Below are 1,034,980 nucleotides of genomic sequence, written 5' to 3' on the forward strand. Positions count from 1 at the left end.
CATTCTGACCCGTGTAAAGTGATACCTCAAAGTAGTTTTGATTTGCATTTCTCTAATAGTTAGCAATGTTGAACATCTTTTCATGTGCCTGTTGGCCATCTGTATGATTCATTTTGAATTAAGATTTGTATACGATATGAAGTTTAGGTTGATGTTTATTTTTCTGTCTACCATCATTGTATTTATTTGTTTATTTGTTTGACTATGGACGCTCAATTTCTTCAGCACATGTTGTTGTAAAGACTACACTTCCTCCATTGTATTGCTTTCATCCTTTCATCAAAAACAATTTAGGCATATTGTGTGAGTCTGTTTCTGGATTCTCTATTCTGTTCCATTGATCTCTGTCTATTCCTCTGTCAATACCGTGCTGTCATGGTTACTGCAGCTTTCTATACACTAAGCCTTATTAATAATTAATAGTGATACTCCCCATTTTCTTTTCCTTTTTCAAGATTGTTTTAGCTATTGTAAATCTTCTGCTTTTCCATAAACACTTTAGAATGTGCTTGTTTATGTCAACAAAATCATGCTATACATTTAAAAGATTACATTAAATTTATAGATTAATTTGGGGAAAATAGATATTTTTACTGTGTTAATTCTTCAATTCATGAACATAGCATTTCTCTTCACTTATGCAGGTCTTCTTTCATTTGTTTCACCAATGTTTTATGAATTTCAAGATAAAGATCCTACGTATGTTCTGTCAGGTGTATATCTAAGTATTTTATTTGCTTAGGAATACTTTTACAGGGTATTGTGTTTTTAATTTGACTTCTGTGCATTCACTTTTAGCACGTAGAAATGCAACTGGTTTATTTGTGTTGATCTTGTATCCTGTAATCCTGCTGCCACCTTGTTTCTTAGTTCTGGGAATTTTTTTTGTTGATTTCTTAGGATATATTATGTCAGCAATTATGTCATCTGCAACTAGGCACAGTTTTATTTCTTTCTTTGCAAACTGCATGTCTTTTATTTCTTTTTCATGCCTATGATAGTGAATAGAACTCTTGGTACTCTGCTGAATAAATGTGTGAGGTTGGATATCATTGCTAAGTACAAATCTTAAGGAGTCGTTAGTCAGTTTTCCACCACTAAGATGTCAGCTGTAGAATTTTTGTAGATGCTCTTTATCAAGTTGAGATACTTCTAACTTGATGAGATTTATTATTTTTTGTCTTAAATGAGTGTTAGATTGTGTCCAGTGTTTCTTTGCTTAAAGGGATATGATCAAAATTTTTCTTCTTTAGCTTGTTGATATAGTAGATGTCAGTGATTGATTTAGAATACTGACCAGCCTTAAATATCTAGAATAAATTGCACTATCATGGTGTATAATTATTTTCATGAATTTTGAATTTGATCTATAAATATTTTGTTGAGGATTTTTGTGTCTAAGTTCATGGAAGATATTCCCTAGTATTCCTTTTTTCTGTAACCATTGTCTGGGTTTGGTATCAGGTTAAAACTGGCCTCATTAAGTGAATTGTGAATTGATCTTTTTGAAGAGATTGTGTAAAAGTGGCATTAACTCTTCTTTAAGTGTTTCATAGAATTCTCCAATGAAACTACCCAGGCTTGGAGTTTTTTGATTGCACTTCAATTTATGTAATGAATATAAGGCTACGCGCATTATCTCTTTCATCTTGACTGAGTTTTGATAGTGTGTAGTTTCCAAAGATTTATGAATTTGTGAACGTAAAGATGTTCATTGTATTTTCTTTTTTTAACCTTTTAATGGCTGCAAGACCTATAATGAATATCTCCTATTTCATTCCTGATAGTGACCATTAGTGTCTTCCCTTTTATATTTTTTGTCAGTCTTGCTAGTCGTTTATCCATTTTATTGATTTTTCCAAAGATCAAAGTTCTTTTTTGTTTGTTTTGTTTTGTTTTTTTGCTGTACCCGGGCCTCTCACTGCTGTGGCCTCTCCCGTTGCAGAGCACAGGCTCCGGACATGCAGGCTCAGTGGCCATGGCTCACGGGCCCAGCCGCTCCACAGCATGTGGGATTCTCCCGGACCAGGGCTCGAACCCATGTCCCCTGCATCGGCAGGCAGACTCTCAACCACTGCGCCACCAGGGAAGCCCAGATGAAGGCTTTTATTTCATTGATTTATCTCTATTGGGTTTCTGTTTTTAATTTCATTTTTTTCTGCTCTGTTCATTATTATTTCTTTCCTCTGCTTTCTTTGGATTTGTCTTCCTCTTCTTTTCCCAGATTCTTGAGATAGGAACTAGATTTAAGGTCTTTCCTTGTTCTACTGTTGCACTTAGTGCTTCCATTTTCCTCTCAGTACTGCTTTAGCTGTATCCCATATATTTTGATACAGTGTATTTTTAATTTTCATTTAGATCTATACTTTTTTGAGACTTTCTCTTAGGCCTATGACTTATTTATTTACTTTATCTACTCATATGTTTAGGAAATTTGCTATTGTGTTTCTGTTCTTGATTTCTGGTTTGATTACACTGTGCTCAGAGAACACACTCTGTATGATTTTGATTCTTTGACATTTCTTATTCTTATGATTTTGATTCTTTGACATTTGTATCGTGGCCCAGGATATGGTCCTCCTTAGTGAATATTCCATAGGAACTTGAGAAGACACTGTGTATTCTGCCTTTGTGGGGTGAGGAGCTCCATATGTGTGAATTAGATCTTGTTGGTTGATTGTGTTATTTTGAGTCTTTGCTGTTTTTTGCTTAGCAACCCTATCAGTTGTTGAAAGGAAGATATTTAAGTCCTAAATTGTGATTGTGGATTTGTCTCTTTTCCTTTCAGCTCTGTCACTTGTTTCTTTATGTATTTTGAGGCTCTGTTGTTTATTGGGTCCACACTTAGGATTGTTATGTGTTTCTGGTGGATTGATTTTTTCATCATCTGTAATTTCCCAGTTTGTCAGTAGAAATCTTCTTTGCTCCAAAGTCTACTTCATCAGCTATTATTTTAGCTACTTCTTTATTTCAGTTAATCTTTCCACAATATTATTTTTTCCAAACTTTTACTTTAATATACGTTTTAATATAAACGTTTACTTTAATATAAGTTTTAATATAAACATATATATATTTAATATATAATATATAAATTATATAAATATAATTTACTTTAATATACCTATGTCATTCAGTATGAAGTGAATTTCTTGCAAACAGCTTATCGTTGGGTCATATTATTTTTAATCTGCTCTGCCAGCCTCCCTCTTTGATTGGTATATTTAGATGTTTACACTTAAGGCAGTATTGATAGGATCGTACTTAAGTCTGCCATTTTATTATTTTTTTTTCTATTTGCTTCCTCTGTGTTTTTTTGTTCCTCTGTTAATGGAACTCTCTATCTGCCACCCTGATAGTGGTGCGAAGTTCACCTTGAGTTGTTGGGAGGATTCCCACTTGGTCTGGAGGAGGAATGAGCCTATCTGGGCTGTGTTCCACTGTGAGATTGGGGGTTGGGACATGCCGGGCCCAGGTCATCTTCTTCTCTTGAGCTGGGGGCTATTTGACAACCAGCTGCTATGATATCCGTCTAGTCCTGGCATTCCCAAACCAGTTCATGTTCCTCTTTCTACCTTTACAAGTTTTCCTTTTGCTGCCTTTTGCATGGTTTTCAGGGTTCATAGCTGTACTTAACAGGGAGGAGCAGGAAGGAAAGAGGAGGAGTAAAGACCATCTTGACTGGATTAGAAGTTCTCCTTGCCCTCTTTTAATTTGCTTTTTGGACAAATATTTCTTGAAAAATCAACTATAAATTATATGCTTTGCTAGACATTAAAGATACATAGATTAAACCAACTGTCTTCCTTTGCAGAACTTGTTAAATCTTTGTTAATTTATAATGTAAACCAATCATTACAACCAATGTAAAGAGACCCATTGATAATGTATTCGATTCTCTCTGCTCATAGGAAGGAATATGAAAGTCAACCTGAGCAGGTCAAAACCAGTTTTCTCAGATGAATAGAAATGTAAACCGATGTAAATCTTTACAAGTTTAATATGATTTTAAAGGGGATGAATGGCCCAAGCAGAGGAAATCATTAGTGTCAAAATAGTGCAGTTCTTGGGAGAGTTTGACATCTTTGCAGTATTAAAATAAGCTTCATATGGCCAAGTATAAAGACCAAGTGGGATACTCTGTTAATTGAGGGTGAGCAGATGTTAGGGCCAGGTTATAAAGGGCCAGAGGGATGTTTAAAGTGGGAAAGAAGCAGTAATTCATTAGTAGGATGAGGTTGTCGAGCTCTTTATGATTTATGAATGTACGTTCAGTTCTATTAAGCTCATCTCCATCCCTCCACCTTCTTTATCATTTCATCGGAGTGTTTCAACATGTGTGATTCTATCATTTTGGGAGAAGCAGTCCTCTTTCTGTGGGACCAGTTTTGTTCAATAAGCAATGAATTGCATCCTTAGACACTGCACCCAAAACGTCAGTGTTTTGTGTCAGTTACTGTGACAACAACTCAAAAGACTTCTAATATTACCTAATATCCCCTAAGGAGATGATATAACTGCAGCTGAGAATGATTTAGGATAAGCCATGAGTCTGTGGTTGGAGAGAACAGGGGCTCACGAAGATCCCTACACAGCAGGAAGTAGAGGGAAAAATGAATAATGACCCATCATTGGAGGCCAAGAAAATGAAGGTGATGCCCAGAGAGATTTCGGAAAGCCAGTGATGAGACATAAGTGTCCCAAATTATCTTCTTCAAGCCTGATTCCTTGAGATAGTTTGAAAAGAATTTGAGGAGAAAAGGGCTATTCCCTCCTTTAAGTTTTAGACTCAGAGAAGAAACTACTGCATAGGCTTCCGTCAAACCAACGTGTTTCATAAATGTGGAAGGAGTCACGGGAGAGAGCTGATATTTAGTTCTCCTGAGTGGACCTAGTTCCTGTGTAGGAAGGGGGCCTAGAAATCCCATCATGCCCTTGAGGGGAAATTAAAAAGCTAATTGAGAATCTGCTAGGGAGCTTGTCAGAGGGGGGTAACGGTACTTTCAAATTCAAAATGTTTTATACAGATTAAATGTATCAATCAAGTAAAAATCCTAAAAATGATGCTTGCCACATATTGTATTAATACATTAGCTGTTATCACTATTGAATATGGACTTTGTGTCAGATAGCCTTCTATGTATCTACACTAAAAATATGTTTTAGAAAACCTAAATTGAATCAGTTTAAACTAGCTGAAGGAAGAACTGTCTCCTTCCTTCCAATGATATAAAGAATTCACACTGCTTTCATGTATAGCTAACAGGCTAGATATTTGCCTTTGTTTCAGTTAAGGCCCTTGGTTTGACAGACAGTTAATGGTTATATTCAGTATATTGGATACTCTAGCTAATAAATACTAATCACAAATTTAGCTATATTGAGAGCAAAAGCATCACTGATAATTCTTCAGTTTATAGTTACTGCACCAGTTAGAATAAGGTTATGATGTGCCTTAGATAAACCCTAAAATAAAAAGGATTATACAATATAGAATTGGTATTCTCGCATGTACCAGTGTGGAGATAGGCATCCTGGCTGGCACGGGTTAATTGGCTCTGTTCCAGAAAATCCCCAATTCCAGGCTTCTTTTAGCTTAAGGTTAGGTCCTTTCTCAGGCATTGTTCTCACCCTCATGGACCATTGTTCCAGCATCCAGATTCCAGACAGCAGAACAAGGGCAGGGAAAGGAAGAGGGGCAAGGGCTGATGCCGGTATATCGATGAAAGGTACCAGGAGGAAAACACATGAGATCCTGTTGGCCAGGACTTAGTCACATGGACGTAGTGATCTGAAACAGAGACTGTGCAGTGAATTGTTTATGCCGAGTGGCCATGGGCCCATTCAAGAATGTTGTCCCCATAGAGAAAAGAGAAAAGGGACATGGAGAGACCGTGAGAAGTCGCTCTAAGACTTAACATAGTTTTTATGCAAAAAAATGCAAAGGGTGGAGAATAAACATTTAACTTACCGTACGTTATGCACTTCAGAATTTTAAAGCATGAATTTAAAATAGTATCCTCAAAGTTATATATAAAATGTGCATTGCCCAGATATCTGCATACTGTTTGTAATTCGGGCCAAGGGAACTTGGAACTCAGAAACTTTTCTTTTTTTTTTTTTTTTTGCGGTACGCGGGCCCCTCACTGCTGTGGCCTCTCCCGCCGCGGAGCACAGGCCCCGGACGCACAGGCCCAGCGGCCATGGCTCATGGGCCCAGCCGCTCCGCGGCATGTGGGATCCTCCCGGACCGGGGCACAAAACCGTGTCCCCTGCATCGGCAGGCGGACTCCCAACCACTGCGCCACCAGGGAAGCCCTCAGAAACTATTTTAAGGTGAATGCCCCTTAGATTATTTTTATTCTGGTGATCCTATCTCATTTATCAGTTCCAGTGTGTGGATAAGGTGAGACTTATAGGAGTAATCTTATGTATTGGCTAGAAAACAGCCCTTATGTATACGTTCATTCAACAAAGAGAAAAAACTTTGTAGGCTTCATCTGATTTGTATAAATATATAAAATATAAAGTAAATAAGGTTGCTATTAAATCCAACACTTGGGTATTAGTCAATGTCTGTTCTTGGCAAAAGCACGGACCGGAGATTTTCAATGTAAGAAATGCTTTGTCGTGCACATGTAGAATCTGAATCCAATCACTTTGCTAACTATTGGAGGTGACATATATATTTCAGCTTCATCATCTTTAAGTACTGAAAGGAAACGATTTCTTTTGTCTATGACAAAAATCTTTTGTCTCTAGAGATAATAATGCTCTTGAAACAGTTTATAAGAGAAATTATGAATTATACTATCATTAAAGGATCAACATTCTTGGCCTGATATTGGGGCTTGGAAACTGGCAGATTTCCCTTGTTAACACTTTCTAAACCAAGGATTTTAAGTAAAATATAAAGATGTTGATAATGTGAAGATGCTATCAATAAAAGCTGAGGAAATTTTGTAGCAGGTTTAGTCCTCTTCGATAATTATTTGCTACAAAGTTCCCGGCAGATTCCCTCTGGAAATCTGAGACCATGAAAACAATTGACTGAGAAAAAGCATTTTGGTGAGATTAGAGCTGTTCAGTCAACTATACCTTAGGTACAGTGGGGATATTATAGCAGGTAATGGAACACAAATATTGGTCACTCCGAACATAAATGGGATTAACTGCCCAGTGCAGGCGTTTCTCAACCATTTGAGAGGCTGAAATCACCTAGATGCAGATGGATAGATTATAGCTGCAAAAGGTGTATTTAGGAAAGGTGAACATTTTGAGTGACTATATAATTTGATATGAAAAAGCTTTACCATGATGAATGAAAGATAATAAAGAGCTCTCATGCCCAGGACATTTTTTTTTTTTTTACTTTGTTAATAAGTAGTATCTAATGGAGAGGTATTTGGAACGCTGAATGTCGGGTGGTACAGTACAGACTTTAGCAGTAATAATGCATTTCCTTTAACCATGTGCACATAAAAGAGCAAAAGGAGAAGCACTAGAGTCACGTGATTATGACTGTGTATGAAAATTCACTCTCCTTCCTCTCCCCACTGCCAGTATTCACGCTGGTGAAGGGCACAGAGCAGCTAGATTGAAGTTTGGATCGTGGCCATGTATTAACTGTATGGAAACCAGCAAGTAGGCTATTTAGGATTCAATCAGGAAGTCAAGCTACCAGGGGTGATGGTGAATAAGCAATTCATTAGTGAGATGAGACCTTACACAGTCACGGGCGCTGAAAGGGACTTGGCAAAGCTGGAGGGGGACTTCCTGCTCCAGGAGCCAGGCTGCTGTGGGTCCAGCCCCACGCCCACAAGTGATGCAACAGGGCACAGAGACAAGTGTGAGTGGCAGTCGCACTGATGGTCCACACTGGATTCCAGGGGCTGGTGGCTGTGGCGTTGGTTTCACCTCCCAAATCTCACACTTGTTTCTCCCTGAGGACCACACGGGCAAGAGGATGCTGGAAAAGGTCGTCTCAACTCAGCCAAGTCCCAGTGGTGCAAAACCACCATGGCATTGTAGGTCTGAACCTCCGTGTTATTTTGTCCATGATGGAGGGAAGATGCCTCCTTGAGTTAACGTGAGTGTGTAAATATGGAAATTGAGGGGGAAGCTGACTCCACGCACCATCAGAGTCAGGCACGGGTCTTTCTTCCTCTGCCAGGGCTACCACACCGGTGAGAAGCACTTCGTCACAGGAGGTACTGTTCCAGAGACCCTGAGACGTGCGCCTTCCACTTCTCTTAGCGGTGCATCCGTCTCCTGTGTCCAGCAGAGGGAGCCACCTTGAGACGTGTGGAAATGGGTGTTTGATTTTCCAGGCTGTGCAAAGCATATCCTCAAAGGAATGACACTATAAAAGATGGGTAAGTCTAGGGCTTCCTTGGTGGCACAGTGGTTGAGAGTCTGCCTGCCGATGCAAAGAACACGGGTTCGTGCCCCGGTCCGGGAAGATCCCACATGCCGCGGAGCGGCTGGGCCCGTGAGCCATGGCCGCTGAGCCTGCGCGTCCGGAGCCTGCACGTCCGGAGCCTGTGCTCCGCAACGGGAGAGGCCACGACAGTGAGAGGCCCGCGTACCAAAAAAAAAAAAAAAAGATGGAGAAGTCTAGACCACAGATTTTTGAGTCAGAAAGACTTGTAAAGAAACCCTGCAGTTTTTAAACTTTATTTTATTGAAGTATAGTCGATTTACAATGTTGTGTCAACTTTTTCTGTACAGCAGAGTGATGTGTGTATATCTATGTATATACATACATATATGTATATATATATACATTCATTTTCATATTCTTTTCCATTATGGATTGTCATGGGATATTGCATATAGTTCCCTGTGCTCTACAGTAGGGCTTTGTTGTTTATCCATCCTGCATATAATAGTTTGTATCTGCTAATCGCAAGCTCCCAATCCATCCCTCTCCCAACCCCCTCCCCCTTGGCAACCACAAGTCTGTTCTCTATGTCTGTGAGTCTGGAGAAACTCTGCTTCTTATTTAAAGTATGACACCTTGATTATCTAGTATATAGAAAATAAGGTTAATAGATAATAATTCTTGTCATTTAGAGGGCTTTTGTGAGGGCTAATGAATTATTTGAGCACCTAGCACAATGCCATGTACACACTGAGTTTTAATAACCAACCTCTCTTTCCCTTCCCCCTTCCCATGGACCAAACAGATAAGATGTTAGCCCACGTGCATAGGATCCATTCCCATCACTGCATTGCTCTTGTAAAGTTCATGCCCACTGAGTTGAGCTCAAAATAAACTACTGTCACATAAACTTTTAGAGGTAAAAGTAAATGTCTGGTTAAATGTAAAGGTTACAGAAAGCATAAAGAGAAATAAAATGGACTCCTCCAAAAGATACAAATAAGCTAGTTAAAAAATCAGAAAAGACATTTGTAGGTCACATAATTCACTTCTCTGATTGTCACGAAATGGTCCCTGTCTTTGAGATAATTCATTTGTCTCCACATCAAGCTTTCATTTATAATGTTAGAATTAGAATTAGAATCCCTCATTCTTCTTTCAAAATGGGGAACAAGTAAATGATTTTACAACAAGCTATCAGGTATTAGAGGTAAGCACTAAAAGCAGTATAACAGATAAGACCTCATGGAATATTACAAAAGCATTTTTGAACAGAAAACTAATTATTTTTAGGTAGTACTCATAAAGATTTCTACAAGAATAGATGGTATATCTTTTAAATTAAGTACAAGAAGTGAAATGTTATGCTAATAAGCCATTAACTGGAGCTAGGCTGAAACACTTGTGTGTAAAGAAATGAATTTAGGAGCAGATAAAGGTTGCAGAAAGTTTCTTTTAAAAACAAATTTTATATCCCAAGGAAGATAAATGAAAACTTATATAGTAAGTTTGGTGTAGTCAAATAATTAATAATCTCTCTCAGCTTTAGAGGATTGAAAAGTATTTGTAAAAATCATTTCTATAGTCAGAGCTGGTAAAGTTGGGTCAAAGGGAAATTAATTTTATGTTATCTTTTTCTTAAGTCATCGTATCTCAGTACCTCTCCCAAGAGCATTTGGCATGCCTTTTCGTATCAGGGGCCTGGTTTCTTTCTGGGCCTTTCTTTGTTTTAAACCATAACCTAGGATCTGTTATCTACATTACATTGTGGTTTTAATATAAAGTTTTGAATGTTTCTTACTGTTATTTATAGTGTATGCTTCATTTTGTTTATTGGCTAGTTTTGTCCTCTGTTATGAGTCAGAGGTTTAATTTATTTATTTGGTTTTTGGCATGTAGATTTTCTATGATTAAGTAGACAGTGTTGTATAGTTAAGAGCTCAATGTTTGGAAAGACTCTGCCACCTTCAGATTGTGATGCCTGGGGTGAGTTATTTAACTTTCCTCAGCCTCAGTCTACTCACCTGTAAAATGGGAGGCATAATACTTACCTTAGAGAATTGTAAAAATTAAGTGACATAATATACATAAGAACATATAGCACTATGCTTGGTGTATATTAAATTATGATCATTATTATTGTTATTTGCAGACCTCATGAAATTTCAACAACATAGATATTGTCTATCGCTCTGATTTGTAAAATCAACTCTGTTTTAAAGTGCCTTTTTTCACGGTCCTGTGTTCATCTGTATCTTCCTTTTTCTGTGGAATAGTGGGTAATCGTGCTTTGTATCCTCTATAAAACTTTCTCCCTTATTCCACTTAGTCCAGTGATACGTGTGTCTTGAACATGTGTTGCCCTCATAGGCATTCAAAACTATTTTCCAAATGACTGATGGTAACTAGCATTCTATCCCCCCTTATATGCATCTTGTATACTCGGTGCAACACAGCAATTACTAGACACCCCTGTAAACCATCAGGCAAGAAAATTCACGAACCATTTTCTTCTCCCCTATCACAGCCCAAGCTGACTGTACTGATATTTCTTCTGAGCATACAGGAAGAATCTTGAAAAAATGAAGACTAGTATTTGGCACATTAGAGAAATCTGGAAGTATGGAAATTAGTGACACATTATTTAAATAAGTATCTTCAGATGATAACAGTAAGATGTCAGTAGCTCTGTAGTATTTGAATATTTCCGAAACCACCCACAAAATCGGAGAAAGCAACTAACCTAGAAATACCCACAAAAATACTTGAAACAAAACCAAGTGACAGAGAGTAACCGTGAAACCTCAAATCGGACAAACTACCATTAGCAGTGATGCTCTATGCCCTCAGCAAGTGTTCAGGACACAAAAAAGGGGGAGAGGAGCCCAAACAGCCTGAGGGTTCCCACGTTGCCAAAATTTACTAAGCAAAAAGGGCAGCGGGGAAGACTGAGAACAGCAGCTGAGATTAGAAGGAACCCTTTCAGACGCAAAGCTACAGGGGAGGACATGGAGGTTTTCATAATGTTTGATGGCAATGAAGTAGTCTGGACCCTAGGAATTCTTGAAGTTAACCATCTAAAATGCTCATTAGGACTAAAGTGAAATTCATAAACCACCAAATGTAAAACCATCATAAAGGACCAGATCTACATGAAGAAACAGATGATTCCAGGTCTGGGGTAGAAAATATAAAATGTGAATTTAGAACTCATTATTGTACCACAGAGCTAGGAGACAATCTATGTAAGACTACTGGGGTCATGGCCAAAGCGGTTGAAAGCAAACTCAAAGAACTGCTCATTTGGCCAAACATAAAATCATTTGAGCAAAAAATAGAGTAACAGTTTCCATGAATTACAGCATGTCAAATTTATTAAAATTCATGAGTTCAAAAGAAAATATGACCGTCACTGCCAACAGATTCATAATTTAAAAAACAAATTAACTTCTTACCTTTAGAGAATGTTAATAATATATAATCATTATTTAGAAAGTTGAAAGTAATGGGAAAGAATCAAGTTTCAGGCTGTCTTTCTTATAAATACTTCACCATTGTGTCTCTACTGAAATCTTGATGAGAGAAACTTTCTCTTCACAGAAGCATTCCAGCTAATAATTGAAGAAGGAATAATTGTTAGAAAGTATTAGAAAAATCACTTATTTACAGTCCCCAGTGAAATAATAGACCTGGACGTATATAATCATTGACTGAATAACATCACAGGAAAGAAAGAAAAAGAGAGAGAGAAAGAAAAAAAGAGAGGGGAGAGAAAGAGGGAATGAGGAAGGAAGGAAGGAAAGAAATGACAGGAAAGAAAGAGAAAAGAGACAATGTTTTTTCTGATAGATGTACACATTATTATCGTATAAATTCTCCTACTCAATAAGAAATTGAACAAGAAATAGATAAAAACTTAAGACCTAACAGTCAGATTACAGGAAATACAGTGGCCAGAGAAATATGTTACATGACAACACAGGAATACATAAGCAGAATGCTGTGAATCATTCTATAACAGAAGACAGAACTGGTTTCTTTTGAAAACAAATTGCAGGAAAAACAAACAAACAACAAAAAAAAGAGGTTACCTTTATATTCAAAGAGACCCCAAAACACATATCAACAAAATTCAATGTGTGCATCTTCTTTGAATTCTGATTTGAACAAGGCAACTCTTATGAGAAAATTAGAGAGATGAGCAGTGTGTAGATATATCGGATGATACTAAGTATTTTTTGTCAGGTATTAGGTGTGATGATGACGTGAATATGATTTTTAAGGAGAGCCCTTATGTTGTATATGTTTGTGCTGAAATACAGAATATCTGAAATTTACTTGACAGATTTATAGGATATATGGAATGTATTTGATGTACGGAATTTGCTTCAACATAATTTATTGATAGTGGAGGGAGTGGGTGGGGATATAGATGAAAGAAAACTACCATGAATTCGTCATCACAGAAGCTATATAATGGGTATATGTGAGTTCACACGCTCTTACCTCTATGTGACATGTATTTATGTTTGAAATTTTCCATAATGTCAGGTAAAAATAGATAGAGAGCTGTCTGCTACCTATATTTTCTCCCAATATCTGCTCTTATACTTTGGGGGCTTCTTGCTGTTGAAAGAAAACTGTATTCCAGAGTTTTCTATGCTCTTCCTCTTTAGACCACTAAGGAAATACAGTGCTTATTTAGAACTTAGTTTTCAGAAAAATATAGAGAATGAAAGTAAAGAAATGGTCATTACTTTTAGAATCTGCATCTCTCTCACTGAAACATAGTCACAAATCTCTCTCTCTTTCTCTCTCTCTCTCCCTTCCTCTCTCCTTTTCTCGTAATTTATTTCTTCTTCACCACTATCCATTTATAAGAAACAGGGTTTTTACTATCTGGAAATAAGATGTCTTTTAGTGAATGATGAACAATTTATGTTGGGACCCCTTAGATTTCTACTTGAATACTGTATTTCAACTTTTCCCACAAAATATAAGAATTTAGATATAAATTGTAAAGTATTTTATACAAATACTTTTATGTCATACAGACAGATAAATGCATTATATTTCAAGCTAAGTTAGATGACAGTAAATCCATATTTCAGTAGGTACACCTTCCCTGATATAATGCATATCTCCCTGAAAATTATGTTTACTATGCCTGGTGAAAACAAATTGTAGTTCAAGTTACTAAAATGGCAAGTCATTTTCATAGTTTCCCATGATTTCTTCTAGGTATTTTTGGTTTTGATCTTTGTTTTTGTGTAGTTTTTGCATTCAACTTTTATGGTTTGTTGACCCAAAACAAATAGACTGCCATGTATTTCTCCAACAAAAATGGGTGTATTTGGGATCAGCAGAGAATTTCAATTAGGGGTCTGCAACCATGGGGAGCCACGTGTAAGTCCCTGCACAGCAAGGGAAGGAGAACTTTTATAGGGAGGAAAAGGGATTTGCAAGGGCCATAGTAAACAGAGTCCATCGCTTTTCATGGCTGAGTCCTTGATGGGAAAGAAGTCTTTCTTCCTGTTGGGCTGGGCTACATCACAGGGTATGAGAGCTCGCCCTACCGGTTGTGCAATTCTGTTTAATTGAGGTTTCTGTTTATGAACTTTTTACATATTATTGTATTCAAAACAGTGTGATGTAAAGATCTTAGCCTATTAAATCTATACGAATTTTTATAAACAAGCTTTATTCCCTTTCCTATTCTATAAGCAGAATTATTTTAGGTAACAATATCACAGAAAAATTTATACACATTTTTTTTTAATCTTCCATGCCTTTTACCTTTCCTCAAGCCGGTATCCTGCTGACTCTTCCTCCTGATTCTCTGATTGTGGAAACAGCAGTAGTCATAAATCACTATTTTGAGCCATACCAATCCTGTTTTAGCATTCAGTTTGAAGAGTCAGACAAAGAAATTTTGAGTTCATGTTTGTTAACATTTTATTATTTCAGGAAATATTTAAAGTGGTATTCACATATATCATTTTTATGGATGTATTGATCAAAGTCAGAGATCATAGCCCTACTTAACATCCATGTTGTATTTTCTGTTAAGAATGGGAAGATTTAAGTAAGCTAACTATGCAGCAATGTAGTTTAGGACATGCTCTCTGATCTCAGTTTGTTGGCTTTTAATATTTGACTATTAAATGAAGTAATATTTTAAAATGTAAGCACCATCTAATATCTTATAACATAGAAAATATCGTAAAACAACTCAAAGCATTGTCCAACTTCTACATCATTAATCGTCTTTTGTACATATTGCTGAATTTAGAATGACTTTTTGCCCCTGTGTTCCTCAGTAGAGTTTTGGTGTCAGGGTTATATCTGAACACACAAAAATGAGTTGAGACTATTTATCTTTTAATTCTTATTCTTTAGAAGATTGTATATATTATTGGAATAATGCATTACTTAGAGGTTTGTTAGAACTCACCTATTAAATCTTTAGGGTTTATTTATTTGCAGGGTGATTCATAATAAATAGTTGATTGTGTTTAATGGTTATATGTCATTTAAGATTTCTAATTTTTCTCATGTCAATTTTTATCAACTGAGTTTTTCTAGGAATCTTCCCTTTTCATCATTTATTTACATACAGTTCTTTACAGATTTTTATTTTAAAATCTCAATTCTATACACAATTATGTCTCCCATTTAAATTCTTTACATTATTTTTCTTTTTACCATCCTTTCTTGTTCAATCGGATGAGAATTAGTTTTTAATTTAATAAGTCTCACATTTAGTTTGTTGATCTGTTTATATCCTATTTCATACAATTATTTTCTGATCTTTATTATTATCTTAATTCTACTTTGGATTTATTCTGTTCTTCTTCTAATTCTTTTGTGTGTGTGTGTGTGGTATGCGGGCCTCTTACTGTTGTGGCCTCTCCCGGACCAGGGCACAAACCCGTGTCCCCTGCATCGGCAGGCAGACTCTCAACCACTGCGCCACCAGGGAAGCCCCTAATTCTTAAATAGATACATACATCATTAACTATCAGCCTCTTTCTTCCTTAAAAGAAAAAAATTTATAGCCACACAGTTTTTTGAAAATATGTTTGTTGCATTCTACAAATTTTAATGTGCACTTTTATTGTTTTTCAAGTGTTAAAATTTTGAATTTATATTATAATTTTGAAATGTAAAATATTTAAACTAGGAAATATTTTATGTGTCGTCTTTTTTTTTTTTTTTTTTTTTCGGTATGTGGGCCTCTCACTGTTGTGGCCTCTCCCGTTGCAGAGCACAGGCTCCGGACGCGCAGGCTCAGCGGCCATGGCTCATGGGCCCAGCCGCTCCGCGGCATGTGGGATCCTCCCGGACCGGGGCACGAACCCATGTCCCCTGCACTGGCAGGCGGACTCTCAACCACTGCGCCACCAGGGAAGCCCTCTTAGGTTATTTTTCTAGTTGCTTCTGAGATGTGTCCTGTCAGCTATTCATTCATAAATTATCTATTCTTATCATCTGCTTTTAAAACCTTCTCTATGTCCTTGGTGATTTAGCATCTCACTCTGATGTACATAGGTTTAGATTAATTTTTTATTTAGCCTGGTTAGTTATATTGAACTTACTGTAACAGGAGGTCACTCCTTTATCAGTGCTGAAATCCCTACTCATTATCTTGGCTTGTATTGTTTCTCCACCATATTCTCTAATTCGTATTCCTGGAACCTAGATTGGAAGTATGTTAGAATTTTTATTTTAGCTATCATATGTTTTACCTTTTATTCAAATGTCTGACTTTTTGCATCTCTCTTTTCCATGTTGATTATCGTCTTCAGACCTAGTTTCCAGTCTACAGATTCTCTCATGATTCTTTTTTTTTTTTTTTTTTCCGGTACGCGGGCCTCTCACTGTTGTGGCCTCTCCCGTTGCGGAGCACAGGCTCCGGACGCGCCGGCTCAGCAGCCATGGCTTACGGGCCCAGCCACTCCGCGGCAAGGGGGATCTTCCCAGACTGGTGCACGAACCCGCGTCCCCTGCATCGGCAGGCGGACTGTCAACCACTGTGCCACCAGGGAAGCCCTCTCATGATTCTTTAATGTGCTGTTGAAAAATAAACTCCATTACAAAATTTAAAAAAATAAAAACTATATTTTTTCTATTAGAAATTATTTATCCTTTTGAAAATCAATTTTATGATACTTGCTCTTTCGGGGAATATCATTTGTCATAGTTCAGACAAGTTATTCCTTATTATGTATCAGATAATTCTAATGTATGACATCCATTGTGATGTAACTATGATTTAGCTGTTTATACTGACTTCCATTCATAGTAGCTTGTTTCCTTGTGTCTTAATTATCCTCATCATAAGCTAATATTTCTTTGATCTTAATCTATGGAAATTCTGAAGGGCAGAATTGTGGATGCTTTTTTTCAGAGTGAAATTGCCTTTGGGGTTACAGGTGTTATTACAGACTTGGGTTGAGAGACCCATGGGACCGCTTTTGGTTCTTCCAAGATTGATGCTTCATTATGGAATTGAAAATTAAGCTTTTCAAACCTGCCATGAGTTCATGAAGTAATCTCGGATCTTTGTGAGAATTGGGGCCTTTGCATTCAAAGTTTCTGTTTTAGGTATATTGTTGGGGACGATAGAGGAGATTTTCCTTAGTGTGAGACCAACAATGTACTGCAAAGTATGTTTTCTGCAGGATTTAGGTAATGACCCTTCAATGCAAGTGTTCCCCAGGCCTGCCAGAATTGGATATCTCTATACATTGTAAAAAACCTGTTTTCTCAAATATCAAAGAGAAATAATAGCATCTCCTCTTTTACATAAGAAGAAATATTCTTATAGTACCTTACTAGCAATTGTGGTGTGTGAATTGTAAGGCCTCTTACCAACTCTGATGCCGTGGAGCAGTGTCAAGCCAAAGACGGATGGACGGCAATTTGCTTTTATTTTGAGTAGTTCCGTGTAATTCCGAGAAAGATAAGTGAAGAGGGTGGCAACGATCAGAGCCTGACATGCAGGGCCTGAGCAGTAGAGATCAACTTCAGAGTTTGTTTTGCTTTACGTTTTTCTTTCATCTTAAAAAATTGATTATTGACCATGGTATTTTGACCCAGTAGGCGGAGACTTCAAGAAAGTGGTTAGGGCTGCTGTGTTAGCTAAGATGAATTCCTGTTGTATCAGAGAATCTTTTTCTGAATCTATCTTACTTATTTTGGTTAGTTGACTTTTAACATGTATTTAACCAACCCCTTATAACAATTTCTCCATCAGTGCTTCTGCTGACATAAGTGTTGTTTTCTGGGACGCCGTGTTTATTTTAGTTAAAAGCAATTAAAGTGTCCACTAATATCACATGGACTTTTACCCTATGTATTATCTAAGTTAATTTTACCTCTGTTGCACATATAAGATCCCTTTGACCATTAGACTTGTAATACTAATCAAAGACATTAACTACAGAATTGTAGGGTGTATAAATTGATAAATCCTAAGTGCTAATTGGAGAATAGTCATCACGTGGATTATCTATTAGCCTCTGATTCCTTTGAGACCTTTTTAAAATAGAATCTACAGAAGTGACTCACTTGATTGATCTTATAATGTCACCACATGTAATCTTTTTTTCATTTCTCTGATGGAACGGTTAATAAGCAGTGAAGAGGTGAAAAACAATGTCTAGAGCAATTAGAGGCCTCTTTTCTGGTTGATTGATATTTCACTTTCTATCACTAGGCAAGGACCCGTTTTAGAATACTGTACTTCAAAATAAATGGTTGAAATAAAAAGTGATCTTAGTCATTTTATCTAGATGAGTCAAAACAGCTGCTCTTCTAATTTCATTGATTAATTTGATTATTGAATTTACTATTTGCTTATTTTGCTAAAGAGGAAAACATACCATTATTTTAAATAGTAATAGCCCACTGTTTACTAAAATTGAAGTGAATTACTTGTGTTTAGAAAATTAAGCCCTACAAGTGGTTATTTTCTTTTCAGTGTCCATCGGTCAAGGTGAATGCAATACCACCCAGAGGTATACGACTACTTATTTCCTTTTTTGCTGCAAGTAATTTTAAAGTTTGGGAGAACATTCAATCTGAATGAAGGAGTATTTGGAAGAGGCAACTGTGGGATCAAACTTGAGCTGGCTTTTGAAAGATAACTCAATGGTTTCCCGTTCAAGAGAGTCAGTTTTGGATTAATTCAGGTTTTCAGGTAAGTGCTAAAAAAGTTTCTACTTTTTGTCAAGGGTCTCTCCTTTCTTTCTTCCTCCCCATGACGTTTTCTTCAGAAGCAAGCGGTCCCCATGGTGGGATTTTTTTGTGGGTCTGGTCTCATCTGTGTGAGCTAGAAGCTGTTACCTGCATGGCTTATCTGATCTGCCTCTCGAGCATCCTTTGATGGTGTACAGTGACGTGTCTCTGGTTCAGAGTGTTGTGGACCTAATAACTGCGATTCCTTGCATTCTCTGGAGCTGTGGAACTCACCTGGACTTGGGCCTCCAGCATCCCTGCTGTGCCCCAGGCCTTTCCTTCCCACCTGTTGCTAAGCATTGCTGGGAAGCTGAGGGCATCTTGCCTGCTTTCTAGCTGCTGTACTGCGGGATCAGAATTTGGTGGGAGTCCTTCTGGAAATCCGCCAGTCCTGGCTACCCTGTCATAGGGGTGTGCCTGCCGTGTTGGATATGGCACTGTGTGAGATGTGTGGGGTTCTTGAGTATAACACCTTCCCGTAAGCAGTGACCGGGTCGTTGGCACACCAGCCCGAGTTTTCTTAGGAGTCCTGCCAATTATCATGCATTTTTTTTACTGGAGACTCCTTTGCCTCTCCCTTCCACAGGCTGGGCTGTGATACAAGGAGTGGCCGTCCTGAGTTCATTAGACGGGAACGAGGCAGTGACTCTATACACTTCCATCCTCACCTACCCCACCTCTGGTTTGCCAGGAGGGGTTTTCCTGGTATAAGGCCTTTGTTGCTGGTGTTGTCACTCTGACACTTCCCCTCATTTTTGAGGTGGTAAACTGCACGGATTATGCTTAAAAAGAGAAAAGGAAAAGTTCAGTGAGCCAGCAGTCAAAACAGAAAACTGACAGATCATGGATTATTTTTGAAATGTTATTTCCCTTTTTCTAGTTGTACTCTTGTGTCTATGTAGTCTACCTATTCCTTTGTTCCATTTTGGCCCTAGAAAAACTCATATGCCAGGTGAAGACAGCTTGATAAAGCAATTAAGATCTTGGACTCTGGAATCAGGTAGAATTGGATGTCATCACCAACCCTATATGTTTTAGCTCTAGGAACTTGGAAAAAGCCATTTGAATGATTTCAGATGGTTACTTCAATGAAAAAATTAATAACTGAGTTAATTAATAATTCTGACCTCATAAAGTATATTATGAGATAAAATGAGGTAATGTAATGGCGCTAGTTTCGGCAGTCCCTGGTTTAAGGTAAATGCTGAGTAAATCATGGCAGAATGGCCGTCATTATTATCTGATGCCTAGGAATTGTGCTAGTAATAGTAGCAGAAGAAGAAGGAAAAAGAGGAGGAGGGGGAACGGAAGAGGCAAAGAGAAGAAGGACAAATAGAAAAAAATTTTTACTATGACAGAAAACGCATATTTCAACTGCTTCTATCAAATCAAATATTAATTTATAAGATAAAGTTATAGAGATCTTTCTGTTTTACCTACAAAGTTTTGCTTATTCTAGATGCATGTATTTCATTCATTGACGGTTATTTTCTTTCATTTTTCACTTAACGTCTGATGGGTTTACCTCATAACTTTTTCAACATGAATAGATGAAAAAAATTGATCTTAGTTTTGGATTTCATTTATTATTCTTTTAAAAGTCATCGTCAAATTTACTTTCCTAAGTCTACAACCATATAATCTACTCAAAAAGATAATATTAACTTTTAATTTTCAGTATTTTCACATTATTTTTTTCTTGTCATAATAACTGAACCTCCAAAACAGATCAAAATAATACTACTAGGCTCTGTTGTCTGTTTCTCTCTTGACTGTTCCATCACTTTCTAGAAATTTCTTTCTACTTTTAATGAATAAAGGGAAAAAACAGTCATCATCAAATCAAATCAACATATGTATACATCTTTTATCTACGGCTAATTAAAATCATCATCTTCAAAGAGGACCTGCAAGTCATACAATATCAGTGTCACGTTTTTGTTTCACTCAGCCATCAGTGAGTTTACATGCATTGGGGGTGAACAGAGTGTGTTAACCGAAACCACTGCAGTAAAGTTTTAGTAATGATATAGAAAGAATTATCATGGGCCCTGTCTTGCCTAAAAACTTATAACTGTGTAGAGACTCGGGCTCTAAATAGTCATTATGCACATTTAACCTGATTATTATTCGTCTGAATCAGACTCCTGCTGGTTTTGACCAAAAGTGGTTTTCCTTTGACAGCTGTTCAATGTCCTTGTGAAATAACTTAGTTTGTTTAGTTCATTTTTGGAAAAAAAATTTCCCACATTATAATGAAATGCTTATGCTAATGATTTCCCCCATCTGCGACTAAGGATTTATTAATGTGACAACTGAAGTGTAACAATTACAGACATATTGTATGTAAGTCGTTGTTGTGTGTCCATGCATTGGCAATAGTTTCATGGCTGAAGATTCGTATGAATAATCTGTTACCTGCAAAATATGTAGAAGAGGTTAGTGTGTATTACTGTATCTTTCGCCCTCTAAAATGTAATTTATGTAGATGAGGCCAAGGTACTTGGATATAATATTTAGTCAAGTCTCTCTTCTCCCTCACTCTCATCTCCCTCTTGCACTTTCTTTTCTTTTTCTTTTCGACCTAGGTTTAGAATAGAGATTTTTATTAAAATTTAGTTTAGACTTTCTGGTTGTTGCTGCTGGATATTTCATCAGAGCTTCCATCGATTTCTGTGAATGTGGTCTTCATGGTTGGCAATACCCACAGTAATATTAGCACAAGACAGAGTTGGAGACTAAGCAAAGGGGAAGGTCTGTAACTGGTGTTTCATCTCCAGCTCAGTCTCCACGGTGTAGGCAGACTGATCTTACTAAAATACCAATAGAGTTTTGTCACTCATCTGCTTAAAACTCTTTACAGGCTCCTATTGCCTTTAGAATAAAAGCCAAATCACTGATCTCATCTTACAGTATTGTTTACCTGTTCATCCCTCACTATATCTTTAGCTTCTTGTTTGGCCAACTCTATCCCCACTTCCCGTTTGTATTAGACTTTTCAGTTCCTCAGATTCATCAGCCCCTTCTCACCTTCAAGCCTTGGTATATGTTCTTCTCCTTGCTATGAACACTTTCTCTGTATCTGCAAGTGGCTCATTCTGACTCATCCATCAGGTTTCAGCTGAAACTGTTTTAAGTTTCCCTGCTGTTTCTATTCACGGTATGTTTCATTAACTCCATCTTATTATGCATTTTTGTAATTACTTGGATTATTATCTTCTCTGATCAATTTTAAGCTCCATGAGAGCTAAGGCCTTGTCTATCAATTTTACTGTTGTATTTACTTTTTAATTATCATGGTACTTAGAAGACATTAGGTGCTCAGAAGTTTGTTCTCAGTCGGTGAGTTAACGGATGGGTAGATGGATGGATTTAGTAAGACTACTGGGTCCATACTTCACCATCAGCTGAATTTATCTGCAACTGAATTGACCTTACTAATATTAGTAACTGTTTAGCATCCTGAATCTGTTTAATATTAATTCACTCTTTCATTCACATTATTCACTGAGCTCCAAATATTGTGTAAGGTACTGTAATAGGCAGAGCCCTTTAAGAAATTAATAAATGTAAAATCTCATATACTTCACACTCTACTTAACAAACAATAGAATATTCAAGTGAAATTTTAAATTAGTTTAAAACATAACAACAACTGTATGTTTGAGTTGAATGCTTTTTAATCATGTGGATACAATGAGGTATTTTTCTCTGCCTTTTTTTTTTTTACCTTTTCATCTTTTAACTGTCATAATTTTCTCTATAAAATTTCCCATGTGGTTTAGAGTCCAGGGAAATTCTGTCAAAAAAAAAAAAAGAAGAAATTCATTTCTTGTGCTTAGTGGCAAATTCTTGATGTAAGAGTAGTAGTTGGTTCATGGGAAGGCATTAGGAGAAAATGTCAGTTGGCCAGTTCTCCTGGTGTCCCGTGAAAGCAGCTGTATGGGTGTTGCCCTTGTTAAATCACGGCTTGATTTCTCTCTTCTGAAAGACAGCTTGCAAACATTGAGCTGAATGTGAAAAGCAAACTTTTCCTTCAAATTGCTTCCAACATCTCTGTTTCCTTTGCCTCCTTTGGGAGATGCACATTAAACTCTTCAAGTTGCCTTATGGCTGGGACCTGCTGCATTGTTCTCTGCAATTTTAGCTTTATTTGGTCTGTATTTTAAACATTAACATCTGTGAACCATTTATTACTTTAAATTTATATGATTTTATATTTTAATAAGAAAAACAGAAAGCATTGATGCAAAGAAACAGTTCCTTATACAGCACTTGAACAGAAAAGAAAGGCTAAGGGTCCCTTTTCCATTGTTTACTCCTTGGGAATTTTCTTTGCCGCCTCTAGCAGATCATCCAAACAACCGTCCTTGGTCACCACATTACAAGCAGAATAACCAAAAAAGGAACAAGACAGTATCCACATATATTCCTCAGCAACCTCCAGTGATCCTTAGTGAGGAAATAGAGTAGATGTGTACAGCTTCCTGAACACATAATTTTAATCAAGTTAACTGTATATAATTCTGATTTCATATAGTAATTTGTGATATTTTCCATGAATCATTTCCACTGGCCTTAGAAAATCATTAGTTAAAATAACTCTAGATTTGTTACGGATATATGAAGCTCGTAGCACTAATTAACCCCTGCACTTAAGAAATTAACATCAACAAATGAACTAATTTACAGAACAGAAATAGACTCACAGATATAGAAAACAAACTTACGGTTACCAAAGGGGGAAAGGAGGTCGGAGGGATAAGTTAGGAGTTTGGTATTAACCAATACACATTACTATATATAAAATAAACAACAAGGACCTACTATACGGCACAGGGAACTATATTCAGTATCTCTTCCTATAATGGAAGAGAATCTGAAAAAGAATATATATACATATATATGTGTAGCTGAATCACTATGCTGTATACCTGAAACTAACACAACATTGTAAATCAGCTATACGTCAATTAAAAAATAAATAAATTAGCATCAAAGGTAGACAGATCAAGTGGATAGTTTATCTTCCAGGCAGAGTGTCAGAATGAGGACTAATCATGCAGCAGGCTGTGTTTAAGGGTTTAGGAGTTCTTTTTCCATTCCCCTTGTCATCACTGCATTATACTGAGCTATATAACATTCCTTTTTGGACGAATCTATGTCCTTTACATTATTGAATTCTTGGTTTCTTTTAGGGAAAAAGTATGAAAGTAGGATATGTCTCCTGAATTAATTCAGGGAAAGCATCTTGCAGAGAACAAATACAGCATGATCTGGGCACTTTTTTTCATTATCTACATAAATTTTGGGAGGAAGATTTAGGTAATTTTGAGAATTTCAGGTCTCATTTCTCTCTTTCTCTCCTTTTCTCTCTCTCTCTCTCTCACACACACACACACTCAGAGACACACATGCACACACTTACATTGTATGCTGGATTCCAATACTGGTTAAATGATATATCAGATCTATACCGTGGACGGTCTATTTCTGGTTTGTTAAAATTAGAACTTTGTGTTTAGGCAAAAGAGGAAAATAAGACATACCTATGATTATGCCACAACTAATTCGAAACTAAACTGTGTTAATACCCATACACAGAGACAAGCTATTTTAAAATTGTTGAGTTGTATCAGGACAAGGTAGAGCTATATCATTCTTCTTAAGGACTGGGTGTACTGTAAAATATTTCACACATGTTTTGCTGACATTCTAAACTGTGGTGACATTTAGATGGAAAAGGACACTATTGTGCTGAAAAAATATTTAGGCTTGGTATCATTGCTTGTCAAAAATTATCTCAAAATATCCCACGTGGAGCATTTAACTTCACAGAGAAGTGCATCACTTGGATGAGTTTGTAAAAAGCACAACCTATGTTACTTACTTGATTTGACATTTTGGTTGCTGTTACCTGGTCCTTTTTATTTCAACATTAAAGAAGGCTCACCATTTACAAAGACTTTCTGTGCTTATTTCGAAGTTGAGTTTAGGTAAAAGTATCTGTCTTGGTTTCAGACATACTAGGTTGGAAGAAAGCCAGTTCACTCAAAACAGATTTGCTTAGGGCTGGTTAATTAATGATTAATTTGCCTAATGATTTGTTCACCCAAAAGATCTATTGGTCATGTCTGTGCTTCAGATGGACAGTCTAGCCCATTTGTGTGCAGCTGTGAACACAGTTGTCTCTCAACGTCAACTTTTGGTACTTTCACATATTTAAGTCATTTTGTGTAAGTTTGTTTATGAGTTGGCCTCTAATTACAACATTAGATTTATTTTCCACCCTTTCAGGCTCATACATTTATTATTTAAACACAGTATCATTTCAGAAAAAGAGAATATTTTTTCTTGTCTTTTATGCTTCCTCTGAAACTCAGAGTTTAGCTTATTAACGTCTTAGCATCTCTGACTCTTCTAGTTCTGGGTCCCAGCTAGTACAGAATCTGGGACCCAGTAGCAATGAATTCATAAACAGAGAAAAGTGAAATAATATATATTTGTTCTCTTAATAATAAATGAGTGATTGTTTCTTCTTTTTTTGCATATGCCCAATTTTTTAATAGCCTCAGTTTCTTAGTATGGTAGCTTGAAATTCAAAGAGAAGTGTCCTTAGGCTAATTATTTGGGGGAAAAAAAATGCCCAAGGGAAATTTTTATCTTCATATTATTTTATATGTTTGTATATCAGAATTTGAAATTTGAATTTCCTAAAGCAAACAATGTTAATTTCTACTTAGTTCATTGAAAATACTATATGATAGCTACTCAACTTATTTATTTTCGGTGGTCTCTATCCTGTATTTTTCTTTATGAAAAATTTTAGTATTACAGTTAAAACGAAGATGTCTCAAATACTATTTTTTTATTTGAAATATATTTGTTGTACAGTATTATGTTTGTTTCAGGTGTACTGCATAATGATTTGACATTTGCATACATTATGAAATGATCACCGTGATAAGTCTAGTAACCATCTGTCCCCATAAAAAGTTGTTACAATATTACTGACCACACTCCTATGCTGTATATTACATCCCTGTGACCTATCTATTATATAACTGGAGGTTTGTACTTCTAAATCCCCTTAACCTATTTCACCCCCCCCCCCCCACCGCCGCTTCCCTCTCTTTTGGCAACCACCTATTGTTCTCTGTATCTATGAATCTGTTTTCATTTTTTTATTGTTAATTTCTTTGCTTATTTTGTTTTTTAGGTTCCACATATAAGTGAGATCATGTGGTACTTGTCTTTCTCTGTCTAACTTACTTCACTTAGAATAATTTCCTCTACATCCATTCATGTTGTCACAAATGGCATTATTTCCATCTTTTTTTATGGCTGAGTAATATTTCATTGTATACGCAAACCACATCTTCTTCATCCATGCACCTGTTGAATGGACACTTAAGTTGCTTTCATATCTTGCCTATTATACATAGTGCTGCTATGTACATTGGTTTGCATGTATCTTTTCAAATTCGTGTTTTCGATTTCTTGGGGTAAGTACCCAGAGATGAAATGACTGAGTGGGCTCTTCTGTTGTGATGGTGCAGACAACCGTTGGTGAGCTGGTAGGCAGGGCTGGACCCCGCTAGTGGGTGGGACCTAGTCCCAGGGCAGTTGTCTCTGCAGCCTGGGGGTCCTGGGCTGTTGCTGGCCCCCTGGTGGGGAGTCAAAGCCTCTGGCACTAACAGTCTAGAGGGAGGTCTTTAAGATGGTTCTTGCCAGCAGCAGTGGCCTCGGTGGTAGAATGAGCTCCCAAAAATTGCTGTTGCCATTTTTTATGTTCCAAGAGGAGTGCCAGTTCCGGGAGACTCTTCAAGATCAGCAAGTGGTTCTCACCCAGGCTTGTTTCAAATCACTGCCTCTGGGCTGTGACTTGTAGTGTGTGAGATTTTGTGTGTGCCGTTCAAGAGTGGAGTGTCTGTCTCTAATTCTCCCTTATGCAAGCCCTGCTGGTCCTTAAATCCAGACATTCTGGAAGCTCATCTTCCTGATGCACGACCCCCGGGCTTGGGAGCCCATTGTGGGGCTCGAACCCCTTGCTCCTCGAGGAGAACCTCTGCAGTTGTGATTATCTCACCCTTTGTGGGTTGCCTACCCACAGGTGTGGACTTGACTATACCGCATCTCTGCCTCTACTGTCCATCTCATCCTGGTTCCTTCTTTATGCTTTAGTTGTGGAAAATATCTTCTCTAGTCTTCAGGTTGTTCTCATAGTTAGTTTCTCCGTAATAGTTGTAATCCTGGTGTGCCCCTGGGAGGAGGTGAGCTCAGACTCCTGCCACCTTGGCCCAAACTCTTGTCAAATACTTTTCAAAGCATGTTGAATATACTTTCTAAAACACTGTAACTTGGAGACAGAATAAATCACTAAATGTAAGGATAACTTTTGGAAGTGTTCATTCTTCAAGTAATGAAAATAAAATTAAAAATGTCATCAAATAATCATGAGCTATAGACTATTAAGTCTAAATCACTTTGACTAGATAATGAGTTGAAAAGTTGAATTGGTTAGGCCTATCATTAATCATATTTCTATTTTTTATTTTAATAATAATTTAATTTTTTGTTAGAATGATATATATATATATATATACTTTATGAAGCATTTAATAGTTGAGTAAACTACAGAATAATGTAAAGTATTATCCCATATCCCACCCTCCAGAATGAATCAAAATCCACATTAGATAAATATCTGTGTAGAAAGAAATGCCTGGATAAAATTAGGATTTTACTATAGAGCTCTGTAAATTCTTTGAAAGTGCCAAGTTATCTTGATTTAAATTTTAAAAAAGTATTTGAGGTAAGAATGAAGAAATTGTTGAACCTCAGTAAAGATGTCAAAGCATAACTTAAACATTCATTTTAAGAAAAAGATGAGCAAACTAAACCTAAAGGAAGCAGAATGAAGGAATCATTGAAATAGGTGAAATAGAAAACTGAAATAGAAAAGCAAAAATAATCAAAGACACCAACATTTGGTTCTTTGCAAAGATGATAAAATTGATGTCGCTCTTCCCACTTACTTCTTCATTAAGTTCACTCTAAACCTCCATGGTTTCTTCAAGTTATTGTTGACTATTTTGGTTGAAAACATATACAGGAAGAGAGGAGGAGGGGTGGGTTACTGCCTGGGCTTCTGCAGTTTGTTGTAAGATTATAATTGATATTTATTATCTTCCTGCTCTGCGAAGCATTTCAGATTATCCTCGTCCTCCAGTAGTGCCCCTGTTCGTCTAGGTGAATTGCCTGCGGAGGGGGGAAATGGAAGAACAGTCATTTATCCTAGTTACTGTATCTCATCAGGTTGCTGTTGTAATGCATTTCTCTTTATAGTTAAAACTGGGCACAGAAACACCACAGGGCACCCGGCCGTATCCCTTGCATTTCAAGTGTGCTCTTCCCTGCTCACATCCTGTAGCAGTGATCCTACATTCTCACGAGGATCAGCCCCAGACAGCATAGTGACTCCTTTCTTTGCTTTCTAGTCTCTAGAAACAAGGAGCCCACATGACTAAATGGTAGCCACAGCTTTATGTTAACAAAACTGGTACTCTGTTCATGGTGGAAGTGTCCCCCATCTGGAAAACAGGACTTTTGGACCCAAACAATTGAAAGCTGTGGTATTGGAAAGCAGTAGGTGGGGTCCCTGAATAGGATGGTAAGTAGGGCCACTCCTACTCCCACCATGGTTCCTGGACCCATGGATTCTACTACATTATGGTCAAGAGTTAAAGGGATATGCCACATCCTGAGTGACAGCACCTGGTTAAGATGGTGCCTCCCCTGTGGCTTCAACAGGCTTGGCCAGTGCTCTGTCAGGCTTGAGGCTTTGGATGGTGTTGTGTATGGTAAGACTAGTGTGTACTATGACAGATGCCCATGAATCTGGATGACCTTTTGGGGCACAAGCATCTTGCCAGGGCATCCAGAATATCTGTCTTTATCTACTCATTAGGTCAAATTATCAAATTATCTCATCGATAACGTAGATCAACGTCGTATTCTCCAGAATGCCAAGAACATCAATTTCTATTCAGAATATATCGTGACGTCATGACAAATCTGCCACCTAAATGCCCTGTGACCTTGAGACTGTCTTTGAATCTTTCTGATTCTTAGTTTGGTTATCTGTTAAATAGGAATATTAATACTTACTTTATTCAATTATTTGCTAAAATTACATGACATAATCCTTCTTAAATGATGTTTGCATTTCCAGAACCAAAATAAAAGATCAATAGATATTTTCTCTTTCATTGTCTTTCTTCCCATCTGTTCATCAAAAGGAGTAAAGATAGTCAAGAAGGGAATTGCCTCCCTTGAAAACCCTGGAGAATTTTTGTGACATGTAAATTATATATAATGAGGAGTTATGACAAATCATTTCACTATCATTGGTTACAATGCACAGCCCTTACGAGAGAGTCTAGTAAACACCCGATAAACACTTTTTCATTAACATATCAGTAAACTCTCTTAGGGTTCATGAGTGGGCGAACTCGAACTTCTCCTAAGGAAGAAACTGTGTTTCATGCTTTCTCCTAATTTTCCCTGATATGCAGCTCCAGAGAGATGTTAGTGCATTAGGGAATAGTTGTAAAGTGACCAAAACGAACAGGAGAATATTTGTGGACTAGCTGAATGTATCGCAGGTACTTTTTGGTTGCTGAGTCACTGTAATGAACAAAGGTGGATTAACGGGTACATCCTCATGACAACCGCGTGGTTTTGCTCTCTGCTTTGCTTTGTTGAACAGCTAGATCAGTAACTTAAGTGAAGCTGTGATACAGCTAGATCAGTAACTTAAGTGAAGCTGTAATAGACATCTTCATCAAATTGACCAAAGGCCCACACCATGTGATGACACGATAAATAAACTAGGTAGTGGGCCCTCAGAATTACTTAAAATGAATTGCTCGAGTTCTTTCCATCTCTCTAAGCTACATTATTCAGTTTAACTACCTATCATTCTCAGCAGCTTCATCTTATTCCGGAGCCTTCTCCTCACAGTTAACCACTTATAAGTACACCTTGCTCTCTTGTTCTTTTCTAAGACTTTTTGTTTTTCTTCTCTTCTACCTGTACTCTCTCTTCTATAGGGATTTTGAGGAAATTTGTTAAGGCCATATTTTTATTTTACCTCAATTCAGTGCTATAATCTGCTTATCTACTATTTTCAGCAACATGTTTAGGCAGTTGAAAGTTCTCAGATTAGTCGTTTTAATCCAATGAATCTTATTTAGAGTTGAGCAGTAATTAAATACATTTTGATATGAATTCATAGATAACTCACTCTCTGTATAAATTTCATGTGAATTCCCCAAGGAAAGAAAATGTGTATTTTACGTCTAGGTCAACATCATCTAGGATAGTATTAATAATAACAACGAATACATTAAGCTCTTACTATCTATTAAGCACTTATCTCATTTATCCTCACAACTCTATAAAGTATGTGCTATTATTGTCCACATTGCACAAATTAGGAGATTGAGTGAGCATTCAATAAATGTTTGTTTCAATCATTCTCTAATCTTATGCCACTAAGGAAGGTGGATCTATATGCATCAGTGCAATGAAAAATGTTTTTATGATTGAATTTGGAAGCAACTGGGAATACTTTCTCACTAATCTATAACTGCTATCATGCAGAAGTATGTTTGTTATTGTACTCGCTCTGCCAGATTCATCTTTAAAAAGAAAATACTCATTGGTTTGTATAATTGTTGGTCATCATTGTCTAATGGGACTTGGTGATGGCAGGTGAAATTATGATGTTATGATAGTGTGCATCAAAAATAAGGAAAAGTAGATTTGCTAGAAGGTAAAAAGGCATGATTTTCAGGAACATGTCTGTTTATGATGTAGAAAGATAATTAAATTTTGCTCCTTATAGAAGTCTTCCTTTTTAATAAAAGAGAAACATGGAGACTTCTATCAGTTTCCTAGAACTTTCTTTTTAGAAAAGTGTTGACTCAGACCCTCTGGGAATTTCCAGTTGGATGACCGATGTTTGCAGAAACAGGTCTGTCTCTTGCTCAAAGTGCTGTGGGAATTATACATTCCACTGTGATCAGCTGGAAAGGGAATTGACAGCTTCCACAGAGGCTTAGCCAGATGTCTCAGACATTTAGCTGTTTATTTCAAACACCTGAATTTCTAAGGCATCTCCCTGCGCCCTCATCATTAACACAGGAGTTCATTCCTTCTTGATTATTAGTAAGTAGAGTTGATAGACCATCTAGAAAAAGCCAAAGTATGTACACTTACCTGAGTACCTAAGCAAAACAAATGCATCTAAAAATTTTTTTTAAAGTATGTGTGATTTTGCTATGTCTTTGATCTTCTGTATTCATACTACTCCAATATTAGAGTAGTTTTTCATGATAACTATGAAGGTTAATAGACTGATGGTGTATTGTTCAAATACTTTTATTATTGGGAATTCAAAAATTATACTTCTAAATTGTGAATAGAACACTTGTATTTTATATGTTCAGTATTTACAATGTATTGGGTGGGCCAAAAGGTTTCTCTGTTTTTTTCTGTAAGATGGCTCTAGTAGCACTTCGTTGTCTTTTATTTATTTATTTATTTATTTATACCGCAGGTTCTTAATAGTTATCTATTTTATACATATTAGTGTATATATGTCAATCCCAATCTCCCAATTCATACCACCACCACCACCCTCCTCCTGCTTTCCCCTCTTGGTGTCCAGACGTTTGTTGTTTGCTCTCTACATCTGTGTCTCTATTTTTGCCTTGCAAACCGGTTCATCTGTACCATTTTTCTAGATTCCACATATATGTGTTAATATACGATATTTTTTTTCTCTTTCTGACTTACTTCACTCTGTATGACAGTCTCTAGGTCCATCCACGTCTCTACAAATGACCCAATTTCTTTCCTATTTATGGCTGAGTAATATTCCGTTGTATATATGTACCACAACTTCTTTATCCATGCGTCTGTCGATGGGCATTTAGGTTGCTTCCATGACCTGGCTATTGTAAATAGTGCTGCAATGAACATTGGGGTGCATGTGTCTTTTTGAATTATGGTTTTCTCTGGGTATGTACCCAGTAGTGGGATTGCTGGGTCAAATGGTAATTCTATTTTTAGTTTTTTAAGGAACCTCCATACTGTTCTCCATAGTGGCTGTCTCAATTTACATTCCCACCAACAGTGCAAGAGGGTTTTTCTCCATACCCTCTCCAGCATTTGTTGTTTGTAGATTTTCTGATGATGGCCATGCTAACTGGTGTGAGGTGGTACCTCACTGTAGTTTTGATTTGCATTTCTCTAATAATTAGTGATGTTGAGCAGCTTTTCATGTGCTTCTTGGCCATCTGTATGTCTTCTTTGGAGAAATGTCTATTTAGGTCTTCTGCCCATTTTTGGATTGGGTTGTTTGTTTTTTTAATATTGAGCTGCATGAGATGTTTATATATTTTGGAGATTAATCCTTTGTCCGTTGATTCGTCGGCAAACATTTTCTCCTATTCTGAGGGTTGTCTTTTCATGTTGCACTTAGTTGTCTTTAACTTCATTTGAAACAGTTTTGTTTGTATGTGACAGACAGCTGTCATATCAGCATGCATTTAAAAAAAGACATCAAAATTGGTGAATTTTTCTGTAGCCATTTTAATATCGAAGATGGAAGAAAAAAGCAACAGTTTTGGCATATTATGCTTTATTATTTCAAGAAAGGTAAAAATGCAACTGAAACGCACCAAAAGATTTGTGCAGTGTATGGTGAAGGTGCTATGACTGATCATATGTGTCAGAAGTGGTTTGTGAAGTTTCTTGCTGGAGATTTCTCGCTGGACGATGCTCCATGGTTGGTAAACCAGTTGAAGCTGATAGTGATCAAATCAAAACAGTAATTGGGAACAGTCAACGTTATACCACGCAGGAGATCGCCGACATGCTCAAAATATCCAAATCAAGCGCTGAAAATCATTTGCACCAGCTTGGTTATGTGAATCATTTTGATGTTTGGGTTCCACGTAAGTTAAGCAAAAGAAACCTTCTTGACTATATTTCCCCATGCAATTCTCTACTGAAATGTAATGAAAACGTTCTGTTTTTAAAACAAAATGTGACAGTTGATGAAAAATGGATACTGTACAACAATGTGGAATGGAAGAGATCATGGGGCAAGCGAAATAAACCACCAACAACCACACCAAAGGCTGGTCTTCATCCAAAGAAGGTGATGTTGTGTATATGGTGGGACTGGAAGGGAGTCCTCTATTATGAGCTCCTTTCGGAAAACCCAACGATTCATTCCAACAAGTACTGCTCCCAATTAGACCAACTGAAAGCAGCACACGATGAAAAGTGTCCAGAATTAGTCAACAGAAAATGCATAATCTTGCATTAGGATAACACAAAACCACATGTTTATTTGATGACCAGGCAAAAACTGTCACAGCTTGGCTGGGAAGTTCTGATTCATCTGCTGTATTCACCAGACATTGCACCTTCGGGGTTCCATTGATTTAGGTCTTTACAAAATTCTCTAATGGAAAAAAATTTCAATTCCCTGGAAGACTATAAAAGGCACCTGGAACAGTTCTTTGCTCAAAAAGATAAAAAGTTTGGGGAAGGGGCTTCCCTGGTGGCACAGTGGTTGAGAGTCCGCCTGCAGATGCAGGGGACACGGGTTCGTGCCCCGGTCTGGGAAGATCCCACATGCCGCGGAGCGGCTGGGCCCGTGAGCCATGGCCGCTGAGCCTGTGCGTCCGGAGCTTGTGCTCCGCAACGGGAGAGGCCACAACAGTGAGAGGCCCGCGTACCGCAAAAAAAAAAAAAAAAAGTTTTGGGAAGATGGAATTATGCAGTTGCCTGAAAAATGGCAGAAGGTAGTGGAACAAAAGGGTGAATCCGTTGGTCAATAAAGTTCTTGGTGAAAATGAAAAATGTGTCTTTTACTTTTACTTAGAAAACCAAAGGCAATTTTTGGCCCACACAATAATGGTCAGCTAAAATTAATCAGGGTGTTTTGCTCTTTTTTGCTCTTTTTCTTCTTTTTTTTTTTCTTTTTGCTCTTCTAATTAAATTGAAGTATAGCTGATTTACAATGTTCTGTTAGTTTCAGGTGTACAGCAAAGTGATTAAGTTATACATATATATATATATTTTCAGATCCTTTTACATTACAAGAATTACAAGATTTATTATAAGATTTTGAATATAGTTTCCTGTGCTATATAGTAGGTCCTTGTTGGTTATCTATTTTATATATAATAATTGGTATCTGCTAATCCCAAACTCCTAATTTATCACTCCCTCTCCCCCCTCCCCTTTGGTAATCATAAGTTTGTTTTCCATGTCTGTAAGTCTGTTTCTGTTTTGTAATTAAGTTCCTTTGTATCATTTTTTTAGATTTCACATATAAGTGAAATCATATGATATTTGTCTTTCTCTGTCTGACTTACTTCACTTAGTAGGATAATCTCTAGGTCCTTCTATCTTGTTGGCTCTTTTCTTGAAGTTAACATATTTTTAAATTTTAAAATAATTCTTAATAATTTATTTTACTGCTGCCAGGGTTCTACTGCATCTCCTCCTTCAGATACACCCTTTTAGAAAACATTCACGAGAAAACTGTAAACTTGCTGTTGCGTTATCCCTGGTCACTCCATTGTGAATCTGCCACGGACAAGAATGTTGGCCTAAATGCTCATCATAGTTGGAAATCAGCACCGAGGCCAAACTGCTATCCAATCAACCAACTGCATGCAAATATCACCAATCCTTCCGTCAATGTCTCTTTCCTTTTCTGGTCCAGTGCCCCTCCTAGAGCGTGTGCAGTGTTCACTTGCTGTGTCTCCTCAGGTTCCTGCACTGCGCAGCTTTTCACTTCTTCCACATCCCTCCTATTTGTACAGTTTCAAAAGCTTTGGCCCTCAACTTGTGTCCACCCCGTGTTTCCTTATGATGAGGCTCCTGTCCTGCATTCTCTTTACGTCAGTGTCTGCTGAACATCCCCACCACCACGAGTCATCACTGTTTCCCATTACGACCGACCCAGCACCGTGTGAGGAGGTATTCAGAGACATTGTGCTCTGACCCCCATCCAGCTGGAGCATTCATTGATGACTCCTACCTGAATCAACCACCGTGCTGATGTCTGCCGTTGAGGATTTTCTAAGTCTGTCATTCCTTCTAAACGTATTAATTGGTACTTTTCTTCAAGGAAGAGGTTTCCTTTATTTGCCACTTATACTCATTCATCTATTTATTTATTTTCTTATGGGCTCATGAATTCCTATTTCATGTAATGTATTTCTTGATGCTTAAAGTGTCCAAATTTTGTCATTAGGAGCCACTTCTAGCTGGTTTCTGTATCTTTTTGACACATCCTCATGACTTTGCTCATCCTTTGCTTTTGGAACAAGAAGATGTTCCAGATGCAACTTGACCTTTTCTTGCCACAGGTCTGGAATCACCCATTGATGCTGAGATTATGTTGACAGTGAGATCTGGTTCATTGTGGTGTGTGTGTGTATGTATATAATATCTATTACTATTACATATGTATATGTATATAATATCTATCACTATAATAACCTGTGCCTATTTATGTGCTCATGTGTTTGTCTCTGTAATACGTGTGTATTTATATATGTATCAGTATTTCCATGTTTATTGCTTCTCCACAGTGAGAAACCTGTCACCTCAACGTTTACTTGTTTACACAATCAGTTTGTTCAATATAACCAACATCTCAACCATGACAGAATGACAGATCTCCACCAACTCTAGCTGCACCGCAGCTATCCCTCAGGCTGGCTTCCTGCCAGTGCCTCACAGCCTCCTCTGTACCCCTTAACCCTGCCAAATTTCCACATTTCATTGGTCACCAGATAGGATGCTGATATCTCTGTACCAGAAAAGGAAAGGACAAGCATATTTTTAAAACACAGAGAAGCAGAAAAGATCACATAAGTGGTGAGATGTACTCATATTCTGTATGTATTTTTAAGAGGGTCGACAGAATTTGCAGATAAACTAAATGCATGTTGAAAGAGAAGAGTCAAGGATGACTCAGAGTTGTTGGCCTAAGTGGATGATTAAATTGCCATTGATGGATACAAGGAATAATGTAGGAGACAAATATTGGTGTAGATTGGAAATCTAAAACTCTTCTCTGGACATGCTGAGATTAGGATGTCTATTAAGTATTCAAATGAAATAACAAAGCAGGCAGCTGGGTTAGTGAACCTGGACTTTATGTAGGAGGCCAGGGAAAAAAGAGGTCAATTGAGATGCAGCAGAATACTGATGATACTTAACACCATGGACTAGACAGCTTCTCCAAGGGAATAATTGAATGAACACATAGAAAAGGAGTGAACACTGCCAGATACTACTGAGAGGTGAAGTGAGGACTGAGAATTACATTTTGGATAAGACCTGTAATCTGCTTTTGTTGTGGTTGGGATGAGTGCTTGGTTAAGTGATAACGAGAGAACAGAATGTGGGGAATTTAAGACAGAAAGCATAAACAAGTCTTACGAGGTATTTTACTGGAATGAAGAGCAGAGAAGGAGTGTAAACTGAAAATAATATGATTATCTTTTTTTTAAGAATTAATGCTACCATAGCATATTTTTATACTGATGAGACAATATATCCATCAGAGGAAAACTGATGAAACTGGAGAAGGATAATGTGGAATTAAGTTCTTTTCTAAGGAGAGAATGACACATGGAGTTTATATTGGAACATAGGAAGTGCATCTATTATAAAAAGGTACATGTATCTAAATGGGGGTAAGTTGTTAGATTTAGAAATACAATGATGAAATCTGCTTGTTATTTTTCAGTTTTCTAAGAGGCAAAGATCAGCTGAGAGTGAGGAAGGAGAAACGTGTTGAATATTAATAGGGAGATGAGAAATTTTAAATAACTCTCTGAGAGTGGGTGAGTGAATGACCTATAAAAAATAACAGTATTTTAGAATAGAACTAAGGGCACATTTGAAGTTGTAGTGATGAACTTGTGAAAAGCATTATGTATTTGTTCAGGTTCAGAAGCGGAAAAGGCAGGAAGTTGAACAAACTAGGGTTGGAGTTGTAGGCACATAAATTCTCTAGAAAGAAATGTGTGGGAACTGAGAATATGTTCAAGGCTATGATTTTAATTATAAATGATGAGCCAGGTAAAAGGGGATATTAATTATGGTATATGTTATGCCACAAAACCTGGAAGATTTAGTAAGTTCAAGTGCCCAGTTGGGGTGAAAACTGTGGGAATATGAGTTCTAGAAAATTGTACTGAAAAGACAAGTAGGACATGGTGAGAGTTATTATTTGAAATTTAGATTTTTAAAAAAAAATTTTATTAGAGTATATTTGATTTACAATGTTGTGTTAGTTTCAGTGATTCAGTTGTACATATAAACATATTCATTCTTTTTCAGATTCTTTTCCCGTATAGGTTATTACAGAATATTGAGCAGAGTTCTCTGTGCTATACAGTAGGTCCTTGTTGGTTATCTATTTTATAGACAGTAGTTAGTGTGTGTTTGTTCATCCCAAGCTCCTAATTTATCCCTCCCCACCACGTTTCCACTTTGGTAACCATAACTTTGTTTTCGAAATCTGTGAGTCTGTTTCTGTTTTGTAAATAAGTTCATTTATATAATTTTTTAAAAAAATTAGATTCCACATATGAGTGATATCATATGATATTTGTCTTTCTCTGTCTGACTTACTTCACTCAGTATGATCATCTCTAGGTCCATCCATGTTGCTGCAAATGGCATTACTTTCTTCTTTTTTGTGGCTGAGTAATATCCCATACCACCCTGAATGTGCCCGATATTGTCTGAAATTTAGATTTTTGACATGGTGCAGATATTGGTGGTATCCAAATGGTCATGCCTGCAGGGTGTGATGGAGGAGGCATGGAGGACAAGCTCATTGGACAGGAGAAAGCCAAGTCAGAGATGCTAAACTATGTCAGGTTCTGAGATGGGCAAGAACAATGACTTGGATCCAGCCAACATTGATTTTTATTCATTTAAATATGGATGCTACAAACAGTCAATGCAAGGGATGTACGAAAGTGAGTGAGTAAATAGAGTTCTCTGACGACTCCCTAATTCCTCAAAGTGGTGACTTGAAATGTAGTAGACATGCTGCCTGATGATGCCAAGGATATAAACAGAAGGAGGACCAGTCTTGTCAACACTCAGGAGCATTTCTCCACCAAAGAAAGAGATCCCTTTACATACTCTAGGTACACATATACACATTTTGTGATTTTTTTTTGGTAGTTATCCTATTTATAGCACAAGTGCACATGCCTAATGTAGAGGGTCTATGTGGATACTGAAATCACCAGGGATTTTGGTAATTAGTAATCGTGGAGCAGGAGATGGATTTAGAAGCTAATATAAAAAGAGTAAGGATACACATAGATGACCACGATAAGAAGCTGTAACCCATAGTAATATTTGATTGCCTTTGTTTTTGAGGTGACATTGGTGGCAGGGAGGTTCTGGAGGAAAGCTGCCCATACCCCACCCGAGTAGGAGAAAGGGAAAAGGCAGGCTAAACTGGACAGTTCTGCAGGAGGGCAATGCCTTCAAGGATAAAAGGACCCATTCAGCTCTACCTGGGAGAAGAGTTTTAGAGAAGTGATCATTTTTCTGATGAAAGACAGTTAATTCCCATGAAGGAATTTGGGATGATTGAGGAAGGACAGGAGATTGGATCAAATTAGTGGATTTACAGAGTTTATCAGGATAAAGGTAAAGTTGTTGAAAAATAAGCTTTAGGGTGACCTGGGTAACTAAATCTGTAAATTATGATGAGATTAGACCTGATGGTCGCTTCGATGGAGGTGGAAAACAGATCTAATTATACTCTTTTACCTAAGAAGAGTCTCATAGGCAGTGGTTCTGGTGAGATGATGAACACTGGGTGGGACGGGGGTCTCCTTGTAAACGAGGAGGGGTTTAGGGGCTTTCTTTTCATTCCGGCCAAAGGCAGTGCTGGGGCTAGAGGAAGGCTTGTCTTGTCAGGAGTCCCATTTCGGGATGATGACTATACTTCATTTAATTCTTAGAGTATCTTCAGACTTTATTTTTCTATATTTTATCATCCTTAGTAGCTGGATGTTAAAAGCTATGCTGATCTTCAATTAGAAGGAACACAGGCTATGGGTGGTCTCAGCAATTCTCTTCCAAGTGGCTCCAGGAAGACTTTTCTAGGTTTTAAGGTTTGGTTGATATTTCTATCCCAAGGAGATTGCCTTGTAACATAGAAGAGAGGACACTCATTCAAAAAGAGACCCAGTAGGAACCATAAAAGGCCCAGAGTTGCCAAAGCAATCCTGAAGAAAAAGAACAAAGCAGGAGGCATAACTCTCCCAGACTTCAGACAATACCACAAAGCTATAGTAATCAAAACAGCATGGCATTGGCACAAAACAGACATATGGATCAATGGAACACAATAGAGAGCCCAGAAACAAACCTACACACCTATGGTCAATATTCTTCAACAAAGGAGGCAAGAATATACAATGGAGAAAAGACAGTCTCTTCTGCAAGTGGTGCTGGGAAAGCTGGACAGTAGCATGTAAATCAGTGAAGTTAGGACACACCCTCGCACCATACACAAAAATAAACTCAAAATGGCTTAAAGAGTTAAACAAAAATAGACCCCGTAACCATAACATATTAAGAAACTGGAAGAGGAGGGAAAAACTTTGTTTTAAATTATCTATAACCACTTTCTCAAATTCACTACAAAATGCAAAACTTTATTTAGCTTTTATAAACTGGGACATCAAGGAATTTTATTCTACATATTAAGTGATACTTTGCAAAGTAACAAAGCAACTCTGGACTGTAACAGATAGGATTTGGCAAAGAAAAATATACCAGAATCATTTAATTTCTTTTGTTGTCAAAGCCATGTTAATGATGAAAGATTTAAGTGTTTAGTTCATGTCTAATTTTCTGTTTGGGGAATGCATCTTTCCATCTTTACTGCTGAATAATACACCTTAAAATATATACAAATGCATTAAATCCTGACAATAAAAGTATACACCCCATTACATAGTTGTATTAGTCTTACACAAGCTGCATTTATAATCCAGGAGCATTGCAGTTTGTTCTGAGGAGTGGGGAGGAAGTCAGTTGGAAATTATCATGTCCTTATAAAAATGAACATGACACAGAAGCACATATTTTATCTTGTTACATAAATGCACTTCAGGGCCAGTCTTCTGGTCTCCTTAGCCATATCTTTGTTCCCACATGTTTTCTGATTTTCAGAACCTACTTTTGAAATTTACCATGTTTATTATTTTCTGCCAACTTTTCTAACGTTTTAAAATTCTGTTTCTTTCCATCTTTTAAAAAAAATCTATATAACAGCAGGGTAGCATGTAGTGGGAGTAGTAGTTTCAAAACTGGCTGGGAAAGTTCTTCCTTCAATCCTATCAGTTTAAAAAGAAAAATTGATCAGGCCTATTTCTTGGCTACTGTTTGCAAGGGCTACTTTGGTGGATGCATTTTGAGGCCAAATGGAGAGTTTATGTTTCTCACAATATTAATTCCTCTTTTTTGAACATTAGCAAGGAACAAGGTTGGGCACTACAAATACATAATTCTGATTCTGACACTGTATTTATAACATAGTGTGTGTGGTGGGGGGTGTGGATAGGATGAAATGGTTATCAAATAAGTATCCAATAAGGCAGACAAAGGTACATGCCGCAGAGGGGGAACAGAATTTCATTGGGTTTATCTCATAAAATTTAAAGATTATATAACATATTTTGCATGTTGGTTTTATCCTCATTTTACTGTAAAGCAATCTAGTAGCTTTTCTGAACTCTTTTCTTATGAAGAGTGGCATTCTGTTAGTTGTTAAAAAAATATTCTGCCAAATTAGGGGAAGGAGAATTTCAGTTAAATGTGTTAAGGAAATGATAGCTTAAGTGAAGCTAAATAGGTTGCTTTTAGCTAAGTGACAGAATTGACTTTCCCTCAATCAGTCCTATTTCTAGGAATTATCCCGAACAACGTATTGGTAAAGAGAGTTAAACAACTATGGCATGACAGCACCCCTCACGTGAAACTTGGTCCAATAAAGTGCAACTTGGGTGAAGAGGTGTATGGTTCTAGGTATATGGGAAATTTCTGATTCATTAGAAGCTGAATTTAAAGTATTAGTTGAAAATTTCCCTTGAGGTGCTGAGACAAATTTGCTTCTATTATAAATAAGTCTTACAACATTAAACCTTTAGTTACTTTCTCAGACAAAGTTGTGTATATTAAAAAAAACTAGCTATTGGAAAGCATTTTAACAGTATTGAGAATGTCCCTTTGGGAGACACTTGCAGGTAAGATATATATTAAAGATAAACAGAAGGTAGACACTGTTCTTTCTCTTAGCTAGTGTAGGAGGTAATACAGACAGCATATTACATAATGTAATATGTAAGGAAAATGCTGCTGCTTTTTTTCATGTATGCATTTAAGAAATGGAGCAGGGGGCTTCCATCTTTAGACTAAGAGGCAGAGAGCTAGAAAGAGATTTGTTCCCATTCTAACAAAGAGAAAAATCTGCACAATATACAAAATCATGATTTTTTAAAATTTGTCAACTGTTCAAAGTATTTTTTAAATTCTCTAATTGAAGTATAATTGATTTACAATATTGTGTGTTTTGGGTGAAACACAGTGATTCAGTTATATAGTTATATATATAGCTATAAATATATATGGTGTGTGTGTATATATATATATATATATATATATATATATATATATTCTTTTTCAGATTCCTTTCCCTTATAGGTTATTACATAATATTGAGTATAGTCTCCTGTGCTGTACAGTAGGTCCTTGTTGGTTATCTACTTTATACATAATAGTATTTGTATGTTAATTCCAAACTCCTAATTTATCCCTTCCCTCATCCCCCTTTCCCCTTTGGTAACCATAAGTTTGTTTTCTGTGTCTGTGAGTCTCTTTCTGTTTTAGAAATAAATTCATTTGTGTCTTTTTCTAAGATTCCATATATATGCAATATCATATGATATTTGTCTTTCTCTGACTTCACTTAGTATCATAATGTCTAGGTCCATTCATGTTGCTGCAAATGGCATTATTTCATTATTTTTTATGGCTGAGTAGCATTCCATTGTATACATGTACCACAGCTTCTTTATCCATTCATCTGCCGATAGATGGGCATTTAGGTTGCTTCCATGTCTTGACTATTGTAAGTAGTGCTTCTATGAATATTGGGTGCATGTATCTTTTCGAATTATGGTTTTCTTTGGATACATGCCCGGGAGTGGGATTGTTGGATCATATGGTAACTCTATTTTTAGTTTTTTAAGGAACCTCTATACTGTTCTCCATAGTGGCTGCACCAATTTACATTCCCACCAACAGTGTAGGAGGGTTCCTTTTTCTCTACACCCTCTCCAGCATTTATTATTTGTAGACTTTTTGATGATGGCCATTCTGACTGGTGTGAGGTGATACCTCGCTATGGGTTTGATTTACATTTCTCTAATAATTAGTGATGTTGAGCATCTTTTCATGTGTCTTTTGGCCATCTGTATGTCTTCTTTGGATAAATGTCTATTTCAGTATTTTTGGCCATTTTTGATTGGGTGTTTGGTGTTTTTGATATTGAGCTGTATGTGCTGTTTGTAGATTTTGGAAATTAATCCCTTTTCGGTCACATCATTTGCAAATATTTTCTCCCATTGTGTACGTTGTCTTTCTGTTTTGTTTATGGTTCCATTTGCTGGCATAAAAACAGAAATATAGATCAATAGAACAGGATAGAAAGCCCAGAAAGAAACCACTCACCTATAGTAAATTAATCTAGACAAAGGAGGCAAGAATATACAGTGGAGAACAGACAGTCTCTTCAGTAAGTGGTGCTGGGAAAACTGGACAGCTACATGTAAAAGAATGAAATTAGAACATTCTCTAACACCATACACAAAGACAAACTCAAAATGCATTAAAGACCTAAATAGAAGACCGGTGAGATATTTTTAGAAATTAAGGAGAAATGAAGACTATGTTTTAAACAAATAGAAAATGAGAAATTTCATTACCAGCAGAATAGCTCTATGGTGAAATTTCAAGCAAATTTTTCAGATAGAAATAATATAAGATAAAAACTCGATCAATGCTAAGATATGAAAATCACTGTTCATATTTAAAATGTAAATATAAGTTATTTTGACATTTTGATTTTCTCTAATAAAATACTGAGTACAGAAAAAAATAGTTGCAAACTGTGGTGGCCTTATATAATATAAAAGTAAAAATGTATTTAAATAGCAACTCAAAACATAGAAAAAGGGGCTTCCCTGGTGGCGCAGTGGTTGAGGGTCCGCCTGCTGGTGCAGAGGACATGGGTTCGTGCCCTGGTCCGGGAAGATCCCACATGCCACGGAGCGGCTGGGCCCGTGAGCCATGGCCGCTGAGGCTGTGCGTCCAGAGCCTGTGCTCCGCGATGGGGGAGGCCACAGCAGTGAGAGACCCACTTACCGCAAACATAGAAAAAAGGAATTAGGAGCATTTGATTGTAAAATTCTTATACCACATGTGAAGGCAGACCATTATTAAGTAATGGGTTAAAGATGTATTTTATTAACTCTACACAGTCATTAAAAGTAGTTGAAAAAACAGTAAGTAGTGAATCATAGAAATTTATTAAAATTTACTGGAATCCTAAAAATATTAAATTATTTCATATGCAGGAAGAAAATGCAGCAGAGGAACAATGGAGCAAGTTCTTAAAAAACTAGCAATATGGGAAATTTTGTTTCAACAAATTAATAAATGGATATAAATAGTCTAAATATTTACATTTAGATAATCAAATTTGATGAAAAAGCAAGACTCAACCATATATCATCTATAAGAAACCCAATTTAAATACAAAGACAGATGCAGGTTAAAAGTAAAAACTGGGAAATGATATACCATGCCAACATGAATTAAAAAAACTAGAGTAATCACATAAGTAAAAGAAAAATAGACATCTAAGCAAGTAATATTAATGCAGACAAAGAGGGCCATTATGTAATGATAAAAGGACTAAAGTCACTAAGAAGAAATCACAACCTTAAGTGTGTTTGTACCTAACAACAGAGTTTCAGCTAACATGAATTTTAAAGATGATAAATATAGAAAAGTGGATCAATCTACAATTATCTCTCATAATTGATTGAAAAACATAAGTAGATAGAAAATCAGTAAGACTATAGAGCACAGGATCAGTACTGTCAATGAACTAAGCCTAAAGGATATTTATAGAACCCTTGAGCCAATAACAGCAGAATATACATTCTTCCACAAGCACGTAGAACATTTTCAAAGATAGATGGAGTTCTGGGACATAAAACAATCCATTAGAAATTGACAGGAACAGAAATAATACAATGTCTGTTTTCTGATAATGAAAGAATTATATTAGAAATCAATAACAGAAGTTATACAAAAGATCCCTAAACATTTAGAAATTAGCACACTTCTAAAAGCCATATGGCACTGTAGGCAAATTATAAAGAAAATTAGAAAATATTATGAATTGACTTAAAATAAAATGCTATGAATCAAACTTTGTGGGATGCAAATAGTGTAGTATTTAGTAGGAAACATAATGTTAAATATTTAGATTATAAAGGAAGATATTTCTGAAGTCAGTTATCTAAATGTCACAGTAAGTAAATAGAAGGAAAAAAGGTAAGCAGAAAGAATAAAATTATACAGATAAGATAAAAAAATAATCAAATTGCAAAGAGAAAAACAACCAAAGAAAACATTTCTGATTCTTTGAAAAGATTAATTGGACAGACTAGGAAAACATTGTTAAAAGACAAATAATATCAAGATTGAAAGATGAGAACACAACCAATCCTAAAAATATTAAAAGAATAACTTTATGAATTATTATCCAGAGCTTTATGCCCATACATTTGACAACTTAGATCAAATGGACAAATTCCTTAAAGGGCACAACCTAACAAAGCTCACTCAAGAATAGTTAGATATCTGCAGTAGTTCTGCATCAATTAAAGAAACTGCATTTTCTCCTTTGGCTACTTTTTTTCTCCAGCTCACTTTCTCTTCCTTGAACATGATAAGCACACTCCCAACTGTGCCCTTTTGCTTCTTTGCTTGAAATACTTTTTTCCAAATATCTGCTTTGTTAACTTCTTCATCTCCTCCAAGTCTTTGCTCAGAATTATTTTCTTGGCTCAAAAAAGCCTATTTAATATTGTATCCTTCTCTGTCTCTGTCCTAGAACTCCCAGCTCCTTTTATTCTTCTCTGCTTCTTTATTTTTTTTTTCATAGAACTTATCATTTTCTAACATACGACAAAAATATGCATTGAGTGTATTCATTCCTTATCATCTCCCTCCCTCTGGTGAAAAGTGGGATGCTGGAGGGTAGATGTCAGTGTGCTCTTTATTGATAGATCCTGAGCACCTCCAGCAGTGCCTGGCCCCAGAGCCTAAATATCTGTGGAATGTATGGATGGATTTCACTTTATACATTCCACTCTGGTAGCTGTAATTTTATAGTACACGTATTGAGTTCTTTTGTGTTTCCTGCTACACTGGGCTTCTGTTGAGAAGAAGATGTCTTGCTTACAGACACCTGTGGATTCACGGTGCCTGGTACTGGTAGAAATTCAATATTTTTGGAGCAAATGAGTGACTGAGTGACACTGAGTGATGCTCTGATCTCCCTAATGCCTATCAGCACCACTTACATCCTGTTCTAAGTTAAACCTAAATTATCTTTGTTAGAATTTGTAAAATGACTTAGAAGTCAAAACAGATTATTTCAACCAGCCATCCTTTGTCTGCCTGCCTTTGTTTCCCTGTAAAAACACCTGTAATGAATTAGTATGAGTTTGCAGAAGTGACTTCCATTGATCCCAATGCTTCATGATATTTCACTGTTATACAGATTTTGTCAGTTTGTCAAGCATATAAAATATAGCTTAGGGACATCCCTGGGAGTCCGGTGGTTAAGGCGTCGCCTTCCAATGCAGGGGGTGCGGGTTCGATCTCTGGTCGCGGAGCTAAGATCCCACATGCCTTGCGGCCAAAAAAACGAAACATAAAATAGAAGCACTGTTGTAACAAATTCAATAAAGCCTTTAAAAATGGTCCACATCAAAAAAAATCTTTAAAATATAGCCCAGATACATATGAAGAAAATGTGCTTTAGAATAATACTATACCTATATGATTTAATGAATTTGATTGGTGTCTGGAAATTATAGTTTTCAGTTCTCCATGTCTAATTTTTAAATATACGTGGGCTGCTTGAACACCTACTCTTTCAAAGAAAATCAGTTAGGCTCTTTGCATAGTCCTTTCTGCAGTTGGTTTTTCACCAGACGACTAAAGGATTTCAAGGTGCCCTTGCTGGGACATGGAAAGGAATGGCCTCTCTGCATGTTTTCAGTCACACGTTGCATAGATCTAAGCCCGGAGGCACCTATGTGGTGTTCTGATATCAGTTAATATTTTATTATCTCTTCTTTCTAAAAGGTAAATCATGGAAACTAGGCAGTTTATTTTATTTGCATATTTTGCTTGTGTTTTTTAAAAATTTTTTGAAAGTTTTCTTTCAACACAGTCATAGTACAGTATATCACCAATATTTAATTTTATCTTGAAATTTAAGACAATAAGCCAAAATTATGATAAAAATGTTATTCTATGACTAATATAATTCATGCAGTTGTGGAAATACATGCTTGTTCTGCAAAAGTTCTAATACACTCATTTATGCAATGATGCTATTACATTCAATTCAGTGTTATCACTTAGAGTCGTGAGACTAAGACCAAAATATTTAAAATTATAAACTACCTTAGATCATACGTAGAGTTCATCATGTGTGATGACATATGAGCTTGGTCTTGTGCAAAGCACATTACATAAAAATTAACAAATAAGTGGCACTACAACTTAAGTTTTTATTTTTTGCCAATTCTTATTACTTTGATTATAATAGTATAAAATAATTATTTTATGTGACTCAGATATTAAATAAGTATACAGATATCATCTTTTTGGCTATAATATATTGTTGCTTAAATTCATTTAGTATTTTAAGGTTTCATAATCTTCATTCCTTCCATAGCAGTTGTGGGAAATGGATTTTACTAAAACCTGTGAGCCTGTAAGATATAGCTGTTCTTTTTTCTACTCTACCTTTTGGTTATCTTTAAATCTACTTCAAGTCATCTAAATGATGAGTTGTGAGAGTGAAATCTGAATTTATGGTGCAGTGTTATTTTTGAATTGAAAGAAACAAATTTTCCATTATCATTTTATAAATGACCTGATAACTAAGTGATATGTTAGCCAACAAGACTAAAAGAATACAATTGAAATTGTCTGTATTTCCTGCAATTATTTCAAATTTTCCAAAAATAAAATAGTACAAACAGAACACTCTATTTTGAACGCACACACACACAAATGATGTGCTGATGTCGTGTTCCCTGTATGAAATCTAGATAAATTTGTATAAAGCTCATGATCCATTGTATTGTGAAACACTAAGATAATATCCAGCTATATCAACCATTTCTGATCAGTTGCGTATTTGAAAGGAAAGCATTCATACATGGAAAACAAATGGAGACTTCAGTTGACATCTGGGTTGGTTATTTTTCTGAATGTTTTGTATTATGCCTCCCTCTTTTAAATTTTAAGCTTTTTGAAGGCAGGAACTGTGATTGGTTCTCAATATTATGTTCAGTGTCTTTTACTGTTTTCAGCCAATGGTGGGTACTTAAATGTTTAAAACCGGCTGAAGAGCAGTGGGTGAAAAAGATAAGTGGGGTCAATTTCTAGAAATCAGAACTACGGAGAGATGGTATGCACTGCTTAATAAATAATACCTCCTTGGTTGTATTTCTAAGAAAATCCTGTATAAATTCATGTTAGGAACATTACAGAGGAAAATACTGAATCAATAGAGCTTGATTCGTATGGTTCCCACCACAAATTGTGTGAGGAATGTGTAAGATTTATGTCAGAAAATGTGTAAGGAATAGAAACATTTTTTCTACCCTGGATAAAGGAGAAGTGTCAGCAGGTGAAGTATGATCAGCCTTAATAAAAGGAGAGAGACATTTGAGCAAAAAAAAATAAACACCAGAATTAGGAGGGAAAGATTATAAAGCATGATTGATACCTGGGGTGGAAAGTCTTTTGGGAAAACCTCTGCTAGAGGACCCCAATCATCCAACAGCTCCCAAACTCTGACTGAACCAAAGAGATCATCTTTCAAATGTGAGAAAATAATACATAATGGAGCCTATATTTTTAAAATCATTGACCTCCTTTATCAATTTACCCTTCCTGAAAAAAATTAGCTTTGGCAAAAGGGTGAGGGCTCCCAGCTAAAGATTCGTAGAAAATGTCCTAATTGATGATTTTTTTATTCCTCAATATTGGCCTCTAGTCTCAAAATCACCAAAGATAATAAACTGTGTGAACTTATTTTAAGAATTATTTTTAGTAGGGCTTCCCTGGTGGCACAGTGGTTGGGAGTCCGCCTGCCGATGCAGGGGACATGGGTTCGTGCCCCGGTCCGGGAGGATCCCACATGCCGCGGAGCGGCTGGGCCCGTGAGCCATGGCCGCTGAGCCTGCGCGTCCAGAGCCTGTGCTCCGCAACGGGAGAGGCCACGACAGTGAGAGGCCCGCGTACCGCAAAACAAAAAGATATATTTTTAGTAGAGAGGTTTTGGTCTTAGAGGTGAAACAGAAATATCCCTTCTCTAAGTTCCTTCTGTTTCCTTAGGATTATCCTGCACCGTCCTGCCGTTTCGCTTGCCTTGTCTTCATCTCTCAGGGCTTCATTATGTGGGCAGCGTTGATGACCCTTTCCCCGGCCGCGCCCTCTGAGGCCACCTGAGGCATTTCTCGGTACAGCCCTTTAGATGTTGTCTTTTCGAAATCGCCAAGGTCACACCTTTGATACCATCATTTCAAACATCTGTGCTGTGTTCTTTCTGACGGCGTTACCAGCATTTTCCCTTTTATCGCGTTCGACCTCTTTCTCTCCAGCTCCTAACCCTGTGCTTTTTCTTCTGTTTCCCATCCTTGACTTCTTCCGCTTCTTGGCATTTCAGAATGAGCACCTGCCTTTCCCAACAACGGGTGGTGTTGACACAGGAGGCAAATGTGGAGTTTCTATTCATCACATAGAAATGCATTCTTCTGTCTGATTTCTGACTTTCCCTAATCCATTTCAGTATAAAATTGTAGAGATAATATGGCACTAGATTTTCTTTAGATATCCACAAAGGTAAAGAAATGCATTTGCTATTATTCAATACTTCTTAGAAAAATTATATTTTTCAAGTCTGATTTAGGGATTTGGAAGTAAAACATTCTTAGTTAACAAATATTAATATATCTGCTTTTATTACACATGCCCACACATATATACATATACATATACATGTATATACATGTATGTATGTATGTGAATGTCAATGTATATGAACACATAGACATATAGAAGGCTTGGTAGTTAATTATGTAACATATGCTTTTAAGAAATATTTTATAAAGGACACTCAATTAGCGAGATGGTTGTGTGGCATTCTAATCAATCATCCTAAAGCAGAATTACGAAAAGGTTTATGAATTCCCCGCTATTTAAGATATAGAAATGTGTACATTAATGATAATATAATTTGCCAACTTTTATAAGTTAAAATGTGACAAAAAATGTTTAAAATTCAGGGGACAGCACTAATCTTCACTTCTGTTACTTAACAAATTTCATTTAAAATTATGATACTTTATGGAAATAAAATAATATATAATTTGAGACTTCTACAACTTATGCAAAATGTCCACTAATATTATTCAGTGTAATCTCAAGGTAATTAAAGACAGTGGGTAACATTGATTATATTTATAATTTAATATATCTTACTAAAATTCACATACGTTAAAAGGACAACATTCACAATTTTGAAAACAAAATACAAGTGTGAGTATTAATTTAGGTGAACTCTTTTTAGATTACAAATAGACAAACATAAACCTAGGTACTATACCTCTAAACAGTCTGCCTAGTGCTTGAATTTCAGTATATAAAATGCAATAACTTGTATTTTGTATACTTTAAATAATAGTGTATTTATAAATGTCTATGTCTGAATACTGCTTGTATGGTCTTTCATCTATTAAAACTATGAAAGTGTATGGTTGTTGCTGTGTATGAAAATTGAGTAATAGTAAAAGCAAATTATTAATAAATTGGATTCTAAAATGCACACAGTTGAGATTAGAACATTGTATGTGTTCTGTGTATACTCGGTGCCTATAATAGAGAGAACTGCTACTCTAAGTACAAGTGTTCTTCAGTATAAATAGAAAATCTTCATCTGAATTTTAACCATTTTATTGATTTTTATTGATTTTGAAAACTGGAAAATTTAAAGGCGAGAATAATATGCCAGATCTTGTATTATGGACTAAGGTATGTTTTTAAATGGTGTTCCATACACTACCTTAAAGATGGATCCTGTGCAGGTAATTTAACTCCACAGCCAAGGAAAGAAAGGACCCATAACTCTGTGTCATGAACCCTGTATCCCTCATGACAACCTGATACTGTCAATCTGAGGCTGAGTGACTATCAGGCTGTGTCAGTGCAACTCCATCTTTCATTTCTAAAGCCATCCTTCCGTTGATTCGAGCTGCATCACAGATTACAACAGAAACTGAAGGCTTCACAAGTAGTCCCTATTTAGACAGGAGTATGTGAACTGTCCTTCTGGGAATATTTAACATCAAAATCCAATATACTCCTTCTCCCCTGTGGTTTGACTATGACCAAATGTGTACTGCTGAGTGTACTGACCACTGACTTTCAAACCTGCTTTGTTGCAGCTCATTCCAAAAAAAGCCAAGGGGAAAAAAAGCAATAAATTTAAAGTTTCCTCTAGTAGTGAAATTCAGTTCAAGATCCAAGGTTTTATCTCAAAAAGGGCGAGGCAGCCCTTTTTGAAATCATTTCTCATTTCTATAGGGTGAGGCAGCCCTTTTTGAAATCATTTCTCATTTCTGTAGGGTGAGGTAGCCAAGTGGCGAGATAAACATTAACTGACATTCTGAAATTAAATGTATATTCATATCCCTGCCAAAACACTTGCAAAATTAGAAAAAGAAAGAAAACATATTTAGAGAAATTGTTAATTGCCACAATGAGATACATAAAACAAAGTGATCATATCTTCAGGTCATTTGGGAGCATTTGCTTATAGAACACTGTGTCCCTGGCACCATCCCAGATCTAATGGGACTGACTTTAAAATCTCAGACACCAAGGTTGTTCGTGATTGAGCCTAGGGAAAAAAAAGTATCCTGTTACCTGTGGAAGCAGGTACTTTTTTCATAGGCAGGGGGAATACATGTGCCAGGAGCATTCCACAATGAAAACTAATTACATATTTCTAAGATGCTTTATATCATGAAGACTTTAAGAATGATAGACTCGAGCTTTACATGCTATTTAATTATTTAAATATATAATGGAAAGCTTGAAGATTCAAAGAAAAAAAGATTTTTTCCCCCCATTTTTGACAAAGGCAACAATGTCATCTCACAAGTACAGACTTATCCCTTTGTGGCATTAAGATTGGAAAGTCTTGATAAGATTTTTGGTAAGACTTCTAGCTCTGTCACTTATATGTGTGTGACATTGGAAAATTACCAAACTTGCTTGGGCTTCAATTTTTTTTAATTAATTTTTATTGGAGTAGAGTATAGTTGATTTACAATGTTAGTTTCTGCTGTACAGCAAAGTGAGTCAGTTATACATATACATCTATCCACTCTTTTTTACATTCTTTTCCCATTTAGGTCACCATAGAGTATTGAGTAGAGTTTCCTGTGCTATATAGCAGGTTCTTATTAGTTATCTATTTTATATACAGTAGTGTGTATATGTCAATCCCAATCTCCCAATTAATCCCTCACCTTGGTAACCATAAGTTTATTTTCTACATCTGTGACTCTATTTCTGTTTTGTAAATAAGGTCATTTGTATCATATTTTTAGATCCCACATATAAGCGATATCATATGATGTTTGTCTTTCTCTGTCTTACTTCACTCAGTATGACAATCTCTGGGTCCATCCATGTTGCCACAAATGGCATTATTTCATTCTTTTTCATGGCTGAGTAATATTCCATTGTATGTATGTACCACATCTTCCCTATCCATTCATCTGTCGATGGACATTTAGGTTGCTTCCGCGTCCTGGCTATTGTGAATAGTACTGCAGTGAACATCGCGGTGCATGTATCTTTTCGAATCATGGTTTTCTCCAGATATATTGGGCTTTGTTTTTTAAAAATGTGTAGTGGATTATATAGCCTGTATGTTTTCCTTCCTCAGTAAGAGTGTACCAAACTCTCTCCAAGGAGAAGTCTCGCAGTTTAGATTGAATTATGGCAGACATAGTTTTTCTTGCTCTACATGCCTTCAAACAATTCTAGCTTTCTTTTTTTCCTCTGCCATAAAGTTGAGAAAGCAAGTACACACTTTCCAGACTCCCTTACATTTACATGTAAATATGTGTATAAATCTTCACCTCCATCCATATTTATATCTATATCTATATATCTATCCACTTACCTACTTGTCTAGCTACTTATGACTATGAGTTTGCACAAATGCCTCCAATTCCAGTCAAACTCCAGAGTTCATTCTAGCCTTCCCCCTGCTGTGGCCATGGGAGACTTCCATTTCATTACCCTCACTCTACGCACGTAAATGCTCGCACCTCCTTATGTAACCAAACTCCTAACCACACAAGCTGCCCGCAAAGTCCCAGCAACCTCCTCAGCTCCATACCCACTGGCTCCAAATACCTTCTGCCTCTTCACCCCAAACTCCTTTTCAGCCTTGATCCCATCACACCTGCCAGCCTCCTAAGCCTCAACTTCCCTCTCAGTCTGTTCACTTGGGCCCCGCAGGACCCATCCACCTCCTGTGCCCTGACCACCCACTCTGGTCCAGCCCAGGCTTCCTCCCCACGCTGACTACATCCTCCACCCTAGTCCCATAAGCCTGACCAGAGTCAGATGGAGAAAAGGATGGAGTCTTCAAGGGGTCACATTGCCACTTAGCTAAAACAATATATAATCAGTAGTCACATTTGAAGCTAAGTGTGGTCGTGTAAATGAGTATTGCTTAATATAATGGAAATATTGTTTGGAGTTTCCAGAAATTCTACCTATAATGTGAGCATAAATACTTTCTTCAGGGTATCTTCCAACTGCCGTTTTAGATCCATTTCCATCTTTCTCCAGCCTGTTCTGTGAGCCAGAAATCTGACTTGTACAGGCTACCTCAGTGGGCTGGCTTTCATTCTTCCTCTTAGTTTCCATTTGACAATAAGAAGCCCTGATGAAGAAGGAGGAGAGCATCATTCCCTTTCTTTTCCACAGTTCCTCTCTGTGCAGCTGCCTCTGGTCCATTGTGTCTCCTGACTGCGTGAACCTCCATCCATCCTAGCTATCCATCTCCCAACTTTCTTCAAGCATCTCTCTCCTGCATTTCAAGAGCTGTTCATCCCCTTCATGCTTTCAGGTGTAAGGACAGGAAGAACTCTGCTTTACAAGTCCTGGGAGGTGAAACTTTAGTTTGTGTTTTACCTAAACCCTTCCCACACATTTGTTAAGTTCCTTTAATAAATCCACCTGTGATTATCCTAATGTGAGAGTATCACTGTCCCTGCTGGGACTCTTATTGATACTTTAACTGGTATCAGTGTGCCCATCCAAAACAAACCATCAAAATAGGGTTACCCAGTTGGGTTGTTCATGTATTAGAGAAGCAGAAGGATAGCCTGTTTGCTGAGGGGATACGGCTAATCCATAAACGCAGGCGGCTTCAAGTTTTCTGAAGTTATTACAGGTCTTAGCATAGGGTGTACTGCTCTGGAACAGTTGCCATGGCAGCAACAGTGGTGATAAACATTATGTAATCACTTTGCTTCTTACTGTAGCCCTAGAGACAATTATTAGGGAAAAAGAAGAATTAATATCTATAAATACACAATTAAGAGTAAATGTTAACACAAAGGACCAATGACGACTTTGTAATCAGAGGTCATTTGGGGCTGGAGACCAAGCCTAGGGCATGATGATTAACTGGCAAAATCCCATGAAAGCCACTTATGGTAAGGGTGCCACTTATGCTACGGTAAGTGTATTGGCAGGAAGGGAGTGAGCTTCAGAGATACGGGGTCGGGGCATTTGAGCAGATAGAAATGTGTAGAATTGGACCCTCCAGATTTCCCTTAAATTCTTTCACTAGCAGAGACAGCCCTGTCGCTTCCTCTCTAGTCTGAATCACCCATCATCTGCACAAAAGCCTTTCAGTCATGACACTTGGGGCACCTGCTTCCTAAGCTGGTACCATTTCTCCTCAGGTCCCATCCCCAACACGTACCATCTTCTTTTTTCAGGCCCCTAATGAAATGTAGATGCTAAAAGAGTCTAGACAGAGTTGTGCAAGGTCTTCTTTAAAGAGGGATATCCTCTATGCTCAAGGAGTTTTAAGATAATATCAATATCATTATATACTGAGTGGACATCCACTCAGAGTTAAAGATTTACCATGTGGTGCTCAATCTTTTGGGGGTGGCATTATGATCTAGTAGTGTGGCTAATTAAACTCTTGACTCAATGCGTGTAATCAACATGGTTAAATGGAAAGACTTTCCTGTTTTTTGCTTTTTTTTTTTTGAAGGAAAAAATAAAGAGAATCAGGGAGATACAAATACTGGAATGGGCCTATTCGCTGAAACTCGTTCACCCATCCACCAGCTACACTTAGAAGATTTGGTAGATACTCTATTAGATTTTTTTTTTTAAGACAAAGTCGTGTTGACCTTATACGGACCTTCACTTCATGAAGATCTGTTTCAGATCTTTTATAAATTTATTTATTTATTTATTTTTGGCTGTGTTGGGTCTTCGCTTCTGTGCGAGGGCTTTCTCTAGTTGTGGCGAGCGGGGGCCACTCTTCATCGCGGTTCACGGGCCTCTCACTGTCACGGCCTCTCTTCGTTGCGGAGCACAGGCTCCGGACGCGCAGGCTCAGTAGTTGTGGCTCACGGGCCCAGCCGCTCCGCGGCATGTGGGATCTTCCCGGACCGGGGCACGAACCCGCGTCCCCTGCATCGGCAGGCGAACTCCCAACCACTGCACCACCAGGGAAGCCCCTCTATTGGAGTTTTTAAATGCAACGGTAAGAGACGGTCTTTGAAGAGATTTCTGATAGTTATCCTCTGTGGGCTTAAGAGGATTGAAAGAGATTCTGTCATACAAATGGGTTTTCTGACTTCAGTCAGAATAAAGGATGTCAGAATGATAGGAAGTGCCAGTGGAAAGACCTGGAACAGCGCTGACCTCAGCAAGACCTGGTTTCTGGAGGAGTTGGAGAAAGTAGTGTCACGTAAAAAGTGTGAAAGGTGAACGGATATTGATTCCTTTTACATCCCCATTTCGTGGGTCTGTTTGTCAAGGGCCAAAGATAAATGAGCCTTGGATAGTGACCATAACTTTGTGAACTCTGAATTATTGGGAATTGTAGTGGTGTTTCTAGAACAGTTAAGATCAGTAAAGCACTGCCAGTCTCCCTAGTATTTATCCCCCCTTACAAGAAACAACCAGATGCAGCCAATATGCAAACATGCCTCCCAAACCCATCACATGCTCTGAGGCCCCTTTTAAATGAGTCCATTTCCATCTTCACCGCCAGCAGCCTCCACTCAAAGCTCATCTGATGACTCCCTTGTGCTCACTGTAAGGCTTTCTGACTCTTCTGCCCGCCTTTGAGTCCGTTACGGTGGCTGAGTCTTGCGGTAGCAAACTCTCAACTGGCTCAATTTGCTCTCATTCAGAAGATCTTTGTCCGCATGTCTCCCAGAGGCTCCAAGACAAGGTTTTCCCTTCTCTTTGCTGCTGACTTCAGCCTTCAACCCGGTGTGGGACCCATGGAGGCCCCTTGTGCCTGGACTCGTGGCTTGATGAGTCCATCCCAAAGTGGCAAATCAGCAGCAAGTCCAACTCTGCTCTTTGCATTCAGCTCCTCAGTTATTTATTCTGTTTTATTTCTGGATTTTGTTTTGTGGTTTTTGTCGGGCACCCTTGTAGGAATCAGGCCATCTCTTTTCATCCCCTTTGGTTCTCTTGTGTGCCTCCATTTTGCATTTGCTGGGTAAACACGTTGTTTGTTGTAAGGAGAAGCACACAGCCTGGTAGATGCTACACTTTCCACACTAGTTAACTCCTCCCAATTTTGCTCAGCTTCTTCCTCAGAGTAAACATGCAACACAGGTGGTAACTATTCCAATAATCCCCAGTTTCACTATCTCCCAGCCCTTAAATACAAACTTCGGACCCTTCACTAAACACGTCCCTTCTTATTCTCTCATACCACCTTAGTAAATTTAATAGCGTATGGTGGGCAGAATAATGCCCCCCAAGGATGTCCATGTCCTAATAAAAGGGTAATTAAGGGTGCACAGAGAATTAAGGCTTCTTACCAGCTGACCTTAAAATAGAGGGTAGCCTGCATTACCCAGGTGGACCCAATTTATTTACAAGCATCCTTAAAAGTAAGAGAGGGAGTCGGAAGAGATTCAAAGCGAGACACAACCAAGGACGAACAAAGAGATGCAGCGTTGCTTACTTTGAAGATGGCGGAAGGGGACCAGTTGCCAAGGAGTGTGGGCAGCCTCCACAAGCTGGAAAAGGTAAGGAATCATTCTCCATTGGAGCCCTCAGAACAGAATGCCACCCTGCTGATTTCTAGCCTTGATGTTTTAGCTTGGTGAGACCACTGTCAGACTTCTAAGCTGTAGAACTGTAGGAAGTTTGAGTCGTTTTATGCTACTAAGTTTGTTACAGAAGAAATAGCAAACTAATACATAGGGACTCACTTTACGAATGAAAATTGTGAAATTAAGTGCACACCAGATGGACTGTTTTTCTGAGGTTCCAGAGAACTCCCTTCATAATCAAGTTTTGTTTGCCATATATATATGGTTTCCTTCTCCATTATATTTGATAAGTACCCTACATAAAGATTGGCCCTAGATTGGACATTCTACAGTTAAACATTTTACTAATGTAGAAAAAACATGTTGGAACAAAACCTATTAAGGTTGAGCTAGAGCCTACCAAATCTTTACCCAGACTTTCTCAATATCTCTTGAAGCCAGAAGAAAAGAAAAACTTCAACCATATCGTTGAAGGTCTTAGAGCCAAAGGATATGTCATACCCTCCACTAACCCTCATAACGCTTTCAGCCCCTTAGTATTAAAAAAAATTGACTCAATAGCTATCAAAAAATTGTTATCTCTTTAATTCTCAGTAGTATCTATGAATATCAATATTTTTCAGAAAGGGCTATTTTACTAAGACAACAAAGATAAGCTTTGCAGCTAAGTCAAGGATGAAGCTATCACAGGCAATGCTTTTGATAATGGTTCTTACAAAGTAGAGTTACCTGAGGTTAAATCATCACAGCTGTTAGAACTTAATGCTTTTACTAGAGCTTGTCAACTAGTGACCAGAAAAAGTATATACGAAGAGCAGGTATGCTTTCGGAGGATTGTTTGACCTTGGGATGCTCTGATAACAAAGGGGGCTTCTCATCTCTGCTGGAATCCCTCTCAGAAATGTGCAACAAGTTAAGGAACTTTTAGATACACTTCTCATTCCTAGAGGGGTAGATAGTGTAAAGGTTGAGTCTCTTGAAGAAAGAGATACTCTAGAAGCTAAGGAAGTGCTTGAGCAGATAATTATGCCAAATTTCAACCTTAAACAAGGCTATGATCCAACCTAAAATCCCAAAGGATAAATCTACGAAAGGATTTGAAAAGGACATTAAAATATCTCAATATTTAGCCCCTGATTCAGGAAAAGGAAGAATGGAAAAAATCTGGTTGTCATCTTCACTCAGATAATCTCTCATATCACCAAGTCAGATGCTTGGCGTTTATCCCTCCCAAATCCATAGATTGCAGTGCTTATCAACCCACCACCCCCTAACATATTCTTATTTAGAGATAGAACTTTATTTAGGGATAGGGTCTTGACAGAGGTAATCAAGTTAAAATGATGTCATTGGCCCTAATTCAGTATGACTGTCGTCCTCATAAGAAGAGGAAATTTGGACACATACACACAACACTATTTGACGAGACAAAGGTAGGTGTCTACCATCTACAGCCAAGGAGAGAGGCCTGGAACAGTTCTTCCCTCGCAGCCTCGGAAGGAATTAACCCTGCCAAAGACTCGGTCTCAGACTTCCACTCTGCAGAGCTGTCAGATGATCAGTTTCTGTTGTTTGAGGCACTCAGATTGTGGAACTATGTTAGGGCAGCCCTCACAAGCTAGAGCAGTGACGCCACAGGATTTCAAATGGATATTAGCTAAATTTCTCCATGAAACTGCCTATTAGGGTACAAATTGGTTGCTCTCTTAATGCGACTTTGGTGGGGGCACTTTAAAAAGACAGTGAGGTTATTTTGGGGTATGTGTCACCTGTCAAAAAGATAATTCTTGAAAAACTGTAACACTGAGACATTGTCAGAAACCAAAGCCTCAAGGATACTGTGGACACCTTCAGACAGAGACTGTCTGCCTTCCATCCTTCGAAGGGTTTGTATGCTTGTATTTACTGCATGTCAGTTTTCAGATGGATTAAAGGATTTCCTTTTAGAAAACCTACGGCCCTGAGTGACATCAGTAGCACGACAGAGTGAGGTGCTTTCTTGGTCTCTTCCCTTCAGTGTACAACCAGTCAAACAACCACAAGGCAACAAAGGTACCTCTGCCAGCACACCGGGATGCTGGAGAGTCCCACACACCTATGTGTCTAAGGAGGGTGGGCTGGACCCCATCGGGGAGATGGAGCCAGGGGCACAGTGGAGGCAGTGCCTGTGACCCCCAGCCTCCAGCTGGGGCAGCTGAGCCCCAGCCCCAGAGAGCCTGGGGACAGCCGGGGAGGTGACACTCTTGACCCTGGCCCCCTGATCACGGCAGCACCTGAAGCCCTGGGGATCGGGCAATGGAAGCACTGGGGCCTGCGACCCTGTCCCTTCAGCATGGTGGTGCCTATGACTCCGGCCCCCTGTCCCCCACCTGCAGCAATGGAGCCCACAGACTTTACAGCTCTGGACATAGCAGAGGCGCCCAAGCAAACCCGGCTCCCTTCTCCCCTCCCCTCCTTCCCCTGTGTTTTGGAGCTTGGGACGCAGAGGATCCCAGACGCTGCAGAAGAGCCCACCATCCTGGAGCTGCGGGAGGCAGTGCCAATGACCCGGGCGACAGCAAGGCACCAGTGACCCCAAAGGCAAAGAAGCAATAGCAGGGGTGCAGGGTGACGCTTCTGACAGAGGCAGTGGAGGGTGGGAAGTGCCAGTGCTCCAGTAAAATCAGACGCGGGTCAGGCAAGAGAAACCAAAAGCTTGTGATCTAGCGCTACCCACTGGAAAATAAAAGAAAGGCCTCTAATTTCTAACGAATGAAAATCGGAGGAAAGGTCTTAGCTATTTCAAATGCACCTGCGGACAAGCAATTGCTCGGGCACCATGAACAGATGAAGAACCACGCTAACAGTAAACCACAAAATGATAATGACAACTCTCCAGAAACCAAACTTAAAGTCACAGAATATTGCGATCTGAGAGAGAATTCCGAAAAGCTGTCATGAAGAAACTCAGTGATCTACAAGAAAACCCACAAGGGTAGTTCATTGAGCTCAGGAATAAAATGAATGAACAGAGAAATACTTTACCAGAAAGTATTTGGTAAAGGATACTTTACCAAAGAGATTGAAACTCTAAAACAGAATCAAGACGTTCCAGAGCTGAAGAATTCAACAAATGAGACGAAGAATGTATTACAAAGCATTGGAAATAGAGCAGACCGTACGGAAGAGAGAATTAGTGAGCTTAATGATAGAAATCTAGAAATGATACAAGTATAAGAAGAAAGAGAAATAAGATAATTTTCAAAACGAGGAAATTCTATGAGAGCTATCTGAGTCTTTTAGCTAAAGAACAGCTAAAGCATTACAGTAATGGGTATCCCAGAGGAGAAGAAACAGAGAAGGGAGCAGAGAGTTTATTAAAGAAATAACAACTGAGAACTTCCCAAACTTGGGAAGGAACCAGATATACGGGTCCGTGAAGCTAAGAGACCAACTAATTACCTCAACGCAAAAAGACCTTTGCCAAGACACATTATAGCTGTCAAATTTAATAACAAAGAATTTTAAAAACAGGGAAAAACGGATGGTAACCTACAAAGGAACCCCCATTAGACCATCAACAGATTTCTCAGCAGAAACTCTACGGGCCAGGAGGGAGTGGAATGACACCCCTCCAAATACTGAAAGATAAAAACTGTCAGCCAAGAACACTGTATCTAACAAAGTTATTATTCAGATATGAAGGAGAAATACTTTCCTAGACAACAGCAACAGAAAGCTGCAGGAGTTCATGGACACTAGACCTACCTTACAAGAGATGTTGGAAAGAGCTATTCAACCAGAAACAAAAAGCCGAAAGTAAAACTTTGCATAAGGTGATAAAGAGTTGCAATTTTCTTTTTATCCAAAGAGATTTTAAATACTATTATAGCATGACTAAGAGGGAAAAAGCGAAAAAATAACTATAGCCACTTCAATTTGGTTAAAAAAAATTGCAACATAAAAAGGGATAATCTCAGACAACAAAACACAATAGAGGAAGGGGAAAAGGCTGGAACCAATAAAGGTCAATGAAGAGAAGGTAGTATTGGCACAAAAAGGACTATTTTATCTATGAGACATTCTATGTAAACCTCATGGTAACCACACAACATCAATCTAAAGCAGTGATACAAAACATTAAAAAAAAAGAGGAAACAGAAAAGCATAGTAACCACCAAACCAAAATGGCAGACAGAAACCCAAGGACAAAGAGATAATAGAGATATTGAGCCATCAGAAAACAAAAGCTAAAAAAGCAGTACTGAGTCCTCATCTGTAAATAATGACCCTAAGTGTAAATGGGCTGAATTCACCAATCGAAACACATACGGCTTCTATGTACAGACAAGTCTCAGAATACTGTTCCTTAAGTGCTAAGGTGTTGGTCTAAGGCGAACAGGACCAGATCCTGGTCACAAAGAAAACAGTATCAGGTAGAGATACGTGGGGATCCAGGAGAAATTGTTAATGGAAATTTTCATGACACCAGGTCAGAAGCAATGCCTTACGTCACCTGGGTTACATATCCGAATTTCTGTTACCCTTTTCCAGGTAGTAAGTATTGGCCCATTGCCTCATGAAAGGTGTTGATTTCAAAATTAGAATTAATTTTGATTAATACTAAAATATAGCATTTTCACTAATAGAATACAATTAATATATTATGCTGATAAAATATATTTATCTGTTCTTTTTCTGAGAGAGAGGGACACTACAAAATCATAGATTGATTTGTTTAAGGTTATTTGTCCGTGTAAGTCATTTCCAAATGGAAATTTCTTTAGCTATAATTACATGGGGGTCCGAAAATGAATGGCACAATCCAGCAGTTCGTAAGATTGAGGGCAGTGACTACTGTTTGGGATAATCTAAGAATGGCATTGGAATAATTATATTCTGACCTAAGAATGGTAATAAGAAAGGATAAAACTGGGTCCAGTTCGTGAGTCTCTTGCGATATTTTGCCATGTTTGTGTGCAGCAAGGCAGAGTTTAGTATTAGAGGTAACATCCTTATTTGTAGACTTTAGTTATTAATTCATAAGGGCATAACTGATTTTTCCCCAAGTGAGCAGGCCATGCAGCCATGAGGGCTTTAGGTAGTATGGACATTTTAACAATGTTAGCTCTTCCAATTCATGAACACGAATTATCTTTCCATTTATTATGTTTTCTTCAGTTCTTTTCAAAAGTGACATAGTTTTAGGTGTACAAGTGTTTCGCCTCCTTGGTTAAATTTATTCCTAGGTATTTTATTCTGGGTTTTTGGTGGTTTTTTTGCGATTGTAAATGGGATTGTTTTCTTAATTTCTTTTTTTCTAGCTTATTGTTAATGTATAGAAATGCAACAGATTTTTGTGTGTTGATTTTGTATCCTGCAACTTTACTGTATGCATTTATTATTATTATTTTTTTGTTGGGTCTTTAGGGTTTTCTATATTTAATCATATCATCTGTAAATAGTGACAGTATTACTTCTTCTTTTCTAATTTGGATGCCTTTTAAGTCTTTTTCTTACCTAATTGCTCTGGCTAAAACTTCCAATATTACATTGAATAAGAGTGCAAAGCGTGGGCATCTTTGTCTTGTTCCTAATCTTAGGTAACTTTCAGTAGGCCAAAATATCTAACACATGGTTTGTCTTCTTGCTTCCTTCCTTCCTTCCTTGTTTTATTGCTTTCTTTTGTTGAAATATAGTTGATTTACAGTGCTTTGTTAGTTTCAGGTGTACAGCAAAGGGATTCAGTTATACATATATATATTTATTCTTTTTCAGATTGTTTTCCTTTATAGATTATTACAAGATACTGAATATAGTTCCCTCTGCCATACAGTAGGACCTGTTGTTTACTTTATATATAGTAGTTTGTATCTGTTTAACATGTGGCTTTCTTAATCTTGACTTAAAAACAAAGAAGTAAACAGAACAACCAAAAAAAGAAAAAAGAAAAAACCCCAAAATATAAACAGAAATTCTTGAACAATACACAGAAAGTAGGCACAGAGGAGAAAATTGAGCTAAAACTTGTCATTGCCTACAATCCCAGTTAAGTTTAGAAGGATCATGGAAAATCCAGGTTTACATAACACATGCAATTAAAGTTAACTAAAATTATTTTAAGGGCTTGTTAATGTGCTAAAGAATTTTAAGGGAGGTTGGATGCTGTGCATAGGACATTGTGGATGTAGATACGTTAAGAAAATTATGCATAGCAATTTTAGAGTTCCTATAATAAACACCACCTCTTTTTCCACAAATTTCAGTGACGTTTACACATTCAAAAATCATTTGTAAGCAGACATGATGATGAATAATTACTGAATGGGGATGACTTGAACTTTAGTTACTCTACAAAAAAATACCTCATTGATCAGGAAGGTGTGATGATACACTGAAATAAATTGCTTGCAGGTAGGACTTCAGAGCCAAAAATAACCACATAAATGTGATCTCCTCCAAATTGTCCAGATCTTGGGGAGTGTGTTGGCATTTTCACAGATAGTAAAATAAGGATGTGATACATCTTTTATGAACTGGTCAGGGGTGGGCGGGCTAGGAAACACAGCCAGTACATGGGTTGCATTTGCATCTTTCTCTTATCAACCACTCATACCTCAGACCAAGTTACCTTTCTTTCTTAACTAGACCACCACATTCGCTTCATAAATATTCCCATGCACTTCTCTCTTCCTCTCATCCAGAGTTTGGCAAACTACAGCCTGAAATCCCACCCACCTATTATTACAAATAAAATTTAACTGGACTATGGCCACATGCATTTATTTATAGATTCGCTATGACGGCTTTCCTACTTCAAAAGCAGAGCTAGGTAGTTATGAGAGAGACCTTGTGGCCCAGAAAAGTCCTAACAAATGTATTATCTTGCCCTTCGCAAAAAGTGTTTGCAAACCCTTGCTCTAATCATTAGCATTTCTGTAGTAGAGGTGATGTATTAAAATGTAAATTTGACACGCTACCTACTGGATCATGCTTGTTAAAGGCTTTCCACCACTCTTTGGAGAAACAATAAAATGTTCAGTGTGGTCTCCAGGCTCTCTGGGCCTCTTCCGGATCCTGTTGCCCAATTCAATTCACACACAGATTGTTCTCAGAAGGGCCTTCTGTGAAGTCCTCACATGTGCATGCTTATGACTGTTCATCAGTTTTCTTTCTGTCTTCAGCTGGTTGGTTCTCTTTCATTATCAGAATTAAGCTAAAATTTCCTCCCTTTGAAACAACCTTCCCCTGATTCACCAGATGTGGGTTGGTCTCTTGGTATATATTAAGTAGAACCGTATACTTCTCCAACATGGCATTTATTATAATCATAAATATTGTGATGTGTAGCGTGTATCTCCTCCACAAGAAATGAAAATTCTTTAGAGGAGAAATTAGAACAGAGATTTTTGTTTGCTCAGTCCTTAGAATGGTGCCTTGTAAGTAGCCACGTCTGAATACATGGTGTTGAGCACATGATGGATTTTTGTATCTCTCACCACTTCTAGACCCGCTACTGAGCGCAGTTCTTTTGATATAATATGTGCTCAGGAGATATTAACTGAATGAAAGAAAAAGCTTTTTTTTTAAATTTTATTTTATTTATTTTTTTATACAGCAGGTTCTTATTAGTTATCCGTTTTACACATATTAGTGTATACATGTCAATCCCAATCTCCCAATTCATCCCACCAACACCCCCCCAACCCAGCTTTCCCTCCTTCGTGCCCATACGTTTGTTCTCTCATCTGTGTCTCTATTTCTGCCCTGTAGACTGGGTCATCTGTACCATTTTTCTAGGTTCCCCATATATGCATTAGTATACAATATTTGTTTTTCTCTTTCTGACTTACTTCACTGTGAAAAAGCTTTTTATAATGAACTTTTTTTGAACTATACAAACAGAAAAGTCTGCAAACAAGTGTGTAGCTTGATGAATTATTACAAAGTGATCACAGTGGTGTGACTACTGCTCAGATCAGAAAGTGAAATTGTACCAGCACTCCAGATGCCTCCTTAATTTCCCTCCCAATCGATAACACCTCCCCCAAAGAACCACTATCATAACCTGCATAAACATAGGTCCATTTTGCTTGGTTTTTAAATTTTTAATTTTTTGTATAAGTTTTAAAGGTTACACTCCATTTACAGTTATTACAAAATGTTGGCTATAGTCCCTGTGTTGCGCAATACATCCTTGTAGCCTATCTTACACCCAATAGTTTATACCTCTCCCTCTCCCACCCCTATATGGCCCCTTCCCGCCCCAGTAACATTTTGCTTGTTTTTAAACTTTACGTAAGTGGAAGCTTGCAAAATGCATTCTTTTGTATCTGGCATCTTTTACTTAATATTATACTTGTGAGATTTCTCCGTGTTATAGCTAACATAGTGGTTCATTCATTTTAGTTGCAATAAATTATTCAGGTGTGGGATATAACAACATCTATATATTCCTTCAACTCTTGATGAAAGCTTGTACAGTCCCAGTTTATCACCCACCAAAACTGCTTCTAGGAACATTCTTAAATATAAATTCTGAAGCATGTGTATGTGAGTTTAGGTGGGTATATTTCTGGGATTGTTCCAGGATACACACACATTTGAAATTTAGCAGACATGTCAGTTTCTGAAACAGATGATACTAATTTTCGTTCTCACAGCATGAGATGAGAGTTCCAGCTTTTCCATGTTTTTCGCAGCACTTGTCGTTTTCACTATTTACAACTTTTAGCTATCCACGTGGGTTGCAGTAGAATGGTATTGTAAATTTGGTCTGTATTTCCTGATTATTAAGGAGGTTCAGCACATGATTAATTGCAAGCAAGAAAAACTTATTTGGATGTGCAAAAAAAAAAAAAATGCATATATACCAATTCTGTGTAGTCCAACCAGTTAGGCTTGTAGAATAACCCTATGAGCTAAGACTTTGCCACTTTTCCAGAATTAAGAATTTAGAATCTTTTACTTCCTCTGCAAAAGCATCCTTTCTTTAATAAGGGTCCATCTTTTGGTATCCTCAGATGATTTGTTTGGAAGGATATCTGACAAAATTTCAAACTACTTTCTCCACAGTTATTTTCATTATCACTTTATATTTGTGGTCCTCTACAAATGAGAGTGATTATTGGTATTTTAAGACTGTTTCTGATTTAGAGTCAATGACCATCAGGCATTCTCTTCATGAATAGGAGGTAAAGAATGACCGTTAAATAGAGAAATGGCACTTGTTGAAAAATACATAGCTATTTTGAGTGAACAAAACAGTTTTGAATTTGGAAATACAGTACTAACCATTTATTGAAACTTGTTTCAGGTATACATAGGTTCTTAAATGAAAGACCAAGTAATACTCCTTTGAGGAATGTGTACACTATTTTGAAATAAAATCTGGAGACATAATAACTGTCAACTTTTTCTTGCTCATCTGCCCTGAAAGAACTCATGTAGATTTACCCTTTGCAAGCCATATAAACCTTATTGACTACTTTCCCTGCTACAATGGCCTTTCACAGTCTTAGAAATATGTCCGTATTACTCAAAGTATTGAGCTTTCTCCTATCATCCGTAAAACAGAAGGTAAAGGGGGTCTTTTATCTATTTTACCTTTAAAGAAATTTTTTCTTGAATTTCGTAGACCTTTTGGAAGTTTATTTTCTCCTCATGACATTTCTGAGAATTTTCAGAGCCTCTAGGGAAATTTTAGTTATGTATGCTGAGTGTTTTGTGACATGTTATAAAATGTACCTAAAAGGAATGATATTTTTTTCAGTGCTAGGGAGATTAGATAGATAGATAGATAGATAAAATATGTCTAAATATATCTAATATCTATATCTATGTTAGACTTTAAAATAAGTCTGAACAGGAATAAAGATGCAGACATAGAGAATGGATTTGAGGACACAGGGAGGGGGAAAGTTAAGCTGGGACAAAGTGAGAGAGTGGCATGGACATATATACACTACCAAACGTAAAATAGATAGCTAGTGGGAAGCAGCTGCATAGCAAAGGGAGATCAGCTCAGTGCTCTGTGACCACCTAGAGGGGTGGGATAGGGAGGGTGGGAGGGAGACGCAAGAGGGAGGAGATATGGGGGTATATGTATATGTATAGCTGATTCATTTTGTTATAAAGCAGAAACTAACACACCACCGTAAAGCAATTATACTCCAATAAAGATGTTTTAAAAAAGAATAGAGTGGATATATGTATATGTATAACTCATTCACTTTGCTGTACAGCAGAAAGTAATGCAAGATTGTAACTCAATTACACTCCAATAAAAATTAATTTTAAAAATAAATAAATTAATTAAATAAGTCTGAAAATTCATCCCTGAATTCTCATCAATCAGTATGGGTTATTAGCAGGCGCTCAAAAAAAAATGTGATATTTAAATGAATAAAAGAGTGGAGAAAATGAACAAATAACCCTGTGATTTAATCACCAAAACCCCACAGAGAAGCCAGCTGTCATTCTTGTTCCTTGATCACTACCAGGAAGATGACCAGTGCTGAAACAGTACAGGTCCTTAATTTATTCTTTATTCGTTCAGTAGTTTTCTGCTTATATTAATTATAGGCGCACAATGGTGGGACTTTTTGTAGCTGCCTCACTTGCTCTCAGCCTTCCTCTCAAATTAGCCATAATTGCAGGGAACGCTTCTAGTCAGCCTTTCTGTGCCACATCCTAGCCTACAGGGCACGTGTTTCTGCTTTCTGTTTCAGGGCCTTCTCTAAACTGCTGGAGCCACTCAGTTCTCATACAAGTGAGGTGCTAACAGCCCCTTGGCAAGCCATCCACTCAGGAGACAAGAGTGGAAGGATATGCACCCCCATCTTCTGCGCATCCGATGGACAAATCTTGGGCACCTGTTCTGCTCCTTAAAATGCCTCGGTGTAGCTGAGTCCTCTTTGCCCATTGCAGCAACTCAATAATCATCCCTTTTAGTGACTTTTCCTTTTTCACTCGCTCATCTCTTATTTCTTGGGAATCTCAACTGCATCCAAATCCATGTCTTTAGCTCTGCTTTGAGGACACAGTTTAAAATATTTGGGACCGGAAGTGGCCCTAGAAAGCAGAGCCTCAAGATGGTATGGAAATGGATCACTGACCCACACCAAGGTGGCAACAACCCCACTGTTAGTCGTCCGTGTAGCACTGGTAACCCTCAGGCTGCCGCAGCATCACACAAATTAAAATAATCATCTGAAGCGGTTTGCGATAAAATACAGGTTAAAATCAAAGCTTTGGCTTTTTCAGTAGTTCTAGAAATGGACACATTTTTATCATTGAAATGGTAAAGACAGCTGGCTTTGTTAACTGCCTTGGAAGCCTTAAAGCAAGGAAATGACAGACTCAGGTCATCGAACTCTTAAATCGGAACGTGCTGTAAAAATCGCAAAGCCTCCACGGTAGCATTTAAAGAAATCACTGTCTTCTGTATCTGGAGGGCAGACTTTGCAGAAACTCAGGCCCAGAATTTCATTGTAAATGAGGTTAAGCCAACAAAGGAAATGGAATGTACAGTCTTCTATGCTACATGCGGGGCCTTAAAGAGAAGACTGGTTCGCTGAGGGATGGGATGAGAATATTTGGGTGGCTGTGCCTGATAACCTTGAACATGCAGATCTTCCTGAGTGCTTTGGGCCGAAAGGCCCTTTACTAGAGTACGGTGGCTCCTCTCGACTGTCAACTCCCTAAATCTCTCCTTTTTGTGCCAAGCCAATAAAAGAATAGGCTTAGACCGCCTCCCCCCACCAAGGGAATGTAGTCCCTGACTCAAGGAAATAGTTTGGCCGGTGAAATAAAATTACTGACGGGCCGGGATAATGAATACCAGCAGGAAAAGGCAAACGCAGGTGAGTCTTCCTTGACGGTGATGGACAGAGTGTGGAGTATAATATAAGGATGGTTTGTTACCATGGGAACAGGTTATCATCACTTAGGATTTAATATCCTGTTAAGTTACACCTACAGTCTGTCCTATTGTACTACTGTGATTACTGCTTAAAACTGGGAGTCAGTAATGCCTGTGTAAATGAAGTGGGAATGCTAGAACTTACTTGGAAGGGTATTGAAGAAGAAATCAGGAGGGTTGTTTGAATGTTAGAAATGCTGTTTTATAGAGAGACCAGAAAATCCATCCTCTGCTGTATTCTCTTGAGGATACACCCATCTCATTAAGGTAGAGGTCAGCAAGTTATGGCCCTGTACCAAACCTGGAAGGTGGCCTCTTTTTGTATGTCTGTGAGCTAAAAATATTTTTATACTTCTAAAAGGTCGTAAAAAATAAGAGAAAAAATATTTGACTGTATGTGACCTGCAAACCCTAAAATATTTACTGTGTATCTCTTTGCATAAAGTTTGCTGACCCGTGCATAAAAGCACTAAAGAATGTATTGCATTCTCGATTAAATTCAGTCATCGTTCTTCTCTGTTGGCTGGAGTTTATATTAGTTTTTGGCTACAGCCAAAAACTGGGCTCCCTAGTATCAACTAGACAGATCAGTTTCCACAACAGCAGAGGCAATGTGGGAGCACTTAACTGTCAAAAACAAGATGGATGTCACTGATAAAACGTCCAGCAAGAGTGGAAACCAGGATAGGGTGCTTTAACCCAGAGGGATCTGTCAAGATGGTGGTATCACCAGGAGTGACACAGACCTCAGAATAGGGTCTTGACTGACTTGTGTAACCAAAATACATCGATGGCATGTAAACAAGAAGCTGATATCAGCATTAGAAAGGAAAATGGCCATTCTTCACTCAGTTTCTAGAATGGAATCACTTCTCAAACTGAGAGCACATAGGTGGGAAGGGAAAGTCCCCTGCAATTCTACCACAAGCAGGCACGATAAACATTCCTCCCAAATCTCAAATCTCCCCAGAGTGAGCTCTACTTAGTTACCTAAGCACCTACTTCCTAGACAAGGAAAACACTCAGACCTTTTCAGACGTCTTGAATTTGGAACCTGAGCCGACACTAACACTAGAAGCTCTGCCGTGGCTTCGTGGGCTTACAGTTGGAGCGGGGTTTTCGTGATGTGAATACCATTCTACCCCACATCTACCTTACAGTGGGTCCAGTGGCCCTTCAGACCCCAAATTGTGGTTATTTCTCTCGTCCCCAAGTTTAGTCAGAGTGCATAAAAATGTGCAATCCAATGACAGACTAACCAGGAAGTTTGTTTAAAAGTGACCTGATCCGTGCGCATAGGATGTCTTTCCATTTATTTGTCTTCTAAAATTTATTTAAACACAATTTTATAATTTTCAGTCTACAAGTCTTGCATTTCTTTGGTTAAATTTATACCTAAATATTTTATTTTTTAATGCTATTGCATATGGAATTGTTTTCTTAATTTTATTTCCAGAATGTTCATTGCCGGTGTACAGTTGATATTTGTATAGAGAGCTTGCATGCTACTGCTTACTTAACTTGTTTATTACTTCTAGAAACCTCATTTTTTGGTAGATTCCTGAGGATTTCCTATATACAGGATACTGTCATATATAGGTGGAGAGAGCTTTACTTTTTCTTTACCAGTCTGGATAACATCTATTTCTTTTGCTTGCCTAATTTTCCTAGTAGAACCTCCAGTACAATGTTAAATAGAAGTAGCAAGAGTGAACATCTTCTTACTATTCCTGATCTTAGGAGGTAAACATTCAGTTTTTCACCGTTTAGTACGATATACATTGTGATTTTTCATAGAAGCACTTTTTCATATTGAGGAAATTCCTTTCTATTCCTAGTATTTGGGTATTTTTTAATCAATAAAGTGTATTCTGTCCAGTGTTTTTCTACATCTTTTGAGGCGATCTTATGTTTTTCTCCATTCTATTAATATTAATTCTATTAACTGATTTTTCAGTTGTAAAACCAATCTTGCATTCCTGGGATATATGCCGGTCGACAATAGTATGTATTTTTCTTTATGTTGTTGGACTTTATTTGCTAGTATTTCACTGAGGAGTTTTGAATCTATACTCATAAGGTATATTGATCTGTAGTTTTCTTCTGTTATGATATCTTTATCTGGTTTGGGTATTGGGGTGATACTAGCCTCATAGAATGTGTTGGAAAGTGTTTTCTCCCCTTTTTTGTGGAAAAGATTGTGTAAAATCAGTGTTAATTCTTGTTTAAATGTTCGATAGGATCCTCCAGTATAAAAAATCATCAGGGGGGCTTCCCTGGTGGCGCGGTGGTTGGGGATCCGCCTGCCGGTGCGGGGGAGCGCGGGTTCGTGCCCTGGTCCGGGAGGATCCCACGTGCCGCGGAGCGGCTGGGCCCGTGGACCGTGGCCACTGAGCCTGCGCGTCTGGAGCCTGTGCTCCGCGGCGGGAGGGGCCGCAGCGGTGAGAGCCCCGCGTACCGCAATAAAAAACAAACAAAAAAAACCATCAGGGACTGGAGATGCTTTTTTCAGGAGCTGTTTAATCATTAATTTAGTTGATGGTTATAGTTCAATAAACATTCATGTTGTCTGTTGGATCTTGGTTGAATTTTAGTAGTTTGTATATTCAAGGAACTGTTCCATTTCTTCTAATTTTTAAAACTTAAGACTGTCAAGTTGTTCACAGTATGTCATTATCACCCTTTTAATGGCCAGCTGCCTATAGTGGTAGGCCCTGTTTCATTCCGATACTGATGATTTCTGTATTTTCTTTTAAAATTTGTTGTCAGTCTTGCTGAAGATTTATCAGTTTTTATTGATTTTTTTCCAAAGAAACAACTTGTTGATTCACTGATTTTTTCTATTTCATTGATTTCTTTGCATATCTTCATTATTTTCTTCTTCTTGCTTTGGGTTCATTTTTATCTTTTTTTTCTAGCTTCTCAAGATAGGGACTTTGATTATTGATTTCAGATCTTTTGTCTTTTTGAATGTAAGTTTTTAGTTTAACAAATCCACCGTCATCACTGCTTAAGCTGCATTCCACAAATTCTGATATGTTGTATTTTTACTTTCATTCCGTTTTATGTCTTTCCATTTCCTTTCAAACTTCCATTTTTTACCCTTGAATTATGGAAAATGTGTTGTTTAATTGCCGATGTTTAGAGATGTACCTGTTTGTTCTGTTATAGATTTTTAGTTTGATTTCATTATAGTCAGAGAAGATACTATGTGATTTCAATTATTCTAAATTCGTTGAGGTTTCTTTTATAATACAAGATGTTTTCTCTCTTGGTGACTGTTCCAAGTGCACTTAAAAGTAATGTGTATCTGCCTTTGTTCAGTGAAGTACATATGTCAGATGGTCTTGTTTGCTGGTGCTATTCATATCTTCCATATTTTCACGGATTTTCTGTGTAATAATTCTAAAAGTTGCTGATGAGAGGGTACTGAAGCCTTCAGTGAGAGTTGCAGATTTGTCTATTTCTCCTTTTAGCTGCATCTGTTTTGATTCAGGTATTTTTAGGCTCTGTTGTTTGGCATATATACATTTAGGATCATGTATGTTCCTCATGGATTAAAGTCTACTTTAACTGATACGAATATAGTGACTCCTGCTTTTTAAAAAGTTGAGATATACTTGAAATATATCGTTATGTTAGTTTCAGGTATACATCACAATGATTTGATATTTGTATATATTACAAAATGATCATTACATTAAATCTAGTTAATATATATCATTACACATATTTATACCTTTTTTCTTGTGATGAGAACTTCTAACATCTGCTCTCTTAGAAACTTTCAAATGTACAATACAGTATTGTTAGCATTAGTCACCATATTGTGTATTACATCTCAGGGCTTACATTATAACTGGAAGTAGGTGCCTTTTGACCACCTTCACCTATTTTGCCCATCCCCGCCCCCTGCCTTTGGCAACCACCAATCTCTTCTCTGTACTTATGAGTTGGGTTTTTTGTTTTATTTTGTTTGTTAGATTCCATGTATAAATGAGATCATACAATATTTGTCTTTCTCTGTCTGACTTATTTCATTTAGCATAGTGCCCTCAAGGTCTATCCACTGTGGCAGATGGCAAGATTTTCTTCTTTTTGATGCCTGAATTAGATAGATAGATAGATAGAAAAATAGATACAGATAGATAGATAGATACAGATAGATACAGATAGATAGATAGGTACAGATAGATAGATATAGACAGATAGAGATAGAGATAGATAAAGATAGAGAAAGACAGATAGAGATAGATAAAGATAGATAGGTAGATAGAGATAGATAGATGGATAGAGATAGATAGATATAGAGGTAGATAGAGATACAGATAGTTAAGGAAAATGTGATACTATATATGTAAATCACATTTTCCTTATCAATTTATCCATTGATGGGCACTGAGATTACTTACATATCTTGGCTACTGTAAATACTGCTTCAGTGGACACAGAGGTACATATATCTTTTCAGATTATTATTTATGTTTACTTGGAATCAATACCCAGAAGTGGAATTGCTGGGTCATACGGTAGTTCTTATTTTTAATTTTTTGAGGAATGTCCATACTGTTTTCCATAGCGGCTGCACCAATTTACGTTTCTACAACACTGCAAAAGGTCTCACTTTTCTCCATGTCCTTACCAACATTTATTTGTTGTCTTTTGATAACAGCCATTCTAACAGGTGTGAAGTGGTATTTCATTGTGGTTTTGATTTGCATTTCCCTGATGATTAGTGACGATGAACACCTTTTCATGTGCCTATTTACCATTTTTGCATCTTCTTTTTTTTAAGATTTATTTATTATTTATTTATTTATTTAATTTATTTTGGGCTGCATCAGGTCTTAGTTGCTGCACACAGGATCTTCCCTGAGGCATGCAGGATCTTTCCTCACGGTGTGCAGGCTCCTCGTTGCGGTGCACAGGTTTTTCTCTGCTTGTGGCACGTGGGTTTTCTCTTCTCTCCTTGTGGTGCGTGGGCTCCAGGGCACGTGGGCTCTGTACTTTGCAGCACATGGACTCTAGGTGAGGCATGCAAGCTCAATAGTTGTGGTACGTGGGCTTAATTGCCCCAGAGCATGTGGGATCTTAGTTCCCTGACCATGAACCTGCATTGTAAGGCGGATTCTTTACCACTGGGCCACCAGGGAAGTCCCATCTTTGTGTCTTCTTTGGAAAAGGGTTTATTCGGGTCCTCTGCCCATTTTTCAATCAGATTGATTTTTGCTATTAAGTTGTATGAGTTCTTTATATATTTTGGATATTAACACTTTATCAGTTACATGATTTAAAAATAGTTTCTCCCATCCTGTATGTTGCATTTTCATTTTGTAGATGGTTTCCTTTGCTGTGAAGAAACTTTCTAGTTTGATGTAGTCCCACTTGTTTATCTTTTGTTGCCTTTGCTTTTGGTGTCAAATCCAAAAAATCATTGCCAAGACTGATGTTAGGAAATTTACTGCCTGTGTTTTCTTCTATGAGTTTTATGATTTCAGGGCTTATATTCAAGACTTTAATCCAATTTGAGTTACTGTTTGTGTATGGTATAAGACAGTAATGCTGTTTCATTCTTTTGCATGTGGCTGTCCAGTTTTTCCAACACCATTTATTGAAGAGACTGTCCTTTATTGTATAACCTTGGCTTCTTTGTCATAAATTAATTGACCATGTTTGCTTGGATTTAGTTCTGGGTTCTATATTCTATTTCATTGATCTATGTGTCTGTTTTATGCCAATACTCTTTTGCTTACTAGAGCTTGGTAATGTAGTTTGAAATTGGGGAGCCTGATGCCTCCAGCTTTGTTCTCTGTTCTCAAGATTGCTTTGGCTATTAAAGGTCTTTTGTGGTTCCATACAATTTTAGGATCGTTTGTTCTATTTCTGTGAAAAAATGCCTTTGGGATTTTTATAGGGATTGCATTGAACCTGTGGATTGCTTTCGTTTGTATGGACATTTTAACAGTATTAATTCTTACAATCCATGAGCAGAGAATATCTTTCCATTGATGTGTTTCATCTTTAACTTCTTTCATCAGTGTCTCATAGTTTTCAGCGTACAGGTATTTCTCTCACCTCCTTAGTTAAGTGCATCTTTTTGATGCACTTGTAAATAGGATTGCTTTCTTAACTTCTCTGACAGTTTATTAGTGTGTAGACTTTTGTATATTGCTTTTTGTATCCTGCAACTTTACTGAACTCGTTTATTAGTTCTAATAGTTATAACAGTTTTTCAGTAAGTTTTTAGGATATTTTCTGTATTCAATCATGTTATCTGCAGATAGTGACAGTTTAATTCTCCCTTACTGATTCTGATGCCTTTCTTTTTTCTTGCCTAATTACTCTAGCTAGGACTTCAAGCACTATGTTGAATAAAATTGGCAAGAGTGGGCATCCTGCCTTGTTCCTGATCTTAGAGGAAAAGATTTTAGGTTTTCTTCATTGAGTTTGATGACAGCTGTGGGATTGTCACATATGACCTTTATTATGTTGAGATATGTTCCCTCTCTACCCATTTTGTTGAGAGTTTTTTCATAAGTGAATGTTGAATTTTGTGAGCGCTTTTTCTGCATCTATTGAGATGATCATATGATTTTTATCCTTCATTTTATTCATGTGGTGTATCACATTGTTTGGTTTGCAGATGGTGAACCAATTATGCGTTCCTGAAATAAATCCCACTTTATCATGGTGTATGATCCTTTTAATGTATTATTGAATTCAGTCTACTAATATTTTGTTAAGGATTTTTGCATCCATGCTCAACAAGGATATCAGCATGTAATTTTCTTATCTTCTGCTGGCCGTGACTGGTTTTGCTATCAAGGTAATGCTGGCCTCGTATAAAATGAGTTTGAAAGTGTTCCTTTTTCTTCAATTTTTTGGAAGAGTTTGAGAAGGCTTGGTATTAATTCTTCTTTAAATGTTTGGCAGAATTCATCAGTGAAGCCATCTGGTCCTGAACTTTTGCTTCTTGGGAAGTTTTTGATGACTGATTTAATCTTGATCGTAATCAGTCTGTTTAGAGTTTCTATTTTTTCATCATTCAGTAGGTTGCATGTTTCCAGAAATTCACCCATTTATTTTAGGTTGTCTGACTGTCATCTTGTCTTTAATGTTAGGAGACTCTGGATCCTATTTAAGTCTTCTATCTTAGCAGGCAGTCGTCCTTTGTATGTTTAGCATACAGACCATCTACTTTTGTGGGCTGCGATTCAAATGCCAATTTAACTTCCAGAGCCCTTGCAGTACCATTTTGGTCTGCTTGGTTTATCTGGTACAGCTGAGGCTCCCATTATTCCCTGCTTTTGCTGCCTGAGGAGGGTACAGGAGTATCTGCAGCCAGGTTGGCCAGCGCCTTTAGATGCAGAAGGGGAGTCTAAGGCTCTGCCAGAACATAGGCACTGATGATGGTGGGGACCCCCCGACCGCAGTATGTGGGTGACGGCGTACTCCTTGGTTGAGGAATTCTTCTCTGGTTGATTCCCCTTAGCTTTGCTCTCTGGCTACCAGTGCCCCTGGTTAGGGGAGTCTTGGACCCAGGGGGACAAAGAAGCTTCCTAGGTCATGTGCTTGTTGTGCTAGCATTCCTTGTGCCAGTGCCCCTCAGCCACCCAGTGCCTCTGTTTTGGGGAGGGGAGTCTCAGGTCTAGCAGGGAAGGAAAGCACTTCACCTGTCCACTTATTGTCAGTGAGGCTCCATAGCGATCCCCCTGGCAGGTGCTGCTGGGCTTGCCTGGTGTTGTCAGCGGTCATCCTATTCAACCAGGGAGAAGGAGTATAACTGGCTACCACTAAATGCTGAGCCTGAATCACCTTCTTACCAAGGGTGAGGGAGTCAGACACCCCACTGCTATGTAGTTCCTCCAGTACTGGGATCTTTAACAGTTTACTTTCCTCCCTCCACCTTTCCAGTTTCTCTTTTGTTTTCTTTTGCATTGCTTTCTCTTGCATTGGTTCTGGGGTTTGCAGTTGTACTCAGCAAGGAAGAGCAGGGATAAATGAGGTTATAAGTCATCTTGTCCAGACCAGACATCCTCTCTTACAGTTTTAAATCTTGTAAAAAATATGAAAGTTAAATTATTAGAGTTGATATATTTTAAAACTTTAAGAGAAAAATTGGAGGATTTGTTAAAATGTAATGAACCAGTTATTGAAATTTACACTGACATTCAGCTGGTATTATACTTTTTTCTTTAATACAGCGACAATGTCTTCATTCTATTTTTATATCTAAACTTCCAGATCTGGCAAAAAAAGAACCAATCTAAAACATTTCATCACACTACTCATACAAACAAAGATGCTTTGATAATTCATGGTACCTCATACTTTTTTGTTTGATTAACAAATTTATGTAAGACAATAATGACATTGGCCATGGTTTAGGAAAGCCTCTTCTAAGAGTTTCTTCCTTAGGTAATATTTAATGTAGAGGTCTCTGAAAAGTCTTACTTTACTTAATGGAGTCTAAATATGGGAATAAACAACTTTGTTCAGACACCCAGAAATTGAAAGAATATAGGGAAGACAGAGACTATGTCGAGTTGCAGATTATTAGAATGCCATTTACCTAATGCACTTCCAATCATCAATGGAATAATGTGAAATTTCTTTCATTAAATTAAAATTAGAAAAAATAAATATATAATACTCAAAATTTCTGTCTACACTAAAGAATTATTCATAGTCCCTTGTCAGTTTAGCACTGACTTGTCTGGTTTAAAGAACACTCATCCTAAGATAGATGATAAATGTTTCTTCCAAACATAGCACTATACACACACACACACACACACACATTATATAATCAAATGTATAAAAGGTAACTCAAAATATAGTTTAATCGCAAAAGGAACCTATAAAATATCTTAAGATTAAAGTAAATGATGGAGGGACCCAAGAACACATGCAGAACAGAGAAGGCAGTTTGAAGATGTAAGCTCTCTCTCCTTTAGTTAGCATCCATGTCCTGTTTAAGGATATCCTGTTTAAAACCCCTAACTGAGAAGTTCACACAAATATCTCTAAAATCAAAATCCCTTTTAATAAATGAACAAAATTCATTGTAGAGGAAGTTGTTAGGTATGTTTAAATTGAGTTTAGGTATTTTTTTAAATAGATCTTTATTGGAGCATAATTGCTCCACAATACTGTGTTAGTTTCTGTTGCACAACAAAGTGAATCAGCCATATGCATACATATTTCCCCATATCCCCTCCCTCTTGCGCCTCCCTCTCATCCTCCCTATCCCACCTCTCTAGGTCATTGCAAAGGACCAAGCTGATCTCCCTGTGCTATGCAGCTGCTTCCCACTAGCTAACTATTTTACATTTGGTAGTGTATATATGTCGATGCTACTCTCACTTCGTCCCAGCTTCACCCTCCCCTCCATGTCCTCAAGTCCATTCTCTATGTCTACTTCTTTATTCCTGCCCTGCCACTAGGTTCATCAGTAGCATTTTATTTTTTTTTTAGATTCCATATATATGCGTTAGCATACGGTATTTGTTTTTCTCTTTCTGACATACTTCACTCTGTATGACAGACTCTAGGTCCATCCACCTCACTGCAAATAACTCAATTTCCTTTCTTTTTATGGCTGAGTAATATTCCATTGTATATATGTGCCACATCTTAACAGATGGAGAAATAGACCATGTTCTTAGATTGTAAGAATAAATATTGTGAAAATGGCTGTACTACCCAAAACAATCTACAGATTCAATGCAATCCCTATCAAACTACCAATGGCATTCTTCACAGAATTAGAACAAAAAATTTTATAATTCATATGGAAACACAAAAGACCCCGAATAACCAAAGCAATCGTGAGAAAGAAAAATGGAGCTGGAGGAATCAGGCTCCCTGACTTCAGACAATACTACACAGCTACAGTAATCAAGACAGTATGGTACTGGCACAAAAACAGAAATATAGATCAATGGAACAGGATAGAAAGCCCAGAGATAAACCCACGCACCTATGGGCACCTAATTTACGACAAAGGAGGCAAGAACATACAATGGAGAAAAGACAGCCTCTTCAATAAGTGGTGCTAGGAAAACTGGAGAGCTACATGTAAAAGGATGAAATTAGAGCACTCCCTAGATATCATATTTTGTTGGTTTGCTCTGTCTCGAATAAGGGGGAATTGGTTTACTCCTTAATACTTGCAACAATTTACATCATAGGTGTTTTGACTTAAGTCACATGACTCATTAGGAGATAATTAATTCTGCTTTCCATCTAAACTATGATTTATTCACCTAAAGAATATATACTATTTGGGCGTAGGAGGGCAGAATTTTAAAAAGTTCCAGACTACAAATTTTAGTGCTGGGTTCAAAAGAGAGTTTGTTCTGTGGTTACATGATATATTTTCATGGATTGATTTATAACGTGTGTTCCGTCTTTTATACTGCCTTTTACAAAATGATTCTGGAACTTCACTGTGTACATTAATTTTTAGCACACCATTCCCTACCCCTCACTCAACACTGATCGTTGAGCTTTATTGAGCAATACTTTACTTATAGCAGATTTCGTCTAAATACCCAACTCAGTGACTTTAGTACATTGATTGAGTTGTGCAGTCATCACTGCCATTCAGTTTAAGAATACTTTTCCTCACCTAACGGTTCCCTTGTGCAAATTTGCAGTCAATCCCTGCTCCTACCCCTGCCCAAGGCAATTGTTGATCTGATTTTTGGCTCAATTAGACGTGTCTTTTCTGGTCATTTCATATCAGTGCAATCCTGTAACCTTCCTGGATTCTTTCACTTAGTGTAACGCTCTTGAGGTTCATCCACATCATGGCACGTATTAGTATTTTGTTCTTTTCTATTGTTGAATCGTATTCCATTGTAGGGAGAACACATTTATCAGTTCACAAACTGATGGGTGTCTGGATTGCTTCTGGGTTTTGGTTACTCTAAATAATATTACTGGGAACACTTGCTTACAAGTCTTTATGTAGACATGTCTTTATTTCATGTGGTAGATATCCTGAAATGGAGTTACTGGTTTGTATGGTAGTTTATTCTTAAGAAACTGCCAAATTGATTTACAAAGTTACTCATTTTTCATTATCATCAGGAATATATGAGGGTTGCAGTTTCTCTGTATCCTTACCAATACTTGGTATTGAATATCTTCTTATCATGATAGTAATGAAATATTATTGTACTTATTATAGTGGATGTGTGGTACATCTCATTGTTTTAATTGGCTTTCCCCAAAGACTAAAGATGCTGAGCATCTTTTCACGTATGTTAGTGCTTCATACACTGGTGAAGTGTCTATTCAAATCTTTTGCCTGTTTTATAAATGACAAAATTCAAATTTAGTTTTACTATTATTGGCCTGTAAGAGTTTTTAATGTTATTATTGATTTGTTATTGACATTTTATTATTGACTTGCTAGAGCTCTTTATATATTCTGGAATAAGATTTTTTCATTAAAATTTTAAAGGGAATTTTATTTCTGTGAAAGCAATTAATTTTCATCAAAATTAAATGGATGAAATTTCCTATTCTTGTTATTGTTCAGTGCTAAACTTTGAAGATTAGGTAACAAAACAAATTGTGAAAGTAAGTATTATTTATATACCTTCAGGATTGGCCAGTAACAACCTAGTATGTCTTTTTAAGAATTATAACTAGTATTGCAAATATAATTTGATTCAATTATCATTTTTTTCTGTTTTTGCTGAAAATACTAATTCAGCTATGAATTCCAAAGACGTTTTAAACATTGATCTATGGCTCTGGAGTGCTCAAAATTCTTCTTTTATTTTCCTAATTTTTTAGTTCAATCCCAGTATGCTCTTTATGGGAACACCAAATTTCATCCTACTTAGGTTTTAAGTTGAACACAATCATGCTTACAGTCAGCTTCTCTAGAATACTGGCAGAAGATGATAACTTTTAGATGGAACTCAAGCCTGAATTATTCATTCCCAGTACTTTAATAGAAATTCATAAAAGTAAGTCTCAATTTTCTTTCTAAAATAGTGCTCTTCCCTTTCTTCCTTCAGTACATGATTCTTACTACCTCATTTATTTCCACAAGATTCTGAGTTTCTCAGTTAATACTAATTATAACCTTAAACTTAGGATACAAAAAGTACCTATATGAAGTTGGGTAAAAGTCACTGCACATGAAAATAACTCATATTGCCTCTCTCCATATAAGGAATGAGGCTCTGTCTGTTTTGTAGAGTAGCTTCCTCACCTATTACAGGCAGGTATTCAGCTCTTCCTAAACACCAACTGCTCAGGGCTCAGATATGATAATGTCTCACCTCCAATTCCCCCTCTCACATTATCAGGGAATATTTTCTTAAAGTAGAGCCTCTCCTGCATTGTTAATTTCTCTAGCTCTCAGTTTAGTTTTATTATGCAATAATATTCTGATGTTTTTCCTCCTCAAAACCACTTTTTCCCCCAATATTAACCCCTTATCAGAGTTAATACCTGATTTGCAAATATTTTCTCCCATCTGGTAGGTTGGTTTGTTTCATTTTGTTGATGGTTTCCTTTGTTATGCAGAAGATTTTTAGTTTGGTGTAATCCCATTTGTTTTTTTTTTAAATTTTGTTGCTTGTGCTTTAAGTGTCACGTTCAAAAATTCATTTCCAAGATACATGTTAAGGAACTTTTCCCTAGGTTTTATTCTAGGAGTTTTATGATTTCAGGTCTTACATTTAAAAAGTCTTTAATCCGGGCTTCCCTGGTGGCGCAGTGGTTGAGAGTCCGCCTGCTGATGCAGGGACACGGGTTCGTGTCCCGGTCCAGGAGGATCCCACATGCCACGGAGCGGCTGGGCCTGTGAGCCATGGCCGCTGAGCCTGCACCTCCGGAGCCTGTACTCCACAATGGAAAAAGTCTTTAATACATTTTAAGTTAATTTTTGTGACTGGTGTAAGATTCTTATCTAGTTTCATTCATTTGCATGAGAATATCCAATTTGCCTCACCATCTGTTGAAGAGACTATCTTTTCTCCATTGAGTATTCTTGGCTCCCTTGTCAAATATTAGCTGGCTGTATATGCATGGATTTATTTCTGGGCTCTTGATTCTGTTCCATTGGTCTATGTGTCTTCTTTATGCCACTACCATACTGTTTTGATTACTATAGCTTCATAATATATCTTTAAATTAGGAAGTGGGATACTTCCAGCTTTGCTCTTGTTTGTTGGGATTGCTTTGGCTAATTGGGGTCTTTTTGGTTTCATAAGAACTTTAGGATTTTTTGTTTTCTATTTCTGTAAAGAATGCCATTGGAATTTTGATAGGAATTGCATTGCATCTATAGATATCTTTGAGCAGTCTGGGTATTTTAACAATATTAATTCTTACAAACTATAAACATGAGATATCTTTTATCAGTGTCTTACAGTTTTCAGTGGACATATTTTTCACTTCCTTGGTTAAATTTATTCCTAATTATTTTATTGTTTTTGAGGCTATTATAAATGGGGTCTTCTTTCAGATACTTCAGAGAATTCATTGTTAGTGTATAAAATACTGCTGACATTTGTATGTTGATTTTTGTATCCTGCAACTTTACTCGATTTGTTGATTTGATATAACAGTTTCTGGTAGAATCTCTAGGATTTTCTGCATAGAGAATCATGTCATTGCAAATAGAGACAACTTTACTTCTTCCTTCTAATTCTGATGACTTTTACTTATTCGTCTTGCCTGAGTGCTCAGGCTACGAGTTCCAGTAGTAGAAGTACCTGACACTTGGCTTTTTTTTTAATTACAGTGCAAATACCTGACATTAAGCCTTTGACTGTGGCATCCACTCAAGGGCAGCTATCCGGAAGAAACATTGCCAGCCACATGACTTAATAAAGAGCTAGGCCATCCCACTCTGAAGTTTCTTTTCTTTTACAGATCTCTTGTGGACTTAGATAACTGACTGTCTAGCCATTTGTTTTTCCCTTCCTGTGCTTTAATTTCCACTCTTCTGTTTCAAGTTCACCAATAACAAGTGAACCTGTGAAACCCTAGCCCCTACCACTATACACACACACCAATAAAAGCAGAACTCTGGGTCTATACTCTGTACTCTCTCTGTCTGTGACCTGGCTCTGTGGCCCCAGGTGTGCCACATACCCTTCAGGAGTCATAAGTAATAAACCTTGTCTGATGTTAACATTCCCTGATGCTTGTTGCTGAGGTGCACCTTGTAATCATAATAAGAACAAAGGCCGGTCCAGACACAACATTGGCTCTGAAAGGGGGCCTATATGTGGATCGCACTGTAGGCCTGGATGAATGACCCCTGGCATTTCTAGCCAATAGCATTACTATTGATAGGCTGAGACCAGCACAAAACACAATTCTATTCTATGAATACGAGTGGTGAGAGTGGGCACCTCATCTTGTTCCTGATCTTAGAGGAGAAGCTTTCAACCTTTCATTATTGAGTATAATGTTAGCTGTGGGCTTGTCTTATATGGCCTTTATGTTGACGTACTGTCCTTCTATACCTAATTTGTTGAGAGCTATTATCATAAATGGATATTTAATTTTGTCAAATACTTTTTCTGCATCTATTGAGATGATAACATGAATTGTATTGTTATTCTATTAATGTGATTTATCATATCTATTATTTTACATATGTTGAAACATCCTTATATCCCAGGGATAAAATCCTGCTTAATCATGGTGTATGGATCTTTTAATATGCTGCTGAATTTGGTCTGCTAGTATTTAAGAATTTTTACATCCATATTTATCAAGGATATTGGCTTGTAGTTTTCTTTTCTTGTAGGGTCCTTATCTGGCTTTGGTATTAGGGCAACGATGGCCTTATAAAATGAGTTTAGGAGTGTTTACCCTGCTCCGTTGTTTTAAAAAGAGTTTGATAAGGATTGGTATTAATTCTGTAAATGTTTGGTAGAATTCACCAGTGAAGCCATCTCGTCCTGGGATTTTCTGTGTTGGGAGGTTTTTGATTACTGATTCAATCTCCTTACTAACAATTGTTCAGATTTTCTATTTCTTCACGATTCCATCTTCATAGGTTGTATGTTTCTAGAAATTTATCCATTTATTCTAGGTTGTCCAGTTTGTTGGCATATAGTTTTTCATAGTAGTCTCTTATGATCATAGTAGTCTCCTATGGTATCAATTGCAGTGTCTCCTCTTTCATTTAAAATTTTATTGATTTGTGTCCTTTTTTTTTTTGGTTAGGCTAGGTAAATTTGTCAATTTTGTTTATCTTTTAAAGACCGACTTTTAGTTTTGTAACACTTTCTATCGTTTTTCTGTTCTCTATTCCATTTATTTCTACTTTAATCTTTATTATTTCCTTCCTTATGCTGACTTTGGTCTATCATGTTGCTCAAATCTGTTGTTGTCTTATTGAAACTCTGGATGATCTCTCCATGTTGAGAGTTCAGTATCAAAGTCCCTAAGTATAATGGTATTTCTGTTTATATTTCCGTTTAGTTCCATTCGTATTTGCTTTATATATTTAGGTGCTCCTATGTTGGGTGCATAAATACTTAAAATTATTATATCTTCTTGATAGATTGATCCCTTTATTATTTTATAATGACCTTCTTTGTCTCTTTTGACCATTTTTAGTTGAAAGTCTATTTTGCCTAAGAACGACTGCCCCTGCTTTCTTTTGGTTGCCATTTGCTTCACATACATTTTTCCCTCCCTTCACTCATCTATGTGTGTTCTTAAAGCTAGTGTGAGTCTCTTTTAGGCAGCATATCTTTGGATTTTGCTTTTATATCCATGCAGCCATTATGTCTTTTCATTGGATAATTTAATCCATTTACATTAGAGTAACTGCTGATAGAAAAGAACTTACCATTGCCGTAGTTTATTGTTTTTGACTGTTTTATGGTTCCCTGATTTCTTGCTTTTTTATCTTACTGTCTTCTTTTGGGATTTGAGGACTTTTTGTAGTGGTATGGTTTGATCTTTTATCATAATCTTTTGTGTAACTACTACAGGTTTTTCCTTTGTGGTTACCATGAGGCTTACATGAAGTACCTTATTTATTTTAACCTGACAACTGCTTAACTTTGATAGCATTCAAACTTTACACTTTTACTTCCTCTACTCATATTTTAAGTTTTTCATGTTACAATTTACATATGTTTATATTGTGTATCCAATAACAAATTATTTCAGTTGTGGTTATTTTATAAAATGTTTGCTTTTTAACTTTGAAACTAGAGTTGTGAGTCACACACCACCATTACAGTATTAGAGAATCTGACTATGTATTTACCCTTACCAGTGAGTTTTACACCAACATTCATGTGTTTTTATGAGGTCTATTCATACCATTTTATTTCTGCTTGAAAAACTCCTTTTAGCCTTTTTTGTAAGACAGGTCTAGTGGTGAAAAACTACCTCAGCTTTTGTTTGTTTAGGAAAGTCTTTATCTCTCCTTTATTTCTGAAGAACAGCTCTCCAGGTATAGCATTCTTGGTTGATCATTTTATTCTTTCAATAGTCTGAATATATCATCCCATTCTTTATTGGCCTGAAAACTTGCTGTTGAACAATCTGCCTATAGTCTTATGAGGGTTCCTTTATGTATGACATGTCACTTGTCCCTTGCTACTTTCAAAATTCTCACTTTGTCTTTTTGACAATTCAATTATGATACATCTTGGTCAGTCTTTTCTGGGTTCAACCTCTTTGGAGTCCTTTGGGCCTCATGAATCTGGATGCCCATTTTTCTCTCGAGATTTGGAAATTTTTCTACCGTTATTGTTTTACATATACTAAAATCTGCTGTCCCGTAAGTTTCATAGGCTTTTTTTTCCTCTCTCACTCTGATTGGATAATTTCAAATGACCTGTCTTCTAGTGCATTTATTCTTTCTTTCATTTGGTTGAGCCTGCTATTGAACTCTCTACTGGATTATTCTGTACAGTCATTGTAATCTTCAGCTATAAGATTTGTTTTTGTTTTGATGGCTTCTGTTTCTTTGTTGAACTTCTTGTTTTGTCCATGCATTGTTTTCTTTCACTTAGTTGTCTGTGTGCCCCACTACCTCATTAAACTTCTGTAAAAACATTCTTCTGAGTTCTTTGTCAGACAATTCATCAATCATTCTTTCTCTAGGGTCAGTTATTGGTGCTTTTCGGGTCTCTTTTGGTGGTATCGTGTTAACCTGATTTTTTTGTGATCCTTGATCCCTTACATTGGTTTCTGTGCATTGGAGTAAGCGGTCTCCTCTTCCAGACTTTATAGGTTTGCTTTGGCAGAGAGAGTACTTTACCAGTCAGCTCAGCTTGTGGTTCTAGATGGGGTCAGCTGATAGGATCCTTGGGCAGTTTGGGGTTTGTTATCAGGGTGTATTTTGGGTAATGCCACTGCTCAATCTCTGAGATTGGAGTGGCGGGCAGGGTGTTGCCACTGATTGAGAACTGTTGGACAGGACCGCTGGCTTGGTTCTCTCTAAGTGCAGATGTAGGATGTGGTCTGCAATTTCCCAGACTTTCTGGTAAGTCTTCCTAAATAGTCAGGACTGGTACTGTACTTAACAGCAGGTGGGGCCATGAATTAGCTTCACTGCCTGGGTGGGGTGGCAAAATAGGTCCCAAGGCCAGCATTGCTCATTGTTTGGGGATCTGAATCTGGCAGACCTGCATACTGAGCTCCCTAGTCAGAAGGGGTGACCGGCTTTACTCTGCAGACGGGTAGAGCCTCTGTCTGGTTCTTGGCTCAAATGCCAGTGTAAGCGAGGCTGTAGGATGGGCTATGCAGCTTCCTGGGTGCTCTGAGTAGGTTTCCTATTTAGGCAGGGCTACAAATTAGCTTCCTTGCCTGGGCAGGGCTGCAGAACAAGCTCCAAGACTGGCAAGGCTTGTTATTTAGGAATGTTGAATCAGGCAGAATTGTACACCAAGCTCTCTGGACAGAAAGAGCCACTGGCTTGGCTCTGCAGATGGGCAGGGCCATGGGTTGGGCAATCAGCTCAAGTGCTGGTGGGCTATATAGCTTCCTAGGTGTTCTGGCCAGGTTTCTTGGTCAGATGGGGTGGGGGTGGCACTCTGCATGGGCAGGACTATGAATTAACTTCCCTGCTCAGGCAAGACAGCAGAACAGGCCCCAAGGCTATAAAGGTTCATTCTTTGGTGCCTTAAATCAGGCAGAACTGAGAACCAAGTCACCTGGCAAGACAGGCCACCATGCTGGCTCTTCCGCCAGGCAAAGCCACTGGCCAGGCTCTCAGCTTGAGAGCTGCTGGTCTATGCAGCTTGTCAGGTGCTCTGGCCAGGCTTCCTGGAATGGGGTGGCCAGGAGGATACACTCAGCAGTAGGCTGGGCTGTGAATTAGTTTCTCTGCTGGACAAGGTGGCAGCACAGCCTCCGAGGCCACTAGACTTAGCATTTGAAGTCCAAAATGAGGCAGAACTATACACAAAGCTCCCTGGTCAGCCGGAGCCAACATGTTGGCTCTGCAGGTGGGCAGATTCACTGGCTGAGATTTCCACTCGGGTGCCACTGTGAGTAGGAACCCAGTCTGCCAAGATCCAAACTCTGGTTGCGTAATCCCCTCCCCACATCTCTGTCACAGTCTGATCTCCAGTAGTCAAGCCCTACAGATTTTCCCACACCATCCCCGTAAGTTGAGACCAGACGGGCCTCCTGGGAAGTGACCCCCAACACACAATGCTGGGGGGCTGAATGCCCACCTTGGGCTTTCTTTTTTAATTCTTAATGGAAGTAACATTGATTTATAACATGTTTCATGTGTACAGCATTATATTTCTACTCCTGTATACCCTACAATGTCCTCACTACCAAAAATGTATTTTCCATCCATCACCACACAGTTTACTTATTTTGCCCTCTTCCCTGCCCCTTCCCCTCTGGTAACCACTACTCTGTTCTCTGTATCTATGTGTTTTTGTTTTCATTTATTTTGTTTTTGTTTGTTTATTAGTTTTTTATATTCCACATAGGAATGAAGTCATGTGGTATTTGTCTTTCTCCATCTGACTTATTTCATTTGCATAATACCCTCAAGGTCCATCCATGTTGTCACAAATGGCAAGATTTCACCATTTCTTCTGGCTGAGTGGTAGTCCATTGTACATATATATCACGTCTCTTTTATCCATTCATCTATCGATGCGCCTTAGGTTGATTCCTTACCTTGGCACTTGTAAATAATTCCATGATGAACATGGGTTAATATCCAAAATATATAAAGAACTCATATGACTCAACAACAAAAACAAACAACCTGATTAAAAACGGGTGGAGAATCTGAAGAGACATTTTCCCAAAGACATACAGAAGGCCAACAGGTACATGAAAAGGTGCTCAACATCACTAATCATCAGAGAATTGCAAATCAAAACCACAATGAGCTGTCACCTCACACCTGTCAGAATGGCTCTTATCAAAAAGGCAACTAATAACAAGTGTTGGAGAGGGTGTGAGCTTTATTTTTCCCACTGGGGAAACTGTAGACCCAGGGGTTCTTTTTTGGTGTAGACTGTGTTAGTCTGAGGGAGGAGCAGTGCAGTCAGAATGTAGCCATTTCTCTCAGCCTTAATAAGATTCTTAAGGTCTCTGTGGTCCAGGGAAATTCTTCAGCCTCACCTCTGAGTTCTAGGGTTTCACAGTGGCGTCTTGTCTATGAATGGTTGCTAGCCAGCTTTCTTGTGAGTGAGATTGAAGTCAGGGGCCTCCTACGTCACCATCTTGATGATGTTACTCCAGACTTAGATTTTCTGTTGCGGTTTGATGTGAGACTTCTGCACACTTTGTTATTGTTAATTATCAATATTATGTTGCAAATCAATCAACACTAGCTTACTATTTATCTTTATCTTAGAACTGTACCCTCTTTGGCATCTTCAGAGATCTCTGAAGTTCAAGGCCGCATGATTTGTCCTCCAGACTTGCTGACCCTGAATTTTAAGCTTTGTCTCCTGGCCTAAACAATTGCCAATTACAAATATCTCAAGTAAGTCTAGAGAGCCCCATTCCTTGGAGCATCTACAGTCACCACTCTCAGCCTTTTTTAGGACACTCATCACTGATTTCCCAGAGATTTTCTGGTACCCTCACCAGTGAAGGGAATGTCCTCTGTGCCCTCCATAAGAGACAGGTTGGTCTCAATAGTAAACCCCTTGCTGTTCACTTACATAATTTGTTTCTGAAAGTTTTAAGTAGTCTCTGACATTACATTTTAATCCCTCAACACTGGCCTTTAAATTTTGGTGTATTCCTGACAAATCCTAGTGACATATCATTTGACTCTCCTGTCTTTATTAATAGGCTTAGTTAGTTATCTTTCTAATTCCATGTTGAACAATTAAAAATTGGAAGTATCAGCACTCACTCAACTGTCAAAACTTCTTGACCACAAGTTAATACTGTATATGATCATTGTAAAAGTTTTGAGGTTGAATTCAAAATATAATTGAAATAGTATAATCGATTTTAATGTCCTAAATCTTTTACTGCTAAATGAAAGTTTTTCTCCAAAGTGTATTTTGAATCATGCTAACATAGTTCAAGAGCTTTTTAATAGTTTCCTTTTCAAAAGTATTCTTTAAAAAAACCTTCATGAGAGCTATAAAATGTTTCATTACTCCAGCGTTATATGGCAGGTCTTAAAGTGTAATAATATCATGGTCTCTCTTCCTTCTCCTTACCTCTGTATCTCCCCAATTCATACCCTAATATGACTCATCACATGCATAGATGAGCTCTGGGATATAAAGGCTGGGAATCTCTGCTGTAAAATGAGCTATTTTGGTAAGTGAAGGAGAATCATCTTGGAAGTAAGTTGAATGCTTATTAAAAGGAAGAAAAAATAGAAATGCAAGAGTATCTGACTTAGTCTGATTCTTGATTATATATGTATATGCTGGTGATGAAGTGCTCTGAGAATGAACAGTGTCTAGGGAGATCTGTGCTACCAAACTCTTAAAGATTTACAACAGAAAGATGTCTCTGTCAAACAAGGTCAAAATTGTTCTATTTGGAGATGAGAATGCTGTGGTCTTAATTTGAATTTCACCTTTTTTTCAAGATGAATGGAGAAAATAATTGGAAATAGTTCTTAAAATACGGTAGCATTGAAAACTTTCTGAGAATAATTCACATGCAAATTAAGTGGTTGGGATACATAGTGACAGAAACCATTTGAGTTTCAACACATGTTAATTTGGATTGTTAGGTCAAATTCCTAACATTTACTCATGCTATGTTAGGTAGATAGATGACTATCAGATAATGTTACTAATATATGCTTCCTATTTTGTTTCATGATTGTGTGTCAGGTATTGTGTTAGGGGTTTTAGGGGACACGAAAGAACAATATAAAGGCATGATTGTGAGTTTACTATTTCTTAAAGGAGACGAGTCATGCAATGTCTAAATCCAATGTCCTTTATAAAAATAACTATCCTCTTTGTAAAATTTTATGATTTTTTTCAATAAAGAGATCACCAGAAAATTAAGAAATAAGGAATTATGGGAATATTGGCTTGCTTTATAAGATAATGTTAATAATGTCATTTTCTGAGAGCCATTTGCATAGCAAGAACTGTAACAATGCTTTATGTATATCTCTACATTTCAAACAATTTTACACAGAAAGTACTGTTTTTATCTTCATTCCATAGATGAGAATATGCTTTTTAGGAATGTTAAGTATATGCCCAAGTATAATAACCAGTTGTTGACTGAAAGCTGTCAGACTTCGTATTAATGAGGAAAACACTGGCCCCCTGATCAAGAACCCTTCTGAGTTTCAGTGGTTGGATACAATGTAACTTTATTTCTCTTTCATTTAAGGTCCCACGTGAATTCACTGTTAGGAGGCAGCTTAGTGCACTTGGTGATTCAGAAACCTAACTCTTCCATTTTATGGCTCTGTCAGCCATGACTGTGGGACCTTAACAATTCCCTCCATTCAGTGGCAGAAGGAAAAAGATAAATGGACGTGTCAAACCCACTTTTTAGAAGTCCTAAACAGAAAATCAGCCACAATTCTTTAAATTATATTCTATGAATAGATATTTATTATATATTTATTCATAGAATAATAATAATATATAATATACAATATAATTATATATATTATATATAATAATAATAATATTTACTATAACATGGCCACACCCAGCTGTGTTGTGCAGAAGGACCCCAAAATGTAGTCACCTCCAGAAATAACCCCACATGATAGCAGGCAGAGTACAATTTTGGGGGGTACAGAGTCATCTCCATGAGATTGCTAATGTCATGTTAATTTCACATTTCTGTAGGGTCTCCAATAAATAACATGGAAGTGCTATTTTTAACTTTCTGTTTAACTGTTTTACTTAGTATGAAAATTTTACCCTACAGATACTTAATTACAATTCATTAATTGCACACTGTGACATGATAGAGAATAGTCTCAGAAGTAACATTTTGATACACTGATCCATTTAACTTCATCATATGCAATAACATTCACAAGACAATTCTTAACTCCTCCTACTGAGATATTACTTCCTAACAGCTTTCTGGAATCATACCAATGTCAGCCTCCAGAATTAAAAATAAATAAACTTTCTCATCCTTTGAATTTGTCCTAGTAGATAAATATTTGGCTTGCCCTTGTGATCAGATGCATCATTTTTCATGATTTCTTTTGATTTTCATTTCTTAAATCATTAAAAATTCTATCATATATGACCAATGATGTCAAAACTCAAAAGTCCTTATTGTTTCTTTCACTTGTCATTTTGCATTAACAAGTGAACTGGAATTTTATTTCTTCTACTGTTTGCAAAGTGTAATATACTTTATTCGTTTTAAACAAATATACATATTTAAAAACTAGATCCTGGGCTTCCCTGGTGGCACAGAGGTTGAGAGTCCGCCTATCAATGCAGGGAACACGGGTTCGTGCCCCGGTCCGGGAAGATCCCACATGCCACGGAGCGGCTGGGCCCGTGAGCCATGGCCGCTGAGCCTGCGCAACGGGAGAGGCCACAGCAGTGAGAGGCCCGCGTACCGCAAAAAAAAAAAACAAAACAGGATCCTATTTTCATTTAATTAAGTGTAAGGTATTTTATGATATAATTGTACATAGAGAAAATATAAAAATGTACAAATCTAAGAATTATACTCTAAAATCATGCTGGAGAAAACATATTCCTTCATCTATCACCTAATTAATGGATATTTTTCCCCATACCTATTTAAGATATATTTTACTTTTAATGTGTTTAATTATATATATATATATATATATATATATATATATATATATATATATAACTTACTAAATTATTATAGAACAAACACTCTTAATCACCACTCTGGTCAAGAAAAGAACTTTGTCAAACTCCCCAGAAACTTCATCCTAATCATGCCTCTTTTTCATCTTGCAAAAGTAATCACCATCCTGATTTTTAGCTTCCTTGCATGCCTTTATGATTTTACCATACACATGTGACAATATGATGTAATCTTGCCTGTTAAAGTCATATCTTTAAAGCATCAATTTATTTTTTACTGAATAAAAGATTCTTTAAATTCTATAGGACTTTACAATTTTCAACCGTTTCACACACATGATTTCATATAATCCCATAATAACCCTTTTCCCTCGGCCTCTATCTTGCCCCTCCTACTTCCCTCTCCCCACTGGGAACCACTAGTTTGTTCTCTATATTGTGAGTCTCTAAAGCATCAGTTTATATCTCTACTTGTAATTCATATGCTGAAGAATCGTCGATGCTATCTCACCTGTAGATTTTCCTCAAGTGTGCATGTGTGTGTGGTGTGTGTGTGTGTGTGTTGATTGCCTGATCACAATGCAGTTCAACACGATTCTCCACCATCTGTATACTCTACAGTTTGTCACTGGGTGCAGAGGCTGAGTTGACTGGGATTTGTGATGCCTTTGGTGAAAGCAGAGGTGGAACTGAGTTCTCCCATCAGGAGGCACGTGCTAGCAACCGTTGATGTTCAGTACTTAGACCCATTAATTCACTGGGGGCTGTACAATGAGAATATTCTATCATTTGTTGTCATTGATTAGCTGGAATACTTATATAAGAAGATGTCTATTCTCACCATGTTTGTTTAGCCAATATACAGTTAATTTGGGCCTAAGGATGTTTCTAGGCTTTTGCAATGGAGAGAACTAGAAAATCTATATATTTTAAAAGATAATGTACCATGTGAATTCAGATTGATTTTCCCAATTCAAATTTAAAACTACATAATTTTTGGAATTCCCTAGCGGTCCAGTGGTTAGGACGATGCACTTCCACTGACAGAGCACGGATTCGATCCCTGGTCAGGGAACTACGATCCCACATGCTGTATTGGAGCAGCAGATAAATAAATAAATAAATACTACATAATTTTTTAACACAACCATATACGTATATGTGTATTACATGTTGTCTCCTCTCTTCCTCAATGACCCTGATTCTCACTAATACAGGGAATGGAAAATTTAGAATATCTCATAATCACTCATTTGCTGTAACCCACATTACCCACATTAATTTCAGAAAAATAATACTTTTTCCAATTTATTGACATAAAACATTGTGTAAATTTAAGGTGTGGAACATAATGATTTGATTTGAAAAAAGAGTAATAATACTTATACCACCGCAATCCATTATGATTACTGAAAACAGGCAAATTTTGTGTATATTTGAACCCCAGTCTCACCTCACACTTTAAGGGTGGTACTAGATCTGCATTGTCAGAGAATGTAACCAATTCTGTACTCTCTCCCTTTACCCTCTCTTTATCTTATTTTAGTAATAACTATATATTTAAGGTCCACTTTCTGTTAATGTCATTCTATTCTTTTGGTTGCACGAAGTTCATTCTCCGGGAGATTCATAGAAACTCTTTTCCTAAGTTCTTTCATGTCAAAAACAGTCTTCCTATGCCCTTTATACTTAAAAACAGTTTTTCCTAGACATAAAATTCTTGGCTCACATTTTATTTTCTCAAACTTCAATTTCTCTGGCATGAAGTGATATTGTCTAAAAGTCTGATAGGATTCCAGTTTTCTTTTTGTCTTTTAAGGCATGTGCCTTATTTGCCTATAGAAAGGGATTATATTTTTATATATTTTTAAGCTAAGTAATGGTACTGCAGTATGCTTTGATGGTCATCATTCTGGCTTAATATTTCCAAATACATGGTGGAGTCCTAGAAGACACAGTTTTTTTTTAATTTCCTGTATGCTTGAAATTTTTCTTGAATTATAATTTAAAATTTGTTCTTTTCCCTTTTTAAAAAAATTTTATTTATTTATTTATTTATTTATTTATTTTGCGGTACGCAGGCCTCTCACTGTTGTGGCCTCTCCCGTTGCGGAGCACAGGCTCCGGACGTGCAGGCTCAGCGTCCATGGCTCACGGGCCCAGCCGCTCCGCGGCATGTGGGATCTTCCCGGACCGGGGCACGAACCTGCATCCCCTGCATCGGCAGGCGGACTCTCAACCACTGCGCCACGAGGGAAGCCCCCCTTTTTCTTACTTTTTAAAGAATCCTATTATGTATATGATGGCTCTTCTTTTTTTGTTTCCAGTAATAGACCTTTTTCTCATTGTTTTTATCACTTTGAATTTTTAAAATTTCCTCTTTATTCTATTTATCTTAAAGCATTATGTATTATGTCTATTCACTTGTATAGTCCTTAATTTAACCTCAATTTCTAGTTTTTTTCTCTTATTTATAATTCTTTCTCAGTTCTCTCATCTTATTTCTGAGTTTTTAAAATTCTTTTTCTAAAGTAGTTTAGTTTGTTTTGTAATAGTATTTAAGAGTTTTGATCTATTGAAGTGAAAAGCAGTCCTCAAATGTTCTGAGGAACCAGGCAGACCCAATATGAGATTAAACAACATGGACTGGGGCAAAATGCCAGTTATTTACTTAAGAAATACATAATTTTTACTGTGGTATAGGTACTATGCTAAGCACTTTCAAATATAAAATCAGTTACTCTTTCTAACAGTCCCATATTGTAGGCTCAGTCATTATCCCTGTTTTATGGATAAGGAAACTGAGACGGAGAGAGATTAGCAACTTGCTGTAAATCAGACCTAGTGGAGACATCAGGGTTTTTTGTACATGTGCAGTGTGTTTGCAGACAGAGACCATGCTCTTAATCGTTAAGTTTGAGTGCACAAGGGCAAGCGTAGCAGAAAAAGTCATTCCATACTGAGCAGACAAAATATGTAACTGAGGTTGCTTAAATTTCTCTTATCCTAAGATTCTTTCTAACAGTTTAGAGTAGAACTAAAACAGTCTGATGACCACAATTTTAATCCTGCAATAGTAATACAGAGCTCAAGAAATCAGGCAATGTCTGAAGTCAGAAAGTAAAATTTTTCTACCAGAAAATCTAGAAGTACCCTCTCTACTGAGAAATACAAAACAGTTGCCTTTATCATCAGACAGATAGTAAACTAATTTGCAAGCAATGCTCATTTACTTACCTTTAGGTGTTTTTGCAAAATCAACAGATCAACACTGAGCAATTAACAACATTCTTCAACTGTCTCAGCTTAAAAAAATAGGGATTTGACAACTACTTTCTAAAGCAGAATTTCCTTTATATATCAAACTGGATATGCTAAATAAAACTTAAAACTCTTTTTAAATGGATATTTAAATTGATTCCGTGTTATGAGGTATTTGCAATTTTGAGATTATATAATATCTCAAAGGGATCATAAATTAAGATTTAAGTGATTGACACTTTTTATGTAAGCATAATTTATCCACTCAGTGTCAAATAGCTTTCAGTAAGTCAACAGTAACCTACATCTCACAGCAGATTTGAGATATTGCTTTTATTTAAAATATGGAAAGGTGAGATTTAAGATACTCATTGACAGTGTGGTTTGTCAAACCAGACGTGCAAACCAGGTTTTAACAACTACACACACTTGCAAAAGTGCTGACTGATTCTGTGGACTGAATTATGTCCTCCAAAACGCATATAATGAAGTCCTAACCCCCAGTGTGATGATATTTGGAGATGAGGCCTTAGGGAGATAATTAGGTTTAGATGAGGACATGAAGATAGGACCCTCATGATGGAATTAGTGCCTTTATAAGAAGAAATACCTGAAGACTCAATCTTGCTCTTTGCCATGTGAGGACACAGTGAAAAGGTGGCCATCTGGAAGCCAGGTAGAGAGTTCGCACCAAACCTGACCATGCTGACACCTTGATCTTGGACTTCAGCCTTGAGAACCCTTAGAAAAGAAATTTCTGTTGTTTAAGTCACCCAGTCTGCGGTATTTTGTTATGGTAGCTTAAGCTGATTAAACCAACTGCTTTCTAAGAAAAATAAAAGTTGCAGTCTGGTTAAAAGTTTCAGTCTTTATAATTACAGCTTTTCTCTTTTTGCAGGTCTTTTGGAGTAGATTCCATCTTCCATTGTATTACTTTCTTTTTGTGATGTCCCTGAAATGCAACCTTAGCTATGTCTCTGAATTATATGAGTACCAAATAATGTGAAATGTTTACTACATATGATGTGGTTGTGAATACCATAACGGAAAAACTTAAATAACATACTTACATGTTCTTCCAATTACTTTAAATTTGTGTGTTATCTTTTTTAAAAAAATTTATTTGTTTTATTTATTTATTTTTGGCTGCATTGGGTCTTCATTGCTGCGCATGGGCTTTCTCTAGTTGCAGTGCACAGGCTTCTCATTGTTGTGGCTTCTCTTTTTGCAGAGCACGGGCTCTAGGCACAGGCTTTAGTAGTTGTGGCATGCAGGCTCAGCAGCTGTGGCTCGTAGGCTCTAGAGCGCATGCTCAGTAGTTGTGGCACATGGGCTTAGTTGCTCTGCGGCATGTGGGATCTTCCCAGACCAGGGCTTGAACACCCATGTCCCGTGCATTGGCAGGTGGATTCATAACCACTGCACCACCAGGGAAGCCCTGTGTGTTATCTTTTTTGTAAACCTTTTGCACTGTTCCTTCACTAGAATTTTAACAATGTTTATCTTTTGCTTTAAAAATTGTATTTCAGTAACTTTAAAATAAAACTACATCACATTATAAAATTACTTTAAAAGGAAATAGTCCACTATTTGATATGTTCTGAGTTTTTAAAAAAGAAGTTTGCCATTAATTTCCTCAAGATTACTTTGGGTTAAATCTTGTCCAACAGAAGCCAAGCAGTTAAATGCACTCATACACATGAACACACACACACATGCACACAAAAGTATGGCGATATTTTTCTTTAGTGTATATATATATATATATATATATATATATATATATATATATATATATTTTTTACGGTACTTGGGCCTCTCCCATTGCGGAGCACAGGCTCTGGACACGCAAGCTCAGTGGCCATGGCTCACGGGCCCAGCCGCTCCGCGGCACGTGGGATCTTCCCAGACCAGGGCACAAACCCGTGTCCCCTGCATCGGCAGGTGGACTCTCAACCACTGTGCAACCAGGGAAGCCCTCTTCAGTATATTTAAAAAGAACTTGATTTTATTTCATCAATATATTTATTTCAAAATAATGGAAGAGAAATATACATATTTTAAAATGTTTCTAAAGACTCCCTATTCTATTCCATCAGTCTGTATGTCTGTTTTTAGCAAGTATCATACTGTTTTAATTACTATTGCTTTGTAAAACATTTTGAAATCAAGAAGTGTGATGCCTCCAGCCTTGTGCTCAAGATTGCTTAGGTTACTTGGGGTCTAATGTGGTTCCATATGAATTTTACAATTTTTAAAATTTATGTAAAATAAAGAGCCATTGGAATTTTCACAGGGATTACACTTAATTTGTAGATTGTTTTGATTAGTGTAGACAGTTTAATAATATTAACCCTTCCAATTCCTTAACACAGGATGGTTTCCCATTAAATTTGTCTCTCCTTTTTTTTCACTCATCAATATTTTGTAGTTTTCAGTGTACCGATCTTTCACCTCCTTGGTTAAGTTTAACCCTAAGTATTTTATTATTTTTGATGTCATTATAAATGAAATTGTTTTCTTAGTCTCCTTTTTGAATAGTTTGTTGTTAATGTATAGAAATAAAACTGATTTTTTGTTTGTTGATCTTATATTCTGCAACTTTACTGAATTTATTAGTTCTATTTTTTTGACAGAAACTCTAGGGTTGTCTACATATATGATTATGTTATCTGCAAACAGGTAATTTTACTTCTTTCTTTCCAATTTGAATGCTTTTTATTTTTTAAAATTTCTTTTTCTTGCCTAATTTATCTGGCTAGGACTTCCAGTGTTATGTTGAACAGAAGTGTCGAGAGTGAGCATCCTTTCTCTGTTCTTAATCTTAGAGGAAATGCTTTCAGTTTTTCACTGTTAAGTGTGATTTTACTTGTGGGTTTATCATATATGGCCTTTATTATTTTGAGACACATTCCTTCTTTAACTAGTTTAAGAGTTTTTATAATGAAAGGTTGTTGAATTTTGTAAAATGCATTTTTCTGCGTGTATTGAGAAAACCATGTGATTTTTATCTTTATTCTTTTAATGTCATTAACACATTAATTAATGTCATGCTGAACCATTGGGTTAAATCCCAGTTGGTCATGGTACAGTCCTTCAAGTGTGCTGTTGAATTTGGTTTGCCAATATTTTGCTGGGGATATCTGCCTCTGTGATCATCAGAGATACTGATTTGTAAGGGTTTTTTTGTTTGTTTATTTTTTCTTATAGTATCTTTGGCTTTGCTATCTAGTTACTGCTGACCTCATAAAATGAGTTTGGAAGTGTCCCTTCTTTTTCAATTTTTTTTAAAGAGTGAGGAAGAATTAACTTTAATTCTTCTTTAGAAGTTTAGTAGAATTTACCATTAAACTCCTGGGCTTTCCTTGTTGGGAAGTTTGTGATTATTATCTAAGATCTGTTTAGATTTTCAATTTCTTTGTGATTTGGTCTTAGTAGGTTGTATGGTCCTAGAAATGTATCCATTTCTTCTAGGTTATTCAGTTTATTGGGGTAAAATTGTCCATAGTTGTCTCTTTAGATACTATATGTGGCATCATTTGTAATGTCTCTTCTCTCATTTCTGAGATGAGTCTTTTGATGAGATTTGAGTCTTCCCTTTTTTGTTAGTCTAGGATTTGAAAATATGTTTATATTTTCAAAAAAAAGCAACTCATAGGTTCATTGATTTTTAGTCTATTGTTTTTCTATTTTATTATTTCTGTTCTCATTTTTATTTCCTTTCTCCTGCAAACTCTAGCCTTAGTTTGTTCTTTTTTTAGTTGCTAAAAGTATTAGGAGATTTTGAGAAAGTACTTGAGATCTTTAATGTAAGTGTTTATTGCTATAATCTTCCCTCTTATTACTGCTTTTTCAGCATTCCATAAATTTTGGTATGTTGTGTTTTCCTTTTCATTGATCTCAAGGTACTTTCTGATATTGCTGTGATGCATTGGCTGTTCAAGTATGTTTTTTAACTTCCATATACTTGTGAATTTTTCAGTTTTTCTTCTGTTACTTATTTCTACTTTCATTTCATTGTGGTCAGAAAATACACATGGTATGGTTTCAATATTCTTAAATTAGTTAGGACTTGTTTTGTAACCTAACATATGTTGTGAGAATATCCCATGTGCAATGGAGAAGAATGCTGTCTTCTGCTGCTGGTGATAAGAATGTTCTGTATATGTCTGTTAGGTCTCTCTGGTCTATAGTGTTGTTCGAGTCCACTGTTTCCTTATTGATTTTCTCTCTGGATAATCTATCCTTTATGGAAAGTGGGGTATTGAAGCCTCTTACTATTATTGTATTTCTATTTTTCCCTTCAGTTCAGCCAGTGTTTCCTTTACTTATTTAGGTGCTCTGATGATGGGTGCATATATATTTATAACTGTTTTATCTTCCTGATGAATTGACCTTTTTATCATTATATAATGATCCTCTTTGCCTTCTGTGGCAGTTTTGGACTTAAAGTCTATTTCTGTCTGATAAAAAGATGGCACCTTTGCTCTCTTTTGGTTACCATTTGCATGAGATATCTTTTTCCATTCCTTTACTTCATCCTATCTGTGTTTTTAAATCTAAAGGGAGTCTCTTATGGATAGCATATAGTTTGGCTTTTTTTATATATATTCATTCAACCTCTGTCTTTTGACTGGGGTGTTTAATCCACTTAATTTAAAAGTAAATATTAATATGTGAGAGCTTACTACTGACATTCTGTTCACTGTTCTTCGCCTGTCTTGTAGTTCTTTTGTTCTTTTCCATTCTTTCTCCCTTTTCCTTGTGTTTCATTATTATTTTTATTGATAGACCTCAATTCCTTTCTCTTTTTTCTATGTGTAAATTTCTGTAGGTATTTTCTTTGTGGATACTATAAGGCTTACATAAAACATCTTGTAATAATAACAGTCTATTATATGCTGGTAACAAACTAATTTCAGTCACATACAAAAACTACACTTTTATTTCTCTCCTCACATCAATTTGTTGTTGATGTCACAATTTAAATCTTTATAATATGATATACTATTAACATATTTTCTACTTATAGTTATAATTGATACTTTTGTCTTAAATCACTAAAAAGTGACTTACACCAGCATAGTACACTATAACAGTATTTTGTTTATATATTTACATTTATCAGTGAGTTTTACGTTTTCTTTCATTTTTTATAAAAGCATAGTTGATTTACAACATAAAATTAGTTTCAGGCTTGCAATATAGGGATTCAATATTTTTATAGGTTGTAAAATATAGGGATTCAATATTTTTATAGATTGTATTCCATTTAAGTTATTATAAAATGTTGGCTATATCCCTATGCTGTACAATATGTCCTTGCATTTTATTCATTTTATACCTAGTAGTTTGTACCTCTTATTTCCCTCCCCATATATTGTCCCTCTCCTCTTGCCTCTTCCCACTGGTAATCACTAATTTGTTCTCTATATTTGTGAGTCTGTTTCAGTTTTGTTATATTCACTAGTTTGTTTTATTTTAGATTCTACATATAAGTGATAACATACAGTATTTGTCTTTCTCTTTCTGACTTATTGCTCTAAATATAATACCCTCCAAGTCCATTCATGTTGTTACAAATGACAAAATGTCATTCTTATTATGGCTGAGTAACATTCTGTTTCATATATTTATATATAACATCCTTATCCATTCATTTGTTGATGGACACTTAGGTTGCTTCCATATCTTGGCTGTTGTAAATAATGCTTCTATGAACATTGGGGTGCATATATCTTTTTGCATAGGTGTTTTTGTTTTCTTTGGATATATACCCAGGAGTGGAATTGCTGGATTATATGGTAGTTATCATTTTAGTTTTTTGAGGAGCTTCCATGCTGTTTTCCATAATGGCTGCCCCGCTTTACATTTTCCACACCTTTGCCATTGCCAACATTTGTTATTTGTAAACATTTTGATGATAGCTATTCTGACAGGTGTGAGGTGATATCTCATTGTGGTTTTGACCTGCATTTCCCTGATGATTTGTGATGTTGAGCATCTTTTCATGTGCCTGTTGGCCATCTGTATATTTTCTTTGGAAAAATGTCCATTTAGGTCTTCTCATTTTTTAATCAGGTTGTTTGTTTTCTGATGTTGAGTTGTATGAGCTGTTTATATATTTTGGATATTAACCCCTTATCGGTCACATCATTTGCAAATAGTTTCCCCATTCAGTTGGTTGTCTTTTTGTTTTGTCCTTTGCTGTGTTTGGTTTCCTTTGCTGTATGAAAGCTTATAAGTTTAAGTAGATCCTATTTGATTATTCTTGTTTTTGTTTTCTTTGTCTGAAGGTGCTTATCCAAAAAAATACCACCAACTTATGTCAAAGAGTGTTCTTCCTATGTTCTCTTTTAGGAGTTTTATGGTTTCAGATATTATATGTAGGTCTTTAATCCATTTTGAGTTTATTTTTATATATGGTGTAAGAAAATGTTGTAATTTCATTCTTTTACATGTAGCTGTCCTGTTTTCCCAGCACCACTTATTGAATAGACTGTTCTTCCCCATTTTATATTTTTGCACCCTTTGTTGTAGATTAATTAACCATATGTTCATGTTTATTTCTCATGTGTCTATTTTGTTTCATTGCTCTAAGTGTCTTTTTTTTTTTTTTTTTTTTGACCATGCACATGGCTTGTGGCATCTTAGTTCCCCAACCAAGGATCAAACCTGGGCCCATGGCAGTGAAAGTGTCAAGTCTTATCTTAACCACTGGACCACCTGGGAATTCCCTCTAAGTGTCTGTTATTGTGCCAGTACCATACTGTTCTGATTACTAGAGTTTTGTAGCATAGTCTGAAGTCAGGGATTGTGATTCCTCCAGCTTTGTTGTTTTTTCTCAAGATTGCTTTGACTATTTAGGGTCTTTTCTAGGTCTATATAAATTTTAGAATTATTTGTTCCAGTTATGTGAAAAATGTTACAGGTATTGTGATAGGGATTGCATTAAATCTGTAGATTACAATGGGTAATATAGACATTTTCACAGTATTAAATCTTCCAATACACGAACACAGGATATCTTTTCATTTCTTTGTATCATCTTCTATTTCCTTCATCAGTGTTTTATAGTTTTCAGAGTATAGCTCTTTCATCTCCTTGGTTAAGGTTATTACTAAATTTTTTTCTTTCTTTTTGATACAATTGTAAATGGGATTATTTTCTTGATTTCTCTTTTTGAGAGTTCATTATTACTGTGTAGAAAAGCAACCTGAATTTTTTTTTTGCTGGAAATTTTTTTGATACTGATTCAATTACACTCCTAATGATTGGTCTGTTGAGATTATCTATTTCTTCTTGATTCAGTCCTAGAATAGAACATATTTCTAGGAATTTACACATTTCTTCTAGATTATCCAATTTTTTGGCATATAGCATATAACTGTTTGTAGTGTTCTCTTATGATATTTTCTATATCTGTAATATTGGTTGTTCTTTCTCCTCTTTCATTCCTTATTTTGTTTATTTGGGTCCTCTCTCTTTGTTTCTTACTTAGGCTGGCTGAGCTTATCATTTTTATTTTCCTATAAAAATAGCTCTTGGTTTCATTGACCTTTTCTATTTTTTGTCTCTATTTTATTTTCTCTCTGACCTTTATTATTTCCTTCCTTCTGCTCACTTTGGGCTTCATTTGTGCATTTTTTTTTCTAATTCCTTTAGGTGGTAGGTTAGGTTGTTTGAGATTTTCCTTGTTCCTTGAGGTAGGCCTGTATTGCTTTAAATTTACCTCTAAGAACTGCTTTTGCTGTGTCCCATAGATTTGGGAATGTGTGTATTTATTTTCACTTGTCTCAAAGTATTTTTTGATTACTTCCTTTATTTCTTCATTGATTTTTTTTTGTTTTTGTAGCATGTCATTTGATCTCTGCATGTTTGTGCTTTTCCCATTTTCAATTTTGTAACTGATTTCTAGTTTCATACCATTATGGTCATGAAAAAAAGCTTGATATAATTTCTATCCTGTTAAATTTGTTGAGACTTGTTTTGTGGTCTAGGATGTGATCTATACTGGAGAACATTCCATGTGCACTTGAAAAGAATGTGTATTCTGCTATTTTTGGAAGGAATGTTCTGAGATATCTATTAAGTCCAACTTTTCTAATGTGTCAGTCAAGGCCACTGTTTCCTTTTTGATTTTCTGCCTTGATGATCTGTCCATTGATGTAAGTGGGGTATTAAAGTATCCTATTATTATGGTATTATTGTCAGTTTCTCCCATTATGTCTGTTAATACATGCTCTATATATTTAAGTGCTCCCATATGAGATGCATATATTTTACAGGACATTATATCCTCTCCTTGTATTGATCCCTTTATCATTATATAATGCTCTTCTTTGTCTTTTGTTATAGACTTTGTTTCAAAGTCTACTTTGTCTGATATGAGTACTGCTACCCCAGCTTTCTTATGGTTTCCCTTTGAATGAAATACCTTCTTCCCTTCCCTCACTTTGTCTGTGTGTATCTTTGGCTCCAAAGTGAATCTCTTGTAGTAGCATATAGATGTGTCTTGTTTAATGCAATCAGCCACCCTATGTCATTTGATTGGAGCATTTAGTCCATGACATTTAATGTAATTATTGATAGTTATGTACTTACTGCCATTTTGCTACTTGTTTTCTGGTTGTTTTTATAGTTCCCCCCTGCTCTTCTCTTCTTCTTTTATTTTCTTCCCTTGTGGTTTCATGATTTTCTTTAGTCATGAGACAGAAAGTAGCTCCTTGGACAGCACATAAAAAGGTCAGGGACATTGGATGGATGTCCCACTCTCTCTTCCCCTACCCTCCCTCCCCATGAGAGAAGTTGCCAGCAAAGAAAATCTCTCTCAGCATTAAGTTGTGCTGACTTGGGGTAGGGGCTGAGGTGGGTAAAGTGAAATTGAGCTTCTCAGCCATTTCAATGTGACTATTCTCAGTTTTGTGCTTATCTGGGGTATTGCAACTTCTTACTGGATTCTGGATTTTTCCTAAAGGTATTTTTGTCTGTATATTACTGGTAAAATGGTATTCTGCAGGGGAAACAAGTCTGGGACTTCCTATTCTGCCATCCTGCTGACATTACTCTCCTCTACTTACATTTCTGTAATATAAATTTTCAGTGGGATCTTCTTATTTTCTTAATTTTGTTAACAATATAAAAATACGAAGAAAATATTTAAAACTAGGTTACAACTATTGATAAAAAAACTTGAGCCAGCAATTTTCTAATCAAATGCAAAATTTTTCTACACAGAAAGTGTCTGTCATACAGAGTGAAGTAAGTCAGAAAGAGAAAAACAAATATCATGTATTAATGCACATATGTGGAATTTAGAAAAATGGTACAGATGAACCTATTTTCAGGGCAGGAATAGAGACACAGACATAGAGAATGGACAGGTGGACACAGTGGGGGAAGGGGTGGGTGGGATGAATTGGGAGATTAGGATTGACATATTTTACACCATGTGTAAAATAGATAGCTAGTGGTAACCTGCTGTGTAGCACAGGGAGCACAGCTTGGTGCTCTGTGATGACCTAGGTGGGTGGGATGGTGGGGGAGGCCCAAGAGGGAGGGGATAGATGTATACGTATAGCTGATTCACTTTGTTGTACAGCAGAAACTAACACAACATTGTAAAGCAACTATACTCCAATTAAAAAAAAAGAAAAAGAAAAAAAAGAAGTTATCACTGACAATTCTTTTCACAGTATAGCCAAACCAAATCTTTTTTTTTGGGGGGGGGTATTTTTAGTGACAATGTTAGTTCAATCTTAATTAGAAGTAATTTATAGTGAATGGTAATTTTAATGATTTCAGAAAGTGTTTAGTGCTTTGTATATTATGAAATACTTATGGTTTTGAGAAAGCAGTTGTCATTAAGAAATGACTAAATAATTTTAAATTACAAGCTTGCATTATCATGTTTCCGTAAAACTTGTCTTAACTATATTAGATTCTAAAATGTAGCTACTGAAGATCTTGATCTGACCAAATTTGCAACTTATTAAACTTTCAAACATATGTATGAGTTCACAATGACATGCACACCCAACAACACAAGTAATGATTTATATGGTATGTTGAACAAAACTTAATGTCATATCATATATTTTATTTACCTCTACTATATTCTTAAAATAATTTCACTCTTTTCTAAATGAACTTTAATATCAATCATTTCTGATTTGTCATTCAACTATTCATTTTTCAACTTATTTATTTACCATGAAAGTTATCATGAAAAATATTAATCAAAATACTACCAAATTACATGCTAGTAGATTTTCTTTATCACAGTATGAAAATGGATGTCATTGCTTAAAGCTACATAATATGAACCAAAGAAGAAAACTGAGTAGTAAATAGTAAAAGCCTAAGCAGCAGACTGAATGATGAAATCAGGGATGAGTCAGGGAAGCAGAGCCAGTCTGAGCATTATGGATTAAGGGATTTACTCTAATGAGTAATTGTGGGATGAGATAGAGGAGTGAAAGTTTGGTAGGGAGGGGTGGAGAGTTGGAAAAGGAGACACTAAACCAGTCCTCAGAGGCAGGTGAACAACTCAGAGCCATGCATGTCAAGTAGCAGAGATGGGGAAGGAAAATGGAAGGTCAGGGAGAGGTCAGTGGAGCCGTGAGCATTATGGGTGTCTGTCCAAGCATCTCACAGTAGGGCTGCCTTTGGTGGGCAGGGCCCGCAATTAGGAAGAAAGCTGGATGCAGAGAGAAGAGCAAGGACAAAGGGAAACACACTAAGCAATTCACCAGCTTCCCCTCACTGTGTCTGCTCATGGAGACCTTCAGGAATTGTGTCTGTGGCTTCACTCCTGCCCTTCAAATCTCACACCATCAATTCTTTTTTAAAAAATTTTATTGAAGTAGAGTTCATTCAAAATGGTGTGTTATCTGCTGTACAGCAAAGTGACAGTTTATGTATATTCTTTTTCATATTCTTTTCCATTCTGGTTTTTTACAGGATATTGAATATAGTTCCCTGTGCTCTACAGTAGGACCTTGTTGTATATACTAGTGTGCATCTGCTAGTCCCATACTCTCAGTCCTTCCCTCCCCTACCCCACTACCGCCTTGGCAACCACAAGTCTGTTCTCTATGTCTGCTGAAGCCCCCAGCGTTTTAGCCAAAATACTGCCAAGCCTCCTAGGAGAGTTCCCTGCTTTCAGTCTACTCTCCTCCAACAGTTAGTACTCCAGGTCGTGGGCAGATGGATCTTTTAAAATGCTAATGAGATTATCATCTTCCCTGTGCAAAACCATCCAAAATATTCCCAGAAAAGAAATCAAATACCATCCCATGATCTGTGTGTCCAGACATCACTCGATACCCTTACCTGCGTCTCTCCCCTTGTCTACTGTACTCTGCTTTGGTCACTCAGGCGAGCACCCTGGCCACTGAGGAGGCACCTTATAGTTTCATCTCTTCAGAACATTCTCCCAGGGACCACACCTCTTGATTCATGGAGGCTTAAATCCACCCGTTGTCTGAAAGTTCCTACCCCTTGCACTCTCGTCATGATTCCATACTCCGCTGCCTTTCTGTGTTTCATTTTCGTACACGCAGCACCACCTCGCATTATATTAGCTATTTGTTTGCTGGTTGGCTGACTTTTGCCCAGTGTGCATGCATCTTGAAGGCAGGGACTTTTCCACCCTCTTCTCCTCAATACCCCCAGGCTTCGGAGAGTCTCTCTAACACAGAAACTTTTTCAGGCAAAAGTTACCCATGAAAATTAGAATCATTTAGTGGCATCTGTGATTTCAGTGTGACAGAATAAGCATTATTGCACTTCGGCTTTTGAACCTCTGAAAATGCACCACATTCAGCGGAATATTCCCAGTTTATTTTCATCAGAGAGAAGAAACATAGTGTAATTCTTACAGAAACAACAGGATAGCAAAAATTTCCATAGACTCTCCCCAGGTACCAGATTCCTACGAAGTCTGTTTAACTGTTGTTGATGCCTAAAAGACATTTCAGAAACAGCTTGACTGCTTGGAGCTAACACCTGCAGATTCATCTCAGCAGCTAATATCATATATATTTTATTTTCTTAAACATATCCACAAGTATTTTGCATACGGCATTAACCAGTTTTAATCCACTTTTGAGATAAATGTGTATGTAGCTTGTATGTTTATATTTGCTACGTATGTTGTTTATTTCACAACATACCCTTATATTCCTTGCCAGTTCATGAAAAGATGAAAGCCACAAAAGGAAGTCTGTGTGAAATACAAAAATACTCTTTCTCCTAACTCTTTGTTACATTAGCCCATTTTTTTCTATCTTTAGGTTAATTTCCTTGGGATCTATATTTACTCAAGATCCTTGCCATGTCTGTAGAAGAAAGGATTGAACTTTTTTAGAGTGTGGATTGCTAGTGCATCTCAGAGGAGGGGAAGCTATGACTGTCAGTTCAGAAACAGAAATAATGCTTTGTCTTCTAGTCTTTGATAAATGGACAAAGTTTCTCCTGGAATAACTAGTAGAGGCTATAAAGCAATTAATGTGCTACATGAAAGCAAAGATACAAACAAAGCCTTGAGGATATGATAAGACAAGCAATTAAATATTAGCATTGAGTAGTTCATAACATGGTGGACAGTATAATGGGGCAGGTATGGAAACTTAAAATGGAGAGAAAGGCTCGCCAGTTTTAGATTGTTTACTGTGCCTTGCTTCTACTTCAGTGTTTTTTCCTTAGAGCCAATGAGATGAAGTTTTTTCCTTAGAGCCTTATCCCTGAAGCGAGGGATAAGCTAAGGCAAATGTGTATGAATTCAAGAAGGGATGCTTACATATCCTAAATTTTAAGGACTACTTTGGAATTGTTTAAAATGATCAAAAACTAAAAATTCCTGTTTGTTATCCTCTGATAAAATTATAATTCCAATGTTCATTGAGTTAGAAATATTTTAACATTTGATTTCAAGTTAAAATACCAAAACATTGGGCTGTATGTGTCACAACTGTTTCAAAACTCTCCAGGTAGAAGGCTGACGGAAGCATCCATGTATCACACTAAAATTTTAATTATGTTCTTTAGCTTAATACTTAAAACAGAAATATAAGAACTGTCATTCAAGTGAAAATTAGAACACTGTTGTTTAAAGCAATACAAGCATAATGATGTAGCCTCTGTGAACCATTTGGGTCAGTTAATTTCATATACCTTTCTCTTACTCTGATGAGTAGTGAGTAGCTGTATAGATACAGAGTTTCGTTTTGTTTTCATCTCAGTACCATTCAAAATATAATTGTGTGTCTTTAGTCACTTAAGTTGTTTTAGAGCATGTATGCTTCTTTTTTGATAGTAAAATTGGTTTGTGGAATATATTTGCAAGTACTCTTAAAAAGTATCTTATGTATTATTTTGACTAGTGTGTAACTCCAATCTTTAGATGACATATCAAGTCGTATTTTATCATATGCATTGGTTACTTCCCACACTCTGTTTTGTATCTTGATTAATAAATGTAGTTATATTAATGCTGACACCATTAAATAAAGTAAAACCAGGTTTATTAGTTTTCTCATGCTGTGTCACAAAATGCCACAAGTTCAGCAGTTTAAAACATCATCTAAATGCCCATATTCGTAGCAGCACTACTCAAAAGAGCCAAAAGGTTGAAGCAAGAGAAATACCCATCAAAGGATGAATGGATAAACAAAATGTGGTATGTGCACACAATGAAATATTACTTATCTGGTACATGCTACAGCGTGGATGAGCCTTGAAAACATTATGCTGAGTGAAATAAGTCAGTCCCAGAAAAATGTTGTATGATTGGAATTATATGAGGCATCTGGAGTAGTCAAATTCATAGACATAAAAAGTAGAATGGTGGATGCCAGGGGCTGCAGGGAGGTGGAAATGAAGAGTCAATTATTTAATGGGTATAGAGTTCCAGTTTTGTAAGATTAACATGTTCTGGAGATTAGTTATGGTTGAAAACAGAAAATGAAATTTGTCTTCTGAACCATTTTTTGTTCTGTTTTGTTTTTTTGCGGTGTGCGGGCCTCTCACCGTTGTGGCCTCTCCCGTTGCGGAGCACAGGCTCCCGGACGCACAGGCCCAGTGGCCATGGCTCACGGGCCCAACCGCTCCGCGGCATGTGGGATCTTCCTGGACCGGGGCACGAACTTGTGTCTCCTGAATCGGCAGGCGGACTGTCAACCACTGCGCCACCAAGGAAGCCTTGAACCATTTTAAAGTGTACAGTTTAATAATATGAACCATAATATTATGGTTTTAACCATAATTTAAAATTTTTAATAAAATTAAAATTATTTTAATTTTAAATTAAATTTAAAATAAAATATAAAAAATAAATATATATAAAATAAAATTTTAAATTAAAATTATTTTTATTAAAAATTAAAGATTTCAGCTTTCCCCCATTGAGTATGATGGTAGCTATTGGTTTGTCATAAATGACCTTTATTAAGTTGGATATTTCCTTTCATTCCCGCTTTATTGAGAATTTTTATCATAAATGGATGCTGAATCTTGTCAGTTGCTTTCTCTACATCTGTTGGTATGATCCTATGGTTTTTATCCTTCATTTGTTTTTAATGTGGCAATTCACGTTGATTGGTTTGTGGATGTTGAACTATCCTTGCTTCCCTGGAATAAAACCCACCTGATCATGGTATATAATAATTTTTGTATGTTGTCGAATTCAGTTTACTAATATTTTGTTGAGGATTTTTACATCTATATTCATCAGAGATATTGGCCTATAATTTTCTTTTTTCAGTGTCTTTGGTTTTGGTCTCGGGGTAGTGGTGTGGCCACACAGAATAAATTTGGGAATGTTCCCTCCTCTTCAATTTTTTGGAATAATTCAAAAGGACAGGCATTAGGTCTTCTTTATATGTTTGGTAGAATTCTCCTGTGAAGCCATCTGGTCCTGGACTTTTGTTTGCCAGGAGTATTTTGATTACAAATTCAGTTTCACTACTATTGATCAGTCTGTTCATATGATCTATTTCTTCCTCAGTATTGGGAGACTGTATGTTTCCAGAAATTTATCCTTTTTTTCCTAGGTTGTCCAATTTCTTGCCATATAACTTCATAATATTCTCTTATGATTTTTTTGTATCTCTGTGGTATCGGTTGTTATTTCTCCTCTTTCATTTCTTATTTATTTGGGTCCTCTCTTTTTTTCTTGGTGGGCCTGGCTAAACACATAACTTTTTTTTATCATTTCAAAAACTCAACTCTTGATTTCATTGATCTTTTCTATTTCTTTGTCTCTATTTATTTCCTCTCTGATTTTATTATTTCCTTCCTTATGCTGACTTTGGGTTTGTTTGTTCTTTACTAATAGATGGTAAGTAAGGTTGTTTATTTGAGATTTTTCTTGTTTCTTGAGGTAGGCCTGTATTGTCATGAACTTCCCTTTTAGAATTGCTTTTGCTGCATTTCATAGATTTTGGAGTCTTGTGTTTTTATTTTCACTTGTCTCAAGGTATTTTCTGATTTACTCTTTGATTTCTTCATTGACTCTTTTTTTTAGTAGTATGTTTTTTAGTCTCCACATGTTTGTGCCTTTCCCATTTATCTTCCTGTTAATGATTTCTAGTTTTTTACCATGTTGTTGGAAAAACAGTATAATTTCTATCCTCTTAAATGTGTTGACTTGTTTTGTGGCCAAGCATGCTATCAGTCATGGAGAAAGCTCCATGTGCACTTGAAAAGAACATGTATTCTGCTGTTTTCAATGGATGTCTTGTAGATAATCTATTTAAGTACAACTCATCTAATTTGTCATTAAGGCCACTGTTGCTTTACAAATTTTCTGTCTGGATAATCTGTCCATTGGTGTCAGTAGGGTGTTAAAGTCTCCTACTATTATTTTATCATCAATTTCTCCCATTATGTCTGTTAATATCTGCTCTATATATTTAGGTCCTCCTATATTAGGTGCATATATGTTAAGCAATCTTACATCTTCTTCTTATATTGACTGTTTTATAATTATATAAATGATCTTTTGTCTTTTGTTATAGACTTTGTTTTAAATTCAATTTTGTTTTAAATTCTACTTTGTTTCAAATTCTACTTTGTCTGATATAAGTATTGCTACCCCAGCTTTTCTGTGGTTTCCTTTTGAATGAAATATCTTTTTTCCATCCTCTTGGTTTCAGTCTGTGTCTTTAGCTTTGAAGTGAGTCTCTTGTAGCAACAAAGTCTTTTTAATCCAATCAGCCACTCTATGTATTTTGATTGGAGTATTTTTTAGCCCATTGACAGTTAAAATGATTATTGATAGGTATATACTTATTGCTATCTTTTTACTTGTTTTCTGGTTGTTTGTATAGTGCTTCTCTGTTTTTTTCTTCTTCTTTTAGCTTTTTCCCTTGTGGTTTGATGATGTTCTTTAGTGGTATGCTTATTTTCATTCTGCTGTAGTTTTTGTGTATCTCTTGTAGGTTTCTGATTTGTGGTTACCATGGGGTTCATATATGTTGAATTATAACTATATCTACTTGTTTTACACTGATAGTCATTTAATTTCAAACACACTCTACAAACACCTACATATTTTATTCCCATTCCCCATGTTTTGTGTTTTTAATGTCATATTTTACATCTTCATATCTATTCCTTGTGTGTTTATTATAGTTTATTTTATAATATTCTTTTAATTTTGTACTAGCTTATTTTACTGGTTGATCCACAGGCTTTACTATATACTTTCCTTGTGGGTTTTTTCCTTTCCTATAGATTCTTCTTATTGTAGCTTTTTTTTTTTCCCACTTAGAGAAGACCCTTTAACATTTCTTTCATAGCAGGTTTAGGATTGATGAACTCTTAGTGTTTGCTTGCCTGAGAAATTCTTTCTCCTTCACTTCTGAATGATAAACTTGCTGGGTAGAGAATCCTAGGTTGTAGGTTTTCCCCTTTCAGTACTTTAAATATATCGTGCCACTCCCTTCTGGCTTACAAAATTTCTGCAGGAAAATCAGTTGATAGGCTTATGGGGGTTCTCTTGTATGTGGCTCCTTGTTTTTCTCTTGCTGCTTTTAAAATTCTCTCTTTAACTTTTGCCTTTGTAATTATAAATCTTTGTGTGAGTCTCTTTGAGTTCATCTGTTTTGGGACTCCCTGTGCTTCCTGTACTTGGAAATCTGTTTCCTTCTTCAGCTTTGGGAACTTTTCAGCCATAATATCATCAAATACATTTTCAACCCATTTCTTTCTCTCTCTTCTCCTTCCAGTACCCCTATAATGCAAATGTTGGAACAGTTGATGTTGTCTGAGAGGGCCACAAACTGCTCATTTCTTTTATTTTTCTTTTTGTTGTTCTGATTGGGTGATTTCCAGTGTTCTATCTTCCAGATCACTTATGTGTTCTTTGTATTACCTAGTCTGCTGTTAATTCTTTCTAGTGTGATTTTCATTTCAGTTATTTTATACTTCAGTTCTAACTGGCTCTTTTTTGTATTAAAATATTTTTTAATCCATTTATTATTTCATAGTTCTTTAGGTTAAAATTATGGGCATCAATCTGCTCAGGGCCTCACAAGGTAAAATCAAAGTATCACATGGTTTGCAGTTTTCTCCAGAAGTCCAGGATTCTTTTCCAAGCTCACATGGCTATTGCAAGAATCAGCTCTTTGTGGCTACAGGGCTGAGGTCTCCATTTCCTTGTTGGTTGTCAGCCAAGAGATCACTCCCGACTCCTAGACATTCCTTTCCAGGGGGCCCCATAGGAAGTTCACAACATGCATGTTTACTTTCTTCTAGGCTACTTTGGAAGCATCATTCTTTTTCCTCTGCAAGCCCCCCAAGTAAACTCGCTGCTAGTAAAGGGCTAACCTGACTACATCAGATTCACCCAAGATAATCTCCCATTCTTAAAATCAGCTGCGTCATCTAACAAAACCCACAAACTACAGGAGTACAGTCCATGATATTTCAGTCCCAGGGGTTATGTAGTCAGTGTACACCAGCAATCTATGTTGTACTATTTTTCTCTCAACACAGAGTAGACAGAAGAGATGTCAGTTACTTGGATTTTGAATATGCCTAGTAAAGTCCAGACAACTTTGAAAAAGTCAGACATCTAAGGGGAAGGAGGAGAACACACTGCTGTGATAACAACCTCCCACCTGTACAACTGAGGGTAGTGACCAAGAACATAGACCCTAGAGTCAGCATGACACTAGAGATAATTGAAAAACCTTACCACTGGCAAAAATCATGAGTTTTAAATCAATTTCCTTTTGTTCAGTCTGAAAATGTGTAATTATCAGAACAATTCTGCTATTGTCAGCTCTGCCTGATTTGCTACTGGCCTCCTGCCTCACAGCTTTGACACTGGCTTTTCCTAAGCATAGAATAATCTTCCTCCAGAAGTCTAATAGAATGGGAAGATCTTGAAATTTTTAAGAGTATATACAGTAATTGTTATTGACTAAGCAATTCTTCAAACCTTCAATGAATGAATAATACTTAATGAAGAAATAATTTATATATTTTACAACCATGTGATGTATTCCAGAGTATTAAAACAAAATTTGGAAACTGAATCACCCTAACTCATAAATTCAAAATGTCATTTTTTTCACATTTTAATATCTGAAGTAAGCAAAATTACTCCATTCCATATTTGCTTGCTTGCTTGCTTTCATAAATCCTGTTTGCCAGGCAATAATAATAACATTGCTATTAATTACATACAAATTTGGCCATAGCTGTTCATATTATTATAACTTCAATTAAGTTATGTGCGCAGTATATAAAAAAGACTGATTTCTCAAGGGAAGCAACTTCACTAACATAACAGAACTTTTCAAAGAAACATGAAAGGGGAAAGATTTCCTTCATATGAGAGCAAAATTTTTTTTTTTCAGAGCTCAGGGAATATGAAAAAGAAATGCGGCTGGTTAAAATTCATTTTGACTAGATGTCTAAGAAACCTATTTAACCCAGCAAGTGTCTTAGTTCTTGACGTGCTGCATGAACATGTATCTGAACAATTAAAAGAATAACCTTGCCAAAACTAGTGACTTGGTTTTCATTCATTGTTCCTTAAGTGGGCAACCACCCATACAACAACATCATGTGCAAAACAAAGATAACAACATCTCATAGTCAAAAAGGTATTCAGAAGCACTGATTCTGAAATTGAATATATTTGAGGAAAAATTTAACTATATTTTGTGTGCATGTAACGTGTTATATCACCTAATGTTCATGATCAAAGAAATAAAGCTTTTTACAATTTAGAATTCAAATAACCTGCTAGGTAACACGTAAATCTCCTCTAGAGTTGATTTTGGTTTACTCTAGCTCTATAATAATGTAGGAAAAGAATTGTGCTCAAAGCTACAGAATATATAGCTTCGTGGTATCAAATTAATAAACCATTAGGGGTCCTCTTTGGTATTTGATTTTATAATCTGAGTTTTTAACAATTTAGGTTTCTTTTTTGAACATGTAAAACTTGCTTCCACTCTCAAAAGGAATAATAAGAAATGCTTAGTAAAGTCTTAGTCTCATTCTTCTCAGTGTGCTGCTAACCCTGATTATATTCTTGGAATTATTCCATATTAGTTCCTAGTCATCTTTCTCATCCCTTTTTATAGCTGCATATGATTCTATTGTAAGCTCCTGTGACTGGGAGTTTGGATGCTTTCCAACCTTTACTATTTACACATAAGGATACAGTGAATAACTGTGCACATCTTGTTTGTGTTTGTTTAGCCATATACCTCTACAAATAAAAATTGTGTTTATGGTGCATCCTTAAAAGCAAGATTGTCGGGCCAAGGAGTAAATCAATATGTACCCTTTTTAGATATTGCTACACGCCCTTCAGCAGCTCATAACAGTGCCTTTTCCTGAAGATTTCTCAGATATTGCCACACTTTTGAAATGTTTGCCTATGTGATGCATGAGAAATAGTATCTCAGGGAAATCTTAATTTTTCTTTTTCTTTATGCCATTAAAAGAATAACTTGTTGCTTACTTTTCCCAAGAGAAAGGAACATGCCACGCCAAGCCCTGCCATGCCTCAGGGAAAGCAGCAGGTTTTGGTCAGGTGGCAAAGCAGGAACGAGGGGAGAGCCTGGACCAGAGCCTTTACTGGGGTTTCCAAAGCAAGGGCCGGGCAGGGCAGAGCGAACACTTTAAGACTGGCCGGTTTTAACAGTTCTGGTGGGTTGGCCTGTAGGAGTGGTGTCCAGTTGCCTTGAACCTGGCCGCTGGGATGATTTAGGGCAGGGGCGATCTCGGTTTGATGTGTGAGAGCTAGAGGGTGTGGTTTGGGATATAGATTCAGAATTGGTTTGTTTGCATATAAAAGTGACGCTCCCAGGGAGCCCTTTGTTCCAAGAATTGGTTAGCCCTGAAGGGGTCAGTCTCTTTTTGGCAAGCAAGACTTTTTAAAAAAATTTATTTTACTGAAGTATAGTTGATTTACAGCGTTGTTTTTATTTCTGCTGTACAGCAAAGTCATTCAGTTATACATATATACATTCTTTTTCATATTCTTTTCCATTACGGTTTATCCCAGGATAATGAATATTGTTCCCTGTGCTCTACAGTAGGACCTTGCTGTTTATCCATTCTATATATAATAATTTGCATCTGCTAATCCCAAACTCCCAATTCATCCCTCCCTCCCTCCCCCTTGGCAACCATATCTGTTCTCTTGTCTGTGAGTTCGGCCAGCAAGATTCTGAAGACGTTGCAATATAAGATAGACATAATTTAAAAACATGCTGAATACTTTCTGCATAGCTATGAATGGATGGACTAGGTGACTTCAAAACTTCCTATTGCCTTAAGGTGCATATCATGCAGATACATGGCCGGATAGAGAAAAAATGCAGTCCTTCCCATCATAAAGAGATTGGCATTTGCAGGAACTCCTACATGCTATATTAATGACTCTGAAGTACTGTTGCTGTAATGTGAGTAATGTGCCACTAGGTGGTGCCTAGACACTGGTCTGCTTGATTAAACACCCTGGCTTCCCAGAGGGGTGGATAACTTGAGTTTCAGCTCATTTTTCCATTCATTTGATACTTTCTCTGACCAATATGTATCTCTTTAGGATGACAGTTCAAACACTTCATAGTTTATTCATAGAAAATATCAAGCAAGTCTAGTAAGATTTAAAGAAATATGCATACCTGGGTACAATTCATACCTGGGTATCTTTTTGTTCCTCAATCATTATCCAGTATAATTTAATCTGATCCTTAAAATTATTCTTTTTTCCTTAAAAAAGGAAATATATATATATATATATACACACACACACATATCACTTTTTCTTTTCCATTGTTCCATCAGTGGACACGTAGGTTGCTCCATGTCTTGGCTATTGTAAATAATGCTGCAGTAAACATGGGGGTGAGTCTATCTTTTAGAATTAGTGTTTTCCTTTCTTTGGATTAATACTCAGAAAACACGGAATTGCTGGATCATATGGGAGTTCTATTTTTAATTCTTTGAGGAACTTCCATACTATCTTCCATAGTGGCTGCACCAACGTACCTACCCACCGACAGTGGAGGACGGTTCCCTTTTCTCCACATCCTCGCCAATACTTGTTATTTGTTGTCTTTTAGATAATAGCCATTCTAACAATTGTGAGGTGACTTCTCATTGTGGTTTTTTTTTGGTGGGGGCGGGGTACGCTGGCCTCTCACTGTTGTGGCCTCTCCCGTTGCGGAGCACAGGCTCCGGACGTGCAGGCTCAGTGGCCATGGCTCACGGGCCCAGCCGCTCCACGGCATGTGGGATCTTCCCAGACCGGGGCACAAACCCGTGTCCCCTGCATCGTCAGGCAGACTCTCAAGCACTGCGCCACCAGGGAAGCCCTCACTGTGGTTTTGATTTGCATTTTCCTGATGATTAGTGATATGGAGCCTCTTTCCATATACCTGTTGACCAGCTGTATGTCTTCTTTGGAAAAATGTCTATTGAGATCCTCTACCTATTTTTTAATTGGATTGATTTTTTTGGTATCATTGTATGAGTTCTTTATGTATTTTGGATACTAACCCCTTATCAAATATATAATTTGCAAATATTTTCTCCCATTCAATAGGTTGCCTTTTCATTTTGTTCATGGTTTCCTTTGCTGTGCTGAAGCCTTTTAGTTTGAGGTAATACTACTTATTTCTTTTTACTTTTGTTGCCTTTGCTTGTGGTGTCAAACCAAAATATAATTGCCAAGACTGATGTCAAGGAGCTTACCACCTGTGTTTTCTTCTATGACTTTTATGGTTTCAGGTCTTATACTCAAGTTTTTAATCCATTTTGAGTTAATTTGTGTGTATGGTGTAAGACAGGGATCCAGTTTCATTCTTTGGCACATGGCTGTCCCATTTAATTATTGAAGAGACTGTCCTTTCTCCATTTTGTATTCTTGGCTACTTTGTTGTAAATTAATTGATCTTATGTGTGTGATTTTTTTAATGGGGTTCTCTATTTTGATTGATTATTCTAGGTATCTGTTTTTATGCCAATAACATGCTCTTTTCATTAACATTGTGTTGTAATAGGACTTGAAATCAGAAAGTGTGATGACTCCAGCTTTGTTCATCTTTATTATTGCTTTGGCTAGTCAGTGTCTTTTTCTGATCCCATACACATTTTAAGTTTGTTTATTCTATTTCTGTGAAGAATGCCATTGGATGTTTGATAGGGATTGCACTGAATCCGCAGATGGCTTTGGGTGGTGTGGACATTTAAACAGTATTCTTCCAATCCATGAGCAAAGAAAATTTTCCAGTAGTTTGTGTCTTCTTCAGCTTGTTTCATCAATGTCTCATAGTTTTCAGTGCATAGCTCTTTCACCTCCTAAGTATTTTATTATTTTTGATGCAGTTGTGAGATTGTTTTCTTAAATTCTTTCTGATAGTTATTAGTGTATCAAAATGCAACAGATATTTTTATATTGATTTTATATCCTGAAGTTTTACTGAATTCATTTATTAGTTCTAACAGTTTTGGGGTAGTGTCTTTAGGGTTTTCTATACATACTGTCATGTTATCTGCAAATCATGACAGTTTTACTTCTTAATTTTTCTTTTAATATGTTAATGGATATGTGTATCTTTGCCTTTGAATTGTTCTAATATATTTTGCTCATTTGTTACATAAACTTTGTTCCCATCCCTCAGTTTTAAGACATATTTTTCTGTGATATGTGAATTCTAGTGTTTTTTCTCAGTTTTCACTTTGACTTGGACTTCTATTATGTCGTTTTCTTGATACATTAGGGAAAAGGCTCTTTCTTTTGTTTCCTTATTCGTGTTTCCCCCAGTAGAAAAGGATCCAGAAAAGGAAAAAGAAAATGAATGAAATTAATAAGTCATCATATCCTGTTCAGTGCTGGAGGGGAGAGAGGGAAATAAATTTTTTAAAAGCTGGTATGAATTGAAGTTATAAATGAAGGAAAAGAGGACAGAAGATGGTTTTCCCTGAAAGTTGCAAAAGGTCATAGATTCAACCTAAGGTGGTTTCAGTCAGTGAGAAGGAAGATATCAGACCAGGTCTGAAGGCATGAATAGGAGCAGGGAAAACAGATGATGAACAACAAAAGAACACTCAGTTTTGTAACCTGCAAATTGCAGACTGTAAGCTACATTATGTATTCATCTACACAGGAAAAAGTCTAATGAAATGACACAAAAAATTAGTAAGTGCTCCTGAATAATCAAAATGCAGATAGCTTTTAAAAATTTTTTATTTTATATTGGAGTGTAGTTGATTAACAATGTTATTAGTTTCAGGTGTACATATACATGTATCTACTCTTTTTCAAATTCTTTTCCCATTTAAGGTTATTACAGAGTATTGAGCAGAGTTCCCTGTGCTATACAGTAGGACCTTGTTGGCAATCTGTTTTAAATATGGGAGTGTGTACATGTCAATCCCAAACTCCCTAACTATCCCTCCCCCCCCCCCCAGTAGCCATAAGTTTGTTTTCTAAGTCAGTGAATCTTTTCTGCTTTGTAGATAAGTTCATTTGTATCATTTTTTTTAGACTCTGCAATAAGCCATATCATATGATATTTGTCTGACTTACTTCACTTAGTATGATAATCTCCAGGTCCATCCATGTTGCTGCAAATGGCATTATTTCATTTTTCTTTTTAATGGCTAAGGGGTATTTCATTGTGTACATATGTACCACATCTTCTTTATTCATTCATTTGTCAGTGGACACTTAGATTGCTTCCATGTCTTGGCTATTGTAAAAACAGTGCTGCAGTGAACATTGTGGTGCATGTATCCTTTCCAACCATGTCTTTCTCTGGATATATGCCCAGGAGTGGGATTTCTAGATCATATGGTAGCTCTACTTTTAGTTTTTTAAGGAACCTCCATACTGTTCTCCATAGTGGCTGCACCAATTTACATTCCCACCATCAGTGCGAGAGGGTTCCTTTTTCTCCACACCCTCTCCAGCATTTATTGTTTGCAGACTTTTTGATGACGGCCATTCTGACTGGTGTGAGGTGATACCCCATTGTGGTTTCAATTTGCATTTCTCTAATAATTAGCGATGTTGAGCATCTTTTCATGTGCCTCTTGGCCATCTTTATGTCTTCTTTGGAGAAATGTCTATTTAGGTCTCCTGCCCATTTTTTGATTGGGTTGTTTGTTTTTTTGATATTGGGCTGCGTGAGCTGTTTGTAAATTTTGGAGATTAATCCCTTGTCAGTCACATCATTTGCAAATATTTTCTCCCATTCTGCAGGCTGTCTTTTCATTTTGTTTATGGATTCCTTTGCAGTGCAAAAGCTTTTAAGTTTAATTAGGTCCCCTTTGTTTATTTTTGGTTTTAGTTCCATTACTCTAGGAGATAGATCAAAAAAGATGTTGCTGTGATTTATGTCAAAGAGTGTTGTGCCTGCGTTTTCCTCTAAGTCTTCCCTGAATAATCAAAATGCAGGTAGCTTTTTATTTTTCATTACTTGGCAACCTTCCCTTTAAATGAGCTTGCATCATTTAATGATCACAAAAATAGGCATCAAAATATTAGTCAAGTCAAATATAAAGCTCTAATTTAAAGGGTCTGTATGAAATATTACAGTGGTGGTGATATATTTACACAATTTATGCTAGTCACATATTCCCATGTGTTTAATAAGAATATTTTTGAAAAATTAAAATATCAAATTGACCTAGGTGATAAATATCTTGATTCTTCCCACACACTGAAACATGAGCTTAAAACCATACAGCTATTAAAATTCATCTGATAAATTATTAAACAAACACATTTCAAGAAGAAAGTTTGAGTTTTCTTTCAGTAGACTTCAAGAAGCTAACATTAAAAATTAACTTACTAATAAGATGATTACATGTATTTAAACTTTATAATAAAGAATGCCTATGTGTATATATTCTATGTAAATTTAGTCAATGTGAAGATGTGACTCACCACTGCTTGTAGTAGTATGCCTACTGATTTGTTTCTATGTACAGTTATAAAGCCAACGTAACATACAATGGGAGTAGAAGAGTGATTGCACAGTATGTTGTAAATATATCATAAAAAAGGAAAAGGCCATAAATTATTCAATGGAGTTGTAAAAATTATTTAAAATCTATATTACCATAAATAAGCCCTCTGAAAGATGAGTTGAATATATTCTTTTTGATAAAAGATAATTTGCAAATTGCATGGTAATATGACTTCAGTACTAATCAATTCCTCATCCGAATCTAACAGTTGTCTTAATCAGTGCTGATTAAATTAGCTTAATTTTTAATAAAGATGACAGATATTTAACAGTTATGGAAATAGACAGTAAATGGTAAGGCAAAGGGTGGCTACATTATGACCAGAAGTAACCCCAACTATCTCATGTTCAAAGAATTATCTAATAACATAGAAAGGGGCTCATAATAATTAGTAGAATTCTCTGTTGGAGTCCAAACACAGTGTTAAAATAACATTTAAGACTGCAGTAATTTATATAAGATGCTTGGCAGGTGAAGAGTATATTGTGTTATAACAGAAATTATAGCAGGAATAATAATATTATTTGTGTCATTCAGCCTGAAATTCTAGATACGATATTTGGAGAGTGTTAAAATGATATCTGGAAAAATGTTATTATCAAACAAGACTAGCAAGGGTAAAGTATATATAATACACATGAATTATATATAATTCATCTGTTCTCAGTGTTTAGTGGGATGCCATATTTAATGAAACTAAAGAAGGTCAAAATTTAACAGATTTTCATTTACATATAAGTTTTATTTGGCCAGTGAGTGATTTAACACCAACCTTCCTTCGTTCTTTCTTCAGTCTCAAAACACACCTACCTGGTCCTTGGCACTGAAACATTTCACTGCTGTGCCCAACTGTGGGCATTCCTCAGGATTTGATCATAGCCTAGTGCTGTTCCCTACTGTAACCCTCTAAAAGTGAATTCCCAGGAGCCTCTCCTTTGTAAACTTGATCGTGGTTGTAATTTCACTTCTCTGTGTGGTTTATTTAATTAATGCTTGTTTTGCCCACCAAATTTAAAATCTACTGAAGCAATAACATGTCTAGTCTTCTTTACCTTTTCATCCCCATTATTTACCATAATTCCTTGTGTATATTAGAAGATCAATACCTGTTGAATGAATCTTTTTTCTTAAGTCCTTCACTTCTATTAGTGGTGCCTCAATTTTCCCATTCTCCTTTTTTGGAGAACATTTACAGTTTCTATGTTTTACTTCCCATTTGAAATTGCCTTTCAGTATTTTTGTTTTTCAAGAATGCCTGCATATACTAATCATGTAGTAGCTTTTAGTGCTCAGATATTATTTAAAATTATTCTTACTACTACTATTATTATAACTCAAAATGTCACATTTACTTCCTTAGCTTATAATACCCCTCAATCTTGGGTTGTTGCAGAGGGCTCCAAATTAGTCTTTCTCTCTCTTCCTTTACTTCATTGGCTTAAATTTGCCAAACTCATTTTATTTTATATCTCCTTCCGTTCATTCAGTGTTAACTCTGTTACTTATCAAACCACATACAAATAACCTGACTTTTAAAAGTTACATGATATCGAGTCTGCAGTATGTTACTGACCTTAAAGACCATATACTCACCCCTCACGCTTCTTCCCTGTAGAGTATGCCCTCTCCTTAACGCCATTTCTTCTTGCCTCCTGCCTTTACTTATGCTGTCCTATCAGCTCAAAGTGATTTGTTCTCTCTGCCATACATCTTGTTAGCAAACCAAGACACTTATGAGCTACTAAAATACGTTTAAAAACCAAAACTAAATTGTAAAAATCCTTTCATGAGATTCTAGGGAATAAAAAAAGTCTGAGAGTTTAAGTTAAATGTAATAAGGAGAAGCATTATATAGATGCTATTTTAATCAATATTTTAATCAAACATTCTAAAGCATAAGAGATATTATATTTATAAGCAAGCAATTACTCTTCAATCAAATAGTTTATAAATACTAAAGAAGTGACATTAGTAAATTTCATTCAGTGATGGGTATTTGGGACATGTTGCTGATGTGAATAGTTCTAATTCAAGCATGAGTTGTCTGTTAATCACATAAATGTGTTTGAAGATTTTAAAAAGTGCTCACTCTTTCAGAAATGAGTCATTTTACTGAAGTAGTAAAGAGATCCCCTTCTTGGAACTCACATGCTTCTCTGGCCCTCACCCTTTTAAAACATAAATGGTTTGTGAGAAATGCTTAAACTTGCTATAAGAAGCCTGCTTTATAAAAGAGTAATTATACTTAAATCTAAAATAAATGTTATACAATGCAAATGAACCAATTATATTTATATGCTTGGCTATCATATTTTCTTAAAGGGAATCACATCTGTCATCTATTAAAAGTGTTCTCTCTGAAACTCTAATTCAAAAAGACACATGCGCCCCTGTGTTCATTGCAGCACTATTTACAACAGCCAAGACATGGAAGCAACCTAAATGTCCGTCTACAGATGAATGGATAAATACAATGGAATTCTATGCAGTTATAAAAAGGAATGAAATAGTGTCATTTGCAGCAGTATGGATGGACCTCGAGATTGTCATACTAACTGAAGTAAGTCAGAGAAAGACAAATACCATATGATATCGCTTATATGTGGAATCTAAAAATATGATACAAATGAACTTATTTACAAAACAGAAACAGACCCATAGACATAGAAAAAGTAATTTATGGTTGCCAAAGGGCAAGGGGGGGCAGGGATAAATTAGAGGCTTGGGATTAACTGATGCAAACTACTATACATAAAATAGATCAACAACAAGGTCCTCTTGTATAGCACACGGAACTATACTCAGTATCTTGTAATAACCTATAATGGAAGAGAATGTGGAAAAAGTATATATGTTTTATATATATGTATAACTGAATCACTTTGCTGTACACCAGAAACTAACATAACATGGTAAATTAACTATATTTCAACTAGAATGAATGAATGTGTTCCCTCTGATTGAGCTCTTTGTTGAATGTCAAGTACTTCAGTTTACCAGGATTGCAGTGAAGGATCTGAAGTTATGATGCTGATCACTTACCTTGTTCGTTTACAACATTATCTTGATGCACATCAAGACTCCACTATCTCAAGTTGCAAAAAAAAAAAAATGACAGTAAACAACATTTTAGCAGAGTCTCTCATGAATGTCGAGGACCACACACAAATCTTCTTCATGGTGATAATAATCTTTATATTTAGTTTTATAATTTCTGACTATTTTATTATATAACTTGACATGTTCATCAAAGAAAAAATCGAAAGAAGTTAAAAGAAAAAGAACCACTCCTGAGGAATATTTTTTCCACCACATAATTTAAAATCCTTAATCATGAATTAACTTGCTACTCTCATTTTCTTATCTCTTTGGGGAGAGAAAGAATAAGTTATCAAGAATCACCATCATTGTTTTACACACACACACAGTGATTTTTATTTATCGTTTTTAGTTTGGATTTGTTGTTTAAGTTTTTTGCTCTTCATTACTTCACATAAAGACACTTGCCACTGGAATCATTTCTTGTTGCCTGAAATACATCCTAGACAATTTCCTTTAGTGTGGGTCTCCTGCAGTGAAATCTCCCAGTTTTTATTTATCTCAATGCCATTTTTCCTCCGAACTTGACAGATATTGTCACTGGTTACAGAATTCTAACTTGGCCATTTTTTTTCAGCAGATGGAAGACATTTTACTGTCTCTGGCTGTCAGATGTCAGTCATTTGAAGGTAACTGTTTTCTTTTGTTTTTATATTTTTCTCTTTGATTTTCTGTGAGTTCAATCAAATGCGTCTTGGTGTTCATTTTCTGTTGTCTCTTGGAAACACTGCTCTTATGTTTTATTCATTCTTGTTGGTATGTTTATATTTGAGTTTACAGTTGGTTAATTGATTCCATTAAACTAGGGTGCCTCTACCAGATAAAGGAAGCCCCATATAGCTTCTGTTAATGCTTTGCGTGATTTTAAAGCCCTGATTTAGTTTCTCAGAAAAGTTTAAATTCATTTTTCTGTTTTTAACATAAAAATTACAATTATGCTAGTTTATTTGCTTCCAGAAGAATCAAGATTCCAAAGATTTCCGAAAAATTGGTTATCCTCAAATTGTAACTTGAAATATGGAAGAAGACACCTTACCTACAATTCAAAATGGGGAAGTATTTCCATGAAATGTGATGAGTTAACTGTACTTTATCAGATTTATTTTTGTACTTGTTTCTTGTATTTAAAAACTTAATGTTAACATATTTGATTAGTTTTCATGACGGTTTGAATTACTTCTCCCACACTCAACATTTCTGTATGTTTTTCTAGACACCAGTATGTGGAATATTATTAGCATTATATAAATTTCTGAATCAAAGACATCTGGAGGGATAGCATTCTTAGGAGGAAAAGGGCAGAACTGCCCAGAGTATAAAAATCATGTATTTCAGTTTCAGAATTCACCTTTCATTTTAATTTTTCAGTTCATCTACGTTGCTTAAGGTCATGAATATAAAATAAGTAACAGAATATAATTAGCATTTTACTATGAGTGAACAAAATTACAATTAAGTTGCATTTGCCAAAAATGCAATGTACATTTTAGGTAGACAGTAATCAAACAACTTTTAAAATTATCCTGTTGCCTAGTTGAATATAGAGTGTAGGTTATCTATGAAAATCATAGTATATCCTGAATTAAATATGTCCCCAGTCATCACTAAAACCACTGAGGCACCTACACAGGGAATTTAAAAGAGCTTCACCAGAGACTATTCACTTGCTTCCTAAAAGAAGTACTATTTAGTCCTGGTGAGGAATAAAAAAAAAATTTTTTTAATCTATATCATCTGTATATTTTATGTAATCCTAAAATCTTGTTAGGATTACATCTGGCAAAGCATCCAAGAGAATTTTTTGTAGAATGTGTAATCATATAAAAATTCAGTTATTATAACCTCTTACCACACTCTTATCCCTAGATGACATTATTTCAAAACTTTCAGAGAATCAAGAATAATTTGTTCCTAAGAAAAACTGAGTATTCCAGTCTTATTCTTAATGACTCCCAAATTACCAGCCAAGGGACCTTTTTCTTATTTAAATGTTCTACCTTCCTTCTTTCAACCCTTATTTCTCCACTCATATTTTTCTTTTATTTTCAGGTATCTGACATGAGAGCAGACAAGAATTTGTTTTTTAGAACTCATAGGCAAGAAACATAACCACGTTTTAAAATTTCTAAGGGAAGTTAAACCCAGTGTGAGCACTTTACATACTTAGCGTGGATATCGGGACATCTGGATTGAGCCAATCTCAGGGCCCCTACCCATTTCTACTGGATAGGAAATGATGCCAGGGGGTTTATGTTGTCAATGGGAAGAGGCCTCAGCACAGAAGCCTTTGCCACTTCTGCTACAAGAAGCTTTTGGCCTGTCCTCTGTTCTCTGCCAGCCCTTGATATCATTTAGGCACAGATTTGCCCTTCACACCAGCTTCTTCATGACAGGGAGACCATACCTTTTCTTGCTGCTTTTAATGATGCTGAGCTACTTGTCAGCTGCCTGAAGATTTTCTTTCAATAGGCCCTGGAAATTCAAAGACAGTTCCTTTGGCAATAAGAAAAGTCTTGACCCTAGAAAACCTAGGTGTGATTAGAATGTTTTTAATAGGTGAGAGATAGGAACAAGCATAACAGAAAATATTCTTTTCAGCCTTTCTGTTTCACACATATAAGGAGACAGAAATGAGTGTCTCAGTAAATTACCGTGCCACATATACAAACCATGTTTCAGGGACCAAGGATACAGATGGCTGTTTCTTATTCTCCCCCATGAGAAGCTTTCTGCAAGATTGGTCCAAAGAACACAGGTGGTTTTGTATAGTCTATGAACTAGTAGTTTCAGAGAAAAAGAAAAAAATATATAATTTTTTTACATATTTCACACATTTTAAATGTAAGATTAAGTGTATTTTTCCTTATTAACAGTTGTTGCATCGCATGCCTGATTTATAAATCAATAATAACTGTTAGAGTGTATGCCATCATAATAGTTAAGAATGACTTTCTAAATTAAAAAAAAATCAAGACACCAATGACATTGTACATTGCAAATCAGTATGTGCTGGAGGAACTCGAGTTATGTTTTTTCAAGAAGTAGAGGAAGAAAGAAAGGTGTATACTTGATAAATGGATTTTACTGGGCCAGCAGTCTCCAGTGCATTGACTATTAAGATGCTTTATCCAATAGTGGAACAAAGGATCAACACTTCGTGCAATTTTCTAACAAAACACAGTGGACTTTCTGGTAAGCCATTTGATTTTTTTTTTCCTGAGAAAGTGCACAACAGTGCCTTCTGGGATAACGGTTTTTAAATTTCTCTCTATAAAAGTAGAATCCAAAACTACATAGAATTGCACTGATCCAGCAAAAACAGCTAAAGTAACATTATTGCTGAGAGGACTGCAAAGGAAAGCACCAGGTTACATTTGTTCAGAAAGAAAGTTAATTTCCAAATCCATTTTTCAAAAGATACTCTTGCAAAACACCAGTTTAATTCAGTGGGAGAGAGCACATCTCATGCATTGATGATAAACCAGATAACCTCCTGTGGGCCCAAGATCTTGGCAAGTCTGTACCTACCCTAGTAATTAGGTTCGAAAACCAATATCCCAGAGAAAAATGGAGAAGTAACTGAATTTACATTGCTAACACCCAAAGGAATGAGGACTCGTAAAAGAAATTAAATTCAGATATGGAAAAATAAAAGTATAACAATTTAAAAATAGAATATAAATAAACAGTATATTTGATTTCCAAAATCCTACTGTGAACCAGAGAGTATTACCTCCATTTCACATTTGATGAAATGGAGATCAAAGATTGTATTTGTTTTCTAGTTATGCATAACAAATGACCACACATTCAGTGGCTTAAACCAACACACATTTATTAACTCACAGTCTCTGTAGGTAGAGTTCCTGGCATACCGTCTACCTGAATCCTCCGTGTCAGGGGCTTACTGGGATGTAATGCAGGTTCAGTCAGGGATGCCCTCACATTAGAGACTCAAATGGGGATAGGGCTGCTTCCAAGATCATCCAGGTTCTTAGAGAATTCATTTCCTTATGGTTGTAGGTTGAAAGTTTCAGTTTCTTGATGGAGACAATACTCAGATCCTGAGGCCACCGGCAGCTCCTTGCCATGCGACCGATAAAATGATGTAAGTTGTAGTTTTAATATGTCTATTATGAAGATCTATTCAAGTGATGCTTGGCCTTTCAATTTTCCTTTTCTTTAAAATGCTTATTTTTATGTTTTGTTGATTTTTCTTTTTTCCCTCAGTTTTATTGAGATACAATTGATGTATAATGGTATATTCGTTTCAGGTAGACAACATAATGATTTGAAATGATTACTACAATAAGTTAACATCTGTCACCTCACATGATTACAGATTTTTTGTGTGACGAGAATTTTTAAGACCTAATCTACAGTAATTTTCAAATACACAAAACAATATTGTTAACTAAAGTCATCAGACTATCACATGCCTAAAACTTATTTATCTTATAACTGGAAGTTTGTACCTTTTGAGCACCTTCACCCATTTCCCCCACCCCTCATGTCTGACAACCACCAATTTGTTGTCTGCTTCTATAAACTCAGTGATTGTAGATTCCACATGTGAGATAATACATTGTATGTCTTCCTGTGCCTGAATTATTTACTTAGCATAATGCCCTCAAGGTCCATCCTTATTGTCAAAAATGACAGGATTTCCTTTATGGTGGAATAATATTTCATTGCATACATGTGTGTATATATGTATGTGTGTGTGTGTGTGTGTGTGTGTGTATATCTGCTTCATCCATTCATCCGTAGATGGACACTTAGGTTGTTTTCATGTCTTGGCTATTTTAAATAATGTTGAAATGAATATGGGGGTATAGATATCTCTTCAAAATAGTGTTTTTGTTTCCTGTTGAGTGGGATTGCTGGATTATATGGCAGTTCTATTTTTAGTTTTTTGAGGACCCTGTATACTGTTTTCCATAGCGGCTACACCAATTTGCATTTCCATCAACAGTGAATAAGGGTCCCCGTTTTTCCACATCCTCACCAACGCTTGTTATCTCTTGTGTTTTTGATGATAGCCTTTCTAGCAGGGATGGGGTGATGTCTCGTTGTTGTGTTGATTTGCATTTCCCTGATGATTAGTGAAGTTGAGCATCTTTTCATGTACTGGTTGGCCGCTTGACTTCATTGAAAAATGTCTATTCAGTTCCTCTGCCTATTTTTAATCAGATTATTATTATTATTTGCTATTGAATTGTATGAGTTCTTTATACATTTTGGCTATTAACCCATATCAGATGCATGGTTTTCAAATAATTTCTCCCATTCCATAAGTTGCCTTTTCATTTTGTTGATGGTTGCCTTTGCTGTGCAGAAGCTTTTTGGCTTGAGGTTGTCTTATTTTTTGTTTTCATTGCCTTTGCTTTTGGTGTCAAACATAAAAGTCATTGCCAAGACTGATGTCAAGGACCTTACTCCTCATGGTTTTTTTCTAGGAGTTTACAGTGTCTGATATTACATTCAAGTTTAATCCATTTTGACTTGATTTTTGTGTACAGTGTAAGATAGGGATCCAGCTTCATTCTTCGGCATGTGGCAGCCTAGTTTCCCCAGCACCACTTATTGAAGAGACTGTCCTTCTCCACTGTGTATTCTTGGCTACTTTGTTGTAAATTAACTGACCATATATGTGTGATTTTTTTAATAGGCTCTCTATTTGACTGATTGTTCAAGGTGTGTGTTTTTATGCCAACACCACACTATTTTATTACTGCATTGTAATATAGTTTGAAATCAGAAAGCATGATGCCTCCACCTTTGTTTTTTCTTTCTTATGATTGCTTTGGCTATTCAGTCTTTTGTGGTTCTATGTAAATTTTAGGATTGTTTGTCCGTTTTCTGTGAAAAATGCTGTTTGAATTTTGAGAGGGATTGCATGTAATCTGCAGATTGCTTTGGGTTACAGACATTGTAACAGTATTAATTTCCAATCAATGAACACAGACTACCTTTGCATTTATTTGTGCCTTTAATTTCTTTAATTAATGTTTGTAGTTTTCTGTGTACAGAACTTTTGCCTCCTTGGTTAAATTAATCTTGGGTATTCTTTTTGATGTGATAAAATAGGATTGTTTCTTTAATTTCTCTTTTTGATAGTGTGTTATTTATAGAATTGCAACACATTTGTATATTGATTTTTTATTATGTAACTTTACTAAATTCAATTATTAGTTCTAACAGTTTTTGGTGGAGTCCTTCGGGTTTTCTGTATATAATATCATGCCGTCTGCAAACAGGGAAAGTTATACTTCTTTCTTTCCAATTTGAATGCCTTTTATTTCTTTTTCTTGCTAGTTGCCATGGCTAGGACGTTCAGTACCATGTTGAATACAAATGGTGAGAGTGGGCACCCTTGTCTTATTCCTGATCTTGGAGGAAAAGCTTTTCACTGTTGAAAATGATGCTGGCTATGGATTTGTCATATATGGTCTTTAGTACACTGAGTTACATTTCTTTTACGCCTAACTTGTTGAGGGATTTTTTTTATTATAAATGAATGTTTGATTTTGTCAGATACTTCTTCTGCATCTATTGAAATGATCATATGATTTTTAACCTCCATTTTGTTAACATGGTGTATCACATTGATTGGTTGATTTGTGGACACTGAACCATCCTGGTATCTGTGGAATAAATCCTGCTTGATCATGGTATCTGTGGAATAAATCCTGCTTGATCATGATATATTAGGATAGTTCTAGCCTCATAAAAGACTTCAGAAGTGTCCCTTCTCTTCTATTTTCTGAAGAGAAGTATTCCAATTGGGTATAGCAATTATATTTGAATAATTGGTATATTTCCTTTAAAAATATCTGGTAGATTTCAGCAATGAAACCAACTAGACAAGTTTTCTTTCACAGAAGAATTTGACAGGTAAGTAATTATTCAGGGTGCCTCTTTCTTCTTGAGGAAGTTTTATAGTTTAGTTTGTGTCTTTTAAAGAATTCTTCATCTCATCTAATTTGCCAAAGTTATGGGCACAGTTTTTTGGGTCCTAATTTTTACTATTTAATGTCTGAGAAAGTCAGTCACGATGTTCCATAATTCATTTCTGATATCATTGAATTGCATCTTCTCATTTTTTCATTTTCATGATCTCTTTGGAGATTTATCAATTTCATTGACATCAAAAAACAGGTTTGCTTTCACTAATGATTCCCTAATATGCTTGGTTTTCAATTTCATTGATTTCTTCTTTTATCTAAATTTCTTTCACTCTGCTTGCTTTGGGTTTTAGTTTCTTCCTTCTGTGGTTTCTTAAAATGGAAGCTTAGATTGTTGATTTGAGACTTTTGCTCTTTTTAAATATATGTTCAGTGCTATACATTTCCCTCCTAGCATTGCTTTAGCTGCATTTCCAAAATTTTTATATGTTGCATTTTAACTTTTGTTCAGTTCAAAATATTTTTTAAAAACTTCCTTAGGCTACCACTATGATCTCACACTTTTGCACTGAGCTTCCCTTTCTCTGTAATGTTATTCCTCCAAATGTCCTTACAGTTTACTTCTTAAAGTTTTCAAGTCATTCCAATGTTATCTTCCCAATGATACCATTTTATTTAAATTTTAACCCTCCAGGCACATCATTTTTCTTACCCCGTTAAATTTTTTTCTTCAAATAATCTATCATCTTCCAATATACTGTATATTGTTCATCATCTGTGCCAACTCACCACTGTCCCAACTCACCAGAATGTAAGTTTTATGATATCAGAATATTTTTTCCACTGAATCCTCAGTATGTAGTATACTCAGTCGTATGCTCAATACTCAATATTTACTGAATAATTTTGTCTCCTTGGAGTTAGTTATTCATAAATTATTCTGATAATATTTCCTAGCCCTTAACTCTGAATTAATTTCCTATATAGATATATTCAGCAGTACTTTAAAACTCAAATTTCATCCTTATAACAGTTGTTTTAAATATGCAGAAGAGTACTTTTAATCCTAATTCTACTTTACACGTAAGAAAAAGGTATCTCCAAGAATAAAGATTGCCACATGCAAAAAGCTAGGAATAGGACAGGAAGTAGAACTTTAAAAGTTCTTCTATTGATAAGCCTAGCACCTTTACAGCACATACATATATCCAGGCAGTAGTACACATGAGAAGTATAAATACAGACTTCAACAAACTTACATTATATACATAGCCAAGACATATAAATGCATATTACATATGCATGCATAAATATATAATCAGTGTTTATGAAGTGATCTATGAAAATATTTTTAATCATAAATAATATGACCAGTTTCTTATTAATGGATTTAAGTGTCTAAACTTAAATTATTTTACAAACCATTGGCAACTATGGTTAGAGAAATCATGTGATATTTTTTAAAATAAAATTTGAACAGAAATTTAAATATAGTTCACATTCCTCTAAAAAGGAGTATTTTAGAATAAGAGTGTATTATTCAGTAGCCAGGCAACATTATGGCCTTGAGATATTCTAATTCTCAACACATAGCCAAGGGTTTCTTAATTCCCGAGACATTATTATTTCTAATAACCAGATTTCCAGCGTTACATTCCCATTACAGAGCTTCATTAATATGTGGAATGTACGTAGCTCTCAGATAGAAAGATTTTACGAAGATTTGTCACATGTTCCCTTGTGAGTTGGGAAGGATAATGAGCAAATCAGAATATTTTCCCCCAAATTAGCTTCAATCTGTTAAATTAAGCTCCCTCCAAAAAATACAGTCATATATAAAGATGCAAAGTGTAGAAATGTTTTCTCCATTTCAAATACAGTGTTTCCAGTTCAATGGAGCTTTGGAAATTTTTAACAGCAACTCAAAATTATGAATAGTTCAATCAACTCTTTTATATTTTTGGTAGTTTGTGGATTTTTATTTTTCTCTTCTAAAATTACCCAGTGAGAACAATTCTCCTTTGTAACTGCAGACTATTATCCATCTTTAATCATTCAAAAACTGTGCAATAGTACCATCTTAAATGTATCCTTCTAAGGATTTTTCTCTAATTCCACGTTTCTGCCACATGCAAAATTAATCCCATTTAACAAAACTGCAATGATCACTTTGAAAGCCCATGCCAAAATGTGGATAAATAATTGCAGAAGGCCTGAGTCTTTGATCTTTGTTAACATATGCTAGGCAAATGCTAACAGAGAGGTCTTAAATATAAACCATATTAAATGAAACAGTGACTACTAGAATCTCAGAAACTCCTAACAGAGTTCTTTTAAAAATAAATGAGCTAAGAAATAAGAAGGAAAAGGACAGGAAGGGAAGGAGTGATACAAGAAAGAGGAACTACTATTTCAACTTAAGTCAATCTCTGTCAACCAGTTTGCTGTTTCCTCCTCCTTTCCTAATCTCTGAAATATGGAATCTCCCAGGCTATATTCTCAAAATCTCTCTCTTTACTCTCCACATGACCTCGACCAGTCTCTTGGATATAAAAACCACTACATGCTATTTCATTTCAAATTATAACTACAGTGTACACCTATTTCCTTAACAGCCCACTGGACAACTGTACATAGATGTCCTAAACCAAACTCCTCATTCCCAAACCACACACCTCTTCTTTGTCAATTCCATCTCAGTATAGACTGATTCCATTTTACCTTCTTAACAGGAAAACCATACTCACCTACACAGAGGGGTCTCCTGGATGATTTTCTTTCTCTTCTGCCTCACCTGCAATTCAGCACCAAATGATACTGATTCTACCTTCAAGGTACAGGAAGAAACCAACATTTTCTCCTACCTCTTCTACTATCAGGCTGGTCCAAACCATCAACTTTTGTATGAATTATTTCAATAACCTTTAAATTGATATTCCTGATGCTGCTACATCCCATTAGAGTCAATTCTCAATGAAGCGACCACAATACCACATCTAAAATGTCTTTCCGATAAAATTCCCCTTATGCTCCAAATCCTGCAGTGGTTTCCCACTCACTCCAAGTAAACATTAAGGACTTTTAGTAGTTCATAGGTCCTCCACATTCTAGCTCCTAACTTCTTCCCACTCTATCTCCTACCACAAACCTGACACCCACCGTATCCTGTTCAAGTATCCCTTAAACAGAGTTTTCCCTGAATACTGTATGTAAAATAACACTCCAGCACCACATTAACACTCCATATCCCTCATCTTGCTGCATTTTTGCCAGAGCACTATCCCTCTATAATTATTTATATTCTGCTACTATCCATTAGACTGTCAGCTCGATCAGAGCAAGGGCTACTCTGTTTTGTTTGCTATATGTTGATAATTGCCGATTGAAGTTACTCCATAAATATTCACTGAATTAATAAATACTAATACTGCTCACCTGTTTTTCTCAATTCCACCAGGAGTCTATAGGTTTCTGACGTTATGCATAATTTCCTTATCTCTTATTATAAATGTTTATCATCTCCTTCCTACCACCCTCCCCTTGCTTCCAAACTTATTTCACTATGCCCCAGGGAATTTCTGGTTTTGACCAAATCGCTCTACTATATCTTTATCCTCTTTAAGACTGTTTCAGTATTTCCACTACCTTAATTGAAAAGAGGATAATATTCTCTTAAGTAGAACCTGTACATCAGAATAATGAGGTGCGCTTAGGGGATTATTCTCCTCATCCAATGCTGTCTCCAAACCACCTGTCTCTTTCCACTTATCAAATCTCTTCATTCAGTTAAAATCATGACATTCTGCTTTTCCACCCTCTGTACACTTCTTCTTCGTTTTTTTTTGTGTGTGTGTGGGGGGGTGGTCACCCACAGCTATCTGGTCTCTGTATTATCTTGGAAAGATTTAGCACCTGGCTCATAACTAACTCTTCTGTTCTCTTGGTGACTTCAACTTACATGTGATTAAACCATCCAGCTTACTAGCCTCTAAGACCCTTGACCTGTAGATCTCTAGTGACATTTTGCTTCATTCTATCCAACTACCTTATTCCCATGTTATATCATGGATCTTATCCGCAGAAATCACGTTACCTTCAAAACTAATTTTAACCTGCAAAGTCTTCCAATATAACCTATATTGTATGTATATAAGCATTAACTTTATTATTTGACATCACTGAGATCCTCAATTTCTTTCAAAAATTCATAAATTGTAAACTCCTTCTTTCACAATCATGTGGAAACTCTCCGTTCCTGGAGGGTCTTAACTTACACATGTGCAGAAAATTTTGCTGGAAAAAAATCACATATTGGACAAAACTGTCTCACTCTATGTTCATGATCACTGATCTCCATGGGTCCTCAACCCTACCTAGTAACTGCACTATCTTTACTCTTGAACATCTGCTCTTACTGTGATGACTATTTCTCATATTCTCACTTATCAACCCTTCTTCACATGCATCACTTTTAGCTTCTGAACTTGTCTTTTACTTTCTAAGCAATCCAAAATCTTTACATCTTATTCTTATTTTCCACCACCAAATGTGCAAATCTACCTGTCTTCTTCTTTTCAGTAAGTTACAGTGAATCACAATGAGAACTACAATGGGCATGCGATTCTCCCTTATCAAATGTAAGTTTCTCCATTTGTGCTGTAGACTCAAAGACTTTATTTAACACCTTAAATTATACATTTTCATTCCTAAACAGTCAAGATCTCTTATTCTCTAGCGTAGAATATCATCTTACAAACAAGTTCTCCGTTGACACACATGTTGTTCCAGGTTCCTTTTTTCTATATTTTTACAATACAATTATTTCCAAATAGTTTTCAGTTGACCACATTTTTATTCATAAACCCAGTAGTACCTGCTTTTCTGTCCCACCACATTTCTGGAAGTCCTCTTGGAAAGCTGATGGTCTCCAGGGTGCCAACTCTTAGCAGGCACTTGAGGAACATGATCTATGTAGTCTGTCTGTTCTCTGTTGTTCAAAGTCACACACTCCCTTGTTCTTGAAACACTCCCTCCTCTTAGTCCCTGTGACTCCCTTCCTTTCCTACTAATTGGAGTGTTGGAAATACTTTGCTCTTTCTGGTCTCTAAATTCTGGGCGTTTAGTCATGAGCTTCTATGCTCCTTTCTCTGTAACCTGTCCTGGATGCCCTCAACTGATTCTGTTATTTAAAATACAATCAGATGACTCTACTTATTTCCCAAGGAAAGGCCATGAATTTAGATTATAATTAATAACCTAAAAGCTATGTTTATATATCACATATGGAAAATTTATCATATTCAAAAAGTATTCACTATCTCCTACCTCAAATGTGTTTTCTTATCCTAGTGTTCTTCTGCTTAGTAAATGGCACCACCATCCACCTGGTTGGCCAAGTCAGAAACTATTAGTATAATCTTTGATTCCTCTCTCTTTTACTTCCCACATCCAATCCATCAATGCAGTCCTGGATATGCTACCTCAAAATTATATCTCAAGACAAATATCATATGATATAACTTATATGTGGAATCTAAAATGATACAAATGAACTTATTCACAGAACAGTAATACACTCACAGACATAGAAAACAAACTTATGGTTACCAAAGGGGAAAGAGGGGGAGAGACAAATTAGGATTTGGGGATTAGCAGATAAAAGCTACTATATATAAAATAGATAAACAACAAGGGCCTACTGTATAGCACAGGGAACTATACTCAATATATTGTAATAACCTATAATGGAAAAGAATCTGAAAATGGATATATATATATATATATATATATATATACACACACACACACACATATATATATATATAAACTGAATCATTTTGCCATACTCCTGAAACTAACACATTGTAAATTAACTCTACTTCAATAAAAAAAGAAAGTCACTTTGATATTATGCAAGAAAAACAATTATATCTCATACTTGCCCATTTTAAACATTGAAAAATAAAACAGCTATAATTTGGACTTACCTAATTAAAAGGCATTTTGGTGGAGAAGGAAGTAGGGGTCTTCTGCATTTAGATGAATATTACTGTTAAAAATAAGGTAACAGAAAGTTAAAATATCCCAATTAATTTTCCCTATGTACCTGTTTTTATTTCCTTCCAAATTTTAATATTCTTCAGCACCACCCATTTTTTAAATCAAAAACTCTTATAAAGTATTCCCTTTTAGAAAATAAATTAATGTATATTACTATAATTTTCTTTTTACCCAATTCTTTCTTTTGAAAATTTATTCTTCCATTCCTTCTGACATCCTAAATAAAATCATCACCAAACCAAGCCTTTGTTTTTATAACCTGTCATTACTTTTTCCAGCTGGATATAAGTCACACCTAGGCATATCTATTATAGTTGTTGAAATTTTTTTTAAAAAAAATTAAAGCCGACAGAGAAAAAAATACATTACCTTCAAACTATGTCTCAGTAATTATCAAACCAACTGTAACAAAATGACAAATTTAAAATGCTAAAAGAAAATGTTTCAACCTAGATTTCTACCCAGTGAAGTTATCTTGCAAACATCAACATAAACATCGTTTTTAGAAAGACAGAAAGTGAAAGCATTAACCTCTAAAAATTTTGACACTAAAGGATACATAAAAGGTGGTTTTTCAGGAATAATAACAATGATCTCAGAAGACAGTACAAAATTATAAAGAAAAAGAATGAAGTTAAAGTGCTAATATATGTATAAACATAAATACATACTAAATACATATTCACTGAGCAAAATAACAGTAATGTCTTAAAGAATTTAAAATATTTCTTGAAATAAGTCCATTACAACAGTAATGCAAAGAGCACAAAAAGGTCATCAATTTTAAGAATTCAAAGATGCCTTCATATTTAGATGGTAAAAATGATAATTTTATTGAGATATCTCAAGGAACTGGTCATCTTTATAATGATTAACAAAGATAATCAAAGAATAGATGATTAGCAAGTTAATAGAAAATAAAATAATAAGATTATCAGGCTGGACTAAAAAATATAAAGCAACTATATGAGGCTTATGTGAGTCACCACTTAAAGCTAAGTAAACAGAAAGTTCAACAAAGAATAAGAAAGACAACATTTAAAACATTAGCCAAAAGAAAGCAGTGTAACTATTTCAATGACAGCCAAAACGGTCCTAAGGAAATATAACTTGAGACAGAGAAACATTTCATAGGAATAAAGCATTCAAATTTGCAGAAAGATATCTCAATCCACACTCTGTATATACTTAATACCTTACCTTCCAAAACATGTAAAGAAAAAATGGAAGGTGAAATGGACAAATTTCCCATCACAAAAAAGCCCTTAACCCATCTCATTTAATAAGTGATAGAATAAGCCAACTAAAAATCAATAAGTCTACTGATTAAATAACATCTAACCTGCACAATCAACAAACTTGTCCCAGTTGATTACCTACCTGTCATTCATATTATATACATACACACACACACATATATATACAAACAGATATATGTATATACACACGTGTGTGTGTCTATATATATATATATATATATATATATATTTATACTGCTAAAAGCATACATAGAGTAGATAAGCTTGTTAATGGTGTTGGTTATATCTTACTTAATCCATCTATCTATCTATCCATCCATCCAAGCTGGCTTAAAGTTAAGACTGAGTCCACATAAGGAACATCTTAGCAATTAATATGCATCACGAGTGTAGCTGCTGTGCCTGTTAAATTAATGTTAAACTTTCAAAAATCATTGTGTTGTAATTTTTTTTCACAGCTATACACATGTGTGTAGACAACTTTATTCATAAGGTCATTTAAAATAAACCTATTTGTATGGTTTCATCAAAAGTAGCACATTTTTCTTATCTCAATTTTTACCTGTTGCACTAAAACAATCCCAAAATTGTATGGGATAAAATAATTTCTATGATGTATTCATTTCCTAGGGCTATCATAACAAATGACCACAAACTGAGTGGCTTACAACAACAGGAATTTATTCTCCCACAGTTCTGGAGGCCAGAAGTCTGAATTCAAGCTGTCAGCATGGCCATGCTCCCTCTGAAGGCTCCAGGAGAGAATCTCCTGGCATATTTTAATTTATGGCAGCATAAGTGCAATCTCTCTGTGGCCTCTCCCCTGGGTCTCTGTGTACAAATCCTCCTCTCCTTTCCCTCCTAAAGACATCACCAGTCATTGGATCGGGGGCCTGCTACGATTTCTTCTTGAGACCCTCAACTAGTTACATCTGCAAAGGCCATGCTTCCAAATAAGGTCACATTCTGAGGTTCTAGGTAGAGAGAAACATTGTGGGGGGGGGGGGACACAATTCAACCCGATACATACAATTTCCTTTTCCTTTCTTTTCTTCTTTTGATATAACTATTATCTATCTCACTACCATTTCACTGACTTCTATGTAATTTCTCAAAATTATGGTAAGAGGTGGTTTCTAAATAGCCTAAGAAATTGTCTTTCCCAAACCACACAAAAACGAAATGGTGGGCTCTAATTACAGTATTCCAGATTCTCAGCCCACCTAGGAATATGTTTTCCTTGAAAAAAGAATCACAATCAATGAATGGATATTAGATATTTGCGTCAAGTAGTCCAGTGTTCAAATCCAAGGCCTCTTAACTGCATGAGGCTATAAGTTTCCATAAGTATAAGCTTATGAAGTATAGGCTTAAAGTGGATGATTATCTATGGAAATCTGTGATAATTAAATAAGATGATGCAAATAAACCTGCTAACACAACCAAAGGGACACAGTAGGCAGTCCACACGATGTAGTCTACTGCCACCTGACTCACCCAATGAATGTCATAGTGACACTTCACATAATGTCAATAGTATGGGTTGCTTTAGGTTTGCCTGCTTGAGCTCACAAAGATGCAGCAAAGTCTGAGTTCCACAATCAGAGATGGATATTAAGCCTCGATGACTCCTTTTGACTACAGAGAATAGCCTGGATAAGCTGTTGATCATCCCTAACAGAATACAGCGGCTATATCATTGACTCCCCATTTCTTTGCTCTGTTTCATTTATTCTTGTAGTTATTTATCATAACAATAATACTGCAGTTTTATAGAATATTGTCTTTCTGAGCAAAAACTGGGGGTTTCAAAGTATACTCTGAGGAGGGGACCTTCAAGATGGCAGAGGAGTAAGACGTAGAGATCACCTTCCTCCCAACAAATACATCAGAAATACATCTACATGTGGAACAACTCCTACAGAACACCTACTGAATGCTGGCAGAAGACCTCCCAAATGGCAAGAAACTCCCCACATACCTGGGTAGGGCAAAGAAAAAAGGAAAAATAGAGACAAAGGAACAGGGATGGGACCTGCCCCTCTGGGAGGGAGCTGTGAAGGAGGAAAAGTTTCCACACACTAGGAAGCCCCTTCACTGGTGGAGACAGTGGGTGGCAGGGGAGAAGCTTCGGAGCTACAGAGGAGAGCGCAGCAACAGGGGTGCAGAGGGCAAAGTGGAGAGATTTCCACACAGAGGATCGGTGCCAACCAGCACTCACCAGCCTGAGAGACTTGTCTGCTTAACTGCCAGGGAGGTTGGGGGCTGGGAGGTGAGGCTTGGGGCTTCAGAGGTCAGACCCCAGGGAGATGACTGGGGTTGGCTGAGTGAACACAGTCTGAAGGGGGCTAGCACACCACAGCTAGCTGGGAGGGAGTCTGAGAAAAAGTCTGGACCCGGCGGAGAGGCAAGAGACCACTGTTTTGCGGTGTGCAAGGAGAGGGGATTCAGAGCACCGCCTAAATGAGCTCCAGAGGTGGGGGCGAGCCATGGCTATCAGCGCGGACACCAGAGATGGGCATGAAATGCTAAGACTGCTGCTGCAGCCAACAAGAAGCCTGTGTGCAACCACAGGTCAATATCTACACCTCCTCTCCCGGGAGCCTGTGTAGCCCGCTACTGCCAGGCTGCACATCTCAACGCTAAGGCCAAACTCCACTCAACAACCAGCAAGCTACAGTGCTGGACACCCTATGCCAAACAACTAGCAAGACAGGAATACAACACCACCCATTAGCAGAGAGGCTGCCTAAAATCATAATAAGGTCACAGACACCCCAAAACACACGACCGGACGTGGTCCTGCCCATCAGAAAGACAAGATCCAGCCTTATCCACCAGAACACAGGCACCAGTAACCTCCACCAGGAAGCCTACACAACCCACTGAACCAACCTTAGCTACTGGGGTCAGACACCAAAAACAACAGAAACTATGAACCTGCAGCCTGCAAAAAGGAGACCCTAAAAACAGCAGGTTAAGAAAATGAGAAGACAGAGAAACACACAGCAGATGAAGGAGCAAGGTAAAAATCAACCAGACTAAACAAATGAAGAGGAAATAGGCAGTCTACCTGAAAAAGAATTCAGACTAATGATAGTAAAGATGATCTAAAATCTTGGAAATAGAATGGAGAAAATAAAAGAAACATTTAACAAAGACCTAGAAGAACTAAAGAGCAAGCAAACAATGATGAACAACACAATAAATGAAATTAAAAATTCTCTAGAAGGCATCAATTGCAAAATAACTGTGGCAGAAGAATGGATAAGTGACCTGGAAGGTAAAATAGTGGAAATGACTACTGCAAAGTAGAATAAAGAATGAAAAGAATTGAGGCTATTCATAGAGACCGCTGAGGCAACATTAAACACACCAACATTTGAATTACAAGGGTCCCAGAAGAAGAAGAGAAAAAGAAAGGGACTGAGAAAATATTTGAAGAGATTATAGTTGAAATCTTCCCTAATATGGGAAAGGAAATAGTTAATCAAGTCCAGGAAGTGCAGAGAGTCCCATACAGGATAAATCCACGGAGAAACACACCAAGACACATATTAATTAAACTATCAAAAATTAAATACAAAGAAAACATATTAAAAGCAACAAGGGAAAACAACAAATAATATACAAGGGAATCCCCATAAGGTTAACAGCTGATCTTTCAGCAGAAACTCTGCAAGCCAGTAGGGGGTCGCAGGACACATTTAAAGTGATAAAAGGGAAAAACCTACAGCCAAGATTACCCTACCCAGCAAGGATCTCATTCAGATTTGATGGAGAAATTAAAGCCTTTACAGACAAGCAAAACCTAAGAGAATTCAGCACCACCAAACCAGCTTTACAACAAACGCTAAAGGAACTTCACTAGGCAGGAAACACAAGAGAAAGAAAAGACCTACAATAACAAACCCAAAACAATTAAGAAAATGGTAACAAGAACATACATACTGATGATTACCTTAAATGTAAATGGATTAAATGCTCCAACCAAAAGACATAGACTGGCTGAATGAATACAAAAACAAGACCCATATATATGCTGTCTACAAGAGACCCACTTCAGACCTAGGGACACATACAGACTGAAAGTGAGGGGATGGAAAAAGATATTCCATGAAAATGGAAATCAAAAGAAAGCTGGAGTAGCAATTCTCATATCAGACAAAATAGAGTTTTAAATAAAGACAATTACAGGAGACAAAGAAGGACACTACATAATGATCACAGGATCAATCCAAGAAGAAGGTATAACAATTGTAAATATTTATGCACCCAACATAGGAGCACCTCAATACATAAGGCAAATGCTAACAGCCATAAAAGAGGAAATCAACAGTAACACAATCATAGTAGGGGACTTTAACACTGCACTTTCATCAATGGACAGATCATCAAAAATAAAAATAAATGAGGAAACAAGAGTTTTAAATGATACATTAAAGAAGATGGACCTAATTGATAATTATAGGACATTCCATCCAAAAACAACAGAATACACTTTCTTCTCAAGTGCTCATGGAAGATTCTGCAGGATAGATCATATCTTGGGTCACAAATCAAGACCAGGTAAATTTAAGAAAATTGAAATTATATCAAGGATCTTTCCCGACAAGAATGCTATGAGACTAGATATCAATTACAGGAAAAAAATCTGTAAAAAATACAAACACATGGAGGCTAAAAAATACACTACATAAAAACCAAGAGATCACTGAGGAAATCAAAGAGGAAATCAAAAAATACCTAGAAACAAATGACAATGAAAACACGATGACCCAAAACCTATGGGATTCAGCAAAAGCAGTACCAAGAAATTTATAGCAATAAAATCCTACCTCAAGAAACAAGAAACATCTTAAATAAACAGCCTACCCTTACACCTAAAGCAATTAGAGAAAGAAGAACACAAAACCCCCAAAGTTAGCAGAAGGAAAGAAATTATAAAGGTCAGATCAGAAATAAATGAAAAAGAAATGAAGGAAACAATAGCAAAAATCAATAAAACTAAAAGCTGGTTCACTGAGAATATAAACAAAATTGATAAACCATTAGCCAGACTCATCAAAAAAGAAAGGGAGGGCTTCCCTGGTGGAACAGTGATTGAGAGTCCGCCTGCCGATGCAGGGGACACGGGTTCGTGCCCTGGTCCGGGAAGATCCCACATGCTGCGGAGCGGCTCGGCCCGTGAGCCATGGCCGCTGAGCCTGCGCGCCTGGAGCCTGTGCTCCTCAATGGGAGAGGCCACAACAGTGAGAGGCCTGCATACCGAAAAAAAAAAAAAAAAGAAGACTCAAATCAATAGAATTAGAAATGAAAAAGGAGAAGTAACAACTGACACTGCAGAAATACAAAGGATCATGAGAGATTTCTACAAGCAACTCTCTGCCAGTAAAATGGACAACCTGGAAGAAATGGACAAATTCTTAGAAAAGCACAACCTTCTGAGACTAAACCAGGGAGAAATAGAAAATATGAACAGACCAATCACAAACACTGAAATTGAGACTGTGATTAAAAATCTTCCAACAAACAAAAGCCCAGGACCAGATGGCTTCACAGGTGAATTCTATCAAACATTTAGAGAAGAGAAAAAAACTATCCTTCTCAAACTCTTCCAAAATATAGCACAGGGAGGAACACTCCCAAAGTCATTCTTGGAGGCCACCATCACCCTGATACCAAAACCAGACAAAGATGTCACAAAGAAAGAAAACTACAGGCCAATATCACTGATGAACATAGATGCAAAAATCCTCAACAAAATACTAGCAAAGAGAATCCAGCATCACATTAAAAGGATCATAAACTATGATGAAGTGGGATTTACCCCAGGAATGCAAGGATTCTTCAATATACATAAATCAATGTGATAAACCATATTAACAAAACTGAAGGAAAAAAACCATATGATCATCTCAATAGATGCAGAAAAAGATTTCGACAATATTCAACACCCATTTATGATAAAAGCCCTCCAGAAACTAGGCATAGAGGGAAATTACCTCAACATAATAAAGGCCATATATGACAAACCCACAGCCAACATCATCCTAAATGGTGAAAAACTAAAACCATTTCCACTAAGATCAGGAACAAGACAAGGTTGCCCACTCTTATCACTATTATTCAACATAGTTTTGGAAGTTTTAGCCACAACAATCAGAGAAGAAAAAGAAATAAAAGGATTCCAAATCAAAAGAAGAAGTTAAGCTGTCAATGTTTGCAGATGACATGATACTATACATAGAGAATCCTAAAGATGCTACCAGAAAACTACTAGAGCTAATCAATGAATTTGGTAAAGCAGCAGGATACAAAATTAATGCATAGAAATCTCTGGCATTCCTATACACTAATGATGAAAAATCTGAAAGTGAAATTAAGAAAACACTCCCATTTGCCATTGCAACAAAAAGAATAAAATATCTAGGAATTAACCTACCTAAGGAGACAAAGGACCTGTATGCAGAAAATTATAAGACACTGATGAAAGAAATTAAAGATGATACAAGTACATGGAGAGGTATACCGTGTTCTTGGGCTGGAAGAATCAATACTGTGAAAGTGACTATACTACCCAAAGCAATCTACAGATTCAATGCAATCCCTATCAAACTACCAATGGCATTTTTCTCAGAACTAAAACAAAAAATTTCACAATTTGTATGGAAACACAAAAGACCCCAAATAGCCAAAGCAATCTTGAGAAAGAAAAACAGAGTTGGAGGAATCAGGCTCCCTGACTTCAGACTATACTACACAGCTACAGTAATTAAGACAGTATGGTACTGGCACAAAAACAGAAATATAGATCAATGGAACAGGATAGAAAGCCCAGAGATAAATCCACGCACATATGGTCACCTTATCTTTGATAAAGGTGGCAGGAATATACAGTGGAGAAAAGACAGCCTCTTCAATAAGTGGTGCTGGGAAAACTGGACAGCTACATGTAAAATAATTAAATTAGAACACTCCCTAACACCATACACAAAAATAAACTGAAAATTGATTAAAGACCTAAATGTAAGGCCAGACACTATCAAACTCTTAGAGGAGAACATAGCCAGAACACTCTATGACATAAATCACAGCAAGATCCTTTTTAACCCACCTCCTAGAGAAAGGGAAATTAAAACAAAAATAAATAAATGGGACCTAATGAAACTTAAAAGCTTTTGCACAGCAAAGGAAACCATAAACAAGACGAAAAGACAACCCTCAGAATGGGAGAAAATATTTGCAAATGAAGCAACTGACGGAGGATTAATCTCCAAAACATACAAGCAACTCATGCAGCTCAATAACAAAAAATGAACAGCCCAATCCAAAAATAGGCAGAAGACCTAAACAGACATTTCTCCAAAGAAGGTATACAGATTGCCAGCAAACACATGAAAGAATGCTCAACATCATTAATCATTAGAGAAATGCAAATCAAAACTACAATGGGATATCTCACACCAGTCAGAATGGCCATCATCAAAAAATCTAGAAACAATAAATGCTGGAGAGGGTGTGGAGAAAAGGGAACCCTCTTGCCCTGTTGGTGGGAATGTAAATTGATACAGCCACTATGGAGAACAGTATGGAGGTTCCTTAAAGAAGTAAAAATAAAACTATCACATGACCCCAGCAATCCCACTACTGGGCATATACCCTGAGAAAACCATAATTCAAAAAGAGTCATGTACCACAATGTTCATTGCAGCTCTATTTACAATAGCAAGGACATGGAAGCAACCTAAGTGTCCATCAACAGATGAATGGATAAAGAAGATGTGGCACATATATACAATGGAATATTACTCCGCCATAAGAAGAAACGAAATTGAGTTATTTGTAGTGCGGTGGATGGACCTAGAGTATGTCATTACAGAATTGAAGTAAGTCAGAAAGAGAAAAACAAATACTGTATGCTAACACATATATATGGAATCTAAAAAAATAGAAATGATCATGAGGGACCTTGGGGCAAGACAGGAATAAAGACACAGACCTACTAGAGAATGGACTTGAGGATATGGGGAGGGGAAGGGTAAGCTGTGACAAAGTGAGGGAGTGGCATGGACATACATACACTACCAAACGTAAAAGACATAGCTAGTGGGAAGCAGCTTCATAGCACAGGGCGATCAGCTCGGTGCTTTGTGACCACCTAGAAGGGTGGGATAGGGAGGGTGGGCGGGAGGGAGACGCAAGAGGGAAGAGATATGGGGATATATGTATATGTATAACTGATTCACTTTGTTATAAAGCAGAAACTAACACACCATTGTAAAGCAATTATACTCCAATAAAGATGTTAAAAAAAGAAGTGGTACATGTATATAATGGAATACTACTCAGCCATAAAAAAGAACGCAATGATGTCTTTTGCAGCAACATGGATGCAACTAGAGATTATCATACTAAGTTAAGTAAGTCAGAAAGAGAAAGACAAATACCATATTCTATTGCTTATATGTGGAATCTATAATATGACACAAATGAACCTATCTCTGAAGGAGAAACAGATGACAGACATAGAGAACAGACTTGTGGTTGCCAAGGAGGAGGGGTGTGGGGGAGGATGCAGTGGGAGTCTGGGGCAAACCAGCATATATAGGATGGATAAACAACAAGTTCCTACTGTATAGCACAGGGATCTGTATTCGATATTCTGTAATAAACCATAATGGAAAAGAAGAAAAATCACTCAAGACAGGGACCCAGTAAGTTATCAGGTTTCTAGTGCCCAGAAATAGTTCCCTATTTCCCTGTGTCTCATGCCCTGGGGTGAACCCAGGCCTGCACCCTGCCAGCTAACTGTTAGTAAGCTACCCAGATACAAACAGATAATACTAATTATTGTTATACCTCTAAGTCTATTCTGTTAGAGATAAATATGAGTTCATATATTAACAAAATATATTTTGTAACTTGTTAAAATTTTTGACCATGTACTTATACTAGCACTGATTCTTGTACACATTAAGATATTTAAATGGACATATTTATTGCATCATATAAATATACTATGTTTTAAATCAACATTCTAGTACATTACTAAATTTATTATATATATGTTGAAACATCCTAATAGCCAAATAATTCGAGATATTTTTAATTATTAGCTTAGGAAGAAATTCTGGCAACTCTAGCTCCATCAAAATATTTAGGCCATTTACTGTATACTTCCAAATCATCCTCCAAAAACTTTTTCAAGTTTGCACTCTTCAAACAGGAGTGTACTTTCCTAAATATTTGCTGGTTTAGTCAATGAACTGTTTTATTATTTAATATATATTCTGTTATTTTCCCTTTACTCAGGATTGATTTATAATCTCATTCCATTATTTATAATTTATCTCCTTGTCATTCTTTACTCATATTTACACCACTGTGGTCAGCAAAACTAGCTCATAAAAATTCTATTTTGGAGAATGTATTAGAGTTTCTACTCTGTCATAGATACCTATATATCATTTATATATAAATGATTCCTTAGTATTTAAAAATAGTGTGTATTATACCTTATATCCTATATAATACAACACAGGTATGAATTTTGTTTAGCAAATATCCTATAAGCATATTTCTGTTACTTTGAATTTTTTAATATTTAAGTTATCAAAATTGATCAATGTAGAAAATATTTTAAAAGTTCAAAAGCCCATGAAATTCCATATCATCTTAACAGAGTAACCATCATTTCTATTTCGCTGACTCATATATTCATAAATGTTCACATAAAGATGTACATCTTTTCATAATTTTAATTCATTATAAAAATATTTTTTCTAATTTTATATTAATCAAATTTTCTCATACATGTTGGTTTTATTACTGACTTTTTTTTTTGTAGTTTTTGCTTTCTACCCAAAGATAAGAATATTCTCATCCCAGTCAGAGAAGAATGCATAGTGAGGAGAAAGCTTTCTCAGCCTGTGCATTCACCTTAATTTACATGAGACATCTCAAAAGTCAGAGAGAGTCTATAATATGAAACCTTTTTTCAATTTTGCAATATTATAACTGTACAAATGCTCTCAGACTTTGACCCTTATAACATCTTCCTACAAAAATAATGGACATGGCTAGTTTTCTTGGCTGGGAGCAGTGAGACCCAATTCAGATTCACAAACCAGACAATGGGCAGGTTGCCTTGAAAACTGACCTGTAGAGAATACTGTTCTAAAAAGATGAGTTAATGAGACTGCAGATGTAGAAATGTCACTTGCAAGAGCACTTAAGAATTGACATGAGAACCAGAGATGGAAGACAGCATACCCGGCATGGATGTGTTGTCTCTCACCATTAAACAACTACAGCCATCCTGCACTCCACAGTCACATGTTGTTCTGTTGTCTCCCATGGTACCCAACCCCATCTAACTGAAGCCAGGAAGGCAGGGATTGTTTTCCTTTATCTCAGAAGCTACAATAGTGTTCAGCACAGAAGTTCTTCAGACATATTTGTTGAATGAATAAAAATGACTATACATACACACATATATACAGGCATAAACATGTATCTGTTATAAATACAAAGTAAACTGTGTTGGAGATTGGTATCAATATTGACCAAATGAAGGTCAGATTCTAATGAGTCATCATCAGGGCACCTTCCTTGCATTTCTCACTAATTATAAATAATGGAGATTTCTCCAGTTCACCTAATATATATCTATATGTATTGTTTATTTGTTTTGGCCTCAAGACATCCGTTGGAATAGAGTAACACAATATTCTAAAAAAAAAAAAATCACCTACTGATACCTTTTTTTAAAGCTATTTTCTACTAGCTTAAACAATACTACCTACTTCATAGCACAGAGAGCTCTACTCAATACTCTGTAATGGCCTGTATGGGAAAAGAATCTAAAAAAGAGTGGATATATGTATATGTATAACTGACTCACTTTGCTGTACACCTGAAACTTACACAACATTGTAAATCGACTATACCCCAATAAAAATTTTTTAAAAGTCCTATATTGAACAACTGGGTACATATACTGTTACTTACTAGAACTCTTATTTTCAAAGAATACTACCAAGTATTTGGATTTCATGTTGAATGGTAGGTTTTATTTTTATTTTAATTGGTAACAATTATGATTAAGTATGCCAAAAGATGTGACAAATCACAATTCCATTAGACATTTTGTAGTAGACTTTCCTCACATCCCCATCAGTAGTGGGTGTTATAACTTAAAATATTTACCACTCTGAGAATTAGAAACAAAAGCTAATTGCTACCTTATTGGTATTTCTTTGACTAAAAATTAGACTGAGCACTTTTCAAGTTTTATTTTAGGAATTAGGATTTGTACCTCTTTGAATTATCTCTTCATAATTTTGTGATTTTTCTTTGGATTGTCCTTTCCTTAGCAATTAAAAAAATATTATCTATTTCTCAAATGCATGTCAAGTATTTTTCAAACTAATATTTGTAAATTTTACTTTTAATTTAAGGATTTTTACATTACATGTAGTCAAGTATGTCTAAATATGTAAAGTAGGGTCCCAAATCAACTAGTTTATTTTAATACAGACACATAGCTAGTTGTAACAAAGGCAAATTGACTACAAAGTTTTGTTATTGAATTGAAATACCACTTTTTTCATATATTAAATTCTCATTAAACAGGGATATGAATATGTATATCTCCCATATATTAAATTTCACTGATCTATTTGATCTATTCCAATATTTTATTGAAACACATTGATAATATAGTCTCATTCCTTGTAATCAAGTCCTTTTTCTATTTTTCTTATATCCTTAGCTATGCTCAGAAATCAAGCTTCCATGTATAGCTTTATGGGATTTTATACAATTCTCCCATGCCTTTTCCTGACAAAATATCACTACTGAATTTTAATTAGAGCCACATTCTTATTTATATGTTGAATTTGTGGTATTAGAAGGAAATTAAGTTATTTATACCTTACCCTTGATTTTCATAAAAACATATAAAGAAGTAAATAAAAATTTACAGTTACAAACTTTATTATGATATTTGCTGCTGGGTTTTTACTTAAACCATTTTTTTTACATTTTATTTAAAGGACTTTTTAACTTTCTATTTAGTTTTCTTTTTTTCCTGCTCAGCTGAATTTTACTGAATGCTATTTCTAAGTTTATTATTAATTGTTTTTTCTTCTTGCTTAACTTGTTGATTTAGGAAATATGTTGATAGAATGTGTAGATTGAATCCTTGATTACAACTATATCTTCCTGGAGCAAGTTTTAATTGTTGTACATGTAACACTTTACCAAACAGTAGATTATTCTATTTTATAATTCTTTAAAATTATGCATCTCTAGAAATCAATTTATATCTAACTTTTTCTTATATCTTCCTAAGTTTTAAGGATTAAACTTTTATGACCTAGAATATATTAAATCATATTGGAATTGTTTGTTTCGTAAAGGTTCGATTGCCCTCAGTTGCAAAATACCTGATCCTGGTGTCTGTGGTAAAATTTTAAAAAGAGCAAAAATTGTGTCTCTTTTGCTCTTTCAATATACTTAGAGCTAGGAAAAGTGTCTGAAACTGGCATTCAGTAAACATTTGTTGAATAAAGGAAGCATTCCTTTATATGCTAAAGACTTTACCTCATTAATTATTTAAAGTAATTCTCTAAGGTTTAGTAAGTATTGCTTCAGATGAGACAGATAAAGTTTAAAGAGGTTAAGAAATTCGCCATCAGTCATGAGAGTCTCTAAATGGTTGAGTTATGATTTAAACCCAAGTATGTCTGAAACTAAGGCCCATGATTTTAAATTCTGGACATTTTAGAAAAAAATTCTGCCACATGCATTCATATTAATTATTACACTTATTTATTAATTTCCATATACTTTCTGAAGACACAAGTTCTCTGAACTTCCACATTTGTTCATAATACATTCCTCCAAAGCTATCCACTAAGTGAAATTTAGCACGTGCCATTATTTTAATGTATCCTTGATTTTTAAAATAAATTAAAAATAAATGAATAAACCTAAGCACTTAAAATTCAGCTTTGCTTTTATAATTTTGAATTAACCAGGAATCCATCCACATATGGAAATGTGCTTTCAGGGGAAAACAGGTTTATAACACTGAGGATCATATATCATACTCATTCACTAGCTCTTTTAAAGAGCTCAAGTTGATTAACTATACAAAAGAACTAAAGATAATCAGATGAGATTGAGCTAGGGGAATTATAAATTGCATTCAGAGAAAACTTTTCTACCAATCTTAACTATTATTCTGAGGAAAGATTTTGAAAATTAGATGCACAATGAATAATGGTAAAAAAAAAAACCCACAAAAAAATATGAGTGAGAATAAGAGAATAGATACATGTCATGTGTCTTAGCTTTCTTTCTTAGGTGAATCCATTATATTTAACAAACTATTCACATCAGCTTACAGTTATGCAGAAAGTTCCTGAATTTGTTGGCTATCCAACACCGTAAAGTACTTAATACTTTTTAAGCCTTTGAATCTTTTTTGAAAATGTCCCCTATTTACTACAAAATGGCGAGCAGCCTCATTTTGAGAACTTTAAATAAAATCAAACCATTCTTCTCCATTCAAGTTTGAAAATCCGTAAGTTTGATTTTTAATTGACAAAGAATAGAAAACATTATAAACACTGTGGTGTAATCTTGCAATAATAGCAAATATAAAACTCATTAAAAAGTTTTTTTCTCTTATGCCTGAAATAAAATAAATTGTTCTATTATATACTTCTTGGATTATACATCAACAACATGCTTTGGATTATACTTTAACAACATTTTGCAAAGAATTATTATAAACTTATTTCTATGTAAATAGAAGCTCCAGGTATAATTCCTTAAGTGTTGAGATGAATATATACCAAAAAATGGCTTGAGTTGGAAAGAAATTATGACCTTTAAAAAATCTCAATAAATTACTATTATTTACAAACACCACAGGAAAGGAAATTTCATCCCTATAACTGTGATTACTTTATAATAAAAGCAAAAATCTATAAAGAATTTATAATATTTACAGTGGCTGTAGATATTTGCATGTTAAAAATTTTAAGTAGGCAGTCAATAATCAGAATGAAAGCATGTTGTTAAAGTATAATCCAAGAAGTATATAAAAGAGCAATTTATTTCAGGCATAAGAGAAAAAACTTTTTAATAAGTTTTATATTTGCTATTATTGCAAGATTACACCATGGTGTTTATAACGTTTTCTATTCTTTGTCAATTAAAAATCAAACTCATATAACTTAAAATTATGTGTGTTTGTTTAATGACTATAATTGTTGGGAATTCTTTAACTTTTAATTTTATTGGAGTATAGTTGATTTCCAACATTGTGTTAGTTTCAGGTGTACAGCAAATTATTGGTTACAAAGAATGTTCAGAGAGGCATTGAGTAATATACATACTTTGAAAATAATTTCAAATTTGAATCTGAGTTCATTTTATATTGTTATTAATTTTCTTTTATATTTTGTTATATTTTTATTTTCTATTATTATATAATAAGAAAATAGAATTTCTTTATTTTAAAAAGAAAATTTTGAGTTATCATTTTACAAAATAATGATGGTTATAGAAGATGCTAAATTAATACTTGGAGAAATATGTCATAATCTGTGGTTATTCACAGTGACATTTGACATCTCACATCTTCTTTTCCAACATTATTCTATTAAAAAGAATGTGATTGGGGCTTCCCTGGTGGCGCAGTGGTTGGGAGTCTGCCTGCCAATGCGGGGGACACGGGTTTGAGCCCTGGTCTGGGAAGATCCCACATGCCACGGGGCAACTAGACCCGTGAGCCACAACTACTGAGCTTGCACGTCTGGAGCCTGTGCTCCGCAACAAGAGAGGCCGCAACAGTGAGAGGCCCACGTACCGCGATGAAGAGTGGCCCCCACTCGCTGCAACTAGAGAAAGTTCTCGCACAGAAACGAAGACCCAACACAGCCAAAAAAATAATAAATAAATAATTTTTTAAAAAAAGAATGTGATTATCCAATTATCTCTTTATACCAATGTGGACTCATGGATATTTATTTTATTCTATGAGTTGAGTCACACTACATTAAAATTATTAATATTAAAGTGCTAGGGAATAGTGTATTCAAGAATTTATAGTTCTTTCCTATAATCATTTTTTTGGAATACAAAATTTTCCCTATTTTGCCAGAAGTATCCCTGTCAAGCTAACTTCTTTGCAATTTTGTTATATAACAATTACTTTTAAGCATTTTCTTAGTTTTTGGTCAAAAAGATGTTATGAGTTTATCTTCTACATTGCTTATCCCAGCCCTGGTATCGGATCATCCTCCAAGAAGCCCTAGTTCCATTCATTGTAGAAGGGCATTTAGACACCAAGACTGGAGTGTTAGATGTGCTCACTGCTACTGATATGTTACTACCTTCTCAGTGGACATAGCTAAGAAACAGGTGTATGTGTCTGCATGCATCTAGTTTTATTTCCACACCTATCTGTCTGTATACCTATTTTAAAACTATTAGTACATATTGATATTTCTGATTTCATGAACATCACAGGGTTTCCTGGTTTTCTCCCTACTTTATTTATAACTCCTTTCTTCAAGAACTGGTTTTTATTATCCACAAGATATTTACTAATATGTTCAAATGTAGAATGCACATGCCCTAGAAAATGAGCCCCATTTAATTAGATCAGGCAGTGGAGAAATTTATGCCACACATTATGGAAAGCAGTAAAGCAATGAGCTGGTAATTATGATAACATAATCAGTGGCTGTTAGCTGAGTGTGATACCAAGAGTCATGAATAGCTTAACAATGAGATCAAGGAAAGACAGTCAAAGAGCATACAGCTCAAACCACTGTGATCCAAGGGTGTCCTGTCCAAGGCTACAATCTATAAAGAGCAATATCAGAAATTACATATTGCAGGAAAAATAGACTTTACTGAAATAGTCCAGCCAAGCAAGTAAACCAACAACAACACGTTCTAGCAGTGAGGTGTAAATCAGTATCCAGAGTTGCTACAATATATTATAAAAAATTCATGACATTCAAAGAAATAGGAATATGTGACTGTTACAGTCATTTCCATTCAACACTGTAATGTTGATTGTACCAGGGCAACTAGACAAGATAAAGAAATAAAAGACACCCAAATTGCAAAGAATTAAAACTATCTGTATTTGCAAATAAAATCGTATGTGTAGAATATGTTAAGAAATCAGGTAAAAAATACCTCTAGAATCAATAAACAAGTTCATCAAGGTGTCAAGAGTTCAAGATTAATAACGAAAAATCAACCAGCAATGAAATATCAAAAAATGAAATAAACAATTCCATTTACAGGGGCATCAAAAAGAATAAAATACTTAGGAATACAGTTTAAAAGAGAAATGTAAAAATTGTATTCTGTAAACTCTAAAACATTGTTAAAAGAAATTAAAGACAATATAAATAAATGGAAAACATCCATGCTCATGGACCAGAATGTAACATCATTAAGATAGCAACAGTCCTTAATTTGTGGACTCAATGCAATGCATATCAAAATTATGAATGTCACTTTTTAAAATAGATATTGAAAAACTAATTCTAAAAAATTATATGGAAATTTAAGGGACACAGAATAACACAACTAATCTTGAAAAAGAAAGAACAAAGCTGAAGCATTCATACATTCAAATTTCAAAACTTAATAGAGAGGTACAAGAATAAAGACAATGTGGTAGTTGCATAAGGATAGACATATAGATTAATGAAATACAATTGAGAGTCCAGAAATAGACCCATATATTTATGGCCAGTTGATTTTTAATCGGTGTGCCAAGGCAATTTAATGTGTGAAGAGTCTTTTCAAGAACTGGTACTGGACACGGGAGGTTGTGCAAGATGGCGGAGTAGAAGGACGTGTGCTCACTCCCTCTTGTGAGAGCACTGGAATCACAACTAACTGCTAAACAATCATCGAGAGGAAGACACTGAAATTCACCAAAAAAGATACCCCACATCGAAAGACAAAGGAGAAGCCGCAATGAGATGGTAGGAGGGGCACAATCACAATAAAATCAAATCCCATAACCACTGGGTGGGTGACTCACAAACTGAAGAACAATTATACCACAGAAGTCCACCCACTGGAGTGAAGGTTCTGAGCCCCAAATAAGGCTTCCCAACCTGGGGGTCCAGCAATGGGAGGAAGAATTCCCAAAGATGGAAGGCTAGTGGGATTTGATTGCAGGACTTTGACAGGACTGGGGGAAACACAGACTCCACTCTTGGAGGGCACACACAATGTATTGTGCGCGTCGGGACCCAGGGGAAGGAGCAGTGACCCCATAGGAGACTGAACCAGACCTACCTGCTAGTGTTAGAGGGTCTCCTGCAGAGGCGGGAGGCAGCTGTGGCTCACTGTGGACACAAGGACACTGGCAGCAGAAGTTCTGGAAAGTACTCCTTGGCATGAGCCCTCCTGGAGTCCACCATTAGCCCCACCAAAGAGCCTGTAGGCTCCAGTGCTGGGTTGCCTCAGAACAACCAACCAACATGGAGGGAACTCAGCACCACTTATCAGCAGACAAGTGGATTAAAGTTCTACTGAGCTCTGCCCACCAGAACAATACCAAGCCCTACCCACCACCAGTCCCTCCCATCAGGAAGCTTGCACTAGCCTCTTAGATAGCCTCATTCACCAGAGGGCAGATAGCAGAAGAAAGAAGAACTACAGTCCTGCAGCTTATAGAAAAAAAGTCACATTCACAGAAAGACAAAATGAAAAGGCAGAGGACCATGTACCAGATGAAGGAACAAGATAAACCCCCAGAAAAACAACTAAATGAAGTGGAGATAGGCAACCTTCCAGCAAAAGAATTCAGAATAATGATAGTGAAGATGATCCAGGACCTCAGAAAAAGAATGGAGGCAAAGATTGAGAAGATGCAAGAATGTTTACCAAATCCTAGAAGAATTAAAGAACAGAGATGAACAATGCAATAACTGAAATGAAAAATACACTGGAAGGAATCAATAGCAGAATAACAGAGGCAGAAGAACGGATAAGTGACCTGGAAGACAGAATGGTGGAAATCACTGCCATGGAACAGAATAAAGAAAAAAGAATGAAAAAAATGAAGACAGCCTAAGAGACATCTGGGACAACATTAAACGCACCAACATTCGCATTATAGGGGTCTGAGAAGGAGAAGAGAGAAAGGACCTGAGAAAATATTTGAAGAGATTATAGTCAAAAACTTCCTTAACATTGGAAAGTAAATAGCCACCGAAGTCCAGGAAGTGCAGAGAGTCCCAGGCAGGATAAACCCAAGGAGAAACATGCCGAAACACATAGTAATCGAATGGACAAAAATTAAAAACAAAGAAAAATTATTAAAAGCAACAAGGGAAGAAAACCAAATAACATACAAGGGAACTCCCATAAGGTTAAAAGCTGATTGCTCAGCAGAAATTCTACAAGCCAGAAGGAGTGGCATGATATACTTAAACTGATGAAAGGGAAGAACCTACAACCAGGATTACTCTACCCAGCAAGGATCAAATTCAGATTTGATGGAGAAATCAAAAGCTTTACAGACAAGCATAAGCTAAGAGAATTCATTACCACCAAACCATCTCTACAACAAATGCTAAAGGAACTTCTCTAAGTGGGAAACACAGGAAAATAAAAGGACCTACAAAGACAAACCCAAAGCAATTAAGAAAATGGTAATAGGAACATACATATCAATAATTAACTTACATGTGAATGGATTAAATGCTCGAACCAAAAGACAAAAAACTGGCTGAATGGATATAAAAACAAGACCTGTATATATGCGGTCTACAAGAGACCCACTTCAGACCTAGGGACTCACACAGTCTGAAAGTGAGGGGATGGAAAAATATATTCCATGCAAATGGAAATCAAAAGAAAGATAGAGTAGTAATACTCATATCAGATAAAATAGACTTTAAAATAAAGACTGTTACAAGAGAAAAGGAAGGACACTACATAATGTTAAAGGGATCAACCCAAGAAGAAGATGTAACAATTATAAATATATATGCATCCAACATAGGAACACCTCAATACATAAGGCAAATACTAACAGCTATAAAAGAGGAAATCGGCAGTAACACAATAGTGGAGGCCTTTAACACCTCACTTACACCAATGGATAGATCATCCAGACAGAAAATTAATAAGGAAACACAAGCATTAAAGGACACAATAGACCAGATAGATATAATTGATATTTATAGGACATTCCATCCGAAAACAGCAGATTACTCTTTCTTCTCAACTACACACAGAACATTCTCCAGGATGGATCACATCTTGGGTCAAAAACCAAGCCTCTGTAAATTGAAGAAAATTGAAATCATATCAAGCATATTTTCTGACCACAATGCTATGAGATTAGAAATAAATTACAGGGAATAAATCATAAAAAACACAAACACATGGAGGCTAAACATGTTACTAAATAACCAAGAGATCACTGAAGAAATCAAAGATGAAATCAAATAATACCTAGAGACAAATGACAATGAAAACACGATGATCCAAAACCTATGGGATGCAGCAATAGCAGTTCTAAGAGGGAACTTTATAGCAATACAATCCTATCTCAAGAAACAAGAAAAATCTCAAATAAACAATCTAAACTTACACCTAAAGCAATTAGAGAAAGAAGAACAAAAACCCCCAAAGTTAGCAAAAGGAAAGCAATCATAAACATCAGATCCCAAATAAATGAAAAAGAAATGAAGGAAATGATAGCAAAGATCAATAAAACTAAAAGCTGGTTATTTGAGAAGATAAACAAAATTGATAAACCTTTAGCCGGAGTCATCAAGAAAAAGAGGGAGAGTACTCAAATCAATAAATTAGAAATGAAAAAGAAGAAGTTACAATGGACACCACAGAAATACAAAGGATCATAGGAGACTACTACAAGCAACTCTGCCAGTAAAATGGACAACCTGGAAGAAATGGACAAATTCTTAGAAAGGTATAACCTTCCAAGACTGAACCAGGAAGAAATAGAAAATATGAACAGACCAATCACAAGTAATGAAATTGAAACTGTGATTAAAAATCTTCCAACAAACAAAAGTCCAGGACCAGAGAGCCTCACAGGTGAATTGTATCAAACATTTATAGAAGGGCTAACACCTATCCTTCTCAAATTCTTCTAAAAAATTGCAGAGGAAGTAACACTTCCAAACTCATTCTATGAGGTCACCATCACCCTGATACCAAAACCAGACAAAGATACTACAAAAAAAGAAAATTACAGACCCATATCACTGATGAATATAGATGCAAAAATCCTCAACAAAATACTAGGAAACAGAATCCAACAGCACATTAAAAGGATGGTACACCATGATCAAGAGGAATTTATCTCAGTGATGCAAGGATTCTTCAATATGCAAAACAAACAATGTGATACACCACATTAACAAACTGAAATAAAAACCATATGATAATCTCAATAGATGCAGAAAAAGCTTTTGACAAAATTCAACACCCATTTGTGATAGAAACTCTCTAGAAAGTGGGCACAGAGGGAACCTCCCTCAACATAATAAAAGCCATATATGACAAACCCACCAAAAACATCATTCTCAATGGTGAAAAACTGAAAGCATTTCCATTAAGATCAGGAACAAGACAAGGATGTCCACCCTCACCACTATTATTCAACATAGTTTTGGAAGTCCTAGCCCCGGCAATCAGAGAAGAAAAAGAAATAAGCGGAATACAAATTGGAAAAGAAGAAGTAAAACAGTAACTGTTTGCGGATAACATGATACTGTACATAGAGAATCCTAAAGATGCCACCAGAAAACTACTAGAGCTAATCAATGAATTTGGTAAAGTTGCAGGATACAAAATTAATGCACAGAATCCTCTTGCATTCATATACACTAACAATTAAAGATCTGAGAGTGAAATTAAGGAACAATCCCATTCACCATTGCAACAAAAAGAATAAAATACCTAGGAATAAACCTACCTAAGGAGGTAAAAGACCTGTACTCAGAAAACTGTAAGACATTAATGAAAGAAATCAAAGATGACACAAACAGATGAAGAGATATACCATATTCTTTGATTAGAAGAATCAGTATTGTGAAAATGACTATACTACCCAAAGCAATCTACAGATTCAATGCAACCCCTATCACAGTACCAATGGCTTTTTTTTTTTTTTTACAGAACTAGAACAAAAAATCTTAAAATTTGTATGGAGACAGAAAAGACCCCAAAGAGCCAAAGCAATCTTGAGAAAGAAAAACGGAGCTGGAGGAATCAGGCTCCCTGATTTCAGGCTATACTACAAAGCTACAGTAATCAAGACAATATGGTACTGGCACAAAAACAGAAATATAGATCAATGGAACAGGATAGAAAGCCCAGAGATAAACCCATGCACCTATGGTCAGCTAATCTATGACAGAGGAGGAAGAATATACAATGGAGAAAATAAAGTCTCTTCAATAAGTGGTGCTGGGAAAACTGGACAGCTACATGTAAAAGAATTAAATTAGAACACTCCCTAACACCATACACAAAAATAAACTCAAGATATATTAAAGAGCTAAATGTAAGACTGGACACTATAAAACTCTTAGAGGAAAACATAGGAAGAATACTCTTTGACATAAATCACAGCAAGGTCTTTTTTGACCCACCTCCTAGAGTAATGGAAATAAAAATAAACAAATGGGACCTAATGAAACTTAAAAGCTTTTGCACAGCAAAGGAAACTATAAACAAGACGAAAAGACAACCCTCAGAATGGGAGAAAATATTTGCAAACAAATCAATGGACAAAGGATTAATCCCCAAAATACATAAATAGCTCATACAGCTCAATATCAACAAAACAAATAACCCAATCAAAGAATGGGCAGGAGACCTAAATAGACATCTCTCCAAAGAAGATGGCCAAGAGGCAATGAAAATATGCTCAACATCATTAATTATTAGAGAAATGCAAATCAAAACTACAATGAGGTTCACCTCACACCAGTTAGAATGGACATCATCAGAAAATCTAGTAATCACAAATACTAGAGAGGGTGTGGAGAAAAGGGAACCCTCTTGCACTGTTGGTGGGAATGTAAATTGATACAGCCACTATGGAGAACAGTATCGAGGTTCCTTATAAAACTAAAATAGAATTCCCATATAATCCAGCAATCCCACTACTGGGCATATACCCAGAGAAAACCATAATTCAAAAAGATACATGTACCCCAATGTTCATTGCAGCACTATCTACGATAGGCAGGTCATGGAAGCAACCTAAGTGTCGATCGACAGACGAATGGATAAAGAAGATGTGGTACATATATACAATGGAATATTACTCAGCCATAAGAAGGAACGAAACTGGGTCATTTTTAGAGATGTGGATGGACCTAGAATCTGTCATACAGAGTGACGTAAGTCAGAAAGAGAAAAACAAATATTATATATTAACACACATATGTGGAATCTAGAAAAATGGTACAGATGAACCGGTTTGCAAGGCAGAAATAGAGAGGGATGTAGAGAACAAATGTATGGGCACCAAGGGGGCAAAGCGTTGGGGGGGGGGGTGGGGGGTGAATTAGGAGATTCAGATTGACATGTATACACTAATTTGTATAAAACAGATAACTAATAAGAACCTGCTGTATAAAAGTAAAATAAAATTAAGTGAAAACCAAAAAAAAATTTTAAATAAACACATAGGAAAACAGAAAAAACAAAAAAGAACTGGACCAACTGAATATCCACATGCAAAACAACAGATTGGACCCCTTCCTTACAGCATAAAAAATTAACTCCAAATGATTAAAGACCTAACTGTAAAATCTAAACTCTAAACCTAAATTCTAAAACTATAGAAATATTAGGAAAAAGTTAGGTCTAAATCTTCATGACCTTGGGATAAGCAATGGCTTAATTATGACATCAAATCCACAAGTGAAACAATAATAAATAAAATGGACTTAATCAAAATTATAATTTAATATGCTGTAAACAACACCCTAAGAAAGTAAAAAGAGGGAAGTGAAGTCATCAAGATGATGACATATGTCATTTCTAACATTGCTGCCCATTCACAAGAAGAACAACTAATAACTGTTTATGGACAAGACACTATGGAGAGAATTTTAGAACATGAGGGTGAGCTGAAACACCCCCTGTGCCACAGACACGAAGACAGACCACTTTAGAAGGTAAGAGGAGTGGCTGTATGTGACCTCATTGCCCCTCCCCCAGTGCAGTGCAGTGCAGCACCACTCCAAGAAGTCTCCCCTGAGCCTGCAGTTTCTCCAGTGTGAAAAGAGAGCCCTGGGTGGACATACAGCTGGCCCAGCATTGTGGGTCACTTCCTGGCAGCCCCTACTCCAGTCTAACCCCACTAGGGTTGCAGGAGAATGTACAGGGCTGACCACTGGGAATCTGATTGCAACAACCAGCACTCAGGTCTTGGCAGACAGAGTTCCTACATGCAGCACCCAAACCGTAGTCCAACCAGCAGCTCTGCTCATCTGAAGATCCAACTTGTGGCACAGTCCGACCAGTGAACACAGCAGTGTGCAGGTCTGTCTGATTCTGGTCCTCAAACAGTCTTTTTTGACCTGTAACCTGGTCTGCCTCTGCCAGTTAGGGGAGCTGAGTCATCTGTGCCAATTGTTCAGTGTAGCTTCAGGCTGCTCCCAACCAGAAAACCTGATCAGGAAAACCAGGGAGACTTCTTGGAGTTGGACCCTCCAACCCACCTAGGCAGAGGAGCTCAGATATAACCCCTCCCACTGTTAAGTGAAGCTCCCAGCCCCGCTCAACTGGAAAGCCTGGTCAGAACAACCTGGAAAGCTGTGTAATATAGCAACTGTCAAGCAGACAGACCAACAGGCAGAGCTCATAGTCTACACAGCAAGGACAGGGAACTTGGGGCACAGGTTGGCTTGAGCCAAGACCACTAACAAAGAGCCTTGCCTGCCTTGAAGCTGGTTCTCCTCCTGTCCCTAGGCAGGGAAACTAATTCATAGTCTTGCCCAATACTGAATACAGCCTTCAACTGCCCAAGCAGGGAACCTAAACAGAGCACACAAGTAGCTGTGGAACTTGAACAGAAAGCCTAGCCTGTGGCTTTCCCCATCTGCAAAGCAAAACCAGTGGCCTCATCTGATGAGAGAATTCAGTACACAGTCTTACTTGATTCAGGTCCCAAAACAATGAACTGTGCTACCAGGACAGAGAAGCTAATTCATTGCCCCACCAGCTGCTGAAATAATACCTAGTCCTGACTGTCTAGTAAGTCTGACCAGAAAACACAGGCAACTTCAAAGTACAGCCTACAGCCCTGCTTGGGCAGGGAATCAAGCCTGCAGTCCTATCTAACTCTTCTCAGCAAGCATCAGTCAGCCTGCCAATTTAAGTGCTTGAGCAGTGGGCTTGCCAAAATATAGACCCTGACAGCAAGCCACTTCTTCCCAAAGATATTACTATCAGACACATCTAGAAACCCAGCTGAGCTGACTGGTTAAGAACCGTCTCTATTGAAGCAAATCTGTAAAGTCTAGACGAGAGACTGCTTATTAAAATACACAAATACCAACTTAAGGAATAAAAGATTATGAAAAAATCAGGTAAACATGACATCACTGAAGAAAACTAGTAAAGCTTCAATAACTGATCCTAAAGAAATGGAAATCTATGAGGTAGCAAACAAGGAATTCAGAATAATCCCCTAAAAGGAAATTTAGTGATCTACAAGAAAACACAGACAGACAACTGAACAAAATTAGGAAAATAATGCATAAACAAAATGAGAAGTTCAACAAAGAAACAGAAACCATAAAAAAAGACAAACCCTAGAACTGAAAACTATAATGACTGAACTCAAGAATTCTATACAGAGCTTCAACAACAGACTCAACCATTCAAAGGAAAGAATCAATGACTTGGAAATTATTCAGTCAGAGGAGAAAAAAAAAAAAGAGTGAAAAAATCCTGTGGGATTTGTTTGACAAAATCAAAAGAAACAATACATTAATGGAATTCCAGAGGAGAAAAATAAAGAGAAAAGAACAAATGGTATATTTAAAGCAGTACTGGTGGAACACTAGCCAAACCTGGGGAAACAGACATTCAATCTATGAGGCCCAAAAGTCCCCAGAGAGGTTGACCCCAAATAGGGCTACCCCGAGACATTATCATTAAATCATCAAAAGTCAAAGACAAAGGAATGCAGCATGAGAGAAGAGACAAGATACATACAAGGGAACCCCCCATAAAACATCAGCAGATTTCTCAACAGAAAATTTTCAGGCTAGGAGAAAATGAGATGATATATTCAAAATATTGAAAGAAAGAAATGTCAACCAAGAATTCTATACTCAGCAAAGATGTCTTTCAGAAATAAAAAAGATATAAAGTCTTTCCTGAACAAACAAAAGCTGAGGGAGTTCATCACAACTAGACCTGACTTAAGAGAAATGCTCAAGTAAGTCCTTTGTGTGGAACTAAAAGGACACTAATTTACATCATACAAACATAAGAAGGCACCGTAAAACTCACTGGTAATGGTAAATATATAGTCAAAGATATATTTTGTAATATGATAACAGTAGTACCTAATTCACTTACAACTCTAGTTTAAAAGTTATAAAACAAATATAGTAAAAATAACCATAAATACAATAATCCATTATTAGCTATTTGATAATATACAAAAGAATATGACAAAGAAGTCAAAGCATACTGATACCAAAATACATCAAAACACAAAAAAAGACAGCAAACTAGGAAACAAGGAACACTGGATCTATAGAACAACCAGAAAACAATGAACAAAATGGCAATAATAAGTTCTTACCTATCAATAATTACTTTAAACATAAATGGATTATATTATTTAATCAAAGACATAGAATGGCTGAATAGATCTTAAAACAAGAGCCAACAATATGATGCCTTCAAGAGATTCACTTTAGCCTTAAAAATACACATAGATGAGAATGAGGAATGGAAGTAGTTCAAGATAATTGTAACCAAAAGAAAAAAGCAGGAGTAGCTATACTTATAGCAGAAAAAAAATTGACCTTAAACTAAAAATGGTAAAAAGAGACAAAGAGCTTATCATATAATGATAAAGATGTCATTCCATCAAGAAGACATAAAAATTGTAAATATTTATGCTCTCAACACTGAAGTTTAGGATCACCTAAATATATTAAGTAAAACATAACAGACTTAAAAGGAGAAATAGTAATACAATTATAGTCAGGGACTTTAATATCCACTTGTCATCCAGACAGACAGTAAGGAAACAGTGGATGTGAACAACATGATAGACCAAATGTACCTTGAAGAGATATAAAGAACATTTTGTCCACAAACAGAAGAATACACATTCTTCTCAAGTGCACATGTAACATTTTCTAGGAGAGACCATATGTTAGACCACAAAGAAGTCTTAGCAAATTCAAGAAGACTGAAATCATACTAAATATGTTCTCTGACCACAATGGTCAACAGCAAGAGGAAAAAATGGAACATTCAGGAACACATGGATATTGAACTCCTGAACAACCAATAGATCAAAAATAAATAAATAAATGAAAGGGGACTTCCCTGGCAGTCCAGTGGTAAAGAATCTGCCTTCCAATGCAGAGGATGCAGGTTCAATCCCTGGTCAGGGAACTGAGATCCCACATGCTGTGGGGCAACTAAGCCCACGTGCCACAACTACTGAGCTCGCACGCCTCAATGAGAGAGCCCGCGTGCCACAAACTACAGAGCCCATGCACTCTGGACCCCATGCGCCACAACTACAGAGCCCACATGCCCTGGAGCCCATGTGCCACAACTAGAGAGGAAAAAAACCCACACATTACAACTAGAGAGAGGCCCACGTACCACAACTAGAGAGAAGCCCCCGAGCCACAACGAAAGATCCCGCATGCCTCATCGAAGACCCTGCATGCCACAGCTAAGACCCGACACAGCCAAAAACAATAAAGGACAAATAATAAATAAAGGAGGTGTGTATGTACACATGTGATATAGAATGTTTTGATGGCATTTTTTTCTTGCAAGATGTACCCTCTAAAACTTAGCTTTCTAAAATATATACCCGGGCTTCCCTGGTGGCGCAGCGGTTGAGAGTCCGCCTGCCGATGCAGGGGACACGGGTTCGAGCCCCAGTCTGGGAAGATCCCACATGCCGCGGAGCAGCTAGGCCCATGAGCCATGGCCGCTGAGCCTGCGCTCTGCAATGGGAGAGGCCACAACAGTGAGAGGCCTGCGTACCAAAAACCAAACAAACAAAAACTAATATCACAGAAATACAAAGGATCATAAGAAGCTGCTAAGGTAACTATATGCCAACAAACTGGACAAACTAGAAGAAATGGAAAAACTCTTAGAAACATAAAACTTACCAACACTGAATAAGGAAGAAATAGAAAATATGAATAGACCAATTATAAGTAAAGATATTGAATCAATAATTTAAAATCTCTGAATGAAGGAAAGCTTAGCACCAGATTAATTAACTGGTGAATTTTACCAAACATTTAAAGAAGAATTCACACCAATTCATTTCAAACCCTTCCAAAAATATGAAGAAGAGGAAACACCCCCAACTCATTTTATGAGGCCAGCATTAACCTAACACCAAAGACAGAAAAGAACATGGCAAGAAAACTACAGGCCAATACCCTTGATGAATATAAATGCAAAAATTCTCAATAAAATGCTAAGAAAACTGAGTTCAACAGCACATCAAAAGGATCATTTACCATGATCAAGTGGGATTTACCTTTGTGATGCAAGGATGGTTCAACATATGAAAACCAATGTGATACATCACATTAATAGAATGAAAGGAAAAAATCATATGATCATCTCAATAGATGCAGAAAAAGCATTTTACAAAATTCAACATCTCTTTATGATAAACTTGTTAACAAATTAGGTATAGAAGGAACACAGCACTACATAATAAAGGCCATATATGAAAGCTCATAGCTAACATCATATTCAATGATGAAGGTTGAAAGCTTTCCCACTAATATGAGGAAGAAGTCAAGGATCCCCACCATCACCACTACAGTTCAACACAATACTGGAAGTCTTAGCCGGAACAATTAGGCCAGAAAAAGAAATAAAAGACATCCAAATTGGAAAGGAAGGAGTAAAATTGTCTCTATTTACAAACAACATGGTTTTATATAGAGAATATTCTAAAGACTCCACCAAAAAACTTAGATCCTTTCAAAAAATTCAGTAAAGTTAAAGGATACAAAACAAACATAAAAAATCAGTTGTGTTTTATATACTAACAACAAAGTACCTTTAAAGGAAATAAGGAAAATGATCTCATTTACAATAGCATCAAAAACAATAAAATACATGGGAATAAATTTAACAAGGAGGTGAAAGATCATTATACTGAAAACTATAAAACACTGGTGAAAGAAATCAAAGAAGACACAGATAAATGGAAATGTATACCATGTTCACAGACCAGAAGAATTAATATTGTTAAAGTGTCTATACTACCAAAAACCATTTATGAGTTCAGTGCAATTTCTATCAAGATCTCAATGGCATTTTTTACAGAAGTAGAATAAACGATCCTAAAATTTTTTTTGGAACCACAAAAACCCCAAAAAGCCCAAGCAATATTGAGAAAGAGGAATGAAGCTGGAGGTATTATGCTTTCTGATTTCAAACTACATTAAAAAGCCATGCTAATCAAAATAATATCCTATTGGCATAATTACAGTCATACAGATCAACGGAACAGTATAGAGAGCCCAGAAATAAACCCATGTGTATATGGTTAATTTATAACAAAAGAGCCAAGAATATACAATGAGGAAAAAAAAGTCCCTTTGATAAATGATGTTGGGGAAACTGGACAGCCATATGCAAAATAATGAAATTGGACCCCAATCTCACACTATATACAAAAATTAATTCAAAGTCTATGACAGACTTGAACACAGGACCTGAAATCATAAAAATCCTAGAAGAAAACACAGGGGCTATGCTCCTTGAAGTTGGCCATGGTGATGATTTTCTGGATCTCATACCAAAAGCAAAGGCAACAAACTCAAAAATAGACAAATGACGCTACATCCAACTATGTACAGCAAAGTAAACCATCAACAAAATGAAAAGTCAACTTATTGAATGGGAGAAAGCATTTGCAAATCATGTATGCGATCAGGGGTTAATATCCAAAATATATAAAAATCTATTATAAATCAATGGCAAACCCAAAAAAATCCAAATAAAAATTGGATAGAAAATGAATAGATATTTTTCCAAAGAAGACATACAGATGGTCAACAGGTACATGAAAAGATGCTCTATATCACTGATCATTAGGGAAAAGCAAATGAAAACCATAATGAGATATCATCTCACACCTGTCAGAATGGCCATCATCAAAAAGAACTCAAATACCAAATGTTGGCAAGGATGTGGAAAAAAGGGCACCCTTGTACGCTGTTGGTGGGAATGTAAATTGGTGCAGCCACTATGGAAAACAGTATGGAGGTTCCTCTAAAAACTAAAAATAGAACCACCATATGTTCCAGCAGTTCCATTCCTGGATATATACCCAGAAAAAATGGAAATGCTAATCCAAAAAGACATGCACCACAATGTTTGTAGCAGCACTATTTACAATAGCCAAGACATGGAAGCAACCCAGGTGCCCATTAACAGATGACTGTATCAAGAAGATGTGATACACACAAGCACACACACACACATGCACACACACAATGGAATATTACTCAGCCATAAAAAAGAATGAAATACTGCTATTTGCAGCAATGTGGATGGATCTGAGTAGTATTGTGCTTAGTGAAATAAGTCAGACAGAGAAAGACAAATACTGTGTGTTATCACTTATATATGGAATCTAAAAAACAAAACAAATGAATGAATATAACAAAACAAAACCAGACTCACAGATATAGAGAACAAACTAGTGGTTACCATGGGGAGAGGAAAGTTGAAGGGGCAAGATAGGGGTACAGGATTAAGAGGTAAAAAATAATATGTGTAAAATAAATAAGCTACAAGGATATGTTGTATATCACAGGGAGTATAGCCAATATTTTATAATAACTTTAAATGGAGTATAATCTATAGAAATTTTGAATCACTACGTTGTACAGCTGAGAGTAATATAATATAGCAAATCAACTATACTTCAATTTAAAAAAACACCATGGGACAGAAAAGAAATCTCAATAGAAATAAAAAACTCTTCTGACCTAAATGAAAATGAAAACTCAACTTATCACAAAGGGATTCAACAAAAACAGTGCTTACAATGAAATACAGCACTGAATGCATATATTAGAAAATAGGTCTAGAAATTAATAATCTAAACTTCTACATTAGAAAATTAAAGAAATAGAGCAAATCAAATCCAAAGTAAGCAGAAAAAAAGAAAACGCAAATTAGAACAGAAATCAATGAAACTGAAAAGAGGAAATCAATTTTAAAAATCAGTAAAATGAAAGGAGGTAAGGGAGGATTTTAAAAGTAAATGTGTTTGTATAAAAAAGCTTATTTGGATAAGTTCACATCCAATATATTGTTTTATGTCTGTATATAAACGCACACACACAACACTAATTTGTCTAGCAATTTATGAAATCAGTAGAAGTTAACATACTGTGACATGCATAATCACAAGATGCATTTGTTTAACTAGACAATACTGTCTTGAAAATCAGAATTATATTTTTATTGAATTATGCTTAATTTTTACAACCTCAGATTTTATTGAAAAATACAATATTAAAAAACTTAATGAATTCTGATATATTATTTGTTATAGGGGTGTTTAGAAGACATTGACCATTGTATCATTCAATGTTCCCTGTCTTATATTCCACAAAAGAAACTAAGTGCAGTAAGAATTTTACTTCTCCTATGAAATATATATGTCTATTTTCAACAATGAAACTAACATGATTGGTCCTATTTCTTTTTTCTTTGCTTTGGCCCTAGGAAGCTTAAAAGTAAATATGTTTCAGTGTTGGTAAAGTATAGAACTACTGACATAAATATATCATTGATAATTTTCCAGACTTTTATTTCAATTTTGTCATCCTAACTTTATTTAATACTTATGTATTAACCATATATGCATATATATTCAATATGTAATTTGTATATTGAATAATATATTAATCTAAACCTTATTTATAAGAACAGGGAAGAGTTTAATAAATGATTGATATCCTCGATTTGATGGACTTTTAAATACTAAGAAATTTTTATAGATGGTTAAGTTAATAATTTTATGGCATCTCAATTCACAGCATCAATACCGTATACAGCATTTTAACAATATTATAAACTTCCTTAACACCACACTTTTTAATGATGTCGATTAAATTTTAAATTTCTAGCAAGTTGCAGTTGCCACTAAATCAATATTGAAGATTAAAATGCCATTAAGTTTTAAACAATATATCAGACATTAACTTCTGTTTAGAATAGTTCAAGGATTATTGTTTTAATAATGTGTCCAATAAGACTATAATTCTTTACAGGAAATACTAACTTATTGGAATGTTGTTTTTTATGCCAGTACAAATATAGAACACCGAATTAAATTCATATATTTATACAAATCTTTTTCTATCGATCAAGAAAATCAATAGAATATGCTTAAACCATTAATCTATAAAGCCCTTAATTAACTACATAGGCCATATTTCACATGATAATATTAACAATATTTGATCTGAGCTGGAAAACAGGCCCCATTCTTCCTAATGCTTTGCACACTAAGTGACTTATGATGTCTTTTACTCTTTCCAGTACCAATAAACTAAAAGATGCAACTCTCTATTAGATTATTGACTGTATGTTTTCATGTACAACTTCGAAAATAAGGCCAAAACTGTGGGAATGGGAAACATAGACCTAACATTCACATTCACATTCATGAGATTCATGGGAAAGTGAGACTGGAAGCAATCAGGAAAACAACAGAGCTCTTTTTCGCTACTAAGCAGATTTGGAATTTATACCATCGAATGATAACAAACATGTTATGAAGGGCTCAGTTCTACCGTCCCCAGGAAAGGATAGTGGTATCACCCGTGCAGATATGGCCTGAGATGAAAAAGGTAGGCATTGAATGTACACAGTCATCAAGACATAGTAAAAGAACAACTGTATTTATTTTCAAAAAATAATCACTTTGAAAAAAAATTCCTTTCAAGGGAGTGAGACACAGGCTTTCTCTGCCTCTCTCATGATAATCTGTATTATAAAACTAAGTGGAGCCAATGACAGGAAAATCTAAACAAGGAATACTCTGTGTATTATAAATGTTTGGGGAATTTTCAACGTGAAAATATTCCTATGTTCATGATTTGTCAAGCTCACGAAATTTATTGGCAAAGCTTTTTTTCCTACAATCTAATCCATGTATTAGAAATTCCCCTACGTAATTAAAGAATGCTTAAGAAAAAAAATGTAAGAAGTAGCTAGAGTTTTAAGGTTGATTATCACTTTAAAAAAGTATATTTTAATAAAATTTTAAAAATTGAATATTTAAACTCTTTGAGCTTAATCTGGAATAAAGGTTAATACCAATTTCAGTAACCCTACAATCCATTCAGATTTTCTCTAAGTAATTATTTGCAAAAATTTATATGACAAAATATTTAGGAGAATTTTTTTTGATAATTGAACATAAAGTGTGCCTTGATGAGATGATGTTATCAGTCCCCTTTGGGGCATATATTCAAGATGTACAACACTAGAGTCTGATGCCATAGACCCCTTAAAGACCACTTATCACAGACAAGCTTGGTAGACTAAGCTGACCACCAGCTTCATCTTTTTATCAGCTTGAGTAGTGGAGCCTCAGATTTGTAGGATACTGCATGCCAGACGGAGTACTACCAAATACTATACGCTTATCAATCTCATTACTGAATATCGGATCCAGATCGGGGAGACACCCTCAAGTAACCAATCTGTCTTCACTTAGAATAGAGTGAGAAACATCAAAGAGATAGCCCAAGGTCTAGAAAACAAGTTGGTGACAGAGATAGGTGTAGAAAATAGATTTCCTGACACCTAGGTCAATGCTTTTATTGCATTTTCATGTTGCCTAGTAGTATGGAGTATTAAAAATTGTGAATAAAAAAGATTTCTAGATTTTAAACATCTAATTTTCTTTTTTTTATTAATGCATTCCAGAAAATAAAATATGGAACATTTCTGTAGGCCACTTTGTTTTTTCACTATTTATTCTTTATTATGTGTGTTGTAAAAGAAAAAATATAAAACAAAATATTTTAAGTAATGAAAGCATTCTCCTCTCCCTCTTGGCCCCTATATCCCAGCCTCAGAAGTAACCACAGTTAACAATTCTTTCCGGATTCTTCAAGACAGTCCCCTTGGCATATATACATTTTTTAAAGTTCACAACTTATATCAGCTCTTAACTCACTTGATACATTGAATTAACTTTATTGTGTCCATCTCCCTATGTCCATACCTATGGTTTTATGTTCTATCTATTACATGATTGCATTTGATTGTACAAGTACATCCTAGTTAATTAACAGGCTCTGATTAGTGGACAGTAGATCTTATGTTACCTGGGAATGTCTTTGGCAGCAAAATGGAACTGCCAAGTATATTATTCTTTTAAAAAGTGCCTTTTTTCTATAACAAAAAGTCTCTAGGGGAACATTTGGCAGCTTTGCTTTAGTAGCTCCATAACCTCAGTACAGGTGTCTATGATTCTTTTACCCTTTGTCCTCATAGTTACAAAAGGTCTCCCCCAGGCCATCATCACACCCACATCCAAATTGTCTGTCTCTTTCACGAGGAAAATGAGAACTTTTCCCTGTGCTGGCTTAACACATTTCTGCTTACATCTCATTGCCAGAAAGATATGAAATGGCCACTCCTGGTGGCAGGGAAGGTGGGCAAAGGAAGTAATGAATTCAATTAAATGAGCAAGGGGTTGGAATTTTTATTGAGTTAGTCAAATAATGGTGTTTTTTCATGAGTTGTTCTCATTTTTCCAAACATTTCCACAATGAATATCTTGTGTCCTTATGTGGAAATAGCTGTATGACAAATTTCTTATAATGAGACAGAAAAATAGAAGAAATAGGAGTGAGAAAGTGAAAACAGAAAGAAAGGACGGGAAGAAACAAGGAGGAGGGAGGTAAGAGAAGAAAGGAGGTGGGGAGGGAAGAGAAAAAATGGAAGATAAATTAAGGAACTGGAGGAAAATAGTTGAGTTCAGCATAAAAAGAGGTAAAATACCTGACTAATTATTTCATCCATGTGTTTACTTTCAGGAGAAGTAAGCTATCTACTGCCCCAAAGTCACCACCTGCTAAACTGTTCCTTCTTGCTAATACCTCTGTATCCACCCTTTTGGTGGAGCACTGTATAGTATTCAGATAAATGCAAATTAAAATAAATATGAAATATCATTGTATACCCATCAGGAAGGCAAAACTTAAAAACCAAAAAAACTGTCATCACTGGTAAACAAATGGGGAAAAAGGTACACTCCTTCCCATTTGGTCAAAAGAGTAAGTATCAAAGATTTCTTGAAAAGAACTCTGACAATGTATTTTAAATAAATAGATGATAGATAGATAGATGACAGATAGATAGATAGACAGATAGATAGACTTAGATCAATGCCCTCATACATTCTTAGGGATCTATCCCTTAGAAAGGAATTATTATGAAATAATATATTAACTAGGATATTTATTAAATCATTCTTCATAATCATAAAAATGGCAACAAAGTGAATTTTTTTCTTATAGTAAATGGTCCATAAAGTACATCCATACCATAAAATGTGTCTATTAAAATTAGACAAGATTCTTATAAGGGGAAAACTGGAAAATTCCACAAATATGTGGAGATTGAACAACATGGTACTGAACAATCAATGAGTCAAAGAAGAAATCAAAAGAGAAATCAAAAAATATCTTGAGACAAGTAAAAATGAAAATAAAACATGCCAAAACCTATGGGATGCAGCAAAATCAGTTATAAGAGGGAAGTTCACAGTGATAAATGCCTACCTCAAGAAACAAGGAGTTCAAATAAACAACCTAACTTTATACCTCAAGGTATACGAACAAAATGAAACAGAGACTAGAAACATGATTTTAAAAATCAATAAAACTAAGAGCTGCTTTTTAAAAATGATAAACAGAATAGACAAAACATTAGACTCACCAAGAAAAAAGGAGAGAGAACTCATAAATAAAATCAGAAATAAATGGTGTGATATTAATTGATACCACTGGAATACAAAGAATCATAAAAGACTGCTATGAACAATTATACGCTAATAAATTGGACAACTGAGAAGAAATGGATAAATTTCTAGAAACATACAACTTACCAAACTGAATCAGGAAGACATAAAAAATCTAAACAGACCAATCTAAAGTAAAGAGATTAAATCATTAATCAAAAACCTCCCAACAAAAAAAAATCTAGAACCAGATGCCTTCACTGATGAATTCTACCTAACATTAAAGAATTGACACCAATTCTTCTCAAATTCTTCCAAAAATTATGAGAGGAAATACTTGCAAACTCATTATATGAGGACAGCATTACCCTGATACCAAAACCAGACAAGGACACTACAAGAAAAAAAAAATTACAGGACAATATCCCTAATGAACATAGATGCAAAACTTCTCAACAAAAGTTTAGTGAAGCGAATTAAACATTTAAAAGATCATACACCATGATCAATTGGGATTTAGTCAAAGGATGCAAGGATGGTTCAACATCCACAAATCAAAAACTGTGATGCACTACATTAACAAAATGAAGGATCAAAATTATATGATCATTTCAAAAGATTCATAAAAAGCATTCAAAATGCATCATGATAAAAACCCTTAACAAAGTGAGTACAGTAGGAACACACCTTAATATAATAAACTCCATATATGACAAGCCCATAGCTAACGTCATACTCAATTGTGAAAACTAAGATTTTCCTCTAAGATCAAGAGCAAGATAAGAATGACAGTCTCACCACTTTAATTCAACACAGTTCTAAAAGCCTTAGCCAGGACAATTAAGCAAGAAAAAGCAATAAATAAATAAGGAACAAGGAAAGCTGTCTCTATTTGTAATTAAAATGTTATTATCTACAGAAAACCCTAAAGAGTCTACCAGAAAAAAAAACTGTTAGAATTAGTAACTGAAATTAGAAAAAAAAACTGAACTTAATAAAGGTATAGGATACAAAATCAATATACAAACATCTGTTGCACTTCTAGACACTGATAATGAACTATCAGAAAGAGAATTAAGAAAACAATTATTTAAGTGCATCAGAAAGAATAAAATATAAGGAATAAATTTAACTAAGGAGGTGAATGAGCTGTACACTGAAAACTATTAGATATTGATGAAGTAAATTAAACAAAACACAAATAAATTGAAAGAGAGTCTGTGTTCATGGATTGAAAGAATTAATACTGTTAAAATGTTCATACTAACCAAAGCAATCTAGAGATTCAAAGCAAACCCTATCAAAATTCCAATGGCATTTTTCACAGAATTACAACAAATATCCTAAAACTTATATGGAACCAAAAAAGATCCTGAATAGCCAAAACAAACTTGAGGAGGAAGAAAGCTGGAGACATCATGCTTACTGATTTCAAATTATTACAAAGCCATAGTAATCAAAACAGTATGCTTTTGGTGTAAAAACAGACATATAGATCAGTGGAACACAGAGAGCCCATAAATAAATACACACATATATGCTCAATTAAATTACAACAAAAGAGCCAAGAATATGCATTGGGGAAGGACAGTCTCTTCAACAAATTATGTTTGGAAAATTGGACAGCCATGCAAAAGAATGAAACCAGAACCCTTTCTTATATCATACACAAAAATTAACTCAAGGAGCTTCCCTTGTGGCGCAGTGGTTGAGAGTCCGCCTGCGGATGCAGGGGACACGGGTTCGTGCCCGGGTCCGGGAAGATCCCACATGCCGCGGAGTGGCTGGGCCCGTGAGCCATGGCCACTGAGCCTGCGCGTCCGGAGCCTGTGCTCCGCAGCGGGAGAGGCCGCAACAGTGAGAAGCCCGCGTACCGCAAAAAAAAAAAAAAAAAAAAAAAAATTAACTCAAAATAGAATAAATTCTTGAATGTATGACCTGAAACAATAAAACTCCCAGAAAAAAAAAACCATGGGCAGTAAGCTACTTATCCCATCCTGGAAATAGTTTCTTTGAATCTGGTAGCAAAACCAAGGGCAAAAAAAGCAAAAATAAATATTTGGGACACTATCAAACTTAAAACTTCTGCACAGCAAAGTAAACCATCAACAGAATGAAAAGGCAACCTACAAAATGGGAGAAAATATTTCCCAACTATATACATGACTATATGCATATCCAAATATTGGCTTTTAAAATATATTTTGCATATCTATACATAGTATTTATTTATATATTTATTTACCTTTATATATGACATATATGTATATATTATTTATATAAACATATATTTATATAAGTATAAATATATGTGTATATATTATATATTTATATATTATATACATATATATCACCAGTATATAAAGAACTTATACAACTTAACAGCAAAAGAACAATTTGATTAAAAATAAGCAGAGCAGCTACATAGACTTTTCTCAAAAGAATACATAAAAGTGGCCAACAGGTATATGAAAAGGTGCTCAACTTCACTAATCATCACAGAAATGCAAATCAAAACCACAATATTACCTCGTACCTGTTAGGATGGCTATCCTGGAGAAGACAAGAAATAACAAGTATTGCCGAGGATGTGGAGAAGAGGGAAGACTTGTGTTCTGTTAGGAGGAATGTAAATTGATGCAGCTACTATGTAAAACAGTATGGAGGTACTTCAAAAAACTAAAAATTTAACTGCCACATGATCCAGCAATTTTACTTCCAGACATTTACCTGAAGGAAAATTAATCTGTCTCAAAAGATATAGGCACCCCTATGTTCATTGATTTCAGCACTGTTTACAATAGCCAAGACACGGAAACAACCTAAGTTTCCAGGATGGATGGATAGAAATAGAAGATGTGGGGGGTGTGTGTGTGTGTATGTGTATATATATATACACACACACAAACACATATACATACATACATATATACACACATGTACACATACACATCTATATATATATATACATACATATACACACACATATATAATGAAATATTATTCAGCAATAAAGAAAGGAAGTTCTGCCATTTGCAACAACATGGATGGACCTTGAGGGAATTATGCTAAGTGACACAAGTCAGAGAAAGACAAATACCTTATGATCTCACTTCTATGTGGAATCTAAAATAATACAGAACTCATAGGTAGAGAGAATAGACTGGTGTTTGCCAGACTTGGGAGTTGGGGAGTAGAAAAAGTGGGTGAAGGTGATAAAAAGGTACAAACTTCTACTATAAGATAAAAAAGTCTGGGGGATGTAATGTACAGCATAGTGACTATAGTTAATAATACTGTATTGTATATTTGAAAGTTAAAATAAGTTTTAAAAGTTCTCATCACAAGAAAAAACAATTGTAACTGTGTGATGAGGAATGTTAACTGAACTTATTGGTGTAATCATTTTGCAATATATAAATATATCAAATTATTATTTTGTACGCATAAACCTAATAGAATGTTATGTGTTGATTACACCCCAATAAAAATAAATTCAATTAAATTTTTAAAAGTTATGAAACAGTATATTAACTAGGATGTCTATTAAATGATTAATAATGGCAAAAAGGGGCTTCCCTGGTGGCACAGTGGTTGAGAGTCCGCCTGCCGATGCAGGGGACACGGGTTCGTGCCTTGATCCGGGAAGATCCCACATGCCGCGGAGCGGCTGGGCCCGTGAGCCATGGCCGCTGAGCCTGCGCGTCCGGAGCCTGTGCTCCGCCACGGGAGAGGCCACAACAGTGAGAGGCCCACGTACCGAAAAAAAAAAAAAAAATCAATAAGTCTACTGATCAAATAAGATCTAACCTGCACAATCAACAAACTTGTCCCAGTTGATTATCTACCTGTCATTCATACGATATACATACACACATACACACACACATATATATACAGATATATGTATATACACATATATACACACACATATATAGATGATGGCAAAAAGTGGAAACAGTGAATGTCTACTTATAATTAAGTGGTTTATAGAGTACAGCGCATCCACATTGTAGATTATAGTGTATCTATTAAAACTGGAAAAGATTCAGAGGGATCTCTATGAAATAATATTCAATAAAAATTAAGTATAGAAGAGGTAGAAGTATAATCTAAAACCTGTACTTTTAAAATGAAATAAAATATTGAATGGGTGTGTAACCTGCATATAATTTTATGATTATGAAGTACGCGTAGAAACATGGAGGGAATACAGTTGACCCATGAACAACATGGGTTTGAAATGCCTGGTCCACTACACACAGATTTTTTTCAATAAACATACAGCTGGCCCTCTGTATTCACAGGTTTGGTAACCATGGATTCAAGCACCTGTGGATCAAATCCCACAGACGAGGGTACCTATGGGCCTATGTCATTTTATATAAGGAACTTGAGCACCCACGGAGTTTGGTATATGCAGGGGCTCCTGGAACCAGTCCCCAGCGCATACAGAGAGACGACTACATGCAATTGTTAAAATGGGCCACACAGAAAAAGGGAGTTTACACTGATGTGGGAGGGAGGAAACAAATAATAATAATGAGAATAATAGGTGTCTCCCACTATTTACAAATGTGTGTAGCCCCCTTCCCTTAAGACTAGTAGGCTAGTCTTAGTGACTTGCTTGACCATAGAATCTTACGAAGTGAATATCTGAGATTGCAGAGTCAAGTCATGAAATACCTTACGGTTACCTGCTAGGCCTGTTGGACACTCATTCTTGGGATGTTACATCTCAAAACAGCCACCAGGCTGTGAGAAGTGCAGACCACAAGGAGAGGCCATGTGTGGACCCTGGTCAGCAGCGCTGGCTGAGACCCCTGCTCATAGGCAGCGTCAGCTGCCACCATGTGAATGAGGTCCCTCGGGCAGCCTCCACCTGACTCAGCACACGAGGGACGTCAAGCCACAACTCGTCAGCTGAGCCTTGTCCACCATGCAATTGTGAGAAGTAACAGGACATTTTTTTGGCTTAAACTACCCACTTTGGGGTGTTCTGTTATACAGCTAAAAGTAATCATATTGACACATTAATGAAAAATTTAGTGTGCAAATATATTTAAATATTAACTAGGAAGTTATTTTCAAAAGCAGGGAAAAGGAGACTTGGTTTTGATATAGTTAAGAAAAAAAGTAAGTAAAACCAAAGAGAAGAGAATGAGACTTATTGAGGGGAATTGGTTTTGGACTCAGCCAGCCTTAACTTGTCTCTGAATCCCTGCTCTGCTTCTTCCTGGTTGCTGAGGTCTCTTCAACCTCAGTTTTCCCATCAGTAAATGGGAAAAATATTAGCATTAGGCATGAAACTTAATAGAAAATCAGGGTTACTTATTGCTGAATTCTTCACAAAATTCCTCTCTCCTATTCCTCTGCAATATCATAGAATATTGAAACTAAAACAAATGTTAGGTGTAGTATGCATTACCATGCATTACCATCTTTTCAGTGGTACTCTTGGAAACGGATGCATTTGTGTGTTTCTATGACAACCCCACAATGCCTTGATCATGATTTATAACAGGTTTTTTGTTGCATTGATTTTGTCCAGTATGGCAAAATACAACTTAGTAATGTTTCCTTTGACGATTACTTACAATATTCACACATTTATTCTTCTATAAGATATTAAATGATTTTCCATTTTCCACCCACCCCAAAACATCAGCAATAATATACATACAAAAAATAGATTTTAGTTGAACTGAATTACATTTAGAGATAATTTTGTAAAAGGTTAACATTTTTCTAATATAAAGACATGTCATCCAAAAGAGGTTGATCCTTATTAGAGATGGTAGGATTAAACTATAAAAGTAGTAACTGAGCATGAATCTTGAGGGATGAGTACATTTCTATTAGGTAGAGATGAGAAAGGGAATTCTAGGAAAAGAAAATAGCAAACCGTGAAGACAGGCATTACAAGTCACGTGTGTATAATGCACGGACAGATTTATGTCTGGCCAAAGAGCTACATAATAGTTTAAAAGAGAATAGGAGCAGACACTCATTCCCCAAATTAAACTTGTAGTGTTTTTCTCCATAGATTAATAATATGTTGTTCTCATCTTGGGGAGAAGTTGAGGATGAAAAAACTTAGCATATTATTTTAAGTCATGTTACTATCTTATATCTACTGATTAGCATCACAAAAACTGGCTTCCTTTTCTTTTTTCCCATCCAATGATTTATTGACTTGTTGAAGGTCTGTGAATATGTTTTCAACACTGATTTGTATTCTGCAGTTTACTACTTTATGAAGGAATTATTTTCTTCAAAATATTTTATCATTTGTATGGAAGGCTGCATAAAATAGAACAATTGCTATTATTAATTCCAAACCAGTGCAGCATACAAAAGGGTAGAAATTGTTGCTGTGCTTTTTTACATCTTAAGAATGTTGGGAAGTTCCAAAGATTGATTGTAATGGGGAAAAAAAGATTAATTTGACAAAATGCAACTAAACTTAACCTTATTTCTCACATCATTTTATTAGCAGGAATTTTTCATGTTTTTCAATGTCTCACTTAAATGTTTCTCAATTAAGGTAGCTTCTCAAGCCTAGCAAATACTCCTTTTCATTTATTGTCTTTCTATAGCAATCCTATAGAACACTGATCTCATTAAAATGAGACTGGGTATGTTAAATGATATGAAAATGGGTCTGTTAATGATAAGTTGCTCACACCATACATGCAGAGGGGGGCACTGTTAACATTCAATGATCTCACCAATCTTTATAAAGGGACGACTTCTACTAATTTAGTGAAGTGTTCTTACCTTAACCATTTTTCTGCTTCCTCCTATGTTAAATCTAGAATTCCCAAAAGCATCAGAACGTTAAAGATGAACAGAGCAAAGGCTTTTCATAAAACTATCTTAGTAGTCAAGAGGCCAAGTGGAATCAATGTGAAAAATTAATCCTAACTCAGTAATTTTTAAAATAGGGGAAATGTTTTCATTAAGACATTCCGTTTACACGTATAGTTGTTGACTTTTTTTGATTCCTAAATTTTTAAGGAGTGGATTTGAATATGGACTGAATGGAATACTATGGGGTGAGAACAAAATTGAGAAACTGAATCTCTCACCCACCTGCTAAATAACAGTATTTTCTTGGCCAGCTTGTTTCCTGAGTATTTGTGAAACAGATGTAGACAGCAGGTAGAGAGAAAGAGAAATTTTAAATGACCCAGATTTCCTCCAGGAGATTGAAGAGAGATCAAAATCAGCAGAAAGGGGATAGGAAGAAAGGACAGATCCCAAAGGCTGGGATTTCAGGGAGTGAGGATGGATGAGCAGAGAGGGGAGTTTGGGGGAGCGTCTGCCATTCACGTGAAAGTTGTTGATAGCCACCAAGACAAAGACAAAAATTTAAAAGACATTTCAATATACATTAAGGATGTATGGCCTGCTCTTTGAAAATATTGTATCAGGAAGTCGATAAAATTGTGAATGCATATTAGTGACCATAGTCTGATGGACTATACTGTATTGAATGTGCCTTTGTACAGCATCAGGGCACATGGGCCCCAACTGTGTAAAACTTTCTTTCTTGTGTATGTGTGTCTGTATGGGTTTAGCTGACAACTGTGATTTAGCAATAACAGAATTTGTCTTTATTTATAAAAGGGGAAAAGAGGGGAAAAGAAGAAAAAAGAGAAGTAGAACTACCTTGGTATAGGAAACAATGTAAATACATTTCTGAAATCCATTTCAAATATGAAATACATTAATACGTGAAACTCAGATGTTTAGAAATACAGGTTTTATAATCAGTCAGTTTATAATGTCCTGAACTTGGCACCTAATTCTGCTGCCGACTTCTACCTTTGTTCACAGATCAAGATCTGTACCACCTTAAAACAAAGCAAACACTGAAATAAGAATAATATGTATATACTATGGATATGAGACTTATGTAAAGGCTCCTCTGTCATCTTTGGATATTAGAACAGATGTTAGTGGTAAGAATATTGGGAGGAAGAGACACAAAGCCTGTAATTTCCTCATTTATTTTCATTTTTGTCTATGAATCCATGAGTCTGTAAGAACAAATATTTTACAGCTTACAGTAAACTGTTTTTTTTTTTTTTTTTAACACAGTTTCCAGGAAAGGGAAACATACGCATATCAGAGCTTTACCTTTAGTGAAGTTTTACAACTCCCGAAGGTAGAGAGTGTGTGTAGTGGGTGGGTGGGAAAAACAGGTGAAGGGAGTTAAACGGTACAAACTTCCAGTTATAAAGGTAAATCATGGGATGTAATACTGAGCACGATGACAATAGCTAATAATACTGAATTGCATATTAGAAACTTCCTAAGAGAGTAGATCTTAAAAGTTCTCATCACAAGAAAAAAAATTTTGTAACTGTGGTTGGTGACAGATGGTAACTAGACTTACTGTGGTGGTCATTTCACAGTATATACAAATATCAAATTTTATGTTGTACATCTGAAACTAATATAATGTTATATGGCATTTAGACCACAATTAAAAAAAGAGCTGACTTCCCGTGATTCACAGGAACATGTAATTAAACTGCTCAGGGCACCTTTTGAGGAAGCTGTCCTGTGAAGCTGATATGCCCGCCAGCAAGGTTTTCAAGGACAGCCCGTGTGTTACAGAGAAAGGACTTTGGGTACTTGGATATAAAAAGTAGATATGCACTGAAAATAATCTAACCAAAGGAAATGTTCAGTAAAATGAACATTTGTGAAAGCATGAAAAAAATGTTCTTTAGTATTGAGGAAATGACTTCCAGAGGTGCATGGTATTCTCATTTTGCAGGACCTGTTCTTTTTTTTGCAAATGATGTGGCCAAAAAGGGATTAATCTCCAAAACACACAAGCAGCTCATGCAGCTCAACATCAAAAAAAAAAAAAAATCAAAAATGGGCAGAAGATCTAAATAAACATTGCTCCAAGGAAGACATACAGATGGCCAAAAGGCACATGAAAGGATGCTCAACGTCGCTAATTAGAGAAATGCAAGTCAAAACTACAATAAGGTATCACCTCACACTGGTCAAAGTGGCCATCATTAAAAAACTACAAATAATAAATGCTGAAGAGGATGTGGAGAAAAGAGAATCCTCCTACAGTGTTGGTGGGAACGTAAACTGGTGCAGCCACTACGGAGAACAGAATGGAGGTTCCTTACAAAACTAAAAATAGAGCTAACATATTATTCTGCAATCCTACTCCTGGGCATATATATGGAGAAACCCAAAATTTGAAAAGATACATGCACCCCAGTGTTCACTGCAGCACTACTTACAATAGCCAAGACGTGGAAGCAACCTAAATGTCCAAGGACAGAGATGAATGGTAATGAAGATGTGGTATATATATACGCACACACACAAAGACACACACATGCACAAACACAGAGATGAATGGTAATGGACAGAGGTGGGACAGAGATGAATGGTAATGAAGGACAGAGATGAATGGTAATGAAGATGTGGTATATATATATACGCACACACACAAAGACACACACATGCACAAACACAATGGAATATTACCCATCCATGAAGAAAGAATGAAATAATGTAATTTGCAACAACATGAATGGACCTAGAGATTATCATACCAAGTGACGTAAGCCAGATAGAGAAAGACAAATATCAGATAACACCTTTAAAAACTCAGGGTAACCCGACTCAAGCCCCAAACTTAGCATGTTATCTGCATTTTTCCAAGAGGAGCTGAATGTCAAGGAATTTACATGAGTACTATTTTCATTTCCACAATAATAACATAATTCTAAGGGGCAGTGCAGTTGTTCAAATTAAACCTCTAAAAGTGGTCACACACGAAAGTCTGTGCTGAAGAAAGCAGCTAAGTGGCTGCAGTCCACAACACACAGCAATCCTGCCATTTCTTCTGTAGAAACAACATAGGAAAGAGAATGTCGCAGAGCAAAACTCAACCAAATCTCCCTTTTCACAGATTCCTTCTTCCATCACACACAGAAGGAAAGATTTCTTTCAAAATGACTACTTTCAGTGCTCCATAAAAAATGAAATCTCCTGTTTCCAAAACACACCATTGTATTCTGGAAACATCAGCAATCTAGAAAAATGTGTTAATTAAGCAGTGATCGTCTCAACTCACACCACTTCTGTGGAATAAATAACCTTAAGGGATGAAAATGTTGAGGGCAGCTAACCCTACACTTTTTTTAATATCCAGGAAATGACCCAAAACACGGTCATTATAGATAATCTGCATCAATTTTCAAGAATCACTTGGCTTAACAAGTATTATGGCTTTGACCTAATTATAAGCTTATTTTTCATGTCAGAGACATGGTATCAAAATACATGTTTGACCAAATCAGAATTTTTCATGGAATTATGATTAATTCTTTGACGTAAAATACATCAAGATCTTTTTTGACCCACCTCCTAGAGTAATGAAAAACAAAAATAAACAAATGGGACCTAATTTAACTTAAAAGCTTTTGTACAGCTAAGGAAACCATAAATAAGATGAAAAGACAACCCTCAGAATGGGAGGAAATATTTGCAAATGAAGCAATCGACAAAGGATTAATCTCCAAAATACATAAACAGTTCACGGAGCTCAATATCAAAAAACAAACAACCCAATCAAAAAATGGGCAGGAGACCCAAATAGACATATCTCCAAAGAAGACATACTGATGGCCCACAGGAACATGAAAATATGCTCAATATTACTAATTATTAGAGAAATGCAAATCAAAGCTACAATGAGGTATCACCTCACACTGGTCAGAATGGCCATCATCAAAAAATCTACAAAATAATGAATGCTAGAGAGAGTGTGGAGAAAAAGGAACCCTCTTGCACTGTTAGTGGGAATATTAATTAATACAGCCACTGTGGAGAATGGTATGGGGGTTCCTTAAAAAACTAAAAATAGAACTACCGTATGACACAGCAATCCCAGTACTGGGCATATACCCTGAGAAAACCATAATTCAAAATGACACATGTACCCCAATGTTCATTTGCAGCACTATTTACAATAGCCAGGATATGGAAACAACCTAAATGTCCAACAACAGATGAATGGATAAAGAAGATGTGGTACATATATACAATGGAATATTACTCAGCCATAAAAAGGAATGAAATTGTGTCATTTATAAAGATGTGGATGGACCTAAAGTCTGTCATACAGAGTGAAGTAGGTCAGAAAGAGAAAAACAAATATTGTATATTAACACATATATGTGGAATCTAGAAAAATGGTACAGATGAACCTATTTGCAGGGCAGGAAGAGAGACGTAGACGTAGAGAATGGACATGTGGACAAAGGGGAAGGGGAGGGTGGGATGACTTGGGAGATTAGGATTGACATATATACACAACCGTGCGTAAAATAGATCTAGTGGGAACCTGCTCTATAGCACAGGGAGCTCAGCTCGGCGCTCTGTGGTGACCTAGATGGGCAGGAAGGGGGGTGGGGTGGGAGGGAGGCCCAGGAGGGAGGGGATATGTGTATACATATAGCTGCTTCACTTCATTGTACAGCAGAAACGAATACAACATTGTAAAGCAGTTATACTTCAATAAAAAGCCACGGATTTGTCTATATTGTTTTATATAAAGATGTTTTAAACCCTGTCAAGGTTTGCTACTTTATCCTACAAGGTTTTGGTTAACTGCCAGCCCTTGTTCTTACTTAGGTACCTCTGACTTTACCCAAAAATGAAAGGTCTGAACTACAAGAGCCTTGGTAAGAGAATATGAACAGCTGGAACAGGCAAAGCTCTGTGATCATTAACAAGTTGATGAAAAATCACTCTGTTCTTTGCTGTTACATTGAGGTCAGTCATGAATATCTTGCACTAAACGTGAAGACTGAGGTGATGGAGGGAGCGTGACCTGCACATTTTTTAAGAATTTTCTGTATGTTGGGAAGGAAAACACAAACTACTGTGATGGAAGCAGAAGAAGGAATTTAAGACAGAAAAAAGCAGTAAGTAGAATTGCTCTTATAGCCTTCCTCATGTGATAAACTCCTGGGGAACCATTTTCTATCTGGGTCTCCATTCAGGGGATGCCAGAGGCTCAGAAATTCTAACTTAGAATGGATAAAAGAATTTCATCCATTGGGAATGTAACTATGCTTGAATACTATGTTAGATATGAACAGAAATTTGGAAATATTCAGAGTTTTTGATGAGTGAAACTGAATTTTAAAGATGATATAGTATCTACATAAACTGATAGAATACACTTAATATTGTTTACGAAAAGGTACCTGAAATACAGCAAGGAAGTATATTTGTGTTAGGAGCAGTGAGCTGGGAATAAGAAAAATAAATTACATGTTTTATGTTCTATTTATCCTTGAGTAATTTGGCTTAAAAATTCAGTGTCTACCTTTCATTACAATATACCTTTAAACCTATATGAACTTTCTAAATACGTGACCAGCAGAGTTGTGGAGAAGGCAGCTTGCTTCTCTAAGTTCTAGGATGCCATCCTACAAAACACTACCCCCCAATAATTCATATATAATAAACAACTTGGAAATTCTGCTGTAAACACCCAGAGAGGCTATTTTGAAGGCTCTTGCAGGAAATCCCTCACTTTCAGATGTCTCAAAAAGGCTTAGGGAAAGGGGCCAGTTTTAGTTGCCACCCCAGCTGTCAGTGTCACTGGGCCACATTCTCCTGCACTTCACCCTTCTGAGCAGTTTTGATCCCTCCTCCTTCCTCTTGCTCTGTGCATCACCTGTTCTTCTTGATGTGGCCTCACTGCCTGAAATAGGACCCTCTCCTCCTCCAATGGTGGGACATCCACTCCTATACAAACCCACTTCCTCCTGGGAGCCCGGCTGGAGCAGGGCTGCTCTGTAAGGGGTCCAGCTGCATGCTCCTGTCAGCTCTCTGTCAGAAGACCCATCACGTGCCCTGCGATGTCTCAGGCACCTGAATAAGCTCTGAGCTCAGAGAGCGCAGAAACTACGCCCCCCATCTCTACATTCTTAGCATGTGGCAGAATCTGTCCGTAAGGGCTCAAAAACATTCATTCACAGCTTTGGCTCCAAGGCCAAGTACATCGAATAAAGTAAATTCTTAACCTCAAGACACTTTGTGGATTTTGTAAAATGTAAGAGCTCAGAAGATAAATTTCTATGGGCAAAGACATTGAATGCAGCCTTTGTCCTTATGTCCTATAGCTTAGGTAACTCGTATCCTTTATCAGGATGGAACTATGTCCCAGACAGAGCCTTCTCATTTCAAAATAGTGAAAAGAGGGGCTTCCCTGGTGGCGCAGTGGTTGAGAGTCCGCCTGCCGATGCAGGGGACACGGGTTCGTGCCCGGGTCCGGGAAGATCCCACATGCCGCGGAGCGGCTGGGCCCGTGAGCCGTGGCAGCTGAGCCTGCGCGTCTGGAGCCTGTGCTCCACAACGGGAGAGGCCACAGCAGTGAGAGACCCGCGTACCGCAAAAAAAAAAAAAAAAAAAAATAGTGAAAAGACCCCATACATCAGTAGTACAGTTAAATACTAAATGATTCTAAAGGAATATGCAATGCTAATTATCAAAATGAACAGTATTCCATTTTGTGTGTTTACAATTAGCCAAAATTAAAGCATAGAAAAGCTAACAATATTTTGAAAGGGTTTATTCTTTTTCAGATAGCAATGCATAATGGGCCAAAGTGTCTGCCAACTCCTCCCAACAAAGTCACCTAATCTCACCTGAGAAAATACTTAGCAACCAACACTCATAAAGGTGTAATGGAAACAGCATGAGGGATGAATAACAGCAAATGCTGTTAAACGTTCTCATGTTTTATTCACATCTACCCCATAATGTGTAAGACCATCATCATTGAGGCTATGTCGTGTTATGTAATTTGCTCAAGGTCGTAGCATTCTCGAGCGTGAGACCACAATCATGTCTCGGGCTCCAGCGATGCTGGCTGGCTTCCCGTTTGTGCCTTGTAGGAAAGCTAGGCTCTGAGTTACCTTGGGCCACTCAGCTTCCTATCAGTAGAATCGTCATCATTTCCTGCCGAGGTGTCTTCCACCTCAAATAGTCAAAGATAGTATCATTTTAGAAGTGGCCTCTTTCTGATAGTAGTTTCTTTCAGATATCCTTTACACTTTATTATTCCCCAAATAATTTGGAAGCTTAGATTTTTAAGCACATAATAGTCCCCTCGCAAATGACATGGGAAATAGTAAAAGTAAAGGACAACCAAAAGAATCTACCCTGAGAAAGAGGCCTCCTTCTGAAGTATTATTATCTGATGCCTTTGCTAAGATGGGAAATTTGAACAGCTCATAGAACTGAACTCTAAAATGGTATTTCTTTAAAAGGACTTTTCCATTAGTAACTCTTTTTACCACTGACTAGAACTAATCCATTCGTGCAACAAATATTACTTAATGCTTACAAGGCACCAGGTATTACCCTAGGTGCTAGGAATACACCAGTAAACAAAAGAAGAAATCTTGGCTCCCCCACAGGGTTTATAATCTAGTGAGAGAAGCCGGCAATAAAAAAGAGAAATACATAAAACACAGAGCATGTGAGATCACAGTTAAGTGCTACAGAACAGAGAAAGCGGTAGGAAGCACTGGGAAAGTTAAATATCCTGTTTTCCTTCTCCTTACTTATCAGCTGATACCAAGAAGGTAAGCTTACTGTGAGAGAAAACTGCAGCACCATTAAGGTAAAGGTGAGTGTTGATAGGATAAGAGAAAATGTCTGGAGAGGTAGAAATATGTAACTGTATATAGGGGATTTACATATCCATGTAAATACAATCTGGTCATGTTTGAAGCATCCCCATGTGTGCATGTACGTATATACATATGCCATAACATACGTACATAAGTACATACACGCACGCATGTATATACACACATATGTAATACATATATATATATATTTTTTTTTTTTGCGGTACGCGGGCCTCTCACTGTTGTAGCCTCTCCCGTTGCGGAGCACAGGCTCTGGACGCGCAGGCCCAGCGGCCATGGCTCACGGGCCCAGCCGCTTCGCGGCACGTGGGATCTTCCTGGACCGGGGCACGAACCCGTGTCCCCTGCATTGGCAGGCGGACTCTCAACCACTGTGCCACCAGGGAAGCCCCATAATACATATATTTAAAGCAGAAGCAGCACCTATGACAAAAGCAGTTATAGATAAGTCATACAAACCTCAGCATGTGCACATACACCCATCCGAGTCGAGAGCAGAACGAAGAGTTAATAGTGAGACAAAAGTCTGCAACTGAATTTTATTTTGGGACTCAGCATCTATTTCAGCTGAGGGAGGAACGACTGGTGAACGTAACTAACTAAGAGCAAGCCAGTATGTAAATCCTGCACATTCCGCTGTAGTTTCTTAACTGACCTTAGGAAACATAGTGCAGGTTTTTAATTTTATGATAAAATATTTCAAAAAAAGTAGTCTGATAATTTGCCATAGTACATCTCTCAGAGAGTAAGAATAGCTCATATCTATGTCCCCTCCCCGCCCGCTGTGCACACACACACAAACACACACAGGTAGCCAAAAGCAAAAAGCTCTCAACAGTCAGGCAACCTTGTATAAGAACACATATTTTTTAATCACTTGAAAAACTCTGAAATGAAGACTACTGAGGTCTGTCCTAATACTGAAAGGAGTGTCAAGATTGCCACACAAATATGTTACATAAATGTCCTACCTCCCCGCTCTGACCAAGGTCTTCCCTGCATTTATCATTAAGTCTTTCCCTATTCAAGATATATATTTGGGGATTAGATTTGACTGCTAAAAAGAAGAAACCACCCCCCATCCCCAAATCAGTGGCTTATGGTTATTCCTTCACGTTAAAAAAAAATAATAAAAAGTACAGAGATTGACTGAGCATCCTGAGTAGGCCCAGGACCAAGACACTCACCAGGACCCAGGCTCCCCCTACATGTCTCCTCTGTTCTCTCCACACATGGCTTCCATTCTTATGCTGAAGCGTGTCTTCATAATGGCTGCTGAAGCTCCAGACATCACATCCACACTGCAGGCAGTAAGAAAGGTAAAGGGATTCAGACCCTAAAGGAGGCATTTTCAGAATAAGCCATCTCACTTTGAAGAGTATGCCTAGATTCTGACACAGCACCTCACAATGGTTAAATCTACCTATGTCTTAATAATTAAAAATCACAGGCCCACACTTAGGTGCAGGATGGGAACATTACCACTGGGAATGAAATCAGGATTCCTTAACTGATGAAGAAGCAGTGAGAAGATTTCAGGCAGATAATCATTTGTCACTCTCATACTTAACTTCTGAAATTTTTTGACCCTCAACCCTATTAAACCCTTTAGAAGAAAATACCCCATTGTAAAGCTGTGTGAAAACTAGGAAATGGATTAGTTTATCTGCTCAGTCACCCCACCTTTCATATGCATGACAGTCATGTTTCTGAGCAAAGACTAAAGTCCACAGAAGTATCATAATTACTGGCGCACACAATGCATGCATGCATGTACACACAGAATCACTACTATGCAAAGCTGGCATCAGGGAGCTTTGAAGGCAGAGATTTTATTTTTTTTAATTATCTTTTCTTCTTTATATTTTGTAATAGTCAGAGGTTCACAGGAAGTTGCAAACAAATGTACAAGGAAGTCCTGCTTACCCTTCCCTCAGCCTCACCGCAGTGTTAACTTGTTATACAACTATAGTTCAATAGCAAAATCAAAATACTGATATGGGCACGATTCATAGACCTTATTGAGATTTCATGAGTGATACATGTACCATTTGTGTGTGTGTGTTTATAGCTCTACACAGTTTTATCACATGTGTAGCCTTGCATAACCCACACAGCAATCAAGAAACTCAATTGAATCGTCACCACAAGACTCCCTTGTCTGACCCCTTTAGAGTCACTACTCTCCTGTCCCCTCCACCTCCACCCCTAGCCTCTGGCCACACTATTCTGTTTCTCCATGTTTATAATTATGTTATTTTACAGTTGTTACATAAATGGGATTATGCATTTTGTATCTTTTTTGAGATTGCTTTTCTTCACTCAGCGTAACTTCATTGAAGTTCATTCAATTTGGTGTGTCTATCAATAGTTCATCCCTTTTTAAAAAGTTTTTACTTATTTTTTTAACATGCTTATTGGAGTATAATTGCTTTACAATGTTGTTAGCTTCTGTTGTATAACAAAGTGAATCAGCTATACCTATACATATATCCCCATATCTCCTCCCTCTTGAGCCTCCCTCCCACCCTCCCTATCCCACCCCTCTAAGTAGTCACAAAGCACTGAGCTGATCTCCCTGTGCTATGCAGCTGCTTCCCACTAGCTATCTATTTTATGTTTGGTAGTGTATATATGTCCATGCTACTCTCTCACTTCGTGCCAGCTTACCCTTCTCCCTCCCCGTCTCCTCAAGTCCATCCTCTATGCCTATGTCTTTATTCCTGTCCTGCCCCTAGGTTCTTCAGAACCACTATTTTCTTTGTAGATTCCATATATATGTGTTAGTATATGGTATTTGTTTTTCTCTTTCTGACTTACTTCACTCTGTATGACAGACTCTAGGTCCATCCACCTCACTACAAATAACTCAATTTCGTTTCTTTTTATGGCTGAGTAATATTCCATTGTATATATTTGCCACATCTTCTTTATCCACTCATCTGTCAATGGACACTTAGGTTGCTTCCATGCCCTGGTTATTGTAAATAGAGATGCAATGAACACTGTGGTACATGACTCTTTTTGAATTATGGTTTTCTCTGGGTATATCCCCAGTAGTGGGATTGCTGGGTCATATAGTAGTTCTATTTTGAGTTTTTTAAGGAAACTCCATACTGTTCTCCATAGTGGCTGTATCAATTTACATTCCCACCAACAGTGCAAGAGGGTTCCCTTTTCTCCACATCCTCTCCAGCATTTATTGTTTGTAGATTTTTTAATGATGGCTATTCTGACAGGTGGGAGGTGATACCTCACTGTAGTTTTGATTTGCATTTCTCTAATGATTAGTGATGTTGAGCATCCTTTCATGTGTTTCTTGGCAATCTGTATATTTTCTTTGGAGAAGCGTCTATTTAGGTCTTCTGCCCAATTTTGGATTGGGTTGTTTGATGTTTTGATATGGAGGTGCATAAGCTTCTTGTAAATTTTGGAGATTAATCCTTTGTCTGTTTCTTCATTTGCAAATATTCTCTCCCATTCTGAGGGCTGTCTTTTCGAAACCAAAAGGTTTGTGAGTTTATTTTTCTGTGTGGTGTTAGGGAGTGTTCTAATTTCATTCTTTCACATGTAGCTGTCCAGTTTTCCCAGCACCACTTATTGAAGATGCTGTCTTTTCTCCATTATATTCTTGCCTCCCTTATCAAAAATAAGGTGATCATATGTGCGTGGGTTTATCTCTGGGCTTTCTATCCTGTTCCATTGATCTATATTTCTGTTTTTGTGCCAGTACCATACTGTCTTGATTACTGTAGCTTTGTAGCCTAGTCTGAAGTCCGGGAGCCTGATTCCTCCAGCTCCATTTTTCTTTCTCAGGATTGCTTTGGCTATTCGGGATCGTTTGTGTTTCCATACAAATTGTGAAATTTTTTGTTCCAGTTCTGTGAAAAATGCCAGTGGTAGTTTGATAGGGATTGCACTGAATTTGTAGATTGCTTTGGGTAATATAGTCATTTTCACAATTTTGATTCTTGCAGTACAAGAACATGGTATATCTCTCCATCTATTTGTATCACCTTTAATTTCTTTCATCAGTGTATTACGTTTATAGCAATACAACCCTACCTCAAGAAACAAGAAACATCTTAAATAAACAACCTAACCTTATACCTAAAGCAATTAGAGAAAGAAGAACAAAAAAATCCCAAAGTTAGCAGAAGGAAAGAAATCATAAAGATCAGATCAGAAATAAATGAAAAGGAAATGAAGGAAACAATAGCAAAGATCAATAAAACTAAAAGCTGGTTGTTTGAGAAGATAAACAAAATTGATAAACCATTAGCCAGACTCATCAAAAAAAAAGGGACAAGACTCAAATCAGTAGAATTAGAAATGAAAAAGAAGTAACAACTGATACTGCAGAAATACAAAGGATCATGAGAGATTACTGCAAGCAATTCTGTGATAATAAAATGGACAACCTGGAAGAAATGGACAAATTCTTTGAAAAGCACAACCTTCTGAGACTGAATCAGAAAGAAATAGAAAATTTAAACAGACCAATCACAAGCACTCAAATTGATACTGTGATTAAAAATCTTCCAACAAACAAAAGACCAGGACCAGATGGTTTCACAGGCGAATTCTATCAAACATTTAGAGAAGAGCTAACACCAATCCTTCTCAAACTCTTCCAAAATATAGCAGAGGGAGGAACACTGAAACTCATTCTACAAGGCCACCATCACCCTGATACCAAAACCAGACAAAGATGTCACAAAGGAAGAAAACTACAGGCCAATATCACTGATGAACATAGATGCAAAAATCCTCAACAAAATACTAGCAAACAGAATCCAACAGCACATTAAAAGGATCATACACCATCATCAAGTGGGGTTTATCCCAGGAATGCAAGGCTTCTTCAATATACACAAGTCAATCGATGTGATAAACCATATTAACAAATTGACGAAGAAAAACCATATGACCATTCAATAGATGCCGAGAAAGCTTTCAACAAAATTCAACACCCATTTATGATAAAAACCCTCCAGAAAGTAGGCATAGAGGGAACTTTCCTCAACATAATAAAGGCCATATATGACAAACCCACAGCCAACATCGTCCTCAATGGTGAAAAACTGAAACCATTTCCACTAAGATCAAGAACAAGACAAGGTTGCCCACTCTCACCACTATTATTCAACATAGTTTTGGAATTTTTAGCCACAGCAATCAGAGAAGAAAAAGAAATAAAAGGAACCCAAATCGGAAAAGAAGAAGTAAAGCTGTCACTGTTTGCAGATGACGTGATACTATACATAGAGAATCCTAAAGATGCTACCAGAAAACTACTACAGCTGATCAATGAATTTGGTAAAGTAGCAGGATAGAAAATTAACGCACAGAAATCTCTTGCATTCCTATACACTAATGATGAAAAATCTGAAAGAGAAGTTAAGGAAACAGTCCCATTTACCACTGCATCATTCAGACTTTCATCACCCTTTATAGTTGTATAACATTTTTTTCTGTCCTTCACTATCAGCTTATTCTCAAGGAACAAACTGCCTTTTCAGCAGCATTTCTTAGACTGACAGGTTGTTCAAAGTCTGCCTTCTTGTGCACTGCCTGCGCCAATTGATAATGCATAGGACCTCCCTGTGATGGATGCTGGATTGTCATTCCTTTAAGTCAGTTTGAGCTGATAAAAATAGAATCATGTGAAATGTGCAATGGAAACACACCATCTCTCTCTAGCTTTTTGGCTGCTCAACGATTGTAAAGCACACTCTGATATGTTAATAGAACTAGACCATTATATTCTCCAGAAGGCACTGAATGCCAACATGAGGTGGGAACACATGATTTCACAATGCATTTCATGCAACACAAGCATAGCCATCCCAGGACCTTTTCCCATACCCCAGTGATGTGGAGTCACTGTCTTTTCACATTTACAGCCTTTGTCAGCCTTTGAAAACATACTAATCTTAGTTAATGGCATCAGAGGAGAGAGGAAATTCTAGTGATTTTTTTAAAAAATTGATATACATTCAGGAGTATATAATTGCACATGGCAAAAGTGCCATAAGTAGGAAAAGTCTCTTCTCAATTCATCGAACAAAATAAAGAATTTTATACAGTGACCAGGATAATTAATGTAGTCAAGGTACTTTTTAGAGAAGAAACTTTATCTAGGTAACTTAAGAAAAAGTAGTCCTTTTACCTAATATTCAGAGATAAGAGTAGCTGCAAGACTTAGAATGTAGTTCTGGCATCTAAGTGGTAATTCTGGGCACCAGTCCCAAGCCTAATGTAAAACCATCTGACTTTATGGTGTCTTCACTCATTTGCCACTAAGAGATCCCAGAATGGTGGCAATTTCCAGACTAATAAAATGAGAATAAGAACAGTACCCTTTTGGATAATTCAAAAAGTATGCTTTAGCATATAAGACTTCAAAGATAGTTTAACATTCAAGGAAATTAAAGAAGTATATTTCTCTTAGCAATAAAAGAAATAATTTGATTTCATTTAATGCCTTTCCCAGATGATCAATTTTCTCCTAAAATAAAAGATATAAGAAGTTCCAGAATTGTGAACACGTTTAAAAATACCTTCATCCCTGAAGTCTTTCACCATTTCATCTCTAAACTGAAATTTTGCTGAGCTGATGACCAGAGATAGCCTTTCTGACCAACCTTTGCAAAGGAGAGACAGATTCTTTTTACATCCTTTTTGCCCCCAGAATCCATTTTACAGACAACTAAACCTTTATTTATTTTTTTGATATGGCTTTCCAGTGGTTAACTGGAAGACTCCTGCATGTCTCAGAATGTCTACAGTAGATACATTCACTATCTTGTATGTATACATACATATCTATTCCATGGTTCCCACAAAACTTAATGATCTGCACACATGCTCTCTTAGTTGCCTATGGACCCATCTATGAGTGGGATGAATAAGCTGGAGGTGGTGGAGACGAGCAGGAGGGAGGAAGTGTAGAGGGTCTAGTGCTTGAAATTGAGACAAGAAATGGTCCAACCTTGATGAAGGGCATAGGCAACCTTGACAAGAACAGTTTAGGTGAAATGGCATGGGAAAAGACTGATTGGAGTGAATTAAAGAGAGAAATGAATAAACATGAATGAATTATACTTACATCCAGTGACTTAGATAAATCTACTTACGCATAATGTCCAGAAAGAAAGCCAGTAATAAGAGCACATTTACTGTGTGTATCATTCCATTTATACAATGCAAAAACCAGGTAAAACTAAGTCTCAGTCTTTAGCAATGTCCACTCAGACAGTAAAAAGATAAAGAAAATAAAAAGAGTGATTACACTTATGGAAGAACAATGGGGTTTAGACTGTGAATGTCAAGTTTGAGGACACATTTCTGCAGTAGTGGAAATGTTCTATTTCTTGATCTACATAGAAGTTTCATCAGTGGTTTCTTTTCTATTAAACAGTAAGTTGTATACTACATTTTATGTTTACATCTGTATGTATGTGTTTTGCAAAATAAAGCATTTTGAAATGGGAAACACAGTGGGATAGAATTCTACTTTCATCCATGACAAAATTACTGATACTGGACTTGGCCCACTGTTCTAAACAATTATAACACTGGAGAAAAGATAACCTAAACTGTACAAATCTACAACAGGCATTGGCTAGAGAGCTTCAACATACCATGATTCTTAAGAGAAGGGAAACACGTGCGGTGAGTTCTACAGTGCCCTGGTTTCCTTTATTGGAGGTAGAGCCAAAAAAAATACCAGTCTTACTGAAATTGAAAAGGTAAAATGGGATAACATCAACAGAGAACAGAACCAACAGAAAACAAAGCCAAGTCTGTCAGGTTCAAAAAGTCTTCAAGGAATTCTACTGCCATCCACAACAAAATTCAAAAACCTATAAATGAAGAGAAGATAATCTAGATTCCCTACAACATATAATTCACAGTATCCAGCACAGAGTTACAACTACTTAGCATGCAAAAAAAACAAAAACAAAAACAAAACAAACCCAGAAAACTCAATGTATATTCAAGGGAGGAAAAAAACACACAATTAAAACAGACTCTGAGATGACTCAGATGTTGAAATTACTAGACAAGGTGTTAAAAGAGCTATTATAAATAAACCAAGGACCTGAGGGAAAATATAGACAAAGAGTGAACGGATGACAGATCTCCATAGAGAAACAGAAAACCTTTAAAAGGATCAAATGGAAATTTGAGAGTAGAAAAGTATAATATTTCAGTGAAATTTTATTGAATGAGCTAACAACAGTTTGAAGAATAGAATACAGAAGAAGGGGGAGGTGAACTAGAAGACCAATCAATAATTGATATTATCCAATCTCAAAAACAGTTCTATTTATCTCTTGAAGTTAGAGGTCATGGCTGCAGAATTAGGCCAAGCAGCATGATGGAATATCCTTCAGCTACTTACACCTTCTGCAGTTTAGACAACAGGGCGGGCAGTTTGATTAACCAAGATTGTATTTTAGCCAGAAGAATCTAAAGAAATGAGGGAGGGGCCAGGGAGCTGAGGGGGGAAGCAGGAGAGAGTTTATGAAATTTGAACACAGCATTCAAGCTGTTTTAATAGACTAGTAAGAGCATGAAAAAGATTAAGAGTATGAATAAAGGTTGGGATTGATAAACCGTATCTCCAGGAGGTGTCCAAGACTGAGTCAGCCAACTAGAGGCAGTGAGCTGGAGATGTAGAAAGTAAGGGTCGGAAAGTGGAAGGTATAAAACCGAGATTGTGGAGGAATTTCAGTTACAGATACTGAAGGAGTCTAGGAGTCAGCACTACCCAGTAGAAATTTCTGCAAAGATGGAGGTGTTCTGAGCTGTCCAATATGGTGGCCAACTAGCCACACGTGCCTATCAAGCACTTGAAATATGGCCAGTGCAATTGAGGGACTGAAGTCCTAATTTGTAAAACTTTAATAGTCATATGTGGTTAATTTTATACTATTGTAGGCAGTGCAGGTTAGAGTATGATTACAGAAGTGAATGATGAGGCCAGAGAGGAAATAAGATTTATCTGGAAACTAAAGCCAGAACACTGAAAGGATCATCTACGTAGCTATTGAAATCACCAACTTTAATGTGTGTGGTGACATGAGAGGGACAGTGAGTCAGGAGTAGCAGCTTCAAGAAATGAAGGAGAGCGGTCTGGATGAGTGGAACAAGCAGGGTGATGGGTGCTCTAGTCGTCTGTCTGCCTGAGAGGGCTCCAGGGGGCCAGAAGCATGCACAGGGGAAAGGTGCCTACCCGTTACTCTGAGGCAGAAGAGAATGTCCAAAGAAAAGACTGAGACATTATTTTTATTTTCTGCCTGAAGCTCAGAGAGGTGAGGCAAATTGTTCAAGGTCACAGAGCTTAAATAAATGACAGAGGACTTGCAACTTGATATTTTCACTCCAGTGCCCCTTCTCCTAACCATTACACTCTACTGTACGCCCAGTACCCACTGCAGAGCCTAGAATATCTGAAGCACCTAGGACCTATTCAGTATTGTTCAAATTAGTGTTCAGTGAAACAGCACTGCAGAATGGCCATAACTATACCTAGCATTCAACTCCGCTGGCTACATATAACTGCATATAAACTGTGCCTATTTCATGGTGAAATCCAGCTGGTGATCTGAAGGACAGAAAAGTTTGTTTCTATTTGTTTTATGCTGCTATCAAGCAAAGTCCTGTGGACATGGTTTTCATCCTCTTCAAACTCCTCCCCCTTTCTGAAACACTAAAATGTAGTGTGATTATGTTTCATCACTGTGAAATAAATATTCGTTATCCTAAATTTTAGCCCTTCTAGTTTACCTTCCAGCCTTGCCAAATCATTCCTTTAGAGACACGAGGAGACAGACAGCAGTAGTTTTTGACAGTTTTAAAGTCACATAATTTACCCTGAATTTTCATGCAGTGTTATAAATACAATGTTAGACTACACTGAATCCCATAGAAAATTGGAAAGTTGGCTAAAGGAATGCTAATTCACTTCTTTACTAGAAATCGAAACCCAAATACAAAACCGTGAATCTTTCCTTTCAAAAGTTAATGAAAGGCTTCCCTGGTGGCGCAGTGGTTGAGAGTCTGCCTGCCGATGCAGGGGACACGGGTTCGTGCCCCGGTCCGGGAAGACCCCACATGCCGCGGAGCGGCTGGGCCCGTGAGCCATGGCCGCTGAGCCTGCGTGTCCGGAGCCTGTGCTGCGCAACAGAGAGGCAACAACAGTGAGAGGGGACGGCGTACCGCAAAAAAAAAAAAAAAAAAAAAAAAGTTAATGAAGCTTGGCTGCTTGTAAGAGTTCTTTACACTTGGCTCAATTTTCTTCTATTTGCTAACTTCTTGGAGCTTAGGCTGAAAAATGTGCTTGTACCTATTTTTTTTAATAAAAAATGAAAACTTCAATCACTTGTCTTTATTATTTTCATTTTTTCCCCGGAAGTCTGTCAGTCCTACCTGTAAGTAGGGAAGGAGCAAGTGAAGAGATGTGGAGAGGAGGTGCCCTTAGAGAAAGGGGAGGTTCGGAAAGAATAAAACGCCAAGGAAACCTCAGAGCAAGGGGACTTGACAAGATACCTCTTTGAAGTGGGAGGCATGAAAGCGGCTCAGAGTGAACAGCCCGAGAGGGGATGTGTACTCGGAGGCGGCCTCATGAGGGGTCAGAGAATGAGAGCATCCCTGATGGTGAAATGATAAACCAAGGAACAGCCACGGGCAAAAGGCAGCACTGAGCATCCTGGGAGGAATGGGGTGTGGCCACGGCAGATGAGGGATGAGGGTGAAAATGGTGGCAGCAAATGGGAGGGGCCCTTCTGACGAAAAGCTAGAAACAAACCAACCCTAAAGGACCAGCACAGTCATCTCCGAGGAAGTGCTTAAATCTGCACCGAGGCCCACTGGCTGACAGTGAATGAGTGCCATAAACAAGACACAGAACAACGGCCCCATGAAGTAACATACTGGGAAATAAAGTGCAAGGCAGAATTATCTGAAATGTCCCTAAGAGCCAGGATCTATGGAAAACACGGATGTCAGAAAGATGTATTTATCACGCGTGGGGCACCTGCAGTTAAACAGGCAAGACGGGTTCTCTAAAGATTTAGGGTCCAGTCACCAAGACATCAGCAGTGCAGTGTTCATGGAGCTGCGAGGTGTTCACAAAGCCGGACTACAAGCTAGTTGGAATACTCAATATTACACATGGTCCCTTCTCTAAAATCAATTGGAAAAAGAGAAAAGACTGAAAGAAAGTAAAAAATGAAGGAGCATATGTTTATTACTAGATGGCTGCGGGTTACGTGCAGAATGTATAGTTCCCTTGCGGTCGGACATTTGGCTTTTTTTCTTAAGTGATGTAACAAATAATACATGAAATATTTATATGCATGAAATGGACAGCTGTGTTTGCGTTCCTGCCATGTGTTTACAGGTCACTGCACAGGTGGATATGAGAGATGATCAAATGGAGGGACCAAGGCATAGACTTTGGACCCATGCTGCTGTGGAGCAAAGCCTGTCTCCATTGTTCACTGGCCATGCGATATCAGGCAAGTCCCTGTCTCCTCTGTCTCTAGGTTCCACGAGGACATGATACATTAGTGATTGTCAAGTTCCCGTCACAGACACCAGGCCCACGGTAACTGCTGCTATTACTGTTCTTTCTTTCTTTCTTTTTTTTTTTTTTTTGCTGTACGCGGGCCTCTCACTGTTGTGGCCTCTCCCGTTGCGGAGCACAGGCTCCGGACGCACAGGCTCAGCGGCCATGGCTCACGGGCCCAGCCACTCCGCGGCATGTGGGATCCCCCCGGACCGGGGCACGAACCCGTATCCCCTGCATCGGCAGGCAGACTCTCAACCACTGCGCCACCAGGGAAGCCCTATTACTGTTCTTCTCATCATATCACTGAAGGGCTAGAAAAGGTGCCTCTTTCATACTGTAAACCACATCATTTATTTGGGTTCACGGATGATACTTAATTAAAGCAGATTTACTAGCACTATCAAATGTTTTTACATAGGAAATAAAACACAGGAAAATGAAAGCAAATGTCTGTACCCAGAGAAGACTGCAGATGAAAGGCTGGCCAGTGTGAGCCAGCGCATTTCAGTAGGTGGATGCTGCGGCCTCATTAGGTTACTCAGTCAGGACTACTTCTGATTCTCTAAACATAGTGATCATGGACCAAAGTTGAGGGAGACCCTGAAACCCTTACTTCCCTGAAAGTGACTGACACCTGGGTAAACCACTGACCCATCACTGACTGAACTGTGTTCCAGTATACTGTGCTCTTCTAGGACTCAATTTTCAAAGCTGGAAGGCAATGATGAAATCCCAACAAAAGTCTCAGATTTGTACCTAGTTTGTCCACTTAAAGATTTTCTCACTTGTTTTTCTATCACATTTTTCTAACAATGCCTCTCATTGTTAAAATCTGTCTTATAGGCAGATGTTTTAACGCATCAAATGTTATCATCTTTCTGATTTTCCTTTCCTGCCTAATAAAAAGGAAACATTGTTGCTTTGACTTTTTTTTAAAAAATTGTATTTAAAGTAGATGCATTTTACAATATGATTTTCAAAAGGTTGGTTATCTTACTAATTTTTTTTCTTGCTTATCATTCTTGAGTTCCGTTCTTAGTTATTTTTCAGGATATATTCAACATAATCTTATTAAATCCCTATGGATAAGGCAATTATATTTTCTGAAGTTGCTCTTTTCATTTCTGTTGTATGCAGTTTTTTGTTTTATTTTTAATGTTTATTATCAGAAACTTTTCAATAGTTTCAGAAAAAGATTAATTCATCCCAATAAATCGTTAATATATGTGTATATGTATATATATACAAATACACATATACATATATAAACATAGAGAATTAAAAATTATTAAAGCTTGTTATATAAAATGATAAATAAAGTCTGAAACTGTACATTATAATTGCAATCTGTCATTTTTTAGTTAAAAGAAACATGTTTAGCTCTATTCCTGTTAACAAAGAATCTGACATTAATTAACAAAAAACTTTTGGAATAATGTAGGAGGTTCGGGGAAAAAAGCCTGGCATTTATAATCAAGGCCAGAAAATTATTGAATAGAAGCAAGTCAACAAATAACTTTCCAACTGAAATTCCTCTTCCCCATCTTTCACTTGCTTTTTCAAATGCATAATAATTCATCTGACATATGTCCCAATTTTTAAAAACTGAGACTTTGTGAATGATTCTTAGAGAACATTTGAAATTAAACAGTAAGAATAATCTTTTAGGTTCCTTCATATTTCATTCAGAAAGTTGCCGTTTATAAATGCCATTTGCAGCAACATGGATGGACCTGGAGATTATCGTATTAAGTCAGTCAGACAGAGAAAGGCAAACACCATATGATATTACTTATATGTGGAATCTAAACTATGACACAAATGAACCTATCTACGAAACAGAAACAGACTCACAGATAAAGAGAATAGACTTGTGGTTGCCAAGCGGTGGGGAGGGATGGACTGGGAGTGTGGGATTAGCAGATGCAAACTAGTATATACAGGATGAATAAACAACAAGGTCCTACTGTAGAGCACAGGGAACTATATTCAATATCATGTGATAAACCAATAATGGAAAAGAATATATATATATGTATAACTGAATCACTTTGCTGTACAGCAGAAGTTAGCACACTGTAAATCAACTACACTTTAATTTTTAAAAAATTCTATTTAAATAAATAAATAAAATTTAAAAAAAGAAAGTTGCCTTTTAAATTCAGTTACCAATAAAAGAGGAGGGCTTCCCTGGTGGTGCAGTGGTTAGGAATCTACCTGCCAATGCAGGGGACATGGGTTTGACCCCTGGTGCGGGAAGATCCCACATGCTGCAGAGAAACTAAGCCCATGTGCCATAACTACTGAGCCTGTGCTCTACAGCCCGTGAGCCACAACTACTGAGCCTGTGCACCACAGCTACTGGAGCCTGCGTGCCACAACTACTGAAGCCCACGCACCTAGACCCGTACTCTGCAACGAGAGAAGCCACCACAATGAGAAGCCCGCGCACCACAAGGAAGGGTAGCCCCCGCTCGCCGCAACTAGAGAAAAGCCCACGCATGGCAACAAAGACCCAACGCAGCCAAAGATAAATAAAAATAAATTTTAAAAAATAAAAGAGGAAAACATTCTAATATTCCAGCTGTTATAAATTTTCCTACTAAATTGTAAAGATTAAGCAATTTTACAGATGGATCAGTTTGAAATGATATGACTTCATCTTTATGAACATCAACGACAAGATTTGTGCCAAAGCCTCTCTAGCTAAGATTTAGGGAATGGGTCATCGATTCTGGCAGTCTTGGGTTTGCCACCAAACAGGTTCCCCAGTATTCAGGTAAGAAATTAGATCACCATAAAGCAAATACCTGGATTCTCAGCTCTCTGTCTCCCATTTGCTCAAGCAGGACACAAAGTTTTCCTCATCTCTACACAGCCCTAGAGGGTGTCTCACCTGCCCCCATCACGTCCCAGGCTTCTTTGTTCCAGGGTCCCCTCAGACCACAGATCTCCCTGAGGCCCGAAACTGACAATCCCCCAACCAGTGAAGCTTACAAAATGCACAGTGACAGGACAGCTCGGCCAAGAGAGGAGAAAGCTCTCTCTCCATGTGTGCACAGTAGGGCAGCCTGAGCCCTGAGATGCAACAGTGCCTGATGTTTTGTGTCTTGGAATTATTCCAAACTTTCTTGGGCCACACATCCACACTACACCCTCCCCAAGCCAATTCATATTTCCTCGAGTGCTGTAAACAGCATTCTCCTAAAATGACTGTCTTATGGGTACACCTAGTTTATGGCATTGACTTCCTTCTCCTCTTCGCTACAGCCAGTCCCTATATGCTGGGTCTCCTTGCTTCTTTGACCATGATGACCTCCGCCCTCTTTCTCTGTAAACCTGTCATATGTAAACTACAGCTGTGAATGGAACGTGTGATTTTTCTGAAGAAGCTCCTGGACCATCAGCAGATGCAAATAGATAACCAGCAACCAGCCACAGCAAGATGAACTGAAAGCCCAGCCCTCACACAGCAGGAAACTCTGCTTCAACTATTTGAACCATTTTATTATAAAAGACTCTACCATGCTCCATCCTGACTTCTGAAAAATCTCTTCCCAGTTTCATGATAAATACACCCAGAGCAATTTGAAAATTACTGATAAACTGGAATCTCTGCTGCATTTTGAAAATTTCATTACAGGTCAAATAATTGATCAAAAGTTTCTGAAGGGCCTCCCTGGTGGCACAGTGGTTGGGAGTCCGCCTGCTGATGCAGGGGACACGGGTTCGTGCCCCGGTCTGGGAGGATCCCGCATGCCGCGGAGCGGCTGGGCCCGTGGGCCATGGCCGCTGGGCCTGTGTGTCCGGAGCCTGTGCTCCGCAACGGGAGAGGCCACGACAGTGAGAGCCCCGCGTACCGCAAAAAAAAAAAGTTTCTGAAATGCTAGGAAAATACAGAAAACTAAGGCTCATGGAGCAGGTGATCATATGAATTTATCACAGTTGATGTGATAGGGTTTTTTTTCCACTCTCATAATCATCTATCTCTGTAGAACAGACCAGTTACATACTATTCACGCTCTAGCAAGTGACCTGTAAAATTAACAATCCAATCATCCGTACAGACAGGCTCTAAAATTTATCGCCTTTTTATGGGCCATTCTATTGAGCTAATGGAACCCTTGGCTTTTCTGACATAACTCCACCTAATTATCAGATGTTACTGGTGGGATTATCAGCAATAAAATGTTAATAGTATTTTGCTTGTATCAAAATTAAAAGCCCAAAAATCATTAAAATAAGGAAAGATGAAAGTATTCATCTGTACGATAACTAACGAAGTTTCAGGTCCATATGGTGGATTAACGAATACTAGAGTAATGCTGATGTTTCTGATGAGGATGGTGATAGTAATGATGTGAGGAATACTTTATGTATAATGATGAGGACAAAATCACCCTACACTCTAAATCACTGAGATTTCAAGGTCCCTTCCTCGTACTTCACAGCTTATAGCCACTGGCGTGCATATACGCAGTTAATTTTGTCCAATCTCATGTAACACTGCCAAGGTGAAAACGGGATCAAAAGATTTGCTGATGCATGTTGTGTATTTTTCATATAGCATATCAAATATTCAAGAGGCAAAGAGTATATTATATCCTTTCAAAAGATCTTACACGACTAAGTACCAGGAAGCAGGTTCAGTAGCACAAAATTCACAGAAATTGATATTTTTTAAAGTTAAAAATAACTCACGAAATGGAAGGCTTTACCGGTCACAGAGCCAGCCCTGACTCATTTTTATGAAGGCTAGATCTCACACACTAAGGAGGCTTTACAGGAGTCTTGCCACTGTCAGAGCAGCCCAGCAGGTATTACCATGCTGCTGGGAATTTGATCATTTCTCCTTCTCTATGTCTCTTTTTTACAGAAAGGGGAAAAATAGCTCCACTAGATATAAAAGGTTTTAAAGAAAGTGTCTTTTCACATATTGAATATATTTTCAGTTTTTCATGTGTGTGTGTGTATGTGTGTGTGTGTGTATACACACACACACACACATATATATAAAGCAGTTCTGTATATGTGAAATTAGAGAATACCTTAAAATAATATGGAATAAATTCAGAGGAAATTAGACTTTGCAGCATATTCCTGTGTCCTTGAACACTCAGCTCTTATAAAATAAAGACCATTTGAAGTCTTCCAAATTATCAACTATACTTAGTTTGGGGCAATGGAAGTCTCTTTTTTATTTTTTTAATAATACCAATATTATTGGCATTGGTTTCTAAAAATAAATGGGGTTCAGTTCATTTACCCTAGTTAGGAGTTAGAGGGAGGAAAAACTACTATTCAATAAAAAAGAATTTCTCCCCTGGGCTTAGCAAATCCCCAAAGGGTAGAAAATCCACTTCTGGTGCTGCAACATCATTTCAAGAGAGGGACAGCACAGCAGTTGTGTCAGACACTATGTGAAAAAGTGGTCCTTCCTGGCCAGGACAGCTGTTCTCTGGGTCAAATAAGCCAGACATTACATAATGCAGTTTAGAGAACTCAGAAGATCCTTATATGAATTATTTCCTTGTCCTAAGAGAAGTTTATATTCACCATAAGTAATCTACTTTTGTTGAAGGCACTGATGTTCCCATTAAAACTCACAGGTAGGCTCAGTCTTTTCATGACTAAGGTCTTTAAAGAAGTGAGCAACAATCATGACTTTCTTGATGGGGGATGATATAGAAGCTGCTGCTCAACTTTCCCACAGTTCAAGCTAGGATGTCGTAGGAGTGGACCATCAGGGTCATGGGTGGGCAGTTTTTTCTGTAAAAGACAAGATGATAAATATTTTCAGCTTTGCGGGCTGTGTGGTCTTTCTTGCAACTACTCCACTCTGCTGGTATAGCAGGCGGACAGCCATAGACAAGTAAGTGTGACTATGTTACCAACTTTATTTATGGGCGGCGAAATGTGAATTTCATGTAAACTTCACATTTTACATAATAGTATTTATTAATAGTTACTTTTCAACTATTTAAAAATGTGAAAACCATCTTTAGTTTGTGGGTCTACAAAGACAGTAAGTGAAGCAGATCTGCCTGGTGGACAGGAGTTTGCAGACCTCAGATCTAGGGGATGCAGACGTCGAAATTAACGTGTCTAAAATAGACCAGCTCTCTCCACCCCCAACGCACAAGGCTCCACATCTCAGTAAACGCTGTTCAGTTACGCATGGCAACAGCTTGATGGTTTTCCTTAATCCGTCTCTTTTTCTCTTTATCTATCTCTTTTTCTCTTACATCCCAAACCTAGTCCTGTCATCTGAACCTTCAAAATACACTCAGAGCCCTCACACTTTTCACCAAATGAACTCCTGGCACGTTAGTCAAACCACCTATGACGAACCCACTTGATGAAGTGATGTCTTACCTAGTCTATTGCATGAGCTGCCCTAATGTCCAGTCTTAGCAAACTCAATCCACTCTCCAGATTAATTCACAATCCAGAAAGATCTTTCTCTAAGATAAGTCAGCCTGGTCTCCACTCTTCTGTTTAAAAAACTCTCAGCTTCCCATCCCACACACAAGGAAAACCTCAGCCCATACTTGGGCCTACAAAGTCCTTAAGTCCCGATTCCCTCTGCTATCTTTGGCCCCCTTGTCCACCACTCCCACCTCTGCTCCAGCCAAACCAGCCTCCCTGTTGTTTCCGGAACACGTTTTCCTCAAGGTGTTGCATGTCTGTACTGTCCCCTCTCTACCTAGAGAGCTCTTTCTCCATAGATATGTGTGACTCACTCCCTCATTACTAAAAAATGTTTCCCTAACCAGAGTATCAAATAGCACCTCTCACCACCACTTTTTTTTCCATTACATTCTCTGTAGCACATACCACCTCTTGTCTTAGGACACATTTACTTGTTTCCCTATTTTTTCCTATAATGTAGACTCTGCAAAAAGAGACTTTTTTTCTTGACTGCTGTATCCCCTGCTGATAGAACATTAGCTGAATGAATATAGAAATGAATGAAATGACATCAGAACTGTCAAACGGGCAGATGGACACGGAGGGGATACCTGTCCACGTAGGCATCTTATTTTGGGATAGCCTCTCCCTTGTTTCATCATGAAAGCTGGCAGAGGCGTGTTGCCTAGTTGCTAAGAACAGGGGCTTTGTGTTAGGCACTTCCATCCTCCACCTCCTCTCCAGCTACCTAAGTATTTTTGGAAGGTATATTCCATTGTGTATATCTGCCACATCTTCTTTATTCATTCATCTGTCGATGGACAGTCAGGTTGCTTCCATCTCCTGGCTATTGTAAATAGAGCTGCAATGAACATTGTGGTACATGACTCTTTTTGAATTATGGTTTTCTCAGGGTGTATGCCCAGTAGTGGGATTGCTGGGTTGTATGGTAGTTCTATTTTTAGTTTTTTAAGGAACCTCCATACTGTTCTCCATAGTGGCTGTATCAATTTATATTCCCACCAACAGGGCAAGAGGGTTCCCTTTTCTCCACACCCTCTCCAGCATTTGTTGTTTGTAGATTTTTTGATGATGGCCATTCTGACTGGTGTGAGGTGATACCACATTGTAGTTTTGATTTGCATTTCTCTAATGATTAGTGATGTTGAGCATCCTTTCATAGGTTTGTTGGCAATCTGTATGTCTTCTTTGAAGAAATGTTTATTTAGGCCTTCTGCCCATTTTTGGATTGGGTTGTTTGTTTTTTTGTTATTGAGCTGCATGAGCTGCTTGTAAATTTTGGAGTTTAATCCTTTGTCAGTTACTTCATCTGCAAATATTTTCTTCCATTCTGAGGGTTGTCTTTTCATCTTGTTTATGGTTTCCTTTGCTGTGCAAAAGCTTTTCAGTTTCATTAGGTCCCATTTATTTATTTTTGTTTTTATTTCCATTTCTCTTGGAGGTGGGTCAAAAAGGACCTTGCTGTCATTTATGTCAGAGAGTGTTCGGCCTGTGTTTTCCTCTAAGAGTTTCATAGTCTCTGGCCTTACATTTAGGTCTTTAATCCATTGTGAGTTTATTTTTATGTATGGTATTTGGGAGTGTTCTAATTTCATTCTTTTATATGTAGCTGTCTTGTTTTCCCAGCACCACTTATTGAAGAGGCTGTCTATTCTCCATTGTACATTCTTGCCTCCTTTATCAAAGATAAGGTGATCATATGTATGTGGGTTTATCTCTGGGCTTTCTATTCTGTACCATTGATCTACATTTCTGTTTTTGTGGCAGTACCATACTGTCTTGATTACTGAAGCTTTGTAGTATAGTCTGAAGTCCAGAAGCCTGATTCCTCCAGCTCTGTTTTTATTTCTCAAGATTGCTTTGGCTATTCCAGGTCTTTTGTGTTTTCATACAAATTGTGAAATTTTTTGTTCTAGTTCTGTGAAAAATGAATTGGTAGTTTGACAGGGATTGCATTGAATCTGCAGATTGCTTTAGGTAGTACAGTCATTTTCACAGTGTTGATTCTTCCAATCCAAGAACATGGTATATCTCTCCATCTGTTTGTATCATCTTTAATTTCTTTCATCAGTGTCTTATACTTTTCTGCATACAGGTCTTTTGTCTCCTTAGGTAGGTTTATTCCTAGATATTTTATTCTTTTTGTTGCAATGGTAAATGGGAGTGTTTTCTTGATTTCACTTTTAGATTTTTCATCATTAGTGTATAGGAATGCCAGAGATTTCTGTGCATTAATTTTGTATCCTGCTACTTTACCAAATTTATTGATTAGCTCTAGTAGTTTTCTGGTAGCATCTTTAGGATTATCTATGTACTGTATCATGTCATCTGCAAACAGTGACAGTTTTACTTCCTCTTTTCTGATTTGGATAACTTTTATTTCTTTTCTTCTATGATTGCTGTCGCTAGAAGTTCCAAAACTATGTTGAATAACAGTGGTGAGAGTGGGCAACCTTGTCTTGTTCCTGATCTTAGTAGAAATGGTTTCAGTGTTTCACCATTGAGAATAATGTTGGCTGTGGGTTTCTCATATATGGCCTTTATTATGTTGAGGAAAGTTACCTCTATGCCTACCTTCTGCAGGGTCTTTATCATAAACAGGTGGTGAATTCTGTTGAAAGCTTTTTCTGCATCTATTGAGATTATCATATGTATTCTGTTGTTTTTGGATGGAATGTCCTATAAATATCAATTAAGTCCATGTAGATTAATGTGTCATTTAAAGCTTGTATTTATTTTCATTTTGGTTGATCTGTCCTTTGGTTAAGTGGGGTGTTAATGTCCCCTACTATTTTGTGTTAATGTCAATTTCCCCCCACCTTTTTTTTTTTTTTTTTTTTTTTGCAGTACATGGGCCTCTCACTGTTGTGGCCTCTCCCATTGCGGAGCACAGGCTCCGGACGCGCAGGCTCAGCGGCCATGGCTCACGAGCCCAGCTGCTCTGCTGCATATGGGATCTTCCCTGACCGGGGCTCGAACCCGTGTCCCCTGCATCGGCAGGTGGACTCTCAACCACTGCGCCACTAGGGAAGCCCTCAATTTCCCCTTTTATGGCTGTTAGCATGTGCCTTATGTATTGAGGTGCTCCTATTTCGGGTGCATAAATATTTACAATTGTTATATCTTCTTCTTGGATTGATCCCTTGATCATTATGTAGTGTCCTTCTTTGTATCTTGCAATAGTCTTTAAAGTCTATTTTGTCTGATATGAGAATTGCTACTCCAGCTTTCTTTTGATTTCCATTTGCATGGAATATCTTTTTCCATCCCCTCACTTTCAGTCTGTTATGTGTCCCTGGGTCTGAAGTGGGTCTCTTGTAGACAGCATATATATGGGTCTTGTTTGTGAACCCATTCAGCCAGTCTGTGTCTTCTGGTTGGATCATTTAATCCATTTACATTTAAGGTAGTTATAGGTATGTATGTTCCTATTACTATTTTCTTAATTGTTTTGGGTTTGTTGTTGTAGTTCTTCTTCTCTTGATTTCCTGCATAGAGAAGTTCCTTTAGCATTTGTTGTAGTGCTGGTTTGGAGATGCTGAATTCTCTCAACTTTTGCTTGGCTGTAAAGGTTTTAATTTCTCTGTCGAATCTGAATGAGACCCTTGCTGCATAGTGAAATCTTGGTTGTAGGTTTTTCTCCTTCAACACTTTCAATATGTCCTGCCAGTCCCTTCTGGCTTGCAGAGTTTCCGCCGAAAGATCAGCTGTTAACCTTTGGGGATTCTCTTGTATGTTATTTGTTGCTTTTTCCTTGCTGCTTTTAATATTTTCTCTTTGTATTTAATTTTTGATAGTTTGATTAATATGGGTCTTGATGTGTTTCACCTCGGATTTCTCCTGTATGGGACTCTCTGTGATTCCTGGACTATTTCCTTTCCCATATTAGAGAAGTTTTCAACTATAATCTCTTCAAATATTTTCTCAGACCCTTCTTCCCTCTTTTTCTTTTAGGACCCCTAAAATTCAAATGTTGGAGTGTTTAGTGTTGTCCCAGAGGTCTCTGAGACTGTCCTCAATTCTTTTCATTCTTTTTTCTTTATTCTGCTCTGTGGTAGTTATTTCCACTATTTTATCTTCCAGGTCACTTATCCATTCTTCTGCCTCAGTTATTCTGCTACTGATTCTTTCTAGAGAATTTTTAATTTCATTTATTGTGTTTTTCATCATTGTTTGTTTCCTCTTTAGTTCTTCTAGGTCCTTGTTAAATGTTTCTTGTATTTTCTCCATTCTATTTCCAAGATTTTGGATCATCTTCACTATCATTACTCTGAATACTTTTTCGGGTAGACTGCCTATTTCCTCTTCATTTGTTTGGTCTGGTGAGTTTTTACCTTGTTCCTTCATCTGCCGTGTGTTTCTCTGTCTTCTCATTTTGCTTAACTTACTGTGTTTGGGGTCTCCTTTTCACAGGCTGCAGGCTCATTGTTCCCGTAGTTTTTCGTGTCTGCCCCCAGTGGCTAAAGTTGGTTCAGTGGGTTGTGTAGGCTTCCTCAGGGAGGGAACTAGTGCCTGTGTTCTGGTGGATGAGGCTGGATCTTGTCTTTCTGATGGGCAGGTCCATATCTGGTAGTGTGTTTTGGGATGTCTGTGATCTTATTACGATTTTAGGCAGCCTCTCTGCTAATGGGTGGTGTTGTGTTCCTGTCTTGCTAGTTGTTTGGCATAGGGTGTCCAGCACTGTAGCTTGCTGGTTGTTGAGTAGAGGTGGGTCTTAGTGTTGAGATGGATATCTCTGGTAGAGCTTTCTCCATATGATATTACATGGGGCTGGGAGGTCTCTGATGGAGCAATGTCCAGAACTTGGCTATCCCACCTCAGAGGCTCAGGCCTGACACCTGGCCAGTGCACCAAGACCCTGTCAGACACACAGCTCAGAAGAAAAGGGAAAGAAAAAAAAAGGAATAACTAAATAAAATAAAATAAAATAAAAAGTTATTAAAATAAAAAATATTAAAAATAAAAAAGTAATTAGGGGCTTCCCTGGTGGCGCAGTGGTTGAGAGTCCGCCTGCCGATGCAGGGGACACGGGTTCGTGCCCCAGTCCGGGAAGATCCCACATGCCGCGGAGCGGCTGGGCCCGTGAGCCATGGCCACTGAGCCTGCGCGTCCAGAGCCTGTGCTCCGCAACGGGAGAGGCCACAACAGTGAGAGGCCCGCGTACCGCAAAAAAAAAAAAAAAAAGTAATTAAAAAAACGAAAGAAGGAAGAGAGCAACAAACCAAAACACAAATCCAGCAATGATAACAAGCACTAACAACTATACTACAAAAAAAAAGTGGACAGACAGAACCCTAGGAGAAATTGTAAAAGCAAAACTATACAGACACAATCACACAATGCAGCAAACACATAAACACCAAAAGAGAAAAATGAAAAACATATATATATATATATATAAAAAGAGAGAAATCAAACCAATAAACAAATCTACCAATGCTAATAAACTCTAAATACTAAACTAGGATAAACATAAAACCAGAAACAAACTAGACACAGAAAGCAAACCCCAAGTCTACAGTTGCTCCCCAAGTCCACTGCCTCAATTTGGGCTGATTCGTTGTCTATTCAGGTATTCCACAGATGCAGGGTACATCAAGTTGACTGTGGACATTTAATCCACTGCTCCTTAGGCTGCACAGAGAAATTTCCCTTTCTCCTCTTTGTTCGCAAAGCTCCTGGGGTTCAGCTTTGGAGTTGGCCCCGCCTCTCCATGTAGGTTGCCCTCCGGCATCTGTTCTTTGCCCAGACAGGAGGGAGTTAAAGCAGTGGCTGATTAGGGGGCTCTGGCTCACTCAGGCCGAGGGGAGGGAGGGGTATGGAATGCGGGGTGAGCCTGTGGTGGCAGAGGCCAGCGTGATGCTACAACAGCCTGAGGCATATCATGTGTTTTCTCAGGGAAGCTGTCCCTGGATCATGGGACCCTGGCAGTGGCGGGCTGCACAGGCTCCCGGGAGGGGAGGTGTGGATAGTGAGCTGTGCTGGCACACAGGCTTCTTAGCGGCTGCAGCAGCAGCCTTAGCGTCTCATGCCCGTCTCTGGGGTCCACACTGATAGCCACCACTGGCGCCCGTCTCTGGAGCTCGTTTAGGTGGTGCTCTGGATCCCCTCTCCTTCCACACCCTGAAACAATGGTTTCTTGCCTCTTAGGCAGGTTCAGACTTTTTCCCAGACTCCCTCCAAGCTAGCTGTGGTGCACTAGCCCCCTTTAGGCTGTGTTCGTGCAGCCAACCCCAGTCCTCTCCCTGGGATCTGACCTCTGAAGCCCGAGCCTCAGCTCCCAGCCCACACCCACCCCGGCGGGTGAGCAGACAAGCCTCTCAGGCTGGTGAGTGCTGGTCGGCACTGATCCTCTGTGTGAGAATCTCTCTGCTTTGCTCTGTTTGCCCCTGTTGCTGCACTCTCCTCCACGGCTCCAAAGCTTCCCCCCCACCACCCCCCGTCTCCACTAGTGAAGGGGCTTCCTAGTGTGTGGAAACTTTTCCTCCTTCAGAGTTCCCTCCCACTAGTGCAGGTCCCATCCCTATTCTTTTGCCTCTGTTTTTTCTTTTTTCTTTTGCCCTCCCCAGGTATGTGGGGAGTTTCTTGCCTTTTGGGAAGTCTGAGGTTTTCTGCCAGTGTTCAGTAGGTGTTCCGTAGGAGCTGTTCCACATGTAGATGTATTTCTGGGGAACAAGGTGATCTCCACGTCTTACTCCTCCGTCATCTTGAAGGTCTCCCTGAGGTTGTATTTTTAAATGAAGAAAGGAGATGGTACAAACTCCTCACCATTCTGTTATTAAAACAAAAAAAGAAAAACTTGAGGTGGTTGAAGAGAAGGGATTGACATCACCACCTGGTGGTTATATAGCCTAACTGCAGGAAAACCCACATGGGAAGAAACCTCCATGATTGACTGAATAACCTGGAGTAAGAGAGGACATATGAGCTAAAAGGACCAAATAGATTTTAGTAAGAGGGCAAAAAAAAGGAAACAATAGTTAATGCATTCTTAACTTTAAAGTTTACTTATCAAGAAAGGAACTGTAGAAAGTATTTTGAATATGTTGCCCTATTAATCACAAAGAAAGCCTGTGAGTAGATGGTATTATCCTCAAGTTACAGATAAGAAGCTGAGGCTCAGTAAGTTAAATAGTCACAGAGCTGTGAAGTGGAAGGGTTGGCCCTCCCAAATCGACAGGTCTGGATTTAGGACTCACAATGATTAAAAGTTATTCAATTATACAGAAAGGACTCATGGGTTTATTTTTCCCCCTTCCCTCAACTCATAATGACAAAATGGAATGATCTATATACCTTATATATTTAATTATTTCAACTGACTAAATAAAATATAGCAGCTACATGAATTAAAATGATTCCTAGTCTTTGAAACTAAAAAGGTAGGCTTTTTATTTATTTTAAATATCAAATTAACTTATCTCACACCATTTACTTGTACACACATCTTAAGACTGTGGTGGCAGACAATTGTGTAATCATGTTAGCCAAGCATGGCACACAAAAGTGGGGATTATAAAAGACCCTGCATGAGTATTGTCTTTGACACTAATCTGCAGAGAAAATTACATTTTAAGACATGGGCCCTGAGTATAGCACAGGTGGATAACTAGTAACTTCTCCATTAGGGGAGATCCAAAAACTATACTGAAAACCAACCTAGGATTATTTATCCTGGCCTTCTACCAACCCAAATAAAATACTGGATAAAACTGTCCTTAATTATAAATAGATATAATAAAATAATAAAACACATACTAAAAACAAGAAGTTACAGCTTTTGAATCCCAAACTTTGTATTTACAACAAGGGTTTTTCGGTCATCCTAAATGAACTTTATCCAGAACTGTCTAATGAGCATATAAACTGAAAAACATCTTATAAGAAAGCACAGAAAAATTATTCATACATTTACAGATCTTTTTCTATTAATGAATATTTTTAAGTTTCTCATTAAAGCTATTTGCCAGACAGAAGGTACTCAGTATTCAATTACACTTTTACAGTTCAAACATTTATATGCATTTTAATTTCTTCATAGAGTAGCCAGATAACAATGAATGTGACTAATGTTTAAAATGTTTGAAGAAAAATTGACTTAGAATATTCTGAAACCAATTTTATCTGAAATGAACACGGACATATCCTCAAAATTCCAGGTATATGTGTCCTAAAAGTAAATTGGTATGTGTATGACTGAAGAACAAAAGTTCTCTGTACCAATTCTAGAGAATGGAATATATATATATATATATATATATATATATATATATATATAGTGTATATGTATGTGTATATATATATACACTATATATATATAGTTTTTTTTTCTTAGTAGATACTTTCACCTAGGTAGGTGTCTCCTAGACACTGACCATGTTCCAAGCCAATTTTATTCTCTCTCCCCCTAAAGTCTACAATCACACCTGCTTCTTCAACGTAATATCCATCCTTCCAGGGAACAATGTATCATCTTCGATTACCCCATCCTTCCCTCTTACCTACACGCAATAAATCATCAAAACACACAGACTTCACCTTCTACACAGTTTTAAACTTATGCTTTCCCTTTTGTACACGTGCTTTCTCCCCCACCCACTCCCTCACGTTTTGCCCAGCTAATTTCAAAAACATGCCAAGTGTTTCCCTTGCCTGTGATTTCTTCCTCCTTTGATCCATAATCCATACGTTTATGACAGTTCACTTTCCAGAATGCAATGCTGACCCATTTGTACCTTTTCTTTAGCCTCTTCCTGACCTCTTTGTGTTCACAGGATGGAACCAAGCTCCTTAGTGGAGACCATGTCATGAGCGCCCTGTGACACGACCCTGGCTTTTGCCTCCAGATACATTTCATTCACTCACCGCTTGATGCTTTGTATCTAGACAACAGTATACGATGCTAATATCACCTTGTTCACACGAATAACACACTTCCTTCATCTTGGAATGCTGCTTTTCCTTAACTGGCTGTTGGATTGATATGCACCATTTACAATCCAACTTGAAGAATAAAAATACACAAAGATGGCTACAAAAGTTGCCTCTCCTGATTCTTTTCACCTAAACAGGCCCATTTTACCCCACCCAAATTGAGTGATTCACCTCTCCAGTTTATACATGCTTCTATTATTTCATTTAACTACATACATTTTAAAATATTTACCTATCTATTTTCCTTAAAAAAAAGTAAACTCTGTGTAAAAGGAAACACCTCCTCCATTCTGGCAGCTTTCAGCGGGTTCCACATGCTGGCAACCATCTCCTGGGTTCTCTTCTGAGCATAATTTGAAAGTCCCCCCTCTGACTTCCAGGCTTGGCTTGTCCAGCACCCTGTCATTCAGTGGGGTCTACCTTTAGACCATTGGAAACAATCAGTTTAAGGGGTAAGACAATGCCCTCGATCATGTAACAGTTGATAAAAACAGAAGTATTAAGAAAATTAGAGGAGGACCTTCAAGATGGTGGAAGAGTAAGACGCAGAGATAACCTTCTTTCCCACAAATACATCAGAAATACATCTACATGTGGAACAGCTCCTACAGAACACCTACTGAACGCTGGCAGAAGACCTGAGACCTCCCAAAAGGCAAGAAACTCCCCACGTACCTGGGGAGGGCAAAAGAAAAAAAGAAGAAACATAGTTAAAAGAATAGGGATGGGATCTCCCCCTCTGGGAGGGAGCTGTGAAGGAGGAAAACCTTCCACACTCTAGGAAGACCCTTCACTGGCAGAGACGGGGGTGACAGGGGGGAGGCTTCGGAGCCATGGAGGAGAGTGCAGCAACAGGGGTGTGGAGGGCAAAGCAGAGAGATTCCCGCACAGAGGATCGGTGCCGACCAGCACTCACTAGCCTGAGAGGCTTGTCTGCTCCCCCGCCGGGGCGGGCAGGGCTGGGAGCTGAGGCTCGGGCTTCGGAGGTCAGACCCCAGGGAGAGGACTGGGGTTGGCTGCGTGAACACAGCCTGAAGGGGGCTAGTGTGCCACAGCTAGCTGGGAAGGAGTCTGGGGAAAAGTCTGGACCTGTCTAAGAGGCAAGAAACCATTGTTTTGGGGTGCATGAGGAGATGGGATTCACGGCACCACCTATACAAGCTCCAGAGACGGGCGTGAGCTGCGGCTATCCATGCGGACACCAGAGATGGGCATGAAATGCTAAGGCTGCTGTGCAGCCACTAGGAATCCTGTGTGCGAGCACAGGTCACTATCCACACTTCCTCTCCCAGGACCCTATGCATCCCACCACTGCCAGGGTCCCGTGATCCAGGGACAACAACAACAAAAATGATAAACCATAGCCAGACTCATCAAGAAAAAAAGGGAGAAGACTCTAATCAACAGAATTAGAAATGAGAAAGGAGAAGTAACAACTGACACTGAAGAATACAAAGGATCATGAGAGATTACTACAAGCAACGCTATGCCAATAAAATGGACAGCCTGGAAGAAATGGACAAATTCTTTGAAAAGCACAACCTTCCAAGACTGAACCAGGAAGAAATAGAAAATATAAACAGACTAATCACAAGCACTGAAATTGAAACTGTGATTAAAAATCTCTCAACAAACAAAAGCCCAGGACAGGATGGCTTCACAGGTGAATTCTATCAAACATTTAGAAAAGAGTTTACAACTATCCTTCTCAAACTCTTCCAAAATATAGCAGAGGGAGGAACACTCCCAAACTCATTCTACGAGGCCACCATCACCCTGATACCAAAACCAGACAAAGATGTCACAAAGAAGGAAAACTACAGGTGGATATCACTGATGAACATAGATGCAAAAATCCTCAACAAAATATTAGCAAGAGGAATTCAGCAGCCCACTGAAAGGATCATACACCATGATGAAGTGGGGTTTATCCCAGGAATGCAAGGATTCTTCAGTATATACAAATCAATCAACATGATAAACCATATTAACAAATTAAAGGAGAAAAACCATATGATCCTCTCAATAGATGCAGAAAAACCTTTCAACAAAATTCAACACCCATTTATGATAAAAATCCTCCAGAAAGTAGGCATAGAGGGAACTTAATAAAGGCCATATATGACAAATCCACAGCCAACATCGTTCTCAATGGTGAAAGATTGAAACCATTTCCTCTAAGATCATTGAGGTTTTAATTCATATTGCCCTTATTACTCAAGAAATCTCTTGCATTCCTATACACTAATGATGAAAAAACTGAAAGTGAAATTAAGGAAACACTCTCATTTACCATTGCAAAAAAAGAATAAAATACCTAGGAATAAACCTACCTAAGGGGACAAAAGACCTGTATGCAGAAAACTATAAGATACTGATGAAGAAAATTAAAGATGATACAAACAGATGGAGAGATATACCATGTTCTTGGATTGGAATAATCAACATTGTGAAAATGACTATACTACCCTGAACAATCTATAGATTCAGTGCAATCCCTACCAAACTACCAATGGCATTTTTCACAGAACAAGAACAAAATATTCACAATTTTTATGGAAACACAGAAGACCCCGAATAGCCAAAGCAATCCTGAGAACGAAAAACAGAGCTGGAGGAATCGGGTTCCCTTACTTCAGACTATACTACAAAGCTACAGTAATCAAGACAGTATGGTACTGGCACAAAAACAGAAATATAGATCAATGGAACAGGATAAAAAGCCCAGAGATAGGCCCACACACATATGGTCACGTTATTTTTGATAAAGGAGGCAAGAATATATAATGGAGAAAAGACAGCCTCTTCAATAAGTGGTGCTGGGAAAACGGGACAGCTACATGTAAAAGAATGAAATTAGAACACTCCCTAACACCATACACGAAAATAAACTCAAAATGTATTAAAGACCTAATTGTAAGGCCAGACATTATAAAACTCTTAGAGGAAAACATAGGCCGAACACTCTTTGACATAAATCACAGCAAGATCCTTTTTGATCCACCTCCTAGAGAAATGGAAATAAAAACAAACAAACAAAAAAAACAAATGGGACCTAATGAAACTTAAAAGCTTTTGCACAGCAAAGGAAACCATAAACAAGACGAAAAGACAACCCTCAGAATGGGAGAAAATATTTGCAAATGAAGCAACAGACAAAGGATTAATCTCCAAAATTTACAAGCATCTCATGCAGCTCAATATCAAAAAAAACAAACAACCCAATCCAAAAATGGGCAGAAGACCTAAACAGACATTTCTCCAAAGAAGATATACAGACTGCCAACAAACACATGAAAGAATGCGCAACATCATTAATCACTAGAGAAATGAAAAACAAAACTACAATGCGGTATCACCTCACACCAGTCAGAATGGCCATCATCAAAAAATCTACAAACAACAAATGCTGGAGAGGGTGTGGAGAAAAGGGAACCCTCTTGCACTGTTGGTGGGAATGTAAAGTGATACAGCCACTATGGAGAACAGTATGGAGGTTCCTTAAAAAACTAAAAATAAAACTTCCATACGACCGAGCAATCCCAATACTGGGCATGTACCCAGAGGAAACCATAATTCAAAAAGAGTTATGTACCAGAATATTCACTGCAGCTCTATTTACAATAGCCAGGACATGGAAGCAACCTAACTGTCCACCGACAGATGAATGGATAAAGAAGATGTGGCACATATATACAATGGAATATTACTCAGCCATAAAAAAACCGAAATTGAGTTATTTGTAGTGAGGTGGATGGACCTAGAGTCTGTCATACAGAGTGCCGTAAGTCAGAAAAAGAAAAAGAAGTACCGTATGCTAACACATATATATGGAATCTAAAAGGAAAAAAAAAATAGGCATGAAGAACCTAGGGGCAGGATGGGAATAAAGAGGCAGACCTACTAGAGAATGGACCTGAGGATACGGGGAGGGGGAAGGGTGAGCTGGGACAAAGTGAGAGAGTGGTATGTACATATATACACTACCAACTGTACAACAGATAGCTAGTGGGAAGCAGCCGCATAGCACAAGATCAGCTCTGTGCTTTGTGTCCAGCTGGAGGGGTGGGATAGGGAGGGTGGGAGGGAGACGCAAGAGGGAGGAGATATGGGGATATATGTATATGTATAGCTGATTCACTTTGTTATAAAGCAGAAACTAACACACCATTGTAAAGCAATTATACTCCAATAAAGATGCTTGAAAAAAAAAAAAAGGAGTGCCCATCCAACCTACCTAGTGCCAGGATTGTCATTTGTTTCCACAATGAAGAATTTAATGTCTTGTTTCGGACAGTGTCCAGTGTCATGACTCTCACTCCACAGCATATCCTTGAAGAAATTATTTTGGTAGATGACATGAGGGAATTTGATGATTTGAAAGAGAAACTAGACTACCATGTGGAAAATTTTCGGGGAAAGATTAAATTAATAAGAAACAAAAAGAGAGCGGGACTGATTCGAGCAAGGCTGACTGGAGCATCGCGTGCTTCAGGGGACGTTCTGATGCTCCTGGATAGCCACTGCAAAGTGACTAAAGTATGGCTGGAGCCCGTGCTGAATGCCATTGCTAAGGACCCCCAAATGGGGGTGTGTCCTCTGATAGATGTCAGTGATTATGTGACCCTGGAATACCAGTCCTCTCCTGTTGTCAGGGGAGCTTTCAACTGGTATCTGCAATTTAAACGGGATCGTGATTTCTCTTATGAGAGGGATGGACCAGAAGGACCCACTAGACCTATCTGGTCACCTGCAATGACTGGAGGAAGTTGTGCTATAAATAGGCATTATTTTAATGCAATCGGAAAGTACAAGGGCATAAATCTCTGGGGAGGAGAAAATTTGGAACTTTCACTAAGGACCTGGATGTATGGAGGCCAACTCTTTATACTCCCCTGCTCTCGAGTAGGACATATTGATAAGCAACACTTTGCAAACCACACTGGAATTGTAAAAGCCTTGGTATATAACAATCTCAGACTGGTGCACATTTGGCTAGATGAATACAAGGTGAAGGATACGTCCCTGGTTTGGATAGGTGAGTGAGAGTACAGAGAAGAAGCCTTCTGCTGCTTTCCAGATACCAATTTTTGTACTTTTCCTTAAATTAGGGCAACCTTCAGCTGTTCACCCACCCATTTTCAGACCCTATTCTCAATTTGTTCATTCTAAGCTGCTACACTTGCACCTTACTCTTTTTTTAATCTCTAGGGAAACTCAAGTTTCTCAGAAGTAAATCAATCAACACAAGAAGTCTTCTTTTCCCCCCTAGATCTACCTTCCTCCCACAAAGATTGCCTGTATGTGGCAAACACCTCTCTCTGCCCCCATTCCCATGGGCAAATTTTTGGATTCTCTTCCTCCACTACCGGGCTTCCAAGTGATGTGACTGCAGCTGTTCTGGGGACCACACAAGATCCTCTGCTACCTTTTTTCTCTAACAGTCAAAGATTTTTACATCAAAGCCAGGCCCCTTCATTTGTGCATCTCCCCATGGTTTAAGCCCCTTGCCGGGACCTTTAGAATGCACATAGAGAGAACATATAGATGCAGCTTCATTTTAATTTGAAAGTTCAAACAAATAGGGACAGTAACAACAAGACCTCATTTCACATACATGGGTAGAAATATGTAAGAATCTCTCTGTGATATTATATGTCCTGTTCTTGATTTAATATTTCTTTATTATTTTAAACTATAAAAGTAATAATACTGAATTTCTTGAGTAATCAGGGCAATATGAATTAAAACCTCAATGAGATATTTCTACATAGCCACCTAGATTGGCAAAACATTTTCAAAGTCTGATAGGACCATGTGTTGGCAAGCACAGGAAGTCTCAGACACTGTGGGTGGGAGTGTTAATTGTTACAAACTCACTTTGGAAAACAGTTTGGCAATATCAAGTAATAAAAAGACATGAATATCCCATGAAAAAATAAATAAATAAATAAAAATACAACCTCTTTTAATGAGGCCCAAACTCACAACTGTTACAACTTACTTCAGCTAAAATCTGTACTATTTTTAAAAATTTAAGGGCCCTCTTTTATCTTCTAGCATGAAACATTTTCCAGCTTTAAAATCCCTTTTTTGCACTCAGGTTTAAAGTGACTTCTGATTTCTAATCTCTTGCCACTTAACGAGGGCTGAAATCTCCAGGCATATCTACTGAAACTTAATCAAGATTTTGCAGAACTAAAGATTGCGTTAATAAAGTTTATTTCCTAGTCCAATGGCACAGTTTACTATGTACGGTCAAAATTATGCAAGTTTATCTCATATGCTTTCCTTTACCTGTCTCAAGAAGTGAAGTTTCAAATATTACTATCCCATACACTAGTAATCCTAGAGATTGACACTTCTGATCCTGCAGACAAGTGTTTCATCCTAAACCTACTATGTGATAGTCATTGAGCTTTGGGGAGATACAAAGAAACCAGAACTGACACTTGCCCTCAAGCAGGTAGATGCAGGCGTCTAGGCAAGACAAGTCATGGAACAGAAGGTAGAAAGAGGTATGACTTAAAAGCAGTAGCAATAAAGTATGATAGCATACAATTAACTCAAAAAAACAGTGCAAACACACACACACACACACACACACACACACACACACTTCTTCCTCCTTGGCAAAGCCTTGTTCACATAATTGTATTTTACATGGATGAATGTCCAAGGGATGGGACCCATCTCCAACTTCAGGTGGTAATATGCTGTTCAGTGGTGTTATTTTCCTTACAAGAGTTTGATTAGGTATGGACATTGGACTCCATTCTGGCTAGAAACTTGGGAAGCTTCAATTTCTATTTTCCAGATAAATGCACCTGAATGCACATAATTTTCTGGGTATTGTTTAGTCTCTATATGATGCTTGGAGATTCTATAGTCTTCTTGAAATCTGAGGAGATAACATCCCCACACTGGGCTTTTCCAAGTGGAAACATGGAAAGAATCTAGATCCTTCAAGATGCTGAGCTTCTGAACGGCCAACCCTGGAACCATCCTGACTCTATACTTCATATAAAGAGTTAGATAATAGATTTACTGTTTGAGCAACTTCAAACTGGGCTTCTGTTTCTCATAGCCAAGAATATCTTAACTGATACAAAAGTTATTGTTACTCAGAGAAATAATGTCAAGTGTCCAAATGGCTTCATAATTGCAGTAATATTCAAACTGAGTTAGATGTAGATATTATTAGATAAGAGGGGGATGGAAAAGAGAGATATCTCTTTTTCAAACGGCATGTAAATTGTGGCCAATGACTGATACAGATATGGATATATTCAAGCAAAAATACAGGAGTAACACTCTTAATTATAGGATTTACATATATACATATACACATATATATACATACATACAGAGACAAAGCGACAGAGAGATATACAGAGAGGGGGGGAGAGAGAGAGAGAGAGGGGGAGAGAGAGAAAACAAAGGTGAGAAAACAAAGGTACAAATATGGAAAACTTTCACAGATTTACAGAGAAGTCACCCCATCTACATATTCAACTTCTAGAAAGATGGTGTCATATTTTGACTTCATTTGTTTACGGGGATCTTTTTACTTTCACTCTATCAAATTTGTCACTAAGTATGGCCAACATCCTCTATCAAGATCCCAAGTCAAAGTGATGACATTTGGAATTACACCATGATACTAATTTCTGTGATATTACCCTTGTGTCTAATATCTATCTTTAAATGTGGCTAACCTTTAATATTCTTTAATAGATTTAATGGCAGCAATATCTGTCCCCCTCTTCAATAAGGAAATTCAACTTTGACCTCAGTTGGGTCTGCTGAAAGTGTTTTATATCACTGCCTGAGATCAAAAGAGCCATCTCAAATATTGCATCCTTTCAAGATTAGATGCTCAGATCAAGTTCTCAGTTTACCTGCACTGACTCGAATCTTGGCATTGGTCTCGACCTCATCTTCCCCTCTGCCTCTCTCCTCACGGCTGTTGCCTTCTGAAATAGATTTCCATTCTGAACATACTTTTCACGTCATTTCACGTCTTACCTGGAAAGGGGCTGAAATACATTTGGCGCTCTTTCGAATAAGAAAAAGAGGAATAAAGCCAATTTGTTACTTTAAAATCTTTTAAAAATTCTATTAAAGGCTTTCTATCAAATAGTGTTGTTTACTCACATGTCAAATCTTCCTGAAGTTTTAAGAGGCAATACTTTAAAATACTCTTAAAATATTAAAATGCACTCTCTGTCTCACTTAAATGAACAAGAAAAGGCAGAATGATTCCATTATACTGCAGAATTTGTGTACTTTACCAGTTTATAAGAAAACTGCTCCAAGCTAAGACGTTCCCCTGTCCCCCCCAAAATATAACATAGGGCAGAATCACAAAAGGCAGTGATGAAATCAGACAACAGAACTTAGCAACCCTAACTCTGAGTCAACACTGTTTCACCAAAACAACAAAACCTCAAGAGAATTTAAGAGAGCAGCAGCAAAAATCTCCAACTGAATATATAAAATCACCAACCACGTTCGCTGTGAAAAAGAACTAGTACCCAGGAGGCCTCTGACTTTTTGTTTCAGAATTATGTCTTGTTTCTATACACTCATTTTCAATTTTCTAGGGAAAGATGCATAGCTTTTACTAAAACCTCAATGAATCTGTGGCCTTTAAAAGACTCAGAACTATTCCTAAGTGTCCCTGAAAGAATATCAATTTGAGCTTCAACTCCTCAAGTTTAAGGGGGAGGTTTGCCTGATTTTCAACAAAGACATGCAAGTGTAGGGCAGAAGTGGTGCTCTGTTTCATTCTGTGTCACCAGCGTAGGTTCAATTGCAGCATGAGAAGGCGCTTCAAACACGTGTCCACGGACTAGCCCACGCAGGCTACCGTCTGCTTCCCCGCACTCCCCAAAACTCAGAGGTCTCTTCTCTAGGGGGGCTCATCTTCATTGAAAATATCCAAGATTAGTTTTATACGCTGATGGACGCCAAAGCAATATTTGGAGTTCTGATCTCTCTCTCAAACTGCAGGGTCCCAGGATTAAATGGCTTTTCCTTTCAGACTGTCCTCACTCAACTTCAGGTTCTCAGAAAGACGGCTTTGCTTACAGTCCTTCTGCAGCTATTCAGAGGTGCCAGCTGACCGCTGCCCAGGTGATGGCTCCCATCACTCGGGCCCCTGCACACGCCTGCTGCAGAGGTTTCAGACAGGATGTGTGAGGACAGTGCTGGGCAATTACCAGAACAGGGGCTATTCTCTGAGTCACTCTAGGAGTTACTCTGGGAGCTGGTTTAACATCCAAGCTGGGCGCCTTCTCATCCCAACACGACAATTCCAAGGTGAACTGTATTAAAGCAAAAGGTGAGGGGCACGCAGTGAGTTCAAGCCAGTGGTGACTAAATCCAGTTAGGAGGGTCACTGTCTGACTAGGTCTCCTCTAAGCTCTTAATAGCTGAGATCAGAGGAAATTTTCACTGAAACGAACCTGCAGCCGCGGTATCAAAACAGCAAGTTTTGTTTGTTAATAGAAACAGTGAACAGTTTCGATATGTTTGAATGTAATATGTAATAGAAAATGAACTGCCAATCCCTCCACACCACGCTAAGTAATTTGAAAGCTCCAGAGGAAATTGCATAGAAGACAGAGGCCAGATAGCTAGTGAAACAGAGGAAAACCAGGGGAGAAAACACAGTGAATAAGGTTTTTTAAAAAGGAGGGTCAACTGGGTCTAACATGATTTACAGGTCAATGTAGAAGAGGACTGAGGCGTGACCCCTAGATGTAATAAGTCTGTAAATCGCCGCTTACCTGAACAACATAAATTTGCATGGAGTGGTCTGATGGGAGAATTGGAGGCTAGCAGATCATTAGTGACAGCTAGGACAGTCAACTCCTTGGAAGTTTTTTGTTATAAAAGCGAGAGGAGAAATAAGTCAGTAACATCAAGAATACTTTTTTAAATCGAAGAAGTAAGAGCACGCTTGACTACTGATTCACTGGAGAAGGAAGATTAGATGCACCAGGAAACCTGAGTAGGTGACAGGGGACAGGATCTAGTACACGAGTGATGGCATCACAGACAGTTCATCCGTATCCGGACGGAGCCCCCAGTGTGCGTGAGAACAGGTGAGGATACACCTGTAAATACGAGCAATGGCTCATGGAAATGCTCTACTGATTGCTTCTATGTTCTCGGCGAAATAAGGTACAAGGCCATCAGCTGAAACCGAGGATGTGGCAGACGATCAGAAGTTTGAAAGCAGACCAAATATGGGAGAGTTCTCTGTTTAATGAGACTGGCTAGGCAACCAAGGCTATCCATGCAGAGCTCTGAAGGCCACCGTGAGGCACTGCATTTCATTTAGACTGCAATGAAACACTGTACTTACCATCAACCTTTCCTTAAATGGATCTGCTTATAGTCTCCTCCTTATTCCTGAGAGATAACGACTCTCTTTGTCTGTGCCACATTAGTTTTTTTTTGGATAGGGAGACAGACAGAGATATCTATACAGCATGTATAGATATGATATCCTTTTAAGGGTCTCTTTTTAAAATTTTCTTTTTAAAATGTATCATACCAATAAGATAAAAACCTCTCTGGAAAAGGTATCATGCTTTGATTTTCTTTCTCTTATATAGCAGATGTTCAAAATATATTGGTTGGATTTAAGAGAGAATCTACTGGGTTGGCCAAAAAGTTTGCACGAGTTTTTCCATAACATCTTATGGAATATAAAATAAATATAAATATAAAATGTTTAATATAAAACGTGAGTTCTTAAAAATGCACCTTGTCAAAACCACCTGTAAATACGGCCAGCTCCTTGAGCTGGCATGTACTCTAAAAGCGTTAGGATTTATAAAATTGTTTTTTGAATGTTAATAACGCTTTCAACGTCTGCAAGACAGTTTTTCTTAGATTAGGATGTTATGAATCCAGCTCACCTATCTAATCAAATTTTCCAGGTTACCTGGAGAATTCTATTAAAAAACAAAGATAACATTTACTCGCTTCATAAGAGTATTATATGAACTAATGAGATAATTCTTGTAAATCACTTTAGTTCCTCAGAGATAAGTGCTCAATAAAGAGAAAATGATATTATTATTCTCCAGAGCCCACTGGTTCTTTGTCTACACACTGCTGTTTAGAGAGATATCAGTTGTACACAGGCATCTGCTGCTGTGAATTGGTGCACACTTCAAGATTTAGAAACACACTTTCACAAACGCAGTCCTTCATAGATTGGACAAGTTGCCTCTCATTTAGATTATGGGTATCAGCATTCAACAAGGGAGCTCTGCATGCAAGGGGACTTGGTCTAATGATAGAATACAATAAAATTTAGTTAAAATTTTCAACTACACGAATTTTCAATTAAAGTCTTCAAATTGCTGGAGAGGCCAATGAAGATTTATTTTTTTACTCCGTTGGCCCAGATTTAATGACACCATCTCATTGTCAAGCTTTGAAAATTATACCCTGAGCCTATGACCTGACTTCACTAATTCCTAAATCTTTCTACATAAGAGAGAAACAATAACTTCCAAGGTTGCCATAAATATAGTGCATCTTGCCTGTGTGCTATCCTTTGTTTTTGTGCCAACAAAGTAAGTATTCTCTCTAAATCATAACCTGCTCCTTGGCTAAACTACAGTAATCTTCCATAGACTCTTGTACATATATTTTTTATATTTTTAACATTGTATTATAATTTGTAAACATGTCTATTAGACAAAAAATAATGTGACTTGAGTAATGATTTCTATTTCATTTATTTTGGTATTCCTAGTACCTACCACATTCTATACTAATAGAACATATTCTGGGCTAGAAAATAAATCTCAATAAAATTATAATTATACTGGACTTCCCTGGTGGCACAGTGGTTAAGAATCTGCTGCCAATGCAGGGGACACGGGTTCAAGTCCTGGTCCAGGAAGATCCCACATGCTGTGGAGCAACTAAGCCCGTGCGCCACAACTACTGAGCCTGTGCTCTAGAGCCCGTGTGCCACAATTACTGAGCCTATGCTCTAGAGCCCGCGAGCCACAACTACTGAAGGCCGTGTGCCTAGATCCCCTGCTCTGCAACAAGAGAAGCCACCGCAATGAGAAGCCCGCGCATCGCACCAAAGAGTAGCCCCTGCTTGCCGCAACTAGAGAAAGCCCGTGCGCAGCAACGAAGACCCAACGCAGCCCCAAAAAAATACATATATGTATATATATATAATTATACAATATATGTTCTCTTAACAACAGAATTATATTAGAAATTAATAACAGAAACAGAAAATATTCAAGCATTTGAAAACTAAATAACACACTTCCAAGAATCCCATTGATCAAAGAAAAAAAATCAAAGGAGAATTAGAAACTCTTTGGTATTGAATGATGTGTGATCTATCCACTTGGATTGAAACGGCCAAGTTGAATGGATAGATCAGGCTGCTATTTACTTAATTCATATCAGTAACACAAGACACACCTAAGGAACTTTTGGATCTTACATATGCCAAAATCATTTCTACATCCTGCCCAGCGTAGCTGGGTTCCTGATGTGTCATAAGGTATACACCATGGGATTCAAGGTATCAGAATTCCACTCAGTAATCATCTATATACTTACAGACTATTTCACCAGGCTATTCCTTTATTCCTGTGATGGTATAAACTTAGAATATAGGTCACCTTTAGATACTTAAAATAAAAATCCCTATTTGCAGGCTAAAGACATTTGAAAATGAAGAGTTTTTATATCACTGTATGTCAGGGATGAATAGCTTCAGTTTACTCAGTGTAAGTGCAAGGATCTAGGTGAAAATCTCTGAACTTTTTATTCTGCTCGAATTCAAAGCAACAGTATTCACTTTAGGATTTGTCTTACAGACATAAGTGTTTTCTCTGGAAAAGTTTCCAAGAGGGGCTACAAGATGAACAAGAAGATCAATATTTAAAAAAACAAGAAAGAAAGAGAACTCTGATAGGTTAAATCAGAGAAACCACAAGTCACCAAACATTTTTGGTTTAGTTAATATATTTATTGATGATCTGTTTTATGGTAAAAAAAATAATGCTTCCCTTGAGTAGTTAAAATCTGGTGGAATGATTACCTTCAGGGGAGAGAGAGAGAGAATGTCTGTTGTGTCTGTGTGCCTGTGTGCCATTTACTCCTTTAGGTAGATGCTCTGATAGTCACATGCATGAGTGCTTCCAATAAAAGCACATCTAAAAGGAACCCAACCACAGTTGTGTGTATGTTTGGGGTAAGGGATAGGAGAGATTGGAAGAAGTCTAACTTTGTTGAGAAAGAGTGTTCTAGGCAGAGAAAACATCTAGAGCAAAGGAATAGAAAGAAGAGGCTGGTACTATTGACATTTATTATTCTAACTGACAGAGTGGGGACCAAGATAGGAAGAAGGTAAGTAGGAAACTCTTCTTGGAAGGCCTTCTCTCCCTGGTAAATTAGACTTCATTCCATACGGAGTTAGTATTTGTCTTGGAAGGGGATGGGCGAGTGCGGGCAGTAAGGAAACAGGAGCCGGCAGGCAAGGATTGATGGAGCATAATCAAGTAAAAAAGGTGACAGTTTTTTTTTTTTTTAATGTAATTGAGAAACACGATACTGAAGACAGAAAACGAGATAAAAGCTCAAGTAACAGTCCACGTGAGAGAAGGTAACTAAGATGAAATTAAGATAATAACAGTAGGGATAAGTAAAGTTGACAAATAGAAAAACAATTAAGAGGTAAAGATCAACCAGGCTTGATACCTGTTTGGCTATGGGTAAGGTGAAAGGTGCCAAATCATGAATAAATTGAAGATCTGGGAATTGACAACAAAGGAGCTGATGGGGCTCCCCATCCAATCATGGACCCTGTCTCTTCCATTGCATCCAAACAAGAACGATGTATGGTTCTACTCATCATCTTGCTCCCGGTGACTATCAAAGTGCCTGGCTCAGAACTTTCTCAGTAAGGATGCCTTGCATAAATTAGCCTATTAGGAGTGGAAGGTAACAGATTTAACTTCAAATAACTTGAGTCAGACATACCTGTGAAACCTGCAAGCATGAACATGTCACTCAAGTTAGAAAAATTAATTTCTGTCCCAAGAGAATGTGAAACGTGACAGAAAGACTAAGTCAGTTGGTTACTGGGGAATATTTTGTAGATATTCACATTGGCATGCTGCCGCTATAATATTTCTGGGATCCAGGGCAAAACTGCAAATGAATCCCATACATCATGGATCTAAGTATTTAAATGTAATAAAATTAAGCTCACACATTGTTTAGAAGAACATGTGCTAGCCTCCTATGTAGATAAATACATCATTACGATGACAGAATTATGTATAGAATTCTCAGGATCCTCAAAATTTTCAGCAAGGATGTAGAGACACAGGGAGAACTGGCTAGTGGCTCTGGATCGCGGCCCACCTCCCTTCTCTTTCTGCACTGAGCTTTGTCCATAAAGCCAGGGCCTCACATGTCCAAGGTCCATCCACTCCCTGCAGACCTCTGTCCATAGCCCATGCCAGGGCCCAAGGGTATACATGGCTACTGCATGGACGGCCCTCAGAAGAATGTGCCTGAGGAGAAGGATTTCACAGGCTCTGATAGGATGCTTGAGGCTAGAATATCAGAGAATTCAAGACCCCAGGTACCCAAAACCTAGCCTAGAAGAGGGATAAAACTGGAGCAGACCCTAGGAAGGGTTTCCTCTTGCCTTGGTCTGAGAACAATACCGCATATTGGAGCAGTTCTGACAGACTATTGACAAATAGCCTGCAAAACTTAGACCACAGAGGGGGACAGAGATGAAGTAACGGACAGAGAGAAGCAAAACATGAAGCCTGAAAGACACAATTGAAACCTAGTGATGCTGCAGTTCTTCTGAAATCTAGCCAACCTTTTTGCAGTTGATGTCCATGAGATTTTTCTCTGGTTTTGTAATATTTTTCTAGGTGATTTGGGTTGTTTTTCGGTCCCTTGTGATCACATTATCCATAACTAAGAAAGTATAATTATTAAAACTATGAGAATACCCAAAGAGGGAACACAGAATGCAAAAAGGGCTAAGAATATGACCTGTTATCTTACCGAGTTGACTAAGATGATATATTTCACACGGAATACGTGGACGTGGCCCAGAAGGAGGGCTCAAAGACCCACAGCAAATTTTTACTAACTTTACTTGCCTTCTTTAAATTGTTTCCATTCTTTCCTCTGTTATTTCTAGGTATTAAAGCACAGCCTACACAAATCAAAAAGGCCATCTTTAAATTAGGAGTTTGGGATTAACATACACACACTACTACATATAAAATAGATAAACAGCAAGGACCTACTATATAGCACAGGGAACTATAGTCAATGTCTTGTAATAACCTATAAGGGAAAAGAATCTGAAAAAGAATATATATATATAAACTGAGTAAATATATAAACCGAATCACTTTGCTGTACACCCGAAGCTAACACAACATTGTAAATTAACTATACTTCAATTTTAAAATGATTTTTTTAAAAAAGGCCATCTTTCAAGTAGTACTTCCCTAAGTTCACTAAGTAAAGTAAAATCTGATATCAGCTGGTTCATGCACAATTACTGCCCATTTTCTCAGCTCCAGCATTTAAAACGCTCCTACTGTATTTCATGTGCCCTCAGAGAACAGATACCTGACTTGGTTAAAAAATGTTCAGAGAGAAAACTTGCACATAAATTCCTTCTAACAAGGGTCTGCGCTAATCATTGCAAAAGAAGGAGAGAATGTCAAGAAACAAACAACACAAACCACTGCTTCTCAATTCCACCGAGACCTCTTTTTTGAGAATTCAGCAGATGATAAAAAATGAGAAACAAAGTTACCGTGGCAAAGACAAGGTGCCTTGTGTGTTGGGAGGAGAACAGCAAAAAAACAAAGAAAAGGATCACATCACTTGGGTAAATACGTTTTCAAATGTTCAAGAAACAGACACAAGCAATTCCACAGGAGTAAGTGAGTGATTTTAGAAGTCTATCAGGCATAATGGGCCAAACCGCCATAAAAATCAACAGAAAATGCAGAGTGTCATCCAAGTGTTTGCAATAAGGGTGTAAATTGTACAGATGGAATGGGAGGGGGAAGTAAATTGTAAAAATGGAACATCTGTCCTGAGACCTAAATAAGCCACTGACAGATGAAGAAATTCACTTCAACCTAATCATGAAGGACCCAAGTGCTAAGTAGAAGAGAAGCCAAGAGCAGCACAGACACTGTAGAAGTAGTGCCTCAGAAAAGAAAGTAACATCCTAATCACATGTGCACATCACAGAGTCCTCAGGCTTATAAATATCTAAGGTACAGGGACAAGGAATATATAAATAGAAGGCAAGTCCATCCTGAGAGAGAATATTTATGAAATGAAGAAATTATGTATGCATTAGGACTAGCATGAACTCAATGGACATAGAATGGAAAATAGTCTAGAAAATGTCTTAGCTACCATGTCCTCAAATATTTTCATTTTACATCTGAGGAAAGTAAGAAACAGAGTGGGTAAATGCTATCTTATACCAAGTGAGAGAGTGGCATGGACATATATACACTACCAAAAGTAAGGTAGATAGCTAGTGGGAAGCAGCCGCATAGCACAGGGAGATCAGCTCGGTGCTTTGTGATCACCTAGAGGGGTGGGGATAGCGAGGGTGGGAGGGAGACGCAAGAGGGAGGAGATACGGGGATGTATGTATACTTAGAGCTGATTCACTTTGTTATACAGTAGAAACTAACACAATACTGTAAAGCAACTATACTCCAATAAAGATGTTAAAAAATATATAATAATATTGGGGCAATGTCTACAATTAATGAGAGGCTAATTTTAAATGTTCAGTGTAAACCAATACAAACAATAAAACCAATAAAAATAAGGTATATGGATATTTTTCCATTCAAAATTAGCTCATTAAAATGTTTACTCCCTCAATGAAATGATAAAATCTTAATTCTTTAAAAAAATCTAACAAGTATTTAGTAAGCATCTATTTTACTTAGGACATGGGAAATACCATGAGATTTTTGTTTGTTTATGCATTTCTTTTTTTTTTTTATTGGGGTATAGTTGTTTTACAATGTTGTATTAGTTTCTACTGTACAGTGAAGTGAAGTGAAAAGACATTATTTCTAGGTCTGGTTACCAAAGGGGAAAGGTGGCGGGAGGGATAAATTGGGAGTTTGAGATTAACATATACACACTACTATACATAAAATAGATAATCAACAACGACCTACTGTATAGCACAGGGAACTCTACTCAATATTCGGTAATAACTTAAATGAGAAAAGAATTTGAAAAAAGGATACATATATATGTATAACTGAATCACTTTGCTGCACACCTGAAACTAACACAACATTGTTTATCAACTGTAGTTCAATATATAAGAATTTTTTTAAATAAAGACTTTTTTTTCATCTTTACAGTTTGTTTTGGTTCATAATATATACCAACCTCAAAGGTGACATTGACTAACTATAATATAAACAGTAGAAATATATTCTATGTTCATTTTATGATTAACTTTGTGATTCTCACTCTATCAACCTAGGTCAAAACAAAGGGATCAATGACCCAAACTGTCAGATGTCAGCTATAGGGGCCACTCCCCTCCCCCCAAGTATATACTCTGTTTTCCCTTCTTTATTGTCTTTCAACCGTATGACACAACTGTGGAGCTCCTTGAAAATCCTCACCACTTGTCAATAAGTTTACGCACTTCTCAGTATCAGGTGCCCTGGAAGAGTTTAGCAGGCCAACAACCTGCTTTCTGCATTGATCCTGAGGCAGCTACTGACCATTAGATGGATAAAGTCCTTGCCTTGCTAATTTCTGCCCTTGTTTCAACTAAGGCTTCTGGAGAACTGATTGCCTGGCAGGAGTCAGACAAGATGAGGATAGCCTCGCTAAGAAACAAGGAGCTGAGCCCTTCCACTCCAGGCAGCATCATGCCGAGTGGACAACAACATTAATTCCCTGATGCTATTTTGCAACTCTTGTTCTCAGCACCATGTTGAAAATATTGCATTTGCGGATGATGGCACTCTTTCCCTCGCTTAAAAGCCTATTTATTTTTCAGCACCACAAAGGATATGTTATTTCAGAATGGAATGATTTCTTTGTATGGCTAGAAATTGTACCATGACCTATTTGGAAATATATATGGAGTCATTTTGGTGCTACGGGTACTGGAAAATCTATTCCTGAAATATGCAAGCCACGTCTCCTTCCACAGCCTGGTCAGCAGCGACTTTAGAGCCGTGTTGCTGATTCTCCATAACTCCTAGAGACACATGTTGTGAGGTGTGCCTGAGTGTGACTCACAAGAACACCTGTGGACCTTGTGATTAAGGGAGATAACCCCTCCGCTACATAAGTAAACCTCACAGGCCCAAGTCAGAAGTTTCTTTTGACCTGGTCCCTCCAACCACTACCCAGACTTGTGAAACTTCTGAACGAGAGTTTTTCTGCTTCCCTTGGAACTGCTCGTACCAAATTCTCTCAGTCCAGATAGGCTTGGAGGTAGCATGGTGTTAAGGAGCAAAAAAAAAAAAAAAAAAAAAAAAGAAGAGACAGAAGACAAAACCAGGAATGAGTATCACAGAGGCAGATGCACACATCTCAAAAAAATAGTCCTAAGAAGTCTAAAATTCAGATTTTATGGAAACATGAATAGTCAATAGGAGTTTAGTTGCTAACAACTACCAACTAGAAGAAAGCACAGATTTAATGAATGACACAGAGACTCGATTCTCTGTCAACTTGAAAGGACCTTTGCAGTATTTACAAAGCAACATAAATATTAAAAAAAAAAAAAACTCATAAGACAATCTTACAACAAAGCATGTAAGGTGTCTGTGAGTGCAGAGCATATAAAAAGTGAGCCAGAACTGTGCAGCTAAAAGAATGCAGGGCTCAGGTCCCCGGATGTCAACAGCATATTTAGCAATTCACTCAGCAGTTGCCTTACCTGTTATATATGAATCATGCCACGTGTGAACATTCTCGGTACTCTAGTAAAAACAGAATTAGCAACTGTTGGGATAATATTGTGAGAAATGTAAAGTACCCTATAAATCAATATTGTAATTATCACTTGAGCTAATTAGTAACAAATTTAATGCCTATCAGCATCGATTTATCAGAATACAGGACCACTGGGATATGCCCTTGTCAGTACTCCAGCAGGAATTCTGTTTTTAGATTCCAACCCAATCAAGCTTTCTCTCAAGGGATGTGCTTCCTCATAAAAATGGAACTTCCCTGGCTGAGCGACTCTCGGGAGGGGTAGAGTCTTCTTTTTATTACGGGCATATATTACAGTGAAGATGCAGCCCAGAAATTTGTATTCTGGGAATAAAAGACCGAAACCTTACTGACATATGGATTACAGAAGGGAGGAGTGCGGCCTCCACCTTACGTTACTACGTCTCCCACATGCTGAGAATTTTGAGAATCCAATGTCTCATCCCGGACCCTCACAAAGAACATGACTTCCGAGACACAAGGTTAACTGGGATTTCACACAGGAACAATGTACCTTTTAGATACAAACAATCACCACTGCCAGTGATAGCTATTTCCCCCCTATTTTCCCAGATTCAAGTGTTCATTCATGTTCACGGACTCGCATCGCTAAAGAAAGCTATGTCACCATTTTTATTTTACTGCATTTCGTTTCCACTGTGCTTAACAAAGATAATCTGCAGAGGTTCATAGTACAACTAAAATATAACTACTAATTGGTTTTACAATTTTTGTCAACATACGTGGAAATCAAGCATGTTAAAAGTTTATTTTGTTAAAAACAACAGTGTCTTATTTTAACAAGGTGATTGAATATAAGTTTATCCTCTAAAATTGAGTATAATGAGACTAATGAGGAAGAACATGAATAAACCCCAAAAGACAAAGAAAACTGGAAAGCAACGGTAGCAGGTAGGATGTCAAGGGAATGTTTATAGCCGGAAAGCAGGACACATTTCAACTTATTAAGCACAGCAGGGAAAGTGAAAATCTAAGTCAGCAGTCAGGAGGAAGAGGGAGAAAGGTAAAACTTTTTGTGTCACAGAACCTGGAATGGTTCAAGTTGGGGAAGCTGTTACTTTTGAAGGCAGAAATAGAGAGGAGGGACCAAAAGCAGAAGCATTTGTTCAAAGTCTGTTTAAGAAGCAATGTGACTACCGGAACTGCTCACTCTTTACTGCCTCCTTGCTGCCCTGGCAGAGGACTGGGCTCAAGTCACACACATAGTTGCAGAAACATACGTGAAAGTCCCTGTGCTGCAAAATGTGATCCATCAGACCTCCCCCGCTTGTTGGGTCCAAGAAGGCTGAAAAAAGTTATCAACGCCTCAGGCAAGAGATGGGGTTACTCTCTAGAGAACCTGGCCGTCCCAAGAGAAAACCTACAGATCCTTATATCTGGGCACCCAGGAACAAGGTCCCCAAGACAGAGAGATCGAGGGAAGGAGGGACAAATGAGGGAGGGGAAAGGAGGAAGGAAGGGAGGAAAGGAGGAAAGGAAGGAGACAGTGAGAGATTACCTACATTGGATGCACTTGAACCCTGCCCCAATCCACTTTACTGGGCTAGTGTACCCATCCTCCATCTAGTGGATGCTAAGGGCACCCATCTATCCCCTCTTCTGTCCTGGGCCAAGAGACAGCCACCAGGCCCTGGAGACTAGAAGCTCCACCCACCCTGCCCCACAGTGCTAAGAACTCAGAGGTAACTCTGCCCTTGGAAGCAGACAAAAGGGAAACACCCTTGCTCACTTCCTGTCCCAGACCAGCGCTTCCTGCACTCTTCTCGTGGGGGTGCTCACCCAATCAGATCCATGCATCCACACCCCCTTCTCCAGCTCTATTTCCAGGGAACCTGAACTGAGACCTTACTTGGTTTATTTAAATACATTGAGAAGAGCTTTACATCTCTGACAGTTTGGGAATAGGTTCCTAAGAAAAAACAAGAAGGATCAATTACTGACCCGCAAGGAAAACAAGAACTTGTACAAGGAAGAGGATGAAATAGTTACATGACACTATATGATTCCACTATGGATAAACACAAAACACCCATTTAATCTAAATAAGAGACAAACGTGTTGGGAGGATAAAGAGAAAATAGTTGTGTGGGTGTTGAGGGCAGGGACGTGAGAAAAGAAAATCTATTTCCCACATGAATAATTCAATACATAACCCCTTAAAAACTGAATGGCCGTTATTCGGTATATGGAAGCAATTAATCGAAGACACACTTAAAGGGTTTGAAAATGGATGTCTTGGGAAAGCAAAAATGGTGGAGCAAAGGAATGCTGCTTTTTAATTAAAAGTCTTAGAGAACTAGTTGATTTTTTAAATTTTATACATGTACTTATTTATAAAATGTAGATTCACGTTCAACATACATCTGCACATAAGAAGTACCTACTAATTTTAGAAAAACCAGAAAAGTAAAAGAACGTAAAAAGAAGCTATAGCCTCAATACTGCATCAGAGATCATTCTTTTTAACATTCTATTATGCATCTCCTCAGTCTTGTTTTCTCCGGTTATTTTATCTTTCACAATTTTAATTATTCTGTACACGGAATTTTCTTTCATTTAATATTACATCATATGCATTTTCTGCCATTTTTAATGACTTTTTATAAGCATTATTTTGTTGGTAAAGTATTTTATTATATAACTTTTATAATGTGTTTAACCATTCTCTCCTTTTTGTATTTTTACAAAACTCCCCATACTTCTCTATTATAAATAATGCTGCAGTGCGCATCTATGAGCATAAGATTTTATTCTCCATATTTTTTAACGTGCAGATACCGAGTATTGTCCCTAAATCTTATCAATTTGTAGGGGCTTTCACATCTGAAATCATTTCAACAAAATTTTGCCCCCATAAAACAACTTAAAGGCACTGTAGGTTTCATTCTAATGAGATGTTACCTATGTAAATGATTTTCCAGTTCTTTGGTTTTAGGAGTTTGCCATCTCCCCCTGGGAAACTTTTCACTTTCTCGTAGAACTTCAAGCTTTCCCCAATGAGCACTAAAACAAATAAGTCATTCATTTTTTGTGCTGCATTTGCTTCTCTCATTGAATTCATTTCAATCTCCCCCAAGGGACTTATAATCTTCCTTCCCTGTCTTCTCAGTTCACATATATTTGAAATTCTCCGTTTTTCTTCCCAAAACATGCATTCTTCTTGCAGGTCTTCTTATGATTTTTTGACTGTATGTGCCTTTGCCCTACATTTGTAATATTGATTTAGATTTCTTATCCTCTATGCCTTTTTATTTTGGACAATCTTTATGTTTTTCCCTAGATGTATTTTCCCTTGTTTGTTGTCTTCTTCAGCTAATGTTTATTAACGATTCCAACACTGTTTAACTCCCATGAGTCAAGAGCAACCATATGTTGCATTCCCACTGTATGCCAGGAATCTCTTGTGTCAAATATAATACCTCATTTTTTTCTTTACTATAACCTGTAAATTATGGATTAGTGGTATTTCACTTTTACATTAGAGGAAAACAACACCAATTGTAGTGTAAAACAACCAGACCTGCTAGTTATTTGAAATAAAGATAGAGCTTCCTATTCTACTCCTTAGAAAATAGAAATGAGAGAGTGAGCCATCGGTCTTGCTTGTTGGTTAGTTTTAAATAACTAAATTGAGTCAAACCAATGAAACTCAAGTAAAGTTGACATTTTCCCTTCCATTCTCTGATTAAATGATTACTTTTTTCATCTGATTTTTCCCATTGCCTGAGCTAAATCTCTGTAGGGGTCAATTAGCAACACTTTGCAAATCAAACACTGACTGCTTGATTCTAACTACCTAGCATTCAAATACATGGCTCTTGGCGGAAAAGTGAACTTGGGAAAAAAAGAATAGATTGTGTAAGTCCCTCTCTACTATTGAGGGGAAAACTATTTAAAAAGCAATATCTAATTAAACATTATTTTTTTTGTACAGGGTGACCCATTTATACCTAAAAATTATGCATTTGCTATTTCTAATATTTTAAAGTATTTTATGTATTCCACTGTTTGATATCAGCAAGTGTTTAAAGACTTGAATGATTAATCTTCGTGATGTGTTCATCTAATGCAATGTTTCTGATGCCAGTGGTAATTCCTTAACATTCTTCTCTCTCACTGATGGAAAGGAACATAGTTCAGAGCAGGATGCACCAGGGGACTTCTTCCAACAGCGACACTTCATTCTCTTTCTTTTCTTCATATTGGACTTGATCCTGGCCTTTGTCTTGTTTGACCTACTTCATCTTTGGAAACCCTGCCTCAAGTGAGTTATCATTAAATCCTTCAGTCTCATTGTCTGTATTCATAAGTGAGTGAGGTGAAGACAGCTTTCAGGCTTATACTATACGCACCCTAACCATAGTTTTTTCCTTTTTATTTCTGCATTGTTGATGGAACCTGTATGTTTGCGTCTACGTCCTGGATTTTTGTCTTCCTTTTCATTTTCTTGCTGTCTGCTGTATTCTGTTGCACCACACCTTGAACCTGTTTTTGCACACTTCCCCATTCTCACACTCTCTGTGTCCATCCCCTCTCTTACGCCAACCCTTCTTCCCAGGCTTTTGGCAACTGCGTATGTTTCTTCTCCCCATCCCAGTCCTGTCTCGACCACAGGCTAACCCCTTTCTCTCTCCCAGCACTTAGGGTCTCAGTAACAATGTATGATTCTCATTCCAGTTCCAACCTGTATGGGTTTTTCCCCACACCAGCAAGCGATTCCCTGACTGAGTGTCCTACAACTAACTCACTTCTGATGGAGACAGCATCAGAGCCCATAGGTTAAGGGTTCAGTCCTACAAGACTGCCCCCACTTCAGATGCTAATCACAAATCCAGGTTGTCGTCTGTGCTTCTGACCAATCCGCTGTAGATCAGAGCTTCCAATGGCCCTCTCCTCGGACTCAATTAATTTGCTAGAGTGGCCCACAGAATGCAGAGAAATATTTTACTTACTAGATTACCAATGTATTATAATAGGACATAACTCAGAAACAGCCAGTTGGAAGAGATGCATAGGGTGAGATATGCGGAAAAGTCACAGAGCTCCCATGCCCTCTCTCTGAGCCCCCCACTCTCCCTGAATCTCCCCGTGTTCACCAACCCGGAAGCTCGAAGAACCTGGTCCTTCTGGGTTTAATGGAGGTTTCTTTAAATAGGCATGATTGATTACATCATTGGCCATTGGTCCTCGAGTCAGCCTCCAGCCCCTCTCCCCTCCCTGGAGGTAGGCAGTAGTGAATGAAAGTTCCAACCTTCTAATCATGTGGTTGGTTTCCCTGGCAACCAGCCTCCCTCCTTAGGTGCTTTCAAAAGCCACCTCATTAACATAACAAAAGACAACTGTATCGCTCTCATCACTTAGGAAATTCCAAGGACTGTAGGAGCTCTGTGCCAGAAATAGGGCCAATGACCAAATATATATTTCTTATCATAAAACACAATATCACACAACCTCAGTCCTCAGTTTCTTCCAGCTGGAAGTAGTTCAGATTTCCTATTTTTAGGTGACTTTCCAATTTGATGTGTTGAACATGCACTTGCCTATATAACTAAGACGTCCAAGCTCACTTCCTTCACATTATAAGAACACCAAAACTACACTTGTTCTCAGCCCACACCTGCAAGTTTTGTCAAATGTCACACACAGCCCTTGTGTGAGGTCTGGTTCTCTGAGAAGACCTCAGCTGGGAATCAGCACGTATGGAGGTGAGGGGAGAGGGAGCAGCAGTGACTGGGCAGAGCCTTGGAATCATGATGCTATTCTGACCCCTGTCAAAGGAGAGGGGAAGGAAGAAGCAGGTGAGAATAGTCTCAGACTGCAGCTCCATTTTAGAAAATGTTTGTCCAGACCAATGGAGAGTCCTTAGGATAAAGTCATCCATTAGAGGATGGCACGTCACAGGAACAGCTTGGCACTAGACCCCCTACTGCGCTCAGACAAGGCAGACAACGTCCTGGGGAAACCATGGTTTTGACACAGAATGGGAAACCTGGACGACAGCAGCTGGGCTGCCTGCCCACTTACACTCTGCCACGGGAGATCTCAGCGGGGTACACAGCAGCAGTTTCATGGCCACCACAGCACCTGAGCATCTCATAATGAGACACCAGACATTATTCTTTGCCTTGAGTCTGGCTTCTTGGGATCCTCACGGCTGTTCTCTGTGCTCCTGCCTCTCAGAATGACCTGAGGCAGGTCTCAGGCTTGGGTGACCTATTTCTGGCACACCATCCTAGGATGATGGGGGCGTGGCTCATGGGAGCATTACTGCCTGCACTATTATATCCAAGGCATGGCACTGGCCTTTCTCTTAGTTCTTCCATCACAGAAGAAAACAGTGTGTAACTTGTGGTAGATGTTTGTTAAGCTTGCATTAATTTACCGGAGAGAATTACAACACAGTAGCTTATAACCTACAGTACACATGGCTGCTGTCAGAGCTCAAAGGATCTGGCCAGTCCTCTACACAAATAATAATGTCATATACAGACAAAGCTAGTTTTATTTCTTCCTTCCTGATCAGTATGCCTTATATTTCCTTTTCTTGTCTTATCACTTTAGCTAGGACATCCAATACTATGTTAAAAAGCAATGGTGAGAGGGAACATCCTTGCCTTGCTCCAGACCTACATGAGAAAATGCCAAGTGCCTCCATACTTGTAGAGCATTATCTTCCCCTGAAGTCTCCAACCTGCCCCTCCATGAAAGGACCAGCTCAACCCAACCAGTGAGAGTGCCCGAAAGGAAAGCTGATCCTCAGCTTTGAGGTCTCAACAACTGGGAACAAAGAGCGGTCCCTGCCTTAGGCCCTGGATGTGCCTCATCATGGGATCACAGATGGTGGAAATTCAGAGCCCACCCAAGGAAATCAGGGTACACGTGTGCACTCTTATCTAGTGGCCCTGAAAGCACAGTCGCATCAGAACATAATATTCCAACACCAGTACACCCTACAACATCCTGGTTATTGACCTATGTAGAATGACATACAGGTCATTCCCGGAACAAACAGGCAGAACCTCACTCAAGTACAATCCCTTCCTTCTAGACACCACTTGATATCTCCTGTCAATGAACCTTCCAACAAGAACAAACCCAGAAGGAAACTCTATAGAGAAAATACAGTCTAAATCCGCATGAAGAAAGACACACTCTTCACTCTCATGAGCAGAAAAGTCCGTGGAGACAGTCCTGTCTCAGTAATACCCAACCAAGTAGAATCCTCACTTGGATTCCTCACACTCCCCTTTGCAGTCAAAAAACCTCCTCATTAAAGCTAATAATTACTTCAAAATGTCCCCAAAGGACAATACGAAGCTACTTTGCATTGATAAAGGATCTTCTAAATAGTTATTATAAACAGTGAAACGGAAAGTCCAATGAGGATATTTAAGGCTTTACCTCAGAGACTGAAAATGTTTATAGCTTTAAAATGACATCTTTTCCCAACAACTGCTGTGGGACTCGAGGGACATTGTTCCAGCTAATGATTAAGAACTCTCCAGACAATAGGGGCTTCTTAGACAATGGGTGAATTTCCAGGATGTCCGGCCCCCTTCCGAGAAGGAGGGGAGATAACAAAATGTAAAAAAGGTGTCTGTCAAAGACCAATCAGACAGCTGGGGAGAAGGAGGGAGATAACAAAATGTAAAAAAGGTGTCTGTCAAAGACCAATCAGGCAGCTGGGGACAAGTTCCCTCTCTGGTCCGAGCCTAAGCCGGGACCAATCAGCAGGAGAACACAACCAAATCTATAATTTACATACGGGGAAGTGGGAACCTATAAAACTGACATATTCGCGCCCAAAAGGGTTCCTTCTTCGACCTCCTGCGTGAGGACCAAGGAACCCCGGTGCACCGGCCTTCAATAAACCTCTTGCGTTTTGCATCGACTTCCGACTCTTGTTGTTTCCTGGGCGAGTCGAAACTCCTAGGAGACCGCGCAGGTCTAACACTGCCAGTTCTATAGAAATTCACAAAAATATCTGAACCTTTTACATATAAAAGCATACATATAAATCCAACATCTTTAAAGTACCAAACGTACAAATTTTTAGTCTGTAAATCTGTACATGTAAACTACCTACGGAATCCCCTCTGTGACTCACCTTTATGATATCACCTCCTAAATCTTCCAGGAATGTGCAAAGTACTCTTTGTAGCAGAGTTTCAAAGCGACTCCCTTCCAAATCCAATTATTCCACTTCTAAAGAGATTATTTACACTTAATAACCTTATGTATTAGAAAATCCCTGCTCTTATTTAGCCATATATGTTTCCCATTATGCTTCCTGCTGCTCTCTGGATACACAAAAAAAGTCTGATCCTCCAAATACCTAACAACATTTATCATTTTTTTCTCTTCATGCTAAATAGGCCCTTTTCTTTCAACCATGTCTCATATTATATGATGTGGGATATTTTAAACAGCATTTTCCTTGGTTAGCAAGGAAATATAGATTTTTCCACTCTCGGCTACATTTAGAGCCTTAGCAACATCCCTAAGTCTAATTTTTCACATCTTTAATATGGAGCCGTGGAGAGACGAGCATCTACTTCCATTGGCAATTATGAAGTTAAATAGAGATTATGCATTTAAATCAAATAGCACACTACTTGGCACATAATATTAGCTCTTGTGCACTTTTGTCTGCATAATAGCTCCTATCTTTATTAAAATAAAGTATTTGAGCAAATTAGCAGGTGATTTGAGGCACTCTTTTCCTTATAACATCACTGAAATGCACATGCCTTGTCAACAGTCGCAGATCATGCTCATATTCAGGTGAGCATTTCCTCTCCAGAGAGTGCACTTCGGTCCCTTCTTTAAATCACAATCATTGTTTGGTGTGGACCAGTGATCAACAAGTCCATGTGGAAGGCAGGAAGCACAACCACGAGGAGGTGAAGATCCAACCCCTGACCTCCGATGCCCACCAGGCAGGAAGATGTACAGACGTGTAGATCAACAGTTGTAAGGATCACACATGGAATATGTGTGAAAAGAGCTATGAAGGAAAGGTGTAAAACGTGTTACCCAAACAGAGATAATTACCAAATAGTTTTCTCAGGAGGATGTCCTATTGAAGAGGCCTTCTATGGGAGTTCCAACATATTCATTCAATCATCTATCCATCTATTCACTTATTCACTAAATCTTTAATGATTTCTGTGTTCTAGGGACTGTGCTTTCTCTAGTAATGGTTGCAGACAATACAGTGATAAAGATACGACCCTTGTCCCCAAAGAGAAAACTATCTAGTAGAAGAGAAAAACATATTAACAACTACTTCAATATATGGTGGTTAGAGCCATGAACTCTAGGATGTTAAGAGAACATATGATTTGGTTCTAAGAGAAGGCTTCATTGTACTCTAAGTAGGATTGCTAGATTTAGCAAATAAAAATACACGATGCGGGCTTCCCTGGTGGCGCAGTGGTTGAGAGTCCACCTGCGGATGCAGGGGACACAAGTTCGTGCCCCGGTCCGGGAAGATCCCACATGCTGCAGAGCGGCTGGGCCCGTGAGCCATGGCCGCTGAGCCTGCGCAGCCGGAGCCTGTGCTCCGCAACGGGAGAGGCCACAACAGTGAGAGGCCCGCATACTGCAAAAAAAAAAATAAATAAATAAAATAAATTAAAAAAAAAATAAATAAATAAATAAAAAAAATACACGATGCCCATTTATATTTGACTTTCAGATAAACAACATTTTGTAGTATAAACATGTCCCATGAACTATGTGGGACAGACTTATGCAACAAGTTATTTGCTATTTAGATGAAGTTAAAATTTTAGTGGGTGTCCTGTTTTTTTTATCTGACAGCTCTAAATCTGAGGGATGAACTGAATAAAAGTTTTCCCACACCTGGGATGTGTGGAGAAAACTGGGAGACCATGTGAAACAGAGGAAACAGCATCTAAGAGGGCTGGAGACTCGGCACATTGTGAGTCAGACGAACAAAGATAAGACCAGAAAGGTGAAGAAAATATTATAAACTCTCTCTCAAGGAGATGGAATTCTATTCCTGAGAGTTACTCGCAGCTATTTAAGGGATTTACGCAGGGGGTTGACATGTCCAATTTCTATTTTCCAAACATCAATCTGGCTGCAGTGGGAAGAATGGATTCAGGAAGTGGGTCTGGAGGCAGAGAGGAGGGGCCAATTTAGAAGAGAAAGAATATAAAGTAGGGTGTTCTTGTCGGAGGGAATAGTTTGAATGAAGCCTTAAGACAAAGACGTGAAAATCATGGTGTGTCCAGAGAACAGTAAACAGCCTGGATTGCAAGGGGCAGAGTAGGAGGAAACGCAACTCCCAAGTGAGGTTAAGGTCAATTTTTTTTAGGAAGCTTAAATGGTAAAGTCTTAGACTTAATCCCTAGAAAGTGGTTGAAAGATTTTAAAGGGATTATCGTTATTATCTTATTTCTCACCTTGAGAAAAGGGAGAGGTTAGCCTGACTTCTCAAAAATGCCAGATGCAATAATGTCAGTGATAATTCTCTGGTGAAGTTGATAATGAGATCAAGTCAGGGAAGAAATCATTAAACTATGCTCCTTCTAATCAAATGCCTTAACTTAGAAAAAAATTAATACGGGTTAAAACTGATCCTCTAACGCGTTCTGTAGAAACTTAGATCTTAAAGTACCAAGATTAGCATTCGGAGTGAATGTAAAACCCAAGACAAAGAAACATAAGGAAAGGGTTATGCTACAACTTGTCCTTGTAAACATTTTCCTCTTCCAGCCCACCTTCCCAGATCCATCTTCATCACCATGACTATCACTACCGTCCTCACCATCATGAACTACATTTATACGGTACTTACTGTGTTCCAGCCAGGAACACTCACAGCAACCTCACGCGGTTGGGGCTGTCTTTATCCCCATGTTACCAATAAGGAATTGAAAGCACAGATAAATCTATAAGTTGTCCAAGGGCACACAGCTAGAAAGTGGCAAGTTGATCCAAAGATAGGAAATACGCTTCCACATTGATATATTCCGATATGTGAGTCTTATTATCTTAAATCTACTAACACTTAAATAATGAAAAGAACTGCCCCAAAAAGAATAGTTAAAATGAAAGATAAAATGGTCACTGGAGAAAAAAAAAAAAATAAGGTGAGGAAAATAAGTATTCTCAAAGTGTATCACTACCATCAGTTTGGACTGGTTGTCAAAGACAATTTTAGATTCTCCATAGCCAGGCTGCTATTCAACAGAGATGTTGGTAAAAGCAATGTCTATTTCATCTATCATACGCTTCATCTATTATATACAGGTCTTGTCAACATTTCAAAAGAAAGAAACAAGCACATCTAGTTCTGTGAATTCATCAGTACCTCAAAAGTAGCTCTGTATTTGAGAGGCAGACCTGTAACCAACTTGACCAAAGTAATGCACAGATTAGAATTCCAGCCCACAGTCACTGCTACTACTCCTTTCCTCAACATTATAATCAAGAGTAACCCCCCTAATTAAACTGGTAGATAAAATGCAAATACATCTTTATAAATGTATCTAGAGTTGTCATAAAAGAAATACTCTGGCTAAGATGTAAGCAAAGGTAGGGTGCAGGTAGGTAAAAAATGTGCTGTGGGGCTTCCCTGGTGGCGCAGTGGTTGAGAGTCTGCCTGCCGATGCAGGGGACACAGGTTCGTGCCCCCGGTCTGGGAAGATCCCACATGCCGCGGAGCGGCTGGGCCCGTGAGCCATGGCCGCTGAGCCTGCACGTCCGGAGCCTGTGCTCCGCAATGGGAGAGGCCGCGGCGGTGAGAGGCCCGCGTACCGCAAAAAAAAAAAACCAAAAAAAAAAAAAAAACCTAGTACTGAAATTAGAAGGTTGGTGAATGGGTTTAGATGTAACTAAAGGGATAATTAATAAATGTATGATGGTCACAGATCAGGAACACAGGCCCACTGCAAGACTGAGATTTAAGAGTAAGTTTATAGAACACTTCCCCTCCCAGCGCCCACTGACCACCACATCCATGGGTTCCAGCATCATATCAGTGGATCACAGCTAAAAGAGCTAGAGGACACAGACTCAATTTAAAGAGGACACAGAAACAAGAACACTGGAGGAATCTGAGGTCTCTATCACCTATAGATATAGTAAACATTAGACACAGCCCTAACTGCTAGTCAGATTAACAAGAAACCTCACCCAAAAGTCTTTTTTTCAGGTCCTATTACCTATTACATTATTTCCCGTGTTCTACAAAAAATTATAAGACCACATAAAACATAGTGTGAAGAGACAAAGCTAGCATCAGAATCAGACTCAACTACAACACAGACGTTGGAATTAGGAGACAGGGAATTTAACTATAATGACCATGTTATGGATTCTAATAAAAAAAAAGACAACATGCAAGAACATATGGGTAAGGTAAGCAGAGAGAGAGAAATTCTAAGAAAAATCGAAAGGGAGTTCTAGGGTTTTCCTGGTGGCGCAGTAGTTAAGAATCTACCTGCCAATGCAGGGGACACGGGTTCGAGCCCTGGTCTGGGAAGATCCCACATGCCACGGAGTAACAAGCCCGTGAGCTACAACTACTGAGCCTGCACTCTAGAGCCTGTGAGCCACAACTACTGAAGCCTGCGCGCATAGAGCCCGTGCTCCACAACAAGAGAAGCCACCGCAATGAGAAGCCCGCGCACCGCAATGAAGAGTAGCCCCTGCTCACCGCAACTAGAGAAAGCCTGCGTGCAGCAATGAAGACCCAACGCAGCCATAAATAAATAAATATTTTTTAAAAAAGGAGTTCTAGAAGTCAACAACACTGTAACAGAAATGAAGAACACAATGCTTTTGATAAGCACATCAGTACATTGCGCACAGCCGAGAAGAGAATCAATGATCTTGAAGATATGTCAATAGAAACGTCTCAAACTAAAATGCAGAGATAAAAAGGAATAGAGGGGAAAAAAGAACATCCAAGAACTGAGGGACAATTTGAAAAGGTTTAGCATGAACATAATTGGAATACTAGAAGGAGAAAAGAGAGAAAATGAAGCAGAAAGAGTATGTGAAAGAATAATGGCTGATATTTTTACGGAATTAATGACAAATACCAAACCACCATTCCAGGAAGAGCAGAATAAATACCAAAAATATACACTTGAGAATTTCATATGTAAACTACAGAAAACAGAAGACAAAGACAAGAGCTTGGGGCTTCCCTGGTGGCGCAGTGGTTGAGAGTCCGCCTGCCGATGCAGGGGACGCGGGTTTGTGCCCCGGTCCGGGAAGATCTCACATGCCGCGGAGCGGCTAGCCCCGTGAGCCATGGCCGCTGAGCCTGCGCGTCCGAAGCCTGTGCTCCGCAATGGGAGAGGCCACAACAGTGAGAGGGCTGCGTACCGCAAAAAAAAAAAAAAAAAAAAAAAAAAAAAGACAAGAGCTTGAAAGAAGCCAGAGGAAAATAAAAACACCTAACCTACAGAGGAACATTGATACAGAAGTAGTAAATGGAACTTCTCCTCGGAAACCAGGCAAGGAAGACAGAATGGACAGATTTATTTAATGTGTTAAAGAAAACAAAAAACCTATAATTCTCTATTCAATGAAATTGTCCTTCAAAATGAGGGGAAAATAGACTTTCGCAGAAAACCAAAAGTTGCCCAGATTCATTGCCAACTGACTTATCCTTCAAGGAATTTTTAAAGAAAATCTTTAAGGAGAAGAAAAATGATACCGATCAGAAACTGGTATACACATAGAGAAAGGAAGAATGGCAGATAAGAAATAAATGAAGGTTGAATGAAGCCTTTATTTTTCTTATTCTTAATTGATCTAAAAGATAGCTGTTTTTTAGAGTAATAGTAGTAAGAATAAGTGATTATAGCAAATGGATAAGTGATATTAGTGACAGCAATATCATAAAAGACAGGAAACCTACAAACCTCAGTACTGGTTATTTGAAGACTGATTCAGAATAGTTGTAATTTCATACTGCAAACTCCAGGGCAACCACGAAAAAAGTTTAAAAAAATATAATTGCTATGCTAACAGATGAGATAACATGGAATCATACACAATGCTCAATTAAACCCAGAGAAAGAGGATAGAAGAAAGGTGAAAATCGAAAAAAACTTGTTGTACAAGTGCAACAATATAGAAAACTGTTACAAACATGGTAGATATTAATCCAATGATATAATCGATTTAAATGTTAATGGTCTAAACACACCAATTAAAAGTCAGAGCTTAGGCAAGTTGATAAAAACAAGAACCAACTATACCTTGTCTATAAAAAACCCACTTTAAATATGAAGACTCAGGTTAAAAGTAAAGGGATGGAAAAAAATATACCCTGCTAACTCTGATCAGAAGAAAGTAGGGTAGTTGTATTAATTTCAGACTAAGCAGGATATACAGAAGAAGAAAATTATCAGGGATAAAGAGGGATATTATGTAATGATAATGGGGCCAGTTCTCCAGGAAAACATAAAAACCCTTAACACACACACACACACACACACACACACACACACACACGGATAATGGAGCATCAAAACAGGGGTCACTAAAATTATTATCCCATGGCAAGCAAAGACATCCTTCTGACTGGAGCTAGTTTGTTGAAAGTGCCCTGCACTCAAGATACGGGGGGTAAGGCAGCTTTATTTTTCCCCTTTTGTTCCTACAAGCCTGCTCTGGGCCACTAGATCTCCTTCCCCCGTCCTCTGTCACTTTAGACAGCCCCAACGAGTCAGTAATTGCTATGTCCATCCCAGGGAAATAATTAAAGCTGTGGAATTTAAAGGTGTTTCTCCTCTTCCAGCCCTGACCTTCTGCGGTGGGAAAAGGACTCCTCCGGTTTTCCTCCCTGCTAGCTGTGTGGTTTCTGGCAGCTCCACATTTGGAGCAGATGAAAGAACAAGTAATGGGACAGAAAAGCTCTCTCTTGACTTGGCACTGAACATAGTTTGGCTTTTTACAGTCGACATTTCTATGGCTGTAAAAAGGGTTTACAGCTAATTGTAGATGTGATGGTTAACTGTATGTGTCAACTTGGCTTGCTCACAGTATCCAGGTATCTGGTCAGACAGCAGTCTGGATGTTGCTGTGAAGGCACTTTTTTACATGAGCTCAACATTTACGTCAGTGGACTTTGAGCAAAGCAGATGACCCTCCATGATGTGGGTGGGCCTCGTCCAATCAGTTGAAGGCCTTAAGAGAAAAAAGACTGACCTTCCCTGAGAAAAAGGGAACTGTGCTGCCTCCAGACTGTGTTCAGACTTGAGTTGCAGCATCATCTCTTCCCTGGGTCTCCAGCCTGCCAGCCCATCCTAAAGATTTTGGACTAACCAGTTCCGACAAACACATAAGCCAGTTCCTTAAAATACACACACACACACACACAGACACACACACAGACACACACACACACACACACACACACACACACACACACACACACCCCCTATTTGTTCTGTTTCTCCAGAGAACCCTGACTAATACAGCGGGGTTTGCTGAGACAGGCCCTTTATGAGGACCCCCACCTCTGGTTCCCTGGCATGGCTGATAAACTCTTTAGAGCCACTTAAAACCCATCCCATCAGTCCTTGCTTCTCAGTGGTCCATCCGGGTATCATCCCAGCTAAAGTACCTCTTATAAAAATAACTCCAAGTGTGTCTGACCGTTTGATCTCCCGCCCGACCACATCAGGTCACTAGGAAAAGCACAGGTGGACTTGTTACTACCCTAACCACACCACAGCTTACACTTTGCTGGTACAGGTGCAGCAGCCACAGTCTCATCTTTGGTCGTTCTCAGCCCTGTATCCCCCAAGCTGTGGGGGACAAATATGACGGTATCCGAAAGAGCCATTGGGAATCCCACCTCCCTCTCAAGGGGAGACGTGACGCATCTCATAGCACAGTGAACTTCCCACATCCATCGTCTCTCCAGTATCACCTCTGTATCTCAGCATCTCCACCCTCTTGTATAGTCTGGAGGCTGATGTCGGTGACATTCATCACATCCCTCATCTGAGACCCCCTTTGCAAATCTTCCTCAGGCCGCCTACCCCTCACAGTGTTCGGCACTTAGAGTCTTGAGGTTTCGCCAAAAACACAGACAGAAAATTACCATTTTAATATCTGCATTTACATAAAGCAATTATGATCATGTTAGTCCCCTGCTTTGAATGTTTTAATAGCTCCCTGTGGGCGCTGGTGTGCAGTTTCCTTTCTTAGGACAACATACCAGGCTCCTTGCCTTTCTCTCCGGCCTCAACGTTACCTCTCCGGTCCTCAAACCTGAGCTCTAGGGATTGATTTCTTCTCAGTCCCTGAACTGGTCTTTACTCTTTTCTCTCTTTCAAACCTCAATCCCACTGTTGGCTCTTCCATGCTGTTGCCTCCACTGCACCAGATAAGTCCTGCTCGTCCATTAGCACTGAGCTAATCTATTGTTCTCTCTGAACCTTCACCTGGCCTCCCTAGCAATACCAACTTAGATGCCCCTGCTAAGTGCTCGTAAGCACCCTTCTCCACGGTGGCTAGTAATTGCATGGTTAATTGCTTATCATCTCAATTAACGTGTTGTAAGGGCACGTGCATGGCGTAAGGGCAGGCATCGTGTGTATCTAGCTCCAGGCTGTGCACCCAGAACCTAGCATAGTGACTAATAACGCTTAGCACCCAATAAATATGTATTAGATGAATCAACTAACTGTTTGGTTTGGGCTTGGCACTCATTATTGGGAAAAACTAAATCACATCCATTTCAGTCACATGAAAAATGAAAAACAGGATTCTGCCTGTTGTCTAACTTGGCATTTGACTGGATTTCCAAGGTACAGTTACAAAATTATTAAAAAGACCTCTGGGACTTCTGTTACAGCATACAGTGTCAGGATTTAAAATAAATGGGGACCCCAGAGACTATTTTAAACATCTTTGGAGTTTCAAAGAGGAAGTCAAAAGAAACTTTCTTTGGGGGACTCTGATAATACAGTTCTTGTATGTTGTGAAGTTACAGCACTGAAATCCTTTTTACAACAAGACCTTGTACCAAATAGGTCAACAGTTAATCATTTCCTTACTTAACATTTTCTGTCCTTTAAGGGTCTTAAAACGTCAATGAGAGAAAGTACTCTTCGCATTCCCAAGTAACATGAACTGGGAATTAAATAAGGATGCCTCTTTTTAGTCTAGTTGAAGATGAGAGAAGATATATGCCAACTCCCAGGATTCTGTCATTTAAATGGTAACTGAGTTGATATATCACTGTAAAATACTGACAAAGAAAATCACATTGTTTCTCCTTTAAAAGTAAAATTCTTGTCAAAACACTTTCAGCTATTTCCCCTCATTTATTCGATTTGTCATCCTATCATGGAATCCGATTAGTTAGACTTTACTAAGTCTTCACAAAACCGTGTTGGTCATTACCTTGGCTACTTGTGAGAACTTTATATGGTAGTTAATGATTTGTTTTAGTCACCATCAAAGGAAGGAAGTGAAACTGTCACTCCTGTAGTTCCCAAGGTGCTGTGTTTAAAAGGGAAACATTGCTATGGCCCAGTTTGAAATGCACTCAAGTTCACAAGGCACTCGTACCTACACATCTGAGGAGAACCTATGCCTTTTTTTTCTCTCTTCTCATCTTAGTTGTGTCATCATCCAGCCCATGTCACTTCCACAGATTTTTAGTAACAACTGAATCTGCTTCTATAGACTGAAGTTAAAGAAAATGGAGATAATTAACTCCACATCACTTTAGACCCATTAATTTTGCTTCAGTAGCTCTAACTTTCTATCCCTAGCTACTGAACGGACAGATTTTGTCATTACAGTTCTTAACCACAATACATTTAAATTTCTTTTTATTGCTCTTGCTAGATACATATGTTTCTAGAGAGAGCCAAAGTAAGCTTATACCCAAGACAAATACAAAATATATATATAGTTTAAATAAAAGAGAAAAAATACCAAGCTATAAAAAAAAATGCTAAGTTGAGAAAATCTTCTGATCATAATATCCAACTCCAAAACTGCCTCTCATTGCCAAAACACTGCACTTAACATTTAAAATTTAGTAATAGAATGATTGCTTATTTTTATTTTTATTTGTAATTAATCATCTTATTATTAAGAATAAAGACAAAAATTGTAATAAAACATGGAAGGCAATGTTGGAGTTACTTTTATAGCTTGTGATAGCATCATAGACAAAAAAAGAATCAAGTTTTGTTTCATGACTCAAACAACTGGTCAAATGCATTGCCTTTGGAAATGTCTAAACTGTGTCTTTTCTATCTCTTTGCCGGTTAATCTTTAAACCCATGGGCATTTCATGGTAAACCTAATCAGTATGCTTCTGATTTACTGCCACTGAAGTTACTGAAAAGTTGTTCCTAAAATGTTAGCTCACAACAAATGAGCTTTTTGAACCATTTTAAAATACTCTCAGGACCTTGTAGTTAGAGATAAAAAAACCTCATGATTTTCTCCAATGTCACTGGACTGAAATCCAAGTGAGGAGAGCTCTAACTATAGAATTCTAAAAGTCAGAATAGATTTTCAACTTGAAAAAGCACATCTTCTGCCGCTACACACACACACACACACACACACACACACACACCCCAACTACAATTTATGAATGTCTTAGATGAAACTATGTCTGTGTTTAAGTAGTTTCAGTTAAAACTGCCGATTTTCAGTTTCTATGTCAGGGGTAGATCAACTTTTGATTTTTTAATCTCTAGGCAAAGGGGCTCAAACACTGAAAGCTATTTAAGGAATTGAGCTGCTGGAGTGAAGTTGGTACAGTAAGAGACAAAGAATCAAAGAGAAGCTGAGGAGAATGCCCAATAAAGCCAAGCCACTCGTTAAGACCCCTCTCTATTTCTCTCATACACACACTTTTCCCTCCACATACACATTTTTAACCTTTGTGCTTTAACCTTTCTTCCCTTGGTCTCCCTCTCATATTATAAACTTAAGCCTTTAAAAATGATTCATTATTATATTTGGTTTTATGCTCTTACTTTAAAACCACTAAAGCATTTAATGTTATCAAATGTCTTATTTATCGAAGAAAAATAATTTTAAAAACGTGAAGCTGGGGGCTTCCCTGGTGGCGCAGTGGTTGAGAGTCCGCCTGCCGATGCAGGAGACACGGGTTCGTGCCCCGGTCCAGGAAGATCCCACATGCCGCGGAGCGGTTGGGCCCGTGAGCCCCGGCCTCTGAGCCTGCACGTCCGGAGCCTGTGCACCGCAACGGGAGAGGCCACAACAGTGAGAGGCCCGTGTACCGCAAAAAAAAACCAAACCTGAAGCTGCTCGTTTCTTTACCAGGTTTCTTTACTGGGGTCCCTGCCATGTGATCGGTCCCCACATTAATACTCCAGGGGATCTTATGTGGGAAAGGGCCTGTGAAGGGCGAAACGCTGAGGAGGAGGGTTTGGAGAGCACACAATGCCCCCAGGTCCTCCCTTTTTTTCTACTAAAGACTGCCACAGCTCCAGGAATCCCTAGCCCAGATCCCTCCACCTAAGCTAAGCTACGGTTTCCAGAGACTTCTGTTTAAAGATATACCACATCTAAGGTTGATGATCATCAGTTAACTTTAATTTAAAAATCAGGTGTATGTGCTGACATGACGACAAAACTGACGTTTAAGTTTTGATGTGGAATTGGAAAAAATATTATTTTAACAGTAATAATCCTGATGATGCTTTGGGTTAAGAATTCTGGGAGGCAGACCTGAGCGAGCCCCTCTGAGGATGCTTCCTCGGTACGGAAAGAGGAGAGTCATTAACGGGAGAGAAAAATAAAACAAAACAACAAAAACAAAAAGACACTAAAACAAACTTCAACAGCTCACACTTTTATCGAGGTACTCAAGACAAGACCTGAACACAGAATCAGCCTGTTAAACACAAAGTATTTAGTACAGATGTGACGGATCTTGTCCTGTGATAAATCAGTCTACAGAACTCTAATGCCACAGATGGAATGTTGTTACAAATTTCAATAAGCTTAAAACATGTCAAAGAGAATAAACGCACTTATTCAGGAAGTCATTTGAGCAGAGAACATAATGCTGCTTTTAAGAGTGACTGGTGTTCATTCAGAGGCACAACAGGCACATGAAAAGAGTCTCCACATCACTAATTATTAGAGAAATGCAAATCAAAACTACAATGAGATATCTCCTCACACCGGTCAGAATGGCCATCATCAAAAAGTCTACAAATAACAAATGCTGGAGAGGGTGTGGAGAAAAGGGAACCCTCTTGCACTGCTGGTGGGAATGTCAGTTGGTACAGTCACTATAGAGAACAGTATGGAGGTTCCTTAAAAACTAAAAATAGAGTTACCATATGACCCAGCCATCCCACTCCTGGGCATATATTTGGAGAAAACTGTAATTCGAAAAGATACATGCAACCCAATGTTCACTGCAGCATAATTTACAATAGCCAAGACATGGAAGCAACCTAAGTGTCCATCGACAGAGGATAAAGAAGATGTGGTACACATACAATGGAATACTACTCAGCCATAAGAAGGAATGAAGTTGTGCCATTTGCAGAGACGTGGATGGACCTAAAGATTATCCTACTAAGTGAGTCAGACAGAGAAAGACAATTATCATATGATATCACTTATATGTGGAATCTAAAGAAATGATACAAATGAACTTATTTATAAAACAACTAGACTCACAGACAGAGAAAACAAACTTATGGTTACCAAAGCGGGAGGGGTGGGGAGGGATAAATTAGGAGTTTGGGAATAACAAACACACTGCTATACATAAAATAGGTAAACAACAAGGACCTACCGTATAGCACAGGGGACTATAGTCAATAACCTGTGATAACCTACAATGGAAAAGAATCTGAAAATGTATATACATACACGTATACCTGAATCACTTTGCATACACCTGAAACTAACACAACATTGTAAATCAACTATATCTCAATAAAAATTTTTAAAAAGAGTAACTAACGTACTAAAAGTGCTGCTGGTGCCCAACACTGGGTGAGGTCCTCGTCTGCCCACTCAGCCAATGTCCCCTGACCACCTGCTATGTGTCAGGTGCCATGAAAACAAGACGGGGAAGCAGTTGGTGCTGTGCTGGCGGTGGCCCACACCAAGGGACAAGAACTGATAGTCAGATTTCAGCAATTTTGAGCTAACTGTTAAATAGAGACATTGTTAAAAATTAAATTATATAAGCTTACGATTAAATGCCTTTTATCTTTTTAAAAGTTAGTAAGTATTCAAGGCTCATAATTCCCTAATCATTTTACTACATTTTACTGTAATTCATCCTCTTGAGGTTATTTGTGTCTAGCGATCTGTACGATGGAAAGATAATATAGTGGTTGCTACTCTATATCGCTTTAGAACTCACCTCTCAATGATGTCACATCAGTAACTTGTAATAAGTCAGGGTGGGAGTTTTACACCACAGAAATGAGCAAGTGCTACAAATCAGAGTGTGATTTCTTTGTTGTGTTGATTGTCAAGACATAAGCAAATAATAGGTAACATGTTAATAATGCAGATTTAACTTAAAGGTGTATCATTTTTATATTTGCGACACTGTCAATAGCACACAAATTTGAAGAAATATACTTCTAGGATTCAGAACTATCATGCCTTTCAGCAAAGTCACTCACCTCAGTGACTAACATGTGAAGTCCCAACACACGCCCTTGCTGTTTGACCTTCATCTTACTCATTAACATAAATGAAAATATCAACCAACATTCATGTCAGAACTACACTCACCCACCAGTGACAGCCATAGGTTGATTATGGATACAAAAATGCAGCAAAAGTCAACAAAAGTATTCTTTGAGAATCAATTGCCTATGTGGAATTATCAATAGAGAGCGTTGTACATTTAATTATTATTTATATATTGCACGCTACGAAGTCTTTATGTCAGTCAACTCCATAATAAACTTACGTACATATATATGCATACTCTCCCTTTTCAGGAGAACTGGTTGTTAAACACCTATGAACACGTGTTTGGAGTGGCTGTAATGGGGTACTTATTTTGAAGACACTTAAAACCTAGTGTAAACAATATGGGCACTGCAATAACAGATATGCAAAAGGACAAACAACTCAGTCGAAAAATGGGGAGAAGACCTAAATAGGCATTTCCCCAAAGAAGACATACAGATGGCCAACAGGCACATGAAAAGATGCTCAACATCACTAATTATTAGAGAAATGTAAATCAAAACTATAATGAGGTACAATCTCACACCTGTCAGAATGGCCATCATTAAGAAGTGTACAAATAACAAGTGCTGGAGAGGGTGTGGAAAAAAGGGAACCCTCTACACTGTTGGTGGGAATGTAAGTTCGTGCATCCACTATGGAAAATAGTATGGAGGTTCCTCAAAAATCTAAAAATAGAGCTACCATATGATCCAGCAATCCCACTCTTGGGCAAATACTTGGAGAAAACCATAATTCGAAAAGATACATGCACCCCAATGTTCATTGCAGCACTATTCACAATAGCCCAGACATGGAAGCAACCTGAATGTCCAGCGACAGAGGAATGGATATAGAAGATATGGTACATGTATACAATGGAAGGTTAGCCATAAAAAATAATGAAATAATGCCATCTGCAGCAATGTGGATGGACCTAGGATTATCATACTAAGTGAAGTAAGTCAGAGAAAGACAAATACCATAGGATATCACTTATAGGTGGGATCTAAAATATGATACAAATGGGGCTTCCCTGGTGGCACAGTGGTTGAGAGTCCGCCTGCCGATGCAGGGGACACGGGTTCGTGCCCCAATCCGGGAAGATCCCACATGCTGCGGAGCGGCTGGGCCCGTGAGCCATGGCCGCTGAGCCTGCGCGTCCGGAACCTGTGCTCTGTGACGGGAGAGGCCACAACAGTGAGAGGCCCACGTACAGCAAAAAAAAATATAATAATAAAATAAAATATGATACAAATGAACTTATCTATGAAACAGGCTCACAGACATAGAGAACAGACTTGTGGTTGCCAAGGAGGAAGTGGGTAGGGGTGTGTTGGATTGGGAGTTTGGAATTAGCAGATGCAAACTATTATACAGAGAATGGATAAATAACAATGTACTACTGTATAGCACAGGGAACTATACTCAGTATCCTGTGATAAACCAGAATAGTAAAGAATATAAAAAAGAATGTATCTATTTATCATCTATCTATCTAACTGAATCACTTTGCCGTACAGCAGAAATTAACACAACATTGTAAATCAACTATACATCAATGAAAAACTAAAAATTAAAAAAAAAGATATGCAAAAGGTACTTGAGAATACAGAGGAGGAAACCTAACCCACAAGATATCCAAAGAGGCTATGGGACAGTTTTCCTTGAGGGCCCAATAGTATTTGAGCTAAGTAGGAAGTGAACCGTGTTTTAAGACAGTAGAATTATTTACTATAATGATTGCTGAAATACCAAGTTAAAGATTGTTTTACATGTAACCAATCAATATGTAAAGATCGTTGCCATGCAGAACTATGATGATCCTGCATATGTATATAAAGGGTGTTAATAGAAAGTTAACAGAAAATATTTTTTAAAGAATACATTTTTTTTTTTTTTGCGGTACATGGGCCTCTCACTGTTGTGGCCTCTCCCGCTGCGGAGCACAGGCTACGGACGCGCAGGCTCAGCGGCCATGGCTCACGGGCCCAGCCGCTCTGCGGCATGTGGGATCTTCCCGGACCGGGGCACGAACCCGTGTCCCCTGCATCGGCAGGTGGACGCTCAACCACTGCGCCATCAGGGAAGCCCTAAAGAATACTTTTAACTGCAATGCTTTTCTGAGTCTATTCCTGCACAGAGAAGGATGTACAAAATCATACAAAACTAGATGTCTTAGGAGAGTAAGGCATTCATTTATAAGTCGTACCCTGGAGCCACAAAGTATTAACTGACAGGTTATTAAGAGATCTCCCACCTACCAGATGTGCAGTGACTGCAGAACATCCATGTTGTCAGCAAGCTTTCAAAACTGCCAGAGAAAGTGTGGAGACACAGCAGAGAAGTTCTGCCCTGCGATCGGGAGTGGAGGGTGAGGAGAATGAATGTTTCCAACAGTCCCAGACACAGTCCTCGATGACAGCACCCTAAGAGAACATGCTATGGAGCACTGCAGGGGAAATAGACAGAAAGCTGCCTTCTCTCCCCCTGCACCTCCAGGGAGGGAGACTCTGACCAAGTGCTCCTGGACACGTGGTCAAGGATCAAGTATGCACCTGCAGGTGCACACGCAGGCTTGTGTGTGCATGGGATGTGTGAGGTGTGTAGGTGAAAGAAAGAGAACAGAAACTAAACAGATGAAGTCAGATAAAAACTAGACTCCTTGCCTTCCTAGTAAATGTCCTCAAACTTTGCTCCCTATTCTTACTCTACAAATGATAGCAGTCATTTTATTTGTTTCTAGGTCTAAGTGCTATGATTTCAGATATGAATCCTAGTCTCACACTCGGCTCTGTGTCTGGGTTACCTACAGAGAAATGCTTGAATCTCGGGAAATTACGCTTTCCTTTTTGTTATCCTTGCCCTACTTCTAGCCCCGGCATCAGCTTAGTCACTTCTGGATTCCACAGGTAAGTTGACAGAAGAAGAAACCCATTCTGCAGATGCCTCTTCACCTTCCTCTCTTCACAGGAGCTCTGCCTCTAACCTCTGTTCACGTGTGACTCTTCAGCTGATTTCTTCCGTGACATTTCACATTGATCCCAACTTTACAATTTCCCTAACGGTTTACCGCGTTCATCTTCTTGAAGGAAGAATATACTGTCGCCAAATTAACTGGTTAATAAAGTGACTGTGTTGCTTTATTGCTTGCATAGTATCTATGGGTTGTATTTTTTTCATCTTATCCAGCATGAAAATTTATTCTACATTTCATGAGCCAACGAAGAATAAGAACAAAACTGGGGTTCTAAAATAGCAACATCTATTAATTCTTAAAAACAAGAACTCTATTGCATTTATATTAAATTCCTATATATTGTATAAAATATGTAGACAATAATAATACTGAAAATTTTATCTATACTCTGATTCACACTGCCCTGCCCCCCCCCCCCATAAGAAGAATACAACTTGAAGACTATAAATATTGTTTGGGTGAAAAAAACACCACTTGAAATTTGATGTATATTTTCTTCATACTAGTCTTGGCCATAAAAAAAAGGTAAAGGAGTATTACATCAGTCAAGCTAGACTAGGTTATGCTGCTGTAATAAAGACCTCAGCCTCAGATGGCTTATAACAGTGTATTAGTTTCCTATCAATGCTGTAACAAATGACTCAGACTTAATGGCTTGAAACAACACAATTTATTATCCTACAGTTCAGGAGGTCAGAAGGCTGAAATGGGTTTCAGGGTCTAAAATCCTTCTGGAGCCTCTAGGGAAAATCCATTTCCTTGGCATATCCAGTTTCTAGAGGCCATTTAAATTCCTCAGCCCCTCGCTTCATCTCCATAGCCAGCAATCACATCAGCCCAACCTCTCCTTCCACTGACATCTTTAAGGACCCTTGTGATTACACTGGGCTCACCCAGATAATCCAAGATAAGAGCCCCGTCTCAAGGTCCTTCACTTGATCATATCTGCAAACTCTCTTTGGCCACAAAAGGTTACATATTCACAGGTTCCAGGAATTAGGACCTAGGCACCTTTGGGAAGACATTACTCTGTCCACCACTCACAGCTCAGATTTGATTCCTGATCGTGGCCCATGCCCACTGAAAGGCAGAGCCCACTGTAGTCCATCAGCTAACCAAGCCTCAGAGCAGCTGCTACCTTGAGCAGTGCCAGCCATGACACAGGGGAAAGGGAGCTCTCAGAAGCAATTAGGCGCTGGGTCTTGAAGTGACACAAATCACTCTTGCTTCCAGTTCATTGGTCAGAAACAATCACACAGTCTCGCTCAATTTCAAAGTGTTATCCTTCCATGAGAAAGAATGGCAGAACCTGAATATTGGGTGAAGGGTAATTCCTGTCATAGCCTCATCACTCAGATCACCCCCAATTCCCCACCAAGAGAATGTGCTTGCTGTTAACGCTTTTCACCAAATATTGCCAATTTTTCACCATCCAAATATCATTTAAGTGCCTCTCATGATCAGACTAACTCAGAACCACATGGAGAAGAGAATTTTGGAAAATGTACTTCTAGGCCTATGTTAAATGATACAGAAAACCCCCAAAGGGGTGAGCAGTGGTAGTCAATTAACAAAGTAAGACTAAGGTGTTCCAATAAAACTGCCCTTATCGCATGCTTACTATAAACTGTCTTCTTGCAATTGTGACATTTAATCTCAAAACAATCTTGAAATAGTGTGATGTTATCACTCTGACATAGAGTTTAGTCTGCCTAAGTAAGCAGTAAATGTTGGCACTGAGAGCCAACCTTAAGTCTCCTTTTATTCCCAAATCCACAGATTTTCACTACTTTTTTCTTCCACTGTATACTTACAAGCTCGTGAGAGAACCAGTCTGCTCTGCTCTGAACCATGACTCTGCTATGCCAGTAGCAGAGTCAGAACTCGTGATGAAGAGATGGTATCAAAGTTATAATCCATGAGGGGTGACCATCAACGCCCACTGGCAGAGCACACCATACGGTAAGAACATGGAGGCATAAAACGTGGACTGTATTCCCAACGTGGCCAAAAAAGCACTTTGAGGTAAATCACCTTCTGTCTCCAAGATGTTTTTTTTCATATACAGAAGTGGGCAGCATCACCATAAGCCTCTGTTGCAATACTGAAAAGATCATTTGCAGTAACAGACAGGAAGCTATAAATCAGTGCATTTACACAAACATTAATTTATGTACTCATTTAACAAATAACTATTCCTTAACTATTCCCTAATGGATACTCAAAATATGTGATCACAAAAGTGTTTCAAAGTAGGGAGATTTGCACACTGATGGATTTGATTACTCATTACAAAAGTTTTATTAAGAAAATACTTTCTGCCAAGTTTACATTAGATTCTCTCCATATTAAAACCAGAAAACATATAATTCCTAGTGTCAGAGAAGGGTCAGGCCCCATTTCATAGGTAAGAGATAACTCGCACAAAGACAGACTTTTAGTACCGTTCTGAAACAAATATTTACTCCCCCAGTTTTATTTATCTTATTAAATTACTACAGTCACATTTTGTCATATTTTCACAGAATTATATTAATTTATGCACATTAGAATGTCTCTTTCTAAATTCAAACTCACAGACATTGAATAACATCCACAACCATCTCTACAGAGTCACGAGTCCTATGTTGACAGGATTTAAACATTTCAAACAAAAAAGCGCACTAATGCATGTAGCAATAGATTCCAATCGAAAAGAAAATACAATTATGAGCTGAATGTCAATTCTAACTGCTTCTGTTGTGCCAGCTGACTTTTTGAAATACCTCCATGTGCTTTTTCTTCACTGTATTTTTCCCTTTTCCTCATTCTAAGCAGGTCACCGAGTGCCCTATCTTCTTAGCTGTGACTTTTTGTATGCGGAGAACTAAAACTGATTGTATCTCTTTAAAATCCTAAATTCACTGACAACATAATGCCAGGCATCGCAGAGCAAGAAGGGATTGACTGACAAGGAAGCCAGGCCATCATAGAGGAAAGGGGAGTGGGGACTGGGAACCCAAGCCCTGTCCAGAGTTTGTTACCTGAAAGCGTGGCCAGAACTCAGAACCAGTGACCACCTGATACCTCAGGCTTTGGCTGCAATGACTCGCAGCATTGCCAGGCTGTGGATGGAACACCAGGGATTATGTATGAAACACTAATACTTTTTAATGCAATGTCATTATTTTTGTGTTTGAAAGAACCTGATATTTAAATCATTTACGTATCAATAATGAGATCCGTAATGTAGCTTCTTGATATGTGCAGAAAAGACAAAACAAAGGGCTATCTATAAGCCCAGGCAAATCTGAACCTACACATTATCTTCTTTTTTACTATTCTACTATTTTAAGCATAATTATTGCCAATTACAAAGGCTTTTTGAACAAGTGAAATATTAGCATCGTAGTATTAAACTGATACTTTGCATTGATTGTGTTGTGGGATGGTGCTGAAAAAACGTCTTCTATGTTATCAGTAGAACCTGTGATTATTTAAAGATAAGGGACAGGGGAAAATATCTGAAGTTCGTTCATAAATGTCTACTAAACATTCTCCTGCTGGGGAAGACATAGCAAGGGCCTTGCCATCAGTTGGAAATCTTTTTACAAAAATAGACTCAGCTCAATAATAATCCTGTTAATGCAATTTCTTAGAGGATCTCTTTTACAAAGAAACTGAACTGCATAATATCATTTTAATGATTCATGCATAATTAAATGTTCAATTTAGGTAGTGCTGGTTTTTGGATGATATTAATTATACTAATTTTATCAGTCTATGATAATATAGGTTTAATATTTACATTTTGTTAGGCTGATATTTAATATTTCTAATATATTTATACATTTAATGTATCGCATACTGAATTTCACTGATTTTTTATATTTTATGAAGTCTTAACACATTCTTATTAACATTATTACCATTATTAATTAACAAGCAATAAAAATATTAGTATAACTATTACGCTCTCCTATTGCAATCATTTTCCCGGCCTCGCCAATCTCACCTGTGCCTCAAGAACAGCGGAAAAAACATTAGGACTGACTGCAGGACCTGAAAGACTGATTACATCCTAAAACAAGGGTGTGCCAGCAGGCGTGACCCCAGCGGTCTTCCTTAGATTTTAATGGGAAGACGTGACTGAAGGGAAAAGTCCACTGAGGACTGAGATTAAAGTCCTTGTTAGCAGAAAGATAGAAGGGGGAATGATAGGTGGATTTTTTAATATCGTAATTCTTGCACACCAGCAACTGAGACAGCAAGTTTATGTCTTTTCTATCTTGATAGCTTTCCTGTCCATACTGTAGCCTGCATTATCCTGTGCCTGTCCTCTGGTGAATTCTGCCAAACTGTCTGCTCAGAATTCAGGTCCACGGAAAACAATACGGCTTCCGCTGATTCTCCCCTCATTGCACTCCAAGAACCAGATATTCCCCTCAGGATCTCTCTTAAATTTGATCACAAGACTCTTAAGGAACATCAGTTCTTACACTGTATTTAAATGATTTGTACTCACATTTTGTCTCTCCAATAGATGTTCACGCCCTTCCACGAAGAGCCCTTATTTATTTTATCTTAGTATTCTCATTGGTGCCTACCATGGTGCTCTGTACCTAGCATTCTCCACTGTAGATATTCCAAACCTTGGCCATCCCACTTCAATTTATAATCTGGCCTCAAACAGTCCTCAACACTGTTCTTTTGGCTTGTCCTACTTGTGATTTTTTTCCTATGAATTCTGGAAACTTTTTCTGGTTAGCTTCTCCTTATACCTTTTTCAGTTCTCATTTTCTGCTCCTTTAAACAGCTATGACTTCCAACCTATCAACGTCCCCCGGACTTACAGGGTTGGTGCATTTACCTTGTTGTTCACGCGCTTTGTCTGAGTCCCAGCAGAGCCTCTCACAGCTCCATTCACCACAGACAACTCGGAATCCTGTTGGTCTCACAGCTTGAATTTAACCTCTCCCTCAGCATGTGCTCCCAGGATCTTTTCTCTGGTTTAGTAAAGCCCCCCTTCATCTGGGCGCCCTACCTCCTAATTCTTTCTCCTCTCTGGGGGGTCAGTGTAAATGTTAAATGGGAGGGAAGAACAATGACGCTTGGGAAAAGGAATAAAACCCAGATACTCATTGAAAGCAGACCCACAGGATTTACTTTGGGTGTACAAAAATGGGAAAATAAAGCAAGACTGAGTTTTGTAACCTGAATAACTGGCTGAATGATGGTGCCTTTTTCTAAGATGGGAGGCACAGGAGGAGTCAGGTTTATGTCAGGGATGTTGGTGATCAGGGTTCATTTAGAGCCAGGACACACAGGCAAAACTATCCAATAAGAGGCTGATGCTTGTGTGCACAGTGTGTGTGTAGGTATCTGTGTGTCCGTGTGAAAAGACAGAGATGGGTCAGGTCTGAAAATCTAGGACATTAATGTACAGATAGCATCTAAAGCCAATGAACTAAAGAAGATCATTTAAGAAGTGATTAAAGATGGACAAAAGAAGAAATCCAATAAAGGAGAATTGGAGCAGCCCAACATCTACAGGCAGGAAATGCAGGACTGAGCGTTGGAACAATATAATTAAAAACAATGACTCCTGCCAACCCAGAAAACCTCTCTACAAGAGTAGAAGACAAAGAAAACAGCTTTCGTCCTTTTAAATTACCATTGCTACTAAATTACTACTGTTAATCATACTGTATTAGAATGGGTTGTGCAGCACAGGTGATCCACTAAGAGACTGCAAAGACAGAAAGAAATCTTATCTTTTATAGAGCCAGGTAGATACAGCCCATTATATACATGTAAGATAATCAATAAGTAGTCCTCAAATAAGAGGACTGACAGCACTGTTTGTCATACAGAGTTCCTTCTAGATTCACGTGGTAATGGGGTGGCCATCTGTATTACCTAACTGGCTTTATCCAAAGGAAAAATAAACTTCTCACATCTTTATTACAGGAGGTAGTTTTGTAACTTGGAGCAAAGCATCAACTGAAATTAGGCTTTTACTCTCCCACAGAAACTGGGAGATGGGGCCCTATCTTCCTTGATGATTACACTCAGAAAAATGGTTCTTAAGTCTCTGAGATACTCCTAAGTCTTAAAGGTGGAAAGACGCTTACTTAGCCAGAAAAACACGTTACATACATCTCTTACGTTATAATTACAATGTTTGGTTTTAAGTAAATAGTATTCTAAGAAAATGTGGCATGGGCAGTCTCTTTCCTTTTTTCACTGGAGAAAATTGTGGGTTTTTTTTTCTTTGTTCAGCTTGTATTTATCCTTAGATGAAGAAAGAGGAAGATTAAGAGCACATGGTACCTTTGCAAGCAAGGGGGGAAACCAACCAACCAACCAACCAGAAATATTTTGAAAAGGATGGTGTAATCAGCTATGTCCAATTTCATGTAGCAGTTGAGCAAGGAAGGATTGAGGAATGACTGTCAGATGTGGTGACATGTAGGACATGTGACCTTGATTATTTTTTTTAGTTATCAGTGGGATGGTAGGAAAAAAAACCCTAAAGTGGAGCAATTCAGGGAAGAGAGGGCAGGAAGGGGAGACAGTGACTAACAGAAGTTAACAGTTGAAGGGTAAGGCCACTACATTTGATGCTTATGGGATAATCCAACAGACTGGGAAACATTGACGTTTCCTGAGAACAAAGATGATTAAAGCAGTGATGTCTTGGGTAAGAGACCAGAGGAGATGGAGACCTAGCAGAAAATAGAGGGTTTGGCCTTGGATGAAAGGAGAGGTACAGGCAGACCTACAGATTGGATAATGGATGATGATGACGTTTCCTTCTGATTACTTGCTCCATGAAGTAAAAAGCAGGACCACTCTCTGAGATGCGAAGAGGAAAGAGGTGTGAACTAAGCAGCTCAGAGCGTGGCAGAGTCACAGAGACCTGACTAACCCAAAGCACTATGAACGTCAGACACCAAGACCCTGCTGGAGTTGGTTTGTGGTCATGAATTTAGGTGAGACTAGTAGGCATGGATGTGTCTGTCCAGTTACATGAATCTGCTCTAACACTACTGTGGAATTCTGGGAGTGCTAGATTTAACCAGGACTGGGTTTTAGTGAGGCAAGTGCAAACACAGAGCAAAGGATATAGGAGTTGGGATGCCTGCTTATAAATGACTATATTGACTAGGGGCATTTATTTCTAAGTATTTGAGTTTTCACAGTAAAGTGGAAAACAAGATTATCAACTGAGAGTAAATATGGAGGCGAAGGTGGAGTTTGAAGGTTTGAAGAGAGGAGAAAAGCAAAAAGGCTGTCCAGAAAGAGGGTGAATACAGAGGAATATAGGGCTTCTGAGCAATAATGAGGGGCCATTCAAGGTTAATGATCATGGATTTAAAGGCAGACCAGTCACCATAGTTTTTTTTTGGTTTGTTTTGTTTCTCTAACCATGTTTAGGTGAGTGCATTCAGGCATGCAGTGGGAGGAGGCTTAAATTTAAGCAGGGTTGTATTTATCCAAGCAATTAAGATGAAGCAAGAGACGGACAAGGGACTATGGCACAAATATCAAGTTGTGATCAGAATGCTTTAATGTGGATAGAAGCTAAGTAAGAAGTCAAGACTTGAGGGGTTTGAGGGGAAGTGAAAATTTGGGACGGGGATCAGGAGAGATGGCAAGAGATTATCAGATTAGATAGATATTAGAAGTGACCTCAAAAGATGCCAAGAGAGGGGTGTTCACTTTTGATATTGTGGAGGGCTTATACCCAATGATTAAGACAAGTGACTTCCTAGAGTGAAAGCAGAGGACCACTGAAAAAGAGGGCACCCAGGACATGGAAGCAACCTAGATGCCCATCGACAGAGAAATGGATAAGGAAGGTGTGGTACACATAGACAATGGAATACTACTCAGCCATAAAAAGGGATGAAATTGGATGGCCTTAGAGACTGTCATACAGAGTGAAGTAAGTCAGAAACAGAAAAACAAATACTGTATATTAACACATATATGTGGAATCTGAAAAAAATTGGTAGAGACGATCTTATTTACAAAGCAGAAATAGAGACACAGATGTAGAGAACAAACGTATGGGATACCAAGGGGTAAGGCGGGAGTGGAATGAATTGGGAGAATTCACTTTGCTGTACAGTAGAAACTAACACAACATTGTAAAGCAACTATACTCCAATAAAAAATTAAAAATAAATAAATAAATAAAAATTTAAAAAATAAAAGAAAGAGGGCACCCAGAATAGTAACAGTATAGAAGGAGCATCTACATGGATACTGAGATCACTGAAAAATATAGTAGTGTGAACAGCAACAATGGAATAGGAGGTAAATTTTTGTTTGTTTTTGTTTTTTTCTGTACGCGGGCCTCTCACTGTTGTGGCCTCTCCCATTGCAGAGCACAGACTCTGGATGCGCAGGCTCAGCGGCCATGGCTTACAGGCCCAGCCACTCACCGGGGCACGAACCCATGTCCCCTGCATCGGCAGGTGGACTCTCAACCACTGCGCCACCAGGGAAGCCCAGGAGGTAAATTTTTAAGGAATGAGTTTTGATCAAGAGGAATGGTAGATGGCTACAATATGGAGTGATACAAAAGGTATTAATAAAATATCACTAAGATACACAAAGCAAAAATGGTTAGAAACATAAATAGCTGTATGAAATACACAAAGTGGGAGATTTAAAACAACTACCTCAACAACTGACAAAACAAGCAGATAGAAAAATCAAGAAGAATACAGAATATGTGAACATGATTAAACTATTGACATAATGGATATATATAGGAGATTATAACAAATTACAGTAGAGTATATATTATTCTCAAACACAGAGGAACATTTACAAAGATTCATCATATAGTAGTCATAAAGAAAGTTAAAACAGCTTTTAAAAGTTTAAATCATACAAAGCATGTTTTCTGACAATGTAACTTTTCAAAAAAGGGTATCAATTACAAAATAAGTATTTCATGTTTGGAAGTTAGAAAATATGTGTAAAAAAACTCATGAATCAAAGCAAGAGTTACAATCAAAATTAAGCATGTAACAAAGTATCACATACAAAGAAGTAAGTGGCAGATAAAGCAAAACTTAGAGGAAAATGTATAGTGTCTCTGCCAGTCAGAGACCACTAGGTTCCATATATTAAGAAGTTTGACCTTATCGACAATGGAAGCTGGTGAAGCTGTCTCTGTAAGACTGTTGTCCTCACACCAATGTTACAGCTTGACATCCCCAGGGCGAGAATTGGGAAGGAAAGATGGATGAGAGGTGGACAGAGAGAAACCAGCTATAACTCCTGAGCACAAGCCTGGAGACAACACTGAAACCCATGTCAGTTCTTCCACCTTTGGTCTCAGTGGCCTGGGTGTCCTGGAGAAGCCAGGGCTCTTGACTGTGCACCTGAATACACACACACACCTAGGAGTGAGGAGGCTTCAGGAATAAGCAGGAGAAACTGGGGCAGTCACTGCCCAAGCTACAGAGGGGAGTTGGCCCTTCCATGTCAAAGATGAGCTGCGTCACGAGCAGTTGCTTCACTTCTGCCTCCAAAACAATGTGGTGTTGTTTGGTTTTGGTTTTGAGAACTTGATTATTTTTCCAGGTTTACTGAGATATAATTGACATAAAGCTCTGTATTAGTTTCAGGTGTAGAGCATAATGATTTGATATATGTATATATTGCAAAATGATCACCACCACAAGTCCAGCTAACATTTATCACCTAACACAGTTATAATTTTTTGTCTCATGAAGAGAACTTTCAATATCTGCTCTCTCAGCAACTTTCAAATATACAGTTAAGAATCATTAACTGTACATTACATCTCCAGGACTTATTTTATAACTGCAAGTTTGTATTAACTGTACATTACATCGCCAGGACTTATTTTATAACTGGAAGTTTGTACCTTTTAAGTACCTTCACCCATTTCCCCACCCCCTAACCCCTGCTTCCGGCAACCACCAATCTGTTCTGTTTCTATGAGTGTTTAGATTCCACATATAAATGACATCATCCTCCTAATCTTGTGCAAGAACCTCATGTAACCCACTCTAACTGAAAGCATACAGGGGGATTCTGGGCAATGTAAGTTAGCTTAGTCCAACATGATATATTACAAAGCCACCACAGCCTCAAATGCATATTTTAATAACAAACAGATGTTGTCAATTAATAGACCAGGCATCTCTGACAATATATTAAAAGGGCACAATAACACCAAAAGAAGTGGAAAAAAAAAAAGAGAGAGAGAAAAAGAATTGTAAGAAAACATAACAAAAGAGAAAACAAGAAGAATTATAAGAAAAGAACATGAAATAGAAAACAAACATAAAACAGAAATAGACCCAAGCAGACACAGTGAACAAACTTATGGTTACCAAAGGGGAAAGTTGGGGGAGATAAATTAGGAGTTTAGGATTAACAGACCCAAACTACTATATATAAAATAGATAACCAACAAGGACCTACTGTATAGCGCAGGGAACTATACTCAGTATTTTGTAATAACCTACACATATCAACAGAAAGGATTAACAAATCAGAAGCATACCTTTGCAGAGCTTTTTAAAAATTGACAAACCACTCAGGACGAAAAAAAGCAAGAGGACTCAAAAGCTAGTATCACAAATGAAAAAGGGAAGTATTATTGAAGATGCTACATAAGAGAATGTTAAAAGCCAAGTTTATACTAGTGCATTTTAAAATTAAAAGGACAAATTCTGAGACAAGTATGTGATATACTAAACAAAAAGAGCTAGAAAACCTAAATAGTCCTACAATCACTAAAGTAATTGAATTAGTACTCAAAATCTTCCCAAATAGACAATTCCAGTCCCAACTGACTTTTTTGCTACATCTCCCAAGATCTATCTGCATCTCCTTGTCCAGTAATTCCATTCCTAAAATTCTGATGCAGTTGAGTACAAGGATGTACATACCACCTGTATGATTACAGCGTGGACAATAATGCTCACAGCAGTATTATAAAAGCCCAAAGCTGGAACAACATATATGTTCATCAACAAAAGGGTGGATTAATACTATTCTATCAGTTGAGTACTGCATAGTGACAAACAAACAAACAAACAAACCACAGCATCATGTAATGACCTAAATGAAATTCACTAAATTACGTTAAGAAAAAAAACGCAGATAATAAAAAAGAGAATGCATTATTTTGTTAATGGATCTATTCATACAAAGCTCAAAACTAGGGTAATCTATTTTCAGGAATGCAAACAAAGGAAGCAAAGTGCTAAGGAAAGTTGAGTGTGTTGATCACAGCAGGGCTCTAACAGTGAGAGAGGGGGCTCTGATCAGGGTGGGGCTTCTGGGGTGCTGGCAAAGTCTTATTTATTTTCAGCTCTGAATGTTTCTTGGGTTTTCCCTTCATAGACATTAAACTGCATGTATTTTATTCATTTATCTGTATGTCATACCTTACAGTAAATGAAGGAATGTTATTAAGCTCAAAGAAAGCCTACTTGATGTATAATGTGTATTATTTCAATTTAGAGGAATCAGATTGTAACCTTTCCAAAATCAAGCCGTCTTTCAGAAAAGCCATCTTCGACAGTCAACTGCAAAAAGAAGTTAGTAGCATTTTGATGAATGTGTACTGCTGACAACCAAGTCAGATGAGATGTTACTGATTTCCCTTATTTTCAGTAGACCTAGCCAAGGGGAAGGTATTTGATGGTTGTGTTCTCAAGAGGCCAGTGACAGGTGGTCTGGCGGGAGTTTACTGTCGCTGCTACTCACTCTTGAGTTCAGCGTGAGATTTATCATCACTCTTGTCAAATTGCGTGATTACGTCTAAAACAGGGTAAATTTATGAGTTTTCCCATGCCCTTCAGTAAATCTGCTGATTAAAGCTACACTTAATCCTCAGGGAGCCTATGCTCCAGCTGGAAAAACAACAAAAATACTTGACATATGACCCCTCGAGGTGTAAGAGCAAGTTATACAGGAGCACGAACTGATTTTTGAGTGTATAAGTTCAGGCTAATTACTAGACTTTTAGTGTTATAAACTGAGGCTCAAAAGGTATGCTAGAGTCAACTCACACATCCAGTGGACAGAAAAGATGACCTGGATTCTGGTCTCCTGACAACCTAAGTGCTGTTCCCTGCAGAAACCTGTACTCCCTGGACCAAAATTTAGAGCTTCTGAGGCTCACAACTGTCTATATTTTTCCTTCCTGCTTTCAAACTACTGTATATACTTTAGAGTTAACCCCCTGTTATCTCCATTTGAATTATTCACACAGGGTTAGTTCTTTCAAGGGTCAGATTCCTGGATGGAGGCAAAAAAAGAGACTCTATTTTTTTTTTAACCATTTCCTTCTGAAAATCTTAAGCATTTTCATAAACTACTAGCTAAGAAAATCCTGCTTAATTGCTTAGTATTGGATTATTACTTCCTAAATGTCCCTGATCATTAAATATTTTGACGATTAAACACAATCAGCCTTATTACAGCTCCTGATCGGCTAATTTGAAAAAATATATAAAAATGTAATTGAACCTTCTTAATGGCATTTGTGCTATGTATGCATGCACACACATTGTCATTCCTCTGTTTGCCAATTTTATAGAAAATAAAAATAATAATTTTAGTGATTGCAGTATTTCAAAAGACCAACCAGTGCAGCCTACCTCTTATTTCTCTACCAAGTGGCAAAGCATGTGTTAGACAGAGTTGGACAAACCAACTAGGCCCCCGAATGCAGACAAAGGTTCTATCTTCCTGTGAATCATGCACTGAGAGTGAAAACAGCAACATTATATACCATGTGCATTTAGAAATTATGTCTGGGTGTAACCGGTTAAATATTGAGTAGAAATGTGAATAAAAGAGTTGGAAATGTGAGATACATTTAAATTGACTGAAAAACTCACACTTAAAGACATTTGCTTCCAGGAGTCACCCCATTCTTGGAATGTGGCCCTCATGAATAAAACGAAAGTTTTATTTTTACCAAATGGTCTCCATCCTCACGTTTTATCCCATTCCATAAAACCATTTTCTCCATACAACCTTATGTTAATAATCTGCAAAGACCTTCTAACACTTCGGTTTAAGTTCCTTTGGGGAGAACTGAAAAACCATCTGTGATTCACTACTTCCTGTGTAATTTTAGAGAATTTTACAATGTAGCTGGTGCTCGTCTTATTCAACAAGAGTTAGCATACGGATGCAAGACAGTGAGAAAACTAAAATCTATGGTGCATGTTAAAATGAAATGGGTTTTAAAGGCAGCAAGCTTTAAATGTTTTTTTTTCTGATTATAAATATTGCAATGTATAAAATTCACAAATCATGGAAAAGTATTTTTTTAAAAAGCCCTTCTAATTCCTAATTCTACTCCCTAGAAGCAACAACATTTAGAATTTAGGCACATTTCATCTCAGTCTCATAATAGTAAAAAGTATAGAAAAAATAACCCCAGCACATGAATTCCTACTCTATTTTAGCCCCAGTATATCTATTTCAGTAGCACAGGTGAAAGGGAGAAGCAGGGGGAGGGGAGAGGGATAGAGAGGGAGAAACACAAATTAAGCAGGGAGTTGGAGAGTATAAAGTAAGGGGGTGGAGAGAGACTGGGGTGCTATTGCCATTCTAGGTCAGAGCAAACTTTCCTAAAAAGTAGACATGAGAGGCGAGTCCTGAATTCCTGAATGATCTTTGAGACAAACTCCTCTGTGTTCTTGCTAGCAAATTCCTGGGCTCTTTCCCCAAAGGTTATGATTCAAAAGTTCTGAGGTGGATTCTAGTAGTTTGCATTTTTAAAACGCCTCATTTGACTTCAAGTGATTATGATGCAAGTGACCTGCTTTCACACTTTGGAAAACATCATGTTTCATTGTCCTATACTAGTCACATGTAAATATTAAAGTTAATTTTTCGTTAACTAAAGTTAAAAATTAAGTAATAATACACTTTTTTTTTTTTCCGTACGCGGGCCTCTCACTGTTGTGGCCTCTCCCGTTGTGGAGCACAGGCTCCGGACGCGCCGGCTCAGCGGCCATGACTCACGGGCCCAGCCACTCTGCGGCATGTGGGATCTTCCTGGACCGGGACACGAACCCGCGTCCCGTGTATCAGCAGGCGGACTCTCAACCACTGCGCCACACTTATTTTAATTGAATGAAATTTAAAGTTCAGTTCCTCGGTCACACTAGGCACATTTTAAATGCTCAGTTGTCGCATGTGGCTAGTGGCTAGTGTATTAGATCCTGTGATACGGGACATGACCATCACCACAAAAAGTCCCCCTGGACAGTGCTGGTCTGGCAGGATCGGTCTCCCTTTTCCCATGGTCATTAGCCAGGTGACTGCAGTCAGCAATGTCAAGAGAAGGGAAATGGGTATTCCAAACCCAGAGGTTCTCTCTAATACTTCCAGCAGATAAAGTCATCCTGAGAAGATTATCCTTGGGACTTTTCTAGAAATTTCTGAACACCAGATATAAATGGCACTGACTGGTCAAACCAAAATATCTTTCTAGTCACTTTATTCAAAACTGATTTTTTTATCAATTTTTTAACATGCAACTCTAAAAAAGGAGAGAAACAATAGAGATGGTTTATTCTTCTTCCAATCCTTTCAGTCCTGCCTAAAAGTAATGTGTGTAAAAATCTGTCCCAATAAACACTTTTAAATTCAGAGTGCTCAAATTCTAACATTTTGGTAACAAAGACATTTTTTGTACCTGAGGCCAATTATGCAGTGCCAAATGAAATCACTAGTGAACTAGGACTCTGAGAGACAAATCAAATTATAAAAATCTTAAGTTGAATTTAGGGTCAGCATAACCTGAATTAAACATATAGCTCATCTCTACTAGATTCAGATACATGCGTCCCTAATCTGACCCAATATAGGTGCTTAAAAGCCACGGAGGGCATGCATTCTCGATGACAAGGATGGCTGACTTATTTCTAGCTCCAACAATGCTGCCATGTAGTGAAGCAAACACTCACCCATGAATTCATTATTTTTTTAAAGCATGAAATCAGAACTATCAGAGTATGAAAGGGAAAATGTTACCCAGTTTAGGCAATGGTAAGGGTGCTGAAAAGACTCTGCTTCATTTTTTCTCATTTCTTTCTTAACTCTTCATAGTTCTATATAAACCCATAGCCAATCGTAGTAGGTATAATTAATAACATGTAGGTTTGGGGGAAAGAAAAATCAACCATGACCTATCTCTACCCTCCAAAATGTAACTTTTAAATTAATTCAGTTCTCAAATCTCCTTCTTTGCAGTAACACATTGTCTTGACTTCTTTACTGAACTCATAATGCAGTTAATATAGTGATATGACTATGCAAACATACATATCCAAACCTCAAAGTCATTTATTTGTAAATGACAAGCTTGAAAAGTAGATAAGACAATGCACAAAAATTAAATACTCTATGTTACCACCTATATGTAGAACCTAAAAAATAAAACAAATGTATACAACAAAACAGAAGCAGCCTCACAGATATAGAAAACAAACTAGTTATTACAGTGTGGAGAGGGGAGGGGAGAGGGGCAATTTAGGGTAGGGAATTAAGAGGTACAAACTACCACGTATAAAATAGATAAGCAACAAGGAAATATTGTACAGCACAGGGAAATACAGCCATTGTTTTTAAAATAACTTTAAATGAAATATATCTATAAAAATATTAAACACTATTTTGTACATCTGAAACACACAATATTGTAAATAAACTACATTTCAATAAAAAACTATGTAGGACTATTTTAAGAATTTTCTTTTAAATAAAAGCCTTATTAAAACTCTAAAAAAAAATCAGTTGCATTTCTATACACTAACAATGAAACGTCTGGGAAAAATAAACTACCCCATTTACAACAGCATCAAAACCAGTAATATACCTAGAAATAAATTTAACCAAGGAAGTGAAAGATCTGTACAATGAAAACTATAAGACTTTACTGAAAGACATCAAAGAAGACACAAACAAATGGAAGGACATCCCATATTTATGGATTAGAAGAGTTAATATTGTTAAAATGTCCATACAACCCAAAACCATCTATATAGATTCAACACAATCCCTATCAAAATTCCAATGGCATTTTGGAATAGAATAAACAATTAACACATAGAATAAACAATCCTAAAATTTGTTTGGAACCACAAAAGACCCTGAATAGACAAAGCAATCATGAGAAAAAAAACAAAACTGGGGCTTCCCTGGTGGCGCAGTGGTTGAGAGTCCGCCTGCCGATGCAGGGGACGCAGGTTCGTGCCCCGGTCCAGGAAGATCCCACGTGCCGTGGAGCGGCTGGGCCCGTGAGCCATGGCCGCTGAGCCTGCGCATCCGGAGTCTGTGCTCCACAACGGGAGAGGCCACAACAGCGAGAGGCCCGCATACCGCAAAAAACAAAAACAAAAAACTGGAGGCATCACACTTCCTAATTTAAATATATATATGTATATACTACAAAGCTATAGTAACTAAAAAATATGGTACTGCCATAAAAATAAACATGTAGACCAATGGAAGAGAAGAGAGAAACCAGAATTAAACCCCTGTATATATGGTTAACACATATTTGATAAGACAGCCAAGAACATCCAATGGGGAAAATCTCTTCAACCAATGGTGTTGGGAAAACTGGATAAATACATGTGGAAAAATGAAATTGGACCCCTATCTTACACCACTCACAAAAATTAACCCTAAATGGATCAAAAACTTAAACATAAGACCTGAAACTGTAAAACTGCTAGAAAAAACATAGGGAAGAAGAATTCTCAACATTGGTCTTGGCAATGATTTTTTGGATATGACACCAAAAGGACAAACAACAAAAGAAAAAAATCAATAAGTGGTATTACATCAAACTTAACCTTCTGCATTGTAAAAGAAACAATCAACAAAATGAAAGAGCAACCAATGGAAGAAAATATTTGCAAACCATGTATCAGTTAATGGGTGAATATCCAAAATATATAAAGAACTCATACAACTCAATAACAATAACAACAGAAAACCCAATTAAAAAATGACAGAGGAACTAAACAGAAATTTTTCCAAAGGAGGCATTCAAATGGTAAATAGGTATATGAAAATGCACTCAACATCACTAATCACCAAGGACAAGCAAATCAAAACCACAGTAAGGTATCATCTCACATCTGTAAGAATGTATATCATCAAGAAGATAAGAGATAATAAGTGTTGGCGAGGATGCAGGAAAAAATGGATCACTTGCGTATTGCTGGTGGGATTGTAAACTGGTGCAACCACTATGGAAAACATTACAGAGGTTCCTCAAAAAATTAAAAATAGAACTACCAGCCACAGATCCAGCAATCTCTTTTCTGGGAATATATCCAAACGGAATTAAAAAGAGAATATTAAAGAGACATCTACATTCCCATGTTCTTTGCATGGAAACAACCTAAGTGTCCATCAATGGATGAATGGATAAAGAAGATGTGAGATTACACACACACACACACATGCACACACACAATACTATTCAGCCATGAGAAAAATAAAATCCTGACATTTGCAACAATATGGATGGAACTTGAAGTCATTATACTAAATGAGGTAAGTCAGACAGGGAAAGACAAATACTGTATGATAGTCCTTACATGTGGAATCCAAAAAGCACCAAACTCAGAGAGTAGAGGTGAGGAATGGGGAATAGGAGAGCTGATTTTAAGGGTAGAAACTTGCAACTAGTAGATAAGTCTTGGCAATCTAACACACAGTACAATGATTATAGACAATGTAACTGTATCATAAATATTAAACTTGCTTAGAGAATAGATCTTAATTGTTCCCACTACTAGAAGAAATGGTAATTATGTGACATGACAGAGGGGTTAGCTAATGCCACAATGGCAATCATACTGCAATATAAACTATCCAATAGATATGCTGTACCTCTTAAACGTACACGTTACAAGTCAACTGTATCCAAATAAACACACACACACACACACACACACACACACACACACACACAATTCTCTTTGTAGCGAGTGGGTACCACTGTTACAAACATCTTTATTACAAGTGTTTATAAATACCTCTCTAAATGCATTACAACGAAGAGGAGCCCCCGCTCACCACAACTAGGGAAAGCCCGTGCGCAGAAACAAAGACCCAATGCAGCCAAAAATAAATTAAATAAATAAAATTTAAACAATAAATGCATTACAGAAGTAATATCTAAAAAAAATAGTAAAATAAAGAGTAGATAAGAATAAACAACTGGCCACTTCATTTCTGGAATAATAACTGGGAAAAATGTTCAACTGACAGAACTATTTAGAGGCAGTTGTGCTTCAGTATAACTATTGCATTAGTGCTTTTAAATGCCCAAAGAAACTATTCTGAATGAAAGGCTAACTGCTAGTAAAAGTTTACTGTTTAGAATAAATTTCTTTAGTTGGAAGAGTATTTTTTAGATAAATTATGGTTTAGTTGATTGCTTTGTTGCAAATACTAATTTAAACAATTTTTAGAAAGAAATTTTCATACGAGTTGAGCCACTTTCAATGCCAACTTTCATCCTCATACAATTTAACGTCACAGGACATAAAACCACAGAAAAGAGAATTTATCGTGAAAACTGCAATAGCACTGTCACCCTGCAGAAGTAACAAATTCTGTTATAACTGAGGTCATAGTGCTTCGTTAATTCAAATTTATAAGCAGCTGATGAGCAGGCAAGATGAAATAAACTATAACCAAAACCATCAACAAATCCATTTCATGAATTTTACGCAATAATGATAATTTAACCATAATGAATCTCTCCTTAATCTCTCATATTATCTAAACATACATTTTATTATTCGGTATATTTTATCTCAAGTTTCTCTCCGAAAAAAAATTAATAAAACAAACCTCAATTAAATAGAGTAGGGAGACCACCAGGGGGAAAGACTCCTTCTCTTTCCTAACAAGGACTCAGCCATGAAAAGCCATGGACTCTGTTTACTGTGGCCCTTCCAAATCCCTTTTCCTCCGTATAAAAGGTCTCCTTTCCTTGCTGTGTGGGGATTTGCACGCAGCTCACCAGCACAGCCCTAATTGAAATTCTCTGCTGATATCCTGAATAAACCCATCCTTGCTGGAGAAATACCTGCCCATATTGGTTTCAGGTTAACACCTCTCATGGTTCACATGTTCAACTTATACCTTCCTAATGAAACTACAGGTGCCTTAAGAGGAGGGCTTTGGGAGGTTACTCCGGGCAGCCAAGGCAAAGTTGAAAGGTTGGCAGCATAAAATCGAGTGTGCCCTGGAGGCGAGGCCAGCAGCCACTGCGCAGTCCAGCAGCCTGTGTGGTGCAAACGTGACGGGTCCTGATGAGTTTCTGGGTTCTCCAGGCTGGCAGGGCATCTGAGAGCTGTGCACCACCCTTAAATTCAGTTCATTTCCTGCTTTGTTAGTGAGAGTTTCTACTATTGGCAGCAAAGAACCCTGTCTGATAAAGTACAAATAATAAAAGAGTAAAGTGCAGCCTTTACAGTTACCAGCGATTTCACAGGGTGATTTAGGAGTTTAACTCCAAGTGATTGTTCCTAAGGTTTGGGCCATGGCGAGCTGGGATAATTATAGGTTTATTCTATTCATGGTGTTCTTAAATACAAACAACCATCAAACATTCTCAGTGGAACAAAAAAAAATCATGTTTTCATGTTATAAACCACGATTTTTCAGGAGAAGATGCTCAGCTGTTTAATAAAATATCAATTTACTTGAAGAATCACTAAATAGGAAATTTCAATCACTATGTATTTTCTCACACAAGGCACAGCAGAAGAACTACTGTCACTTGGAAGTCTAGTAAACTAATTTATCTTTTCAAAGAAGTGCAGACTCAAAAAAGGAGTAAAACTCTGGCAAAGATTTTTTTCACATGCAAAGAGCCATGATAAGGTTATTTTCAACCCAAAACTTCTAAAATTGCATGAAACCAATAAAAACCTTCTGGATCAGCATGGGAAAGCGCATTCCTAGATACCTGCACACAGTTACAGAAGGATCCGTGTGGGAAGGGAAAGGGACTGCGTGAGGTTTGTTGGAGGGATCTGGGCATAAATCTCCAAGAAGAAGGGTAAACATGTGACAACGAGCTCACCATCACTGCTATTACAAAGCCCCTCCCCGAAGCAGAGAGTCAACCAGGTTCTTTCTAAATAATACTCCAGTCAATGAAGAACTAAAACAACCAGAATGAAATAAGGCCCACACCAGCCACGGTCGGAAAAGACAGAGAATGGCACACAACTGGCTTGAAAAGGAAGAAAAATACAGGATAGCAGCATTTACCTGATTACAGTGCTTCTCTAGGACTTGCACAATACAGTGCATGCTTTGTTGTGTTTTTTTTTCACCCTTTTATTTCAATTTTTAAGTGTGTCTCTTGTAAACAAATTTTTTAAAATTCATATATCCCCTTCCTCTTGCGTCTCCCTCCCACCCTCCCTATCCCACCCCTCTAGGTGGTCACAAAGCATCGAGCTGATCTCCCTGTGCTATGTGGCTGCTTCCCACTAGCTATCTATTTTACATTTGGTAGTGTGTATATGTCCATGTCATTCCCTCACTTTACCAGCTTACCCTTCCACCTCCCCATGTCCTCAAGTCCATTCTCTACGTCTGTCTTTATTCCTGCCCTGCCACTAGGTTAATCAGTCACTTTTTTTAGGTTCCATATATGTGCGTTAGCATATGGCATTTGTTTTTCTCTTTCTGACTTACTTCACTCTGTATGACAGACTCTAGGTCCATCCACCTCACTACAAATAACTCAATTTGGTTTCTTTTTATGGCTGAGTAATAGTCCATTGTATATATGTGCCACATCTTCTTTATCCATTCATCTGTCGATGGACATTTAGGTGAGTTCCATGTCCTGGCTATTGTAAATAGTGCTGCAATGAACATTGTGGTACATGTCTCTTTTTGAATTATGGTTTTCTCAGGGTATATGCCCAGCAGTGGGACTGCTGAGTCACATGGTAGCTCTATTTTTAGTTTTTTAAGGAACCACCATACTGTTCTCCATAGTGGCTGTATCAATTTACATTCCCACCAACAGTGCAAGAGGATTCCCTTTTCACCACACCCTCTCCAGCATTTACTGTTTCTGGATTTTTTGATGATGGTGTGAGGTGATATAGCTACATGTAAGAGAATGAACTTAGAACACTTCCTAACACCATACACAAAAGTAAACTTAAAATGGATTAAAGACCTAAATGTAAGGCCAGACACTATAAAACTCTTAGAGTAAAACACAGGCAGAACACTCTATGACATAAATCACAGCAAGATCTTTTTTGACCCATCTCCTAGAGTAATGGAAATAAAAGAAAAACTAAACAAATGGGAACTAATGAAACTTAAAAGCTTTTGCACAGCAAAGGAAACCACAAACAAAATGAAAAGACAAGCCTCAGAATGGAAGAAAATATTTGCAAATGAAGCAACTGACAAAGGATTAATCTCCAAAATATACAAGCAGCTCATGCAGCTCAATATCAAGAAAAACACACAACCCAATCCAAAAATGGGCAGAAGACCTAAATAGACATTTCTCCAAAGCAGACATACAGATTGCCAACAAACACAGGAAAAGATGCCCAACATCATTAATCATTAGAGAAATGCAAATCAAAACCACAATGCACACTTTAGAAGAGACAAAGACCTAAGCTAGTTATAGCTATTTACGTGTTATTTATATTCACTGTGTTGTGTTGATATACATTGTTTAAATTAACAGATTAGTATCTATTTACTTTTCATTCTATCTGTGGTTTCAGAGTCCAAATAACTTCTAAATAAGGAAATCCCTTTGGATATTAGTAAAGAGAAGTATCTGAAATAGAACCAATTAACAGATCTCTCACCCTACCCTGGGTACACTAATTTGGTGACCATTGCCCCAGAGCTTTGGGTGAGGCCTTCCTGTTTGGACATGCCACTGTTATGTTTTTAAAATTCGTTCTTATTTCCTTTTAAAATTTTACTTGTATGTAATACACCCATCTCATGGATCTGTCCTTTAATTATCCATAATAGGAAAGTAATTACATGTGTTCTGTTTATTAGAAAAATTACAGAACTTTCAAAAGAAGATGCAACTTCTGATTTATGACTTCATTGAGTTTTCTGGGATTTTTTTAAAACTTTCTTTCACTTTTATTATTAATATCGATAAAGGATGATGTCAGGATTTCAGACTCTGGAATTTGGATTTGTAGGGTAAACTCTTTAAATATATTGCCTATATTGAAGCATCCTAAGTAATGCACAGATCAAAGACAAATATTTAAAATTCATCACTGAAGAGTTTCATTTCTAGCAACATAAGATTGAATTTCATGAAAAAAACAAAATGTGTGGGGTCAAATTATAAAAAGTCTGAAAGTTTGTATGAGACGTTAACACAGTGAGGAAGTCGGGACAGGAAATGAGTACAGAGATCCAGAGAGGAAAGGGGGGTACCTGAAGTGGCCCTAGCCCTTCTGAGCATTTTCCAAAACCCAGTAAACTTTAAAATAAATTTTCTGACAGCCCAGGGCTCAGGGACAGATAAGTAAATACAGCCTCACCACTGCCCTCCAAGAGAGTCAAATGAGAGGGTAACAGTCTTGGTAAAATGGTGAACCATCATGAAATCTGCATCCCCAAAAGTCTCCAATAAACCGTCTCCAAGCTTCATGCTCAGTGGGAGAGGGAAAATTTCTCTAAAGAATGTGAAACCATAGCCAACCAAAAGACGGATTTTCAGCCTAATTCACATTGTCTGAGTTACCTAAAAAAGTTTAACTTATGAATTATGTTCCAAGTGTTTCTGGATTGGCGATGTTAATACTTCCTAGATGAATCCACCTTCACCTCAGTTTTCAAAGCATTTCCACAGATCAATTTCCAAGGAAACTATGTCCCTTATTTCCAAAAATGGTTAAATAAAAAGGTATGATAACTGTTATGTGTCAACTTAACTGGGCCATAGGGTGCCCAGATATTTGTATATCTGCCCAGATATTTGTATAACAGACTGTATTCTGGTGTGTCTGTGAGGGTGTTTGTTGGACGAGACCAACGTCTGAATGGGTGGACAGAGTGAAGTAGATTTTCTGCCCCAGTATGCGTGGGCCTCGTTCAATCAGCTGAAGACCTGAATAAAACAAAAAGGCTGACTCTCCCAGCAGGAAGGGGCAATTCCTCCTGCCTGAGTGTTTGATCTGCGACACTGGTCTTTTCCTGTGTCTAGACTAAAACTGAAGCTTCAGTCTCCTTGGGTCCCAAGGCTGCCAGCTTTCAGACTGGACCTTACACCATCGGCTCAGACTGAACCACACCATCGGCTCTCCTCCTGAGTCTCCAGCTTGCCAAGTGAAGGTTGCTAAAATCAAGCACAAATGGAGACCAGACTTGAAATTTCCTGAGCAGAAAAACCTGTGTAGTCACACTAGTAAAACTTAATGTAGCTTATTCTGCAAATCAAGTGAATCTTAACCCGGGTCACTTCTTGTTAATGCCTCCTCCAATGGCCAACTCCAGGCCACGCTAGCCTGAAAATCATAAACGAAACTTAAGCTGTTCTCCAAAATGAATATGATGTTACCACTTTTAACCAATTCCCTATCACTAGGAAAACCCTAATGTTATAACCAAACACTGTGAAGAATCAATAACCACTGCCTTTTCACCAGATGAACTATTTTATAACAATATACCTCTGAGCCTCATTCCATGTTCAGTTTGAGTGTTCCCATGAACAGATTTTTGTGCACACTAAACTTTTACTAATTACTATTTCAGTGATCGATTGGTTTTATTTCTGCTATTTCTGAACTATCGACAAGATCCTGGAACTTCTCAGCCTCCATACTCACATGAGCCAATTCCTTTAAATCTCTCTCTACCTCAGATAGATACATAGGTAGATAGGTAGATAGATAGACAGACACACACACACACACACACACATTATTAGTTCTGTGCCTAATACGAGAGCGAAGCACCATAATATCAGTGAAAGCCAACTGAAAGCACAAAGAGAAAATTCAGACCCACCAAAACTTTAGATATGAGCATCATTGGACACATAATATAAATTTTATGTTTCAAATCATTCGTTTTGAAAATTAGTAAACAGCAAGCAAATATGAAAAAAATATAACAAAATCATACTTCCAGCAATGCAAATGTGTAATTGAAAATAAAATACTGATATGTGTGTATAAATTTTATATTTCAAATCATTAGTTTTGAAAATTAGTAAACAGCAAGCAAATTTGAAAAAAATATAACAAAATCATACTTCCAGCAATGCAAATGTGTAATTGAAAATAAAATACTGATATATGTGTGTTAAAGACAAGCCTAGACATGGGTGAAGAAAAAATTATACTTTGAAATATAAAACTGAAGAAATTAATCTAAATGCAGCACAGAGAGCAAAGAAGTAACATACAAAAATGTAAGAGTCATGAAAGGTAGAATGAAAATATTGAACATATGTTCCTTCAAAATCCCAAACGTGAGGACAGAGAGAATATGGCAGAGACAACAGTTTAAAAAGGAACGGCTGAGAACTGTTTCAGAATTGGTGGAGGACGCCAAAGAACATATTTAATAAGCGCAAGAAATCTGAAGCGGGGTAAATAAAATCTTCATGTAGACATGCCACGGTGAAATCACAGAACAGCTATAACCAACAACAGTTCTTACACGTAGCCAGAGAGAAAGCATTGCTTTCAGAAGAGTGCCGATGAAATAACAGCTGACTGCTCTAAAAGACCAACAATTGATTTCTTATGACCAACATATAAAATTCAAAACAATCCATTGATTCCAAACAATGAAGGAATGGAACAAAAAACAAACACGGTAAAGAAGGAGTAAAAACAAAATATTAACTAGGTAAATAGGAATGAATCAATGTCTCTTAGTAATTAAAATAAAAGTGAAATGGACTGATTTTCAATTCCCAAAACAAGAAGAAATGCTGAACAGATTATAAACCAATGATTCTTCAATCCATGAGAAGGGGGTGGCAAAGGGAAAGCCACGGTGCCCAGGACAGGTGAATATGAGGGGTCACGGCTTACCTGAGCAAGAACCCATGAGCAGGAACCAGGGCCACGAGGAAAAGGTGAACGGTCAGTGACAGAGTGCTAGAGGCTCCGTGTGGACCAGCCTGAGGGACAAGGACTCCAAGGCACCCCGTCCTGGGGGCCCTCACAGTATTAGCAGGAGCTCTACCAGCTTCTCACAGTAAACACTGCAGGAAAACTCCCTCCTGCTTCTGGCTGGGGCAAGAGGAAAGAAACTATTTTAAGACGCCAGAGCACTCCTTAACAAGACCAGCCCTCAGGTGAAACTAGTTATGCAGAGCCTCACCAGCTGCAAGCAATATCAGAGCCTTAACTAACCTGAGCAAAGGGAAATGGCCAACTCCAGGCCACTCTAGCGTTTGTGAAGTTCACAGTCAGAGGCCCAGGCTCACCGGCAGACTGAGGCCCAGTCACATGACCATAGCACGCTTCCCTCCACCACACCTCACAACCACGTCATCAAAGGTATTTACAACAGTTCCTTTTACCCAGTATATTACGTCTGACTATCAAGAAAAAAATCATAGGGCATACCAAAAGGCAAAACACCCACAATTTGAAAATAAAGGGAGCAAGCATCAGAACCAGACTTGACAGGGATGTAGGAATTATCAGACTGGGAATTTAAAATAACTGTGATTAATATACTAAGGGCTGTAACGGATAAAGTAGGCAGCATGAAAGAACAGATGGGCAATGTAAGCAGAGAGATGGAGTCCTAAGAACCAAAATAAACGCTAGAGATTAAAAACACTGTAACAAAAACGAAGAATGCCTTAGATGGTCTTATTAGATTAGAAACAGCTGAAGAATCTCTGACCTTAAGAATATATTAACAAAAACTTTAAAAACCAGAAAGCAAAGACAGCAAAGTCTTTAAAAAAAATGGAATAGAATAACCAAGGATTGTGGGACAGCTACAGTAGTGTAACATATGCATAATAAGAATACCAGAAGAAGAGAGAAAAAGGAACAGAAGAAATATTGGACAAAACACTAGCTGAGAACTTCCCCAAATTAATGTCGGACAACAAACCACAATTCAGGAAGTTCAGAGAATAACAAGTAGGATAAATGCAAAAAAAACTGAACCTAGGCATAATCAGTTTCAAATGATTGAAAATCAGAGATAAAGAAAAAATCCTGAAAGAAGCTGGGCCAGGGGTGGAGGGGAGGGAAACACCTTACCTTCAAAGTAACAAAGATAAGAATTACATACAACTTCTCAGAAACCCTGCAGGTGAGAAGACAGTGGAGTGAAATGTTTAAACCGCTGAGGAAAAAAAAAAAAAAAAACTAACCCAGAATACTGTATTCTGCAAAATAAACCTTCAAAAGTGAAGAAAAAATAAAGTCTTCCTAGACAAACAAAAATGAATTTGTTGCCAGTATACCTACCTTGCAAGAAATGTTAGAAGTTCTTTAGAGATAAGGAGAACAATATATTTATAGTCAGAATAACACAGGTCAGAAACTCAGATCTGCATAAAGAAAGCATAAGCTTTAAAGAAGTAACAAATGAAGATAAATTACTTTTATTTTTCTTATTCTTAATTGATCTAACAGATAACAGCTTGTCCAAAGTAACAATACCAACAGTGTATTTGATTACATATGCTTATATATATATATATATATACACACACACATAAATATATATATACTTCTGTATGCTTATATACAAGTGAAATGAATAACATCAATGATACAAGAAACAGGAAGGAGGAATTAGGATTATTTTGTTATTATAAAGTTCTCATACTACCCATGATGTAATGTAGTGTTATTTGAAAGTGGACTTGGATTACTTGCAAACAATAGGACAACCACTAAAAATTGTAAAAAAACAAACAAAAAACAAAGAAGTATAACTGATATGCTAGGAAAGGAGTGAATATAGAATCGTATAAAATGCTCAAATAAAAGCACAAACAGCAGAAAAAGAGTGGAACCAAAAAAATAGTAGGAAAGAACAGGAGCAACAAATAATAAAACAATAATATTGTAGACATTAACTCAATTATATCAATAATCATTTTGAACATCAGTTATCTAAATGCACCAATTAAAAGACAGATTGTCAGAATAGATCGGAAAGCAAGACTCAGCTATATGTTGTCTACAAGGAAAGCACATTAAACACAAAGATACATGTGAAGTAAAAGTAAACAAATGGAGAAAAAACATACCATGATAACACTAATCAAAAGAGAACAGTCAATTTATTAACTTCAGACAGAAAAGACTTCAAAGCAAGGAAATTATCACAGATAAAGAAGGGCATTACTTAATAATAAAGGGGTTAATTCTCGAAGAAAACTTAACAATTCTCAGTGTCTATGTGCCAACCACAGAGCATCTAGCTACCAGAGGCAAAACTGATGGAGGTGCAAGGAGAAATCAAAGAATCTTCTATCACAGTTAGAGACCTCAACACCCCTCTATGAGAAATGGGCAGATCCAGCAGGCAGAGTCAGTTAAGGACACAGCTGAATTCAACTACACCATCAGTCAACTGCACATAATCAACATCTGTAGACCATTTCACCCAAGAACAAGTTATTCCTTATTCTCAATTTCACATGGAACATTCACCAAGACAGACCACATTCTGGGCCATAAAACACACCTTCACAACCTAAAAAATAGAACTCATACAATGTCTGCTCTCAGATCACAATGAGACTGAGCTAGAAATCAACAGCAGAAAGAAAGCTAGAACAACCCAAGTACATGGAGAGTATGCAGTACACTTCTAAATACATTTGGGGCAAATAAAACCACTCTCAAGAGAAATTTAAAAATATTTGGACTGAATGAAAAAAGAAAACACAACTTATCAAAATTGGTGGGGTGCAGTGAAATCAGTGCTTAGAAGTTAATTTATAGCAGTGAATGCATGTATCAGAAGAGAACAAACTAGTGGTTACTGGTGGGGAGAGGGAAGGGGGGAGAGAAAAGATAGGGGTAGGGGATTAAGAGGTACAAACTATTAGGTGTAAAATAAACTACAAGAATATATTGTACAACACAGGAAATATAGCCAATATTTTATAATAGCTATAAATGGAGTATAACCTTTAAAAATTGGGAATCACTATATTGTACACCCACAACTTGTATAATGCTTTCCAGTAACTACACTTCAATTTAAAAAATGAGCCCAAGACCTGAACAGGTATCTCACCAAAGAAGATATACAAATAGCAAATAAGCATATGGAAAGATGCTCCACAATTGTATAGCATCAGGGAAACGCAAATTAAACACCAATGGGATACCACTATATACCCATTAGAATGGCCAAAAGCTGAACAGTGACCACACCAAATGCTGGTGACGATGTGGAGCAACAGGAAGGCTTATTCCCTGCTGGAGGGAACGCAAAATGGTGCAGCCACTTCGGAAGACAATTTGGCTGTTCCTTATAAAACGAAACATATTTTTACCATATGATCCAGCAGCTGCAGTTCTTGGTATTTACCCAAAGACGTTGAAAACTTATGTCCACAACAAAAACCTGGACACTAATGTTTATAGAAGCTTTATTCATAATTGCCAAAACTTGGAAGCAACCAAGATGTCCTTCAGTAGGTGAGTGGTGAAATAACCTGGGGTACATCCAGACAATGGAATACTCTTCAGTGCTAAAAAGAAATGAGTTATCCAGCCATGAAAAGACATAGAGGAACTATAAATGCATATTACTAAGTGAAAGAAGCCAATTCGAAAAAGCTACATAATGTAAATCATTCCAACTATATGAGATTCTGGAAAAGGCAAAGCTGTGTGTACAGCAGAAAGATCAGTGATTGCCAGGGACTGGAAGGAGGGCGAGACAAAGAGGATTTCTAGGGCAGTGAAAGTACTCTGTGTGGCACTACAGTGACGGATACTTGGAATTATACGTTTGTCCAAACCCGTAAAATATCCAACACCGAGTGAACCCTGATGTAAACTATGGACTTTGGGTGATAATGACAGGTCAGTGTAGGTTCATCAATTGTAACAAACGTGCCATCTGGTGGGAATGTCGATAATGGGGGACGTTGTGCATTTGTGGGAGCAGAAGGTACATGGGAAAATCTCTAATCTCAAATTTTCCCTGAAAATTTATTAAAAATTATTTTAAATGTTTTTAAAAGGTAAAGGAACTGAAAGTTTAAAAAATAAACGCTTTCAGATAAGATTAAAATAATAAATCCAGCAGACTTCTGTTTTAGGGAGACATAAAATCATACATGAATAAAGGTAGAAAGCAAATGTGTATATATATATATATTTATAGAGAGAGATGTGCTATATACATAGATATTTATATATAGGTAGATAGGTATAGATATAGATCTCGCCCTCTCTATATATAAAAATTTATTTATATTTATATATATATCTTTACTGTCAACCTTTATTTGCATATATACACAAATATTAATCAAAAGAAAACAGGTGTAGCTATATTAATGTCAAACAATGAGAATTTAATTCAAAAAACGTTCCAAGGAATAAAAATGTATACCACCTAATGTAAAAACATTAGTAGAAGTATTTAAGTTCTCTGTATAATGATAATTCACCAGGAACACAAAATGATACTAAGTGTGTATGCAGCTAATTAGTCTTGAAATATGTACGAAAAAGATTGGTAATCATATCGAAATATATAAGTGTATCAAATCAACATGATGTACACTTTAAACTTATACAATGTTATGTCAATTATATTTTAATAAAACTGAAAAATATGGTAGAAATACATAAAGAAGTATACAGACCCAAAATTAGATAAAAACTATCAAGACTATAGAAGGTTATAGAATATATTAAAAATGGTTTTACAAAGTAGACAAAAGGCATTAACAGGTACTAACAGGAAGAAGGAATGACTTAGATGCATATGAGAATACATTCACTTTGACAGAAATAAAGGAAATGCAAAATCAAACAACAATCAGCTATCATTTTATACTGACTGTAAAAAAAAAAATCCAGTTGATATTATGTGAAGCACCTACAACTTTCATATGCTGCTGCTGGGTGTGTAAATCAGTCAAACCACTTTGAGAAATATTTGTGTTATAAAGGAGAGTTGGACATGTTCACAGTTCACAGCTTAGCATCTCATGTCCTAGGTGGAGGTCCCTACAGAAAATGGTGCGCAGTGTACCGCCAGAGACAGGTATTTTTACGACAGCATCAGTCAGAATGGCAAAGACTGGAAACAACCCAAAAGGCAATCAAAATTAAAGTGGGTAAATAATATGGAATCCATGTATTCAACAGAATACTATGCAGCAGTGAATAAAGTTGATAACAGCCATAAGCATTCACATGGATGACCTAAAAGATTAGTTGTCAACAAAGTGAGTTATAAGAATACATACACTATGATTTCTTCTATATAATGTTTTAAATATACAAAATTAAATCATACTTTGGTTAGGACTGAATAGGGATTTATAAAGATGGCAAAGACCAACGTGGAAAGCAAAGAAATGACTACTACAAAATTCAAAAAGAGATTTACTCTGGGGAAAAGCTAGGGAGATTTAATCGGGCTGCTCAGGGAGGTAAAGTCTATTGGGTTGGCTGAAAAGTGCCTTTGGTTTTTAAGTAAAAAGACAAGACACATTTTTCATTTTCACCCAGAACTTTATTGAACAACATATTCACCCTTTTGTTCCACTATCTTTTGCCATTTTTCAGGCAACTTCATAATTCCATCTTCCCAAAACGTTTCATCTTTCCAGGTACCTTTTACAGTCTTCCAGGGAATTGATATTTTTGCCATTAAGAGAATTTTGTCAAGACCGAAATCAATGGAAATCCGAAGGTGCAATGTCTGGTGAATACGGCGGATGAATCAGAACTTCCCAGCCGAGCTGTAACAGTTTCTGCCTGGTCATCAAAGAAACATGCGGTCATGCACTGTCCTGACAGGAGATTATGAGTTTTCTATTGACTAATTCTGGACGTTTTTCTTCTAGTGCTGCTTTCAGTTGGTCTAATTGGGAGCAGTACTTGTTGGAATTAATCGTTTGGTTTTCCGGAGGGAGCTCATAATAGAGGACTCCCTTCCAATGCCACCATATACACAATGTCACCTTCCTTGGATGAAGACCTGCCTTTGGTGTGGTTGGTGGTGGTTCATTTCCCTTGCCCCACGATCTCTTCCGTTCCACATTGTTGTACAGTATCCACTTTTCATCACCCACCACAATTTGTTTTAAAAATGGAACATTTTTGTTATGTTTAAGTAGAGAATCGCATGAGGAAATATGGTCAAGAAGTTTTTTTCACTTAAGATGGAACCCAAACATCGAAGCGATTAACATAACCAAGCTGGTGCAAATGATTTTCAACGCTTGATTTGGATATTTTGAGTATGTCAGCTATCTCCCACGTGGTATAACGTCGATTGTTCTCAATTAATGTCTCAATTTGATCGCTATCAACTTCAACTGGTCTACCTGACCGTGGAGCATCGTCCATCGAGAAATCTCCAGCACAAAACTTCACAAACCACTTTTGACACGTTCGATCAGTCACAGCACCTTATCCATGCACTGTACAAATCTTTTTTTTGCATTTCAGTTGTGTTTTTACCTTTTTTAAAATAATAAAGCATAATATGCTGAAAATGTTGCTTTTTTCTTCCATCTTCAATATTAAAACGACTACACAAAAATTCACCAATTTTGATAAGTCTTTTTTTTATATGTACGCTGATATGAAAGCTGTCACATACAATCTAACAAAATTGTTTCAAATGAAGTTAAAGACAACTAAGTGCTACTAGAGCCACCTTACGGAAAAAACTGAACGAACATTTTGGCCAACCCAACATTTCTTGGCCCGGGTGGCGGGAATGTGGACGCTCATTGTGTTATCTTTCCTTAACTGTAACGTATGTTTTCACATACTCCTGTGCACTTCTACTATATTTCATATATTGGAAAAACAATAAACCACTGAAGTAATTGCAACTGAAGATATTTTACAGATCAGACAACATAAAGATCTGTTTTACCCTTTAGAGAAAAATAGCAAAATATATTTAATAGTCTTCACAAGGAACATATGAAGCACAGGAAAGTACGGAATCAAAGGAAAAATAATGATTCCTTTTTCATAACTATTAAATCTAAACTAGACTATTACAACCATGAGTCAGCTGAACCGATAACTAGTTGGGGGAAAAATAATCCAATATTTTCACCCTCAGCAAGGATTCCTCACCGTTGGTGAAACGTTAACACCATTCCCCTGCAGGGTGCAAGAAACGAGGTCAAACACTTTAGGAATAATTGAATAGTTTAACCTGTGCTAGAGGGGCTTGTTAAACAGAACTTGTCTGTGGTGAGAAGGTGACAGATTTTTCTGGAACTCTTCCAAAGCTGTCAACTTATCAACCTAATTGGTCACATAATGAACTTCTTCCTGTTGTCAAATGCTTGAGAAGAATTTCCTTTTCTAGTGAAAAGCAAATAAACCTGTGGCAAAAGAAGTAAATAGCTACAATAATTAAATTATGAATAGAATGCTGTTTTTAAATTAATATTTTGTCTGGTTGTTAAATTCATCTTTGTATCTCATCATCAGCAGATGTGAGGATTTGGGAAGATTAGCTTGTTTTACACAGAAAACTATCATCAGAGGATAAGTCAATTATAACTTGAAAGAAAGAGGCATTTTCCTGAGAGGAGGAAATTTGTAACACATTGAACTAGTCAGATCCTCTGGGGCAGTGACAGTACAATCTTTCAGTAAGTGCTGCAAGGGGATAGTCTGTTCCTTAGCTTGTCTATACACCCAAAGCTACTTGTAAGAGAGAGTTACAGAATTAAAGATAATAATGTTAATGTGATTCAGCTTATTCTCAAAATGATCTAACAGTAATTTGGTACAAAACTTAATTTTTCTTATATACTCCAATACAAAATAAAAAGTTAAAAAAAACTTAATTGTTCTTAATTTTAGAGGTAAGAAATTATTTATTTTACATTGAAATTAGTACAGTTATATGTTTAAAGTTAATCCACTGAGCTGAAGGCTATATTATAGTATTTGTGCTCAAAGTTTGGCTTTAGATTTTTAACCTACTGCAATCATAAGCATTTTTTTAACCTTTGCAAGATAACCTTTCATTTGAGGTCAATAATCAAATCTACAGTTTCCTCTATTTACATAGGGAGCTGAAAAGTAAATGGATTTAAACTACGCAAGACTCATATTTGCACTTTATCATTCATAACCTCAAAGGTATGATCTTGACCTACAATCAGACGACTCCAAGGAACAAGGTCAGGAGGTAGACCAGAAGTCGGAATTCAGAGAGAAAAGATTACAACTAGAGGAGATTCATCTCATCAAAGCCAAATTAGCTATATTGTCAGATTTTTAATAATTGATTTTTTCACATCTTTTTCCTCACAAAAGTGTTATTTGATGTTATTTAATTGAATTATAAATGAACGCATCTGTCTATTCAACAAACACATATGGGCTGCCTACCTTGCACCAGGCCCTCCCCTAGGAACTGACAAAATCCCTGACTTCACGGAGCTTTTATTTTAACCAGAGGAGACTGACCTAGAGGAGGAAAGACCGATACTCAACAAATAAAAAGGAGAAAACAGACAATAAGTGAAATGATTTTAAGTGCTATAGAAACATTTGGAACCTGGTGTATCAGGGTTGCTGGGGTCCAGGTGGCAAGCTCTTCTATGTGTGGTGGTTAGGAAACGCCTCACTCCTTGGTGACATTTAAACAGAGGTCTGAAGGATAAGAGGGGGTAAGCCTTGCAGACAGAGGAGGAAAGTTTTCCAGGCAAAGGCAAAAGCAAGAGCAAAGATATTCAAGCAGGAAAGTGCTTGGCATGTTTGAGGAAACTGCGCTTGGGCCAGAGTGATGGAGAGCAGTGAGTCGGGGTGGGAGATAAGAAGAATATGGACAGCAAAATACTGACAGTCCTTAAAAGACTATGGTAATGACTTTTGTTTCTGCCCTGGGTAAGATGGGAAACCATCTGAGGCACAGAACTATTCATTATTAAAGCAATCTCTCCAGCTATTCTGTTAGGAAGAGCCAGGACTCACTGATGGATTATATGAGGGTAAGAAGAAAAAAATTAAAAAAAAAGGAAGCAAGGATGATTCGAAGATGAGTTCTAAGGAAAGAACTTTGGGACTTATTACTTTGAAATGTCTTTTGCACAACAAAGGGGGAGTGTTAAGTTGGGAGCTGGGTATACAAACGTGAACTTAGGAAGAGAGGTCTGGCCTGGAGATATAAATCCATCAGTGCAGAGATGAATAATTTAAAGCCTTGAAACTACAAACATCAACTAGGAAGAGTGGATGGAGAAGATAAGAGATCCAAGGGCTGAAAACTTCAAAATTTCAAAATTCAGAGGTCCAGGTGATCAGCGAGAACCAGGCAAGGAGACTGAGGTAAGTGGTCCAGAGGAAGATAAGGAGAGTATGGCAGTCCATAAGCCACACTTTGAAAGTGGCTTTTGAAGGGACACGGCTGATATGAGAATTTTTTTTCTGTTGGAAACATTAGCAAGTTGATGTTTAGTTATATTTTTAAAGATTGGTTTGATGGAGAGATATGTGTGAAAGTCTGTTTTGATTGATTTACAGAGGTGCCTGAGTGAACACACGGAGAGCTCAAGGCCACTGAAAGGAATTTCATTACACAGTTGCCATGAGACCAGGGCACACGCACCATGCAGGGTCACCTGGGGGAGCGCCAGTCAGTCAGGAGGCAGAAGGAGTGAGAGGAGAACTTAGTCCAGAGTCTTTCTTGGTGTTTTCACAGGAAGGAATGGGTGAGGCTGGGCAGGTACCCTGAGCAAGCTTGGGATTGACTAGTTGGAATACTTTTTGTGGGCTCTGGGCTATAAGGATGATCTCTAGCTGTCCAGTACCTTGCCCAATGGTAATTTAGGGCAAAGGAAATGCTGGCTAGGTGTGTGAGTTTGATAAAGGAGGAGGTTGGGGATATGGGCTCTGTGTTGGGTGGTCTGTATATGAAAGGCACTCATGGGGGAGTGGTTTGCATCTGTAGGAATCAGCAAACCCTGAGAGGGGCAGTTCCTCCCTGGGTGCACAAGGCCCCTGATTGTCAAAGCATCATAAGATACAGAAAGTAGAAAATATAATGAATACAAAGCTTCAGTGGAGTCTCTGAGAAGAGTCATAGGAGGGCGAGAATTGGAGAAACACTTTCAATGAAAATCTCTCTAAAGGTAGAACAGAGAAATGGGGCAAAAGCTAGAGGAAAAAAGGAAGTGTATTTTTCTTATTATGGGAGAATTTACATTCTGTTTCTATGCTGATGGTAAAGATCAAGTGAAGAAGGAAAAAATGTGATAATGCACTGATCCCAGAAGTGTATATGTTGACTTTGAATCATGGATAATTTATCTGCGATTACAGGAGGTGGGGGGGGGGCAGCGTGCATAGGCAAAGGTGCAGGAAGCTGAGTGAGTGTGGGAACAGATGGAGTTTTATTCTGATTGATTCTATATCCTCAGTAAAATTGGAGGTAATCTCATGAGCTGATAGTGCAAATTATAGAGGAACCATAAGATTGATGAAGACAAAAGATATGACATCACTGTCTAACAGAGTGGGATAGCAATTGAACTTGGAAAATACATTAAGTTTGCCAGAAGACACTAAGAACCTACTTCTTATTAGTATTTACAAGATTGAAGTGGACCATGTGTGTATTTTTTCTTTACCTATATTTGGTCTTATAGATCCAGGTAAAAAGTTTGTGGATTAGTTGGATTCAACCAGATCTGAAGTTTTTTCCAAGTGAACAGAACAAAAGAATAGTGTTAAGAATATATGCAAGGAAAAGATTATGATAATGGGCCATTAAACCTGTCTGTGTGAAAAGAGCAGTAAAAATATGTGTGGCAAGAGGAACAATGAAAAATTGGATCACAGATGACAGGTTCTCACGGGCTCAAGGAATCAATATTTATGAAGCACTTACCTACCATGTGTAACACCCTGCTAGTACTCTTGGAGATTAAATAATCAAAGAAAATATGCCCCCCTTCAAGGATTTTAGAATTTAATAGAGGAAAGAAGTATCATAATGTTTTGTTCATGATAAATTTATTGAGCTTCTTTTATACCACATTATTCTATGTATGGTTAGCTATGGAATACAGGAAAACATTTAGGTTTATTCATGTAAAAATAGTAAGATATAAAGCAACTACCAAAATACAAACAGTAAAATCACTTACCTAATTTAAGCATAAGGTATTTTTTTTTGCTTCCGGTTTTTATTTTTCCAGATTATATCAGAAAACACAGAGGGAAACAATATTCTCAGAGTATATTAGGCAACAGTGCTAGATAATACACTACTGAAAAGCAGTAAAAACATAGCCCCGGTAAATAAATACAGTATGTTGATTTGGTTGATGTATTCATTCTTTGTGTACTAGAAACACAAAAGGTTATCTATAAAATGTAATAACTGACTTGAACATAGTATCTGGCTTGATATATTCTCTCAGTCACTAAAACTATAGAGAAATCCAATCCTGAAATAAAGTTCTACTTTTGGAAACCAAATGCTTTTCTTTGTTTGTTTTTATTTAACATCTTTATTGGAGTACAATTGCTTTACAATGGTGTGTTCGTTTCTGCTGTGTAACAAAGTGAATCAGTTATACATATACATATATCCCCATCTCTTCCCTCTTGTGTCTCCCTCCCACCCTCCCTATCCCACCCCTCTAGGTGGTCACAAAGCACTGAGCTGATCTCCCTGTGCTATGCGGCTGCTTCCCACTAGCTACCTATTTTGCATTTGGTAGTGTATATATAAACATGATATATTTTAAATCCATTAGACATTTAATAGAAAGCAGTTTCCTGCCACGGATTGAGATGCTTTTGTGCTCCTCCCCAGAGCATCACCAAGGTGAATTGGATATACATCTTCAGTATCTTGGCTTATGTCGTTCTTGTACTAGAATCTCTCATGAAACCACACTCATAAGGAAGGAATGAGGGCTTAGACTGTGTCTTAATCTAGTTTGAACACTCAGCACCCAGGACAGTGCCTACCATATAACAGATGATGTTAAGTATGGCACTGGGTAAAGGTAGCTAGCTTTCAATTTGGGAGGTAGTAACCTATTAACATCCACATCAGTATCAACACATCAACATCAATTTGGTGGATGGGGTTAGCAGCAATCTTGCAATCCATTCTCTCCCTTTACTAGAGCAATGCCCCTGGGAAAGACAGAAGCAGGGTACCTAGCAAATCTCCTTGTAAGCATGTTTATGATCACACTCCTGAGATATACAGTGATTGGCTACTAAGAAAGTACTTACCTATGGAATGTTTGATCGGAATATATCTGTTTTATCTGGGATTGCTTAGGGTAAACGAAACCGGAATTTATGGATTTATGGGGAATAGCTTTCTGGCAAATATTCTTTAATTTAGATAAACATCTACATATAAAATGAAAGTGTTTCATAACCAGAACATCTCCTTTTTGCATATATAGCATACGTACATACACTACTTACGTACTTCATATGTTAAATCTGAACCAGGGCATGTCCTACTGCTGCCTTAGATAGCTGTGCTGTAACTCTCTGCTTCCTGCTTTTCCTGTGCCTCACAGTTACATATATCCTTGAAACTATTACTAAATTTTGATAGTGAGTAAAATATTTGATTCTTTTGAGTCTGATTTTAGAATCTGATCTTTTGAATTATCTTAGTTATTTTTAAAGGCATGAGGCTAAATGAAATCAATTGAATTAGATTATATGTAAGCATAAAACACTGAGGCTGGCCAAAAGCTAGTAATTAGAAATAGAAGAAAAATAACACTGAAAATAAATAATGAGATAGGAAGAACTCTGAGAGTTAAGATATCTAAGGAAAGAATAAATGTTTCAAGTAGGAGGGAGTATCATTTGTGTGGGATGCTACTAACAGTTCAGACAAGATAAACACATAAAATGTTGCCTGGATTTGGTAACAGGAAAGTTATTGACAAAAGTAGTTTCAATGCAGCGGCAGAGATGGAAGCCAAAGAGGAATTATTTGAGGAATGAATGGCAACTGTGGAAGTAGAATGTATTAAATTTACCTGTGAAAGCAAGTGGAGATATGCACTGTAGCTGTTAGGGAATGTAGTGCAATGATTTGTTTTAGGTTACTTTTCTCTTTCTAGCATGGAAGATACAACAAAATATGATATAATGATGAAAGTGTGAGAAGGGATAACTCCAGGTGTAGGTCCCTGAGAAGATGGGGGGAAATGGGATCCAGACCAAGAACAGAGAGAACAGCTACCAATAGGCACAAGAGCATCGTTTTCACTGAAACTGTACTTGTAGCAGAGAACATCGGTGGGTATATTTTACAGATTTCTTCCACGGTATTGGTAAAATTAAAATAATACATCGTCCTTGTTCTCAAAGTATTGGGTTGGCCAAAAACTTCGTTTGGGTTTTTCATAACAAATACGGAAAAACCCAAGTGAACTTTTTGGCCAGCCCAATATTTCTAACTTAATCATCTTGGGCTGCTATAACAAAATACCATAGACCAGGTGGCTTAAACAACAGACATCCATTTCTCACAGCTCTGGAGGCTAGAGACAAAGACCAAGGCAGCAACAGATTCAGTTCCTGGTGAGAACCTCTTCCTGGCTGGCAGGTGGCCACCTTCTCATGGTGTTCTCACATGGCATGGTGGAGAGAGAGCTCTTGTGTCTCTCTTGCTCTTTTCATAAGGACACTAATCCCATTATAGGGGCCCATCCTCATGTACTCCTAAACCTACTTATCCAAAACCTAATTATTTCCCAAAGGCTCTGCATACCAGGCCATTGGGGGTTAGGGCTTTCACATATGAATTTGGGGGGGTGGGAGGGCAGGCACAAACGTTCAGCCGTAACGACTTTCATTCTTATAAATTTGGCAGAGAACTGTGTAATTACTGAACTAACCATATACGTGGTTATATACGCCAGGTGTACTAGAGTAAGATTATTTTGCTATTTAGATTAAGTTTTAGGTTAAACTGAAAAGTTTAATTTTTTACTTATATTAAGTTATTTAGGTTAGGCTTAAAAAAGTTTCATTTAATTATTTTGAAATTTAATCAACTTACATTAAGTATATTTACAAAAATAAAACCACTCATAATGTTAGTGTTTGTTGCTAATATCAAACACTGTTACCGTGCTCCACACATTATGTCTAGATCTGCAGATATTCAAATTTCAGTGTTGTATGACTTGTTTAATGCTGTGAAATGTCAATGGACAGCTCTTGTAAATGCTGAGCTAATTAACGATTACCTCTGGAATCACAAATAGGGGCACAAAAAGAAGCAAGGAAACGGAAGCACAGCACTGGTCTAAAGTGATATTTTATTACAAAGAATCTTGCCCATTTATGCATATGAGACGAAGGAGGTGACAAATCCGTATTTCTTTTTTCTTGTCTAAGCCCTGCTGCTACTCACATCCTCCCTGACTTCAGAGCAAGGTCCGTTCCAAAGTCGGCAGTGGCATAATACACAACACTTCCCCGAATTGGGGTTTACCTGGTCTTTGTTTTGCATAGAGAGAATAAGAGAAGGATTTCCATTTTCCTGGGCCAGAGGAGTGTCAGTCCTGAGAGCAGAGGGTTAGGATCTGTCCAAGTTCAAGGACAGATCTTCAGTCTGACAGAGGCATTTGTGTTCCTTAATAAGCTATTTTGTGTCTATTTGTGGTATGTGGGGTCCTCTGAGGTGTGGAGCTCAGGGCAGAGGTCCCCATGCCTGAACCTGAGAGCACTACTGATGGGGTAATTCCACAAGCCTACCACCAGCTAAAAGGGAGACAAGGAAATCGGCATTTCAATGGAGCACATCACTGTCCTCCAACTCTCACCCCCCAAAAAGTCATACTTCTGCTATTAAAGAGAATAAACACTGGGTAAGAAAATAAAGCTGTAAGCCACAAAGAAATTACAATCAGAGACTCTCCAGCTGCCCAAATGTGAAATCAACATAGCAAAAGACAAAATCTCTACTTTAAAAACTCAGCTGCATGGGCTTCCCTGGTGGCGCAGTGGTTGAGAGTCCGCCTGCCGATGCAGAGGACACAGGTTCGTGCCCCGGTCCAGGAAGATCCCACATGCCGCAGAGCGGCTGGGCCCATGAGCCATGGCCGCTGAGCCTGCACGTCCGGAGCCTGTGCTCCGCAATGGGAGAGGCCGCGGCGGTGAGAGGCCCGCGTACCGCCAAAAAAAAACAAACACCTCAGCTGCAATTTGAACTTATACCTGCTCTGTAGGCAGATTCCTCCTAAGGGGAAAAGTTCTTGTATGTTTAAGAGAAGCACAGTATGTTTGATTGATTAAAAAAAAAAAAGTTACCTATAAACATAGACTAAATAGGACACCTTCAATCAAAGTCTTTATATGCATATCAAATAAAAGGAATAATTATTCATTTTGAATATCTGGGAGACAGGTTTTAGGATAGAGAAAACTGGATGGAAGGAAGGTCCTCAGCACAGAGAACCTCAAGCCAGCTGCACGCTGAGGAAGAGAAGCCCAGTGATAGAGCCTCTATGATGGACACAGGTGAAGAACCTTTAGAAAGGGATGCCTCATTCAACAGTGCTTGTTCTAGAAGGAGACTGGCAATTAGGGTAACAAGAATTTGGTGTCAGTGGGAATTCAAAGCAACATATAACCATGGAAACACAAATGCTCAGAGTATTTGGAATGTTTGAGAAGAATGTAGCCTCCCCCTAATATAACACATGATATAGGACTTCAAGGCATTCTATTCAGTTATTAAAGCAAAGTGGAGCCTCAGAGTTCAGGAGGAACTTGGAGGCCTCCAGCTGAGCAATATATGATGTACCTGAAAAGCACCTTTTAGCTTGAACTACACCACCAGCCACATGAACCCAAGCAGCCATTGAACTGTTTTGTGCCTCACTTCTTTTTATATGAAAGGATACTAATCAACTCTCCTTTAGAGGTTTGTTATAGAGAAAATGAGATTCATTGGCCATACTGAACGTTACCGAGTTAGATGGTGATCTGAGTAAAAATGGAATCTGTACACAAAAATGCAATTACTCCAGAGTAAACAAATCAACATTCTCAGCAAAAGCTCAGCTGTGACCAGGATTATAAATGTTCAATTAATGATCACAAGCGTAAATGTTGATTTTTAAATAGAAAAGATTGAAATATTTTGACAAAATGTTACAAATCCAAAATCAAACAGGTGGGAACAGAGTTGTCCGCCCAGCTATGAACCAACATTAAAGGACATTTCGGTTCTTTGGTCCCACCAAAATTTAAGCTGGAGATGAAAATCACTGAACTGTTTTGTAAGTTCTAATAGTTCACCCATTTGTTTCTGGTGAAAGGGAAGACCACTGGATCATTGTCAGAAGAATTAGGTTAGGATCACATGTCCAGTGCACCCCAGATGTCCCTTGACCTCCACTAGCCTCCTGGCTCTTATCTGTAAAATGGGAACATTGGTCTTTCACTGACAGAGTTATTGTCAGGAGTAAATGAGACAGTGTATGTCAGTGTCCAGCGTAAGGCAGTAATATAGTCAAGGCTCAATGCATGTGTTTCCTAATATACTTTCTATTGGAGTCATGTTATTTTGGTTAAGCAGTTTAGTTTTTACTTGGATATACTCGGGCATTGAATCAGTACTCAATCATCTTTTTGATAGTTTTTAGGAAAATTATGTTATTCAAGAAAAAAAAATTCATGGAGTTTTTAGACCCTTTGCTTTGCAATATCTAATGATAGTGAATATTTAACTGTCATGTTCAATACAGTCTAGAAAATTTCTTGGTAGAAAGTGTATCACCTCATTAAGCAAGCCAATCTATCACCAACATTAGATCCCAACAAAGAGATAAGCAAAAATAGAGTGGTGGAGTTTCTTACCTTCTTCCCAATATGTATTGTTCTCAAGTTCTGGAAACACTGGCAGCCCCTGGTTTTCCTCAGGGAATCACAAAGCTGTCCTCAGGCTCAGGCTGCCTTTCTCAGCTCATCACTAGACCAGAAGAGGTGAAATGAGATATTAAAGACCCCTTTACTTTCTCCCTAGAGCAAGTCTAATAAAGCAGGGAGCTCCCCATACTTTCTGCACCAGTGACAAAGGCATCCCTGAAACAAGGCTTTTCCACATCCACCTCAAAGCCAATGGAGCCACCAAACGTCCAAAGGCTCTGAAGAAAACCCTTCCCCAAGCTAAGGTCATGGTCTCTTTGATGTTCCTGGATTCAGACTATGTATGTTCCTAGTCCGAACTGTTCCCTCCTCTGAACTCTTCCCTCCTCCAAAGTTTGAAATCATTTCTTTAGGAAGAAGGAAAAAATGTGCCACGTTTTCCAGGTCTTTTCTGGACAGTAACGAGTTCATCTCTGCCACCACTGTCCAGCGCGTACCCCTTCCTCAGGTCAGGACCACGGCTCCCTTAGTGACTGATGACTTACATACAGCTTCCCAGAGCAGGTGGAATGTCGGCGATACACATGGCAATGGAGGTCCTGGCGAGGAGGTGGGGAAGCGCGCTCCCAAGGACCATGCTCTCCCAGGTGGGCTACTGGCGTGTCTACGACCTCCAGCTTCAGGGCTGCAAACAAGAAAACAAAGTGGGAGAGGAGGCTGCAAAGGCTTCCACCATGCTCTGTATTCTTGGGTCAAAAATAAAAAATCAAGATCAGAGACTAATGGCTATTTCAAATTTATACCGTCTTTAGAAGAAGAGACATAATTCTTTGGTGATGGCAGATTACTCGCAGAAATTAAAGAGGCAGAAAAAAACCAAAAGCCATCTAATTTCAGCTTCTCATCCCAATTACTCTTCAAAGTTAGCAGGGTTTGACCCATCTCATTTTAAATTATTCCAGCACCTCATCTCATCACTTTTTTTTTTTTGAAACTGTTTCTCATTTTAACATTCTCACCTGCAGCACAATTTCTAATCTAGAGCCTAAAAATTTTCTTTTGCTTGGTGTCAGGCCGTTACTCTTATTTATACCTCATTGTCTTTTTTCACACCAGGTGATTATAAAGTAGAACTTCAGGAGATGGCCAGCAGGTCGCCACCTGATGACTGGAGACGGGGTGGGGGGGGGGGAGACAGAGCTCTGAGCCAGCGGCACACTATTTTCCTTATGAAGTAGACAATAACACTTGAAGCACTGCATCTGTCTCATTCCATTCCTACTCAAAATTTCCAAATGCTCTCGGTCATCCCCAGAATAAAGTTCAATCTGCTCTGCTTGGGATTCGAGGCATATTGCAAACTTGTTCCTAGTTCATGTTTCTAGCTGCGACTTCCACTATTTAATTATAAACAAGTAACAGACCAATCTCTTGAATTTTTTTCAAATAGTCTTTGTGGACTTTTGTTGTTGTTTAAGAATGTGCTTTTTCTGATTATAATGTTTCCTCCGTTTTAAACATGTACAGTGAATGACAAAAAAAAAAAAGAAAAAAGAAGGAAGAAAGGGAGGGAGGAAGGGAAGAAGAAACGATAAGAAAAGGAAGGAAGGAAGGAAGAAGGAAGGAAGAAAGGGTGTCAAGGACACAAACTGCCAATTATCAGTGAGACAGAAATGCTTAGCATGGCTGTTAGTGGAAGAAATGTAAATTTTATCTCCAATAACATGCTAATTATTAAACTATCATATTCGTTAAAAACTTTTAAAGAATGTTATTTCATAAGTATATAAATTTCTTAGCTAACACCTTATTAATAAGTAATTTGCTTATTTTAAGTTTTTCCCATTGTGCTTTTTCTCTCATCTCCCTGGGATACCTTTCTATAACAGGAAAGTCTGAAAGCAGCAACAGGTATGTGTGATGTGCCAAGCTGCCCTCCAGAATGTGTGAGCATCACCCCCACTCAGGGCTGGCTGCCAGCACAGTGGTGCATTATGTGCACTGCACAAAGTTTCCTGGCCAAAGAGAGTCTTGGGGGATAGGAGAGTGGGGAGGCCAAAATTCTGGCCATGCTTTACTCGCCAAGACCCATGCCCTATTACAAGTCTGGTCTCTTTTCGTCTTTGTTGTTTTCATTCACAGCAACACTGAAGCTCCCATCTTCTCCAAGGTCTCTGTATCAGTACTGGCTTCTGGGGTTGCATCATCAGAAGTGGAATCTCAGTTCTCATTGACACAACCTCTTATTCTCTTAATATAGTGAATACTGTTTATATCAGGAAACTAGTATGAAATTATTTTTGCATTGTAATTCAATTATATATTTTTCTTATACACAGCCCATTGTCCCAACATCATACATTGAATCATGTATTATTTTTAGAAAACTGCCTTTTACCATGCTGGATTTTATCCATATATGGTTTGATTGAATATCACTGTTATAATGTTTTATTATCCATTAATGACAACCCCACATCATTTTTCTTCTTTTAAAGAAGTTTTAGCCATTTTTACACATTATTCACATTATTTTTACTGCTACATTTTGGAGCAGTTCAGTTGGAATATTTATTGCAATTGTATTTATATTTACACTTAATTTTAGAAGAAATAAAATATTGTATTCTGTTTGCCTTCCAGGAAAAAATATTTCCGCTCATTAAATTCTATTTTTATGACCCTCGGTGATATCTCATACTTTTTTCATGTAAGTCCTGCACATTTCTTGGTAAGATTACTTATGGGCCTTTTAAAATATTTTCTGTTTATTACTAGGATCCGTTTTTTTTAATTATATTTTCTAAGAGGTTATTGCTGGCATACAGGAAAGTTATTGATTTTTAAATAATTTTCAACCAGGTTACTCACATATATATTTTTAACTATGTTAATTTTTCTGGTGCTTGCCTTGGATTTTCTGAACATACAGTTATATACTCTACAAGCATTATCCACAGAGTGCAAATGCCTAGCTGCACTGGGGTGGGCAGAGCTATTACACATCCAGAAACTCAAATGCTGATCTTCCCTCACACACTTCACCTCCAACTTCTCTTCCCAAAGGCTAAATAACACAGCAGTTTTAGTGCAAAAACGAAACAGAACTCATGTCTGATGGCACACCTGTAATTTAGATTCACAGTAAGAACAGGTCTGGCTTAATGTAACTGTTGGTAAAAACCACTGACAAATAACTTGAGCTTCCAACAGTCTGCTCAGGGCCACTTACACTCTGTGTAAACAAAGGAGTGAGCTTCAGAACAGCAAGTCGATGAGGTGTTCACGTCCTCAGCAGTATTCTGAAAGCACCTTCATCAAGCATAGGGTTATAACAACTGTTACCACATTCTGTTGATAACATCACGTCCTGCTCACCGGTCATCCTACGGCACCCAGTGTAGGAGGAACACAGGAGCTGATGCTGCGGTATGAGGCATGGGCAGAGGTGGCCCTGTCCAGGGTGCTGAACCGCACTCCCCGTCACACACTTCAGAACTCACCGGAGGACATGAGCTACCTGACTGGGACCTATGTTGATGGATTACTCATCAAATCTTAGTACCAGCTCTTCAGTTGATCTGCTAAGTGATTTTGTGTTTCTCTATGATTTTCATTATGTATAAACTGTGAATTATATTGATGGCTCCACTGTATTTGTAAACAATATTTTTCAAATAAAAATGTTTACCTTGGCATAGTAAGAAATTCCCACTGCACTTATGTAAATTCTCATAGATCACTGCTCATGCCTCTGTTTGCAGACTGGACCGCATCCTCATTTGTTTTCTAAGTACCTATTAGATGGAGCTCTTCAAGGGCAGAGATGGGCTCTTTCGATTTTTTGCATAGTATTGGAAACATAATAGGTGATCTAGGATGTTTGAAGAGAAAAGTGAGGCAAGACAACTCAAAGCAAAAGAAAATAAGGAAGCAACTGGCTAAAAACTGGCCAGGTATACAGATTCAACAGGAAAAAGAAAAAAGTTTTTATACCCTCATGCCCTCTTTTTTATCTTAACCATATTTACTTTGGGATATAAGAAATGAAAGAAAAGCATAGTTTCATGTGGTGATATTAAGCAGATAATATAGCTAAAGCCTTTGGACAATTTCTCCCACTGATCAGCTTGTGTATTTTCAGTGAGCAGCGTGAGAGGCACGTAAACATCTGAGAGCAGGTGTCACCTGCTCTGTCACCTGTCACTGGTGTCACCTCCAATGACATGTGGAGGTCCTGAAAATGTGTTCTAACACAAAGTGTCTTTCAGTGACCTTGAAGGTGAGCATCCCTGTTTCTGAGTCAATCTTTCCCAGATAAATGACTCACTACAGCAGCAGGACCTTATGGGAATGTTAGGCTCCTGAACTGTCTTACCACTGATATCATAAACATCCAAATTTTAGCTGTAGAATTGGAAAAAAAAAAAAAAAGGAAGAAACAACTTTGATAGGTGTGGAAATCATATCACCTGAGCTTACAAACAAGTTCACTCACAGGCCCATTTTACAGAAAGTACCACAAATGTGTTGCATCCCCAAGCCCAGCCTCTGGACCGTGCTTGCTCTCACAGATGTGCCTAACAGACAACATCTGAAGACGCAGACTGTGATTTGGGTTAAGAAAGAAAGAGATTTTATGACTAATCATGAATCCGGGTAAACTTCCTGAGGTAACACTTTAAATCCTTTCTTCTTGTAGTAAAATGTCCACATCCTGGTTCTATTGGTCTGCTAGTTTTCCAGGCTCCTTGGGCATTTATTTTAGTTGTCTGAACACAGTATGTTGAGAGGACAGAACAGTCACTTAGAAGCGCACCAGGTAGACTGAATTTTCATCCACATTTCTCTAGAGAATTACATTTGGTCTCCTTTCACTAGAGTACACATTGCCCTTCTTCAGAATCCACCGGTTTCTGTTTAAATGCCATCAGGTTTGTCACAGAACACTGGGGTTTTATGAAATTTCAATATCTGTCCATGAAATATTTTCGCACTATCTATAAAGAAGTCCTGGTAGAGAGATTTGGGATCTTAAATTAAATCAACTTCCCTTACATCTCTGTCTCCATTCTTGTGTGAATACGTCTCCTCAAGCCAAAAGCAGATGTTGCTTTACGGAAACATTTTGCATAAATATGTTATTTTCATCGAACAGTCAATAAATTCACTTCCTTATAGCAACGTTCCACCTCAGAATGATAAAACCCATCAACTCTCTGCCAACATATTTTTCATAATAAGTACATGAATAGAAACCATGCAAGATTAAATTTAAGTCTCAGGTGATTGCTACATCACTTCCAAAGACTTGTGATATATGAATGAAGCAAAAGATATTTCAGCATCCAGAGAGCAGTCTTAACAAGGTCAGAATGCTTCATTGGTGAGTAAATCTGTGTATTTTTTAGGCATAAATCTCAAGACACGATGTAAGCCTTTTAAGAACATTTCATATCAGTGTCATGTCCCCACTAAGGTAAATTGTCTACATTTTTTTGTTTTCTCTTGTGTTTAGATAAAAACAAATACAGTAAGTCCCTTACATACGAATGAGTTCCATTCCAAGAGTGCGTTCATAAGTCCAATTTGTCAGTAAGACCAATAAAGTTAGCCTAGGTGCCCCACTGACACAGTCGGCTATACAGTATGTACTGTCCCAGGTTTATAATACTCTTCACACAAAGAATACATACGAAACAAACAAACACAAAAAATAAACGTTTTTAACGTTACACTACCTTGAAAAGTACAGTAGTCCAGTACAACAGCTGGCATCCAGGGGCTGGCATCGAGGGAACAGGCAAGAAGAGTTACTGACTGGAGTGGGGAGAGGCGGTGGGAGATGGCAGAGCTGAAGGATCGTCAGAAATAGGGGACGGAGGGCGAGCTGCAGTTTCACTCACGCCTGACGCTGATGGCACAGGTTCCGGTTCCTTGCTGGATTCAATGCTATCTACCCTCTTGAAAAAATGATCCAGTGATGTCTGGGTAGTAGCTCTTTTTTTCTCATCATACATGACATGGTAGCACTGGATTTCATTCTGAACGGCTGCTGCAACCTTCGTGTACCGTTCTACGTTCGGGTCCTGTACCTCAAAAACTAACAGTGCCTCCTCAGATAAAGAAAATCCCCTTGCCATTTCCTGCATCATGAATCTCTTTGGTTCTTCAGTTACTTCTTCTTCCACTTACTCCTAGACATCCTGGGCTTGAAATAAAGATACTGTACTCCTGTACTCTATACAGTACTGTACAGTAAAGTACATGAAAGCACAACCACTTGTAGAGGATGCACGCATGTGACAGTGTATGCCAGACACGTGATTAACTCACGTGATTGGACACGTGGACACATGTTCACGTCTTTGAAAATTCGCAACTTGAAGATTTGTATGTAGGGGACTTACTGTGATCCTAGAAATACCTGCATGAGGTCATCTCCTATAATGGGGGGAGGGTAGGAGATTGGGACTGACTCTCCTGCTAGAAACAAACTGAAATTGCTGGATGAAACACAAAAACATCCTCTTAAAGGCATCAGTCAGCTAACAAGATGGTAAGGAATGACTAGCCAGATCTGAGGGGCAAGTTTGAATCCAGAGAAAAGGGGGCCACTGACCTTCCTTTCACCTGAAGGCTTTACCACTTGGAAACTTTGAATTTTGGTTGGAGGGGGCATATGGAAAGAGGGAAACAGAAATCAAATCCAGGGTCTGCTTGAGGTGGAGGGTCTAAGAGACTTTCCCCATATTAAGCTGAGACCACAGGCCCCCAGGGCAAATCTGACATTCACATCAACCAGATTTACATCATCTAAGAGGCCCAAAACACTCAAGACATGAATTTAACTAGATTCCAGAAAGACTAAGTGTGGAACGTAAACAATGAAAATCTTTCTGAAAGCAGTGGTTTTCCAACTTGAGCACGCATCAGAATCACACAGAGGGTTGTTAAAATACATACTGCTGGTCCTCAACTCCAGACCTTCTGATTCAGTGGGTGTGGGATGAGGCCCAAGAATTTACATTTCTAACAAATTCTCAGGTGATGCTGATGTTGCTGGTCCAGGGGCCACACCTGTAGAACCACTGCTCTAGACGAACATACTTTTATCCTAGGCTTCAAATTATCTCCACAAAAAAGTTTGCAAGGATATGGAGGAGCATAGGATAAAAGATAAATAAGCACTCAAAGAAATAAATATGGGCAAAAGTCAAAAGCAGAGCTGCAAGACTTCAAATGCTGGAATTATCAGTCACAGACCATAAAACTACTATGCTTACTTAACATCTACGACTAAAAGAAATAAGAGTCAAGCTTAAAACGTCTTTAGGAAATAAGAAACTGTAAATACTGATAGCACAGATTTGAAAAAAAATTGCAAATAGGTATGCTGGAAGTGAAAAAGAAAGTAAAGAGATGAGATTAACAACAGATTAGATGAAGCTGAAGGGAGAATTAGTGAGCTGGCAGATAGGTCAGAAGGAAGAATCTAGGTCAGAAGTCAGGAAATTATAGTCCACAGGCAAATTCTGGCCCATTGCTTGTTTTTGTAAATGAAGTTTCATTGGAACACAGCCATGGTCATTTATTTACATATCGTCTATGGCTGCCAGGGCCTGAACTAGGATTATGAGAGAGTGAGATACCTAGGAGGCAAAATTTAAGAATGCGTTCACTATCAGGCAGATGCCGCTTCTGCACTTGCCAGACTCTGCAAGTAAGTACTTTCTTAATTTAAACCCTTGGCCCTCTCTTGCCCTTGGGAGGAGGCATAAGAGGGTCTTTTGAGTGGTAAACATATGGAGCTGCTCATTTTTGCTGTAATAACTATAATTGTACAGTTTTCTGTATTTATTTCAATTTCCAAAAAAATTTTTGAGAAATGCTCCTCTGAATCAGGTTAAAGAAGAAATAACAATAAAAATTAGACCCATTTTAAACTCTAATTATGAAAAGACTACCTATCAAAGTAAGTTGGCTGAAGTTAAGACAATAATGCGTATATTGGCAGAGCAGATAAGACAGATATAAGCGTACGTGGGCATCTGTGTTAAAAAGCAGCACATCCGATGAGGCAGCCATTCTCCTCCTGAGTATAAGCCTTCAGGAAACCGTGTCCTTGTGCCCAAAGTTACATGGACAGGAATGTCTACGGCAGAATTATTATACTGTAGAGCTATAAAAATGATTGCATTACAGCGAAAAGCAAAAAGTGTGTGACTGAATCTCACAAACATAATGTTGTACAAAATAAGCAAAGGGAAAATAATATACACCATATCATTCCATCTATATAAAATTCAAAAGCTGGCAAAACTAAGTCTGAGTTAAGAAGTGACTCAAGGTAAGGGGAAAGGGTTATGATCCAGAAGGTATACAAAGTGATTTTCTGTTCTTATAATAGTATTTTCTGTTCTTACAATAGTATTTGCTCTTTAATTATTTATTAAACTATACATTTATTTTATGCACTTTTCTGCATATATTTCAAAATTTTAAAAAATGTTTAAAAAAGAAAAGCCACATATGGGGATTAATTGAATAAAAGAGCATTAAGATAATAGTTTTTCCATTTAACTACAGACTTTCCTAATATTTCTGAAGTTGCACGCTATTATGGCATCAAATCGTCTAACAGTACACTGCTGACTGAGGTTCTTGAAACACCAGCTTCTGTGAACCTAAAGACTGTATACAGTGGTCTGCTGAATGGTTCATTTTAATAAACGTGGGAAAAAAAACACCTGCTACTATGGAAAATACAAAATGTACACAGAAGTAGACAGAACAGTATAATGAAAATTTATGTATTACTCACCCAACTGGAATATTTATCAACATTTTGCACACGCAGTTTTATCCACTCTCCTCTAATTCTTCTTCTGAATGTTCTAAAGGAAAACCCAGATATCATGTCATTCGTCTGCAAATACATCATTATTTAATTTTAAAACATAAAAACAGCTTTTGATATCACCACCAGGGCACCACTATCACACCAAACATTCCAATAATTCTTTAATACCATCAATATACGTTTAATTGTACTTTTTATCTCAACCATAATTTTATAGTTGTTTTCTCTGAAGCAGGATCTATATAAGGTCTATACTTTGCATTTCATCATACTTCTTCACTCTTCTCTGCTCTTCAGCCCACTCCAATTTTTTTTAATGCCACTGATCTATTGTAGAAAATAGATCATTTGCATTGTAGAAGGTCCCATGTTCTGGGGTTGGCTGCTTCCTTGTAGTGTGGATAATCTTTTTCTTTATCTGCCTTTTACTTTCTTTTTAGAAGTATACAAACTTACCTTCCAATCTTGATACCATGCGCAGAAACCACGGCAGCAGCAGCCTCTGCTAGATTACACATGAAAACTCACTTCACACCCTAAGAGAAATAAAGATCACTTTCAAAAACATTCATTCAATTGACAATGGTCGGGTCCAAACCATCTATTTCGTGCAATAATAACTGCATTGCTACAGATCCAAATCTGGTTACAGAAAAGACTTCAGAATTAATGGACTTTTGCACTCATTATGTTTAGGATAATGAACTCTCTTCCAATTAACTGCTATTCCTAAACCCTAAATCAGTCTCTCCTGTGCACTCAGGAAAGTCCCACTTACAGCGTGAATCTCTTATTTTATAGAGCAGAGTTTCTCATTTGTGGACCATGTACTGTGTCTTCATTACATTGACAGGATACCAATTCTAGATAAATTGAGAAACAGGATTATTACAAGCTTTTAAATAATAAAATTAATAACCAGATTTCAAGTTAACAATATTAAAAATATTTTGTGTCAGTGAGATGGATGATATTATTTGAAAGTTTTCACCAACTTATTTGTACTAGGCTGAATAATGACTACCTGGGGATGCAAATCAGGTCCTGTATCCAGTGAATTACTTCATTTATCCTTTATTTCTACCAAATCAGAAATTCTTAACTTATATTAAGACAACAAATACAAGTCACCTAAAATGAGTTTGAATGTTTTGTGTTTCTGCCTTATAGTTCTAGATATTTGGATCGAACATGAAATATATCCAAACTATGGGGAGATTTCATATTGAATATGATGCCCTGCGTGCCGAAAGATGCTAAATTGATTACTACATCGCATTCAAAAGCATTTGAATGATCCGGAAGGGGAAGAGTGGTAAATGTATTTATTTTAAACTCTCTTTTTTTGTATTTATTTATGGAAAACATTTCTTCGTGTTCTGTGGCACCATTTAAATTTGTTTTTAAAATATATCACAGTGGGTCAATGATTTTCTTATCTGACAAGTGAAGAAGAAAAAGAACCATACTCTTGGCAATTGAGTTCTATGTACCAATTTAGACTTCTTAAGAAATCTGTTGTCTTATCAGCAATATTAACATCATATTGTCACTAAAGTAATATATTCAGACTATTCAAGTTACTTTATGTATTTTTGAGATATGTCACAAAGCAAAAGTGCCTGAAATCAGAGAAATAGACCTTAATCTTTTATCGATGCCGTGAATCGTTAAAGGAATCTTACCCCTCATTTGAAAAGCTCCCAGGAGCACCCTCCCCCTTGACAACTAGCATACTTCAGAGGGAAAAAGTGAGTCTGGCTTTCACTTCTAGCCTGTATATTTGAATAGCAACCTGAAAAGTGAGACATTCAATGGCCACGATTACCGACACTCACAAGGTTTTCTCTTTACTTGAACACTAAATTCAGATTGGGCATATTGCCAGTTACTGACTGAATATTTGACACTTAGATGCTTACTATTTTATTTGCATATCAAAACCCTATTTGTGACACATATAGTGATTACTGCTTGTTACTGATACCAAACACGTTTATCCAATCGTAGTTAAAAAGATTATTGTGTATTTCCCCATATACTAACTGAAAATGGATCCACGTCAGGACAGTCCTCCACTCATCAAGCAACATATTGGCCATAAGCACAGGTGACTGCTCTTCTACAATGCATGTCATGGACACCTATCTGACTTAACCTCCCTCCACTGTCCCCCTGACACACGACGTTGCAACCAGACAAGTCTTCTTTCTTTGGCACAGAAAGGTCCCGCTTTTGCTTGCCATGGCACCTTTGCATGAGCTTGTCCCTTGATCCCCATGGATTCTCTTATTTCATACGGCTGCTTCCTCTCATCATCTTTATCTCAGTTAAAAGCCTCAGTAAAGTCTATCCTAACTTCTCAATCTGTATTACCGCACTCCCAGTCCCTTATCACCACATCCAGAAGGGATAGTAAAAAACTATTTAATGATGTCTAAAGCATGAGCACCAATCAGAAGGGATGCACGCTGCAGACTACAAGCATAGCCAGATGGGTGCATAGTTGCTGGATATACACCCTGACAGCATTAAGCTCTCTAGTCTCTTCAGGGCATTTGTCACTTTCTGAAATGAATCTTGACTTGGCTGTTATGTGGTTCCTCCCAATGAGAATATAAGCTCTACAAGAGCAGAGCTTTCTTCACCACTGCGTCCCTAGTACCTAAAAGTTTGTCACACGTCACCAATCAACAGGTGTTAATAACAGGTGTTAAATATCGACCTTGATAAGTGCCTGACTTTGCTCTTTGAATGATGCCTCTATAGTTTCCATTTCTTATGTGCCATTAGCAACAGCATTGGATTATCACAGATAGGAAAACCTTATTTTGTTGCCATTCTAGGAAAAACTCAATGAGTTTGCAAGCAGATTACTGAACTTTGCTTAAAATGAATGGTGCAAAAACACGAGTGGTGGGCTTCCCTGGTGGCGCAGTGGTTGAGAGTCCGCCTGCCGATGCAGGGGACACGGGTTCGTGCCCCGGTCCGGGAAGGTCCCACGTGCCGCGGAGCGGCTGGGCCCGTGAGCCACGGCCGCTGAGCCTGCACGTCCGGAGCCTGTGCTCTGCAACGGGAGAGGCCACAACAGTGAGAGGCCCGCATACTGCAAAAAACAAAACAAAACAAAACAAAAAAACACGAGTGGCTCCCTACCTTTGTTTGACAGCACCTGGCAGACTTGATTAGTTCTCACCAGTCCATGGACACTGCCCACTCCCACCAAGAACCACCAGGGGCCATGGACCACACGTTGATAAACGCTTTTGCGGAGCAAAGTTTGACTTCAAGTCAATAAACGTCCAAATTCCACTGGAGCCAAATTAGGGAATTTTCAACTAAATTTCATACTGTTTGTCTTATATGAAAGTAAAACCCAAGAAAATAGTAAGATAAAGTTTTTTAAAGTGGCATGGAAAAGACCATAAATATAATCAGAAGTTTCAGCAAAATTTCTAAAATTTTAATAATGATCATTATATTTTCCCTACACACAGGGACAGTAGTCACAGAATTTACTAAATGCTTTTAATGTACCAAACAGTCTTCTGAATTTTCTTCATCTGTGAAATAAGGATAATAGAACCTATTCTAGGGGTTGTTGTGAGGAATAATAAGATACACAGGAAGAGCTTAGCACACTGTTTGGCAAGGCAGTAGATGCTCAATAAATACTGTTATTAATAATGATTTCAGCAATTTTAAAAGACGGATATGAAGTACAAATCCTAACATCTCTAAGAGTTTGTGACCTTATTATTCCAGGAATGTCCTAAAAATCGTCATGCTCAGAAACTGGGTAAGAGAATGTCAACTGAAAAAAAAAAAAAATGCACAGCCTAAAAGTTGAGAATTATGTTTTATTTGGCAGTCAAAACTGAGGACTTTAGCCCGGGACACAGCATCTCAGATAGCTCTGAAGGTCTGCTCCGAAGAGGTAAGGGGGGAGCGAGGATACACAGGAGTTTTTGCAACAAAGACCAAGTACTCTGAACGTCAAAAGATTACTGTTAATTAAAGAAAACCAGACATCTCAAGTTAAGGAATTTAGTGCTTTTCTACGTACGGGAAGATGCAAAAGTCTGGGCTCATTGAAATCATTCCTTTGATCTGCACCTCAGCTATCTGGGGCCACTGTCCAGTGCTTTCTCACCCTGAGTCCTTGCAGGGTGCACCGTTGTGGGGCTGCAGTGGCTGAGGGCTTGATGGCAGGCATCCTGTCTCCATCCTGAGTTCCCTCAGGGCTCACCGTCCAGGCAGCTGTAATGTGATGGCTTGATGGCGGCAACATCCTCTGTTTACTGATACGGCAGCAACACTTTTTTTTCATTGGTAAGAAGGAGATCCAGTGCTGTGTAATAAAGTACCAGTCCTCTCCATCTTTCAGTATCCCTTAAGTGAATAGCTTCAGGAGGAGAAGTCAGTTAAAAAGTTTATAGTGACTGTGAAAACTCCTCTTCCAAGCTCACACCCCAAAATGCCAAAAAACAATGAATATAATTATGAATATATATGACATCGTTACAGAGTTCAAGCTCACCCTGCTCACCGCAGGACAGGCCAACGAACTGAAGACGGGGTGCTGAGGCAGGGAATGCGACTTTATTCGGAAAGCCGGCAGATGGAGAAGACAGCAGACTAGTGTCTCTGAAAAACCATCTTCTCTAGGTCTGGATGCCAGTTTCTTTTATAGAATCAGAGATGGAGAGGAGGTAAGGAAGTAAAGTAAAAGGGCCATCCGTCTTGCAAAACATCTCCTGGAATGACCAGCCTCGGTGAGGGGATGAATTAGTTTCTTTTTTCTAGCAGCCATTCACAGGTGGGCAGGGTTCCCTGCAGCAGGCCATTATGTATGAGTATAATAACAAAAGCAACGAAAAGCAAAGGTTAAAGTCAAAGAAACAGATCCAACGTGGGGTCCGATTTAGCACTTCCCCGTTACAACATGAATATAATTATAGAATTATGACGCTGATGGGGATTCATCGTGCAACATCCTGCTTTTACAGATGAGGGACATGCATCTCAGAGGGTAAACTATCGGCCAAGAGTCCTGCAACTACATTCATTCAACCCAGTAATGTCTGTTGAGTGTTTACTCTGTACAAGGTAACCTACCTGCTATTACAAGGAATAAAACATTAAAAAACAAAACATAAAGGATAAATTCTGCCTCCAAGCAGTTCACAGTAATGGGAGAGGAGAAAACACAAGTATCAAAAAAAATGACAATAGAATACGTGATACAGACACTCACTGGTAGATCAAAAAAGAGATTGCTTCTGCCTTGATGCAAAACAGAAAAGGGATTATTCCTTTAAATAAGCTTGTAGATGAGCCTTGAAGGCTGTCTTGGCTTTCACCATGCTGGGATGAAAGGTGTGATGATCCTTCTAGGTGGAAGGATCAACAGAAGCAAAGGTAGCAGGGGAAAATTAAGGGCAAATTCCGGGGCCACAGAGCTGTCCAATGTGATTGGTGCCTTGGGTGGAAGAACGGTAAAAACTGGCTACAAGTCTGTAAATAAAGGTTTGGACTGCACGGTAGCCAGCCTTAAACATCCAACCAGAGGAGTTTAAACTTAATTCAGAAAGCTGAGAAGACACCACAGGCTCTTTGCCAGGAGAATGGCTTTATATAAACTGCGGTTTAGGAAGATCTGTAAATGCGGTGAGGAATGATTTCTATCAGGGAGAAACTAGAACTGGGGAGATGAGTTTATTTTGCTGTAATATAGATCAGAAATATATCCTTTACCTCGCATACTGACAGAGGCCATGGAGAGAGGAGTAAAGAGACAAGAAAACAGTAGCCGTAGAGTTGATTGTGTTTGGCAACATATTGCATTTAGGATTAAGAGTCAAAGATAAAAGAAGAGACTAGATGAGACCAATAGCAAAGAAAGAGTTCCTCGGGGGAGAAAAGATGAAGGGTTAGGTTTTTGGCCTTAAGGCTGACGTCCTGACAATGCATTCCGTTCATTTAGGGAAGATAAACAAAACAGTGCGAGCTGGCAGAAGTAGATTCAGGACTTGGGGAAGAGACTGAAGTGAGAAAGCTAGATGTTGGAGTCATCTACAGGGAGGTGATCAAGTTTTTGGAGTCGGTAATATCAGCGAAGGGTCAGCTGAAGGGAGAAGTAGCGACAGTAGAAGGTGAAGGCCTGAGGATTGTTTTCGTTAATCCCTTCTTATAGTAGAAAGAAGAGCTGTCAGATGAGCCATAAAGAGAGTCTGGAGAACAGGAAAGGAGCGACCACCCTGTTTTGCCGAAAGTTTTACCTTCGCTCTAGGTTCAAAGGATTCGTTAACAAAAAGACACCACTTGTCACACCAATAGACAATTTCAACTTAACTTTAATAGGAAATCATTAAAAAGAAAGAAATAGAAATGAAAAGGGAAAGAAAAGTAAAAGCACGTACATCACCAAATTGGGCTGACACCTATATCCAGACTGGAACAGCGCTGGGAACTCCCTGGAACAGCAATCTGGAGTCCCAAGTGGGAAAGGTCCCGGGCAGTGGGTCCACTCTGCGGGTGAGACTTCAAATTGCAGTTTAGGGGAGTCCCGCTTATAGTACCAGGCTGCAAACTGATATCATCAGTTTGTGTGCAAATATGCATCTCTGGGTTTCCTCAGCAATGCTCTTTATCTCATTTTGTGTATCATAAGAATTTCTAGACCCCCCCGGAAACGGCCAGGTCCCCAGGCTCAAGAAACTCTGTGATCCACTCCCTTCTTTATCTTAAGTGCTGCCGGACTTGCTGGCGGCAACTCACAAGCAGACACTAGTCCAGGCAAGGTCACGAATCTGAATATCGCCTCTGAAGTCTCAACAAAACATCCTCTAACACACCCTTCCTTGCTCTCATAGGCAGTAATTGCTGGGGTGGAGGGAGAGTAAGGCAAATATACATATATATATATATAATATATACGTATATACATAATATATATGTAATAGATCTCCCCACACAAGTCAGAAGAGAAGCCCATTATTACTCGAAGAAGAATGCATCTCTCCTCACTATTTATAAATCTGAAGATCGCATACTTGCACACCTCTGCTTCCCTTTTTTCCACACGCAGTAAAAGCATCTACTTCCTGAAGGAAAGAAAAAAAAAGCCAGTAGAGGAGAAGATGTAAGCCTAAGAAAGTATAATCTATGACAGCAACATGCTTTAAAATACAGAAAGAGAATCAAGAACATTAACAGAGTGCGGTTTTTTTTTAGGAAAGGAGGCACTATGTCTTTCTTTTTTCCTCAGACAGATGAAAAATATGTCAATTCTAGTGAACATTTGTTCAGTGCCTATGACCGTGCTCCACGCCTTGTACGCTGGAATTAGAGATGCGTATGGGAAAAGGTGCGCTACAGGGAACCCAGACTTTCGTGGGAGGAGCAGCCCAGTCAATTAAGCAAATAAAAACAATCACTTTACAAAATTCTGCTGCGCTTGCGCCATGAGCTCAGCACTAAGGGAACAGAGGACATGGATCCTGCCTGCAGGAAAGGGGAAACGTCTGGAACAATGGACATTTGCTTGTAACTAGAATAAAAACTAAGATTTTGCCAGATAAGTTATGGAAGAGAAATTCAGGCTGAGAGAACGTGAGCAAAGTCACAGAGAAGTGAAACAAAAAAGAAAGGAAAGGGCCTGGGATACTGATAAAGGACAAACGGACGAGTTAGGGTCCTGGGACCCCATGTCCTCAGTGGAGGGAGGTCTAGACTGGAGAGGGCTTGGGAAGGGGGCTGAGGATGTGAGACCACTGAGGACTGAAACTTTGAAGAGGGTTCACAAGAAATACACAAGGGGTGTGATGTGCCGCTCTGAGTTTAGGCTCCTGAATTTCCAGTGAGCTGGGAAGCATGCTCATGTGAATTACTCTCAGCCACAGCAGATAAGGAAGAATGAAAATTTGCCTCTCCTGACTCCTAGTGAATGTTTTTCCCCCAAAATACATTACTGGCTAGTGAGCTGTCATGGCAGGAGAGGCCAGACTCTTGTTTTGCTGGGTGATGGTACAGGATGTAGAGATGGTGTGAACAGGCACCTGACTTGTGAATCCTCAGAACTGATCTGGGAAAAGCTGCCCTCTTCAGGCCCTCATTAGAATCAAATAACCACGGAGACATTAAAAATAATGAAACCAGGGGACTTTGAACAATATGTCTTGCTGGATTAAAATTCAGTTACTTTTACAAAACAAAGTTACTTTATTATCCAAAATCACAGAAGCACAGAGCTATGCGAGCTCAAATAAACAGTCACTAACCCTGAATCCCAAAATTCAAGAACCAGCTAGGGCACACGCATGCACGCGCACACACACACGCACACACGTGCACGAGCATACATACACATACTCACCTTGGCCCTTAGCTAATAGGCACTTTTAATCTATATTTTACTATAGAAGATAGTACAACCTATGCAAAAGGAAGGACAGTAAAATGAACATTCTTGTACCTACTATCTTGCTTCTATAATTACAACCTCACGGCCAGTCTAAGCTGATGAACTTTTAAATTCTTTTACATTTTAAGAGGACACTATAAGGACTTAAAGAGTTGTAAAAAAAAAAAAAAAGTGACGAAAGTATGCAAGAGAATGGAAGTTATTTCACGCCCACCAATGGTCCACATTAGCTTCCCTGGGCTGCAAAACATAAAACAAAAAGTTGCAAAAGCCTCTTTTAAATATACATGGAATGAACCATAAAGAGAACACAGAACAACTGGATTCCACCCTCACAAAAGACCAATAAAATGATAAGAGCTTAAAATCTCCCGAGAGAGTTTCCATAAGCCCTGAATAATTTCTGATGACAGTATTATTTAACACTGGAATGGGATTCTATAGGAAGCTGTGAATTTCCATCTGCGATGATCACTAAAAATATCATCCACACCCATGTATCTGTGGGGTGTGGAGCCGTCAAGTAAGTATCTTTCTATGTTACTGACTTATTTGTGTACTAAGTCAAATCATACTGCGTGGAACTAAGTAGTTATACTAAATTCTAAGTGATTTAATCAATTTTCAAATGCTGAAGTGTGTTACTATTTCGAATTTGGTGTAAGTGTAGTTAATTTGCTAAGGATTTGCACACAATGCAGTGTTGTGTTTTTAGGGGAAAAAACCCAGCAATCAATAATCTCATCAATCTTTGTTAATGTAATCATCTTACAAAACATACAATTTAATCAGTTCCAATTATTAAAACAACTCTGGGCCCCAGTGATACCCCTTAATTCTGTACAAGGAAGGGCAAACCATCCAGGGCTTTTCACCTAACTCTCCAGGTGGTCCTTCCAGCTCAGGGAAAAGTAACTGAGTTGTTAACTGGCTCAAGAATCATCTGATTTGTATCACTTTCCTCTCCTTTACGCAACTTTCTTTGATCTTCAACCACTCTCAGATTAGCAAATACTACTTTACACAGATTCTCATGATATACAAATATACACCCTGCTAAATCTACTCTTAGCACTTCTAATTACCATTCAATCACTTGAAAATGTTTTCTTTCTTTCCTTCTCTTTAGACATATTGTGAGTTTTTAAAAAATTATTTCAACTATGGCTAATAAATGTTAGTGTGGTGGTAGGTCTGTACCTGCATCAGGAATTTTGAAAACAATTATATATACAGTAAGGAACAAATACCACCCCTGACATGTTAAAATTCCACTGAAGCTCCCTTTAAAGTTACCATCCTTACCATCCTTTGATAATTAATCTGCTTTTCCTCAAATGCCAGCATGTGAGAAAAAACTCTTAATTTGTATGTTTATCCAACTCTGGTGTTGACTAAGACCTAGGCACTGCTAGGCTAGGAGTAAACAGTGGTGAGCAAAACCAGATGTAGCCCCTGATTTAATTCAGCCTGAGACACTAATCAAATGTTCTCATCTTGGTCCTAACCTTTAAAGCAATGAGAATCCAACGAAGAGTGTTATCTGTGAATGAGTCCGAGCGTGTGTGTATGTGTGTGTGTGTGTGTGGTGTGCACGTGTAGAGAAGTGTCACATTCACATTTGCGTTTGCATTGCCAAAAGATCACACTGGTTTCAAGGTGGTAAAATCTTAAAAATAATTTGTATTAATTTGTACTTTTTGGTTTATCACCAGCGCTAGAAAATATGTTCTCTTTATTGTGAATATAAAGTTTTTATCTACGTATGCACAAATTTGGTTTATCTGAGCTAGTCCAGAAATCTAACCAAAGCTTTGAGCAGTCTGCAAGACACAGTGCCATCCAAGTACCAAATATCTTGTAAAAAGACTAGAAAAATAACCAGTCATATATATGCACCTGCTATTTCTTTCTGGCTTATTATGCCCAAACTAACGTTTTCTATGAACAATTACTTAATTATCTACTTAAAATAGATAATCTGAAGTAAATCTGATGACTGTTCAGTCAGATATTTTAAAAATAATGAGCACTTAATATTCTTGTTTATCTTAAAACATAATTGCATTTATTCGAATACAGTGAAATGAAAATAAGTGGATAGTTTTTAATTAAACGTCATGACCTCATTACAGGGATACCTGCATCCCAGTTTGCCCAGAACTTGGGCATTTCCAGAGACACGGGATGTTCAGTGCTAAAACTGGGGCACTCCAGACAAACTGGGACTTCAGTCAATAAACACTGAGGTACCTAACAAGTAAGCGTCAACTGCCCTCAGTGTTTAAGTACGACTGTGATTTTCCCTGTTTTGTCTGTTTATTTAATTCTGAGCTTCCCAAGTAAGAGTGAAAAATTAACACTAAATCGTGACCTGAGAGACCCCAGGACTCATTCTTTGAGGCTGTAATTTGTTCAAGCTTCAGTCTGGTCCAAGGTTTTGGCCTGATTGTCTGAGTTACTCATTTTCTTTTCTGCTGTTCACTAATAGTCTCTGAAACAACAGGAGGACTTGAAAATACTACATGTTCACTCTCATCAAACAAGTTTTAACAGAATGCAGGTGATACATCTATTGCTTAACGGGCCAGACGAATTTTCCATCTGGTCTGTCTTCATGACAGAGGAGGTGTTGGCGTGCAAATTTCTTACCACGGAACAAGCTAAGAAGATCCGACTTTCCTATCTTCTCGTACCAATTGGAAACAATAATTAAATGGAAAGTGTTACTGATACATTTGGCTCTTAGAATCCACAATGGTCACCATGAAATGAAAAGAGAAGCAATAACAGGAACGCACTGAAACAAGACAGGAGAGAAAAGACAATGAATGTACACATATATCCCCATATCCCCTCCCTCTTGCTGGTTCACTTTGTTATACAGCAGGAACTAACACAACATTGTAAAGCAATTATACTCCAATAGAGATGCGAAAAAGTAAAATAAAATAAAATTGTAAGACTAAAAAAAAAAGGATAATTAATGTATTTTCTAATCAATATAGTAAGAATGAGAAACTAAAAATTTCCAGTTTGATTCAAAATAAGGTTTGAGCTACATGTAGGCAGGGGAAACCATGCAATTAGGGGGTGAGAGTGGTTGCGTATATTTGATGTTTTTAACAAATTTTTTATAGAGTAAGTTCATGGCTTTATAATGAAACAGAGAGTCATAATAATAGGCTGAGACAACATCCAATAAAAACTACTTGGACTGGAGCCACTAAATTTTTTCTTTTTTTTAAGCTGCATTTGGAGTGAATTCCAGTTTTATACAGACACACTGAATATAATCAAAACAGAGTAAATTATTGACTGCGTTTTCTACTAACCATGAACGTTCAAATGGGAGCACCCTTTTTTTCCTTTCCTTTTTCCTTTTTTAGAATGAAAATTAATCAGAACAAACCAGGCGCTCTCAGTGTAAGGACCTCGCTCTCAGCCTTGGAACTGATCCAGGAGAGCCCCGGACAGCGATGCCAGGGACACAAGGTAGATGGTCTCCTGAATGTCACTTTGTATATATTATTTGAAAAATGAATGTGGTGTCTACATTTGTCACATTTAAATGCCAGATTGGTGTTATCATATGTGACTGAACTTTTCAAGGAAGCAGAGTGATACTGAGGGATTTAGAAAGCTGCATATACACAACTAGGGAACTTAATTATAAATAATGCAGTCTGTGTATGTAAATACCACAGAAACATGTGTTAAATTAAATCACTGGCAACTTAAAAGTTTGTGCTTCTTCAACACTGTCCCACTGGAGTACTTCATGGAAATATAAGTTAAATGAGGAAACAGCGTTAGTCATAATGCCCTTCAGAGACTTAAAAACTATAAAAATGCTTTATGTCACTCTACACAAGGACACGTCAGCATGCAAGGCTTACATTTTGCCACGATTTACAATTCTGAAGCTTATCTTTCATATATCAAAAGACAATTCTATCAGCTCAATTCAATGTGTAATTAAGTTCTTTGAAAAACATGCTCTAGGATGGGCACAATTTGCTCAGTACTCAGGAAGCAAAAATCTAAATAAAATGTAGGGGTATTTTTGAGAATAAATCCGAAAATGCATAAAAAATCAATCAAACACAACTAATGAGCTACTCTTAAAGGTTATTCTTCCACTTAATTACAAAATCGTAATCCTAGTTATGTGAATGCTAAGAAGCATGGATATCACTGGAAGAAAAAAAATGTGGTATTTAAAATGTCAATAACAGGGTTTTGGGAAAAAATGAAGATTGTCTGAAAAATATTCACTTGTTATTATGCAAGCAAAACAATTTAATTATTAAGCACTAGCAGGTGAAAACACAAGGAAAGCCACATCTAAAACACAGTCTGTATATGACCTTTGAAAAGTGGAAGTTTGGAGGCAACTTATCCTCAAAAAGATGAAAGTTTGGAGGGTACACAGTGAAGAAGTTGTGATATTCAAAACCATGGCTTCTATTTATTTATATTGTGTCAGATGGTATGTTCATATTAATTTTAGTAGAAAAATACATGCAATGACAGTTTAGTTAATACAGATGCCATTTTAAATAACTTCGTAAGTTATGAAAAAATGAAGCAACGCTGATTGATATGAGAACTTTCTGTGCCCCTCTTGTTATTCCACCTGTGGAAAAAGCCTAGCACCTTGACCAATATCGATTAACTGCCACCATCTCCTCCGATGTATATTTAGGGATGCATTTAACATAGGTCATCAGTCAGTTTTATTCCCTCCAAGACAGACTATCTTCAGGCAGAATCCTTAGGGATCATCTGGTAACCTCCTCCTTTTTCAGGTGAGGGAGAAACACACACACACACACACACACACACACACACACACACACACCCCAAGACACAGTGTGTAAAATTGGTGTTAATTCTTTAAACATGCGGAAAAATTCTTCAGTGATGCCATCTGGGCCTCTATATTTCTTTTTCAGGAATTTTTAAGTTACAACATCAGTCTTAATAGTTATAATGCTATACAAATTATCAGTTTTATACTGAGTGAGCGGTAATAGTTAGGTTTTTCAAGGAATTGGATTATTTACAAAAATTGTCAGATTTGTGTGTGTAAATTGGTTTGTAGTATTCCCTTATTATCCTTTTAATGTCTGATGGGTCCATAGTGATATACAGTTTCTTTCCTGATATTGATGATTTGTATCTTCTTTTCCTTTGTCAGTCTTACCAGAACTTTATCGATTTTTATTTAATCTCAGAGAATCAGTTCTTTGTTTTATTGATTTTCCCTATTATTTTTGTTTTGTTTTCAATTTTATTGGTTTATGCTATTATCTTTATTAGTTTTTCCTTGGTTTGGGTTTATTTTGCTGTGCTTTTTCTACATTCTTGAGGTGGGAGCTTCAATTATTGATTTAAAACTTCCTTTTCTGATGCATGCATTGAGTGTTATAAATTTCCTGCTCAGCACTATTTTAACTGTGTCCCACAAATTTTGATGTGTTGTATTTTTATTTTCATTACCTTGACACTTCTTCTTTCATCCTTGGATTATTTAGGAGTCGTTTAATTTCTAAGTGTTTGGAGAATTTCCTGTTATTGATTTCCTGTTCAATTTTGTTGCGGTTGGAGAACACAATCTGTATCTATCAAATTTTTTATACTTGACAAGTTTTGTTTTATGGCCCAGGATATGGTAAATCGTGGTATACTTTCTGTGGGACCTGAAAATTATGTGTTTTGCTCTTGTTGGATGGAGTGTCCCACAAATGTTTATTTGATTCTTTTAATTGATAATGAGTTCTTTCATATCCTCACTGATTTTCTGCTTAATTGTTCTAACAACTGTTGAGAAAAGAGTATTAAAGTCTCAACTATAATTATGGATTTGTCTAATTCTCCTTTCAGTTTCATCAGTTTTTGCTTCACATATTTTGTAGCTCTGTTGTTTGGTGGATACATATTAAGGAATGCTATGTTTTCTTGGTAGAATAACTCTTTTATCATCATATAATATCTATCTCTCATGAGTCTTTGCTCTGAAGTCTACTTTATCTAATATTAATATTGCCACTTCTGCTTTTTTTGATTAATGATTACATATCTTTTCCCATCACTTTACTGTTAACCAGCCTATAGCATTATAACTGAAGTCAGTTTCTTGCAGACAGCATATAGTTGGGTCATGCTCTTCAATCCACTTTGCTAATCTCTGTCTGTAATTGGTGCATTTAGACCATTTACACTAAATGTAATAATAGATATGTTAGGGCTTAAGTCTGCCATTTTTTATTTGTTTAATGTTTGTTCTCCAATTTTTGTTTTCTTTCTCCTGCCTTACTGTTGGTTACTTGAACATTTTTAGAACTCCATTTTCATTTATATGTAGTATTTTTATTGCATGTCTTTGTATAGCTTTTTTGGTGGTTGCTCTAGGTGTTGCGCTGTATATACATAACCTATCACAGTCTACTGATGTTATCATTTTACCAGTCTAAGTAAAGTGTAGGAAATTTACCTTCCTTCATGTTCTTTTACACCTCCCCCGTTTATAAAATCATTGTATGAAGTATTTTTTCTAAAACAAATTTAGAACGACATCAGACAGGGATACAATTTTTGCTTCAATCACCAAACATAACTGTGAAAACTTGAGGAGAAGGAAAGTTGGTTGTATTTACCCATATTTTTGCTTACTGTGTCCTTCCTTCTTCCCTAAGGTTCAAAGGTTCCTTCTTTAACCATTTCCTTCCGGTTTAGAAAACCCCTTTAGTCATTATTCTAAAGTAGTTCTGCTGACTACAAATTCTCTTCATTTTTCTTCACCTGATGCCTTGATTTCTCCCTTCATTCCTGAAAGATATTTTCACTGGATACATAGGTGAGTCACTGCTTTCACGATTTTTTTCTTCTCCTTTTTCAGAAGTTTTACTATGATGTATCTTGGTGTGTGTTTCACTGGGTTTATGCTATTTGGAGTTCACTCAGCTTTTTGAAACTGCAGGTGTATATCTTGTGCCAAATTTGGGAATTTTTTAGCCATTACTTATTCAAGTGCTTTTTAACTTCTACCATCTTTTTTTTTTTTCTATTTTTTTTTCTACCATCTTTTGTTTCTCCTTCTAGAACTTCAATGACAAAAATGTGAGACCTTTTGTTATAGGTTGACAGGTGCCTGAGCTCTATCCAATACACTTTTCAGTCTTTCTTTCTACTATTCAGATTGGGTAATTTCTATTGTTCTAGCTTCCTGAGTAATTTCTATCATTCTAGCTTCCAGCTCCATGATTCTTCCATCTGTCCCCTTCATTATGCTATTCAGCCCATCTGTGAAGTTTTTTAAAATTATGTTAACGTATTTTTCAGTTCTAAATGGTCCATTTGGTTCTTCTTTATGTCTTCTATTCCTTTTCTGAGACTTTCTATTTCTTTGCTGTGATTTTCCACTTTTTAATTTATTTCAAATGTGTTCACAATTGCTCCTTGAAGCATTTTTTTTTATGAGAACTGATTTAAAATTGTTGCCAAATAACTCTAACATCTCTGTCTGCTTGGTGCAAGCATCTATTGATTATCTTTTTTGTTGTTGTTCTGTTTGAGATCTTCCTGGTGCTCAGAATGAGTGATTAAAACCTGAACACTTTGAATACTATGTTACGGACATTTGGGGTACCATACTTGTATTTTAGCTGGCTTTCTTTGACTCCATCCTGGCAGGTGAAGGAGGATGCCACCATATCACTGCGTGAAGTGGGCAGAAGTCTAGATTCCCAACGTAACCTCCAATGATGACCATGGTAAGGGGCTCCTCATCACTGCTATGCAGGAGTAGGAATTTTGATCACCTGAAAGGCCTCCACTGATAACTTTCTGGCTGGGAGGGGCAGGAATGTCTTGTTACTTCCCTACACAGCCTGTACTGACACCTAGGGGAGCAGAAAGTTACCTAGTGACCAGTGGACAGTGGTGAAAATTCTGACTTTTCACCACACCTCTTAGGAAATCACTTCTCAAAAGGGCTACCTCATTACTGCCTGGTGGGGGTGGAAGCCTTTACTGATGCTATTGGGGATAGGGTACTATTACTGCTCTGTGAGAAAGAAAGGCCCTGCTCCCTCCTAAGCCTTCTCTGACCACTCCAGGGGGCAGTGGGCACAGCCAGCGAGGATGGCAGTCTAGGCTACCCACTCAACGTTTAATGGAGCAGGTGGGGATAGGGCCACAGTTTCTCTCTGTGGTGTTTGTCTAGAGTACAGTGGTTATTGTCTAAAATCTTTCTCTTGCAAGAATGCCCCTTTTACTGGTGCTTTGCCAGAAGGGAGAAAGCTTATGTTGGGGCTTTTTCTGGACTTCCAGCTCCAACTTTAGGTTATATGAGACAAAAAGAAAACCCTGGGGAACTAACCACCATGTCATTTCTTAGGACCCGAGACCCATAGCTGGTTTGTTTCCTTCTCTCCACCATTCGGTTTTCTTTTTTTTTTTTTTTTTTTGCAGTACGCGGGCCTCTCACTGTTGTGGCCTCTCCCGTTGCAGAGCACAGGCTCCGGACGCACAGGCTCAGCGGCCATGGCTCACGGGCATGGGATCCTCCCGGACCGGGGTACGAACCCGCGTCCCCTGCATCGTCAGGCGGACTCTCAACCACTGCGCCACCAGGGAAGCCCTCTGTTTTCTCATGTTACTTTTATTTATATATCATCCAGAATATTTAGTTGTATTTAGCAGGAGGAATTGAGAAAAGTATATTCACTACATCTACTCCATTCTTTCCAGAAGTGGAGGTCTTCTCTTTGCTACCTTTAAACGTATGAATTTTACTATTTTTCCTGTGTTTAAAGAGAGTGACGATACTTTTTAATAAGAATGAGGAATCATCACATACTGTTCTGGAATTTTAAATATTGAATCCTTATCATCACTTCATTCAATTAATGAAAGTAAATACTTATCTTTTTTGTTGTTGTTGTTCAGTTTGAGATGTTGCATTTGTACTGGACTCTCTTTTGCCAAGTTTATCTCACCTGTTTTTGGCTGGCTTGCAGGACAGTGATTTAAGCAGCTTGTTGGCTAGGTTTTACTGACTCCTGGCTTAATTCGTTTTCATATAGATGCTCTCCAGTTACGTTTAAAAGGGATCAAGGATGTTTTCTAACTAAGAAACATGTTAGATGCAAATTTCATCTCATGTTCTATGGTTTAGCAGTCTAAAACAATTTTAGGAAGTAAGTGCTGTAGTCACTTATTCCTTCTGCCTTTCCTTTTCCTATCCTGAGGCCCTTTGCAAAAACGATACACAAATTTTTCTATATTTTCTAAAACCTTCAAGTGGTTGTTAAACTCTATGTTATACACTAGCTTTCTTTTCAGAAAATGGGATACCCTTTCTGCCCTCTTTCTTCTGCAGGAGAAAAGACTGACAAATTCAAAATTGAAGTCATAAATGCTATGAAAATCCATCTCAAAAAATTACTCAGAGGTCACAAAACTTTTGTGGCATAAATGGCAATATAAAGAGTAAAATTTAACAGATCTGAGACGTAGAGAAACCCTTCTTCAAAGGGAGCTCAAAAATATCGTAGGAAATAGCCCAGATTTAATTGGCAAGTGCTTAAGGGATGCTCTTTGAGATACTCTTTCCTTCAGATCTGATAAAAAGTGAGCATTTGTAAGACACCCCTTTGAAAAATAAGGTGTCAGGGTTAGGTAGTAAAACTATTAAGTGGCTTCCCTTTGTCATGCCCCGCTAGCTCATAAAGGAGTGAACTTTAGAAAGCAGGTGACCTGGCAAAATATCCCTAAGAGTGGGATCCGGACACAGCAAGAAAGTATAGCCCCCCAGCCCCAGACAAAGGAGGAAAAGAGCAGTGATTGAAGAGAACAAGAGCTTCATAGAGCTGACTTGAGTGGAAATGGTTTTTAGAGTGAGTTTGTGCTAAAAAAAAAAAAAAAAAAAAAAAAAAAAGAAAGGCATGCTAAGGTGGCTTTTTGGTTTATTTCCACTTTTTTTTTAAAAAGATGAAAAGACGCCATATATAACAGTCATTGGCAGGGTTCCTGAAAAGGGGAGTACTTAGTTAGAAAACATCCTTTGATCCCTTTTAAACATAACTGGAGAGCATCTATATGAAAATGAGTTAAGCCAGGAGGCAATAAAACCTAGCCAACAAGCTGCTTAAATCACTGTCCTGCAAGCCAGCCAAAAACAGATGAGATAAACTTTGCAAAAGAGAGTCCAGTACAAATGCAAGATTATTTCAAGGCAGCGTGCAAATCTAGTCCATTAGAAACGAAAACTGAATAACAGAGACCCAATATGTAAGGACATGAAAACTATTTAACGATGTTAAATTAGTCTGACAAAACAGAAAGAAAAAAAGTAGCAATAACTTCTCCTCGATGAAAAAAACACATGTTCCATTAACAAAAAGAAAACAGGAATGGGTCCATTGTGCTATACCCCACCTAGTTGGAATTCTAAGAATAGAAGTAGAGAAAAGATCCAGAGACCTGAAACAATATTTAGACTCACAGGTGTTCTGTGCACCATAACAATCAGTTGGAAGAAAGGTGATCTTGATTAACTACTTTTCGTAAAAAGTTTACATAAAAAGGCTCTACCACAATTGTTCACATTTAAGCAGTGTAATTATTTAAGAATTTGAGGACTGGAGATTCAGTGGGAATTAAATGGAGTTTAAGAAGAATACACGGTACCAGTTCTTATCTCTTTCTGGGGATGGAAATAAGCTGCATGAATAAAATGCAATAAATGATAAACTGACTTTGTTCTTTCAGCCTTGAGTTGGAATATACTTGTGGAGAATGCACTTAGCACGAACTCAGGAAAGGAGGAGGGGCTGTGTGAGCAGAGGAGGGTGTGCGGCTTCTCAGAGGCAATCAGTCTTCAGTAGGGAAATATTTCTGAGCTGACATGTCTTGGGGTAAATTCAGTCTTGGTTTCAGGCTCTCTTTGCACCTTTTGAGCAGCTCTGATGAAGTGTACTGTCATGAGGTGGCTACAGTGTGAGATTTGGAATCATGCAAAACTGAGTTGAAATTCCAGATCTACCAACCATTTGCTGAGTCAATTTAGGATTATTCTTTTCTGAAGAAGCTTCAATTTTCTAATCTGTAAAAGAGATTATAATAGCAAACTTGCAAAAACACTGCATTACTGTATTCTTGAGGGTTCTCCAGAAAACAGAGCCAACAGGAGATATCTATATCTATATCCATATCATATCCATCTATTGATGCATCCATCCATTCATCTATCCATTCCATTTCCTTCCTCCCTCCCTCCCTCCCTCCCTCCCTCCCTTCCTATACACACAATCATCCCTTGGTAACCTTAGGGAGTGGTTCCAGCAGTTGCCAGGGATGCCAAAATCCACAGGTGTTCAAACCCCATAGTTGGTGCTCCTCATTTTTGGTTCCACATCCATGGATTCAACCAACCGCAGATCACACAGTGCTGTAGTATTTACTATTGAAAAGAATCCACATACAAGTGGACCCTTGCAGTGCAAACCTGTGTTGTTCAAGGGTCAACCGTGTGTTTCCATACATACGCATACACACATGCACACACACATACATATAATAGAAATGTTATTGTCTGGAATTGGTTCACACCATTATGGAGACTGAGAAGCCCTGAGATGTACAGTTGGCCAGATGGACACCCAAAAGAGCCAATGGTAACTGCTCTACTCTAAGTCCAAAGACCTGAAAAGCAAGAGAGCCAATGGTATACATTCCGTTCAAAGTTCAAGGGCAAGAGAAACCCCATGTTCCAGCTCAGCGGTCAAGCCAAGTTCCTCTTACTCAGCCTTTTTGTTCTATTCAGGTCTTCAGTGGATTGGATGAGGCCCACCCACATCAGGGAGGGCAACCTGCTTCGCTTTGTCTTCCAATTCAAATGTTAACCTCATCCAGAAACACCCTCACAGAAACACCCAGAATAACTTTTGACCAATTATTTGGGTACCCTGTAGCCGAGTCAAGTTGACAAAGGAAATTAACCACCACAATTACCAATGAAACATATCAAAGAACTAAGGATGCAGTAAAGTACAGCAGACACTCAACAGATTATTAACTATGGTGTGTAGCTTCCGGCATGGGACTATCTGAAGTACAGGCTCTCCAACCTTGCTTTCCACTCTGACTTTTGGACAGTAGAGATCTCACAGAAGTTTAATTATGTTAATTAAGAAGTTTAATTATCTATCTAGATAGATAGAAGGAAAGGGAAATATGATTTAAAAACTCAAAAAGTGAACAGTCTAAGTGAGACTGAACTTTGGGCATTAATCATACCCCAGTCAGGAACAGCAACAAATTCACTGGTTAAAACAAAAATGAAGCAACAAAGAACAGGTTTTCTTACATCTGGAAGTACAATACCACAGAACAGACTTCTATGGTCTGGAGGAGAAGGTTTTCTTCTCCTCAACTTTGGAACTGTACTTTTTCTAAAATCAATCTCACTGCATAGTGAATGAAATGCAAAATAAATCAGAAAAATTTTGTTTGATGAATGTCATCTGATGTTCCAGAAGATCATAAAAAAATTTAACAGTGCCACTTAAATTACAAACAGTAGAGTAATGTAAATATTATTCTGGGCTAAATAAAAATATTTTAATCTACAGATTTAATGAAATTGAGAATCTTTACTTTTTGTGTGTGTGTGTATCACATTGATATAAATTACCTGGGGCAGAATGGGCCCTGCCCACAGCCCATATCATCTGCACATGGTACATAATAGCTATTACCCAATTTATACATAGATCTAAGAAAAAGTAAAGGAAGGGTTGAAGACAGGTATCTTCATGAAATAAATAATATTAGCAAACACTTATTTTTTACTATATGCTTATCACTCTTCCAAGTATTTAAAATATTGATATTTTAACCAATTTTTAATCCTATCCTCCGAGACATAGGTACTATCATTACCCACTAAAAGTGAGCAAACTGAGGCACAAATGGGTGAAAATAACTTTTCCAGCATCACACGGCCAGTAACTAGCAGAGCTGTAATTTGAACTCACACAGTCAGGCTCTTCACTCTGATATTCTACCCACTACAAGAGAGTGTACATCTCAGTCCTAACAGAAGACAAATTACCAAGCACCATGTATAATAACAATAGAATAAGCAATTTTTTCTCATCTGTATTAAAGAATGACATCCATACATATATATGTAACCAATCTGAGAACTGATTATCATAAACTAGTGATCCATGTGTTCTACTGAGTGTACCAATTTCCTAGGGACACCTCAACAAAATACCACAAATTTGGTGGCTTGAAATAGCACAATGTTATTCTCTCACAGTCTGGAGGCCAAAAGTCCAACGTCAAGGGCCTGCTCCCTCTGAAGGCTCCTTCCTGCCTCTTCCAGTTGACAGAGACCCCAGTCCTCCCTGGCTTGTGGCAGCACAGCCCCAGTCTCTGACTCCATCTTCCCAGGGTCTTCTTATCTGCGTGTGTCTGTGTGTCCTTTCCTGTCTCTTACAAGGACCTTCATTGAATTTAGGACCCACTCCAATCCAGTGTAATCCCATTTTTATCTTTATCTTAATTCCACCTGCAAAGACCCTATTTCCAAATAAGATCCAAATAAGATCACACGCAGAGGTTTCAGTACACATGGATTTGGGGAGATATTATTCAATCCACTACAATGAGTTAAACACATCTAGCCCAAACCGTAAAAGTGCATCAATATTTTAGAGAACCTGACTGTTTTTACTGAAATTCACTTCGGTATCTGTTGGCCTTCGTGGATGAGAAACTCCAAATTAGGAACCACTGGTACAATCCAGCCCCGGTCGTCGGGCAGACATCAGGGAAGGTTCTGGCAGGAGCTGACTTATGATTGTGAGGCGCTGATGCGGCTGAGTAGGAATCAGAGGTAAGGTCGGGTAAGGAGGGGCTAGACTACACAGGAAGGTAGGCTTAGACTTACACGTCTTCTATGTCGACAATAGCTCAGTAGAGCTGGGGAATGGAGGGAGGTCAGGAGGAGGGGCATAGGGGGGAGGAAGAAGATGGTGATACGGATACAACAGGGCATAAGCAGGGCCTGGGAGTATGGACCGGGCTTGGGATCAGGCTCCCCTGTGCCCAAATGTGGCTTTGAGACACTGCAACGTTAGAAAGGGCTTAAAGGGAGCGTCAGAGAGCGTGGAGGTCTCTCTAGACAAATTTTCCCAAGACCTCAAAACACCCCTGCCAAGGCTGCTGCACCTCCCAGCCCTGCCTCAGGGATAACACTCTTTCCTTTGACCTTGAGATCAGAGGATGAAGTTTTTAGATAGGAACTCACATCCTCCTCTTCCTCACTCAAAAGGTGTATTATAAGGTAACATGCCAGGCCCAACTTAGGGCACTAACTGGGGAGGGGTACAGAAAATGCAAAGAGTGTCTGCAATTTGGGGCCTATAATAACTTTTAAAAATGAATTAACAGGGCTTCCCTGGTGGCGCAGTGGTTGGGAGTCTGCCTGCCAATGCAGGGGACGCGGGATCGCGCCCTGGTCTGGGAAGATCCCACATGCCGCAGAGCAACTGGGCCCATGAGCCACAATTACTGAGCCTGTGCGTCTGGAGCCTGTGCTCTGCAACAAGAGAGGCCGCGATAGTGAGAGGCTCGTGCACCACGATGAAGAGTGGCCCCCACTTGCCACAACTAGAGAAAGCCCTCACACAGAAATGAAGACCCAACACAACCATAAATTAATTAATTAATTAACAATGTTTTGGTTGAAATACCTTGAAAGAAAATTCAGTGTCCTTGCAAAGAGAGGGGGCCGAGCAGAAAAGCTGGCCAGGATGGTAAGGATATTTTATACTTGGATCTCGGGAAGACTAAACAAAACTCCACAAAAATCAATCCTATTGGCTTAGTTTATCTATATATTATTTATTCCTGTTGCCCCCATTCTCCATACGCATTCCTCTCCTCCTCCATAGGTTACCATCCTAAAGTGCTTAATATATGTATTTTTGTTCTTATGTCTTTCTGTAACAGGTATAATTTATTTTACAGGACTATAGATTTAATTTATTTAAATGGTGTTCTCTAGTCACACTTTTTTCATTTAACAAATTGGTTTAGGATCCATTCACGTTGCCAGGGGTCTATCTAGTTGCTTCTCACTGCTGCCGAGGGCTCTGGGGTGGGAACCCACCGGACTGAAGCTGGCCAACTTGCCCACTGATAGACACCGGGACCACCTTCAACACTGTCACCACAAATGTGCTGTGATGAACATTCATGTGCAAGTTCTTTGATGGTCCTGTAAAATAATTTATTGGGGATATAAGTTCAGGAGATGACTTGCTCTATCTTGGAGGACATAGTCAATCAATTTGATGAAGTTGTGCCACATTTCTCTCCAGAATGGGCGGAGCTTTCTCCATTCCCATTAGTAATGGATAAAAGCCTTACATCAGCACATCCTCTCCACCATCGAGGCTGTCTAATGGGAGGTTACCTGATACGTTATAGTCATATACATACATAGTCTGTATTTCTCTGATTACTAATGAATTTTTAAGGTTTCTCTTCTGAAAATTGCTTGGTCATGTCATCTGCCCATTTTTCCACTGAGGTTCCTGTTTGCTGTTTGGTGAACTTTGGAAGCAACACAAAGCAACTTTGGAGCAAAGAAATGAAAAGAGAGACAGGATAAAGACAGGGTATTACTAAGGATGTCAGAGCTTACATGGTATACAAAATCTTCAGGGTAAGAATACTTCATAGATTAACATAGCACCTCTCTCCATGGGGAGAATGGCCTTAAATAACTTAAAATCAAATCTTCTTTAGAGTTGTATAGAGATTCTGGAAGAAGGACTCTTTAAGGGAAAGAAAGAAGTAAATAAAGCACAGTTGGGCTGAAATGAGGTTGAGAAAAAAAAAAACTGTGAGGTACATTAGCCCAGAACTGACTCCCCAGCAAAGTTCAGGAAATCTCTATCACTTGCATCAATTAAAGGTGACAGCCTCTTCTGGAAGAAACACTGGGAAATAAAGCATAACTGATGGTCCTTCATTACTGTGGGAATGGATTAGATGCTGCAATGATCCCTCCTGCTTTTCTGCCCTGATTTCACGTAGCATGCGTGATCACGGAGTGAAGCCCTTCTCACCTGTCCACTGACATCTTTTAAATAGTCATGGAGAGAAGCTAGTTTTGGCTGCCATATCTAGCTATTTTTAAAACTCTTTTTTAAAGCTGCCAATTATTGGTAATTAAGAGAGGTTATATAGTGTCCACTGACTCAAAGTGAAAGCAACTCTTTTGCCCTCTTCCTGTTTGCCCGTTTCTATTCCCCTCTAAACTCGAAAGAATCTAATTAACCTGTTGATTCTTTTCCTAGATAAAAAGAAGAATGAAGAAAAGTAGTTAAAGAATGACTAGCTCTCTACCCCCCAACAGCTCCCTTAGCCATCCTGCTGGCAGATCACACAGGCAAGATGCCATCTGAAGAGAGAGTCAGCCAGTCTGCACGCAATGGAGATGCAGAACCCAACCTCCGGCCTCGATGATTCCCTGAGATTCTTCCCCCTTTTCCCCTTTAAAAACTGTCATGACTGAGCAGAATCTTCAGAGTTGGTCTCAGGACACGAGTCCACCCTCTCCCCAGATTGCCGGCTTTTCTGATTAAAGCACCTTTCCCCTCTACTGACACTTGCCTCTCAAATGATTGGCTTTTGAGCAGCGAGCAGCTGAACCTGAGTTCGGTAACAAAAGCAGGGAAGATGGGAGAAAATAACTATTAGGAAGTGCAGCTCTGCTTACTATATCCACAGACCTGACAACTGGGACACCAGGAGTCCAAGGGCTTCCCATCCCAGGCGCAACACTTAAAATGATTCACTCCTGGTAATGGCTCTTCTCAGTGAGGTGCACAGCACTTGGAGTGCTGAGTCATTCTTCTTAAGTTGAACAGATTACGAATGATAGTTGGAAAGGACATCTGAGGTGGAGTCAGTTCTTTATCAGCTTATAATTTAATTTTATGAACCCAGTTGATGAGGGTTAATTTCCTCCTTTCAGAGTCTTATCTAGAGAAACGACTAAGTCACGTTGGTCTTTGATTACTGTACTGTTTTCTGTTCTGATAAATACATATTCTACCATTTCACACTTATATGGAAAATACATCATGCTCTCTTATTTCTGAAATTGAACATAAGTATACTGAAATCTTACAAGTCAGTTTGTGTCTCAAACTCCATGAAAGAAGATATCAATCAAGATCTATTATCTTTTAAAGAAAAGCAGTATGTTCCCAGAGATTAAAATATGCTATCCTAATAGCTTGATTTTTCTTGTATTCACACAGTGCTCTTTGAATGTGTATGAAAATCAGATTACTAAGCGTGGAAATAAAACACCTCCCTAAATTCATAGGCTATGTTTGGCCTTGTGGTTGAGGACACAGAAGACTTGTCACTACCGCTAACTTTGGCCGTTAATTAAACTACATGTTATATACATTCCAGGCCCCTGTCCACTGAATAACAGTTATATTTGCAAAGAGTTCTACAGGTTTCATACATATCACCTTATCTTAATGTGACTGAACTGGAGAGTTAGAGAGGTCCACTCCCACTTTCAATTTCATCATCTGCAAAATGAGGTTGATTACAGGATGGTATCTACCCCAGAGGTCTGTGAACCTTTAAAGGGATAATCTATCTGTAGCAGTCTGCACTGTGTCCACGTGTCCAGATACATCAAGTACTCAATAAATGTCAGTGAGGTTACTAGGAGCACTAAGAAAGCTTCCAGGAATCCTCTGACTTGACCAGTACATACAATCAGTTGATTCTCCCATCTTCTGTCTTCATGCCCATAATAAGCTGGTCTTCCCCCTGAACCCAGTATAAATGTTATGGGCGATCAGTAGAATCACATTCTCAATTTTTTGAGCCTCTCTGGCCTCATTATACCCACAATTCTTGCTAAATACAACTTTCTGCCTACTCCTTGCATGCTTGCCTTTGTGTAACTGAATGTGGATAAACACACACACACACACACAATCACAAGCATTCTGATTTGTCTGATCTTAAATGTATATCCACAAGTCAACCTCAAGCGGGCCCTTCAAAGGACCCAGCAATCCTTGTACATTTCCTGAGTCACTTTGCGCTCCGTGCAACTGAACAATTTTATACCCTCCTCCATGAAAATCTCAATACAGCCTCCACATTCACACTCCTCTTCAGATCTTTGCTCAACCGTCACCTTCCTGATGATGATTCTCTGATGCATTTGGCATTGTGATCCCACCCAAGCCGCAGAATCCAGCCTCCCAACCTTGCTCAGTATTTCCCCCAGCACTCCCGCCATCTAACTTGCCATATAATGTGCTTATTTTGTAGGCATGTTGTTTGTCTTCTCTAATAAAATGTGAGCCCCACAAGGACAGAAATGTTGCAAACAAAATCCATTCTGTTTACACATATATCTCTATAGCCTAGAACATTGCCAGGCTCATAATAGATCCTTTCAGTACAGACTTGTTCAATGAATGAATCAATAGAAAGGATGCTTTCTTATAAAATGGACAAGGAATTAGAAAATCAAGTTTCTTCAGTAATTCAGAAACATTGGGCTGAAGGTTGAATGATAATGCATTTTTTCCCATTTGGGAAAAGGCTTTTGGGTAATAATGACCAGACAGAGAGATTTTGGAATTATTCGATGTTTTAGGTGGACATACCTTAGAAACACACTGCGACTTGATTAGGCACACTGTTACTGCTCCACTCCTGAGAGTGGAGCCTGGAGACAGAAAGGGAATGAACCTTCCCAAGAGGCCGGATTCTCAAGAGCTGGGGCAGAGGCAGTGAAAGCAAATGCAGGAGGTCTGAGCCTGGATCTCCCAAATTTGCCCTCAGAGAACATAGCAGTAGCCACTCAGAGATGACCATGGGCATTGTCATGGCGGCTGAATCATGTGAAATGGACAGAGTATTGGAACAAAAGCACCAGAAGGCCTTGGATTTCACTCAGCTGTGTGAAAAACACTAATTACTTGGGGCTTAAGGGTTTTGGGGGGGGTCATTTTGTTTTTTGCTTATAAAATAAAAGCATTTGTGAATTTAGGCAAATTTGTTCTCAATTTCTTTCAACACTTCCTACATTCTCATTTTGGAACTAGAGTTTTCAATCTCAAGTCTCTGATTTCTTGCCCAAAGACTTTTATCGAGATAAATTATAAATTATATGACCAACAGAGAAACTAAAACTTCTTGGATTCTATATTTTCCTATAAACTCCAAAATGCTACCTAGAAGAACTGAATTGCACCCATTTTACAAAAGTTAACACCTGTTTCACAAGTGCTGTACAGGACATTTAAGCTAGTTCATCCGTGAATTAATCTTTAATATATACTTTTATGGAAAAGATGAGACGGGGAAAAGTCTAATAGCTTCTTCCAATGAGAAGAATATCGCATATGTGGATAAAGCAGAAGCAAAAAATTTAGCCATCAATCAGGGTTTTTAGTAAAAGAACTAAAGACAGAACCCAATCTGTTGATTTGATACAGAAGAGAAATTTGCTATGTGAATCCACGTGGCTCATGACTCCAGGGAGCTAGGCTCCAGTGCTTGGGGCAGTGTTGATGAGCAGCCTCTCTGTGGGCCTGCCCTGCAGAACCCTGACCTGTCCCCACTGCCCTGAGTCTGTGACACAGACCCAACCGCGAAAATCTCCACCGGGCATCCCCAGCAAACAGTGCGTCTGCACTGCCTTTGTCAGGGTGGTTCTCCCGAGAGGGCCTCTTCTCACTTCAAATCTACCTTGTCTCCTGATTGTTAGGTACCAAGTCACACGTCTAATCTAATTAAAGAAATGACAGAGACTAAAGGGCAAAAAATGATTGATTTCTAAGGTCCTCTCCAGATCTAAAAAGCCATACATCACTCAATCATGCCTTTAGTAGACACCGGCCACATATTCAAAAACTGGGACCCTAAATTAACCACTTTTCTTACCACACTGATTTTGTAGGATGAAATAGCTTTATCTCTTCCAGTCATGATCATCTTTACAAATAAAAAGATTATATCACTTTAAAATTAGCTTTTAAATGCACATGGAATATAGGAATGCATTCTTAATAAAAACAAAACAAAGCATAATATTGCTGTCACCTCCCCTCATCACCCTCATGGTGGGCTCATATCAGTGGAAACAACCATCACCAACCTGGTGGGTTTCCTTCTAGAGAGTTTCCATTCCTAATTCTCTTAGGATGTGAGCAATTGAGCTAGTAGTTAATTTTACGGCAAATTAGACAAGTACTGATTTCCAATAATAACGATTTTATATCAAGAAACTCTTGAAAAAGAGATTTTCTAAAAAGTGTTGACTATCACATACTAAACTAAATACTAATACTTAATACTAAATTATAAATATTTGTAATACTAAACAGTATTCCATTTAGTAAATCATGGGAGTTTAAAAAGGCACAATGTCCTGAAATCTCATTTTAGCAAAAGAAAAAAAAACTGTCTTCTGAAACTCAAGAAAATTTGTAGAATGCTTAATTTACCATTGTGTTTAAAAATCAAATCTGTACTTTCAGGAAATCTATTTATATAATTAAATACACAGATTAAAAAACACTAATACCATAATACAGCACCAATTTAAAATACTTGCAGACTATATTTTAAAGGCATTTCCATAGGGGGATCTGCAGTAAATCATGTCTACTGAAAGCACTGTCTTTATTACAGAATGTTAGCGGAAAATTCTACATAGGTTACTCTCATTGTGTGTCATATTCCATGGGTTACTATTTTGGCCATAGATAATAGGAATTGCCGATTATTAACTGTAGAACTGAATTGAGTCATTTGATAATGTGTACCTAAGTGTGTTCTGTGTCAGACCAACAAAATGGGATGGATCTACAGTCAGACCACAGAACAGGCACACAAACTGTGGAAGACTGCTTAATCTTGCTCTACTTCCATACCCTCGTTGCTAATTTTAAAATGATCATGAGAGTAAGAGGACCTAATTACTGAAGAGTAAATGAATTAATCCATGTGAAATGTCTACAACAGTCTTTGGTATAAACTAAGAGCTCAATAAATGTCATTTATTATTATTACCATGCTATCATTATCACTGCTGTTATTATAAGTAGGTTTCTATGACTGAAAAGATTACTTTCACAAACTCATGTATCTATTGAGTGAAGTTTTGACTTGAATATCTACAGTTTGAAAGTACGGTGTTCTTGTGTCCAAAGATTTTAGTTATAACTTCTTAAATTTTTCATGATGTGCTCCTGTAGCCTTTAAACAAAAACTAGCTGCAATTCATACAGTCCATGTTATTTTCTACGAGTCTTATCACACTCCTCTTGTCTTAAACTCCTTTCCACAACTCCGGGGGTAGCGGGGGAGACCTTATTTAAACATGCTGAGCACAAATTATTAAAGTGGATGTTTTAAGAGGAAGGAAATTCGATGACGTGTTCTATAATTGGTATATTATTATAACAAACATATTCACAAAATTTCCTAATCTCTCAAAATGTCTCAAAGACTACGCCAGAATGTCAGCAATAGCCCTGTGGGATGGGTATTTCCCTGTAAGAATCTGACTGACGTGGTCCAATGGGACAGACATGATGCTTCTCTTGCTTACCTTATTCTCCACATTTAATACCTTCAAATTATACAAGGCCATACATGACAAACCACAGCTAACATCACACTCAACAGTGAAAAGCTGAAAGCCTTTCCTCTACCAACAGGAACAACAAGACAAGGATGTCCACTCTTGCAACTTTAATTCAACATATTATTACAAGTCCTAGCCACAGCAACCAGAGAAGAAAAAGATATAAAATGAATCCAAATTGGAAAGGAAGAAGTGAAACTATCACTGTTTGCAGACGACAAAATACTATACATAGAAAATCCTCAAGTTGCCACCAGAAAACTACTAGAGCTCATCCATGAATTTGGTAAAGTTGCAGGATACAAAATTAATACGCAGAAATCGGTTGCATTTCTACACACTAACAATGAAATATCAAAAAGAGAAATTAAGGAAACCATCCCATCTACCATCACTTCAAAAAGAATACAATACCTGGGAATAAACCTACCTAAGGAGGCAAAAGCCCTGTACTCCAAAAACTATAAGATGCTGATGAAAGAAATTGAAGATGACAGGAACAGATGCAAAGATATACTGTGTTCTTGGAATGCAAGAACCAATATTGCTAAAATGACCATACTATCCAAGGCAATCTACAGACTCAGTGCAATCCCCGTCAAAATACAAACGCATTTTTCACGGGACTAGAACAAACCTGCTACTTCTACAACCACACTGACTGATCCTCAGAAGAGACCAGGAAGAGTTGATAAACATCAGTGCTGTATCATTTTACACATTCATGTAGTTTCACCCATTTAGTTCCACTTTATACTTTGTTCCAAGCGAAATTCCCTTTCTTTATCAACCCATTTCCTATTCCTTATTATTTCTCTTTTCAGAGCTCTCTCCCAGTTTTCCAGCCTCCCAGTAAATCATCAAGCTAAAATTGAACACCTAGTAAAATGAACACATGCTGCCTCTCCCTAAATGCTTTCCATCATGTTTCCTTCCTTCCAATTAGAGTGTTTTCTGATGTGTAATTTTCAGAAGGCTTGCTGGTGGGGGAGGGGTTGGGTGATCTGTGCTGAGTATAAGGGTTCCTACTTTCTAGACGGCGATTCATAATTGCCGGTATCTTGCTTACCCTTATATGACATGTGATCATTTTTTGCATCACTTCTGGAAAACTGATTTTTACTGATGCTGTACTCGCTCAATTTCTTTTTCTTCGAGTAGATTCTCTTGCACTAACACCACCATTATTTTTATAAATCTGTTTTCCAAATTCGTCATCAACTTGGTAGAATTACTACGTTTAATGGACGTAATATATATTCTCTCCTGTAAGTCTTTCATTAATACAACTAATAAGACCCTACTACCACCAACACTGCTTACTGCATTTTACTTACTCCCTTATTTTTAAGTTATTTAGAACAGACTTTTAAATTTGTTTTCCTGCCACTCACATCTGCTTTAACCTAAGACCTCTTTGATCTAAACCATATTTCTACAATGTTTCGATAAACGCCCTGTGAGATAAAACCTTGAACCTCATTAAGGTGAAATCATATTACTTTTTGCTCCTTGTCACTTACCTTCTAGGGAAATCACGTTCATGTGAGGAAAAAAAAAAAAAAGCCAGCTTAAGTTGACAGAATTTGTTTGCTTAGATGAATTACTTTAATAATGTGTAACATATTGGCAAGTTTGAAAGCTGCTTTTACCCTCATCCAGCCTCTTTTTTCCTCAGGGTCTCTACGTTTGCCCTTTTTCAGTCTTTAGGAATTAGCCTCATTGTTGATAAGTTCTCAGAAGTAGTGGGCAGCATTCTTCAGTAATGACAACCAGTTCTTGTGCGCCAGGACCACAGCCTGCGTAGGGTAGAACACGCCTAACCTGTCAGCACAACCTTTACACAACCCCACCGATTTAATAACCATGGCCACCAACGTCAGGGGTCACCTACGATAGCCAGCAGAATGTAGGTGAACTTCCAAGAGAAAGCAAGAGTTTTAAAAGTAATTTTTTAAGTCTTTTCTAAGTCAGCTGACAAGAACTTCCCTTTTCCATCATCCTTTTTAAGCATCTCACTTAGCTTATTTTTGGGATTAAAGACTTTTGCATCTTCCTTTATTCCTTAGGTAAACTGCATCCACTTTGTTTTGTGTGTCTATGCAGCCGTTCAAGGGATTCCATTAAACCGCTAAGGGCAGACGATGTCAAATTTCTCTTGTATAACAGTGGATAAGAAATCAAGGTATTTAAATAGTATACACCGTCCGCTTTTCCAGATGTTACATTTGCTTACTTCCAATAAATCTCTGTTTACCATGAGCAAATATTACGTGCTACCAACTACAAATGCTCACTTTGAAAGTCAGCTGCAACATTTAAAAAAATCATAGAACTAGAAATTTCTTAATTATTGTAGTTAGTTGATGCCTCTGCCCCCAAATTATCACGGATTCAAATTATTGCACATATGCAAATGGTTTGGCTCTTAAGAAGAGATTCCAAAGGTAGAGGAAAACCAACACTGTCTCCTGCCAAAGTAATCTACTGAATCATTATTTGTGAACTTAAGAAGCTCTTCCTGGGGCTTCCCTGGTGGTGCAGTGGTTGAGAGTCCGCCTGCCGATACAGGGGATGCAGGGTTCATCTGGGAGGATCCCACATGCTGCGGAGCGGCTGGGCCCGTGAGCCGGGCCGCTGAGCCTGTGCTCCGCAATGGGAGAGGCCACAACAGTGAGAGGCCCGCGTACCGCAAAAAAAAAAAAAAAAGAAGCTCTTCCTAACATACAACCAAATGCCACGAAAGCCCTTTTTAAATGTCTCAAAAATCGGATCCTCTAAAATGTGGGGGGTTTTTAAAAGAAAATAGTGTGCAGAACAGTGACAAAAGGGAATATACTGTTGAAGAATGATATCCAAGATGGTTCTTTTAATTTCAATATGTTACAGTGACAAATAGCCTGCAACAAAGCAAAGACATACAATTTGTCTTGTAACTATTCCCCTGTCCACTTGCTTGGCTAAACACAGATTGGGTCAGGAATAAAAAATACATATTGATTGAATTTCTGTCCTTACATATTTTAAGATGAAGTCTAGTGAAAAGGGTAGACGCTGACGGTATTTTTAATGGCAGACAATTTCTGCTTAATGGTTTTTTTTTTTGCTCTATGAATTTATGTATAAATTTTCTCCTGAATCTATAACCTTGCTCCTAAGTGTTGGATTAACAATACTGATAACAGAATATTCACATGGGCAATGGATTATTCCTTAAAAGCACGTATACAGGAGATCTCTGTTACAGTGCTTCAAAACTTGGATATAAAGTGTCTACCAGTAAGTATTTTCAAAATACTTTAAAATCCATCTAATATTTTGTTCTGGCAACTCTAAACATCTATAAGTGAAATATTCCAGAATTCAGAACAGATTAACTCTATACTAAATGTACATTAAGTATATATGATACAACGATTCCAGGTGGAAGATTTTTTTTCTCTGTAATCTCACTCTCTCAAGTGAGTTGTTCCAAAGTCTGTACCGAGAGGGATGCACTAGAAAACCTAATTATAGACATAAACCTAATCTGAGTTATTATTCAATCCAGTTGATACTTTGACCACTAGCTTCTGATCCTTACATCAGGTGTCTCTAAACACAAGAAAGTAATAAAGAGATGATCATCATTCTAAATATCCCCCCATTCATGTAATTTACATTATTTGGAGATGTAACAACCAGAAGAACTGAGATTAGAAATGGGTAAAAGAAATGGATTGACTCCAAGAAATATAGGGTAGGAATGGGTGGCAGGTGTAGACACACTTTTTAGTTTGTGTCATTCTGCTCTATTCAGTTGTTTTATCACATGCATTTCTTTTTTAATGTCAATCATGACTACACCATGAAGGTTCATGTCCAATGATATGAAAATACAAATCACAAAGTGATCTTTTGAGACCCTGTTTATAGCTTCAAGATATTGGAAACTATGCTTCTAAGTAAAAGGAAAGGTTAAACAAACTGTGGCACATCTACACAATGGAAGACCATGAAGTTGTAGAAATAATTAGGATCTCTGACTTTATTTAATAATTATTTATCTCTGATAAATGAATCAGTGAAAAAAGCTAAGTGCAACATAGGTCCATCATATCTCTTTGTTTTGTAAGAAAAATGGAAAAAATCAGAAATTATGCATATCTACTCCCATGGGCACAAAACAAAAGAGAGGACAAATTAGAAATTACTGATATTGGTAACAGAGGGAAAGAATAGAAGGGAAAAGAGGGAAAGAAGAGAAGGAATTTGGGGGAATAACACATCTCTGACAATAGCTCTTGTAAACAGTTTGAACCTCAGAACTCTGTGTTTCACATACTCAAAAAGAATAAAGAATAAAATTAAAAGGAGGAGTTGTGAAATGAAAACAAATAAACCAAAGTTGTATTTCAAGTTAATAATAAAACTACACTAAGGAGGCAGTAGGGAGGGGCGGGAAAAGAGGAATAACCTTGGCAACTTTTAAACACAGTTTTTCAACTAACTGTCCCCAGGATAAGGAAAGAAAACAACTTTAAACAAAGGGTGAACTCCAGGCAGGAGACTAATTTTTCACAGAAGCATGAGCTAGCAATTCAAAATAAAATTCTGTGTGTATTCTAATTGTGAAAGATTAAGTAAGTAAATTGTGGATAATAGAAAACCAGTCTCTCACTATTGGAGAAGCAAGTTGCAAATACGGATAGAGAGAAAAATAAAATAAGCCCGCTGTTGTTGAATTGGAATAGGGAGTATCCACATGAACCCATGGTTTTTATGCTAATGGACAAATATAGAAACAGGCACAGATATGTATGAATGTAGTAGCTCTTTGGCTAAGAAGGCCTAGAAGCAATGATTCCCTGGTGGTACATCTTGAGTTCTAAATACCATTATCCACCAAGTGTCATTGGAGACATGCTTAATTCCAGAGCTGGAGTGAGGAAAGCATGAGATCATTCTGGAACACCTTACTGTGTCACAAAATAAGAGAGTAGCAAAAGAATACAGATACATCTGGATTTGAGGCTCCTACTAGCCAAATACGAATTACAGTTCTGTAAATGACATTAGAACCTTTTGAGTCCAAACATATTAATTAATTTACTAACTAGTTAGTTTATTAACTAGTTAATGGATAACTGGGGGGACTGATTCCTTACAGCACAAAGCCACCTAATAAACATGCAAGGAATGATAAAATAAAAGAATCATCATTTGTCAACCATTATAATAAAAACTGATTCAGAAAAGAATCTTCAATGGATGCTAAAACTAGTGGGCAAAAATTCAAGGAATAACAGGATGTTTTCAGAGTTTCAAAGTTTCTCTCCAGAAAAATTACAAGGGAAAAATCTGTAAAATTATAATGGAGAAGCCTGACAAACACCACCTTAACCACGTGACAAAGCTAAAAGCACCAATAATGGAACAAAAAGGCATTATGTAACTCCTGGTAGAATGCACTGAGAGGAACTTATCACTCCTGTGGTATTCTTGCTCAAAACCTATAGCTTAAATTTAATCATGAGATATCAGAAAAATCAAATTGAGTGAATTCTATAAAATATCTGACCTATTTTAACCTAAAAATATCAGCATGATTAAAAATAAAGAAAGTCTAGGGCTTCCCTGGTGGCGCAGTGGTTGAGAGTCCGCCTGCCGATGCAGGGGAGACAGGCTCGTGCCCCGGTCCGGGAAGATCCCACATGCTGCGGAGCGGCTGGGCCCATGAGCCATGGCCGCTGAGCCTGCGCGTCCGGAGCCTGTGCTCCGCAACGGGAGAGGCCACGGCAGTGAGAGGCCCGTGTACCGCAAAAAAAAAAAAAAAAAAGTTAGACATCAAAGCTCAAAATCACCACTTAGGGAGAGTACAAAAATACATGATTCATATCCTGTAGATTGTGGGGCACTGTTTTCTAGAAAGCAAGGCAAGCAGGGTCTCCTGTCTTACGTCACAATCCTATGCATGTAGGTCTCTCCTCTACCCAGTCTTTTTCTTCTACACATACTCACTGCAGACCCTTAACACTGCCCTTTGGAAACCAAGCTAAAGTTCAAAACCTACATCTCCTGTCCCTATATACTTATAGTGAACAACACCATTCTTGAAGATTTTTTAGGACTTTTCTATGATCATAACAATTTTTAACCAATCCTGTAGCAAAGACTAACAATTGCTCCTCAGGTGCGAAGGAACACCCAAAGCCATCAACGACCTTTGAGATCTTCTTCTCCATTTCTTCCACATTTCTCCTCTTTTCCTCCTGGGCTAGCATTTTGCTTAAAGCCTATTTCACACTTTTCTTTGAAATTAAATTCTACTGAAGAGGATACACCATCTATGTTTTAGATTAGTTTTCCTTCTCCTTTCATTCTTAAATACTAAGAAGTGATTAAAATTAATGATGTGCTGGGCGGTCTGAGGACTCAGCAGAGTGGCTGCTACAGGCTGCGCGATGCCTTCATTATGTGAGAAGGCTCCCATCCCTTAAAAACCTAAGTCACAATTTCCACAAACTGAACAAAAGTTACTCTCCCGGGTACAAAGCTAAGTTTACTTCACTTTCTACGTTAAAGAAATAGCTTCCCGTTCCCCTGCTACCAGGTCTTGAAAGGACTGAGAGAGACAGAGAGAGAGAGAGAGGGAGGAAGGATGGGGGATGTGTGTCAGACTGGGTCCTGCCACAGTGGGAAAAAGCAGCCAAGTACTGCCAGAAAGACAGCCTCGGCTAAAGCCAATAGAGGGATGTCCCCATCAAGGGACCAGGTGGGATGAAACACCTACTGGAGCAGGGAGGAGACTGATGGGACCCGTGTCACCCGGCTTCTCCAAGGCGTCTGGCATCAGACTCTATGGGAGCTCGTGATGGAATCCACAGCTAGGAAGTTAGGGTTTGTTTGCACATAGGGGATCTATGACTTGAGAAATGTGAACGTACCACAAGATTTAAGCGTTGACGCTGTCAGAGTCCCTTCCACATTGTTACCATAGAGACATTTCTATATAGAGTAAACTCCACCAGAGGCATTTCTCTCCTCTGCATTTTTATGTCATTCACCAGGAAAGAAGCTGCCACATTGTCATTGGACAGAAACAACAGAAGTATATTGATATGCAGGTGCCAACGTGAGGTGTCTTCCTGCCACTTCGTCACTAGGAAAAGGAACGGGGGTGGCCCTTAGGAATGCAGGATTCAATCCTAACCTTACGAAGTTCTCATCATGTGATCTGGGGTGAGCACCATAAATTCTCTGTCAATTTTCTCATCTTTTAGAGAGATCTAATTATATCTACCTCAGAGGTTTGGTTTGGTTTTGAAAGATAGTAAGAAGTCAAAAGTTCCCTTTGGCTCTATATCTTCAGTCAAAAATCCACCAAAACTACCTCATATTATTAGAGTGTACAGAATGGTAAGTAATGAATAAATACACACTTATTCATCTAGCCCACATTCGAGCTTCATTAATCAATTTTTATATTTTTATGTTTTATTTTATTTTATTTTTTTGCGGTACGCGGGCCTCTCACTGTTGTGGCCTCTCCCGCTGCGGAGCACAGGCTCCGGACGCGCAGGCTCAGCGGCCATGGCTCACGGGCCCAGCCGCTCCGCAGCATGTGGGATCTTCCTGGCCCGGGGCACGAACACGTGTCCCCTGCATCGGCAGGCGGACTCTCAACCACTGTGCCACCAGGGAAGTCCAATTTTTATATTTTTAGAGTTTCTTCCGTTCTGTTCATAATCTCTCCTCTGTCCTTAGGGACAAGTCTCATTCTTTGGCTTGGTTTCAGATGCAAAGCTCTGCTCCTAGACCGCAGCTCTGGGTGTGCCCTTGATCACCTGCTATCAGGCGAGTTTGCTGCTTCACTGCACCTCTCCTCAGCATCATTCTTAACCTCATCCCAGCACATAAACCTCTTTATTCTCCCTGGCGTGTGAGGCTGAGAGTGTTTCATGATCTTGCCCTTGTGTCTTCCAAAACTGGATTTTCCATCTTTTAAATCCCTCTCTGTCCTTCTGGCAAATTCTCAGCAATGGCGTCCCACTAACACAGTCTGATTTCCGATTTTTCGTGCATATCCTCGTCCTAAATCATATCCTGTTGCTTTCTGCACAGTTAGCTTTTATTTCTGGCCTCTTATCATTTAGGCCATTTATTCAGACCTCTAGTTCTCTTGCTAATAAAACTTAACTTATAAAAAATCAGTGTCTCTAAACCTCCCTTTTGGATCTTTTTTATCCATCCTTTGGTCTAAAACACAGAATAAGGGCTTAGAATCATATTCATGACATGTGGGAAAGAGTGATCAATTCTTCTAATTAATGTGAAACTTAAATGTCTCAAATCCATGTTTTGATTTAGTCAGCAAAGGAAAAAGCAGCAGGAACGCACTGTCCCTCCCCCCTGACTTTACCCTGGGAAATGGGATATTCAGCACCTGTATTTCAAATCTTAAGCCAGTACTAATCACGTCATTGAAAATGCATCAGTGCATAATTCAGGAGTAACAGATAATCAAGGCAAGGAAAACAATATGAGAAGAGCACCCACATTATTAGCAAACCCTCCAACAGAGAACCATGCAAAAGAAAAGAAGGTATCTTTTTCCTAGAGCACAGTATATGAGATCTAATCAACACTGTCATTAAAACCTAAAGGCTCCCCAACTTCACCCTTATGTAGCTCCCTCCATCCCAATGCCAATGTGTCAACTCCCTACTTCAGGACAGAAAGCTGACATGCAATGTGATCAAAGAAAATTGCACATCATCATATATGGCAAAACCAATCTGGGACTGCTGTGGACTGAATTGTGTCGCCCTCCCTGGCCAAATTCGTATGTTGGTGCCTTAACCCCCAACGTACCTGTGTTTGGAGATGGGGCCTATCGGGTAAGAGCAAGTTAAGTGAGGTGATAAGGCTGGGGCCCTGATCCAATAGGATTAGTGTCTTTGTAAGAAGAGGCACACGGAGCTCACCTTCTCTCTCTCTAAACACATGGGCACTAAGGGAGGGACATGTGAGACTCTCTGCAAGCCAGGATGAGCTCCCACAAGAAACCAACCCGGCCTGCATCCTGATCTTGGACTCCAGCCTCCAGAACCGTGAAAATAAATTTCCATTGTTTAAGCCACTCACTCAGTCTATGGTTATGGCAGCTCAAACTTACACAGGAACCAAGTGCAAACTCTTGAATTCCTTTTTTAATCACTCCTTACTTTGCCATAATTATCTCTTGTGTACTTTTACACCAGTTTACTGTCAGGCAAATATAGGGTTTTTTTTTTTCCTCCTCTATTACATACACAGAACCTTAGAAAGAAAATGGAAAAAGTAACTCCCATAATCTGTAAACCACAAATCTCCTACCCTCATCCTTCCAAAGGGAAACACCATCACTGGAGGCTATCCACACCCAAGAAAAATGTGGAAAATATGGTAGGTTCTCATCTCCAGGTGAACCCCCAGTGGTTTAATCTAATCCTAGAGACCCCATTCACCTTGCTAGTAATTGGTTTGGAGGTAGGCACGCATCTCATTCAGGATTTAATTGGAAAACATAAACACAGCAAATATTTGGGGGGAAAAAAAGGAAATTCAATGCAGGGAATTTTTTCCACAAGTGATGGAAGAGTTGAGAAACTGGACAGGGGGGAGGGGAGGCAACCAAGCCAAAGCCACCCCTCAACTGGAGAAACAGTGGGAATGGGAGTTTAACCAGAGCCCAGTGGCATGGGTGGGGTGTCTGCAGAATCTGGACTCACTTCCACGGGTCCAGTGGGTGTTGGAGCAACAGAGCCAGGCAGCTGCTGGACACACAGCACCAGGAAGAGGGAGGAACAGAAACACCCATCTCCCCTGCCCAGCCTTTAGTCTCCACTAGTGGTCCCCCGTGACCAAACCCAGCGAGAAACCAGGGTCCTAGAGATAGCCTACAGAGGTCAGATCCTCCTGTGAAGCAGAGCAAACAGGGCAGAACTAGCCACGTGTGTGACCCACTTCTGACAAATGAAGGAAAGTCAACCAGGCAGCTTCTGCCAACGATTTCCTTTGTCATAAGAACAGACACACGAGAAGAGACAGCCCCTATGCGTGGTTAGTCTGTGTGTGAAGCCGGGAATTACCACAGCCAACTTGTCACCAGAAGGGGACTAGGGAAAACACAGAGGGTGGCAGGGAAGACCCAGTAACATCTGCAGTAACATTATTATTTGCTGAGTCAATAAAGCTAGTTGTTCTGCATATGTGATTGTGAACAAAGGGCTTGCTGCTTCCTATAACAGAAATCTTCAGTGCCATTGACTAGAGTGTCAGGTGCTTTGGCAGTGGTTGGACACAGCCTCAGACACTGACTTGGGACAATCACAATGTCCCCACTGTCTGGGTACAGACAGGTCCCCACTATGACAAGGACACCGGACTTTAAGGCTCCATTTGTTCTGTTTCCATTCACTCCATATTGAGACATGTTCTGACAAACAGCAACTCGGGAGAGGTGTTTATTCTGCTGTTTCGAAGATTTACATTTTGCCTTTTTAAAATATTTCCACTATAAACATGAGCCTTAGAGTTTTATACAGGAGGTTATTTATATTAATATATCCACCGGAACTGTTGTGAAGGAAGAAATCAACCATCGTACTCATGAGTTATTAAACACAATGCCTTCAGGGTGTGAGGAGATTAAATAAAGCCATGAAGGGCAACGGGGTGGGAGATGGACTTGAACTTGAAACCTGAGTTGGCCCCAAATGGGTTCCGTGGTCTTGGATAAACTACTTAGTCCCTGTGACACTCAAATTTCTTACTGAAGAAACGGAATCATCGTGCTGCTTCCCACTCTAGACTTCTGAGGGAATTAGATCGCACAATACATATAAAGTACTCACACAATGTGGGGCATTTACTCAGAGCTCAGAAAGTGTTATTTTCACACCCAGATCATCTCAACCTGAATGTAACTTATTCAGAAAGCTACCAGGATCCTCTTCCTGCTCAAGCTAGAACTCACGGTTGTACAACCACATCCACCTGTAACAGCACACAAAGACCATTTAAATAATATCTATTCTCCCATGCAATTAAAACAGAGCACGTCTAGGGACTGCAGTTCAGTATTTTATCTCCAGAACTCAGGAGAGTGCCTTGACATCACACAGCAGGCGTGTAATCGAGGATTTGCTGAGTGAGTTGTCATTCTTGTCTTTTGCTTTTGTCTGCATTTCCCCCTCAACCCACCTTATATGTGGAGACGGCAGGCTACCTACCACCAGAACAAGGCAATTTGGTTTGAGAAGTCACAGAACATGACGAAATGTGATTTTTTCAACACCTTTCTATCAAATATAGTTAAAACTTTCCCTGTTGGAATATAGAAAATATTGTTCTCTTTAAGACTTTCATACTACACTTCTGTAACTGGAAATAGTTTGTGTTCCCTTCCACAATATTTCTGCCTGGAGGAAAGGCATCTGGGAATTTAAATCTTAAAATAGCCAACAGTGCTTAAGAGGAAAGCTGGGAAGAGGAGAAAGTGAAGGACTCAAAGGAACAAAAGATGAAAGAAGTGTGGGGACTGACAGAGGATGGGTGGAGTCTGTGTGACTCATGTAAACACTGGCTGAATTACAAAAAATCAAGGTCAAAAACCCGAAAAAGCATTTAAACGTTTATTTTACTCTAGAAGCCTTTTTAGTCATTTGCGTCTGTGCTCATTTCTGCATAGGGTCGTCAAAGCAGCTAACTATAGGCTCTAAATCACCCTATTTGTAGAAGAACTAAGGTAAAACACACACACAATTGGGGCACAGCAATGCTGAGAAAGAAATAGTCAAGGAAGTAGTGTCATACACTATTAGCTTGTTTTCCTCATTTGTTCATTAGGTAGCTAATGAAGGTGAACACCTGTGGCTTGAATAATGTTCCCTTCATTATTCACTGAGATCTCAAGTGTTCAATTCTGTTAAGAATTCCCCTAGTTTATTCATCAGTATCTGAAAATAGGAGCCTCGAGCTCAGCTCTATCACGAATAGAACAGAAGCAGAGGATGTCCATCCCGACAGGACTGCAGGGTCTCTGCTTCCTCACCTGGAGATCAGCCCCATCCATTCTCCAGACAAACAGTGTCCCTAAAAGGGGCCTGAGGAGCCCCAATGACACCCCAGCACTCTATGCCAGGATACACTGGCCTCTATATCAGGGCTGCTATTGTCCCCTGGTTCTGATCAGTGTTTTCTAATAACCAACTCACTGCTTTATTCATCCATCCCATTCTCTAGTCTATTCTTTTGAGATCCAGGCCCTGATTATCTCTCCTGGCAGATGTTCAGAAACCTACCAACTCATCACACGCCTCCCCCACTTGCCCACCCACAAGAATCAACATCTAGTTCCCTAGGTTTGCTTCTGAGACATACTTTGCTACGTTCCCCTCTTAGAAAATCCAGACGTTAAACTCTCTCCACACTTCTAACCCATTCTCCATTCTAAAAAATATTCACCACGAATACCCTATAAGCACATCTTCTAGACGTTCCCTTGAGAATTACAATACTAATTCCAATTCCGGGCAGAACTATCTAGCATTTTTTCCCCCAAGGATTGCACGGATGTTTATGTAAAAAGCTAAAGAAAGTTAAAATGATCGCCATTGCTGAGTTTATTTCCCAGAAAAGAATGTGGGTTTTGCTATGTATTTAGGTTCAGCGCAACAACTAAGTTGTTAATATAAACTAGCACAGAAAAGAACTGCAAGGAACATGTTATAGTCAAATTCGGTTGGGTTTGTTGTACATTAAGTTGCTGTATCAAGGGAGAGTGAGAGCAGAGGAAGCATGGAGCCTCAGAGGTGGAATTGGTGTGGGGCGGGGCAGGGGCGGGGCTTAGAAAAGGGTGTGCGCACACGCGATGGGGGAAATAGAGCGCTAGCTCGTGCTGTGATGAGGAGACGTTGGGTGTATCTCAGCATCTTTGCTCAGGACACAGAAGGAAAAAAGTGGGGCTGAGGGAGTCATGGTGAGAAGAAGCAATCAGTCGAATGATAAGAAATGGCCGGTCACTTTTCAACCACAGTGTGGCCCTGGAAAGTATGGTTTATATAACTTTGGCCATATGCTGTTAGGATATTTATTTTTCGCTTCAAATATTTTTTAAAAACTTTTATTAGAGCACAGTTGATTTAAAATGAGGATATTCTTTCAGATTTTTTAGGCACATCATAATCTGACTACCACCAGTGCTAGGAGAGAACTCAGGGTCTTACGTCCTTGCGTAATACAAAGAGAAGATATATTGGTGGAATACGGTGTTCAAAAAACCCTTATCTGAAGCTCTGTACCTGTTCTGGAAATAGAGCTGCTTTCTGTGTCACAGTGACCCTCGTGGCTCTGATCCTTCAGACAAAAGTAATATGTTCCATTCTCGCAACTACAATTTCAAACAGCAAAGTTTGAAATCATCTGTGATTTTAGAGACAGTTTTCTCAGCACTATGTACCTGATGTTAATTAACAAAAGCAATTTTTATAAGTTCATTACTATGAGTTTCTTTATTTTAGATTTGTTTTCTAAAGAAAGAAATGATTTTTTAATCATAATTGTTAGGAAGGAGGTGGCCAAGTAAAAATTATCTCATTCTTAGAACAGTAGGATTTGCTTCATTAAATAATATAATCTTACCATAGAAAGAGGATTCTATTTCCTTCTCTGAAAATCCTCACCATTTAGTAAATTGTCTACTATTTTTACTTAACAGAGAGAATTCATTTTTAAAATGTTTTTATGCAAAGTTTTGATTTTCTCTTAATGTTTAATAACATGAGAAGTATTACAATCATTGCTCCAGTCTTGCTAATTTTATAAAATATTCATCTTCATGGTTACTATGGAAAGAACCAGGATTTTTCCATCTCAAAGTGTTTTTGTTTCTAACCTCATAATCCATGATCTTCCCTAAGCACATGCAGGAAAATGAAAAAGTTTTCTGCATTTTGACGAAGTGATAAGCACTCTGCATTCTGAATTCATGAAGATGTAGTAACTACGTTTCTGTCCTTGTGCAAAGTCTCTTGGATACCAAGATGAACAAGAGCTAGCAGCCCCGTCTCTCTTTCATATTGTTTATCTAAGATTCCTAAAACAAAATCTGGTTTCCAAATTCAGCAATAATCAATATTTTATAATTGAGTAGTAGACTTGTATAAAGCAAATTACTTAGGGGACCCTGAGAGTATACGTCCATCTATTAGTGTAAAGGCATAACCCCAATCCCTTGCTAATGCAGAAAAATGTCCTACAGTAGATAATCACATTACCTGGCAAGAGGCTGAGAGCAATTCAATCAGTAAGACTTTAAAATACATCTTTTCTTAGAAGTCACAGGACCATTAGTCTTTGGGGTGTCATTGAATTGTCCCTATTGGATTAACTAATTGATGCTCATAACAATAGTTTACTCATTTTTACAAGGGAAAAATAAGAATGAATTATTGCTTTCCAAAATATAGAAGTCTGTTATAGATGATACAAGGAATTATCTTCTGTTACAGATGCGCATAGGGAAGAAAGAGTAATTTATGTGTTTGTAAGTATTCTTTTCCCATTTATCATCGATCATCACTCATTGTACAGTATTAATTTTAACAGAGCGTGTTTAAACAGTCACTCAGTGTGCTGCTAAGATATATGGCAGAGAGGAAGGGAACTAATATTTATTTACAAGTCTATTAGTTTGGGAGAAAAGTGACATATTCCGTGGTTTTCCCCCCTTTTTTCATTTTTCACCCATAATGCATTCACCCTTAAACATGTTAGCTTTTTGAGCACTAGGCCCCTCATAGCAAGCCCTAACTTCAAAGAGAAAGATGAACAAATCTGATAGAAGTACAGCCGTTGTTATCATGTGTGGACACTTTTGCCTCCTGTCTTACTGACTCTCCAATTCTTCCCTTCCCACATCTGATCTTTTTTGTCCACTAACACAATCATCACATCATCTCTGAAGCTAAACTTCACCTCTACAACGTTTTATCTTGTCTCTGCTGTAAGGTCTCCTAAATCAGTTTGATTATTTAGGGACATTTCCTAGCCAATGGCAGGGAGGTACAGCCCTCTGACTACAGTTTATTGGAGATTCAACTACATCCAAATTCCAGCGACTTCTCAGTAACTTCGTTTCCACCGTCCTGGTCCAAGCCACCATCACATCCCATTGGATGGTGGCAATAGTTCCCTGACATCTCCTTGCTGTCACTTCCCAAGATGGCAGCCAGAATGATATTTTCAAAGTTTAAGTTGGATCATGTCACTTCCCTATTCAAAATTCCAGAATTATTCCCTAGTTAACTTAGAGTAAAACCCGAAGTCCTACCATGGCCAAGAAGGCTCTGTAGGATCTGACTCTCCCTACTTCTCTGACTGACGCTACAGTCTCCTCCTCACTCCTCCACTTCACCCACCCTGGCCTCTTCTCTGTCCTTCACCAAACCAGACAAGCCCTCCCTTGGAACCAGGGCTCTAAGTGCTCCTCCCACCCAAATGCTCTTCCTCCTGATGTCTGCTCACTCAGAACGATGAGTCTTTTCTCACATCTCACCTCTCAAGGAAGTCTACCTGAACATCCAATTAATACTTGAGTCATGTCTCTTTTAAGCAGCATACAGTAGGGCTTTGATTTTATATTCGGCCTGGAAACGAGGCTTTCACTTGGAGATATTTAGAGCATTTTCATTTTCTATAATTACTGACATACTTGCAATCATATATACCATATGGCTATCTGTCTTTAATGTGATACACTGTGAAGGTTAATTTGGTTAATTTTATGTGTCCACTTGACTGGGTTACAGGATGCCCAGATATCTGGTTCAACATTATTTCTGGGTGTGTCTGTGAGGGTGTTTGTGGAAGAGATTAGCATTTGAATTGGTGGACTTAGTAAACCAGACTGTCCTCTGCCACGTGGATGGTCAGCATTCAGTCCATTGAGAACCTGAGTAGAGCAAAACAAAACAAAAAAGGAAGAAGGTTTGAATTCTCTCTCTGCCAGACTGTTGAGCTGAGACATTGGTCTTCTCCTGCCCTTGGACTGGGACTCACACCGCTGGTGTTCCTTGCTCTCAGGCCTTCGAACTTGGACTGGAATTTACATGCCCACCTTTCCTGGGTCTCCAGCTTGCAGATGTTAGATGGTGGGACTTCTCAGCTCCATAACATGTAAGCCAATTTCTTATAATAAATCTCATTATATATAACCTCTTGGTTCTGTTTCTCTGGAGAACCCTAATACAAACACCTTTTTTATGTTCTTTTTTCTTTCCAAATTTCGTTCGGATGTAACCCGTATTTTTGGTTTTTCCATATTAGCTCTATTGAATTATTATTCATTTGTATCCTGTTGCTTTATCCAGGACATTTACAACACACATCCTTAACTTTTTACAGTAGAAAGCAAATTATTATCGTTAACATTTTACTAATATTTCTTAAACTTTAGAGGACTTTAACTCTGCCCTAGTTCCACCTTTTGTTACAGTGTCATATATATTAAATCCCACGAGATATTATTGTTTTTAACAATCACTGTTCATCAATATTTACTGCATGTTTATCATTTCTATGTTCTTCACCCTTTCCGCATTTACTGATTTTTTCATCAGGAATCATTTTCTTTAAACCTCTTAACATTTATTTGCATTCATGCCAGTTGGTAACAAAATTCTCTGCTTTTTTCTTTTTCTAAAAATGTCTCTATTTAGGTTTCTATTCTTGAAGGAAGTTCACTCTAGTTGTGGAATTCAAGGATGGTAACTCCATGCTCCCAAGCAATTTAAAGACATTACTCATTATCCTCTGGGTTTTTATCATTTTTATTGAAAAGTCCATTTTCAGCCTTTTTTTTCTTTACTGTTGCTCCTTTGAAGACATTACGTCCACCCATCTCCCAATCCAGTCCTTGCTGCTTCTAAGTTTTCCCTCTGTCTTTGCTTTCCAACATGTTCACATAAGGTGTGTAATTCTCTTTGACTTCATCTTCACTGGCATTCACATAGCTACTTGAATCTATAGGTTGCTGTCTTTCATTGATTTTGGAATATTTTCAGGTATTATTCCTTCAATTTATTGCTACTTTCACACCCTCTCTCCCCCTCCAATTCCTATTACTTACGACGAGCATGATGATTGTGTCCCACACATCACTTTTGCATTTCCTCTGTTTTCAAATCTATTGTCATTCTGGAATTCAGTTTGGATTTTTTCTATTTGATCTCTCTTCCAATTCACTCATCTTCCATCTGCTGCATGTACAGTCAGGTTAAGTAGTTGCTGGTTTCAGTTACTGAATTTTTTCATCTTTAAAATTTTTACTTATTACTTTTTACCAGATTCCAATTTTCTGGTGAAATTACCCATCATCTCATCTATTTTCTTTATTTTTTCTCTATTTCTTGAATACATTTACCAGATATATTTTAAAGTATTTTTCTGCTCATTCCAATATCTGATTCACCTATATGATATTTCTCTTGTTTAGCTTTAGATTTTCACCATATGGTTTAATCTCTTGGTATACCTAAAATATTTTTATTAAATATCAGATATCACATACCTGTATAAAAATATAGAAGATTCTGGTGATATTATATTACAGTCACTATTAAAGTTTTCTTAGAGTTAAAAATTATGTTTTATTCCCTTTAAGATCATTTTGTCATGATTTGGTAGAGTTTGATGGGGTTTTTTTTTAATTTTTATATTGGAGTATAGTTAATTTACAATGTTTTTTTAGTTTCAGGTATACAGCAAAGTGATTCAGTTATATACATACATATATCTATTCTTTTCCAGATTCTTTTCCCATATAGGTTATTACAGAATACTGAGTAGAGTTCCCTGTGCTATACAGTAGGTCCTTGTTTGTTATCTGTTTTATATATAGTAGTGTGTATATGTCAGTCTCAAACTCCCAATTTATCCCTCCCCCCAACCTTTCCTCTTTGGTAATCATAAGTTTGTTTGTTAAATCTGTGACTCTGTTTCTGTCTCGTAAATAAGTTCATTTGTATTATTTTTTTAAGATTCCATATATAAGCGATATCATGTGATATTTGCCTTTCTCCGTCGGACTTACTTCACTTAGTATGATAATCTCTAGGTCCATCCATGTTGCCACAAATGGCATTATTTCATTCTTTGGTTTGACATTGTTTCACAACCATTACTGAACTTTGTATTTAAGAGACACCTAAGCCAAACCCATTATTTCTGAGAAAAGAAGAAAATACAGATGTGAGGCAGGAAAAAAACTGGTCTCAAATTTCAAACAGACAGCTTAAAAACATACACTTAATATGATATGATGGTGAATCTATGGATTTGATAAAGAGCTACATTTATTCCAACGTTATTCAGTGGCCATGTAGACAACATCAGTGAAGAGAGAGAAAGTTACGATACTTTCTTTTCTTTTACGTTGAGAGGGAAGTTTGTAAGAGGTGGTGCAAAATGATAGAAAAAGAACATAGTTGAGAGTTAGCTCTAACTGTGCCAGCTTTGAAACACAACTCTGCACTTTGGTTTTTTATATTCATCCATAGTATAGAGATAATATCTTCCCCATAGTATTGTTATGAGGATCAAATATAATTATTGTGTCTGGCACAGGGTGGGAAATAAATTCATGGCTATATTTTGAAGCACGGTTTTTAGTTTGTTTGACTAGCTGGTTTGCTCGGAGAGTCCTAAACATGGGCTATTCTACAGCTACAAACAGAAATAGGAAACCTCCATGTACAGTACTGCATCTCTGTAAAATAGCTAGCCCTTTTCACATCATTCCCGTGGAAGAAAAATTAAGCCATCGGAAGTAAGAAGAAGAAACGCCAGAGCAACTTCTTATTACCTGAGATCACTGAAGGTCTACCACAGATGCACATATCCTGCAATCATTCTAGAACATGGAAAAACTCCTTAACTCAGCTCTTCAGTTCTTCTTTCAAGGATTTCATGAACTGACGTTTTCATGAGAGCTTTCCTGAAATCCAAGGCTCTCTAATTCCAGGCTGACTACAGAACCATTTAAATCCTTACTTTGTATCATTTTCCCTAAGCCTCATATTTTTTTCTAGACATTTTTATTGCTAGCAACTACAATGTAATGTGACATAGGACCAAAAAAATCAGAGAACTGTAAGAAAACTTAAAAGTCGTTAATGAGAGACACTTATCCCTGACCTTTCTTGAAGTGTAAATATGTTTAAGCTTGATAATACTTAACTTCCTTCATCAGCTGGGAGACAATCATTCATCAACCCGATGGGCTATGGGGTTAAACGGTTCAAGGAGCAGGAGGTATATCAGAAGAAACTCTTGTTTCAATACAGGAAAATCAAATCATAACCTTTCTTCTCATTAAAAACGGAGACAATTCGGCAGACTTTAATGCTACGCCATCACTGCCATTTTCTAAGAAGAAGCCCCATTACGGCAAAGAATGAAATTCGCCTTGCACCCTGGAGGCCATTCAGACGTACAGGAAAAGAAGTGGGATTGTTATTAGTCTCCCTGATAATTACAGTCAAGATCCTAAACATCTGGGGTTAAAAAATCTCTTATTAATAAGATGCAGACTGCTCGATTTGTATGCTTGAGAAATAGTGAGAGATAATTCATTAGGTCCTAATTGACCTGTCTTCTCCATGGTTCCTTCTAGAGCAGAAACCACCATTTATTCAGTAATGAGCCAGTCCTTGTCCTGCTGCTGTCCCAGGTCAGCCACACATCTGCAGGAGCTGCACGAGCTGCTCTCAAACATCAGTGAATATACAAACATCATCACTGAATTGCATTCATTAAGCACCCTCTGGCCTGGACTGTGCAACACTGGTAAGTTAATATACAAATGTGACGAGGTACCAATTTCATATGGTAGAAGTGAAAACAAATTAGACTTAGCTCAGATATCTCTAAGAGTTATTTATAAGGGAGTAAAAGACAGCCAGTTCTCCTGTATTATGTTTCTTGTTAACAGAATGATTCACCGTTAGTACTACATGTAGTCTGAGGGCCATTGCTCCCTTACAATAAGATCCAGCACCAGCGTCATCTCGTGTGTATTCTACAAGATGCCAGCCCCATCTCCCTTGATTAGCAATCACACCATCTCTAAAACATACTGCCAGGCATGGTCTCGGATACGCTTATCAATAAAGTATTTTCTTGGAAGACGCAAGTGATATTAGCTATTAAAATAATGTCTAGCAAGTTTGAACACACAGTTTCTTGGGGGCAGCCGTATCATATTTACATCCACCTACTTCATTAAGTAACAGGATGTCAAGATACCCAGCCAATTCACCTGGAAAATACAGGAAGCTATTTTGTATAGTAGAGGTAAAATGTCCCGACAAGAATTCCTTATTTTTAAAACATTCATATTGGTGGCGTAAAATATTATAGAAAATCCTATTATATATGCTGGAGTCTTCTGAAAGGATTATGATCATTCTTACAAATTATCCAAACTTCCCAGAACACAAAATTTCACCCAAACTTATTTTCCTAGAATGCTTACAATACTCAGAAGTGGCCCCCAAAACCTTTTTAGATGATTAACCAGATGTTGAGTTGAAAAACATGTTTACCATATTAATTAATGAATATCTAACAGGTGATTTTATTTAATTTTAGTACATTAAAATAGCTAATAGGGCTTCCCTGGTGGCGCAGTGGTTGAGAGTCCGCCTGCCGATGCAGGGGACACGGTTCGTGCCCCAGTCTGGGAAGATCCCACATGCCGCGGAGCGGCTGGGCCCGTGAGCCATGGCCGCTAAGCCTGCGCATCCGGAGCCTGTGCTCCGCAACAGGAGAGGCCACAGCAGTGAGAGGCCCGCATACCGCAAAAAAAAAAAAAAAAAAAAAGGCTAATAAAGTTGCAAAAATGTTCTTGGTAATTTTGTGGAAATGTATTAAAGTGTCATAAAATTCTTTTCAGAGCCATTTAAATAAGCTTTATTTAGGAGTCGTTTTTGTCACTCAGTGGCTCTCACCTGATTCAACCTACAAAATAAGTAGTTTGAGATGAAATATAAAACAAGCAAGGGAACCTCAGGGTGACGGGGCTGTGAGACATCTGTTTGTACAGCTCGGCGGGTCGCCCTCCATGGCAGCCATTTGCTTCAGCTGTTTCACTACCAATAAGTAGTGGTGGAAAGAGAACGGGCCAACAAGTAAGAGACCCGTCTCCAGGCTTAGAAAATTATCTTCTGAAGAACCTTGGCCGTGGTGACTCACATACAGAAGTGCCCAGAAACAAACAGACCAGAGACTCACTAAGTTTTTTGAGGAAACTGTATGACCAAAATAATCTAAGTGTAGTTTTCAGAAACCTGTGCCTATTCAAACTGCAAAACAATCCCCTGGACTGTGAATGTTCTCAGGGAGAAGAGGAACTGGAGAAGCCCACCAACGTCCATCCCAGATGTTTCCATGAAGAATAAGAACCAAGGAAGAACCTTCTAGAGAGTCTATTCAGGGGCCATGGAGGGTGGTGGAGAGGGCGTTTTCCCCAGAAGAACAGAACCCGGGGCAGCCAGGTGGGCTAACTGGGCCCCACCTCCCCAGTTACCCTGGACAGCTCCTCATGGACACAGACATGAAATGTGAGATGGAAGAGAGAAGGTGCAGAAGTGCAACAAGAGGAAGTCAGAAAAGAGGATGGCAGCCAAGAAGCTTCTCCTCCGGCTGTGAACGCCCCCTTTTCCATCAGCTATTCCCCAACACAAAGTTTGGACCAAAGTTGGTGGCAGGAACCAGATACTGCTCCTAGGTAGCAGCTACACAGTAAAGAAGGAAGATGTTGCTGAAGGGTCTTGGCTGGAAGGACTCTTATTAAGCGGTGTTCACAGGAAACAGTTCATAAATAAGCCAAACACTATCCATAAACTTTAAAAATATTAATCTGTATATAAAATATTCCATATAGAAACACTTACTGCAGGCTGGCACAAATAAAGATAAGTGCAAATTAAAATACAAGTTTCAAAAAAGATGTCAAATAAATTTAAAACAGTGGGAGGTTGTAATCTTAGTTAAAAGTCATTACCTTAGAGCCTATAGATAAATGTTCTATATATTAAACACAGCAATACCATAACTGCTATTTATTTGGGTTAGTAACCAAAAAAAATTGTTTCCCTTTCTCTTTTAATATTGTTCACAAAAAGACTTTGTAAAGAACTTTAAATCAGTGACTCAGTAATCACAGGGCAATCTAAAAAGTAAAATTTTTAATTAGATCGTAAAGATATTTATGGTTTATTATGCTCCTAGAGCACCAAACCTTACTCCACCTACCAGGTATTCCCCACTACATCCCCAAAGCCATGAAATTTGAGGATTTGTTTCCAGAAAACCTCCATTAAATCTTCAATCTATCATTTTCATTTTACTATAGAAATCAATATGTTTTTAGAAGGCCTTAACTATTCTTTCGACCTGTATTTCATTAGTTCATGCAATTCTGAACTAATAAATTAAGAACTGTGAAAACAAAATTTAAAGTGGAAAAGTGCTTGAAACATAGGAATACTTCTCCCTCTTTTAGAAGTTGCTGACCTCACACCTTACTTGTAGCTTATTTCTAACCACCACTCTCCTGCCATTGGTACAGGTAGGGACCCTCACACATTACAATTGAATGAGACTGAGGAATAAGCCATGAGTCTGTACAGGAAAGTATTTCTTGATCCTTCCAATATTTATAATATCGTCTATAGTTTCCGTGTCTAATTAGAGACAGCTAATAATTAACGCTGGTCAATTTGCATCCAGTTAAAGATAATGAAAAATTACAAGTGGAGGAGCGACTAGGTAGAATTACTTGCTCAGCATTGGGTACCTACCTCACCATAAAGCATGGAACACTGTGGTCCTCAAGCTAAGGTGTGATTTCAAGACAGATTTCAAGCAAGAATACTTAAATTCAAAACAAATGTGTTCTCTTTTTATTTGAGAAGTAAGACCTCATATTCCTTCATTCTTTCACTGTATTTTCCTTTCCTAAAGAGCTTTCTTGAATGTAGTTGGAATAAAATACACCAAATATATTTAAGGTATACAACTTGATATATATTGGCACATGTACACATCCATAAAAATACTGCCTCATTCAAGATGAAGAATATATCCATCACCCCAAAAAGTTCTTGCTACTTTGTAGCTTTCCCCTCCCATTCCTCCACCACTGTCGCCAGGCAACCACTGATTTATTTTCCACCATTTGAATATTTACATTATTTAGAATGTTATATAAATGGAATCATAAATATGTTTCCTTTTTATGTTTTCTTCCATTCATCATAATTACTGTGATATGCATTCACGTTGCAGCACGTGTCATCAATTCATTGTTTTTTATTGCTAAGTACTATTATTGAACAGATACACCACAGAGTTTACCCACTGACCTCTCCATGGATATTTAGGTTGTTATCAATACTTACCTATCACAATTAGCAGCACTGTGAACATTCCTGTATATAGCTCTACTGGGTTACAGCTGTTTTCGAATGCTACTGGAGTCCGTTTGCTAGTATTTTGTTGAGGATATCTGCGTCTACATTCACAAAGGACAGTGAGTCTGCGAACTCTGCATCATAGTTTTGGTGGCTGTGTTGTTAGGCGCATATAATTTTATAATTTTAATGTCTTCTTGATGGATTGACTCTAGCGTTATCAAATGCCCTTGATTTATCAAACTGTTATCAAATGGTCTCCAGTAATAATTTTTGTATTAAAGTCTTTTTTGTCTGATATTAGTATTAACCACTCCAGTTCATTTTCAGTTGTTTGCATGGTATATCTTTTTACCATTCTTCTACTTTCAATCTATCTGTGTGTTGGATATACACACAAAGTATGTATATTACTTTCCTACGGCTGCCATAATAACGTACCACAAACTTGGTGGCTGAAAACAACAGAAATGTATCCTCTTACAGTTCTGGAGGCTAGAAGTTCAAAATCGAAGTGTTGGGAAGACCATGTTCCCTCTGGTTCTGGGGAGGATCCTTTCTTGCCTCTCCCTAGCATCTAGCAATTCTCAGCTATCCTTGGCATTCCCTGGCTTGTAGATGCATCGCTCCAATCTCTGCCTCTGTATTAACATAGCCATTTTCTTCCTGTATCTTCCTGTATCTTCCCTCTGGGCATGTCGTATCCAAATGTCTCTCTTCTCATAAGGACACGAGCTGTTTTATTTTATTTTATTTTATTTTATTTTTTTCGGTATGTGGGCCTCTCACTGTTGTGGCCTCTCCCGTGGCAGAGCACACAGGCTCTGGACACGCAGGCTCAACGGCCATGGCTCGCGGGTCCAGCCGCTCCACGGCATGTGGGGTCTTCCCGGACAGGGGCACGAACCCGTGTCCCCTGCATCGGCAGGCGGACTCTCAACCACTGCGCCACCAGGGAAGCCCACGAGCTATTTTATATGGAGGATCCACCCTACTCCAGCATGACCTTGTCTTAACTAATTAATCTGCAATGACCCAGTTTCCAAATAAGGTCACATTCTGAGGTACCGTATTTAGAACGTCAACATATCTTTTTGTAGGACACAATTCAACTGATGAATCTGCCCTGGCCCCCCAAAATTCATGTCCTTCCCATACTCAAAATACATTCACCCCATCTCAACATCCCTGAAAATCTTATCCCATTCCAGCCTCAACTCTGAGTCCCAAATCTCATCTAAATATGATCAACTCAAAAAGTCCCAAATCTCACCTTCTGAATCATCTAAATCAGGTATAGGTGAGACTCTGGGTATGATCCATACAGGGGCAAAATTCTTCTTTATGTATGGACTTGCAAAACCTAGAAAACAAGTTGTCTGCTTCCAAAATACAATGGTGGGACGAGCAAAGATAGATATTCCTATTCCAAAAGAGAGAAACTGGAAGGAAAAAAGGAGTCATGGGTCCCAAGCAAGTCAAAAGCCCAGGAAACATATTCCAGCAGACTTCAAGGCCTTTCAGCAACCCTCTATGGTTGGACACCCGTTTCTCCCAATGACAGCCATGCACTCCGGGCCCATCCTCTTGGTCCACTGGGTCAGCAGCTCCAATCTCTCTGCCCAAGGAGCTCCTGTTGGTCCAGTCCTCTGCATCCACGTCTCTGCCCTCAGAGTCATTCTTCCTCCATTCTACCCCATCTCTGTCCCTTGCAATCCAGGCCAGCAGGGTTTTTTTTTAATCTTTATTGGAGTATAATTGCTTCACAATGGTGTGTTAGTTTCTGCTTTACAACAAAGTGAATCAGCTATATATATACATATATCCCCATCTCTCTTCCTTCTTGCGTCTCCCTCCCACCCTCCCTATCACACCCCTCTGGGTGGGCACAAAGCACCGAGCTGATCTCCCTGTGCTATGCGGCTGCTTCCCACTAGCTACCTGTTTTATATTTGGTAGTGTATATATGTCCATGCCACTCTCTCACTTCTTCCCAGCTTACCTTTCCCACTCCCTGTGTCCTCAAGTCCATTCTCTACATCTGCGTCTTTATACCTGTCCTTTCCCTAGGTTCTTCAGACCTTTTATTTTCTTTTTAGATTCCATATATATGTGTTAACATCCCGTATTTGTTTTTCTCCTTCTGAGTTACTTCACTCTGTATGACAGACTCTAGGTCCATCCACCTCACTACAAATAACTCAATTTTGTTTCTTTTTATGGGTGAGTAATATTCCATTCTATATATATGCCACATCTTCTTTATCCATTCATCTGTCAGTGGACACTTAGGTTGCTTCCATGTCCTGGCTATTGTAAATAGTGCTGCAATGAACATTGTGGTACATGACTCTTTTGGAATTATGGTTTTCTCAGGCTATATGCCCAGTAGTGGGATTGCTGGGTTGTATGGTAACTCTATTTTTAGTTTTTTAAGGAACCTCCATACTGTTCTCCATAGTGGCTGCACCAATTTACATTCCCACCAACAGTGCAAGAGGGTTCCCTTTTCTCCACACCCTCTCCAGCATTTACTGTTTCTAGATTTTTTGATGATGGCCATTCTGACTGGTGTGAGGTGATACCTCATTGTAGTTTTGATTTGCATTTCTCTAATGATTAGTGATGCTGAGCATCCTTTCATGTGTTTGATGGCAATCTGTATACCTTCTTTGGAGAGATGTCTATTTAGGTCTTCTCAGGCCGGCAGTGTTGATACTAGTATAAGTTCTCCAAATTCTTCAGTCTTCCACAGGTGTCAAGAAGATCCATTCTATGAGGCACAAGGGTTCTCAGATATCCTGCCTAGGTAATCACATCCTTCTTCCTGACTTATGGTCCATTGGATCCAGAAGTCACACTCTCTTTAGCAAACATGTGTCCAATCACAGCCATGGTCCTGGTTCCAGAACATGCTATCTGGGTCAGCTAAGAATTGTCCAAATCATCAAATGTTGATTCCTTTTTTGTTCAGCAAGGAGAAACCAGGCTGCACCTTCTACACTTTGCTTGGAAATTTTCTCAGTTGAATATCCAAGGTCATTGCTCACAGGTTCTACTGTCCTCCCAACAGCAAAATATAATTCAAATGAGTTCTCTGTGACTTTATACAACAAAGACCACCTTCCCTCTAGGGTCCAAAAACATGTCCCTCATTTCCATCTGAGACCTCACCAGAGGCACCTTTAACATTCATATTTCTAAGAACATTGTGTTGACGATGATATGTGTGTTCTCTAAGGGGGTAGAAAGCTTTCTTTGATCTTCTGTCTTCTGAGTCCTCACCAGAATTGCCTTTAACATCCATATTGATAGACAATCTCTTCAAGGCAATTTAGGTATTTTTCTATCAAGCACCTCAAACTCTTCTAGCCTCTACACATTACTGAATTCCAAAGCCACTTCTGTACTTTCAGGTATTCTTATGGCAGCAGCACCCTGTTTTCTGGTACCAGAATCTGCATTAGTGTCCTACATGTGTATTCAGTTTCCTGTCTTGCTGAATAAGAGCAAGAAATTGGTCAGTTTTTTTTATCTGCTATATCCCAATACCAAGATTCCAGAATAGAACTCAGCATATTAGTACTCAATAAATGAATGTATGAAATAACAAAACTAAACACAAAGAACAAAGTTGGTGTCATTCTTTTCCTACAGTCATTGAACACTGGGAAGCTTAGGAACAGTAAAAAATTGGGGGCACTTTTCTCTATCAAAATTTATGTATGTTACTGCCCCCCCCCAAAAAAAATGTGGAGAGTATGATAGTTTCTGAAAATGAACATTTTCTATGCTGGAAGGACCAAGGATGTCACTCCAAGCCATGACAGTAGATCTGGTCAATCCAAGAAGATAATCAGTTCATTTAAAAATGCTTGTTTTTGATATTGACCAGAGAAGGTAAGTCAACCGTCAACTTCATCTCTATCCTTACTTGCAACCTGGCCTTACCCAAATCTATTTCAAAATCATCAGTTAAAATATTTTTAATATTTTTCAATATTCATTTTTCTCAGTCTTCTGACTAAAAGTCAGAAAATATAAAAGGTGAGAAAGCTACAGTAAATAAAATAAAAATGGTAATTTTTTGTCAGAAGTCAAATGTAGATTTAGTAACAGTATACTTCCTTGCCTCCCTCTACTGATAAATTAATAGCAACACTGGGTTCAACCTATTTACTTAGAAAGATGATTATGTTTTACTGTGGTCAGTAAGTCAATTAGTTTGCATTTCATTATATTTACTGTGTAAGAAAATTAGCACAGCTAAAAATATCCTTTTATGAAACCTGATGAATAAGAACAAAATGAAAAATAGAGTGACATAGTATACCAATAAAGTTTTAGTACCAAAACAAAAATGATACTTGGGAAAATGTAATATAAATCTTTAAGCAGGATATAATTATACAGATTAGAAAAGACTGGAATATTATTTGAATAAACGGTCACAAGGACACTTTCATATCAAGTGTACAAAATTAAAATGAAGTTAAAATTTTTTTAATTATCTGAAAAAAGGTCTTCAGTTATTCTGGAAAATATAGGCACCAAGCCCTTCTCTTTTCTCATTGAGCTAAGTCAGTCAAGAAAATAAAAGTATTAGGAGCAGAAGTGTCCTGAAAATGTAAATGTTCAGCAAATTTTTCATTCATTAAAGAAAACCTGCCTTCTCATTTTTATCTACAACACATGGAAAATTAGATAGAGTGGGCAAGAAAATCTCAACATAGTTTCAGCAAAAGTGTTGCTGAACTCTCTGAAATTTAATGCATTAACGTGAAGATGAGCCAGATGTTATTCAACTTAACCTTCACAGTTACCTTCTGAGATAGGACTAGCCGGCTTTATGTAACCTGTAGTCTTGTTTGGGGACATACTGTAGATGAGGCAGGAAGGAGGTACGTAGATTCAACTAGTTAGCAGAAGAGCTGGGATTTGAAGGGATGGAGTTTGACTCTAGAATCTTCACCCACCAACCACCACCCGCACGGTGTGTGCAGCCAACCTAAGCAACAGCCTTTGACCCGGTGAGCTCCAAGTCTGGGTACGTTTCTGTATATTGAATGCTTCCTTGAAAGCAGCCTAAGAGGGAGAGGGAATGAACAGGGTGACAGCAAAACGTTCACCCACACTGACATGCTAAAGAGAAGGTTGCTCCTTGAAATCCTTTCAACTTTCCTTTCGTTTTAGTACTTTTGTAGCAAACAAAGCCTGCAGATCACAAAAAAAAAAAAAAAATTAAAATTAAAAATAGACCCTTGTATTAGAAGAAAAAAACTTTAGATGAACTGATCTCAATGCTTTCTGTCAGCCTATGTCAAATATCAGCTGGGCTGCCACTATCAGCATTTTCAATCCTAAAACTCTTGGTGATTTAATACTCATATTATGTTAATACTGATACTGTTAATTTTAGCACGTGTTAACATTAACACTGTTTACTAACACGACTTTCATTGCAGTGAAATCTGAATAGTATTTCCTTAAGTAAATATCCTTCAAGTATAAAAAATTAAATTGTGTTATCTATGAAACGCCATATGTACATTGTATTGTTTCTTTGTTGGATTTTTTAAAGAAGTTTAATTCTGCTGCGGAGTTGAAGGGAATGAAACAGATGAAATGCGTGAGAAATAGTAAGCATAGACAGTAAGTTAGTAGCTGATGAAATTATCTGTGAAGCTCATGGGCTGTGTGGGGTACAGAGAATGGATACACAGCAGCTGGTGAGCCACAGGCAGAACCCATCAGACACTTAGATGGTAAGTTAGTCACTTCTAAAACATGTTAACAGTAGACTGAATAAATAGGAAATATGATGGAACAAACAGAAGTGTTACATCTAAATAGGAAGGCTGGAGAGACCAAATTACGATCACACCACCTCCAGGCTGACAGCGGCTATCTCCAGAAAAGGCACACATGGGTCCTTCTCAGGAGGGTCCCGTTCTAGCCCCATGGGCTCTAAGCTAGACCATAAATAAAATCCATGGCTGCTCAGCCGTCTAAGTGCCACGCAAGCTGCATGGAGCATTGAGGCCTCTGCTTTTCCCTGATAGGCAAGTGTAGGTCAGAGCCCAAGACACCTTCCATTCCTAGGCCTCCTTGTTCAGACCTCCATGCTAATTCTTGTAACCACACCATCAATGAGGAAGGCTGATGGGCAGAGAGACAGGAGGTGGGAACACTGAATACCCCAAGACTCATCCTTCCACCATCTGGCATCCTATCCCATTTCTTTCTCCTTGCTTTTATTTTTTTCAACCTTTTATATAATTTCCATTCTTTGCTACAAAAGTACTAAAATAGTGAAAACGTTGAAGAAATGCTAAAGTTAAAAAAGATTCTAAAAATCTAAAAATGCTAAAGTTAAAAAAAACAAACAAAAATATGTGATTCAAGCAATTTTATATTGTCTGTGACCTTTCCATTCTGTCATCTCTCTATGGCTTGCCCGGTAGTAGATCTTGAGGCTAGCATTCCATCAGGGAAACTTTCAACATGATCCAAATTTTTAAAATAAATTTATGGATGGCTTGCTGCAAATCAGTAAAAGATTGACACGTGAAGATGTAAAATTACTAACCTTATTGTCCAAATGTTGAAATGGCATTGAGCTATTACTATGAGCTGAAGAAAGAAAACAATACTAATATCACAGACTACTTCAAATATTTAAGTTTTAGGGTAAAAAAAGAAAATAAGAGAGAAAAGGGACACTAAAAAGGCACAAAGAAATACAGTCAAAAGTATCATTATGTTTTAGAATTTATTTCTTTCCTGCAAGTTTCAAAACTTCCCAACTTGTATTTTTAAGCACTTGAATGGGTAAATGGACCTCATTCATTCATTCATTCATTCATTCCCTCATTCAACAAATGTTTGGTGGCCTCCGATTACATTCTGGGTTCACCGCTAGGCCCTGGAGATCCATTGGAAATACAATCTCCATCTTCAATAAGTCTATCTATGTATTTGTCTTTCACCTTCCAAATTTGGGAATTTTGAAAAATATCACCAATTTTTCCTTCGTGTTTTTCTCAGCATCCAATTGGCATTTTGCACTATGGCCTAGCACATTCTATACAACGTAATCTTAGGAAGCAGTAGCAAAAGTGCTATAAGAAAATACAAAATGTCCTGAGTGATGGGTCCCTTTACACTGTTGACCAAAGGAGAAAATTATGTTTGGTCAGTTCAGAGTGACGCTTCCCAACTGTGAGTGTGCTGACCAATCCCGTGTGGACTTTGCTGAAATTCTAATTCAGCTGGTCCTGAGGGGGACTAACATTGCATTTCCAGCAACACTGAGTTGCTGGTGCAAGGACCACACATCTAGTAGGAAGGCTGTAGACGACAGCATTTTATATCTTTTGCTAAATCTACCAGTTGATGTCAAACATGACCAGCATCGGTTTTTACAGCCTGCTAGCCTCTTCTCCCAATGTCTTCATTCAACAAGATCTTACAATCACCTTCCATGAGCTCTTTATAGTAAGGAAATCAGAGCCTGGTAAGGGGGCTTGAAGTATAAACATGTAACTATCTTACAGCATCATTATAACAGGATCCAAAAGTATAATTTTGCTATTTCATCTCAGAGCCTTCTCATCCCTCTTTAAGGAAATTTCTGAATTTTCTAGGTTTGCCTACTCAGTAGCTGGACTTTGTTACCCTGATCAAAACAGGAGCAGAGAGAAAAATGAACCTAGGCCAAGAGAAGCTACATTAATACACACCATAGAAAATTGATCCAGCATGCATGGGTAAGAGGAGGAGAGAGTTGTAACACGCACTGAAGACCAGAGATTTTTAACAGGATGACAGTGGGTGAAAAGAGACTCTCGTAGAGCAGTTTCCTTATGAGAAAAACCTCAGAAGAAAAAATTAGTTGGGAAAAGAAGGATACAGATGGATCAAGAACAAAGTTGGAACAATTTGAAGTACCAATAATGCAATTCCCACTTGATATCCCCTTAAGCAATTTGTAAATGGACTTAGATCACTTTTCAAGGGTTTTTCCAGTTGAAGTGTTTACATTTCTGAGCTGACACCACACTTTACCCCAATCACACAATTAAAGAGTTAAAATTGTCACTGTCCCTTAGTTCAGGCTGTTAGAATGTAAATTCTTTCCTCTTCACATGCAGTCGTTTATTTACTATCCCTCTAAAATTGTTAGATGCGATCCGATCTCCTCAGCCTGTTTTAAAATGTATTTTTCAGACATAAATGTATTCATCATGAATCCTCCCTCACAAAAATAGTTATTCTGATTTTTGAATAAATTTTACAGTCATTTTCAGTATCATTCACCAATTTGAAACTCCTTAATTACACTCAGTGTTTAGAACCAAATATAGCATTGCTTCTGAGAACTCGTAAAGCAGATCTGTGATTTCCCTTGATTCCCAGAACAAAGTTCACTAAAAAATAACTCGATTTTTATAAGTCTTCATGCTTCCAAAGCTCCAAGCTATGGTGCTAAGGACACGGTGCAAACAGAAGAAACAGGACAACTTAGTTCTGCCATCAGGTGCCCAGTCATGGCAGAGATGGGGGATGGGGGTGTCTCGCTGGACTCACAGGGACCAGCAACCTCATCTCTGCTAACAGGCAGGACTGCATCACCGTAGCTGTGCCCCGCCTCTCCGTGCCATGACAATTGTTCAAAACATTCCACAGAGCCAGGCTCTGAATCTAGCCATGTCTCCTTCATTGCAACCACTTCCTTCCACTGTTAGATACTCCATTCAGGGGGACATTTTTTAAGACGCAGGCACCAGAGAACACAGTCATCTAGTCATCCTATTGTTCTCTTTTACATCAATCCTTGCAGCGTGGTGTAGAGGGGAAAAGATATAATTGAAGTCAAATAGGCTCTGTCAGTTTCTAACCACCTTCCACCAATGTTCAGTTTTCTATATAAGCCTGCTTCCCACACCTTAATGTGCATAGAAATTACCCGGAAATCATGGCGAGTGCATATTTGATTTCAGTGGCAAAGGACAGGACCAAGATCCTGCATTTCTAGCAAGATCCCCAAAGCTGCCAGTGCCGCTGGTCTGAGGACCACATTCCAAGTATCAAGGTGATCAAGATTCATGTACCTTGAGTTCTTTCAAAAAAGCTGCGACATTTCTCACAAAATGGAAACTAGAGAGTGAAGTTCCAACGTTCCTCTGAGTTACACTTAGAGATGGGTCTGGAGAAAGACCTATATTAAAGTCTGTAACAGCCAAAGGAAGGGTCTAGGATGATAAAGGGTTGTGAGCAACCCTTGTCGATCTGCAGAACCCATGAGAGACTGTGTAGTGAGATACTGAGAAAACAGACAGGGTCCTTGTCACAGAAGAGCCCCTGCTGAGGACTGCTGGCAGCAGTGATGCTATTCAGGAGGCTTCTGGAAACCATACACGGGAAGCACCAAAGAGGGCAACCACCGGGAAAGGCACTGAGAGTGCTGTTTGGGGGCCTAATTACTCAGAATTTTTGGCTTCAAGATATCTCTATGCATCTCAAAGCAGAGTGAGGGGTGCTGGTCTTTGAGCAGAGGCTGAAATGACAGGAGGTCAGAGTTTTCTGGCAAATAGTTGATGAGATTGGAAGCCCAAAAATTGTGCGTGGAGTGGGGAGTATCTGAGCCAGTCACAGAGGGTCCCAACCAATCCCCAGCCGTCAGCTTTTCAGCTGAAGCGCACATCCCGTTCACCAGCGGTGACATCCGGCACTACCTAAACTCGCATGGTCCCCCCGCCTCTACCTGTTCCATCTGTTCTGTTACTGAGCTGCTCCTGGAGCTTGAAAGTCCACCTTCAGCTTCTGACCGTTCTGGGGACCTACTTGTTTACCCATCCTTGTTGCCCTTCTTCCTCCGAATCCCAACCTACTACCCCCTGAGTCATCAGCAGACTGCACTGCTGGCACACCGAGAGCTTATTGCGAAACGAGCCATATAAATCTTATTTAAAGTATCCCTGAACTTGGAGCCCGTGGCAAACCTGCCTGTCAACTGTGCTCCGAAGAATTATTGTCCATGTATTATTACCTCCTCTGGATCGCCAGTCAGTCATCTATTTTAGCAATCCTCTGCTAATGCCATTAGGTTGGGACTTACTCACATGCTTTTGGAGAGATGTTTTATCAAAAGCATTGCTAAAATCAAGATAAATTATGCCTTGTTTGCAAGGCAGAAATAGAGACACAGATACAGAGAACAAACACCAAAAGGGGAAAGCGGGGGTGGGGGGGAGGGTGGTGGAGGTGGGATGAATTGGGAGATTGGGATTGACATATACACACTAATATGTATAAAATAGGTAACTGATAAGAACCTGCTGTATAAAATAAAGATAAATTATGCCTTCACAAATTAACTTAGTTACTTCATCAAAAAAATTCAGATTAGTCTGACATGATTTATTTTTAGAGAATCCAGGCTAACACCTGCTCAACAACCCAGATAATTGATTTCATTATTTTACAACATATTTAACATAGTAGCTCAGTTTGCTAAGAAAAGTTCAAATAATTGACCAATCACCTTCTCCATTAAGAGTCCAGAAAAAAAAAATCACAGGGAATACTAGTCTCTTAACTATAAGCAAGAAAAGAGTTTTAAAAATTATTTTCGAATTCTCATCCTCAGTAAACTTCAGAGGTACCAGATCTCAATTACTTTGAATAACGTGAAATGTTTTTATTGGCCTATTAATAGATAAGTGCACCTAAGAGAAGAGCCTTTGTTTCCATATGTCTGTGCGTCACTCGTGGTATTAAAACCACTTGGCTATTTTGTGAAATCTCTTCTATACCTGTTTCTTGACAGAGTGAACACAGAGGGCAGAGTTGGAATTATTTATGAGTAAATTATTTATGTGTCAATTTGCATACGTTTCTGCAAGACGGCAACGATGGCTGGGTTGTAAAGTAAACTCAAAAATTTCAGTCGCATGTGACAGAAATGTATGCTGCTGAGGGGGAAGGAGATGGGTTTGACTAGGAAGCTAAAGTGGAGAGAGCATATGAGTACAGACCAACCTCTTGGATAACCAGAGCCACCAGAACGAGAGCTATAAACACCTCCTGGACCTTCCCTGTCTCCTGGCTTCTCTGTGCTTCCCTCCAAGGTCAGGGGGACGAATCTTCCTCTCACTGAAGACGTGGCCCCTCCCACCTCTCACATTCACATTAATGGCTTCACTAGAGTTGAGCCAGCAATTCACTGCTGGTTCCAGGTTAAAAGAATTGAAGGTCTTTACTGGATCTGGTTTGAATCATCTCTGGGCCAATAAATGGTGGTTAGCGGGAGGGATACACAGTAAACCATGTTCTTCTATCAGAAGCTCAACAACAAAGTAACTGGCAATAAAAACATTTCACCTGCATCCCACCTTCCATATACAAAAGTTGTCAGTAAAATAATCTCTAACTTCCACTTTCATATCAGTGGACATGTTTCAATGCATTTATGATAAAAGGAGAATTTAAAAACGTACTTAAGATGGTTTTATTTCCAAAATTCAGATTAACAGTTAGAACAAAGTAACAAGTTAACTTTCAGTTCAAGATGGCAGAAAGAGCACAAATCTCACTGAAATGAGGGAATAAAAATAAAATTGAAATAAGAATAAGAGAGTGGAGAAACTCAAAAGCAGCAGCACCAGGGTTACAACCATTTCTCCAAGTTCTGAGAGCTGGAGAGCTGGTGGGATAGTTGTGCCAGATGGAAACACACATGAGGAAGCCACAGACCAGCACACACCCTGAGGGGCTGCAGGCAAGGGTAGAGCAGCCCACCAGGGGAGTGAGGTACACTCCCGGCTAGGACTCTGAACAGGACCGAGGCTGGGAGTTAGAAGCAAACATACACACACCACTGTATATAAAATAACCAACAAGGACTACCACATAGCACAGGGAGCTCTATTCAATATCTTGTAATAACCTATATGGGAAAAGAGTCTGAAAAAGTACATATATATATATATTTTTTTTAAATCACATATATACACATACATATATATCACTGAATCACTGCTTTACACCTGAAACTAACACAACATTGTAAATTATAAATTAACTATACTTCAATATAAGTAAATAAATAAGTAAATAAAACAAAAAGAAAAAAGCAAAACTTATAAGGGAAGCTTAATTGCAGATCTGTAATCTGAAAATGATTCCTCCTTTTCACCCCCAATGCAGGGTGCAGTCAACAGGGTTTAATGGCCAGAAAAGCATCAGAAGGCTCATCTCTAAGAAACTGAACACATAAGCTAGGAAGATCTGGGATTTCTCGTGAGCAGGATGGTAAAACAGGATAAAATCTTTCTGACGCTCTCACTTTGAGAGGCAGCATCTTGACAGTCCTGACAAGCCTGGTGACCCGGCTGACTAAGAATTATACTCAGGGAGACACCTCGGGAGGCCTCAGAACAAATACACACGGTCTACACCAGCCTTGGGTCTTAAAAGTGTGTGAGCAACCAAGGATGACCAGACATTGGAGGAAAGCCATGAAGGAGAAATAACTAAATAAAAATTTTTACTGAATTATAGTTGACTGACAATATTATGAGTTCCAAGTGTACAGCACAGTGATTCAGTATTTTTGTAAGTTATACGCCATTGAAAGTTATTACAAGATAATGGCTATAATTCCCTGTGCTACACAATATATCCTGTTGTTTCTCTATGTTATACATAGTAGTTTGTATCTCTTAATCCTCTACCCCTGTTTTGCCCCTCCCCCTTCCCTCTCCTCACTGTTAACCACTAGTTTGTTTTCGGTGTCTGTGAATCCTTTTTTTGCATATATATTCATTTATATTATTTTTTTAATTCCACATATAAGTGATAACACACAGTATTTGTCTTTGTCTGACTTAATTCCACTAATCTTAATCTCTGTCTATTCACATGCTGCAAATATTTCATTCTTTTTTAAGTCTGAGTAATATTCCTGTGTGTGTGTGTGTGTGTGTGTGTATACACACCACATTTTCTTTATCCATTCATCTGATGATGGGCATTTGGGTTGTTTCCATATCTTGGTATTGGAAATAGTGCTGCTATGAACACTGGGACGCATATATCTTTTCAAATTAATGTTTTCATTTTTCTGGATATATGCCCAGGAGGGGGACTGCTGGATAATATGGCAGCTCTATTTTTAGTTTCTTGAGACACTTCCATACTCTTCTCCATAGTGGCTGCACCAATTTACATTCCCCCCAACAGTGCAGGGTCCCCTTTTCTCCACACCCTCTCCAGCATCTGTTACTTGCAGAGTGTTTGATGATGGCCATTTTGACAGGTGTGCGGTGATATCTCATAGTTTTGATTTGCATTTCTCTGATAAATTAGCAATGCTGAGTATCTTTTCACGTGCCTGTTGGCCATCTGTATGCCATCCTTGAAAAAATGTCTATTCACGTCTTCTGCCCATTTTTTGGTTGGGTTGTTTGCTTTTCTGTTATTGAGTTATATGAGATGTTTATATTTTTGGATATTAACCCCTTGTTGGTCATATCATTTGCACATTTTTAAAAACTTTCTGAGGAAGTAGGGATAATTCAAGAAAGAGAATGGCTCCAATAACACTGTCATCAGTATACTCAAGAGATGTAAGAAGATATTTAACTCCTAAAATAAGAATCACATGTTATCTGAAGGAATAAGCAGAGAACAGGAAACAAGCACTCAAAGGTCAAAAACACACTAACAAAAAGACACAGTCAATAAACTTTGCAAAATCTTCTGGATTACAGAAAACAAAAACCAAAGACATGGAAAATATGAACCATGTTATTTTGCATGATCAAAGTTCATAAGAGCTATTTATCGAGTTTCAACATTCGTAGCCAATCCATAAACACAACACGAAGGGCAAAGCTTCCTTCTTCATGGTGTTGTGTCTTTATGTGGAAGGACCGCCATCAGAACTACACTCCAGGCTCTTGGCCACTCACTCACTCCTAGTGGCTGAGAAGGGGAGACACTTATCTGGTTGGTCAAGACTGGAGGAAGAATGGGGCCCTGGTGTCCCTAACCCTTCTGACCCCATTGGGGCTTGAGTGTTTGCAGAGAACGTGTGCAGGGCTCCGCTCTCTTCAGTGGGGTGACGAGGGTCCAACCCCACCAGAAAGCCCCAAGGTCTCCACACTGCCTGACTGGGGGTAAAGCTCTGCCTCATTCTGGAGGGAACTAAGAAAAGAGTGTTTGTGGTCAAACACTGAAGCCACGTTGTCCCACAGCTCTGCTTGTAACAAAGCTTCCATTTAGGATCAAAATATCAATTATGCAAATACCAAATGGGGGAGAACTGACTTGGCAGGAGGGTATATAAAAGGCTTTGAGATTTAGATGACTAACACCAAGCTGGTAGCTATTGATAAAATAACATTCGTTCAATGGCATCACAATGCCCTCTTCTAGGTATCTAGCCTATAAAATAGTGACAGAAACATGTCCATGCAGTTGGGGTACAGCACTGTTTGCATTAAAAACAAGTGTCTACCTAACTCTAAAGGTGGACAATATTGGTCTAAAATTATCTCAAAAAGAAAACCTTTCACTTATCCAGTGATTTTTTAAGAATTTTATTGAAATATAGTTGATTTACAATGTTGTATTCGTTTTGGGTGTACAGCAAAGTGATTCAGGTGCACACACACACACACACATATATATATGTACATACTCTTTTTCAGATTCTTTTCCATTATAGTTTATTACAAGATACTGAGTATAGTTCCCTCTGCTATACCGTAGGTCCTTTGTGATTCTCTATTTTACGTATAGTAGTGTGAATATGTTAATCCCAAGCTCCTGATTTATCCTTCCCCCCCTTTCCTCTTCGGTAAACATAAGTTTGTTCTCTACGTCCGTGAGTCTTTCTATTTTGTAGACAAGTTCACTTGTATCCTTTTTTTAGATTCCACATATAATCGATATCATATGATACTTACCTTTCTCTGTCTGACTTACTTCAGTCAGTATGACAATCTCTAGAGATTGTGCAGTGATTTTTTTTTGACTGAATCTCAGAGCCCTGGGCTCCTCCATGCTGCCTCAGGGGCCACTACAGGAAGCAGAACATAAGGGGCCACAGACCCCACCGCCTCTTACGCCTCCCCCAGAGCAGCCCCACGTTGGACTGTTTGCTGTCCGAGTTCATTAATCGGTTTACATGGTCTGGGTCCCGACTCTTTACCTGAGAGTTTCGCTCTGTCCGCTAACACTACCCTTTGAGTTTGAATTCCTTCCTTCCTTCTGTCCTTTCTTCCTCTCAACAAGTGTTAAAATAGTTACCTTAGACAAAATCAATAATAATAATCATTAGTAAGTGCACGTTACAATACCTAAGTTGACTATTTGCCCAATGGACAGAGAAAGCTAGGCTTTGCTTCCTTGCCGGCCCACTCTGAGCGTTCTCTCCTCAGAAGCCTCCGAGGCCACCACGTTGCTTCCTTGCTATCAGGCTACCCTTTCTCCAGTGTCTGATCAAGACTCACATTTTCTGATTCCACTCTTGGTCTAACCACAGAAAATTAGCTGTACTCTGCCTTACTCCCTCAGGGCTGGTTTTTATCATCAGCACATATAAGCTAAACTATTGATAATATGTATTTTAAATACATCCAAATCATATCATCATATTAAGTGTTAACTTCACTGCCTCAATCATGCAAACCAAGAATTTTATAGAGTACTTGGAAAAGGGAGATTTATAGACAAAGAAGTTTGGGCACCTTTCAAATTATACCAATATGGGTGGATGCCTAGTATTTTAACACGTCTCTTCACTATTCAGAAATAAAAGCATTAAAAATTCTACACGACAGTAAGGCGCAGATAGTGAAAAGCACCATAATATGCTTATTTCACAAATTTCACAAATCAAAACCCTGTTTTTATCAAGTAGGAAGCCTTTTATTAATAGAATATGTAGTAGTCCCTTCCAGCATCTCATTAGGTCTAACTTCATCCCTTCTCACTACCCTATAGGGTTGGCAAGTGTGAGTTAAATAGCAAGCTCGGTTTAACGAAGCTGCTTCAGGAGAAAAAGGAGTGTAAAATTTCAAAAACAGTAAAGCTTTCCCACTGAGACTCTTCCTCTGCAGACACTTCAAGGAACTCTGGAATTGAAGTCCTTCAGGACACAAAGTTTGGAACTCTGACCTTCTGAATGTACTACTTGCCTTTGTTCAAGAAAGAAAAGAATATTTTATCACTATGGTCTCATCCTTCACTTAGACTTTTTACGGTGAGGAGATGAACAGGGAGGAAACAGAAGTGGTGGATGGAAAAAAAATGGAACAAAGTGGAAACGTGGCTTCAGATTAGTTCCCAGGAAGGGAGGAGCTGTAGGTGTGAGGGTCTCTGAGCTCTGTGGCCAGGAGGAGAGGGAGGGTCGGGGGCGCTGAGTGAGCACACATGGCTTTGGTCCCTTCTTCTCCCAGTGCTGTGACCTTGGATGCAGGCTGCCTGCAAATGTGACAGAGCTGGAGGGGCACTTTCTTCTACTTACTTCAGCCCAAAAAAGACAGAAATACTCGAGCCGAGATGAATGGTGTCTGAATTTAGCTTGCCTGACATACAAATCAGTTAAGGTGGGTGAGTGACTGCCGGGACCCTTCAGATTTCTGCTGCATCATCAGAAAATATTAACAGCATTTTGAAAAAAAAATGTGGTGAAATAAATGAACTTGTGGAGGGTTATATTTCGAATTGATGTAAGTTAATGAAATGATAGACTTAAGGGAATATTTTTTTAAAGGTGATAATTGTGCATTATTAAAGTTTTGATTTCTTAGGTTATATTCAATATCGTAAAGACTTTCTTTGTAAAATTAACTATTTGCAAACTGTTTCCATATCTGTGAGTGAAGAAAGTGATATGCAAATACAGTACCATGGCAGTATAACTCTTCTAAACTTATGGTTAAATTAGTATGTATAGTTAAAATTTAGTTTAATGTTGAAATTAGAGTATATCAACAGTTCCTTGCTTTAAAAACAAAAACATCTAAGTATGTTAAAAAATATCTTCTAGAAGCCATTGCTAATCCAAAGAATGAGGTTATCACTGCTCAGTTTTTATTTATCAGAGAATATGTGTGCCCTTCAAGGCTAACTCTTCTCTCCTAAAAGAAAATGTGGAGGGAGTGGGGGCACAGGAGTGAAGGATACAGGTGCTGTCAAGTCTAGGTGGTGCCTGGGGGGGGTCCCTGGAGTGTATCATAGCAGGGATCTCTTAGCCCAAATAATTTGTACAAGTGTAAATTAGGTTTTTATATATAAAGTGAATATATAAGAAATCTAAGTTTTACGAATTTTCCAAACTAGGTGAAAACAGCAAGATAGGAAAAATTTTCTTTTTCAAAATCAGCAAAATAACGTTTCTGGGTTATAATTCCTGTCCTGAGTGACTTACATCCTTTTGAACAATAATTTATTGATTTGATGGAAAATATTCAGTACCTCCTCTATCCAGGCACAGATCTAGACATTTGGCATAGGGCAATGACTAAACATAGAGATCCCTGGCCTCAAGGGGGCCTACTTTCTAGCAGGGGAACAGGCAATAAAAATAATTATAATAAATGAGTAAATACATAGTGTGTTAGAAGATGATAAGCACTATGGAAACACACAGAGCAAGCGGGGAGATCAGCGGTCAGGATGGGGAGGCAGTTTGCAGTTTCAGAGAGGACCATCCCTGTAGACATCATTTCAAAGGTTACAGCTGAGCAACCAAAGGAAGTGAGTGAAAAGAGGAGGAAAAAGACACAGTTAAAAAGTCAGCCTCAGATGCAGGAGGAACTGTTCATCTTAACCACAGGTATGAAGGCAGAGCGTGTGATGCGGATGCTGTTAGGTGGTGGATGTGCTGGTGGCAATCTGTGGATGTTCTTTTCTGATGGCTTTAATTTGCTCAATGAAATAGGCAACAAAATAATCAGCTAAGACAAATATGGGGAAGGAGAGGTTGGGAGTTTGAGAAGAGAAGGTATGAAATACCTGTCTAGGAGGGGGACAAACAAATGAGCTAGGGAGACGGATCACGGTCGTCAGGCAGCACTAAGGGTCCACCAGGACTCACCCAGGCACACCCAACATGGCTCTGTGTTTTTCATCCCCAGCATCATGAGTGCTGGTACAAAGCAGACAGGCCTACAATGAAACACTGAGTGTATGGGTGAATGCAAGGAGGTGATCAGATAGACTGGAATTTATTCTTCGTAAGAAGAGAAGAGAGACCATTAAAGGGTTAAAAGGCAACAGAAAGCTGCAGAATCAATGGATCCGAGGTTTTGTGGGGGTCAAAGGATTGTCAGTGTCAGATTAATTGTGGGAGTTACTTCCAACTTTATAGGAAGTGATGGTTAGAGTGGGATGGATAAAATGTAGACAGTGGAGGGATTAGTTATTGGTAATGACAAGGGCCATGATTATGACCATGGGAGAGCAGGACTGAAGAAGAAAAGACAAGGACAAAAGTAAGTGAAGAGGCACTGAAGTAACCCAGGGAACAGGTCTTCAGAAAGGTCATCCACGTGTATTTCTAAGTCACCCAGAATCAACACCGAAATCATGCTGGGGCGAGTGACAGTAACCCAGGAATTAAAAGTTTAAGGAAATGAGGGGGCCTGAGTCTGGTGTCGGTAGCAGCTGCAAGTAGGGATAATGAATAACTTTTGGTGACAAGAAGTCCAACACTGGCATCTTAGGAAGGAGGGAGAGAAGAGCATGGAAGCAGTGACAGGAAACAATATGGCACCTGTAGGACCTTCAGAATCAGCCAGGGAGGAGAAGGGCCGGGAGGGAAGTGGTTTACCCCTTGAGAAGGCTGCAGGGTAAGGATTCCTCAAGAGGGATCTCCTGATGATGCTCAAGGTCTGAACTGCAATTTAAAATAATATTTCACACTACAAGCTTTATCCTGCCTAGGGGCCAGGCATGGTAAACATGAGTTGAGGTCCATGGAGAAAGCGAGTCTCAATTCAACAACTTTCTCCTCTTGCCCTCCACCTGCCACAGTGTTAGAAATTCTTCCATGGGGGCTTAGGAGGCCACCTGGTATGGGATGCTGATGGGCAGAGAAAGATCACCTTCACTGGGAGGATGTGTCCAGTGTCCCAAACTGAAAGAGACTCTCAGTGTACAGTATAAACCTTATCACACTGTGTGCTTATATAGGGAGGGGTAAATCCTCAGAGGATACCAGCAGAACACATCTTCACTCATAAAAGTTTGTCGTCAAATTTCAAAACTGTCTCAGGAAGCACATCAGAAGTGGGTAAAAATAAAATTCCTCCAGACTTGTAAGGGCCTTGCATGCGATAATTCAGCTTTTCGAGAGCAGAGATTTTAGTTTTATTTTTTCATGTGGCAGAGCACAATCGGGACCTCTCCACCATTTCCTTTAGCTTTGAAACATGTTTATTCCAAATCCCACAATTTTATGTAATATTTATGTACCTTCAACTCTCTACATGTGAAGAAAGGTTTAAAGACATCTCTAATTTCACCTCCCTGACTAATGAGTTAAATGAACAAAAAAGTAGTGAGTGACAGTTGAAAAGTGAGTTATTCATGATAGAGAGGGTGGGATAAAATGTTGATAGATTCCTTTGTAAGTGTACTGTTCTTTTTTTTTCATAACTTCCTTTAAAGCACACAGGCCTATCTCCATAACAACAAAAAAATACCTCTGCAACACTTTGTAGTAAAAGGATAAAACACTGCTGAGTATTTTCAGAGTCTTAAAAGATTGCCTTCTAAAGGCTCTATGATAAATAATCCAAGTTTTCTTTTAATGTCCGCACCACTTGAAAGATAACCCTAACTAGCTTATATAGTGACTAGACGGGTCTTTTAAATCTCTGAAAGGCTGAGCAACTCTCTTTAATCAAGTACCATTATATGTGTGGGTTGATAAGATGATAGTAAGATTTTTTTTCAAATTCAACAGAGGATGCCCCTGTCGACATTTGATTTTTTAAAAATCTTCCTCTATACCCACCTCTTGCCATAATTTCAAGTAGCTTTATTATCAGCTTGAAATATAAATAAATAGCACCTTAACTCTTGAACTCACAGTTTCTTACTCAAAACAATCACAATCATTTTCATCGTGCTGTATCTGAACTAATCCCCCAACGTTCACCATATCACTCAGAGGAGCTCCACTCCCCTAATCTTAAACTCTGCACTTAGGTTTTGCAAAGAAAACTTCCTTATCACTGCCAACTCTGTCCCAATTCAAAGCCTGGATTTGTCCTCATTGTGACTTGGAATTCTTAAGATGGCAGAGATGATACATTATTCAACTCCTCTCTTTACACATTTTTTAACACTTGTTTTCCATTAAATTTTAAAATATATTTATTTTGTTTAACAATGAGTCATTATGATCTAATGAAAGATTAAAACCCATTGATAAACAACCAATGGATGTCTCCCATATACCATTTCTCTTAAAATCATGACTGATCCCTAGACTTAAATATATACAAGTTTTGATAGAAAGAGCATCTTGATGGAAAATTAGTGTGAGGAATTGCTTAAGTTCTATTAGGTCCTATCTAATTAAGTTTCAGTTTAAAACTCTCAAAAATGTTTGTGCCCTGATTAGTAGAGCATTAATCATATGAGCAGCTACTTTCTGACAAAAGAAATGTTTACTTGATCATGAAACTGTCTCCACATAATTCAAACATGTCTATATAACAGCTGAGTAGGTACATAACCAAGATATTTGTCTCACTACTAGAAAAAGCAATAGGCTGATAGTCTTTCCAGATGAAAACTGCTCACGGTAAATATACTGAGCCCCAGTTCGCTCAGCTATAACTGAAACAGTATCTTTCTCAGAGTTATTGTGAGGACCGAATGAGATAATGCTCATAAAACGCTTAGCAAATCGTGTAGTACATATATTAATTAAATAAAATTAGACGCTGGCTCCATGAAAACAATGAAGTGTTAGCTATCATTGCTCTTTATATGATTACTAATATGTGCTCCCAGTCCTAGCTTGGACATTCTGTTACAACCTGTTCCTGGGTTGTCTTCTTGAGTATCCCATGGTATACTTTTTCCACTTTAGCCCAATGATTATGCTCAGCTCCTTGCCTTTGTTCCTGCTGTTTCTTGATCCACAACATTCTTCCTCAGCCTATTCATTCCCATCACACCCATTCTTTGGGATGCCACCTCAACCCCGCCCCAGCTGTCCCCATCCGCATTTGCTACGGATGACTGCACAATGAGCTACTACCCCAATCCTGGTGGCTTGACAGAACACTTGCTATCTCTCTAGATCCAGAGTTCAGGTGTGGCTTCCCTGGGTTCCCTGTTGCAGGTTCTCAGGGGCTGTAATCAAGGTGATGCTGGGGCTACAGCCTCCTCTCCAGGATGGAGGGTGGGCTGTGTCTCCATGTCTCTCCTGGGGCTGGTCCCAGGAGGCAGTTCCTTCCAGGCTGTTGATGTGGGAGCCTTGCTGCTTCCACAGTGTTGGCAGATGCCCCTCAGCTCTCTGGCACCACGCAAATCTCCAACATGGCAGGATTTTTTTTTTTTTAAACAAAACGATCAAAGTGTACAAGCTTAGAAGAAATAGAAAGAGAAAGCCAGCAAGAGCAAGATCACAGTCTTTTGTAGTGCAACTAAGCCAGGAGGATTTCATTACTTTGTCTTATGCTCTTTGTTAGAAGCAAGTCTCTAGCCCTCACCCCCTCTCAAAGGGAGGGGTACGAACACCAGGAAGTAGGAACCCTTGGGGACCATCTTTGACAGCTATCTGTTATCATCTCACCTTCAAACCACCTCTGACTATTCAACTGCTACAAACTTTTATGAAAATAATTAGGAAATTAGTGGTTAATTTACTTTCCAGTTTCAACTGGTCTCAACCCCTTAGAATTTTGAAAGCACTAATATCTAGATTCACAGTTTTTAATGTGTCATAAAATTGCATGCTTTTTTTCCAACAATATTATATGTTGTCACGTGTCTCTATATCTCTGGGAAAGTTTAGTACAAATGGTGGATTAAATAAATACTAGTTGAAAGAGCAAATATGATTTCTCACTGATAAACAATCTGGATGATGGAATTCTAACACACTTCCATGAAAGATATTCATATCTCCGGAAAGAAAAAAAATATTTATTTTTTTCTATAAAAACGATACATTTACATATTAATACAAAAACAAACTGGCCTATATTCCCTGTCTTTGCAACATAATATGTTTTCTATAAAAACAAAATTATGTGACTTCAGCCATAAGATACTGTATTATAATTGTTTACAAGAACAAAGGAGCAAAGAAGACAAACTTCTTTTAAAGATTTTAGAATTACTTTGTGATAATAAAAATTTAGGCCTTTTTACCATTTTTCCTTCCCTCCAGTGGGTGTATTTACGGAAAAGAAAGTTTAAATCAATCACTTAAACAGCACAGATCAGGTATGATATATGTCACCTATAAGGATTATATCTTTCAAATGCTACAAATGATTAATATAAATTACTACAGAGATCTTCCCTCTAAAACATTAACATCCCATAAACATAGCTTTAAATAAGCCTATAAACTCAAAAAAATTAGTCTTAAATTAAGGCTAAAATATTTTTAGTCTAAAGAGCCTAATGACCTACTTTTCTTCTAATAACTAGATCTGGCAAGTAACACAAAAAATAGATGGATTGCTTCGTATGAATCTAGACTGGACCATGTAATTGGAATTTGATTAGAGAGGTAAAATCAATAAAATCTCTTGAGCTGTATGTTTGGACATATTACACTTTCAAAACTGTACCCTATTCCTTTCTGACCACATTTATATTGGGAATAAATAATCCACTTTAAATTCCTCTTATGTCACTAAAAATTGGAATAGTGCTGTTAAAATCTTAATTAATTCAGATGAATTCATGTAATTCCAAGGATGCTAGATAATTATTATAATCTAGAAACATTTAGCAATAAAAGAAACGCTGATTAAAAGGAGCAAAGTAAAAGCATTAATATTATTTGTAACTTTTCTCAAAACCAATGAAAGCAACTACAGGAAGATAAATAAATAAATAAAGGGTGAGGGCTCCACTCTCAATGGGACACAAAATATCCCTCAAGCTGATATATTTCTCCTCAACTCTCAAGTAGAATTCAAATTTCATTAAAGTTATTATCAAGAAACAATAAAGCTCTTAGAAGAAAAGAAAGGTGAATATTATTGTGTCCTTGGAATGGGAAAGATTTCTCAAACCTAACACAAAAGCATGAACAATACACTAACTCTAAAGAAAAATTTGGTAAATGAACAACTTTAAAATCAAATAGTTCTTTCCATCAAACATCACATTGAGACTTCCACTTCTGTTTAGAACAGAAAGTCACAAGAGAAAATTGTCACTACCCAAACAAGAACAAGCTGAGAAGCCACAAACTCATATCTCAAACCCACTGGAGAGCTGAGAAGGCAAAGAAACATGAATTTACTAAACTCACTTAAATTTACTAAAGAGGGAGGACAGGAAAACTATGAGAGAAAGTCTCTGAGGACCCCCACTGCATACCAGGGAGAGGATACATGTGGCTGGAGGAGGGGCAGGAGAGCTGAGGGGCACCACCCGGGGCACAGACACATCACATTTGTGCAAGATTCAGAATAGAGTTCTAGGATGAGGAGAATCCTCAGGCCCTCTAATCCCTAACTTTGCAAAGAGGCCCTCATCTGGCCTTCATAGCAGCTGAAGCCAATGGAGAAAAATCCAGAAAACCCATTAGGCTACAAATGCGATTCCCAACACTAGCACTCTGACGAAAGGGGCAAGTTCATGACTGAGCAGAAATTTTATTTACTTCAGTCTCTACTGCTCTCTAATGTACAATGTATGGTATAGAATAAAACATTATGATTCTTTCAATAGGCTTATTAGCAGTCTGGCCCACCACCAAAAAGAATCAGTCAACATACATTTGGGTCAATAGAAATTATTCAAGGTGAAATATAAGGAGCAAAAACGAATAAGCAAAAAAGAATAAAATACTCTTTGGAACAGTATCAAATCAACTACCATAAGTATAATTGAAGTCAAAAAGAGAAGAGATTAAAAATAAGGCAAAAAAATTTGAAAAACACACAAATTATAAATCAACTATACTTCAATAAAAACATAAAATAAAAAAATAAAGTTGCTATGAACATTAGTGGACAAAAAAATAGAATCACTTTGCTGTACACTTGAAAGCAATACAACATTGTAAATCAACTGTACTTCAATAAAAAAATTAAATTAAATAAAGCTGCTATGCACATTACTGGACAAAAAAAATTTGAAAAACAATGGCCAAGAGTTTTCCAAAGTTGATGAAATCAACAAACCACATATCAAAATTTAATAAAACATTAGGCAGAATAAATAAATCACATCTAGGCCCATCATAGTCAAACTGCAGAAATCCAAAGATAAAGATCAAATTTTAAAATCAATCAGAGAACAAAAGATAGGTTATATATATATATATATATTTTTTTTTTTTTTGCGGTACACGGGCCTCTCACTGTTGTGGCCTCTCCCGTTGTGGAGCACAGGCTCTGGACACAAAGGCTCAGCGGCTATGGCTCACGGGCCTAGATGCTCCGCGCATGTGGGATCCTCCCGGACTGGGGCACGAACCCGTGTCCCCTGTATCGGCAGGTGGACTCTCAACCGCTGTGCCACCAGGGAAGCCTGACAAAAGGTAGGTTATATTTTTATATATCATGACAAAGGTATAAAAATGATAGCTGAAGTCTCAACAGAAACAATGAAGGCCAGAAAAAATGGCACAGTTTCTTTACAGTACTAAAAGAAAAAAACAGTTGTTAGCCTAGAGCCTATAACTAGTAAAAATGTCCTTTTCAAACAGAGGAAAAGAAAAACGTGTTCAGATGAATCATATTAAAGAATGATTGCTGTTGTTTAAATAATTACAAAAGTTTGTATTGATGTTTATGCAGGAGTTACTCTGTAATTGCTGTATCTAGAAAATCTTTTCACTGATTTATATTCCTAAATTCTGCAGGATTTTCTAGTGAACAGGTAAGACTGTAGAGAATGAATACATTTTCTCAAATGTCCAAAAAATGTTGCACTGAAGAAAAATAAGGTATCATGTAAAATGAGCGCATTAGACTGACTCAAGTTTTCTTTGACTTTACAATAACTGTACTAACATTGTTTATTTTGAATGTACTGTTTAAATCCAGAAATATGTAACCCCACGAGGTTTAGAAATATTAACTATCCCTGAAGGAGAGTTCAAACAATCCCAAACCATTGAAACTTATTACTAAAATGAATGGAGCTGATTCCAGTTTGTTAGGGGCCTACCCTATGACTAGGAGTGCTCTAAACCAAATCCTGTGTAGAATACAATCTTAACTAAAGTGCAAGCAATAGAAAATGTGCAAATTTGACTGTTTAACCACAGAAATTTTTTAGAAATTAGGTGAGCAATTTCTTTTTTTCTGGAAAGAGGACTTTATCACTAACTGTGATAGTGATTGATTATCATTAATCTGCTGGGGCTACTGTAACAAAATAATACAGACTGGATGCTTTAAACAATAGAAATTTATTTTCTCACAGTTCTGGAGCCTAGAAGTCCAAGTTCAAGGTGTTGAAGGTCTGGATTCTTCTGAGGCCACTTTTCCTGGCTTGTCAGTGACCCTCACATGGTCTGTCCGTGTACTTACACCCCTGGCATCAGTGTGTTCAAATTTCCTCTTCTTCTAAGAACATCAGTCATATAGGATCAGGGCCCACTCTAACAATCTAATTTTAACTTAATCATCACTTTGAAGGCCCCATCTCCAAATAATCACATTCTGAGTTATGAGGGTTTAGGACCTCAACATATGAATTTGGGGGAAAACACAATTCAGCTCATAATACTGACATTGTTTAAGGTGTGTCACAAAATGAGAACTTAAAAAGCCAAGTAACTTTAATTCAGAATTGTTATTGTTTTTAAATTTTCTACAGACAACTTTTCCACGTGTCCTATACCTAGGATGAACCAGTCATACTGTTCCACGGTGGCTAAGAACATACTTAATAATAAAATACTGAATACTTTCCTCCTAAAATCATGAACAAGGCAAGGATTTCAGTCATCACTATTTCTATTTCTATTCATTATTGTAATAGGGAACCTCACCCATGTGATAAGGCCAGAAAAAGAAATACAACACATAAAGATTGGAAAAAAACAAGTAAGCCTGTATTTATTTGCAGATAACATGATTGTGTACATAGAAAACCTAAGGATCCAACCAAAAAAAAAAAATCCTGGAAATAATAAGTCAATCACTAAGGAAACAAACCTAATAAATAAAAATTAATTGTATTCTTACTGCACTAGCAATGTATATTGTACAATTTTTTTAATTTGCAATTGAACACAACTACTTAGGGATAAATATAATAAAAGATGTGCAAGATCTCATATCAAAATTGTAAGACATTTCTGAAATAAAGTAAATGAAATCTTTTTAAAAAAAGAGGAGAGTTTTGAGAGGATCAAGATGGTGGGGTAGAAGGATGTGCTCTCACTCCCTCTTGTGAGAACACCAGAATCACAACTAACTGCTGAACAATCATCAACAGGAAGACACTGGAACTCACCAAAAAAGATACCCCATATCCAAAGACAAAGGAGAAGCCACAATGAGACAGGAGGAGGGGCGCAATCACAATAAAATCAAATCCTACAACTGCTGGGTGGGTGACGCACAAACTGGAAACAACTTATACCGCAGAAGTCCATCCACTGGAGTGAAGGTTCTGAGCCCCACGTCAGGCTTCCCAACCTGGGGGTCCGGCAATAGGAGGAGGGATTCCTAGAGAATCAGACTCTGAAGGCTAGTGGGATTTGATTGCAGGACTTCAACAGGACTGGGGGAAACAGAGAGTCCACTCTTGGAGGGCACACACAAAGTAGTGTGCACATTGGGACGCAGGGGAAGGAGCAGTAACCACAGGGGAGACTGAACCAGACCTACCTGCTAGTGTCAGAGGGTCTCTTGCAGAGGTGGGGGTGGCTGTGGCTCACCGTGGGACAAGGACACTGGCAGCAGAGGCCTTGGGAAGTATTCCTTGGCATGAGCCCTCCCAGAATCAGCCATTAGCCCCACCAAAGAGCCCCGGTAGGCTCCAGTGTTGGGTCGCCTCAGGCCAAACAACCAACAGGGGGGGAACCCATCCTCACCCATCAGCAGACAAGTGGATTAAAGTTTTACTGAGTTCTGCCCACCAGAGCAACAGCCAGCTCTACCCACCACCAGTCCTTCCTATCAGGAAACTTGCACAAGCCTCTTAGATAGACTCATCCACCAGAGGGCAGACAGCAGAAGCAAGAAGACCTACAATCCTGCAGCCTGTGGATCAAAAACCACATTCAGAGAAAGACAGACAAGATGAAAAGGCAGAGGGCTATGTACCAGATGAAGGAAGAAGATAAAACCCCAGAAAAACAACTAAATGAAATGGAGATAGGCAACTTTCCAGAAAAAGAATCAGAATAATGATAGTGAAGATGATCCAGGACCTAGGAAAAAGAATGGAGGCAAAGATCGAGACGATGCAAGAAATATTTTAAAAAGACCTAGAAGAATTAAAGAACAAACAAACAGAGATGAACAATACAATAACTGAAATGAAAACTACACTAGAAGGAATCAATAGCAGAATAACTGAGGCAGATAACGGATAAGTGACCTGGAAGACAGAATGGTGGAATTCACTGCCGTGGAACAGATTAAAGAAAAAAGAACAAGAAGAAATGAAGACAGCCTAAGGAACCTCTGGGACAACATTAAACGCAACAACATTCGCATTATAGGGGTCCTAGAAGGAGAAGAGAGAAAGAAAGGACCTGAGAAAATATTTGAAGAGATAATAGTCGAAAACTTCCCTAACATGGGAAAGGAAATAGCCACCCAAGTTCAGGAAGCGCAGAGAGTCCCAGGTAGGATAAACCCAAGGAGAAACATGCTGAGACACATAGTAATCAAACTGACAAAAATTAAAGACAAAGGAAAATTATTGAAAGCAACAAGGGAAAAATGACAAATAACATACAAGGGAACTCCTATAAGGTTACAGCTGATTTCTCAGCTGAAACTCAACAAGCAAGAAGGGAGTGGCATGACATATTTAAAGTGATGAAAAGGAAGAACCTACAACCAAGATTACTCTACCCAGCAAGGATCTCATTCAGATTTGATGGAGAAATCGAAAGCTTTACAGACAAGCAAAAGCTATGAGAATTCAGCACCACCAAACCAGCTGTAAAACAAATGCTAAAGGAACTTCTCTAAGTGGGAAACACAAGAGAACAAAAGGACCTACAAAGAGAAATGGTAATAGGAACATACATATCGATAATCACCTTAAACATGAATGGATTAAACACTCCAACCAAAAGACACAGGCTTGCTGAACGGTTACAAAAACAAGACCCATATATATGCTGTCTACAAGAGACCCACTTCAGACCTAGGGACACAAACACACTGAAAGTGAGGGGATGGAAAAAGATATTCGATGCAAATGGAAATCAAAAGAAAGCTGGAGTAGCAATACTCACATCAAATAAAACAGACTTTAAAATAAAGGATGTTACAAGAGACAAGGAAGGACACTACATAACGATCAAGGGATCAATCCAAAAAGAAGATATAACAATTATAAATATATATGCATCCAACATAGGAGCACCTCAGTACACAAGGCAACTGCTAACAGCTATAAAAGAGGAAATCGACAGTAATACAATAATAGTGGGGGACTATAACACCTCACTTACACCAATGGACAGATCATCCAGACAGAAAATTAATAAGGAAACACAAGCTTTAAATGACACAATAGACCAGATAGATTTGATTGATATTTATAGGACATTCTACCCAAAAACAGCATATTACACTTTCTTCTCAAGTACGCACAGAACATTCTCCAGGACAGATCACATCTTTGGTCACAAATTAAGCCTCAGTAAATTTAAGAAAATTGGAATCATATCAAGCATCTTTTCCAACCACAACACTATGAGATTAGAAATCAATTACAAGGAAAAACTGTAAAAAACACAAACACAAGGAGGCTAAAAAATGTTACTAAATAACCAAAGGATCACTGAAGAAATCAAAGAGGAAATCAAAAAATACCTAGAGACAAATGACAACAAAAACACGACAATCCAAAACATATGGGATGCAGCAAAAGCAGTTTTAAGAGGGAAGATTATAGCAATACAAGCCTACCTCAACAAACAAGAAAAATCTCAAATAAACAATCTAACGTTACACCTAAAGGAACTAGAGAAAGAAGAACAAACAAAACCCAAAGTTAGTAGAAAGAAAGAAATCATCAAGATCAGAGCAGAAATAAATGAAGCAGAAACAAAGAAAACAATAGCAAAGATCAATAAAACTAAAAGCTGGTTCTTTGAGAAGATAAACAAAATTGATAAACCATTAGCCAGACTCATCAAGAAAAAGAGGAAGACTCAAATCAATAAAATTAGAAATGAAAAAGGAGAAGTAACAACTGACACTGTAGAAATACAAAGCATTCTAAGAGACTACTACAAGCAACTCTATGCCAATAAAATGGACAATCTGGAAGAAATGGACAAATTCTTAGAAAACTATAACCTTCCAAGACTGAACCAGGAAGAAATAGAAAATATGAATAGACCAATCACAAGTAATGAAATTGAAACTGTGATTAAAAATCTTCCAACAAACAAAAGTCCAGGACCAGATGACTTCACAGGTGAATTCTATCAAACATTTAGAGAAGAGCTAACACCCACCCTTCTCAAACTCTTCCAAAAAATTGCAGAGGAAGGAACACTCCCAAACTCATTCTATGAGGCCACCATGACCCTGATACCAAAACCAGACAGAGATACTACAAAAAAAAGAAAATTACAGACCAATATCACTGATGAACACAGATGTAAAAATCCTCAACAAAATATTAGCAAACAGAATCCAACAACACATTAACAGGATCATATACCATGATCAAGTGGGATTTATCTGAGGGATGCAAGGATTCTTCATTATATGCAAATCAATCAATGTGATACACCATATTAACAAATTGAAGGAGAAAAACCATATGATCATCTCAATAGATGCAGAAAAAGCTTTTGACAAAAGTCAACACCCATTTATGATAAAAACTCTCCACAAAGTGGGCATATAGGGAACCTACCTCAACATAATAAAGGCCATATACAACAAACCCACAGCCAACATCATTCTCAATGGTGAAAAACGGAAAGCATTTCCTCTAAGATCAACATAGTTTTGGAAGTCCTAGCTATGGCAATCAGAGAAGAAAAAGAAATAAAAGGAATACAAATTGGAAAAGAAGTAAAACTGTCACTGTTTGCAGATGACATGATACTATACATAGAGAATCCTAAAGATGCCACCAGAAAACTACTAGAGCTCATCAATGTATTTGGTAAAGTTGCAGGATACAAAATAAATGCACAGAAATCTCTTGCATTCCTATACACTAATTATGAAAAATCTGAAAGAGAAATTAAGGAAACACTCCCATCTACCATTGCAACAAGAAGAATAAAATACCTAGGAATAAACCTACCTAAGGGGACAAAAGACCTGTATGCAGAAAACTGTAAGACACTGATGAAAGAAATGAAAGATGATACAAACAGATGGAGAGATATACCATGTTCTTAGATTGGAAGAATCAATATTATGAAAATGACTATACTACCCAAAGCAATCTACAGTTTCAGTGCAATCCCTATCAAATTATCAATAGCAGTTTTTACAGAATTAGAACAAAAAATCTTAAAATTTGTACAGAGACACAAAAGACCCCGAATAGCCAAAGCAGTATGAGGGAAAAACACGGAGCTGGAGGAATCAGACTCCCTGACTTGAAACTATACTACAAAGCTACAGTAATCAAGACAACATGGTACTGGCACAAAAACAGACATATAGATCAATGGAACAGGATAGAAAGCCCAGAGATAAACCCACACACCTATGGTCAATTAATCTATGACAAAGGAGGCAAGGATATACAATGGAGAAAAGACAGTCTCTTCAATAAGTGGCGCTGGGAAAACTGGACAGCTACAGTTTACATTTACAGTTTCATTACAGAATGAAATTAGAACACTCCCTAACACTATACACAAAAATAAACTCAAAATGTATTAGAGACCTAAATGTAAGACTGAACACTATAAAACAGAGGAAAACATAGGAAGAACACTCTTTGCCATAAATCACAGCAAGATCTTTTTTGATCTACCTCCTGGAGTAATGGAAATAAAAACAAAAATAAACAAATGGGACCTAATGAAACTTAAAAGCTTTTGCAAGGCAAAGAAAACTACAAAGAAGACAAAAAAACAACCCTCAGAATGGGAGAAACTATTTGCAAATGAATCAACGGACAAACGATTAATCTCCAAAATATATAAACAGCTCATGCAGCTCAATGTTAAAAAAACAAAGAACCCAGTCCAAAAATGGGCATAAGACCTAAATAGACATTTCTCCAAAGTAGACATACAGATGACCAAGAAGCACGTGAAAAGCTGCTCAACATCACTAATTATTAGAGAAATGCAAATCAAAAGTACAATGAGGTATCACCTCACACCAGTTAGAATGGGCATCATCAGAAAATCTACAAACAACAAATGCTGGAGAGGGTGTGGAGAAAAGGGAATCCTCTTGCACTGTTGGTGGGAATGTAAATTGATACAGCCTCTATGGAGAACAGTATGGAGGGTTCTTAAAAAACTAAAAATAGAATTACCATATGACCCAGCAATCCACTACTGGGCATATACCCAGAGAAAACCATAATTCAAAAAGACACATGCATGCCAATATTCATTGCAGCACTATTTACAATAGCCAGGACATGGAAGCAACCTAAATGCCCATCGACAGACGAATGGATAAAGAAGATGTGGTACATATACACAGTGGAACATTTCTCAGCCATAAAAGGGAATGAAATTGGGTCATTTGTTGAGACGTGGATGGATCTAGAGACTGTCATACTGAGTGAAGTAAGTCAGAAAGAGAAAAACAAATATCGTATATTAATGCATATATGTAGAACCTAGAAAAATGGTACAGATGAGCCGGTTTGCAGTGCAGAAGTTGAGACACAGATGTAAAGAACAAACGTTGGACACTAAGGGGGGAAAGTGGTGGGGGTGTGTGTGATGAATTGGGGGATTGGGATTGACAAATATACAGTAATATGTATAAAATGGATGACTAATAAGAACCTGCTGTATAAAAAATAAAACAAAATAAAATTAAAAAAAAAGGAAATAACATGGACATAGATTAAAAGAGTCAATAAAACTAAAATATAAATCTTCTCCAAATTTGGGATTTAATTTTATCCCAATAAAACCTGAACAAGCTTTCTTGCAGAAATTAATAAGCTGATTCTAAAAGGTACATGGAAATCAAAGGATCTAGTTATAGACAAAACAATCTTGAAATATAACAAAGTGGGAAGGCATTTTATCTGATTTAAAGACTTCCTATGATGCTACAATAATCAAGACAGTGTCATTGATAAAAGACTAAATAGATCAATGGAATAGAATAGCAAATAGTATTACGAATATACAAGTAAATAATTTTGACAAATAAACCAAAGTAAACGGGAAAAGGAGTCTTCTCAATAAATGGTACCAGAACAACTGGATATCTATAAGTAGGTAAATGAACCTCAACATCTACCATGGACAAAAATTTGTGATCAGTCATAGACCAAAACATAAAAGCTAAAACTATACAACATAGAAAGAAGAGAAAATCTTTATAAACTTGAAGTAGCAATATTTCCTTAGGGAAGACCCAAAAGCACTATCACTAAAAGGAAAAAGAGCTAACCTTTAGAACGTTATGAATATTAAAGTCATAAAATACAAAAACACCATTAAGAAAATTAACAGAAAAGCCATGAACTGGGAGCAGTAAAAAGACAACCTAAGTTTTTAAAGTGGTGAAAGACTCAACAGCTGCCTCAGAAAAGAAGATATAACAATGGCCAGTACACTCTGAAAAAAAAAGTGGTTAATATTATCAGCCATCAGAAACATACAAATTAAAACCACAGTGAGATACCACACACACACAACGTACAACACTCACACACACACACACATAGACTAGAATGACTAATATTAGTTTTAAAAGAACTCTTAAAAATGTTGATAAAACTCTCATCCATTGCCAGAGGGTATCTCAGGAATTTTATTAAATCAATATAATTATTAATGTAATTAATATAATATATTAATTATTAATATATTAATATATAGGCTATAAGGAAAATCGATTTTACTGTCTTGATAGATGCTAAGAAAAGAAAAAAAAGCGGGGGACTTCCGGGAAGATGGCGGAAGAGTAAGACGCGGAGATCAGGTTCCTCCCCACAGATACACCAGAAATACATCTACGCGTGGAACAACTCCTGCAGAGCATCTGCTGAACGCTGGCAGAAGACCTCAGACCTCCCAAAAGGCAAGAAACCCCCCACGTACCTGGGTAGGGCAAAAGAAAAAACTAAACAGAGACAAAAGGATAGGGACGCGTCCTGCACCAGCGGGAGAGAGCTGTGAAGGAGGAAAAGTGTCCACACACTAGGAAGCCCCTTCGCGGGTGGAGACTTCGGGAGGCGGAGTGGGGGAGCTTGGGAGCCGCGGAGGAGAGCACAGCAACAGGGGTGCGGAGGGCAAAGCGGACAGATTCCAGCGCAGAGGATCGGGCCGACCGGAACTCGCCAGCCGAGAGGCTTGTCTGCTCGCCCGCCGGGGCGGGCGGGACTGGGAGCTGAGGCTCCGGCTTTTGTCGGAGCGCCGGGAGAGGACTGAGGTTGGCGGCGTGAACACAGCCTGCAGGGCGTTAGTGCACCGCGGCTGGCCGGGAGAGAGTCCGGGGAGAAGTCTGGAACTGCCGAAGAGGCAAGAGACTTTTACGTCCCTCTTTGTTTCCTGGTGCACGAGGAGAGGGGATTAAGAGCGCTGCTTGAGAGAGCTCCAGGGACGGGCGCGAGCCGCGGCTAAAAGTGCGGAGCCCAGAGACAGACATGAGACGCTAGGGCCGCTGCTGCCGCCACCGGGAGGCCTGTGTGCGAACACAGGTCACTAGCCACACGCCCTTCCGGGGAGCCTGTGCAGCCCGCCACTGCCAGGGTCCCGGGATCCAGGGACAACTCCCCCGGGAGAACGCACAGGCGCGCCTCAGGCTGCAACGTCTCGCCGGCCTCTGCCGCCGCAGGCCCACCCCACACTCCGTGCCCCTCCCTACCCCCGGGCCTGAGTGAGCCAGAGCCTCCGAATCAGCGGCTCCTTTAACCCCGTCCTGTCTGAGCAAAGAACAGACGCCCTCCGGCGACCTACACGCACAGGCGGGGCTAAATCCAAAGCTGAGCCCCTGGGAGCTGTGAGAACAAAGAAGAGAAAAGGAAATCTCTCCCAGCAGCCTCAGAAGCAGCGGATTAAAGCTCCACAATCAACTTGATATACCCTGCATCTGTGGAATACCTGAATAGACAACCAATCATCCCAAATTAAGGAGCCCTGTGGATGAAAGGCTCTTGGTGCTGCAGCCAGGAGTCAGTGCTGTGCCTCTGAGGTGGGAGAGCCAACTTCAGGACACTGATCCACAAGAGACCTCCCAGCTGCACATAATATCAAACAGCAAAAATTTCCGAGAGATCTCCATCTCAACGCCAGCACCCAGCTTCACTCAACGACCAGCAAGCTACAGTGCTGGACATTCTATGCCAAACAACTAGCAAGACAGGAACACAACCCCACCCATTAGCAGAGAGGCGGCCCAAAATCATAGTAAGTCTACAGACACCCCAAAACACACCACCAGACATGGACCTGCCCACCAGAAAGACAAGATCTAGCCTCATCCACCAGAACACAGGCACTAGTACCCTCCACCAGGAAGCCTACACAACCCACTGGACCAACCTTAGCCACTGGGGACAGACACAAAAAAAAAACAGGAACTACGAACCTTCAGCCTGCAAAAAAGGAGACCCCAAACACAGTAAGATAAGCAAAATGAAAAGACAGAAAAACACACAGCAGATGAAGGAGCAAGATAAAAACCCATCAGACCTAACAAATGAAGAGGAAATAGGCAGTCTACCTGAAAAAGAATTCAGAATAATGATAGTAAGGTTGATCCGAAATCTTGGAGATAGAATGGACAATAGAATGGACAAAATGCAAGAATCAGTTAATAAGGACCTAGAAGAACTAAAGATGAAACAAGCAACGATGAACAACACAATAAATGAAATTAAAAGTACTCTAGATGGGATCAATAGCAGAATAACTGAGGCAGAAGAACGGATAAGTGACCTGGAAGATAAAATAGTGGAAATAACTACTGCAGAGCAGAATAAAGAAAAAAGAATGAAAAGAACTGAGGACAGTCTCAGAGACCTCTGGGACAACATTAAACGTACCAACATTCGAATTATAGGGGTTCCAGAAGAAGAAGAGAAAAAGAAAGGGACTGAGAAAATATCTGAAGAGATTATAGTTGAAAACTTCCCTAATATGGGAAAGGAAATAGTTAATCAAGTCCAGGAAGCACAGAGAGTCCCATACAGGATAAATCCAAGGAGAAATACGCCAAGACACATATTAATCAAACTGTCAAAAATTAAATACAAAGAAAACATATTAAAAGCAGCAAGGGAAAAACAACAAATAACACACAAGGGAATCCCCATAAGGTTAACAGCTGATCTTTCAGCAGAAACTCTGCAAGCCAGAAGGGAGTGGCAGGACATATTGAAAGTGTTGAAGGAGAAAAACCTGCAACCAAGATTACTCTACCCAGCAAGGATCTCATTCAGATTTGATGGAGAAATTAAAACCTTTAGAGACAAGCAAAAGCTGAGAGAGTTCAGCACCACCAAACCAGCTCTACAACAACTGCTAAAGGAACTTCTCTAGGCAAGAAACACAAAAGAAGGAAAAGACCTACAATAACAAACCCAAAACAATTAAGAAAATGGGAATGGGAACACACATATCGATAATTACCTTAAATGTAAATGGACTAAATGCTCCCACCAAAAGACACAGATTGGCTGAATGGATACAAAAACAAGACCCATATATTTGCTGTCTACAAGAGACCCACTTCAGACCTAGAGACACATACAGACTGAAAGTAAGGGGATGGAAAAAGGTATTTCATGCAAATGGAAACCAAAAGAAAGCTGGAGTAGCAATTCTCATATCAGACAAAATAGACTTTAAAACAAACACTATTAGAAGAGACAAAGAAGGACACTACATAATGATCAAGGGATCGATCCAAGAGGAAGATATAACAATTGTAAATATTTATGCACCCAACATAGGTGCACCTCAATACATAAGGCAAATACTGACAACCATAAAAGGGGAAATCGACAGTAACACATTCATAGTAGGGGACTTTAACACCCCACTTTCACCAATGGACAGATCATCCAAAATGAAAATAAATAAGGAAACACAAGCTTTAAATGATACATTAAATGAGATGGAGTTAATTGATATTTATAGGACATTCCATCCAAAAACAACAGAATACACATTTTTCTCAAGTGCTCATGGAACATTCTCCAGGATAGATCATATCTTGGGTCACAAATCAAGCCTTGGTAAATTTAAGAAAATTGAAATTGTATCAAGTATCTTTTCCGACCACAACGCTATGAGACTCGATATCAATCACAGGAGAAGATCTGTAAAAAATACAAACACATGGAGGCTAAACAATACACTACTTAATAACGAAGTGATCACTGAAGAAATCAAAGGGGAAATCAAAAAATACCTAGAAACAAATGACAATGGAGACACGACAATCCAAAACATATGGGATGCAGCAAAAGCAGTTCTAAGAGGGAAGCTTATAGCAATACAATCTTACCTTAAGAAACAGGAAACATCTCGAATAAACAACCTAACCTTGCACCTAAAGCAATTAGAGAAAGAAGAACAAAAAAAACCCCAAAGTTAGCAGGAGGAAAGAAATCATAAAAATCAGAGCAGAAATAAATGAAAAAGAAATGAAGGAAACGATAGCAAAGATCAATAAAACTAAAAGCTGGTTCTTTGAAAGGATAAACAAAATTGATAAACCATTAGCCAGACTCATCAAGAAAAAAAGGGAGAAGACTCAACCCAATAGAATTAGAAATGAAAAAGGAGAAGTAACAACTGACACTGCAGAAATACAAAAGATCATGAGAGATTACTACAAGCAACTCTATGCCAATAAAATGGACAACCTGGAAGAAATGGACAAATTCTTAGAAAGGCACAACCTGCCAAGACTGAATCAGGAAGAAATAGAAAATATGAACAGACCAATCACAAGCACTGAAATTGAAACTGTGATTAAAAATCTTCCAACAAGCAAAAGCGCAGGACCAGATGGCTTCACAGGCGAATTCTATCAAACATTTAGAGAAGAGCTATCACCTATCCTTCTCAGACTCTTCCAAAATATAGCAGAGGGAGGAACACTCCCCAACTCATTCTACGAGGCCACCATCACCCTGATACCAAAACCAGACAAGGATGTCACAAAGAAAGAAAACTACAGGCCAATATCACTGATGAACATAGATGCAAAGATCCTCAACAAAATACTAGCAAACAGAATCCAACAGCACATTAAACGGATCATACACCATGATCAAGTGGGGCTTATTCCAGGAATGCAAGGATTCTTCAATATATGCAAATCAATCAACGTGATACACCATATTAACAAATTGAAGGAGAAAAACCATATGATCATCTCAATAGATGCAGAGAAAGCTTTTGACAAAATTCAACACCCATTTATGATAAAAACCCTGCAGAAAGTAGGCATAGAGGGAACTTTCCTCAACATAATAAAGGCCATATATGACAAACCCACAGCCAACATCGTCCTCAATGGTGAAAAACTGAAAGCATTTCCACTAAGATCAGGAACAAGACAAGGTTGCCCACTCTCACCACTCTTATTCAACATAGTTTTGGAAGTTTTAGCCACAGCAATCAGAGAAGAAAAGGAAATAAAAGGAATCCAAATCGGAAAAGAAGAAGTAAAGCTGTCACTGTTTGCAGGTGACATGATACTATACATACAGAACCCTAAAGATGCTACCAGAAAACTACTAGAGCTAATCAATGAATTTGGTAAAGTAGCAGGATACAAAATTAATGCACAGAAATCTCTGGCATTCCTATACACTAAGGATGAAAAATCTGAAAGTGAAATCAAGAAAACACTCCCATTTACCATTGCAACAAAAAGAATAAAATACCTAGGAATAAACCTACCTAAGGAGACAAAAGACCTGTATGCAGAAAATTATAAGACACTGATGAAAGAAATTAAAAATGATACAAATAGATGGAGAGCTATACCATGTTCTTGGATTGGAAGAATCAACATTGTGAAAATGACTCTACTACCCAAAGCAATCTACAGATTCAATGCAATCCCTATCAAACTACCACTGGCATTTTTCAAGAACTAGAACAAAAAATCTCACAATTTGTATGGAAACACAAAAGACCCCGAATAGCCAAAGCAATTTTGAGAACGAAAAATGGAGCTGGAGGAATCAGGCTTCCTGACTTCAGACTATACTACAAAGCTACAGTAATCAAGACAGTATGGTACTGGCACAAAAACAGAAATATAGATCAATGGAACAGGATAGAAAGCCCAGAGATAAACCCACGCACATATGGTCACCTTATCTTTGACAAAGGAGGCAGAAATGTACAGTGGAGAAAGGACAGCCTATTCAATAAGTGGTGCTGGGAAAACTGGACAGCTACATGTAAAAGTATGAGATTAGATCACTCCCTAACACCATACACAAAAATAAGCTCAAAATGGATTAAAGACCTAAATGTAAGGCCAGAAACTATCAAACTCTTAGAGGAAAACATAGGCAGAACACTCTATGACATAAATCACAGCAAGATCCTTTTTGACCCACCTCCTAGAGAAATGGAAATAAAAACAAAAGTAAACAAATGGGACCTAATGAAACTTAAAAGCTTTTGCGCAGCAAAGGAAACCATAAAGAAGACCAAAAGACAACCCTCAGAATGGGAGAAAATATTTGCAAATGAAGCAACTGACAAAGGATTAATCTCCAAAATTTATAAGCAGCTCATGCAGCTTAATAACAAAAGAACAAACAACCCAATCCAAAAATGGGCAGAAGACCTAAATAGACATTTCTCCAAAGAAGATATACAGAGTGCCAACAAACACATGAAAGAATGCTCAACATCACTAATCATTAGAGAAATGCAAATCAAAACTACAATGAGATATCATCTCACACCAGTCAGAATGGCCATCATCAAAAAATCTAGAAACAATAAATGCTGGAGAGGGTGTGGAGAAAAGGGAACCCTCTTACACTGTTGGTGGGAATGTAAATTGATACAGCCACTGTGGAGAACAGTATGGAGGTTCCTTAAAAAGCTACAAATAGAACTACCATATGACCCAGCAATCCCACTACTGGGCATATACCCTGAGAAAACCATAATTCAAAAAGAGTCATGTACCAAAATGTTCATTGCAGCTCTATTTACAATAGCCCAGAGATGGAAACAACCTAAGTGTCCATCATCGGATGAATGGATAAAGAAGATGTGGCACATATATACAATGGAGTATTACTCAGCCATAAAAAGAGACGAAATTGAGCTATTTGTAATGAGGTGGATAGACCTAGAGTCTGTCATACAGAGTGAAGTAAGTCAGAAAGAGAGAGACAAATACCGTATGCTAACACATATATATGGAATTTAAGAAAAAAATAATGTCATGAAAAACCTAGGGGTGAAACAGGAATAAAGACACAGACTTACTAGAGAATGGACTTGAGGCTATGGGGAGGGGGAAGGGTAAACGGTGACAAAGCAATAAAGAGGCATGGACATGTATACACTACCAAACGTAAGGTAGATAGCTAGTGGGAAGCAGCTGCATAGCACAGGGAGATCAGCTCGGTGCTGTGTGACCGCCTGGAGGGGTGGGATAGGGAGGGTGGGAGGGAGGGTGACGCAAGCGGGAAGAGATATGGGAACATATGTATATATATAACTGATTCATTTTGTTGTGAAGCTGAAACTAACATACCATTGTAAAGCAATTATGCTCCAATAAAGATGTTTAAAAAAAACAAAAAAAAACAAAAACAAAAACAAAAACAAAAAAAAAAAAAAGAAAAAAAAGCACTTCACAAAATGCAGAACCCACTTTTAGTAACTCTCAGTAAACTAGGAAATGAAGGGAATTTCCTCAACCTGAAAACAGTCATCCTACATCCCACCAATAACATCAATAAAATCTATTGATAACATCAACCTTTAAAGGATAAAACCAGGATCCTTTATCCGTAAGACTGCAAACAAGGCAAGTTCTTGCCACTTTAATTCAACACCTTACTGGAGGTTCAAGGCACTGGAATAAGGTAGGAAAAGGAGCGATAAGTTAGGGAATGGAAAGGAAGAGATAAAACTCTATTATTTGTAAATGACATGATCACTTATACAGAAATCTTAAAGAATCTACTAAAAAAGGAGATATAACCAATAATTAGATTTAACAAGGTTGTAAGAACTAAAAAATTTTGAAAAATTTTGCAAAAGTAGAACAAGTATTTCAAGGTCTATAATAAAGCTACAATAATTAATATATTGTTGTATTGGCTAGGGATCAATAAAATACAACACAGGGGTCAGCTAACCATGGCCCATGGGCAGAATCTGGCCTCCTGCCTTTTTTGTACATGAAGTTTTATTGGAATACAGCAATGCCCATTTATTTGCATGTTATCTATGGCTGCTTTCATGCTACAGCAGCAGAGTTTAGTAGCTGTAACAGAGAGTGAATGGCCTGAAAAGTCTAAAATTTTTACTCTTCCGTTTATAAAATCAGTTTGCCAATACCTACGATATAGTGTTCATAAACATTCACGTATATAGTCAATTGATTTTTGACAACGATGCCAAGGAAATTCAATGGGGAAGTAATAATATTTAAACAACTAGTCCTAGAAATTTTTGATAATTAGATGGAGAAAAATCTTTATACTTACTTCATCATATTATAAAAATTGATTTGAAATTGATCATTAATCTAAATGAAAAAGCTAAAGCTATAAAATTCTAGGAGAAAGCAGGAGACAACTTTCATGATTCAGGGTTATTTCTTCTCATAAAGGACACAGAAAGTACAAACCATGAAATAAATAATTGCTAAATTGGGCTTGGTCAAAATAAGAGACTCTTGTTCTTCAAAATATACTCATAAGAAAATAAAAAGGTAAGCCACAGACTGGGAAAAAACGTTTGAAAGATACATATCTGATAAAGGGTTCATATCAAGAGAATGTAAGTAAATCTTACTACTCAATATTAGGAAGAAAAACAACTTAATTTTTTAAAAGATAGAAATATTTAAAGGCTTTTCACCAAAAAAGATAATTAAATGTCAAACACATGAAAAGATGTTCAACATCATTAGTTGTTAGGGATATTCAAAGTAAAACCACAGTGAGAATCCACGACATGACCACTAATTCAGAGAATGTCCAAAATTAAAAAGACTCACTCACCTCACACCATTCAGAATAGCCATCAACAAAAAGTCTACAAACAATAAATGGAGAGGGTGTGGAGAAAAGGAAACCCTTCTACACTATTGGTGGGAAAGTAAATTGGTACAGCCACTATGGAGAACAGTATGGAGGTTCCTTAAAAAACTAAAAATAGAACTACCATATGATCCAGCCATCCCACTCCTGGGCATATATCTGGAGAAGACCATAATTCAAAAAGATACATGCACCCCAATGTTCACAGCAGCACTATTTACAATAGCCAAGACATGCAAGCAACCTAAATGTCCACTGACAGATGAATGGATAAAGAAGATGTGGTACATATATACAATGGAATATTACTCAGCCATAAAAAAGCATCAAATAATGCCATTTGCAGCAACATGGATGGACCTGGAGATTACCATACTAAGTGAAGTAACACAGAGAAAGACAAATACCATATGATATCACTTATATGTGGAATAAAAAAAATGATACAAATGAACTTATTTACAAATCAGAAACAGACTCACAGACTTCGAAAACAAACTTATGGTTACCAAAGGCAAAATGTGGTGGGGAGGGATAAATTAGAAGTCTGGGATTAACATATACACACATTATATATAAAATAGATAATCAACAAGGACCTACAGCGCAGGGAACTCTACTCAGTGTTCTGTAATAACCTATATGAGAAAAGAATCTGAAAAAGAGTGGATATATGTATAACTGAATCACTTTAATGTACACCTGAAACTAATATAACATTGTAAATCAACTATACTCCAATATAAAATAAAAATTAAATTAAAAAAAAGAAAGAGCAATGAACACAGGAAGGTGACATAATATGCACCCCAGTGTGGATCAAGAACTTTTACTTATTTTATATGTCTTGGGCAGAATACATTAAAATACAATTTTAATGAGAAAAAATAAAAAGACGCACTACACTAAGTGTTGACAACAATGTGGGACTCTCACACGTTGCTACTGGGAGACAACACGACAGTTACTTTGGAAAACAGTTTAGAAGTTTCTAATAATGCTGAATGTTTCTTTACCATATGATCCAGTAATCCTATTCCTACGAATTTCCTCAAGATCAATGAAAATGTGCTGCCACGAAGTCTTCTATGTGAATGTTCATAGAAGCCTTACCCGTCAGTAACATCCTAATTGTGCATCAACAGGTAACTAGATAAAAACAGTGTCCCAGTCGTACCTTGGGATACTGGTCAGCAATGAAAATAAACCAACTACTAACACATGTGACAACAAAGATGTATCTCGAAAACATTACGCTAAGTGGAAGAAACCAGACACAAAAGAGCACATTTTGCACGATTCCATTTATGTCAAACTTTAGAAAAGATGAATCAAATACACACCAGAGAAAGTACATCAGTGGTTGCCTGGCTTTGGGATTTGGGGCGATGGAAGAAAGACTGCCTGGGTTGGGATACAAGAGAAAAATTTCTGCTGTGTATATGTGCTGTATTTTGATTACAGTAGTGGGCTATACAGATGTATGTAATTTTGTAAAAACACGTCAATACACATAAAAAACAATCTTATGGTTACCAAAGGGAGAAGGCGGAGGGATAAATTAGGATTTGGGATTAACACATACACACTACTATATATAAAACAGATACCCAACAATGACCTACTGTATAGTACAGGGAACTCTACTCAATATCATGTAATAACCTATAATGAAAAAGAATGAATATATATGTATACGTATAACTGAATCACTTTGCTGTACACCTGAAACTAAAAAACATTGTAAATCAGCTATACTTCAGTATAAAAAAAAAAAGCAAAGCTGCAATTAGATTTAGGATTTATGACACTAAAAAAAAAAACCCAAGTCAAAATGTACACTCAAAATAGGTGTATTTTCTTGTATGTAACTATATTTCCATAGAGTTGATTTAAAAAAACACATGAAAAGCAATGAAATGATCTCTTTTGATAAAAACCAGTCATACTTTTGTTTCATTTTTCTTGCTGAAAACAGGGGGCCATTAGCCTTAGCTAGCTAGAGGGGAACTCTAGTATATTTTTGGTTTATTTTAGAAGACTTGAAATATTACTACTGTGAAATTGTTAGCTCTCTTTAATTGAGAGTGTACTCATTGTCAGGCACTTTCCATGTTCTCTTCTGGAGGAAAAGTATCCGGGAAAACTGAGCTTCCAAAGAACCTATTTTACTAGCCAATGGGGACCCTGACGTTAACTGCCAGAGAGAGGATTTGCTCATTGATCCCAGGTCGGCCTCACTCTCAGTTGTATTCTTTATACCATATTGCCTTGGTGGTGCCAACACACGCCATGAGCCAGCACAACAACAATCAAAACTCTCTGTGAATTTTCAGTCTTTATTACAGTGAAACAAACTTTTCAGTTTGTTTCTTTAGAGATCACACAACTCGTCAATAATTTTTAGTTTCCTATTCCCCAACAAGTTTCTGATTTGACCTGATTATAATCATTGTTCCACATCTATAAAGGTAAGAGATACATCTAAGGTGTGATCTAAGCAGGCTCCCAATTTTGAGGCTTAATGATTTAAAGAACTGTTACCATCAACCTATTGGGACTAATTCAGAGAATGGTTTAACACAGGTGAGCTTACCTGTCCCCTGCACAACGGAACCATCTATCGATATGTTGATGACCCTCCCCCCATCACTTTAAACATAATGAGAAATCATTTTTAGCCAACCTCACTCTGAAGCTTGGCATGGATTTTAAAATCACTGCTAATTATTTTAGACAAAAATAGAGGGGAAATGATTGCCATTGATTCAAGCAGTTAACTGAGTGTTAATGGGATGTCATTTTGCATAATTCAATTATAGTTTGTTGACATTAGAAAATAATTGAACATTTGTAGTCAGCTTTTAACGGTCAGTTCTGTTAGCATAGTACCCTGGGTACAATCTGGCTTTTTTTCTCAGCACAGTGCAAATTCTAAAGAGTCAAAGTGTGCACTATTCATTTCCAATTAGTCCTTAATTGGACAGTTCTCTTAAGGTGCTTGTTTTCCTCCCTTTTTCATTTTTTCGCCTATACTAACATAAGTCACTTTCTTGGCCTTGAGTATTCTCATCTGTCACATGCCTCTGCACTTACGTCAATTTGTATTTTAATTAGAATTTGAGAGTTTCTTCTTTTGGCCTACACGTATAGGAAGATTCGACAAAAAGACAATGAAGAATACTTTATATGAGAGTGAAGTGAAGTTACCAGAAATTATGCCACAACAAAGCAGAACCTGCTGGTAATTCTGCACGATGCCACTGTAAACAAGACCGAGGGCTGTGCACACCTAAGGCTGCTACTAAACCCCTATCCCAGCGGAAGTATTAAATTATGACAGATATCTGGGACACAGAACTGGGAGATACATCTGAGTCCTTCTGGCTCTCGTTCTTTTGAGCAGCTGTGTCTAAGTTTCAAATGACTGACCACAAGGAAGAAAGACCAGGTGGTATATCTCAATAATTACTGAATTCTGTGTGTATCACATTTCTACTAAAATCCAGACAGTGTTTTAAGCGCTGGTGACACTATAAATAAAGTAGGAGAAGTTCTTGCTCTTAGGAACTTAGATCCTAGTGGGGAAGTCAGTAATAAACAGATATATAAACAAATACGTATCAATTAGGATCAGTGCTGTGCAGAAAAGCACAACATGGAAAATGCAAGGGAGCGTCGCTATTGTATATGGGATGGCTGGGGGAGGCGTTCTGAGGAGCTGACGTCTGAAAAAGGTGAAGAGGTGAGTGATGTGCACGTGTGCGTGAGGAATATTCCAGGCAGGAGGAAGGAGCATGCAAATACCTGCCGGAAGGAAGCGTTCAATAAGTTTGAGAAATACCGGGGGTGGGGGGGCGGGGGCTGACGTGGCCAGAGCCCAGCACAGGGAGGTGGAGGCTGCTGACACTGGACCCAAGACCAGGGGTCAGATCACGTCTACCTCAAAAGACATGGGAAGAACTTTGGGTTTCATCCTAAGTCGGATGGGAAATCACTGATGATGTAAACAGAATTATAGGCAAAGTATAACAAAGTGAAAATTAAATCTTTACTCACTTGCTCTTAAAGACCGCCATGTCTGAAGGAAACAAATTTATAGGCATAAACTCACGGCACTTACACATTTGTTCTAAAGCTTGGTGGATGCTGTCCTTTGCACCTCAAGTACATATCGGGCTAGATTCATGCTATGCCTTGTCACATTCAATTACAATTAAGTGGGCGTATCTGTCCCCCTGCTAGATTATGAGCTACCTGAGCATAAAACCTTTACAGAATGTATTCCAGAACTCACTGTAGGGCCTGTATGTATTTTAAAAATTGACAAGAAGCTAGTAAACTCTGTCTGTTAACAAGATTGTTGGTATTTCCTCAGTCAGGAGAGTAACATAGACATCTCTCCTTCCATACTCACCATAGAAGGTTGTACAGTAGAATTAATCTGGCCCTTTGCATGTTCTGCACTAAAATTGAGCCCAACACTTCAACACAAAAGGGAGACTTCACAGGCCCATGGATGTTATCTATTCCTGATTTTGCTAATTCGAAAAGAAATGAGAGTCTTAAAAATTCCTAGGAGACTGTTGTAACAGGTTTGTCATTTACCAGTCAGTAAACTAGCTGATTTCAAAGACCCATTGTTAAAAGTGAAAGATGTTATTTACAGATATCAAATTACATGAATTGACCTTTTCTAAAATATTAAGAATGCTGTTGTTTCTCTTGCACTCAAATTTCTTAAATGTCAGACGAAAGTAAATGCCAAATGTGAAAACGTAAAAATAGTATGAAAACATATGCTATTTATAATTCTTAAAAGACAAGTACTCTTTGTGTCAATTTGTTATGTGATTAAAGTCTCAGGAAATCATGTGGCATAGCTTTAAACACAATCCTTCATGAAATTCACTTCTTTTATCTTCCAATAGGCATATATCACCATTACTTTATTTCATACTTGTTTATTATATTCTCATTAAACCTAATGAAAAATACAAATTATCTACAGTCAATAATTTTAAGTGTTTTCAACGTATATATTTTACTGTGAAGAGGCAAAGGAGAACAAGCATCTTTTCTAAATAATACACAAGAATAATTTTTCTTACCATCTGACTGTAAACATGTATTTTAAAAAGTGGACTCCCCTGTGTATCATTCAGTTAAGTAGCATATATTCAATTGTCTTTCCTTTGATTGTTTATCCCAAGAAGTCCTCCTAAGTCTTTTAAGTTATTAATTCAATCACGCAACAAACTGGCTGACACTATATGCTGTGCCCTCTGCTGTACGCTGAGGGAAAATAAATTTGAAGACGTAAGTGGACTCTTGTATCCCAACCTCCCAAATTACACAGATAACATGTCTGAAAGGCATACTGTTATTTTTCTCAAAAATGGTAACGCTCCAAAAATAATTTTCAATGCAGAATATTCCTCACTATAAATAACGTAGCATTTAAACACTGAATAATAGAAAATTTACAGGATTGAGTTACATTTTTCTTCCTGGAATTGAGAACAATCTGACTTTCCAGGGACAAAAAATAACGTATTACAGAATTATCACTCTTTTGTTGAAATGAATATATCATTTTTCAAACGTCATGGTTCTTATGTTCTACTTAGAAATTTTTACTTGTTGCAAGTTCACTGAGAATGTCTCCTATGCTCTTTTCTAGAAATTTTATAATTTTAGCTGTTATACTTGGGACTTGGATCCATTTTGAGTTAATTTTTATGTATGAGGTCAAGTAAAGATAAGAGCTCATATTGTTGCATATAGATTTTCAATTGTTACAGTGCCTTTTGCGGGAGGAAAATAAACTATCTTTTACTCACTGACTTGCCTGGACCTTTTCTAAAATAGTAAGATAATTTTGCTGAAAAGCAATTGGCCAATTGGCCATATATGTACAGACTGATTCCATCGATCAATACGTCTGTACTTATAGAAAACTCATCCTGTCTTGATTAATATAGCTTTAAAAAAAAGTCTTGAAATCTGGTAGTTGAATCCTGTAAGTTTTTCTTTTTCAAAATAATTTTGGTTATTCTGTGTCCTTTTTATTTCTGTATTATCTTTAAAAAAGCTTGTCAATTTCTACAAAAAAATGTTTGGCTGCGATTTTGATTTGGATTGCATTTAACTGTACATTAATTTGGGGATAATTGGCATTTCAGCACTATTGAGTTTCTCAATCTATTAGTGCGGTGTATATATACTTAGATAGATTCTTTATTGTATTTTAGCAATGATTGTAGTTGTCACTATGTACACCTGGCACATACTTTGTTAAATATACCCCTAGGAATTTCATATTTTAATACAATTATAAATGGCATTGTTGTCAATTAACGTTTAAAAGAAACTGAAAACTGAGAAAAAATGTGTTTCCTATTTACCCACATAGTTCCCATTCTGCGGAGCAACAGAAACACCAGACTCACTACCAGAACTTCTCTGTGGGTCCACAGAGACAACAAACTCACAGATGCAACAGGGTCCCGTAGAACTTTCCGAAGTTCGTCCCTCAGGTCCCGACTTTGGTGACTGCACACACCCGGCATCCTGAATTTCTGTGCAAGGTCCATCAGCTAGCCACCTGACCCTGTGTTTCGGGAAGACTGGTTAGCAACTCTTTATCTGATCTTCTCTTTTCCAGGTCTTCACTCTCCAGGTCCTTATTCCCAGAGTACCGCACTGTGGCTCTGCTTCCCTGACTTTGTCATTTCTATTCGCTATCCTTTCTGTAAGAGTCCTTATAAGTTTTTAAAGAGACCTCAACACCCTCCTAACCATGCGATCATAGTTAATATCACCAGTAATGGGACAGATGATGTCATACACACTTTGATAGGTGCGCTGAAGTGGATATGAGAGCATTTCTGATGTACTGCTACCAAAAATGTATAATCTGAATCTAATCCTGAGGAAACATTCGACAAGCCCAAACTGAGGGGCATTTTACAAATATCTAACCTCTGGTATTAAAAATATGCCAAGGTTATGAAAGATAAATATCTCAGGAAGTGTTCCAAAGTAAAGGAAAGTAGAGACATAGACATCTGAATGTAATGTGTGCTTGTGAATTAGACCTTGGGCAAGAAAAAAGTTTTCTTCTATAATAAAGGACAATGGTTAGACAACTGATACATTTTAACTACCTATAAGGTATTAGGATCAAAGTTAATTTCCTGATTTTGATAATTGTACTAGTATAAGAATGTCTGTTTTAGAAAATGTACACCGAAGTCTTTAGAGAAAAAAAAAGGACATCTTGTCTGCAACTTTCAAACATCTCAGGGAAAAAGAGTAATGTAAATGTGGTAAAATGCTAACATTTGGGGAATATGAGTAAAGAGCATTTGGGAATTTTTTGTACTAGTTTTACAACTTTGCTGTAAGTCTGAAACTTTTTCCAAAAATTTTTTTTAAAACCCCTGGACCAAGACTGCAGGTGAGCATATGCTTTTATCTCCTCCTCCTGAGCTACCATTAAAATACAGGGAAGAAAGAAAGAAAGAAAGACAAAAAGGAAAAGAGAAGGAAAGGAGGGAGGAAAGATATAAATCCATAACAAGTAGATAACAAAGACATAACATAACACACATACATAACAATGTAATATACACACATAACAACAGAACAAAGACACACCTTTGCTTAGGAAGTTATCTGAGGATCTCAAAGAAGTGAAGCAAGAAAGAGTGACTGGGAAGAGTGTGCTCAGCTCAGTCGCCAAGAATGTCCTGTCCAGCTTGGAATAGGGAGGATGGAAAGACGGAGAGGGAGGCCCTATGGGGCCCAAAGAATACAAAATAACTCAGAGGTTGATGGAAATGGCTATCTGACAGAGGTCAAGAATTCCTTCCTTAAAATGTAAGTAAACTAAAAGCTCCATAAAAACAAAAAATGTGTACAAAACAAAATGATCCAAATTATTATATGAGAGAACTGGTCCAAATAAAGAGAGAAAGCCAATGGAATCTAAGCAGCAGAATGAATTAATTACTGCAGAATACAGATTAAAGCTGAACAATATTAGAATTATGGCCAAAAGATATATCTTTCTTTATCCAAAGGTTTTGTATAAAACACATGATCCAACACTCCGGCAACACTAACAAGTAAACCAACATACAAGAAACACATACAACAAAGAGAAAGGCTTCAAATAGAAAGGTTTCATTGGAGCTACTCATCCATCCATCTCTAAAAATAGTCTAAAGACACTGGAATATAAAAAAGTAACAGAAGACGAAGACAAGATCAGAGAAGGTTACAATCGTGTGTTTAATTTTTTGGTAATATTTTCAATCTTTGGCTGTGTGGCAGGTACGTGGGGAGTCTTTTTCTGTTTTGCTCTTCTGACTTTTTAGTATGTCAAATATTCCATAATGTTATTTCCAAAGTAAAATTAGTCAAAATATAAAAGTATACATTTGTGCGTCCATGTGGGTCTCCATTTTTCCAAGGAAGGCAAACACTATTGCCCAAAGAGGAAACAGTCTCCCTGGACTGAAAGGTACTTCACTCGTGAAGATTGTGTGTTGGAGAGACTTACTTTCTTGATAAAAACTCTGACAATAAGTAAGAACTTGATTTGCTGATTTATCAAGTTAAAGCAAGATCTGAATAAGACTAAATTTAACCATACCCTGCTCTATATTTCATGAAGCAGACTTTCATCATTTGTGATATCTTTCCAAGGACATTTGTGTCAAATTTTACTATGACAGCTATATCTTTGACATAACCTCTAACCTCCATTATTAACAAAATTTCTTGGCCTGAGAGCACTTTTTTAAGAAAATAATGTTAGTCAGTAGAATATGCACAGGTAACTTTTCACTGTAAAGTAGGAACGACATTCTGTGTCCCTTTTCCCTTTACATTTTCTGTTCCCTAAAATGTCAGAAAAAGCCACAATATCTTTTTGGTGTTGATTATTTTCTATTATCTACCTCACTTTTGTGAGAGACTAAGAAAGCTTACAGAAACTAGAGCTTCTAACAATGGTACAAGTAGACATAATGCAGAATTTTATTTATGCTCCCAGCAAACTTCTGCTGTCATTTAGATTTAAACAGAGAACTGACAGGACAAATTTCACCACTGCCAAATCCTCGGACACTAAGTGAGGTTATAAGTCCCTAATGGGAATTTTAAGAGTAGAGTTGAGAACTCCTGTCACCTTACCATTCATGTGGAGCTGAGCACTTCTCTTTTTGTCACTGAACCTGTAAGAATTCCCTCTAAGACAAAGTAAAGGGAAAGGCTTAAAAGGTTCTGAAAGTTATTGGAAAGAAAATGTAGCACATTTTCTGTTTGGTCAAATCAACAGAGACAGGAAAACTTCTCTCCAGCAAGTGTGGGTGACTTTTTCCTTTTTTAATATGAATCAACTTGTTAATTGAAGTTTAATTGAAATTAGGTTTATTACTACGGAGTAAAAAGCCTTGAATGCCTCAGAGCAAATGCATTTTGAAGAGGAACTTTTTTTCAATGTATTTCATTCAGTTGCAGCAATGGAAGAAAAAGGTCGTGTTTAAATTCTTGCATATGTAACTGTCAAGACATAATCAAGCTTTCTTTCATTTGGCAGGAAAATAGCAGAGTATACCAATTCAGTGTGAGAGAACTTTCCTTAGGTCTGTAAGTGTCTTAATTTGTTATGAACATAAATATAAATTTACTAGCATGAGAAAAGAAATTAAATACTAGAGGACAATTCAGTAAAAATAACAGAATTAAATAATATATCTGGATTTTTTCATTATCAAAAGTTTACATTAAAAGCCTTAAAAAAGTGTACATATACTTGGTTGACTAGAGAATAAGAATCTGAGCAGGAATTACTGGAAATTTTAATGTGGGGAGAAAAAGCTTAATGAATTCCATTCTTTTAAATCTTTTTGTATTTCTCTTCTTTCTCACATAAGTCTCCAGGTCAACTGCAGAATTTGTAGGGATAAAAATGTCAATCATTTCACGCATGGACAAAAGGTCAGTTAACCTCCTCCTTTCCTTCCACCTGGTCACAAAAACTATAAGTATTTAAACACGTAATTTAAAAGTTTCCTTTCTTTTTTTTTCCCCCCTTGTTTGGACTAAGTTTAAAGTGTTATCTTAAACTGAGCTCTACTTTGTATACTTAACTTTTGAATTTCACATCTAATTTTGGTTTATATAGGTTTAGTGTTCCTGCTGAGCTATGAATTTAACTAGTAAAAAGGAACTTAAATTTTCAAGTGGACAACATGACAGAAATCAGTAGTTGTTTAAAAGCTAGATGTGCAAACAGCCTAACCCTGTGTATCTTGGTTCGAGTCTGCTCAGCCGGCAAAAAGACGCTTCCCAGGACACCTAATTTTTATTAAAGGCTAATTCTGAATAAATTTATTCTTACAAATTAGAAAAGATTTCCAGCTGAGAAATCTTTACCTTTAATTTTAAGTTTAAAGTAGGTGAAAATGTAAATAGTAAGTTTAAAAAAATCAAAATTATTTTAATTTTAAAATTTACATAATTCAAATACCTAGGAATAAACCTACTTAAGGAGGTAAAAGACCTGTACTTGGAAAACTATCAGACACGGATGAAAGAAATTGAAGAAGACACACATGGAAAGATAAACTGTGTTCTTGGATTAGAAGAATTAATATTGTTAAAATGACCATACTACCCAAGGCAATCTATAGATTCAGTGCAATCCCTATCAGAATACGAACAGCATTTTTTACAGAAGTAGAAAAAAATAATTTTAAAATTTGCATGGAAACACAAAAGACCCTTAATAGCCAAAACAATCCTGAGAAAGAAGATCAAAGCTGGAGGAATCACACTCCCTGACTTCAGACTATACTACAAAGCTACAGTAATCAAAACAGTATGGTACTGGTATAAAAACAGACATACACTTCAATGGAACAGGATAAAAAGCCCAGAAATAAATCCATGTCAATTAATCTATGACAAAGAAGGCAAGAATATACAATGGAGAAAAGACAGTCTCTTCAATAAGTGGTGCTGGGAAAACTGGACAGCTACATGTAAAAGAATAAAATTAGAACATTTGCTGACACCATATACAGAAATAAAGTCAAAACGGATTAAAGACCTAAATGTAAGACCAGATACTACAAACCTCCTAGAGGAAAACTTAGGCAGAACACTCTTTGACATAAATCGCAGAAATATATATTTTTTGGATCCATCTTCTAAAGCAAAGGAAAAACAGCAAAAATAAACAAATGAGACATAATTAAACTTAAAAACTTTTGACAGCAAGGGAAACCATCAACAAAATGAAACTACAACCTACTGAATGGGAGAAAATATTTGCAAAGGATATGACTGATACGGGGTTAGTATCCAATGTATACTAACACCTCCTACAACTCAACATCAAAGAAACAAACAACTCAATTTTAAAAAGGGCAGAAGGGACTTCCCTGGTGGCACAGAGGTTAAGAATCCACCTGCCAATGCAGGGGACACAGGTTCAAGTCCTGGTCCAGGAAGATCCCACATGCTGCAGAACAACCAAGCCCGTGCACCACAACTACTGAGCCTGTGCTCTAGAGCCCGCAAGCCACAACTTTTGAGCCCGCTCGCCTAGAACCCATTCTGCACAACAAGAGAAGCCACCATAATGAGAAGCCCGTGCACCACAACGAAGAGTAGCTCCTGCTTGCTGCAACTAAAGAAAGCCCATGCACAGCAACAAAGACCCAACACAGCCAAAAATAAATAATAAATTAATTAATTTTAAAAATGGGCAGAAGAACTGAGTAGACATTTTTCCAAAGAGGAAATGCAGATGGTCAACAGGCACATGAAAAGATGTTCAACACTGCTAATGAATGGGGAAATGCAAATCAAAATCAAAATGGGATATCACCTCACACCTGTCGGAATGGCTATCATCAAAAAGACCACAACATCACTAATCATTAGAGAAATGCAAATCAAAACTACAATGAGATATCATCTCACGCCAGTCAGAATGGCCATCATCAAAAAATCTAGAAACAATAAATGCTGGAGAGGGTGTGGAGAAAAGGGAATCCTCTTGCACTGCTGGTGGGAATGTAAATTGGTACAGCCACTGTGGAGAACAGTATGGAGATTCCTTAAAAAACTACAAATAGAACTACCATATGACCCAGCAATCCCACCACTGGGCATATACCCTGAGAAAACCATAATTCAAAAAGAGTCATGTACCAAAATGTTCATTGCAGCTCTATTTACAATAGCCCAGAGATGGAAACAACCTAAGTGTCCATTATTGGATGAATGGATAAAGAAGATGTGGCACATATATACAATGGAATATTACTCAGCCATAAAAAGAAACGAAATTGAGCTATTTGTAATGAGGTGGATAGACCTAGAGTCTGTCATACAGTGTGAAGTCAGTCAGAAAGAGAGAGACAAATACCGTATGCTAACACATATATATGGAATTTAAGAAAAAAAAATGTCATGAAGAACCTAGGGGTAAGACAGGAATAAAGACACAGACCTACTAGAGAATGGACTTGAGGATATGGGGAGGGGGAAGGGTAAGCTGTGACAAAGCGAGAGAGAGGCATGGACATATATACACTACCTAACATAAGGTAGATAGCTAGTGGGAAGCAGCCGCATAGCACAGGGAGATCAGCTCGGTGCTTTGTGACCGCCCTGGAGGGGTGGGATACAGAGGGTGGGAGGGAAGGAGACGCAAGAGGGAAGAGATATGGGAACATATGTATATATATAACTGATTCATTTCGTTGTAAAGCAGAAACTAACACACCATTGTAAAGCAATTATACTCCAATAAAGATGTTAAAAAAAAAAAAAAGACCACAAATGAAAAAGTTGGTGAGAATGTAGAGAAAGGGGATTCCTCCTACACTGTTGGTGGGAAGGCAAATTAGTGCAACCGCTGTGAAAAACAGTATGGAGCTTTCTCAAAAACACTCAAAATAGAGTTACCATATGACCCAGCAATTCCACTCCTGGGGATATATCCAAAAAACTCCAAAAGCTCTAACTCAATAAGACACCAGCATCCCAATGTCAATAACAACATTATTTACAAAGCCAAGATATGGAAGCAACCTAAGGGTCCATCAACAGATGAATGGATAAAGAAAATGTGGAATATATAAACAATGGACTATTAGTCATAAAAAAAAAGAAATTTTGACATCTGCAGCAACATGGATGGACTTGGAGGGCATTATGCTAAGTGAAATAAGTCAGAAAAAGAAATACTATATGATATCACTTGTATGTGGAACTTAAAAATACAACAAACTATTGAATATAACAAAAAATAAGTAGACTTACAGATATAGAAGACAAACTAGTGGTTACTAGTGGGGAGAGGGAAGGGGGAAAAAGCAATATAGAGTACAAACTATTAGGTATAAAATAAGCTCCAAGGAATATATCTAATATTTTATAACAACAATAAATGGAGTATAACCTTTAAAAGTTGTGAATCACTATATTGTACAGCAACTCTACTTCAATGTTTTTTAAAAACTGCGTTTACGGAAAAAAATTTACTTAATTCCGCTGAACAAAAAAGTTCTTTTAATAAATTGAATTAAGAATAATGTGGTTGGGACTTCCCTGGTGGTCCAGTGGGTAACACTCCACACTCCCAATGCCGGGGGCCTGGGTTTGATCCCCGGTCGGGGAACTAGATCCCGCACGCATGTCACAACTAAGAGTTTGCATGCCTGAACTAAAGATCCTGCATGCCACAACTAAAGATCCCGCATGCTGCAACTAAGACCCAGCACAGCCATAAATAAATAAATAAATATTAAAGTACACCTATTAAAAAATAAAAGGAATAATGTGGTTACCATAGACCAAATGAAAGATTAAAGGGAAAGTATTACATTTTAATTTTTCTAAGAATTTGGATATTTGTACACAAGATTTAATCAAAGAAAATTTTCTAAATGTTTTATATTTGTTTTGATATCAAAGTAGCTATCACTACTAAAACAATATCTAAAGGATATAAATATTTCTTCAACTAAAGTAAGTAATAATCTAAATAATTGGTAGGCTGTATAAATTAGTTCCTATAAAACTCAGATGATACTTGGTGCACTTTATTGACTTCTGAGTACTTCTGTATATGACAATTACATCTATAAATCTAATACTATATAAGGAGTTTTAAAAAAATTTAGACAAGTTTCAAAGCTTGTTCCTATCCAGTATTTTTCTATTTACTAATCGTATAATGTTATCTAAACACAATATGCCCTCCCTAATAATAGTTTCAGGAAATTGAAGGATTTTCATTAAAATAATACTAACCAGGAGATTTATCTAAATTTACATACCATGAACCTTACTATAAGTTCTTGGATCAAAGTAAAAATAAATATGAATACATAACTGCATGCATGTACACCATTTACATTTGTGTTCTATCTTTTTGTCTTCTCTGATTGTAAAACAATAGTTTCTTTTAAGATATAAAATAATATACATATAAAAAGATATAAAAAAATAAATAGTAAAATAATTTATTCAGGGCATTTGTATATATGCTCAATTTTTGCAGTTTTTTAAATTAACATTAAAATATTTAAAATTATAAATTATATATATAATTTGTTTTATATATAGAAAAAGAAATAAAACTTGTTTATATATATACATATACAAAGAGAGAGAGGAATTCCCTGGTGGTCCAGTGGTTAGGACTCTGTGCTTCCACTGCAGGGGGCACAGGTTTGATCCCTGGTTGGGGAACTAAGATCCCGCAAGCCACGCAGCCCAAAAAAAAGACATAAGACAAAGCTTATTAATAGAAATAAAGAGGCCATCTAACAATGATAAAGGGTAATTAGGAAAGCATAACTATTATCAATGTATATCTACTTAAAAAAATTGTAATGTGTTTTAAAAATTAAGCTGCATGAAAATTTTAAAAAATATAATTAGGCATTTGATTTGGCATAATAATAAGTACATATATAACCCAATATGTTAAAATTAGCAAGATATCATACATGACAGAGAAGTCGAAAGGTGGTAACTAAAGGGGAAAGAGGAAAGACCATTTTAAAGGTTTCTTTCTGAAGAGACCAGAAACGACATAACAAAATTAAACAGGTAAATCCAAACTTTAACAACATATGAACACTTTTGATTCCTAAAGCTGGTATAAATTTTCTATGATACTCCAAACTTACAATGTATCAACACCATTTAGATAATGACTTTTTTTATTATTTTTAAAATCTATTTATTTTTGGCTGCATTGGGTCTTCACTACTGCGCACAGGCTTTCTCTAGTTGCGGTGAGTGGAGGCTACTCGTCGTTGTGGTGCGAGGGCTTCTCACTGCAGTGGCTTCTCTTGTTGTGGAGCACGGGCTCTAGGCATGCAGGCTGCAGCAGTTGTGTCACGTGGGCTCAGTAGTTGTGGCTCATGGGCTCTAGAGCGCAGGCTCAGTAGCTGCGGCGCACAGGCTTAGTTGCTCCACAGCATGTGGGGTCTTCCCAGCTCAGAGTTCGAACCCGTGTCCCTTGCATTGGCAGGCAGATTCTTAACCACTGTGCCACTAGGGAAGTCCCTCGACAGTGACTTTTAAATGTATGTAGAGTCCAATGATACTACTAATATTTTCTAATAATCTGTAGACGGTACATTAGGTCTATTCAATGAAGGCCAGTATATTTGTAACTGCATTCATAAAGCCACATCTTGAGTCATTTCCAGTGGACCAGACAGTAAATGACTAACATCCCTCTTCACAGGTTTAAAGCATAAACCGCTTACTTATGTCTTCCATCTTTCTGAGTGCACTAGAAAATAACAAACATTTCCTAAGTCTCAGTAATCAGAAGCCTCTACCAAGCAAAAGCTTCCCACTGAAATACCAATATCGTACACCACGTAAACTTTTAAGAAATGAATGTAAAAAATATTTTTATAGTATTTCATAGGTTCAGCAAAGAAATTCTGAAAATAAATCATCTCAAACTTTGTTCAGAAACATTACTTAAGCATTCAGGTATTCTGCTCATACCACTTTTAAACATCTGTTATGTACAAAATGCTAACAAGAAAACCAGAAGGCTTTGTATTACTACCTAGGGGCAACCCATCTATGGGAAGCTAGGTATAAAGTGATATTTTAGTACTACGTGTAGATGTACTATAATAGTATAAAGAAGGACTCAAAAGTATTGCAGTCACGGAGACGAAATGCCTCACCACTTGGTCTAAATGAACTATGCAGTTATCTATGCCTAGAAGTTTAAACTGCCTGAAAATTCATCTGAAAGACATCACATAAGAGCTCCGCTGGGTACCACCACGATGACCAGGTGACAGGGTCCCCAGCCTCGAGTATGTGCGTTCTACTACCAGGAGGCATCGGCCCTGGACATTGAAGAACTTTTGTTTATGTTCTGCAGGCCTACAATTTACCCTGTAAAGAGTCACATTAGTAATTGCTCTCACAAATAAAGTTGAAGCCATCTACCTTGCAAACAACTTTTAAAAGTACAAACCATAATTTTAAAACTATTTAGAAAATAAATATGTCATCCCCCGTAAGTTAAACTTAATATCTGCCAGATAATAACATCAGATCGCTCTCTTACCCCACTGCTAGACTCTTCCTCCTGGGTACTCTAATATAAATAAAAATAAATACTTTGCTCTATTAGAAGGAAGAAACCCGACAAATGAAAAAGGCAGGATCAACCTTCGAACGATGGGCTTTTGTGTAATTACTGTTATTATCTTCATGACTCTTGTCAAAAAGTCTGACTCCATTTGATGTTTGACTTTTGACAGCTTCGAGCCCCACTGCCCCCCTTTGTTTTCTGACCCACTACAGGATAAGTTGGTAACAGAGTGGACTGTGCTCCCCTGGGGCTTGGTGGAAAGGTCAGACCACCCAAGTCCCAGAGTCTCTGCGAGAACCCTCGTCCCGCCCTGCCTCTAAAACGCTACACAACCCTTTCATGGCTTTCTCAAACCATTGTGGACCTGCTTGGAAACACTCTCTGCTTTCTAGAACCCCTCGTGAAATGAGGAATGAACCTTTTCATAAACTCTTGGTGTGTGTGGTATCACCAGTCTCCACATCCAGACCAAATTTTGGGTCGGGTGGCCCATTTTACCTCTGCAGGTGACCACATCCACTCTATATCCTGGATCTGAGCTCACTGCAGGTGACCACATCCACTCTATATCCTGGATCTGAGCTCATTTTCTCCATGGTTCCAATGAAAACATAATGCTTTCAATGTCAAAGTCACTGCTCACACATCCCAAATTATTTAGAATATATTTATAATTTAATGGCTGAGAAAATTAACAAATTTATACCAGGTAAACAGGAAAGAGGGAATTTAAAAAAACAACAAAGGGAGAAAGGGTTGAATTTAATTACATGTTGAGAAGTAAATATATGAGATTATACATATGAATATATCTTTATTTTACTCTCAAATTTCATTAATTGACTGTATAATTCTCAGGTAAAAATACTTCTCTTTCAAAATTTGATGCCATTAACCTACTGTCTGTAACTTCCACTACTGTTCTAAAGCAGGTGTCAGCAAACTTTTTTCAGTAAAGGGCCAGAGAGTAAACATTTTATGCTTTGCAGGTCATAATTCCTCTGTCAAAGCTACTCAGTTCTGCAATTGTAGCACAAAAGTAGCCATAGACAATGTGCCCGTGGACCACAGTTTCCCACCCCCCTGCTCTAAGTCAGAAATCTGATGCCTTTCTGGTTCTGGATAATTTCTATAAAAAGTTGCATGCTTTTTGAAAACGTGAAGGATCTTATCTAGTTTTCTACAATATTATAATGAAGCACCCTGTTATGGATGTGTTTTCACAAGTCATCGTAGACTTTTGGTGACCCTTTTTAATCTAGAACCCATGTCATTCAGTTCTGGAAATTCTTCCTGAATTATTTCTTTGATGACTTACTTTCTGCTATTTTCTCTTTCCTCTCCTCCTGGGACTCTTATTATTCACATACTGGAATCTCTTTTATAGTTTACATTTCTCTGCAATTTTATATTGCTATGCCTTTTGAGATTTATTGAAGATTTCCTCAACTTTATCTTTCAAGATGTCTAGTGGATTTTTAATATCTATTTCAACTGGATTTTTTAAAATTTATAATGCTAATTTTTTCTTCTTTAGCAAACTACAGGAAGATGTGTCCCAACATGAAGAGGAAATCAACCAAGAAAAATAATTTAATCCCTAAAACTTCTAAAAACAGTCAGGAAGTAAAAGTATAACAGTAACATGTGGTGGCCAATATCAAAAACGTGAGCTATGAAAATAATGGAAACTTACTGGAGAAGGCTGGGAGCAAGAGGCTTTATGAAGCTTATGGCAGTTTTTCATTACAAGCCTTGCAAAACTATTAGACCTTCAAAAATACGCTTCTGTAAAATTCTGACAAAATAACTAAATAAAAAAAGATGCTATTAGAACAAAAATCTCCTTTTTTAAAAATAGAAACTATGGAAGAAGAAAGAGTCCACAAATGGATCAACATATATATGGTCAATTGAATTTTAACAAGATAATTCAAAGAGGAAGCAAAACCTTTCTGACGAATTATACTTACAGAACTAGATACGCATGTGGGGGAAAAATGAACTTGAACCATACCTCACACTGTACATAAATTTTTAACTTGAAAAGGATTCTAATTCTAAATGTAAAAGCTAAAATTATGTAACTGCTCCCCAAAATATGGAAGAAAATCTTTGTAATCTTGGAATAGGTAAAAATATCTTATACAGGACACATAAAACCACAAACTTACTTTGATGTAATAAAAAAAACCCCTAAAATTAAACAAAGAGTCTTGATAACATAAATAATCAAGTTAAACTAAGACCCCAAGAAGATTAAACTTAACTATGCCCTATGTACCAAGTGGCCTTATTTAAGATGAAGTAATGACTTCTTTTGTTCAAATTCAATAAAACAGTTATATCTGCATTTAACTTTTAACTTCTACATTCAAAACAATTTCAAGGAGGTACAAAACAATATGTTTTATGAAAAAAATGGACTTTTTTTTTTAGTTCATGGAATATGTGCTTAGTGGATAAATAGCATCATTGATTTCTGTTTTCTTTTTCTTTCTTTTCTTTGTTCTTTAAAATGCTTCTGAAAACCAGAATAATTTTTGGAGGGAGAAGATGACACTATGATTATTACTTCCCTTCTCCACAAAGTTGATGAGGTAATTTGTGAAGAGACTATAAAACATACTAATTGCTTCTGATAGTTTGCAAACCTAGGCCTTTGTTGATGCCTCCACACAGCTGCTTTTAAAGTCATGAGACCGGATGAGGTGACCCACGGGGAACAGTTCCCCGAGGCCACTCAGTGTAAGTCGGGTACAGAAGGAAAGGACAGAAAAACAGAGCTGAGAAAGAGCACAGAGGGGAAGAAAAAACAGGAAAGTGTGATGTCACGGAAGTCCAGATGCAGAATCACTTTACAAAGGATAGAGTGGACAACTGACTTTAATCCCCTTGAGAATCTGAGTAAGTTCATGACTGAGACATGCCAAGATGTTGGTTTGTGGGTAGCCTTGACAACATGGAATTTCAAAGAAGCCATGGAGGCTGAATCTTAGCTGGATATTGTTAAAAAAAAGGAGAGTGCAGAGTAGAAGATAGTCATTGGGGAACAGAAAATTGGTTTTGCTAATAAGAAAAGCAGAGAAATAGGAAAACAGTTGAGAAGGCTATGGGGTTGGAATTATTTTTTAAGATGAGTGGTCCTGAAGTATGTATCTGTATACTGATAAAACTGATCCAGTAGAGAATGAGAAGCTGGTGATGCGAGAAAGAGAAATTTTTCAGGATTAGCATATTTTGAGCACAGGTGAAGGTGTCACCCTTTGAAAGGAGAGAAGAAAAAGAGGACATGGGTGCACACGCAGATATACTAGTGCATGTCTAGTTAGAAGATAGGATAGAACCTACCTGATAGCTGCGTTTTCTCAGGACGGCAGGGGAAAATCTATCAGCTGGTCATAAAGGGGTGTGCTGGAAATGTGAGGAGAGAAGATGCAAACTGGTGATCTTTAGAGGGTAAGAAAGCAAGTTTACAGAGGAGATACAGTAGGATTGCCAGGTAGTATCAAGTGCCCATTTGAGATTTGAGATCAAGTTGAAACAAGTCAGCTTGATGGTTCAGTGTTCTGTAACAATCCTCAAGTGCCTAGATACACAGCACTGTTGTCGGTAATTAATTAGGTTAATCCAGGGGTTTGGCTTTAAGAGAAATTTTGACAGAAGGCAAGAAAAGCAAGCTTGAAAAGTGTTTTTACAGGGGCATGAATATGTGATGGACATGGTCCCTCAGCTGAAAAAAGAAAAGAGGAATATAATGAAAGTACTGAAGATTAAGAAGGTGGAAGCATCAATGGACCCAGAGGTCTCAATTCATCAAATAATTGTTGAAGTGAAAATCCTGGGAAAAGTGAATGGGAATATACAGTGCGGGAGAGAACTGGGGGCTCAAATTTGGGGATTTAGAATGTGGGATAGTTATACAATATGATTGTAAGAGTTAGTTGTTAAGATGGAAGAAAGATTATTATGGATGAAGGGGTCAGGAATATGAGAGGCCAAAGTGTTAAATGAATTATCCATATGAAGGAAACCATATGAAATTACCAAGGATGGTCGAAAAGAAGTCTGTGTGAAAGTCGTAGGAGTGGGAGTGGGCAGTGAAAGTGACAGGCTGGCTGTAGGTGCTGGGAACTGACAGCATACACTTCAAATTACCTGGCATTTTTTTAAAAGAGGAAAAGTAGTTTTGCAACAGTACTGAGGAGCTAAAAAGACATTTATCTCAACACTAGGTCCTACAGAGCATGAAATATAACAAAACAATCATCTTTCACTCGAGATGGCTATTGGGGAAGGTGCGTCCTCAAGAGGAAAAGTCACATTTCAGCTGGATTAAAAAAAAGCTGAGAAACTCCGTTACAGGAGGTGTACTGATGTTATAAAACTTCAGATCCAGAGGGTATACTGGAGGCAGTGGAGAGCTGGAGGCTAGAAATACAAAGAGCATCATGGGGCTAAGTGTCTGGGTTATGACAGCACAACAAGAGGTAGGCACTTACTGTAGTCACTGGTACTAAGAGCTCACGACATCCTCTAGGTGGATGACTCTCTAGGTGGATGGTGACATAGATCCTTCCTGACTTCCCTCCCCTTCACTAGAAGAACAGCTAACAACTATTCATGAACAAGTCAGCACTGAGAGAACCTACAACACAGGGGAGGGTGAAGCACCCCCTGCACCACAGAGACCAAGAGAGACCACGTTAGAAGGTAAGAGAAGTGGCTACACACTGACCGCATGGCCACTCCCCCAGGCCAGGGCAGCACCAGGTGGACAGGTCTCCCCTGAGCCTCTGGTTCCTCCAGTAAGAAAAGAGAGCCCACGGGGAACACCCAGCCCCCCAGCACTGTGTTTCTCTTTGAGGGAGCCCCTGATCTGGCCTCACTCCATGGGGACTGCAGGGCAATCTCTGGGGCTCAACCACTGGGAGTCTGACTGATTGAGGAAGGGGAGGGGCTTGCAACCAGCACAGGGGTCTTGGCAGAGCGAGTTCACACATGCAGTGCCGAAGCGGTAGACTAACCAGCGGCTCTGCTCACCTGCAGAACCAAGTCGGGGGTGCACTCTGACCGGGAAACATGGCAGGGTGCAGATCCGCCTTACTCAGATCCTCATGTGAGGAGTTTTGACAGCCTGAGAGACTAGTTTGCCCACTCCCAGGCAAGAAGATGAGTCACACCCCACCCACGGTGGACAGTGTCTCCCAGCCGCATCTGACCAGAGGGGCTGGCGGGAGGCCTAGAAGCTGTGTAGCCCAGTAATGCTCCAGCCAAGAGACCAGCAGGCAGAGCTGATCACCCCTGGGGCAAAGCCAGTACTGGCCTGGAGGGCTCCTGTGCTACTCACAGCCAAGGCTAAGGGTACCTCCTGGCCCCTCCCAGCCGGACATTTTGTTTGGGAAAAACTGGGAGATGCCTGGAGCAGTCCCTCACTTTCCAGCACAGGCAGGGGAGCTGAGACAGAGCCCCACCTGCTATGGCTCCAGATCCATCAGACAAGAAGGGCTGGCTATAATACCTAGGAGCTATGAGGCCCAGCCATGCTCATGCCTAGAGAAGGGCAGGCAGATTCCACAGCTTGCAAAGCAAAGCTGGGGCCCTGAACAACCAAGGAACTTGGGATGTGGGCCAGCTTGAATTAAGACAACAAACAAAGAGCTTTACTAGCTTTAAAGCTGCTTCTCCCACTGTGTCCAGGCAGGGAAACTAATCCATAAACCCACACAACGGCCCTGCTTACAGTGGGACCTGAACAGAGAGCACAGGCCCCATCTCCCCCATCTGCTGAGCAAAACCGGTGGCCTCACCTGACCAGGGAAATAAGTGCACACTCCTGCCTGGTTCAGGTCCCCCAAGCAACAAGCCATGCTGTTCTGGGTGCTGTCCTGGGTGCAGGGAAGCTAATTCAGAGCCCCACTACTACTGAATCAAGTACCCCGTCCCGACCATCTCATAAGCCTGACCAGAGGAACCAGGCAACCAGGAAGCCCAGCCTATAGGCTCACTTGGGAACCAAGTGAGCAGTTCTATCCAACTGTTCTTAGTCAGGGCACATCCCCAGTCCCCATCCTCAGAGCTTCAACAGTTGCCTCCTTATCCAAAAATAGACCATAGTAGCAGGCATCACCTGCCTAAGGACATTACCAACAGCCACAAACAGAAACCCAAAAGGAGCTGACAGGTGAAGGACTGTTTCTACCAAAGCAAACCTGCAAAGTCTGCAAGAGGAGGCTGATTACTCAAATGTGTAGGTACCAACACAACAGATCAAGTATCACAAAAGAAAACAGGAAAATATGACACCACCCAAGGAAACTAATGAAGCTCTAATAACTAATCTTAAAGAAATGGAAATTTATGAACCGTGAGACAAATAATTCAGAACAATTACCTTAAAGAAGTTTAGTGAACAAGGACACACAGAAAACTAAATTAGGGAAACAATGCATGAACAAAACGAGAGGTTTGATAAAGCAATAGAAACCATCCAAAAACAAACAAACAGAAATCCTAGAGTTGAAAAATATAGTAACTGAAGTGAAGAATTCAACAGAGAATTTCAAAAGCAGACTTGACCATGCAGAAGAAACAATCAGTTATCTGGAGGATAGAATATTAGAAATTATCCAGTTAGAGGAGCAAAAAGTAAAAAAGAATGAAAGCGTGAAAAAAGCCTATGAGATTTATGGGAAACGAAAATGAAAAGAAACAAAATTTGCATTGTAGGAATTCCAGAAGGAGAAGAGAAAGAGAAAGGGACAGAAAGTATATTTAAAGTATTAATGGCTGAAAACTTCCTAAACCTGGGTAGAGAAATGGACATCCAGATCTATGAGGCCCAAAGGACCCCAAAAATATCAAACTTAGATAGGGCTACACCAAGACAAATTATAATTAAATTGTCAAAGTCAAAGACAAAAAAAAGAATTTTAAAAGCATCAAGAGAAAAGAGATAAGTTACTTAAAAGGGAACCCCCATAAGCCTATGGGCAGATTTTTCAACAGAAACATTTCAGTCCAGGAGAGAATGGGAAGACATTTCAAAATATTGAAAGAAAAACTGTCAACCAGTTTTAGTTATAGCTTTGCTATACCAGCAAAGCTGTCCTTCACGAATGAAAAAGAGATAAAGACTTTCATAAACAAATAAAAGTAGATGGAGTTCATCACCACTAGACCTGCCTTACAAGAAATACCAAAGAAAGTCCTTTGATTGAAAGTAAAAGGATGCTAATTAACATCATACAAATATAAAAATGTAGTTTAAACTCAGTGATAATGGTAAAATAATTGGCAAAGTTAAATTCAGTAATCTGGTAATGGTCATGCTTAATTCACTTACAACTCCAGTTTAAAAGTTTCAAAATGAATGTAGTAAAAAAAAAAAAAAAAACCTCACAACTATAATAATCTATTATTAGTTACACAACATAATAAATATGTCAATTGTAAGAGCAGTAACCTAAAATGTGAGGAGGAGGAGAAGTAAAAGTGTAAAGGTTAGGAATTCTATTGAAGTTAGGTTGTTAGCTTAAAATAAGGTGTTAGAATTTTAAGATATTTTATTTAAGCCTTTTGGTAACCACAAGGGAAAACAAGTAGCAATTCACAGAAGAACATGAAAAAGAAGTCAAAGCATACTGATATCAAAAGACAACAAAATACACACATAAAAAAAACTAGCAGGACAGGAAATAAAGAACAATGAACCTACAAAACGATGATAAAACAAATAACAAAATGGCAATAGTAAATTCTTACCTATCAATAATTACTTTAAACAATACAGAATGGCTGAATGGATAAAAAATTTAAAAACAGGATCCAGTGATTATGGTACTTACAAAAGACTCACTTTAGCCTTAAAGACATGCATACACTGAGAGTGAAGGGATGGTAAAAGTCATTTCAAGCAAATGGTAACCAATAAAAAAGCAGCGGTAGCAATACTTATATCAAACAAAATAGACTTTAATCTCAAAATGAGAAAAAGACACAAAGAAGGTCATTACATAGTAATAAAGGGATAAACCCATCAAGAAGATATAACAATTGTAAATATGTGCCCAACATTGGAGTACCTAAATATATACAACAAAAATTAACAGAGCTAAAAGGGGAAATAAACAGTAATATTTGGGAACTTTAATACTTTATTCTCAAGTATGGATAGATTATCCAGAGAATCAGTAAGAAAAAGCAGATTTGCACAACACTAAAAGCCACATGGACTAACAGAACATTCTACCCAATGACAGAACATAAATGGAACATTTTCTAGGACTGACCATATGTAAAGCCATAGAATAAGTCCTGGAAAATTCAAGAAGATTGAAATCATACCACATATCCTTTCTGACAACAATGGCATGAAACTACAAATCAATAACAAGAGGAACACTGGAAAATTCATGAACACATGGAAATTAACACTCTCCTAAACAACCAATGAATCAAAGAATAAATTAAAGGGGAAATTTAAAAGTTTCTTTAGACAAATGAAAATAAAAGCACAACATTCCACAATTTATGGGATGCAGCAAAAGCAGTTTTAAGAGGGAAGTTCATAGAAATAAATGTCTACATTAAGAAGCAAGAAAGATCCTGGATAAATAACCTAACTCTATGCTTTAAGGAACTGGAAAAAGAAGAAAAACTGAGCCCAAATCAGGAGAAAAAGGAAATAAAAATTAGAGCAGAAATAAATAAAACAGAGAACATAAAAATTATAGAAAAGCTTAATCAAACTAAGAGTTGGTTCTTTGAAATGATAAAATTGACAAACCTTTAACTAGACTAATCAAGGAAAAAAGAGAAATAACAAAAATCAACAAAATAATAAATTTATAAAGGAGACATTACAACTCTTACCACAGAAATTCACAAGATTATAGAGGCTATGATGAACAACTATATGCCAGCAAACTGGACAGCCTAGAAGAAATGGAAAAATTCTTAGAAACATACAGTTTACCAAGACTGAAACAGGAAGAAATAGGAAATCTGAATAGACCAATTACTAGAAAGAAGATTGAAAAAGTAATAATAAAAAATCTCCCAACAAAGAAAAGCCTAGGCTCTTATGGAGAATTTTACCAGACATTTAAAGAAGAATTAACACCAATCCTTCCCAGACTCTTCCAATAAATTGAAAAGAAGTAAACAGTCCCAAACTCATTTTACAAAGCCAGAATTATCCTTATACCAAAGCCAGAAAAGAAAACCACTAGAAAAGAAAACTACAGGCCAATATATCTGATGAATATAGGTGCAAAAATTCTTAATAAAATACTAGCAAACCAAATATAGCAGCACGTTAAAAGGATTATTCATCATGATCAAGTGGGATTTATCCCTGGGATGTAAGGATGGTTCAGCATAAGCAAATCAATGAATATGACATATCACCTTACTAGAATGAAAGAAATGAATAATACGAGCATCTCAACATACAGAAAAAGCATTTGACAAAATTCAACATTCATCATGATAAAAACTCTTAACAAATTAGGGAAAGAAAGAACATACCTCAACATAATAAAGGCTGTGTATGACAAACCCACAACATCATACTCAATGGTGAAAGGTTGAAAACTTCTCCTCTAAGATCAGGAACAAGACAAAGATGTCCAGTTCCAGCACTCCTATTCAACCTAATACTGGAAGTTCTAACTAGAGCAATCAGGCAAGTAAAGAAATAAAAGGTATCAAAAATGGGCATTAAGAAGTTAAATTATCTATATTTGTGCATCACATGATTTTATATATAGAAAATCCTAAACAATCAACCAAAGGCTATTAGGTCTGATCAACAAATTCAGGAAGGTTGCAGGATACAAAATTAACACACAAAAGTCAGTGGCAAAAATTTTTCTGAGAAAGAAATAAATCCCATTTAGAATAGCATCAAATAAAATAAAGTACTTAGGAATAAGTTTAACCAAGGAGGTGAAAGATATTTACTCTGAAAACTACAAAAAAAAGAAAATTGATGCAAATAAATGGAAAGATATCTCATGTCCATGGATTAGAATAAATAATATTGTAAAAATGTCAATACTACCAAAAGCCATCTATGGGTTTAATGCAATCTTTATCAAGATTCCAAAGGCATTTTTTTTTTTTAACAGAAGTAGAAAAAAACCACCTAAAATTTATATGGAACCACAGAAGACCCCCAGTGGCCAAAGAAATCATCAGAATGAACAAAGCAGGAGGCAACACACTTCCTGATTTCACATTATACTACAGAGCTATAATAATCAAAACAGTACAGTGTTGTCATAAAAACAGACAACAGACCAGTAGAACAGAATCAAGAGTCCAGAAATAAACCCAAGCGCCTACGTCAATTCATATTTGATAAGGGATCCAAGAATATTCAATGGAGAAAAGACAGACTCTTCAATAAATGGTGCTGGGATAACCGGATATGCACATGGAAAAGAATGAAATTGGACTCCTATCTTACACCACTCACAAAAATTAACTCAGAATGGATTCAAGTTTTAAATGTAAGACCTAAAACCATGAAACTCCTAGAAGAAAACAGAAATAAAGTTCCTCAACTTGGGTCTTGGTAATGATTTTTTGGATACAACACCTAAAGCATAAGCAACAAAATAAAAAATAAACCAGTGGGATTACATCAAACTAAAAAGCTTCTATACAGCAAGAGAAACAATCAACAAAGTGAAAAGACAACCTACAGAATAGGAAAAATATTTGTAAACCATATATTTGATAAGGGGTTAATATCCAAAATATATAAAGAATGTATACAGCTCAATAGAAAAATAACAAAGAACCCAATTAAAAAAGGGTCAAGGGATCTGAATGGACACATTCACATCAAGAATCCTCTCTATTTACAGTCCTGTGCCCTCCATTTCTCTTTTTATTTCATTTACTGCTTTTGAACCTGCATGTAAAACACATCTAGTTTTTCTCCACAATTAAATATTTTCCAAAAATGCTATTTCCCATGTAGAAGAAAAACACGTTAGCACAATCCTCTCATGAATTTATATACTTCCCAATTAAGAGGAGAGATAAATCATTATCCTAGCCCAGAAAGTAATTTCCTATAAAATGAGAATAGAGAAAAGGTTAGCAAGTTGCACGAGCTAGTCTAGGACTGAGTAATAGGTTCAAATTTCCCAACAACAAATAAATTGAAACTGTGGCCCCTAATCATTCACAATCCACCTAGGCCAAAATAATGGATGCAAAAAAGATAATGCAATGGCTCATACGTAAAAATTATTAACCTTACACCTGTCTGAGTTTATGTTCTCAGCATAAACGAACAGGGGAGGGACGGGAAGCAGGTAATACAGAAGAAGAAGGGGGAAACGGAATCATGATACAGGGATGCTCAAATCTAAAGTGAGACAGCAAAAGTCTATTCTTTTTCAGCAGAGAACTTTACATTGTACTTTTCAGTAGCATGCAGATGAACTCTTTGTATATTCCTATGATAACTGTTTCAGAGATGATGCTATTCCCGCAATACTGTAGACCCATATTCCTTGGGGTCCTAGGGTTCCCCCAGAAGAAAATCAGGAAGGATTATTAATTATAATTCCTTTCAGAGAAGAAAATTCCATGAATAGTTCCTAGATTCTTTTTCCATGGATTTTGAACTGAAGTCCTGATTTCTAAACTCTTGATCTTCCAATGCTAATTGAGAGGAAGAGCGAGAGAGAGAAATACGACTGGGCTAAGGAATTCCATCACTCCACTATAAGATTTGGGCTAAGCCGTCTAGGTGGTGTCCCCACATTCACCCCATCTCCTGGCCTTGGATCAAGGCAGACGTAAGCAGCTTTTCACCATGGCTGCTAAGGGACCTCCTTCTGTCTGTCTCCCTTGGGTCTTTCTCCTCCCAAAGTTACTTCTCTGACAGCGAGAAGAGGTAAACCCATGGGACACTACCAAGAAGCAGCAGCTCAGTGATCTGGACATGGTCTTTGAGGCTTCAGGATACAGCCAACAGGCACCTCTGAAGACTAACTCAACCTCATTCAGCCAATGTGGGCCCATTCCTAGAAACAAAGCCCTGGCAGTTTTTGCCTTCTCTTGAAAACTGGCGAGTCCACATGTAAAAATGGCAGCATCAAATGAGAATTTTGATAGTTAGTCAGATTGCCAGTGGGTTTCTCCACCAAGAATCAGGGAGTTTTTCTCCCCCATCATCCATCCATCCATCCAATAACACCATAGATAATGTACTACGTGCCGTAGCTTCTCTCCTGTGACAAGTCCCGAGGAACAATGAGAGGCAGGGTGGCAGAGGAGGGGAATGATCATATCTGCACATCCTGGATGCCCTGTGGAGAACAAGGTGGAGATGGGGCAGACCTGAGTCAGGAAGATCTGTTAAGGGACTTTTTCATAGTCCTGTTAAGACAGGCGGTGATTTGGATTAGGCTGAAGGTAAAGATGGAGAGAAGTGGCTGGATTGAGAGATTTATCTGGGGGATAAAACTGATCGACCCTGACTATGAGTTAGAAATACAGACCACAGTGAGTAACGGCATCATATCCTAGCTTGTCACCCATTATACAAACAATACGTACATGTGTATTACATGCTGGGCATCATTCTAGGTGTTGGGATACAACGGAAACATTTATAAAAAACCACCTTGCCATCATGGAGTTTGCGACAGTATGCTTTCCTGAACAAGGCAGCACCAGAGCAATTGTTTGGAGACTGTTTAGAGAACCAAAGGAGAAAACTTTGCCGCAATTTCAGGATGTGAGGGGCAAACAAATGCCTGTAAATTGCAACCTCAGAAACTGGATGGATATAAAAGGTTCATTTTTATCTTAAGTGCAATATAAGTAAAATAACAGGACTAGCATAGAGACGAACGACAGCGACATTCAGTCTCAATGCAAGGGACCGATGCGGTCAGCCAGCTACTGCACGAGGACACGTAGATCAGTGTTAAAAAAAAAAAAGCCAAAAACTCATTACATACATACATATTACATATATATATAAAATCTCTTAATTTAGTATTTTGATGTCAGCAATCAATTAATTAGCAGTAAACATTTTAAAGACAAGATATGGTCCAACACTGTTCAAGCCAAACAAACATCTACTAGTGAACATCAGGCACGTGGGCACCCTGATATCCAAAGCCTGCCTAGAAACCCTAGTAGGGGTCAGATGTTTCCAGTGGTAGAAGAACAGGAATCATCATATACCAAGTGGTGAAGGAGAATAGGAAAAAGTCAGCATGTTCTTATCCAGTAGAATAGTTCTATGCTGGGAGAATGCTTCGGAGAATTCCCAAGACTCAGCCCCCATTCAGGGACCAATGGACCACCTTGCTTGGAGGTATGAGAAGATGCTAATTAATTATAATAACTGTATTTTGGAAAACTGTGAACATGATTTTCATGTCTTTGAGGTATACGACTTCTTTGTACATTCTGGGAGTATCTTTCTCTACTCTTCCAAGGTGGGTTTTCTTTATCATTGTAAGCATTAAAGACAGACTAAAAGAAGTTGTATCCAGTTTTGCTGGCCAAACACCAGTTAAAAAGTAGGCAAAGGATTTGAATAGACAGTCCACCAACGAAGACATGCTAATGGCTAATAAGCTTATGACATGATGTTCAACATCATTTGGCATTAGGGAAACGCAACTTAAAACCACAAAACAGCATATCACAGCCACGAGAACGGCCATCATAAAATAAAAATTTTTTTAAAAAACAGACAAGAATAAATGTTTCCAGGAATGTGGAGGAACTGGAACCCTCATACATTTCTAGTACAAACATAAAATGGTATGACCACTGTTAGGACTGAACTGTGTCTCCTCGAAATTCACATATTAAAGCCCTAAATCACAGGACCTCAGAATCTAACGGTCTTTACGGACAGGGCCTTTAAAGAGATGATCAAGTTAAAATGAGGCTGTTAGGATGTGCCTGAATCCAGTAGGACTCATGTCCTTATGAGAAGAGGAAACTGGGACACATGGAGAAGATGCAGAGTTAGGGTACAGGAGAGGGTGGCCAAGTGCAGGCCGAGAGGAGAGCCCTCAGAGGAGAACGGTTCCAGCAGTACCTTGAGCCCGCACTGCCAGCCTCTACAACAGAGAGAAAACATATTTCTGTTGTTTGAGCCACCCAGTTCATGGTACTTCGCTATGGGGCCCTACCAAACTACTACAGCCACTGTGGAAAACAATTCGAAAGCTACTCAGTTGATAAAAATAATTACCATGTGACCCAGGAATTCTCTTCCTGGGTATCTAGTCAAGACGACTGAAAGCATATATCCACTAAAAGACTTGCACACAAAAGTTTTAGCAGCATTACTTATTAATAACCCCAAATTGGAAACAACCTAAATATTCATCAACTAAAAAATGGATAGAATAGTATGGTATATTCTTACAACTGTTGAATACTATTTGGCAATATTACTTGGCAATAGATAGGAATGAAGAACTGGTACAAGCTAAGACACAGAAATAAAGCATTACACTCAGTAAAAGAAGCCAGACACAGAGACCATGTACTGTATGGTTCAGTTTACATGAAATGTCCAAAAACGGCCAATCTATGGAGACAGAAATCAGATTACTGGTTGCCTGGAGTGAAGGGGAAAGACGATTACAATTTAATAGTAAGTGGGCATAAGCAATCTTATTAGGATGATGGAAATAATCCAGAACTGATTTATAGTGATGGTTCAACAAGTTGGTCAGTTTACCAAAAATATCATTGAATTGCACTTGGGATGGGTGGTGACTTTTCTTTGTCACCAGTAAAAGTATAAAGCATTAAAACTCAATAAATTTATTTTAAAAGTTATAAAATTATGCCTTAATGAAGTTATTTTTTTAAAGTGCCTTGATACAGTTTTTTTTTTAAATATTGTTTCCAGAATGAAAAGAGAGGCAGACAGGTTGCAGGGAACAAAAATAAAGACCAATCTTGTGAGAATTCCAAATGAGAAGAGAAGAAAAATTAGTCAGTAGCTTAGTGGGGAATGAATTGAGGAAAAATTTAATGTGATTCCTTTGAGACTAAAGAGTAGCAATAAGAAGAATAAAGTCCCCAAATAAGTGAAAGATACAGTTTGTGACACTGAGCCACTTTCCTCTGTGTAACTCCTGAAGAACCAAAACTTCAGAGAGAGATTTCTGAGTGGTGTTTGGCCACCAGAACTGGACACGCCTCTCCTAATCCCTCTGTGCGATACCTGTAAAGGGGAAGAAAAACATGAAAGGCTCTCTACTAAAAGCGAGCACTTGCAGTCCAGCTACTGTCAAATGTGTAAGAAACTCTGTCAACTGAAAAAAAGCACAACCTAGAAGCTGAGAATTATGTTTTATTTGGCAGTCAAAACTGAGGACTTCAGCCCGGGACACAGCATCTCAGACAGCTCTGAAGGACTGCTCCGAAGAGGTAAGGCGGGGAGCGAGGACACACAGGAGTTTTTGCAACAAACACCAGGCAGTCGGAACGTCAAAAGATTGCTGTTCATTCAAGAAAACCAGACATCTCAAGTTAATGAATTTAGCACTTTTCTAATACGTATGAAGATGCAAGAGTCTGGGCTCACTGAAATCATTCCTTTGATCTGCACCTCAGCTACCTACGGCCAGTGTCCTGTTTCTCTCCATCCTGAATCCCCTCAGATTGCACAGTTCGGGGGGTACAGTGGCTGCAACATCCATCGTTTACTAATATGGCAGGTGGCATTTTTCATCCATATCTGAAGGAGGAATAAATCACAAATCATTCCATGGCCTGTAATCAGCTCCCTCTAATGTCTTACATCCAGGGCCCCATGGCAGAGTTGTTAATTTTTCCCCAACATCTCTTTATTCTGAAATAGAAGTGTTAGCTAGTCATGGTGACTCAAAATACAGTTCGCATCTCCCAATATCGTTTGCAGCTCGAAGTGGCCATGAGGCTAACTCCTGGCCACTGAAACGTAAGAGGATGTGCCTTAAGTAGTTCCTAAGACCCTTCCTTAAAAGGAATCTGGTGCATGTCCACCCCTTTCTTCTTCTTCCCTTTCTCCAGCCTTCTCCTTTAGAGGCAAGTGCTACCATCTTAGACCAGGAGGAAAATGTGACATCATAGAAATGGTGGGACATGGCATCATGGAGTGGCCCTTGTTCACACAGCCCTGGACTTTTGCACAAGAGAAGGAGTTTCCATTCTTGGTTAAATTAAATCAAAACCCACTTCTCTAGGTTCTGTAACCAAGCTCATTGTACTGTGGAGTAGGCTCCAGCAGAGGGACGCAGAGAGCCCACTGGGTCTTGCCAATTAAAAGTCAGTCAGAAAGGATCTTGCTGTGATTTAAGTCATAGAGTGTTCTGCCTATGTTTTCCTCTAAGAGTTTGATAGTGTCTGGCCTTACATTTAGGTCTTTAATCCATTTTGAGTTTATTTTTGTGTATGGTGTTAGGGAGTGTTCTAATTTCATTCTTTTACATGTAGCTGTCCAGTTTTCCCAGCACCATGCAAGACGGAAATAAAGACACAGACCTACTAGAGAATGGACCTGAGGACACGGGGAGGGGGAAGGGTAAGCTGTGACAAAGTGAGAGAGTGGCATGGACATATATACACTACCAAACGTAAAACAGATAGCTAGTGGGAAGCAGCCGCATAGCACAGGGAGATCAGCTCAGTGCTTTGTGACCACCTAGAGGGGTGGGATAGGGAGGGTGGGAGGGAGGGAGACGCAAGAGGGAAGAGATATGGGAACACATGTATACGTATAACTGATTCACTTTGTTATACAGCAGAAGCTAACACACCATTGTAAAGCAATTTTACTCCAATAAAGATATTTTAAAAAAAGGAAAGTCAGTCAGTCTTCTTCAAAGTAACTTAAAAGAGACTTGAAGTTCTCTTTAGGGTCAATGCTCAGTCATCCATGGCACCTTCCCCACCCTGCTTCATTCTCCCAAGATGTCATCTGATTCTCCCAAAGCAAGCAGTTATCTTCATAGTCGTGGCCAGAGGAGCCTCTGTTCTATGTGCTGTCTTCTGGGCCTTCACTGTCCCCTGGTCAAGGTGCTCTCCGGACATCAAGCTCTGTGTTCCCTGGGGCCACATCAGTGGTCTCCCCCCGATCCCGAGGTGTCTGCCCACCGAGCTGTCTGGTTGAGGGTGGACACTGGCATTGCACAACCCTGTGTTCTCCCAGGCCGGACCCTAGGACTCTGCCGGTCCACCAGGACTCTGACCTCTTCTGCTCCCCGTGAGCCTTCCTGGATTTCCTGCCCTCTCTCCATAGGCTGCAGGAACTCAGCTACAATCACTTACCTGTGTACTTCCTCTATCCTCTGACACTGTTACTGTTTCTTTTGCCCTGAATGTAAAGGAAAGCTCTTTAGCCTGATTCCAGCACCACTCTTGATCTATTTAGGGAGAAATTCTACCTTTTCTCTCTTTACAAAGTCCGACTCCTTGGGAGAGTGCGATCTCCCAAAAACAGCACTGAGATTTCGAGCTGATGGATGGCTTCTCACAACCTCTCTGTTCCAGATGGTGTATGCCCTCTCCTTCCCTAGAGGGTAATAAGCCTTCTCGGTGGTCTAATAATTTCACACTGTTATTTACAGTAGCATCACGTGCCAACAGAAACACGTCTACATAGAAATAAAAGAAGGAGAATCAGATCTTGGAAAATACCAACTCTAGTTGTTTGCAATACTGTAGACAACTCTCCTTGGAAGCTACCTGAATGGTGCTCAGAATCTCGGGTGCATTTTTAATTCATTTGCTCCTTCACTTGGCATTTGTAACCGTGGACGTTTTATCACAGGCTCTAAGCTTGGTACTAAATAAAGAAAAAAGTTCTCTGACAGCTGCACAAGGAGCTGAATTAGGAACCTCTTTAAGTTTACTTGGAAACGCATAACTGACGGAGAAGCATGTGAAGCAAATAGCCCCCCCTTAACAGCCTAGCAACATTTTCAAAGTTGCTGACTGTCACATTTGTTTCATATCATTTGGAAGACTTCATTTTCGAGCTCCTTTTTATCTTAATCCAGGGCCACGTTTCAGTTTAATAATTCATTAGCAGATCTTTGCAACTTATTGCCTGCTGAGTTTACTGAAGATTGATTAGTAATTTTATCGTTTCTAAGTTTTCTGTATATATTTTCCTAAGTGTCATCTCCTGCTGATTCTAATACTTTCTTGTTTGACTTTTGTTTTTCTTTTTCTGCTTTGCCACTGTGCATTGATCAATCGTTCCCATCCCCCAGAGTATGCATCACTGAAACCTGAGATTCTATGGTCACTTTATCTATTTTTAAAAAACTTTACTGAAGTATAGTTGACTTACGATGCTGTGCTCATTTCTGCTGTACAGCAAAGTGATTTAGTTACACATATATTCTTTTACAGATGCTTTTCCATTATGGTTTATCACAGGATGTTGAATAGAGTTCCCTGTGCTCTACAGCAGGACCTTGTTGTTTATCCATCCTGTATATACTAGTTTGCATCTGCTAATCCCACACTTCCATTCCACCCCTCCCCACACACCCTCGGCAACCACAACTTTGTTCCCTATGTCTGTGAGTCTGTTTGTTTCATAGATATGTTCGTTTGTGTCTTACTTTAGATTTCTGTGGTCATTTTACATCGTACAGACCTGCTTCAATGGCATATCCATGTTTCAAAGAAGCTTTATTCTGCCTTTTGCCCAATAACCACCAATCCAAATCAGTTGTGCACTCAGTTACATGAGGCATAATTGGGCAAAACATGGGCATTGGAGCAAGACCCAGCTAGAATTTGAAGTTTGCCTCTATTACTTTCTATCTGGACTGTAAACCAGTTATTTTTTTTACTTAACTTCCCTACACTTCAATTTATTCATCTGCAAAGTTGTAATGACTTCCTAGGGTTGCTATGAGGAATAGATGAAGATATATATGTAAAATATGTTATCACTTAAAAATTCTATATATAGTATTTTCGTACTATACTATCCATAAAAATACTAAACTACTATACCCTAAAAATGACAGATGGTACATTAGATTTTTATTTCATCTATTTTATTTTCTTCTTTTCATCCATTTGAGTCACTCACATTAACAAACTTTTCATTGGTGTCATTGTAACACACATGGCATTATCTGAGACACTGAGAATAGTCCTTCTCCTAATTTTAAGTCATAGGTATTTCCAATTTTGTTGTACCATGTCAATTTCACATTCCATTCTATTGAGAGAACTCTATTTTTAAGACTGTTTAATAAGCCTGTTCTTTTTTTTCTTCAATTTTTTTTTTTTTTTTTTTTGGCCACACCACATGGCTTGTGGGATCTTAGTTCCCCAACTGGGGACTGAACCTGGCAGTGGAAGCACTGAGACCTAACCACTGGACCACCAGGGAAGTCCCTAATAAGCCTATACTGATCGCCAAAAACTCTCTTAACTGCCCATCTCTCACCATCCCACTAAGATCTTAAAAACAAAGAAGGGGCAGTATTGACACATGTAAACACAACTCTGTGCAAAGGCACAGGTGATCATCCATCTTAATTGGAAGATTGTTGATAAAAACAGTCTTCACAGCCGCATAGCACAGAGAGATCAGCTCAGTGCTTTGTGACCACCTAGAGGGGTGGGATAGGGAGGGTGGGAGGGAGACGCAAGAGGGAGGAGATATGGGGATATATGTATATGTATAGCTGATTCACTTTGTTATACAGCAGAAACTAACACACCATTGTAAAGCAATTAGACTCCAATAAAAATGTTAAAAACAAGACAAAACAAAACAAACAAAAAATAACAGTCTTCAGCAAACCCAGACTAATCCCACCGAAATTCAATGCTGCAGTGAACTGCTCTAACCTTAGGGGGTTTTGCACTGTAGCTAGGCAGAAAACTGAGAATTTCAATCCGAAGATGTCAGTAATAGTTGTTTCCAGAGATTTCTGGTTGGTGCAGCGCTGCATAACCAAGTTTTTATACTAATATGAATGTGTCATTTTTAAATGTTGAAAATCATCCTCTTTGATTTCCGGCTTCCTCATAATAAATGTACTATGTGTTCATTTCTGAAAATTTAACAAGAAGAGAGCAAGTAACAAGAAGAGAGCAAAAAAGCCTTGATGTCTTGTGCACTCCCATTTCTGTTAAGGGTGCAGCTGCCTTAGAAACTTGGTGTTTTGGTTCGTGTGGTGATATCTTGGATTTAGATGTATGAGGGAGCAGGGAGGGGGGATGGCAATTTTCACTTAATAACCTCACCTCCTCCACCTCTGGGTGATAAAAGCCAAGGGAAGAGAACAATAGTGAGAAACGCTAAAGTGGGAGAAATACATTGCTTCACAGGGTCACCCAGACAATGACCCATGACAACATAACCTGCCTCAGAGGTGAGATTTCTGCCTCTGAGAAATGTGTTAATACATCTACTTGAATTGAGAAATGAAGTCAGACCTTTTCTGACTAAAATTAGGTCTGATTTAGTAGATTTTTTTTTGACTATGGGAAATGGCTTTGGCATATACATTATAAATATTTTCCACAAACTAAATGCCCTAATTCTACGGCACTATGATTTAAAACAAACAAACTTAAAACATGATAAGGTAAAAGCATTTCTGACCAAAATTTCTTTCCGCCAAATGCATTTAAATAACAATAATTTAATTTTCTCAGTCTTTTCTAGGTAAACCAGGTCAAACCTAATGTCTCTAAACAAATGAATAAAATCTTTTATATACATTGGATTTACCTTGAAAAACACATTACTCAGAAGCTGAGAGAGTAAATTCAGTAGTGAACCAGGTAGCAAATCAAGTCAGGTGTTTTGCTTTCAAGAATATTTAAGGGGTGGCTTAATCATGCTGCTAGCTAATAGATCATTAAAAAGAATGTCTGATTACCCTATTTGGTTGCAAAGAAACAGGATAATCAAAAACAACTTTCAACAGATTAATGTACATATAAATTCTGTGTGTATATTGTGTATGTGTTTATGTTACCAAATGCATTTCTGATAAAATTTTATTTTCATATTTAACAATTATTTATCAAACGTTTTAATATATTTGTGCTGCTTTGACCAATTATGGAAATAAGTGATTGTTAAGATAGAAGAATTTTTTAATATCTAGAGTCTAATAATTAAAAATAAAACACTGAAAAATTTAAATCTCTATATAGGTACAATATATATGTACAAGATAAATAAAATACATATACACATACATGAATTAATTATGTGTGTATATATGTATATACACACATATATAAATATATACCAGTATAAATATATACCATATATATACACATACATATATATTTTTATTGATTATCATATTTCTTTGCAAACAATATAGGGTTACCAAGAGCACATTTAATCATAACAATGTAATAGAGTAAAGAAATTTTTTGAGGGACAAGGAATGAAAATACAAGGTCAAGGAGAGAAAGGAACAAAGTAAAATTTCTGACTTTAAAAGTGAGCATATTCACGTATTTTTAAAATGAATGATGACAGGTCATCAAATCACCATGATATTTATATTCCACTGATACATTTAAAGAATGACACAGTGGTTTCATTTTAAAATGTCAGTACTCACTAGCACTGTAAATTACATTCCTTAAAACTATTTTAGGAGAGGAGCTTCAAAATGGCGGAAGAGTAAGACGTGATCACCTTCCTACCCACAAATACACCAGAAATACATCTACACGTGGAACAGCTCCTACAGAACACCTAATGAATGCTGGCAGAAGACCTCAGACCTCGCAAAAGGCAAGAAACTCCCCACGTACCTGGGTAGGGCAAAAGGAAAAAGAATAAACAGAGACAAAAGAATAGGGACGGTACCTGCACCAGTGGGAGGGAGCTGTGAAGGAGGAAAAGTTTCCACACACTAGGAAGCCCCTTCGCGGGTGGAGACTGCGAAGGGCGGAGAGGGGAGCTTCGAGGCCGCGGAGGAGTGCACAGCAACGGGTGCGGAGGGCAAAGCGGGGAGATTCCCGCACAGAGGGTCGGTGCCGACCGGCACTCACCAGCCCGAGAGGCCTGTCTGCTCCCCCGCCGGGGCGGGCGGGGCTGCGAGCTGAGGCTCGGGTTTCGGTTTCGGACGGAGCGCAGGGAGAGGACTGGGGTTGGCGGCGTGAACACAGCCTGAAGGGGTTAGTGCGCCACGGCTAGCCGGGAGGGAGTCCGGGAAAAAGTCTGGACCTGCAGAAGAGGCAAGAGACTTTTTCTTCCCTCTTTGTTTCCTGGTGCGCGAGGAGAGGGGTTTAAGAGCGCTGCTTAAAGGAGCTCCAGAGACGGGCGCGAGCCGCGGCTAAAAGCGCGGACCCCAGAGAAGGGCATGAGACGCTAAGGCTGCTGCTGCTGCCACCAAGAAGCCTGTGTGCGAGCACAGGTCACTCTCCACACCTCCCTTCCAGGGAGCCTGTGCAGGCCGCCACTGCCAGGTTCCCGGGATCCAGGGACAACTTTCCAGGGAGAACGCGTGGCGCGCCTCAGGACGGTGCAACGTCACGCCGGCCTCTGCCGCCGCAGGCCCGCCCCGCACTCCGTGCCCCTCCCTCCCCCCCCGGCCTGAGTGAGCCAGAGCCCCCGAATCAGCGGCTCCTTTAACCCCGTCCTGTCTGAACGACGAACAGATGCCCTCCAGCGACCTAAATGCAGAGGCGGGGCCACATCCAAAGCTGAGCCCTGGGAGCTGTGCGAACAAAGAAGAGAAAGGGAAATCTCTCCCAGCAGCCTCAGGAGCAGCGGATTAAATCGCCACAGTCAACTTGATGTACCCTGCATCTGTGGAATACCTGAGTAGACAACGAATCATCCCAAATTGAGGAGTTGAACTTTGGGGGCAAAGATATATATATTTTTTTCCCTTTTTCTCTTTTTGTTAGTGTGTATGTGTATGCTTCTGTGTGTGATTTTGTCTTTATAGCTTTACTTTTACCATTTGCCCTGGGATTCTGTCTGCCTTTTTTTTTTATTACTTTAAAAAATTTTTTCTTAAAAATTAGTTTTTATTTTAATAACTATTTTACTTTATTCTTTCTTTCTTTGTATTTTCTCTCCCTTTTATTCTGACCTGTGTGGAGGACAGGCTCTTGGTGCTCCAGCCAGGCATCAGGGCTGTGCCTCTGAGGTGGGAGAGCCAACTTCAGGACACTGGTCCACAAGAGACCTCCCAGCTCCACATAATATCAAACGGCGAAAATCTCCCAGAGACCTCCATCTCAACACCAATACCCAGCTTCACTCAACGACCAGCAAGCTACAGTGCTGCACACCCTATGCCAAACAACTAGCAAGACAGGAACACAAACCCATCCATTAGCACAGAGGCTGCCTAAAATCATAATAAGGCCACAGACACCCCAAACACACCACCAGACGTGGACCTGCCTACAAGAAAGACAAGATCCAGCCTCATGCACCAGAACACAGGCACTAGTCCCCAACACCAGGAAGCCTACACAACCCACTGAACCAACCTTAGCCACTGGGGACAGACACCAAAAACAACAGGAACTACGGACTTGTAGCCTGCAAAAAGGAGACCCCAAACACAGTAACTTAAGCAAAATGAGAAGACAGAGAAACACACAGCAGATGAAGGAGGAAGGCAAAAACCCAACAGACCTAACAAATGAAGAGGAAATAGGCAGTTTCCCTGAAAAAGAATTCGGAATAATGATAGTAAAAATGATCCAAAATCTTGGAAATAGAATATAGGAAATACAAGAAACGTTTAACAAGGACCTAGAAGAACTAAAGAGTAAACAAACAGTGATGAACAACACAATAAATGAAATTAAAAATTCTCTAGAAGGGATCAATAGCAGAATAACTGAGGCAGAAGAACGGATAAGTCACCTGGAAGATAAAATAGTGGAAATAACTACTGCAGAGCAGAATAAAGAAAAAAGAATGAAAAGAACTGAGGACAGTCTCAGAGACCTCTGGGACAACATTAAACACACCAACATTCAAATTATAGGGGTCCCAGAAGAAGAAGAGAAGAAGAAAGGGACTGAGAAAATATTTGAAGAGATTACAGTTGAAAATTTCCCTAATATGGGAAAGGAAATAGTTAATCAAGTCCAGGAAGCACAGAGAGTCCCATACAGGAAAAATCCAAGGAGAAACACGCCAAGACACATATTAATCAAACTATCAAAAATTAGATACAAAGAAAAAATATTAAGAGCAGCAAGGGAAAAACAACAAATAACATACAAGGGAATCCCTATAACGTTAACAGCTGATCTTTCATCAGAGACTCTGCAAGCCACAAGGGAGTGGCGGGACATATTTAAAGTGATGAAGAAGAAAAACCTACAGCCAAGATTACCCTACCCAGCAAGGATCTCATTCAGATTTGATGGAGAAATTAAAGCCTTTACAGACAAGCAAAAGCTAAGAGAATTCAGCACCACCAAACCAGCTTTACAACAAATGCTAAAGGAACTTCTCTAAGCAGGAAACACAAGACAAGGAAAAGACCTACAATAACAAACCCAAAACAATTAAGAAAATGGGAATAGAAACATACATATCGATAATTACCTTAAATGTAAATGGATTAAATGCTCCAACCAAAAGACAGAGACTGCCTGAATGGATACAAAAGCAAGACCTGTATATATGCTGTCTACAAGAGACCCACTTCAGACCAAGGGACACATACACACTGAAAGTGAGGGGATGGAAAAAGATACTCCATGCAAATGGAAATCAAAAGAAAGCTGGAGTAGCAATTCGCATATCAGACAAAACAGACTTTAAAATAAAGACTATCATAAGAGACAAAGAAGGACACTACATAATGATCAAGGGATCAATCGAAGAAGAAGATATAACAATTGTAAATATTTAAGCACCCAACATAGGAGCACCTCAATACATAAGGCAAATGCTAACAGCCCTAAAAGGGGAAATCGACAATAACACAATCATAGTAGGGGACTTTAACACCCCACTTTCACCAATGGACAGATCATCCAAAATGAAATAAATAAGGAAACACAAGCTTTAAATGACACATTAAACAAGATGGACTTAATTGGTATTTATAGGACATTCCATCCAAAAACAACAGACTACACATTCTTCTCAAGTGCTCATGGAACATTCTTCAGGATAGATCATATCTTGGGTCACAAATCAAGCCCTGGTAAATTTAAGAAAATTGAAATCGTATCAATTATCTTTTCTGACCACAACGCCATGAGAGTAGGAATCAATTACAAGGAAAAAAACGTAAAAAAACACAAACACATGTAGGCTAAACAATATGTCACTAAATAACCAAGAGATTACTGAAGAAATCAAAGAGAAAATCAAAAAATACCTAGAGACAAATGACAACGAAAACATGATGACCCAAAACCTTAGGGATGCAGCAAAAGCAGTTCTAAGAGGGAAGTTTATAGCAATACAATCCTACCTTAAGAAACAAGAAACATCTCAAATCAACAACCTAATCTTACACCTAAAGCAATTAGAGAAAGAAGAACAAAAATACCCCAAAGTAAGCAGAAGGAAAGAAATCATAAAGATCAGATCAGAAATAAATGAAAAATGAAAGAAACAATAGCAAAGATCAATAAAACTAAAAGCTGGTTCTTTGAGAAGATAAACAAAATTGATGAACCACTGGCCAGACTCATGAAGCAAAAATGGGAGAAGACACAAATCAATAGAATTAGAAAAGAAAAAGGAGAAGTAACAACAGACACTGCAGAAATACGAAGTATCATGAGAGATTATTACAAGGAACTCTATGCCAATAAAATGGACAACCTGGAAGAAATGGACAAATTCATAGAATGGCACAACCTGCCAAGACTGAATCAGGAAGAAATAGAAAATATTAACAGTCCAATTACAAGCACTGAAATTGAAACTGTGGTTAAAAATCTTCCAACAAACAAAGCCAAGCACCAGATGGATTCACAGGCGAATTCTATCAAACATTTAGAGAAGAGTTAACACCCATCCTTCTCAAACTCTTCCAAAATATAGCAGAGGGAGGAACACTCCCAAACAAATTCTATGAGGCCACCATCACCCTGATACCAAAACCAGACAAAGATGTCACAAAGAAAGAAAACTACAGGCCAATATCACTGATGAACATAGATGCAAAAATCCTCAACAAAATACTAGCAAACAGAATCCAACAGCATATTAAAAGGATCAAACACCATGATCAGGTTGGGTTTATCCCAGGAATGCAAGGATTCTTCAATATATGCAAATCAATCGACGTGATACACCATATTAACAAATTGAAGGAGAAAAACCATATGATCATCGCAATAGACGCAAAAAAGCTTTCGACAAAATTCAACACCCATATAAGATAAAAAACGTCTAGCGAGTAGGCACAGAGGGAACTTTCCTCAACATAATAAAGGCCATATATAACAAACCCACAGCCAACATCGTCCTCAATGGTGAAAAACTGAAACCATTTCCACTAAGATCAGGAGCAAGACAAGGTTGCCCACTCTCACCACTATTATTCAAGATAGTTTTGAAAGTTTTAGCCACAGCAATCAGAGAGGAAAAAGAAATAAAAGGAATGCAAATCAGAAAAGAAGAAGTAAAGCTGTCACTGTTTGCAGATGACATGATACTATACATAGAGAACCCTAAAGATGCTACCAGAAAACTACTAGAGCTAATCAATGAATTTGGTAAAGTAGCAGGATACAAAATGAATGCACAGAAATCTCTAGCATTCCTATACACTAATGATGAAAAATCTGAAAGTGAAATTAAGGAAACACTCCCATTTACCACTGCAACAAGAAGAATAAAAGATCTAGGAATAAACCTACCTAAGGAGACAAAAGACCTGTATGCAGAAAACTATAAGACACTGATGAAAGAAATTAAAGATGATACAAATAGATGGAGAGATATACCATGGTCTTGGATTGGAAGAATCAACACTGTGAAAATGACTACTACCCATAGCAATCTACAGATTCAATGCAATCCCTATCAAAATACCACTGGCATTTTTCACAGAACTAGAACAAAAAATTTCACAATCTGTATGGAAACACAAAAGATCCCGAATAGCCAAAGCAATCTTGAGAAAGAAAAACAGAACTGGAGGAATCAGGCTCCCTGACTTCAGACTACAGTACAAAGCTACAGTAACCAAGACAACAATGGTACTGGCACAAAAACAGAAATATACATCAATGGAACAGGAAAGAAAGCCCAGGGATAAACCCACACACATATGGTCACCTTATCTTTGATAAAGGAGGCAAGAATATACAGTGGAGAAAAGACAGCCTTTTCAATACACGGTGCTGGGAAAACTGGACAGGTACATGTAAAAGTATGAAATTAGAACACTCCCTAACACCATACACAAAAATAAACTCAAAATGGATTAAAGACCTAAAGGTAAGGCCAGACACTATCAAACTCTTAGAGGAAAACATAGGCAGAACACTCTTTGACATAAATCACAGCAAGATCCTTTTTGACCCACCTCCTAGAGGAATAGAAATAAAAACAAAAATAAACAAATGGGACCTAATGAAACTTAAAAGTTTTGCACAGAAAAGGAAACCATAAACAAGACGAAAAGACAACCCTCAGAATGGGAGAAAATATTTGCAAATGAAGCAACTGACACAAGGATTAATCTCCAAAATTTACAAGCAGCTCATGCAGCTCAATATCAAAAAAACAACCCAATCCCAAAATGGACAGAAGACCTAAGTAGACATTTCTCCAAAGAAGATATACAGATTGCCAACAAACACATGAAAGGATGCTGAACATCACTAAACATTAGACAAATACAAATCAAAACTACAATGAGGTATCACCTCACGCTGGTCAGAATGGCCATCATCAAAAAATCCACAAACAATAAATGCTGGAGACAGTATGGAGAAAAGGGAACCCTCTTGCACTGTTGGTGGGAATGTAAATTGATACAGCCACTATGGAGAACAGTATGGAGGTTCTTTAAAAAACTACAAATAGAACTACCATATGACCCAGCAGTCCCACTACTGGGCATATACCCTGAGAAAACCATAATTCAAAAAGAGTCATGTACCAAAATATTCATTGCAGCTCTCTTTACAATAGCCAGGACATGGAAGCAACCTAAGTGTCCATCGACAGATGCATGGATAAAGAAAATGTGGCACATATATAGAATGAAATATTACTCAGCCATAAAAAGAAACGAAATTGAGTTATTTGTAGTGAGGTGGATGGCCCTAGAGTCTGTCATACAGAGTGAAGTAAGTCAGAAAGAGAAAAACAAATACCGTATGGTAACACATATATATGGAATCTAGGAAAGAAAAAAAAAGCTCATGAAGAACCTAGGGGCAAGATGGGAGTAAAGACACAGACCTACTAGAGAATGGACTTGAGAATATGGGGAGGGGGAAGGGTAAGCTGTGACAAAGCGAGAGAGAGACATGGACATATATACACTACCAAACGTAAAATAGATAGCTAGTGAGAGAAGCAGCCACGTAGCACAGGGAGATCAGCTCAGTGCTTTGTGAGCACCTAGAGGGGTGGGATAGGGAGGGTGGGAGGGAGGGAGACGCTAGAGGAAAGAGATATGGGAACATATGTATATGTATAACTGATTCACTTTGTTATAAAGCAGAAACTAACGCACCATTGTAAAGCAATTATACTCCAATAAAGATGTTAAAAAAAAAAACTATTTTAACGTATGATTAGAACTTCTAGATATCACCATTAAAATGCATGACAGCACACAAACTTTTTGCCATTCTCCTACAGGGTAAATGAGCACCAATCTTGGAGTCCATTGCTCCAGCGAACCCACCAATATTCATAACTAAGAGGGCAACTGGGTGGTTTTCTAGACGTCATATTTCATTCTAAACAATTATTTCTGGCACTCTGTCCCAGTCGTTATACTAGGTTCTAACGATGCAATGGGGAACGCCAACCTCCCTCCCGCAAAGGGCCGGAATTCTAACAGAGGCGATACAAACACAACAGACAACTTAACAGCAAGGAGAAGAGCTCCCAGAGGGGCAGGTGCAGGATCCTGTGGACATGTTTCATGGGGGCCAGAGGAGTCTTCTCATTCCTGAAGACTGAGTCAGGGGTATCCAGGTGAAAGGACCAGAAAGGAGGAAATACAATTCCAAAAAGAAGATGATGAATGTGCAAAAACCAAATGGCGAAAGAAAAAGTAAATAGAGAAAGTAGGAAAAAAGTAAAGAAAGAAAGAAGGAGGAAGGAAAGAGAGAGGGAAGGTATTTATATAAAGGAACACTTTACAAAGAATATGAAAAATCATTGTGATGGTGGACATGACAAGGAGTACGTGTGGGTGGATGGGTGGGGCCATGGCAGAGTGAGAACACAGTCACCATGGCACCTACGCCTGCACCTCCGAGGGAGGACCTGGGCTGACCACACAGAACTTTCACAGGAGGGCTTCAAAAAGATGATTTGAAAGCCTTAGCTCCAATCCACCTCAGAAGTATGAAAGAATTGAGGTTAAAGAACTTCACTCCCTGAGAAAGACAAATACCGTATGCTATCACTTACATGTGGAATCTAAAGTATGACACAAATGAACCAGAAACAGACTCACAGACGGAGAGAACAGACTGGTGGTTGCCAAGGGGGAGAAGGTGCAGAAGGAGTGTGAGTCTGGGGTTCGCAGATGCAAACTATTGTATATAGGATGGATAAACGACAAGGTCCTACTGTACAGCACAGGGAACCATGTTCAGTATATATCAATATATATCACTCTGCACATCCCTCAGGACCTTGTTACTGATGCTCCTGGATTAAACTATCATGAATGACTCCGCACACTGTGGCTGGGTTTGGGGGGCGGGCAGTGATGGACTTTGTATTCCATTCCCCCCAAGAAAGGAGGGTTTCAAAAATGAGCTTCTTCAAGACAAGCAACAATTATAGTCTAAGGCTGGGATTCTATGAGAGGCAGATTGGAGATGGGACTCATCAGGTAATTGACCAAGAAATGTGAGGGGTCATTATCCCCGAGAGGATGACGAGTGTTAACAGGTGACAAGAGTACCAACAGGTCAGACACCAGATAGGAAACAAGATGCTCGATTGCAACAGTGTTCAGGGAACTGAACAAAGGGGCAGATGAACTGGAAACAGTGAAGGACAGGAAAACTATCCAGGAAGGGTCTGTGTGAGAAGAATCCGTGTTAAGTTTCAGCTCCTATACTCAAAAAGCTCCTGATGCTATCACCTTGAAAAAAGGCCAAGAGACAACTCAGACCAACATGTGGTCAAAAGGAAGTTAACATCATCCTGAGCTACATTTTAAAAGAATATGTGTATGTATAATTGGTATAATAAAAATAAGAAATAATATTTCAGGACCTAGTTAAAGGGTGTGGCCTGATTGTTTTGAGTAGCTCAGGACCACACAAAATAGCCTGTTGGTTCTTAGCGGTTTTGCAAAAGAATTCATTAATATTTTTTTCAAGAAATGTCTAGTGTCTTCAGTGAGCTCTGCAGCTTTCCATAAAGGACTTTGAACTTCCAGTCCTGACCTCGTTGTCACCATGGATTTGGAGAAAGGGGAGCAGAGGTGTCTGCTCAGAGGTCTCTTCTGGGTACCATCAATCAGAGGGGCGACAAGCAAGAGAGAGGCATGGACATATATACACTACCAAACGTAAGGTAGATAGCTAGTGGGAAGCAGCCGCATAGCACAGGGAGATCAGCTCGGTGCTTTGTGACCGCCCTGGAGGGGTGGGATAGGGAGGGTGGGAGGGAGGGAGACGCAAGAGGGAAGAGATATGGGAACATATGTGTATGTATAACTGATTCACTTTGTTATAAAGCAGAAACTAACACACCACTGTAAAGCAATTATACCCCAATAAAGATGTTTAAAAAAATAAAAAAAAAACAATCCTGACACCAGACTGCTTCTCTTCCACTTCCATACTGCAAAGAAATTAAGAAGAGTCCAAGTAAAAAGTCACTTTACAGAACGCTACTGCAGGGGAGCTGGGTCAAGTGGTCATGTCTATTTAAGAGGCGGGGCACACTGTAAAAGGCTCTACTCTTTTACCAAAAGATGTTTTAAATATCTTACAAGTTCTGGCAGCCCAGAAGGATGAATAGAGCATTGCATGACCATTTTTTCTCCCCAAATGTCAAACTATCATCACACTGCACGTCCATCCATGGGCATGGCTCCCAATGAGGCTGAGGAACTCAGGTGACCTTTTTGGGCCCCTGCATATCGGATGGCTGTGCGCACAGCCTCTGAGACAGAGGTCTCTGTTTCCTGACTTCCAGCACCTGCGCCGCCCATCCCCCACCCCCACCCCGGGACATCAGCCACAGGAGGCTAAGGTGTGTGGCAGCGGCAGTAACGACTCCAGGCTCTCAAGCGCAGGTGCTCTGACCTGAAAATTAGAAATACCACCTTAAATGATGACTTACGGGCCCAAACTAGTTTCGTGGTCCTGCTCAACCACAGAGGGCAGGAAGTCCAGCCTTGGAGAGAGGAGTTAGCGAACAAAATGATCGACCACCACATCCAATCCCAGCCAACGCGAACAAGCTTCCCTGGTATTAGGGAGATGCCCTTATGGGAGCTCATAGCCTCTGATGGGGATACGGGGCCTCTCGATTCTTCCCCTGGATGGTCACCAGTTTGTTGTTGCTTAAAAATAAAACATAACGTAGGGGGAAAATAAAAATAAAGGCCCTGAAATGTGAAAATTTTTAAAACATTATTAAAATTTTAAAAGAAATAAATATGTTACGGTGAGACAGTACAGAGCAAAATAGAAATATTTAAGTTAGTGTAAAGATCTTTGATAGTCAAGATTAAAAACTATAGGTTTTAACACAAATTTCTCTACTCAAGGGTAATTTGACATAAATTCTTAAGAAAAAGGGAAGTACTCTTAATTTAGAAATTAAAATTTCATGATAGGATTTGTATGCAAAGAAGTGTTGGTCCTAGTTTTTCAGCTAACAAATCAGAACCGAGAATGGGCAGTTTATACTTCTGGAGTGTTGCCATAATGAGATTGGAAGGTCATCACTGTCACTTGTCATATAAATTGTACGCTTGTGCTATTGTTCCCAAACTTTCCAATGTAACCAGTTTACTGAAGAGTCCGAACCTGGGGCAGTACAAACAGGTAAGCATTTTGCTTTCCTACAAGCACTGACTACAGCTGTGCTCTGCCACCGCTTCTTATCCCCTTAACAACATCCTAAATAAATCCTAAGGCTTCCCACTCACTCCCAGGGAGTGAAAGCTCCGATTCAACTCGATGCAGCTTAACACCACAATATTATATCAACATCACCTCCGATTGATGTCTTCCCCTCCCCCTCCCCAGCATCACCCCCAGGGTTCAGACGAGTGCAAGGGCTGGATCACCTTCATGGCTATTCCCCCAGCACCGCAGCTAAGATTCTAGCCAGAAAACGAGAGCCCAAAGCTCCCTGCGAGATCCCTCCAAGCTTCATGGGTGATTCTTGGAGTGCCCCATCTTGGGGTGCTGAGTAACCTCTGTTTGCCCCTCCAGACCGACACCCAGCTTCTCATCTCTGTTCTGGGCGCCCGGGAGGCTGACTTCTACATGAAGCTTCAGCTGAGCTCTTTTGCTCCCTGGCTTCTGGTGGGAGACCGGAGTTTGGAGAAAGCTATTGAGGTATTTATTTCCATGACCCTCTCCTTGCCAGGATGGAGACTGCCGGTGACCAAGTCCTTCTTCAGAAGCCCATCGGTCCTGCTGGGCTGACCTCCCCTTCAGCTCCAGCTCTGGGTCCTAGTCACCATGTCCCCTCCTGGCCTCTGGGTCTGTGGTGGTTCAAAGCTACCCCCGCTGCGATGGCCAGGATGCCTCACTGCGCCTTGCTGGCTTCCCCAGCTCTAGTCACACCTGGTAAACGGTCCCTTCATCAATCTCTCTTCAGCTGCCCTATTTGAGCGCACACTACCTGCTTACGGTCGGGATGTGCCCGACAGTAAGGGCCAAAGACTTGTCCTGCCCCAAACAGAAAGGAGGAAACATCCCAGCACCTCTGACGCGGAGGACTCATAATCTGAACAACGTCCTTTTGACCTCTGCCTCTCCTTTAAATTGGGTGCCTATTAAGAAGGGGACAGACTTGTGATCATGGATCAGGGTCCGTTTTAAGACCTCATTATAAGCCCTGAGGGAGCTCTAGACTTCGCATGCAAAAAGGCTTCTCTAGACGGTGTATCACTTCATGCTCCTTTGTTCTTAATTCAGCAATTTTCAATCTGGGGGCAGCAGAAACAGTCCATTCAACATCCTGAAAGATCTACATTTACCCATTTATATAGTCAAAACTCAAGATAAATACACACTGTCATGAACTGAACTCATCTGTCAGGACTAGATATATCTGTAAGTGCAGATCCCCCCTAGCTGGAATAATCAGCTGTTAATGGATACTTGAGGATTCATCTTTATCTGCCTCATTACCTTCCCAAGAAAATAGCAAGTTATTCATACTGATTTCTAGCATTTGTTCTCTGAAACCTTTTATTATGTTTTCAACACACATCCAATGTCAAAACAGTACTCCCAGGACACTAATACAGAGATTCATCTAATGGTGTATTTAGCAAAATATCTGCTTTGAGAAGGAAGAAGGGTACGAGCCCTCAGAGGCACTGTACTGGGTTTCATTTAGTTGGAATAAAACGCTACCTGAGAGCCGTCTCCAGCTAACCTTATGCTTTATTTGCACTTTTTTTTAGCTTATTAAAAGTGAAGGCGTTCAGAGGCTGAGTGAAATTACCAGCAAACTGTATCTCATGTCGAAGATCAGCAGGGGTCTTCTGGAGGCCTTCAATTTTTCTCTGAGTGTCAGGAAATCAGATCATTGCATCCAGCTGCACGCTGTTTTGATTGCACTGAAAGTCTGATTTAATTTGGTACAAATGGCAAATTACTCCTCTATCCTTGAACTGCATGTACTCCTAAAGTACTATATTTCAGGATGTCCTTAAAAGTTTAGAGTAGAAACCCGATTTCTAAACGTTCCTTCTCCATGCCTAGACCATTTGTAAAATGCCAACATGTCCTGGAGTAGCAAAGACATCACACACACACACATCCTCCCCTCCCTCCCCTCAGGCCGTTACAGAATATGTGTATGGACTCCATCGTTCTCTGCACAGTGAGAAAGGTTCAGGAAGATTCTTGACAAAATGGAACAGAGCTTGGCGTATTTATTTATGGATACCACTTAAAGGGCCACTGATGTGAAGATGATCCCATCCTCTAAGTGATACTGCTGTTCAAAATGCTAAACAATGCTAAGAAAGAAAACCTTCCCGAGTGTCAGGCCCTGTAAAGGATAGTATTTGAAGGAGGCAAAGCAACTTCGGTTTTGTTAAATCTTCTTGTACAGCAGAGCTTTCAAGAACCACTCTTTGCTAGAACCTATTTAGCGGGGACAAAAGAACTCACAAATAATAGTGTTATTTCAACACCACACTTTAGAAGCCCTTCACAGCTTCTGAGGCTTCGAGTTGAGAAAACACACAACTTCAAAAGACACAGGTCAGGATGTCTCAAGATAGTCCGACGCCAACGTTCATGTGGGAGCGACGATATTCATTATGAAGCTTAAATGCTATAAAATGAACGGCTGGATGGTCTTCTTTTAAAGAGGTTTAAAAATAACCAAAAAATGAGTATGTTACATTTAGCTCCATTTAAAGGCAACAGTGATGATGAATTTTTCCAATGGCTCTTTAAATTGTCATTTAACACAATCGTATTTTCAGAGGTAAACACCATAAAATCTTTGTAGGCAGCAAGTCACAATACACTCTTTGAAGAATAGGACTTCAGGGCTTCCCTGGTGGCGCAGTGGTTGGGAGTCCGCCTGCAGATGCAGGGGACACGGGTTCGTGCCCCGGTCCGGGAGGATCCCACGTGCTGCGGAGCCGCTGGGCCTGTGAGCCATGGCCGCTGGGCCTGCGCATCCGGGGCCTGTGCTCTGCCCGCGTACCACAAAAAAAAAAAGAATAGGACTTCATAAATCTTCCTTTCTTCCACTCTGCAACTTCTTTATCTTCTCTTCCCTCTTCCAATTTGTGTGCATCTTCAACCCAGCTCTCACATGTATTCAGGAGTCTTCCCCAAACATAACACTTCCTTGCTCTGAACAGATACAGAATGCAGTTATCCTATTTACATAATATAGAACATAATACAGAAATATGATGTCCAAAGGTTTATATCCTCTTAAGCCACACTGTAATCTTTTCCTTGATTTTTTCCCAAAATTTACAATTTTTAAAGTCCTCCTGGGAAAATAATGGGAATTACTGAGGCCAGCAATTCCCACAGAGTACACTGTTTGAGAATAATATGGTTACTACTCTGATATCTGAGAAGAGAATTAGATATGATTTTCTGTTAAGGGAATTTCAGGCTAATGCATGCTAATAAATGCTGAACTGAACTTATTAACATAAAATGTTCTTGTAAATCAAATGATAGTCATTTTCTTTAAAAATGATGATAGCAGGTGTTCCGATCTGAATCACTCATTTGCAGCATGATTTAAAATTAGCAAATGTCAACATGATGGAGGGTTAGTTTCCAAAAATACAGATTACGCAGACCACGTTCAATGCATGCGCTGAAGCATAAATAATAATCCTTCATGGTGCTTTTCAGTTTACACTATGATTTATTTATGTACATTACATTATTTGCTGCTTGTTACAACTTTGTAACAGAGAAAACAAGAATTTTTTAGTATTCTCGTTTTTCAGATGAGGAAATCAGGGCTCAGAAAGATTTAATAACTCATCCAGTGGCACATAACTTATATGTTGCAGACTATAGAGCAAGAATTAAAAAGAAGTCTTCTGACTTGCTTTCTATACCTATTCCAACATATCATGGAGAGCCTCCAGCATTTTGAATGTTCCACCCAGAATAATGGACCCTAAATGCAGACACTATGACAGCCTCATGGCTGTGGCCTTAGAAGACACCCAGCTTGGATTTCCCTGGTGGCACAGTGGTTAAGAATCCACCTGCCAATGCAGGGGACACAGGTTCGATCCTTGGTTCGGGAAGATCCCACATGCCATGGAGTAATGAAGCCCGTGCACCACAACTACTGAGCCTGTGCTCTAGAGCCCACGGGCCACAACTACTGAAGCCCACATGCCTAGACCCCGTGCTCCACAACAAGGGAAGCCACCGCAAATGAGAAGCCTGTGCACCACAACGAAGAGTAGCCCCCGCTTGCCGCAACTAGAGTAAGCCCGCGCGCAGCAACAAAGACCCAGCACAGCCAAAAAAAAGAAGATACCCGGCTTATGAAGTAAAGGCAGTGGAGAGAAAATGACAAATCACACTATTTTCCATTCTCTTCTCCCTCATTGTTTTCTTGATGATTGATATTTTTTTCATTTAAAAAAAAATGCATTTGGCCTGACTCTGCAGTCTAACTTTGTTCTTCTAATTGTATTCTCCTGATTAATATTTTCATAAACCTAGTTTTGTCAAAAGTGATTCAAAGATAGCAGAATTTGGATCAGCTGTACAACAGATCCAAAAAACTTCATTAAAGCATAAATGACAGGAACTGAAGGTGCATAGAGGCTTCTTACTGCGGTTCAATGTATAATGGCCCACTTTGGCAGATAAACGGCCGATATTTCACAAAATTGTCTATTTTCTCAGTGAAGCGGGATATCTCTTCTTTGCACATGGCTCACAAATTACAAATCTGTTCTGATTGCTGGTAATATTATAGATGGGATGATTAAAAGAACATTTGAATGATAATGCTTCCCCTGTACGCAGCCCAAGAAAGAAAGTAGGGGGAAATATATTCATGACTCTAAGTTTAAGGAACAAAAGGTAACACTGTGCCAATGGTTTTCGTACGAATGGCAGGAGATAAAATACAGAATTTCATGTGAATGATCCCGTCACCAAAATAAGAAGCTAGCCTAAGGCAGCCGGGTCATTTGTCCTACATAGACCACTGTTCCTCAGTGTAGACACCCAACAGGCAGCAAAGCCTGAAGCTCCCACTAACCAGAGGGGCCAACGTCAATTTTTTATAATAATTTGAAATTTAATATTTTAGCAACAGCATTGAAACAGAAATCATGTGAAAAATCAGAATGCTATTGGTATTTCTTATGAATTTTAATGGTTTTAAATTACATATTAGGGGGGTTTGGGGCAACATAAGATTTTCAATGCTTATTAAGAACCCAGTCGGTCTTATCCAACCCATGCTTCTACTTCCTGCATTCCTCGTCTTGATGTGGAAATGTTCTTTAGTAAGAAAGAGCACCCATAAATTAGAATTGGAAGCTGAGCAAGTGAAAGAATGGGATTCACAAATAGGACTTGAGCTCCTTATAAATCACAAGAGGAATTCTTAGAAGAACAAGTATTTTTATAAGAAGAAGAGGAGCCACAGATGAAAGTGATCAAGACAGCCGTAAAGCCTTTCCCTCAGCTGGACGGAACTTCAGAAAGGCTTCTTCCCGACTCTAGGCTCTTGGCTGTCCTTCTCCTATAACATTAACTTCAGAACATTTGTAATTATAAATTATTTCTCTATCCTTTTGAGATGTAAATATTTTGAAAAGTCACTTGCCAGTTTGGCAACCTAGGAGTTATCTTTCTCCAGGATCTGGGAGCTGTCCCTCTGAAGTGTGATCATGAAGAAAGATACTTCCCTTGTCTCCCAGGCTCTGTGGGAGGGGAGAAGCCTAACTTCCATGGGTACCAACCAGCAAGCACAGATGGCCTCGTTACAGAGAAAAACACGGCAGCACATCTCATGGATCCACCTCTCCCCAAATGCCCTCTGGCACTTTTTCACCAGCTCACCCCACTGCTAAATATCTCTCTCAACTTTGGTCTCAGCAGGGGTGGATGGGTAAAAGGATTTGCAAAATACTGGAAAATGTTGAAGCTGCATGAGTGCTATATAAAGTCTTTTTTTTCTTTTAGAGCAGTTTTAGGTTTATAGAAAAATCATGCAGAAAGTACAGAAAGCCCCCGCATACTTCCTCTCCCCTCCCCACTCCACAGTTCCTCCTATTATTAACCTCTTGCACTAGTATATTTGTTACAACTGATAAGCCAATATTGTTACATTATTATTAACTAAAGTCCTCAGTTTACATTAGGGCTTGGTCTTGGTCTTGTGCCTTTCTGACAAATGCATAATATCTTCATAGTATCCACCATTACATATGGTACAGAAGAGTCTCACTACCTTAAAATCCCGTGTGCTTCACCTGTTCACTCCTCTCTCCTTCCTCTGAACCCCTGGCAGCCACTGACTTTTTTATTGTCTCTATAGCCTTGCCTTTTCCAGAGGGTAGTATAATTGGAATCATACAGTATGGACCTTTTCAGACTAGTCTCTCTCACTCAGCAATATGCATTTAAGGTTTCTCCATGTCTCGTTGTGGTTTGATAGATCGTTTCTTTCTATTGCCATAACATTCCATTGTCTGGATGGACCACGGTTGATCAGTTCACCTGCTGAAGGACAACAGATGCGTCCAGTTTCTGTCAATTATTAATAAAGCTGCGATAAACATCTGCATGCACGTTTTTGTGTGACACAAGTTTTCAACTCGAGCAGGTAAATATCTAGAAGCATAATTCCTTGATCACATGGTAAGACTGGCTCTTGAGAACTGCCAAACTGTCTTCCAAAGTGTCTGTACCAGTTTGCATTCCTTCCTGTTGCCCCACATCCTCGTGTGCGTTGGGTATTGTTAGTTTTTTGGATTGGAGCCATTCTAATGAGTACATAATGCTATCTCACATTTTTTAATCTGTATTTCCCTAACAACAAATGATTTTGAGAAGCTTTTCATATGATTACTTGCCATCTGTATATATATGTTGAGGTGTCTTCAGACCTTCTGCCTATGTATTAATTGGACTGTATGTTTTCTTACTGTTCCGTTTTAAGAGTTCTTTGAATATTTTAGATACATTCCTTTATCAAACATGTTTCACAAATAATTTCTCCTAGTCTGCAGCTTGTCTTTTCATCCTCTTGACAGTACCCTTCTTATGACAGAAGTTTTTAATTTTGGTACAGTTCAGCATAACCATTTTTTTCTTTCATGGAGCGTGCTTTTGTTGTTATATCTATGAACACATTACCAAACACAGGTTACCTAGATTTTCTCTGTTTCCTTCCAGAAGTTTTATAATTTTGCATTCTACACTCAGATCCATGATCCATTTTAAGTTGAATCGATTCGTAAAATATATAAAGTCTGTGTCTAGAATTTTTCTTGCGTAAAAAATCTAATTGCTCCAGCACCGTTTGTTGAAAGATTGTCCTTTGTTCATTGAACTGCCTTTGCTCCACTGCTAAAGATTAAATGGTTATACGTGTAGGGGTTTATTTCTGTGCTCTCTATTGTGTTCCATTTATCTATGTGTCTGTTATTTCACAAATGCCATGCTATCTTGATGATTATAGCTTTATAATAAGTCTTCAAGTCAGGCAATATCACTTCAACAACTTTCTTCTTCTTTTTTTCATGTCTTTTGACTATTGGGGTGTTTTGCCTCTCCATATAAACTTGACAGTACTGAGTCTTCCAATCCATGAACATGGAAATAACTCTTTTTTTTTTTTTTTTTTTTTGCAGTACACAGTCCTCTCACTGTTGTGGCCTCTCCCGTTGCGGAGCACAGGCTCCAGAGGCACAGGCTCAGCGGCCATGGCTCACGGGCCCAGCCGCTCCACGGCATGTGGGATCCTCCCGGACCGGGGCACGAACCCGTGTCCCCCGCATCGGCAGGCGGACTCTCAACCACTGTGCTACCAGGGAAGCCCATAACTCTCCTTTTATTTAGATATTCCTTGATTTTGTTCAGAATAATTTTTGACATATAGACTCCACATATTTTGTTAGATTTATACCTAATAGACATATCACATCATCTGCAAACATATACAATTTTATTTCTTCCTTCCAATTCTATACTCCTTTTCTTTACTTTTCTTGTGTTACTGCATTGCTAAGACCTCCAATGCAACACTGAGTAGGAGTGGTAAGAGAGGAAATCCTTGCCTTGTTCCTGAGCTTAGGGGAAAAGTGTCCAGGTAACACCATTAGGATTTCCCTGGTGGCACAGTGGTAAAGAATCCACCTGCCAATGCAGGGGACGTGGGTTCAAGCCCTAATCCAGGAAGATCCCACATGCCATGGAGCAGCTAAGCCCGTGAGCTACGACTACTGAGCCCATGTGCCACAACTACTGAAGCACGCACGCCTAGAGCCCGTGCTCTGCAACAAAGACAAGCCACCGCAATGAGAAGCCCGCACACCGCAACAAAGAGTAGCGCCTGCTCACCACAACTAGAGAAAGCCCGCACGCAGCAATGAAGACCTAACACAGCCAAAAATAAATAAATAAATAAATTTATTTAAAAAAAAAACACAATGAACTATGATGTGAGGTATAGGTTTTTTGAGATGTTCTTTACCAAAAGTTCCCCAAATGCCAAACTTTTAAATACATATCATTGTGAAAGTATACCATGGATATTAATTGCCTTTGGACTCTATGGTATACATGGCATATAGTATATATGGTAAAATGGTAATATAGAAAGAAAAATACTTTCAAAATATATTTAAATTGTTCCCTGGACAACTTCCCAATATAAAAAAAATAAGCTTGTCACTATTTCTTTTCAATGATAAAATAACTGTTTTTACATGATTTTTATATTTTAAGGAGGGAACACTAAAACTAACAGTCAAAGTCACCATTTAGTGCATAACACATGCCTTTAAAATCCTGGGCTATCACCTACTGAAAATATGGGTTACAAATTAATTTCTAGGTACAAATGCAACTTTTTTTAAAGTGAAGTATAGCTGATTCACAATATTATATTAGTTTCAGGTGTACAACATAGTGACTCAATATTTTATAGATTATACTCCATTTAAAGTTATTACAAAATAATGGCTGTATTTCCCTCTGCTGTACAATATATCTTTAGAAACCAAAAATCTGCATAAGGCATGAGACTAGACTCTAGAACCAGAATGCATTTCTCTTAAGAAATCCCTTTCTTAAAGAGTTAGCACCCTTGGGCTTCCCTGGTGGTGCAGTGGTTAAGAATCCACCTGCCGATGAAGAGGACACAGTTTCAAGTCCTGGTCTGGGAAGATCCCACATGCCGCGGAGCAACTAAGCCTGTGCGACACAACTACTGAGCCTGTGCTCTAGAGCCCGTGAGCCACAATTACTAAGCCCATGTGCCACAACTACTGAGCCCACATGCCTAGAGCCCGTGCTGCGCAACAAGAGAAGCCACTGCAATGAGAAGCCCGCACACCGCAAGGAAGAGAGCCCCCGCTCACCACAACTAGAGAAAGCCTGCGCACAGCAACAAAGACCCAACACAGCCAAAACATAAAATGATATAATATAATAAAATAATAAATACATATAAAATAATATAATATATATAAATATATATAATATATATTATATAATAAAATAAAATAATAAATTTATATATAAAAAATAATTAGCACCCTATATATATATATATAGGTGCTATATATATATATAAAAGAATTAGCACCCTATATATATAATAAATATATATAAAATAATATAATAAAATAATAAATTTATATATAAAAAAGAATTAGCACCTTTTATTCTCTATAGTGTCACACATGTTCAAGTTATATGAATATCGACTTCCTGCTTGAAGTATACTGGCACTTAATTTGTACTAAACCAGAAGGAACTTAATTTTTTCAGTAGGAAAATTCTTTCTTTTCAAGACTTTTTAATACAAATAAGTACATCAACTAAAGAATAGGAATATAATTTAAATGAGTAAGGAAAAGTAGAATAATCTGAGCTAAGGGCAACTTCTAGACTACAGAGGTACCATAGTGTATTTTCAAAATCTTCAAATCTTTAACATTTTCACATGAATCAAGCAAATAACTAAAATGTCCTTTCCTGACACATAAATATGATCAGGAATTGGTTAGTCCTTCAGGGTACTGATTTCTTTGGCCTCGTCAAACTTAATTTGGTCCTAATTTTAGTTCTATGCTTAAATTTAGGACCAAATTAGGTTTAACCCAGGCCAAAGAAATCAATACCCTGAAGAATTAACAAATTCCTGGAGATTAAAATCCCTGGATTAGATGGGAAAACGATGAAAATTCTGCTCATCCAGCCTTGGAAAAAAAATGAGACACCACGTCTCAAAACGATGAAACATACGATGCTTTATAGCCTGGGCAGTTAAATGGGGAGGAGTGGGAAAGCTGGAGAGGTGGCCGGGGGTCGCAGGACAAGGCTGAGGTCTGTGGGCAGAAGCAGAGCTCTCCTGACAGCTGACAGTGGGGACAGAGTTGTCTGTGCTGGAACCAACTCATAACTCACCCAGCCTGCCCTTTGCTCTTCTTTATTTGCTGCGGAAGCATTTCAAGAAAACAGCATCCACCCTTGTTTTTCCTCCAAGATCCATGGCCTGTGACACCTGTAGCCTCTCTCAGCGGCCAGCACACACCCTAAAGCCTCACCGCTGCTGTGCTGGGTGAGGCTTCCTATCAGCCATTTGGTCGTTAATTTTAAAAGTTTGAACGTGATATTTTCAAACGGTGAAATGGAGCAAAACGTGACTCGCTAGAAAGAGGCTTATACGGATCCTTCAAAGTGAACATAGGTAGAAATTAGAACATTAAGTCTTTGAGCACTTCACAACATTCAGAGCAAATAAAACTTTAAGAGGCACAAGTCTCTGCCTATCACACATATATTGAATAAAGAACTGAAGAATCATTCTTATGTTTAAACATCAGATCTCTGAAAGGTTTTAATGGACTCTAATCAATTCCAGAATGGTACTTATCTGTGAAAAAGAGAATGAGTCTCCTTTTGAAGCAAAATACATAAACAGAACAAAAAGATTCCTTTATGCTGTTGTTTCACTGATGGCTTTTACACAGCCCACAGACTCTTTATAAGAGAAACACTCAACTCTGGATTCCGCTTTATTGTGTTCCTGCACTAAGGGATTCTGCCTGCATCTTTGCTTCTTTAGACCTGGGTAACATTCTTGGTTGAATCTCTTTTGCTTCTAAACACATTGCCACCCCCTGCTTAGCTGTATTCTGGGTGTATTCTGTTTGATTGTAAGCCATTTCTCAGCTTGACTGGTGCAAATTTCCCAAGTTCAACAGGCAGAAAGGCCAAGGCAGCAACATTTCAGTGGGCGCTCTCATCTTATGAAAAGGTTACTTGTACTCCTGCCAGATTCTAGCCACCACTTTGGACCTACTCCTGGAAGGATATAATTTCTATTTTCTCTATGGATGGAAAATGCCAAGAGTACTGATTCTCAATGTCACTCCATGTAGAAATCACCATCGGGTTTGGATAAACGTGCAGATCCCAGAGTCCACAGCTAAAGACTCAAGTCCACCGAACTAGAATGGCTTCCACAAAACTGAAAGCTGAACAAACTTGAGCAGGAGGTTTGCAAATCATTTGCAGAAGCACTGGGCACTCTCCGAGGAAAGATGTCTCACTTAACAGATGATTTGTAAATGCTTGCTGGTGAGTAAGTGTTAAAATCTCTACTATAACAATTTATCATTCCTATTGGAAATTATTAAACCTATAGGAAAGGTCAGTTTGTCACAAGTATTTTTAAAAACAACTGGTTTTTTAGCTAAACGTTAACTTTTTTGTAATTCTGCAATTCAAATGTATCCTTTATTTAAAAGTAAATGCCCATAATGTCTGTGAGCCTAAACAATGCCTCTAGGATTTAATGTATTCAGACCACTGTGTACAGAACAAGCGTCCACAATAGCGTAAAAATAATGAGCATGGAGGGAAGAAATGCACGGGATATTTTTAGATGCCTTCAAAGAACACGAACTGCTTTACAAGGACAAAGAAAAGCTAAATTCTAATCTGAGTGTCAATCTTTTTTTTTTTTTTTTTTTTTGTGGTCATAAATGACTGCTCTTTGGAAGAACTGAGAAAAAAAAATGGGATAAAACTTCTGGGTGAGAAAACAGATTTTTTTGGTCCTAGAGAAGCAACTTGAACTTTGGGACATTCTCTGTTCTTGGTCTTATAATACATTCACACATTATCTCTTTCCAAAGCATGGTTCGTTATACCTGCAAAAAGCAAAGTTGCACTAAAGTATTTTTCTTCTCATAGTAGACAACCTCCTCGGAAGCAAATATCTTGTCACTGGTTTAGAAGTAACCCCCCTCTCTCTCCCCATGAGAGTCACTAAGAGCATTTATCAAAGCCTACGTAACCCAACTCTGGAGCATCACTTGGACTCACAGATGGTACTGATGTTGTGCTAACCCAAGGGTTGCACGGTAGGAACCAATACTATAGGTCAGCACAATGAACTGTAATGTTCTACCATGTTGCTCACTTAATGAACTTTCACTTAATTGAGTGACTGGATTTATCCATGTTCTCCAGTCTTCTCCCAAAATTTACTGATGGTTGTGGACAACCTGTTGAATCATGTGAAAAGAAGACTAATCTTTATTCTCCTGAGCCCTCCTGCTTCCATGTGTTGAATTGCATGGTTACCAGGAGTCAGTTTCATCTGTTCCCAAACTTGTTCATGCTTGACTTATTTTACATTGTAATGATATAGATTAATTAAATATTGTGCAAACTGATGAACTAGGCATGTGAAAAGCGAACTGCTTCTAAGAAAACTAATTTAAATGCTTTGGTTAAAGTCACTAAAAATAAAGCAGCCTCATTTGGGGACCAGAAAATGTGAAAGTTGGAAGAACATCATAGAAATGTAAAAGGATTCTGCCCTCAGCCTGCCTGGCTAGTGTTTATATTTCTCCCTCTGCTTTAAGGAAATGGAAGCTAGAAATGGAGGACATTGTGTGTGGTCTACACAGGAAAGTTTAGCAATACAGTCAGTTAACTCATACCCAGAGAAAAAGCCTTACCCGCACATGAAAGGATTGCTGAATTCATATGCTCTAATGTAACATAAAATGTTTGGCATAAACATCATGGTGTATTATTCTAAGAATTTCACAATACAGGTCAACCATTTGTTTATGCTTTGCCACTTTACCTGTCTTTTCTAACTAATTGACCAGCTACCAACTTTGATTATGTCAGATGAGAATTCTACTATAATCACATCATCAAGAACAACAAACTCCTCTCTAGAGCTGAGATTGCGAACTAGCAGCCTGCAGGACAAATGCAGCTTATATGGGTGTGGAATTTGGCCAAATTCCCGAGGAAAAATAAAAGTTGGACATTTCACATAAAAATTCCAATCTCCATCTCCTCTTGAAAAATTAGATCAGGTACCACTGGACTTGACTGTGGCAATAACAGCTCCTGCTGACCAGCAGCTGACCCTTCGGAAGAGGCTACTTACCACCCTCCAGTGAGGCCCGTCTTCACTCTCCAACCTGCCAGCCACACCCTCATCCTACTGCCCGGTTTCCATGGGCATCTGCAGTTACTAACTGTGCTCTAAGGCCTTGCTTATGAGAAGTAAGGATTTCTAACTTGCCTAAGCTATTAGGCAAGAAAAAGCACCTCCTTCCCAGCTCTACAAGCTCATGCAATACATTTTTCTCAAGCACCTATTCAACAGTATGAAGAAATCCAAAAACACATATTCACAAATGTAGAAGATAGCATCTGTCCTTTCAGGAGCTTAAAATATAATTAAAACAAACAAGCAAAGAAAAAAGGAACACATATGATACATAAACACATGCTGGACAGTTATGTTTCCAACTACTGAAAATTTACAGACTGAAGCAATTGAACACTGAATTCTATTCTTCCCTACGACGCCAACTATACTAAAGATTATCATACCAAGTGGAGTAATCCAGACAAATACCACATGATACCACTTACATGTGGAATCTAAAAAAATGATACAAATGAATTTATTTACAAAACAGAAACAGACCCACAGACATGGAAAACAGACTTATGGTTACCAAAGGGGATAGTGGGGGGAGGGGTAAATTAGGAGGTTGGAATTAACACATATACACTACTATGTATAAAATAGATAACCAACAAGGATCTACTGTATAGCACAGGGAACTATACTCAATATTTTGTAATAACACATAAGGGAAAAGAATCTAAAAAAGAATACATGTATATAAAACTGAATCAATTTGCTGTACTGTACATCTGAAACATAACATTGTAAATCAACTATACTCCAATTGAAAAAAGCCCCATGAAGAAACCATATAATAAATTACTTTTAAAATTCCCACAGTCCCACTACATAACATAATGTTAAACATAATGTTAACAAATTAACATATGTTAATATGTTATAACATATTAACATATGTTAACATATGTTAACATTAACATAACATAATGTTAAACAAATTTATTAACATAAAATAGTTAAGAGATCAGTGATATTTGCTAATTTTTCAAAATAATTAAAAAGCAGTGTCTGAGATTGGAGAGGGGAAGTCAATTTGTATTGGGAGTAGACAGCGTGATGTACTTTACGCATAGCAAAAATTTTCACATAGCCAGAATGAGACATGGGTTCTGTTCAATATTTAGGGAAATGTGTGTGAAAAGGTAGCAAGGACAGATGATGACAGGCTTTGAAGTTTAGACTAAAGGATTTAGATTGTATCTTGTGTATGACAGGGAATGACTGAAGGCTTTAGAAGCACAGTGATAACAGGAACACAGGTATTTAGAGAAATAGATCTGTGGACTGCATGTAGTATTAGTCTAATTGGGCAAACAATTTAAGTAGGGAGATTAATTAAAAGGCACTTAAAGGAGTGCCTGAATGACAACAAGGCCTGTGAGAGAAATATTTTTGTTGTTGTTTTAATTATGTGAGAGGCACCTGAACGTAAAATTGACAGAATTCTGTGACATTGGGTATAGGTAACGAAGGAGAAAACATCACAAAAACAATTAACAGACATAAGGTTTCAGAGGTTTTAAACTAGTTTCATTTTGGACAAAAGGGACTTGAAAAGAGAATTACTTTGATGGGAAGACAAGGATGAATTCAGTTTTGAGGAATGAGGTCCCGTTAAACATAAAATGTTAACAGAAGCTTCCAGCAAAGGGTCACTGCCATCAGTAACCACATCATCATGACTAACTATTTCAAACATCCGTGGAGTGGTGTTTTTCCTGTTCTAACTTTGGGGCAAAATGTAACTTACATTAAAGATATTGCAGCCTCATCCGATAAAAGCTCCCTTTATGAAAGTGTGAAAGCAGAGCTTCCTATTTCGCTACTTTCTTTACTGCTTACTGAAGAGAAATCCATATAAGAGTATGTTTTATGAACACCAAGGGGTTTAATTTCTACCTCACTGGCAAGCCAAATGATGCCTTGTTGTCGGATGTGTCACATTTCTTGGTCATGATGAACAGTGGAGTTCTCCACATGCATTGACAGGAGACCCAATTTTCTCAAGGCAAAATTTCCTTGAGATAATAATTTCAATGTGTGTTTTTTTCTTAAAGAAACAGCCTATTTTATCTGGAATGACCATCATGATTTTAGACACGATTACAGCAATATTATAAGAAGTACAGATGTGAATAATGATCATTTCTTTTCCCATCTTCCTAATTCTCACTTGCCATTATACGATGGTTTAGTCAGGCTTCAGAATTTCAAAAACCTGGAGTAGAAATTGCTCTCTGGCACCTTTTAGCTATGCCATTGTGGTCAAAACACTTCTCAAAACTCAGTTTTGTAAAATGGAAATAATAATAACCTCATGGATGACTATGAGTGTGCAATAAGACAATGCATATAAAGGTCTTCATATAATGTCAGAGATGAAAAAGCCATCAATAAATGTTAACCTGTGCTGTTGCAATAACTATTATTTTTGTCATCCTACGTCATAACCAGAATCAAAGTATAAGAGTGAATAGAAATCTAAGAACTTGCTATTTACAGCTATGCCCACATTAGATACCAGATTCCTTGCAGTCCAGGATTATCTTTTTTATTTCAACTTCCAGCAAAATGCTTGGCACACAACCAGGTCTCTCCAAATGAATATTCAAATGACCGGATGAATAAGCACCTACAAGCTAAGATCAGGACAAAGGAAGACTCACCTTATACTACAAGAAACATTTTAAGATTTCTGTTCATTAGCATAACAAGATATTTTAATAAGATCTTATTTCCATACAATGTCTGGGAAATAGAAAATGTCTAGATAACTGGATGTTCCATCATGGACTTTTGAGACATTCCACCTATAACATGCATGACTGTGTATATAAACATATATATAATCCATACAGTATATGCCCATATAGTGTGATAGAATAAATTCTGATATTTACTTAAGAGTCTTATTTACTTGAGATGTTTATTTACTTAAGATTCTTATTCTAAGTGAACTGAGAAGCCATATCCTATTTTACCAGGGGAGTGACATGAAGAGTCAGCTTTGCAAGGATCCCTTTAGCTACCCTGCGGAGGATGCGTTGTGGGCAGCCCAAGTAGAAGCAGTGAGACTAGTCAGAAGATGGGATTCGGTGGTCCAAGAAAGAAAATAAGGTGAAAGGAGTTGGTGGTTAGGACTAGGGTATTCAGTTAAGATAAACAGATGGGATATACTTTGAAAGTTGAAGGACTGAAAAGGACCAGTGGTGCAGACAGGAGATAGAGCAGGAGGGTGGGGATGGGGGTGGGGGCGGGTGAAGGCAAGAGTAACCGAGGGAGATGTCAGGGTTTGAGCCAAGCAGCAGTGAGGATGGGGGTGCCATTTACTGCAGAGCACAGGGGTGTGGGGGAATCTAGACTCACTCTGGTTGATCACTCATGATCCCCTCAGCCCTAACATTCTAATTTTTCCCTCACAGAGAAAAGCTGTCTTCTGGATACTGTAGATTCCTTTCACTTGGTAAAAGCATTGTCTCTCTTTCTTTCTTTTAAATTTTTTGTTTTACTCCATCTTGTCCCCTCCATTCCTAGTTAGAGAACCAATGGTTCAGAAGAATGTAAGAGAGAGACAGCGACTTGACATAAATTCCTCTCTCTCGGGGAAAGGTCATGGAGCCCATGAAGGAAGAGGAACAAACTACCTTGTAAAACTCATCATTAAACTCAGTTTACTTAGTGCCCTGCACTATTTATGACAAGTCACTAAAATGTCAGTCGATTCCTCCATGAAATGAGCCACTCTGTTTTACAGTGAAGCTTTTCCTGAAAGCGTTTCAGTGAATAATGGATATAGGACGCATAAAAACTTTATTTTCTCAGTACATGGAGCATTTATTTAAAAAAAACCATGGATTATGCAAATGTCAGGTAAACGAGGATCATTTTCAAACAATCTCTCTCAGATTGATTTTAAAGCATTTCTCCATAAAAGCAGTAGGCAGGAAGCACTGCGTTCCTTTCTCGGGCAGCAACTCTGGGGTGCCCGTTATTGGATGATGGAGGTGCTGAGCTAATGAACCTCAGAATCACCTCTTGGACCAGACTAGCTGACTGAAACACATGCTTCATCTGTACACTTCCAAATAATACCTTCACAGCAAACCTTTCCTTAATAGTGTCAAGGAAAAACAACAGACACGCCTCACAATAAATTGTTGAAGACATATCTGGTAGGCAAATGACCTCAGCTGACCTCACTTAAAAAAAGATACATGAAGTATAAAAAAAAGCAAAACAAAATAAAATGAAAGAAAAAACCCTCTGTGATGCATGTCTAGAATATTAAAACACTGAGGAATTGTTGAAGTGTCCCTTCAGGAGAGCCGTTTGGCTACTGGAGCAGAATTTTAGGCACCGAATACTTAGGTAAGTTATGATATATGAAATGCTTGACAGGTACAGTCTCCAGTCCAGAAAACTACTCCTGGACGAGACAGGTATCAGCACACAGTGGATAATAAAAGGCCCAAATCACTTTCCACATGTCAGTTGAAAGGACCCAGCAAAAGAAGTCCAGTCTCATTTCAGCCCACACTTTTAGGACTTGATCAGTTACCCTGATACAACCATACACTGAATCTTATTATGACATTAGCTCCCTGGTGAAGACATACCAATTTTTATCTGACCTGAAAGAGGAGGGTTTCATGTCACCTGGGACCTCATTAGAAGAAATATGATTTTGTGATTAAAACTGCTAAATTCATTACAGGCACAAATCCTAACTCAGAGGGAAAAGCTAAAAGCTTGGGAATCAGATCACATTATGGCACTGAGCTATTCATACCCAAACCTAGAAATCACCTAAATTATTAACATACACACAGTACTATATATAAAATAGATAACCAACAAGGACCTGCTGTACAGCACAGGGAAATCTGCTCAATATTCTGCAATAACCTATATGTGAAAATAATCTGAAAAAGAAGGAATATATGTATAATTGAATCACTTTGCTATGCACCTGAAACTAACACAACATTGTAAATCAACTAGACTCCAATAGAATTTTTAAAAAAGAAAATAGGGGGAGACCTTCAAGACAGTGGAGGAGTAAGATGTGGAGATCAGCTTCCTCCCCACAAATACATCAGAAATACATCTACGCGTGGAATAGCTCCTACAGAACACCTACTGAACGCTGGCAGAAGACCTCAGACCTCCCAAAAGGCAAGAAACCCCCCACGTACCTGGGTAGGGCAAAAGAAAAAAGAATAAACAGAGACAAAAGGATAGGGACGGACCCTGCACCAGTGGGAGGGAGTTGTGAAGGAGGAAAGGTTTCCACACACTAGGAAGCCCCTTCGTGGGTGGAGACTGCAGGTGGCGGAGGGGGGAAGCTTCGGAGCCACGGAGGAGAGCACAGCAACAGGGGTGCACAGGGCCAAGTGGAGACATTCCCGCACAGAGGATTGGTGCCGACCGGCACTCACCAGCCCGAGAAGCTTGTCTGCTCACCTGCCGGGGCCGGGCAGGGCTGGGAGCTGAGGCTTGGGCTTCGGTCGGAGTGCAGGGAGAGGACTGGGGTTGGCGGCGTGAACACAGCCTGCAGGGGGTTAGTGCGCCACGGCTAGCCGGGAGGGAGTCCGGGAAAAAGTCCGGAGCTGCCAAAGAGGCAAGAGACGTTTTTTTCTCTCTTTGTTTCCTGGTACGCGAGGAGAGGGGATTAAGAGCGCCGCTTAGAGGAGTTCCATAGACGGGCGTGAGCCGCGACTAGCAGCGCGGACCCCAGAGACGGGCATGAGACGCTAAGGCTGCTGCTGCTACTACCAAGAAGCCCATGTGCAAGCACAGGTCACTGTCCACACCTCCCCTCCTGGGAGCCTGTGCAGCCCATCACTGCCAGGGTCCCGTGATCCAGGGACAACTTCCCCAGGAGAACACATGGCGTGCCTCAGGCTGCTGCAAGATCACGCCGGCCCCTGCTGCAACAGGCTTGCCCTGTATTCCGTACCCCTCCCTCCCCCCAGCCTGACTGAGCCAGAGCCCCCTAATCAGCCACTGCTTTAACCCCGTCCTGTCTGAGTGAAGAACAGATGCCCTCAGGCTACCTACACGCAGTGGGGGTGGGGGCAAATCCAAAGCTGAACCCCAGGAGTTGTGCGAACAAAGAAGAGAAAGGGAAATCTCTCCAGCAGCATGAGGAGCAGTGGATTAAATGTCCACAATCAACTTGATGTACCCTGCATCTGTGGAATACCTGAATAGACAACATATCATCCCAAAATTGAGGCAGCAGACTTTGGGAACAACTGTAGACTTGGGGTTTGCTTTCTGCATCTAATTTGTTTCTGGTTTTATGTTTATCTTAGCTTAGAATTTAGACCTTATTATCACTGGTAGATTTATTTACTGATTTGGATGTGCCCTTCCTTTTTTTTTTAATGTATATTTTTTCCTTTTTCTCTTTTTGTGAGGGTGTATGTGTATGTTCCTTTGTGTGATTTTGTCTCTATAGCTTTGCTTTTACCATTTGTCCTACGGTTCTGTTTGTCAGTTCTTGTTTTTGTTTTTGTTTTGCGGTATGCGGGCCTCTCACTGTTGTGGCCTCTCCTGTTGCGGAGCACAGGCTCCAGACGCGCAGGCTCAGCGGCCATGGCTCACTGGCCCAGCCGCTCCATGGCATGTGGGATCTTCCTGGAGCGGGGCACGAACCCGTGTCCCCTGCATCGGCAGGCGGACTCTCAACCACTGTGCCACGAGGGAAGCCCTTGTTTTTGTTTTTTTTTCAGTATAGTTTTCAGCTCTTGTTATCATTGGTGGATTTGTTTATTGGTTTGGTTGCTTTCTTCTTTCTTTCTTTTTTTTTTAGTACCTTTTAATTTTTAGTAATTTTTAAAATTTTCATTATTATATTTATTTTGTTGTTTTCTTTTTTTTCTCCCTTTTCTTCTGAGCCATGTGGCTAACAGGGTCTTGGTGTTCCAGCCGGGTGTCAGTCCTGAGCATCTTACGTGGAAGAGCCAAGTTTAGAACACTGGTCCACCAGAGACTTCCCAGCCCCACATAATACCAAATAGTGAAAGCTCTCTGAGAGCTCTCGATCTCAATGCTATGACCCAGCTCCACTCAACGACCACCAAGCTACAGTGCTGGACACCCTATGCCAAGCTACTGGGAAGACAGGAACAAAACCCCACCCATTAGCAGAGACACTGCCTGAAATCATAATAAGGTCACAGACACCCCAAAACACACCACTGGATGCAGTCCTGCCCACCAGAAACACAGATCCAGCCTCATCCACCAGAACACAGGCACCAGTCCCCTCCACCAGGAAGCCTACACAACCCACTGAACCAACCTTAGCCACTGGGGGAAGACACCAAAAACAATGGGAACTATGAACCTGCAGCCTGTGAAAAGGAGACCCCAAACACAATAAGGTAAGCAAAATGAGAAGACAGAGAAACACACAGCAGATGAAGGAGCAAGGTAAAAAGCCACCAGACCAAACAAATGAAGAGGAAATAGGCAGTCTACCTGACAAAGAATTCAAAGTACTGATAGTAAAGATGATCCAAAATCTTGGAAATAGAATGGAGAAAATACAAAAAACGTTTAACAAGGACCTAGAAGAACTAAAGAGCAAACAAACAACGATGAACAATACAATAAATGAAATGAAAAACTCTCTAGAAGGAATGAATAGCAGAATAACTGAGGCAGAAGAACAGATAAGTGACCTGGAAGATAAAATAGTGGAAATAACCACCACAGAGCAGAATAAAGAAAATACAATGAAAATAATTTAGGACAGTCTCAGAGACCTCTGGGACAACATTAAACACACCAACATTCGAATTATAAGGGTCCCAGAAGAAGAAGAGAAAATGAAAGGGACTGAGAAAATATTTGAAGAGATTATAGTTGAAAACTTCCCTAATATGTGAAAGGAAATAAGCAATCAAGTCCAGGAAGCACAGAGAGTCCCATACAGGATAAATCCAAAGAGAAACAGACCAAGACATATTAATCAAACTATCAAAAATTAAATACAAAGAAAAAATATTAAAAGCAGCAAGGGAAAAACAACAAATAACATACAAGGGAATCCCTATAACGTTAACAGCTGATCTTTCATCAGAGACTCTGCAAGCCAGAAGGGAGTGGCTGGACATATTTAAAGCAATGAAAGGGAAAAACCTACAACCAAGATTACTCTACCCAGCAAGGATCTCATTCAGATTTGAAGGAGAAATTAAAACCTTTACAGACAAGCAAAAGCTAAGAGAATTCAGCACCATCAAACCAGCTTTACAACAAATGCTAAGGGAATTTATCTAGGCAGGAAACACAAGACAAGGAAAAGACCTACAATAACAAACCCAAACTATTAAGAAAATATTAATAGGGACATACATATAGATAACTACCTTAAATGTAAATGGATTAAGTGCTCCAACCAAAAGACACAGACTGGCTGAATGTATACAAAAATAAGACCCGTGTATATGCCGTCGACAAGAGAACCACTTCAGACCGAGGGACACATACACACTGAAAGTGAGGGAATGGAAAAAGATATTCCATACAAATGGAAATCAAAAGAAAGCTGGAGTAGCAATACTCATATCAGATAAAACAGACTTTAAAATAAAGGATGTTACAAGACACAAGGAAGGACAGTACATAATGATGCAAGAAGATATAACCATTGTAAATATTTAAGCATCCAACATAGGAGCACCTCAATACATAAGGCAAATGCTAACAGCCCTAAAAGGGGAAATCAACAGTAACACAATCATAGTAGGGGACTTTAACACCCCACTTTCACCAATGGACAGATCATCCAAAATGAAAATAAATAAGGAAACACAAGCTTTAAATCACACGTTAAAAAAGATGGACTTAACTGATATTTATAGGACATTCCATCCAAAAACAACAGAATACACTTTCTTCTCAAGTGCTGATGGAACATTCTCCAGGATAGATCATATCTTGGGTCACAAATCAAGCCTTGCTAAATTTAAGAAAATTGAAATCACATCAAGTATCTTTTCTGACAACAATGCTATGAGACTAGATATCAATTACAGGAGAAAAAGTGTAAAAAATACAAACACATGGAGGCTAAACAATATACTACTAAATAATGAAGAAATCACTGAACAAATCAAAGAGGAAATCAAAAAATACCTATAAAAAACTGACACTGAAAACACGATGACCCAAAACCTATGAGATGCAGAAAAAGCAGTTCTAAGAGGGAAGTTGATAGCAATACAATCCTACCTCAAGAAACAAGAAACATCTCAAATAAACAACCTGACCTTACACCTGAAGCAATCAGACAAAGAAGAACAAACAAAACCCAAAGTTAGCAGAAGGAAAGAAATCATAAAAATCCGATCAGAAATAAATGAAAAAGAAAGGAAGGAAAAAATAGCAAAGGTCAATAAAAATAAAAGCTGGTCCTTTGAGAAGATAAACAAAATTGATAAACCATTAGCCAGACTCATCAAGAAAAAAGGGGAGAAGACCCAAATCAATAGAATTAGAAATGAAAAAGGAGAAGTAACAACTGACACTGCAGAAATTCAAAGGATCATTAGAAATTACTACAAGCAACTATATGCCAATAAAATGGACAACCTAGAAGAAATGGACAAATTCTGAGATAAGCACAACCTTCCCTGACTGAACCAGGTAGAAGTAGAAAATATAATCAGACCAATCAGAAGCACTGAAATTGAGACTGTGATTAAATATCTTCCAACAAACAAAAGCTCAGGACCAGATGGCTTCACAGGTGACTTCTTTCAAACAATTAGAGAAGAGCTGACACCTATCCTTCTCAAACTCTTCCAAAATATAGCAGAGGGAGGAACACTCTCAAACTCATTCTATGAGGCAACCATCACCCTGATACCAAAACCAGACAAATATGTCACAAAGAAAGAAAACTACAGACCAATATCACTGATGAACATAGATGCAAAAATCCTCAACAAAATACTAGCAAACAGAATCCAACAGCACATTAAAATAATCATACACCATGATCAAGTGGGGTTTATCCCAGGAATGCAAGAATTATTCAATATATGCAAATCAATCAAGTTGATAAACCATATTAACAAACTGAAGGAGGAAAACCATATGATCATCGCAATAGATGCAGAAAAGCTTTCAACAAATTTCAACACCCTTTTATGATAAAGACCCTCCAGAAAGTAGACATAGATGGAACTTACCACAACATTATAAAGGCCATATATGACAAACCCACAGCCAACATCGTCCTTAATGGTGAAAAGCTGAAACCATTTCCTCTAAGGTCAGGAACAAGCAAGGTTGGCCACCCTCACCATTATTATTACACATAGCTTTGGAAGTTTCAGCCACAGCAATTACAAAAGAAAAAAAATTAAAAGGAATCCAAATTGGAAAAAAGAAGTAAAGCTAGCTGTCACTGTTTGCAGCTGACATGATACTATACATAGGGAATCCTAAAGACTCTACCAGAAAACTACTACAACTAATCAATGAATTTGGTAAAGTAGCAGGATACAAAATTAATGCACAGAAATCTCTTCCATTCCGATACACTAATGATGAAAAATCTGCAAGAGAAATTAAGGAAACACTGCCATTTACTGCTGCAACAAAAAGAATAAAACACCTAAGAATAAACCTACCTAAGGAGACAAAAGACCTGTAGGCCGAAAATTATAAGACACTGATGAAAGAAATTAAAGATGATACAAATAGATGGAGAGATATACCATGTAATTGGTTGGAAGAATCAACATTGTGAAAATAACTATACTACCCAAAGGAATCTACAGATTCAATGAAATCCCTATCAAACTACCAATGGCATTTTCCACAGAACACGAACAAAAAATTTCACAATTTGTATGGAAACACAAAAGACTCCAAATAGCCAAAGCAATCTTGAGAAAAATGCAGCTGGAGGAATAAGACTCCTGGACTTCAGACTATACTACAAAGCTACAGTAATCAAGACAGTATGGTACTGACACAAAAACAAATACAGGTCAATGGAACAGGATAGAAATCCCAGAGATAAACCCACGCACATATGGTCACCTTACCTTTGATAAAGGAGGCAAGAATATACAATGGAGAAAAGACAGCCTCTTCCATAAGTGGTGCTAGGAAAACTGGACAGGTACATGTAAAGAATGAAATTAGAACACTCCCTAACACCATACACAAAAATAAACTCAAAATGGATTAAAGACCTAAAGGTAAGGCCAGACACTATCAAATTCTTAGAAGAAAACATACGCAGAACACTCTATGACATAAATCACAGCAAGATGCTTTTTGATCCACCTCCTAGAGAGATGGAAAGAAAAACAAAAATAAACAAATGGGACCTAATGAAACTTAAAAGCTTTTGCACAGCAAAGGAAACCATAAACAAGATGAAAAGGCAACCCTCAGAATGGGAGAAAATATTTGCAACTGATGCAATTGACAAAGGATTAATCTCCAAAATTTACAAGCAGCTCATGCAGCTCAATATCAAAAACACAAACAACCCAATACAAAAATGGGCAGAAGACCTAAATTGACATTTCTCCAAAGAAGATATACAGATGGCCAACAAACACATGAAATGATGCTTAACATCACTAATCATTAGAGAAATGCAAATCAGCACTGCAGTGAGGGATCACCTCATACCAGTCAGAATGGCCATCATCCAAAAATCTACAAACAATAAATGCTGGAGAGGGTGTGGAGAAAAGGGAACCCACTTGCACTGTTGGTGGGTATGTAAATTGATACAGCCACTATGGTGAACAGTATAGAGGTTCCGTAAAAAACTAAAAATAGAACTACCATACGACACAGCAATCCCCCCACTAGGTATATACCCTGAGAAAACCATAATTCAAAAAGAGTCATGTACCACAATGTTCACTTCAGCTCTCTTTACAGTAGCCAGGACATGGAAGCAACCTAAGTGTCCATCAACAGATCAATGGATAAAGAAGATGTGACACATATATACAGTGGAATATTTCTCAGGCAAAGAAAGAAACGAAACTGAGTTATTTGTAGTGATGTGGATGGACCTAGCATCTGTCATACAGAGTGAAGTAAGTCAGAAAGAGAAAAACAAATACCGTATGCTAACACATATATATGGAAGCTGAAAAAAAAAAAAAAGGTTCTGAAGAACGTAGGGGCAGGACAGGAATGAAGACGCACGTGTAGAGAATGGACTTGAGGACACGGGGAGGGGGAAGGGTAAGCTGGGATGAAGTGAGAGAGTGGCATGGACATATATACACTACCAAACATAAAATAGATAGCTAGTGGAGAGCAACTGCATAGCACAGGGAGATCAGCTCGGTGCTTTGTGACCACCTAGAGGGGTGGGATAGGGAGGGTGGGAGGGAGACGCAAGAGTGAGGAGATATGGGGGTATATGTATATGTATAGCTGATTCACTTGTTATAAAGCAGAAACTAACACACCATTGTAAAGCAATTATACTCCAATAAAGATGTTTAAAAAAAAAGAAAATAATGGAGGCTTTGTGGATGTGACATCATAAAGTGGCACCACAGTAAACAGCAAAAAAGCCTTAGAACAGCTGAATCAAGTTTCAGGGGATAGGGGATGTGCATCTATCATGAAACTGCATTTCCCTGAGAATGATTTATAAGATCCTTTCATTCCAAAACCTAAATGAAACTCTGCTTAAGAGAAAAATCAGGTTATTAATATGTGAGTCAATAGAGTGATTTTTTCCTAGCTTACCATCTACTGGCTCATGTTAATTTTATACTGTTTCGTAGGTTATTTCTTCACTAACTCTCAAAACTTTTAAGTCACGATGTCACACTACTACACCTTATTAAATTTCAAGAGGAGATACAAGGTCCCTCCGTCGGTGTTTTATCCTTCTTCCTTGCAAATCCTTTACTTCTCATTGCACTTATTAGCAAAATATTTTGATATCTTACTCTAATTCAGAAATCCCTCTGATACCCTCCCTCTTCCTCCACCTTTTCTTTCTCAGCATCCCAAGACTTTATCCAGACATGCCAACCCTGGAAATCGTCCAAAAGTAAGCATCAATGTGATTAAGTGCTTGGGAAATAGGATGTGTAAAGAAAGATGAAAGGCACTGTTTTAGATAAAATAGAAAGCTGCTATCAGAATATACTCAGGAGCAGTTCTCCAGAGCAAGGTCTTGAATTTCAATGACACTTACTTAGGTTTACTTCAAAAAGAAAATGTAAGTGAAAATTCTAGCAGCCCATCGTCCAGAATTCACTTGTCTGCCATGTTCAACTTTGCCCACACCCTTTATCACATCGCTGTATCACACCTTCCTCGGGCTACCTGTCACACGCACAGACCCCTGGACGCTTCCGTTTTCGGTATTACCGTCCCAGAGACATCTGTGTAGTCAAGGATTTACCCTCTAGAACAGTGGTTCTCAATCGGAGGTGATGTTGCCATGTCTGGGGATAATGTTAGTTGCCATTACCAGTAGAGGGGATGCTAGTGGCATCCAGGGAGGAGAGGCCAAGAATGCTGCTAAACATGCTACGAAGTGTAGAAGAGTCCCAACAACACAGAGGCACCCAGTCCAAAGTGTCAGTAGTGCTCTGCTCCACGGGACTTGGCAGGAGATGCAAGTCCTGGCTGTGTCCTAGGTCACCCAAGCAAGCTTCAGCTCTCAAGATGGGAACGTTTACCTGCCTCCTGATGGCGGTGGAAATGGGGATGCCTAGACGGGGCCTTATCAGTCACTGAGACTGGTCCACCCAGGCCGCCCTCACACCGTTCTCTATGTAACAGCTCCTCTCGGGCAGGTGAGCACCCACCTGTGAACACAAAGGGATGTTGGAAACCAACATGCTCTGTGGATTCATTATAAGGTCACCTTGCTCCGGATAACCAAAAGTTGAGTTAAAATACAAACTGAAAGCATTAATACTATTACAGCTCTTTTCAATTTATGAAGCATTTTCTCACATATTATAGGATCTATTTTATCACAGATTTAGATGGAAATCTAAGCAATAATTTCCCTTATATACTTAAAATCATTGATTTTTCTACCATTTAAAATACCATATGATATCACTTACACGTGGAATCTAAAATAAGACACAAATAAACTTCTCTGCAAAACAGAAACAGACTCACAGACTTAGAGAACAGACTTGTGGTTTCCAAGCGGGGTGAGGGGTGAGGGAGGGAAGGATTGGGAGTGTGGGATTAGCAGATGCAAACTATTATGTACAGGATGGATAAACAACAAGGTCCTACTGTATAGCACAGGGAACTATATTTAATATCCTGGGATAAACCATAATGGAAAAGAATATGAAAAAGAATGTGTATATATATATATATATATATATATGTATGTATGTATAACTGAGTCACGTTGTTGTACAGCAGAAATTAACACTACATTGTAAATCAACTATACTTCAATAAGGTTAAAATAAAATGAGAATAAAAAATAAAATAAAATAACATAAGTAAATGTTTCTCTGCTGTGAGAATTAACCAAATTAATCAAACCCAAGGAAGGGGCCGTGAGAACCTCCAATTGGTAACCAGTTGGTCAGAAGCGCAGGTGACAACCTGGACTTGTGGCTGGCATCTGAAAAGGGGGCAGTCTTGTGGGACTGAGACCTTACTCTGTGTGAACTGAGGCCGCTCCAGGTAGACAGACAGCGTTAGAATTGAATCCCATTTGTAGGATACCCAGTCGGTGTGTGCCGAGTATCAGAGAATTGCTTGGTGTTGGAGAAAACACACACAACAGAACTATCAACTCACCACTTGCCTAAAAGCTCTCTGATAACAGGGGATTTCATTCCCTGGCATCTCCTGCAGGCACTTCCCAACCGCTTACTAGCGCAGAAACCCAGAAAACCTGTAGGTCCAGGACAGGTGCGGTGTGGAGACACAACAGCCCCGAGGCAGAGTCCGCCACCCCTGGAGAGGGCCTGGGACTCCCTCCCCTCCGTGGTCAGGACACAAGGAAGTACGTCTGCTGAGTGAGCTTCACCTCTTCTTACATAGAACCTCTCACCAGAAAGTAGAATCAAAAAGTTAAATTACTGAAAAGAATGGACCCCAGAGATTCTGTTAGACTGGAAACAAAACCCACTTTCCTGGAACCATAAACACAGTAGACTTCTTTTCCACCTGTTTTAAGATGGAAATAGGATAAAAACTTTCACATGTGAGGTCCCCGTTGCCTTCCTGTCAAAGGTTCTGAATTTAATACAAATCCCTTACTGTTCTGTATTCCACGATTTCCCTTGCATTCTTCCTGGACCCTGTAAGCTTAGAAGGAACTCTTTTGCCTTCACGAGTTCAGACAAATGGCTGGTATTTATAGTTTCTGTCTTTCCGTGAGAATCTCTGCTGATTGCTAACTACACGGCGCCCCTCTGGTGCCTCTCCTGAGGGACAAGCCCTTATATCAGCAAGAAGACGCACAGCAGTAGCCACTCTGGGCTCTGCAGCGCAGATGGCGGGACAAGAACGTGGCTTGATTTGAACAGCACAGCAAAACTTTTGTGCCGAAAAAGCAGAGCCTGCAGCCGCTGAAATAGATGGCCATAGAAACAGATATAAAACTTTAAATAAAAAGTGCTCTAAAGACTCTTTACATGAAAAGGACATTATCTTACGGCTACAAATCTGGAAACATAAAGACTTGAATTCATTTGCTTGATTTAAAGAAAAAATAAAAAACTCGCCCCCTCCAGGGGATTCCTCTACTATCGTGATTGGTTTTGTACACCCCACAGAGACCCAAGTCTTAGTTGGAAGAAAACAATCTGGCATTTCCTTTAGGACAGAGAAACTGGAGCTTCCAAAAGAAGCCTACCAGGAGCCAGAACATTCTGGAACGCTCCACGATGCAGTCGTAAAAGGTTAGTTTGTTCGGTTAGGTAATTCCCAAAGGTCACTGTGCCCACTTTAATGTTATGTTTCCATACCAACTTGACTCACATAAACCATTTTCTGGAAGGAAGGCTGCTGTAGACTGAAAATCATAGGTTGAAACCTAATCCCCAAATGTGATGGTATTTGGAGGTGGGGCCTTCAGGAGGTGATGAGGTCAGGAGGGTGGAGGACTCAGGAATGGGATTCGTACCCTTATAAAAGAGATCCCAGAGAGCTCCCAGCCCCTACTGCCGTGTGAGGATGCAGTGACAACACAGCCATCTGTGAACCAGGAAGCTGGCCTCGCCAGTCTCTGAATTTGCCAGCACCTTGCTTTTAGCCTTCCAGCCTCCAGAACTGTGAGAGACAAGTGTCTGTTGTTTAAGTCACCCAGTTTATGGTGTTCTGCTACAGCAGCCTGCACAGACTGAGCGAAACATTGGAAGAAAGCTGGCACCTCTAGACCAGAAGCTGAGGATGGGCAACCGGCCCTCCATGGGGAAATCTACACGTCTCCCTTTGTATCTGGGAGTGCACTCCTGGAATCATGTCCTTTGTTTATCAGCTACGAGCCTATCACCCCACCATGTGCAGTTTCTGACTTGCTAATTTACACAGTCACTTTAGAAAACGTATTAAGTCACAATTTCCGTCCCCGAAACATTTTAAGAAAAGCCAATATAGGTCCTCAAAAGCCTAGGAATAGGAATTGGTAAGAAAATAAATGGGAAGAAGGAAGTAGAAGGGTTGAATCCCTGTAAAAGACAAAAAAGGGGACAATTTGGCATTCTCCAGTAGGAAAAGGTCAAACCCACAAAGATCCGGCTAAATACAGGCCCCTGCCGCTACCGACTAAGATTCCCAGCACCGAGTAGCTCAGGCTAAATTCTGCGGACCACAGTTTCATCCTTAGACACAACCTTTGGCTACTGAACCCACTGTCATCCCCAAGTATCCATATCTGTGATATATGTTTCACACAGTTTTGGAACATGTTTAAATGCCTTAAATCCTTGGATAAGCTCTAGCAAATCTCCCTTGATATCCTCTGATCCTCTGCAGTCTCACTACAGCCATCTTCAGGGACAAGATCAGGTTGAAAACATTTCTTCCTGACACAGGTGTCATTTGGGGGAGCTTTCAAAAGAAAATGTCAGCTCGACAAAGATAAAAGTATATTAATAAAAATAAATTTCACTCCATCCCTCGCTCCACAAATGGTGAGGGCATTATAACCTCATCAGAGGCAGCAAAACCCACACAGAGTTTGTTATAGCCTGATGCACAGTTCTGCCTAAAAGTCCTGATTCACCTTCAACACTCAATGAAAGACCCACTTGTCCTATCTGAAAAAAAAAAGAAAAAGGTATACGTAAATTATGTTTTGAAAAAATTGTAATATTTAGGCCTCTGTTTTCAAATTTAAACTGTCACGTGGTCTAGCAAAAGCTTTTATCTTAGCATTTGATTTTAAAATATTGTAACTGAGCAGGACCCTGTGGGGCCCTTCTGGGCACAAAAGCCTGTCCCCCCTCACCCCATTTTCTTATTTGTAGGAAATAGGCTTCATTCACCCTCCTTGACCTTTCCTGAGTTCCAAAGGGCAGATTCAAACGGCTGCTAATCAGAGAAGGGAGGGGATGCAGAGACAAGGGAGGAGCAGTCAGAAACAATAGTGCAGCCTTGGGGCAGGATCCTTGTTCCCCCTCAAGGGATACACAGAACAGTATCTGCGAGTTCTTCTGCAGGGACTAAGGCTTCCCACCCACCAACCAGGTAGAGGATGGTAACTTCAGGTTAAGTACAAGATTCCTGGAGCATCACCCTGTTACCTCACCACCAAACAATCAGAAAAAAGTCACACACACTGCAGCCCTCATCCCAAATTTTGCCTATAAGAAGTCTTTGAAAACCATGGGGGAGTTCAGGGTTTTTGAGCACAAACCACCCATTCTCCTTGCTTGGCCCTGCAGTAAACCTTTCTCTGCTCCAAGCTCCAACATTTAGGTTTATTTGGCCTTGCTACATGAACGTTTGTCTGGTAACAGTATCAAGATATTTTAAAAACTGTTTTAGTAATATATGACAAAACAATGTTTCCTGATAAGTCCCTAGAGAGCAATTAAAGAATACATGACAACTACCATTTTGGAAGGTACCGAAGGGCACGACAGGTAGGAAGATTGACGTGTCAGATAGTCCTTTCTTACAATGATATCCAACACTCCTGTCGACCCACGAGTCCCTGCCTTTCCTCAGAGATCTGTAAACATAAAGTCATTCTGATTCCATAAGGTTTTCTCTCATCAACCTCAAAGACATGAGGAACTTTCTTTCTTCAAGACCCACTTCGGTATTTCTGCACAATACATGGATCCTTAGATTTTATTAATTTGCTTGTATGTTAAGAGTTTTTTTTCTAACTTTATGTCATTTTCCGATTTCTCTTTAATCCCAACTTTTACTTCCAACTGTATACATTTATAATTGTTTGCATCCAGAGAACACCTCAACATTTGCTGAGACCTAAATTCCAATGAGCACTAGGAAAAGCAAATACAAATACCAAAAAATGCATTCCTACTGAGTCATATTTCTTCCTCTCCTTCATTCCCAAGTAGGAAAAACCAGAATATGAAAGTTTGTGGTTGGTGTAAAAAGGTCATGTATCAACAGTGTAAACACAGTGTGGAATACCATGAAAAACAGCAATAATCAGCTGATGCAGCCTACTCATCCTCCCACCAGCAAAGACGAAATTCTTATCTGAGTCAGACTTCTAACTATGACCCTGGAAGAAAATGAAGATTGCTCTGACCAGTAAGGAAAACAGTGACTCTGAGCTTAGCCAATGCTTATGTAAACATGAGTTTACAGAAGAGGTAAGAAGCTCCCTGCATCTCTTGTAACCAAGTGTGTCCTAAGTAGGGGAAGTAGACTGGGGTCATCCCTCCGTCTTGAGCTGAGGGCAGTCAGACAGGATGAGATCAACATGACATGCACCTCACGGGGTGTATGTCCATCAGCACTGAGGCCAGTGGGCTCATAAACACGAGTCAGTGTAAAACCAACAGACGGAGCAGAAGGGGAGTTAGCATAACTGGCATAACTTAAGAGTGTGAAGAGCAGTCAAGGAAGGTTCTGGGGCCTGGGCCTGAGACGAACAACAGAGGGAGGCTGACTGATGAGAATGAAAGACAACCTCTTCTTCCCTTGGATTGCTCAGGGCTTACTGGTCAGACCCGTCTAGAGACATATACCATACAGTGATTTACACCAGCCATGAAGGCATGTTGCAGTCACTAAAGACGTGTGTTCTCATCCACTCATGAGTCTGTCGTTATCGAGTTGAAAGCACTGTAGCTCCACAAGTACCTGAGTCTGTGTATGGGGGTGGGGGGCGGTCCAGTGGATACACTGGGAGGGGGTGGTGCGGCATCACTGGAAACTAGCCCATAATTCACATTGACCCTCATTTCTTCTGCTGTCAAGTCTGCTGCCCGTGTATGTCCTTCTCTCATTAGCACATTTTGTCCCCAAATTACGACTGAGTAATGTGTGGTTCACCAGTTCTGCTTCTCTGTCCAGAACTCCATCCTTGAACCACATGAGCTTGACCTTCTTTCTCCCCGCCTCGCTCCACTTGATTCGGCTCCCAGGATCTCCTAGCTGGATGCCACTACTTGTCCACTAGGAAGACGGAGCAGAGATAAGGACACCAGAACCGAACGACAGAAAACCAACAGCTGAGAGCAAAGGGAAAGAAGGCCAACGATACGCAGCCTTGACAACCCAAATGCCCCATGCGAGCCTCATCAGTAAATGTGCTCTGTTTTAAAAGTGGTGTCTCCAAGGCATTTTAAGAGCTTCCCAAGGGAAATAAACAGGTCAAAATAAGTTTTGTGCTTCGTTCTCCACAATCCCTGACACATGCAGAAAGTCAACAATGAACTTCAATTGAATCAACAATAAACTAATGAATCAAAGCCAGATAAGCCAGGTGTTAAACATTGTAAATAACTGGCTTCAAGTGTCTACAGAAAAACACCCATATACTCATGGAAAATCTGTGTGAATGTCTCTAAATACTACTTTCTGCAAAGAGGTAAAAAATCACTTCAAAAGAAGGCTACCGGGCTTCCCTGGTGGCGCAGTGGTTGAGAGTCCGCCTGCCGATGCAGGGGACACGGGTTCGTGCCCTGGTCCGGGAAGATCCCACATGCCGCAGAGCGGCTGGGCCCGTGAGCCATGGCCGCTGAGCCTGCGCGTCCGGAACCTGTGCTCCGCAACGGGAGAGGCCACAACAGTGAGAGGCCCGCGTACCGCAAACAAGCAAACAAGCAAACAAACAGAAAAACTCTATGTCCCTCAAAGTAAAAACCTTAGAGGTTATACTGACCCATAAGACCCGAGACAACCCGGCAGCTGTTATTTCTCTGACCTCAGCCCCCCACCACCCTCGCACTGCACCCCATTCATGGTTTCCAGAACCACTGGCCTCCTAGGCACTCTGTTACGGATGGAAGCGTGTCTCCAAAAATTCATATGCTCAAGTCCTAACCCATGGTGCCTCAGATGGTGACCCTATTTGGAAACAGGATCATTGCAAATGTGGTTATAGCTAAAATGCAGTCAGGCTGGGAACAGGGTGGGCCCCTCATCCAAATGTCCTCATAAAAAGGGAAAATGTGGAGAAAGGCACGCACACACGGGGACACTATGTGCGAACATAGAGGCAAAGACTGGGGTGATGCATCTCCAGGAAAGGAACCCCAGACGCTGCCAGCAAAGCCCCAGGAGCCAGGAGAGAGCCTGGAACAGGCTGGTTTGCACCTCAGGCAAGGCAGCTCCACCCCGTAGCCCTGGGGTCCACATGCCTGTAGGACCTGAGCTGTGTTTAAATGTTCACTTTTTAAATCACATCTCCCATTTGTACTTAAGCACTCCCCTCTGTGGCATGGCCAAACATGTGCAGTTATGTTCTGTGTTGGGCATTCTGCTACAAGACAAGACAAACAGGACACAGAGAGGGGGAGAGAAGGCCACAGAGCTTCATAAGGAGCCAAGCTGCACACACCTTGATCACGGGCTTCTGACCTCCAAACTGTGAGAGTCAATTTCTGTTGTCTAAGCCACTCAGCTGGTGGTACTTCATTACAGAGCTTTAGGAAACCACACATACTCCTCAAACATCTAGACCCGCTCCCAGCTTTGGGGATGCTGTCCAGGTTTTGCCTCCTGACCAGACTCTCATGAGAGGCCAGGACTATAGGAAGAACACCTGAGAATCAGGTCCGACCTTCCGGCAGCTCCTGGTATCAGTAATTCACGCAGGAGTGATCACAGATGGCTGAGGTTTCCTGCACTGCATGGGGCCCAGGGAGCCCCTGCCCGCCATGCGGATTCCACGAAACAGGCTCCCATCCATCCAGATGTCCTTTGAGCATGAGTACTGTTTGTCATCCAAGGACCCTTACATTCTTGAACTGTGTTGGCTAATCTGTCAGACACATCCCTGTCCTGTTACGGAGCTGACATTAGTGAAGTCAAAGATTCTTCATTCCCTCCGAGTTCATACAGAAATAGCGCACGTTACAGACATGATCAAAGTCTGGAGAGAAATATTTAAAAGTATAATCTCCAAAGACAACAGGAAAAAGTAGGAAAATCAGAAGGAAAAGGTGAAAAATGAGGCAAATTTGGAAAATGTGGAAAGCCATGAGTGTGTGTGTGTGTGTGTGTGTGTGTATTTGAAATTCTGAAATAATAAAATGATTACAAGATGCCATTAAGCTCTTAAGCATTCAAAGTCTTAAGGGTATATTAACATTTAAGAGTCAATATTTTGGAAAATGGCATTGCCTACTTTGCTATTTTTTGGGGGGTGGATGTGTCTTCCAAGTCCTTTTTTAGTGCCAGATAAACTTCAGAGTATCTGAAGCCTTCCAAACCTTTTGAAACATTCTCATTCTATTTTTTAGAAAAGGTTACAAGGGAATTGCATATCACACTTTACAGAGGACTTACTTACATATTAAACCATTTAAGAATAGAAGCCAGCCATAGGAGAGCCATTTCTTATATAATACAAATTTAAATTGCTATAATGTCTTATTATAGTATTTCAGAAATAAATGTAAAATATTTACTATATTAGTAATAAGGCTGTAATACAGATGGTTAATTTCAATGTAACACTTTTTTAAGAGTAAAATTCTATAATCATCACTTTCATTACTTAAATAATCACCCTTGGCTCTTTTAAATGTATATATTCCTTATTTAATTTCAACATGATTGACAGAAGTCTGGCAGTTAAGAGTATGTCAATTTCCCTAAAACATGATGCTTATTTGATTTAGCCACGAAAAACATTTTCATTTAATAGAAACCACTGTACATGCTTTCACCTTTCTTTCAGTTAGAAGCAGTCATTTTTATCTGCCCCAAACAAGAGGGTTGAAATAATGGATTAGATAACAGGCTGATGGCTTCCAATAATCTTCATCATTAAATGTCCCAGGCACAGTACATACATCATGGGCCAAGGACCATTTCTTTTATATCTCCCCCTGCCTGTTTCTATGTCCTTGTCAGCACTGGACAGTTTCACTAACTGAGTCTGGAACTTTTTTTTTCTGGATGCCCTCAGGTCACATCACTATCACCCACACACCATCCAATAAGGGTGAACTGCTGATTAACTAATGCAAAACATTCAGCATATACAGATGTTTACATTTCCTCTCTCTTTCCCTCAAGCAGCCCTTCTGCAAAGCCTGGAAAAGGTAAACCAGAAAAACCGAAGTGAACGACATGCCTCCTAACGACGGACGTGCATGTAATGAGAACGTTTGACTATCTTACTAATTCTTGCTTCTGGAACCAATGCAGTTCAAGGCGGCCCATGCCGTCGTGCTCTGCTGGTTTACCTGAGGCTGTCTGCGGCAATCCGTCTTGGGGTCTTTCCTGCTGGAGGTGTGACTGCTTTCGCAATTATAGATTTTTGTCTATTTGGTTTGGTTCATGGATGGTCAGGCACCACAGCGAGCTGGGAAGGAAAACAGTGGTATTTTGACAGCCCTTGTTTGTATCCACACTTGAGTCATAAACATCCATAAATCACCAAAATACCACAACCACCAAGCTGATGAATCTAGCCTTAAAGCAGCGATCTCCCCATAGCCAACTGTGGATGATTAACTAGTAGGAATATGAAGGAGAAGAAAAATAGGGACCCAATGGAGACTGGCCAGCACGAAGTAAAGAAAATAAGGCAAGACAGAAAAAGAGGAAATCGGAAAGTGTTCTGATTTCCCTATAATTTAAAAAATATTAGGCTATATAATCATCAAGGAAATTACTTTTGAAAATTTCTAATTTTAATAGCAAAATGATGTAAATAATTGCACCTGACAGCTTAAAAAGGGCTTCTCACATTTAAATCACGTAAGAGTTTGTAGTACCCTAGGCTACATGAAAGAAAAATACAATAAATGTCAGCAAAGTTAGAGATAAATCAAAAATTAGTTTAGTAAAATGTTAATGAGGCTACCAGGTAGATGTAGCTTTTTTAAAAGGTTTTACCTTATTCTTATAGAAAGTAAGTAGAATTATTTCACAAATTATTGAACATTTAATATATAAACATGCAGATAGAACACAGGAGAGCATCAATGTCTATAGGAAAAGGAAATATATGAACTCAGAAAATAGGTAAACATATTTAAATTTTTTTTTCTTTTGCGGTACGCAGGCCTCTCACTGTCGTGGCCTCTCCCGTTGCGGAGCACAGGCTCCAGACGCGCAGGCTCAGTGGCCATGGTTCACGGGCCCAGACGCTCCGCGGCATGTGGGATCCTCCCGGACCGGGGCACGAACACGCGTCCCCTGCATCGGCAGGTGGACTCCCAACCACTGCGCCACCAGGGAAGCCCCAACATATTTAAATTTTAAAGTGCCTAGAACTACAATTCTAAAGGGTCTACAAATTCTACATCCCAAAATTAGACAGATTGACCCAGCCAGCCAAGGCAGCCCTGAACAGCCACAGCCTGGTTCCATGGTGTGAGCAGTAAGCTAGACCGTGTTTCCAGGGACCACGTGTCACCCAGAAACAGGTGAAGAGAGAGGAGCTTAGGTCCATGGTCTCCAGTTCTGTTTCCAAACTACCCACCAGACTCCTCCCCTTCACTCCAGGTAGGAGACCCCAAATCAGAGCTCGAGAGTGTTAAACTAATGAATATCCTTTCCCTTGGAAAGAAATCTCAGAAATCAATAAAAAAAACAACACCCAAACAAGATTCACAGAGGAAAACGGTGTTACTTCAGACCATGCTTGAATATCAGAGCTTCATCATGTAAAAGATGTAACGTCAACACTGTGAGCTTAGAGTGTGTGGTTCTCACACGGGTTCGTTCAACCTTGATCATGTGCATGTACGAGGCACCATACCATGCTCTTGGGTACCAAGTTGAAAATACATGGCCCTCATCCTCAAGGAGCTCACAGGTTAAGAGTAGGAAATGGATAAAACAGAAACGTCATGCCGCGTGAGAAACACCATCTAGGTCTTATGTGTCTACACTGTAGGTGTCATATGCACACGGCACAAAATATGTGTGAAAACCTCACCACACATCAGTGGGGCTCCAGGGTTGGTAACGGGGTGAGATGTGGGATGCAGTGACCAGTCGGCCTGGAGGCAGAGGGGATCTATACAGTGAGTGTCACATCGCCAGCTGTGCGGAAGCCAGGAAGCACCTTTCATGGAAGACGAATATGTGGCACAGACTCCAACTGGGCGCCCCAACGGGTGTGGACAGCACGCTGAAGGGAAGAACACCACCAGCGGCTACGCAGACGCTCAAGCCTGGACGTTGTGACGGGTCAGCCTAGCAGGTAGAAGTGCGATCCAATCATGGCAATGAATAAAAATACAGTATGAATAAAGGATTAACACATGAATGTGGAGGAAGGACAGGGTTTAAGAAACCAGAGGAGTGACAAGAACAGATTTCAAGCCTGGATGACGTCGGTGGTGGGGGGGGGGGGGGGGAACACCCTTTGTCCAGAGAACAGGGAGGCTGTCTAGATAAAGTTTATTTTGAAAGGGGTTTTATATACATGACTGGAGGGAAATGGCTTGAAAATAAAAAGTGATCAGTTGTTCTTATGCAGAAAGACCAGCAAAGAGGAGACAGAGCAAACTGAGGTTCAGAGGAGTTAAATAGCTTGTCAGCAACTGGAATACAGAAGTGAGGTCTGACGCTCGCTTACACTTACAGGAATTCAGTAGCAGGTTGCTCTCCTGAATCCCATGGTTTCTCTGTGCTGTTCGCTCAGAAGTCCTCTACTTCGGCAAACGGGGCTGACAGGAGAGGTGACCCAATCCGCACCCTAGATGGCTCTCAGGATTCCTCTTGCCGGGGGCATAAAGAATGGAGGCGTTTTGTAATCATGCCTGGGGTCCAGGTGGTCTCCACTCCCATCACTTCCCCCTCTCCAGCAACAGGCTCAGTTGAGTATCAATAGAATCCAGAGAGATTTCAAACTGCGTATTGTCTACTCTCGAGGTAAATCCCAAATACGTTCTCATACTCCTCAGGTGGTTTGGTGGATGCACAAAACCTTTAACATTCCCCTCAGTACTCAGGCGCAGTATTATTTCACTTTAATGTAAGACTTGACCCTCAGGAGGGAAAGGAGTACATTTTTCTTCCCCATCTATTTATGCTACATCTTCCGCCTAACTGCTGATACTATTCTCTTCTTTGGAACACAGAAATCTTTTCACTTCTGGACATAACTTCTGTCTCTAGGGTCACGCTCTCCCCAACAACTAAGCTGATACCCTAATGCTACCTTCTAGAAGTGCTCTTTCCTCTGTTATATATTGTCTCTATCACAGATCTTGTCCGGGACTGTTACTTTTAGCCCCTGACATCTAGACATGTAAAATTGGGCTTTCCCAACCCTGATTTTCTTTGCCATTTATCATAGGTCCTCCTAAAGACAGTCCTTAACCTCAATACTTCGGTGCAGAATATCAAGGACTCATTTATCTGGAAAAATCATAAGAAACTGGAAATAGCAGTTGCCTCTGGGAAGAGAACTGGGGACCAGAATGAATACAATTTGTCCAATTTCTTACAAAAAAAATTTTAAAAATTTTACCCTGCACACAAATAAGCTAATAAAATTATTTAAATCTAAAAAATCTATATAGTCCTTACAGTGGTGCTGGTACCCTCTGCCAATTAAATTTTCTTATTAAAAACAAAAAGTCTTCACATCTACCAAGTCTAATTCCCAGACCTCATCATGGGAAAGAAGAAATGGACATTCATTGATCTTACATGATATGCCAGATACTTTATCATTTCATTAACCCTAATAAAATCCAAAACTCACAATATTCTAAGAGGAATATTATTATTTATACTTTATAGTGGAGGAACCAAGGCTCAGAGAGGTTTAGTCACTCCCCCAATGTCACACAGACAACAAGTATTAGAGGTGGGAACAGAAGCCAGGCATGTGTGCCTTCTAAGTTCCTGTTTTGCTTTGCCCACTCATAAAAGTATCTACAGGGCTCAGCTTCCCTTTGATGAAAATATAAGCACCGTTCATGACATTGCTTTCGATAAACGTATAATATATTCTTCTTAAATGTTAACCATCCTCATCTGGCTCAAGCAGCTTAAATACTTAAAACCCAAAACTGAGACACTGACACATGCTCTTTTCCTCACAATCAGCTCTTTTTTTTTTAAACATCTTTATTGGAGTATAATTGCTTTACAATGGTGTGTTAGTTTCTGCTTTATGACAAAGTGAATCAGCTATACATATACACATATCCCCATATCCCCTCCCTCTTGCGTCTTCCTCCCACCTCCCTATCCCACCCCTCTAGATGGTCACAAAGCACGGAGCTGACCTCCCTGTGCTATGTGGCTGTTTTCCACGAGCTATCTATTTTACATTTGGTAGTGTGTATATGTCTATGTCCACTCTCTCACTTCGTCCCAGCTTACCCTTCCCCCTCCCCCTATCCTCAAGTCCATTCTCTATGTCTGCATCTTTATTCCTGTCCTGCCCCTAGGTTCTTCAGAAAAAAAAAAATTTTTTTAGATTCCATATATGTGTGTGTGTGTGTGTGTGTGTGTGTGTGTGTGTGTGTGTTAGCATATGGTATTTGTTTTTCTCTTTCTTACTTCACTCTGTATGACAGTCTCTAGGACCATCCACCCAATTACAAATAACTCAATTTTGTTCCTTTTTATGGCTGAGTAATATTCCATTGTATATATGTGCCACACCTTCTTTATCCATTCATGTGTCAATGGACATTTAGGTTGCTTCCATGTCCTAGCTATTATAAAGACTGCTGCAGTGAATATTGTGGTACATGTCTCTTTTTGAATTATGGTTTTCTCAGGGTATATGCCCAGTAGTGGGATTGCTGGGTCATATGGTAGTTCTATTTTTAGTTTTTTAAGCAACCTCCATACTGTTCTCCACAGTGGCTGTATCAATTTACATTCCCACCAACAGTGCAAGAGGGTTCCTTCTCTCCACACCCTCTCCAACATTTGTTGTTTTGATGATGGCCCTTCTGACTGGTGTGAGGTGATCCCTCATTGTAGTTTTGATTTGCATTTCTCTAATGATTAGTGATGTTGAGTATCCTTTCATGTGTTTTTTGGCAATCCGTATATCTTCTCTGGGGAAATGTCTATTTAGGTCTTCTGTCCATTTTTGGATTGGGTTGTTTTTTTGATATTGAGCTGCATGAGCTGCTTGTAAATTTTGGAGATTAATCCTTTGTCAATTGCTTCATTGGCAAATATTTTCTCCCATTCTGAGGGTTGTCTTTTTGTCTTGTTTATGGTTTCCTTTGTTGTGCAAAAGCTTTTAAGTTTCATTAGATCCCATTTTTTTATTTTTGGTTTTCTTTGCATTTCTCTAGGAGGTGGGTCAAAAGGGTCTTGCTGTGATTTGTGTCATAGAGTGTTCTGCCTATGTTTTCCTCTAAGAGCTCTATGGTGTCTGGCCTTACATTTAGGCCTTCAATCCATTTTGAATTTATTTTTGTGCATGGTGTTAGGGAGTGTTCTAATTTCATTCTTTTACATGTAGCTGTCCAGTTTTCCCAGCATCACTTATTGAAGAGGCTGTCTTTTCTCCATTGTATATTCTTGCCTCCTTTATCAAAGGTAAGATTACCATATGTGCATGGGTTTATCTCTGGGCTCTATCCTGTTCCATTAATCTATATTTCTGTTTTTGTGCCAGTACCATACTGTCTTGATTACTGTAGCTTTGTAGTATAGTCTGAAGTCCGGGAGCCTGATTCCTCCAGCTCCGTTTTTCTTTCTCAAGATTGCTTTGGCTATTCGGGGTCTTTTGTGTTTCCATACAAATTGTGAAATTTTTTGTTCTAGTTCTGTGAAAAATGCCATTGGTAGTTTGATAGGGATTGCATTGAATCTGTAGATTGCTTTTCACCATCGGCTCTTAAGAAGAGGGATATTCCACCACAGACTGTCTCCCTTCAGACAGGACTTCGCCCGGTGAAAGCTCCCTTCTTTCTCCTCCCCTAACCAGGGTTCATCCAGCTCATTACAGCCAACGTTTGGGGCTGGATATGTCTGTCTTGGGGAGAGGGGGAAGCCATCCTGGGCAAAATGGGACGTGTAGCAGCATCCCTGGCCTCTACCCACTGGATGCCACATGTACAGTCTAGCACACCCATATCAAGCCGAGAACCAAGAACATACCCGGGCATCACCCACTGTATACTGGAGGGCAGAGTCTCCCCGCATTGGGAGCCACTGCTCTAAACCCACACTGAACTTAAAAATAGGTATCTCAGCTGCTGATCTGGATAAAAACAAAGACTCGTGGCCATCACAACACCATGTTCACAGGAAATGTTCCCAGTACAGGTATTCTCCACATTCAACAGCTGAGCAAAGTGTAAACTTGAGAAAATTGTCCTTTTCCACATCTAAAATTATGATGTCCTGGAATGGAATTCTAACTCAGATGTGACTAACCCCAAATCTCATGCTCCTCCTTAAAATTATAATATGAAGCAGTCATGGGCTATAACAGAAAGCTTCTTGCCCTCATTGTAAATTTTTTAAAAAGATACATTTTAACTGCAGCATGGCTAGATAAAATGTTGGAAGAAACAGTCATGTGGCAGACATATCAATGCAGAACGAAAATACTTGTAAGTGTGAAGATTTTCTCTCTATTCTTTATTTTCTGAATTTTTATTTCATAATTTCTGAAATATGTTAAAACAGGTTCTAGAGCTTTGATACAGAAATGATCTTTTCCTTCCGGAGTGCATTCATCACCAGAAGTCTAAGAACTAGTTAATAAAACCAGGTGCTTCTGGGAGGATCCACACCCACCCAAGTTTCTTGGAAAGCAATTATTTACTCTTTCTTCTTAGTAAATAATAAAAGACAATAAATAAAAGACAAGTATCAGGTTGACAACTGCAAAGAGTAACCCACCACATTCTCCCATAAATGGCTTGTGCTCAATCGACAAAGGCTGGGAGGTACCAGTGAAAAATGCATCCTTTCCAAATTGGTACTTAATTGGATTGTCCCAGGAGAAGATGTGGAAGGCAGTGGCTCTGGATGCAGTTCCCAGAGAACGTTCTCCCCAGATGCTAGCTGTCCCCTTCAGCTGCTCCTGCTGGCAGCAGCCCCAGGGGGTCCTCACCAGCTGCCTGCGACAGCCGTCACTGGGTTTCTCCCACCTCATGTCATCTGAGAGCTGCTCCTGGAGGAGTGGAGAGTACGTCACACTGCCACCAAACTGGACGAAATCTGTGCAGAGGGGAGGGGGCTGAGGGGTGGTTACACATGCTGCAGGGACCAGCTGCCGTGTGCAATCCAGAGGGCTTTGAGTCACTAAATAATGTTTCTTGACATCCCACAGTGGTCCTGGGAGGACAGCACTCAAAGACCTCTTCCAGGACATCCAGGGACCACTGTGGGATGTCAAAAAAGGTTATTTAAAGCAGTAGTCCCCAACATTTTTGGCACCAGGGACCAGCTTCATGGAAGACAATTTTTCTGCGGACAGGGCAGGGGATGGGGGATGGTTCAGGCGGTAATGTAAGTGATGGAGAGCGATGGAGAGCGGCAGATGAAGCTTTGCTCCCTTGCCCGCCACTCACCTCCTACAGTGTGGCCCGGGTTGTAACAGGCCTCGGACCGGTACCAGTCCATGACCCGGGGGTTGGGGACCCGTTTTAAAGGATTCAAAGCCCTCTAGATTGCACAGGGCAGCTGGTCTCTGCAGCACATGGAACTGCCCCTCAGCCCCCTCACCTCTGCACAGATTTCCTTCTGTCCAGGGAAAGCTCCACCTGAGCCCTTGATCTAGACCACACTGGCAAGCCTACCTCCCGTTCTGTCTAATCTCAGGGCTTTAATACACTGATCCAGAATCCCCAATGTTTCCTTGGATGCCCGCTCATAAGGAGTAATAGCACACCTGCAAATAAAGCTGTAAGAACATCCCTGGGTAACCTACACTTTGTCAAGGAATAATATTCAACTGAAATCTACAAGGACGAAGCACAAGTTTGTGGCAACTAGCTCCACCTTTTCAGCCTGCAACCCTTGCTCGGACAAAGTAAAATCTCACTACTTGGGGGCAACTGAACATAAACAGAAGCTCAGGCAAGATCCTAGGTACCTAAGGCACCACCTCCGTAAAAGTCCCACGTGAGAGGGGTGGGGGGAGGGGCAAGGAAGGGGAAGCGGATTAAGAGGTACAGGCTACTAGGCATAAAATTAAATAAGATAAAAGGACGTAAGGTACAGCACAGGGAAAATAACCAATATCTCATAGTAACTTTAAATGAAGTATAATCTGTAAAAATATAATTCACTACGTTGTACACCTGAAACTAATATAACATTGTAAATCAACTGTATTTCAATTTTTAAAAAGTCAATAATGCCAAATTCTGGCATATATCCCTAAGATGAGACAACATCTCCAACTATTTTAATCATGTATTTTTGCAGAACACATAAAGAGTGAGCTGAAGAAATGTGTTATCCAGAAGACAGAGAGGAAAGAGAAAGCCAAACCCAACATCTATCACAAGTTGACGCACGCCTTTTTGAAAGTGGATTAAGGTAAATTTTAAAATAAATCAAATTATCACTTTAGAAAAACAGAATGACGATTCCTCAAAATGCGAAGCAGAGTTACCATGTGACCCTAAAATCCCATTCCTAAGTATATATCCAAGATGAATGAAAACAAATGTCAACACAAAAAACTCATACATGAATGTTCAGAGCAGCATAATTTGCAAGAGCCAAAAAGTGGAAACAACCCAAATCTCCACCACCTGGTGAATGGAGCAACAAAGTGGCATGGCCATATAATGAAATATTATTCAGCCATAAGAAAGGAATGAGGGACTGATACAGCCTACAATGTAGATGAACTGTGAAAACATTATGCTAAGTGAAAGAGGCAAGGCACAAAAGATCACTCGTTGTTTGACTGCACTTATATGAAATGTCCAAAATAGAAAAATCCATAAAGACAGAAAGTAGACCACTGGTTGCTCAGGACTGGGGAGTGGGTGAGGGCAGGGAGGAAGTCGACAGTGATCGTTAATGAGTTCCAGGTTTCTTTTTAAGGGTGACAAAAATGCTCTAAAACTGATCATGATGATGGTTGCACAACTCATGAATATACTAAAAAACGTCAAATTGTACAATTCAAATTGGGGAATTGAACAGTATGTGAATAATAGCTCAGTAAAGCTGTTAAAAAATAAACACAAGCAAAGCAAATAAATAGAAAGGTACAACTCTCATTGATTCCAGAGAAAAAATTCCAGACAGTCAACTCTGAAACTTAGTATGACAACAGTCCCATTGGCCCTTTTGGAGTAAGTATCAAGGGCAACCTTGGCACACAAAGGAACAAAAGCTGTGAATCCCTTTCCCTTCGTGGTTTCCAGCTTCTGAAAATACAGAAGGAAAATAAAAAGGGGGGCAAGTTTGATTATGACCCCTGTTGCATTTTCACCATATTGGAAAGAAAATATATTGGATCAAAACAAGATACAAGTGGTGTCGTCAAGTGTTTCAAATTAATGAAATGTTTAATTCTTTCTAAATTCCTTCCCAATAGCTATACTAATAACACTTAGCACACATGCTCACAATGTCCGCAGTAGCTAACGTATAAAAGTTCATGTCTCACAACTTACATTTTGCAGAAAAGCATGCAATGTTAAAGGCAAAAAAGCAAATTTTAAAATTTATACTTGGAAAGAACAAATATTATGGAAACAGTAGCATATACTATTTGTGTAGTCCAAAATGAATATATAAAAATAACATAGTACATAATATCAGATTCTCTCATTCTGAAGTACATTGTTAAAAATGAAAATCCCTCCATTTAAGCCTACAGATCTATTATTGAAATATTAAAAATTTTTTAAATTTATTTATTTTACTTATTTAGTTTTGGCTGTGCTGGGTCTTAGTTGCTACACGGGGGCTTTCTCTAGTTGTGGCAAGTGGGGGCTACTCTTCGTTGTGGTGCGCGGGCTTCTCATCACAGTGGCTTCTCTTGCTGTGGAGCACGGGTTCTAGGCGCGCAGGCCTCAGTAGTTGCAGCACGCGGCCTCAGTAGTTGTGGCGCACGGGCTTAGTTGCTCCGCGACGTGGGATCTTCCCGGACCAGGGCTCAAACCCAGGTCTCCTGTATTGGCAGGTGGATTCTTAACCACTGTGCCACCAGGGAAGTCCCTGAAATATTAAATTTTAAATGGGCCCATTTATAAGCAACTTTCTATAGTACAAGCAAATATTAAAAGAATATTTTTAATGAACACTGTAAATCTCTATAAAGAATCCACCTGTCCATATATGAAGGCATAATTATGAGTTTGTAAATATTCCCTTCTAGGACATAAGAGAATATATTTGCAGTCTTAGACCATATATTAAAAAAATAACCATAAAATTAAAAGTTGACAAATTGGACCTCAAAGAAAATAAAAATTCAAGGTATACCATTAATAAAATGAATATGCAAGCTATAGACTAGGAGAAGACACATGCCACACACATATCTGACAAAGAACTCAGATGCAGAATATGTGAGTAATTCCTACAACACAAAAATAAGAAAAACAAATGACTTAATTTTTTTTTTACAAATGAACAAAGTACTGGGACACGTCACAAATGATGACAAACATAGGCCAATATAATATGAAATGCTGTTGAATATCTTAAGTTATCAGAGGAACACAAATTAAAATCACCATGAGATACCAAGGCACACACGTTAGAATGGATAAAATTGAAAAGACTGACAGTATCAAGTACAAACAAGGACGTGGAGCAATGAGAACTCTCACATTTGCTGATGAGGGTAGAATGATACAACCTCCTCAAAAAAATTTTGGTAGTTTCTTGTAAAATCAACCTACCCTGTAATCCAGCAATTCTACTCCTAGTTATCAACTCAAGAGAAATAAACACACAGGTCTGCAAAAAGACTTCTATGAAAAAGTTTACGGGCAGCAACTTCATAACAGTCAAAACTGACAACAACTCAAATGTTCATTGCTATGGTCTGAATGTTAGTGTCCCCTCAAACTCATTATGTTGAAACCTAACCTCCAAAATGATGGTAGTAGGAGGTGTAATCACCTTTGGGAGGTGATTAGATCATGAGGGCAAACCCCCACGAATGGGATTAGTGCCCTTATAAAAATGACCCACGAGAGCTCCCTTGCCTCTTCCACCATGTGAGGACATAGCAAGAAACTAGCAGTCTGTAACCCAGAAAAGGGCTCTCACCGGAACCCAACCAGGCTGGCACCTTCATCTTGGACTTCCAGCTCCAGAACTGTGAGCAATATATCTCTGCTGTTTATAAGCCACTCAGTCCATGATATGTTGGGATAACAGCCCAAAATAACTAAGACGTCCACCAACAGGAGAATGGATGAACTGTTTCACACCTTTTCGTTCCACTATGTGGTATGAATTCCTTAGTATCACCTTTCAATTTACTAATTCTCTCTCTGACTGGGTCTCGCCATCAGTTTATCCAGTTTAATCAATCTGTTTTATATCCGTGATCCTGTTATTTATTTCTAGAATTTCTAACTTGCTCTCTTTTGTATTCATCTATTTTAGTTCTGCTCACTGTTTCATAATTTCTTGCTCTTTTATGGATGTCACTCCTTTATTTTTCAAAGTAATTATCAACTTTACCTCTTTTTAAATTTGTCTCCTTATTGTTGACTGTGTTGGCTATCCTCCTTAATATCAGATCTTCTGACGTGTCTTAGTACTTTATACTGACTCGTGTGAGAAAGTGTCTCTCTTTGCCTGACTCTTCCCCTTCCTCCCTGTTTTCTTATCTAGAGGTTTGTAAGCGTCCTCACCTGGTCTCTCGCTGAAGCCCCAATTCAGGACCATGCCTTATACTTGCAGTGCAGGTTTTCTATCCCATGGAATATGGCAGATACTGGAGAGCCAGTCGACAGTTTAGATTTCGTTGGGTGCCTGTCTCTAATCCCTTCTTTCTCCCTTTGTAGGTGTGCAGCTTTGTATAATCCACTGACCTGTAAAGGTGCTGCAGCATTTTTTTTCAGTTTCCTCTTCTGAGAAAGGAAACTTCTCCCCAGTCTCCTGTATTAAGAAGCAATCAGTACTCTGAGTCTATTTCTTTTTTGTTATATTTTTTAGCGTTGTTTTTTAGATTCCACATATAAGTGAAAACATGCAATATTTGTCTTTGCCTGTCTGACTTATTTCACTAAGCAGAATGCCATCCAGGTCCATCCATGTTATCACAAATGGCAAGATTTCTTTTTTTTTGGCTGAGTAATATTCCTGTGTGTGTGTGTGTCTGTGTGTGTGTGTGTGTGTGTGTGTGTGTATACATATATCACATATTCTTTATCCATTCACCTATTGATGGACACTTAGGTTACCAGTGGATGCCAAAGGGGAGGGGGTGGGATGAGGGGCAAAATAGGTGAAGGGGATTAAGAAGTACAAACCATGAGTTTTTGTTATCAGTTACAGGGACAAAATGTCAAGCACAGGGAACACGTTCAATACTATAAAATAACTTTGTATGCTGTGTAATCTATAAAAATATTGATCACCATGTTGTGCACCTGAAACTAATATAATACTTAAGTAAATTAGACATTAATAATTTTTTTAATTTTTAAAGAATTTAGAAATTAATTACATAAAGAAAGAAAAAAAGAAATCAGTACTGTCTACCTCAAAGGGGCCATTTTAATCCTGAAGGAGTCTAGATCTCAGCAGTCTTCAGCCCTACTTACCACTTTGTTTTATTGTGTTGTTTTGTGTGTGGTCTATGAAGACACAGACCTTGTTTAAATACATCTACATATGTTAAATTTTCTTTTTTCTTACTTTATATATGACTCCTCTGGGTTTGGAGCAGGGTCGGTATCAAAATCCACTGGGTTTGTGCATAAGGAGGCCACTAGGGGCCGAGATTATTACAGTTTAAGTAGATACTCATTTGGAAGTCTGTCAACACAGGAATCCTTCATCATGAAGCCTGCCCCAGTGCTTGGCTTAAATTAGATGTTTATGAAATATTTCATGAAAGAACGCATGAGCAGATGAATACACTGTTATGGTTAAAGCCAAGTTCTGAGATGAAATGGTAGACCTTTGGGCCATATTGAGAAAGAATGACCACCACCAAGGTAATCTGGTCCACATTAGATCTATAAAATTAATACAGGTCATTGTTCCATTTCCTATAGTAAAATCCAGACTTACTACGACGTATAAGATCCACTTCCTTCCAGCATCACCTTCCCACAACCCATCCGTACGCTGCAGTTCTGAACTATAGCCTCTCAATCCTCTATACCTCTATAAAAGTCACTTCCTCTGCCCAGAGGACCATTCCCTTGTCCACCTGGAAAAATCTTCAACATCTTTCATCAGTCACCCCTCACCAGCCTTTCTGCTCCAGTCTGCCAGCCGAAGCGCCACGTACACACTCTCTTCTGCACGCCTAGAGCATCACAGCTCACTCTATAAAGGGTGTTTGTCCATCATACCTGACTCTGTAAAGGGTTCCACGTGTCTTTTCCCCATTGGTCAGAGAACTACTGCATTCAGAGATCATGTGTCGCTCATTTTTGATTTGTAATATCTGGCCGTGAGCTTGAAATACAACAGACGCTTAATAAATACCTGATGATGGCTCAATGGACAAAGTAACAGTGCTTTGTCTGAGGTAACCAGCGTCTGAGCAGATGCTTAAAGCTTTCTGAATTTTTTTTTCAAATTTGAAGCAAAAGATACAATTTTGCTTCCCAGTGCATTGAATTAATGAAACCTGTTTCCTCGGGGAAGCTCGTCACTCTATTTGGCAATGCTTATCGAACGGCGGCCACCTGCCAAACCTTGTGGCGGGTGAAGGAGAGACTGTCACGAAAGATCTTCCCCAACTTCCAAATCATTGTCTGATTACACGCCCCTGGAGACAAGTGAGGTTGCCATAGTTCCTGTACGTCACTCTGATAGACTGCTTACCTGGCAACAGACAGTGTGGAGGCCAGTGGAACCGGGCAGAACCCTGCGGGCCCCCCAAGTACAAAACCAAGCAGTTAACGATGACGACAACAGAGGCACAGACTCAGCATCTAATGCACATTCCTGAGTTGTTTTACAGATACTGTAACTGCCACCAGAGGGAAAAAGCTAACTGCATTGATGACTGGACTGTAGCCATGACAGAAGCTGCTCCACCTCGAGCATCACTGAACCTGTGGCTAGTACAGTTCCAAGAACTGGCCTCAAGAGAATGAGATTAACAATATTGCTCACAATAATCTATACTTTTGTGGGTATCAAAATAATTGTAGCTTGCTCTGCCTGTGTATGTAAGCAGGCAACTGAAATTGTCAGCAAAGAGATGCTACAGACCCATGTTGACGCACTCTGAGAATCTGGTGCCCCACGTCAGCATAAAGAAACTACCGAAGATGCATCTTCACCCCTAATTCCATAGAAATGGCATGATGTCTGACAAGCAGGGATTTGTAAGCAGCTCTTTGTAGGAAAACGCCCTCAGCAGGAAGCCCCTTTCCCTGTCACTTCAGCAGAGCTGCATCGTGACTTTTCACCAGGCACCCCATGCTCTCCTCATCTCCAGCCCAAGTACAGCTTTCAAGTCTTTAGATCACACAATACTTTGCCTAACTTGTCGGTTCTTCCCATAGATCAAAGACATAGAAATGAAGAGTCAGTACTTAACAGGTGACCAGATCTCTTCCCAAGCTTCCCCTTCAGTAATCTCCCGAACAAACTGTGTGAACAAGAGAACATCTAGAGGAAGATGACGAGGATTCCACGAGCCTGCACACAGTGGAGGACGACGCCGATGACCCTGACCCCCCATCTCGGTGATTACCTGAGATTACTCCCCTCCTTCCCTTTAAAACTTCCAGGGCCTAGAAGAATCTTAGGAAGCGGTTTTGGGGGCATGCTGAGTCCACCACCTCCCCAGATTGCCGGCATTCTTATTCAAGGAACCTTTCCTTTCTACCGACGTTTGCGAGCATGTAATTGATTTTGTTTTGTAAGCGGCAAGCAGCCGGACTCAGTGTTTGATAACACCGGGATATATGAAGAAATCTTTAAACGCTGACGACCTGATTGTACACGGATATTCCAGTTTGCGTTTCTGTGGGCATTCGGTCCTTAAATTCTGAACACGTGATGATGTAGTCTCATCAGCCAGAACATCTTCTTGGGCCGGGGTGAGTGCCAACAGGATTCAATTAAACGTGCTGCTGGTGACGCTCACTGGATGAAATCTAAAAATATGCCAAACAGAGGTGTGACTGAAGCAGGAGCAGCAGAATGACTGCTGATTCAGTTTCCATTATTTTAAATCTTTGTGGATGAAAAATGACACCGGAGACAAAAGCACCTCCAAAAATTCAGTAAATTCATCCCACGTCCCCATGTTAGATAAAGCAGTAAAGTGTACAGTCTTACGTTATATATTTCAGGTGCCTACAAGAGTCAAGAACATATCATGGGAGCTTCAACACGTACGAAAGTCCCCTCTCACTTGCAGGCACCAGCCTAATTGTCATGGGACCTGCCACTCAACGATCCGTAGAGCAGCATCTGAAGTGGGACTACGTGCAATTTCCACCCAAGTGTCCTCGAAAGTGGTTTATAGTCCAAACTCTTCTGGTTCCCTTGCTGACAAATTTCAGTCTTCACTCTGAAGATGATTTGCTGGACAGCAGTAGAAAGGGTCCAGCCGATCGGGTGGTCTTCAATGAGAGGAGTCTTAGTATGTGCTAAATGTAAGTCCAAATTAACCAGATCATCTAAGAAAAAAAATCAGAGTCTCCGTAGTGTGCGTTAATTATTCAGAGTTGCCTTTAAAAGAAGATTTTGATTCTCATTCAATGGTTCAAATGGAAACTACAAAATAGTTATCTTTCATTTTCAAAAGAGGCTGGTTTTATGTATGTCCCAACAGTGATATTCCCTTCTCCTTTAGACTAAGTGGGTAAAGGCAAGATTAATATAAACGGAAGAAGATGTACCAACTAAAGGTGGTTCTCTTAGATTCTGAAGGGGTTGATTCAATGAGCAAAAATAAAATGTCTGTTTCTATGGTCATATGATGTTGAATCCTTGTGAAAGGACATTTTCAGATTCAATAAACTTTACTCAAAATATATACTTTTGAGGGCCATAATCGGCAAAACATTCTTTCACATTTTATTTTAAAACAGGAAGACCCTAATAGATGTGTTTCAATAACGCTGTGACAGCAGTTATGTCAGTGATTACTTACAATAGTAGGTATAATAAGACATAGAGAACAGACTTGTGCCGGCCAGCGGGGGGATGGTGGGGGAGGGATGGATTGGGAGTGTGGGATTAGCAAAGGCAAACTGTTATATACAGGATGGATAAACAAGGTCCTACTGTAGACACAGGGAACTACATTCAATATCCTGTGACCAAACATAACGGAAAATAAAATGAAAAAGAATATATGTATGTATAACTGAATCACTTTGCTGTACAGCAGAAATTAACACAACATTGTAAATCAACTATAAAATTTAAACAATAAAATTTTAAAAGAAATAAATAAAAACAATAGGCATAATAATATAGCAGGGAATCAAGTGTCTCCTTTAATTACTGCCAGTTATCAGCATAATGATAATAAATAAACAGATGTGTTTAAATGGAGTTATTCTAACACAGAGATGAGCCCACTGCAAGCTGAATGTCCTGTTTTTGCAGCAGCCTGATGCACGTTAATTACACCATGTCTTAAACTTTAACTCCGTGAGCTCTCCCATTCCCCTGCAAGGGGTGTGAATTAACATTTAAACAGCAGTCTGTTTCAACATCTACTGGCAAGGCGGTCACACAGGACATCAAACAAAAACAACTTCTTTCCTATGCTTTTAAGTGAAGGAAATAGACAAGGCTGGCCCCTTGGGAAAACGTAGGAGAGATTTAAAAGTCAGAAAAAAAATATGTTCAGAGGAGAAAGACGAAAATACTGCCAAAAGAAAAATGAGGAAAATGTGGACATCTGTCACTCATGTCTCCTTGCTAAATGGGAGATCAAAACCTGGCTTTTCTTCCTTCTGCTTTATCCAGAGAACCCACGGAGCAATTAAACCCTGGGTCTCTGAAGCCACAAAGGTGCTGGATGGCCTGACACTGAAAGCATCAGAAAGGAAGGACTTCTGCACAGTGGTAGGTTTTTTTCAGGTTTGACTTTGCCTCGAAGCTGCTCTATTCCTGCCAAAAAGCCAAGGCTGTCTCTAACGATCTCCGACCGCCGGTGCAAAGAAGAGGCGACACAAAGCTAAGAGGATTTTTAAGAGACAGCAGAGCCGTATCTGGTAGCTGGCAGTGGGAATGACACTTTCAGAGCCTGCGCGGAAAGAAAACATACCTTTGGTAGCAAATTAGGAACACAGGTGAAGCTGTAAATATGGTTGATAAAGCCTGTAATAATTAGCGGCAGGCCATTGCCTACAATGAGAACAAAAGGACTCCCCTTCAAAGTCCTCCTTGCCTGTCACCTACCACCAGAGTCAATGAGTAAGTAAGAGTTTAAAGTTCTAGTGATAGAACTCATGTTCTATTTCCACAACACCTAAAAACAGTCTTTAATGTGTGGGTCTCCTTTTTTTATCCATTTCAAAAGCTTTGGTCAAGGTGCAAGATAGGAGAAATTTGGAGAACACATACCCAGAAAGCCTCCTACCCCACCATACCTCTGCCAACTAAATTCCCAACGCTAAGGACAGACAAGCACAGAACGCACCACTGAACTGATCGTGCCTGGATGCCCTCAAGGCCACTGAAGTCCCACAGAGGTCTCTGGACGATGACATCATGAAGTGGCAAGTGGCATTCGGCCAGATGCGCCCTGTAGAGCTTCAGGACGTTTCCACGCACATCCAAGAACAGGAGAGGCAAGATGGAGAAGAGGTGTCATGGAAGGGCTTCACAAAGAAGAGAAGGGTCCACCATATGCAAAGTGGCACAGACCCCACAGCACACGCCCACTAGGAACAGCACAGCATCTTGAAATGACTCCTTCCAGGGTGTCGACATCTAGCAGCAAGGTTCAACCTTGTTATAACATGGTTGTTTCAACATTCATAAGGCAAAGTATAATAAGGGTATGTTACTTTTATCATTTTTCTTGTCGCTGAAACAGATTTAAACTAGGAACGTAAAATTGATGATGCTATGCATGATGTGAAAAGATCAGCATTGTCTTAACAAAATATATCCTTCTCTCAGGACAAATATCCTAAGAGAAAAATGTAAGACACAGAGGAGTGAATAAGAACAGACTCTGATGCTGGACTCTACACACCAGAGCCCCAGGCTCAGGGGGCCCCTGTGGCCTGCCGGACACGGCTGTAGTGAAACTGGCCACCTTAATTTTTTGTGGACAGCCGTGATGCAGTGACAATTAAACACCTTCTCCTGTTTTCCAATAAACTCAAACTTCTGAATTCATATACAACCGGCGTAAGAAAGAGAACGTGTGAAAAAATGGCTCACATCCAATGTCTCCCTAATGTAAATGCGGCAGGAAGAAGCGGGGGGCAGGGCTTGGATACTTAGTTTTGAAAAAAATAAACATATGAGACTGTGGGGCTTTTTTTGCCCAATTAAATTTGTCAAGTACAATTCCCAGCAAATGTGTATGTAGCCAACTATTTACTAAACTAGATTGTCTCTAATATTTTCCTGCTGGTGTGAGTTTAACATACCGAAACCATCCTTTTTTGTTGTCTTTATAAACGTCGAGACCCCTCTGAGGTAGTTTCAGAGGGGTAACTGAAGCAGGAGGCCGACTCAGCTGACACCTCCAGACAAGACAAGCGGGCACCCGGAGACGGATGCAAGCGAACCCCACTCCTGTGTGACTCTCCCTGTAAGGGGGTGCACCTGACAGGTCTTTGCGGAGACTCCGGTGCCCTCATTTTCCACTGAACTGGGGCCGGCGTCCACTGCACACTGTCTTCCGTCAATTCACAACCCTGAGGTGTGCAATATTGTACAAATTTATATTTGCTCTATGCTTTAAAATCATCTACTATGACCAGCATCTTAAAAGGTAAGTTACTTGCTATAATAATAATAATAATGGTACTGTTACTATTACTATCCACATAATATTTGCTTCATATCTGGCTTAACCTGGGCTTTTTCTAACTTTTTAAGACAGCAAGGCATGGAACTCAGTATGAACTCATGCTTTGAACAGGAATCCAGGGCCAGCTGCCATTTCTGTGAACCCCAAGTATCTGTACTCACAACAGTAGATAATAATAAAAACCTGCTTTCTACCTTTTTTTTTTTTTTCTCATCTAAACCACAAAATACATTGCTGCGATTAGATGGTATTTCAGGTTATGGCTAACTTTCTCTGTGTGCTTCCAGCACTGAATAAAAGCAACTTAGGCAGACTCAGAGGACTTGAGGGATTTAGTTGAACCTTGGTGTTTCTCCCTGTTTGGGTCTCGCTCGGCAGCACCGGGCCCTCCTGTAAGCTCTCTCACCTGTGTGCTCTGCCTAGTTTGGCTTCAATGTCCTGGAAGCCAACAATGTCCTGCGTCCAGCAACACAGGCTGGAAAGACACTTTAGACACTTCTCATCGCTGATGTTCACCAAAGCCACGTGGACTGTTATTCCTGAAATGGGGTATCTCTCCCAGCCTTTCATGAGACCAGGATTGATGACAGTGACTTAGAGCAGGGGTTCTCAACCAGGGGTGATGTTTGCCCCCCTAACCCCCTGGGAACACTTGGCAGTGCCCAGAAATCTTCTGATGGTCACAACCAGGTGGATCTCCCAGACAGAGGCCAGGGACACTGCTAAACATCCTGCAAGGCCCAGGAGAGTGCTGGGAAACAGAGAGTCATCAAGGGCAAAGCCAGTGTCACTGACAGTGTGTTCCATCCCCACCAATGGCCATGCCAGTGGTGGCGTCTCCCTCTACTGTGGCATCATGGCTCCTCTGGGTTGTAGGTGGCACCCAGCACTAATGAAATCTTTCTCATCTACCCCTCAAGCCCTAGCCATTTCACGTGCCTTTATGTGGCTGTGGTGACTGCCACGACTTTGAAGCCTACAAAACTGTGAAAACTCCTTGGGGAAAAAACATCTGCTGTAATTGTCACATGAGTATTGAATTATCTAAGAAGGAAGGCTTTGACAAGGAGATGCCGTCAAATTAAGAGAAAAACAAATTCCATTTACTCTTTGACGGAAAAAAAAAAAGCACAGAGATTTAGCAGCCGTCAAAGATGAAACCTGTCATTTTCGCCTAGCCATTCCTAAGAAGAAAAAGCGACAGGAAATGCTATGACTCATGCTGTGATGCTAGAACAGTTCTAGCAGGGAAGGTATGAAAACAAACTATACCCATCAACTTGAAGAAGTTTAGAGGAAGGATTCTGCCTCTGCAGAAATAGGTTGGTGTGTAAAAATTCTGGGGAATTTAACATGTACAAATGTCCTTGATGACACGTTCCTCAGGGATTTCCCATTTTTGGTACTATTTCCAAGTAGAGACCGAGTCAGGGAAACGGAGGTAAGTAAATCGAAACAATTTCTTTGAAATGCTGTAATTCATATACAAGATGCAGCTATGTAAACACCAGCAGTATGATGGGTGATTTGCATCATTTTTCTGTACTGAATCTACCTAACAGCTAATATGTCAGTAACTCACATTTCTGTACAAAGGCACAAGTCCTCTAGAGATGTAGTTTCAAATGAAGAAAATGGACACCCACAGGGGAAGCCACATTTGTTTCCTCCTGAGTTTTATGTTCTAACCAACGGTGCTGCCAGCATGGTCCCCCAAACACGACTCTAAACTCCACCTACTGTGTAATATGCTCATTTCAAAAAGAAGGTAGATATCTCTGGGCTAGTGAGTCAATGTGATATTGAAAAACTACATATAAAAATGTGATGACCCCTGTCAAATAGGCAGAGTATGGTCCCTGTTATGCTCAGTCTAGAATCGTAATTTACAGGAGCAACAGTACGGCCCAGAAATCCTAACTAACATGTCACAAGGATACTTTTCAGACTTCTGAGATAGAAAAGAATACAGGAAAATATATTTTTACTGAAGATATGGCTCTAAAATATATAAAGTGTTTTCCCCACACAAGAGTAAGAGACAATACAGTCTCCTACAAAAAGGAATCATGTCACTGAAATTAGCCTAAGTAAAATGTTCCAGAAAGTTGTCTTCAAAAGGAAAATATTCTCAAGCTTGAAGAATAATTCTAGAAAGTCAAAAATGTACAGAATGAGAAATATAATTGTGATGGTTGATTTTATATATCAACCTGGCAAGGCCATGGTACCCAGATGTTTGGTCAGACACTAATCTGGATGTTGGTGTGAAGGTATTTTTAGATGAGATTAACATTTAGATCAGTAGACACTGAGTAGAGCAGATGACCCTCCATGGTGTGGGTGGGCCTCGTCCAATCAGTTGAAGGTCTTAAGAGGAAAAAGACTGACCTTCCCCTCAAGGCAGAGAAAATTCTGCCTGTGGGTTTGTCTCTGAACCTGAGTGGCAACATCGGCTCTTCCCCGGGTCTGCAGTCTGCTAGCCTGCCCTGTAGATTTTGGAGTTGGCTGTCTTCACAATCTCTTTAGCCACTTCTTAAAATAAATCTCTCCCTATCTTCACACACACACACACACACACACACACACACACACTACCGATTCTCTGGAGAATCCTAATAATGACCTTACTTTGACATCGTGAAAAGAAAAACAAAGAAAACTACTGCATATAACTAAACAAATACAAAGAATTTATGGATTATCTATTTGGTTCTCTTTCTGTTAGGTCTGTTTTACAATTCCTTGTTCTCTGAAGATGTTTTCACAATCTTGTCTGTTATCTCTTTAAACAGCTATGTCAAAGGTTCCTTCTTTAACAATCATTCCATTTCTAATAACCTAACCAATTTACAGGATGTGTTCTGGCTGTGTTTTCGCGCTGGCCCACAGATGTGTGCTCTGTGACTTGTATGGGTAAGAACTGTTTATAGCGAGCTACTTTGCACAAAATGTTATCTCTAGGAACTCTTCGAGACTGGGATGAAGTTGGGTTGCTTCCGAGCGAATGTGCTTTAGCTTCTGCTAGGAAATTTTAAACTGCAGTATTTCATTGACTGGAAGCTATTGACAGAAGGATGAATTTTGATTTTACAGGTGTTAAAATGGGAGGAAAAGAAGCTGCATCACAAAATCAATGCAATTCAATGCATGTGTGGCTTAAAGGTTTATGGGCAATACAAAATACACGAGTTTGGCCTCTGAACACAGCAGGCTTGACGTTTTGACTTCTCAGTGTAATTCCCCCCACCCTGTTCTCTAAGGCACCAGGGCCAAATACCTTCCCCCAGGGAAGGTGGGAGGGTGAGGGCACCTCTTCCGTTAACCCTCCCCACGAGGAGCGACACCATTCGGCCCCAGTGTTGTAGGTCTCCTGGTAGACACCCCAGCCTGCAAGAACTTTTACTTGGAAGACAACTGAGCTGGAATTCACGGTGGCAGGAAACACAACTGCCTCCCAACTTCCTAAAAAAAATGCTAAAAAAAATTAAATCATGACAGTAAAGAGAACAAAAAGGAACACGAGCAGACTAGAGACTTTCAAATACTGTTGGAGGATGGGGAGTAAGAACAAGGGTATTTACTGATTTAAAATTAGGACAAACACAGTCCCACTACCTGCAGGTCCAGCGGCACAGTGCTAGGATGCACTGGCTCCTGAAGAACCCAAAGATGGACACGTCGGCAGGGTCAGCACCAGCCCGGTCCTGGTCACCAGCCCGTGGCGGGAGGCCTTTGCGGCACCCACACCCACAAGGGCTTCCTGATGTGAGGGCCGGCTCTGCGCAGCTCCATCTCACCAAGAATACAGCAGCGGCACACCGCAGGGGATGGACGGGCCCCCACGACCACCACATCCTCCCCGCTGCACCCGCTGCTGGACATCATTGCCTGCTCACTCCCAGGGCCCCGGACACCCTCTGCCCTTCCTGGCCTGTGTGTCACTGCGCCAGGCAGTCAAGGCCCTGGCTGGCCGCCTGCAGCATCTGGCGGTAGCACCTCCAGCTGGAACCACCTGCCACCTGGCTCCCTGGCTGGCCGCCTGCCCGGCAGGCCCAGGGGTGGCACCCCAAGCCCGGCTGCTTCCCGGAGACCAGACACTGACGGCGCCCCTTCACCTCTGCCTGGACAAGGATGGCCTCTGTGGAGCCTGGGGACCAAGAACGAGTACCTGCCACACGACCACCAGCACAGACGCCTCCGCCTGACCGGGCCCCCACCTGCTGCCTCTCTGCTTCCACCGGCATGCTTCCTGTTTTTATAGCCAGCGGAAGTGGGTAGACAGGGCCTGGACGGTCACTTTCTATTCCACATCCTCCGCATCTACGTACCCTTCTTGGGAACGAAGGGCTTCCTGGGTCATTTCTTCATAGTCAGGTTCCTAGAAAGTGACTACACTGCATGGGTGACACAGATGTTCCACATCCCCGCGCAGTCTGATCGTAAGGGAACTTGGATGGGCTCTCCACCACGTCTACACGGCCTGCAGCGCCCACACACCTGCCTTCAGGAACGGCCTAGTGGACACCCCAATGTCCAGCTGGTGCACCATCTTGTTCCCAGGACCCCTGGACAGAGTTACCCAAGGCGGCCCCCCATGCCGCCCCTGGGGCCCAGCACGGCCCAGAGTCCAGTCGAGCCCTGAGCCCAGCCACCCTCGGTGCACCCACTCACTGCACGGGTCCCGCGCTCTGGCTACAAGGTGCCCTCCCCCCACCAGGAACAACAGCCCCACCTGCAAGAGGAGCCGGAAGCCGGAGCAGAGGGAGCTTGGGGACAACAATGCTACAACCCAGGATCCAGCGCGGGTGGGCTGGGGAGATGAGGCTCGGACCCAAACCCTCCCCTTTATCTTCCAGGCGCAGATCCAAGACCCAAAGAGCAGTGGGCCCCAAAAGGAAGTGATACCGAGCAGGGCCCTGTGGGGCTCCTGGGCACAAAAGCCCTTCTGTGTCCCCCATTTCCTGGTTACTAGAAATAGGCTTCATTCAGGCTGCATGACCTTCTCTGAGTTCCAGCGGGCAGGTTCAAACAGCTGCTTATCAGGGAAGGGAGGGGATGCAGAGACAAGGGAGGAACAGTCTGGAGAAACAATAGTGCAGCCTTGGGGCGGGGTCCTGGTTCCCCCTCAAGAGATACACACAACAACATCTTTGGGCTGTTTTGCAGATACTGAAGCCTCCACCAGGTGGGAGAAGTTAACTGCACGCTGCCCACAAGCACGGAGACCCCAGACCGGTTGGAACCAGAAGGCTGACAATGCCGATTCCCGATGACCTCACCACCAACCAATCAGAAGGATGTCCAAGAGCTGACCACGCCCTCTTTGAACCATTCCTATAAAACTCCTCACTACTCCCTCCAGGTTGGGACACACAGTTTTTTGGGTTTTTTTTTTTTTTTTTTTTTTTGTGGTACGCGGGCCTCTCACTGCTGTGGCCTCTCCCGTTGCGGAGCACAGGCTCCGGACGCGCAGGCTCAGTGGCCATGGCTCACGGGCCCAGCCGCTCCGCGGCACGTGGGATCTTCCCGGACCGGGGCACGAACCCGTGTCCCCTGCATCGGCAGGCGGACTCTCAACCACTGCGCCACCAGGGAAGCTCTAGGACATGCAGTTTTGAGGGCATTAGCCCGCTGTGGCCCCCCTTTACCCGGCAAAGCAATAAAGCTGTTCTTTTCTACTTCCCCCAAAACTCTGTCTCTGAGATTTAATTCGGTGTCAGGGTAGAGAGGCCTGATTCATTTTCAGAAGGATGGGGAGTTTGGGGCAGCTGTGAGCACAGTGTTGCTTCCTTTCTCTGCTTTCACGGGGGCAGGTGGTTGGTGAGCAGAGAGGGAAGCTCTACTGAGCCCAGAAACCAGGAGAGATTCAGCAGTGATGTTCTACCAGGTGAGGGCTGAGCCCGCCTCACGTTACCCCGCAGTGCCTTCCACATCCTCGCCTGCAAAGCTCGGGTGTCCACAGGCTGGAAGGAGATGGAGCTGCGGAGCCTTCCGAGAGATTTAGAAAGGAAGCCGGTGCTCAGAATCTGAGTCCCGGCCAAGGCAGTGCCTGGGCGCTCAGCTCACTTGGGGGCTGGGTGTGACCCACGTCTGCCTCAGCTCTTGAAGGAGTCATTTCCCCACTTTCAGAAGCAGGCAGGGCACAGGACTGTGGTCTTGGAGACATCGGGCCCCGAGGGATCTACCGATTTGGCTCTCCTGTTTCCATCCGGGGTACCAAGTGGGCACCTGTTCTCAGGTCTCGCCTCAACAGCTAGTAGAGGGGGTTGCTGGCTGTTAAAACTCCCTTCAGCTTTTGATTCACCTCTTCTAACCACCACCCAACGAACAGGACACTCTTAGGACGAGGAGTCCACATCTTGTTTCACAAGCAAGTGAGCAGATGGGGCAACTCAGTCTTTTCTCCTTCCTGGAAATAAATAGGGTTCCCAGTGGTTTCCCTTTGCTCCCCTACTCGTAATTCCAAGTTTAATCAAATAGCGGTCAGTGAGCACAAGTGGTGAGGTGTGGAATTTGCAGTCGCAAGGAAAACACAAGCTTCAGTCATAAAGAACATAAAGGCTGTGAGAAATATTCTGTAACCTAAATTATGTTACAGCATTATTTATGAGCACAAGCAGTGGGTTAAATATAATCACTTCACAGCTCTAAACCAGAAGCAGGAAGATAAAAACAGCGCCGTTCGGGATTATCACTCCTGTCATTAGGCATCTGACACTGTCAACTCTGTTCAAGTACCTTTCTCTGCTGGAGACCAGCTAGGAATTCAGGATAACCTCTTACAGAGCTTATCAGCCTAAGATTGAAATATAGTTTTTTAGTCTCTTGGTTTTTAAAAGATAAAAGCAGCTTAACCCCACCTCTAGAGAGCAAACTAGGAATGTGCCCCAGGGGGATCGCCTTAACTCCTGGGCTCTCACCCTCAGGATTCACGCCCTCTCTGCTCCCCACAGCCTTTCAGCCTACAATAGGGGAGGACAAATCAGACTCCACATTGCGTCTGGTCCTTTTACTTTAACCTTTGTATTCTATTGCTTTCACTACAAGTTAATTACTAAGGGGATGTTGCCTAGAGCTGAAAGTGTACAACAGTGGCCCACCTCTGGGAACCCTCCTCCCATGCCTGAATGTTAAGCTCAAATACCTCTGTTTTTAGCTCACAGGAAACATCCTGACCAGGCCCACCTGTGAATGGCTGCAGGAAAGAAGAAACTAACACATTCCCTTCAGAGGCTGGCTGGAACCAAACCGGAAATATTTGCAACAACTTATCACTTTTTTTTTTTTTACTTCACCCCCCCCCTTTTTTTTTTTTAACTTCACCCCTCCCTCTTTGTTCTATGAAAGAAATGAGCATCCAAACCCAGGCGAGATGGTTCTTTGGGACATGAGTCCACCATCTTCTTGGTCTGCTGGCTTTCCTAAAAAAGTCACTATTCCTTGCCCCGACACCTCATCTCTCGACTGACGGGCTTGCTGTGTGGTGAGCAGTATGAGCTTGGACGCGGTAACAAGCCCAAGGCGGTGGGGGGAGGGGGGGAGGGTTATTCACCTCCTCAACAGTATCTACTCTGAGCATATGCAGCATTTTGGACACTGGGAGGAGAGGACCTCAAACTAGAAGAAAACAGCAGAGCCCTGGGAGAGCTCATATTAGTTTAGGGAGAGAATGGCAGACCATTAGGGAGATGAGGGTCCCAAGGTATGTCAGGATGCGGTTGGAGGTACTACCTACAGAGAGGCTGCCATGATTACTTGGAGGTTTGTCAAAACAAAGACAGATTTTTTTAAAACAACAGATGGAGGAGAACAGTTTGCAGAAGAAGTCAGATGTTTTCCATTTGGGCAGAACCTGGTTTAAGACAAACAACCTGGGTAGAAAAATGAGAATTGAAGAGTGCAACTTTCATTGGGTCCCTCCCTCCAGAATCCCGAAGGTGCCGACCCTGCCCCATCCCTCTGTGCCCTGACAGCTAAGTTTGGGTGCGGTGTCACCAGCCTGCCGGCCACCTGGCTTTGGGCCCAAACTACACAACCTGAGCCAAGCCCAGGTCCTCAGAGCACCTCAGCCACTATGGCCTTCTCTCCGCAGCTCAGATGAGCGTGTCCTCACGTGGCCACGAAGTGACACGCCAGTGACAAAAAGCTCAGAATGGAACAATGTGAACATGAGCGACCTAAAGCCAAACACGGACGGATGAGGAAATATGCTTAGGGAGGACAACTCCTCTCCTGTCACATAAAAAATGGGGCACGACTAACACTGAACTCACTTTTCAACAGTTCCAACTTCATGTTTATCTTGGCCACTTTGATATTCCTACCACCTGGCCAGAGACACTTTCTGTAATTAGGTCCAATATCAGCTTCCTCGTCATGCCAATTTGTTACCACATCCCAATGAAATAAAGCTGAAGAATATAGCTAATTTTGACAAAACATCCAAGAACAAAACACGTGAAGAACAAAAAACAACCAAAAAACAGATCTGAAGGCCTCAGATCAAAACCCCTGTGAGAGGATCAAAGAAAAGTACTTGGAATCCTACAACTTCATCCCTGGCTTCCCACCTGGTCAGCCTCAAATAAATCCTACCATTTGACAAGCCCTAACCGTTCACGTAGAACTGCTGGTCAGGCATCCTATTCAGGGGAAAGACAATGTTATAACATTACTAAAAATTATGGACTTTTACAATTAAAGTGGATAAATTTTATAGTATATAAATTATACCTCAAAAACATTTTAAAAGGGCAACAGACTGATTAAAAACAAGTGTTAAAGCAAAAATCACACCAGGCAAAGTTAAACAGGCAAGGAAAACTCTCCAAGGCTATTGCCACAGGAGAGAGAGGCCAGACTCACTCCGAACGCCACTAAGACAAGGGATGAGAGAGTTTTTAAGAGCGGGGAGGACGAGTGGCCATCTGCTTTTGATGACTGGACTCGCCAAAGGAGTTAGCTCTCTCGTATTTCAAGACAGGAGGCAGTTTCACAACACAGAACAAGGCGACCAGGAAGGCTAGACCCCTGCCCAGTCACACTCCCCTGGAGACGGGTGTGATCTTCCTTGACGTTTGCATTTCAAAATATGGCTCCCAGGTCCTTGGGAAAGACATTCCCAGGTCTACAAGAGGCTTTTAAAGTGATCTGCATCTCCAAGGGGCAGAGAGAGAAATCACAATGACAAATTTTCTAAACCTCTAAGAAAAGGGAGGTCAGGATCACAAGTTTAGTCAAGGGCAGGGGAATTTTAAATCCCCCTTGGCCACAAGCAAACCAAAAAAAGAACTGGCCCATGGAGGCAGGGGTGGGGTGTGGGGGGACACAGAAACAAGAGGGCAAAAATATTAACTACTGAAAAGCTTTTAAAATTATTTTTTGCAAAAAGATTTATTAAAATTTTGGATCCCTAAAACCAGAACTGAAAAATCAGATTTTAATAGTCATCTCTTAGCCAAAATGAAAATAATAAAATTTATTATGTTGTAGAAATTTCCCAGAATAAAATGGAGAGAAAAAAATAACGTGATAGAAAATACTACTCTATTATTTATCTGGACCCTTCAAATCCCCAAAAGACGTAAACACAAAATGTGCTGAAAAGCAGGACACAAAAACCAAACCCCATTACTAAGGAAAATCCGGGCAGTAAAAACTGTCAATTTATACTATCTCACTTTGTTTTTCACAATATTTTCTACAAAAAAAAAAAAAACAAACAACAAGTCATCTCATGTTCCTATGTTGAGTCAAGGAATAATCTGGAGAGAAAAGATGCTACAGACATTTGGGCTACATTTACTTTTTAAGAAGTAGGAAACCACAGAGAATAGCTTGGGCTTTATTTTAGACATTTACATACTTGTGTATGAATTACTAAATAAGTCCCTGAATTTTTTGTTTTATAAAATATACGTCACCTGTGACTTGGCCTCTAAAAATAATGATCACCGGGAAGTTCTGTCAAATACAAGTGAAAAAGCTAAGATTAGGCTTTTTAAAAGTCACTGTTCAGGGCTTCCCTGGTGCTGCAGTGGTTGAGCGTCCGCCTGCCGATGCAGGGGACACGGGTTCGTGCCCCGGTCCGGGAAGATCCCACATGCCGCGGAGCGGCTGGGCCCGTGAGCCATGGCCACTGAGCCTGCGCGTCCGGAGCCTGTGCTCCACAACGGGAGGGGCCCCAACAGTGAGAGGCCTGTGTACCGCAAAAAAAAAAAAAAAGTCACTGTTCATTAAAATGCTTTGCTTAATTAAGCTTTAATATATCCTTTCTGTCGTATTATTTTACTTTTTTATTCTTTTTCCTTTTGCTTTTGATCTGTTTTTTGAACTAAAATGTAATGAAAAATAAATTGCATTAGATTAAAAGGTAATCACAAGAATAATTGAGAATTTCTAACATAAAAACTCATAGTAACCTTGATGCTGTTAGAAATCCGAGTATTTCCTTTATATTACACAGGCAGAGGCCAGAGATCATGACTCAGTTTACAATGTACACATATGTCATGTCAGCCTTGATACTCGATCAACAGTAATGCCAAAGGTGACAGCAGAAAACTTGTTTCTCTGGTGGATCAGCCTTAGGTGGTCGAGACACAGGACCATCAATCTAGTTAGTAGGTAGGTGTTGGAAGAGGGGAGTCCTTAAAAACATGAAGAGTCTGGATGCGGTATTAGATAATACAGAGAAAGACGTGAATGATAGAGGTAGGTACATCAGGATAGTGGAATCCAGAAACATCAGAACTATGAGTCTGGTTTAAAAGGTCAGAAACTGGGATGGGGGAGGAATCCTTACATATATCCAGAGTCTGTAAGGATACCCCAAGCAGGAAAGCAAGAAGGAGAGTGGGTTTCCAATTGGCCTCAGGGTTCTGGTGAGACAGGTTGGGACCTGGGACCCTTTGCTGCAGGGCTTGCCCCTGGACAAACATCTCCTCCAGCAATAAAATACAAAGAAACAATAAGGGACTAAAAATAACTGCACGCATGCACAGTTGGGGCAAATTATGGATGAAAAGATACCAAAAGACCAAAAAGCACAGCTGCAACTTCTGAAGAGCCAGGAGCAAAAGCAGGGTACCGTGCATGCCCCCTGCACTCAACACCACCCTAGGGGTGGGCAAAACACCCAAGCTACCCCTCCAGCCTAACCCCTGGACACATCCCTGCCCTCACCCCATACAAGAAACCAGCTGGCACCTCCCACCTTGGGGAGCGAGCAAGGGAACCTGTTACTTGTGCTCACTCTCCCCTGCTGCAGCAGGGGCCCCAATAAAGCCCTGCTTGAACTTCCTGTCTGGCCTCATCAATTTCTATTGACTAGGAAAAGTCAAGAGCCCTGGTTGGTAACACTGGGACCCAGGGGAGTAGGAAAGCATAATCCAAGGCACGGGGTCTGGCATTAGGGGAACTGGCATTAGAACGCAGGTGGAAATCTAGGCACCTGATAAAAGAGACCGAGGTAAAGAAGAGCATATTGATTCTCTAAGGCAAAGGCTCTTTATTCCCTACCCAGGGCAACACAGAGGCCAACCCCTGGGCAGATGGAATTCACAGGTGGGGGAGAGTTGACCCACCAGAGCAGAGAAGTGTGCAGCAGTAAAGGCAAGAAAATTCCATCAGCCTCGATTTCTCATGTGTTTAGATCAGGACTTCCTTCCAGATGAAAATCAGAATAAAATTTCACATTCTACAAACGGACGTATTTTAATAGTAGAGGTTAAAACAATATACGCATGCTAACATGTCAGGAACACAAGTAACTTGACATAACAGAATACTGAAGCTAGAACGACAAATTCAAACATTCCTTATTTGGCTGATTTTGTAGATGAAATGGATATGCTGAGCTATAAAACTGCTGGGATGAAGCACCTTAATACTTTGACCAAGAAATGTACCTTCACTACTTTTAGCTGAAATGTTTTAAACAAGATTTAGCCTCAGTTAGGGTAATGACCAACTGACTTCACTATATTAATTTTATTTGTAAGCCCATCTTTGCCTAGAAAAAATGATGCAATCTCACACTAACCTCTGATTTACTGGAATTTCCATTTAATGAACACACCTAGGCTTATAAGAAAGATATAACAGCACACTTTTTATTATCTTACGTTCAATGTGTTGAGTGTTCTAGCTGTGCTATTTCTGAAGCTCTTCCTAAGGCTTAGCCAGCACATGGGAACCAGGCAGAACCCCCAACTACAGCTCTCTTCATAATTACTGAAATGATGACACAGAAGAGGAAAGAGTGGACCATGTTTCCTATCTGCTGCATCATTACAGTTGAGGGAACCAAAGATATTGATTAACCTGTATGTTAACCCTGGCTGCACACTGGCATCACGGGCCTCATCCAAATTCAATGAATTTCCAGGTGTGTCACCCAGACGAGGGAAAGTTCCAAATGTGTCCCAGGTGATTCTCCTGTGCATCCAGGATTGAAACCACAGGGTCAAGAGCCCCTTCTTAGGATTCAGAGTTTTGGATTCAAGTCTGTGTTCATCTTCTTAAAATTTCTTTGACCTTAAGTCACTTCATCTAAGTCTGTTTCCTGACCTATAAAAAACACCTACCTCTCAGGGTTGATATAGGGGTTAAGTCATGTATTTAGGCTCTAGAGCCTATAAACTCTCAATGACAATTGGGTTTTGTTTTTAGGTGAAACCTAAAAACCCATATTAATGATAGAAACTGTCAACTGGAAAAAAAAAAAGTACAACCTAAAAGTTGAGAATTAAGTTTTATTTGGCAGACATACTGAGGACTTAAGCCTGGGAGACAGGCTCTCTGATGGCTCCGAGGGGCTGCTCTGAAGAGGTCAGGTAGGGGCCAGGACACACAGGAGTTTTTTGCAAAGAAAAAAAAGATAGTTGAACATCAAAAGGTTAATGCTAGACTCACAGACGGAAAACAAACTTATGGTTACCAAAGGGGAAAGTGGGTGGGGAGGATAAGTTAGGAGTTTGGGATTAGCAGATAAAAACTACCATATATAAAACAGGTAAACGACAAAGACCTGCTGTATAGCACAGGGAACTATATTCAGTATCTTGCAATAAACTAATGGAAAAGAATATGTGTGTGTGTGTGTATATAAATTGAAGATACATATATATAGATAGATAGATAGATAGATAGATAACTGAATCACTTAGCTGTATACCAAAACTAACACAACACTGTAAATCAACTATCCTTCAATTACAAAAAAGATTACTGCTAACGAAAGAAAAAACGAACATCTCAAGTTAATGAATTTAGCACTTTTCTATAAATTCTAATGAATTTTAAGCTCATATGCAACAGTCTGGGCTCACTTAAACCGTTCCTCTGATATGCACCTCAGCTATCCAAGGCCAGTGTCCTGCTTTTCTCCCTCCTCAGTGCCCTCAGGGTACACAGTCAGGGGTGGCTACAGAGGCTGCTGGCTTGATGGCCACAACATTCGCTGTTTACTGTTATGGCAGGTGACATTCTTCGTCCACATCTTATTAGTCTACTTTTTGATGATACTGAGCTGTAGTATTTAGTGGTACCTTTTATGAAAGCAACATTGACATACATCCCCTTATAGGGGAGGAAAAATCGTTTTCCTCTATCCTTCTAAGTTCTTGACTGGGACTCCTATAACAAAAGACAGATTAACAGGAGAAAAGCATACAAGTTTACTTGACATAAGTTTTATGGGACACGAGAGCCTTCGTAAGGAAATGAAGAAATAGTGTTAATCTAGCTTTGATGAAGCCTGGAGAGTCGTGGAAAGATGGGAGAAGACAGAGTTTGACCTCAGTGTAGTGAACCGTGGAAAACAGCAAGGCCTGTTTGCTTGGATGACCCTCGGGGCCCCTTTATCTTCAGAGATAAGGAGGCTCCTTCCTCTGGGTCCGGGGAGAGCACCTCTCACATGAGGGTCTTACAACCTGCCTCAGGAGAAGTTTAGAAAATCCTTCCTGCACCTGCCATTTCTCAAAGTCCTCCAGTTTATAATAATCAATATGCCAAGGAGCCATATTGTGGGGTAGTGTGGCCTAAGCCCCATCACCCCTAAATAAATAATACCCTCCTTTCAACTGACCTTTTCATTAAGAATAAGTTTCCACACTAAGGAAATGGGAAGGGGGTGCCTGAAAGGAAAGGAGGCATATTACAACAACTTCTTCTACGTATACCAGAATTTACTATTTATCAAAGATGAGACAAGGAAAAAGCAAAACAAAACCAAAGAGACCTAAAGAGGAAATTCAATGCCTGTCTCCAGAGAAGAGTATTGATCACACCTGATAACACGTTTTCTATTGTCTCTTTTAATGAGAGTTTATCATCCACCCACTTGTAAGGATAACTGTACATATCTTAGAATCCAATGTGATTATTGAAACTCTTTTAGGGAGTTCTGACAGGCTCATCAATTGGTAAAATGAAAAGAATTCAGACTTCAGTAAGCAGTTCAGAAGGCCACAGGGACATTTTACATAGAGACAGAAGGTGGATTTCCTGATGCGGTGTTGACACAGCACTTCTTCCTTTTGGCTACATGGAGAGATCACTTCGGTGCCCCACAGGGCTGAAGCGGAAAACTGGGCTCTGGATGAATTCATGTTCAAATCCCCAAAGAGGACTCTGCCATCTGTGAAATCTATGTGGATGGAGCACAGCAAGTAAGCACGCCCTCTCAAGTCTGTTTGGACAAAGTCATTAAACCCCTACTGTGCCCAAGCCAAAGAACAGCTGGCAGGCTTTCCTTCTACACAGCAATGTCCACTGCATTGTCTCACTTGGCCCCAAACAGGGCTGTCAGATAGGGTGAGGAGCTGTACCCATCTTGTCCCGCTGACAGGTGTGACATTACAACAGTCAGGCTAACAACACTTAAACTTGGAATTCTCCTGACTCCCCATTGGCCCTCTTGCTGTGGCAGAAACAAGGAGACATCTGCGTTTGAGGGGTTAATAATCCTGGAATAAGTCCAAGATCCATGCTCAGGAAGAATCACCTGCCAACAACACGACTCCATGTTAAACCTGAAGGGTCTACATTCAAGTGGGACAGATGATGGTTTTCCTATGAGCTACTGAAGAAGTTTCTCTGTATTCTATGTGAGACTGTTATTAGGAAAGACTTTGAAAAATACAAACCAGACCTAGATAGACGTTTCTCCAAGGAAGACATATAGATGGCCAACAGGTACATGAAAAGATGCTCAACATCACTAATTATTAGAGAAATGCAAATCAAAACTGCAATAAGGTACCACCTCATACCGGTCAGAATGGCTATCATCAAAAAGTCTACAAACAATAAATGCTGGAGAGGGTGTGGAGAAAAGGGAACCCTCTTGCACTGTTGGTAGGGATGTAAATTGATACAGCCACTATGGAGAACAGTATGGAGGTTCCTTAAAAAACTAAAAATAGAATTACCATATGATCCAGCAATCCCACTCCTGGGCATATATCTGGAGAAAACTCTAATTCCAAAAGTTACATGCACCCCTATGTTCATAGCAGCACTATTCACAATAGCTGAGACATGGAAGCAACCTAAATATCCATTGACAGATGAATGGATAAAGAAGATGTGGTACATGTATACAGTGGAATATTACTCAGCCATAAAAAAGAATGAAATAATGCCATTTGCAGCAACATGGATGGACCTAGAGATTATCATACTAAGTGAAATAAGTCAGATAAAGACAAATACCATATGATATCACTTATATGTGGAATCTAAAAGATGACACAAATGAACTTATTTACAGAACAGAAACAGACTCACAGACATAGAAAACAAACTTATGGTTACCAAAGGGGAAAGGCGGGGAGGGGTATAAATTAGGGGTTTGGGATTAGCAGATACAAACTACTATATATAAAATAGATAAATAACAAGGATAGCACAGAGAACTATATTCTATATCCTGTAATAAACCATAATGGAAAAGAATATACATACATGTATAACTGAATCACTTCGCTGTACAGCAGAAACTAACACAACATCGTAAATCAACTATACTTCAATTTTTTAAAAAAAGAAAAGAAACATACAAATCAAAGCCTTAAGAGTAACCAGCCCAATTAACAGGAGTAAATTCTATTCCAAAGAATTCTCTTCATGCTTGTGCCTTCTTATTTCACGGCTCTGCCAATTTCTGAACCAACAATTAGTATCCTCAGTTAGTTCTTATTGCTTATCTTTGTAAAAGTCCTCTTAACACACAGGGGCAAAGCTAAGAGTTACTAAGTTAATTTTAAAAGTTAGTTTAAAAAAGGAATCAAACCCGACATATTTTAATTTCTTTACTTTACCTAAAAACACATAATTTGTCAATATATTGACATAGAACCAAGGCCTTTTTTAAATGAATCTGCTGATTGAAATCCTGAAATACCTTTCTGGCAGTAGCCCATGAGCCCCAGTATGCATGTTACTGAAATAGCGTGAAAACCTAAAGACTCCTTAAATAACCGATTTGAATGTAAAATCTTTTGGGAATTTAAGATATTCCCCAATCTTTGGTAGTCATCTTGCCCATATACATAATTCAACAGAATTATGTTTTATTTACCTTTATCATCTCCAGAGTATTCAACTTAGTCTTCATAGAAAAAAATACCCTTTTTATCCACATTCAACGTCATTAGTTTCTATAGTATCAACTTACGTAAATACAAAGATACATGCAACTGCCATAAAATGGTTTGGAAACCAAGTCGTTCTTGGCAAGAACATGACTCAGCCTCTACAGGAAGAAGTATTCAGGCTTGTATGTAATCTTGTCATCTACTGCTTATCCTGACCATAAGTCAGTATATGTTTCCAAGGGAACAGAGAACTTAGAAGATTTCACTGAGTCAGTCTAACAGGCGAGTTTAAAGAATACCCATTCTATTTGATGAATATATTAATGTCAATTAAATGATCCCCTGCCTCTCTTAACCTGACTATAAACTCCATGGGATGGATCTCTCTAAGGAACTAACACTTAACTCACAAACCAGTCAGAACACTCAGACTAATTTTAGTAAAATGTATTTTTAAAAAGTGAATTCATTAGTAAATCATTCAGGAGCCAGTCTACCTAACTGCAAAGCCATGATTTTACGTGTCTGTTTTTAAACTATGAATGCTGTTATGTTTAAATATGCTTTAAAATGTATGTACCAAGAAGCTTGGGCTGTAACTGAAAGCAGAGCGAAGCAGATGCAGGTTAGTAAATGATCTGGAAACCTTATAGGACCACTGCTAAGGGAACCAGCAGAGCAGCATTTAATGAGGAAGCCACATTTTTATTTTTAAATTACCAATAACACACTAACTAAGGGAATAGAACACTGAAATGGACCTGCAGGGAAGCTGGTGATGGTGGTGATAAAAATCATAGGAGGATTCACACAGAACAATCCACTCAACTGTTTCTTCCTCTTTCCCTTGTGTCAAATGAGAAAGTTTTAGGAAGAAAGCAGAAACCTTCCAACAGCTCATCAGGAATGAACGAAACACGGTAGGCCTTGCCTCTCCAATGGACAGCCTGGAGGAGTGAAGAAGCCATCTGTGGCTGTAAATGGAAAGCAGCGGCCGGCTATGGGCCCCGGAAAATGGAACGTGAATTCAAGACACTTTCAGAATGAATCTGCTGTATTCAAGGATGGGTAGAAGTAGTGTGAGGCAGGTAAGGGAGATGTTTGATGTTTTCTCACTAACTTGCAACTCGTGTTCACATTTCTTTAAATCTTACATCTTATTGAATATCAAAATTTTTTAGGTTTATGTTAATATCAATTATTGACTATTTAATTAACAGTCCTACTTTCATGGCAAAAATCTGAGTAGAAATGTGGACGCTTCTCTGTTTCTCAGTTGAAGTTGGGATCCTGACTTTTCAAAGCCATAGCTGAGCCACAACTATGATCCAGTCAAAAGACCCTAATTCCAGACAAAATTATCAAACGAACGGTTTCTGGAGTTGCAAGACAAAGACAAGAGAAAGAACCATCATACAGATCTTTCAGTGACTCATTAAAATCTTATGTTCTATCCACATATTTGGAATTATCTGACTAGTCGTGTGATATCAGCATCAACTATAATACAGGTTAAATGAGGCTATTAAAAGATAATGAAATTTGTAATTTGGTAACTCACAAGAACTGCAAGCAATTTTAGCAAATTTTCCATAAGACTGGCAGTCAACACCTCTTTAATAAAAAAATCATTCTTCAAACAAGCAACTGCGATCAGCTTTCTCATAAAGGCGCAGAGAAGCAGCTGAGAAAAGAGGTAAAGCGAGAAAACTAATGAGGAATTCCTACCGAAAGAACGCAAGTCTGGCGCGAAATGTAAAATATGTGCCGTGAGATGTGTGGATACCCTTCAGCAGGAGAGATTGCATTCCAACCTGAAGCAGCTCTTTGAAAACGCCTCACAGTTTTATTAGAGAAAAGTTATTTCTCATTTAGAACACACTCTTTGATCTTAAGTCTACTTACTGGATCCCAGGGGAATATGCAGATCTTCTCACACACCCGTTTCACATTCAGCTCGCCAACCACACACACTCACACACCCCACACACTTCTTTTCATCAAATTAAATATCTCCGAGGTCCCCTATGGCCTGGGACCCTCTCCTTCCCAAGTCTCTCCTTTAAATGTCCTCAGCTTCTGCAGGTTCCCCCTAAACTGTGGCACTTGGGCTAAAAGCCATCAGGAGAGTGTGGCCTGACACCCAGAAGAGAAGAGAGTATCGCCTTCTTCATTCTCTTAACATTGCTCTTCATGCAGCCAAAGCTGCGCTTGCCCCTGCGACACCCACATCGGGCAGATAATCACATTATCTGTGTTTCAACCGAAATCTCGATTCCTCCCAGAAGCAGGTTCTGTGCCACAATCCCGCCCTCACAGTGCTGGAGACCACAAGTGTAGGATGTCGTTCATCTTCAATGGAGCAGGAATCTCAGACCTCACAAAATACGGCAATCTTTAAATAATGCTTTAAACAATAAGGATGTTTAATATTTCATATAACAAGAAATTCAAAGGAATGGTGCTTCTAACATTGATTCATCAGATTGTTGGCTTGTGCCTTCAAGACTGCAAAATGATTGCTACAGTTTTTCTTAACTTTTTATTTGATATTGGGGTAGAGTCGATTAACAACGTTGTGACATTTCAGGTGCACAGCAAAGCGACTCAGCCATGTGTAGACGTGTATCCGCTCTCCCCCAAACTCCATCTAATCACTTCTAAACAGATCCTGACACCACTGTGCACAACAGGCTCACTTTTCTTTCACCATATTTTTAGAAAAAGATTTTCTACATATGCATTAGATATATTAATTTTAAAAATTATATTGCAAAGGAACAAGGATACAGCTACACCTTAAATAGATTTTTTTTTTCTTTCTGTTGACAATAGTTCACTAACAGGCATATCAAAAACACACACATTTGATTAGGGGTACTGGCATCTAGCTTATATTTCTATAACTAATCCACAGATATATCAGAGGTAACATGCAAAGTGTCTTGATGAAGTTAACACCCTAAATGTACATAGTTTGTTCTGATCTATCAGTGTAGTTATCCTGTCAAAGGAAATAATGAGGTAAGAGCATAAATCGGTCTTCATGAACCCACAGGTAATTACCATTTCTCTCCAGGGAAGTTTGGATTACAATTAGCAAGATACTGAATACCTGAAATGAAGTAGGGAGGTGGTACTTAAGAGTGAGAAAAAAAAGAAGTAAATAAGAGTAATGAAAGGTAACCTCATCTACTTGGCCGTTTCACTACAATTAGCCCCATCTCGTACCCACTTCCACGTGGACAACAGAATCCTATGATGAACGTGTCCTGTCCTGAAATGAGAACTATATCCAAAGCTTAGTAAGAATATGAAAAATTTTCAGGAATTGATAATTTGTATGAATTGTGAAGGGAAATTTTAACAAGGATAATGTCAACACAAAAGGTGTGTTAGCTTCACCATTATACACACCCACACATTCAGACAGTTCTCTTATCTCTAAGGGCAAATAATAAGAAACTTGGGGCTAATCTTTTGGGAATTTTAATCAAATAACGTATCTTTTTAGTAACAGAGCATCATTCATGTAGTAAAAGTAATAAAGCCCTCAGTTGGGGAGTTTATCTTTCCCTTTTTAAAACCTAAGCCAATAAAAATAATTTAAAAAACTTTTAATGGCCTATATATGACACCCCTGCTAAGATACCAGTTTAGTATCCTGCAGTTTAAACAACTGCTATTTGTTTAGTATCCTGCAGTTTAAACAACTGCTATTTGTCAGATAATTGTTTATTTCCCATCTTTGCATTAAAGCAGAAGGCTAAATTTGCATTTTTGACCCACTTTGCTTTTGTAAGCAAACTTGGCGTTTAAGAACCATTGAAATACCCTATCTTAACTGTCTTCACTAGTCGGAAGGCTGGGGGAAAATGTCCAAAGAAAACTCAACATCATAAAAAGTGACTTGTTGCATATATAACCTAACTGTCCATCTTATCTCTGGAAAGAGGAAACCATAACTCAAGGAGACATCAACCTGCAGAGGGAGAGAGCATTACCTTCACCCTCCATCCTCATCTCAAGATTCCACATTCACTTCCCGTCTGCACAGCTTATCATTCTGCCCCAACTAATTTTTATTTTTCTATGTTGTTAAAGATCTTTTGGCCTAGACTTCAGCCCACTGGAATACCACTCAAAGATTCACTCTGTGCATGCAGATCTCAAGGACAGAAAGTATGCTTTCTCCCTAAGTTTTCACTATCTCCAGTCACGGAGCATGAATACATGGTACCATGAACCTGACACTGGACCCTCTGTTGGCCATAGTTCTAGGCGGCCATCCTTCAGTGAGATGCTAAGCCCACCATGTGTCAAAACATAAGTGCGATGGACAAGTTAAACAAGAAAGGAAGACTTTTTTCAAGATTTCTGCAAGAAGGGAGAGAGACTGAACTCAACTCCCCAGAAACAAAAAGTGGGGGAGTTTTTAAGCCAGGGTGAACTAGTAGAAAAGTACTGAAGGACATGGAGGAGGTGCCGGGCTGGACCATGTGATGAGGCCATCTGTGCTCTAACTGGTCCTGGTGGAAGTTAGGCTCCTCCCCTCCCACAGAGCCTGGGGGCAGGGGGCAGGGGGCCAGGAGCTCTATCTTCCTTGATGATCTCAGTTCAGAAGAATAGGTTCCACCTAGGGGCAGGACAGGAATAAAGATGCAGACGTAGAGAATGGACTTGAGGACACCGGGAGGGGGAAGGGTAAGCTCTGACAAAGAGAGAGTGGCATGGACATATATACACTACCCAACGTAAAATAGATAGCTAGTGGGAAGTAGCCGCATAGTACAGGGAGATCAGCTCAGTGCTTTGTGACCACCTAGAGGGGTGGGATAGGGAGGATGGGAGGGAGACGCAAGAGGGAGGGGACACGGGGATATATGCATACGTATAGCTGATTCACTTTGTTACACAGCAGAAACTAACACACCATTGTAAAGCAATTATACTCCAATAAAGATGTTTAAAACAAAGAAGAATGGGTTCCAGGTCCTTGAGAAAGACGTTCCTGGATCCTAAAATTGGCAAGAGGCTTTCTAAAGTTTTGCAGCTGAAACGGCAGAAAAACCGAAAGTTTTCTAAAGCAAATCCTCCATGAAAAGAGAAGTCAGGGGCCCAGAGTCAGGAAGAAACCTGTCTAAAGTTCAGCGGAGCTCAGGAGAGAAGCAGGCCACCTTGTTCACACCTGTCACAGTTACATGTGCAGAGCTGAGCTGCTCTGGAGTCACACCAAGTCAGGGAGTCGTGAGGCATCAGGCGATGAGACAGCCAAGGGTGCAAAGCCCATCCAGGCTCACCAACTCCCCACACACCTGGCCGTCTTCACGGAATCACAGCTGAGGTCACCGCTTCAGGGAAATCAGGGCTTTTGTTTCTTATCACTTCGCTATTTAATGATTATGTATAATAATCATTAAATAATGAAAAATGAAGACATGTAATTGAGTATACTGTTTCTCTCGCTGCTGCTAAAATCACATCCTCTCCACAAGCAAAAAAAAAGACTGAAAGTTTCCATTTCCCCAGAAATTACTATGGTCTTATAAAACTCCTGCAAAAATCAAACAGGCCGATATCGGCTTCTCCAGCAGGACTCTCGGGCTGCTGCCACCTGGGTGTCTGATGCTTCTCTACAGACACACCAGGACCCATAACACCACCAGCCACTCCCTAGAGAACACTACCTAAGAAGCTAATACTGGGAAGGCTGGTTCTCAGTCCTGCCTTCAACGCACCCAGACATCAAGCTTACCTCAAATTACCCTATTTCAAGCACTGTTTTGACCCCTGCCCATCCCGCGAGGCACCTTACTTTATGGAACACTCAGCTGTCCACTCATCTGTTTCACTCTCCACTATGACTGGCCCTGGATTTCCTCGGGGCACCAGCTCCCTGGAGGTGTCAGGCTGTTTGAGAGCTCCCAGCCATTCTACTGCGGGAACCCTTTCCCCTCGTCAGCAAGCCAGCAGGAACCCGCTCTTCCAAAACTGAAGCCCATATGCTCCGCCACTTTCTCCTCAGAGCCTCTCTGACCTTCCTTTCTGAATAGTGCCCTTGAGCTCCTATTACAGCACCTTACTGTACTGCAATTATAGGTCCGTTCATCTGTGTCTCCCACTTGACTACTTGTGGAAAAATAAGTTTCTTCAGTTATCCTTGATCCCTTAAAGGCACTCAAACATCTGTTGAATTAACTGGAAATCTATTTAACACCTTCCCCATATGGCTGCCTCCATGACCAGCCCTAACTAGATGCAAGGCAGCACCCTGGGACCTGTCTCTTTCCTCGCTCTGGACATAGTGGATTAGACCCGTTTTTAGAGCTTATTATACTTCTCTCTTTTCAAGAGGGTATACAGTTAGTGCCCTCAATCATGAAAAAGAGAAAAGAGTGCTATCATTAATACGATCTAGGTGATATGCTCTGTAGAACTAATAAGCCCTGCATCCTTTAATCTCATCTTCCCTTTCAGAAAAAATATTTTTAAACATATATTTTTGGACAATTAGGACTTATAACTAATAACCATGATAACAACTTAAAAGGCAGAAAATTAGGAAGATATCAAACACAATCGTTTAATTTTTATGAAAAATCCACCTGGGTGTTTTCCTGTCTCACTTTGATTTAGGCTTTTGAGGCTATATTTATTCTGTTGGAAGCATTCTAGACTTCATCTACGCAGGAAATGTTTCCCAGTACACTCTGCTATTCATTCTAGAATAGCATTTTGCTACTCTGTTTGGTCTGTTATGGGAAAATGAAAGAACAAAGAAACAGGGAGGAATTTCCAGATGCCTTTGTAGTAAAGCCCATTTTATAGAATCTAAAACTTAGAAGTTTTGGTTTTTCCAGATCAAATTGTGACTCTACCTAGGGTCCACCAGGAATTTAAAGCACAGGAATTGACCAGCCCTTCACTAGGGCAGAGGAGTCTGACACTCACCAGTGAAACCAGCCATGATTTTCCCCACAGTGATGAGCAAATGGCTTGTCAGATAACTAACATTTTAAAAACAGATAATCGTGAATGTGTTTACCACTTGTTGTCCTGGATATCACGTGTCTGTGCCTTATTTTGTTAAATCAACAGAAAGGAATATACCTAGACTTTAATATCGTAACTTCCTACAGCATAATGTCTAGTGAGTTAAGATTTAATGGTATGCCCCGACTTTTACAGAGGATCAAATAAAGGAAGTATAAATTTGAAATGTGCCTTTTAAACAAAATTATTGAAGACTCGCCTACTCTATAATTCATTGGCCCACACAAGAACGTATTTGCCAAAAAGGTAAACCTTGACACAGAAATATAGGTACTCTGCATAACTAGGTAAAAGGCAGTATACAGCCCATTATGTTTCTTTTTCCCATAGCTCTCATAAGCTAACCGCTATATTCAACTAAAGGAAGGCACAAGGTAAATTTCATCCCTCCCTCATGTTAATACATCTGGTGCTCCTTTTATTTTTATTATGAATTTTTATTGTGGAAGGAACACCTACCTGAGATCTACTCTCTTAACAAATTTGTTAAGTGTACGATACATTATTGTTGACTCCGTAACAATGTTACAGAGCTCAAAAGCTTTCCCCGTGTCCACCCTTCTCCCAGTGCCAACCACCTTCCCACTTTTTGATTCTATGACTCTATTTTAGGTTCCTTATAAAAGTGGAATCATGAAGTATTTGTCTTTCTAGGATTGGCTTATTTCACTTAGATCATATCATCAAGGTTCACTCCTGTTGTTGTATATTATACAATAAGTTTTACATAGACTTTTGATTCAGACTTTTTTTTTTTTTTTTGCGGTACGCGGGCCTCTCACTGTCGTGGCCTCTCCCGTTGCGGAGCACAGGCTCCGGACGCGCAGGCTCAGCGGCCATGGCTCACGGGCACAGCCGCTCCGCGGCATGTGGGATCCTCCCAGACCGGGGCACGAACCCGTGTCCCCTGCATCGACAGGCGGACTCTCAACCACAGCGCCACCAGGGAAGCCCCAGTCATTTTTTAAAGTACACAAATTCTTTACGTAGAGCTTGGCAAACTGCACCAAGTGATTACAAAAGAGAACCAAGTAATGTCCACATAGACCAAAAACTGGAAACTGACCAGCAACTCAGAAGCCCCCATGCGCCGCCCTGCCCCCAGCACCAGTCTCTACCACCTATTACAAACCACAATCGAAAGAAGTAAAATATAGCATCTTCTCCCCTGTTTCTCTTCATCTACTTCCCAATGGTCACTCACTGTAGTAAAACTCTGGGGTGCTTTAACACAGAGGGTGACCTCAAATAGGAATTTCAATGCTTTGAGGAAGTGATTTAAGACCCCATTTGAATTCTTTAATTCCTTTGTACAATTTATTCTTGAACCTTAAATGTTGTGTCTGGGTTTCTTTTCTTCATTTATTTTTGCCTTCATTTTTGCTTTTTTGGCAGGATATACAGAGAAGTTGAAAACCTGCAGCAGCATGAAAGGAAGCGTGAGGGTGAAGAAAAGAAGACAAACACACTTTTAAGTGTGAAACATCCTCCGTCCTTCAACAATGGGAACTTTTCATGGAACAGGTTAATTGGACGCCCTGTGGTGCTGGGGTGTACAGTTCCCAAGAACTGCTTCGCCCTGAAAAATGTAACCTGTTTCCTTGATATTTTCGATCTTCCTGCATCATGCATTTCTAGGCAACTTTTCAACAATAAATATTGTCTTTGTTATAAACAACATATGCACATGTGTGTCAGTGAGATGCAACAGAACTGCATTTCGTTCTCTGCCTGGCAAGTATTATGGATTTAAATCTTCAAAGAATAAAATGATGCATATACTGCAATACAGGTTAGTAGAACAAAATAACTGGCATGTATTTTAATAAAGGGCTTGATTAAAGAACTTAATGTTCACGTGCTCTATTTTTCTTTTTTCTATTTTTGACCTCAAGATACTGAGCATTTACTATGTAGCAGGTACTGATCTAAGTATTTTACAAGGATTATGTTATTTCTTACAGTAATGCCATGAGATATGTACTATTACCATCATGTCTTTACAATGTTATCACTGAAGGCTCATCTACTCTACAATTCACTGGCTCACCCAAGAACTTACATTCCAAAGATATAAACATCCACACACAAATCTGGGCATATTATTCTGCAGAGTGTAGAAGGATACAGCCCATTGTGTTGCTTTTTTTCCATAGCTAGCTGCAGACCCAACTGCAGGAAGGCACAGTTTTTACAGAGGCAGAGAGAGGTCTAATTACTTGCCCAAGGTCACACACCAGGAAACAGAATAACCAAGGTTTACCTGAGACTCCAGAACCTGAGGTATCAACTGCTAAGCTATAAGTGTCTTTTAAGAGCTTTTTACTAATTATCACATAACCCCCAAATAATTTATTAAAACATTTCCTGAGTGTGTGTGTGTATATATATCCACAATATAATTTGAATTTGTTTGTATGTCTCTAAACATATTAGCATATATCTACTTCCATTTATATTTATATACCCAGATTTTAATTCTGAAGTTTCAGAAATGTTAATTGGACAAGTTTCAGAAATGCAAACTGTGTAATATGAGGAGTGATGGAAAGGTCCCAGGATGGCCCCAGAAATCTGCCACCCGACATGAAATTTTGTTATCGGAGACCGATTCCTGTGGATGAATTAGCAATGTTTTTAAACATGTAAATACCTCAGGAAGACTTAATACGTTATCTATTTTTTAACAAATATTTATCAAGTGTCCATGTGTGAGATACTATACTCGGTACTGGGAAAACATCAATGAATAAAAACTCCACCTTCATGGAGCTTTCTGGTAGAGAGAGAAAATAAGAAAAATATGGTAACTAATGAGTAAATTATATGGGATTCGAGATGATATGTGCTTTGGGGGAAACAGAGCGGAATAAGGAGTATTTATAAGCGTGGGTGGGGTGGGATAAGGAACAGATCACGGTCTTCAGTACCATGGTCAAAGTAAGCCTCGTGGAGAGGTGAGGCTTGGACACAGATTTGATGGAGGAGGTGAGGGAGTGAACCAAGGGGATGCTGGGGCGAGAAGGGGTGTGGGCAGGGGTTCAGACAGAGGAACTAGCCAGAGTGAAGGTCCCGAGGACAGAGGACGCCTAGTAGCCTAGTGGGTTACAGAAGAACCTAGTATTGGGCTGCAAATTGTGAGGGAGGAGAAAAGTCGTGGGAGACCTGACCCAACAGAACAGGGCTTAAAGACTCTGATCGTGGAGAGCACTGCAGAGTGCGGTCCAATGGGGAGTCAAATGGGGAGCCCTACAGGTCTTAAGTGATGTGAACTGACATTTTAAAAGGACCATTCTGACGTCCACGTTGAGAATAGCCCCAGACGGATGAAAGCTGAAGCAGAAGACCCTACTGGAATGTTTACTACCTAATGCAATAGTCCAGGCAAGAAATGATTTTAAAATTTCTCAAGATAGTACTTGTTGGAAGTAGTAATAAAGGACCAGATTCCAGAGATAAATTAAAGTTTACACAGTAAGACTGCCTGATGACCGGAAGTAGCTGGGAGGCAAAGAGGTAGTGAAGAGGTACCCCAAGGTTTTTCGGACAGAATGCTGAGTAGGATAGAGTTCCCCTCAAATGAGACAGTAAATGGCTGCTGGTGGACGAGAGGGGAGATCAGAGGTTAAGCCTGGACATGTTGAGAATGAGGTAATTATACATCCAAGTGTAGATTTCAGTAGAAACACAGAGTGTATGAGTCTAGAAGTCCAGGTTGGAAATTTACGTTTGCTGTTAAATACTGATCATTCCTACACATGTAAAGGCAAAGTCATCAGGACAGAAAATATTGGCTTGGCCAAAAAGTTCGTTCGGGTTTTTCCGTAAGATGTTACCGGCCAACCCAATATTTCCCTGATAGGGGTCTGAATAAGGTTGGCAATTTTGATGGGAGTCTTAGATGCAAGAGGAAGGGGAGTGAAGAAAGGTGGTATAATTTTAGTCTGTTCAAAGACCCGTGAGGCCCATCACAGGACCCAGATGATTACCATTATTGCCATAAATACCCAGGAGTTGAACTGTGGGATCATATGGTAGCTCTATTTTTAATTTTTTGAGGACGCTCCATACTGTTTTCCATTGAGGCTGCACCAACTTACATTCCCACCAACAGTGCATAGGGGGGGCCTTTTTCCATATCTTCACCAACATTTACCTCTTGTCTCTTTGATCATGGCCATTCTGACAGGTATGTGATGATATCTCATTGTGGTTTTGATTTGCATTTCCATGATGATTAATGATTTTGAGTATCTTTTCATGTACCTGTTGGCCATCTGTATGTCTTCTACGGAAAAATGTCTATTCAGATCTTCTGCCCATTTTTTAAATGGGTTGTTTGTTTCTTTGCTATTGAGTTGTAGGAGTTCTTCATATATTTTGGATATTAGCCCCTTATCAGATATAATATGGTTTGCAAACACTTTTTTTCCCATTCAGTATGTTGCAATTTCATTCCGTTGGCTTCTTTGCTGTGCAAAAGCTTTTTAGTTTAATGTAGTCCCACTTGTTTATTTTTGCTTTTGTTGCTTTTGCTATTGGTGTCAGACTACAAAAATTATCACCAAGACTTATAGCAAGAAGCTTACTGCCTATGTTTTCTTCTAGGAGTTTCATGGTTTCAGGTCTTCATTCAAGTTGTTAATCCATTTTGAGTTAATTTTTGTGTATGGTGTAAGATAGAGGTCCAGTTTTCCCAGCACCATTAAAAAGACTGTCCTTTCCCCTTTATATACCCTTGGTTCCTTTGTCATAAATTAAATGACCAATTTAATGTGTCAATTAGAGGTAAGAAATAGACGTGGGGAAAAACGTCTAAATAACTTAGAGAAGTTGTTTCTCATCTATGAATCATTGAAAACTTGTGTAGCTTCCTTCATTTATATTTCTAACCAGAAAATTGCCTAGTTTTTAAATTATTTTATGTAAGCATTTTTTTAAACAAAGAAAGTAATGCCAGTGGGAAGATAATTCTGTTTGGATAATGTATGATCTATGAATTTCAGTAGCCTTTCACATTCCAACGTGTTTTCATACAAAGCTAGTTGAAGATTTACATTGAGAATAAAATATATTTTAAGAATAATGTTACATATGATGTTTTCATATATTGCTTTTTGGAAATCAGTTTTTAGTGAATGTAGTTTTTCGTATATTACACACTCTCAGCTTTCATTTATATTTTCCAAAATAGCAAGAGGAAAAAAAGGTTTTCTTAATTTTAAGGAAAAATTAGCAAATTAAAGCTTACTAGAGAGCACCCTGATGACCTACATATGAGTGAAAGGAAACAATATTCAAAATAATAAAAATTTTTGTTGAACTTATGAAATTGAATTTTGCTTGTATTTCTTTTGTCAAGTATAATTATATATTCATAACTATTCTAACAAAATTAAAGCCATTAGTATCTGGAAACTTCCCTACTTAAATTGATTTAAATATATTTTTCAAGCTGATAGCTGAGGACTCATTCAATTCCTTCAAGTGCTAGCTTATGCAAACCAAGCATAAACAAATCACTTTTCCCATAGAAACATAAACTGAACAGTGAGATATTATTTCTGTTTTTCATTACCAAGGCTATCAGCTGGTATTCAAACAATGGCATATGCAACAGGAGATTTATTATTGAAGGTGATTGCAAAACAGAGAAAATAAACTATAAAGAAATGTGGTTAGGACACAGGAAAGCAAGTTTCTACAAAATGGTATATAGAAGAAGTCAGGTCCACAGCATCACCCCAGAGATGTTATCAAACCCTTGAAAGCAGCCCAAGTCGTCCTAAAGCTCACACTGAGTCCTTTGCTTTTTTGTTTGGCAAATCAAAGGAGCCTATAATGGGAGAAGAAAAACTTTTAAAAGTAGAAAAAGCATCAGATAAAATAGGGAAATTATCAATCCAAACAAGGCGATTGTTATTCGAGGGAATTCATAGAAAGGCCTAGAACACGAAGGGATTTCTGTGGTTCCTTCTGGCAGGCAAAGGGCTCATCCTTCACCAACAATGATAATTCAAAATCTCATGATTAAAACTCTTCACGGAGTTTCTCCAGCAGTCCCCAGTAAAGCTTAAATGCCTCTGTTTTAGTTAAAACCAGTAACTTCTTAGAGAATCTTTGAAGAAAAGTGTTCCCAAGTAAACTATTAATTTTTTCCCATGACCTTCAATATGTACCAACACAGAGTCTGCAAATGGCAGGTAGTCAATAAATGTCTGTTGAATGGCTAAGTGAATGAATTCACTTGCACCAATAATAAGCAAAATGGTATCAATTTTGGAAGAGTATATATATTAAAAGACGCAGGTTTACTAAATTCAAGAAAGAATTCAATAGGTACCATTACAACTCTAGGATAGGAAATTATAAAGATAAACATTAAAAAATGGACACTTTGGTTCTAGAAATGTTAGCAATAGTTAAATTGTATTCAATTTTTTCGGATTTATATGTTAATATATAATAATTCCATTAATTAACTGAGAATTTCTATTCTAAATTCTAATATAATTAATATTGGCAACCTCAATTATGCACTTATAAGACCTTCAATTACTTTGCTTTTACTGTATTATTATTAAGTCAAAATATGTTATAAAAACATTTTCTTTTCTACTCCTATGTAAAACTATAATCATTGCAAAATATGTGTCCTGTGTCCAATAATGTGAGTCTCTCTACATGTATGCATGGGAGAAATTTCTAAATGAAGTTATTTATGTTAAGAAAATTTCTGTAAGCACCTGATTCACTGTGAATCAGATCTATGCCAGGCAGGGAGGATGCAAAGTCAGTATCAAGGTCAAAGGTTCCCAAATTTCTGCAGTGCCTCCATCACTGTTTTTTTCATGGTGCCTTGAAGCCAAAAGTCATCTAACAGTTCCCTTCACTAAGTAGTGAGGTCCAAACAACCTATAAAATAGGCATGTCTTACAACAGTCCAAAGCAATCTTGATAAAGAAAAATGGAGCTGGAGGAATCAAACGCCCTGATTTCAGACTATACTACAAAGCTACAGTAAACAAGACAGTATGGTACTGGCACCAAAAAATAGAAATATAGATCAACAGAACAGAATAGAAAGCCCAGAAATACACCCACGCACCTACTGTCACCTAATCTATGACAAAGGAGGCAAGACTATACAGTGGAGAAAAGACAGCCTCTTCAATAAGTGGTGCTGGGAAAACTGGACCACTACATGTAAAACAATGAAATTAGAACACTTCCTAACACCATACACAAAAATAAACTCAAAATGGATTGAAGACCTAAATGTAAGGCCAGACACTATAAAATTCTTAGAGGAAAACATAGGCAGAACACTCTGACATAAATCACAGTGAGATCTCTCTTGACCCACCTCCTAGAGTAATGGAAATAAAAACAAAAATAAACAAATGGGACCTAATTAAACGTTTTGCACGGCAAAGGAAACCATAAACAAAACGAATAGACAACCCACAGAATGGGAGAACATATTTGCAAACGAAGCAACCGACAAGGGACAAGGGACAAATTAATCCCAACAAGGGATTAATTTCCAAAATATATATACAGCTCATGCAGCTCAATATCAAAAAAAAACAAAAACCACCCAATTAAAAAAATGGGCAGAGGGCTTTCCTGGTGGCGCAGTGGTTGAGAGTCCACCTGCCGATGCAGGGGATGCGGGTTCGTGCCCTGGTCCGGGAGGATACCACGTGCCGCGGAGCGGCTGGGCCCGTGAGCCATGGCCGCTGAGCGTGCGCGTCCGGAGCCTGTGCTCCGCAGTGGGACAGGCCACAACAGTGAGAGGCCCGCATACAGCAAAAAAAAAAAAAAAAGGGGGGGGGGGCAGAATATCTAAATAGACATTTTCCCAAAGAAGACATACAGATGGCCAAGAGGCACATGAAAAGATGCTCAACATCACTAATTATCAGTTTTAAAAATAAATAGTGAGGGCCTCCCTGGTGGCGCAGTGGTTGAGAGTCCGCCTGCCGGTGCAGGGGACGCAGGTTTGTGCCCCGGTCTGGGAAGGTCCCACATGCCGCAGAGCGGCTGGGCCCGTGAGCCATGGCCGCTGAGCCTGCCCGTCCGGAACCTGTGCTCCACAACGGGAGAGGCCACAAAAGTGAGAGGCCCGCGTACCGCAAAAAATAATAATAAATAAATAAATAAATAGTGAAATAAAATAAAACCTTTATTTCATTTTTAAATGAGCACAATTACTTACTAATAGGGTGCCCAAGCCTGTCAAGCCCCACACTCCTTCTCAAACCTTCCCGAACTTTTCAAACAGCTTCTCAAGCCTTGGAATCGAACCTTCCATGCCACACCTCCATTTCCTGCTCCACTTAATTTTCACATGGTGCTTGTTTTTATAACTGCAACTGCAGAAAACCCAGCTTCACAAAGATATGACATCATCTAAAGGAATGTAGCACAAATAAGCCAACAGTGCACAGAGCATCTGACAAATGTCACTGTGTTTCCCTCAAAAATTTAACATACCCTGGAATGCTGCTGTAAATTCACTGTACTGCCAATTTAGAAACCCCGGATCCAGGTGACAGAGTAATTCAGGGTTAAGGGGCAAGATGAAACACAAGGGCAAATAATTACAATCCCTTAAGGGCAGAGCTGCACAGCTAGACGACAGTACCAAGAGTCACGTGGAAAGTTGGACCATTTTTATAAAATGTTAGATTAAGTAGTATATTAAGGACTTCTGCCTTTTTTTATTATGAGTTCAAGAAATTTTTAGGCAAAGAGAATAGATGAAAAAACAATTGGCAGTAAGAAAGGAATGGAGGCCAAAATACGGACAATCATTCGGTCATTCAACAATATCTAAGTCACCCTTCATGGTCAGCAGACAGTAGCTGCCACAGCAAGAAATAAGAAAAGAATTCAACGCAAATATCCTCCAATTCTTACCTCTTCCTACATGCCCCTTGGACAGAGTGACTGTATGTTGGCACCAGAGCAGAATGGTGCCTGGGGTGTAGTAGGTGCTTAATAAATGATCGTATGATGATAATTAGAAGAGAAAGAACATATAGGAGTAACTTAAGATGTCACATGTGCAAGACATGAACAAGGGCATCTGCATCTATTTATTATTTACATTCAGCATGCTTCCAGAAAGTATACAAAAAGACACCTCACCTATCCCACTGAGGGCAGAAGATCAAAAACTATGCAGTTGGAAGAAATAAAACAGATTTACTCAAAGAAATGTTGCACTGTTAGCAGCAAGACAACAGGCCCAAAATGGAGTTTTTTATGCCAAGCCCCACATACCCAAAGCAAGACTCAGGCTTAGCTTACTTACAGCTTTGGCTCTCCCAGAAGTGGACTCTTAAACCAGTCAGCCGGGCATCCCCAGGCCAACATGAGCGAGCCCATGGGCCACACAGCCCCCGCCGGCCCCGGAGGTCGGGGACCCTGACACAGCCCGCCCTCCTTACTGGTGTCACGGCCGCGTTCTGCTCCCCCGCCTATAACATCTTCCATTTGCACAGCTCCCTGGGCTCCTTTCTCTCTGCTGATGGGGTGCTGCCCGACTCATGCATCACTGAATAAGGCCAGTAAGATCTTTAACATTTACTCAGTTGGATGTCGGCTTTAACAGCTCAAGTATTTGAAGGGAGCTGAGAATGTGAATTCTGTGTGTTGTTTTTTAAGCACAGTAGAATCCTTAACAGGTCAGAATCTCAGCTACAGTGACAAAGGGGGCCGGTTTCCTGCGCTGAGTCACAGGGGGCCCTACGGTGAAGTGCGGGTGTCGGGGAGAAGGGACATTGTTTTCCTCCACAGCCCTGGCCTGAATTCCCACTCCACACGGCAGCAGGGAAGTCTGGCACTCACACAACTTGAGGCAGCTTGCTTAGTGATGGTTCTGCAGGGAGGGAAACCTCGACTCTCTTAGGGTCAGTGATGGAGGGATGGGCCTTGGAACTGACAAAAGTCAGAAGAGCGAGAGAAGAGATCGGGGATTCACAGAACGATATCCCTCGACGGGTAGGGTTTAGGGCTTATATACCACCTTCATGGGGGAGAGGAAAGGGAGAAGGGCACTTCTGGGCAAACAAACAGAGTTTTGTAAAGATAAATGGGCCCTTAAGAGGACGGGAGGGGTGACTTGTCTGCTCAGCCAGGTGCTATTATGAGTCTTCTTCTCATCCTATGAATATGAACCCTTAAGCCACATAGGCTCAAAAGTGAACCACCACCACCCCTCCCCCCTCCCACAGAGCCGAGTTTAATGAAAGTCAGAGGGGCAGAGAGAGTGAACGCTGGAGAAATGCCAGCAGTTGTGATATACCCACTGGACACCCCCCACTGACACTTCTCTTCCATTAGGGCCCTCCCACGCACTGGTTTACTGTCGCACTACCCTTTCCATCTCCACTCACCTCCACTCTCTCTGATGCCTCCGGAAATGCTTTTTCTTGCACATAAAGCAGCTGGATCCACCGTCTCCAGCCCCCATGCCCCAACTCAGATCCAAGCTCACGTTTGGCAACAACAAAATCCATCAGCTCCCGCAACTGAGCCAAGGTGACATTTATATAATCATCAGCAGCAAAGACTGTCAAAGGCCCCTTTTAAAGGCGGTTCTTATTTTCATATCCATTTCCATTTTCACCATTCCACCAGATTTCAGTGTCCAGGAAGACCTGGGAGATACTGCAGGCTGGGTTCCAGACACCACAATGAAGCCAATATCGCAATAAAGCAAGTCACATGAATTGTGTTGATTTCCCAGTGCATGACAATGTGTAATAGCATTATGTCTAAAAGAAATCGTGTTCATACCTTAATCTAAAAATACCTTCTTGCTAAAGACGCCAACCACCCTCTGAGGCTTTGGCGGGTTGTGTGGTAACATCAAAGATCAATGATCACAGACACCACAACAAATGAGACTCATGAAAACATTTGGAATACTGAGAGAATTACCAACATGTTGTAACTAAGCAGGACCCTATGGGGCCTTCCCAGGACAGGCCCTTCCCCCATATCCTCTGCTTTAGCTCCTCTCTGAAGTACCCGGTTAACAGTATCTGACGCACATTTCCTGAGTTCTTTTGCAGATGTGCAAACTCCCCACCAAATGGAAGAAATTAACTACTTGAGGACCATGAGCACACAGCCCTCATCACGCTCCAATCTGGTTTAACTCATTCTGACTTGCTTTTCACAGATGACTTGTTTTTCTTTTTGCTTAGCCCTATCATTGTAGCTGGTATTCTTCTCTTTTCGACACTCCACTTTGCACACTGTTCTTTGTAAGCCTTCTTCATTCCAGAGAAGGTCACAGTTTGATAACATCAAGAACCACAGAAGCCCATAAAGAGACCGCCTGACGCCAGCCTTGATGGTCCTCAGATGATCTCTGGGTGGAAAAGAATGCAAGCCCTGTAAGGACCCTGATCGTGACCAGCAACCCTGCTCCTTGAACCATTACTATAACACTCTTCAGTACCTCCTCCGAGATGGAATACCGTCTTGAGGGCATGAGCCCACTGTGGCCTCCTTTGCCTAGCAAAGCAATGAAAGCTATTCTGTTCTGCCTCACCCCAAACTCTTGTCTCTGAGATTCAATGCGGTGCCAGTGTAGGGAGGCCGGGTTTCAGCAACAATGTGACACAGAGACATGACGTGAGAAAATGCTGTTGGAAAAATAGCACCAATAAACTTGATCAAGGCAGGGTCGCCGCAAACCTCCCATTTGTAAAACTGCAGCATCTGCAAAGCACAATGAAACGAGGTGTGCGGGGCTTCCCGGGTGGCGCAGTGGTTGGGAGTCCGCCTGCTGATGCAGGGGACACGGGTTTGTGCCCCGGTCTGGGAAGATCCCACATGCCGCAGAGCGGCTGGGCCCGTGAGCCATGGCCGCTGAGCCTGTGCGTCCGGAGCCTGTGCTCCGCAACGGGAGAGGCCACAGCAGTGAGGCCCACATACCGAAGAACAACAACAAAAAAAAACGAGGTGTGCTTGTACCAACTTTCTGTGAAGTCCTGGTTTAGCGGAATGTCGGTGTGCCTCCACCCTTGCCTAGGCGCCATCGTCCTCACTGCCCTGTTTCCCAGCCTGTTTCCAAAACAACGCTCAACATTTCTCAGCCTCATCACTCCTCAAATTCTATCCCTGCTTCTGCAAAGGGGAAAAAATAGTGAAGCAGGATGAGCAAGCAGAAATAATCATCAGTTGCTAAAAATCTGAACTTGTAATCTACTTCGTTTTCCAAGAGTGGAGAAAGCGTTAGGTCGTCTGAGCTAAAATAATCAGAACTGCCATTCGGTAAATTCCATGTCAGCGAAAGAAATTATCCCAAAATCCGTTTTAATGAGAGAAGCTGTCAGTCTCTAAAATATTCTGTACCGCATTTGACTGCTTGCTTAGTTTATTTTTTTAATCGGAAAGCACCAACAATTCTCTCTACTACCACGCTTCTGATTTAATAAAGATGCTTTTTCGTCTGCTGTAAAGGTCCCACAAGACAACGTAATTATGAAATGTGTGCGAACCTAACAGAACAAAGCTGAGCCTTGTAAAAAGTGAGAAAAGAGAAGATTGCCCTAACCGGGGAGTCCCAGAAATGCTCAGTTTGCAGACAGGTGAGTTAATGGTCAGGTCTGATCTCAGCTGGAACCACCCGGTCCGTGCAATTCAATATGCAGGCAGCTGCCAGTACTAAGAATTCTCACCAGAGACACAACTGCTTTTCAAGACTATTTTCAATTGTAATAGCAATAGTTACGGGTCAGGAAATTACTAACAGATGAGCGGCAACAGAAATACATTAACAAGCAGAGTTTCAAGATGAGAACATTTTATAAAGTTCTTTCCTTTGTTACATTCTTGGAAAAAATCAATACACCATGCAAAGAGAGACAAATAGACCAACAGCAGTGCTCTCAGTGCATGCTGTTCTGACTCCCATTTTATTAATCCATAGATTTATTAGTGTGATTTGAAATACCATCCACTCCCCTTCAGGAAGTGGTTTAATTATAAGGCCGGAGCGCAGGAAATCCCTCCAAGCTCTTACGTTTTCTTCCCAATACAATACTGCCCTCCTATGGAAACATACACAAGCCCCTTACCCTTGAATCCCGAATTTCTTTTCACTTGTTGCAGGCTTATTACCAGATATTTCAGGAAGGTCAAAGACTTTTAGAAAGTCGGGAGAAAACAAGTACCAGATACTAAGATAGCATTCCTGAAATCCAGTTCCTTAGAACTTAGTAGAGAATGCCACTTACATTCCTAAGCAATGTGTGGTCACCAGGGTCCTGAAACATGCCAAGGCTATGAGTGTGTTGGCCGTCTCTGTAACCAGCCTATCATTAGCACAAAAAGCCTCTTCAGCATGCTTCTAAGGCTTAGGGCATGAGGTGGTTTGACATATGATGCTATTCCTAGCAGATCAATTTCAAAGAGTGTGGAGCAGAGAGCCCATCCCAGTGGACTTCCAAAACAGCAATACGTGGAGTTTGAACTATAGGAGATGGCAGGCAAGTGGTCAAGTATGTACATCATGTGCTGTTTATGTGGATGGAAAATCATCATGAAAATAAAGCGAGAGGAGGACATCAGAGGACGTATCTGTTTTAGTTCTTGGTGCATGGTATCTGCACTCATTACCATAAGCCATAAGGTAGCATGAATACATCCATCACCCAAGCAGCCGAGGTATCACCCACAAAGTGCTGCTTGTGCTATAAAGTAAAATAAAGCTATTAATTTCTGTGCCTCAGCCAATGAGCCAGAACCATGAAAATGAGCGGTCATCGTAAACCCTCGCTAATATCACTCCTCTCGTATTTACTAAACTATGAGAGGATGACGCGTCTAAACATATGAAGTCTTGATTTTCTCTGCACAGCAGTTGGCATCAGCGGATTCCCATTCACGGAGTTTTTTTCCTTGTGTTATTCATTCTAACATGAGAAATTTAACTTCGGGGGCGGGGACGAACAGCCAAAGTCCAGTACTGCTATTCATGACGTGCAAATCTGAGCCATTTCAGCATCGCTTTCTCCCGCGAGATGAAGAACCGGGTCTCCTGATTCCCACAAGTCTAACCCAGTGCTGTGTCCCTCAGGCTCTAACGAAAGCCATGCATCTTCCCACGTTGTCACGGCTCTGTCTTCTCCATGGCAGCATCTCAAGAAGTCTTCTCAAGTTCACGGCTCTTTTACTAACACTGCGATAAATATTTGGCACAATATAAAAAACCTACACGTGATCCTTTTGCCTTCTGCTCTACGTAACCATAATCACTTCATTTAGGAATACAGGCTAGCCTTCTGTCAGTTTGTTACTCATTATGTGCAAATGAAGCGACCAACAGGCGATGAAGGACCTTGAGAGAAGAGCTTCTAAGTCACCATTGTGAAGAGGCTAAAGGTAGCAGCAGTACTTGAAATGTAGAAAATTACAAGTGGCTGCTCAGATATCTGTGGTTAAGGCACCTTTTAAGAAGGTAAGCTTAGAGTATACTCAGGTATAGATTTCTACCAGTTTTTTGAAATAAATTTAGTTATAGTTATAAGTTTAGTTATGGTTATATAAGCTTACAGTTATAAAATGTATAAAATAAGTTTTAATTCGGGACTTAAAGTTCAAAACAGGGAAGAAGCCACTGTTAGAAACGGTCTGTTTCAGACTCTCTATCAGTCACTTAGTCAACATTACCACGTTGAGTCCTCAGACAACCCCCTAAGGCAACTACTGTGATTGTCCCCATGTTCTAGATAAGGAAAATAAGAGGAAGTTTGCTTTGAGAACAATAGATTGCTATTATAAAAGGAGGGGGCAATTGTAACTATCACTCAGGTTGTCCTCCCGTGTGGTTTCCGTGGATTCATGGTTTCCTTAAAAGAGAGGTAACCATAATAAAGGAATAGAAGCTAACATTCAAAGTATCTGTGAAAATAAGTCTTAGCAATATTTAGGCGTAAGTCTCCTCAGGCAAGGGAAACAGAAGCAAAAATAAACAAATTAGATCTAATTAAACTTAAAAGCTTTTGCACAGCAAAGAAAACCATCAGCAAAACAAAAAGACAACCTACTGAATTGGAGAAGATATTTGCAAATGATGTGACTGTCAAGGGGTTAATGTCCAAAATATATAAAGAGCTCATACAACTCAACATCAAAAAAACAACCTGATTTTAAAATGGGCAGAAGAAATGAGTAGACATTTCTCCAAAGAAGACCTGCAGATGGCCAACAGGCACATGAAAACCTGCCCAGCATCACTAATTATCAGACAAATGCAAGTCGAAACCACCATAAGGTATCACCTCACACCCGTCAGAATGGCCAGTGTCAAATAGACAACAAATAAATGTCGGCAAGGATATGGAGAAAAAGGAACCCTAGAACACCGTTCCTGGGAATGTAAATTAGTGAAACCACTAATTTGGAAAACAGTACGGATGTTCCTCAAAAAATGAAAAAGAGAACTTCCATATAATCCATCTATTCCACTCCTGGGTTTATACCTCAAGAAAACAAAAACACTAATTTGAAAAGATACATGCACCCCAATGTTCTGAGGCTGGAAAGAGGGGGCAGGGCCCAAGGACAGCCTCCTCGTGTGTAAGGCATCAACCATTAATTAAGGCAAAGCCACCTTCCTGTTTTGGACTTAATGAGGCCATGACACATGGAGAAATGGCATCTAAAACAAACTCTGTAGCATCTGAGCAAGAAACTCTGGCCTTGAAAACCGTGGAGCATGCCCAGTAAAAATGCACAGGTTGCTGATGAACCTATACGACCTTCCACGTGGGGCTCTCGACTAGTGAGGGAAAACTGAAGGGAAAACAGCTCTTAGAGCGCATGTGCAGTGGCTTCAGAAGCTGAATCCACAGGACCAGGAGCTGACGCAACCTGGTGCAATCAGGCCACACCCCAACCCCCCGCCGTGAATATTCCACCCCTAACTGAAAAGAGCGCCACCCATTCAAAGGGCTTAAAATAAAAGGGGGATCAAAAAACCCTGAGAGGAGCCCCTGACTTGCAAGGACAACCACACTCTCCTGTGTCCTTTCACTTCTGCCCTGAATAAACTGCTCTTTGTTCTCTTTGCTCCTCAGTGTGTGTGTCCCCCAAATTCTTTTTGGACCATATGAACAAGAGCCTTAACCTTTTTTTTTTGATGTTGGGGGTAGGAGTTTATTAATTTATTTATTTATTTTTGCTGTGTTGGGTCTTCGTTTCTGTGCGAGGGCTTTCTCTAGTTGCGGCAAGTGGGGGCCACTCTTCATCACAGTGCGCAGGCCTCTCACTATCGCGGCCTCTCTTGTTGCGGAGCACAAGCTCCAGACATGCAGGCTCAGTAGTTGTGGCACACAGGCCCAGTTGCTCCGCAGCATGTGGGATCCTCCCAGACCAGGGCTCGAGCCCGTGTCCCCTGCATTAGCAGGCAGATTCTCAACCACTGTGCCACCAGGGAAGCCTGAGCCTGAACGTTTGATAAAGCTTTTCCAACATCCGCGGCACTATTTACAACAACCAAAACACAGAAGCAACATAAGTGTCCATTGACAGGTGAATGGATAAAGAAGATGTAGTACAGATATACAGTGGAATATTACTCAGCCATAAAAAAGAATGAAATATTGCCATTTGCAGCAACATGAATGGATCTAGAGGGTATCATGTTTAGTGAAATAAGTCAGATGCGGAAAGACAAATAACATACGTGTCCATTTATATGTGGAATCTAAAAAATAATAAAAGAATATAACAACAACAAAAAAAACCCTGTAAAACACCAAAAGCATATTACTGCATTTCTTGAAGCCTCTAAAAGAAGATAAGAGTCCACCATGGGTAGAGGGCACTGTTTGGACGGCACTCCAGATATATCACACATCTGGACTGGAGGAGAGGACACCTGGGCACCTCTCGCATGCACCTATCAATTCCCTCCACCCCAACCAGCTCTGCAGAGTCAGAATAAGAGAGAGGGAAAAGTGCAGCCACCCTAGGACAACTGCTTGGGGAAGTGCGAGATAATTTACGGGAGGACTCTCAGAATTCAGGGGAAGAAACTGAGGCAGTGGGATTTCTTAGGGAACAGATGGATACAAAGCCAAAAAATATGAATACCGGTTCTTTTATTGTGACCTGTTCCAGTTACTATCACTGAAAACAACTCACTCCAGCCTTTTGACCAGAACCTCCATCTTCCAGCAATTCTCCAAAATGGCAAACAAAAAGCAAAGAGAAGGGGCACCTGCCGTATATTCTCTAAGTCTTTAACATAAAATTGTTCCTTTGGCCACATACGTGTGGATCTACAAGAAAGGCGATATTTCAGACATGAAGGGAAAGGGGCACTGTTCAAAGAGGAACAGCCCACACTGTTACCACGGCAAAACCAGAGGAGTCTACAGGGGTGCTCAGTATGCTGCTGGCACGGTTGTAAACAAACAGGTTAAGGGCAAGATTCTTGCCAAGAAAATTAATGCACATATTGAAAATATTACACACTCCAAGAGTGGAGATAACTTCCTGAAATGTGTGAGGGAAAACTACCAGAAAAAGAAAGAAGCCAAAGCGAAAGGTACAAACCTAGGTTCAACTGAAGAGTCAACTGGCCCCACCCAGAGACACACATGTCGTGAGAAGCAGTGGAGAAGAACTTGAGCTGCTCGGACCTATGCCCTACGAATTCATAGCAAAATACGTTGAAAAATATTTTTTAAATTCTGGGTTGTAAAAAAAAAAAAAAATGCAGTGGCTTAAGAGAACAACGATCATTTTATTATCTTTTATGGTCTCCGTAAGTCAGGAATTTGGGGATGACTAGACTGGGTGGTTCTGGCTTTGCGGCCATTACGTAGGTGCAGTCAGATTGTAGGTAGAATAGAGCAAGTGGGGTGGGAGCAGCTAGGGACTAGCCGGGCACCTGTCTCTCTTGACATGGTCTCAGGCCTTCTCCTACAGCCCCAGCTTGTGGACTAGCTTGCATTGCCTCATAGCAGGGCAGGCTTGGGGCAGATGGATTGCTTACCTGGCAGGTAAAGACTCCACAGGTGAATAGTCCAGGAAGAAACGTGCAAGCTGCTTCAGTTTTATGACTTAGCCTCAGGTCATTCCATGACACTGCTGGCACATTCTCTTGGTACACACCAGTCACCAGCCCAGGCAGATTCAAGAGAAGGGGATCTAGACTCCCTCTTGGTGGAAAAGGGGCAAGGCTCTAGAAGAGCCTGGGGAATGGGAGCTATTGTTGCTGCCATCTTTGGAAAATACAACCTGCCACAGGGCATTAATAACCAAATCATGGTGGCCAAAGATATTTGGGTGATGAGCAAATGAATAAACGAACCGTGAAACACATTCCAATGATTTTTTCAATAACTCCCCTTCTCCTTATTACCTCCCCCTTTTCTTCCACCATATTATGTAGTTGCTGCTCTGCAGGGCATAGCTGATAACAGATTTTCCTGATTCATCTTTCATCCAACCTCTATGGCTTTTCTTCTTCCTCTAATATTCTAAGTCCGGGAATCCCCGCTACCCTAGAGTTTGTGCCTGTTCCCCCCACTCCCTATTCTATACGTTCTCCTTGAAAATTTCATCTTCATTTTCTTTCCCATGGCTTTAAATACCATTTTATATAGCTGACACCAAAATCTATATTATTAGCTCTAATCTTTCTCCTAAGCCCAAGATACATATTTCAAACTCAATATTAGATATTTTAACCAAATGTCCCAGCAATTTTTAACATTCACTATAACCTCCCAATGAGGTCCTTCTTCTGACTTTCCTTTCTTATTGAGGTCACTATTACTGTAATAATTCAGAAATAGATACTCTAAAAAGTTATATAAAACATCTAATTTACTTAGATTAGACATCTACACTGCCAGAATAGATTATTCCCTCTTTCCAATACCTGAACAACTGTAATTTGCTTTCCAATGGTTTGCCACTATTAGGTGTTCACTACTAATCCATGACACATACAGCAATCAGACTGAAACATTCAAAAGCACTATATTCATTGGGAGACATCATTCCTCAAAATGCTTCAATGGCCTACCTTCTCCCCAGACTAAACTCTTTAGCATAATTATTGACCTACAGTTCCATCTTTACTTTTACTTCTCCCTTCATACCATCTATATTCAATGCAAACTATAAGTTTATGTTCCCTAAACTTATTCCAAATTCTCAAACCAATATGCCTTTCCTTAAATATATAAAGCAAACATATATAAAGCAAATATATATATATATATATATATATATATATATAAAGCAAATACTGACAGACAAATGGAGAAACTGACAATAACACAGTAACAGTAGGGGATTTTAACACCCCACTTAACATCAATGGACAGATGACCCAGACAGAAAATCAATAAGGCAACAGTGGTCTTAATAGACCAGTTGTACTTAACAGATCTCTATTGGACATCACATCCAAAAACAGCAGAATACACATTCTATGCAAGTACATGTGAGCATTTTCCAGGATAGATTGCATACTAAGCCACAAAACAAGTCTCAGCCAATTTAAGAGCACAGAAATGGTTTCAAGCATTTTCTCTGACCACATGGTATGAAACTAGAAATCAATTATAGAAAGAAAAGTGGGAAAAGCACAAACAAGTGGAGACTAGACAGCATGATACTAAAAAACCAATGGGTCAATGAAAAAACCGAAGTGGAAATCAGCAAGTATCTAAAGACAAATGAAAATGGAAATACAACTCTCCAAAAGGTATGGGATGTAGCAAAAGCAGTTCCAAGAGGGAAGTTTATAGTGATACAGGCCTTCCTCAAGAAACAAGAAAAATTTTAAATAAACAACCTAAACTACCACCTGAATTAGAAAAAGAATAAACAAAGGCCAAAGTCAACAGAAGGAAGGAAATAATAAAGATTAGAGAAAATAAAATAGAGATCAAAAAAACAGTAGAAAAGATTAATGAAACCAAGAGCTGTTTGTTTGAAAAGATGAACAAAACTGATAAACCTTCAGCCAGGCTCACCATGAATAAAAGGGAGAGGACCCATATAAACAAAATAAGAAATGAAAGAGAAGAAATACCAACCAATACCACACAGATACATAAAATCATAAGAGGATACTACAAATAGTTATATGTCAATAAACTGGACATCCTAGAAGAAATGGACAATTTCCAGAAACATACAACCTGCCAAGACTGAATCAAGAAGAGACTGACAGTTGGAACAGGCTGATCTCATCACTATCAGTGACAATGAATTTGTAATTTTTAAAAACTCCCAGCAAACAAAAGTCCAATCTGGATGGCTTCACAGGAGAATTCTACCAGATATATAAGGAAGAGCTAATACTTATTCTGAAACCATTCCAAAAAAAACTGAAGAGGATGAAACACTCCCAAATTCATTCTACAAGTCCACCACTACCCTGATACCAAAACTAGATAAAGATACTACAAAAGAAAAAAATTACATGCCAAAATCTTTGATTAATATAGATGCAAAAATCCTCAACCAAATATTAGCAAACTGAATACAACAATATATAAAAAGGACCATATACCACGATCAAGTTGGATTTATTCCAAGGACACAAGGATGGTTCAATATTCACAAAAATCACTGTGATACATCACGTTAACAAAAGAAAAGACAAAACCACATGATTGTCTCAATAGACACATAAAAAATCATTTGACAAAATTCAGCATCCACCCATTATAAAAACTCTCATCAATGTGGGTATACAGGGAACATATCTCAACATGATAAAGGCCATTTATGACAAACCCACACCTAATATCATACTCAATGGTGAAAAGCTGAAAGCCTTTCCTCTAAGTTCAGGAACAAGATAAGGATGTCTACTCTCACCCCTTCTATTTAATACAGTATTGGAGGTCCTAGCCATAGCAATCAGACAAGAAAAAGATATAAATCCAAATTGGAAGGAAAGAAAACTGTCATGATTTGCAAGTAACATACTATATATAGAAAACCCTAAAGTCTCCACCCCAAAACTATTAGAACTAATACATGAATTTGGCAAAGTTGCAGGATACAAAATTAATAAACATAAATCTCCTGCTTTTCTATACACTAATAATGAACTATTTGAATGAGAAAGTACTAAAACAATCTCATTTACAATAGCACCAAAGAATAAAATACCTAGGAATAACCTTAACCAAGAAGGTGGAAAACCTATGCTCTGGAAACTATAAAACACTGATGAAGGAAATCAAAGGAATATATCCCATGTTCTTGTATTGGAATAATTAATGTTGTTGAAATGGCCATACTACCCTAAGCAATTTACAGATTTAATGCAATCCCTATCAAAATACCCATGACATCTTCACAGAACTAGAATAATCCTAAAATTCGTTTGCAACAAAAAAAGATCCCAAATTGCCAAAGCAATCTTGAGAAAAAAAGAACAAAGCTACAGGTATCATGCTCCCAGACTTAAGACTATGCTACAAAGCTACAGTAATCAAAAACAGCATGGTAATGGCACAAAAACAGACATATAGATTAATGAAACACAACAGAGAGCCCAGAAATAAATCCACACACCTATGGTCAATTAATCTATGACAAAGGAGGCAAGAATATACAATGGGGAAAAGACAGTCTCTTCAACAAGTGGTGCTGGGAAAACTGGACAGCTACACGTAAAAGAATGAAATTAGAACACTCTCACACTATATACAAAAATAAACTAAAAATGAATTGAAGACCTAAATGTAAGACTGGATATTATAAAACTCCTCAAGTAAAACAGGCAGAACAATCTTTGACATAAATCATAACAATATTTTTTAGATCAGTCTCCAAAGGCAAAAAACAAATAAATAAATATAAACAAATGGGATTTCATTACACTTAACAGCTTTTGCACAGCAAAGGAAACCATCAACAAAATGGAAGAAAATATTTGCAAATGATGTGACTGTCAAGGGATTTAATCCCAGAAGATACAAACAGCTCATACAACTCAATATCAAAATAAATAAATAAGTAAATACAACCCAATCAAAAAATGGGCAGAAGACATAAATGGACATTTTTCTAAAGAAGACATACAGATGGTCAACAGACACATGAAAAGACGCTCGACATCACTAATCATTAGGGAAAGGCAAATCAAAACAATTGTTATCACTCATTCACCCATACTAATCCGTCAGAACGGCTATCATCAAAAACATAAGAAGTAACAAATATTGGAGAGGATGTGGAGAAAAGGAAACCCTTGTACACAATTGGTAGGTATGTAAATTGGTACAGCCACTATGGAAATCAGTATGGAGGTTCCACAGAAAAACTAAAAACAGAACTACCATTTGATCCAGCAGCTCCACTTCTCAGTATATATCTGGAAAAAACAAAACCACTAATTCAAAAAGATACATGCACCCCAATGTTCATAGCAGCTTTACAACTGCCAAGATATGGAAGCAACCTAAGTGTCCATCAACAGATGAATGGATAAAGAAGATGTAGCATGTGTATACACAGTAGAATATTACTCAGCCTTAAAAAAGAATGAAATTCTCCCATTTGCAGCAATCTGGAGGGACCTAGAGATTATGCTTAGTGAAATAAGTCACACAGAGAAAGACAAATACTGTACCTTATCATTTACATGTGGAATCAAAAAAATAAAATAAATGAATGTATATAGCAAAACAGAAACAGACTCACAGATATAGAAAACAAACTAGTGTTTACCAGTCGGGGAGAGGGAAGGAGAGAGGGCCAAGATTGGAGTGTGGATTTAAGAGATATGAACTACTGTGTATAAAATAGATAACAAGGGTACATTGTACAGCACTGGGAATTATAACCATTATCTTACAGTAACTTTTAATGGAGTATAATCTGTAACAATTCTGAATCACTATGCTGTGCATGTGAAACTAATGTTGTAAGTTAACTGTACTTCAATTTTTAAAAAGATGATGTAAATAATTGGTACTTTAATAAGCATATAACTTTACAGTTTTTCTGAACACCATGTTTCTACATCCTTAAAAGGAGTTTAAATTAAATGATCCAAAATATTCCTTCCAGTTCTAAGACTGTAGATTTGAACCAGTTAAAAAAAATCATTCTTAAAATGTTAAATCCAAAAGTGCTTGAGATGTTGTCTATGAATATTTAATCACTTCCATATCAAATCTCAAAATGTTGGACCAGAAGTTCATGGATAACCTTGAATTAAAATGAAAACCTTTCAAGTAATCTGTAGATAATCATTATAGACCATTGTTTCAGTCTCTCAGAAAAGAGGCTTTTTACAGCTTTTTAGCTTATCATTGTTCAGGTACTGAATCTGAAATGGACCATCAACCTCGTCTCTCCACCTGTCAAAGGCTGTGCCTGTTTTCACACTTATATCTTGTCCAAACCATTGAAATCGTATTCACAATCACAGGCTTGAAATCATGACTAGTCACACATCCTGTAAAACCCTCTCATAAAGACAAATTGCATCCTTCTTCCCAACGTGTCCTTCTGTCCGCTAATGGTGCTGTGTTCTGAGAAAGCCCTCCTGTTCTCAGATGACCAAACACATCCTTACCTTTATGACTTCGCAATTTCTGATTTCATCAGCCAACAAGACAGAAAGTTTCAAAGAGGCTGATCAAATACAGTTAATGCTAGTAGAAGCTGAAGTTTCCTTGTCATTCATCTCATTGGTCTGAAGAAAGGAACAAGCAAAGAATTGTCAACTCCCCCCTCCCTATATACGCACCAGCCTTTTCCCAAAGCCAGAACACTAACCAGATCAGGACACAGATGTGTTCTGGGAAGGTAACCGCCCTTACATATTTATCCCGCCTTCGTGGAGAGAACATGTGGCTGGTTAGGTGAACCCTCTGCACCAGAAAAAATACACCTGGTCATTTATCCCATTCAGCCCATTTACCTTGCTATTAGGTATAGTGACAATATAAGGCTTTTAGTGAACATAAGCCATTCTGATTTGATTCAGTTGTATGTATTGGGGTTCCTCAGTGTTGTTCCCCAACATCAGTTGTTGCCCTGTTTCTCAGAGGGCTACAGCCCATAAAATGCTCCTACTGTATGCATAACTTGATGCCCAGCCCTACCTCCTCTTCTAATCTGGTCAGCTGTACTAGTCTCCCTACAGGGACTTCTTAAGTCCTAGAGCAAGTTCTAAGCGTCCAGCACCCCACTTCTTGTTCGCTGAGCCCTAATCTCTGTTTGTAGCTCTGCTGCTTTAGAGAAATCTCTCTCAGAAGTGAAGAGCCCTCAGAATCAAGTGAGAGTGTGAGAAAGAGACAGTCCCTCAGCCAATATTGTTCACAAAACCCCAGAATGCCCGCATCCCCTGCCGCCCACCTATCCTGACCTCTCGCTCTGGCCAGGACTCACCCTAACTCCTACGAGACTGACATCTGAAAAGGGAAAAGTAAAGGAAGGATGCAGTCCCTCTCCCAACCACGCACACAAGAGGAGAGGACGCTCTGACCCTTTCCCTGCATTTTCCAGTTTCTATTATGACGGACATCCTCACAGTTATCCACCCTTCACGTTCCTAGCCTTAAGGGGCTTCTTACCACTTTCCTTGTACCTTATTTACTACAAGACTTCTGCTTCCATTAGAATGTCTTCCCCCTGAGCCCGCTGAAATGCGTATGGTGAACAAGGGACCGAGAGTCTCCAAGTCCTTTACGGACCGGTGTCTAGAAAACTCAAGAGCCATCCGTTCTACGGATTATAAAGCAACGGTTCATCAAGTGGGGGAGGAAAGGTATCCATTTAATTCGTTGTTTAGCAAAATGAAGCAGAGATGGGAATACGATGAAGACAAGGACCCTGCATTCACTGAGTACTCCTCACATGTTGGAACCTGGGACCAGTTCTGATGTTATATAATCTTCAAACGATGCTACGAAGCAGGGATTCCTTCATCCCCCTTGTACCAATGAGGAAAATAAGGCTTAGAGAGACTAAGAAATGTGCCCAAGTCCACAACAGTCACAAGGAACAAAGATGAGGAATTAAACCCGGGGACCTTGGTTTGCAAATTTGTACCTCAGAGCAGTATTTAGCAAATATGGGGGGCAAAGATGAATATTTTAGAAGCACCCAAGGAGAACTTTTTTGACTGCATTTTCTTACCTCAGTCTTCTATCTGCCTTAATAAACCCCCATCTGAAGGAGCTAAGATTAACTAAATCCAACCTCCTTCAGACAAGAAAAAAGGTGCTTAAATACAGTACATCTCTGAGATAAGAGTACTGTAACTAGTGAGCTCTGTTCCTCAATGTAAGTTTGCTGAATACATGAATGAGTCAACTGAATGAAACTGATTGAGATTCTCTGAAACAATTCATGCACATAATGAAAAATATACTTCAAATCACGGAAAATTATTATCTTCCTCAAATCTATGCTTCCCTGCACCGCTTCTTCCCTTCCCAAAACAGTGAGGGAGCCTTCTCCTGCCCTCCAATGGGGAGACAGGGCAGCAAGTTCTGGACTCTTATTACCATCTTTGATGTCTGAGGGTCTCACCCATTCATGCTCAGAAATGGACTCTCCAAGTACCGCACAGGGGGCCACGTGTGCGTGGACAAACGTCCTGCATGGGAAGAGTCCAGTGCAAAGTAAGTAATGGTGTAACACGATCCCTTTTGCATTTTAGGAAGACCCGCCTGACCACAAGAAAGGCAATGGTTGAGAGAGAAAAAAAGGGTGAAAAGGGAAAAGCCACATCTGAATGTCAGAGATCAGGACTTGTGTGCAGGTAGTTTATTTGCGAAGTGATCCCAGGGCACCAGAACAGGGCCACTGGAAAACATCCAACAGGTAATGAGGAGAAGCCAACCTAAGTTGCATAACTGAGCAGATCACCACCATGTGCTACCGGGACTCAACCCTGCTGGATGTCCTCTGAGCTGCTGGCAGCTGCCCCAGAGGGATGTTCATTCCTCGGTACTTCCGAGTCTGTTCACAGACTAGCACGGGTCAGCTGGACCCCTGCAGGAATTCCGAAAAGGTACACAGACCCAATTCCAACCTGCGTGTGGAGGCCTCCTCACACCAACAAGCAGTTCCTCAGATGCCAGCTGGGTGTCTGAGCAATCAGCTCAATTCTGGCACTATCGACCCAGAGAGAGAACCAGCTACGAACTGCAGGTTCTGACGACCCCCTCCAACCCAGGATGCCAAGCACAAGCACAAGTTGCTACCTGTACTGCTGACCAACTGGCTACAAATCAGAGGTTCCCAAGACTCCCTCACTGGGTTCGATTAATTTGCTAGAAAGTCTCACAGAACTCAGGAAAACCCGTTTACTCACTAGATTACCAATTTGTTACAAAAGGATGCTAAAAGATACAAACCAACAGCCAGATGAAAAGGTACATAGGGCTGAGTCCCAAACAAAGGAACTTGGGGCCAGGCCCAGTGGTGAACAGAAGCATTCTGGTTCCTCCATGTAGAAGCTCTCTGAAAAGGACCAAAAAGCTGTCCTTTTAGGTTTTTATGGAGGCTTCATTACGTAGTCATGATTGACTAAACTGGCCAATGGTGACTGATTCCACCTCCAGGCCCTCTCCGCTCCCTAGAGGTTGGGGGATGGGACTGAAAGTTCCAACCCTCTAATCACATGGTTGGTTCTTCTGGAAACCAGCCCCCATCCTTGGGGAATGGGGCTGTGTCCAAATTTCACAGCGTTAGCCTAACAAGAGACACCTCTGTTGCTCTCATCACTGAGAAAATTCCAAGAGCCAAGGGATGCTTTGTAAATATCACGTAGTAGTTCTTTGCGGCAGGAGGCATGGCGTCGCTCCAGGACCCTCGCAGACTACGGCGTGACTCAAGACACAGCATCCGCATCCGTTGCGAGCAGCTCCAGCACTGCCAGTTCTGCTGAGTGATACAGTCTGGATGGCTGGACAGCTTTCACCCCAACCCGGACTTCCTACAGAGCCCTCTCTTGCTCTGAGCCACATTCAAAACTTGTGGTTTTCTGAGTTACTCAACCAAAGGGTAAGAATATTACTCCCAACTGCAGCGTATGCTACCTTCAGAATTCAAATAAGCCCACCACACAGGATGCTCTTTCTTAGTGGTAGGAAGTGTAAAGTCCAACCACATGTTCTTTTGAGGCAATGTCCAGGCATGCCAAAGACCATGAGGCACCTTAAAACATCACTGCTCTGGCTGGATCCGAATCCTCACAGGGTTCATCTCGTATACTCTGGCACACAAGGATCTTACTAAGGTACCCACAGTACTTTTTACTTCTGGCTCGCCAAATCCAGTTGGCATGATGTGATCAATACGGCAAAGTAACATGAATCTGTAGACTTTTAAGATGACTGAGCTTCCTGAGAACTATACTGTGATGAAACCTTGGGACAAAACAGTGACAATGTATTGCTGTCCACCATACATAAACACAAACTAATTTAGACCCTCTTAATTACGAGAACTGAGAAAAATCTGTTTAGCCAATGAGCTGCTGCATACCAAGCACCAGAGGCTGTACTGATTCATCAGTCAAGATTCTACGTTCATTACAACAGTTGTGATTGGACGGTTAATGGGTTACAGGTACAGTCAGCCATTGCCATCTGCCATCATTCATTTGGTTTTTGCAAAGGTCAAATAAACTGAGTGGGGACATAAGAGAAACCTTCCGAGGAACCTGTAAAATGTGCACCCCAATCAGGAAGAGGCAGGATTTGTCCCCAGAATCCCTCCGGGTCGCTCAGGTGTTGCACAGAGGGTGTTAACTGCCCCTGCTCCATCAGGAGGGATGCCTGTGCTCTCAGAGGGAGACACCCCGGATGGCAGGGGTAGAAAAGACCTGGGCTAAGCCCATCGTACAACCAAGGTGAGATGGATGCCTACAATGCAGGTCATAGAAGTAACTGGAGCACAAAGGTTGTTCAAGAAGACGGGGGAGGGAACTTACAAATGTCATAACCAATGGGTCAGTTAGCAGAGTGTTGCAGTATTTTTTTTTTTTTTTTGGCCAGTGGCATGTGGGATCTTAGTTCCCCAACCAGGGATGGAACCCACGCCGCCAGCACTGGAAGTGTGGAGTCCTAACCACTGGACCGCGAGGGAAGTCCCGAGAATTGCAATGTTTTAGACATGACTCTGTAAAGGTCTGAACTAAGGTGATGGTGGCAGCTCTGAAGGAAAGGAGACGGTTTCAGTATATAGTTATGTGGAAGATGTCAGAGAGGCAAAATAAGAAGTGACTAATTTATCATTTCCTACATATTTGCCCTCAGACCTCAAGGTGCCCTGTGACAAAATAATTCCTTGGAAAAGTCAAAGTTGAGAAATGCTGGTTTATGCGTGAGTGGTCTTCCCTCGTACGAGGTTTCCATCCTCTTACATCCTCACGCATTTCCACGCACCAGTGTTTGGATATAAACCAATTTAATTTGGACCATGCTGTTATTTTTCTTTTTGCTACATTATACAAAAATGTTAGTTAAAATAGAACTCAAATCAATGAGTAAACAGGACTTTAAATATGAAAGGAAATCTAACTTCCAGCAGGCTGAAAGTAGATGAAAGCAAGCACCATGGTGGGCTCCCAGCTCACAGGAGCATCCCTGAGCCAGGCCGTGTTCAAGCCTGCGACTCTTTAAACATCTTTCCTCTCTTTTAAAAAACATGTATCTACCTACACTTATTTTCCAAGGATAATTTTGGTGAACGGGAAATCCATGCCTCAGATTTCTTTCGCAGGCCCCAAAAGGATTCCCAAGTACACTTGAGCTGCATAATAGCTGTAAAAATTAATGACGGATGAACACTATCCTCTGTGCTAGAAAAAGAGTGAAAGAAAATCTCCAAGTGTTAAAACTGGGTCATAAACAACAATGAAAAAAGAAACTTTAGTTGTGCAGTTGTGAAAATTAGAAGTTGTGTCTAGTAGCAGAATGGAGCCAGGGAAGGCAGTAGCTTGTTTTAATGATGTTCCAGGAAAGTCTACTCCCTAGTCAGCTGGGAACCTATTTCTTCTAAGAGGGTTAGAAACCATCTTTCTGAATAATCTTGAAGTGTTCTTACCAATTTCCTTCAAGTACAACAAATTTAAATCACTAGAGATAGTGACAGAAAGAGACTCAAAAATCCTAGACAGCTCTCTGTGAAACAATAGACATCGTAAGTAATCAGAATCTCATCTTTTCACGCAGCTAGTGGTGATTTGTAACAGTTTCATCGAGCTTTCTATATTATAGCCAGCCGTCATTTTAACTTCCAGAGAAATATTGCTACAACACAATAATAATAATACTTTCAGTAAATTGCAGGATACAGCTTGACCTTCCCCAAGAGCTGAGGTGACCAAGGGAGGACTACAGGTCAGACATTCTGAGTCTATTTCATGTCAAGTGCCAATTATTTTTAATTGCAAAAGGGCCTAAAGAAAGTGAAAACTTGTTCAATATACATGTTTTTCTTCCAACTAGATTTCCTAATGAATTACCAGTACTGATTACGTAAAACACCATGAAACTGATTACCTATTGTATTTACGATAATCCCAATACACAGTTAATAACCTCTTAATTGCCCCTCAAATATTCATCATGGAGATACAAAATTTTGTTATATAGTATCTACAATCAAGAAAAAAGATGTAAAATTGCAAAAGGCCAAAATGAATGCCTTCAAATTTAAAACGTAAGGATATCGTGATGTGGATGTCACCGCCTAAGTGACGAGCCAATCCTGCATACGCCAGTTACTCCCAGGTACCATGCTTGTGACTGGGTTACTGGTATTTTGTACACCGGCCAATCGGCCAGTTTTTCCTTAGATAACTTGATCTTACGACATTAGCACGAAATTCACCCAAAATGCCTTTTGTAAAAGGAAAACAAGATTTCTTTTGTTAACTAAACAGTAATTTTTAACATGAAGCTAGATCACCTTAAGAAAATATACTACTACTGTAGGAATGAAAACAGTGAAAGTCTTTCTGTTCAGCAGAGGTCCCCGAAACTCATAAAAATGAGTAAGTATCCCTACCTTATAAAGAGAGCTACCAGCCCTATAGCTGTAAGACTGACAAAATGTAACAAAACCATAGTTTTGTTTGAGTTCCCCCAAAAGGGGACTCTGCGGAAAGAACTTGTACTGAGGTAGTTCATTTAAGAGTTTATACAAGAAAGCAGAAGGGAAGGAACAAGGAAATGGAGGGAGAGAAGGTGGAAAACCAACTCAGGACACAGTACTGCGATTGCTGCCATGGACAACAGGGGCTTCACTCTGCAGGATCCTCTGAGGAACACAGAATGTCTTCCAGCACGGCCCACCCAAAGCAGGGCGTCTGGGGCATTTACCTACTGGCCCGCCTGTTGGTTGAGGACTGACTGCAGTGTTAACTGCATTGCATTTGGGGACCCAACCTACAAGTGGGCCCAGGGGATGCCTGTGGCTTTAGAGGAGGTTCTGAGAGAGAAATGGAGAGATTCATGGTGGACCCGCGTGGTGAGATGGCATCCGTGTGCTTAGAACTATCCAGCACGGCCGTGACTGAAATAAAAAGTGAACCAACGGGATGAGATGCAGGGCACCAAGATACTGCAGCATTGGTCCACCCCATGCCCATCCTTTTTTTTTAAAGACATTTCAAAATGATCAAAGGGAGTAAGTCCTTAAAGCAAAGGGCCTCAGAGCATCATGGCATTTCCCTTTCTATTCCCACAGGGGAGGGCATACGGTTGATTTTCATACCCAAGGCAAATGAGGAAGCTTAAAAAGAACTTCTCCAAGTACCTGGGGGAAGTGTGCAAGGGAGGAGTCTTTTTTTTTTTTTTTTTTTGCGGTACGCGGGCCTCTCACTGTTGTGGCCTCTCCCGTTGCAGAGCACAGGCTCCGGATGCACAGGCTCAGCGGTCATGGCTCACAGGCCCAGCCGCCCCACTGCATGTGGGATCCTCCCGGACCAGGTCACGAACCTGTGTCCCCTGCATCGGCAGGCGGACTCTCAACCACTGTGCCACCAGGGAAGCCCCAAGGGAGGAGTCTTAAATCTCAGTGCCATCAGCCATCTTTCTCCTCACCTGAAACAAGTGTCTGGGTTTATCTCTGTTGCCAACAGAAAAGAGAAAGCGTTTCTGGATCTTAATATACATCCCTTTAAACCTGCCTTCCTTACCCCCTTGCCAGCTGGGAATTCTGAAGTCAGCAAGCTAGCTGGAGGGTGCAGAGCAAGAAGAGGAGAAAACAGTTATGAGAGCAAAGTGCCCCCTACCATTTAATGCAGAAAGGTTATCTGTGCTCCCATTGCCCCAGTAGACACCTTGCGTGATAGACTAGGATGCTCTTAAAGGATATTGCCCCAGACAGCTGCCTGCAGGACAAGGAACCACAGCAGAGGGCTGTGTGGGTGGACCACTGGAGGGCAGCAGTCCGCCAAAGGGTGCATTTTCAGGGCCGATGGGGCAGGCTGCTAGCTGTCTCCACAAATGCCCTCTCCCTCATGCTGGACACGTGGCTACCAAGCTACAGACTGCATTTCCTGGCCTCTTTCCACTCAAAGTAACTGCATGACTAAGTTGTTGTCAATGCAATGTTAGCAAAAATGGTGGGGGCAACTTCTGCCTCATTCGCTCAAAGGAAATACCTGCCCTGGTTCCACCTCCTTCCTCTCCTCTCTATCTGAAAAAACGGATGTGCTTAAGGCAGCTTTTTGATCCTGCAGACCGGGTAACGCCCCAGGTGATGGTGAAACAGTAAGACGGAAGGACCCTGGCTCCCTAAATGACCTCAGGAGGCAGAGCTGGACTGCCAAGTGACAGAATAATAAATCTGTTTCATTTAAGCCAGGGTTTCCTAGCATTTTTTTCACTACTGCCCCCCTAAGGAGAAAAAAGAAATTTGAGTAATTAAATTTTTAATTTAATTTCTTCCTAGCAAGAGAGACAAAATACTAAGAAATAAGATCTTGCTGAGCTTTGGAAAGCCACAAACCATTTCAATAACTAAGAATTTTTTTCATTCTCCGTCCCCTGAAAACCAATTTTCACCACTACTGAGAACGCATGATTTCAGCTATTATATGCTTGGTCTCTTTGTTCGAGCAGCTTACCTCTGCCCTCACTAATATAGTGAGGGAACTAAGTAAGGTAGAAGTCCCTTCTGTGTTCTCCCACAAGCCCACTGTTTCTAGCCAATGACAGAAGTGTTGCCATGAAAAAGGTCACTGGAGAATCAAGAGTGAAAAATAAACACCAGATAAAATACCAGGTAAATAAAATGGGAGACAACTATGTTGTCGCCCTCAAGATTCTTATGTTGAAGCCCTAACCCTCAATGTTGCTGTATTTGGAGATGGGGCCTGTTAGGAGGTGACAAAAGTCACATTAGGTCATAAAGATGAGGCCCTCATCCAGCGGGGCCCTTAGAGGAGGAAGACACCAGAGCTGGCTGTCTCCGCCATATGAGGACATAGTAGAAAGGCTTCTCTGCAGGACAGAAAGAGAGCCCTCACCAGGACCCCAGCCAGCCAGCACCTTGATCTGGGGCTTTCCAGCCTCTAGAACAATGAAAAACAAGTCTCTGCTGTGTAGGCCCCTCAGTCTGTGGCAGCCGAGCCATCTTAACACTGTGGGCTTGGCCACATCTCCTCTCATCTTTCCTTTCACCCGACCCAGTTGGAAGAGCCAGAAGTGAGGGGCATGGGAGCAAGGAAAGCGAAAGCAGGAGTTTATCAAGACATTAGGAGGCCCTACTTCCCTTAGGTGAGAGAGGGGTGGGGAAGGTTTCAACTGGATGAGAAAACAAGGTTTTGATTTAGACTGGACTGGACATTTTAAAACTAGAAAAGGAATTAAAAGCTATGGGTTTCACATGAGATGTCACCCAGAGGTGACAATGGGATAGCCACAAAGGCAATCAGGGCAAAAATAATAAACCCATTTCCTGAAGATGCCGTACTAGGAGGACGTGGAATTCCTGTCTCCAAACAATTAGGGCACATACCAGGCACCAGAGGGGGACCACGGACACCTAAGGGGATGTGAGGAACCCCCAGCGACCGGGTAGGACGTGGGTCATGGGGGGAGTGAAGGGGGAGGAAAAGTGGAGGTGGGATGGGACTGGTGCCCTGAGGGGCAGCTGGGGGAGGGGAAGGGATCCCAGGCCTGAAGGGGGAAATTGGGGAACCACTGGGAGGGCAGAAGATCAAAAGGGAGTGTGGCCAGGTTTCCCCTGCCCACTTGGGCCCCCAGGAACCTGCTGAGACCCTGAGCCTGCTCCTCTGCCCACTGAGGCCCCCTCCAGCCATGTGGGTCCTGAGGGAGTGGGAGGGAGGGAAGGGGGAGCAAAAGTAAAGGCCGGACTTCCGGGACCTGCACCCCTGATGGGTGGCTGGGGGAGGGGAGGAGTTCCTACACCCAGCGGGACCCACCCACCGTTAGGGGTCCAGTGGGGACAGGGGAGACCCTGGGGGAGATAGGGAGGGGCACAGAAGAACAGAAGGAAACACAGCCAGCGCTTTCCCTGCCACGCAGAGACCAAGCCCGGCCCCTACACCCCACCCAGGGCCCCACCTCTACACTCGGAGACCCCCTTTGAGACCCCATCCAACACGCTGGGCCTAAACCACACACACACACCCTGACCAAGGGCCCTACCTCCAAACTCCGGAACTCCACACTCCAGAGGCCCTCCTTCCAACATGCTGCCTCTCCCCTTGCACCCAGGTCCTAAGCAGAGGCCCCACCCACACTTGAATGTCGCCCCCACACCGCCGAGGCCCTGCCCCTGCCTAAGTTCCACCCCCGCCTAAAACTCCACCCCCGGAGGCAAGGCTCTTTTATTCTTTTTTCCTCTTTTAGATTGGGGCTCTGTTTTACCCTGTTGATTCATTGCTCTTGATCCATTTATATTTTTATTTTTCCTAATAAATCTTTTACTTTTCTAATTTTATTTTATTCTTTATACTTTGTTATTGTTCTCTCCTTTTGGAGAGGAAATCAAAAAAATACCTAGAAACAAATGACAATGGAAACACGACGACCCAAAACCTATGTGATGCAGCAAAAGCAGTTCTAAGAGGAAAGTTTATACCAATACAATCCTACCTCAAGAAACAAGAAAAATCACAAATAAACAACCTAACCTTACACTTAAAGCAATTAGAGAAATAACAAAAAAAACCCCGAAGTTAGCAGAAGGAAAGAAATCATAAAGATCAGATCAGAAGTAAATGAAAAAGAAAGGAAGGAAACAATAGCAAAGATCAATAAAACTAAAAGCTGGTTCTTTGAGAAGATAAACAAAATTGATAAACCATTAGCCAGACTCATCAAGAAAAAAAGGGAGAAGACTCAACCCAATAGAATTAGAAATGAAAAAGGAAAAGTGACAACTGACACTGCAGAAATACAAAGGATCAGGAGAGATTACTACAAGCAACTCTATGCCAATAAAATGGACAACCTGGAAGAAATGGACAAATTCTTAGAAATGCACAACCTGCCAAGATGGAACCAGGAAGAAACAGAAAATATAAACAGACCAATCACAAGCACTGAAATTGAGACTGTGATTAAAAATCTTCCAACAAACAAAAGCCCAGGACCAGATGGTTTCACAGGCGAATTGTATCACACATTTAGAGAAGAGCTAACACCTATCCTTCTCAAACTCTTCCAAAATATAGCATAGGGAGGAACACTCCCAAACTCATTCTATGAGGTCACCATCACCCTGATACCAAAACCGGACAAAGATGTCACAAAAAAACTACAAGCCAATATTACTGATGAACACAGATGCAAAAATCCTGAACAAAATACTAGCAAACAGAATCTAACAGCACATTAAAAGGATCATACACCATGATCAAGTGGGGTTTATGCCAGGAATCCAAGGATTCTTCAATACACACAAATCAACCGATGTGATACACCATATTAACAAATTGAAGGAGAAAACCCATGTGATCACCTCAAGAGATACAGAAAAAGCTTTTGACAAAATTCAACACCCATTTATGATAAAAAAAAAAAAAAAACTTCCAGAAAGTAGACATAGAGGGAACCTACCTCAACATAATAAAGGCAATATATGACAAACCCACAGCGAACATCATTCTCAATGGTGAAAAACTGAAAGCATTTCCCCTAAGATCAGGAACAAGACAAGGTTGCCCACTCTCACCACTCTTACTCAACATAGTTTTGGAAGTTTTAGCCACAGCAATCAGAGAAGAAAAAGAAATAAAATGAATGCAAATTGGAAAAGAAGAAGGAAAACTGTCACTGTTTGCAGATGACATGATACTATACATAAAGAATCCTAAAGATGCTACCAGAAAACTACTAGAGCTAATCAATGAATTTGGTAGAGTAGCAAGATACAAAATTAATCCACAGAAACCTCTTGCATTCCTATACACTAATGATGAAAAATCTGAAAGAGAAATTAAGGAAACACTCCCATTTACTATTACAACAAAAAGAATAAAATACCTAGGAATAAACCTACCTAAGGAGACAAAAAACCTGTATGCAGAAAACTATAAGACACTGATGAAAGAAATTACAGATGATACAAACAGATGGAGAGGTATACCATGTTCTTGGATTGGAAGAATAAATGTTGTGAAAATGACTATAGTACCCAAAGCAATCTACAGATTCAGTGCAATCCCTATCAAACTACCACTGGCATTTTTCACAGAACTAGAACAAAACATTGCACAGTTTGTATGGCAACACAAAAGACCCCGAATAGCCAAAGCAATCTTGAGAAAGAAAAACGGAGCTAGAGGAATCAGGCTCCTGGACTTCAGACTATACTACAAAGCTACAGTAATCAAGACAGTATAGTACTGACACAAAAACAAAAATATAGATCAATGGAACAGGATAGAAAGCCCAGAGATAAACCCACACACATATGGTCACCTTACCTTTGATAAAGGAGGCAAGAATATACAATGGAGAAAAGACAGCCTCTACAATAAGTTGTGCTGGGAAAACTGAACAGCTACATGTAAAAGAATGAAATCAGAACACTCCCTAACACCATACACAAAAATAAACTCAAAATGGATTAAAGACCTAAAGGTAAGGCCAGACACTATCAAACTCTTAGAGGAAAACATAGGCAGAACACTCTTTGACATAAATCACAGCAAGATCCTTTTCACCCAACTCCTAGAGAAATGCAAAGAAAAACAAAAATAAACAAACGGGGCCTAATGAAACTTAAAAGCTTTTGCACAGCAAAGGAAACCATAATAAGATGAAAAGACAATCTTCAGAATGGGAGAAACTATCTTCAAATGAAGCAACTGACAAAGGATTAATGTCCAAAATATACAAGCAGCTCATGCAGCTCAATATTAAAAAAACAAACAACCCAATGCAAAAATGGGCAGAAGACCTAAATAGACATTTCTCCAAAGAAGATATACAGATGGCCAACAAACACATGAAAGGATGCTCAACATCACTAAACATTAGAGAAATGCAAATCAAAACTACAATGAGGTATCACCTCACACTGGTCAAAATGGCCATCATCAAAAAATCTACAAACAGTAAATACTGGACAGGGTCTGGAGAAAAGGGAACCCTCTTGCACTGTTGGTGGGAATGTAAATTGATACAGCCAGTATGGAGAACAGTATGGAGGTTCCTTAAAAAACTAAAAATAGAAGTACCATATGACCCAGCAACCCCACTACTGGGCATATACCCTGAGAAAACCGTAATTCAAAAAGAGTCATGTACCACAATGTTCATTGAAGCACTATTTACAATAGCCAGGACATGGAAGCAACCCAAGTGTCCATCGACAGATGAATGGATAAAGAAGATGTGGCACGTATATACAATGGAATATTATTCAGCCATAAAAAGAATGCAATTGAGTTATTTGTAGTGAGGTGGATGGACCTAGAGTCTGTCATACAGAGTGAAGTTAGAAAGAGAAAAACCAAATACTGTATGCTAACACACATATATATAGAATCTAAAACCAAAAAAAATGGTTCTGATGAACTAGGGGCAGGATAGGAATAGAGATGCAGACATAGAAATGGACTTGAGGACACAGGGAGGGGGAAGGGTAAGCTGGGACGAAGTGAGAGAGTGGCATGGACCTATATACACTACCAAATGTAAAATAGATAGCTAGTGGGAAGCAGCCACATAGCACAGGGAGGTCAGCTCGGTGCTTTGTGACCACCTAGAGGGATGGGATAGGGAGGGTGGCAGGGAGACGCAAGAGGGAGGGGATATAGGGATGTGTATGTGCATGTAGCTAATTCGCTTTGTTGTAAATGGAAGCTGACACAGCACTGTGAAGCAACTTTACTCCAATAAGATGTTAAAAATAAATAAATAAACCCATTTTCTAATTGTACTCTATGGAGTTCAGTACATCCAATAAACCTAATTATCCAATATCGAATAAGCAAAGCATATACTGCAAATATGGAAGGACAAACAAAATACCTGTCCCACTGCTCTTCAGCTGTTACCAAGCCTCGCGAATCCAATTGTGGTTGCCCGTATCTTATTTTAAGTACAACTTTTACTTCCTTTCATAGACACGTACTAGGATTCTAAAGTCTGTTCATGAAGACACGTTACTTTGTAACTTTTTACCACTTTGTAACTTATACTAAAAAACATTAGAATCCTTTGCCACAGGGGTTGTGCCATTCTCCCAAACAGAGACTTTTTGTCATTCAACAATTAACAAATGAAATTTTCTATGAATAAGAGAGAAAGCTTAGCATCTTTTCTTCATCTATTGAAGTCTGAACACCTCAAGGTGATAGAATTATGGGCGGCATCCCTTTTAATAATACCTATATTTTCCAATGTAGGTATTTAAGAAAGTGATAGAGTTTTTTTAATTTTTATTTTTATACAGCATTTTTATTTTGATAAAGCTTCAACACAAACACTATTGTGATAGGTTTCCTAACTGGAGAGAGAGAGAGAGAGAGAGAGAGAGAGAGAGAGAGAGAGAGAGAGAGAGAGTTGCATTTTAAAATGTATTTTTAAAGCACTTTGTTTTAAGGTACTTAGTGACTTCTTACAACTGTCATTAGTCACAGAATTGGACATGTTCTCCTCCACTTATTTATTTCCCACTATTTATTTAGTATCAGCATCTTGAAGTTCTCTGCTTCTTCCTCGGGCCTCACACGACTTCTCATAAACCTGAAGACCTAAGAGTAAGGTGACTCCAGTTATAAATGAGAGCCGTGGAGAGCAAGGCACGACCACTTTCTTAATAAAGGTCTCAAAAAAGTCAGGAACACCTAACTCAAAAATGTCACCTATGAAAACACTAGATTTCAAAAGCTCACACGCCCCGAAAGATAGTTAACAAGAAAAAAAGCCATGATGAGCCGTCCTCTTCCAATCACCTAGGGTTTCCATCCTCTCGGTCCTCGTATCAAGCCCTCCTGCACTCTGGGTGCTTCTCTCTCCCCCGGATGGGCTGCGGACCTGCCTCTTCCTCCCTCTTTCCTGGCGGATGTTATGAGGCCCTGGTTTCCATCTCACCCAGCTGTCCCCATACTCTCCTCCAACACGGGGGCAGCAGCGGTGAGGACAAGCCATGGCCTAAGGAAGGCATCACACGTCAGCTCCTCGGGGCTTGAACCGAGGCTCACGCCACTCCGCGATCCGTAGCCCCAGCGCAGCAAGTACAATTGAAAGTTGACTCTATGGGGCTTCCCTGGTGGCGCAGTGGTTGAGAGTCCGCCTGCCGATGCAGGGGACGCGGGTTCGTGCCCCAGTCCGGGAAGATCCCACATGCCGTGGAGCAGCTGCGCCCGTGAGCCATGGCCGCTGAGCCTGCGCGTCCGGAGCGCAATGGGAAAGATCACAACAATGAGAGGCCCGCGTACCGCAAAAAATAAAAATAAAATAAAGTTGGCTCCATTTCATTTGGTTTTGCATTCATTGAGTCACTGGATGAAGATAAGGAAAGAGCACTGATCTTCTCCCAAGGACAGACCACTCTCTGGGTCCTAGATGTTCGCTGCCAGGCAGCCAGACCGCTAGAGGGGAGGTGAAAACTCAAACCTTTTCCTCCCCTCCCCACCACCCGACGCCCCCGCCTGGCTGGCTACCCCAACTGCTCCCAAGTCCAACCATTTAGTGGACGGCAGGGGCTGCTGAGCAGGGCGGGGGCCGGGCAGTCCCAGACCACGCAACTACCCTTTTCTCGGCAGCCTCTCTCTGCACAGCTAGATGCCACCGAGAAGCTTTCTTGGGTCGCTAGACAGACCTGCCATTTCCAGACTAACAGCCTTCCAATAAGCTCTCATTTAGATGAATGAAGTCATTTATAAGCGCAATGGGAAAGACAGAAAGAAAGATGGGGTGAAGAGTGCTGTCTCAGCCCTTTGGGTGAGGTCCAGTCTGTCCACCAACAGTCAGCCTCGTGCTCGCTGCCCTTACTCGGATAAGTTGTTATCCTGCCCTGGAAAGTACGAGAAGTTTTTTGGCCTGTCGCCATTCATTACCAGGAAGAAAAATCACCTTCTCATTTGAAGCTCTTTTTTTTTTTTTTTTGATCATGGCCCATTGGCCATGACTGATGCTGCTTTAAGTAAAGCAGTTAAAACTGGTTAACCTCAGAGATCTTCATACATAGAAGGTGCTGGCTGTAGTTAAGATAAAATCCAAGGAAGCAGAGCAGAGACAGGATAAGAGATGCCTTCTTCCAACCCCCCACCGTCACCTTCCTAGGACCTAAAGGTGCAATACTCTACTCTCAAGGTACAGGGTTTTATAGCTCTCATTACAAAAATGTCCAGGAGGTAAGATTAGAGCTCTTATACACGATGAATACTGCAGAACACCACTGACATGAATGAATCCACATTTTAGCTTAAGGCTGGACCAAAGGACAAATATATGGAACTCATTTCTATCATAAATAATAAATACCTTATCGTATATTTCACTTGCCAGATCTCTCATTAAAATATTTCTTTAAAAATCTAACGGTATCATTTTATCCTTCAATTCCTTTTTCAATCCTGTTCCAATTATTCTTAGAATAATTAGAATAAGGTTTACTTCCCTCAGCAACTATATTCTTTTAACCATCAATTTTTTTATACAAAGCATTCTGTGATTTTTTTTCTCAAGATAATAGCTTATAACAAAGTCACTATTTCTCTCAGCATACTTGAACTTCATATGAAAATGGAACCAATGAAAAGAGGAGTGCCGTCTGCACTTTATTAACATTTATCATAGTTTCTAAGACGGCCACCCGGCATCTTCCTTTAGTCCTGTTGCAAAGGCTGGGATAACAGTGGCGCATGAAAGGGAAAAAACTTAAAGGGAGATTTTCTTAAAATAGCTCAAGATGCATGAAGTAAACAATTTAAAAAGCCCATAAATAGCTAGCTAGCTAATAGTTATTACATTCAATAACTTAGCATGATATGCATGACGGTTTTGACCTCCGAAATAATTTAGCACCTTGAGCTGAGATTAAATGCAGAACATAAATTTTTCCCTCTGATTGTAAAGCCAACCCAGAGACCAGTCAAATCCATTTAAATAAAGCCTGAATCATGTAATAATATTAAAGGGAATAAAATATTAATATGGGCCTGTGCTAGAACACTGACCAGAAGAGCTGCAGTGCAGTGCCTTTAATTTATTACCCTGACAATCTGTCTTTGTACTGAAACTAGGAGTTAAAGCGACATGTAAGAATTATTTTTCGTGCTAGAAGATGGGCGCATTTAAGAAAAGTTATGGGTCCTCCAAACGCTGAGAAGTTTTAGTATCTCCGAGAAAAGAAACTCAGAAGTTCCATTTTAACTGTATTAATTTGAAGAGATGGTGCAAATGCCAGGAATCAGTGGTAATGAAAATGAAATTTTAGAAGAAAAGGGGAGACACTAATTCATGAAGTGAGGCTTAGATGACAGAGCTTTCCCCCATAAGAAACGTATATCTAAAGCAATGTATTATTTACATGCCACATACACCAAGCTTAATCAACGTTCCTACCAAACACATTCTGACTTTTATCTCTGAGGCTTATGTTTACCTGGATCCTTTTCCAATGAGCTTGCTCTCTGAAGAGTGGAGATTTTAAGTACATATCCTTAAATACTATAGTCCCATTTTGAAGATGATGTCCCTGTAAGAACCACACTCATTCCATTTAGAGATTTTGGACTGATGAGGATGAAGATTATAGAGATAAATAATATGAGAAACATGTACATGCTTTATATCATGTTGAACTAGTTGCTTTATTGACGTGAACACTCAATAGTCACGCATTTTACTAAATGAGAAATCTGTATAAAGTTTTTTTTTTTTTTTTTTTTTTGCGGTACGCGGGCCTCTTACTGTTGTGGCCTCTCCCGTTGCGGAGCACAGGCTCAGCTGCCGTGGCTGACGGGCCCAGCCGCTCCGCGGCATGTGGGATCTTCCCGGACTAGGGCACGAACCCACGTCCCCTGCATCGGCAGGCGAACTCTCAACCACTGCACCACCAGGGAAGCCCTAAAGTATTTTTTTAATGTTTTGTTTAAAATTTATCTTAAACACACCCAACATACTCTTTCCTGCTAATTCCGTTATTTTTCCAGCTATGTCACAAGCAAGTTGGAAACCAGAGGCTGCAGCCTTGCTTCCCACCGTCTACCCCACAGGGCAGTACAGCTCCCTTTCCGCCGAGCTTCCACTGACTTCAAAGAATCCTCTATGTGAGGGAACCAGACCTAAGACACAGGGAAAAACAGAAATCTGGCCACAGGAAAAGAACCCTTTAAGATGCTAATCAAAGCAATGAATTCTCCAAACAAGGCAACTGCTCAGTAACAGTCAGATGAGACGTGAAATCGCAAACATTAGAAGTGAAGTCTGACAGCTTCCCTTCGTGTGGAAAGGGTAAAACAGCACGGCTGTGGTACAAAACCTCCCAGCAACGGCAGAGACAGACTCTGAGACACCGCAGAGCCCAGGCTGACCTCAGCCACTTGATAAGAAGCAACATGTACGGACCTCGAGATTATCTTATTATTACCTAGAAGTTACTACCTAAGTGAAGTAAGTCCGACAGAGAAAGACAAATATCATACGATATCACTTATATGTGGAATCTAAAAAATTATACAAATGAACTTATTTACAAAACAGACATAGACTCACAGACATAGAAAACAATTATGGTTACCAAAGGGGGAAGAGGAGGAATAAATTAGCAGTTTGGGATTAACATACACACACTACTATATATAAAATAGATAACCAACAAGGATCTACTGTATAGCACAAGGAACTATACTCATTACTTAGTAATAAATTATAATGGAAAAGAACCTGAAAAAGTGTGTATATATATATATGTATAACTGTACACCGTTGCTGTACACATGAAACTAACACAACATTGTAAATCAACTATACTTCAATTTTAAAATTTAATTTAAAAAAAGATGTAGGTCGAGGGAATGGTGTTATTGTCATTAGCTAAGGTGACCGGGGGTGGGGGGGGGTGTCACCTCAAAATAATAAAAGAAGGTACAGAAGCCCAATGATCCAGTGTCACCTTTTAGGGCAGGGAAAGCCACTTGTGTTCAGAGTCAAAGGGTCAGCAGACTTCCATATCCTGAACTTACTACTTTTATTCATATTTTAATTTCTACAAAATGAGCTCCCTGAATTAAGTTGAGCTACATCTATAGTACAGCCGTGGGTTTGCTAGTTCAACACAATTTGAAGGACACCCAGTTTTTACTTCATATCCTCCTTTGCTTATGGACCTGGGACTCAGTGGGTGGCGTTATTGCCCTAAGTATTCCTGTGGCCCCTCACCTCATATGCTACATGGTCACAGTGACAATCATCTGTGAGGTGTTACTCTTCTTTAAAGTCCCCTGAGACAGGTCACAATTAACTCATGAGAAAAGACGAAGAAAGATTATTTACCCAGATGAAAGCAGAAAATCAGAGAACAATGCAGAAAGTATCTGTGTTTTAAAGGGTCATGAATTCATCTCCAGGAGCAAAGACAGACACAGAGCTTTGCATGTGACCGTCTCCCTGGGCTGGCATCCTGCAGAGTTACCAAGGTGAGGGCACGCTCCTTAGGGTACAGCTTCCCTTACAAACCTCCAGCCAGCGCTCACTGACAACAGCTCAGGAAGTCCTTGCTAGAATCAGCAAGGCCTAAATGGAAATTACATCTGAAATATCTGATTGTTGGAGGTGCTTTCCGGCAGATGTTCCCATCAATCAATACTTATAAAGATCCTAGCACTGCTCTTCCCCTTAAGACACAGGCGTAGCACGCAGATGCCCTGGATTCAGAGACCTTGTCATCTCAAGCGCTGAAGGGGGGAGGGTTGCCAGATACGATACAGGGTAACAGTTAAATCTGAAACTCAAACAACGAATCGTTTTTTAGGATAAGTGTGTCCCAAGTATTTCATGGGACATACTTAGACTAAAAATCTTTTGTGTTTTATCTGAAATTCAAAGTTAACTGAGAATCCTGGATTTTTATTTGCTTAATCTGGTAATCCTAGGAGGGGCCAATGATGGGAAAGGAAAAAGATGGAAGTTTGCACAAGAAACAGGCAATAGTGGAGGACCTGAGGACAGTGCTTGGAGAATTGGAGGACAGGGAGTGGGGGAGAGGGGTCGGGGGAGGACTGGGAATGGGAGGAACCAGGGTCAGCTTCCCAGACACACGACCTGAGCCGTCACTCGGGACCCAGGGGTTAGAAGAGTCCTGCACTTGGTTCAATGCTCTGCTGTCGTCGTCTGGAAGTCCTTCTTAATTTTGAACAAAGGTTTCCGTATTTTCATCTTGCACTGGTCCCATCAATTATGTAGCTGGTCCTGGGAGCCAGTTTCTAGGTTCTCAAGAAAATAGAGCCCACGGCAAAAGTAGACATGCTACCACATCACTGAGGAGCGTACTGCAGAGAAACAGGATCGTGTGTGAAAGGGGACGACACAGGAAAAGAGGAGGACACGCAGAGGAGTGTTACAGAGCCAGCCTCCAGCTGGCGGCAAAGATGACTAACGCCTCCATTTCCCAGGATGTCCTCAGAGAGGCCACCTAAGCACTGCATCCCATACATGTATGTGCACTGGTGGTTGGAAGAGCAAAGAATTCATGCTCAGCTGCCTCCTCTTCTTCACCATGCATCAGTCAGAATCCACCAAGATGAGCCGTAAGCTCCTCCCACCCACCCACCCCAACTCAGCTAGAGCCAGGTGGGACCCGAGTGTGGAGCGGTGCAGAAACCGAGTCCTATACAAACCCACACGAGATGTATTCGTACAGTGGACAAGCGTAAAGCAACGGCAGTGAGAGCCATGGCCGCTCACGACAACGGCACACAGCAAAGGCAATGCTGAACAAGACATCAAAAATCCTTCTACGTGACCCAACTCAGAAAGTTCAAAAAACAGGTACCACTTCAGGATAAATTTTAGGACTCCATCGTGAGCTAGAAAAGCTATAAAGAAGAGCTACAAAGTGATTACTATAGAAATGTGGGTAATGGCTCATGTGAAGCAGAGGGAAAGGACAGTGATGGGAGAGGGTCCAAGGGCACTTCTGGACCCGGAGATGCTCTTCTGTGGTGCCCTAGAGCCATAGAGAACAAGCCGGAACTGAGGAAGAGTCACGGTTTCAAAACACCCACTGGATCTGATACTACAGAGGAGCTCAGTGATCACCTTGGATTATTCGAGTGAAGTCGAGAGAGAGAGAGAGAGAGAGAGAGAGAGAGGGAGAGAGAGAAAGAAATAGGGGACAGGTGGTATGGAATCTCTCCTAAGAGGTTTAGTTGTAAAGGAAAGGATAAATGTAGGGCTGTAACTGGAGACGGAGACGGGAAGGGTTTTGTTTCTTTTTGTTTTTAAAAGGCATCAGGCGAGATGAATGGGTCTGCGCGTGTACTTATAAGAGTTCTCTAGCAAACGGGGAAACTGATCAAGAGAAGAGAGGGAAGGATGGCTAGGTCAAGGTCATGAAGGCAGCTAGAGATGATGGGATCTTTGCACCAGCCAAGGGGTAGAAGGAACATGGACAGTCCACGCAGAGTTTCAGAAGAGAAGGCAAGTGGAAGTGCCTGGATGCAGGGAAGCGGGATGGGGGGCGGCGGCAGTTGTGGTCAGGGGAAGCGGCAGGAGGCCTTTCCTATTGTAAAAATAAAAGCTGCAGATGGGAATGAGAATGAAGAAGAGATGCTAGGAGTTTTGAAAATAGGCAATGTATGAAACAGTGAGCTCGGAGAGAGAAGAAGAATTCAAGTCCTAGGGGAAAACAGCATGATTGCACTAAGGGTCCACTTGAACTAGGGATCAGGAATGTGAACTAAACACGGACAGCATGGCTGTGTACGTTTCTCCAGCAGTTAGCAGGTGCAAGCACAAGTGGGCAGAAGGTCAAGAAGGATGGACAGATCCCGAAAAAGGAGAAAATTATGTAGTATTAGAGGCTCCTTTCCAGAACATTCTCAAATTAGGAATGTAATTTTGGACTCACCAGTGGTCATTAAATGTAAAAACAAGAGCAAATTATCACCTAAGCTAATATAAACCAGACCAATAAAAATCAACACCTTGGCACTGATAACGTTTAGCAGGTGTATAATTTAATGGTATTCAGATATCATTGCAGAACGGTTCCTAATAGGAACTAAGTTCTAGGAAAAAATTCTGGGATCTAAGACTACAGCATGTCAGTTCTCTCATTGATTTAAACCCAGAATCTAAGATTTTTTTCCCCATCTATAAGACAGAAGACTAGTACATTTGTTTTTACACAATTAGGTAAGCAAATAAGGAAAGAGCAGTTTGCTATTCCCTGGAATATTAATACAAGAGCTATATTTAACAAAAGAATATGCATTATTAATAATAGTAGCATGTTTGATTATGGTAAGTATTTTAATAAATTTCAGTAATTGCCACACTTATTAAAAGTAATTAAATTTTAAATACTAGAAGTCTTCCTTTTTCTGCACAGAAAAATGTCTGTTTTTTAAATCAGATCTTATGTGATATAACATGTTTTCAAAAATCTGAGTGTAGTTGCCCTCCTGCTTATATGTGAAAGGTACCGTATCCAACAGGAATGAATAGTATTGATACATGCTCCTGAAAAAAAATCCAATCAGATCAAATTATTTTCTGAAAAATTACTGGATGTGTTTAATTTCATTGAAAATATTTATATTTCTTGGATTTACAACATTCTATTTTTAGTGAAATACATTCTTTAACTTTTTGGCACAGAAACATGGAGATAATGAATGTTTTCTTTAAAATCTATTATATGGGACTTCCCTGGTGGTCCAGTGGTTAAGACTTCACCTTCCAATGCAGGGCGTGCAGGTTCGATCCCTGGCAGGGGAGCTGAGATCCCACATGCCTCACGGCCATAAAACAGAAGAACTATTCAATAAAGACTTTAAAAATGGTCCATATCCAAAAAAAAAACCTCTTAAAAACAAAATAAAATAAAATCTAATACAAAATAATTATATCACTAGAAGGAAGAATACAAAATACTTCAATTGAGCAATCATTTAAGTAATCCTGATGAGGTATTGACTATCTGGTTTTAAATGCCTACTTAGAGATTTGTTAAGTATATCAACTTGCATTCCTTGTATTAGAGTTTACAGTATCCAGTGTTAAACATTTTGCTATATTACTCTGTAATCTAAAACAAAAAACAAAAAAAAAACCCGTATGTCTACGTATGTATGCGTGTGTATGTGTATGTCTGTGGGTTCTTTAGGAAAGGATAAAACACAGAGATTGGCTGAAATATCTTACAGATAACTGTGTTATTTCTCATAAGGGAAAGGGTAAAACTAGTAAAACTATACAAATTTGCAATAAGAGTTGCAAGACTAGGGCTCCCCTGGTGGCACAGTGGTTGAGAGTCCGCCTGCCGATGCAGGGGACACGAGTTCGTGTCCCAGTCTGGGAAGATCCCACATGCCGCGGAGCGGCTGGGCCCGTGAGCCATGGCTGCTGAGCCTGCGCGTCCGGAGCCTGTGCTCCGCAACGGGAGAGGCCACGACAGTCAGAGGCCCGCGTACCACAAAAAAAAAAAAAAAAAAAAAAAAAAAAAAAATGGTTCCCATCAAAAAAAAAAATCTTTAAAAAAATTTTAAAATGCAGAGAACAGATCTGCAACTGGTATCTAGAGCACTATTACATTTTTTAGTTAGAATATGAATGACATGTTACCGGTATTTAACAGCAAGATAGTAAAAATTTAACTTTCCTTGAATGAGTACACGTGATTCCCTATTTTACGTGAGTCCCTATTTTAAATAGCTTTTTTTGCTTTATAATATAAAGCACAGCATGAAGTCCTAGCCCAGTCTCTTGGGTTAAGACAAGTTTGTTTTTTGTTTTTTTGCAGTACGCGGGCCTCTCACTGCTGCGGCCTCTCCCGTTGCGGAGCACAGGCTCCGGACGCGCAGGCTCAGCGGCCATGGCTCACGGGCCCAGCCGCTCCGCGGCATGTGGGATCTTCCCGGACCGGGGCACGAACCCGTGTCCCCTGCATCGGCAGGCGGACTCTCAACCACTGCACCACCAGGGAAGCCCCTAAGACAAGTTTTAAAAGGAGTAATAAGAGATAAAAACTCAAATTCAACATCAGCAAACAAACAAGGGAAGGAGAGTAGCTTGGTGCTATAAATATTGGGCAACAGACACCTAGAAAGAAACCAGAAATTTAGAATTTCTTTGAATTTTAAAAATATAGGCATCAATTGTATGTTGTGTTACACCTGGGATGTTTGGGACAGTGCCACATCAATTGAATATGTCCACAGCAAATGCTATGATTGTTCACTATATGTGGTACAAGACTAGTAACAGAGCCCTATTCTCCAAAAAGGTTACTAAGCAAAGAAAGTGGGTTGAAAAAAATCCTAACAATGGTACTAATATTCTACAATCGTACTAATATTCTGCAATTTGGAGAGAAGCAGAAGCCCACTCAATGAGTGAGCAACTCTGCAAACAGTCAAGGGAAGACTTTCAGTAAAGGCAGACTAAGAAAACAAGTCAACAAATAAATGAACTAATAGGATATTGTAAATGCCATGGAACTGGTTGGTGGGGGCAGGAAACACAGGTTATGTGGACAGAGGAGACCATTCTGATGAAAACAACATTAAAAGATGAGAAGACACCAGCCACAGGCAGAGCAAGAAAGAGAGTTCTGGGTGCAAGGAGGAGGCTGCACCAGGATCCCGAGGCGGGACAGAGATGCTTATTTTTAAAGATGACCAGGAGGTTTGGAAGGTGTTCAAAGGGCACGTGTACAAGCATAACTGAGTTAACAGCAGTGGTAGCTACAATCACTCTAACCAGGCTGGTCTGCACTCTTCCCATTACTCAACCTATCTGTGTCCTGCAGTCCTGAGCTGCTGACACGAGTCAATCACTAAGCTCCAGTTCTCTGACCAGGAGCTAAGTTAGGAACAGTATCCCTCAGGCATGTACCGTAAATTCACCATAAACAAGGCAACGTGTGGGCCATTCAGGATGCAAAGATGAGTATGACTTTGCACCAGCCTCCATGAAGGCCAAGTGGCATCTACTAACTAAAAAGCCAGTAATTGCAGGCTGGGGTGACAAATGCTCAGAGTGTATGCAGTTGCTCAGAGTAAGACTGTGACATGATGGCACACGCCCAGGGGAGGATGGTCTTCCTTTCTGAGCAAAGCATCACGGGGGTTTTCATTCTGATGCATTCTAGCCTCACTTAGGAGCACTGCGCGGCTCTGCCTACAAGCTCCAACTCGTTTCTCAGAGAGTGATCCATCAGCACTTGCGTTTAGTGTGATCTCCGCCAGGCTGGAAGAGTTTCTCAACCACTCCTGGCATCTCTCGCTCTCATCGTTTTAGCAGTTGAATCACTCTTCCACGGGATGTGATTTCCTGGGATCCAGAGACGTGACGCTGCTTCATGTTAATTCATTCGAGGCTGAACAGTTCCATTGATTAGACAACTCCAAGGACCAGGTCTTGATGCCTCTGGAGCAGCTCTCTTTGAATTTCAATGCCGTTAATGATGGAGGAGTGAGGCCCGTACGTCTTGTGCTATCACCTCTGGGTCAAGTTCAACAGACCGTTTCAAGGCTCTTGTTAGGAATAGGAGCTGCTGTTCTGGAGCGCTCCGAAGAGCACTCTTAGTAAGTTTCAGTGGTACCAAAGGTTAGGAGGAACAAGCTTATCGTGTGGGGCAACTCATGACCTTTAAGGATATGGTCTGTGTCTGATGCAGAGTATTTCACGAAGAACGATGGGAGCGTGGTGTGCACCTAGCAACCGACGCGGAAAAGGGCCAGGGTGGAGGACTGACGCTTCTGCCCGAGCTGCGAGCTGAGTCATTCACGGAGGCACAGTGCAGACAAGGCAGAGAGGAGCTGCAGAGGAAGGCAAGGCCCTGGATGAGGAAACAGCTCCCTTTGCAACCATGTTTCAGAGCATCCGCGCGTGACCCCCCTTCTTAACCCTGCAGGTCTCTTGTCCGGCATCAAGCGCCCAAAACATAGTTTTGATCATTTTCAAGTCCACTTTAGAAAAGCGCAGAGAGCTTCAAAACACCATTCCAGAGAAAATTCACTAGGACTTTTGACTCCGAGATCTCTGGACGCAACAGAAAAACGTGTCTAAGAAGATACGTAAAGAGACAGTCACTCTTAGGACTCTTAATAGTCACGGTTTCATTTCCAGTAGCTGCTTACGGTTAATTTCTGCCGTTATTTCCCTCCATTACCTCAAACCTCCTTTAAAAATACGCTATTCTCATCAACCTTGGTGAGTGACGCATCGGAGGAATAAAGAAAGAAGGAAATTGGTGTCCCGGCTACAGAAGAGGGAGAGCAGTGAACAGAAAGAGAAACAGAGCTGTCGGTGGAAGCAATCAGGGCAGGCAGTGTCCAGAAAACATCACTCCCAGAGGCATTCAGGATGGCTAGAGTTTCCACGCCACAAGGGGTGAAGGTAAGAGCCATCCTGCCAATATATCAAAGGAAAGGGGACCTGAGAAGGTTGGAGGACTTGGGGTCACTCGGGTGACAGAGAGTTGGTTTATCTAAATGCACTCGGTTACAAATTCAGCCCATCTACGCGACGCGCCCTTCTTTTCTTTATAACTGAACTTAGTTTCTGCTGCAAGCTTCGGCTCTGTGGTGGAGAGTTAATCGGAAGCCCTCGCCAGGAGTTGCTCCTGAGTTCCAGGTGAAAACAATACCCCTGAGGGAGCTGGAAACTGCCCGAGCTCGTTCATCCTCTTTCCATGCAAACAAGGAAGCCCTTATTCTCTCCCGGCCTCTTTCTTGGAGGGAACTCAATCCTGCCGCGAGGGCCCTTCCTAGGTCCATCTGAGTTTGTAAATTAAGTGTGCACTGCTTCCTTCCCCACAGGGGAGTTTGCAGGACCTCCGTGAGGCCAGACGTGTACCGCGGTCTATGCAGTACTCCGTGACACTCTGGAGGGCAGGGGTCCTTCCTGTCCCCACCCCAGGAAAGGGAGAGGGGGGTGTGGACAGGAAGACTTTTACACCAGCCTTTCCTTTGGGCCCTAGGTTTTTGCAACATAAAAGCCAACACTTTGAAAACCCAAAAGCCTTTCTCGGCTTTTCTGTAGCATCATGACTCCTGGGAGACAAGGACTGATAACTGGCTGAAAACACAGAAGAAAAGGCGGGCAGAAACGCAAGAGAAGCAGACATTTGGCCTTTTTTCCAAAATACTATCCCTTGAGTAAAGTCCCCAAGATGGCGACATAGGTTGTTCCCAGCCTCGCACCCGCTCAGGAGAGCAACTAACAACTGTTCATGCCCAGGACGGCACTGAGCGAATCCAACAAAAGGGGGTGAGGCGACACCCCTGCACCATGGAGACCGAGACAGAGGCCAGTAAAGGGCCCGAGGAGTGGCTACACGCTGACGACTTGCCCTCCCCCAGGCCAGCAGCACCGCACGGGGCCTCCCGTGAGCGTCCGGCTCCGCCGGGGGAAGAGAGCCCAGGTGGACAGCCCGCCCCCCGGGGCTGTGGGTCGCTTCCTGGGTGTCCCTCAGGAGGAATGCGGGGGAATCTGATGGAGGAGAGGAGGAGAGGAGGGGCTTGCAGCACACAGGGCTCGGCGGACAGAGCTCCCACCCGTGCAGCCGTCTAGCAGGCCAGCCGGCAGCTCTGCCCCTTGGCAGAGCCGCGACAGTGACGCAGTCGGACCAGGGAACTCAGCGGGTCACAGGCCAGCCAGACCCAGGGTCCCCAGTAAGAGCCCTGCTGGCCTCGGAGCGCCGTCTGCTCACCCCGGCTCCACACCAGGCAGGGGGGCGCCGCCTCAGGCCTGCCCACTGTTGAGCGCAGCTCCTGGCCCCACCTGGAAAAGACCCGAAAGCCTGGCCAGAGCGCCTGCACGCTGCTTACCTTAGTGACACTCAAGCAGAGAGGGCGGCAGGCGGAGCTGACATTCCACGCAGCAAAGGCCGGGAACTCGGCCCGCAGGTCAGCTTGAGTTAAGACCCCGAACGAAAGGCCTCCCAAGGCCCACAGCTCTCCTCCTGCCCCACCCATGCCAGGGAGCTAATTTATAGCCCCACCCACTGCTGAGTGTAGCTCCAGCCCCACCTGACCAGAAAGCCTGACTGCGGACACCTGGGAGGCTGCTTGGCGCCGTCGTTCCTGCCGGGCCTGGTCAGGGGAGATAACTTAGCCCCGGATACCTGGAGCGCAGCTCCCAGCCACACCACACCTGAGCAGAAAGCCTGGCCAGGACGACAGGAAAACTGGGCACCCCGGCAACTCCTGGGCATAGAGTCCAGCAGGCGGAGCAAAGGCAGTGGGCCAATTTGGCCACAGAACCTGGAGCATGATGAGTTGGCTTGAGTCGAGACCACAGAGGGCCTTGCTGGAACTGGAGCCATTTCTCCTGCTCTAACCAGTGAGGGAGACTAATTCGCAGCCACCACACCCCCCCCCGCCCCCCACTGCTGAATCCAGCCTTTAGCCCAAACTGGGAGCCCAACCAGAGCACAGGGAGGCTGGAGAGCCCTTCCTACAGCCCCGCTTACAATGACACCTGAACAGAGAGCACAGCCTATGTCTGTCCAGTCCACAGAGCAAAACCAGCGACCCCATCTGGCCAGGGGATTTGGTGCACAGTCTTGCCTGATTCAGGTCCCCAAACAATGAGCTGTGTGGGCTTTGGAGCCCATTCTGCACCCCACCAGGGCAGGGAAGCTAATTCAAGACCCCATCTACATCTGAGTATAGTACCCAGTCCTGACTGTCTAGGAAGCCTAACCAGAGAACTCAGGCAAGCAGAGCCCATCCTACAGAATCTCTTGAGTAGGGAACCAAGCCAGCAGTCCTAGTCACCTGTTCCCAGCCAGTGGGAACCACACCACCCCTGACCTCAGAGCTCAGGCAATGGCCTTGCCCCAGAATAGACCCTGACAGCAGGCCCCACCTGCCCAAGGACATTAAGAGTGGACACATCTAAAACACCCAACTGAGCTGACTGGTGAAGAACTGTCTCTGCCAAAGCAAACCTGGAAACTACAGAAGAGGAAACCACCTACTCAAATGCACAGATACCAATATAAGGAATCAAGGATCATGAAAAATCAGGTAAACATGACACCACCAAAGGAAACTAATACATCTTCAACAACTGACCCTACAGAAATGGATGTATCAGCTGTCAGACAAAGAATCCAGAATTATCCTCTTAAAGAAGTTTAGTGAACTGTAAGAATACACAGACAGAAACCTAAAGTAAATCAGTAAGGAAATGCCTAAACAAATAAGAAGTTCAAAAAAGCAATAGAAACCATCAAAAAACAAACAAAAAAAGAAACCGAAATCCTAGAGCTAAAAACTACAATAACAGAACTGAAGAATTTAACAGAGAGCTTCAAAAGCAAACTGGATCGTAGAACACAGAACATCTGAAATTATCCAGTCAGAGGAGCAAAAGAAAAAATATTGTAAAAGAGTGAAGAAAGCCTATGGGACTTATGCGATATAATCAAAAGAAACAATTTCTGCATTATGGGAATTCCACAAGGAGAAGAGAAAGAAAAAGGGAGAGAAAGTATATTTAAATAAATAAATAAATAAATATTTATTTATTTATTTAATAATTTAATTTAAATAATTAATTTATTGAATTAATAAATTTAATAAATAAATTAACATTAAATTAGATAATTTAATTAATTAATTTAAATAATTAAAAATTATTTAATTTTTTATTTATTTAATTAATAATAATTAATTAAATAAATAATGGCTGAAAACTTCCCAAACATGGGGAGAGAAACTGACATCCATTTCCATGAGACCCAAAAGACCCCCAATATGTTGAACTCAAAAAGGGCTACACTAAGTTACATTATAATTAAATTGTCAAATATCAAAGACAAAGATGGAAATAAAGGATGTTGATTAACATCATAAAAACATTAAAAGGCAGTGTAAAACTTACTGGTAATGATAAATATATAGTTAAAGTTCAATTCTGTAATATGATAATGCTGGTGCATAATTCACTTACAACTCTAGCTTAAAAGTTAAAAAACAAAAGCAGTAAAAATAACTATAATTATAATAATCTGGGACTTCCCTGGAGGTCCAGTGGTTAAGACTTCACTTTCCAATGCAGGGGGTGCAGGTTCAATCCCTAGTCGGGGACTTAAGATCCCCTGTGCCTCATAGGCAAAACACCAAAACATAAAACAGAAGCAATATTGTAACAAATTCAATAAAGACTTTAAAAATGGTCCACAGCAAGAAAAAGAAAATCTTAAAAAAAAAAATAATAACCTGTTATTGGATAATATGAAACATATGAAAACTGTGACATCCATAACCTAAAATGTTAGGTGGAGGAGAAATAAAAGTGTAAAGTTTAACAGTGCTACAAAAGTTAAGTTGTTAATCAATTTAAAATAGGGTGTTATAATTTTAAGATATTTATGTAAGCCTTATGGTAACTACAAGGGGAAAACCTGTCATAATTACACAAAAGAACATGATAAAGAAACCAAAACATACTAATACCAAAAGACATCAAAACAGAAAAAAAAGATATCAGGATAAGAAGCAAGGAACAATGGATCTACAAAACAGTCAGAAAACAACAAACTAAATGACAATAGTAAGTCCTTATCTATCATTACTGTAAATGCAAATAGATTGAAATTTGCAATCAAAAGACATAGAGGGCTAAATGGATTTTTTGTTTTAACATCTTTATTGGAGTATAATTGCTTTACAGTAGTGTGTTAGTTTCTGCCTTATTACAAAGTGAATCAGCTATGCATATACATATATCCCCATATCTCCTCCCTCTTGCGTCTCCCTCCCACCCCTCTAGGTGGACACAAAGCCCCAAGCTGATCTCCCTGCGCTATGTGGCTGCTTCCCACTAGCTAGCTATCTTACATTTGGTAGTGTATATATGTCCATGCCACTCTTTCACTTTGTCCCAGCTTACCCTTCCCCTCCCTGTGTCCTCAAGTCCTTTCTCTATGTCTGCATCTTTATTCCTGTCCTGCCCCTAGGTTCTTCATAACCACATTTTTTTTTTTTAAGATTCCATATATATGTGTTAGCATACGGTATTTGTTTTTCTCTTGAGGGCTGAATGGATTTTTAAAAAAAGATCCAACAATATACTTCCTACAAGAGACCAACTTTAGCCTTAAAGACACAAGTAGACAGAGTAAAGGTATGGAAAAAGGTATTTCTAGCAAATGGTAACCCCCCCCCAAAAAAATTATAGGTATCTATACTTATATCACACAAATTAGACTTTATAAACTAAAAATGGCAAAATGAGACAAAGAAGGTCTTTACACAGTGATAAAGGGATCAATACACCAAGAAAATATAACAATTGTAAATATTCAGGCATCCAACATCAGAGTATCTAAAAATAAACAAAAACTAACAGAGCCAAAGGAGAAATAAACAGCAACACAGTACAATACAATAATAGATAGGGACTTTAATATCCCACTCTCAACAATACATATATCATCCAGAGAAAATAAATAAAGAAACAGTAGATCTAATCAACACCATAGACCAAATGTACCAAACAGACATATACAGAATAGTCTACCTGGCAACAGCAGAAAACAAATTCTTCTCAAGCACACATGCTACATTTTCTACAATAGACCACATGTTAGGTCACAAAACAAGTCTTAGCAATTCAAGAAGATTGAAAGCATACCAAACATCTTCCCTGACCACGATGGAATGAAACTAGAAACTAATAACAAGAGGAAAACCGATGGAAATTAAATAACATTCTCTTGAACAACCAATGGATCAAAGGCAAAATTAAAGAAAAAACTTAAAAAGTTTCTTGAGATAGATGAAAATGGAAACACAACATATCAAGATTGATGGAACACAGCAAAAGCAGTTCTAAGATGGATGGTCATAGCAATAAACACTTACATTAAGAAACAAGAATGATCTCAAATAAGCAACCTGACTCTGCACCTCAAGGAACTAGAAAAAGAACAAATTAAGCCAAAAGTTAGCAGGAGAGAAATAATAAAGATTAGAGCAGAAATAAATAGACAACAGGAAAACAATAAAAAAGATTAATAAGAGTTGCTTCTTTGAAAAGATAAACAAAATATAAAAGTTTTGGCTAGACTAACCAAGGAAAAAAAAAGAGGACCCATTTCGACAAAATTATAAATGAAAGACAAGACATTACAATTGATACCACAGAAATACAAAGGATCGTAGGAAGATACTATGAACAACTATACACCAAGAAACTGTACAACCTAAAAGAAAAGATTAAATCAGTAATCAAAAATTTCCCAACAACAACAGCAGAAAAAGTCTAAGACCAATTGGCTTCACTGGTGAATTTTACAAAACATTTGAAGAAGAATTAACACCAATCCTTCTCAAACTCTTCCAAAAAATTGAAGAGGAGGGACCACTACAAAACTTATTTATGAGGCCAGCATTAACCTGATACCAATGCCAGAAAAGGACATCACAAGGAAAGAAAATTATAAGGTCAACATCCCTGATGAATATTAATGTAAAATTTTTCAATAAAATACTAGCAAACTGAATTCAGCAGCACATTAAAGTATCATTAACCATGATCAACTTGTATTTATCCCTGGGATGCAAGGATGGTTCAACATCTGCAAATCAATAGAAGTATGATCAGCTCAATAGATACAGGGAAACCATTTGACAAAATTCATTATGTGTTCACAATAAAAACGTAAGAAATTGGGTACTGAAGGAACATACCTCAACATAATACAGACCATATGGTACTGGCATAACAATAGAAACATAGACCAATGGAACAGAATAGAGAGCCCAGAAATTAACCCATGCACATATGGTCATCTAATATATGTCAAGAGAGCTAAGAATACTCAATGGAGAAAAGACAGTCTCTTCAATAAATGGTGCTGGGAAAATTGGGCATTCACATGTAAAAGATTGAGACTAGACCGGTATCTTACATAATCACAAAAATTAACTCAAAATGGATTAAAGACTTAAATGTAAGACTGGAAATGACAAAACTCTTAGAAAAAGCATAGGAAAAAAGCTCTTTGACATGGGTCTAGGTAATGATTTTTTTGGATATGACATCCAAAGCACAAGCAACAAAAGCAATAACAAACAAGTGGGGCTACATGAAACTAAAACGTTTTGCACAGCAAAAGAAATGATCAACAAAATGAAAAAAAAAAACCAAACCTACAGAATGGGAAAAAATATTTGCGAACCATACATCTGATAAGGGGTTAAAATCCAAAACGTATGAAGAACTCAAACAACTCAATAGCAAAATAGTAATAATCCAATTTTAAAATGGGCAAAGGACCTGAATTGACATTTTTTCAAAGAAGATATATGAATGGCCAACAGATACATGAAAAAATGCTCAACATCACTAGTCATCAGGGAAACGCAAATGAAAACCATAATGGGGTATCACGTCACACTTGTTAGAATGGCTGTCATCACAAACACAAGAGACAACAAATGCTGGTGAGGGTGTGGAGAAAAGGAAACCCTTATGCACTGTTGATAGTATTGTAAATTGATGCAGCCACCATGGGAAACAGTATGGAGGTTCCTCAAAAAGTTAAAAATAGGGCTTCCTTGGCGGCGCAGTGGTTGAGAGTCCGCCTGCCGATGCAGGGGACACGGGTTCGTGCCCCGGTCCGGGAAGATCCCACATGCCACGGAGCGGCTGGGCCCGTGAGCCATGGCCGCTGAGCCTGCACGTCCGGAGCCTGTTCTCCGCAACGGGAGAGGCCACGACAGTGAGAGGCCCGTGTACCGCACACACACAAAAAAGTTAAAAATAGAACTATCGTATGAGACAGCAATTCTACTTCTGGAACTATATCCAAATGAAACAAAAACACCATGTCAAAGAGATATCTGCACCCCTCTGTGCATAGCAGCATTATTACAATAGCCAAGGCATGGAAACAAACATAGATGGATGAATGGATAAAGATGCTGTGAGAGATCTATAGATATAGATGATAAAGATACAGAGATAGACATGTACGATATTACTCGCCATAAGAAAGAAGAAAATCCTGCCGTATGTGACAGCATGCATGGACCTTGAGGGCATCATGCTAAGTGAATTAAGTCAGACAGAGAAAGACAAATACTGTATGATGTCCCTTATATGTGGAATAAAAAAAAAACACCAAAGTCATAGAAAATAAAGATTAAAAAATAAGTAAGTACTGAGGACGTAACATACAACAGGATGACTGCAGTGAACACTGTTGTATTATAGATTTGAAAACCATTAAGAGAGTAGATTCAAAAAGTTCTCATCACAAGATAAAAAAATTTTTTCCTTTTTCTTTTACTATATACGAGATAAGGGATGTTAACTAAACTTATTGTGATAATCATATCACTATTGTATAGAAGTCATTTTTCTGTATACCTTAAACTTACACAGTACTGTATGTCAATTATATCTTAATAAAACTGGAGGAAAAAATGTGATAGTATCCTGTTATATGAGCAAAGTATTTTTCTATTATTCACTAAGTGGTCAGTTTTCCTCACAAAGCAGAAGGTATCCTATCATCGCCCGGAACTCATCTGCTCCTCCCACGCCTGCTGTAGGAAACATGCCAATCCTCTGTTAATAGGATGGTGCTGACGGCTTCCCTGGTGGCGCAGTGTTGGGAGTCCGCCTGCCAATGCAGGGGACGCGGGTTCGTGCCCCGGTCCGGGAAGATCCCACATGCCGCGGAGTGGCTGGGCCCGTGAGCCATGGCCGCTGAGCCTGCGCGTCCGGAGCCTGTGCTCCGCAACGAGAGAGGACACAGCAGTGAGAGGCCCGCGTACCGCAAAAAAAAAAGGATGGTGCTGAGTCCTGGGCCACTCTCTGAGTCTGTGCAAAATTTGCCTTCCTGGAGCGTTCTGTCCTCCAAGTACTGAGCAAGTTGCTTCAAAATACTATGATTCCCTAACGAGCATTTGTTCAAAATGAAATTATTTTGCTGGCTTTCATATTCATTTATTCACTCAAATATTTACTGAGCTACTCTGTACGATGTTCCACGTGCTGAGGAAACAGAGCTCTGAGGGGCCCATGGTACAATGGAGGGAATGGACAGACACACGTGAACAAGTAAACACGTGGGCGTCAGACGGGGAGAAGCCGTGTCGGGTGAAGAGAGCCGCTCCTTTATGTCGGCGGTTAGGAAAGGCCTCCCTGGGAAAGGAACGTTCAAACCCATGGAGGTGGATCCAACAAGAGATAAAGGCAGAAGGGAGGATCTGCTGGCATGGCCAGAGCAGGTGAACGGGAGACGCAGTGGCAGTGAGGTCCAGGGCCACCAGGGCCAGAGCCTGTGGGCTGCGTAGGTCCCAGTGGGACTGGCTTTTATTCTGAGTCCCCTGGGAGCCAGTGCAGGGTTTGAGCAGAGAAATGGCATAATCTGACTTTGTATTCATGGGATTTCTCTCACCATTGGGGGGGGGGGGTCGGTGAGGGCAGGAGCAGGGACACAGCTACGGGCTTTGCCATAATCCAAGTGGCCAAGGGCTGTGGTTTGCTGCCGGTGACAGTGGGGCTCGTGGTGAGGCACCACTGGGTTCTGCATGTTTTGAAGGTGGCTCCCACCGTACCAGCTGTGGGTACAAACCACTGGGCATCACAGCCCGGTGCATATGTAATTGCACCCTATCCCCATCAAACTCTATTCCTCCCCAATCATAGCTCTTAATGCACCAGGGGAACTGTCACGTAGCATCAATGGAGTCCGCTCATGTTCAGCAAACTGGGGTAACTAATAACAACCACCTCCACGGATGTTCCCAACAGCAACATGCCAAAGGTCTCCTCACCCCCTTCTCCACCTTTCATTCACCCTCTGCGATCAATTACTTCCCACTTCACTTCTTTGGGATGACATTGGCCTCAGCGTTCTCCAAAGAGAACAGCCTCTGTTCCAGAAATTGCATGGCTAGCTGTCTTCCCAAGAAAGGTGGAACTTGCAAGTGACCCCTCATGGTTTGGGTAATAAAATTCCTGATCTATGCACCGCCTTTTTCCTATTTCTCAGAATGACATGTTAGCAAAAGGTCACAGGCTGGCTCTGTTCCCTATGTACTTTGCAAGGTAATACATTCTGAAAAGAAAAGCTTCACAGAAAGGCCAAGATACAGAATCTATGTTCCTGGCTGTAAAATACTGAACATTTGCTTAGATTCGTGGGCCCTGCTTCAGTCGCCGAGATGGCATCACCCTCCCTTTAAACTAATGAGAATGTTTAAGTATCAAAAGTCGGAGAAAAAGAAACAAAGCAAAATACACAAAGGTCCTCGATCAGCTCAAACATCTGTGAAGTCACTTGCAGCCCTCACCCCGCCCTAGAACATACACGCAGACCACATGCATTTCACATGGCTTTGCTTAATAATGACACCGATTTAAGATTTTCAAGCAAAGTTGACTTTAAATTTGAATAAATTGAATTCTAGTATAAAAATGAATCCCATTTTAAAATCAAGAGTATGTTCCCTTAAGGAAAAACATCCCCAGGCACACCGAGATGAGCATTTTTAACAGGAGTGAGTTAGGATGACACGGCCGGCAGACACATTCTGGACACCAACTGGATCCCCGGCTCCCAGGGCAGCCCTCCAGGCTTTAGGCTACTCCCAGGACTCTGCCACCCCGGAGGGAGCTCCCTCGGCCACTGACCTAAACTGGAAACCTCACTACTCCTGGAAATCCCCCAGCTTCTTCCAGATTCTTCCCTTTTTCTCTTTTGTCAGGTGATTTCAGCAGCTCCTACAGCGGCCACAGCATCACATTTTTTCAACAAGTCATTGCTGTTTACCTCTCGGCAAATACTTTCCTTCCTTCATTAAGTATCTAAGTTAAAAATTAAGGATACAGTAAGTCCCCTACGTACGAACCTTCAAGTTGCAAACTTTCAAAGATGTGAACGTGTGTTCAGGTGGGAGTGAAACTGCAGCTGGCCCTCCGTCCCCTATTGCTGACGATCCTTCAGCTCTACCATCTCCCACCTCCTCTCCCCCCTCCAGTCAGTAACTCTTCTTGCCTGTTCCCTCGATGCCAGCCCCTGGATGCCAGCTGTTGTACTGGACCGACTGTACTTTACAAGGGACTGTACTGTAAGATTTAAAAGCTTTTCTCTATTTTTTGTGTTTGTTTGTTTTGTATGTATTCTTTGTGTGAAGAGTATTATAAACCTATGACGGTACATACTATACAGCCGACTGTGTCAGTGGGGCACCTCGGCTAACTCTGTAGGACTTACGAACAAATTGCACTTACGAACGCACACTCAGAACGGAACTCATTTGCTGTAGGGCACTTACTGTGTTGCGTTTGCTTCCTGTGTTGATCTTTCAGAGACCTGTCAATAAGGCACCTCAGGGATGGAGGTTGAATCTTCTTTGTTAAGCTGTACCATTTCGGGGCGAAATCATGACAAAGACGGAACCAGGAGCAATGTGACTCATGGGAACATGGCTGCTTTAGAGGATGTGGCACCTTCTCTCTGGGGGAACAGAGCCCTCCCATATCTAAGTCCTCGCTTAGGAACGTAATTTCACAGGTTGGTTTTTTTGTTGTTGTTTGGCTTGTTTTGTTTTTACAAATATTGGGGACGCTGTAAGACTCCCCCGTCCTCAGTTCTCATAACCTTTCAAAAAAATGCTGGAAAAGCTAATAACATTTTTAAACTCTCAATAGTTCCCCTTGCTTAGTTTTACCTCTATATACTGAATGAAATGAATAATAAAACTTCTTTTTAAATTATATATTTTACATGTGAAGACACATATCAGCTCTTTAAAAAATAACCATTTATCATAGAACCTAAATAAATAATTTTTCAAACTTTACTTTTCTACCATTCTAATTGAAATCGGTAAAATAAATAAAATATGTATTTTTTATTTTCTCTTAAAAATTAGTGCTTATCCAAGCCCTTAGAAAAGGAATTCCTTGGCAATTTGATATCTTATATGTTAGAAAAATCAAATACATATTGAAACATGGCTTCAATCATGATACCAAATCTAGAACTCCTTTGTCACATCTATGGGGTGTCAACTGAAAAAATGCACAACCTAGAAGCTGAGAGTTATGTGTTATTTGGTGGACAAAACTGAGGACTTAAGCCCAGGACGCAGCCTCTCAGACAGCTCCGAGGGACTGATCTGAAGAGGTCAGGGAGGAGTGAGGATATATAGGAGGTTTTGCAACAAAGACCAGGTGGTCGGAACATCAAAAGATGACTGTTAGTTAAAGAAAACCAGACATCTCAAGTTAAGGAATTTAGCACTTTTCTGTGTATGGGAAGATGCAAGAGCCTGGGCTCACTGAAATCATTCCTTTGATCTGCACCTCAGCTGTCTGGGGCCAGCGTCCTATACTTTTCCATCCTGAGTCTCCTTGGGGTGCATCACTGGGGGGCTGCAGTGGCTGAGGGCTTGATGGCCGGCATCCTGAGTTCCCTCAGCGCTCACTGTCAGGGAAGCTGCAATGTGATGGCTTGAAGGCTGCAACATCTTTTATTTACTGATATGGCCGGCAATATTTTTCATTCACAGGGGACAAGAATTTATTCACTTATTTATCAGTAGAAAAAAATGCCTAGTATTTATTAGGGTCCAGTCAGTAGAAAAAAAATGCCTAGCATTTATTAGGGTCCAGTCAATATTGGTTTAATGAATACATCCATACTCTGAATTCACATTTCCCTTTACCAGGACTTGCCCAAAGCAGAGCCCAGGATGGTGGGTCCTTAACCACTCCTGCCACCAACTTGAACTCTGTAACCAAGTCCCGGCTCTGTCAGTGCTTCTGATCCTTACCCAAATTGCAAGATGTTTTACACCCATTTGCTACAGTTTGGGTTTAAAAAGCAAACAACAGTGAAACAAGTCCTTTCTGGATTATTAATTATTTTAGGAATCTAGAATTTAAACTTGAACTTGGCCATGATAAAGGGATAAGAGAAAATCAATAGAGCTAAATGAATTATTGGCAGAAATAAATGCTTCATTGATTATACAAACATAGACACACACTATTCCAGGAGAAATTAAAAAAAAAAAAAGTAACCAGTAACCTAGCTGGAAATGGAGATTGGAAGACCCCATTCACTTGGTCTGTACGTAAGTTAACAAAAAAACAGAAAAAAAACAAAACTAACCCAGAGACTTTCATTTTGTGAGAAAGGAGGGAAGAAAGACTGAAAGGCAGGCAGGCAGGAAAACTGTTCATTGTTTCTCTATTTTTCATCATTGCTACAACCAATAATGGTACCCCATGATAGCTTAGATACTACATGAGTCTAGTGGCCATTATAATAAATACTGTTTGTTTCGACTGGTTGATACATACAGTCATTAAGCTTCTAAGAACTCAAAGAAACCATGAAGGAGCAGTAGACTGAAACAGTGTTAACTTATGGAAGTACGAGGTGAAGAACTCACTGATAAACCAGTCCAGGTGATTCTGTGAGGCCAACATTAAACCACGTGGTTTTAAATTCTTCTTAATAATGAAAGGCACATCTTTCTAAGAGGTAAATTTTTCCAGGAAGTATTTTTTTAATCAACAGATTTGAAAAATAAGAATTACTATTATTATAAAAGACAAGTTTAAATATGGAAGTTTTTATTCTAATATTTCACAAACATACGGTTACTTAAATTAACTTTCCAGAAAATAGCTGTCTTAGAAACTATTTCAGCAATAATCTGACAATGGTTATGTGTGTTCCATTACCTAGTTGAGATAGAGGGCTTCTATGCCCTTTGGAGATCTTTTAAGAGGAAGGTGGAATATTATAGCAACAAAAGAACTTAGAGACCAAAGTAAGAATTGCTTTCAAAAAGCTAACAGAAAAGTAATTGATTATGAAACGAAGAAAATACCATATCAGAAAAACAAAGACTAGATGCTGTTTATTGCTTCTTTGAAAAACAGTCTAAAAAATGAATGAGTCGGGGGATATGTCTGTAAAAATCAGTAAATCAACCACTCACTTTATTTTTACTGGGAAGATGTATACTTATAGTAACTGGAAGGCTTGACTGTTGATATAATAATATACATAATAATAGCAACATTGCAGTAAATAAAGAAAATAAAGAGGCTCTTTGGGCAAGGTGCATTGTTATGTTATAGAGCATAAATGAATTAAAGTTATATTCAACCATTGTTTTCAGCTGGGGAGGTGGTTTCAGGTTCTGTTTTAAGTGTTTTACACATGTTATCTCTTGTGAGCACCACAATAGCATCATTCCATAGGTAATGTTACCGCTATGTTAAAATAAGAATTGTTTGATGTTACACTTTTAAAAGAACTTGGCGAGTAGAACATTCCTAAAAGGTAATTTTCTAAGACTACAAAAAAAAAAAAAAAATAGGCAAATCACAGAGGATTATTAATTTGTTCAATTTGTTAACTTGTACCCCTTCTCAAAAATAATTTGAAACAATATACAAAATATAGGTTTCAAAGGTTAACAATTGCAGTCGCATTTCAGAACCATAAAAATAAAATGTAAGCAGATAACTCATGGTAAGTTCCCAGGATCAGAAAGTTTAGCTGTGAGTACCTCAGGGGAGACAAGTTTCTTTGTTTGTTTGTTTGTTTGTTTTCCTGGAACTAAATTCTAAAAGACTGTCTCATATGGGGATTTATATAGGGCACATTAAATAATGGAATAGGTGGTGTCAGAGTCAATGAAGAGGCAAATTTCATAAGCCTCTTGCTTGTTGCAACCTCCACAAAACCTGAGAACGGCCCACAACAGCGCAGCACATCTGGAAAGGACAAAGTGACGGCCAAATACATTGCTTTTCAGCCACAGAGTCCGACTCAAGGACACAGCTTCAAGCCTGCTGAGGAGTCAGTGCCAATTGCCCTGGGATGGTCTTTTCTAATGATGCTTCTTTCAAATGGGGCGTTTTTTAAAAGGTTGGAATAGGGCAATTTGGGTTTATAGTCTGGGACGAGAGCCTAGTAAACTCCTTGATTTGGGCTAAAGGTAAACTGCAGGCCATAGACACCACAGGAAGCTCAGCCAGTATCTTAACCCTGAAAGCACCCACCCCACCCCCGCATGGGACACGCAGTGGACCACTAGGAAGACAGGATTTTCTTCGGGTGGTCACTTCTGATCCACTCCTGGAGACATTACACGGTGCAAGGATAGAAACCAAAGCTCATGAGAACTATGAAATGTTAGTTCAACAAAACGCTTCATTCTCAGCATTGCTTTGTATTCCAAAACACAATGCTTAATAAAGATGATTATAGTGACAGAAGTAAGAATCAATCTTTTCCTAGAGAGTATTTGGAAGATTGTGGTTTCCAACGATAAAGCAGAGATTAGGATTATTTTAACATTATAGTCCAGTTTCTTTTCATTTATACTTTTATGTCTAAGATTTTTATTGATTTTGAATAAGCCATATCCTTTCCAACTCCATATTAAAGGATTCACCAGCATATAGAACTTTATAATAAATTCAAGCAAAAGGTGACTGGCATTTAAATAATTTAGATTGACGGCATTACCCTGTGATTTCATTTTCTACATTCTTGAGTAGAAAACAGACATTTCAACTCAACTGCATGAATTTTACAGGCTGGGGAAAGCAGAAGACAGCAAAACAGTAGACTCTTTGAAACCCCCAAAGCAGTAAAAGTATCGTGTCATGTGCTTAGCTACTGCCCTAGCCAAGCCTCAAAGGAGGCTAAAGTCACTTTCTGAAAACTGCAGAGATGTTGTGACTGAAGGTGTGGCAGGAGCCCCAGTGCATTGAGCAAGTTCTTCTTCTGCAACAAAACTCAATTTTGTCTTATACTTCTAAACTACACACAACTGCATTTACTTACTTCGGCAGAATCTTCCAAATACTAAGTCGTTTCTTCTCCTTGTCTTTAAAGTAAATAGAGTCATGATAAGCTGGTTCTACAGCTCAGTATCAAGAAACAAACAACCCCATCAAAAAACAGACAGAAGACCTAAACAGACACTTAGGTCATCTTCCAAAGAAGATATACACATGGCCAATAAACCCATGAAAAGATGTTCAACATCACTAATTATCAGAGAAATACAAATCAAAACAACAATGAGGTATCACCTCACACTGGTCAGAATGGCCATCAACAAAATATCTACAAACAATAAATGCTGGAGAGGGTGTGAAGAAAAGGGAACCCTCCTGCACTGGTGGTGGGAATGTAAATTGGTGCAGCCACTATGGAGGACAGTATGGAGGTTCCTTAAAAAACTAAAAATAGAACTACCATATGACCCAGCAACCCCATTCCTGGGCATATATCCAGAAAAGATGAAAACACTAATTTGAAAAGATACGTGCGCCCCTATGTTCATAGTAGAACTATTTACGATAGCCAAGACATGGAAGCAACCTAAATGTCCACTGACAGATGAGTGGATAAAGAAGATGTGGCCCATATATACAATGGAATATTACTCAGCCGTAAAAAGAATGAAATATTGCCATTTGCAACATGGATGGACCTAGAGATTATCGTACTAAGTGAAGTAAGCCAGACAGAGAAAGACAAATATCATGTGATATCACTTATATGTGGAATCTAAAAAAAAGATACAAATGAACTTATTTACAAAACAGAAATAGACTCACAGACAGAGAAAACAAACTTAGGGTTACCAAAGGGGAAAGGTGGGGGAGGGATAAATTAGGAGTTTGGGATTAAAAGATACACACTACTGTATATAAAATAGGTAAACAACAAGGACCTACTGTGTAGCGCAGGGAACTATATTCAAAATCTTGTAATAACCTACAATGGAAAAGAATCTGAAAAAGAGTATGTACATATATAGAAAGATATAAAACTGAATCACTCTGCTGTACACCAGAAACTAACATAACATTGCAAATCAACCACACTTCAATAAAAAGTTGTTTATTTTGGAAAAAAACGAAATATATATTCATATAACCAAAAAAAAAAAAAGGATAAACTGCTTTTACCTACTTTGTGTGGCTTGATTTTTTTTTTTAACCAAGGCAGGTAACACCGCTAAGCTGAACATTCAAGACTCAGATGGCTAAATCAGGAAATAACCTCATTTTATGCAGTGCTGACCTTTAAACTCCCTCTGTGAGCCTAGGTCTTTACCTAACCCTGCCTGAAAGCTCTGAGAAGGTCCATAGTCTCTTCAAGCACCGTTAGATAGTAAGATGACCTCCATTCACTTTCAATCATAAGAATAGTCATAAATAGATCCAGCCTGGTGGGATTTTCTAAAAGCCTGACTTCATTTAAAGTTAAAAGCTGCTGCCTCTCCTGGGTGAGACAAGCTTAGGAGGCTCTCATGGGGCTATATTCAACGTCTGTTCTATTTCCCCACCTCCCTGCCTCTCCGCCCACTGATTTTCTAACTCTGATTTGGGCAGGTTTGGAGCAGAGGCAGAAAGAAACGTCAAGAGCAGAACAAGTGTCATCGGAGCTGGTTTCTCCCGGCAGGTGGTGGCGCGGGGGGGGGGGGGGGTGACCTTATCTCCCACGGGCGGGTGGCCACAGCTGGCTCCTGTCCTCGTACGGCATTCATGGGCTTCACTCCAGCCTGGGGACAACTGGTCCCCCTCACAGAGGCAGCAGCAGTAAATTCTCCTCCGGCACGCACGGGGGTCCTTCTGTCCCTGTAGACCCCGGAGCTCACTCCCTGTTGTAGAGTCCTCTTGAACAGGATTTAAGGTGGCTCGAGAACAGCTCTCTCCCCTGGGAGACTCACTTCTGGTCGCTCATGCGTGCTTGCCTCACCACTGGCACCCGATCCACCTGGTCGGCTCTTCGGTCTCTTGCCTGTAGAGTCCTGGACACCACTGCTCGTTTCCCGCTCACACCTGTACTTCATAGACTGCTTGGTGTTCTTTCCCTGATCCTGCAGCGCCCTCTCCTGGACCTTCACTCTCCCAACACCTTAGCAATTGGGCAAGATGCCTGAATTCAGAGCATTCAGAGGGGCTCTGCTCTCCTGACTCAAAAGCAGCAGGGATGTGTCTGTTACGTCCTGTAATTTATCCCTGAAGTTAGATGCAAAGGAAGCAAGGTTTCCTACAGTATGTGCCCCTCACCCATCCAAAGACAGAGATGGATGGGCATCTAAGTTTTCTGCCATGACATCAAAATTAAAGGAAAATCCCAGCGACATCTCTCCCAGTATATTAGAAATATGGATCTAGAACACCATGGGCTAGCTCCCTCCTCTCTTCTGTTCGAGGGAAAATATCCTCAATTTCTTTTTTAGAGTTCAGTAAACCTATCAGGTCAGCAGTCTTCCTGGGAAGCAGCAGCAGGTATACCTACAAAGACTCGGTGAACCGCTCCCTAAAGCAGTTGGTTCTCGCTGAAAGATCTCCTTCGAGGTGCACGACAGCTTGATGCTTTCTGTTAATCCAAGGCATAAGCTTGTGCACGAGGGGTGAAGTTATTCATCATTACAAATGTATTTCCGAGATTCCATCTATGGGGTTCCAGTTATTTCTAGCAACTCCAGAGTTGTGTGCGTGTGTGTGCAGTCTCTAGCCTGGAAGCCGACCATTCCACTAGATTCGGGATCCACTAGGTTCAGGAGGCATGTGGCTCACAGACGGAATGGCATCTCCTGCTATTGGGCCGAGAGGAGCATTACTATTCATCACCCACGGGAAGAAGATTCGCTGTTCTGTGCAGTGTACTGTGCGGGCCACCTGCTCCAGAACCATCTGCGGTGCCTGGTAAATATGCAGATTTCCAGGCTTAGCCCAAAGACACACACCAGAATTTTCTAGGGTCTGAATGCTAGAAACTGCAGATTGAACAACCACTGCAGGTAATTCTGTGCACACACAGCAAAGTGTGAGAGCCGTGAGACAAGACGCTCAAAGACGGAAATGCGAAAGGATGCTGCGTTTAGAAACCTGTGTGACCGCCTTACCTGAAGGCCTCCTCCTCCACTGCCCTTTTCCACCTGCCATCGACCTGAGCAATCGAAAAGCAAAAGCACGGATGAAAAAGGCAGAAGAGGAAAAGAAGAGGCAAGAATCAGGATAACAACAGAAACACTCCCATTTATAAGATGGGTATTAAAGATGCCATTAGGGGTATTGAAACAACAAATAAAAGAAAATGCCTTTTTTTTTTTTTGGCGGTACGCGGGCCTCTCACTGTTGTGGCCTCTCCCGTTGCAGAGCACAGGCTCCAGACGCGCAGGCTCAGCGGCCATGGCTCACGGGCCCAGCCGCTCCGCGGCATGTGGGATCTTCCCAGACCGGGGCACGAACCCGTGTCCCCTGCATCGGCAGGCGGACTCTCAACCACTGCGCCACCACGGAAGCCCCAAATGCCTATTATTTAAAGAGACAAAGGTCATCGCAAAGATCTGAAAGCCATGAGCAGAAGTGTGTGTTGTCAGGAATAGCAACAGGGTTAAGGAAGCTTCTTGCTTTCTTTCTCTTGCATGAGTTTTTAATCACAGACATGGATTCTTTTAGAAGAGTGTTTAAATATGCTTTTTGAAATAAATTTTACTGAGCACAAAGATATGCAATAAATTCTAACACTGAGTGTGGCTGCCGTGAAATCTTCCTCCCTCGGGGTCTACAGGGTTGGTTCCAGGCAGGCAGAAGCGCCCTCTGAGCATTCTAGGTTCTTCTTTTCCTGCTAAGTCTGGAAGCTTTGACATGTCTGCTTTTGAGCTCTGATTATTAGCTATTTTATTGGTGAAATCAGCATTCTTGGCTGTCTAAAGGGAAGAGAGGAAGGAAATTTAACTTTTATTTCCGAAAGGAGATGAGAAGGCGCTCCCTGTTCTCACAGAGTGATGTCCCACCCACATCACGCCATTAAACACCCCTGCGGACAGTAGCCCAGAACTAACAGTTAAATCATCTCACGCCTGATACAGCAGGAGCTGTGTGTCCCGGAGCACTGATGGGGGGAAGGAAAGACCTGGCCACTGATGATGAACTTCTTTTCCCACTCGATTCTTTGCAGTGTTGCCAACGATAGCTGCGTCATGGGAGCTCTGTCCCTGAAAGCCGTGTGGGAAGGATGGACAAGGGCCTTAATGTTGATGTAAAATGGGGAGAATGTAAGAGAGGAAACATGTACTGAATTCTGACAGAATGCTCAATATTTTAAATCACTTTATTTCATGTTCACCCTATGCAGTAGACATTATCAACTCCACTAATCTATTAGACAGGGGAGACTGGTATTCAGGGAAGTTAAGTATTTTGACTGACATGCATCTAGAAAGCAGTGAAGTCTTCAACCCTGCATCTGTCGAAAAATCTGTTTCGTTCAAGGATTAAGTATTACACAGTGAATCAGAATTCAGTAAATGTTAGTTCCCTTCTCCTTTAAAAATGAGGCCTCCAGAGTCTCATGGGGTGAAGTAGGATCAGATTGTCTAGTTACAGCTCCAGCTTCAACTCAGGCTCCTTACGGGCAGGAAACATATTCATCATGCTGTTCATACCCATGGTAGATGTTCACGATTTATCTGCCGAATATTAAGTGCTTCAACAAGATTTTAAAAGATAGCATTAAAGATTCAATTCCTCAGCCAAAAGACCCAAGAAATGACTGGAAAGTCACAAAAGCAGCAAAAGGGACAAAGCTGAACATTTTAACATAACCAGGTCGAGGCACCCTTGTTGACACTGCCTAGTCAAAGAGCCACATCACAATGAAAATCACGGCTTTCTTCTTTTTTAACCAAGAAATCTCCCGCCTCTTTCTCTTCTTTTCGCTGGAGGCTGATCACAGATCCGTCACCTCCCAACCTCTGCCCTCCCCAGCCTGTGCTCGGTGCTGGCCTCATGTCTGAGACCCGCAGGGCAGCTCACACTGTGCATCTGCACAGCCAGGGCACGTGTCCGTGACTGTGAATTCCCAAATCCCTGTCACGACTGGAGCCACTATGAACAGCCATCAGTAGTGTGTGTGTGTGTGTGTGTGTGAGTGAAAGTCAAGGAATGTCTGGGCTTTGAGTTCTGAATGATTCCTCGAGGACGCAGCCTGAGGCATACAGAGCTCTGGCCTGGCTCCGTGGCCTCCACCAAGAGCTCTGGTAGATAACTAAATGCAAAACCCTCCAGCCGACTAATACGAAGGTAGGTCCTTCATATACCTAGGAGCCCCGGTTAATCTGAAATTCACGTTCATGAATCCACGTCTTCTTTCCTTGAGCTCCAACACACAAGCGCACACACACAGCTACAAACAAGACTGTCTGGTGAGTGAGGGAGGAGAGAAATACGAAAATCTATTAAATCTAAGATTACAGGCCCCAAATCAGTTATTTGAAATGGAATATTCCCTGGATGGTGAATATTCCTTCTGCCTTTCAGTCTTAAATCACATAAGACATTCTTCACCTTGGTTTTCTAAAAGTTTCAGTTAGCTATTTCTGATGCGTTTCTTACGCTAAAAATTAATCCGAAGTCTGTGCTATGACCAGCGACTTCCACTGTGACCAGCAGCATCTAACTGTGACGTAGTGCACCTTGGGGCCTTCCTAAAACCCCACCAGACTCACCTTGGGCCCACGTGGCTGAGTAATAGGATCGACTCCACTGCAGTCACAGCAGAATCCAGGGGCAATTTCACTTGTCATCTTGAAAAAGCTCAGACCTTGCTTCCAGATTCAACTTCCTCTTGAACTTGGATGTCTGTTTTGCCTGGTGTGCGCTTCAGCAAGTTGTCATTTCTCTTGCTTTCATGCAAACCCTGCAAAATGCCAACGTAGCTGGACTTTTTACGGACTACGTTTGAACAGTGGTCTGCTTTACTACCCTGTCGACTGGCTCAATTTGTCTTCATGACAGCGAGTTAAATAAGAGCACTATTTTTATACGGAGAAGAGGGTTTTTTTTTAATGAAAAATGAGCAACGTTAAATCTGCAAAGGGTTGTGGGAAACGAGTCCATTTTGCTTCTCTGAATTTTGGAGCCTGGGCACTGCGCTCTGTAAATCAGTGGGCACCCACGTGGGTGTTTGGAGAGCACCCGGTGTATTCTCCGCGGCAGGCTGAACCACTAAAGTTGTAGAAGGTCTCCTGGACCACATGACCCAATCCCTGACTGCAGCAGATTTCTTTAAGTAACAGATGTTGCATTGGTTTCAGGCATTGGGACATTCATGCTAAAATAGATTCTATGACTTCCCCTGAGGAAATGACAATATAGGCACCTGAATATCGTTTTCCCCTTAACTTCCACGTGACGTATTAACAGATATCAACGCGCAAATGATCTGATCTAACCTCCTGCCTCACCTCCATACTCTGTCTCCCAGCTGACTTCTTTCTTACGACATGGAACATAATTTTCTCGTTATCAAAGAATAAACAAAGAATTACCTGCCTCCCTAAGGAAAGAAGCACTGTGATTAAGGAAGGCAAATAAAGAGGAAGAGAACTCGGACGCCTTAACCACATCCACTCAAAGTTCCACCCTCAGGGCCACAGGACATCAGCGGACTGACCGACCCGTCTGTGCTCCATTTGTTTTGTGTATTTTAATGTCATTTATCTCCATACACAAGACAGTCCTTCCCCTAAAAATCAGAGTGAAAACGAGGAAGACGACTAGCTACAATCTATAAAACCACTCACTGTTCTGCTTCTGCTCTGGTGGTCCGTAACCTGGGAAGAGAGTCCACGAACTTGGACTGGAAAGAAACGCCTCTTTATCATTTTAAATGCCTTTCGGTGAATTGAGTATCACATTCAATTGTCAATGTAGGAAAGAAGTGTTAGTGGTGTCTGTGTCATTTTGTCACAAATAGCACAGGCATGTTCACATCACACTACAGTCGTCACACATATCTCAAATATTATTTATGCCCGTGCCTAATTTGAAATCTTGGTAGTTATTAAACCCACTTCCAGACTGCATCCAATTCTCCTGTTCGCCCGCTATTGGATCACCCCCCATCCCATAGTTATGCAGTTAATAGTGAAATCACATACATGCAAATTGATGCTCAGAAAATGACTTTGTTCTCCAGTGTTCCACATCTACAATAGTTCGTTGACCAAAGTCAGAAGAGGATGAAAACTTAAAAGTTTCACACATCTGGACAGTTCAAATTTCCATTCTTAATCCTCTGTAGGACAGTACAACTTGTGAAACGTGAATAGTTCACAGTCCATAAGCAGTGAGCTTTCGCACTGATAAACATGGAAAAGATGACATTGAATTTTGACTTGTCTCTATTTTAAGTGGTTTGTCCTGTCAATTAACACATGAATACAGAGGCACGCACATCACTCTATCAAAAACCCATTAAGAGACTCATAGGTTTCACCAGATTGCTCAGAGGTGTCTGTGTTAGTTCCCTACTGCTGCTGTTAAAATTACCACAAATTTAGAGGCTTACAACAACACAGGCTTATTATTTTACAGATCGGGAGATCAGAAGCCCAAAAAATGGGTATCATGAAGCTAAAATCAAGGTGTCAGCAGGGCGCCGCCCCTTCCTGCAGGGGAGAATCTGTTTCCAGCTCTGGAGATGACCACGTTTCTCGGCTCACGTCAGCGACCACATCACTCCAGTATCTGCTTCCATCATTCTATCATCTTCTCTCACCATCCATCCCCCGTCTCTCACTTACAAGGAAACTTGCAATCCTACCGGGCTCACCCAGATAACCCAGGGTAACGTTAACTGAAGCTGCAGAGTCCCCTTTGCCACATAAGGTAACATTTTTCTCAGGTCCCAGGGATTAGGACATGGGTATCTGTGGGGGGCCACTGTCTGCCTCTTACAGTGTCCATAAAACACACACACGCACGCACGCAAGTTAAGAACCCCTCTTCTTTTTCCTACCACCCTTTCTGATATTGCAGACATATCAGTAACACCCTCCACAACAAAAAATAATGCGCCATGCTCTTCAACTGTGTTAAAAATATAGTTTGCCTAATCATTACTCTTGAGATCCACAGTCACCTTCTAGAGAACAGGGCAACACCGGAATCATAAGAACTCAATGGAACATGAGAATATACACAAGATCTAAGAAGTCAAAAAAGTCTAGAATTTATACAAAATTGGTACAATGTATTGAATAAAGCAAAATGATTTCAAAGAGCATATGCATCTTACATCCCGCTGAGATATCAACGTCAAAGCCCCAGTGCACAAACTCAGAAGTCTTTTTTTCCCTAGACAATTTGTCCTTAAATCGAGGTCAAAGCCGACTGGCAAGGGCAGCACTATGGAAAGCAGTTGCCAGAGTTAACTTCTATTTCTTTTTAATCTTATGAAATGTCTCTCAACTTGCCACGCGATGTTGGAAAATGTATGCAATGGTCGTTTCCTGGCACTCACACCACACTCTCCCTCTCTCTCTTTGCCAGAGAAGTACTGATCAATTTATGCGACATTCTTAGATGTTTAAAAACCTAAAACAAAATGTGAAAGTACAGTATCAAGTGTTTGTAACTGATCAGTTCGAGCTACAGTTCAGTCCCTTCTGCTGCACTGCTCTCTTGTTCCCACCTACGAAAAGAGACTGGGGTCCGTGGGCTTCCCAGAGCCTGACGTGATGGCGGGGAAATAGCTCTTATTTCTTCAACCTGGAGCCCACGGCCTCTGTTGTATTCTTTCGTAAATACCTGACCTACAATGCGTTTACATCTGCAAGGTACCTCACATCCTCTTAGAGATTAGCGGTGACTACCTTCAAATAATAACCATTAACATGAAGTATTTTAACCATGTAATTTGTTTATATGATTTTAAAACTCTAAAATTGCTTATTTACGTGAACTAGATCATAATTTTTTTTTACAATAATAATATTTTTATTATCATATATGGACTTATATACAGACACATCATATACATACACATCATGTCAAAAAGTCAGGTGGTTTTTTTTTTTTTAAAAAAAAGAACAGATTAGGGCTTCCCTGGTGGCGCAGTGGTTGAGAGTCCGCCTGCCGATGCAGGGGACACGGGTTTGTGCCCCGGTCCGAGAAGATCCCACATGCCGCGGAGCGGCTGGGCCCGTGAGCTATGGCCGCTGAGCCTGCGCGTCCGGAGCCCGTGCTCCGCAACGGGAGAGGCCACAACAGTGAGAGGCCCGCGTACCGCAAAAAAAAAAAAAAAAAAAAAAAGAACAGATTAGCAGAAATGTTTCTATTTCCGATATAAATGGTTGTCATGCTATAGCTCAGGCAGGCAAAGGTTTTGGCTACTTTTTACCTTGTTGCTTTTTTATTACAAACCTGCTGCAGAAAGCGTTTTACTCTAGAATAAAAACCACATTATAAGTCTCAAAATAAAATAATTTAATAGAAAAAAAAATTCTCCAGATATTCTTAAACACTTTTGCAGAGTTGTGGTTTCCTAACCAAACTTGAAGCTTTCTTGAATCCAATGGACTTTAAGAGCCAATTTTTGTCCTTTCCCTCATTTACATACAAATTCTTTTCTCCTACTTAAATGCCATCAAGTTATCTTAAATTAGTGTTGAGGTGGGACAATGGGAAAAGTGGAATAGTCTAGGAGATAAAATAATTATTGTTTTTGCAGTCCAGTGCAGCTGACTGCCTTTGAGCCTGTGCTATTTAACAAAAGAAGCTTGGAAGGGACCCTTTGCCTGTCTGTCTGCATCCCTGGAGCACCACTGCCATCGCAAGCCGTTCCTTTCAGTGGTGAATCTCTCCTGAATAACTTTCTACACTTACAGCACTCTAGCACCGTATCGAGATTATTATTTTGGATAATTTTGCTCCACCAGGTTAAATATGTGCAACTGAGAGATTGTTTATGTATTTGTTTACTTGCTTTTATTATTCATTACTAGGAGAAAAGTTAAAAGAAATTTGGGGAGGTGGTGTGGTACAATGGGGGTCAGGAAACCTGAGTCCTGGTCTCAGGTGAATGACAACCACTACTCACCTCTCATGGGACCTTAAGTGATGAATTACCTCTCGGGGCCTCAATCACCTCATCTTTTTGTTTTGGTTTTTTTGGTTTTTTCAGAAACATTCTGGTTCCTCTGATATAATGATCTGAGAATCATGATTTTTACAGTTTATAAAACAGAGGGGGGCTTCCCTGGTGGCGCAGTGGTTGAGAGTCCGCCTGCCAGTGCAGGGGACACAGGTTCATGCCCCGGTCCGGGAAGATCCCACATGCCGTGGAGCGGCTGCGCCCGTGAGCCATGGCCGCTGAGCCTGCGCGTCCGGAGCCTGTGCTCCGCAACGGGAGAGGCCACAGCAGTGAGAGGCCCACGTACCGCAAAAAACAAGACAAAAAAACCCACAAAAAACAGAAGGTAATCATTTAGTAAACATGAATGGACATTCATTATATGACCTTTCAGGCCAGGTCTGTGTACACTTTTCTTGGGTATCGGTGAAGATGTCTTTATTTCAACAATGGCAACGAATATTCATGAATTCTATCACTGCTATTATGAAGATACATCAGGATTTTAATGAACTGCCATCTTTTTATCCTTAAAAAGCCATTGGCACAACTACTTAAAATTTAGAATGATCCTGTGTCTTATTCTGATACAAAAATAGATGTCTCGAGCTTCCCCGGTGGCGCGGTGGTTAAGAATCCGCCTGCCGATGCAGGGGACATGGGTTCGAGCCCTGGTCCGGGCAGATCCCACATGCCGCGGAGCAACTAAGCCTGTGCGCCACAACTACTGAGCCTGCGCTCTAGAGCCCGCGAGCCACAACTACTGAGCCCGCGTGCCACAACTATGGAGCCCACACGCCCTAGAGCCCGTGCTCCGCAACAAGAGAAGCCACTGCAATGAGAAGCCCGTGCACCGCAACGGAGAGTAGCCCCCGCTCGCCGCAACTAGAGAAAGCCCGCGCCCAGCAACGAAGACCAAACACAGCCAAAAATAAATAAATAAATAAAATAAATTTATTAAAAAAAAATAGATGCCCCCATGTCCCACCCCATGCTGTGCTCCGTGGATCTCCGAAACCTTAATATACAGACTTCATTTGGGGCTCTAGTTATAGGATACACTGTTTTGCAAATATTTTAATAAACCTTAAAAATTAGAGTAAAGCAGCTGATATGGCACCAATGAAACACTGCTTTTTGCTTAAAGGTCATTTTAAAAATGTAGAGTAAAATGGGAAATGCAATTCTCTTAACAGCTAGAGCCACATCTCCTCATTGGGGTTGCCCTGAGTTTTGGGTGAAGCTGAGCTGTGGTAGATGAGGGAGATATCTGCTGGGTTCTGCAGACAGGGAGAGGGTCAGGTAGAGAGAGGAAGAGAAAAAACCGGGCTGTGTGAAAAGCAGGACTGCAGTGTGACCCCTGCACGAGTCATTTCAGTGATGGCTGCAATTATTCAAGCCTGGGCAGGAGGGAACTGAACACTGAGAGGCTGGTCTCTGCCTCTAGACCAGAGACCAGCGAAAGTCCTTCCAAAAGGGCCAAAGAGCAAACCTTTCAGGCTCTGTGGGTCACGCGGTCTGTGTCGAAGCTACTCCACCCTGCCCTTGTGCATCAAGCCGCCCAGCATATGAATGAGGGGTGTGGCCCACGACTGTTCTAATAAAACTTTACTTTGGACACCAACGTTTCAATTTTGTATACTTTCAACGTTTCACAAAATATTGTTCTTCTTTTAACACTTTTCAACCACATAAAAGCGTAACACCATTCCCAACACGAGGCCAGCCTGCGGGTCAGGGTCATAGTTTGCAAACTGTTGCTCTAGACTCAGGAAGGGGCAAAAGAAACAACGGAGCATTTGCCTGGAGAGTGAGGAAGAGACCCCAGTCATGCAGTAGTTGTAATGAGAGCCCTGGACTGTCACTGACTGGGAAGGATGCTTTGATTGATTTTAACCAGATCGCTAAGAAGTAGTTGGGCCCCCAGGGACGTTGAGATTACAGGGAGAACAGATGGGAAGTGTTGGACAGGTGTATTAATTAGGAGCCTGCAAATAACTCAAAATAACTTGGACCAGTGTGAGAAAAAAAAAAAATAGGGTCAGGTGGAATTAGTGTAAGGACACCATGTGTCTCAACGAACACAAGTATGAAGTAAATCTCTAACCTTGCAGAAGAGAAGTAAGTTCTTTGGAGTTAAGACGACAAAAGCCTTTAACGAAGAGTTGGATTTGAAAGTCCTAAGGGAAGGGACTCCCGGCAAGAGCAGCAGTTTGATTGAAAGGTCAGAGGCAAGAATAAGTTAGCTGTGCTGTGAATTACCGCAGAGATGTCAGGCTACGGGAGCGAAAACGAAGCTTTGGTCCCAGCCGGTCTCCTGCCCATGGAGACCCAGTGTTCCCACCTGGCTTCCAGCAGGACCACATCTGAGGCCAGAATGGAGCAGGCAGGCCCAGGGGCACCTCAGCTGAAATGCATACCCTCCACCCCAGGAACCAAGAGCCTGGGGAGAGGCCTGAGGCCCCATCAGCTGAGGTCAGGGGACTGCAGTGAAAAAGGTGGCCAGGCTGTCAAGATGTGGAGCATGGACAGACACCCTCCTGACTGCATGACCAACTCCTGGGAGCGGGCGGGGCTTTTATTTGTCTTTCCCTGTCCACCTCGTCCACCTGCGAGGAGGAAGAGAAACCCTAAACGGCAGTCAAGGTGGAAAGGGCTGCAAGGACCCCACTAGGGCACTGGGAGAGGAGGTGGACTAGCTTGGAATGCAGCGAAAATAAGGAGGAAGTTCTGGGTTGAGTCATCTTCCGGGCCCTGGCTCTTCTGCACCCTGTCGGCTGACTTCTGCTGGGAGCTGGTCCCTGCGTGGCAGGTGCCGGGGGCCCAGCGGAGATGCTCTAACACCTGCTGGACCACTCCTGGGTTCATCTGTCCCTGCCCTTTCCCATCTGCAGGGCGACAGGACAGCGCCACACCGGCTCTTAGGAGTGGAGGCTTAGATGAGGGTGCAGGAGGAACCCTGCCAGCTCTGGGCTCACAGGCTTACCAGGATGACCCCGAGGCTCTCCCTCCTTAGGGACCCACGGGGCGTGCGCTTCAGCTAGGTGACTGACGCATGACTCAGGGGTTCAGCACCTGAAAGGAATCTGTTTCCATCAGTCCGTGCTGGAGGGCACACTGGCCTTGTGATGCCTGAGCTAGGCAGAGGGTGCAGGTGGGCCCAGTACACAGTGGGGCCAGGGAGGCAGCAGGGAAGCAAGTCCCAGAATAACGGGAAGGGGGGAAATGAGACAGGGAACAGAGTTCACCCTTTTCAAAAGAGGACATTTCCCTTTTAAGAGGTCCAGAGGTAATCTTGGTGCTGACCCTAAGGCCTGGAGAAGAAAGAAAAACTCCCCAGATGGGGCCGCAGAAAACAGTCGAAGTCTGAGGTCTGTTCCCATGGAGACACAGCTCTAGAACTGACCAGCGTGAAAGCAGCATCCGTGCTGGGACCAGGACATCAATCCTCCTTCTTAGATCACAAACTGACCATCAGCTGGAGGGAGGGAGGGCACGATTAGACACAGGCTGGAAGGTTTCCTGCTTTTCTCCGAGGTGGCCATGGGGTGAGGTGCTGAAGAATGAGAAAGACACGGGGACACAGCTCCCGGGCAACTGAAGCGTGTGGAATGCAGGACCCCGGGCCTCACTGGATACGCAGCCAGAGAGCAGGGATGTACCCCTTCTTCTTGGTCACATGGGGACATATTCTAAGGGGGTCAGAGCCCCAGAATGCGACAGCCGTCACCAGTATTCAAAAAAAAGCACTGAGTGAGGCTTATGGTCAACGAGGGAGACTGCCCCTGTTCCCTACTGCACATGCGATGATGGCTTGGAATAGAAAAGCAGATGCAGAGAGAGAAGACAGTGTGAGTCTTCTGAATGTTTGACTCACCCGCTAGAGACAAGAAGGAACCATCAGCTGGTGTTCTCTGCATCTCGTCTGCCCGTTTGGGTCCACCACTTTAGTCTCAGAATGAACAGGTAGGATACGGGCTTTACCAACGGTGTCCTGTCCTTCTGAACAGGTTTGAAAGTCACTGGTTCGAGAGCTATATTACGGAATAAAAAGATATCCTGACACCAGCTTAACGTAGTCCATCTCTGAAAATATGCTGCATATAATCACTGTGCAATGATCACACATTTTCTCATCACATTCGGTGTGTGTATTACCTACGTAATCCCCTGTTGGGCAAAAAACACTGTACCACGTGCAGACACATACACACACACATACAAAGACTCAGCTCTATTCTTCAAGGAATTTACAAGTGGTTGGTGATTACTGTCAATTACTATCATAATTTTTCAGTATCATATCAGATTCCATTTCCAAAGTTTTTTTTTTTTTCAGTCAAATCTCTTAAAAGCTAATTTTAGAGGTAAAAATTCCTTCTCGGAAAAAGAAAAGTCATTGGGGAATTTCTAAACACACAAAAAGGTAATATACGGATAACGAAAGGGAATCAAGAAGCAAGGGAAGTTCTCAGAACTTCCCTACACCCTTCTCATCGCCTCCGCAAACCTTCAGAAGGTCAACGCGGGCTACGGAAGGATTAGACTAAATACCACGGTGGAGCCACACTTTTCCAACACATCATTTTAATTACGAAAAGAAAATTTTAAATCCAAAAATGTTTCTTTAACTATGCTACCAACAAAGAACTGCTTCTGTTTGTAACCTCAAGTTTACTATCTTAACAATGTTCTCTATATCAGAAGGGCTACATGTTTTGTTGAAAAACACTCTTTTTCCTATATTTTGTAACTGAACACTTCTCTCTTTTTCGGTCTGTTGCTATGGCATTCAACAAAACAATAAAACTACTTTTAGTTGAAGGACCTGTGATAAGCTCTGAGCCTCTGCAGACCTGGTTAATCATAGTATGAAGAAAAACAAAGGCTAGCTTTAGAAACCCTGAAAACTGGAGATCTGTAATTCATTACCTTTGTGTTAGAAACGTGATCCAATCTCCCCTCCCTCCAGCATGCAAATTTATCTTCCAAATTAAGGAGGGAAGATACTAATGAAAAATTTAAAGTTTGTGTTTCTTTTCTTTGAAGTAATTGGTAGAGAACCAAGATGAAGAAATAAGGGTGGGGGGGATGGTCAAATGACAGAACACTTCACTCAACACGTGTTCGACGCGATGCCCACGCCAATCACGATGCGGGGGCGGGGAGGGGGGAGGCCACGCCCATGAGCGAAACGTGGACCCGCCTTCCGAGGAGAGAGCGTTTGCAAGCGTTGGAGAAAACGTTTCCTGGTGAGGAGATGACGGGCTCCTCTGCCTTTCATCCCTGGCCACACCCTAAATCCTACAGGCTAAGTCGACGTTAATTGACAGGAAAGTGACTCGCTAGTCCTTCCAGCTCAATGCATCCCGCCTCCACCACCCTGCTAACAAAGCCCATGCCCTCCAGCACCGCGCACCTCACCAAGCAGAGCCATCGCCCCTGGTCCCACAGACTAGGACACCCGGCTTCCTCCAGCTCCTCACGTTTTCTCTCTTAGCTCCATCACGTACCAAGCCCTGCCTGTCCTACCAGAAATAGCTCTTCAGTTCATCTTCTCTTCCATCTCACTGCCCTTTCCCTAGTTTAAGTTCCCGTGATCGTGGCGTCCAACTAATGGAAACGCTCAGAGCCTCTTCCCATCTCCTCCCTGTCCCTTAAGTCTTCTGCCTGACACGAGAGCTGTCTTCCTAAACCACGTGAAGATATGGTCCTGTTTCACTACCCTGCCAGAGAACCTTAACGGAGAAGTTTTGCCACGCTCCTTTGAGTGGCATCCAAGACCCTACAATCTGATGCAGCTTAACATGTAGACTCCACTGCACTGCGTGCATGCACACACGTCATGCATGCATACACGTCATGCATGCACACACGTCATGCTATGCTGGACTACATCCTGCTTTCCAAAATCCATCTAAATGCCAAGCATCCAAAGCTCCATCTCACCGGTCTGTGTACAGCGATGCTCTCGGGTTACCGCCACATCCCACACTACACAGGTCTGAACTCTGGGAAGCCAGAGGAGCAGGGACTTGTGGGAAACTCATCCTTGAAGCAAAAGCAGGTGGGTGGTCATGATGTGGTCAGATGCTGGCCCATTTTAAGACTGACAGATCTGAATGTGCAAGTGCCTTAACATCTGAAGGGGACAAATCCAAGTGCAGAGCTGGCAAAAGTTAATAAGGAAAAGGCATGCTTCCGATACCAGGTATCTAATCTATCTGTAACATGGTCCTGGACCACGAGAGATTCTTGGTTTGGTACTTCTTCGGAGGACCGAGGACTTCACTCTCCCAGGTTTTCTTTTTTTTCTTTTGGAGGGGGGAGGGACGGGTAACTCACTGGTTTTCTCAGAAGTACAGACCTCTATAAGGCTAGAGTCCAACAGAAGGTAACATTACAGCCCATTCATAGTGGGAGAACATTTGGAAATGTCACTTGCTTAGAAAATAGGAAACTATTTCTCTTTGGTTGACTAACAGGTTGGTTTCAAATGTTTTGGGTAGCATTTGTTTCATAATGTTCTCTCTTTGGCACACTTCCTAACTCTAAGAGTTTTTTTAGTTAAAAAAATATATATATGACTGCCACGCAAGGGAGGCTAAAAACACCGTCTGCAATATTATGTAACCAGGCTCATCCTGGCACACCTAATCCCCGGGAGAGGAAGCCCCGGGTGAGCTGCTGTGAAATCGCCATTCGTTACTCTCTCATTCCTCCAAGGTCCGAGGCATCTGTAGCCAAGAGCCAGTTACCACTATGGGCCATTCATCATCAGCACTGCTCAACGCCCAGAACGAGAGGGAAGCTGCCTGCATCCTCTTACCTACGTTTCTCTACAAAAGGCACATCAGTGAATAGCTGGTCCTACGAGGGGAGGCCAGTCTTGCGTAGGCTCTGAATAAACTGCACATTTACCTCACAAAAGTTTCTCCCGACATAATATGGTATTTCATATAGTTTATTTGTACCTTTGCTAAGTTTTAGCAGTAAAGCGTAAATTCAAATATCATATAAAATATTTTTATATTTCACAAAATACATCTTGGACTATTATAAACTATTCAAAGTTTTTACTATATCAAGAGATCAATTATGGGAGTGTTTTTAAAAAGTGTAACCTTACTAAGTTACTCAGAAACTTAGTAAGGTGGCCAAGAGCTTATATTTGAAGCCTAATCAATACACTTTTTCCAAAATAAATACAACTTCCCATGGAGGAATGTTTTTCTCTTTAAGAAAACTATGTTTCGTCAAGTACATCCACGTTTGTGCACTTTCATAAAGCCCTAGATCTCGAGAGTGACACTGGAAAAGGGATGCTATTTGTTCTAAATGGAAATCACAGATTAGGAAAACTGATTTTATCCACAAATGGGTAAAATTGTATGAGATGGATTTTGACTCAAAATTGAAAGAAGGCACTGAAAATCTGATGTCTGAAAATAGAATGTGCCACCTTGGCAAAGAGAAAACAGTAGGACCAGGGAAATGGGGGGGGGGGCTGGAGTTCAAGTAGATGAAACCACCCTAAGTTCCCAGTGCAGAAATGAATTACTTTTAAGAAAGCAGACACCTAAAATCTAAATTTAGGGGTTGCCCTGTAATTTCATTTTAGGTGTTGTCACCTGCTCCACTATTCCAAATCTGTAACAAAGACAGCTACACACAGGACCCTGGGGAGCAAAGGATGTGAACGGTGCCCCCCAGGGCAGTAGAATGCCAAGAAAGGACAGCACATGGGGAAAGCAGACGCGGAATGGAAGTGGAGAATTCAGAGGAAACAGCGATTCAGAGCCAGTGGAAACTAAAAAGAAATGTAAGTGTCCCAGAACTCAGCCGAGATGTTAGGAGCTAAACACAAAGTGGAAGGTTGAAGCCAATTTTTCTTTGGGTTTCAGAAGACAGTCTGAGCCCAGAACATATCTGGGTTACCATTTATTTATCCAAAATTTATTGAGCACCCCCTGTGTGCCAGTCCCTGTTCTAGGCTTTGGAGAGAAGGTGCAACAAGTGGACCAGGATGGCTGGAGTAGAGTGAGTTTGGGAAGGTAGTAGTAGGAGAGCTGCCAGGGCAGGTGACAGGGCATGGCTGGAGGGATGGGAGTCTCAGTGAGATGGAAGGCACTGGAGAGGACTTTTTAACTGAAGTATAGTTGCTGGACAATATTATGTAAGTTACAAGTGTACAACATAGTGATTCACAATTTTAAAGGCTATACTCCATTTATAGTTATTATATAAAATATTGGCTATGCTTCCCATGTTGTACAATATATCCTACGATTAGAGTTGCTGGTTCTTAAAAAAGGAATGTATATATGTATATATATATGTATATATATATCTGATTACATAATCTATATATAAGTGTATATAAAATATATAAATGTCTGATGACCTAACATATATAATTATATATGAATTATATATATCTTATTACTAAGTTACATATAATTATATATAAATTATATATATACACATGTGTGTGTGTGTGTGTGTGTGTATATATATATATATAATTTCCTGACCTGTGTTCCATTTCTCACCAATTGTTTTTACAGAACATGACAGAAGGCCTCTGTCTGCTGCGTTCACGACAAAGGTAAAAGAAGATTCACATCCCAGTCGACACCACAGGGTCCAATAAAATCCAGAAGGATTTTGGATTTCTAGGATCAGTAGGTTCAGAAATTTTATATTTCTCTCAGCTTTGTGGTCTGTCCGGTATACCCAGAACAAAGGAAAGGGACAGATCTCCAGTAGAGAAATGAAAATACCACAGAAATTAGGCTTCTCTGTGTGGTGAATCCCAACTTCTGTAATTAAAGGGGGAACAAGAAATACCTTCCTTCCTGTGAATTGTGAAAATAAAACATTGGTTCTTTCCATGGGTGATCCAGGATGAATCTCTCCTCCTATGTCCATAATTATTAACCCTACCACTTAATGTATACATGAACCTAACCTAGAATTACCTAGAAATTTTGCTGTTTTTTAGTTCTTTTTCTAAAAAACTTTTAGAATTTTTTCTAAATTCTAAAACCCCAATCCTATCCCTTGAGATGGTTTTAATGTGCCCTCTAAAATTACAGGCAGGAAAATGATCTAAACTCTAGACCCAAAAGTAATTACTAAATTCCCTTCCAATGTATGATTATATGGCTTCCTACTTTGTTTTTAAATAAAATATAACTGATTACCATCAGCTAAATTTTATTATTAGACCTGCCCTGAAAGAAAAATTATTTAAAATTTTTTAAGTTTTCTCAATTTAAAAAAAGGAATAATAGAATTAAGAATTAGTTGGAATTAAGCTGGGAATTATTTTCTATTACTTTTCAATGAAAACAGTTTATTAAATATCAATTTACCCCCTTTCAAATTTTCTGATTAATACATATAAGTAACAGTCTGCTCCTTGAGTTGGATACTTTGCACTACAGTAATAGAAAATCTGACCCAGAGTGGCTCAAACACAGGCTACTCACTGTTCATTCAGAGAGACTGGATGAGGCAGCCGTGGTTGGTCCACGATGACGGGCGGTGGAGGGGTCCCCTCCAGAGCTCGCATCCTCAGCCTTGGTTGTGCACCTCAGCTCTGCCCCAGACGGTCAGCACGTAACAAATTCCTACACCGGAGAGAACATTTCCTCTCCCCACTCTGTCCTTTCAGGGTGGACGGTCTCTCCTGGGAGCCCCAGAAGGCTGCCCCTTCTGTACCACTGGCCAACCCGGACTTCATGCTCCCAAATCAGTCAAGCAGGGTGATGGACAGTGAGGTTGCCACGATGGCACTGAAACCATCAGGCCTGGGACCTTGGCCCGGCCACACCGGCACTCAGATGGCTGCCGGGTTCCTTTGTCAAGGAAAGGGTAAGGAAACCCTGAAGTGTCTGCCACGTAACGTGTGCTAGGTACTGTATCCATACTTTTTAAATCTTTGAAAGAAAACCCTAGGGCTTCCCTGGTGGCGCAGTGGTTGAGAGTCTGCCTGCCGATGCAGGGGACACGGGTTCGTGCCCCGGTCCAGGAAGATCCCACATGCCGCGGAGCGGCTGGACCCGTGAGCCATGGCCGCTGAGCCTGCGTGTCCGGAGCCTGTGCTCCGCAACGGGAGAGGCCACAACAGTGAGAGGCCCCCGTACCCCCCCCCCAAAAAAAGAAAACCCTAGTAGTTCTATCCTATCCTTATAGTTCATAAATGAAGAGACTGAGGCTTCAAGAAATCCAATGATCTGCCCAAGTCACCCTGCTCGTAGGGAGGGAACTCTGTACGGAGGCCCAGCTGGCCCCAAAGCCTCACTCCCAACCATGCCATCCTGATACAGCCACGCCACGAGGATAACAACGGCCGGTCCCTGTGGCCAGAGCACCAGTGAAGTGAGGCTCTGTTTGCCAAAATATGATTAGAGCTTCAGACTGCTTCTTGGGAAAAGATGCCTGTGTGTATCATGGGGAAAGATGCCTGTGTGTATCATCAGTACGTCCTCCAAACACTAATGTGTTTTTGCTCTTCCAAAGAAAAACTCTCTCTTAGTTGAGATGACAGGGACCTTCAGTTCCAGAGAAGAGAAAATATGACCCCTCTAGGCTCCCCGTCAATGGGCACCGGGCGTCTGGAGACCAGGACAGGTCATATGTCTCAGGTGGCATCTTTCTGATGATCTGAGAGCCTCATAATTGTTTATAGACTCATGCCCAGCTGCACTTCATTTCTGCTATAGGAGAAACTGCTTTTCTGTAATTTAGTGGTAAATGATTTTTGAATAATGAGAACTTGGAGGGAGGAAAGAGGACGTTATATGAATCGAGACAAATGATTGAAGATGTTCGTAATGCAAGTCATTTTTCTCCAGAAATAGCCCCTTGCCAAACTCCTTGTCTTTTTTTCTTGGGTGGTGGGAAAAAAACAACAAAAACCAAACTCTGTGTCATCATAAGATATGGATGCTTGGATATTAATTGGCACAGTGACTGCTATTCATAAAATTAGGCAGGAGTAGAATGTAGTGTTCTCAATAAGATGCTAATTATTTTTTTCTGTCACTCTATCCTTACTAAAATTTCCGATTATTGGCCTTATGTTCTGTCTGCAGTCTTCCATCAAGGAAAAGTATATAGCCATCTTTCTCAGTTTTTAATGTGATGTTTTTAGGGTAAATGTTTAAGAAGACTTTTAATGCCAAATGCTAATGAAACTGTAATGATATTGATAAGTGAGTAGAAGCAGAAAAGAAATGGCACTGTGGGGCTGTATGCACAGCACTGCTTTGAATTTGCTCCTTGACACTGTTTCATGGTAGCTATCTCCAATTCCCTTTTTATAAATGAAACTTATAAAAGCTGTTTTAAGAAAACAGTTCATTTTGGTATTGGGCCACAAGAGGTTAGCAGAGGAAATGAATTACATATATCTTATTTAAAATAATCATCATCAAAAGTCTACAAATAATAAAAGCTGGAGGGGGTGTGGAGAAAAGGGAACCCTCCTGCCCTGTTGGTGGGAAAGTAAATTGGTGCAGCCACTATGGAGAACAGCAGGGAGGTTCCTTAGAAAAACTAAAAATAGAGCTACCATATGATCCAGCAATCCCACTCCTGGGCAGGTATCCAGAGAAAACCGTACTTTGAAAAGATACATGCACCCCAATGTTCATTGCAGCACTATTTACAATAGCCAGGATGTGGAAGCAACCTAAATGTCCATCAAGAGAGGAATGGATAAAGAAGATGTGGTCCATATATACAATGGAATACTACTCAGCCATAAAAAAGAATGAAATAATGCCATTTGCAGCAGCATGGATGGACCTAGAGATGATCCTACTGAGTGAAGTAAGCCAGACCGAAAACACAAATATCATATGATATCACTCATATGTAGAATCTAAAAAAATGATACAAATGAACTCATATACAAAACAGAAATAGACCCACAGACATAGAAAACAAACTTATGGTTACCAAAGCGGAAAGGTGAGGAAGAGGGATAAACTGGGAGTTTGGGTTTAACACATACACACTACTATATGTAAAATAGATAACCAACAAGGACCTACTGTATAGTACAGGGAACTCTACTCAATATTTTGTAATAACCTATAAGGGAAAAGAGTCTAAGAAAGCATATATATATGTATATGACTGAATCACTTGGCTGTACACCTGAAACTAACACAACATTGTAAATCGACTCTACTTCAATAAAAAATAAAATATAGTAAAATAATCACACAACCGGGCTGCCTCAGATGCCTTCAGGTCTGCTTTTGTGAACAAAACTACAAGGAGAGCCCCCAGAGGCAGAGGTAGGCATGTGGTGAACTTCAAGTGTGTGTGGGAGATGAAAGAAAAGAACTAACCAGTCTGCAGTCTGAAATCATGCAAACGGTGAGTGCAGTTTTTCTGTAATTTCTGTGCTCTATGCTTTTTCTAATATATGCCAAGGAAATCTTTCTTGAGTTTGATGTACTAAGGAAATTTGTCAGTTCTTCCCAATTTTATCTTTTTATTTGTGCCTATTAGCTTGGAAATGTGTTTGTAAGTGCTTTCCATAGCACTGGCCATCAATCACAGGTAGGTGTGCAAACAAAACTGTCTATCAGTACTCTGAGCATGTTAAGTATCCCTTAGACCATCTACCACGAGAACACGGTTCTACTGGCCTGTGTTAATGCCTTTCCCGTAGAGCTTGACAGCTCAGAGTACTGGGCCACCTACTCTCTCATCGTCCTTCCGGAAACCTGATCCTGGAAGTGGGTAGGGGGGTAATTACTCCTATTCTACAGGTGAAGGCGGGGCCCAAGATAGAGAGCGAGGTCCCAGGGATCGTGTGGACCCTGGAACAGGACAGGGGTCTTGGTATTCCTGCCATTACACATGGTGAAAGGTTAGGGGAAAAGGCTGGCAAAATGCCTTACTAGAAATGCAAATGGGAAATCGAACAGCTTCATCTGCTTTGCTCACACCTAGGTCTACAAGGGCTGCTCCGGACCCATGCTGCCTACTGACTCAGCCATAAAAAGGAACACGGTGGTGCCTTCCTGATGCCAAGTCCTACCAAGCTGCTGCTCAGAGGCCCTCAGTATGAAAACCAACACTGCCCTTCATTGGCGCCCTTCTTCTCTCTTGCTGATTCTCTTATTTTCTTTTCTTTAATATCCTAACACCTTTATCAAAACAGTATTGCCATTGTCCATGTCTAGAAATGCCCAATGCAGGACCCCTCTGACAACATTAACTTGGCCACCTCTGTCTAACTGTGGATCGGAAGCCTCTTCTCTGTTAGCTGGTTTAAATGTAGCCCATGCAAATTATTCGTGATGTGAAAAGAAAGGTTTTTGTCTTACACAGTCTAATTTTTAGCTATGAGAAATGTCTTGTTCCTTTCCACAATTTAACCGTGTATTAATATATACAGACTTGGGCATACGTAGTTATACATGTATTTTTAATTGACTAAAAGTTGCCCTGGATCATGGTAGTTGTTAACATAACATTTTGATGTTGTTATAAAAAACTAGTTGGGGGGAGGGATATATTAGGAGTTTAGGATCAACATATACACAGTACTATATATAAAATAGATAACCAACAAGGACCTGCTGTATGGCACTGGGAACTCTACTCAATATTTTCTAATAACCTATAAGGGAAAAAATCTGAAAGAATAGATATATATGTATGTATAACTGAATCACCTTGCTGTACACCTGAAACTAACACAACGTTGTAAGTCAGCTAAACTTCAATTTTTAAAAACTCAGAAGAAAATAAATTAAAAACATAAAAACAAGCTAGTGGTAAACAGTTTGGCAGTTCCTCAAAAAATTAAACATAGAGTTACCAAACGACCCAACAATTCCACTGCTAGGTATATACCCATAAGAAATAATAATACACATGCACGCAAAACTTGCCCACAATGTTCACAGTCACATCATTCAAAATACCCCAAAACTGGGAACCCCTAAATGCCATCAGCTAATGAACAGATAAACAAATGTGGGATGGCCAGACAATAGAATATTATTCTGCAATAAAAAATTATGAAGTACAGGCACCTGTTACAACATGGACCAACCTTGAACCATTATCCCACGTGAAAGAAGTCAGTCACAAAGGACCACATATTATAGTGATCCCACTTACCCAGGACAGGCACATTCATGAAGACAGAAAGTGGATTGGCTGTTGCTTAGGGGGACGGCTGGGGCCAGCTGGGGGTGATTGGGTAGCAACTGCTAATGGGGACAGATTTTCGTTCTGTAGTGCTAAAATGTTCTAAAGTGTGGTGATGATCGCACTCTGAATATGTTAAAAAGCACATAACCGTACCCTTTAAATGGGTGTATTTTATGGTATATAAAATATATCTCAATAAAACCATAAAAAAAAAATACCTAGCGTCTTAGTCTGCTTGGGCTGCTATAACAATCTACCACAGATGGGGGCGCTTAAACAACAGACATTTACTCCTCACTGTTCTGGAGGCTGAAAGTCCAGGATCAAGGCACAGGCAGATTCAGTGTCTGGCGAGAACCCGCTTCCTGGTTTGTAGACGGCCATCTTCTCTCTGGGCAGAGGGGCGAGGGCTGGCTGGGGTCTCTATTACAAGGGTGACATCACCTTCCCAAGGCCCCACCTCCTAATTAGCAGCACACTGTGGGTTAGGTTTCAACATAGGAAAATTAGGGAAACACAAGCATTCAGTCTATAGCACCTGGAACACTCATGTCAAATATTCTGACTTAATATTCAAGATCAACTTAGTGCAAAGACCTGGGTTCAGATCTCAGCTTTGTCACTAAGCAGAGTGTGCCCTGGGCAATCACTTAATCTCTGTGTCTGCTGCTTCCTCCTTTTATAGAAAGGAAGATTGATTTCACTAGTGACTTAAGATCAAGTCCAACTCTACCACCTAGGATTCTGTGGGTACTGACTTTCACAAAAGCAGAATAAGAAAGATGTTGTGTGATACAGAGAAGATGGCAGCCAGGAATAAGACAGGAATAAAGACACAGACCTACTAGAGAATGGACTTGAGGACACGGGGAGGGGGAAGGGTAAGCTGGGAAAAAGTGAGAGCGTGGCATGGACATATATACACTACCAAATGTAAAATAGATAGCTAGTGGGAAGCAGCCGCATACCACAGGGAGATCAGCTCGGTGCTTTGTGACCACCTAGAGGGGTGGGATAGGGAGGGTGGGAGGGAGGGAGATGCAAGAGGGAAGAGATATGGGAACATATGTTTATGTATAACTGATTCACTTTGTTATAAAGCAGAAACTAACACACCACTGTAAAGCAATTATACTCCAATAAAGATGTAAAAAAAAAAAAAAAAAAAAGACAAAGCTGAAGGAGCTTTTTATTGTTTCCGGAAAAAGTTCCAAGCTGGGGACACCTACTTTCAGTTCCTGTGGGACGCAGTGGCTGTATGTTTACAGAACGAAATTGAGAAACAACCTTTGTATTGACGATGGCTGATAAAAAACAAAATCCAGGTGGACAGTTCAGGCAGGAGTAGGAAGTCAGTTGTCAAGGTTATCCTTGTGTCCAGCCTAAAAGTTCGTTAGTGGCAATGACATCTGGCTATTAAAATACTGTCCCAGGAGATTATTTCCTTCCTGTCTTTCCAGTCACACAGAATCTGCTGCTGGGTATAAATTATGGACAGAAGAACTCATTTGGAGAAATACTGACCCAGTCATACTTCACAGGTTTATTGCTACCTTGAGAGAAATGAACCTTGTGAAATTATAACCTCTGAACTACAACTAAGATCCTTCCAAAGGCAGACCTCTAGGGGACAGAGGAGAAGGTTAAGGGTAGGGGAGGCTAAGGAGATGCGGATTCAGTGAGCAGACCAGTGGCTCTGACATCAAGGGAATGACTGTCACGCTATTTCTCCAGCTCCATTCATCAAGCAGCTTTACTGTAGACAAGTCTTCAGGGTAAGTGATTCCACCAAAACTGCATATAAAATGAGGTGAGAGTACATTTTCTATAACCTTCATCGGATTCTCAGAAGACCCCAGAAACTAAAACAGCTAAGAACCACGGTGTGGAGGATTAAAGAAAGCTGCAAAGCTTTTGATCCTCTATCCATGGGGAAGTGGGTCCTAGCTCCCCTCCCCTTGAATCTAAACTGAACGAGGGCTGCTTTCACCACCGGGACACTAAGGACAATGGGCCTCTAGCTCCCAGCTCAGCCTAGACAAGCAGCTTCTGCACGGGGGTTCTGGAGCCCTGAGACCACTGTCCATGAGATGCTCAGGCCACATGCAGAAGGCCTGAGAGGATGAGAAGCTGTATAGAGAGAGAGGCCAGGAAGCCCCAAGACCCCAGACATGCATGGAGAAACCATCTCTGAGTGTACCCTACAGCCCCAGCTGCTGTCATACTGATCAGAGATGAATCACCCAGCCTGGCCCTTCCAGAATTCCTGACCCGCAAAATCAAGGACAAAATGAAATAGTGGTTCTTGGGACTTCCCTGGTGGCGCGGTGGTTAAGAATCCGCCTGCCAATGCAGGGGACGTGGGTTCGAGTCCTGGTCTGGGAAGATCCCACATGCCGTGGCAACGAAGAGTAGCCCCTGCTCTCCACAACTAGAGAAAGCCTGCGCGCAGCAAGGAAGACCCAACACAGCCATAGATAAATTTTAAAAAAATGAAATAGTGGTTCTAAATCATGGAATTCAGGGATAACTTGTTTTAGAGCAAGAGATAAACATAACACACGTTTAAAGAGACTTAAGGTCGCACATCACTCAGAACTTCTGGACAGTCTATAAAATTATACACTGAAACGTAATTCTAAGATAAAACTTTTGTGCTCCTATACAGTTTCTGCCCTTTGTGTTGCTTACCAATGAAGCTCTTAACAACTCCTTATCGTTTTAAAAAAAAAAAAAAAAAAAAAAACTTGTCAAAAGAAAAACATTTAAAAAAATCAGAACTCAGGGGGCTTCCCTGGTGGCGCAGTGGTTGAGAGTCCGCCTGCCAATGCAGGGGACGCGGGTTCGTGCCCCGGTCCGGGAAGATCCCACATGCCGCGGAGCGGCTGGGCCCGTGAGCCATGGCCGCTGAGCCTGCGCGTCCGGAGCCTGTGCGTCCGGAGCCTGTGCTCCGCGACGGGAGAGGCCACAACAATGAGAGGCTCGCGTACCGCAAAAAAAAAAAAAAAAAAAAAAAAAAAAAATCAGAACTCAGCATTTTCAATGCAAATGACCTTTGGTCTTACTTCATTTTCTTGACTTTCCATCCTGCCTGCTTTCTTTCCAGCTCTCCATGCAAATTCCTTGTATGTTCTGCTCAGCCTTGTTCTCTGCCCATCTTTCCCTTTGGTACCTCATTACCTTATTAGTTCATAGCCACGGTAAAATGGTTTTGTTCCCAAAGGACTTACAGATGAAGTTGTTTCCTGAATAACCTGTAGATGCTTCACTGCCTAATCGATTAGTTCTCATTTTATTTTTGCTAAAGATTGGTCCAGGTAACTTGCTCGACATAAAACGACAAAAATCCTGATAATTTTACCTGTTTAAGTTTAGATCCTACTACTTCTCTATAATTTCATATGATGCTTTCTCTTCCCATCCCTTGAGACAAAAGGAAATGTTAACTGTGTAAGTCTCAACCTGGTTAAAGTGAATTCATATAATTTCCTCTCCTCTCATTTACCTGGAATGAAAACTTAGGAATTCTCCTGACTTTGGGATCAACCTTAAGTACCATCCTACCAATTAAAACTCCAATCATGCTTCTATTTTAAACTGGATTTTCTAATTCTATGTAGCAATCAAAATGGGTTTCCCACCAATTTTTACCTTAGCCTACTGACTTTGGCATCGGCACCTTCCAGTTATTTTGAGGAGAGGAAGAGGAAGAGTCCTTACCTGACTGGTATTGTTGAATGTTTGCTTCATGCTCTCTGGATCTGGCAGGTTTTTACATGTCATTCTTTCTTTTGCCAGGCTCTTCAGAAATTCCTCCATTTCTGCAATTCCCTTGGTGAAAGAAAATATTATTCCCTGTATGTTTAAGTCAAAAGGTGATGATATTCAAAATCTTTATTCCAAACTCAGGAAAAATTCCATTTATTTTCTTTCCAAGTTATTGTGGCAATGGAAGTGTCCAAATATATTGAAATGGTTTGGTAAAATACCATACTTCAACATGAAGGAGTGTAAACATTGAAATCCTCTAGAGAATTCTGGAAAATGTTTATGTTGTGTTAAATTAAAAACCATAATGCAAAATATATATGCATAATTACTGAAACAGTTTAAATATAAAAAAAGAATTTCAAGGTAATATACAAAAATTAAAAAACAACCGTGTCAGTTGAATTTTGACAAGGGTGCTGAAACAGTTCAATGGGGAAAGAGCACCCTTTGCAACCAACTGTAGTGAGACAACTGGACATGCGCATGTAAAGGATTGAAAATGGATTTTTACCTCTCATCAGACACAAAAATTAACTCAAAATGGACCCTAAGTAACAATGTAAGAGCCAGATCTATAAAACTCTTGGAAGAAAACGTAGGAGCAAATCTTTGTGACCTGGACTTAGACAATGGTTTCTTGGTTTCTCGGGCAAAGCACAAGTGACAAGAGAAAAATAGATAAATCAGACTTCATCAAAATCAAAAACTTTTGTGCTGCAAACAGTACCATCGAGAAAGTGAAAAGACAGCCCACAGAATGGCAGAAAATATTTGCAAAACAGGTATCTGATCAGGGATTTATGTTCAGAAAATATAAGGAATACTTACAAGTCAATAACAAAAAGACAAACAACCCAATTTAGAAATGGGTAAAGGATCTGAATAGATCCTCTTCCAAATGGTCAACAAGCAGGTGAAAAAAAGTGCTCAACCTCACTAATCATAAGGGAAACGCCAACGAAAACCACAGTGAGATGCTACCTCACATCCACTAGAATGGCTACACCAAAAGGACAAAAAATAAGCATACACAAGGATTAGGAGATATTGGAGCCTTCATACATTGCGGGCAGATTTGTAAAACGGCACGGCCACCCTGGAAAATAGTTTGACAGTTTCTCCGCCTGTTAAACATAGAGCTTCCGTAGATGCAGAATTCCACTCCTGCATAGAAACCCAAGAGAAATTAAAACATTCGTCCACACAAAAAAATTACTCCTAATGTTCACAACAGCACCGTTCGTCATGGCTAAAAAGTGAAAACTACCCACGTGTTCATCAACGGGTGAATGGATAAATAAAATAGGATGCATCCACTCCATGCAATATTATTCAGCAACAAGATAATATTAAATAACTGGTACACGCTACAACATGATAAGCCTTTAAATCATTCTGATAAATGAAGGAAGCCAGTGACAGACCACATATTGTATGCTTTCATTTTCATGTAATGTCCAGAATATGAAAATCTGTAGAGACAGAAAATAGATCCATGGTTGTCAAGGGTGGGAGGCGGGGACAGGGGGAGAAATCAGGAGTGACTGCTAGTTTGAGAGTTAATAAAATGCTCTGAAATCAGACTGTGTGATAGTTGCCCAGTGTGAATATACTGTGATATATACTGTGAATACTAATATGCCATACTGTGAGTGCACTAAAAACCACTGCATTACACACTTTAAATGGGTGACGTTTATGGTACATGAAATAGATCTCAGTAAAGCTGTTTTTTACAAAGATGATGGATAGCTGCTTTTATAAAATGTTCTTTAAAATTTGTTTGTAAAATCGTATTTTTTTATTGAGGTAGAGTTGATTTACAATATTGTGTTAGTTTCAGGTGTAGAGCAAAGTGATTCAGTTATATACTTTTCTCAGATTATTTTCCATTATAGGTTATTACAAGATATTGAATATAGTTCCCTGTGCTATCTTTGCTGCTCGCCTATTTCATGCATAGTTGTTTGTATCTGTTAATCCCATGCTCCTAATTTATTCCTCTCCCCCTTTCCCCTTTGGTAACCATAAGTTTGTTTTCTATTTCTGTGAGTCTACTTCTGTTTTATAAACAAGTTCCTTTGTATTATTTTTTTTCAGATTCTACATATGAGTAATATCCTACGATATTTATCTTTCTCTGACTTGCTTCACTTAGTATGATCACCTCTAGGTCCATCCATGTTGCTGCAAATGGCCTTATTTTATTCTTTTTTATGGCTGAGTAGTATTCCATTGTATATATATATATGTACCACATCTGCTTCATCCATTCATCTGTTGATGGACATTTAGGTTGCTTCCATGTCTTGGCTATTGTAAATAGTGCTGCTACGAATACTGGGGTGCATGTATTTTTTGAATTAGAGTTTTCTCCAGATATATGCCCAGGAGTGGGATTGCGGGATCATATGGTTATTCTATTTTTAGTTTTTTAAGGGGCCTCCATACTGTTCTCCATAGTGGCTGTACCAATTTACATTCCCACCAACAGTGTAGAAGGGTTCCCTTTTCTCCACACCATCTCCAGCACTCATTATTTCTAGACTTTTTGATGATGGCCATTCTGACTCATTTGAGGTGGTACCTCATTGTAGTTTTGATTTGATTTTCTCTAATAATTAGCAATGTTGAGCATCTTATCATGTGCCTATTGGCCATCTGTATGTTGAGTGACAGTGTCGATGGTTTTGTGAGACCTCACATGCTATCACTCTTGAGCTCGCAGGCATAACACTGCAGTTATTTAGAGAGAGGAGAGAGGCCCAGCATCTCATCAAAGTAACCGTCACAGGTGAGAGGAGTGGCGGGATGGTCACGATGGGCAGCTGGGACGCACAGAATGATGGCATTTCTAAAGGAAATGGTCTACATGCAATTAAGGCCACCAGCAACTTTATCTATGAATTCATTAGCTCTGAACCTCCTTTTGGATGATAGATCATAAACACACCTGTTTCAATATAATGAAATAATCCACTGGAAAAGTGTGGTCGCATGACAAGTCTGCGATTAGTACCAAGACAATAATTTTGCTTGGCCCCTTCAGCCAGCAGTAGACTTGCAGCCTATCACGGTTAACCTACTGGAGCTCTGGTCATTTTCTCTGTTTTTCCCTTTAGTTCTATGGTATCTGGTTTATCTATCTCTGGTTCCTCCCTTATACCTTTTTCTTTGTTGCATCACAGCAGACAGCTCAGCACAGAAGTAAAATAAATAAAATCTCAGATTCTGAGGATTCTCAAAGCTTAACAACAGACTAAGGAAGGAAACCAGGGTCGGGGGCAGGAAGGGAGCTGCATGGTGTCCAGCCTGGTTGAGGCACATACCCTGTCCTGACAGAAATGTCCAGGGACCAGAGGTACGTGACCAGAGGCCAAGGACCTCCCACTCTCAGGCTAATAGAATAAGACCTTAGAGGTCAACTTTTCCAACTCCTACCCTTTATAGATGAGGAAACCAGGGTCCAGGGAGATGTAGATGCTAGTTACATAGCTAATTAGTGACAGAGTTAGTACTAGAATCTGCTCTTTGCCTTACGTTGTGCTGTTATGGGGTGAAATTGTCTTTCCCTAAAAAGGGTCATGCTGAAGTTCCAAGCCCCCAGGACCTCAGAACATGACCTTGTTTGGAAACTGGGTGATCACAGGTGTACTTCGTTGAGGTCATCCTGGACTAGGGTGGCCGCTAACTCAATGTAACTGGTCCTCCGGAAAAGACGAAGACACGGGGAGAGAACCACGTGAAGACGGGGGCAGGGACTGCAGTTAGGCAGGTGCAAGCCAGCGTCGGGGACTGCTGACAGGACTCTGGCAAGGTCCTCCAGAGCTGGAAAGAGGCAAGGAAGGGCTCTCATGCAGCTTTCGGGGGAGCGTGGTCCTGCCAGCACTTTGATTTCAGACTTCCAGCCTCCAGAACCCGGAGACAATAAGTTTCTGGGGTTTGAAGCCCCCCAGTTTGTGGTGCTTTGTTACAGTAGCCCTGGGAAACTAACACACACGCCCTCAGGAAAATGTCTGTTCCCAGCACCTCGCTCACACGGAGCCCTGGCTGTGATGGGGAGCCTTACTCAGGGGCTGCTGCTGAGCAGCTAATCCTGTTTGATGGTCACAGAGATGGCAGGAATCCTACCCTACCTCCTCAGCCACCGTCCCCATAGCTGTACACTCACTTTCAGACACCGAACGCAAAAGGCCACGTTTCCTCGTTCCTTTGTGCCACGTTTCATGCTGCATCAGGACCAGAGGAAGAGGAGTCACCATAGCGCCTGTTAAGGGATAAGAAAAATATTCTTGATGCTGAAACATCTCCCTTACCGTTCCCGACAGCATATCATCAGACAGTAAGCCCTGAAGGATCAGCACCGAGCTCCCCAGACTCTTCCCAACACAGATGGACCCGGGAAAGGCCATGTACACTGTCCCCAGCACCTCTGTGTGGAAGAGTCCAACTCAGATGGAAGAAATGCACACACAGGGCAGCTCAGAATGTGGGCAGCTGGGTGCAGTGGGAAGAGCCTAAGCCTTGGAGACACAGGAACTCCAGCTGGAATCGGGCTCTGCTGTGGCCCCTGGGAAAGATACCTTCCTTCTTTAAGTTTCATTATCTATAAATAAAGGCACTAATATCCACCTTGCTGGGTTCATGTAATGCACATAGATAAAGTATTTAAAACAAGTAGGCTATTTAGATATACAATAAATGAATGTGGTTTTGTTGATATTTTCATTATTATTATTTTATTAAATCCCAGTCCTGGAGAAAGACCTTGATGGAAAATCTGTGTCTTCTTAACTCTTCTCCATCCTATACTGGAAGCAGGAGACAAAAAACAAGGGTCCCCATTTCACTCCGGCTTTATCTGTCCTAGTAGAGTGGACAGATTCACGGGGCCATTGGGATAGGGGTTCACGCCCATCTGAATACCTGGCACTAAGCAGAGTGTTTGATGCAGAATAAACAGTCAAAATATATTTGTTGCATGTTGAATGCATGTCACACGATCAATTTTCCTCGGGAACACAATCAAACAGTCATTTAAAATGCGCAAGTTAAAGATTCTTGTCCTAAAACACTGATTACTTTCGCTACTAACGAGCACCAAGTACAGACTTCATCTAAGTTCACCCGGACTCAATGCAAAAACTATGTCATCTTTCACTAGAGCTTTCCAAAACCAATGTTGCATTAATGACACTTCGCTTTAATCAAATTTTATAAGTCCAAGTTCTTTGGATGTTGGAGACTAGGTATGGAATTCTCATGCTTTCTGGATTTTTCTCTTGCTCTAAATTTGCATTCACGGGCTTCCAGATGTTCATTCTCTCCCACAGAAGCTCAGCTGGCCTCAGTTTTTAAATCTGAGATCTTCAAAGAGGATGCTATGCACACACAAAAATGTGTGATAACTGCATCAAATGAGTCCAGGGGTCTTATTCCCCTTGAGCATCTTTCTTTCTTGTTTCAATGTGCAGCCTTAAGACAAGCATCTTTTGCTGTCTTCGTACTCTCACACGTCAGTCATGTCAATTTCCTGACTTTAACACGCTCATCACCGTTATTTGAGGACTGTGAGAAACAAAAAACCCTGCTGCGTTCTTCCTCTCGCTTTCCACAAGAGCGGCCTAAAAAACCCCGTGCCTTGACTGCCATCTAGAGAAGGCTGGAGATACTGAAATTAAACAAGCTAATCTAGTATCTTGATAGGTTTACTTTTCTCTAACTCTTTGACGAAAAACCATAAGGAAAAGTCTTTTAAACAAGACGTGAAGAAAATATTTTAATGTTATATTGTGCCTTGGGATGGTGTCATTCACCTGTTTTTTACAAAAATATATGCAGCAACTGTATTGTTCCCAGGGAGAAATGATACTATTAGTGAGAGCCATCTGCTGGCCTTTGAATTTATTTTATGGAGTCCTTGTGGAAATATACATCAAGGTAATGCAATTATTGTATCTGCACATTTGTAATGCTGTAATTAAAACTGAGAGGTTGTTCTCATTAAGTTCTCCAGATTGTTGGTGGCTTCTTTCCTGCTGGCATATGAATTTTCATCTTAAAACAGACTCCAGACCTCTCTATGCTGTTCCTATCATATTAATACTGATATCGCTAGACAAAAAAACTTATCAAGCTTTGTAAAATGTCTTTTGAGCAACTGTATCATGAAATGGCTTTAAGAAAACTTAAAGACATGGGGAATTTAAAAATGATTTTGCCGAAGTTTCCTCTGTTCATATACAACAAATCTGTTGATTTTCTGTGGGCTTCTATTACCTAGAAATCTAAAGGAATTGGTGGTGTTCCTTTTCTTTTACATTACCCTAGGAAACAGCTGTTATTCTAGTGCCAAGAAGTCAACACTTGAGCTTATCGAAATTCTCAACCATTTTCTCAACAGGATTGTTATTTGTCACAGCTTGCAAATAATGGTGATGGGAGTGTTAACGTCAGGAAATTGGCAAACTGAAATGTAATATGATGAGTTACAGTGAATGACGCACACCTGAAGGCTACACAATGAAACAAGAAGGAGAGAAACATGAAGAGTCCACAGAGTATTAATTTAAAAGCCACAGACTAAATTTTGATCCCATTCCACGTTGCCAGGTATCACCTTTTTGTGCGTACCGCATCCTCTTTGAAGATTTCAGATTTAAAAACTGAGACCAATTGAGTTTCTGTGAAAGAAAATGCAATTTGGAAGCCGATGGATGCAAATTCGGGGCAACAGAAAGTCCAGAGAGTATGACTACTCCATTCTTAGTCTTCTATATTCAAAGGACTTTGACTTATTTCAAAATAGGACTAAAGTGTCATTAATGCAATATTGGTTTTGCAAAGCTCTAGTGCAATACAACGTATTTTAGGATTGCATCCAGGTAAGTATAGATGAAGGCTGGATGCTCCCAACCAGGGCCAGGAAACTTTTTCTTGAAGGTCAGGCAGTAAACATTTTTTTACTTTCCAGACCACAGAGTCACGATCTCCACTGTAGCATAAGAGCGGCCAGGGACAGTATGTCAACAAATGAGTGTGGCCGTGTCCCAGGAAAACTCTACTTATAAAAACAGGCCAGCCCCTGTGTCAGAACAGGACCTTGGGTTTGCCCGATGGAAACGACTCTCAGATGGCGGAGCCTGGAATCATCGATACTCAAGTGTCCAAGGAATCATCGATACTCAAGTGTCAAAACTTCACGTAGGAGCCTAAGCCCAGCTGACACCAGCTCCAACCTCCTGGAACTAGTGCCTTTTTTTTTTTTTCCATATAACTGGTACATCTTCTAGAATAGGGGTCCCCAACCCCTGGGCCACAGACCGGTACCGGTCCACAGCCTGTTAGGAACCAGGCTGCACAGCAAGAGGCGAGCGGCCAGCGAGTGAGCGAAGCTTCATCTGCCGCTCCCTGCTGCTCCCTATCGCTCGCGTTACCGCCTGAACTACCCACTCCACACAAACCTCCCCCCGGTCCGCGGAGAAACTGTCTTCCACAAAACCAGTCCCTGGTGCCAGAAAGGTTGGGGACCACTGTTCTACAATATCAAACTTAAAATACTCTCAAGAATAATAACTTTTTCTCAGATAGCAAAGAATTCAACACACAAACTCAGGCAGACACACACACACGGTTTTCTCAGATTAATAATGGAAGCAGAAGGCGAAAGACAAGCAAACTGGGGGCAGATGAATTTTTATGTATTTTGTATGTTTTGACGCCTGTTTTAGATTGCCATGTCACCCTAGGATGGGATTCCACAGGAGGTATCAGATGCATTTTCATTTTAAAATGTAGCTTCTATTTCATGATTGGTGTTCTCCTAAAAGTCATGCCTGTAAAAAGGACCGCGGGAAAGAATCTTCGCCGTGAAAATCTAAAACGTAGCTGTACTGCACGGGGAATTTCCATGTAATTCTGTGTCCTCGCATCTGAAGAGCTGTTGATGTTAGATGGAGCACATTGGAAGAGGCGAGCTGTGGAGAAATAGAAATCCAGCAGAGTCTGAGATGTTCTAATCAAGCACGAATGTTTTTCCACTTCTTTCAGTCTATTTCACCATCTCAAGGAGAATGTTTGATCTCCATTTCCATACATTATCATTTTCACCTTTAGTTTTCCGAGTACTCTTTTTGTAATGACTTCCTCGCCCACAAAGACACATGACCATGAACTCCCATAATCATTCACTGCCCTCGTGCTTTTTTTCCTTCTGCCTATGAGTGGCCCATGCAGGGGGCAGACAGAGCATGGGCTGGAAAGACGGACCTGAGTTGAAATCACGGCTTCTACTCACTCTGGCCCCGAGACCCTGGGGATGTTACTCAACCACTCTGAGACCCAGTCTCCTCCATATAAAATAGAGGTAACACCAGGTATATTGCAGTACTGTTGTCACAATTAAAAGAGGACATCTGTGTGGGGTCTTGCATGTCGCTCAGTAAATGTTAGTTCATCTCTTCTCTCTCTCCCCGCCCCTTCTCTAAGACGCAGACTGCAAAGTCGGGAACTGATTCATCCACATCCCACCTCCCTACGGTGCTTGCCGCTGGATTAGACACAGGGGCTGCATATGTGTTTCTGGAATGAGCAGTGGGTTCCCACGTTTTCCTTCGTTATTGAAGATCTTACCTTTTTTTTTTTTGCAATACACGGGCCTCTCACTGCTGCGGCCTCTCCCGCGCAGAGCAGGACGCGCAGGCTCAGCGGCCATGGCTCACGGGCCCAGCCGCTCCGCGGCATAGTGAGATCTTCCCGGACCGGGGCACGAACCCGCATCCCCTGCATCGGCAGGCGGACTCTCAACCACTGCGCCACCTGGGAAGCCCGAAGATCTTACCTTTTAAAATTGCTATGAGGATGAGCCAAACGTGTTCTCTGAGTCATGAAAAGAAAATGTTTCATAAATTAAAAAAACAGAAGAACCCACTCATGTTAACATATCACACTACTATGTACAGAATAGATAACCAATAAGGAACTACTGTATAGCACAGGGAACTATAACTATTACCTTATAGGTTAATATCTTGTAATAACCTATAAGGGAAAAGAATCTGCAAAAGAATACATATATATATTCTTTTTGTGTGTATATATATATACGTGTATATATGTATAGCTGAATCATTTTGCTGTATACCTGAAACTAACACAACACCGTAAATCAACTATACTTCAATAAAAAAAATACAATTAAAAAAAGAAGGACCCACTCATGACATTGGAATGCTACACATCAAGAAAGCATTCAGGGCTTCCCTGGTGGCGCAGTGGTTGAGAGTCCGCATGCCGATGCAGGGGACGCGGGTTCGTGCCCCGGTCCGGGAAGATCCCACATGCCGTGGAGCAGCTGGGCCCGTGAGCCATGGCCACCGAGCCTGCGCGTCCGGAGCCTGTGCTCCACAACGGGAGAGGCCACAACAGTGAGAGGACCGCGTACCGCAAAAAAAAAAAAAAAGAAAGAAAGAAAGCACTCAAGTATCTGCTGGAAAATAAGGACCCACAAGTGTGTGAACCACATTCAAGAGATACGGTCACGATATTACACTCTGCTCTTGAGGGAGATGATTTGACTCACAATGATATTCAAATGGTGGAAAAACAAGGTGCTTTATCACAAGGTTTTATTACTATTGTTAAGTCCTGTGATTCTCATCACGATTCATCAGTCAGACTTAGACACTTCTTAGCACTGCCCAGGGAAGAATCTTGCTGTCAAAACAAGCTTCACATTTTAATGTTTTAAACCAAACAGAGCACTGCCTGCTGATAACCGCATGGAACTGTCATTCAGGGAATCATCAAGATTAGATGTGACTAATTCGGAGTCACCCAGGCAAAGGCGTTTTGATCAGAAGAGGAAATAAACTAACAAATCATCTGTAGGGGATAACAGTGGAAAGAGGACATGGCAGTTACTTAAGGGCTTTGAGGAAAAGAAATAGAGTTAGTGAGAATGCTAAAAAAAAAAAAAATCATGGGGCACATAAACAGAGCAGGTAAGATGCCAGTAAAAACAAAATGGGATTCGTGAAATACCAAAAGGGTACATACAAAGAAGCCAATTAGATAGGATGTCTCCTTTGTTGTTCTGTATCCGTTCTGGCTCTGAAGGGGTAGGCGCTACAGAGTTGTTTCCTCCCCTTTGTTCTATAAGACACAGGACAGGTAATTATGCTGAGATTTAAATTTTTATTAGTCACTTTCAAAACTAGAATTTTCCTCATGAAACATAACTACTGCCCATTCTACCTATCATGGCACCTATGATGTCCTAGAATATATGAGCGTGACAAGAAGGCAAGCTGTCATATGTGTTCTGATTATATCACCAGACCTACAGAACTTGTATAATGCATGCTGTACAATGTCCCTGATAAGTTATCAGTCAGTCTGGCCGTAAAAGCCCGCAGATGTCTGCAAGAGTGATTTCACTTATCAACAAGTAAATATCATTGCATCGGTTTTAAAGATCAATGTTTGTAAGGATATTTATGTACACAGGAAGGAAGTCTCCACTCTAGCCAGGGAAAAATCCTAACTGTTCCTGCATCTCCCTACCCAGCTATGAGTCATTGTGCCGGTGAGAGCTGACCCACCCGGTAAAAATCTCATCCTCTTCCATCATTTAAAAACTAACTAACACTGACAACTCTGCTTAGGAGTAGTGATTGTTCCAGAGAAGCAAAATTCCATTTATGCAGCCAAAGACAGTCATCCGAGATTTGTTAATGGTACAAGATTCTTCTGAACAACTTGATGCACCTGCACAGTTCTCATCTAAGATGATAAGAGCTAACACTTACAAGTGTGAACCATGTGTCAGGCACTGTTGGCTTTTTGTTTTTGTTTTTTTTGCGGTATGTGGGCCTCTCCCTGTTGTGGCCTCTCCCGTTTGCGGAGCACAGGCTCCGGACGCGCAGGCTCAGCGGCCATGGCTCACGGGCCCAGCCGCTCCGCGGCATGTGGGATCCTCCCGGACCGGGGCACGAACCCGCGTCCCCTGCATCGACATGCGGACCCTCAATCACTGTGCCACCAGGGAAGCCCAGGCACTGTTTTAAACACTTTGCATATCATTAAATCATCCAGTCCTCGCAACAATGATGTTATAATGAAACAGGAGGGAAGGGGGCAGGGCACAACGTTTGAAAGAATGACATAACCCGAGGACATGACATAAACTGATTAGAACCAAATGGGTCCAAGACGAAAGACAAGTCGACTTCCACTAGACCTTGAGCCTCGGTATAGGCTCATTGTAACACATCAGCTAAATGACACACCCACAGGTGCCATGACAGTTCCAAGGCTGACCCTAAAGGTCAAAAAGCAGGCGGTGGCTCAATTCCTGGAAATCCCCACCCCTCTCCCCAGATAGCTGGAATACTCCTCCACTCATTAGCCTATGAAATTACCCACCCTATAAAAACTGACAACCCCATGCCCTGGTGCCGCTCTTGCCTTCTGAGATGGCCCACACTCTTATCTGTGGAGTGTGTTTCTCTCTAAATAAATCCACTTCTTACCTATCACTTTGTCTCTCACTGAATTCTTTCTGTGATAGGACATCAAGAACCTGAGCTTCATTATTAGGTCCTGAAACCAGGCGTGTGATCTCAGTTGGAAGAGCATGGGTTTTGTCTGGGTCTGAGTCCCGGCCGCGTGGGTTCAATTCCCAATCTGAGGTGCACGGTTTCAGTATTACTATCCTCACTTTTGCACATGTGGAAATGGGGGCAAAATGGTTAAGCGGCTCATAGAAGGACACACAGCTGGTAACAGAGCCAGGTTCTAACCCTCGCCGCCTGGCTCCAAAGTTCACATTCTTAACACTATGGTCCCAGGCAGCCTGCTGGGGGGGGATCTAAGACTTAGATTCTTAGAAAATGGTTTAGTATAACCTACTTATTATCTTAAAAAAAAAAAAAAAAAACAGCAAGTTAGCTAGATGGAACGTGTCTCTTCCATGGTCCTATAGAGAAAGAGCCGTGAGTGGATGGAAGGGGCAAAGCCCTTATCACAAAGACCCTAAGAATACACACCCACACTTCCCCCAAAGCCTGTGCATATTTTGCTCCAAGGAAGCAAAGTCAAACGTCTGTGTTTCTTTAGGTTAATCCATGACTCAACATAATAGAAAACGGAACACAATTCAACGTCCTTAATAACAAAACATTAACCAAAAACACAGAAAGAGAAACTCTACATATGGCTTAAGCAATACAAGAAACGTTTGAACTGAGAGGGTTACAATTAACCAAAGGCCTTAACTCATATCAGTTAATCAGCAACTGTAAAGCTTTTTTAAGTAAAGAATCATTAGTACAAAAGAGTAAATCATGGGGAATGATATATCTGCCATTCTCGGTCAGGCATGAAACCAGTGTTACATAAATTTTTTTCAACAAGTTCACCAAGAATTTAAAGAAAGAACTCAGGCAGGACAACAGAATTTATTTCCCAATTTCATCATTTTGAAGAGCTACACCTCACTCATAGGTTCTGTTTTTCTTTTACGCCCTCTTCTTGTAACAGGTGATATCTTTTTAGGAAACGACTGCATGCAATGTTCCAACAATAATGATCTTGGATTACCTTGAAACCCTAAATGATATTTTTGGTCTTGTTCACTACCGTCTTCCAAGTGAATCGTATTCTGGGTGGTCACACAACGAGAAGGCAGGGCAGTTGACCCCATGGAAGCCACACAACCCCGCGATGTCCTGACCCGGGGCTTGCTGTCAGATTGAACTCTACTAACTCCAAGAAAACAATCCTTTGAGCGAAAAACTTGGCTGGATTTCCCCTTCCTGCAGAATGAAGTCAAACTCCTCCTCTTGGTCTTCATGGGATACCAGGATCCCTCATTCAAGTTCAATTTCCATCAATCCCTTCCTCGCTCCCTTCACGCCAATCAAAGGAAACAATAATTTTCTACACGCACCGTTTTTTTCACATTTCCATCCTTATTTTCACGCTGTGCCTTCCATTTCAAATATTCATACTCATCTCTTCCTTCAAAGCTCATCTCAAATACAATTTCTTACACACATACACACGTTTCTCTCAACTATTTTTATGTGTGACGGTTAATTTTCTATGTAAGCTTGTCTAGGCCATGGTACTCAGTGTTGTTAGGTCAAAGAGCAGTCAAGATATTGCTGCAAAAGAATTTTTAGATGAGATTAACATTTAGATCAACAGACTTCAAGTAAAGCAGATTACCTTCCATAATGTATGTGGGCCTCATCTAATCAGTTGAAGGAAGGCCTTAAGAGAAAAGACTGTGGTCTCCCGACTCAAGATGCAAAATCAGGTTTTCCTGAGTCTCCAAGCTATTGGCCTGTCCTGCAGACTTCAGACTTGCCAGCCCCCAGAATCATGTGAGCCAATTCCTTAAATTAAATCAGTAGATAGATAGATATAGATTCTCCGGAGAACCCTAACTAGTACAGTATGATGTCTGATTTCCCTACTGGACTGTAAGCCCCTCAAAAGCAATCCTTGTCTTTCTAATCCTCAAAGAACAATGATTTAAAAATGGAGTGTGTTTAATAAATATTAAATGAACGACTGAATTTTGGGTCCATGAATGAATAAATCTTTCATCAGATCCACCTGGGAAATAACTCAACTTATATTTTTATTCTCTCTTTCCTTTGTCAGTACTGTAGTTCACACACTTACCCCCTCTGTCTATACTATTTCAGATTGCTAATGGGTGTCTCTGCTTCCAGACCCTTCCAATCCCTGCCCAAGTGCTTCTTTCACATTGCCACGTGGATTTCTCCACAAACCGCACACACACACACACACACACACACACACACACACACACACACTTCAGAGAACTGCACCGAAACCTGTAATGACTCCCCGTTGCCCAGAGCCCCTTTACAGCCATCATCTGTATCCACTTTGCCTTCGTGGCAAGTATTACCACACTAATCTCTCTTACAAAAATGCTCCTAAGAGGTTACTTGGTTAGAAACAAGTTTTCTGTGTGTATTACTTATCTTTTAACTATCAAAGGTAACTGAAGAAAAAAATGATTTTAAAGTTTCAAGCTATTTCTACTTTCCAGAAGATGGCCTTTATTATATAGGGTCAAGAGGCTGGGCATTTGGGCTGCGTGCCCTGGCATCTTGGGACCTCTATCTGCCTGACGACTGCTCACTTACCTTTGAGGCTCAGAGGTCACCTCCTCTGTACAAGCTTCCTCTCCCCCCCAGTCAGGCAGTCGTTCCTCCACCTCCCATACATATCTCCACGTATTTTGGGTGTGTTTGTCTGTATCATTAGAACTTGAGTTCCTCCCCGGCTGTGTTCTTATCTCATTCATCTCGTGCTCCCAGACATCTAACCGTTGCCTGAGATCCCCAGCCTCTCTCTAAAGTACACTTTTATGTTTTATAGGTAGGCATGCAGGACACTGTTGAAGTCAGCAGCAAAGCATAAATTATTGGCTTTTCTTTGGAAATTCTTTCCTAAAACCAGGGGGAAAAGAAAACAAAAAAAACAGGCACCATGAAGCAGAAACTGACGCTGTACTCTAACAGACACTGCTTTTCCTTTTTCATCTGGGCATTTCGACATGGCACAGAGCCAGCTGGTCATTCTGAAATTACAACCTCTGGGCTGCCCAGTGTTACCCCTGCAAGAAGCCAAGTACTGCCTGGTTTGAACCTAAGACGAAGGGCTATTAGTCCTACACAAAGTTTCAGGAGTTGTCTGTGGTACCATCCAGGCAGTAGCCATGAGTCTGCCAAGTGACTAGTTTACATCACCATTCATTAGAAGCTCTGCATTGACTCTGTTGACGGCTGCCTAACTTGGAAGACAGCTGAGCACAAACAAAGCTGGGGGGGGCTTCCCTGGTGGCGCAGTGGTTGAGAGTCCACCTGCCGATGCAAGGGACGCAGGTTCGTGCCCCGGTCCGGGAGGATCCCACATGCTGCGTTGCGGCGAGAGGCCACAGCAGTGAGAGGCCCGTGTACTGCAAAAAAAAAAAACAAAAAAAAAACCAAAGCTGGGGCAAAGCTGAAACCTTTTGCTAAACGTTGAGCTGCCGTTAGAATGCTGTTCATAGACTGTAGGTTACAGACGTCATTGTTCTCACCAAAGAAGCAATTGCTTCCTCTGAACACACTGACAGGCCTGCATGCGTCCATAGACTATCACCGCCCTAGAACACTTTACCATGTTTTAAATCTGTTGAAGAATGAAAAAAAAAAATCAAATGTGCTTCACAAAACTGGATCATAAAAATGAACTTGGTTAGAGCTGGCTTTGATGGAAGATTTCAAATCATGCCCTAGACAAATCAAAGAAATAAAAAAAAAAAGATTGGGAAGTTAGCTGAGACATCATTGCAGAAATGCTAAATACAGCAGGGTGTTAAGGGCAGGAAGACTTGACTCCCTTAAGGGAAGAAAAAACTAATGCAAAATTAAACTTAACCTTTGGAAAAAAATTGCTGTACAACAATATCTGTGTAAATTAATACATATTTGAATATTATATACACTAAAGACAAATGATTGGGGCTTCCCTGGTGGTGCAGTGGTTGAGAGTCCGCCTGCCGATGCAGGGGACACGGGTTCGTGCACCGGTCTGGGAAGATCCCATATGCCGCAGAGCGGCTGGGCCCATGAGCCATGGCTGCTGAGCCTGTGCGTCCGGAGCCTGTGCTCCGCAACGGGAGAGGCCACAAAAGTGAGAGGCCCGCGTACAGCAAAAAAACAAACAAAAAAAAAACAAATGATTAATTACTTATTTTCGTTCCATATGCAAAAAGAGATCTCTTAACTGCCTGCTGCTTTACCTACTCACTCAAATACCTGAGCTGTATTTTCTTCTTAGAGCAGGCTGACTGCCTGTGACACATGGGTGTTTCCCAACTGTATCCCCTAGACTTTTCCTTTCATCCACCACTGCTTACCCATTTCATTGGTTCACAAAATTATATGTGTCACTAGACCTTGTTATAACTAACATTTTATTAAACATTATGTGAACCGATAACATGAAAATGTAAAAGGAAAGGGTTTCTTCTCTCATTGAAAGCCAAGCTGAGCATAAGAAAAATTAGTAGAATTGAAGCCCTAAACATGCTATTATTTGATACCTGGCGGAGACCACTGACAGGGGCTCCACTCCACTTCGCTGTACGGTAGAAAGTAACACAACACTGTAAAACAACTCTACCCCAACAAAAATCAATTAATTAACTAATTTTTTAAAAAGCCAAACCAAACAAGCAGGCTTCCAAGGTGCAGAAAGGGCGGGACTGCAGCCCTGCCCAGTCGCAGTGCTGTGTTCAGGGTGCTAACTCTGCCCCCATCCTCCACCAGCTGAGCTGTTCATGACTAATCTTTCAACTGCTCCCTCAAAAATATGCAAAACCTGCTCTGAGGGCCTCCTCACCTAATTTCCCATCAAAGAAATAGAACTCCAGCCACTTGACTAACTTCTCAATCTATTGAATCTTGAGACATCAGAGTTGCTTCATGTATCTGCGATACTCAGGGAAATAAAACAGCTCACACTCGGTCATATTTGATGTTTCTATTAACAGCCCTTCTATTTTTAACATAATTCATGTCTTTGGTTGCTATTTGATTTCCTCTGGTCTTAATTCAGAGACCAGGATTTCTCTTTTTTTAACCTAAAAAATTAACCAACTATGACAATTCCAAGTATATCAAAGTGTAAAATTAATGCCAACCTCATTTACTGGGGGGTGGGGGGAGGTGTATGTTTGTACATGTGTATTATGTTTCTGGTTCAAATTTGAATTTTGCTGGGTGTTGTTTTGACAGTTTTGGAATTTGTGGGGTTACCCAGCGATTTCTGTATAATTATGCTTATGAAAAAAACCTTAAAACACTGCAGATTCACAATCATAGATCCTGTTATTTCTGAAATGGAAGAAACCTACTATCCTTACACTTGGGGAAAAGGAACCAAATGGAACTTGGTGAGTACACGTCACTTGATGACATGGCTGTGGGAAAGAGGAACCAGGGCAGGAAGGGAATCATGGTCGACGGGGTCCGCGTCACACATCCACAGTATTGAAAGAAGAGAGTGTGGCTTCCTTAACTTGGGTCTACGAAGCAATAATGCATTTCTGATAACAGACTGGGCGCATCTTATATAAACTGAAAGAGGTATTTGCCTAGAGACTCAATCATCTACTCAAGGAACTCAAGGTAGATTTTAAGATGAAAAAGGAGAAACAGAGACTGGGTCACAAAAGAGCTGGGATTTGTACTCAGACAACTCAGCTCCAGGGTCTGTGCCTGTAACCACGAAACTAAGCTGCACAGAAATATAGGGCCTGGTAAGTAACAAAGTAAGACCATAAGCGCCATTTCAGAAACCCCATAGTTCAAAGAGAAGAGGTATCAAGAATAACACCAGGAATCCAGACAGTCTTCCTTCCCCAGAGAAATTACAGGCAGACCTTGTTTTATTGTGCTTTTGCTTTACTGCACTTGGCAGATACTGTGTTTTTTACAAACTGAAGGTTTGTGGCAACCCTGCATCGAGCAAGTCTATCTGCACCATTTTTCTAACAGCACTTGTTCACTTTCTGTCTCCGGGTCACACTTTGGTAATCCTTACAATATTTCATACTTTACCATTATTATTATAAGTGTTATGGTATCTGTGATCAGTGATCTTTGACGTTACTACTACGACTCGCTGAAGGCTCAGATGATGGTTCGCATTGCTTAGCAAGAAAGTATAATTAAGGTCTATGTATTGTTTTTTGAGACATAATGCTGTTGCACACTTAGACTACGGTATAGTGTAAACGTGACTTTTATATGCATTGGGAAACCAACAATTGCATGTGACGCGCTTTATTGCGATATTTGTTTTACTGCGGTGTCTGGCACTGAACCTGCAGTGTCTCTGAGGTCGGCCTGTCCTAAGCCCACACCCACACCTGGTCCATCACAGAGCACTCACCTGGGCTCAGGAACATAAAGTAGCTGAACCCATGTGACTGCCATGGCTTGAGAAGAATGTTCAAAACCATAAATCCTGACGCCAGAATCTGGAGAGTTTTCAGGTAACAGTCCCCAGAAAGGTTGTACAGAACTTCTCTGACGTCACAGAGACCACACAGCAAGGCAGTTCCCAGCCGGAACCTGCAGTCCCGAGTGATCCCGGCACACAGCACACCGGGAAAAGGCTAAGGGTAGAAGTGGGAAAGCTCAGGCGCCCATTTCTTTGTTTCTCCAAACTCACGGAGAGAAGTGAGCATCACAGCCTGCCCGCAAGTCATAGCTGCACATGTACGTTATTTACTCCCAGCCTGCTTACCTTTGTGGATTTTCTTTTATCACCCTTTGCAAATTCTCTACGGCCTGCAACGCTCACCTTAACTGAGATCCTTACCTCTGGGAATCTGCTCTGGACACCCTCACCTAAACTTCCTACTTATATTCGTCTGTCCAGTTCCCACCCAGCCTTCAAGGAGAGTTTCAAATTCTCTCCCATCTCAAAGTCGTTTATGATAATTCTGGAAGTGATTCTATGGACTTAGAATCAAATGGACTTAATCAAATTAGCGGTGGACCACATCTGACTCTATACGTGACTTATGACGTTTAATCACGTACCTCATAGGGTAGTTGTAAAAATTACATGTGTTGGTTAAAATAATTCATGTAAACTGTTTAGCACAGTTTGTGGCATATAGCAAGTGTTCAGTGTTAGCTATTATTATGATTATTTCTGATTTTGTATCATTATTACATTATTTTATGCTATTATGAAACCATATTTTACTTAATTTCACTAAACCTATCCTTGGCCTTTCCAACAAGGATAAAGGCAATGTTATAGCTAGTTCACCCCAAATTCCAGAAACTCCTAACCCTGTACTAAACATAGAATGTATTGCCAATAAATACTTAGATGATTAAAAACGGGGCCCTAAAATTGTTAACAAATACTGCCTTTTTACACTCTGCAGTTTCTGAATCACGTTCAGGTAGTAAAACAGGTGGGACCATTCTTACCAAAGATTTACAGGACAAATAGTTGTTAAAAATCTCTGTCAAGGCAATCTGTCACTCTAAGAAAAAAACGAGGTGGTCTTGACCCCAAGATCTCAGGTGAGCTGTAAATTCTCGGGAGAAGATGGCTTATAGCCGACCATCAATGTGCAGACACGTTTCCACATGCATTTCAGAAGCTTGTGTCAGCTCACAGATCTCCTCGTCAGGTGCAGCCCAGAAGATTCCAAAACCCTAAGTTAGCAGATCCGTTCGACAATGTATGTATTTGTGTTTTAGAAACGTCACCCTGGAAGCAGCTGAGAAGGAATGAGTTGCATGTGACGGGTGAAACAAGGGTCGAATTAGAGGCTGCAACCAGGGCCAGAGGAGGAAACTGCAGACCTGATGGAAGCCACGCAGGGGAGGACCCAGAGGTCCGTTACAGCCACCCGCTACGACTTCCCCAGGGCTAGCTTCTCTGTGCTCAGCCCCCTCCTGCATGAAGCCCTCCAGTCTCTGGATTCTTCAAATGCAGTGAATTCTACCACCATGGAGGTTGCATGCCTCCTATCACAGATCTCACAATTTTTCTCACAGCTTACAAATTAATTTCTCAAACCTAGAGTTCGTCATTATTACTCAAAGCACAATTCAGCAGCCTGAGAATTTCCATTTGATCTCTTCTGTCTTTACATTTTCAGCCTAGATTTCTCTTTTATTTTCATTTATTCTTTCTCAGAAGGCAAGATGAAATTAATTTATAAATAAACGTACGAGGAAAATATTCCATGCTGCTAGTAATCGAACAATTTGAGGTATCATTTAGGTGTGGAGCAAAAAGACAATTCTTTTCCAAATGACAACCAGTACTTCCAAAGGTGAAGTAAAGCTACTAAGTTCACAGCGGCTGAAGGCACTGCAAGTTGATATAAACATTTTGGAAAACAGGTTAGAAAAAGCTATTAGGAGCCCACCGCCCCCCCCTAAAAAAAGAACTAAGCAGCATGTCCTTTGACCTTGTAATCCCACCTGTAGAAAATTATCCTTAAGAAATAATCAAAATGGAGGGAAAACATTCACAGAATATGTTCACTGCAACATCATTTAAAATAGGCAAATATTGGGAGAAATTTTAATGATTAGTTGAATTACCTGTTTCATGATAAAATAGCACCTGTGTTTTCCCTGACGTCTCTAACTAAATATCTATATAAAATTTTCAAAGTAAAAATGATCAAGACAATGAAAAAATAAGTAAAAACAGATGTGTAGTGAACAAGACGCATGTGAACCCAAGTGTAATTGCTGTTGCTGAAGATGACATTGCACAATCCAAGATAAATTAATGGTACGTGTAGAACCCAGAGCTATGCCGCAGCTCGTCTGCTCCAGAGGCCGGGTGTTCAACCACTTCTTTCTACTGCCCACCCATTATATGCCCTTCAAATTGTTCCCTATTTTAAAACACGACAGCTCAGTGTGATTCTAGATGCCAGACAGAAATCCCCATATACTGAGGTGGAAGTACAAAGTTTAAAACGTTTCTAGAAAGTAATATTTATCAAGATCCATATTGTTCAAGCAGTGAACATTCGCCTCTAAAAATCTACTTTCTAAAAGAAGTATCACATACTGAGGAACTATGGCTAATTTTTTTAGGTGTGATATGATACAGTTGCCACAATTTTTAAAGAGTCCTTCCTTTTCAGCAGCACCTCCTGGCGTGTTAATGATGTCTGGGATTTGTTTCAAAACAACCCAGGGACGAGAGCGTGCAGATAAAACAGGATGGGCCGTGAGTTTTTAATTGCTGAAGCTGGTGATGGGAGAAGAAGATTCCTGTAGTTAAATATTCTCCCCTCTGTTGTATCTATTTGACACTTCGCATAATAAAATGTTAAAAACTCATCAGAGATGCACTGATGGTGCAAGGATGAGAACTGCTGGGCTACGTGAAATAGTCACTGCTGCCAGTAACTAAAATACCCAGCCATAGGGAAATCATCATATGAATTATAGCGTATCTATAGGTTCAAATATTATGCATCCGTTAAGAATTCCTGTTTCCAAGGGCAAATTCATGATATTACAAAAATGTTCATGATATACTAAGTGGGAAAATCTTATATGAACACTAAAAACCAAGTACAATAGGGTTTTTGTAGGGAGGACCCCTCAAAATTTGGGGGGAAGACCTTTTCCCAGAGAAGAAAGTTGGAAAGAAATTGTTATTAGAATATAAACAATGGTTATCCCTTTGTAGTCTTGGGTGGTTTTTATTTTCTTAAAATTTTTTTTTTCCTTTTCCAGTATTTCTACCATGACAATGAATTATTTTTATATTCAGCAAAAAGTCAGTGTTTTCAGGAATTTAAAAAGCAAAATGAAATCTGAGTTTGCGCAGAGAGTAAAAGACTCTTGACCGGTGACACCCCATCTTGGGTCACTGGTCAACCACTAGAGCCCTTGCGGTGGAGGCCCATGACCTCCCTGGCTGACGGGGCTGGTAGCCACTCACCCATGGGCATTCTGGAAGCCGGGGCTCAGAGGCACAAATTGGACCCTCGTCCATATCCCTCCCGCATGTGGGAAGACATGCACAGTGGAGTAATTATAAGAAGAAGAACTATAAAGAGAAACGAACAACTGAGCAAAGTCATGAAACGCAGAGGGGTATTACATGTTGTGTACAGAGGTCACAGCGGAGGTAAGTCGTGCTGATTCCAGGTGTCCCCAGGTAAAATAGAAAAACGATTTGAAATGCACCCAAAAACCCCACAACTTAGGTAGAAGATTTAGTAATTGTCCAAGGGTCATTATGAATTTTCCATTAGTGTAAAAATTCTTGAAACAAACAAAATTAAAGAAGTCTCAAATAAATGGAAAGATATCTTGTGTTCATGGATCAGGAGAATTAATATTGTTAAAATAGCCATACTATCCAAAGCCATGTACAGAGACAATGCAATCCCTAGCAAAATTCCATGGCATTTCTCACAGAAACGGAAAAAGAGCAATCCTAAAATTCACATGGAACCACAAAAGACCCTGAATAGACAAAGCAATCTTGAGAACAAAGCTGGAGGTACCACATGTCCTAATTACAAACTATGCTGCAGACTAACCCCTGTATTTACAGTCAACCAATATTTGATGCAGAAGCCAAGAATACTCAATGGGGAAAGAGTAGTCTCTTCAATAAATGGTCTTGGGAAAGCTGGATAATCGCATGCAAAAGAATGAAGCTGGACCCCCAAAAAATAACTTGAAATGGATTAAAGACTTTAAATGAAGAACCTGAAACTGTAAAACTCCTAGAAGAAAGCATAGGAAAACAAATCTTTCTTGACTTTTTTGGATAGAACACCAAAAGCACAGGCAACAAAATCAAACATCAACAAGTAGAACTACATCAACAAAAAAGCTTCTTCACAGAAAAAGAAACAACCGACAAATGAAAAGGAAACCTGTGGAATGGGAGAAAATATTTGCAAACCATATATCTGATCAGGGATTAATATCTAAAATGTATAAGGAACTCGTTTAACTCAGGAGCAAAAGGACAAGCTAATTTAAAAATGGGCCGAGGACTTGAATAGATGTTTTCCTAAAAGAGACATTCAGATGGCCAACAGGTACATGAAAGCATGCTCAACCTCACTCATCACTAAGAAAATGCAAATCGAAACCACAGTGAGACATCACCTCCCACCTGTCAGAATGGCTGTTATCAAAACAACAACAAATAACAAACGCTGGTGAGGGTGTGGAGAAAAGGGAACCCTTGTGCACTGCTGGTGGGAATGTAAATTGGTGCGGTCACTGTGGAGAACAATATGGAGGTTCCTCAAAAAAATTAAAAATAGAACTACTGTATGATCCAGCAATCCCATTTCTATATATATATACCATATACAATGAAATATTATCCAGCCATGAGAAAGAAGGAAATCCTGCCATTTGTGGCAACACAGGTGGATCCTGAGGGCATTATGCTGAGTGGAGTAAGTCAGGCAGAAAAAGACAAATACTGAACGATCTCAGTTGTATGTGGAATCTAAACAAGCAGAACTCATAGAAACGGAGAATAGAGTGATGGTAACCAGGGGCTGGGGGTAGAAGAAATGGGGAGAGGCTGGTCAAAGGTTATGAACTTCCAGTTATATAAGATGAATGAGTTCTGGGGATCTGATGTACCACATGGTGCCTCTAATTAATAATACTGCATTATCTACTTGACGGGGGCTAAGAGAGTAGATCTTAAAAGTTCTCACCATGAAAAATAATAATAATAATTATGTGAGTTATGGAGGTGTTAACTAACCCTCCCATAGTGATCACTTCACAATATATAAGTGTATCAACTTATCACATTGTATACCTTAAACTTATAAAATGTTGCATGTCAATTATATCTCAATAAAGCTGGGAAATAAGTCAATAAAGCTGGGAAAAAGACAGCTCAGGTTGAGGACAGTAACCGACACAAGAACAATGTCAGTTTCCTACTAGCTTAAAAATTCCCCGTCCAAAATCTTCGTCATTCATCTTCACTTACATTCATAAGCACATCAAATGGAAGCTCCTTGCCAGGGTCCAGGTGACGGGGCTCATCTGATTGTCGCGCTACCAGGAAGGACACCACGCACGGAGTTGTTCGCACGCACCCTTGCTTGGGCATTAACTCTCAGACAATGTGAGTATTTGCTAATGCTGGATGCATCCTTGGACTTAAAGTGCATGAAAAAGTCCTTGATCCAAATGATTCTCTGGCCTATGAACATGTGAACTCAGCCAAATGTTTTTCAAGTCTAATCTCAAAACAGTAGCTTTCTTAAGAGCGTGGACTTCACAATCCATCTCTTGCTAGGTGTTAGAAACTTCACAGTGTCCCCACCAAACAGAAACAGCTCCTCCTTGTATATCAGTGCCTCGGCCCCTTGGAACACACTCAAGTCACATCCACAAACCATCTGGAATCATGAGAGGTAAAAAGCATTCTTAGCTTTCCTGATTCCTCAGCTTACAATCTTGATGTCTTATCATCTTTCTTTGATTTTTTGGTCAAAAACATGTAACATCCCTATGCATTTTTCTCACCTGCTTTATAAAACTTCTAGTTAAATAAATTCTGATCTTCAAGGAACATTTCCATCTCCTATGCTCCTCAGGGAGCTACTGTCCAACGGTGCACATGATAATACAAGCGTGCACACTTCTGAAGAATGAAGCTTTAACTCCCCTATTGGCTGCTGTCTGTATGCATCTGTAGCAAATATAGCCCCCAAACAGATTTATTTTTACCAAATGTCTTCAAATGGAATAATCTCAGTTTGCAGGTGATGTTTTTAATCTTGAAGGCTTTCTACGAGAAGAAAAAAGAGAGGAAAAAACCTACCTAATTATGGTTAACCTTTGAAGTAAAAATGAGAATTCTAGAATTCTAAAATAAACGTCCTTCTTAGTCACATGTGTGAGTTCCAGGAAAATTTAGAAAAGAAACAGATATCTGAATCAGTAAATGAGTCAGAAATGCCCAGAAATATGCTTCACGTCATAATACCCAGCACCTTTGGAAATCATGAACACCTGTGCCACAGAAGATTTATATATTAAAGTTCACACTGTAACTAGAGTTTCCCTACAATATCAGTTTCAAATGACAGCCTGAGGTTTTTTGCAACAGCATTTGTCAGAAGAAGTCAGCTCATTTCTTATTATTAATTCCATTTGTACTATAGTGTATTCGCTGGAAACTGTATTGATCCTTGCTCCATCTAATTTTGGCTTTCACAACACAGGCGACAAAACTTTAGTTTGCAAGAGAAATCAGTATTATAACCTACTCACTGCTAACGGTGACAACATTGACAAAATCATGGCTGGAGAGCTGTGGAACTGAGGCCAGCTGAAAAGAATTCCTGTTTCAGAATTAAAATGTCATCTCTTAAGTACACATACTCACATCTCCATAGGCAAGTGGGGCGCTTGGGACACGTCAGTATACACGACTTGCAGGAGGCCCTGCCCTCGGTCAGCTTACAGTCTCCCGGACCTTTCTTTGGAGGTAACAGCCTCCCAAAATTGCCCAAAACTTAACAGCCTTCTCCGTCCAAATGTGAGAATGGCAGCCCACCTTCTACACCTAACTAAGCAGAATCTGTATTCTTTGGACAATCCCATTAGCCCATTCTGCCTCCTGGCACGTGGTGGCCGACACCCCTGGTCCCAGTTCCATGGATGGTGTTGCTACTGAGTCTGATTTTGATGCTGGTCAGCTGAGCTGATACGTATTCAGTTCCCGCACAGACCCAGGTGGCTCTTAAGGAGGATAACCCAACTCCCTCCAAATTAGAACGAGCCAGGACAGCCTATCCACTGCCTGGACTCCCTTTGTTGCCAACGTCAGCTTGCCCCAAGGGGGCAAACCCAGGAGTGCTAGGCTGAAGCTGAGGCCTCCTATAGACCTTGAGCCACCACCCCTCTGCCCTTCTAAGACATCCACATCCCCAGACACCAGGAAGCCGCTCCCTTTTCACCTGGGGACCCAGAGTCTGAGTATGCCTCTCTACTTAGAAATCAGACGGACCCTCTCCAATCTCCGGAAGGCATTACACTATTCATTCACTCTTTCATTCACTTTCCAAACACTCACTGACGACCTACTCTGTGTCAGGCTCTACCCTCAGCACCAACTGCCCCCAGGAAGGCTCTCTGTGGAGGAAGCTGCCTTCACACCTGCAAAGGGTTACAACATGACTTTCTGACAGTTCCCTCCCTAGAATAAAAGGGGGAAGAACCACCATAAATGGTACAGTCAGCTGGGCATCCTATTACATATCATACACACACACACACACACACACACACACACACACACACATATACACATATGTATTATAAATTTTTAAAAATCCAGGTGATAATGAACACAGTGATGATGGAAATTACCATCAATTCCTTTATAAGAAACATTTCCACTAAAATTATTTTAGAAAGAAAATACACCTGAATTCTGAAACAAGCCAGTTCTGCAGCTGTTTTGTTTTGTTATTTTCTTTTCTAAAATCCTAGGTAAATAATTTTCTACTGACATGATCTAATCAGGTATGTATGTCTTAAGAAAACTTTCTGCTTAGGACAAATCATTGACTCAGAAGGTTAGAAGAGTCCACCCCACTCTCAGCCCTCGACCCCGTGTCTCCCAAGTGGCCATCAGCCTATGAAGATGCCTCCAAGTTCACGGCACTCCCTCGAGTCACCCTTACCCGGGTCTCAGCAGTTCTGGCAGGAAGGAGCATGCACGCTGCATCAGACTATCTGTCTCCCTCTAGCTTCAAGCTGTTGGTACTGTTATATTTTTGAGTCATATAATTCCTCTTCTCTTTGTGACAGACCCTGAAATATGTGAAGCTTTGAATCCCCATTTTTTTTCCTCTTGCAATGATTTTCAATTATTCTCTTGCAACTGTTCTCAAATGGCATTGTTTCTAGTCCCTTCAAGAAATAGTCACTCTCTTCTGAACACACTTCATTTGTCCGTGTACCTCTTAGAGAATGATAGCAAAACCCTTGTTATCTGGTATTTACACTTCTAAGAGTTTTCTTGAAGGAAATGATCAGGTATATGAACAAATATTTGTCTATCATAATGTTCATCACAGCATTACTTACAGTTTTCAAAAATTAGAGTATGTATAGTACACCTACATGATAAAATTTGAAAGTACGTTGAAGAAGTAACTGAATGGCATTCAAATGTTTACTATGTTGTCCAGTAGAAGGAAAAGGAGATTACCAAAAATCGTGTCATGAGATCATTTGTGTATACATTATCTGTGTATGTTCATAAACCAGGAAGAATATATGATGAAATATTAACTGTAGCTCCTTCCAGCCGATGGGATCATAGATGACTTTTACTTGATGTATTTTTCTGTACTTTCCAGATTTTCTGCAGTGAAAATATACTACTTTTTAATAAAAGCAAATAATAAATGTTATTTTTAAAAGAAGGTTGTATTGCTGAAAACTAAAATCAAAAAACTGAAAGGCGTGAACTGATCGACTCACAGGATATGGATTCCAACTCCCTCACTCTGATCCACTTCCATTAAAACCACGGGACACACAGGTGGGTCTGCAGCCACATTACACAGCCGATTTGTTGAGAAGATTCTTCTTGATAACCTGTGAAACATTTTCGCAAATATTATCGCTCTCTCATTTTGTAGTTAAACATTAGCTTGTTTTTTGTTTTCTTTTGTTGCATCATGAAAATTTTTATTCTTAAAATAAGTGACCTCCATTCCCACCGCCTTGTGCCCCACCTGTCCCATGGCCTCCGCCAAGCCCAGCACAGCTCAGCTCAGCAGCAGCTAAGCCAGGATCTGTCCCGGAATCTGGTGAAGAGGTGGGTCTGGGTCTGAGCAAGGTGACCACCAAGGAGTTCAGCAACCAGGTTGCCAGTGTAGAGACTGTGAAAGTGTAAGTGTAAGAAGCTGTGTGTGTCTCATGGAGTGACTATGAGGAAATGAGGATGACTCAGGGGAACCTCTCAACATAATCGACACTTCCAAAACTGCAAATATTTTCTCTCATTCAACAGAGGTTAACATCCAAAATATATAAACATCCAATACAGCTCAATATCAAAAAAAAACCTGATTAAAAAATGGGCAGAAGACTTGAATAAACATTTTTCCAAACAAGATATACAGATGCTCAACATCACTACTCATCAGGGAAATGCAAAACAAAACCACAGGTGAGATAACACCTCACACCTGTCAGAAAGACCATCCTCAAAAGAACACAAATAGCGAAAGTTGGAGAGGGTGTGGAGGAAAGGCAACCCCCATATACTACTGGTGGGAAGGTAAACTGATACAGCCACCATCGAAGACAGTGTGGAGGTTCCTCAAGAAACTAAAAATAGAACTACCACTGTCTGAGTGGAAATGAAATAAAGGAAAACACTAACTCAAAAAGATATAGGCACTCTCATGTTCATTGCAGCACTATTTACTATAACCAAGATATGGAAGCAACCTAAGTGTCCATCAACAGATGAATGGATAAAGAAGATGTGGTGTACATACACACACACACACACACACACACACACACACACACACACACACATACATATATATACACACATATATACGCACACATACATATATATACACACATATATACACACATATATACACACATACATATACACACACATACAGACACATATACACATATATATACACATACATATATACACACATACATATATATACACACACATATATATACACACATATACACACATATATACACATACATATATACACACAGAGACATATATATACACACACATATATACACATACATACATATATATACACACACATACATATACACACACACATATATACACACGTACACACACACATATATATACATATATACACACATACATATATATACACACATACATATACACACACACATATACATGTACACACACACACACACACACACATATATATATATATATATATACACGATGGAATGCTACTCAGACAAAAAAGAGAATGAAATAATGCCATTTGCAACAACGTGGTCGGACCTAAAGATATTATGCTTAGTAAAATAACTGAGACAGAGAAAGACAAATACTCTGTTATCACTTATATGTGGAATCTAAAAAATACAACAAACCTGTGAATATAACAAAACAGAAGCAGACTCATAGATGTAGAGAACAAACTAGTGGTTACCAGCGGCGAGAGAGAAGGGGGAAGGGACAATGTAGAGGAAGGAGATTAAGAGATACAAACTACTATGTACAAGATAAATAAGCAGCAAAAATATATTGTACAGCACGGGGAAATATAATGATTATTCTGTGATAACTTTAAATGGAGTATAATCTATAAAAATGTTGAATCACTATGTTGTACACCTGAAACTAATACCATATTGCAAATCAACCACGCTTCAATTAAAAAGAAAAAAGAACAAAGAAACAAACACCAAAACATGACCCATGCTCTAATTTCTACAAAACTCGTAACCAGTATGATTTCAGTAACTGGGGCAGATACACACTTCTCAGATACAGGTATTTTTAAAATGCTCCTGTGGAGAGTTTACATGCAGAACCTACAGTCTCCAGTGGATTTGAGAAACTATTGCGCAGTGGAAGAAATGTATCATTGCATCCTCTCAGGCAAGTGGTTCCAAAAGTGTTACCTAATTGCAGATGGATTCAATGCTGAAGTTACTTTGATTCACAAAGAGAGAAAGAAAGTCAATGGCAGGGGCAGGGCAGTTTTGTTTGGTGATGTTTACAAGTGTGTGACTGTCCTCGTGAATGACAAGACTGACATTTGCAACTGTCATGCTGCTGCAGACAAGCTACTCCAGGCTGGAAGCAGGGAAGTTTAAGATATTCTTACTCATGCAGGCTTCCCTGGCCAGCTATTTTCAGAACAAATAAGACTGGTTTTGAGGCTGTCCTCACCAAAACACAATTCTCAAAGAGGACAAAATCCAATAGTCCTCCAAGATTCAGGCCATTGCTATTTGAATGACTGGTGAGCTAGAACACACAAAGGAGAATCAGTGTCTCATCTATTTAGCCATGTCCCTCTGCAAAATACTGTGTTTTGAACTATAATATTAATATAATTATACAATTATATGTGTTTTAATAGTATAGTTATATGTGTTCATAAATATATGTGTTTGAACTATTATATCCTGGTATTTTTTTGCTTGTTTTTGTTTTATTATGCTTCTAAAGTTAAGATTCAACAATACTAAAGCAAAAAAAAAAAAAATCACATAGCGCTTGGTATTTATTCCTATCAAACTTCTGTAAAAGTTTGCTTAATCTCTCTGTCATATTAAGACCTCTTTCATCATCTGATTCTGTCATTTCGTTTCTTTATTAAGCCTTTTAACTCTGCATCATGATAAGTGTGTCCCCCATATCTTTATCCAAATCCCTGATGAATGTATCCAACAGAATATGATCCAGGATAAAGCCAGGATACTTACCAGCAGAAAGCTGTCATCAGATTAATACCTTCTGGGTGCAGGTGTTCAACTAGAAACCCATCAAGCTAGCAGCCCATAATTCTCCCTCTGTGTAATATCATATGATATCAACAAAAGACTTTACAGAGGATATTTGACTTTTCCAAGAAATTTAGAAAATGACCTTTTTGTTTCATACATATCCCAAGAGCTCAGACAGGTCAAAAAAGTATTAAAACAGAGTTGAGCCCTATCTGAAGAGGGAAGAGACCTGCAAAATCTTAGTTGCAACGATTGTCTCAAGCAGTGCATCCACTCCCTGACCTGACACTGCACTGTGAACCCACCCTATTTCTTCTGCCCCATAAACAGGAGTCAAACAGAAGGGTCAAGTCTTATTCCTCTCCTTTTATTCCACAGTGCCGAGCACACAGCTCACACATGATACTGTGGTGTCTGCTCCCGGCAAAACAGAAGCTCTTGTCGCCGTTCATCCCATAAGTCGAGGGATCACACGACCTTCCTATCTCCCCTGGTGGTGTAGAGAGAAGCGTGTGTAGAAGTTAGTCAAAATATGTGTCACACTCAAGGCGTGGGGCGTAACGCTGACTCCCCGCTAAACAGATGATGGAGTAATTGGCTCAAAATCTCTCTAGGTGCACGCAGGGCGATGAAGCTCCAACATGCAGTCACCATCTTAGTTGTGGTCATTAGCTGTAGAGGGCTTGGGATGAAGCATAATAATGCCTCCATTTAGTTACTACAGGGACCCCTTCCCTGACAGCTGCCCAGCCAGGTCAGCCCAGAGCCACAGGTCTTGGACTCACGAATGGGATGTCCATTCCCGGTGACGGATCCCTCGGGGGAAGGACCCGGCACTGCCTAGCCAAGCCCATCCTTTGCTGACTTCTGTTCTCCTGCAGTGGTCTCTTGCTGCTCTGGCCACCCTCCCGTTCTCCCACACGAAAGTCCTCATTCTCCTTCTTTTTCTCTCTCAATAGATGCCAATGTGTCCCCACTCCCCAGAGCATTAGCAACACAGAATGCAGTTATCCTTTCCGAAGGTAGAGAATGCATATTCTTTTAATTGTCCAGCATACACACTCTGGTGGGTAAAGAGATCCTTTACTATGTCCTGGGGAATTTCCATTTTCTCCAGAGTCTTCTAAACGCACCAGGAATAAAAACTTGTGTTTTATTAATAAAACCTTGTGTTTTCCCACCAAAGCGTCAGAATGAGCCTAAGCCATACACAGAACACAAACTCGAGAAACGTTCGCTCAGTGAATGAATCAGCGACTCAATGTGCATCCTACGAGATATTCTGGATGGAGCGGGTTAAGAGGACTGGGTGGACATCAAGGAACGAGACAGTGCAGGACGCTTCTTAGAAAAGAAGAGCAAAAGTGTGGGAACCTGGAAAGCAGTGACCTGGAGAGAACCGGGGGGTTGAGGCAGGAAGGAGGTTGGAGCAGAGTCACGGGTCAGCGGGAGGCGGGCACAGACATCAGAGAAGAACGTTTCAGTGCAGGGGACAGACTCAGAAGAATCAGACATCAAGTGCAGGTCGCAGCCCAAAGCAGCCTGGTGAGTCCGGGCTGAAAGCCAGCGCGGGAGAGACGCCTCGTGGTCAGCACTCAGCACGCACACCTCCATCACCACGCAGGGGTCTGGGGAAGTTACCACGGCACTTTCCCCCACACCTCCGTGAACCGGGGCCAGTCAACTCACCCCCCCACAGCAACACGGACCAGGGGGCCTGGAGAAGGTGAGACGCCCCCAGGGAAAGCCCTAGTGCGGCAGACTGCACAGGACGGAGTAGAAAGCAGATCTGCCGGTCACTGAGTCCTTTGTACGTGATGCACACTCCACCCAGGAGCCTTACAGAAGCCCTGAAATTCAGACGTTATTATAGATACATAAATTCTGTGAAAGGAAACCTCAAAGCACGTGAGTCACTCACACAGACGCACGGCTAAATGGCAGACTGGAACCCAGGTCTGTCTCCCCAAAGCTCAGGGGCCTCCAGCTGTGCCCTACGGCCTGCCCCTCTGCCCTATTTCAGTGCAAGGGTGAAACTGGTGTAAAAGAAACATTTCACGACGAACACTGCATTATCTCTTTATACGAGAGGCGTGTTTGTCTCTGAGTCACTGCACTTATTTTTTTATCCTCCAAATCGGTACATATCAAACATCATTTTAACAATTGTTACAATTTTACGAGCATGTATTTTGATACTGACTTTCAAATAAAATACTCAGTATTTCTTCTCAATGAAGACTCCCTAATTTTCCGAAGAGGAATTCATTCATTCACACCACCTGAAGTCACAAAGCCTGTAAGGTACGTGACCAGGCCAAAAATACAATTCACCCTGCACGCTGCTGCCCACGTCTTTCCACGGACCGTGACTCTTGGGTGACTTTTCTGTCTAAGGCTCTAAGTTTCTCTTTGATGGGGTCTGCCCTACCTATGTGACCCAGATGTTATTTTACAGCGTAAAATAGTTATTCATTTATTCCAGAAGTGGTTATGTATTACTCAGAGGCCCCAAGCACCAAGAAAGCAGTCCGTTCTGGAAACAACAGGAAAGGAATAAGAAAAGGGTGGCTACCGTCAAGGAATTTCCCAGCTGCGGGAGCGAGGCAGACCTATAAGTAATGTAACAGACTCTGTGATAAACCTGCAAAGGTTAAGGGTAGGAGGTGGTAACTTCAACCCAGGAAGGACAGGAGGATAAGCTTCAAAGAGGTAGGTGAACTGTGAGATAAGTCATTATGCATGTGTCCTTTGCTCCAGTAAGCCATGTTTCCGGGTCACCTCCCCACACGTACTTCTCGTCCACCTCCTTACACAAGCATCTCCCTCCTCTCCTCCGGCTCACACACATCCTGCCCATCTGTGTGCAATGAACTGCCGCCGTCATACTGGATAGTCTAAGACATTCCCCAGCACCTCTGATCTCCATCTTCAACCCCACACTACTGAGGGAGAACCTGTCCCCATGGATGAACGCCACGCTCACACCACCCGTTTTAATCTCCACTGTTGCTTACACACAAACTCACTGAGGAGATGCACAATAAACAAACAGGTCATCCTGCCTTTTTTTAATTTTATGATAATAAAATTCACAATATGCACTTCTGTCCTGCTCCTCACAGATGTTCTTAAAGCATTACCTTTTTAAAATATTTTATTCCAGGTTTTAGCATTTTTTTTCCTACATTAGCTAAGCAAGCTGTTTTTCAGCATCGAACCTGAAAATTCAGCCAAACACTACGAATCCACGTGACCAAGTCTGATATCTCGTAAAATAACAGAACTGTAAATGGTTAACTCAGATGTTGGCCAACCCTCTCCTAATCAACACACAGCGTTTTCTTCTGCTAAAAAAAAGGGGCATGCCTCATAAATATCTTTTGCACACATAATTCTATTTCTTCCCAACTTTATTTCGATAAAATTGGCACATGACATTGTATAAGTTTAAGGTGTACAGTGTCATTAATTGATATACATATATATTGCAGAATGATTACCACAGTAAGGTTAGTTATATCCGTTACCTCATGTAGTTACCTTTTGGGTTTTTTGTTTAGGTTTTGGGGTCTTTTTTGGTTTGGGGGTTTTTTTTGATGAGAACTTTAAAGATCTATTCTCTTAGCAACTTTTAAGTATACAATACAGTATTGTTAACTGTAGTCACCCTGCTGTACACTACATCCCCAGATCTTATTCATTTAATAACTAGAAGTTGGTACATTTTAACCACTTCCACCCATTTCCACCAGCTCCACCCCTGGCAACCACCAATCTAATCTGTTCCTAGGAGCTCAATGTTTTTAGATTCTGCATGTAAATCATACAATATTTGTCTTTCTCAGTCTGACTTATTTCACTGAGCATAAAACCCACAAGATTCATCCATGTTGTCACAAACAGCAGGATTTTCTTCTTTCTGTGGCTGAATAATATTCCATTGTGTACATATACCATGTTTTCTTTATCGATTCATCCATCAGTGGATAATTAGGTTGTTTCTGTATCTTGACCATATAAATAATGCTGCAATGAACATGGGGATACAGGTATAATTTTTGTGTCCTTCAGATAAATACCAAGAAGTGGGATTGCTGGATCACATGATAGCTCTACTTTTAATTTTTTGAGGAACCTCAATAGTGTTTTCCATAGGGGCATTCCCACCAACAGTGCACAAGGGTTTCCTTTTCTTCACATCCTTGCCAACACTTTCCTTCTCTTGTCTTTTTGATAATAGCAGGTGTGAGGTGATATCTCATTGTGGTTTTGACTTGCATTTCCCTGATAATTAGTGATATTGAGCATGTTTTCATGTACCTGTTGGCTATCTGAATGTCTTTTTTGGGAAAATGTCTATTCAAGTCCTTGACTTGTTTTTCTTTTTGTTTTTTTTTAACGTCTTTATTGGAGTATAATTGCTTTACAATGGTGTGTGAGCTTCTGCTGTATAACAAAGTGAATCAGCTATACAAATACATATGTCACCATATCTCTTCCCTCTTGTGTCTCCTCCCACCCTCCCTATCCCACCCCTCTAGGTGGACACAAAGCCCCGAGCTGATCTCCCTGTGCTATGCAGCTGCTTCCCACCAGCTATCTATTTTACATTTGGTAGTGTATATATGTCCATGCCACTCTCTCATTTCATCCCAGCTTACCCTTCCCCCTCCCCGTGTCCTCAAGTCCATTCTCTACGTCTGCATCTTTATTCCTGTACTGCCCCTAGGTTCTTCAGAACCTTTTTTTTTAGATTCCATATATATGTGTTAGCATACGGTATTTGTCTTTCTCTTTCTGACTTACTTCACTCTGTATGACAGACTCTAGGTCCATCCACCTCACAACAAATAACTCAATTTTGTTCCTTTTTATGGCTGAGTAATATTCCATTGTATATATGTGCCACATCTTCTTTATCCATTCATCTGCCTTGACCAGTTTTTTAATTGGCTTGTTCTTTTACTCCTGAGTTGCTTGAGTTCCTTATATATTTTGGATATTAATCCCTTATCAAACATATGGTTTACAAATATTTTATCCCATTATGTAGGTCTTCTTTTCATTTTGTTGATTCTTTCTTTTTCTGTGCTGAAGCTTTTTCGTCGATGTAGTTCCACTTGCTGATTTTTGGTTTTGTTGCTTGTGCTTTTGTTGCCATATCTAAAGACTTGCTGCCAAGAGCAAGTCAAGGAGCATTTTCACTTGTTTCCTTCTAGGAGTTTTAAAGTTTCAGGCCTTACAATCAGGTCTTTAATCCATTTCAAGTTATTTTTTGTGGGTGATATAAGACAGGGGTCCAGCTTCATTCTTCTGCATGTGATTATCCAGTTTTCCCAGCACCATTTATGGAAGAGACTATTCTTTCCCCATTGAGGGCAGTTGCCTCCCTTGTCTAATATCGGTTGACTGTTAATGCAGGGCCTTATTTCTGGGCTCTCTGTTCTGTTCCATTGGTCTATGTGTTTTTAAGCCAGTATACTATTTTGATTACTATAGCTTTGTAATATAGTTTGAAATCAGGACATGTGATGCCTCCAGCTTTGTTCGTCTTTCTCGTGATTGCTTTGGTTGCTCAGCGTCTTCTGTGGTTCCATACAAATTTTAGGATTGTTTTTCTATTTTTGTGAAAAATGCCATTGGAATTTTGAAAGGGATTGCATTGACTCTATTGACAGCTTTGGGAAACTTGGGCATTTAAACAATATTAATTCTTCTGATCTATGAACACAGGATGTCTTTCCATTTATCTGTGTCTTCTTCAACTTCTTTCATCAGTGGCTTATAGTTTTCAGTGGAGAGATATTTCACTTCCTTGGTTAAATTTATTCTTAAGTATCTCCTTGTTATTGATGCTATTGTGAATGAGACTGTTTTCTTTATTTCTTTGTCAGATGTTTCACTGTTAACATATAGGTAGACAATTGATTTCTGTATGTTTACTTTGTATCCTGCAGATATACTGAATGCATTTTTAGGTGTAAGAGTTTTTGGTGGAGTCTTTAGGGTTTTCTACAAGTAACACTTTGTCATCTGCAAATGGGAACAATTTATTTCACTTCTTTCATTATTTTGGATGCCTCCTATTTCTTCTTCTCGCCTGATTGCTCTGGCTTGGAATTCCAGTACTATGTTGTGGTTACCCTCACTTACATAAAATACCTTATAGTTATAACATCCAATTGTAAGTTGATAACTACTTAACTTCAATAGCATACAGAAACCTTATGCTTTTACTTCTCCCCCTTCCTCACATTTTACGTTATTGATGTTACACTTTACATCTTGTTTACATTGTGTATCCAATAACGAACTATTATTATATTTTTTAATCCATTTGTTTTTTAACTTTTAAGCTAGAGTTGTAAGTGAATTATGAACCACCATTGCAATATTAAAGAATCTGACTTTGATTATATTTTATCATTACCAATGTGTTTTACACATTCATACATTTTTACAATGTTAATTAACTTTATTTCCACTTGAAGAACACCCTTAGCATTTCCTGTAAGGTAGGTCTAGTGGTGAGGAGCTCCCTTAGCTTTTGTTTGCACAAGTATCTCTCACTCATTTCTGAAGGACAGCTTTGCTGGGTAGAGTATTCTCCATTGATGATGGTTACTCTATGGCCCTTTCTGTCTTTACCAGAGATTGATGGCTATTTTGTGCCCCCAAGTTAAATTCTGAGGTCTCTAATATATGTGCTTCTTCTGGTATATATTGCCCATGGGCAGGGCTGTCCACATTAACTCAAAGAATTTTTCCTGGAACAGATGCCATTTAAAGATAGAAATTTTTCAAGTTACTAAGTATGTGATCTCATGATTATTCCCAGGTGAGGTGTGGGCTAGCATTAGAACTCAAATAGTCTGAACAGCAATTGGGATTGACTCTTACTGGTTAGTGGGAAAATGACTTAATATGTTCCCATCCATCATCCCACCCCAGAAACGTAATGATGATGGTAGAGTCTTTGATTTTATCTGGGTTCCTGGCCACACCATCTCTCTCTTTGGTTACTCATCAAAGTAGAAAATTTACCCTGAACAGACGTTTCATCTCTACCCAGCCATCATCTGCTCCACACTCATCATGATATCGACATATTGTGCTAGATACAGCAGCAACTCAGATTGATATCTTTGTGCAAGTTTACATACTGGAAAGTTTGCATTTGCCTAGACAAACACAACAAATAATATGACAAAAGGTATCTGCCAGGGTGGTTAAGCACAGGCTCTCAATCAGACTGTCTGGATTCAAATCTCAGCTCTGTTACATGTGAGCTTCTATGTCCCAATTTCCCAGTTTATGATGTGATACTAATAATTGTACCTACCTCACAGAGTTGAGGCGTCAACCCTGATTTTTAACTGGGTCTAAATATTTCCGTCATCTAAACCATGTTCTTAGGAGCACCTCAACACATAAGGCAACTGCTAACAGCTATAAAAGAGGAAATCGACAGTAACACAATAATAGTGGGGGACTTTAACACCTCACTTACACCAATGGACAGATCATCCAAAATGAAAATAAATAAGGAAACAGAAGCTTTAAATGACACAATAGACCAGATAGATTTAATGGATATCTATAGGACATTCCATCCAAAAACAGCAGATTACACTTTCTTCTCAAGTGCACACAGAACATTTTCCAGGATAGATCACATCTTGGGTCACAAATCAAGCCTCAGTAAATTTAAGAAAATTGAAATCATATCAAGCATCTTTTTGGACCACAACGCTATGAGATTATAAATGAATTACAGGGAAAAAAACGTAAAAAACACAAACACATGGAGGCTAAACAATACATTACTAAATAACCAAGAGATCACTGAAGAAATTAAAGCGGAAATCAAAAAATACCTAGAGACAAATGACAATGAAAACACGATGATCCAAAACCTATGGGATGCAGCAAAAGCAGTCCTAAGAGGGAAGTTTATAGCTATACAAGCCTACCTCAAGAAACAAGAAAAATCTCAAGTAAACAATCTAACCTTACACCTAAAGGAACTAGAGAAAGAAGAACAAGCAAAACCCAAAGTTAGCAGAAGGAAAGAAATCATAAAGATCAGAGCAGAAATAAATGAAATAGAAACAAAGAAAACAATAGCAAAGCTCAAAACTAAAAGCTGGTTCTTTGAGAAGATAAACAAAATTGATAAACCATTAGACAGACTTATCAAGAAAAAGAGGGAGAGGACTCAAATCAATAAAATTAGAAGTGAAAAAGGAGAAGTTACAACAGACACCGCAGAAATACAAAGCATCCTAAGAGACTACTACAAGCAACTCTATGCCAATAAAATGGACAACTTGGAAGAAATGGACAAATTCTTAGAAAGGTATAACCTTCCAAGACTGAACCAGGAAGAAACAGAAAATATGAACAGACCAATCACAAGTAATGAAATTGAAACTGTGATTAAAAATCTTCCAACAAGGGCTTCCCTGGTGGCGCAGTGGTTGACAGTCTGCCTGCTGATGCAGGGGACACGGGTTCGTGCCCCAGTCCGGGAGGATCCTACATGCCGCAGAGCGGTTGAGCCCATGAGCCATGGCCGCTGAGCCTGCGCGTCCGGAGTCTGTGCTCCGCAACGGGAAAGGCCACAACAGTGAGAGGCCCGCGTACCGAAAAAAAAAAAAAAAAAATCTTCCAACAAACAAAAGTCCAGGACCAGATGGCTTCACAGGTGAATTCTATCAAACATTTAGAGAAGAACTAACACCCACCCTTCTCAAACTCTTCCAAAAAATTGCAGAGGAAGGAACACCCCCAACCTCATTCTATGAGGCCACCATCACCCTCATACCAAAACCAGACAAAGATACTACAAAAAAGAAAATTACAGGCCAATATCACTGATGAACATAGATGTGAAAATCCTCAACAAAATACTGGCAAACTGAATCCAACAACACATTAAAAGGATCATACACCATGATCAAGTGGGATTTATCCCAGGGATGCAAGGATTCTTCAATATCCACAATGCAATCAGTGTGATAAACCACATCAACAAATTAAAGAATAAAAACCATATTATCATTTCAATAGATGCAGAAAAAGCTTTTGACAAGGATGCCACCACCACAGAAGCTGGGGGGAGTAAGGAAAGCTTCTGCCTAAGCCTTTGGAGGGGGCGCAGCCCTGCTCACATCCGGATTTTGACCTCAAGCCTCCGAAACTGTGAGAGGATAAATTTCTGTTGTTTCTGCCCAGTTTGTGGTAATTTGTTATAGCAGCAACAGGAAATTAACACACTGATTCACCCACCGTGGCTGCCCCCCTGCATGCCCATCCATCACAAACCCTGGTTCTACCCTCTGAGTGACCCTCACACCCTATGTTTCCTCCCTTCCCCTCCCGCCTCTCATATCCTTACTGTGCAAGCACCTAACTGGCTCCCCCTGTTGATTTTTGCTCTTCTCCCGTGCATTCCTACTCAGTAGCAAGGGTGACCATTAAAGACACATATCTGAAGGGGCCACTTCCTTGAACAAAGCACAGCTACCACAAAGAGGATAAAGTCCAACAGCTTCAACATGGGTGACAATCCCTTCAGGGACCTCCTGCCACCTTCCTCACTGCTCTCTCTGCCCCATGGTGGCTTCATCAGGTTCCTCCGCCCCGCCATGCTGCCCCCTCTCTGTACTCCCCTTCTGGTGCCCCACATGCTTAGTCATGTCTCTAACACGTAAATCCCTCCATCACATCCACCAGCACGTGTCCAGCACCAGATGTGTTCCTGGAAGATACCAAGTGCTCAGTAAACACTCTTTGAAATAATGATACAATGTAATCAAATTTCCTCAAGTCACATCAGACCAAATGTGATCAGATACATCTTTTCAGGAATCCAAGTTTCCACTCAGAATCCATTTTAAGAGAAATAATGTTTGAAACATCCAGTCACCATTCAGAACATTGTTTCCAGGGGGACAAAACGTCGTTTCGTTCAATCAGCCAAAAGATGAACTCCGGCCCACAATCTCTTTAAAATTAGGAACTTGCTCACCTCAACGCTTGTTCGTTAATCGCCACTTGCCTTTCCTCAAGCCAAATCTTCAAGCAAAACATGCACCCACATGTGCTCTGGGGATGCCAGGGGGAACCACAGGTCCCAACCCTTCCTGAGAGAGGCTGCCACACCCAGAGAGAGTAACGACAGGAAGGACAAGGGAAGGAAAATCAATATTCTCTGCCTGCCCGGGGACCCCTCTACTCCATCTCCCCTTCCTCCCATTCAGCCGGGAGCTGCGCACAAGCCCAATGCCCGTTGGTAGCCTTGAGGACAGTTCATCTCTGCAGTTGAATGTGGTCACACTCCTCCTCTTCTTTACCACCCCCATTCTAGGACTTGCCCAAATTAGCAACAAAAACCAATGGAAATCCACTTCTACCTTCTCCCCCAATCCATTCAATACATTTGTGATTGCAGTGTCCACCACCATTCTTTCCTCTGGGACACTGATTTATGTAAAACTAACAGGAGTCCTGTCATTCCTTCTAGACCCACAATCGTCCCACCTGAATCTAAGCCTCTTCCCATGATCCCTACCTCAGTAAACAGCACCACTGTCCACCTACCTCTGCCAACCAGAAACCTAGGAATCACTTTTGTCACTTCCTTCTCGCTGGAACCCATTTCCAATCCATCAAGTACTGTCAGTTTTACCTCCTAGTTTGTCCATTCCTCTCAATTTCCACCATCATAATTAATTCTCATCTAGATTATTATCGTAACCTCCTAATTGGTCTCCCTTCACCCACTTTTGCTTCTTCTAATTCATCCTGCGTGTCAAAGGCAAAAGGCACTTTCTGCAGCCCCACCCCACCGCCATCCTAACCTGTATCCTTCAACTTGAACCTTTCAATAGCTCCCTTATTCTTGGGATAAGAATGAAGATGTTGCCTGTAGCCAACAAGGACAGTATTATTTGGCCTCTGCTCTTTCCTAGTTTCATTTCTTCTCACTCAGCTCTTCAGCCTCCAGCCTCCCTTCCCCTCCGTGAATTCACCGTGTTTCCTTCCTCTGGGAAATCTTTGCACATTCTGTTCCTGCTGCTGGGAGTGCTCTCCCCTCATCCGCTCTGTCTGCACCGACTTCTACTCAGCCTTTCGACCTCAGTGGAAAGATATCTTCCTCGGAGGACTATACCCCCCAAGACTGCACCCCTGTGTCATCCTATATCCTCAGGCACTGAGTGCCTTTCTGCTCAGCTCCCACCACTGCATCTCAAAGCACCAAACATAGGAAACGTAAAACAAACCTTGTCCAATTCAGTCTTTGCCCTGGAGGCTTCAACTTGCCAAGAAGAATAATACCTTGCTGCCCATCTTGAATCTTTTTTCCACTGCCACCTGCATACTTCTTCTTGCCCTTTCAACCCCCCACCCCCCCAAAAAAAGTCAACGGTAGGTGAGATAGTATCACATACCGCCCTTTACTACAGATATTAAGCCCAGAATGCTCACCAATAAGCTTGGTTGTCTAAAACTTAAATCTCTCTCAGATCATGGATAGATTCTGGGATAAACATGTTGGTGAGAAACAAGGATCTCTTTTAAAATTAAGCACTTGATCTTTGTGCTTTATATGTGCACTATGCTCAGACAATTTATACATTTCACTTTGTTCTCTCATTATTTTTTGACTTTTGGAAACCACACATATATTTACTCATCAATAATAGGAACTGTGTGTTATTTGTCTTAGTAAAATCAGTCCACAGTTTGCACTTGGTAAACATTTAATTATCATTTTTAATATAATGGATTTAGTCCCCTTAAGCTTGAGGGAAGAATTTGAGATACATCCTTCTTAAGTAGGATTTCTCAGAATATTCTGAGTTTCCCCTTTTATCATTATTAATATTGCTGATAAGAATGAAAACACCTGCCATTTATTAGCACTTATATATCAGACACTGCAAAGCATATTATGCATTTAATATTCATAATAAGCCTATGAAATAGGTAACATTTTTCACCTATTTTACAGCCTAGGTGATATAAAGAGGTTAAGTAATTTGTCCAAGGACACACAGAGTGTAAGTGATAAAGCTAAGATCTGAAACCAGGCAGTCTGATTCCAAAGCCGTGATCACTCACCACACCACACTGCCTTCTATCACTTTAAAAAGGCCACCACCATAGTTTTCCACTTTGGATAAAACCAACTATGCTCTTAGCTGACCCAAACTTCCTACAGATAACAAATATGAGTACTGTCCAAAGTACAAAAGAGAAAGAAGGAAGGAAGGAAGGGAGGGAGGGAGGTGAATTCTACCAAACATTTAGAGAAGAGTTAACACTTATCCTTCTGAAATTATTCCAAAAACTGCAGAGGAAGAAGCACTTTCAAACTCATTCTATGAGGCCACCATCACCCTGACCCCAAAATCAAACAAAGATATGAAAAAAAGAAGAAAACTACAGGCTAATATCACTGATGAACACAGATGCAAAAATTCTCAACAAAATACTAGCAAATCAACTCCAACAATACATTAAAAAGATTGTACACCATGATCAAGTGGATTTATCCCAGGGATCCTAGGATTTTCAATATCTGGAAATCAATCAATGTGATATATCACATTAACAAATTGAAGAATAAAAACCATATGATCACCTCAATAAATGCAGAAAAAGTTTTTGATAAAATTCAATATACATTTATGAGAAACACTCTTCAGAAAATGGACATAGAGTGAACACACCTCAACATAATGAAGGCCATATAGGACAAACCCACAGCTAACATCATACTCAATGCTGAAAAGCTGAAAGCATTTCCTCTAAGATCAGGAACGAGACAAGGATGCCCACTCTTGCCACATTTATTCAACATAGTTTTGGAAGTTTTAGCCACAGCAATCAGAGAAGAAAAAGAAATAAAAGGAATCCAAATTGGAAAAGAAGAAGTAAACCTGTCACTCCTTGCAGCTGACATGTTACTATAAGTAGAAAATCCAAAAGATGCTACCAGAAAACTACTACAGTTCATCAATTAATTCAGCAAAGTTGATGGATACAAAATTAATATACAAAAATCTGTTTAATTTCTATACACTAACAACAAAATATTGGAAAGAGTAATTAAGAAAACAATCCCATTTACCACTCCATCAAAAAGATTAAGATACCTATGAATAAACCTACTAAGGAGACAAAAACCTCTACTCTGAACACTTTAGATGCTGATGAAAGAAACTGAAGACGACACAAACAGATGGAAAGATACACCAGATTCTTGTTTTGGAAGCATCAATGTTATTAAAATGATCATACCATCCAAGGCAATCTACAGATTCAATGCAATCTCTATCAAATTACCAATGGCATTTTCACAGAACCAGAACAAAAAATTTTTTAATTTATATGGAAACACAAAAGACCTCAAATATCCAAAAGAATCTTGAGAAAGAAGAATGAAGCTGAAGGACTCACGCTCCCTGACTTCAAACTACATTACAAAGCTACAGTCATCAAAAAAGTATGGTACTGGCAGAAAAACAGACATATATATCAATGGAACAGAATAGAAAGCCAGAAATAAACCCACTCACTTATGGTCAATTAATCTATGACAAAGGAAGCAAGAATATAAAATGGAGAAAAGACAGTCTCTTCAACATGTGGTGCTGGAAAACCTGGACAGCTACATGTAAAAGAATGAAATTAGAGCATTCTCTAACACCATACACAGAAATAAACTCAAAGGCACATGAAAAGATGCTCAACATAGCTAATTATTAGAGAAATGCAAACCAAAACTACAATGAGGTATCACCTCACAACAGTCAGACTGGCCACCATAAAATGTCTACAAATAATAAATGCTGGAGAGGGTGTGGAGAAAAGGAAATCCTCCTACACTGTTGGTGGGAATGTGAATTGGTGCAGCCACTATGGAGAACAGTATGGAGGTTCCTTAAGAAACTAAAAGTAGAGCTACCATATGATCCAGCAATCCCACTACTGGACATATATCCAGAGAAAACCTAATTTGGAAAGATACATGCATCCCAATCTTCACAACAACACAATTTCCAATAGCCAAAACATGGAGGCAACCTAAGTGTCCACTGATGGATGAATGGATAAAGAAGATATGATATATATATATATATATATATATATATATATACACACACACATACAATGGAATATTACTCAGCCATAAAAAAGAATGGAATAATTCCATTTGCAGTAACACGGATGGACCTGGAGATTATCATACTAAGTGAAATAAGTCAGACAGTGGGTGACAAATATTATATGATACCACTTTATGTGGAATCTTTAAAAATTACACAAATGAACTTATTTACAAAACTGAAATAGACTCAGAGACATGGAAAACAAACTTATGCTTACCAAAGCAGATAGCAGGGGCATAGATTAGGAGTTTGGGATTAAAATATATACACTACTATATACAAAATAAGTTCCTACTGTATAGCACAAGGATCTATACTCAATATTTTTTAAAACCTATAATGGAAAAGAATCTGAAAAGAATATATATGTTTAACTGAATCACTTTGCTGCACACTTGAAACTACCCAAAATTGCAAATTAACTATACTTCAATTTTAAAAAAAGATACTTTGGAGTCTTAACTCCCAGTACCTAGGAATGTGACCTTATTTGAAGATAGAGTCCTTGCAGAGGTAACCAAGTTAACATGAGGCAATGAAGGTGAGCCCTAGTCTAACGTGACTGGTGTTCTTATAAAAAAACAGAAGTTTGAAAACAGGGACCTGCACACAACAGGGAGATGCCAAGTGAAGATGAAGACAGAGGTCAGGGTGAGGCAACACAAGCCAAGGAACACTAAAAATTACCAATGGGCTTCCCTGGTGGCGCAGTGGTTAAGAATCTGCCTGCCAATGCTTCTTGAGCTAATTTCTAGGAAAATTCAGAGGCAACACTTTTTAAAATAGATAAACTCACAAAGATTCTTAATTGTGTACACGAATTAACTAAGGACATAATTTGCCTTAAAAATTTCCATTTGGAGGCTGAGTCCTTAAGTTTTGCTAAGAACATTGTTACTATTTGTAACAACAGCTAACAGTCACTGAATGCTTTTACAGTGAGCAGGTCACTGTGCTGAGAAGCTTCAGAGATTCTCTGATTTAATCCTGCCCACGGCCCTGTGAGCAAACGGATGCCCAGAAAGATTAAGTACCTTGTGCAAAATACCCAGCTGGCAAATCATTAAGCGGGATTTAAAACAGCAGTCCCCAACCTTTTTGGCAACAGAGACAGGTTTCGTGGAAGACAGTTTTTCCACAGAGTGTGGAGTGGGGTGGGAATTGTTTGGGGATGAATCAAGTGCATTACATTTATTGTGCACTTTATTTCTACTATTATTAAATTGTAATATATAATGAAATAATTATACAACTCACCATAATGCAGAATCAGTGGGAGCCCTGAGCTTGTTTTCCTGCAACTAGATGGTCCCACCTGGGGCTGATGGGAGACAGTGACACCCGAAGTGTGCTGTTTATGTCCAGTCTACTCCATGATCTCATTTTGGTTGCTGTCACTGCAGAAAACCCCGCTTCTCAAGGATAGGGTGCTGGAAATGGAAGCAGGCTTTTCAGTGCTTTTGTGACAATCTCAGGATACCCCACCTTGACTTTAATCCAGAACATAATGGAGATTTGACATTGTCTCAAACATACTTTTCAGGCAACCGTCACTTGCGATCTCAAGCAGTTGATCCTCTTCTAGCACGGACAAAGTCGATTCACCTGGCTTATTCACAAATGGGCCGCGGATCCATTCCTTCCCAGTTCAGGGGTCTTTTGTGGTTGGGAGGTAAGGCTCAAACTCTTCTGAAAGCTGAGATAGGTGATCACGCACCAGGTGGGAGAAAGAAGGCCCTGGCTCAGTCTCTTTCAAAATCTCTGCTCATGTTTGAAACATGTCAAAAATCCCCGTGTTCACTCGCCGCCCCCATAATTCCAGCTGGGCTTTGAATGCAGCCACTTTATCTGCTGACTTGAACACAGTTCTCGTTCTCCCCTGAAGTGACAGATTGATGTCGTTGAGCAGGTGGAATATGTCACACGAGTAAGCAAGTTTTGCGACCCATTCTGTGTCACTGAAATGTGCTGCCAGTGGTGGCTGTTCTTCTAAAAGAAATCTCTGGAGTGGCTCTCGTAACTCAGAAACTCTGGCCAGTTATCTACCTTTAGAAACCATCTCACTTCTGTGTATAAGAGAAGACGTGTGTGTTCTGTGTTCAAATCCTCACAGAGCTGCGCAAACAGACGTGAGTTAAGGGCATGTACTGTAATGTGGTTGATATTTTTAATCACATCCTGCAAAATGTTGTTAAGTTCAGGTGACATTTTTTGGCTAGCCAGCACATCTCTACGGATGACACAGTGTGTGGACTCACATTCAGAAGTGACCTCTTTGACCCGAGTAGTGAAACCAGAAAGCTGTCCACTCATGGCAGCCGCTCTGTCCATACATATACCGATGCAAAATGACCCAATCAGTTTTCCTGTAATCATTCAAAGACTTGACTAGTTCTGCAGCTGTGCTGTGGTGTTGTTTGGCAACAAAAGCACACATAACACATCCTCAGGCACATCCTCCTGAAAAATATATCACACAAAAGCAAGCACTGTTGCCTTGTTGTCAACAGCGGTAGACTCGTCAACCTGGATTGCGTACCACGGTGACTCACTGATCCTCTCTAACAATTGTGCCTCAGTATCCTCTGCTATTTCATCAATTCGTCTAGTTACGGTGCTAGCCAAAAGAGGGACACGTGCCACCTTTTGAACTGCAGCCTCTCCTAAAAGTTCACGACAAATGCCCTTAGCAGCAGGCAGGATCGACTCTTCACCAACAGTAAGGGGCTTCTTAGCTTGAGCAATGTGGTTAGCCACTAAGAATGATGCTCTCAGTGCAGACACGTGTGATGAAGGGGTGGCCTTCAGTAATTGCTTCTGTTCTTCGTGTTCATGTTTTTTTCTTTTGAAAAACTCCAAAGCCTTGTCTTTTAGAGCAGGGTGCTTGGTCTCCATGTGGCGAACCAGTTTTGAAGGTTTCATGGCTTCACTGGATAGCAGGTCACCACATAATATATAAAGCAGGCTTGGAGAATGTGAATCACCTGTTGCGATGAACCCGTAATGTAAGTAGGACTCTTGGTATTTTCTTTTAAATGCAGCTTTCTTTTTGTTGGCAGTCTTAGAGTCTTCTGCTGTCTCATCATCGGTTCTTTCCCCCTTTTCAAAGAAGCTCTCCAGTGACATTTGTTTTTTACTCATTTTGGCTAGGATTAGCTTGTGGGCTTACCAAAACTGTGACTGAGACGAGTGCGCAGTGCAGGAAAGAGGCACGGATGGAAGTGGTAAATAAAATAATGGGCGGGCCACACACGGACTCAAATAAGTGTCGGATTCTGACTTAAAGCCTGCCACCAGATGCAGCTGAACAACTGAAGTACATCAACTCACCTGCCACTATAAAGCCTGCCACCGGATGCAGCTTAATTGTCACTTGCCACTCACTGATAGGGTTTTGATATGAGTCTGCAAGCAGTTGATTTATGATGGTCTCTGTGCCGTCAGACCTCTCTGCTAAGGATCATCTGTATTTGCAGCCGCTCTCCAGCGCTAGCATCACCGCCTCAGCTCCACCTCAGATCACCAGGCATTAGATTCTCATAAGGAGCGCGCAACGTACATCCTCCGCATGCGCAGTTCACAGTAGGGTTCGCGCTCTTGTGAGAATCTAATGCCACCACTGATCTGACAGGAGGCGGAGCTCAGGCGGCAATGAGAGCAATGGGGAGCGGCTGTAACTACAGATGGAGCTTCACTCGCTGGCCCGCCGCTCACCTCCTGCTGTTCCTAACAGTCCACGGACCGGTACTGGCCCGTAGGGAGTTGGGGACCCCTGATTTAAACCACTTGAAGTCTCTGAATCCAGAACTCCATCCCCGCTTGGGTTTCCAGTAGCTTTACTAATGATATTCCCTGTGTTCCTCAGCTGGGGGCATAAAGATTTCCCTGGGTTATCTTATCCTGTGGTTGCCAGGACCTACTAAGGGCAGAAGTGTCTCCAAGACCAAATTATTTATGTCTAAGAAAGCCCTTGGCCGAGGGTCAGTACTCACTCGTGCAGGAAGAACTCAATAATGCTTACCGAACGAATGAATCCAGGGTGGAATTTGGTGAAAAGAAATGATTCTTTAATACCCATTTAAGAATTAAAAAAGAGAGACTGTCTCCAAATCTTCTCTCATTCAGGGCTCACGTGGAACGCTGTGCATTCCAGTTGGATGATTCAGGAAGGAGAAATCACGGCTAAAACTGGTGGGAGTCTGAGGAAAAGGATTATTCTGTGAGAAAAGGGAACAAGGCGCTATTAGCCCCAAAGACAGGCATCTTTTTGGATGGACGCTTGCAACCTAAATCTACACTGAGTGGTCAAAAAAACCCAAGCGGAGGAAAGACGCTAAAATGTGAGGACAGCCTCAGAGTGATTCTCCCAAAATTTCTATCAGCACTCCATCCTCACTCTAAAACGCTCAGATCTTGAAAACAGGGGCTCTGGAAATCACCCGCGACGCTTTGGTGACTCCCCAGGAGACTGTCTGTAGTTATCCTTCTGAGAGGAGAGTTTTGCGCCCTGTTGCTCAGGCACCCAGGCCGTGCGGCTGGCCCTCGAGGACCTGGGCACAGAGGACTCAGGCGCCTCCACCAGCTCCTCAGGGAGATCCCCGCCGGCGCCCCGGCCAACCCGACGCTTTCCTGCGGCGACTCCAGCTGCAGGGTCAGGAGTCAGACCGGGTTTTGAATTGCCTCAGGCCCTGGTTCAGGCAGGCGGCCAGCCTCCCCGCACCTCCTGTGCCAAGACGGATGGCCAGGTTGGAGGCTCGTGGCCAGGTCTCCAGGCGGAACCGAGGCCTGGGGCGGAGACCAGTCTGCAGGCGTGGAGGGCGGGGCGCGCCGTGAGGCGCTGCTGGGGGCGGGGACGCGCTGGATGCCAGGCCGGGGGTGGGGATCGGCCAGGAGGGCCGAGGCCAGTGGGTGTGCTGAAGGGCCTTGGAGGCGTGGTCACAGGGCTGGAAACCCGCCGGAGGGGAGGCCGGTGGCCATAGGCCGCGTCGCGCAGGGCGGGAGGGGCACGCATCCTAACCTGCCAGTGGACTTTGCCAGTCCTGCTACGCGCCAGGCCGGATCCTAACCAGGCTCTTGCGCAGCCAATAGCCGGGCCTTCGGCGGCCTCTCCTAGCTCCGCGCGCCAGACCACACGCGGGGGACAGCAGAGGTGGCCTTTCCAGGGCAGGGATTAGGGGGCAGGATTGACGCGGATCCTTGGTTTTCCCAGGCTTCAACCACATAAGGCGGGGCTTGCCGCTTGGAATCCGAGAATGAATTACACACGGTTCATCACGGCTGTGAGCGCGGCCAGAAAGCCTTCTGCCATTCGAGTCATGAGTGAGTGCGGGCCCTGCTCTCCCACTGGAGGGGGCGGTCCCCGCAGAGCTGCTCCGGGCGGCCTGAGCCCAGCTCTGCGCAGACCTGGCACAGAAGGCGCGCTGGAACGGGCACGAGTGTGGGCCATCAGCAGTAGAGAGAGGGCAGGCCGCCGTGGACACGTCCTGCTTAGGCTCCAGAGGGCTCTTCCGGGCACAGGAGTCGGGGTTCGGCTCAGCGTGCGGGCGCGTGCGGAGTGGGGAGGGCGGGTTCGCCGGAGAGAGAGGGGTGCGCGCGGAGCCGGGCACGGACGGGCCGAGTGGAAGCCCGCCTTCTGTTGCTGTGACCCTTGGCTTGTCCGCCTGATCACTCCGCCTTCTTAGATGCACGTGTCTATTCCTCAGTTCCTCCACCGGTGAGGTCGGCCCACAAAAAAAGGCATCTTCTGTGTTTCTTTCGGACTAGCATTCTATCACTAGAAATCGTTACACTTTAAAGTTTTACTGACTTTAATGCAGCATGCTGAACCATCTCTGTTTAGGAAAGTCTTCACTGAAAGTGTTTCTTCTTCTCCTCCTTATTTGTTGTAGCTGAGATATTGGGCAAGTCATCGAAATCTGTCCTCTCCCTGGCGACTGGAGCACCAAACCCCAACACGTTCCCTTTCAAGACTGCGGTTATCACCACAGACAACGGAGAGACCATCCAATTTGATGAAAACATAATGAAGAGAGCACTGCAGTATTCTCAGAGTGCTGGGTACTGATCAGTAGATAATGTAACCTTGTTGGTTCATTTTCATGAGCAATATTCTACAGCTCGCTGATAGAGTGACGTGTGCGTTTTTTAACTGGGTATTCAGCAGTGAGGAAGGTTTGGGGAAGAGTTTTAGAAGAAAAAATAATTGCAGCAATGATACTGAATGCCTAAGATGCCAGGGACTGCTTCTCAACCTTACACGACTAGGAGAGGGAAAGAAGGCTTTTGAAAGTAGGTACCATTTGAGCTGAGACTGGAATAAAAGAGAGAGAGAGAATATAGCTTGGTGAAGAAGCAGGGTAGGAGAAAGGAGGAAAAGGATGACCCAGGAAGCAGCCAGTTTAGGTCCTGGGGAATTTTTTTAATGATTATGTTCCCTTTCTAAACAGGCAGCTATGTAAGTGTGTTGCCCTCAGTTCAGATGTGTTTAATTTCATAAAGGCAACTGGAACACATATTCTAAGGCTTTCCTCAGCTGGTCTTCTTCCACTGATAAAGGGTAACTTGCAGAGTGTCTATGAATTATACTTTATTAAAGCCTGTTTGCTCTGTGATTGAAGAATAATGCATGTTGGGTGCATAAAAATTGTATTGTATATAACGTATACCTAGGCTTTTCTTTCCATGATGCAAAGAACTTACTGAACCTGCACTTCTAGGTATCCTACAGAAATCTCCCTAAGGGAAACAAAAACTGAATTACGCAGTGAGAGCTCTAACGTAAAAGAAAAAGTACAGGCTTTGGAATGAGAAAGCTGTAGATTCAAATCTCAGCTCTTTTAATCACCAACTGATTAACTTATGTGGATTGCTTAATCTCTAAGTCTGTTCCCTTGTCTTTAAAGTAAAGATATTAATATTGGCAAAAAGCATTTGAGGACCTTTACAGTGCCTGCTATAAAGCCACCATCTAGTCCCTGTCTACTATTATTATGATTTTCACTACTGTCAATTTTTACGTGCATTTTATGCTTTAGACTCCCAGAGCTGTTATCCTGGCTAAAACAGTTACAAGTAAAATTGCATAATCCTCCCACCATCCATTATCCACCCAGCCAAGGACAAATGGACATGTGTGTCACCTGTGGCAGCCAAGAAGGTCTCTGTAAGGTAAGACTGGAAGGAAGGGCACCCGCAGGAAGAATCAAATACTACGTTCACCCATACGGCCATCTCTCCCTTAGCCACAGAGCATCATGTTCTGTGGGTTATGAAGGCTTCCTTGTCTTCACCTAGAATCATAAGTGGAACTTAAAGACATTCACCAACCTGATTTCTCTTAAACAGAGATCGCACCATCAATGACCTGGAGTTCTGAGTCATTAGGACAAGATTCCCATTCAGGAAGAACTCAACCCCTACCTGCAGCTTAGTGAGCACTGCTTACTTTCATCTAGCTCGGAGATTCAGGCTACATTTCAGTTATGTTTGTGGTTATGACATTTCAACACATGACTTTTAAATTCTTTGAGGGTGTATCCTGATACTCCTGAGATGAAACGTCATTCCTTTGTGTGTCTGCTGGTGTCATCGTCTGTGCCGGCTGCCCGTTGTGCCCTGACTCCCTCTTGGCTGTGCTTCTCCAGGTCTACGTATATGTCTGTGTCTGTGGCTGACTTCTCCTCTGGGTTACTTTCTCTCTCTCTTTCCCTCTCTCTCTCTCTCTGCCTCTCTCCTGGGTTCCAGGAACTCCACAGAGGTAACCATCACTGGGGGGTCCCCCAATAAAGAGACTGCATATATGGTTCTCAGCTTCATCTATTTGTTTCTTTTCTTTTTCATGAATAATTAGTCCTGGATAAGGAGGCTCTACATTCAGTCCTCACACCTAGATGAAAGTATGACTCTTGTTTATCTCAAAGCAGAGTAGCTTTCTTGCTCTTCTTTTTTATGTAAATGTGAAAGCTGGTTAGTTTTCATGAATTTTCATTAAATTATTATTACATAATAATGTATTAAAGTAATAAGACTATAATTTTCCTCCTTCTTTTTGGACTTAATTAGGAAAAACAAAAGGATTAGCTGCTGTTTCAGTTTTATTGTTGAAGAGAAATATTTGTGATGCCCCAGACAAGTAGGGAAAAAAAGGACTTCAGTGAATTTCTTTGCTTAGGTGCCTTTTTTTTTTTTTCCAGAAAGATGCACAAGAAAGTTTCTTCTTTGTCTCTTGCAACATCAGTCATATCAAAGAGGAAGAGAGCATAGATGGCCAAATGCATCAGTAACTCACTGGCTTATAGCCATGCTTGTTCCAGAGGCCTCCTGGGAATCCGGTTTACTATTTCTCCCACTTTGTTCCCCAGGATGGATATTATTTTAGGTGTCCGTGTCTCAGATAATAAACAGCCCTCCCTCCTCATTTAGGATATTTGACTTTCTCATGTCCCCTAACTGACAAGGGAAATGAATGTGATGAGGTTTTCATCTGATCCACAGATGATACACAAGCCACCTCAGTGATCTGTTTGGTCCTAGGATGTCCTGTAAATCCTGAACCAATGAACTTGTCAGAGGAAGATACTGGTTGTCATAAAAGGCCAAAAGCCCATAAGGAAAAGTAAATCGAACATCCTAGTCCAAATTGGAAAAAGATGTCACATCTTCTGTCTCAATGGATAATGGCCGTGCTGTGTGTCAAGAGCTCTAGTTTGTTAAAATGATATAGGGAGGAGAGGCTTGACCTGGGGACTGTGAGATGTCACAGGCTGGGAAAGGATTATTCTCTGACTCATGTAAGATTTAGTCAGAATGGACCCCTCTGACTTAGGCTGGAAAAATCTCTTGTGTGGCTCTACTGATGTCACAAGGCATCATACTGTCCTCAAGATCCCCCGAGACTGTGGGCCTTGTCCTCCCTGACCTCTGAGTCTCCTTTACCCTTGCTGAGCCCCCCTCCTTTCTGGAATGCTCCCCTTCCTCCTTGCCCTGCCCCACTTGCAGTGTCCCTTATGTATGGGAGCCCCATGAGGCTGGGCCCCCAAACCTCTTTCCCCTTCACACACACACCCCTTCCCTGGGCATCACACCTCGGCGATCACGTCCATGCCATTAACTCCAGGCTCCCTGCACATCCACGCGTCCACCAATCCACCTGATCCATCCCAGGCTGTTTCAAAGGCACCTCACACCAAAACACACTCATCTGCTTCTCCCTCAGAACAGACAGCGTCGGAGGTGTTTTTCAGTCAGTGGCACTCCTCCCCCCACCTCCCCACCTGCACAGCCAGAAATCCAGGGGTCCCTCCTGACACCTCTCCTTCCTCGCGCCCCCTCAGTCCACAGTTAGGTCTGCTGGTTCTGATTTCCTAAATGCCGCTCAGTTCTCTCCAGCCCCACCATCATCAACCCATCCAGACCACCCTTACCTTTCCCAAGGACTGCAGCAAATACCTCCCAAATGAGCCTGAAAACTTCCCAGACTCCACCTGTACTCTCATTCCTTTTTGATACTTTGAGTTGCAGCCAGAATGACTTTCTCAAATGCCTGTCTGGTCACCTGACTCCCCGGTCCCGCCCTCTACTTAAAATTCTCCCTGGGCTCACTTGGCCCAAAGGCCTCCCTGGGATGCTCTCTGCCCACTTCCCTCTGAGTCCTTCCACTCTCCTCTTCACACTCCACCTCAAGCCACAGGATTCTTTCAGTTTCTCAAATTGTGTATGTATTGTCACCCCTCCTCCTACTCGTCACTTCCTCAGGGAAGCCCTCCCTGAATGCTCTAAGTTCCCTGAGTGCCCAAGTCCTCCTACAATGAGCACGTAGAGCCTTGGCATCTATACGTAATAGCGCGTATCACCGATTTTACATATGCATTTATCTGAGTAGTTATTTGATTAGAATCTAGCTTTCAATGAACTAGCACCTCCACGAGGATAAAAACCATCCCACTATACTCATCAGTTTGTCTCCATAGGTCCTGGCTTATAGCAAAGATTTTTAAATTATTCAAAGAAGGAATACATGAATTTTAGGAGCCAAACCAGTTATGTGTATATATATATATATTTTTAAACCCAGAACGGAGGTTTGCAAACTGTGGCTTGAGAGCCAAGCCAGCCTCTGTCTGATTCTGTAAATAGAGTTTTATTGGAACTCAGCCACACCGTCGGCTGACGTATTGTCTACAGCTTTCTCACCATAGAGGCAGAGATGAGTAGTTGCAATGGAGACACCAGGGCTCACAACATACGTCCCATCTGGCATTTACAGGAAACTTGCCAACTCCTCTAGAATCCTAGTGAGCCCAAACTAAAACAAAAAAAGGGGGGGAGGTGTTTTCTAAGAATGGAAACCAGACTAATGAAGCAAACCTATGCTTCTTTTGTTAGGTATTTGAGATGATCGTTAATCCTGGAGATAATATCCTCGTAAATGAACCTATTTATTCAGGAACAATTCATGCTGTGAGTACACATGTCTACAAAAGGCAACTCTCTTTTCTTCTAACAAATAAGAAACCACTGCACCTTGAGAATTCTCTGCCCACTGAAACATAAAATAGCATCTTTCTTCTTAAACAGGAGAATCATTAATATATGCAAAATATGTGAAATGTACCCTCTGCTTTATACATTTCTCCTTACAAGGTCTAAACGCAGAGGTGCTAAAATTGGGTTGTGCAAAATCATGTCCAGATTTGTTAACATTCCACCTGAAATGTGACTTAATTTACAAAGACATTTTTTCACTACCATCTATATGACCACATGCCTGCTCTGCTGTGCCCTGGTCAGAACACACCACTGTCGGGGGCACAATACTTTTGGGTCGATGTGAATACAGGCTGGAGCACAGTCGGAGAAAAGCGACCAGAGTGAACAAAGAAATGGAAATAATACCATAGGTTGAATTGTTTTAGGAACTATGCTCTTTTCCGCAGAGAGACAAGACTCCACAGGGGCATGAGAATTGTCCTCAGGTACATTAAAGCTAGCCATGTGACAGAGGAGTTAGGTTTGTCTGTGCATGTCCTCAGGTTCATAGAACTTGAACCAAAGGGTAGAAACTACAGGAAACAATTTCAACTCAATGTAACAACTGCCTAACCATCAGCCTTCCCAGCTCTCTGAGGAGTAAAGCACTGCCCATCACTGCAGGGGCTCAAAGAAAGAAGCCAGACACAAAAGGACAAATATTGTATGATTCCACTTGTACTAAATACCAAAAATAGGCAAATTCACAGAGACAGGAAGTTGATGAGAGGTTACCAGGGCCTGGGGGAGGGGGAAATGGGGAGTTGTTGCTTAATGACTACAGGGTTTCTGTTTAGAGTGATGAAAAGGTTTTGGAAATTGATAGTGAGAGATGCACACATTATGAACGTAATTAATGCCACTGAATCCCACACGTTAAAATGGCAGATTTTTTGTTATATATATTTTACCACAATTTTAAAAACTAAAGTAAAATAATGGCCTTAATCATTGGATACTAATTATGCATTATTTTCCTGAACTCCAAAGATGTAAGATTACGCAATGCCTGTAAATGTGAAACTTGTATCTATGTAAATAGCACGATTAACATACGTTTTCACATGCCCAAACAGAAACCAGTGCCACGCTGTGAGGGAATACGCCGACGGTCTTGGGTGTTTATCTCGTGGCCCAAGATGAACTTGCTTTATTCATGTACATGTGTTTTTAAAGTCTAAGGCCTTTTAAATTTGCCACAAGTAGGGTCTGGATTATTCTCACTTAGTGCATAAGTCTACGTTTGATGACTAATATGAGTGTTTGTGTATTCTTTGAAAAATTTTTTTCTGAGAACTTCACTCAATTATTGGGTTTTTTTTTCTTAATTTTTATTGAAATATAGTTTACTTACAATGTCATGTTAGTTTCAGGTATACAGCAAAGTGATTCAGATATATATATATATCTGTTCTTTTTCACATTCTTTTCCATGATAGGTTATTACAGGATATTGAGTATACACTTCCCTGTGCTATACAGTAGGAACGTGCTGTTTTTTATTTTATATATTGTAGTGTGTACATGTTAATCCCAAACTCCTAATTTATCCCTCCCCACCTTTCCCCTTTAGTAACCGTAAGTTTGTTTTCTATGTCTGTGAGTTTGTTTGTTTTGTAAATAAGTTCATTTGTATCCTTGTCTTAGACTCCACATATAAGTGCTATCATATGATGTTTGTCTTTGTCTGAGTTACCTCACTTAGTATGATAATCTCTAGGTCCATCCATGTTGCTGCAAATGGCATTATTTCATTCTTTTTTATGTCTGAGTAATATTCCATTGTATATATGGACCATATTTTCTTTATCCATTCATCTGTTGATGGACATTTTAAGTTGCTTCCATGTCTTAACTATTGTCAATAGTGCTGCTATGAACATTAGGGTGCATGTATCTTTTTGAATTATACTTTTCTCCATATATATGCCCAGGAGTGGGATCACTGAATCATATGGTAACTCCACTTCTGGTCTTTTAAGAACCTCCACACTGTCTGTTCTCCATAGTGGCTGCACCAATTTACATTCCCACCAACAATGTCAGAGGCCCTTTCCTCCACACCCTCTTCAGCATTTATTATTTGTAGACTTTCTGATGATGGGCATTCTGACTCATTTGAGGTGGTACCTCATTGTAGTTTTCATTTGCATTTCTCTAATAATTAGGGATGTTGAACATCTTGTCATGTGCCTGTTGGCCATCTGTATGTCTTCTTTGGAGAAATGTCTACTTCAGTCTTCTGTCCATTTTTTGATGGGGTTGTTTTTTTTGTCTTTTGATATTGAGCTGTATGAGCTGTTTGTATACTTTGGAAATTAATCCCTTGTCAGTTGCACTGATGGCAAATATTTTCTCCCAGTCTGTAGGTTGTCTTTTCATTTTGTTGATGGTTTCCTTTGCTTGTTGTTAATAAGTCCCAATTTTTTCTTTATGAACATAAAACATAAAAACACAAGACTTTTATAAAACTATGTCTATAAGCAAGGCCACTACTTTCAACTTCAGCCTCTGCAATTGGTACAGTATTGAAACACTTCCACATGCCTTGATGAGCCACTGCCACTATGCTCCCTGGCTCCTCTCCTAAGACCACCCTGAACCCCCCATGGTACAGAGCTAATGCTGACCTGGCATGGGGCCCACAGGATGCACCTGAAGTGCCCGTGCTACACCACCTGTCCAATATTTTGAATATCACCTCTGCTTATAACTATTTTATGTATTAGCATCACAGATGCTGTATGTGATGAATTTACTTTGTAAAAAAATTCCTTAATAAACTCCTATTTTATGAAGCAGTCCCAACCATAATTATAAAGATGATACAGTCAGAAGAGGCTGGGTTATGCTGTGGAATAGCTGACCCCTTATCTCGCTGGCCTATGGCTGCAAAGTCCTGTCTTTCTCTCACACGCCGTGTCCACGGTCAGGCCACCAAGCTCTGTGCCATGCCATCTTCATCCCAGGCCCCAGAGTGACAGAAGCAGCCTCATCTGGACCGCTGCCAGTCTTAGAGCAGAGGGAACAGGGAACGAGAGACCCATGCTGGGATTTAAAGCTTCTGCTTGGAAGGAACACCCATCACTGCTGCACGCAATTTATTGACCAAAGCCAGACCCCTGGCCAAGCCTGACATATATGAGCAGGGATGTCTACCCTTCCTCTAGGAATTGACAGGGAATATTTTTGAACCATAATGGAAGCTTAACCGGGGCAACAGTGGAATCAGAAAATACCTCCTTAGCCCTTGGGTGTAGGGCTGAGTGCAGGTTTGTGTTTAAGGGTGTAAATGGTAACATTTTCGTTACTGTAAGAGCCAGTGACTATGATATTTGGTATCATGTCTGAGTCTTGGGTTTTCTTTTCTCCTGTCCTCCACAGGTGCAACCACTGGGCTGCAACATTATTAACATTTCCAGTGATGAGCACGGGATTATTCCAGACTCCCTCAGAGAAATACTTTCCAAATGGAAACCAGAAGATTCAAAGAACCCCAAGAAAAACACCCCCAAATTTCTTTATACTGTCCCAAATGGCAACAACCCTGCCGGGAACTCATTAACAACTAACCGCAAAAAGGAAATCTACGAGGTATTTTCAAAGATTGTGTTCCGTGGCTGTGTTCTTGTTTCTTTCTGACCCTTTAGAAGAGTGCTCTCAAGTTCCTTCTCTGATTAGCCTCTTGCTCTCAAGGAAGATGATTTTTTTATTTTATTTCATTTTTTGCGGTACACGGGCGTCTCACTGTTGTGGCCTCTCCCGTTGCGGAGCACAGGCTCCGGACGCACAGGCCCAGCAGCCATGGCTCACGGGCCCAGCCGCTCTGTGGCACGTGGGATCTTCCCGGACCGGGACACGAACCCGTGTCCCCTGCATCGGCAGGCGGACTCTCAACCATTCGCTACCAGGGAAGCCCAAGGAAGATGATTTTTAATAAAAGGGTCCCCATAAATTTAAACTCAAGAAACTATTACGCTCTTGCTATGAGGTTTTCCTTTCCCTTTAATTGATATTTTGGTTGAAAGAGACGTTACTGTTGGTGTAGTGTTAAACTCACCTCTTCCTCCCCTCTCTTCCTTCTGTCTTCCCCTCACCCCCACCTCCAATGCATCCCGTGGCTCCCACCACCAACGTTATCCAAACCCACCGTCTCCTTGGCCGCCCGCCCGCCCTCCCGGACCCCGTGACTTCCCCCCTCCTCACAGCTCCCACCCCCGGCTCCGTGGGGTCCTTCCTGCTCAAGTGTAGATCTACAACCGCTCCTCCAGCTGCTTCCCTGCACTTAAAACAAGATCAGAGTCCTTCACCTGCCACGCACAGTTATGCGACCTGGGCCTCGGTTCTCAGGTCTCTCACATCCTTCTTGTTGCAGCTACAGAGCCTTCCTTCTGTCCCTGACACACCTATGCCTTCTATAAACGTCTATCCCTTAAACATGCCAAGTATTTTCTCACCCCCAGGGCCTTTGCTCCTGGTCCCTCAGTCTAAAATCTTCTGCCCTGTCATCTGCACGCCTGGTCCTTCCTGCCGGCCTGAGCTCTCCTGGAGCTTCCATGTCACTCTCTCTCTCTCAGACATCCACCCTCTTTAACCTTCTGCCCAGCCCTCAAAACCTCCCTCCTGACCCTCTGTTCACTATCCACTGGCTCACGTTCCTTCTGTCTTTCCCACCAGATCGTAAGTTCCCTGAGGACAGAGCTTTTAGGGCTGGCTCCTGTCCTCCTAGGACACGGAGCCCTCAGTAGCTTCTTGGATGAATGAATGAATGAGTACAAAGAACTGTGGTTCCAAGTGATTTTCATCTTCGAGCGCTGTGAAGAAATAAACATGCTCCTTTAACCTTTTTTAGCTCGCAAGAAAATACGACTTCCTCATCATAGAAGACGATCCTTACTATTTTATGCAGTTCAACAAGGTAAGTGCAGTGTCAACTCAGCCCACAATCAGTAGACAAGTGGCTGTAGGTTACTGTGCTGATGTGAGTTTAGCCGGGCTGCTGAGCATTTTCATCTCTGGTATTACTGCTCTTTCCAGAAATTCCTTTCCTTTAGAATAGCGGCTGGCTCTCTGTGCCAGGCACGTGGAGGGTCGAGTGAGTCAAGGGTGAGGGTCGTCTGGACTCCAAATCCAGGTCGTGGCTCCTTAGACATCGTGCCAGGGTTACGGAGTGGGTGTCTCCTTGGATGTCAACCTCAGTCTCTCGGGGGTGGCTGACGGGCGGAGGACTTGGGAGGCGTGTCCAGGCGGAAGGAGAAGGACGGCCGCGCTCGGTCATGAGGCGGTGGTGGGCAGAGGAGGGGCGTGCCTAGCATCATGCTGCCCGCTCGCCATCCCTGTCACTTAGGGTCGGGGACTTTCCTGCAGAATCATGGGCTTTTAGATCCTTTCCCACTATATATGTACACCACTGTCCACGAGCACGGTTTCCCAGGAGACAGCAGTAGTGGTACAGACTCCCAATGCCCAATTCCGCAAAATCCAACACTGTATTTGCTCTCAGGGCTGCACAGAACAAACACACGCACTCAGTCCCCACTCTATATCTACGGAGAAGAAACAGAACTCTTGGCTTTTTATCTAGTTTGCCTGAATACCATGTCTGCCTGCCGCCCACCTTCAACACGACCATGGCCCCCTTTCTTGTTGGCATTTACGTTTGAAGTAAATATGGAAGTTTCAGCATTGCAGACCGACTACTCTGCTCGTCTTCCCTTGCACCTTTGTTGTGTTTCTAGTTGGTATAAGGCTCAGCATCTCTTCCTAAACAGCCCTGAATGCTGACGGCCCTCTTCGCTTTGGTCTTTTCCAAACTAGTTTTTCTTGAATCCTTCCTCGAAATCTGTACATCCTGGATCTCAAGCCTTGGGACGAGGAGGTCCTGTGTGAGGTTCCTCTAAACTCACGGGAGTGGCAGCGTGAGCAAGTGCGAGGACGTGTGTGTGTGTTTGGCAGAAAAGCCGTGAAGATCGGCAGATACGAATAGAAGAACGTGCATCTCTGGTTCTTACTCCATTTCAAAGGGCTGAGATGAAGACAAGGAAAAGGATGTTTGTCCTACTGTTCTCCAAATCCATTCCTCCCCAGTCTCTGCACAAAGTAGGGATACGGTCTCTAACAGACTTCCCAAACCAACAGTATTTTTCTTCCATTTCAAGCCCCGGGCACCGACTTTTCTCTCCATGGACGTTGATGGGCGTGTCATCCGAGCTGACTCTTTTTCCAAAGTCCTGTCCTCTGGGTAAGGCCCTGGCTGTGCCTGCAGGCTGCATCTAAAGGTGACAGAGGCTGCACCTCAGCAAACAGTTCTCATTTAAGATACCTGTATTCCCGTTTGATTTTATCTATTAATACCAGGCTTTTCTCCCAACCTGTCCCCAGTGGTCAAAGATAGTTGGCCATTAAATTTACAGCTGTAGGGGGACTGGTCAGGTTTTTGGTTACATATACGAAAGAGCACATTTAGAAATACCTGGTCAGATATGCATTCTATTTTAACTGTACAATTTAATTTAAATGTGTATTTTAAATAAGAAGTTGTTTTATTAGACTGTGTTAACTGTCTAGGTCCATTTGTCCCCAGGTCACAACTTTCTTCCCCATGAAATCACTAACATGGTATTAATTGTTAATGCAGGGTTGGTACTGTGCCTTTTCTCTCTTTGTGCAGGTTGCGAATAGGGTTTATAACTGGTCCAAAGCCCTTGATCGAGAGAATTGTTTTACACATACAAGTTTCAACGATGCACCCCAGCACTTTTGCCCAGGTATGGACAACTTAGGAAATAGGAATTTTTTTGAATCAGATCATAAAACAAAATAGATGTTGGCAAATAAGACTGAGTGAACATGACAGGGAGAGAAATCACTGATTGCACCTCTAGTTCCGCATGGACTGAATTAGGAGACCATGCACAGCAGATGCTTGCTCTAAAAGCCAAAAGAGATTTGAATGGACCTGGTACTGTTTCACAGTGTAGACCAAACTCCTTGAGGGTCAGAGATCTTATTCAGCTGTGTCCTGGCATCTAGCCCAGGAATCCCATGAAAACTGTGTTGGACTCGACAGGACAGAAGAGTTTTGGTGAAGTAACACACCGTTAGCTTCGCTGTCCTGGAATCTGAGAGCAAGGGTTCCAAACCCACATCGTGGCCCGATCTCTCCCTTCACTGCCCATGTGCTAAGCTCCCTACAAACAGCGGCTGGAATGTATTTTAATTAAATACAGTAAAATTATTTGTGGCGAATGTATAAATTTCTTCACAAGCTTTGAGAAATGATTGGAGCCATCCCTAAGGCAATCTTGAGAACCAACCATGAGGACAGGACTGCTACCTAACAACTCAAAAGGGGTAGTTTATGTAGAAGGGACATTTCTTTGACATTATGCATTCCACAAAGTGCACGTGTCCCCGTGTTTTATCAAGTTGGGGACTTTTCCATATTTTCTGTATCTGTTATCAAACAAATTTCACTATCCATTTACATTTAGAACTCCCATTTTGGATAGAAAATCTCTGAATATATTGTATAACTTCATGTATCGACTGTACATGGGGGGGGAGTTGTTTATTTTTTTGTCAATTTTTCTCTTTATTTTGATCATAACATTTGTTCAATTTCTGGAACTAATTTTTTTTTATATCTTTATTGGAGTATACTTGCTTTACAATGTTGTATTAGTTTCTGCTGTATAGCAAAGTGAATCGGCTATATGCATACGTATATCCCCACATCCCTTCCCTTTTGCATCTCCCTCCCACCCTCCCTATCCCACCCCCTAGGTGGTCACAAAGCACCGAGCTGATCTCCCTGTGCTATGCGGCTGCTTCCCACTAGCTATCTATTTTACATTTGGTGGTGTATATATGTCCATGCCTCTCTCTCACTTTGTCCCAGCTTACCCTTCCCCCTCCCCACGTCCTCATGTCCATTCTCTATGTCTCCATCTTTATTCCTGTCTTGCCCCAAGGTTCTTCAGAGCCTTTTTTTTTTTTAGATTCCATATATATGTGTTAGCATACGATATTTTTTTTTCTCTTTCTGACTTACTTCACTCTATATGACAGATGCTAGGTCCATCCATCTCACTACAAACAACTCAATTGCATTTCTTTTCATGGCTGAGTAATATTCCATTGTATATATGTGCCACGTCTTCTTTATCCAGTCATCTGTCGATGGACACTTAGGTTGCTTCCATGTCCTGGCTATTGTAAAGAGAGCTGCAATGAACATTGTGGTACATGTCTTTTTGAGTTATGGTTTTCTCAGGGTATATGCCCAGTAGTGGGATTGCTGGGTCATATGGTAGTTCTATTTTTAGTTTTTTAAAGAACCTCCCTACTGTTCTCCGTAGTGGCTGTATCAATTTACATTCCCACCAACAGTGCAAGAGTGTTCCCTTTTCTCCACACCCTCTCCAGCAGTTATTGTTTGGAGATTTTTTGATGATGGCCATTCTCACTGGTGTGAGGTGATACCTCATTTTACTTTTGATTTGCATTTCTCTAATGATTAGTGATGTTGAACATACTTTCATGTGTTTGTTGGCAATCTGTATATCTTCTTTGAAGAAATGTCTATTTAGGTCTTCTGCCCATTTTTGGATTGGGTTGTTTGTGGGGTTTTTTTGATATTGAGCTGCATTAGCTGCTTGTATATTTGGAGATGAATCCTTTGTCAGTTGCTTCATTTGCCAATATTTTCTCCCATTCTGAGGGTTGTCTTTTTGTCTTGTTTATGATTTCCTTTGCTGTGCAAAAGCTTTAAGTTTCATTAGGTCCCATTTGTTTATTTTTGTTTTTATTTCCATTCCTCTAGGAGGTGGGTCAAAAAGGATCTTGCTGTGATTTATGTCAAACAGTGTTCTTCCTATGTTTTCCTCTAAGAGTTTTATAGTGTCTGGCCTTACATTTAAGTCTTTAATCCATTTTGAGTTTATTTTTGTGTATGGTGTTAGGGAGTGTTCTAATTTCATTCTTTTACATGTAGCTGTCCAGTTTTCCCAGCACCACTTATTGAAGAGGCTGTCTTTTCTCCATTGTATACTCTTGCCTCCTTTGTCAAAGATAAGGTGTCATATGTGCATAGGTTTATCTCTGGGCTTTCTATCCTGGTCCATTGATCTATATTTCTGTTTTTGTGCCAGTAACATACTATCTTCATTACTGTAGCTTTGTAGTAGAGTCTGAAGTCAGGAAGCCTGATTCCTCCAGCTCCATTTTTCGTTCTCAAGATTGCTTTGGCTATTCAGGGTCTTTTGTGTTTCCATACAAATTGTGAAATTTTTTGTTCTAGTTCTGTGAAAAATGCCAGTGGTGGCTTGATAGGGATTGCATTGAATCTGTAGATTGCTTTGGGTAGTGTAGTCACTTTCACAATGTTGATTCTTCCAATCCAAGAACATGGTATATCTCTCCATCTGTTTGTATCATCTTTAATTTCTTTCATCAGTGTCTTATAGCTTTCTGCATACAGGTCTTTTGTCCCCTTAGGTTGGTTTATTCCTAGGAGTGTAAATTGGAGTGTTTCTTTAATTTCTCTTTCAAATTTTTCATCATTAGTGCATAGGAATGCAAGAGATTTCTGTGCATTAACTTTTTATCCTGCTACTTTACCAAATTCATTGATTAGCTCTGGTAGTTTTTTGGTAGCATCTTTAGGATTCTCTATGTATAGTATCATGTCATCTGCAAACAGTGACAGCTTTACTTCTTATTTTCCAATTTGGATTCCTTTTATTTCTTTTTCTTCTCTGATTGCTGTGGCTAAAACTTCCAAAACTATGTTGAATGAGAGTGGTGAGAGTGGGCATCCTTGTCTTGTTCCTGATTTTAGAGGAAATGGTTTCAGTTTTTCACCATTGAGAATGATGTTGGCTGTGGGTTTGTCATATATGGCCTTTATTATGTTGAGGAAAGTTCCCTCTATGCCTACTTTCTGGAGAGTTTTTATCATAAATAGGTGTTGAACTTTGTCAAAAGCTTTTTCTGCATCTATTGAGATGATCATATGGTTTTTCTCCTTCAGTTTGTTAATATGGTGTATCACATTGATTGATTTGCGTATATTGAAGAATCCTTGCATTCCTGGTATAAACCCCACTTGATCATGGTGTATGATCGTTTTAATGTGCTGTTGGGTTCTGTTTGCTAGTATTTTGTTGAGGATTTTTGCATCTATGTTCATCAGTGATATTGACCTTTAGTTTTCCTTCTTTGTGACATCCTTGTCTTGTTTTGGTATCAGGGTGATGGTGGCCTCGTAGAATGAGTTTGGGAGTGTTCCTCCCTCTGCTATATTTTGGAAGAGTTTGAGAAGGATAGGTGTTAGCTCTTCTCTAAATGTTTGAAAGAAGTCGCCTGTGAAGCTATATGGTCCTGGGCTTTTGTTTGTTGGAAGATTTTTAATCACAGTTTCAATTTCAGTGCTTGTGATTGGTCTGTTTATATTTTCTATTTCTTCCTGGTTCAGTCTCAGAAGGTGGTGCTTTTCTAAGAATTTGTCCATTTTATTGGCATAGAGTTGCTTGTAGTAGTCTGTTAGGATGCTTGTATTTCTGCGCTGTCTGTTGTAACTTCTCCTTTTTCATTTCTAATTTTATTGAGTCCTCTCCCTCTTCTCCTTGATAAGTCTGGCTAATGGTTTATCAATTTTGTTTATCTTCTCAAAGAACCAGCTTTTAGTTTTATTGATCTTTGCTATTCTTTTCTTCTTGTTTACTTGAGATTTTTCTTGTTTCTTGAGGTGAGATTGAACTTAGTATGATTTTAGGCAGCCTCTCTGCTAATGGGAGGGGTTGTGCCCCTGTCTTTCTAGTTGTTTGGCATGGGGCATCCAGCACTAGAGCTTGCTGGCCATTGGGTAGAGGTGGGTCTTAGCATTGAGACAGAGATCTCTGAGAGAGCTCTTGCCAATTGATATTACGTGCAGCCAGGAAGTCTCTGGTGGTCCAATGACCTGAACTTGACTCTCCCACCTCAGAGGCTCAGGCCTGACAACAGGACGGAGCACCAAGACCCTGTCAGCCACACAGCTTAGGGAAGCCTTCAGCCAAACAGAAACATGGTGAACGGAGCACATGCCTGTAGAAACCCTCTGCGACTGTATGTGTTTTATATTTAGAGACCATCCAGGGCGGCAGTTATTGGGTGGATCTCAGACTGGACAGTCTGACCTAAGTCCAGGCTCTTTGAGGAGCAGTGACCTCAGGAAAGTTAACTTCGTCTCATGCCTCAGTCTCTTACTCAGTATATTAGAAATCATGACCTGCCTAATAAGGGTATTACGAAGATCAACTTAGCTTAAATACGTTCATATGGTACAGCAGTTTCCGGCACATAGCAAGGACCACATAAATACTTTGTTATTTTTACTATTATTCTTGTCATTGTTAATAATCAATCTTATTATAAATCGCTGGCTCTACAAAGCTTGGTACAGCCTGTAGCATCCTCTTAGGGTGGTTTGCACATGATCAAGAGTGGTTTGCTTTTACGTTTGGGCAAAAAACACATTTCAGAGGATGAATGATGACCTTATTACTGTCTCATCCTGTTTAGCTCCTGGTATCACAGCTTCTGTACCAATGGGGAGAAGAGGGCTTCCTGGCTCATGTAGACAGGTATTGTATTTTAGGTTCCATACTTTACATAGAAATGGACTTCACTCTATTAATTTTCATTTTTGAATTATTCCAAAATAATGGAAAAACCACAATGGTAAATAGTTTACCACCCAACAGGTCAAATAAATATGCTCTATTCCCTCATCAAGAATTCAACATTTTCATCAAGATAGAAAATAGATTCTTACAGAATGGACTCCAGAGCCTTTTAGTGTCTGCAATCAATGTAGCAAACACATCCTTTTCATTGTTTTCTTCTTCTAGGGTTACTGATTTCTATAGGAAGCAGAGGGATGCATTATTGGCAGCTGCAGACAAGTGGTTAAGTGGTGAGTGGAACCTACATCCTGTCCTGGGATGAACAGTAGCCCTTATATGAGTAAGTGATACACACCACAGAGTATTGTTAATAACCCTGGGGAAGGAAACAGGGTCCAGGAGTATTCTTGTCAAGAAAATGTTACCCTATGAATGATCTCAGAAGTAAGAGCACAAACCCTGGCACGATTCTACGCGTTTCTACTATAACTGACTGCTGCAAAGTAACTGTGGTTTGAAGAAAAACGACCAATTAGTCTAACACCAGCAATAATCTACTTAAAGCTAAATAATACCTGTACTCTAAAGGTTTTCAAAATTTTGCTCCAAATAGAAGAGGAATTGTGACATAACATATTCCTTTTCTAACTAGACTCTATAAAGACAAAACAGTACAATAGTACAAACTAAGTACAGTCTAAGGTGGATTTCTCATTACAGATGATTTGCCTTTTAATCATGAACCTCATTAATCAGTAGTATTTCTATTGCTAATTTGATTTCAAAATGCTTTAGATTTTTTTTTTACTATTTGTTTTTCTTAATTTTTAAATTACTTTTTTGTTAGTTTCTGCTTTATAACAAAGTGAATCAGTTATACATATACATACGTTCCCATAACTCCTCCCTCTTGTGTCTCCCTCCCTCTCATCCTCCCTATCCCACCCCTCCAGGCGGTCACAAAGCACCGAGCTGATCTCCCTGTGCTATGCGGCTGCTTCCCACTAGCTATCTACCTTACGTTTGGTAGTGTATATATGTCCATGCCTCTCTCTCGCTTTGTCACAGCTTACCCTTCTATTAAGGAAGAAAGTAAAATGAATTACCCGGCTTTAATTACACCACTAAAAATGCCTTTTGTAGGAATAATAGTAAATACAAAGTATTCACTTATTTCCCTCATATCTTGTTCCCTATGTAGTCGTGGTAAAAACACAATTACTATCTTTTTGATAAGAGTACTATTCTACCATTTCCTATGGTGAAGTTGAAAAAAAGGTTTTAATCAACATCAAGGTTTTTTTTTTTAAAGGTAAAAATCAAAATAACTCTTGTTCCTTCTTGGTTTCTCTATCCTTATGTTCAATGAAATATAAAGCCTACAAATACACCAGGAATTCCTGAATTTTAAGTACTTCTTAACTACATTGCAATAAAAACTTCAATTCATTGGACTTCTGAACGATTATGTAAACGATAGGATTTACTGAAACACTAGAAGGCTCTAGAAAGGGTGGAGGAATCCTCTTCTAAAATTGAAAGAGCCACATTTGGCTTAGGGACAGTTCTAAGAAAGGGAGGCGGGCATGGCACTGGATTTCCCGCACTGCCCTGAGACCCACTAAAATCAGAAATATACACGAGTCCCCTCTCTCCCTTTCAAACCCTCCCCTTACTTTTTAAAATAAAACTCAGAACACCAATTTTCAGGACTCCTAAAACTATATTTTTAAAAAATGCTATCACCAAAGGAACTTTTTTGGAAATACTAGTTTACAGTTACTGCAATTTGTCATTTCAGCGATATAGCTGACATCATCAAAAATGGTCTCGGGAAAATTTCTTCTGTTCTTTTGTTTGTAGGTTTGGCAGAATGGCATGTTCCTACTGCTGGAATGTTTTTATGGATTAAAATTAAGGGCCTTCATGATGTAAGAAAACTGATTGAAGAGAAAGCCTTTAAGAAAGAGGTAAAACAGGAAGAAAAGCTATATTTTTTCTTTAAAGTAATAATAAAAATGGCGAGAGATGTTGATCACGGCCCGCCAACCCAAGGCATAATGTTTGCCTATCAGATACATGAACTCCTTACTAAGAACAGAATAGATTTTGGGTTACGGAATTAGTCTCCTGGTCTAAACCAGGGGAAATACAGTCATTCAGCTCAGCTACTGATTAGCTTAGTGGCTAAGAGCACAGTCTCTGGAGCCACGTCCTTGGGTGTGAATCCCAGCTCCAGCCCTGCCCCGATATGTGGCACTGGATGAGCTGCCCTTCCTGAGTTTCATCTGGAAAATGCAGATAATAAGAATCCCTCCCTCTTAGGGTTGCTATGATGAAAGCAGTCAATATGGATAAAGCACTTAGACTAACACCTGGCATATAGTAAATGCTTGATAAATATAAGCCATTAGTATTTACAATAGAAGGATTTTTTTTCCTGATTATGAAAGTAAAGCATACTCATGATAGCATTATACTTCAGTAAAGCATAATGAAAAAATTTTAAATAGCCCATAATTTTACCACCCAGATTTTGTGACCACTTGTGATACATTTTCTTGAAGAGGTTGTATACATCTAGTATTTTGGCTATGAAATTATTTTTTTATTAAAGCATAGTTGATTTACAATATTACATTAGTTTCAGGTATATAACATAGTGATTCAGTATTTTTAAAGATTAGACTCCATTTAAAGTTATTATAAAATATTGGCTGTATTTCCTGTGCTATATAATAAATCCTGTATCTTCTTTATTTTATACATAATAGTTTGTACCTCTTAATCCTCTACGCTTCTTTTGTCCTTCCTCCCTTCCCTCTTCCCACTGGTAACTAGTTTGTTCTGTATTATCTGTGAGCCTGTTTCTTTTTGTTGTATTTATTCATTTTATTTTTTTAGATTTTGCATATATGTGATAACATGTTATTTCTCTTTTTCTGACTTATTTCACGAGGCATAATACCCCTCAAGTCCATTCATGTCACAAATGGCAGGACTTCATTCTTTTTTATGGCTGAGTAGTATTCCATTGTGTGTGTGTGTGTGTGTGTGTATACACACATATCACATCTTCTTTATCCATTCATCTGTTGATGGACACTTCGGTTGTTTCTATATCTTGGCTATTATAAATAATGCTGAAATGCATATTGGGGTGCATGTATCTGTTCAAATTAGTGTTTTCTTTTTTCCGGATATATACCCAGGAGTGGATTGCTGCATCATATGGTAGCTCTAGTTTTAGATTTTTAGGAACCTCAATATTGTTTTCAATAGTGGCTGCACCAATTTGCACTCCCACCAACAGCGGAGGAGGGTTCCCTATTCTCCACATCCTCGCCAACACTTGCTATTTGTGTTCTTTTTGTTAATATACATACTTACAGGTAAGAGGTGATATCTCTTTGTTTTGATTTGCATTTCCCTGTTGATTAGTGATATTTAGCATCTTTTCATGTACCTGTTGTTCATCTGCATTTCTTCTCTGGAAAAACATCTATTCAGGTCTTCTGCCCATTTTTTAGTCTGGGTTTTTTTTAAATAATGCTCTGCAATTATGTTACATGATTAAAATTACACAGAAAAGTTTATATCCTGTTTTTTTCACTTAAAATTAATCCGCAAGGATTTCTTCTAGGTTTTTTTTCTCCTTTTGTACTTAAATCATGTCTACTTAGATTTCATTCAGAGGCACTAATTAAGCTGAGACGTCTAAATATGCTTCTGTGTCGCTTTCCAATTTACAAAATCAATCAACCGTTCGCCATTAATTAATTCCTTTATCATGTTCATCACTCTTTTGTAAACACCAAGTTCTGTTTCTAGTATCACTTCTGTCTTGAGGCAGTGAGTACAAAGAACAGATCCTGTTGTTGGCAAACTCCTGTGCTAGAGCATAAGAGACAGTCTAGAGGTCAGAGCTGAGAACTGGCTGCCTGGACCCAAGAGCCAATCCACTCCCCTGGGAAAGTCACTCATTCCCTGTAATCATCATACTTGACCTCAGGACTCATGCTTTATTAATTGTTTTAATGCTAATAACAGCACATAGAAAGTGCTTAATAAATACTTAAATGACTTAACTCATATAAGTGCATTTTAGTGTAATAAATCAATTTTATTACTTTTTTATTTTTGCTTTCTTATCAATGCCATTATTCTCCAGAACATTTGATGTGTGTATCCCTGAACTAGGAGCTAAGGATACAGACTTCATATTTATTGTCATTTTTTTTCAGTCCCTTTCTTTTACTCTATATACCCTGTTGCACATACCTTTCTTTACCTTTTCTAAGTAATCCCTAACACTGCTGCCTTAGCCCAAATTTTGGTTATCTTGCAAGGAGATTATTACCATCCCCTCCTTCTCTACAGAAACTTGCTTCTGGCACATCCCTAAGCTGTTCCACAATATTGGTAGAAATTATGGTTTTCATTTCATTGTTAATCAGGACAAAAAAAACCAACTCATCTTCTGCCTTGAAATTTTCTCCCCAGAATGCCCCCAAATCATTTCATTCCCAGCTCACCTAACTTCAACAACCAGGGGCCAGATTTACACCATGAAAAAAAAAGCAGTTTCTTACAGTTCTGAATGTCATGATTTTACTAGACAACAATCTCAAAGACTTAACACAACCCAGCTTAGTTCTGACTCATGCACAGTTTTCAAAGACGTGGTCTATAACCTCTTCTGCTCCTGCCGTGAGTCAGAGACCCAAGTTCCATTTTAGTTTCATTGATCTTTTCTATTGTTTTCTTAGTCTCTATTTATTTCTGCTCTGATCTTTATGATTTCTTTCCTTCTACTAACTATGGGTTTGGTTTGTTCTTCTTTCTCTATTTGCTTTAGGTGTAAGGTTAGGTTATTTATTTGAGATTTTTTGTTTCCCAAGGTATGACTGTATTACTATAAACTTCCCTCTTAGAACTACTTTTGCTGCATCCCACAGGTTTTGGATCATCATGTTTTCATTTTCATTTCTCTCTAGGTATTTTTTGATTTTCTCTTTAATTTCTTCCATGATTCACTGGTTGTTTAGTAGCATATTGTTTAGCCTCCACATGTTTGTATTTTTTGCAGTTCTTTTCAATATCCACAAATCAATCTGTGTGACACACGACGTTAACAAATTGAAGAATAAAAACCATATGATCATCTCAATAGAGACAAGAAAGCTTTTGATAAAATTCAACATTTATGATAAAAACTCTCCAGATAGCGGGTACAGAGGGAATACACCTTAACATAATAATGGCTATATATGAAAAAACCACAGCTAACATCATACTCAACAGTGAAAATCTGAAAGTATTTCCTCTAAGATTGGGAGCAAGACAAGGATGCCCACACTCACCACTTTTATTCAACAAAGTTTTGGAAGACCTAGACACAGCAATCACAGAAGAAAAAGAAATAGAAGGAATCGAAAGTGGAAAAGAAGAAGTAAAACTGTCACTGTTTGCAGATGATGCTATACATAGAAACTCCTAAAGATACTACCAGAAAACTACTAGAGCTCATCAATGAATTCAGTAAAGTTGAATGATACGAAATAAATACACAGAAATTTGTTGCATTTCTATATACTAACAACAAAAGATCAGAAAGAGAAATTAAGGAAAAAATCCCATTTACCATCACATCTAAAAGAATAAAATACCTAGGAATAAACCTACCTAAAAAGGCAAAAGACCTGTAATCGGAAACCTATAAAATGCCGATGAAAGAAATTGAAGACAACACAAACTGATGGAAAGATACACCATGTTCTTGGATTGGAAGAATCAATTTTGTCAAAATGACTTTACTATCCAAGGCCAATTACAGGTTCAGTGCAATCCCTATCAAATTACCAAGGTCATTTTTCACAGAACTAGAACAAATAATTTTAAAATCTGTATGGAAACACAAAAGTCCCCTAACAGCCAAAGTAGTCTTGAGAAAGAAGAACGGAGCTGGAGGAGTCACATTCCCTGACTTCAGACTACACTACAAAGCTGCAGTAATCCAAACAGTATTGTAGTGGCACAAAAACAGAAATATAGATCAATGGAACAGTATAGAGAGCCCAGAAATAAACCCACACACCTATGGTCAATTAATCTATGACAAAGGAGCAAGAATATACCATGGAGAAAACACAGTCTCTACAATAAAGGATGCTAGGAAAACAGTACAGCTACATGTCAAAGAATGAAATTAGAACATTCTCAAAGATCATATACAACAATAAACTCAAAATGGTTTACAGACCTAAATATAAGACTGGATATTATAAAACTCCTACAGTAAAACAGTCAGAACACTCTTTGACATAAATCATAGCAATATCATTTTTGCTCTGTCTCCTAGAGTAATGGAAATAAAAACAAAAATAAAGAAATGGGACCTAGTTAAACTTAAAAGCTTTTGCACAGCAAATGAAACCATAAAGAAAACAAAAAGGCATCCTACGGAATGGGAACAAATATTTGCAAATGATGTGACAGACAAAGGATTAATTTCCAAAGTATAGAAACAGCTCATACAGCGCAATATAAAGAAAAAAAAAAACACAAATAACCCAATCCAAAATTGGGCAGAAGACCTAAAAAGACATTTCTCCAAAGAAGACATACAGATGGTCAACAGGCGCATGAAAGGATTTTCAATATCACTAATTATTAGAGAAAATCAAATCAAAACTACAACGAGGTATCACCTCATAGCAGACAGAATGCCCATCATCAAAAAGTCTACAAATAATAAATGCTGGAGAGGGTGTGGAGAAAAGGGAACCCTCGTACACTATTGGTGGGAATTTTAATTGGTGCAACCAGTATGGAGGTTCATTAAGAAACTAAAAATAGAGTTACCATATGATCCAGGGATCCCACTCCTGGGAATATATATATGGAGAAAGGTATAATTCAAAAAGATACATGCACCCCAATGTTTCATTGCAGCACTATTTACAATAGCCAAGAAATGGAAGCAAACTAAATGTTCATCAAAAAATGAATAGATAAAGAAGACGTGGTACATATATCCAATGGAATATTATTCAGCCATAAACAAAGAATGAAATAATACCATTTGCAGCAACATGGATAGACCTAGAGATTATCACACAAAGTGAAGTCAGACAGAAAAAAACCAAATATCATATGATATCACTATATGTGGAATCTAAAAAAATTATACAAATGAACTTATTGACAAATGGAAATAGACCCACAGACATAGAAAACAAACTTATGGTTACCAAAGGGGAAAGGGGAGAAGGGATATATTAGGAGTTTGGGATTAACATATATACACTACTATGTATAACATAGATAACCAACAAGGTCTTACTGTATAGCACAGGGAACTATACTCAGTATTTTATAATAACCTATAAGGGAAAAGAATATGAAAAAGAAAAGATAGATAGATAGATTGATATACATATACATATACACATATGTATAACTGAATCACTATTCTGTATACCCGAAACTAACACAACATAGTAAATCAGCTATAGTTTAACTTAAAAAAATGAAATAAAATAAATTTTTTAATGATATTTCATTGTTTGGATTTATATTACTTTTCTAGTTATGTTAAACATTTATTCATGTTTATTACCATTTCTATTTCTTGAATAAGCTGTCCTTGTCCATTTTAAAGTTTTTCCTCTGTTTCTGTGCATTCTTTATAATATATGGAGAAGAGGTAGAATTCCTGTATTTATGTAAACACTGGTTTCTATGCTTTTAGTTTTATTGTACGACATGCAGTAATTTTATATAAATTGATTTTTCTCTTGTGATTTCTTTCATTGCTTTTTAAGTTTAAAAGTCATCCTCCACTCTGAGATTAGATTCACCTATATTTTCTTTTCGTTTTCTTTAATGGTACATCACCTGTTTTCCATAAACTCTCTTAGATATTCATGCTTCCTGGATATCATTTCTACCTTGATAGTTCAGCTCCTTGCCCCTACTTCAGAGCATCCTTCTCTTTAGCTTCTCCAGAGCAGATGGACATGGTGAGTACAATATTCTCTTTAGAGTAAAAGTAGATATCCATTTATTTTTTGTGTTTATTCTGTGAGTTACAACATTATTTGATATCTTCTTGGGTTTCTGCAAAATGGGTATTGGTTGGAAAGTCACAAACTACCATTCAGAGAAGTTGCCAGGCTTCTATAGACAAATGATGTGACCAAGTTGGAGTCGAATAGATTTCAGACCTGCTCAACAGTGTTGGCAGATTATCAACAAGTTACAAAGAGAACCTCTTTCGCTCCTTCTTGGAATTAACATGAGCCATAGTACAAATTCATGAAGCCATCCATCTCTATCTCTTGAGGAAGGGTCAAATAGAATAATATGAATGATTGGAGTTAAGTAATTGCTTAATCACAAAGTCCAGCTTTAACCAGGATTACAGGAAACCAAGAAGCAAGTTCCTAAGAACTGTATGTCGGGAACCCACAGAAGAGCCATAAACTGAAGAGTCCAGGAAGTGTAAGAAGAGTGTATACTTATCCTTGGAGATGGGTTGTCTCCGGCTGTGTTCTTGATTGAATTGCTTTCTCATGTCACTAAATATCCTTTTCATAAGTTATATATGCATAGAGCTGGACAACTGAAACTATACAGAAGGCATGTGCAGGTGAGAGAGTACATGAAAAAAATAATTCAAGTTCTGAGAGAAAATGATGATCTTGAGGGAATAAGGATTTGAAAAATTTCCTGGGCCTCTGATGTGCTTCCGTCTACGTATATCAGTGGACATGACGGCCTCTGACCCAGATAAAACTGAGGTTAATCCTGACTTTTCACTGTCTGATCTCAACCTAAGATGGATACTCTTTGTTTAAATTTCTCAAGTTATGACAGACTTTTCCTAAACAGCATCCTAATTTTATTAATTCTTCTCTCTGTTCGCTTTTAGGCCTTCCAGGGATTAGCCCAACTTATAAAGGAATCTTTATGAAGAAATCGAACTCTTCATAGCACTCACGGTTTTCAGATAAATTATTTCTATGTTTTAGCAGGAAGAAATGATTGTTGGTGTCAGACTTACAGATTGGGTTTCACCAAACATGTCATAGCTGTAGTAATTTAACTAGACAACTTTTAAAGTGCCCTTGAATGCATCAGATTGCCAAAATATATTTATAATCCACATATACATGTTGATAAATTTTCAATCCACAAAAAAATTTTTTTTTTTTTTTTTTTCGGTATGCGGGCTTCCCACTGTTGTGGCTTCTCCCGTTGCGGAGCACAGGCTCCGGATGCGCAGGCTCAGCGGCCATGGCTCCCGGGCCCAGTCGCTCTGCGGCATGTGGGATCCTCCCGGACCGGGGCACGAACCCGTGTCCCCTGCATCGGCAGGCGGACTCTCAACAACTGCGCCACCAGGGAAGCCCCACAAAAAAATATTTTTATCCTGGATTTTATTGTAAAGATTTTTGTAGTTGCTTTATCATTTCCCATAAATTTTCTTTGAAAATAACATTTTTACAGTAAATTATTTGTAAGCAAACAATCATGTTCAAAATGGTATGTAATGTGAACTTCTCCTATTTTGAAGAAAATGTAATGAGAGCTTGTTGCAAAAATTGTTAGAATTTGACCATTATACATAATTTTTAGTAAGAGTATCACAGACATTATGTTATAGAACAGAAATCTATTTAAAATAAAATTCTGAATCTAAACATACCTAAACGTCTGCCTATTAATTCTAAGTAAGGAGGAGAGATTAAGGACTGAGAAAAAGGTACTACATTGTATTTTTATGAAACTACACAACTTTCAAAAGCACGTTCTTATCAGTTACGTAATTTCAATCTACTAGACTCCTTTGAGGTACTTAGGATATACTTTTAATGATTTTCTTTCTCACCTTTAAGATCTTTATTTTCCCCATTTGATTATTAAATATATGCTCACTTAATTTTTTTCAAACAACCCAATAAGTATAAGGAATAAAGTAAAAGCCACTGGGTGTCTCACCCCCAACATTCAGATCCATCCTTATAGATGTTTTCTATGCATGTACATGTAATATGTACAAGGATGGGATCTCATTAGGACAGTATCATAAATACCCTGTATCCATTTTCTATTGCTGTAGAACAGTTTACCAGCATTCCAAGCCCCATCCTTGTAAGGTCATCAGGTCCTTTAAGGAACTAGGAAGTTTATGTCACTGTCATTCTCACCATCCTTGTGTATGTAAACATTTCCATCACAGTTAGTATTTTCCCAGCATATGAATGAGCTGCAGTGTTTGGTCCTGGTGGGAATCAATATGGCTCTTTCAAGTTGACCTAAAATGAACAGTTGTCAGGAAGCACAGAGAGTCCCAGGCAGGATAAACCCAGGGAGGAACACGCCAAGACACAGTAATCAAATTGACAAAAATTAAGGACAAAGAAAAAATATTAAAAGCAACAAGAGAAAAGCAACAAATAACATGCAAGGGAATTCCCATAAGGGTACCAGCTGATTTCTCAACAGAAACTTTGCAGGCCAGAAAAGAGTGGCATGATATCTTTAACGTGATGAAAGGTAAGAACCTACAACCCAGAATACTCTAGCCAGCAGAGTCTCTTATGCAGATTCAATGGAGAAATCAAAAGTTTACAGACAAGCAAAAGCTAAGAGAATTCAGCACCATCAGACCAGCTTTGCAACAAATGCTAAAGGAACTTCTCTAGGCAGAAACGAAAAGGCCACAACTAGAAACAAGAAAATGATGAATGGAAAAGCTCACTGGTAAAGGCGAACATACAGCAAACATAGGAAATCATCCACAAACACGTATGATAGCAAAACCACCAATCATGAGAAGAAAAGAGCACAAATGCAGGATATTGGAATGCATTTGAAATTAAAAGACCAGCAACTTAAAACAATCTTGTTTATATACAGACTGCTATATCAAAACCTATGGTAACCTCAAACCAAAAATCTACAATAGATACACACACAAAAACAAAAAAGGAATCCAACCACAGCACTAAACTTAGTCATCGAATCAGAGGAGATGAGAAAAAGAGGAAGGGAAGAAAAATGACCTACAAAAACAAACCTTAAACAATTAATAAAATGGCAATAAGAACATACATATCCATAATTACCTTAAGCATAAACAGAATAAATTCTCCAACCAAAAGTCACTGACTGACTGAATGGAAATGAAAACAAGACCCTTATATACACTGTGTACAAGAGACCCACTTCGGATATAGGGACACACACAGACTGAAAGTGAGACGTTGAAAAAAGGTATTTCATGCAAATGGAAATCAAAAGAAAGCTGCAGTAGCAATTCTCATATCAGACAAAAGAGACTTTAAAATAAAGACTATTACAAGAGATAAAGAAGGACACTACATAATGATCAAGGGATCAATCCAAGAAGAAAATATAACAATTGTAAATATATATGTACCCAACATAGGTGCACCTCAATATATAAGGCAAATAGGAACAGCCATAAAAAGAAAACAGCTGTCATTTGGCATGGTTTCCTTCTGAATTAAATTTAAATATTGACTTGTCCACTTTAGGAAACTGCCCCACCCCCCCCACCCCCCCCACCCCCCACCCCCCCACCCCCCCCCCCCCGCCCATGTAAGAAAGTCGTTAATGCTTCCCTATTGATCAATGAAACTAAAAGCTGGTTCTTTGAAAAGATAAACAAAATTGACAAACTGTTAGCCAGACTCATCAAGAAAAAAAAGGGAGAGGACTCAAATCAATAAACTTAGAAATAAAAAAGGAGAAGTTACAACTGACACCAGAGAAATACAAAGGACCATAAGAGACTACTACAAGCAACTATACACCAATAAAACGGACAAAGAAACGGACAAATTCTTAGGAAGGTACCAAGCCTGTACCAGGAGGAAATAGAAAATATGAACAGACCAATTACCAGTACTGAAACTGAATCAGAAACTTTAAAGTCCAGGACCAGACGGCCTCACAGGTGAATTCTACCAAACATTTAGAGGAGGGTTAACACCCATTCTCTGAAACTATTCCAGAAAAAAATGCAGGGGAAGGAACACTTACGAACTCATTCTATGGGGCCACCATCACCCCGACACCAAAACCAGATAAAGATATCATTAAAAAAAAAAAAGAAGAAATTTACACGCCAATATCACTTAAGAACATAGATGCAAAATTCCTCAACAAAATACTATCAAATCAACTCCAACAATATATTAAAATGATCATACACCATGATCAAGGGGATTTATCCCAGGGATGCTAGGATTTTTCAATATTCGGAAATCAGTCAATGTGATACGTCACATTAACAAACTGAAGAATAAAAACCATATGATCAGCTCAATAGATGCAGAAAAAGCTTTTCATAAAATTCAACATCGATTTATGATAAAAACTCTTCAGAAAGTGGGCATAGAGGGACCATATCTCAACATAATAAAGCCATATATGACAAACTCACAGCTAACATCATTCTCAACAGTGAAAAGCTGAAAGCATTTCCACTAAGTTCAGAAACAAGACAAGAATGCCCACTCTCACCACTTTTATTCAACATAGTTTTGGAAGTCCTAGCCACACCAACCAGACAGGAAAAAGAAACTAAAGGAATCCAAATTGGAAAAGAAGATGTAAAACTCTCACTGTTTGCAGATGACATGAAGTATACATAGAAAATCCTAAAGACACCAACAGAAAGCTACTAGAGTTCATTAATGAATTCCATAAATTTGCAGGGTACAAAATTACTTTACAGAAATCTGTTGCATTTCTATACATGAATAAGGAAATATCAGAAGAGAAATTAAAGAAACAATTCCATTAACTACAGCACCAAAAAGAATAAACTACCTAAGAATAAACCTACCTAAGGAGGCAAAGACCTGTGCTCTGAAAACTATAAGATGCTGATAAAAGATATAGAAGACAACACAAACAGATGGAAAGATATACTGTGTTTTGGACTGGAAGAATCTATATTGTTAAGATGACCATACTATGCAAGACAATCTACAGATTCAACACAATACCTATCGAATTACCAATGGCATTTGTCACAGAACTAGAACAAATAATTTTAAAATTTGTATGGAAACACAAAAGACCCCTAAGAGGCAAAGCAATCTTGAGAAATAAGAACAGAGGCAGAGGAATCACGCTACCTGACTTCAGGTTTTACTACAAAGCTACAGTCAAAACAGTATGGTATTGGCACAAAAACAGAAATATAGATCAATGGAACAGGATAGAAAGCCCAGAAATAAACACACAAACTTATGGTCAATTAATCTACGACAAACAAGGCAAGAATATACAATGGAGAAAAGACGGTCTCTTCGGTAAGTGGTGCTTGGAAAACTGGACAGCTACATATAAAAGAATGAAATCAGAACACTCTCTAAACCATAAACAAAAATAAATTGAAAATGGCATACAGACCTAAATGTAATACTGGATACTATTAAACACCTAGAGGAAAACATAGGCAGAACATTCTTTGACATAAACGGCAGCAATATCGTTTTGGATCCTCTCCTAGAGTAATGGAAATAAAAACAAAAATAGACAGGTGGGACCTAATTAAACTTAAAAGATTTTGCAGAGCAAAGGAAACCATGAACAAAACAAAAAGACAACCTACAGAATGGGAGAAAATATTTGCAGAAGATGCTACTGACAAGGGATTAATTTCCAAAATATACAAAGAGCTCATACAGCTTAATATCAACAAAACAAACAAGCCAATCAAAAAATGGACAGAAGACCTAAATAGATACTGCTCCAAAGAAGACCTACAGATGGCCAACAGGCACATGAAAAGATGCTCGACATCGCTAATGATTACAGAGGTGCAAATCAAAACTACAATGAGGTACCATGTCACACCAATAAGAAAGGCCATCATTAAAAAGTCTACAAATAATAAATTTTGGAGAGGGTGTGGAGAAAAATCAACCCTCCTACACTTTGGTGGGAATGTAAACTGGTGCAGCCACTAAGGAGAGCAGTATGGAGGTTACTTTAAACACTAAAATGGAGTTAATATATGGTCATGCAACCCCACTCCTGGGTATATATCTGGAGAAAACTCTAATTCAAATAGACACATGAACCCCAATGTTCATACCAACACTATTTACAATAGTCAAGACATGGAAGCAACCTAGCTATCCCATGACAGATGACTGGATAAAGAAGATGTGGTACCTATTACTCAGTCATAAAAAAAAGAATGAAATAACACCATTTGCAGCAACATGGGGAGACCTAGAGATTATCATATTAAGTGAAGTAAGTCAGACAGAGAAAGACAAATATCATATGATATCACTTATATGCGGTATCTTAAAAAAGAAAAAAAGATACAAATGAACTTATTTACAAAACAGAAACAGACTCACAGACATAGAACACACACTTATGGCTACCAAAGGGGATCCCGAGGGGTGGCGGCAGAGGGAGGGGGAGGATACATTAGGAGTTTGGGATTAAAATGTACACACTACTATATCTAAAATAGATAAACAATAAGGTCCTACTGTATAGCACAGGGAACTATATTTGAAATCTTGTAATAACCTATCATGGAAAAGAATCTGAAAAAGAATAGATACATATGTATAACTGACTCACTTTGTTGTACACTTGAAACTAACAGAACATTGCAAATTAACTATACTGCAATTTAAAAAAAAAAAAAAGATACTTTGGAGTCTTAACCCCTAGTAACCAGAAATGTGACCTTCTTTGAAGATACAGTCCTTACAGAGGTAACCAAGTTAACGTGAGGTGATGAAGGTGAGCCCTCGTCTAATGTGACTGGTGTTCTTATAAAACAGGGAAGTTTGAACACAGACATGCACACAGCAGGGAGACACCACGTGAAGATGAAGATGCAACCAGAAGCCAAGGAACATTAAAAATTACCAGCAAACCACCAGTATCTAGCCGAGAGGCCTGGAACAGGTTCCTGGTCACAGGTCTCAGGGAGAACCACCCCTGCTGACACCTTCATCCTGCACTTCCAACCTCCAGACCTGTGGCTGGTCTCCACCATCTCTTTAGACGTGTTACAGCCCCCAGCACAGAGGAAGCACTCAACAATTGTTTAGAGGATGACTGGGTCCACAAGCCCTGGCCCTTTCATACATTCTGTCCCCAGGAGTCCTAAGCCAAGTCTTTAAAAGGTAGCCTGAGCTGTGACCTTGCTCACTCACCCCACACCCGGGAAACAACTCCTTCTGCGGTTGCTCCTGACAATTTCAAAGTCTGGTCTGTTGGATTTCTCTGGCAATCAACTATCTCTTCAGTTTTCAGCTTCTGTCAGGTAAGCTGTCCCCAACTCAGCCCTTGCCTACCCTTTCCCACCACTGTGGTCATCCTCTGCCTGCATTTTCTAAGCACAACCCTCAGGTCCCCTGCGTTCCAGTAGCCGCCCTGATGGGCCACTTCTCTGCCTCCCTACCTGACCTAAATCATCACCACCTCATAATGAATCAGCACCCTCAGCCTCTCACCTGTCCAACTCCAGCAGCCAAGTAGAAAATTCAGCAAACCCATGAAGCTTGAGAGCCTGCACCTTATGATGAGCTGGCCTGAAATCTCTTTAGTTTTTGATCCTTTAGTTTTATTGCTATTGATTGGAAATATGGGCGGATATTAGTTCCGTACTTAAAAAAAAAAAGTCTCTATGTAATAAATATTATAAGCAGCATAGACCTGAGAACACGAAAGACCTTTCACAAACAGGTTCCTACAACCAAAGGGAAGAAGTTTAAGTTTGTGTATCCAAGGTATCTAAGTATCCAAGGGAACCACACTAAGGGGGTGGGAGGGGAATCCTGAATCTCCAGTAACATCAAAATCTCCACTTTTATTTAATAATTAACTATGGTTTATAATTTAGAGGTTAGTTAGAGCTTCTTGAGCTAATTTCTAGAAAAATGCAGAGGCAACACTTCTTTAAATAGGTAACCTCACAAAGACCCTTAATTGCCTGCATGAATGAACTAAGGACATAATCTGCCTTAAAAGTTGCCAGTTTCTCCAGCAAAAACCATTAGGAAACTGAGTCCTTAGTTTTGCTAAGAACGTTGTTACTAGTCATAATAATAGCTAACAGTTACTGAAGGCTTTTGTAAGATCAAGTCACTGTGCTGAGGAGTGTCTGAGATTCCCTGATTTCATCCTGCCCACAGCCCTGTGAGCAAACTGATGCCCAGAAAGATTAAGTACCTTGTGCAAAACACCCAGTGGTAAATCATTAAATGCGGCCTCCCGCACTGCCTGCGCCAACAAAGAGAGCAGGCTGCAGGCGCGTGGTTAGGTCCCCAGCAGGACAGGCGGTCACGAGCTGGACGGGCTAAAGGCACACGAGGGCGGGGGCGGGATGGAGGGGCGTGTCAGGGGCGTGGCCGGAATCGAGGGGCGGGGCGGGCGGGGCTGGGATGGAGGGGCTCGGCATGGGGAGGTACCAAAGAGAGTGGGGCGGGAGGGGCACGCAAGCTAACTTGCCAGTGGACTTTGCCAGTCCTGCTACGCGCCAGGCCGGATCCTACCCAGGCTCTCGCGCGGCCACCAGCCGGGCCTTCGGCGGCCTCTCCTGGCTCCGCGCGCCAGACCACACGCGGGGGACAGCAGAGGTGGCCTTTCCAGGGCAGGGATTAGGGGGCAGGATTGACGCGGATCCTTGGTTTTCCCAGGCTTCAACCACATAAGGCGGGGCTTGCCGCTTGGAATCCGAGAATGAATTACACACGGTTCATCACGGCTGCGAGCGCGGCCAGAAAGCCTTCCGCCCTTCGAGTCATGGGTGAGTCCGGGCCCTGCTCTCCCACTGGAGGGGGCGGTCCCCGCAGAGCTGCTCCGGGCGGCCTGAGCCCAGCTCTGCGCAGACCTGGCACAGAAGGCGCGCTGGAACGGGCACGAGTGTGGGCCATCAGCAGTAGAGAGAGGGCAGGCCGCCGTGGACACGTCCTGCTTAGGCTCCAGAGGGCTCTTCCGGGCACAGGAGTCGGGGTTCGGCTCAGCGTGCGGGCGCGTGCGGAGTGGGGAGGGCGGGTTCGCCGGAGAGAGAGGGGTGCGCGCGGAGCCGGGCACGGACGGGCCGAGTGGAAGCCCGTCTTCTCCTACTGTGACCCTTGGCTTGTCTGCCTGATCACTCCGCCTTCTTAGATGCACGTGTCTATTCCTTAGTTCCTCCACCGGTGAGGTCGGCCCACAAAAAAGGCATCTTCTGTGTTTCTTTCGGACTAGCATTCTATCACTAGAAATCGTTACACTTTAAAGTTTTACTGACTTTAATGCAGCATGCTGAACCATCTCTGTTTAGGAAGGTCTTCACTGAAAGTGTTTCTTCTCCTCCTTATTTGTTGTAGCTGAGATATTGGGCAAGTCATCGAAATCTGTCCTCTCCCTGGCGACTGGAGCACCAAACCCTAACACGTTCCCTTTCAAGTCTGCGGTTATCACCATAGACAATGGAGAGACCATCCAATTTGATGAAGAGATGATGAAGAGAGCACTGCAGTATTCTCAGAGTGCTGGGTACTGATCAGTAGATAATGTAACCTTGTTGGTTCATTTTCATGAGCAATATTCTACAGCCCGCTGATAGAGTGACGTGTGCGTTTTTAAACTGGGTATTCAGCAGTGAGGAAGGTTTGGGGAAGAGTTTTAGAAGAAAAAATAATTGCAGCAATGATACTGAATGCCTAAGAGGCCAGGGACTGTTCTCAACCTTATACGACTAGGGGAGGGAAAGGTTTTAGGAAGGTGGTTCCATTTGATCTGAGACTGGGAAAAGAAAGAGAATATAGCTTGGTGAAGCAGCAGGGTAGGAGAAAGGAGGAAAAGGATGACCCAGCAAGCAGCCAGTTTAGGTCCTGGGGAAATTTTTTTTTTTTTTTTTTTTGTGGTACGCGGGCCTCTCACTGCTGTGACCTCTCCCGCCGCGGAGCACAGGCTCCGGACGCGCAGGCTCAGCAGCCGTGGCTCACAGGCCCAGCCGCTCCGCGGCACGTGGGATCTTCCCGGACCGGGGCACGAACCCGTGTCCCCTGCATCGGCAGGCGGACTCTCAACCACTGCGCCACCAGGGAAGCCCCTGGGGAAATTTTTTAATGATTATGTTCCCTTTCTAAACAGGCAGCTATGTAAGCATGTTGCCCTCAGTTCAGATGTATTTAATTTCATAAAGGCAAACTGGAACACGTATTCTAAGGCTTTCCTTAGCTGGTCTTCCAGTGATAAAGGGTAACTTGCAGAGTGTCTATGAATTATACTTTATTAAAGCCTGTTTGCTCTGTGATTGAAGAATAATGCATGTTGGGTGCATAAAAATTGTATTGTATATAATGTATACCTAGGCTTTTCTTTCCATGATGCAAAGAACTTACTGAACCTGCACTTCTAGGTATCCTACAGAAATCTCCCTAAGGGAAACAAAAAATGAATTACGCAGTGAGAGCTCTAATGTAAAAGAAGAAGTACAGGCTTTGGAATGAGAAAGCTGTAGATTCAAATCTCAGCTCTTTTAATCACCAACTGATTAACTTATGTGGATTTCTTAATCTCTAAGTCTGTTGCCTTGTCTTTTAAGTAAAGATATTAATATTGGCAAAAAGCATTTGAGGACCTTTAAAGTGCCTGCTATAAAGCCACCATTTAGTTCCTGTCTACTATTATCATGACTTTCACTACTGTCAATTTCTAAATGCATTTTATGCTTTAGACTCCCAGAGCTGTTATCCTGGCTAAAACAGTTACAAGTAAAACTGCATAATCCTCCCACCATCCATTATCCACCCAGCCAAGGACAAATGGACATGTGTGTCACCTGTGGCAGCCAAGAAGGTCTCTGTAAGGTAAGACTGGAAGGAAAGGCACCCGCGGGAAGTATCCAATACTACGTTCACCCATACGGCCATCTCTCCCTTAGCCACAGAGCATCATGTTCTGTGGCCTACAAAGTCTTCCTTGTCTTCACCTAGAATCATAAATGGAACGTAAAGACATTCACCAACCTGGTTTCTCTTTTTTTTTCACATCTTTATTGGAGTATAATTGCTTTACAATGTTTTGTTACTTTCTGCTGTACAACAGTCAAGCAGCCATATGTATACATATATCCCCATATCCCCTCCCTCTTAAGCCTCCCTCCCACCCTCCCTATCCCACACCTCTAGGTGGTCACAAAGCACCGAGCTGATCTCCCTGTGCTATGCAGCAGCTTCCTACTAGCTATTTATTTTACATTTGGTAGTGTGTATATGTCCATAACACTTTCTCACCTCATCCCAGCTTCCCCTTCCCCACTCTGGGTCTTCAAGTCTGTTCTCTACATCTGCATCTTTATTCCTACCCTGCCACTAGGTTCATCAGTACCGTTTTTTTTAGATTCCATATACATGCATTAGCATACGGTATTTATTTTTCTCTTTCTGACTTACTTCACTCTATATGACAGACTCTAGGTCCACCCACCTCACTACAAATAACTCAATTTTGTTCCTCTTTATGGCTGAGTAATATTCCATTGTATATATGTGCCACATCTTCTTCATCCATTCCTTTGTCGATGGACATTTAGGTTGCTTCCATATTCTGGCTATTGTAAACAGTGCTGCAGTGAACATTGTGGTACATGTTCCTTTTTGAATTACAGTTTTCTCAGGATATATTCCCAGTAGTGGGATTGCTGGGTCGTATGGTAGTTCTATTTTTAGTTTTTTAAGGAACCTCCATACTGTTCTCCATAGTGACTGTATCAATTTACATTCCCACCAACAGTGCAAGAGGGTTCCCTTTTCTCCACACCCTCTCTGACGTTTACTGTTTCTAGATTTTTTGATGATGGCAAGAGGGTTCCCTTTTCTCCACACCCTCTCTGACGTTTACTGTTTCTAGATTTTTTGATGATGGCCATTCTGAATGGTGTGAGGTGATAACTCATTGTGGTTTTGATTTGCATTTCTCTAATGATTAGTGACGTTGAGCATCTCTTCATGTGCTTCTTGGCCATCTGTATGTGTTCTTTGGAAACATGTCTATTTAGGTCTTCTGCCCATTTTTGGATTGTTTGTTTTTTTGATATTGAGCTGCTTGTATATTTTGGAGATTAATCCTTTGTCATTTGCTTCATTTGCAACCTGATTTCTCTTAAACAGAGATCCCATCATCATTGACCCGGAGCTCTGAGTCATTAGGACAAGATTCCCGTTCAGGGAGAACTCAACCCCTACCTGCAGCTTAGTGAGCGCTGCTTACTTTCATCTGACTCAGAGATTCAGGCTAAATTTCAGTTTTGCTTGTGGCTATAACATTTCAGTGTATGACTTTTAAATCCTTTGAGGGTGTATCCTGATACTCCTGAGATGAAACGTCATTCCTTTGTGTGTCTGCTGGTGTCGTCTGTGCCGGCTGCCCCTTGTACCCTGACTCCCTCTTGGCTGTGCTTCTCCACGTCTACGTATATGTCTGTGTCTGTGGCTGACTTCTCCTCTGGGTTACTTTCTCTCTCTCTTTCCGTCTCTCTCTCTCTCTCTGCCTCTCTCCTGGGTTCCAGGAACTCCACAGAGGTAACCACCACTGGGGGGTCTCCAGATAAAGAGACTGCATATATGGTTCTCAGTTTCATCTATTTGTTTCTTTTCTTTTTCATGAATAATTAGTCCTGGATAAGGAAGCTCTACATTCAGTCCTCACACCTAGATGAAAGTATGACTCTTGCTTATCTCAAACCAGAGTAGCTTTCTTGCTCTTCTTTCTTACGTAAATGTGAATGTTATAATTCGGTTAGTTTTAATGAATTTCAATTAAATTATTTTTACAGAATAAGGTATTAAAGTAAGACTTTATAATTTTCCTCCCCCTTCTTGGACTGAATTAGGAAAAATAAAAGGATTAGCTGCAGTTTGATTTTTTTTCTTGAAGAGAAACATTTGTGATGCTCCAGACTAGTAGGACAAAAAAGTTCTTTTCAGTGAAATTCTTTTCTTAGGAAGGGACATTATGTGCATTTTTTTTTCCAGAAAGATGCACAAGAAAGTTTCTTCTTTGTCTCTTGCAACATCAGTCATATCAAAGAGGAAGAGAGCATAGATGGCCAAATGCATCAGTAACTCACTGGCTTATAGCCATGCTTGTTCCAGAGGCCTCCTGGGAATCCAGTTTACTATTTCTCTCACTTTGTTCTCCAGGATGGATATTATTTTAGGTGTCCGTGTCTCAGATAATAAACAGCCCTCCCTCCTCATTTAGGATATATGACTTTCTCATGTCCCAATGTATGTGATGAGGTTTTCATCTGATCCATGGATAATAATACACAAGCCACCCAGTGATTTGTTTGGTCCTAGGAGGTCCTGTAAATCCTGAATCAATTAGAAACTTGTCAGAGGATGACACTGTCACAAAATGCAAAAAGCTCATAAGGAGAAGTAAATGGAATATCCTAGACCAAATCAGGAAACAAAAGTCCAATCTTCTGTCCCAATGTATAATGGCCATGCTGTTTATCAAGAGCTCTAGGTTGTTAAAATAATAGGGAGGAGAGGCTTGACCTGGGGATTGTGAAACATCACAGGGCAGGAAAGAATGATTCTGTGACTCGTATAAGATTAATCAGAATGGTGGACTAGTATCTCTGTGAGGGTAAAAACCATGCCTTTAGGCTCATCATTTATCTCCATCCTTTACACAGGCCTGGCTTATAGCAAATATTTTAAAATTTTTCAGAAAAGGAATAAATAAATTTTAGGAGCCAAAGCAGTTATGTTTTTTTTTTCCAACCTAGAATGGAGGTTTGCAAACTGTGGCTTGAGAGCCAAGCCAGCCTCTGTCTGATTCTGTAAATAGAGTTTTATTGGAACTCAGCCACACCATCGGCTGACGTATTGTCTACAGCTTTCTCACCATAGACGCAGAGATGAGTAGTTGCAATGGAGACACCAGGGCTCACATCCCATCTGGCAAGTTACAGAAAACTTGCCAACTCCTTCTCTAGAATCCTAGTGAGCCCAAACTAAAAAAAAAAAAAAATGGGGGGGGGTGTTTTCTAAGACTGGAAACCAGACTAATGAAGCAAACCTATGCTTCTTTTGTTAGGTATTTGAGATGATCGTTAATCCTGGAGATAATATCCTCGTAAATGAACCTATTTATTCAGGAACAATTCATGCTGTGAGTACACATGTCTACAAAAGGCAACTCTCTTTTCTTCTAACAAATAAGAAACCACTGCACCTTGAGAATTCTCTGCCCACTGAAACATAAAATAGCATCTTTCTTCTTAAACAGGAGAATCATTAATATATGCAAAATATGTGAAATGTACCCTCTGCTTTATACATTTCTCCTTACAAGGTCTAAATGCAGAGGTGCTAAAATTGGGTTGTGCAAAATCATGTCCAGATTTGTTAACATTCCACCTGAAATGTGACTTAATTTACAAAGACATTTTTTCACTACCATCTATATGACCACATGCCTGCTCTGCTGTGCCCTGGTCAGAACACACCACTGTCGGGGGCACAATACTTTTGGGTCGATGTGAATACAGGCTGGAGCACAGTCGGAGAAAAGCGACCAGAGTGAACAAAGAAATGGAAATAATACCATAGGTTGAATTGTTTTAGGAACTATGCTCTTTTCCGCAGAGAGACAAGACTCCACAGGGGCATGAGAATTGTCCTCAGGTACATTAAAGCTAGCCATGTGACAGAGGAGTTAGGTTTGTCTGTGCGTGTCCTCAGGTTCATAGAACTTGAACCAAAGGGTGGAAACTATAGGGAAACAGTTTCAACTCAATGTAACGACTGTCTAACCATCAGCCTTACCAGTTCTCTGAGGAGTAAAGCACTGGCCATCACTGCAGGGGCTCAGAGTAACTCTCAATGGCCACCTGACATAAATGCTAGCAAAGTAATTTTAGCTTAGAGTAGGGGATTTAATGAGATGACCGCTATGCTCTACTGAATCTAACTTCATGGATTATCTTTTTTTTTAATTTAACATTATCTTTGTGAAAAATGAATATATATAGAAAGCAATTAGCTAGTCTTGATGAAAGCCATATTCCCTCAACACTCCCAAGTAGGGGTAAAAACATATTATAAACATTGCTTTTCTAATGAACAATCTGAAAAGGAAATTAAGAAAATTCCATTTGTAATAGCATCCAATAGAATAAAATATCTGGGAATAAATCTAACAAAATGGGTGAAAGACTTCCTCATTAAAAACTAAAAAACATTGCTGGAAGAAATTAAAGGAGATGCCAATAAACCGAAAGGCATCACCTTCTCCTGGGTTGGAAGACTTAATACTTCAGGTGTCAATACTACCACAGCAATTTACAGATTCCATGCAATCCCTACCAAAATTCCAATAGCCTTTTTTACAGAAATATAAAAGCCAATCCTCAAATTCATTTGGGATTGGAAAGGGTCCAAATACGCAAACCAATCTTGAAAAACTGCAAAGTTAGAAGATTCTCAGTTCCCAATTTCAAAACCAACTGCCTTAATCTGCAGTAATCAAAACCGGCTGGTACTGGCATTAAGGATAGATACATATCCCAATGGGATAGAATTGAGCGTTCAGAAATAAACCATACAGCTGTGACCAACTGATTTTGACAAGGGTACCAAAACCATTCAACAGGAAAAAAAAAAAAGGTCTCTTCAACAAATTTCGCTGGGATAACTGTATTTCCACGTGCAAAAGAAAGAAATTGGACCATATAAATCTTCAAATCTTCTTGACCTTGGATTTGGCACTATTCTTAGATATAACAACAAAAATACAAGCAACAACAAAAATATAGATAAACTGGACTTCATCAAAAATTAAACTCTTTTGAGCGTCAAAGGACATTATGAAGAAAGTGAAAAAACAGCCTACAGAGTGGGAGAAAATACATGCAAATCATATATATATGGTAAGAGTTCAATATCCAGAGTATATAAAGACTTCCTACAATTAAAATACAAAGAAATTAATTTAAAAATAGACAAGGGGGGCTTCCCTGGTGGTGCAGTGGTTGAGAGTCCGCCTGCCGATGCAGGGGACGCGGGTTTGTGCCCCGGTCCGGGAAGATCCCACATGCCGCGGAGCGGCTGGGCCCGTGAGCCATGGCCGCCCGTGAGCCTGCCCGTCCGGAGCCTGTGCTCCACAACGGGAGAGGCCACAACAGTGAGAGGCCCGCGTACCGCAAAAAAAAATAATAATAATAAAAATAGACAAAGGACTTGAATAGACATTTCTGCAAAAAAGATATATAAATGGCCAGTAAGTATATGAAAACATGCTCAACATCACTAGTCATTAGAGAAATGAAAGTCAAACCATAGTGAGATACTACTTCACACCTACTAGGATTACTATTATTTTTTTAATGGAATATAGCAAGTAATGGTGAATATGTAGAGAAATTGGAACCGCAGTACATTGCTGGTGGAAATGTAAAATGGTGCAGCCCCTGTGGAAAACAGTTTATCAGTGCCTCAAAAAATTAAACATAGAATTACTGTGGACACACAAATTCCACTCCTAGTATGTACCCAAAAAGATTTGAAAACTGGGGCTCAAACAGAAACATAAACGTTCATAGCAGCATTATTCACAATAGCCAAAACATGGAGCAGCCCAAAGTGTACAATGCATGAATAAAATGTGGTCCATTCACACAATGGAATATTATTCAGCCAGAAGAAGGAAGTTCTGACACCTGCTACAACATGGATAAACCTTGAAAGCACTATGCCAAGTGAAAGAAGCCAGACACAAAAGGACACGTATTGTATGATTCCACTTGTACAAAATATCTGAAATAGGCAAACTCATAAAGACGGAAAGTTGCTTAGTGGTTACCAGGGGCTGAGGGAGGGGGAAGTGGGGAGTTACTGCTTAATGGTACAGGGGGTCTGTTTGGAGTGATGAAAAGATTTTGGAAATTAATAGTGACATGGATGCACACATTGTGAATGTAATTAATGCCACTGAGTCTCACACTTTAAAATGGCAAATTTTTGTTATTTTGCCGTAATTTAAAAAACTAAAATAATTACCTTTTCTTAGTGACTGGATACTAATTGTTAATTATTTTCCTAAACTCCTAAGTCATAAGATTACACAATGCCTATAAATAGGCATTTTGTCTATGTAAACAGCACACATACACACACGTTTTCACACACCCAAACAGAGACCAATGCCAGGCTGTGAGGGAATATGCCGACGGTTCATGTGTGTTTATCTCATGGTCCAATATTGACTTCTTTTATTGCATGTTTATGTGATTTCTAAGTCTAAGACCTTTTAAATTTACCATAAGTGGGGTCTGGATTATTCTCAGTGCATAATTCTACATTTGACTGCTAAGAAAAGTGTTTGCTTATCCTTTGAAAATATTTTTTCTGAGAACTTCACTCAGTTACTGCTATTTTTTTTTAATTTTTATTGAAATATATTGTACTTGATTTACAATGTTGTGTTCATTTCAGATGTACACCAAAGTGATTCAGTTATACATATACATGTATAACTTTCAGATTCTTTTCCATTATAGGTTATTACAAGATACTGAGTATAGTTCCCTGTGCTATACAATAGGTTCTTGTTGGTTACCTATTTTATATATAGTACTGTGTATATGTTAATCCCTAACGCCTAATTTATCCCTCCACTCCTCTTTCCCTTTGTAGCCAGAAGTTTGTTTTCTATGTCTGTGTGTGTCTATTTGTTTTGTAAATAGGTTCATTTGTATCATTTTATTAGATTCCATATATAGGCAATATTATATGATATTTGTGTTTCTCCATCTGACTTACTTCACTTACTATGATAATCTCTAGATCCATCCATGTTGCAGAAAATGGCATTATTTCAATCTTTTTGTGGCTAATATTCCGTTGTGTATATATATATATATATGTATATACATACATACATATACATACCACATCTTTATCCATTCATCTGTCAATGGACACTTAGGTTGCTTCCATGTCTTGGCTATTGTAAATGCTGCTGCAATGAACATTGGGGTGCACGTGTCTTTTAGAAGTATGGTTTTCTCCAGGAAGGGGACTGCTGGATCATAAGGTGAACCTCCATACTGTTCTCCATAGTGGCTGCACCAGTTTACATTCCCACCAACAGTGTAGGAGGGTTCCCTTTCCTCCACACCCTCTCCAGCATTTATTATTTGTAGACTTTTTGATGATGGCCATTCTGACCGGTGTGAGGTGGTACATTATTGCAGTTTTCATTTGCATTTCTCTAATAATTAGTAACATTCAGCATCTTTTCATGTGCCTGTTGGCCATCGCATGTCTTCTTTGGAGAAATGTCTATTTAGATCTTCTGCCCAATTCTGGACTGGGTTGTTTGGTTTTTTTTTGATATTGAGCTGTATGAGCTGTCTGTATATTTTGGAAATGAATCCCTTGTCGGTTCCATTGTTTGCAAATAGCTTCTCCATTCTGTAGGTTGTCTTTCCATTCGTTGATGATTTCCTTTGCTTGTTACTTATTAAGTTCCGATTTTTTTCTTTATGTTTGTCCACAGACATAAAACATAAAAACACAAACCTTTCATAAAACAATGTCTATAAACAAGGCCACTATCTGTGACTTCAGCCTTTGCAATCGGTACAGTATACTATCCCCCTGCCTTGGTGAGCCACTGCCCTGACGCTCCTTGGTGCCCCAGCACCACCCTGGCTCCCCTGGTCCCTCTCCTAAGACCAACCTGAACACCCCATAGTACAGAGCCAATGCCGACATGGTAGGGGGCCTCCAGGACCCCATTCCAGCCTGCTCTGTATCTGATGTGCCCATGCTACACCACCTGTCCAATATTTTGAATATCACCTCTGCTTATAACTATTTTATGTATTAGAACCATAGATGCTCTATAAGATTAATTTACTTTGTCAAAAAACATTCCTTAATAAACACCTATTTTATGAACCAGTTCTAACCATAATTATAAAGATAACGCACTGTGGGCGTAGAGCTGAGTGCAGGTTTGTGTTTAAGGGTATAAATGGTAACAGCTTTGTGTTTAAGGGTATAAATGGTAACATTCTCCTTAGTGTAAGAACCAGTGACGCTGATATTTTGTATCAAGTCTGAGTCTCTGGCTTTCTTTTCTCTTTGTACTGGACAGCTGCAACCCCTGGGCTGCAACATGATTAATGTTTCCAGTGATGAGCACGGGATTATTCCAGACTCCCTCAGAGAAATACTCTCCAAATGGAAACCAGAAGATTCAAAGAACCCCGAGAAAAACACCCCAAAATTTCTTTATACTGTCCCAAATGGCAACAACCCTGCTGGGAACTCATTAACAACTAACCGCAAAAAGGAAATCTATGAGGTATTTTCAAAGAATGTGCTATGTGGCTGTGTTCTTGTTTTGTTCTGACCCTTTAGAAGAGTGCTCTGCAAGTTCCTTCTCATTACCCCTTGCTCTCAAGGAAGATGATTTTTAATAAAAGGAAGTCATCTATGCCAGGGTCGCCATGAATTTAAATTCAAGAAACTATTACGCTCTTGTTGACTATGAGATTTTTCTTTCCCTTTAATTGATATTTTCATTGAAGGAAATGTTACTCTTGGTGTGATGTTAAACTCTATGAGGCTATTTAATAATTGGCCCCAAGTTTGATTTTCATTATTTTATGTTTGTATTTTCAACCTGTCCCTTCCCTTTCCTACTTCTTGTCATTTCAGGTTACAAAGACATTCCTTTAAAATAGGAGGCAGGCTCCTTTTGTAAAGTCTCCTCTAGGTAGCTGAACATGATGCCTAAGATTTTCACTATAAACACTGTTCTAAAATCACATATAAAGCTACACAGAAACAAGTACAAAGAACTATGATTCCAAGTGATTTTCATCTTCGAGCGCTCTGAAGAAATAAATATGCTCCTTTAACCTTTTTTAGCTCGCAAGAAAATACGACTTCCTCATCATAGAAGACGATCCTTACTATTTTATGCAGTTCAACAAGGTAAGTGCAGTGTCAACTCAGCCCACAATCAGTAGACAAGTGGCTGTAAGTTACTCTGCTGATGTGAGTTTAGCCGGGCTGCCGAGCATTTTCATCTCTGGTATTACTGCTCTTTCCAGAAATTCCTTTCCTTTAGAATAGCGGCTGGCTCTCTGTGCCAGGCACGTGGAGGGTCGAGTGAGTCAAGGGTGAGGGTCGTCTGGACTCCAAATCCAGGTCGTGGCTCCTTAGACATTGTGCCAGGGTTACGGAGTGGGTGTCTCCTTGGATGTCAACCTCAGTCTCTCGGGGGTGGCTGACGGGCGGAGGACTTGGGAGGCGTGTCCAGGCGGAAGGAGAAGGACGGCCGCGCTCGGTCATGAGGCGGTGGTGGGCAGAGGAGGGGCGTGCCTAGCATCATGCTGCCCGCTCGCCATCCCTGTCACTTAGGGTCGGGGACTTTCCTGCAGAATCATGGGCTTTTAGATCCTTTCCCACTATATATGTACACCACTGTCCACGAGCACGGTTTCCCAGGAGACAGCAGTAGTGGTACAGACTCCCAATGCCCAATTCCGCAAAATCCAACACTGTATTTGCTCTCAGGGCTGCACAGAACAAACACACGCACTCAGTCCCCACTCTACATCTACGGAGAAGAAACAGAACTCTTGGCTTTTTATCTAGTTTGCCTGAATACCATGTCTGCCTGCCGCGCACCTTCAACACGACCATGGCCCCCTTTCTTGTTGGCATTTACGTTTGAAGTAAATATGGAAGTTTCAGCATTGCAGACCGACTACTCTGCTCGTCTTCCCTTGCACCTTTGTTGTGTTTCTAGTTGGTATAAGGCTCAGCATCTCTTCCTAAACAGCCCTGAATGCTGACGGCCCTCTTCGCTTTGGTCTTTTCCAAACTAGTTTTTCTTGAATCCTTCCTCGAAATCTGTTCATCCTGGATCTCAAGTCTTGGGACGAGGAGGTCCTGTGTGAGGTTCCTCTAAACTCACGGGAGTGGCAGCGTGAGCAAGTGCGAGGACGTGTGTGTGTGTTTGGCAGAAAAGCCGTGAAGATCGGCAGATACGAATAGAAGAACGTGCATCTCTGGTTCTTACTCCATTTCAAAGGGCTGAGATGAAGACAAGGAAAAGGATGTTTGTCCTACTGTTCTCCAAATCCATTCCTCCCCAGTCTCTGCACAAAGTAGGGATACGGTCTCTAACAGACTTCCCAAACCAACAGTATTTTTCTTCCATTTCAAGCCCCGGGCACCGACTTTTCTCTCCATGGACGTTGATGGGCGTGTCATCCGAGCTGACTCTTTTTCCAAAGTCCTGTCCTCTGGGTAAGGCCCTGGCTGTGCCTGCAGGCTGCATCTAAAGGTGACAGAGGCTGCACCTCAGCAAACAGTTCTCATTTAAGATACCTGTATTCCCGTTTGATTTTATCTATTAATACCAGGCTTTTCTCCCAACCTGTCCCCAGTGGTCAAAGATAGTTGGCCATTAAATTTACAGCTGTAGGGGGACTGGTCAGGTTTTTGGTTACATATACGAAAGAGCACATTTAGAAATACCTGGTCAGATATGCATTCTATTTTAACTGTACAATTTAATTTAAATGTGTATTTTAAATAAGAAGTTGTTTTATTAGACTGTGTTAACTGTCTAGGTCCATTTGTCCCCAGGTCACAACTTTCTTCCCCATGAAATCACTAACATGGTATTAATTGTTAATGCAGGGTTGGTATTGTGTCTTTTCTCTCTTTGTGCAGGTTGCGAATAGGGTTTATAACTGGTCCAAAGCCCTTGATCGAGAGAATTGTTTTACACACAGAAGTTTCAACAATGCACACCAGCACTTTCACTCAGGTAGGAATTTTTTGAATCAGATCGTAAAATAAAACAGATGTTGGCAAATATGACTGAGTGAACATGGCAGAGAGAGAAATCACTGATTGCATCTCTAGATCCGCATGGACTGAATTAGGAGACCACGCACAGCAGATGTTTGCTCTAAATAGCAAAAGAGATTGGAATGGACCTGGTGCTGTTTCACAGTGTAGACCAAACTCCTTCAGGGTCAGAGATCTTCTTATTCAGCTGTGTCCTGGCATCTAGCCCAGGAATCCCATAAAAACTGCATTGGACTCAACAGGGCGGAAGAGGTTTGGTGAAGTAATGCACTGTTAGCTTCGTTGTCCTGGAATCTGAGAGCAAGGGTTCAAACCCGTGTGGTGGCCCGATGTCTGCCTTCACTGCCCATGTGCTAAGCTCCCTACAGACACCAGCTGGAATGTATTTTAACTAAAATACAGTAAAATTATTTTTGGAGAATGTATAAATTTCTTTACAAGCTTTGAGAAATTATTGGACCCATCCCTAAGGCAATCTTGAGAATCAGACCTTAAGGACAGAACTGCTACCTAAGAACGCAAAAGGGGTAGTTTATGTAGAATGGACATTTCTTTGACATTATACATTCCACGAAGTGCAGATATCCCATGTTTTATCAAGTTGGGGGCTTTTTCTATATTATCTGTTATCAACCAAATTTCACTATCCATTTAGAACATTTAGGACTTTCATTCTGGATACAAAGATCTCTAAATATACTGTATAACTTCATATATAGACTGTATGTGTTTTATATTTAGAGAGGCCATCTAGGGCGGCAGTTATTGGGTGGATCTGGGGCTGGACAGTCTGACCTAAGTCCAGGCTCTGTGATGAGCAGTGACTGCAGGAAAGTTAATTTCACCTTGTGCCTCATTCTCTTTATCAGTAGAGTGGAAATAATGACCTGCCTAATAAGGGTATTACGAAGATCAACTTAGCTTAAATACGTTCATATGGTACAGCAGCTTCCAGCACATAGCAAGGACCATATAAATATTTGTTATTTTTACTATTATTGTTGTCATTGTTATTAATCAACGTTGTTATAAGTCGCTGACCCTATAAGGCTTCGTGCAGGTTGTTGCATCTCCTTAGGGTCGTTTGCACATAATCAAGAGTGATTTGCTGTTATGTTTGGCAAAAAAACACATTTTAGAGGATGAACCTTATAACTGTCTCATCCCTTTTAGCTGCTGGTATCACAGCTTCTACACCAATGGGGAGAAGAGGGCTTCCTGGCTCATGTAGACAGGTACTGTATTTTAGGTTCCATACTTTATATAGAAATGGACTTCGCTCTATTAATTTTCACTTTTGAATTATTCCAAAATAATGGAAAGCCCACAATGGTAAAAATGTTTACCATCAGACAGGTCAAATAAATACGCTCTATTTCCTCATCAAGGATTCAACATTTTCATCAAGATAGAAAATAGATTCTTACAGAATGGACTCCAGGGCCTTTTAGTGTCTGCAATCAATGTAGCAAACACATCCTTTTCATTGTTTTCTTCTTCTAGGGTTATTGATTTCTATAGGAAGCAGAGGGATGCATTATTGGCAGCTGCAAACAAGTGGTTAAGTGGTGAGTGGAACTTACATCCTGTCCTGGGATGAACAGTAGCCCCTATATGAGTGAGTGATACACACCACAGAGTATTGTTAATAACCCTGGGGAAGGAAACAGGGTCCAGGAGTATTCTTGTCAAGAAAATGTTACCCTATGAATGATCTCAGAAGAGCGAGCACAAACCCTGGCACGATTCTACGCGTTTCTACTATAACTGACTGCTGCAAAGTAACTGTGGTTTGAAGAAAAACGACCAATTAGTCTAACACCAGCAATAATCTACTTAAAGCTAAATAATACCTGTACTCTAAAGGTTTTCAAAATTTTGCTCCAAATAGAAGAGGAATTGTGAAATCAACAACATACTCCTTTACTGACTCTATAAAGACAAAACAGTACAATCTAAGGCAGGTTTCTCATTACAGACAATTTGCCTTTTAATCATTAACCTCATTTATCTAATATTTTCTATTGCTAATTTGATTTCAGAATGGTTTAGATTTAATTTTCTATTAAGGAAGAAAGTAAAATGAATTGCATGGCTTTAATTACACCACTAAAAATGCCTTTGGCAAGAATAACAGTAAATACAAAGTATTCACTTCTTATTTCCCTCATATCTTTTTCCCTACGTAGTCCTGGTAAAAACACAATTACTATCTTTTTGATAAGAGTACTATTCTACCACTTCCTACAGTGAAGTTGAAAAAAAGGCTTTAATCAACATCAAGGTTTTTTTTAAAGGTAATAATCAAAATCAAAATAATTATTCTTCCTTCTTGGTTTCTCTATCCTTATGTTCAATGAAGCATAAAGCCTACCAATGACCAGAATGTCTTAACTTTATGTACTCCTTTCATAATTAACTACATTCTGATAAAAACTTCAATTCATTAGACTTATGAACAATTACATAAATGATAAGATTTATTGAAACACTAGAAGCCTCTAGAAAGAGGTGAGGAATCCGCTCCTAAAACTGAAAGAGCCATGTTCGGCTTAGGGACAGTTCTAAGGAAGGGTGGTGGGCATGGCACTGGATTTCCCGCACTGCCCTGAGACCCACTAAAATCATAAGTAAACACACGAGTCTCCTCTCTCCCTTTCAAACCCTCACCTTACTTTTTAAAATAAAACTCAGAGCATCAATTTTCAGAACTCATAAAACTATATTTTTACAAATGCTATCACTGAAGGAACTTTTTTGGAAACACTAGTTTATAGTTACTGCAATTTGTCATTTCAGCGATATATTTCTGGACATCATCAGAAATGGTCTCGGGAAATATTTCTTCTCTTTTGTTTGTAGGTTTGGCAGAATGGAAAGTTCCTACTGCTGGAATGTTTTTATGGGTTAAAATTAAGGGCCTTCATGATGTAAGAAAACTGATTGAAGAGAAAGCCTTTAAGAAAGAGGTAAAACAGGAAGAAAAGCTACATTTTTTCTTTAAAGTAATATCTTAATAAAATGGCAAGAGATCTCTATCGTTGCCCACCAACCCAAGGCATAATGTTTGCCTATCAGATACATTAACTCCTTACTAAGAACATAATAGATTTTGGGTTACGGAATTAGTCTCCTGGTCTAAACCAGGGGAAATACAGTCATTCAGCTCAGCTACTGATTAGCTTAGTGGCTAAGAGCACACTCTCTGGAGGCACGTCCTTGGGTGTGAATCCCAGCTCCAGCCCTGCCCTTATATGTGGCGTTGGGTAAAATGCAGATAATAAGAACCTCTCCCTCTTAGGGTTGCTATGATGATGAAAGCAATAAATATGGATAAAGTACTTAGACCAATACCTGACACATAGTAAATGCTTGATGAGTATTAGCCAGTATTATTTTTTATTATTTTTAAAAAATTTTTATTGGAGTATAGTTGATTTACAATGTTGTGTTAGTTTCAGGGGTACAGCAAAGTGATTCGGTTATACATCTACCTATATTCATTCTTTTTTAGATTCTTTTCCCATATAGGCCATTACAGAGTATGGAGTAGAGTTCCCTGTGCTATACAGTAGGGCCTTATTAGTTATCTGTTTTATATATAGTAGTTGTATATGTCAATCCCAAACTCCCAATTTAACCCTCCTCCCCTTACCCACTGGTAACCATAAGCCATTAGTATTAAAATAAAAGGATTTTTTTCCTGATTAGGAAAGTAAAGCATACTCATGGTAACATGATTCTTCATTAAAGCATATTGAAAATTTTTTAAATAGCCCATAATTTTACCACCCAGATTTTATGACCATTTGTGAAATATTTTCTTGAACAGCTTGTATATATCTAGTAGTTTGTCTATGAAATTGTTTTTTTATGAAAGTATAATGCTTTACAATATTACATTAGTTTCAGGTGTACAACATAGTGATTCAATATTTTTAACAATTAGACTCCACTTAAAGTTATTATAAAAAATTGGTTATATTCCCTGTGCTGTACAATATATCATTGGATCTTCTTTATTTTATACATAATAGTTTGTACTTCTTAATCCTCTACCCCTGTCGTGCCCTTCCCCCTTCCCTCTTCCCACGGGTAAGCACCAGTTTGTCTCTATTATGTGTCTCTTTCTTTTTGTTTATTCATTTTATTTTTTTAGATTCTGCATATAAGTGCATATTTGTCTTTCTCTGACTTATTTCACTAAGCATAATACCCTCCAAGTCCATCCATGTTGTCACAAATGGCATTATTTCATTCATTTTATAACTTTGTGTATCACATCACTATATATATATATATATATCATATATTCTTTATCCATTCATCTGTTGATGGGCACTTAGGTTGTTTCCATATCTTGGCAATTATAAATAATGCTGAAATGAACACTGGGGTGCATGTATCTTTTTTTTTTTTTTTTTGTGGTACGCGGCCTCTCACTGTTGTGGCCTCTCCCGTTGCGGAGCACAGGCTCCGGACGCGCAGGCTCAGCGGCCGTGGCTCACGGGCCTAGCTGCTCCGCGGCATGTGGGATCTTCCCGGACCGGGGCATGAACCCGTGTCCCCTGCATCGGCAAGCGGACTCTCAACCACTGCGCCACCAGGGAAGCCCCAAGCATGTATCTTTTTTAATTAGTGTTTTCATTTTCTTTGGACATATACCCACAAGTGGATTGCTGGGTCATATGGTAGTTCTATTTTTCGTTTTTTGAGGAACCTCCATCCTATGTTCCATAATGCTTCACCAATTTACATTCCCACCAACAGTTTACAAGTGTTCCTTTTTCTCTGCATCCTCGCCAGCATTTGTTATTTGTTGTCCATTTGCTGGTTGCTATTTTAATAAGTGCGACGTGATATCTCATTGTGGTTTTGATTTGCATTGATGATTAATGGTTAATGATTGGCATTAACCTGATGATTAACGATGTAGAGCATCTTTTCATGTGCTTTTTAGCCATCTGTATGTCTTCTCTGGAAAAACGTACATTCAGGTTTGTGCCCATTTTTTAATCGGGTGGTTTGTTTGTTTGATATGGCTGTGCAATTATTTTACAGGATTAAAATTACACAGAAAAGTTTATATCATGTTTTTTTCACTTAAAATTAGCCCACAAGGATTTCTAATTTTTTTTCTCCTTTTATACTTAAATCATGTCTACTTAGATTTCATTCAGAGGCACTAATTAAGCTGAGACGTCTAAATATGCTTCTGTGTCGCTTCCCAATTTAGCAAATCAATCAACCGTTCTCCATTAATTAATTCCTTTATCATGTTCGTCACTCTTTTGTAAACACCAAGATCTGTTTCTAGTATCACTTCTGTCTTGAGGCAGTGAGTACAAAGAACAGATCAAGTTGTTGTTGGCAAACTCCTGTGCTAGAGCATAAGAGACAGTCTAGAGGTCAGAACTGGGAACTGGCTGCCTGGACCCAAGAGCCAATCCACTCCCCTGGGAAAGTCACTCATTCCCTGTAATCATCATACTTGACCACAGGACTCATGCTTTATTAATTGTTTTAATGTTAATAACAGTACATAGAAAGTGCTTAATAAATACTTAAATGACTTAACTCATATAAGTGCATTTTAGTACAATAAATCAATTTTATTACATTTTCTTTGCTTTGTTATCACTGCCATTATTATTCACAATATTTGATAAGTGGCTCTTTGTTTGTATCCCTGAGCTAGGAGATAAGGATACAGGCTTCATATTTTATTGTAGTTTTTTCAGTTCCTTTTATTTATTCCATATACCCTGTTGCATGGACCTTCAACTTTTCTAAATAACCTCTATCTTTAACACAACTCTCTTAACCCAGATTTTGGTCACCTTGCAAGATTCTTACCACTCCCTCCTTCTCCCCAGAAACTTGCTTCTGGCACATCCCTAAACTGTTCCCCAATATTGGTAGAAATGACAGTTTTCATTTCACTGTTAATCAGGAAAAAAAAAAAAACCTCATCTTCGGCCTTGAAATTTTCTCCCCAGAATGCCCCCAAATCATTTCATTCCCAGCTCACCTAACTTCAACAACCAGGGGCCAGATTTACACCATGAAAAAACAAGCAGTTTCTTAAAGTTCTGAATGTCATGATTTTACTAGACAACAATCTCAAAGACTTAACACAACCCAGTCACAACCCTGTTCTGACTCACGCACAGTTTTCAAAGATGTGGTCTACAGGCTCCTCTGCTCCTGCCGTGAGTCAGAGACCCAGGTTCCTGCCACCTTCTTGCTCTGAGTTTTTCAACACATGGATCCATGATGACCGCAGCATTGAGGGCATGGTGGGTCACACAGGGAGACGTTCAGGGCCAGGCCAAGAAGTAGCACCACAACTTCCCCTCTCCTGGCTAGGATTCAATCACGCAGCCACAGGCATCTAGAAAGAGGCTGCGGACAGTGTGTTTTCATGCACAGGAAGCAGGAGACACATGCTCTGGGGCAGCGAGCTGTTGGCCACAGAAGTCACCAAGAAGAGCAGGTGTCCCACCGTTTTGACACCATTACCTATCATTTTTATTCCTTCACTCTATGTATTAAGCGTTTCCACCTCTATGAGTGACCAATTTTCTTTGCACCTTGGGGACACTACACTCTGTATCTTCTCCCTGACAGACTCTTCCCCTACTTTTTGCTTGGCCTATGCCTACTTATCTTTCAACTCCAGGCTGAAAGGTCACCCCCAAATTTGATAACTCTAAAAGGGTATTTAACACTGATTGATTTGCAGATGTTGAAAAATCCTTGCATCCCTGGGATAAATCCCACTTGATCATGGTGTATGATCTTTTTGATGTGTTATTGGATTCGGTTTGCTAGTATTTTGTTAAGGATCTTTGCGTCTATGTTCATTAGTTATATTGGCCTGTAATTTTCTTTTCTTGTGGCGTCTTTGTCTGATTTTGGTGTAGGGTGATAGTGGCCTCATAGAATGAGTTAGGAAGTGTCCCTTTCTCTGCAATTTTTTGGAATAGTTTCAGAAGGATAGGTGTTAACTCTTCTCTAAATGTTTGATAGAATTTACCTGTGAAGCCATCTGGTCCTGGACTTTTGCTTGTTGGAAGTTTTTAACTCACTGGTTCAATTTCAGTGCTGGTAACTTCTCTGTTCATATTTTCTCTTTCTTCCTGCTTCAGGTTTGGAAGGTTGTACCTTTCCCAGAATTTGGCCATTTCTTCTAGGTTGTCCATTTTATTAGTATATACTTGCTTGTAGTAGTCCCTTATGGTCCTTTATATTTCTGTGGTGTTGGTTGTAACTTCTTCTTTTCATTTCTGATTTTACTGAGTTGGGCCATCTCCCTTTTTTTCTTTTTTTTTTTCTTTTTTTTTTTTATGGTACGTGGGCCTCTCACTGTTGTGGCCTCTCCCGCTGCTGAGCACAGGCTCCAGACGCACAGGCTCAGAGACCATGGCTCACGGGCCCAGCCGCTCCGCGGCATGTGGGATCTTCCCGGACCGGAGCACGAACCCGTGTCCCCTGCAACGGCAGGCAGACTCTCAACCACTGCGCCACCAGGGAAGCCCTCCCTTTTTTTCTTGATGAGTCTGCCTCAAGGTTTATCAATTTTGTTTATCTTTCCAAAGAACCAGCTTTTAGTTTCATTTATCTTTTCTACTGTCTTCTTAGTCTCTATTTAATTTATTTCTGCTCTGATCTTTATGATTTCTTTCCTTCTGCTAACTATGGGTTTGGTTTGTTCTTCTTTCTCTAGTTGCTTTAGGTGTAAGGTTAGGTTGTTTATTTGGGATTTTTGTTGTTTCCTGAGGTATGATTGTATTGATATAAACTTCCCTCGTGGAACTGCTTTTGCTGCATCCCACAGGTTTTAGATACTTGTGTTTTCATTTTCATTTATCTCTAGGTATTTTTGATTTTCTCTTTAATTTCTTCAGTGATCCATTGGTTGTTTAGTAGCATATTGTTTAGCCTCCACATGTTTGTGTTTTTTGAGTTTTTTTCAATATCCACAAATCAATCCATGTGATATACCACATTAACAAATTGAAGAATAAAAACCATATGATCATTTCAATAGAGGCAAGAAAAGCTTCTGATAAAATGCAACATTCATTTATGATAAAAACTCTCCAGAAACTGGGTATAGAGGAAACACACCTTAACATAATAAAGGCTGTATATGAAAAACCCACAGCTAACATCGTACTCAATGGTGAAAATCTGAAAGGATTTCTTCTAAGGTGAGGAACAAGACAAGGATGCCCCACTCGCCACTTTTATTCAACAAAGTTTTGGAAGACCTAGACACAGCAATCAGAGAAGAAAAAGAAATACAAGGAATCCAAAGTGGAAAAGAAGAAATAAAACTGTAACTGTTTGCAGATGAGATGATGCTATACATAGAAAAATCCTAAAGATACTACCAGAAAACTACTAGAGCTCATCAATGAATTTGGTAAAGTTGCATGATACAAAATAAATACACAGAAATTTGTTGCATTTCTATACACTAACAACAAAAGAGCAGAAAGAGAAATTAAGGGAAAAAAATCCCATTTACCATCACATCTAAAAGAATAAAATACCTAGGAATAAACCTACCTAAAAAGGCAAAAGACCTGTAATTGGAAACCTATAAAATGCTGATGATTGGGCTTCCCTGGTGGCGCAGTGGTTGACAGTCCGCCTGCCGATGCAGGGGACACGGGTTCGTGCCCTGGTCCGGGAAGATCCCACGTGCCGCGGAGCGGTTGGGCCTGTGAGCCATGGCCGCTGAGCCTGCGCGTCCGGAGCCTGTTGCTCCGCAACGGGAGAGGCCACAATAGTAAGAGGCCCGCTTACCGCAAAAAAAAAAAAAAAAAAAAAATAATGCTGATGAAAGAAATTGAAGGCAACACAAACTGATGGAAAGATACACCACGTTCTTGGATTGGAAGAATCAATTTTGTCAAAATGACTTTACTATCCAAGGCCAATTACAGGTTCAGTGCAATCCCTATCAAATTACCAAGGTCATTTTTCACAAAACTAGAACAAATAATTTTAAAATTTGTATGGAAACACAAAAGTCCCCTAACAGCCAAAGCAGTCTTGAGAAAGAAGAGTGGAACTGGACGAGTCACATTCCCTGACTTCAGACTATACTACAAAGCTGCAGTAATCAAAACAGTATGGTACTGGAACAAAAACAGAAATATAGACCACTGGAACAGGAGAGAAAGCCCAGAAATAAACCCATGCACCTATGGCAAATTAATCTACAACAAAGGAAGCAAGAAAATACAGTGGAGAAAAGACAGTCTCTTCAGTAAGTGTTGCTGGGAGAACTGGACAGGTACATGTAAAAGAATGAAATTAGAACATTCTCTAACACCATAAACAAAAATAAATTGAAAATGGCATACAGACCTAAATGTAAGACTGGATAATACAAAACTACAGCAAAACAGGAAGAACACTCTTTGACATAAATCAAAGCAATATCTTTTTCATTCTGTCTCCTAGATTAATGGAAATAAAAACAAAAATAAAAAAATGGGACCTACTTAAAAGCTTTTGCACAGCAAAGGAAAGCATAAAAAAACAAAAAGGCAACCTACAGAATGAGAACAAATATTTGCAAATGATGCAATTGACAAGAGATTAATTTCCAAAGTATACAAAGTATACAAAGTATACATATTAATTTCCAAAGTATACAGCTCATATATAACAGCTCATACAGCGCAATATCAAAAAAAAAAAAAAACCAATCCAAAATTGGGCAGAAGACCTAAAAAGACATTTCTCCAAAGAATACATACAGATGGCCAACAGGCACATGAAAAGATGCTCAATATCACTAATTATTAGAGAAATGCAAATCAAAACTACAATGAAGTATCACTTCATACCGGTCAGAATGCCCATCGTCAAATTGTCTACAAATAATAAAGGATGAAGAGGGTGTGGAGAAAACATGACCCTCCTACACTGTTGGTGGGAATGTACAATAGTGCAGCCACTATGGAGAAAAGTATTGAGGTTCATAAGGAACCTAAAAGTAGAGTTACCATATGATCCAGTTATCCCACTCCTGGGAATATATATGGAGAAAAGTATAATTCAAAGAGATACATGCACCCCAATGTTCCTTGCAGCACTATTTACAATAGCCAGGACATGGAAGCAACTTAAATGTCCATCAACAGAGGAACAGATAAAGAAGATGTGGTACATATATACAATGGAATATTACTCAGCCAGAATTACTCAGAATGAAATAATGCCATTTGCAGCAACATGGATCAACCTAGAGATGATCATACTAAGTAAGTCAGACAGAGAAAGACAGATATCATATGATATCACTTACGTGGAATCTAAAAAAATGATACAAATGAATTTATTTACAAAATGGAAATAGACCCACAAACATAGAAAGCAAACTTATGGTTACCAAACGGGAAAGTGGGGAAGGGATAAATTAGGAGTTTGGGATTAACATACATACACTATTATGTATAAAATAGATAACCAACAAGGACCTACTATATAGCACAGGGAACTATACTCAGTATTTTATAATAACCTATAAGGGAAAAGAATATGAAAAAGGATAGATCGATAGATATACATATACACATACGTATAACTGAATCACTATGCTGTATACCTGAAACTAACACAACATTGTAAATCAACTATAGTTTAACTTAAAAAAAATGAAATATTTTTAAAAATGATATTTCATTGGATTTATTTTACTTTTCTAGTTATGTTAAACATTTATTCATGTTTATTACCATTTCTATTTCTTGAATAAGCTGTCCTTGTCCATTTTAAAGTTTTTCCTCTGTTTCTGTGCATTCTTTATAATATATGGAGAAGAGGTAGAATTCCTGTATTTATGTAAACACTGGTTTCTATGCTTTTAGTTTTATTGTACGACATGCAGTAATTTTATATAAATTGATTTTTCTCTTGTGATTTCTTTCATTGCTTTTTAAGTTTAAAAGTCATCCTCCACTCTGAGATTAGATTCACCTATATTTTCTTTTCGTTTTCTTTAATGGTACATCACCTGTTTTCCATAAACTCTCTTAGATATTCATGCTTCCTGGATATCATTTCTACCTTGACAGTTCAGCTCCTTGCCCCTACTTCAGAGCATCCTTCTCTTTAGCTTCTCCAGAGCAGATGGACATGGTGAGTACAATATTCTCTTTAGAGTAAAAGTAGATATCCATTTATTTTTTGTGTTCATTCTGTGAATTACAACATTATTTGATATCTTCTTGGGTTTCTGCAAAATGGGTATTGGTTGGAAAGTCACAAACTACCATTCAGAGAAGTTGCCAGGCTTCTATAGACAAATGATGTGACCAAGTTGGAGTCGAATAGATTTCAGACCTGCTCAACAGTGTTGGCAGATTATCAACAAGTTACAAAGAGAACCTCTTTCGCTCCTTCTTGGAATTAACATGAGCCTTAGTACAAATTCATGAAGCCATCCATCTCTATCTCTTGAGGAAGGGTCAAATAGAATAATATGAATGATTAGAGTTAAGTAATTGCTTAATCACAAAGTCCAGCTTTAACCAGGATTACAGGAAACCAAGAAGCAAGTTCCTAAGAACTGTGTGTCGGGAACCCACAGAAGAGCCATAAACTGAAGAGTCCAGGAAGTGTAAGAAGAGTGTATACTTATCCTTGGAGATGGGTTGTCTCCAGCTGTGTTCTTGATTGACTTGCTTTCTCATGTCACTAAATATCCTTTTCATAATTTATATATGAAAAGGACCCATGTCCCTAAATATGCTTTTCATAAGTTATATATGCATAGAGCTGGACAACTGAAACTATACAGAAGGCATGTGCAGGTGAGAGAGTACATGAAAAAAATAATTCAAGTTCTGAGAGAAAATGATGATCTTGAGGGAATAAGGATTTGAAAAATTTCCTGGGGCTCTGATGTGCTTCCGTCTATGTACATTAGTGGACACGATGGCAACTGACCCAGATAAAACTGAGGTTAATCCTGACTTTTCACTGTCTGATCTCAACCTAAGATGGATACTCTTTGTTTAAATTTCTCAAGTTATGACAGACTTTTCCTAAACGGCATCCTAATTTTATTAATTCTTCTCTCTGTTCGCTTTTAGGCCTTCCAGGGATTAGCCCAACTTATAAAGGAATCTTTATGAAGAAATCGAACTCTTCATAACACTCCATCTTCAGATAAATTATTTCTATGTTTTAGCAGGAAGAAATGATTGTTGGTGTTAGACTTACAGATCGGGTTTCACCGAACATGTCATATCTGTAGTAATTTAACTAGACAACTTTTAAAGTGCCCTTGAATGCATCAGATTGCCGAAATATATTTATAATCCACATATACATGTTGATAAATTTTCAACCCCCCAAAAGTATTTTTATCCTGGATTTTATGTAAAGATTTTTGTAGTTGCTTTATCATTTCCCATAAATTTTCTTTGAAAATAACATTTTTACAGTAAATTATTTGTAAGCAAACAGTCATGTTCAAAATGGTATATAATGTGAACTTCTCCTATTTTGAAGAAAATGTAATGAGAGCTTGTTGCAAAAATTGTTAGTATTTGACTGTTATACATAATTTTTAGTAAGAGTATCACAGATATTATGTTATGCCATAGAAATCCATTTAAAATAAAATTCTGAATCTAAACATACCTAAACATCTGCCTATTAATTCTAAGTAAGGAGGAGAGATTAAGGACTGAGAAAAAGGTACTACATTGTATTTTTATGAAACTACACAACTTTCAAAAGCACGTTCTTATCAGTTACGTAATTTCAATCTACTAGACTCCTTTGAGGTACTTAGGATATACTTTTAATGATTTCCTTGCTCATCTTTAAGATCTTTATTTTCCCTATCTGATTATTAAATATATGCTCACTTAATTTTTTTCAAACAACCCAGTAAGTATAAGGAATAAAGTAAAAGCCACTGGGTGTCTCACCCCCAACATTCATATCCATCCTTATAGATGTTTTCTACGCATGTACATGTAATATGTACAAGAATGGGATCTCATTAGGACAGTATCGTAAACACCCTGTACACATTTTCTATTGCTGTAGAACAGTGTACCAGCATTCCAAGACCCAGTCCTTGTAAAGTTATGTGGTCCTCTGAGGAATTAGGAAGTTTACCTCTTTATCACTCCCACCATCCTTGTGTATATAAACATCTCCAGCATGGTTATTATTTTCCCAGCATCTGAATGCCATGTTATACCTCTGGCAGCTAAAGTTCTTGAACAAAAACCTTACCTTAAAGCTCAAATCCAGTCGGCTGGCTCCAAGCCTGGATCCCCTTTCTAGGACAAGCGGTGGTGGTCCTTTGGGAGACTGGAGACACGCAGGCAGCAGAGGACAGCTGAGATGGGGGAGCTGACGAGCCTGTGAAGTGGGACAAGAGAGAGGAAAGTGCAAATTAATTCGTAAAAGTAAAACCGGCCTTCCATGTATTTTATTCAGTAGTTTCCAACAAGAGCCAAACTGCTCAGCCTGGGCTATACACAGGAGGACCTAGTTTTTCTTGTTAAGTCCCCGACATAGGGGAGTTGATGTACAGCCCCCTTTCAAGCTGGGAAACATGCCCTCTAACGACAGTCTATGGGAATCTGCTTCTTCATAGGAAAATAGAAGGGCAGAGACAGGACGCACAGGAGATGCGCAGGCTGCCCCTTATCACTCAGGGTTCACTTTCATTGCCAGAGATTTCCTGCCTCTCAAACGTTAAAGCACCATAGACAGGAGCCTCGCCTGGTGCCTTTGCCCTTGTGCGTCTTTCCAAGCTGGGAACGCTGTCTGGCAGGATCCAGAAACACTAACGGGTTTGTAGTCTTTGACACAGCGTATCAGATGCTGTGGCTTGGCTCAGAGGCTGAGCTCCTTCCTGTGTCTTTGAGCTCTGGAAGGTGCAATGCCACATTTCCAGATGGCCTTGCAGACACAGCCCCAGGTGTGAGCTCTGTCCCCCGGACGCCTGCGTTCAGAACTGAGTCAGGAGGCGAGCGGGCAGGATATGGGGTTCCCGCCTCCTGGCACAGCTAAGGCAGCGGGACCTCACAGCAGGCCGCTGCCCGGCTGGGTGGGTCTGCTTCTCCTGGCAGAAACAGGGCAATGCGGGGCTAGAAACTGTCCCCAGCCCTGTGGGAAACGCTCCACCCACGTTTTCAGTCATGCCAACCATTTGGAAACCACGGAACACATGATAAAAATGTTTTTTGCTTAAACTAGCCAGAGTAGTTTCCATTATCTGCAACTGAATGCCCACCAGCCCAGGTATGCCGGGGTCTCTAAGACCACCCTTGGGCTTCATGGGTCGCTGGAAGGACTCAGAGGACCAGAAGTTGTTCCATTCACAGTTACAGGTTATTATAGCAGAAGGATAGAGCAAAATCTCAAAGGGAAAGTCACGTGGGCAAAGTCTAGGGCAAACCAGACACAAGCTTCCGAGAGTCCTCTCCCAGCAGTGCCACGGGACTCACTTAATTCCTTCAGCAAGGATGGCTGACGCCGTGGCTGCAAGACTGCCCCACCTGCCGCAGAGGGAGAGTAGGTGTTCAGCATAAACCACCTGCAGAAACCATGACAGCAGGGATCAGCCCCCAGGCATGCAGAACACTCCTCCAGTCCATGTACCCCGAGAGCTCGGTCGCCAGGAGCCAGCCAAGGGCGGACATGGAAGCAGCCCGTTCCTGGGTATGTGCACGGTCCCAGGGACCCAGAGCTGCTGCCTTAACCCTCTCCTGCCCACGAGGAATTCCACTTCTGGACAGGTAAAGAGTTACCCGAAATATGCAAGACACTAAAAACTACAAAGAGAGTAATTGTAATTTAAAACAGCCAAAAGCTGGGGGTGGGAGTAGAGGTTTGGTGACTAGAGGTCTCACAATAGGAAGATGTTACATCAATTATGGTTCATCCACTTAACTAAGTTTTAGGCCACCACTAAACACCAGTATGGTAAAATGATTATATGGGATGAAAAGTCAGGGTATAAAAGTGTACACAAACTGTTACCTCACTGCCCGATGTACAGTGAGGCCAAACAATACCAAAACATTGGAGTTTGGAGCAGACAAAGGTTTACTGCAGGGCACCGCAAGGAGACGCATGACTCAAGCCTTAAAAACCCTTATGTCCCTGAAAGCTTTCAGCAAAGCCCCCTTACAGGAAAGGTGAGGGAGGGGCGTAGTTAGTTGTTGAAGGCTTCTTGGTGTCAGATACGTTGTTGTTGAGGTCGGGTCATGGTCAGGTCACAATGTTCCTGTAAACCTCCCCCACATGCCGCGGAGCTGCTGGGCCCGTGAGCCATGGCCGCAGAGCCTGCGTGCCCGGAGCCTGTGCTCTGCAACGGGAGAGGCCAGGGCAGTGGGAGGCCCGCGTACAGCAAAAAAAAAAAAAAAAAAGAAAGGGCAAGGTCCCAAGGCTCGACTTTCGCCCTCCGAGGTCCAGGCCCTGGCTAAGAGGAAGGGGTCCCTGCGGGGGGCTGGGGAGGGGGTGCATACCCTGCCCTGGAGCCTTCGTCCAGCACCAGGTCTGGGTCCTCCCGCCAGTGCCCAGGCTCTGCTGAAGAGGCAGATCTCAGCTGGCGGCACCCTCAGGGCCGGGTCCCCAGACCCTGCCCAGCCGTCATCACGGAGGGAGCCAGGCGCCCAGGACCCAACTGGCCCTCAGGCTCCTCAGGCCACACAGATGGCAAAGTCAGGTCCTGCAGACCGTGTCCCATCCAAACTGCTGCTGCCATTAGTCACCGTGGCGGGGATGGGGATGAGGGTCACCGCAGTGACCACCTCAGTGGGTGGCCTTGGTGAGGGCTCTGGAGCCCTGCAGGACACAACCCCAGTCTGTTCCCTGGGCCCCCCAGCTCACCTGCCAGGCCCGAGGCCGGGTGAGCTGGAGGGCCCCAGGGAGAAGGCCGAGATCCGCCTCTTACCTCACTCTCGCCCGAGGAGCACTGGCAGAATGGGCCCACTAACGGTGGCTCATGGACAGCCGGTCACTTGGGGGAGGGGCCCATAGCGGTGGCGACAAATGGTTGAGTGGGACCTCTGACACAGTCTAACCATGGTGTTTGTGGTCTCCCGGTAACCACTGCCTGGTAACAGCATGGGGGGGGGGGTGATAACAGCCATGGCTGTGCTAGGGGCTGCACGCTGCTGTGCTCTATTACAATTCCCCCGTTTTCTTTGATACTCCTCAGTCCTGAGGAGAGCACGTGGGTGTGTTTTGGACAGAGTGGCTAATCATAAACTCGGTAGAGGAATTCGGTTTTGGTGGGACTTGGTCTCCACTTCCAATCCTGTTTCATCCTTCCCCAAGACTTTCAGGGAATCGGACGATGACTGCTCTAGCTAATTCCTGCTGAAATGGGGTGTAGTCCTACCTTGATTTGGGGAATGGATACCAAGTTGGAAATATTCCCAAGGTCCAAGTCCTGGATCCAAGTCTTATATAAGAAAGACCTTGTATAAGGGATTCAGGAAAATAAGACTGAAAACCAGTCTGGATCTTGCACTCTGCGGGAGACTGGTTGCCAAATAGCCAGACTCACAGAAGTATAATTTACCAAATTGCTGTAAGTCATGAGTAACTTGAGGGGAAGGGCTTCCCTATATCTGGAGAACACAGATCAAAATCAGTAATATTCCAGACAAAACCCAAAAACATAACCATATACACCAGTTTACACAATAACCAATCCTTTTACTTTTTATGAAGCCATCAGATCTTCCATTAGGATTTTAAATTTCTTACTCAGTTCAGTGGTATAATCTGAAATTTACTCTAGATCTGTGTTTGTCAAAAAGTCTTTCCTATGAATCTTCTTGAAAATGAAGAACTTTTTTTAACATCTTTATTGGAGTATAATTGCTTTACAATGGTGTGTTAGTTTCTGCTTTATAACAAAGTGAATCAGTTATACATATACATATGTCCCCACATCTCTTCCCTCTTGCATCTCCCTCCCTCCAACCCTCCCTGTCCCACCCCTCTAGGTGGTCACAAAGCACCAAGCTGATCTCCCTGTGCTATGCAGCTGCTTCCCACTAGCTATCTATCTTACGATTGCTACTGTATATATGTCCACGCCACTCACTCACTTCGTCCCAGCTTACCCTTCCCCGTCCCTGTATCCTCAAGTCCATTCTCTAGTAGGTCTGCATCTTTATTCCCATCTTGTCCCTAGGTTCCTCTGACCACTTTTTTTCTTTTTTTAGGTTCCATATATATGTGTTAGCATACTGCACTTGTTTTTCTCTTTCTGACTTACTTCACTCTGTATGACAGTCTCTAGGTCCATCCACCTCACTACAAGTAACTCAGTTTCATTCCTTTTTAGGGCTAAGTAATATTGCATTCTATATATGTGCCACATCTTTATCCATTCATCTGTTGATGGACACTTAGGTTGCTTCCATGTCCTGGCTATTGTAAACAGAGCTGCAATGAACATTTTGGTACATGACTCTTTGAATTATGGTTTCCTCAGGGTATATGCCCAGTAGTGGGATTGCTGGGTCATCTGGTAGTACTATTTTTAGTTTTTTAAGGAACCGCCATACTGTTCTCCATAGTGGCTGTTATCATTTACATTCCCACCAACAGTGCAAGAGTGCTCCCTTTTCTCCACACCCTCTCCAGCATTTAATTTTTCTAGATTTTTTGATGATGGCCATTCTGACCGGTGTGAGATGATATCTCATTGTAGTTTCGATTTGCATTTCTCTAATGATTAATGATGTTGAGCATTCTTTCATGAGTTTGTTGGCAGTCTGTATATCTTCTTTGCAGAAATGTCTATTTACGTCTTCTGCCCATTTTCGGATTGGTTTGTTTGTTTCTTTGTTATTGAGCTGCATGAGCTGCTTGTAAATTTCGGAGATTAATCCTTCATCAGTTGCTTCATTTGAAAATATTTTCTCCCATTTTGAGGGTTGTCTTTTCGTCTTGTTTATGGTTTCCTTTGCTGTGCAAAAGCTTTGAAGTTTCATTAGGTCCCATTTGGTTATTTCTGTTTTCATTTCCATTTCTCTAGGAGGTGGGTCAAAAAGGATCTTGCTGTGATTTATGTCATAGAGTGTTCTGCCTATGTTTTCTTGTAAGAGTCTGATAGTGTCTGGCCTTACATTTAGGTCTTTATTCCATTTTTGGTTTATTTTTGTGTATGGTGTTAGGGAGTGTTCTAATTTCATACTTTTACATGTACCTGTCCAGTTTTCCCAGCACCACTAATTGAAGAGGCTGTCTTTTCTCCACTGTATATTCTTCCTCCTTTATCAAAGATAAGGTGACCATACATGCATGGGTTTATCTCTGGGCTTTCTATTCTGTTCCATTGATCTATACGTCTGTTTTTGTGCCAGTACCATACTGTCTGGATTACTGTAGCTTTGTAGTATAGTCTAAAGTCAGGGAGCCTGATTCCTCCAGCTCCATTTTTCGTTCTCAAGATTGCTTTCGCTATTTTGGGTCTTTTGTGTTTCCATACAAATTGTGGAATTTTTTGTTCTAGTTCTGTGAAAAATGCCAGTGGTAGTTTGATAGGGACTGCATTGAATCTGTAGATTGTTTTGGGTAGTAGAGTCATTTTCAAAATGTTGATTCTTCCAATCCAAGAACATGGTATATCTCTCCATTTATTTGTATCATCTTTAATTTCTTTTATCAGTGTCTTAGAATTTTCTGCATACAGGTCTTTTGTCTCCTTAGGTAGGTTTATTTCTAGATATTTTATTCTTTTTGTTGCAATGCTAAATGGGAGTGTTTTCATAATTTCACTATCAGATTTTTCATCATTAGTGTATAGGAATGCCAGAGATTTCTGTGCATTAATTTTGTATCCAGCTACGTTACCAAATTCATTGATTAGCTCTAGTAGTTTTCTGGAAGCATCTTTAGGATTCTCTATGTATAGTATCATGTCATTTGCAAACAATGACAGCTTTACTTCTTTTCCGATTTGGATTCCTTTTATTTCTTTTTCTTCTCTGATTGCTGTGGCTAGAACTTCCAAAACTATGTTGAATAATAGTGTTGAGCGTGGGCAACCTTTTCTTGTTCCTGATCTTAGAGGAAATGTTTCCAGTTTCTCACCATTGAGGACAATGTTGGCTGTGGGTCTGTCATATATGGCCTTTATTATGTTGAGGAAAGTTCCCTCTATGCCTACTTTCTGGAAGGTTTTTATCATAAATGGGTGTTGAATTTTGTCAAAAGCTTTCTCTGCATCCATTGAGATGATCATATGGTTTTTTCCTTCAATTTGTTATTATGGTGTATCACGTTGATTGATCTGGGTATATTGAAGAACGCCTGCATTCCTGGAATAAACGCCACTTGATCATGGTGTATGATCCTTTTCATGTGCTGTTGGATTCTGTTTGCTAGTATTTTGTTGAGCATTTTTGCATCTATGTTCATCAGTGATACTGGCCTGTAGTTTTCTTTCTTTGTGACATCTTTGTCTGGTTTTGCTATCAGGGTGATGGTGGCCTCGTAGGATGAGTTTGGGAGTGTTCCTCCCTCTGCTATATTTTGGAAGAGTTTGAGAAGGATAGGTGTTAGTTCTTCTCTAAATGTTTGAAAGAAGTCGCCTGTGAAGCCATATGGTCCTGGGCTTTTGTTTCTTGGAAGTTTTTTTTTTTTTTTTTTTTTTTTTTTTTGCAGTACGCAGGCCTCTCACTGTTGTGGCCTCTCCCAACGTGGAGCACAGGCTCCGGACGCACAGACTCAGCGGCCATGGCTCACGGGCCCAGCCGCTCCGCGGCATGTGTGATCTTCCCGGACCAGGGCACGAACCCGTGCCCCCTGCATCGGCAGGTGGACTCTCAACTACTGCGCCACCAGGGAAGCCCCTGTTGGAAGATTTTTAATCACAGTTTCAATTTCAGTGCTCATGATTGGTCTGTTCATATTTTCTATTTCTTCCTGGTTCAGCCTCGGAAGGTTGTGCATTTCTAAGAATTTGTCCATCTCTTCCAGGTTGTCCATCTCTTCCAGGTTGTCCATTTTATTGGCAGAGTTGCTTGTAGTAATCTCTCATGGTCCTTTGTATTTCTGCAGTGTCAGTTGTTACTTCTCCTTTTTCATTGCTAATTCTATTGAGTCTTCTCCCTTTTTTTCTTGATGAGTCTGGTTAATGGTTTATCAATTTTGTTTATCTTCTCAAAGAACCAGCTTTTAGTTTTATTGATCTTTGCTATTGTTTCATTTCTTTTTCATTTATTTCTGATCTGATCTTTATGATTTCTTTCCTTCTGCTAACTTTGGGGGTTTTTGCTCTTCTTTCTCTAATTGCTTTAGGTGTAAGGTTAGGTTGTTTATTTGATATGTTTCTTGTTTCTTAAGGTAGGCTTGTATAGCTATAAACTTCCCTCTTAGAACTGTGTTTGCTGCATCCCATAGGTTTAGGATCGTTGTATTTTCATTGTCATTTGTTTCGAGGAATTTTTTGACTTCCTCTTTGATTTCTTCAGTCATCTCTTGGTTATTAAGTAGTGTGTTGTTTAGCCTCCATGTGTTTGTATTTCTTGCAGATTTCTTCTTGTAATTGATATCTAGTCTCATAGCGTTGTGTTCGGAAAAGATACTTGATACGATTTCAATTTTCTTAAATTTACCAAGGCTTGATTTGTGACTGAAGATATGATCTATCCTGCAGAATGTTCCATGAGCACTTGAGAAGAATGTGTATTCTGTTTTCTTTGGATGGAATGCCCTATAAATATCAATTAAGTCCATCTTGTTTAATGTATCATTTAAAGCTTTTGTTTCCTTATTTATTTTCATTTTGCATGATCTCTCCATTGGTGGAAGTGGGGTGTTAAGTCACCTACAATGATTGCGTTACTGTCCATTTCCCCTTTTATGGCTGTTAGTATTTGCCTTGTATATTGAGGTGCTCCTATGTTGGGTGCATAAATATTTACAATTATTATATCTTCTGAAGATGAAGCACTTTTGCAAAGCATCAGTTTAACTGTCTATTAAAGACTTTAAAAGGCAAAGTTAAAGATCTGATTACAATGGTTTGACAAAGAAGCTTAATCAAGTTGCAATGATATAACCAGACTCATGGCTGATAGATTATACCAGAGCATATCTACATTTCTGACACTTTATATAATTTCTAGAGTATCTATAGTAGTAACGTTTACCTGTACTGGATAATCTTAGAAGGCTTATCACTCCTTTGACAATGCTTCCCAAGTAATTCAATACACTAAATAATACTTACTAAATATTCCTCCTTGACATGACTTAAGGGCCCCCTGAAGAATCCCGAAGTTAGCTGGAGGTCAAAAGAACCTTAATTATAATTTGATATTTGGGAAGTTTGTCAAAATGTTTCAAAACACTTGGTCAAATAAGATCATCGGTCACTGTAAGACAATACTTGTTTCTTATCCAAAGTGAGAAGAGATCTTAAAAGCAAATACAGATCACTTAAAGGCAAGGAAGTTCATATAACCTCTTATCAAAAGCAGCATTCTAAATAAACTTGTACTCTTAGCAGAGAGGAACCAAATCTAGTCTTGCACAGCTTACTTTTTTTTTTTTTGGTATGCGGGCCTCTCACTGTTGCGGCCTCTCCCGTTGTGGAGCACAGGCTCCAGATCCGCAGGCTCAGCGGCCACGGCTCACGGGCCTAGCTGCTCCGCGGCATGTGGGATCTTCCCGGACCGGGGCACGAACCTGTATCCCCTGCATGAGCAGGCGGACTCTCAACCACTGCGCCACCAGGGAAGCCTGCAGAGCTTACTTTTAATAACAAAATCTATTTACCTAATTTTAATGTAATCTCAGCCCAACCGTGCACAAAACTCCATTTTTACTCAACACACAGATCCTACTTCCTCACTTTATACTGAAAATTTTTTCATTCGATTTTTAGTAGCTTTAATTACATATTTAGATTAGAATCCTCAACTCTTAAACACCTTAATTTTTAGAGAAAACCAAGAGGCAAGTAATTGTGAACTGTTTGTCAGTCCAGCATTTTGATTGGAAATTTATGCTTTAGTTTTTCTCTCCTAAGAAGGCAAAGGTAGATAAAGTTAGATTTGCCCAGCAACCAGCGTTCAAATATTTTATCCTATTTGAAATGACCCAGATAGTCAATGAATTCTTGTCATTTAACTTAGTTCAGTTTCAAGTTACCAAAATCTAGATAGGCTATTCTAGATAGACTTAAAGTTTCATCATATCAAGTTATTTTCCTTGCTGACAAATTTGCAACAGATATAAGGTCTTATTTGATTTCTAATAAACCTAGGTACAACAGAAATGTTATACTTAACAAACCAACAAGCTTAAGCTAGCTTCAATACCAGATACCAACCCAGATCATGAGGCCCTGAAATTCATTTTGGGCAATTTTCTAAGTATTAGGAAGTATTTAATTTGTAAGCACTTACTTTAGAGTCAGTTAAATAGAGCTCATTTACAAGTTAATTCAGCAGTATTATAACCAAAAATGGTCCAAATCTGGAGAATGCCCCTCAAGGTGTTGCATTTGGGAAACAAATCTGAGTTTCCCATAGCCAGCATACCTACACACAAGACCAAATCAAACATACACACAAGACCAAATCAAACATACACACAAAGAACAAAGTCTACTTCCTACAGGACAAAAACAAAAGGGTGAAGTTCAACAATTTCCTTAACTTTTTCAAACAAAGATCCCTCTTTTTAACAACAAACAACATGCAAATGGAAAGATAGGGAATCGTGACCACAAGTGTCATGGCAATTCACCTGGTAAATGCAAAACCAAAAATAAACGTTGGAATAAGTTAAGTTTACTTAGTTAACTTCAAGCTTTTTCCAAGAAATATTTTTATTTTCTCAGGGTCAGAATTCTGAAAAAAAAGTATTTCATCAAGCCAGCTTTCTCTAACTGCATAGGCAAAAAAAAAAAGTTTTGGAATTCCAAAAGAGTTTCATCCTAACCAATTTTTCTTTAGAGTGTAAAAAATACAGTGCCCATGCAGTGTTTAAAAAATCTTCTTTCTGGGCTTCCCTGGTGGTGCAGTGATTGAGTCCGCCTGCTGATGCAGGGGACATGGGTTCGTGCCCCGGTCCGGGAGGATCCCACATGCCGCGGAGCGGCTGGGCCCGTGAGCCATGGCCGCTGAGCCTGCGCGTCCAGAGCCTGTGCTCCACAACGGGAGAGGCCACAACAGTGAGAGGCCCACGTACCGCAAAAAAAAAAAAAAAAAAAATCTTTTCTTTTATGCTAGGGGCACTATAAGATGGAATAGAGCTCTGATTATCACAGCAGGTGTTATCAAATACCAAACAAACAAATGCAGTGCAAAACGGTCTCTCAGGATCACAGTTCCCTAGCACCAAAAAGGAGATTCCCACCCAGTGCAAAGGGAAAATCCCAACCAAAGCTCCGCCACAGGCAAAACCGAACACAACGGGAAAGGATACCTGGTGTCATCACACTTGAGCTCCGTTTTTCACCAAAGACGTCTCAACAAGCCAATGCAAGTACTGATTCACACACACACAATATACAAATAACAAACACGGTCCCACAAACAAAAGCACAAGCCAGAGTGGCTCACCCCAAAATGACATATACAAAAACACAAACGACAAATAAGCTACAGTCGCATAGACAGAAAATCAGAGGAAGGTAGTCTAAAATTCCTCTTCCACTCCCAGACGGAGGCCTCCAGAGTGGTCCAGCTCTCAAGAGAACGGACCCAAAGTGGCTCACTTGCTGCAACAGAAGCAGCCCAAATGGAGTGGAGCGAATTCCCAGCCTGCGCAAGCTGGAGTGACTTACCCCCAAGCGACACCAAATGTGGACCACAGCTCCTGATGTTTCTCTGCTCCCAACAGCCTCGTGCACTGGGGCGGCTGACCTCTATCAGGGAGAGCCCCTCCCAGTTCCCTGGAGCAAAATGAGCTCCAGAAGCTGCTGAGAACTCAGGAAAGGGGCTGCCCCTGGCTAGGGTCCACTGGCCACTGGCACAGACATCCTGGCTGGCTCACTATAATTGTTACCAAAACACAAGTCCGTGTGCCTCATACACAAGAGAGGCCAAACAATACTGAAATGTCAGAGTCTGGAACAGAGAAAGGTTTATTGCAGGGCCATGCAAGGAGATGGGTGGCTCATGCCTTAAAAACCCCAAACTCAAGCTCGAGGAGAAGATGGCGGAAGAGTAAGACACGGAGACCTCCTTCCTCCCCACAGATACATCAGAAATACATCTACACGTGGAACTGCTCCTATAGAACAGGTACTGAATGCTGGCAGAAGACCTCAGACTTCCCAAAAGGCAAGAAACTCCCCCACGTACCTGGGTAGGGCAAAAGAAAAAAGAATAAACAGAGACAAAAGAATAGGGACGGGACCTGCACCAGTGGGAGGGAGCCGTGAAGGAGGAAAGGTTTCCACACACTAGGAAGCCCCTTCACGAGCAGAGACTGCAGGTGGCGAAGGGGGTAAGCTTCAGAGCCACGGAGGAGAGCACAGCAACAGGGGTGCGGAGGGCAAAGCAGAGAGATTCCCGCACAGAGGATCGGTGCCGACCCACACTCACCAGCCCGAGAGGCTTGTCTGCTCCCCCGCTGGGGTGGGCGGGGGCTGGGAGCTGAGGCTCGGGCTTCGGTCAGGATCGCAGGGAGAGGACTGGGGTTGGCAGCGTGAACACAGCCTGAAGGGGGCTACTGGGCCATGGCTAGCGGGGAGCGAGTCCGGGAAAAAGTCTGGACCTGCCGAAGAGGCAAGAGACTTTTTCTTGCCTCTTTGTTTCCTGGTGCGCGAGGAGAGGGGATTAAGAGCGCTGCTTAAAGGAGCTCCAGAGACGGGCATGAGACGCTAAGGCTGCTGCTGCTGCCACCAAGAAGCCTGTGTGCGAGCACATGCCACTATCCACACCGCCCCTCCCAGGAGCCTGTGCAGCCCGCCACTGCCAGGGTCCCGTGATCCAGGGACAACTTCCCCAGGAGAACACACGGCGCGCATCAGGCTGGTGCAACATCATGCGGGCCTCTGCTGCTGCAGGCTCGCCCCCCACTCTGTACCCCTTCCTCTCCCCAGCCTGAGTGAGCCTGAGCCCCAGAATCAGCTGCTCCCTTAACCCCGTCCTGTCTGAGCAAAGAACAGACGCCCTCCGGAGACCTACACGCAGAGGTGGGGGCAAATCCAAAGCTGAGCCCCTGGGAGCTGTGAGAACAAAGAAGAGAAAGGGAAATCTCTCCCAGCAGCCTCAGAAGCAGTGGATTAAAGCTCCACAATCACCTTGATGTCCCCTGCATCTGTGGAATACCTGAATAGACAAAAGTCATCCCAAATTGAGGAGGTGGACTTTGGGAGCAAGATATATTATTTTTTCCCCTTGTCCTCTTTTTGTGAGTGTGTATGTCTCTGTGTGAGATTTTGTCTGTATAGCTTTGCTTTCACCATTTGCCCTAGGATTCTGTCCATCCATTCTTTTTTTCTTTTTTACTTTTTAAATTTTTTTCATAATTATTTTTTATTTTAATAACTTTATTTTAATTTTATCCTTTCTTTCTTTCTTTCCTTCCTTCCTTCTTTCCTTCTTTCATTCCTCCCTTCTTCCCTTCCTCCTTTCTTTCTTTCTTTTGTTCTTTCTTTCTTTGTTTCTTTCTTTCTTATTTTTTCTCCCTTTTATTCTGAGCCGTGTGGATGAAAGGCTCTTGGTGCCCAGCCAGGAGTCAGTGCTGTGTCTCTGAGGTGGGAGAGCCAACTTCAGCACACTGGTCCACAAGAGACCTCCCAGCTCCATGTAATATCAAACGGCGAAAATCTTCCAGAGACCTCCATCTCAACGCCAAGACCCAGGTTCACTCAACAACCAGCAAGCTACAGTGCTGGACACCCTATGCCAAACAACTAGCAAGACAGGAACACAACCCCACCCATTAGCAGAGAGGCTGCCTAAAATCATAAAAAGTCCACAGACACCCCAAAACACACCACCAGACATGGACCTGCCCACCAGAAAGACAAGATCCAGCCTCATCTACCAGAACACAGTCAGTAGTCCCCTCCACTAGGAAGCCTACACAACCCACTGAACCAACCTTAGCCACTGGGGACAGATACCAAAAACAACGGGAACTACGAACCTGCAGCCTGCGAAAAGGAGACCCCAAACACAGTAAGATAAGCAAAATGAAAAGACAGAAAACACACAGCAGATGAAGGAGCAAGTTAAAAACCCACCAGACTTAACAAATGAAGAGGAAATAGGCAGTCTACCTGAAAAAGAATTCACAATAATGATAGTAAAGATGACCCAAAATCTTGGAAATAGAATAGAGAAAATGCAAGAAACATTTAACAAGGACCTAGAAGAACTAAAGAGGAAACAAGCAATGATGCACACCACAATAAATGAAATTAAAAATACTCTAGATGGGATCAATAGCAGAATAACTGAGGCAGAAGAATGGATAAGTGACCTGGAAGATAAAATAGTGGAAATAACTACTGCAGAGCAGAATAAAGAAAAAAGAATGAAAAGAACTGAGGACAGTCTCAGAGACCTCCGGGACAACATTAAATGCACCAACATTCGAATTATAGGGGTCCCAGAAGAAGAGAAAAAGAAAGGCATTGAGAAAACATTTGAAGAGATAATAGTTGAAAACCTCCCTGATATGGGAAAGGAAATAGTTAATCAAGTCCAGGAAGAACAGAGAGTCCCATAAAGGATAAATCCAAGGAGAAACATGCCAAGACACATATTATTCAAACTATCAAAAATTAAATACAAAGAAAACATATTAAAATCAGCAAGGTAAAAACAACAAATAACACACAACGGAATCCCCATAAGGTTAACAGCTGATGTTTCAGCAGAAACTCTGCAAGCCAGAAGGGACTGGCAGGATATATTTAAAGTGATGAAGGAGAAAAACCTACAACCAAGAATACTCTACCCAGCAAGGATCTCATTCAGATGTGATGTAGAAATTAAAACCTTTACAGACAAGCAAAAGCTGAGAGAGTTCAGCACCACCAAACCAGCTTTACAACAAATGCTAAAGGAACTTCTCTAGGCAAGAAACACAAGAGAAGGAAAAGACCTACAATAACAAACCCAAAACAATTAAGAAAATGGAAATAGGAACATACATATCGATAATTACCTTAAATGTAAATGAATTAAATGCTTCCACCAAAAGACACAGACTGGCTGAATGGATACAAAAACAAGACCCATATATATGCTGTCTACAAAAGACCCACTTAGACCTAGGGACACATACAGAGTGAAAGTGAGGGGATGGAAAAAGATATTCCATGCAAATGGAAATCAAAAGAAAGCTGGACTAGCAATTCTCATATCAGACAAAATAGACTTTAAAATAAAGACTATTACAAGAGACAAAGAAGGGCACTACATAACGATCAAGGGATCAATCCAAGAAGAAGATATAACAATTGTAAATATTTATGCACCCAACATAGGAGCACCTCAATACATAAGGCAAATACTAACAGCCATAAAAGGGGAAATCAACAGTAACACATTCATAGTAGGGGATTTTAACACCCCACTTTCACCAATGGACAGATCATACAAAATGAAAATAAATAAGGAAACACAAGCTTTAAATGATACATTAAACAAGACGGACTTAATTGATATTTATAGGACATTCCATCTGAAAACAACAGAATACACATTTTTCTTAGGTGCTCATGGAACATTATCCAGGATAGATCATATCTTGGGTCACAAATCAAGTCTTGGTAAATTGAAGAAAATTGAAATCGTATTAGGTATCTTTTCCAACCACAATGCTATGAGACTAGATATCAATTACAGGAAAAGATCTGTAAAAAATACACACACATGGAGGCTAAACAACACACTACTTAATAACCAAGAGATCACTGAAGAAATTAAAGAGGAAATCAAAAAATACGTAGAAACAAATGACAATGAAAACACAACGACACTAAACCTATGGGATGCAGCAAACGCAGTTCTAAGAGGGAACTTTATAGCTATACAAACCTACCTTAAGAAACAAGAAATATCTCAAATAAACAACCTAACCTTACACCTAAATCAATTAGAGAAAGAAGAACAAAAAAACCCCAAAGTTAGCAGAAGGAAAGAAATCATAAAGATCAGATCAGAAATAAATGAAAAAGAAATGAAGGAAACAACAGCAAAGATCAATAAAACTAAAAGCTAGTTCTTTGAGAAGATAAACAAAGTTGCTAAACCATTAGCCAAACTTATAAAGAAAAAAAGGGAGAAGACTCAAATCAATAGAATTAGAAATGAAAAAGAAGTAACAACTGATACTGCAGCAATACAAAGGATCATGAGAGACAACTACAAGCAACTCTATGCCAATAAAGTGGACAACCTGGAAGAAATGGACAAATTCTTAGAAATGGACAACCTGCCGAGACTGAACCAGGAAGAAATAGAAAATATGAACAGACCAATCACAAACACTGAAATTGAAACTGTGATTAAAAATCTTCCAACAAACAAAAGCCCAGGACCAGATGGCTTCACAGGCAAATTCTATCAAACATTCAGAGAAGAGCTAACACTTATCCTTCTCAAACTCTTCCAAAATATAGCAGAGGGAGGAACACTCCCGAACTCATCCTACGAGGCCACCATCACCCTGATACCAAAACCAGACAAAAATGTCACAAAGGAAGAAAACTACAGGCCAATATCATTGATGAACATAGATGCAAAAATCCTCAACAAAATACTAGCAAACAGAATCCAACAGCACATTAAAAGGATCATACACCATGATCATGTGGGGTTTATCCCAGGAATGCAAAGGTTCTTCAATATACGCAATATACCATATTAACAAATTGAAGGAGAAAAACCGTATGATCATCTCAATAGATGCAGAGAAAGCTTCCAACAAAATTCAGCAACAATTTATGATAAAAAACCTGCAGAAAGTAGGCATAGAGGGAACTTTCCTCAACATAATAAACGCTATATATGACAAACTCACAGCCAACATCGTCCTCAGTGGTGAAAAACTGAAACCATTTCCACTAAGATCAGGAACAACACAAGGTTGCCCACGCTCACCACCCTTATTCAACATAGTTTTGGAAGTTTTAGCCACAGCAATCAGAGAAGAAAAAGAAATAAAAGGAATCCAAATCGGAAAAGAAGATGTGAAGCTGTCACTGTTTGCAGATGACATGAGACATATATAGAGAATCCTAAAGATGCTACCAGAAAACTATTAGTTAATCAATGAATTTGGTAAAGTAGCAGGATACAAAATTAATGCACAGAAATCTCTGGCATTCCTATACACTAATGATGAAAAATCTGAAAGTGAAATTAAGAAAACACTCCCATTTACCATTGCGACAAAAAGAATAAAATATCTAGGAATAAACCTACCTAAGGAGACAAAAGACCTGTATGCAGAAAATTCTAAGACACTGATGAAAGAAATTAAAGATGATACAAATAGATGGAGAGATATACCATGTTCTTGGATTGGAAGAATCCACATTGTGAAAATGACTCTACTACCCAAAGCAATCTACAGATTCAATGCAATCCCTATCAAACTACCACTGGCATTTTTCACAGAACTAGAACAAAAAATTTCACAATTTGTATGAAAACACAGAAGACCCCGAATAGCCAAAGCAATATTAAGAACGAAAAATGGAGCTAGAGGAATCAGGTTCCCTGACTTCAGACTATACTACAAAGCTACAGTAATCAAGACAGTATGGTACTGGCACAAAAACAGAAATATAGATCAATGGAACAGGAGAGAAAGCCCAGAGATAAACCCACGCACATATGGCCACCTTATCTTTGATAAAGGAGGCAAGAATATACAGTGGAGAAATGACAGCCTCTTCAATAAGTGGTGCCAGGAAAACTGGACAGGTACATGTAAAAGTATGAAATTAGAATACTCCCTAACACCATACAGAAAAATAAACTCAAGGGCTTCCCTGGTGGCGCAGTGGTTGAGAGTCTGCCTGCTGATGCAGGGGACCTGGGTTCGTGCCTGGTCCGGGAGGATCCCACATGCCGCGGAGCAGCTGGGCCTGTGAGCCATGGCCGCTGAGCCTGCATGTCCGGAGCCTGTGCTCCACAACGGGAGAGGCCACAACAGTGAGAGGCCCACATACCACACACAAAAAAAAAAAAAAAAGAAAAAAAAAACCTCAAAATGGATTAAAGACCTAAACGTAAGGCCAGACACTATCAAACTCTTACAGGAAAACATAGGCAGAACACTCTATGACATAAATCACAGCAAGATCCTTTTTGACCCACCTCCTAGAGAAATGGAAATAAAAACAAAAATAAACAAATGGGACCTAATGAAACTTCAAAGCTTTTGCACAGCAAAGGAAACCATAAATAAGACGAAAAGACAGCCCTCAGAATGGGATAAAATATTTGCAAATGAAGCAACTGACAAAGGATTAATCTCCAAAATTTACAAGCAGCTCATGCAGTTCAATAACAAAGAAACAAGCAACCCAATCCGAAAATGGGCAGAAGACCTAAACAGACATTTCTGCAAAGAAGATATACAGATTGGCAACAAACACATGAAAGAATGCTCAACATCATTAATCATTAGAGAAATGCAAATCAAAACTACAATGAGATATCATCTCACACCGGTCAGAATGGCCATCTTCAAAAAATCTAGAAAAAATAAATGCTGGAGAGGTTGTGGAGAAAAGGGAACCCTCTTGCACTGTTGGTGGGAATGTAAATTGATACAGCCACTATGGAGAACAGTATGGAGGGTCCTTAAAAAACTAAAAATAGAACTACCATATGACCCAGCAATCCCACTACTGGGCATATACCCTGAGAAAACCATAATTCAAAAAGAGTCATGTACCACAATGTTCACTGCAGCTCTATTTACAATAGCCAGGACATGGAAGCAACCTATGTGTCCATCAACAGATGACTGGATAAAGAAGATGTGGCACAGATATACAATGGAATATTACTCAGCCATAAAAAGAAATGAAATTGAGTTATTTGTAATGAGGTAGATGGACCTAGAGTCTGTCATACAGAGTGAAGTATGTCAGAAAGAGAAAAACAAATACCGTATGCTAATACATATATATGGAATCTAAGAAAGAAAAAAAAAGGTCATGAAGAACCTAGGAGTAAGATGGGAATAAAGACACAGATCTACTAGAGAATGGACTTGAAGATACGGGGAGGGGGAAGGGTAAGCTGGGAAGAAGTGAGAGAGTGGCATGGACATATGTACACTACCAAATGTAAAACAGATAGCTAGTGGGAAGCAGCCGCATAGCACAGGGAGATCAGCTCGGTGCTTTGTGACCACCTAGAGGGGTGGTATAGGGAGGGTGGGAGGGAGGGAGACGCAAGAGGGAAGAGATATGGGAACATATGTGTATGTATAACTGATTCACTTTGTTATAAAGCAGAAACTAACACACCATTGCAAGGCAATTATACTCCAATAAAGATGTTAAAAAAAAAAACAAAACCCAAACTTGAGGGGTTCGAGTTCCTTCTAGTGTCCCCCCGCCCTGCCCCGGCGCCCCCCCATCCCCACTCACCCTGAGGACTCAGGTCCCACACACTTGGAGCGGAGGCCCAGACCCCGCGGCCAGGCCAGGAGCCTGATCTCTTTTCCTTTGTAGCTTTTCCCACAGCAAGAAGTAATCCCGTGTGCACTTGTTAACTGATGTTTTCTCCCAAGCTCTCATCTATGAGGACAGGAGCTATGCCATGCTCGTCCTGGCTGCGTCCTCGAGGCCTGCGACAGAGCCTGGCTGAGGGCAGGCCTCCAGTAAATACGCGTTGCCACGGGATTGCGTGCTTTTAATGGGGAAGTTTGTGGTGTGTGAATTACGTCTCAACAAAGCAAGTTTTAAGAAGACATTACCATTAAAACAAGTAAACGAATTAAACACTAAAGAGAATTACTATACGGTGGCATTTAATGTAGTTAGAAAAAAAGTTTGAGTTGCATGTCTATTGACGTGGGAAAATAGTCAAGAGACACCAGGCAAAAGAGTTTTGCTAAAGCAGTTTATTTATACAATATGACCCCGGTGTTTTTTGTTTGTTTGCTTTTGGGGTTTTTTTTTTTTTTTTTGCTTAACAAAAGGATATATACACTGTTTAACCAGTATTTCTGAATGCCCATATTTGTGGGCACAGTTATAAGTGTTTGTGACCCATCAGTGAATAAAGACACTTGTTATCATGGGGCTTACGTTCTAGCACGGGAAGAGTACCACAAACAATAAGCACAACACACAAGTACATCATATAGCCTGTGAGATGGGACAAAGGGCCATGGGGGGGTCACCTGGCAGAGAGGGTTGGGAGCCTGAAATTAAGGTGCCAGCCTGCTCCTTGAGAAGGTGAGCAAAGACTCAAGTGGGCACTAGCCACGCGGGTGTCTGAGGGGGTAGCAAGACCCCAGGTTTGAGCCTCTTCGGTTCAGGGGACAGCCAGGACACCCGTGTGGCTGCAGCGGAGCAAACAACAGGGACCCACTGGTAGAGGAGGGTGGGGTGGCCGGAGCACCTCGCTGCCGAGGTGAAGACGGTGGCTTCCACTCTCCCCGAGTGGGAGAACCATGGTGGGATTGCGACCACAAGACAGAGGGGACCTCCAGTCTGAGTGGGTGGCTCTGGCTGTGGAATTGAGGGGAACAGGCAGGGAGGCCTGTCCAAAGGCTACTACAGTAACCCAGGCCCGGGAGGATGGTGGCTCAGATCCAGCAGAAGGCAGACAGGTCGTTAGGAGAGGCTGCTGTCCAGGTTTTTAACAACAGGGCCAAGGAGGTCTCCTAATGGATTGAATGTGAGGGGTGACAGAAGGAGGAATCAAAACCCCCAGTGTTTCGTCTAAGCAACCGGGAGTGGAGTTGACAACCACAAAGATGAAGCAAAGGATGAAGCCAGTTTGAAAGAACTGGGGCTTAGCCTTGGACATGTCACCTTTGGGGAGCCTGCCAGGCATCTGTGCGTCACTGTCTGCAGTGGCCTCTCACAAAGTATCTGCTGACCAGAGGCCGGGAACCACTTCCCCGGAATCCCTTCTCCATCAGTCAGCCGACGAGAGGCCTCAGATAGGAGGCCCGATTCCCTGGGGGTGGTTGTAGCCAGAGGGAGGTTGGCAGTGGCTTCTGAGTGAGCTCTGGGATAACTGCCCACATCTGGGATGCTGGTAGGTGCCTGTTACCCACAGCATCTTTTTTTTTTTAATTTATTTATTATGTATTTATTTATTTTTGGCTGCATTAGGTCTTAGTTGCTGCATGCGAGCTTTCTCTAGTTGTGGCGAGCCGGGGCTACTCGTCGTTGTGGTGTGTGGGCTTCTCATTGCAGTGGCTTCTCTTGTTGCACAGCATGGGCTCTAGGCGCGTGGGCTTCAGTAGTTGTGGCACGCATGCTCAGTAGTTGTGGCTCATGGGCTCTATGAGCGCAGGCTCAGCAGTTGTGGCGCACGGGCTTAGTTGCTCCGTGGCATGTGGGATCTTCCTGGACCAGGGCTCGAATACTCACATCATCTTCAGGACAGTATACTGCGGGAGCCTGAGGGAGCTGGCCGGAGAACCCTGACACCTGGTGGCTTCCAGTGTGTGCTTGCTGCAGATGAAACAGAGTGACAGCTTGGCTGACTGTCCCTCCCCGAGGCCTTCTCACCATGGTCTTAAGTCCCAATCCCCTGAACAAACTATGTACTCAGAACGCAGAGAGCACCATCTCTTTTCCTGACAGAACACCCAGATGGAGGCATGGATGAAGTGGCTGGAAGTGTCCACCTGGAGTCTGGAGAGACGTTGGGGCTGGAGGTGAGACTTGGGGTTACCCAATCAGGTCCGGCTGCTTACCACTCAAAAATCAACACTCGAGAGAGAGAAATGTTGCTAGAAAGGAGAGTTCCTTTAATCAGGATGCTGGCAACGTGGGGAGATGGTGGACTCCATGTCTCCCCAAAACCACCTCTGAGATTCTGCTTGCCATGGGAGTTTTAAAGGGAAGGACGGGAGTAATCTCAGTTAATCACTGAGATGGGGGGTCAGGGTCATCGCCGTCCCCCACTGTGTGCAGGCTCGTGGAATCCTCGTCATCTTCCTCTAGATGTTCTCTCGATCACAAGTTCGGTCACACGGTTCATTCAGGAGATTACTGGAGGGGATGCTAGGGAAGAGATCTGGCCACCAATTGATTACTGATTCTTCATTTCTACATCTTTGATCTACAGAAAGAACGGACAACTTTAGGCAAAGTATCGTGTGATGAGAAGACCTGAAAGGTGTGCTTGGGCCGGAGATGAGTAGAGCATGGGGTGCCTGGTGAAAAGTCATGATACGGCTCTGCTCAAGTGACAAGGAAAGGGGCTTCCTGCTGAGGGTGGTTTCCTACAAAGAGCTGCTTACAGTGGGAGCCGTCAGCAAATGGCAGCATCTAAACCACCTTGAACTTGAATGACTACCAGATAGAGAGAGAGGAGAGTTAGGAACTGAGCCTGGGGAAGCCGACACAGACAGCTGCAGCGAGGGGGCGGCCAAGTCAGACCAGGAGGAGGAAGGAGGCGAAGAACCAGGCCGGTGTGCGCTCTGGAAGCCAGAGGACAAAGGGCAAAGGTCAGGAGAGAACACCCGCCGTGCCCAGTGCTGCTGAGGTCAGGTGGCGCCGAGGACCGACCCATGCATCATGCAGAGCAGGGTCACCGGTGACCTGGACGAAAGCAGCTTCGTGGTGTAGAGGCGGCGTGAAAAGCTGATTGGAGGGGGCTTGGGACAGAGTGGGAGGGGAAGACCTCACACCGCTGTGTTCACTGTAAACACCTGGCGACGTGTAGGAAAATGTGAGCAGGCAGTGTGCCCTTGTCAGGAGGCTCCAGGTGAGGTCCCGTCCCCTGCACCTCTCTACTGGGGAGCTAAAAATGACCATGCAAATCCGTCTATAATAAGTGAAAATACAGTAATCAACATTCCCCTCTAAATGCTTCAACCACAAGCAGCCCGCGCTGGCCTGAGGCTGACTGAGTCCTGGGGGCTCAGGTCTGAGCCATAGAAAGTGTAGGTCAAATTCAATGGTACATGAGACGGTCCAGTACATAACAGTTCAACTGTTGCAAAGTTAACAGTCCCCAGGCGGTGCCCACCTTCTCCTGATTCCCAACAAGACCAGACGACGCACATCCCGTCTACTGTTCCCTAACTTCAGTGATGGGGCACTGTGAAATTAACGAGGCCCCTGACAACTTGAAGATTCTTTTCAGTAATTCAAACAGACGTTTATGGAACCCTTTCCATGCAGCAAGAACGCGCTAAACGCCACATTTAAGGAGATGAACGGGGTTGCCGAATGCTTACTCTACACTGTGGCCACGTTTACCCAGGATGAGCAGAGTGCCAGCCACACCCACACCCGTCAGCTCCACTGAGAAGCAGGCAAAGCAGAAATTTCAGGCACTTGAAGCTCGGAAGACCCAAAAAGGTAAAAAACCTGGGGAAATCCAACTGTAACACAACACGTAAAACAGCTGCGGAAGGGACCTTATTACTGGGGTTGACACAGTCAGGAGACTTTCTCGCAGGGCTCTGGACAGGGTCCTGTCCTGACCTCGTGCTCCCAGCACCTCCCCCCGGTCACTGTGTATGGTTATCACTTAATTAACACTTATTGCACTAATTATCTCCCTTGCTCTCTTTCCTGAGTCATGACAATTACCCCCCTTTCTAGCAAATACAAAGTCAGGTTTAATGAGTGCAGACGAATGAACATGGAGAAGCTTCAGATGCTTGCAGGACCCACCGACGTTTCTCTCCAGCCTCAAGGCGGTTTCTACGCTGTTCATGGTGATGCCCTAAACATCCAGTCCCTGGGATTGCAGTCTGCCTGCCCACGAAGCGGGTCTTCAAAGTACAACAGGGAAGAAAATGAGGACTGAAAGCCAGGTTGGATGACACAGATGAGGAGAAAAGTCACAGGGCTGTATCTTGGTGAGTCTTTGAGCTGCTGACGATGGACACGCACAGCAGAGTCTTACAGTCAGGAGGCCAAGTGCTTTCCCACAATTACCTGACTTAATGCTCAAGGCAACCCAGAGGAGTCATCAGCCCTACTTCACAGATGAGGAAGCTGAGGTTCTGGGACACCTGGGGGATGAATGACCCTGGTCTGGGCTCAGGGCCAGACAGAGGAGTGGGGGAAGCCCAGCTGGGGTCCGCCACGGGGACATGGCGGCTGCACCAGGGTGTGTGTGCAATGTGGTCAGGAAAGAAGAGGCAGAGGAGTGAGACTCTGCAGGAGGGCGGGCTGCATTTACGGGCCGACTTGGCACACAACTGCTCAAGAGAAAGAAGCCTGATTGGAACTTAGACTCTCTATCAAATGCCCAGAAATATACGGCCCTAGATTTATCAATGGTCATCAGAAGGGAAGAATACACATGAAAGGCTTGTGGGAATGACAATGGTTAGGATGTTCAAGCTTCAGTAATTCATGACAGCCTGGGAAATCTCAGAAGTCCATATGTAGGATTGCTTCAAACTGTATCACATTCTTTTTTTTTCTTAAATTATATTTATTTATTTACTTTTGGCTGCATTGGGTCTTCATTGCGGTGTGCGAGCTTCTCATTGCAGTGGCTTCTCTTGTTGCGGAGCACGGGCTCTAGGCGCACGGGCTTCAGTAGTTGTGGCACGTGGGCTCAGTAGTTGCGGCTCGCGGGCTCTAGAGCACAGGCTCAGTAGCTGTGGCGCACAGGCTTAGGTGCTCCGTGGCATGTGGGATCTTCCCGGACCAGGGCTCAAACCGGTGTGTCCTGCATTGGCAGGCGGATTCTTAACCACTACGTCACCAGGGAAGTCCCACATTACATTCTTTGGCTGTAATACCCAGGTTATTTGAAATGTAGACTGAAGTAACAAGCCTTGACCAGCAGGTGGCAGGCTTGCCTCATGATGACTTCAAAAGCTCACAGAAAGGATGACAGTAAATTTTTGATTCTGAGTGATACCACCGCAAAAATCCAAATGTATCTCATATTTAGCAGGAATTATGAACGCAGCATTGTTTAATCATACTATGGCCTTGAGTTTCATGAATAATGTTGTCTGAACGTGTTCATTCAATTAACTGCAAGAATACAAGATAATACATGTAGGTATTAAGTGAATTAATTGTCAAGACATTTCTGCACACTCCACGTAATGCATAATGTCTAGGCCATTCTAAGTCATAGTGGGAGGAAGTAATATATTTAAACATTGATTTTCCCATTAAGATATTTAACATATTTTGTCTTCCTATGTGAGGCCTGTCACTAACTGTATATTGCATACTCCTGGGTCTCATTTAATTTAAAAAAAGTGCAAGTTTTCATCAAAAAGTTCAAGTTTTCATTCATTGTAGAGAAATAACAAAATTTACTTTTAACTTTTCAGAAAGATTAATATGTGGCTGTGATTTTTTATAATATTTAAAAGTATATTTCATATAGTACTCAAAATGGTAAACCTTGTAGGATAATCATGGTAAGTATATGTTTACTCTCAAAATATTTGCCGAGTCTAGTCAGTAAGATAACACATTTTCCTCTGTTGACCTTATTTACATTAAGTCAACCTCTGGCTTCCCTAGCTGGTGTGACAGGTCAACAAGTATGGCCCTGACCCAGCAGGAAGTTGGCATGAAGCAGGAGAGAGAAGGTTCCCGCCTTCAAGGAGCCCATAGCTTTGTTATACAGATGAGACCGTCAGAGTCTTCTGTCCCTGGGAGCTTTCTAAAGCTGTCAAAGGTATGATTGCACCTACAGTCCCAACAAAAGACTTAACGTCATCAAGGTGCAGAATGTCAGCGAGTTTCACATTTAGGTAAAGAAAGGCCAGCCAGGTGCTCATTACCTGGGTCACCCATTACCACCCACTCCACAGCCCAGCCCCACATATCCACTCTTCAAAATCCAGGTGATTAAAACCTGTATTTCAGGGGACTTCTCTGGCAATCTAGTGGTTAGGACTCCACACTTCCACCGCAGGGAGCCCAGGTTCAATCTCTGGTCTGGGAAGTAAGATCCCGCCTGCTGCGTGGCATGGTCAAAAACCAAACCAAACCAAACCAAAACAACCCACCTTGTATTTCAGAAAAATTTTACATGCCTATGTATCAGACTTCCTTTTAATAATGGAACCAGAAATCTTTCCATCAACAAATGCCAGGAGACTAATAAACGCATGGCGTGATTAAAACATAAGATGGTGTGTACATTTCAAATTTCAGTGAATAAAAGTCAGGAGACAGAAGGAACCAAGTTACTAAAGGCTGGTGGTGCAGAGTCGGGCTGTCTGCTGGTGTGAACAGCTAGGGAAAGTTTCCTGGTAGTGATGGAGGTGGGCTGGAGCCAGGAGGATGGGCAGAGTCGGAGAAAGAAGAGAAGGACCACTGGGGCTGGAGAGACACATGGGCAAACAAAGGAGCTTTAATTATTTTGCAGCATTTGAAGGACCCTTTACCTGATTTAATTTTTAAAAGAATACGATCTTCACTGCCCACTGATCTCACGTACAAAATAATCAGGTTGCACCCAACCATCTCCCAAGACCCTACTGGGTCTACCCCTCCATAAACTGAGTATCTTCATGCCGATCACACTCTTATGTACTGAACTGTGTCCCCCAAAATTCATATACTGAAGTCCTGACGCATCCTTCCCCAGAGGGACAACGGCCCTACTGACACCGTGATCTTGGATTTCTAGCCTCCAGAACTAAGAAACAAGTTTCCCTTTAAGCCACTCAGTTTGTGGTACGTAGTAACAAACTACTTGTTAGCAAACTACTAACACACATCAACCAGAATTCACTACCTTCATCTCAATATTTGGTATGTGTAAACATACACGGTGAAATCCAACGTAAGTATTCAGATGCAGTCAGCCATTAGAATTACAGATCGGGGGAAAAAAAAAACTTTCCTGCAGAGGCTGGCTAAAATCAAAGAGTCTGGGTCAAGCCTCTTTTGCTGCCTTAAAAAATCAAGCATGGCTGCTGGTGGCAGCCAGTGAAGTAGCCAAGGGGCCGATGAGGCCACCCTGTGGGTTCCGCATCACGTGGAGGGCCGCTCGCATCTCTGCTCTAGCATCAGCGGCTTGCTGTCCATCAGCGGCTTGCTTGGAGCATCAAGGTATTCACAATGCTTTCCTTGAGAAGTTCTTCTTGCTCTTGGTCAAGCAGGGCATCCGCTGGCATAGGGACCACCTCGTGTGGCAGAGCTGGGCTTTCAGCTCCGATGCCAACCTGAAAGAGGGCCCAGGATGCCATGACCCTGACTCTGACCCTCACACCCTCTGTCCGGTGGCAGTACCATGCCGATTCTGAAAACACTGGCCACGATTCTTTGTGTCTTGGGTGACTTATTAATAGACACCCCTACTTCCAAAAAGGACTTGAGGTAACTTAAAAACAACACCTAGCCAACATGTACATTATAAACTGTTACACGTTTTATGAGGTCTGCTCTTATGGGATTGTAAGGTCTTCTCAGATACCTCCTGGAAACGTCTGTCTGTGCTCCTAGATCAACACGTGTTTCAAACTCTGAAATAAGTTTTATCGGCCAGGACATCATCCTCTACACATAGCAGATAATCACAGGTAAACTGATTAGTGTCCACGGCAGAGAAAGGGGGGAAAAGTCCTCACTCATTCTTATGATCTGCTCATCACGTTCCCCTATAACAGGCTCCGAAAGACAATATAATTCCTCATATTGCAGGAAAACTTACTTCGTGGAAAGAAAATATTTTTTATGTTTCTAACTTATTCTTGTGTATACTCAATGGTGATCAAACTTTTAAAAAAAATTAAAGATAGAAAAAACTATAGTAAGAGCCAAATATATAACAGGAAAACAAGGAGTGCAAACGAAATAGGAAAAATGGAAATGAATGGAGTGAGTCCATTTTTCTAGAGAAATAACCATTCAAGCACGACAATTCCTGACAAGTTTTTTGTACAGAGAAAAGCAATCCAAGAAAAGAGGCAGGAGTGGGGAATAACTTAGAAAAGTTTACATTTTTAACAAATTAATTTTTAAGAAAATTTTCAAAGAAAAAATCAGAATCCAAGAGTTTCAGTGTGAACACGTAAATCATAGGCTTTTTCTGTAGGAGATCTTTTGAATTATCCTAAAGGATCTCAAAACAAGCAAAATCCAGAACCATCTCTTCAAAAGCTGTATCTCTGGTACTTGCACTGGAATCTCAGTCCCATAAACACCACATACAAACGACCCCACGGCAGTACCGCGTGCTCTACTCTGAAAGCTTCATTCAGTGCATCTCACAAAAAGGAAGCTTCTCTGCCCCCTCCCAGCAGCACCTGCACTCAGGTGACACGAACGCTGCCACTCCCCCTTAGACGGTCTCCCCATGGCCCTGCTGTCAGCTGATGGCTCCACTGGGAGACAGGAGTCTGGGAAAGGCCATGTTCCAGAAAAACGTTTTCTGGAAACGTACTGTCTTAGGCAGCCCAGGATGCTGTAACAAAATTCCCCAGGCTGGGGGCTTAAACAGATGTTATTAGCGCAGTTTGGAGGCAGGGAGTCCGAAGCCAGGGCCGGCTTCCCGGGAAGCCCCCCTCCACCTGCGTGGCTGTCTCTGCCATGTCCCCATGCTGGGGGAGGTCCTCTCCAGCTCTGCTCACAGGGGCACTAGCCCAGCAGGAGGGCTCTCCCTTCACCACCCGATTACCTCCCCACCATCCTAAGTCCATCCCACTGGGGGTTAGGTTTCCACATGGGACCTCTGGGCGGACAGGACTCCGTCCACAGCACAGAGAAGGATGGACCCAGCCTGCCCGCCTTTGCGGTCCTGCCCACGGACATCACTCCTTGGCACACAGTTGGTACAAGCCCAGCAGGACTCCCCCGAGTGGGCTTGGGGTCTGCCCCCTCCCAGGTGCTGGGACGCGGGGACACCCACGCATAGGGCCCTGCAGGGCACACACTCGCTCGCGCACCATGTCATGGCACGTCGGGGAAGGACCAGGCGCCCTGGTAAGTGCAGGGCAGCTCAGAGGGCAGGAGTGCACGGGTGGGGGAGAGACGCCCCTTGGCAGGACGGCCAGGGGACGCCGGCAGGACAAGCAGTAGGCAGAGCCTCTGGCTTCTGAGGGACTCAGCACACGGAGGTCCAGCTGCTCGGCCACCGAGGGACACTAGGCCGCCAGGAAGGGTTCGTTGTTGGGAATATGAAACTTAATTATTACTAAATTATTAAATTAAATAGAATTACTATTAATAAAAATTAAATGTAATTAATACAAATGAGAAGACACCAAACTCACGGAGCTTGTGGAATCCACACTCTCCACATGCAGTTCCTACCTGGCTCCCTGTACCTGGAGCCCGCTGTCAGCATGCCTCATGCTGGAAGACAAGCCGTTGTGGGCCCTGGTACTTAAGCCTAAACTTAAGCAGCATCCCTGGCATTTAAACCATCAGGTTGTTTCAGAGTAAATCTCGCACTGGCTTTGATCACCCAGGTTCCTGAGCAGGTTACAAACAGGACCCTGATGACACTTAGATTAGCAAGGTCATCGTTAAAAGGAAAGGCCAAGAAACACACAGTGCACTCGTACCAATGGAGCAGGAATACTGCACCTCTGGTCCATGGACAGTACTGATGATGCAATTCAGACATAAAAGCAACGACCAACTGCCCACCCGATCTTCCCGGTTTTCTAATATCGGTGACAAGCTACACTCGTCCGCTCTGCCTCATATGCAACTTCCCATGACCATCTTAAAACCACAACAAGGTGAGGTTAAATTCCAAACATAAATGATACCCTGGCTTTACTGTCACTCTGGTGTGTCCTGTGACCTGAGAGCAGTAACCAACCAAACAGGCCTTTCTTGAATAGTTCAAGCTGGATCAACACAAGTGCGCGCAGCCCAGCTCCAGAACGGCCGCCTCTCACCTCACATAACTCAATCAAAGAATTGCCCTGACTTCCAGGCTCCTTCCCATCACAGAAACCCCACTTTTAGCACAAAAGGCAATGTGGTCTCTGACCCCGCATCTGACCCTTCCCTACGTGGGATGCAGAAAATGCAACTCCTTACGTTTAATCCTCATGGTGAAATGTACTAAAGAAGAAAGGTTTAACCTTAGGGCAGAACGAGTAGGGGGATTCCTTCAAGACCGTGGATAGGACTGCCCGGACATTGGTACAGAGACGTTCCTCTCACTCTCCCACTGGAGAGAGATTATATACTCAAACGGGAATGTTAAGCTTTACGGTCAAGGCGAGGGCTTTTCCAGAGTAATTTTTACTACATACTAATCTCAGAGATTAGCCATACATGAAAAGTCACCTCCCCAAATACCAACCTGCTTCTAATCAAATCATCATTCAGGTTTTTTAGGTAAACAACTATTCAAAAGGAAGTCATTGCCTTTCTTTCATGTACATTTCCTCACGAAGACTAGCTCACTTAAAACCACTATATATAAAATGGATAACTAATAAGGACCTACTGAATAGCACAGGGAACTCCATTCAACACTGTGTAATGACCTATATATATGGGAAAGGAATCTAAAAAAGAGTGCATATATGTGTATGTCCACTCACTTTGACTCACTTTGCTGTCCACCTGAAACTAACGCATCATCGTAAACCAGCTATACTCCAAAAAAAATTAATTAAAGAAAAAAACACTGTTTAAGTCACTCTTCAGTTCAGGTTTTACCCAGCAGACACTGAGCCAGTACCAACCATGTGTAGGATAACACCCTGGATGCAGAGGCTGCACGGACAGGAGACGTGGCCTCCGTCCTCAAGGAGTTCCAACTGGTTTGGGGGGATGCGCAATGTGTGTTCAATGCCGTTTGCAGGATAAAACAATTTTAATGTTGTGCCAGACAACAATAAGATTCCTTAATTTGCTGTGTAGTAAAATTCTTTAGCCCGATTAAAAATGTGGCATTCGTTATTATGCGTTCTTGCTGTAACCCTGTCACAGCACATGCATTCATCGTGCTTAATGTTTTTATTAATCTCCCTACATAAATAACTCACGGGTAAGAATCACTCTCCCATTTGTTTTATGGCTTAAGAAAAAGGCACCCTAGTTCTTTCGTAAATGAACTGTCACTGTAAGTTATGCAGTGTTCCTAAACTGTTAGACACATCTGGCATATTAATTTCGTAATACATTAAAATGTATGTAGGAGACTCAATGTTCCCACTTAGGTGCAGTATTAGTCTCACTGGCCCAAAATAGTGCATCTAATGCATTCTGAAAGTCACAGATTCTATGGCTAATTTCCTGCACCGACATTAAGAGTAAATTGTTGTCACGATTGTACAACACTGCCCCTTTAACACTTCAAGTGGGTACCACCACCTTAATGTTTAGGAGGATGCAGCTTGACAGTTAGTGCAGCAACTGATATATAGTCTCACTCTAAAACGATCAATATGTGTTTATAGATATTAAAGATTCTGATTCCATGAAATGGAATGGCACTCACCTGACAAGAGGATGAAGTGCGGACGTACATTCCCTCTTAAGCTCCTGTGTCCTATCTCTCCACAGTCCGCCGCAAGGAACCCAGGGCTCTCACTGACACTTGGGATTGAGCTGCAGCTCAAAGAGGCTGCTGGCTCTGAGGGGCTCGAGGAAAGCCCAGGGGGACCCACAGGACGCTGGGAATCCTCAACAGGGCTGGGTCAGCGTAACAGAGTCTAGCCCCAGAAACCAGCAGGTAATCAGCCTGTGCTCAGGGGGGTGGGGGGGAGCAGAGGTGACAGGAGGGCAGCGGGAGGGTCATCCAGCCCCAATGCCAGACCTCAACCTGGTGCTGCCACGAGGGGTGGGGGACTGGGGGGGGTTGAAGGCAAAGGACCCGCACCCTCCTCCATCACCCCCGACCCTGAGGACAGGGACGGGAGAGGAAGCGGAACAGGGTAACCGCGAGCCCCCGGAAGGTCGCATCACCCTGCGCTTTCAGCCTTCAGCCTCCTGGCCCCCCAGGCCCTGCCCACAGAGAGGTCCACTCAGACCACGGCCTTCTCCCACAGGAAGTGAGGCCCTGGTGGACCCAGCGACAGGGGGCACTTTTGGAGAAGCTGCGGCTGGCATCCTGCTCTCTTAACTGGTTCCTGACAATATCTCACAAACACCAGAAAGGTGTATTTCATGTCTAAAAGCTGGCAATGCTAGAATGATGTAATTCTATGCTCCTAACTTGCCTGTCAGATCACACTTTGAATACTTTAAGTTAATAACAGCTACCATTTAAAGGAAACCTGAGCCAGAATCTCTAAGAAATCAATCAATTCAACCCTCTCCGCGTGCGGTCCCGGGAGCCGTCCTGGACACGAGGTCAGCGGGACCAGCCTGGCTTGACGCCGGGGGTCTCAGCACTGACTTGGTTCCTCCTTTCCCTGGTAGTTTTCTCATGACTGTCCCCACGACACTACGCAAGGGAAGGAAATAACGCTCTCAAGAAGTCGTGTGAGAGTCAAAACAAGCGAAAATAAGAGAGAGACAGAAAACCAGACTCAGCCTTCAGAACCAAAGCCCCAGGGAGTGGAAGGCGGACATGGGAACCTGACAATGCAAACTCCACGCCGCAGCGGGAACGTGGTCTCCCCGCAGGACTAGCTTGGTGCTCAGCTAAGACTGACACCTTCAGAGCTGTCCCCGGCTCTCCTGCTTCTCTGGTGCCCTCAGGAGTCAGGACCCAGCACCAGGTGAATTATAGGTTGGTAAGTGCCTAACAGATGATGAGGTACTACCTGCTGCGTCTCTTACGGGGAATAAGCAATAGCGGACTTTTAATGTAATTAAATGTAATATTCATGTACCAGCCAGACATTCCTGAAGCTGCGCTGGTTAGCTCAGTCCATTTGCAGTCATTACTACTACAGGCCAAAGCACAGACACGCAATTATAAATCACTGAAATCAGCCACGTGGAGACAGCTGGGCAAAGCCCTCTCCTACTCCACTCTGATTGCTGCCGACATCGCCAGCCAACGTCACTAGGCATCTCAGCAATTCCTAGCTGCACTTCTCACCTGACCCTACACCCTACACTGTGGGCAGCAAATCACAATTTCCATTCAACTTAAGCAAACTGGCTCGTTTACTTCACACATACGATTACAACATTCCTCAAGTTTTAGGGATGGTTGATTCCGAGACACTTTTAGATCTCCTATTAAAGCAAAAGGAAAGGCTCATTGCAATTAATAGCAGAAATGCTGACCTATTACAGTAGAGAGCCCTTGAACCACGATGCTAAAATAAACCAGCCACTTAGCAACCTTTTCCTGCAAACATTTTCATGAACTCAGCCATACACTCCTCCAGGATATATTTGCAGCTCTGCATTTTTGCCAGCTGACCCAAATCAGGGAGGAACAGTCTGGTAACCGACCTGAAACACTTCATCAGAAAGAAAAGCCGAATCAAGATGGCACAGACCGAGGCCAAAGTCTGGATGGCGTTTCCCACTAACCAAGCTGAATGACAGATTGCGTATTTTTACACGCCTTTCTCCGAGATACTCCGACCTGGAGTTCTAACACCAATTTCAACACGTGATTCCACAAAATCGATGGGCATCAATTATGTGCCAGAACCTACACGAGATGAGCTTGAAAAGATTACTAAAGAGAAGCTGCAGAGTTTGTGTCCGCCTGACACGCAGGCGTGGTCCAGGAGAGCCCCGTGCCCTCAGCCGGACAGTTCGGCTGTACCAACCCCCGCGCGGGCCAGAAGCAAAGAAAAACTATTCATGAGCACACTCGCCACAATGGAGAACACACCACACAACCGTTCCTGTAGTGACAGGTGGAAACTGTACTTATTATCAGGCAGACGGGGGCAGGTATCTGAGTGAAGGCCGGCACGCTTCCGCTGTGCTTCTTGTGCCGGGAGGGAAGTTCCCATCTGTTAGGAAACTTCATCCCCAGGCGGGGCTCAAGCCGCAGTTGTAACAGCATCAAAAGTAAGTTTCAGGGCTTCCCTGGTGGCACAGTGGTTGAGAGTCCGCCTGCCGATGCAGGGGACACGGGTTCGTGCCCCGGTCCGGGAAGATCCCACATGCCGCGGAGCGCCTGGGCCCGTGAGCCATGGCCGCTGAGCCTGCGCTTACGGAGCCTGTGCTCCGCAACGGGAGAGGCCACAGCAGTGAGAGGCCCGCATACCGCAAAAAAAAAAAATAAGTTTCAGGCCCCGTGTCAGCCCCGGCCCGTGGTGACGCATCACGTGTGGATGTCCAGCGCCTCCATGCTGCCCGCTGCGGAGCCCCCTCCCCCGGCAGGGCCTGGGCTTGGGCCACCGGCTCCCTGGACCCTAACCTCGGCCGGGAGACGGGACTGCTCCAGAGGAAGACGGTACCCAAGTAAAAGCAAGGCCTCCCACCTCCCAGTCCTTCAAATCTCCTGTGAAAACCAGCTCTTTCCACCTTCTGTGGGGCGAGCATCTCACTCTCCCCATTCCTGCCTCGGGCGGGGCCCCTTCCCCCGGCCCCTCCCACCCACCACATGTCCTCGTAACCCCCGTCAGCCGCCTTGGCCTCTGCCCGCCCGGCTCGGCTCAGCTCAGCCGCCCCTCGGGGCTCCCCCCTCGCCTGCATCCCTGCTGGAGCCCCTGTGTCCACTTTTTATCACATGTATCCACGGACGGAATTTCCTTTCCTTCCCTCTTAATTCTAGCAAATGACTGCTGAGAAAAGCGCGAGGCGTGGAATCGCCTCCACAGAACTCACACCTCGACTCTCTGAGCTCACCTTGGAGTCCTCATTGTGCAGGGGTCCCGGTCACTCCTACGCAGGTCAGAGAGGCTGCCGACAGTCCCCTGGGCGGAACCCAGGGCTTCCAGCCGCACCTGACCTGGGCGCGGGGCCTCCCAAGCCGCTGTGTTCCTGAAGAACACCTCGGCATCCCTGGGTGTCTCTCTCCCATGTGCTGACCAGTGATGTGTTTGTTAGTTTCATGACTCGGGTCACCCAACTTTGACCCGTGCTGGGAAAGTGGATGTTTGGCCTTCCCTCCTTCCCGAGGAAATTATAAACTCAAAGACCAGGACACCAAGCTACGCACAAGACCTAACTTCCTCAGAATGCAAGGGAAACGCAGCTGTGAAGTCCGTTTTCACAACGCCCCTGGCCCCGCCCCACCTCCCAGGCAGCCTCTCCCGGCTCTTCACGGAGAGGTTCCCGCCTCTGCCTTTTCCACCGCCTCTCAGGAAAGCCCTGCACACGGAGGTGACCCCCGGATCCATCCCGTCTCCTGCCAATAACCCGTGTCCCTAAGTGCAAGTCACCGTCGGGAGTGAGACCCAAAGTGGGCAGCAGGCTTAGCTGGAAGGTGACCAGGGCCTTGCTGTGGCCTCAGAAAACAATCAGGGAGGGCGGGACCCCCAGCTGGGTCACCGGGCTGCACGCAGCCCTTGGCTCTGCGGTTCCTGGCTAACTGGTTAGACAACACATGTGCACACACCCCTCAAAGGACCAACATCAGGGCTCCGTCTACACCCAGACGAGGAAGGAGTATTTTCTTAACCCTGACTCAGACTTTTCAAGAAGCTTCGCCCTCCTCGGCCAGCAAGTCACAGGGTTGTGGAGAGAAAGGCTTGCTTCCTTCCAATCCTCCCCCACCCCCTCCTCACTGGCCTGGTCAGGCTCCCAGGAACAAGGATGCTGCCTAATGAGAGTCCCACAGCTCTTCCTGGCCTCTTCCAGGAAGGGGTCCGGTCAGAGCCTCCACAGCCCGCTCACCCCCACCAAGGGGGCTGCCCTGAGGACACAGGTGCTTCGGAATCTCACACGTGGCCTAAGAGGCCACCAAGTAAAGCCCCGAGCGGCTCAACACACCGATGAGCAAGCAGCTGCCTTACCTCGTGCTGGTCTAGATCCCCAGACTCCCCAACACAAGCCCCGGCTGTTTAACACGCACAAACACGGGTAACGCTTCTGAAACGGGCCAACTCTCTCCCCACCCACGTGCTTCTCTCCACCAGAGAAAACCAGCACACGGGCTACTTACTTGAAGCTCTGGACTAATACTTTGTTTTTTTCCTTTTATCCATATGACTTACAACTGTGTTTCTCAAATGTATCCAGAATCACCTGGAGGGCTTGTTAAACTCGCTGCGGCCACCACCACCCCCCGCCCCTCCCCCCACCATCCACTCGGCTCAGGAGGTCTGGGTGGGTTAAGCCTCCCCGGTGAATCTGAAGCAGGTGGCCAGTCACCCCCCCAGTCAGCTGGAAGTGCTCTTGGAAGGCAATACAAGCTGGCCAAACTGCAAAAAGCATGTTCCTTCCTAAATGGTTAACCTGCCCTCTCTGTGTGCCACACTCTCATTAGAAAAAAAATCAAACACAATCTATTCTAAGGAGTAACCTGTAATTAGAAGCTAATGACTACACTGGAGAAGGAAACAAGGAGTGAGAACAATGGAGTCTGTGGATTAATAAGCAATACAACACGGAACTTTGTGCAGCCACATACTGATGAACAAGGACCTCAGACATGCCCTGATCTCTGAAGCTGAAGGAAATCCACTGGGTTGAAAGTCAAATCTGAGGTCTCACATCACTCAAAGGAGTAGAACCATTTGGCAAACAGCATACGATGTGACTTTGTTCTAGTATTTTTTTCCGTGCACTCTACTTACAATTCTTGGGAAGAATTTTTTAAATTAATGAACTTTAAACATTAGATGGGTACATATACCTATCATTCATTTATTAAGTAAAAATCTTACCAAGGATTGAGAGCGAAGACACAGAGAGGGCTGACAGGAGCCCTTGTGGTCACGCTGCCTCAGTGCAGCGGAGATGAAGGAAAATAAATCAAGGTCAGGCGTGTCGGATGGAGACAAAGCACACGGCACAGGCGAGGTACCCAAGAGAAACCCCTGGGGAGGTCAGAGGAGATCCAGCCCGAACTGGGTGTTGAAGATGTAACCGTTTGCCAAGAGGTAAGCGAGGCAAATGGAGGGACAAGAGAACTACAGGAACACAGAGGTGTGACTTTTGGGGTCAGCTAGGATGGGGGTCACGAGGGGACACTGGCTGGAGGCCAATCAGGAGAGGCAGACAGGGGCCAGTTCATGCTTAAAAACTTGGACTTCCTCCTGAAGGCAGCAGGAATCCGTGTAAGGATTTTTCGCAGATATACTGAAATATAATTTGCTGAGAAAGAAAAGTGTGTGGAGGCAGAGGGAGGATCCTTCTGGAAGGTCGTTGCTCTGGGGTTGATGGGGAAGCTGACACGGCCCAAAAAGGGTGGTGCAGGTGGAGGGTCTGCATCCAGCGAGGTCTAAGGGCAGGGTGGACAGGCCAGCGACTAGCTGGATGACGGGGGAAAGCAAATGAGCGAATCTGGGATAACATCCATATGTGTGCTGCGCATAGCTAAGAAGAAGGGGGTACCGGTCACCGAACTAGGACATGCAAGGGAGGAGCAACTACAGCTCGTGACTGCTGTTGGGGACATACCGGGTTCAAATTCTCACCCATCCTCTCCCAGGCTAGACTCTTCGCGGTGTGGACCTCCAAGGGGCCTGGGCGAGCTCAAGGGCAGGGCTCACGAGGCACGGGCAATGATGGAGCCTCACAGTTCACGAGAGGGAGGCGGGGGACCTCAACACAAGGTAGGGCTCTGGGGAGCACCAGAGTAAGCCCCCTAGGAAATTGTTCCCCAGAGGGACCTTCACTACAGGGGGTGTCCCCAAGCACGCTGGCGCTGAACTGGGGCTGGACTAGGGGTGAGTGAAGCCGCCCTTGGAGGGAATCCCAATGAAACCGTGTAACTCAGAGTGGGACTTGAACCCATGGTGTTTTAACTGAGATCACACACCTGGTCTCAGGACTTAATGAAGCTCAGGTTCTTGACGTCTCAACACAGAGAGAATTCAGTGAGAGACAAAGTGATAGGGAAGAAGTGGATTCACTTAGAAACACATTCCACAGACAAGAGTGTGGGCCATCTCAGAGGCAAGAGCGGCACCAGGGCATAGGGTTGTCAGTTTTTATAGGGGTGGGTAATTTCATAGGCTAATGAGTGGAGGAGTATTCCAGCTATTTGGGGGGAGGGTGGCGATTTCCAGGAATTGGCCACCGCCTACTTTTTGACCTTTAGCGTCAGCCTTGGAACTGTCATGGCACCTGTGGGTTTATCATTTAGCTGATGTGTTACAATGAGCCTATACTGAGGCTCAAGGCCTAGTGGATGCTGACTAGTCCGCCATCTTGGACCTAGCTGGTTGTAACCAGTTTATGTCATGTCCTCGGGCTATGTTTTCTTTTAAAGCTTGTGCCCTGCCCCCTTCCCTCATATTCCACCACCATGGCACCAAGCTTGGTGCGGCAGCGTCCCCCTCCCCAGACAGGAACCCCGCAAGACCCCACTCACCTGAAAGCATCTCTCTGGGTTCCTGAGTTTACTCCTCTCCTGCCTGTAGCCTCCTTTCCCTGGAAGCTCTCCATTCCCGTCTTCTCCTCCGAAACCGACGGCTAGCAGCAAGTTCCCACGCCCACCCAAGTGCATCCAAGGCGGCGCGAGCGCGCTCTGCAGGGTCCTGGAGAACGTGGAGTCTCAGAGGACGGAAGAACTGTCTGAAGAAAAAATGGACTCTAACACCGCGCAATGATCTGAGAGTGAGAACAAGGCCTTCATCTTCGAAAAAGCAGGTGAAAACTTCGTGTCCTCGTGCAGTTGTCAAGGATTCTTATTAAATACGAGAAGAGAATGAAAGATTTGGGTTTCCTGAAAAAGAAACCAGCTGAAAGTTCTTCAGGTAATGAAACTAATGTTGAAATAGGATTTCTAATTCCACTCACTTGTGACCCAGACCCACACACACACACTCCGGCCCGCGGCCCGGCCGGGTACCTCGCACCTGCGCCGCCCCCGCGCGGCCCTACCGGAGGCCCGGCTGGGTCCACCTGGGCGCCCGACGCGGCCGCAAACCGGCGAGCATGCTCAGTCGGATGCTGACCCATTTCTGCGGCCGGGCCCGCGGCGGGGGTCGGGGCGCTCCCCCGCGAAGCTCGCCGGGGACAGGGAGAGAGGAGGAGAGCGGAGGTGCGTCACCCCGCCCCCGGCAGCGCTCCCGCCTGGCGACTACCGGCGACTACCGGCTCCCGGGCGCCGTGGGAAATCTGCAGTTCCGGGTTTTCGCCGCAGCCCGAGGGGGCGGGGAGGGGCGGGGAGGGGCGGGGTCGGCAGGGGCGGGGGCAGCCCGAGAAGGAGCTGGGGGTTGGCCTGGCACCAAGCAGTCCCGCAGTCTGGAAAAGGGCAGCTTGCACTGTGGGGCCGGGCCGCTCAACTTCTGCAGGCGCTTTAGAAAACCCGTCTTTCCTCACTGACAAAACACCACAGTGGTCACTAGAGAAAACTTAGAACCTCCAGATAGTCACAAAGGAGGAGAATAGAATCCCAAGCCCGCCGCTCAGAAGCCTCCGGTGGACGTCTCGCTCCTGAGGCTCCGCGCGCGGCGGGGGCGCTGCCGGCGCGGGCACCCCGCCCGCACGGGGGCCCTGCTCGGGGTAGGTCCGGGGTCACGGTCCCAGGGCGGGTCCCGAGCCCCACGTGCGGGAACCCGGGACCCACGCCGAGATGGCCGAGGCTGCAGCACGGCCGCGCGGGGCGGGCGCCCGCCGGGTACAGCTGGGCGCGGGGTCCAGTCGCGGGGCCGCGGGGACTGAGGAGCCGCCCCCCGGCCCTGGCCCCTCCCCCGCGGGCCGGCCCGCTGCCCCGCCCCGCCGCGCTGCCGAGAAGACCCGGCGACGACGCGCGCACTGGGCATGCTCCGCCCTGCCGCTCGGCCCCGCTGCGCTGCGGGTGGCTCCGCGCTCCCGCAGACCGCAGCCCGCGCCGCCGCCAGCGCTGGGGCAGAGGCGGCCGCCGGGAGGCTGCGGGCATCGGCGCGGCTCCCGGGATGGCCATGGCTAGGGTCGCGCGGCGGCCGCCGGGGTGGCGAGGCGGCGTCAGGTTAGCCGGGCGCCGGTGGGCGGGGGCGCGGGCGGCGGGGAGCCCAGCACCGCGTGTTGGCCGAGTCGCCGCCGCCGGCAACGCGGCCGCGCAACTTTGGGGCTCTCGGGCTGGAGGGGCCCGCGGTCGGGGCTGCGCGCCGGGAGGCGCCCGTGTCCCCGCGGCGGGCTCCTGGGTCGCAGGATGCTGCGGGATCCGGGAGCGGCGGGTCGGGAACACGGCGTCCCAGGCTTGTGCCATAGCCTTCCCACGGCTACAGGAGCGTGGTGTCCACAGCGCGCTGCCGAGGAGCCTCCCGGCCTCCGGGGAAAGGGGACGACAAGCCGCGGCGGGGCCTTCGCCGACTCCAGGTCGCCCGGGTCACCGGGCCTCAGTGTCCCCGGGACGGGGGGTGGCGGTGGTGCACTATCCCGGGTCCGGCAGGCCCTGAGCGCGGGCTGCGCGTCCTGGTGCCGCAGCGGTGCGGGATCTGTGCGCGCCGCCAGCCGCCGCCTCCACTGGAGCTCTCGGAGTTTGTCGCATTTGACTCCATAGCAAGTTGACATCGAATTGCTTCATGGCGTGGAGTAGGCAAACGTGTTTCATCGGCTTAAAAAACGGAGTAATTGCAGAGCCGATTTATTTTAAGCTCGACCATTAACCGGCCTTCCCCTCCAAAAAACTTGAGCTTGCAAGTTGCAAGATTTTTAAAGCAAACTAGCCAAAAAGAAAAAAAATGTATGCGGGTCCATTACCCGCTCACACTGTAGAAAATAATGTACTGTGGTTGAATGGTCATTGTTTTTAAGCATACTCGTTGCAGAAAGGTTGGGTTACTGTAGCCATCTATGTTGTGCGTTACTTTGGCTTTATGTTAAGAACTTGGAAGCGTAGCGTCGCAGAAGCACAATTTTTTTTGTAAAGTTTTCTCACTTTTGTTTCTAAAGGAAACACATTTTTTTCTCAGTTGCTACTATGCTGAACATAGTAAAATTGTTCAAGATGAAACACAAGATGCAAGAAAATTTATTTTCAGAAGGGATTAAGTTAGAGCAATGTAGTTCTACTGGGCGTTTAACTTTTATGGAAAATGAAATTTGTATGTCCCACCAACGTTTCTGTTGGTTCTTAAAACATTTAGTACCATTATCACCCTTAGGATTACTGGATTTTAGGAGCAACGCAAACAATCCTTTTCCTGGTGGGAACGAGTTCCACCTCTAACTAAAGCTCTAACTCTCAAGCCAGGTTCCATAAGTACCACTTAGTGGGTTCAGTTGTTTTATTTATTAAGGTTATTACAAAACATCTGGTTTGCGTTCTTCATAGACCTAGACTTTTGAGGTGCATTTGCTCTTCACTGGGTTGTGAATAGCTTTTAATGTTTGTTCTTTCGTGAGATGGCTCCAGCTCTCATTCCAGATGCTCCAGACCATTTTCCCAAGTGGGGTCTGTGTCGTGCTTGTAGGTGACCGAGATGTAATAACAGGAGTGAAGTGTCCAGACAGTAAGAGCGGCAACATGATGACTCTTTCTGCAAATTAGGCCTGCAGTCCTCCATTTTAGCCAGAGTTTGGTTGGTGGTGTTCATTGCCCTAAATGTTTTTCTTAATATATTTATAGAAGAATTTAGAAGTTTGAAAAAAGCCCGACACAAATACTGAGAAATTGTGCTTCCCTTTTCTATAAAAATGCATCCAGTTCAAAATCTGCCGTGTGTACTACACGTATGTACAGCTTATCCGTTACGGCAGGGCCCATGTTCTCAGGCTCCATTCCTCAGTGGGTGTTCGGACCGTCCACCCTCACCCTTGGCTTTTTGCTGACCTGGAGGAAGCAGCTAGGCCTGAGTTTCCGCTTTGTGAATGTGAAGTTTGATACAGATCCGTAGCCCCCCCACTTGTGGATCTGAAAATCCTACCTATTTTATCAGTGTTAGGAAAGGCAATGAAATTTAACAGAAGGCACATTTAAACACCACTCTTGGCTTTGGGAACTCCACATTCTGCTAACCTGAAACTAACAAAACCAACAGGAGTTAGGTTGAAGAGAGGTTTTATTACTGCTAATGAAGAAAAAATAGCAGAGTAGACTTTGTATTCAAATTCGGAAACAGGTGATAATCTCTCCTCTTTTGTACCTAACTGTTGGGTTCTTGCAGCTCAACTGCTGGGCACATAGATTTTACTTTTAATTCCGTGTCCTTAGGTTTCTATAGTGCATAGTCCTATTAGTCACATTGGATATTCGTGGCAAACTATTGCCTTTAAAAGTACAGCTTTGCCCATTCACGAGACCGAAATTTATTCAATTCCTTGTTTGCCTTGCAATTTAAAGATTTGAGGCCATTTAAACTTTGCTTAATTTGAACTTTTTGTTCTATGCAAGAACTTCCAGATACTGAAATGTCAAACAAATATGGTGGCAAAGTTGCTTTTAACCCCCAACAAAGTGCAGTCAGATTTGTTAGATGAGAATCATTTTCTTGGAATTCAGAAATAGTGCAAATAAGGTCACTTCCCTAATTCAGCACCTAACCAGGCATTTGGGATGTGGCTTGCCCTTTTCTAGCCAAGCCCAGGAGGACACTTGACAACACTTTGTGATCTGTGGCAAATCACTTTAAAGTCAGAAACAGCCTTAGATGCAAATGGTTGATTTTAAGTTTGCAGGAAGACCTCCCTGGAATCGTTAACGGATTAAGGGGCTTGGTTGATTATGTGATAAGAACCAGTTAAGAGCTGTCAGAACTAGTTTCTAAGTTATACTCAGAAGTCCTGTGTGTTTATTGGTCTTGCCTCTGCCTGAGGGCTTTACTCATTAAAATATTCATTTTTCTTCCCCACAATCTTTTATAGTTAGGCCCCTAAGGCTGCAAAAATGAGTAAGACGCAGTGATGCACAGTCTAGTCAGAGAGACAGGCTTGAGCACAAATAAACTGGAGTACAGAGTCAGTGCTGCCAGAGACGGGTCTTGGGTTGGAAGGGGAGGGGCCTCATGAAAATAGTGACATTTCCGTAGGATCTTAAGGAATGCCTAAGGAATTGGATAGGAGTCTTCTACCAGGGAAGTCCAGGCAGACCACCATGATGGTAGTTAGGGTAATGCCCCACCACCACCAAGGTGTCCCCTTCGGGACTGTGCAGACGTGGTTAAATGGAGGATCTGGAGATGGAGAAGTTATTCTGGATTATCCAGTGGGCCCCATGTAATCGCAAGAGGGAAGCAGAGGTCAGTGTCAGATGCATGGGAGGAAGACTGGCTGGCCATTGCTAGCCTTGAAGATGAAGGGGCCAAGGAATGGGGGCAGCCTCTGGAAGCTGGTAAAGGCCAGGACACAGATGGCTGCCCCCCCCCCAGCTTCCAGAAGGAGCACAGGCCTGCCAGCTCCTTGATGAGCCCATCCTGACCCATGTGGAACTTCTCACCCACAGAACTGAAAGATAACCAATGTGTGTATAAGTCAATAAACGACTTGGTGCCTTCGAAAGGAGCCATAGAAAGGTCATCCAGCCATAGACAAAGAACGGTTTGGTGTGATGGAGTCGGGCCGGGGCAAAGGAGTCTGGATTTCATCCTATTATAGATAAACGATGGGAAATCAACTGAAGATTTTTAAACAGGAGCATGTGATGGACAAACCGCTGCCACTTTTCTCTTCCTGAAAAAGCAGTATACAGCTAAACCCCAGGTTTCACAGGGCAGTTCGACAAAGGGTGTGTAACTAGAGGTGGTCAGTGGCAGATGGGAGTCTGGAACCAGCGTGTCGTATAATTCAGTTCTCTCCGTTGATCTGAAATGACATTAGTACGCATGTGTGGAATTAAGAGCTTAAGAAGACTTGTGTTCACAGCTAGTAATGCAGGAAGGACGTAGAAAGTAGAGAAGAAGGGCGAGTCTCGTCTGGACTACTTTGTTTCTGTTCATTGCCCTCTTAACAGGCAGCTGCTCTGCTGCATACACACCCGTGCAGACCAGATGTGGGCAGGGACCTGGGGGAAAGTCAGGTTTAACATAGTTACCTTGAGAATGATGCCACGTCACCTGGGCCAGCTCTGACCAGTTGGTAGGAGCTGCTTGCCATGTCATGGGCTTGTACAGGCTCAGCTGGGAAATTCTGACAACCCGTCAGCAGTGTTTGCTGGGGGATGGGCAACAGCTACACTACCAGATGCCCTAACCTGTGGGTTTAAATATAAGAAATTCAGTCATTCTCTCCAAACATATTATTCAGTCTCTTTTATGTACAAGGGCTTAATAGTGTATAAAAACATATGGTCTGGTTGAATTGACATCTCTGTGTGTCTGGAAAACCTCATCTGAAGAAATCTTCTACCTTAGTGTTACAGGAGTGGCTCCAAGTTGAAACCGAACTATATGTAGAAAAATTGGTAAGGGACAATAGATTTTTCAGACAACATGGTGCAGGAAGCCCTGCGTTGGCAAAATCCGATCCTGAGAACAACAGTAAGACTTGATGAAAACTTATCTTAATGAAAATGAAACTGTGGATCTATATTGTTTAGCTTCCGTTTGCAGAACTTTGTAAGATTTTTACCCATACTTCCTTACATAGTGATGCAATAACTATTTTCCGCTGTACAGGACAAGGTTGGTGTAAACCGTTCTATCTATCTTGAATCTCCTCTCCCTTGGGCTCTGGGATACGGGCCCCTCGTCCTCTGAGGGTCTGTCCTCCCTGGGTTCTAACCTTAGTCCTCTCATTTTGTGGCCCACTGTGTTCCTTCTGGGTGATTTATTTTTCCTCATGACTGCATCAGTCACCCACACGCCGATGTCCCCATATCTGTACCTTCAGATAAGCCTCTCTTATTCATTCACTGATTCATTCAGCAAATATTGATAACCTGAGAGCTTATAACCTAGCGGAGGGATGGATGTGCACAAAGACGGTTACAGTGAAAATACGAAGTTCTGGGTGAAGGTTGGTGAGAAAAGGGGTGTCGGGGGCTACCTGGGCAGTCCTGGTTGGCTTTGAACTTGAAGGCTGAGTAGGGGTTTGCCAGATGTGTGAGAATATGGAAGGAAGCACGGTGCAGAGGTGCCAAGGGAGCTCCAGGGATGAGGTTACACAGGCAGGCGGGAGTCAGAGCATGAAGGATCACGTGTGTCCTGCCATGGACTTGAGATGTACGCTGGTGGCGGGATGAAGACCTGGAATACGTCTGAATCGGATCTCTCAGAGTCAGCCCACTTCAGCAGCCACTTGGTTTGTGGATTGCAGGCAGGCAGGACTCGAGGCAGGTCAGCCAGGACGGGGCCCATCAGAGTGACATGGGAGAAAGAAAGAAGGGATTAATTCCCTGGGGGTTGTCCAGCTTCTGGACAGAAGCCTCTGGGGCTTGCCAATGAGACTGAGAGGAAGTCGCTGTGGGTGGACTTCCTAATTCTGGATTTAGAAGGTAACTCTTTGAGAAGCTGGGCTGAAGTTGTCTTTGTCATCAGTGGGAAAGAAGAAGCTTGCTGAGCAGATATTTAGATATCATCCCAACCCTTTCCTTCCATTGAGGATTTGAGTTGGCTGAGGGCTCGAGGAAAACTGGAAGGGAAGAGATTACTCCTTAAAAAAAAAAAAGAATCAGTGGATCGGAGTAGTTACCCATTGACAGCGCTGGAGGTGGCAGGCTGGATTCATTAAAGCAGTAGGTCTCCTAGACAAGACGGGATGTGCCTGTTCCCATGTCTGTACCTTTCTGTACCCTCTCGAAACTAGCGAGAGCTCTGTGATATTTGTGGCAGTGGGGACCATCCCAAGTTGGCCAGCTAACCCCTTTCTCCCCTGCAAAGGGGAGGGGGGTAGGTAGGTGTACAGCCACTGTGCTTTCTTAAAGGTGCAGAGCCCACTTTCTCTGGTCCTCTGCAGGAGAAGGTACTGGAGTTAAGACTGACCGCATTCGTGTTTGCCTCCCACCCAGTCCTTCCTTCTGGGTCTTCACACCCTGGGATGGCCCGTGGGGTGGCTTAAACTTCCAGCAGCCATGGAGCTGTGCTTGCTTCTCAGATGCTGTTGTTAGTTTCATCTTGTAGATTTCTGCTGCGATGCTAGAGACCACACTGGGCTGCACTGCCCTGTCACTAGATGTGCTGGAGGGAAGGGTTTTGTCCTTCAGGGTTTGGACAGCCCTAGATGACCTGGTCTCTGAGTGAGTCTAGCTCTTGTTAGACTCCCCAAAGGTAACACGGCTTTCTCCATTTTAAAACACTTCTGAGGAACTTGAAATTAATTTCCAGAAAATATCTGAGCATTACCAGTCCTTTACCTGACTGGGGGCTGAGCATTTCTCCCTGTACATCGGACCCCAGGACCTATATTGGACTTGATTCCCTCCTGCCTTTGTAGGGCATCCATCCCTTCCTCCAGATTTTGGCTGTCTCCCCTCCTTCTTTCACTGGGGTAATGGATCTCTGTCGCAAAGTCCTCTTTGTCATTGCTCCTAAGACGCCCTGGAGGCCCTCTTATTAAGTAGAACTTCTGGAGGAGTGCCCTCATGTGCCAGCGTTCTTGAGATGAGCACACACAGCAGATCCACGGCCTGAGTCCTGCTGAAACATACTGTAGTGAAGGGTTTTGTTTTTAATTGGGAGGCTGTGCTTTATTTCCATCCCTACTTGCTAAACTAAGCCGTTACTCCTGCTGGGGAAACTGTCCTGTCTCCTTTACTCACCCTTCAAGACTTGGCCAGTCCCAGTGACCATTCTTTGACCTTTCCAGCTGGCCCTCATCTGAATTTCTGTGGTATTTACCCAGTAGTGCTTAATTAATGATGTATCATTTTGTATACAGGTTATCACCAAGATTGTAAGCACCTTTAGGGTAAAGACCTGGTCTTAAAAAGTTTTTTTAAGCCCCACAGCAGTTGGAACTGAAGTGATACTAGTGGCCTCTTAAATACTTGGAGTTCCCCTTCGTTGGGATGACTGAGTCCTAATTGTTTTTATCACCCAGATGAATCTGACTGCCCCACTGAGAGATCGTTGAGAACACCCAGAGCGTGTGCCCAGCCTAGCAGGGCCTTCTCCCGTCAGAGCTGAGAGAAAAGCAAAGCTTCCTTCAGAGATGCTGCATGGAAACCACTGAAGCCACATTTCCAACTTCCTTCTGGTGTTTTTGTTAAGATGATTTTCCATAGTGCCACATTGAAACCCACTTAAATTGGGGGGAGGACTGACCTTAGGATATATGCATTAAACTCAGCTAGAAGATTATTCCGGTCCAACTGAATTTTGAAAAGTATTGCTCTATGCACAGAATTTTAAAATAATAATAATTCTTTAAATAATACATAATCACAGTATTTTTAAATTATCATTTTAAAATAACAGTTATGACAGTTTGGATGTTAGTGGCATTTAGCCAGTTTGCCGGGGCTGTGGTGTCCACTCCCAGGTCACCGTGGGCAGGCGAAAGGAGCCCTTTGGGTGGGCCCTTGGGTGATGTGGTCCTGGAGGGGCTTCCATGCACAGGTTGGCGGCTTGGCCTCTGCCTCTTCGGCTGTCATTGTAGACAGATCTGCATGGTCCTTCCCCACGTCATAGGCTCGTGGCAAGGCGAGGCCGAGTAACGTCCTCGGGTGTGTCTTGTAAACCATAAATGCTAGGTGAGTATAAGGGATGTTGCCTTCATGCTGTTAATAAGAATGAAATCAAGCAGAGTGTGAATTCAGAATCTCTTCTGACCTGTTTTTCCTGACATCCAGTTCTCAGAGAGTCTAGTAAGAACACTCGTGTGATTCGGAAACACGGTCGTACAATTACACTTCGTGAAAATGGGCTGGTAAAGGAGGGAGAAAGAAAAGGATTTTAACTACTCTCTGCAGTTACTGAGCATATTTTCTCAAATAGATGAGATTTTATCCTGATGAAAGAAGAAACCCTGGGTGATCCAGTTCCTCTGCAGTGACTCTGAGTGGCCTTCATCAGACACCAGCAAGACAAGGAATGAGGGATGGTTTTGACGCTGTGAAATATAAATTCCATTTCAGCAGCCATAGGAATGTACATTTCAGGTGTAGAAGAGAGTCACGTAAACCTCACTCACCTCGCAGGCCCGAGTCCTCCAACGGCGGATCCTGTGGCCCCCATGGTCCCCGCCCAGGTCCTGAGCCTCTGCTCCCAGGTCCACGTGGGAGCACCTGCCTCTCCTGCAAGGGAAGGATGTGCTGTGAAGACTGAGCTCTGGGGAAACCTTGGTTTATGTTTTAAAGTTAGGTTTGTGGTAAAGAATGGACACAGTTACCTAGAATTCCTAAGAAATGGGTGGAATTTGGAGGAAAGCAGGGCCAGTGTGGATGCCCAGTGAGTTAGTCAGCTGTTTAAAGGAAAGGACCCAGAGGGGTTTAAGCTCACCCAGTGGGTAGCCAGGTGCTTGCCCTGAGGGGGGCGGCAACCCACGTGACCACGAACCACCCTCGTCTGGGACAGAAGCCCAACCCCCGGGAGAGGGAGGGGGGAGCACACCGACTCACATCACACAAGGGGGAGGGTGCTGACGAGGTGACATTTGAGAGTCAGAATGGGGGTGTGCAGGAGCCTTGCCGGCATCCCAGGGGCTCGGACCTGAGGAAGGAATGGCGCGGGCGGCTTGCCGCGAGCCTGGCGTCTTCCGGGGTTAGCGGAGCCCAGGTGGCTGGCAGGGAGCGAGAGGGGCAAAAAGGTCAGAAATTGAGGCTGGGAGGCAGCCAGTGAGCAGATATTGTAGTGGCCATGGGAAGGCCCTCTGGCTTTATTTTTTTCTTTTTATAAATTTATTTACTTATTTTTGGCTGCGTTGGGTTTTTGTTGCCATGCGCGGGCTTTCTCTAGTTGCGGCGAGCGGGGGCTACTCTTCGCTGTGGTGCGCAGGCTTCTCATTGCGGTGGCGTCTCTTGTTGCAGAGCACGGGCTCTAGGCGTGCGGGCTTCAGTAGTTGTGGCATGTGGGCTCAGTAGTTGTGGCTCACAGGCTCTAGAGTGCAGGCTCAGTAGGTGTGGCGCACAGGCTTAGCTGCTCCGCGGTGTGTGGAATCTTCCCCGACCAGGGCTGGAACCCGTGTCCCCTGCGTTGGCCGGCGGATTCTTAACCACTGCGCCACCAGGGAAGCCCCGGCCCTCTGGCTTTTGCCCTTCAGTGAGGAGCCCTGGGCAATGTGCATTGCGCTAACTGAAGAGTGTTCCTGGTGTGTTTTCCTTGAGGCCTCGCCACGCACGGGCCACTACCAGACATTCACAGAAGTACGCAGCGCACGCCTGGTGCCCAGGATGGCGGCAGGTATTTGAGCACCAACCGCACCTTTCTGTAGTTCACACAGAACTTACAGAGAATTTGTCCGGGCACAGCATCGCCAGGATGACAGTGATACCCCCAGGTTGCAAGAGCAGTTGCAGGGCCTCTCTGTCAAGCATTAGCAAGCGAAATGGAGCTGGCGGGGCCCGGGCAGGGGCACAGCAGGGGCTAACTCCGTGGTGGGCCTTGGTCTGAAGAGGGGGCGCTGGGTGGTGTGGTCACGGCACCTGGGTCCTCACCGCCGTCCACGCGAGCAGTGAGGCTCTGTGGTGGCGCTGGGCTCGCCAGGGGTGGGGCTGAGGGAGAGCCCTGACCCTGCTGCGGGAGGAGGGTCCCTCCCCGCAGCCCCCAGCCACCCCATCCCGCCTGCGCATACAGGCGCCGCTAGGGACCCGAGCTGCTTCCCCTCTGTGTTGAGGTGAGGCATCTGGAGGGTGTGGATGGACGTCTAAAGGCTTCAGGAGCTGGCGCCCTGTTGTACAGGATGGTGGGAACACTCAGGAAGGTGCATCCCCGGCAAAGGACAAGTCCCCACGTGCTGTGTGGTACCCAGGCCACTTCCTGGCCATCCACCAAGTCCTGGACAGCTGGCAACCTGGTGCTCTGCCCTGACTGTTCCCTGCAGGGGGACCTTGGTCTGGACACAGACACCTCCCTGTTCCTTCCCTCCACAGCTCAGCCACACCCCTGCTCGTTGCGGTACAGGATGGTGGATTTGGAGGAGAAGTAATCAGTCATCCCTTAGGGATGGCTTCTGTGGAAAAGGGCCCCCCTCAGTGCACACAGTGCCTCACCCTTGGCAGTTGGGAGGTGGTCTGTGTACAGGCAGGTGGGGTTGAGAAAGGGGCTTTCACTGCCACGGCCTTAAGTGTTTACGGCGTGTGCCAGAATCCGCGAGAAAATCTAAACTCGCAATCGCGTCGGGCCTAAACATCATATTTAGGAAGCAGGTTAAGAATATTGGTCTCTGATTTTGGCAGCTGGGGTTGGGGGGGCGGATTGCCCCTCTGTCCAGGCAGAACGCTGGCCTTGCGGGCAGGCAGCCGGGGGTCAGCGTGTCCATCCAACATCGCCCCAAGACGTCGAATCCTCTGGCCACTTTTCCAGGCCGGCCTGTTGATGCGTCCAGGCTCCCATACACCCACCAGCTCCTGTCTGGCTTCGCTCTGGACAGAGGAGCTTATGCATGAAATACATCAAGAGCGTCTCGGGAAACGGGCTTGCAATGAAATTAAAACAAGAATTGAAGGTTGGCTGAAGTTGTGCTGTAGGTTAGCCCGTAAGAGAAATTAACTGCACTAGGGTGAAAATATGTATCTCCCTATATACACGTTCCAAAGAGTAGGGAGGATGTTTGGAAAGGACAGTCTTTTTAAGTGGTGTTGGAAGATGCTGGACAACATCTCTAGTGGTAGAGGCAGGCAGAGAAAGACAAGCAGCTCCAGGTGCTTCTGGACCAGCTTTAGGGCCCGTATAGGATCTGATCATCAGAGTTTCAAAGGTAAGAGAAAAGTGCCAACACAGCATCCTCACCTTTTATCTGCATCGTGATGTGTTTCAGGAACAGGTTTGGTAGCACAAAGGCACCGTCCACCAGTGTATGTGTCCCATCTGTATTCAGTTCCCAGGTTTGGCTTACTCCTTGGACCGTCAGATTCCTGAGGAAGTATCTCTCTGATCAATTAAGAATTTACATTAATTGGGCCCAAAAGTGTTTTAGCCTATTCATTTAGAATGACAATTAGAAGACGTTAACTACACCCTAAAACATCAATAAGCTCTTCTAAAAGATACGCTTGTGATTAGAATAGTCCTCTGTGCCTGTCTCAACTGCTAGAACAACGAAAAATCGCCTTTACGGAATGAGAGGTTTTAACGTGATATCAGGCCTGACATGGGCGTGACGTTGTATCCTGGTTTGAAGCCAATAAATTGTGTGACCTTAGGCCAGTTGCTTACCTTCTTTGGTCTCCCTTTCTCATCTTGTGTAAAAAAAAAACGCCTTTGAGAAGAGATACCCAGGTTCTTCCAGATCTACTCCTCTTGTTCTGTGAACAAACCCATGTGATGGGACCATTTTTATCTCACCTGACAATAGTCATTGTCTGTAGAGGGAAGCCTTTAATACTCTTCTTTTTCTCTTTCTCCTTTTCTAACCATTATATTTATGAGAGCTTTATCTTACATGATTCTTACTTTTAACCAGAAAAACGTACCCTGTGGAAAAACTGTTGAAGCTCTAAGAAGGGTTTCTTCACACGATGCACCCATAGAAAATAACCTATTACTCAGATGGCATCTCTGGGCCTGTCATTCATTGTTAGGTCTGAAAAACAGTGATTTAAAACAGATCCGTTTTTGAAAAGTAGGTGCCTTTTGTATATCGGAAAAATAGAGGCCTGAACATCAGTGTAGTTGGTAAAGTAGGAATGAGACCTTTTGTTCTCGCTCCTTCTGAATTGTGCAGTGAGCTTGCCGACCTTGTCTGGAGGTCACTCCCCCCGTTACCTGTGGGCGCGCCCCATCCTTGTTGTTACAGGCCCCCCCTTGTTATCCGGGCGCTCTGCCTTTCCAGCCCCCCGCCTTATGCACGTCACCAGTGATGCCTAATGCACACCTTTCCGCGAGTGTGTTGGGTCCTCTCTAATCACCATTTCCTCTTATATGGTCAGCTTCTGGCCCCGGCCCCCTTGGTGGACTCCTTTGTAATTAAACCGCTGGGTCACTTCTTGGAAGAAAGGTCTTCCTGGGCCCTCTGCCGCTTGGGTCTCCTGTCCTGTACCACGTGGATCCTTGACCCCTCTCTGATGGGGCGGTTGCCACACTGTCCTGTAATTATTGATTGACTTTGTCCTCCTCCTTGACTCTTGGGTGACAGGGGTGAGGACCGTGTCTTCCCTGGGTGTTCCACACCCCGGCAGTGTGCCTCGCACAGGGAATCTTCTCAGTTAAAGTGTAGTGGTTTGGATTGGTGCTCGGTGCTTCTGAACGTCACCTAAACAGGATGCTCTTCATGCTTTCATGTAACTATCACCATCTGAGTCAAGAGTTACCTTTGTGTGGTTAGAGACATCAGGAGTCCCTGCCCAGACAGATTCTAGGACACATGTCGGGAAGAAAGAAGGCCCAGATGAACCTCTTTCTGTAGCGCGACTTTGGACATTGAGATAGAACTTAGCTGATTTAGAGCTTAAATGATGTGATGCTGGGCTACAGTCACCGTGGCAGGAACGTGCTTCTTCCACAAAGCTCTTCATCTTTGACTTTGGATTCCCGTAGCCCATGTTCAGACATCACCTTAACTACCTAAAAACTCAAGTTAGGGGAGAAAGAATGGCCTGGTAGAATTTTGTCATTTTTCTTTAACATTGCCAAAGAAAATCTTTTTTAAACCATGTTTGTAAAACAGGTTAGCATAGGTAGTTTTCATTGATTATGATGCATGGGAAAGGAAGTTGCAGAAAGATATCTGTAACTAGGGTGGCCGCAGCTGGCTACCCCTTTTGAACGTTAGCATCTACGATGTAATGAGCACATCAGGCCCTGTCCATTCCACCGGAAGTTGAGATTTCCCACCTCGCCTGATGAGTAGGGACCTATCAAGATTGTGTCTTATCTAAAAGGTGGCGCCTGTGCCCGTCACATCATTTACGCACAAATGAAAAATGGTGATAACTCTTCGTAGATTTTGTGACAAAACCCCATTCTGTGAAGTATAAAATTATTCATCACAGTTGATGGGGAAATGCCAGCACGAATACTGCCAAGAAAAAACAATCCTGTACGTTCATGTAGTTCAAAACACCCTGAAACAAGAGGCCCTTTTCCTTCCAACTCCAGAAATTCATGGTCAGTAGTCATGTTTTATTATAGGTGCAGAGATAGCAAATAAGCCTCCACAAAGCATTTTATTAAAATGCTTTTAGATAAGATGCAATTGTTGGAAAGTAAGAAAGGGGTCAAGTTAAAGAAAGGACATTTGATGCTTGCTAAGCGTTTTCTCTTTTGTTTCATTCGTTTAAAAAAAAAAAAAAAAAGTCAAGTATTCTGTGAACGTTTTCCCAAAGGCCCTGAGCAAACATGTGAACCTTAACAATTTGTCCATTGTGGCTGTCTCTAAACCCCGGTTTGGGAATCTGTGGCCTTCGTTGTTGTATTTTGAAGGACTGTGTTTTAAGCCGCCGGATTACAATCCTCGTGGTTAATTCTACAGTGGCTGAAATGTCTTTCCCAGCGTGACAGTCTTATCAACTGAACTTGTCACGATGCTGTCTGCAGAGTCCGACAGGCTGAACAAAGTACGTTTGTAGAACATTTCCCCAGCGTTCAGAGGGACGCGATGTCTTTATGTTCTTCTTGTACCTCCCTCCTCTTGAGCAGGTGCCGGTGGATCCCACCCCAGCGTGGCCACAGGGCAGGTATGGGAGGGAAGCAGGACCGTGGGCGGCCGAGATGGAGGAAACTCTGCAGAACTGCGCCGAGTTCCTGCCCTCCACGCGTTCTCCTTGTTACTGAGCGGATGTTTCCCCAGCACGGAACTGGGAAAAGGCAAGGGCCTGGGTGGGAGGGGTGTCAGGAGGCTGGCACAAGCTGCATCTGCCTCGGGATCGGCGGTGGGACTCCTGGAGGTGGGGAGGGGAGCCAGGCTGGGCCTGGATGCGGCCAACAGCCACTCCCAGTCTCCCAGCACCTGCACAGCGCATTGAATTTACCTGTCTCTCTCCACAAGGGATTGTAAGCGGACACGGCCTGTGGCTTGTTGGGTTCCTAGCGCTCCCGACGCCCCCTGCCGCCCCCAAGCGCCTGGCGGTGTGCCCAACACATAATAAATACTTTTTTGAGAATCTGAACTGAAAGGGCATGGCGTGAGACACGGTGAATTCTTACCAAAGCCTGTTAATTCGTTAGTGCGCCTTTTCAAAAATGAGTGCTTTCTTTTCAAAAATGAGCGTTCACAGAGAGTTTTAGAGTACAAACGCTTGGCTTCCAAACAGCGCATAGGTGACGTGTTCTGCTTTCGAAGCTCCCCAGTGACTTTTCAGATGGAAAAGGAGGGGAGGGATGAGTCAGCTCTCCAACGTGCCCGCAGCAGAGGGGAAGCCTCTCCCCTCACCTGGTCAGGCCTCTAAGCAAGCTAGTGCCGTTTCAGAGCAGTCTCTGTGTGTCCAGCCCAGAACACCCACTGACGTGATTAAAAGATGACAGCACAGCCGTCTCCCCTTCCCTTTGTCCTGGCTGGCACCGTGTGTTGGAAAGTAGAAACCATGTGGCCAGCCTTTGTTTGAAAGCAGCTCTGATTTACACACCTTAAAACCCATTGTGATCTCCCATTTGCTGCATTCTCCCTAGTTGTGGGAAAAAAGGTCACAGTGTATTTACTGCACATATTTATGAGAACCTGTCTCGCTCACCGACTTGTTTCTGATCCTCCCTGAGGTCCTTGGTCGGGCGTCTGCCCCGGCCTCATGCCAGGGAGTGAGTGTCCCCAGGTGCTCGCTGCCCACAGAGCTCATGCTTCTCAGACCTGAGTCCCACCAAAGGAACCAGTGCCAGAAACCATTTGTCATGACTTCTGGTGGTGGGATGGTAGTCATAATGTATTCAGCAAAACCAAAAACAAGGTGTGATAACAACCTGAAATAAGAATAAACTCGAGAAGCGTAGTTTCAGTAAAGGACGCTTTATATGCTGTATTAGTAATTTTTATTTTTCAAGCTGAGCAATGCATGCTTGATGTATATTTGATCATGAATCCTTGTTAACAGTCCTTACGTGGTAAGTCCTGGGCCGGAAACACCCAGGCCATCGGGGTGGTTGGATCCGGGTGGGATCCCAGTCGCTCTCAAACCTGAGGCCGTGCTCTTAAGCGTTCTGTATGGCGCAGGTCAGCTTTCCTGCTAAAAGGAAACCACAAGATGAGCCCAAGTATAGAAAACCATTGACAGAGCCACGGCAGGGTGTCTGTCATGCTCCTCGGCCCTACAATTCCTACTGGGAAGTCGTGTGTGGGCCGCCTTGGGCAGGAAGGCACCCGGCCCCGTGGGGTGTATGTGTGGAAGGCTGTAGGTCTAAGAAAACCCGTGTCTGTCCGACTGAAGAAGTCTGTGGTCTGAGGTTGCTTTATCACCCCTGGTACTTCTTCAGTGTTACTGGCCACACGATTGAAGTGATAATTTCTGCTTTTGCAGACAGATTCATTCGTTCAGCAATCCGTTGGGCATGTAAAGTGTCAGGGACAATTTCAGACTCTGTAGATACCAAGAAAGTTGAGGCAGACAGTACGGTCAGGATGACATCGGACTCAGGGCAGGCACTGGCACTAGTGGAACAGCAGGAAGAGTTTAGTGATAGAGTCACTGTGTTTGAGACCCAGTCCGCTGAGAGAGGTTGGTCTTTTCTACAGGTGGTGCAGAAATGGCTGGATGTCCGTGTGGGGAGATCCCTCCCTCACGCCGTACACAGAAGTAACTGGAATGGGTCCGTGGCAAAACTAAAACTGGGAAGGGACACAAGGGAACTTTTGGTCGTGATGGAAACATTCTATATCTTGTTTATCGTGGTGGTTATGGGAGTGTATAAATCTGTCAAAGCCTATTAAAATGCACACGTAAAATGGGCACTTTTTTCATTTGTAAATTATGCCACAGTAAAGTTGATCTTAAGAAAGACAAATCATATCCTGTCCCTTCCCTGCTTAACACTTTTCAATGAACGTCAGCTAAAATCCAGATTCCTTACTCTGTCCTCCAAAGCCCTAGGTGATCTGGGCCCGTCTCGTAGTGCCCCGTTTCCTTTGGTTGTCGGCTCTTCCTGGAATGCTCTTCTCTGGGGTCTAGGCATGGTTGATTCCCAAAGAGCCCTCAGCTCTGGGGCCACCTCCTCAGTGAAGTTCTCCTGGATTGCCAGCTGTCACGGAGGACCTGGCTGGGGCTGGCGACCGTCCTCTTATTCTTGTGGTCACGTCATGGGTGTAGGATGCCCACCCAGTCCTGCTCCGGTCTCCAAGGAGTAGGAGCTGGGACGGCAAGCGATGGGTGGATCGCGGCTGGGCGCTGGCAGAGGGATTGTGGCGGGAGAGTGAGAGCTGAGGGTGCAGGGGGTGCAGTCCGTGTGCCCGGGTGTGGGCAGGGGGCGGAAAGGAAGTGAGCCAGCTGGGTGAGAGGGAGGACCTGAGGAGAGTAGGACGGCCAGGAAGCCCAGTGAGGGGACTGAGAAGGTGGGGTGCAGGGAAAGACGGATATTGAGAACTTCAGAATGAACTGGAACTTCAGAATTTAGAATTTGGAGAGAAGAAGGGTCCTGGGTGTGGCCGTGTGATTAGTGGATGAAATGGAGAGTAGAGGTGTAGGTGAAGGTTAGATCCTTGGGTGAAGAAGTGCAGCCACCCCTCATGTCACCCCCTGCATCCAGGGAGGCAGGTGAAGACGGAAAGCAAGGCATTCAGCGAGGGATGAGGGCGGGTGGCGCGGGTCGCCCGGAAGCTCCAGGAGCCGGGGCAGTTGCCTGAAAGGGGAAGGGGGTGTCCTGGTGGGGGTGAGGGGGACACCGCCCTGGTTCTGGGGGGCCCTTCCGATGTGGCAGAGCCCAGGTGCTCACTGCAGGAGCTGGAATTCATTTCGGCCAGCAGAGAGGTTAGGAGGGCCCAGGTGCACCACCGGTGTCCACGACGGGGACAGGTGAGGGATGGGAGGAGGCCTCGAGGTGCGGGATGAAAGAAGCAGGGGTCAGCTTTTTTTTTTTTTTTTTTTTTTTTGCGGTACGCGGGCCTCTCACTGTTGTGGCCTCTCTCGTTGTGGAGCACAGGCTCCGGACACACAGGCTCAGCGGCCATGGCTCACGGGCCCAGCCGCTCCGCGGCACATGGGATCTTCCCAGACCGGGGCACGAACCCGTGTCCCCTGCATCGGCAGGCGGACTCTCAACCACTGCGCCACCAGGGAAGCCCGGAGTCAGGTTTTGAGCCCCAGGAAGTCGTGTGGTACAAAGTTAACATGTTCCTGCTAAGAGTCATATGTTTCAGTAGCAAAAATAACAGACGTGTATCATCACGATTTCCATGAATATTTGGAACATCTTCTGAATTTGTGTGCTATTTAAAAATTACACAGATGTGTACTTTAGCTGGGTTTCTAACATTTTATAAATAATCCTTTTAAAGTATGGGCGCTAACATTTCCGTGGTTTTTTTTTGTTTGTTTTCTTTACAGAGGTTCTTAATCCAGAGCCAACTCCATGGACCCAGGCCGGGTTTGGCCCTTGGCCTGCTGTGAGCAGGGTGTTGTCTGCTAGAAGACTCCCCTGGCCCACCTGCTCTGGTGCCTTGCAGAGCAAGCGAAGAGGATGGACGGAGTGACGCGCCCTCTGCCTGTGTGCCTGCTGCCTTCTGCGTCCTTGTTAATCCTAGTGTCCACTCTGGCGACTGCTAAGAGTGTGGCCAACAGCACTTTAAATGGCACTGACACGGTCGTGGGCTCAGTGCCCGTGGTCATTGCCAGAACCGACCATATCATCGTCAAGGAAGGGAACAGTGCCTTGATCAACTGTAGCGTGTATGGCCTCCCTGAGCCCCAGCTCAAGTGGTATAACTCCGTGGGCAAGCTGCTGCATGAGGACAGCAAGGACCGAGGGGCAGGTAGGCTGTTCAGTCGTGTCCCGTGTCAGAAACTACGGGGAGGGACTTGGGGGCCGGGGAGGGACTTGGGGGCCGGCACCCTCAGTGTCCGTTGTTCTTATGCAGATCGTTTCAACATCTCCTTTTGTCTTATTCTTCTAAGGCAAGAGAGAGATATCCAAGAAGTAGATATCCTTAAGGGTTCAAAGCAGTAATGAATTCATTCTTCCACTCTTGACTCAGAAGACAAAACACAAACAGCTTCTCCCCTCTAATGAAAGTATCACAGTAACGAAAATATTGTATGTATTGTTTGAGTCTTTTAAAAGGCCTCTTGGAATGTTGCAGTATAACGCGTACAGGATGTTGTAGGGGTGGATGTAAAGTGGATTTTCCTTAAGTATATGTTCTGTGTATATGGGAGTTTTAATTTGTCTCAAGGAACATAGCAGTTGTCTATCATTAAAGGTCAGTTTAATTCGTGCACTGTGGGTTTAAAGGTCACATCTTTTGAGAGCAGTCTCTGTGCAGCTTCTCACCAGCAGCCAGAGATCATGTGTGCTCCCGGGGACCCGGCTGAAGTTTCTAGACTGTTGGCCGGGGGGGAGAAATAACCCGTGGCATAGGGGCAGTGCTTGGCTTCTCGTGAATGAGTTTCTGGCCAAAAGGTGCACATCCCCTTCCCACGTACCAGATCACTTCAGGAAGGACTGTGGCCGGAGCGGGGCACTGTGGGCCCTCAGGAGTCTACGTGCTTCCTATCTCAGGTGTGAGAACCAAGCCTGATTGATTGACCTGAAGGCCCGGGATGTACTTTCTGAGCCTCTCCAGTAATGACCTGGCAGGTGGGGGTGAGGGTGAAAGGACCCGGATCTGACCTAGCAGCTGCTCCGTTTCTGCCGCCCTTTCCCTCGTGTACCTCCCAGCCCACAGCCCTCTAACCCCCAGAAAAGTCTCTGCCCCAGGAAGGCCTGCATTGCTAATCTCTTTTCCTCATTTTATCTTAATCGCTCTGAAAAAGAGCAGAGGCTGGGACTTCCCTGGCGGTCCAGCGGTTAAGACTTCGCCTTCCAATGCAGGGGGTGTGGGTTCGATCCCTGGTCGGGGAGCTTAGATCCCACATCCTGTGCGGCCAAAAAGTAAAAACGCAGAGCAGAAGCAATATTGTAACAAATTCAATAAAGACTTTGAAAATGGTCCACATCAAAAAAACTTAACAAAAAAAAAAGAAAGCCCAGAGGCTAACACTGCGTCTCCTTAGGTGCCGGGTGATGGGGTGTCTGACACGTCCAGGCTTCGGCTCCCAGTCATGCCCCGACATTCACTGCCTGTGCTGCTCCTTACACGGCCGTTCAAGGCCAGGCAGCGTCATGCAGCTTCTCCCCTCTAGTGCAAGTATCATGGTCACGAAAATACCACGTGTACGTTTGCATGCTTCACCTGGCAGAGGGGAACTCCCTCCCTACCAAGTAAAACGATGGGACCGCAGAACTTTCCCATTAGAAGGGACCCTGGAGACGGTGCAGTCCCAACCCCTCTTTTATGTGACTTTTCTCCGGTCCTGTGGTCATTAAGTGGCTGTGACTGGACCGTCCGTGCTGACAGTGGGCAGATGGGACGGCGCAGCCCCTTCCTCCTACTGCAGGACAGGAGGAAGTGACGTCACACCTGTGCAGGGGCGGTGACCATGGCAACGTGTACACACTCAGGTCCCTGGACCCCACCGGGTCTTTCTGCTGGGCTGGCCTCGGGGAGGATTCTCGGGGGACCAGGGACTCCAGACCGAGCCTGCGGCTCCCGTGGACCCAGAGCAGAGGTGGTCCCGGGTATAAAGAGCCAGGGTGGGGCTCTGAGCCCTGTATCCGGGAGAGGAGGGAAGCGTGGGAACAGAGTGGGGCTGGGGCCTGGACCTCAACCGTGGCTTTGTGAGGGCTGCCTTGGAGTCGTAGTGGCCCCGCCAGGGAGATTGCGCGAAGTCTTGATGGTAGGGGTCCAGCCTTGGCAAGTGGCCCCCGTATGTCGTTTCTCTCATTGGGAGGTTGGCAGAGCCGGGGTCCCCTGGGCTCACTTCTCTTCCGTCCTTGGGCGCCGGGAGAGGAAGGGGCAGACACCAGTGCCTCGGAGACAGAGCCTGGGTGCAGGGCGGGGCATCAGAAGCCTCTGGGCATGCTTGTGGCCAGTGGCTGTGCTGAGAAATCCGTTGGCTGTTCTCATACCTCGTAAGGAAGACACACTGTGGAGTTTGTAAAAGAACTGGTGGTCCTGGCCTTTGATGCTCCAGCTCAGCTTTGGTAGTCACCGTACATCGTAACAGGCATTTCAGGACACAAGTAACACGGAGCAATATTCAGAACAGCCAGGCAAGACAGGGGAAACGGCAGAACATTTACCCTCATCATAAAATACGTGCATGGTGGTGCCACTCGAGGACCCGTGGTCTCTAAGTCTCCGTTTCTGACAGGAAGATGCCCACGTGCTAACCAGGATGTAGATTTCCGTTTCTGGGCTGATTGGCCAGGAGTTTGAATGCAGCAGTGTTAGTAACAAGGAGGTGATTGATACAGCGTGGAAAATGGTGCTCCTACGTAGGAATGTTACCTGTGTACACAGTAGACCACTGCTGAAAGCAAACAAAATGAGTGTAATTCCCGTTAGCAGCCACTCCCGTTGACTAAGCCCTCGTACCACGTCGCACACCTTGTTTCTGGTCCTTCCAGTGAGTGTGAGGGTTTGGTGGCCTCGGTGCTCACACATCCAGATGAGAAGCGGGTGCATGGTGCCCACCGTGCCCACCAGCACCTGCCCGTCCTCCAGGTCTTGGCAGGCGAGGGGTGGTGAAAGCCTCTGACCAGACGGAGTGGACGAGAGGCTGGATGGCCGCTGCACCAGCCCCGTCACCGTCACAAAGAGGCAGGGTTAGGACCCCGCCGTGATCTGCGTACGAGGCGTGCACACACCCAGGTGTGTTCAGAGCTGTCTGGCGAGTTGCCCACCACGTGTGCTCTGTGATTCCAGGAGGAGTCCCGTTTCTTGTTGGTGCTGAGAAAGTGAGACGGCTGTTCCCGGCGCCAGCCCCGCGGGCCCTAGAAGGGACGGGCTCTTTCCTGTCCCTGGCAGGGGCAGCAGCTGCTTTGCTCTGTGTCCCTCGTGTTGTCACTTCATTCCCACAGATGAGGAGAGGCTAATGTGTGAGCTATTTCCGGAGGAAGACTTTTTTTGGAGTTCACCGAAGGACACGTTTGGGGTGGTCCACCAACCATGTTACAGAAATAACCCACAAGTCCAATAACATGAGGAACCACAAATGGCCACAAAATGTCCTGTTTTCAGTTTTCCTTTTGCTGGAGGTAAGTAGGAATATATAGGTGCCAGAAAGTGGTTCCCTGTTATTTCAGGTACCAGTTATCCAGTGTATTTTTACTGTAGCTTCGTACTCTGACTTTAAACCATTGAAATGCACATTGGCACCTTTATCAGATGATAAATAAACATTTCAAGAAAGTCAGCTTTACAGAAATAGAGACACAGATATAGAGGACAAACTTATGGTTACCAAGGGGGGAGGGGAGGGTGGGCTGAACTGGGTGATTGGAATGAACATATACACACTACTATGTGTAAAATAGGTAACTAATGGGAACCAGCTGTTTAGCAAGGGCACTCTACTCAGTGCTCTGTGGTGACCTAAATGGGAAGGAAATCTAAAAAAGGGGATGTATGTATACATAAAGCTGATTCACTTTCCTGTGCAGCAGAAACTAACACAACATTGCAAAGCAACTATACTCCAATAAAAATTTTAAAAAAATAAAAAAGTCAGCTTTGGAAAAGGCACAGGCCTTTGTAAACATGCCTGGTTCGTTAGCGATTAACTTGGAAATGCTTCCTTCAGGAGAGGTTTTAGACTTTCCTGTGGATTTGTTTTCCATTCCCCTGTAGCATCCTGCCACCAAAAATAACTAAGAATTATCTCTGCAAATAAACATGCACAGCGTAAGTAAGCTGAGCCGAACTGTACAAAGTTCACAGTTGTCTCACAGCTACTCGACCTTTGTGGAATTTATTGTTATACATTTTGCTTTAGTTTACATGGCTCTAGTGTTTTTATCCTCTGCTTTGCAAATGTTTTTAGTAGCCCGTGAGATGCTTTCAACTCCTTCTATCAGGGGGCCTCAACCAACTGTGCCAGCCACGTCTTGAGACCTGAGTGTATCACCCCCTGCAACATATCCAGGAGGGGGTCAGCGCCCACAGCACTAAGTTTACAGCATCCTTTGCCTCTCAGATGAAGCGTGGAGTAGTGCATTAACCTATGGAAGTGTTATACCGAATTTCTCTTAAGTATGTTCAATATTTGAGATTTAAAAAATCAACTCCTCAAAAGGCATGAGACAAAATTTATGTAACTATAAATATATTACTGCAAATTCAGCAGAACAGCACAATGGCATCTCTTTGAGCAAGTTCCTCAACTTTTCGGAGCCAGTTTTCCTATCTGTAAAGCGGAGATAATCCTCTTTTACCGCCAGGCAGGGCTGTGCAATTTGTGTCGTGTATGAAATGTCAGTCCAGCACGTGGAACACACCAAGCCATCAGTTAACGGCAGCTGCCACTGTCATCGGTCACATCACCAATGTCCTGTGTTGTCACAGGCAGGATCCCAAGTGCATCTGTCTCTGCTTCGTAGTACGGTGTGTTTTGTAAAGAAAGGAAATAGTTTTCTGGGCAGTTTCTTATTTGCTCTCTCAAGTTCTCAACCTTTTAAAAAAACATTCAGTAAAGACCAAAAACATTTATATCCCTTAAGTGTTGTTTAGAAGCTCGAGTTAACGCTGGGACGGATGTGATGGCGAGAGTGGCGCTCCCCCCTCCACCAGCAACATCCCCCACCCCCCGACACATACCCTCCGCATGCAAGGGGCCCACTGCCCTCCAACGCGCCCAAGCCCCGGAGCAGCGAGTGTGGATGTTACGGAGTATGGTATGCACAGGATGAATTTTCCCTTTGCCTAACCCACTGGTTCTCTCACCCAGAGGACACCGGCCAAGTCTGGAGGTGTTTTTGGTTGTCATAGCCGGCGCAGGAGGGAAAGGACCGGGGAGATGTGCTGCTGGCATCTAGAGGGTGGAAGCCAGGGATGCCCTCAGTATCCTGCAATGCACAGACAGACCCCTCCCAAGAATTATCTGATGCAAGATGCCAGCCCAAGAGAAGAAAGCCTGGTCTCAACTAAAGAAGCAACCTCAGCCCGCTAAAGAATCATTCCAAAGTCGGTCAAGTCACTTGCGTGAACCCATAATGTATTTTTCCATAAAAGTGGTACTTCGGTTCATTTGCCAAATTGAGTCATGTCGAGGGCCAGCCTGGTAATGAGCCACCATTTATAGCGTTGCTTTTTAATGGGTTGTGCTCCCCCTTTGGGGTGTGAGCCCAGACTGCTTTAGTCTTAGCAGTGGGAAGACCCTTCCCCATCCCCCTCGGATGAGGATGTGAGGGCTGAGATGCTATTTCCATCCACCCAGTGCAGGGTGCTCTCAGAAGACCACCTACGCCCACTCTCAGAAGAGACTCCTGCCAGCCTGCATGGACTGACGTGCTTGGCACTTCTTTAAAAATGGAGATTATCAGGCCGAATGAGCCAGAGGGTCAGATGTTTCCTTTGCCAGGAAATGAAAAGACGGGTTCTTTTCAGATATTATTTATGCCTTGAAGCAAAGCACAACTGCAGGCTTTGAACAGCCCGGGCCTCCCCCCAACCTTCCTGAGCTGAGAGCCGAGCTAATCCCTGATGATCCCAGGCCACCTCTGTCCCACATGATGTAGGAAGCAGCTTGGTAGAGCTGCCCCAGGACCATGCGAAGAGCCCGCTTGGGAAGCTGGGGGTGGTGTCGCAGGAGCCCTTGCAGCTTGCAGTGTTTATAACGTGGGCCTCTGCAGTGGCTTCGGGGGAGCTATCATCTCCTGCAGAAGCCCCGTAACAGGTGCAGCCATGCGGGGCTCTCATTTGTTCTGTTTTGTAAAAAGGCTTGGATCCTTTCCCCTCATAGCTTCTATTTCACATGTTAGAAAATAGACCCCATGCTTACAGACACATGCGCGTGTTTGGTTCTTATTTGAAGAGTGTGGATTCAGTGCGGCATCGCTCAAGTGAGTGTTGCACTTGCTTTCTGTTTGCATAAACGTTGTTGGAACTCTCACCACCTGAAGAGTTTTAAGTTGGTTTCAGGAAAATAACCTCCTTGTTTTAGCAGACTGAGCTCTCCTCCTTGAAAAGTTTAAGAGCCTCCGTGTCTAAATGGCATTGTGAACGGAGGCTTAATGTTCTCATACCACCTATCGGGAATGTAGGCGAACCACACATCAGCTTGTTGACACTTTCACGGAAAGACATCTCCAAGGAAAAAGAGAAATCCTTTTCTTCTCATAAATAATTTGAGGGAAATTCTAAGAGCTTTTCAGTGGGGCATGGTGTTAATTTTTAATGCTGAGCCATCCTCAGGACGGCTGGAAAGATTGGGGATTTCGGCAGACGTGGGTTTGGAGGGAAGTTGTAGTTACAGCATCTTTGTGATTGTGCTGTCACCTTTCTCATGATGCTTGGGTTCCGGGAAGAGTTGGTGCTGCTGTTTCTGTCCAGCGGTCATTTGGTCGGAAGGTGTTGGCACCAGCATTCGTCCTGATCTGTCATGTCAAGTCACAGTAACCCATGTGCCGTGGCCTTTCCTGGTGGCACGAGTTTTTTTGTTTTGGTTTGGTTTTTTTTGCGGTACGCAGGCCTCTCACTCTTGTGGCCTCTCCCATTGCGGAGCACAGGCTCCGGACGCGCAGGCTCAGTGGCCGTGGCTCACGGGCCCAGCTGCTCCGTGGCATGTGGGATCTTCCCATACCGGGGCACGAGCCCACGTCCCCTGCATCGGCAGGCGGAGTCTCAACCACTGCGCCACCAGGGAAGCCCGGTGGCACGGGTTTTAACTGTCGCCACGCGACACCGCTGACCTGCTTCTCTAGTTGCTGGATGGTCCCCTGACCCAGTTCTGTCAACATGACCTCGTGCCGTCCTCAGTGCCTCCCCCTCCCCGTGCCTGGGCCCCACAGTGACACAGTGATACGAGGTCAGCCACCTTCCTGGCCTGCGACCCCGGTGACGGCTTCACCCAGAGGATGTAGGCTGTGAGGAAAGCTCTAGAACTGTGTCCCTGGGGAGAAAGATGCTGACAAGGAGATTTTTTTCACTACCTTGATTTTCTTACACTCGTTGATATTTTCCCAGTCAATCTAGGCCTGCCTGATTTGAAGCGTTTCAAGAATTCTAGAAGTGGGTCACAGGCTCCATTCATCTTGCACTTTGGTCGATGCGAAAACCCAACCTTGCAGTGTGCCTTTCCATCCTCCCAGCAACACACTGTATAATCAGGGCCCCCCTTCCTCTGGCGCTCTGCAAGGTGGAAAAGTCATCTGTTTTAAAAAATTACTTCAATCTATTTAAATTTAATTATGATTTAACCACGAGTGACTTTGTTCACTTAGACACTACCTGCATTCCTTTTTTCTGTGACTTCTCTGTCCGTCTCCTTTCCCTTTTTTTTTTCCTTTTGGGTTCTTTGTCTTGATTTATAGGAGTTCTTTATGTTTCGGCGTTATTAAGCATCTGTCTGTCAAATATTCTAGAATTTTCTCCCACTCTTTCATTTGCTCTCAACTTTAGTGTAACAGATGTTACAGTGTAAAACGTTGAATTTGGGAGAAATCCGATCCCATCAGGGTTCTCTGTTAAGAGTTTCTGGGATTCTTGAAATGTTGGAAAAGGCTTTCCGGTCCCAAGGTTAGAAAAATGTTTTCGTATCTTTTATTAACTTTATAGTTTTAATTTTATGTTTAGAGTACTTGGAATTTATTTTTAGGTATCACATAAACTAGGAATTTAACTTCATTTTCTTTCAGATGAGTCGTCAGTGATCCCAGCATTCTTCCCCCCGATTTGAAATGACCTTTTCCTTCATTTAAAATTCCCACGCTTGCCAGCATCTTCATCTGGACTTTGAGGTTTCCTCTGCTGAGTGAACCAGGGGTCAGAGCAGGGGACGTGCAGGTGGCGCATCCCCTCTTGGTTTGTACAACGTCTGTCAGCTGCAGCAGTGCACACGGGCTCCCCTCTTTTGCTCACCTGCCCTGCTGCCCCCTCTGGCCTTGGAAGTGTTTCCTCTCCCTCCTACTCCTCTGCCTGCACCCCCGTGCCGCTCGGGACCGCACCCCCGCCGAGCAGCATCCTTACCGTCCCCGCTACGCGCACAGGGCACGCGCCACGTGCCCCAGGTTGGCTGCGAGTCTGCAGCCCTCTCGGGGCCCGCTGGTTTCTGCAGCCGGGGGTCATGTCTTACTCATCTTTGTAGCTGCATCTTCTGGCAGGGAGCCTGGTGACAGACAATGTGTTCAGTAATGTTTGTTGACCGAATGCATGAACAAGATAAAAAATACCACTGTCCTTCTAACTTCATCACACAGCGCAGCACTCAGCGTGGTTCAGCTACAAGCGAACCTCTGTTAGCATTTGTCTTTGCAAAGGCGATGCCCCAGTTCACATGGGGGAGATTTCCACATGGGCCTCTCGTGCCTGGAGTATCCGGGGAGACCGTGAAGGATTCCCGAGGGCCGCACGGCCCATGTCCTGGGGTGTCAGCCTCCGTCCGTGCATCAGGATCAGGACAGAGCGGGAGGATGGGATGGGGAAGGCCATCCTGAGGGGCAGCGGGGGAGCTCCCATCCGAGCACAGGACCGGAACCGGGGACTGCCCTCCCGAGTGTCAAGGAGGCGGTTTCTTGTTATTGTTTTAAATTTTTATTTATGTATTTATTGGCTGTGTTCGGTCTTCGTTTCTGTGCGAGGGCTTTCTCTAGTTGCGGCGAGCGGGGGCCGCTCTTCATCGCAGTGCACGGGCTTCTCACTGTCGTGGCCTCTCTTGATGCGGAGCACAGGCTCCAGACGCGCAGGCTCAGTAGTTGTGGCTCACAGGCCCAGTTGCTCCGCGGCATGTGGGATCCTCCCAGACCAGGGCTCGAACTCGTGTCCCCTGCATTAGCAGGAGGATTCTCAACCACTGCGCCACCAGGGAAGCCCTGTTGTTGTTTTTTTTAATTTTCTTTTTTATACAGCAGGTTCTCATTAGTTATCTATTTTAAACATATTAGTGTATATATGTCAATCCCAATCTCCCAATTCATCCCACCACCACCACCCTCCCCCTGCCTTCCCCCCTTGGTGTCCATACATTTGTTCTCTACATCTGTGTCTATTTCTGCCTTGCAAACCAGTTCATCTGTACCATTTTTCGAGATTCCACATATATGCGTTAATATACAATATTTGTTTTTCTCTTTCTACTTATTTCACTTTGTATGACAGCCTCTAGGTCCATCCACGGCTCTACAAATGACCCAATTTCGTTCCTCTCTATGGCTGAGTAATATTCCGTTGTATATATATGTGCCACATCTTCTTTATCCATTCGTCTGTCGAGGGACACTTAGGTTGCTTCCATGTCCTGTATTGTAAATAGTGCTGCAGTGAACACTGTGGTACATGAGTCTTTTTGAATTATGGTTTTCTCAGGGTATATGCCCTGTAGTGGGATTGCTGGGTCGTATGGTAGTTCTATTTTTAGTTTTTTAAGGAACCTCCATACTGTTCTCCATAGTGGCTGTATCAATTTACATTCCCACCAACAGTGCAAGAGGGTTCCCTTTTCTCCACACCCTCTCCAGCATTTGTTGTTTGTAGATTTTCAGATGATGCCCATTCTAACCAGTGTGAGGTGATACCTCATTGTAGTTTTGATCTGCATTTCTCTAATAATTAGTGATGTTGAGCAGCTTTTCATGTGCCTCTTGGCCATCTGTATGTCTTTGGAGAAATGTCTATTTAGGTCTTCTGCCCATTTTTTGATTGGGTTGTTTGTTTTTTTAATATTGAGCTGCATGAGCTGTTTATATAGTTTGGAGATTAATCCTTTGTTGATTCGTTTGCAAATATTTTCTCCCATTCTGAGGGTTGTTTTTTCATCTTGTTTATGGTTTCCTTTGCTGTGCAAAGGCTTAATTTTAACTTTCATTAGGTCCCATTTGTTTACTTTTGTTTTTATTTCCATTACTCTAGGAGATGGGTCAAAAAAGATCTTGCTGTGATTTATGTCAGAGAGTGTTCTTCCTATGTTTTCCTCTAAGAGTTTTATAGTGTCCAGTCTTACATTTAGGTCTTTAATCCATTTTGAGTTTATTTTTGTGTATGGTGTTATGGAGTGTTCTAAATATATTCTTCTACATGTAGCTGTCCAGTTTTCCCAGCCACTTATTGAAGAGGCTGTCATTTCTCCATTGTATAGTCTTGCCTCCTTTATCAAAGATAAGGTGACCATAGGTGCATGGGGTTATCTCTGGGCTTTCTATTCTGTTCCATTGATCTATATTTCTGGTTTTGTGCCAGTACCATACTGTCTTGATGACTGTAGCTTGTAGTATAGTGTGAAGTCCGGGAGCCTGATTCCTCCAGCTCCATTTTTTTCCCTCAAGATTGCTTTGGCTATTCGGGGACTTTTGTGTCTCCATACAAATTTTAAGATATTTTGTTCTACTTCTGTAAAAAATGCCATTGGTAATTTGATAGGGATTCCATTGAATCTGTAGATTGCTTTGAGTAGTATAGTCATTTTCACAATATTGATTCTTCCAATCCAAGAACATGGTATATCTCTCCATATGTTTTCTGTCATCTTTGATTTGTTTCTTCAGTGTCTTATAGTTTTCTGAGTACAGGTCTTTTACCTCCTTAGGTAGGTTTATTCCTAGGTATTTTATTCTTTTTGTTGGAGTGGTGAAGGGGATTGTTTCCTTAATTTCCCTTTCTGATCTTTCATTGTTAGTGTATAGGAGTGCAAGAGATTTCTGTGCATTAATTTTCTATCCTGCAACTTTACCAAGTTCATTTATTAATTCTAGGAGTTTTCTGGTGGCATCTTTAGGATTCTCTGTGTATAATATGTCATCTACAAACAGTGACACTTTTACTTCTTCTTTTCCAATTTGTATTCCTTCTATTTCTTTTTCTTCTCTGATTGCCGTGGCTAGGATTTCTAAACTATGTTGAATAATAGTGATGAAAGTGGACATCCTTGTCTTTTCTTGATCTTAGAGGAAATGCTTTCAGTTTTTCACCATTGAAATGATGTTGGCTGTGGATTTGTCCTATATGGCCTTTATTGTGTTGAGGTAGGTTCCCTCTATGCCCACTTTCTGGAGAGGTTTTATCATAACTGGGTGTTGAATTTTGTTACAAGCTTGTTCTGCATCTATTGAGATGGTCGTATCGTTTTTCTTCTTCAATTTGTTAATATGGTGTATCACATTGTTACTCTGTTTGCTAGTATTTTGTTGAGGATTTTTGCGTCTATATTCCTCAGTGATATTGGTCTGTAATTTTCTTTTTTCGTAGTATCTTTGCCTAGTTTTGGTATCAGGGTGATGGTGGCCTCATAGAATGAGTTTGGGAGTGTTCTTTCCTCCCCAATTTTTTGGAAGAGTTTGAGAAGAATGGGTGTTAGCTCTTCTCTAAATGTTTGATAGAATTCACCTGTGAAGCCATCTGGTCCTGGACTTTTGTTTGTTGGAAGATTTTTAATCACTTTCATTACTTGTGATTGGTCTGTTCATATTTTCTGTTTCTTCCTGGTTCAGTCTTGGAAGGTTATACCTTTCTAAGAATTTGTCCATTTCTTCCAGGTTGTCCATTTTATTGGCATAGAGTTGCCAATAAAATGGTGTCTGTTGTAACTTCTCCTTTTTCATTTCTAATTTTATTGATTTGAGTCCTCTCCCTCTTCTTCTTCATGAGTCTGGCTAATGGTTTATCAATTTTGTTTATCTTCTCAAAGAACCAGCTTTTAGTTTTATTGATCTTTGCTATTGTTTTCTTTGTTTCTGTTTCATTTATTTCTGCTCTGATCTTTATGATTTCTTTTCTTCTGCTAACTTTGGGTTTTGTTTGTTCTTCTTTCTCCATTTCCTTTAGGTGTAAGTTAGATTGTTTATTTGAGATGTTTGTTGTTTGTTGAGGTAGGCCTGTATAGCTATAAACTTCCCTCTTAGAACTGCTTTTGCGGCATCCCATACGTTTTGGGTTGTCGTGTCTCCATTGTCATTTGTTTCTAGGTATTTTTTTATTTCCTCTTTGATTTCTTCAGTGATCTCTTGGTTATCTAGTAACGTATTGTTTAGCCTCCATGTGTTTGTGTTTTTTACATTTTTTTTGACAGTAATTGATACCTAGTCTCATAGCGTTGTGGTCAGAAAAGATGCTTGATATGATTTCAATTTTCTTAAATTTACTGAGGGTTGATTTGTGACCCAAGATGTGATCTGTCCTGGAGAATGTTCCATGCACACTTGAGAAGAAACTGTAATCTGCTGTTTTTGGATGGAATGTCCTATAAATATCAATTAAATCTATCGGGTCTATTGTGTCATTTAAAGCTTGTGTTTCCTTATTAATTTTCTGTCTGGATAATCTGTGTAAGTGAGGTGTTAAAGTCCCCCACTATTTTTGTATTACTGTCGATTTCCTCTTTTATAGCTGTTAGCAGTTGCTTTATGTATTAAGGTGCTCATGTGTTGGGTGCATATATATTTATAATTGTTATGTCTTCTTCTTGGATTGATCCCTTGATCGTTATGTAGTGTCCTTCCTGTCACTTGTAACATTCTTTATTTTAAAGTCTATTTTGTCTGATATCAGTATTGCTACTCCAGCTTTCTTTTGATTCCCACTTGCATGGAATATCTTTTTCCTTCCCCTCACTTTCAGTCTGTATGTGTCCCTAGGTCTGAAGGGCGTCTTTTGTAGGCAGCATATATATGGGTCTTGTTTTTGTATCCATTCAGCGAGCCTGTGTCTTTTGGTTGGAGCATTTAATCCATTCACATTTAAGGTAATTATCGATATGTATGTTCCTATGACCATTTTCTTAATTGTTCTGGGTTTGTTTTCTTAGGTCCTTTTCTTCTCTTGTGTTTCCCACTTAGAGAAGTTCCTTTAGCATTTGTTGTAGAGCTGGTTTGGTGGTGCTGAATTCTCTTAGCTCTTGTTTGTCTGTAAAGCTTTTGATTTCTCCGTTTTATCTGAATGAGACGCTTGCTGGGTAGAGTAATCTTGGTTGTAGGTTCTTCCCTTTCATAACTTTAAATATATCATGCCCCTCCCTTCTGGCTTGTAGAGTTTCTGCTGAGAAATCAGCTGTTCACTGTATGGGAGTTCCCTTGTATGTTTTTTGTCGTTTTTCCCTTGTTGCTTTCAATAATTTTTCTTTGTCTTTAATTTTTGCCAATTTGATTACTGTGTGTCTTGGCGTGTTTCTCCTTGGGTTTATCCTGCATGGGGACTCTCTGCGCTTCCTGGACTTGGGTGGCTATTTCCTTTCCCATGTTAGGGAAGTTTTCAACTATAATCTCTTCAAATACTTTCTCGGGTCCTCTCTCTCTCTTCTCCTTCTGGGACCCCTATAATGCGAATGTTGGTGCATTTAATGTTGTCCCAGAGGTGTCTTAACCTGTCGTCATTTCTTTTCATTCTTTTTTCTTTATTATGTTCCACGGCAGTGAATTCCACCATTATGTCTTCCAGGTCACTTATCCGTTCTTCTGCCTCAGTTATTCTGCTATTGATTCCTTCTAGTGTATTTTTCATTTCAGTTATTGTATTGTTCATCTCTATTTGTTTGTTCTCTAATTCTTCTAAATGTTTGTTAAACATTTCTGGCATCTTCTCAATCTTTGCCTCCATTCTTTTTCCGAGGTCCTGAAGATCATCTTCACTGTCATTATTCTGAATTCTGTTTCTGGAAGGTTGCCTATCTCCACTTCATTTAGTTGTTTTTCTAGGGTTTTTCTCATTCCTTCATCTGGTACATAGCCCTCTGCCTTTTCATCTTGTCTATCTTTCTGTGAATGTGGTTTTCGTTCCACAGGCTGCAGGGTTGTAGTTCTTGCTTCTGCTGTCTGCCCTCTGGTGGGTGAGGCTATCTAAGAGGCTTGTGCAAGTTTCCTGATGGGAGGGACTGGTGGTGGGTAGAGCTGGGTGTTGCTCTGGTGGGCACAGCTCAGTAAAACTTTAATCCACTTGTCTGCTGTTGCGTGGGGCTGGGTTCCCTCCCTGTTGGTTGTTTGGCCCATGGCAACCCAACACTGGAGCCTTCCCGGGCTCTTTGGTGGGGCTAATGGCAGACTCCGGGAGGGCTCACACCAAGGAGTACTTCCCAGAACTTATGCTGCCAGTGTCCTTGTCCCCACGGTGAGCCACAGCCACCCCTGCCTCTGCAGGTGACCCTCCAACACTAGCAGGTAGGTCTGGTTCAGTCTCCTATGTGGCCACTCCTCCTTCCCCTGGGTCCCAGTGTGTACACTGCTTTGTGTGTGCCCTCCAAGAGTGGAGTCTCTGTTTCTCCCAGTCCTGTCAGAGTCCTGCAATCAAATCCCACTAGCCTTCAAAGTCTGATTCTCTAGGAATTCCTCCTCCCGTTCCTAGACCCCCAGCTTGGGAAGCCTGACGTGGGGCTCAGAACCTTCACCCCAGTGGGTGGACTTCTGTGGTATAAGTGTTGTCCAGTCTCTGAGTCACCCACCCAGCAGTTATGGGATTTGATTTTACTGTCATTGCACCCCTCCTACCGTCTCACTGTGGCTTCTCCTTTGTCTTTGGATGTGGGGTATCTTTCTTGGTGAGTTCCAGTGTCTTCCTGTCGATGATTGTTCAGCAGTTAGTTGTGATTCCGGTGCTCTTGCAAGAGGGAGTGAGATCACGTCCTTCTAGTCGGCCATCTTGAACCAGTCTGTCAGGGAAACGTTTGACACAGAATCTTTGGTATTAGAATCAGAAAGTGATGGCTCAACATCTGCCTTTAAAAAAAACAAAAATAAATCTGGTTAACTTATCTGGCTGTGCCGGGTCTTCGTTGTGGCATTGGGGTCTTCGCTGGGACATGCAGGATCTCTTAGTTGCGGCATGCAGGATCTTTTAGTTGTGCATTTCCTCCAGAATCATTGCCTGTTGAAGTGACTCAGCGTCAGCGGCTCACATTTTAGGTGTTGACTTGTGCTGAAATGATGCAGCTTAGTGAGAATTCAGCACATGGTTGTGACCTCCCTGCTCAACTCCAGTTTAAAATCATCCCTGGAGCTGCAGCACCCAGCTTCCCCGCCCCAGGTGGCTGGGTCTTCGGGTCCCTGTGACAGTCACTGGGGCCCTTTTTATTCCCTCAACCTCCTGATGGCTGAAGTCAGACCTTCCAGGCTGGGTCTCAGGACAAGGTATTTACAGACTAAGGAGAAAGGCAACATGTGGCCCAGGAATGTTCTCGAGACGATCCTAGTGGGGCGGCTGCCTGTGATTCTCCATGAGCCTGGGCCCCTGCTGATGTGGTAGGACCCCCAGGGTGGGGTTCATAGCGTTCGGGGCTGCATACAGCAGGAGAACATGCAGAAATCTTTATTTCTCACTAATCGAAGGTCATGCTGAGGCTGAGAGGAAGGATTTAGAGTCTTAGTTCCTAGGAAGGAAGGAATGTATCAGCCTTTAAACAGGACATGATACAGACATACATCACCTTTGAGGCCAGAATCGTCTTTCATCAGAATGAGTGTGTGTGTGTGTGTGTGTGTGTGTGTGTGTGTGTGTGTGTGTGTGTGTTGGCTTCCCAAGACTCGCTTTGAGATCTGGCAAAACAAGGTTTAGTCCAGGTCACACGTTCCCTTTACCTCGTCGTACCTGAGACCTAAGCAGCATTACTATTACCGTAATCCATAAAGTAAATGTGACATGGGTTTTGTTTCAAGAGAAATACAGTGAAGGACTGAACCCTGAAGAGAGGGACGTCTTGGTGTCCTTGTCGTGGACTCGAAACAGGGACTTGCTGGCAGAGAGATGGGTCTCAGTTATTTAACTGTAGTGTCACAGCTCCTATTAGGGGTGATACCTGCCTGTTTCAGGATAATCATATGTGATTCATTGTTGTGGTTTATCGTTAGGCAAATATAGTCACTTCGCAGATTCATGGCTGGGCTTCGGGCTTCCGGAACAAACGAGGTTAATTATTGGATAAGGTATATGAGAGATGTTCGTCCAAGGACCCACGGCCCTGGGCTGAGAAGCAGAATACGTGCCAAACTAATAAGTTATGCACTGTACATCTCACCGGTTTCCCCAGAACGAACTACAAGTGTCACCTAATTGTGTTTGATTCCAGACTGTGCCTGTTTTGACCGTGCGACAGGGAACTTCTGGAGTGTCTGAGTCGGTATCTGCTTTGAATCGCTTAGGTCCAGGATAGATAAATATACATCAATAGACGATTAAAAACATGCCTAGGGCTTCCCTGGTGGTGCAGTGGTTGAGAGTCCGCCTGCCGATGCAGGGGACACGGGTTCGTGCCCCGGTCCGGGAAGATCCCACATGCCACGGAGTGGCTGGGCCCGTGAGCCATGGCCGCTGAGCCTGCGCGTCCGGAGCCTGTGCTCTGCAACGGGAGAGGCCACAACAGTGAGAGGCCCACGTACCACCAAAAATAAAAACATGCCTAAAGATAACTATAAAATCCAAGTTCAGAAACCCTTTGAATAGTCAGTAGAGGAAATTGTTGGCATCTTGTAACTGGCCTGCATTTCTACACTTCACTTTTCATCACAATTAGGTGCATTTATCGCTGAGCGCCTTGCCTAGGTGTGGGGAGAGAGCTGTTTCTGTTACCGTCAGGTGCCTGCCTTCTGAGTTCAGCACTCCTTTCTGCTCTTCCTCCACACCCCGGTTCCCCCTACCCTGTCCTTGAATTTGTAGATAATTCCTCTGTGTCCTTGAATTTGTAGATAATAATTCCTCCACAGAGGGAGCGAGGGTGGGAGGTTAGGAGGTGGACAAATTGATCCTAACTGTTCCTCATACAAAGAACCTCACCTTCTCACCTTCTCCCTTCCTATTTCCTGTTGTTCTCCAACAATCAGTATGAGAAACTCCTATAGGTAGAGTCTGTAATTCTCTGGCACCCAGTACCTTCCACATCTATCATAAGCTTTCAGGCAACCGGAGTTGTTATTTTTTTCTATGCCTGCTGTAGTGTGGTTTGATGAAACATGCCCATTTGAAGAAAACAAACTGATCATTTCCCTTGCTCAGATTATTCTCTATTTGGATAAATCTGCCACTGAAGTATCAAGTTGCATGTTCGGGAACGAACGGACAGGCTGGGAGGCTTGCCTCTGCCCATCTGGACGAGAGAAGGTTTCACAGGCCGGGCGCTAGGGTGGTCTGTTCATACACGTTCACAAGAGACGGAAATGCGCTAGATTTCCCAAACCAGTGTTTCCTACTCTCGGGAAAGTACACTGGCTGAATTATTAGAAGCAGGGTACTAGGGGACACCAGGACCCACTCTTCTCAGATGTTCCTTCAGGAAGCAGAGGAATGTGGCAGCATCTACAAGAGGCTTCCTGCCAGGCTCCCCAGACCAGCGGGAGGAGGGGCTGCAGGTCCCCGACGGCCCCCACGGCTCCGGCCAGCCTCCCGAAGGATGGTCCTTGGAGCAGAGGACCTGGAATAACGGGGGCCTCTGCTGTCTCATCCCACAGTCCCTGGAGACCCTGGTCGCTTTGGTGCTCACAAATTTCTTCTTTTTTTAAAAAATACAAAGTGATATGGGCTTCCCTGGTGGCACAGTGGTTGAGAGTCCGCCTGCCGATGCAGGGGACACGGGTTCATGCCCCGGTCCGGGAGGATCCCACATGCCGCGGAGCGGCTAGGCCCGTGAGCCATGGCCGCTGAGCCTGCGCGTCCGGAGCCTGTGCTCCGCAACGGGAGAGGCCACAGCAGTGAGAGGCCCACGTACTGCAAAAAATAAATAAATACAAATCGATAATACACCCTTAAAAGGAAACCACGCGCTAAGTTGCCGCATCTCTCAGGAGAGGCCTCTGGCTTGCTTGGGGACGCAAGTGCTTTTACGCAGAAAGATCTTCCTGCTACTCAGAACTCCCCCGAGGCCGGGCCGGGACCCTTCTCTCTCTACAGGACAGTCTAGGGAGGTGGAGGGTTTTCAGAAAGGCTCAGACCCAAGACCTGGAAGGCAAAGCTAGGATCACGTTTCCCGGGGTCCTCTGACCGACGGGTACACAGGCAGACTAAGGAGTAATCCCTAGCAAAGATTAATTCAGGTTAAGAACCTCATTCCCAGGGCAACGATCCTTTCTAGGCCAGAGGGGGGTAGAATTCTTATCTATGACAACGCTTTTCAGTGTGCATTCTCCATTGTGTGAGGCCTGGTTTCAACCTGATGGGTCTGTGATTTATTTGCAAAGCGAAACCCAATTGTTGCTTATTCACACCCAGCCTCTGAATCTCCACAGCATTAGCTTGTAACTGTAAGTGACGTAGTTCATTGTAGCTTCTCAAAATTAATTATTTATGTTTCCATCAACGGAGGTCATACCAGGACTACTTCAATCTCAAATATGAGAAACCCAGGTGAACAATTACAATTTAATTGATTTACTCCAGTTTTTATGTTGATCCTAAAGTACTTTATCTTCTGAAAAGTATTAAAACTCTCCAGTGAACATATATATTCTGTAGAGCCACGCTCACAGGCAGGCTAGAAAATCAGATGCTACATGAAGGAATTCTCTAGTAAGAGCAAGCATTTTCCATACTGTTTATTTTTCTAATTTTGCTCTAGGATGTGGAATCACACAGTATGATTTGGTATTAAGAGTACAGCCTCTTGGCCTCGAGTTCACGTCTAGCTCAACTGCTTCCAAACTGGCGCCCTGGGGAGGTGGCTTAGTGGACCTGTGCCTCAGTTTCCCCATCCTGTAAAATGGGCCGGTGCTGGTAGCTCCTCCCTGAGTTGTGAGGATTAGGCGAGCTAACACCGTCACCGTCTGGCGAAGTCGGCGTTCGCCGAGGGCGCTGTCGGCAGTGGCAGACATGGTGGTGGGAGATGTGCTCAGCGACGTGCGGGGCAGTGGCTGCAGGGAGTGGAGGGCCCGGCTGACTCTGTCCTCTTCCTCCTGCAGGAAAGTGGCAGATGCACGACGGCCTCCTGAACATCACCAAGGTGTCCTTCACGGACCGAGGTCGATACACATGTGTGGCGGCCAACGTCCACGGCACCGTGAACAACACGGTGACGCTGAGGGTGGTCTTCACGTCGGGGGACATGGGCGTGTACTACATGGTGGTGTGCCTGGTGGCCTTCACCGTGGTGCTGGCCCTCAACATCACCCGCCTCTGCATGATGAGTAGCCACCTGAAGAAGACCGAGAAGGCCATCAACGAGTTCTTCCGTACAGAGGGCGCCGAGAAGCTGCAGAAGGCCTTCGAGATCGCCAAGCGCATCCCCATCATCACGTCGGCCAAGACGTTGGAGCTGGCCAAGGTCACACAGTTCAAGACCATGGAGTTCGCCCGCTACATCGAGGAGCTGGCCCGCAGCGTGCCGCTGCCCCCGCTCATCATGAACTGCAGGACCATCGTGGAGGAGCTCATGGAGGTGGTAGGGCTGGAGGAGCAGGGCCAGAACTTCGTGCGCCACGCGCCTGAGGGCCAGGAGGCCACCAGCGGGGACGAGGTCTACACCATCCCCGACGCCCTGCAGCGGAGCGAGTCCCCCACCGCTGACTCAGACGCCTCGTCGCTGCACGAGCAGCCCCAGCAGATTGCCATCGAGGTGTCCGTGCACCCCCAGGCCCGGAGGGAGCCCACGGATGACCGGGACGGGGGGCCCCTCGAGGCCAGAGACGAGGAGGACACCGAGCCCTCGGCCGAGCACTCCCCCGAGTCCGCGGCGCCTTCCACCGAGGTCACGTCCGCGGCGCTGACCTCCGAGGAGCCCACGCCTGTCGAGGTACCGGACCGTGTCCTGCCCCCAGGTCTCCTGGAAGCCACAGAGCCGGCCGGGGCGTGCGAGAGCAACGCCCGCGTCGTCTATGAAAGCCATGTCTAACAACGCCCCCCCGAGAAGCTATGCACACCCCGAGAATCAGGGCCGCCCCCCCCACCCCCAGGGCCAGACGCAGTCCGCCCTCGCCGCTAAGCCTTACCGGAGACGCCTGTCCCGTAGGTAGGAGCCAGGCCCCTTCAGAAGGGAGCGCCTGCGTGTATGCTGTGTGCCCGGACCGCGCCCCGCGACGGAGGATGCAAGCAGCGGCAGGGTGCAGAGCCGGCGACCTTGGGCAGGTGTCTGTGCGCGCGGCATGAATCTCAGAGGCTCTTCTCTGCCAGATACCTTAATCACTGATGCCCTTTTGGTGTGAGAGACTCTGAGGTCAAGAGCCCTGTCCAATGCACACTGCAGCGCTTTTCCTTTAAAAAGTTATAGGTCTGCTACGAGAGCAACTGCACGTCCGTGGGTCTGTTGCACTTTCTTCTCAGTTTTAACCCCCCTTCTCCGTTCCCCTATAACCGAGTCGTTGTGATACGGATGCTAATCGTTCCTTCTGGTTTCGTCCCCTTTGCCACTTTGTCCTTATTTCTCTCCCCCCACCCCCTCGAACCCCCCGCCAAGCTTTTACCTCAGAGGCTTTGGTGTCAGGGCTGATACCCACAAGTCATCTGTGATGTTCCAAAGCAGTTACCAGCCTCGTGATTTTTGTCATTTCCCAGGCCTGTCTCCGTCCATTGCTTTGTTTGTTTGTTTGTTTCCAATGAAGCTACTGTTGTGAAACTGAGAAAGAAAAAAAAAAAAAAAACCTTGCCCAGGATAGCACTTTAATAGCCAAATAAAAATGTGTTGCCTGTCCGATTCTGAGAGCCTTTAGGTGAGCTCAGCGGAGGTGGCAGGGAGACTGTAAACTTGAATTTACCCACACTGTCCATGAAAGATGCTGTTTTTACGTGTAAGTGACGTCATCCTCCAAACACGGCTGCTGCTTGATCTGGAACGCATGGTGCGTCCAGAGACGAGGCATCTGAGGAATCCATGTAGGTGTAGAATGTGGGCCGCCAGGGGCCGTCCGGTGACCCAAACGCTTGGTTTGGGGCAGCAAGTGTGAGGGTCCGTGGGATCGCCTAGCCAGGCCCACTTCCCTGAGCTGCAGGGCTAACTTGTCCGTCCTTGAAGGGGAGAGTGAAAGGTTCGGGTGATGGCATGAAATTTCACGCCAGAATTCTTGAATTAATTTTGTCCCACAAGAAAGCAGTTGTATGTGCGGCAGAATGATGTTATAGAAACGACAAAACTAGTCACCCAAAGGCTAGCGTCTTGTCTGATGGTGCCAGTAAGCACCGCAGGCTTTGGGCAGGTGGGGCCTCCGTTCCTTCCCTGGCAGAGGGACAGACCAGACGGGCTCGAGCTCCATCTAGATGGTCCCCTCTCCCACAGAATCACCTGGCCCTCCTCCACAATTACTCGAAAGATTTTTCACTTTCCTCTCTGGTTCCTCTAATCTTCTTTATGGTGAAAGTTAGTATTGATGCACATCAAGAGGTTCGGTTTCAAAAACCAAAATCATTAGGGCAGCGTCTGCAGTTTAGATGTCATCGTGGAAGAATGAGAGGTATTAGTTCATTTCCATTTATGAGCAGGGGAGCCATAACCTTGAAGTCGTCTTGAGGGTCGCAGCCACATCACGGTTTCCATGGAGGTTCCCTGGGCCACACGGATCGTGAGAGCAGACCTGATGTTTAGTCCTCACTCTCGCTATCTGGATAAGTGACCTTCGACACCCCCCTGGGTTTAATCTTTCTCATCTGACAAACACGGAGGTGGGACTTGATGGGTCCCCAGATCCCATCCGGCTCAGACATTTTAGAGTTTTAGGGAAAGTTTGTGATGGCCCCCCTTGCAGGAGACAAGCGGTCTTGGGAGCAAACATGGGCACGTGAGGTTAGATACTCTTGCCGCCAACCTTCACGGCAAAAGCATCTGAATCTGTAGCTGAGGGCAGAGGGTTTGGCTTCACGGGTTTCTCTATGTATAGATAACTGGTGTGACAGGTGGTCTGACAAGACTCAGTTGGATCAGCGTCCTCTTGGCCTCAAATGACCCATTGCCATCAGGTAGGAGTGTCTTGGGTGGTCACATAAAAAATGAGTCGTGAACGGTCCAGAGAAACCTTGACCTCCCACTTGCACTCTCTGGACAAGGGTTTTCTGTATTGGGGTTGCAGAAGAGTTTTATCTCCACCTCTTAGAATTTTCCACTTGTCATGGAGGTCAGCGGATTCTTACCATGGATCTGTACGCCCAAAGCAACAGCAGGGACCCACACTCATTTTGTGACACTGCGTGAACTTTTTCCCATTCTGTCCAGTTCTCCCTCCACCGAAACCCATGTGCACATTTCCACGTGGAAATTACAGGAAAAGGCATCTATCTCTCCCATCTAGGCACTGATGAGGGATAGAAAGTTAAAAACGGGCAGATTTTTTATGGAGCAGGAGCAGAAACGTGTGACCAAAGAATGTTTTCAGGTTGGTTTTAGCTTCTTTAGACTGGCGAGATTATATAGATTTTTCAAAACCTTTTCCCTCTTTAAGGCATCAGAAAGCTCTTGATAGAATAACAGCCAACCAAAGAGGAGGCTGGCTTACGACGAAGATTTCTCTGTCCAGAAAGGCTACACTCTTCCTGTTCGTCCTGTAGCTTCTTTACAGAATAGGAAAGCTCTCCTGCTAGAATATGGAACATATTCTAGCAGGAGACTTTGGGCTGATTTTTGGGCTCGTGACTTTGGGCTGATTTTTCAAAGATAAACCGTTGAGCTTCATAGAAATCCATAAAAGTATGGCTGCTCGTGAGCGTGTGTGTGTGTGTGTGTGTGTGTGTGTATGCACACATGCATACGTCAGACTCATTTGGGCAGTTTTAACAGCTTAGCACTAAATCCCAAGCCATGTCCTTTGGGTCTTAGGTCATTATTCTCAAAAGTAAGCAGTTTCTGGTTTCTGAGTCATCTGGTCATATCTCTAGCGATTTTTTTTTCTTGAAGTTCTGAAAATGATTCAGATATGTGTGCATATTTAATTCACTTAGATGATCTGTAAACTTGGATGGTATTTATTCTAAATGGGAAAAAATTTTATACTGCAAATCTATGTAATTTATAATGGTTTTGTTTTATATATTTTCATATTTTTAGGGCACATCTATTCTCATCTTTTTGTATATCATGCTTGACAAAAAGAACTAGTAATACTTGACTAAATCTCTAGGAACCAAATGTGACATCTATAATGTATAGAAATCGCTCGGGAAGTAACTGAATGTCCTTACCCATCCTGAGCACTATTGTGCTGTGTCATTACACCCGGAATGATGGCTGGTGAGCGTTTCTTTTTTCAAAACCAAGCCAAAAGGCCTGGCCTCCCACACAGTGGAGTCTGGAATCCTTCCCTTCTTTATCTTTTTCGTTGTGTGTTTCATTTTTAATTGTAGACATCCCGTGTTGTTCAGACTTCCTTTGAAGGGCAAATGTGAGATAAGAAAGCAACTTGATTGAAAGACTTGGCTGGAAGGATGGCTGTGTAACTTATTCACTGGGCTGGTAACGTTTCTCATCTAATGGTTGGATTGTTCTTTATTGGTGATCTCAGAGCTGTTCAGCTGTTTAGCTCGTGAAGAAAATGTTAGGCAGACAGAATGTTTGCAAGATTTGGACAGACAGCCTCTAAATGTAGTGCAGCCAACACAGACCAGCTGAGCCTTAGAAACCCCGGTCCCAGCCAGTGGACGAGCCGTTTCAGAAGCCGGATCAGACTCCTGTGTGTGCAGGTTGAATTTCAGTGTTGTACCAGTGCTAAAACTCTTCAAGGGCAGCCCCTGTGGTTCTGTGAACAGGGGTTTCCTCCCAGTGTTTCACTGGGTAAGAAAACGGAGCATTTCCTTTATCTTTTAGATACTCTAATTTATACTCAGCGCAGTTCAGCGACTACTTCCCTGTACCTGTCTTCACGTACCCTTTTGGCAGTCCTTTTAGATCATAATCCTCGTTTCTGTTCTTGCTTTTTAAGCTAATTCATTGGTCCTCTTTACATAGCCAGCAGATCTCATTGTATATTCACACACGTGTTTTGAGCACCTGTTACCTTCACGGTGTTAGTCGTTTTTACATTCACCTATTGATTTAAAAATCTTTTAGTAGATAACAGAGTTCATCTTCCTAATGACCCTTAGGGTTAAACCAGTGATTAACAAGGTTTGAATTAAACAAATCAGTGGTGGGGAAAAAATGGAAAAAAACAATTGCTTCTTATGCTTTCTGAAGGACTGAGTGTCTGTTAGACAAGAAAATGTTGTATGAGGGTGATAATGATCTTTCACTGAGATATTTTAGAAATGTCATTTTTAAGGGGACTAATGCTTAGAATACCACAGTCGAAACTGAAGCTCATAGAGAATGTAAAAACAGAAAGCAAATAGTTCTAAGAATATTCTGGCATAAATTATTTTTATTTAACGAGGAATTGAAACCTTCATTGTATCTCTCAGACACCCCAGCACCGCTCACAGAAGGTGCTGGCGCTTAACGTTTGATGTGCTATTCCTCTGGTTCTGGAATTTCTTTGTTAAAGCCAGGAAATAAGATGGAAAAATGTATCTGCGCGGAAATGTCAAACTGTTGATTTGTGAGCTATAAATGTTCACCTTTTAAGAATAATTTAAAGGTGTAAACAAATGACTAATATTTAAATTGATATAGCAGCAAAAAAACATGTGAGCCATCCTGTATTTTGGTTGTTGCTTTAATAAAGGATTTGCACAGGTGTGCCGAGCGTGTCGTGTCCCAGCTCAAGGCTGTGTGAGTGTGGCCTGATTTACTCTTTCCAGTGGGAAGAAATCTGTAGTCAATCCTCACCCCTACCTTTTGCATCTGTGGCACATCTTGGGGAAAAGGGAAAAACGAAGTAATTGTTACGTGAATCTACAAACTTTATCCAAATTCAAAAATCCTAACTCTGGCCTGACAAACAGGATAGCCATTTATTTTTTATAAATGGCTATCTATACGAAAAAATAATTTTTAACATGTAACATCAAGCTTATTGTAGAAAATCCACAAAGACCAGGAAACTCCCCTACCCAGAACATCCCACGGGAGAAGGCATTAGTCATAGATCCAACACGAAACACCTAGACAGAACCCAGTCCAGACCAAATCCAAGAATATGCTAAGGAGGTGCCCTTTGAAAGCTTTGAAAGCTGGATTCCTCTCAGATAGGATGAGGTCATGTAAACAAAACAAGAAAGGACAACACCAAATGGGAAAGAAAATCAGTGTTTTGCTGTAGATCTGGAGAGGCCAACAAAATTATTGAATGGGTTACCGGATAAACTGTGCATATAACTGAGATCCAGAGGTTCTGTCAAGCAAAAAAAAAGGTTTAAGAGAACTATGGTGGCATTCATGGAAAAATGAACAATTGTGCCACCAGGGAAGAGAAGATAGGAAAGTTTTGTCCTAACTGCGTAATTTTGACCGGTACCTATCTGCAGACCCAGAACAAACAGCTGCCATTTTTTTTTTTTTTTTTTACAGGTTTTGGAATAGTGCATTCTCATGGGCCTTAATCACAGGAGCCTAGGTAAGGCTTAATATTCATGATTTTCAAAGCGTGTAGTCACAGAGCTGGAAAACAAGTGTCAGGTTTTCTGATTTCCTTGTCTTTTCGGCAGAGTCCCTAACACGCAGGCGTTCCGCTCTGCTTGAACATCTCTGGTGTAGCAGAGCCCGTGACCACGTTGAGGACATGCTCCGGTGTTGGTAGGTTTCAAGCGCTGAGTCAGAAATCTTAAAAGTGGTTCCACACTGGTCCTTGTTGAGCATCTGGAGCTGAAAGCGTGAGTTTGTCCTGCCACGATAAAATTTTCCTTTACTGTCAACCCCAGATGAAACTTATAAGTGTATTCACGTCAAAGAGACGATTACCAAAAAACGTGGGTGCTCCTGGCACCCACGACATGAATTACACGCCATGTGGCACAGACCCTTTTGAGTTGAAATGGTTTCTGCCAACGGTGTTGGAGGCAGAAGTAGGCGAATCAGGTGCTCCCCAACCCCGGAGATGCCCTGACGCTACAGCTCATTAAGTAAAGGATGGTTCAACTGCCAGAAAAATGAAAGAACCAGGAAATTAAGTGCCTCAGTAGATTAGTATGTTTTGGAAGGACCATTAGAGATGACACACTGAAAGAAGCGTATGTATGTGTTAAGTGGCTTATTGAGGTATTTTTCAATAATAGGTGAATCAGAGCCAGCACCAATTGCATTTAACTGTTGGGTAAAATAAAGACGCCAAGAGTAAAATAAGAATTTTCCTAAGATATTAACTCATATTAAATAAACTATGAATGAAGATTGATGCATAGCAGTATGAATTTTTCAAGAAGCGAATTTCTCACTACCAATGGCGTAGGTTTTCTTATAATGGACTCATGTTTTAAAGCTCATCATGGAATGGGAATTCACAGGAATCATGCAAAAAAAAATTACCTGCGCATAGAACTCTAGCTAGATTGAGGGTCTTTCTGTTGTTCGGTTTTCATGCTGTACAGCATCTGTTTCCTGAAAGTTTTCATGATTCGTAGGAAGCTCACATGCACTGGAGACCCTGACGGGATCGGCGTCTCTGATTTTTAGGTCTGATGGATTATTACTTCTACTGTGGCATACTTCTTCCACCCAGCCGTTTGATGAGGTGAATAAAGTTGTCCCAAAGCTTTAAAAATATTCCTAGTTCTAAACCTCAAGGTTTTTACATGAAGTAGGAAAGAAAGGACAAGTCTGTCTGAAGAAAAGAGGTAAACTTCTTCCATACCAGCTGTGCAGATAGCCCTCACTGTCAGATGATGTCTCCTGTCTTTCCTGCTAGCATTACCTCACCTGTTGGGCCAGTGGACCAAGCTATTATGCATGAAGTAAGATGCTTGATTACAGTTAGAGACTGAGAAAATTCATCCACCCTGTGGCAGACACTTGAACATACAAGAGGTACATTTTAATATTGGCTCCACTTGAGATTATTCTAAAGCTGAAACATGACAGAAATTAAGACCTGGCACCATATTTGTAGAACTGTCTTCATCTCATGAAGAAGAAATTTTGAAAGTGTTAAGACCTCAGAAATTATAGAAAATTTAAATACATTTGTAGGAAAAAGAAAGATGACAGCTCATATGGGAAGTGTGGGATCCGTTTTTTTGTGTGTTCAGAATACCACTTTCCTAACTTTTTGTCATTATAGTAGTTGTTGAGATACATTAGTGATATTTCTGAAACCCTGCCAGATCCTGAAAAAAAAAAAATTAACCCAAGTTTTTAAAAAATATTTGCAGGTAAGTAGTTCGATATCATCTAACTATTTTATGTTACCTTCTCTCATCCCATAATGGATTTGAGGTGACGGAGTTAAATATGTTTTACTCTCTGTGCGTCCTCTGACAATAGTAATTGCTGTGTTTCATACAAGTTCACTAACTCGATAACCAAACTGCTTTACTAATCAGACATTTTATTCCCAATCATTTTGAAACCATGAGAGATTTTCAGTATGACTCTAAAGGCAGAACAGCTGGATGATCTAGAAATGCTTTTCTTTATCTGTAGCTAAAAATGGAAGGTTTTCTGCTGTAACACAAGAATAAGATGATTATGCCATACAAACAGACTGAATGTTTGTGTCCCCTCAAAAGCCGTACATCGAAATCCTAAACCCCAATGTGATGGTATTGGGTGGTGGGGCCTCTGGAAGGTGATGGGGTCATGAGGGTGGAGCCCTTATGAATGGGGTTAGCGTCCTTATAAAAGAGGCCCAGAGCACTCCAAAGACACAGCGAGAAGATAGCCATCTCTGAACCAGGAAGCCGGCCTCACCAGGCCTTGAATCTTCCAGAGCCTTGGTTATGGACTTCCCAGCCTCCAGAACTGTGAGAAATGAATGCTTTTTTTAAGATGCCAGTCTATGGTAATGAGACCTTTCATTTTGAGAGTTCTAGATTCCCACATGGTTGTAAGAAATACTACAGAGAGATCCCACGTACACTTGACCGGTTCCCCCGGTGGTTATCTCTCACAAAAGCATTGCACACCATCGCAGCAGGGCATCAATACTGATAGAGTTCTCCAGTCTTAACCAGGTCACCCCAGTTTTCCACGCACTCATTTGTGTGTGAGCATTTAGTTCTGTGAAATGTTACCCCACATGTAGGTCTGTGCATCCACCCCCACCAGCGAGGTGCAGAACATTCCATGAGTACAAGGACCCCTGAGTTGCCCTTTCACAAGCACACCTCCCTCCCTGCCACCCCAGAACATATATATATATTTTTTTACATCGGTAAACTTAACTAGATAACGGAAGCTTCTCTGGAACCAACTGTAAAAAGTATGTTTAACCAATAGAAATATATGGGAATTTGTCACTTTCTTGATGTCTGAATTCCTGTTGCTTTAAAAGGACTTGTACAATGAAGACAGACAGGTGTGGTTTCTGAAACACAAAGGGAAGACGGCCAGACATTTGAAATCCTCGAAAACCCTTCAGAAGGAGGAACGTGAGGCAGGTGTCTTGGAGGAGGAACTCTGGGATGCCCAGTTCACGCCTTGCACTCTGGAGCAGCCGGAAGATGCAGAGCACGGAACAAGGGCATGGTTGCTCCATGCCTTGAAAAGTCTCCAAGAGAAAGTACTCCCTCCCAAATGTACAACGTCTAGGGACAGTCCAGAAGTTCCAAAACTAAGGCGCAGAGGGGTAAAGGCTCAGACAAGCTCTGTGATGCTGGGGATCTCGATAGCCTTGTTTTCCGCTCCCTTGGGTAAGACGGGACGGGCAGGTTAGTGCCAGCCCCTAGGCCGCCATGAGGTACCTGTCACTTCTGACGTTATATTAAGAAAGCATCTCAAGTGTTGAACTTAAGACAGCCGGCCACAGTGGTGAGGAAAAGATCCTCTGCCCGACGCAGGAAGGCACAGGAGGCAGATTCCAGAACAGGGGCATCTGAGGAGTCTCGAAGAGTCCTCATTCGGAGCCGCTGGAAAGGCACCGTGAAAGAATCCTTCCAAGTAATATTGTTCTCTTACTGTGCAGATGCCCTGGACTCGTAATCACATTTGGCTTCCATCAGGCATTATGGGTACAGAGCGTGGGTTGGTTTGCTCCTATGACTCTATCTAACAACCAGCTGAAATCTGAGTGCCCAGGACCCAGGAGTGTTGAGGAGGGTACGGGACTTCCAGGAGGCCAGCCCTGGCCGGAGGTCCTGAGCAGCCTGAAGCTGGACACTGACCTCTTGGAAGCAGGAGAAAACTGAAAAACAACTCTCCTTCATGCTGTTAGCCAGGGGCAGCTGTGCCCAGATAAAAGTGAATTTTTAAAATATGGAAAATGGTAAATGCATTAGCTTGTGTGAATCAGTCATAAAAATTACAGAAAATTGGGCTTCCCTGGTGGCGCGGTGGTTGAGAGTCCGCCTGCCGATGCAGGGGACATGTGGGGTCCGGGAGGATCCCACATGCCGCGGAGCGGCTGGGCCTGTGAGCCATGGCCGCTGAGCCTGCGCATCCAGAGCCTGTGCTCCGCAACGGGAGAGGCCACAACAGTGAGAGGCCCGTGTACAGCAAAAAAAAAATTGCAGAAAATTACACTCATTACCTAATTTCCAGCCAAGAAACCCCTCCAGTTTTGGTCCTGGTTGTCTCCCCGGTGACACGAACCTCAACGACTGAAGCATTTTGTGCTAAGCTAATCAGTAGGGTCCTGTTACAAAACTCAGGTTATTAAACCATTACTAAGAAATGATTCCCAGTGATAGTGGAGGGCAGACTTTCCGTTAAGCAGCAACATTGAAGCCTCTTTCAAATATTTATTTTGAGTGTGCTACATTAGGATACTTTGTCTCCATCAAGTTCAACAATGTGTCTCCATCAAGTTCAAGAATGTTTTTGTCATAATTGCCACGTCAGTAAAGTTGCTGTTCTGCATTTCCCACTCGAAACTCGGGACTAAGCACGAGATGTGCACACCATGCTCTGACCATGAGGTTCAGGTTTATTCTGTACCAGCTAAGTTTTGCTCTGTTTCCTCTGCATAGGCAGTATTTCACAGCCTTACAAAATTGTATATGCTCATTCATCAGCAGTGGGATGTAACATTTCCTGTCATTTTTCATATCAAAGAGTATTTAGGTAAAGCTGGGTAAACCCTTAAGTCTTTTTGTCGTTGTTGTTGAATTGTAATAGTTCTTTATTATATTCTAGATACAAGTCCCCTATCAGATATATGATTGCATAAACCCTTAGGTCTTTTCTTTGGTTTCCCCTTCATAACAAGACGCACCCTTCTTCTTCCTTGTCTTACCGGCAGGGTAACCTAACAGATGATCCCATGTTCTAAACAAAAAAGTCATTTTTCCAAGAGCATAAGAGAATCTACAGCTACCAGACCGTGAGCTCTGTGCAGACAGCAATCATGTCTGTATCCCCACAATGCTTCCTACAGGAGCGTAAAGATTACTAGCCTTTAGTAAACGTTAATTAAATGAAAACAAATCTGTCTTCTAGCTAATTAGGATTTATTGATATTGGATTAAATGTCTTCATTCATAGGGCCCAGTGAAGGGTAAAAAGTACACTTTGAAGAATCTCTTGGAACATAAAACCATACTTGAACAGACTCCCCCCGTCACAGGATGGGGTAGGTTTCTTTTTCAAGGAGTAGATTATAACTCTTCTCTTTTTGTCGAACTTTAACTTAATATATTTTTTTAAAGAGCCGTTTAAAAGTCTTCCGTCCACTCTGGTGGTGTCTTGGTGAGACAGCTTTCCACAATTAGAAACCTGCAGTGGATTCAACAGAAAGGAATAGTGACACTGGAATCACCTCTATGTCATTTCATGTCGTATTCTCTGAGGGCACTTTTCAGACCCTGGAGGGTCGAGCAGAATAAAAACCGCATCCTTTCTGCAGCTCAGATGCTGGTGGGGACGGTCCATGCATCCCGGGGACAGGTCAGTGCTTAACCACCCAGGCTGCCCTGGCCCCCTTCTAAGTTTCTTTTACCTCAAAAGAAACAACAAAGTTCTAGTGGAGAATCCCCTTCCTCGAGCCCAAGCTGCCCCTCTCCTTAAATCTTCACCAGGGCAGACCAGCCCCAGTGGAAAATGAACCCACACACAGCTGATGGGTTTAACTGTTCCTGAACAACCAGGGGTGTGTACCCCCCTGAATTGCTTTCAGGGCACAGCAGGGCAGCGCTGCCCACGGGCCTCATTGCAGGAGCAGGAAAACCGGGCTCGTTAAGTGAGGGAATTATTTCAGGATTGAGGAGAGACGGGATGTGACATAATAGGCATGTCACCCCGACTCACACGTGTGCTGCCGCTGAGCTGCGTGCTGTGGCGTCGCCCACGAGGGCTTCTTGGTGCAGCCGGTGCCCGGGGTTTGTGAAGGGCCGCCGCTCACCACCCTCCTGGGGAGATGAAGGGCCTCTGCAGCTGCAGCCTCAGCTCAAGGGGTCACCATCGTTTCCTCCCCAGCTTCCCCTCCATCTTGGTCTTGTCGTGGGGCCTCAGCCCCCGGCGGGCAGGGAGCACCTGTGTTTTCCTCCCATCTTGAAGTCAGGTGCTTCCTGGGGAGGGGCTGGGCTCAGGCTCCCACAGAAGGCCCCAGCATGCAGCCCAGGAGGTGGAGGCTTCCACCGGCTCTCGTGTTTCCATCTTGGGGACCTCTGGTCCCCTCCAGCCACTCTTGGTCACCATGTGCCGCTACTGAGGCACATAAACACGTCCAAACAGCGACTGCTTTCAGTGCTGTGAGTTACCTCCCCCCGCCCCGGTGCTCACCAGGCTCTTTGAAAGATCAGCCTGCCTACTTGCTCAATTCCACCTTTCCTTCCAAACGTCACAGGGGAGCAGGCCAAGCTGCCCTCCACTAGGGCTGATTCCTCCTTACTGTCCTAGGCCGGGCCGCACAAACCCAGCCTCCCCTCTTCCCCAGCTCCCTCCACTGACCAGCCCCGGCCCTGGCCCCGGCCCTGGCACCACCATCAGAGCATCATCGTCACTGTTCACCCTTGACCTCGGGAACTGTGCAGACCCTTCTGAGAGGCCTCGAGCTGTTGGGCCATGAACTGCTTCCCTGTATAACAAACTGCTGAGGTGCCATGAGCCCAACTTTCCCATCACGCCGCACACGTGCACACACACACACACACACACACACACACACACACACACACACACGCATGCGCCCCAGCACCCCCTGCAATCGGAGGCAGGCAAGGAGGAAGAAGAGCTTCTTCCAGGACTGTGATCCCTCCTGGTCCCTCTCAGAAACAGTAACTATGGAAAATCAAGGGGATGCTCTTCCAATAGCAGAACCACATCAACACGTGGTACACACGCGGTCTTGCCATGGGGCGACTGAGATCTGAGCTATAAGAACCCCTGTCACCCCCTCCATGGCATCCACCTGGACAGAAACGCACCTGCCACCAGGTCATCCAGGTCTCTGTCTTGGTCCTAACACCACCCTCCCATCCGAACGTTGAGTAACCATCCAGAGGCAGTAACGGGGAAACATTTCCACTGGGGTCCACGGCGGCCACTCTGTCCCACCCCCCTGTGGAGCCTGGTTCCATAATCGCTGCTGCCCAGACCGGAGAAGGGCCCAGACCCAGAGCTCCATCCACTGCCCCGGCATCCGGCAGGGTGACTGGGCGCCTACTTGCTTATGTAACATCAGCCGTGCCCAACCTCTCTGTAAATCCTCTTTCCTGGCATCTGCAGTCACAAGAGGCTAGACTCTAGGTATTAATTATAGGGTAGAAATCCTTCTGAACCCTTTGTGACTCACTTCTGTCTACTTTGCTTTGTGTCTCAGCTGCCCTTGATTTCTTTATCTCCACCCGATAAAGGACCTGTTCCATCCTGATATGGGTTAAAGGTGGGTCCAGTTGGTTTTTACTTTTGTACGAATATTGTGCAAATAAAGTCTTAATTGCTCCTGTTAAATACGCGGGAATTCAGTTTTACCAGTGATCAAGTGTTTACTTCGTCACCTGTCCTTAAAGTGAGTCAGAACAAATCCTACTATGGTATCTAGTTACATCATCTTCTTACCCAACAAGCAGTAAGTTCATGGACATGAATAGGGTTTATTTACTCGACAGTTTTCCTGATCTGATAACCTCTGAGTCTACTTCTGTTTTACACTGTGTATTAAATTTAAATAGTAGGGGGGAAAAATAAGCATAAGAAAACGTGGAGGGTAAGCCTAGATGTGGCTCAGAATTCCCCCAGCATGAGTCTGTGGTACGTTTCTTTTCTGCAGATTAGCTGAGTACAGGTTCCTGGGGTCCAACAGGAAGTCCTGGTGTTAACTGCCCACTAGGTAACATGCACCTCATCGTCTCGTGGTGCCTACACATGAACAGTAGGACATCGCCTTGATCAGTAGAGAAGTCTGCCCAGCGAAGACATAGGCATTTGCTTGTTGAAAAGCATCCTTCATATTGATATTGGTACACATAATCTTTTGACTCGTTGAAAAGTGGTGTTTTTCAGTAAAGCAAAACAGTCCTTTTTTGTAAAGTTCAAGTGATAATCTTCAGATGAAAGGCCAAAAAGTGCTTATAAATTTGGGGGAATAATCCTGAAGCATGTATGTTATTCAAACTCTTTCAGATTAATAGGAATCTCTCTGAAATAGAAAACGAAGGTATCTATCCTGTTTTGCAGTTAATATGATTCTGCATTCATCAACCCTTAACGAATTCTCCCTCATACAGTCGATTAGTGACCAGCTGAACCAAATAATGTCCCTTTATTTTTTTTGCAAAATTTTATTTCATTTTAATTAATCAGATGATGATAAGGTTCGGACACACAAAACAGGATTCAACAGAAAGCCAGTCCCTCTTTAGTAATTCAACTTTCTTTTAGTTTACAGAGCACCACTGCACACTCTCAAGTCCTGCCCTGTGAGCAATTCCAAGGTCAAGCAGGCACTTCCTAACTGCAGAGGTACCGAGAGAAAGCAGTTCTGTCAAACTGTGTGTTTACAGACACGTATCTTTATTGGATGTTTGTAAGGGCCAAGGAAACACTAGACTCCAAGAGCATAAAAGTGAACAAGACCTGGTTCCTGTCCTTAAAACTTTCTAGAAAGTACTTAAGGTACGTAGTAAATATCTACAGTAGATGATTTTTCCAAAAGTAATAAATGTTGGAGAAAAGGTGGCACACCCTCAGAGATGTTAGGGATTGAAAAGAGTAGCTCAAGATTAGATTGCAACATCATCGTGAAACACATGTCTCAGATGTTTGTCTTCTGCTACTGGTGATCATGGAGTGTGAAACTCCAGAGCAGCACGGATCTCATTACAAGAGGAAGAACTACCAACACCCCGTTCTTGGTAAAAACACTTACTTAATGTTAAAGAGAGGCCAGAATGAAGACAGGGTTTTGCTCTGTGGATAAAACTGATTATGTCCTGTGAAGCATAAATCCACTTAATCCAGCTCTCAAGAAATGCCTAGAACTGTGGTCAGGCATCTAAGATACCATTCCTTGTGCCTATAAGGAAACACTACACCTGTGGGGAAGCAAGAATTTTATTATATTTTATTTGATCAGAATATTATAACTTGCAGGAAAAAGATATAGTTGGTTCAGGTTTATGTTGTATTTTGAAAGTCTGTTCTTGTTCAAACAGACATAGCTCTATAGAAGCATCAGCTCTTGTATAAAATGCTCCAATTTGCACCTCACTATCAAATCCATTAAAAGTGAATCTTGGGGCTTCCCTGGTGGCGCAGTGGTTGTGAGTCCGCCTGCCGATGCAGGGGACACGGGTTCGTGCCCCAGCCTGGGAAGATCCCACATGCCGCGAAGTGGCTGGGCCTGTGAGCCATGACCACTGAGCCTGCGCGTCCGGAGCCTGTGCTCCGCAACGGGAGAGGCCACGACAGTGAGAGTCCCGCGTACCGGAAAAAGAAAAAAGTAATAAATGCCCTCATGGATAGAGAACTGAAATCCTAGTAAAAGTCAAGGGAGGAATGCCATACTTTTGACTGGGAGAAATCAGGAGAACTCTGAGTAAAAAAGTAATTTCAGGGGATTTCCCTGGTGGCGCAGTGGTTAAGAATCCACCTGCCAATGCAGGGGACACGGGTTCAAGCCCTAGTCCGGGAAGACCCCACACGCCGCGGAGCAACTAAGCCCGAGCTCCACAACTACTGAGCCTGCGCTCTAGAGCCCATGAGTCACAACTACTGAGCCCACATGCCACAACTACTGAGCCCGCACACCACAACTGCTGAGCCTGCGCTCTAGAGCCCGTGAGCCACAACTACTGAGCCCACGTGCCGCAACTACTGAAGCCTGTGCGCCTAGAGCCCGTGCTCTGCAACAAGAGAAGCCACCGCAATGAGAAGCCCACGCACCACAACGAAGAGCAGCCCCCGCTTGCTGCAACTAGAGAAAAAGCCGGCACGCAGCAACAAAGGCCCAATGCAACCAAAACTAAATAAATAAAAATTAAATTGAAAAAAAATAGTAATTTCAGATCATCTGTGACGGGTAGTTGGGATTTCGGCAGATGGAGACGGACTGGATGTGAGGTGAAAGGTGAAGGCAATAAAGGGCCCAGAGGGCCGTCTGTTGGGCTGGAGTGGGGAACGCGGGGCGCAGGGGAGAAGTGGGTTGAGGTCTCCTAAAGGCCAGTGTGCAGAGTGGACAGGACAGACCTCTGCTTTGGAAAGATGCTCGGGAGAGAGTGAAGCCCCTCGTGGGGGTTTCAGAGGCTCTTGATGAGGGTCTGAACCCGGTGAGTGGCAGGAACGGCAGGGTGATCTGCCTGGACCTGAGAGATGTTTCTGAGGGCCTCGTCGGGGGCTTGGGCCACAGTAGTTTCTGGAGTAAGAGGGTAGGAGAAGCAGAAATAAATTGGAGATTTTAAGCCTGGATGGCTAAGAGAATCACATTGCCGTCAGAGAAGCGGGGAGGAGAACGTAAGAAAAATCGAACACTTGGAACAGTTACACCCATTACTGCTGTGATGTTTGCAAGTCCTTTCCGGCTGCTTGAGATTGACAGATACGTGTCTATAAACACGTAGATGGACCACTGCTTTCTCTCGGTACCTCTGCAGTTAGGAAGTGCCTGCTTGTTCTTGGACCTGCGCACAGGGCAGGACTTGAGAGTGTGCAGTGGCGCTTTGTAAACTGAAAATACGATACAAACAACACTGAACAATAGAATCAGTGATTTGTCTTCTGTTGGAGGTAGAGACTCATCTATTTGATATATTGATGTATTCGTTACTAGAAAATCCTGCTGTTGTTCAAAAGTCCCCAAGCCAGGGGTTTATAAAGACATGTTGAGCAAACAGCAGAGTCACATGGCTTAGTTAGGGTGCCTTGGGCTGCCAGGAAGGTAGAAAACACTATTCAAAGTGACTGAAGCAACGTTAGGATTTTTTTTTTTTTTGTACTCTCACATGATAAGAGCTCTGGCAGTGGAGAGTTTCTCAGGGTGATTAAATCATCAGCCTAATTAAGTACTGAGGTTTTATCCAGCCTCCAACAGTTCCATTTCCCCTGGACGTTCACTGGCTTCCCTCATGGTCTCCAGGTGGAAAAGCAAGTACAGGCATCACCCTTCACACTCGGCATTCGGAAACAGAAAATACAAAAGGGCCATTTCTTCTTATTCTTGTTTGTTCGTTCTGTTTGTTTTAAGGAAGGGAAGTCTTTCTCAGAAGTACACCCAGCTGAGCTGGTCAGACATCTCTTTTTTTCCCTGGACTGAATGAAATGCCTGTCCCTAAATCAGTCCCTGGCTTATATCAACCATGATGAACCCCCCGTGGACGGGGCCAGTCTCGCCTGAAATCTAACCACGTCAGCTATGAAGAGGGGTGAGGAGGCCTGAGCAAAACCAGGGTTATATTAGAAAGGAGGGCAGTAGAGGCAGATGGAGGCTGGGAGGCCTCAGTGGCATTCGCTGTAATGCCAGTGGTAGGAGGTGGAGAGGGAGAGGATGAACAGCTAGAGGGTGGATTTTCTTTTAGCATTTTACATCAATGTATTGAGAAATTGAGAGCAACCTGCCCTTATTTTCTGCCACTCAGGGAAGTCTCGTAGCCATAGAAACGAGGACCACTTGGAGTCAAGTTCTCCAGCCACAGCCATGGTTTGTCAGGGAATTCTACACCCTCAGGGAGCTGGCGCTCTTCTTAGGAGGATGTGGGACTCGGGCTGCCAGGCTGGCTGGGACGGGCAGCTCTGCAACAAGCACAGTCACCCAGCGCAGGGAAAGGGCTTCAGGTTCTAAATGCTCTCTTGGGAGCAGAGAGAAGGCAGCCCGTGGGAACAGCGGACAGGCAGGCTTTGTCAGAAAAGTGGAGTCGTTGATTCTGTCACGAATGCCTAAATGGTCATTATGCTGTGGTTCAGAATAGAAGTGCCGCAGCCTCTGATGTTCCGTTTACACTCCCTTGATACAAGCATCGCGACACGTCAGACTGTCTCGGGTTTGTTTAAACCCATCGTCCTCAAATTCATGAGAGTATTTGCACGTGAATCCAGCTTCCCTTTCTGTTTGTCGTGCCTCCGGGACTTTTCTTACCTGATGAGGGGGTGGCTGATACATGTGTGAGGTGTGGGTAGAATGAAGATTGCATGCAGAACTGAACTCTTGGCGTCTTCATGTCAATCTGAAGATATGTGCATTGGCCATCACCGGGCAATATGAAAGCCTGAAAAATGCATGCCCAACTGTCCAAATCCAACTGCCTGGACACCTATTCTTAGAAGCAGGGTAATAGACCACCCTGTCTACACTCGCTGGGTCATAGAGAAACTACCACTACCAGGTTATCCAGGACACCCTGGCCCACTTGCTGGCTGGACTGTTCTCCATTCCTCTCTAGCCACGTTCTTATAAATCAACGTGAAGAATATATATCAATATACCGATATCAAAATACGATACTGCAGCACATAACAACGATGGTCATGACGACCACTGTTGTTCATTTAACAGATGTTGTTACTTGCCTACTCGTATGTCTGCCATATTCTGGGTGTTGCAAACTGGCAGTGAACAGGCAGGGTCCCCACCCTTAGTTTTTTTTTTTTTTTCCAGATATATACCGAGGAGTGGAATTTCTGGGTCATATGGTAGTTCTATTTTTAATATTTCGAGAAACCTCCATACTGTTTTCCACAGTGGCTGCACCAATTTACATTCCCTCCAAGAGTGTAGGGGGGTTCCCTGTTCTCCACATCCTTAACAACATTTGTTTATTTGTGTTCCTTTTGTTGATGGCCATTCTGACAGGTATGTGATGATACCTTGATGTGCATTTCCCTCATGATTAGCGATGTTGAGCATCTTTTCAGGTGCCTGTTGGCCATCTGTCTGTCTTCTTTGGAAAAATGGCTGTTCAGGTCTTCTGCCCATTTTTGGATTGGGTTGTTTTTTTTTTGATGTTGAGTTGTGTGAGCTGTTTATATATGTTGGATACTAACCCCTTATCAGTCATATCATTTGCAAATATTTTCTCCCACACGGTAGGTCTTTTCATTTTGTCGATAATTTCCTTTGCTGTGTAAAAGCTTTTAAGTTTCATGAGGTCCCCTTTGTTTATTTTTGCTTTTATTTCCTTTGCTTTAGGAGACAGATCCAAAAAAATATTGCTACGAGGTATGTCAAAGAGTTTTATGGTTTCCAGTCTTACGTTTAGGTCTAATTTTTTTAGTGTAGAGAGAGGGAATTTAATAAATAATGGCAGAGGGAGTATTTAGTAAGTGATGGTACCTTCCTTATACACTGACACTCTGCTGGAGTACATGGGGTGTTTATAACATTTCACTGACTTTCTACTGTACTTTATTTCCCCTTCAGTTTTATTGAGATATACTTGACATATAACAGTGTATTAGTTTAAGGTATGCAACATAATTATTTTGTGTATGTATACATTGCAAAATGACCACCGCAGTAAGTTAATATCCATCACCTCGCCTAGTTACAAAGTTTTTTTGAGCGTGTGAGGGAACTTTTAAGATTTGTTCTCCTAGCAACTTTCATGTATGCAGTACAGTGTTGTTAACTATAGTCACTGTGCTGTGCGTGACATCCCCAGGACTTATTTATTTTACAACTGGGAGTTTGTACACTTTGACCCCCTTCACCCATTTCTCTCACCCTCCACCCCCGCCTCTGGCAACCACCAATCTGTTCTGTTTCCATGAGTTTGTTTGTTTTAGATTCCACATATAAATGAGATCATACCATGTTCGTCTTTTTCTGTCTGACTTACTTCATTTAGCATAATCCCCTCAAGTTCCATCCACATTGTCACAAATGGCAAGATTTCCATCTTTCTTACGGCTGAACAATATTCTATTACACATACACATATGTGTGTGTGTGTATATATGTATAGTGATATATGTATAGTATGTATATATGTATTACATATATATTTGTAGATAGAGATGTATAGATTTCTTTATCCATTCGTCAGTGGACACTTAGGTTGTTTCTATGTCTTGGCTACTGTGAATACTGCTGCGGTGAGTATGAGGGTACAGATATTTCTTCATGATAGTGATTTCATTTCCTTTGACTAAATACCCAGAAGTAGGATTGCTGGATCATATGGTAGTTTTATTTTAAAAGTTTTGAGGAACTTCCGTACCATTTTCCATCGTTGTTGCACCAATTTATGTTCCCACCAGCGATGCACAAGGGATCCCTTTTCTTCACATCCTCACCAGCACTTGTTATTTTTAGTCATTTTGATAATGGCCATTCTGACAGGTATGAAGCAATATCTCATTGTGGTTTTGATTTGCATTTCCCTGTTGATTAGTAACGTGGAGCATCTTTTTATGTGCCTGTTGGACATTTGTATGTCTTTTTTCGGAAGAATGTCTATTCAGGTCCTTTGCCTATTTTTAAGTCAGATTTTTTTCTATTGAGTCTTATGAATTCTTAAAATATTTTTTGATATTATTAACCCCTTATCCGATATATGATTTGCATATATTTTCTCCCATTCCATAGTTGCCTTTTCATTTTGTTGATGGTCTTCTTTGCTGTGCAGAAGATTTTTAGTTTGAAACAGTTCCACTTGTTTATGTTTTCCTTTTGTTGCCTTTGCTTTTGGTGTCAGATTCAAAAAATCATTGCCAAGGCCAGCGTCTAGGAGCTTACTGCCTGTGTTTTCTAGGAGTTTTATGGTTTCAGGTCTTACATTCAAGTGTTTGCTCCATTTTGAGTTGATTTTTGTGTGTGGCCTAAGACAGGGGTCCAGTTTCATTCTTTTGCATGTAGCTGTCCAGTTTTCCCACCGTTTTATATTCTTGGCTCTTTTGTTGTAAATTAATTGACCATATAGACATGGAAAAGACTTGAATTCTCTAAATCTGAAACTTTCCTATAACTGTTGTCGTCCCTAAAATCGGCTCATAGACTTTGTAAACGTAGAACCTTGGGTCTGTACAAATTATATTCTTTTTTTTTCTTTCCTCTGATGTGGCATCTTGCTGCTCAAGAGAAAAACATTCCCAGATGTCCCAGCCAGATTTGAAAGCTCCATCCATCTTCAGTGTGTCAGCACACTGAGTTGAGCAAGCCACCTCCCTAGAGCTGTCAACAGACAATTCTTTTTCAGACTGGTAGGTCTTAGGACACTGAAACTGGTCATCAGTTGAAACAACAGAAAAAAGGGGCGGGGGGGAAGGAAATTAAGAATACATGCTGTAGAGTTTGACTGTTCTTAAAATCTGAAAGTTGAAGTTATCATATACAAAGGGCAACATTTTGTAGGGAGGCTCTGGTTTTTGAATCCCATCTATCTATAGATGTATTATTTATGAATAGCTTTCCACTGAGATGGCCCAAGTTTTGTCTGGAAATAGCATCTTGCCATTACCTTTTACTTCTCAGCTGTCTTAAGGATCAGTGAGCAAATATAACTGTCAAACATACAAGCTCCCCAGAGTATTGAGGTACATAATATTATCAGCCATGATTTTGGCCATTAACATAAAATTCTGGGGAACATGCTTTTTTGTTTGTTTGTTTCTTTGTGTGTTTGTTTCCCAATGGCGTGTAAAAATGAAATATCAGGGTAAAAATGTACTGATTCGCCAGGTTGAAATCTCTCAGAAGCTGAGACATATTTCCAATGGTTTCCCACATAACTATTTTAGACCAAAATATTTCTCCAGATTGGACTTGTGCCTAATCATACAATCAGATTGCTTCAACCACCCAGATGCTTATGGGCAAAAATAATAACTCCACATCAAGTTATTATTAGCTTCTTCTGTCTGAATCATGGCTAAGTTCTCTTTGTCTTCAGAAGTGATATTGGCATAATCAAATTACAATCCATTTGAATATTTTCTTCCCAGCTTGTGCCCCTCTTAGCAGCTCTCAGTTAGAAAGCCTCTCATAAATGAACGAAGCATCCTTTCGTAAGCTTAGTCAGTTCACCCATAAAACTTGAAACTTTCAGGAAGTCTGACCTACTGTATATGTTATGGTAACAAGCTTTTTACTTAAAAAACATTGGTATTGGATATAGCTACTATTATTTTAGGTCTAGGGTTGTAACACTGAAGCTAATCACCCCGGAGGATGAGAGATTCTGAAACAGTGAGAATTACCTGTTACACAAGGTATCTCAGTCAGGATGGTCAAGTCATTTGTGTAAGTTGGCAGTGCCCTTTATCTTTAGAGCATGACGTACAGGGACCACCGTATAAAGGTGAAGTGTGTGTGCATATTTAATTGGAGTGATCATCTGGGAAGTTCTCTTTCACTTGGTTTTAAATAAGCTTCCAGTCTTGAGGTAACAATTCTAAGCCACATAAAATCCTCTCTATTAGTGGACAGAATACAGATACGTTAATTTGAAATATAGTTGTTTCATTATTCAGAAGGTATGAATCGGGTCTTACTTTTAAAGGCAGAATTTGTGTTTTTCCAGACTAGCAGTTCAGGTTTAACATGAGTTACTGGCCTAATTAACTCTTTTGTGAAGTAGCTCTTTGAGGAAATTGGGCCAAATTAAACCCAATTAAACTGGGATCTTTGTTTTGTCAGTTTCCCTTCTTCCCGGAGTCCCCCCTACCCACCCCCCTTCCTGATGCCCCTGCTTTCAAGAGTCCTGTCTCAGCCCACACTTCTTCCAGGCCTTATGTTCATCCAGCTATTCAGTGAATCTCCAAGTAAGTTTGAATCTGATAACTGTTTAAACAACATCAAAGACATATCACCAGTGGTGGGATTTCAGGCAGATGATAGGCAGTTGGACCCAGGCGGTGTGCTGGGAAAGAATCTGAAATGAGGTTTATGAATCCACCTGCCACCTCTTAGGTTCTAAGTGTCAGAGATGAAGGATGTTGAGGACACCCCATCACTCCTGTGTCTGCCTGCCACAAACTTTTCCAGACCAACCCCCAACCAATGCCCTTAAAATAGAAAGGCCAGAACTATTGGCTCACTCTGACCTAGCATTCTTGTGTCAATAAAATATTAACAACTATAAATAACTTAAAAGGCCGTGACTGGGAAAAATGGCAAAGCACAAGTTCATTCTTCAGTGACAGAGAAGAGTAACATTTTAAATCAGATTGAAGCACTGACAGTATTTAATAAAATGTTTCTAAGCAACAAGGTAGAAGAATCAAAGAGCTTCAATAGACCTAACATTCATAGAATAAAAAGGAATCCAAAAATAGTCTCACTTTCTTGTAAGCAATTCAGTCTGGAAGGTAAAACAAACTCGTTCCCAAAACTCAGCCTATTGAATAATCTTCTCTTTCTAAACATCCCATGTATGGTTTCAGCATGGTATAACCATGTTAGTAGCCAAGTTTTAATATGCATGAAAACCTTGGAGAGTAAATACTGGGGAACAGCAATGATTTAAATGCCCTGGGCATGAGATACACCCTCTTCGACCCTTGTTATCAAGATAACTTACAAATAAAAAGGAACACTCAGTACTCTCTCTTATGTGGACTTTAGGCGCATCTAAGTGGAAGTTTTGATATTCCGTTGCTAATGACACCCTCGCTTTGTCAGCAAGAAAGACTTTCTAAAGAAAATTTTCAATGTCTATAATAGACCCAAATAAGTACTTAGTAGATTCAAGTCTAGAAGAGAATATGCCATCTTTTCATGTCATCTTAATGCCACAAAAGCAAGAATGCTTTAATACTTGTAGAGCCATTTTCCCACAACTGTGTCTTTGAAATGACAGCTTAGAAATCCACGAATATTCTCATAGCTTCCTCAAGAGACGGCTACAGTATGTGTGAATGTCTAGTCTGTGCAGAAGGCTTGTGGCATACAAATGGGTATTCTTGGCTCACTTTTACTCTGCACCAGAAAACATGTATAATGGGCTCACAAAAGAGAAAAAGGAGCTGCTTTTCCGGCTGTTGGTCTGGTTGACAAACTAGTACTAGGTGCTTTGATGTCTCTGTTTCTGCTGCCACTGGAGTTTGGTACAGGAAGTCAGGTAGGGGACCACGCAGGTCATTTCACTAGAGAGAAAGGCATTTAGTGAAATCCATCCATCCATCCATCCCTCCATCCATGCAGGAAGCTTAGTTTTTAGAGTCATTTATTTAATTAACCACTTTTTAGAAAACTCGCCAAAAATATGTGTTTGGGGTTTTTTTATTTTGTTTTGTTTTTTCCTTTTGTGATTGGTTTATTTCATTTAGCCTATGTCTTCAAGTTTCATCCATGTTGCAGCATGTATCAGAATTTTCTTCCTTTTTAAGGCTGAATAATTGTGTAGACTTTTTTTTATTGAAGTATAATTGATTTACAATGTTTCAAATGTACAGCAAAGTGATTCAGTTATATATATTTATTCTTTTACAGATCCTTTTCCATTATAGGTTATTACAAGATATTGAACATAGTTCCTTGTGCTATGCAGTAGGTCCTTGTTGTTTATCTATTTTATATATAGTAGTGTGTATCTGTTAAACCCAAATTCCCAATTTATGCCCCCCTTCCCCTTTGGTAACCACAAGTTTGTTTTCCAAGTCTGTGAGTCTGTTTCTGTTTTATAAATAATTCATTCGTATTATTTTATAGATTCCACATATAAGCAATACCATATATTTGTCTTTCTCTGTCTTACTTCACTTAGTATGATAATCTCTAGGTTCATACATGTTGCTGCAAATGGCATCATTTCATTCTTTTTTATGGCTGAGTAGTATTCCATTGTGTATGTATGTACCACATCTTCTTTATCCATTCATCTGTCAATGGACATTTAGGTTGTTTCCATGTCTTGGCTATTGTAAATAGTGCTGCTGTGAACCTTGGGGTGCATGTGTCTTTTTGAATTAGGGTTTTCTCTGGATATATGTCCAGCAGTAGGATTCTTGGATCATATGGTAGCTCTATTTTTAGTTTTTTAAGGAACCTCCATACTGTTCTCCATAGTGGCTGCACCAATTTACATTCCCACCAACAGTGCAGGAGGGTTCCCTTTTCTCCACACCCTCTCCAGCATTTATTGTTTGTAGATGTTTTGATGATGGCCATTCTGACCGGTGTGAGGTGATACCTCATCGTAGTTTTGATCTGCATTTCTCTAATGATGAGTGATGGGGAGCATCTTTTCATGTGCCTCTTGGCCATCTGTATGTCTTCTTTGGAGAAATGGCTATTTAGACCTTCTGACCATTTTTTGATTGTGTCGTTTGTTTGTTTGTTTTGATATTGAGATGTATAAGCCGTTTGTGTATTTTACAAATTAATCCCTTGTTGGTCTCATCATTTGCAAATATCTTCTCCCAGTGTATAGGTGTCTTTTCATTTTGTTTATGGTTTCCTTTGCTGTGCAGCAAAACTACATATGTTGTGTGTCCACTGAAGCTCACCAGAGGTGACTCATGAGACTGAGGGCACACAGCTCTGGTCCCAGCCTCGTGATCACACACCTCCTGTCAAAACAAGCCTGACTTCCCTCCCAGGTCATGCCTTTAGACTCTGTACACAAATTCTAGAACTGTTGATTTGATCCTTTAAACTACCTTCAATTTCAAAATGATCCACTTCACCTGCCCTGGTCTTTTTGCATGAGGCTGCTTGGAGGACGTTTTTGTGCCAAGGGCTTGATATTATGGTTTTTGTTGTTTTTATTATTCCTACCACTTCCTAATATATCTCAGTGAACGTGGAAAGTCATCACAAAGTAAACGGTCTAAATTTTTTATAGAAGATGATGAGATTAGCACAATGTCCATTTAAAAGTGCTTCCCCAGAACCCGGAATTGAGCTGCCAGCTGCTCCCACCGTTTTCCTGAGGTCACAGTGTACCTCCACCACTTTCTTAAGCATTGTGCATCTTAGGTTCTATACTAAGTACCTGAGGGATGATAACATCGTGGAGTTTTCATTCAGACCTTCTGCCCATGTGATGCTGTCTGTCCTGATGTCAGCATGTGCATCTAAATGGTACCACACGGCACAGCAAAGCATTAGGTCAACCACAGCTCAGGGCGGTAAAAACAGTGCTGAGTTGATGGGGAAATTAAACTGCCGTAATATATGGCATTTTATCTTTGCGAGTCAAACCACAGAATATGCTTGGCCTTGTTCTAGATTAGCCTTAAAACGTCCCATGTAGGTTAGGACCTCGCCTGGGAGACCCTGCCCCTGACCCCATGGGGTAGCCCCATTGCTGGTTTCTTCCAGAGTCTAGACTCTTACGTCGTCATTGGAGAAATCAGAAGAGTTGCTGGACCAGAAAGTACTCTCTTCGGGCACGCGAGAGGGAACAGTGAAGAACGCTGAATAGGGAAGCAAGAGACTTGTCTATCTGGACCAGCCCAGAACCAGCCGTGTGAGCTGTGTGCGCACAGTTTAGATCACATTCCTTGCCGTTTCAGGTGGCCCTAAAGGGCTTCTGGTCTCCACACAGATCAGTCTCCCGGGGTGGCCTTCAGTTTCAGCCTCTGTTCTGCCCCCGCTGTCTGAGGGGTGGCCCCGTGCAGGGGTCAGGTGTCCAGACTCTGTGGTCAGGCTACCTGCTTTGAATCCTAGGTGTGCCCCTGGCCAGCTGAGCAGGTAACCCCACCTCTCTGGACCTCAGCTTCCCCATCTGTCAGCGAGGTAGTAACAGGAGTCGCCTTGTAGGGTGGTGGTTAGGATCGAGTGAGTGGAAACGGCCCTGTCCTTGGTGCCCACAGGGAGTACGTGCTAGGTGTTTGCTAAAGAACAGCTGTCCCTTCACTTTCAAGCCTGACTTTAAACCCACGTGCTCCACGGCACTTTCCCGAGGCGATGCACCTGGTTTAAGGATCAGTGAGCAATGGTTGAGTTGAGTTAGCAGTTCCGACGCTTGATGTATCCAGAGAATGGGAGAGCAGTGAGACTGATTTTCCTCTGATGCTTGATCTGTTCGTGGTCCCCCGCTTGGATTCCTCCTTCTCCTACCTCTGTGTCCCCATGGGTGTGTGAGCCTGGGATGCTGTTCTTGACACCCTCACCACTTCTCCTGGCAAACTTCCACTCCTCAGGATGCAGCCCAAACGTCACCTCTTCCATGAAGCCTTCCCTGACTCCCCAGCTAGGAAGGTGCTCTCTTCACAGCAGTTTTTGTTTGTTTGTTTTGTTTTTGCGGTACGCGGGCCTCTCACCGCCGCGGCCTCTCCCGTTGCGGGGCACAGGCTCCGGACGCGCAGGCTCAGCGGCCATGGCTCACGGGCCCAGCCGCTCCACGGCACGTGGGATCTTCCCGGACCGGGGCACGAACCCGTGTCCCCTGCATCGGCAGGCGGACTCTCAACCACTGCGCCACCAGGGAAGCCCCACAGCAGTTTTTATAAATGGCCACAGAATTCTTCGACATTCCCCGCACTGAGAGTTTGGGTCCACGTCCGTCCTCTTGCTTCTGGGCAGGCTTCATCCAACAGAGTCTGTGGCAGGAGAGACACTGGTGTCTTATGAGGCTGGGCCCTGAAAGACAATGTGGCTTCCACCCTGTTGGCTGGAACTCATCCCCTTGGAGCTGTGAGGAAGCCTAGCTCTTTGCAGAGGCCATGTGTACACACCCGGTGGGCAGACCTGGTCGTCCTGTTTCCAGGTGGGGCCCCTCCTCCATGCTCCGTGCCTCTCCAAATCCCTAACCCACCGAATCCGTGAGAATAATACGATGGTTGCCTTATGCCGCTAAGTCCTGGGCTAATTTATTATCATCCAGCAAAAGGGACTGGAGCAACTTTCTGTGAGTCCCAAAGGCTTTGTATATTCCAATGTTACAGCACTCAACAGCCCTGCAGAACCCTCGTCACTGGATTGCAGGCTCCCCAAAGACTGGAACCCTGCTTTACTCATCTTTCTGTTCCTGGCACCAAGCACGGTGCCTCGAACTTGGGAGATACTCAAGATGCATGTTGAATAAACTGTTCCTTAGAGGGTACAGACGTCAAAAAAAGTTACATTAATTTGTAATCAAATTATTATATATAACATATTTATAATCACCGGAAGGTTTTACCTAGTGCCTGAAACTCTGAGTTCTCAAAAGCACACGCACCGCATGCAGAGCTGTGTCTGCGCATCCGTGTGACACATGTGAACGTCACACACATCGTGAGTGTTGGTTCCCCTGGACTCCCCCCACCCCTGCCTTGCCAGCACCTGGGTATTTACTGGGCTTTTCTCTAACCTAGACCAGCTTAGAGAAACGCTTCCTCCTTCCTGCCTGAGCTCAAAGCCCTCCTTGAAGCCGTCACACTGAACTAGCCCAGAACACGGCCGAGAGCTGGCCGTGGCGTCTGACGTCACGTTCTCAGCAGACTCCTCCACGGTGGGCTGAGTACACACCCCTCCCGTAGCAGGGCTCACACAGCGTTCCGTCTTTCTGTGCAGTTTAGTAAGCCAAGAAAGTACAGAGCTTCTGTTGTCACTGCCACCTTCAGCTGACTATTTATAGACACGTGTTCTGTGCTCTCATAGAAACGTAGCACATCCATGTATATTCACACCAAGTTTTTGTCGGGTTAGCAGCTGAGCTGGTTCGACTCTGCAGCTTAGAACTCCCGGTGCTGCGTCGGGAGCCGCTGTTCACTTGCTCCTCCGTGCTGTGCCCGGGAGGAATCCCTGCCAGCCCCGCTCAGTGCCAAGCAGGAGACTCGTGCCGGCTTCATTAATTTTGTTGGATTTGAGGTACATCTTTGATGCAGCATCTACTTGCAAACCAAGTTTGCCACTTCTCCAGTGTCTAATCCTGTGACTAGAATTGCAAGAAGCCAGGTGAGTCAACAAGCCTGTAAAGTGCTGAGATTAGACTGTGCGTGAAATTTACCCCAGACTGACAGCACTGACTCTGAGAAGGGGGCTGATGGGGGCAGGCCAGCCTGTGAGCCATGAAGAGTGCACGGTGGGGTTTTCTGGCATGGGCGGCACCTGCGACAGCACAGATGGAAAGTGGTGGCCTCGGAGAGAGGACATAATGGCCTGTGGGCTCCGGCCTGAAAAGCGTCCGTATTCAAGGACCTGGTAAATTACATAAAGGAAAACCAAAGAGGGGTCAGGCATTTCCTGAGCACTGGTGAACTGTGTGCCAGGAAGATTTCCAGGTACTGTACAAGTACAGTACCTGGTCCATGTACTTTACACCATGCTGGTGACAAGTCACGTGATGCCTCTGAAGCTGATCCCTCCTCTGTGGCCATCCCGTCCCCTCCCCCCGCAAGGCTATTCCACCCACTCCCACCCCTCACTTTCCACAATCTACCCCCTTCACTGGGATCAGGGCTGTCTGGTGTGAACTCACTCCGCCTCCAAAGTTCTCATTATCAGTTTGTTGTTTTTCTTTACTGATTTCAGAAAAACGTTCCAAGACTCCATCTTTGATCCCAGTTTTCCTCTCTCATATCTTCCAGTATTACCTCTGATTTGGCCCATTTCCTTCAGCCCGTAAATGTTCCTAAATCTCGAGCTATCTCCTGACTGCTCCCTCCTCCAGTGGTGGCCTTCCCCGTCCACTTTGAGAAGTGTTGACCGCTGACCGTGACGTTCAAGTCCCTCATGACCACATTCAGGTCCCTTTCAATGTGGTTGAAAGGATCTTCCACTCCGCTCCATTCGCACCAGAGATTCTAGATCTATCCGGTTACTCGTTGTTCTCCGCCCTCTTCCCCAATCCACCTGCATGTTCCCATATCTGTCTCTTTGGATATAAACATACACCCTGCCTGCTTCCTTCTCTGTCCCCTGAAATCCTACTTACACCTCCAAGGGAACCTGACATCGCACCCGCTCCGAGAATACTTACTCAATATCCGCCAGTAAAACGAAATTCTTCTCTTCCAGGGTATTAATCTCTTTCTGTGCGGTAGCAAACAACCCCCAAATCTCTGGCTTACAGTAAAGGCGTCTTACTCTTGTCACATTGCAGACTGTGCGTTCTCCCATTCTGGGACCTGGGCAGACTGGTGAAATCTCACAGTGACTCTGCACCTTCTGCTTGGAGGTGATACACAACTGGTTCTTGCACATGCCGTTGACCAAAGCACATTACGTGGCCAAGTCCAAAGTCTGCGGCGGTGGGGATATCTGGTCCTCTTCCAGGGACAGATGTAAGTAACTGCAGATGTTGTCTCTTGGTGCTGGGCTGGTACCTTTAAGATGACGTGAGGAGCCATATGCCTTGTATCCCTCTCACTTGGGGTAAGAACTAAGCTTTTTTCACATTTCTTATTTATTTTCTTTTAAACCAATTTTTTTTTAAAACAGCTTTATTATTGAATAAGCTTTTATTTTTCTTTCTTTCTTAGCCATGCAGCATGTGGGACCTTAGTTACCTGACCAGGGATCAAACCCATGCCCTCTGCACTGGCAGCTCAGGTTCTTAACCACTGGACCACCAGGGAAGTCCCCACATTTTTTAAAATTCAGGTATAATTGACAGGTAGAACATTCGGGTATAATTCAGGTAGAACATTGTGTTAGTTTCAGGTGTACAGCCTAATGATTCGCTATTCATATACAGCGTGAAATGGTGGTATAATTCAGGTAGAACATTGTGTTAGTTTCAGGTGTATAATTCAGGTAGAACATTGTGTTAGTTTCAGGTGTACAGCCTAATGATTCGCTATTCATATACAGCGTGAAATGGTGGCCGCAGTTAAGTGTAGCTAACATCCATCATCTCACAGTTACAGAATTTGTTTCTTGTGATGAGAACCTTTAAGGTGTACTCTCTCAGCAACTTTCAAATATGCAGCACAGTTTATTAACTGTAGACACCATGCTGTGCATTACATCCCAGGACTTAGTTACTTTATAACTGGAAGTTTGTACCTTTTGACCCCCTCCACCCATTTCACCTACCCCTGCCTCTGGAGACCACCAGTCTCATTAAGAACTAGGTTTTCGGGCTTCTCTGGTGGTGCAGTGGTTAAGAATCCACCTGCCAATGCAGGGGACATGGGTTCGATCCCTGGTCCGGGAAGATCCCACATACTGCAGAGTGACTAAGTCCATGTGCCACAACTACTGAGCCCACATGCCACAACTGCTGAAGCCCACGCTCTTACAGCCCATGTTCCACAACGAGAGAAGCCACCGCAGGTATGATGAACTGGGAGATTGGGATTGACAAATACACACTAATACCTATAAAATGGATAACTAATCAGAACCTGCTGTATAAAAGATTAAAATTAAATTAAAAAAAAAAAGAGAAGCCACTGCAATGAGAAGCCTGTGCACCACAACGAAGTGTAGCCCCTGCTCACCGCAACTAAAGCCCACATGCAGCAACAAAGACCCAACACAGCCAAAAATAAAATTAAAATAAATAAAAAATAAATAAATTTATTTTTTAAAAAAGAAGTAGGTTTTCATCATCTGGTATCCTCCATGTGTGTCTTATATTTTGAGAAACTGGAGTATTTAGAGATTTTAAAATACTGTAAGTTGCTTAATGTAGGACATATTAGTTAATCTTTCAATGAAGCCCTTTCATGTTGGACAAGCAGTGCATTTAATAAACGTTTATTATGTGTCAAGGAAAACTTCCTATTTCCCCAAGGAGAGCCCAAAGCAGCCACGTAGAGTCCAGCTCAGTAGGCTGACTGAGTCCTTAGTGGGGTTTTAACAGCCGCAGTCCAGGTTTTCAAGCAGAATGGGATTTCATACAGGATACTGGGCACCTCCAAAATCACAGCCGAGTGCAGGAGTAGCTGGAGAGCTGCTACCAGACTTACCTCCATAGGTGAGTTTCAGAGACCAGAGGCTGATCCTGCTGTCACCTCCACTCCCAGCACAGACGCCTCCCATCCTCACTGGACTGAGGGCTACACACTGGGATGCTGAGTCCAGCCGTAAACCCCCGCGCCTCCCTGACCCAGCGCGGCAGCTGTCTCAGCAGCACAGAGAGGACCTCTGCTCCTCTTCACCTTCCACGATGGGTCTCACGCTGCAGTGTGTTCACATCCAGAACCCTAGCTGCAAGGGAGTCGGGAAAATTCTGGTTCTGGCTTTCCGGCTTTCTGGGGTTTAGAAAGGTGAACGCCAGGATGAGAGCACATGCTGAGGGCCTTCTACCAGGGGCAGCCCACTCACAAGGCTACCTGAGCCCTCTAGCCCAGCAGTTGTGGAACCTTCCATCTGCCACCTGCACTCTACTATGGGGGATAGTGGCTCAAGATTTCATCATAGACATGGAGATGAACTCACAACATTGCTGTATGAAATCCATGGTTGTACTGAGACATAACATAGGTGGTAATCGATGTCGTTTATTAAATTGCAGTACTGCTAGGGCTGTGTAGGAACTCAGACTAATTTTTTTTTTTTTTTTTTTGCGGTACGCGGGCCTCTCATTGTTGTGGCCTCTCCCATTGTGGAGCACAGGCTCCGGACATACAGGCTTAGCGGCCATGGCTCACGGGCCCAGCTGCTCTGCGGCATGTGGGATCTTCCCGGACCGGGGCACGAACCTGCGTCCCCTGCATCGTCAGGTGGACTCTCAACCACTGCGCCACCAGGGAAGCCCTCGGACTAATTTTTTTTTTTTTAAGAAGATGTTGAGGGTAGGAGTTTATTAATTTTTTTTTTTTTTTTTTTTTTTTTTTTGCTGTGTTGGGTCTTCATTTCTGTGCGAGGGCTTTCTCTAGTTGTGGCAAGTGGGGGCCACTCTTCATCGCGGTGCGCAGGCCTCTCACTGTTGTGGCCTCTCCCGTTGCAGAGCACAGGCTCCAGATGCGCAGGCTCAGTAGTTGTGGCTCACGGGCCTAGTTGCTCCGCAGCATGTGGGATCCTCCCAGACCAGGGCTCGAACCCGTGTCCCCTGCATTAGCAGGCAGATTCTCAACCACTGTGCCACCAGGAAAGCCCCCTCGGACTAATTTTTGAGGCTAAAATAGGACTCTGAAAATAGCCTTGCTTTACTGTCATGCATCAGGGCTGAAGTGATGGTGGCAGACAAGTAGGTAAAGGGGGGCAGGAAGGCGAGAGATTGGGCGTCAACTGAGAAACATGAGAAGCTCCATCTGCTCCCAGAAGGGGTGAGGCTGAGTCTCGTTCGGCTGTGAGGGCACAGAATTCTATGCGGGAAGGTACTGGATTTCTCACACTTCTCTGAGGGATGCTACCCGGCTGAGAACTGGAGTTTGCAAGCTGACCAACGTCAGCAGGAAGCAGAATGGCAGGCCTTTCCTTTGGAACGTGCGTCCATAATTGCAGTTCACTTTAAAGATATTTTCATGCTGAAATACTAAGCCAATGTTGAAGGAACTTCTGCATCTCAAACGACTCATCCTGAGCACACAACCACCTTCACTGTTTCGTGTTCTCCTTGGGTCTTCAGTCCTGGGCTCCTGCCGTGATCAGGCATGGTGCTGGGTTCTAGGACATAGGGGTGAGTGGGAAAGACACAGAACTTAGAACAGATTCTAGTGGCAGAGTGAGACCGTGAACAAGTAGTGAACAAATAAGAATCGGTGTGTCCAGGTGCTCTCAAGAAACAAAAGGGGGCAGAGGACCCCTTTATACTGGAAGGACTGGGATGGCCTCTCTGAGGGCGATTACAGCCCCAAGGTGTATATATGATTAACTATTGGGAATCCAAGTTTTCCACATTGAATTAGAAAATGCTCTGCATATTGCTTAGATTTATTTTTTTCCTTAAAATAGTATTAATAAAATATCCTCATTGCTTATGACTTTGGGCCTAAATCCAATTTTAGGTAACAGGCCAGGAACTATATCAATATATTTATACAATACTCTATTACAATTTGTCATACATTGAATTAACTCTTATTTTATCTACTTAAAATAGGCATAGTTCAATGTAGGATTCATGTTATAAAAATAAAAACGTATGCAAAATAAGGTAACACTGTATACCACAAGATTTTCCTGGAAGGACATGATAGCTTTAGTGCAATGCCTATCACTCATGCCTATCAGACCATGATAGAATACACTGTAGTGTACAGTTCAACCATTAGAACATAGCAATTAGCACTCTTACTTTCCCCCATCTTTGACCCCTGTTGTGCTCCAGGTTTCTATGGCTGCATGCCAAAATTTACTGTCTTAATGGATAAACAAAATGTGGTACATCCATACAAGGGCATACGCTTGCTGGGTTTCCTCCCTTCCTAGGGTTTAGCAGGGTTGGGTCTGCAGGAAGGCACTCAAGGTCACCACCCACCCCAGTGTGAGTGTACCCAAGGGTAACACTCCTGACAGCTCCCAATGTTTGGAATTGTCTTAACTCCAAGATCCATTCATTGGTTCAACAAATATTTATTGAGAAATGACTATGAACCAGGCCCCCTGAAAGATATTGCAGGTAGGATAACTAATAAGACAGAGGAGTGGTGGACACGAACGAGAAGGTTAATACTATAGAAGGTGGTGCTGGGTTCATGTCCCATAACAGAGATTGAAGCCAGGATGAAGGAGCCTTCCTAGAGGTGCTATCAGCCTGTGAACTGATTCCTAAAGGGTGAGTTGGGATGAGCCAGGTGGAGAGGGAGGTGTAGACAAGGAGGCTGGAAGGTTACACTTGGACCCGATAATGAAGGTGCTGAATTATCCTGCTAAGGGATTTGTTCTGTAACACAAGTAATGTGAATCCCTGTGCCCAGCACAAATAATAAGTTCCTGGTAAATCTTATCCTTTATTATTTATTCTATGGGCCATAGGAAGTCAGTGAAGGATTTTAAACGGTGTGTGTATGTCCGGGTAGGGGCTACTGACATAATGAGATTTGCATTTTGCAAGGTCCCTTTGGCTACAAGGAAGAAAACAGAGTGTAGAGGATCGATACTAGAAGTAGTGAGGCAGTGCAGGAGCCTGAGGGGGTGAACTGGCCAAATGTGTTGGTAGCTGGGGTGGGAGAGTGGCCATAGTGAAGGGAGAAAAGTGGTCCAGTGTTACAGAAGGGATGGGATGGGGTGAAGAAAAGGACATGTCAGGGATGACACTGGGTTTCCTAGTTGAGCAAAGTGTCTGTGTGGGTGCCCTTCCCCAACATAGGAAACATCGGGGAAGGGGAGGGAGAGAAAGGATGCTTTCCGTGTGTGAAATGTCCAGCTTTAGTGCCTGTGGGACGTGTGGGCTCCTGGGCTGAAACTAATGAGAAAATCTGTGCTGGAAATACACCTTTGGGAAGTTGGCAGCCTTTCGAGAGTAATTAAATCCACAGGAGGCGATGCAATGGCCCTGAGAGGAGGGAAGAGGGGCAGGCCTAAGGAGGAACCCTGAGGAGGAAGAGATCAGGGCTTCAGGGAAGCAGGAGAGGGTGTCTTACAGGAGCCAAGGGAGGGGGTATTTCATGGAGAGGGAACTTCACGTTTCGCTGGAAATTCAAATGCGATTAAGAATTAAGAATCAAAATTCTCTTTACATCATTCCCCTAGTCATTGAGCCTACTACTTGCCTTCATGGGAATCTCTTGCCCTTTCTACTCTCTGTTCTTACCGTTTTCTACTTGCTCTTGACCTCATTTGCCTCCTGAGGTGGCTTAAATCCCATAACCAGCCGTTTTAATAATGGCCCAACCACTGTTGGCCGACAGTTCTAAACCAGTGCGTGTTCACCTACACTGACCCTGTGTGCTGATCAAGATCCTTTTCTCTCCTTTTTCTCACTTCTGATCAACCTTGATGACATTCAGCACAGCGCCTGTTTCAGATACTTTCTCCTTTCCTCAAAACATGAATCCCCACTCAACTCTCAGACCCAGTAAATAGCATCACCTCCTGTTGACCAGGAAGATGGAGGCCCACCACATGAGCTTTCTTGGAAACATCCCCCTTTACACTTTAAAACTTCTTTTATCTTCTCCAATTCCTTCCCTCTTTCTATAGATTCAAAAGAAAAGAAGTCCTCCTCTCCAAATCTAACTTACGTGGACCTTGGCCCCTGTCCACCAGTCACCCCTGGCCTGTCTCTAAAGATGGATTTTCGCTCTACACGGGCCACTGCCTTCCAGCCTAGAAGCAAATGCAAGTCTTTTGTGGCAGGGACGGTTCCTGGAATCCCCACCTCCTGGTGTTCAGGACCTTGTGTGCAGGTGTGACCTGTGACTTGCTTTGTAACAACTAGAATGCGGCAAAGGCGACAGGATGTGCGTGATTGTGTGGATGTGATTAAGGGACATTGTGCCTGTCTTGGGAGCACTCTCTCTCTTTCGGGCCTTGAGCCGCCACATTGGGAAGTCTCGGGTCGCAAGCTCACAGTGGCCTCCAGCCAGTGGCCTTCAAAACTGTGCTCCTGGGGCTTCCCTGGTGGCGCTGTGGTTGAGAGTCCGCCTGCCGATGCAGGGGACACAGGTTCGTGCCCCGGTCTGGGAAGATCCCACATGCTGCGGAGCGGCTGGGCCCGTGAGCCATGGCCGCTGAGCCTGCGCGTCCGGAGCCTGTGCTCCGCAGCGGGAGAGGCCACAGCAGTGAGAGGCCCGCGTACCGCAAAAAAAAAAAAAAAACTGTGCTCCTTGGTCCAACAGTCCACAAGGAATCAAAAGCTGCTCGAAGCCACAAAATCCTGGAAATAGATCCTCTCCCCCACCCCCCCCTCTGGAGCATCAGATGAGACCGCAGCCCCAACTGATACTTTGATCACAGCTCTGTGAGGCCGTGACGCAGAGCACCCAGCTCGGCCGAGCCTGGACTCTCGATCCGCAGAAACTGTGAGGTAACAAATGTCACTGTTGTAAGCTGTACATATGTGGTAATGCTGGTGACCAGCACTCCATGAGATGAGTAACCTGTACCCTACAAAGGCCCTTCCCTAAAACCTCTGGGCTCTGAAACAACTGCCCTTCACTGCAATAGCTCTTGAAAGGTAAGTAACCCACATTCCCAGCACCCACCCTCTGGGTGGTTTAAAACGGCCTCAAATCTTGGTCATTCCTCCCCAGGGGAGGTGGAGTGTATTTCCCCACCCCCTTGAATCTGGGTCTGACGTGTGTCTTGCTTTTACTAACACAATATTGTTGAAATGATGTTGTGTAACTTCAGAGATTTAAGAGATGTACAGCTTTGACTTTATGTACCTGGGACCCATCTTCCCGGAATCCTGCTGCCCCATGAGAAGCCCAGGTCTTGTGGAGAAACTAACTATGGGGAGGAAAACCAGGGTCCTGGGTCACCAGCCCCAGCTGAGCGCCCGCCAGCAGCCAGCACTAAGTGCCAGGGTGAGAGGGGCCATGTGGGAAAGTTCCTGCCCCATCGAGCCTCTCAGGGCCTCAGCCCCAGCCGACACACGCATGCAGCTGGAGCACCACCAGCGAGCGGGGCCTCATCAACCTACAGAAACGCAACGATGATGCTAATCTTTAAAACGCTGTAAGGTTGTTTGTTAATTAGCAGCAGATAACTGAAACACTCCCAATGCTAATCTTCACTTCTCTGGTGAAGCAGTTCCTTTAAGGATCAACAGTGACCTCAGCTGAAAATTCGGGGGCCTCCTCTTTGTCTTTTTCTTTCTGGACGGCTCCAAGGCATGTGGCGCTCCTGAAACTCCTGCTCTTGGTGCTTCCGTCTCCTTTCATTTCCATGGCCTCCCCTAGGGCTCAGCCTCTTCCCCTCATCCCCTGAATGTGGAGGTTCCCAAGGTGATGTGCTTGGACATTCTCTATAAACTCTCTTCTCGGTGGTTTCCTCCAATCTTATTGCTTTAAATGTCACCTGTGGGGCTTCCCTGGTGGCACAGTGGTTAAGAGTCCCCCTGCCAATGCAGGGGACACAGGTTCGAGCCCTGGTCCGGGAAGATCCCACATGCCACGGAGCAACTAAGCCCATGTGCCCCAACTACTGAACCTGCGCTCTAGGGCCCACAAGCCACAACTACTGAAGCCCGCACACCTAGAGCCTGTGCTCTGGAACAAGAGAAGCCACCGCAATGAGAAGCCTGCGCACCACAACGAAGAGTAGCCCCCGCTCGCCGCAACTAGAGAAAGCCGGTGCGCAGCAACGAAGACCCAACGCAGCCAAAAATAAAAATAAATTTAAAAAATAAAAATAAAAATAAATGTCACCTCCATACAGATAATGTCCAAATCCTGGAAGAGGCATAATGATTAGAGTCTCCAAGTCTGGAAATGGGCCAGACAGGGCTTTAATCCTGCATCTGCCGGCGACATTGACGCCAACCATGAAAGTGGTTTAACCCCTCTACACCTCCATTTTCTCCTGTCTTCAATCTGGATAATAATAGCATCTTGCTCATGGGGACATCACTCTAGCCTGCCCCAGCATGAGTACTCGGTAAAGCAGAGCTTTCCCATGCTTTACAGTTTTTCATTCCACTGCTTACGTAAGAAAAAATACTTGTACTCAAGCCAGGGTAAGTGGAGGTCACTGAGGTCAGAAAGAATTGGCCGCAGGGCTCTGGCCTCTCCAGCCCCTGCCCAGCCCCACCTTAGGGGCTGACGACTATTCAGGCCCTCCCCCCACTGCTGGCACGCCAGTGGGAAGCGGGGCAGTAAATGGTAACAATTTTTATCCTCATCTCTGGTCCTGACCTCTCTCCAGGGCTCCAGCGCCACCGTCAGCTGGGAAATACACCTTCTGGGTCCTTCCAGGGAGGGAGGAGATGGACAAATGTCACTCTAGACCAGAGATGGTAGGCCCGCCCTCTGCCTGGACAGATGCCCGGGGAGCAGGGGCTGGGGAGACAGACGAGGGTCGGAAATCAGGGGCTGCCTCTCCCACTGCTGGTCCTGAGGGGAAGCATCAGAGAGACAAGGAAGCCGGAGCCAGGAGGGACGTACGGGGCGGGTCCAGGCCACACGGGCTGCGGCAGCCGCGGCAGGAGGCAGGGCCACCTACTTAGAGCTCCGCTCCTGTGCAAGGAGGTAGGGTGCCCTCGTGCACCGGGAGAGCAAGGGCACCGAGGACAGAGCACTGGGCTGAGCCGGGGGCTGCCGTGGTGCCGGCGAAGAGGACCTGCTGAAGGGGCTTCTCAGGCTTGATGGAGATGCAGCTAAGACCCAGAGCCGCCTCCGCTGTGCTCCAGGACCCTGGGGGCCGGGTCGGCAGGGGTACCCCCAGCAGCTGATGCACCAAGAGGAACCGGAAGTCCTCCCACCCCCAGCTTCATGGCAGCCGGCGGCCCTGGGGCCGGGCAAGACCAGAGGGCTAAGGAGGACAGCAAGAGGGGCCGGACGAGACACGCCTCCCTCTGTGGACCCACGCCACACCCCAGATGCCACGCCCGGAGGACTAGGGGCAGGAGGGGGCAGCTGAGAGACTGACACTTCCCAAAGAGAAGGAGTCGCCTGGAAAAGACCCCTGAAATCTGTAGACACAGAAGACCCCCAACCGCCCAGCAGCACCCAGAGGGTCTGGGTGGACGAGGGGCAGGAAAAGAACTGCACATCTTTGCACATCTGAGCAGTGGACGCGTGTAAATCAGCAGCCCCGCTACCTGATCAAAGTAGAAGAGACATCTAGAAGCTTGTAGAAATGCAGAAAGGTCTGGAAATTTCCTACCATAAATGAACTGTTCGTTTTCCCCCATAAAATAGTGCCAACTGGCCTAAATTAATTTTAACTTATTAAATAATGAATAAATAAAAATGCAAAGTATGAGTAATGTATGAAAAATACTGGTTCAACAAAACCCATCTATCCATAGGCCCATTTATAATAAAGGACACACGCTCGCCCTGCTGGCCCTCCCACCATCCCCCCAGCCCCGCCCACTTGATCCCCCCAGAGGGACCACTCTCCTGGGTTCTGCCCCATCATTCCCTCGTTTTTCTTAACAGTTTTACCACGTGTTTGTTTCTCTAAACAATAGACATAGTTCAGCTTTGTAGGGCTTTCTTAACTTACTATAGGTAGCCTTTGTTGTATGTATTCTTCGGGGACTTTTTTTTAATTGAAGTATAGCTGATTTACAATGTTGTGTTCGTTTCTGGTGTACAACAAAGTGATTCAGTTATACATACATAACTTTTATATATATATATATATATAAAACATATATATATTCTTTTTCAGATTCTTTTCCATTATAGGTTGATATTGAATATAGTTCCACATGCTATACAGTGGGTCCTTGTTTATCTGTTTTATATAGAGTAATGTGTATATGTTAATCCCAAACTCCTAGTTTATTCCCCCCCGCACCCCGCTATCCCCTTTGGTAACCATAAGTTTGTTTTCTGTGCCTGTGAGTCTGTTTCTCTTTTGTAAATAAGTTCATTTGTATCATTGTTTTAGATTCCGCCTATAAGTGATATCATATGATCTATTTGTCTTTCTGTGTTTGAGTCACTTCACTCAGTATGACAGACTCTAGGTCCATCCACCTCATTACAAATAACTCAATTTCGTTTCTTTTTATGGCTGAGTAATATTCCATTGTATATAGGTACCACATCTTCTTTATCCATTCATCTGTTGATGGACACTTAGGTTGCTTCCATGTCCTGGCTATTGTAAATAGAGCTACAATGAACATTGTAGTACATGACTCTTTTTAAATTATGGTTTTCTCAGGGTATATGCCCAGGAGTGGGATTGCTGGGTCGTATGGTAGTTCTATTTTAAGTTTTTTAAGGAACCTCCCTACTGTTCTCCATAGTGGCTGTATCAATTTACATTCCCACCAACAGTGTAGTTCCTTTAGGGACTTTTTTTCAGTCAGTATTTTGTTTCTTAGGTGCTTCAATGTGGTTATAAGTATAGAGGAGAAAAGAGTTTTCCTCCACTGTCTCAGGGCCCCTGTCTGGGTCTGAAAATTACACCAACAAAGAGAGATTAGTAGGAGAAAAACATGCAGATTTATTTAATATAAGTTTCACATGGGACTTCCATGGTGGGGCAGTGGTTAAGAATCCACCTGCCAATGCAGGGGACACGGGTTCGAGCCCTGGTCTGGGAAGATCCCACATGCCACACAGCAACTAAGCCCAAACGCCACAACTACTGAACCTGTGCTCTAGAGCCCGCAAGCCACACTACTGAGCCCACGAGCCACAACTACTGAGCCCATGAACCATAACTACTGAGCCCATGTGCCACACCTACTGAGCCCACAAGCCAAGACTACTGAGCCCGTGAGGCACAACTACTGAGCCCATGAGCCACGACTACGGAGCCCACAAGCCACAACTACTGAGCCCACGAGCCACAACTACTGAGCCCGTGAGCCACAACTACTGAGCCCATGCACCACGACTACTGAGCCCATGTGCCACGACTACTGAAGCTCGCATGCCTAGAGCCCGTGCTCCGCAACAAGAGAAGCCACCACAGTGAGAAGCCTGCACACCGCAACAAAGACCCAACACAGCCAAAAATAAATAAATAAACAAAAAAATTTCACGTGACATGGGCGCCTCCATAAGGACACGAGGACCCAAAGAAACAGACCTGAGCACGTGATGCTGGGTGTGGTGCAGAGCGGGCAGTCGTGGAGGACGGCGGGGCTCGGGGAGGATGAGTGATGTAGTAACTGGGGGGGGCGGGTCAGCAAGGCCTGCTTGTCGGGACTCTTCTTGGTTCCCTCCATGTGTGGAGATGCAGACATTCTTTTCCTCTGGGTGTGCAGAGGGCACCTCTCACCTGAGGGCTTTGTGACCTGCTTCAGGGGAGAGAGGTGGGGGAAGCTCAGAGGGACCTTCATGCTTCTGCCATTTTCTCAAACTCTAGTAGCTTAAAATATTCAATAGGCCGAGACACCGTGTTTGTGGTATCATGTCCCAAACCCCATCCCAGGTAACTGATTCATCCCTTGGCCTTTCAGGGCGTGCCTGTGCCCCCAACTCACCCGCCCACATCTGAGCTGTTGCCAACCGTGCTCCCCCGAGTATCCCTGTGTGGATCCCGGGGCCCACATCCCGGGGCTCCTCTAAGGTGTGCGCCTGGGAATGGGCATGGAAACTGGGTGATCACACAGGGGCCCATTGCCCAGGAGGAGCTGCACTGCCTCAGAGCTCTGCTGTCTCCATCTGGCATTCTTCGTTTCTGGGAAGGGGCTCTGCATTTTCTTTTGCACCGGCTCCACTAAAATAGAGCTGGTCCTAGAGCTTGAGTGGACGCTCTGGTCCCAGCATAAGCTTCCATGGACTGTCGTGCTATTGCCAGGAGGACAGCGAGAGGGTCCAGACACATGGATGTCCAGACCCACCCGAGGGTGAAAGTTCATGCTGCTCCACAGCCCTGCCCACACTTTTTGTCCAGCTTCTTACATTTTGTCACTCTGGTAGGTATGAAATGCCGTTCATGCATTATTTTTTAATTACCCTTTTTATTTTGTGATCATTGTAGATTCACGTGCAGCTGTTAGAAACAACACAGAGAGACACCCTAAGCCCACCACCCAGTCCCCCCAATGGCAGTACCTGCAAAACGTCAGTGCAGTGTCACAGCCTGGACACGGGCACAGACACCCCCACTGACGCCGCTGAGGTCACCTGTTCTCGGCTGTGTGTATGTGCACTTCGTTCTGTGCGGTTTTATCACGCGTTGCTTTGTGTATCCACCACCACAGAAAGGATCCAGAACAGTCCCCCACCATCACAGGGATCCCCTGTGTTGCCGAAAACAACCACACCCACCGATCTCCCACCGCATCCCTCACTCCTGACAGCCGAGCGTCTATTATCCATTTCTACAATTTGTCTCATTTCAAGAAGGCTGTAGATGGAATCATCCAATGTGCGACCCTTTGGGATTTCCTTTTTTCATTCAGCACAACACCCCTGAGATCCACCCTGGTTCTTTCATGGGTCACAGGTCATCCGCTTTATGGCTAAAACAAGCAGTTCAAGGTCTGGATGGACCCGTTTCTTTGACCATTCACCAGCTTTAGGAGAATCTGGGTTGTGTCCAGTTTGGGGCTATTACAAATTCAGTTGCTATTGTATTGAGGTACAAACTTTTGTGTTAACTCTCATTGTACTTTTAAGATTAATTTCCCTGAAAACTCAAGTTAAACATTCTTCTCGTTTGTTTACAGGCAACTTAGGTTTTCTCTTCTCCGAAATGTCTTTTGACCATGGCTCTTTCTAGTTATTTATCTTTCTCATTTCGACTCGTGGGACTCCTTTATAGATTCTGAATACTAATCTTTTGTCCATAATATATGTTATCAATATCTCCCCGTCTCCAGTTTGCCTTTTCCCTCTCAGGTGTCCTTAGATGAACATAAATTTTTAATCTTAATGTGGTCAGACTTATCGCTGTCACCTTTTTGTTTGTGCTTTTGTGTTCTGTTTAAGAAGTTATTCCTTACCCCGGGATCACAAAGAGAACCAGCACGGTCTCCTAAAGTTGTAGGGTTTTGCCTTTCACATTTAAATCCTTCATCCTCCTGGAGTTGGATTAGTGTGAGAGATTTAGGCAGGGGTCCAATGGCGCTTTTTGAACACGAATGCCCAGTTGTCCTAAGACCATTTATTGAAAAGTCTGTTCTTTCCCCAGTGATCTGAAAAGCCACCTCTTTTGTGTATTGTGTCTATATATTCTCGAGTCTGTTTCTGGGTTCTCTCTACTCAGTAGCAGAAAACGAGCAAGTTCCGCTTGCGGGGAGTGGGGGAGATGGGGCAGGTTTATCCCTGGCACCCATGTGCCTTTTCAGGTCCTAGCCTGTGCCGGTGGTCAGTGTCTCTTTTGAGAAGCCCTGCCCTTCGAGGGCCTGGGCTTTGTCTGGTCTTTGATCCCTCAGGGGGCTCCGGAAGGTCCGCAAATGCCAGCTTCGGGGTATCCACCCCCCTCTCGGGCACCTGGCCACTCATTAGTCGGCCTTCTTGCCAGTTTAAGTTCTTATCAATTTTTTTCCTTCTTTACTGGGTGTTTTCACGGGGGCGTCACTCAGAGTATCTCGTGCGGCCAGGAAGGGAAACACAGGGGATTCACATCTCAGCCAAACTGGCAGCTCAGCTGACTCCAGGAGAACTGGAGTTGGGGCAAACGGGCTTCCAGCCCTTCTTCACTGCTTCGTGGCGCCCACTTTGGGTAGTTCGAAAGCCTCCAAACTCATCTCCCAGCTCGAATCTCTCACCAGCGCAACCCACGTCCCCCATGACTGCCAGAGTCACCCCTTCGGAGCAGATCCCTGACCAGGACACAGCGCCCTCCTGCACCCTGTCCTCCCTCGTGGCTGTTTGGCTCGAATGGGTCTCGTCCGCCGCCTCTGAAAGGAGGGCCGAGGCCCCCAGCCCCGCCCTGGAGCTCAGACTGCCCCGCCCCCGCGCCACGTGCCCACTCTGAGCCCCGCCCTGTGCACGTGTCACGTGCCACGGCAAGCAGGCCTTTGCAGCTGTGATTGGAGGAACAAGCCTTTAATTAGGGAGAGTCTCTGGGATTATCAGGTGGGCCTTAATTACGCACATGCGCCTTTAAGAGCGGAGGACGTCCTTGACCTGGAGGCGAGAGCTGAGAGCCGCGAAGTGTGAGAAGGGCGGGCCTGGAAGGTGAGGCCCAGGGCCCGGGGAGAGCGGGCAACCCCGGAGGCTGGGAGTGACCCTCGGCTGACAGCAGCGGCCCGGAAGCAGGGACCTAGGTCACAGGGACACCCGGACCTGAGTTCTGCCCACGAAGGAGCCTGGAAGCAGGTCTCCTCAGAGCTCCCAGCAGAGTCCTACCCGCCCCGCCTTGATTTTGGCCTTGGGAGACCCGGAGCTGAAAACCAGGCAAGGCCCCCAGACTTCCCACCTGAAAAACGGAGGTAAGAAATTTGCGGTGTTTATTTCAGTAAAGCGTGTGGTGATTTGTGAGAATGGCAGTGGGAATGAATACATGCACCTGTGAGCGGGAAGGGCGCTGCGGTCCCGTGCGTTCACATCACCTGTCTCAGGTACGGCTACCCAGCCTCTCCCAGCCTGTGTTCTGTTTTTCATTGGAAAGGAGTGTAGATCCCCGAGTGGCTTACCTCACAGGCTCTCTGGGGTGATGCAGTATGATAACTTCCACAAAATGCCCGCCTGTGCTAATAAACAAGAGGTCCCCTCTTCGCACGTACCGCCCTCTCCCGCGGTCATACCTTCCTCTGGCCTCTGATGCTCTAACCTCTTCACACCGACCTGCTGCCCGTTCTCCAAGGCCCAGGTGGGCTGTCGCCTCTCACACACAAAGCGGGGATCCCCCCTTCTACAAGTAAAGCCCTTCTCCTAAGAATTCGTGCAGTTTGCCATCTTTACTCCTACATCAGAACAAGATTACAGCGCAGGCCTCTTCTTTCCGTGGAATCTCAGGAAATAGCGGAAAGGAGATGCAGGACTTTTAAAAGCTCCCACCACCTCTCCTTTGTTTCATCACAGGGTTCGGGGAGCAGGTGTCAGGTGCCTCAGAGCAAGTCCTCTACCAGGTCTCTGAATCCCACCCACTGCCCCTCAGGACCAAATGTATATCAGGACTGTGAAGTGTGATGGACTGAACTGTGTTCCCCCAAATCCAAATTTTGAAGCCCTAACCTCCAGGACCTCAGAATGTGCCTGTATTTGAAGATAGGGCCTTTGAAGTGGTGATTAACTAAAATGGGGCCATTAGGTGGGCCCTGATCCAACCCGTGTCCTTATAAAAAAAAAAAGGGAAATTTGGAGACACAGAGAGATATGAGGGGTGGGAGCACCGAGGAAGGACCATGTCCTCACAGTGAGAGGGCAGCCATGGCCTCGGGAGAAACCAAACCTGCCGACACCTGGCTCTTGGACTTCTAGCCTCCAGAACTGTGAGAGATAAAGTTCTGTTGTTTAAGCCGCCCAGTCTGTGTTACCGCAGCCTTAGCAAACACATACAGGAAGAATAAAACCATGAGGAGACGCCTGATAGTAGTTGATTGTTCAGTAATCCACAAGGTGTACCTGGCTGTGTTCAGAGTTGACTTCAAGTTTAAAATTTTACTTTTTTGATTATAACAGTATATTATGAAAACAGATCTTCAAGGGCCACCGTAACATAATTTTAGGGCAATGCTCCGGGATAAAACAAGAATCAACATAACCAGGGAGTGTTGGAATCTACGTCTCTTTACAGAAGTAACGACTATTGAATTCTGGTCCAAGGTGAAAGGGAGAGGACCAGCTTAAGGCCAGGTTATTCCATGATTGTCTAAGAAATCTCTGTCAGAACCAGATCACTGATCATTCAGTGATTCCCTGTGACTGGCCATGTCTCGGGGGAGGCAGTGACTGCTCCTGTGTGAAAGGCTCTGTTCTTCCAATAATGAAAGTTGCTGAGTAGCTGCTCTCTACCTATGCAGCTGGTGGGTCAAGAGCTCCCACCTGGTACCGGCCTCTGCCACGATGACAGTCATGCTTGCCGGTTCCATCCCAATTGCAGGCATTGCTGCCAGACATACGTTGATCATGCCTTGTTCATAGCTTGTGTATTTTTACACAGCTGTGATTAAACTGACAGAAATGTGTAAAGGCAGGAGGGAGAAAAAGAAGGAGCAGGGGCTCCATGTGGGACCACAGCTATGCTGTGGTTGTTTCGTCACAGGCACCGTGTTACTGAACTTGGGTTCAGCTGCTCTTGGCTCAAGAATCCAGTACTGAGAGTTCCTTGGGTAAAAGGAAAGGTAGTTGTGTTGAGGAAGCCGGCAGTCCTGGGGAGAAGGTGGACTCGTCCCAAAGAACCAACTCCCCTTCGCCGATCAAGGGCAAGAGCTCTTAAACAGGAGTTTCAGGGGTGCACATGCGGGGTGAGGGCTACGTGCAGAGCAGTGCAGTCAGCGCTGACAGTCACCTTGAAATTGGTCATCGGTGGTCTGATCAGCGTCATCTTGATTGTTTTAAGTACAGTTAGTCTTCAGCTCCAGGGTCGGTCTGTTTGTTCCCATTTCCTTGAGGCCAGTTCTTGGACTTGTGTAAGATGGAGCATCTTATGTCGTGGCTACATTCTGGTCATCATGTAGTTAACTTCTTCCACCTGTTGGGGATTTCATTATCTGCAAAACGGCTCAGAGAATATGGCTCAGACTAGTATCTTTGGTCCTTGAAGAGGAACTAAAGGTCCTTGACTTCGTTTAATGGCTAAACTATTATTATATGGTCTGTTTGACTATTTTCCCTTGCTTTTTCATTTTCCCAATTCTCTGACTCAATTTGTTCTTTGGCTAAAGTTTTTCTACTGACAAGAGGCAGGTGAGGACATGGAGTGGGGCGAGGGGTCTGTCCCAGGAAGGCCCCATAGGGTTCTGCTCAGTTTCAACCTCACTGTCCTTTTATTTTTTTCCAGTTATGTGGTTCCTGATCATGTGGGCCTTCTATGTCTGTATTGGTTTTTTTAATTGAAGTATAGTTCCTGGACAATATTGTGTAAGTTACAGGTGTACAATATAGTGATTTACAATTTTTAAAGGTTATACTCCATTTATAGTTATTATAAAATATTGGCTGTATTCCCTGTGCTGTACAACATATCTTGGTGCTCATTCATTTTATACTTAATAGTTTGTACACCTCTCCTATCTTTTCCCTCCCCCATCCCATCCCCCACCCCACTGGTGACCACTAGTTTGTTCTGTGTATCTTACCTCCCTGTCCTTTCCAAAACACTGCCTCACATACATCCTGTGAGTAGCATCTTCTTTCTCTGTATCTTCCCACATCGCTAGCATCAAAGCATTTGCCTGAAATATGCAGTTTTTAAATTACACTTAGATCATTATTTTGAATGTATCCACGTACTGTTTACCTCCTTGGAGAGATTACAAGCTCCTGGGCACAGGAACTGGGATCTCTTCTTGGTACCAGCACAGTGCCTGGTACCAAGGAGGCAGGTAATAACTATTTAGTTAACAAATGAAACCCAGTTCCCAAGAAAAATACCACCAGAGCCTTAGGGAAGGAATGCCTTAATAAATCACCTTCCATCCCACTTATCTGTCTCTGAATTCTCTTAGACTCTAAATATTTGAGCATTCTAAAATGCATGGTTTTAGCAGAATCTAATCAGTCTCTTTGGGGCTTTATCAGGGCAAAATCTGGCCACAGCCAATGCGTGTCCACCTCCCCCCACCCCCCGCCATCACCTTTTCTCTCCTTTATGCCCCTTCCTCTGCCTGCAAGCCCTTCTCCTCGTGTCGCTTTCCAGAGTCTCTGCTTCCGCCTTTGGCAAAGCTTAGCCCAAGGCTTGTGTTTCACACCGGTCTTGCCCTCTTTAAATCCCGTTGCATTATCGGCATCTAATTCCCGTTGTGTGGGTTCGTGTCACACCCACCCACGGGCCACGCAGCGTGGCTGTGTGTCTTCAGCGGCCCCTGACCCATGTGCCTGCTCACCTCTGTGTCCTGGGAGAGGGAGACATGCTCACTCTCTGCCACCCGCCTTCTCGCTTCTTCCCGGGAGGCAGAGATGCCCCAGCACTTGGTCTCACGGCAGAACATCGTGGGACCCACATTTGCTTTGGGGAGGATGACTTAAAAGTCACTTACTTATTCAGCCATTGTTTATCGAGAACACGTTGAACTAGATTTACAGACACTGCTTCACAGACACTGCTTGGGTCCCTGGAGACGTGGCCGTGAAGTGGCGTGGGGCGCCATCGCAGAGGGGGTGACAAGGACATCGACAAACACATGAGAGCGTTTTAGATGAAAGAACGCTAAGGATGAGACAGAACAGAGTAGTGGGGCTGCAGTGGGAAGGTGGCTTATTCAGTTTAAGGTGTCCAGAAAGGCCTCTCCAAGGAGGTAACAGTTTAGCCTAAAGACAAGGTTCAAGACAGGGAACCTGTTATGCAGAAAGCTGGAGATGAGGCTGGAGAGAGTGGGGGGTAGGTGGGGGGTGGTCACGAGTGGGTGCAGGAAGCAGGGGAAGTGGAGAGCTGCCAGGCCCTGGGGGCCCCGGGGGTGGCTTGGCCTGGAGGTGGGCGTTTTATTCCAGACGCAGTGGGAGCCACTGGGGGATCGTGCTCAGGAGAGGAGGTGGACTGATGGGCATTTGAGCTTCGGTGCCGGATGGTGGTGCTGAGGCAGGGATGCAGCAGGGCCGTCACTAGGACCATGTCGCAGTGGCCCCTGCAGGAGGCAGGGGAGGCCTGGACTAAGGTCGTAGCCGTGAAAACAGCGGGAAGTGTGCAGCTTCCGAGGAGATTTTGGCGGTAAAAGCAACAGGACTCGCTGCTGGGTCAGACATTGTGGATGGGAGGGAGGAAAAGGGAGGAATTTAGTGACTCATCGATTTTTGGCCCTAGCAACTGGTGCTGTTAACTGAGATGGGAAAGACGCAGGCTTAGAACGGGGGCTGGGTGCAGACCCCAGTCTTCAGCAGGTTAAGGTAACTCTTAGACATTCAGTCAAGCCCAGGAAGAAGGGTCACTTAAGGCCCCAGGGCTCGGCTTGGGACCGGCCTTCACTCCTTTCCTTTTGCGTGGCTCCCTGAGCTGGCCGATTGGTGTCTCCCTGACGCGTGGAACGTTTCTGTGCCGTATCGCTATCCAGAGGTGGAGCGTGTGGGATTTCAGCTTTCAGGGTCATGGAGAAGTGAAAGCTCCACACTGGCCTCTGGCCTAAGCCCCATGCTTCTTCTTAGGAAGGTGGGCATCACATAATAAGGAATAGTACTTCCATGAGGACCAAAAGAAGACGAGCCCAGGGTCCAGGTTTTCACCCTCCTGCCTCGGCTGTTTACCATATAGTTTATTCTTTGTTTTGCACCCCTACCTGAATGTAACACACTATACAGAGAAGCTGGGAGATAGCCACTGGTCACACGATTCTCTCCTGAGGCTTGTCTTAATATTTTCTTGCTCTCTGAGTTAAGGACCCTGGCAGCTGCCGGTACTAAACTATTTCTGTGATTAGAATCTCTGAAGTTACCTGAATCCTTTGTACACATTGCTAGGAAACATTTCCATTGGGTGAAACTATTCACGTTGGGGGGGGAATGGGTGGTATCACGCTTAGATCAGGCTCTAAACGTTTTTGCAAAAGTAAATAAATACACTATTTCTTATTTATCGTTACTGTGTGTGTGAATAGCTCCCATGAGAACCTCATAAGAGGAGGCATCCTCTGTCTAATTACCATCAAATAATATCCAGTTCCTAACGTCATCCTAGAAAAGAGCTGATACTACTTTCGTATAAAGATTGCACTGTATTCATTAACATACATCACAGCTAAACGCCAGCAGGAAACGAGGTATTAGAGCACGTGTATTCTGGAACTATTTGCCGAATAACCTTAAAGGAGCTTTATGGTTTATAAAAGGACCTAGCAGTTAATCTAGGTTGTGGAAAATGGGCACAAGCATAATTGTACTTGTGAGCTATCCTGACAGCCCTTTGTAAGGACGTCAACCACTAAGTCACTGAGGCTGTGGACAGAGACTGGAAAAGTCAAAAAAAAAAAAAGGGCTTCCCTGGTGGCGCAGTGGTTGAGAGTCCGCCTGCCGAAGCAGGGGACACAGGTTCGTGCCCCGGTCCAGGAAGATCCCACATGCTGCGGAGCGCCCGGGCCCGTGAGCCATGGCCGCTGAGCCTGCGCGTCCGGAGCCTGTGCTCCGCGATGGGAGAGGCCACAGCAGTGAGAGGCCCGCGTATCAAAAAAAGAAAGAAAAGTCAGACCAAGCCCGTGCAGTGGTTTTCCGGCCGTTGATGGGCATTACGTGTTGGCCCACAGTCTCACAGGCCCTATACATGTGTATCCCTAAGTACGCAGCCCATCACCATTTTGAATACCCACTCCAAGCAAAAGACCGTATTTAAAACACGTTGAAATTCTCTTCCTTTGTCTTTCCCTAGGCTCTAAGAGCTAAGGCCATATTTGAGGCAAAGCTACCAAATGATTTAATGCGATATTACCCAGAAAAAAAAAATTAAACAAGGATCCCCATGTCCCTGTCATGGGAAATGGATCAAGAGGGAAGTCTTCCCCGAAGGAGATCCAGTCCTCCCTTGGCAAGAAGATTCCTGATCTTGTCCTCACATCAGAGGCTGTGCCTCAACTCTGCACTGGAGCTCAAGACACTGGAGATTTTTCTATTTAAAGCCCAGAGGGAAATCGAGTTGGCATGAATCCCTCCAGGAATAAGAAGCTGTCTTTCTGCTCAGTCCATCTTATCCAGGCCCCTTCCTGAGATCCTTCATAACACAAGGCAACCCTTGTCTTAGGGCCGCTGGGCTGATACTCCAACCTGGTCCCCAGAGGCCCCACAAAGACCTGAGGGCTTTGCAAGCCTGGTCTCAGCAGCTTAACATCAAACCAGCGTGGTTTTGAACTGACTCTCCCCCTTCATGGAGATTTTTCTCCTTTCTCTGTTATCAGTCACTGGTCCAAGTGCTTTATTACTTACAGTGCATTATTTCTCACTGAACAGGGCATTTTCCCCTCAGTATTTAGATTATGGAGGACTTCACTCAACAGTGTCCAAGTTTAAGGTCACTGAAATGCTTCTCTCTGCAACTAACTTAATTTTTTAAAGAGAGAATTTCTTAGATCTCGTGCGACTTTCAAACTAAAGCCTGATTCAATGAAAGGAAGAGAGCTCAGAGCTTCCCCATGTTTGTGGTTTTAACGTTTACAGCTCCGCTGAGCAGCATGGAAGGGTGGGTGTAACACAGAAAGCCAGCCTCGTGGCCCCTATTTCTCTCGGGCAGGAGGCAGTTTCAGGCGCTATGTCTTCCACTCTCTTCTTTTCCACTATCTCAACTAAAAATAACCCCTCGCAAGCCGGCCTCATCTTCGGGTGTTGCACAGTGTTGTCTTAGTGGGGTTTGTGTAGAAGGGTAATGATGCCTCGGCCATCAACAGTGCTTCACGGCCGTTCATCATAACCCAGAATTTGCCGGTGATAATTTGCCACTCCAGACATAGGGACTTTCTGTTTCCATCAAGAAAAAGAGTTTTTGAAAGTTCGCCCCTGACTTTGATGAAGCAGAGGTCTAAATGCCATCATAACAGAAATGCAGGCCGCATTTTTTAAAGCTACCCCAAGGGAAATAAAACAAACACACAGCAGCCACTATAAAAAATCTCTGAGCGTTTAGGCTATAAATATTAATGGTATCTTCAACTTGTGAAAGCAGTTTACGGTTACAAAGAGGTTTCTCATTTATTCCCCACAACACCCAGGCGATAAAGGGAAAAAAGCTATTATTTATTTATTTATTTTCTATTTTCCAAATGGCACAACCAAGGTTCAGAGCCCCAGGGTCATAGGGCTGGTGAGTGGCCTGAGCTTGAAGCTGGGTCCAGCACATTCTCACCATATTGTCAATAATGTGCTCTTCTTCAAACATGAGGCCAAGGTCTTTGTGTTGCTTTTTCCAGTAATTGTGACGGGCAGACGTGCCATAAACCGTCTGTAGCCCAGTCAGCTTACGTCTAGGGATGCACATTGCTTAAAAGGCCAGTCCCAGCTGGGGGCTCCGGCTATCAATGTGGACTAGACTGTTTAATTTATTTGGCCTTTGTGAAGATCAAGATTGTGATTACGCTGGCGCCATGCTTTACCCAGAATATGTTTTCCAATTGCTAAAAAAAGAGCTGTACAGGTATATAATATCCACGCTCCTGCTATGACGCAGATTTTTAACAGAAACAAAAATATGAGCTGTGACCAGAATGGAGACACATGGCACTTCACAGATCACAGTAACTGTTGAACATTTGTGATGTTCTGGTGAGACTTGGGCCCTCGTGGCACTACACTCTCTTGTCACCAACCACAGTAGCCAAAGAAGTATTTGACAGCCACTCTGCCCATCCGAATAATCCATAGGGGAGGATGCAGTCATTGGAGCTGCTCTTGAAAGGATGGTGATTCATGGAGTGGGGATGAGCTGTGCTCACCCAGATGACGAGGCAGGAATCACCTCCTGGTCGGTGCTTCTATCGTCTTGCTGTGCGCTTGCATTCAGCAGACGGGACAAGCAGTTACCATCTGCACTGCATTTAACCTGGAATATTGGTCTTCAACTTCCCCTGTGGGATGTGGGATCTTCGTCATTTGGGTTTTCTTCTCCCGCACTAGGGCTGTCCATGAGGAGGAAATCTGTGGGTCCAAGTGATATCCTTGATGCTCAGGTGTTCTTGGGTCCACCCTGCACACTTCCAAAGCTCGTGAAGAAGGTTCTAGTTCACAAGATGCCTGGAAAAGGAGACGGGAAGATTACTGGACATAACCCCTGAACCTGGAACGAAGGCAGATTTCTCCCGTCTATTTTGATAACGACTCAATTTTTATTGTAGTGAGGATGGTAGGACCCAAGGTAGGGTGGGGTGGGGGGAGGGATGTTTCCACAGGGAGAGAAAGTTTACTTTTAGAAGACCTTGTCAAAATATATTCCTCTGAACTGGGCATGGGCTTCACACTGTCCCTCCCATGATGCCAGTGGACATCAGGAGGCTGGTCAGTGTTTCCACAGCCCCACAGGTGAGGGTGTCCCTTCACTGTTTCCCCTAGAGCTCACAGAGCAAGGTGAGAGATTCCAGGGGTGGACACGCAGTTCCATCTTCCTGACGGCGCTGTAGTGGGAAGAAGAGAAGAGAGAATCGTGGAGGACGGGAGCATGTGGGGAAACGCTGAAAGAGTCGGGAGTGTTCTGAAGCAACTCAAAACCAAGGTCACACCTCCTGGTTCTGAATGTGGAAACGGGTGAAACCATCACACCACAGCTGTCATCTTGCTCTCTTTTCCTTTTTTTTTTTTTTTGATTGGAGTATAGTTGCTTTACAATGTTGTGTTAGTTTCTGCTGTATAACCAAGTGAATCAGCTCTATGTAGACATATATCCCCTCCCTCTGGGACCTCCCTCCCATCCCCCCACCATCCACCCATCTAGGTCATCCCAGAGCACCGAGCTGAGCCCCTTGTGCTTTATAGCAGGTTCCCACTAGCTGTTTTACACATGGTAGTGTGTATATGTCAATCCTAGTCTCCCAGTTTATCCCGCCCTCCCCTTCCCCCTCTGCGTCCACACGTCCGATCTCTACGTCTGCGTCTCTATTCCTGCACTGCAGATATGTTCATCTGTGTCATTTTTCTAGGTTCCACATACATGCATTAATTTGTGACACTTGTTTTTTTCTTTCTGGCTTACGTCCTTCTGTGCTGATGCACTGAGCTGTCACTGTGTCCCCGCACAGCACTGTGCATGAATCCCTTCACTTCATCTGCACAAGAGGCCTGCTAGGTGCCAGTGTATCCTCGCTTTCCCAAAGAGGGAAGTGTATATAGGGAGGCTGAGGAACTCACCCAGGGTATTCTCTAGAAGGCTCAACAGACCAGCCTCCGTCCTGTACCTTCATGATTCTGGGTCTGCACGGCCCCCAGAGGATGTTTTGTGTGAGACCCTCCTGCTCTGTGGGGCTCCCGTAATTTGCCCAAAATACTGAGGCAGCTCCCCAGGTCTCAGCTCTTCTCAGGGACTCTGATGAAGGGCAGCCGGTGTCACAGAAAGAGGCCAAACTAAGGGTCAAAATCTTTTCCATCACAGACACTTGCAAGACACAGGAGCCTGAGCTCATCTTTTGGCCTCAGATACAAACTGGGGATAGGTTTTCTCTTGCAACCTCAGGTGATTGTTGGAAAACGGGAAGGAGAGAATATCGTGTATGTGACCAAATCTGAACACTGTGAAGTACTAGCAAATGTACTGTTAGCGTGAGAATAGGAGTGGGCTTGGGGGGCTTAATCTACCTGGATCATCTTCCCCGTGACCCCTGTTGGGTGGCTGGTTTCTAGGTATTTCAAGAGGTTTACAGGAAAGGTTGAGCAGGGAGCAAGCGCCCTTAGGTCGCTAGTGTACCCAACTCATTCACCCTCCTTCCTGTCCCTAATCTCGCGGGAATGAAATGGATTGAACGTAGAAATGCTGGCTGTGACAGCTTCCCACTTACCTCTCTGCTGATTTCTTTATCTGCCAAGTAAGTGTGATCTGTGCTGTCCAGTACATGGCGCTGGTCAGAAGCTGCTGCTTCATCCTTCGGAGTGTCAGGCATTTAGGCATTTCAAGCAGTTGCACTGAAGAAAAAAGTATATGCATTAGCTTCTATTCCATTTCTAAATGCTGACACAAACATCTCCCAGGCGTTAATAAACTGAAAAAACACACACAAAAACATCTCCTAGGACTCCAAGACCAAAAGTCAAAGTTCAAAGTTTTGCAAGACCGTTTTATCAGGTTTTTTCTCTGACAGTCCGCCAAGACTTGAGAATGTCTAACTCCCCCTTGTCCCGCCCTCCTTTCTCTCTCTCCCTCATTCCTTCTGCCTCTTTTATTTTCTTCCTTTGTCTTTTTCTTTATGTTTTTTCTTTCTTCCTCCCTCCCTCCCTCCTTCCTTCTCTCTCTCTATTTTTTCATCTTAAAGCGCACTAGGTGTATTTATCTATTGCCCCTGCATCCAGAGTTGTCAAAAATTATTCTAGGTGCGATAACCCCACATTAGGAAGAATCTGGAAAACTGGAGAAAATGACAGCAAGGGGGGCCACCTGTACCTCCACTGCTCCTGCCCAGTGGCCATCAGCACTCCCATCTAGCGCCCCCGAAGGTTTCTTACATAAATACTGGTTTCATTTTTACTATATTGGTATAATTATACTACATATGCAAATGTATACTCCGTTTGTAGGAATAACATTTCTTTTTCTTTTCTTTTTTTTTGGCTGCGTTGGGTCTTCATTGCGGTGCGCGGGCTTCTCATTGCAGTGGCTTCTCGTTGTGGAGCACGGGCTCTAGGTTCACGGGCTTCAGTAGTTGTGGCACGTGGGCTCAGTAGTTGTGGCTCGTGGCTCAGTAGTTGCGGCTCGCGGGCTCTAGAGCGCAGGCTCAGTAGTTGTGGCACACAGGCTTAGTTGCTCTGCAGCATGTGGGATCTTCCGAGACCAGGGTTCGAACCCGTGTCCCCTGCACTGGCAGGCAGATTCTTAACCACTGCGCCACCAAGGAAGTCCCAAGAATAACATGTCTATTTTTCACATTGACCAATATAAAATTAGTGCTTTAAATAGAGCACTTTTTCTTTTTTGGCTGCGCTGTGTGGCATGCGGGATCTTAGTTCCCCGACCAGGGATCGAACTCGCACCCCCTTCAGTGGAAGAGCAGAGTCTTAACCAGTGGGCCGCCAGGGAAGCCCTAGAGCACTTATTTTTTACTCATTCTTTCTAAAAGCAGCCCTGCTGGGTGGGGGAGGAAAGAGGAAGCAGTGTCCCCTTTAAAGTGACATTAAGCCAGATGAGCTTGGTCAGAGCGTCTAAGGATGCCACGCCCTCAGATGAGCTTCTGCTGGGCCCAAGAAAGAAACAGGAAAGTCTTAGGGAACTTGGGAGTGGTCAAGAGAAAGCTCACCCAGCTGCAAGAAAACACAAGGTGGGTCATAGACGAGGTAATGTTTATTCAGATTCCCACTGGGTTAGTCTCAGCCCACAACTTCCTAACGCACCTGTGGCCTACAATTCAATTTTAAGAATCGTTACATCTTTCCATGGATTTAACTTCCAGTCGAAAAGAGGGTAGTCCACTTCCCTGCCCCAAAGCACTTAAATAATTAAAGTTCTTTGGGTTGCAAATAACAGAACCCACTTCTGCTTAGCTTAAGGGAAAATAAACAAACCCAAGTGGGAGTTCTTGGGAAGATGCAGTAGGCCACAGAACCCTAGAAGTTCAAGTCCACGCCCCTCCTCTTAGAAAGCTGGCTCCACACAGCTCAGCCCTGAAAGCCCCCAGACTCCGGGCCACTCGGGCGCAAGCTTCAAATTTCCAGGTGAGAAATGAAGACAGTTCGCTTGGGGCCAAGCCTGTAGCTTCTGCCAGCCGGCTTAGGGCAGAAGCACGTGGGGCCACCAGGGATGCTGGACGGTCCCCAGGGTGAGCCCAAGGGATCAATGACTCTCCTTTCGGGGAAAGCACTCCGTCTTATCTTGAGCAGCACATTTTATTCTGGGAGCTTTTTACTAGACCTTTCTGTGAGGCTACCTATAAACGTGTTGGTAGGGGGATGGGTCCTGCTTTAATAGTACTGGGTGCAGATGCTGTTGGGGAAGAGGTTCGCGGAAGCCCCCCGAGTTCCAGAGGGAGAAGCCCCTCCTGTCACTCAAAGTCGAATGCCAGCTGCCTCGCATTTGGCCGGTCAACAGCCATCCTTTCCCAAAGGCCACTGTAGTGAGAGCAGCATCAGCTTCTAGATAGTGCGGGGCTTGGCCAGCTGACAGCGTGAGGACGTCAGCTGCATCCTCAACGGTGCAGAGCTGGGGTTCGGCAGGCCTTGCCCCACAGAGTTCAAAGGCCCCCCCATCAGTGCCATCTTCCCCAGGCATGTCCGCCCTCCAGACCCTGTCGGGTGGCTGCCCTGGGCTCCGACTACCATGAAGTGGTCTTTGAATCTGATGCCCCCCAGTTGTTGCCGTGAAGACACATCAGTGCTAGGTCTCACCCATCTGTTTTCTGCTACTTTCAAACATGTGTCGTTGTGATCAAGAAAATCATTCAAGATATCATAACAGCTGTATATAAGTATATATATTTCCTCAGTCAACAGACAATTCAAGTAATTGTTGCATGTGGGGTTTCCCCCAAGTGTTTGCTGTTGGTGTGAAATAACAGGGAAAAGGAGGAGGGTCAGCAAAGGCCACAGCACCAGCTGGACAAGGGGACAGAGACCCACGCTGGGTGGCGGCGGAAAGGTTCCCTTAGCAGCCCCCCGGCTCTGGCTTTAGTGAGGGGTCGTTTGAAGCCAACTCCAGAATTATTCTTTGTGTTCATTTCACCTTGTGACATATGACATTATGTCACATGAAAGCTATGTTCAAATTCGTGGTTTATTAAATATATATACATATATATTTACATAGGTAGTTTAACTTTATTAATTAAAATTAATTAGTATCTTAATAAATTTAATAAAGTTAAACTCAACAGGGGAAAAAAAGAGTGACCCATGCTCAAAAAAGTCAGGAATTTCTTTAGTCTGTCCCATTCCTGTGACAAACATCACCTCAGTGGTCCTTGTCATTTGCATAAGTTTTCTCTCTTTTTATTCTCTGTTGTCTCCCTTTGTTTCTCGGGTAGGAAGTGCTCAGTTAATACTTGTTTCTGGGAGTTTAGACCTCCCTGGGGCAAAATGAGATTGTTAGCGGGAGCCACTGCAGAAAGGGTCCTGCCTTCCCAGGCTCTGCCGGGCCCTGCTTTGGGACCCGTGCATCCGAGCTGCTCTGCGCCAGCCACGCCCTGCTTGCCATCCCACCAGACCCACTGGGAAACCTGGCTTCCTCCCCCGTCTCACAAGAGGAACTTAATTCTTCCAGTCTAGGACTAATAAAACAGTGCTTCTCCAAATCCAGCTGCGGGAAACATTTAAACCAGTAACTCATCTCTGTTTATAAAAAGTTCATCTGTAAGGAGATGTAGAGAACAAACGTATGGACACCAAAGGAGAAAAGCGGGAGGGGGCGGAGGTGGTGGTGGGATGAACTGGGAGATTGGGATTGACATGTATACACTGATCTATATAAAATAGGTAACTAATAAGAACCTGCTGTATTAAAAAAAAATAAAATGAAATTCAAAAAAAGTTTTTTAATCTGTAAGGAAAGAAAAATCTAATAAGCCAAGACCTTCTGCTAACCACTTAACTTCAGATTTACCCAGACGCAAAGGAGATCATTAAATCTCCAATGAATCAGAGGTTCACCTGGTCTAAGGCACAGTGTTTAGCTCTGCAGGTCAAGTTCAGCTCTGCCTTGCCTTCTGCTGAGTGGGTGGTTTTCCTTGTAGTGAGTGATGCTGACTTGAACTTTGATTTTGCCAAGTCATATTTTTTTCTAGCACATCTCCTGATGGCCAGGTCCTGATGGCCAGGTTCACATTTTACTTAAGTGCCCCAGTTGCTGAACCAAAAAGCTGGTACAGTTCTAAAAAAATTTTTTTTCCAAATAAATGACTATGCAGAGCGATATTTAGTTGGCACTGTGTGGAGCCTGGGGGGCAGGAGCAAGAGCCTGAGGCCAAGGTGGGAGCTTTGCCAACCGAGATACCAGCACCTCGACTGTGCTGTCCCGCAGCACGGGGATGTCAGGATTACATTTCAGGGACGGCTCCAGGCTCCAACAGCTGCAGGAGCACCTCGCTTCCTGTTTCCTAACTCCCGGCCTCGCTGTTAACGCCCTCATTTTCTTTTGTGCTCCAAGAGAGAGGCTGTAGCCTGGTGTGGGCATGGTGATCACCGGGCCAGAGTGGGACTGTGGGACAGACCGGTGGAGCTGTAGGTTCTGATTCCAGACAGTGAGTTCACTTCCCTTTCTTCTTCCCTTGCCATCACGCTGCACTCTCTGCAACTTCTCTCTCTCTTTCCTCCATCCTCATCTCCATCCCTGCCTCCACCCCTACCCCTATTCCCATCCCGCCCGCTCCTAATGCAGTTCACACCAACAGGACTGCAGAACCTCAGGCTCCTTGGACCTTGAGAATGAGAATCGGAGTGAACAGCTAAGAGAGCCTTGAAGTACCACTCAGAGTAGGCAGATCTCTGTATGCAGCACCACCAGTTCCCACCAAAGAGAAGACAGAACAAATTGAAGAACATTCAGAAGGAAAATTAAGGGATTTTTGCTTTTTTTTTTTTTCCCCTTGGGTTGTGAATAGCATCTTTAAATCACAACCTTCTTAGAGGCCTGATAGTTTAGGTCTAAACGTCTTGCCTGTCCATTTGAAATATTAAGTCACCACACCAAAGGCAATATAGTTAGGACACATTGCGATAAATAATAACGATGGTAACAATTAAGTTTCCCTGTGTATTCTTAGTACACGTAGTGTGTACTGTACAGGGTCCTCCCTGACCCTCTAGCACATCTGCTGTTTCTCCTGCTGCCTGGAGAGCAGACAAACGCTCTCCATCCTGTAACAAGGTTATGGGTATTGGGGGAGGGGATGAGAGATGGGGAGAAGCATACAGGGAAAAAGAAAGGGGCTGAGAAGCAGAGAGCTGTGTGCGTACAAACATAAGCTGAGCTTCAGGAGGAAGAGCGAGACCACGTAGCCAGGTTCCTCCAACACCCTCTCTGGGGTGCCCCGGCGGACATACAGCTCCAAATGGTCTTGAATCGTGTCACTTCAGGGGTTCCCAGATTGTCCTCGTTCATCCAGAAAGGAAGAAAAGCCGACCAAAGAGTTAGAGGTCAGTGAGTGTCCTTCCAAGGAACCTGAAAGAATACACTTTCATCCTGGCCTTCTTAACAGCGGTCTCAGGCAGGGCAGGTGGCGAGGACCTGACCAGAGTCACGGTGGGAGGCTGAGGGGGGGCACATGACAACGGGGGTCCTCCAGACAGCACCTTGGTAACCAGTACGCCCTGCGGTTGCGTTTGTACCAAGTGTGAGCTTCAGGATCCAGATGCATGCTTTTAGTTCAAACTTCGGTACATCCTCAGCTTAGGAACCTGAGCAGTACATGATAGGAGGCATTTCTTTCCCCCATGGTTACTTTCTAGTCAGGGAACAGACTGACTGATGGGTCATGACAGCTGTCCTCTACATTGCTGTGCCATTTGCATTAAATACACCCAAGCAGGAAGAAGTGCATCTTTGCATTTGCTGTTAAGTGTAATCAGAGACTCTCTTTCTGACCTTTCTGATTGCTATCATCAGCACAGTGATTACCTTAGAGGCTGTAATCACACGTGTGTGAAGTATAGACATGCGGGGGGTCAGAAGTAGGAGGGCAAGAAGTGCCTGCGAACACTTTACAGAAGCTGTAATGAACGTTGAAAATTAACTGATTTCTATAAGGGAACAACTTCGTAGACAATATCCTTAGCTCGATGGGTTCTGCAAAGAAGAAGTGTTAGAAAGTAAAAAGCCGTACCCACTACCTTGATGCTTGAAGTTCCACCATTAGAAATAATCTACATTATGTGGACTGAAGACTCATCTCCAGTCAAATTATAAATACCTTTGGATGAGGATGTGCCTGGAACCCTGGATTCAGTTACTGTGGAAGTAGCTCTGTGTGCATTTCTACCGGAAAACAGAGATGCTGTGTTGCAATGTGGTTTTCTTCCTTTCTCTTCCTCATTTTCTTACATATGGCATTTCCCCCTTCAACCAGAAGATTCCATCTGCCTGCGGGAGAAGTAGAATTGTTACTGTGGAAATGCGAAGAGAAAGAAAGCTTTGGGCTTCCAGAATAGAATTTTGAAACCCACAGAAACACAATGGTCTTGAAAGCCGAACCGCAGGAGAGAGAAAAGGAATGTCAGCCTGGAGCACTTCCTTTACATCTCACAAATAAAGCTTGACGACTGACCATCAATTCACTCTAAGCCATTGGCAGGAAGCGCTTAGGGTGTGCTAAAGAAAGTTCCAGCTGGCAGGAAAAGTTTGCACTTCTGTCTTGTTTTACGATTGTGAGTTTATGAGGTAGGAGAGGCCTGAGGATGAATGACATGGCGTGCTGAGCACTGACTACAGCTCCAGCAGGTGATAGGGACACTCACATGTTGGTAATAGACATTATTGCACCCACCGTGTTACCGGCCACCCGTCCGTCACCTCTCTTCCTGTCTGCTGCCCTCCTGCCGGGCTGTACGTGGATTGAGGCCCGGATGCTGTTTTAGTTGTCATTGCGTCCTCAGCTCCTGTCAACAGAGCTTGATGCTTGAACACCTGCTGAGTGAATGAGCTTCTCGTAACAAAGAAGAAGGGCAATAAGAGGGGGCAGGGGCGACACCATCACGCAAGCACCGTCTGCGGTTATTTGTGGGAAAGGAACTGCAAATCTAAATTAATCATCTGAGCCTGAGATTAGATAGGGATGCAGATTTTTTTACTCTCAGGGTGATAAAGTAATCATAGGGGCCACCAAAAAAACGTGGAGGCCTCTCTATCTCTAGTGAGCTCTTTGAGATGCGAAAACAGCTGCCTGGATGGTTTAGACATCCTTTTGCCTGAAGACACAGGGCTGGGCCAGGTCATCTCTTCCTGTGCCTTCAGCTCTACTATCCTATGATTCTATTAACCAGTTACTATTTTCCTCTAATTTGCTCTTAGCACCTGACTAATAACATTACCGTTTCTTCCATATGTTGCAATGATGTGACATTAATAGCGCGTAACAGCTCTGCCTGCCCCCCACCCCCCAGCGTCACTTGCTCTGCGACCCTCAAGAATTATTCAAGGATACCTTCCCTCTTTCCTTTTCTCCAGCTAAACAAAGACCATCCTCAGGGCTTTAAAGTAGTACCTGTCAGAAGGGGGAAGGGTAAGCTGTGACAAGGTGAGAGAGTGGCATGGACATACATACACTACCAAATGTAAAATAGATAGCTAGTGGGAAGCAGCTGCATAGCACAGGGAGATCAGCTCAGTGCTTTGTGCCCACCTAGAGGGGTGGGATAGGGAGGGTGGGAGGGAGGGAGATGCAAGAGGGAAGAGATGTGGGGGTATATGTATACGTATAGCTGATTCACTTTGTTATAAAGCAGAAACTAACACACCACTGTAAAGCAATTATACTCCAATAAAGACGTTAAAAAGATAAATAAATTAATTAATTAAAAATTTTAAAAAAGTAGTATCCTCAGTACTTCCTGGAAACCCACCTGGAATTTCAGGTCTTTCATTCGCCAGGGTTTACATTCCTCTTTCCTTCTTTTGTGCCATCCAAATTATGTTCTTTTTTTATGGTTATTATTATTAGTATTTTGCAGTACGCGAGCCTCTCACTGCCGTGGCCCTTCCCATTGCGGAGCACAGGCTCCGGACGCGCAGGCTCAGCGGCCATGGCTCACGGGCCCAGCTGCACCGCGGCATGTGGGATCCTCCCGGACGGGGGCACAAACCCGTGTCCCCTGCATCGGCAGGCAGACTCTCAGCCACTGCGCCACCAGGGAAGCCCGGTTATTATTTTTTTTAATTTTTATTTTATATTGGAGTATAGTTGATTTACAATGTTGTGTTAATTTCAGGTGTACAGCAAAGTGATTCGGTTATACGTATACGTATATTCATTCTTTTTCGGATTTTTTTCCCATATAGGTTATTACAGAATATTGAGTAGAGTTCCCTGTGCTATACAGTAGGTCCTTGTTGATTATGTATTTCATATATGGTAGTGTGTATATGTTAACACCAAACTCCTCATTTATCCTTCCTCCCTCCTTTCCCCCTGGTAACCATAAGTTTGTTCTCTAAGTCTGTGAGTCTGTTTCTGTTTTGTAAATAAGTTCATTTGTATCAGTTTTTTTGGTTCCACATATAAATGATATCATATGGTATTTGTCTTCCTCTCATCGACTTCACCCAGTATGATAATCTCTAGGCCCATCCATGTTGCTGCAAATGGCATTATTTCATCCTTTTTTCATGGCTGAGTAATATTCCATTGTATATATGGACCACACCTTCTTTATCCATTCATCTGTCAGTGGACATTTAGATTGCTTCTACGTCTTGGCTATTGTAAATAGTGCTGCAATAAACATTGGGGTGCAGGTATCTTTTCAAATTAGAGTTTTCTCCGGATATGGGCCCAGGAGTGGGACTGCTGGATCATATGGCAGTTCTATTTTTAGTGTTTTAGGGAACCTCCATACTGCTCTTTCTGCCGTGAAGCTCTAAATCAGTTGCTAACCAGAGGACTGGATTGAGAATTTGAGCGTCGTCACATTCCGAATGTCTGAAGATGCCCAAACCTGGCTGTAAGCCTGGGTCCCTCTTTCCTCAGTGGAACAGGCCAGTGTCACCAGCCCCCAGGGACATACCAGAGAAGAGAACCTGCCGGGTCAGAGGATCCGGGTGGCTTAGTGTCTCCATCCCTCTCTGCCCGCCCCCCCAGTCTCATGTGACATAAAAGAGAGATTAGAACTGATTATTTAAAGGAAATTTACTGAGACAATAAATGTTACAGCTTCACAAAACAGCTGACTTGTCCCCGAGGAGAATTAAAATCCACGTGGCTCTTTGAAGCTTGAGCCAAAGGTAGCTCTTTCCCTGCCAACAGCTCACGCAGCATGCCACCGAGCCTCTGCCGGGCTTGCTTCTCTACACTTTAAGAATCGAGTACATGGGATTCAGTGACAGCATGTGCAGGGTGCCGTCTGTACCAGGCCCCCGAACCTGGAGTCGTCCCCAGCACCTGCAATGCTGCAGCTCGGCCGTCACGCCAACACACAGTTCAATCCTGATAACCGCCTGGGGAGTATTCTCATCCCATTTACAGGTGATGAAACAGGCTCATCAAGGAACAAAGAGTCACAGAGGATCAAGAACAGAGCTGGGTTTGAGACTTGGGTCTGGTACCAAAGGCCTCACTGCTGTTAGCGGCTCTGCTGCATGCTCTGGGGTCCAAAAGACCTGGTCTTTCAGGGTTCTGAAATGCAATTAGAGAAAAGACAGATTCGTGTAAAATTAAATAGCAGTGTAATAATGGTTCAAGTGAAAAGAGAAAACGTGTCACGAAGCAAAGCATGATTAACTGCTAAATGAACCGTCAGGCTGTAATTGGTACCACCGTTTAGAGGTAAGGGACATCTGTACATACTTACGAACTTTGGCAAACGTACTCCACATATTGGGACTTTCTAAATAAGTTCCTGACTGGAGGCAGGACAAAGGCAGAAAATAAGAGAAAACTAGGACCTGGTTTCTCCTGCAAAAGGGTCTTGCGGAAGAAAAGTTGGAAGACACACTTTAGGGAAGGAAAAAGGTAAAGGGTTCATGGCAAAAATGTCAGGACTCTGTGAGAAGGATTTGATGCCATTAGGTTTCCTTTTTTCTTTTTTTTTTACTGAAGTATAGCTAATTTACAAGGTTGTGTTAATTTCTGCTGTACAGCACAGTGACTCAGTTATACACGTATATACAATATTTTAAAAATATTCTTTCCCAGGACATTGAATATAGTTCCCTGCGCTGTACAGTAGCTATGCTGTACCTTCTTGTCCATCCATTCTATATGTAATAGTTTGCATCTACTAACCCCAAATTCCAGTCCATCCCTCTCCCACCTCCATAGAGAATTGGTTTCTTTTGAAAGTTTTCATTTCAGATTTAGCTTAAGGCCTGGGGAGCTCAGTATTTTAAAAGTGTGAAAGATATTATTTAAAGTGAAAATATGGTATACGCTTTGGGTTTTATTTTGTAACTTAATATAAAATTAGCTTAAAGAGCTGTGGTTTTTAAAAAGGACTTGAAGGAGTTTTTAAAGTTTAAGACTGATAAAAAAGAGTTGCACCAGCAAAATCTAAATAGTAACTTCCAATTTAATTCGAAAACTGCTGGGCATGACAAAGCATTATTTTTTTTAAATTAATTTTTATTGGAGTCTAGTTGCTTTACAATGTTGTGTTAGTTTCTGCTGTACCGCAAAGTGAATCAGCCGTATGCATACATACATCTCCTCTTTTTTAGATTTCCTGCCACAGCATTGAGTTCCCTGTGCTATACAGTAGGTTCTCATTGGTTATCTATTTTATATATAGTAGTGTGTATGTGTCAATCCCAATCTCCCAATTCATCCCACCCTCCCCTTCCCCGCTTGGTGACCATAAGTTTGTTTTCTACATCTGTGACTATTTCTGCATTGCAAAGAAGTTCATCTGTACCATTCAGTTAAAGCATTCTGTTCTTCCACTTTCCAGCAGGTGGGTAAAGGAGATCTGATTGCTACTGCAGTTTTCTCTTTTAAAGCACATGCAGGTAGTAGCTGTGTGCACTTTGGACTAAGATCAAGTAAACGTAGGTTTAGAAGAAGCCTAGACACAGAATGCCACATTTAGACCTGGGCTCGGATTCCTTCCTAAGCCAGAACGGTGCTGCTTGCTTTGAGCAGTTCCCCAAGTGGGTTATGAAGAAAAGCATGTTACAGTAAGTAGTAGCCAGAGCTATGAGAGGAGAAAAAGTATGCCCCTACACAGTAATATGACTAAAGAAGGACTAATGTTTTATAGAGCTTAGTGTGCAAGCATTTTCATATGCATTTAATCTTCAAAACCACCTCTGGGATAAATATGACTATTAGCCCCAATTTATAGGTGAGAAATTAGCTCAGAGAAGTTAAATGATTTATCTGGTAAATTGCAAACTCACCCAAACTCATGTGTCCTAATTCTTACGTCAAGAGCTGGCAGCAAAGCATTGAAAGTGACTCCCCCTGTCAGGAAGATACACACCCCTTCGTTTTTGTTGACTGCTGGGGGAAACATTGAACCCTTCTAAGCCATTGTGACTTCATTCTTCCAGACATGAAGGGTTCCAAATGGGACTGGATTCCGATGCACAGAAAGAGTTGAAAGGAACGAAATTAGGGACAAGCCAATAGCGGATAAAAGCACTGGTTTTGGAGTCAGAAGACAGCTGACCTTGACCTCCACCTGTCACTAGCAATGTGACCTTCAGGAAGTCGTTCAACCCCTCTGGGCCTCAATTTCCTCATTTGTGAAATAAGGGTAACAGGACCTAGGACATAGCGTAGCTGTGATCATTAAAGGAGATACTGTACAGTAAGAGCATAGTTAATGTCTGGAGAATATAATATGTGCTCAATAAATGGAAAGTCCACTGCCATCATTTATTCAAAAAATATTGAGTATGTTTCAGATGATGGGAATAAGGAAGGAGAGAATGTGGCTCCTGCCTTCCTATCTGCAAAAGAGTGAGCAATTAAGATCCCGCTGGATTATATCGCACACCCCTTGGAATGTACACAGTCCACCTTGGAGACATTGTTCAGCCCTAGAGTCAAACTTTTCTGTAAAGGGCCAGATAGTCAGAATTTAAGGTTTTGCAAACTCTGTTGCATGGTTGGTTTTGTTTTGTTTTCGCTCTAAAAAGAAATGTAAACAACGCTTTAAAGATGTAAAGCAATTTTTAGGTCCAGAGCCATACAAGAACAGGGTTGGGACTGTAGTTTACCCATTTTGTTTTAGAACATAGACTGTTCTAGAATAGATGATTCCAGGCAATGAACGACTCAATAAACAAATACTGTAGTAGGTGCTATGAATGAAGTGAACTGTGGAATGCAGTAGGGGGAAAGGAGAAGAGGCCAGCTTTAGCTGAGATGGTCAGAGAGGGCGGCACTTCAGCTGAGACCTTTCAGCTAGGAAGGACAGAAGAAAACCTTTTCGGCGAAGGGAGGAACCTGTAGGTCCAAGGCCTGAGGTGGGAAGAGCTTGTGTTCCCGGACAGAATGGCAGTCGGAGGGGGCCTGGGGGTCAGGCGGGAGGCAGCCTGGAGACGTCTGAGGGTGATCTCCACACAGTGAAGCGTGGAAGGCAGAGTGGACTTAGAGAAGATAGAATAAGCAGTGACATGTCTCTGGAATGTAGACAAAGTGAAATACTAACCAGAAGACTGTGGATCAAGGATTGGCTCCTAGGACAAAACTAAAAGTTAAGAAGTAGACTGCTTCAATTATGTCCTTGAGCTGTTTAAGGCAATCATTAAACTCGTGAGTTCTTTACTGCTCTTTGAACCTGAAATAAAGCCATCTCTGAGGTCATGGTGTTCTGACTCTGATTAACGAAAATAACCAAGCTTAGAACAAAACCCTTAGAGTCCCACATACTCATTTTGTTTTTTTCTGTTTATTCTTTTCAAATTAAAATTGTGTTAAAATGCCTTCCTTGGAAGACTACCTAAGAAGTAGACAACCTCGTTGCCCCAGAGAGGGAAAGTGGCATCTGTAGCATGCGGGGGTGGGGGTGGGGGGTGGGATATACCAGGTAACTTGCTGGACCCCCCCCAGCATTTTGAACCATGGGACTCTAGTGCCTATTCAAAAAGCAAATAAATAGAATTAAATTCAAATTAAAAAATTTAATCTGCATTAGTTGTGTACAGTCCCAGAAAAATGAAACAGTCCTCTAAAAATTCATTTGACTGGGAGAAACAGGCAACTTTGCCACTGCAGTGTTTTTAAGACATGACTGAGGTGACAGCTCTGCAAAGCGTATACATGTAACAACAACATGATACCTGGAAACGTACAAATTAAAAACATTTAGTCTAAGAGAGAAGGGAAGCACAGTATATAGGTTGTGTTTTTAAAGCCAGATTGTACTTTGGAAAACAATTTGGCAGTTCTTCAGAAAGTTAAAGTTACCATACGAACCAGCAATTCTACACCTAGGTATCAACCCAAGAGAAATGAAAACCTATGTTCACATGAAAATGTGTACTCGAGTGTTTATAGTAGCGTTATTCATAAGAGCCAAAGAGTGGAAACAACCCAGTTGTCCCTCAATTAGATGTCCACCCATAGGTGAATGAAACGTGAAATATTCACACCATGGAATATTCTTGGTCAATAGAATGAAGTACTGAGAAATGCTACAACGTGGATAAACCTTGAAAATATTTTGCTGGGTGAAAAAAGCTAGTGACGACAGACCACGTATTGTGTGGTGCCATTTATATGAAATGTCCAGAATAGGCAGATTCACAGAAACAGATAGTAGATGAGTGATGGCCAAGGGCTGATGGAAGGATGGGGAGTGAATGCAGTGAGTATTGAATTTCTTTTTTTTTTTTTTAAAGAAGATGTTGGGGGTAGGAGTTTATTAATTAATTAATTTATTTTTGCTGTGTTGGGCCTTCATTTCTGTGGGAGGGCTTTCTCTAGTTGTGGCAAGCGGGGGCCACTCTTCCACGCGGTGCGCGGGCCTCTCACTATCGCGGCCTCTCTTGTTGCGGAGCTCAGGCTCAGTAGTTGTGGCTCACGGGCCTAGTTGCTCCGCGGCATGTGGGATCCTCCCAGACCAGGGCTCGAACCCGTGTCCCCTGCACTAGCAGGCAGACTCTCAACCACTGCGCCACCAGGGAAGCCCCTGAATTTCTTTTAGAGCTAAAAATGTTCTAAAATTAAATTATGGTAATGGTTAAATAACCCTGTCAATATACTGAAAAAGATAGAATTTCACACCTTAAGTGGGTAAATTGTATGCTATGGGAATCTCTGTCTAAATAAAGCGGTTTTTCCAAGTCAACTTATAAAGGGCTACTCAACCACCATATTAAAACTAAAGGGGCAGGCTAACTGCCAATTAGAACTAACGAGGCCCACATATGAACACGTGGATTTATAAAAATGGAAACCAACAAGGCATTTTTTTGTTGCAAAAGTTTAGTTTGGATTTCTAACTTGTGCCCAAAGTAGGACCTCTATAGAGTGAGTGATTCTGGAACACAGCAAGTTGCCTGCAGCCACCTCTCTCCCCTAACTGCCCTTGGTTGCACAAGGCAGCCGGCTAAAGAGGTGAAAACATTACAAAACTATAAATAGGCCCGAAATCAATGAGAGTGGCCTTCAGAAAGCACTTTGATACACAGATACTCAACCTGTGTGCCAGGAGTACGATTCCCTTCCGCCCACGAGAGAAAGAAACAGATCGTGAAACTGCAGAAAACCTGCAAATAGATGATGACCTGCTTGGGGAAAGCAGAGTTGGCAGTTACCACACGAACCAGCAGTTTTTAGCTGCCCTCCACTCCTGACAGATCTACTGACGAACGTGAGCAGTAGATTCCTTTGTGTTGTAAAAGAGTCCTGCTGTTTCACTTTGGTCTTGTTTTTGCCAGTTTTGTAAACTCCAGAACCGATATTAGAGAAGTTCAAATGGTAACTGGTAACAACATACACTGATCATCGTGACCCTTATTCTTGCCATAAAAAAATAACTCCAGATGAGTGATCGCATATGGTCAAATTCAAATTCCCTCTGAGAAAATTCGGCGGCGACCAGGGCGCCATCTCTTCTCTCTAAAGATAAATTTTTAGAAACTGGACTCAGTCATAATGTCATAATTTTTTAAGAGCAGATGTTTTCAATCATAATTTGTTCAAAGTATTTTGCAAGCTTTTCAGAGGCAGAACTGCAAGCGAAAACAAATGCATGCGTTCAGTTCATATGAAGAGGTAGAGAAGTGTGAAATGGGGAGGAACTTGTTACAAATGTTGGGTGGAAATCACATGTTTACTAACATCACAAGCCTTTAAAAGGCCAGTGATGGTTTGCAGTAGGTCTCATAAAACGTGTCATTTATATGTTGAGTCTGGGCCTCTTTCCTGCACTCCAGACCCCCGTCTCCAATGCCTGTGTGACATCTGCACGTGAGGTCTGATGAACAGCTCACCTGCACGTTTCCGAAGCACGCTTCTCACCTTTGCCCCCAGCCCAGCTCCTCCTGAAGTCTCCCCACCCCAGTTAAGGAAAACTCAGTTCTTCCAGTCGCTTAGGACAAAAGCCTTGGTGGCCATCTTCTCTCACACCCCACATCCAGTCTGTAGCAAATCCTTTCAGCTCTACTTTCAAAATACATACGGAATTGGACCACAAAATTTTCCCCATTTCTACTGCCACCTTCCTAATCCCAGCCACCAGCAAGACTTCCCCGATGTCTGCAATAGTCTCCAACGGGCTTGCTTCTTGCTGGTAGGGCCACCGCTGGCCCAGGCAGTGCCTTGGTGCAAATTAGAGAAAGACGCCCCTCTCCATACACTGATTCCCTTCTGCCAGAATGATGTAGAAATAAATGTATAAAGCCACAGTGAGTGCTGTGTCACTGCCCACCCTTAGATGCGGAACACTGTGCAGTGCACAACCTGTATAACTGTACGAGATTCCTTGCTTCTTGGACGATGATATTCTTATTTAATCTTGTTTATTGTCCGTTCCCTCTACAAATTCAGTCTTCACGATGGCAGGGAGTTTTGTGTCTTGTTCCCCATGGTATTCCAGCACCTAAACAATGCCTGACACATGAGAACTAACCAATGACCGTTTAGCAAAAATATTCAGAGAACAAAAGGATCACAGCCCCAAAGCCCTGGGAGTGAGCTGCCAGCAGGACGACGAAAACGTCCTCCAGAAATCATTTGATTGAATGCACATTGCCAATCACTACTTATGAGAGAAGACTCTTGGAAAATTGGATTTCTTTGAGTTGTTAGTTCCTTGTAACAAACATTGCCATGAATAAATTCTTTATGCTTTTAATCATTTGTAGGCCCCAATTGTAGGAAGCAAAGTATAATGGAAACAGATCTTGGCTGGGAGCTGGACAAATGGGCCTCATTATTTTGGGGGAAGTGTTGAATAAATGCTTTTCTAAATAGAAGTAGAGTTGATTTACAGTGTTGTGTTAGTTTCAGGTATATGGCAAAGTGATTCAGTTATACAATTTTTTTTTTTCAGATTCTTTTCCATTATAGGTTCTTACAAGATATTGAATATTGTTCCCTGTGCTATACAATAAATCCTGTTGCTTATATATTTTATATATAGAAGTATGTGACTGTTAATCCCAAACTCCTAATTTATCCCTCCCCCCTGCCCCTGCTTTCCTCTTTGGTAACCATACGTTTGTTTTCTATGTCTGTGAGTCTCTTTCTGTTTTGTAAATAGATTCACTTGTATTATTTTTTTAGATTCCATATAAGTGATATCATGTAATATTTGTCTTTTTCTGTCTGACTTACTTCACCTAGTATGATAATCTCTAAGTCCATCCATGTTGCTGCAAATGGCATTATTTCATTCTTTTTTATGGCTTAGTATTCTATTGTGTATCTGTACCACATCTTCTTTATCCATGCATCAGTTGATGGGCACTTGGGTTGATTCCATGTCTTGGCTATTGTGAATAGTGCTGCAGTGAACGTTGGGGAGCATGTATATTTTCAAATTAGAGTTTCACCTTTTCTGGATAAATACCCAGGAATGGAATTGCTGGATCATATGGTAGTTCTGTTTTTAGTTTTTTAAGGAACCTCCATGCTGTTTTCCATAGTGGCTGCACCAATTTACATTCCCACCAACAGTGTAGGAGGGTTCCCTTTTCTCCACACCCTCTCCAGCATTTATTCTTTGTAGACTTTTTTTTTGGCTGTGTTGGGTCTTCGTTGCTGCACGTGGGCTTTCTCTAGTTGCGGTGAGCAGGGGCTACTCTTTGTTGCGGTGTGCGGGCTTCTCATTGCAGTGGCTTCTCTTGTTGCACAGCACGGGCTCTAGGCACACGGGCTTCAGCAGTTGCAGCATGCGGGCTCAGCAGTTGTGGCTCACGGGTTCTAGAGCGCAGGCTCGGTAGTTGTGGCACATGGGCTTAGTTGCTCCGCGGCACATGGAATCTTCCCGGACCAGGGATTGAACCCATGTTCCCTGCATTGGCAGACAGAATCTCAGCCATTGAGCCACCTGGGAAGCCCTGTAGACTTTTTAATGATGGCCATTCTAACCTGCGTGAGGTGGTACTGCATTGTGCTTTTGATTTGCACTTCTCTAACAATTAGCGATGTTGAGCATCTTTCCATGTGCCTATTGGCCATCTGTATGTCTTCTTTGAAAAAGTGTCTATTTAGGTCTTCTAACCATTTTTTGACTGGGTTGTTTGTTTTTTTGATATTGAGTTGTATGAGCTCTTCGTATATTCTGGAAATTAATCCGTTGTTGGTTCCATTGTTTGCAAACATTTTCTCCCATTCTGTAGGTTGTCTTTTCATTTTGTTTATGGTTTCCTTTGCTGTACAAAAGCATGTAAGTTTGATTAGGTCCCATTTGTTTATTTTTGCTTTTATTTTTATTGTCTTGGGAGACTGACCTAAGAAAAGATTGGTACAATTTATGTCAGAGAATGTTTGCTTCTGTTCTTTTCTAGGAAATTTATGGTGTCATGCCTTATATTTAAGTTTTTAAGTCATTTTGAGTTTATTTTTGTGCATGTTGTGAGGGTGTGTTCTAACTTCATTGATTTACATGTGGCTGTCCAACTTTTCCAACACCACTTGCTGCTGAAGAGACTGTCTTTTCTCCATTGTGTATTCTTGCCTCCTTTGTCAAAGATTAATTGACCGTAGGTGTATACGTTTATTTCTGGTCTCTCTGTTCTGTTCCATTGATCCATATGTTTGCTTTTGTGCCAATACCATGCTGTTTTGATTACTGTAGCTTTGTGGTATTGTCTGAAGTCTGGGAGAGTTATGCCTCCATCTTTGTTCTTTTCCCTAAGGATTGCTTTGGCAATTCTGGGTCTTTGATGGTTCCATATAAATTTTAGGATTATTTGTTCTAGTTCTGAGAAAAATGTCATAGGTAATTTGATAGGGATCACATTAAATCTGTAGATTGCTTTGGGTAGTATGGCCATTTTAACAATATTACTTCCAATCCAAGAGTATGGGATATCTTTCCATTTCTTTGAATCATCTTCAGTTTCCTTTATCAATGTTTTATAGTTCTCAGTATATAGATCTTTTACCTCCTTGGTTAAGTTTATTCCTAGGTACTTTTTATGTGATTTTAAATAAGTTTTTTCTTTTTTACTTTCTCTTTCTGTTCGTGTAAAGATATGCAATAGATTTCTGTATATTAATCTTGTATCCTGCTACCTTGCTGAATTAATTTATTAATTCAAATAGTTTTTGTTTGAAGTCTTTAGAGTTTTCTATACAGAGTATCATGTCATCTGCATATAATGACAGCTTTACCTCTTCCCTTCCGATTTAGATACCTTTTACTTCTTTTTCTTGTCTGATTGGTGTGGCTAGGACTTCCAATACTATGTTAAATAGAAGTGTTGAGAGTGGGCATCCTTGTCTTGTTCCAGAATTTCACGAGAAAGCTTTCAGCTTTTCACCATTGAATATTATGTTGGCTGTGGGTTTGTCATAAATGGCTTTTATTGTGTTGAGATATGGTCCCTCTATACCCACTTTGGTGAGAGTTTTTATAATGAATGGTTGTTGCATTTTATGAAATGCTTTTTTTGCATCTATTGAGATGACCATGTGGTTTTTGTCTTTTGTTGATGTGGTATATCACATTGATTGATTTGCATGTGTTGAACTGTCCTTACAATCCTGGAATGAATTCAACTTGATCATGGTATATGATCCTTTTTATGTATCATTGGATTCAGTTTGCTAAAATTTTGTTGAGGATTTTTACATCTATATTCATCAAAGATATTGGCCTGCCATTTTCTTTTCTTGTAGTGTCTCTATCTGGTTTTGGTATCAGGGTGTTGGTGGCTTCATAGAATGATCTTGGGAGTCTTCCCTCCTCTTCCATCTTTTGGGTTAGTTTGAGAAGGCTGGAATAAGCTTTTCTTTGTATGTTTGGTATAATTCCTCAGTGAAGTCATCTGGTCCTGGACTTTCGTTTGCAGGGAGGTTTTTTTATTATTATTATTATTATAGATTCTATTTCACTTCTATTGGTCAGTCTGTTCAAATTATCTGTTTCTTCTTGATACAGTTTTGGTGGGCTGTATGATTCTAGAAACTTGTTCATTCCTTCTAGATTGCACAATTTTTTTTAAACTTTATTCACAGATAATATGTTAAAGAATGACATTCATTTTTTATTTTTTTTTATTTTTGGCTGCGTTGGATTCTCGTTGCTGCGTGTGGGCTTTCTTTTCAGTTGCAGTGAGCGGGGGCTACTCTTCATTGCCGTGCACAGGCCTCTCATTGTGGTGGCCTCTCTCGTCTTGGAGCACCGGCTCTAGGCGTGCGGGCTGTAGCGCGCAGGCTCAGCAGTTGTGGCACACGGGCCCAGCTGCTCCGCAGCATGTGGGATCCTCCCAAACCAGGGCTTGAACCTGTGTCCCCTGCATTGGCAGGCGGATTCCCAAACACTGCGCCGCCAGGGAAGCCCCCTAGATTGTACAATTTTTGACATATAACTGTTCAAAGTATTTTCTGATGATTTTGTGTATTTCTGCAGTATTGGTTGATATTTCTCCTCTTTTATTTCTTATTTTGTTTATTTGGGTCCTCTCTCTTTTCTTCTTGGTGACCCTGGCTAGAGGTTTATTGATTTCATTTATCCTTTCAAAGCTCTTGGTTTTATTGATGTTTTCTATTTTTCTTAATCTCTATTTATTTCCTCTCTGATCTTTATTATTTCCTTCCTTCTGCTGACTTTGGGTTTTATTTGTTCTTCTTTTTCCAGTTCTTTTAAGTGGTAGGTTAGGTTGTCTGTTTGAAATTTTTCTTGTTTCTTGAGAAAGGCCTGCATCACTATGAACTTCCCTCTTAGAACCACTTTTGCTGCATCCTGTAGATTTTGTATGGTTGTGTTTTCATTGTTGTTTTCTCACGGTATTTTCTGATGCCCTCTTGATTTTATCATTGACTATTGGTTTTTTAGTAGTATGTTGTTTAGTTTCCATGTAATTGTTTTTTCTCATTTTTCTTTCTGTGGTTTATTTCTGGTTTCATACTGTTATGATCAGAAAAGATGCTTGAAATAATTTCTATCCTTTTAAATTTGTTGAGACTTGCTTTGTGTCCTGGTATGTGGTCTATTGTATTCTGGGTTGTTTTGTTTTGTTTTATTTTTTTGAATGTAGTGTCCTGAAGATATCAGTTAAGTCTAATTGTTCTATTGTGTCATTTAGGGTCTCTGTTGCCTTACTGATTTTCTGTCTGGAAGGTCTATCCATTGATGTAAGTGGGGTGTTAAAGTCTCCCACTATTATTGTATTCTTGCCAGTTTCTCCTTTTATATCTGTTAGTATTTGTTTTATATATTTAGGTGCTCCTATATTGGGTGCATATATGTTAACAAGTGTAATGTCCTCTTTTTGTATTGATCCCTTTATCATTATGTCGTGTCTTTCTTTATGGACTTTGTTTTAAAGTCTATTTTGTGTGATATGAGTATTGCTACCCCTGCTATCTTGTCATTTTTATTTACATGAAATATCTTTTTCCATCCCCTCACTTTCAATCTATGTCTCTCTTTCACCGTAAGATGAGTCTCTTATAGGCAGCATATAGAAGTTTCTTGGTTTTTATCCAATCTGCCACTCTATGTCTTTTGCTCAGAGCATTTAGTTCATTGACATTTGAAGTAATTATATATAAGCATGTATTTATTGCCATTTTAAACCTTATATTCCAGCTGATTTTGTGTTTCTTCTTTGTTCCTTCTTCTTCTTGTTTTTCCTTTTGTGATTTGATAGTTTTCTTTTGTATTATGCTTGAGTCTTTCTTTTTGGGTTTTATGAATCTATTGCATGTTTTTGATTTGTGGTTACCCTGTTTTTCAAGTATGTTAACCCATAACTATATCTACTTGCTTTAGACTGATAGTCATATAAAAGTTCAAACACATTCTAAAAGATATGCTTTTTTTTACTTCCCTTCCCCACGTTTTGTGATTTTGATGTCCTATTTAACATCTTCGTGTTTATCCTTTGCTGTTAATTATAGTTATAATTTCTTTTATAAAGTTTTTTTAATCTATGTACTGGCTTAAGTGATTTTTCAATCCATTTATGTATTTACGCTTCCTATTGTGTTTTTCCCTTTCCTATAGATTCTTGCTTCTTTTCTATTCAGAGAAGACCGTTCAGTATTTCTTTTAGGACAGGTTAAGTATTGCTGTATTCTTTTAGTTTTCGCTTATCTGAGAAATTCTTAGTCTCTCCTTCTATTCTAAATGATAATCTTGCTGGGTAGAGTATCCTAGGTTGCACATTTTCCCCTTTCAGGATTTTGAATATATGTTGCCACTCCCTTCTGGCCTACAAATTTTCTGTAGAGAAATCATATGATAGCCTTATGGGGTCCCCTTGTAACTGACTTTTTGTTTTTCTCTTTCTGCCTTTCGAATCCTCTCTTGAACTTTTGCCATTTTAATTATAATATGTCTTCTTTTGGGTCTGTTTGGCTTCATCTTGTTTGGGACTCTTTGTGATTCCTATACTTGGATATCTGTTTCCTTCTTTAGGCTTGGGAACTTTGCAGCCATAATTTCTTCAGACACATTTTTGATCCCCTTTTCTCTTTCTTTTCCTTCTAGAATCCCTATTATGTATAGGTTGGCATACTTTATATTATCCCATAGATCTTGTATGTTGCTTTCATGTTTTTTCATTTGTCTTTCTGTCTGCTGTCTGTCTGTCTGATTGGGTGATTTCCATTATTCCATCTTCCAGGTCCGTAATTTGTTCTTCTGAATTATTTAGTCTGCTTTCAGTGCTTTTAGCTTGGTTTTTACCTCAGCAATTGAGCTGTCTAATTTTGCTTGGGTCTTCTTTATACCTTCTAGTTCCTTGTTACAGTGATCTGCATTTCTATCAATAATCTTTCTTAATTTCTTTAGCATTTTTTGTACCTCCTTTTTAAACTCAGGGTCTGGTAGACTGGTGAGGTCTGTTTCATTGTTTGTTCTTTCAGGGGATTTCTCTTCTTATAACTGGGAGTAGTTCCTCTGCTTTTTCATTTTGCTTAAATTTCTCTGTCTCTAAATTTTGGAGAAACAATTATCTGTCATGGTCTCGCAGGGCTGTTTTTATGTGGGAGTGTCCCTTTGTAAACTGTGTGAGTCCAGTATTTTTGGTGTGACGGCTGTATTTGGTCTGGATGCCAGCCACATCTTTTCTCAGAGTGTTCTGGTTGTTATCCCCTTGATAGGGGGTGTGATTGGTGTCGTGGTGACCAGAGCCTGCACTGGATGTTGGGTGGGTCCTCCTTTTTGCTCTGTGGCTGTCACAGCCCTGTTAAGGGTGGGGCCTGCTCCCCAGTTGTTGGAGTAGAAGCCCTGAGGGTTAGGTTTGATAAGGCTCTGTTGCCCTTAAGTGTGTGCTCCGTCCCCAAGGAGGTGAGTTCTGAAGCAAGCGAGGCTGCTGTGGTCACGGCAGACCTATGCACAGCCTATGTATGCATCCACGGTTCTGCCCAGAAGCAGCCCAAGGTGATGCCCCTTTCTCCATTGTGAGGCCTAGAGCTAGGCTGGCGCTGGAGGCCGGGGCATTGTGGCTGCAGGAATAAAGGTGGTTGTGCTGCTGCATGAGACCTGGGCTGCCTCTGTGGGAGGGCTCTCCCAGGACCTGTCCACCCCAGATCCCACTCCAAGCTGCAGTGTGATGTGGGCAGGACTGGAGTGCTCCCACTGGGAAAAGAACAGCTGTGAACCCCTCCCCAGGGGCAGTCTGCCAGGCGTGTGCGATGCTGTGACACCGCCTGACACACAGTGTGCACACCCACAAAGTCAGGGCCCCGTTACTAGTCAGAGTTCTCCAAAGAAACAACCAAGAGGATGTGTGTATGGAGAGAGATTTATTTTAAGAAACTGATTGTCGGAGTTGACAAGTAGGAAATTTGCAGAGTAGGTCAGAAGACAGAGACTCGAGGAAGTGTTGGTATTGCAGCTCCAGTCTGAAGGCACTGTCCCTCTTCCTCAGAAGACCTTAGTCTTTTCTCTTAAGGCCTTCAGCTGATTAGACAAAGCCCACTCATGTTATGGAGGATAATCTGCTTTATTCAAAGTCTACTGATTTAGATGTCAATTCATTTAAAAAAAAATACCTCACAGTGACATCCAAACTGCCATGTGACCAAATATCTGGGTACTGTGACCTAGTCAAGTTGGCACATAAAATTTACCTCATAGCCTCCAAGTCTGGCATGAGGAAAAGCATGGAGGCCTGAAAGAACGTGCTGAGTTGGATGGAAATCCCATGTGCCGTATGGAGAGGAGAAGGGAAAGAGGAGGGTACACAGATGGGGCCTTTGCCACCTCTTCTCTGACCTTGAGAAGGGTCATCATGCCAAACTACGGCCCTTAATAAAACATTACTGAAAGTTTGGGAATTAAGGAAGAAAACAAGTGTAATAAACAGATTTATTTAGCACTGCTAAGAGAAAGGATTGATCTTAGAGCCCAGAGGCCCAACCCAACCCTTAAATCCCTACTGTGTTCTCAGGCTAGTTCACCCTCCACCAAAGGCATACTGCCAAGTCCCCACATAGCAGGCAAGGTCCAACTCTGTGAGCACCCCCAAATATAAAATTTTTCTCTAGCAATTCAAATGCCTATGTTTGGATTATCTCCCCAGAACAATTGACAGTAGAAAGAGTCAACCCCTCCGAATAGAACCCCACCTTTTATTCTCAAAAGTGTGGAATAAGGTGGATCAAATAAGACTCAAAACGTGTCCACAGGATACTTCTTAATATCCGAGTGATTGGTTTTTAAGTACCACCAACGTAGGACACCAGCATCCCATCCAAGCTGCACTGTACTTTTCGAGTCCTGCCTCCAAAGTGGCTTAAACAGATTAAAGCAGTATATTTCTCCAGCTGTGATCAAGCTGCAGGTGTCACCTCTCATGTACAAACACTTAGGAAAAGAATCCATCGGATACCCAGACTAGTGGAGGGAAGGGTGTCTTGAACTCTGCAGGGGCCCTGCCCTGATCGTGTAACAGAGAACGTACCATAGAACGTAGTGCTTACAAGTGTGGGCTTCGGAGTTATTCCACTTGGACTGAAATCCCAGTTACGTGACCTTGGGCACATTATTGAGCCTCTCTGTGTCTCTATTTCATCAATAGTAAGGGACTGTAAGAGAGTTATGAGTATTAAATCAATTAACGCAAAAAGCTTAGAAGAGTATCTGGCGCACAGGAGTTGGCTCAGTCAATTTTAGTTATTAAGTATTACATTATTAAATAGGCCATTTAACAGCTCACTCTGCAGCATTTTCTCTTGGGGTATCTCATCAGTGTCATCCACAAGAATAATATTGAAGTCCTCATTACTTCTCCTGTTACTTCTGCATAACTAAAGGTCACTGTCATAATGGTCTCTCCAAACAAAGGGGATTTCCCAAAGATAAACTCCAGTCTCTATTCCTAGAAAATGGAAACAAGCAAACAAACAAAAAACACCACCACGACAGAAACTGCTGGTAACCCTCCCAGTTAACACTTCCCAAATTCAAGCAAAGTGTTAAAGACCGGTCCTCACTGAGCGCCTCATTAAGGAAACTGGACGTCAGTCTGATGGCGATGAGGGAGCCGGTGCGGAGTTTTCAGTGCAGGGTGAGTCGATCCAGCTCGTGTTTGTGAGGATCACTCCGGCAGAATGTGGAGGACAGAGGGGAGGGCTGTTGAGAAAGAGGTCCAAGCACAAGGCCGTGGCAATGACCAGACAGGAAATAAGAACAAACCCAGGGCAATGGCCGTTGCAGTCGTGCCAAAAGACCTTCAACGGCCATCACACCTCCACAATACTACATTCAATAGTTACCTGCTTTTTAGTTTACTCTCATGACGTTTGAGTTGTATCGAGTCAGGAAGGGGTGTTCATTGCATGGTCTTAAACTCTTGGCTTCCAGATCTCGTAAAGGATGAGCAAACATCGTCTATTAATTTATCTTGTGTTTCGTGCTCCTGAATTGCCTTGACTTTCCACAGTGAGGATTGCCCTAGAATGCGGTTTACCGTTTAAAATTGAAAACTATTACGTCATGGCACCTTCCTTTGTCTGAAAACACCCAGTACCTGGGCCTGAGGTTCTGCCTGAGGCCAAAAACCTCCATCAAAAAGAACTGTCGCTGCTGGGTCCGCGGACACCCATCTTTTTCTTCTGGGGGCACCAGCCATCTTCCTACAGCTGTCTTATATTGCAAAACAGAATCCAGTTGCCAAGTCTTTCTTTTATCCTTCTTTCCCGAAAACAGGTACAAAATCAAAGAATTCTCTTTTTCGGTAATTTGCTGCGTTAGCGTCATTTCTTTTGGGGGCCATTTAAATGATTTTTAATGCATAACTTCATTAGCTATAATCTTATTCCTATAGAACAAATTACAGGAGAAGAGCAGTGGCTTCTCACCCAAAGTCACGGGCCAGTCAGCCTCCAGCCCGACCTTCTATGAACCAACAGCCCAGCAGTGAGAAATAAGTAAAAGAAGTAAAAATTTTAATCATAAATGCCTGAAAAAGACTATACTTTTATGCTCAGACACTTTTAGCAAACACTGTTCTCGTTGATGTTTCATAAACCATGAAACTCCATATACAATATTTCTCTAGTTTCATGAAATTTTGTAGCCCAGTTATTTCTAAAGCAGTGTTTTCTACAGCAAGCCTGCCCCTCTTTCCCTTGTTTCTCCCAAGACCATATCTCCAAGCTCTTCTTTTAATTTCTTATGATAAAACAAAGTAGTAATTCTTGTGACTAATGTTCCAAGATATAAACTCTCAAATAAACAAACACAAACAATGCAACACTGCATGATAGAAAACCTTTTTCAGGAACAAAATATTAATCTTACCTGGCACATCCTCGTGTGTTTGGGGCCATCAATTTTGCTTTATTCATCCGTTAGCTTTTCTTTGTGAGTCTCTTTTTTTTTTAAATAGACACATGGTACTTTAAATAAATAAACCAGGTCTCCACGACCACGATTCCAAGGATTGTCTGTCTCTTTAGAAAAAGTACACTAAGATTGATCTGGTTCTTTCTATTCTTAGCTTGCTTTCTTTTACAGTTCCCAGCTGTCACCATGCTCCAGCACAACCAAGAATCAAATAAAGCAGAAATAAGTACGTGTTTCAAGGACATTTACCAGGGAAGGGTCTGTTCTCAGAAGGACAGAGTGGACCACAGATCCAGCATCCCCAGGGCCAACTAGAGAGGAGCACACAAGCACACTCACTCACGTGTTCTCACCAAACACGAAACAAAAGGAAGCAAGGCCAAACGTCTCCCCTCCCCTGGGAAAGAGACCATGTGTTATTTTTAAGAAAAACTGAAGCTTGTGGCTTTTTCTCCTTTGAGCTTTTCCCTAAGGCTGGCCTTTCCATCCTACTTGTAAATAGGAACTTCACCTTGCCCCGCACTCCTGGCTCAAGACAAGTCACAGAACAGGATTTCATCTAGAAAACCCCTCAGGGCACTTAGATAGCAAAGCGCAGATTATTTGAAATTCCAGCCATCATCTTGGGGGCCTGTGCTGTGTGCCAGGTGCTGTGCTTGGGGCTAACGTTTGCTGTACCCTCACCACAGTCTCTTGAGGAAGGTGTGACCCACACGGTTTACGGGAGACAAAAAAGGCCCCGCCGGGGTTAAGTCATCTGCCAGAGAGAACGTGGCCCATCGGAAGCCAGGCCTGGATGCAGGCCGTGCCCGCGTCACAGACATTTGATGAGAGGCGGCCGTGAGTCACGCCCCGTCCTGGGCCCCGGGCATAGGAAGGAGATAGCAGACAATCAAGTGTGTGTGTGCCTGTGTAGACAGGTGGGTGTCAACGGAGACGTGTAGTCGGAGAGCGAGGACATCACAAAGGAAGTAAAGAGACGGAGAGGACAGAGTGACAGGGGAAGGGCTGCGGCTCCGAGGAGGGGCCACCACCCCCAGAGCAGGCAGCCTGCCCAGGACCTGCTCCTCGACGGTCCTAGGACCAAACTGCCTGGCCTGTCGCCCAGACCGCAGCCCTACAGCTGCGGGTGCGTCACTGCCGCCCCTCCCCCCGCACCGTGACAGGGTGAGCCTGTGTCCCCTCTGCTGAGGGAGGCTCCCTGTGTCCTCCCCGTATGGTGACAAGGACGAGCACGGGCGGCCCCAGCCCCAGGCGCCCATTCCTCCGCTAATGTGACATCCCCACACACTTTGCACCTTGATGGTTGTGCCGTGGAGGGAGATTAACCCAGATTCCCAGCCCAGCCACTTCTCCAGGATGCAGGGCCAACGGCAGCCCCTCTTCAGCTCCAGAGGCTTCCAGGAGCTCGGCCAGCAGCCAAGCAGGTGAAGTCCCCACGTCTGAGCTTCAGACTGTGACTTGGTGCAGGGACTGTCCATCAGGAGGGCGTCACAACATTTTGTTTATTCCTAAATATTATGTAACTTGAGGGCGTGTTTTGTGTTCACCCGGAGAAAATAGGCTTTAAAAGGCTGAAAACAGTGGAATAGAGGTCGTCAGCAAGACCTGCGGGAGTGCTGGGTAACGTGAAGTAGTGACTCTAAGAGGGGGTCCCAGATGATGAGACGGGGTGTCATCACGCCTGTCTGCAGAGGACACAAGGGCAGCAGTGTCCACACACCGCGCCCCTCCCCCTCCCCCCCCCCCCCCCCCCCGCCGCTGTGGGATCACAGGGCAGCCTGGCTCCCCCAGCCCGTGGTCCCTCTGCTGCCTCCCTGACACCATGGTTACATCTCTGTTCCGCAGGTAGTGCCCGGGCCAGGACCGCTGGATGCTCCCATGAGGTTACATTCAGCCTCTTCTCTTTACTAAGAACTAATGCTAAGGGCAACACAGTCTAGACCCCTGGCCTTTATAGTCGTCCTTCAGACTACACAGCACAGTGCAGGCCTCAGGGGTACGGGCCCCTTCATCTCCTCACCTGTGCGCCTGTGTGTGTGATACATCACCTGACGCACATATGTAACATACCAGTTACATGTCTGTGTTAGGTATATGCAAATATCTACATCAGTGTATCTTATATTCAGCAGCTACTCATATTTCCATCAGCATAAGACTTTTTTTCATTACAGCTAAAATCCCATCATCTTTTTTTTTTTCTTTTTAATTACTTTTATTTATTTACTTTTGGCTGCGTTGGGTATTCGTTGCTGCGTGTAGGCTTCCTCTAGTTGTGGCGAGCGGGGGCTACTCTTTGGTGCGGTGCACAGGCTTCTCATTGCGGTGGCTTCTCTTGTTGCGGAGCACAGGCTCTAGGCACGCAGGCTTCAGTAGTTGTGGCTCACGGTCTCTGGAGCGCAGGCTCAGTAGTTGTGGCACGTGGGCTCGGTAGCTGTGGCTCGTGGGCTCTAGAGCCCAGGCTCAGTAGTTGTGGCGCATAGGCTTAGTTGCACCGCGGCATGTGGGATCTTCCCGGACAAGGGCTCGAACCTGCGTCCCCTGCATCGGCAGGCGGACCCTCAACCACTGTACCACCAGGGAAGCCCTCCCTGTCATCTTCTGACATGGTCATTATCCCCACAGATTTTGTGCCTTGATTTTTTTCATCGTGGAGCAAGATTGATTCAGATTTGCGGCCCCAGCCAAGCCTTCTGGGACAAAGGACAGTGAAAGGGCAGTTCCTAGGCCACTGTCTCTCTAGGGTGGCAGGGTGTCTTCGGGACATTGACCCCCCACTTTTTTGTTAAGTAGAAAAGGATAGCTTTATTGCTGTGCCAGGCAAAAGGGGTTACAGTAGGCTCCTGCCTCAAAAAACTGTGTCCCAACTCAGAAGGATTTGATGAGGAGTTTTATAAAAATGGTTCAAGGGGGCTTCCCTGGTGGTGCAGTGGTTGAGAGTCTGCCTGCTGATGCAGGGGACATGGGTTCGTGCCCTGGTCCGGGAAGATCCCACGTGCCGCAGAGCGGCTGGGCCCGTGAGCCATGGCCGCTGAGCCTGCGCGTCCGGAGCCTGTGCTCCGCAGTGGGAGAGGCCACAACAGTGAGAGGCCTGCGTACCGCAAAAAAAAAAAACAAAAAAGTTTCAAGGGTGGGGCTGCTGATGAGATTAGGGTGCAGTGCAGGGTCTCAGGTGGTCTCCTAATCTTGACGGGCTTCTCTGGGCCCTGTAATCTCGCCTCAGGCGGTTTCTGGGCTGCCCCTCCCTTGATTAGCAACTGTTCGAATCCTCCCTCCCTCCAGGGAAGGTCATGGAGGCTGGAGTCTTGCCTGGCGCTTGGAGAGACTTGTTGTAGCCAGTTGTTTTCAAACTATCGATACTGAAAGCTCAGCTTCTCTGTATACCGGTTCCGAATCAAACCTCAGAGACAGAGTTTTGGGTGAAGTAGAAAAGGAATAGCTTTATGACTTTGCCAGGCAAAGGGGGAACACAGTAGGCTAGCGCCTCAAGAACTGTGCCCCCCTCCCTGGGGCGCAGGGAGAGGTCTTAGGTTGGGGGCTCGTGGTCAGGGGCATCCGGTAAGGATCTAGGCGGGAACAGTCTTGCATTCTTCTGATGGGTTGGTGGTGAGGTAAGTGGGAGTCGGCATCATAAACGTTCAGGTCCAACTGGTCTGGGGTCTGCGTGTTTGTGAGCAGCATGCCATCGTTAATACTTAACTTCTCCCACCTGGAAGGGGGTTTCGACCTCTGCAAAATAGCTCAAAGATATTGTTGTAGGTATTGTTGATGGGGAAACGGGACCTTGCCCCAAGGCTGCTCTTGACTGTTTCTCCCTGGTCTCCCTTCCCTAATTAACAGCTGCTTGGATCTGCCCATAGGAACTCAGGGAAGGTCATGGAGGCTGAATGAAGGCTGTTTCCTGTAATTAAAGAAATGGGGGACACGGAAAGGCTTTGTGCCTTTAAACGGGGACGTTTTTACCCTTCAGCTGTTGGGTGTGAAACAGATACACACACTCCCCCCTCTCCCAGAACAGGTGAGGGCGTTTCACCGGCAAGGTCCCGGCGGCTTTGGCTGAGTCTCCCAGCCCTTGTACATTCCTCCTCCTCTTCTTCCTCCTGGCAGGGAATTCCTAGCCGGGATTGTTCTCCACACGCACGCCTACACACACGTATTGAGGGACCCACCATGTCCCCGTGCTTCCTGCCCTGTGCCCATCAAGGGCATTTACCAAAGGTGTGGTCCCAGACTCGGAATTGCTTGCCTTCTTGGTGGAAAACAAAAGCGAAAAAGAAACAAACACAGCATCTGCAGTAGTGACACAAAGGCGTCCAAAAGTGGGTTGGAAGACTTTGTGGAAGGTAGAGACCCAGGCTGACCAGGGACGGCAGATGTGTCTGAGTGCAGGTGTGGCTTGGAGACCATCCCCAAGGAGGCAAGCATTGGGGGGTCAGGGAACAGGAGTCTGAGGGCATCAGAGGTCACAGCACCCGCAGCCGTGGGTGCATCTGTCCAATTGTTAATGACTGAATATTATTTTCCACGCCCCTTGATCAAGAGCAGATCGATGGTAGAACATAACGCAGAATAACTCATAGCCTCTCAGGGAGGAGCTGGAATAATGTAACAGAGGGAGAGATCTCAAGCCAGTCCTGTCATTCTCCCAAAGGAAAAACCCAGAAACTCCTCCAAGTGAGAGACGGATGGCACCAGAAGGATTTTTGGGGGGGGCGGGTACGCAGGCCTCTCATTGTTGTGGCCTCTCCCGTTGCGGAGCACAGGCTCCGGACGCGCAGGCTCAGCGGCCATGGCTCACGGGCCCAGCCGCTCCGTGGCATGTGGGATCCTCCCGGACCAGGGCACGAACCCGTGTCCCCTGCATCGGCAGGCGGACTCTCAACCACTGCGCCACCAGGGAAGCCCCAGAAGGATATTTTGACTGGCTTCTCCCCGTCCAGTCTGTGCTTGTGCGAGTCACTCATGCACAAGAGGAAATTCTTGAGATGCTGCTCTGTGTTCCTCTCTCCGCGATACTGACCTTCCCTGGAGAGCATGTTCGCTCTGAGCCTGCTCCTGCTCTCTGCCTTTCCGTACCTACTATTCCTGAAACGTTTCCATGAGCACAGGTAAACTCCGAATCCCAAGACTAAAAACGAGCCTCACTGCAAGAGCCTGGCTGTCCTGTCCCGGGGGGATTCGCAGCCGGGACACGCGGGCTGAGCCCAAGGACTCTGCGGTCTTGCCCAAAACCTATATCTTCTCACCCCACAACGACCTGCTGTGCTTCTCTGGGCTCCATGACTCACGGCCCCTGCACACGTATAGATGGAATTTGTTCATCTGTAAGGGATATTTGGGGACAGGGGAGAGATCTGGAAGCCCCAGACCATAAAGAACCTCTAAAGTGGTTCAGTTATCTGGCGGAGAGAGCAGTAGCCCCTCAGATATTTGATTCTAGGTTTGGCTGATGGCCGCACCACCCTGACTTTAGCCCCTTTGCTTTGCTGGTAAATGATGCTGGATCAGCCTGGCTGGTGGCCTCCCTCGCTGGCTTGGCCGAGAGCGAAGGAATTATGCTTGACAGGTAATTAAGAAAACTGATAGGAAATAGCATCTGGCCTCTTTGAAGGTGAACTGCAGTTTGTAAGAGATAATCTAAATCTAATTTCCGGAAACCCCAGATGGCAAAGCTCTGGGCAGCATTGCCTCCGTACGAGGCTTGTATTAAATTAATCTTTCTTTACCTCTTACCGTTCTTTACATTTTAACTTTAACGTGCAAGGGAGGGATGAAAACTTAGCATGGCCTGAAAGTGAGATTCCGTAGTTCCCAGGCCACTGCTGAACGTAAGAGGGGAAACGCTGATGGGGGATCAGAGCTCCGGGCTGGAGTGGAACCCAGACTGACCAGCGCCCAGGAACGAGTGTGGCTTCGTGGTGCTGAGGAAGGAAGAGGGTGTTTTATGCATCCAGTGCTGTCGGGCAGAGGCAAGGTACCGCATTCTCCTGCGTGTGGAGAGAGACCCTTCTGCAAGGTTTGGGCTCTGTATGAGTACAGGGACCATCGGGCTCAGATCTGCTGGAAAGGCATCCACTTCAAATCTCCCCCTGGGTCCAGGCTACCGTGGGGGAAGGACACTCACTGGTAACCAGCCTCCCCCTCTCCCAGGCACAACCCAGATCTCCCTTCTGTGACACCTGCTCTCCATCCATAGCAATGGCTTTTTGCCTCAAGCAGTGGCCAGGAGAGACTCATGGTTGAGGCTCTTGGGCACCAAGGACAGAGGTCCGTCGTGCTCTGCCTTCCTAGGTCCAGGTCTGCAAAGCCAGGAGAGGAGAATTACCTCTCCCGTTCTTCCCAAGACCTTTGGATGCTATTTCCTAGCAAATAAGGAAGAACAAAAAAATTAACCCCTCATCCTTTCTTCTGTCCATTCCAGGAATTTCATGCTAATAAATCAACATTGTGCGCCTAACCTAGGAAAAATTGCCTTTTGTAGCCAAGAGGACAGTTGCACGTTACGAAGGGCATGCGTTATGAAATCAAGTTTTTCTTCCTTGTGACAGCCTTGGGGGAGGGCCAGCTGTCAGCAGGATTGTGGAGGTGGCCGTGCAAGTTGCCACGTGAGCCTCAGTCTTTGGGAGCAGCACGTAGGGCCGTGGGTCTCCACTGTAATGCTCCTGGCACTGGGGGTCATCCACTGTCATTTCCTTAAGAAGATAAAGGAGTCGGGGTGCTGTGCTCAGGCCAGGCCCGTCGCACAGCCAGGCTCAGGTGCCTCCAGGGACTACCCGCCCAATTCCTAGGTCCTCACAGACAAGCAAGTAGGTCTGCAGGGACCAGATGCACTTCCTCTCTATCCCCACCTCCCGCCTCATGGAAGGTCTGCACCAACTTCCCTGCACTTCCGACGGCCGCGCCCAGATGCTCCTTATAAACAGGGAGTATGTGGGGTCTCCTTACCCCAGAACGTGACGGCACATCACCTGTGGTTGCACCATCCAAGCAGCCTTTCTTTGAGTAGAGGAGCTCCGGAGCTCCTCGGGGTTTTTTGAAGTATAGTTGATTTTACAATGTTGTGTTAATTTCTGCTGTACAACAAAGTGATTCAGTTATACACCTATTTTTTTAACACCTTTATTGGAGTGTAATTGCTTTACAATGTTGTGTTAGTTTCTGCTGTATAACAGAGTGAATCAGCTCTGCAGATACATATATCCCCATATCCCCTCCCTTTTGCGTCTCATATATATACATTTTTTATATTCTTTTCCATTATGGTTTGTCACAAGGTATTGAATAGAGTTCCCTGTGCTCTACAGTAGGACCTTGTTGTTTATCCATCCTATATATACTAGTTTGCATCTGCTAACCGCAGACGCCCAGTCCATCCCTCCCCCATCCCCCAACCCCCTCCCCCTTGGCAACCACCAGTCTGTTCTCTATGGCGGAGCCCCTAGTTTTAGAGCCTCCGTTAGCACTCAGAGCCCCAGGAATGGTGGCGTCTTAAATTATTATCAGCTATTACATTACATGGCAGTTACTACATCAGCAGAGAAGGAAAATCAGCAGAGAGTAAGGGACTAGACAATGGGGAAGGTGTTGAGAGAGAAGAAAGGGACTTGGGGGAGAGGGAGGCTCCTGGAAGAAGGCAGCGGCCCTGACGCAGGGCGTGAGACACTTGTCTTACGGAATCCTTGTGAAGAAAGAACGGGACATTTAAGCAGTTTGAATTGCACAATGCTGTATTTGTATTGCTTTAATGATGTCTAATTCTGAGACTGGCCCTTGCTGTGACTCTTAGAATTATCTTACCTGTCCTGGGTTGTCAGCCTTTAAACTCTTTGGAGGAAAGATGCCGTGTAAATCGAAGGATTTGTGGTTTATACAAATATATCATTATAGTACACAATCTTTATTTAAATAAATTTATTTATTTATTTATTTATTTTTGGCTGCATTGGGTCTTCGTTGCTGCGTGCGGGCTTTCTCTAGTTGCAGCGAGCGGGGGCTACTCTTCGTTGCGGTGCGTGGACTTCTCATTGCAGTGGCTTCTCTTGTGGTGCACGGGCTCTAGGCGTGCGGGCTTTAGTAGCTGTGGCACGTGGGCTTCAGTAGTTGTGGCGCACAGGCTCTAGAACCCAGGCTCAGTAGTTGTGGCGCACGGGCTTAGTTGCTCCATGGCATGTGGGATCTTCCCAGACCAGGGCTCGAACCTGCGTCCCCTGCATTGGCAGACGGATTCCCAGCCAGTGCGCCACCAGGGAAGTCCCAGTACACAATCTTTCAGACTAAATTTTAATCTAACTTATTAACAAGGGATATGTGATATGGAACATTTTACTCTTTCTCATCTAAATATTATCTTTTTCTAAATGAATGGCTGCAAAAGTGGCAGATTGTCGTATTTCGGTATTTTCACCAACCATTAGTAAGGTGTCTGGACCACCCCAGTCCAGTGGATGGTGACTTTCTTCCTGCACAGTCATGCATCTGCACGGTGCTGGTGGATCCCTGGCTTCTGATCGTAGGCAATGGCCCTCAGCCTGATTTCTGTACCCGGATGCTGGCTTCTGCAAACCCCCCTCCGCACCGCACGCTGGGTCTGCTTGTGTGATTCTGATTTTCCCATCAGCCATCAGTGACTCCAGACACCACAAACATTTCCCCTTCCCTGGCATTTCTCCCCAAGTCTCTCCTTTATGAAACTCTTTCTCCGTATTGTCTTTATAACTAAGAGAGCAGGAGCTTTTGATTCGGACAAAACTGGGTTTGAATCCCAGCGGGTTCACAGGTTACGTCTATGACTTCAGGCGAATCACTTGACTCCTCTGAGTCTCGGTGTTTTCATCTGTACAAGGGCTCGCTGAGACGAGATAAGAAAAAGAACAAGCTCGGCCCTGGGTAACGTGTCTGGTCAACGGAAGACACCCCATCCACTTCCATCCTCCCGTTTCCTCTGCTGCAGCCAAGAACATTTCCGGTTGCCCCCGTGTTCAGGGCTCCCACCTGCCTCCTCAAGTCCATTCCAAGCTGGTGGAGGGAAAAGAAATACGTGTGTGTTTCTTCAGGACTCCACGTGGTGTCTTACGTGTGGTGAAGGACCAACAATGGCCTTTGTTCTTCTTAATGATGACAAGTCACACCCTGGCCTTTCTGTCCATGCTTCTCTAAAAGTAGTCTCTTCCTCCCTATCTGTTCCCCAGAAACACCACACAGAGTGAGAGCTGGACCAGTGAGAGGCATGGCACAGAACGGAGTTCAACTCAGGTCTGAGAAATGACGGCGCTTTAACAAAGGACCACTTTTAGGGGTGTGGGCAGCGAAGGGCACCAGCAGGGCGTCTTGGGGGATGGGTCACAGCAGGAAGCCTCCCCCTGCCACCCCCTGCCCGGGGCTGAGAGGATGGGGCGAGTGGGGAGCGGGGGCTGTGATCGTGGGGGGAATGTGGCCGCTGCCGCAGCCTGGAGGCTAACGCACAGCGGTGAGGGTTCCGGGGGCTACGTCCCCCCGCACCTCTCTCCTTCCTGCTTTGATCTTTTGTCGGTGTCTCCCATTGGCTGAATCTGTTCAGAGGCCGAGAGAGAGGAGGCCGGTGATGGTGCCAGGGATCCACCCCCAGGGTCTGAAACAAACCTAGGATGGAACAGACAGAGAGTAGCCAGTACACGGCCACCCTCCATTTGTGAGTCCCAGGGTCTCGAAGTTGTCATTTTGCCTCATGTCACAAAATAGAAGGTAGGATTTCAGAAGCCGGTCAGGTTGACATCCAGCATTGGGACAAACCAGCACCAGGTACCTCTTGGCAGGCTGCACCTTCTGTGAAATTCCACCGAAAACCATCACCAAGCCTGAGCAAACCCCACCTGAGGGCCGTCCACAAAGTATTCCTCAAGGTTGTTAAGGTCGTGAGGGACGGAGTGACAGCGGAACTGCTCCAGATGAAAGGAGACTAAGGCATGAAATCCAAATGCCGTGCCATCCTGCATGGACCCGGGTCAGAACTTCTGTTCCTTTTACTCAAAAGGACATAGTCAGACTCTTGACAAAATTCGAGTGAGATCTGTAGATGAGGTATGTATCATGGTTAATTTTCCTGGTGTTGAAAATTGTTCTGATTATGTAAGAAAGAGTCCTTTTCTTGTTTGAAGGAAATATGATGCTACAGTATTTCATGGTAAAAGGCACGTCTTCCACATACTCGCAGATGGTTCAGAAAAAAAGTCTGGTGTGTGTGTGTGTGTGTGTGTACATGTGTGTGTGCTTGTAGAGAGAGGGAGGGAATGAGTGAGCAAGAAAATAGGGGAAAATGTAAAAAAAAAATGGAAGGTTTTGTTAAAGGGTGTTCAGAAGTTCTGTCAACTTTTCTGTAAGTACAGTTACCTTTCAAGAGAGAGAAGAGCCAGCCAGTGTCTGAGGACGAGGACAGTGCAAACGGGAACTGCTCATTTGCATGGTGGGGATGGAGCCCCCAGGGTTTCACCAGGGCCTCCTTGGATGCAGGCGCCCCCCGTTCTTCCTGGATACCCAGCGACTTCTCCTTTAGTGAGAGAACTCCTGTAGGGATTTCTAGTCCATTCATTAGAATTTGTTCTGTTTTTATTTTTAATGGTCTGGTCTCACTGTTTCAACATTGGAAGCTGCCTCTAATTCTTTTTGGAAGTGTACATTACAACTTCAAAACAGGAAGAAGCCAAGTACATCAGAAAGTCACGCCGTGTCTGTGTTAGAGGGCTTGGCATGGAATCACAGAATTTTCTGCCACTGATGTGAGGAAGTGAGTGATGAGTGTAATACGTATGCCAGCCTTGAAATTGGATTCTTTTTCTCCTCCACAGTAGAACTGCTAATATAACATTGGCTTTCTGGGGGAATGGCAGCAGTTGGCTTATTTCCCCACTGCCCCATCCCATCCCCCGAGCAGCTGTTTGAAAAGACTCTGATTACATGTACGGTCCGCACATACTTCTTGGATGTCTTAGAGAAAACCGATAACTACCGTGGCTTCAGTGTGGGAAATGCACAGATACACCATTACAACTTCAAGGAAAGTTAGAAAAGTATTCCAGCTTTTAAAAGATTCTGTTAGTAATTAGGGTGATTGGTTTGTTTTGCTGGTCATTATTTTTGGTTTGGGGAGTTTGGGCTGTTGGGGAAATGTCCATATTCCACCTGCTATCTGCTTTAGCCCAACTAATGTTACTGCAGGACTCAAGAAAAATGAACAAATTCTATAATGTCACAACATAGGATTAAAAAAGGACATAGTAGTACCAAGTATCAACATGATTGATTTTAAGATTTAGACCACCAGGCAAGTACTGTCAGCTGAAATGTCTTTTTTTTTTTTTTTTTTTTTACAGTGCCAGAATTTCAGTGTGTCTTTTTTGTTTGTTTGGTTTTTTTTGGCTGTGTTGGGTCTTCATTGCTGCGTGCGGGCTTTTTCTCTAGTTGCGGCGAGCGGGGGCTACTCTTCGTTGCGGTGCGCGGGCTTCTCATTGCGGTGGATTCTCTTGTTGCGGAGCACGGGCTCTAGGAGTGTAGGCTTCAGTAGTTGTGGCTCGCGGGCTCTAGAGTGCAGGCTCAGTAGTTGTGGCCCATGGGTTTAGTTGCCCCGTGGCATCTTCCCAGACCAGGGATCGGACCCGTGTCCCCTGCATTGACGGGAGGATTCTTAACCACTGCACCACCAGGGAAGCCCCTCAATGTGTCATTAATTCAACAAGTGTGTCTTAAGTATGTGCTTTGTGTCTAGCATGACAGGGAAACACAGTCAAATAAGACTAGACTCTGACTTAATGTTGCCTCATGGTCCATGACTTCCTTTGCCAACAAAATTGATGGGCAATGTAAATACAAGACTATATGTCGGCAGGTGTAAGTTTCTAGAAAACTAGAGCTTAATCCGAGAACTATACTTAAAAAAATTTTTCAGGACACTCACTGGGCAGGTGGCTGGGGTAGGGCTGGGGAGTGCATTCAAAGCCCAAAGAGCTAAAATCTCTGAATCAACAGTGTTCATCCCACATATAGTTCCTTCTTATGACAACTTATTTTTGCAAAGAAATATCATTTTGTTAAGCTGCAGTTGAGTGCCAAAAGCTCATTTTTGACTGTACATCTGGTTTGGTATCACAAACTGAACAGAAGAAGAACAAGAATAAATCCAATGAATGTTCTACGTGCTAACATAGCTGCCTCATACCACCTTCGAGTTTACTGAAAATAAAATGCTGCAAGACTCTGATGGTAATCTGAAAAGAAGTGTCCCAGGCATGTTTGTCACAACAGCCCAGCATCATCAGAATAAGGTCATAGGTTCCCAAGGTGAGCACTTTAATGATCAGCACTGATCTGGATGGATGGATAAAACCTGATGTCACTTTTTAAAATAACAGCCTCATTGGGAATGTAAACTGGTACAGCCACTGTGGAGAACAGTATGGAGGTTCCTCAAAAAACTAAAAATAGAGCTACTATATGACCCAGCCGTCCCACTCATGGGCACATATCTGGAGAATACACTAATTCAAAAAGATACATGCACCCCTATGTTCATTGCAGCACTATTTACAGTAGCCAAGACATGGACGCAACCTAATTGTCCATCAACGGATGAATGGATAAAGAAGATGTGGTCCATATATATAATGGAATACTACTCAGCCATTAAAAGAATAAAATAATGCCATTTGCAGCAACATGGGTGGACTTGGCGATTTTCCTGATAATCTCTTACTTCACCTAAATGCAGCACAGAAAGAGAAAGACAAATATCATATGACATCACTTATTTGTGGAATCGAAAATATGATACAAATGAACTTATGTACAAAATAGAAACAGATTCACAGACATAGAGAACAGACTTGTGGTTGCCAAGGGGGGGTGGTGGAAGAGGGATGGATTGGGAGTTTGGGGTTCACAGATGCAAACTATTATATGTAGGATGGATAAACAAGGTCCTACTGTAGAGCACAGGGAACTATATTCAATATCCTGGGGTAAACCATAATGGAAAAGAATATAAAAAAGAATGTATGTGTGTGTATATATATATGTGTGTGTGTGTGTGTGTGTGTGTAATGGAATCACTTCGCTATATAGCAGAAATTTAACACAACACTGTAAATCAGCTACACTTCAATAAAAAATGTAAAATAGCCTCATAACTTTATAATGTCCCTTTGTACATGGATTTGAAGGCCTATAGCAGTAGAATGCAATTAACTGTTACTATTACTAATACAGTAATTTGATGGATGAAATTAATAAATTCAGTTTTATTAATTCATTGAAATACTGTCATAGGAAATAGTTTATAACATGGTAAAATGCTTGTGATAGAGTGTTATACAGGGGAGAGTCTCCGACATGGGCCTGATGTTTCCTACCTCCTGCAAGTATTCATCCTCTCGTAGGGTCGTCTCTCACACTGTACCAGCGCTAGCCTTACGGCCAGTAGAATACAGCACAAACGATGGTATGGCACTCCCAAGATTAGGTCCTAAAAGACTGCAGCTTCTGTCTTGGCTCTCCCTCCCTCCCTCCTCTGTCTCTGTCTCTGTTTCTCTCTCTTCTCCTCCCTCCCTCCATCTCTCCTCTGTCTCTGTCTCTGTCTCTCTCTCCCCCTCCCTCCCTCCCTCCTCTGTCTCTGTCTCTCTGTCTCCCTCCTTCCCTCCCTCCTCTGTCTCTGTCTCTCTGTCTCCCTCCCTCCCTCCCTCCCTCCTGTCTCTGTCTCTGTCTCCCCCTCCCTCCCTCCTTCCTCTGTCTCTGTCTCTCTCCCTCCCTCCCTCTCTCCTCTGTCTCTGTCTCTGTCTCTCCTTCCCTCCCTCCTCTGTCTCTGTCTCTGTCTCCCTCCCTCCCTCCCTCCCTCCCTCCCTCCCTCCTGTCTCTGTCTCTGTCTCTCTCTCCCCCTCCCTCCCTCCTTCCTCTGTCTCTCTCCCTCTCCCTCCCTCCCTCCCTCCCTCCCTCCTCTGTTTCTGTCTCTCCTCCCCCACTCCCTCGGGAAGCCAGTTTCCTCACAATGTGAGCAGCTCTGTGCCTCTGGGGACAGCCTCCCTGGTGAGGAACTGAAGCCTCCTGGCAACAGCTCCAGGAATGAGGTTGAAGCCCCTTACCCAACCCCGTCAGGTGGCTGCAGCTTGGCCACAACCCCCTAATAACTCTGATCCAGACCCACTCATCCCAGAGTCTTGACCTTCAGACATTGTGTGAGATGGTGAGTGTTTATTGTTTTAGACAGTTGAGTTTCAGGTTAACTTGTTACATACAAAAGACAATTAATACTGCCAAATGAAAACCAAAAATATATGATAGGAAATTTGCCAAAATGTTAATGGCCATGATCACTGACTGATTAGTTATGAGTAATTTTCATTTTTTATTAGACTTTCTGTATCTTTTCTTGATTTTCAGTATTTATTATATATTACTTTTCTTAAAGCAGAAAAAAAAAACCAAAAAGGGAATGTTTTTTAATTTGGGATTTTTTAAAAAAATATTTATTTATTTATCTTTGGCTGCATCGGGTCTTAGTTGTGGCGCGCTGGATCTTTCGTTGCAGTGCGTGGCCTTCTCTCTAGTTGTGGCAGGCGGGCTCCAGAGCACATGGGCTCTGTAGTTGCAGTGCACGCAGGCTTCGTTGCCCCGCCAGCATGTGGGATCTTAGTTCCCCGACCAGGGATCAAACCTGCCGCCCCTGCATTGGAAGGCGGATTCTTAACCACTGGACCTCCAGGGAAGTCCCTGTGCTTTGTTTTAATACAAAGCACAATTTTAAACAAATTTTCTTTCATTTCACTACCATGTGTGGGCCACAGGATTGCAGGAATGATGACTAGCACAGATACAGAAAGAGGGATGGCAATGCCAGGCAGTATAATTTGACCAAGAGTTTGAATAAAGTACCAGACGGAGATTAACAACCCAGCTGATTCTGGCCAGTAAAGCCGCATGCTACCATACCAGTCAGTACTTTGAAAAAGCCTTTTAATTTTGACAGAATTTCATACTGAGGGAAAAGCTGCAGAAATAATACAAAAATATCTGTATAAAATCATCCCTAGATACCAGCATTCTCTAATTATGAACATTTTGTCAGATGTGCTTTATTAGTATTCATAAGTAGATGAGAGACAGAGAAAGATAGATAGATAGATGATAGATGGATAGACAGATAGATGATAAGGTGATAGATACTGTGTGAATCTCCTCTTCATAGCACTTACCACTGTTGTAATTACATTTATTTGTATAATTATTTGATTAATTTTTGTCTTTCCAAGTAGAATATAATTCCCATGATTTTTTTCTTCATTATCTTTTTAAATTGCAGTATAGTTGATTTACAATGTTGTGCCTATCTCTGCTTTATAGCAGAGTAACTCAGTCATACACATATATACATTCTTTTTTTAATATTCTTTTCCATTATGGTTTATCCCAGGAGGTTGGATATAGTTCCCTGTGCCGTACAATAGGACCTTGTAGTTTATTCATTCTACATATAATAGTTTGCATCTACCAGCCCCAAACTCCCAGTCCATCCCTCTCCCTCCCCCTCCCAATGAGTTTTTTATTTGCCATTTTATGCTGGTGGTTAACACTGGCTCATAGAAATGCTCAACGTTTTGTTTTAGAAATGAAGAAATGAATAAATGAGAGGGATGACAGATAAGGAGATAGACCTGGCCTCAAATCTTAGTTCTAATAAAAGTTGTATGTATTTTATTTGAGCCCATCAGCTGGGTAAGGCAGTAAGATTCAAGATGGAATGCAGAAGTAAAGTCCACCAGTTGTTTGAGGGCCGTAAGAAACAGGGCAGAGGGTTGAGCCCAGACATAGCAGCAAAGCAAGAGATGCAGCAACGCTCCCCCGCTTGGAGCAGGTCACTTAAATTCTACATATCCGTCAGAATGGGCTGGGTTTTGCTGCACTGACAGACTGCCCCAAATCTCAGTGTCTTAGACAAGAAAGATTTATTTCCAGTTCCCAGTTCCTGATCAACGCACGATTCTGGGGTCTCAGCTGGGTACTCCACACCGCCCTTATCCCGGGACCCTGGCACCCGCGATCAGGAGAATTGCTGGTAATCACTCCAGAAGGAAAGGGATCTCTGGAGGGCGTTTCACTTCACTGATAAAATGCTCTGGCTGAACCGTGACGTGGGTCATTGTCATTTCTGCTCACAACTCATTGTCCACAAGTAGTCACATAGGTCCACACCGTCACAAGGGCGCCAGGAAGTAGGATTCGACCACATGCCCAGAGAACAAGAACTGGGAATATTGGGGGAATAGCACAAATGACTGCTAACTTTGATGCAGCTCCGACATTTCCTGCCCACCCAGCAATCTCTGCGACAAATGGGTTTTATGCAGTGGACTGATGACAACTGATGAGAATTTTACAGAAGTTCAGCCTAAAGTCATTGCCTCTATTTATCCAAAAGCACAAGAGTTTTCCTTTCTTCCTTCAGTTCTTCAGCGACATCCCTAGTCATTCCAGAAAGCTTTAAGAACAAAAAACTAGAGCGTAACTAATAATTTGTTTGAATCCTTTTTAGTATTTATTTATATTCACCCATACATGTGTTCAACATTTATAGCACTCCTGTTGTGTACTAACAGAATAACTCATTCTCATTGCAAAACAGGAGTCATAACAGCTTGTCATTTCAACTCTGGTCCTTTAAGCAAGGTAAAAGTGCGGTAAAGCAAAAACGGCAATGTGGGAATCCAGGTTTCTAGTCTTAACCACATGTTCCAGATAAAAGAGCTGAAGAAAATGGCCTAAATATTAATATCAGATTTCCGCGTGTAACTTGCATTGCCAAAGTCTGATTATGTTGGTCAAACCAAATCATCTGAAACTAAATCTCTAACAAAAACAGATCTGTTTACAATATAATCTTGATATCTATTGAATCATATTTGAAGAAACAACAAAAGCAACATTCAGTCCTCTTTGGCAGTGACTAGGCAGTAAACAGAAATAAGAATTGGATCATATTTCAGATAATTTAAATGATGTGAAACGGAGGGTAGGAGTGACCGAATCCACCAGACATTTCGTGAACTTTACTAAATCAAGTGCATAATTAAGCTCTCCCGCATGCCAGCATTCCCTTAACCTCTGGGTATTAATTTGCCCTCTTGCAAGTATGTGAGTGTGTGTGGTGTATGTGTGTGTGCTGTGTGCATGTGTGGTGTGTGCGTGGTGTATGTGTGTGCGGTGTGCATGTGCGATGTGTGTGTGGTGTGTGTACAGGCTGTGTGTATGTGTGTGGTGTGTGTGTGTGGTATATGCGTGTGTGTGCGGTGTGCATGTGTGGTGTGTGTGTGAGTGTGGTGTGTGTGTGTGTGGTGTGTTATGTGTGGTATAGATGGTGTATGTGGTGTGTGTGGTGTGTGGTGTGTGTGTTTGGTGTGTGGGTGTGGTGTGTAGTGTGTGTGTGGTGTGTAGTGTGTGTGTGCTGTGTTTGGTGTGTAGTGTGTGTGGTGTGTGTGTGTGGTGTGTGTGTGGTGTATAGTGTGTGTGAGTGTATGTGTGGTGTGTGTGTGTGGTGTGTAGTGTGTGTGTGCTGTGTTTGGTGTGTAGTGTGTGTGGTGTGTGTGTTTGGTGTGTGTATGTGTGGTGTGTGAGTGTGGTGTGTAGTGTGTGGTGTGTGTGATGTGTGTGTGGTGTGTGTGTGTGGTGTAGTGTGTGTGTGCTCTTTGGTGTGTAGTGTGTGTGGTGTATGTGGTTTGTAGTGTGTGTGGTGTGTAGTGCGTGTGTGGTATGTGTGTGTGTGGTGTGTGTGAGTGTGGTGTGTAGTGTGTGTGTGCTGTGTTTGGTGTGTGGTGTGTGTGGTTTGTAGTGTGAGTGTGGTGTGTAGTGTGTGTGTGGTGTGCGTGCGTGGTGTGTATGTGTGTAGTGTGTGTTTTGTGTGTGGTGTGTAGTGTGTGTGTGGTGTGTGTGTTTGGTGTGTGGCTGTGTGGTGTGTTGGAGGCAGTTTTAGGGAGCTGGAAAATTAAATAGAGGAAAGAGAATTGATAATTGGAACATCTTTTGGAAATACTGGAAAGAGGAAAAGCAGCTTTTGCTGTTTCATATTTTTCTCCATTCACTCAGCTCCTCCTACATGCTGGGCACTGTTAAACAGTCAAAGACATGCAATGAATAGGGACTTCCCTGGTGGTCCAGTGGGTAATTCTCTGCACTCCCAATGCACGGGGCCCAGGTTCCATCCCTGGTGGGGGAACTAAATCCCACATGCACTCAGCAACTAAGAAGTCCGCATGCCGCGACTAAGATCCTGCATGCAGCAACTAAGACCCAGTGCAGCCTAAATAAATCTTAAAAATATTGTTTTTTAAAAGAAATAATGAATAAAATGGGAAGGGTCTCTGCCCTCATGGAGTTTATAGGCTGGTGAAAAGGGGAAAGCAATCAGCACCATATAAATATGAGAATACCAGAGGAGGATAAACCTTTGAAGAAAGTACAACAGGATCGATTCTTCACATCCCTCAAGTTTGCTTTCAAGATGATATCAGCTTTATCTTAAGGCTGGCTCGTGGAGTGCGTGTGTTTTGCCCACATTCTTTCAAGATAGTGAGCTTGGATTGTTTTTGGGAGAGCAAGGGAGCTTTTCAGATGTTCTCCCAAACAGTTCTTTGTGTCCCATAGGTCCTAACCAAGCTATGTGTCCATCCATTAAAACTATGTCGTGAACATGGAAGCAACCCAAGTGCCCATTAACAGATGATTGGATTAAGAAGATGTGGTATATATACACAGTGGAATATTAGTAAAAACTAGTGAATGAAATTCTGCCATTTGCAGCAACGTGGGTGGACCTAGAGAATATTATGCTTAGTAAAAGAGGTCAGACAGACAAATATTGTGTGATATCACTTATATGTGCAATCCAAAAGAGAAAAAAAAAGATTGTATATGCAAAACAAACAGACGCACAGATATAGAACACAAACTTGTGGTTACCAAAGGGGAGTGGGGAGTGGGGAGAGACAAATTAGGGGTATGGGATTAACAGGTACAAACTACTGTGTACAAAATAAATAAACAACAAGGACATACTGTATAGCACGGGGAATTATAGCCATTATCATAAAATAACTTAAAATGGAATTATATAATGCAAGAATACTGAATCACTATGCTATACACCTAAAAGTAAAATAACATTGTAAATCCACTTTACTTGAATTAAAAAAAAATGTGAAGAGGAAATACAACAGGATCAAGAATGTGGTCAAGGGACTTCCCTGGTGGTGCAGTGGTTAAGAGTCCGCCTGCCAGTGCAGGGGACACGTGTTCGAGTCCTGGTCCGGGAACATCCCACATGCTGCAGAGCAACTAAGCCCGTGAGCCACGACTACTGAGCCTGCGCTCTAGAGCCCACGAGCCACAACTACTGAAGCCCGCATGCCTAGAGCCCATGCTCCACAACAAGAGAAGCCCACGCACCGCAATGAAGAGTAGCCCCCGCTCTCCACAGCTAGAGAAATCCCGCATGCAGCAACGAAGACCCAACACAGCCAATAAATAAATAAATAAAATTTTAAAAAAGCAAAAAAAAAAAGAATGTGATCAAGATTGCCTAGGGTTAACAGGACTCAAGATGGCAGATTGGGGAGACCCTGAGCTCACCTTCTCCAATGGACACACCACAATCACGACCACACATGGAACAACTCCCCCTGAGAACGACCTGAAGACGGGCAGCACAGCTCTTCTACCACCAAGGATGTAAAGGAAAAACCACACGCAGACGGGTAGGCGGGGCAGAGACGTGATCGACTCAGGAACAGATTAAAGTATACCAAACCAACGCGAGGAGAAAACAAAACCGACAGCGTCAATATCAAAGTGGACTTCAAGAAAAAATTAATTAGATTAAAGGATGGTTATTGGTAAGAGTTTACAACCAACCCACAAAGTAACATATCCTAAACACATTTGCACCAAGTGACAATTGCACTGAACGGAAAAGCTGGTAGGATGCTAAATGTGACATATCCACCATCATATTTGGAGATTTTAACACGCCTCTCTTAGAATTTGAATGAACATTCAGAAAAGAAACAAACACACAATAAGGAAACAATGATACGAACAATTTAGCTGTCATTTTTTACCTCAAACTGTACATGAAAATTTTCATCAGCAAACATACTTTTTCTCAATTAATTATGTAACATTATAAAAATTAACTTTATATTAAGCCACGAAGGTAATCACAAAATTATAAAAGAAAAATAATATCATACCATAAGGAAATGAAGTAGAAATAAACATAATAATAGGATCATGAGCCACTAGAAAATGTAGATATTAAAATGTATTATAAATCTAGGGAGTGTAAAAGTGTTTGGTATTGGCAATGACCCTATAGATTGATAGACCAGAAAGTCGAGACATAGATCAAAATAAAAATGGGAAGAAAGAGTAGTATTTCAAATCAGTTGAGGTAAAAAGATTCGTTAAATCATGTTTTACATATTGTTGTAGCCATCTCAGGGAAATAACTGGATTTCTTTCTCATCCTTTACTTCAAAATAAATTCCAAACAGACCATCAAGTCAAACATCAAAAAATGAAATGATAAAAAAAAAAAAAATGAAATGATAAAAGAGGAAAAATATGGGGGTTTTAAAAATAATCAGAATGAAGGAGTCCTTCCTAAGCAAAACATAAAACACAGAAGAGATAAAATAGATTGATAAAATTGTAAATTTCCATAGAACAAAAGCAATAAACAAATCAAAGTAAAATTTAAAACTGGGGGAAATATTTGTAACACTTATAATGAAGACTTAATTTCATTAATATGTGAAAAGTTCTTAAAAATCTATGACTATGATGACCAAACTAACGAAAAATGTTAGATTAAGGACGAAATCAGCTCACAAAGAAATAAATACTATTGCAAAGATGCTCACAATCACCTACAATTATAAACCAAAAAGAGCAGAATCTAAAATAGACCAACAGAACAGACAATCCTTAATAATTCTGACCTTCTAAAACACAAATTTGTAACAGAAAAGTTTTTTTTTAATTTTCCAATTGTCTTTATGATCTCAATACCAAAATCTGACAGATGGCTCAAAAAAAAAACAAAAAACAAAGCACATACCAGTCTCACTTATGAGTATAAATATAAGAATACTAACAAAATCAGAAGTATACTTTTAAAAACACACTAACACCAATTAGGATTCATTTCAGAAATGAAATAATGGTTTCATGTTAGGAAATCCACAAAGTTCATGATAAAAGTCACAATCCAAGCGTATATACTGAAAAGAGATTTGATATGATTTAAATATTCATTACTAATTTAAAAAAAATTCTTAATAATTTAAGAGTGAGAGGCACCCTATCTTGGTCAGTGGAGCAAATGTCATAACGAATAGTGAGACACAAAAATGATTTTCTTCCAAAGCAGGAGCAAAACAAGGAGGTTCTTTGTCAGCCTCTGCCTGTTAATTCTGTTATCTGGAGTCTTTGTAAGTTTGTTTCTGTTGTTGATTGTTTCTGTGGGTTCTTGTTCATGGAGTGTTATCACTTGGGGGCCTTTTCCTGATGGTATGCTGGCTCTTTTACTTGAAAAACTATTTGTAGAAATTGAGACCAAAATGATGTGATCTTCTTCCAAAGAGAATTTTTAAAGAATTGCTTTTGCCAAGCACCTGGGGTGCCAGCAGTCTGGGTCACCTCAACCCACATAAGGGCTTAGAATTTTGCTGGCCACCAAGATGGCTGGAATCTGGGTCAGAATCCACGCGAGGACAGGATTCTGCCAGATTGTCTTTACAGGCCAGTGTTTGGAAGAGCCAGCCAGGCCCCAGTGAAGGCTGGTTTGCTAGGCCCACACCCTTGGCGGGGCCTGGATTACAACCTCTGCCCCAGGGGGGCTGGGAACACAGCTCAGCTCTTCCTGTCTCTTCCTGATCTCCAAACACTCCCAGAGCAAAAGTGGACCCGAACACTTGGCTCCCACTCTGGGTTCTTTTCCTCTAAGGCCTTGCCATCTTCTAAGCAGTTTGAAAAGTTTAGGAAAAATGTTCTTACGTTTTGCACAGTTTGGGTGGGGTGGGGTGGCGTCCAGAAAGAGGGTCAGTCTAAAACATCTAGAAGCAGAAGTCTTTTTCTGGGGGGGAGGGGTGTGGGTATTATTCTAAGGTCAGAGCTTTTTCTGAACTAAAGTAATCAATATATCTAATAGTGTTGCCCCTTGGGTCATTCTATTAGGAATAGTGGTTAGTAGGCATTTTTTTCCAGTTTTATTGAGATATAACTGAGATACAGCCCTGTGTAAGTTTAAGATGTACAGCGTAATAGCTTAGATATTGTGAAATGATGACCTTAGTAAGTTTAGCTAACACCCGTCATCTCATATAGATACCAAAAAAAAAGGTTTTTCCTTTGTGATAAGAACTCTTAAGATCTATTCTCTTAACAAATATACCTCCACGGCAGTGTTAACCAGAGTCATCGTGCTGTACATTACATCCCCAGGACATATTTATCTTATGACTGGAAGTCTGTATCTTTTGACCACCTTCCTCCAATCCAGCCCCCGCCCCAACACCAGCCTGCCAACACACACACCCTCCACCTCTGGTAACCACAAATCTGATCCCCTTTTCTATGAGTTTGGGTTTGTTGTTTGTTTGGTACACGGGCCTCTCACTGTTGTGGCCCCTCCCGTTGCGGAGCACAGGCTCCGGACGCGCAGGCTCAGCGGCCATGGCTCACGGGCCCAGCCGCTCCGCGGCATGTGGGATCCTCCCGGACCGGGGCACGAACCCGCGTCCCCTGGATCGGCAGGCGGACTCAACCACTGCTCCACCAGGGAAGCGCATGTTGTTTGTTTTTTAGATCCCACACATAAGTGAGTTCATAGAGTATTTGACTTTCTCTGACTTCTTCACTTAGCATCATGCCCTCAAGGTCCATAGAAGCAAAAGTCTTACATCCTTTAAGATTTTTCTGGAAGTTCTGACCAATAAAATAAGACAACAAAAGACTGTAGAAAATGAAAATATTATTCGTGTTTGAAAAACAAAACAAAAAATCTATTAAGCATAACAAAAGCACAGAGGTACAAGATACAAGAAAAATATTTTTTAGGGACTTTCCTGGTGATGCAGTGGTTAAGAATCCATCTGCCAATTCAGGGGACACAGTTTCGATCCCTGGTCTGGGAAGATCCCACATGCTGCGGAGCAACTAAGCCCGTGCGCCACAACTACTGAGCCTGTGCTCTAGAGTCCGGGAGCCACAACTACTGAGCCTGTGCTCTAGAGCCCGCGAGCCACAACTACTGAGCCCTTGTGCCACAACTACTGAAGCCTGCTCATCTAGAGCCCACGCTCCTTAACAAGAGAAGCCACTGCAATGAGAAGCCTGCACACCACAACGAAGAGTAGCCCCCGCTCGCCACAACTAGAGAAAAGCCTGTGCATAGCAATGAAGACCCAACACAGCCATAAATAAATAAATAAATAAATTTTTTTAAAAAAAGAAAACTTTTTTAAATCACTCATTTGTCTATTGAAAATCAATGGACAGAAAATAAGATGAAAACTCTGGAACAAAAAAATCACTAATACAAATGCTATGGTGTTTTTTGTGTCAGCTTGGCTAAATTAATATCCCCAGTATTGAAGCAAATACTAATCTAGGTGTTACTTTGAAGGCATTTTGTAAACATAACTAAAATCCATACTCAGTTGACTTTTAAATAAGGGAGATTATTTTAGGTAATCTGGGTGGGCCTCATTCACTCTGTTTAAGTCCTTAAGAGCAGCACTGAGGTTTCCCAGAAGGAGGAGGAGAAATTCCAGCTGCGTCCCAGCTATGGACAGCCGTTTCATGCCCAAGGTCTTCTGCCTACCCTTCTCGATGGCCTTACAGATTTGGACTGGCCTCCACAATCCTGTTAACCAATTTTTTACAACAAATCTTTTAACATATACCTCCTACTGGGGTCTTTCTGAAGAAAAATGTCAAATATGGCTGAAGGACATACAAGTAGAAAAGAGACTTCTGTGCTGAAAATTCAAAATACTCCGAGAAATGAATGCAATTAACAATAAAATCCTAGCAAGACTTTTTTTTTTTTTGGTGCATTCAACAAGTTTCTGCTAAATAAAAAAGAAGGATCAGGGTGATGGGAGAGAAATTAACCTATCAAATAGTAAAGCATGCCATAAAGCTACAATAAGTTTAAAAGTGTGAAGCTACCAGAAGAAGGAGCAAGGAGGCCAAAGAAACAGAATAAGGAGCTCAGAAACAGACACATGTGTAAATGGGAATTCAGCACACGAAAAGTGTGATATTCAAATCAGTATAGGGAAGAAGGATACACCAGTTACCTTTTATTGAGAAACACACCATCCAAAAATGCAGTAGATTAAAAGAAGAACCATTTATTTATTTCATGGTTTGGTGGTTTGGCAGTTTGGGCTGGAGTGAGCTGGGTAATTCTTGGGTCTGGGTGCTCCAGGGTGTGCGGTCAGCTGGTGGCTTGACTGGAGCTGAAGGCTTTAATGGTCTCGCTCAGATAACTCAGGAGTCACTGGGAGGAACAGGGGGACTGGGCCACACATCTCACTATCCAACAAGCTCCCTGGGCCTGTTTATGCAGCACAGAGTTCCAGGAGCAGCAGGGGGTGAGCCTCAATTCCCAGGCACTTTTCAACTCTCTGCTCGCATCATGTTTGCTACCAACCCATTGGACAAAGCAAGTCAGATGCCCAAGCAGAGTCAGCAGAGGAGGACATTTGCAAAGAGCTTGGATGCAGGGAGCAGGGAGCTCGTTGGGGCCATTACTGCAGTCGATCCACCATGATGAATTATTCAATAAACGAAGCTGGGGAAACTAAACCATCTGGAGGGAAAGTGGGCTAGATTTTCCTATATGACATCAAGATAAATTCCAGATATGTTAAAAATTAAATGTAAAAATTGCCATAATTTAATAACAATGTTAACAAATGGCAATGTGGAGAAAATATTTGCAACATCTATGGCAATGATTTAAGATCCATAATATACAAAGAGATCTTAGAAATAAATAAGAAAAATGTAAACACCTCCATTAAAGCAGTGGAGAAAAATACAGACAATTCATAGAAGAACTACAAATGGACATTACTCAAAAGAACATACACCCAACATTGGTAATAATCAAAGAAATACAAATGAAAACAAAACTGAGGTATCAATTTTTGCCATTTGGAAAAAATTTAATGGTTAATTAAATTGCTAAAGAGTGTGTGGGAATAGATATCCTTACATAATGTTAGAATAAAAATTGGCACAGAATTTCTAGAGGGTTGGTTAGCACTACATAGCAAACTTGTTAATTTGCATAGCATTTGATCCATAAATTCAATTTCTGGGAATTTATCCAAAGGATAAGGGCAAAAGAAGTAGATAAAATATATGTATATAAATTAATATTGATGACACCCTTTTTGAAAAAAGCCAAAAATTAGAAGCAACCAACTTTTCTGTCAATAGGAATAAATCATGATGTGTACATGCAGTGGAATACTATGCAGAATTCAAATGCATAAAATAGATCTTTATTGCTACAGAAAGATGTCTGTGACAGATTATTGAAAAAATATATGTAAATTAAAGAAAATATGACCCCATTTATGTGTACGATTTTGTCATTTGCATAAAAAATTATAGAAGAATATCAGATGTCAGGGTTGGGTTTTTTTTTTTCACTTTCTCCATTCTGCACACAATTTTTTTACAGTAATAAGCTGGCAACCAAATTTTCTTTTCTTTTGCAATGAAATTAGTAATATTCTGCTTTAAAAATATCACCTCAAAGGATTCTTAGACAAGAAATGTTTTTATGCTACAGCATTCTGGTGAGTTTAAACATTGTAGTTGGGACTTCCCTGGTGGCACAGTGGTTGGGAATCTGCCTGCCAATGCAGGGGACACGAGTTCAAGCCCTGGTCTGGGAAGATCCCACGTGCTACAGAGCAACTAAGCCCGTGCGCCACAACTACTGAGCCTGTGCTCTAGAGCCCACGAGCCACAACTACTGAGCCCGTGTGCCACAACTACTGAAGCCCGTGCGCCTAGAGCCCATGATCCACAACAAGAGAAGCCACTGCAATGAGAAGCTCGTGCACCGCAACGAAGAGTAGTTCCCGCTCACCGCAACTAGAGAAAGCCTGTGCACAGCAAGGAAGACCCAACGCAGGAATAAATAAATTTATTTTTAAAAAAACCATTGTAGTTAAAAGTTTGTGAGCTCTGAAGATACAAAATACAATCATGGATTAATGCAACACGCTGCTGCTGGTAATACGGAAGAAGATGAATGTTTGCAGGTCTCAAAGAAGAGACATCCTTAAAAGGAAAGAAATGTAACGCCATGTATGAGCTGAAGTCCCATAAGAGATCTTTGGCCCCTACAGTGGGAGTCATAAGAGGGCCTGAGATGAAACGGAAAAGGTTAAGATTAAGGGAGCGAGGAAGGGACCTCAGAAACCCGTCTTCCAGTGAATCTATGTTCTGTAAATCTCTGTGTCATCTTTGAGCCTCAGATGTCTACCCATCTCTGTATAATTTAAGCCAATGAAGAGGTACACACGTGAGCTAAGCAAACATCTATGGGCCTAACTAATTTCTCAAAGCCATTCTACCCTTGCATTAACGCCAGCGCTGACTTGAGCATTTGATTTGGTGGAACAACTCTCTCTCCAGGAACTCACAGGCCGGTGAGGGTTTTAGCAAGAACCACATTTCTCTAATTACTCAGCCACAGACCCATGCTGACTGGATTGTTAATTCATCACTTTGGAGATAACTGTCACGAGGAAATAAAAACCTCATAAGTCAACTTAACAAAGGGCCAAACACAAGGACATTTATTAAATATGAGAAGGATTTAGACATGAGGAGAGTGTGCTGCTTGGCAGACAGAATGAGCTGATCATGACCCAAATTGGCCGTTTCAGTTTTGAAAATGGGTTTGAATTCCTGCGCTCCTGTCTCACCATTTATCAAGTGAGGACGCCACTCATCGAAGCACTACCCCCCTTTGAGGCTTTCACAGAGGAGATGTGTCATGCGAAAAGCACAGCCGTGGGAATCTGAGTCCGCACCCCAATATCCTCTTCTGAAACGCAGGCAGAGTATTATTCACTTGATAGGATGACGTGAGGACCTAGTGAGACAATGCATGGATGGAGTCTGGAATGTTATAAGTACCTGGTCACTGTGTTCCTTTCCTTTCCTTTTCCTCTGTCCATTCTCACTGACTTGCTAGGTGTTCCAGGGTCTTCCCTAGCTGTTCTGTCCTCCCCATCCTGCAAAGCCCTGCACCAAGTGGCTTTTCCTTTTCAATGAACGTCTGCTCCACGTGAGTCACGTGCATGCGTGGAGGATGCATGCTCTCAACAAGTATGTGGTGAGCTCCTGCACTGCTGCAGGCGTGGCCTTCTCTCTTTGGCCGGATCAGCAGTTTCCCGTGCTCTGGGGCATTACCCTAAACTTCTCTGTCGCCCTACAGCACCTAGCATTCAGTAACGTCTAATCAGGAAGTATGAATGGGATTGCATTGCTTGACTGACTCAGATTTTATATAAGGTACCCAAAATGTTTGGGTAAATATTTTAAAAGTGATTCGGCACATCAGTGATGCCAGTGTCAATCACAAGCACCAGGGCTACATGGACGGTTTGTGAAAGAAGGAAGAAGCCAGTTTTCAATCTGGTCTCATGAAATGATACCCATTTCATGATCTTCCAACGCTCTCTTTTTTTTCCCAGTGTAATTAAGTGTTTCTCAAAAAAAATCTCCTTTGTGTTTCTGAGGTTTGAAATCCAGTTCCTTGAGGTTTACACAAAAGCCCCATATAGTAATTCTTCTTTCAGGTGAAGTGTTGGATAAATGTTTTTGTGTAATTGAAGAACCAGTATATCTGGTTTTGAACATATATTGTGAACTTTGATGCAAAATAATATATAAATGGTTGACTTAATGGTTGAATATATTTTATAAACTTTAACCTAAAAAGTAAATGTGAGTTTTAAAATCTATTGGTTGGCTAAAAAGTTTGGGTTTTTCCGTAACATCTTACAGAAAAACCCGAACAAAATTTTTGGCCAACCCAATATTTCCAGGTGTTACGATTTTGCAAATTTTGTTTATTAACCGAAAAGCTTTGTGTTTTCCACTAACCTGATGAAAAAGGCAAAAAAGCAATCCTGGCATTGTACTAACATTTAATAATCATTATATAACAGGTATATTTCATGGAGAAACAGGTCTTGTCCCTTGGCAATTTTTAAATTTACTCTTCAATCCCTAGATATTTAATTTCCAGTTTTCCATGTTCTGTTCACACATGAATGATTAAGAATGAACACCACCAAAGGCCACTTCAGAACATTTAATGGTGCCTAGCCCTTAGGTAGCAGGATACAGAGGGATGAGCTTCCAGCCAACCCAAATAAGTAATCGAGTGACTTTCTGTGAAGTGAGGGGAATGATTTCTGAAAGCAAGATCTGGGGAGATGGACACCAGCAAATCCCTGTTGGGGAACAAAGAGCTGAGACCAAGTTGGAGAGGAAGAATAACTAGGAAAAGTAGTGCAGTGATTCAAACCCAGGTGCCATTAGTCATTTCAGTTTTTTTTTTTTTTCGGTACGCGGGCCTCTCACTGTTGTGGCCTCTCCCGTTGCGGAGCACAGGCTCACGGGCCCAGCCGCTCCGCGGCATGTGGGATCTTCCCAGACCGGGGCACGAACCCGTGTCCCCTGCCTCGGCAGGTGGGCTCTCAACCACCGTGCCACCAGGGAAGCCCCCATTTCAGTATTTTTAAAGTTTATTTATTTTACTGAAGTATGGTTGATTTACAATGTTGTGTTAATTTCTGCTGTACAGCAAAATGACTCAGTTCTATATATTCTTTTTTGTATTCTTTTCCATTATGGCTTATCCCAGGATAGTGAATATAGTTCCCTGTGCTACCATTCTATATATACTAGTTTGCATCTGCTAACCCCAAACTCCCAGCCCACCCCTCCCCCCGCCCCCCTTCTCCTTGACAACCACAAGTCTGTTTTCTATGTTTGTGAGTCTGTTTCTGTTTCATAGATAAGTTAATTTGTGTCATATTTTAGATTCCACATATAAGTGATATCACATCGTATTTGTCTTTCTCTTTCTGACTTACTTCACTTAGTATGATCATCTCTAGGTCCATCCGTGTTGCTGTAAATGGCATTATTACATTCTTTTTTATGGCTGAGTAGTATTCCATTGTATGTATGTACCACATCTTCTTTATCCATTCCTCTGTCGATGAACACTTAGGTTGCATCCATGTCTTGGCTATTGTGAATTGTGCTGCTATGCATATAGGGGTGTGTGTATCATTGAATTATAGTTTTCTCTGGATATATGCCCAGGAGTGGGATTGCTGGATCATAAGGCCACTCTATTTTTAGTTTTTTGAGGAACCTCCATACTGTTCTCCATAGTGGCTGCACCAGTTTACATTCTCACCAACAGTGTAGGAGGGTTCCCTTTTCTCTACACCCCCTCCAACATTTGTTAGTTGTAGACTTTTTAAGGATGGCCGTTCTGACTGGTGTGAGGTAGTACCTCATTGCAGTTTTGGGTTTTTTTAAATAAATTTATTTATTTATTTATTTACTTATTTTTGACTGCGTTGGGTCTTCATCGCTGCACGCAGGCTTTCTCTAGTTGCGGTGAGCAGGGACTACTCTTCGTTGCAGTGCGTGGGCTTCTCATTGTGGTGGCTTCTCTTGTTGCGGAGCACGGGCTCTAGGCATACAGGCTTCAGTAGTTGTGGCACATGGGCTCAGTAGTTGTGGCTCATGGGCTCTAGAGTGCAGGCTCAGTAGTTGTGGCACACAAGCTTAGTTGCTCTGCGGCATGTAGGATCTTCCCGGACCGGGGCTTGAACCTGTGTGCCCTGCATCGGCAGGCGATTCTTAACCACTGTGCCACCAGGCAAGTCCCCCTCATTGTAGTTTTAATTTGCCTTTCTCTAATGATTCGCAATGTTGAGCATCTTTTCATGTGCCTGTTGGCCATCTGTATGTCTTCTTTGGAGAAATGTCTTCTTAGGTCTTCTGCCCATTTTTTGATTGGATTGTTTTTGTTGTTGTTCTTAAGTTGTATGAGCTGTGTGTTTATTTTGAAAATTAAGCGCTTGTCACTTGCATTATTTGCAAATATTTTCTCCCATTCTGTAGGTTGTCTTTTAATTTTGTTTATGGTTTCCTTTGCTGTGCAAAAGTTTGTAAGTTTGATCAAGTCTCATTTGTATATTTTTGCTTTTATGTTTTTATTTTTGATATGTACAACACTGCTATATTTAAAATAGATAACCAACAAGGACCTACTGTGTAGCATGAGAAGCTCTGCTCAGTAAGTACTCTGTAATAACCTGAATGGGAAAAGAATTTGAAAAAGAAGATACATGTATATGTATAACTGAATCACTTTGCTGTATACCTGAAACTAACACAACATTGTTAATCAACTCTACTCCAATATAAAATAAAAATTAAAAAAATAATATGTACAGTCAAGCCCCATTAATATTAATACAAATATCTTAGCATACATTTGTATTCTTATTATATATAATATTTGAATGAATGCATGGAAATTTTTCAAAATATATTTGTTATTGACGTATAAGTGAGATATAACATTGTGCTAGTTTAAGGTATACAATTTGTTGATTTGATACTTTTATATGTTGCAACAAGATTACCACCATAGCTTTAGCTAACACCTCTACCACGTCACATCACTTCTTTTTTGTGGTGAGAACATTTAAGGTCTACTCTCTTGGCAACTTTGAAAGTATATATGCAGTGTTGTTGACTATAATCACAAGGCTGAGCATTAGATCTCCAGAACTTACTCATCTTCTAATTGCGAGTTTATAACCTCTCTCCAACCTCTCTCCAATTCCTCTACCCCCAGCTCCTGGTATCTACCATTCTACTCTGTTTCTACAAGTTCACCTTTTTTAGATTCTCACATATAAGTGAGATTATACAGTGTTTTTCTTTCTCTCTCTGACTTATTTCACTTAGCATAATACCCTCAAGGTCTGTCCATGTTGTTGCAAATGGCAGGATTTCCTTCTTTTTCGTGGCTGAATAATATTCCATTCCTATATGTATATCATGGTATCATTGTCCATTCATCCACTGAGGGTCATTTAGGTTGCTTCCATGTCTTGGCTATTGTGGATAATGCTGCAATAAACATGGGAGTGCAGATATCTTTTTTTTCTTCTTCTTTGGTCGAGCTGTACAGCTTGCAGTTCTCTGACTGTGTATGAAACCCGGGCCATGGCAGTGAAAGCCTGGAATTCTAACCACTAGGCCACCAGGGAACTCCCAGATATCTTTTTTTTTTAACAGCAGGCTCTTATTAGTTATCTATTTTATACATATTACTGTATATATGTCAATCCCAATCTCCCAATTCATCCCACCACCACCACACTGCCATGTTTCCCCCTTGATGTCAATATTATAGTCCTCTACTTTTCTGTTTCCTGCCCTGCAAACCAGTTCATCTGTACCATTTTTCTAGGTTCCACATATATGCGTTAACATACGATATTTGTTTTTCTCTTTCTGATTTACTTCACTCTGTATGACAGTCTCTAGATCCGTCCATGTCTCTACAAATGACCTAATTTCATTCCTTTTTATGGCTGAATAATATTCCGTTGTATATATGTACCACATTTTCTTCATCCATTAGTCTGTCAGTGGGCATTTAGGTTGCTTCCATGTCCTGGCTATTGTAAATAGTGCTGCAGTGAACATTGGCGTGAATGTGTCTTTTTGAATTATGATTTTCTCTGGGTATATGCCCAGTAGTGGGATTGCTGGGTCATATGGTCATTCTATTTTTAGTTTTATAAGGAACGTCCATACTGTTCTCCATAGTGGGTGTATCAATTTACATTCCCACCAACAGTGCGAGAAGGTTCCCTTTTCTCCACACCCTCTCCAGCATTTGTTGTTTGTAGATTTTCTGATGATGCCCATTCTAACTGGTGTGAGATGATACCTCATTGTAGTTTTGATTTGCATTTCTCTAATAATTAGTGATGTTGAGCATCCTTTCATGTGCCTCTTGACCATCTGTATGTCTTCTTTGGAGAAATGTCTATTTAGGTCTTCTGCCCATTTTGGGATTGGGTTGTTTGTTTGTTTTTTTAATATTGAGCTGCATGAGCTGTTTATATATTTTGAGATTAATCCTTTGTCCGTTGATTCGTTTGCAGATATTTTCTCCCCTTCTGAGGGTTGCCTTTTCATCTTATTTGTAGTTTCCTTTGCTGTGCAAAAGATTTTAAGTTTCATTAGGTCCCATTTGTTTATTTTTGTTTTTATTTCCATTTCTCTAGGAGATGGATCAAAAAAGATCTTGCTGTGATTTATGTCAAAGAGTATTCTTCCTATGTTTTCCTCTAAGAGTTTTATAGTGTCCAGTCTTACATTTAGTTTTCTAATCTATTTTGAGTTTATTTTTGTGTATGGTTTTAGGGAGTATTCTAATTTCATTCTTTTACATGTAGCTGTCCAGTTTTCCCAGCACTTATTGAAGAGGCTGTCTTTTATCTATTGTATATTCTTGCCTCCGTTGTCATAGATTAGTTGACCATCGGTGCATGGGCTTATCTCTGGGCTTTCTATCCTGTTCCATTGATCTATATTTCTGTTTTTGTGCCAGTACCATATTGTCTTGATTACTGTAGCTTTGTAGTATAGTCTGAAGCCAGGGAGTCGGATTCCTCCAGCTCCGTTTTTTCCCCTGAAGACTGCTTTGGCTATTCGGGGTCTATTGTGTCTCCATACAAATTTTAAGATTTTTTGTTCGAGTCCTGTATAAATGCCATTGGTAATTTGATAGGGATTGCATTGAATCTGTAGATTGCTTTGGGTAGTATAGTCATTTTCACAATATTGATTCTTCCAATGCAAGAACATGGTATATCTCTCCATCTGTTTGTATCATCTTTAATTTCCTTCATCGGAGTCTTATAGTTTTCTGCATACAGGTCTTTTGTCTCCCTAGGTAGTTTTATTCCTAGGTATTTTATTCTTTTTCTTGCAGTGGTAAATGGGAGTGTTTCTTTAATTTCTCTTTCAGATTTCTCATCATTAGTGTATAGGAATACAAGAGATTTCTGTGCATTAATTTTATATCCTGCAACTTTACCAAATTCATTGATTAGCTCTAGTAGTTTTCTGGTGGCATCTTTAGGATTCTCTACATATAGTATCATGTCATCTGCAAACAGTGACAGTTTTAGTGCTTCTTTTCCAACTTGTATTCCTTTTATTTCTTTTTCTATTCTGATTGTTGTGGCTAGGACTTCCAAAACTATGTTGAAAAATAGTGGCGAGAGTGGACATCCTTGTATTGTTCCTGATCTTAGAGGAAATGCTTTCAGTTTTTCACCATTGAGAATGATGTTTGCTGTGGGTTTGTCGTATATGGCCTTCATTATGTCGAGGCAGGTTCCCTCTATGCTCCCTTTCTGGAGAGTTTTTATCATAAATGGGTGTTGAATTTTGTCAAAAGCTATCTCTGCATCTATTGAAATGATCATATGGTTTTTATTCTTCAATTTGTTAATATGGTGTATCACATTGATTGATTTGCGTATATTGAAGAATCCTTGCATCCCTGGGATAAATCCCACTTGATCATGGTATATGATCCTTTAAATGTGTTGTTGGATTCTGTTTGCTAGTATTTTCTTGAGAATTTTTGCATCTATATTCATCAGTGATACTGGTCTGTAGTTTTCTTTTTTTGTAGTATCTTTTTCTGGTTTTGGTATTAGGGTGATGGTAGCATCATAGAATGAGTTTGGGTGTGTTCCTTCCTCTGCAATTTTTTGGAAGAGTTTGAGAAGGATGGGTATTAGCTCTTCTCTAAATGTTTGATAGAATTCACCTGTGAAGCCATCTGTTCCTGGACTTTTGTTTGTTGGAATATTTTTAATCACTTTCATTACTTATGATTGGTCTGTTCATATTTTCTATTTCTTCCTAGTTCAGTCTTGGAAGGTTATACCTTTCTAAGAATTTGTCCATTTCTTCCAGGTTGTTCATTTTATTGGCATAGAGTTGCTTATAGTAGTCTCTTAGGATGCTTTGTATTTCTGTGGTGTCTGTTGTAACTTCTCCTTTTTCATTTCTAATTTTATTGATTTGAGTCTTCTCCCTCTTTTTCTTGATGAGTCTGGCTAATGGTTTATCAATTTTATTTATCTTCTCAAAGAACCAGCTTTTAGTTTTATTGATCTTTGCTATTGTTTTCTTTGTTTTTGTTTCATTTATTTCTGCTCTGATCTTTATGGTTTCTTTCCTTCTACGAACTTTCGGTGTTGTTCTTCTTTCTCTCTTTCCTTTAGGTGTAAGGTTAGATGGTTTATTTGAGATGTTTCTTGTTTCTTGAGGTAGGTTTGTATTGCTATAAACTTCCCTCTTAGAACTGTTTTTGCAGCATCCCGTAGGTTTTGGATCGTCGTGTTTTCATTGTCATTTGTCTCTAGGTATTTTTTGATTTCCTCTTTGATTTCTTCAGTGATCTCTTGGTTATTTAGTAACGTATTGTTTAGCCTCTGTGTGTTTGTGTTTTTTACATTTTTTCCCTGTAAATGATACCTAATCTCATAGCGTTGTGGTCCGAAAAGATGCTTGATATGATTTCAATTTTCTTAAATTTACTGAGGCTTGATTTGTGACCGAAGATGTGATCTGTCCTGGAGAATGTTCCGTGCGCACTTGAGAAGAAAGTGTAATCTGCTGTTTTTGGATGGAATGTCCTATAAATATCAATTAAACCTATCTGGTCTGTTGTGTTATTTAAAGCTTGTGTTTCCTTTTTAATTTTCTGTCTGGATGATCTGTCTATTGGTGAAAGTGAGGTGTTAAAGTCCCCCACTATTATTGTGTTACTGTCAGTTTCCTCTTTTATAGCTGTTAACAATTGCTTTATGTATTAAGGTGCTCCTATGTTGGGTGCATATATGTTTATAATTGTTATATCTTCTTGGATTGATCCCTTGATCATTATTTAGTGTCCTTCCTTGTCACTTGTAGCATTCTTTATTTTAAAGTCTGTTTTATCTGATATGAGTATTGCTACTCCGGCTTTCTTTGGATTTCCATTTACATGGAATATCTTTTTCCATCCCCTAACTTTCAGTCTATATGTGTCCCTAGGTCTGAAGTGGGTCTCTTGTAGACAGCATATATATGGGTCTTGTTTTTGTATCCATTCAGCGAGCCTGTGTCTTTTGGTTGTAGCATTTAATCCATTCAGGTTTAAGGTAATTATCGATAAGTATGTTCCTATTACCATTTTATTATTGTTTTGGGTTTGTTTTTGTAGGTCCTTTTCTTCTCTTGTGTTTCCAATTAGAGAAGTTCCTTTAGCATTTGTTTTAGAGCTGGTTTGGTGGTGCTGAATCCTCTTAGCTTTTGCTTGTCTGTAAAGCTTTTGATTTTTCTATTGAGTCTGAATGAGATCCTTGCTGAGTAGAGTAATCTTGGCTGTAGGTTCTTCTTTTTCATCACTTTAAGTATGTCTTGCCACTCCCTTCTGGCTTGTAGAGTTTCAGCTGAGAAATCAGCTCTTAACCTTATGGGAGTTCCCTTGTATATTATTTGTCATTTTTCACTTGCTGCTTTCAATAATTTTTCTTTGTCTTTAATTTTTGCCAATTTGGTTAGTATGTGTCTCGATGTGTTTCTCCTTGGGTTTATCCTGTGTGGGACTCTGTGGCTTGGGTGGCTATTTCCTTTCCCTTGTTAGGGACGTTTTCAACTATAATCTCTTCAAATATTTTCTCTGGTCCTTTCTCTCTCTCTTCTCCTTCTGGGACCCCTATAATGCGAATTTTGATGTATTTAATGTTGTCCCAGAGGTCTCTTAGGCTGTCTTCATTTCTTTTGATTGTTTTTTCTTTATTCTGTTCCATAGCAGTGAATTCCACCATTCTGTCTTCCAGGTCACGTGTCCGTTCTTCTGCCTCAGTTATTCTGCTATTGATTCATTCTAGTTTATTTTTCATTTCAGTTATTGTATTGTTCATCTCTGTTTGTTCTTTAATTCTTCTAAATGTTTGTTAAACATTTCTTGCATCTTCTCAATCTTTGCCTCCATTCTTTTTCCGAGGTCCTGCCTCATCTTCACTGTCATTATTCTGAATTCCTTTTCTGGAAGGTTGCCTATCTCCACTCATTTAGTTGTTTTTCTGGGATTTTATCTTGTTCCTTCATCTGGTACATAGCCCTCTGCCTTTTCATCTTGTCTATCTTTCTGTGAATGTGGTTTTTGTTCCACAGGCTGTAGGGTTGTAGTTCTTCTTGCTTCTGCTGTCTGCCCTCTGGTGGGTGAGGCTATGTAAGAGGCTTGTGCAAGCTTCCTGGTGGGTGGGACTGGTGGTAGGTAGAGGTGGGTGTTGCTCTGGTGGGCAGAGCTCAGTAAAACTTTAATCCACTTGTCTGCTGATGGGTGGGGCTGGGTTCCCTCCCTGTTGGTTGTTTGGCCTGAGGCGACCCAACACTGGAGCCTACCTGGGCTCTTTGGTGGGGCTAATGGCGGACTCTGGGAGGGCTCTTGCCAAGGAGTACTTCCCAGAACTTCTGCTGCCAGTGTCCTTGTCCTCACAGTGAGACACAGCCACCACCACCCCCTCCCTCTGCAGGAGACCCTCCAACACTAGCAGGTAGGTCTGGTTCAGTCTCCCCTGGGGTCACGGCTCCTTCCCCTGGGTCCCCATGTGCACACTACTTTGTGTGTGCCCTCCAAGAGAGGAGTCTCTGTTTCTCCCAGTCCTGTCAAAGTCCTGCAGTCAAATCCCACTAGCCTTCAAAGTCTGTTTCTCTAGGAATTCCTCCTCCCGTTGCCGGGCCTCCGGGTTGGGAAGCCTGACATGGAGCTCAGAACCTTCACTCCAGTGGGTGGACTTCTGTGGTATAAGTGTTCTCCAGTCTGTGAGTCACCCAGGCAGCAGTTATGGGGTTTGATTCTATTGTGATTGTGCCCCTCCTACCCTCTCAGTGTGGCTTCTCCTTTGTCTCTGGATGTGGGGTATCCTCCTTGGTGAGTCCCAGTGTCTTCCTGTCGATGACGGCTAAGCAGTTAGTTGTAATTCCAGTGCTCTCGCAAGAGGGAGTGAGAGCACGTCCTTCTACTCCGCCATCTTGAACCAGTCTCCTCAGTGTGAGGCCAGTGTGGTGCGGTAGATTTAAAAGGGTTTAGCTCCAATCTATTTTTATTTTTTGATGGCCAATTCATTACCATCCTCAGGACAAATAAAATAAGGAGTTTTCCCTTAAGTTTGGGGAGTTTTTTGGATTTTGTTTGTGCTATGAGGCAAGGCCAAATATTGAATAATTGGTTGCAAACTAAAAATCTACTATGTAGGGCTTCCCTGGTGGTGCAGTGGTTGAGAGTCCGCCTGCTGTTGCAGGGGACATGGGTTCGTGCCCCGGTCTGGGAGGATCCCACGTGCCGCGGAGCAACTGGGCCCGTGAGCCATGGCCGCTGAGCCCGCGCGTCCAGAGCCTGTGCTCCGCAACGGGAGAGGCCACAACAGTGAGAGGCCAGCGTACTGCAAAAAAAAAAAAAAAAAATCTACTATGTAGACCTAGAGAATAAATGGCTCTATATCCCACAAAATCTTGAATCTGGGAGACACGCACACGTATGTGTGTGGCATATATGTGTGTACACAGAGCACAGAACGTGTGCTGTAAAAATCTGCAGTCTTGTACCATGGGCAGGTCTCGATTCCACAGTTAAAAAACCAATGTAAAGGTTTGTGATACAGCATTGTAAAGCAATTATACTCCAGTAAAGATGGTTAGAAAAAAAGACAAATTTGTGAGAATTCGAGCAGATCCAACAGAAACAAACCTCAAATTGCTCAATAAACCGAAAGCATTTGAGTTTCCCACATAAAAAAGAAACCTATCTAAAAATGGGCCAAACATTAAAACATCACAAACCTCGCACAGAAGCAGTCTGCTGTAAGGAAGAGTCCGCATATGAGACCATGTGAAAACTGACACCTCCAGAAGCCAAGCCCCTTAGAGCAGCCAGAGAGGCTGTGCAATTAGTATGTCTAAAGTTCCTGAGGGACCGTAACAGTTAACGTTTATTTAATGCTTGATTTGTAAAAGTATAATTGCTGACATCAATGGAGAGCTTAAATGACTCAGATAGACTTACAGAAATTAACGAGAATTCAGCACAAAACAATGAAGTTATAAAAGGTATGAAAAAGTTTAATAGAGTATGGAACTTAAAAGATATATATATACATGTACATGGAGAGAGAGAGAGAGCTCTTTTTAATTTTGAGTTTCAGAAGAAAAAGGTCTCCAAATTGAGGAAAGACATAAGTCCTCAGAGTTAAAGGGCTCTCTAAGTACAGTATAAGTAAATAAAAGACAAACAGAAGTGAAACGACAGCACATCATGGATCAAGAGAAAACCTTAAAAGTAACAAAGCAAAGCATAAAACCAGATCACCTGCAAAGGTGTGACAGTTGCCATCAGCAACATGCATGATATCTCCAAAGTCCTAATGCTCTGGACCCAGATGAGACAGCATTCAAGAGTCAGAGTGCGTAATAAACCTTTTCAGAGAAACAAAGTCAAAGAACAACAGATCCTTACAGAAAGAATTGAAAGACAAAGAAAACCGAACCAAGAAGGAAGGAATGAGGGGAAGGGAAGTGAGTGAGGAAGGTGGTGAACATAAAGTAAATGAGAGTAAGGATTTTCTTTAAAAAAAAAAAATGGAAAAGACAGTTAAAAGGAGATGCACCTAAAATGCTGGGCACGAAAAATGTGAAAAACAGCACAGGGAAAGTAGAATTAAAACATCATAAGTTTTCAAGAATGGTAGAGACATCACTTTGGACTTTGATATGTCAATTATGCATGTTAAAAATTTAAAGGGTACCATAAAAAATAGAATGTACAAAATCAGAACTTAATAGGGAAAAGAAAGAATAAAGAGAAGTCAGGAAAGAAGCAGGAAGAAGCTGCCCAAAAGAAAAAGGAGTGGGAAAATGAAAACACAGTAGTAGCACAACTAAAACCAGATGCAGCAGTGTCGTATATGGACATGATGGATAAATGAAGCAGTCCGAAGTCAGAACTTTTTATAGGGATTTTTTTAATCAGCTATATGCTAAAAGACACAAGTTAGAAACATATGAACCCAGAATGGTCAAGGACAAACTGATGGAGAAAGATACACTAGGCTTCTCCACGAAATCAGCCAAGCTAAAGGCTGCAGGTACCGCTGGTGCTCAGGACAGACAGAGCACAAGGACAGGGGCAGGGACTGTCTTGGACACCCAGGCTGGGTCATCTGATCAAGGATGTGATGATCAAGTTCCCGGAGGAGATCCCTCTCGTTTCCTTCCTTGACTCCTTCTGGGCCCATTTCTTGAGGATGAGGCACTAAGGGTCGCACTCTTCCAGAGCAATGAAAGAGGTGACCAAAAACCACCTCTGAGTTACCGTGGGCTGCTGGGAACCACATGGCGCGTTGGTCAAGATTTGAACGCTCACAGGAAGTGGCAACTGCCGTTCCTGTGTCATCACCTGGGCAAGGCATCCCTGACCTCTTGGAGGCAAGACTGCAGGGGAAGCAGCCCTCTCCCTCCTGGCAAGGGGGTTGGGCGCTGCGCCTCTGTGCCTGTGCCTCCCACCCCTCCCCCGGAGCGCAGGGTCCCCGTCCCTCTGCTCAGCTGTTCAGTGGTATGCTGCCCACCTGGGTGCCTCGGCTGAAGCTGCCTGATGCCATCTCCAGAGCACTGCTCTCTGACTCAGTGTCCCCGTTGGGAGTCTCCTGATCCTTCAAGGTCCACACCTGATCTCACTGCAGAGCACTCAGGACTCTGCTGTGGCCACCACAGTGGTCTCATAGCGGCAAAAACAAAGTGAATTAAACCTAAGGAGAAAAAACTAGCTATACCAAGCAAATGTTAAACAACATAGACTTTTAGACTAAAAAAAAAAATTAATAGAAAAGAAGAGATTAATAACATAATGATTAGAAAGGAAAATTTCACCAGGAAGATGGAATCCTGGACCTGTGTACCTCTAAGACGTAGGTTCAAATTTTTCAAAGCAAAGATTGACAGGTTTACAAAGAGAAACTGACAAATCCATAGTCTCATAGAAATTTTATACACCCCTCTCAGCAACAGATAACAAAAGCGATCAATAAAGTATCTGATAGATAAGAACCGCAAAACATTCCGCTAACAACTCCCAAATAATCCCCTGTGGAGAGCAGACTACGTTCTGCCTTACGAAGAGGTTTCCTGGGAGAAAACTAAAAAACCACGGGATTCCACAGGGACCAGCCAATGAGGCCAGTTGCCCTTGTGCCTGAGAAAAAGGCAGGACTAGAAACAACCTAGGGGCTTAGGAAACAACGGTGGAGGGAAAGCCCAGAGCCCAGACTGATGCTGTGAAGAACAGCGACCACAGCACTTCCGAAGGCGGGTATCGAGAGGGTGGCCCAGACTTCAGGGAACGAAGCCTCCAGACCCTCAGTGGAGCAGACAGCTCAGGGGAAGGCACTGGGCCTCCAGCTGCCCGGTCATGTCTGCTATAAGTTTGTTTAGAAAGGCTATACTGGGTGATCCGGACGGTCGGGCCAAGCTCTGCTTGGTTATCTGGGCAGAGCAACCTTTGCAGATCGGACTGAAGGTTCTTCCTGGGAACGAGAGACTTGTACCAGGTGGAGATTTGAGTTCTCAACACACACTGGCCTCCCTCTTTCCTTTCACCCCCAGCCAAACCCCTCGAATGCCTCCCTTTATAGCCAGGAAGTGGCTGCTAGGCTGTAGAACGGGCTCTAAAGAGATGCTGAAATAATTAACTCAGCTGGGTTCACTCTGCAGTTAAGCATCCCCAGGCCGCAGGGAGGTACATACCGCAGGATTTCAGAGGGAAGGTAGGGAGGACTGCGGTTTGGAGGCCCTCCCCCTCTGCACACGCACTGTGTGTCTCCAAAGTCGGGTTGCAGGAAATGAGGGCAGAGAGATTAAACAACTGGTTTGGCCAGGGAACTGCACAGTGGAGATGAGAACTCCAGGCTCCCCAAGCCACTGCCGCTGTGTTACGCTGCTGCCTTACTTCCTGTTTTTCCACTCAAGCTAATCATGACATGAAATATTTGAAAACCAGTTACCAGGCTGAAGAATGCAGTATTCAGGTGGTGAAGGGCGTTATTTACAAAGAGCCAGGAGAACGCGGTCTATCCGTGAAACATCCATCCCCTGCATGTAAAAGAGATGAGAACTACAGCTATTGGGGTGAATATCCTACTTTGTGTTGCGTTTGGCTGACAGTTTGATCACAGCTAGACCTGTTTGGAGTGAGGGATGCTAAAGCTCTCTTTGTTTTTTGGTGTTAACTTTTCAACAAAACTCACCACTTAAAATAGCAAGAAATGAATCAATCCATCAATCAACCAATCCAGAACCTATATGTTTTTGCCCCAGTCTTAAAATATGTATTTATTTATAATTTGAACAGCATGCAGTGGAAATAAGGTGCTTTCTAAGAACTAAAGCATTTTATTCTTCTTGTAAATAGCTAAGCTAGAAACATTCATTACAGCAAATGGCTTGTTCTGCCATGTACTCATTCGTCATGTGTTCTTTTGTGATGTTGGTTCATTTTTTTTTTATGCTCTACAGCAGGGATTGGTAAACTTTCTCTGTCAAGGGCCAGATAGAACATACTTTCAGCTTTATGATCCAGGCTCTCCCTGTGCGATGACTCACCTCTGCCTCTATAACAAGAGGGCAGCCCTGGGAGGGAGGTAAGCAAGGGAGAACAGCTGGACTTGGCCCCAGGCTGCAGGTGCTGGGTCCCTGCTGGGCAGCGAAAACCGTGCTGTGTGGCCAGCAGAGTTTGCGGGCGAAATGTCCAGCCTATACTTGGTGCAACTAAACATCCTTCATCTGTGCTCTTCATAACCTAACGTACTTGGATGCCTGTCTCACCAAGGAGAGGATAAGCCTGTTGGATGACGGGACAGTACCTCATGATCGGATATTCTCCCGAACTTCACACCAGAAAACATGTCCCAGAGGAAAGAGCGTGGGTTTGACTTTATCCCTTCCCCCATGCCCACCCCTTTGGTAACCACAAGTTTGTTTTCTTTGTCTGTGAGTCTGTCTGTTTTGTAAGTAAGTTCACTTGTATCATTTTTTTTTACATTCCACGGATAAGTGATAACATATGATGTTTGCTTTCTCTGTTTGACTTACTTCACTCAGTATGATCATCTCTAGGTCAATCCATGTTGCTGCAAATGGCATTCTTTCAACCTTTTTATGGCTGAGCAATATTCCATTGTATATATGTACCACATCTTCTTCATCCATTCCTCTGTCGATGGACATTTATGTTGATTTACATTCATGTTGTTGTATTGAATACAACAGATCTTTAGAATGTTTTCATCTGGCAAGACTAAAACCCTGCCACCATTAAACAATACCCCCTTACCCTCCTCCAGCACCATTCTTCCTGTCCTTATGAATTTGACTTACTTAGGTAAGTGGACTCATACAGTATTTGTTTTATTGTGGCTGGCTTATTTCAATTTGCATGATGTCCACAAGGTTCATCCTTTTTGCAGCATGTGACAAGGTTTCTTTCTTTTTTAAGGCCAGATAATATTCCTTTGTATGTAGAGACCACGTTTTGTTTATCCATTCTTCTATCCCATTCATCCATCCACGGACACTTAGGTTGCTTTCACCTTTTGGCCATTGTAAATGATGCTGCTATAAACACGGGTGTACAAATATCTCTTCAAGACTGTGCTTTCAATTCTTTTGGGTATATACTCAGAAGCAGAACTGCTGAATTATATGATCATTCTGGGTTTTTTTGTTGTTGTTGTTTTTTGGTGATCGGGATAGGTAAAGTAATTTTATTACAAATTTCAGGGTTTAAAAAGTAACCTGTTACATTTACTAGGATAATCTGAGATGACCTGTCTCAAGCACATGTGTCCCGTCAGTGACACTGACCTCAGGCATGAAGAGATGCTCTCCCCCGTGAGGCATGCGGTCAGTGGATGAGGCTACGCTGAGTCTCCACGGGCACATGCTGACCGTGATCATCATGGTTTGTCACTCTGGCATTTGGGCTGTGATGAGCTCAGTGTAAGCTTCGGTTATGGAATTCTGAAAGCCAAGCTAGAGAACCTCAAGGGCAGCCTCTCTTTCCTGCTTTTTACTTCAATGATGTTTAGGAGGCTTTGTGTACTGAATGAGAGATGATTCACTGGCCTGTAAGCCCACGTGTGGAAACCGTTATCACCTGGCAAGAGACCGCTGAGGAGCGGCCTGACTGGGAAGAAGGCTGAGGCCAGAACCTGCGAATCACCCTAGTCCAGGTCACGGACAGCGATGCCCAGCAAGAGAGACGCTGCCGGCTGGCGAGTCCCCGTCGGCTCAAGGGTGCCCACAGACAAAAGGGCTGCGAGCAACCTCGATAGGCCAGCTAAGCCACCCTCCAGCTTCCAAACGCGGAGACAAACTTGCCCCGCGGTCACGGGCAGGGGCCCCGGGTCTCTTCCGTCTTGTACGTTTAAAGACTAAAGGCAGCATCTTTACAAGGGGAACTGCGGGAAGCATTGGGAGAGCCCTCTCCACAGGGCCTCGGGGCACCCTGGGGCGAGGCGGCTGAGACCCGGCAGAGCACCTGGGCTGCGGGACTGAGGGTGGGAAGAACAGAGGAGCTGAGAGACCCCAGGCAGGAGTGCGCCAGCAGCCGAGGGGCCCACAGCCACGCCCTCCTGCCTGGGGTCTGCCCCCCAGGCCCCCCCACGGGGACCCTCTCGCTCTGAGACTGTGGCTCTCACGGGACGACGTTGTCCCCGGGGGACGTTTGGCAACACGGGGAGACACGTGGGGTGGGGCTGTCACCACTGGGGAAGGCGCTACGGGGCTGGTGGGCGGAGGCTGTGCACCCTACAGGGCACAGGCGCCCAGGCCCGGGGCCTCCAATCAGACCACCGCGCGCAGCCTCCAGCTCAAGCCCTAACACGTGGGTCGGCCCCCTGCCCTGCGGACCCAAGTCCTCCTGACCCCGGAGTGTCCAAGGGATGTCCAGCCAGCTCCTGGTCGCTCCAGTCCGGTCGACACGACTAAAACCTTACGCCTTTTTGTCTTCTCTCTCCGAAAAATCTACTTCCTTCTCAGAGCCAGTGCCACCCCAACTGCCACCTCCAGGATGGCAACGGCAGCTGCCCCTCCGCCGAGCGGGAGGGACTTGCCCTCGGGCGGCGGGCCAGCTTTGTCGTGGCCACCGGACAGGGCCCCGCCCGCGGGCCACCTGCTCTCCGCCCGCCCGGCGGGGCTGCTGGGGGCTCCACCGGGGGCTCTGCTCCCGTTCGGCAGCTTCGGACGCGGCCTCTTCTGCCTCTTTTTCAGCAAGTTCCGTGGACAGAGATGTCGTGGGGCCGGCTGTCTGGCCGGCCGACCCCTCGGGGCCAGTCTTCCCGGCCGCCGCCTCCGCGCCCTCAGGAACCCCTGCTTCTCCACGTGCGCGAGGTCCAAGGTGGAGGATTTGCTCGCTCTTCTCTCCGGTCCCGTTGCTGTCCAAGCTCTCGATTTCTTAGGGTCCACTGCGACCTGCTGCCAGGACTCGGGATCCGGGGATGCCCACCGGTGGGTTCTAGGTGCGCCAGCTCTGGCTGCTGGACGGCGACACGGGGAAGCCCTCGGCCCGCCAGGGCGCCCTCGCGGGCGTCGGAGCCTCAGCGGGGCTGGCGAACGTGGAGCCGCCCCTGGGCTGGACGTGGATGTCGTTGCTGTCCCCCGTGGCGCCGCGGGGCACTGCTCGTCTTCCTCCGCGGACTCCAGGTTAAAGGAGATTAAAGGCAGTGCCCTAGCCACCCTGCTGCCTGATGCACTCGGCGGCGTGGTCCTCCGGGAGAGTTGCACCAAACTGCAGCGATGCGCTGCAAGGCTCTTGAGCTCACCTTGTCAACCCCGAGAGTATTGATCGTAGCAAAATCGGAGGCACCAACGTCTTATTCCGGCCGCTGGCGTGAACTGCGGTCTCCAGTGTACATTCCCGACGTGCCTGGTACGCCCCTGGCGTGTGTGCTCCCTGCAGCTCTGCTTGCCTGCAGCGGTCCCTTCACTTCCTTTCCTGAACTGTCTGCCGCGGCTGTGCGCCGCGGAGTCCTCACGGGGGTCTGTCTACCAGGCTGAAGAGCTTTAGCATCCGGCGGAGGGGCGTCTGCAAGGCCCCACGCAGAGGCGCCCTCGACTCCTGCGACGCCTTCTCCCCAGGTGGGCCAAGCGGTCCTCTGCGGAACTGTCGGGGTTTGTGGGGCTGAACACGGGCTAAGAGTGCCGGGTGAAGCCTGTGCTGGCGAAGGCTTCAGAAATTTCTTCGTCCAGGGATTTTAGCTCTTCAATTTCAGTTTTACCTTTTAATAAAATGTCTTGATCCAGAGATTGTGAAGCCATATCTTGTCGAACCCGTTGGCGTGAGGAAAGATGTTGCTCCCACAGCTCCTCCTGAGAGAGGACTCCCACGTAGCTGAGGACGACACACCTTGTTTCCTAGTGAGCCCCCAGAGGCACATGGGAGAGGACGCCATGGGGTCGGCTGGCAGAGCTCCGGAACGGTCTGCTTGCAGATGTGTAAAACCTGGCCCGGGCCCCTGCCCCCGAAGAGGTGAAAGGCGCAGCGGCGGCAGATGACTCTGTTTTTAATTTCTTTTTAAGGCGCCACCCTGCTGTTTTCCACAGCAGCTGCACCGCTTCGTACTCCTACCAGCAGTGTGCGGTGGTGCCTGTGTCGCCACATCCTCCCCAGCACTTGCTGTTTTCTGGGGGTTTGTTTTGTTTTTGTTTTTTGACAGCACCTTCCTAGTGGGTATGGGGTGGTATCCCACTGTGGTTTTGATTTGCATTTTCCTAATGAACAGTGATGTTGAGCATCTTTCCACGTGCTTGTTGGGAGTAGCACAGATTCTATTTAAGCTCGTTTGTTTGATTATAACCTTTTAACTCTTTGGACATTGAGCACATGGGCCTCCAACTGAAATCTTGCCTTGAACCCTGCAAACGTTAGGGGCAGACCTGAGTCCAACCCATCCCAAAGCCTTTTACCACCTAGTTAGGTATGGATTGACCCTTTAAAATATTGAGGACAGCAGCATTAGACAGAGACTGCTGATTCTATTAAAGAATTTTGTTTTAGCTGAAGAAGAGAAAACTAAGAAGGGTCTACCTTATCCAGCACCTTGTGTAAGGCGTGCAGGTCCCACACCTCCAAGTGCAGTGCCTAAACCAGCAGGTCAGCATCCCCGAGGGAGTGGTAGACACACAGATGCTCTAGCCCCACTCCAGGTAGACTAACCGTGAGCTGTCCGAGCTTTGACGTTTGAGACGCACTGCTCTGTGTGTGTTCATGAGGGTACCAGGAAGACTAGAAGCAAACAACTTGAGCAACACCATCAGTGACCTTACTGAGCACTCACTGTGCACCAAGAACTGCACGATGCTTTTCATGTATTGTCATAACAGGTAAACACTTTACAGAAAACTGAGGCTTAGAAATGTTACTTGCCCCACGTCATGGCTAGTAAGCAGTGGAGCCAGGATTTAAACCCAGGCAGTCTGAAAATAGAATCTGATGAACTTCACATACCATTTCATCTCGTAAAGGAACCAGAGGATTAAAGGGAACAGATAAATAATGACGGAATAAATAAATGAACCGTCATAAATGGAAATCTTAAGTTCAGGAGTTAATCGCTGCGGGCTGGCGTGGCTTTTTCCCCAGTTCTGAAGCTTCCTCCTAAGTGGAGAACAGAGGGGACCCCTGGTCTGTGGTGGAGCCCAGGCACTTCCGAGGCCCTGGACCTCCAGCGCCCACCCCCCTCCAGAGAGCTCGGGCTCAGCAGCGCCCCCTGCAGGAAGGTTCGGAGGCAGGTCAGGCTGCGTGGCCGGTCTGTCCCTGTGGGTTCGGGGTTCCGAAGCCCACTCTTCACAGACAGACCAGCTGATGTTTGGAGCTCCCGCCTGCCTTACTCTTCCTCACATTCCTCTGTCGTTTCAGGACTTGGTCTGAGAAGGGAGGGTGCATTTTTTCAGGCTCCCTCACACTTCAGCATGCACCATTTAAATCATTTGTTTATTTTAAATAATATTTTTTATTTGTTGGTACCTGCTTCTGCTCATTTTCAAAAAGGACTTCCCCAACAGAAAAAAGAATTTAAGTTTTGCAGCAAATATAGGTACATATAATATTTATGTTAATATTTATTTTTAATATATGTTTAAATAATATTGATCCTGTAATATTTTATTTTAAATAATAGTTCAAATAAGTCAGTGTTTAATGTAACATAAATACTTATGTAATATAATCTAAAGAGTTTCACGAAATTTCAAAATATTAAAGCTCACTAAACCAGTGACTCAACTGTGTTTCTCCACAAGGCTCTTCCAAGGACGATGCTCAAGAAAGGATACCAGCGTCCGGTCACAGGGCCAGGTCCCCCGGCTCCCTTCAGCTTAAGGTAAGTTGCCACACATGGTGGTAACTCATATCTACTCCCATCCACACGAGGAATTTGGGTGCTTTTGAAGATGATGTAACAGGTACTGCCTGTCATTTTGGTGTGTAAATTACCTATGGAACATGGGCTTGAAGGGCTGATACAAACTTAAAACCAGTTTATTTGGGCTGTACCTGCTTCGCAATCCAGTGATGGGGGAGGCTTGTTCCATGGTCATGACTGCAGTTCTCAGGGTGTCTCAAGTGTATGGAACAGAGGTTCCAGCCCCAGCGTTTGATGGTAGGAAGCAAGCAAGCAGTGATGAAGACAGCATTCCAGGCTTTATTTGTTTGCTTACTGACCATTGAGATGAAAGGGCATGATGGAGCTAGTATTTCTTCCAGCTGAAGTGAGCACAAGCCAGGTACCTTTCAATACCTGAAGCGCTGGGAGGGTGTCAGTTTGGTTGGAACAATGGTCGTCAAACCCTGAGGGTCCCAGAGCCGAGAGCAGAGGTCACACTGCCAAGAAGGAAACGTTGAAAGGAGGCATTGAAAGGATCGGTGAGAACACCCTGCATGGCTTTATTTTTCTCCCGGGTGTTACAGAGGCGAGAAAGTTGGGTCTGAGAGAATGGAACGTCCTGGTGCCCATGGAGGCTGCGATGTGCTGTGTAGCATCAGAGACACAATCTCACTGCAGTCTTGAGATGTCAGGGGAGAAACTTCATTTGATCCTGCTAAGCTTACAGAGTACAGATGGAGAGAAAGACTCAAAGTAAGCAATGAACAGGAAGGGGGAAAGCCTCTGAAGGATCCTCCTTATAGATAATCAAGTTGGGGGAGCGGGGGATACCTCTCACTGTAGCTGAATTCCCTGGACACACTTAGTCCCAGACCACTCAGAATGCTCTGGGCCACAGTCCCTTTCAGACAAGCCACCAGCAATGGCTGAGAAAGACAGACTAATCCCCATATTCGCCGGGGTGGAGGTAACGAGCAAGATCAGTCGGCCTGAGGGAGGATGCATCAAAGGTAAATGGTTTTCGGAATAGCCGTGCCCTGTTCCCTTTGTCCAGCTCCAGGCTGACAGCGCCCCGTCAACCTCCAGTCATTGTTCCATCTGTGAGCGCTGCTTCTGGCAGAGACCTGTTCCCCGGCAACAGTGCTTCCTGCTTACTGAGCACCCTGGCACTTCTCGCCACCTTGTTTCAGCTTCATCACGCTCTGCAAGGTAGGTTTTATGTCCATGCAAGAAATGAAGGCAGTGAGCCCCTGAGAGCTTTGGAAAGTGACGGCAGACACAGGAGAAGAGCCCAGGTCGAAGCCCAAGGCTGTGGATGCCAAAGCTCGTGCACCTTCACCTCCTGCTTTGCTGTCCGTCACAGGGCGAGGCGGACCTCGGACAGGACGTGTGACCCAGGTGAGTGCCTATCAGCTAACCATTGATCCTTCAAAAGAGAATTGCAGTCTCAAATTATGAAAATTGTGTGAGGAACACCTGAGTAGACCGCCTTTGTGAAATGTATATAACTTGGGGAGAACGAAGACGAAGGAACGGGTTTTCTCGTCTTGAGCAGAATCAGGCCAATAACTTGATTTCCTTCCCAGAGGGTTTCCATCACTTCCCTCGCCCAGAGCAGAGCCATCTCCCACCCTCTGGCCGCAGAAGGGTCCCCAGCCCAGGTCAACCAGCTGCCTTGATAGAACCTGCTCTACTGAGTTTCTGCTGGTCCTCAGTTTCCCCAGAATTTCCATTCCTAAAGGGCTTTGGGGCAGCAGTCTTAACTGAAAGAGGCCGCTGAAACTCCAGTGTTACAGCATTTTGCATAAAATGGAGGAAGCGTGATCGTCTACATCAAAGGAGGGTGGGAGCCCCAGACCTCCCCGCTGGAGGCCTCTGCTCTCACCTCTGCTCCCCTTCCTCTGCTCACTGCTCTGTGTCCTCCCTGGGGGCCCCTTTTCCTCTTGTCCAGCTGTTTACGCTCTCAGACTTAAGAAGTCAAAGGAAAATGAGGTCAGAGTTCACGAGCACCTCCAGGGTCCACCGCGGCCCCAGCTCTGTTTTTTTTTCTGGAAAACAGATGGCTCAGCCGGTGGTGATGGACAAAACCTCAAAGAAGGGGTCTGCGTTGCCTGTGCGTCTCCACCCACTCTGCAGGGGGGTCTTAAGTTTCAATCATTGCTGATCTACATGATTTTATTATCAGGCTGTCGTGGACACAGGCTAAGGGCACTCAGACTGTGCTCCCGGCTCCCCCCGGCGGCCGCCTCCTGTCCCCTTTGGCTCGTGCAGGAGGAGGGGTGAGGCTGGTCCAGAACCCCCTGCACCACCGCCACTGTGGCAGGGCTGAGCCGCCACCTCCTAGCAGCCCTGCAGCCTCGGACAAGCACTGAGCCTCCAGGCCTCGGTGACCCTGGCGTCAGGGGGGGGCATTCATCTCAGAGATGGGAGTTGTGAGGAATCCTGCAAGGTGCTCAGCTCAGCACGGGCTCCATCTGTGACCGTCTCCTGTTTCTCCCAAACGGCCATGTTCGAATGTCTCTGCTGCCAAGAGGCCTGAGAGTCATGGTGTCCGGATTTAATACACGCTGACACCATCTGGGAAAGGGTTAAAGCCTGAGCTTGTTTCCGCAGCTGACCTCTGCCGGGACCCCGCAGAGATGCAGGCTCCTGGGGGCCAGCCTCACGCAGATGAACATCTTCAGTTCCATCCGCATCATTCAGTTCCATCCGCATCATCCAGCCCCATGCAGGCCCTTCTCCCACCTGCTTGACCCTGACGTCCCTCTGTGCGAGGGCGAAGTTCTTCATCCTTTAATTGGAGATCATGCTTCAATCGTAAAGTTCCCCTCTCTGCGCCCCCCCTCTGCCCTCTGCCCTCTGCCCCAGCACTGTGAACCCAGATGGCCATTTCCTTTTTCCTAAAACGAGCCTCATGCCCACTGTTGTAAGTGCGGGGCAGGTAGAAGGCTCAGGGGTGGGGCTGTGTGCTGAGCATCCTTATCTGAGTGTTTAGACACAGCTGGCAGATCCCTGTTCCCTGTTGCCCCTTCTAAGAGAGAGCAGGGGAGGGTCCTTCTCTCGCCTTGGCCCAGGTAACCCCACTGGCACATGAGCAATGCGCATGACCCCACAGGAACAGAAGCAAGGGGACCAGCCATGCCTGGTCCTACGAGGAAGCTCGGAAGAGAGGCTGACGATTGTGTACAGGCGGTACAAGGACGAAAATGCTGTCTCCGTGGAAGGTCCCAGATTTTCTCCAGGCCAAGCCTGAAGGTCTCTTTGTTAGTGAGTCCGTAGTGATCAAAGCAGAGATTAAAGGCAGAAGGACCCTGAGGCTGGCTCCACGGAGTGAGCAGGGGGCCCCAGGCCGGGGAGGGTGGGGACACAGCACCGGGCTCCAGTCAGAGGGGCAGACACGCCTGTTCCCGGTGAGCGCAGCAATCTGCGCGGGTTCCAGGCCCCTCCTCTCTCTGAACCTCTAGCAGGTCGCCTTGGTAGGGTGCGAAGAATCTCGGTTTCCCCGCAAAAGCCAGGGGAGTTGGGGATGGAGGTGAGCAGTTTAAAGACATTCAGGAACCAGAACAACCGGGGGAATATTATGTATTTTTCTGGACAGCTTTTAAAGAGGGTTTCACCTCGTGGTAAAACTGCAGACGCCATCTGGACAGGCAATGAGCCTGAAACGCAGTGGAGGGGATTTGGTTCTGCACCTTCACACGGGGCAGAGCTCCTTGTGTCCACTTTTTTTTGGGCGGGGGGCGGCGGGAGGGCTGTGAAGAAATGCATGCTGCACAGGTAAAGGAATGTCCGGCATTAAATAACGGGAGAAAGTGATGATTCTGGAGCCCCTGCCGGTACAGTACAAAGTTGATCACCAGGCCCTGGGGCAGAGCGGCCTCTAATTTTAGCCGCTGCCACTTGTTCCTTCACTGCCCCCACCCCCCCGACCCCTGCCGCAACTTCCCCCACAGTGAAGATTGCAAGGAACAGCTGTTTTGGGTTTAGAAACCCTCTATCCTGCTTATCAGATCTACTTTGCCATTGGTTAAGACTAATACATGCGATGTCAAGGTTTATCTTTTAATAAAAAGTACAGTTAAATTCATTTTTTCTTCCAATTTTAATAAGATCCTTTGAGATGACTTTTGTTTGGTAAAACCACACTGGGAATCACTGATCGAGTGTGTGTGTTGACTTCTTTTCTAAGTTTCTTCTTCTGGAGAAAGTTTGTTTCAGAGGATCATGGATATAGTTCTGCAATCCCTCATCCACAGTTGGAAAACCCAAACAGCTCTGAAAACAGGAAGTGTTTGGTAACACAGTTGGCAGCAAAGCCTGACCTGACCTGAATGCTTTCAAAGTCAAAACCTGACCTGAGTTGCATGAGCCTGTTTTAGTTTATCCCACAAGTGGTGTAAATGCAAAGACGCTTTTCTGGAGAAACGTTAAGGTGCTTTATTCCACAGTGTTGCCCTAGACCCCATTTTTACATGCTATGTGGTATATTACTGTCCTAAAATCTGAAAGAAATCTGAATTCTGAAACACGTCTGGCCTCACGAGTTTCAGATTAGGAATTGTGGTTCTGTAGATATTTGTTAAATAAATGACCGAACGTCCTGAGGGCTTCACGAGGGCATGTTTATTCTGCTCACCCAGGCCAGCTCTGCAGCGATGGCTCTAGCCTTTCTGTCACCTCATCAGACCTGCATCTGTGGGCCTGAGGTGCCCACAGCTTCCTCTGTTTCCTTTGTGGTGTGAGGGGATGAGTGGAGGTTTCACCACATCACCTGCTCGACCACTTGCCCCTCCCTTCAACCACCAAATATGTGTTAAGTGTCGCCACCGTGCGCTATGTGAGCACAGAAAGGCAAAGAAGAGTGAGACTCAGGCTCTGACCTCTCACGACTCCTGTTCGTACAGAGAACAGATCGGTGGTTGCCAGAGGTTGGGAGGGGCATGGGCAGTGCAGAAGGGGGTGAAGGGGGTCAAAAGGGACGCACTTGCAGTTATACAATAACTAAGTCCTGGGAAGTACAGCATGTGACTACAGTTAATAATACTGTGTTGCATATTTGAGAGTTGCTGAGAGTAGACTGTAAAAGTTCTCATCACAAGAAAAAAAATATTATAACTGTGGATGCTGATGGATGATAACTTACTGTGGTGACCGTTTAGCAATATATACAGATAGCAAATCACTGTGTCATACACCTGAAACTAATATAATGTTATATGTCGATTACACCTCAATAAAAATAAAATTTTAAAAGAAAGTAAAATATTAAAAGAAAGTAATTTTTTTAAAATTTAAAATTTAAAAAAGAATTTAATTTAAAATTTAAAAAAAATTTAAAAAAGAAAGTAAAAAAAATTTTAAAAAAAATTTAAAAGTAAAAAAAATTTAAAAAAAAATTTAAAAAAGAAAGAAAGTAAAAAAAATTTTAAAAGAAAGTAAAATTTTAAAAGAGAGTAAAATAAAAATAACTCCTGTTTGTAATATTAATGTGATGAAAGCAGAATGTTAGAAATCTAAACTATCTTCTCTTGTATGAAATGGTCATTCGTTCGTTCCAGCACATTTATTAAATTCTCCACTCGGCCAGGCACAAGAAGAGGACAGACCTTGTTGGGGCACTAAAGTCTAGTGGGAGCCTGATGCCCGAGGAGCATTTGCCCCTCGGCAGCCATCCTCACGCAGTGGGGAGAAAATGCCCATCTCTGGCCAGAGAGCTTCGCCAAAGGCGGTGCTCTCTGAGCAGACGGGGTGCTTACTTAGGAGAGAACCAGGGCAAGGGTATCTAAGAAGGCAGAACCCGTGCAAAGGCACTCAGACTGGACATCATTGGCGCGTGGGGCAAGAGTCCATTGGGAACGTCTGCAGGTCAAGATGCACGTGGAGAAAAAGAACATTTTAAAAGTTTTAAAATGGTACAGATGAACCGGTTTGCAGGGCAGAAATAGAGACACAGGTGTAGAGAACAAACGTATGGACACCAAGGGGGGAAAGCGGGGGGAGGGTGGTGGTGGTGGGATGAATTGGGAGATTGGGATTGACATATATACATTAATATGTATAAAACGGATAACTAATAAGAACCTGCTGTATAAAAAATAAATTAAATTAAAAAAAAAAATGTCGAGGAGGGTCAGGTCGTGAAAGGGCCTTGCTCCCAGCCCGGAGCACAGGCCGCTGCCTCCAGGCAATGAAGGATAGCTAACTGGCCAATGGACCATGATCCCTCCTCATGTGTAAATAGTTTGGAGGAGAACAAGGTGCGGAATTTGTTTCCAACAAGATGCCCTTTGAATCTGCAAATAAGGAACATGTGTGTCCTGCAGGGCCGGCCCTACGTGAAAGCATGAAGGAAGCCCCGTGGACGGTCACCACCCTCCTGCCGCTAAACTCCCCACATCGCACCCCCCGTGGAGACCCTCGCGACACTGCGATGCCCAGACTGGCCACGGCTGCACTGAGAAAAACCGGTACACGTTTCTTTTAAATAGAAGGATGATGTCGTAGTCATTCCCTCTTAAAGTATTTGTTGCCACAGGGGAAGAATAGGTAACGTACGCAACAGAAGCACCATTTTCTCCTTCCTTTTGCCTGAGTACCTGTGCTACATTTCACCTGCTCTGAAAGGAAAGGGGCCCAAGAAGAGAGCAGTTACTATGGGCTGTTCACATGCAGCCCCTGGGGCGGCATGATGTGGCGGACATTTTTTGTGAATTCTGGTTTAATTAGTAAAATCTAAAGGCAGTAAGGCCATGGTTCTAACAATTGCCTGCCCATTCCTTTATATAAACATGGAACAAATGAGTGTTTGCTAATTCTTAATTTTATTTGGGGGGATTTCTTTAATTGAAATATAGTTGATGTACAATATTATATAAGTTTCAGGTGTACAATATAGTGATTCACAATTTTTTAAGATTATACTCCATTTACAGTTATTATAAAATATTGGCTATAGTCCCTGGACTGTACAATGTATCCTCGTAGCTTATTTATTTTATACATAATAGTTTGTGTCTCTTAATCCTCTACCACCAGCTTGCCCCTCCCCGCTTCCCTCTCCCCACTGACAATCACTAGTTTTCTATACCTGCGTCTGTTTCTTTTTTGTTATATTGACTAGTTGGTTGTATTTTTTAGATTCCACATATAAGTGATATCACACAGTATTTGTTTTTCTCTGACTTATTTCACTTAGCATAATGCCCTCCAAGTCCATTCATGTTGTTGAAAATGGCAAAATTTCACACTTTTTTATGGCTGAGTGATATTCTATTGTTTATATACACCATATCTTCTTTATCCATTTGTCTGTTGATGGGCACTTGGGTTGCTTTCATATCTTGGCAATTACAAATAACGCTGCTATGAACATTGGGGTACATGTATCTTTTCGATTAAGTGTTTCTGGTTTTTTTCAGACATATACCCAGGAATGGAATTGCTGGGTCATATGGTAGTTCGATTTTTAGTTTTTTGAGGAAACTCCATACTGTTTTCCACAGTGGCTGCACCAATGTATACTCCCACCAACAGTGCAGGAGGGTTCCCTTTTTTCCATACCCTCTCCAACATTTGTTACTTGTGTTCTTTTTGATAATAGTCATTCTGACAGGTGTGAGGTGAGATCTCATTGTGGTTTTAATTTGCATTTCTCTGATGACTAACGATGTTGAACATATTTTCGTGTGCAAGTATTTAATTCTTGAGTAAAGCTTGGAAGCACTGAGGGGAAGGAAATGTATGTTTACATCCTTTGACTGGACAATATTTTAAATGAGATTAAGAAATAATCTTACTCCTTGGCCTGAAAACTCTCTCTAGCCTGTTATCGGCTTCAAAAGTTGGGATGTGATTGACAGAACCCTTCACATCACTCGGTGTGGCTGTGGTCACATGGGCATCATAAGAAACGAGGTGAGGATACTGACGTGACTTGATCTGAGATGCTCTTATGAACTCCTTCATCTATGTGCCGTTTGACTCCACTGAAAATTGAGTTATAATGTTGCCTTCTTTAGGTGTCCTCTTGAAATGTAGATACCTTGGAATGAGTCCTACGTGAAGCCTCATCCAGAGAGGTTAAGTAAGTGGCTCAGAGTCACACAGCTAGCTTGGAAAAGCCCAGAATCTAAACCTTGATTTCTGATTGGTCATTCATCCACACACTTGCTGTTGCCTGATTACCATCTCATCTGTCTGTCTGCCTTCACGCACAGTTGAGATCATATGGCTCACAAACAAAAAATTGACTCTCTGGTCCTCTGTAGAAAAGGTTTGCCAACCTCTGGTTTAGATGATTGTTGTACATGTGCAGGAATTTGAAATACAGCACATATATTTTATATCTTGTACAGAAATAGACCTAGGTTGGGACCCATCCTGCCAGAGGAAGGATGGACCACTAGCCTCGGATTCACCAGGTGGTGTGGTGGACACGGAGAAACACACCAGGTCATCACTCACACCCGTGAGCCTCTGCCTTTCACCACTTATACCTGGTGAGTCTCCAGAGCAGCCAGGAGGCACTAGGAAGGCATCAAGTGTAAATAAATAAATGGAAATTTAAAAGTAATCTCAAAGGACAGCCTCTTCAGTAAGCGGTGCTGGGAAAAGTGGACAGCTACACGTAAAAGCATGAAATTGAAACACTCCCGAACACCATACACAAAAATAAACTCAAATTGGATTAGAGACCTAAATGTAAGGCCAGACACTATCAAACTCTTAGAGGAAAACATAGGCAGAACACTCTATGACATAAATCACAGCAAGGTCCTTTTGACCCACCTCCTAGAGAAATGGAAATAAAAACAAAAATAAACAAATGGGACCTAATGAAACTTAAAAGCTTTTGCACAGCAAAGGAAACCATAAACAAGACCAAAAGACAACCCTCCGAATGGGAGAAAATATTTGCAAATGAAGCAACTGACAAAGGATTAATCTCCAAAATTTACAAGCAGCTCATGCAGCTCAATAACAAAAAAACAAACAACCCAATCCAAAAATGGGCAGAAGACCTAAATAGACATTTCTCCAAAGAAGATGTACAGATTGCCAACAAACACGTGAAAGAATGCTCAACATCACTAATCATTAGAGAAATGCAAATCAAAACCACAATGAGGTATCATCTCACACCAGTCAGAATGTCCATCATCAAAAAATCTGCAAACCATAAATGCTGGAGAGGGTGTGGAGAAAAGGGAACCCTCTTGCACTGCTGGTGGGAATGTAAATTGATACAGTCACTATGGAGAACAGTATGGAGGTTCCTTAAAAAACTACAAATAGAACTACCATATGACCCAGCAATCCCGCTACTGGGCATATACCCTGAGAAAACCATAATTCAAAAAGTGTCATGTACCACAATGTTCATTGCAGCTCTATTTACAATAGCCAGGACATGGAAGTAACGTAAGTGTCCATCGACAGATGACTGGATAAAGAAGATGTGGCACATATATACAATGGAATATTACTCAGCCATAAAAAGGAATGAAATTGAGTTATTTGTAGTGAGGTGGATAGACCTAGAGTCTGTCATACAGAGTGAAGTAAGTCAGAAAGAGAACAACAAATACCGTATGCTAACACATATATATGGAATCGAAAAAAAAAATGGTTCTGAAGAACCTAGGGGCAGGACAGGAGTAAAGACGCAGACGTAGAGAATGGACTTGAGCACACGGGGAGGGGGCAAGGGGAAGCTGGGATGAAGTGAGAGTGTAGCATTGACATTATATACACTACCAAATGTAAAATAGATAGCAAGTGGGAAGCAGCCGCATAGCACAGGGAGATCAGCTCGGTGCTTTGTGACCACCCAGAGGGGTTGGTTAGGGAGGGTGAGAGGGAGACGCAAGAAGGAGGGGATATGGGGATATACGTATATGTATAGCTGACTCACTTTGTTATAAGGCAGAAACTAACACACCATTATAAAGCAATTATACTCCAATAAAGATGTTAAAAAAATAAATAATTTTTAAAAATCTCAGTGGAGAGATAAATTAGGAGTTTGGGATTAACATATACAGACTACAATACATACAATAGATAAACAACAAGGACCTACTGTATAGCACAGGGAACTATATTCAATATCTTGTAATAGCCTATGATTGACTCTGAAAATGAGTACATATATATACATATATGTGTATATATATGTATATTCACTTTGCTATACACCTGAAACTAACACAGCATTGTAAATTAATTACAATTTTACAAAATCATTAAAAATTTAAAAAAAATTTTAAAATAAAAGTAAACTTGGAAACAGTCAGCTGTTATAGATCTGACAGGGTCTTTCCCACAACAGGCTGTGTAGCCTGTGAGAATTAAGGGGCCGACGGGGCAGATGCAAAGAACGTGCAGCTAAGTTGTTTGCACTGTTAAGTCCTCTGTGTGATCCATGTTCAGAGAGATGCTTTCTTTTAAAATAGGAATATAATAAAGTGCACAGCTTTTAAGTAGGCACATCAATGAATTTTTATCATGTATATGGCTGAGTAACCAATACCGAGATCAAGGTGTCAAACTTCCCTGCACCCAGAGGCCCCCCTCTGAGCTCCGATTCAGTCGGTGACCCCCTGAAGAGACCAAATATTCTGATGTCTATCATCATAAATTAGTCATGCCTGGTTCTGGAGCATCAGATGAGCGGAATCGAACCGTATATGCCCTTGGTGTGGGGCTCCTCTGGCAATGGACAAACCACACGAGTTCAGGATGGGCCGTACCTGCCCTGGGCTGGAACAACCCAAGGACAGAATAGGCACTGAGGCAACCGCCCCATGCTGCCTACCTAGCCTGGCACGTGGGTACAGGTGGGATCTCACCAGTGCTCTCGAGCCCCTGCAAAAACCAGGTGCGTCTGTTTTCAAAAGGCAAATATTGTTTGCTCCCTAATCGCTGAAGACCATAGGGGAGAACCCCTCCCTGAAATCAACACCGGCCTCAGCCTTGCCCGCTTAGCATAAACACTGCACCCTCCTCGCTCTGCCCTCTGGGACCCCTCGGATTTGCTGAAGGCCAACACCTCAGCTTCAGCCCTAGGGAGCCACCTCTGCCTCTAGAGAAACAGGGTCACAGTTTAGAAGCAGCTCCCTGCCTGTGGACAGAGCAGCCCAGAGCTGCCCAGCTCCCCACAGAGAGCGTCTGCACTTAGCACAGAATCCCCAGCACTGATGGCACTGCCACGCCAGACACCACACCCCACGTGGTGGCTTGCCCTGGCTCACGTCATGAGGCTCGGGCCACTGGCGCAGAGATGCTCGGGACTCCCCTCCACAGTGAGTCCTGATCCAATTGGGAAACAAGACAAAAGAGTCAGTAAGACACAATCTCTCAGGTCTTACTGATCAAGCCTCGGCTGGTGGACAGATTACATCTGCAGCAAATGGACGTCCTAGGACCAAACCCTAGAAGGAATTAGGCGGCCCTGCACCTGACAGCGTGGAGTAGCTGAGGGGACTGTTGGCTGTCCCCGAAGCAGGCAAGTGGAGGGAGGGGTTACAGGTGTCCAGCGTCTCTGCCTAAGCGCATGAAACAGATGAAATCCTTCTCTCCCGGGGAGAGTGAATGAGAGGCTGGGGAGAAGCCAGTTCTATACTGAGTGGCTCTTTCTCCACGTCGAAGGGAACATCAGAAAACAGAAATAAGTGTTCCTTCAACAGAATATAGACTGTGGAACTATCAGTGATTGTTCGTTAAAAACGTTAAACCACACTTAAAACTTGGAGTAAATATTCACCAGAATATTTTATTAACTAATTGAAAACCCCTTTCACTGACCGTAAAAGATAAGAAGATTGTAATTTTTGCAAGTGCCTTTCAATGTCAGAACAAGAAAATGGCTTACAAATAGGGCATCTGTATTTTATTTTTTTATTGAAGTATGGTTGATTTTACAGTGTTGTGCTAATTTCTGCTGTACAGCAGAGTGACTCAGTTATACACATAGATACATTCTCTTTTAGATTCTTTTCTGTTATGGTTTATCCCAGGATATTGAATATAGTCTCCTGTGCTCTGCAGCAGGACCTTGTTGTTTATCCATCCTGTATATAATAGTTTTGCATCTACTAACCCCAAATACCCAGTCCTTCCCTCTCCTTCCCTTCCCCCTCCTTGGCAACCACAAGTCTGTTCTCTGTGTCTTTGAGTCCATTTCTGTTTTGTAAGTCCATTTGTGCCATGTTTTAGATTCCACACTATACGTGATATCACATGGTATTCATCTTTCTCTGTCTGGCTTACTTCACTTAGTAGGATAATCTCTAGGTCCATCCATGTTGCTGCAAATGGCAATATCTCATTCTTTTTTATGGCTGTGTAATATTCCATTGTATATATGGACCACATCTTTATCCATTCATCTGTTGATGCACATTTAGGTTGTTTCCAAGTCTTGGCTATTGTAAATAGTGCTGCTGTGAACACTGGGGTGCATGTATCTTTTTGAATTGTAGTTTTGTCTGGGTATAAGAGCATCTGTATTTTAAACAGGATATACCCATATTCTGGATCCACTTTAAAAATAAGACGTTTCCTTATAAGAACTACTACGAAACACGAGGTAGAGACCTCATCACAGCTAGGATCCAGAGACTCAAACTTTACTATTTAAATCTTTTCATTACGAACTATTATCTTACATTGGATATTTTCATGATCAGTTATCCTGGGCCAGAAATAAAGCAGCTCTGTGCGATCAAATAGCCTTGGGAGCAGCGCTGCTGCAGGAAGCCTGCGCTCCCTGTCAGGGGCTCACCTGAACACACGTGATTACCTGGTCCCCAAGACATGACTTCACATCTGTGATGCTCTCGATTCAAATGATGTTTATAAGCATGAGTTACCTCCATTCAGGAGCAGTCTCAAAAAGCGGACTTTAAGAACACAGGAGGGGGAAAAAGCACCAAAGTGGCTAAATGATGGATGAAATATACTGTTTTTCAGAACTGAAAACTGGAAAATTGCTTTCCACATGTGAGCTACGACATAAAAAAATGATACAATGATCATATTTTAAACTTCACAGCTGGGTTAGCAAAGTCAACCAAATCTTGCACATTATAAAATGCACTTTCTCAACTAAGAACAAAGATATAAATAGCCGTTTTGATGATGTTTCATTCCTCCACGGTGGTCCTAGGATCATAATACGTGGTAAAGCCCATCACCAGTAAAGAAACAGAGGCGGCTCTCCCCTCTGCTTAGTAAACCCTGGAAGCTTCCCCGGGGCCAACACGTTTCTCACCTGCCGTCAGTTCTATGAAAACGCTCAAAGTCAGCGAGCCGCCCTCTAGCTGGCTAAAGACTTAAATCTGGATCCTGGGAGAGTGACCAAATAACCATGACGCCTTTCTTGTGCTCTAGTTGTCTCTAGAGTGCCCTTGGTTTAATTCATAGAAACGTTCTGGGGGGGGTAGACAGTACACTGGTTCAGAATCTAAGAACTCTAAAGCCAATTTATCCAGGTTCATACCTGGCTTTACTCACAATATGTCTCAGAAGGTTATTAATAACTGATCTTTGCTGCAGTTGTTTTTTTGTTTTTTTGTTTTTAATCTATAGCAGGCAGGTGATACCAACTGCATTAGGGCTCTTGTAAGAATTAAGTAGGATACACATTAATTGCACAGAATGGCATCAAGCCCATAGCAGTTGCCAGTGATCGTTCCTATAAAAGGCATCCATGCATCCTCACCCATGAAGGCAGCTTTAATGTATTCACGCTAGAGAATTCCAAGTCCTGGTTATGATTTCAGACTTTGTTAATGGTAACTCTGCAGTGTAGAATTTTAATCATAATTCAGTCATCCCTCAATTACTCTCATTAATGGACAGGAGCATTGGTCTAAGTTAAAAACACACATGTACTCTCAGACACACACACACTCACACTCACACACACAGACTCATGCACGCCCTTCTTCATCATGGAAGTGCCATAGCCTGGATGTTTGTCTCCTCAAAATCCATATGTGGGGGCTTCCCTGGTGGCGCAGTGGTTGAGTCTCCGCCTGCCGATGCAGGGGACACGGGTTCGTGCCCTGGTCCGGGAAGCTCCCACATGCCGCAGAACGGCTGGGGCCGTGAGCCATGGCCGCTGAGCCTGCGCGTCTGGAGCCTGTGCTTTGCAACGGGAGAGGCCACGACAGTGAGAGGCCCGCACAGTGAAAAAAAAAAAAAAAAAAATCCATGTGTGGAAGCCTAATCCCTAATGTGGCGGCATTTGTCAGTGGAGCCTTTCGGGGGCCGTGAGTGGCGCACTCATGGATGGGATCAGCAGTCACAGGAAGGCTGGTACAAATCTGCTGGCACCTCGGCCTTGCACTTCCAGCCTCCAGACTGTGAGCAATAGACTCCTGCTGTTTCTAAGCCACCCCGTCTGTGGTGGTCTGTTACAGCAGCCCGAACAGACTAAGGCAGGGAGGGAGTGAGAGAAACCTGAGGTTACCCTCTGCTTTACTCAGATAACCCCTCACTGGCTCGTGCAATCATTGAAAACACTGTAGAAACAGGGCAAATTTCTCCCTTCAGGGTCTTTAAACATCAGACTGGAACCTTCAGTCTGAGATGGGGTAGGTGCAGTCAGTCCTGCATGACGTCAGGGACGTGCAATAGATTTCCTAACCCTACACTTGCTTCCCTTCTTCTGGTTCACCTTTAGCTCTACTGTTAATTTTTTTTTTTTTCGGAAGTGCTGACTTTTAATTTTTTATTTTTATACCATTTTTAAAGGTAACTTTATATTTACAGTTATTACAAAATATTCCCTGTGTTGTATAATACATCCTTGAGCCCATCTTACACCCAATAGTCTATACTCTTAATTCCCTCCCCTACATTGCCCTTCTCCTTCTCTCCACTGGTAACTGCTAGTTCATTCTCTATATCTGTGAGTCTGCTTTTTTTTTGTTATATTCACCAGTTTGTTGTATTTTTAGATTCCACGTGTAAGTGATATCATACAGTATTTATCTTTGTCTGACTTACTTCACTTAACATAATCCCCTCCAGGCCCATCCATGTTGCTGCAAATGGCATTATTTCATTCTTCTTTATTTATGGCTGAGTAATATTTCATTGCTGCCATGTCTTGGCTCTTGTAAATAATGCTGCTGTGATCATTGGGGTGCACGTGTCTTTTTGAGTAGTGTTTTTGTCTTTTTTGGATGTATACCCAGGAGTGGAATTGTAGGATTCTGTGGTAGCTCAGGTTTTTGTGGGGTTTTTTTGAGCGACCTCCATGCTGTTCTCCACAGTGACTGCACCAATTTCCATTCCCACCAGCAGTGCACTAGGATTTCTTCCTACACCCTCTCCAGCCCTTATTTATAGACGTTGTGGTGACACCTGCTGTTACTTACAACACATTTATGTTACTCTTACTGCTCTTTCTCTTTAATGTTTCAAAAAATAAAATAAACCTGTTCTTGGCCCAAGTTGAAGAGATAAAATGAATATTCTGTAATAGCTACAATTTCTGAAATACTGTTGAGCATATAATAAGGAACAATTAAATTACCATAAATGCCTGAGCAAAAAACACTTTCCCAAGATCAATTTAAGTATCTAATGCAGTGGAAATTAAGAGGTTTGCTAACTGTCCAAGTTATTGGTTGGTTGTTCAGTTCAAATGCCATCTTTTTTTCTTAATTCAGGAAAAGCCTTTTATTTGTAACATTGTCTCTTTGATCAATATTTCTTGTCCTTTCCCTTGTTTTCATCTTGTAAATTACTCTTGCCAGCATCATTCAGTCTGTTTTCAGGCCACAGATTATATAATAGCGAAAAATATATTTCAGATAAGAATCTATTAATATTGCATCTGAGAGCAAGAACCAGTTTTTCCTCTGTACCTCTTTTGAATTGCCCAGAATTGCTGAAGACTGTCTATCAAACCTAAATGTTTGACATCTCTGCTCCTTAGAATTATTCTTAAAATGAGCCTTAAGTCTGCAGGCTTCAAAAACATTTCTTTATGTCTCTTCCTTCCAAGGCTGTTGGAATCATAAGACCTCCCATTCTTAAGTGGGAGGTTGGCAGCAGGCTTACTGGAGTAGCTTTATCTTGGTTTATCTGACAAATGCAGCATTTTGCTGCTCTGAAGGATCTGACAACACAAGAAAATGGAGCACCCGAACACCTGGATATGTGACAATCATCTAGGAAAAGAAAATGGAACGGTCAATGTGCTGTTTATTAGACGCTGACTTTGAATACTGTATTTTTTTTTTTTTTTGGCGGTACGCGGGCCTCTCACTGCTGTGGCCTCTCCCGTTGCGGAGCACAGGCTCCGGACGCGCAGGCTCAGCGGCCATGGCTCATGGGCCCAGCCTCTCCACGGCATGTGGGATCTTCCCAGACCGGGGCACGAACCCGTGTCCCCTGCATCGGCAGGCGGACTCTTAACCACTGCGCCATCAGGGAAGCCCCCGAATACTGTATTTTTAACTATCGTCCCATAAAGATAAAGCTTTAACACTGAAGATTTAACTCTCCATTCACAGACTGCCTCTCTCCCCAGCCATGTCAGACGAGTGAAATATTCATTTAATCCACTGAACAGTATGTGAGGGCTTCCTATGTGCCCGGCAGTACGCCGAGCCCTAAAGCTGTAGCCGTGAGCCGGATTGTCAGAGTGCCCCGTGCACCTGGGAGGACGCAGCATTCAATAAGCCACAGCTGTGATGCCACTGTGCACAGCCGGGAGGACGCAGGAGCCTAATCCCAGGTCTGCCAGCCGCCACCTGTCCCCTGCACTTGCTAAAGCAACATGTTAACCTTTCTCCGCAGCATCCCCATTACCACTGCTGTCTGAAGAACTGCCCTTGTCATTCCTCGCGATTGGATCCTCTCAAATCCATCCTCCAGCTGTGCTAGAGAGAGATTTCTAAAATGCACATATGCTGTGACTCCTTTGCTGCTCGTACGTCAGGAAACAAAGTAAGGGGTGTTTTCCCACGTCATTTCTGGGACCTGCACTTCCACTTCCTTAGCTCTGACCCCGTTCAATTCCAGGAGGCATGAAAGTCCATGGTCAGGAGGCTGCCACACACCAGCTGTGTGTGCCTGAGGGCCGTGTCCCCGTCTCTCTGGCCCCAGGGTCCTCATCCATGGCACAAAGTCATACGATTAAGCCACCTTCAAATCCCTTCAGCTCTGCGACTTGTCGGGCAGAACCACTGAGGCAGAGTGAGGAGGGCCTGACCTTGCCGAGAGTTCTGGCTTTGCCGCCTAACTAGCTGTTTGGCCTTGTGCTGGTTACTGAACCTCTCTGTGCTGTAGGTTTCATCACGAATGATCCGGTGGCTTTATAGACGCATATGGTGCAACATGTGGAGCCGTGTAACAGAGGTCTGCACGTGTAGAATGTGGCCACGTGACAGCGCCATCCCAGCTGAGTTCTGTGGAGGGTGAAGTCAGTGAGACGGTCATCATTATGGACACTGATTTCTCGTGTTGGTCCTAAGATCGATTTTCTGCTCTGTGAATTATCTGAGGAATTCAGGGCTTTTATGTTCCCACCGCACAATTAAGCATCCATCACCGACGGAAATATTCAGTTAGTAACCTAGTGTGGAAAACAGGAAATTCTGTGAAAAAGTTTAGACTTATTTGGGGGGCCTCTCACTCATTTCCTAAATCTGATAAAATCATTCTTGAATTACCTGTTATTTTAGGTTATCCATGCCTTTATCCCTTTATTTTGTTGTAAGCAATTAAATGTTTTCTTAATTTCTTTATATTGGAGTATAGTTGATTTACAATGTTGTGTTAGTTTCAGGTGTACAGCAAAGTGATTTAGTTATACATATACATGTTTCCTTTTTCAGATTCTTTTCCCATATAAGTTATTACAGAGTGTTGAGTAGAGTTCCCTGTGCTGTAGAGTAGGTCCTTGTTGATTATCTGTTTTATATGTAGTAGTGTGTATATGTTAATCCCAAACTCCTAACTTATCCCTCACCTCCCCCCACTTTGGTAACCATAAGTTTGTTTTCTAAGTCTGTGAGTCCGTTTCTGTTTTATAAATAAGTTCATTTGTATCATTGTCTTAGATTCCACATATAAGTGATATCATATGATATTTGTGTTTCTCTGTCTGACTTGCTTCACTTAGTACGATAATCTCTAGGTCCCCCCATGTTGCTGCAAATGGCATTATTTCATTCTTTTCTGTGGCTGAGTAGTATTCCATTGTATATATGTACCACATCTTCTTTACCCATTCCTCTGTTGGTGGACAGATTGTTGTCTGTCCACGTCAGACAGATGATAGGTTGTTTCCATGTCTTGGCTATTGTAAATAGTGCTGCCGTGAACATTGGGGTGCATGTATCTTTTCGAATGTAAGCAATTAAATGTTGACAATCTTGTCTAGTTAGCAAAGTGACATATTAGGAATGATTCATTCTTCAAGCATTTCTTGTGGGAGCCATGCCAGACACTGGGCTTATAAAACAAATGAAACCATACCACCCTGAAAGAGTGCACAGCCTGGAATGCTGGTGGTTCTGGCCTATAATTATGAAAAGCAAAATTCTTTCTTTCAAAGACTTGAAAACAGTATTAAAAATGGACAGCACAGGGCTTCCCTGGTGGCACAGTGGTTGGGGGTCCACCTGCCGATGCAGGGGACGCGGGTTCGTGCCCCGGTCCGGGAAGATCCCACATGCCGCGGAGCAGCTGGGCCCGTGAGCCATGGCCGCTGAGCCTGCGCGTCCCGAGCCTGTGCTCCGCAGCAGGAGAGGCCGCAATGGTGAGAGGCCCGCGTACCGCCAAAAAGTAATAATAATAATTGACAGCACAATTTTTTTTAATCTATGAGAAAGATGTACAAAGTAGTTTGAACTACATGGTATCAAATCCCTTCCGACTCTAAATTCTAATTTTGTGATCCACCCTACCGACCAAAGGCCGAAAAATAACCTCAAAATCTGGAGCAGGATAAACTGATCTTAAAAGCTTCTCACAGGCTTTCCTGAAAGAAAAGGGGGAGAAATACATTTCATTAGCGCTTCTGAGAGAAGAGGGAGAGAAAGAGATGATAAACGTACAACAGGCCTCCAAGTGGAAACGGCCTTCACTTGGAGGGTTCCGTTGATTGACCGACATTTGAGGGATTAAAGGGGTCCCTCAACCCCTTCCTCCTTGATCTGTTTGTGAGTCACAGTTGGCAGGGGCTTCTTGAATAGCAAGCTTGTTGGTTCTTCTTAAAACTCCCAGGGTCAACACTCTAAGAGGAGGTCATTTTTTTTAAATGTGAGTTCTGTAAATTTACCCTATTATTACCAGTTAACATCAATTAAATAAGGCTGTTAAGGACTCTGCTTCGTGCTAGAAAGGTAACCCAAAAGGAACTAACCATTCTTCTGAGCAATAATGTATATGTATTTATAGCTATACTTGCATATATTCTTTGCTATCATTATATGCTGTTTACTCATAAATTACACATAGAAGTTCTACAAATATCAGCTGGGCTTGAATTCTATAAATGTTCCTGAAAAACTCTAGCAGCCTGTATATTTATTACCATTGCATAGGTTAGAAAACTGAGGGCAGAAAGGCTGGGAGGCTTGTGCAAGGTCACCCATTGTAGAGAGACACATCTCAAAACACAGGTCTGCCTTTTCCACACTACCCACCTGCCCCTCCCATGGAGGTACAGATGACAAAATGTCTCTTTCCTTCCATCAGCCTAAAGAGCCAGGCCCTAGTACAAAGGTCATGCTCAGAGTGGGCAGATCATTCATTCATTCATTTATTGAACAACTAGTTTTGATGAGCTCCCACCATGAGTCAGGCACTACTCCAGGCTCTGGGTATAAACGGTGAATGACAGAGAACTCACCCTCTGGAGCTCACAATTCAGTGGGGATTGTTAGGCATAAAACAAATAAATGGGGGACTTCCTTGGTGGTCCAGCAGTTAAGATTTCGCCTTCCAATGCAGAGGGTGTGGGTTCAATCCCTGGTTGGGGAGCTAAGATCCCACATGCCTCGCAGCCAAAAAACCAAAACATAAAACAGAAGCACTATTGTAACAAATTCAATAAAGACTTTAAAAATGGTCCACATCAACAACAACAAAATCTTTAAAAAAAAAAACAAATAAATGAACACATGATTTCAATTCGTGGTAAGTATCTTGAAGAAAACAAAGAAAGATATGATTGGAATTACTTAGGTTGGTCAGGAAAGGCCTTTCTGAGCAGGCACCATTTGAGCCAAGACCTAAGTAATAAGAATCAGACCTAAATCATAATATGCAAACACTTGAAGATGTGAGGGAGGGAAACGGCTAGTACAGAAACCCCAGACTGGACATTGCCTGGTGTGACCCACGAGGCAGGAGAGCCAGAGGGGGCAGAGGCAGGAGATGCAGTCGCAGAGGCGGGCAGGGCTGCTGTGACTCCCCCAGGCCACCATGGTCAGGAGAGCTTTAAGTAGCAGAGGGAGGGCCACGGTCTGACTTACACTTTGAAAAGATCTCTCCACTCCGTAGAGCTCTGTAGAAGCTGCGTTGCAGGGACAAGAGTGAAAACATGGCAGCAGCTCATAGTTGGGTGCAAACATCTAAGCAGCTGTTCATGGTCGTACAGATGTGAGATGTATTTTGAAAGTAGAACTCATAGAACTTGATGATGGATTGATTGCGGGGAGTGAGGGAAGGAAGGAAACCAAGGATCCCTCCCTGGTTTGGGGCTGGAGTAATTGGCTGAACGGCAGTGCCATCTGCTGAAATGGGATGGGCTGGGGGAAATCGGAGATTCTGTGGGGAGTTTGAAAGGCGTGTTCCTTAGCCAAGTGGACATGTTAAGTAGACAGCTGGGTATCCTTGTCTACAGCCCAGTGAAAAAGTTATGTCAACAGGTATTCGTTTGGGAGTCATTGGAATATTAACTATTAAGGCGTTTTAAACCCACAAGCTTTGGGGGAAGTGTGTATGTAGAGAAGAGATGAGAAGCCCAGCCCGGAGATCCCCACTTCATAGGTCTACCAACTGCCTTGAGGCAGGGCCTCTTCATTCCTGATTTATAAGACGCACTTCACCTCTGACAGCCACGGAGCAGGCCATTTGTCATTTGACATACAGGCATGTTTTCCGCATCTCGATCCAATACTGTACAACATATAATTTAATCATAGTTGCGATGCTTCTGTGTTTCCAGTATTTCCCATTCTTTAAAAATTCTATAATGTCCTATTAGTTGAGGAGAAGACGCATAGTGAAGTTGATTTCTCTTCGTTTTCTCTTTTCAAGTCTGTCAGTTTATCATGTTTTACTAGACGCTGTAGTTCTATGTTGTGACCAAGTCTCCTGGCCAGGTGCCAGCCCTTCTCGCCTCTTTCCCCACATTCAGATGCAGTCGTGGAAAAGCGTGTTGTTATTGGGGCAATGAAATAAATTAGACTTATAATGACGACAGCATTTTCTTGGAAAGTCAGTTGTAGTCCATAGGAAACAGAAGGTACATTCACCACACGCCGAGAATTTTGAAATTCTCGACAGGAGCAGGCAGAGGATTTTATACCCTGGACAGCTCTGTCCGCCAGAGGTCACCTCCTTGATCCTGCCCCTCCGGGTGCAGGTGAGCGGGTGCTAATCAGGGAGGGGCATTGGCACCTGGAGGAGGTGTCCCCGGCACAGGATGCAGCGTGTGCTAAGACCCGGCGGCGAGAGCACCAGGGTGACTGAGAGATCTGAGATCTGCCCCATTTCACTGCCTGGGCAGCCAGATGGCAACACAAAGCGAGGCTCCGGAAGTATCAGGGGCTGGATGGTGAAGGGCTTGCGGGCCGCGCTGAGGAGTTTGGGTTTCATTCTGAGGCTTCAGTAAAATTCTGAACCACGGAAGGAACTTAACCGTATCGTGTGGTAGAAAGATGCCTCTGGCAGCAGATTGGGGGATAGCAGAAGGGGAGCGAGGATGACGAGTAGCGGTGAGTTCAAAGGGGACGTGGCTGAGTTAAGCAGAGGAGATGACAGACGGCCTACCTGTCTCCACGTGGCTGCTTGGGGAGAGGGGTTCACAGGGCTCCGAGCTCAGCCAAAAGGGTGTACGTGTGGTACTGTTCGGGGTGGAAGGGATACGTGAGCTCCAAACTGGGAAGGCGGGTTTCTAGATGCAGGTGTCCAGTAAGAAGTAGTGCACAGGATCGTGGAGTTGAGGAGATAGTCTGTCCTAAAAAAATACAGTACGTGTGGGAGCCATTGTCACGTGGAAGGGAGCTGGTACGTCACCAAGAGCACAGTGTTAAGTCTGGGCTCGGCAAACTTGGACTCTCGGATCAAATCTCGACAGCAGCAAGGTTGAATTGTTACAGTAGAGACCGTATGTCCACAAAGCCTAAAATATTTACCGTCTGGCCGTTTACAGAAACAATTGCCAACCTTTAGTGTGGAGTAATAAAAAAAAAGGACTAATGTCTACACCTGGGAAAACATCCACAGTTAAATGGGAGTCAGGGAAAGAAGAATCTTCGAAGGACGCCGAGAATTGGAGGGTTAAACAGGGACTTCCCTGGCGGTCCAGTTGTTAAGACTCTGCGCTTCCACTGCCGGGGTCAAGGGTTCGATCCCTGGTGGGGGAACTGAGATCCCATATGCCGCGTGGCACGGCCAAAAAAAAAAAGAAAACGGAAAAGAGTGGATTCAAAAGAGAATGAAGATAGAGTCAGCACATCCAGTATTGTCGGAGGTTTTTAAATAACGTCCGTGGAGTTTAACCAAAAAGAGGACTGTATGCCCTTTTACCGCGTGTACCCCGCTACCACTGCCAGCACCACCTTTGTTGCGAACTCCAGCCTAGACACTGCTGATATCTTTGACTCACTTACACCATCAGCTGCTCCCCTTCGTCCTTTCTCTTTTTATAAACAGCCGTGAATTCACTCCGTCTATCCCTTCTCCATTCCTACGCCACTGCTCTATTCCACTCCAGTTACCCAGTCCTCTGGATCCCGCATCTGCACCATTTTACTCTCCTCCTTGGTTTTTTCCTCTAGTCCCTCTTACTTATTTTTAAATGACTTTATGTTACTCTGTCCTTTACGTCTTTTTGAGTTTCCTCAAAAAAAAAGAGATGATTATCCCTCAAGAGGCTTCTAGTAATTATCTTGCCGGTGGGGTCCTCCTCGATTAGTTAGGGCAGGCTAATCACTGTTTAAACAAATCCACCCCGAGTCCTCAAGGCTCAGCACAAGAGAGGTTTGTTTTTCAGTCACACCAGCTGTCCAAGGCGGGTGTCCTTCAGGTGCCCTTTCTTCTGCTCCCCACAGACACACAAATCCTCCCAAAACACGACTTCCCTGACCCACTGCCGCCTCGCTTCCTGTTCCTGAATGTGCCAGCACATCTTGCCCAGGGCCTTTGTGCTGGCTGGTCCCTCAGCCTGGAAAGTCCTTCTCCTGGAGCACGCGGTGTGCTCCCTCCAATGGTAAGGGAGGCTTCAAGTCCTCACCCAAATATCATCTTCTCAGGCTTCTCAGGCTTCTCAGACTCCCCAGTCGCTGCATTTAACACTGTAAATCTCTCCCTTCACCTCCCGCCACCCTTCGTGGCTTTCTTTTCTCACGGCTCCGTCTCTGCCTAAAGTGCTGCGTGTTCGTTTCACTGTGGCTTCCCCTCTGTGTCCATGAGAACCTAAGGCCCACGAAGCAGGGGTTTTTGCTGCTCTGTCTGCTGCTCTTTTCCCAGATCCTAGAACAGTACAGGGCACATAACAAGCAGTAAAACTCTGTTGCTGAAGGAAAGAATCTCAATACACCAAGGGGTGTAAACTTGCAAAGGCTGATGTCAGCGAAAATCAGAAGTAGGGCCATGGGGAAAGAATGGGCGAGAGCCATCCAAGAAGGGCAGCTGTGAGAGCAGCCAGGGGGTCAGTTCCGCGGAGAGGGGAAGAGTCCTGCAGAGCCTGGACAGGAGAGCCAGGAGGTGGGACCACGTCCCTCACAGAGGGCAGAGCCCAGCTTTACCCAAAGCTTGGATCAGCTCAACCGAAACCCCCTAACAGTCAAAGATGACTGAGACAAAACAGAATGTGACCTCTCACTTTATTTGCTTTTAATTTAAAAAAAATGTTTACTTTATATTGGCCTGTAGTTGATTTACAATGTTGTGTTAGTTTCAGGCGTACAGCAAAGTGATTCAGGTGTACATATACATATATCGATTCTTTTCCAGATTCTTTTCCCATTTAGGATATTACAGAATATCCTCAATAATATCCTAATAATAGTAGAGTTCCCTGTGCTCTACAGTAGGTCCTTGTTGATTATCTATTTTATATATTGTAGTGTGTACATGTCAATCCCAGACTCCTAACTTATCCCTTCCCCACCCCCGCCTTCCCCTTTGGTAACCATAAGTTTGTTTTTGAAGCCTGAGTCTGCTTCTGTTTTGTAAATAAATTCACTTGTATCCTTTTTTAAAATTCCACATATAAGGGGTATCATGTGATATTTATCTTTCTCTGTCTGACTTCACTTAGTATGATAATTTCTAGGTCCATCCATGTTGCTGCAAATGGCATTATTTCATTCTTTTTTATGGCTGAGTAATATCCCATTGTATATATGTGTGTGTGTGTGTGTGTGTGTGTGTGTGTGTGTGTATACCACATCTTCTTTATCCATTCCTCTGTCGCTGGACATTTAGGTTGCTTCCATGTCTTGGTTATTGTGAATAGTGCTGCAGTGAACACTGGGGTGCACGTATCTTTTCAAATTAGGTTTTCTCCAGATATATGCCCAGGAGTGGGATTGCTGGATCATATGGTAACTCTGTTTTTAGTTTCTTAAGGAACCTCCATACTATTTTCCATAGTGGCTGCACCACTTTACATTCCCACCAGCAGTCTTAGAGGGTTCCTTTTTCTCCACACCTGTTATTTGTAGACTTTTTAATGCTGGCCATCCTGACTGGTGTGAGGTGATACCTCATTGTAGTTTTGATCTGCATTTCTCTAATAATTAGTGATGTTGAGCATCTTTTCATGTGCCTCTTGGCCATCTATATATCTTCTTTGGAGAAATGTCTATTTAGGTCTTCTGCCCATTTTTTGATTGGGTTGTTTGTTGTTTATTCTTGAGCTGCAGGAGCTGTTTGTGTATTTTGGAGATTAATCCCTTGTCGGTCGCTTTGTTTGCAAATATTTTCTCCCATTCCGTGGGTTGTCTTTTTGTTTTGTTTATGGTTTCCTTTGCTGTGCAAAAGTTTTTAAGTTTAATTAGGTCCTTTTTGTTTATTTTTGTTTTTATTTTCATCACTCTAGGAGGTGGGCCCAAAAAGATATTGCTGTGATATATGTCACAGAGTGTCTGCCTATGTTTTCCTCCAAGAGTTTTATAGTATCCGGTCTTATATTTAGGTCTTTAATCCATTTTTAGTTTATTTTGGGGTATGGCGTTAGATAATGTTCTAATTTCATTCTTTTACATGTAACTGTCCAGTTTTCCCAGCGCCACTTACTGAAGAGACTGTCTTTTCTCCATTGTGTATTCTTGCCTCCTTTGTCATAGATTAATTGACCATAGGTGTGTGGATTTATCTCTGGATTTTCTAACCTGTTGCATTGATATATGTCTATCTTTGTGCCAGACTGTTCTGATTACAGCATCGGGGAAGAAGACATTTTCCTCTAGGTTCTTCTGCAAATTAAGTTGACATGAGACAGACAAACAGGAGAAAATCACACAAAAGTTTAATAACATGTATACATGGGAGAGACCCAGGAAAACTGAGTCACTCGTCAAAATGGCCCAAACCCTCACTTAAATACCATCTTTAGCTAAAGACAAAAAAGGATGCTGGGGGTGGTGGTTTGGACCACAAAGGGGAGGAAGGCAATTCACATGGAGACAGAAAAGCAAATGTTTGGTAAACAAAGGTCTGCTGGGCCAGACAGCGACAGCGAGACAGAGAGGATTCTTCTCTCTGGGCCCTGCCGAGTTCCCCTACCACAACCGGCCCACGTTCTTTGCAGATATTTCTGGTGATGGTTCTATTCCAGAAACAGGCCCTGTAGCTAAATTCTTTTAGGCCATTCAGAGGGAGGTAAGAAGAAAAACTTCCCGAGTCTTCCGTTTCTTAAAACTAATCAGCCTAATGCAGTCCTCATGCCAAAGATCATTTTGGGGTGGCACATTTTGCTCCCCTGCATGGAGAAATTCTCACAACATAAAATTATAAACTTAAAAACTAGCTTCCTGGTTAAGAATCTGGGTTTTGGAGCAAAACCAACATGGATTTAAAATCTTCTTTCTGCAGCACACAGGCTGTGTGACCTTAGGCAAGTCACTTAACCTCTAAGGCTCAGTTTCCTCATCTGTAAACCTAGGATAATAATACTGATTCTCAAGATGATTGTGAATATAAAGAAGATTGTGATTGTAAAGCACTTAACACAGTACTTGACACATAGAAAGGCACTTAATCATAGCACCTATTATTGTAAGAAAATATTACTTACTTTTCTTTACTTCTTTGCACTTAGTACGTTTAAGTATTTCTCCAGTTTTCTACCTGGGAGGGCCTGTATTCTTTTTATGAAAAAAAAAAAAACCACATTATTTCAGAAGACAGTAAATATTTTTGCTCAAGTCTGTGGAGGTAATAGAGATTTTTACTAAGACTCTAGGAACCTCTTATGAATTTCATTTTGTGTGTAGTCTACTATTGGGGCTCCAGGCAGGCGGTCCCCAAATTTGCATCAATGATATATTGATTATTTTGAATTAAGGTTACTTAAGAAACAGTCAGCACAAGAGGGATGCTCTGAGCCTCCTGTCCATCTCCCTGAAAGCAGGAAATAAACCTCCCCTGTGAAAGGTGTACCCCTGCATCTGGAGGTAGAAGGATGCCCTTATTGCCAGAGATAAGGGATTTGGGGCAAGAAGCCTGTATCAAAAAACCCTGTGAATTCTTTAATTGGCTACCCCCAGCCTAAAATCTGTTTAGATTCTTCACGAATTGAGCTTCCAAAACCTAGGTTGCTTTCTTCTCTCATGTCATTTCCTCACAAATGTGTTTCTTTGCTTAAAAGCACTAAAGCTGCCTGCTTTGGCCACTTCTTAGGTCCCATTTCTATGGGACCTCCATGCACACGATTAAAATTTGTTGCTTTTTCTCCTGTTAATCTTTGTGCCAATTTTACTATTAGTTCAGCCACAAACTCAGGAGAGGTGCGGGGGAAATTTCCATTCCAGTCAAGTGGATTTCAGCTGTTTAACAGTCCTTGTTAAATCATGATCTAGAAGGGTGACACCCCTAGGTTTACCCCAATATGGGGCCAATTTTAGATAATCAACAATCAGTAGATAAGGGAGATAAAACCGTTGTCTTTAAGATACCCAAGAAAGATTTACAAGAAATCCTTGGAAAACAAGAGAGACAGGAGTGCAGTACAAAGCCCCTCACCTCATCTCATTCTTTCATAATCTCACCAGTCCAGGAGAGAAACAGGAAGGACTTGATGTGAATAGAAAATAATCACTTGCCACCCGTTAAACATACATCCTAAGAGGGGTGGAGAATGGAGTCAGTGCTGGCTAATGATGAAATATTCTGTGATGCTGACATCTGAGGTTAAGACAGAAATAAACCTCCCAGAGTGATCCCAGATTCTATCATTCCGTATTTCCAAGTTACATCTGTATTTAGTGAGAAAACTTTAACTCAAGTCGGAACGACGTTCCCCAGGACAGGGGCGATAGGTAAGCAGTCCTCCCTTTCCTTGACAGAAACACGTGTCCAGACAGCCATAAATATATGCCAAGCAGTTGAAGGACCCAGCCGAGCTTGGAAACAAGGAAAGGAAAGTAGGAATCACAGCTCTGGACTTGGGCACACAGGGTTTGAATAGGCCTGAGTAAGGAGCAGCTAGAGCTGACCAGCTTTGGCAAGGACGTACGTGGCTCTGGGAAGTTTGGGAGTTGGACGTGCCTTCTCTCTTGATGTTTCAGCTGGTGGCCACCTGTCCTGGTCCACCTGAGTTTAGAACGTGTATTTTCCTCCAAGCTGGTTCCTCTACCAGCATCCTCTGGTTGTCCTTGAACAAAAGCCTGACGTTGTCACAAGTTCTGGGTAGATGTACAGAGAACTTGGTTTTCTCTTCATCTTAGAGATGGGATCACTCAGGCTATTTCCCCAGAAGCTATTTATCCAATAGCTCTGAGCAGTAGCAAAGCCAAACCAAAGGTTTATATGCCTTGTGAGGCAGGCTTAGTGGGGAAAAAGGGGTCAGATCTAGTCAGGAATATGTGGATTTCCCCAGACACTCCAAAGGGAAAGTTAGATTGGTTTTTTGAGCAGTTATTGCTAAAATAGTTTTTTCCGTTGCATTCGCTTACATGTCAAACATTGGTGGTTAATAGTGACCCAGTGAACTTTACTTTCTGCTGCTAAAACTCTTTCAATTCTACAGATTTCCAGCACTTAGACTGGGAATTAAATATGTTTCAGTGAAACCAAATAATATCAACAAAATTTAAGCCAATTTTTAAAAAATAAATTTATTTGTTTATTTTTGGCTTCGTTGGGTCTTCATTGCTGGGCGCAGGCTTCTCATTATGGTGGCTTCTTTTTTTGTGGAGCACAGGCTCTAGGCACGCATGCTTCAGTAGCTGTGGCACGCGGGCTCAGTAGTTGTGGCTCGTGGGCTCTAGAGCACAGGCTCAGTCGTTGTGGCATACCGGCTCAGTTGCTCCGTGGCACATGGGATCTTCCCAGACCAGGGCTTGAACCCGTGTCCCCTGCATTGGCTGGCGGATTCCTAACCACTGCACCACCAGGGAAGTCCCTAAACCAATTTAATTCGAAATGTGACCCAGAGAAAAGAGTCCTCTAGTATTCCCTAAGGTCTGATACAGATATGGATAAAAAATCATTTCAAGAACCTCCTTTTCTATAAAGCAGCCACACTCAAACCCAGATACCATGAGCAGAAGTGTTAAATAAAATCTGGGCCGTGAGAGAGAAATAAAATGTGGCAATCCTGTGAAATCCGAGGTAACTAGAGTCTAGCAAATACATGGATCTAGTTATCAATTTGTTCATTTCTACCTTGAACTGAATTGTCCCAAAATACAGTATTTGCCAGAGTATGGGGGGTGGTTTCTTTTTAATTTTTTTAAATATTGCAAAACATGTAAAATAAAAGTCACTATCTTAACCATATTTCAATGTTCAGGGGTGCTAACTGTAGTCACATTGTTGTACTGCAGACCTCCAGAACTTTTCCCTCTTGCAAAACTGAAACTCTGTACCCGTTAAACAGCAACTCCCCATGCCGTTCCCACTATCCCTGGCAACCTCCATCCTGCCTTCTGTTTCTTTGAGATTGACCACATTAAATCCCTCATATAAGTGGAATCATACAGCACTTGTCTTTTTGGAACTGGTTTATTGCACTTAGCATCATGTCCTCAAGGTTCATCCACAGTGTAGCACATGTCAGAATTTCCTGTTTTATAAGGCTGAATAATATTCAGTTGTGTGTGTAAATACCACATTTTCTTTTTTTAATAATTTAAAAAAATTATTTATTTCTCTCTTTGGCTGTGCCAGGACTTAATTGCGGCACACGGGATCTTCGTTGCCACATGCAGGATCTTTAGCTGTGGCTTGCAGGCTCTTAGTTGCATCATGCGGGCTCTTAGTTGTGGCATGCAGGATATAGTTCCCTGACCAGGGGTCGAACCCAGGCCCCCTGCATTGGGAGCACGGAGTCCTGGCCACTGGACTACCAGGGAAGTTCCCACATTTTCTTTATTCATTCATCCTTGATGGACATTTAAGTTGTTTTCATAGCTTGGCTATTGTAAATAAGGCTGCAAGGAACATGGGAGTGCTAAGATCCCTTCAGAATTCTGCTTTCAATTCTTTTGGATAAATACCCAAAAGTAGGATTGATGGATCATATGGTAGTTTTATTTTTAATCTTCTGAGGAACCTCAGACTCCAAACCCATAGGGCATGGGTTTTTCAACACACTTTTCCTCAATAACCCCTCTGAAAAGTTTAGATACTACAACTTACTTTCCATTCAGTGAAAGAGATAGACAAGAGGAACTAGACCCAATACTGAAAGGAAACATGGTAAAGGAACCAAGAAGTTATTCCGGGACTGTGACCCTCAGATTCCTAGACCCGCTCCCAGACACTCTGATTCATAATATTCATGATTCTGGTCAGAGCCAGGTTTGGGAGCCATTGATTTAGGGCAAAACTAGGGTAGCAGGGCTTCCCTGGTGGCGCAGTGGTTTAGAGTCTGCCTGCCGATGCAGGGGACACGGGTTCGTGCCCCGGTCCAGAAAGATCCCATATGCCGTGGAGCGGCTGGGCCCGTGAGCCATGGCCGCTGGGCCTGCGCGTCCAGAGCCTGTGCTCCGCAACGGGAGAGGCCACAACAGTGAGAGGTCCGCGTACCGCAAAAAAAACAAAAAAAACTAGAGTAGCTGTCACAGTGGACGGTGTCCCAGCTCCAACAGGCACAGGTCAGACAGGGCAGAGGTTAGGCCAGGCCAGGTCAGCCTCGGTGAGACCAGGCCAACAGGACAGAACTTGGTTCAGGCAGTAGGCATTGCCTCCTTTCCGACCAATTGTCGAGCGCTGGGCAAGCAGGGCAGCAAAAGGACTACGGAGGTTCAGGTCTGCAGGATCAGCACCCTGGACAGCTCCCTGCTGGCAAAACTCATCCAAGCAATCCTGATGTCTTTCACTCTCCAAGACCTGAGTTTCTTAAGCAGGTCCACCCACAGGAGGCTGGTTTTTGGTAAGGGTCTCACACCTGTGCCAGATATAGGTCCTGTAGTGTGCGAGAACCATGCTTACTCCCTCCACCACCTTCGCCCAGCTTTTGGTCTCTCTCTCAAATGGGAAGGACTCAGGATTCCAGAGGGCAGCCATGGCCCTGGGGATGACACAGTTTGGTCTCAGCGGCAAAGTACACGGGAAATTTATCTTCCTAGGCCTGGATCTTTCCCAGGTGAACGCCAGGTCCTGCCAGATTTTTCCGCCAATGACTTTCACACTGTCGTTAATACCAAAACACAGCTGTTAAATGAAGGATCATTATGGATAAATTGACACCTGGACACTTTGAGGATAGCAGTTGATCATGTCCAGTGACAACTTCATTTCAAGGCAGGCGTCCAACTAAATGAAAGAGATCCTGGTATTGAAAAGACTCAATGAAACGCAAAGGCTATTTTCACCATCTTTCCACCAAAAAAAGTTACTGTTCTACAGGGGCATTGATAGAGAAGTCCAAAAGATTAGCAAAGATTTTCTAAACAAATGTGTTATCTCCGAGTCCAAAGCCTCAAATGCAAGTGTATTACAGAGCAGAGATATTCCCAATAACAATCCAAACATGTCCTTTATGTCATTCATGTTCTTCTAACAGACTCTAACCCAACCTGCAGACAGCAGGCTCTGTAATGCAGATTGTATGCTGAGTCCTGGAATAGGATCGTTAGTACTCAGCACTGACAAAGCCAGGAGCTCTTGAGAAATCTCTCAGGCATTAATTGCTGCATGGAATTTAGCTCAGAGACCGTGAATTGATCTCTTTAAGGATGCTTAATTTAAATCGGGTGGTAATTTGCCCAGATGGCTACAATGTAAAAAGTTCTCACAAATGCATGAGAGAAAATGCATTTCTGGCACCTCTAACAAAACACGTAATGAAGAAGCAGACCTTCAGAAGCAGATGGTCCCTTGGTCTGCGCTTCACATTGTAACCCCTTTGAAACAAAAACCCGGAAAGTCCAATCAGCCTTGGGTTTTGCCCCACATGGAACAAACTTAAAGGGCGAAAACAGTAATCTTTTGCTTCTGGGTGTTTTTCTCTTCACAGTGATTCTGAGTCACTGTCACCTGGTGTGAAATTCGGTGAAATTGGGTAATCACACTAGAAGATGTATAAAACCACCGCCACCCTGCCCCCAAAAGATGTATGTGCCAGAAGTGACAGGAAACATGAAACTGACAGATGCCCAGGAGAACTGTGTACAGCTCTGCTACTCATGCTGTTGGGGGTTAGGGGAGGAAAGGACTTGGGTTTTCTGTAAAGGATTAATTTGGAAACATCAGCCTTTTGTCATCATAACTGACACCTTCTATTATATGCATCGACATTGGTTTACTTTGAACCACATCAGGCCCCTTGTCTTGTATATTGTTCAGATGCAGAATTCTAGCCCAATTTTATAATGAATAACTTTCCAATTATTTCCACGTCTTAATGACTACTTGATTATAAGGGGTTTCTTTTTTAGCTTTTGTTAAGGTTGCAAGCCTGTTTCCAAGGTAGCTAGTTGAATCTGATCACCATGTCCAAATCGCTTCCACAAATGCACTTGTTATAACTTTGGGCTGGTTTTACGTGCAGCTCAGCTCACAGCAGCGCTTCTCGAAGACTATCCTCGAACACCTGCATCACGTCACCCAGGATGCACATTACACGTGCGGACTCCTGGCCGCTGCCCCAAATGTATGACATCAGTGTTTCTGAGAGTGGAGTCAGGGAAGCTGCTTGTTCGGGAAGCTCCCGAGGTAACCCTGTGCACAGGGAGATTTGAGACCCATGGATTCGCAGGCTGGAATCAATCTGTACCCCTTCCCGTTTCACCACTCGACTCATTCGATAGCCAGCTTATGGTTGCCTTGGATTTTCAATTATTTGCTCAACAAATGTTCATTGCACAAGTGTTATGAACAAGGCACTTGACTGGGCATCAGAGAAACACAAGAACACAAGCCAGAAATGTTCCCTGGAAGCACAGGGGCCAATTCCATCAGAGAAGACAATCAACAAATAATTTCATAAGTAATTGCTCAACTACAATTTTGACAGGTGCTACTAAGGGGAAATGGAAGATGTTTATACCAAGAGGGAGTTCAGGGAGGGTGCCTCTGGGAATGGATGCTCAGACAGGGATCGGAGACCTGGGTGGGGAAGAAGGGTCCAGAGAGAGCATTCCAGGCAGAGGGAGCTTGAGCCGAGGCTCTAAGGAAGGAAAACCATGGCGAAGCAGTAGGAGGGTAGCTGCCAGAGTGTGCAAGGGCCAGACCATGCCGGCCTTTTCAGTCCTGTTGAGGATTCTGGATTTTATCCTGAGAACAGAAAGGATCCACTCAAGAATTTTAAATACACCTGCTTGTCAGTGAGCTCTGCAGCGGTGTAGATGAAGGGGTGAAAGCAAGGGCAGCCAGAACACAGTGAAAGCTTGGGGAGAGCTCTGCCCAGTGACAGTGGGGCAGAGATAGGAACTGTGCCTTAGAAATATGGGGCTGGCCAAAAAAGTTCGTTCGGGATTTTCCGTAAGATGTTACGGAAAAACCGGAATGAACTTTTTGGCCAACCCAGTGAAACTTACAAGGGAAGATGTTAAATTGCATCTGATCAAGGCAGTGCCCTGGAACATTTAAGGATGTTAAAATCTTGACAATCTACTTTTACTGATTTAAAAAATAGCCCTCACAACATATAATTTCCTTTTATCCTCAGTGACAGTCATTCATGAGAACAAAAATAAAAACGTCAGTGGACACCCAAATTGTTCACTCCATCCCATGCCACCGGACTTTATGTGGTTTGTGGCTGCAGACCCGTGGCTCTCAGAGAAGTTGGATTTGGTTGGTTCCCTCTCTCTGGCGGGAAGCACCACCCCTGTAAACATGCAGGCTGCGATCATGGTGGCTTTGAGGAACACGGCACTCAGATCCTGGAGCCTGTTATTCTACAAAGTAAACACAGGTTTAAGTCAAAAGGCAGTGTGTATAGTATCATGTCATCTGCAAACAGTGACAGCTTTACTTCTTCTTTTCCGATTTGGATTCCTTTTATTTCCTTTTCTTCTCTGATTGCTGTGGCTAAAACTTCCAAAACTATGTTGAATAAGAGTGGTGAGAGTGGGCAACCTTGTCTTGTTCCTGATCTTAGTGGAAATGCTTTCAGTTTTTCACCATTGAGGACAATGTTGGCTGTGGGTTTGTCATATATGGCCTTTATTATGTTGAGGAATGTTCCCTCTCTGCCTACTTTCTGCAGGGTTTTTATCATAAATGGTGTTGAATTTTGTCGAAAGCTTTCTCTGCATCTATTGAGATGATCATATGGTTTTTCTCCTTCAATTTTTTAATATGGTGTATCACGTTGATTTGCATATATTGAAGAATCCTTGCATTCCTGGAATAAACCTCACTTGATCATAGTGTATGATCCTTTTAATGTGCTGTTGGATTGTGTTTGCTAGTATTTTGTTGAGGATTTTTGCATCTATGTTCATCAGTGATATTGGCCTGTAGTTTTCTTTCTTTGTGACATCCTTGTCTGGTTTTGGTATCAGGGTGATGGTGGCCTCGTAGAATGAGTTTGGGAGTGTTCCTCTCTCTGCTATATTTTGGAAGACTTTGAGAAGGATAGGTGTTAGCTCTTCTCTAAATGTTTGATAGAATTCGCCTGTGAAGCCATCTGGTCCTGGGCTTTTGTTTGTTGGAAGATTTTTAATCACAGTTTCAATTTCAGTGCTTGTGATTGGTCCGTTCATATTTTCTATTTCTTCCTGATTCAGTCTCGGCAGGTTGTGCATTTCTAAGAATTTCTCCATTTCTTCCAGGTTGTCCATTTTATTGGCATGGAGTTGCTTGTAGTAATCTCTCATGATCCTTTGTATTTCTGCAGTGTCAGTTGTTACTTCTCCTTTTTCATTTCTAATTCTATTGATTTGAGTCTTCTCCCTTTTTTTCTTGATGAGTCTGGCTAATGGTTTATCAATTTTGTTTATCTTCTCAAAGAACCAGCTTTTAGTTTTATTGATCTTTGCTATCGTTTCCTTCATTTCTTTTTCATTTATTTCTGCTCTGATCTTTATGATTTCTTTCCTTCTGCTAACTTTGGGGGTTTTTTGTTCTTCTTTCTCTAATTGCTTTAGGTGCAAGGTTAGGTTGTTTATTTGAGATGTTTCCTGTTTCTTAAGGTAGGATTGTATTGCTCTAAACTTCCCTGTTAGAACTGCTTTTGCTGCATCCCATAGGTTTTGGGTCGTCGTGTCTCCATTGTCATGCTACCAGAAAACTACTAGAGCTAATCAATGAATTTGGTAAAGTAGCAGGATACAAAATTAATGCACAGAAATCTCTGGCATTCCTATACACTAATGATGAAAAATCTGAAAGTGAAATCAAGAAAACACTCCCATTTACCATTGCAACAAAAAGAATAAAGTATCTAGGAATAAACCTACCTAAGGAGACAAAAGACCTGTATGCAGAAAACTATAGGACACTGTTGAAAGAAATTAAAGATGATACAAATAGATGGAGAGATATACCATGTTCTTGGATTGGAAGAATCCACATTGTGAAAATGACTATACTACCCAAAGCAATCTACAGATTCAATGCAATCCCTATCAAAGTACCACTGGCATTTTTCACAGAACTAGAACAAAAAATTTCACAATTTGTATGGAAACACAAAAGACCCCGACTAGCCAAAGCAATCTTGAGAACGAAAAACGGAGCTGGAGGAATCAGGCTCCCTGACTTAAGACTATACTAAAAAGCTACAGTAATCAAGACAGTGTGGTACTGGCACAAAAACAGAAAGATAGATCAATGGAACAGGATAGAAAGCCCAGAGATAAACCCATGCACATATGGTCACCTTATCTTTGATAAAGGAGGCAAGAATGTACAGTGGAGAAATGACAGCCTCTTCAATAAGTGGTGCCGGGAAAACTGGACAGGTACATGTAAAAGTATGAGATTAGAACACTCCCTAACACCATACACAAAAATAAGCTCAAAATGGATTAAAGACCTAAATGTAAGGCCAGACACTATCAAACTCTTAGAGGAAAACACAGACAGAACACTCTATGACATAAATCACAGCAAGATCCTTTTTGGCCCACCTCCTAGAGAAATGGAAATAAAAACAAAAATAAACACATGGGACCTAATGAAACTTCAAAGCTTTCGCACAGCAAAGGAAACCATAAACAAGACCAAAAGACAACCCTCTGAATGGGAGAAAATATTTGCAAATGAAGCAACTGACAAAGGATTAATCTCCAAAATTTACAAGCAGCTCATGCTGCTCAATAACAAAATAAACAGACAACCCAATCCAATAATGGGCAGAAGACCTAAATAGACATTTCTCCAAAGAAGATATACAGATTGCCAACAAACACATGAAAGAATGCTCAACATCATTAATCATTAGAGAAATGCAAATCAAAACTACAATGAGATATCATCTCACACCAGTCAGAATGGCCATCATCAAAAAATCTAGAAACAATAAATGCTGGAGAGGGTGTGGAGAAAAGGGAACACTCTTGCACTGCTGATGGGAATGTGAATTGGTACAGCTACTATGGAGAACAGTATGGAGGTTCCTTAAAAAAACTACAAATAGAACTACCATACAACCCAGCAATCCCACTACTGGTCATATACCCTGAGAAAACCATAATTCAAAAAGAGTCATGTACGAAAATGTTCATTGCAGCTCTATTTACAATAGCCAGGAGATGGAAGCAACCTAAGCGTCCATCATCGGATGAATGGATAAAGAAGATGTGGCACATATATACAATGGAATATTACTCAGCCATAAAAAGAAATGAAATTGAGTTATTTGTAGTGAAGTGGATGGACCTAGAGTCTGTCAATACAGAGTGAAGTAAGTCAGAAAGAGAAAGACAAATACCGTATGCTAGCACATATATATGGAATCTAAAAAAAAAAAATGTCATGAAGAACCTAGGAGTAAGACGGGAATAAAGACACAGACTTACTGGAGAATGGACTTGAGGATATGGGGAGGAGGAAGGGTAAGCTGTGACAAAGTGAGAGCGTGGCATGGGCATATATACACTACCAAACGTAAAATAGATAGCTAGTGGGAAGCAGCCGCATAGCACAGGGAGATCAGCTCGGTGCTTTGTGACCACCTAGAGGGGTGGGATAGGGAGAGTGGGAGGGAGGGAGACACAAGGGGGAAGAGATATGCAGATATATGTATATGTATAACTGATTCACTTTGTTATAAAGCAGAAACTAACACACCATTTTAAAGCAATTATATTCCAGTAAAGATGTAAAAAAAAAAAGGCAATGTGTTATTTTAATGCCAACCGCTATTTTAGTCAAAGACACAAAGTGAAGTTAGGGTAACTGGAAAGAGGCTTCGAAGGAAAAAGAAGGAAATCATTTTGGAACTTCTAATCTGTAACAGGGTCAGCCCCCTTCTGATCCTGAGCTGTAATAAACAGCAAAGCCCTTTACTCCCGTCCTCCACGCACTGTTAACGTGGGTTGAACCTTTGATTTGGAGTATATGCTGCAGTAGCTGTACTTTGAAAACATGGCCAGCTAGTATAGAGATCCTCTACTGAGAGAAAAGTATTTATAACAACCAGACTTCACAGACAAACTTCATTTAAGTCACCACTAAGTCAAAATCTATGAGATCCAATCTGATCTGAGATTTACATTTAATATGATTATAATCAAAAAGATTATTATGCAAATTTCTAACATAAACAAGATTGGAAGAAGAATTTGTAAAAAAAAATTCTTTAAATATAAAAAAAACCAATATACTCTCATAGGTGTCATCTGTTTGATACCTGAGGGCCAGCGCAATCTTTAATAAAGTTCCCAACATTTGAGAATGCATAGCAAGTTTTTTCTGATAGCCATAGTTAGATAATTAATTCTGATTAAATATATATTAAATAATATATAATTCTATAGTGCTATATAATTATTTTTACATTAATTTTTACATGCAGACTTGCCATATGTATTACAAAGAATTTACCAGTTCTTGAAAAATTGGATAAGTAAAAATATTATTTCCAGAAAACTGAACATAATTAACCTGCTTTTTCATATTTATTTATGTTTTCAATGTACCTACAGTAAAATGTCCACATCCAGTTCTCTGAGCTGTATAACTTACGCAGAGATTCTTCTAACCACCACAGGCAGGAAACAGCATGACTCCATCACCCCAAGGAATTCCTTCATGTTGACCCTTTGACGCCAGACCCTCTCCCCACCCCAAGCCCTGGGGACCACTGGTCTGGTCTCTACCTCTGCTGTCCTGGCTTTTTCAGAATGTCGTGTAAATGGGTTCACACAGTGTGTCATCTTTTGACTCCGGCTTCCGTCACTTAGCACACTTCCTGTGAGATGCATCCACGTTGCTGCCTGTCTTCTTCTGATGATTCTCTAAGTAGTGCTTTACAGCCCTCATACCACCGATACAACAATATTCATGTAGAAAGTGCAGCCATAAAAGAAGAAGGAAATAATGCCATTTACAGCAATACGGATGGTCCTAGAGATTATCATACTAAGTGAAGCAAGTCAAAGACAAATACCATATCACTTATATCACTTATATGTGGAATCTAAGAAAATGATACAAATGAACTGATTTATAAAACAGAAACAGACTCACAGATGTAGAAAACAAATTTATGGTCACCAAAGGGGAAAGGGGTAGGAATAAAACAGGAGTTTGGGATTAACATATACACACTACTCCATATAAAATAGATGAACAAGGTCCTATTGCATAGCACAGAGAACTATATTCAATTGATTGATTGATTGATTGGCAGCTCAGCTTGCGGGATCTTAGTTCCCCGGCCAGGGATCAAACCAGTGCCCCTGCAATGGAAGCGCAAACAGGACCGCCAGAGAAGTCCCTTCAATATCATATAATAATCTATCATGGAAAAGAATCTGAAAAAGAATATATATATATATATATATGTGTGTGTGTATGTATAACGGAGTCACTTTGCTGTACACCTGAAATGGATACAACATTATAAATCAACTATACTTCAATTTTTTAAATTTTTAAAATAAAAATTAAAAAATAAATGAAAGTGCAGGAGATACGGTGCCGCCAGTTCAGCAGCACAGCTGAGGGATCCTCGGTGTGAACACGATCTCTGGGGCAACCAGCAGGTTTGCAGTTTGTTTCTTTCTAACAAAAGTGCCCGGTAGGAAAACCACAGTCGTTATTTGACCTATGGCTCCTCTGCCGAGCCATGGTCAAGGCTTCCCCGTTGCCCATCGACTGACACCCAAACTCCTCCTCAAACAAAATTCTCTCAGAGCATTTTCTCGGTCTTATGTCCACCAGCTCCCTAAAATAACCTACTTTTCAGCCAAACTGGGCTGTTCATTCTTCCCTGATTCTTCTACACTTCTCAGCCTTGGAACATCCTGCCTCTTCATGCTTCAAGGACCAATTTCTGTGCCTTTTTTTACACACCATCTTTCCTAATTCCTCCCTTTCTTCCCTCAAGGCTGCCCCAAAGTGGACTTAATCTCCAGTTCACGTGGCATGTTTGGAACCTCTCTTAGGGCACTGTTCACACCCGGTCCCACCCCCTCCTCCCCTTCCCCTCTGCTGCTCTCCTGCCCCCACTGGGTCATCTGCTCCATCAGGGAAAGCTGTGTCTTTCTCATCTCTGGGAAACAGCACCCAGCATGGCATCTTCGACTATTATTAAGGTGACACCAAAGGGTCCTATTACAAAATAACTGCTTGGCCGTGGAAGACAGGAGAGAGAAAAGGGCAGACATCTGAAAATTGTCAGGAAAAGAAAAACTGAGAATTGTGACTCTAATGCCACTGGAAAAAATACTTTGCAGCATGTTCCTGGTAAAAGCATTATGACAGCAATTTCTGGATGAAAATTTTAAACTGGTAAAAAAGTGTAGGCCACTGGTGTTTTGTGGTTTTTTTTTTTTTTTTTGGTTTGTTTGGGGTTTTTTTGCAGTACGCGGGCCTCTCACTGTTGTGGCCCCTCCCGTTGCGGAGCACAGGCGCCAGACGCGCAGGCTCAGCGGCCATGGCTCACGGGCCCAGCCGCTCCACAGCATGTGGGATCTTCCCGAACCGGGGCACAAACCCGCGTCCCCTGCATCGGCAGGCGGACTCTCAACCACTGCGCCACCAGGGAAGCCCAGGCCACTGGTGTTTTATCTTCTATTAAATAGGAGGCTATATGTTTAAGACTCCTGGTCTCCTTAGGAGCCACACATGCCCGCCTCGTGAGACAAAAGAGTGTTCCTCACTGGAGGGACTCACAGAAGCTGGTTCTCCCAAGGATCAGAAAAGTGGGCTACACTTGCGCTTCTAAAATACCAGGTGAGCTGGTTGTCTATAACAGAGTGAGTCATGGCTCGCCCTCAGGTGGTTTATAAATACTAGAGGGGCAGGAATCACATCTTAGGCTTTTTGTAACCTTGTATGGTGGCCACTGAAACGCTCCCGGTCCCAAGGTCCTCCTGGACGCCCATCCCCCATACGTGCACACTCATACACGCTGCACACCCTGACTCCTAAAATGTTTGGGCATTTGAAGTGCAGTCCCAACCATTTCCACTTCCTGGGGTGACACCCAGCTCCTCGGGGCTGTGTCCTCCCTCCCTACCGACAGGTGCAAGTGCTTAGCGGATATCAGCTGGCACCTGTGAGAGTGGCAACAGTCATCTTACAAAATCGACGGCAGCCAGGGAGACGAGGGGACAGGGTCCTAGCTCCAGATCCGTCACTACCCGGACCCACGGCCTTGTGGAAGTCACCAGCCTGCCCAGGGCTCTGGTTTCCTTGCCTGTAAACTGACAGATGGTGTCAGGTGTGTTAGATCCATGCCTTATCCTGGGTCCAGCGTCTTCCGGCTCTCACCTTGGGGCTCTCTCAGGGTCTGAGGGGCAGGTGCTTTCATGTTTGGGCTTGACCTTCATCCCCGTCTTGCTTCCTCTCTAGACAAAGCGGAGTCCAAACATGAGGTGCTCGGCTGTCTTTTCCCCTCTCTGGCCTTTCCTGGAAATAGGAGCGCAGGAGGGTTCCAGTCTGACCGCCCCGCCGAGCCATCTTTAGAGTAAATGATAGATGGAAGGAAGAGTCTGTTTCTTTTTGTCCTGTTTTCAGTGACTTCCAAGTTAGAAAAATTGATGATAGGATGAGAGCCTCATCCGTATTGAAGACACATAGCGCTCAGGAGCTGCAGATTCCAGTGTTCACAGACCCTCAGTATCTCAGCTGTTAATAGATAATAAAAATGGTCAGAGCTTGAATTTATATTCAACAGTCCCTCTGACATGTCTGGGGCTCTACATGGATCACCATTCCCCCTTGTACTCAAGTCTGTCCTTGGGGGTGAATGAGCCTGCTGGGAGGAGCCATTAACTCCCGAAGGTGCCTCTGGGGATCGCTGAGCCAGCTGCCGTGCTCCTGCCCCCTCCCCCCATCACCTGGGAGTCCGGGAGAGCTTTCTAGAGAGTAGGGTGGCAGGGGGCACACTGGGATGTGACCAGTCAGTGGCCCATAGACGGCCAGGGGCTACCCTGCACGCCCCACAAGCTCTCAAGCCACCACCCAAGGACTGGGTACCACTTTCCCATGTACCACTGAGTGGCTGAACTAAGCCAACACTTACTGTCCCTGGACTCAGAATCCCTGAGAAGTGTATAAGCTTAACCAGATGCATATGTAGTCATCCACACACGAGAGATCTACCCTCAGTGGTTACAGGACAAAGGCTGTGTCTTCAGACCTCTAGGATCCTTTAAAAGAGAGGAAAGACAGGGTTCTGATGACATAGAAACCTTCACAAAAGAAGTTTAAATGTTTTGGTGCCAAGTGCTTTCAACACACTATCTTGTCTAGTTCTCTTAACAGTGACCTCAGTACTTCGAGGAGTTGGTCCTGTCCACGTTTTCGACCATCTCTAAAAGTCATAGGAATAATAAGAGCTAACATTTGTTGAGTAGCACCTCGATTACTAAGTGCTTTGATGCATTAGTTCGTTTCATCCTGACAACAGAACTCTGAGGTCGGGGATTCTATTATTGGCCCCATTTTACAGATAGGAAAACTAAGCACAGAGAAGCCAAGTAGTTTGCTGAAGTCCACACAGCTGGCAAGGCATCCCAGCGCTCTGGTTCCAGGGCCTGTCCTCAACCACGAAGCTCCAGGATCGGTGAGAGGCAGGGAGAAGGGCTGCCAGACTTGGCAAATGCACACACAAGACACCCAGTTCAATGTGAATTTCAGATGAACAACGAATTATTTTAAGTGCAAGTATCTCCCTTGTAATACTTGGGATATACTTTTACGAAAAGAATTATTTGTTGTTTATCCAAAATTCAAATTCGATTGAACAGCCTCTATTTTTTTTTTTTTAATTTTTTTGGCTGTGCCACATGCCATGTGGGATCTTAGTTCCCCCACCAGGGATCGAACCTGCATTGGAAGCACAGAGTCTTAACCACTGGACCACCAGGGAAGTCCTGAACAGCCTATGCTTAAACGGGCGACCCTGTGGGGAAGGGATACCTGAGGGTTGAGCCTCAGCCTGTCTAATTCCAGAGAACCTTTTCAAATATGCTGCCATATTAGAATACATGCTTCTAAGGGCAGAATCATGTCCCAGTCCTGATGCTGGACTTTGGTCAACCGCTGGAACGAAAAGGCAAGCGGGCTTGACCCTGCATTAACAACAGAAGACAGGCATCCCAAGGCACTGTGATTGTCAGTCCTTCTTAAAATTCATTCAAACTCTGTGCCTGGTTCATAAAAACTTGAGTAAAGATGTGAGGAGACGTTTTAAAAAAAGAAAGGATAAGAAATGGGTCATTTATTTTTATATTCAGGAATGCCATTTTCTCCTAGGTACTCTGATAAGAAAAGCCAGCAATGTTCTCCAAGTACTTAAAGGAGGCCAGCTAGGAGTAGGGATGAGAGCAGGGTCAGGAGAAAATGCAGGCAGACAGTAGACAGTAGCAAGAGGTCTTTCCCCCTCCCTCACCACCATTCCCACCCCGAGCCAGGAAGATGATCTTTCTGTGTCTGCTCACAGCACATGTCTGAGTGTTTACTCAGAACACATGCTCAGGCTCTAGACAACTACAGGAAAAGTGTAGGAATTTTTCAAAGTGTGCTTAGAGCATTTTCGATGACCTCTCTCGAACATGAAATGGTGTGTGTTCATCATGATTCAGATGAATTTGTCTGTGTTCCCACAAGGCTTGACATCACCCAGGTGAGTCAGCAGAAAACCAGCATCTTTACCACGTTTACTATTTGCTGACAGTCACCCCAGAAATAGCTGCCCTCGAGACACTATAAAAGCTTTCCTCCCTCCCTCTTAGGGCAAAACATTTTAGGGGAAGAAGAGAATCGTGGCCAAATCCTGGTGTTCTCAATAGGGTAACAATGGACATCCTTGGCCCGTTATAAGGAAGAAGCACATTACCCAGGGCCCAGTGATCTTAACCACACTCAGACTGGCCAGTTGAATAGAATTCCATTCAAGGGCCTCCCCCTGGAGGGGGTTTCAAATCGTGGCTCCCTGACTCAATACAATACAAGACACTCGGGCTTTCTCTCTGAGCCTCAGTTTTCCCATCCCCAAACTGAAACATAACCGTGGCTTCCACACGTCGCTGTGCAGGACAGACAGGCTGGCCCATGTGACGTTCCCAGCACAGAGCCTGGACCGCATGACACTCCCCATGTGTTATCCGCACGGGTCATTTGACTGCATCAAAGCCCCCGTGTGCCCTCTCACTAGCTTCTCAGAAAAGCCTCCTTCTGCCGCTGGGTCAGGCCCTTTCAGCTCAACCATGTCCTCGGGGTGACCAGGAGGGCTGGCAGGCAGAGCTACTATAAATTAACTCGTGGTAGGTAAACACATCTGCGGTTAGACTCAGTGTTCTTAATGAATTCTCAAGCCATAGGCTATACATTTCTTTTAAAAATCTGATGATTGGCACCGATATTTAGATATTTGAAATCTTATAGGCTAATTAGTGAAAGAAACAGTAACTTTTTTTAATGAAGTATAGTTGATTTACAATGTTGTGTTAGTTTTAGGTGTACAGCAAAGTGATTCCGTTATACATATATACACATTCTTTTTCATATTCTTTTCCATTATGGTTTACCCCAGGGTATTGAATAGAGTTCCCTGTGCTCTCCAGTAGGACCTTGTTGTTTATCCATCCTATATGTACTAGTTTGCATCTGCTAACCCCAAACTCCCACTCCATCCCTCCCCCAACCCCCTCCCCCTTGGCAACCACAAGTCTGTTCTCTATGTCTGTGAGTCTCGAAACAGTAACTTTTTAAAGAAAGCTTACTTCGTCCCTGAGGCTGTTTTAGAGAAAAAGGATTTAGAAAAAAAAGATTCATTTCAAAAGGAATTTTCATCTCTTTGTCCATTCGCTGAATACTTACACTTCCTCGCACTAGTTAAATTAGACTTAAAATTAGATTTTAAGGGAAAAACAATTCTCTGCCTTTCATAACACTATTTAAAATGCAAATTACTTTGCAGACAAAAAGAATTGGAATTTTTGTAGCTTAAAAAATACTTGGAATTCCGGAGTCAACATCATATAAATAGGTGTCCATCTGGCCAACCTTATGATTGCCAATTTCTTCTCTTTCAATTTTTTTCTTCATGTTTAACAGGAATTTAAACAGCTCCCTCTTGTGGCCTAAAAAGCCATTGTCAACTCAGAGTTTGGTCAGCTTCGTAGGTCATTTTATTCACTGCACGTTTTCTTAATAAATTGTATATTTGCTACAGTGGTGGGCAGGCAGCCAGGGGCTGGGATGGGTGTTGTTGCCTGTGGCTGCAGCGTGTGTGGATGGAATCAGCGTTCCAGATCCAGGCTGGGACTCCGGCATCGCGTTCTCGCTGCTTCTAATTCAGGGGCTGTGCTTCTCGAGAATGCTTTGGGCAGAGCAGCTCACGAAGGGGATTGTTGCCTTCAGGCACCGACTGAGCTGCACGGTGCTCAGAATTCCTGATGCCCAATCTACCCATTTTCAGCTGCAAAGCTTCAGATCATAAAGGTTTAAAGGGAAGTCCCCTGAGTACATTTTCTGGTACACGCTGTGATGTCCCTGAAACTTTAATCAGTTGTTCATTCCAAAAATATTTGGGGTTGGGGGCGCGGGCTGCCTGCCGGGCACTGTACCAGATGCTGAGATGCAGTAAGCAAACCAGACACGGCCCAGTGATGCCGCAGCCTAGTGAGACGACGAATCGTTGTTTAACGTGGGGCGTGGCCATCACTGTCCATGTAAACGACCTATTCAGTGTAGACGGGGCGTCAGGGAAGGCGGTGTCTCTGAGAAATGGCTGAGTAGGAATCTGCCAGATTAAGAAGGAAAAATAACAGGTGCCCACGTGGAGAAGCAGGTGGAGCTTGACTCCTGAGAGACTGGGAGCGCGTGATGGGGGGGCAGTATCAGGCCGAAGCCAGGTGCTTTGTGACCATGGGTGGACACATTCTCAGCTGAGAATGATTCCCAGAGGGACTTGCAGGAGGCTGAGAGTGGCCAGCACTCCTGGGGGCGGGGGGGAGATGGGGCATCATCCTGATGTACTTTGAAAGGCCTGATGTCTCTTTGAAAGGCCATGCTGGCTGCCTGAGCAGACAGGATAGGAGGGGAGCGGGGATGGAAGTGAGGACACTCCCCAAGGACCATGCAACATCCAGGCAGGATGGCCGGGGCCTGGGTGGTGTGTGCGGAGAGGGCAGGGGGCGCAGGTTTTAGATCTACTTGAAGATCACATCGATAGGATTTGATGATGAAACCAAAGAAGGGGCGGAGGGGAGGTTTAAAATGACCGGCACACAGCAAAGACAGGGAATCACCCACAACTATGCACCACAGAAATAGGGATGAACCTCACACCCAAGGTTGAATGAAAGAGCCCGAAGACAAGCAGACACAGAAGACACCTCCAGGCAGCTCCCACCTCCTCCTGTCTCTGAAGCTGCTGGGTGCCCTGCACCGCCTGTCTGGTGGCATCTTACAACCCTAAGGTCATCTGCCTTCCAAAATCACACCCAGGAGAACCCACATGGAAAAATCAAAGCCCAAGGTTTGAACAGTAAGAGACGACAGACCCGTGAAGAGATTTCTGTGGAACTCCTTGGAGGTTCCAGGAGCTATTCAGATCAGGACACAAATGGAACATCCTTTCTGAGCATTATATTCAATGCAGCATAATCTGAACGTTCTGACTACAGATTGAGGGAAGTGAAAACCAGAATTCATACATTCTTCTGTAAAGATGGACATGCTCGGTGTGAATATAAGATGAGAGACCCTCCATGTGCCATGCAAACCGCGGGAAATATTACTTTAAATTTGCTGCTTGTTCTATGCCCTTTGTATCACACATCTTTTAGCTGCTGGTATTGGAATCAAAATAGATTTTCTGGCCCCAAAGCAGAAAGCTTCTCCTAGTCAGGAAAACAAGTGCCAGCCTTTTGGATTGCCTGAAAGCTAGAATTAGTTTGAATAAGGAGCCTAAGTCTTTCAGCTGAGGAAGCGTCTTTGAAAGTGGGAGGTCGTCTGAGGACAGCATCCGAGAATTTCCTCTACAAGTATCTGGCAAGAAGCTGGGAGAAAACCAACAGGAAACAAAGTCTGACCCAGGGAGCTGTTGTGCACTGTGGTGGCTAAATTTGGTGATTCCCTTTGTCGACGAAAAATCAAATAACAATCAAGCTAAGACGAAAGAAAAGAGAATTTTATTCGAGCCAAACTGAGGATTATAACCTGGGAAACAGATTCTCAGAAGCTCTGAGAACTGCTCCATTGATCAGGAATTAAAGATGCAGTTTTATACATTTTTGAGTCAAAGAAATTATGTATCATGTTGACAGGTTAGCATTGTATCCATAGTTCAATCAGCATTTTTTTTTTCTTTTTTTCAACTATGCATGTACAGACAAGCCTTTGGTCAATGCCGCCCCTGGTACCCTTGTATGAGATGAAAAAGAAACATAGTAATTATAGAATTACAATATTACAATGCTGGCCTCTGAAGAAAGGGGCCAACTTTTCCTCACAGGTCGATTTCATCCTCCTGCTTTGAGGAGGTCTGGTTAATGTATAATGGAGATGCACATCGCACTTTGGGAAAAGCCTGCCCAAAGGGGGCATGTCATTTGTCTTCTTTTTTCTTCTTTCTGTATTAGTTTGATTGTCCTGCCACAGAATATCAATGGTTTTCCTCATCACCTTCGAAGGTAAATGAGAGGATAGTGTTTAAGCAGAATTGTTTTATTTGTTCTGACAGTTCCCACGCTGAGTCATGAACTTTATCACCTCAGTCCCATAAAGGCGAAAAACGATCTTCGTTAGGGCAGGAGAGCAATGGTCCTCCATCTGCCTTAGATGCGGTATCACATTGACCATTTTCAGATTTTGATGCATTTGTTTCATTCTTCAATATTTATTCTCAGGGAAAAGAGAAAAGCAAGACTGTAAATCCTCAAAGAGAAGACCGGAAGACTTCACAAGTCGGAGAGAGAAAACCATGCCATGACCCCATTTTACTACAGAGCATGAACCACCACGGGCTTGAAACTGCACCTGCTGGCTTTACAGCGGGAAGCAGCAAAGTGGATTGGAGAAGCAGTGGACACTGGCGGCCACCGTAATCCCCCGCCTGGGGCTGAAGCCACCTGCACTCCCCTCCCCCATCTCCCCCCCCAGGAGTGCTGGCCACTCTCAGCCTCCTGCAAGTTCCTCTGGGAATCATTCTCAGCTGAGAAAGGCCAGCTCACTCGCTCCCTGAGGTCAGCCTGCACCGAGACTGGTCAAGGTGGGGTGTAAAAGTTCACACACACACGCACACACCCCGCGAAATTCGGGAAAATTTAAAAGGCGTCCGTGTCAGTGCTCCTGATGGGGTCAGCCGACGCCTTCGGCAAGACTTCACTAGAGTCCACCTTCACCTTTGCTCGATCACGCTTCCCTTCCTTCTGCAGACAGGCGTAAACCCTGATGAAGGTTCTACCGGCTGAACACCGCCTGCAACGTCGCAGCGACCGACCCGGCGTGTTAATTCGTTTCTTTGTTTTCCTAGATCTAGGGGTGAAGGTTGGGGGTTCTGGGGTCTGACTCCTAATCATCTTTCATCTTTTTTTTTCCCTGGGGAATTTGAAGGGCTGTCAGGACAAGAGGTTCCATTTCGGAAAACATTCAGAATCCACTTCATGTGACTACGAACCAAGGCAGTCCTCAGTGTACCGATTAATCTCTGTAGCCACAAGCAATTGAGGCATAAGATACCGCCCGCCCCCTGGAGCTCTCTCTTCCTCTCAGGACAAGAAATTTCTAGCTCTCCTCCTTCCCCCATGATTGGCCAACCCCTTTATTCTCCTTTATTAAAGAAGAGTATGTGGGACTTCCCGGGTGGCGCAGTGGTTAAGAATCCGCCTGCCGATGCAGGGGACACAGGTTTGAGCCCTGGTCCGGGATGATCCTATATGCCTCGGAGCAACTAAGCCTGTGCACCACAACTACTGACCCTGAGCACCTAGAGGCCAAGCTCCGCAACAAGAGAAGCCACCGCAACGAGAAGCCCGCGCACCGCAACGAAGAGTAGCACCCGCTCGCTGCAACTAGAGAAAGCCCGAGCGCAGCAACGAAGACCCAACGCAGCCAAAAATAAATAAAAAATTTTATAAATAAATAAAACTAAAAAATGAAGAGTACACTACCCAAAGGTATGCAGACATCAGTGAAAACATCGGGATACAGAGCTGTTCACATTTCTCCTTCTTCAGCATTTTCACAATGATAAGAATAAAAGATCTGTGGAAAGCATTTCCTTAATTAACAGCCATACATTGAACACCTCCTGTGCACTCCTGTGGTTTAGAGTTCGGGAAAGAAAAGAGACAGTCTGTCCCTCAGGAGTTTAACATCTGGTGCAGAGAATCTCAACCCTATCAAACCCAGCACTCCTTCTTAAAACAAATATTTTGTAATGCCACCATCACGATTCTGATACAAAATCCATAAGTAGTTTACCTACAGATTCAAAAACCCATTATAATGCCCTAATTGTAAAGTATAACATACATTTATAGTATAAATTATAAACTATGTATTTTAGTTATAAACAAAAAGAAAGTTGTAATCTTCTTAATGTAGTTCAGTGTGTAGCTACTACAGAAATACTCAGTTGCTGTGCCTTAAAATAGCACCTGCCAGTCATTGTGATAATCAGGACTTCCAGAAATTTTCTAAAATGCTACCAAGAGCTGTTCTGCCTTCCCTAAAAATCACTAATCATTTAAGAGAAGAAAAGGAAACTGTTTGCTACATATTTAAAAGGTGGTATCTACTTCTAATATTTCAAGAATCATGCTTGAGCTTATGTATTTTTATTCTAATTAGAACAAGACTAGACAAGAACAGCATTTTCAGGTAACACCCTGTTAAGGGCTCAGTGTGTCCCCACAAAATCCATATGTTGATGCCTTAACTGCTCTAGCTCAGAATGTGACTGTGTTTGGAGACGGTGCCTTTAAAGAGGTAATTAAGTTAAAGTGAGGTCATATTACAGCTAGTGTCCTTACAAGAAGATTAGGGCACAGAAAACATGGCAGAAGGACAGCCACGTGCGGACACGGTGAGAAGGCAGCCGTCTGCAAGCCAAGGAGAGAGGCTTCCAAAGAAACTCAACTGCCGACAGCTTGGTCTTGGACTTCAGCCTCCAGAATTGGAGACGATACATTTCCTCATTTAAGCCACTCAGTCTGGGGGATTTTGTATGGCAGCCCTAGCAAACAAATCCACACCCCTAGGTGGGACTTGGGAGGGGACAGCAGCCCTGGGTGCCCTGCCCAGAACTGGTACAAGGAAGCAGGAAGAAGAGGAGGATGAAGAGGGAGCCCTTGAGCAGAAGCAACAGAGCAGAAGAGCTGAATAGCTTTTGTGTTGAAAGAACTGCATTGCCTGCTCGCTTAATTTAGCATTGTGTGCAGCATTTGGGAGAAGAGAGACACGATCCTCACAGAGAAGTCTGTTAACAATCATCTCTCTGTCAACGCAGTGAAAGAGAGCAGTTGTGAGCAAAAACCCAATTCTCAATTGCATTCTCAAAATGTGGTGTATGCAGAAATGCATAAGGGCAGTTGTGCAAGTAGGTGTCTCATATGTGCATGGGTAGCAAAAGTTTGCTCCAACAAAATGGGGACAAAATTACTCTTGTTGAATAAATTAATGAGGATCCATCTGTAAAGACCTGTTTTTCATTTCTGCGTTCTGTTCTACCACATGTTCATCTCCATGCGCATGTCTGATGGTACTCAGACCCACTAGATTGCCACTGCATCCTGTGTCTGTTCACTGTCCCTGCCGAGTCACAACAGAGCTGAGTTTACAAATGAAAAGAATTTTTTTCTTACAGTCAGCTTTCCTGTGAATCCTCACGCCTTGTTTTAGTATTACTGACACGGCAGCAATGTCTTGCCTGTTATGTAGAAAGTCCACACCAGCCACCTTGCAAGGGAAGGTGTGGAGAAGTAAGGGGAACGAAGCGGATGGGACGCATCCCTCCTCATGGGGGAAACAGCACACAAACAGGAAGAGCGTGGATGCCACGTGAACTGTACAGAGGAAATGTCTTCTCCCTGGCACTAATTTGTTTATATTTAGTTAGGCTTTACTATGTTGTGGACTTTGCTAAAATACTGCAGAAATACCAAAGAATTGTACAAGGACTCTTGTCCCCAAGAAATGATCATCTACCTGGAAAGACAGCACGAGCATAGAAAGCAGTCATCTAGAGGGCGGTTAGGGGCTGAAGTCTGAGACGCTGAGCGGGACCTGCCCTGCCTGGGGCACCCGAGGTCAGTCCTCAAGCCCGAGCCAGCTCCTTCTTTCAGTAAGAACACAGGACAGGAGCACACCCAGGTCCCTTCGTACCTACAGAGCATTGAGGTGACGCCTGTCAGAGTAAATTACATCATCAGCCAGCACAGAGCATCACTATTGCTCCGGTATTATATCGGCCTCGTTAACGGTATTTGTGTCTGTGTATTTTATTAATTGTCTTTTATTAATGAGTAATATTGTGGGGGGGGGCAGTGGGGAGATTGAGGCAGCTTCCACGGGAAAGACCCCCCCAAGCCGTGAGTAGAGGCAATGGGTAAATAGCTTCCCAGCCTGGTTTCCGGTTCCCATAGACACGACCAAAACTATGTTTAAAACGCAAATGTTTAGGAGAAAACGGCATGGTTTAGGAAGGAGGGGAAGCTAAGAAAGCAAGAAAAGAGGAGTCTCCAAGAGTCAATCGCTTTCACGAGATCTCTTCTACTGGGGTAACTGGAGCCTCCCAAGGGCTGCCAGCCTTTCATCTGTATGGGCCATACAAGTTACAGATCAGGGCAAACTGCTCCCAGCCTGCTCTTGTAAGCCACGTGGCTCCGCGTGCAGAGCAGCCCTCCATTCACACTCTGCGGCCCTCGCCGGCAGCATCGGGGCTGCGCCCTCGTGGAGTCTGCACTGTCTCCCAAGGAGGGAACCCTGGGGCCTTTACAGCCTGGGCTCTTCACTGCACCACAGTAAGTCGCGTTGCTCCAGGTAACAGGCAGGCAGATCTTTTCCCTCTCTGGGTCACACTTTTTCGGCTGAGGATAAACACAGGGCTGCCGTGCCCCGGTGTCGCGCCGTCCTCTCTCTGCCAGCTCGACAGGCGTCCAGCACGCAGGGCTGGAGAGACACAGCCACATTAACAGCTGGCACAGCACGTGATCCATGCACACTCTGCTTGAAGTGGGCTACACAGGTCAACTTAAACCCCCCCGAGAGGCATGCAACTGCCAACACCCCCAGTGGTAAAAGGAGGTGGAGCGGCTTGTCCGAGACTGGCACCAGCCACTAGGCAGTAGAGCTGGGGGACCTGACCCCAGGCAGATTCCCTGGCCGCAGAATCTGCGCTCTGATCCATCAAGCTGCCCTCATCCTTCCATCCTTCCCTGAGGCTCCGCAGACACCACTCTCCTCCAGACATATCCCCGATGATTATACACTTCTTGGGGGTTGGCTCAAGCTGGGGCCCCTGCCGCACCATCATCTTGCAAAGTTTATTTTTCCCATCACAGTTTAAAAGCAGGTCTCCTGTGCGCGCTTCAGCAACACTTATACTAAAATGGAGATGATACAGAGAAGATTAGCATGGCCCTTGCACAAAGATGACGCACAAATTTATGAAGCGTGGCATATTTTTGTTCCGACGTTTTCTTAGGTCAGTCTCCCAGGGCAATAGAAATAAAAACAAAAAATAAACAAATAAGACCTAATCAAACTTACAAGATTTTGCAGAGCAAAGGAAACCATAAAAAAAAAAAAATGAAAAGACAACCTACGGAATGGGAGAAAGTATTTGCAAAAGATGCGACCAACAAGGGCTTAATCTCCAAAATATACAAACAGTTCATACAACTCAACAGCAAAAAAAACAAAGAGCCCTATCCAAAAATGGGCAGAAGACCTTAATAGACATTTCTCCAAAGAAAACGTACAGATGGCCAGTAGGCACATGAAAAGATGCTCAGCTACACTAATTATTAGAGAAATTCAAATCAAAACTACAATGAGGTATCACCTCACACCAGTCAGAATGGTCATCATTAGAGAGTCTACAAATAGCAAAATGCTGGAGGGGGTCTAGAGAAAAGGGAACCCTCCTACAGTGTTGGTGGGAATGTAAGTTGGTACAGCCACTATGGAGAACAGTTTGGAGGTTCCTTAAAAAACTCAAAATAGAACTCCCATATGAGCCAGCAATCCCACTCCTGGACATATACCAGGGGAAAACTATAATTCAAGAAAATACATCACCCCTATGTTCATAGCTGCACTATTTACAATAGTGAAGACACGGAAGCAACATCAGTGTCCATCAGCAGATGAGTGGATAAAGAAGATGGCGCTATATATATATATATATATATATATATATATATATATACACACACACAGAGAGAGAGAGAGAGAGAGAGATACACTCATACAATGGAGTATTACTCAGCCATAAAAAAGAATGAAATCATGCCATTTGCAGCACCATGGATGAAACTAGAGGTTATCATACTAAGTGAAGTAAGTCAGAAAGAGAAAAGACAAATGCCATATATCATTTATATGTGGAGTCTAAAATATGGCACAAATGAACCTATCTACAAAACAGACTCACAGGCATAGAGAACAGACTTGTGGTTGCCAAGAGGGAGAGGGGGAGGGGGAGGGATGGACTGGGAGTTTGGGGTTAGTAGATGCAAACTATTACATTTAGAGTGGATAAACCACAAGGTCCTAATGTAGAACACAGAACTATAGTCAGTATCCTATGATAAACCATAATGGAAACAGAACTACAGTCAATATCCTATGATAAACCATAAAGGAGAATATGAAAAAAAGAACATATATATGTGTATAACTGAGTCACTTTGCTGTACAGCAGAGATAGCATTGTAAATCAACTATACTGCAATTAAAAAAAGAGAGAGAGGGGCTTCCCTGGTGGCGCAGTGGTTAAGAATCCACCTGCCAATGCAGGGGACACGGGTTTGAGCCCTGGTCTGGGAAGATCCCACGCGCCACGGAGCAACTAAGCCCGTGCACCACAGCTACTGAGCCTGCATTCTAGAGCCCACGAACCACAACTACGGAGCCCGTGTGCCACAACTACTGAAGCCCGCATGCCTAGAGCCCCTGCTCCACAACAAGAGAAGCCACCACAATGAGAGGCCCACACACTGCAACCAAGAGTAGTCCCAGCTCGCCGCAACTAGAGAAAGGTCGTGCACAACAACGAAGACCCAACACAGCCAAAAAAAAAAGAATCCGCCTGCCATTGCAGAGGACACGGTTTCGAGCCCTGGTCTGGGAAGATCCCACATGACGCGGAGCAACTAAGCCCGTGCACCACAACTACTGAAGCCTGCACGCCTAGAGCCCGTGAGCCACAACAAGAGAAGCCACCACTTGCCACAGCTAGAGAAAACCCGTGCGCAGCAACCAAGACCCGACGCAGCCAAAAATGAATAAATAAATTTTTATAAAAAGAGAGAGAGAGAAAAAAAAACACAGGTCTCTAAAGCTCCAGTGCCGTGCATTCAGCCATTAGCTCCCACTAATAGCTTGAGCTTGCTTTATATGTCGTACTTCCAGCTGTTCTCTTAGCAGTGATAAATTATCACTGAAGGACAGGAGAGTCTGGAAAGGGGGACACTACTCAGAAGTTACAAATTCAGGGCTCTAAAGTGGGAAGTCATGGGTGACAGTGTGGACTGGAGAGGCAATGACAAGGCAGAGATGAGAAAGAAGCTCAGGACTTCCCTGGCGGTCCAGTGGTTAGGCCTCCGCACTTTCACTGCAGAGGGCCTGGGTTCAATCCCTGTTCGGGGAACTAAGATCCTACAAGCCAAGTGGTACAGCCAAAACAAAAAAGAAAAGGAAGCTGGACAAATAACATGTTAATGAGGATATGAGGAAAAGGGAACCCTCCTGCACTGTTGCAGGGGAATGTAAGTTGGTGCAGCCACTGTGGAGAACAGTATGGAAGTTTCTCAAAAAACTAAAAATAGAACGGTGACTCAGCAATTCATTCCTGGGGATATATCCAAAATAAACAAAAACACTAATCCAAAAAGATACATGCACCCCAATGTTCATAGCAGCAGAATTTACAATAGCCAAGACATGGAAGCAACCTAAATGTTCACTGACAGACGAATGGATAAAGAAGATATGGTACATTTATACGGTGGAATATTACTCAGCCATGAAAAAGAATGAAATTTTGCCCTTTTGCAGCAACATGGATGGACTTGGAAGGCATTATGCTATGTGAAATAAGTCAGACAGAGAAAGACAAACATTGTATATCATTTATATGTGGAATGTAAAAAAAAATACAACAAACTAATGAATATAACAAAAAGACGTACTCACAGATATTGAGAACAAACTAGTGGTTACCACTGGGGAGAGAAAAGCGGGGAGGGGCAACATAGGGGTACGAGACTAAGAGGTGCTAACTATTTGGTATAAAATAAGCTACAAGGACATAATTGTACAGCCCAGGGACTATAGCCAATATTTTATAATAACTATAAATGGAGTATAACCTATAAAAATTGTTAATCACTATATTGTACACCTGTAACATATTCAATATAATATTGTACATCAACTATACTTCAATAAAAGAAATGGAAGCTGGAGAGATGACAAAACAACCATCCTCAACTTAGTTTCTACCTTTGGCCACTGAACTAGTGTTTGCTATGATGCTACAGTGAAACCTGGGTTCTGTAATTATTACCCAAATCCCTAGGCATTAAAGGAAAACAGTCTACCTAGTTCCTATCTCTGCCAGCCCTCAAAATGTACCTTTTCCTCCCCAAGCCAATATCAACAGCACCTAATTGAGAGTTCACAATTTCACGTGGAATAATTTTTGAGCGCTGGGTCTCAAATGGATATCAGGTGCAGCTAACACGCATAATAAAATCTCAAGGGCTTGCCAACTAGAGGTGTAACCTATAAACTGGTTCTAATAGCAGTTCATTCTGTGACAGACACTGCATGATGAAAGCATCCCACAGAATAAAAGAGCTTCTGTTTGCACAGAATACCATGGCAACTGGCAATTGCATCCCGATAGAAACATTAGGATAAAAGCAATCTAACAGAGATTTGGAAGGATCAGAACTTCCCTGAGAGCCTGGTCAGTTGGAGGGTTTGCTCCTGGCTTGACCTGTGAGGCCCAAGAAGCAAAAGCTGGGCAGTGACTTGGGGAGGGAGCTCACGGGAGATGGCAGGAGGTTGTCACCTGGGGGAGAGAGAAGTAAAAGCCCAGGGTCTCGGAAACCACCGCGTCCTCTGCAGCAGTCAAGGCAGCTGGAGAGATGGAGGTGGTAATAGCCGTGAGACCGTGGGTAAGGGGACGGTCTTCCCTCTCATTCCCCGCCCTGCAAACGCTTCTATCTCTCGCTGCTGTTCCACTGGCCAAGGCCACACTGAGTCAGCTCATGAACCTGGTACCTTGCAGCAGGCCTCCTGGTGTGAAACCCCACCTGACCATTCAGATCCACTCTCTGGGCAGGCTCTTCCAATTGCATTTGGACAAAAATTCTTACAGTCACCCTCAGATATCCAAAAGCCTCCAGCAATGTTAAGTCATCAAAAATTTGTTTCGATTCAGTGACGACTATATCCAGTCTGGTGCAATGAGTTAAAATTTCAATCTTCGTTCAGAGTTAACGTCTTCTCTCTCAGCTAGGGTCTGACATGGCCAAGTGGACCTGGGGCTTCTGTCTCCTTGGCCTCTCATTCCCACACCTGGGCACCCACTCACTCAGGTGCCTCTGGGTCCCCAGGAGCTGAATCCCAGCCCCAGTTCTCCAGATATGTGAGTAATGGATTAAGATCGCTACTGGTTTCTGACCACCTACACCTTGGATTGACTCGACAAATTCATTAAAATATCCATTTGACTTTTTGACTTAATAAAAATTGACAGGATAACACTGTGCTAGATACTGCATAAGACACTCCCTGCCCTCCAGAAACTTTGCCTCTAGTTCTGATGAGAAAACATGTACACAAATACCTAGACCACAAGGCCGCGCAGACTATGGCCCTATTGGTCATGAGCACAGTATGTGCTACAAGAAATTAGCAAAGGAAACTATCCTTTCCAACATGGCTCATCGGAGAAGACTTTATGAGGGGGTGGGATGTGAATTTGAGATGTGAATGCTGTGTAATAATAATAGCTCAATATGGTGTTTTACATGGATATTACCCCTTAATCCCTTCAACAACCTTGTGAAGGGGGTACTATTATTATCTGTAGTTACCGCTGAGAAAATTAAAGCCTGGTGATATCAAGTAATTTGTCTAAGTTCTCATAGCTGGGAAGTGAAGGATCAGAGATTCGAACCAACATTGTCTGTTTCTGAACCCTGGAGAGAACTTTCCAAAATGGGAGGTGGAGGTGGAATAACAGACAAAGGAACAAAGTGAGGAAAGGAGAACGATGGCTCAGGTGTGGCTAATCTGATACTTGACCAAAGGAGTCACCTCAGCAGGAGTGACGAAGATAGTCTCGGGGTTAAACAGGGCAGTGGACTCCACCATCTCCACTCTAAGAGCAGCCTTTAAGAACTCTAGGGCTTCCCTGGTGGTGCAGTGGTTAAGAAGCTGCCTGCCAACGCAGTCGACACGGGTTCGATCCCTGGTCCGGGAAGATCCCACATGCCATGGTGCAACTAAGCCCATGCACCACAACTACTGAACCTGCAAGCCACAACTACTGAAGCCCGTGTGCCTAGAGCCCATGCTCTGCAACAAGAGAAGCCACCGCATTGAGAAGCCCGCACACCACAACGAAGAGTAGCCCTCGCTTGCAGCAACTAGAGAAAGCCCGCGCTCAGCAATGAAGACCCAACGCAGCCATAAGTAAGTATAAGTAAATTTTTTTCAAGTGGTATTAAAAAAAAAACAACTCTAACCGAAGAGCGCGTCTGGAAGATATGTGTCCCATTTGCGAGCTCCCAGCGCCCCTGGTGCTGGCTACATGACAGGTTTTTCCTGAGCTCCTGCCTGGGTTTACTTCTTTATTTCCTATGGCAGCAGGATTTGATCTGACAGCCCTGTACAGGAGGGTCTGTATCTGCACAGTCCTGTGTTCATGCACCTGGGCAGCTCATGCTGGTTTCTCTCCTTTTCCTCAACCCAGATAAATAAAAATGCCAATCAGAAGTGTCCAGTAGGGGCTTCCCTGGTGGCGCAGCGGTTGAGAGTCCGCCTGCCGATGCAGGGGACACGGGTTCATGCCCCGGTCCGGGAAGATCCCACGTGCCGCGGAGCGGCTGGGCCCGTGAGCCATGGCCGCTGAGCCTGCGCGTCCGGAGCCTGTGCTCCGCAACGGGAGAGGCCACAACAGTGAAAGGCCCGCGTACCGCTTAAAAAAAAAAAAAAAAAAGTGTCCAGTAGGGCAGGCTGCTTTGGTTTAATCTTCTGGTGTGTTTAGAGGGTAGATTCGAGGTGGGCGACATGAGCGATACAGGAAATAGACTCAGACTAGGGAATTCAACAGCGAGATTGATCTAGAGGGTGGATCCGTCAAAACTAAGAAAAATCAATGCATCTGCCCAAAGCCAGTCACGATTTTCAGTGAGTTCTCAGTAGCCACAAAATGCCGTTTTTATTTTTATTTTTTAAAAGTATGTATTACCTATTGTCATGTTTGGTGATTTATAGAGTTATTTCATTGTGAAATGATGAGACTAGTGATTTTCCTTTCAAAATCAGCAGCTCACACGCTGCTCCTTCATCCCCTACGGGACCACCTCTCCCCTGGTCTGGGCTCATGTGCTTTAATCCACAAACACAGTCACATTTGTCACCAAGAGTTTGCATTTGCCAGACTCCCTAGCTACTACTTTTTTCTCCAAATTAAAAAGAGACAAATAAAATGGTAAGTGCAGCCCTTGAGAGCTACAGGAGAGTGAGCTAGAACTTCAAAACTGGGGGTGTCCCGGTTACTGCTGGGTCTGCCCCTGTGGTGTAATGCCTATAAGGGTTCCTGTCAATGAGGTCCAGGAGGAAATTCCAAAAGCATCAGGCAATACAATAATTTATACTTTCCATGTGGTTTTCCCCGTTTCTCAGAAGAGGTATGGTCTCAGGTTTTGGATTCTCTTTTCAGGCATGTTTTTTTGATATAGTAACGTTTGAAACCTTGCTTTTCATCTCCAAGAAGAGCAGCAAATGTGCATAAAATGCCTCTCTAGGAGTTGCAGAGTGGTGTGCTGATAAGCTCTGTATTAAAGAATTGCACTCAATTTTGTTCCTCCTGGAGGTCCCGATAATTTTCTTCTGGTAATAGCTATTGTCATCTTGTAGAACATGCTAGGAAGCACTGTGAAAGTGAAGGTATGCAGCATCTGGACCATCAGACTGGATTATAATAAAAGTCTTTTCATTGGACAGGAAGAAAAGTAATGGATAGTGCATAACAATAAGTGTTTTTTTCATGCGACACCTGTAAATGAACTGCATATCCTGTTGCTATGAATTTTAAGATGCCTGAGATAAAAATAAAATAAACCAGAGCTTATCAATTCAAGTCTCATTTTCATGCTATTTCCCACAGAAATACACTCTAGGCTTCCAGAAGAATCTCTGGACTTTTCAAATGAACATTCTGAATGTAGCCGAGCTCCATGCCCTGGCTCCTTATTTCACCTGTATAAATAGGTATGACCCACTGAAAACTGCAGAGGTGCAGTTATGTGCCAGGAAAGTACAATTGCAGACGTTTTTTTTTCCTGGAAACTGGGATGGAGCCCTCCAGTGGCTAATTTAATCAAGCAATGATTCCTACCTAAGCAGAAAAGCGTGCAAAGAAGCAGCTGCAGTGCAGCTGTAGCCATGACAAGGTGCTCTGAGTCTAAGAGACCTAGCAATAAACAGCCCTGTGACAAGTACGCATTTCCCTGGGAAGAGGACATAAAGCCTGAGGACAGAAGGAACAGAGTTTACCTCCTTCTTTGTGGGTGGCCTCTGAAGCCATTCTCTTCAATTTCATGGTGGTGATTTAGGAAAGGGAAAGGCCTGGAGTTCGGTGCCGCGTCAACAGTGAGAGAATATTTGTGCCTAAAAAGAGGAAAACCACCTATTTCCATGACTCAGATGTCCCAAATGTTAAGCGAAAAAGAATTTTCCATTATCCAGAAATAATTTATCTGGCAGGTGCTATAGGTTGACGGATTATGTGCCCACAAATTCATATGTTAAAAATCTAACACCCATTGTGATGCTGTGAGGAGGTGGAGCCTTTGGGAGGTCATGAGGTCGTGAGGGCAGAGCCCTTAGGAGGGAATTAGTGCCCTTATGAAAGCGACCCCACAGAGCTCCCTCGCCCCTGCTGCCGATGCGGGTACGGGTACAGTGAAAAGACAGCCGTCAGCTAGGAGGAAGGTCCTCAGCAGACACGGAATCTACCAGTGCCGTGATCTCGGGCTCACAGCCTCCAGAACTACAGGAATAAATGTCTGTTGTGTATAAACCACCAGTTCGTGGGCTTTTGTTACAGCAGCCCTAACCGACTAAGGCAGACGTTGGTACCGAGAGTAGGATGCCGCTGTACCAAATCCATAAGAATGTGGAAGACGCTTGGGAATGGGGTAATGGTGAGAGGCTGGAAAAGCTTTGAGGTTCCTGCTGGAAGAAGCCCAGTTGCCATGAACAGACCACGAAGGGCGATTCTGGTCAGAGACCAGAAAGAAAAGAATAGACTTCTAGAGAAGGCCTCAGTTTTTTAGAGAATAAGGAATCCTGAACAGAGTTTTGGTGGGAATGTGGACAAGGAAGCCCATTCTGATGAGATCACAGATAGAAATGACAAACAGATGACTGAGGGATGGAGGAGAGGCCAACCTTGTTACAAAGTAGCAACGAGCTTAGAGGAATTATGCTCACCTCGGAGGCTTTTGTGGAAGGTACGGCTTTCGAGGGGTGAAACTGGATATTTGGCTGAGAAAATTTCAAAGTGTCAGAGAAATTGCCCGATGCCTCTTGACTGCTTATAATAAAATGCAAGGAGAGGGCTTCCCTGGTGGCGCAGTGGTTGAGAGTCCGCCTGCCGATGCAGGGGACACGGGTTCGTGCCCCGGTCCGGGAAGATCCCACATGCTGCGGAGCGCCTGGGCCTGTGAGCCATGGCCACTGAGCCTGCGCGTCCGGAGCCTGTGCTCCGCAACGGGAGAGGCCACAACAGTGAGAGGCCCGCGTACCGCAAAAAAAAAAAAAGCAAGGGGAGAGACATGCCAAAGATGGAATTGTTGATCAATTATTGTGAGAATCAGGCCTGCCCCTCCCATCACAGGCCCTGAGAGCAAGGGCCTGGGGTCCACCGATTTCCAAGGAGGGGCTCTGCCCCACCCCCTGCACTCCATCGCCCCCCTGGTGGAGCAAAGCTATGGGGACATAGCTGCCTCCTCCCAGACTTCAAAGGATGCCTCCAAGAGCCTCAGGTCCAGGCAGAGAACCGAGGGGGGAGTGGGGCTGCTGCTGAGAGCCCCCGCTAGGGCCACACCAGCAGGACAGCAGAGGGGAGCCAGTGGACTCAGCTGTGGTGTGGTGAGTTCCCGTGGAGAGAGCCGCATGCCTGGGCTCCCACCCAGCAAAGTCCCCGGGGCAGGCCCTGTAGAGCCCTGCAAAGGCGGGCTCCAGAATCCCTGTGTCTGGAAGGCAGAACCTCGTGAGATGGGCCAGAGGCCAGAACACTGAGCCCAAGGTTATCCCTGAACCTTGAGGTGTGACCCACCCTTGCCCTGTTGCATTTTGGAGGTGCTGGGCGCTCTGTCTTTCCTATGTCTGTACTATGCCTGCCTCACCACTGTGGTTTGGAACCAGAGATTCACGGCTGGAGAGGAACTGGAGTCTCCCCCACATCTGCTTTCGATGGTATTTAGAGGAGACTTTGGACTGAGACTTTTGAGTTGATGACATACCAGAAGGACATGAACTTGCTGAGGGGGTAAAGGCAAAACAAACCAAGACAGCGGGCCTCGGTTTATCCAAGATACAGCTCAAAACCAGAAAGTAGTAACAGGAAAAAAAATACTGTTCTGAACTTGACCTGTTGAACGCCACTCCTCATCAAGGAACAGAAAGGGCCCTCGCTGTCCTGCCTGCCGAGAAGCGCCGGAGGGTCTGCTCACGCATCCGTGGCAGAACGCGAAGACCACTTCCCGCCTGACTTTTCATATCCCCCCATCTTGGCTCTTCCCAAGGATGCTTTCTCTTCTCTCTGGTCTCAGAGCGTCCATGGATCACCCTGATAACCAATACGTTCCTGGTTCAATCCAGTCTGTGGACCCTCTTCCCCAAAACTGTCCTTGGGGGCAGTGGCTGTCCACACTCCCTAAACGTGTGTGAGCTGCACAACCTCGAAATCTCACCTCCTTCCCTAACGGAAGTGCTCCTGATAAGTCTGTGTGGGGTGGACTGCCCCCGGCTCTAAGTAGGATGGTACCCAGCGCCTAGGTCATTTGGGGGTCATCTGGATGTACTTAGGAAATCACAGAAACCAATTCTCAGTGTCTTACACATGAGTGACCCCTAATATTTGTTAAATGATGGCCTGGATGGATAGATGAATGGTTGAAAGTGTGGTTGTGTGAGACATCAATTCCATTCCTAATTTTTAGGTAATGCATTTTTCATGTTCATTGTGACACATATATATGGCTTCTACAGTTAAAATGAAAGAAAAGGAGCACTTGGTGTCCTCTCTGTGTGATCGTCTTTTATGTGGATACCTATGTTGGGGAGGATAAAGCTAGCTACTGTAACAAGTGACTACCAACGTTTCCATGAGTTAATGTAATAAACATTTATTTCTTGCTCATGAAACAGTCCAGTCAATTCAGCTGTGCTTAGCTGGCAGTGGCTTTCCTCCCATGATGACTGAGGCATCCAGGTTCTTCTACCTTGCGGCTCTGCCATCCCCTGGGGCCACAGGGCCCTCTTCAGCCACCCAGAAGGGGAACAGTAAGTGGAGAAGGCACACATGCTTCCTGAGAAAACCTGGCCTGGACGTGACACGCATCTCTCCTGCCCACAGTGCATCAGTAACACTGCGTCACTGGACACACTGGGATGCAGGGTGGACTGGGAAATAGTCCCTGGCTGGACCACCGCCTCCCTCCTAGTACAAACTCACGCTAAGAAAAGGTGAGAGGGCTTCCCTGGTGGAGCAGTGGTTAAGAACCCGCCTGCCAGTGCAGGGGACACGGGTTCGAGCCCTGGTCCGGGAAGATCCCACATGCCGCGGAGCAACTAAGCCCGTGCGCCACAACTGCTGAGCCCGTGTGCCACAGCTACTGAAGCCTGTGCGCCTAGAGCCTATGCTCCGCAACAAGAGAAGCCACTGCAGTGAGAAGCCTGCACACCGTAACTAAGAGTAGCCCCTGCTCACCACAACTAGAGAAAGCCCGCCTGCAGTAACGAAGACCCAACACAGCCAAAAATAAATAAATTTATGTTTAAAAAAAAGCACAAACTTTTAGTCAATAGCTAGCATCTTTGCTGTTTAACTTCAAAAGAAATACAAAACAATTAGCAAAATTTTTGTTCGTTTGTTTTTGTTTTGCGGTACACGGGCCTCTCACTGTTGTGGCCTCTCCCGTTGCGGAGCACAGGCTCCAGACGCGGAGGCTCAGCGGCCATGGCTCACGGGCCCAGCCGCTCCGCGGCATGTAGGATCTTCCCGGACCGGGGGACGAACCCACGTCCCCTGCATCGGCAGGCGGACTCCCAACCGCGGCGCCACCAGGGAAGCCCAGCAAAGATTATTTTTAACGAGAATTCCCAATGCTGTTTTGAAAAGAGCACTCTGACACACTACTTCTAAATGACAAAACGTTTTTTGCTCTAATTTCAAACTGCTTTATTTAGAAAGCAATTTGCAGTATGTGTTATGACTCTAAGTTTTTCACGTCTTGGGATCTAGCGATCCTTCTGAGGATCCACATTAAGGTAACCTTCCAAAATGTAAGATGTTGAACGTAGAGTTATGCATAGCAACAAAACGTTAGGAAAAATAGTGAAAACTTATTACTAAGAGAAAAGTTCATTATCTTATTAAACATTTGTCCAATGGCATATCTGTGTAGCCATTGAAATATTTATGAAGTATTCATGTTTTTTATGAAGCTTTATTTTTTTAGAGCAAGTTATAAAATTTTAAGAGCAGTATTATCTCAATTATTTAAAAAAAGAAACAAATAAGGAAGTACTGACTATACTAAATGTTTAGCTGAGGCTCCTTCTAGGTGGTGGGATATGATCATTTCTGTATTTTTCCATACTCTTCAGACTTTCTAAAATTAATGTATATTACAACTTTATATTCAGAAATTAAAAAATAAAATTGGAGGGTAAGGAGAATGACCTCATCCAAGACAGATATTACTCAGCAGAATTTGGTTGCATCCTTCCAGTAACTGCTCCCCGAGCTCCCATCTCCTGTCTCCTTGGCTGTTTTCCTCATTCTTGGTCTTGGCTACTGCCTACCCCACCCCCACCCCCAGAGCATCACCAGGTGAAGTCCTTGTTTCAGCTGAGCTTGGTCCCCTAATCAAGTACTAATCAATACTGCCCTTTGCTGCTGTGTCATTTGTCATTTCCTGGTAATAACACTACTTGCTCAGAATTCTAGGTCTGATCAACTCTGTGATCCTCTAAGAATAAAATGATTAGAGCAGTTCTTTGAAGGAGGCTGATCTGGAGCAAGACATCTGGAAGACTGGAGTGTGATAAAGACGACCTGATGCTTCTACCTCTTTACGTGGATACAGGATTTTCCATGTCTCCAGGACTCGTCAGTGGCCTGTGAGCTCCTGGAACACACCACCTGCATCGTCTTGGCTTTTCCAGTGCCTAACACAGTTCTGATCCATAACCGGCACTGAATAAATGTTTCGAATGAGTAAATGACTAAACAGATGGAAGGAAGGGTAACTGTTCAATGGTGGTCATGGCTGTTTGCTAATGGAGATCTGCCAGTCAATTAATATTTATTGAGAGCCCATGATGTGCCACTTGGTACTTGGAGCTAGATTCCATGAAATTGTAGTAGAAAAAAAGTGGATTGGTGCATCAGCTGGACCTGTAATCCAGTGTAAATGTGAAGGCTCAGGCATCTGTGAAGCCTTTTAAAGAGGCGTTTGGATCATCCTCCTAGTGCTAACTAAAGGATAAATGGTCCCGGGGCTACTGATCTGGAATAAGCATAGCTGGACAGACCAGGCAGAGTTTAGTCACTGTTCAGTTGGTAGTCTGCCAGGGTGCAGTGGTCACAGGGTCAGACCAGGCTGAGTTTAGTCACTGTTCATTTGGTAGTTTGCCAGGGTCCAGTGGTCACAGACAGGGTCAGCATGCAGTATCAAAGATTAACTCAAGGACTTCCCTGGTGGTCCAGCGGTTAAGAATCCACCTGCCAATGCAGGGGACACAGGTTCGAGCCCTGGTCTGGGAAGATCCCACATGCCGCGGGGCAACTAAGCCCGTGCGCCCCAACTACTGAGTCCGTGTGCCTGGAGCCCGTGCTCCGCAACAAGAGAAGCCACTGCAATGAGAAGCCCACGCACCACAACCAAGAGTAGCCCCTGCTCACCGTAACTAGAGAAAGCCCACACGCAGCAACGAAGACCCAGCGCAGCCAAAAACGAAACAAAACAAACACACACACAACAACAACAACAACAAACTGAAGTGGATTGCATCAAGGATTTTACATTAAAAAAAAGATGAGGGGGCTTCCGTGGTGGCGCAGTGGTTGGGAGTCCGCCTGCCGATGCAGGGGACACAGGTTCGTGCCCCGGTCCGGGAAGATCCCACATGCCGCGGAGCGGCTGGGCCCGTGAGCCATGGCCGCTGAGCCTGCGCATCCGGAGCCTGTGCTCTGCAACGGGAGAGGCCACAACAGTGAGAAGCCCGCGTACCGCAAAAAAAAAAAAAAAAGAGATGAATTCGACAGCTCATCTGCAGTCCATCAGTGTAGCAACCACCTGGGACCAGCTCTGTCTGAAGCTGCCTCTGACTTTTGATCTGGCAACTTAGACAAAAATGGACCCCTCCCACCTCTCCCTGTCCTCTGGGTTTAACACAATCACCTGGGTTTCCCTAATTAGGTCCCTCACGATCAACAGTCCCTACAAGAAGTCCTTTCTGCCAGGACAGGCTAGGAACCTGAATGCCCTAGGGGCTCTGGGCCTTATCAATGCCAGTGCTACCCTCCAGGGGTGGGGCAGTGCCTTGTCAGGGGCGCATTCCTGATTGGTAGTGTTAATGGTTCCCACATCCAGAGCCTCATACTGCTTCAGTACGAGTCTGGTTTCACCCGAGGACCTGGAATTCCAAGTGCATCCAGTCTTGTCTTTTATTTGCAGCAGCTCTCATAACAAATGCAGAAAGAGGTGTTTATTCCAGAGGCCAGATGTGACATCTATTGTCTTGAAAGCATTAAAAAGATTGGAAATAAATATTCCTTTTAAAATCTTATCTTGGATCAGGAGCTTAAAGTTAGCTGAATCCTAGAATCAATCACTCTTAAGGAATACAGAGGAATTCTGATTCCATTTTCATTGTCTTTTATTAATCCATGTTTCACTAACAGTCTAACCCTAAATAGTAATCCCAGTGACTTTTAGCTCTAAAAAACATATTCGTTTGGTAGCTACTATTTTTGCAGCGTGTGTTTTCTCAGTCTGTACTGTGATTAGCATCCTTTTCAATTTTAGCATTTTATTGGGTCTGAGAGCCTTCAACTATGCGATCTTAAACATTTCACTGATTTTACTTGTCAATTCCCGTTTTCATACAGAGAATTTTCCTTCAAAAGTCCACCAGCACCATCACCAACAAAAATATCTGTTTTAAAGTATGTTGGTGATAATTGTGTTAACCCAGATTTGGCAAAAAAAAAAAAAAAAAAAAATCCAAACAATTACTATCTTTTCCCCCAGCAAGGTCAACAATCTTATACAAATCTATGGACACACTGTAGCTTAATTCTAGGCAGACTTCAGTTTGTCTTACTGATAAACTTTTATTAACAAAAAAGAATACCTTTCAAAGATACAGATCTCAAGAGGATCTTATTTAAGACCGACTCAGTTAAGTAAAACAAAAGCGTGGGTGGACAGAAATTGTGTGATTTCAAACCACTGAAGATGAATCAGGGCTGGGCAAGAAAAACGCGGTAGGGGAGGGACAGATAGAGGAATCTTTTAAACGAATGCAGACGAAGGAGCACCGGCCTTGCCCCAGTGAAGGCCTGGGGAGGAAGAAGACCTCCGCAGTGTCCGAGTCTGGGCCGGGGTCCATGTGCCCCCGGAGAAGCTCAGGTGGGTCAGCTCGCGGGACGCGCACGCGCGTACAAAGGGCAACCTGCCCAGCTGGCCGGGTGGGCGGGGCCTCGGCCGCGCGCTCGCTTGTGGGGGCGGGGCCTTCCCTATATTTGTGTGCGCCGCGGCGCGGAGAGGTGATTGGTCGCCCTTGAACCGGAAGCAGTCGGCGGCGTACGAGTTCTCGGCGGGACGGGCTTCATCCTGCAGCGGCTACAGGATGGTGGGCGGCGGCGGGAAGCGCAGGCCCGGCGGGGAAGGGCCGCAGGTACCGCGCTGAGGTCCAAGGGCGGCCGCGGGTCCGAGGGTGGCGCGGCGCGTTTGACCCCAGCCGCAGCGGAGAGCGGCGCCTCGCGTCCCTGCGTCCCCCGGGGGCGGGCCCGGGGCGGGTTACAGCCCGGGGTTCCCCCGGGGCCGGGTTGGCGCAGTCAGGGGCCCTCCCTCGGGGAGCGGGTTGACTCAGCCCGGTCCCCCCACAGCACGCTCCCCCAACCCTCTGGTCCGGCCGGCCCCGCCGAGTGTAGAAAGAGCTGCTGACCCCCCCGGAAGGAGGGCGTCCCCGAAGGCGGGAAACGCGGCGGAGGGGTGGCCGGGCGCAGCGCCGAGCTCGGCCGCGGGGAGGCCGGGGTGGGGACGGGGGGGCGCTGACCACGGAGGGGCGTCGGCTCAGGCTTTCCTGCGGCCTCACACGTTCTGTCACCACTGCAAGAGCAGCAGGGAGTCAAGCAGGAAAGAAGTAGAGGTTTCCAAAACTCCCTCTGGCTGCGCTGTCAGCTGGATGGGGTGAGACGGTGCAGGAGGGCCGCGTTCTGGGCGTTCATTACTCCGGTCCCGCTCTCCAGGAACAGAAGGGTAAAGGATAGGGCAGCCCCTGAAGGGCACAGCCGTCCTAAACTCGAGTTATTAGGGATTTGGGGATGCAGCCAGCGTGTGAGCTCAGGCAGAGCTGAAAACACCCTTTTCTCCCTTTGAAAGGGCAGTGAACTTCTTTGACAGAGTGTTAGTCTTAGAAATAAAGCATCAAAAATTACGATTCGTCTACAGAGACTATGGCCAACGGTAATAGCCAGCATTTATGTATTCTGTGCTAGCACTGTTTGTGTATTTTTACAAATAATTTATTCCTTTTAACAACCCTGTGATAGAGGTACTACATAGCCCTTTTTTTGTAGATGAGAGAACGGCACAGAGAGGTTAGGTAACTTGCCCAGGGTGACAGAGCTGGAAATGGGAAAAGTCAGGAATCAACCAGGGCAGCCTAACCATTATGCAACACTGCCTTTCAGCGAGGTAGATTTAAGGCTCTTCTTTCTAACATCTTAAGTTTGAGCCAGTCTTTGGAAGTCTCAGCAAAGGCGGGCATACACACAGAGGGGAGGCTGGGTCAGGACTTGACATGTTTCTGCTGTTGTGTGTTTGCAGTTGAAGAGACAGCTTGAAGTGGTTGGATCTGCTGGGGGCCGGCCCACCTGGGGTTAAATGCCTGTTCTCCCACTTTCTAGTTAGGGACTCGGGGAAGTCACCTAACCTCAGTTTCCTTGTCTGTAGAATGTGGATAACAGAATCTAGCTCATAAGGAATTTCTGAGGACTAAATGAGTTAATCCATAGAAGGAGTTTAGCACAGTGGCTTGGCACCATAGTAAGTGCGTAACAGGTAGTTATTACTGACTGTTTTTACTGTTATACTTCTTACTGTTTGCTATTATCACCATCAATTTTTGGATCCCTATTTGAACAGCCTTCTTGTTCAGTTTAATTTTTTATGACCTCATATAGACATGTTATAATCCTTGGCGTGATACACTGTTATTCTTGGTCATGGTCCTGTTTTACCTTATTCGTTTAATAATACGACAAACACCTGTGAGGCCGTTGCCCAGGCCAAGCACTGAAAGGCTGACCATCTTCATGTTGCTCACCTGTCCTGTCTGCCTAACTCCTTCCTGTCGACCCCATTCGGTGTAGCTGCGATCCTGAACTGTTTGTTTTCCTCTGTCTTCTTTTTATGGCTTTATCACCCATGAGTTTATGCCTGAACAGTATTTTTTGAACTTCATAAAAAGGCTATCATGCTGCATATAATCTTCAGGGACGTTTTTTCTTTATTCAGCATTATATTATCAAGATTGATCCATACTGTGTGTGGCTCTCTTTCCTTTTCACTAAGCGTAATATTCCATTGTTCGAAAGTCCTGTAACCATTCTCCTGTCAATAGGCATTTTCATTTGTCCTGTCTTCCACTCGTAAAACAATGCCATCAAGAACATTCTTGTATATGTCATCTGGTACATAAATACACTTTGCAGACTCTGAAGGATACCCAAAATAACATCGGTAAACTTGAGCCTGCTGGAAGAATGTGAATATGAGAAACATGAGGTTAGAATTTCTCGGTCGTGACCCCTGTGGACGTCTGGGCCAGATAGGTGTTTGTTAAGGGGCCTCTCCTGTGCACTGGAGGATGTTTAGTAGCATCCCTGGCCTCTACCCACTGAACGCCAGCAGCACACACACACCCCCAAGTTTGTACAACCGAAAAGGTCTCCAGATACTGCTAAACGTGTCCCCTTGGGGGCAGAATACCTCGGGGTTGGGCAGCACTGATGTACTGATCGCTGGAAAGGAAGGACAGGAAGGAAAGGATCCAGGTTCCCAGAAAGAACAACACGCACGGCTGCTCCCAAGACTGAAGATGCGTACCCTCCAACCAAGCATTTTATTTTTGTGGGAATAGGTCACAGATGTAATAAGCATTCTAAAGCCTAGCATTCTTACAGAATGAACCTATACTGCAGAGCTGCTGGAGCTGAGTTTTATAACCTAGTCTGGCCTTAAACGACCTTTTCTGAAATCATTGTTTTAACTGGTAAATCCCTTGCATCCAGTTATTTCTGGCAATTTGTTTCTGGTGTGGTCACTGAGTCTGTTTAAATGAAAGGCACGATGACACCCTGTTTACCAGAACAGGGCAAAACCTGCCATTTTCTTATTCCTCTTTTTCCTGCTGTTTACCTTTTATACTTTTTGGTTTTTTGTTTTCTGAATTTCCATTATCTTAGGGAAATATGTTTAAAAAGTTGCTGTGTGTGTCCCTCTTGACATCTATATATTATAAACTGTTCTTTCCTTTTTTTCCTCACCCAAAAGAATCCCCAGATTTTACTCAAATACCATTTATAGAGTTTTAAAGGAAACTCATAGAGTTGGGGTGAACAAAAATGAGCAATATTATTAAGCAGTCCAAGTTGCTGAAATTACTTTGGGAGAAACAAAGTTGTGTGTGCGGATTTTCAGTGTGAAAAAGCAGTCGCCGTGAAGAAGGGTAAATGCTGTGAAGCTGACGTGCCCAGTGACCTTCGAAAAGAAGTAGAAAGTCATTACAGGCTTTCTCTGCCTGAAGATTTCTATCACTTCTGGAGGTTCTGTGAAGGACTTGATCCTGAACAGCCAGCTGGTGAGTTGGTCCTCTTCCTCTGGCTTCTGCCAGTGGAAAAGACAGTAGGAAACTGGACCCAGGATCTAAACAGTTCATGGAAAAGGAACTTTTCCAAAGATGTTTCAAATGAGAGAAATAAAATGTCATACTAGCAAAGGTACATCATTCCACAACATGCTTTGATGAGAGTTTGCAAGAAAACAAGCACATACTTCTGTGTGTTCCAGGACTTTTAGTATGACTTAGCAGTGCTGCCCCTAGGAACTTGTCTTAAGGGTTAGGTGAACCCAAACTATGTTAAATGATACTGAAACAAAAAGCAGAAAATGCCTTAAATGCTCATCACTTACCCATCTTTCAGTGGACATACATAGTTTTAAAAGAATCAGGCAGATTTTTAAGCGATGATAAACTATCATGCCTGGAATATTTCAAAAGAAAAAAGAGAGTAGCATATGCTGCCGTTAGTATTTTTAGGTCAAGAATACACACACACACACACACACATCCCTACATACTTCCTATGTGCGTATACTATCTCTGAAAAGGTACACTAAAAACTGATAATGTAACAGTTACTTTGCATTGTTACCCTTTGGTACTGTTTAAATGTCTTCACATGAGGTGGGGGGAAGCAGTCCCAGAGACTGCTGACGAAAATGTATACTGGGAGATAACTAAATTTTGGCAGTATATCAAAACACTGCAACCATGCAGCACCTTCTCAAAAAGTACTCATGGATGTGTACAAACATGTGTTAGCAAAGATATTCACTGAAGCATTGTTCAGAATAAAAAAGAAACAGTAAATGCCTAGCAATGGTAGACATATTAAAGAAACATTTAATAGTATAAGAAACTATTCAGAAGATTTAAATGAGGACAGGATGACGAACAAAAAAACACTACAAAACAGCATGATCTCCATTTAAAACATCTATATATTTATATCTGTTCGTAGAGGGGGGGAAATTAAACTGTCCCCATGCTTTTTTTTCACATTGTTACCTCTTCCAAGAATTTCCTTCCTCTCTCCATCCTCACCTCCTTGCATATCCAGGTCCTGCCTGAAGTGCTTGCCTCGCTCTTAGAGAAGCACGAAGGCCCATCTGATGCTGTAAACGTGTACATTTGAACAGACTTGATGGCTGATCTGTGGATGGAAAAAGAAGGTGGGCTCATCCAGGATTAGGGTGAGCCAGATGGATGGTCAAGGAGGCAATGAGTCGAGAGTGATAATTAGCTGAGGTGGAGGGAAGGGGAAGGAAATACTTACATTAAACACATTTTTAGTTAAATTATTCGTCCTCATGTGCTGTCTGTTGCCTCTCCCTTGGTCTGGATGTGCTACAAGTATTTGAGACCGACAGCAACACAGTAATGAGACAAGGTAAAGGTTTGCAGTGCATAGGAACACAAAGCAGTCTTGTTTTGGCCAAAATAAGAAACAGCAGGAATGTTTGAAATGTCATCAGTGGTAAAGTTAAGAGGAAATCCTAGCCACATCTTCATTGCTCTGATTTCTTTTCCATTGAGTATTTACAACTAACATCTTCACATGTAACTAAAGACTTTTTTCTTTTCCTTTAGAAGCTCTTTTTTAAGACAACTGCTTAGAAATATTTTCTGAATGAAAGGCAGTATTTCCTATCTGCCTCCAGAAAGGCACTGTCTAAATAAACATATTTAATTTATAGATTCACTTTCTGCAAGCCTTGGACTTCGATTAGTGGGTCCTTATGATATCCTTGCCGGAAGACATAAAATGAAGAAAAAGTCAGCAAGCCTGAACTTTAACCTTCACTGGAGATTTTACTATGATCCTCCTGAGTTCCAGACCATTATTATTGGAGATCGTAAAACTGAGTTCCACATGGGCTATTTCAGGTAAAGGGGCTTTTCTTCTCCTAAAATACAGCTACTGTCCCTGTAATGAGCGTAAGCAGATGTTCACTGGCCTCACCCAAGGTGAAGGACATGTACCCTCTCCTGGTGGGTACACAGGCTGTCTGCCGTTCTAACCTACTAACCTACCCTGGGACGGGTGAGCTCGTTAGGCTGAACCTCTCCAGCTTTTCCTCTGTAGTTATAAACTTTTTTTTTCCTTTTGAGTTCAGAAAAGCTCTTTTAGCCTAGGAAAGGTAATTTAGAGCAGCTGCTGTGACTTAAGTTGGCCCTGTGCTTCCAGGGGCCATAGAATTAAGAACGCGGTTTGGAGGCAGGCTGGTCCTCCTACTTACTACCTGGCTCACCCTGTGCCAGTGACTTGCTGTGACTCAGTTTCCTGTCCTGTGATCATCAGACACGCCCAACGGGAATGTTCGGAGGGTTAAATGATACATGCGGGAAGCTTAGACTCTTAGAAGTCGCGCTGTGGGTGGGGGGTGGCTCCTCCACTTGGAGCGGCGCTGGCGCTGACAGCGAGGCGGGGAGAAGAGGACGTGGAGAAGGTGTGCAGGGGTGCCAGGGAGCCGTGGGCGCGCGGGGCTGGGAGCTGGGGCGCCGGGGTCTGCTGGCTTCCTGCTGCCTCACCAGGACCTCGGCCGAGTCGCTTCGTCTCCATCGGTTCCCTCAGGCGTAGAGTAAAGGGATTTGGTTATAGATGTGAACCGGCTCCTTACGCTGCCAATGTTTTATGATCCTTTCTGTCCTGTTTCTTTTGGTTTTTCCACCTTTCTTTTTTTCACGGACTGTTAAACTGGGGTAGAGATGATTGTGTATAATTTCACCTCCTTTTAACAAGCTTTATTCTTTCCTTCTTTGTACTCAGGTATAAAAGTAACTAGGTCCTAAGAATCTTAATTTTAGGTTCTGTTATATAAATAAGATTTGTTATAGATATTCGTAAGAAAACTAGAGCTTAAACCTGGCAAATTCATTGGCAGTTTTTGAAACATGCAGATATAATTTGTTGTTTATAGACCTAAAATTCTACTTTGCTGATAATACAAATTATGGGCAGCTAAATTTGTAATATCTTTTGCTTAAACAGGGATTCTCCTGATGAACTTCCTGTATTTGTCGCTACAAATGAAGCAAAGAAAAATTGTATAATTGTTCAAAATGGAGATAATGTGTTTGCTGCAGTCAAGTAAGAAAATGTTTTATTTCAGTATGTCTCCTATTTATATTGGTTTACAATTTTTGTACTGTATCAGTCCATCTCTGAGGGGAAATGAGGTAACCAAAAATTTTTAGATACCTGGAGATCATTTACATGACTTTTGCAGGCATCTTATCCACACTTCAACTTTTCGCCAAACAACAGACCTCTTTTATAACTAATCATTTAATGAAAATATTACTTAATCTTGACCTTGTTTGTCCCGTGGCAAACTCAAAAGATTTTTTAGGCATCTTAGGTCAAACAGTCTTGAAGAGTTCGTTCCGAGAACCTGTGGTATGTGGTTGAGACGGAAGGTTGAGTGCAGTGAAGCCACTGTCAGGGCACATCGCAGGGAGCCGGAGCGCCAGCTGCGGCCACACGAGTGCTCCGGGACCGCATGGTCTGGCAGAACCTGCGCCGGTGAGAGTGGGCCCCTGCCCGCCTCCCCTCCACCCGGGAGGCTAAGACCTCTGCGTGCAGGTAGGGCCGGAGCTGGACCGCCACCCCCCGAGGTCAGGGCCCCGCGTCTGCAGCCGGGTGGGGCATCAGCCCTGTCCGGAACGCGAGCTGAAGCGCAGGGCAGGTGGTGCGGCAGCGCCGGGGCGGCTCAGAGCCCAGCCAGGGAGCCGCCCACGGTGCACAGACACAGACACCATCCGGAGCTGCCACAGCAGGTGGGCCGTGGACACTAATAAAATGAAGAAAGCACCTTCACCACCTTGAGCAAAATAAGTAGACCATGTTTTGTGTGATCTCTTTACCCTACTTTTTCTTTTTTTTAATTACTTGATTTATTTATTTGTTTTTGGCTGCGTTGGGTCTTCTTGCTGCACGCAGGCTTTCTCTAGTTGTGTCAAGCGGGGGCTACTCTTCACTGCGGTGGCTTCTCTTGTTGTGGAGCACGGGCTCTAGGTGTGCAGGCTCAGTAGTTGTGGCATGCAGGCTCAGTAGTTGTGGCTCGCGGGCTCTAGAGCGCAGGCTCAGTAGTTGTGGCATGTGGACTTTAGTAGTTGTGCCATGCGGGCTTCAGTAGTTGTGGCTCACAGACTCTAGAGCACAGGTTCAGTAGTTGTGGCACACGGGCTCTAGAGTGCAGGCTCATTAGTTGTGGCGTGTGGGATTCAGTAGTTGTGGTGTGTGGGCTTCAGTAGTTGTGGCTCACAGACTCTAGAGCACAGGTTCAGTAGTTGTGGCACACGGGCTCTAGAGCGCAGGCTCATTAGTTGTGGCCTGTGGGATTCAGTAGTTGTGGCATGTGGGCTTCAGTAGTTGTGGCACATGGGCTTCAGTAGTTGTGGCATGCGGGCTTACGTAGTTGCGGCTTGTGGGCTCTACAGCACAGGCTCAGTAGTTGTGGCGTGCAGCCTTCAGTAGTTGTGGCTCGTGGGCTCTAGAGTGCCGGCTCAGTAGTTGTGGCGTGTGGACTTTAGTAGTTGTGGCACGTGGGCTCAGTAGTTGTGGTATGTGGGCTTCGGTAGTTGTGGCACACGGGCTTCAGTAGTTGTGGCGCATGGGCTCTAGAGCTCAGGCTCATTAGTTGTGGCGTGTGGACTTTAGTAGTTGTGGCACGCGGGCTCAGTAGTTGTGGTATGTGGGCTTCAGTAGTTGTGGCGCATGGGCTCTAGAGCTCAGGCTCATTAGTTGTGGCGTGTGGGCTTCAGTAGTTGTGGCACATGGGCTTCAGTAGTTGTGGCACGCAGGCTTACGTAGTTGTGGCTTGTGGGCTCTACAGCACAGGCTCAGTAGTTGTGGCGTGCAGCCTTCAGTAGTTGTGGCTCGTGGGCTCTAGAGTGCCGGCTCAGTAGTTGTGGCGTGTGGACTTTAGTAGTTGTGGCACGCGGGCTCAGTAGTTGTGGTATGTGGGCTTCAGTAGTTGTGGCACACGGGCTTCAGTAGTTGTGGCGCATGGGCTCTAGAGCTCAGGCTCATTAGTTGTGGCGTGTGGACTTTAGTAGTTGTGGCACGCGGGCTCAGTAGTTGTGGTATGTGGGCTTCAGTAGTTGTGGCGCATGGGCTCTAGAGCTCAGGCTCATTAGTTGTGGCGTGTGGGCTTCAGTAGTTGTGGCACATGGGCTTCAGTAGTTGTGGCACGCAGGCTTAAGTAGTTGTGGCATGCGGGCTTAAGTAGTTGTGGCGTGCGGGCTTCAGTAGTTGTGGCTCATGGGCTTTAGAGTGCAAGCTCAGTAGTTGTGGCATGCGGGCTTCAGTAGTTGCAGCCCGCGGGCTCTGGAGCACAGGCTCAGTAGTTGCGGCGTGCGGGCTTCAGTAGTTGTGGCTCTTGGGCACTAGAGCGCCGGCTCAGTAGTTTTGGCGTGTGAACTTCAGTAGTTGTGGCATGCGGGCTTCAGTAGTTGTGGCTCTCAGGCTCTACAGCGCAGGCTCAGTAGTTGTGGCTCATGGGCTTAGTTGCTCCATGGCGTGTGGGATCTTCCCGGACCAGGGCTTGAACCCGTGTCCCCTGCACTGGCAGGTGGATTCTTAACCACTGTGCCACCAGGGAAGTCCCTACCCTACTTTTTAAAAGACTTTCATTCCCTGTGATTTAATAGCACAAATTTGCAGTAAACAGAAAACTAGGTCGATCAGTGCACCTGCTGGGCTGCTGTGTGCATACTGGTGTATCTAAAGGGCATGGGAGATGTCCCAGAAAGGCTCTTTTTTCTTTTCTGATAACTCTGAAATTTATAGAAGACGTTGCTTGCTGTTTATAGTTCTCTACACCCTTCAGATTTATTGTTGAATTTAAATTGGTCCTGTCTTTATTGGAAACAACTGTAGTTATTTCCTTATTGTCTGTCTCTTGCACTAACGTGTAAGTTCATGAGGGCAGAGGCTTTTTCTTGTGCACAGCACTTGCTTTGTAGATGCTCGGTGAATCATTCCACAAACACTCTGACAGCAAAAACAACTAAGTTTTCATTAATCCTAGTGGTCTTACAAAAAAAAAAGAAGAAAGATACAGTTGTTATCGAAAATAATGCAAGATCATTCTGGTATTTTTTTAGCTTACTGGAGAACACAGAAAAGGAAATAGAAAACAAAAATACATTGGTGATAGATTTATAACTTAGGTGAAGACCAGCAAGTGAGTATATTTGAGTACCTAATGCTATTTCACACAAAAAATGTTTTGCACCTTCAATAATTTATCTCAAATATAAAGGTAAAAAGGTTATTATACTTTTCAAGTGTTACAGTATATATAGTATTCTTTTTTGAGACTTTACTTAAATCAGCTAATCAAAACAATTTCTATATCAGCCTCAGTAATGTCTTTTAAGGTAGACCGTTTGTTATACACAAATTATTTTTATGCCCAGGGAAACTAGTTCTCTTTGTGTAATATTTAATAGTAGCCAAAGAAATGCAAATTCAGCTAACAAAGATGAGTAAAGATTAAAGAATGGTAATACCCAAGGATGGTTAGGGTATAAGAAACCTTTCTGACATGTGTTAATTGGTAAGACGTTTGTGGAAAGCAGTTGGAATAAGGTTGTTTAAATATTTTTTCAAAGATTACTTAACAGATAATGAACATTGCCAGCTAATATGCTATACCTTAAATCGGTGATTCCATTTTTAGCTATTTATCTGAAGAAATTTTGGATGGGTGCACATAAATATCTGTGTATATTTCAGATTATTTATAAAAAGGAAAAATTAGAAAAAACATACATATCCAGCAGTTAGAGAAAATTAGGTAACTAAATAGAAAATGTCCACAAAGTGTAACACCAGGATATTGATCTGTTGTTTTGGGAAGGAGCTGATACATTATGTGAAGAGGTCAAATAACAGAACAGTGTGGAACGGTTCCCTTTTCACAGCTTCTAATGCACACGGAGAGAAATCTAGATAGATTGAAAGTTTTAAAATACTTATCTTTGGACAACAAAATTAGGAATGATTTTCTTTTTATTCTGTTCTTTTCCCTAAAATAATTGTAGCAATAGTTTGGACCTCATATACCTCCTAAAAGGTCTCAGGGGTCCCTGGGGTCCACAGACCACTATTTGACCACTGCTGTTTAGTTAATGGTTTCAAACCTGACTACACACGGATGCCTCCCGGGCTTGTGGTTAAGAGCTTCACCTCAGCTTCATTCACTTCAGCATGTCTAGAGCAGGACTCGGGAACGTTCTTTAAAAATACATGTTCCAGGGGCTTCCCTGGTGGTACAGTGGTTGAGAGTCCGCCTGCCGATGCAGGGGACACGGGTTCGTGCCCCGGTCCGGGAAGATCCTACATGCCGTGGAGCGGCTGGGCCCGTGAGCCATGACCGCTGAGCCTGCGCGTCTGGAACCTGTGCTCCGCAATGGGAGAGGCCACAACAGTGAGAGGCCCGCGTACCGGGAAAAAAAAAAAAAAAAAAGTTCCAGGTGTATCTAAGTGTAGATATACTTAGAGATCTCAAACCTGTATGTCTATAATTTTAATTCTTAAGTTTAAAAAATTCATGTCAAGTGAATGTTTTAAGTGAATGAACATTCATTTTAACGAACATTTAATGAACGCTTCCTTTGTACGGGCCTATAGACCATTTAAAACACTTGGTGCGTAGTACAAGAGTACGTGTAGGCAAGGTATCAGCTCTTGGGTCGAGACGTGCTGCTAAATAGGCTCTTTTCCTCTTGTCTGCACCCCCAGTATTCTCTGCCACCCTACGTTGGTGTACTGGGTGCTTTCAACCAGGAACCCAGGAGGTTCTGACGTGTAGTCACGTTTAAAACCATTAACTTAACAGCAGCTATCAAACAGTGGGGTGTGGCCCCCAGGGGTGCCTGCCCACTTCCCAGGAGGCCTGTGAGCTGCAAACTCTGGGTGATGACAGGGTGTCGTTCTCACACCAACAGCACAAAGGTGGAGGCGGGTAAGCCCTGCTGGAGCCTCAACGGGGTCGGGGCAGTGGACCTGGTGGGCAGCGGACCGTGGGTTATCACGGCTGGGATGTGACGCGGGTGTCCCTACGGAGGTCCGTGATGACACAGTAAAGGCGGATCAGATCCCTGCCGCTGGGCACGTGTCTTCTTAACGTCCTGCGTGACGGGAGGCACTTCGGCACACTTAGGTGTTAGGGTTTGTCTCGAGGAAAAAGGTCTTGTGAGGCTGAGTTGTGAGCTCAGCTTTTTTCACTTTGCTGAAGAGAGGGACTGGCAGACACTGGTTACTCTGACATGAGTGTTTGGCCGGCGTTGTCTCAAACGAACCGATGAAAACAACGGACTGTGTTTGTCGCCAGTGTTAAAACTTAAGATTTCAAAAGCAAACATTAGAATTGGGGAGAGTTGTAACCACCCTCGTGAGCTTGACAGCTTCTCACTTCCTGAAGACTTCGCTAACGAGGTTGGTAGTACTATTAATGAATGTGGTTTTTTCATATTGTGATAGAATGGAGTAAATCAAATACAGTGAAAAGGGTCACTCTTTGGGAGATCTGCATAACTTAGTGAACCAGTGTTTTCTGCATGACCACTGCAGGACTCACTCAAGGTTCACAGTCTCCCATTAGGTTTAATGGGACAGCACAGAAAGTTCTGGCTGTTTCCATGTGCACATTGCAGCAGAGTATTGCAGCAGAGTATTAGGTTTGAAGCTGAGAGACAAAAGCTTAATAAACTGGAATGGAAGTGGTCCTATAATGTGATAAGGATGAGAAGACCAGTACTGAGGGCCGTCAGGAGAGGTGGACGTCCTCTGAGAGGGTGTTTCCCGTGGGCCTGATGAAGGCGAGAGCCTCCCGGGAGGAAGGGTGCTGTGGACAGAGAACAGCAGCCCCGGGGCCCTGGCGTCGCTGGTGTGCTTTGTATGGTTGTTGTAGATAGAGCCTCTTGATACGCGGCTGGTGAAGTTGAAGGTGAGATTTACTGTGATGCTGTGCTGTAATCATGAGACCGTGATTTTGGTGGTCTTGGCTTCTGTGGCACTTTAATCCACGCACACTAATTCTGTCAGCTTGGGTAAGTTGATTATCCTCTGTGCCTTAGTTTCCTGATCTGTAAAATGGGGATCAGAATAGCACCCGCAGCGCCCATCCCATAGCAAACTGCTGGATGTTAGTGGTGGGCAGGAGCGGGTTTCCTCCTGGGAGCCTGGTAGTGGCTGCAGGAAGGGGACCAACTGTGTCCAGCTGGGCACTGTTTCCAGCTCTTCCTTTCACTCTTGCTCTGATGGCAAAAGTCTTTTTTTTTTTTTTTTTAATTTTTATTGGAGTATAGTTGATTTACAATGTTGTGTTAGTTTCAGGTGTACAGCAAAGCGAATCAGTTATACATATATCCCCTCCTTTTCAGATTCTTTTCCCATATAGGCCATTACAGAGTACAGAGTAGAGTTCCCTGTGCTGTACAGTAGGGCCTTATTAGTTATCTATTTTGTATATGGTAGTGTGTGTATATGCCAGTCCAAATTTCCCAATTTATCCCTCCCTCTTACCCCCTGGTAACCATAAGTTTGTTTTCTACATCTGTAACTATTTCTGTTTTGTAGATAGGTTCATTTGTACCCTTTTTTTTAGATTCCACATATAAGTGATATCATATGATATTTGTCTTTCTCTATCTGACTTAGTTCACTCAGTATGACAATCTCTAGGTCCATCCATTGCTGCAAATGGCATTATTTTGTTCTTTTATAGCTGAGTAATATTCTTTATCCATTCCTGTGTCAGTGGACGTTTAGGTTGCTTCCATGTCCTGGCTATTGTAAATAGTGCTGCAGTGAACATAAGGGTGCATGTATCTTTTTGAATTAGGATTTTCTCCAGACATATGCCCAGGAGTGGGATCTGGTAAACCTAATTTTAGTTTTTAAAGGAACCTCCATGCTGTTTAACATAGTGGCTGTACCAGTTTGCATTCCCACCAGCAGTGTAAGAGGGTTCCCTTTTCTCCACACCCTCTGCAGCATTCTTAACATAAAATTATTTCCGTAACTGGCAATAATATATTGTACTATTCACATACCTTTAAAAAATATTTTGAATTGTGCTTTCGTATCAGCTTATAGAATAGTTTTGCTTTCCTTTTATATTTTTTAAATTTATCTTAATGCAGATTTGAAGGTAACATTGAAAAGAATCTCTGATGCTTAAGTATTCTAAACGTCCTCTGGCTCTTTAAGAGTAGAAAATCCTTTTTGGTGTCTCCACACTCTTCTCTCCTGTTACGTCGACCTTCTCTAAGGCGGTACGCCGCCGATCTCAGCATCAAGCGACGCGACGGGAACTTGGCTTAACCTCATTCTGCTAATACCCTGTGTCTTTGTTGTAGACATTACAGAGATAATACAGACAAATCTTGTTTGCTGTTTCTGTGACTGGCAGCTGTTTATTAATAGTGCTTTTCTCTTGCTTGAAGAACCTGTTCGGGATTCTGGGGGGCTCTGGTGGTGGTTCTGCAGTCTTTCCCTTGCATGGAGTTTGATGTCTGTAACTCGGCTCCCCGTAACTTCCCAAGGTCTGTGTGCTTAGCACAATGGCCTGCATACTAATGAGGGCTTTTACTTCTTTTTCAGATTATTTTTGATGAAAAAACTTAAAGAAGTAACAGATAAAAAGAAAACTAGTCTCTTGAAAACCATAGATGAGAAACTCACAGAAGCAGCCAGAGAACTGGGGTTCTCACTGGAACAGAGAACCGTGAAGATGAAACAGAGAGATAAGAAAGTATGGTTTATGTCTGTTAGTCTCTGACTCTCCTGCTGTTTTAATAGGGGGTTTTCCTCTCTTGATTGCTTGCCACCTGCACCTTCTCTCCATCCCTCGCTGCCCTGTCCTGGGGAGAGCTGGACGCTGCCCTCGCGGGGCTCCCTCGGAGGCTGTCCAGGGTCTGGCCTGGGAGGTCCTGCAGGTTGTTGGCCAGGCTGGGTCGCGTGACGCAGTGCCCTTGCGGCGGGTGCAGAACTCAGCCAGGCCTTCTCACTCGTTAATCTTGATTTACCAGTTTCCTGTAGAAGAGTGAAAGCGGCTTTGTACATAATATTTGCTTAAATTTCTTTCTTTAATGGCTAAGGTCTGTTGATTTCGTGCCAAGAGTTTTGGGGGTAGATGTGTAAAGGTCTGCCTTACAGTGCCTTATAGTTATAGCCCCTCAGGCAGTTGGCGTTTGAGAGTGGTGTGTCCTGAGGTGTGTAAATCTCTAGGAAATGGTGCATGAGGAGGCCCCTCTCCTTTGCCTATGGAGCCCACCAGCCAACGCTTCCCTTGGCACCTGCAGTGTGAGTGGTTTTGTAAACAGCAAATACTTCTTGGGTTTTGGATCCTTTGGGTTTTTCACTTACAATTGTCAGAGTGAGTTAACAGAGAAGCTAGAAGAATTCTTGCCTGGGGTAAATGAGAATTGTGTAGGACTCTGTCCTAATCACCCTGAGGAAGGAGGGCGTTCATCACCGGAGTCCGGGCAGCCAGCCTCTCAGCAGTGTCTCCTGTGTGTGGCTGCTTCATCTGCGTGTTCTAGGCCAAATAAAGTACTCGTTAACCCAGAATAAACTAGTGCTGGCTTACTTAGTTATTGAAAATCCTACTTCAGTGCTTTTTCTGACCTTGACACGGCTGCAGGGGTGATGTTCTGATAAGTTATAGTCACTGAATCGCAGTCTTACCAACTCTTTCTTTAGTCCTTGAGGTCGGAAGCAGTTTCTAAAAATGTTCATTTGAATGAAACTCCTTGCAATGGGGCATTTTTCAGTTGCTCTAAGATTTCATATTGCCATTTCACCTTTCTAGTTTTCATAGGGAGCCTCTCGCACCTTATAGGGTAGGAAGGGGAGCATTTCTCACCCCGTTGTGACGTATCCTAATTTGTCTTGACTAACGACTAAGCTGCTGCGAGCAGACAGCTGCCAGCAGCACATTCTGTCATCAGCAGTAATTTCAGATGAGATTTCATTCATTCTTCCCCATAACTATAAATTAGATAGGAGTCTAATGTAATCTGAGTCTTAATCTAAATTTATTAGATTAAGTTTCATAGGAATGTTTGTCCTGGCCCCCTTCCCCCATGAGGTTTCTTTTTAGTATTTGTTCTTACAAAGATAGCTGGTAAACACAAATTCAAAGAAAAAAAGAACTTCTAAGACAACCATGATTTTATCTTCCCAAAGACAACATGTGGTGATAATGCTTCCAGATCCTTTTCTATTATAAGTTTATTCTTTTATTGTTACTGTGAGATCTTCATGGAATAAATATTTTTCTAGTCCACTAGCATGTGAGTTGGTGACTCGGGCCTTCTGTGTGGAGGTAGCACGTGCATCCTAGGGTAATGGAGCACTCCATGGCACGCTAGCAATCTGTGTTTATACCAGCCGTGCCTTGTAGTGCTTTGGCCGGAGGTCCTTGTGAGCTGCTCATTCCACCCCTACAACCGACAGGCAAGCACAGTAGGTTTGCAGAGGCTGTGCTCCTTGTGCAGAATTTTACATGACAGATCTGAGACCTAAACTCACATCTTTCATAGCTAGCATTCCTTTCACCCTATCTGACTAACTGGCTGTGTGCCACTTTACCTCTTCCAGTACCTAGATGTCACTTTTAAAATCGACATTGAGTTAATGTCGCTGTAAAATGAGGGTCCGTCATTCTGTCCACCTCTAGTTCTGATGCCTCACAACATCACCCACCCTTGTGCAGGGTTTTCCTAAACTGGTAATCTGATTCTTCGTAATAAAATCAGGATTTTGATGCTTTACTAGTAACTGATACCTCTTTATGGACAATTAGTACAGTTTCTCATCAGTGAAAATACGTACATAGTGTGGCTTTTTGTTGGGTGTCAGCCTGAGTCGGGCAGAAGACAGTCGTGCCATCACTGTGGCCTTTTGCGTTCAGCGTCAGCACTGCTTTGTGAACACACTGTGGTCGTCACTCCATGTGCTGCACGGCACGTCTGCCACACAAGGGCGCTGCGCTTATGTTCATAGTTTAGGGTGCTGAAAACTCCACTCATGCAGACAGCCTGCCATAAATAACGGTTCGCACCTTTACTTGCACACTTACCTGATTATTTCCTTAGAAGAAATTCCTAGACGTAGTATTGCCAGGTCCAAAGTGGTTTTTAAAAAAAATTTATACAGGTATAAAAAAAATTAAGTGTGTGTGTGTTTTCTCTGTTTGCAGAACTCCCCCCCCCCCAGGAGTTGGACTCCTTTGCACCCCACCTGCAGGGGCTGTGCGCCCCTTTCCCTGGGTCCTCGCCGGTGCTGGTCTTACCAATCCCTTTGGTCTTTCCATCCTGAAAAGTATAAAATGATCTACCATTGTTTCCATCAGCATTTCTTTGATTGTAAAGGACATTAAATCGTTTTCATTTCTCCACTGGCCATTTATATTTCTTCTGTGAACTGCTTGAACTTTGCCCGTTTTTCCATCAGGTTAGAATTACTTGTGTTTTCATTTGGGTGTTAAGTCTTTTCCATTATTTGTAAGACTTGCTTTATAAAGACATTCATCTTTATTAACTTTATTGTTATATGTATATATTGCAGATGTTTTTCATCATTTGTGTTAATTTTGTTCTTGGTTTTTACTTGATTTGTTAATTTTTTTAATCTTTGGCTGCATTGGGTCTTTGTTGCTGTGCACGGGCTTTCTCTAGTTGTGGCGAACAGGGGCTACTCTTTGTTGTGGTGTGCGGGCTTCTCGTTGTGGTGGCTTCTCTTGTTGCGGAGCACAGGCTCTAGGCACGCGGGCTTCAGTAGTTGCAGCACGTGAGCTCAGGAGTTGTGGCTCACGGGCTCTAGAGCGCAGGCTCAGTAGTTGTGGTGCACAGGCTTAGTTGCTCTGCGGCATGTGGGATCTTCCCAGACCAGGGCTTGAACCCGTGTCCCCTGCATTGGGAGGTGGATTCTTAACCACTGCACCACCAGGGAAGTCTAATTTTTTTTTTTTTTTAATGTAGTCAAATCTATAAGTCTTTTCCTTCTCCAACCCAAAATCATATAAAATATTTGCCTTTTCTTCTAGTAGTTTTATGGGTTTTACATTTAATTCTAAAATCCAACTGCAAGTTATTTTGGTATCAGGAGTAAGATACAACGTAACTGTGACTTCATTTGTTTTTTCCCAAGGGGTGAGCAGTTGTCTTGGGACTTGTTTGGAATAACCTGTCCCCTGGGTTGCTTAATGAAGGACAGTGAAAGCAGCGAGAGGGTGGAGAGCTGGTACAGAGACTTGGGGGCGAGGACCTTAAAACTGAGAGCGTCCTTCCCTCAGGAATGTCACTGGACTGCACAGAGATACTGGAAGCAGATGTTTTGTTCAGCAAAGACCTAAGAATGCCACTAGTGTAAGAGAAATATGCAGACTGGAAGGGTTATGATGGGGGTTGTGTTTGGACCTCTGTTTGTCTTTGAAAATTAACACTTAAGAAAAGCTCACCGGTTTATGTTATTTGCCTCCACGAAGGGCACCACAACACTAGAAACTGCCCTACTTTGGGGAAGTTTGCTGACGAGCCTGAATTTTCCAGGTAGAAATGGGGGACCTGAATTTCACAAGATGGAAAGGAGTTCTGCCTTCCACGTCTTCCTGCTGACAAAAACCATTCCTTCTCCTTCAGGGCCCAGTCCCTCAGGCTCTCTGCCTAGAGGATCCCATGGCCGTGGATGGAACTGACACCGCGCCCTGCTTCCTGTAGTGGGACGCACGGCGCAGACTTCAGACAGCTGACACAGTTAATGAAAGCCGGCTGTTTCACTGTCGTACTTACTTCAAGTGCTTGACTTCTAGCTAATTTTAAAGGAAAGAAATATTAAACTTGTGCCCTGGGGTCCAAATTTACTGAAATAAAAGGGCCATTGAATGTTGCGTTTTGGCAGAAGTCTTGCGGGTTTGTGAGTGTGCTTTGTTTTGGGGTTTTTTTCCCCCCTGTTGTTTTCGTCTATTTACAGTGACTAAATTTTGTTTTTTTTTCCTTTTATTTAGGTCGTGACAAAGACCTTTCATGGGGCAGGCTTGGTTGTCCCAGTAGATAAAAATGATGTGGGATACAGAGAGCTCCCTGAAACGGATGGTAACGTATTTCTCACATGAACATGTGTATGTGCGTTAATGTATATGGAGAAAGGTTTCCTTATGTTGAGAAGTAGGTCAGGACATGTGCCATTTGGGGAACAGTCACCTCCCCTTAGTGAAGAAGGGCTCAGGCTCTATGGTCAGTGAAGCCTGAACTGAAGCTGGGTTTGCCGCTGTGTAGCCTTAGCAAGTTATTGAACTACCCTGAACCGTGGTCTTCTTCATCCGCCATACGGGTAGTAGTGGTGAATACCATCCGTAGGGGTGTTTGGGGTGTAACCGAGCACGTAAGTGCTTAGCACACTGCTTGCCTGATAGCGCTCAGAACAGTATTTTTACAAGTTTAAAGAATGTGAACCTCTGGTCTAGGTGACTTTTTCTGAACTATTTCAGAGCCTTTGACATTGTAGCCATCAACGTACAATATAGTAATTAGTGGGACAGCACGCGTTTGTTTAGTGCTTTGTGACCAGTCTTGCATCTGTATGTAAGTCTGATTAGCTTTTAGAAGCCAGTGCTGAGTTACTTCATCTGTAAGTATAAAAACGACACAAAATCTAATTATTGCCATGTTGAAAACAGAGGATGAAAATCGCTTCCCAGCTCCCCCTGCCCAACCCCCTTTACTTGAGCACCCCCGAGGGCACCACCTTCTCGTCACCCTGCTCCCTTGGGGGCAGCGGGGCGAGGGGCACTCAGAGAGAGGGAATTAGAGGTGCCCCTGCGCAGCACGTAAAATGCAGGCCCTCGCTTGTTCAGAACAGAGCTGTGGCCTCAGCTGCCCTCCGCCTGGAGGACTCCCAGGGAAAAGCACTGCATGTGGGCCCCGCGGTGGAGGGGCTGAACTTGTGGTCTGGTTTGGTGTTAACTCACTTCCATGTAAAAACTGCAGCAGCGTTAAGTTTTTCCTACATTGACCATGTGTAGAAATGATGCTGTTTCGGATATGTTGGGCTAAATTAGATAGCTTAAAATTACTTTCACATTTCTGTTTTGGTATGATGCCAAGGTGGGTTACACGCGCAGCCTGCTGCACACGCGCTGCACACGCGGGACCTTCCTGGACCTCCTCCCTGAGGCCGGAGGGGAGAGGGGCTGTGTCCCGGGGGCGGGGGTCAAACCCTGGTCTTCGCCGCCTCCCTGTGAGCCAGTCCACCCCGAGCTTTAGCAGCAGCTTTACTGTCCTGTTGGGGAGACTGAGGGCATGTGTTACAGCGATCGCGCTGGGTGTTCAATTGCGGGGCCCTGGAGTAAACCGTTACCTCCCCTGGTTGGGGTTCTGGGTTTTATGTCCAGGGTCACTTTTATCTACTTGTACTTTTTTCTAACGTTCTAGCATTAGATCCTTCCGTGGTTTATTTATTTTTGAATGAGAAATGGTAGCAGACATAGTTAAGGATCTAGTGTCTCGCTGTTTTGTTTGCCAGGAGGTGTAAGTGGCTGGCGGTCTGTGGACGGGTGACAGCGCTCAGCGGGTCACAGTGAAGTCTGCTCCTGACCAGTTTCCCCCGAGGCTCTCGACACATAACGCTGTAACGTGGCCCGGGGGATACCATTTATTGAGCACTGGATCGTGTCGTGGTTGACGCTGTCGGGGGATGTGTACGCCGTGTTAACTCAGTCCTCACCCAGGCCTTTACGCGGCTCTTATTCTCACGTCCGGGAGGTGGGGACCTGAGACGTGGCTCTGAGTGTCGCGTGATCGCCGAGCTGGCGGCCTGACTTCCCTGCGCTGCAGCCTGTGGCTCCGCGCCATGAGCGGGGGGGGGGGGGGGGGGGCGGTGGCAGGGGGGAGCAGAGCAGCAGCAGGCACTGAAGCGTGGTGACAGTGGAGGCTGCTCGCACAGTCTCGCAGTTAGGGTTCCGTGAGGCGACGCGCTGCAGAATGTTGCCGGTGGAAGAACATGTCTGTCCTCCAGTAAACGTGTCACTGCTGTCTGTCCACTGCAGTACTGCCTGCCACGGGGCGGGGGCAGAACGCAGCCCGTGCCGGGTGTGTGCCGGGGGCGCGCGTTCCGAGGTCAAGCCCTGGCAGACGCTCACCGCTGTCGTCAGCCTGGGTTTGTGGTTAGTGTGTAACATCAGCCCCCCGTGCGTGAGACGCGGCACCGTGAGTTCCAGGTGTGACTGTTCATGTCGTGGCCGAACCTCGTCCCTGCCAGCGCGGCAGCCCCGTGTCCAGGAACATGTCTGTTGCTCCGAGTGAGTGGCAGCTCGTCCGCGTTATCGGATTTTCCCAGTTTGTCAGAAAGGAAGTCTAACTAGGCATCGTTCGGTGCCTTTCTTCTCACGTGCCTCGTGGGAGCTGACGCACCCTGGCCTCCGAAAGCAGGGAGAAAAACGTTGAAAGTCCAGATAGAAATGTTAAACCACTCGTTTTTATTTAGATAAATGTTAGTTTTCTCTGTTCTCACCTCAGATTACACTTTGGCCGTAGCTGCACTTCCCCCACTTTGGTAAAAGTACTGGTAAAGGTTTAATTCTACAATGATTTCTTGTCTCTCGTATGTCTTTTTCTGTTTGTTTTTTTTTTTTTTAAGTAAGGTAGGAGGGGGCAAAAAGAGCAGACTTTACTGTCTGTCTGGATTTTTTTTAATCCCTCGGTCTCCATATAGTTTTTGTTTTTTCCAACCATTTAAAAATGGAAGAACACTCTTAGCTTGAGGGCAGTTAAAAACAGGTGGGTCAGGTTTGGCCATAGTCTGTGGAACCTGGAGTAGCCCAGGGAAAATCTCTGGAAGCTGGTGTGATTCCTGATTACAGCTAGGTCCCACTGTGCTAATACAAGAAGTCTTTTTCGTTAAGTAAGCCATTTTTATGCTTAATCTTAAGTAGAAAAACCATAAAATGGCCGTTGTAAAATACAGTGCCAACCAAAGAAGCATCCATTGCACTAGGACAGAGTCATGAGGAAACATCCAGGTTACCGTCTGCACCGTGGTGGTTACAGGTAACCTTGTGTCCTTGATCTTTCAGCCAGTCTCAGGAGAATCTGCAAGACGATTGTGGAGGCCCCCAGTGATGCTGAGAGACTCAAAGCTTTTGCTCCTGTTCAGGAAATGATGACTTACGTGCAGTTTGCTAATGATGAGTGCGATTATGGGATGGGGCTGGAGCTGGGGATGGACCTCTTCTGCCACGGTTCCCATGTGAGTGAGCACACCCTGCCCTCCCTCCCCACCCTGCATCCCCTCCACCCCCCCCCCCACACACACACACACTCCGGCTCATTGCTGTCCGCAAGTCCAGCACGCAGGGTATGGATTCAGCTTGAATTTCAAAATGAACATTTTGAAATGATTTTTAAGCAGATAAAGTGAGCATATTTTTTATTTGAAGTTCACCTTGTACTCTGGCCGAGGTGAATGACCCGGATGTTGTGCCCAAGTGACTTCCTAGCTACTTACTAGTACGGCTGTGCCCTTCGCTAGGGTGTGGACACACCTTCCCGGCTCCGCCTCATTTTCCGTGGGGGGTTTGTTCTTGTGCTTGAATTCCGGGATGAAGAGTAAATGCTGTCTGTAAATATGCTGGAAATTCTTCACCATAGAGGAGGTGCTGTTTTACCATGAACTCCCTGCTCATCACGTAGGAGAAACGTACAAGGCAGCTGCAGGAGGCCGCTGAGCCACGGCTGGGGGTCGGGCAGGCGGGAGGAGTGGTGGCCCCGGCCTGAGTCCCGTCTCCCCGGGAGTAGCCGTGTGAGCGTGGGCCGTACTCCCTGCACCTCCGCGCCACCTGGGGCCCTCCCAGGCCATCTGCCCGCTGTGGAGACCACCTAATTCTCCGTTCACCTACTATGTCACCTGCGGCACAGAAAGAGCCCCAGGTGCTCAGGGCCACACAGGCAGGCAGCTCCCGCGTCAGCCTCTACCCCAGAAGGTGACTGCGCAGGCTGTGAAGTGCAGGGTCACCTGGGGACGCCGCGGGGCTGGAGCGTCAGGGTGCCCCGGGGGCTTGTTCCGCACAGGCTGGCGCGCCCCCGACCCCCCAGTCCCCCTGGGCCTCACCGAGTTCCCTTCCCGCTGGGGCCTGAGCATTTGCGTTTCTGATCGACAGTTACTGGGTCAGGCTGACGCCACTGTGGGGTAGTCTGTTTTGGGGACTCTGTCTTTCTCGTGTAGGGCTGTTTGTTAGCGTTAAAAATAATCAGAGTGGTTAACAGCCAGAGAGGGTCAGTGACCGATCAGAATAGTGCTTGAGCAGCTTCACAGAAACTCGGTTGTCTTGAGGATCCAGCAGCATCGGAGAAGGGACGGTGAAGCAGGCAGCAGGCGCCAACGGTGGCTGCCCTCCCTTGTCCTCGGAGCGCGTCTGGGCCCTTGACAGAGGCAGCGACTTCAGGGGTGGAGGCTGACATGGGGCGAGAAGGAACTGAAGACACGAGGGAGCCTTCAGTGCGATGTGAAAACTCACGTTCAGCTCCTTGTTCCGACGGCGCCAGCTAACGGAAATGATGATTGAAGTCTTATGTGGTGGGGACACGCCGACGAGAAGGAAAAGGCATTTGAGCGTACTGGGGGCAAAAGGGGGTGAATAAACCGTATCTGAGGGAATAAGGACGCTTACAGTTTTTACTTGGTTTTCTTCTGAGTTTCCTTCAAGAAGTGCCCTTCGTCCTGAAGAGCTGCACGACTGCCCCAGGGACGTCGCCAGGCGCTGTCTCAGAACTCACTGTTATGCAGACGCTGGCTGAAACCCAGCGTGCGGGGAGTGGGCTTCGTTAACAACTGCTTTTTCCACTGTATTACCTGCTGCGTCCTCTGGCTAATGTCATCTTCTTTTGTTTTTCAGTATTTTCATAAAGTCGCTGGCCAGCTTTTACCTCTTGCGTATAATCTGTTGAAGAGGAATCTCTTTGCAGAAATTATTGAAGCTCACCTGGCGAACAGAAGCAGAGAGGACGTGGACCAGCTTGCAGCATGAGTGGGAGGTGCCTCTCGGGCATACAGTATTTCAGAGCTTCAGTATGAAACATGATGTTTGTTTTTAAGGAGTACAGAAAATAAATGGACGGAAACATTTGCTAAAAACTTTTCTGAAGCTCTGGTGGCTGGTTTTTTCTTTCACGTGCAGTCAGATCGTCTGCATGGTGATGCCCTCATCACGTGTGAAGAGGGGATGCACCTGCCGTGGTCCTCGCCGATGTCGTCATAGGATGTCACGCCTGACACCTGTGGACGAGCACGCGGTCCTCCCCTCCCAGGAGTGAGTCCTGCTTCAGCGTTTAACACGTAGGCAGCGAGGAATGTGTTTCTGGGACTTGAGTTGACGAGAGCGGCAGCTGTAAGCACTGGGCTTCTGGGCAGCAGGGAGGGCACAGGGGAGCAGACTCAGGACCCACCCCGGATCCTCCACAGCTGCATCTGAACAGCAGCTGCAGGCACTCCGGGCCTCGCCCCACGAGCGTCCACTCGCTCCGTTAGGTCCATTCCTTGTAGCAGCGCTCCTCGGGCTGTCTGTACCTGCCAATCGACACAGCATTAGGGTGTCGACACAGTATGCAGTCAGTGTACCATTCAAGTTTTCCATTGGGTTTCCAGTACAGTCTGGGTAGCTGTGTTTGACCAGCTTCAGATCCTTCTTCAACCTGACAGAACGTCCTTCACCTTAAAACCTCAGAGCTCACAGTGAAACACAAAATAATAGCAAACTGTGGATTGGGCCAAAGGGCCCCTTAGTGAGGTTTCCCTCGTGAGGTTCAAGGTGGGAAAGCCCGCAGATCACCTGGCTCACCCCCCATCTTGCAGGACTGACTGGACCTGCCCACAGAACTCTCCAAAGTTAACTGGGTCAGCCGCCTCCTTAGAACCCACCTGAGACCCGGACTCTTCGTGGCAGAAGGGTGAGGAGACGGGCAGGAGTTTGACGGGGGCAGGACTCCCTCCCTGGTGAGGCTGTGGGCTTTCAGGTCCCTCAGTAACGCCAACCCTTGAACATAAGCGTATCTGTTAACCACCGTGGCCCACACTCAGCGCCAGGGGAACCCACGCTAGCACGGTCTGGGGAACTGCTTGGTGAGATGCCCAGAAGTTGGGGAGCCCTCTGCTGCAGCCCACGTGCGGCAGCCGTCCTCCTCCCCATGGCCGTGCTGCCGCTGTGCGCAGTTAAGACTCAGCTGATGGCGCCTCTCCCTCCCTTTCAGTCCCTTCCAGGAACGTCCTCATCCTGACAGCAGGGCTCCCGTTCTAAGAACGGACAGAGTTCCGTTACGTGAGGCCCTGCCTGCAGCTACCTGGGCCCATCTGAACACTGAGCTGCTGTATGTTAAAACGTGACAGTAACAATTAGCTCACACGTACTTTGATTCGGAAAAAAACAGATCACGTTTGGTCTTAAATAACCTTTTAAGAAGCTCTTGAGCTTTTTCCCACAGATTTCTTTACTTTCTAGGGTGCCTGTCAGTACTGTGGCAGTATTTAGAAATAGTTAACACATTTATCTAAAATACTGATTACGAAACTCAAGTGTCTTTCATTAAAACCGTTTGCTCAGCTAGAAATCCTAGGTTCCCTTAATTTTGCTATTTGTTGATCCAACAATCCCAAATGTGAGTTTTTTAAATTTGCCTTCTTGTGATCAGTAATGAGGATTTCAACAGGATTTCCTACCAAGGAATAAATGAAAGGGGACAGAAAAATTCAGCTTCTCATCCACACCTTACACAAACCTGAGTGCAAATCTTCAGAAAGCTGGGTATACTGGAGCCAAGACAGGATTTGGACAGGAGTGCCAAGAACGTGGCAGTTACAATTTGGATGCTGTAGCTGTGAGCAGAGCTTCCTGAGGACAAGAGTCTTGTGAAATAGAGACATTTCCAGTCTCAAAGCCCAGCGGTTGTGTCCGAGGGCTGGCAGCGCGTTTCAGGAGGGACTGGCCTTCCAAGGACCGAGCCTTGGCCGTTCAAGAACAAGCTCCTCCCGCCAGCCCGACACCAAGCACTCCTTTCTTACCTTTTTCCTGCACTAAAGGCACAGTCCTTTGAAACCTCGTTTACTAGATATTTTTATCTCCTCTTCATTGGCTGTTGTGGCCTCCAAATGCCACCTGCCTTCCTGTTCATTTTAAGTACCTGGGCTATTTCACGAGTAAAGCACCTTGACCCAATCAGAATTTAACAAAATCATTACCTAGCTCAAATTTAGCTAAGCTCACACCTGGAGCGTGAAAATTTTTTTCTGTGTAACCTCTAACACGTAGAATGATTCACCCAAGAAAATAAGCGGAAGCAGTAAACCTCACCAGAGACCGTGATCTCAACTGTCTCCACAAGGGCACATCCCCCCGCACCAGCTCAAAGCACCCGCTCAAGGCCGCCTGTCCAACCTGCTCCCCGCCCCCTGGAGTCCCTCCTGCTACTCAAGCCCCCCCCTCCCCTCTCAGAACAGTGAGTCTCCCTCAAACATCCCCATTGCTTAAAAGAAGTAAAATCCAACTGAGTAAACGCCGAAGACCTTGCTGGCTGTGTTCAGCGATCCATCCCATCCAGCGAGCAGGAGGGGGTCCGAGGGGCTGTGCAAAACGGGCGGCCCTCCTGGGCCCAAGGGGAGACTGTGCCCTGTTGGAGCTCAGGTGACCTACCTGCGGGGGACAGAGGAGCCCGTGGCGGATGACCTCACTGGTGCTGACCGGGCACCTCCAGGCTGCCGGGGACTGGACCTGCCCTTAGCTGAGGGACTGAGCCGTGGTTTGGTGACGTGGGCTTGGTACAGGGCCTCCGTCGGGGCCCGCGGTGTCCTTATAACACCACGAACAACAGCACAAGCCATAGTATCCCGCAGCTTACAACACAGCACCGTCCATCACACACCGCTCTTCCGAAAGCGGTCCCGGATGCCTTCAGCGCCTTCCCATCTCTGCAGACCTCCCTCCAGTCACACTGCGGCCGCCCGATCCCGCTGAACCTGCCCCGGCCAAAGTCATCAGTGATGTCCGCGGGGCCGACTCGTCCTCACTGACTTCACCTGTCGGCGACCGTGACTCACGCGCCCGGGCGGCCCACCTCTCCCACGAGGGGCCTCTGCACCCGGCCTCATGCTGCCCTGACCGCTCGACCCCACGGTGGCCTCCCACGAGGAGGCTCAGGTCAGGCCTGCGTTGCGAACAGAACACGGACCTCAGACACACAACCGCCCACCGGACGCCCTCGCCCAACCCAGCCGGTGCTCCGAGCTCCCTGGCCCAAAGCCCGGGAGACCTGACGGCCGGCACCCCGCTCCAGCCCTGCACGTCCCGAGGGTCCGCACGCCCCGCCCCGCAGGCCGAGCCTCAGGAGCGACCCCCCCTCGCCCCGCCCCGCCCCATGGTCTGGACCCAACGCCTGCCCCGCCCACCCTGCTGCTCCTGCCCCGCCCCGCCCCCAGCCCCGTCCCACACCTCCGGACGCGTGCTCAGCGTGGCTCCTCCCCCAGGGGGGAACTGCGTCAGCCTGCCGCCCCCACGGCGCGCTCACGAGCAACCCTGCCCCTCGGACACGACCAGCATCCCCGCCCCCCGTGGCTCGTGTCCCCCCGACCCTCCGAGCCGGGGGATTTCTGCCCGAGTCACTGGCCGGGACAGCGCGCGGTCTCCGGATCGCGTAAACACACGTGCTCAGCAACCACCACAGCGCACCCTGACACGTGTCAGCATCTGACACCCGCGTGCCCGGAGGTCTCGGGAGCAGGGAGCAGCGCTGAGCACACAGTCGGTGCTCAACACGTGTCGAGTGAACAGCACGCGAGAGCGATGACACAAGGCCCACCGGGCGCGTGGGGACCGGGCTCCTCCCGCCGGACACCTCGGAGGCCTTTCCACAGCGCACCTGTCACCACCTCTTCGCAGGCAGCTCTGTCAGCAAACCTCCACACTCTTTCTTAAAAGCACACGGTGCCGCTGACTCACGC

The 1,034,980-nt window shown here is 41.4% G+C and overlaps 6 protein-coding genes, 6 long non-coding RNA genes, 1 other non-coding gene and 1 pseudogene across 21 annotated transcripts; 9 read left to right on the plus strand and 5 right to left on the minus strand.

The window, feature by feature from the left end:
- Positions 1–107,886: 107,886 nt before the first annotated feature.
- Positions 107,887–189,086, minus strand: LOC137228226 (uncharacterized). Its single transcript, XR_010945213.1, has 3 exons — positions 188,971–189,086; positions 136,427–136,488; positions 107,887–109,125 (listed from the first exon to the last, which is right to left on the minus strand). It is a non-coding gene; the product is annotated as an uncharacterized lncRNA (long non-coding RNA).
- LOC137228225 (uncharacterized) lies at positions 126,840–130,203 on the plus strand. Its single transcript, XR_010945212.1, has 2 exons — positions 126,840–127,639; positions 129,850–130,203. It is a non-coding gene; the product is annotated as an uncharacterized lncRNA (long non-coding RNA).
- Positions 189,087–212,399: 23,313 nt separating the features above from the next.
- On the minus strand, positions 212,400–773,152 carry LOC137228233 (uncharacterized). The gene is made up of 12 exons (XR_010945217.1): positions 773,012–773,152; positions 735,822–735,950; positions 653,226–653,342; positions 630,302–630,397; positions 626,080–626,190; positions 411,454–411,572; positions 310,265–310,349; positions 309,943–310,022; positions 309,448–309,520; positions 301,169–301,308; positions 300,615–300,726; positions 212,400–212,571 (listed from the first exon to the last, which is right to left on the minus strand). It is a non-coding gene; the product is annotated as an uncharacterized lncRNA (long non-coding RNA).
- On the plus strand, positions 218,931–219,779 carry LOC137228289 (inactive polypeptide N-acetylgalactosaminyltransferase-like protein 5). The gene has a single exon (XM_067745437.1). The coding sequence runs from the start codon at positions 218,931–218,933 to the stop codon at positions 219,777–219,779; it is 849 nt and encodes a 282-aa protein (XP_067601538.1).
- Positions 675,314–701,849, plus strand: LOC137228227 (kynurenine/alpha-aminoadipate aminotransferase, mitochondrial). Its single transcript, XM_067745367.1, has 13 exons — positions 675,314–675,739; positions 676,309–676,477; positions 677,455–677,587; positions 680,804–680,878; positions 684,332–684,541; positions 685,800–685,865; positions 687,106–687,188; positions 687,618–687,714; positions 692,513–692,574; positions 692,842–692,906; positions 694,480–694,586; positions 700,539–700,640; positions 701,552–701,849. Exons 1-13 carry the CDS (start codon positions 675,673–675,675, stop codon positions 701,591–701,593), a joined length of 1,278 nt encoding a protein of 425 aa, XP_067601468.1. The 5' UTR covers positions 675,314–675,672; the 3' UTR covers positions 701,594–701,849.
- Positions 709,114–735,205, plus strand: LOC137228228 (kynurenine/alpha-aminoadipate aminotransferase, mitochondrial-like). 3 transcript variants are annotated; one of them, XM_067745368.1, is made up of 13 exons: positions 709,114–709,444; positions 710,010–710,178; positions 711,365–711,497; positions 714,739–714,813; positions 719,806–720,015; positions 720,585–720,650; positions 721,891–721,973; positions 722,403–722,499; positions 723,717–723,778; positions 724,047–724,111; positions 725,406–725,512; positions 733,605–733,706; positions 734,663–735,205. In XM_067745368.1, exons 1-13 carry the CDS (start codon positions 709,378–709,380, stop codon positions 734,702–734,704), a joined length of 1,278 nt encoding a protein of 425 aa, XP_067601469.1. In that variant the 5' UTR covers positions 709,114–709,377; the 3' UTR covers positions 734,705–735,205. The 3 variants fall into 3 exon arrangements, with proteins under 3 accessions (XP_067601469.1, XP_067601470.1, XP_067601471.1); XM_067745370.1 differs by lacking the exon at positions 709,114–709,444 and adding an exon at positions 709,536–709,650; XM_067745369.1 differs by lacking the exon at positions 714,739–714,813.
- A 118-nt stretch (positions 773,153–773,270) lies between the features above and the next one.
- On the plus strand, positions 773,271–818,759 carry MFAP3L (microfibril associated protein 3 like). 4 transcript variants are annotated; one of them, XM_067745374.1, is made up of 5 exons: positions 774,423–774,592; positions 792,062–792,486; positions 811,569–812,398; positions 818,030–818,075; positions 818,167–818,759. In XM_067745374.1, the coding sequence occupies exons 2-4, from the start codon at positions 792,195–792,197 to the stop codon at positions 818,039–818,041; spliced, it is 1,134 nt and encodes a 377-aa protein (XP_067601475.1). In that variant the 5' UTR covers positions 774,423–774,592; positions 792,062–792,194; the 3' UTR covers positions 818,042–818,075; positions 818,167–818,759. The 4 variants fall into 4 exon arrangements, with proteins under 4 accessions (XP_067601473.1, XP_067601474.1, XP_067601475.1 ...); XM_067745372.1 differs by lacking the exons at positions 774,423–774,592; positions 818,030–818,075; positions 818,167–818,759 and adding an exon at positions 773,271–773,396 and having other exon boundaries at positions 811,569–817,205; XM_067745373.1 differs by lacking the exons at positions 774,423–774,592; positions 818,030–818,075; positions 818,167–818,759 and adding an exon at positions 774,005–774,147 and having other exon boundaries at positions 811,569–817,205.
- A 19,760-nt stretch (positions 818,760–838,519) lies between these two features.
- LOC137228229 (uncharacterized) lies at positions 838,520–850,561 on the plus strand. 3 transcript variants are annotated; one of them, XR_010945216.1, is made up of 4 exons: positions 838,520–842,131; positions 842,330–842,487; positions 842,604–843,125; positions 847,884–850,561. It is a non-coding gene; the product is annotated as an uncharacterized lncRNA (long non-coding RNA). The 3 variants fall into 3 exon arrangements; XR_010945215.1 differs by having other exon boundaries at positions 838,520–840,803; positions 841,951–842,487; XR_010945214.1 differs by having other exon boundaries at positions 838,520–842,487.
- An 86,578-nt stretch (positions 850,562–937,139) lies between these two features.
- LOC137228429 (bcl-2-like protein 13 pseudogene) lies at positions 937,140–939,682 on the minus strand (annotated as a pseudogene).
- Positions 939,683–940,619: 937 nt separating this feature from the next.
- Positions 940,620–988,176, plus strand: LOC137228232 (uncharacterized). The gene is made up of 4 exons (XM_067745375.1): positions 940,620–940,695; positions 941,753–942,096; positions 947,022–947,165; positions 988,053–988,176. The coding sequence occupies exons 1-4, from the start codon at positions 940,631–940,633 to the stop codon at positions 988,133–988,135; spliced, it is 636 nt and encodes a 211-aa protein (XP_067601476.1). The 5' UTR covers positions 940,620–940,630; the 3' UTR covers positions 988,136–988,176.
- Positions 988,177–992,730: 4,554 nt separating this feature from the next.
- LOC137228497 (U6 spliceosomal RNA) lies at positions 992,731–992,833 on the plus strand. Its single transcript, XR_010945286.1, has one exon. It is a non-coding gene; the product is annotated as a U6 spliceosomal RNA (small nuclear RNA).
- A 14,862-nt stretch (positions 992,834–1,007,695) lies between these two features.
- HPF1 (histone PARylation factor 1) lies at positions 1,007,696–1,031,132 on the plus strand. Of its 2 annotated transcripts, none has more exons than XM_067745377.1 (8): positions 1,007,696–1,007,808; positions 1,010,838–1,010,997; positions 1,012,677–1,012,866; positions 1,013,972–1,014,070; positions 1,021,598–1,021,748; positions 1,026,006–1,026,093; positions 1,029,072–1,029,244; positions 1,030,890–1,031,132. In XM_067745377.1, the coding sequence occupies exons 1-8, from the start codon at positions 1,007,761–1,007,763 to the stop codon at positions 1,031,019–1,031,021; spliced, it is 1,041 nt and encodes a 346-aa protein (XP_067601478.1). In that variant the 5' UTR covers positions 1,007,696–1,007,760; the 3' UTR covers positions 1,031,022–1,031,132. The 2 variants fall into 2 exon arrangements, with proteins under 2 accessions (XP_067601478.1, XP_067601479.1); XM_067745378.1 differs by lacking the exon at positions 1,007,696–1,007,808 and adding an exon at positions 1,012,040–1,012,151 and having other exon boundaries at positions 1,010,860–1,010,997.
- On the minus strand, positions 1,010,963–1,012,728 carry LOC137228235 (uncharacterized). Its single transcript, XR_010945218.1, has 3 exons — positions 1,012,256–1,012,728; positions 1,012,024–1,012,132; positions 1,010,963–1,011,085 (listed from the first exon to the last, which is right to left on the minus strand). It is a non-coding gene; the product is annotated as an uncharacterized lncRNA (long non-coding RNA).
- On the minus strand, positions 1,029,412–1,033,407 carry LOC137228236 (uncharacterized). The gene is made up of 2 exons (XR_010945219.1): positions 1,031,908–1,033,407; positions 1,029,412–1,031,560 (listed from the first exon to the last, which is right to left on the minus strand). It is a non-coding gene; the product is annotated as an uncharacterized lncRNA (long non-coding RNA).
- Positions 1,033,408–1,034,980: the final 1,573 nt, after the last annotated feature.

Source organism: Pseudorca crassidens, chromosome 7, assembly GCF_039906515.1.
Source record: "Pseudorca crassidens isolate mPseCra1 chromosome 7, mPseCra1.hap1, whole genome shotgun sequence".
NCBI lineage: Eukaryota > Metazoa > Chordata > Mammalia > Artiodactyla > Delphinidae > Pseudorca > Pseudorca crassidens.

Bases quoted from the DNA above. Each gene is read 5' to 3' on its own strand.
- LOC137228289 (XM_067745437.1), top strand. From the start codon at position 218,931: ATGCTTGAAAAAAAAAAAAAGGAGTGCCCATCCAACCTACCTAGTGCC.
- LOC137228227 (XM_067745367.1), top strand. From the start codon at position 675,673: ATGAATTACACACGGTTCATCACGGCTGTGAGCGCGGCCAGAAAGCCT. The intron at 675,740-676,308 runs GTGAGTGCGGGC...TATTTGTTGTAG, and splicing joins TTCTGCCATTCGAGTCATGA to CTGAGATATTGGGCAAGTCA. The intron at 684,542-685,799 runs GTATTTTCAAAG...AACCTTTTTTAG, and splicing joins GCAAAAAGGAAATCTACGAG to CTCGCAAGAAAATACGACTT.
- LOC137228228 (XM_067745368.1), top strand. From the start codon at position 709,378: ATGAATTACACACGGTTCATCACGGCTGCGAGCGCGGCCAGAAAGCCT. The intron at 722,500-723,716 runs GTAGGAATTTTT...CATCCCTTTTAG, and splicing joins ACACCAGCACTTTCACTCAG to CTGCTGGTATCACAGCTTCT. The intron at 724,112-725,405 runs GTGAGTGGAACT...TTTTGTTTGTAG, and splicing joins TGCAAACAAGTGGTTAAGTG to GTTTGGCAGAATGGAAAGTT.
- MFAP3L (XM_067745372.1), top strand. From the start codon at position 792,195: ATGGACGGAGTGACGCGCCCTCTGCCTGTGTGCCTGCTGCCTTCTGCG. The intron at 792,487-811,568 runs GTAGGCTGTTCA...TTCCTCCTGCAG, and splicing joins CAGCAAGGACCGAGGGGCAG to GAAAGTGGCAGATGCACGAC.
- LOC137228232 (XM_067745375.1), top strand. From the start codon at position 940,631: ATGCTCAAGAAAGGATACCAGCGTCCGGTCACAGGGCCAGGTCCCCCG. The intron at 940,696-941,752 runs GTAAGTTGCCAC...CCCTTTGTCCAG, and splicing joins CCGGCTCCCTTCAGCTTAAG to CTCCAGGCTGACAGCGCCCC. The intron at 947,166-988,052 runs GTACACGTTTCT...ATTTATTCTCAG, and splicing joins GGCTGCACTGAGAAAAACCG to GGAAAAGAGAAAAGCAAGAC.
- HPF1 (XM_067745377.1), top strand. From the start codon at position 1,007,761: ATGGTGGGCGGCGGCGGGAAGCGCAGGCCCGGCGGGGAAGGGCCGCAG. The intron at 1,014,071-1,021,597 runs GTAAGAAAATGT...CTTCTTTTTCAG, and splicing joins AATGTGTTTGCTGCAGTCAA to ATTATTTTTGATGAAAAAAC. The intron at 1,029,245-1,030,889 runs GTGAGTGAGCAC...TTTGTTTTTCAG, and splicing joins TCTTCTGCCACGGTTCCCAT to TATTTTCATAAAGTCGCTGG.